At 44.9% G+C, this 877,500-nt stretch overlaps 7 protein-coding genes across 30 annotated transcripts in view; 3 read left to right on the forward strand and 4 right to left on the reverse strand.

Moving 5' to 3' along the window:
* PACS2 (phosphofurin acidic cluster sorting protein 2) overlaps positions 1 to 51,383 on the forward strand; it is a 183,534-nt gene extending 132,151 nt beyond the window's left edge. For all 5 annotated transcript variants that reach the window (XM_073566764.1, XM_073566767.1, XM_073566766.1 and 2 more), the window contains exons 14-25: positions 716 to 848; positions 1,245 to 1,349; positions 6,948 to 7,054; positions 7,498 to 7,652; positions 7,979 to 8,089; positions 8,702 to 8,831; positions 38,806 to 38,848; positions 40,325 to 40,367; positions 41,312 to 41,447; positions 41,894 to 42,120; positions 45,125 to 45,238; positions 47,310 to 51,383. In XM_073566764.1, coding sequence (XP_073422865.1) covers positions 716 to 848; positions 1,245 to 1,349; positions 6,948 to 7,054; positions 7,498 to 7,652; positions 7,979 to 8,089; positions 8,702 to 8,831; positions 38,806 to 38,848; positions 40,325 to 40,367; positions 41,312 to 41,447; positions 41,894 to 42,120; positions 45,125 to 45,238; positions 47,310 to 47,428 — 1,423 coding nt within the window. In that variant the 3' untranslated portion in view covers positions 47,429 to 51,383. The remainder of the gene's footprint in view (positions 1 to 715; positions 849 to 1,244; positions 1,350 to 6,947; positions 7,055 to 7,497; positions 7,653 to 7,978; positions 8,090 to 8,701; positions 8,832 to 38,805; positions 38,849 to 40,324; positions 40,368 to 41,311; positions 41,448 to 41,893; positions 42,121 to 45,124; positions 45,239 to 47,309) is intronic.
* Positions 51,384 to 104,678: 53,295 nt separating this feature from the next.
* On the reverse strand, positions 104,679 to 271,027 carry MTA1 (metastasis associated 1). 12 transcript variants are annotated; one of them, XM_073566770.1, is made up of 20 exons: positions 270,591 to 271,026; positions 220,232 to 220,299; positions 213,287 to 213,380; positions 208,063 to 208,189; positions 205,400 to 205,472; positions 202,740 to 202,857; positions 199,945 to 200,047; positions 196,312 to 196,411; positions 194,529 to 194,717; positions 194,125 to 194,199; positions 192,807 to 192,865; positions 191,560 to 191,672; positions 191,102 to 191,250; positions 190,545 to 190,734; positions 187,090 to 187,179; positions 179,915 to 180,070; positions 167,977 to 168,012; positions 120,652 to 120,683; positions 111,190 to 111,341; positions 104,679 to 105,386 (listed from the first exon to the last, which is right to left on the reverse strand). In XM_073566770.1, exons 1-20 carry the CDS (start codon positions 270,616 to 270,618, stop codon positions 105,245 to 105,247), a joined length of 2,094 nt encoding a protein of 697 aa, XP_073422871.1. In that variant the 5' UTR covers positions 270,619 to 271,026; the 3' UTR covers positions 104,679 to 105,244. The 12 variants fall into 12 exon arrangements, with proteins under 12 accessions (XP_073422871.1, XP_073422870.1, XP_073422872.1 ...); XM_073566769.1 differs by having other exon boundaries at positions 191,102 to 191,253; positions 270,591 to 271,023; XM_073566771.1 differs by having other exon boundaries at positions 191,102 to 191,253; positions 205,409 to 205,472; positions 270,591 to 271,022.
* On the reverse strand, positions 142,935 to 146,065 carry LOC141082817 (uncharacterized). The gene is made up of 2 exons (XM_073566782.1): positions 145,968 to 146,065; positions 142,935 to 145,882 (listed from the first exon to the last, which is right to left on the reverse strand). Exon 2 carries the CDS (start codon positions 145,831 to 145,833, stop codon positions 143,821 to 143,823), a length of 2,013 nt encoding a protein of 670 aa, XP_073422883.1. The 5' UTR covers positions 145,834 to 145,882; positions 145,968 to 146,065; the 3' UTR covers positions 142,935 to 143,820.
* A 16,519-nt stretch (positions 271,028 to 287,546) lies between the features above and the next one.
* Positions 287,547 to 622,660, reverse strand: TMEM121 (transmembrane protein 121). 5 transcript variants are annotated; one of them, XR_012230591.1, is made up of 4 exons: positions 622,126 to 622,646; positions 289,200 to 289,564; positions 288,775 to 288,865; positions 287,547 to 288,567 (listed from the first exon to the last, which is right to left on the reverse strand). XR_012230591.1 is itself a non-coding variant. In XM_073566790.1 (3 exons), the coding sequence occupies exon 3, from the start codon at positions 488,322 to 488,324 to the stop codon at positions 487,386 to 487,388; it is 939 nt and encodes a 312-aa protein (XP_073422891.1). In that variant the 5' UTR covers positions 488,325 to 488,877; positions 577,490 to 577,676; positions 622,126 to 622,583; the 3' UTR covers positions 487,274 to 487,385. The 5 variants fall into 5 exon arrangements, 3 of the variants coding, with proteins under 3 accessions (XP_073422891.1, XP_073422890.1, XP_073422892.1); XM_073566790.1 differs by lacking the exons at positions 287,547 to 288,567; positions 288,775 to 288,865; positions 289,200 to 289,564 and adding exons at positions 487,274 to 488,877; positions 577,490 to 577,676 and having other exon boundaries at positions 622,126 to 622,583; XM_073566789.1 differs by lacking the exons at positions 287,547 to 288,567; positions 288,775 to 288,865; positions 289,200 to 289,564 and adding an exon at positions 487,274 to 488,877 and having other exon boundaries at positions 622,126 to 622,583.
* A 12,140-nt stretch (positions 622,661 to 634,800) lies between these two features.
* LOC141083109 (uncharacterized) lies at positions 634,801 to 637,861 on the forward strand. The gene is made up of 3 exons (XM_073567295.1): positions 634,801 to 636,511; positions 636,597 to 636,759; positions 636,877 to 637,861. Exons 1-3 carry the CDS (start codon positions 636,397 to 636,399, stop codon positions 637,859 to 637,861), a joined length of 1,263 nt encoding a protein of 420 aa, XP_073423396.1. The 5' UTR covers positions 634,801 to 636,396.
* Positions 637,862 to 653,037: 15,176 nt separating this feature from the next.
* Positions 653,038 to 768,367, reverse strand: TEDC1 (tubulin epsilon and delta complex 1). Of its 5 annotated transcripts, none has more exons than XM_073566787.1 (8): positions 768,290 to 768,367; positions 730,981 to 731,077; positions 730,324 to 730,523; positions 693,883 to 694,041; positions 687,707 to 687,805; positions 680,070 to 680,156; positions 670,334 to 670,531; positions 653,038 to 653,411 (listed from the first exon to the last, which is right to left on the reverse strand). In XM_073566787.1, exons 1-8 carry the CDS (start codon positions 768,341 to 768,343, stop codon positions 653,073 to 653,075), a joined length of 1,233 nt encoding a protein of 410 aa, XP_073422888.1. In that variant the 5' UTR covers positions 768,344 to 768,367; the 3' UTR covers positions 653,038 to 653,072. The 5 variants fall into 5 exon arrangements, with proteins under 5 accessions (XP_073422888.1, XP_073422887.1, XP_073422886.1 ...); XM_073566786.1 differs by having other exon boundaries at positions 730,324 to 730,526; XM_073566785.1 differs by lacking the exon at positions 768,290 to 768,367 and adding an exon at positions 737,933 to 738,186.
* A 10,364-nt stretch (positions 768,368 to 778,731) lies between these two features.
* Positions 778,732 to 807,086, forward strand: CRIP1 (cysteine rich protein 1). The gene is made up of 5 exons (XM_073566792.1): positions 778,732 to 778,856; positions 804,192 to 804,286; positions 804,832 to 804,889; positions 805,440 to 805,484; positions 806,796 to 807,086. The coding sequence occupies exons 1-4, from the start codon at positions 778,817 to 778,819 to the stop codon at positions 805,478 to 805,480; spliced, it is 234 nt and encodes a 77-aa protein (XP_073422893.1). The 5' UTR covers positions 778,732 to 778,816; the 3' UTR covers positions 805,481 to 805,484; positions 806,796 to 807,086.
* Positions 807,087 to 877,500: the final 70,414 nt, after the last annotated feature.

Here is an 877,500-nt window from a genome sequence, read left to right on the forward strand (position 1 = left end):
AACATGAAAGCATGGATCCATCCTGCCTTGTATCAACGGTTCAGGCTGGTGGTGGTGGTGTCATGGTGTGGGGAATTTTTTCTGGGCACTCTTTGGGCCCCTTGGTACCAATTGAGCGTCGTTGCAACGCCACAGCCTACCTGAGTATTGTTGCTGACCATGTCCATCCCTTTATGACCACAATGTACCCAACATCTGATGGCTACTTTCAGCAGGATAATGCGCCATGTCATAAAGCTCGAATCATCTCAGATTGGTTTCTTGAACATGACAATGAGTTTACTGTACTCAAATGGCCTCCTCAGTCACCAGATCTCAATCCAATAGAGCATCTTTGGGATGTGGTGGAACGGGAGATTCGCATCAGGGATGTGCAGCCGACAAATCTGCGCCAACTGTGTGATGCCATCATGTCAATATGGTCCAAAATCTCTGAGGAATGCTTCCAGCACCTTGTTGAATCTCTGCCACGAAGAATTGAGGCAGTTCTGAAGGCAAAAGGGGGTCCAACCCCTTACTAGCATGGTGTACCTAATAAAGTGGCCAGTGAGTGTGTATGTATGTATATATATATCTCATTCTGCACAATCCCTTTATGCTAAAAGTTCTTTTTGTTTGATATCATTCTTGTTTTCCTTGATCGATTGCAGTGAGGGCTTGTGCTATAGTGATTGTGAGGGTGATTTAATAGATTTTCACTTTTTTCTTATTACAGCTTGGAAGGAAAACAAACGGGTCGTCGTGGTCGGAGCACATCATTGAAAGAAAGGCAAGCATCGCGACCCCAGAATGAGAGAGCCAATAGCCTTGATAATGAACGTTCACCCGATACTCGGAATCATCTTCAGGTAAAGCCGCCAGATAGACATACCCTGGAATCTTACATCTAAAGCATAGTGACTGCTGGGGGAATCGGCTTGGGCAGAGGAGGATAGAGCTATTTTACCTAGTCTCTGTTACACACCATCAAACACAACTTTTTTTTAAGAGGTCCATAATTCAGCATTAAATAGTTTTTTATGTTTCTTGTGGTCATATCAGATCTACAATAATTCTACAATATAAAATTGTCAGCATACAGTTACCACTAGAGGGAGCCCAGAGCCCATTGCAGACTCTCCATACTTTAACATCTGTGATAAGTCAGTATGCAGTAACCCAGCCCACTGTCTAATTGGTATGGGTCTCACGACTGTTTGGCTGTGGCTTTCACCATACATTGCTCAAGTATGTTTCATGTTTAGATTCCCAGGAAAACAGTGTATGATCAGCTCAACCACATCCTGGTTTCTGACGACCATCTCCCTGAAAACATTATCCTTGTCAACATTTCGGACTGGCAGGGCCAGGTAAGGGTCCCTCATTTCATATGTTGCCCACTACTAACATGCTGATATACCAGGAACATGGTTGATCAGACTGACTGCTATACAGATGTGCGCTAATAGATTCATGTTTAAAGCGAATCTGTCAGTAGGTTTTTACTGTGTAATGTGAGAACAGCATGATGTAGAGGCAGAGAGCCTGATTCCAGTGATATATCACTTGTCGTCATTTTTATATAATTCCTGTTTTCTCTGCTGCAGATCTAGCAAAGCTCTAATGCTAAGCTTTGTATAACCCCACCCACACCCCTGATTTGCAGAATTCTGTGAACATTGTGCATTGACAGAAAGCTACCAATCGGTGGGGGGGGGGGGGGTTATACAGAGCAGTTGACTATGAGGCATGAGGAACCTAGTCCTGTAGTGGTAATGTCAGCTGATAAAACAGTGATTTTATTGAAACAGCAGCACCCAGTCTAGTAAGTGAAACATCGCTGGATTCAGGGTTTCAGCCCCTACATCATTCTGCTCTCAGTTTACATAGCAAAAACCTGGCAGCAGATTCCCTTTAACCCCTTCACACCCGAGCCTGTTTTTGCCTTCGTGACCGGGCCAATTGTTTCAATTCTGACCAGTGTCACTTTATGAGGTCATAACTCTAGAACGCTTCAACAGATCCTACTGATTCTGAAATTGTTTTCTCATGACATATTGTACTTCATGATGGTGGTAAAAATTTTTAGATATGATCTGCGCTTATTTGTTAAAAAAATCAAAATTTGGCGAAAATTTAGAAAATTTTGCAATTTTCAAACTTTTAATTTTTATGCCCGTAAATCAGAGAGTGATATCGCACAAAATAGTTAATAAATAACATTTCCCACATGTCTACTTTACATCTGCACAATTTTGGAAACATAATTTTTTTTTTTAGGAAGTTATAAGGGTTAAAAGTTGACCAGCGATTTCTCATTTTTACACCAAAATTTGCAACACCATTTTTTTTAGGGACCACCTCACATTTGAAGTGAGTTTGGGGGGTCAATATGACAGAAAATACCCAAAAGTGACACCATTCTAAAAACTGCACCTCTCCATGTACTCAAAACCACATTCAAGAAGTTTATTAACCCTTCAGGTGCTTCACATGAATGAATGGAATATGGAAGGAAAAAATAAACTTAACTTTTTTTTCACAAACATTTTACTTCAAAACCATTTTTTTTATTTTCACAAGTGTAAAAAGAGAAAATGAACCACAACATTTTTTGTGCAATTTCTCCCGAATACGCCAATACCCCGTATGTGGGGCTAAACCACTGTTTGAGCACACGGCAGAGCTCAGAACGGAAGGAGTGCCGTTTGACTTTTTCAATGCAGAATTGGCTGGAATTGAGATCGGATGCTATGTCGCATTTGGAGAGCCCCTGATGTACCTAAGCAGTGGAAACCCCCCACAAGTGACTCCATTTTGGAAATTAGACCCCCCAAGGGACTTATCTAGATGTGTGGTGAGCACTTTGAACCCTCAAGTGTTTCACTAAAGTTTATAATGTAGAGCCGTGAAAATAAAAAAAATCATTTTTTTCCACAAAAATGATCTTTTAGCCTCCAATTTTTATTTTCCTAAGGGTAACAGGAGAAATTGGACCCTAAAAGTTGTTGTCCAATTTGTCCTGAGTACGTTGGTACCCTATATGTGGGAGAAAACTACTGTTTGGGCACACGGTGGGGCTCGGAAGGGAAGTAGTGACGTTCTGAAATGCAGACTTTGATGGAATGGTCTGCGGGTGTCATGTCGCGTTTGCAGAGCCCCTGATGTACCTAAACAGTGGAAACCCCCCACAAGTGACCCCATTTTGGAAACTAGACCCCCCAAGGAACTTATCTAGATGTGTGGTGAGCACTTTGAACCCCCAAGTGTTTCAGTAAAGTTTATAATGTAGAGGCGTGAAAATAAAAAAATCTTTTTTTTCCACAAAAATGACCTTTTAGCCCCCAATTTTTATTTTCACTAGGGTAACAGGAGAAATTGGACCCTAAGAGTTGTTGTCCAATTTGTCCTGAGTACGCTGGTACCCCATATGTGGGAGAAAACTACTGTTTGGGCACACGGTGGTGCTCGGAAGGGAAGTAGTGACGTTCTGGAATACAGACTTTGATGGAATGGTCTGCGGGCGTCATGTTGCATTTACAGAGCCCCTGATGTGCCTAAACAGTGGAAACCCCCAATTCTAATTCCAACCCTAACCCCAACACACCCCTAACCCTAATCTCAGCCCTAACCATAACCCTAACCAAAAACCTAACACCAACACACCCATAACCTTAATCCCAGCCCTAACCCTAGCCCTAGCCCTAACCTGTGTACCTGCTTTTTTTTCTTTACTTTTTTTTATTTTTGTGACAAGATTGCTGCCCTGCGATCTGACTCATACTAACGCCACTTCTCCTCTGATCTCACACTGACAGATGATCAGAGGTGAAGCAGCGTTACTATGTGACAAGATCACTGCCTGGCACATAATAACGCGACTTCTCCTCTGATCTCACAGTGACAGATGATCAGAGGAGAAGCAGGGTTACTGTGTGACAAGATCGCTGCCTGGCACAGCTGTGCCAGGCAGCGATCTAGTCACACAGTAACGCTGCTTCACCTCTGATCATCTGTCAGTGTTAGATCAGAGGAGAAGCCGCGTTACAATGAGTGAGATTGCCGGGAAACAAGCAGCTTTCCCAGCGATCGCTCCCATTGGCTGCTGTGACGCTGACGTCATCAGGACCTGAACCAATCAGGTCTCGATGACGTCGGGGGTCCCAGCATGCATTGTGCACCGGGATCCCCGCGTTGTAAAGTATGTGGGGGTCCCGGGGGGCACAAAACCGCCGACAGTAGATAAACGTCGGCGCTGCACAAAGCCCAGCAAGCGCCAACGTTTATCTACTGTGGGCGGTCGGGAAGAGGTTAATAGCCAGTAATAGCCTTCCAAATGCTGTACCCCATCGACTTTGATCTCAGAACGCCAGACTTATAAATTTTGATTTAGGTCCAAAATTCTGTGCAGATTATTTTCCTAAGTATTTTTTTTTTCTTTTTGTAACGACAAGAACTCCAAATTCTCGGTAAATACATTTTTTTGAGAAATAAGATGTTTGCACTTTGCCAATAGAGGGAGCACTGGAGCTCACTGCATACTGCGCTATTAAACACAGCTCTGGACTCTAACCCCTTAATGACCGGGGTTATTTTCGTTTTTGCGTTTTGCTCCCTTTCTTCCCAGAGCCATAACTTTTTTTATTTTTCCGTTAATATGGCCATGTGAGGGGCTTATTTTTTGCGGGACGAGTTGTACTTTTGAACAACACCATTGATTTTACCATGTCGTGTACTACAAAACGGGAAAAAAATTCCAAGTGTGGTGAAATTGCAAAAAAAGTGCAATCCCACACTTGTTTTTGCTTGGCTTTTTTGCTAGGTTCACTAAATACTAAAACTGACCCACCGTTATGATTCGCCAGGTCATTACGAGTTCATAGACACCAAACATGTCTAGGTTCTTTTTTATCTAAGTGGTGAAAAAAAAATCCAAAGTTTGCTAAAAGAAAAAAAAAAAAAAACACCACCATTTTCCGAGACCCATAGCGTCTCCATTTTTTGTGATCTGGGGTCGGGTGAGGGCTTATTTTTTGCGTGCCGAGCTGACGTTTTTAATGATACCACCTTTATGCAGACACATTCTTTTGATCGCCCGTTATTGCATTTTAATGCATTGTCACAGAGATCAAAAAAACGTAATTCTGGGGGTTTGACTTTTTCTCGCTACGCCGTTTAGCGATCGGGTTAATGTTTTTTTTTATGCTTTTTTTTTATTGATAGATCGGGCGATTCTGAACGCGGCGATACCTAATATGTGTATGTGGGATTTTTTTTTACTGTTTTATCTTGATTGGGGCGAAAGGGGGGTGATTTGAACTTTTTAGTTTTTTTTTCTATTTTTTTTTTATTTTTAAACATTTTTGTTTTTACTTTTGGCATGCTTCAATAGCCTCCATAGGAGGCTTGAAGCATGCACAACTCGATCGGCTCTGCTACATATGGGCGATGAGCAGATCGCCCATATGTAGCAGATTTACTCCTGTGCTTTCAGCGCCGACCACCGGGCGGTGCTGAAAGCCATCAGCCTGGAACAACCATAGAGGTCTCTATGAGACCTCTGATTGTCCAGGCAACGTGACGGGGGTCGGCGATGAGCTCACTTCCAGCCCGGCGGCCGGAAGTGCTATTTAAATGATCGCTGTCAGCTTTGACAGCGGGATTTAACTACCGTAGTTAATAGGTGCAGGCGGACGGCGATTCCGCTCGCGCCTATTGCGGGCACATGTCAGCTGTTCAAAACAGCTGACATGTCCCGGCTTTGATGCGGGCTCAGCGCCGGAGCCATCATCAAAGCAGGGGAGATGTCTGATGACGGACTGTGTCCGTCATTGGACATTAAGGGGTTAAAGGGAACTGGTCACCTCACTTTTTGCATAGCGATATGAACTTGTTAGGATCGCTGGTGTGTCGCTACATAATCGCTGGTGAGCTGCCAAACAGGCAGCTTCACCAGCGATCAGCACCAGCGATGACATTTAGAAACCCGCTGTTTACCTTGGTTACCAGCTCCCTGCACCAGCGTGCTGGTAACTAAGGTACACAGGGGGTTTCTAAGCGCCGCGCGGCGCTTAGAAACCCGCTGTTTACCTTGGTTACCAGCTCGCTGATCATTGGTTTCCCGCCTGCCACACGCAGCGATGCGTGCTGGCCAGCGGGAGTCCAACGATCAAAAAAAATGTCCAGGGCTTTCCACAACGATCAGCGATACCCGGCAGGGGGGCCGGTTTCTGATAGGTGTCACACACCGCGATCTCGCAGGTGAGATTGCTGTTGTCACAAAACTTGTGACTCAGCAGCGATCTCGCTACCGAGATCGCTGTGTGTGATGGGGCCTTAGATTATACTCACCCGAGGGTCCGGTCCGATGGGTGTCACGGTTCTGTCCGGCGCCTCCCATCTTCTAGCGATGCCGTCCTCCTTCTTACTTCTACCGCGGCTCCTGCGCAGGCGTACTATATCTACCCTATTGAGGGCAGAACAGAGTACTGCAGTGCGCAGGTGCCGGGAAAGGTCAGAGGGGTCCGGCGCCTGCGCATTGCAGTACTTTACTCTGCCCTCAATAGGACAGATATAGTACGCCTGCATAGAAGCCGCCGCAGAAGTAAGGAGGAGGATGGCATCGCTATAAGATGGGAGGTGCCGGACCGGACCCTCAGGTGAGTATAATCTAACTCGTTTTTCTTATCTTTCAGGTTACGTCAGAATGTTATAGAATGTTGTAGATAAGCCCCTGATGGCGGTGGCCACATCTCATAGGGCAAAAATGAGGTGACAGATTCCCTTTGTGATCTTTTAGGAATGAAAAATGTTTAACCTATTTAATATAGCATCATATTTAAAGATAAACCTTTATTAGTCTATGGTCTGCATAGATAAGAGTTCCAGCTCCCTAACCTGTGTGTGTGTGTATATGTATGTAACTATTAAATATGTGTGAAATACATTTAACAGTTTTTATTTTTCAGCTTCTTTCAGAAATCTTGCAAAAACACGATCTTCCTCTAGTCTGCACTTGCTCTCCAGCAGATATTCAAGCTGCTTTCAATACCATAGTGTCCAGAATACAGCGATAGTAAGTGTCAAGTGTTGGTCTCCGTGCTGCATCGGATATTGATCTCGCTAGCTCCTTCACCTCTGCTCCAATCTTTTCTGTTCGTGGCCAGACTCTGGTCTCCTAACATATGGAAAAAATGTTATTCCTTGACCGATCCTCTCTAATCTTTATTATCTTATAGATCAGGTAGGCCCAACCACTATGACCCACACCCATAGGCAGCTATTTCCATAGCCCCATAGAGAATGAATGGGACAAAGGTCAGACATGCACTTGCCTAACCATTCTAAAAGGGGATGACTGTGCCCCATTCAGCCTAGTGGTCAGACCCCCACTGATCCATAAGTTATTACTTCTCTTCCTTGGACACCTCCTCTGAATCTGCTCCTATTATAATAAATGGATCTGTGATGTGCATGATAAAACGGAAAGTATTGATTTTCAGTATGTTCTCTTTTTAGTTGTAATTGCAATTCACAGCCACCAAATCCTGTGAAAGTTGCGGTAGCAGGCGCTCAGAATTACCTCAGTGCTGTCCTCAGACTGTTTGTGGAGCAGCTGTCACACAAAACCCCAGACTGGGTGGGATACCTGCGCTTTCTCATTATCCCATTAGGTAAGTTTCATTGATTCTTCCCAGCAAGGCTCAGAGGTTCATATAAATGTGCTCGTGTAAGGGTTCGTTATAACAGGTGGTTATTGACTATATATCACTGCTCGTTTAATGGGATTCCTCTGCAATTCACTGCCTAGCGTAAAAGGCCCTTATGAAATGGGGTAATGAGACTGTGAGCTCCTCTGGGCTCTGATGGGCATTCAATCTCCAGTACATGCTGAACACCCATCACCCCCACACCATTTGTGCCCACCATTAGACCATTATTCTTCTAAATTAAATGGTGTTTGAAAGTACTTTGTTTCTTGTTTGTTTGTTTTTTGCAGGCTCCAATCCCGTAGCTAAATACCTGGGCACTGTGGACTACAAATACAACAACCTTTTCCAGGATTCAGCTTGGAGAGAACTTTTCACAAAACTGGATGCACAAACCTCAGGTAATGTAATTATTGTGGAGAAGGAAAACATCTTAAACCGACCCTTGGATTCTACATTGTACCTTGTGGCCACCTCTTCACTTATGGTGCCGCAGATATCCAGGCCCTTCAACGTAATTTGGCTGCCAGATACTCAGACTTCCGCATTCATGCTATGTTTCAATAGCTTCATATCGCTAATTGGACCATTCCCCAGCTAATTATTATAGAAAAAACAGAGGGTCGCTTTAAAGGGAATCTGTCCATAGGATCACCCTTTTTAAGCCGTCTATATGGGCATTCAGGTCATAGAAAGTTGAATAAAATGATACCTTAATATCTGCAATCTGAAATTTTATGCCCGAGAAATCCACAGTTTTCTTAAAATGTAAATGAACTGTTAAGATCTGTGGGCCAGGCATAGATCCCCCCGAGAATCTTCCTCCAGAGAATTATATTCAAAAAAAGGCACTATTACCCCAGTGTGAGGCATGTAATGACTTACAGTTTGATGTCATGTCTCACTCTTGTAAATCCACAGATGAAGCTTAACCTCCAATAAGCTTTATATATATATATATATATATATATAATTTTTTTTATTTTTTTTTTTTATTTTTTGCCTTTTTCCAGATGTGTCCCTGCTGTCTACTATACAGGAGCCTCCTGATGTGGTGTCACGTGTCACGCAGTACATTGCCGGAGCAAACTGCGCCCATCAGCTGCCCATAGCAGAGGCCATGTTGACTTACAAACAGAAAAGGTATACTGTGGGTCTTTACATTTTTAATTCAAGCATTGTGAACATGGTACATTTTTTATTTTGCTTTCCTCTCTCCGGTACCACTGTAGGACAAGGATTACTTGATCCATTACTCGATCCCTGCAATCGCTCCATGTCATATGTTTTTTTTTTTTCTAAACATTTTAGGCAGTTTTTATCACATCTTGGGTAGCATAAAACCTCATTTTTCTACATAGTTAGAAGATGCACGTTAATATTTAGTTATAAAAGAGAACATGTGTAGAAAATGCTATCTGACCTGCAGGTGGGATATTACAGAGCTGGAGAAGCTGATCAAACAGTCATAGATATATTTGTGAGAAACGTTTCAATTGAACTTGCTTTTAATGCATTGTAATCCCTGATGTTTGTGCAGAAGAGTCAAGTGGGCGGTCCCTGTATGACTGTGTATCTAGAGATAGATATATAGTGAGTCACTAGTAGCACCGAGCACTGGACTCATGCATACTAACACCAGGGATTTCAGTGAAAAAGATAACAAGTTATTCTGAATCCTTTCCCACACCTCTATATATCATTCTGCTCAGCTACTTCCCTGTACTGGGCCATCCACAGACGGACTGCATGGACAACCAGATTATACGGGATAACCACGTTACAGCATGTCTTATTGCTCATTAACATGCCATGGGTCTAATATCGTAACCAAAACCATGAGACACCTCTGTCTGGCAGAAAACATCACATATTTTAGTGATGAGGGAATACTCCTCATGTCCTTGTGACTAACACGAATCCAACCAAGATGCCAAGTAATCGCACCCTTAATATTTTATTGGCTGCCATCATTCTGCAGAAACTGAAGCGTAATCAGATATGTTAATTAGGGTGGTCGGTGCACCCTTGGTGTTTCCAAGAGGTGCTCTGCTCTACCCCCTGGTTTTGCATGTTCTTCCCTGGTGTGATTGGCAGCACTGACTTGCCTGAGCGTTCTCTGCATACAGTGCTTTCTCCATGGCACTGTCAATTACCAATGAGTGGAGGCGGGGCATGTGAAGCCAGTGGGCGGAGCAGGGCATGAGCCTCTTCTGATAAGTGGGCAGTCGGATGTTTGAGCCCCCCACATTGAAGGCTTGTTATGCAGCTGGCCATTCACACTAAATATATATTAGTGCAACCTGCCAATTTCTATGTGTCTGGCCAACCTTCTGCTTCATATGGTCGCCCCTACCAGCCGTAGTGAGTGACTGTCAATTAAGGAACACACTGATGAATCACACCTACCTGACTCTTTATTTCTCTGGGAGGTAAGCGGCCACCAGAGGTGTCTGCCTGCTGCTTACTTACCACTATGAACACTCTTCAGAGCCATGCATGTACGTGTATAGGGAAGTCGGGAGAATTGGCAAATATTACAAACCTTTTATGCATTAATTGCACTGTTGCTACATACGTAAAGTGTGAGGTTATTTGCCCTCATTTGACCAAAGTATATGAGCCTATCTGCCTATCAGAAGACGACATCTTCTTTAGTCTAGCTTTAACGTTAGTGGATAGGGTGCAGGGTCTCATAGATAGCCACTTTGGTGACTGCAATCAGATGCACGTATGCAGACATTATACCATAACACTCTTATGAACTGTAGTGTTGCTTTAGGTGTAAAACCTTTAGGCTCTTGGCTCATATTTTCACCTAAGTGGTTTTAATTGGTTCAAAGTGTAGCTGGATCCTATTCTTTACCAGTTCATTTGAGGCCTGGGCACAAAGAGGCAGCCCTCTTCCTGGCAGATGGGCTCACACAGTTTGATTGTAATGTAAAACCAAAGTTTAGCAATAGTGGGCATCATATACGTATATAATGTCAGCAGAGCGCTGCTGCAGATCATGGTACACGTATACAATACGAGCAGCTATCAATAGGAGTATACCAGGAAGAATAACCATTCCTGGGTTGTGTCTCTGCCACCATACAGTCACTGCTTCCTCTTTCCGAAAAGATCCGGGTACAAAGCACAATGCATTCGTGTCATCGATGTTGTCTGATAACTTTTCTACTTTCTTTTTTTTCCTTTTTTATTTCCATTTATCGTTGCTTTCTCAAAAGGAAAAAAAGTTTTCATTTTGATTTTGCCTTAAGGTATCATGTCCTCTCTGGGTAACCATGTTTTCCTTTTCTTCTTGCTGCACCTCTATGCCTTGTGTAATCGACATGCAAGCTTTTGCTAGAAATGCATTGTCTATTTTACTATTTCCAGTACTTTAAAGGACAAATCCAGTCCTAGTTGCCCGTAAAGCTGTAGACACTTCCTCCAGATGGCCCTCGTTAGAAGCTATACTGCTTCTATCAAACACTGATCACCCAGTTGGGGTTGTGCAGTGACATCTCCGTCACAGAGCAGTAGAATAGATTTCTGTGTATTTCTGTGCCTGACAATTGGTTGCCACATTACAAGCCTATTGAACCCAAGGCCGGAGCCTAGACTTTCCCTAACTGCTATATACACGGACAAGATTATGAATCTGAATGGGTAGGAGATTTTCCATGTCGGACTGGAGTTGCTCTTTAATGTAGACACATCAGTGGCCAAAATTGTAGATATCGTACCTTTTTTTTAAAAAGAAATAGGGAATTTTTTGCGCTTAATGGCTCTTAACACCAGTTGTTTGGTTTTTTTTGTTTTTTTTGAAAATCGTAAAATGATATCTCATTGGAAAGACAGTGTAATGCGGAATGAAATGCAACGCATTTTACAGGGGAATTCATAGTAGAACAGCCCCTCTAGACAAGAAAAGTGAAACACCTAGAGAAAGATAAAATATTCGAAACCTTTAAATTTTTCTCAATTAGTACTTCTTTGTGAAACCTTTAGCCTTCCAGTGGAGTAAACTCATTTCATAATGTAGAATCAAGATCATATTATTGCTTCTATTAATTGTGCTTTATTCCTGGGTTCCATCTAGCAAGTTTTTTTAATCGGCATCCCGTGACATATTACATACCTGTATGTGGTTGTCGGGTTATGAGTTGTTGAGGGGACTCAGGAGCTGAACTCTCTCCACAAGCATCAGATACCGGCTTCTGTCTCTAGAAGCCATGGCCAGAGATGGGCTCCAGCTGTAGTTCTTAACCATTTGAATGCTGCTTTCAATTATTGATGGAGGCATGCAAATGGAATGCGTTTCGCCGCTCGCACATTCCCACTTTTTTCAGTACCCTGTGACACGATCGTAGAGTAGTTGTTGGGTTACAATGACAGCCGGAGGCTTGCTGAAGGCGTCCATCATTGCCATCTTGTTATACATCTGGAGCTCTGCTATCTATGCTCAGCTTCAAAGGAGACCTGCATCTTCATTATTGGACTATCGTCTATTCAAGTCCGCTGTGGGGACTGAAAAATTAGATTTTGGGTACTTAAAATGAAATCTTTATTTCCCTGAGCCTTCATTAGGGGGCACAGGTAACCAGAGGTGTATGCTGCTGCCACTAGGAGGCTAACACTAGGCAGAAAAAATTAGCTGCTCTTCAGCAGTGTACACCCACCAACTACCACCAAGCTAATCAGTTAGTCAAAAAGCAGCAGGAAGGAGAAACCGATAGCATTAAAATTTAACTTCTAATGGCACCACCAAGGAAGGGTGCTGTGTCACCAATGAAAGCTCCTAGAAAAAGATCTAAACATGAACACCCAAAATCTTATTTTCTCTATAGCTTCAGCGGAGGACCATGTGACATCCTAACGCAGTCCCTAAGGTGGGAAAAACGGCTACTTACAGATCTAGGACTTTTCCACTGCTGCACGCATAATCTTCCCGTCCGTCCATCAGCCAAAGCATAGATGTGAACTTGGAGAAGGTATGGACTGAAGCCTTGCATTACAGCCTTGCAGACCTGCAATGCAGAGGCCTACTGGTGAACTGCCCAGGAAGGCCCGCTGAACGTGTGGAGTGAGCAATGACCCCGAGCTGGGGGTAATCTTTTTTCCACTCCATACATTTCCAGGATGATGGAACAAATTCACTGGGCAACGGTATCCTTAGAAGCAGGATGACCTCTACAATGACCCTCAGTAATGATGAAAAAAGAATCTGAACGTCTGTCCTGGAAATGTAGAGACGCTGAGCTCTGACAAGATGCAGTTTGTGTTGAGACCATTTCAGAGGACGAGACTGAAAAGCAGAAACCACCTTCGTGAGAAAGTATGGAATTGGACGTAGAACCACCTTGTCCTCATGGAACACAAGGATAGGCAAATGACGGGAAAGAGCTGCAATTTCGAGAGAGAGTAATATTTAGAATGGGTTCAAGTTCAAAGGGTGAACCCTGAAGAGCAGACAAGACCAAATTGATATCCCAGGGCTCCAGGGGTGACCAATAATGAGGGACGGAGTGAGCAACTCCCTGCAAGAAAGTCTTGATTTGGAAATGAGAGGCCAAGTTCTTCTGGAAGAGGATTGAAAGGGCGGAGACTTGACCCTTTATTGAGCTGAGAAACTGACCATAATCCAGGCCTGACTGCTAGAAAGCCAGAAAGGAGGGATGAGGAAAGGACAGTGGCGCAACCTGATTGGTCTTGAATCATTGAAAAAAGACTTTCCAAGTGAATTGGTATGTGCGGGAGGAAGACTGTTTTCTCACTTTGATCATGGTCTGGATAACCTGGTAGAACTGCGGACTCAACAGTCATGCCAATAACCTAAGAGACATTGAATTCTGATGTAAGAGACCCTGGGAAAGTAGGTCGGGATCATCTGGGAGCCTCCAGGGTATGTGTTATGATTAGGTAACCGTGGAGAATAACGGGGGAATAGACTAGGCAACCAGATAACCAGAGAGGTTGGTAGCTTAGCGGATTTCAGACCCCTAAACTGACAATACAACAAGAATTAGCCGTGGGATGTACCTACGATGCCCTAGACGCCGCGGCACAGCCACAGAATTAACTAAGCCTAAAGAGAGAAATGGGAAAGCTAAACTGCCCCGGAGTAGAACCCCAAAGGAATAGATAGCCCCTGAACATATATTGCCGGTAAGACAAGATGAAGCACAAAACACAGGCAGAGAATAGAGTAAGCAAATGATGGGGCCCAAACTGTCTAAATAGAACAGGACAGAAAAGGATACTGTCTGCAATCACGTAAAAAACCCTAAAAAAAATCCAACACGTCTGATATTCAAAAATACTGAGGCCACACGACCTCTCCCCCACTAAATCAGAACTCTGGTGTGAACTGGTTACTTAAAAGACTAACATACGCTGTGGCATATGGAACAGAGTCCAGTGCAGGTCCCAGCAGGGAACCAGGCTGAACTCACACCAGCTAAGCAAAAATCAGAGACAAGCAAAAATGGATCCAATGCAAAAAAAGATTCAAGAAGACAAATAACTTATCTGAAAGATGCAGGATGGAGCAGAAGACAAGCAGACTTCAAAATATGCTCAGGAAGCAAACCAACTCACCGGCAAGAGCTGAGGGAAGGTTGTTCACTTAAATCTCCCCAGTCTGTAACACCTGACCTCCAATCATCCTGCTCAGGTGATTGACTTCTGTCAGCTAGACCAGCTCCATTACCAGCAGCAACCACCAGAGGGAGCCCAAACTCAGAAGCCAGGTCAAAAGTGTTTACACTAGGTATGTCTGCAAGAAGACTGATTTGTCTCCACATAGGCTGTTATGGGCCAATCTAGAGCTACAAGGATGAAATATATAGAAACATAAAATTAGCCTTATCCGCGAACACGTGTAACATGAGAAAAATTAAAAACGCTAGAACTGCATTTTTCCCTACATACAGGTGCTTCTCCCAAAATTAAAATATCATCAAAAAGTTAATTTATTTTAGTTCTTTATTACAAAAAGTGAAACTCATATATGATGATAAATTTTATTTCTATAGCGCCAACATTCCGCAACACTTTACATTTCAGAGGGGACTTGTACAAATGATAGACATTACAGCATAACAATAATCACATAGATCATGACAGATACCAAGAGGAATGAGGGCCCTGCTCGCAAGCTTACAATCTATGAGGAAAAAAAGGTAGACACGAAAGGTGGGTGGTAACAATTGCCCTGATTGTTTGGGTCAGCCATAATGTTAAATGTGTAACAGTACAGACACAGAGGGCTAATAGATGCATAAAGCATGTGGGAACATGATACAGGGAACCTGGTTATGGTAAAACTTTTGACTGTGCCACACAGGGATAGTTAGGTTAATGTGTTGAGGCTGTAGGCCAATCTGAATAAATGCGTTTTTGGGGCACGCTTAAAATTGTAGGGATTGGGATCTAATCGTATTGACCTGGGAAGTGCATTCCAAAGAATTGGCACAGCACATGTAAAGTCTTGGAGACTGGAGTGGGAGGTTCTGATTATTGAGGATGCTTACCTCAGGTCATCAGGAGGGCACGGGTAGGGTGGTAGACTGAAACTAGGAAGGAGATGTAGAGAGGTGCTGAGCCATGGAGTGCTTTGTGGGTGAGGGTAATAAGTTTGTACTTGATTCTGGAGTGGATGGGTAGCCAGTGTAAGGACTGGCACAAGGTAGAGGCATCAGTGTAACGACTGGTGAGTCATACATGATATATCCATTACAAACAGAGTGATCTACTTCAAGTGTTTTTCTGTTAATATTGATGATTATGGCTTACAGCCAATGAAAACTCAAGTCATTATCTCAGTAAATTAGAATAATAAAAAAAACACCTGCAAAGGCTTTCTAAGCTTTTAAAAAAGTCCATCAGACTGCTTCACTATGCTCAACAATAATGGGGAAGACTGCTAACTTGAAAGATGTCCAGAAGGCAGTCATTGACACACTCCACAAGCAGAATAAGCTACAAAAGGTCATTGCTTAAGAAGCTGGCTGTTCACAGAGTGCTGCATCCAAACATATTATTGGAAAGTTGAGTGGAAGGAAAAAGTGTGGTAGAAAAAGGTGCACAGGCAACCAGGATAACTGCAGCCTTGAAAGGATTAAGAAAAGGCCATTCAAAAATTTGGGGGAGATTCACAAGGAGTGGACTGTTGTTGGAATCATTGCTTCAAGAGCCACCACACACAGACGTATCCAGGACATGGGCTGCAAGTGTCGCATTCCTTGTGTTAAGCCACTCATGACCAATAGACAATGCCAGAAGCGTCTTACCTGGGCCAAGGAGAAGATCTGGACTGTTGCTCAGTGGATCAAGGTGTTGCTTTCAGATGAAAGTAAATTTTGCATTTAATTTGGAAATCAAGGTCCCAGAGTTGAGGAACAGTGGAGAGGCCACAATCCAAGCTGCTTGAGGTTTACTGTGAAGTTTCCACAATCAGTGATGGTTTGGGGAGCCATGTAATCTGCTGGTGTAGGCCCACTGTGTTTTATCAAGACCAAAGTCAGCGCAGCCATCTACCAGGAAATGTTAGACGACAAGCTTTGTGGAGATGGGAATTCCATTCCCCAGCAGGACTGGGCACCTGTCCACACTGCCAAAAGTACCAATACCTGGTTTACAAACAACAGTATCACTGTGCTTGATTGGCCAGCAAACTCGCCTGACCTTAACCTGATAGAGAATGTATGGGGTATTGTCAAGAGGAAGATGAGACACCAGACCCAACAATGCAGACGAGCTGAAGGCTGCTATAAAAGCAACCTGGGCTTCCATAACACCTCAGCAGTGCCACAGGCTGATCAGCTCCATGGCACGCTGCATTGATGCAAAAGGAGCCCTGGCCAAGTATTGAGTGCATTTACTGAACATACATTTCAGTAGGCCAACATTTTGGATTTTATAATCATTTTTTCAAGCTGGTGTTATAAAGTATTCTAATTTACTGATTTAATAACTTTTGGGTTTTCATTGGCTGTAAGCCATTATCAACATTAACAGAAATAAACACATAAAATAGATCATTCTGTTTGTATTGACTCTATATAATGAGTTTTACTTTTTGTATTGAAGAACTGAAATAAACTAACTTTTTGATGATATTCTCTTTTTGCGAGAAGCACCTGTAAATTCAGTAATCAACAATCAAAGCTTCTGGATATACCCCATAATGATGTAAATAAAACAATCTGCTCGCCATACAAAAAATAAGTCTTTACAAACCTCAATTGACAGAGCAGAGGCTTCTTTTTTGGTCCACCAGACTTTTCTGACAGCCAGATCCCTGCTGCCTAACTATGGGAGCCGGCTGTCAATCAAAATGACCTTGGAAGTCCCGTTGCGTCAGTAGGGCAGCTGAATCCCCGGCCAGAGCACTCTGTTCTGGGAAAGAACAGTACCATGCACAACAGGCAGGTAAGTTGCAAACTTCAAACCACGTCAACACTGTTCACTTTCTACTGATGACTTTGCAATGTCTTAATTCCTCTATCCCCATCTGCTGTTGTGCACCTTTTCCTGCCTTTACCAGTCTGGTTTTGTGTTGACTTATACTGCATGATTGTCAGGAATGAGCCTTTTTGTCCCCATAATCATGCAGGGTATAAATGGCTAACAATCATCCATTGATGAGCAAAACCATTGCTCGTAGGGTGAAATTATTTATTTTTTTTAAAGGAACTGGTCAGCACAGAATGACTGTTCAAACCAAGTTCAACTGGGGCTCTTCAGAACACCAGCTCTCGGGATGGGAGTGGACAACTTTTGTCCCCAGCAATTGGGAAGTTATCCCCTACCCCACAGATGACTTTCGAACTTGAGAATAGCCTTTAATATGATTTTTCCAATGATATATAGTTTTATTGAAAAAAAAAACAACTTGTGTTATAAGCGTTCAAAAAGCACTTTTTTCAAAAGGTTTCTACATTTTTGGCCGCTAGTGTATAAAGTCGGTGTGTCTGGAGTTAATTGCTAGTTGGTATAAGATTTATTCTTGCCTGCTAAAGACTTGACAGTTCCTCTATCTAATTTCCCCCCATAAAACATGCAAGCATTTACTTGTGAGGGGAACGGGGGCATCAATGGGGACTGTGGCTGGACTGTTAGGATTGGCCGCTTTGCATTTCTCTGTCATCCCTTTGCTTGCAGGGTCAGATCCCTTTTCAGGGTGTAAGGATTGGGCAGCAGCTTGGGTCTCTGAATGTGACTGCGTTGTGTGCTGTTTGCCTTGTGGTTACCAAACCATTTTTATCTCTTTGAATAAGGCGGAGTTCACACATGCGTTCATCATAGGAACCAAAAACTGGAACCGTCGCAGGACATGAAAATGGTACTGCTCCATCTAATGTACCAGAATCTGCGGCACAGGTTCTGATGCTGGTGTGAACTTGGCCTAAAGGGAACTTTACAGTCTGCTGTGCTTTGTCTCCAATAATAGAAACCTGCTGAAACCTCCCTCTGCTTCATTGCTTGTAGCTTTTTATTAAGCATCCTAACAATTCTGTGAATATTGATGAGCTTAACAGGAAGCAGTGTCATCAGAAAAGGGCCTATTTATAGCAGTTTTTTGTGTTGCAAGTATTTTTTAAGAATTATGGTTGTGCTTTTTTCATATCATGATATTTATTAAAAGAAATTATATACAGTACAGACCAAAAGTTTGGACACACCTTCTCATTCAAAGAGTTTTCTTTCTTTTCATGACTATGAAAATTGTAGATTCACTCTGAAGGCATCAAAACTATGAATTAACACATGTGGAATTATATAATTAACAAAAAAGTGTGAAACAACTGAAAATATGTCTTATATTCTAGGTTCTTCAAAGTAGCCACCTTTTGCTTTGATTACTGCTTTGCACACTCTTGGCATTCTTTTGATGAGCTTCAAGAGGTAGTCACTGGAAATGGTCTTCCAACAGTCTTGAAGGAGTTCCCAGAGATGCTTAGCACTTGTTGGCCCTTTTGCCTTCACTCTGCGGTCCAGCTCACCCCAAACCATCTCGATTGGGTTCAGGTCTGGTGTCTGTGGAGGCCAGGTCATCTGGCATTGCACCCCATCACTCTCCTTCTTGGTCAAATAGCCCTTACACAGCCTGGAGGTGTGTTTGGGGTCATTGTCCTGTTGAAAAATAAATGATGGTCCAACTAAACGCAAACCGGATGGAATGGCATGCTGCTGCAAGATGCTGTGGTAGCCATGCTGGTTCAGTATGCCTTCAATTTTGAATAAATCCCCAACAGTGTCACCAGCAAAGCACCCCCCCACACCATCACACCTCCTCCTCCATTCTTCACGGTGGGAACCAGGCATGTAGAGTCCATCCGTTCACCTTTTCTGCGTCGCACAAAGACACGGTGGTTGGAACCAAAGATCTCAAATTTGGACTCATCAGACCAAAGCACAGATTTCCACTGGTCTAATGTCCATTCCTTGTATTCTTTAGCTCAAACAAGTCTCTTCTGTTTGTTGGCTGTCCTTAGCAGTGGTTTCCTAGCAGCTATTTTACCATGAAGGCCTGCTGCACAAAGTCTCCTCTTAACAGTTGTTGTAGAGATGTGTCTGCTGCTAGAACTCTGTGTGGCATTGACCTGGTCTCTAATCTGAGCTGCTGTTAACCTGCGATTTCTGAGGCTGGTGACTCGGATGAACTTATCCTCCGCAGCAGAGGTGACTCTTGGTCTTCCTTTCCTGGGGCGGTCCTCATGTGAGCCAGTTTCTTTGTAGCGCTTGATGGTTTTTGCCACTGCACTTAGGGACACTGTCAAAGTTTTCCCAGTTTTTCGGACTGACTGACCTACATTTCTTAAAGTAATGATGGCCACTCGTTTTTCTTTACTTAGCTGCTTTTTTCTTGCCATAATACAAATTCTAACAGTTTATTCAGTAGGACTATCAGCTGTGTATCCACCAGACTTCAGCACAACACAACTGATGGTCCCAACCTCATTTATAAGGCAAGAAATCCCACTTATTAAACCTGACAGGGCACACCTGTGAAGTGAAAGCCGTTTCCGGTGACTACCTCTTGAAGCTCATCAAGAGAATGCCAAGAGTGTGCAAAGCAGAAATCAAGGCAAAAGGTGGCTACTTTGAAGAACCTAGAATATAAGACATACAATATTTTCAGTTGTTTCACACTTTCTTGTTAATTATATAATTCCTCATGTGTTAATTCATAGTTTTGATGCCTTCAGAGTGAATCTACAATCTTAGGCTAGTTTCACACTTGCTTTTTTTTGCAGCGCGTTTTTCCCGCAAAAAAACGCATTAAAAAAACGCATACAAATGCATACAAACGCTGCGTTTTTTTCCAGCATTTTAATGCGCATGCAGGAAAAAAACGCAGCGTTTTTGCGCGTTTGTATGCGTTTTTTGTGCGTTTGCGTTTTTTTACAGATTTTGGAAAAACCCCACAAAAAAGAAAAAACAACCATTCAACAACGCACAAGACCAATGGGACTTCATTGTGGGTGTGGTATGTTAATATATATAGACCCTGTCTACAGTATTCTTCACATTTGCTTGATTCTTCTCGTGACCATGGATCTGCGCTGGAAGAGTTTTCACTTCAACTTGGATTTGGACATCGCGATGGCTCAGGCGTATGCAGTTGCTTGCCATGAACAAAGGAAGAGAGAGAGGCAGCGAAGACGGCGGCGTATGTGGATACATCCGATTGTTTAACTCCGGGAGAGCCGTGGGGCATACCACACCCTCTACAGCGAGCTACGTGCAAACCCGGAGAAATTTACAGATTATATCCGGATGTCCCACGAAAGTTTCATGGATTTGCTTGCTCATGTCCAACAATCCATCCGGAGACAGGACACACAGCTCCGTCGTGCGATTCCTCCTGAGGAACGGCTACTGGTGACATTACGGTATGTTTTAAAAACAAAGGGGTGTGGTCTGATGTTTTTTTTTTGTAAATTTAGTATTCAAAACCTTGGGTAATTAGTTTTCGTGAATGTACTAATCTTTTTTTTTTATAGTTTTTAAAAATAATATACATAAATATTAATTTTACTTCTTTGTCTGTTCACAGATTCCTGGCGACTGGAGAAACCCTATCCTCACTACACTTCCAGTACCGTATTGGAATCTCTACCTTGTCTGGAATTGTTGCTGACACCTGCCGGGCTCTCTGGAATGTTCTTTGCCCAGAATTTATGCCCCTGCCCACCGCTGAAAAGTGGATGGAAATTGCTGACAAATTCTGGACAGTATGCAATTTTCCCAACTGTTTGGGAGCTGTTGATGGGAAACACATACGGATCATCAAACCCCAAAGAACGGGATCTGAGTACTATAATTACAAAAAGTACTTTTCAATAGTACTCATTGCAATTGCGGATGCCGGATGTATGTTTGTAGCAGTGGACATTGGAGCATTTGGCTGTGGTAATGACCCGCAGGCTTTTAAAAACTCAGACATGGGCCGGAGGTTGTATGGCAACCAATTTAATTTCTCCTTCGTCTCATTGGGGGACACAGAGACTGTGGGGTGTGTGCTTCTGCCGTCTGGAGGCCGACACTAAGTGTACAAAAAAAGAGTTAGCTCCTCCTCCGCCGCATACACCCTCGCCCCTAGGCCGGGCGTAACTCAGTTTTTGCTTAGTGTCTGATGGAGGCACACGCAGTCTGGAGCTCCAGACTAGATTTTTTTTTTTTTTTTTTCCCTTTTTTTCTATGAAGATAAGACAGGGGCGACGGATCCTATAGAGAGGATCCGATCTCCCCAAATCATCAACGGGCGACCACGTGTGAGTAACCCTCCACGTGTCCTCTCCCGCACCGAGGGACACATCTGGGACTTTTTGCCAGACAACTATTTTTATTTTTTATTTTTTAAAAGAGGGGCAACGCGTCCTGATAAGAGGATTCGGTTTCCCCATAACTTCATCAGGCGAGCACGTGTGAGCAGAACCCAGGGGTCAGCCTCCACGTTGTTCCTCTCCTACAACAACAATGTATGGAGGCCCCTTCCACCCCTTGGTAGTGAGTCCAGGGGCTGAATTGGAGGCGCAGGTGAGCCGATCTAGTTAGTGGACGTGGCGAGTACAGGGGGAAGAAACCGGTACCAGAAGTCCCCCCCCCCCCCTGCCGGGGATGGAGCCCACGGCGGATGGCCCTGCTCACCTTTAATATTGGGGGATCCGCTCCTGGAGCGCACCGCAAGTTTGCCCCGGTGAGTAACGGTAGCCAGAGTGGCGTTGCACCCGGACGCCGCACACCGCGTGTACCGGAGTGCGGCCGGAAGCCCGCCGGCGGCCGCGGCCCCCGCTGCAGGAGGAGGTCCGTGAGTATCGCGCGAGGTCGCGCGCCGACTTCCGGTGGTAGCCGGAAGTCCCGCCCACTGACGTCGGGGAGACGCTCTGTATAGGAGCAGGAGGCCTGGAGGTCAAGGGGTGGAAAACGGCGGGCGCACAGGTCCCGGAGAGGAGACTTCCGCCCTACCACCTCGCGTCCACGCATCCGGAGCTTCCCGGGGTACTTCAAACAGGAGTGGGACCCTGCCGGTGGGTGAGTGTAACTCCGTTTGGAGAACCGCACTGGTTGTCAGCCCGTCGCTGAGCTCAGGGAGCGATCAGGATGAAGGCGAGGAGGAGGAGGCCTGGAATCTAGAAAGCCTGGGGTTCCAGGACTCGGTGGACAGTCTCATTGAGGCAGTCAACCAGACATTAGAGATCGAGGACGATGTGCCCACAGCCTCAGGTCACAAGGTCTCTTTCAAGAAATCCAGGCGACCACATAGGTTTGCCACGCATCCGGAGTTTGAGGAGCTAGTCCAGAAACATAGAGAACACCCGGATAAGCGTTTTGCAATGCAAAAAGCGCTGCAAGCAAAGTATCCGTTTCCTCCTGAGCTCCATAAGGGTTGGGTAGAGTCGCCAGTAGTGGACCCACCAGTATCACGTTTAGCATCAAGATCGCTATTGTCGATACCCAGTGTTTCTTCTATAAAGGACCCAACTGATCGCCTCATGGACGGGCTTGCCCGCTCGGTATATGAGGCAGCAGGGTCGGCTCTGGCCCCCTCCTTTGCGGCAACTTGGGTGGCTAAAGCCATGGTTTCGTGGGGGGACGCTCTGTATAAGGCCCTCCAAGACAGGGATCTGCCCGCGGAGGTCTTGGAGGTGGCAAATCAGATATCAGGAGCGAGTGATTATCTTGTCAGCGCCTCACTGGACGCGGCCGAGTGTTCGGCTGTGGCGGCAGCGAATGCGATCGCCATTAGGCGTGCATTATGGCTGAGGCTGTGGAAAGCGGATTCTATCTCTAAAAAATCCTTAACCTCATTGCCTTTTCAGGGCAATCGGCTGTTCGGTGAGAAGCTGGATAGGCTTATCTCAGAAGCCACAGGGGGGAGAAGTAGTTTCCTCCCGCAGCAGAGAAGTTGCCCGGCATTCAGGCAAACGCAGAGGCGTTTTCGACCCTTTCGTAGCCCCTGGGGGGGGGACTTCGGCCAGGGCATACTCCTCCGCAAACGATGGCCAGAGTAGGGAAAAGCAAGCCTCTTACAGGGCCAATCCGCTGGGTAGAGGCCGAGGCCGTTTGCCCAGAGCGAGGGGGGCCAGGTCCCAAAAACCTCCAGCTAAATGACTGGAGGCGCTCCGTACCTACGGACGACAGAGTGGGCGGACGCCTACTAGGGTTCAGCCACGTTTGGGTCGCAGTGACACGCGACACTTGGGTGGCAGAACTAATATCCTCCGGGTACAAGATAGAGTTTGTCGGACGGCCACCACAGCGATTCTTCCGTTCCCGACTTTCCAAGACAGATTCGCAGGCGGAAAGTTTGTTACAGGCTATAATGACGCTACAGCGCAAAGGGGTCATCGCCCCAGTGCCGCAGGGCGAAGAGTCGCAGGGGTTTTACTCCAATCTGTTTTCGGTCCCCAAAAAAGACGGGACTGTGAGGCCAGTACTGGATCTAAAGATCCTGAACAGATTCATCAGGGTCAGGCGATTCCGGATGGAGTCCCTCCGCTCGGTCATTGCAGCCATGGATCCAGGGGAATTCCTGGCCTCGATCGATGTGCAGGATGCATATCTGCATATTCCGATATTTCCCCCACACCAGAGGTTCCTGCGATTTGCGATCGGAGGACGACATTTCCAATTTGTGGCTCTGCCCTTCGGCTTAGCCACTGCCCCCAGAGTCTTTACAAAGATAATGGCGGTGGTTATGGCCATCCTGCATGCACGGGGCATAACGGTGTTACCTTACCTGGACGACCTTTTGGTAAAGGGGCCGTCGTTTCAGGAGTGCCAGGACAATGTCAGTATCACTCTGGATACCCTGGCCCGTCTGGGCTGGTTGATCAATCGGAGCAAGTCGTCCTTGGTTCCAGCCCAAAGAATCGTGTTCCTAGGCATGATTTTCGACACCTCCCGGGGGCTGGTGATCCTCCCTCAGGACAAGGCGCAGAAAATCAAGCAAGGGGTACGGAACCTTCTACAGCCGGGCACCAGATCCATCCGGTACGGCATGAGTGTGTTGGGCAGAATGGTGGCGGCGATGGAAGCAATCCCGTTTGCCCAGTTCCATCTCCGTCCGCTTCAGCATGCGCTCTTGACAGCATGGGACCGGAGGCTGCTGTCTCTCAGTCATCGGTGCAAGTTGTCTCCGCTGGTACGAGGTTCACTCCGGTGGTGGACTCGCGACTCGTCTCTGGTCCAGGGGAAACCCTTTCCCCCGGAACAATGGTTGGTGGTGACGACCGATGCAAGGTTGGGGAGCAGTTTTCCAGGGTCACATAGCCCAGGGGCGGTGGTCCGTTCAGGAGATAGTTCTCCCGATCAACATTCTGGAGATACGGGCAATACGATTGGCCCTGCAACATTTCCAGTGTTTCCTGAGACACCGGCCGGTGCGCATCCAGTCGGACAATGCTACAGCAGTAGCATATGTCAACCATCAAGGGGGCACGCGCAGCCAGGCAGCCATGCGCGAGGTCGGACTGGTACTGCGTTGGGCAGAGAAGAACCGCGTGGTAATTTCAGCGGTGCACATTCCAGGAGTCGAAAACTGGGCGGCAGATTTTCTCAGCCGACAGGGGGTCGCGGCAGGGGAATGGTCCCTGCACCCCGAGATCTTTCAGCAGATCTGCCAACGGTGGGGGACACCAGACGTGGACCTTATGGCGTCCAGAGAGAATGCCAAAGTACAAAGGTTTGTCGCTCGATCCCTCGATCCGCAGGCAATCGCAGCAGACGCTCTGGTGCTCCCGTGGAGCCAGTTTCGTCTCCCGTACTTGTTCCCCCCGCTGCCGCTGCTTCCAAGAGTTATCAGGAAAATAAGGAGAGAGAAGGTTCCAGCAATTCTGCTGGCCCCAGACTGGCCCCGGCGGGCCTGGTGTGCAGATCTGGTTCAACTAGTGGTGGACGTACCCTGGCGTCTTCCAGATCGGCCGGACTTACTGTCCCAGGGGCCGATCTGCCATCCGAACTTAGGGGCCCTGTGTTTGACGGCGTGGCCATTGAATCTTGGCTGTTAACACAGGCAGGATTCAGGCGCGATGTGGCGGCCACGATGGTGAGTGCCCGAAAGCCTTCCTCGGCGAGAGTATATCATCGAACTTGGAAAGTTTTTTTCCGTTGGTGTAGGGATCGTGAAGTGGCTCCTCTGGTTTTTTCGATCCCCAACGTACTGGCTTTTCTACAGGCAGGGCTGGACGCAGGGTTGGCTCCGAGTTCGCTCAGAACGCAAATCTCGGCCCTGTCGGTGCTTTTCCAACGAAAAGTCGCTTCCGTCTGGCAGGTTAGGACGTTTATGCAAGGGGTCGCACATTTAGTACCCCCCTATAAGGCGCCGACGGAATCATGGGACCTGAACTTGGTGCTCAGGGCCCTTCAGGAGGCTCCTTTCGAACCATTGCAAGAGGTCTCCTTGCCTTACCTGTCCAGAAAGGTCGTTTTTCTAGTAGCTATAACGTCTATTAGGCGGGTTTCGGAATTGGCGGCCTTATCTTGTAAACCGCCGTTCCTGACCTTTTATAAAGATAAGGTAGTTTTAAGGCCAGCTCCTCCCTTCTTGCCGAAGGTTGTGTCTGCATTTCATATCAACGAAGACATTGTCTTACCCTCATTTTGCCCGGCACCGGTGCACAGGGTAGAAAAGGCTTTGCACACCCTGGATCTGGTAAGAGCTCTTAGAAGGTATGTGACAAGGACAGCGCCATTCCGCCAGACAGACTCTCTATTCGTGGTTCCAGAGGGGCGGCGGAAGGGGCTCGCTGCGTCCAGAGCGACTTTGGCCAGATGGGTTCGCCTGACGGTCCAAGAATCTTATCAAATCAGTGGCACGCCTGTTCCGGCAGGGATCAAGGCTCACTCGGCACGGGCAGTGGGTGCCTCATGGGCACTGCGACACCAGGCTTCAGCGGAGCAGGTGTGCAAAGCAGCTACCTGGTCCAGTTTGCATACGTTTGTCAAACATTATAACGTACATACCCAGGCATCCTCGGATGCAAGCCTGGGAAGAAAGATTCTCCAGGCAGCAGTTGCCCACCTCTAATCAGGGGCGCAAATTAGCATGGATTGGGTGAGCTAAGATCCCGCCCAGAGGACTGCTTTAGAACGTCCCACAGTCTCTGTGTCCCCCAATGAGACGAAGGAGAAACATGGATTTTTGTGAGTACTCACCGTAAAATCCTTTTCTCCGAGACGCTCATTGGGGGACACAGCACCCACCCTATCAGCCAGTTGGCATTTACTTATTTTGAGTTATACAAATCCTTGTACAAGGTTTAGGGTGGCCCCCTTTTTCAGACATATAGTTTCTTGCCTGAGTTTAAGGCGCGTTCTCCTACTGCTTATGCACTAAACTGAGTTACGCCCGGCCTAGGGGCGAGGGTGTATGCGGCGGAGGAGGAGCTAACTCTTTTTTTGTACACTTAGTGTCGGCCTCCAGACGGCAGAAGCACACACCCCACAGTCTCTGTGTCCCCCAATGAGCGTCTTGGAGAAAAGGATTTTACGGTGAGTACTCACAAAAATCCATGTTTCCCTATGCCACGGCCTCTTCCTCACACCGAAGCTCCGCCACTGCCCTTTGTAATGGTTGGCGATGAGGCTTTTCAAATGTGCGGAAACTTACTGAAACCCTACTCCAGCCGGGACTTGGACCACACCAAAAAAATATTTAATTACAGGCTGACCAGGGCCAGAAGAACTGTCGAGTGTGCTTTTGGGATTCTTGTTTCCAGATGGCGAATTCTGGGCACGGCCATTAATCTTAAACTTGAAACAGTCGATGAGGTGGTGAAGGCCTGTGTGGTTCTACATAACTTTGTGATGGCTAAAGAGCACCCGACCTTTGAACTGGACGATGATGCTCCTAACCCATTGCCTGAATTCACTCAGCACACTCTCAGGTCATCCGTTGAAGTTGGCCAAATGAGGGACAAATTTGCGGCCTACTTTATTTCTGATGTAGGACGGGTGCACTGGCAAGATGAAATGGTGTAATGTTGTTGTTTATGGTAATAAAAATCCTTATTTGATACCATTACTGAGTGCACTATATTTTTTAAACTCCAATTAATTAAAAAACTTCCCATGTATAACTGAATTTTGTTATGTTCACACACCTGGGCAGGTAAATACACATACGAGTTAAAATGCAGCATTGCTAGTCTGCGTGAAATATATTGGAATGAGCAAAGCTGCAGTCCATGAATCAGGAAACCATTTTTTTTCAAGAGAAAATTGTGCAACTAGTTTAAAACAAAGTATGTGATTTTCTCAAAACACAACCCTCAAAACCCAACCCCAATGAAAGTCCATGGGGAATACAAGTCAGCATTGAGTGGATGAATGTAATCTGCTCATGTAATCTGCTCCATTACAAGTTATTACACTAGGCCTTGGAATGACTATACTAGGCCGTGGTATTTCAAATATGAGTATAGTAGGCCTTGGGGCTAGTAGTATAGTAATATGTGAAATACCACGTCCTAGTATAGTCATAACAAGGCCTACTCGATTTTGGCCAACTAGTATCTTGTTTCACAAAAAACAAACGGGTGAAACTTGACAAGTTTCAACAGTTTGAAAATAGATTCTAGTTGGTAAAACTAGAGTTATTACACTAGGCCTTGGAATGACTATACTAGGCCGTGGTATTTCAAATATGAGTATAGTAGGCCTTGGGGCTAGTAGTATAGTAATATGTGAAATACCACGGCCTAGTATAGTCATACCAAGGCCTACTGTAATAACTCGATTTTTAACAACTAGCATCTTGTTTCACAAAAAACAAACTGGTGAAACTAGAAAGAAACTTATTTTTTAGACAAGTTTCAACAGTTTGTTTTTCATGAAACCAGATTCTATTTGGTAAAACTAGAGTTATTACACTAGGCCTTGGAATGACTATACTAGTCCATGTTATTTCACATATGACTATACTAGCCCTTGGGTTGTTTTTTAACATGTATTTACCCATCAGTGTGTGTGAGCGGCGCAAACAACATTAATGAAACTTATTAATGGTGAACCACAAATGTAAATTTATTTTTTATCACAAAAAAAAAACTAAAAATTATTTTTTACGGCGTTTGGGGGCAGATGGTTTCAATTTGGGGGTGTGCAGGGAATATGCAACACTTGCAGTTGAAGACGGTGTTTGAGGGGAAGGGGCAACAAAACTTGTGGGGGAAGGTAGTCCAGTTAAGGGAATTAAACTTGGAACACTTGTAGGAGAGGAAATCTGTTCAGTTACATTAGTTGTAATGGCATGTCGCCGTAGGCTTGTGTGCCTGGACCGACTTTGGCCCAATGCCCGCCTTGATTGATTACGCCTTGAAGTAGGGGCAAATATGGAATGTAGGTCCCCCGTCTGCTGGTATGGCTGCTGCTGCTGAGGTGGCGGCTGCTGCTGCTGAGGTGGCTGCTGCTGCTGAGGTGGCTGCTGCTGCTGAGGTGGCTGCTGCTGCTGAGGTGGCTGCTGCTGCTGAGGTGGCTGCTGCTGCTGAGGTGGTTGCGGCTGCTGCTGAGGTGGCGGCTGCTGCTGAGGTGGCGGCTGCTGCTGAGGTGGCGGCTGCTGCTGAGGTGGCGGCTGCTGCTGAGGTGGCTGCTGCTGCTGAGGTGGCTGCTGCTGCTGAGGTGGCTGCTGCTGCTCTTCGTTGTCAGTGCTCGTCCTTGCAGGAGGACTGGTGGCGGCAGTGATGGCCCAGGTTTGCAGAGTGGTGGTGGCAGGGCTACTACATGTTGTTGTAGCGGCAGGGCTGTTCCATGTTTGCCTAGTGGTGGCTGAGCTCCACGCATGCATGGGATTGGCGGTGGTGCTCCAGACAGGAGCAGCGCTTGCCATGGTGGTGTCGGTGAAGTGACCAGCTGCACTCAGACTTGTGGTGGTGTAACGGTGGGTGTCCTGGCTTTGAATAGAGGTGTCCGTGCAGTGGTATGCAGCACAAGTCGGTAGTGAGGTGAAGCGAGTCAATGGTGGCACAGGTGGAAAGGACACCACTGACTGCTGACCGTACCGATTATGCTGCATAGCCTGCAAGAAAGCATTGTTGCAGGCCTGCAGCACATTCAGCTGTTGATCAGGACTAAGGTGTTCCGCCATGCCCTTTTCAATCTTACTAAAAAAATGGTGTGCTGGTCTGTTGAGGTCGGCCTCCAGACGGTCAAGGCGCTGTTCTACAGAATTGAAGCGGTGTTCAAAGTGGTTAAAACCACGTTCCATGAGTGCAAAACCGCTTTCAACTCTGTCGGACAGTGACTTGAGGCTGGAATTAAATGTCTCGCTCAAATGCATAAACTCGGGCAAGACATTCCTGTCCAAGGCCCTCTGCCGCTGGCGGGTAGTGCCCGCATAACCAGTGGCAGAGACCTGGGACAGGGGAACACCTGATGGCCCAGCTTCCTGGTCACCAGCTGTGTGTGTGGTTGACCTGCAAGGTGCTTCCTGGCTGTCGGATGGCTGGGACGGGTCAGAGGACGTCCGAGGAAGGACCGCTCCAGGGCCAGGTTGCAGGGTGCTGCTCCAGGTGCTGTGGAAGAAAGGAAAATCATTACTACCATGCCTTTACAAGAAGCATCAGCTGTGGATTAGAAAAACACAGATTAATAAAAATAAAAACCCAAAATGTATAATACTTACGATCTTGTGGCAAGGACCGGTCTTAGGAACTGCAACGCGTGATAGTGACGGTATCTAGTTCTGGTCCTTGACGCAGATCCACTGCGAACCTGGCCCTCAGCACGAACATCACTGTTGAAGCGGTCCTTGATCGAACGCCAACGTGTTCGGACTTTGTCCACTGTTGATAAAAAAAAACAGTGCCGTCAAGGACAACAGTCACTGCGGCACAATGTAGCAATACAATACTCAAAGCAGTCACTGTAGACCCCGATGACACTGTTGGGTTTCCTGCTAGAATACGCCTAGCACGAAACCCAACAGTGCCGTCAAGGACAACAGTCACTGTGGCACAATGTAGCAATACAATACTCAAAGCAGTCACTGTAGACCCCGATGACACTGTTGGGTTTCCTGCTAGAATACGCCTAGCACGAAACCCAACAGTGCCGTCAAGGACAACAGTCACTGCGGCACAATGTAGCAATACAATACTCAAAGCAGTCACTGTAGACCCCGATGAAACTGTTGGGTTTCCTGCTAGAATACGCCTAGCACGAAACCCAACAGTGCCGTCAAGGACAACAGTCACTGCGGCACAATGTAGCAATACAATACTCAAAGCAGTCACTGTAGACCCCGATGACACTGTTGGGTTTCCTGCTAGAATACGCCTAGCACGAAACCCAACAGTGCCGTCAAGGACAACAGTCACTGCGGCACAATACAGAGCAGGGAAATACTCACTAAACGCCTTTTTGGAGGATGCTGTGGCGCTGTCCCAGCCATCCATCAACGCTGCGGCCACCTCATTCCATAGCCGCCGGGTCACCACATTGTCCTTGTACAGCCGGTCACGGCTGTCCCACAACGGCGAACGCTCCTGGACCAGGCTGATGAGCTGCTCATTATCCAGGTAGACGTCTTCATCCCGTTGTGGAACCTAGACAAAACACATTCATTAGAATAATCAAATTTAAATTGAATAAAAAGTTACAAAAAAAGAAACAAAAAAATGAGTAAAAATAGAAGATAAAAAATAAAGAACATTACAAATCATTTGATACTTACATTCCGTATCACCACCGGGACTTGGCTTCGCTGCTCCTGCTCTTCGCCCTCACTAGTGCCGTCCGCAGATGATGATGACGATGTCTTAAGAAAGTTGAAAAAAACGTAAGAGATTTGGAGAAGCAGCAGATATACTTACCAGATGCACGAAAATAATCACCTCACGGTCTGCTTGCGCCAATTCCTGCCGCGATGGGGAATACTCGGATTCTGAAGACATACTGCATGTAAAAATAATAAAAATCATTAGTACATACATAATTTAAAAGGACAGGCATATAATGTAATATACTCACATTCTTCGCTGATATAATGGGTTCTTGGTTGACTGTCTGCTCTTCAATCTGTCAGTGTAGTAGTGGCAGAGTTTTGGCAGGCACCTCCTTTATATAGACTTTTTTTTTTTGACTTTAGAAGATTCTTTACTAGGATAAAAAGTGGACACCACCCAAAAAACGCAGCGCTAAAAAATCGCATGCCAGTGCGCACGTATGCGCATCCATAGGCTATAATGGCCATTTTTAGCGCAAAACGTGCGCATACGTGCGCATGCGCTTTTTTCCAGGGCCAAAAAATGCAACATGCAGCGTCTGGAAAATACCAACGCACACCCCAAAAAAACGCAGCGCATGAAAATCGCATACATGCGCTTACAAGCGCGCATGTATGCGCACCCATGTTAAATATAGGGGAAAAATCGCATGCGCACGTATGCGTTTTTTTCCAGCGCTAAAAAACGCAAATGTGAAACCAGCCTTAGGCTGGCTTCACATTAGCGCTTTTTAAGCGCATGCACGGCCGGGGGTAGCTCCGCCCCCGAGCTGGCTCTCTGCCCGGCGTGCCCGCCCCTTGCTTGTAGCGCCGCCTCCTAGCGGACAGCGGCGCCTGCGATCGGCGCACCCTATCTTTAGCATAGGGTGCGCAGATCGTGCGCAGGCCGTGCGCTAGTTGCGCTTTGACCTGCGCTGCGCACTTTTGACGGTGCGCCGTGCGCGCCAAAATCCGAAAAGTTCGATTTTGGCGCGCACGGCGCACCGTCAAAAGTGCGCAGCGCAGGTCAAAGCGCAACTAGCGCACGGCCTGCGCACGATCTGCGCACCCTATGATAAAGATAGGGTGCGCCGATCGCAGGCGCCGCTGTGCGCTAGGAGGCGGCGCTACAAGCAAGGGGCGGGCACGCCGGGCAGAGAGCCGGCTCGGGGGCGGAGCTACCCCCAGCCGTGCGTGCGCTTAAAAAGCGCTAATGTGAAACCACCCATAGTCATGAAAATAAAGAAAACTCTTTGAATGACAAGGTGTGTCCAAACTTTTGGTCTGTACTGTGTGTATGTGTGTGTGTGTGTGTGTATGTATGTTTGTGTGTGTGTGTATATGTGTATGTATGTATGTGTATATATATATATATATATAAGCAGCGTCGGACTGGAACACCTTGGGCCCACCAGAGGAAATCATTCTTGGGGCCCACTATGTAGCTGCATAGAGTTAAATACCAGACCACCAATTATGCGGTAAAACACGCTAATATCCGGGTATAATATAAGGTTGTACATGTCTTAATTATGTAGCAGGAGTTGGGGTAGCCCCCTCATAGAATATAAAGCAGCCCCCTCACATAGTATAATGCAGCTATCTCATAGAATATAATGCAGCCATCTCATAAAATATAATACTGCCCCCCTCATAGGGTATAATACTGCCCCCCTCATAGGGTATAATGCACCCCCTCATAGGGTATAATGCACCCCCTCATAGGGTATAATGCACCCCCTCATAGGGTATAATGCACCCCCTCATAGGGTATAATACTGCCCCCCTCATAGGGTATAATGCACCCCCTCATAGGGAATAATGCACCCCCTCATAGGGTATAATACTGCCCCCCTCATAGGGTATAATACTGCCCCCCTCATAGGGTATAATACTGCCCCCCTCATAGGGTATAATACTGCCCCCCTCATAGGGTATAATACTGACCCCCTCATAGGGTATAATACTGACCCCCTCATAGGGTATAATACTGACCCCCTCATAGGGTATAATACTGACCCCCTCATAGGGTATAATACTGACCCCCTCATAGGGTATAATACTGCCCCCCTCATAGGGAATAATGCACCCCCTCATAGGGTATAATACTGCCACCCTCATAGGGTATAATACTGCCACCCTCATAGGGTATAATACTGCCCCCCTCATATGGTATAATACTGCCCCCCTCATAGGGTATAATACTGCCCCCCTCATAGGGAATAATGCACCCCCTCATAGGGTATAATGCTGCCCCCTCATAGGGTATCATACTGCCCCCTCATAGGGTATAATACTCCCCCCCCCCCCCTCATAGGGAATAATGCACCCCCTCATAGGGTATAATGCACCCCCTCATAGGGAATAATGCTGCCCTCCTCATAGGGTATAATGCTGCCTCCTCATAGGGTATAATGCTGCCCCCTCATAGGGTATAATACTGCCCCCCTCATAGGGAATAATGCACCCCCTCATAGGGTATAATGCTATATAGATATAGCGTTAGATAGATATAGATAGAAAGATAGATGTAGAAATAGATAGATATAGAGATAGATAGTAGATAATGGATAGAAAGTAGATAATGGATAGATATAGATAGAAAGATTCATAGAGATAGATAGAGATAGATAGAGATAGCTATAAAGATAGATATAGAAAGATAGATAGATAGGTAGATAGGTAGGTAGGTAGATAGATAGATATAGAGATAGATAGAAAATAGATAATGGATAGATAGATATAGAGATAGTTAGCTATAGATAGAAAGATATAGAGATAGATATATAGGTAGAGATAGATATATAGATAGAGATAGATAATAGATAGAGATAGATAATAGAGATATACAGATATAATAATAATAATATAGACATATATAGATAGATATAGAGATAAATATACATAGATAGATGGCTATAAATAAAAATAGATATAGAGATATATAGAGATAATAGATATAGAGACAGATAGATAGAGACAGATAGATATAGAAAGATAGATATAGAGATAGATATAGAGATAATAGCTAGATATAGAGATATGTATAGAGATAGATAGATATAGAGTTAAAAGAGAGATATAGAGAGATATAGAGATAGCTAGATAGATGGATAGATAGATATAGATAATAGAGATAATAGATAGATAGATATAGAGATAGATAGATGGATAGATCAATAGATAGATAAAGAGATAGAGATTGATAGATAATGAGATATAGAGATAGATATAGAGATATAGTGTTAGATAGAAAGATAGATATAGAGATAGATAGATATGGATATAGAGATAGATATGGGTATAGAGATAGATATGGATATAGAGATAACAGATATAGAGATAGATAGATATAGAGATAATATATAGATAGATATAGAGATAATATATAGATAGCTATAGAGAGAGAGATATAGAGGTAGATATAGAGGTAGATATAGAGGTAGATAGATATAGAGGTAGATAGATATAGAGGTAGATAGATATAGAGATAATAGATATAGAGATAATAGATATAGAGATAATAGATATAGAGATAATAGATATAGAGATAATAGATATAGAGATAATAGATATAGAGATAATAGATATAGAGATAATAGATATAGAGATAATAGATATAGAGATAATAGATATAGAGATAATAGATATAGAGATAATAGATATAGAGATAATAGATATAGAGATAATAGATATAGATATAAAGATAGATAGAGATAGAGAGAGCGGTAGATAGAGAGAGAGATACAGAGATCGATAAATAGATAGATATAGATAATAGATAGAGATAAATAGATAAAGATAGATAATAAATATAGAGATAGAGTAAGATAGAAAGATATAGAGATAGGTAGATATAGATAATAGAGATAGCTAGATAGATAGACATAATAGATAGATATAGATAGATATAGATAGAAAGATAGATATAGAGATAGAAAGATAGATATAGAGATAGAGCGATAGATAGAGATAGATATAGATAATAGAGATAAATAGATAGATAGAGAAAGATAGACAGATATAGAGATAGATATAGTGATAGAAAGATAGATATACAGAGAGATAGAGATAAATAGATATAGAGAGAAATAGATATAGAGATAATAGATATATATAGAGATAGATAGATATAGCTATAGAGAGAGATAGATACAGAGAAAAGATATAGAGATAAATAGATAAAGATAGATAGATATATAGATATAGAGATAGAAAGATAGATATAGAGATAGAGCGATAGATAGATATACAGAGAGATAGATATAGAGGATAGAGATATATAGATAGCTATAGAGATATAGAGATAGATATAGAGAGAAATAGAGATAGATATAGAGATAGATAGATATAGATATATAGATATAGATATAGAGATAGAGCGATAGATAGCGAGAGATATAGATATAGAGATAGATAGATACAGAGAAAAGATATAGAGATAGATAACGGATAGATAAATAGATAGATAGGTATAGAGATAGATAGATATAGATATTAGATAGAGATATATATATAGATAAAGATAGATATAGATGGTAGCTAGATAGATAATAAATATAGAGATAATAGATATAGAGATAGATAGAGTAAGATAGATAGATAGACATAATAGATAGATATAGAGATATATATATAGAAAGATATAGAGATAGATGTAGAGATAGAAAGATAGATATAAAGATAGAGCGATAGAGATAGATATAGATAATAGATAGAGATAGATAGATATAGATAATAGATAGAGATAGAAAGATAGATAGATATAAGAGAGATAGAGAGAGAGATATATAGAGAAATAGAGAGATAGATAGAGAGATAGAGAGAGCGAGAGAGATATAAAAAAAAAACAAAACACAATACTCACCTCTCCTCCTCGCTCCCACGCTGATCCTGGCTTCAGTGTCAGGAGCTGCACCCTCTGCCAGACACACAGCGGGTGCGCGATGTAGTGACGTCATCGCGCACTGGCTGTGAGCCAGGAGCAGAGAGGACTGAGGGCGGCGCCGGCCCTGATGCAGAGCGGCTTACTGGGCTGGGGGCGGGGCCTCTGGGGGTGTGGAGTCCTGAAATGATATTCACTGCTTCGCAGTGAATATTCATTTCTCTTTAGCAGCGGGGACAGGGGCTCCTGCCTCCTAACACCCGCTGCTGCTCCGCTGACAGGGGCCCCCATAGCAGCTGCATGGTGTGCGACACACCACTGGCTGGGGGCCCCTGGAGCAGCGGGGGCCCTAGGCAACTGCTGGCCCTGTATGCCAGCAGGTGCCAGGGCCCACCAGATGCCAGGGCCCACCGGAGAATCCTCCGGTTCCCCGGTGGGCCAGTCCGACGCTGTATATAAGTATATACTGTATGTATGTTTCGGCCCCCTGGAACTTTTCAACCTTTTCCCACATATCATGCTTAAAACATAAAGATAACAAATGTAAATTTTTGGTGAAGAATCAACAACAGGTGGGACACAATTGTGAAGTTGATGAAGTTAATCGAAATTTATTGGTTATTTTAAATTTTTTTGGAAATTCAAAAACTGAAAAGTGAGGCGTGCAATATTATTCGGCCCCTTTAACTTAATACTTTGTTGCGCCACCTTTTGCTGCAATTACAGCTGCAAGTCACTTGGGGTATGTCTCTATCAGTTTTGTACATCAAGAGACAAATTCTTGCCCGTTCTTCCTTGGCAAACAGCTCGAGCTCAGTGAGGTTTGATGGAGATCATTTGTGAACAGCAGTTTTCAGCTCTTTCCAGTTTTTATAAACCTGCAGTAAGGAAAAATGACCTGCAGGTGGCACCACAGTACCCCAAAGCACACTACCACATAGCTGCTTACAGACATCACAAACACATCCAGCCTATTTTAGCCAAATTGGAGGATTGCTCACTTAACTGCAGGTGAGGCACATATGCAAAAACATTTGTAAACATGCACTGCCTATTGAATTGCACACTTGCTCCGTTCATACTCCACCCACACAAACAAATGATACACCATTTTATAGGTCAAATTACCTGCAGGTGGCAGCACACTACCCCAAAGCTGTTTACAGACATCACAAACAAATCCAAACATTTGCCTTGGGGTCTTTCCAGCTTGCTCAGTCTATTTCAGGCACATTAGAGGATTGCACACTTCACTGCAGGTGAGTCACATATGCAAACACATTTGTATACATGCACTGCTTTTTGGGCGATTACTTCGCCCCACACACACAAATGGTGAGTCACATATGCAAAGACATTTGTTAACATTCACTGCTTTTTCGCTGATTACTTCGCCCCACACACACAAATGATACACCATTTGAAAGGTAAACTTGCTCCCTTCAGCAAGAACCACACACTCACGATTTTATCTCTAAATACAGTTTAAACATTCATTTTCATAAACCTGCAGAAAGACACAATGACCTGCAGGTGGCACCTCAACCGGAAGACATTTTTTGACCTCTACTTATCAAACACATTTATTGTATTACCAGTCTACATATATAAATACCTGTCTGTGTTCATCATCTCATGAAATACATTTATATTTGACCTGCTTGCTTTTTCTGAAATTGCCTACGCCCCCGACGATCAATGTGTGAAAATTTTGCCCGGGCCAAGTATATATATATATATATATATATATATATATATATATATATATATATATATATATATATATATAAATATAAATAAAATCTTGAAATTGACAATGGAGCTATTTTAAACTCATGCTTCCAGTGCTTTCAGATTACCGTAACAAAGGTAGGATCAGCTAGTAAGAATAGGTAATGTCACATCTGACCTTGTCTTTCCCCCCTTCACAATGGACTTTCACACGCAAATTAGATGCTTCAACATGAAAGATGGGGTGTGTCTGTTGTGGCTAGTGTTCATGTGAATTTCCTTAAAAAGAAAGCGTTTAAAATGGCTCCATTGACCAGTGTAAAAATTACAAGATTTTTAATTTTAGTAAAGATCGGGATATGGGAAAAAAAATATATATATAAAAAAAGTAACACAAAACCATGATTTAAACAATCATTTTTTGATGACACATTCCCTTTTAAGGCCCTTCCCATCAATACAATATTGATGACCTATCATGAGGATAGATTGCCAATATCTGATATTCAGCTGTGTTGTCAGGACATCATGGATGAGATCCCATTTTGGGATGCATCAATGTGCAAGGCACATGCTCAAACCGGGCAGCCAGCCTAGCCCGCACTTGTGCATTTTCATCTGCACATTGCCACATATTTAAGAGGTTGTCCAGGACTAAATTATTGATCACCGCTCCAATTGGATAGGTCGTCAATATCAGGTCGATGGAGGACCAGCAGGGCACTGGGTGCAAGACTGGGTCAGAAGACCAGGATCTCTCCGGTGTAAATGGAAGAGATGGGACACCCGCCAAGGTCATTGTCACCAGGATAAGCAATGCAGTGGGATTGAGAGAAAACGGTGATTTCCTCAGTTAGTTTTGTTTTTAGTGTCATATATTTCCTCTTCTTTCTTAGAATAATTGTGAGCTGATTCGGGACGTGATTGTGGACCGAGCCTTGCAGACAATTTCAGAATGTTACGCTTGCTGCATGACTTTTCTTGGAAAAACAGTTCTACCCAGGATATCTTTTTACATGGAAACCTGGTCACTAAAGCAGTGGTCTCTAGTCGTGAAGCTACAACTCCTGCAGCGGACAGGAAATGCTGGGAGTTGTGGTTTTACAGCAGCTGGCGATGAACATTAGTGTTACCCTGGCACTCGGCATAGACCAGTGTGGGAACATTGGCTTTCCTGAACCATCCTACAGATCGAACTGTGTAAATGGCATGTTTGGGTGGAATTGCTCTTTTATCTTTTTTTATATTTATTTAACCAATAAATTATTGTTCATTGTTATGTTTGATTTGTTTTCTTCTAGTCCTGATGAGGATTCTTCTCAGAAATTCATACCTTTTGTAGGTGTAAGTATTCCTGGAATAACATAAGTCACTTCTAATTCCTGATATAAGACATTGCAGCCTCCAGTGGTAATGTTACCCTCCGGCATAAGCACAGGCCATTTTCCTGCCCTCTGGGTGGAATTTTCTGTTTCTTGTCTTAATTCAGTTTCCAGTTGCCTCAAAAGAAGTGTATCATCATAAAATGATCTATTGTTAATATCAGGCTTTTAAAGTAATTTTTTATTTATTTTCTTTTTAAATCTTGCAATTTTAACACTCGCCTCTAGGCCTAATAGTAGATTTACATTTCCTGTTCTTTTCAGCAGCCACATGGTTATAAGCGGCAAGAGACAGGCTCTGACGCATTGACTTCTACAGAAGGCATGCTCTTATCTGGGTAAAAGTCATTGCGTAAGAGGGGAGGAGGTGAGCTGTGATATCACCGATTGTGACTGGTGGATCTTGTGTATCTAGTGTATTTAGAGGTGTAAACAGTTGTACAGGAAGGGCAGGAGGTGAGCTGTGATATTACCTATTGTGGCTTGTGAACCCTGTTTTATCTAGTGTAAGTAGAAATATTATCAGTCATGGTACTGGACAGGGAGGAGGTGAGGTATTAAGTCAGTGGAGGGAAAGAGTGTTGTGAACTCACCTGTTAATGGTGGCTTCTGTGTATCTACTGTAAATGAAGGTGTTATCAGTCATTGTACAGGAGGGGGGAGGAGGTGAGCTGTGCTATCACCTATTGTAAATAGTGGATTCTGTTATCTACTGTATGTAGAGGTGTTATCCGTCTTTATAAAGGAGAGGGAGAGGAGGTAAGCTGTGCCCTCTCACCTATTGTGAATAGTGAATTCTGTATTACCCACTGTATATAGAGGTGTTATCAGTCATTGTATATGAGGAGGTGGTGAGCTGTGCCATCACATATTGTAAATAATTGATCTTGCCATTTGTAATCCTATCTGTGATGATGATGAGACCACAGAAAAGTTGTCTTGTACAAAATGGGAAGTATGAAGGTGATTTTTCAATCTAAATATGGGAAAAAAAACACCATATTACATGACTTTCAGTTCATTTATTATGTTTTAAACACATTCTGAGCCTTGTTTGACAAGTTAAAAGGTGCGTGGTGTAATATGCCACATCATGCATCATGCCAAATAATTTGATATTAGAACTATGCCTCTATAAATATTACATAACAAAAATTTTGTAAGTGTGGAAGATCTCTGGTTTTATTTTCTTCTGGAACACACTATCCATATATACATCCTACAGACTGATTACATGGAGGATTATAATCCCTATACAGGAATAATTATGAGCTTGTTCTCAGCGTGTTTATTTTACATCCCCTTTCCAGGTCCTATTAGGTGGCAGACTAGATGATTAATGATGGATTATGTTGAATCAATAATCTATAAAGTAGTATAAAATATATATATAATATTATTGCACATATCCTTATGGTTCTCTTGTCTGTTTTTATAGGTGGTAAAAGTTGGCATTGTCGAGCAGTCATCCGCAACCTCTGGTCAGTATGTGATATTTCTGAAAAATTTAGTATATTAAAAAGGTTGTGCACCTTATATTACTCTCTTCCTGCCTTCAATTGTTGAACTTTTTCCAAATTGACTTGCATTAGAAATGTCTCCCTCGGACACGTAGCTCCCCTCAGGGAACAGAAAACTGAAAATGATGGAGAGTAGAATCTGTCACATGACGATCCCCATTAACTTAGTGTGGTCTAATGGTTATGTAATAGTGTCCGTCATTTTACCGAAAAATTAGCGCGCTGAACTCTGTGCTGTTTCATCGGCTTTTATGATTGCATTTGGGATGCGGGCTCAGATGTGAGATCAAAAAATGATTTACTACACATCTAAAACTTGACTTTCAAGGAGTTCTTCATGAATGTAATATTCCCCTGTCATGTAATTAAAGTAACAGCTTGTCCTGTGTTAAGATGGAAAGGCTGCAGTCTGAAGTAACGAAGCTCCCGAGATCTGTGTCTCAAATGACAGAGGAGCTGTATTGTAAACACAAATACATGTGAGAGCCAAGAAGAAGGGTCAGAAAGGAGAAGAAATATATCTTTTCCTTGTCTGACTAAGAACAAAGATTTTTTTGTCCAGCCCAATCCTTTATGCTTAATCAGACTTGGAAAAAATTTATTTCTCAGCCCTTCTTCGGCAGCTCAGATATGTGTGCTTACGATACAGTTCCTCTTTCAGTTGAGACACAGGTACTAGGAGTTGCGTTTCTTCAGACTGCAGCCCATCCTCGTATGTTATTAGGATGGGTTGCTGTTTGAATTACGTGACTGGAACCATTTTATTACATTCTTTGAGAATATATTTTATTCTAATTGGCAATCTGTGTATAATCTGTTTATAGTTCTGAATAAAGGACCAATGACATCACCTATTGAGTGCTATGTATTTTCCAATATCAGCATTTTTTCAACATGTCATACAGGAGATTCAGATGATGCTGCTCCATCCAGTTCCATTGTCCTGTCCTCTACTCCCCCTTCTGTGACTCCAGCAATTAAAGAAGCATCTCCAACCCCACCGTCTTCTCCATCTGTTACAGCAGGATTCTCCACGCCAAGGTAAAAATAAGCACTCTATAATCAAATATGTGCTAAATTGGTTTAAAGATGTAAGATTGCAAAAAAGGTGAATGACTGCAATATTTTTAAAATTTCGGGTAATATGATAATTAGTAAGATTGGAGACACTGGAGAATGAGGCAATAGTGTACTTGGTCCAGCACCCAGATCATTAATCTTTGGCTTTTGTACGGTACCCCTGAACACTTCTCGACATCCTCGGCTTGTCTTGTGACTGACTAGGCGAAAGCCTTGGATGCTGTCAGCTAGGAGGTGGTTCTCAAAGCTGCCATCTGACAAGCCACACATTACTGACCTGGCTGGTGGACAGAGTCCTGCAAGTCAATCCGCACTAACTAGTCAATAGTGTTCAACATGTGTCCATAAGCTTTTTATGAGTTTTAACCATTCTCACGGGAAATGTATCTATATTTTTTTTTATCCAGCCAAAGCCCTGGGGGTGAACTCATGGGACTTCAGTTGGATTATTGGATAGCAGCCCCAGTCACTGAGAAGAAAAAAGAGGCTGAAAAAAGGGAATCTATAACTGCAAAGAACACTTTAAAATGCACTTTTCGCTCGCTGCAGGTCAGCAGGCTCCCTAGCAGTAATGATGTCCCCGCTGCTCCAACCATGTCCATGACCGTTGTCACAAAAGAGAAAAACAAAAAAGGTAATGAGACCAATGTCTACAGCTGGATTTGGGTTATCTGTGTACAAAGAGCGCCTCCAGGACTCCAGAAATAGTATTCATTACATCGTGCCACTGCCAGAGGAGAAGGGTTGGGAGGGACTATGGTGGTACTTTGTGCTGTATGGTGGTGTTTGGTGCTACTATGGAGGTACTTTGTGCTGTATTGTGATATTTGGTGCTATTATGGTGGTACTTTGTGCTGTATGGTGGTGTTTGGTGCTAATATGGTAGTACTTTGTGCTGTATGGTGGTGTTTGGTGCTACTATGGAGGTACTTTGTGCTGTATGGTGGTGTTTGGTGCTAATATGGTGGTACTTTGTGCTGTATGGTGGTGTTTGGTGCTACTATGGAGGTACTTTGTGCTGTATGGTGGTGTTTGGTGCTACTATGGAGGTACTTTGTGCTGTATTGTGATATTTGGTGCTATTATGGTGGTACTTTGTGCTGTATGGTGGTGTTTGGTGCTAATATGGTGGTACTTTGTGCTGTATGGTGGTGTTTGGTGCTACTATGGAGGTACTTTGTGCTGTATTGTGATATTTGGTGCTATTATGGTGGTACTTTGTGCTGTATGGTGGTGTTTGGTGCTAATATGGTGGTACTTTGTGCTGTATTGTGATATTTGGTGCTACTATGGAGGTACTTTGTGCTGTATGGTGGTGTTTGGTGCTAATATGGTGGTACTTTGTGCTGTATGGTGGTGTTTGGTGCTACTATGGAGGTACTTTGTGCTGTATGGTGGTGTTTGGTGCAACTATGGAGGTTCTTTGTGCTGTATGGGGGTGTTTGGTGCAACTATGGAGGTTCTTTGTGCTGTATGGGGGTGTTTGGTGCAACTATGGAGGTATTTTGTGCTGTATGGTGGTGTTTGGTGCTACTATGGTGGTACTTTGTGCTGTATTGTGATATTTGGTGCTATTATGGTGGAACTTTGTGCTGTATAGTGGTGTTTTGTGCTACCATGGAGGTACTTTGTGCTGTATGGAGGTACTTTGTGCTGTATGGGGGTGTTTGGTGCTACTATGGAGGTACTTTGTGCTGTATAGTGGTGTTTGGTGCAACTTTGGAGGTACTTTGTGCTGTATGGGGGTGTTTGGTGCTACTATGGAGTTATTTTGTGCTGTATGGTGGTGTTTAGTGCTACTATTGAGGTACTTTCTGCTGTATGGTGGTGTTTGGTGCTACTATGGTGGTACTTTGTGCTGTATTGTTGTGTTTGGTGCTACTATGGTGGTACTCTGTGCTGTATTGTGGTGTTTGGTGTTACTATTGAGGTACTTTCTGCTGTATGGTGGTTTTTGGTGCTACTATAGAGGTACTTTGTGCTGTATGGTGGTGTTTGGTGCTACTATGGTAGTACTTTGTGCTGTATGGTGGTGTTTGGTGCTACTATGGTAGTACTTTGTGCTGTATGGTGGTGTTTGGTGCTACTATGGTAGTACTTTGTGCTGTATGGTGGTGTTTGGTGCTACTATAGAGGTACTTTGTGCTGTATGGTGGTGTTTGGTGCTACTATGGTAGTACTTTGTGCTGTATGGTGGTGTTTGGTGCTACTATGGTAGTACTTTGTGCTGTATGGTGGTGTTTGGTGCTACTATGGTAGTACTTTGTGCTGTATGGTGGTGTTTGGTGCTACTATAGAGGTACTTTGTGCTGTATGGTGGTTGGTGCTACTATGGTAGTACTTTGTGCTGTATGGTGGTGTTTGGTGCTACTATGGTAGTACTTTGTGCTGTATGGTGGTGTTTGGTGCTACTATGGTAGTACTTTGTGCTGTATGGTGGTGTTTGGTGCTACTATAGAGGTAATTTGTGCTGTATGGTGGTGTTTGGTGCTACTATGGTAGTACTTTGTGCTGTATGGTGGTGTTTGGTGCTACTATGGTGGTACTTTGTGCTGTATGGTGGTGTTTTGTGCTACCATGGAGGTACTTTGTGCTGTATGGTGGTGTTTGGTGCTACTATGGAGGTACTTTGTGCTTTTTGGTGGTGTTTGGTGCTATTATGGTGGTACTATGTGCTGTATGGTGGTGTTTTGTGCTACCATGGAGGTACTTTGTGCTGTATGGTGGTGTTTGGTGCTACTATGGAGGTACTTTGTGCTTTTTGGTGGTGTTTGGTGCTATTATGGTGGTACTATGTGCTGTATGGTGGTGTTTTGTGCTACCATGGAGGTACTTTGTGCTGTATGGTGGTGTTTGGTGCTACTATGGAGGTACTTTGTGCTTTTTGGTGGTGTTTGGTGCTATTATGGTGGTACTATGTGCTGTATGGTGGTGTTTTGTGCTACCATGGAGGTACTTTGTGCTGTATACGTTCCCAGGAAGAGCAGACACCACAGCGCAGCACAATATATGTCCCCAGGAAGAGCAGACACCACAGCGCAACACAATATACGTCCCCAGCATGAGCAGACACCACAGTGCAGCACAATATACGTTCTCAGGAAGAGCAGACACCACAGCGCAGCACAATATATGTCACCAGCATGAGCATACACCACAGCGCAACACAGTGTACGTCCCCAGGAAGAGCACACCACAGCGCAACACAATATACGTCCCCAGCATGGACAGTGCAGCACAGTATACGTCCCCCGGAAGAGCAGACACCACAGCGCAGCACAATATACGTACCCAGGAGGAGCAGACACCATAGCGCAGCCCCACTGGCATGGCCCTTACGTACCTCTGCTTCTTGTACCCTGGGGCTGCCTTTTAATTAACCATTTGATGGTTTTAGGATATAATTATGGCCCAGACCAAAAGTAAGGATTTTGCAGTGAAATATTATATTTTATGTGTACTACGTAGACGAGTGTTACAGGACAAATTCCACCACTTCTACATTTCCCATACACAATAATGCACACAAACAAACCTCTACTGGAATATTTACAAGGAGGAAAATACAAGCGGCTCTGTTGGACCAGGCGACTATGTAACACTCTTTTTTTATTTTTTTTTTTTTGTTTACTTTCCAGTTATGTTTTTACCTAAAAAGACTAAAGATAAAGACATAGAATCTAAGTATCAATGTATCGAAGGCATCAGCAGATTGATTTGCACAGCTAAACATCAGCAGAACATGCTCCGAGGTACGTAGCCCTTTTATGCCTGTAGTTTTTAAGGCAGTGACATGCTCATATCATGACCATATTTAGAGACCCTTCCATTTCTTGAGCGCCTTCCACATGTAAGGATCCTTTCCCGGGACGTGACTGGGAAAAGGTTAATGAGTTAAACAAATATTTTTAACTTTGTAAATTATCACCTGTCTAGTAGATTGACAAAGGGTAACATTGTTAGTACTCAAACCAATCACCAATACCTTTAGCAAATCACCTTTCCTGGCAGAATTGTGGCCAGTACAAGTCGAATAGAGTGGCTAGTCACACATGCTTCCATTCAATGTAATTATGATCATTGTGTGCTGCACTTCAGTGCCATAGACAATGAGCATGCATGACCAGCCATAGTGCAGCAGAGCGCATGCATGACCAGCCATAGTGCAGCAGAGCGCATGCATGACCAGCCATAGTGCAGCAGAGCGCATGCATGACCAGCCATAGTGCAGCAGAGCGCATGCATGACCAGCCATAGTGCAGCAGAGCGCATGCATGACCAGCCATAGTGCAGCAGAGCGCATGCATGACCAGCCATAGTGCAGCAGAGCGCATGCATGACCAGCCATAGTGCAGCAGAGCGCATGCATGACCAGCCATAGTGCAGCAGAGCGCATGCATGACCAGCCATAGTGCAGCAGAGCGCATGCATGACCAGCCATAGTGCAGCAGAGCGCATGCATGACCAGCCATAGTGCAGCAGAGCGCATGCATGACCAGCCATAGTGCAGCAGAGCGCATGCATGACCAGCCATAGTGCAGCAGAGCGCATGCATGACCAGCCATAGTGCAGCAGAGCGCATGCATGACCAGCCATAGTGCAGCAGAGCGCATGCATGACCAGCCATAGTGCAGCAGAGCGCATGCATGACCAGCCATAGTGCAGCAGAGCGCATACATGACCAGCCATAGTGCAGCAGAGCGCATGCATGACCAGCCATAGTGCAGCAGAGCGCATGCATGACCAGCCATAGTGCAGCAGAGCGCATGCATGACCAGCCATAGTGCAGCAGAGCGCATGCATGACCAGCCATAGTGCAGCAGTGCGCATGCATGACCAGCCATAGTGCAGCAGAGCGCATGCATGACCAGCCATAGTGCAGCAGAGCGCATGCATGACCAGCCATAGTGCAGCAGAGCGCATGCATGACCAGCCATAGTGCAGCAGAGCGCATGCATGACCAGCCATAGTGCAGCAGAGCGCATGCATGACCAGCCATAGTGCAGCAGAGCGCATGCATGACCAGCCATAGTGCAGCAGAGCGCATGCATGACCAGCCATAGTGCAGCAGAGCGCATGCATGACCAGCCATAGTGCAGCAGAGCGCATGCATGACCAGCCATAGTGCAGCAGAGCGCATGCATGCATGACCAGCCATAGTGCAGCAGAGCGCATGCATGCATGACCAGCTGTAGTGCAGCAGAGAGTGCATGCATTACATGACCAGCCATAGTGCAGCAGAGTGCATGCATGACCAGCCATAGTGCAGCAGAGCGCATGCATGACCAGCTGTAGTGCAGCAGAGAGTGCATGCATTACATGACCAGCCGTAGTGCAGCAGAGAGCATACATAACCAGCCGTAGTGCAGCAGAGAGCATGCATGACCAGCTGTAGTGCAGCAGAGAGCATGCATGACCAGCTGTAGTGCAGCAGAGAGCATGCATGACCAGCCATAGTGCAGCAGAGAGCATGCATTACCAGCCCCTCCATTCAACATCTCCTGGCAAAGGGCTTGCAGCCAGAGGAAAACTCAAGTCTGGAGATCAGAACCTGGTGATATTACCAACACCAGTCTCACAGTTATCACCTGTGTAGTGGTTAAATAGTTTATGTAGAGCTAAATACACCTTTTACTGTGTTGCTTTCCAGCTATTGCAAAACTACGACTATTAGCTGCAGCTTTTCAGCAGCTGGAAATTACAGACCCAAATAAGAAGCCCATTTGGTCCATAACGTGTAATAGAAACCAATTGCAAAGAACTACAACCCCCACCCGACCTTCCCCTACATAATCCTTTTTCTGTTCTTTTCTCCGACATCAGTGCTCATTGACGGTGTGGAATGGAACGACGTGAAGTTTTTCCAGCTGGCAGCGCAGTGGTCGTCTCACGTTAAGCACTTCCCCATCTGTATATTCGGACACTCAAAATCCATCTTCTAGCCTTTTTCTGCAGAAGTCGCCTTTTCAACACTACCCACTTCTTACTCCATAACAAAGCATCTGGATCTCATACACTAACTTGTGCCAATGACTCTTTCCAGCAGAGCCATCCAGTTGCTCCCTTTTTTTTTTTTTTGCATTTTTTTTTTACTAGTGTTTTATTATTGCTCCGATTATTTAAAATTAAGCTTGAAGTTACATTTTTTTTTGTATTTTTAATGTTACATCCAAGGGAGTATATCTTTAAAAACAAACAATGGAAATAGAAAAAGTCTTAAATTTGCTATCGGCAGAAATATCGGTACTTAGAAGCAGCACATTTTCTTCTGCAGCCTCCATACGTGTTACATTGTGGATGAGAAACTATTGTGAGTAATGGATGAAAGGGAGGCCGTGGTTGTGCTTACTGCGTAGAACAGGCACTCCCTACTTCTTATCACTGAGCATGGCCGTAGTAATTGCCGCCATGTAGTCATATGCTATAATGCAGGCACAATGCACGGCGTAATCAAGGTGAAAAAAACGACAGATTCTCACTAAAGGCTTCTTTACATAACTGTAGATGGGAATGTCACCCTCTTTTTTTCTGTAATTAACATGAAAACTCAAACTTTGACACTTTTTTTTTAAATAGGTTCCAAATTCTGTGCTGATTTATGCTCGTACTATACATTTACATATGTTTTATTTCTGATAAATTCCCTGTATAGATCTAAATGATAAAATTCAACCACTAGGGGGAGCCCACAGGTTCACGCATTGAACTCCATAATAGAACAGAGTGCGTGAGGTCGCACGCTCCCCTTAGTGGCAGCAGACAGTACTGACATACTCACATTTCAACGGTAAACATATTATTTCTGTGCAGGGAATTGAAAGAAAAAAGGAATATCATCCCCCAATATATTACATATAAAAAAAATAAAGTAGCACTGATATTTGACCAAAAATAGCTTGTTTTCTTAACGCCATGTTTTTATTTAATACTGAGGTTTTTTGTTAATTTTTTCTTAGAAATTTTGATATATATACCCCAATTTTGCAAGAAAAAATATTTTTTTTTATATTAATACATATTAATGCAATATGTATTTAAAGTGGAAATATCACTTGCTTTAAAAAATTAAGTTAAATATCATGTAAAAATCCCCGAGCTCCTCTGATTCTGCAACCTTTTCCATTTTGCGCTGCGTTTCTCCATTGTAGAGATATTGACATTTGTTGCTTTTGAAGCACAGTATGTGAAATCTCTGCTTCAGGGTCTTTTCTGGGGTGTGTGCTTTTACACTTCCCCCCAGATGTTGCCAATGGCTAGATTGCTAGATCAGCCGCTGAACTGTGATTGGCAGCGTCTGGGAAGGAGAGGTGAAAGCGTACACCCCCAGAAGAAATGCCCAGTTGCACTACAAGCAGAGACTTCACATACTGTGCCACAAAAACAATAGATGTGAATATCTCTGCAATGGAGTGCAGCAGCTCAAAAAGCAGCAGAATCAAGGGAGCGCAGGGATTTTACACGGTTTTTATCTCAAATTTTTTTTTTTTTAGCAATTGACAGGTCCTCTTTGGAAAAAAAAATGTTTTTTCTTACACTTGCCACTTAACCTTAAAGGAAATAACCCATTTCATAAACAATACAACTAATGAAGGGCTGTTGTAACAAGTTGTGTAGGTGATCACTTCTAGATTGGTTGTGGTCCGTTCACCAGAACAGGACGGGTGGTCCGGTGTCCTCCATTTGACTGGAGCTGCAGTTGTTCATGTGATTTGCAGCTCCGTTCAGGGTCTCTAGGAGTGACAGAGATCAGAGAGCAGCACAATCGGTGGCTAGACTCTCACTATTAAGCTGTTGTCACCTGCCCCAGCTGTTATAACGTGACAATAAGTGACATAACCTCAGATACAGTTATGGTAACGAGCCGTAAAGAACTTGAGATTCTGCCCAGACGTTATACAGGCTGTGAACATGGAACCACTATTTGCTGTAGGTGGTTTTGCACTTTGCTAACACTCTGACTGTAACAGATCCTCCTTCCTGCCTGTTACATGATCTGCCAGGACCATAACCCCAGAAGAAGCCACGTACCCTACAGCTCCTGTCCTGGAAGGATCGCTGCCCCCTATTTATACTTTCTATATTTATATGTAACAGTGTGTGAGGGTTTATTCCTAGAATTGAGAGTTTTTATTTTTACGTCTGACAATACCACTGACTTCCTTGCGCTCACCCATTGACGCGCCACGTCATGTAGAATTAGACCTGGCGGTAATCACGTATTATGCTAACACATGAACTCACTCTATTTTTACATTTGTGGAACCCTACACAATCCTCCCAACACCAGTCATTAGTGGAAATGAGGTACAGGAACCAGTAGCGTCCTTATCACAGTCGCCCACTACTGTGGGATCACGCTACCTAAAGGATGATTAACCTTATGGATCAGTAAATGGAAAACTTGCATTAACAAGGGGCTATCTGCTCGTGGCTCAGACTGCTCATCATGGACCCTTTTAATTTTTGCGGTGTGTTGACTCACAAATTTGCATCTTCAGGGGTTTGATTGTGTTCCTCGCCTTTTAGGATTTCCTCATTTTGAATGTAACGTGGTCTTCACAGCATTGAATGATTTATGGACATACCAACAGATTGATGTGATGGAAGCTTTATGCACCAGGGTGTGCTGTGACTTTCCGCACATGCAAAGCTTTTACACAGGGTTGACCCCACAATCCTATAGGACTGCAGTGTGAGACACCCCCTAGAAGCTTGGAGGGTACGTTACTGGCATAGTTTTGGATGGATTGCAGTGTGAATTTCTAGCAGACAAAACTTTCTACTTTTAAAGGTGGGTATGTAGCTGGAAAAAAAAGCAGCTGGGAACATCATAAAAAAGTCATGGTCACCTACCCAATTCCCCATTGGTCACAGCTAGACTAAGAGGCGTTGGCATGGCCGAGTGTCATTAAAGGGTTAATCCCATCTACACATATGGATGTTGACATAGGTTGTAAAGACAAGCACTTTTGCAATTTACTGTTTATTAAAATTCACAGGAGTTCTGGAGATATTAAAACTTTTGTTTAAAGGTTGTTGCCTAGGAGACCGACCACCACTGCTGTCAAGCTTATAAGCACTTAACTGAAGCTTAAAGGGATAAGCAGGTAATAGTGCGCCCCAGCCATCCTGGCCAACTTTAAAACAGCACTTACAAGAACTTGTAAGCCTGGACATGTTCTGTTGTCTAGTAGTGGAGGTCGGTCTCCCAGTCAACGTGCTGTGAAAAGTGGTAATATCTCAAGAACAGCTGCAAATTTTTATAAGATGTAAAATTGCTACTATTTGGAAGCTCTATCCGACAATACCCATTTATGAGAATGGAAGTAACCCCTTTAACTGATAATTTCTTTTCCTAGATCGTCAACCCCTTTAAGCCCAAACAAAAACTAAAAATGATGGAAAATTCAGTAACAAAATGTGGTTGAGATGATAGAGTGAGATTAAACATGGCCACTTTCTAAAAACTGAGCTACCCAAGAGTCCATGCATTTTGCATTGTAAATAGTTTTAAGGACAGTGCAAGCCCATGAGCAAAGGTGGCGATACTTTGGGATTAAGCCCGCCATGTTTTTCTGGTCTCCTATTACTTCCGTAACAAAATGATGACATTTTCTGTAGTGGGAAACCTCAACACATATTGGAAGGGATCATAAATCCGTATTCTGATTTCTGCTGGAATATTTCTGGCAGTAAATGTGAGATCACACTGCAAATTATCCGCATCTGAATCTGTTGTGATAATATTTACCAATAATAAACCTTTTTACAGTGATGGATTGCTATAGAGGCTGTTGTAGCGGTAAAGGAGCAAAGAAGCCTTTACGACTAAAATGTTCGTATTTCCTATAAACCTCTCTGAACTTGCTTCCCTTTAAATAAAATTTACTGACAATACCGACTTTTTGGGGGCTTTTTTCCATTTTAGAAGATTGTTTCTATATTCACGTTTGTTTGTTGCATTTAGCGTGCTATGTGGTCTTTGTGTCTCCTATGTGATTTATACAGCAATCGTAGTGTTTCCTATGTGATGTATATTTAGCAGTCTGTGTCGCCTATGTGACGTGTATGTGCTGAATATTTTTATAAGAATTTGGGAAAGTTATGAAATGTCCTATAAATGTCTGTTCTGTTCCTGATCTAAGGATCTCAGCTTTTAGTTTAAATTAATCTGTGCTGCACTTTATGTTCATGCTCAGTAGTGACCAGTGCTGGGGAGTCGGTATTATGAAATGTCCTATAAATGTCTGTTCTGTTCCTCATATAAGGATCTTTTAGTTGAAATGAGTCTGTGCTGAACTTTATGTACATGCTCAGTAGTGAGGCAGGGCTTTGGGGTCAAGAGTCAGAGAAAATTGAGGAGTCATAGATTTGGCTTACCAGCTCCTCTGTCCTGAGGTGTATTCAGCAGTCTGTGTCTCCTATGTGATGTACAGACAGCAGTCTGTCTCCTATGTGATATATATGCACAGTGGTGTTAAAAAGTATTTTCCCCCTTCAGCGTCGGACTGTAAGACCTTGGGGCCCATTATGTAGCTACATAGAAATAAATATAAGACCGCCAATTGTGCGGTAAAACACGCTAATATCCGGGTATAATATAAGGTAGTACAAATCTTAATTATGTAGCAGGAGTTGGGGTAGCCTCTCTCATATAATATAATGCAGCCCCCTCATATAGTATAATGCAGCCCCCTCATATAGTATAATGCAGCCCCCTCATATAGTATAATGCAGCCCCCTCATATAGTATAATGCAGCCCCCTCATATAGTATAATGCAGCCCCCTCATATAGTATAATGCAGCCCCCTCATATAGTATAATGCAGCCATCTCATAGAATATAATGTAGCCCTCCATAGAATATAATGCTGCCCCCTCATAGGGTATAACGCTTCCCCCCCATGGGGTATAATGCTGCTCCCTTATAGGGTATAATGCTGCTCCCTTATAGGGTATAATGCTGCCCCCTTATAGGGTATAATGCACCCCCTCATAGGGTATAATGCTGCCCCCCCCCTCATAGGGTATAATGCACCCCCTCATAGGGTATAATGCTGCCCCCCCCCCCCCATAGGGAAAAATGATAGATATGGGATAAATAGATCTATGGATAGATGGATATATAGCTAGATGGAGGATAGATAATGGATAGATATAGAGACAGATATATATGGGATAAATAGATCTATAGATAGATACAGTGTATGTGTGTGTATATATATATATATATATAACAGAAGATAATGGATAGATAGATATAGAGATAGTTAGCTATAGATGGAAAGATAGATATAGAGATATAAAAAAAAAACCCCACAATACTCACCACTCCTCCTCGCTCCCACGCTGATGCCGGCTTCAGTGTCAGGAGCTGCCCCATCTGCCAGACACACAGCGGGTGCGTGATGTGACGTCATCGCACACCGGCTGTTAGTCAGAAGCAGAGGGGACTGATGGGAGAGAGAGCGTCATCTGACGCTCTCTCCCGTTACAATTGAGGGCGGAGCCAGCCCTCACTGCTGCATAGCGGTTGCCTGGGCTGGGGGCGTGGCCCCTGGGGGAGTGGAGACTGCTAAAGTGAAATGATATTCACTGCTTCCCATGCCCATATGAGCGAGGGAAGCCGTGAATATTCATTTCTCTTTAGCAGCGGGGACAGGGGCTCCTGCCTCCTTTCACCTGCTGCCGCTCCGCTGGCACGGATCCCCATAGCAGCTGCGTGGTGTGCCGCTATTAGCGACACACCACTGGCTGGGGGCCCCTGGAGCAGCGGGGGTCCTAGGCAACTGCTGGCCCTGTATGCCAGCAGGTGCCAGGGCCCACCGGAGAATCCTCCGATTCTCTGGTGGGCCAGTCCGACGCTGGCGCCCTTACTGTGGTGGCATCCTACTGTGTTTATATGGGGATTCTATTGTAGGGGAATCATACTGCGTTTGTTGTAGGATTCTACAATGTTTGGGGATTCTACTGTGGAGGCATCCTATTGTTTATTGTAGGATTCTGCTGTGGGGGCATTCTACTGTGCTTATTGGGTGTAATATGATGTGGCTGGAATCTTACTGTCTTGGGGCATCCTACTGTTCATTGAGGGATTTATACTGTTGGGGGGGGGCATCCTGCAGTGTTTAATATACTATGGGAACATATGTTGAGGACATTATAATGACTGTGGAGGAGCACAGAGTTATTATATGTGGGGTAGATTCAGGGTATGTGATAACTACTACATGGACAGAAACTTGGGACTATGTCATTACAGCATGTAGGGCGATTCAGGGGCTATTATATTTATTCAAGCACTTGGAGCATAATTAATTGCTAAGGGGATACTCGGGTGACACCTTTTAGGGGCACTAGGGAAAATATATAAGTTGGCACTATTACAATAATATGAAATTTCATTTCTATAGTGACTACATATTCTACAACACTACATTATAGGAGCACTGAGGATAATGGCAACTGTCAAAATTTCACACTGGGCATTATTAGTCTTGAGGGAGCAACGTGGGCACTTTCTGGGGCATTCACAACGGGCATTAATTTTTTTTTTAGAGGAGTGCACAAGGAATTCATTTTACTTTGTAAGGGTCACAGTGGTGCCATTATGTGGGGTACCAAGAGGAGCACCATTGTCATGGCACACATTTGGTGCAGTAATATGGCCACACATGGCAGCAGCGGCTCAGTATTGAGGTATCAGCAGGAGGAGGAGTTTGTGCAGGGTGGGAATAGATGGGGACGGTGCAGGAAATGTGAGACTTCAGATGTGTTTTTGTTATAATCTCTGTAGACGAGTCCTGGCTGGAGAAGTTGTCATGTCGGTCTGGGCCAGATGGAAATAAGAATAACTCCATCAGAAAGAACATCAGCTGTATGTCACTATGTATAATTGCGCTGTAATCGTGTATATTCTGTAGCACTGGTATCTACCACTATATATCACCATATGGCATTAATACCTGTGTTGGTCTTTGTGATGATTTTTCTCAGTAACAGCACAGCCATCCACTGAGGTTCCCCTATACCAGAGGTGACGAACCTATGGCACGCGTGCCAGAGGGGGGGCACGCGCACCATCTCCTCAAAACTAGTGCCGCCACCACTCTCCTCAGCCCGCTCTAATCTCCTGGACCTTAATCACTAGCGCCGGCGCAGCGGCCACTCTCCTCTACACTCTCCCATCAGGCCGCGCACCGTTCTATCAGTCTGCACATGTGCTCAGGACGGGGATGGCGCACGGACTGAGAGTGGAGGCGGTGCTATTGCCAAGATGGTGCGTGTGCCCACAGGTAGGATTGATAGATGAAGAGACCAGATCAGCGATATAGGCCCCTTCCAGCAATATATGTCCCCGTTCTAGTATAATGCCCCCCATCCTGGGCCCCTTCCAGCAATTCTGTTTTGCGACTCTTCTTTCATATATATATTTAAAAAAAAAAAAACAACCATTCTACTCACTTTTCCCAACTCCCAGGACGTGCAGCATCCTCATCTTGAGCTCAGCATGCAAGCGCCGGGTTGTGCATGAACTCGCTGCCAGTGGCCTGCACGCTAACATCAGCTGCCAACCTCTGGCCGGCAGTGTGTGCTGCTGCTAAATGTGCGTCCCCTTCGTACGCTCAGCTGAAATAGCTGCAAGTTTGGCAGCAGTCGAGGTGCATGTTAGGAGGTTCTGCAGCAGCTGAGGTGCGTGATAGAAAGTTCTGCAGCAGCTGATGTATATGTTACGAAGTTCTGCAGTAGCTGAGGTATATGTTATGAAGTTCTGCAGTAGCTGAGGTATATGTTATGAAGTTCTGCAGTAGCTGGGGTATGTGTTATTAGGTTCTGTAATGACTGAGGTGCGTGCTAGGAGGTTCTGTAGAGGATGAGGTGTGTTATGAGGTTCTGTAGTACCTCAGGTGTGTTATGAGGTTCTGCAGCAGCTGAGATGCATGTTAGGAGGTTCTGCAGCAACTGTGGTGTGTGCTAGGTGGTTCTGCAGAGGCTGATAGGTGCATGTTATGAGGTTCTGGAGTATCTCGGGTGTGTTAGGCTGCTCCGCAGCAGCTGATGTGCTAGGAGGTTCTGCAGCAGCTGAGGTGTGTGTGCTAGGAGGTTCTGCAGCAGCTGAGGTGTGTGTGCTAGGAGGTTCTGCAGCAGCTGAGGTGTGTGTGTGTGCTAGGTGGTTCTGCAGAGGCTGATAGGTGCATGTTATGAGGTTCTGGAGTATCTCGGGTGTGTTAGGCTGTTCCGCAGCAGCTGATGTGCTAGGAGGTTCTGCAGAGGCTGAGGTGCACATACCACAGCTGCTGTACAACCTCTTTACCTCGCAGTACTACTTATGAGTGGGTCATTATGTGGCAGGTGACCTGTATCTGTCGGATGTTCTGACCCCATCTCCTCCCATGATCCTGACCACAGAGGGAATCGTGGACGAGGTGAAGCGCAGACGTTACTACGAGAAGCCGTGTAACAAGAGGCGGAGGATAAAGTACGAGACTTGTAAACGGATCTACAACTCTGAGATGGCAAGGAAAATAGCATTCTTGAGCCGTACGTCCCGCACCGACCCCTGGCCTGGCTGTTAGAGGGAGAGGAGTGTGACCCGGGGACTGCCGCTGGCTGCCCGCTCTTCTGCCACCATCACGTCACATCCTACACACAGCATCAGATCTGACTGCACGATGTAGCTGTACAGTAATTATAAGCCTCATTTCTCTCTAATCTGTTGTCTCCTCATTCACAGCGACGATACCCTGCTATTTTAGGGGGCTGCATATATATAGGAATTCCTGGAAGTCCCCCCTCGCGGCACTGGGAAATACACACCAGTTCCTGGGGGAGCTGCTATGCAACAGGAGCTTCTCACAAAATTAAAATATCAAAAAGTTAATTTATTTCAGTTCTTCAATGTAAAAAATGAATCTCACATATTATATAGAGTCATTACAGAGTGATTTATTTCTGTTAATGTTGATTATGGCTTACATCCAATTAAAACCCAAAAGTCATTATCTCAGTAAATTAGAATACTCTATAACAGGGTTCCCCAACTCCAGTCCTCAAGGCCCACCAACAGATCATGTTTTCAGGATTCCCTTTGTATTACACAGGTGAAGCAATTATCACCTGTGCAATACTAAGGAAATCCTGAAAACATGATCTGTTGGTGGGCCTTGAGGACTGGAGTTGGGGAACCCTGCTTTATAACACTTGCTTGAAAAATGTTTAAATCTGAAATGTTGGTCTAATTTGAAATGTATGTTCAGTAAATGCACTCAATACTTGGTCGGGGCTCCTTTTGCATCAATTACTTCATCAATGCAGCGTGGCATGGAGCTGATCAGTCTGTGGCACTGCTGAGGTGTTATGGAGGCCCAGGTTGCTTTGATGGCAGCCTTCAGCTTGTCTGCATTGTTGAGTCTGGGCTCTCATCTTCCTCTTGACAATACCCCATAGATTCTCTATGCGGTTAAGGTCAGGTGAGTTTGCTGGCTTATCGAGCACAGTGATACTGTTGTTTATAAACCAGATATTGGTACTTTTGACAGTATGGACAGGTGCCAAGTCCTGCTGGAGAATGAAATTTCCATCTCCATAAAGCTTGTTGGCAGAGGAAAGCATGAACTGCTCTAAAATTTCCTGGTAGACGGCTGCACTGACTTTGGTCTTGATAAAACACAGTGGACCTACTCCAGCAGATGACTTGGCTCCCCAAACCATCACTGATTGTGGAAACTTCACACGACCTCAAGCAGCTTGAACTGTGCCTCACCACTCTTCCTGTAGACTCTGGGACCTTGATTTCCACGGTCTAATATGCCATAAATCTGCCCCCAATCCAGCCAGCAAGACAAGAAAGAGACCTTTTAAAATACTCACCTGCTGGGCTATTTGATCCGATGGGTGTCACAGTCTTGGCCTGGTGCCTTCTTTCTTCTTGAGATGCCATCCTCCTTCTGTTCTTCATTGCATGACGCGTCCTACGTCATCTACGCATCTACGTCATGCTTCTGTGCAGGCGTACTTCTCTGCCCTGAACAGGGCAGAGTAAAGTACTGCAGTGCCCGTGTGCTGGGGCTCTTTGACCTTTCCCTGCTCATGCGCACTGCAGTACTTTGCTCTCCCCTCAATAGGACAGAGAAGTAAGCCTGTAGAGGAGTGTGATGTAGGGACAGTGTATGGGTGACATAGGATGTGTCATCCACATGAAGCACAGGAGGACCACAATAATAAGAAGAGAAGAGCACCGGACCAAAACAGTGACGCACATCGGTCCTGACTGCCCTGTAGGTGAGTAATGAAAAGTATTTTCTCCTTCGCCTCATTGGGGGACACAGACCATGGGTGTTGCTTCTCCTCTGCAGTATACACCCTCATGCTGGCTCCAAGAGAACCAGTTCATGGTTAGTGTCTGTAGGAGGCACACGGGTTTAGTCTTCAGACCAAAAATCTTTTTTTTTTTTTTTTTTTTGAATTTTTGTTTTTTTACCTTTTTCTTCGGATGAAGGATCAACGGCTCCTTTCAAGGCTCCGATCTCTCGGAACCAACAACAGGTGAGCACATGGAGTGTCGCCTCCACATATCCTCTCCTGTGACGTGGGAAGCCATGCCTGGGCTGATTTTTAGGGGCGACGGGTCCCTTAAAGGGCACCGATCTCCCCTCACTATCAACAGACGAGCACATGGAGTGTCGTCTTCATGTACCCTCTTCTGCAGCCAGGCCTAATGCCGGAAAACCAGCCCTGTCCCATCCTAGGGGATTCAACCCCTTGGATGTATAGATGCACCCCTTTTGGTGTCCGTGCAGCCCCCACTGCATCACCACTGTTAAGCGGATGATGCAAGGAGGTGGGGACGGTCCCTCTCCAGCTCCCTATTAAAGGGATGGTGGATTGGGGGGTTCCCTGCACCGTCCAAACAGCAGGATGACTGACAGCATCCGGACCTGCTGCATACAGCTTTACCTGCCATCCGGCAGCTTCTCCAGGTAAGTGCCGGGCTGGAGGGCTCTGAGCAGGTGGTCCGGGGCGGCGCTGGCATTGGTGTTCCATCCTGGCAGTGGGTGGAGAGTATCTAGCCTGTTCGGTGTCGGCCGGGACCGGAAATTTAGCCTCCGACTTCGGCCTTGTGCAGGCCACAGCTGGAGACTCTGCCTGTGCTATGACGCACTCCGCCCACTATTTCGGCACCTCTTGTCCAGTACGAGCAGCACCCATGCAAATCTTGGTGGCCATTTTCATTCTCCTTGCCACTTCTGGACACGAGTTGACATCCGGAAGCGACTGCTGCATTTTACCCGGCGGTATTCAGCGCTGAGGACAGCGCTAATCCAATGAGAACTCTGGGGAAACAGGATCCGGGGTAGGAGGCATTGCTCCCTCCCACTGCAGTATCTCCCTGCAGTTTACCCGATCTGCTAGGAATAGAGCAGCACACATAACATATGGAGTTTCCATGTGAGAAAATGGAGAAAAAGCTACTGACCAAAATGCAGGGATCACTGCAAAATTACAAATTTTATTGGTAACAAAAAGACAACATCCATGTAAAAACATTTAAAAAGTCATACAGTGACATGAAACTATCACAAAGGCTTATAATAAAGCCCAAAGAGCTCCCTCCAGTAAGTGGACATACATAAAAAAGGCTCTAGAATATATCACATACAATAGCATACCTGCAATGAAGAAATGTTCAGAGATGTAATACTAAACATAATGATCCATTGAATAATCCATCCAAATAGACTATAGTACAATAATGAATGCAAGTAATAACAAATGTAAGCAACTGAGCCATGAAAATAAACACCATAGGGTACTAAGCATAGATGAAAAGTATAGCAATCATGGTGTAGCCAAGAGGCTAAAATGACCAAGATTAAATCCTGCCTGCATAATCCCTATATGATGCCACTTACAAAGGGGGAGCATGTGGAGTGCCCTACGTGTGTCGCACACCAAAAGGTGGCTTCATCAGGGGCCCGCGTAGGGCACTCCACAAGCTCCCCCTTTGTAAGTGGCATTGTATAGGGATTATGCAGGCAGGATTTAATCTTGGTCATTTTAGCCTCTTGGCTACACCATGATTGCTATACTTTTCATCTGTGCTCAGTACCCTATGGTGTTTATTTTCATGGCTCAGTTGCTTACATTTGTTATTACTTGCATTCATTATTGTACTATAGTCTATTTGGATGGATTATTCAATGGATCATTATGTTTAGTATTACATCTCTGAACATTTCTTCATTGCAGGTATGCTATTGTATGTGATATATTCTAGAGCCTTTTTTATGTATGCCCACTTACTGGAGGGAGCTCTTTGGGCTTTATTATAAGCCTTTGTGATCGTTTCATGTCATTGTATGACTTTTTAAATGTTTTTACATGGATGTTGTCTTTTTGTTACCAATAAAATTTGTAATTTTGCAGTGATCCCTGCATTTTGGTCCGTAGCTTTTTCTCCATTTTCTCAGTTTGTGTTTATACTGACTGCTGGTTGATCCGCATATCTTATTCAGTAGTGCCCTCCTGAGTTTTTACATATATGGAGTTTCCATGTCAAAGTCCGAAGAGTCTTCTTCATACCGCAAAGCCTGTGACCCCAAATGCGCTCAGGAGCCCCCTGCCGCCACCGATCCCAGTATACTTAGCCCCCCTGAGTGGGCTTCGTCACTGTAGCAATCCATGGCTTCTCTGGCCAAGAGATTGAATCCCACCATGATCCCTCTGTGGATCGAAGCATTCACAGGCCGTTACCTATCAGGGGCCTCAAGTATTCTAGAAACGTACAGGCATCTAGAAATGGATCTGTAGTAGTTACCCGAGCAATCACGTGCCTTGACCTCCGTGAATTCTGTCTCTCTCCCTCACCAGAGATTTGCAGCGAACAAAACTCTGAAGGTTGACGGGGATTCCGGTTCAGTCCCGGTACACGCAGTGTAATTCAAGAGGACTGATCGTCCTCATACAGCGTTTGCCATTCACCCAGAGATTCGGGTTATAGTTAATCGGCACTGAGAGCGATCTGATAAACGCCTCACAGGAAGCCTCTTCAGAAGTACCCCTTTTTCAGCTGATCTGCAGAAAGATTGAGCTCAATTTCCTGCTGTAGACCTGCCAGTATCTGGTCCGACATTGAGTTCCCCTATCCTGGCCAGATGGATCTTCAATTAAAAGTCTCACGGACTGTCAGAGAATCTGGCTCACTCCGTCTTTGAGGCCTCGGGTTCAGCGCTCTATCCATCGTTTACTGCAGCGTGGGTAGCTAAAGCAATGATCTCCAGGACGCCGCTTTTGATGTGGCTAGCTGCGCTGCACTATCAGCGGCAAATGCCATCACGTTCAGAAGGGCATTATGGCTCAGAGAATGGAAAGCGACTCTTGCGTGCAAAAAGTCTGACATCTCTTCCTTACAAGAGTGACCGTTTCTTTTCAATGAAGCTGGTTCAGTTTATCTCTTATACTACGGGAGGAAAGGGCAAATCTTTTCTGCAGCAAGGCTTAGGCGTCCATTTCGGCGTTAAAAACAAATCCGGTCTCGGTCCTTGTGCACCAATCCGGACTGGTTCACTATCACTACCTCTTCCTGATCTAGGCATTCCCAATGCAGGGACAAAGGATCCCAGGTCTCCTTTAGGCCCAGCCAGCAGTGGAACGGTCGAATAGATAAGCGTGTGCACAGCTTTAGTAGTTGGCAGAGTAGATTCCCACACCATTAGCATATATTAAGAAACTCGGCACTCAACTTAAGTGGTCAGATAATTTAATGTTGTCCACACTAGTAGTAACCAATTTGCTTACTACTAGTGTGGACAACATTAAATTATCTGATCACTTAAGTTGTGTGCCGAGTTTCTTAATATATGCTAGCAGTGGAACGGTCGACCCAAACAGTCTAGATCTAACAGATCTAGATCCCAGAGATTTTTCGCCCATTAATGCCTGGCGTTAGCTGGTCGACACTAGTAACGTAGGTGGCCACCTACTTCTGTTTCGTTAGGCTTAGTTTTCCATCATTCACAACGAATGGGTCAGAGACCTGGTGTCTTCTGGATACAAGATTGGTTTTTAATCAACACCATAGATTCATTGCGTTAAGACGGAATCATTGTTATGGTCCCAGAAAGCGAAAGGCTCAAGGGGTTCTACTCGAATCCGTTTGCAGTTCCGTAAGACCCATACTGGATCTCAAACTTCTAAACAAGTTTGTCAAGGTTCGCCACTTCCGGATGGAGTCTCTCTGTTCGGTCATTACTTTGATAAAATCAGGGAGTTTCCAGCATCCATCGACATTTGGGATGCTTACCTCCATATTCCGATTTTTCCTCTCACTAGACATTCTTGGACTTCGCCATTCCCAAACAGCATTTTCAGTTCACGGCCTTACTCTTCAGCATTGCTACCATTCCCACAGTACTCCCGAAGGTCATGGCGGTCGTCATGTCCATTTTGCACTCTTGAGGCATGATCATTCTACCCTACTTAGATGACCTTCTAAGCAAGGGTCCGTCCTTTCAGGACTGCGTGAAGTGTGTTCGTATCACTTTGAGATACTCTTTCTCACCTGAGATCGCTGATAAACGTAAGCAAGTCTTCCCCCATTCCAGCCCAGCAGATATCCCTTTTAGGAATGATCCTGCACACCACCGAGGGTTGGCGATTCTCCCTCAAGAAAAGGTTCTAGCTCTTCAACAAGTAGCCCGCGCCTTTTGCCACTTATCCCCTCATTCCATCCGGTTTACCATGAGGGCATTGGGAAAAATGGTGGCAATAGTAGATGCTGTCTCCTTTGCTCAGCTGCATCTCTGTCCCCTGCAGCATGCTCTTCTTGCGGCTTGGAACAGGAACCCATTCTCCCTCGACCGCCGGTGTCGCTTGCCCCGACGGGTCAGGCAAGGTCTTCTCTCTTCCAAGGGAAAATCCTTTCTCCCGCTCAATGGCTAGTGGTTACTACCGACACCAGTCTCCTTGGCAGGGGAGCAGTCTTTCATCACCACACTGCTCGGGGCGCTGGTCAACTCGGGAGTTGAGCCTCCCAATCAATGTCTGGGAAATCCGAGCAATCAGGCTTGCTCTGCAGCAGCTTCCGTTATCTCCTGGTGGGTCACCCCATCTGAATCAATCGGACAAAGCCACGGCTGTCGCATATATCAATCATCACAGGGGTACCCGTAGCAGGGCGGCCATGTGCAAGGTAACCCACATTCTCCAATGGGCAGAGAGGAACTACTTGGTATTTTCAGCAGTGCACATCCCAGGCATGGGAAACTCGGTGACAGATTTTCTCAGCCGTCAAACTCTCGCCACGGGATCATGGGAACTTCATCTGCAGGTCTCCAGATGTAGATCTGATGGCTTCAAGATTGAATGCCAAAGTACCCAACTCCATAGCTCGGTCTCCAGATCCAAAAGCCATCGGGGTGGAGGCACTGGTTACTCCGTGGCATCAGTTTCGTCTTCCATGTGTGTTTCCCTCGCTTCCTTTCTTTCCGAGGAACATCAGGAAGACCAAGGTGGAAGGGGTTCCAGAAATTCTAGTCGCCCCAGATTGGCCACACCTGATGTGGTATGCAGAGTTAGTGCGGATCGTCGCCAATGTCCCCTGGTGACTGCCGGATCATCTTGATCCGCTCTGCCAAGGTCAGATTTGCCACCAGAACTCAGGGGTCTTGTGTTTAACGGCTTGGCCATTGAAGCCTGGGTTCTAACTCAAGCTGGTTTCTCTCATCAGGTTTTTTTCACCATGATTAGCGCTCTGAAGCCTGCATCAGTTCACATCTATCACCGCACCTGAAAACCGTTTTCGCACGGTGCAGGGACTGTGGGCATCTTACTCATATCTTCTCTGTTCCGCCCATTTTCGAATTCTCTAGACTGGTCTGCAATCAGGTTGGGCGCTCAGCTCCCTCTCAGGCCAGATATTGGTCTTATCCATTTTATTCCAGCGCAGGATTGCTTCCAAACTGCAAGTAAGGAATTTCATTTAGGGAGTCTCCCATGTCGTCTCCCCCTATAGAATGCCATTAGAGGCCTGGGACCTTAACTTGGTCCTGGATGCTCTTCAGGAGACGTCTTTTGAACCATTGCAGGACGTCCTGCTGACAGTTCTGTCTCGGTAAGGCTCATTTCTTGTCACAGATACGTCTATCAGGCAAATTTCAACGCTAGCCGCTCTGTCCTTTCGAGCTCTTTTCCTGATTTTCCACCAGGACAAGATGGTCCTCAGCCCGACTCTGTTCTTTTTGCCCAAGGCAGTTTCATCTTTCCACCTTAACAATGACATTGTCCTTCCCTCTTTTTGTCCAGCACTAGTACATCGGGTGGAAGGAGCTCTTCACACCCTGGATATAGTGAGGGATCTCAAAGGTACATCTCGAGGACGGCGCCCTTCCGTAAGTCGGGTCAGGAAGGGTTTAGCCGCTTCAGGGCCATAGTAGCCAAATAAATTCGCTCAGCTATTCAGAAGTCCTACCGCATCAGAGGCAAGTCTATCTCAGCAGAGTTTAATGTACACTCTGCTCAGTGGGAGCTTCTTGAGCCATTCGGCATAAGGCGCCGGCAGAACAGGTCTGCAAGGCTACAACTTGGTCCAGCCTGCACATATTCTCGAAGCACTACATTATTCTCATTCAGACTTCTGCACATGCGGCCCTTGGTAGACGTATTCTGCAAGTGGCAGTAGCGCATCTTTAGTCAGTTGGTACATGTGGTTCAATCTCATGTTTTTCCCACCCATGGACTGCTTTGGGACATCCCATGGTCTGTCTCACAGTGAGGCGAAGGAGAAATAGGGTTTTTTGTTTACTCACCGTAAAATTCTTTTCTCCGAGCCACTCATTGGGGGACACAGCACCCAACCTGTTAGCCTTTTGGCTTATTCTTGTTTTCTTGACTTTGATGTGTTGTATTCTGATATGATGTTAATGATCTCCTACTGCTTTTGCACTGAACTGGTTCTCTTGGAGCCAGCATGAGGGTGTATTCTGCAGGGGAGGGGCTAAATTTTTTGTATCAGTTTAGTGACAGCCTCTTAGTGGCAGCAGCATAACACCCCATGGTCTGTGTCCCCCAATGAGTGGTTTGGAGAAAAGGATTTTACGGTGAGTACACAAGAATAGCTATTTCTGGTCTTGCAGGCCGGATCAGGGGCATATATACGGCATATTAGAATGTTGTATATCGGGGCTGAAATTTGGTGGCCTTACCTCACATGGGCCAAACCTGGTGACGGGTTCCCATTAAATAGACTAGTGTTGGCGCACACGTGCTGTCATTTCATTATTTCTCTGGGACTGCTGGAAACACACCACTTCACGGAGGAAATGTCAGCTTTTAATGCAGATGTAAGGGGAGACAATGGTACTGCTGAAAAGACCATGGGTGATGTGACATTAGTTCGGGAAGGCTGCCGCCTACTGGCTAGATGGGTTTGTGTAGAACCAACTGGCACCAGTAGAGTTTCAGGTGGGATGAGTTCAGGTGCCTTGCATGACGAAGTTCCTACATATAAAGGTCTTGCACTCCAAACCATGGAGTGATTTGGCGCCAAGAGGAGAGGTGCAGACATGCACCAGGGACGATACTGAAGTCAGAGCAACAGGCCTCAGCAGGGCTGCGAGTAGGAATTTTGGGGCCCCCTTGAGACTTCGCCCAGGCTCCACCCCTCAAACTGTCCACAGCCCCATCGCTCTCTCTTGGAAAAACTCCACTTCTCACCAATCACATTAACAGTTCCCATCACCAGATCACACATATAGCCAGCAGCTTTTGTTTTGGCCAAATGATTTTTTTAAGCTGCCACCACGACAAGGTAGACTCTTTTTTTGACCGAGCTCTACTCTATCCTATTAATAATACAATTTAGGTATATTTTTATTTATTTTTCAATTTTTAAAATGACCAATAATATCACATACAGGGAACAAATACCACTGCACCATAACGAGACACCATATTACCACCACATAGAGACCTATAATACCATATTCAAAGAACAAATACTGCCACATCATATCCAGACCACATATTACTACCACAGTGACTGAATAATAATACATATAGGGTACAAATACCACAGTACCATATCCAGATCACATATTACCACCACATGGTGACCAATAATACCACATACAAATAAACAAATACCACCACACCGTGACCACACCACATATTGTATATAAAAAAGAAAGTAACCAGCTCACCAGTCTGCCACGGGTGCACGGAGCTCCGCCAGGACAAGCGTGGATCACATGAAGAGAAGAAAAAAAAAGTGCTCCAGCCCCCATAAAATCATAGATTTTTATTCTTCCATTAAAAGCATTAGACAGATGGCATGCTCATGTGAGGTAGCTCAGGGAACAAGCGACATGTTTCGATCAAAAAGATCTTTATCACAGCCTGTCTACAGATAGCAACAATGAACTATTTAAGCTATTGAATAGTCAATAGGTGAATTCATTTGCATCATATGACAATCTCAAAGGTCCTATTCAGCAAAGATACATACAATGAACTGTTTTAGCTATTGAATAGCCAATAGATGAATTCATTTACATCAAATGACAGTTTCAAAGGTCCTATTCAGCAAAAATACATACAATAATAAAAACAACGAAGTAGAAAAAGAACAAAAAGAAAAAATTAAACTAGGTTTCATAGTGGAACATCAATTTGTTTCTTTTATTTAATCCATTTGGAAACCTAGAATTTAAATTAAAAATCCAAAAGGCCTCCCGCATTAGATGGCGTTGTCTAGCAACACCCTTGCGTGGGCAAGGAGGCAGTGATTTTTTCTATTCCAGAAACACAGAAGGTATGTGTGCTGCGGTCATGATGAAAAATAAAATGTTTTGCCGCAGCTGACACATTGCGATTAGAAGCTACACTGTTAATGTCCTGTAAATGCTCAGAAATTCTCATTTCTAGCTTTCATGTAGTACAGCCAATGTAAGATAAATTCCATGCAGTAGATGTAATTTTGTAGACAACAAAAGCAGAGTTGCAATTTATGTACTGCTTAATTGTATGGGTCATAGTTAGTGTTGAGCGATACCGTTCGATACCCAAAAATATCGTATCGGAATCTTATCGCCCGATACGAAAAAAATATCGGGTATCGCCGATTCCGATACCGGAAGTCCCATTCAAGTCAATGGGACTTCCGGTATCGGAATTTAAAAAAGCCCTTTATTTCCTTGTTGGCTAATTCTACATAATTGAAAACAAATAAGAATCATGTAGAATGTATTGTGGGAGGTGGAGGAGACATTAAAGGCATAGTGGTTTATTCAAATCACATGGCATAGCATTAATTCCAGTATTTTTTTTCAAGACGTTCGGAGTTAAAAAGATATTGACTATGTTAACCTTTTTTATATTTTGTCAGATATGTATGTTTCACAACTTCCATGCTCTTCACCTTCTTTTGTACTTCTCCCACACTTTCTCCTTCATGATCCGCAGCAGTAGCATTTTTTTCATCAACTTTTTCTTCACCTTATTCATCTTCTTCTTCTTCATCTTCTTCCCATTAATTTTTTTTTTCCATTCTTCATATTCTTCTTATTCAGCTATTATCAATTTTAATATGCTCTTTCTTCATCTTCTTCCTATTCTTCTTTTTCTTCATTTTCTTATGGTGACAGGCATTCCTGTAGTACTTATCTATAAAAGTTATAAGATTACACCTTACGTTCTGCCTGTCACAAAAGATTTACAACAGGATTTGTCCGCGTTCAGTTTGGCCTGCAGCAGCAGGCATTTTCCAGGGGCACCACGAGGAGGAACGGACTCACCCCCATTTACTGCTTAGGCTGTGTGCACACGCTGCGGATTTTGCTGCGGTTCCGCAGTGGTTTTTGCTGCGGTGTACAGTACCATGATTCCCTATGGGAATCAAAAACCGCAGTGCAGACGGTGCGGAATTTTCCGCGCGGATTATCTGCGGTTTTCAATCCGCATTAAGAATTGACATGTCAATTCTTTCTGCGGATTCCCCTGCGGTTTGCCATCTCCTCCATTGAGGAGATGAAAAACCGCAGGGCCAAACCGCAGAGCAATCCGCAGGTAAAACCACAGGTCTTTTGACCTGCGGTTTCACCTGCGGATTTTACAAAATCCGCACGGATGAATCCGCACCTAATCCGCAGAGTGTGCACACAGCTTAAGTCTTCTTCTGCTTATAATTTTGATTTCTTCTATGCTGATTTTTAGTCTTATGCTTAATGTTCTTCTGCTTTCTGTTCTTCTGCTTTTGCTTCTTCTGCTTCTTGTTCTTCTGTCTTTTGTTCTGTATCTTGGTGGTTGTCTTCATGTTCTTTGTCCTCTTGGTCTTATTATTTAGGGTCATATTTCTGGTCTTCTTTGGTGTGGTCTTCAGGGTCGTCGTCATGGAGATCAATAAGGATTACCAAAGACAATTTCAAAAAGTTTGATCTTGGAAATGTAGCACAAGGTACAAGAAGGCTGAGAAACTGGCGAGAACCAGCTGACAGTACTGGAACCCGTAGTGGCAGCAGAAGGAACAATAGCCAATGGCACTACTGAGGAACAGCTGACGGTGCTGGACCCCGGTTACTATGCAGGAGGTACCTGTACTAGAAACCACTACCAAGGACCAGCTGACGGTGCTGGACCTCGGATACCGAGATGGAGGCACCTAGGCCAAAGGCTCTGGCGAGAACCAGCAGACAGTGCTGGAACCCGGATGGGTAGCAGAAGGAACAAGAGCCAATGGCACTACCGAGGACCAACTGGCGGTGCTGGACCACGGTTACTAAGCAGAAGGTACCTGTGCTAAAAAGCACTACCAAGGACCAGCTGACAGTGCTGGACTTCGGATACCGAGATGGAGGCACCTAGGCCAAAGGCTCTGGCGAGAACCAGCAGACAGTGCTGGAACCCGGATGGGTAGAAGAAGGAACAAGAGCCAATGGCACTACCGAGGACCAACTGATGGTGCTGGACCACGGTTACTAAGCAGAAGGTACCTGTGCTAAAAAGCACTACCAAGGACCAGCTGACGGTGCTGGACTTCGGATACCGAGATGGAGGCACCTAGGCCAAAGGCTCTGGCGAGAACCAGCTGACAGTGCTGGAACCCGGGTGGGTAGCAGAAGGTACCCATCCAAAGCAAAGTAGCCAGGCCGCAAGCCGGCCGCAGTTACCGAAACCCACAGTCCTACAGGGGGTCCATGTCCCATTGGCACTACGGATCCAGCCTTCAGTGCCAGTTCCCGCAGCCCACATAGGAGTCACCTAAACTGCAGGCACCGTAGAGTCGGCTAACCCGGCCGCAAGACGACAGGACAACGGATTGGTGGCATAGTGACCTTGACACTACCCGGAAACAGCAGGCGTGCTGAAAACAGGCTGGGCAACAGGGAGTACCCGTGCCAAAGACACTGCCGAGAACCAGCTGACGGTGCAGGAACCCAGATGGGTAGCAAAAGCTACAAAAGCCAATGGCACTACCGAGGAACAGCTGACGGTGCTGTACCACGGTTACTAGGCAGGAGGTACCTGTGCTAGAAAGCACTACCAAGGACCAGCTGACGGTGCTGGACCTTCGGATACCAAGATGGAGGCACTTAGGCCAAAGGCTCTGGCGAGAACCAGCTGACAATGCCGGAACCCGGGTGGGTAGCAGACGGTACCCATTCAAAGCAAAGTAGCCAGGCCGCAAGCCGGCCGCAGTTACCGAAACCCACAGTCCTACAGGGGGTCCATGTCCCATTGGCACTACGGATCCAGCCTTCAGTGCCAGTTCCCGCAGCCCACATAGGAGTCACTTAAACTGCAGGCACCGTAGAGTCGGCTAACCCGGCCGCAAGACGACAGGACAACGGATTGGTGGCATAGTGACCTTGACACTACCCGGAAACAGCTGGCCTGCTGGAACCAGGCTGGGCAACAGGGAGTATCCATGCCAAAGACACGGCCGAGCACCAACTGGCGTTGTTGGAGCCCAGGGACAATCATGGTGCAGGCCGAGGCCTACTTGGTGGCAGTTTTAGATTGTTTGTAGGCTACAACAGACTGTCAACGTGCTCCAATTAGGCATCTGTCTCCACTCTGTTTCCAGGATTTCACGTGACCACCAACACCGCCAGTTTATGCGTACAGCAGCCGTCTGCCCAATCCACACGTGTTCCTGGGTTACTGGGGTTCTGTAATGTCGGCAGAGCCCCTGATGTGTGTCTGCCACTGTCTCCTGCTCTGTCCACATTTCCACCGCTTGCAGTGGGAAGGTGGACAGCGCAGGAGACAGTGGCGGACACATTGGGGCATCTGCTGACGTTACAGAACCCCAGTAACACAGGAACACATGTGGAATGCGCGGACGGCAACTGTGAGCAGGAACTGGCGGTGCTGGAGGTCAGGGGAAATACTAGAGATAGAGTGGAGACAGAGGCCAAATCAGAGAATGTTTAAACCTGAAGTAGTTACAATTTGGAGGCAGCAGCACTTTGCCCTCCACACAGCAGGGGATCAACTGACGTTACCGAACCCCACTTATACGTGAGCGAGTGTTTTGTCTGTGCGGACAGCACTTCTGAGCAACAACTGGCGGTGTCGGAGCCCAGGGAAAATCAGGTAGTAGGCCGAGGCCTACTTGGTGGCAGTTTGCGATTGTTTCTAGACTACTACTAACTGTCAACGTACTCCAATTAGGCCTCTGTCTTCACTCTGTTTCGAGTATTTCCTCTGGCTTCCAACCACGCCAGTTGCTGCTCTGAAATGCCGTCTGCACAACCCACACTTGTTCCTGTGTTACTGGGGTTCTGTAACAGCAGCTTCTCCCTAGAGGTGAGTCAGGCAATGTCTCCTGCTCTGTCCACATTTCCACTACAAGTAGTGGGAATGTAGAAAAAGCAGGAGACATTGCCGTGCTCACCTCTGGAAATGAGCAGATGTTACAGGACCCAGGTAACACAGGAACAAGTGTGGATTGTGCAGACGGCACTTGAGCAGAAACAGGCGGTGTTGTAGGCCGGAGGAAATACTCAAAACAGAGTGGAGACAGAGGGCAAATCAGAGAACATATTAAACCAGAGGTAGTCAAAAGTTGTAGGCAGCAGGAGAGTTTGCCGTACACACAGCAGGGGATCAGCTGACGTTACCGAACCCCACTTACACATGAGCGAGTGTTTTGTCTGTGCAGACAGCACTTCTGAGCAACAACGGGCGTTGCTGTAGCCCAGGAAATAAAGTTCAGGTCATAGAAACATGAACACAACAATTATTTATTCTGGAAGAGGACTGGAAAATTCAGGTGAGATCCAGGCCGTGTTCATTTTCAGAAAAGTAAGCCGGTCAACATTATTGGCCGATAGTCGCATGCGACGGTCTGTTACAACACCACCTGCAGCACTAAAGACACGTTCCGATAATACACTGGCAGCAGGGCAAGCCAGCACCTCTAATGCATACTGGCTAAGCTCTGGCCATGTATCCAGCTTAGAGACCCAATACTTGAACGGGGAAGAGCCGTCTGGGAGTACACTAACAGGGCAAGACAAGTAGTCTGTCACCATCTGACGGAAACGTTGCCTCCTGCTGACTGGAGCCGTCTGTGATGGTGTAGCCGTTTGTGGCGGTCCCACAAAACTTTTCCACATTTGGGCCATACTGGCCTTGCCTTATCCTGCGCACTGCCTCTGCTACCTCTTTGTGCAGAGCTTCCTCCACTGCCTCTACCCACATGGCTGCTTTGAAAAGCACTACCAGCAGCACTTGCGGGGGGAATGGAGACCATGATGGCCTGCACAAGTGTTTCTTGGTACTCCCGCATTTTTCGCTCCCGGTTCAACTGTGGTATGAGGCTTTGTAAGTTGTCCCGGTAGCGAGGATCTAGGAGGGTGTACACCCAATAATCAGCCGTGTGGAGAATGTTGGCAATGCGGCGGTCATTTAACAAGCACTGCAGCATGAAATCAACCATGTGCTGCAGACTGCCAACTGGACCGGAAACGCTGTCCCCAGCTTGAGGCAGCATCTCTGCCTGCTCAGCATCACCCCACCCTCGCTGTAGACACTGACTACTAGAGCCTTGTGTACCTCCCTCCTCTGGAGAGATGTGTTCCTCCTCCTCCATTGACTCCTCATCATCCTCCTCACTAAGTGTCCCCTGCCTGGGCCTTTGTGTGGAAGCACGTTGCGCAGACTTGCCAGAAGCAGATGGCATTTCTGACTGCTCATCCTCTTCAAAAACCTCCTCACTTAGTGCTTGTAAGTTTTTTTGAAGCAGACAGATGAGGGGGACAGTCATGCTGATTAGTGCATCATCTGCACTGGCCATCCGCGTGGAGTCATCGAAGGCACGCAAAACTTGGCAGATGTCCCTCATAGTGGCCCACTCAGTGGTGGTGAAGTGTGTCCGGCGCACAGTGCGACTTGTTTGCGCCTGATGCAGCTGGTACTCCATTACTGCTGCCTGCTGCTCACACAACCGCTCCAACATATGTAACGTTGAATTCCACCTGGTGGGGAGGTCACATATGATGCGATGTTCTGGCAGGCGGAATCGGCATTGCAGAGATGCAATGCGTGATCTTGCCATGCTGGAACGCCGCAAGTGAGCACACTCTAGGCGAACCTTGTGCAGCAGTGCATCAAGATCCGGATAGTCCCTCAGAAAGCTCTGCACAACCAAATTGAGCACGTGTGCCAGACATGGTATGTGAGTGAGGTTGCCTAGGCCCAGAGCTGCTACTAGATTTCGGCCATTGTCACTCACTACCAAACCTGGCTGGAGATTCGCTGGCACAAACCACACATCGCTCTCCTGCTTGATGGCATTCCAGAGCTCCTGTGCTGTGTGGCTCCGATTCCCCAAAGAAATTAATTTAAGGATGGCCTGTTGACGTTTGGCCACACCTGTGCTCATATCTGGCCTAACAGGCTCATGCAGTGCTGATTCCGAGGAACTAGAGTAGGAGGAGGACTCAATATGTACAGACTGCATTCCTGCAATCCTTGGAGTTGGCAGAATACGTACAGAGCCACTCTCCAGATCTGTACCCGGCTCCACAACATTGACCCAATGGGCAGTGAGGGAAAGGTATCGTCCCTGTCCATGGCTACTGGTCCACGCATCGGTGGTCAGGTGGACCTTGCTACTGACGGCGTTTAGTAGCGCATTTTTAATTTTTCCCTCCACATGCTTTTGCAGGGCAGGGATGGCTTGCCTGCTGAAATAAAACTGGCTGGGCACATTGTATTGTGGAACTGCCAATGACATCAAGTTCCGGAAGGTGTCAGTCTCCACCAGCCTGAATGACAGCATCTCAAGGGCCAGTAGTTTGGCAATGCCGGCATTCAGAGCCAGTGCTCGGGGATGGTTTGCCGAGTATGGCCGCTTTTTCTCCCATGCCTGTGCTACCGATTGCTGGTCAGTGGCCTGGGAGTGTGCTGATGACTGCGAACGTGGTTCAGTGGGTGGAATTTCACTGGGTCTCTGGACAACAGTGGCAGTGGTTCTTCCATGGCGTTCCAGTGAGGAAGCCGAACCAGCTGTGTGTGAGCTGGAGGAAGAGGCCCCAACACGAGCTGAAGAGGTGATAGGTGCTGCTGAAGGTTGGCCTACATCTTCAGTGTGTCTGTGTAACTCCACCTCGTGCTTGGTACGCACATGTTTCCACATATTTGTGGTATTGAGGTTGCTCACATTTTTCCCTCGTTTCACTTTCTGATGACACAGCTTGCATTTGACAAAGCAAATGTCATCTGCAACTGTGTCAAAAAAAACCACGCACTGCAAGTCCTGGGAGCGCCCGTTTTGTGTTTTGGAAGAGGATTGCTCCTCACGGGTGCCAAAGTGGAGGCTACAGGCAACCAAGTCTGCCCCCGCCCTCTCCCTCCTCTTTTGGCTGTTCGGGGAATCTCTTCCTCAGAGCTGCTCCCACCACCTTCCTGTGGCTGACGCCATGATGGGTCAAGGACCTCATCATCTCCACTCCCCTCTTCAAGCACCGGCTGGTCCTGGGTTGTCTCGCCAGCACCATACGTACCAGAAATTGGCAACTGAGTCTCATCATCAGATGAGCACTGAGGTGTGCTGACAATAGGCACTGGCCCACCCCCCTCTTCAGATTCAGAGGGACAAAGCAGTTGCGCATCACTGCATACTCCCTCTTCTTCACGCTCTAGAATGCTACTTGGCTGGCCACCTCTTTCCAAGCCAAAAGATTCTGAGAACAGAAGTATAGATTGAGATGGCTCCTGTCCAGGGCTCTCAGACTGTCTGAGCTATTTGGCAGGTGGTGAAGAGACAGATGGTTGCTCTTCAGTGCTCTGGCCTTGGGAGGATGTGGAAGTCATTGAAGTGGATGCGTTAGCTGCCATCCATCCGACAACGGCTTCAATTTGTTCGTCACGCAGCAGTGGGGTACGGCGAGGTCCTACAAAGCTGCGCATGAAGGACTGTTGCCTGGTAAAAGTGGGGGATGCTGGGTCACTGGTGGCTGCAGCAGACACCGAATCCCCACGTCCTCTCCCTGCTGAATCCCCCCGTCCTCTCCCTGCTGAAACTCCATGGCCACGACCACGTGCCTTACTCCCTGCCTTCTTCATCTTGGTAGACTGATAAAGATAGGCAGAATAGTAAGAAAAGGGTGGCTTAGTGTTCTTATTCCTGAACACCTGCTAACCAGTATAAGAAACACTAATTTGGCTAAGAATGTGTGTACTACACTTTAATATGATCTAATGTGGCCTACACAACTCTAAAGTGGAGTGTTTGGTGAACTTTATTTCCTTTTTTTTTTGGGGGGGGGAAAAGAAAAGGATGTGACCAAAGTTTGAAAGCTATAGTATCACAAACTTTTTGGAGCGATTACAATGCAGGAAGCTAACCTACAATGCAATAGATGAGGCTCCAAAAAATAGGGTGATACTAGTCTGGCTGGCCCTGAAGGGCACAAGCCAGCAAAAAGGCTCCTCTATCTAATCCTATATAGTGTTTGCAACCAACCAATGACAATGGATGCGGATGAAAGCACACTAATATAGGAACGAAAATCTGGATAAATTAGCTGCAAACAAAAGGACTATGAATGAGTCAGTGACGCACGCTGAGCGGACTACAGCTAGCGGTGGCTGTAGAACACACTGCAACGTGAGCTGCACTCACACACAGAGAGACCTATCAGACAGCCAAAAACAGTGCAGAGAAATGGGCTATAGCACTGAAAGGCTGCTGAAAGGCTCCGCTGTCCACTCCTTTAGTGTTTGCAACCAACGTATATGGATACGTATGGAAGCACACTATACAGGAGAAAAAAAAGCAGCAATAAAAGAAAAATGTGTATGAGGCAGAGACACACGCTGGGCGGCCTACAAGCAGACGTGCCTGCAGGACACACTACACAGCGTGGGTCTGCACTCATACAGCCCTTGCAGACAGCTATTAAAACAGCACTGCTGGGCTACAAAAATGCTACAGTGGTGGATTATGTAGCCTGGGTAAAGCACACCATGATTGTGAAAATCGCTATCTCTAACTGTCCCTCACAGTCTTCCACAGCAGCCTGTCCCTAACTGAATTCACAGCAGAGTGACCAGAAATGGCGGCTGCAGCGGTTTTTATAGTGCATCATGACATCATTTCAGCAGCCAATCACAGCCATGCCAGTAGTTAACAAGCCTACATGCCTAACAGGATGTGCCCACACTTCTGAGGATCCCCATTGGCTGAATCAAATCGAGCGGGCTCCTAGCATTATGGGAACTTCCGATTCCTGTATTCGATATGAAAAAAGTATTGGAACTAAGTATCGGAATTCCGATACAGCGAATATCGGCCGATACCCGATACTTGCGGTATCGGAATGCTCAACACTAGTCATAGTACCATTATAATTATCAAAAGTTTTGGTAACAGATGCGTAATTGCAAGTTCTGCATTTGTTGTGACCGCATTTAAAGAAACCCCTATGATTTAACCAGGATCCAGCCTTTATTAATATTCTGAGAACTATAAAAAACACTTGGAGAGATCTTATTACCAATAGACGGTGCTTTTCTTGAGACTATATTCACACCAGAAGACAATATTTGCGCTAAAAGTGAATCCTCATATAAAATGGGCAGAGACCGATTTATAATATTTTTAATCTCTCTATATTGAGGACTAAATTGTACGCAAACATGCGGTTTATTTGCAAAATTGTAATTTTGTTGATCTTCCCCTTTTTTGGTGAAAACAAGTTCCTCCCGAGTTTCCTTAGTAAAAATATTTCTTGCTCTGGTTAATGTCCATTTAGGATAATTACGCTTTCTCAATTTTTTATCTACCAAGTCAAGCTCAATATTGATATCACCCTCATTGCTGCAATTTCTTTTGGCCCTAATGTATTCACCCAAGGGAATAGATTTAATAGTGTGCCTCGGGTGACTGCTAGCTGCATGAAGAATAGTATTCCCCCCAAAAGGCTTGCAAAAAGTTCTGGTAGAAATTGACTCTCCATCAACTCCCAACAAATCCAAATCCAGGAATGATATACTATTTGAATTAAACTTATGGGTAAAACAAATGTTATAATTATTGGAATTAATATAACTAATGAAATCTGGTATGGCAAATACATCGACCCCCCAAATTATGAGGACATCATCGTATCTGCCATACCAGACAATGGACCCAACAAAAGGATTTGTGGCAGAAAAAATATATTGAAATTCCCAGAAGGCCATGACGAGATTTGCCAGTGAAGGTGCGAATTTAGCACCCATCGCCACCCCAGACCTTTGTAAAAGAAATTGATTGTCAAAAGAAAAAAAATTATGAGTCAGCAAAAAATGGGTGACCTGTAAAACAGCAAATTAAATCCTGGGAATAGTGACTAAATCTCTTAAAAAAAAAAAATTGTAAAGCCATTAGAGCCAAATCTAAAGAAATACAGGTATACAAGGATACTACATCGCAACACAGCCAAGAATGATTAGAAGACCATGTGCGTTTTGAAAAAATACTCAAAACATCCTTGGAATCTCTAACATATCCAGGAATTGGTCAAACCAAGGGTTGAAGCAAGGAGTCCACCCACTTCCCCAAATGCTCATTTGCGGAACCAATGCCTGAGACAATGGGTCTCATGGGGGGAATCCTTGCTTCATTGTGGATCTTAGGAAGACCCATGGATAATTGGAATAATGTGGTGAGGAACGTCTAGATATTCAGCCTGCTGATATTACCAGCACATAGTGACCAAATAATAGCACATACAAGGAATAAATATTGCCACACCATGGCCAGACAACATATTACCACCACATAGTGACTGAATACTACATCTGCCCCATCTGTCTCCATCCTGCCCCATGATCCTACCCCATCTGTCTCCATCCTGCCCCATGATCCTGCTTCATCTGTCTCCATCCTGCCCCTGCCTCACCTGTCTCCATCCTACCCCATCTGTCTCAATCCTGCCCCGTGTCTCCATTCTTCCCCAGGCAGGATCCTGCAACATGTGTCTCCATCCTGCCCCATGATCCTGCTCCATGTGTCTCCATCCTGCCCCATGATCCTGTCCCATCTGTCTCCTTCCTGCCCCATGATCCTGCCCCATTTGTCTCCATCTTGCCCCATGATCCTGCCCCATCTGTCTCCATCCTGTCCCATGACCCTGCCCCATCTGTTTCCATCCTGCACCATGAGTCTCCATCCTGCCCCATGATCCTGCCCCATGACCCTGCCCCATGATCCTGCCCCATGATCCTGCCCCATCTGTCTTCATCCTGCCCCATGATTCTTCCCCATCTGTCTCCATCCAGCCCCATGTCTCGATTCTTCCCCGGGCAGGATGGAGACACATGGTTCATGTGTCTCCATCTTGCCTTCGAAACATATTGCGGCTTGTCACTTTCAATAAAAATAAAAAAACCTTTCTCCTTACCTGACCGCCCCATCTGTCTCCATCCTACCCCCCATGTCTCCAACCTGCCCCCGTGTCTCCCATCCTGCCCCCATGTCTCCCATACTGCCCCTGTGTCTGTCATCATGCCGCTTTAAAAAAAAATTAAAAAAACTTTCTCCTTCCCTGGCCGCGCTGCTGCAATGATGCTCCCTCCATGCATTTCAAGCGTGCACTCGCTGGCGAATGACAATGACGTCATACACCGGTGACGTGTGCGCTGACTTCAGCTGTCAGTCCTTGATTGGCTGGCGGCTTTTAACTTTTGCCTTGCGGGCCTGCGCGTCAATAGTTTAATTGAACCTACGTCTCGGAGGCAGGTTCAGTTACTGCATCGGCAGAATGCTGCTGCTTGCTCCCGGTGAGAAGATGAGATGGGGGCCCAATGCGGGCCCCCTCTGTTCATCGGGCCCCCATACGCTAGTCAGGGCAGTAATGTCCTGATGGTGGTCCTGGGCCTCAGCAGAAAGTGTGCACCAGTAGATTGCTGGCTGCTGTCAGACAGAGCCCAGACGAAGCCCAGTGAAATCTGCAGCCCTGACTACACGGCCAAGACCTAAGGACCAGATTTATGCTGGTCAAGACCCAGAGCCCAATCAAGGTCCGAATACCCGATCTACGCTGGTCAAGTTCCATAGGCCAAATAATGCCAGCCAAAAGCCGGAGCCCAACCTTCTTTCTCCCAGACCCAGGAGCCACCCACCGTCAGTAAAGCATCAAAGAGGAGACTTCGCCCGGTGGAGGATGCCTGCAGTGAAGGGAGGAAGACATGAGTTACCTAGGCTGTCAGTTCCTGCCCCAACATACCATACAGGTTGTGATGGTGCGATATGTTATGGGGGTATCATTTTGTGTATATTTATATTTTACGTATTTTCATGGTGTTCTCTTGTTGCCCTGTATCATTATGTGTATTCCCCATATTGTCTAGAGTCTCAATTGCCTTCCAGGGGTCTGATAATTGAATTGGTTCACTTGCTGCCTGCAGCCTGACTGTATCTATGTCTTGATGACCCCTGTTGTGCCTTAATCCCCAGGGCACCTTTGTCAGGTCTGGGAGGCCTGAAAACCTCTCCAACCTGTCTGACTACCCCTGGACAAGGGGAGGGGGCTGGGGAGGACAGGAGCTATTCATGTCAGACCTGGTGTGGTGATGATCAGGTGAAGACAGCACGTCAGAGAGGAGGGGAAGCATATGGACCCATTTTATCCTCTGTCTGCTGGATTATTGGACTCTCATCTCCTTGGACATTCATCCTGTTAATGAACTACATTTGTGTTCTGGACTATTGTATCCTCAGTGTGGTGGATTGTTTATGGACCTTTTAGTTTTGCCTATAATAAAGGTCTTGGGATTGTTCACACTTCCCTCGCTCTGTTGATTGTGTAGTATAGGAGAAGGACCCCGTGACACAGGGGACGGCCAGGGCTAGGCCAACAGGTAGGGTGGGGATTGGCTTGGGCGAAGGAGGCTCAGCGTTCCTTCATAGACTTCATTAGAAGGACTTGCAGCTTAGTGGGAATAACCGGTGACCCCTGCTAGGTCCATTGTGTTAAAAGGAGCTACAGGTGCTTCTCACAAAATTAGAACATCAGCAGTTAATTTATTTCAGTTCTTCTATACAAAAAGTGAAACTCATATTATATAGTCATTACAAACAGAGTGATCTATTTCAAGTGTTTATTTCTGTCAATGCTGATGATTATGGCTTACAGCCAAAGAAAACCCAAAAGTCTTTATCTCAGTAAATTAGAATACTTTATAACACCAGCGTGAAAAATGATTTTAATATCCAAAATAATAATTTTATTTCTTTAACACTGACACATTCTGCAGTACTTTACATTTTAGAGCGGATTTGTACAGAGAATAGACATTGCAACATAACAATAGACACATAGATCAAAACAGATATCAAGAGGAATGAGGGCCCTGCTCGCAAGCTTACAATCTACGAGGAAAAGGGGAGACACGGAAGGTGGATGGTAACAATTGCTTTCATTGTTTAGACCAGCCAAGGTATAAGAATCGGGTGTTCATGTAATGATAAACCGGTTATCAGCCTAAGTATGTAACAATACAGACACAGAGGGCTACTAAACAGAGGGCTACTAAATGCATAAAGCATGTGAGAACATGATGCGAGGAATCTGGTTATGGTAAAAGATTTTGAATGGGCAACACAGTGATAGTCAGATTAATGCGTTGAGATGGTAGGCCTACTGAAATGTATGTTCAATAAATGCTCTCAATACTTGGTCGGGGCTCCTTTTGCATCAATTACTGCATCAATATGGCGTGGCATGGAGGTGATCAGCCTGTGGCACTGCTGAGGTGTTATGGAAGCCCAGGTTGCTTTGATAGCAGCCTTCAGCTCGTCTGCATTGTTGGGTCTGGTGTCTCTCATCTTCCTCTTGCCAATATTCCATATTGACCATAAGGTCAGGTGAGTTTGCAGCTTCAAGACTCGTAAGGAGACTATAGAAACAAGAGAAAAGAAGAAAAAAATGTTATAAAAATTCAAATCACCCCCTTTTGCACCATTAAAAATAAAACAATAAAACAAAATACACATATTAGGTATCGCCGCAATCAGAAATGTCTTATACTGTCCTCATACACGTTAGCAGGGTGTGCAATGAGACATGTAGCTAAACCCCCTGTCTTCTTTAAGAAAAAGAGGCTGTAAAATTGTAACCTTCTTTTATTGATTGCAGATGTGACAGGAAAGGATGAAACTATAGAATGCAATAACAGGAGCATTTCAGAATATATAACTGCACAGAGCATAAAATACAGATAGTCTGCAATACACAGTAACATGAGGTAATACATAGGTACCATGAGGTAATACATAGGTAACATGAGGTAATACATAGGTTCCATGAGGTAATACATAGGTACTGTGAGGTAATACATAGCTGATAATTACCTATTTAATACAACAAACATTATAAACACAGGATTATAACATCTAGATAGTGCTTACCAACTATGCTTAGAGCAGGCTGTTTAAGAAGCATGAAGAACACGAAAGGTGTAGTTTGTCATAAGACATATGGAAGGATAATGTCTGCTGTTCCCCTCACAGTGTCATAAAGAAGACTATGATGTAACAGGAACAATCCCACAATACATTGCAAATTAAACTAGAATCTATGCATTAAACGGCCAGCAGGTGGTGCTGTTACCTTACAGTATGAAATATATTAAGGATTAATACACACAAAAATGACTTTCTAGACAGCAATTATATGGCTGGACAGAACATGTCTGATTTACCAAAATATAAAAAAACCCCAAAAAGAACAGGTACTGGATCAGTGATCAAATAAATAGAATCAAAGAATGGGACAAAGGAAGGGGATATAAATACTGTAAGTTTAAAATACCTTTATTAACAAATGGGTGTAAATTTACACTGCATGCAAAAGTAGCCGCACCATAAAAAATAAAAATAATAATAAAATTATAATAACACATCAAATATACCGGTAATAGGCCCACAGATAACAGGAATAAAATATATTCCTTTATATAACCAGATGGCAGATAAACCACAGCAAGTTATTTATCAGAAGCAAAAACAAAGCCAAAAGGAGTCCCAGATAAAAAAAAAATATACAATTGTATAAATAAAGCACAGTATATAAAGTGCAGAGTGCAAGACTCAAAATAGACAGCTACAAAAAACTAGTACAAGAAATGATTTCATATATATAAATATAAGAAAAATATATATATTCTATAAAAAGTGTAAAAAGCGCAACATACAAAAAACTCCCAATTGGTGTAAATATCAAATTCATATATAGTGTATATGTATACACTAGCTGAAAAGCCCGGCGCTGCCCGGGCATAGTAACTAACTACAGATAGTTATAACAAATTATGATGATGATTATATAAAGCTGAGTGTATAGCCCCGCCCACTCCGCATAGCCACATTCACTATAATATCCCACATCATCCCGTCAGCAAGAGCTACCGGACTACTACCCCTAATATCCCACATTGTCCCGTCAGCCAGAGCCACTGGACTACTACCCCTAATATCCCACATTGTCCCGTCAGCCAGAGCCACCGGACTACTAATATTCCACATCATCCCGTCAAAGCCGCTGGACTACTACCCCTAATATCCCACATCATCCCGTCAGCCAGAGCCACCGGACTACTACCTCTAATATCCCACATCATCCCATCAGCCAGAGCCACCGGACAACTACCACTAATATCCCACATCATCCCATCACAGCCGCTGGACTACTACCCCTAATATCCCACATCATCCCGTCAGAGCCACCGGACAACTACCCCTAATATCCCACATCATCCCACCAGCCAGAGCCACCGGACTACTACCTCTAATATCCCACATCATCCCATCAGCCAGAGCCACCAGGCTACTATCGCTAATATCCCACATCATCCCATCAGCCAGAGCCACCGGACTACTAACCCTAATATCCCACATCATTCCGTCAGCCAGAGCCACCGGACTACTCCCCTTAGTATCCCACATCATCCTGTCAGCCTGGGGTCAGAACCAGAGCGCTGATTGGAACGGTCCTAACTTCCATACCAGGGATCCCTTTAAGAGAGGCCTGGGGTGAGAATCAGAGCGCTGAGGGATTTACCCTAACTTCCATACCAGAGATCCCGTTAAGAGAGCCTGGGATCAGAACCAGAGCGCTGAGTTGATTTGCCCTGACTTGCAAACAGGAGATCCCTTTAAGAGAGCCTGGGGTCAGTACTAGTGCATTTGAAGGCAATTGCCCTGACTTCCATACCGGGGATCCCTTTAAGAGAGGTCTGGGGTCAGAACCAAAGCGCTGGATGAATTTGCCCTGACTTCCATACTGAAGATCCCTTTAAGAAAGGCCTGGGGTCAGTACCAAAGCGCAGATTGGATTTGCCCTAACTTCCATACCAATGATCCCTTTAAGAGACCCTGGGGTCAGAACCACAGAGCTGAGTGGAACGGTTTTAACTTCCATACCGGGGATTCCTTTAAGAGAGGCCTGGGGTCAAAATCAAAGTGCTCTGTGCTCCTTTCTGGGGGGCAGACAATGGCTGGGAGCTTATGTTCCCAGGGATGCTAGATTTCTCCCACCATGTCAGTGTTTGCTGAGGTGTTGTCAAGTGGGAAAACTTGCTCATAGCAACCAATCACAGCTCAGCTTCTTTTGAACAGCTCTGGTGAAATGAAAGATGCTTCGTGATTGGTTGGTGATACACACATACATACATTCAGTTTTATATATATATATCTATATATCTATATATAGATATATATATATATTTTATCTGGGATTCGTTTTGGTTTTGCTTCTGATAATTAACTTGCTGTGGTTTATCTGCCATCTGGTTATATAAAGGAATATATTTTATTCCTGTTATCTGTGGGCCTATTATATTTGATGTGTTATTATAATTTTATTATTTTTCATGGTGCAGCTACTTTTGCATGCAGTGTAAATTTACACCCATTTGTTAGTAAAGGTATTTTAACTAATTTATTATCCCCTTCCTTTGTCCCATTCTTTTATTCTATTTATTTGATCACTGATACAGTACCTCTTCTTTTTGTTTTTTATATTACCGAATGGTTTGCCATTCAATCTCTTAGTAGATATATATCACGTTTTATATTTTATTTTTTATATAAACATAGGTATAGTTGATATATATTTATTACCGTGTTAACAAAATATAAAAAGAATTATTGCAAAAGAAAGCAAAGTAAATCGGTAAATGGAACTAATTTACTTCTAAGTATTGTTCAAGAGAAGAAATAATTCCGGTGTTTCTTATGACGGAATTACCCAGACTGTCTGAAAGGAACATTAAACAATGTGTCACTATCTGATCGTTACTTGTGTTGTTTTTATTATATTAAAAAAACCACATAAAAATTTTATGTAAAAAAAAAATACATATATATATATATATTTGTTGTGATTTGGCCCAGGGCTCTCCAGAGTCAAAAATGAAGTGTTGGACACAAAGGTTCCAATTTATGAAAGTTTTCAGCAGTTTTTCGGATACAACACTTTCAAGTGTCGTAACCATTTTGAGTTTACACACCTTTTTGTTATAACTCTATTTCCCCAGAAATGCTACTTCTTACTTCTGGCGCATCTTACTCCGACGCTCCCATCATTCGGACTGGGGAACACAACCCCAGTATTAATGGATCTGGCCCATAAGTGTTTGTTACAATCGAGGGTTGAAGCTGCAGCCATGACACCCCAATGCCTTAAGAAACAGTTGTGGCTGAAAGTTTGGAGGCTGGATTACACAAAGTTTGCTGCTTCTGTTGTTTTCCAACAAAAAATCTATTAATGTTCCAGATGTCCCAAAAATCTAATGGGGGCTTCATCAGAGAAAATAATTTCACAAGAAGTGCAGGATTGGGACTGGTGAGGACTGGGATACAGTTATTTTCTCTGATGAAGTCCCCTTCAGACAGACTTCTTAAAGAATGATTGTCCGTAGAGAAAAAGGTGAGCGCTACCAGGAGTCCTGTTCCAATAGTAAAGCATCCTGAGATCATTCAAGAGTGGAGTCTTCTCACCTAGGTGAGTGGGCTCACTCACAGGAACACTGCCATAAATAACGAACATAAAGAGGAAGAGGGGGAAGAGAGGTTTCGGATGTAAGACAGGGGAGTATAGATGGGAACAGAGAGGTCAGGTCATAAAGTAGAGAGGGGGAGAAAAAGGGAGTTTAACACAAAGTAAAGCAAATCTCAGCACACAGCTGTTTTCCTGATTTTCACCAATTTTAGTCCATTTTGATTATTTTCTCCGGTTTCAAATCATAATTGCCGTAAATAAAAAGAAAATGACTGATATTAGTGGATCTGCTGTTTGTTTTTTCTTCACAGATTTGCATGGATTTATGAGGACAAGGCTTAGAAAGCGTTAACAGACTTTGCCCCAGTTTGCACTCTTTTTGTTCAGGAGTCAGGACTACACACATTTTGCCTATTTTCTCATGTTATCAGCTAAATTCAGTCACATTGATGAATTCAGTGCAAATCTGTGAAGATCTCCAACTCACTGTGATCTCTCTGTTTTTTTTGGTAGCTAGAATGATGCTAAATAAATTGTATATATTGACCTACTCCAGGCTTTTCACACAACTATTACTACTTTTTTTTCTGATGGGATCCCTCTTGATTTTCACTATTTGTGCGTCTTGGTGATTTATGCTGATTTACACTATGAGCTCATGCGGACACACAGCCCCCTGGGTTTTTCACTGTACACTCACCGCCAAGATGTGGGAGACCAGGGTTCAAGCCTCCAAACAGGTCACCAGAGTGTGTCTCCTGTTTTTTTTTTTATTATATATAATTAGGCAAATTGCATGAAAATCACCAAAATGCAGTTAAAATAAGTCACTCAGATGTCAAAAATTAACCCAATATGTTCTGCTCCGCTCCTGTAAACATTCATCATTTTCATACTGGAGCATGTTGGGAGTTGCACTGGTGAGATGGGCTGTTATCTTCTGGTGATTTGATCTGAGGGTGAAACCCTGGTCTCCAGCATTCCTGGTAGTGAGCACAAAGTGCCAGCTTTGGTGGGCACTGGGGCTGATTGATTTTCTGCTTTGCTAAACTGGTTGTAGTAAAATCTGATTTGAAAAGGGAGTTTCACACACACACACACTGAGTAAAAGAAACCTCAGTTGTTCCTGAGGCTGAGTGTATCGCCCAATAGTTCCAAGATTTACTCATGATCCAGACTGATCTCACCGGTTTGACTCCTGCATTATGGAAATGCTGAATATTTACAGCAGTGAAGCAGAAGATATAGGGTTAATTTTTGTCTCTAATGAAATATACAAGATGATTAAGTCAAAATCAATTTCAACTGTTTTTCACCAATTTTAGTGCATTTTGATAATTCTCACCTGATTAACATTCTGATTAAATAATACAAAAAATGGCTATTAGTGCATCCTGGTGAGTTTTCACAGATGTACAAGGACAAGGCTCATAAAGGGTTAACAGAATGTTCACTATTTTCACTAATTTTCACTATTATTCAGGACTAAACCCATTTTGCCTATTTTCCCATGAAATCAGCTAAATCAGATGAATTCAGTCACGTTGATTCGATTCTGTTGAATTCAGGGAAAATCAGTGAAAATCCGTGAAAATCAGTAAAAGTCATCAAATCACAATAATCTCTCTGCTTCTTTTTTTAATCAGCTAGAATGACACTAAATAAATTGTATATATTGACCTACTCCAGCATTTCACACTGAAGGGAAATTTTTACATTTTTTTCTGGTGGGATCACTCTTGATTTTCACTATTTGATGATTTGAGGTGATTTTCACTGAATTCATGAGATTCAAACCTACGTGACTGAATTTGGCTGATTTCAGAATGCACTAATATCAGTGAAAATCCCAAATTTTCACCCCAGTTCCATCCCCCCCCTTTTTATATTATGATTTTATTTTGGCAAATTCTGTGAAAATCACCAAAGTTGGTGAAACTCAAGGAAATATATTTGAAATAAATTATCCTGCAGATTTCCCAGCATTCCCGATGGTGAGCACGAAGTGCCGGCTTCGGGGGGCTGATTGGTTCTCCGTTTCGCTGAACTAGTTGTATTAAAATCTGAGGGGAAAAGGGAGACACTAAGTAAAAGAAATCTCAATTGCTCCTGCAGCTGAGCTTATGGCACAGTGGTTACCCAATTTACTCTTGATCCTGATCTCACCAGTTCGACTCCTGGCATCCAACATTACAGAGATGCTGAATATTTACAGCGGTGAAGCAGATGATTAAGTCAAAATCAATTTTAGCGCATTTTTATGATTTTCACGTGATTGAAATTCTGATTAAATAACACTGAAAACTCACTGATATTAGTGCATCCTGGTGAGTTTTCACAGATGTATGAGGACAAGGCTAATAAAGGGTAAACAGAATTTTCACTATTTGCACTAGGTTTCACTATTGTTCAGGCTTAAACTCATTTTGCCTATTTTCCCATGAAATCAGCGAAGTCAAATGAATTCAGTCACGTTGATTCGAATCTGTTGAATTCAGTGAAAATCTGTGCAAATCTATCAAAATCACCAAATCACAGTGATCGCTCCAGCTTTTTTTTAATCATCTAGAATGATGTTCCATAAATGGTATAGATTGACCCACTACAGGATTTTCAGAAGGACAGGATCAAGGGGATTACATTTTTTTCTCATGAGATCACTCTTGATTTTTTCCTATTTGTGAATTTGTGGTTAATATAGGCAGTTCAGTACAACAAAAAACAAGTCAGCATGACGGCAAACCAGTCAGCACCATGAGGCAAGCACTGTGTGATAACTACTAGGGATGCTAGCGACCAGGTCACCAGAGGATAACACCCAGCATCCTCTCCTTTTTTTAAATATTCATGAGATCCAAGCGCTATTGTCCAAGAGGTAATACAATCACCAGGCGCTGTGTCAAGATAGAAAAACAATAATTGAGAGAAAGGGAAATCAATGAAAATTATTACTGGAATCCTAAGAGTAAAACAGGACTATAACACAAAATATACATTAAGTAACAGGATTGGGGGAGAAGGAAGGGAAGGATATGGGGAAGGCAGTTCAAAGGTGGTGCCCAAAAATTATGGGCTCAGTTTTCCCAGATAAGAGCCAGATAGTCAGCACAGGATTGAAATTCCAGCCAATAAAACCAGGTTTTGTAGGAACGATCATAGGAATTATTGATCGTAGAGTTCCTCCATTAACATCACCTCATTCATTTTAGAAAACCAAAGGGAGATTGTCGGAGCGGTGTTTTTTTTCCAAATTAGAGGGATGCACGCTCTTACAGTTACGATTAAGTGTTTTAATATCAAGAGCCTGTACATTTTTAAGGGGATGTCACAGTGATGGAGAAGGACAAGAGCCAGGTCCAGGTCAGAAATGACAATAGAGTTCTTAGCCAATCAGTTACTGGTGGAGTACGGATAGTCCAACACGTAGGAGGCAACTCCGATCCTTCTCCTGAAGAACCAGCTTGAGTGACATGCAAAATCCGAGGGAGGCGCTCCTACAAAGCCATGTAAAATCATTCTGCCATCAAGCTTGAGAGGGAAGTAGCTGTCTTGTTAATGAAGAAAAAACAGATCGTTCGCATAGGCCACAATCTTGTAAGGCGGCCCACAAATACAAGGGCCTGTAATGTTAGTTTGGGATCAAATCCTTCACAGGCTGATCGCCTCCATGGCACGCCGCATTGATGCAGTAATTGATGTAAAAAGAGCCCTGACCAAGTATTGAGTACATTTACTGAACATACATTTCAGTAGGCCAACATTTCGGATTTTAAAATATTTTTTCAAGCTGGTGTTATAAAGTATTCTAATTTACTGAGATAATGACTTTTGGGTTTTCATTGGCTGTAAGCCATAATCCTCAACATTAACAGAAATAAACACGTGAAATAGATCAGTCTGTTTGTAATGACTATATAATATACGAGTTTCACTTTTTGCATTGGAGAACTGAAATAAATTAACTTTTTGGTGATATTCTAATTTTGTGAGATGCACCTGTAAGTTAAAAAAACATACCAGAAAAAGAAACGGCCTAACCAACACAAACACTACAAATTCTCTGCAGGGTGCAGCAAATGTGTAGGTAGTAGATTTTGGCCAAAATATTGAATCCCTCATGTTATCCATTTATAGACATTTTTCATTGCACATTTTTTCTTTTTTTTTTTTGCAGGATGCAGTCAGGCCCTTTAGTGTTGGTTGGGCGTACTGGGGCATCTATCCTGTGGGGTGCCCTCATATAGTGCTGGGCAGCCCGCCTGATCTAATAGTATGGGTGTCATCAATAGGCTGTAAGCCGGACTCTGTGCACTACATGTACCTGTGTGACTGGGGCCCTTTATCTGTGGGCATTTTTACTAGGCAGCCACCCTCTCCACGAATTGGTAGGTTTGTAAGTGTCTGTTTTCATCAGTATTTTGCACCTGTGCTGCCCCGGCTTTTACCATGGGGGTCTGCTGCATCTTGCTAATGCATTTATAATCTGACTTGGTGTTGGTAAGAAGTTTCTTTTCTGATATGTTCAGTCCCTTAGTTTTAATGTCTCTACTTTTCATGAATCCTGGTCTGGGTGGATAGCTGTTAAAAGTCGGAATAATTTGGACGCAATCATGTTTGCAAACAACTTAATATCTAAATAGAGGAGTGATATAGGTCCATAAAGTGTCGAACTGGGATGACAATGACCGAGCAAAAAGATTGACTTGGGAGGCCCACTGTTAAGCTTCAGGCAAATATTATATTACCCTCTTTCTCAAAATTACTCCTACTTCTATATAAAAATATACATAGTGTACATCTGTACATAATGAATTAATGTATTGACCAACTACTGCTCATGTTGATGGTAAGTGGCTATTGAATAGGGGCCCTCCGGAGGAATCTCATGTTCTACTGTGGACCAGTCCGTGACTGGGCCTATAGCTAGCACATCAGGATGGATCTTTCCCTTCCTTATGGATAACCAATATCACGGTCTTGAGAGGGGTATCACAAGGTCATTTAGCGACTCTGCAAATGAGCTGGCGGGTTATGCATTGGTGCCTTTTTAGCCAAAAAGTGACTAGCCACGTCCGGGATAGGGAATGTAAAGAACGGCCCAATGGTGTTATTTTGCGAGCCTTCAAGGCATAAGATTGATGGTGAAGATCTTATGCCGTAATCTTGGCATTTTCCGAGCATCCCCATGAGTATACAGTGGAATGTAAACGTTCAGGCATCCCTGGTCAAAATTGTTATTGTGAACAGTTAAGCAAGTTGAAGATGAAATGATCTCTAAAAGGTCTCAAGTTATAGATGACATTTCTTTTGTATTTTATGCAAAAAAAAAAATATAGTAATTTTTTACACTTTAAAAATTACAAAAAGGAAAATGGGCCGATGATAGTTTGGGCACAGTGCCTAGTAGCACCCCCTGTTGAAAATATCACAGCTTGTAAATGCTTTTTGTAGCCAGACAAGAGTTTCTCAATTCTTGTTTGAAGGATTTTCAGCAATTCACATTGTTTTAGCCCCTGTGATGAATAGGTCGGCTTGCAGGGGGGTATGTGCTGAGCCTATGACTTACAAACATAAGAGATCTTACAAAGAGACAATGGCATCCTCTGAGGTTGCCACGCCAAGCTGCCTGCAAGATGGCTGCTGAGGGTGAGATGCAGCAGGAGAACCACGCCTAAGCTCCTCCTTCCTGATACAGGGTGGCTTATTAAAGTGCATTTGGCGGGTGTATGGTGGCATAAATTGGAGGGATTGACAAGATTTAATCAATTAGGCTTGGAGCTATCTCTCCTGGCCACACCTCAACCATCTTGACCCTTCTAACCCTTCCTCAGACTCTCCTGTCTTTTTTTTTAAATCCGATAAATTTTTATTGCATAACAAAGTACAAACAACAAGCATATTCAATCTGTCAACAGTAGACAAGTAATAAATGTTCCAATATATTTCCCCTTCCTTTCCCCACCCCCTTCCCTCTGTAAAACACATATACTGTACAACTTATTTAAATAAAAATACACAGTAATGCAGCATAGATCTTCTGAGGTCAGCACCTCTCCGCCCAGGAATTCCATATTGTTTCAACAGTACCAGCCCTTTTCCTTTTAGCGTATATACTCTTTTCTATACGCATAATATAGTCAGACTGTCTATAGAACTCCCGCATTGTCGGTGGTTCTTCACTTATCCAACATCTGGCGATCAGTTTTCTCGCAATATACAGTAATCTAGCTATAGCTAGTTTATGGCAATTCGATACCCCAATCTCTTCTACTTACCCCAAAATACTTATTAGAGGGTCCCTTTCAATTCTACAGTTATATACCCTTCCAATTGCGGCTGACACTTCCACTCAAAACGTGTTTAGTTTTGGACATTGCCATAGCATGTGAACAATCCCAGCCCCTTCTGTCCGACACCTCTGGCATTCGGAGGTTTGTCTCAACCCAGCCTTGTATAGCCTATCTGGAGTCCTATACACTCTATGGAGCACATATAACTGAGAAAGTCTGGCCGGTTCGCTCAGTGATAACTTAGGTATATATTCCATTATTGTTCCCATTTATCTTCCTCTATGTCCCCTACCTCTTTCTCCCATTTCTCTTTTGCTTTAATTGGATCTCTTTGTAGGAAGGCAAACAGTAGGTCCCTATATATATCTGAAACAACACCTCTCGTTCCCCCTTTTGCATAAACATAGTTTACCAGAATATCCGCCTGTTCCCTCATATTAACTGTTTTACTCTGAGTCCTGTAAGCATGGTGAAATTGCCTGTACTGAAACCTACAGATCTCCGGCAGCCCATACACCTCCTGTAGTTTTTCAAAAGGCACCAACTCTTGCCCGTCCTGTACCTGGCCAAGGTAACATATTCCCAAACCCCTCCAAATTTAAAGTCCCCCATTTTAACAAACTCCGGTAGATTATAATTTTGCCATATTGGAGAAAAGTCAGTTAGATATTCCACCCCCCCTAATCTTCTTAATTTCCTCCCACATCTTATGAATCAGTAAACAAGTGGGGTAGACCAATCCAAATTTCCTAAAGCATCCTGCTTCCAGGCCCTGAATCAGTGGACTCCAATCAAAAACATGGGCCAGGACCCTTTGTGTTGAACTCATACTATCAATTTCTATCCAGCCCCTTATTTGTTGAACCTGCACAGCTAAATAGTAAATCCAAGGGTTCGGAAGTGCCAAGCCCCCTTCATCCTTAGGTCTCTGCAGAATTTCAAGTCGAAGCCTCGTCTGTTTCTTCACCCAGACCAGCTCTCTGAAAATGGAACTAATGGTACAGAACCACCTTTTGGGAATCCAGATAGGAGCATTATGTAACATACTGTATACAGTAGCTGAGGCATTATAATCATCTTAATCAAATTGATTCTCCCCACCACTGAGATATGCAATCTGATCCATGTCCCTATTTTGTTTCTGAATTTCCCCAACAACGGAACCAGATTGAGAGCAATATAACTATAAAGTGGAAGCGACACCTGAACACCCAAGTATTTAAATCTCTGAACCACCGCTAGTTTCGCTCCCTCCCCCCCCCAACTGCCATAATATTGGACTTCTCCCAGTTAATGGTTAAGGCCTCTTTCACACTTCAGTTTTTTGTGTCAGTTAAAATCCGCCAAAAAGGCGGACAAGCGGATCCGTTCTTAACTGATGTTAACGTATGCCACAGGATCCGTTTTTTGATGGATCCGCAAAATGATGAAATTTAAAGGAACCGCTGGCCGGGGAGAGGGAGAGGGAGAGAGAGAGAGAGACTTTTTTTTTTTTTTGTCCGGCACCCAGACAGAATTTCGGGTTAAATCAGTGCCTGGAGGATCCGCCGGCCAAAAAAACGTTGCAAGCTCCGTTTGGAAATCTTTGAGGATGTTAACGGACAGCAACATTATGGCGGATCCGCACAAAAACGGATGCAACGGACGGAAATCCGTCAAGATCCGGGAATAATGAAAGTCGATGGGGAAAAAAACGGATCCGCAAAAAAAATTGCGGATCCGTTTTTTTCAAAACCTGGTGGATTTTGACTGATTGTAAAAAACGGAAGTGTGAAAGAGGCCTTAAGCCCGACATACTCCCGAATGTTTTAAGAATGTTCATCACACCCAACAATGAGTCTCCAGAATACTCCAAAAAGAGCAGCACATCATCAGCATACAAAGCTATTTTCTCTTCTATCTTCCCATATTTAAATCCCCTAACCGAGACTGCATTTCTAATTGTCTGTGCCAAGGGCTCCACTGCCAATGCAAAAAGTAGTGGGGACAGCGGACACCCCTGCCTAGTTCCTCTATAAAGGACGAAACTGTCTGACACTTGCCCATTAACTTTAATCTTAGCAGTCGGAGATGTATATATTAACCGTATCCATGAAAACACTATCAAACGCTTTACGCTCATCCAACGACACCACCACCCTACGACCCCCATTGTCCGACGGCAGCTGCAAATTCAAGAATAGTCTACATAGATTAATTGCTGTGGACTTATTTGGCATGAAGCCAGATTGATCCAGATGAACAAGGCCCTGGACCACACTCGTCAATCGGTTAGCCAGGACCTTAGCTAGAATCTTAACATCTGCTGTCAGCAACGAGATGGGCCAATACGACTCAGCTAATTCCGGATCCCTACCCTCCTTTGGAATAACCACCACCATCGCCTCTCTCATGGACATCGGCAGCTCCCCTTCCTTCAGTGCCTCCTCAAAAACTGCCTTCAACTGAGTCATTGTCACCCCTTTAATTGCTTAGACTTCTCCCGGCAGGCCATCCGCCCCAGGGGCCCTATTATTTGTCATTGACATGATGGCAGAATCAATCTCCTCTTCCGTTATGGGCTCTTCCAACCTAAGTCTGTCACAATCTTTAATATTAGGGAGTCTCGCCCTCTCAAGAAAATCCTTAATGTCCTCAACAGAAGCCTCCAGTCCATATGTATACAACTTTTTATAAAACTTCCCAAATTCTCCCAAGATGTCCCCTGTGGTTTCCAGCAGTGTCCCATCATCCATCCTTAATTTGTACACATATGAAGAGTCTCTCTGTGCCGCCGACACCACCGAAAGTAAGTGTCCCACTTTTTCTTCCTCCTCATAAAATTGTGTTTTCTGAAAAGCTCTCCGTCTCTCCAAGTATAGCTTATTAACTGCTTCCTGGGCCACCTTAAGCCTTCTCTGATTTTCCTCCGATGGGTCCACCACCATATCCATCTCCGCCCTCTCCAATGACTCCACAACCGCCTTATCCTTTAATCTAGTTTTAGATTTACACTTAGATATTTCCCGAAAGAAGAGGCCTCTCAGAAAGGCTTTCATGGCATCCCAAACCACCCGTTTACTAGCACTAAACTCAATGAGCTGCCAGTATTCTTTCATCTCCCTCTCTATGTTGTCCATATTTATATGTTCAAACCATAAGGGGTGCATTCTCTATCCCCCCTCGTCCAATCCTCCCCATTGTCTTATTATTAGATAATTCAATAGGCTTATGATCCGAAATTACCCTCGGGAGATATTCCACCCCGCAGACCGTCCGAGTCATTAACTCATTGCCCAACGCTATATCTATCCTTGAGAGGCATCCATGAGTCACAGAGTAACAGGAGTAGCAAACTTCATTCTCGTTCCTTACTCTCCAGAGATCCACCATCCCCAATTCCCTCATGAACATACCAAATGACGACAGTTTCTCTGCCCCTTTAGCCTCTCCCTTTTTATGTCTGTCCCAACCTTCATCTATTACATTATTAAAATCTCCGATAAGTAGCAGTGGTAATCCCATTCCCTTCTTAAAAATTCAAATATTTCCCAGATCTTAGTCCTCGAGAATGGGGCAGTATATACATAGCCACCACACACATCGGCTGCCCATAAATTCGACAAATTAAAAAAACATACTGTCCTTCACTGTCCACATAACTCTCCACTTCCTCAAATGGCGTAGATTTCCCTATGAGCAGGGAGACCCCTCTGGCGTATGAAGAATATGTGGAATGATAAGCCTTCCCAATCCACCTCCTTTGTAATATCTCCACCTTTTCCCTCAATAAATGCGTCTCCTGAAGGCATATCACATCTGGCCCCCCTTCCTAATATATTCCAGAATTGCGCCCTCCGTGTCCCTTCAGACAATCCTCTTATATTCCAGCTGAGTATTGTAATTTTATCCCCCATCATATATCCTCAGGTGAATAATTTCCGAGACCCCATGAAAAAGATTCCGAGACCCCATGAAAAAGACCACCGTTGCATGTGCTTTTTGGAACTTGTTCCAGAATAACAAACCTCCACTCCCTCCTCCCTCCCCAACATTTAACACTACAATCTATTATATAAAGCTCAAGTGTGTGTATGTGTGTATGTCCGGGATAGGTATCCGCACCGTCGCAGCTACAGCCACAAAATTTGGCACAGTCACACGTCTGGACCCCCAGAGCATCCTAAGCTATGTTGTGATGCAAAATTTTAACCCCGCGCATTTCAATTCACCAAACAATTTTGCCCCTATCTACATACTGGGGAAGTGTGCGTATCAAGCCCCGCCCCTCATTATGTCACAGTGGTTGCCATGGCGATGCTGATACTATCATAGGTTGCAAGCCCCACCGCTCATTATGTTATAATGGTTGACTATGGGATGGAGGATGTGTGATGGGTATATGGGCACTGGACTATGGGATGGAGGATATGTATGACGGGTATATGGGCACGGGACTATGGGATGAAGGATGTGTGATGGGTATATGGGCACTGGACTATGGGATGGAGGATATGTATTACGGGTATATGGGCACGGGACTATGGGATGGAGGATATGTATGATGGGTATATGGGCACGGGACTATGGGATGGATGATATGTATGACGGGTATATGGGCATTGGACTATGAGATGAAGGATGTGTGATGGGTATATTGGCACTCAACTATGGGATGGCGAATATGTATGATGGGTATATGGGGATGGGACTATGGGATGGAGAATATGTATGATGGGTATATGGGGATGGGACTATGGGATGGAGAATATGTATGATGGGTATATGGGCATGGGACTGTGATACAAATGGGATATGCATGAGTGAGAGACTGGTATAGATAGGCATCCAGTCAATAAGGTAGTGATTGCAGTACATTGAAACATCCATTTGGATACTATGGATTGTGACCGGAATCTGAACTTTTCCTACCATGAGGAGAGCACACACTCAGGAATGTGAAAAGCAACCACCTGCTCAGGCATTGTTGTGGGAGTTGGAAGGGAGGAATGTGAGAACCAAACCAACTGAGATAAAGGAGGAATGTGAAAAAAAACAAGTTACTACGCATGACAGCGCGTGATCAAGGTGAAACCTGATTCACTGCGCATGTCAGTGCGTGATCATTCCAATTAATATTATAAAAAGTACTGACCTCCTCAGCGGGTGGGGACTTTCCAGACGATTCAAGTGGACGCACTTAGTCTGTGATGCTGACCGAGGAAAACCCCTTCCCGCTGATCGAGGTCCCCCGATGTGAAGGGTGATGCTACAATAACTCGGTAATTATTATTGATGCTGAAATCTTTCATGTCATAACTGTCGTTTTTAAATCAATGAGACTATTCATGTGCTATGTAAAACAAAATGATTGCTTGCTAAAATAAAAGATTGTCAATAATCTTTGCCTGGTTGGGATGCCAGTGAGCGCTACGTAAGTTAAGGTAAATAACCTAATTTGGGAGAAAATTTAGCAAGACATAAATTGGCGTAGTCGGCAGGATTTTTCAAATTTCAGGCTTTTGAGTAAAAAGATTTTTGTAGTTGTAACTAGGAAGGTTTTTGGTATGTTCTATAGTCTGGAGAAGTGATAATTGTAAAGTTGTGATAGGTTGCGTCTATTTGGCAGAAAGCCAATTTTGGAAAATCCTAAATAACTTTTTGCCTGAATATAATTTTGAAATTCTATTTTTGTCAAAATACGGAATATTAGTTAAGGTTTCTTTGTGCAAAAAATCAGCATTTGGCATTTTGCCAAATTTTTGTTACAATGTTCAGGCGAAGTAATAAAGAAAAGTTGAGGAAAGACCGGAGGTTCCTGGCTGGACCGAAGCTCTGTATGATATAATAGCGCATGAATTGGGGAGTAGTGGACTTGCAGAGGCATAGGATAATAAGCTCAAGGGCTCAGAGCCCCATGATGTTGTTAGTGTACTCATGGGGATCCCTGCAAAGGCAGGTGATGCAGTTAACCCCTCGATGTTGTTAGAGCCCCATGATGTTGTTAGTGTACTCATGGGGATCCCTGCAAAGGCAGGTGATGCAGTTAACCCCTCGATGTTGTTAAGTTACTCGAGGGTGTCCCTGCAAAGGCAGGTGATGCAGTTAACCCCTCGATGTTGTTAAGTTACTAGAGGGTGTCCCTGCAAAGGCAGGTGATGCAGTTAACCCCTCGATGTTAAGTTACTCGAGGGTGTCCCTGCAAAGGCAGGTGATGCAGTTAACCCACTGATGTTGTTGATGTACTCAGGGTTGTCCCTGCTAAGGCAGGTGATGTAGTGTCTTTAGGACGGCGCATGTGGATTCTGCTCAGTGCTTACCATGTTATGCATGACCGGAAGATTAACATGCAGGAGAAATGCTCTCAGTTAAAACAAAAGATAACAGAAGTAGGAGGGCAGAAAGTGGTGTTAGAATGTAACACCTGGTTGTAAAAAGACAAGTGAGAACATTATCAGAATGTAGCTGGAAAAAAAAAAACTGCAGTAAAAGTTCCTGGAATACTGGAAAAGAAAATGGAAGGAGAGGGAAAAAGTAGTCAATATGCTGAACTATATGCTGTTTTCCTAGCAATAGCTTTTGAAAAAGGGAGACAATGTCATGTTTTCACTGACACATGGTCAGTGGCAAATGGTTTAGCTACTTGGATCATGGGATAAAAAAAACATGATTGGCATGATTCATGGTAAAGAAATTTGGGGTAGGGAAGTGTGGCAATATTTGGAGGAAATGGTGCAAGAGACACCTACCACTGTCTTTCATGTTGATGCTCATATGCCAATTGACTCACTTGAACGTTTGTTTAACTCTGAAGCAGATAAAGCAGCTGCTATTCGACAAAATACTACTGAGATTGATGCTGGAGAAAAAGAAGCATGGCTGCAAGGTACAGCCGTTTGGGCTCATCAGAAAAGCGGACATCTTGGAGAAAAAGCCACTTACAGGTGGGCCCAGGAGAGAGGTGTGCCTCTGACACTTGACATAATAAAACAAACTATACAACATTGCCCAATATGTCAACATTCACAAAAACGAGAGGTACCACACACCGTAATGGGACACATAGGCAGAGGCCAGTTACCTGCTCAGATATGGCAAATGGATTTCATCGGCCCTTTGTCAGAGAGTAGGGGGTGTAAGTATGTCTGTACTGCGGTAGATACATATTCAGGACTGATGGTGGGCTTTCCGTGTAAAGCAGCCACCCAATGGAGCACAGAGCGGACCTTAGAGATAATAACACAGTATTATGGGGTCCCCTTACAAATTCAAACTGATAATGGATCTCATTTCACTGGAGATGCCATTAAAAAATATGCTCAGGACAACAATATACAATGGGTATATCATATACCTTACTATCCACAAGCAGCAGGTTTGGTGGAAAGAATGAATGGATTATTAAAATCCACATTGAGAAAACTTAATCAATATGATACACAGTATGGACAATGGAGAGACAATTTGAGTGAGGCTTTACAGATAATTAACAACAGGCCTATCACAGACTCTATGACTCCTCTCATGAGGATGCTTACACCCAATCTCACCATACATGAGGCACACCTGATAAGGTCCGTCATATGGTGGAAAACTGATCAAGAAGCACGAATACCGGAACGAGCAACTCCACATTCAGCAGGTTTGGATTTGAGTGCATTGGAAACTGTTGTGATCCCACAGGGGAAAGTAGAACCAATAGCTACAGGATTGGGGTGTCAGATTCCAAAGGACCACTATGGACAGATAGCCACTAGGTCTAGTTTGGCATTAAAGGGGGCCATGGTGGTGGGAGGAGTCATAGATGCAGATTATCAAGGAGAAATCAAAGTATTAATGATAAATTTGGGGAATGAGCCTCTAATTTTGGAGAAAGGACAGCGTATTGCGCAAATGCTTTTGATTCCAATAAATTTGTCAGATGTGCAAGAGGGAACAGCCCCTTCAGAATTAACGATCAGAGGCTCAAAAGGTTTTGGCTCTTCTAACATCACTAATGTGGGAGCCAAAATCTGGGTTCAAAATACCCAAGGACCGCCTTCAGAGGCTGAAGTGATAGCAATAGGCAAAGACCATACCCTGTTAATTATGAGGCCAGGAGTGGAAAAATGGGAATATATCCCACAAGAAAAATGTTATTTGAGAGAATAATGTTGATTATTGATTTTATAGATTCCAAATCTTCAAATATGGTTAAGTGGAATCCTTGGGCTCGCGTGTTTGGACAGCATCGGTGCCTGGACTCCTGGAATCTGTCTGACTACAAAATTCAGGAAGGAGTACGTTCCGAGGCCAGGAGATTGGAAGGAATACAACCGAACCACCCCGAATGAAAATGCCGGATGTGGAGGTTGGGGAAAACTCACCACTCAAGTGATTTTTGACGTTAATCTCACCATAACTGCAAAATATCCCCGACCATGGTATTATAATGGGACTAAGTCTACTATATACTTAGCTGATAGTAAGGACACTTTGAATATTCAAGCTGAAGATCATATTATTTGTTGGACGACTGAACAATTAACCTTTGATCAGTCGATATGGGATAATTATAGTTCAAAAGGGGAGAATAAAACTGAGTTCACTTTTACTTTAAACAAAACTATGATTATATTTTGTGATAATGCCACCAATCGTCAGATGGTAGCGATGACAGGACAGAAATATCCGCCTTGTAATAATCACACGGGAACCTATAACGGAACAGGACTATGCTGTGGGATACCTAGTTTATCATGTATATCATGGAGAAGGATACTCCGGGTGTATCTGATGTCACAGACTAAAGCTGATCCAGGACAGATGAAGAAGATTCCCACATCATGTGTAAAAACATGAACTCAATCGCAGAAGACTGTTGTTGCAGCCAAAATAATCTTCCCACCTACTCCTGCATGCCATTATAGGGGAAAAAGGGCATGGTATGATACAGTATTGGGAGGAGTCGGGGCTGTGACTGGGACTTTGAACTCATTTGATATTGAAACTTTGGCAAATAAAATGCATAATGGCGGAAAAGATATCCAAGATGCTTTGACTATACAAGGTAGATGGATGCCTACTATTTGGCGTCCTTGGAAGCAGGCATTACAAATGGATACTTTTCTTTTACAAATGAAAAATGTTTCAGATACCTTAAATTTAGAAATTAATACTAATGTTAGCATAATAGTTAACTGGACAATATGTACGCTGCAAGCTATATATCAAATTCAGCAGAAAAATAATATGCAAACTCAACTTATGACCGGGAATGAGTTAGTCTGGAGGACCGTATTTAAAAATACAATTCCCAAGGTTTCCTGGTTAAGAATAGAAGCTCCTAAGATGGTTTGCAACGACACTTTGTGTTCAGGACTATTGATTGTTTATAATGTAACCAATCAACAAGTAATGTGTAGATTTGTAGTGATGCCATTATTATTAGGTATTCCTGGACAACAGTGGTTATGGATGCCCAAGTTTAATGGGTTATATATTGATAAAAATAATCGTACTCATGATTTAAGTTTATGTGAGGATACTTTAGAGGGGAAAATTTGCAGGTTACAATCAGCCGTATATGAACCATGTTTGTTACAAAATACTATGAATGTATGTGAATTCATCATTTTGCCAACCTCATATAGAATGTTGATTGAAATAGCCCCACGAGAGGTATGTGTAATAACGGATGTTCCAATAATCTCTGGAATGATAGTACCTTATGTGGGATGCCTAAGAAATGTAACCGCACTACAATGGGAAAATCAAACTTTTCTGTTAAGCTCAGATGTAACAACTGCTGCCACTATTGAGTGGGAACCAACAACATTAGAAATCAATAATTGGGAGGTAAATTTAATGAAATTGAAACATATAATTGAACAATCAGAAGAAGGAAAATATATGATTACTCAATTAAACAGAACTATACAAATGCATGTGATAAGCACCACTATTATAGCAGATAAGATTGTAAAAATGGGATCGATTATTGCTGATGCTACCTCTCATCATTGGTATGATATTTTTCTAGGGTATTCGCCCTCAGCTACCAAATTATTGAATTGGCTGATTCATCCCGTGTTGGTGATGGCTATTGTAGTGATTCTATTATCCATATGGAATTGCTATATAGCTTACAAAATGTGTTGCAAGAAACCACAAGTGCTCATGGTGTCCTATAAAGATGGTGTTTAAAAGACTGCAATCAAGGACCGATTGTGATACAAATGGGATATGCATGAGTGAGAGACTGGTATAGATAGGCATCCAGTCAATAAGGTAGTGATTGCAGTACATTGAAACATCCATTTGGATACTATGGATTGTGACCGGAATCTGAACTTTTCCTACCATGAGGAGAGCACACACTCAGGAATGTGAAAAGCAACCACCTGCTCAGGCATTGTTGTGGGAGTTGGAAGGGAGGAATGTGAGAACCAAACCAACTGAGATAAAGGAGGAATGTGAAAAAAAACAAGTTACTACGCATGACAGCGCGTGATCAAGGTGAAACCTGATTCACTGCGCATGTCAGTGCGTGATCATTCCAATTAATATTATAAAAAGTACTGACCTCCTCAGCGGGTGGGGACTTTCCAGACGATTCAAGTGGACGCACTTAGTCTGTGATGCTGACCGAGGAAAACCCCTTCCCGCTGATCGAGGTCCCCCGATGCGAAGGGTGATGCTACAATAACTCGGTAATTATTATTGATGCTGAAATCTTTCATGTCATAACTGTCGTTTTTAAATCAATGAGACTATTCATGTGCTATGTAAAACAAAATGATTGCTTGCTAAAATAAAAGATTGTCAATAATCTTTGCCTGGTTGGGATGCCAGTGAGCGCTACGTAAGTTAAGGTAAATAACCTAATTTGGGAGAAAATTTAGCAAGACAGGGACTATGGGATGGAGGATGTGTGATGGGTATATGTGCACTCAACTATGGGATGGAGGATATGTATGATGGGTATATGGGCACGGGCCTATGGGATGGTGGATATGTATGATGGGTATATGGGCACAGGACTATGGGATGGAGGATGTGTGATGGGTATATGGGCACTCGACTATGGGATGGCGAATATGTATGATGGGTATATGGGCATGGGACTATGGGATGGAGAATATGTATGATGGGTATATGGGCATGGGACTATGGGATGGAGGATATGTATGATGGGTATATGGGCACGGGCCTATGGGATGGTGGATATGTATGATGGGTATATGGGCACGGGACTGTGGGATGGAGGATAATTATAATTTGTTATAACTAACCAAAGTTAGTTACTATGCCCGGGCAGCGCCGAGCTCTTCAGCTAGTAGCCTATAAACATAACTTTGATATATTTTCAATCTCTCCTCTCTGAGAGTGGGTAAACCTGATACTGATTACCCTCTTAACGTTACCTCTAAGTTGCTATCAATCCAGCACACCCCAGCAACTCCTCCGCATATACAAAACTATAGTACAATTTTTGAACATAAAACTATCCCTCCTAAATCTGAATCCTATATTATAAACAGGAACCATCAGACTCCACAAAGCAGTGATCGTCCAATTTTGCCATACAAATCTTAATCTTCTTCTCACTTCCCGCTTTCCTTTCCCGCCTTAAGATTCTTTGTGTTTGAGTCCAGCCTCCTCCGGCGTTGAGAAAAAATGAACTGTGCCCAGGGCCACAACCCCGAACTTTGCTGGGTATAGTGTGGAGTAGCTCAATGCCAAGTCTCTCAGCCTCTGCTTCACTGCTCCATACTTAATCCTCTGTTTTTGCACTTCAGCCGAGTAGTCAGGATAGATAGAGATCTTTTGACCATTGATACACATATCATCAGCCTCTCTGGCTTTCCTCAGTATGGTGTCTCAGTCTCTGTAATTAAGGCTTTTGGCAATGATGGTACGAGGGGGAGATCCAGGTGGAAGGGGTCTCATGGGGACACGATGGGCCCTCTCCACTGCAAACAGTTTAGACAAATTGGTGACGCCAATCTTACTTTGGAGCCATTCATCAATAAACTTTGTAGGATCAGTCCCTTCAGCCTTTTCAGGGATGCCCACAAGTCTCACATTATTCCTTCTGGACCGGTTTTCCAAGTCATCATTTTTATCAGCCAAGGCGGCGCATTTCTGCAGACATGGAGTGAGATTTCTGCATCTTTGCAAGCTGATTTTCCAGCACACTGACTCTTTCCTCCACTGCACCTATTCTGGTATCAACTTTATTCATGGCCGCTTTCAGTGTAGTCACCTCACTTTTGACCCCATCCACTCTGTGTGTAAGGGTCGTTAATGTGGTTTTACAGAATTTAACCAAGTCGTAAATGTCACGCAGCGTGGGCTCCCCCACTTCATGCTCCATAACAACTTCCTGCTCCAAGTTCTCCTGCTCCTGGCGCTCTTCCTCCCCCTCTGACTCCCTCCCGCACCACTTCTTCTTCTGAGTCTTCATCCTTGTCTGTTTCAGTCTCTCCGTCATTTTCCCTCAGCCACCTCCTTTGCAGCTCCCTTCACCCAGGCATACTTTTCCAGCCTGGGTGCTACCTCTAGCCTCCTTGCATAGGAGGCATTGGCGGCGTCTGCTCGCTCCCTCGCCTCAGTGCTGCCGGCGCCATCTTGAGCCTGGTTTCCCGCTCCCGTCTTGGCGTCCTACTGTCTTTTCACGTCGGGGTCAGACTCTGCTCCCTTCCCCCACCAGCACAGACCACCACCGGGATTCTGGAGGAATTTCAAGGCAGGATAATAGGTTTTGCACAGCGGAGGAACGCCAGCAGCCGTCCGCTCACATCAGATGCCAGGCCACGCCCCCTCAGACTCTCCGGTCTGGTTTTTCGACGCTGTCTTACTCCTGACTCCTCTGTTCAATCCCGACCACTCTAGTCCTTGGCCAGAGCTCTCTGTGCCCCTCCAGGTCATCTTACTCTCGCCAGAACCTCATCATTTTCACACCTCGTTGCCCCTTTAGACCACTCTGTGCCCCTCCATCCCACCTCGCTATGTCTTTCCTTCCTCTTGACCCCTCTGTACCCATACAAAACCCTTTACCCTCTTTGACCTTTGACCAGACGTCTTTGTTCTGGACTCCCCTGTCTTTCCTCAGACCCCTCTCTCCCGCTTCATAATGACCTCAGCCATCAATTTCCAGCAGAAATACCATAATATATGACCAGCCTTGGTTTCCATGAATCTGGCAAGAAGCTCCATTCACAATAGATCGCTAGACACTGGTCAGCATTATGAGAATGATGGACTTCTATAGAATGTCCATTTCCAGTCACACAGATCTAACCAGAAACAGTGTAAAGATTCTTTTGAGGATTTTTAAAAATTTTCTGAAGCATTTTTTAAGATTTTTCCCCCCTAAAGAATTTAACTTGTGTCAAAATTGGAGCAGATTCCAGGAGGATTTGGCCACACTTTTTTATTTTACCAAATGTCTTTCAAAACCTATAAAGGAAAAAAACACTAAAAAACCTTCCTAATATTAACAGCAGGGTTGGATTTTACAATTGGAAGCTGGCCAAATACTAGTAGTATTTAGACCTTGACCTCTAGGTGGCAAGATTTAACAATAAACTCTCCTACACTCCTCGGAATGCAGATAATTTTGAATACATTGATGGAACAGAGCCATCAGCCTCCTCTCCCACCACTGAGTCTGTGCGTCAGAGCGCAGGTGTGATGGCACCACTACATTGCGTCTGCTATGTGGAGCCTTGGTACACAAGGCAAACTGGAGCAACTTGGGAACGTGATTAGCTGAGAAGTTTCATTTTTCTTTTTTTAATTGTCCGCAACTGTGGGAACATCCCACTGTGTGTGGGGGCTGTTAGGACATCAAATTGTGTGACGGGCTGTGTGGGGTCATCATACTACGTTAGGGGGCTGTGGTAGATAAATCATACTTTGTGATGGGCTGTATGGGGACATCATACTGTGATGAGCTGTTTGGAGACATCATACTATGTAGATGGCTGTGTAGGTACATCATACGTTGGGGGGGTCTGTGTTGGGTATATCATTTTGTGTGGCAAGCTGTGTGGAGACATCATACTCCATGGGGGAACTGTGAGGTGACATCATACTGTGTGACAAGCTTTGTGGGGACATCGTGAGGGCTGTGTAGGTACATCATACTGCTAGGGGGGCTGTGTTGGCTATACCATTCTGTGTGGCAGGCTGCGTGGGGACATCATACTATGTGGAGGCTGTGTGGGGAGATCAAACTTCATGTGAGAGCTGTGTGGGGACAATCTACTGTGTGGTGGGCTGTGAAAGCACATAATACTGTCATCAATACTGGCAGGTAAGATGAAGTGGACTCTAGTAGCCTGTACAAAAATGATCACAGATTTATTTAAAACTAAAATATTAATAAGCAGTGTAAAAAATCTTAGCATGACGGATCACTGGAAAATAATTGGATAACGTACGAAAACATTTTAATTTTTTTTACTTTAAACTCATGTCACAAGAAGCACATTTATGTCTCGTCAGACCTTAAAAATTAAATTTCATAAGTTACAGATTTGTCATTCAGTCTATAACTGCAATAAGAAAAAACAAAACAAATGGCACTTTTCATAAAGTAAATTGACACATTTTGTAAAAAGAAAGGCATCAGCAATGATACATTATTTCAAGTGTACAAAGTTTTTCAATGAAATAAACACTAAACAAGTTCTGTCCAAATGTCCCTTTTAACGACTTACGTTCCCATTTCAGTCGGCAAGACCAGTCACATAGATCCTGAATAATAATAATAATCATAATAATAAAACAAGGAGAAAAAAAAAAAGAAAAATTCAAAATTGACACGTTTAAAGGGAATTCAGGGAATGACTGGTTAACAAAAATTGACCAAAGGGGGTAGCAAGTCTTTATATTTAAATGCTTGTATGAAGCATGGAATCCTTTAAAAGATGCAAAGAGTTGCAAAAATCTTCATTTCCACATACTGCAAAAGTCAAGTATTATTTTGTCAAGAAACTTCTGGTAGCGATTAGTCCTCAATAACAATTGGTTCATCGTTGACGGGGTGTCGAATTGGAAGTCCCGCTTGAGATTGACAGATGACTATGTGTCTGTAAGGCCGTCTGGCAGCTCGCTTGGTTTCGGAGGATGAGAGCAGTTTGCGGGCTTTTCTAAAATATAAATGAATGACATCTTATCAGCAATTTCTGTATTTAAAAAAAAAAAAAAAAAAAACTGAAAAAAAACTATGGTTACATGTCCAACATCAAAATAGTTATTTTCCAGGCACTTTCACTTTCCAGCACACCAACTTAACCAGCACAGACCACTCCGCCTCAGAAGTGAGAACAGCGTGTGATTGGTTGCTTCACACTCTTCTATTTACCTTACCACCGCAGCCAATCACAGACCGCAGCGGTTCTATAAGTTCAGAATTGAGCAGACTGCACTGGAACTCTAGTGGAGTGTATGCATCCATTTATGTGCCTAAAAAATGCATTGTGGCGTCTGATAACCCCTTAAATCATTTTTGTCTATGTGGTCATTATCCAAATTTTCTTGGGATTATAAGATGATACCTGCCATGATAAAGTGGCATGTAAAAGTTTGGTAAAAGTTTGGGCACCCCTGGTCAAAATATCTGTTATTGTGAACAGTTAAGCAAGTTGAAGATGAAATGATTTCTAAAAGGCCTAAAGATAAAGACAACGCATTTCCTTTATATTTTAGGCAAAAAATGATAGATATATTTTATTTTTTTCTCATCTTTTACAGTTTAAAAATTACAAAAAGGAAAATGGACCGATGCAAAAGTCTGGAGGTTCCTGCATGCTTAGTACCTAGTAGCACCCACTTTTGAGAGTATCACAGCTTGTAAGCGCTTTTTGTAGCCAGACGAGAGTCTTTCAGTTCTTGTTTGAGGGATTTTCAACCATTCTTCTTTGGAGAATTCTTCCAGTTCTGTGAGGTTCCTGGGTCATCTTGCATGCACTGTTATTTTGAAGTCTAGCCATGATGTACAATAACAAATTATATTGTGGAACCGTGTTAGCCAGAAAAATCGATGTGAATACTTTTCTGCCCAATGATGACAAAAAGTATTCTCGGAGTGATATTATTTTCTGGTTAGCCAATAAAAGTATGTTTGTAAGCTTTCAGAGCACAGAGGCTTCTTCTTCAGACAGGATTACCATAATAAGAAGAAGGAGCCGCTGTGCTCTAAAAGCTTACAAACATATTTTCTGGAAAAAGAAAGAAGCTATATGCCATAAAAATGTAAAATGGCAAAATTTTATTGGAACAATATTAAAAAATTACATAAAAAACCATGTACAAAAAATGGAGACACAATACACAAGAAAACCACTCAGTCAAGGTAAGCAGGCTGATAAATATCAGGAAAGCCCATTGAAAAATGTTTAAATAATTTGTGGGAAAAACCTCACTTAAAATGTATATAATAGACTTACATTAATCATAAAAATTTAAGTGGTGGTAATGTAGGGAAAACTCCACAACTTAAGGTAATGTAGGGAAAACTCCTCTCCATAATTTATCTTGGTCACCTTGATCTATCATATATTTTTAGTCTGTCAGCTCTTTGGATTTCCCCTGTTTACTCTTGCTTATTTGAGCTATACTTTCTTGAGCCTGCATTATTATACACTTATACCTTGGGACCTATTTTGACACCATATCATATATGGGGGGATGTTTCTCTTATGTTTAGAAAACCCAATAGGACACTTTTTTTTGATTAATATAAGTCTATTATATACATTTTAAGTGAGTTTTTTTCCCACAAATTATTTAAACATTTTTCAATGGGCTTTCCTGATATTTATCGGCTTGCTTACCTTGACTGAGTGATTTTCTTGTGTATTGTGTCTCCATTTTTTGTACATGGTTTTTCATGTAATTTTTTAATTTTGTTCCAATAAAATTTTGCTATTTTACATTTTTATGGCATATAGCTTCTTTCCTTTTTTATTGATTCATGTTTGATTTTTGAAGCTGCCTCTAGGCTTTGGGTTTTTGGGATTATATTATTTTCTGGTTAACCAATAAAAGTATCACTCCGAGATCTAGCCACAGATTTTCAATGATGTTTAGATCGGGGACTGGGAGGGTCATTGTAAAACTTTCAGTTTGCCCCTTTAGAGGTCGTCTATTGTGGATTTTGATGTGTGTTTAGGATCATGTTCTTTTCCTGAAATTCTGTACCCTTTTTCCTACACACATACCTTTGATCATTGTGGCCAAAGAGTTTTATCCTAACCTCATTGGTCCACAGGACTTGTTTCCAAAATGCATCAGGCTTATTTAGATGTTCTTTTGCATACTTTTGAAGCTCAATTTTATGGTGAGGGCACAGGAGATGTTTTCTTCTGATGGCTTTTCCATGAAAGGTCTTTATCTGACTTGTCTCTCTAGCAAGCAGCTCTAGCTGAAATTTTGTTTGGTCTTCCAGACCTTATCTTGACCTCCACTGGGTGTTTCTACTAAATACTGAGCAAAGGGTCTGAATACTTATGAACATGTAATATTTCAGTTTTTCCTTTTCAATACATTTGAAAACATTTCTACATTTCTGTTTTTTTTCAGTCAAGATGGGGTGCAGAGTGTACATTAATGGAAAAAAAAAGAATTTTTTTGAATTTACCAAATGGGCGCAATGAAACAAAGAGTGAAAAATTTAAAGGGGTCTGAATACTTTCTGTACCCACTGTATTTAGTGACTAAGGACTGATGTATTGCAATGTTCAACCTCTGCTCCATTCATTGACTATGGGATTGCCGTAAATAGTTGAGCACTGTACTCTGCAACCCCACAGAAAATGAATGGAGTGGAGTCTTTATATAGCAGTGATGTACTGCATATATAGGCTGTATACATGGGCTCAGGAACAATGTACTTTATATATAGAATGAGGTGCATGTCCTGCAGATGGAGGCTGTATATATAAACCTATAGTGCCTGAAGAGTAATGTACTACAAATAAAGCCTGTATACAAGGGCTGTGGAGCGTGCAACGCAGATGGGGGCTGTATATAGGAACTGAGGAGTATGTACTGCAAATGGAGGTTGCATACAATAGCTGTGCAGCATATACTGCATATGGAGCCTGTATACAGGGGCTGAGGAGCATGAAATGCATATGAAGGCTGAGTATAGAGGCTTAGGAGCATGTACTGCATATAGAGGTTGTATACAGGGGCTGAGGAGCATGTACTGCATATGAGGGTTGTATATAAGAGCTGAGGAGTATGTACTGCATATGAAGGTTGTATATAAGAGCTGAGGAGTATGCATGTACTGCATATGGAGGCTGTATACTGGGACCGAGGAGCATGTACTGTATATGGAGGCTGTAAATAGGAGCTGAGGAGCATGTACTGCATATGGACGCTGTATAAAAGTGCTGAGGAGCATGTACTGTATATGGAGGCTGTGTATAGAGGGCCTAATGAGCAATGCACTGGTTATGTATTTAATGCAGTAAAGTGGCACAGCGGTGCTCTGGATCTGTTGGGATAAAGAATATGGCAATTGATTTTGGTAAGATATGTGTGCGTATATACAGTTGTGCCAAAAGTTTACATACCCCAGCAGAATTTTTGCTTTCTTTGCCTTTTTTAAGAGAATATGAATGATAAACTTTTTCTCCACTCATGGTTAGTGGTTGGGTGAAGCCATTTATTGTCAAACTATTGTGTCTTCTTTTTAAATCATAATGACAACCCAAAACATCCAAATGACCTTGATCAAAAGTTTACATACTCCATTTCTTAATATTGTGTATTGCTCCCTCTAACATCAATGACAGCTTGAAATCTTTTGTGGTAGTTGTGGATGATGTTCTTTGTTTTCTCAGATGGTAAAGCTGCCCACTCTTCTTGGCAAAAAGCCACCAGCTCCTGTAAATTCCTGGGCTGTCTAGCATGAACTGCGCGCGCTTGAGATTTCCCCAGAGTGGCTCAATGATATTGAGGTCAGGAGACTGGGATGGCCACTCCAGAACTTTCACTTTGTTCTGCTGTAGCCAATGACAGGTCGACTTGGCCTTGTGTTTTGGTTCGTTGTCATGTTGGAACGTCCAAATACTTCTCATGCACAGCTTCCCGGCTGATGATTGCAAATTTGCCACCAGTATTTGCTGATAATGTACTACATTCATGTTTCCTTCAACTTTGACCAAGTTTCCTGTGCCTTTGTAGCTCACATATCCCAAAACATCAGCGATCCACATCTGTGCTTTACAGTAGGAATGGTTTTCCTGTCATCATAGGCCTTGTTGACCTCTCTCCAAATGTAACATTTATGGTTGTGGTCAAAGAGTTCAATTTTGGTCTCATCACTCCAAATTACCTTGTTCCAGAAGTAATTTGCAGAGTAATAGCTTTCTTCTGGCGACTCGACCATGCAGCACATTTTTCTTCAAGTGCCTCCTTATTGTGCATCTTGAAACAGTTTTTAGAGAGTAAAGTACTTCAGCTGATGTTATTTGTGGGTTTTTCTTTGCATCCCGAACAATTTTCCAGGCAGTTGTGGATGACATTTTTGTTAGTCTACCTGACCATGGTTTTGCTTTTACAGTCCCTGATTTTCCATTTCCTAATTAGTGTTTGAACGCTGCTGACTGGCATTTATCAATTCCTTGGGTATCTTTTTGTACCCCTTTCCTGTTTTATACAGTTCAGCTACTGTACCTTTTCCCGTAGACCGTTGACAATTCTTTTGCTTTCCCTGTGACTCACAATCCAGAAACGTCAGTGGCTGGATGAAAGATGCAAGAGTCTGTCTGGATCCCAGAAACTCACTCAGCTTTTAAGCACACACTGATTACAAGCAAACAGGTCACAGGTGAGGATGTTACCTTTAGTAGCCATTCAAACCCATTTATGTCAACGTCTGTGCATGTTATCAGGCCAAAATCACCAGGGTATGTGAACTTTTGATCAGGGTCATTCGGATGTTTTGGTTTGTCATTATGATTTAAAAAAAGAGAAAACACAGTAGTTTGACAATAAGTAGCTTCACCCAACTGCTAACCATGAGTGGAGAAAAATATTTGATGTAATCATTTATATTCACTGAAAAAAGGCCAAGAAAGCAAAAATTATGCCGGGGTATGTAAACTTTTGAGCACAAGTGTGTGTGTGTGTGTATATATATACATACACACACACTGTATATATTTCTCCTGCTGTTGTGCCAATGGAATAAACAACAGGTAAAAATGATAGGAAGGTCACTAACATCCAAGTGTCTGCTCAGTAAGAGCGTCTAGTGTTCCCTTTATTTTTTTTGAGCAGTGCATATTTCAATCTGTGGTGGTGGGGGGGTAATTAAAGAGTTATTCCCCAAACAATTAAGCTATGCACCATTCACATTCATAGAAAAGGATTACTGACTACTGGGGGTCTGCCCTTTGAAGCCCCGGTGATTCATTCATTGACTATGGAAATAGTCTAGCACTGTACTCAGAACCCTCCCGGGGTTGGACCCCCAGCAATCAGCATATTATTTGTCCTATAGTTAGGGGATAACTTAATTTTCTGGGAATAACCCTTTAACTAACATACAGAAGGAGGTGTGTCATTACAAACGCAGAGGGAGATGAATGAATATTGCATAGGGGATGTGTTACAGTTATGGGGGGTTGATTAATTATAATGTAACGGACCGAGTGATTATAAACTGAGGGAAGTGGTAGCGGATTACTGCAGTGTGGGGGCATGTTATAACCTGGGTGGAGGGATTATTATACTATGAGTACTCATTGCAAAAGGGTATGACCTTAGATTCGGGGCGCGGGGAATGATTTATTATACAAAAAGTAGATAAAGCAAAATTTCTACAATGATAGATTCCAAAATCTAAACAATTGGCGGTGTAGCCGGCTCGCTAATTTTGGCTCAGAGTCTTAGGACATCATGAGGTCTGTCGTTAGCTATGGTAACGGCACATACCTTGTTTCTTCTGTCGCCATATAAAAAACATCATCCGGTGCATCAATCCAGTTCATCTGCCTCCTCTTGACTGGAGGCAGACAGCCACCTCGGATTAATCTGACCTTTGCTGGGTAGGATTTCCCATTGAGCAGTAAGTTTCGGTTTGGTCCCTTGTGAAAAAGAAGAAACACAATTCTAAAAACCTAATGCCTTTTCCTGGGAGCAATAGGAGGTGTGCATTTTATTCAATTATTAAGAGAGGAACTGTCACTTGCTGAAAATAAAAACTAAGTTAAATGCGCCTAATTTTGGTATCATTATCCATTTGTGTTGTGCTGCTCCAATACAGAGATATTTGCAATTGTTTCTACTGGAGTGCAGCATGTGACATCTCTGCTTGCAGACCAACTCTGAATTTCTTCAAAGTCTTCTCTGCATTAGAGTGCTTTTACTTCTTCCTCCCAGATGCTGCCACAAGTGATGAGAATGTGCTCAGATATGGTGCTATCAAAGCATGCTCATGTGCTAACAGAGTGTCTTCAGCATTCTTGAATAATATTGTTCGAGTCTCCGTGCCTGCATGTCTCGCGGCTGTTCGATTACCTCAACGCATGCTGGGATTGCCTAACCCAGGGTTCCCCAACTCCAGTCCTCAAGGCCCACCAACAGATCAGATCACGTTTTCAGGATTTCCTTTGTATTGCACAGGTGATGCAACTATCACCTGAGCAATACTAAGGAAATCCTGAAAACATGATCTGTCGGTGGGCCTTGAGGACTGGAGTTGGGGAACCCTGCCCTAACAAACAAGTAATCCCTGCATGCGTTGCGGCTATTGAACAGCCAAGGGGACTCGAACATATTCTTCGAGCACGTCAAAGACACTCTGATAGCACCCAAGCATGCTCAGATAACACCTTATCTGAGCACGTTCGCTCATCACTAGTGGTCATTCACAGATGGGCACCTGATGAGTCTATCAGTATCAGACGCTGCTAAGCTGCGATTGGCAGTGTGGGGGAAGGAATGGTGAAAACGCACAGCCCCGGAGGAGACTCTGAAGAAACGCACAGTTGTCTGCAAGCAGAGATTTCACATACTTCACTCCAGAAGAAAAATGTGAATATCTCCTTAATGGAGCAACGCAGCATAAAACAGAGAAGACCAGAAGAATCAGGGGAGCTCAGCGATTTAACTTAAATTTTTGGAGCAAGAGACAGGTCCTGTTTAAATCATTGCATTGTATTATGTACTTAATTTTTTTTTGTATAAAAATCTATCCAAGGTATAACCAAGTGTAATCTGTTACCAGATTGATACCTGGCACAACGATTTAGTGACAATACGACAGTCTCAGGGCACAATAGTGCTTAAAGCTGCATCCATCAGGGAAGACAAAAACCAGGCTGCCACAAGTGATGCCGAGGCACTGGATGGGAAACACTGTGCTTTACAATACACTGCTCCTCAAGGTTGTAGAGACCTGTTTGTATATGCTATAACCAGTGAACATTCTTTTCTAGTACATGCCAATTTAACAGATTTTTTTGTTTAGTTATTTTTTAAGGGGGGATGGGGGGGTACCAATTGCTTGTTTCACTAGAGCAGAAAAGTTGCTTGTACCAAGCACTGATAGATCAGCACTTGTTGGCTTGCACGTATAAGTTTCAGTTATAGTGAGGCTTTTGCGAACGCTTACTCAGTAGATTATTGCCCCGTGAAAAAGGCCCTTAAGGAGTAATGGAGACTCACAACCGGGGTCTACAGGGAAATACACATTGCAAATAAGCACAGCGCTTCACAAATAGGCAAAAATAAGTGACCTATGTGACCTATTTGGCCACATTTGAAAACAAATATGAAGCTATATATTTGCCAAATAGTTTAACCTTAGTTACACTAAATAGTTTTCTTCAAAATGTATCTTTTTATTAATTTTTCCATTTTGCAAAATTTAAAAATAAATTCTACATCACATGCTGTAATGTAAGCGCTACAGAGCAATTTCAGCTATGTAATTTCACTTAAGGCGCAATTCATTAGAGTCAAAGTTCTCATTTATCCACATAACAGGTAACTTGCTAATGATGAGGGTCTGACTGCTGGGATGCCACTGACCCCAAGAAAGGGGCTCAGAAATGCTCCACTCATTGTCTATGTGACTGATTGAGAAAGCAGGGCACACTGAGCTATCTCTGATAGTCTGTTGGGACGGTTCAAATCTCCGGTCTCAGAATCAATGAGCATCGTGGCAGCCAGGCACTCATTTTTTAGCAAGTTTCAATTATCATTCGGATAAGTGATAACTTTCAATTTTTGGAACAACTTTTATTCAAATACATATAAACTGAGATGTATGGTAGGTCCAGGCAGAACTTTGAGTTGCATAACCTATACTACTAATCAGTTCATAGCCACCAACTAGTCTTGGTTAAGAGGTCACACTGTTATCAAAATGATTTGCCAGATAAGTATTAAATTGCACACAGGACTGAACATTGTTAATCAAGCCAGACCATGCTCTGCCTTTTTCTCCCGCCTCTCTGGAGTAAACGGCTATGGGTCCTACACCTACAATCAGTATATCACCTGACATTATAAGTGTGATTGTGTGTGGGGTATCATTCTATGTTCATATTTTTACTGATTGTAGGAGTGTTGTCTTTCTACTCTAATGTGAGGACACAGCATTTTATCTTAATTATCAAGACGTCTATATTGACTTTTCAATTTATGTATTTTTAATTTATGTTGGTCAATAAACACATAATGCTGTTTGTATGATAATGGAGTAGGACCCTGTGACAACTGTCCCAAAGATATGCTATTTTTAATATGCTGCTAATTTTTATGGTCTTTACAAAGGGGTGTGGCTCACAGATTAATTATGCAAAGTCCAAAAGACACTCCCCCGAGGATCAATACCGTCCGGTTTCTGTGTTCACTCTGCGGGTGATTCTCCATTGGTTTGCGCTCTACACAGAACGATACAGAGAAAGAAGACAACACTCCTACAATCAGTAAAAATATGAACATAGACGGAATGATACCCCACACATCATATCACACCATCACAACCAGGGTGTTCTTAAGATTGCCAGAGAACATCAGCAGGAGAACTCAAACTCAACTGGAAAACAAACACTATCCACAAGTTCATCCAAGAACAGGACTTAAAGTTAATCCCAGCACACAGCCAACCACAGCTGGAACTATTTGTGTCCACTAGTTATTTTGCTAGAAGCTATACTTCTCCAAAGACATGCCCCTGAATACCAGATAGTGTCCCAAGGGCCTATTCGCTGAAACACCCTTGTACCTCCTCTAGCAATGCCATTTTCACAAGCACTGTTGGATGTCTTGGAAAATGAATGCAAGACTGGGGACAAACCCAGTAGCAGCCTCTGTGTTTCATGGTCGCTTTCCTGAGGATCATACCATTAAAGATTTAAGAGCAGTTCTAAGGGTACGGTTACACCTAGCGATGCACCAGCGATCCCGACTAGTGATATGACGCGGTCAGGATCGCTGGTGCATCGCTAGGTGGTCGCTAGTGAGCTGCCACACAGGCAGATCTCACCAGCGACATAGCAGCGGTCGGAGGTCGCTACTTACCTGTCAGACGCGGCGATCCTGCGTCCTCCCGCCCGGCTCCACGCGTCGCTCGTCGGCGCCACAGGAAGCGCCGCAGGAAGTGGCCGACGAGGAATGGTCCAGGAGCTTCTCGCGCGATCAGCAATAACCAGCGGGGGAGCCAGTCGGAGGTAAGTATCACATGTAGCGATATCGCTAGCAATATCGCTGCAACGTCACAAAATCGGTGACTTTACAGCAATATTGCTAGCGATATCGCAGTGGGTAACGGGGGCTTAACTCCAACTTAAAACTTTATGGGATTCAGTTGACGAGAACAGAGAAATACACCGGCTACCAATTTTCAACATTCTTCAAAAGGTTTTGGAGCTCTCGTTTATTCATAGCCTTCGTGAAAATAGGTGTACTGTGCACAAGTTTAGATGTTTCTGACATAATAGCAAATAGGAGAATACATAGCTGCATAATAAGACACTCCCTGTGTCCACCCAGCTTAGTCATACCCCTCATTGTCTTTGCTCTGAACAGCTCCCACGAGAACTACACCACCCTATGAGATTTGGCCGCCTTGAAGACATCATTACTCTAAGAAAGGGGTTGTCTGGTGCCATTTCACTTCCACATCGGAGGGTGAGCTGCCCTGCCGATGACATCACATCTGCAGGAATGAGTGCTCAGTTGGCAGGTATCGTGCATGAGCTGATGACATCTGCAGATACCTTCTGGGACATGTGCATGATCGGCAGGTATTGAGCATTCTCCAACCGTTGTTGCATCTGCATAAACCAGCAGAAAAGTGTGCATGAATAGGACAAGTGCACAACATTAGCCAATCGGGTATACACATCCGTGCAACTGCAATGTCATCAACAGTGAGCAGCCAGAACAAACCCTTTAAGGCTGTCCAGGATACATTTTGCTGCATTTAGAGTGCTTTGTGGCTGGCCAAGAAATGTCCGTCCACAGCTTACCAACATGGACAATCTGGACATTGATGAAGAGGATTAACATCCTTTTCCTTCAACCCCTTTGTCTTGGATTGTCAAAATGTTGGACCTGCAATTCCCCCTTCTCCCCATCCCCTACTAATTGTTTGGAAGCACAGAAGATGGCAGCTGGTAAGTATTTTACTACTGGCAGAAAACTTGTATTAGTGATACAACTCAAACAGTGAAATAAATAACAACCGCCTAAGTGGTGCTTTAGCATGGGAATCTGTGGGAATAGTCACAATGGGCTAAAATATAACTAACGTTAAAAGTATACAGGAGTCATTCTAAAAAAATCAATATACCCCCTTATCCTCCCCTTAGAGGGAGTAAAAAAAAAAATTACTTTAAAACATTTTTAGAAATATTAAAAAGTTCCTAATCCAAAAAGAAAGGAAATAATACAAAGCATGTTTAGTGTCTGATACTCTGATCTATACAAATCTAAAATTATAAAGCCACGAGACATTCGAAAAACAAAATCCACACAGAGAATTGTCATGTGTGCCCTACCCACGGAAACTTTTTCAATTTTATTTATTTGCCTGCTACTGTATTCCGCTGCAGATTTTACGTTTACAAATCCATACAGAAAATCTTCAAATAGCCCTTTAAGGTCGCCTCTTTAAATGTTGAAGTTACTAAAACTCCCTTATTTGAGCAGTATGTCTGCCAATCACCTGATAATCTGTTTTAGCACAATGATGGATTACTTGCCGGCCACATGCACCTGCCATATCGCAGCTAAAAAATGCAACAGACTCAAACCGCTGCAGCCTTTTCATGGCTTCTTAATCAATTACTTAATTTTGCAGAGAAAGAAGCAGTTTCACTTTAAAGGCGGTTTTCCTTTTTCCTGTTTTGGAAAAACCCTTTCCCCGGCTGCGGTTTGAGTTTCCACTGCTGCTCCTGATAACAGCTATTGTCTGCAACACTGATTTTTTTTATTTTGTGTTAAATGCGCTGCAGCCAATCAGTGAGCTCAGCTAGTGACTGTAGTGACGATAACAGCCATCGGGAGCAGCAGCAGAGACTCAGCGCTGACCTGGGGAGGGCGAGTATAGAGGGGTTTTTGCATGAAAAAAGATACTTATATAAAACAATCAATCGGAGCATGAAGAGCTAAAGTGTGTTTTTTTTTACTACCTAATGACACAGAAAAGCAAAAAATGACTTCCACTTGTCGATGTCGACCTAGATGATTATGTCACAATAAGGCACCAATATGCTGCAGCTGCCAGAGGTAGAAGTATCATACAGGTGAAATTCAAACGCCTGATTGTTTCGTTCTCTAGCTAGATAGGCCGATGCCAGAAGTGGAAGAATTGTTCAGTTTAATACAAATGCCGGAGCCTTTCGGTCTCTAGGTAGATAGGCCACTGCCAGAAGTAGTAGTATCGGACAGGTGAAATTCTACGCCCGATCCTTTCGGTCTCTAGTAGGCCGCTACCAGAAGTAGTAGTATCAGACAGGTGAAATTCTACGCCCGATCCTTTCGGTCTCTAGCTACATAGGCTGCTGCCAGACTAAGTAGTATCGGACAGGTGAAATTCAAGCGCCTGATCCTTTCGGTCTCTAGCTAGATAGGCCGATGCCAGAAGTGGAAGTATTGTGCAGTTTAATTCAAATGCCCGATCCTTTTGTAGGGTCAGGCTGAGTGAGGTGATTAGGTGGTGCTGATCCAACAGGACTGGGGGGTGACCCACTTCGTGGCGCCGGCAGACATGAGACTGACACAAGGGTTTTGTCCAACAGTTCAGATTTTATTGGCCGCTTTTCGGACGACCACCATACTTCATCACAGGATTTGTCCACAATTTACTTTTTACACAGACCCGGGTACCTTCTCTTCCTTATATTACCGTTCATGGCGTCCTCTATGGCTCTTCTCACCTGCGGCTGCCCTAAGCACTTCCACCACAGCGTTTCACCCTTTAGAGTACGCCGTCCACCCGATACTCACAGTCTGTCTCTGTCCGCAGCCACTGTCCTTTTGGGTCACCCCCCGTGACCGTCTCCACGGTCAGTAACTCTCTGTAGGCCTTTTTCGTCTTTCTCCCAACAGCAGATCCTCCTCTCTAGTGAGCTCCCTTGGCTGACTGTAACTTCCAGAACCTTCCCTGACCTCATACTCCCAGTTGCTCCGCCCACTATCACCTGACAGTAACCCTTAAACAATGGCAGTGAACTTTACCCATGGCAGTTACATAACCACTCTCTCCTACGCTCCCCACTGCCCTCTAATGGTCAAACGGCCACATGTCGCCCCTGGCTCTATATCTCAGCCTACATTGCTCCTCTGCCTCTCTCCTTAGGCAGATCCGTCCGTCAGGCCAACCTCCCCACACTTTCGGTCTCTAGCTAGATAGGCCGCTGCCAGAAGAAGTTGTATCGGACAGGTGAAATTCTACGCCTGATCCTTTCGGTCTCTAGCTAGATAGGCCGATGCCAGAAGTGGAAGTATTGTGCAGTTTAATTCAAATGCCCGATCCTTTTGTAGGGTCAGGCTGAGTGAGGTGATTAGGTGGTGCTGATCCAACAGGACTGGGGGGTGACCCACTTCGTGGCGCCGGCAGACATGAGACTGACACAAGGGTTTTGTCCAACAGTTCAGATTTTATTGGCCGCTTTTCGGACGACCACCATACTTCATCACAGGATTTGTCCACAATTTACTTTTTACACAGACCCGGGTACCTTCTCTTCCTTATATTACCGTTCATGGCGTCCTCTATGGCTCTTCTCACCTGCGGCTGCCCTAAGCACTTCCACCACAGCGTTTCACCCTTTAGAGTACGCCGTCCACCCGATACTCACAGTCTGTCTCTGTCCGCAGCCACTGTCCTTTTGGGTCACCCCCCGTGACCGTCTCCACGGTCAGTAACTCTCTGTAGGCCTTTTTCGTCTTTCTCCCAACAGCAGATCCTCCTCTCTAGTGAGCTCCCTTGGCTGACTGTAACTTCCAGAACCTTCCCTGACCTCATACTCCCAGTTGCTCCGCCCACTATCACCTGACAGTAACCCTTAAACAATGGCAGTGAACTTTACCCATGGCAGTTACATAACCACTCTCTCCTACGCTCCCCACTGCCCTCTAATGGTCAAACGGCCACATGTCGCCCCTGGCTCTATATCTCAGCCTACATTGCTCCTCTGCCTCTCTCCTTAGGCAGATCCGTCCGTCAGGCCAACCTCCCCACACTTTCGGTCTCTAGCTAGATAGGCCGCTGCCAGAAGAAGTTGTATCGGACAGGTGAAATTCTACGCCTGATCCTTTCGGTCTCTAGCTAGATAGGCCGATGCCAGAAGTGGAAGTATTGTGCAGTTTAATTCAAATGCCCGATCCTTTTGTAGGGTCAGGCTGAGTGAGGTGATTAGGTGGTGCTGATCCAACAGGACTGGGGGGTGACCCACTTCGTGGCGCCGGCAGACATGAGACTGACACAAGGGTTTTGTCCAACAGTTCAGATTTTATTGGCCGCTTTTCGGACGACCACCATACTTCATCACAGGATTTGTCCACAATTTACTTTTTACACAGACCCGGGTACCTTCTCTTCCTTATATTACCGTTCATGGCGTCCTCTATGGCTCTTCTCACCTGCGGCTGCCCTAAGCACTTCCACCACAGCGTTTCACCCTTTAGAGTACGCCGTCCACCCGATACTCACAGTCTGTCTCTGTCCGCAGCCACTGTCCTTTTGGGTCACCCCCCGTGACCGTCTCCACGGTCAGTAACTCTCTGTAGGCCTTTTTCGTCTTTCTCCCAACAGCAGATCCTCCTCTCTAGTGAGCTCCCTTGGCTGACTGTAACTTCCAGAACCTTCCCTGACCTCATACTCCCAGTTGCTCCGCCCACTATCACCTGACAGTAACCCTTAAACAATGGCAGTGAACTTTACCCATGGCAGTTACATAACCACTCTCTCCTACGCTCCCCACTGCCCTCTAATGGTCAAACGGCCACATGTCGCCCCTGGCTCTATATCTCAGCCTACATTGCTCCTCTGCCTCTCTCCTTAGGCAGATCCGTCCGTCAGGCCAACCTCCCCACACTTTCGGTCTCTAGCTAGATAGGCCGCTGCCAGAAGAAGTTGTATCGGACAGGTGAAATTCTACGCCTGATCCTTTCGGTCTCTAGCTAGATAGGCCGCTGCCAGAAGTGGATGTATTGTCCAGTTTAATACAAAAGCACAATCCTTTAGTTATCTGGCTAGATAGGCCATTGCCAGAAGACCTGTCGAACAGGTGAAATTCAAACGCCCGATCCTTTTATTTTATAGCTAGATAGGCGGAGACCGGAAGTACAAGTATAGGGAAATTTACATTCACATACCAGATTATTTTGCTCTGCTCGTAGATAGGCCACTGCCAGAAGCATCTGGCAGTGGCTTCCTCTGTTCTGGAGATTACATAATTACTCGTTCCAGAGTCTGGTTACTAGCTATCAGTTGCTAGAAAACTTCTTTGCTTGGACAACTTCTATAACTTGTATGGACAGTTTAAGATGGTGACAGTATGGAGGCAGGTAACAGATGTTACTTTTGTACCCCTAGGCTAAATCTTCCCAGCAGTACCTAGCATTAGAGAAAGACACATCCTGCCGCATCACACACAAACAAGACTTTGTGGTAAACATAAGCTACTTGTAGTGTTTGAAACATAAAATGTAAACATCTATGTGATGATGTAAAGAAAAAAATACTAAAAAAAACAAAACAAAACTGTATTCTACATCAAAATTTAACATCTGGAATCTTTAATTAAACTCTCCATTGGTTAATAATAAAAATGTCAGAAACAGAACAAAAAATGTGCTGAATTTCAGGTGCACAGAACCACTTCAAGCTAATTGCATTGGAAGTTTTGGTTTCTCTTTAAATGAACATTATCTTACCATTTGTCTGGTTTGTCCATGGTTAGGAATACCTAACAAACATGAAAAAAATAGATTTGGTAAGACATTGTTTCTGAGTAGATTCTGCAAATTTCACAAACATTTCAAACACTGTTAAAAAAAAAAAAAATATATATATATATATATATAACACAACATATACTGCACCGTGTAGAGATCGTACATAATACACCAGTTAGTAATTAATCCTACAACTTTCACTACCCAAACAGCAAGCAAGTTGTGCCTACGTCCAGTATAACTAAATACAATACTCATAAGGAGTTTTCCAAATGTCCTACATTAGAAACATCGTACAGATGCCTGGTCACACAACTAGAAATAAGTAATGCATTTCTGTCTCAGGTTGGGATTTGTCTGTGAAGGAATTTATGAAAAAATTATGGGTCAACATAAATCTAGAGCTTGGGTTGGTAGGATATCAACTTGTATAGATGATTATACAGTTATTACCATTACATGGAATTAAATATGCCATTTTTTGTCTGAGGCTACATTTGATCGTGCAGAATTAAAAGCTTGTCATCACTGCCACAATCTCCATACTTTACTTATGCAAAATATCTGGCATACACTCCCCCTTCCCCAGCACAATGTGTGTCCTAACTAGAGTTGAGTGAATCTGTTCGGTTCCCCGTTTATTTGCCAAGCTATAGCGCTTGCCGAATAAGATACAGCGGGAACCCGGCTTCCTGGATCGTGCCGGTTGATCAGCTGATCGCCGCCGCAGCTGCATATGTCACCGTTGTGTCACACTCACAACAAACAGGCTCTCCATGCATGTGCTGTGACACAGCTATGACATGCAAATATGGCGGCGATTGGCTGTTCAGCTGGCGCGATCCAGGAAGCCAGGTTCCCGCTGTAGCTTATTTGGCAAGCACTATATCTTGCCGAAAAACCAACATAGCCAACCTTGGTTTTGTATAGTCATTTCACCCAACCAGCTGACGATTATTCATTATGGTAGAAATAAGCTTTTTTTCAGTTTTAACCTAATGTGTATGGGATCCCTAAGAACATACATAACATATAGAGAAACTATAAAAAAAAATCTATTTTTAAATGCAAAGAATTTCCAGAAAACATAACAAAAAAAACTAAATAACAAACATCTGAGAAAAAAAATATAATGTAGGGAGAAATTGTCACTTGCTTAAAAAATTGAGTTAACGACCTTGTGAAAATCCCTGATGTCACCGGATTCTGTCGCTCTTTTCTGTTTGGTGCTACAACCCTCTATTGTAAAGATATTCACATGTATTGCTTTTGAAGCACATTATGTTACATTTCCACATGCAGCCCAACTAGATTTTTAAGTGGCTTTGGTGACCCCCATTTATTAATTATAGGGCTTTTAATGTCTTTTGTGCCTACCTGCATATGAGAAAAATTGCGCTAGCACGGATATAAGCTCCCAGGGTGTTAAAGTGCCTGGAGCCAGACCTGAGTAGCTTGGGAGTAAATGGATACAGATATATTTAAAGAAAAGACAGCAAGAAGAACGTTCCGATAATGTGAAAGCAAAGATGACAACAGATTGTAAAAAAAAAAATAAATAATGTTGAAAAGGCTGAAATTCCCCCACATGGAGGTCTGGTCTGTATTCAAGTAGATGGCTGTTCATGGAAGCAAAATGGTGGCTTACTAGACAATAGTTGAAGCTGAACAGTGGAGGAATGTAGCTCAGGAAGTAATTAGTGAGGGTTGTAAGGAGACCATGATAGGAAATAAAAAGTGTTGCATGAATATTTTGACAATGGACTAGATGGACTTAATAGGATAGAATCAGGAGTACCTACTCCCTATAACAGACCAGGAGAGTGGAACGTATAGTATGTAGAGTACAGAATGAGAGATTGTTGTTTAAATTGTGAAGCACAAAGATCTAAGCCCAATTGCTCCTATAATGCCCGTTGTAACAAGAACTCATATGGTAGCTGGAGAAGACAATTCTCCACTTCCACATTTATTGACAAGGAGTAGGGTGAGGGTTGAAAGTAAAACAGAAGGAGAGTGACAGAAGTCAACAGAGTTGACACTTGAATTGTTTGTGAATTATTGAATGACTGCTGTTTACCTATTATATCAGCTCCTATAATTTATTGTGCTGCTATCTTTAGAGGACAGGGGATGCAGAGTAATTGAACAATCAATGTTTGCTTATATGTTGATTACCCATTGTATAAGTACATGTAGCTTGTTAATCTGCAAAACAGTGAAGGATAAACTATGCAGATTGATAAATAATTAACAATCATACAATGAGAGTTAACCTCATTCCACCTCCCCGTGACCTGTGGCTGATGGTCTGGAGGATAGCTGTGGGTATAAAACGGGATCTCTAGCCTCCTGCAATGAGACTCTACAGAACAACAGCCAAGTCTCCATGCCTCAATCAATAGGAATATAGATTTGACATTCTACAGGATGCCATCTTAAGGGACCACAGCCCTTGCTGGAGAAATACAGATCTGCTGCATTGACCATCACTGATCTCCGTGGAGATGTTCTGAGAAGCCAGGTTGGGACAATCAGGTTACCTGGCAAGGTACGTCAATGGACTGTCAGCTTCCTACGCTTGTCTTTACCTCCTCCTTGTGGGTTTCCACCAAAATCAGTGGTGCCACTGGTGGGGGTAGTCTGCCCTGGAAGCCATGAAGTCACAGCTAATCCCAGCAAGCCAGCGGAAGGGTGAGACTCTGTGATTTGTACCATCTTGGGTATTTGCTGGGATATGTTATTGCCTGTTGGTGGTTCAGTAAAGTATTGCCACACTGTTTACGCTCACCTTGTGTTGTCTATATGCCCTTGGGAAAGGAGTGTAGAGGTTCAGTGGGATGAGCTCTGGTCCAAGTGGTCTTTCTTAAGACAGCCGCACCAGCAGATGAGAGCACCCACTGACTCTCGTGTCTCCACACCATCTTCTTATGCCAGAGCTATTTCTATGGTTCATGATTAAAATGGCCACAGAAATGGTTCTTGATAATAAAGTTGCATTTTACACAATATTTATGGTGTTCTCAATTAGGTACAAACATTTCAGTGTGCCCTTCTCATGCCCCAAATGTAGAACTCAAGTGATGCACAGTTCGAATCTAAAAATGCTCTGGTCACTGGATTAAAAAAGGGGGGAAAGATGTGGAAAGTGTTCTATTTATACATTCTCTTAACAGAAGAGGACATATAGACATAAATACACCTCATCATTGCATTGATCTGATGCAACAAAAAACAACATGGTTTAACCATGTCTCAGATGAATCCATTTTTAAAGCAGATTTTGATTTTTTTGTAGATGGATGTGGATACAAAGAAGCTGGTTGATTCTATATTGGATATGCTGTGGTTTCACAATATGAGGTAATAAAAGCCAAAACAGTGGCACAGGAGGCACTCAGTGAGGTGTGTAGAGAGGAAAAAGGTTAAGATCGCCAAATGTGTGTAGAGAGTAAATCTTTGTTAATGTTAAATGAGAAACTGATAAAAACAACAGAGAGTGTAAGGGCCCTGATGGAGGCTCTCCTGTTACCGAATAAGCTTGGCATAGAGAAGATAAACCTGATGCCGATGAAGCCAGAGAAAATGCTCGTGCAGATGCAGCCATCAAGGAAGCAGCGAATAGGCCTAGAGCCGAGAGTCTAGTACCAATGCCGACCATGACCTCCATGGCACCAGTCATTCCTGATCTTCTTAAATCCCATGAGAAGTAGAAGTGGGAGACGCATAGAGCCCAGCTTTTTTTGTGAAAAAGGGGCAGTAAGCTTCGTCTGCCACAAGCTCTCTACTCAATGATGGCCCAGTTAATCCATGGACTAACATATTTGTCAAAAACAGTTGCATGTGTGATTAGGTGGACAGGGTAGGGGTGACGTCAGGGTACAGTACCTAGGTGGCCAAATACACCCAAGGCTTGCATAACATATGTCAACACAACGAAGGAAAAATTGTAAAGACACCGCAGAAACACACACCTTGTCTGCTCTACCGTTTCAGAGATTGCAGATTAACAAATACCACAAGTAGGGGTATCGGAGTTTGTGCTTGTTTGTGTTGATCTCCTTTCAGGTTTACCTGTGACATATCGGGTGCAAAAAGCTATGGCTAAGGTTACTGTTCAAAAACTCATGAAGGAAGTGGTATGTAGATATGGGGACCCATTATCTACATACAAGAGAGGTCATGAGGGAGATTTTACAGTCTCTGGGATTTAGCAGGTTTTCCATGCTATTTACTATCCACAGAGTGGGAAGGTGGAAATGCTGAGAGGGATACTAAAAGTAAAACTCCAGAAAGAAAAAGGAGAAGACTGGCAAGCCATGGACTGAGCGCTTGCTTTTAGCTCTTAATAGGATGACACTCGGTAGAAAAATTAGTCTCTCCATGAGATACTTTTTTGGTTCAGCCCTTAGGCCGGTTTCACATTAGCGCATTTTCAGCGCACGCACGGCCGGGGGTAGCTCCGCCCCCGATCCGGCTCTCTGCCCGGCATGCCCGCCCCTTGCTTGTAGCGCCGCCTCCTAGCGGACAGCGGCGCCTGCGATCGGCGCACCCTATCTTTAGCATAGGGTGCGCCGATCGTGCGCAGGCCGTGCGCTAGTTGCGCTTTGACCTGCGCTGCGCACTTTTGACGGTGCGCCGTGCGCGCCAAAATCAAACTTTTCGGATTTTGGCACGCACGGCGCACCGTCAAAAGTGCGCAGCACAGGTCAAAGCGCAACTAGCGCACGGCCTGCGCACGATCTGAGCACCCTATGCTAAAGATAGGGTGCGCCGATCGCAGGCGCCGCTGTCCGCTAGTAGGCGGCGCTACAAGCAAGGGGCGGGCACGCCGGGCAGAGAGCCGGCTCGGGGGCGGAGCTACCCCCGGCCGTGCGCGCGCTGAAAATGCGCTAATGTGAAACCAGCCTTAAAACAGGGTTATACTATCCACAGTGACTTTTGATGCAGAATGAAAGTTTGACTAGCGATGTGCAAGTCTTGCATGATGGACTAAACAGTGTGACAAAAAGGTGTCATCTTCCATTCCAGACTCTGAATCAGTTTCAGGAGCACATGATCTCAAGCAGGGAAGACTGGGTGGTCCTGAAATGTCACGTGAGAGAGTATTGAGCCAAGATTTGATGCCATTCCAGGCTCTCCTAACCATCGCAAATTTTGGTGAAGCTTGAAGGAAAACCCACTTGGATTCAGCCACTGTAAAGAGTCACACCACCAGGTGAATGATGAATGAGCTTTTTGCCTGTTCTTATGGGTGTAGTGGTGTCAATAACAAGGCCATTCAATGAGGTTCTGAATGATAACTGGGATGACAAGTTCTTCAAACAACACCATTTGCTTTTAAAAGGATATGGACATGAGTACGTCATCTAGAGACTGGTGGATTCACACTCATAGTCCTGTGGGCTCAAATACTTAAAGGGTGTAAGCGGGTGTCTCTCAGGGATCATACATACATGTATTCAACTACTGTTATTGTTTGTTGGTACAAATAGCAATAAACATGCTATTCTATGTTATACCCAAGGTAATCAGATTCATGAGTTAGAGAAGTCTTGTCATAGAACCTCTGGTTGTATATTACGGATCCAGACAAGAAGAGATCCAGTGTTTGGACAATTATGGATTTTCAAGTAGGGAACGGAGGTAGGAAAGTCCCAAAGATGCGACTAACGCGCTCCTATGTAACTACTAAAATACTCATAATTGGTCTTCAAAGGATGGATCTATGTGAGAGAACATACCCATTTTGTGACTGTGGTATCTATCTTTTCTTGTAACCCCTGTGTAATGGGGATCAAGTAACACTGATGAGCGGGGAAGTTTAAAATTTCTATTCATGCACCTAACGTTTCAATTGGCTCATAGTTCAGAAGTAACTTTTCCTTTGTCAGTGACTCCATTTAAAGTGTCTAGATGTACTAATAAAGCGGAAGTCCTGAGTACATCATACAAGGCTGTACTGCATTGATTTCACTGAGCGCTCATCAAGCAAATATTATTAAAGAGATTGTCTGATCTAAAATGGAAAGACTGCAGTCATTCTATGTTACTGAAGAATTTTAAATCCCCCCAACTGAGACACAAGTCCCCCCCAAATGAAAAGACTGCAGTCATTCTATGTGACTGAAGAATTTTAAATCCCCCCAACTGAGACACAAGTCCCCCTCAAATGAAAAGACTGCAGTCATTCTATGTGACTGAAGAATTTTGAAATCCCCCAGAGCATACAATGTAAGCAGCAAGGATTTGCCGGATTTTGTGATGATGTTTGCAATATGCATACTCCCGGGCAAAAGCCGTCCAGTGGCATCCCTCCATACAAGTGTATTGAGCGCCCACTGGACTGCCACACCCCATCTCCATACACTTGTATGGAGAGAGGCCGCACCCTCTAGATGGCTTCTGCCTCACAGTATGCATACCGCACATATCACAGCCGTTCCCGGCTCAGAAACAGGCGAATCAGGGAGATTCAGAAGTCTTTTCATTTCAAACCAGAAAACCCTTTTTATTTGGAGTTCAAAAGGCATAGAAAGAGTATTCCGCTCAAACTTTTAGCAGCAATCACCTCAAAGTTGCAAATAAAATTTTCACAACATTAAAAGGAGAAATTATTATCCATTCCTTCCTGAAAAATGTCTTTCAGTTCATCAATATTTCTGGGATGCCTTGTACAAAAGCATGGTTAGGTTCAGGAGTTTTACTTGTCAGCTTTGGGTTAGTATCTATTTGCATCAGGGTTCCCCAACTCCAGTCCTCAAGGCCCACCAACAGGTCATGTTTTCAGGATTTCCTTTGTATTGCACAGGTGAAGCAATTATCACCTGAGCAATACTCAGGAAATCCTGAAAACATGATCTGTTGGTGGGCCTTGAGGACTGGAGTTGGGGAACCCTGATTTACATGATTGAACATTTTAGCTTGAAGTCATAGACTGCTTCTTACAAGATTGACGTTCTTTCTCTTGGCGCTTTGTTTATGGGGGGTCCACTCTGAGCGCAAGTATTAGCAGACCGTAAATTTCTCTGTTTGAAGAATTTTCTTGTGTCTCAGTAATGTCTCACTAATCTTTCTTGAGAAGAACTATGAACCAGTCTGTGTGCCTTTTGCAAATCTGTTCTTGGATAAGTCTTTAACAGAGGTTCACTTACATTTTCACTCTGCAGTTTGGAAGTTTGCTCAATAGAAAACACATGAACAAACTGCTTATATCTTATGAATTTAGTGAAATACTTGTCTATAAATTGTGATGTAGATACCAATCAAAAGATAATTAACCTCATTTTAGGACCAAGCTATTGTTTTATTTATTTTTTTATTGTGTTTCCAGAAGCTTAGCTGTTTATTTTTTTCTCACGACAGTTATATGCTCTATTTCTGGGGGGCAGAGTTGTGTTTTGGTACTATTTTGGGTCACATAAAATACTTTTTCCCCCAGGCGAACAGGGTGGGTATGGAAGTGATACAGGAAAAAATAACAGCAATTCTGCAATTTTTAGGGTTTTGTTTTATAATGTTCACTTTGTGGTATAAGCAACATGTTTGTTTTATTCCATCAGTAAGATTGTGGCAAAATTAAGTTTGGATATTTTTTGTTTTCCCACAAATCTGTTTTTCAATTGTTTTCTGAAGAGTCATAACCTTTTTTACCAATTGATTGGGCTGTAACAGGACTTTATGTTGTGGTATGAGTTTACTGTGGGCCTAAAAACTAACAGACTGCTAGTTAACTAACTACCTGTCTGCTCTACCTGGAGCTTGCTTCTACTGGCCCATTCAGCTGCTCCACGTCAACAGAGCAGCTCAGCTCTTCTTCTGGCTTGTTCTGCAGACCGGATGTGACTGTCAACGTCAGGCGGCTCCCTGCAGTTATGCAGCAGGGAGCCAGCTGTCATTTCAGCATGATGTTGTCATGATGGAAATGGTAACACAACCTCTACCCCAAATGTGAACGAAGCCTATTCAGAGTGTTTTCTGCGGAACTGACCAGACATCTTATTTAATAGGTCTTAGGCCAGGTTCACACTATTCTACAGATATTGTGTAGTGGTCTGGTAGATCGCCTCACTTGGCTGCTTAACGAGGTAGTCACAGGAATGCTTTCTGTTTAAATTTCAACTGGTTTATTAAAAAAGGCTTCATAAACCAGTCCATACCAAAAGAAATAGACATATTACGTCTTCTTGACAAAAACAAAACAAAATAACAGGAATCAGGTGTCAGCTCTGTTTACCAAGAGCTCAGCTCTCCTCCAGAGACCAGAGCACTGAATGCGCCCAAAGGACTACACCCTGGGGTGGACATATGGTGAACAGCCTCCCACCCACTCTTCAGATGTTCACTAAAAAACTTAGCCCTTAATGTATGAAGATGAGCCAGGACAGAGTCAGCGGTTTTCGGTACACTTTGGGGCCGAAACTATCGGGACTGTCACCACTGTTGCCAGGGGATGATTCTTCTGGGAGGGAAGAACCTTTGCACTGGACAGCAGGGGGAGTGGGGGAAGTAAAAAGGACTGAGCGCGGGAACTAGGTAGATTTGACGGGAAGGCGACAGGAAAACAAGGAGGTTGACTCCCTTCCCACTGCTCCAACTGCTAACTCCTCATCACCTTATCCCCCAGCGGTCTGACTTGCAAACTGAATGTGTCCTTACAGAGCTGTCCCCGGACCTTCCCTTACTGGACAGCTCCTTCCCACTCTCAGTGAGAGATAATCTTGCTTGCTCTGTTCTTAGCGACCACTTCAGAGGTTCGCACGCTGCCGCGGCCTGCGAGCGTGCATACTTTTCGTGTTTTGCGCCATTCTAGAGGAATCTACAAAAGAGACTGTTTCTACGTCCCAACGCACTAAAGCCAAGCGGCCCCAGATACACCGGCACTGTCGGGAGACAGTGCTTTTCGTTCCTCCGTAACAGAGACGTAGACATTGTCCACCATTTACGACGCCGGCGGGAAATATTCCATCCTCTTCCCAACAAGAACTGCAAGCGATAAGTTATCTTTTTCGTACACCTTCTTCTCAAATATTGTGTTTCTGTTCAAATCCTGTTGTTGCCGCTTTTGATTTCGTCTCCCTGTGCGGAGTATTCCTTGTATGATAATAACCTGTTCTAGTAAATCCTGTTAACCCCTTCTCTGCCTCCGGCTCTTCACTGCATCCAACGAACCTTACTTCCAGTACCTCTTACAATAACATGCCTGATTAACCCCTCTCCGCACTTATCGTGCTGTTGCATTCTGCCAGGTTCATGTCACTGAAGCCAACATCCTTAGTGATACATATCTCGCCTCCAGTATTTTACCAGTGACCTTGTCACAGTGGCCAAAATTTGAAGAAAATCACAAGAATGAGAAACACATGATACCACATATCACAGTGCTCCATATGCAAATTTCCTAAGCCCTCAATAAAACTGCAAAAGTGTGAACATTGCCCTACAGATCAAAGAAAGCATGATTAAGCTTAAGTAGTATTTTGCTAATTGTTTTACACAATGAGGGCTGTACAATAGTGGAAGAAAAACAAAGTTATTTAACGGTTATAAAATTTTTAATAAGATTCTGGCCACTAGATTAAACTCGGTTATATTGGATCTTATACACACGGACCAAACAGGCATTATGCCTGGTAAAAGCACCTCTATCAATATCAGGAAGGTCCAGTCAGTGGTTCAATATAGCTCTCTGGTGCCGGATAATAACTGGGCCCTGGTGTCGCTAGACACAGCCAAAGCCTTTGATTCCCTTGAATGGCCATTCTTGTCTGCATAGATATGGCTTTGGTGCTAAATTCCAAAAATGGATTAGTGTAATATCCGCAAAACCTAAAGCTCGTACAATCATTAATAACTCTATATCCAAACCCTTTTCTCTATCTAGGGGGACGCGCCAGGGGTGCCCCCTCTCCCTGGCCCCTGCTATAGAAGCGTTGGCAATACGTATGAGGTCCTCTCCGAGTATTAGAGGTATAACTATAGCGGATGGTCTAGACACTATTGGTTTATACGCTGACGACATGGTGCGGTTTATGGATAAAGCAGATGAGATGTTGCCACATGTGATTATTACCATAGATAAATTTAGTAAATACTCCGGCCTATATGTCAACTGGAGTAAATCTGCTCTCTTGTCCCTCTCTCATAGCCCTATGACCCATCTTGATTCTTTGTCCTTATTGCCTATGGTGTCTCATTTTAAATATTTAGGAATTAATATACCTAAAAGTAGTGAAACTGACTTGCAATTTAATATCCTCCCATTACTGGAACTTAAACGGATCCTAAATCCGTTTTCACCAATCTGAACTCCCTGACCACGTCCTTTATATGAGAGAAATCTAGACCTAAGTTTAAACGGTCTACTTTACAGAGGTCTAGGCGATGGGGGGAGCGACGCTGCTAGATTTTTATTTATATTATCTAGCAGGACAGATTAGGGCTTTAAGTACTGCTGGATTTTTATTTATATTATCTAGCAGGACAGATTGGGGCTTTAAGTAAATGGATGTCAGATAATCATCAAACCTGACACGTCTGCATTCAGACCTGGTTGGCCTTCATCCGCACTTGCCTTTTCTGGCATCATGGGAGCGATCCAGAAATGCTCGGGTACGGATTGCATTTAAAGTGGTCTTTCTTTTAATGTATCTAGGAGGCCGTAATGGCACAGTGTTTATTAAAAACGTAGAGTAGGACCCCCCACATGAGATTGCCTTGGCGCGGCGGGGTGGCTCAATTGAATTGATCAATTTTTTTGCTAAATATCTCATTTTGAATACAGTTAGATGTTATGTGCAAATGCACTTTATGTTATGCGTTCTGACCTTGGCAACGCTGGCTTCTCTTTTCTTTTTTTGTACATTGGTATGTGGCTGACCACCACTGTTGCCGTGCGCGCTGGGTTATGTTCGCCATTTTTTCTGTGTTCACTGTGATGGATCTAGGCTGCTGTGCACACATACACAGCAGCCCCACCCTGCCCCAAGCTTTATTTAATTGTGCACCTGTATCTGAACCTGCATTGCCCTTCATCTATGCTTGCTGGTCAGGCAATGTGTGGAGGCTAAACCTGACACGTCTGCATTCAGACCTGGTTGGCCTTCATCCGCACTTGCCTTTTCTGGCATCATGGGAGCGATCCAGAAATGCTCGGGTACGGATTGCATTTAAAGTGGTCTTGCTTTTAATGTATCTAGGAGGCCGTAATGGCACAGTGTTTATTAAAAACGTAGAGTAGGACCCCCCACATGAGATTGCCTTGGCGCGGCGGGGTGGCTCAATTGAATTGATCAATTTTTTTGCTAAATATCTCATTTTGAATACAGTTAGATGTTATGTGCAAATGCACTTTATGTTATGCGTTCTGACCTTGGCAACGCTGGCTTCTCTTTTCTTTTTTTGTACATTGGTATGTGGCTGACCACCACTGTTGCCGTGCGAGCTGGGTTATGTTCGCCATTTTTTCTGTGTTCACTGTGATGGATCTAGGCTGCTGTGCACACATACACAGCAGCCCCACCCTGCCCCAAGCTTTATTTAATTGTGCACCTGTATCTGAACCTGCATTGCCCTTCATCTATGCTTGCTGGTCAGGCAATGTGTGGAGGCTAAACCTGACACGTCTGCATTCCGACCTGGTTGGCCTTCATCCGCACTTGCCTTTTCTGGCATCATGGGAGCGATCCAGAAATGCTCGGGTACGGATTGCATTTAAAGTGGTATTGCTTTTAATGTATCTAGGAGGCCGTAATGGCAGTGTTTATTAAAAACGTAGAGTAGGACCCCCCACATGAGACTGCCTTGGCGCGGCGGGGTGGCTCAATTGAATTGATCAATTTTTTTTGCTAAATATCTCATTTTGAATACAGTTAGATGTTATGTGCAAATGCACTTTATGTTATGCGTTCTGACCTTGGCAACGCTGGCTTCTCTTTTCTTGCTTTGAAAGTAAAGGTACCTTACGGGCTCGTCTGGAACGGAGACCATTGCGGTGGAGTACGTTACTTATGGTATTGACTGAAACCAATGTCCCCACTGCCATGAGATCTTCCCGGAGCTCCTTCCTTGTTGTCCTTGGGTTAGCCTTGACTCTTCGGACAAGCCTGGCCTCGGCACGGGAGGAAACTTTCAAAGGCTGTCCAGGCCGTGGAAGGCTAACAGTAGTTCCATAAGCCTTCCACTTCTGGATGATGCTCCCAACAGTGGAGACAGGTAGGCCCAACTCCTTGGAAAGGGTTTTGTACCCCTTGCCAGCCTTGTAACCCTCCACGATCTTGTCTCTGATGGCCTTGGAATGCTCCTTTGTCTTTCCCATGTTGACCATGTATGAGTGCTGTTCACAAGTTTGGGGAGGGTCTTAAATAGTCAGAAAAGGCTGGAAAAAGAGATAATTAATCCAAACATGTGAAGCTCATTGTTCTTTGTGCCTGAAATACTTCTTAATACTTTAGGGGAACCAAACAGAATTCTGGTGGTTTGAGGGGTTGAATAATAAATGACCCCCTGAATAAACTTTTCACAATTTAAAAAAAAATTAAACAAAGAAATAACATTCTTTTTTGCTGTAGTGCATTTCACACTTCCAGGCTGATCTACAGTCCAAATGTCACAATGCCAAGTTAATTCCGAATGTGTAAACCTGCTAAATCTGCATGGGGTTGAATACTACTTGTAGGCACTGTAAATATGGTGTCCCTAGCTCCCAATTCTTTCGTTATCTTCAACGCAGGTCGGCTGTCCAGTCGCATTTACGTTACGTGCTACCCAACCTATCTCATCTATCCCTTTAATAGGAATCCTCAAATCCCAAGGCCCTCAGGACCTTATCTCTACTCTTTATACGTACATGTTGTATGCAGGGACTGACTGCTATAACGACGGTTAGGGGGAAGTGGGAAGATCTCATTCCCGATGCTCAGGCTGAGGATTGGGTGGATATTCTTGAATCTCCAACTAAGGTGTCTCCGTCTAATAATAGAATGACTCAATTATATATCTTACACCTGTCGTACCTAACTCCATCACGACTGTTCAAAATGGGTCATTTACAGTCCTTGGAATGTTTGAGGTGTCATACACTGGAAGCAAACTTTATACATATGGTGTGGGGATGCCCCATTGTCCTTTCCTACTGGTCTGAAGTAACATCATTGTTAACATCCTTAGTGCACATTTCGGTTCCTGAGTCCATTAGTTTGTTTAGACGAGAAGACATGAGGACACTGTATGAGGATTTTTCTATGTGAAACACTTTTTTTTGGCTAGGAATGTGTTGGCGCTACGTTGGATGGGAGGGTCGCACCCCTCTCTCAGAGCTTGGATTGGTCTGGTAAACTCGGTCATTCCATAGGAGCGAACGCTTTATCAAAATAGGGGAAATTCGACAAACTCTGGGACCAATGGAATTCTTCTCATCTCACTATTTTGGTGAGTGGAGGCTCGGTATCACCGTGACTGCTATAGTTGAGATACATTGAGATATATTTATGGCATCACAATGTTTTCTTTCTTTTTATACTGTGTAATGTACTAGGTAGCGTGTTAGGTATAGTTGTAGTTTAGTTAGATTTGTAGTGTCTAGGTGATATGTACCTTCCAAGGATATTGAGCTTAATAATGCTTTTGTTCACCTGTTTAATAATCTATTTAAGTAATGACTCATAGACCTGTGAAACTAATATTGTATAAACAATATAATGTGCGAATTGCTATTCTCCTATAATTATTTTTGACAAAACGCATTTGTATTATTTTGTTACATGCATATGTGTACATGTTGTTTTCTTGTTTTTCTTAGTTTATAAACGAATTTAAAAATAAAAAAAGTTACTTACCGGTAATGGGATTTCTCAGTGCCCATGACAGCATCACGGAGAGAGGGGATCCGCCCTTCGGGGACAGGAAACCTACAGATAAAAGGGCAGTAACTCTCTTTCGCATCAGTTGGTTTAGAGAGCATCGGAGGACCTCCAGGTTAATTACAACAAAAACATATATGCTTTATCATATTGCTTATCAGAAAAAAACCCACCGTGTCTCTACATAAACACACTACAAACAGTAGAAACGTGCTCACCCACGCGTGATGGGAGGGAATGAACGGGTGCTATCATGGGCCCTGAGAAATCCCGTTACCGGTAAGTTACTTTGTTTTTTCTCTATCCCTCATGACAGCACCACGGAGAGAATAACAGAGATTTGTAACTTGGGGAGGGACCACAGCCTGAAGAACCCTTCTCCCAAAGGTCAAGTCAGAAGAAGAGGCCAGGTTCAGCCTATAGTGCCTAAAAAAAGGGTGGCAGGTGATGAGCAAGTGGCCACCTTACAGATCTGTTCTATTGATACCTCTGACCTTTCTGTCCAGGAGGTTGCCATTGCTCTTGTGGAATGAGATTTCGGCTCATCTGGAACGACATTCCCACTGGATGAGTAGGTCAAGGCTATAGCATCTTTTATCCATCTCACCAGGGTACTCTTGGAGGCTTTGAGTCCCTGAAAATACACAAAGAGAGCCTTCCTTCCTATACCTCTGGGTGGACTGTAGGTACTGAACCAGACATTTCCAGACATCTAAGGTGTGGAATCTTTCTTCTTTGCTATTCCTAGGGTTAGAGCAAAAGAAAGGATGGACTACCTCCTGCACCTATGGAAACGAGATGCTACCTTTAGTAAGTAGGCCGGGTCAGGTTTTAAAACAACACTATCATCTAGTACCTTTGTGAAGGGAGGACCTGCTGATAAGGCCTGAATATCACTTACTCTCCGGACTGATGTTAAAGCCACAAGGAGAGAAGTTTTGAAAGATAGGATCTTGAGAGGGCTGAATCTAGAGGTTCAAAAGGAGGACCTGTTAGTGCTGATAGAACCAGATTTAAATCCCAAGATGATAGTCTCTGACTATCAGCCTAGATCTTGCGGTGGCTCTGATAAAGTGCTACCCATGGGTCGCCCGCTTCACCCTGAGGGCTGCTACCTGTACTTTTAAAGGTACTAACTGCCAGGCCCCGTTTTAATCCCTTTTGTAAGAACTCGAGAATCACAGTAATTGGGACCCAATTCTGAACTCTTACGCCTGAAGTGGACAGGAACTTTCTCCAGGTCTTATCGTAAAGTCTCGTAGTGACAGGTTTTCTACTGTTTAACAGGGTAGAAACTAAGTTCTCTGAAAAGCCTCTTTCTCTTAATAGCGCCCCCTCAAATTCCACGCCGTTAAATGAAGGTACGCTGAGCGAGGGTGGAACACCGGTTCCTGACAAAGAAGGTCCAGGAGACCCGGCAGAACCCCAGGATCGGTGATCGACCACATCCTCAGCCAGGAAAACAAAGCTCTTTTTGGCCAGAAGGGGGCTGTCAATATTAGTCATGACCCATCCTCCCTAACTTTTCATAGGACCGCTGGGTTGAGGATAGTTGGGGGAAAGGTGTATGACAGACTGTGAGTCCACGGAATCATGAAAGCGTCTAGGGCTTGAGGATTCCCCCTGGAATCTAGGGAACAAAATGCTTCCACCTTTTTGTTGATGATATTGGCAAACAGGTTTTTGACAGGGGCCCCCCACATTTTCACAATCTGCTCGAAAATGAATTGGCTCAGAACCCAGTTGCCCTGTCTCAATTGATATCAGCTCAGAAAGTCTGCCATCTGATTGTCTACCCCCTGAATATGTAATGCGGAAAGGGACAGGAGATTGCTCTCTGCTAAACGAATGATTTGGGAAGTGATGTTCATAAGGGTTTGGGATCTGGTCCCCCCTTGGTAGTTTAGATAGGCCACTACCACCTGATTGTCCAAGAACACCCGAACGTGATGACCCTGTAGAATGTGTAGGAAATCTGATAGTGCATGACCTACTGCCCAAAGGTCTTTCTGGTTTGAAGACGCCTCGAGCTCCTGGCCTCTCTACACCCACTGGGTGACCCTGTCGCCCATATGAGCCCCCCATCCTGTGGGGCTTGCGTCAGTGGTAACTACCCGAGATACTTCTGTTACCTAGGGAGTCCATTTGGACAGGTTGTTGGTGTCTCTCCACCAATCTAGGGAACGAATGGTGGGGGGGCGTGGCGATGCAGACGAGCTGAGAGGACGTACTTATTCAGAGCTCCTAGGATCCTGACTCAAATCCTGCCTTTATATCACCCGAAAGACCCACCTTGATAATACTCTCTGGGCTCCAGGGACCCTCTGGCTTCTGAGGAGGTGCGGAGTGCGGCTCCGGTCAGGGTAGATCCTGGGAGACCCAGACAGAAAGCAGAGCCTGCAAGGAGACGGCGGCCATTTTCTACTGTGTGCTCTGTAACTGAGGCTCAGCCTGGAACCTCAGGTGCGGCGGGTTGGACGGAGCGCAGGACTCAAATGTACACAGGAGGGTACGCACGGTGTGAGCTCTGAGAAATGAGCCCTGTGCTCCCTCATTGAAGTTGTACGCTGCCCGCTGGCGCGTATCTTGATTACATTCACCGCTCTCATCACCTCTTGGTTGGGACGGGGGCTGCTGTCTCCGCGGCAGTTTGCTGACAGCACAATTCATCGGATCACACGGGGTCTGTTGTAGGACCTTTATAATATGATCTCACTGCCCTGAAGCTAAGGTCGCAATGGGTATTATACCCTGCTGATAAAACTACGTAACAGACTGTGCTTGTATCTCTGTACTTTTACTTTCAGTTCTCCAATTCCCTGAGGCTGGAAGGATGGATAACGCAGTGACTTGCTGACAGAGCAGCATATTACAGCTGGAAAAGAGTTGCACAACTGACCAGATAAGTTTGGTTGTTCTGTCACACTATACTAAATTCAGGCAAATTAAGCTCCTGCACTACAAGAGAGCTGCTATAAATTGGGGGCAAAGGAAAGTGACAATTTACTTCAACTTGCTATACCACATAAATCTTAACCATGAGCCCGCCGAAGAGTTCAGGGGCGATTGAAAAATTAAAAGAATTTGCAAGGCCCGACCCCTCTGATAATTCAAGATCCCGTAGAAATACTCAATTAAATGTTAACGCTGCGGACCAGTGTAAAAATCACAATTCTGATAGCGGAGAGGGAGGGGATCAAGAAGACTTGACTCTAAGGCAAGCGTCTGAACAGTTAATGCAAGCCATATCTCTAACTAGAACATCCCTGACTTGGAAAATAGAGGAGGTACATTCGGAAGTGGGCGTCTTCGGCAGGATATGCAAGCCATGAGAGGGCGCATTACGGAAGTTGAAACGAGAGTCTCCAGCCTGGAAGATACCCTTACGCCCTTGGAAACTAAACTGACAAAAGTAGCTGGCTCCATGAATGCCTGGAGGCAGAAGGCGGACGACATGGAAAACAGGTCGAGTCGGAATAATATCTGAATCATTGGATTACCAGAACGCTCTGAAGATCAACAGCCGGAGCAATTTTGGAAAATTGGCTTAAAGACACTCTGGGAGATGAGTTCTCTTCAACCTTTTCTGTAGAAAGGGCCCATAGGGTCCCAACAAAATCTCTCTCCCCCCAGGCAGTCCCGCCACATCCTTTTTTGGCACGTCTCCTAAACTGCAGGGACAGAGACACGATCCTCCGCATGGCAAGGCAAAAAAGCCCCATTAAATTAAAAAATGCCACAATATCAATTTTTCCAGATTTTTCCATGGAGCTACAGAATACAGAAATGGTGGGCTCAATTTATGGAGATCAAGAAGCAACTCAAAGAAAGAAACATCTTACACATTGACTTACCCATCTCGACTCCATATTGTTTACAAGGGCTCTTCCATATTCCGCACAACCCCGGCGGAGGCCGTGGAATGGCTGCGGTCCCAAGCATGAGCGACTGGAACGTCATTCTGATTTGACTGCTGCCGTTCCCAATATGGGTACATAGGGAAAAAGGGTCTCTTTCCACCAACGTCCAATGTAACACCCATACCGGACACGGAGTTCAGTGAGGGTACCCTCTTTTTGGGAATATGACAAGAGCTTGGGACTGTGCTCCTCTTTGAACTTTATTTTGTTTTTTCTTGTTTCAGTATTGTTAGTTGCTGTTTATATAGATACTGCTGCCAAGATGCTAATTATGCTGCCTGTAAGGTTCAGTCTGCGCAACACTGTATACCATATTTGAACAAGGGACCATGGGGTCTGAATTAATAATAAAAATAATAATTTTATTTCTATAGCGCCAACATATTCCGCAGCACTTTACATTATAGAGGGGACTTCTACAGACAAAGGACATCACAGCATAGCATAGCAATAAACGCATAGATCAAAACAGATACCAAGAGGAATGAGGACCCTGCTCGCAAGCTTACATCTATAAGGAAAAAGGGGAGACACAAAAGGTGGATGGTAACAATTGTTTTTATTGTTCGGTCCATCCCTAGTGTAAGAATCGGGTGTTCCTGTGGCTGCATGAACCAGTTAACAGTCTAAATATGTAACAGGACAGACACAGAGAACTATTAAATGCAAAAAGCATGTGAGAACATGATGCGAGAAACCTGGTTATGGTAAAAAAAATGTGAAATGAGCCACACAGGGATATTTAGGTTAATGCGTTGAGGCGATAGGCCAGTCTGAACAAATGCGTTTTTAAGGAACGCTTAAAACTGTGGGGATTAATCGTACTAACCTGGGTAGTGCATTCCAAAGAATTGGCGTGGCAAGTGAAAAGTCTTGGAGACGGGAGTGGGAGGTTCTGATTAATGAGGATGTTAAACTCAGCTCATTAGCAGAATGGAGGGCATGGGTGGGTGGTAGGCTGAGATGAGGGAGCACTGACTTGGAATGTGAGAGGCCTTGGGTCTCCCCGAAAGAGAATTTTTCCCAGATTAATCGTCATCGTCCTCACATTGTGGCCCTTGTTGAAACACACTTGACCAGAGATTCGGCTCGTTATGTGCAGAAACCATGGGTACAATGGTCCATACATGCATTCCACACCAGTTACTCTAGAGGGGTTTCTTTGTTAATCCATAAAGGACTCTAGATGGGAGGTCCAAGAGGTTCAGAAAGACACTGAGGGACGCTTTGCTTTTGTGCATGCGTCGATAGATTTGAAAGACTACGTCATAATGAGTGTCTATAATCCACCCCTGGCCAATATATCAGTCGTTAAAAAGGCGGTAAGCTTTGCCTTAAATTATCCAGATGCATTAGTTATGTGCATGGGAGATTTTAACCTTGTCATGGATAACGGTCTTGATAGACTGACTAGATGATGGAGTATCCAGAACGGCCTGCTCTCCATCTCCGCTATCATTGCTTATCGAGGGCAGTGGTTGGTTGAATTTGTGGAGGATACCTCATCCTGACGTGAGAGAATATACCTGTCACTCGTCCATTAGATGCACTATCTCGTATAGATTATATATTTGGTTCCAGCAACCTGGCAATGTGGGTGGGGTATGTGGAACAGGGGCATCTCAGATCAGGAGTCATAATGTATTTTGGAAGTTGAACCCATTTTGGCTGAAATTAATAGGCCCCAATGACAGGGAATGAATGGTGGCTTAAAAGCCAGTCATGCGGTCCAATAAGTGACCCTTTAATGTAGCCTAGTCCCTTTTCTTTGTTGGGAGACGGTACCCCCGCTTCCGAGAATCCAATGTTAACCCCAGGTATTCTTGCACCGTGTTTGGCTCTAGCCTTGATTTTTTATTTTTTGTTAGTTTTAGAAGGCAGCCCAGGTCGATTAGGGTATTCATTACTCTGTCCTGCTGTTCTCTGCAGTGTTGAGCTGAGTCGCTCGCTATCAAAAAATCTTCCAGATGGGGAACTATCAAAATGTCCTGTTCTCTCGGATTAGCCATCATCTCTGTCACTAATTTGGTAAATACCCGGGGGGATACTGATAGTCCGAAGGGGAGGGCTCTGTACTGAAATTCCTTTATTGATTTCAATTTGAATTTCAGAGTTCTCGCATGGACATTCAATTTCCACAGGTTTATAATTTTCCGATAGGACTCATCTGGCTTGGCCACTAGAAACAACGGGGAGTAGAATCCCCTTCCCTGAGGTGGGACTTCCTGAAGGACAGACTTTCTCACGAGGTCCCTGACCTCGTATTCCAAGGCCTCTTGTTCTTGTGGAGAGGATCTCAGGGCAGTTACTGCAAAGCTCTGGGGAAGGAGGGAGTGAAGTCTATCCGAAGGCCCACCCTGACCAGGTAGAGTATCCAGGGGCTGTTTGAGATTTTTTCCCCCAGGCCGGAAGGAAATAGGATAATCCTCCCCCCCACTCTGGGAAAACCGTCACTTTGAGGATTTTTTATCTCGGGAAGAATTTTCGAAGAGGAACCCCCTGTCCTTTCTTCCCCTCATGCCATCTATTCTGCTCCCTCTCTGGGGCCTACTACAGAAGAACTCTTTGCTCCGAAAGGACCGTTTACACAATGGGGGCCAGATCAGCGAAAACCTTCTTGTCCCCCTGCTTTTTGAAGGATATTGTCCAGTGTTTCCGCAAACAAAAATTGACCCTAACAAGGGATTGAGCACAGTTTAAGTTTTGTCTGCAAGTCTCCTGGTCAGCACTTGAGCCATAGCGCCCTACGGGCTGCGTTTGAGAGAGCCGCAGGCTTAGATTTTAACCGGACCAAATCACCTGATGAATCTGCCAAGAAAGCAGCTGCACCTTTTATCAGGGGAATGGACTCCAGTACTCCTGGGCAACCCATCCCGCAGCTGCTTCTCCAATCATATCTCCTAAGGGGATGACAAATCTATTAGAGGCGTTGGCCACTACTACATCAAGCTTAGGGGCCTTATCCCATGATGTGGATGCCTCCTCCTTAAAGGGGTACTTCCCTTTAAGGGAAGGCACCAAGGAGTTTTTCCTGTCGGATTTCTCCCACCCTTTCTTAATTAGGGCCTGAATGTTTTCGTTCATGGGAAAAACTTTTACGCCTCTTCTGGCCTAACCTTCCAAACATTATGTCATGTACCGTCTTGTCAGGGCAAGGGTCTCTCACCCCCATAGTTGATCTTACTGCTTTTACCAGGGCATCTACTTCATCTAGGGGAAAGAAGGGACATCCCCCCGTTTCATTATCCGAGGATGAAGAGGGGTCTGGTACATCAGAGCCTATTTCCACGGAGCTAGAGGAATCTGACTGAGAGCATACGGCTGCTTTCCCTCCTTTTGACCTTATCCCCGTTTGAGGGATTTAAAGGCATTTTCGACCTCTGATTTGATTGCTGATCTCAGCTTGGAGGCAAAGTCTGGGGCTCCCTCGCGGATTACTTCTCCTCTGCAAGAACTACAAAGTTTCTAATCCCAGGACACTGGTAATGCTTTTTTGCACATGGGTCAACACCTATGCTTCACTTTTCCCAATTTTTTCCTTCCCTAATAAAAGAAGGGAGAGAATGGACCACAATTACAATGGAGAACTTTCACAAGATCACTCACCCATCTGGCGCAGCCGCAGGTACCAATTCTGGAGGGATAGGATCCGGTAAAGGGTTTTTTGAAGATGGTGACATTTCCGTTGCGCTCGAATTTCTGCTGTGCTGCGTGGAGTGACTGCTGGATTGTCCTCTCCGCTAGTCTGCAGGACGTCTCTCCTGTGGCTCTGGTGGCTGCTGCTGGGGTTGCTGGGGCTGCTGGTCCCTCTCCTCCATGAATTCGCAGGACTGCATGCAGCAGGGAGCGTCTGCATATTCTCACTATCGAATTTGCCCCCAGCGCCGTCACTTCTGGTTCCTCCCTCCTACGGCCGCGTCACCGGGGAGCGCCTCAGCTGCACATGCGCCGGCCGGGAACCCGGCAGCCCAGCTTTAGTTCGGAGCGGCAGCCATCTTTCTTCACCTTCAGGTGCGCACGCTGCCGCTACGCACACCCCCGGGAACACGGAAGTCCCTACCTCCTCCCCGAAGCGGCGGCTGCGCTTCCCCCCCCCGCACACCCTGCAAGACCCTTCGGTCCCAGCGGTAGCAGCCTCAGGCACTGCACCAGCCACGGCAGGGGCCTCCCCGCTGCCGGAACCCAGACTGGCCGCCCCTGGATCTTCATCCTGCAATCTTCAGGTACCGCAAAAAGCAGGTTCCCCGTCAGGGACAGGAAACCAACTGATGCGAGGGACAGGTACTACCCTTTTATCTGTAGGTTTCCTGTCCCTGAAGGGCAGATCCCCTCTCTCCGTGGTGCTGTCATGGGGGATAGAAAAATATGAAATTTTCAGCCATTAAAACTAATTAAAAATTTAAGAAAAAAAGAAAATTATATATTTTTTTGCATGCAGGAAAATTTAATCCTGCTTTAATTAATGAAAATAATCCTGACATTTATTTAATCCTTCTCAAACTAATGGCCCAATAACATTTAACACTGCATATTGAATTGACTTGAAAGGAGGCTCAGGACACATATACAGTCATATGTTAAAGCTTGGGCACCCCTATTAATGTTAACCTTTTTTCTTTATAACAATTTTGGTTTCTGCAACAGCTATTTCAGTTTCATATATCTAATAACTGATGGACTCAGTTATATTTCTGGATTCAAATGAGGTTTATTGTACTAACAGAAAATGTGCAATCTGCATTTAAACAAAATTTGACCGGTGCAAAAGTATGGGCACCCTTATCATTTTCTTGATTTGAACACTCCTAACTACTTTTTACTGACTTCCTGAAGCACTAAATTGGTTTTGTAACCTCATTGAGCTTTGAACTTCATAGCCAGGTGTATCAAATCATGAGAAAAGGTATTTAAGGTGGCCACTTGCAAGTCGTTCTCCTATTTGATTCTCCTATGAAGAGTGGCATCATGGGCTCCTCAAAACAACTCTCAAATGATCTGAAAACAAAGATTATTCAACATAGCTTTTCAGGGGAAGGATACAAAAAGTTGTCTCAGAGATTTAACCTGTCAGTTTCCACCAGGGCTGTGGAGTCGGTAAGCCACAGTTGCGACTCCGACTCCTGGATTTTATCAGGCTCCGACGCCGACTCCTTCATAAATGGCCAATTCATAACAACAAATTTACTGTTGTAAAATATTAAACATCGTGCTTATTCAGTTTCTCACCATCATATAAGTAATCAGACCACTTAGAGCAAAAACTACATTTATTAGAATACAATTAGAATATAGCAAATAACTTTTATAAACTTTTCTAAACTGTAAGTAAATATGCAATAAACACTTTTATGCAGTTAATAAGAAGAAATCTATAAATTTGTCCTCAGAAAAAGTATTGCCTCTGTCAGATCCTCCTTCATGGATGCCCTCAAATCTGATCTAATTATTTTGAGAGCAGAGAACAACCTCTCTACACTAACTTGTGTTGGTGGCAAAGCAGTAACCACTCGGGCAACATCTCTGACATTGTCAGGATACAGAGGAATCGCTTGTTGCACTGTTATTTTTGATGAACGGTCAAATTTCTCAATTTCTTTTAGTGCACATGAAAAATTCTGCTGAAATGTACTGGCTGTGTTCCTTGATGGGGATGACTCTTCTATGCGGGAACGCTTTGCACGGTCCTTGTGATCCAAATATTTTTCGAAATTAAATTCTTCATCAGTTGATGATGAGGGTGAAGATGTGGCAGGACGACCAAATTCTTCTTGTTCCTCCTGACTGTTCTGCAACCCTTTCATCCTTACTGCTATTTCAAACAGAGCTTCTTTTCCTTTACTTAGCTGTTGATCATCTAGAAGAATCCGATGCATTGGGTCTACATAAACAGCTGCCAAAAGAATGTTATTTTGTAATAGTAGCTCCTCTCTCCGTTTCATTGATGTAGCAATGCCACTTGCAATTAACCCTCCTCTTTGGGACAGGCGAAACATCAGATTCTTCCACTCCTTTAAGAAAATACCTGGAGTTAAGTCCTCTGCTTGTAATTTTTTAGTCACTGTAAATGGGTGCTCTAGCAATTTTTCCAGCTCAGTCCCCTGATTCCACTGACTTTCATTTAGCGTCAGTTGAGGGTTAGCCATGTCTACAAGAAAGGTTTTCAGTTCAACCAAGCGCTGAATCATTAAGTAAGTACTGCCCCATCGTGTGGCTTGATCAATAATTGCCCCTTTTCCAGCACGTCTCTTCAAAATTGAGTCAACTTTAGGGGTTCTGGCAACAGTAGCCAATTTTCTCACCTTGCCAATCAGTGCAGCAGCATGTCCTTCTTGCAGACTGTCTCTTATAGCCAGCTGTAGCGTATGCACAACACAGCGCATGTGATGAATGAAAGAACATATTGACACAGTTTCAACAAGATCATCTAAACTATCATGTTGCTGTTCATCTGAAGCAACTTCAGTTTGCTCCTCAGTTACAATACTGTGTTCCTCTATTTCAAACATTTCTGTGTCTGTGGACCCAGAATGTTCTTCTAGCTGCTGGTCACCATCATTACTCTCATTCATTAGCTTAATAGTACTTATCATATTTGAAGCATTGTCAGTTACGACAGAAAGAACTTGCTCTTTTTTAAGTTCATAGTCTTGCAGAACCTTTTCCACCAAGACCTGGAGAAACTCACTGGTGTGATGAGCTTTGGTGTCTTTTACTGCCAATGTCTTGGTAACTATTTCATTTTTGTCACAAACAAATCGGACATTGATGGCAAAATAGTTCACTCTGTGACGTGTGCAGGCATCCATTTTAAGAAACAGAAAGCATCCCTTGAGAGTTTTTTTGAGTTCTTCCTTTTGTTTAAAAGCTTCTTCGATTACTAATTTTCTAATACTCTCTCTCTCCAGAGAAACACCAAGCTTGCGGGCCATTTCCCCATTCAGACACATAAAAGCTGGTCGTGAAAATAATGAAATAGGCACACTATCCTTTACAACAAGCTCTATGATCTGTTTTTTAAATGTATCTACTGTCATTGTCACAGTAACTTTGTCACTGACAAAATATCTTGCAACTGATGGCTGCAAAGTTCTCTGCTCCTTTGTTTGGCTGGAAGAGCTGGGCACTGGTTCATTGGTTTGGATGCAGTCTTTCTCATCCACTGCTTTCAGTACTTCTGGATGAAAGCGCTGTAAATGTCTCTTTAGATTAGAAGCTCTGGTAGGAGCATTTTTATCTTTGCCTGAATATGCACTCATCTTGGCTTCACAGCATTTGTTTTCGTCTGGATCATTTGTCATACACTGACAGACATAATGTTTTCTATCTTGAGTGATGGTGAAATGTTCAAATACAGCTGATTTAATGTGATGCTTCTTTGACATTCTCAGGTTTTTAATTCTGCATTCACAATCCAAATGACAATTGTTTTTCCTAAAAACAATTGTACAAAATTATTGCCAGGTCGTACAACTGATATAGTGGTGAGTAATACTGTTATTATTCCTCATGTACTCACAGTTAACTGATGCAAAGTTTGTTGAAAGGATAATACTTCTTACAGTCTTCCTCTTCTGAGTAGCAGGCAGCTGTGAGATGCTTGGAAGACGCACACCTAGTATGATCTAGTCTAGAGGAGGAATCATAGAATCGTAGAGTTGGAAGGGACCTCCTGGGCCATCTGGTCCAACCCCCTGCTCAAAGCAGGATTCGCTAAATCATCCCAGTCAGATGTCTGTCCAGCCTCTGTTTGAAGACTTCCATTGAAGGAGAACTCACCACTTCTCGTGGCAGCCTGTTCCACTCATTGATCACTCTAACTGTCAAAAAGTTTTTTCTAATATCTAATCTGTGTCTCCTCCCATTCAGTTTCATCCCATTGCTTCTAGTCTTTCCTTGTGCAAATGAGAATAAAGTTGATCCTTCTACAATGTGACAGCCCTTTAGATATTTGTAGACAGCAATTAAGTCTCCTCTCAGTCTTCTCTTTTGCAAACTAAACATTCCCAAATCCTGCAACCTTTCCTCATAAGACAGGGTTTGCAGACCGGTCACCATTCTGGTCGCTCTTTTCTGAACTTGCTCCAGTTTGTTGATGTCTTTTTTAAAATGTGGTGCCCAAAACTGGACTCAATATTCCAGATGAGGTCTGACCAAAGAGGAGTAGAGGGAAATAATGACTTCACGTGATCTAGACTGTATGCTTCTGTTAATACATCCTAGAACTGCATTTGCCTTTTTTGCTGCTGCATCACACTGTTGACTCATATTCAGTCTGTGATCTATTAGTATACCCAAGTCTTTTTCACATGTGCTGTCACTTAGCCCTATTCCTCCCATTCTATATATGCTTTTTTCATTTTTATTGCCCAGATGTAGTACTTTGCATTTCTCCCTGTTAAAAACCATTCTGTTAGTTACTGCCCACTTCTCCAGTTTATTTAAATCTTTTTGAATCCTCTCTCTCTCTTCTCTAGTATTAGCTATCCCTCCTAGCTTTGTGTCATCAGCAAATTTAATCAGTTTACCCTCAATTCCTTCATCTAAATCGTTGATAAAGATGTTGAACAATACAGGGCCCAGGACAGAGCCCTGTGGTACCCCACTTGAGACATTCTTCCAACTGGATGTGCAGCCATTTACGACCACTCTTTGGGTCCGATCACTAAGCCAGCTATGAATCCACCTAACAGTTGCCTTGTCCATTCCATACTTAGTCATTTTTTCAATAAGGATTGTATGAGAGACTTTGTCAAATGCTTTGCTGAAGTCAAGATATACTATATCTACAGCATTTCCTTGATCCACCCAATCAGTGATACCATCATAGAAGGAAATTAAGTTAGTCTGACATGACTTATTAGTTACAAACCCATGCTGACTCTGTTTGATCACTTCATTCTTATCCAGGTATTGACTTACATGTTGTTTAATAATTTGTTCAAAGATCTTTCCTGGTATAGAAGTCAGACTCACCGGCCTATAGTTGCCTGGGTCCACCTTCTTCCCCTTTTTGAAGATAGGAACAACATTTGCTCTTCTCCAGTCTTCTGGCACTTCTCCTGTTCTCCAAGAATTTTCAAAGATTATGGAGAGTGGTTCAGAAATTTCTTCTGCTATCTCCTTCAGTACTCTGGGGTGTAATTCATCTGGACCTGGAGACTTGAATTCATTTAGGTTAGCTAAGTGTTTCCTCACTATCTTTCTGTTTATAGATATCCTGGATTCTTCTATTCCCTTAATAGGACAGTGAATAACAGTTGGTGTTACATTTCCTTTCTGAGAGAAAACAGATGCAAAATAGGAATTTAAAAGTTCAGCCTTCTCAACATCCTGTCTTACCATTTCATCATTTTCATCCTGTAAAAATCCTATAGCATCTTTGACTTTTCTTTTACTTTTGACATATCCCCAAAATCCTTTATTATTGCTTTTGACATCTCTTGCAAGCCTCAATTCATTTTCAGCTTTAGCTAATCTGATTTGTGCCCTGCAGATTCTGCAGACAGCATTATATTCTTCTTTAGATATGCCTCCCTCTTTCCATTTTATAAACATTTTTTTCTTCCTTTTTAGCATGTGCTTAAGTTCTGTGTTCACCCATCCTGGTTTCCTTAAATGCTTCCTATTCTTCCCTCTTTTCGGAATTGTTAACAACTGTGCTTTGAGAATTTCATTTTTCAAGATTTCCCATCCTTCCTGGACATTTTTGTCTTTAAGGATATCCAGCCATTGGATCCCTCCAATTATCTTTCTGAATCCCTTAAAATCTGCCTTTCTGAAATCTAACCTTGACGTCTGAGTCTTCACAGGTCTTCCGCCTCTAGTTATCCAAAATTCTAAAATAGCATGGTCGCTGGAGCTTTACTACTAAGAATTTGCAACACATTTTCACTTTCAGTTTCATACATTGTAAGTAGGGGGGTTGGGGCAGCATGAGGTTAACCAAGTATAAGATTAGATAAGGGCAGTGGAGAACAGTGACACACAAGAAGTAAGAAATGTCTCTATCTCCAGCAGAACTGCTTATCACTGTTGTTGATAGTTTGATAGAACATATATATTTGAGTAACATTTATAAAATTCATATCAAAGTTCAATTATGAAATATTAATACATTTTTTTTAAAGCTGGAGTCGGAGTCGGTACATTTCTACCGACTCCAACCAAAACTAACTCTGACTCCGACTCCACAGCCCTGGTTTCCACTGTGAGGAACATAGTAAGGAAATGGAAGAACACAGGTACAGTTCTTGTTAAGCCCAGAAGTGGCAGGCCAAGAAAAATATCAGAAAGGCAGAGAAGAATGGTAAGAACAGTCAAGGACAATCCACAGACCACCTCCAAAGACCTGCAGCATCATCTTGCTGCAGATGGTGTCACTGTGCATCGGTCAACAATACAGCGCACTTTGCACAAGGAGAAGCTGTATGGGAGAGTGATGCGAAACAAGCCGTTTCTGCAAGCACACCGCAAACAGAGTTGCCTGAGGTATGCAAAAGCACATTTGGACAAACCAGTTACAATTTGGAAGAAGGTCCTGTGGACTGATGAAACAAAGATTGAGTTGTTTGGTCATACAAAAAGGCGTTATGCATGGAGGCTAAAAAACACAGCATTCCAAGAAAAACACTTGCTACCCACAGTAAAATTTGGTGGAGGTTCCATCATGCTTAGGGGCTGTGTGGCCAATGCCGGCACCGGGAATCTTGTTAAAGTTCAGTGTCGCATGGATTCAATTCAGTATCAGCAGATTCTTGACAATGTGCAAGAATCAGTGACGAAGTTGAAGTTACGCAGGGGATGGATATTTCAGCAAGACAATGATCCAAAACACTGCTCCAAATCTACTCAGGCATTCATGCAGAGGAACAATTACAATGTTCTGGAATGGTCATCCCAGTCCCCAGACCTGAATATCATTGAACATCTTTGGGATGATTTGAAGCGGGCTGTCCATGCGCGGCGACCATCAAACTTAACTGAACTGGAATTGTTTTGTAAACAGGAATGGTCACAAATACCTTCATCCAGGAACTCATTAATAGCTACAGGAAGCGACTAGAGGCTGTTATTTTTGCAAAAGGAGGATGCACGAAATATTAATGTCACTTTTATGTTGAGGTGCCCATACTTTTGCACCGGTCAAATTTTGTTTAAATGCAGATTGCACATTTTCTGTTAGTACAATAAACCTCATTTGAATCCAGAAATATAACTGAGTCCATCAGTTATTAGATATATGAAACTGAAATAGCTGTTGCAAAAACCAAAATTGTTATAAAGACAAAAAGGTTAACATTAATAGGGGTGCCAAAACTTTAACATATGACTGTAGTTGCCATGTTATACAAGTAGTGAAAAGTACTGCTCTCCCAACAGTGATTCTTTCAGGAGGGAAAAAACAGGGCACAGACAGGTCCTTCATTTGTGGGGGGCCACGAAGGACAAGGAGGGCAGAAATAGTTGATTGGCCGTATCCAATATTAAAGGGAACCTGTCACCTGTTTTGGCCGATATACGATACGGCCACTGCCTTTCAGGGCTTATCTACAGCTTTCTATAATGCTGTAGATAAGTCCCTGGTGCGACCTGAAAGATCGGCGCAGCACCAAAACGACGCATGCAGAGGCGTCCGCATACATTCGCATGGCCTGCGTACCCAATGTTAAAGATAGGTACGCAGGATGCATGCAGACGTAGGCGGACCTGAATGGAAGAGGTGCAGCAGTGGGCTTGGCTTAACGGAGGAAGTACGCAGCCCTCCGCAGATCTGCCCAATGCAAGTGGAAATCAGCCTTACTCAGGTGGTACTCAGACTGCAATGCACAGATTGCATATTTTCTGACGCCAAACTCAGCAAATATGTCCACAAGGCCATCGAGTGAAGGTTAGGAGACTTGTGGCCAGTCCGTGCCTAAAACATTGTGTGAATCTGTCCTTACTGTGGGAAGAACACCACAATAAGAAAATAATACTACATTTGTTTGCGAAACATGGTTAATAGAAACTCACTCAAATGTGCGATTCGCATAAGCTTCATCAGTGGATATTAACAATATATCCAATATACTTTATATTCCTTCTCTAATTATTGTTTTGAATATTTTTATGCTATTTCAATAGAAGCCTTTGTTGTTTTACTTTCTGGGGATAAAAATCAGTCCTTGGCATTTGATGGACACAAGATACATGGCTTTGTTATACTACATAGTTGTGAAGTACCATGACAATCTGCTCCAAAAGTCTCTTGTATATGTATTTCATGTTCCTTGACTTGTCATGTAACATTACAGCTAAATACAATGTCGGTCATAGTGGCTAGTTCGGTTTCTATAGTGTGGTTTGTTTAGGATGACGCTTATCAGTCCTGACTCATTAGAACTATGCATCACAAACAGAGTTCTTCCATCACTTTACAAGAGCACTGTAATACATGAATGTGGCCCATCGTATCCTTCTCAGCCAGTCGTGTGGTTCTCTGTGGAGTGTCAAGCATGAGTGTCCAAGATAGCACATTGTAATACTGGAGGGCGATATACATACAGGATCATTTGCAAAAACACATTTTATTGGTCAATTTTCCAGACCTTTCTCACGTGACAGACGTAAAGCAAGATCCATGGCATAAGCCAGAAAAGTGATTGTTGCAGGCATCCAGTAGAGGCCCAAGGAAATTACAGCACATTGGCAAGTACAACAAATAGTGACGTTGTACTGAAATCATTCACCTAAAGCCAAAGCGATTGTCAACAATGCACAAATTAAAGGAGGGGGATAAAGTGAAGTGTGGCAAGTATTGCAAGTGACTACTCCATCAATACAAGGCACACAAGGGAAACAGCGCTGTTTATCATAGCCCGCCCTGTACAATTCATACCTGCATTAGGATATGTGCACATGGAGTTTTTTGAGCAAGACCTTCAAGTCTTTGAAAAGTTTTGCACTTTTGAGGAGGATTTGAACAGTTTCCTCTTAGTTTCTGCTCCAAAGCCTACTCAAGAACTGCCTGCACCTAGCCTAATAAATCATCACTAACCAGACGGCCTGTTAAGCAAACTGAAAATCAGGGACATACAGGTGCTTCTCACTAAATTAGAATATCATCAAAAAGTTAATTTATTTCAGTTCTTCAATACAAAAAGTGAAACTCATTTATATAATATGAGTTTCACTTGTGATTTACTGACGCTTCCTAAGTGTTTAAAAAAGTTCCCTTAGTCTGTTTCAGTAGGCTCCACAATCATGGGGAAGATTGCCGACTTGACAAATGCCCAGAAGGCAGTCACTGACACTCCACAAGGAGGGTAAGCCACAAAAGGTCATTGCAAAAGAAGCTGACTGTTCAGAGTGCTGTATCCAAGCATATTAATGGAAAGTTGAGTGGACGGAAAAAGTGTGGTAAAAAAAGGTGCAGAGACAACTGGGATAACCGCAGCCTTCAATGGATTGTTCAGAAAAGGCCATTCAAAAATTTTGGGGAGATTCACAAGGAGTGGACTGCTGCTGGAGTCATTGCTTCAAGAGCCACCACACACAGACATATCCAGGACATGGGCTACAAGTGTCACATTCCTTGTGTCAAGCCACTCATGACCAATAGACAACGCCAGAAGCATCTTACCTGGGGGCCAAGGAGAAAAAGAACTGGACTGTTGCTCAGTGGTCCAAGGTGTTGTATTCAGATGAAAGTAAATTTTGCATTTCATTTGGAAATCAAGGTCCCAGAGTCTGGAGGAAGAGTGGAGAGGCCACAATCTAAGCTGCTTGAGGTCTAGTGTGAAGTTTCCACAATCAGTGATGGTTTAGGGAACCATGTCATCTGCTGGTGTAGATCCACTGTGTTGTATCAAGACCAAAGTCAGCGCAGCCGTTTACCAGGAAATTTTAGAGCCCTTCATGCTTCCCTCTAGCGACAAGCTTTGTGGAGATGGAAATTCCATTCTCCAACAGGACTGGGCACCTGTCCACACTGCCAAAAGTACCAATACCTGGTTTAAAAACAACAGCATCACTGTGCTTGATTGGCCAGCAAACTCGCCGGACCTTAACCCCACAGAGAATCTATGGGGTATTGTCAAGAGTAAGATGAGAGACACTAGACCCAACAATGCAGACGAGCTGAAGGCTGCAATCAAAGCAACCTGGGCTTCCATAACACCTCAGCAGTGCCACAGGCTGATCCCTCCATGCCACGCCTCATTGATGCAGTAATTGATGCAAAAGGAGCCCTGACCAAGTATTGAGTGCATTTACGGAACATTTTGTCATGATCCCAGTGCAGGTTTTTGAGCTGCACACTTGGAGTTAATGTCTGGAGCTCGGTGCAGGTTTTGACCTGCACACCTGGGGTTAATGATTGTGGCCTCTTTCTGGTTCTGGGAGAGCTTCTTAAACCCCTGGGAAGCTTCAATCCCTGCCAGTTATACTTTTGCCTTTGGCCTAGTGTGCTGACCCCTGTGTGCCTGTTTGTTGCTATAGCTTGTTTATATGGTTCTGACCCGGTTCTGTTTCCCGTTGTGAGTTTGCCTGTTGATTTTGTACTGCGTTATCATCTCTGTGTATGACTCATTGCCTGTGACCTGACTACTCTCTGCTCGCCCCTCTTGTACCTTTGCAGCTATCTCTGTGTGTGACTCATTGGCTACGTCTTGACTATTCTCCCTGTCTATGCCCCCTGGTAACTTTGTCTCGCAGTTACCCTGCTAGGAGTTATCTTGCAGCTCCTAGCTCTGTGGAGTTTAGGCCACGCCCCTAGCAGTCACGTGCTTCAGGCCCTGCGACTCTGAAGTACGCATCTACTCGGCTGCTGCCCGCTCCACAGGTATCTTTGAGCACTGTTCGCTTTACTCAGGACACGCGCACTGGCTCAGTGAGCAAGTTCAGTGCGGTGTTCCTGACATTATAACTGGCCTACAATTTTTTTTTTCTCTCCTCACTTCTGCAGCATGGACCCACTGTGTGCTTTATCTGAGCAGTTGAAATGCTTGACTCAGTCACTGCAGAAGCTTAGTTTGGAACACCAAGCTCTGGCCCAGTCCCAACGACGGGTGGAGGACTCAGTTCAGGGGGTGCTTTCCGCAGGCTTCCAGCAGGTGGGGAATAGAGATGTCATTTTAGTCCCACCCGAATCCCCGGTTAAATTGCCAGATACATTTTCTGGTAACAAGGATTTCAGGGAATTTATAGAGGGCTGTAAGCTCTTTTTCTCTTTGAGACCCTGCTCCTCTGGGGATGAGAAACAGAGGGTGGGGGTGGTGATGTCCCTGCTTAGGGGGTCCCCACAAGCCTGGGCATTTTCACTTTCCTCTTCTGCCCCTGAGAGAATGTCTGTGGATGCGTTTTTTGAAGCCTTAGGGCTTATTTATGATGAGCCTGATAGAGTGCGGTTGGCTGAGGACAAGGTGATGAGTGTCGGTCAGGGGGGAGCACTCGGCCGAATGGTTCTGTACTGAATTCAGACGTTGGGCATCCGAGATTTCCTGGAGTGATGCCGCCCTTTGGGGGCTGTTCCACAGAGGCCTGTGTGAACGTCTGAAGGATGCTTTGGCACTTCATCCTCCGCCTGACTCCCTGGAGGATGCCATGGTCCAAGCGGTTCACATGGATAGCAGGCTGCGGGCTAGAGGCATTATGCAATGGGAAACACCATTATTCTTCAGTGGAGATGAGACCCGGACTCTTCCTATGGCTATGGAGGTGAGCGCTGTCACCTGTGAGGGAAAGGAATGAAGACGCCGCCGGGAAAAGCAGTTGTGCTTCTATTGTGGGAAATCTGGACATTGGAAGAAGGACTGCCCCTCCTGTCCGTCATCCTCCAAGATGGCGGGAAACGACTAGGTCTGGGTAGTAGTCGAGGAGGCTACCCAGACCTTCAGGTACAATGGTGCTGCAGGTGGAACTGGAACTTGGTTATGGTCCTGTTCAGACTACTGCTTTCATTGACTGCGGTTCTGTTGTGAACCTGATTGATACCAAGGTTATGACTCTTAATAAGATAGGGACAGTCAGGCTTCACGATCCTGTTAAACTTGTGGCAATTTGACTTGTTGCCTCTTACCCAAGACGGTATTCTGTTGCAGGTCTGAACTTTTTTCTCTAAAAGTGGATTCCACTCATGTGGAAAAACTAAGTTGTCTTGTGCTAGATAACTTGCCTCCAGGACTGGTACTGGGGATGCCTTGGCTTCTACGCCATAATCCTACCATTGATTGGGTTACAGGGGAAATCACTCAATGGGGATGCAATAATAAATTTGGTAACCTGGGACATCTTGTTAACGCTGTTAAATCCGTGTCTGTGTCGTCTGTCAGTCTGGAAGGTATTCCGGAGTACCTGAAGGATTTCAAAGACGTTTTTTCCGAAAGTGAGGCTGAGGCGCTGCCACCACATTAACCCTACGATTGTGCCATTGATTTAGTACCTGGAGCCAAGTTACCTAAGGCTCGATTGTTCAATTTGTCTGGGCCTGAGCACCAAGCCATGAAGGAGTACATAGCTGAGAGTCTCCGCAAAGGGCATATCAGGCCTTCTGTGTCACATGTGGCAGCAGGGTTCTTCTTTGTGAAGAAAAAAGATGGTGGTTTGCGGCCGTGCCTCGACTTTTGGGAACTGAACAAGATAACGGTTAGGAACTCTTACTCGCTTCCCCTCATCCCAGACTTATGTAACCAGTTAGCTGGGGCCCAATGGTTCTCCAAGTTAGATCTGCGGGGGGCCTACAATCTGATAAGGGTTCGGGAAGGGGACAACTGCATTCCTCACATCAGAAGGACTCTTTGAGAACCTGGTAATGCCGTTTGGGTTAACTAATGCACCCGCTATTTTCCAAAATTTCATCAATGTTGTGTTTTCTGATTGATAGGCCATTTTGTTATTATTTATTTGGATGACATTTTGGTGTATTCCCCGGACAGTCAATTTCACTTGCAACATCTAAAGACAGTTCTCCAGAGACTCAGGGAGAACCAATTGTTCGCTAAATTGGAAAAATGTTCGTTTTTTTGTACAGGAGCTGTCTTTTTTGGGGTTGATTGTGTCCTGTGAGGGGTTTCGTATGGATCCTAAGAAGGTGCTGGCGATCGCTGATTGGGTTCAGCCTCGAGATCTCAAGGGGCTCCAGCGCTTCTTAGGATTTGCGAACTATTACCGGAGGTTCATTAAAGGTTTCTCACAAGTGGTTAAACCACTCACGGATCTTACCCAGAAGGGCGCTGATGTAAAAAATTGGTCTGTACTCGCTAAGGAATCCTTGTCAGCGATTAAGAAATGTTTCAGGTCTGCCCCGGTGTTGGTACAACCTGACCCGTCCAAACCATTCATTGTGGAGATGGATGCTTCTGAAGTGGGGGTGGGGGCTGTGCTGTCCCAGGGTCCGGCCACCCTTACCAATCTCAAACCCTGTGCCTTCTTCTCCAAGAAGTTCTCTTCAGCTGAGAAAAACTATGATGTAGGCAATAGGGAACTTCTTGTGGTCAAGCTGGCATTTGAGGAATGGAGGCACTTTTTGGAAGGGGCGGCTCACCCTATCACGGTTGTCACGGATCACAAAAATTTGGCATACCTTGAATCTGCTAAGAGGCTTACTCCTAGACAAGCCCGTTGGTCACTTTTTTTTTTTTTTTCACGATTTCAGTTCTCCATTACTTTTCGACCGGGGTCCAAAAATGTTAAAGCAGATGCCCTGTCCAGAAGTTTTGATCCAGTGTCTCCCCCTGAGCCGCCGTCCTCCATTCTATCCCCAGGGGTGGTAGTGGCGGGGGTCTCAACTGAGTTGGAACAAGAAATTCTAAGGGCTCGGGCCCTAGCTCCGGCAACCAGGCCAGGGGATTAACTGTTTGTTCCAGATTTATTGCGGCCTAGACTTCTGCAGGAGTTTCATGAGTCTAGGCTGAGTGCTCATCCAGGTATCACGGCCACTAGAGGTGCAGTAGCCAAGGGTTTTTGGTGGCCTTCATTAAGGTCCGATGTCAAGGAATTTGTTTCTGCTTGTGGCATGTGTGCCCGTTCCAAAAGCTCGCATAACCGACCGGCTGGGGAACTCATACCTTTACCGGTTCCTGATAGGCCATGGACTCATCTTTCCATAGATTTTATTACCGGCCTTCCACCTTCCAGGGGCAATACCATGATCTGGGTGGTGGTGGATAGGTTTTCTAAACAGGCCCATTTCATTCCCTTGGCAGCATTACCCTCAGCAGAAACATTGTCAAGGTTGTTTGTGCAGCATGTGGTCCGATTGCATGGGGTACCCCTGAATGTTGTTTCTGACAGAGGTGTGCAGTTTGTGGCCAAATTTTGGAGGGCGTTCTGTATAAAATTGGGCATCTCACTCTCCTTCTCGTCGGCATATCACCCGAAGAGTAATGGTCAGACAGAACGCACCAATCAATCCCTGGAACAAATTCTCAGGTGTCTGACCTCCGCCAGACAGGAGGATTGGTGTGATGCGTTACCGTCGGCTGAATTCGCTTTTAACAACCGGGTGAGTCAGTCCACCAACATGTCCCCATTCTTGATTAACTATGGGTTTAATCCGCATTTTGGATTCCAGTTGTCCAGGGGCAGAGGGGTCCGTTCAACGGTTAAAAAAACCTCTGGGCTGAAGTCCGGCGTAATATCTCTCGGGCCCAGGGGAGATACAAATATTTTGCTGACAAAAAGAGAGCCTCGGTAGACATGTTTCAGGTGGGAGAAAAGGTTTGGCTCTCCACACGTAACATCAACTTAAAGGTACCATCAGCTAAGTTGGGACAAAAGTTCATTGGTCCGTACGAGATTATGGAGATAGTCAACCCAGTGGCATATAGGTTGCGTCTCCCCGCCTCCTTAAAAATATCCAATGTGTTCCATAAATCTCTGTTGAAACCCGCAGTATCTGTCAAAGAGAACTCTGAGTCTGTTTTTCCTCCAGTGCTGGTGGAGGGTCAATTGGAGTATGAGGTCGGACACATTGTGGACTCTCGGCGGGTGCGCCGCTCTTTGCAGTACCTGGTCCACTGGAAGGGATATGGACCAGAGGAGCGCTCATGGGTCCCTGCTCGCTCGGTACATGCAGATCGACTGGTTCAGGCTTTCCATGCCAAGTACCCGGGGAAGCCTGGGGGTCCAGAGGCCCCCCATTGAGAGGGGGGTACTGTCATGATCCCAGTGCAGGTTTTTGAGCTGCACACCTGGGGTTAATGTCTGGAGATCGGTGCAGGTTTTGACCTGCACACCTGGGGTTAATGATTGTGGCCTCTTTCTGGTTCTGGGAGAGCTTCTTAAACCCCTGGGAAGCTTCAATCCCTGCCAGTTATACTTTTGCCTTTGGCCTAGTGTGCTGACCTCTGTGTGCCTGTTTGTTGCTATAGCTTGTTTATATGGTTCTGACCCGGGGTTCTTTTTCCCGTTGTGAGTTTGCCTGTTGATTTTGTACTGCATTATTATCTCTGTGTATGACTCATTGCCTGTGACCTGACTACTCTCTGCTCGCCCCTCTTGTACCTTTGCAGCTATCTCTGTGTGTGACTCATTGGCTACGTCCTGACTATTCTCCCTGTCTATGCCCCCCGGTAACTTTGTCTCGCAGTTACCCTGCTAGGAGTTATCTTGCAGCTCCTAGCTCTGTGGAGTTTAGGCCACGCCCCTAGCAGTCACGTGCTTCAGGTACTGCGGCTCTGAAGTACGCATCTACTCGGCTGCTGCCCGCTCCACAGGTATCTTTGAGCACAGTTCGCTTTACTCAGGACATGCGCACTGGCTCAGTGAGCAAGTTCAGTGCGGTGTTCCTGACACATTTCAGTAGGCCAACATTTCGGATTTTAAAATCATGTTCAACCTGGTGTTATAAAGTATTCTTATTTACTGAGATAATGACTTTTGGGATTTCATTGGCTGTAAGCCATAATCATCAACATTAACAGAAATAAACAGGTGAAATACTGTAGATCACGGTTTGTAATGACTATATAACATATGAGTTTCACTTTTTGTATTGAAGAACCCAAATAAATTAACTTTTTGGTGATATTCTAATTTAGTGAGATGCGCTTGTACATACCATAGAAGAAACCACATGGCTACTATAAAGGCCCTTATAGCGTGCCAACCTGAGCCTTGATAGATCCCAGTAAAAGAAATAGTTATCGTACTTTTGCAAAAAAAAAAAAAGCATGTCAATGAATACCCAATACAAATACTGCATGTCCTCAAAAAAGTATCAAAAAAGGCACCTATAAAATGTCCAAACTGATCACTAGATACTTTCCCCAAAAGGTCACAATTAAAAAACATAAAACTCACACCAGACAGATAAAATCACAAAAAGCAGGAGAACAAAACAGACCAAATTCACTATTATATGTAACAGGCTAAATTAACCGGGATGCTAACTGATTTGATAGCTGTATATTAAAGGGGAGATTGATGTAGATAGGTTAAAAAAATACAAAACAATAATTAAATATGGTGCAGAAAACACTGCACAAGCCCAATATATTTATAATTTTCAAAATTCATATAAAAACAAAAGAATTGGAAAAAAAGATAGAAATGATTAAATCTAAGTGGTAATATACAGACCCGGTTACACAGTGAGGGTCAGCTGTTTCTCCGTCAGTCATTGTAACAGGAGTTTCGCATAAGCTTCTTCAGGAAGCATCACAATATTTTCTTGTGAAATATTTTCTACTCCAGCTTGAATCTTTGTTTTGCATATATTTACCTCATCTACCTCAATGAATACAGTTGATTATTTTGGGGTCATGTTGCAGCATTATATAAAATTATGAACTTCTTTACATCCACTATATAATTTTCCCACTTCATTGATTACTTTGGTCAATAGTGTCAAGTAGTTCCCTGGTTAATGTAACTTATTAGTGAATAATAAAGTGAATTTGGTTTGGTCTGGTCTGTTCCCCTGCACTTTGTATTCTAATCTGTCTGGTGTGAGCGCCAGTATATGTTTTTTTCTTTTAATTGTAACCTGTGATTTTGTCATTTTATAGTTGCCCATTTGGACACTTTTTTGGGTGCATTTGGTCACTTGCTATAGAGCAGCGAGTACCTATGCAGCACTATAGTCTCCTAAAGAACTGAATGGATAGCAATGAAGAAGGGGAATGGGCCCAAGCGTTGTGGGTAGGACTCGTAGAGTGTACAAAACACTGGAGAAATGAAAATCTTTCCATTATAGGTTTTTCTTTCTGTAGCACACACTTCTGATTTTGGGTTACACAGATATAAAATACTGACCAAAATACTTCCAAAAACTGCCCAAGAGTGGGGAACCGCCTTTAACCTGATGCCCAGCTTCTGGAGTACAAATAACCCAAACTTCCATTTCCAAAGCAGCTGATGTAAAAGTTTTTATTTTAGGAGAAGTCAATAAATGAGGTCTGAAAAGTGTAGAAGACGCTGTGTAAAGTAAAAATTGGAGATAAAACTACTGTAACTAATGTACTTGAATGAAGAAAACTGCTCAAATGAAGATATTAATGTCAATCCCTGGATCCCCACTTTTACATTTATTTTGACACAGGAGTAGTGATGAGCAAACATGCGCGGATAAGGTGTTATCCATGCTAGGGTGCTAACCGAGTGTCTTCGGCATGCTCGAATATTATGTTCGAGTCCCTGCAGCTGCATGTCTTGATTGTTCAACTGCTGCAACACATGCCGGGAAAGTCTAACAAACAGGGAATCCCTGCACGTTACGGCTGTCGAACAGCCACGAGACATGCAACCGCGGGGACTCGAACACAGAATTTGAGCACGCCGAAATTACTCTATTGGCACTCGAGCATGCTCGGATAACATCTTAGGATGCTCTTCACTACTCAGGAGACTACTTTTTCCCACCACTAGTGACGTGCTTGAAGAAAAATGGCTGAATGGCGCTATTTGGCATATGTCAGTCCACTCTTTAGTCATGGTTCGTGTATAGGTAGAGGAGAGACCGTGGCATAACAATCGTGATCACCGAGATTGTGACTGGGCATGGAGGGAATCTCCAAAATGCTGATACAGTTGAAAACTGGCAAGTAGTTCCCTGGTCAACCACTTACTCCAGCAACTACAAGACGCTTTAGGCCTGAACTTGGAAATACAGAGAAAACATCAGGTGGTGCGATGTCACACAGGGCATGTGAGAAGGTGTAGAGTCGGCGGGCCGAGCTGAGCTGGGGGGTGGTACCACTTCTTACCGCGCAGAGATGAAACAGAGACAAGATGGAGGCAAGTTCAGGGTGCGACAGGTCCAAGTTTATTCACGCTCGCCGTCCGCCTGACGGCCTCAAAAGCACACTGTACTTTCTTCACCTCACGGCCCTCCGTTTCCAGAGCCGCTTCTCACACTGTACTTTACACTAGGAACGTGTCTGCACACACCGTCCCCTCCTCACTCGTCGACGCTCCTGACAGGTCCGTCACTGTGGCCGCCTTAGGCCCGTAAACCAACAGCGCTTCCACTGATCAGTCGTCGTGTCAAATACGGTGTCTCACACCCAGTGCCTCGTCCCTTCTGCGGTTCTTCCTGTCACGACCACCCCCCTGATGTTCTCTCTCCTCAGTCCCCCTGGTCTGGATTCTCCTCACAGCGCACAGACTGTCGCAGTCCTCCTGTCACTGGAGCTCCCCCTGGGGACTGGAACCTTCTGGAACCCTCCCTCAGTATTTATAGCTCTCCCGGTCCCCTGTCACTGTAACCCCGCCCCCCATGACCAACGGTTTCTAAAGCCCTAAGCTGATGTCAAGTCCTTTGCTCACACTCCTCCCTGCCATCTAATGGTCAACCCAAGGTACTGCACGTCCACTACACTTTTCCTAGCTGTTTCCCCACTGTAATAACTGACACCTACCTACACTGTGCAAACCTTTCCTTCTTCACTCTGACTAGTCCGTCCGTCCGTCCGTCAGGTCACCTTCCCTACAAAGGAACAGGTGACTTTGACTTATTTTTTATTTGCGCAAACAGAGGCACAAAGGGGGCATTACTGATGTATGGAGGAATAGATGTGACATTACTGATGAATGTAGACAGAGTGGGACAGTTATAATCTATGAAGGCATCATTATGTAGGCACAGAGGGGGGGCACCACTCTACCGAGGCACAGATGGTGGCATCACTAAGTAGGGATAGAGGGTGGCACCACTCTACCAAGGCACAGAAAGGGGCACCGCTCTACAGAGGCGGTCACTTTTAATGTACAGTGATACAGGGGGCATTATTGATGTATGGAGGCACAAAAGAGGCCATTAGTGATATATGAATTTACAGTGGAGTTTCATTATAACTTATGAAGGAACAGTGTGGGCATTTATGATGTATGCAGGCACAGAGGGGGACATTATTGAGGTCTAACACCACGGGAGGTGCAGGTTTGATGTACGCTAGCACAAAGTGGGGCATTACTAATGTATAGAGGAACAGAGGCCTTGTTATTGATACATACAGGTACACAGGAGTACATTATTGTAATGCACAAAGGGGCATTATTGATGTATTAAGGCACAGAGGGAGGCATTACTGATGTTTATCAGCAAAGAAGGGGGCATTATTGATGTATGAAAACACAGCGTGAGACATTACTATTGTATGGAGGCACAAAAGGGACATTATTGTGTGGGAACATGGGGATATTATTATTGTATGGGGATACATATGGGGTTATAATTAATGTGTTGAGGTACAAAGAAGGATGCACTGATAGTGGTGTGTGGCACAATGTTGGGTTCTACTTTTTTGCATAGGCACTATTACTATCTAGGGCACTATTGATTAGTTATAATACTGTGGTGTTTGTGTAGAAGTGGTACAATAATGAGGGTGCCGGAAAAATGATGAGCCAAAAAAGATGTGTGTGTTATATTTGCAAAGTCATCATAGTTAACCAAATGGGATGGAAAAGGGAAAGTGCAATGTTGTTTTTTATAGTCTGCAGTGTTATATAACGTAATCTACCACTACATGGTGTTAGTATGGTGGCAAAATGGGATTTTATTCATCATCAGTATGGTTGGAATGGTATTGGTCTTGGGATGGCATTATTTGTCCCTTGCATAGCAATATTATTGGTGAGATTAGTATTTGTAATCTGATATTTCTATAGCATTTTTGATTTTTTTGAGATGGAATTACATATTTTTGAACGTTAGCCGGTCCACTGAAGCCTGTGCAACTGAGCAACAAGCTGGTGGGGGCCAGAGTACAAAAGCTTCCCTGGGGCCTATAGCACTGCAGCTATCCTCCTGAGAATACATAGGGGCCAATTTGTAGGCCCCCTTAATACACACAAAAATAGGTAAAGGATGGAAGGTTTATTTCTAAGTAAAACCAGACGTGGCGGTTAGAGGACTGAAAGCATTGTTATTTCAATTACACAAGCATGTTTTCTTTCTAACTGCTTCATACTGTCATATGGCAAGGCTCATTAAAGGGTCAATATTGTCCTTTTACAATTACGACTTCCAATAGGTGGTGCTAGAGTTCTAGTTCTCTGTCTCTCTCTGAAGAGGCAATTTGCATATTCAATTTCCCAGAGGAGCATGCATGGCATATAAGTCTCCTCACTCTGACATGCAAGGCCTGGCTTGTCACTCTCCACAACATTACATCTTAGACCCCATTTTTTTTTTTTCTAGGACACGTCATTAACATCTCTTGCTCAACGAGTCTGGACAATTTTGGTAAGCCAGTAAACAAATAAAAAACCCCTCTGGATTGTTTCCACATTTTCATTGCATTATTATTATTATTTATATAGCACCACTGATTCCATGGTGCTGTACTATGAATGATACCAATAATTGTGTAAATGTGATATTAAATATTTTATTTGTTTTTACACAAATGTCTACAAATCTGATTTAGTCATTATGGCTTTTATGTGTAGATTGATGAAGAAAAAAAATATTATCCATTTCAGAATAAGGCTGCAAGACCAAAATTATGGGAAAAGTTCAGATTACTATTAATGCACAGTATAATAAGGCCTCATTTAGACATCTGCTTTTCGTTGTTTTTTTTTTCTCGTACGCAAAAGAAAAGGAAAATGTTTCCCTTTTTTCACATTGTGAACCCCCCACCCCCCAAAACAATGCATAATCCACGGTTCTCCAATTAAACTGTTACACATGTCTAGCGGTCAGATAAGACACGGATGGATCAATACGGCACTGTTCCTGTCATGTCGACACTACTACTCGTGGCAGGTTACGTGATGTGACTGACTGCTGCCACCAATCTTTGGCTGCAACTCTTGAGATTCCGTCAGAGCGTATGTCCACTCAGATGGAAGAGCAAAGGCTGCAGGCGATCAGCGGACGCCGAGTGGCTGCAGCAGTCACACGACACAGCAGTGATCAACACTACAGGGATGGTACAGCTACAAGAGGTGAATACTGATTTTTTTTACATTTTATGTGGGGTTCTTGGGCAGATAAGTAGGACTGTCCAGTAGTGGACAACTCCTTTAAAGCCAGATAAAAGCATTTACCATTTTCATATTACTGTTCACACAATGCATTTTTTTGTTCCACTTTTACCTTAGAGAAGAAAAAACAGCTTTTTACAGTTGCAGCCAAATGAATGAGATATCTAAAGTCTCATACAAATGTTGACGTTTTTATCCTTGCGCAGTTTGACTTGCGGTACATTTTCTTTTATTTAAATGCAGCATGTCAATTTTTTTTTTTTTTAAACATTAAATTATTTTTCCCCCCCCATGAGGCTGAGCAGCGAAAAAAAAGACAAAACCCCGTCCAACAAAATAAAGTCACATAAAAAAACTAAGAAAACACATCAATATTACACATTTTGAAGCAGAATTGCTATTGTTTTTCTTGTAATTGTCTGCAATTGTCCTAAAAAAAAAAAACCAACCCACAACTGAAACTCTACATGTGATCATGGACCATATCCTGAGCCTGCTTTAATAAGAAAAAAATAAATGAAACAAGAAAAAATATGCGCCTAATATGACATATAGTTAAGATTCTGATTTGGCGTTTGTATTAAAAGTCATATTGCGAGGCTCGTTAAAGGGTCGATAGGGACTTGTAGGATTGCCGCTTCTTATAGGGGACACTAGAGTTCAAGTTGTAATTTGAATATTTAAATTTCCCAGAGGAACATGCAAGTCATTTAAGTCTCCTCATACTGGCATGCCAACCTGGCATGTCACTCTCCACAAGGAGAAAGCTTACCCCTTAGAATATAGTTAAGAACAAAATAAATGAAACCTGGCATCAATATCTGGAACACAAGTGCTACTTCTGGCTCAATTTTAGAGGAGTTTTCAAAATGTACAGTATATACTCGAGTTATAAGCCAACCCGAGTATAAGCCGACACCTCTAATTTTGCCACAAAAAACTGGGAAAACTTATTGACTCGAGTATAAGCCTAGGGTGGAAAATGCAGCAGCTACTGGTAAATTTAAAAATTAAAAATAGATACCAATAAAAGTAAAATTAATTAAGACATCAGTAGGTTAAATGATTTTGAATATCCATATTGAATCAGAAGCCCCATATAATGCTCCATACAGTTCATGATGGCCCCATAAGATGCTCCATACAAAATGCACCCCATATAATGCTGCACAAAGGTTAATAATGGCCCCATAAGATGCTCCATATAATAATATGCCCCATATGCTGCTCCATAAAGGTTATGGTCCCATAAGATGTTCCATAGATTATGCCCCATATGCTGCTCCATAGATTTTACCCCATAAAATGCTCAATAGATTATACCTCATATGCTTCCCCATAAGATGCTACATTGATTATGCCCCATATGCTGCCCCATAAAATGCTTCATAGATTATGCCCCATATGCTGCCCCATAAGATGCTCCATTGATTATGCCCCAAATGCTGCTCCATAGATTATGCCCCATATGCTGCTCTATATGCTGCCCCATAAGATGCTCCGTAGATTATGCCCCATATGCTGCCCCATAAGATTCTCCATAGATTATGCCCCATATGCTGCCCCATAAGATGCTCCATAGATTATGCCCCATATACTGCTCCATAAATGTTATGGCCCCATATGCTGCTGCTGCAAATAAGAAAAAAAAAAGACATACTCATCTTTCGTCGCTGGGGGCCAGATGTCGGTGTCCTGAGCAGGCGGAGACACATGCACGCTATGGGGGACTGGTGCCGGTGTCGCCACTGGCTCAGGGCCCCAGCACCTGAGATATTCACCTGTTCTCGTTCCACCGCTGCGCGCCACTGTCTTCCGGGTCCCTCTGTCAGTGACTGTTCAGGCAGAGGGCACGGCGCACACTGGCTACATCATCGCGCCCTCTGACATGAACATCAGACAGAGGACGCAGTGGACAGAGCGGCGCGCGGCAGTGGTACGGGAACAGGTGAATATCGCATATACTTACCCCAAGCTGGCGCGGTCTCTGCAGCCCTTGCTTCTCCCACGGTCTCCGGCAGCTCTTCCTTCCTTCAACGGTCACGTGGTACCGCTCATTAAAGTAATGAATATGCACATATTCATGACTTTAATGAACGGTACCACGTGACCGCTGAAGGAAGGCGCCGGAGACCATGGGAGAAGCAGGGGGGCTGCAGAGACACGCCGGGGGTGCAAGTATGATCTGACACCCCCGCTCTCCTTCTCCCACCGACCCCGTGGCATATATGACTCGAGTATAAGCCGAGAGGGGGGGACTTTCAGTCTTAAAAAATGGGCTGAAAATCTTGGCTTACACTCGAGTATATACGATATTTATCTTTATAGAAATGTTTTTCCAAAAATAATATTTTATAAGAGGTTTAAACATAAAACCTTTCATCCTCCTACAGAGAATCTACTCGCTGCACATGTGATGGTCCGTCCTGGTATATGTGACATGATATAAGCCAAGCGTTCCATTACCCTACAATAAATATGTTCATTCTTGGAGTCACAGGATCTTTTGACAGTGACTCCAAGAATGAACATGCATTTAAGCTAGCCAACCCGTGACGGACAAAAGACCTGATATAAAGAGGTCGATCGATGGTCATATAAAAACCTGTTTAGACACTTCCATGAGCACAGAACGATAGTTCATGCGACCGTTCTGCTTGCATGGAATATTACTCTCGGCAGCACACATGCTGCAGAGAACTAAGCCTTTTAAGAAAGCTTAAAAATGTTTTACCAAATGAAGGGGAGTTTTGCCCGTTTGTGGTAGCCTGTTTAGCCTGGAAGTCCAGTCTAAATGCACCCAAAAATCTCATTAAATGTGACAACACCTGCCCATACGCACACAAAAATATAATATATATATTTTACACATACATACAGACATGCATTAATATACAAATATATACACACAGAAAAATGGCTGTTGCTACAAGTCTCAAGCAACATGTACCCTTTAAGGGCACGTTCACAATGCAGGTGGAAAATATGTAACTTATTACAATGGCAGCAAAGATTTTACCAAGCTTTATCTACAAGAAAAAATATTGACTTGAGGGCAGATGTTAAATTTGCAGCGTGGTCATTTACGTTGTGGACCAGTTTCCCGGTTTGTAGTGTATTGACCTCAAGGATGAAGTTGAAACAGGCAATAAACCCCATTTGTTGGCCCATTGCTCATCCCAGGAACCAACGGCGGCCATCGAAGTATGGGGAAAGAGTTTGCAATTTGTGCTTTTTTGCGGGCAAGTGTGCACCAATATCTTCAGGACAAATCTGCCCCAAGTGCAAATACTCTAACACCAGCAGTCTCTCTCTGAGATCCCAATGCTTGGACCCCCACATGTTTTTACCCAACATGAGCAAGAACCTTGGTTCGCAGTGCGTCTAGTTTATATGCATGGGAACAGTCATTCACACCAACCAAAAGAAACCAACGATGAGCTGAAGGACACTCCGTACGTGGCATTTCCCACACCCGCGGTCAAAAGAGTGACCGTAACCATCAAAAATATTTGGACTGCTCACCGCCCGTTGTGTCTTAATATTTTCGCTTCATGATCTATAGCCCCTTTATTCGCTCACCACCTTTTTTTTTTCTCCTGAAAATATTTGGGGTCTTTCAAAAATGGCAGACGCTAACAAGGTGCACAATGTCAATAGTGTTATAAAGTGATTGTTAGTACAGATATGGCTGGAAAACTAATACAAAAACCTTTTTTATGGACCTCGTCACAGTATAATACAACAATAAAGCTGGCCATAGATACAGGAAACGGAGGATCTGAACATACCACGGGTATGGTACTAAAAACTAATAGGATTTAACTGTACAGAAATAAGCTTAATGTGAACAATAGAAAGTTATACATTTCCAAAATTGTGCACTGGCTGCACGAAGTAAAATAGAATTTTTGACATACCAGATAAAAGTAAGGCTATGGCCAACTTTAGTCATGACAACTACAATGAGACAAGAAGCGTTTATGTGATCGGACTGAAACGAGCAAAAAACAATGAAAAATACACTAGAAGCCAAGCAACACAAAGCCTAGTGAGTCCACAAAAAGGCACAGTTTTTTTTTTTTTTACATTTTTCACATTGAATTTCTTACCCCTGCTAGGCATCAGCAGGCGCTTCTTCATGTTGCCTGTCCAAGAAAGAATAAATAGGAGAGAAGAAAGAAAACAAGAAAATGGTACATGAAATAAACGGTAATAAACTCATTTATTTAAAGAAAAAAAACAAAAACAAAATACTACAAAAATAAAAGCATAATACAAGACAATAGAAAAGCAAAAATCAAGATATCCCATAGCTGCAATGAATTGATATTTCTAACGAGTAGAAAGCACAAAATGACTGTTCAAACCAAGCAGAGGTGCTCAGTGCACCCTCACATTATTTTCCATTTATCTCTGTTCTTCTTGTAAAGTCACAGCTATCAAGAATGAAAGTGGGGAGTTGAGATAAATGGAAAATAAGTACGAAGGTTTGGCACCAACCGCTTGTGCTTGGTTTGAACAGTCATCAGAAATTTTAGTTACGGATTATCCAATGATTGGGTCAGTCGAAGAAATTTCTGCAACAAGTCAAAGGAAAAGATTTTGCATTTCCAGCTTAACTGATACTTTAAATACCCCAATACAATAAGCAGCAGAAGAGAAAGTGGTGGGGTCCAGCGGGTTCTACCCAGATCAGCCGAATCGGCTGTTCACATCAGAGCCAGATTGCAAAAACTAGGGAGATGCAGTGCCCCCATTGCAAGTGGGACACTGTGTCTTATGTGGTCTTGAGAGTTGTGGGGTTTCTCAGTACCCAAAATGATGTGCTGCCTATGTAGTGCACAGAGAAGACAGCACAGATTAGGCTTAGGCTTTCTCTTCCAACAATCTCCTGTGGTCATCACTACGTAGCTGGTTGGAAATTGGAATCCAACACCCAAAAACGTTAATTTTGCCTACTTCGGAGCCGCTTCAAAGAAGCGACATCCAACTTCTTTTCTTCCACCAGGTGGTTTGGGAAACCTGAAGCGTTTAAAAAGACAATCAAAAGCCTGAACAGCAAGTGGGGTTTTTCCTTAGAAATGAAATTGAAGATTCATCTGAGCATTTCGTAAGAGTAGCTGCTTAAAAAAACACCAGGAAAAGATGTAGTGTGAACAAACCTTTATTTCGTATATCAGTATTTTTTCCCCAGTGTGCTGGGCCCATTTTTGATCCGTGTCAGTTTTTACCATCCTTTTTGCATCCGTTTTGGTAGTATGAAAAAAAGTTCTTATCTTTTACTGCCCGTTACATTATAAAAGGCCAAGATGACATCTGTGAGCTGTTTTTTTCCCCATGCGGCCATGTTTGAGCCACATTGGAGCGAAATAATGCTTTTTTTTTAAAAAAAAAAAAAAAAAAAGGACATGGGAAAAGTTGCACCGAATGTAACAGGTCTGTGACTTATTAGTAAAAATAATGGCTAGAACAAGTCTCACAAATATGACGGGTTAAACTTGGGGAAAGAAAACAGCAGAAAAAAAGTCAACAGCAAAATACTTTGCAAACGGTGGAGGAGATCCGCAGAGTTAAATCCAACATATATTTGGGATTTGTATTAAGTGGATAAAGAAAAACTAATGTCCAGAAATCAGGATCATTTCTTTTTGGGTGATTTCTGCTCCCCTAAACATGTACAATAGCCAACTTAAAGGGAATATGTCAGCAGGGCTTTGCCATGTAATCTGAGGATAGCATGATATAGGGGAAGAGACCCCGATTCCGGTGATGTGTCACTTATTGGGGGTGAGCTTTGCGGTTTCAAAAAAATCAGTATTTTGTCAGTAGGGGTTTATCACTACAGGACTAGGTGTCTCATGCCTCCTGGTCCAATCACTCCCCCTACACTGATTAACAGCTTCCTGCCAACACACAGGATGCACAGAAAGCTGCCAATCAGTGGTGTGGGCGGGGTTATACACAGGTCCCAATCAGTGGTGTGGGCGGGGTTATACACAGGTCCCAATCAGTGGTGTGGGCGGGGTTATACACAGGTCCCAATCAGTGGTGTGGGCGGGATTATACACAGCTCCCAATCAGTGGTGTGGGCGGGATTATACACAGGTTCCCAATCAGTGGTGTGGGCGGAATTATACACAGGTCCCAATCAGTGGTGCGGGCGGGATTATACACAGGTCCCAATCAGTGGTGCGGGCGGGATTATACACAGGTCCCAATCAGTGGTGTGGGTGGGGTTATATACCGCTCAGCATCAGAGCTCTGCTGAATATGCCTCACAAAAAACTGCTGCACCCAGTAAACAAAGTGACACATTGCTGGAATGAGGGGAACATACATTTTGCTGCTGTCCGGTTATTTAGTATAAACCTGCTGACAGACTCCCATGACATTTTGCCTGGAGTCTCACTCGCATCATTGTGTAATGCAAACTTATGCAACTTTTTAATATACTTTGTCAAAGATTTACAAAATTGGGCCTCATTAGCACCAACAAAATGGTAGAATTCTTTGCACCCCATTTGTGTGTTCTAGATCATTTCTCACTTGCTTAATGGGGTTTTCCGGTTTTAGAAAACCTGTGTCCCCTGGCTGCAGTTTGTTTAAAAAAAACAAAACAAACAACTGTTCATTATCCTTCCAGGTTCCAGTGCTCAGTCTCCATCACTGCTGTCTGTTACTGTCTGCAGTGCTGAGGCCACATGGACAGCGCTGCAGCCAATCAGTGAGCAGCTTGTGTTGTATACTTGGGGATAGCCATGGAGCTCGGTTATTGGCTGCAGCGCTGGAGACAATAGCAGACACCGGGGAGCAGCGGTAGAGACTCAGCCACTCAGACCCGGGTAGGGTAAGTAAAATAAAAAATGTTATTGTTTTTAAACAAACAGGAGCCAGGGGGAAAAGGTTTTTCCAAAACAAGAAACTCCGTTAACAAGGGGATGATGTGACATGTTGACAATGGGTGTGACTTAAAAAGCAGCACAGAGTGTATAAAAATTTTGACAATTCTGGAAAAAAACAATTGGTGCAAAGTAACTTAACCAATTAGTGTACGCTTACGCCAGACAGTCTAAAGAGATGCGTCAAGTTTTTCATTCCGCGAGACTCTTTTGCTGACCCATAAAATAGGCTCTGAGACCCCGATTCCAGGGCTGGTTTACTTACTGGGCTTCTTCTGTGGCTCTGCTAGTCTTTTCACCGTTGATTGGCAGCTTCCTGCCTATGCACAGTGTAGTGGGGAAGCTGTCGCTCAATGGTGTAGACATGGTTATACAGAGCTCAGAAATGAGAGGACTAGCAGAGGCGCAGCAGATAAAACAATTAAATAAACCTACAGAAAGAAGCCCAGTAAAAGACACATAGATGGAATCGGGGGTCTCTGTTCCTATTTTAGGCTAGCCTCAGATTAAGGAAGTGTAAATCTTGTGGCAGATTCCCTTTAAAACATCTAGATAAAAGAAAAGTTTCCATACATTGGCAGCAAGTTGTGATCTTGAGTGTATGAAAATGACAAATATTTTAAGAAGTTAAAGGAAGTTGGTCACCCCCAAAATCAAATTTAAACTTATTAAATAGTCATCTCTGAGACTTATCTCCTTCTGAGTTATGATTATCCAGAAAATTATCATTATGCAAATGAGGCTGCAAGGTGGAACCATGGCGTGGCCAAGCTCTTCCTTTATTGACCGTGCGCACTTGCCTGATCTGAAGACTCTGCAAAGCACACGTATGCACACCAACACCGCAGGAGCTGAGCAGGTGCGGGCACAATCCTCTCCTGTCTGCTCAATACACTGATCCATGGAGATTTAGTGAGGGAGTGGCTGCAGCAGACAGAAGAGAAGTACACACACCTGTTCAGCTTCTGCAGTGTCGGTGTGTGCACTCACTGCTCAGTTCCCAGATCATCAACACTCGCTCTGGGCAATCAAAGGAGAAGAGGGTGGAACAGTGCAATGAGACTTTGGCCATGCCATGGGTGCATCGGCCACCCCCCTTCATTTTCTATAATTAAAGATAATTTTCTGGATAATCATAGCTGCGAATACTAAACAAGAGGCATAATTGTTATAGGAACTAAGTCACAGATATGATTATCCAATTAGTTTAATCTGAGTTTTGGGTTTGACAGACTCCCTATAACTCTATATTATAAGATTATGAGCATTAGACAGTAAACTACTGACAGGCTTCTCCTATGTCTCTATTGGTTCTGCAGAGCCACATTTAGGTTTTATTCCTCACCTTTCAGTTTATCCTTAAAGGGAAGCGATCGTTACTAATTATCTATTGTTTAATCAAGTTTGTGTGTTAAATGTATTTTTTTTTTAGTATCTTAATATTTTGGCAACTTTTTTTCTTTTTAAACATTACTATCTGTATTAAAAATAAACAACTGAAATCTTGGAATTTTTACACAGGCCAATTGGTTTTTTTTAGCCACCAACTTCCTGTTTTAGGATAGCAACACACGTACATTAGCAGCAACAGTTGGATCCCGACCCTATATTTTGCATTGAGGTGCCAAAGTCATTGTGGACAGGGTATTTTTTTGATAATTGCTTCCATTTAAAAGAAGCTTTTACACTGATTGGCCTATCCATGGGCGATCATATCTGATCGTGAGGCTGCTACCAATCAGTAGTCCCAAGGGCAGTCAGCGTCCGGAAGTGCATAGTTGTGGAGCTGCACAGTATTTCAATTGTATAATAGCCATGATGTGATCCTGCACGGCCGCCCCCTATTCATATCAATAGGGGGCTTATCTGCAATACCCGACTGCTGCCACAATGCAGCTCCACAACCGAGTACTTCTGGACAACCCCTTTAAGCTCTGCCATAAGTCCTGCCGCATGGTCAACCTACGCCAACAAGGTGCCTCCAGAATATTATATATATATATATATATTTTTTAAGGTTCTATGTAGTGTAGCAATAGTTCGCTTCTATGAATAACCAAACGGATCCAAAAGTATAAGACCCACTTAAAGGAAAAAAAAAAAATTCACTTCCACAAGACAGAAGATCCAAATATATTCCGAGTACATTACAGGTTTTTGGGGATTTTTTGTGGATTAGTTCGCAAAATATTAAGAATTCTCCACTTTACTATATAGGTTCTCATAGCTTTACTGGAGCAGGTTTAGGGTCAGTAGTAGGAAGCCATGCAGGTATGAACGAGCCCTTTCTCTTCTCATGCCAACTGTTTGCATTGAAGGCGATACTGCTAATATTGGTAGATAAGCCAGTGCACCATTTATGGGCTGGAAGATTAAGAAATGACTTGGACATTCCCCATATTGTCCTGCATTATATGAACAGCGTTTAGGCCATTTTTGCCCCCTTTTTTCCCCATGTGAAAATAGAAAGTGTTGGCAGAAAAAATTCTTTATGCCTTTTCGCAAGTTTTTTTTTGTGGTGTTTTCTTTGCATTTATTGGCATTCATTCGACTGGGTGAGAGTGTTGCAATAATGGATTTTGGCAAAGCTACAAAAAAAAAAAAAAAAAAACACAAACAAACAGTGTATGGATGTTAAAAATCTCATTGTGCTGTGAGAAATGCCGCAGTTACATTACGCCATATGTGAACATAACCTTTATCCTGCAACTATGGAGGAGCTGCTTCCCCTGGTGGAAACGGATTACCCTGAACATGCTGCATTCATGACCTACACGCAGCATTTCACTTCAACACAATTTCAGATTTTAGGTCTGTAGAGTTTAGTCCAAATGATTTCTGGTTTAAAAAATAAAAATTAGAATGGAAAACTAGATTCGCTATGAGGCCTTGAGCAAATTTTAGGATGGTTTGTGGCAGCAGTTTTGTGCCAAAGCTTGTCTGCTAGCCATCCACCATCACAAACTGCAGGATGATGATATCTACTGCACATGCATACATTGTATTATTAATGAATGTGTTAGAACTTAATAAAGGAGTGCAAGTAACATGCAACAGTTCAAAAGGATCGGTAAAAAGTCCTCAATTATCTACAGGATAGATGATAACTTGTTGATTAGTAGAGGTCCAAATGCTGGGACATGCAATGATCAGAACAGGGCACTTAGCCCACCATTGCTCCATTCCCTATAGGCCAGGCCATAGTGTAAGATTGGAGCAGCGGTAGTGAGTCCAACTTGGCGCTCCAGTTAGTAATGAGGATAGAAGTGCCCCTTCAGGGATTAAAATTCCCTGTTCTGTCTATTGGTTATGTGGGTCCCAATGATCAGACATTCGCTGATAAGTAGGATCAATGGATAGATGATAACTTGTTTAAACTAGACAGCCCCAGTGTTGTCCACCATCAGGGGCATCTTTTTCCTTGCTTAAAATAGGGCTATAAAAAAAAATTTCATTAAAAATGTTGCTCTGTAGCTTCTGTTATGCACTGTCTACAGAATGAGTTAACAGATTCCATTGCAGAGCACGCTGGACGATCTTATGAGGAGTTTATAACTCTTTTGCTGAGCTCCTCTCAGTTGATTTAAAAGGAATCTGTCACCTATTTTTTGGCCTATAAGATGTGGCCATCATCATCAGGGGCTTATCTACAGCATTCTGTAATGCTGTAGATAAGCCCCCGATGTAACCTGAAAGATAAGAAAAACGAGTTAGATTATAATCACCCGGGCGTCCGGTCCGGTCAGTGTCGCGGTCCGGTGCCTCCCATCTTGTAGAGATGACGTCCTCCTTCTTACTTCTGCCGCGGTTCCTGCTCAGGCGTATTTTATCTGCCCTATTGAGGTCAGAGTAAAGTACTGCAGTGCGCAGGACCACTATGACCTTTCCCGATGCCTGCGCAGGAGCCACGGCAGAATTAAGAAGGAGGACGATGTTGCTAGAAGATGGGAGGTGCCGGATCGGACCGCGACAACCTCCGCACCCGCCGAGTATAATCTAACTTGTTTTTCTTATCTTTCAAGTTACATCAGGGGCTTATCTACAGCATTACAGAATGCTGTAGATAAGCGGCAATGGCTGCAGCTCATAGCCCAAAAATGAGGTGACAGATTCCCTTTAAGACCACATCAAAGTTGAATCTGCTTGTAAAAGCCAAAATGCTTTATGAAACTTGAAGCAAAAATTATTTTAGCCCCAAATACATGGATTTGGGACAAAAAAAAAAAAAAAGGAGGCAGCAGACTTGTTGCTTTTTCTTGTTTTCAGATCTCGCCATCCAATAAAACCGGCAATTACTCATTTCTGGAAAGGTTTTACGCTACCTGATAGATCTTGGAAATCATATATACAATTGCTTCTGCAGTATTAAAATGTCACACCAGCCATCCATATCTTTGAAAAAATAAATTTTATTTGACCTCTTCAAACTGTAATTTGTAAACAGTTTATAACTCATAATAGTAAAAAACAAGCACATGATTAATTCTTCATTTTTAGAATTAGGCTATGTGCACAAGCTGCGGATCCGCAGCGGACTTGGCCCTGCGGATCCGCAGCAGTTCCGCAGACATAGTACAGTACAATGATAGCCAATGGGATTTCAAATCCGCAGTGCACATGCTGCAGATTTTTCCGTGCAGATTTGCTGCGGTTTTAAATCCGCAGCATGTCAATTCTTTCTGCAGATTCCGCAGCGGCTTGACACCTGTTCCATTGTCCAGGTGTCAATCCGCAGGGGAAAACCGCTGGCAAATCCGCAGGTCACTTTACCTGCGGTTTTACCTGCAAACCCGTGCAGAAAAATCCGCAGGTGAATCCGCAGCGTGTGCACTCACCCTTACGGTAGATGTGACAGGCCCTAAAACTGTACAGATTGGAGTTTCTCATTATATATATATATTTATATATTTCAAGTGATCGGAAATACTGAGAATTTAGAAACCAAGTAAAGGAGGTCATGTCACAAATATGATTGGAATACAAAAAAGGCTTTAAAGAAAAAACAAAAACATAAATCGTCATATAAATAAAACAATAATTTAAGACAGTTTAACAATTTATACCATATTTTGGCAGGTGGGGGAAAAAAAAAGAAATAATAAAAGAAATATGTTTGTGCCCGACCAGGACCGCTTTCAGAACAGATCGTCCACCTTTATTTTGGGAAGATCAATAGCAAGCTGCTCTAATAGTGGCAGAAAAGCGTAAAGTATAAACCAGGCGCTTCCATAGGAGTTTATTGGAAAAACGGCTTTAAAAATTGAATTTGAGTTTGTGGCAGCAAATATGACACGAACGATCTTTTAAAATTGGTTTTACTAAATGAACAAGAAATTGGGGACTTCAGAAGATTCTCCTCCCCCTGTAAATAGATATCAAGCCAACATAGCTTCAGTATTGGAAGAGCGTCATTCAAAAAAGATCCCATTGTTTAATTCAGGGTTTGTTGTATTTTCAGCAATGTTATTTTTCCATATCACAATAATTATTAAATAAAAAAAAGTAATCTTGCAATTTCCACACTGGCCGCTGGGGCCATTATATATTCATGCTTGCTGTTATTTTCAGTAAGAGTTTTCAGCAGTCTCCTTATCATCAGAGGTAGTAGTCAAAAGAGGTAACACGTCTATATTCAGCTGATAAGACAAGATCCACTAATCACAATAGGCGAGGTCACAGATCCCATTTCATCACAAATTGCCTTTGCAGACGCTCATTAGATGCTTCAATACAAAAGTAGGGTCAGCTTTGTTCATTGCGGCTAAGGTACATGTGTTGTTTCCTGAAACAACAGGAAGTTAGAGTCTAAAAAAAGTCCCATTGGCCATTCGGGGAATTGCAAGATTTCCAATTTTTGTTTATAATACAGATTGGGGTATAGAAAAAAAAAAATCACTAAAATAGTAATAAAAAATGAAAATACATTTAAAACAAAAACCTCATGTACACAATAGGTCATTTTCTGATGATAGCCCCCCTTTAAAGCCTCACATGTGGAGGTAGGATGTTTCACAATTAGTCTGTGTATTACAGTCCATATAGGACTCTGCCAGTCTGAACCCGGCCTAAAGGTATTGGTAGAGAGCTTGTTAGGCTGACAACTATTCTTTACTGTTCCTCCATACACCACTACTCATGACCGAGTGGGCTATATACTCAATAGGAAGAGGGGTAACAGCCACCGCCAGACACCTCGGAACCTTTTTCCCGCTGGCATCTGATGTCCAAGAGTTGGCAGCATACCTGTAGGATAGTCCAACTGTCCCTCCAAAACTGGTAGGTTCTGTCATCTTTGTGTATGGGACCTTAGAAGTGTATTTCCTTTATCATCCATCTTGTGAATAACCACTACATCATTGGGGAAGTTTAACCACTGATGATCAAAATTGGGCCATGTTTTAATCTAGTAGTTCTAATCTAGTAGTTAGACCCACAACGATCAAGAGATTTTTCACAAGATACCTAGATAGCTCTTGAGTCACCGAAAAAAGGGTGTACATGTGCTACCAAAATTCCCAAAAAACAAAATGTTCACCCGTGGCCAGTCCTCAATCCATGCAAACAGGCCCAAAATCGTGTTAAAGAGCTTGTCCAGAACTGTGAGGGAGCCAGTTAACTTTCCAGAAACCTCCCTACTCTTAATACATTGGCGGTGTTTGCTATCGAGGCTTAGGCCTCTTTCACACTTCAGTTTTTTGCATCAGTTCAAATCCGCCAAAAAGTCAGACTAGCGGATCCGTTGTCAACTGATGTGAATGGATGGCACAGGATCCGTTTTCAGACGGATCCTGAAAATGAGGAAATGTAAAGGAATCGCTGGAGAGAGAGAGAGAGAGAGAGAGAGAGAGAGAGAGAGAGAGAGAGAGAGAGAGAGAGAGAGAGAGAGAGAGAGAGAGAGAGAGAGAGAGAGAGAGAGAGAGAGAGAGAGAGACACAGACGAGTGTCTGGAGGATCCGCCACAGAAAAAAACGTTGCAAGCTCCGTTTTGAAATCTTTGAGGATGGTGACGGACAGCAACTTTTGGCGGATCCTCACAAAGAACGGATGCAACGGACGGCAATCCGTCACAATCCGCCATTAATGAAAGTGAATGGAGAGAAAAAACGGATCCTCAAAAGAAAATTGAGGATCCGTTTTTTTCAAAACCTGGCGGATTGTGACTGATTGTAAAAAACTGAAGTGTGAAAGAGGCCTTAGCGCTACTCAAGTAACCATCATGCCAAGCACATGTATATACAGAGTGGTTTTAGAAAAGCAATCAGAAGGGGGTCTCTAGTTTCAGAAAATCAACCTGAAGGGATTGTGTGGTTAAAAGATTTGAATGACCTATCCGACAGCTGGGAGCTGAGCTGGTGAAAATCGATTCGCAGGACCAATCTGTGAATCCTGGATGGGGACCCTGAGAAGTGCCTCCTGTCTGACATCATGTGCACATGCCACAACGATCACGTATTATTTCTGTAGTCACCTCGCTACGATGACGTTGCACCAAGCTGGCTATCAAATGAGAAGCGGCCATGTACGAGGGCGCTTCCGAAGGCTCCCGCCCAGGCCGGCCCCTAGTGCTAAAGGCCAGTGTGGCTCCCAGGGCTCCCGCCCAGGTTGTTCCCGAGGGCTAAGGACCAGTGCGGTTCCCAGGACGACTCTCAGTGGGTATCGGACCCCCACAAAGCTGATATTCATCGTTACCTTATGAATGGACAATCCGCCTAAAGTCTCAACATCTTTAGAAAACCAACCAATATATATCTGATTCCCACAGGAAATCTATGCCTAAAATATAGTAATGTCGTGACTGTAACAAAAGGTAAAAAATATATGTTACGCAGGCAGAGCAGAGAGGAAGCTTAGCATGCAATTAGTGGCATTACATCTAGACCAGTCATTGGAAAAATGACTGGTCCAAGCCTGGCCGCTAGCTGTAAACAATAAATGCAATATAACGTGACAAAATAAAAGACAATGGAGGTGGAAATGAAGAATGAAACAATGTGCAAAATGAATACTGACATAAAAAAAAGAAAAAAGAAAAAAGAAATATTTATAATAAGCCTTAAAACAGCATAAAAACTACTATATGGCGATATTTCCAGGAATAACTCTGGCCTCAAGGATACTGGATGATGAAATGGAAATGATTGACACATGAAGACTTGACTTATAGTTCCAGATTGCAGTGATAGTTAGTCCCAGGTCATGGTGGTTTGCAGCACGTGTGTCTATGTAGCGGATAAATCAATGTGAGGGGAGAGAAAAGTTAACACCTATCCAGTAAAATTTAAAAAAAAAACAAAAAAAAAAACAAAACGTCGATTTAGGAACTCCTCACAGCTTCAGTCCAAAAATTAAAACGTGCTCCATTTTCTCTCCCCGTCCTGTTTAAGCTGCTTCATTATTTTCTCCTTTCTACATGCAAGGAAGGACAATGTTCTCTTTCCATCCATTGGGCTTAGTCGGACATCTTTGCTTGCTGATCTGTCCTTAAAATAGTCTGCAACACAGTTTGAAGTTATAAACCCGTGACATGTAATTTTTGTAGCAAACGTACATAGTAACAACAAAAATTACAAACTGTGTGCACTGAAATTAGAGAAATTTTGCTACTTAAAGAGGACTTGTCATCAGGTGAGAAGCGGCCAGTTTTTTGTTCTTATTTTACTCCTCCTGTTGTCCTGTTAAATCCGTTTTTTTCCCCCATACGGTTTTAGAAATATAGGCCTCTTTGTTTAGGGCTAATTTTTATGGTCTATACCAAGGAACCTAAAGACATGCCCCAGAGGATCCTAGTAAAGATAGCATCTCTGGAACCGTATGGCAAATTTTAAAAAAACAAAAAACAATAAACAGTATACTTGGGGGAGCAGTGAGATACAAATAAGAGCCACTTTTGACCTTTTGGTAGGTCCTCTTTAAATTTTAACACTAGATTAGAATTAGGTACTGTGCAATCTCAGTCAATAGAGAATTACAGAGACGCCCAAGACTTTATTTAAGATTCCATCCTTAAAATCTTGGAAGCCAATGCTAAAAATATTTAAAGATCTTAAGCTACTTTATCCAGAATTTAGAATGCTTATATCTAGACTGAAAATAAAACTCCTTTAACATAAACAACAAACAGACAAAAAAACAAGTACAAGACACATACCGTCCATACCATTATGATGCTCGTAACTGCGCTTGCCCAGGATTGTTGGCGACCCATTGTTGATCACAGGACAAGATTTAGATGGAGTCAGGGAGTTGTTGATGCTTGTGGAAATATTTTTGATCGATTCTGGCTTGGGAGTGCAGGGATGCGCCTCTGAGGAATGACAAGATTTTATTACTTTAACAGTTCTGTACATATACAGTGGGGGAAAAAAGTATTTGATCCCTTGTTAATTTTGTAAGTTTGCCCACTGACAAAGACATGAACAGTCTATAAATTAAGGGTAGGTTAATTTTAACATTGATAGAATATCAAATATAAAATAGGGATTTTTGTGTACTCACCGTAAAATCCTTTTCTCCGAGCCAATCATTGGGGGACACAGAGACAGTGGGTGTTATGCTGCTGGCCACTAGGAGGACACCAAGTAAACCAGAAAAAAAGGTTAGCTCCTCCCCTGCAGTATACACCCTCTCTCTGGCTGAGATTTCTCCAGTTCGGTGAAAAAAGCAGTAGGAGCATAAAGAGTCAACAATAAACATAACTATGTCAAAACCTAAGAATGCTACAGTGAGCCAATAGGCTAAACAGGGTGGGTGCTGTGTCCCTCAATGACTGGCTCGGAGAAAAGGATTTTACGGTGAGTACACAAAAATCCCTATTTCTCCTACGCTTCATTGGGGGACACAGAGACAGTGGGACGTCCTAAAGCAGTCCCTGGGTGGGGAGCATACATCTGCTAATACCCCATGTACCACTGAGTCAACACTGAGGTACTGCTGATTGCAGGCTGCGTCTGCCGAGAGCTGCATCCGCAGAAGCCGGAGAATGAATTAGGCAATGTTTGTAAAGGTATACAGGCTGGACCAAGTCGCAGCCTGGCGGACAGGCCTGAGAATGAATTTGGTAATGTTTTGTAAAAGTATGCAGACTGGACCAAGTCGCAGCCTTGCAGACCTGTTCTGCCGAGGCCTGGTACCGAATGGCCCAAGAGGCGCCCACTGACCGGGCAGAGTGCGCCTTAATCCCCGCTGGGACAGGCGCGTTCCTGACATGGTAGGATTCCTGAATCGCCAAGCGAAACCACCTGGCTGGCGTTGCTTTTGACGTGGCTAGACCCTCCTATGCCCCTCTGGAAGTATGAACAGGGCATTTGACTTGTGGAAGGGAGCCGTCCGCGAGATGTACCGTCTCAGCGCCCTAACCACATCCAGGGTGTGGAGGGCCTTCTCAATGCAATGGACTGGTGCCGGACAAAAGGAAGGCAAAACAATTTCCTCGTTGAGATGGAAAGAGGAGACGACCTTGGGCAGGAAGGACAGGGACGTCCTGAGAACTACCTTGTCCTGATGAAAATTCAGGAACGGAGAACGGCAGGACAGGGCTGCCAATTCCGAAACTCGACTGATTGACGTAATTGCCACTAGAAAGACCACCTTCCAAGAGATGACGGTCAGTGACACTTCCTGCAGCGGTTCGAAAGGAGCCTCCTGTAAGGCCCCGAGAACCAGGTTAAGGTCCCATGATTCCAATGGCCTTCTATAAAGGAGGCGCCACATGGGAAACTCCCTGAATGAACGTCTTGACCTGAAGATTGGTGGCAATTTTGCATTGGAAAGGCACTGACAAGGCTGAAATTTGGCCCTTGAGCGAGCTAAGCGCGAGGCCTGATTTTAATCCGGATTGAAGGAATTCCAATATGGCCGGAATGAAAAACACCAGAGGTGATCGACCATGATCCTTGCACCACGAAAAGAAGGTTTTCCAGGTGCGGTGATAGATGCACATGGACACAGGCTTCCTAGCACTAATCTTGGCGGAAATCACGTCGTGAGAGAACCCAGCCTGTGCTAAAATCCAGGATTCAACGGCCACACCGTCAAAGACAGGGCCCCGGAGTTCTGGTGGTAAATCGTGCCCTGTGAGAGTAGATCCATGCAATCTGGAAGTCACCAGGGGACGTCGGCGACTAGTTATATTAGTTCTGCATACCATGCTCGGCGCGGTCAATCTGGCGCGACTAGGATCACTGGTACTCCCTCCGCTCTGATCTTCTTGATGACCCTCAGAAGCAAGGGAAGAGGAAAGAATATGTACGGGAGCCGGAACTGGTGCCATGGCAGAACTAGGGCGTCTGCTCCGATAGCGCATGGATCGCGCGATCGTGCAATGAACCGAGGAACCTTGTTGTTTAGTCTGGAGGCCATGAGATTCACATCCAGAGTCACCCAACGATGACAAATCTGCTGAAAGACTTCCGGATGAAGAGACCACTCTCCCGAGGCAATGCCTTGGCGACTGAGAAAAACTGCCGTCCAATTTTCTACGCCCAGGATGCGGATTGCTGAGATGGGCGACTGGTTGGTCTCGGCCCAATGGAGGATGTGAGTCACTTCGTGCATGGCAGTCCTGCTCCGGGTACCTCCCTGGTTGTTGATATACGCTACAGCCGTGGCATTGTCGGATTGGATCCTGATGGGGTGACCTGCGAGGAGATGGTGGAAACTCCGTAGAGCTAATCTGATCGCTCGTATCTCCAAAATGTTGATGGGGAGACGTGACTCTCAGGTTGACCAACGACCCTGTGCCGTGTGGTGACGAAAGACCGCACCCCAGCCGAGAAGACTTGCGTCGGTGGTTACTACCAACCATCTTACTGGGAGAAAAGACCTCCCTTGATTCAGGGAGAACCTCAGTATCCACCACCCGAGGGCTTGCCTGACCCGCAGGGACATAAGAATACGATGGTCCAGGGAGAATGGGTTCTTGTCCCAAGCTAACAGCAACACATGTTGTAAGTGACGGAGGTGGCACTGTGCAAATGGAACTGCTTCCATCGTTGCCACCATCTTTCTGAGAACTCTCATGCTGAAACGAATGGAGTGAGAAACCGGTCGGGAAAGAGTCCGCGCTGCCTGTTGTAAGGCTTGGGTCTTTTCTGGAGGGAGAATGACCAACCCGCGGGAAGTGTCCAAGATCATTTCTAAAAAGGAAATCTGCGGAGCCGGTTTTGGGAAAGACTTTTCGAAGTTTATCTTCCACCCCAGGCGAGAAAGTGTATTTACTGTTATATCTACGAATTCCTCAAAGGCTGGAAGGGACGGACCCTTGATGAGCAGGTCGTCCAGATATGGTAACACCACCACTCCCCGCGAGTGGAGAATAGCAATGACAGCCGCCATGACCTTGGTAAAACACAAGCCGCGGAGACACCATCACGTTTCTCAACGCAAGCAATGACTAGCCAGGTTTTTCCCCGGGAAGGAACAACCACATGAAGGGCAGTCTCTAATGAAGGAAACCACCTATGCCAAAACATGGTATCCATCCACAGACAGCTGTTTCGGGGTATTGCCCCTCATCAGTGTGGAGTAGGAAACTGGCCAGTAGGAGCAATGCTTAGTAGAAGACTGTGAAAAATGAGGATGAATGAACTCATGGAGATCAACATCCAACACTGCGGAGACACCATCACATGTTTCTCAACGCAGTGATTCTAGAGTAATGCCCCCATCTCTTATGGGAAATATGTAAAAATATGCAAAACACAAGCCGCGGAGACACCATCACATGTTTCTCAACGCAAGCAATGTCTAGCCAGGTCTTTCCCTGGGAAGGAACAACCACGGGAATGGCAGTCTCCAATGAAGGGTTAACGGCAGCTGAGGTAAAAGACATGGCCCCTGAGATTAGAATTGTGCATCTCGTAAGGAATGAGAGGCGCCAAGAGGAGAGGGCGGCGACGTTAGCGCGGGAGGCGCTATTTATATTGCGGCCAAGTAGGCCAAAAAAGCCGGGGACTAAATTTTTGGTCTACCCGCGGTAGGCGCCGGGGGGCGGCGCTATTCAAATTGCGGCCTAGTAGGCCGGAAAAGTCGGGGACTAAATTTCTGGCATCCCCGCAGTAAGCGCTGGGCGGAGGCCGCGACCGGGCGCCAGTATACCGCTGCTGACGCTAGGTCAGCGCTTCTCCCGTGGACAAGGACCCGACCCTATACCTCCACTCCTGTGCTCAGGCAGGTCGCGCTGTCCAGGGTCTTCCAGCTGCAGGTGTCTCATCCTCCGCGCGATGTAGCAGAGCTGGAGGAGGTCTTAAAGGGGTATTGCTCAATCGATCCACCCTGTGGCAGGGGGATGGAGAGCTCTGGGGCAGATTCAGGGCATCCGAAAAGCGCTGCTCAAGTCCTCTCCATGCACTCCTGTGCTTCATCCTGTTTCGCTTGCCCCTTTATCCGTGGGGTACCATCGTCAGAGGAATCAGCCCCATTCGTTGCAGGAAAGTGTACAGGGAGGTATACTCCACGTGCTTGCCTATTGTTGGTTCGGGGGAGAGCAGGCCGTAGAAAGGAACCGTCGCCCCCATCACTCCGTTAATTAAAAAATAAAAATTTACAGAAAATTCAAAAACAAAATAAAAATGGTGGGGTCTGAAACCAGACCCAAGTGCCTCCTATAGACTCTAAGCATGAACTGGAGATATCTCATCCAGCGAGAGGGTGTATACTGCAGGGGAGGAGTTAACTTTTTTTCTGGTTTACTTAGTGTCCTCCTAGAGGCCAGCAGCATAACACCCACTGTCTCTGTGTCCCCCAATGAGGCGTAAGAGAAATCCAGAAAATCACATTGTATAAATTATATAAATGTATTTGCATTTTGCAATGAGAAATAAGTATTTGATCCCTCTGGCAAAACAAGACTTAATACTTGGTGGCAAAACCCTTGCTGGCAAGCGCAGCAGTCAGTTGATTTTTGTAGTGGATTATGAGGTTTGCGCATATGTCAGGAGGAATTTTGATCCACTTCTCTTTGCAGATCATCTCTAAATCATTAAGATTTTGAGGCTGTCACTTGGTAACTCGGAGCTTCAACTCCCTTCATAAGTTTTCTAGGGGATTAAAGTCTGGAGACTGGCTAGGCCACTCCATGACCTTAATGTTCTTCTTTTTGAGCCACTCCTTTGTTGCCTTGGCTGTATGTTTTGGTTCATGGTCTTGCTGGAAGACCCAGCCACAACCCATTTTTAATGTCCTTGTGGAGGGAAGGAGGTTGTCACTAAGGATTTTATGGTACATGTCTCCATCCATTCTCCCATTGATGCAGTAAAGTAGTCCTGTGCCCTTAGCAGAGAAACACCCCAAACCATAATGTTTCCACCTCCATGCTTGATGGTGGGGACAGTGTTCTTTGGGTCATAGGCAGCATTTCTCTTCCTCCAAACACGGCGAGTTGAGATAATGCGAAAGAGCTCAATTTTTGTCTCATCTGACCACAGCACCTTATCCCAATTACTCACAGAATCATCCAGGTGTTCATTGGCAAACTTCAGACAGGCCTGTACATGTGTCTTCTTGAGCAGGGGGACTTTGCAGGCACTGCAGGATTGTAAACCTTTATGGCATAATGTGTTACCAATGGTTTTCTTGGTGACTGTGGTCCCAGCTGCCTTGAGATCATTAACAAGTTCCCCCTGTGTAGTTTTAGGCTGATCTCTCACCTTCCTCATGATCAAGGATACCCACCGAGGTGAGATTTTTGCATGGTGCCCAGATCGATGTCTATTGACAGTCATTTTGTATTTCTTCCATTTCCTTACTATTGCACCAACAGTTGTCTCCTTCTCACCCAGCGTCTTACTTATGGTTTTGTAGCCCATTCCAGCTTTGTGCAGGTCTGTGATCTTGTCCTTGACATCCTTAGAAAGCTCTTTGGTCTTGCCCATGTTGTAGAGGTTAGAGTCAGACTGATTGAGTCTGTGGACAGGATTCTTTTATAAAAGTGACTAAGTAAGACAGCTGTCTTTAATGCAGGTAACAAGTTTATTATGAGCGTCTAACTGGTCTGTAGGAGCCAGAAAGCTTAATGGTTGGTAGGGGGTCAAATATTTCTCACTGCAAAATGCAAATAAATTTATACAATGTGATTTTCTGGATTTTACTTTTGATATTCTCGCTCTTTCTCAATGGGTGCACATTGATATGGTGCATTACACAATGCGTACAGTATTAAGGTTGACCTGTCACCAGATCAAAAGCGGCCCAGTTTGGCTCTCCTATCACTCCTACTGCTCACCTTATTCCGGTTTGTGATTTATTTTTTTTTTTAAATCCACCATAAGGTTCCAGAGATATGGGCTTTTTATAATGCTAATATTTTTATGGTTTTTAAAGGGAACCTGTCAGCTGTTTTGGCCATTATAAGATGCGGTCACTGCCTTTCAGGGCTTATCTACAGAATTCTATAATGCTGTAGATAAGCCCCCGATCCGACCTGCAATTGAAGAAAAATAAGTTTTATTATACTCACCCAGGGAGTGGTCAGGTTCGATGAGTGTCGCAGGTCCGATTCCGGCGCCTCCCATCTTCTTGCAACATCGCCTTCCTGCTTGCTTCATGGCTCCATCACATCGCACTCATGTACAGGTGTTCTTATTTGCCCTGTTGAAGGCAGAGCAGATTCCTGCAGTGCACAGGCGCTGGGTCTCTCCTCGGACCTTTCACAGCGCCTGCGCTCTGCAGTACTTTGCTCTGCCCTTAACAGGGCAGAGAAGTACGCCTGTGCAGGAGCACGATGCCAGGGAGCCTGTAAAGCAAGCAGGAGAGCATCGTCGCAAGAAGATGGGAGGCGCCGGACTCGGACCTGTGACATCCATCGGACCGGACCGCACCAGACAACCCCCCGGGTGAGTATAATAAAAGTTATTTTTCTTATCTTTCATGTCGGATCGGGGGCTTATCGACAGCATTATAGAATGCTGTAGATAAGCCCTGAAAGGCAGTGGCCGCATCTTATAGCGGCCAAAACAGCTGACAGGTTCCCTTTAACAAGGGAAGAGACACACCCCCAAAAATCCTGTGAGCCACACCCACTTAGTAAAGATCATAAAATTTAGCACCAAATAATAATTCCTATATCTCTGGAACTGTATGGTGGATTTAAAAAACAAAAACAGAATAATCAGGGGAGCAGTGGAAATAAAATGAGATCCAAAACAGTGCCCTTTAAAAAAGTGTCAGTTTACACCGCTTTCCTTTAAGGTGAGCCACCACGTCTACGGTGTGGCCTAAGTCTTTTTACATTGTGGCCCTATAGACACTGTGGCATTTTTGAATGCATTTGTCAATAGTAACTGCAACGTGCACTCAGCCTTCATGGGACACAATGACAGAATGTACCTATGTATCTCAGGACTTGCTCTAGAGGTTTCCGGACAATCTGCTTTAACATCAGCGGAGTTTTAGATGCTTCTGGAAGCCTCGTTGTACCTGAAACAATTCAGCAAAACATAGTGATTAGGAAACACATGAAGATAATTGGACGCACTGCTAATCTGGGTTATTTGCAGCAGGTAACAATGGCTTACTGACAAGGTACCTAATAGAAGCTCCCAGCTGAGTGCCCAGGCAAGAACAAGAGTACATACCGCGTATCAGGGAAACTGATACATAAACCAAAAGCTTAAAGTGTAATTATTGTTTCAGGAGAACTTGCAGTAGAATTTCTGTGTCAGCCTCTAGCTCCTCCCTCCATAGAATTTTAAAAGCACCAACTGTCATCACCTATCTCAGTAATGGAAAAATAGTTTATACCCATGAAATGAGAGTGAAAGATCAGCTCAGGAGGAGAAAGAAGCAGATCTCTCTGATGAGATACAATAGAAAGTTGCTTTTTTTCATGTTTACTATCAATTTGTAAAATAAAAACAAAACAGTTACTCTTTCTTAAAGGGCGTACCATCCATAGCGGCAGACCATGCAGCCACTATGGGGCCTGATGCATGCTCGGCATCAAGCCCTCTACTCCACCAGTCATTATGATTATAGCCAAATCTGCATCTTCAGGAGGCGAATACAGTTGAATATAATGGTGATTCACGATTCAGCCTTCTTGTAAGTCAGACTCCGAACACTGCAGGTGTCATGACTAATGACATCACTATATCACACCTGCTGTGTGGTGCCTTCACTAAGGGAATGACAGTAGGTAAGTAATGTATATTTTTAAATGTTAGTACTGAATGAGGGGCTGGGGGGTGCCATCCCACAGAGTGAGAGGCTGGGGGGGGTGCCATCCCACCGAGTGAGAGGCTGGGGGGGTGCCACCCCACCGAGTGAGAGGTTGGGGGGGTCATCCCAACGAGTGAGGGGCTGGGGGGGGGGTCATCCCACCGAGTGAGGGGCTGGGGGGGTGCCATCCCACCGAGTGAGAGGCTGGGGGGGTCATCCCACCGAGTGAGGGGCTGGGGGGGGGCCATCCCACCGAGTGAGAGGCTGGGGGGGTCATCCCACCGAGTGAGGGGCTGGGGGGGGTCATCCCACCGAGTGAGGGGCTGGGGGGGTCATCCCACCGAGTGAGGGGCTGGGGGGGTCATCCCACCGAGTGAGGGGCTGGGGGGGTCATCCCACCGAGTGAGGGGCTGGGGGGGTCATCCCACCGAGTGAGGGGCTGGGGGGTCATCCCACCGAGTGAGGGGTGGGGGGGGTGCCATCCCACCGAGTGAGAGGCTGGGGGGGTGCCACCCCACCGAGTGAGAGGTTGGGGGGGTCATCCCACCGAGTGAGGGGCTGGGGGGGTCATCCCACCGAGTGAGGGGCTGGGGGGGTCATCCCACCGAGTGAGGGGCTGGGGGGGTCATCCCACCGAGTGAGGGGCTGGGGGGTCATCCCACCGAGTGAGGGGCTGGGGGGGGTCATCCCACCGAGTGAGGGGCTGGGGGGGGGGGTCATCCCACCGAGTGAGGGGCTGGGGGGGGGGTCATCCCACCGAGTGAGGGGCTGGGGGGGGGTCATCCCACCGAGTGAGGGGCTGGGGGGTCATCCCACCGAGTGAGGGGCTGGGGGGTCATCCCACCGAGTGAAGGGCTGGGGGGGGGTCATCCCACCGAGTGAAGGGCTGGGGGGGGGGGGTCATCCCACCGAGTGAGGGACTGGGGGGTCATCCCACCGAGTGAGGGGTGGTGGGGGCTTCATACCACGTGGAGGCTGGTGGGGGCATAATACTGAGTGAAGGTCGGTGGGGGCATCATAATGAGTGAGTGCATGTACATTGCATCATATTTAATGCTAGAATCATACGGCGTGGGCATCTGTGGGGGTCATGATACTTGTTTGGGGAGCTATGAGGTGTATCATACAGTGTGGGGGAACCATTCTGTGTTAGGGACACTGTGGGGGTATTATATTGTATACTATGGAGGCTTCATACTGTAAGCTGCAAGTATATATCTCTCACCGTGAGAAAATACGATCGGGATACTTTGTAAATACAGGACAGTTGGTTCCAATAGAGCTGTATATAGAACTAGATAAAAAGGAGTTTTTTACAAAAAGGTTTTTTTTTTTTACTTATAAATTATCAGGTATAAAATACTAGATTGTACAAATAGTTGTACTTACGGGTTTGGACATTCCAGATGTAGGTAAATGCTTTATTGCTCAGAATATATAGTCATAAACTAGACCACCCACGGTGGCCTATTAATCTCAGGAGCTTCATTTTTTCCTTGGTCTTCACTATACCACCAACAACTTAAAAAGTGAGTACCAGAGATCTAATTGATCACACGGGCTGCATTTAATAACGCATGCTGTGATCTTTATCTAAACTGCATTTTTATAACAATAATACACTTCTTGTAGTGACTTGCATCAACGGGCTAGAAGTCCACATTGGGCTCTATACCTTTAGCAGCAAGCATCAATATACATCTGAAATAAATTGTGAAGCGAGTACACTGACCCACACATTTTACTTTTTAATATCTGATTGGTTTCACCATATGCATATTTTTCCCATTTAGTCCAGCAATCAGCTGCATCAAATCCACTCGCTTTCATTTTATCAAGCAACACTCCCTATACATATAGGAGTAAGTATATTGATACTACTCCCTGAACCACTAGTGCGGTACCATTAATACTAATATCCCTGTGTTTCAACAGTGAACTTATCTTGAAAAAAGCCAGCATATCATAGACTATATAATCTGAGCAATAAAGCATTTACCTACATCTGGAATGTCCAAACCCGTAAGTACAACTATTTGTACAATCTAGTATTTTATACCTGATAATTTATAAGTAAAAAAAAAAAAAACCTTTTTGTAAAAAACTCCTTTTTATCTAGTTCTATATACAGCTCTATTGGAACCAGCTGTCCTGTATTTACAAAGTATCCCGATCGGATTTTCTCACGGTGAGAGTAAGTATTTTGGCAGCACCTTTAGAACTGACAGCGCAGTGATTATATTAATCGTACTGTAAGCGTTTGTGGGGTGGAATTCAACAACGGGACATCATACTGTGTGTGGGCATTTTTGGGATGGTCATACTCTATAATAGCCATAAAAGGGGCTTCTTTAGGAGCATACTTCCTGTGTATGTTCCACATTATACTCCACTGAATATTTTTTGGAGGTAGAAGGGGCCCAATTTTAACTTTTGCTAATGGGCTATGTGGTTTCTATGTATGCCCCTGGACTGCAGTACTTTATATAAATCTTTTGGGAAACATACCATTCGTGTTAAAATAACTTTTCACCATTCTATGTAATATATGTGAATTGCTGCAGAAATCATAAGTGTCCCATTATAAACAAGAATGAATGTTTCCATACATCCCTGATACCCACATTCTGCTTTGATTGCCGCACTGTTGATAGGCATGTAGGGGTGTCTGGCAGCATAACCTGGACGGAAAATATCCCGACATAGTCGCCTTGCGATCCTAGTCAGCTTTGTAGTGTGGAGATAAAAAGCTTGGCGCGTCTTCATAGCAAATTTTGGGCTCCCACCGGCTCGCATAGGTAAACCGTGCGGACTCTTCCATGTAAAGAAAACAAGAAATTATTTTAATTGAGAAATGGACATTTAAAAAAATAAATAAAGTGCAGATTTAATTTCAGCCTTGTCGAGTCGCGGTTCTGATTCCACCACCTTCTCCCTGCGCTGGCATGCGTTTCATCCCGCACGCCAAAAAGCACAGGCTGATGGAAAGCCAATGAGCTTATCCAATATGCATGCATCTGATACAGAAAACTCAACTGTGCCCCCTAGTGGGTGTAAAGACCACACCACATCAATTTTTTATGATGTTGTTTCAAATCCTCTATTTTTTTTTTTTGCTGGTTGGTCCTATTTTTTTTTTCCTCATTGCATTCGAATCAGTGAAACATATTAGGAAACGTACCATATTGTTCCGATTCGGACCTGGCCTCTCGCCATCCAATCTGGTTGGCATCTTTAATCCGCCATACTTTTTCCAGTATGCCCAGCATGACGCACATAGACGACACTGCATATTCGGAGGACCCCAGGAATACCACTGGTAAGATTGTGCTGCTATATAGACAGTAATTAACAAACATGGCTTTAGAAACGTACCAGGACCCCCACCACTGATAACTTCTCACACATGTCTATGGGGCGCACTGTTGCTTTTGTGGAGACCACCTGCCAATAAAGGGAGTCTCATAGGCCAGGCAATGGTCCTTGGGAAGAGTATATGCAAATTAGCTCTCCTCTAAAAAAAGCCATCTCTCTAGCGCCACCTACTGCCTGTCTGCAGATAGGCCTCTCTTCTATTAGAGGAGACTCTAGATCAGCAGACGAAGCGGACAAAAATAAAAAAAGACCTCACACACTTACTGTAGCAGCTCTCGCAGGCTCGCCCACTCAAATTCTGGCCCTGTACCACAGTTCCATTTACCACTGCAGGTTTGATACTATTTGCATTTATCTGGTTTGGGTTAGGTTTGTTACTAGAAAATGGAAATAAAAATGAGAATACAATCAGTTAAAGGAATTATTCCCATCTTTATATATGGGTATTGTCAGAAAATGCTTGTAAATTCAAGCAATTTTGCAGTTTACTGCTTAGTAAAAAAGTTTCATCCGCTCCTGAGATAATCGCACTTTTCTTCTGTTTACAGCTCGTTGCCTTGGAGATCGACCACTGTTGCTACACAGCAGAATGTGCAGTGCTTCCAAGCTCCTTTCTACTGAGCTCATAAGCACTACATCATTTTGAAGCTGTCTAGGATCACTGGAGCGCGCCGTTACCTCCTAATCCCCCTCAGCTGCATTGTTTACATGCTAGACAGCAGTGGTGGTCGGTTTCCTTGGGAACAAGCAGTAATCAAAAGCAAAAGGTGAATATCTCAAGAACGGCTACAAATTTTAATAAGCAGTAAATTGAAAAAAAGTGCTTCTTTTTACAAACTATCCGATATTAACCATCTGTGAAAACGGGAATAACCTTTTAAACAAGGAAGCTTTTTTATACAACATGCCATACCACAATACCGCCTCAAGTCACTGTCTAAAAGGCTTAATAATAGAGCACAGGGTATAAAATGACATTTGACTATAAAAAAAGTTACAACCCAATATTCAGAAAACTTCTCTTTGGTTGCATTACTTTAAAAAAAATTAAAAATAAATAAAAACCCATTATTGGACTTGTCTGCCATATAGTGAAGTCACAAAAAGGGTCAAATATGGCAATCAATGCAAAATGACTCTTTTTAAGAGCAGCTACCACTTTTTACATGTATTATTCACCAAAAATGGTACTTTTGCAAAATTATTAAAACCTAACATTTAAGGCAGTGATTGAAAACAAAACACATGACCTTGAGACTTTCCTGGAATCCACAGCATAGGGTACATTGCTGGACACTGTCTCCACATCATATTTTAGGTTTTATTAATTGTTGCAATCACCCCACTTTGTACCCTAGCTTGTCATCATACTCTGACCACCAATTTTGCATTAACTTATCCATCAATTTTCAAATCCTTTATCTAGTGCTTTATAGTCACTTGTTTTGCTGCTGGTTTATCGTGGCCAGTTGTATACCCTCTCTCCAATGATCACAATGGGAAATACTTACTAGTTAGGTATATATACTTGTTTCAGTTTGCTTTCTGCTTCAGCTGCTTTTAACCGTTTCTTGAAGAAAAATGGAGAAAAATTAGAAGTGCAAAACTGAAATCCGAATAATGAAGCCAGCAATGCATTGCACAGCAGATTCACCTAGAAGGCTATAGGACGCACCCCCGATTCATTAACACTTCCCCAACAGTGGACAGAAGTGATGAGATAATGGATCTACTGTTACAGATTACTTGGAAGGGCCCCAATCCAGCAGCAGGAGAGGTACATGTAATAGGTTTATACATTTTTTCTACCTACACACAGCCACACTAGCCACACACAGCTCAGCTCCAGCCCCAGACGCAGCCCAGCTCCATCCACACACAGACGATGCCCAGCTCCATCCACACACAGCTCAGCTCCATCCACACAAAGACCAGCTCCATCCCCACACAGACGCAGCCCAGCTCCATCCACACACAGACGCAGCCCAGCTCCATCCACACACAGACGCAGCCCAGCTCCATCCACACACAGACGCAGCCCAGCTCCATCCACACACAGACGCAGCCCAGCTCCATCCACACACACACAACTCAGCTATATCCACATAAACACATCCACACACACTTTGTATATACTACCACATTTTGTAGTTCCTTTCAGGCATATACAGTATATGACTCATCACATGACCTGAACGGTCCTTCAGCTAGCCAGGACCTGCAGTTTTAGCAATGTGCAGGTCCTTGTAGCTTCCTATCCTATAGTGATCAGACTGATTAGTATGGGGCAGAAGGAGAGAGCACAGTTCTCTTAGTGATCAAGAAAGATGCTGTGCTAGCGGTCTTCTCCATCACAGGAAGCTGCCTCCGGACTACACACAATTTAGCAAGATTTATTCTTGACAAAAAGTACGTCTCATAGTCCAAAAAAATAAGTAGTTTAGTGATATGACTATGGTGAAGTACAAATAGAAGATGTGACTTGTTATTATAGAAGATTCGGTAAAATACTTGCGCAAAATTGTATGGCAAAATTGGCACTTAGCCTCTAGTATCCCCCCTCACATCTTTAGACATTAATCTTTTACAGCAGGAACTTTTTCCATCTTTACATTTTTAAATTTTAAGATTTTTGCTTATTTTTATGAAGGAATAAGAGTAAGGATCTCAATGTGTCTTATAATAGGACTGCAGTATTCTATAACTTTTCAACACGTATCCAGAAATAGAAAAACCACAACCCAGATTAAGTCGTCACTGGTTTTACCTAATCCCTACGGTGGTCACTAAATCGCTTACTATTACACATAATAAAAAATATAATAATACCTGTTGCACATATCTGTCCGTTGTTTTCCACATGTAATAGTATTCTATTATGCTGGTCAATGATTTCCAGGGTAACTAAAGCAAAGAAAACCACTATTGATGAATTCGGACAGGGAGCAATACTTAATTAACACTTAAAATCGAGACAGACGTTAGGATAAGTTCACATGTTGCATATGAACTGTAAATTTGGTTATGGAAAGTATTTCACTATCGAGAAGAATAGAAAATATCATCAGTTGCAGAATCTCTCCAAATCCTCTTCCAAACCTGAAAACTTGTCAAAAATTTGGAACTTGCACTCAATTATTGCGCCAAAAACGCAGTAAAAAGACTCTGTTGTACACTTAGCCTAAAACCAGAGAATTTGTGAGGGCAATTGCCACTTAAAACTCATTACTTACAAAGTCCTGCTGAATGTCGGTAAAATCCTTGCCATACTTCTCCAAAGCTTCTTCGAAGAGATTGGCTTCTGAAGCAGACCACTCTTCCATCTCATCTCTGCAGAGGACGGGCCCTCCTTGAGGTACGAGCGCAGAAATGGCTTTAGATATATCATAAGAGTTTTTGTGTAATGTGTCCATAGCATGAAACTGGAAACGAATGAAACGTAGAAATATTGAAAAACTATTCTCATAATATCAGACAGATCCATGTTAGTGGAGACCTGTCCCACCAGGTCAAAAGTGTCACGTTTTTGCTCTTATTGTATTCTTACTGTTCCCTACGTTTTGTTGTGTTTTTTTAAATCCACCATTTAGTTTCAGAGATATGGGGCCTTTTTAATTAGCGCTACTTTGTATAATCTTTACAAAGGGGGCGTGTGTTATGAAGGTGTCACCGAGGAGGAAAAAACAAGCTAAGTCCCAGAAAAACCAGAGAGGTTGGTAACTATGCAGATTGCAGATCCCTGATCCTAACCACACAACTAGCAGCAGCCGTGGAGCGTGCCTACGATGAACCTAGACGCCTCGTCACGGCCGGAGGACTAAATAAGCCTAAAGCAAGAAAAGGGGAAAACTAACTGCCCCAGAGCAGACCCCAAAGGAATAGACAGCCCCCACACATGTATTGACAGTGAAACAAGATGAAAACACAAACACAGGCAGGAAAATGGGCTGAGCAAACGATGGGGCCCAAACTAACTAGAAAGGAGAGGAAAGGAAAGACACTGTCTGCAATCTGCCCAAAACCCTACAAAATAATGTCCAACACTTCTGATAACAAAATTAACCCTGAAGTCACTAGACTTCTCCCACTATATCAGCACTCTGAAATATTCTGAGAAAGAGCAAAAAGAGGCCAATCTAATAAGGGACAAAAAGCAAATTGGCAAATAAAGATAAATAAGAGTGGAAATTCAGCACAGCCCCAGCCGGGGCTGGCTGACCACACAAAAAACTGAATAGAACAACAAAATCAAGTGTGAACATTAGCAGAGAAACTTAGCTTGAGCTGACTGGAACAGAGCTGAGAACCAAGACCTGACAAGCAGAAGGAATCACCAGCACCAGAATAGGGCGTCGGCTATCTTAAATCCAATCTGAGATTCCTGAGGTCCAATCGTCATCCTCATTATCAGGTGGCAGATCTCTACTGATTAAATCAGCCTCACTACCTCCTGTTACCACCAGAGGGAGCCTGGAAGGAGAACTCACAACTGGTAGACAAGAAAATGAACTCACAACAGGCGTGACTCACAGGGTGATTATGTAGAGCAGTCTAAAGATCCACGCCCAAGGAACTAGTGAACCACGCCTCCTTGGAGATGCCATAAAAGTTAACACTGAATTAAAAGGTCCATATCTTTGTAACAGTATGGAAGATTATTTAAAAACTGAATATTCAGAGCATTATTGGGGGAAAAATTACAGAGAAAAAATGTACACTTCCGTCTTGGTGACAGGTCTGCCTTAAAAGTACTGTTTGTTATACATCACGTTAAAAATATAAGGGTCATGTTATAATATTTTCAATATTTTTGTTCTGTTACTGTCATTTTAACAAAAAAAAAACCTGTCAAATTATAGAAACATGCAAAACAAAAATTGTCAGCAATGAGCTCCACCCCCACAGATCATTAAAATGCAAAAGTAGAAGCCATCTGCTGACCTCAATGACCCCTATTCTTCCAATCAAAAGGGTGATTTTTTTTTTTTTTTCCCAATTCTACTTTTTTTTTTTTACCAATGTGATGTCTCTAGATGCCGCAGCTGCACTCATATGTAGACTTGGTTGCCGGACCGAGCTGCTACAGTCTAATGCACGGGCAAACGTACCTACAGATCTGGCGGAGAGAAACAAAAGAAAAAGGCAATTGTTAATTTTCCAAAGTGATTTCTATAAAACTAATACAGACACTAATATATCAATCCACGATTGAAAACTGCATTACTTCAGGAACACATACATTTACCTTTTCTTATAAAGTCAACCAACAAATTTTTTTGGCAAAAGAGCCACACAACTCCAAAATACATAAAATGACTATATTATAAGCAGTTATTAGAATTAAACACAAAACCTGTGTGAATGACTGGAAATCAACATCAAAATCAATCATCACAGTATGGATAATAATAAGGGATCTAAAAACATTAAAAAGTGGTTCTCTCATCCCTAATAAACAAAAAAAAAACAAAAAAAAAACAACACATTTGAAAGGTAGGTCTACCTTTCAAAATGTGTTTTTTTTTAATTTTTGGGAATTTTTTCCTTATGTGCGCTATTCTCATCCCTAACAAACACAGGTACAGTGCCTTGCGAAGTATTCGGCTCCCTGGAACTTTTCAACCTTTTCCCACATATCACGCTTTAAACAAAGATACCAAATGTAAATTTTTGCTGAAGAATCAACAACAAGTGGGACACAATTGTGAAGTTGAACGAAATTTATTGGTTATTTTAAATTTTTGTGGAAATTCAAAAACTGAAAAGTGGGGCGTGCAATATTATTTGGCCCCTTTAACTTAATACTTTATTGTGCCACCTTTTGCTGCGATTACAGCTGCAAGTCGCTTGGCGTATGTCTCTATCAGTTTTGTACATCGAGAGACTGATATTCTTTCCCATTCTTCCTTGGCAAACAGCTCGAGCTCAGTGAGGTTGGATGGAGATCGTTTGTGAACAGCAGTTTTCAGCTCTTTCCACAGATTCTCGATTGGATTCAGGTCTGGACTTTGACTTGGCCATTCTAACACCTGGATATGTTTCTTTGTGAACCATTCCATTGTAGATTTTGCTTCATGTTTGGGATCATTGTCTTGTTGGAAGATAAATCTCCATCCCAGTCTCAGGTCTTTTGCAGACTCCAACAGGTTTTCTTCAAGAATGGTCCTGTATTTGGCTCCATCCATCTTCCCATCAGTTTTAACCATCTTCCCTGTCCCTGCTGAAGAAAAGCAGGTCCAATCCATGATGCTGCCACCACCACCATGTTTGACAGTGGGGATGGTGTGTTCAGGGTGATCAGCGGTGTTGCCTTTATACCAAACATATCGTTTGGCATCGTTGCCAAAAAGTTCGATTTTAGTTTCATCTGACCAAAGCACCTTATTCCACATGTTTGGTGTGTCTCCCAGGTGGCTTGTTGCAAACTTTAAACTACACTTTTTATGGATCTCTTTGAGAAATGGCTTTCTTCCATAAAGGCCTGATTTGGGCAGTGTACGACTGATTGTTTGTCCTATGGACAGACTGTCCCACCTCAGCTGTAGATCTCTGCAGTTCATCCAGAGTGATCATGGGCCTCTTGACTGCATCTCTGATCAGTCTTCTCCTTGTTTGAGATGAAAGTTTAGAGTGACGGCCGGGTCTTGGAAGATTTGCAGTGGCGTGATACTGCTTCCATTTCAATATGATCACTTAAACAGTGCTCCTTGGGATGTTTAAAGTTTTGGAAATCATTTTATATCCAAATCCGGCTTTAAACTTCTCCACAACAGTATCACGGACCTGCCTGTTGTGTTCCTTATATTTATCACCATTAGTCATTAAGGACAACATTGGATCATTCAGAGATCCACAATGAACTTCTGGAGTGAGTTTGCTGCACTGAAAGTAAAGGGGCCGAATAATATTGCACACCCCACTTTTCAGTTTTTGAATTTCCACAAAAATTTATAATAACCAATAAATTTCATTCAACTTCACAATTGTGTCCCACTTGTTGTTGATTCTTCACCAAAAATTTACATTTGGTATCTTTATGATTTGTGGGAAAAGGTTGAAAGTTCCAGGGAGCCGAATACTTTTGCAATGCACTGTATATACATAGAATTAATAAGATTACTCAGGACTGTGTAACCCCAGGAAGAAGGATATTAACACGGAATCATAAATCAATGCACATATATTAGATAGAAGGCATAACTGACTTTATTTTACCATCTATCATGGATAGTAGATTAGATTAGACTAGACATACAAAACGTTATTAGTATAAAGGCAAAAAAAAGATGTTAGTGGTAACAAGACAAAACTGCAAAACAAGGTGCACAGGACTATTATTTCATATACCGTATTTTGAGGATTATAAAACGCTCTGGTTGGCGCTCATAGCAAGTGAGCAATTCTGCCACATACAAGCGATTTGATCATCATGGAGACTATTTAAGCATGCCAAAAGTTATAAAAAAAAAAAAAAAAATCAAACATACACTTATTTGGTAACACCACATTCAGAATCGCCCGATCTATGAATATAAAAAAAAATTAACCCGATCGCTAAACGGCGTAAAGAGAAAAAAACCAAAAACGCCAGAATTATGTTTTTTAGGTTGCCGAAACATTGAATTAATCCGTGCAAAAATTGATGGGTGGCACTCACCGTCCCGGACCTATAGAAGCGCATTTGCGCGAAACAGCTGTCGTCCTTCACACTCCACATGAGACTCTCCTGTCCTGGATGTTTTAAATTGCGTTAATAAAGTGGATTTTATGGGACGGTGAGTGCCACCCTTCTTCAATTTTTGCACGGATTTATGCTTTGTTTTTCCTGTTGGGTTGGCACCCGAGAGCCCGGGCACGGTTGCTAACAAAATTTCTGACACCTCAATCAGGTGCATGGACACGGGTGCTACAGGAGTGAGGATCATTTTGGTGCTTCTTTTGTGGACTAGCAACATTGAATTAAAATGCAAAAAAGGCCAATCAAAAAATCGTATCTGCATCAAAATGTTATCATTAAAAACGTTAGCTCATTCAAATTGGCGATAGCTAGGTTGTTATACATTGCTCGCAAATTAATAGCTAGGCACTGGATAAATAAGAACTGCCGACAATACAAGAATTTTTTTTAGACAATCAGACATTATTGTAAATAAGGAAAAAGGTATTTCTACTAAATGAAAAAAAGGAAAAAAAAGTTCAATGCATTGTGGATACCGTGAGTGGGGAGACGATGATCCTGAAAGGAAGATGTACTTCTGAGTATTTGTTGCTGATGATTCTATAAGGGAGGGGATGTGATGTAAAAGTACAACTCGCCCCACAAAAAACAAGCCCTCACATGGCCATTTTGACCAAAAAATAAAAAAAGTTATGGCTCTGAGAAGAAGGGGAGCAAAACATTAAAATGCAAAACCAAAAATACCTCTGGTCGTTAAGGGGTTAATAAAGATGGCTCAAAGTTCAGCGTTTGGGGATAATACTCCCTTGACTGCACCTACCATGACTGTCATTGATTTCTACAGACAACTTTTTGCATAAAATTATATCTTTTAGTTTTATATAAAATTATGCAATTAACTATATTTCAGTATACCATGTGTGCAACACAAAAAAAAAGAATATACAGAAAAGACTTCATGACATTCTTACCGTGCAACTACTAAAAACTGATCTATCTGTTTATCTGTAAGGGGGTTGCTTGCCTCCCAAACTTTCGTCTCGAGGAAAGCCTGGTCTCTACCATCTTCTACTCCTGCGGAAAATAAAAGAATGCACAAAAATCAAGAACGAAAAACACTAACAAAAAGTATACAAATCAGATGTTACCATAAGGTTGTGTTCACAAGTAGAGTAAATGTTACATTTTTTCTGCTTTTTTATTCGCAACAAAATCCGCAATACCAATTTTTTTTTTACTTGAGTTTTTGCTGCAGGTTTTTTGGCCGTATTTACCCTTTATTGGATGCCTTTTTGGTGCAGATTTGAAGCAGTGTATTTTTATTATACAGAAAAGCTTTGATTCTGCACTTAATAATACAATTGCATTTTTTATGCGTTTTATCATGATGCCCACAGATGTCTATGTAGGGCAGAACGCACCAAAAAAAAAAAAAAAAAGCAGAGTTCAGTAGAGTCTTCAGACGGATAGTAGGCAGGAGTTTTCTTGAAATCACATCCACTTTGCCTCTACAGCTAAACGCAGCAAAGTGGTCAGGATATCATCATCCATCCTGTGGATACATGATAACTTGATAAAACTAGGATTAAGCCATTAAAGTGGACATGTCACTTGCTCAAGAAATGGAGTTAAACCTTTGGAAAATCCCTGAGATCTCCTAATTCTGCAGCCTCTTTCTGTTTTGCGCTGTGTTGTTCCATTACAGAGATATTCACATTTGTTGCTTTTGGAGTGCAGTATGTGAAATCTCTGCTTGTAGTGCTACGGAGCGTTTCTTCAGTGTCTTCTCTGGGGGGGGGGTGCTTTCACTTCTCCCTCCCAGACACTGCCAATCACTGCTCAGCAGATCTAGCACTCAGATGCTGTGATTGGTAGCATCTGGGAGGGAGGGATAAAAGAACACGCCTCCAGAGGAGACTATGAAACAAAAAGCAAACACTTTGTCTGCAAGAAGAGATTTCAAACACTGCACTCAAGAAGAAACAAATGTGAATATCTCTAAATAGGAGTGACGCAGAGGAAAGTGGAAAAAAGAGCATCATCAGGGGAGCTCAGGGATTTTTACAAATTGTTAAATAATTTTTTTTTTTTTGCAAAAGGGGCAGGTCCTCGCTAATTAAAATTTACTTACATGAAACAGAATTAACTTGTATTTCATCAAGACCATTATAAATCCCCATCACAACGTGATTTTAGGTCAGTGGGCATAGCTATAACAAGCTTGTTTAAATCATCATTTCTGCCACTTATCAGATCCAACCCAATACCTAGCATGTAAAGCAAGCTGAAAAACTAGGCGAGATGTAAAATAACCTGGCTGCTGAATTCACTAATTACCTTATTTTTCAGATTATAAGATGCACTTTTGTTCCCCCAAATTTTTTGGGAAAGTGGGGTGTGTGTCTTATAAATCCGAATCTGTGTGCTGTAGAGGAGGGGGGGGCGACTCTGGCGTGGTGTCAGGGGGCTGGGGTGGGCTGGCTGCGGGCGGCAGAGACAGCGGGTGGTCACGTGCTCTCGCTCATTAGGTTCATGTAATATTCACTGCACCCGCTGTCCATGACCTCAGTGCTGAGTTGGTAGACAGGGGAGAGCGGCGCATATTACATGTGCCTGCACTCTCCCCCCCCCGTCACTATAGTCACCTTCCGATGATGGCTCCTGCTTCCAGCATCCCCGTGGCTTTCCTGTGTCTGTGCTGACATCCTCTTCCTGCAGGGCGCACGGCAGCAGCTGCTCATTCAGGTAGTTCATTGCTTCAGTACCTTCCATGATGTGACCAATAGGACCTGCGGGCACGTGACTCCCAGTGCGCACTGCGAGTCACGTGACCGCAGGTCTTATTGGTCACATCATGGAAGGTCCTGTAGTGATGAACTGCCTGAATGAGCAGTTGCTGCCGCACGCCCTGCAGGAAGAGGATGTCAGCACAGACACAGGAAAGCCACGGGGATGCTGGAAGCAGGAGCCATCATCGGAAGGTGAGTTAACTGTTATTTTATCATGTGCTTGCCAGCAGGGGGGAAATATAGGGACGGGGGCCATGTGTGCCAGCAGGGGGGAATATAGGGGGGGGGGACATATGGATGGGGGGACAATGTGTGCCAGCAGGGGGGAATATAGGGACGGGGGGGCCGTGTGAATGATAGCAGGGGGGAATATATGGACGCAGGGGGGCTGTGTGAATGCCAGCAGGGGGGAATATATGGACGCAGGGGGGCCGTGTGAATGACAGCAGGAGGGAATATAGGGATGGGGGTACCCGTGTGAATGACAGCAGGGGGGAATATAGGGATGGGGGGACCCGTGTGCATACCAGCAGGAAGGCATATAGAGAGAAAGGGGCCATGTGCGTGCCAGCAGGGGGGCATATAGAGAGAGGGGGGCCATGTGAGTGCCAGCAGGGGGGCATATAGTGACTGGGGGGCTATATCCAGGATGGGATTGGGGGGGGCTATGTGCCAGCACAAGGGGGCAATGTGCCAGGATGGGGGTTATATAGATACCTGGATGAGGGACATATACAGTACATGATTTGAAAGATGGACACTGGCATTATAATACACACCTCCATTTAATATAAGATTTGGGGTTGCGTCTTATAATCAGGTGCGTCTTATAAAGCGAAAAATATTATTGTCAGGTACATCAACATGTATATGGCCACTGAATAAATACTGGCTACATTAAACATTAGAAACCAGAGAGCGCAACATAAGAAATGTAGCACACCCACAAATGTTCATGCACATTCTTCCATCAATACCTTCTTCTAGCAGATCTGTGATGTCCGCTTGGTATCTGTTACCCACACGTATTTCGCCTTTATCGGCCAGAAGTGTCTTCTGCTGGGGATCATACACTAAGGAGTAAAAGAAGAAATCCTAGAAGCAGAAAAAAAAAGGATAAAAAAGCAATGAGAAGGGAAAAAAAGAAAAAAAAAAGCAAAACACAGGTTTGTCTGCAGTAGCCACTCCCAGGAAGAGCAATAAGTGGCTTGGCACACAGAGCATGGTAGATGTGGTTTACACACAGGTAATTTCTGTGCCAAGGCTAAGCATAATGGCACGGCTAGGTACATAGTATACAAAGCAACACCATAAGCAGTCATTTAAAAAAAGCATTCAGAATCGATTAGCTGCCTCATACATAAATGTAAGAAAAATTATAACATATTTACATACACACACACACACTCACTCACTCTCTATATGTTCAGTAAATCTATACTGAATGCTACTGTGAAAAAGATTTAGGAGGGTGTAAAAAAAAAACCTAAAAAGTAAAAATATTTATAAAAAAAAAAAAAAGTGTTCATAGTTTATTTTTTTTATCAATTAGCCTAATGAATAAACTAAAGAGAAATCTAAATCCCATCACTATTTGGTGCAGCCACCCTTTGCCTTCTTCTAGGTACTTGCCACTTACACACAATATTTGATGTCACTTGTACAAATCCCTCTGTCTCCTCATGTAATCGCAGACAGACCGGTTGATGAAGAGATCAGGGCTCGGGAGACCATGTCATCACTTCCAGGACTCCTTATTCTTTAAGGTGAAGATTGTTCTTAACGACATTGGCTGTATTTCTGGGGTTGTTGCCCGGCTGCAGAATAATTTTGGAGCCGCCTACCTGATGGTAATTTTTGATGAATAAGTATCTGCCTGTATTTCTCAGCATTGAAGACACAAAAAATGGGCACTCTTGAGGACTGTACACACATTAGTCGGCCAAGGAGACATCATGCTTACTTCACTTCAAAACTAGAAGATGACCAACAGTATCATCAGCTCAGAACGGGCAACAGCCAGTGGACTCCTTCCAGGAAGTGATAATCCGGCCCCCACGGATCCCTGATCTCCACATGATCCAATCTGTCTGGGATCACATGAACAGAGAAGGATTTGAGCAAGATACAGCCTCAGATTTGTGGTTAGTTCTCCAAGATGTTTGAAGCCACTGGTGAAACACAGGCAGAAAAGGCCCCTGTGCAAGAGCAATATATGGGTCCTTTGCAGTCTAAGAGCTCCTCATAATGCACAATTCCACCTGTTTTGGAAAAGGAAAATGAGCCCCCTGACCTCTTGGGCTTCTGTGCGACCGCACAAATTACACCAATTATATATCCGGCCCTGTCTGAAACATCCTCTCTGCCAAATACCTTGAAAAACCGTGTGCAAGTGTATCTAGAAGAATTGATGATTTTTGAAAGGCAACAGGCAGCCACACGAAATATTGATGTAATTTAGATTTCTATTTTGTTCATTCACTTTGTATTTTAAGTGATAAAAATAAACCATTAAAACTATTTTTCCAGCATTCTTCAATTTTTTTTTCACACCTGCCCCATACCTTTAACTAATATACACATACTGTACATTCTTACATATATTTTATATTATTTTATCAATAACAAAAATGTAAAAACTCTAAAAAAGTTAGACTTTTTCTTTTTCAAAAACTTTGTTCTCCCACTATTTTTTTTTTTTTGAGGTTGAGGTTGAATGCAATAACCAAGACAGAACCTGTCTCTACTTCTATTTTAAAGTTTTATGTAAAAATTTTTTTAAAGAAAATGATTTATCTTTGGTATTTTATCATTCTTAGGCTAGGTTCATATTGTGTTAGGGGCATCCGTTTAACGGATGCGCTAACGCTGATGTCATTTTTGACATCTGTTTTACCCCTAGCGCTAACGCATGGTAACATTTCTTACCATGCGTTAGCCATACAGGTCTATGCATAGTGAATGCGTCCGTTCGCTGTGTGTTAGACCTAACGCACCCTAAAACGCGGTAGACTGCGTTCGAGGGTGCGTCACAAAGTAACGCATCATCTCTAACGTGTGCTGTATTTGACATGCGTTACTATAATGGCGGCCAATGGGTGCGTTAACGCATCCGTTACATAGTGTTAGTGCCGCTAAGTAACGGATGCGTTAAAGCATGGCCATAACGCAATGGGAACCCAGCGTTAGTTGGACCACAGCAGTTTGTCACAGAATTGTATTGAAAGAGTCAGCCAGAGACCGGTCTAGAGAGAAAAATTAGCTCATGACAGTGCGGATAGGAGGAGAAAAGCGTTAGTTTTTTGTATTATTATTTTACACTTTTAAGTTGTATTATCTGTATAAAATTTTGTATTAACTTGTGTTCATGATATATGTATTAATTTATTGAACTTTTTCCTTGTGTGTAAAGGAAACTAGGAATCCACGATCTAAATAAACTCAAGATTTCCATGGGGCATGCATTGACTAGTGAGTGGTTCCTATGGTGGCCCGATGTCACAGCATCCATATCCACTGTCTGACGTATACTTCTATAGCTTATTGCCCGACAGCAATAGTGTGCACACAGGCATATAAACACTTCATACAATCTCTACCCCAACACATTAATAAAATGTAGTAGAAACATACTGACATCACCAACCTCTCTTTCCAAGTAAGATTTCAAGGACTCTGTTTCATTTAACAAAGTAACGCTGCATTTTCCCCTTTAAAAAAAAATAAAAAATCCAACATTTATTTTACAGAGTAATAACTTTAAAAAAAAAGCAAAAAAAAAAAAAACCACACGACTTAACCCTGGTTTGCATGTTAATGACCGGGCCAATTTTTACATTTCTGACCTCTGTCCCTTTGTGAGGTAATAACTCTGGAACACTTCCATGGATTCTGGTGATTCTAACAATGTTTTCTCGTGACATATTGTACTTCAAGATAGTGGTAAAATTTCTTTGATATTACTTGCGTTTATTTGTGAAAAAAACAGAAATTTGGCAAAAATTTTAAATTTTGCAATTTTCCAACTTTGTGATTTGAGGGCATGAAAATTTAGAGATATGTCACATAAAATACTTACCATAATAAGTAACATTTCCCATATGTTTGCTTTACTTGAGCACAATTTTGGAACCAAAATTTTTTTTTGTTAGGAAGTTATAAGAGTTAAAAGTTAAACAGGGATTTCTCATTTTTACAACATCATTTTATTTTTAGAGAAGACATCACATTTCAAGTCACTTTGAGGGGTCTATATAATAGAATGGTGTCACTTTTGGGTATTTTCTAAAAACTGCACCCCTCAAGTTACTCACAACCAGATTCAAGAAGTTTATTAACCCTTCAGGTGCTTCACAGGAATTTTTGGAATGTTTAAAAAAAAAAAATAAAAAAATAATGAACATTTAACTTTTTTTCCCACAAAAAATAACTTCAGATCCATTTTTGTTATTTTACCAAGGGTATCAGGAAAAATTGGACCCCAAAAGTTGTGCAATTTCTCCTGAGTATGCCGATACCCCATATGTGGGGTAAACCACTGTTTGGGTGCATGGCAGAGCTCGGAAGGGAAGTAGCGGCGTTTTACTTTTTCAACGCGCCGCTCCCGGAATGCTGCGATCGTGTTCAATCGCAGTATTCCAGGGGTTAAAGGGTCGGGAGCGGTCTGTGACCACACCCGTGTGCATGGCTAATCGCTGAGACATACTACTGTCTGATGTCAGAAAGGGGTTAAAACCTGTAATACATCAGGGCATGAAGCAGATGATTGATATGTTATTACACGTGAACTAAAATTACATTTGTGCGTGTTGAGCTGTGGTCTTAAAGAAGCCCTCCTCCCATCAAAGTTTTTATACTCTTAATATATTGCAATCATCATATTATATAGGACTGCATAATACAATTACTCATTTTGCCTTTCTCTCCCAGTTACTTATTCTATTTTCTCTGCTCTATGTTGAAACAGGAAGTCTCTTGTTCCTGCAATTATCATCCCCCTCTTCACCTCATGACCCAGCTGCTCCACTATTCCCCCTTCCATAGACTTTTGCAGTGTCTCATGACTTGTGCATGAAAAATTGACCTCCTGTTTCTACATAGAGCTTAGAAGGATTCAGATAGTCAGTTTTTAATCACGTGATGTCATAGACCTAATGGAAAAGAGATGAATTATCTAGGTAGAAAGGCAAAATGAGCAATTGTAAGTACACAGTGCTATGTAATATGAGGATTGCAATATATTAATAGGATAAAAACATTGATGGAAGGAATGCTTCTTTAAATATGACATACCTGTCTATATGTTTAGGACCACTCCATGCAAATGCATGGTTAGTGGTCTTGAGATTTAAATCTACACCATTATAAATTAACATGATTGGTTTAAAGGGGTTTTCCAGGGACATGGATTATTAAATAAATGTAAAGCCTATGAGAAATGAAGGAACTACATAAGTTACTAATTATTAAAATTCTGCTCTATTCCTGAGGTAGGACATGTGGCTAAGTGACCACCATCTCCTTACTTCCTGCTACATTCCCTTTAAAGCAAAGAGATTTCCTGTCTCAGCTCTGAACAATGATGTCTTGGGGCGTGTCCTGTGATACTCAGCAAGCTTACAGTGACTGGGGAGGTGTACAGGGAGGGAGAAGAGCATGAAGCCAGTGCAGGCTCCACAAAGAACAATCATTTTATCAACTAAATGGATTGAGCTGGGTGTTGCAGAGTGATAGATTACATTTTAATTCATGAATACATTGTCTGACTCACTGCTCCCCTAACAACACAGTGAGACAGCCAGTGTGAGAACATGTAAGATTACTGACCACAGGAGAGTGTCAGGATCGTGGTAGAAATCTAAGGAAGGAGAAAGAGAGCCAATTTTTATCCATCTTGATACTGTACAGGACTCTCAGGATGGTGCTTGGTAGGTGGAGTGGGCAGGCTCTGAGGGTGTGACTGTGTGAGCTGTGGGTGTAAGCATTAACAGACACCAGAGGACGGCAGGGGCTGAAGCAGAGATTAAAAAGGAAAATAAAGTTAACAGGAGAATTTGGAGACTGATTACAGAAACAGACAAATGTGTTTTGTTTTTTTCTCTGCAGGGATGTGAAACCAAAGGAGGCGGAAGAGGCCCACAACAACTTCTGTCTTGTTTTGCAGCCTAGTTAGCGCTCAATGAGTACAGTGTAGTAAATAGTGACATTGGCAATGGCAGGGATGCTGCATCTCAGTTCTACCAGTCAAAAAAAATTCATTCACACACTAAAGGTGTTGTCGTGTAAATGGGCATTACTCACCTTATGTGTGTAGCTGGTAAGGACTCAAGCTGTCTAGATAGGAACAACTCTCTGTGCCTTAATTGATGCTTTGATTTTTCAGGTAAATCCACCATTTCAGGATTTTCCATTTCTTCTTCCATTTCTCCTAGAAAAAAAAAAAAAAAATTCAGGGCGGTGGTAGCCTTATCATATGCATCAAGACCTAAGCCCCCGTTACACACTGCAATATCGCTAGCAATATCGCTGTAAAGTCACCGATTTTGTGACGTTGCAGCGATATTGCTAGCGATATCGCTGCATGTGATACTTACCTCCGACCAGCTCCCCCGCTGGTTATCGCTGATCGCGCGAGAAGCTGCTGGACCATTCCTCGTCGTCCACTTCCTGCGGGCGGGAGGACGCAGGATTGCCGCGTCTGACAGGTAAGTAGCGATCCCCGTCCCCTGCGATGTCGCTGGTGAGATCTGCCTGAGTGGCAGCTCACTAGTGACCACCTAGCGATTCACCAGCGATCCTGACCGCGTCATATCGCTGGTCGGGATCGCTGGTGAGTCGCTAGGTGTAACGGTACCCTTAGGCTGGAGGAAGCTTAAGATTTAGGGCATGCTTTCACATCAACCTTAATCAATTCTGACACTCTACTCCATCATAGGATCATAACAACGAAATGGCCAACACTGCCAGGTCTGTCTGACCCAAACAGCATCTGATTGACCATGGGGGGGTGGTTTCAAAAGGATTCTGTGATGATTACGCTTGGACCCTTTGTGGTGGGATCGGCTGACCACAAATTGGGTATGAGGACATTCTGAATTCTTTCCCTCAGGGGAAAAGAGGCTGGGATATACTGAATTCTAAAAGGTTGGTCTTTTTGTTCTAAGAGAAGACACCACCTACTCCTCTTTCTCCGTTGAAAACAATCTCACATACAGTTGAGTTGAGCATGCATGCGTATGACGGAGGAGTTGCGCTACCTGTCAGCTAAATAAGGCTTCCGCCAACAGCTAAGGCCAGTTTCCCACGTCTGTAATGCAGATTATGGGCTGGAAGTGGTTCTCTTGACCTGAACTCAACAGTCTTGAATATGCCTTTTAGCGGCCCGAACAACACGGCCCAAACTCGGACTAGGACGTGTGCAACCGTTCTTAGCTCTATGACTACATTTGGTCCTTCCATTCTCCAAATAAAAAATTTATAATACTTGTAAGCACTGTTTTGAAGCTGGCCAGGATAGCTGGGGTGCAGTGTTACCTTCTAATCCTGCTTTCCAGCTTCAGAACAGTTCTTACAAGCTAGAAACCAGCGGTAGTCGGTCTCCTAAGCAATGAGCTCTAAACTAAAAAAGAAAAATGCTACTACTATCTCAAGAACAGCTGCAAATTTTAATATGCAGTAAATTGCAAAAATACTTGTATTTACAAGCCCTATCCAGCAATACCCATCTATGAAAGATGGGAATAACCCCTTATTAACAGGTCACTCTATGAACCATCATTTTCTGAAAAGAAAAAAAAAAAACTCGAATTGCAAAAATGGGAATGTGCAGCAGATTACCACGGAACAAAAAGCCCTAAAACAAAAAAAAATTATTCCTAAATGTATGGAAACAGATATGGAATATATTTCCAAGATCTGTAGAGCTTCATTGATCCAGTAATCTAAAAGAAAGCAGACCTTGTCTTCCTGTCAGATGTGTGACCCTACAACCAAAAAGATGGCCACGTGCACAAACAGCTATCCTATGTGATGCGCAGTGATAAGACGTCCGTCCAACATGTCTGTATGCTTCACCCAACACTGATGAAGAAAGGAAGTAGAGGCAGAAAGATCTTCAAACATTGCAAAAAAAACAACAACAAAAAAAAAAAACATAGGAGCAAATTCTAAGGCTTGTTTGATACTTTCACATCCACATTGTGCTTTATTCTTCGGCGTTTAGATATTGTGACAGATTCTTCACTGCAATTTCCCCCCTTGTGGGATCAAGGCCTGTTGTACTACACTACAAGATGCAACAGAGCACAGTATCCTGAAAACAATGAGGAATTCGGAACGATTCCAAAAAAAATGTTAAAAAGTACAGAATGTAACAAAACATACATCCAAAGTGAGAGAGTAAAAAATTCTGTTTACGGTAATTTGGTAATTCACCCATTTAACCCCCCAAGGGTGGTTTGCACGTTCATGACCGGGCCAATTTTTACAATTCTGACCACTGTCCCTTTATGAGGTCATAACTCTGGAACGCTTCCATGGATCCCGGTGATTCTGACAATGTTTTCTCGCGACTTATTGTACTTCATGATAGTGGTAAAGTTTCTTTGATATGACTTGCACTTATTTGTGAAAAAAACACAACGGAAATTTGGAGAAAATTTTGAAAATTTCGCAATTTTCCAACTTTGAATTTTCATGCTTAAATCACAGAGATACGGCACACAAAATACTTAATAAATAACATTTCCCACATGTTTACTTTACATCAGCACAATTTTGGAACCAAAACTTTTTTTTGTTAGGAAGTGATAAGGTTAAAAGTTAACCAGCGATTTCTCATTTTTATAACACCATTTTTTTTTTTTTTTTGGTGGGGGGGGGAGAACACATCACATTTGAAGTCACTTTGAGGGGTCTATATACTTACATAAAGAAGTGAATTTATTGGGGAATATTTTTTTTTCTTTATTTAGGAATTTTTTTTACATTTTCTACATTGTCCCAGGGCGGGACATTACTATGCAATGTCAGATCGCTGACACTAACTAACCACTCAACACAGGAAGGAGGACAGAAAGAGGGATCCCGGCACCCGAGATACCGGGACTGATAAGCAGCGCCAGGAGGGTGAGCCATGCGATATTCACCTGTCCCCATTCCAACGCCGCGCTGTGTCTTCTGGGTCCTTTGGCTGTTTCATTTAGGTCATAGGGCGCGATGATGTGGTTACTGCGTGCCCTCTGCATTAACAGTCACTGCAAAGAGCCGGCGATGCTGAGGAGCAGCGGGCAGCGACGAGAGGCGAGTATGTCTTTTTTTTTAATCGCAGCAGCATTATATGGGGCATACTTTAATATGGAGCATCTTATGGGGCAATCATTAACCTTTATGCAGCATTATATGGGGCATATTTTTGTATGGAGCATCTTACAGTTGTGGCCAAAAGTATTGACACCCCTGCAATTCTGTCAGATAATACTCAGTTTCTTCCTGAAAATGATTGCAAACACAAATTCTTTGGTATTATCTTCATTTAATTTGTCTTAAATGAAAAAACAAAAAAAGAGAATGAAGCAAAAAGCAAAACATTGATCATTTCACACAAAACTCCAAAAAATGGGCCGGACAAAAGTATTGGAACCCTCAGCCTAATACTTGGTTGCACAACCTTTAGCCAAAATAACTGCGACCAACCGCTTCCGGTAACCATCAATGAGTTTCTTACAATGCTCTGCTGGAATTTTAGACCATTCTTCTTTGGCAAACTGCTCCAGGTCCCTGATATTTGAAGGGTGCCTTCTCAAAACTGCCATTTTTAGATCTCTCCACAGGTGTTCTATGGGATTCACGTCTGGACTCATTGCTGGCCACCTTAGAAGTCTCTAGTGCTTTCTCTCAAAACCATTTTCTAGTGCTTTTTGAAGTGTGTTTTGGGTCATTGTCCTGCTGGAAGACCCAAGACCTCTGAGGGAGACCCAGCTTTCTCACACTGGGCCCTACATTATGCTGCAAAATTTGTTGGTAGTCTTCAGACTTCATAATGCCATGCACATGGTCAAGCAGTCCAATGCCAGAGGCAGCAAAGCAACCCCAAAACATCAGGGAACCTCCGCCATGTTTGACTGTAGGGACCGTGTTCTTTTCTTTGAATGCCTGTTTTTTCCTCCTGTAAACTCTATGTTGATGCCTTTGCCCAAAAAGCTCTACTTTTGTCTCATCTGACCAGAGAACATTCTTCCAAAACGTTTTAGGCTTTTTCAGGTAAGTTTTGGCAAACTCCAGCCTGGCTTTTTTATGTCTCGGGGTAAGAAGTAGGGTCTTCCTGGGTCTCCTACCATACAGTCCCTTTTCATCCAGACGCTGACGGATAGTACGGGTTGACACTGTTGTACCCTGGGACTGCAGGGCAGCTTGAACTTGTTTGGATGTTAGTCGAGGTTCTTTATCCAACATCCGCACAATCTTGGTTTAAATCTCTTGTCAATTTTTCTTTTCCACCCACATCTAGGGAGGTTAGCCACAGTGCCATGGGCTTTAAACTTCTTGATGACACTGCGCACGGTAGACACAGGAACATTCAGGTCTTTGGAGGTGGACTTGTAGCCTTGAGATTGCTCATGCTTCCTCACAATTTGGTTTCTCAAGTCCTCAGACAGTTCTTTGGTCTTCTTTCTTTTCTCCATGCTCAATGTGGTACACACAAGGACACAGGACAGAGGTTGAGTCAACTTTAATCCATATCAACTGGCTGCAAGTGTGATTTAGTTATTGCCAACACCTGTTAGGTGCCACAGGTAAGTTACAGGTGCTGTTAATTACACAAATTAGAGAAGCATCACATGATTTTTCGAACAGTGCCAATACTTTTGTCCACCCTCTTTTTTATGTTTGGTGTGGAACTATATCCAATTTGGCTTTCGGACAATTCTTTTTGTGTTTTTTCATTTAAGACAAATTATATGAAGATAATAATACCAAAGAATTTGTGTTTGCAATCATTTTCAGGAAGAAACTGAGTATTATCTGAGAGAATTGCAGGGGTGTCAATACTTTTGGCCACAACTGTATGTGGCCATCATTAACCTTTGTGCAGCATTATATGGGGCATATTTTAATATGGAGCATCTTATGGGGCCATCATTAACCTTTATGGAGCATTATATGGGGCATATTTTTGTATGGAGCATCTTATGGGGCCATCATGAACTGTATGGAGCATTATATGGGGTTCCTGATTCAATATGGATATTCAAAAACATTTAACCTACTGATGTTTCAATTAATTCTACTTTTTATTTTTGAAATTTACCAGTAGCTGCTGCATTTCCCACCCTAGGCTTCTACTCGAGTCAATAAGTTTTCCCAGTTTTTTGTGGCAAAATTAGGTGCCTCGGCTTATACCTGAGTCGGCTTATACTAGAGTATATACGGTATGCAAGAAGAGATGCAAGATGGATTCCTGTGTGTTACTGAGCAGCAGGGATAAGCCTTGAGATAGTAGCAACAGAGATAAACCTGTACTTACTTGCATGCTTGTCTGCTAAAGAAATTAGGGTGCTGGATATATCTCGCCTTCTATAGAAACAGACAACCTTTGCTTCGACATTTCCATTTGCAGTCTGCAGAAAAAAAAAATATATCAGATCCAGGAAATTTACATATGGCAGAAATTATACTTTTTTCAAAAAGACAAAAAGGTGTTGGGACGTCAGCTTATACTCCACAATGCAAATCAATCCTGCACGCAATAGGACCCTTGTAAGCATTGCAATACTCTGCAGGCTATCAGAGGTAGACAGTCTCATAGGTAAGGACCTCAGCGCTTGCAAAGCTCTTTTCTATAGGGTCTGCAAGCGAGGCGCTGAAGGTTGCTGCATTGCATGATGTGATGTAGCCCATTTCAGTGCCCCTGCGCTCCTGTAGAAAAAAAGAGGTCTCTGCTCACACCTGTACTGCTGGTCCAAACTGTCTGTTAAAAGAAGTGTGCCACCTCCATGGAAGGAAGGAAGCCGGGAGGCAGGGGAGCGGTGTGCTCAAGAGGAGGAAAGATGCGGCAACCCTATTATGGGGGTTGTCCACTGTTTGGGCCATCATTTCTTAAATGCTAAATTCCCCCATTTAAAATAAAAATAACATATGTTGGTGCTCACTCTTCCCTCAAACAAAAATTAGGACATCCGCTGGATGTATAAGCACTGCATCCTGTTATGCCAATGTAAACAAAGCACTGGAGACCTGGTGCTGACATCACTGGGATGGCACAGGTGCGGCAGGCGAGTATGTGTTATTTTTATTTTCATATGGGAAATACATTAGCCCCTTTAAGGCGGTGTTCACACGTGGCAGAACAAGCTGCAATATTCAACTCGGATTTGCAGGCAAAAAAAATCTGCAGTGAACATCAAAGCGAATAAGATTTCACCAAGTTTCATCCCCACGAGGGGGAAAACGCTGCAGCAAATCCACATGAAAATCTGCATGCATCACAGATTTGCAGAAAATTTTCACATGTGAACATACCCTTAAAGGTTATCCGTCAGGAGCTTTTTACTATGTAATCTGATGCCAGCCTGAGGTAGGGGTTAAAACACTGAATTTAACGATGTGTCACTTGTCAAGTAGTGTGCCGTTTACTTACAGTGAAAGTTTTATCACCAGGAGATTATCATTGCTGTGCCTAGCTGGCAAGTGAGCCCTGGTCCCACTCCGCCCCTTCCTGTGATAGGCAGCTCACTGTCTATAGACTATGTACATAAGGAAATTGGTTCGGTGGGGATAGCTTTCTCAGCTCTGCGGCATTCTACATCTAAAAACTCTGTCAGAACTGATGCACCCAGTAAACTAAGTGATACATCACTTGAATCAGGGCCTCTGCCCCTACTTCATGCTACTCTCAGATGAGGCAACAAAAACCTTGCAACAAATTCCCTTTTAAGTGAACCTGAGATTATCAATTCTATCTTCCTTAAATGAGGTTTTCTCCCTTTTCGTCAGGAGTGCACAGCTTCGCGGCTCACATAGGAGGTGTTCTCCTGGAGATCGTTGACAGTTCGAACCAGTGGCATGGTCGCGCTGCTAGTCAGACTAAGAGCTCTCCCAGGCTGCCAGCAGAACCAGGAGGCCCAGCTGTGCCTCTGTATCATGGGTGAAGGATACTGAGGATAATCAGATCAAGCCAGATTTGAGAGGGTCTAAAAGAATAAAACCTAGATGTGGCGTGAACACCTTGCCTCAGTGACCGGCCACTCAGACCACTCGAGAACATGGAGGATTTTTATTATGAAAATAGAATGGCAAAAATAAGCAATTTACCATTCTAACCATTTAATAACTTGAGACAAATCCTTTAAAAGTAGGGGTGTTAAACTCCTTTTCACAGGGCCACATCAGCATTATGATTGACTTCAAAGGGCCACAGACTGCCAAAGGCCTGGGTAGTAGGGCCAAGAGAGCTGTCCCTGGGGAGTAGGGCCAAGAGAGCTGTCCCTGGGGAGTAGGGCCAAGAGAGCTGTCCCTGGGGAGTAGGGCCAAGAGAGCTGTCCCTGGGGAGTAGGGCCAAGAGAGCTGTCCCTGGGGAGTAGGGCCAAGAGAGCTGTCCCTGGGGAGTAGGGCTAAGAGAGCTGTCCCTGGGGAGTAGGGCTAAGAGAGCTGTCCCTGGGGAGTAGGGCCAAGAGAGCTGTCCCTGGGGAGTAGGGCCAAGAAAGCTGTCCCTGGGGAGTAGGGCCAAGAGAGCTGTCCCTGGGGAGTAGGGCTAAGAGAGCTGTCCCTGGGGAGTAGGGCTAAGAGAGCTGTCCCTGGGGAGTAGGGCTAAGAGAGCTGTCCCTGGGGAGTAGGGCTAAGAGAGCTGTCCCTGGGGAGTAGGGCTAAGAGAGCTGTGCCATACATCAGAGTCCAAGATGGACTGCTCCCTATGCCAAGTACTGGCAGCTCTGCCTAAAAAATTTAACCACATAAAAGTGCTAGCTGACTGCGTTCACGGTTTGTGCACGTTGACTGTGTTCATGGCATGTACTGTGTACTCACAAAGATGGCAGCTGCTCTTTGTGCTGGCGCCGCCCCCACTATTGCTGTAATCGGCTAAATTTCCAAGACTGCATCAGACTCCTGGGCGGCTGCCATCTCAGATTTTGAGCTCTAGCGCACACTTCAACACTGCTCTGAACAGCATTCCACTTTCCAAGTACGGAAAGCTGGTCGGAGCAGTGTTGAACTGTATCCTGACCTTTCAGGTAGCATAGAATGACATGGCAAGCCGGATTCAGCCTGCGGGCCTTCACTTTGACACCTATACTTTAAAGCGTAACTAAATATTTAGTTTTTGTAGTTTTGTAGCTTGGAAATTTATGAAACTTTGAAAAATCACTTTGTTAGAGGATTTGTATCATTTCTGTAAAAAGAATGCATTTTCCAAACTCCTGCTCTTTACCCAGTCTATTTTCCTGACCTCAGCTGCACTGATATCAGAAGGTACTCATTTGGAGTACAGATGATTGCAGTGATGGGTCAGTACCTATGTCTCACCAGCTACAGTGGGTACAGAAAGTATTCAGACCCCTTTAAATTTTTCACTCTTTGTTTCATTGCAGCCATTTGGTAAATTCAAAAAAGTTAATTTTTTTCTCATTAAATGTACACTCTGCACCCCATCTTAACTGAGAAAAACAGAAATGTTGAAATTTTTGCAAATTTATTAAAGAAAAACTGAAATATCACGTGGTCATAAGTATTCAGACCCTTTACTCAGTATTGAGTAGAAGCACCTTTTAAGCTAGAACAGCCATGAGTTTTGTTGGGAATGATGCAACAAGTTTTTCACACCTAGATTTGGGGATCCTCTGACATTCTGCCTTGCAGATCCTCTCCAGTTCCGTCAGGTTGGATGGTGAACGTTGGTGGACAGCCATTTTCAGGTCTCTCCAGTAATGCTCAATTGGGTTTAGGTCAGGGCTCTGGCTGGGCCAGTCAAGAATGATCACAGAGTTGTTCTGAAACTACTCCTTTGTTATTTTAGCTGTGTGCTTAGGGTCATCATCTTGTTGGAAGGTGAACCTTCGGCCAAGTCTGAGGTCCAGAGCTCTCTGGAAGAGGTTTTCATCCAGGATATCTCTGTACTTGGCCGCATTCATGTTTCCTTCAATTACAACCAGACGCTGCCACTACCATGTTTCACTGTTGGGATTGTATTGGGCAGGTGATGAGCAGTGCCTGGTTTTCTCCACACATACCGCTTAGAATTATCACCAAAAAGTTATTTGTCTCATCAGACCAGAAAATCTTATTTCTCATAGTCTGGGAGTCCTTCATGTGTTATTTAGCAAACTCTTTGAGGGCTTTCATATGTCTTGCACAGAGAAGAGGCCTCCGTCGGGCCACTCTGCCATAAAGGCACGACTGGTGGAAGGCTGCAGTGATAGTTGACTTTGTGGAACTTTCTCCCATCTCCTCACTGCATCTGTGGAGCTCAGCCACAGTGATCTTGGGGTTCTTCTTCTTCCTCTCTCACCAAGGCTCTTCTCCCATGATTGCTCAGTTTGGCTGGACGGCCAGGTCAAGGGAGACTTCTGGTGGTCCCAAACTTCTTCCATTTAAGGATATAGAGGTCACTGTACTCTTAGGAACCTTGAGTACTGCAGAAATTCTTTTGTAGCCTTGGCCAGATCTGTACCTTGCCACAAATCTGTCTCTGAGCTCCTTGGCCAGTTCCTTTGACCTCATGATTCTCATTTGGTCTGACATACACTGTGAGCTGTGAGGTCTTATATAGACAGGTGTGTGCCTTTACAAATCAAGTCCTATCAGTTTAATTAAACACAGCTGGACTCCAATGAAGGAGTAGAACCATGTCAAGGAGGATCACAAGGAAATGGACAGCATGTGACGTAAATATAAGTGTCTGAGCAAAGGGTCTGATTACTTACTGTATGACCATGTGATATTTCAGTCTTTCTTTTTTAATAAATTTGCAAAAATGTCTACATTTCTGTTTTTTTCAGTCAAGATGGGGTGCAGTGTACATTAATGAGAACAAAAAATGAACTTTTTTGAATTTACCAAATGGCTGCAATGAAACAAAGAGTGAAAAATTTAAAGGGGTCTGAATACTTTCCGTACCCACTGTATATACTTTTTTTTATTGAAAACACAGTTTACAAAAACTATTTGTAAAAAAATGTAAGACAAGATAATTAAAGCTGATGAGCATAGCTTAGTGTAAACAACGTGATAAAAATCTGATGTTTAGGCTGGTTTCTCACTTACGTTTTTTTGCGCTGCGTTTTTGCGCATAAATGTGCATGCGTTTTTTTCCTATACTTAACATGGGTGCGCATAGTCATGCGTTTGTATGCGCATGCGTTTTTTAGTAGTGTGCAGCGCAAAAAAAACGCAAGTGTGAAATTAGCCTTAGATAAACAAAGGCTTAATACTGAGTGGTAAATAGCAGAGGTAAGTATAGTGGTATAGCAAAATATATAATATGTAATCCCAATATTACAGATGGATACCAATTAGCATAAGGTAATAGACGGACACAGTATGTCAGAGTAGTGAAGCCATTACTCGCATGCGACTCCTGACCATGTGAGCAACATATCGCCGGTCACATGATCGCACATACTACAGTGTGACTCATTACTGGTCACTTAACCATAACATCATTGATCACATGCTTCCTTTTTCTGACGATTTGATTGAATTCCTTTCTGTTTTTATCTCACTGGTTGATGGGCTGGCCATCTTTGGATGGCGTCTGACATGACTTCCACCCTTCAAACGATACCAAATTATCACGTGTGACAACTTAATTTTATTACCACTGGTTTCTGATTGGCTTTCATAGGCTAGTTGTGCTATCCATCACACCTTGACAAAGCTAGGTGCAAAACGCGTGTCGGGTGCGGTTCTTTCATTGACTGGCGAGTCTCCTTCATGCCACTGTGCACACTTACATCTACCACTTCTGGGATTTATACTCCTGCTATTTCATGACACTTTACTCTGACATACTGTGTCTATTATTTATGCTAACTGGTATCTACCTGTAATATTGGGATTACATACTGTATATTTTGCTATATCACTATACTTACCTCTAGTATTTATCCTTCACCATTAAGCCTGTAATTTATCAAAACATCAGATTTGTATCATGTTGTTTACACAAAGCTATGTTCATCACCTTTAATTATGTTTTGCCTTACTTTTTTTTTAAATAATTTTTTAAACTATATTTTCAATAAAAGCTATATTTCACTGAGTACAGTATATTGTTTCCCAGCACTTATTCAATATAGGTTTTCTTCTATCCTTATGTGGCATATTTACCCACTGCTCATGATATTTGTGTAGGTCCATCTCTAGAAGCTGCTGCAGGAAAAGAGACAGAAAATGAGACAGAATGTAGTCATTTGGAGTAGAGATGATGGCAGTCAGCCCCTTCACTGCCATCATCGGTACTCCAAATGACTACATTCTTATATCAATGCAGCTAAAGGCAGGAAAATAGACTGAAGAAAAGCCGAGGTCTGAAAGCCACTTGCATGCATTTTTTTTTTTTCGAATTAAAGGGAATCTGTCACCTATTTTTAGCCTTATCAGCTGCCGGCACCGCTATAAGCCCCCGATGAAACCTGAAAGTTAAGAAAAACAAGTTATATTATACTCACCGGGGGCGCGGTGGGTGTCACGGTCCAGTGCCTCCCATCTTCATACAATGATGTCCTCCCTTCTTACTTCTGTCACGCTCCTGCGCAGGCGTAATGATCTGCTCTGTTGAGTGCAGAGTAAAGTACTGCAGGCGCCGGGAAAGGTCAGAGAGGTCCGGCACCTGCGCACTGCAGTACTTTACTCTGGCCTCAACAGGGCAGATAAAGTACGCCTGCGCCGAAGCCGCGGCAGAAGTAAGAAGGGAGGACATCATCGTATGAAGATGGCAGGCACTGGACCGCGACACCCACCGCCCCCCCACCGTGAGTATAATCTAACTTGTTTTTTTCTTATCGTTCAGGTTACGTTATAGACTGCTGTAGATAATCCCCTGATGGCGGTGTCGGCAGCTGATAGGGCTAAAATGGGGTGACAGATCCCCTTTAAGAAAATTATTATAAAATAAAAAAAAAAAAAAATAGTTTTACACTTTAACTGGTTACAGGATACAAACAGAATAACTTTGCAGAAATCCTCCAGGCACACTAAATGGGCATTTTGGGTAAAATGTTGACATCTCCGCCATATATTAATACAAAGTCAGTGACAAGCAAATGCGGAGTTCTGAGTCACAGACGGAACAGGTTGCATCACATTTTCAATTAATAATATGGTTTGTATGTGTATCCAATACGTGGGATATGCGACTATTCTTCCATCCCATTGCCATTCAATAAAACAGTCACAATTATAAGTTTGTAAAAGAGGAATCTCAAATCCAGTTTCCAAACACATAAAACCTATACCCGGCTAACATGTTACGTACCTTGTTAAGTTCTTCTATTCTTCTTATAAGGTAAGGGTTACTTGAAGAATTTTCAAAGTAAACATAATCTGAAAAATAGACAAAAATACAAAGACATGTCAAAAGGTTATTTGCAAAAGTAACATGAATATAACAGACCACAATGCCCGTCTTCCCAGACAGTAGCCCTCATTTTACCCAGATCAATGGTCGCCCATTGCATACACATGTATATAAACAAAAAGCTGCTAATCATTGGTGGAGGCAGGGTTGGACTAGGAGGCACGAGACACCTAGTCCTGTACGGAGAATACACTGATTTTATAGAAATAACAGCACACAGCCTAGTAAGCAACACATTGCTGCCATCAGGCTCTCTGCCCCTACATTAAGCTGCTCTTCTATTACATAGCAAAAACCTGCTGACAGATCTATTCTTGAGATGTTTCTACGAGAAAAATCAATGGACTTCTGAATAAAAAAAGCAAAAAACATGATGTAACAAACTAACAGACCAGTCAGTGAGCATGCTCTGACGGCAACGTTTATAAATTCTCTTTGCGCTCCTCTCGCCTGATTTATGACTACAAAGTTGAGACACACTTTGTGGTTATAGATTAGATGGGAGAAGCTCGGTAAAACGAATTTAAGGCTGGTTTCACCCATCAGGTACTGTTTTGTATACATGAAAAATGGCCCGTTTTCTTTCCCCCTTTTCAGTGCACTGGACCCACTTTTGGTCCATGTCCATTTCAATTAACAAGTAAAACATTAAAAAAAAAAAAAAAAAAAACTTTCTTAGCATATCCTATGTAAAATATGGACAGCACATATAGGACCTCCATATTTTCTTTTCATGGGGCTATTGACTTGTTTTGCAGCCGTGGATGAACATGCACAGTGCTTACAAGCAGGGCTGTGGAGTCGGTAAGCCACAGTTGCGACTCCGACTCCTGGATTTTATCAGGCTCCGACTCCGGCTCCGACTCCTTCATAAATGGCCAATTCATAACAACAAATTTACTGTTGTAAAATATTAAACATCGTGCTTATTCAGTTTCTCCCCATCATATAAGTAATCAGACCACTTGGAGCAAAAACTACATTTATTAGAATACAATTAGAATACAGCAAATAACTTTTCTAAACTGTAAGTAAATATGCAATAAACACTTTTATGCAGTTAATAAGAAGAAATCTATAAATTTGTCCTCAGAAAAAGTATTGCCTCTGTCAGATCCTCCTTCATGGATGCCCTCAAATCTGATCTAATTATTTTGAGAGCAGAGAACAACCTCTCTACACTAACTTGTGTTGGTGGCAAAGCAGTAACCACTCGGGCAACATCTCTGACAATGTCAGGATACAGAGGAATCGCTTGTTGCACTGTTATTTTTGATGAACGGTCAAATTTCTCAATTTCTTTTAGTGCACATGAAAAATTCTGCTGAAATGTACTGGCTGTGTTCCTTGATGGGGATGACTCTTCTTCTATGCGGGAACGCTTTGCACGGTCCTTGTGATCCAAATATTTTTTGAAATTAAATTCTTCATCAGTTGATGATGAGGGTGAAGATGTGGCAGGACGACCAAATTCTTCTTGTTCCTCCTGACTGTTCTGCAACCCTTTCATCCATACTGCTATTTCAAACAGAGCTTCTTTTCCTTTACTTAGCTGTTGATCATCTACAAGAATCCGATGCATTGGGTCTACATAAACAGCTGCCAAAAGAATGTTATTTTGTAATAGTAGCTCCTCTCTCCGTTTCATTGATGTAGCAATGCCACTTGCAATTAGACCTCCTCTTTGGGACAGGCAAAACATCAGGTTCTTCCACTCCACACCAAGCTTGCGGGCCATTTCCCCATTCAGACACATAAAAGCTGGTCGTGAAAATAATGAAATAGGCACACTATCCTTTACAACAAGCTCTATGATCTGTTTTTTAAATGTATCTACTGTCATTGTCACAGTAACTTTGTCACTGACAAAATATCTTGCAACTGATGGCTGCAAAGTTCTCTGCTCCTTTGTTTGGCTGGAAGAGCTGGGCACTGGTTCATTGGTTTGGATGCAGTCTTTCTCATCCACTGCTTTCAGTACTTCTGGATGAAAGCGCTGTAAATGTCTCTTTAGATTAGAAGCTCTGGTAGGAGCATTTTTTATCTTTGCCTGAATATGCACTCATCTTGGCTTCACAGCATTTGTTTTCGTCTGGATCATTTGTCATACACTGACAGACATAATGTTTTCTATCTTGAGTGATGGTGAAATGTTCAAATACAGCTGATTTAATGTGATGCTTCTTTGACATTCTCAGGTTTTTAATTCTGCATTCACAATCCAAATGACAATTGTTTTTCCTAAAAACAATTGTACAAAATTATTGCCAGGTCGTACAACTGATATAGTGGTCAGTAATACTGTTATTATTCCTCATGTACTCACAGTTAACTGATGCAAAGTTTGTTGAAAGGATAATACTTCTTACAGTCTTCCTCTTCTGAGTAGCAGGCAGCTGTGAGATGCTTGGAAGACGCACACCTAGTATGATCTAGTCTAGAGGAGGAGCTTTACTACTAAGAATTTGCAACACATTTTCACTTTCAGTTTCATACATTGTAAGTAGGGGGGTTGGGGCAGCATGAGGTTAACCAAGTATAAGATTAGATAAGGGCAGTGGAGAACAGTAACACACAAGAAGTAAGAAATGTCTCTATCTCCAGCAGAACTGCTTATCACTGTTGTTCATAGTTTGATAGAACATATATATTTGAGTAACATTTATAAAATTCATATGAAAGTTCAATTATGAAATATTAATACATTTTTTTTAAAGCTGGAGTCAGAGTCGGTACATTTCTACCGACTCCGACCAAAACTAACTCTGACTCCGACTCCACGACTCCGACTCCACAGCCCTGCTTACAAGCTCTTTTCAGTCAAGCTTGTAAGCACTGCTCAGGAGCTTTGCCAGGATATGCTTGCTTCAGATCCAGCCAGCATCAATGCCCCAAAGCTCCTCTGATACTGCAGGGGCAACGCTGCTCAGTAGCTTAAGTCATCCACATAGGCAGAGCCGCTCAGCTCAGTGATTGGCTGCAGCAGTGATGCGTTTAGCTATTAACTAAACATTAATTTGTTGAACCCCTTGCCACTTCACAAGATACTAATACGTCATGCAGTGGGTGCGGGTGAATGGAGTGGGCTCAAGTGCCGAGCAAACACAATACCTGGCAGATGCTGGCTGTATTACACAGCTGGCACCTGCATGTAACAGCAAAGATGCCATCGCTGCTGTCAATCTCCTGACAGCAGCACATAAAGACGAGCAACTCTGTGCACACCTTCACATCCTCCCGTGTGACACAAGAACAGGGTACTGATAGGTTGCCATTCAAGTTAGGGGTCTGCTGAAGGCTCTCATGATGGCCATGTCGCTACTCCTGTAAAGCCCATCATGATTGCAAGCTCTAGTCCCGCTAACTAGCCAGTAAAAAGAAAAAGCTTTTAAAACTATTAACCAATAATAATAATGTCAAATTAAAATAATATATATATATTTTTTAAAGTCAGATCTGCAGTAAAAATAAAAAAAATGTTTATGGGACTCGGATAATGGAGTCTCAAAAACCAATGGGGGAATTGTGGCCATCGTCACGTTTTACAGTTTTCGCTTGAATACGAAAAAAAAATAAACGTGCAAAGCGAAGGTTGTATAGGCCAGTTAGACCCTTCATGCCCGCGGCCAAAGTGTTACGGGAACGTGAGGATTGTTACTAGCACACATACTGGACCCGATTCATCATTGCAATTTATTGAATGCACTTTCCTTTATTTGTCTTGTGCTATTTGCTGACATTTTTGCCCAAAAAACAAGCTACGACGAAGTGCAGAGCATACACAAAACAAGGCTACAATCAGGGCTGTGGAGTCGGTAAGCCAAACCTGCGACTCCGACTCCACCATATATTGCTTATATTTAAGTGAAAAATGTATTGTAGTACAATGTGAACACCAGACATTTAATCATTTTTATGATACAATAATCAAGATATTTAGATAGAACATAATATATATTGTGAGGTAGCGCTGTCACTCAAGGTTGGGGGACACTCGCTTGGTAGCAAATAAATCACATCCGGTACGGGTTTTCCATAAAACCATATCAGTCCGTGAGGTTTATTATTCAGCATAAACCAAAGGAAGCACCACAAAGTTCATATCAGCATAGCGTCCATTATATAGGCTATTCAGCCTCATCATTATCTCACCCGTCAGGGTTCCTTATGCAGCTTCACCATCACATACGTTAGTTCCCTCCAGGGAGCTCTCACACATCGCCATTGCTCACACACAGCCGCTCCACAGGCTGTTAGCCAGGAGATCCTTCTCCTCACGGGACCTTCCCAACTGGACCAATCAGGTCCCAGCATTCACACCTTGTGACCTACCCTGGCCACCTTATATGGTCCATAGCCACGCCCACTGGGTCACATGTCTATGACCTCATCACAGGGCCTTCACACACTTACAAAGCCTTTTACTATAGGAGTTTTCAGACACACCCCTGGGTGGATTTGTAGGTAACTAGAACCCACCCATCTCTCTAGTTACCTGAAGACTTCTCCCTTACACTTAGAAACAACACCTCAGCAATGATATTGCTGATCACACATACTCCATCTCAAAGCCACCCACTTTGAGATACATAACTATCCTTCAGGATTCTGCCACTCATCCGTTCTCTTGGGACATCCACACAGCGCCCCCTAGTGGACACAGTGGCCATTACACCACAATATGTATTGGAATACAACTTTAGAACACAAAAAACTGTAATAAATTGTAAATATGTAATACACTATGTAATGTCGATTACATATATATACAGTACAGACCAAAAGTTTGGACAGACCTTCTCATTCAGAGTTTTCTTTATTTTCATGACTATGAAAATTGCAGATTCACTCTGAAGGCATCAAAACTATGAATTAACACATGTGGAATTATATAATTAACAAAAAAGTGTGAAACAACTGAAAATATGTCTTATATTCTAGGTTCTTCAAAGTAGCCACCTTTTGCTTTGATTACTGATTTGCACACTCTTGACATTCTCTTGATGAGCTTCAAGAGGTAGTCACCGGAAATGGTCTTCCAACAGTCTTGAAGGAGTTCCCAGAGATGCTTAGCACTTGTTGGCCCTTTTGCCTTCACTCTGCGGTCCAGCTCACCCCAAACCATCTCGATTGGGTTCAGGTCTGGTGGCTGTGGAGGCCAGGTCATCTGGCGTAGCACCCCATCAATCTCCTTCTTGGTCATATAGCCCTTACACAGCCTGGAGGTGTGTTTGGGGTCACTGTCCTGTTGAAAAATAAATGATGGTCCAACTAAACGCAAACCAGATGTTATAGCATGCCGCTGCAAGATGCTGTGGTAGCCATGCTGGTTCAGTATGCCTTCAATTTTGAATAAATCCCCAACAGTGTCACCAGCAAAGCACCTCCACACCATCACACCTCCTCCTCCATGCTTCACGGTGGGAACCAGGCATGTAGAGTCCATCCGTTCACCTTTTCTGCGTCGCACAAAGACACCGTGGTTGGAACCAAAGATCTCAAATTTGGACTCATCAGACCAAAGCACAGATTTCCACTGGTCTAATGTCCATTCCTTGTGTTCTTTAGCCCAAACAAGTCTCTTCTGCTTGTTGCCTGTCCTTAGCAGTGTTTTCCTAGCAGCTATTTTACCATGAAGGCCTGCTGCACAAAGTCTCCTCTTAACAGTTGTTGTAGAGATGTGTCTGCTGCTAGAACTCTGGGTGGCATTGACCTGGTCTCTAATCTGAGCTACTGTTAACCTGCGATTTCTGAGGCTGGTGACTCGGATGAACTTATCCTCCGCAGCAGAGGTGACTCTTGGTCTTCCTTTCCTGGGGCGGTCCTCATGTGAGCCAGTTTCTTTGTAGCGCTTGATGGTTTTTGCCACTGCACTTGGAGACACTTTCAAAGTTTTCCCAATTTTTCAGACTGACTGACCTTCATTTCTTAAAGTAATGATGGACACTCGTTTTTCTTTACTTAGCTGCTTTTTTCTTGCCATAATACAACCCCATTTATAAGGCAAGAAATCACACTTATTAAACCTGACAGGGCACACCTGTGAAGTGAAAACCATTTCCGGTGACTACCTCTTGAAGCTCATCAAGAGAATGCCAAGAGTGTGCAAAGCAGAAATCAAAGAAAAAGGTGGCTACTTTGAAGAACCTAGAATATAAGACATATTTTCAGTTGTTTCACACTTTTTTGTAAATTATATAATTCCACATGTGTTAATTCATAGTTCTGATGCCTTCAGAGTGAATCTACAATTTTCATAGTCATGAAAATAAAGAAAACTCTTTGAATGAGAAGGTGTGTCCAAACTTTTGGTCTGTACTGTGTGTGTGTGTATACACACACACATACATACACACACACTATGACTTATCTCAGCTAAGACAAAGCCTAGATCCTCAGGCTACATTCCCATCATGGGCGTAGCCAGGATCAAACCTGGGGGGGGCAGAACCTCATACTGCTCACCTCAGCTGCTGCAGAACCTCATACTGCACACCCTTACACTTGAAAATAAAGCCTGCACCTTAAGAAGATGTGGTGATGAATGCAGTCTATTTATTCCAACTATTAATTGATGTTGATGTGTTACTGAAGACGAGCAATGCCTGTCCTGGGCGTCCTTTAGGGCAGCTATGAGGTGTACCTGACTGGTGCTTAAAAAAAAGCAGTGTTAGTCTGTGTGCTACCCGGCTTTCATTCTTTTTGGTACAGATACGATATGGATAGACAGATATGGATAAATGGATAGATAGAGCAGATTTCTAATCTGCTTTTGCTATTGAAAACATTATCTATGAGCTCAAAAACCTTTCAGGTGATGCGGTTTTTTAAAAAGCTGATCTGCTTTTGCAGCTGAAAAAATTATCCTCAAAAAACGCAGGAAAAACGCTGTGTGTGAATGCAGCCTTAGACCAGGAATAGAACAGCCATTTATAGGACATTTCATAACTTTCCCAAATTCCTATGAAAAAATATTCAGCACATTCTGCATTGAACTACTGTACCCAATTTATTATATATTTTGGGAGTCGGTCCATTTTATACCGACTCAAACTCCGACTCCACCAAAATGAGCACCGACTCCACCTCACAGCCCTGACTACAATGAGATCTAGAGCAGGGGTCTCAAACACGCGGCTTGCAGGCCACATGTGGCCCCTGAGGCTTCTGATAATCACGGCTCGGTCCAGGGGCCAAAGATGTCAGTGTTCCTTTTCAACTGAATGAGCATCCTCAGACACAGAGATGCATTGTGGTGCAGAGACCGGCTCTTTGTACTGCAATATCAGTACCAGACACTGGCCAATCAGAGGCCGGCAACCGACATCGGCATCTCCGCCGCAGCTGCGCATCACATCACTGCCATACACAGCACCGACTGTGGAGGAAGAACAGGACACTGTTCGCCAAGGGAGCGAGGTCAGGTTAGAAAAATGTAACTTATTGTGTGTAAAGAGAAACAGAATGTGGGATGGAGACATTACAAGATGAGGACTATTATTACACAGGACGAGGACACTACTACAGGATGGGGACATTACAACAAGATGGGGACCATTATTACAGGACGAGAACATTACTACAGGATGGGGACATTATTACAGAACACAAGTTATTATTACTATAATGGGCTAATTGTAAAACAATAATACTGCATGAGACTGATTGGGGGGAAAAAACATGTTAAAAAAAAGCATGAAAAAAATAACAGAAAATTATTTGACCACTAGATAAACAATTAAAAATTGAAAAAATGCCAAAAATGTATAAAACAAAGGGATTAAAACATCTTATAGAAAAATAATAGTATAACTGAAATCTTCTCCCCCAGAGAATGTTACCCTTCATATTCAAATTATTCCATTTGCAGCCCATTTACCCAACTAAGTTTGAGACTACTGCTGTAGAGCATGCCCACAAAACAAGCTAGGATGCACGGTAGAGCATGCCCACAAAACAAGCTAGGATGCACGGTAGAGCATGCCCACAAAACAAGCTAGGATGCACGGTAGAGCATGCCCACAAAACAAGCTAGGATGCACGGTAGAGCATGCCCACAAAACAAGCTAGGATGCACGGTAGAGCATGCCCACAAAACAAGCTAGGATGCACGGTAGAGCATGCCCACAAAACAAGCTAGGATGCACGGTAGAGCATGCCTACAAAACAAGCTAGGATGCACGGTAGAGCATACCCACAAAACAAGCAAGATGCACGGTAGAGGATGCCTACAAAACAAGCTAGAATGCACGGTAGAGCATGCCTACAAAACAAGCTAGGATGCACGGTAGAGCATGCCTACAAAACAAGCTAGGATGCACGGTAGAGCATGCCTACAAAACAAGCTAGGATGCACGGTAGAGCATGCCTACAAAACAAGCTAGGATACACGGTAGAGCATGCCTACAAAACAAGCTAGGATGCAGGGTAGAGCATGCCTACAAAACAAGCTAGGATGCACGGTAGAGAATGCCTACAAAACAAGCTAGGATTCACGGTAGAGAATGCCTACAAAAGCCACATTTACAAGTTAGTTATATTAAGCTCTACAGCAGTGTTTCTCAACTCCATCTCTCAAGAACCCCCAAAACAGGTCATGATTGTGGATATCCTATAAAAAGAAACCTGATCTCTTGCTAATAATTCCATCATCTGTCAATACTAATAACAGAAAACATAACATGTTAGGTGGCCTTAAACAGGTTGTCAGGTCCAAATCAATAAGACTGCAGTCACTCAACCGAGTCCCCCACAATTAGCCCAGCCTAAGAAGGAAAGAGTAGCATTTGTCCATGGGCATCATCCTGTAGTGACCAAGGTATACCACGTTATCAAGAAACACTGGCCCCTCTTATCGAAATCTTACCCTAATACTGAAGTCTTCACTGCACCAGCACTCATGTGCAAACGGCGCCCTAAAAATATTAGGGATGACTTGGTTAAAGCCGACATTGGCAGCTTTTCCAAATTACCAAAACAAACCTTCATCGGCACAGAACGCAAGGGGACCTTCCCTTGCCTCGGTTGCGCTTGCTGTTCCAATGTAATTAAGGGGGAGTGAAATAACTCACCCACATACGGGCAAATGGTACAATATTAAAGGATTCTGCACGTGACACAAATTACGTGGTATACAGTGCCTTACGAAAGTATTCGGCCCCCTGGAACTTTTCAACCTTTTCCCACATATCATGCTTCAAACATAAAGATACCAAATGTAAATTTTTGGTGAAGAATCAACAAGTGGGACACAATTGTGAAGCTGAACGAATTTATTGGTTATTTTACATTTTTGTGGAAATTCAAAAACTGAAAAGTGGGGCGTGCAATATTATTCGGCCCCTTTAACTTAATACTTTGAGCCGCCTTATGCTGCAATTACAGCTGCAAGTCGCTTGGGGTATGTCTCTATCAGTTTTGTACATCGAGAGACTGAAATTCTTGCCCATTCTTCCTTGGCAAACAGCTCGAGCTCAGTGAGGTTGGATGGAGATAGTTTGTGAACAGCAGTTTTCAGCTCTTTCCATTTGGTATCTTTAGGTTTGATTGAACCACCATACAGAAAACCCAAGGCCTTTTTTTCCAAATTTGATACAACAGAGTATATGTAGACAAATATAACTGACAACACCTAGAACAAGGTAGGTTCTGAAAAAATGATACAGAATCTCAGAAAACGAGGGAAATATCAAATAAAAGCCCTCTTGAATACCAATAAAAACAATATTTTTATTTGACAAAAATATATAAAAGTAGTCCTATTGCAATAGAGGGCTACAAAGACGACATAAATTAATAATATAGTACAAAAAACAAAACCAACCTATCACCACCCAACCACAAACACACAAAAAAAAACAGCTGCTGTAGGTTTTCGATACAGTGTCGCTTTAATTAGTCCAGCCTCATCTATTCAGATTTTTGTATCTAAAAAGGCTATATCCCTGCCGCCTACCTCATAGGTGAATTTAAGCCCCAAGGTATTGGTGTTAAGAGATTCCATGAAATCATGGAAAGTGGGCAAATGTCCTGTCCAGAGGACGAGGATGTCGTCTACGTAACGGCCCCAAACAAGGACTATTAATTATCAAGCATGTTCAGATATTTACCAGCTGAGTAGCATGTTTGTACATCAAGATAATGTGCATTTCATTGTAAAAGCCCATTTTCTTTATTGCTTGAGGGAAAGTTTCTAGACTAGGCATATTACATCCAGGTAGTGGAATTCTTGGCCATCTAGTATTTTATATGGCCCAGTCTATGGGATGACTAGCTGGCGAAGAATATCTCTTACCGAGGGTCAGTTTTTTATGGGCATTTTGTGAGACAATGTTTTCACCAAGTTTAGTGAGTTATGCTATAGTTCACACTGCTCCAATTTAGGAGCAGGTGCTCGTTTCCTCAAAGATATAAACTCTACTGGCTATTCAGCTGTTTTTTTGTGTTTGTGGTTGGGTGGTGATAGGTTGGTTTTGTTTTTAGTAATATATTAATTTATGTCGTCTTTGTAGCCCTTTATTGCAATAGGACTACTTTTATATATTTTTGTCAAATAAAAATATTGTTTTTCTTGGTATTCAAGAGGGCTTATATTTGAGATTCCCCTCTTTTCCTGAGATTATTTGTATCGTTTTTTCAAAACCTACCTTGTTCTAGGTGCTGTCAGTAATATTTGTCTACATATATTCAATCTATTGTTTCAAAAAATTTGGAAAAAAAGGCCTTGGGTTTTCTTTATGGTGGTTCAACTGAGCATACCCATATATTAGCAAATTCTTTAGGTGTTCTAAGATCTTTATGTTTGAAGCATGATATGTGGGAAAAGGTTGAAAAGTTCCAGGGGTCGAATACTTTCGCAAGGCACTGTATATAAATAAATGTCCCTGTGTCCTACTCTGTGTGGGGGCAAGACGACCAAACATGTCCGTGACAGGATTGCCAGTCACAAATCCACAATCCGTTGTAAAAAAACATGGCTTCCAATACCCCACCTTTTCTTGAACGCTAACCACTCTGTTTCACAACTCCAGTTTCAGATCACAGAGCAAGTAGATATTCCACGTAGGGGCGGCAATCACATTAGGCTACTAAAAGAAAGGGAGTCATACTGGATCTATAAACTGCAAACACTGGCTCCTAAGGGCCTCCACCGGGAGTTGGATTTCTCCGTAAGATAGAATTTTTACCAGTCTGAATTGTTAATGTCTAATATTGGGTCCCAATTGTAGTCATGTGTCCATGTAGGGAGTTTGTTGTATAACTAATTTCCTGTTATGTTGCATAATAGGGTAGTGGACATACGGCTTCTCCTTTTTTCCTTATTAACTGGTCTCTTGTTTTTCAGACACACTAGCCTCCCGTCCATTCTTGTCCATGGGTGAGTACACCTTTTTTCCATCCGGTTTTATTTTCTTCAATTTTTTTCATTACACTTTATTTTTATATATTTTTTTCATTTTTATTTTTCATTTTATTTTTATTTATATTTATTACTTTCTTATTTCATTTTTTTAATTTTCATTATTTACTTATCTATTTTTATTTTCATTATTTTTTTCAATTTTTATTATTTTTTATTTCCATTATTTTTCAGCAAGAATTTTCCAGTTACCACACTCCATCAATTTCATTTCTCCTGATTTATTTTATTTTTTTGCATTATTCTTTGTTTCCTTATTCCACCTTACAACTTTTCATTTTAGGTCACACTCCTCCATACATATTTCGAGAACATACCCCTTCAACATAGGTAGACTGCCTTTCACATAGATCTTTCAGATTAGCTGCACAGGGACCGCTTTCCGCGCGTGCGCGGACATTAGCCATTACTTCATTCTTCTTTCACAGCTACTGCACACCGCGCATGCGCCAACTATTCCCAGTACTAGACATTATGTGCTACAAACCTCTGTCCGATCTTAACACCATTGCGCATGCGTGCTCAGTGCGTTGGTATCCAAGCCTCTCTGACTCCTCTAATTTCTGGCCAATTCCCATATATAACGGCACCATTCTGTGCATCTTCAGCTCACTGCGGTCTCCTGACACAGCACCATGTAAGGTCAGTACACTTAGCGTCCTTTACTCCATTTGTCTCCTAGCAGCCTTCTAATAGGTGTCTAGCTTTATATCCTTACAGCCCTCAATGGGACTCTAGTAACTCCCACAAAAATATTTGTTCACTCTTCTCTGAGTTCCAACATAAGGTTAGTACCTACTGCCTTTATTTTCCGGTTTCTTTTTGCCTGCATTATGTTTCCACCACCCATTTACTAGTACTTTTGGGACACCTGCTTTAACTATGACTTGATAAACTCTCTGTCTCATTGATTAATATAATTCATAATGTCATGAAGCCTTTTGCATCTTATGACTTTGAGTCCATGGATTTATTTTGTATGATCCTCATTGTGTCCTTTTCCACTTGTATATATTTGTACAGCACTACCACGTTTATTTGCGCATGTTTTTCTTGTATTTTTTATATTTTACTGAAATAATGTTTATTTATGCACGCTTTCAACTTATTTTCTCCAGTAAGGTTTGACAAAAACCTGGGATAAGGTCGAAATGTTACCTTATACTTCTGGAATATCTTGCCTTTTCAACTGCGGTGAAGCATTATTATTGTTTTTTGTTTTTGAAATAAATCTTTTTCTGCAAATTATATGAGACTTTGAGTGCGACTGTTTATCCTATGGATCACGGTCTGTGGAATAACTCCACGTTCAGTCTGCACCTCCGTAGCAAGAGTGCGTGTCTTTTTCTTCTTACTATATTATTAACTTTTGTCTTAAGCATGTGCAATGTTGCTCAATGGGGCCAAGATCTGGTGATGACTTGGCCATTGCAGAATATTCTACTTCTTGGCTTTGGGACATTGTCCATCTGTACTGTGAAGCGCCGTCCAACCAACCTTGATGCATTTGGTTGAATCTGAGCAGAAAGTACCACCCTGTACACACACAACTCATTCGGCTGCTTCTGTTTTCAGTCACATCGTCAATAAACACTAGTGACCCAGTGCCACTGTGAGCCATGCATGCACATACCACCATACAGCCTCCACCATGTTTTACAGAAGATATGGTGTGCTTTGGATCAGGAGTCATTCCAAGTGTTCTCTACACTTTTTTCTTTCTAGCATTCTGGTACAGGTTGATCTTTGTTTTGCTTTTCCAGAACTGCGATTGCTTCTTTGGATGTTTTTTTGGCAAAGTCTAATCTGGCCTTAATTTTTAACTTTTTAAGACTGATTAATGGTTTTGCACCTTGTGGTGAACCCTCTGTATTTGCTCCCATGAAGTCTTCTCTATATAGTAAACTTATACACTGAAACACATATTCATGGAGAGTGTTCTGCACTTGGGTGGATGTTGTGAAGGGGTATGTCTGTGCCACGAAAAGGATTCTGCAATCATCCACCCACTGTTGCCTTCCGTGGACGTCCAGGTCTTTTGAGTTCCCAAGCTCACTGTTGATTTGGCCACTCTTAACATTTCTGCTATCTCTCTGATGGATGTCTTTTTTTTTTTTTATTTTACAGCCTAATGATTGTCTGTTTCTCTTCCATTGAGTGCTTCTTTAAAATGCTTGTTGTGGGTTCACAGCAACAGCTTCCAAATTCCACAACTGCTTGATGATGGATTAACAAGGGAATAGCCTATGGAGCTTTCGAGAAAACTGTTCAATTACTTTTGGTCCCTATAAGAGGAGGCATGTAAATCATAAACCATTACTCCAACTGGGATGTGAATACCCTCAAATTAGACGGAGAGTCTGAATTTTAGGCTGTGTTCCCACAAAGCGTTTTTTTCGCATTTTTCCCGCGGATTAACCAAAAAACCCGCTCAAAAAACGCTTCCCATTCATTTTAATGCATTTTGCACTTTTTGTGCATATTGATGCGTTTTTTTCCCGCAAAAAAAAAACGCTTCGCGGTAAAAAGCGCAGCATGCTCATTAATTTCACGGAAAATTCAGCATTTCTAGTTATTTTCTATGCGTCTGGGGACACGCAGAAAAAACTGCAGCAAAAACGCGCAAAAATCACGGAAAAATGCACGGAAAAAAACGCGTGTTTTCTGAGAAGGAGTCCGTTTTTTATGCAGAAATTTTCTTCATACGTGTGCACATAGCCTTAAGCCCAGATTATATAAAACTGTATCTTCAATACATGGTTTTTTAACTGCTAAAATTCCAAAACTTCTCTCACTGTTCAAATATTTCTGGACCTCACTGTACTGTACATATATAAGCACAAAGTCATTTGACAATTTTTCTGGATGAAACATAAAATATCTATAAAATGTTTTGAAAAGATATTTTTGAAAAATTTTCTATGTGTGGTTTTGTTCCTGAGTTAGTAGTCAAATTTGAAACAGCATTTTCTTTGCAAATGTTACAAGTTGCTTATTTTTTTAGGGAAAATAATAGCACCATGTGTTAATCTATTGAAATCAATATAATTCAATAAATATTTGAAGTGAGTTTTTTCAAGTGGATTGTGAAGCAAGATCTGCTGTAAAATCCATGTGAAGAAAAAAACTCCATGTGAACATCCCCAAATGCCCAGAAAATCCACACATTCAAGTTACTTAATTTAGCACTAAAGCCTGACCACACATGCTGCATATACAGTGCCTACAAGTAGTATTCAACCCCCTGCAGATTTAGCAGGTTTACACATTCGGAATTAACTTGGCATTGTGACATTTGGACTGTAGATCAGCCTGGAAGAGTGAAATGCACTGCAGCAAAAAAGAATGTTATTTCTTTGTTTAATTTTTTTTTAAATTGTGAAAAGTTTATTCAGAGGGTCATTTATTATTCAACCCCTCAAACCACCAGAATTCTGTTTGGTTCCCCTAAAGTATTAAGAAGTATTTCAGGCACAAAGAACAATGAGCTTCACATGTTTGGATTAATTATCTCTTTTTCCAGCCTTTTCTGACTATTTAAGACCCTCCCCAAACTTGTGAACAGCACTCATACATGGTCAACATGGGAAAGACAAAGGAGCATTCCAAGGCCATCAGAGACAAGATCGTGGAGGGTCACAAGGCTGGCAAGGGGTACAAAACCCTTTCCAAGGAGTTGGGCCTACCTGTCTCCACTGTTGGGAGCATCATCCGGAAGTGGAAGGCTTATGGAACTACTGTTAGCCTTCCACGGCCTGGACAGCCTTTGAAAGTTTCCTCCCGTGCCGAGTCAAGGCTAACCCAAGGACAACAAGGAAGGAGCTCCGGGAAGATCTCATGGCAGTGGGGACATTGGTTTCAGTCAATACCATAAGTAACGTACTCCACCGCAATGGTCTCCGTTCCAGACGAGCCCGTAATGTACCTTTACTTTCAAAGTGTCATGTCAAGGCTCGTCTACAGTTTGCTCATGATCACTTGGAGGACTCTGAGACAGACTGGTTCAAGGTTCTCTGGTCTGATGAGACCAAGATCGAGATCTTTGGTGCCAACCACACACGTGACGTTTGGAGACTGGATGGCACTGCATACGACCCCAAGAATACCATCCCTACAGTCAAGCATGGTGGTGGCAGCATCATGCTGTGGGGCTGTTTCTCAGCCAAGGGGCCTGGCCATCTGGTCCGCATCCATGGGAAGATGGATAGCACGGCCTACCTGGAGATTTTGGCCAAGAACCTCCGCTCCTCCATCAAGGATCTTAAGATGGGTCGTCATTTCATCTTCCAACAAGACAACGACCCAAAGCACACAGCCAAGAAAACCAAGGCCTGGTTCAAGAGGGAAAAAATCAAGGTGTTGCAGTGGCCTAGTCAGTCTCCTGACCTTAACCCAATTGAAAACTTGTGGAAGGAGCTCAAGATTAAAGTCCACATGAGACACCCAAAGAACCTAGATAACTTGGAGAAGATCTGCATGGAGGAGTGGGCCAAGATAACTCCAGAGACCTGTGCCAGCCTGATCAGGTCTTATAAAAGACGATTATTAGCTGTAATTGCAAACAAGGGTTATTCCACAAAATATTAAACCTAGGGGTTGAATAATAATTGACCCACACTTGTATGTTTAAAATTTATTAAAATTTAACTGAGCAACATAACTTTTTGGTTTGTAAGATTTATGCATCTGTTAATAAATCCTGCTCTTGTGTGAAGTTTGAAGGCTCTAACTTATTTGCATCTTATCAAACCTGCTAAATCTGCAGGGGGTTGAATACTACTTGTAGGCACTGTACAAGCTTTGATGAGCATTTTTTTTTTTTTAGAGCCAATCAATGAAGGTGCTAGCATGGTGCCAAAACGATAACATTAATATCGATTGCACACGACAAGTATTTACAGTAAGCTTTATTCCTAAGGCTACACAATACCGAATCAACATTATGCAGTATATCGTTATTGTACTGTATAGCCATTATCGTACTAGCCAAATGCACCTTCAACAAACCAACATCTTCCCTATTAAATTCCAAGATACATTTTTTTATTTATTTTTTAAATAAGTGTCATCTTCCATAAACAGCACCACACCTGTGCATGGGCAGAGTCTGGTACTGCAGCTCAGCGAATACTAAAGTGACTGGGGCTGAGCTGAAACATCATACACAAACACAGGAGTATTTGGACATTTCAAGCCAATATAGAGGAACAGACATTATTGGATAGGGCAGCAGACCTCTTCATTCAGAACAGGCCAAGTCAGTCCAAAATCCTGGGACAAAAGGTCTGAAGGTGGAGACCGTGACACCAGCGCTGATTGGGCGCCGTGCATCACGTGTCACAACACCACATGAGAGCCCTGGGGAGAGTGAATGCCGACACTGCAGGAACGGCGCCGGCACGGGAGACGAGTATAAGTTTTATTATGTTATTGGGCCCAAGCGAGGAGTTTATCCTAGTAGAGGACAACCCCTTTAAAAGGGGTTGTACCAAGTTTGGACGTATGCCCTTATCTAAAGGATAGGGAATTACTTTTCGTGACCCCCCTCATTCCGTTGTGCATGGCGTGGTGGTAAATTACGTGCCTTAGCTCAATTCATTCACTATGGGAAGGCCGAAAATAGCCGAGTGCAATGTTTAGCAGATTTAAGGACGAGCGAAGAGGTGGTGTGCTCTGGATCGGTGGGAAATTGAGCAGTTGGATCTTCAGAGATTGGGAAGTGATCCCTCAACCAGGAGAGAGAAGATAACTTAATTTTTGGGATTTAACTCTTTAATCCCTCACTGCCATTGAATGGGATAGTACATCCAATGGCAGTACCCCGGCTTTGATGTGGGCTCCGGCGGTGAGCCCACATCAAAGCCAGGACATGTCAGCTGTTTTGAACAGCTGACATGTGCCCGCAATAGGCGCGGGTGGAATCACGATCCACCCACACCTATTAACTAGTTAAATGCCGCTGTCAAACGCTGACAGCGGCATTTAACGCGCTTCCGGCCATCGGGCCGGAAATATGTGCACCGCTGACCCCGGTCACACGATCGGGGGTCATCGGCATAACAACTGGAGGTCTCCTTTAGAACTCTATGGTTGTTGATGCCGGATTGCTATGAGCGCCACCCTGTGATCTGAGCATCGCCTCTATGTAGCAGAGCCGATCAAGTTGTGGCAGCTTCTATTGAAGCTTGCCAAAAGTTAAAGAAAAATAGTTTTTAAAAATATAAAAAAAATAAAAATATAAAAAGTTTAAATCACCCCCCTTTCGCCCCATTCAAAATAAAAAAAAAAAACAAAAAACACATATTAGGTATTGCCGCGTTCAGAATCACCTGATCAATAAAAAAAGGATTAACCTGATTGCTAAACGGCGTAGTGAGAAAAAAAAAAAAATCAAAACCGCCAGAATTACTTTTTTGGTTGCCCTGACATTACATTAAAAGATCATATCTGCACCAAAATGGTATCATTAAAAATGTCAGCTCGGCGAAGCCCTCACCGAACTAGAGATCACGAAAAATGGAGACACTACGGGTCTCAGAAAATGACGCAAATTTTAGAATATTTTTCGCCACTTAGACATGTTTGAGGTCTATGAACTCGTTATGACCTGGAAAATCATAATGGCAGGTCAGTATTAGCATTTAGTGAACCTAGCAAAAAAAAGCCAAACAAAAAACAAAGTGTGGGATTGCTCTTTTTTGCAATTTCACGGCACTTGGAATTTTTTTCCCGTTTTCGAGTACACGACATGCCAAAACCAATTATGTCATTCAAAAGTACAACTCGTCCCGCAAAAAATAAGCCCTCACATACCCATATTGACTGAAAAATAAAGCTATGGCTCTGTAAAGAAGGGGGAGCGAAAAACGAAAAAAGATCCGGTCATGAAAGGGTTAAATTGACACAGGTCACACGGCCAAATAACTGTCTCTGCAACCCCATTTATGGAAGTGATGATATGCCCCACCACAGAGCCCTAATCTATCTCATCATAGTCCAATCTGTCTGGGATTACATGAAGAAACAGAAGGATTTATGCCAGCGACTGCCGCAGAAGATCTGTGGCCAGTTCTCCAAGATGTTTGAAACAAGCTCTCTGCAGAGTTTCTTCAAAAATTAATTTTCAAGAGTACCTAAGAGAAGGCAAAGGCCAGTGGCGTAACTAGAATCTGATGGGCCCCAATGTAAGATTTGTACCGGGGCACCCCCATCCTGAAAAAAAGGTAAAACAAAATATAAAGTGTGGATAATGTATATAATGGGTGGATAATATATATATTTCCGGTCTCCACCTCTACCACTCAAAGATGTATACCAGCAGAAAGGAGGATGGTCAAGGCTTGATAAGCATTCAAGCCACCATCATGGATGAAACAAGGAGTATCCAGGAATACATCAGAAAAATGTCACCAAAACATGAGATGCTGAGAGAAAGCCTAAGGCAGCAACAACAACAGATATGGAAGGAAGAACAGGAACATAAAGCGCCATAGCAAGACAAGCCGCCGCATGGGATGTACCATCGACAGATAATGGAGGTGGCTGACATGGAGAAATTCTACCAATGGCTGGAGAAAGCTGGACTCCGAGACAGCACAGAGGCAATAATCATAGTGGCACAAGAGCAAGCACTAAGTACCAGACCCATAGAAGCAGGAATCTACCTCACAAGACAAGACCCAAGGTGCAGACTATGCAAAGAAACCTCAGAAACCGTCCAACACATAGTGGCAGGATGCAAAATGCAAGCAGGAACAGCGTATACCGAACACCACAACCAAGTAGGGGGAATTGTATACAGGAACATCCGCACAGCATATGGACTAAGTCCCCCTAAGTCCAGGTGGGAGACCCCAGAGAAAGTGGTGGAGAATAAAAGGGCTAAAATCCTGTGGGACTTCAAGATCCAGACAGATAAGCAGGTGTTGGCTAACCAACCAGACATTGTGATAGTAGACAAGGATCAGAAGACAGCAATGATAATAGATGTGGCAGTGCCAAGTGACAGCAACATCAGAAAGAAGGAATATGAGAAGCTGGAGAAATACCAGGGCCTCAAAGGAGACCTGGAGAAGATGTGGAAGGTGAAGGCAACAGTGATTCCAATGGTGATAGATGCACTTAGAGCAGTGACCCCTAAGAGGTTGTCAACAATTGGAAAGACTTGGCTGTTTTTGTTTTTTTTCCCAGATATAGAGACCATACATTGTCTGGTATTGCAACTCCGCGCCATTGAAGTGAATGAGGTCTGTGTGTTGGCTGTTTTAAAATAACTAAAAGCCCACAGGTGAAAAAAAAGTTAAAGGGGACCTGTCACCAGGTTTGGCCGCTATAAGATGCGGTCACTGCCTTTCAGGGCTGATATACAGAATTCTATAATGCTGTAGATAAGCCCCTGGTCCGACCTGCAAGATAAGAAAAATAAGTTTTATTATACTCACCTGGGGGGGAAATCCCCTGACAAATGACACCATTTTGGAAACTAGACCCCTCAAGGAATGTATTTAGATGTATGGTGAGCACCTTCAACCCCCAAGTGCTTCACAAAAGTTTATAACGTTGAGACGTGAAAATAATAAAATCACATTTTTCTCACAAAAATGTTATTTTAGCCCCAAATTTAGCATTTTCATAAGGGTAAACTAGAGAAATTGCACCATACAAATTTGTCAAATTTCTCCTGCGTACGCTGATACCCCATATGTAAGGGAATACTACTTTTGAGGCACAGTGCAAAGCTCAGTTCAGAAACTCATTTTTCAAACTACCCTCGTCAATGAATTCATCTAGGGGTGCAGTGATCATATTGACACCACATGTGCTTCACAGAATTTTATAACACTAAGAGGTGAAGAAAGAATAAATTACATTTTTACCAGTAAAATACTGTTTCAGCCGCAAGTTTTTAATTTCTCTAAGGGCTAATAGGAATTTTTTTTTTTTTTTCTAACAACAAACTGAGGTCCATTTTTTCCTGACTTCACCAATACCCTACATGTAATCGAAAAATATTTTTCATGCACAGTGCAAAGCTCAGAAGGCAAGGAGCGCCAGATTTTACTGTTATGGTTTGCAGGTGCCATGACCCACTAGGAGAGAGAGAGCATGAGGTGCCAGATCCACAGAACCCTCCCCCCCATAAGTGACCTCATTTTATGAATTAGGCCATGTGCACACGTTGCAGATTCTGCTGCGGATTTTTCCGCATCTCTTGGCAGAAAATGCAGGTGCGTTTTTTATGCGGTTTTTCAGTGCGGTTTTGTCTGTGTTTTTGTAAGCTAAATAAAGATGTTATTTAACAAAAAAAAAATTTGTGATGTCTTTTCTGTCCAACCTCCTCTTTTACATTTGTCCAACTCACACTCCATTACACACACAGATAGTGGATAGATATGGTATAGATATATCCATATTTATTGATGACCAAAGTTTCATTTAAAAAAAGAAAAAAATGGCGTGGGCTCCTGCGAAATTTTCTGCGCCAGAGGGGGAAATTCGACGGCAGGGGGCCAATATTTGTAGCCTGGGAAGGGGGTAATACCCATGGCCCCTTCCCAGGCTATGAATATCAGCCCGCAGCTGTCTGTATAGCTTTTACTGGCTATTAAAATAGGAAGACCCCCCAAAAAAGTGATGCAGGGTCCCCCTATATTTTAGTCAGAAAGGCTATGCAGACAGCTGCGGGCTGATGTTCACAGCCTAGGAAGGAGCCATGGATATTGGCCCCCCCGGCTACAAATACCAGCCCGCAGCCGCCCCAGAAATGACGCATCTCTAAGATGTGCCAATTCCGGCACTTAGCCCCTCTATTCCCACTCCCATGTAGCGGTGGGATATGGGGTACTAAGGTGTTAATGGCACCTTGCTATTGGAAGGTGACATTAATCCCGGTTAATAATGGAGTCGTCAATAAGACACCTATCCATTATTAATCTTATAGTTTGAAAGGGTTAAAAAAACACACACGAATAAAGGTTTTTAACCCCTTCCTGACATCCGACGTACTATCCCGTCCATGGGACACGGGCCCCTATGCCCATGGACGAGATAGTACGTCTACCGCGATCAGCGGCGCCCACGTGGTGAGCGCCGCTGATCGCGGCCGGGTGTCAGCTGATTATCACAGCTGACACCCGGGCACAATGTGTCAGGGGTGGTCACGGACCGCCCCCGACACGTTAACCCCTTGCACACCACGATCAAACATGATCGCGGTGTACCAGGGGTTAAAGGGAAGCATCGGCAGGAAGGGGGCTCCCTCCGTGCTTCCCTGAGCCCCCCACGGCAGCACAATGTGCAGCGCTGCTGCGGGGGGCTCCTTTCCTGCAGGCCCCCGAATCCAAGATGGCGACGGGGGCCTGCAGGAAGCTGGCTTCCTCAGTGCCTGCAAAGCGCAGGCATGAGGAAGCCTTCTGCACTGCCTGTGACAGATCGCTGATCTGTCACAGTGATCTGTGATGTGACAGATCAGCTATCTGTCACAGGACAGTGATGTCCCACCTGGGACTATTTAATAAAGTTAAAAAAAGTGTTAAAATAATTTTTTTTAAAAATCGCCAAATAAATTAGAAAAAAAATATATATATATATATATATATATATATATATTCCCCCAATAAATCCATTTTTTGGAAATAAAAAAAAAACAATAAAAGTACATGTTAGGTATCGCCGCGTCCGTAACGACCCGCCCTATAAAACTGTCCCATTAGTGAACCCCTTAAAAAATAAAAATAAAAAACGAAGCAAAAAATAATGATTTATTATCATACCACCAAACAAAAAGTGTAATAACACACGATCAAAAAGACGCATATAAATATCCATGGTACCGCTGAAAACGTCATCTTGTCCCTCAAAAAACAAGCCGCCACACAGCATCAATCAGCGAAAAAATAAAAAAGTTATAGCTCGCAGAATAAAGCGATGCAAAAATTATTATTTTTTATATAAAATAGTTTTCATTGCATAAAACCGACAAAACATAAAAAAATGACCTAAATGAGGTATCGCTGTAACCGTACTGACCCGTAGAATAAAACCGCTTTATCAATTTTACCGCACGCAGAACGGTGTAAACGCACCCCCCCAAAAGAAATTCATGAAACGCTGGTTTTTGTTCATTCTGCGTCCCAAAAATCGGAATAAAAAGCGATCAAAAAATGTCACGTGCCCGAAAATGGTACCAATAAAAACGTCAACTCGTCCCGCAAAAAATAAGACCTCACATGACTCGGTGGGTCAAAATATGGAAAAATTATAGCTCTCAATATGTGGTGATGCAAAAACTATTTTTACAATAAAAAGCATCTTTTAGCGTGCGACAGCTGCCAAATATAAAAACTGCCATAAATAGTAAATCAAACCCCCTGTTATCACCCCCTTAGTTAGGGAAAAATAATAAAATAAAAAAAATGTATTTATTTCCATTTTTCCATTAGGGCTAGGGTTAGGGTAGGGTTAGGGCTAGGGTTAGGGGTGTGTTGGGGTTCGGGTTGGAGTTAGAATTGGGGGTTTCCACTGTTTGGGCACATCAGGAGCTCTCCAAATGCAACATGGCGTCTGATCTCAATTCCAGCCAATTCTGAGTTGAAAAAGTCAAATGGTGCTCCTTCCCTTCCAAGCTCTGCCATGCGCCCAAACAGTGTTTTACCCCCACATGTAGAGTATCAACCTACTCAGGACAAATTGCAAAACAATTTTTGGGGTCCAATTTCTCCTGTTACCCTTAGAAAAATAAAAAATTGGGGGCAAAAATATCATTTTTGTGGAAAAAAATGAGCTTTTAATTTTCACGTCCGAGCGTTATAAACTTCTGTGAAGCACTTGGGGTTCAAAGTGCTCACCACACATCTAGATAAGTTCCGTGGGGGGTCTAGTGTCCAAAATGGGGTCACTTGTGGGGAGTTTCAATAGTTTAGGTACATCAGGGGCTCTCCAAACGCACATGACACCCGCAGACCATTCCATCAAAGTCTGCATTCCAAAACGTCACTGCTTCCCTTCCGAGCCCCGTCGTGTGTCCATACAGTAGTTTTCTCCCACATATGGGGTGTCAGCGTACTCATGACAAATTGGACAACAACTTTTGGGGTCCAATTTCTCCTGTTACTCTTGGGAAAATGAAAAAATTGGGGACTAATTGATCATGTTTGTGGAAAAAATACGATTTTTTTATTTTCATGCCCGGGCATTATAAACTTCCGTGAAGCCCTTGGGGGTTCAAAGTGCTCACCACACATCTAGATAAGTTCCTTAGGGGGTCTCGTTTCCAAAATGGGGTCATTTGTGGGGGTTTTCCACTGTTTAGGTACATTAGGGGCTCTCCAAAGGCAACATGACACCCGCAGAACATTCCCTCAAAGTCTGCATTCCAAAACGTCACTGCTTCCCTTCCGAGCCCCGTCGTGTGTCCATACAGTAGTTTTCTCCCACATATGGGGTGTCTGCGTACTCAGGACAAATTGGACAACAACTTTTGGGGTTCAATTTCTCCTGTTACCGTTGGGAAAATAAAAAAATTGGGGACTAATTGATCATGTTTGTGGAAAAAAATACGATTTTTTTTATTTTCATGCCCTGGCATTATAAACTTCTGTGAAGCCCCTGGGGGATCAAAGTTCTCACCACACATCTAGATAAGTTCCTTAGGGGGTCTAGTTTCCAAAATGGTGTCATTTGTGGGGGGGTTTCCACTGTTTTGGTACATCAGGGGTTTTCCAATCGCAACATGGTGTCCAATCTCAATTCCAGCCAAAAACGTCAAATAGCGCTGCTTCCCTTCCGAGCTCTGCCATGCGCCCAAATAGTGGTTTACCCCCACATGTGGGGTATCAGCGTACTCAGGACAAATTGCACAATAACTTTTAGGGTCCTGTTACCCTTGGAAAAATAAGAATTGAGGGTGAAAAGATCATTTTTGTGGAAAAAATATGATTTTTTAATTGTACGGCTGTACGTTATAAACTTCTGTAAAGCCCTTGTGGGTTCAAAGTTCTCACCACATATCTAGATAAGTTCCTTGGGGGGGTCTAGTTTCCAAAATGGGGTCACTTGTAGGGGGTTTCCACTGTTTAGGTACATCAGGGACTCTCCAAACGCGACATGGCGTCCGATCTGAATTCCAGCCAATTTTGCATTGAAAAAGTCAAACGGCGCTCCTTACATTCTGAGCTCTGCCATGCGCCGAAACAGTGGTTCCCCCCCACATATCAGGTATCAGTGTACTCAGGACAAATTGCACAATAACTTTTGCAGTCCAATTTCTCCTGTTACCCTTGGTAAAATAAAAAAAAATTGAACCTGAAGTATTTTTTTTGTGAAAAAAAGTTAGATGTTCATTTTTTTTTTTTTTAAATATTCAAAAAAAATTCGCACCTGAGACACCTATCCATTATTAATCAAGGGTTAAAAAAAACACACATCATAAAGAATTTTAATGAAATAAAACACAACACAGTTTTCATATTTTTATTGTTCTCTCAGTTCCAAGCGACGCCCTCGGTCTCCTAGAATGAAAAGAAAAATAATAAACCAACCGTATACTCCCTGTCCGACGCAGTCCAATTAATAACGAGTGTCCCATGACGATCTCCCCTATAGAACACTGACATCAGGTGATGTCACTACTCTATAGGGCCTCCCAGTGATGAACTGACAGGAGACAATGGTTCCTGCAGTCCATCACTGAGGTTACCTGTATTCAAAGTCTCACTTTACAGCACTGCTGCATGAGAATTAGGGTTAGGGCTAGGTTTAGGGGACTATTTCCCAGCAGCGGAGGGATACACCACGGAGGGTTACTTCCACCTGTCATTTCATGGCTGGAGCCCCTGGAGAGCGGTCACATCAGCTGATGTGGCTGCTCTCCACGGGAGATCATCGTGGGACCCTCGTTATTAATTGGAGTATGGCGGAAAGACAAGTATAGGTTGGTTTATTATTTTATCTTTATTACAGATCGATGGCTTTGGGGAATTAGGTGACTGGTGAGTATGTACAGTATGTTCTGCATGTTACATGTTCTGTATGTTGCGTATGTTGTATGTTTTTTTTCTTTTTTACATTCAACACATTAGCCAGATGATGGGACTACTACTGTCCCATCATTGGCTAATGTGTCACTCACTGACAGAGTAGCAGGCATCGCCCGATGGGACTTGTAGGCCCATCGGACGATTCCTGCATGCATACATACACACACACAAGCCCGATGAGCCCCGCTAACTCCCCGCCCAGAAACCCCCCCCCCCGAGAGCCCCGCCAGACCCCCGGATGAGCCTCGCACAGCCCCAGTAACCCCCCAGAGAGCCCAGCAGACCCCGGAACACACACATAGCCCGCACACACGTACACGCCCAGTCACCGCCCACACTCCATACACGCACACAGTCACCGCCCACACTCTTTCCCCCCCCCGGTCTGCAGCGTTTGATCCGCAGAAAAACCGCAGATCGTTTTGCTGCGGATCAATGCAAGTCAATGGGTGCAGAAACGTTGCAGATCCACACAAAGAAATGACATGCTGCGGAAACGAACCCGCAGCGTTTCCGCGCGGATTCTTCCGCAGAATGTGCGCAGCGTTTTTCAAATTACATTGACTTTAATGCTACTGTACAACGCAGTAGAATCTGCTGCGGACGTGCAGGGCCAAATCCACTGCAGATCTGCGGTAGAACCGCAACGTGTGAACATACCCTTAGGAGATTTATCTACAGGTGTAGTGACGATTTTGACTACATGGGTGTTTTTCCAGAAACAAGCAGCAGTGGATGTTGCAGAGTGAAAACTGCAAACTGTCGTAGTGACCAGTACGTTGCAGTCACCAGTATGTTATGCTCAGCTTGTGCTTCTGCAGACACGCACCTGTAAATTAGGCAGGCTTTTATCATTTCAGAAATGCCAAACGTGGACGCAATATGTGGTTTAGGTACACTGTGAGGTTCAGCAGGGAGGGGACATTTGGATTTGGGAGCGGAGAATTTGCTGAATTTCTTTTGGCGGGTGAGGAGCCCTTGTACTACCAGTAACATGGAAGCCCCCTATATTTCCGATAACAGATCTGAGTGGGGACTTGCTTTTTTTGTAGATTGAGGTGAAGCTTTTATTGACAACAATTTACATAACATTTGGGATCACATTTATCCGGCGCTCTACGCTGAGCACTTTAGTGTTTCCATCTAAATCTCTGAGCGACGTCATTGAGACGAAACCCTCGAGGGATCCATTCACTATAGTGAGACAGCAGTTACTCTGGACTCCGTCTGGCCTCTGTTCAGCAGTGTCCTTTTCAGAAGCGCACAAAACTGGTGACGACAGCACTTTTATGAAAACCTAAAAAGACGGACACCGCCGGATCACAGGTCAGTTGGTTTCCAGTGCCTCCATCTGCCTCACTTTAGGGAATCTTCTGCCGGGGTTTCCGTCTGAATCACATATTACTGAATAAATGTGCGTCAAGCCTTACTGTGATCTTTGGGAGACAGAATGGAAAAAAAAATAAAAAAAAATCAATAACATGTGAATAATTGGTTGTATTTATTTTTTACGCTGTTCCTCGTGCAGTTTAAGTGATTAGGCGATTTTATTCTTCAGGTTGGTGCGATTACAGAGATGTAGGCCTCTTTCACACATCCGTGTCTCCGGTACGTGTGGCGACAGTTTTCACACAACCAACAAGAGAAAGAAGCGTGTATAATGGATGTGTCAACCCCATGGTCATAACTACAATATAACACAAAAATATATAAACAAATGAATAAATTTTATTAAACAAAAAATTCCACACAAAGTGACATTAATAAGAATAAAACCAATTAAAAAAGGCCAGGACAAATTGGCCGTGTGTAACACTCCAAAAAAGGTTCTAAGATAAGAACCTAACGCTCCACTCCACGATGCTGAGGCAAAGGGTTTGTATAGGAATAAATACACAGTACTCTATACAGCAAAGATGTAAAAACAATACACAAGATAATAACTCAATAGATAAAGATAATTGCTGCAAGTTGAAAGAGATCTGAGAAATATCAAAACCCTATATGACCCACTGGTCAAGATTTAAAGGGAGGAGGACAGGATGTCTTTGTCCATGATTTTTTGAGGACTCTCTTTATCTATGGGTTTGTGGCAGATAGGCATCTATTGTTAATTTGCCTCTATTGGATATTCACCAGCATTATTCAATGTTCCTTTATTGGTCTGCCTTCCATATATATGGATTTACATTCTGTCCTCATCCCTTTAAATCTTGACCAATGGGTCATATATATGGTATTGATATTTCTCAGATCTCTCAACTTGCAGCAATTATTTTTGATTCACTTTTAGTGACCTGCACTTTATTTGCTGATTTTGCACATAATGCCTTGTCATGATACATATTATTATATTTGATATCTTTATCTATTGAGTTATTGTCTTGTGTATTGTTTTTGCATCTTTGATGCATAGAGTACTGTATATTTATTCCTATACAAACCCTTTGCCTCAGCATCGTGGAGAAGTGGAGCATTAGGTTCTTATTTTAGAACCTTTTTGGAGTGTTAGGGTCCCGTTACCTTTAGCGATGCACCAGCGATCCCAACAACGATATGACCCGTCAAGGATCACTGGTGCATCGCTAAATGGTCGCTAGTGAGCTGCCACACAGGCACATATCACCAGATCTCACCAGCGACGCTCAGCGGTCGTACTTACTGTACCTTTCAGACGCAGCAATGTCTTCTTACGCCCGCTTCCATGTCTCGCTCGTCGGCGCCAGCAGGAAGCCGACGACGAGAAATGGACCAGACCGATCTCGCGCGATCAGCGATATCCAGCTGGGGGGCCGGTCGGAGGCAAGTATCACATGTAGCGATATCGCTAGCAATATCGCTGCTGCATCACAAAATCGGTGACGCTATCGCTATGTGTTAAGACCCCTTTACACACGGCCGGCCTTTTTTAATTGTTTTTATTCTTATCAATGTCACTCTTTGTGTGAAATGTTTTGTGTTAATAAAATGTATTCATTTGTTTATATATTTTGGTGTTATATTGTGGTTATGACCATGGGGTTGATCGCGTATATTATGCACACCTCTTTCTCTTGTTGGTTGCATTTCTTAATTATGTGTGTGGTCAGCAGTGCCCCTTAGTTATTGGTAGTGCCCTCAGGTTTTTTGTTTGTTTTTTCTTAAGTGACAGTTTTCACACGTACCGGAGACACGTACACACATAGACCCATTCAAGTAAATGGGTCTGTGCACATGTCAGTGTGTTTCCATGGATCGTGCGTCCATGGGCAAAACACCCCGACAGGTCTGTTTATTATGTCAGCGCGGGCTGCAAAACATCCTGCACATGCGTAACACACATGGATGTTATCCGTGTGACACGCACTGGAGCCGGGGAAGAAGCGTTACAGTAAACGCTGTTCCCCGGCTCTCATCATTCTCCCCTGCTGCTCTGCCACCGTTCGTCACCAGCAGGGGAGAATGATGAGCGTTATATTTAAGTGATAAAAGAGACAGAAGCGGTGGTGCTAGCGGGGATCTCACTAAAGTCACTGCAGTTTAGACTGGCTGGTAAAGGAGCCTCAGTGACCAGAAGTAACCTCGATGAGATCAACTGCTGATCAATGAGGCAGAGCTGCACAGCAGCTTATTCACCATTGGTTCTCAGCCTGGAAGGTCGCTTCTTGGCACCGTTCAGTTGAAAACTATTTCTCCCCCAGACATGGATTATAGACTGGGACAGAATAACTGACAGGTGAGTGATATGGTTGTTTTTTATTTTTGTTTTATTACAGGAGAATGAGGGCATCAGCGGAATTAGGCGTTAGGCCTGTTTCACACATCCGTTTGTCTCCACCAGTCGAAATCCGCCGTTTTGCAAAAAAAAAAAAAAAAAAAAAAACCAGATCCGCCATTTTTCTTGGCAGATCCGTTTTTTTCCCATTGACTTGCATTATCGGTGGATCTTGACGGATGGTCATCCGTTGGATCCGTTTTTTTACGGATCCGCCAAAATTTTGGCGTCCGCTGACATGACAGGACGGACTTTGAAACTTTTTTTAGGCTGGCCAGATCCGCATTTGTCACTGCGCATGCCTGGAAGCATTGCCTTTGCCGGAAATTTAACCCTAAATCTCGTTCTGGCGGCTGGTAAAAATCTCTCTCTCCGTCTTTTTCCATATTGGACGGATTGTGCCTGACTGCGAATAACGGATGTGTGAAAGTAGCCTTATTCTGGCTGTGTGTTTATTTACAATATAACTTTAGGATTAGTAACGGATAGGTGTCTTTTAGTTGCTTCTCCATTCCTAAGCCTTGGGCTTGATGTCACCTGACAATACAAAGGTGACATCAACCCCACAAATATTACCCCACTTACCACCGCTACAGGGCAAGTGGGAAGAGCCAGGCAAAGCGCCAGAATTGGTGCATTTAATAGATGTGTTTTTTCTAGGCCGTTGTGGGCTACTATTTTTAGGCTGGGGGTGGTCAATATCCATGGCTCTTTACCAGCCTGAGAATACCAGCCCCCAGCTATGAGCTTTAGCAAGGTTGGTTGTCAAAAGTGTGGTGGGGGGACCCACGCCTTTATTTCAATAATTTAAAAAAGAAAAAACAAAAAACAGCGCAGGGACCCCTCTATTTTTGATAACTAACCTTGCTGAAGATGACAGCTGAGGGTTGAAGCCCCCAGCTGTGAGTTTTGCCTGGCTGCTTATAGAAAATACATGGGAACCCACGCTGTTTTTTCAATTATTTTTTGTTGCGCAGGCGGCGGCTGATGAATAGCCCCCATCAACCACTGTCTGCTGCATCTTTTATGTCTTAAATATAACTCCTCATTCTCCCCTGCTCCCGCCGATAGTAGGCAAAGCAGGGGAGAATGCACCCAGCACCGGGGAACAGAACTTACTGTAACGCTTCTTCCCTGGCGCCCGTCCATGTGGTACTGATGTGGCACATGGATGCCACACGTGTGCTGCAAGTATTACACATACGTTCACTGACATTTCCGGTACAGTTTTTTCCCAGTACCGGAAATATCAGGACGTGTGAAAAAGGCCTTATAGCAGGTTCTTATGTTTGGCAGCTGTCACACACTAAAAGATGCTTTTTATTGCAAAAAATAGTTTTTGCATCACCATATTTTGAAAGCTATAGTTTTTCCATATTTTGGCCCACAGAGTCATGTGAGAACTTGTTTTTTTGCGGGACGAGTTGACGTTTTTATTGGTACCATTTTTGGGCATATGACAGTTTTAGATTGCTTTCTATTCTGATTTTTGGAAGGTAGAATGAACAAAACACAGCAATTCCGTGTGTGGTAGAATTGATAGGGCAGTTTTATTCTAGTATTATTCTTAGGGTCAGTACTATTACAGCGATACTTCTTGTTTTATGTTTTGGTGCTTTTATATGATAAAATATTTTATAGAAAAAAAATAATTATTTTTGCATCACTTTATTCTGAGAGCTATAACTTGTTTATTTTGAATCTGTACGGCGGCTTGTTTTTTGTGGGACAAGATGACGTTTTCATCGGTACCATGTGCACTTATATCCTCCTTTTTGATCACGTGGTACTCCACTTTTTAAGGTGTTCACTAAAAGGGTTAACTAGTGGGACAGTTTAAGGCTGCGTGCACACGCTGCGGAATCTGCTGAGGATTCATCTGCGCGGATTTTGCAAAATCCGCAGATAAATCCGCAGGTCAAAAGACCTGCGGTTTATCTGCGGATTAGCCTGTGGTTTTGCCCTGCGGTTTATCACCTCTATAATGGAGATGGCAAACCACTGCAAAATCCGCAGAAAGAATTGACATGCAATTCTTTCTGCGGATTTGAAACCGCAGCAAAATCCGCGCGGAAAATTCCGCAGCGTCTGCACAGCGGTTTTTAATTCTCATAGGGAATAATGGTACTGTATACCGCAGCAGAAACTGCTGTGGATCCGCTGGGCCAAATCCGCTGCGGATCCGCAGCAGAATCCGCAGCGTGTGCACACAGCCTTATAGGTTGGGTCGTTGTGGACGTGGCAATACCAAATATGTGTACTTTATTGTTTATATTTTTAATTCAAATATTTAGAGATAATATATTTAGATTTTTGTATTATATTTGATATTTAAAAAATTTTTACAATTTTTTTTTTTATATTTTCCTTTTTTTTTTTTTTTTACTTTGTCCCACTATAGGAGTATCATTTTTTGCAGGCTGATCGCTTCTATAATATGGAGATGCAGCAGCACTCTCATGTTGTAGAAACTGTCAGCTCTGACCTGACAAACTTGCTCATCATGCACCCGGCATGATCAGCAAGTTTTCTAGGTCTGTTGACCTGGATGTCGTCGTGACGACATCGGGTCACCATGGCAACGACCGGGACCCCGAGTCATACCTCCCGCTCTCCGATCCAAAGGTAGAGGGGCTGTTAGCCCTCTGCCGGCTTCCGGAATGCTGCAATCGTGTTCGATAGCAGCATTTTTGGGGATAAAGTGTTGGGAGCGGTCTGTGACCATTTCTGGCACCTAGTGCTAGGTGTCAGCTGTCGGAATCAGCTGAAACCCGGAGGTGATCGTCTGCGCATGTACCGCGGGCGATCGCGATGACGTAAATATTCCATTCCTGGTCAAATAGGCCCAGGGCACATGGATGGAATATTCCATCCAATGTCAGAAAGGGGTTAAGGACATACATGTTGCCCACACATTATGTAGTAATTTCCACCATTCTGGACCTCTTCCAGGCTTACATGTCCCCCATCCTGGTATACAAGTCTCCCATCTTGGCCACTGAGATGGCATGCCAGACGCAACTTATGGTCAAGGGTGGCTTATATATGTAATATCTGTGAAAATAAAAATAAAAAAAACAAACATCCAAAGTCTTGTGGACAACCCCTTTAATTGTATCATAACACACACTATACAGTCATGTGCGAAAGTGTTGGTACCCTTGAAATTGTTCCAGAAAATGAAGTATTTCTCCATCAAAATTATTGCTATTACACTTTTTGTTTATACACGTTTATTTCCTTTGTGTGAATTTGAACAGAAATAAAAAAAGGCAAATTGGACATAATTTCACATAAAAAACCCTCCAAAAATGGGCTGGACAAAATTGCTGGCATCTTTCCAAAATTGTAGATAAGAAATTCTGTTTCAAGAATGTGATGCTCATTCAAACTCACCCGTGGCAAGTAACAGGTGTGGGCAATATGGAAATCACACCTGAAATCAGATAACAAGGGGAAAAGTTGGCTCAATTTTTGCATTGTGATTGTGTGTGCCTCACTATGCATGAAGAAGAGAAAGAGGAAAAGAACTGTCTGAGGACTTGAGAACCAAAATTGTTGAAAAAATATCAATAATTGCAAGGTTACAAGTAGAGATGAGCGAATATGTTCGGAAAACGATCGCCGAATCTGAATGTGCCATATTTGGATCATATTTGTGACAAATTTATGTTTGATAATAGTTTCCGAACATATTTGCTCATCTGTACTCCCACTGACTCCACAATGGCGTTCAGCCATGTTCGGCGAATATTGCAAATACGGCGATCGTAATCCGAACCGAATATTGAAATATTTGCTCAACTCTAGTTACAAGTCCATCTCCAGAGATGTTGATATTCCTTTGTCCACAGTACGCAATATAATCCAGACGTTTATAACCCATGGCACTGTAGCTAATTTCTCTGGACGTGGACGGCACATGAGAGACCTGTAAAAGTAGAGTGGTCCAAAATTCCAATTGAGAGGTGTATGAAGCTTGTTGATGGTTATAGGAAGCAATTGATTGTAGTTATGTATTCCAAATGGTGTGCAACCAAATATAAAGTTGAGGGTGCCAACAATTTTGTCCGGCCCATTATTGGGTTTTTGTGTGAAATTATGCCCGATTTGGCTTTTTTTTTTTTTTTATTTGTTCAAAACACACACAAAGGAAATAAACATGTGTATAACAAAATTTGTGTAATTGCAATAATTTTCTGAAACAATTTCAAGGGTGCCAACACTTTCGCCTGTGAATGTATACATATTTTTTTGTATTTAAACCCTTTGCTACCAAGGGTGGTTTGCACGTTAACTCCCAGGCCAATTTTTACAATTCTGACCACTGTCCCTTTATGAGGTAATAACTCAGGAACGCTTAAACGGATCTAGGCGATTCTGAGATTGTTTTCTCGTGACATATTTTACTTCACTTTAGTGGTAAAATGTCTTCGATATAACTTGCGTTTTATTTATGAAAAAAAGGAAATATGGCAAAAATTTTGAAATTTGAATTTTTATGCCCTTAAACCAGAGAGTTATGTGACACAAGATAGTTAATAAATAACATTTCCCACATGTCTACTTTACATCAGCACAATTTTGGAAACAAATTTTTTTTTTGTTGTTAGGAAGTTATAAGGATTAAAAGTTGACCAGCGATTTCTCATTTTTACAACACCATTTTATTTTTAGGGACCACATCACATTTGAAGTCACTTTGAGGGGTCTATATGATAGAAAATACCCAAAAGTGACACCATTCTAAAAACTGCACCCCTCAAGGTGCTCAAAACCACATTCAAGAAGTTTATTAACCCTTCCGGTGCTTCACAGGAATTTGTTGAATGCTTAAAAACAAATATGAACATTTAACTTTTTTTCACAAAAAAAATTACTTCAGGTTCAATATTTTTATTTTACCAAGGGTAACAGGAGAAAATAGACTGGAAAAATTATTGTGCAATTTGTCCTGAGTACGCTGGGGAGGAACCACTGTTTGGGCGCATGGCAGAGCTCAGAAGGGAAGGAGCGCTGTGACAGATCAGTGATCTAACACAGGCACTGCACAGACTTCCTCATGCCTGTGCTCAGCTGGCAGTGAGGAAGCCAGCTCCCTGCAGGCCCCCGCCGCCATATTGGATCTGGGGACCTGCAGGGAAGGTGCACAACGCGCTGCTCCAGGGGTCTCAGGGAAGCATGGAGGGAACCCCCTCCTTGCGCACTTCTCTCCTACGCCCCAGGGGTTAGTTAACGTGCCGGGGGCGGTCCGTGACCGCTCCTGACACAGTGCCGGGTGTCAGCTGTGATAAGCTGACACCCGGCCGCGATCAGTGCCCCTGATGGCTATGACGTACTATTCCGTCCTTGGGAATTAGGTCCCAGGTCACATGGACGGAATAGTACGTCTAATGTAGGAAAGGGGTTAATCTATGTGCAGTGACGTAATTAGAGACTGATGGGCCCCGGTGAAAAATTTGGACCTGGGCCCTACATCCACCCATCCTGTTGGTAAGACGTACAGTATGTGTGATACAAATGAGACAAGTATGAGTGTGTGCCTGGGTTACGATAGGTATCCAGTTTTCAGAAAGGGTGATTATGGAAGTCATGCTGCCCATATGCTACCATCTTAGAGCGTTATGCTATGATCATGAAGCGTTAACTTTGTGACAAGCAACATATGGGGGAACTTTGAACAGTAACAAACAACCTTGAAGCATTGTGCTATTGTTAGAAGACATGCCAGTGGCAAACAAATCTTGGGTTGTAATCAGTAACAAACAACCTTGAAGCATTGTGCTATTGTTAGAAGACATGCCAGTGACAAACAAATCTTGGGTTGTAATCAGTAACAAACAACCTTGAAGCATTGTGCTATTGTTAGAAGACATGCCAGTGGCAAACAAATCTTGGGTTGTAATCAGTAACAAACAACCTTGAAGCATTGTGCTATTGTTAGAAAACAACCTAATGCGCAATGGCAAGATACTGATTATTCGGCCTAAACATACTGCACAGATGTGATAGGGGAGGATGTGGAAGCTGTGTATTTCCCTCTCGCTGACACTGTGGTCCCTCCAGTGGAGAAGTGATGTTACAATACTTGGTAATGTATTGATGCTTATTTCTCTATGTACTATAATTCATATTAAATTGTATGAGTCACATGAAATGAATTAACAAAACAGGGTAATATTATATCTGCCATTCCATAATTCAGCATTATCCTGATGTAATCTTAATAAATTGTTACATTATTGTTTTACCATAAAACTGTATTCAGTGTGCCTAATTTGTATATTAGTGAGCGTTACTTAAGTAAGGGCATACCCGCCCTGTCACTTTGACATGGTAAAACAGTATGGGCCCTTGTAGCATTCTAAGGGTACGGTTACACCTAGCGATGCACCAGCGATCCCGACCAGCGATATGACGCGGTCAGGATCGCTGGTGCATCGCTAGGTGGTCGCTAGTGAGCTGCCACACAGGCATATCTCACCAGCGACATCACTGGGGACGCTACTTATCTGTCAGACGCGGCGATCCTGCGTCCTCCCGCCCGGCTCCACGCTCGTCGGCGCCGCAGGAAGTGACCGACGAGGAATGGTCCAGGAGCTTCTCGCGCGATCAGCGATAACCAGCGGGGGAGCCGGTCGGAGGAAACCATCACATGTAGCGATATCGCTAGCAATATCGCTGCAACGTCACAAAATCGGTGACTTTACAGCGATATTGCTAGCGATATCGCAGTGTGTAACGGGGGCTTAAATCCTATAAGTAAATCCGTGTTGCACCTCCCCCATCGTGTAGTAATGGCTCAGTATACACAGCTCTGGTAAAAATTAAGAGACCACTGTAAAATTTTCAGTTTGTCTGATTTTTCTCTTTATAGGTATATTTTTGAGTAAAATATAAATTGCTCTTTTATTCTATAAACTACTGACAACATGAATTCGAATTTCCAAGCACTAACTTTTGTATTTATTTTTAGAAAATGAGAAATGGTCAAAATAACAAAAAAATGCAGTGCTTGCAGACCTCAAATAATGCTAAGAAAACAAGTTCATAATCATTTAGAAACAACAATACTCATGTTTTAACTTAGGAAGAGTTCAGAAATCAATATTTTGTGGAATAACCATGGTTTTTAATCACAGCTTTCATGCATCTTGGCATGCTTTCCACCAGTCTTTCACCCTGCTTTTGGGTGACCTGGTACAAAAATGTAAGCAGTTATTCTTTGTTTGATGGCTTGTGATTATCCATCTTCCTTTTGATTACATTCCAGAGGTTTTCAATGGGGTTCAGGTCTGGAGATTGAGCTGGCCATGACAGGGATTTGAAGTGGTGGTCCTTCATCCACACATTGATTGACCTAGCTGTGCGGCATGGCGCATTGTCCTCCTGGAAAAAAACAGTCCTCAGAGTTAGGGAACATTGCCTGAGCAGAAGGAATCAACTGTTTTTTTCAGGATAAGCTAGTATGCAACTGATACGTCCTCCTCAAATATTAACCTGCCCAATTCCAGCCTTGCTGAAGCATCTCCAGATCATCACCGATCCTCCACCAAATTTCACAGTGAGTGCAAGACACTGTGGCTTGTACGCCTCTCCATGTCTCCGTCTAACCATTACACAACCGGGTGTTGGGCAAAGCTGAAAATTAGACTCATCAGAGAAGATTAGCTTACTCCAGTCCACTATGGTCCAATCCTTATGGTCTTTGGCAAACTTCAGCCTGCTTTTCCTTTGCTTCTCATTGATGAAAGACTTTTTTCTACCTTTACATGACTTGAGCCCTGCCTCTAGGAGCCTGTAGGTCACTTGATGTCATCCTGCGGTTGCTGAGTGACATTCAAATAAAATGACGGTCCTCCCGGTCAGTGGAGAGTCATTTTCGCCCTCTGCTAGTCTGTAGTTTTGTTGTCCCCAATGTCTGCTGCTTGATCTTGTTGTAATGGACTTAGAAATTTTAAGGATGGAGGCAACATGACCCTCACTGTATCCCTCTGCTAGTAAAGCCAGAATTGAGCCATTCTTTTCCTCACTCAAGACTTTTCAACTCTTTTGGCATGGTTAAAAGTTATTTTTTCATTCCTATTACTTTTGGGATATTACTAGCACTTGTTTTGTCAGCCAGCTTGTCCTATTGCAAGAGGATTGTGAACACCACAGCGGGGGTTTTTTATACTTTCCTTCATTAAATAAGATTTGGTTCAGGTGAAGCAAATTAAAGGGAAGCTGTCACCTCTTTTGGCCGCTATAAGATGCGGCCACTGCCTTTCAGGGCTTACCTACAGGATTCTATAATGCTGTAGATAAGCCCCCGGTCCACCTGCAAGATAAAAAAACAAAGTTTTGTTATACTCACCCAGGGGGTGGTCTGCTGCGGTCCGGTCCGCTGGGTGTCGCAGGTCCGGGGCCTCCCATCTTCTAGCGAAGCCGCCTTCCTGCTTGCTTCATTGCTGCCCGGCATCGCGCTCCTGCGCAAGCGTGCTTCTCTGCCCTGTTGAGGGCAGAGCAAAGTACTGCAGTGCGCAGGCGCCGGGAAAGGTCAGAGAGGCCCAGCGCCTGCGCACTGCAGTACTTTGCTCTGCCCTTAATAGGGCAGAGAAGTATGCCTGCGCAGAAGCACGATGCCGGGGAGCGAAGATGCAAGCAGGAGGACAGCATCGCAAGAAGATGGGAGGCGCCGGACCCAGACCTGCGACACCCATAGAACCGGACCACATCGGACCGTCCCCCCCCAGGGCGAGTATAATAAAACTTTGCTTTCTTATCTTGCAGGTCAGACCAGGGGCTTATCTACAGCATTATAGAATGCTATAGATAAGCCCTGAAAAGGCGCTGGCCACATCTTATAGCGGCCAAAAGAGGTGACAGGTTCCCTTTAAGTAGAATGAGGTGTACTCTGATTGGAATTCAACTGACACTGGAATGGAATGGATGTCAGACATGTAGAGAAGCTGATTTTAACAAACTGTGCAGTGGTCTCTTAATTTTTGCAAGAGCTGTATATGTCACATCCTGGTATATTATACGGTACTCTGCGCTGCAAGGCATTTCATCTGAATGTTCTTCCTCGGATACACATCCAGATGAAATATGCACTGCCATGTACGAGCCCCACTCTGGCACGGTTGCAGTCGCACCCTCTGCAACTACAATCGGTCCCCGCCCCTGTATGCGGCTGTTCCGTTACCATGCGGTATTTGTCCTACTGTCATCACATTTAAGTCTATTGGGATCTGCCAAATACAACAAAAAAGTCTAATTTTTTATTTATCCATTGCCAAGTCACAATGAAAGAAAAACAAGTTCACACCATTCACCCCCCCCAAAAAAAAAGACGATTTTTAAAAAAATTTCAAACAAAAAAATGGAAAATGATATGTGAACGTGCCCTTAGGAGCACTTGCCCCTGTACAAGTCAGATATGTTAACTAAATACTAAAAGGGAAAATGCTACCCCCATGTATCTTCAGTGACCACAGGTCAGTCATCCCCTTTCTAGATGATGTCTCACAAGGTTGGGCTTTATGATACAGTCACGCTTCACCAGGAGGCTTTTTTTTTTTTCAGTGGTCAGGGGGAAAAACAAAAAACATTAATAGTCTCCAATAAAAGAATATCCGATAAATGACAAGTATTCTTAGGAGTACGGCCTACCTGGTTCCTAGGATGTGGTCAGTCCTACAAGAGCACAGCACAGATTTAAGCAGGCGGTCTTTTTTTCCATAACACAAAATTCTGGGGTACAAACAGTATACGAGTTGCGCAAGAAGAGTGCTGCACCGTAGAACAAAGCGGGCGACAAAATAGGGTAAATTGGCTTCCTGAGAGATCTGCATGTGCACAGGGGAAGAATCGGACAAATGTAAGGCGATATAGTGGACTGAGAAAAACAGATACAAACAGGAAGAAAAAAAGAAAAAGATGGGAAAAAAAAAAAGAAAGCGGGAGGGATGAAAAAAAAGAAATAAAGGGAAGGAAAAAGGTGAGAAAAAAAAAAAAAAAGAGCAAAGAGGGCAAGGAGAAAAAATGAAAAAGGAATAAACATGACAAAAAAAATAAGGTAGGTGCAATAGAGAGCGTGGCTGGTGGTGGAAGGGAAGTGTGGGGCCATAGCAGCGAACGTAGCACAAGAGAAAGATATGCTCAATGGAAAATGTAAATAGATGTCACATTATGCCGGGGCACATGGATAAGCATATTCTATCCGTGGAGTCCAGATCTTGACAAATGTGTCTTATTTGTCTAGTGAAATGCTGGAAAACTTTTCACTTATCATAAATCCATCCATTCTGAATAACAGATCTTCGCTTCCATAAATGCGTCACTCGTCTGATTAGCAGGCTGAAGGTAAAGAAGGTAAGAAGGCGAAATTGTGTAGAAGTGGGGTCTGGTACTTTGTGGTGTAGGACGACGACTCGGGGATCACGGCATTACAGAACATTGGTGAGGTGACTGACAGATCCCGGAGCACAATCTGGATGGCAGATATATGGCTTGCTGAATATGTACTATTATAGGAATTAAACTAAGTTAAGAAATTGTAATCCTCTAAGTCTGTTTCAGTCACATAGCGTTAAATATATTTATTGTAATCAGCTAAAGACTTTAGAATGTTCAGACCAAGACAAGACTCATTTGGCCAATTTCTCGCTCTCTCAACTGAGCATATTTGGCTCAAGCAAGAACATATATTAATTTAAATGGGTAGATATTAACACACTGCTACCAGACACTCCTCAGAGCCACTCACGTCTTATTTGAATATATGATTTGGGCATGTTGGAATCCATTATGCCCAATCTCTTTTTTTTCCCCAATGTCAGATACGGTGGCCTCAATTATATAGCACCATTAATTTTATGGTGCTGTACATGAGACGGGGGGGGTCACATTAAAATACAAATATCACTTACAGTAAACAAACTAACAATGACAGTGATACAGGGGGAGAGGACCCTGCGAGAAGGAGACAGTAGGTCCGGTTGTAGGAGCTCTGATGGTGTTGAGATGGCCGTGTGGTCATTACAGGTTGAAAGCTTTTTTGAAGAGATGGGTTTTCAGGTTCCGTCTGAAGGATCCAAATGTGGTGGCTACCCGGAAGTGTTGGGGCACAGAATTCCAGAAGATGGGGGATATTTGGGAGAATTCTTGAAGGTGATTGGGTAAGGAACGAATAAGCTTGGAGGAGAGAAGAAGGTCTTGGGAGGACCGGAGATTACATGAGGGAAGATAGAGAGATTAGTTCGGAAACATATGGCGGTGAAAGGTTACGGATGGCTTTGCAGGTCAGTGCCAGTAGTTTAAACTGGATACGCTTGGAAACTGGGAGCCAGTGAAGGGATTTGCAATGAGGGGAAGCAGGAGTGTAGCGAGGAGAGAGATTAACCAGTCGGGCAGCAGATTCAAGGACGGACTGGAGGGATGCGAGAGTGCCAGAAGGCAGGCCACAAAGGAGGATGCTGCAGTAGCCGAGGCAGGAGACCACCAAGGCATGCACAAGCATTTTTGTAGTGAGGGTTGAGGAAAGGACGGATTCTGGAAATATCCCTGAGCTGGAGGCGACAGGAGGTGGCAAGAGCCCGGACGCGTGGCCCGATGGACAGGGCAGACTCAAGGGTTACTCCGAGGCAGCGGATTACCGGGACAGGGGAAAATGTGAATTCATCCACTGTGATAGAGAGATCAGGTAGAGAAGGTATGCGAGATGGAGGAAAGATAATCAGCACAGAGCTGTCCACACTGAGCTCGAGGAAGCGAGAGGCGAAGAAAGAGGTTATGGCTGATAGATACCCTGGGACTCTGGAGAGCAGAGAGGCAGATCTGAGCGTCATCAGCATATAGATGGCACTGGAAGCCATAAGACCCCACGAGCTGTCCCAGGCCAAGGGTACAGACTGAGAAGGGGTCCCAGGAAAGAGCCACGAGGGTCACCAACAGAGAGGGGGCGAGATGAGGAGGTAGCACGGGAGCAGGAAATGCTAAATTTGAGGCTAGTAAGGTATGAGGAGATCCAGGATAGAGCAAAGTCCCCAACACCAAAGGAAGAGAGGATCTCCAGCAGGAGGCAGTGGTCAACCGTGTCGAAGGCAGAGGACAGGTCCAGAAGGAGGAGCACAGAGAATTGTGTTAGCTTTGGCTGTAAGTGGAGATGGCCAGTTCTGGGGGGGCAGTAGATGACAGGATGTTGCAGAAGGAGTGCACCTCAAACTAGGGAAGAGTAGCAGAGGGTGCTAGCGGAATTGGGGTAAAGGAGCAGGTATCGGACAGGAGCAAGCCAACTCCTCCACGTTTGTTGCTGGAGCGAGGGGTGTGAGAGAGATTGAGTCCGCCATAAGAGAGTGCAGCTGGAGAAGTTGAGTCAGAGGGGGTGAGCCAAGTTTCAGTGATGGCAAAGAAGAGGCCATGGATATACGACAGTTTGTTGCAGTCAGAGAGTGTGTTTCCAAGTATTCCAGGTAGGGGACCGGGGGATGGATGAATGGGTATGAGGTTATCGTGATTGTGAAAACTTGTAGAGGATTGTGGCAGGCTGTTAGAAATGAGTGTGGGGATGTGTTGAGAAGGGCCAGGATTTGGGGATACGTCGCCAGCAATGAGGACTAGCAGACAGAGCGTTAGGCTGTGTGCACACGCTGCGGATTCATCCGCGCGGATTTTATAAAATCCGCAGGTGAAACCGCAGGTCAAAAGACCTGCGGTTTTACCTGCGGATTGCTCTGCGGTTTTGCCCTGCGGTTTTTCATCTCCTCAATGGAGGAGATGGCAAACCGCAGCGGAATCCGCAGAAAGAATTGACATGTCAATTCTTTCTGCGGATTGAAAACCGCAGATAATCCGCGCGGAAAATTCCGCACCATCTGCATTGTGGTTTTTGATTCCCATAGGGAATCATTGTACTGTACACCGCAGCAGAAACTGCTGCGGGTCCGCAGCGGCCAAAACCGCTGCGGAACCGCAGCAAAATCCGCAGCGTGTGCACAAAGCCTTAGAAGGTGGAAGCAGGAAAGGACATGATGCAGCCGTGTGTCTGTAGAAAACAAGATTGTATGTGGAGGAACAGTTGTGAGGAGGAGGTGAGATGGCTGGGGAGGATGGAGGGAGAAATAACTTCCTTACTAGGTGGAGTGATTACAGTAGACAAGAAATAAAGTAGTATGAGGTGAAAGTGGAAAAAAAACAAACTAACATTGTAGTGGTTTTTTATCCCATTACCTTACAGTCAATTCCAATCTTAATGAATCAGGAGCTTCTGCTCGAAAAAAAAAACGCTCTCACTGGTCTTGGTGAATCGGGGTTTAAAACTTTATTATTATAGCACTTTTGCCTAACTGTTTTTGCATACTCTTAATTAAAGTGCTACATTTGCTGTCTGAACTGGAGTCTTACATTATTTTATGTTACTCATTTGAGGCAGAGGGGAGAAGTCATATGGGGTGATACCTAGGATTGGTCAAGAGAGGGCTTTTTGAGGATAGGTGTGATTAAGGCATGTTTAAAGCTTGAGGGGAAAACACCAGTTGTTAGTAATAGGTTGAAGAGATGGGATAGGGTTGAGATGAAGACTGTGGTGAGGTTTGGGATGAAGTGTGATGGGATCGGCTCAAGGGCATAGGTGGTGAGATGTGATCTTGAGAGTAGAGTGGAGAGTCAATCTTCTGTAATGGTGGAGAAGTTGGTTATATACGGTAACTATGATCGTCAGGAAAAGGAAACGCATACAGAGAAGTTACAATTGGTTGAAATTAAAATTTGCCTTGTTATTACTGGGGGGCAGAACTTTGCACTGCAGGTACACATAAGAAAATGAAAACTTGCTCCAGAATCAGTTCTGCAGCATCCATTGGAGGATAGGGAGTATCAATGGATTAACAACAAAATCTACACATTACCAGAACCTGATTTGTTGTTTTCCTCTTGTGCATAATTTTCAGAAATGTCAGTGACATAATTTGGTACAGAATCCAACTAGTTTGGAGCAACCCTAGAGATCTGTTCCAAGGCACACAACATATTATGCAAAATGTTGTGGTTTTTATGCATATTGTGGTTTTGCCTCTATGTAATGTCACAATGGATATTTACTTCTATCTCATTCACACTGTGCAGTTATAGAACATGGTGTATTTTCTAGTAAAGGAAGTATATCAGATAGACCTCTGATAACAAAGGGCATCTAACAATAGAAGTCAGGGCAGGAGCCCGAATTTTAATGATGTACTCTTAAAAAGCAAATAAACTTATTCTTCACTACTATCTTTTGCATCCCAAAACTCCACACGACAATGCAATTTTAGCTGCCTAGTTCTCCTTACAACAATCTGTACTCCACAGAGTACAGGACTATCCCTGTCCGAGTACTGTAGAGCGCAGAGGGGCTCAGACATGGAGAGTTCTGCGATTGCGGATTCTTGCAGAGTAGCAGCTAAAAGAAAGTCCTAATGTTCTGTTCAAGTCAGCTTTGTTTTTGTATTTCTTTACCGTTTGGGAAGCCTAAAATAAGGATATAAAACGTTCAATGGGTTAAATTTTAATTAAAATCTCATCAATGTACATCCATTCCATCTGGAATTTTTTTTTTTATACGGATAGAAAAACCCACATAGGTTGGAGTTTTTTTTTTTTTTTTTTTTTTAAACAGTTTTCACTGGAATTAAACTTAAAGTTTAAAAATTTCATAACAGCTTCATCATCTATTTGAAGCACTGGCAGAGCTCGGGAAAGAGAGTGACAGAATGCCACTAATTTATATCAAAAAGTGTCAAATCACGGCAAAAAATGGGAGTGCATTTCATGATGCACGGAATCTGATGGATGCACTGAATTTATTAAGAGATTGATGTCTCAATTTCTTAAATCTTAATCCTGCGGATTCTTCTTCAAGACTGATGCACAAAACACCAGTATTGATTCATTGACACAGTAGGGTGAAATTTATCAAGTTAAAGAATTGTGGCATAATTTGCACCAAAACTTGTCCAAGCAGCAGTCAGGTCGAACGGACTGCTGTGTTTGCAAATGGTCGTTAATCAATGCAATTGTGCAGGGCACATAGAATATTATTCTCGGCAGCACAGGACATGTGCTCCCAAGGAGAATGATTTTTAAGCAGGCTTAAAAATCATTTCACCCGACGAACAGACATTTTCATCGTTCATCTGCACTGCCTGATTATGCAGAGGCGAGCTTTCCTAAGACTGATCATTCCTGATAATCGGCCAGTGTAAATGTGCTCCAGTAGTAATGAATCTGCCCATACTGTAGACCGGTGAGGTCTATGGGATACAGACTATAACAATGAAACTCTTCTAGTATAAATAGATACTTTCAAAAAGTAACAAAGAAAACGATGCAAAACAGAAAACAAAGTGGATTGCTTTTTTCATCATCTTCCTAAACCCATTAATAAGGGGTCGTCTTTTATCACCCGTATACAGGATATGTCAGAAATGTATGATTGCACGGGGTCCGAATGAGGGTACTAAATTCTTGTGTGAATACAGCAGTTCACAATCATGACTAGCGTTGGTCACACGTGCGCTCTTACTCCTCGAAAAATTAACCAAGTTGTGGCCAAGCATGAACAGCACTGCGTCAATCACCCAGGAGACTATGGGAACACTTTTTTGGGATTCCTACAGAATCTGGTCGTCAACCATTTTAGGGAATTTAACAATTAAAGGAGTGCTGCAACTATTATAGCAGAAGCCACTTAACTTGTTTCTTAAGGTGCTTTCACATTGCATTTTGGGACATGCTAGGTGGCTTCGTCAGGGGCTTACATCCAACCCACTGCAAAAAGGGACTCGGGCGTATGCCCCTAGAGGCCATAGACTATAATGGTGCTGACAGAGCAATGTGCATCATTTTCGGGATTGTACGCCCACTGGTGAAGGAACCCTAGATGCAGTCTACAACATCTGGGTGTCCGCCTTCAGTAGGAATAAATGCCCCAAAACGATGCACGTCCGAGCGCACATTCACTCTATGGACCCATTGGTGCAACCATCCAAATTCCGTTATGCGGGACACAAGCCCTGATGGAGTTACTGATCGGGTGCCTGAACGCAGTGTGAAAGTCCCCTTAGTGGAAACTGCTTCGGGAAACGAATCTTTGGGAAGTTTTCCATTTCCTGAAGCTTTTTTTTTGTACAATTTCTCGAAGTGTTTTGTTTTCCTAAACAGCTTATTTTGCAGTCTAATTATTAGCTTTTTCCATGATAAGAGAATTCAAAGAAGTGTAACACACTTCCTTTTTTTCCCACCTGGGATTTTTCTAATTCTTTACAGGACGAAAAAATGCTTAAAAGACTGAACATATAATCAGCAAAGTGGTTTTACACTAGAAATAAATAGCAGGCGTATCTCAAACTTTTGAAGATTTTTTCAGGCAGTTTTTTTGAGCTGACCCACCACAAAATACCCCACAAACTGCTCCTTGTGTACTTAGCTTAAGGGTGTGTTCACACTATGCTTTTTACTGTTTTACTGAGTTTTCTGAGCAGAATCTCTACAACCAAAACTTGAACTGCTTGCGGTTTTTGCAGTGTCTTCTCCTAAAACTACTGTAAAGGGCCTGTCACACTAAGCGATATCGCTAGCAATATTGCTAAAACTTGTGACGTTATAGCGATATTGCTAGCGATATCGCTGTGTGTGATACTTACCTACAACCCGCTTCCCCGCTGGTTATCGCTGATCGCGCAAGAACATCCTGGACTGTTTGTCGTCAGCTTCCTGTGGAGAGATGAGCGTGGAGCCGGGCGGGAGGACGCAGGATCGCCTGGTGTGACAGGTAGTAGCGATCCCCGTCCCCAGCGATGTCGCTGGTGAGATCTGCCTGTGTGGCAGCTCACTAGCGACCACTTAGCGATGTACCAGCGTCATATCGCTGGTCGGGATCGCTGGTACATCGCTAAGTGTGACAGTACCTTAAGTCAAAAAAAAAAAAAAACCCTCAGACCCTCAGTTGTGCACACACCCTTAGGGTACATTCAGTTGGAAATCTTTAAGAGCCCAAAACTCTTCATATGAACAGCAAAGTGTATTTCCTCTAGAAATTCACAGGAAGACATGGGTGCAGGATTTATGGCGATTTTTTGAACAGTAACACATAAAAAATAACGAGTTTCTCAAGTGATTTTTTTTTTTTTTTTTAAATAATTTTTTCCAAGGGCTGGTTTAGATAAGTGTACTATATGGACATGTGCTATCTGATCAATGAAATAGGGCTGCTCAGATGATAGTTGTCCATTATAGACAGTCTCTCATATGTTGGATAAGACTCACCTATTCAAGTCTATGGATGAGCAAAAAAAATAATCGAATCATCTGTGTAGTTTCTAACTATTCCGGACACATCACAATTAGTAGGAAAGTGTATTTGATCGTGCACCATTTAAAATGTTGATGCATAAATCTATTTATATAATTGCCTTGTAATGTTTTCATTTCCTGTTCTGTCCAGATGTCACCATATCCCAGAATTCCAAGCAGAGGAAGTTCACCGACCGCCATATTGGGACACCAAGTGATGGGTGTCTCAATATGGAAACCAGGGCTGTGGAGTCGGTAAGCCAAACCTGCGACTCCGACTCCTCAATTTCCCTTACACCGACTCCGACTCCAACTCCGACTCCACGACTCCGACTCCCACACATATTGCTTATATTTAAGTGAAAAATTTATTGTAGTACAATGTGAACCTCAGACATTTAATCATTTTTATGATCCAATAATCAAGATATTTAGATAGAACAGAATATATATTGGTGTACTACCCGGTTTTCATTCTTTTTGGTACAGATACGATATGGATAGACAGATATGGATAAATGGATATATAGATAGAGCAGATTTCTAATCTGCTTTTGCTATTGAAAACATTATCTATGAGCTCAAAAACCTTTCAGGTGATGCGGTTTTTTAAAAAGATGATCAGCTTTTGCAGCTGAAAAACGTATCCTCAAAAAACACAGGAAAAACGCTGTGTGTGAATGTAGCCTTAGATCAGGAATAGAACAGCCATTTATAGGACATTTCATAACTTTCCCAAACTCCTATGAAAAAATATTCAGCACATCCTGCATTGAATTACTGTACCCAATTTATTATATATTTTAGGAGTCGGAGTCGGTCCATTTTATACCGACTCCAACTCCAACTCCGACTCCACCAAAATGAGCACCGACTCCGACTCCACGACTCCGACTCCACAGCCCTGATGGAAACTGCTGCTGGTACCAACCTATTGCCCGGTACCACCAGCGGAACACCGTCGCACCACACACACTCACCCTCTTGCGCGGTACCACCAGCGGAATACCGTCACACTGTGCATGCGCAAATTCTGCGCAGGCGCAGTGAATCATTCGGCTGATCCAGGCGGCAGATGTGCGACGTGTCTACAGGCAGATGAAGCCGTTCACATTAAAGGGGTTTTCCCACGAAGTTCATTTTAAAAATTGTCTGTCTGACCGTGTATGGAGCGTACCACATCTCCTGGGCAGGGGAGGAAGCAAAAGACAATACTGACATTACAGCAGGGGATCACAGTGGATTCATTTTGTGAGGTAAAATATTTCACTGACTGTTTTTACACAATATTTTACCTCACAAAATGAATCCTCTGTGATCCCCTGCTGTAATGTCAGTATTGTCTTTGGCTTCCTCCCCTGCCCAGGAGCTGTGGTATGTTCTGTACATGGTCAGACAGGGGTGAGACAGCTCAAACGGGACAGCACATGAGGGGAGAACACATCACAGGAAGGAGAGAGACAGCAGACAAGGGGGATAGCACATGGGGTAGACAGGTCAAAGAAGAGAGTACAGACCGGAGAAGTCAGCACATGGGGAAAGAGAGAGTGGATAGGTGAGTGAGCACATGGGGGAAAGGGATTCTCAACACTGCAAACCCTGCCCCCATCGTGACATTACCACCCTCCCGATGCGATAGCATCAGGCCTCCATCTAGTCTAGATATAACAGACGTAAAATACAGAAGCAATGCAGGCGGCACACAGACGTAAAATACGAAAGCAATGCAGGCAACAAGCGGACGTAAAATACAGAAGCAAAGCAGGTGGCACATGAACGTAAAAAAAGGAAGCAATACACAGACATCACAGGGTTGTACATTTCAGGTGGCACAGGGATAAAATACAGATGCACGATGTGGCTGGCCCAGGGACGTAAAATACAGACTGCACGCAGACTAAACATGCTGACGATACATAAAATACAGATGGCACAAGGACACGATTCGGACGACACGTCGGCATAAGATATGGAAGTAAAATACGGATGTCACACTAAAGATATGGAAGCAAATACGGACGGCAGAGAGGCAAGATACAGACGGCAGATGGATCCACGATACCGAAGCAAAATACAGACGGGACATGGAAGATTCGGCCACAACACAGGTGTAGAATTCGGACAGGACATGCACGTAAAATACGGATAAACAGATGACAATATGGCTGAAAATAGTTTTGAGTTTAATGGATGAAAATCACTTTTTCCTGCACTCATCCAACGCCGGCCTAAGTCAGTGTAAGGCCTCATTTAGACAACAGTATTTTTCATTGACGCAAAAAAAAGAAAAGAGAAATCGTCCCAGCATCATCAGTGTGTCATCAGTATTGTTCACATGTGGATACATTATACAGCTTCTCCTATACATTGTGATGCTAATCCCGGACTGATGCCATCCGCCTGCTGTACGGGATTATAGCAGACCTATAGCCCTGTATTATCACTTTTCATCTTTGCTAAATAATAAAAAAAACCGCACACGTCTCCATGACTTTTGCAAGTGAAAAAACACAGATGTGAACAGCCCCATAGACTATAAGGCTAAGTGCACACGTTGCAGAAAATTTCTGCTCAAAACCTGAATCCCTTCCCAGAAACCGCACCTATTTTTCCGTGGCGGTTTTTGCGCGGTTTTTGATGCGTTTTTTACCGCAGCGGTTTCTAAATGCATGGGAGAAGCCAAAACCGCGGAAAAATCCGCAAAATTAATGAGCATGCTGCGTTTTTTACCGCGATGCGTTTTTTTCGCAGTAAAAAACGCATCAATGTGCACAAAAAGTGCAAAATGCATAGAAATGACTGGGAAGCTTATTTTTAGCGGTTTTATAGTGAAAACCGCGGTAAAAACCGCTAAAAAAACGCTGTGTGTGAACACAGCCTAAGAGGAAAGTGTGATTTCTGAGAAACACTTGGATACAACACGTATGTCTGAACGAGGCCTGATAAAAGGGATTTTTTTAAAGCATTTTTCCCCCCCGCAGCCACTTTGAGGAGGACAACACTTTTTCCCACCATTTTTCAAAACCTCTTTAGGTACGAAAAAGAAAATGCAGAAAAAAAAAAAAAAATTCCAATGAGAATCTCCAATAGAAATTTTTTTTAGCGTATTTAAAAAAAAAAAAAAAAAAAAACAACATAACCTAAGAAGCCATATTGTGCACCTCTGGGAAAACTGTCCTTATTTTCTACAGTGGTCGCCAACAACCATTTGCCCAAAAAAAAAAAAATTAAATTCCCTTCTGCAATTTTCCATTATAAAAGAAAAAAACAAAACAAAGCCAAACCATCTGCATGGAGCAGAGCCCCGGCCCCCAGGACTGCCCCGGCCTCTTCCTGCCGCCCGTGGAGGCTCCGGGCTCTTTTGTGTCCCTTCCCCCGCCATGCTCACCCTTTACCTTTTTCTCACCCCATTCTTGTTATTACACCTCCCGCCTGCACCAAAAAAATCCACACAAAAAAACATGGCAGCATTTTTTTATCGTCTCCATTACGGCAGCGCCTGTCAGCCATTCGAGCAGACGACGGCGGCGGGGAGGGCGCAGGAGCTGCCGCCTCTGTCTGAGGAAACAAAACATGCAGGGGCAAGAGGTTCTGCAGCAGCGGCGGCCGCACAGCGCCGTCTCCCCTAATTGCTTCCAGCAGGGGCAGCAGAGACGTGCGGTAGCGCAGGGTTAGCGCGCCATCCCGCACTCTTGCAGGCCCCGGCACCATGCACAGATTATTTTTGCCTCTTACCTCCAACCCTGTACATGTTTGCAGCCATTTCTATGCAGGCAGGGAGGGAGGAGGACTCCCCCCTCCACCCTCCGAGACTTTTTAGTCCAAATCCTCGTATTTAGCTCAAAAAAAACCCCGATGAATCCGACAGATCGTCCAAGTGGAGAGCACAGGACTCCTTTTTTTTTCTTCTCTCTCTTTCTTTTTTTTCTTTTTTTTTTTTGCGGGGGAGAAAAGGGGGGTAAAAAAAATGGTGGATCGATCAGAAGAGAAGGAGGGGAAAAAGATGCATTTAAAGGGGCAGTGCTCTGCCTCCTGATGGCAATGTGCTGGGTGGAAGAAGAGACAGTGATGGCAACAGAGTCCTGGGCGAGGGGAGGAGGCCGGGGAGGAAGCAGTCATTACCAGGAGGCTCTGCCCTCCCACTACAGTAATGCTTCCTCCACCTCCATTCACATCTCGTCACGACACTCACGTTTTACGTTTTTCTCACCTCAGGGTCTCACACATGTAGATTGCAGCTGTAAAATACACAGGAAAAAAAAACACCTCATATTCAAGTCTTTTTATCTGCAAATGCAATTTTTTTCACCTCAGGCAGGTTTTTTTAAAACATATTTGTGGTGTTTTTCAAGCTTTTTCTAACTTGAAACAAAGCGACCGCTGGAGCGAAAAACGCTCAAATAAGGAGCCCGGGCGAGGTTTTATGCTTGTGTTATGAAGAACAGAGCGTCTTCTGAGAGGAAAATGCCGGAAGAATGGTCGGCTGACTTTGTTTTGTAACTGCTTGGTGCTTTTGGAAACCTACAGCTGTGACTTTTGCTGAAAAGTTGCTGCTTTTTTTTTAGGAAATTCGTTATATAACAATAAAAAAAAATCACATGAGATGCCGTACGCTAGTGGGTCGCCCTCCCAGGGCTGTGGGGTACTCAGTACCAGGACGGTCTCTCAGAGGGGAATGTCACAACAGCGGTGACCCGGTCCGTGGCTCTGGGCACCCATCTAAAAGGTGTTGAGTTGGGAATAAAGTTTATAAGTGATTCGTGACGCCACCTGTGGTGTTCGGCAAGGGAGGTGTTAAGCCGACGCTGCAGACAGATCGTCTGGGACAAATGGTGTGGTGCAGCAATGATGGTGTAGCCCTCCACAGGCAGGGCTGTAGTCCCAGGGCAGAGTAGATAAAGGGTTAGGAAGAAGGTGCAGTGTTTGGCACAGAGATGTAGTAGTGCTGAGGATGTTGCAGGAAGGAGGCAAGGACACAACAGGGTGCAGTTTCTTTACCTTTACTTGGCAAACGCAGTCCAGGGTCCTGATTACAGATGGCACAGGAGCAGGCTAGCCTGGAAGCAACTCAGGGATCTCTCTATCAGATGGGTTGTGTAGTCTCCTTCCTAGCGCTGGCTTGAGGTACATGCAGTACAGTGTTACACTGATGTTCCTCCTTATCTTCTCTTAGAACTACCTCGTATGGCAGACAGCTGTAGCCCTCTATCTCCCTTGGCTCACCTGTCGCTGTTGTGCCTTCGAGTCTTAGTTGGGAATAGAGCATTTACAGCTTCCTATTCCTCTGTTTTCTGTTGCAGGACCATCAGTATCCATACAACCGTGGAGACCAGGCTCCAGATCATGCGCTCTCACTGGGAGGGAGCTCTCTTTCCTCAGCTCAACCTCCAGCTTCTTTCCACACATCTACACTCGTTGCCCTCCTCACACTAACTGCCTAGTTTCCCTTCCTGGCCCTCAGAGAGCACTCCTCCCCCAATTCTGGTTCTGAGCTCCCTCTGCTGGCCTGGAGTGGGAACTGTGTTGCATGGAAATGATTAACTGCTGGAGAGACCCTTCCTTGCTTCCAAGCATGACATCACCCTCCCTGGAGGAAGGCAATGCCATTGTGGCGACCATACTCCTGGGGGCGCCACATTCCCCCCTAGTGCAAGTCAGCACTCCTGGGCTGATGAACAACATAAAGAAAAACATATAACAAATGACAAATAAACAATTATGGAGGTTACAAGATTATGAAAAATGTACAAAAAACAAAAGCTCCAAAAATAGTCCTATGATGATAAGTCCAAGCATCAATGTTCATGGTCCATTCCTGGGCAAATGGTGAACTATATACAAATTGGTGACCATACAAGTCCTGTGGTACAATTTCCATCAAAACAAAACTGGAAAATTCAAAGGAAACTCTTACAGATCACCTGTAGGCACAATCTTGAAAACAATTACATATGTACACAATTTCAACATTCACATAAACTTAGCTATATACATTATCTGATGGGTGGTATACCTTGTGTAGTACGAGTAGACCTGCCTAACACTGGTGTGACTGGGGGTCTTACTGGTTGTCTAGAGCTAACTACTAGTGTAGTTAAATTAGGTAGTATTCTCCTACTGACTCTTAGTCTCACCATGGGTATGACAGATTCACCATTGGCAGGGCGAGGGTTCTCTGGCTCCACTGCTGATATGGCATCTGCTACCTGAACTTCCCGATTTTCAGAGGTCTCATGAGTCACTTCTTCTTGTACTACCAGTTGGGGAAATGTCAACACTGGCACCACTATAGCATCATTTACTTTAGTCGAATTTGCGGGGAATTCTCCAAGTATGGTGCTGACCTTTTCTTCTTCCACGGGTTGGATGTCATTTTGTTCTTCCATTCTTTTAGCTGGTCAGGGCACAATTTCAAATGATCCCTTGATACTGCTGCTGAGGTTTCTCCTCCATCTTTACTAATAAGGCACACCTTGGTATTGTCAAAGTTTGAGGGTAGAATGGTAAAGGGTTCAGCTTCCCATTGGTCATCCAATTTATGCAGTCTCCTTTTCCTCTTGAGGACTTGATCTCCTGGTGACAAGGGAACCGCAGGTGCATGCTGATTGTAGTTCCTCTCTTTTTTTTGTCTTGCCTGAGCTAGACTCTTTTCCACACATTCTTGTACTCTTCTGTACTGTTGCTGCCTCTCTGTGTCCCAGTCAGCATCTGGTGACGTCACCTCAGGTGTCAGGACTCTCATATCCAAATCAATAGGCAGTTTACCAGGCCTCGCTCTCATTAGGTAGGCTGGAGTGCAGTTGGTGGAATTCACAGGAAAGTGTCTGTAGAGGTCTACCAGATCTGGCAACTTTTCTGGCCACACATTCCTCTCCTCCAAAGGCAAGGCCTTCAGCAGGTCGATCACCACCTGGTTCATTTTCTCACACATGCCATTGGTCTGTGGATGGTACAGGGTTGTCCTGATCTTCTTACAACCGTACAAGTTACAGAATTCCTGGAACACTTCTGCCTCAAAGGCGGGAACTTGATCTGTAAGCACTCGCTCAGGATATCCATGTGGTCTACAGAAGTGCTGTTGGAATGCTCTGGCTGCTGTCCTGGCTGTTTGATCTTTGACAGGCACAACGACCAGGAATCTTGAGTAGTGGTCCACGATGGTAAGAGCATAGATGTAGCCCGACCGGCTTGGGACCAACTTCACATGGTCCAGGGCAACCAACTCGAGTGGCTGCTTGGTTACTATTGGCTACAGAGGAGCTCTCTGGCTGTTTTGATCCTTTCTGCGCAGGTTACATTGTCCACACTTCCGGCACCACCTTTCAATGGCTTTCCTCATACCAGCCCAATAGAACCTCTCCTGTTGTGAGTTCATTTTCCCCTTCACCATTGAGGTCTGATGAACTCCCTCTTCTGGTGAAGGAAGGTAGTGAGGCTGATTACAAAGCACCTGAGCAGAATGATGATGACTGGGTGACTGGGATTGCTGACTGGATATAAGGCAGCCGACGCCCTTCTGCCTTGCGGGTGATTACTCTGAGGGATTCTTGGAGACCAGTCTGATTTCTGCTCCTCAAAAGCTAAGTTTTCTGCTCTACTTTATGCATTTGTGCTTTGGTTTTGTTTTGCCTTGTTTTTCTGGATTTCTGCCTTTCCCTGCTGGGTGAGCTGAATTCCTTTTTGCTCTGTCTTCAGATAATACCTGAGTACTGATATAGTCTTTTTGAAGCCTAGCGTCTTCAGGGCTTTTTTCCCTATCAGTCTGTTGGCTCTTGTTTTTGAGAGGGTTTTGGCGGATTGCAGACAGCAGCTTTCCTATTCTGTCCTATTTAGTTAGCTTGGGCCCCATCATTTGCTCAGCCTATCTTTCTATCTGTGTGAGTGTTTTTTCATCTTGCTTCACCGTCATTATATGTTGGGGGCTGCCTATTGCTTTGTAGTTCTCCGGCTGTGATCGAGGGGTCTAGGGCACCGTAGGAACCCCCCACGGCTACTGCTAGTTGTTGTTAGGTTCAGGGGTCTGCAATCCGATAGCTGCCAACTTCTCTGGTTTTCTGGACTTAGCTAGTATTTCTGTTTTTGCCTCCTACGGTGACTCATTCATAACAGAATCACCCGCCCTACCGCAGATCCTAGGGTACTCAATAGCAGGAAAGACTTGTAAAAAAAAAAAAAAATTTGTTTATTTTTCCTCTATATCTCTGAGGCCGTAGGGGGAATTTTTTTTTCTCTCAATGGAGATAAAGCAATTGTCTGATCATGTGGAGCAGCTCACTGCAGAAGTGCGGGGAATTCCCGCCTACCTTGCTCATTCACATGCTGCTGAACCAAAGATCCCTACTCCTGATGTGTTTTTTGGGGATTGGTCTAAATTTTTGAATTTCAAAAATAATTGTAAATTATTTTTTGCCTAGAAGCCTAACTCGTCAGGGAGCTCCGCGCAGCGGGTTAAAATTGTCATCTCTTTGCTGCGTGGCGATCCCCAGGATTGGGCGTTTTCTTTGAAACCAGATGATCCTACTCTGACTAATGTGAATGCATTCTTTCAAGCCTTGGGGTTGTTGTATGACGAACCTAATGCTATTGATCAGGCTGAAAAGACCCTGTTGGCATTGAGCCAGGGTCGAGATTCTGCAGAATTGTACTGTCAAATGTTCCGAAAGTGGGCGGTCCTTACTACCTGGAATGATAATGCCTTGGCAGCTCTCTTTCGGAAGGGTTTGTCAGAAGCCGTAAAAGATACTATGGTGGGATTTCCTGTTCCCTCTGGTCTTGACGATTCTATGTCATTAGTCATTCAGGTTGATCGGCGTTTACGTGAACGCAGGACTGCACGAGAGGTGTTGCCACCTGTTGAACAAGTGTCTGAACCTATGCAATGTGATAGAGTTTTGTCCAGGGAGCAACGTCAGGAGTTCAGAAGGCGTAATAAGCTGTGTTTTTTTTGTGGCGATGCCTCACATATTATTTCTGTCTGTCCTAAACGAGAGAAACGTTTTGCACACACGTTTTCTGTGGGTGGTGTTCAACCTAAGTTTCTTCTGGCAATTACTCTGATCTGCACCCTGTCCACATTTTCCGCCAAGGCTTTTGTGGATTCGGGAGCAGCCCTGAATCTAATGGACTTGGATTTTGCTAAACGTTGTGGATTTCCGATGACACCTCTGCGGACGCCTATCCCTTTGAGGGGGATTGATGCTACTCCTTTGGTGAAAAATAAACCTCAGTTTTGGACCCAGGTGGTAAGGCGGGTCGCCCCAGACCATCAAGAAAATTGCAGATTTTTCGTGTTGCATAATTTGCATGATACCATTGTTCTGGGGTTTCCCTGGTTGCAAATTCATAATCCAGATTTGTATTGGAAATCTGTGTCTGTGGTGAGTTGAGGTTGTCGGTGTGCCCTTAGTTAGGCTCCGTTTTTTTCCACCTCACCTCAGTCGCATGATGTTCCTGACTATTTGGCGGACTTTTATGATGTATTTAGTGAGAATGAGTCTGCGTCTTTGCCTCCTCATAGGAGTTATGACTGTGCAATTGAACCGAGCCCGGGGTGTAAATTTCCTAAGGGTCGGCTCTTCAATTTATCTGTACCCGAGCACGAGGCTATGCGATCCTATATTAAGGAGGCATTGGAGAAGGGTCATATTAGACCATCCTCTTCACCCTTGGGTGCCGTTTTTTTTTCGTGGCCAAAAAGGATGGTTCATTAAGGCCTTGTATTGATTATCGTGCCCTCAACAAAATTACTATTAAATATCAGTATCCGTTACCCCTGATTTCTGATCTATTCTCCAGAGTTAAAGGTGCTTGCTGGTTTACCAAGCTTGACCTCAGGGGGGCGTATAATCTTATCTGCATTAAGCATGGGGATGAATGGAAGACGGCGTTTAATACTCCGGAGGGACATTTTGAGTACCTGGTGATGCCTTTTGAGCTCACTGATGCCCCTTCTGTCTTCCAGTGCTTCATGAACGACATTTTCCGAGACTTTGTGGATAAATTTTTGATTATCTATCTGGATGATATTTTGATCTTCTCCAAGGATTGGGATTCTCATGTGGAACATGTTCGGACTGTGTTCCGGATCTTGAGGGAGAATTCCCTGTATGTCAAAGGATCGAAATGCCTTTTTGGGGTACAGAGGATTTCATTTTTGGGATTTATTTTGTCTCCGTCAACTATTGAAATGGACCCGGCCAAGGTACAGGCCATTTATGATTGGGTTCAGCCCACTTCTTTGAAGGCCCTCCAGAAGTTTTGGGGTTTTGCTAATTTTTATCGGAAATTTATAGCAAAATTTTCTAGTATTGCCAAGCCATTGACTGATCTGACTAAGGCCTCTTTCACACATCCGGTTTTCAGCATCAGGCGCGATGCGGCGAAAAGTGTAAAAACCGGATCCGGCGCCGGTTGCCACCGGATCCGGTTTTTCCCCCATTCAGTTTCATTATTGCCGCATCGCGCCGGATACCTATGCGGCGTATCCGGTTTTTGCCTGATCCGGCAAAAACAGCCTGTCCGGCGTCTGGAAAAAACGTTCCATGTAACGTTTTTTTGCAGCGCCGGACCGGCTTTTTCCACAGCGCATGCCCGGACTCTGTGAATGTTAACCCCACAAGTGCCCGGCGAGAGAGAGAGAGATCTCTCTCTGTCACCCGGACACTTGTGAGAGATCTCTCTCGCCGGGCACTTGTGGGGTTAACACTCACAGTGTCTGGGAGAGAGAGAGAGATCTCTCTGTGGGGTTAACCCCACAAGTGCCCAGCAAGAGAGAGAGATTCTCTTGCCTGGACACTAATGTTAACCCCCCATGTCTCTCTCTCTCCACCCCCCTCCCCTCTCCTCCCCTCCCCTCTCCTATCCTCTCCTCCCCTCACCTCCCTTTCAGCAGCTGTCTCATTGGCTGCCTCTGTCCTGCGGCTCCTTTAATAATGTCCGAGCCGTATCATCTCGCCGCACACACATCCGGTGTCACGGCTGCAGGCCGGATCCGGCGGCCCGGCTTTTCGCCGCACGCCGCCGGACCCCACACACCGGATGTGTGAAAGTAGCCTAAAAAGGGTGCTGATGTGTTGAATTGGTCTCCGGAGGCTGTTTCTTCCTTTCAGGAGCTGAAGCGAAGATTCACTTCTGCCCCGGTTTTGCGGCAACCTGATGTCTCACTCCCGTTCCAGGTAGAGGTGGACGCTTCTGAGATTGGTGCAGGAGCTGTTTTGTCCCAAAAGGATCCTGTAACATCTAAAATGAATCCCTGTGCTTTCTTTTCCCGAAAGTTCTCTCCATCTGAACGTAACTATGATGTGGGGAATCGGGAACTGTTAGCCATGAAATGGGCATTTGAGGAGTGGAGACATTGGTTGGAGGGAGCTAAACACCAAGTCGTGGTCCTCACTGACCACAAGAATTTGATTTACCTGGAGTCGGCCAAAGGCTTGAACCCTAGACAGGCTAGGTGGGCCTTGTTTTTTACACGTTTTGATTTTGTGGTCTCTTTTCTTCCTGGCACTAAGAATGTCAAGGCAGACGCCCTCTCTAGGAGCTTCTTTGCTGCTACCATCTTAAGCGAAAGGGTAGTTCTTTCTGCCATCTCGCCCGATTTGAGACGTGCTCTGGAAGAGTTCCAGGAGGACAAACCTGAGCGTTGTCCCAGTGGAAAGTTGTATGTTCCTGACCAGTGGAAGAAGAGAGTGATGTCTGAAGTTCATTGCTCTGCATTGGCTGGTCATCCAGGTATTTTTGGTACTAGAGATCTGGTGAGTCGGTCTTTTTGGTGGCCCGCCTTGTCTCGTGATGTCAGGAATTTTGTGCAGTCCTGTGGGACTTGCTCCCGGTCTAAACCTTGTTCTCGCTCTAGTGGGTTGTTGATGCCTTTGCCGGTCCCCAGGAGGCCATGGACCCATATTTCAATGGATTTCATCTCTGATATGCCTGTCTCTCAGAGAATGACTGTTATTTGGGTGATTTGTGATAGGTTCTCTAAGATGGTTCATCTTGTACCACTCCCTAAGTTGCCATCTTCCTCTGAGTTGGTGCCCCTGTTTTTGCAACAGGTGGTTCGCTTGCACGGGATTCCTGAGAACATTGTATCTGACAGAGGAGTTCAATTTGTGTCTAGATTTTGGAGGACTTTCTGTTCCAAGCTGGGAATTCAGTTGTCCTCTGCTTTTCACCCTCAGACCAATGGGCAGACGGAGAGAACAAACCAGACCTTGGAGTCGTATTTGAGATGTTTTATTTCCGCTGATCAGGATGATGGGGTTTCATTTTTGCCCTTGGCAGAATTTGCTTTAAATAATATAGCTTTTTCTGCCACTTTGATGTCACCTTTTTTTGTAACTTTGGGTTTCTTCAGGGCAGGTGGAGCCTTCTGCCTGCCCAGGTGTTGACACTGTGGTGGAGAGAATGCACTAGATCTGGGACCAAGTGGTGGATAAGTTATCTCTCTCCCAGGAAAAGGCCCAGCGGTTTTCCAACCGACATAGGACCATTGGTCCCCAGTTTAAGGTTGGTGATATGGTTTGGTTATCATCAAAAAATATTGCTATGAAGGTAGCTTCTCCTAAGTTTAAGCCTAGATTTATTGGACCTTACAAGATTTTGGAGATTATTAATCCGGTCTCTTTTTGTTTGGCTCTTCCTGTCACACTTAAAATTCATATTGTGTTTCATAAGTCCTTGTTGAAGAGGTTTGTTGAACCAGTTTTTCCTGGGGTGGCACCTCCGGACCCTGTATTAGTTGAAGGTAACATGGAATATGAGGTGGAGAAGATACTGGATTCCCGTCTGGCTAGACGGAGACTCCAGTATTTGGTTAAGTGGAAGGGTTATGGTCAGGAGGATAATTCCTTGGTCTCTGCCTCTGATATTCATGCCAAAAGATTGGTGCGTGCCTTTCATCGGGCTCACCCTGATCGCCCTGGTGGCGTGGTTCGGTGACCCCTCCTCAAGGGGGAGGTACTGTTGTGAATTCATTTTCCCCTTCACCATTGAGGTCTGATGAACTCCCTCTTCTGGTGAAGGAAGGTAGTGAGGCTGATTACAAAGCACCTGAGCAGAATGATGATGACTGGGTGACTGGGATTGCTGACTGGATATAAGGCAGCCGACGCCCTTCTGCCTTGCGGGTGATTACTCTGAGGGATTCTTGGAGACCAGTCTGATTTCTGCTCCTCAAAAGCTAAGTTTTCTGCTCTACTTTTTGCATTTGTGTTTTGGTTTTGTTTTGCCTTGTTTTTCTGGATTTCTTCCTTTCCCTGCTGGTTGAGCTGAATTCCTTTTTGCTCTGTCTTCAGATAATACCTGAGTACTGATATAGTCTTTTTGAAGCCTAGCGTCTTCAGGGCTTTTTTCCCTATCAGTCTGTTGGCTCTTGTTTTTGAGAGGGTTTTGGCGGATTGCAGACAGCAGCTTTTCTATTCTGTCCTATTTAGTTAGCTTGGGCCCCATCATTTGCTCAGCCTATCTTTCTATCTGTGTGAGTGTTTTTTCATCTTGCTTCACCGTCATATGTTGGGGGCTGCCTATTGCTTTGGGGTCTGCTCTGGGGCAGTTTAGATTTCCCTTTCTGTCTTTAGGCTATGTAGTTCTCCGGCTGTGATCGAGGGGTCTAGGGCACCGTAGGAATCCTCACGGCTACTGCTAGTTGTTGTTGTTAGGTTCAGGGGTCTGCAATCCGATAGCTGCCAACTTCTCTGGTTTTCTGGACTTAGCTAGTATTTCTGTTTTTGCCTCCTACGGTGACTCATTCATAACACTCTCCCGAAGCAATGCTTCCAACTTCTTCCATCCGAAGTGGCCAGCTCCATTGTGGTATGCTTCCAGGACCATTGATGCCTCTCTCTTTGGGACTATCACCTGCCAAACCAGCTCATGAGTACGGGCATTGATACTCCTCTGACACAGCTTTCCTTCATAAATGAACAGCCAGCCTCTCTCCTTCCACAACTGTTGGGTTTCTTCAGGAGCATTCGACTCTGGGCGTGAGTCAGCTTGTGACAGTAGATCCTTCACCAGGTGGACTGCGGGTTCAGTATCCTGAGTTTCTGCCCAGTCATGATGGGGCAATGGATTTAGGGTGACCTCCTTCAAGCCAGACGGTCTGTTTCTCACTCATTGAGCACGTTGGGCTGCAACTGGCCGGTGGAAGGGAGGTAACTCTATTTCTTCAAGAGCCTCAGGGTCTTCTCCTGCATCTGGCAGATTAGGCATTCTGGACAGCGCATCAGCATTCGCATTCTTGTGCCCTGTTCGGTACTTGATGGTAAACTCATAGTTAGACAGCCGAGCCATCCATCACTGTTCCAGTGCACCTAGTTTTGCAGTGTCCAAGTGAGTCAACGGGTTGTTGTCCGTGAAGATCGTAAACTTGGCTGAAGCTAGGTAATGCTTGAATCTTTCAGTCACAGCCCAGACTATGGCGGGAACTCCAGCTTGAAGGAACTGTAGTTGTCAGGGTTCCTTTCAGAGGGACGAAGCTTCCTGCTGGCGTAGGAGATCACTCTTTTTTTGCCATTGTGTACCTGTGACAGTACTGCTCCCAGTCCCACGTTGCTGGCATCAGTATACAACACAAAGGGCTGGTCATAATCTGGGTAGGCCAGTACTTCATCTCCTGTGAGAGCCATCTTCAGTCTGGTGAAGGATCTCTCCAACTCCTCAGTCCATTCAAATGTGGAACTCTTCTGTTTGGCTTTCTTGGACTGTCCCACCAGAAGATTTTGCATAGGAGTGGCTATTTCAGTGAAGCCTTTGATGAACCTTCGGTAGTAGCCTACCAACCCAAGGAATTGACGTACTCCATGGAGGTTGCTGGACTTCGGCCAGTCCCGGATGACTGTGACTTTGTCAGGATCTGGTGCCACACCTTCTGCACTCACTACATGACCGAGGTACTGTACCTTGGGCTTCAGGAGGTGGCATTTGGAAGGCTTCACCTTCAGGCCAAAGTTGGACAAGGCTTCAAACACCTCAGCCAGGTGCTCCAGATGGTCTTCATAAGTCTTGGAGAAAACAATGACATCATCAAGGTACAACAGGACTGTCTCAAAGTTCATGTGTCCCAGGCAGCACTCCATCAGCCGTTGAAATGTTCCTGGGGCGGTGCAGAGCCCAAATGGCATATAATTGATCTCACAGAGACCCATTGGGGTGGTCAATGCTGTTTTTCCTTGTCTGCCTCTGCCACGGGAACCTGCCAATACCCACTAGTGAGATCTAAGGTGGAAAAGTAGTTAGCAGTTTTAAATGCAGTTAATGACTCTTCAATTCTGGGTAATGGGTAGCCATCTTTATGTGTAATGCTATTAATTTTCCTGTAATCAACACACATTCTCATGGTACCATCCTTTTTCTTTACAAAAACTATTGGAGCTGCCCAGGGGCTACAACTGTCTCTGATGACCCCTGCTTCCGTCATCTCTCTCAACATACCTTTGGCACATTGGTATTGTGTTGGGGTATAGGCCGGTACCTTTCTTTAATGGGTGGATGATCTCCAGTGGGGATATGATGTTGAACTCCTTTTGCCTTCCCAAAATTTAGGGGGTGTTTGCTGAATACCCGCTCATACTCCTGGGTCACTCTGTAAACCCCATTTTTCTGGTGTGGTGTAGAGTCAGTCCCCACCTGCAGTTGCTGGCACCACTCCTCCAGCTGCTTTACAGAGCCGTTGTCCTCCACCTGATCGGATGAGACCAAGGGCTCTGCTGCCTGCATTGCATTGTTACTGACAGTGAGCAGCTTAGCAACTGTGGCATACCGAGGTATTGTGGCCTCCTCCTCCCCACAATTCAAAAGGCGTACAGGTGCTCTCCCTTTTCGTACATCAACTACCCCTCTGGCTGTCAAGACAGTGGGCCTGCTATCAGAGTATACTGGCTCTACCAATGCCTGGTAATCTTTTCCTCTGAGGCCTATGGCTGCCCGACACCAAATCAACATTTCACATCTGGGGGGTATTGCAATGGGGAAGCATCACTTACTCTGACGCTGCCATTTTCTCCGCCAGAGAGTTCTACCTGCTGTCTTTGCATCAGGGCCTTGATCTCCTTCTGCAGGACTCGTTGTTCACTGGAACCAGCAGTCTCAGCCACCTGTTGCAACAAGACAATAACCTCGGAAAGACAATTTTCAATTACATTTGTACCAAGAGTCATCATGGGATTACATTCTCGTCGATCAATATCCACAATTATCACTCCTTGACATTTTAACTCCACCCTCCCCACTTTAACAGTAATTTCTTTACATCCCACTTGTGGTAAAGACTGACCATTACTGGCAACTACTGTCAGTTCATCAGTTGGGTCACGGGTGAGCTCAGAGTCAGCCCAGTACCACTTGTAGAGGATATAGGGCATAGAGGTCACCTGGGAGCCAGTGTCCAGCAAAGTGTTCATGGGGATGCCGTCAATCACCACAGGAAGGATCGGTCTCCCTCCAACATACTTGGCTCGCCAGTTCCTTGGGCCTTGTGGTCCTACTCCTGGGGGTTGGCCCTCTGCCCCAGGGGTTACTCGTTTAAAGGACAGAATCTTGCAAAATGACCTGCCTTGTGGCAGCGACGACAGATGGGACGTCCGTCCTGATCATAGCGGTCATTGTTCCTCCCTCGGAGTAGTGGGGTTCTCCTCCTCCGGAGCCACGGGACATCCTCTGGACTGGAAGCTAGCTGGACCTTCTCCTTGGAGGACACCTGCAGGGACTGCACGGTTTTAGTAAGTGCAGCCATACCTTTGGTCAACTCCTGGACTTGAAGACGCAGCTCTTCTGTTGGATCTTTATCCAGAGTCTGTGCATCAGCCTCCACAGGGATGGAAGGGAAAGATGTTGCTTCCTGGTGGTAGGTGATCGCTGGGCGCTGGACGGCTGACAGTTGATTCCTGCAGCACCCGAATAGCCCTGTCCTTAAAATCAGCAAAGTCCAGGTCAGGGTTTTGTAGGGTGATGATGCGCAGCTGCGCTCTGTGGGTACTGGATAGGAGTCCTTCAATGAACTGCTCTTCTAACAGTTTGTCTTTCTCTTTCACACTGTCAGGATCAATTTGCTTGATGGTTCGTAGCGCCTCCTGCAGGTTAAGAGCATAGTCCCTTATACTGATCCCTTATACTGTCCTGTACTTTCTGTTTAAATCCAAAGAATCTCATCTTGATTTCAGCAGCAGTGCGGGTGTCAAAGGTGCTCCTTAGCTTAGCGAGGATCTTTTTAACAGTCTCTTTATCAGTGTCCTGCCAGGCTTTTACTTCTCTCTTTGCTGCACCTGTTAGATGCCCAATCAGGATGTTCACCTTCTGGCTTTCAGATAGAGGATACACTTCAACAAACTGCACAGTCTCTCTTTAAATTCACTCAGGGTATGGGACTCACCCGTACAGTACTGCGGTAGCCAGGCCGCTCCCGGTATGTAGGGCATCGACAGCGGCATAATGGGGACCGCTGCGGTGGGTGCATCGGTGCTTGCCTGAGACATTCTCCTTCCCCCCTAGTTAACGGTTGCCAGGCCCTGGCGTAGGCCTCAGCTTCTCCCCTTCTCGCGGCTGTCCTCTCTTCCCGCGCGGCACTTCACTTCTTCGCGCTCTGCGGCAGGCTCCGCCCACGAAGGCCTGCCCCTTTTCTTCCCGCGGGCGCCAATTTCGCACACAGTCTATAGCACACAACAGTCTCTGGCACACAGGACCCGAGGATACCGGGCTCCGTAAACCTGTTCGTGGCGCCAAAATGGATTGCCCTCCCAAGGCTGTGGGGTACTCGGTACCGGGCCGGTCTCTCAGAGGGGGTTGTCACAGCAGCGGAGACCGGGTCCGTGGCCCTGGGCGCCCATATAAAAGGTGTTGAGCTGGGAATAAAGTTTATAAGTGATTCGTGACGCCACCTCTGGTGTTCGGCAAGGGAGGTGTTAAGTCGACGCTGCAAGCAGATCCTCTGGGACAGATGGTGTAGTGCAGCAGTGATGTTGTAGCCCTCCACAGGTAGGGCTGTTGTCCCAGGGCAGTGTAGATAAAGGGTTAGGAAGAAGGTGCAGTGTTTGGCACAGAGATGTAGTAGTGCTGAGGATGTTGCAGGAAGGAGGCAAGGACACAACAGGGTGCAGTTTCTTTACCTTTACTTGGCAAACGCAGTCCAGGGTCCTGATTACAGATGGCACAGGAGCAGGCTAGCCTGGAAGCAACTCAGGAATCTCTATCAGATGGGTTGTGTAGTCTCCTTCCTAGCGCTGGCTTGAGGTACATGCAGTACAGTGTTACACTGAAGTTCCTCCTTCTTATCGTCTCTTAGAAATACCTCGTATGGCAGACAGCTGTAGCCCTCTTTCTCTCTTGGCTCACCCGTCGCTGTTGTGCCTCCGAGTCTTAGTTGGGAATAGAGCATTTACAGCTTCCTATTCCTCTGGTTTCTGTTGCAGGACCTTCAGTATCCATACAACCGTGGAGACCAGGCTCCAGGTCATGCGCTCTCACTGGGAGGGAGCTCTCTTTCCTCAGCTCAACCTCTAGCTGCTTTCCACACGTCTTCACTCGTTGCCCTCCTCACACTAACTGCTTAATTTCCCTTCCTGGCCCTCAGAGAGCACGTCTCCCCCAATTCTGGTTCCGAGCTCCCTCTGCTGGCCCGGAGTGGGAACTGTGTTGCATGGAAATGATTAACTGCTAGAGAGACCCTTCCTTGCTTCCAAGCATGACATCACCCTCCCTGGAGGAAGGCAATGCCATGGTGGCGAACTTACTCCTGGGGGCGCCACACTAGTGTGACTCCGGCCTAAAGAAGTATATATGTTCGTTATTTTTGGCGTTTTTTTTAGGTGGGGTTTTCAGAGCAGATCCGCCTGGAAGAGAATATGGACCCCCGTGAGTCAGACCCTCCTGATCCATTAGGAGGTGCATGGCTCTCCATGATGTTGGAACGTGTTGATGAGTGGTAGCGCGCCTCCGAGCACCACACAAGACATCTTATGCCAGTCAGATGCTGGAGTGAGATTTCTGGTGTAGTGAATGCCACAGCCAGTCATGAATTAGACAAGTTGTGGAGTCCTAAAATAAACATGAAGGAGGTACAGCATCCAATCCGGGTGAAAAAATTCAATTCCTTTATTCTGCCATCAGTACATCTACGTGCTACAAAGTTGTGGAGTCCTGTCGCCCCTCATATCGCCCCAGCTCTACCATTTTGTCACTGCTGGGAGAAACTGGTGTGAAAATGAAGAAAAAAGAGGACCAATATGGAGAAATGCACACCACCCATGTATATAATGCAAGGTGAAAAAGCTTTATTAACAACAATGTCAATTTAAAAACATGTAAAAACAAGAACAATTGACAATCCAGCTGTACCCTGATCTATACAGACAATAAATGGAGTCTCATGCATGTAACATCAATATAAATGCATAAATGGTTTGAATGAATGGGGGAGGTTGGGTGTGTATCCACACTCAGGTGTGACCACATCAATATATGAAAATGTATAGTCATACCAGAATACCCAAAATGATATACAATGCTAGTGAAGTCACCCACATAGTAGAGACTTAAAAAGTAATAAAAATAGCCCTCAGGTAGGATATCATAATAAACAGTATGTCAGCCACAATAGTCGCATAACATTCCCATGCAAAATCTAAAAGAGTTCCATACACCATACGGCAGGGAAATAAACATACCCTCTTATAAATCCCTGCCCAAAAGTGTGTATCAGACTGTGCCCTATACCAGAACAGTTGGGCATCGCAAATGAAAAACTGCACAGATCAAAGCCACACAAGAGGCGGCGACGGTATCACAAATTAGGATACTCCTTGGTGCAGTCAATGCATGTGAATGGAATAAGCTCTCCAGCCACTGAGGGCAACAGATGACAAAGTGGAACAAAAAATTATATGTGAAAATTTGCATGGGAATGATCCATACCGCGGCGTCCGTGCAGACAGGGTAGCAGAAGGAAACCCAACGCGTGTCGCCATGTCCAGACGGCTTCGTCAGGGGAAGTATATCAGACGGTGCTGCTATCGCCTTTAAATACCTGTGTATGAAGTCGTTTGAGTCCAGTCGCCTGTGGGGAGGCATGTCAGACAGGAACCAGAAGTGACGCAAATAGCTAAAAGGACTGGCAGACGTCTCTGCCCAAAATGTCAAATGCGCACGCGCTGAGCAATCAGCGCAGCGCATAGGACTAGGGGAAATATGAAGCGCATGCGTGGCTCCCGGGAGTCTGAAGAGAGCAGCCCACAATGAGGTGGCAAGAAAAGGCTTTAAGTCGCAACCTACCTAAACGCATAATATGCATGATTGTATTGAAAAATAACCAAAAACAACCCCTATGGACTACAATATATATATATTTTTTGAATGTGTGTATGTACATATATGTATGTATATATGTGTGTGTATGTGTATGTATATATACATATATACCAAGTTAGTTGGTCATTCGATTTAACATTGGTCGATATATTCACCTAATCTAATACCATATCGGTTGGTCAACTACTATTTCTATATTAGAATTGATGTAGAATACTTTCAAATGTACATATGTTAACATTGTCTGTATTCATTTTAAGCCATTCTGCGTAATGGCATGTTTGTATTACCAATGTTTAAAAAATAGTTTGTTCCCTATTCCCTCCTGGTACTCCCTTGTCCCCCCCTCTTGCCCTCCCTCTCCATCTCCCTCCCAACCCCCCCTTCTCCCCTTCCTTTCCCTTTTACCCTTTCCCTTTTAAATTCCAAAACCAATAAAAAAGTTTGGAAAAGAAAAATAACCAAAAACATACGTGCGATACAATAAAATGGTATGAGCAATATTTATAAAGAAACCTCTTACAAAAAAGCTCTAAATAACATCAAAAGAAGTTTTTCATACATATACCTATATAAGACCTGGAGTATGCATATAAGGAATCACAGCACACAAAGTCTAGATAATGAATTTAAAAATATAGAACCCCAGTGGTGCTACAAGATGATACTCTACAATTATAAATCACCCCAGGAATATAAATAGGGATAATATCCATAAAGACAGTCTTCAAAAAAATAATTAGTCAAAATCAGTAAGAAGGGAAGAAGAACTTGCATGAAATAAATTTAAAGTGATGTACCTATCACATGAATACCAGTTCTCAACAAAGTAAATCACCTAGAAGGAGATATACTTGTTTGGATAGAAAAAATTCATTATGTGTGCGGTTTGCAACAATCCTAAAAAGGAAGCTATACCTACAGTAGCAGCAACCAAGTATGAATAATGAGAGGGGAGATATATGGAAAAACAAAACCCCATATTATTAATAAGAGACTATACCAGGACCTGCGAAAAAAAGGGGCTTTCAATAAAGGATTATGCCTATAGAAAAAGTATCACATAAAATCAATTGTTAATACTATTCTGTGCAAAAAGATTTTTTTGATGCAGATCAGCTACAGCGCTAGTCCAAATCCATCAGTAAACGAAGAAAATTCCCTTTTCCCTTCCTATCTTCTTTCCCTTTATTTCCCCCGAATTTTCAGGTGTGTCCAACAAAAGTCCAAGAAGAAGACAAGAGAACAGGCCCGAAGATCATGTAATAGGACTGTCCATATAATCCATAGATCGATCCAGTTATATAAGGGTGGGACAATTCATTGAGTGGAGGAAAAGCCAAAGAATCCATCAATACGGTAAGTAGCCATTACATCAAAGTGCCCGAATAGAGACATGCGCATCATCCCAGGAAATCTGTAAAAAGAAGATCCTCATTAATACCAGAAGGCGCCATGGAATTCAACAGAAAGATCCATCTTGATTCAGCCTGTAGTAATTTCCTATCCAGAGGACCTCCCCTGTCTGATGATCTTATATGTTCCAACCCTAAAACAGTTGTAATACGATGGCTCCCCGCATGTTTGTCTAAAAAATGGGAAGCCACCGAGGTAAGGGTCTTACCTTTGCGGACATCCACCAAAGCGGTACTAATTGAGGAGAAGTGTCTTTGTATTCTGCGGCGTAATTCTTGTGAGGTCTGACCCACATAAATCTGCGGACAAGGACATATAATAGCATAAACCACGTTAGTCATCTTGCAATTAATGTATGATTTTAACTTGTGCAGCATATGATCAATGGGGTTGCAGAAGACGTCCCGAATGGAATTCATAAAGGGACAAATATTGCACTCACCGCAGGGAAAAGATCCTCTAAGGACAATCCCCCTATTTAGTCTAAAAGTGGGTCTATTGTAGTGACTATGAGTGAGGATGTCCTTCAAATTAGGCACTCTTGGCAGTGATTAACAGATGTAAACTCACAACCTGGGAAGTCTGTAAATCCGTGGTCAAGATAGTCCAATGTTTGTGTAAAATATTTCTCACCTGTGTCCAATGCGTATTAAAGCTTGTGATAAACCGAACATTATTGTCTGTGGTTTTTCTAGTAGGTGTGAGTAAAGATGCCTGCGACTGTAGGCTAGCCCTTTGAGAGGCCCAAGATATAGACTTCTTCGGATATTTTCTCCTCTTGAGCCTCTCTGTGAGGTCATGTGCTTCTCTCCGAAAGTCCTCATCACTTGTGCAGTTCTTCCTTACCCTCAAGAATTGCCCCACCAGGACACCATTTCTAGTGTGCAGAGGATGAAAACTTCCATATTCAAGTAGACTGTTTGTAGCAGTAGGCTTGCGATAAAGACACGTGGACAAGGCCCCATCACGACAGGTGATACCGAGGTCCAGAAAATTCACTGTAGAAGATGAAATCGTATGAGTCAAATGAATGTTAAACCGATTGTCATTCAAAATATTTAAGAAAGACAAACATTCATCTACAGACCACGACCAAATAAAGAACACATCATCTATGAATCTAGACCAATGTCGTACCCTATCCTGAAAAACTCTGGAAATGTATACAATGGTGGCCTCCCACCATCCTAAAAACAGATTTGCGAACGCCGGGGCACAACGCACCCCATTGCCACACCGGAAACTTGAAGGAAGTACGTTCTATCGAACAAAAAGTAGTTATATTTCAAAGCAAAGTTCAAAAGATCTAGAAGGAATGAATCATGCATCCTATCCGAGTTTTGTTGTTGATCCAAAAAGAAAAGAACTGCCTGCATCCCGTCCTCATGGTTGATGTTCGAGTACAAAGATTCAACATCACATGTTACCATAATATCATCAGCCAATAGGACAATGTCCCGATAGGATGAGATAAAATGTGAAGAATCTCTAATGTAGGAAGGTAATTTGAGTACCAAGGGCTGCAAGAAAAAATTGATATTGCTCATACCATTTTATTGTATCGCACGTATGTTTTTGGTTATTTTTCAATACAATCATGCATATTATGCGTTTAGGTAGGTTGCGATTTATAGCCTTTTCTTGCTACCTCATTGTGGGCTGCTCTCTTCAGACTCCTGGGAGCCGCGCATGCGCTTCATATTTCCCCTAGTCCTATGCGCCGCGCTGATTGCTCAGCGCGTGCGCATTTGACATTTTGGGCAGAGACGTCTGCCAGTCCTTTTAGCTTCTTGCGTCACTTCTGGTTCCTGTCTGACATGCCTCCCCACAGGCGACTGGACTCAAACGACTTCATACACAGGTATTTAAAGGCGATAGCAGCACCGTCGGATATACTTCCCCTGACGAAGCCGTCTGGGCACGGCGACACGCGTTGGGTTTCCTTCTGCTACCCTGTCTGCACGGACGCCCCGGTATGGATCATTCCCATGCAAATTTTCACATATAATTTTTTGTTCCACTTTGTCATCTGTTGCCCTCAGTGGCTGGAGAGCTTATTCCATTCACATGCATTGACTGCACCAAGGAGTATCCTAATTTGTGATACCGTCGCCGCCTCTTGTGTGGCTTTGATCTGTGCAGTTTTTCATTTGCGATGCCCAACTGTTCTGGTATAGGGCACAGTCTGATACACACTTTTGGGCAGGGATTTATAAGAGGGTATGTTTATTTCCCTGCCGTATGGTGTATGGAACTCTTTTAGATCTTGCATGGGAATGTTATGCGACTATTGTGGCTGACATACTGTTTATTATGATATCCTACCTGAGGGTTATTTTTATTACTTTTTGAGTCTCTACTATGTGGGTGACTTCATTAGCATTGTATATCATTTTGGGTATTCTGGTATGACTATACATTTTCATATATTGATGTGGTCACACCTGAGTGTGGATACACACCCACCCTCCCTCCCTCCCTTATTCATTCATTCATTCAAACCATTTATGCATTTATATTGATGTTACATGCATGAGACTCCATTTATTGTCTGTATAGATCAGGGTACAGCTGGATTGTCAATTGTTCTTGTTTTTACATGTTTTTAAATTGACATTATTGTTAATAAAGCTTTTTCACCTTGCATTATATACATGGGTGGTGTGCCTTTCTCCATATTGGTCCACTTTTTTCCTTGTTCAGTATCATTATATGTGACCATTGATTTGCACCCCCGTCTCCTGATATTATTTCAATATCAGCAGTGCGCCCTTACCTTTTTCATTTAAACTGGTGTGAAAATGCTCAATGTTGCAAAATTTTAGCTCAACTCTAACTTGTACCTACATTTTGCGACTTTTCAAAGCTTTGTCCCTTCTTGTTAACACACCCTTAGGCCTGCAATGCGCTTTTGGCTTGGTGATTTTCAAAAAACGCATGGTGAATATGGCCTAGGTTTCGGCTAGGTTCACACAAGTGTATTTCACAGTCTGTATACAAATCACAATAGCAAAAACAAAAGAGAACATTCAGCTCACCCCTGAGATGTAATTCCAAGCACAAGAAGGAGCACGGCTTCCTCACTGCTGCACAGCGACCAAGGCAATAGGAAAAATAGAAGTGGATCCAGCTCACTCACAGGGCTTGATAACCAGTGTTCAAGAGCCGTGTTGCTCTAAACGCGTATGGTCTCATTACACACCACCCCCTGTCATTGCTGTGCCATCTGAGATGTCTTTTTTGTCATTTTGAATTTTTTAAGGATCATCCAATAAAAAAATTTCTAATTTTTAAATAAGCCCTGTGAGTGAGCTGGATCCACTCCTATTTTTCCTATACGAATCACAATGCCTGGTCTGACCACGTGCCAACCAACTTACACCTTCAGGCTGTGTGCACACGTAGCGATTTTTAAGCGTTTTTGCCGCGATTTTCGGCGCGAAAACGCTTAAAAATTGTGTACAAAACGCCCCCATGCATTCCTATGGCATTCCGCACATGCTGTGCTCATGCTGCGCTTTTTTCCGCGGTGGAATCGCATCGCGGAAAAAAATCGCAGCATGCTCATTCTTTGTGCGGAATCGCAAAGAATTGCCGCGATTCCGCACCCATAGGAATGCATGAGAATCGCTTACTTCCCGCATGTGGCTATGCCCACCATGCGGGAAGTTAAGCGTCTCATGTGCGGTTGGTACCCACGGTGTGGAGGAGAGGAGACTGTCCTCCAGGCCCTGGGTACCATACCCCTGTAAAAAAAAGAATAAAAAATAAAAAATCGGTGTATATTTACCTTCCGGCGTCCCGCGATGCATTCCCGGCCTAAGCGTTCCCAGTAATGCCTTGCGGCAAGGTCCTGTGATGACGTGGTCTCGCGAGATCGCTATAGCAACGCGAGACTACGTCATCACAGGTCTCGCAAGGCATTACTGGGAACGCTGAGGCCCGGGAATGCAGCGCGGGACGCTGGAAGGTAAATATACACTGATTTTTTTATTTTTTTTTAGCATTTTAACATCCTATCTTTTACTATTGATGCCGCATAGGCGGCCTCAATAGTAAAAACCTGGTCACACTTGTCAAACACTATGTTTGACGAGTGTGACCAACCTGTCAATCACTTTCCAAGCGATGCTTCAAATCGCTTGGAAAGTGCTTGAATATCGCACGCGAAAATCGCGGCAAAATCGCGATCATAATCGCGGTAAAATCGCGGTGAAATCGCGCGGAAAAAAACGCGCGATTTCTGGGAAGGAGTCCGGTTTTTAGTAAGCGTTTTAAAACGCTACGTGTGCACATAGCCTCATAGACACATGCATGTAATACTGTGAGTTCGGGTCGAGAGACCCGTGGTCAGACCAGACTATTCGTAAGAGATTCATATACGGACTGTGAATTAGAAACTGTTAGGCATCAGGTTTCTGCGTCTGCTCTGCTGGAATCCAGAGCCTCACATTCCGCGGTCTCCTGCTGTCTATCTACTGCAGAGAAGATTACTTTGCAGCAGACCGCTCCAGAGACTAAGTTCCTCTGTGCTCCTACTGGGCATGCTCACGAGATGATCTCCCATTGGAGTTCGGGAGTCATGTGCCCAGGTCCTGCTCCAGATATCATTGGTCCATCTCGGAGATCTGCAGCCCTTCTTGGCGTTCGCAGAAGCGACGCCGCACACATGGTAGGTCTAGAGGGACGCAGCTCCTCTGCCTTAGGTCCTGCTCCTGTGACCAGATACCGTGTGTGCATTTTCCTGAGGCCTGTGACACGAACAGGCTCAGCATTTTGTATGTTTTTGTTGTGGCACCTCTGTGTGTGAACAGAGCCCGCTCTGTGCACTCCGGGTGAAGTTGAACCTGTGTGCATTATATCGCCATATTGCTCCTCTGTCATTACCTAGCAGCGGTGTAACACCTACTGCACGGTGGACCCCGAGCGGCGAACGCACTTTATTATTTATTTTTATTTACTGCGTTCCGCCGTTCCTAACAGAAACCACCTCAGGAAACTCTTTTTGAGGGCAAAATCGCCAGCTAGGCCACTTCAAGTAAAATACCTCTGACTTTTCCTGAAGCTGCATCTCCTTGGAAAAGCTCGACCAGCTCGTTCAGCAGCGCCTTAAATACCCCAGGCACGTGGACACAGCGTCATTTAGTCGATGGCGTCTTTCCCTCTACACTGTGCACAGAATTATTAGGCAGTTTGTTTTCCTCAGGCAAAATGGGCCAAAAAGAAGATTTAAAGGGGTCGACCGATTGGTATGTCACATGAGCCGTGCGTCCAATGAGCCCCGGCTTCACTGTCCCAGCCTTCAGACAAATCAAACATCAAGAGGAAGTCAGAGCGCAACCGTGACTTCCTGTTGATGTTCAATATTTCTAAAGGCCGACACCCCCCCAAGAGACATTATCTGTGGCCTTCTTAGCTTTGTGGATACAGCGGCCATCCTTGCAAGTGCTAAAGAGCAAGATAAGATTCTCTATGACAACTCACAACTCCAACTTTTCCAAAACATAGCCCCCTCAACTCTGGCTAAAAGACACATTCTTAAACCTCTTTTAACTGAGCTCAGAACAAAAGGGCTGACCTATAGATGGCTATATCCTTTTGGCCTAGCGATCACTGTGGATAATCGCCAAATCACAATACAATCCCCAACAGACTTGGAGACAGCCTGGGAAAAGATGGGAATTGACCCTAGAGACATCCCCTCCTGGATGCCAATTGACACTGGACGGACTCTGCCTCAACTGACAAGACCACAGGAGTGGTCTCTCAGGAAAAAACAAATGTCACCTAAACTGAAAAAGTCTAACTCTAGAAAACGTTAGGTCTGATCGTGTGTCATCCCTTCGAGACAAGCAGAGGTTGTACTACTTGGAAAGTCTGGACCCGTGAACTTTTGGATAACTCCTATACTTGAAAATGCTCTTCTTCCACCGTCTGATTTAGTTAATACCGAGCAGGACTTTTTGTGATTGTATGCAACCGGGGGAAAGGAATTTTGGAGACGAGGGACCCCTCAGTTTTGGGATCATGGGTTTATGTTCCTCTTGCTACCTTTCTACACTATCGGTATTTTTGATAGTTTTCATCTGATTAATTCAAGATAACCACTTGGACCCTTTCGCTCATGTTTGGGTGCTTTATCCCCCCCCTGCGATGGGCGAGTATGTTAATGTAAAAAGTTTGTTATATTATGTTTTTTTCTGTTTTGTTATTCTTTCAGGCATCTCAATGTGGCGAAGACCTCTTTCTGTGACATTTTAAATGACTAGTCGGAGGGGTTCAGGCTCGATCACTGTGGCAACTCATAATGTCAAAAGTATTAACTCCCTTGCCAAACGTAGTCAAATAGTTTGAAAAAAAAAACACAAGTGGCTTTCATCCAAGAAACCCATTTCAAACTTGACAGGGTCCCCAATATGCCGTTCTCTCTTTTTCTTACAGTATATGGTATAACAGTTGTGCCTCCTCAGCATCTAAAGGGGTGAGCATTGCCTTTAGAAAGGGTTTCCCCTTCACAGCTATAGATAGTCTAAGTGACCCGGAGGGCAGATTCGTGTTTGTCAAGGGATGTTTGGCAAACTCAAAGGTGACATTCGCAAATTTATATGCCCCTGTGATGAACAGCCCACCACTGCCACCAATATGTGCCGAACGGGGGTCCCGCTCGTCACCAATACGGGACGGACGGCGGACCCTGTGTCACCAATATGTCACAATCCCACCACTGACACTGGTGTATCAGCGGACGGAGGGACGCGACACACTGCCAGCACACGGCTATCACAGGCACAGTGGGGGCTTATCTTAGTTATCCCACCACTGGCACCATGTGACAAAAATGCAGCAAGCTAATCTCGCTCTAACAATTTACCGCAAGGGGGCTATTTTGGGTGCCCCACCACTGCTATAACCTTCTACGAACTGCGGGGATTTATGTATATCCCACTTTCTCAGTTCCACTTTGGAACTCGCAGCTCTCCGGTGCCCCCCTTTCCCTCAGGTCAGTCAGGGAACTGCACCTAGGTTAATTAGTCGCCGGACGGGCTGCTTGTTGTGCGCGGGCAATTGGGCTACTGCAGTGAGGGAATTATCAATGCTGTGGCCGCAGCCCCCTTATTCAGCAATATAAGACCCTTCTGGACTGCCAACTAGCCGCAACAACCATACACAACACGCTGCCACAAGCCACGTTTTACTTAATCCACAGAGTTAAATTAAGAGGGTCCGTGGTGAACGCCTGAAATCAGTAGCGATTATCTAAACAAGGCGTATAGTTCGTTTCTTAGAGCATGAAGACAGACTGAATAATTTTATCATTTATTTCCCAAAATGAGGGCAGTGATTACAGATAAAAGTTGCTATAAAGTTGAGACATAAAATATGTACAATAGACAAGTATAAAACAAAATGAATGAAAACAGAAAGTAACACTCACATGTGCATATGACTCTTTAGGCATGCCATGTGGCTTGGAGGGGGAGGGGCACTTAACTAAACGTCCCCACTCATCGGCACGTCTCTCTGGCACGAGGACATGAGCTGCTCAAAGGAAACAACGGACAGTCCATAGATCCACTGGTCAAAGTGGGTCCTTAGTCCTTGCACCACATCACTATAGCTATCGTGTGGGCCACGTTGGAGGTTCCAGAACTTCTTTTGGTATACCTCAGGTGTCAGCCGGTATTTGGCAATCAGAGCCTGCTTGATGGCATCATAGTCATCATCATGCGCTTGCGGAAGAGAAGCAAATGCCTCCTGGGCTTTGCCTTTTAGCCCTGGGGTCAAGTACCTGGCCCATTGGTCAGGGGGCAGGCGGTACTGTTTGCAGGCTTTCTCAAAGGCTCGCAGAAATGTGTCCAAGTCCCTGTCCTTTTCCATCACGGGAAAATGCTCTGGCCGGGGTTTAGGACTCTGGACGCTGCTGGGCTCACTGCTTCGGGCTGTGGGGGCATGCCCCCCTTGTCGGAGCATCTCCAGTTCATGGGCTCTCTGAACTTCTGCTTGGCGCTCAGCTCTCTCCCGAGCTTCCTGGATCAGCTGTAGGCGCCTGTCCGTATCCTCATTGGAGATCTGCTGCAGGGCCATTTGCAGATAGGGGTCCACCCCGCTCTGGTTGAATGTGGGGCCAGCGCTCATGCGTGGAGCCTCTGCTGCAGCCCCATTGTCACTTGGCCAAGCTGCTGCGTCCGCTGGGCTCTGGTCGTTATCCAGCTGCACCAGAGCAGCGATCAGCTGGCTTTTGCTCTTGTGCGTGGCATCAAGGCCCCGATACGTGCATATTACAGCAAGATTGTCCTTTTTTCTGCTGTGTGTACCAGTGTTCTCCTTTTGCCGCCATCGTTGCCAAATAAAAGATAGAAAAGAAAAATGGAGAGAAAGGGAGGGAATATTTGCAAGTGCACAAAAATGTCTCAGGACTAGTAACCACTGAGTCTGCTCTCCAAAACCTATGATGCAGGATTCCCGCAGGAACCGTGCGGGTCTTTAGTGAGAGGAATGATTGCTCAAACCAAGTCACTAATGCTCTAGGATTATCCCACCGCTGCCACCAATATGTGATGAACAGCCCACCGCTGCCACCAATATGTGATGAACTGGGTAGTTAGCGTGCACTCTAGTCAAATATAGACGAGGTGCAGGTGCAACGGACCAGTCGGTCCTAATTACAAGTTAATTAAATTCACCGCACACTCAAACAGACTTTATGCAAATAGGTATTCATTTTATTACATGTGGCAGCCAAACAGGAATATAGCACACAGTGGAAGCGATATAAATAAAAGACGTTTCGGCTCAGCCCGAGCCTTTATCATATTATCGCTTATTCCAATATTGGAGGTTTGTATAGAGTGCAGAAGGTTAGGAGAATCTCTCAAGAAGGTGACGCCACCCCTGACAGGTGCGGGAGCGCTTCCTTCTCTCAGCACACATCAGCCATTTATCTTGGTATTTCTTCTTGAGAGATTCTCCTCTCCTTCTGCACCCTATACAAACTTCCAATACTGGAATAAGCGATAATATGATAAAGGCTCGGGCTGAGCCGAAACGTCTTTTATTTATATCGCTTCCACTGTGTGCTATATTCCTGTTTGGCTCCCACATGTAATAAAATGAATACCTATTTGCATAAAGTCTGTTTGAGTGTGCGGTGAATTTAATTAACCAATATGTGACGAACGGGGGTCCCGCTCGTCACCAATACAGGACGGACGGCAGACCCTGTGTCACCAATATGTCACAATCCCACCACTGACCCGGGTGTATCAGCGGACGGAGGGACGCGACACACTGCCAGCACACGGCTATCACAGGCACAGTGGGGGCTTATCTTAGTTATCCCACCACTGGCACCATGTGACAAAAATGCAGCAAGCTAATCTCGCTCTAACAATTTACCGCAGGGGGGGTATTTTGGGTGCCCCACCACTGCTATAACCTTCTACGAACTGCGGGGATTTATGTATATCCCACTTTCTCAGTTCCACTTTGGAACTCGCAGCTCTCCGGCGCCCCCCTTTCCCTCAGGTCAGTCAGGGAACTGCACCTAGGTTAATTAGTCGCCGGACGGGCTGCTTGTTGTGCGCGGGCAATTGGGCTACTGCAGTGAGGGAATTATCAATGCTGTGGCTGCAGCTCCCTTATTCAGCAATATAAGACCCTTCTGGACTGCCAACTAGCCGAAACAACCATACACAACACACTGCCACCAGCCACGTTTTACTTAATCCACAGAGTTAAATTAAGAGGGTCTGTGGCGAACCCCTGAAATCAGTAGCGATTATCTAAACGAGGCTTATAGTTCGTTTCTTAGAGCATGAAGACAGACTGAATATTTTTATCATTTATTTCCCAAAATGAGGGCAGTGATTACAGATAAAAGTTGCTATAAAGTTGAGACATAAAATATGTACAATAGACAAGTATAAAACAAAATGGATGAAAACAGAAAGTATCACTCACATGTGCGTATGACTCTTTAGGCATCCCATGTGGCTTGGAGGGGGAGGGTGTTATGAATGAGTCACCGAAGGAGGAAAAAACAAAAATACAAGCTAAGTCCAGAAAACCGGAGAGGTTGGTAGCTATCGGATTGCAGACCCCTGATCCTATCCACAACAACTAACAGTAGCCGTGGGGGGTTCCTACGATGCCCTAGACCCCTCAATCACAGCCGGAGAACTAAATGGGCCTAAAGAAAGAAAGGGGAAATCTAAACTGCCCCAGAGCAGACCCCAAAGCAATAGGCAGCCCCCAACATATAATGACGGTGAAGCAAGATGAAAACACTAACACAGATAGAAAGATAGGTTGAGAAAACGATGGGGCCCAAGCTAACTAAAAAGGACAGGCTAGAAAAGCTGCTGTCTGCAGTCCGTAAAAAACCCTACCAAAAAATGTCCCAACCGTCTGATAGGAAAAACAGGCCCTGAAGTCGCTAGGACTTCAAAAAGACTATATCAGCACTAAGGTAAATTCTGAAGACAGAGCAAAGAGACAAACTGATCAGAGACAAAAATGGAACTCAGCACACCCCCGACCGGGGATGGCTGAACTCCAAAAAACAAGGTAAACAAAACAAAACTAATAAGTTCAATAGCAGAGCAAAAACTTATGTTTGGGAAGCAGGAATCAGACTGGTCTCCAAGAATCCAACAGAGAAATCACCAGCGACTCAGAAAGGCGTCGGCTGCCTTATATCCAGTCAGAATTTCCTGTTACCCAGTCATCATCTACCAGATCAGGTGTTTGGTAATCAGCCTCACTACCTTCCTTCACCAGAAGAGGGAGTTCATCAGACATCGACGGTGAAGGGGAAAATGAACTCACAACAGTAACTCCCCCTTGAGGAGGGGTTACCGAACCCTCATCCACGCCAACAGGGCGATCAGGATGGGCCCGATGAAAGGCACGAACCAATCTTTCGGCATGAATATCTGATGCAGTGACCCAAGAATTATCCGCCTGGCCATAACCCTTCCATTTAACCAAATACTGGAGTCTCTGTCTAGCCAGGCGAGAATCCAGTATCTTCTCAACCTCATATTCCACATTACCTTCAACCAATACCGGGTCAGGAGGTGCCACCACAGGAACTACTGGCTCAACAAACCTCTTTAACAGCGACTTATGAAACACATTATGGATCTTAAATGTAACAGGAAGAGCTAACCGAAAGGAGACTGGATTAAGAATCTCCAAAATCTTGTAAGGTCCAATAAATCTAGGTTTAAACTTTGGAGAAGCCACCTTCATAGCGATATTCTTTGATGACAACCAAACCATATCACCCACCTTAAACTGGGGACCAATGGTCCTATGCCGGTTGGAAAACCGCTGGGACTTTTCCTGGGAGAGAGACAACTTATCCACCACGTGGTCCCAGATCTGGTGCATTCTCTCCACCACAGTGTCAACACCTGGGCAGGCAGAAGGCTCCACCTGCCCTGAAGAGAATCGAGGATGAAACCCAAAGTTACAAAAAAAAGGTGACATCAAAGTGGCAGAACTAGCTCTATTATTTAAAGCAAATTCGGCCAAGGGCAAAAATGAAACCCAATCATCCTGATCAACAGAAATAAAACATCTCAAATACGACTCCAAAGTCTGGTTTGTTCTCTCCATCTGCCTATTGGTCTGAGGGTGAAACGCAGAGGAGAAGGACAACTGAATTCCCAGCTTGGAACAGAAAGTCCTCCAAAATCTAGACACAAACTGAACTCCTCTGTCAGATACAATGTTCTCAGGAATCCCGTGCAAGCGAACCATCTGTTGCAAAAACAAGGGCACCAACTCTGAGGAAGATGTCAACTTAGGGAGTGGTACAAGATGGACCATCTTAGAGAATCTATCACAAATCACCCAAATAACAGTCATTCTCTGAGAGACAAGCATATCAGAGATAAAATCCATTGAAATATGGGTCCATGGCCTCCTGGGCACCGGCAAAGGCATCAACAACCCACTAGAGCGAGAACAAGGTTTAGACCGAGAGCAAGTCCCACAGGACTGCACAAAATTCCTGACATCACGAGACAAGGCGGGCCACCAAAAAGACCGACTCACCAAATCTCTAGTACCAAAAATACCTGGATGACCAGCCAATGCAGAGCAATGAACTTCAGACATCACTCTCTTCCTCCACTGGTCAGGAACATACAATTTTCTAATGGGACAACACTCAGGTTTGTCCTCCTGAAACTCTTCCAGAGCACGTCTCAAATCGGGCGAGATGGCAGAAAGAACTACCCCCTCACCTAAGATGGTAGCAGGCTTGGTCACAACAGGAGAATCAGCAAAGAAACTCCTAGTGAGGGAGTCTGCCTTGACATTCTTAGTGCCCGGAAGAAAAGAGACCACAAAATCAAAACGTGTGAAAAACAAGGGCCACCTAGCCTGTCTAGGATTCAAGCATTTGGCCGACTCCAGGTAAATCAAATTCTTGTGGTCAGTAAGGACCACGACTTGATGTTTAGCTCCCTCCAACCAATGTCTCCACTCCTCAAATGCCCATTTCATGGCTAACAGTTCCCGATTCCCCACATCATAGTTACGTTCGGATGGGGAGAACTTTCAGGAAAAGAAAGCACAGGGATTCATTTTAGATGTTACAGGATCTTTTTGGGAAAAAACAGCTCCTGCACCAATCTTAGAAGCGTCCACCTCTACCTGGAACGGGAGTGAGACATCAGGTTGCCGCAAAACCGGAGCAGAAGTGAACCTTCGCTTCAGCTCCTGAAAGGAAGAAACGGCCTCCGGAGACCAATTCAGCACATCAGCACCCTTCTTAGTCAAATCAGTCAATGGTTTGGCAATACCAGAAAAATTAGCTATAAATTTTTGATAAAAATTAGCAAAACCCAAAAATTTCTGGAGGGCCTTCAAAGAAGTGGGCTGAACCCAATCATAAATGGCCTGTACCTTGGCCGGGTCCATTTCAATAGTTGACGGAGACAAAATAAATCCTAAAAATGAAATCCTCTGTACACCAAAAAGGCATTTCGATCCCTTGACATACAGGGAATTCTCCCTCAAAATCCGGAACACAGTCCGAACATGTTCCACATGAGAGTCCCAATCCTTGGAAAAGATCAAAATATCATCCAGATAGATGATCAAAAATTTATCCACCAAGTCTCGGAAAATATCATTCATGAAGCACTGGAATACAGAAGGGGCATTAGTGAGCCCAAAAGGCATCACCAGGTACTCAAAATGTCCCTCCGGAGTATTAAACGCCGTCTTCCATTCATCCACATGCTTAATGCGAATAAGATTACACGCCCCCTGAAGTCAAGCTTTGTAAACCAGCAAGCACCTTTAACTCTGGAGAATAGATCAGAAATCAGGGGTAACGGATACTGATATTTAACAGTAATTTTGTTGAGGGAAAGGCCTTAATGACCCATCTTTCTTAGCCATGAAAAAAACCCCAGCACCTAAGGGTGAAGAGGATGGTCTAATATGACCCTTCTCCAACGACTCCTTAATATAGGATCGCATAGCCTCGTGTTCGGGTACAGATAAATTGAAAAGTTGACCCTTGGGAAATTTACACCCAGGGCTCAGCTCAATTGCACAGTCATAACTCCTATGAGGAGGCAAAGATGCAGACTCATTCTCACTAGATACATCATAATAATCAGCCAAATAGTCAGGAACATCATGCAACTGGGGAGAGGTGGAGAAAACAGGAGCATCACTAAGGGCACACCGACAACCCCAACTCACCACACACACAGATTTCCAATCCAAAACTGGATTATGGATTTGCAAACAGGGAAACCCCAGAACGATGGTATCATGCAAATTATGCAACACCAAAAATCTGCAATTTTCTTGATGGTCTGAGGCGACCCGCATTACCACCTGGGTCCAAAACTGAGGTTTATTCTTCGCCAAAGGAGAAGCATCAATACCCCTCAAAGGGATAGGCGTACGCAGAGGTGCCATAGGAAACCCACAACGTTTAGCAAAATCCAAGTCCATCAGGTTCAGAGCTGCTCCTGAATCCACAAAAGCCTTAGCGCAAAATGTGGACAGGGAGCAGATCAGAGTAATTGCCAGAAGAAACTTAGGTTGAACACCACCCACAGCAAATGTGTTTGCAAAACGCTTCTCTTGTTTAGGGCAGACAGAAATAATATGCGAGGCATCACCACAGAAGAAACACAGCTTATTACGCCTTCTGAACTCCTGACGTTGCGCCCTAGACAAAACTCTATCACATTGCATAGGTTCAGACATTTGTTCAACAGGTGGCAACACCTCTCGTGTGGTTTTGCGTTCACGCAAACGCCGATCAACCAGAATGGCTAATGACATAGAATCGTCAAGACCAGAGGGAACAGGAAATCCCACCATAGTATCTTTTCGGTTTCTGACAAACCCTTCCGAAAGAGAGCTGCCAAGGCACCATCATTCCAGGTAGTAAGGACCGCCCACTTTCGGAATTTTTGACAGTACAACTCTGCAGAATCCCGACCCTGGCTCAATGCCAACAGGGCCTTTTCAGCCTGATCAATAGCATTAGGTTCATCATACAACAACCCCAAGGCCTGAGAAAATGCATTCACATCAGTCAGAATAGGATAATCAGGTTTCAAAGAAAACGCCCAATCCTGGGGATCGCCGTGCAGCAAAGAGATGACAATTTTAACCTGCTGCGTGGAGCTCCCCGATGAGTTAGGCTTCAAGGCAAAAAATAATTTACAATTATTCTTAAAATTCAAAAATTTAGACCGATCCCCAAAAAACACATCAGGAGTAGGGATCTTTGGTTCAGCAGCATGTGAATGAGCAAGATAGGCGGAAATTCCCCGCACTTCAGCAGTGAGCTGCTCCACATGATCAGACAATTGCTTAATCTCCATTGAGAAAAAACTCCTCCTACGGCCTCAGAAAAATAGAGGAAAAAATATACACACAAAAAAAAAATTCTGACACTTTTTTTTTTTTTTTTTTTACAATTCTTTCCTGCTATTGAGTACCCTAGAATCTGCGGTATGGCTGGTGATTCTGTTATGAATGAGTCACCGAAGGAGGAAAAAACAAAAATACAAGCTAAGTCCAGAAAACCAGAGAGGTTGGTAGCTATCGGATTGCAGACCCCTGATCCTATCCACAACAACTAACAGTAGCCGTGGGGGGTTCCTACGATGCCCTAGACCCCTCGATCACAGCCGGAGAACTAAATAGGCCTAAAGAAAGAAAGGGGAAATCTAAACTGCCCCAGAGCAGACCCCAAAGCAATAGTCAGCCCCCAACATATAATGACGGTGAAGCAAGATGAAAACACTAACACAGATAGAAAGATAGGTTGAGCAAACGATGGGGCCCAAGCTAACTAAAAAGGACAGGATAGAAAAGCTGCTGTCTGCAATCCGTAAAAAACCCTACCAAAAAATGTCCCAACCGTCTGATAGGAAAAACAGGCCCTGAAGTCGCTAGGACTTCAAAAAGACTATATCAGCACTCAGGTAAATTCTGAAGACAGAGCAAAGAGACAAACTGGTCAGAGACAAAAATGGAACTCAGCACACCCCCGACCGGGGATGGCTGAACTCCAAAAAACAAGGTAAACAAAACAAAACTAATAAGTTCAATAGCAGAGCAAAAACTTATCTTTGGGAAGCAGGAATCAGACTGGTCTCCAAGAATCCAGCAGAGAAATCACCAGCGACTCAGAAGGGCGTCGGCTGCCTTATATCCAGTCAGAATTTCCTGTTACCCAGTCATCATCTACCAGATCAGGTGTTTGGTAATCAGCCTCACTACCTTCCTTCACCAGAAGAGGGAGTTCATAAGACATCGACGGTGAAGGGGAAAATGAACTCACAACAGGAGGGGCACTAAGGGGTGAGCATTGCCTTTAGAAAGGGTTTCCCCTTCACAGCTAGAGATAGCCTAAGTGACCCGGAGAGCAGATTCGTGTTTGTCAAGGGATGTTTGGCAAACTCGAAGGTGACATTCGCAAATTTATATGCCCCCAATAAGAGACAGGTCTCATGGATGATCAAAATATTAGACACCCTTCAACTTTTTCAAGAAGGTCTGTTAATTGTAGGGGGTGATTACAATTTAACAGTTCAACCAAATCTGGATGCCTCCAGAGGATCTTCCCCCATTTCATGGAAATTAAGACAAAGGCTCTTAAATAAACTAAAGTCTTTACATTTATTTGATCCCTGGCGGACCTTATTTCCTACTAAAAAGGATTACACCTTCTTTTCTCCTCCACACCTCTCATATCATAGGTTAGATTACTTTTTTGTACAGACAAAAGCATTTCATTTAATTAGATTATCTCATATAGGAGAATTACAATATCAGATCATGCCCCTGTTTTCATGAGTATTGATATCACCACATTACCTCGTGCGGTAGGGACTTGGAGGCTAAATGAATCGTTGTTAGACAATCCGGACAATATAAGTAAATTAAGAGATAGCATCACACGATATTTTGATGAAAATATCACTGAAGGCATACTGACACCTAATATTTGGGAGGCTCATAAAGCTGTACTTGGGGAGAACTTATTTCTCTGGGTTCCTATGTAAAAAAAAATGAGAGAAAAAGAGATTCAATCCCTTCTACATCAAATTAATACAGCGGAACGTATTCATAAGACAAATAGGTCAGGTGACTCTTACCAGGATCTTACTACTCTTAGACATAAACTAAGAGACTTATTAAATGTGAGATCGGCCAAGACGTTTATGTATTGTTGACATAGATTCTACATGCATGGAAACAAAAGTGGCAAACTCACCTCTCAAATGATAAAAACACAAAAGGAAAAAACATTCATAAAAAATATTCAAATTAAACCTAACAAGAGAGTGGTTGAATCTAAGGAGATTGCCGAGGCCTTCAGACAGTACTATAGAGCCTTATATAATTTAGATCCCCCGGAACCCATGAAAGATTGCGTGAGGGCTGCAGACAATACACGAGACTTCTTAGCTCCCCTTTCTCTCCCAACAATACCTCCTAGCAAATATGAATCTCTAGCTTCTCCAATCACAATTAATGAAATTGAAGATGCACTGAGAGCTGTGCCTAATGGAAAAGCACCTGGCCCAGACGGCTTCCCAGCCGTATATTATGAGAAATTCTCTGAAATCCTCCTTCCACACAGTCTCCCTTTCAATTCTTTCCTTATGGGAATACAACCACTATACCACAACCCCTTCAATCTCTAGAGGTTTACATTGCCATTATTCCAAAAGAGGGGAAGGACGATAGCCTTTGTAGCAACTACAGGCCCATTTTGTTACTGAACAACGATATTAAATTGGCAAAAATTTTAGCTTCAAAAATCAATGGGGTATTGGGAAAACTAGTCCATCCTGATCAGGTGGGATTTGTTCAGGGGAGAGAGGGAAAAGATAATGCTACTAAGATCCTTCATGCCATCTCTTACGCTAAGAATAAGGGCCCCGTCACACATAGCGATCTCGCTAGCGAGATCGCTGCTGAGTCACTAGTTTTGTGACGCAAAAGCGATCTCACCAGTGAGATCGCTGTGTGTGACAGCGATCAGCGACCGGCCCCCCTGCCGGTATCGCTGATCGTTGATGGAAAGCCCTGGACATTTTTGGGGTCGCTGGTCTCCCGCTGGTTAGCACGCATCGCTGCGTGTGACAGGCGGGAGACCAGCGAGCAGGAGCTGGTAACTGAGGTATACATCAGGTTTCTAAGGGGGTGCGCTGTGCCTAGAAACCCGATGTGTACCTTAGTTACCAGCTCCCTGCATCAGCGCGCTGGTAACTAAAGTACACAGTGACGCCGCGCGCTCGGTGTCGTTGGTGCTGATCTCTGGTGCTGATCGCTTTGACAGCTCACCAGCGATCATGTAGTGACTCACCAGCGATCCAGACACGTTGATATCGTTGTCGGGATCGCTGGTGAGTCGCAATGTGTGACGGGGCCCTAAGAAGTTTCTTACAATCCTGTCAACAGATGCTGAAAAAGCGTTTGACAGAAGTAGCTGGAATTATATGATATGTACGCTTCAAAAATTTGCTTTCCCACCTCCTTTTATAGATGCTATTATGACACTTTATGCAGATCCCACTGCCAGGGTAGGAGTAAATGGAATTTTCTCAGATCCCTTTGAAATAAGAAACGGAACTAGACAGGGCTGCCCACTTTCCCTTGCCCAGTTTGTTTTGGTAATGGAAACCCTATGGCCGGGATCACACACAGCGAGATACGGCCGAGTCTCTCAGGTTAAAACCAAGCTCTGGCACTGGCACTCCGGAGCGGAGTGTGCAGCTCCATGTATTGCTGTGCGGCTGCATGCTCCGCTCCAGAGTGCCAGCGCCAGAGCTTGGTTTTAACCTGCGAGACTCGGCCGTATCTCGCTGTCTGTGATCCCGGCCTAATACAGAAAATCAGACAAGACATGTCCATTAAAGGTCTTTTGATAGGCCAACTAGAAATCAAAACAGTAGCCTTTGCAGACGATCTTCTTCTTCTCACATCGAACCCTGATATAGCTTTCCCCAGACTGGTAAGCATATTCAAAGAGTTTGGGTTAGTCTCTAACTTCAAAATTAATTTAAGTAAATCAGAAGCCCTGAATATCTCGGCGCCAAATAAAGTCATTTCAGCACTTAAAAAAGATACCCAGTTCCACTGGGCTGTAGAGAAATTAAAATACCTAGGGATTTTCTTGACAAGACTCTTCCACCCTCTATAAATATAATTTCACGCCCCTTTTAGACAAGATACTAGTTTTACTTAAAAAATACGACTTGCCATATGTATACTGGATGGGTCGAGTTATTATCAAATCTTATATTCTTCCAAAAATATACTATACTATGCAAATGGTCCCTATACCTCTCCCTAATTCTTTCTTCTGCTCACTTAATCAGCTTATCTCTAAATTTGTTTGGAAAAATAAAAAGGCTAGACTTCCTCTAAAATTACTTTTTATTCCCAAAGGATCCGGTGGCCTTGGCCTTCCTGATTTTAAAACATATCAGGCTATACACCTTGCTCGATGGATTACCCTGATCAAACATAGATCTGAAAATATTAACCCTAATGTAGAGATTGCCTTGATGGGGAAAGACTCCGATTTATACCTTTGGACATCTCTCATTCCTCCCTCTTGGAAATGCAATGAAATAACCTTAACTACTCTTTCGAACAGACGCAAACATCCTACCTCACTGTTTCTTTCTAAAGGATATCCCACTCAGTGTCCTCCCTTGGCTGACTGATCCTAACTATGTGGACGCTTATGATCTTTGGGATGGCCTCCCAAATATCCCTATTCTCATCTCCTGTCTAATAGTATACCATGTGTGGAGGGTTGGCCGAGTAGTGCTGTAAAACGCCCTAGGGACTTTTTGCAAAAACAGCATGTACACTATATTTTAACAAAATTTAAAGCTGATCTGAAGCACTCTCTGGAGTGGATATGGTTGGAGTTTATAGTTAAGCTCAGTTCTCCTATCTCCAAATTAGTATCTAAATTATTTGCTAATCTTATCAAATACTCAGAGTGCTTTAGACCTCTTTATGTAATCTCTAACTCACCAAGTGAGTCAGGTGCTTGCCAACTCCCATGGTTTTTCCAGGTGCATCCTATTATAGGAAAATGCATTCAAAATTCTTTCCTGGTTGTACAGGACCCTGGAACTCTTGTTCCACCTGGGACTAAATGATTCTCTGCTGTGATGGAGATGTTCTAAAGCAATAGGTTCCCTTGCACATATTTTCTGGTATTGCCCGGGTATATTAAATTTCTGTCCACAAATTGAGAAAATAGATATCCGGCACCGTTGTGTGGAAAAATACCCTGGATGTCTGCACATATATTTTTCACATTAATAAAAAAACACCTTAATCCCACTTGGAATGGGTGCTCAATCCCATGTTGAAAAAACAGAACATTTCATTGTGAAGAGAAAGAAAAAATAGGATGGCACTCACCGTTCATGTGAATCAAATCACTTTATTTCACATACACAAGGCATCGGCATAGGCACGGGAGCAATGTGCTGGAAGACGGACAACAGCCGTTTCGCGCTCAAAACGCTTCAACAGGTCCTATGCTCAGAATACAGGTAATGCAAATAAAACACATGTGTGAATAATAACTCCTCCCCTTCACCTGAGCATGTCTTGTGACTCCTCTACCAAAAAAACTGTTAAATGAAAAAAATAAAAAAACAAAAAAACAAGAAGATAAAAAACATTTCTGTCATGATCACGTGTGTCCGGACGCAGATGATGCCGCAAGGCGAACCCATAACACACGTGACCCTGGATACACCGCCTCCAGTGGGGCGCATTTAAATAATAAAAACGTGCAGGTGGATACGCCGCCTCCACCTGGCGAATTTAGGTATTACACGTTATACATACAATAATCAAATAATAAAGGGGGAACCTGGGAAACTTTAACAATGGTGGGCCCTGCAATAGGGAAAAGGGAATTGGAGACCTCCTGAGCTCCCCTGAGCCAGTGTCCCTGCACTCCTAACGTTCCCTATGCCGGTTTCGCACCGGGCGCTGCACGCGTACCTCAACGCCCTTGCTCACCCTGAACCTAAACCCTCACTAGGGAATGGGTCGGTGCGGAGACTAATCCCACCACTGCACTAATAACACACATGAGGAAAGAGACAATACAGGGGAAACACCACTTAGCTTTGCTCTGTTGCGTGCGCTCCTAGCAACAGAGCCCTCCACCTGAGTGCATCTTCTCCTCCACCCGGATCCATCACCATAACAGGATCCTTCACCTTAGTGCAGCCTTGGAGCAGAGTCCACCACCAGTTGCAGCTGCTTAGAACCAGAGTCCCAAGGATGAGTTCAGCTGCTGACACGAAGTCGAGCATGCTTGAGTCCAGCTCAGCGGCCAAGTCCCACATGGTGAGTGCCACTCTCCATAGTCGCCACTCCACCAGCCCATGCAGACACTTCCCGCTGACACCATCACTGCGACTCCACCACGCCATGCCAGCCCTTCGTCCAGACACCATAGCTGAAACACATCCCCCCTGGCTAAGCTGCGCAGGACTCCTCACCAGCTCCATCCTTCATCCAGGCTCTCCAAAAACAGAGTGAACACAAACTCACAATATCACAGGCAGTGATTGCACACCTCTAGCACACCTTTATAGGGTGTAACACCTGATACATGATTAAGTGCACAAAACCTAAAGTGCAATATCAAAACCACCACCGGGGACAGTCAAGACACCTTGGAACTTTCCAAAGTAAAAAAAGTTCACCCAGTGATTTAAAACTGTCAGATCACTTCAGATCATGACAATTTCCCTCTACAGCACTATAATACAAAAAAAAACCTCTTTAAAAATGTTTTTTTTTTTTTTTTTTAAACGTGCTCAAGGATAAGAAGTATATATAACTGTCCACAAATTGAGAAAATAGATATCTGGCACCGTTGTGTGGAAAAATACCCTGGATGTCTGCACATATATTTTTCACATTAATAAAAAAAACACCTTAATCCAACTTGGAACGGGTGCTCAATCCCATGTTGAAAAAAAACAGAACATTTCATTGTGAAGAGAAAGAAAAAATAGGATGGCACTCACCGTTCATGTGAATCAAATCACTTTATTTTTATTTATTTATTTATTTTTTCTTTTATATCAAATATTCAAAGGAATACAGCCATATCTACCTTTTCATTTAACCCTAATGGACCTGTGGCTTTAGTGCGGAGAATCCATCTAGCTTCAACCTGCAAAAGACACCTATCATGATTCCCTCCATATTGAGGTGCAGAAACTCTTTCAATACCAGCAAAACGCAGCGCCTCCGCATTTCCACCATGGTTTCTTCCTCATGTGTTCTATAAGTCTAGGGACTCCTTTTCCTGTGGTAATTGATTTAAAATGTTCTCTAAACCTGATGTAAAGAGGCCGAATTGTTTTGCCAATGTAGAAAAAACCGCCTGGGCAAAATAGGACATAAACCACAGAGGCAGTTTTACATAAGATAAATTCTTTTACCTCGTGATACACAGATCCCATTTTTACAGTTTTTCCACTCAGCTTAAAGGGGCACCAAGGACAATTCTTGCACTTGTAGTTCCCTACTGGATTCCAGCCAATTGTTCCGTTTATCCTGATATCTATTTTTTACCAGCAAATCTCAGAGATTAGTACTCCGTTTACTTGCAAACAGGGGACCTCTGATGACCACATCCAATAAATCTCTATCACCTTCCAAAAGATGCCAGTTCTGTCTGATTACAGTTCTAATATGTCCGTAGAGTTAAAGGTAAAACTAAACACAAAACGTTTTTCTTTTTGCTTTCTGCTCTGATTATTAGTGATCGCTAAATCATTAACCCTTGATATAGCTGAGTCTAAAATAGACACAGGGTAACCTCTCTGTCTGAATCTGCTGTGTAGTTCACCTGCTTGTTTGCGAAAACCCTCCTCATGGCTATTGAATTTTTTAAGTCTAAGAAATTGACTGAAAGGTAGGGAATTTTTGACATAATAAGGGTGTGCACTATTATAATGCAAGAGAGAATTAGTTGCTGACGGTTTGCGAAAAATTTCCGTGCGCAAAATTCCACTTTCCAATGATAATCTGACATCCAAAAAAATCTATCTGGGAACCCCCAAAATGAGATGTAAATTTCATGTTCATACAATTATGCAAATTCAGAAATTCCACAAATGAATAAAAATCTGTTCTGGATCCATCCCAAACTATAAAAATATCGTCCACATAACGGATGAAAAGTTTTATATGTTTCAAAAAAGGATTAGTAGTTGCATATATCACTTTTTCTTCTAAGACCGCTAAAAATAGATAAGCAAATGTACACGCAACGGGCGTACCCCTCGCTGTGCCTTCTATCTGCCTATACCAACTATTGTCAAATTGAAACACATTGTGGGTAAGAATAAATTTAAGGCCATCAGTAATAAAATTAATGGTCTCTGGATCTTTTCCAGAGCTCTGCAAAACCTGTCTTACTGAATCGACCCCACTTTCATGGGGGATTCTGGTATACAAGTTTTCAACATCTATAGAGGCCATCTGAAAATTTTCCTGCCAACAAAATTCCTTTATCACCGCAACAAAATCTTTAGAGTCTTTAATGTAGGAAGGAATCTCTTTTAGAAGGGGTCGCAATAACCAATCTATATATTGGGATAGGGGCTCAGTGAGGGATCCTATCCCTGACACTATGGGGCGGCCAGGGGGATTAGCACCAGACTTGTGTATTTTCGGGATGTGATACCAATGAGCCTTCCGTGGATACTCAGAAAATAATTTTTCAGCTTTCCGTTTAGACAGCACATTACCCTCCACCTGTTTTTTTAGAAAGGATCGTAATTCTTCTTTATGCCTATTCGTTGGATCACTTTTTAGTTTGGAATAGGTCGAAGAATCAGATAGTTGTCTATTCGCTTCCATAACGTAACTATTTTTTTTTTATAAAACTACGTTACCTCCCTTGTCAGCGGAGCGTACAATTACATCCAACCTTCCCTGTATTTCTTTAATTGCCTGTCTTTCGTCTATTGTCAGATTAGAGGTTTGTTTCTGGTATATTTGTGCTTCTAAATCTTTAACTACTTTCATGCCGAACAAATCTACTATATTGCCTGGGGAGATGGGAGGCATGTAAGATGAACTGCACCCTCCCTGAAACGGCTCATATGTATTAGGTGTCACAGCACTATGCCTTGGCTCTGGATTAATATCCAATAAAACCAAGGCATCATCTCTGATATCTGCTAATGATCAGCTGCCTGCCATAAATCCCAAAGGGCCAATGGTACAGGGAATCTCACCAAGACAAGTATTAACTTCAGAAGAAACATTGGACACAAATGATTTATGCAAATGGATTTTCCTCAGGGCTTTGAACAGGTCTATTTGGAATTCAACCATGTCAAAGTCCTGAGGTACACAATAATTCAGACCCTTGGATAATACCGCAAAATGTCTTTTCTCCAAAATACGATCGGTTAAATTTCTGTTACGTTTTCCAAGATACTTGTTTTCGTTTCCGTTGGTTGCCGCTTGGGCCTCCTCTTTCCTCTGCGGATTCTGTGTCTAAAGGGAGAGGCGTAGATGCAAAATTACTCCTCATATCACCTGGACATGAAGGATGAATGGTTTCTTCATTAGCGCTAGAATCTGAGTCCGTGGTTAAGTAATCCTTTCTGTTATATCGTGTTTTAACTCTTTCCCTTTTAGGGTATCTTTTCTTGAAACGAGGATTAAACTGAGAAGATTTATTCTTATTCCATGAAAAAACCTGATTATTTTCAAAATCATGCTTATCTCGAATAAATTTATCTCTCTTTCTTTGTTTGATCTCAGTCTGCAAAATCACTAATTTATTATCCAATTTTTTGTTCAAAGTCGACCATTGCTGTTCTGTCAATCTTGTTTTTAATTCCTCCTTAGTTTTGTCCAGATCAACTTTCACCTGTTCATAATTGTAAATATTCTGTTGTAAAACTAAGTTCAAGAGATCTTGTGAACACTTTAATAGAATCCGATTCCACTCTTCAGAAAATTTATCATTATCCTGAAACTGGGCCATAGGTTTAAAAACGCTCAATCCTTTATCTTCTTGTTTTTTTGTTTTTTGTTTTTTTCATTTAACAGTTTTTTTGGTACAGGAGTCACAAGACATGCTCAGGTGAAGGGGAGGAGTTATTATTCACACATGTGTTTTATTTGCATTACATGTATTCTGAACATAGGACCTGTTGAAGCGTATTGAGCGCGAAACGGCTGTTGTCCGTCTTCCAGCACATTGCTCCCGTGCCTATGCCGATGCCTTGTGTATGTGAAATAAAGTGATTTGATTCACATGAACGGTGAGTGCCATCCTATTTTTTCTTTCTCTTCACATATTAAATTTCTGGAAAGATACGGTATCAACATTTCGCTTCGTCATATGGGTTTGATATCAAGAGACCTTACTCCCCAAGAGATCTTATTGTCGCGCTCCTCGAAAACCTTTAAACCAAAAAAACATGATTTACTCCCATTATTAGTAGCTGCTGCAAAACAACTGATTTCTTCACACTGGAAAGCTCAAATCCCTCTTACGATGAGGGAATGGCTCAATAAGGTCCAAGACTTATACCGACTGGAGGAACTATCTAGTTGGGAAACCAGATGCCATGAGAAATTCAAACACTCATGGCTCCCATGGACAAAATATTCCAATACTCTGCTTGGGGCTAGCTAAATTCGCCCAAGTATTACACGTCGAGGTGATCGAGTCCGTTACTCAATTTAACAACCCTTCTTAGACTCTATGATCATTTTGTCTTATGCTGTTTTAATTCCCATTTTAGGATATTTCTTACTGAGAGTTCATCTGTCACTCTTTTGCTTATTTCTAGACAATCCTACGTGGATCAATGGTAATGGAAGAATCTTTCTACTATTTGCCTGATATGTTTTATGTTAGGTCAATTTATTTGTTTTGTTTGACCTGTATATTCCTCTTTCCAATTTATCAACATCGGACTTATTGTAACTTTTATATTTTGGAAATTATTGTTTCTGAAGTCACGTACAGGTTTTGTTTAAAAATCTATAAATAAAGATTTACAAAAAAAAGTATGTCTGAAGGCCGAGATAGTGAAGCCGGTGTTCATTGGGTGCAGGACTCACATGACATAACAACCGACATGAGCATCAGGAATTCAAGTGTTGACACAAAGGCACCAGAGGTGAGTATAGGTGTTTTTATGTTAATGGGGCCAACCATGAAGAATGAGAAGGGGTAATCTAAGTAGTGTACAACCCCTTTAATTAATTCTGAAAAGGCACAAATTGTTACAAGTCTTGCAGAGGGTTGCAGCACTCATGAAATTGCTAAGATATTGAGGCGCGATCACAGAACCATCAAAAGTTTTATTGTAAATAGTCAATAGGGTCGGAAAGAATGTGTTGTGAATAAAACACACACATTAACTGCCAAAGATGTGAGAAGAATCAAACGTGAAGGAACGAGGAAGCCATTATCCTCTAGTTCTGTCATATTACAGAGCTGCAACCTCCCTGAAGGCCAGAGGCATATCTGTGGGGGCAGCCAAGCCCTATGCCCTTGGGTGCAGCTCGTAAGGGGGCACAGTTGGGCCTTCTAATGCGGTGGTCCGAAGTATCTCCCCCGCAGCTGCATTCTGACGCCCCAGACTGGGAGTCTGACGTTCTCTGAGCTGGCTCACAAACAGGCAATCCCCACATGTATTCAGGCTGTCTAGCAGCCGCAAATCATGCAGCTGCAGCGACACAAACTAAATCTCTGAGCATACACAAAATACTCGGAGAACACCTGAGCATGCTTGGAAAACTCGAGTAACAAGCATACTCGCTCATCACTAGTTCCGAGTAGAGATGAGCAAACCCAAACTTAAAAGTTTGTAGTTCATACCAAGAGTCTCTTGAAATGTGCGGAGTTCCAGGGTAAGTCCGTTGCAGAGAGAGAGATTTTTTCCAGATGCAAAGTTTCCAATTGGTTTCTGCTTCAAGTTCACGTATAGCTCTAGTACTGTACACAAACCGAACTTTGGACTAAAGTTCGGATCAGGTACCAGAGTCCAAAGTTCCATGGGTCAGCTCATCCCTAGTCATGAGTTCTCACTATATGACAGAGTACCTTGTCTCTGAGAAGACACACATCTGCAGAGAACTCCACTGGAGAAACGGTGTGCATTTGCAGGTGATGAAGGATTAGTATTAGGTTTTGCAACAGTAGCGCTGTTACAACCAACTGGGTTCCTATTTACAGTAGGGAATATCCGGTTGGTTTTGGAGCGATGGAGTCTCATAATAGATAACATTTAATAGGCCTAATTACTGTTACAGTCTTGGCTCAGGAACCATGATTTTTTTTTTCACCCAAGACCATCATAACCCATGGCCATGTAAGGATGTGATGTATGAGTATTGAGAAAGCATTGCTGTCAGCAACCATGCTCTTGATAGGAGGAGATGCTTCACCTTCCTCTTAGCTACAGCTCTATTCTGGTGCCCAGTCATCTCCTATTACTCCTGACTTCCATTTATCTACCAGCATTTGAGCTGATATTAATAGCCTGGGAACCTTAATGGCTATTGTATCCTTCCCAGAATATTAACATCAGCAATTGGATTTCCCTCTGCTGGTTATGAAAATTATAGAGGAGCCCACACAAATTTTATTATTATTATTTTTTCTTGTGTAAAAATTAACAGTTGCTGTTTGGTTACAGCCCATGCGGGTTAATTCTGTTAATGCTCCTACATAGGTTGATGTGTGTGTGTTTAACTCTTTACTTACCAGTTTAGTAATGAGGGTATCTGGCTGACACCTCTTCATTACTAAACCTAGGGCTTGGTGTCAGAGACACTGCTGACACCAAGCAATAATCCCATTACCTGATGCTACTGCATCAGAGTGAAAAATAAGGTGTTGAATCAAGAAATCACATCACAAAACTTTTTTTTAATATCTTTATTTAGCTTAAAAAAAATATCCATTGCTGTACAAACATGCATGGAAAAAAACACATACAAAACCTCTGCAAAAACCTACCAAAAAACGCGGCAAAACGTGCATTTTTGCTGCCAAAAGTTGCAGAAACCTTGCAGAATTTTCTGCAAGCAAACACTCAACATGCGCACATACCCTAAGGCCCACAATCTGGAACTAGCAGCACTTTGGATGCAGCATATGTTCGCTGCATCCAAAGCACTGCCGTCTATTGAACGCAGGTGAATTCGCATGAGTTCACTGAAATGTGCAGATTCACCGCATCCAATACATTGTATTGATGTAATGTCTCTTGTGCAGTCTCCGCAAGATAAATAGATATGCTGTCATGTAGACGCGCCGCTTGTCTGTCTCCGCGGGTGTCAGTGCACGCATAGTGGACATGGGATTTCTTTAACCCCTTACCAACATCGGGTGTAATAGTACGCTGATGGCGGTGGGCCCACATCTTTTCTGGGACATATCAGCTGTTTTGAACAGCTGACAAGTGCCCGCAATAGCCACGGAATCGCGATCCACCCGCAGCGATTAACTAGTTAAATGACGCTGTCAAACTCTGATAGTGGCATTTAAATGGCGCTTCCGGCAATCGTGCCGGAAATACGTGCACTGGTGACCCCCGTCACGTGATCGGGTGTAATTAGTTTGTCGGCATGACAGCCAGAGGTCTCGTGGAGACCTCTATGGTTGTCAGTGCCTGATTGCTATGAGCGCCACCCAGTGGTCGGTGCTCATAGCAAGTGTTCAGCTACATAGAGGCCATCTGCTCATTGCCTATATGTAGCAGAGCTGATCGAGTAGTGCCAGCTTCCAGTCCAATGGAGACTATTGAAGCATGGTATCGCTGCGTTCAGAATCTCCAGATCTATCAATTAAAAAAAAGGATTAACCTGATCTCTAAGTGGCGTAGCAATAAAAAAAGTCTAAACGCCAGAATTACGGTTTTTTGGTCGACGCGACATATAAAATGCAATAACGGGCGATCAAAATATCATATCTGCACCAAAATGGTATCATTAAAAACATCAGCTCGGCAAGCAAAAAATAAGCCCTCACCCAACCCGAGATCACGAAAAATGGAGACACTATGGGTATCAGAAAGTGGCACAATTTTTTTTTTTTTTTTAGGAAAGTTTGCAATTTTTTTTCACTACTTAGATAAAAAAAAGAACCTAGACATGTTTGGTGTCTATTAACTCGTAATGACCTGGAGAATCATAATGGCAGGTCAGTTTTAGCATTCAGGGAACCTAGAAAAAAGCTAACAAAAAACAAGTGTGGGATTGCACTTTTTTCCAATTTCACCGCACTTGGAATTTTAGGGTTAAGATTAGGGTTAGGGTTGGGATTAAGGTTAGGGTTGGGATTAGGGATAGGGGTGTGTTGGTGTTAGGTTTGTGGTTAGAGTTTAGGTTAGGTTGGGATTAGGGTTAGGGTTGTGGTTAGGGTTATGGTTAGGGTTGGGATTAGGGTTGGGGTGTGTTGGGGGTTAGGTTTGTGGTTGGGATTAGGGTTAGGGGTGTGTTGGGGTTAGGGTTGGAGTTAGAATTGAGGGGTTTCCACTGTTTAGGCACATCAGGGAGTCTCCAAACGCGACATGGCGCCAGCATTTATTCTAGCCAATTTTGCTCTCAAAAAGTCAAACGGTGCTCCCTCCCTTCTGAGCCCTGACGTGTGCCCAAACAGTAGTTTACCCCAACATATGGGGCATCAGCGTACTCAGGACAAATTTCACAACAACTTTGGGGGTCTAATTTCTCCTGTTACCCTTGGGAAAATAAAAAGTGGGGGCAAAAAAATAATTTTTGTGGAAAAAAATTATTTTTTATTTTCATGACTCCGCGTTATATACTTCTGTGAAGCACTTAGGAGATCAAAGTGCTCACCACACATCTAGGTAAGCTCCTTGGGGGGTCTAGTTTCCAAAATGGGGTCGCATGTGGGTTTTTTTTTCCTGATTAGGCACATCAGAGGCTCTGCAAACGCAACATGATGCCCGCAGACCATTCCATCAAAGTCTGCATTTCAAAAAGTCACTACTTTCCTTCTGAGCCCCGACGTGTGCCCAAACAGTGGTTCCCCCCCACATATGGAGTATCAACGAACTCAGGACAAACTGGACAACAACATTTTGGGTCCAATTTCTCCTGTTACCCTTGTGAAAATGAAAAATACTGGGCTAAAAAATCATTTTTGAGGAAAAAAATGATTTTTTATTTTCACGGCTCTGCGTTATAAACTTCTGTGAAGCACTTGGAGGTTTAAAGTGTTCACCACACATCTAGATAAGTTCCTTAAGGGGTCTAGTTTCCAAAATGGTGTCATTTGTGGGGAGTTTCCACTGTTTAGGCACATCAGGGGCTCTTCAAACGCGACATGGCATCTGATTTCAATTCCAGCCAATTCTGCATTGAAAACGTCAAACTTTGCTCCTTCTCTTCCAAGCCCTGCTGTGCGCCCAAACAGTGGTTTAAATTACCCCCATATATCGGGTATTGGCGTATTCATGAGAAATTGCACAACAAATTATGTGGTTCATTTTCTCTTTTTACACTTGTGAAAATAAAAAAATTGTTTCTGAATTAAAATGTTTGTAAAAAAAAGTTAAATGTTAATTTTTTCTTTCCACATTGCTTCAGTTCCTGTGAAGCACGTAAAAGTTAATAAACTTCTTGAATGTGGTTTTGAGCACCTTGAGGGGTGCAGTTTTTAGAATGGTGTCACTTTTGGGTATTTTCTATCATATAGACCCCTCAAAGTGACTTCAAATGTGATGTGGTCCCTAAAAAAATGGTTTTGTAAATTTTGTTGTAAAAATTAGAAATCTCTGGTCAACTTTTAACCCTTATAAGTTCCTAACAAAAACATTTTTGTTTACAAAATTGTGCTGATGTAATGTAGACATGTGGGAAATGTTATTTATTAAGTATTTTTTGTGACATATCTCTCTGATTTAAGGGCATAAAAATAAAAAGTTTGAAAATTGCAAAAATTTAAAACTTTTCACCATATTTCTTTTTTTTAATAAATAAACGCAAGTCATATCTAAGAGATTTTACCATTAACATGAAGTACAATTTGTCACGAAAAAACGACCTCAGAATCAGCGGGATCCGTTAAAGCGTTCCAGAGTTACAACCTCATAAAGTGACAGTGGTCAGAATTGTTAAAATTGGCCTGGTCATTAAACTGCAAATTGGCTCTGTCACTAAGGGGTTAAATATGCAATAGATCTGTTTTTTGTTTTTGTTTTTTTATTAATTAAAGGGAATCTGTCAGGATTCCCATGCCCTCCAACCCAACAGCATTCACATATGTATTACTAAATTCCCTGCCTAACCATGCCTTTAAATCCTTAGTCAATTAAATCCATGTTTGAAAAAAAGTATTTATAAGCTCCATTTTTCTTATGCTAATTAGGGCTTTGACTATTCGATTGGGCGTTAGTTTCCCTAGATTAGTTGGTCCTCTTTGCAGGTTATAATGCCCCCGCTGCTAGGTTGGAGGCATAGGTGGATTGTAATGGGGGTAATCTGGGCTACTTGCACTCACAGTAAAGTTTTGTACGCCGCCACATACAGTGGGTACGGAAAGTATTCAGACCCTTTAAAATTTTTCACTCTTTGTTTGATTGCAACCATTTGGTAAATTCAAAAAGTTAATTTTTTTCTCATTAATCTGCACTCTGCACCCCATCTTGACTGAAAAAAAAGAAATGAAGACATTTTTGCAATTTTATTAAAAAAGAAAAACTGAAATATCACATGGTCATAAGTATTCAGACCCTTTTCTCAGACACTTATATTTAAGTCACATGCTGTTCATTTCCTTGTGATCCTCCTTGAGAAAGTTCTACTCCTTCATTGGAGTTCAGCTGTGTGTAATTAAACTGATAGGATTTGATTTGTAAAGGCACACACCTGTCTATATAAGACCTCACAGCTCACAGTGCATGTCAGACCAAATGAGAATCATGAGGTCAAAGGAACTGGCCAAGGAGGTCAGAGACAGAATTGTGGCAAGGCACATGTCTGGCCAAGGTTACAAAAGAATTTCTTCAGCACTCAAGGTTTCTAAGAGCACAGTGACCTCCATAATCCTTAAATGGAAGAAGTTTGGGACCACCAGAAGTCTTCCTAGACCTGGCTGTCCAGTCAAACTGAGCAATCGTGGGAGAAGAGTCTTGGTAAGAGAGATAAAGAAGAACCCCAAAATGACTGTGGCTGAGCTCCACAGATGCAATAGGGAGATGGGAGAAAGTTCACTGCATCACTGCAGCCCTCCACCTGTTGGGCCTTTATGGCAGAGTGGCCCAACGGAAGCCTCTCCTCAGTGCCAGACATAAGAAAACCCACATCGAGTTTGCTAAAAAAAAACACATGAAGGACTCCCAGACTATGAGACATAAGATTCTCTGGCCTGATGAGACGAATATAACACTTTTTGGTGATAATGGTAAGCGGTATGTGTGGAGAAAACTAGGCACTGCTCATCACCTGCCCACAGGGCCGCCATCAGGGCCTGGTCTCCTCTGCTCACCGGGCCCCTACCGCCAGCTAAACCTGGCCCTCGGCGCTGCGGCAGTTAAACGCTATTGACATGCGGGCCCGGCGGCCCGCACGTCAATAGTTAACAGCCACGGCAGCCGCCAGCCAATCAGAGGCTGGCCGCTGACGTCAGCCACAGCGCGCACCTCGACGGCGTCTGACGTCAGTTGCCGGCAGAGCGCGCTGCAGTGTGGAGGGAGCGCGAGCGTCGCCCGTCGCTGGAGCGTGACCAGGTAATTATTAGAGCTTGTTTTTTTTACAGTGACGACCCGGGGGGCCCGGGGGCAGAATGCTAGACATGAGGGAGAATGCTGGACTGGGGCAGAATGCTGGACATGGGGCAGAATGCTGGAGACTGGGGCAGAATGTCGGACTGGGGCAGAATGCTGGACATGGGGCAGAATGCTGAACATGGGGCAGAATGCTGGACTGGGGCAGAATGCTGGACATGGGGCAGAATGCTGGACATGATGGGGCAGAATGCTGGACATAATGGGGCAGAATGCTGGACATAATGGGGCAGAATGCTGGACATAATGGGGCAGAATGCTGGACATGATGGGGCACATTGCTGGACATGATGGGGCAGATTGCTGGACATGATGGGGCAGATTGCTGGACATGATGGGGCAGATTGCTGGACATGATGGGGCAGATTGCTGGACATGATGGGGCAGATTGCTGGACATGATGGGGAAGAATGCTGGACATGATGGGGAAGAATGCTAGACATAATGGGGGCAGAATGCTGGACATGATGGGGAAGAATGCTGGACATGATGGGGAAGAATGCTGGACATGATGGGGAAGAATGCTGGACATGATGGGGCAGAATGCTGGACATGATGGGGAAGAATGCTGGACATGATGGGGCAGAATGCTGGACATGATGGGGCAGAATGCTGGACATGATGGGGCAGATTGCGGGACATGATGGGGGCAGATTGCTGGACATGATGGGGCAGAATGCTGGACATGATGGGGGCAGAATGCTGGACATGATGGGGGCAGAATGCTGGACATGATGGGGGCAGAATGCTGGACATGATGGGGGCAGAATGCTGGACATGATGGGGAAGAATGCTGGACATGATGGGGAAGAATGCTGGACATGATGGGGCAGAATGCTGGACATGATGGGGAAGAATGCTGGACATGATGGGGCAGAATGCTGGACATGATGGGGCAGAATGCTGGACATGATGGGGCAGATTGCGGGACATGATGGGGGCAGATTGCTGGACATGATGGGGCAGAATGCTGGACATGATGGGGGCAGAATGCTGGACATGATGGGGGCAGAATGCTGGACATGATGGGGCAGACTGCAGACATGATGGGGGCAGATTGAAGACATAATGGGGGCAGAATGCTGGACAGCATTCTGCCATGCACATGATGGGGCAGATTGCTGGACATGATGGGGCAGAATGCTGGACATGATGGGGCAGAATGCTGGACATGATGGGGCAGAATGCTGAACATGATGGGGCAGAATGCTGAACATGATGGGGCAGAATGCTGAACATGATGGGGAAGATTGCGGGACATGATGGGGCAGAATGCTGGACATGATGGGGCAGATTGCTGGACATGATGGGGCAGAATGCTGGACATGATGGGGGTAGAATGTGACAGTGAGACACAGGAGGGGGCAGAATGGACACGGGGCAGAATGTGACAGTGAGACACAGGAGGTGGCAGAATGTGGCAGTAAGACACAGGAGGGGCAGAATGTGTCAGTAAGACACAGGAAGGGTGCAGGATCATGGGGCAGGATGGATACGATGGAGACAGATGGGGAAATCATATGGGGCACAATGGATACTCATGAGGGCGGGATGGGAGGAACATATGGCTGAAGCCAGGAATGAGACACACGGGAGCCAGGATGGGGAATATTATTAATTAATTAAGGGATATTATTACTGCAGTGATGTCTTTATTTTATTTTTTGAGTATACTGTTTTAAATGGGGGGATGGTCCTGTTACTGTGTAGAGTGACACTATGTCACCTTTTTTTCTTCATGTGATGTAATGTAGTAGTTGGGAAAAAATAAGTAATGTGTTCTGCAAGCGGAGCTCTAGATAACTGTGTTATTTCCTGCAGAGACGAGTCCTGGCTGGAAGACGTGATGGCGGTCTGTGCTGGATGAAAGATGAAAAGCAAAGATGAAGGACTTCACCTAGATACATCACTGGTGAGTTAGTGTGTTACCTATATACTGACACTATATACTGTATACTATATACAGAGGTCATGTGTATAATGTCATCCGTGATCACTGTATTACCTGTACATTATATACAGAGCTCCTGTGTATAATGTCATTGATCACTGTATTACCTGTACACAGACACTGCATACTAAGTACAGATCTCCTGTGTATAATGGCACTTATGGTGATGGTATTGTGTTTTTTATTACTGATCTGCATTGTAGTATTCAGTCACTACGTGGTCTTAATATGTGGTCTGGACATGGTGTTGTGGTATTTGTCCCTTGTATGTGCTATTATTTGGTCACTTTGTGGTGGTAATATGTGGTCTGGTCATGGTGCAGTGGTATTTGTTCCTTGTATGTGATATTATTCGGTCACTATGGTAGTAATAAGTGGTCTGGTCATGGTGTGGTGGTATTTGTTCCTTGTATGTGGTATTATAGGTCACTATGTGGTGGTAATATGTGGTCTGGTCATAGTGCGATGGTATTTGTCCCTTGTATGTGATATTATTGGTCATTTTAAAAATTGAAAAATAAATAAAAATATACTGTACCTCAATTGCATTGCATATTTTAACAAATATTTAATAGGTTACGGTAGAGTAGGGCTCGGCCAAAAGAGTCTACAGTGTTGTGATGGCGGCTTAAAAAATCTTTTGGCCAAAACAAGAGCTGCTGGCTATATTTGTGATCCGGTGATGGGAGCTGTTAATGTGTGATTGATGAGAAGTGGAGTTTTTCCAAGAGAGTGGGACTGTGGACCGTTTGAGGAGTGGAGGCGGGGCTGGGGTGGAGCCTGGGCGGAGTCTAAAGGGGTCCCGGAAAATTTGCCAGTATGGGGCCCCGAAATTCCTAGTGGCAACCCTGCCTGCCCAATACAATCCCAACAGTGAAGAATGGTGGTGGCAACATCATGCTATGGGGGTGTTTTTCAGCTGCAGGGACAGGACGACTGGTTGCAATTGAAGGAAAAATGAATGCAGCCAAGTACAGAGATATCCTGGATGAAAACCTCTTCCAGAGTGCTCTGGACCTCAGACTTGGCCGAAGGTTCACCTTCCAACAAGACAATGACCCTAAGCACATAGCTTAAATAACAAAGGAGTGGCTTCAGAACAACTCTGTGACCATTCTTGACTGGCCCAGCCAGAGCCCTGACCTAAACCCAATTGAGCATCTCTGGAGAGACCTGAAAATGGCTCTCCACCAACGTTCACTATCCAACCTAACAGAACTGGAGAGGATCTGCAAGGAAGAATGGCAGAGGATCAACAAATCCAGGTGTGAAAAACTTGCTTTATAATTCCCAAGAAGACTTATGGCTGTACTAGCTCAAAAGGGTGCTACTACTCAATACTGATCAAAGGGTCTGTATACTTATGACCATGTGATATTTCAGTTTTTCTTTTTTAATAAATGTTCAAAAATGTCTACATTTCTGTTTTTTCAGACAAGATGGGGTGCAGAGTGTACATTAATGAGAAAAAAATTAACATTTTTGAATTTGCCAAATGGCTGCAATGAAACAAAGAGTTCAAAATTTAAAGGGATCTGTATACTTTCCGTACCCACTGTATTACAGCAATGAGCTTTCCTGGGGCTCCAGGGGAATATATTTAGTTATCCCACCGCTGCCACCAAATGTGATGAAAAATTATCTATTGCAGGGGGAATATTTTTAGTTATCCCACTTCTGCCACCAATCACCAACTGCAGGGATTTATGTATATCCAACTTTCCAGTTCCCATTTGAAATTCGCAGTTCTCCGGCACCCCCATTACTCACAGGTCAGTCAGGGAACTGCACCTAGGATAAGTAGTCGCCAGACGGGCCGCCTGGATGTGTACTGGCTATTAAGCACTCTTCAGCGAGGGAACTATAACTACTCCCAGCCACAGCCAGGCAATTCGCTTTTAAGGCCCATTCCGTCACTGACAGCTTTGCCCATCAAGCCCAGAACACACTTCGCTGCCACCAGTCCGATATTTTAATTAATAAAGGGTCCGGAGCCAACCCAAATTAGTAGTGTAATTCAATTCAGAGGACATGACAGTACGTTATAGAGCAAGGAGAAACGAAGCTAGTAATTTTATATACTTTACTCCAAAAAGGTAGGCAGTGTTTACAAAAGGTATAAAAAGTCATAATAAAGGGAGACAATTGAAATATGTACACACGATTACAAAATAACAGGGATTGAAAGAAGAAAAGCACTTACATTTGCTTAAGTCATTTCACAGCAGACCATGCGGAGCGGGGGAGGGGTGACACATCAAAGTACATCACAGAGCCTCTCTGCATCAGGTTTCCATGGCAAAAGCTGATGCCAAATGAGCTTACACTATTGTATACCACCTGGTCGTGACATCACTGAAGGGGCTGAGTTGCTGAATACACTCCCCTTTCTACCAGAGTTGAAAACTTGCTAAAACCTTATTAATTCCAGAAAACCTAGCAGAACGACGGAGGAACCATGGCCAATCTTGTTTTGGAATTAGCTTTCCATCAAATCTAAACATGGAGTGATTATTCGATTCAGTTCAGGAGAAATCCATTTCTCGGATTCTGCTGGTGCCAGAGTTTAGGCAAAGGCGCTGGAGTGTAGCTTTAACATTGCAGGTCCTAAATATGTAATTTTTATATCTCTGCCACTGAATGGGACTGAGTTATTCCATCTTAAATACCTTGCCTATCTCACCAAGGAAGCACATGCTGGACACAATGAACTGATCTCTGCTAATTAACACATTCCTGAGGGAGGGGTAGGAGGGGTTTTGTATTGCATGAAGGCGAAGTGAAGGAAGCTAGGGAGAGAGAGCATGCAGCCGTGACAGGGGGGAGTGAGGAGGGTCAAAAACCTACAGCGTGTGGGTCTGTACAGCTATGGGACCTTCTAGAAGGGTACTTTGATCGTGAGCATATTTGTAGTATCATTACACCTCCCCCTTTTGGATTGCGCTACAGAGGCAGGACCTCTCGGTACTCCTCCATGCGCACCTCGGCAGGTTCGCCCGGCGGGACAACCAATCTGCGTTGCCATGCTCGCTACCATTTTTGTGTTTCATAGCAAAGTCACACTGCTGGAGGGCAAGGCTCCAGCATAGCAACCTTCCGTTGGTTCCGGACACGGTGTGCAGCCTGCTCAGGGGGTTGTGGTCGGTCACCACAGTGAAGGTGCGTCCGTACAAGTAGGGCTGCAAACGTTGCAGTGCCCAGACCATGACCAGGCACTCCTTCTCGATGGTGGAATAGGCCACTTCCCTCAGCAGAAGCTTCCGGCTCAGGTACAACACGGGGTGCTCCTGGTTCCCCAAGTCAACCTGGCTGAGCACAGCACCGAGACCAAACTCGCTGGTGTTAGTCTGTACCAGGAACGGCCGACTGCTGTCGACTGCTTTTAACAGGGGAGAGTTGCACAGGGCTGATTTCAAAGCCCGGAAGGCTGCCTCACAGCTGTCTGTCTAGTCGACTGTTTGGGGTAGCTTCCTCTTGGTGAGGTCCATCAAGGACTTTGCAAGGCTGCTATAGTTCTGTGCGAATTGCCTATAGTACCCTGCAATGCCCAAAAAGGACATCACCTGTTTCTTGGTCCTGGGGGTGGGTCAGGACGCGATCTCATCCACTTTCTCTGGCTCTGGCCTCATGGAGCCCCCGCTGTTATGAATAGGTCACCGAGGAGGATAGCAGAAATAGGCTAGGCCACCAGGAAACCAGAAAGGTTGGTAGCTCAGCGGATTGCAGACCCCTAATCCTAACAACACAACTAGCAGTAGCCGTGGGGCATACCTATGATGCCCTAGACGCCTCGGCACAGCTGGAGAACTAACTAAGCTTAAAGCAAGAAAGGTGAAATCTAAACTGCCCCGGAGTAGAACCCCAAAGAAATAGATAGCCCCCAAACATATATTGTCGGTGAGACAAGCTGAGGCACAAACACAGGCAGAAAATAGACTGAGAAAATGATGGGGCCCAAACTGTCTAGCTAGGATAGGAAAGGAAAGACACTGTCTGCAATCACACAAAACCCCTAAAAAATCCAACACGTCTGATGTACAAAAAACACTGAGGTCTCACGACCTCTCCCCCACTATATCAGTATTCTGGTGTGAACTGGCAACAAAGCAAAAGAGACTAATATAACAGGGGACTGAACAAACTGACACAAGCTGTAACATAGGAAGCGGGGTCCAGCACAGCCCCAGCAGGGAGCACGCTGAATCCTCACAGCAAAGCAGAAAGAGGCAAAACCAGATCAGATGCAAAGGAGTACCAAATGAACAAATTAACTGAAAAATGTAGGATCAGGCAGGAGACAGTAGACCTCAAAATGCACAGGAAGAAACAATCACTAGCAGCAACTGAGGGAAGTCTGCTCACTTATATCCTCTCAGTCAGTAACCCCTGATTTCCAATCATCGTCGTCAGGTGGCAGACTTCTATCAACCCGGCCAGTTCCACTACCCACAGTAACCACCAGAGGGAGCCCCAACTCAGAAGTCAGATCAAGAGGATTCACAACAGTACCCCCCACTTGAGGAGGGGTCACCGAACCCTCACCCACGCCACCAGGCCGATCAGGATGGGCCCAGTGAAAAGCACGAACCAATCTCTCGGCATGAATGTCCAGGTCAGGGGCGTACCGTCAATAGTAGCAGACCACGCAGCTGCTATGGGGCCCTGAGAGGTGAGGGGGCCCTGATGGGTGAGGGGGCCCATGACAGCCGCTGTGGTTTGGCAGCTGTGTTGTGCTGACACAGTACTATCTCCTTTAATTAAATGTAAGCGACGGCCGCCGGCGCTGTATACCCCCTGGCTGGGCCCCTTGAAGCTCCCCTTTCCTTGTTTCCTGGTCAGCAGTTGGCTGAAGTCTCTGGCTGGATTTGCATAAGAACGCCACGCCTCCTGGCAACCAGAGAGCAGCGTGCACTGCAGGTAGTAGAAAACATTCATCATGAGTCTCTCTCACTCAGGGACAGGGACACACACAAGATGGTGACTCGGTGAGCCCAGCTGGGGGTGGATTTTTTTTGTTAAATGTGTCCCCTCACTGTGCTGTGTGGATATACAGCGATATACAGCGTCCTGTGTGTGATATACAGCGTCCTGTGTGTGATATACAGAGTCCTGTGTGTGGTATACAGTGTCCTGTGTGCGATATACAGCGTCCTGTGTGCGATATACAGCATCCTGTGTGCGATATACAGCGTCCTGTGTGCGATATACAGCGTCCTGTGTGTGATATACAGCGTCCTGTGTGCGATATACAGCGTCCTGTGTGCCTTATACAGCGTTCTGTGTTTGATATTCAGCGTCTGCTGGCTGCCTGGCACTTTACATTTACAATGACACTGGCTGCACTTTGCACCTTAGGGAGGGGGGCCCGGCTGCATGCACTGTGGAGGGTGGAGGGGGCCCTGCATGCACTGCAGGTGTGTATATATATATATATATATATACACACCACTGAGCCACCAATGATTTATTCTGCCTTGCTAAATGTCTGTGTTATATATATTGACAATCAATCAGCTACTTGTTGGCCAATAGCTGATAGCCCATTTTGGCATTTCTTATGCTCACAGGATGATCAGTATAGATTGTTTTGTGTGCATAGATTATTATTGTTCTCAGCAGCACATATATTAATCGTTAGACCTATAACATGCATGCTTGGAGTTAAGAGCACCAGTTGATTTTTTTTTTTCTTTTTTTTTTTTGGTGGGGGGGGCCCATTCAGACTTTTGCTATGGGGCCCCATGATTTCTATGTACGCCCCTGGTCCAGGTACTCAAAATGTCCCTCCGGAGTATTAAACGCCGTCTTCCATTCCTTCCCCCTGAGGTCAAGTTTGGTAAACCAACAAGCACTTTTAACTCTGGAAGATAAATCAGAAATCAGGGGTAACCTATACTGATATTTAACAGTGATTTTGTTAAGGGAACGATAGTCAATACATGGCCTTAATGAGCCATCTTTCTTGGCCACAAAAAAAAACCCCAGCACCAGATGGTCTGATATGACCCTTTTCCAATGACTCCTTGATATAAGATCGCATAGCATCATGTTCAGGTACCGATAAGTTGAAAAACCGACCCTTGGGAAATTTACAACCGGTCATTAACTGAATTGCGCACTCATAACTCCTATGAGGAGGCAAAGACGCAGACTTACTCTCACTAAATACATCAGAAAAATCAGCCAAAGAGTCAGGAACATCATAAGACTGGGGAGAGGTGGAGAAAACAGGAGTGTCACTAAGAACACATTAACAACCCCAACTCACCACAGGCACAGATTTCCAATCCAAAACAGGATTATGGGTTTGCATCCAAGGAAAACCTAGTACAATAATATTGTATAAATAGTGCAATACCAAAAATTTACAATTCTCTTGGTGGTCCAGGGCGACCCGCATTATCACCTGGGTCCAAAACTGGGGTTTATTCTCCGCCAAAGGGGTAGCATCAATACCCCTCAAAGGAATAGGGGTCCACAGGGGCACCATGGGAAAACCACAACGTTTGGCAAAGTCAAAATCCATCAGATTCAAAGCTGCTCCTGAATCAACAAAAGCCTTAGCAGAAAATGTAGACAAGGAGCTGATCAAGGTAACCACCAAAAGGAACTTAGGCTGTATACTGCCCACTGCAAATGATTCAGCAAAACGCTTTTCTCGTTTAGGGCAGACAGAAATAGTATGAGGGGCGTCCCCACAAAAGAAGCACAACTTATTACGCCTTCTAAACTCCTGACATTGCGCCCTAGACAAAACCCCATCACATTGCATGGGCTCAGAAGTTTGTTCGAAAGGCAGCACTGCCTCTCGCATAGTTTTACGCTCACGCAAATGTCGATCAACCTGAATGGCTAATGACATAGAGTCGTCAAGAACAGAGGGGACAGGAAATCCCACCATAATTCTTTTACAGTTTCTGCCAGACCTTTGCGAAAGAGAGCTGCTAGGGCATCATCATTCCATTTAGTAAGGACCGCCCACTTTTGGAATTTTTGACAATATAACTCTGCAGCATCCTGACTCTGGTTCAATGCCAGTAAGGTTTTCTCAGCTCGATCAATAGCTTTAGGTTCATCATACAACAAGCCCAGGGCTTGAAAAAATGCATCCACATTTGTTATGAATTGGTCACCGAGGAGGATGGCAGGAACAGGCTAAGCCACCAGAAGACCAGCGAGGTTGGTAACTAAGCAGATTGCTGACCCCTGATCCTATCTGCACAACTAGCAGTAGCCGTGGAGCGTTCCTACGATGCCCTAGACGCCTCATCACAGCCGGAGGACTAACTAAGCCTAAAGACAAAAAGATGAAATCTAAACTGCCCCGGAGCAGATCCCCAAAGGAATAGACAGCCCCCAAACATATATTGTCGGTGAGACAAGATGAGACACAAACACTGGCAGAGAATAGACTGAGCAAACGGTGGGGTCCAAGCTGTCTAGACAGGACAGGATAGAAAAGATACTGTCTGCAATCACGCACAAAACCCTGAAAAAGTCCAACACTACTGATATACAAAAAACCTGAGATCACACGATCTCACCCCCGCTAGATCAGCACTCTGGTATAAACTGGCAGCAAGCAAAAAGATACTAACATAACAGGGGCCTGAACAAGCTGCAACATATGAAGCAGGGCCCAGCGCTGCCCCCAGCAGGGAGCATGCTGAACCCTAGCAGCAAAACAGAAAGCAAAAAAAGACACAACCAGATTAGATGCAAAGGACTAGCAAAAGAATCACTTAGCTGAGCCGTGCAGATCAGGCAGGGGACAAAAGAGCTCCAAATGCACATTGAGGAAATCACCAGCAACCTCCAAGAGCAGCCAGCTCAATTATATGCTCCCAGCCAGTAATCCCAGGTTTCCAATTATCGTCATCAGGTGGGGAACTTCCATCCACCTGGCCAGCTCCACTACTCTCAGCAATGACCAGAGGGAGCTTCAGCTCAGAACTCCGGGCAAGAGAATTCACAACAAACATTAGCCAGAATAGGATCTACATGTGTCAGAGAAAAAGCCCAGTCCTGGGGATCGCCGCACAGCAAGGAGATGACAATTTTAACCTGCTGCACCGAGCTCCCCAATGAGTTAGGTTTCAAAGCAAAAAATAGTTTACAATTATTCTTAAAATTCAAAAATTTAGACCGATCCCCAGAAAACACATCAGGAGTAGGGATCTTTGGTTCTACAGCAGATGATTGAGCGAGATAGGCAGAAATTCCCCGCACTTCAGCAGCGAGCTGCTCAAAACGATCGGACAATTGGTTAGTCTCCATTAAAGAAAAAATCCTCCTAGGGCCCCAGTGAAAAAGAGGAAAAAATATATAAAAAATTCTGAGACTTTTTTTTTTTTTTTCAATTCTTTCCTTCTTTAGAGTACCCTAGAGTCTACAGTTTTGGCTGGTGATTCTGTTATGAATAGGTCACCAAGGAGGATAGCAGAAATAGGCTAGGCCACCAGGAAACCAGAAAGGTTGGTAACTCAGCGGATTGCAGACCCCCTAATGTTAGGCATCGGATTCCTGTAGCTACACAACAGGAGTCCAGAGCCTCACATACTGCTTTGCAGCAAGTCACTCCTGAGGCTAAGTCCCGCTGCCGCTCCACTGAGCATGCTCATGAGACGATCTCCCATTGGAGCTCGGGAGTCACGTGCTCAGGTCCTTCCCCTGATCTGATTGGGCCATCTCAGAGATCTGGAAGGTCCCGGCAGCTCACAGCTATAAAAGGACTGCATGGCCGTTCTACCATGCGCTAGTATAGACATTACTTGCTAGATGTGTGAATGGTGACGGATGTATGATTCTGGTGACTGACTCATTTGAAACCCCTTCCCGCATGTGGATAGGGAATTGGTTCAGCAGTCAGCACCAGTCAGTGGCAAGCCTTAGGCCACTGTGCACACCGTGCCTCTACACTAGTGTCCGATTGTGCTACTCCTCACGGCACTATCGTCATGCGGCAGTGTCCTACGCCGCGCTGCAGTTGCAGCTCTCTTTGGCGCCCGCAGTAGCGACGCCGCACACAAGGTAGATCTAGATGGACGCAGTTCCTTCTGCCTTTGATCCTGCACCTGTGACCTGATACCGTGTGTGCATATATCTGAGACCTGTGACGCTAACAGGCTCAGCCTTTTTGTGTTTACCCCTACTGGCATCTCTGTGATTAAACAGTGATTGCTCTGCGCACCTGGGTGACGTTTAACCCCGTGCGCATTATACTGCCATATAGCACGTCTGACATTACTCAGCAGCAGTTATAACACCTTCTGCATGGTGGACCCCGAGCGGCGAACGCACTTTGTTTATTTTATTTAGTGCGTTCTGCCGTTCCTAACACCTAATCCTAAAAACACAGCTAGCAGTAGCCACGGAACGTACCTACGATGCCCTATAGACGCCTCGGCACAGCCAGAGAACTAACTAAGCTTAAAGCAAGAAAGGTGAAATCTAAACTGCCCTGGAGTAGAACCCCAAAGAAATAGATAGCCCCCAAACATATATTGTCGGTGAGACAAGATGAGGCACAAGCACAGGCAGAAAATAGACTGAGCAAATGATCTGGCCCAAACTGTCTAGATAGGATAGGAAAGGAAAGACACTGTCTGCAGTCACGCAAAAACCCTAAAAAATCCAACACGTCTAATGTACAAAAAACACTGAGGTCTCACGACCTCTCCCCCACTATATCAGCATTCTGGTGTGAACTGGCAGGAAATCAAAAGAGACTAATATAACAGGGGACTGAACAAACTGACACAAGCTGTAACATAGGGAGCGGGGTCCAGCACAGCCCCAGCAGGGAGCACGCTGAACCCTCACAGCAAAGCAGAAAGAGGCAAAACCAGATCAGATGTAAAGGATTAGCAAATGAACAAATTAACTAGAAAATGCAGGATCAGGCAGGAGACAGCAGACCTCAAAATGCACAGGAAGAAACAATCACCAGCAGCAACTGAGGGAAGCCTGCTCACTTATATCCTCCCAGTCAGTTACCCCTGATTTCCAATCATCGTCGTCAGGTGGCAGACTTCTATCAACCTGGCCAGCTCCACTACCCGCAGTAACCACCAGAGGGAGCCCCGACTCAGAAGTCAGATCAAGAGAATTCACAACACCCCGCCTTCCCAGTGCCCCAAGTAGTGGACCTCATTCATGCGCATCTGGCACATTCCTGGCTTGATGGTCAGGCCTGCTTGGTGAACACGCTGGAGCACCTCCTGGAGATGCTGAAGGTGTTCCTCCCAGGTGGAACTGAAGACAGCAATGTCGTCCAGGTACGCCACCGTGTACTTCTCCAGTCCGTGAAGCAGGTAGTTGACCATCCGCTGCAACGTGGCAAGGACATTTTTCATGCCGAAGGGTATGACCGTGGACTTGTACAGTCCGAAGGGGGTGATAAAGGTGGATTTCACCTGCGCCTCCGGGCTCAGGGGAATCTGCTCGTATCCTCGATTCAAATCCATGATGGATAGATATTTGGCGCCAGCTAACCGCTCCTGCAGCTCCACAATGCACGACATTGGGTGTGCATCAGAGGCTGTGATGGCGTTAAGCCCCCTGTAGTCCACGCAGAGCCGGGTGGTCCGATCCTTCTTTGCACGAGAACTACAGGTGAGGCCCACGTGCTTTTGGACCATTGAATCACCCCCAGCTGTGACATCACATCGATCTCCTGGTACATAACCTGCTACACCTCGTCAGAGATCCGATAGGGTGTTTGCAGTAGTGGGGCATGATTCCCGGTGTCCACTTTGTGGACCGCTAACTCAGTACTTCCAGGTCGGTTGGAGAACAAGGCCCGGAATGGTTCCAGCGTGGTCCGCAGCTGCGACCGCTGGGGTTCTGTTAACAAGGCGCTTACCTCCGCGTCCTCAATGGACCCACCGGCCTTGGCTTGGGCCAGCATGTCCAGGAGGGTGTCTTCCTCCCCATCCTGGGGCAGGTTGCAGACTGGTAGGACGCAGACTTCACATTCATGATGAGCCTTCATCATATTGACATGAAAGGCCTTTCGCCTACCCCGAGCGTGGTCAAGCGTGACCACGTAGGTGACTGGGTTGAGCTGTTGGTGGACAACGTACGGGCTTTCCCAGGCTGCCTGAAGCTTATCCTTTGGTACGGGGACCAGCACACCTTCTGACCCACCTGGTAGGTCCGCTCCCGGGCATTCTGGTTGTACCAGTGCTTCTGGTCAGCCTAAGCCTGCGTCATGTTGTCATGCACCAACTGCGTCAAGGTCTGCATTTTGTCACGTAAGCGCATGACATAAACCACGATGGACACTTCTGAAGGGTTCGGCTCATCTTCCCAGGATTCCTTTACCAACCCAAGGGGTCCCCGGAATTGCCTGCCATACAGGAGTTCGAAGGGGGAGAACCCTGTCGAGGCCTGCGGAACCTCTCGGTAAGCGAATAGCAGGTGTGGGAGGTACCACTCCCAGTCGCGTCCTTGGGTCTCAACCAGCATGCGTAGCATCTGTTTGAGGGTACCGTTGAAGCGCTCACACAAACCATTGGTCTTTGGGTGATACGCACTCAATACCAGATGCTTCACCTGCATTTTCTTACAGACAGCCTCCATTAGGCGAGACATGAATTGGGTCCCTTGATCGGTAAGTGTCTCCCTGGGAAATCCTACCCGTGAACCAATGGCGGATCCTAATAGGGGCGGATGGGGCGGTCGCCCCGGGCCCAAGGTTTTTTGGGGGCCCAGGGGCAGGGGCAGGGGCGGGCTGGGCCGGGTGGCAGAGAGGCAAATGCCACCCGGACCGCTCCCCCAGCACCTGTACAGGGCCGGCCGTGCCCTGTGCTGCCTGTGACGCCGCCGGCAGCAGACAGCCGCCCGCGTCACATTCTATGAGGGGCCGGGAGCTGTGCACGGCCGTCACCTTGACGGCTGCTCAGCTCCGGCTCCCTCCGGCTATACTTCCGGGTCAGATGTCGGGCGTGCGCGATGACGTCATCGTGCATGCGCCGACATGTCCCGGAGGATGCTGAAAGCAGAGGCGCTGCTGGGGAGTGAGCCGGCTGTGAGGTAAGTATGGGGAACTTTTTTTATTTTTTTTTATTTATAAAATGAATTAAATGGGGGAGGGGGTGAGTGGGGGCTGTACACAATGAAGGGGGGGTGACTGGGGCCTGTATATGATGACGGGGGGGTGACTGGGGGCTGTATATGATGAAGGGGGGGTGACTGGGGGCTGTATATGAAGAAGGGGGGTGACTGGGGGCTGTATATGATGAAGGGGGGTGACTGGGGGCTGTATATGAAGAAGGGGGGTGACTGGGGGCTGTATATGATGAAGGGGGGTGACTGGGGCCTGTATATGATGACGGGGGGGTGACTGGGGGCTGTATATGATGAAGGGGGGTGACTCGGGGCTGTATATGAAGAAGGGGGGTGACTGGGGGCTGTATATGATGAAGGGGGGTGACTGGGGCCTGTATATGATGACGGGGGGGTGACTGGGGGCTGTATATGATGAAGGGGGGTGAGTGGGGGCTGTATATGATGAAGGGGGGTGACTGGGGGCTGTATATGATGAAGGGGGTGACTGGGGGCTGTATATGAAGAAGGGGGATGACTGGGGGCTGTATATGATGAAGGGGGGTGACTGGGGGCTGTATATGATGACGGGGGGTGACTGGGGGCTGTATATGATGAAGGGGGTGAGTGGGGGCTGTATATGATGAAGGGGGGTGACTGGGGGCTGTATATGAAGAAGGGGGGTGACTGGGGGCTGTATATGATGAAGGGGGGTGACTGGGGGCTGTATATGATGACGGGGGGGTGACTGGGGGCTGTATATGATGACGGGGGGGTGACTGGGGGCTGTATATGATGAAGGGGTGACTGGGGTTGTACAGGATGAAGGGGGTGAGTGGGGGCTTCACAGGATGAAGGGGGGATGAGTGGGGGCTTCACATGGTGGAATGGTGGCGGGTTTTCCGTATGGACCCGCAGCAAACCAAGTGCTGCGGTCCATACGGCTGTCAATTCCCGCACGGGGACCACAGCGCTCAGGTGGGAAGGGGGGTACAGGGGCCCAGGTTTTATGAACAGCCCCGGGCCCATAGTCCACTTAGTCCGCCACTGCCGTGAACAGTGCATCCGCCACCTTCTCCGCCCTGGTTGAGGACAGAGCCACTGCCTCTGGGTACCGGGTAGCGTAGTCTACCACGGTGAGGACGTATTGCTTTCCAGAACTGCTGGGGACGGCAAGCGGGCCCACAATGTCCACCACGATCCTCTGGAACAGCTCCTCTATCACTGGCAAAGGGATCAGGGAAGCCTTAAGAGCAGGCCTCGCCTTCCCCACTCTTTGGCAAGTGATACAGGCACAGCAGTAGTTTGTTACGTCTGTCCCCATCTTGGGCCAATAGAAGTGTTGAGACAGCCGGGCCTTAGTTTTACTGATCCCCAAGTGTCCAGCAAGTGGAATCTCATGGGCAATCTGCAACAGCTCACCGCTGAATTGATAGGGGATGACCAGCTGTCTTTCCCTCAACCACTCCTTTTGGGATTCTCCAGGTACTGTCTCCCGGTACAACCTTCCTCATTCCTAGAACACCCTCTCCTTATCAGTCACGGAGGTGGGCGTCTTGGCAAGGTGTCTCAAGTTCTCAAGGCTCGCATCTGAGTGCAGAGCGGCCTGGAACTCCTGGTTGGAGGCAGACAGTAGCGACGTCAAGGTCCCTTCTGTACTGGAACCTTCTGGGACTTGCTCTGGGTCCATCTCTGGTTCAGTCACTCCTGTGGCGGAGGAGGGTCCGATAGGCAGGGCGTTACCTGCGTTCCGGGCACTCTGACTGCGGGTGACAGCGGCTACGTAAGCTGTCTCCCCGGGATTTCCACAGACCCATCAGCCGGCGCTGCTATGGGTTCTACCTCCCCATCCACCCCCAGCACTTCAGGAGCAGTGCAATTTATGGGCCGGTTACCTTCCTCGGTGGCACTGGTCACTTGCATGGCATCACCTTCCTCACGGTTCCCATGCACCTCCCTATTTCCTTTAGCACTGTCGCTTGCTCCTGTTAGGGGTTCCTCAGCCATCTCACCCGCAGAGTGACGTGGCTGAGCACTCCTGCACCTGTGGACACATCAACCTTTTCAGAAAAATGGTTAGCAGATACAGCCTGCACATTTACATCACTATCATCATCATTACTAGGGGAAAAATAGTTATCAGAGGCATCATTACTCGGTAAAGCATTGTCAGGTAACGCATACAGTTTCCCATCTTCATCATCATCTGCATTAGCATCACCCTTATTATCAGATTGGGGAAGGGTATCAGGGATGTAATATGCAACCATCCTCCCCAAATCAGTCCCCAGTAAAATGTCAGTGGGCAAGTTTTAGGTCAACCCCTCTTCCTTCACCCCGCTCCTGACACCCCAATCAATAAAAACCTGGGACATCGGCAAGGGACAGCGGACGCCCCCAATCCCAGTGACAGTCAGGGTTTTCCCCGGAATAATCTCTTCAGGGGCAGCCAGTCTGGGTCGGATGAGGGTTCGTTCAGCCCCGGTGTCCTTGAGGCCTCTAGCGAGATGGGCCCCCACGCGTACTTGCTGCACATTGTCATCGACCCTCCCAACCATCCCACCCACCAAAAGAATGGGTGAATTAGGTCTGGAGGCCTTGGCTGGGGGGTTCTTCTGCTTCTCCGGACAGGTGACACTGATATGTCCAGTCCGTTTGCAGGAAAAACACTGGCGAGGGTCTGATGTAGGCCTGGCGCTGGCAAATGGAACAGGGCCACCGGTGTGTTGGCTGGCAGGGGCACTGGGGATGGTTGCAGGCTTATCCCCTTTCCGGCGGCCGTGACTGGCTTCCGCATCTCTGGTTTTCGGTTGGCCTCATAGGTGTCAGCGATTCTGTGCACTTTGTCCGCATCCTTTGGCTCTTGGTGAATCACGAACTGTCGGACCTCAGCTGAGCAAAGATGTAGGAACTGGTCTTTGATCATCAGGTCCCTCAGCTGCTCCAAGGTGGTCCCTGACAGTCCTTGGATCCACTGGTCAAAGTGGGTCCAGAGTCCTTGCACCACATCGCTGTAACTGTCGTGTGGGCCACGATGGAGGTTCCGGAACTTCTTGCGGTATACCTCAGGGGTTAGTTGGTTCTTTTTGATGGCCTCATAATTTCCATCTTGTTCTGGAGGGAGGGAAGCAAAGGCCTCCAGAGCTTTGCCTTTCAGCCCTGGGGTCAAGTACTAGGCCCATTGATTCTCAAGCAGCTGGTGCTGTCTGCAGGCTTTCTCAAAGGCCCGCAGAAAAGTGTCCAAGTCCCCGTCCTTTTCCATCACGGGAAAGTGCTCTGGCCGCTGTTTAGGACTCTGAGCGTTGCTGGGCTCACTGCACTGCTCCTTACTGTGGAGGGTACTGCCCCTAGCTGGGCCATCTGCAGTTCATGGTCTCTCTGAGCTTGGACCTCCCGTTCGGCTCTCTCAGCCTCTCACTGCTCAGTCTCTCACTGCTTGGCTTTTTCTTGAGCTTGCTGGATCAGCTGCAGACGTCTGTCCGTTTCGTCTGCGGGGCAAAGTTGTAGGGCCATTTGCAGATAGCGGTCCACGACTCCCTGGCTGCTGGTATGGTCGGCCTGCACCAGCAAGACCCCTGCATCTGCACCACCGGCACTGGTGCTGTCTTCTGCGCCTACTGGACCCTGGCTCTCTTCCCGTTGAACCAGAGCTGTGACCAGTTGTTCTTTGGATTTGTTGGTGTCGTGCACAGGGCAATAAGAGCGTCCTTGGACTGCCACTTATAATAGGCTTCTCCCCGCTTAGCCATGGTTGCCAAATAAAAGATAGGACAGAAAAACAAAGAGAAGAGAGGGGGTACTCGCAAGTACACACAATTGTCTCAGGACTAATAAACACTGAGTCCGTTCTCCAAAACTTTTGCTGCAGGGTCCCCGCAAGAATCGTGCAAGATTTCAGTGAGAGGAATGATTGCTCAGACCAGATTATCCCACTGCTGCCACCAAATGTGATGAAAAAATATCTATCGCAGGGGGAATATTTTTAGTTATCCCACCTCTGCCACCAATATGTCACCAACTGCAGGGATTTATGTATATCCCTCTTTCCAGTTCCAATTCCGGTTTGGAACTCGCAGCTCTTATCCAGGATAAGTAGTCGCCAGACGTGCCGCCTGGATGTGTACTGGCTATTAGGCACGCTGCAGCGAGAGAAATATAACTACTCCCAGCCGCAACCAGGCAATACGCTTACAAAACCCGTTCAGTCACTGCCAGCTTTGCCCAACAAGCCCAGAACACACTTCGCTGCCACCAGCTCTGATTTCTTAATTAATAATGGGTCCGGAGCCAACCCAAATTAGTAGCATAATTCAATTCAGAGGACGTGACAGCACATTATAGAGCAAGGAGAAACGAAGCTAGTAATTTTATATACTTTACTCCAAAAAGGTAGGCAGTGTTTACAAAAGGTATAAAAAAATATTACAAAGGGAGACAGTTGAAATATGTACACATGATTACAAAATAACAGGGATTAAAAGAAGAAAAGCACTTACATTTGCTTAAGTCATTTCACAGCAGACCATGCGGAGCGGGGGAGGGGTGCTACATCAAAATGCATCACAGAGCCTCTCTGCATCAGGTTTCCAGGGCAAAAGCTGCTGCCAAATGAGCTTACACTATCACTATCTCTGGTTGTGACATCGCTGAAGGGGCTGAGTTGCTGAATACACTCCCCTTTCTACCAGAGTTGAAAACTTGCTAAAACCTTATTAATTCCATAACTCAGGCGGAAAACCTAGCAGAACGACGGCGGAACCATCGCCAACTTGTTTTGGAATTAACTTTCTATCAAATCTAAACATGGAGTGATTATTCGACTCGTTTCAGGAGAAATCCATTTCTCGGATTCTGCTGGTGCCAGAGTTTAGGCAAAGGCGCTGGAGTGTAGCTTTAAAATCGCAGGTCCAAAATATGTAATTTTTATATCTCTGCCACTCGATGGGACCGAGTTATTCCATCTTTAATACCTCCCCTATCTCACCAAGGAAGCACATGGTGGACACAATGAACTGATCTCTGCTAATTAACACATTCCTGAGGGAGGGGTAGGAGGGGTTTTGTATTGCATGCAGGCAAAGTGAAGGAAGCTAGGTGAGAGAAAGATATCGCAGCCGTGACGGGGGGAAGGAGGGGGGTCAAAAACCTACAGCGTGTGGGTCTGTACAGCTATGGGACCTTCTAGAAGGGTACTTTGATCGTGAGCATATTCGTAGTATCATTACATTTCAGTTTTTCTTTTTTATTAAATGTTCAAAAATTTCTACATTTGCTTTTTTTTCAGACAAGATGGGGTGCAGAGTGTACATTAATGAGAAAAAAAATGAACTTTTTGAATTTACCAAATGGCTGCAATGAAACAAAGAGTTCAAAATTTAAAGGGATCTGAATACTTTCCGTACCCACTGTATTACAGCAATGAGCTTTCCTGGGGCTCCACTGCTTATGATACAGAATAGCAGTGCAGATCCAGGGAAGCTCCTGTCACCTCTGCTGTGATGTGTAGTCCAATGACTTAATCAGCCAGCATGCACCAGCAAGTACGCGCCATAAGTACGCACCAGCAAGTATGCGCCATAAGTACAAGTGGAGTCTCGGGAACCGGAGCAGAGCACCAGAGGAATGGGAGCGAGGTTAATATGTGATTATTTTTCAATAATATGTATATGGGATGTGTGTCTATATACAGTATATGGGCTATGTGAGTGCCGTGCTGTATACAGGTTTCTATGTGGGGGGAGTTCATAATGTATATAGGAAGTTATGCGGGGAATCACACTGTATATAGGGAGCTATGTGAGGACTTATACTGTATATAGGAGCCTATGTGAAGGCTCATACTGTATATAGAGGGTATGTGAGGGCTTTTATTGTATATAGGAGCCTATGTGAGGGTTCATACTGTATGTGTCACGAGTCATTTTGGATTTGTGGCAGCTCTGGTTCTGCTATAATTTAAATGTATTTTTTTTCCTTTCAGTTCAGCAAGGGTTAAGGCCCCGTCACATACAGCAAGATCGCTAGCGAGATCGATGATTTTGTGATGCAACAGCGATCTCGCCAGCGATCTTGCAGTGTGTGACATGCATCAGTGACCCGCCCCCCCGTCGGGTATGGCTGATCGTGCAGGAATGTCCTGGGCCATTTTTTGATCGTTGGTCTCCCGCTGGCTAGCGAGCATCGCTGCGTGTGGCAGCGGGAGACCAACGATCAGTGAGCTTTAAGGAAATCCTGAAAACGTGACCTGTTGGTGGCTCTTGAGGATTGGAGTTGGGGAACACTGGCTTAGAGCATTCTCAAAATGTATGTAGAAAAGTAGCTTCAGCGCCACCAACACCAACAACAGAATAGTGGGCATCAAGGTTCGGAGATTGCAGACATCTATAAAAGGAGGATCCTCAAGCAAGACTGTAAAATCTCAATAAATGCAATTTTGACATGTTCTTTTGTATATAGGAGACTATAGCAAGGTCCTTTTCCTGGTTCAAAAAAAAAGATGATGGGTTCTCTCCAGAGGGTACACAATAACATGGTGTAGATCAGCAAGAGTTAATGTAAAATCAGGTCAGATCCCATTTATAAGGGTTCAAATTCAGTCTTGGAGCATTTATTGAACATTACTGGTTGGCAAGCGAAGAGAATGATGGAGCTCGTAGGCTCGACAAGCCACTGACAGCAGGCATGATCAAGCAGCCTGAGAATACTTCAGAATGGGAGACACAGGGTTCAGACAAAGAGGATATGTGACCATTTAAGAAAATAGGTTTGGATGCTTTCTAGATTGGCAAAATGGTAGGTCAAGCAGGACTTAGACATAAAAAATGTATTCAGCCAAGAGTCTACTGTCCAGAGTGTGGGGAAAAATAGGGCTTCCTGGAGACCTAAAGTTTAATTATTAAAATATTTTGTGGCTACATTACCACAGTGAAAGGCCTATAACATTCTTATTTTTGCATTGACGGAGTTGTATGAGGATATGCTTTTTGCATTGCATACATTTACAACTCTGGATATTAGTACTAGCCACCTGCACAGCAAATGTACCTCACAGTGAAGGGATGACTTAAGAATCATGATCTTCACATGTAAAGAAAGAGACTTGTGAGAAAGGCAAGCAATCACTTTGAGGGGTCTGCAGATCTCAGCCCCTGAGATTGAAGTAGACTCCCTTTTAGAATGCTTCTAGTTGCAATGGCACACACCAGACACTAGCCAGCAATCTGTGCTATACTGTGTATACCTCAATTGTGATGTGATCCGCGCCTAACTTGGTGAAGAACTGGTTCTAGCTTTTCTTCAAATTAGCTTTAGGTATCTCCGTTTTTACAGTTCGCAAAGAAAGTTGGACTTTTATGCAAGAAAAATTCCAGGCATGTAGTCAGGGTCAGAGCAGGAAATGATTCAGCAGACATAGTCAAAGTTGAGAAGAACATTCGGAGTCTTGTACTGAGTAGGGGATGAGCACAGGCATCAGGGAGCAACACTGGATAAAGTCCACTTTTGTCTTTCTGACTACTTTGTTTCCATGCAGTAGTAATCATCTTTCTTGTATTCCCATACAGTAGAAAAGTCCACCTTTTGTTTTCCCATACAGTGTCCATTTTGTTGTACCCCAATACAGTAGGAATGTCCATTTTGTTGTAACTCCATACAGTAGGAATATCCCTTATTCGTAGTAATGTTCACCTTTTGTGCTCCTGTACAGTAGTAACATTCACCTTTTGCGCTCCTGTACAGTGGTAACGTTCACCTTTTGTGCTCCTGTACAGTAGTAACGCTCACCTTTTGCGCTCCCGTACAGTAGTAATGTTCACCTTTTTTCTTATACAGCAGGAGAGGGGAAGCTTTTTTCTGCCAAAAGCCATTTGGGTATTTATACCATTCTTCGTGTGCCATACAAATTGCACTTTAAATGCACCCACAAAGTACGTCCTGCCTCTGGCAATGGTGTCAGGGCGTAATCTTTCATTGCACGCTCCTCAGCATTCAGTAGTGAACACTGCATGCACCTGCTCACACAACAAGAAACTAAAGAGCTGCTGGCTGTCAAAACACAGCTGTCAGCCCAAGTACTGCGGTACCTGGGAATCTGTCCAGGGGCCAGACCAAAGGTCATCAGCCCCCACCCCTGTCATACAGTAATAATGTCCACCTTTTGTGGTCCCTTACAAGAGTATTGTCCACCTTTTGTGGTCCCATATAGTAATAATGTCCACCTTTTTTAGTCTCTGTACAGTCAGGTTTGGACTGAGGCACCAGGACACCGGAGGATTCTATGGAGGGCCCCGCCCCCAGCCCCAGCTTCTGCCTCCTTCTGTCACGGGGGCTTAGTTCAACTAAGGCTGAAATACCCGGGGCCCCTGTGGTGTCCCTTTTACTAGGGGAAACCCTGTCTGACCCTCAACCCAGGGTTTTTGCTGAAGGTGCAAATGCCTGAGCCTCCGACCTTTCCTTATCTCCTGCTCAGCCCTGCACTTAACCCTCCACCCTCCACCCAGTGAGGAGTCACACCACCAAAGCTCCCACACAAATAATGACAGACAGGGAGAACTTAAACTGCACTGCGCCGCACACACACAGGAATAAACAGTAATGTGAACAGGGCACAACTAAACACAAATATGGGAAGGAGAAAGGATAACGACGGATCATACGACACCAGATATGAATCTCTCTCTCTTGAACACCTCCACTCCAGACCGGAACCACTTGGTATGAAACACAAGCTATAATCGGCGATGCCCATATGCCAGTATGACTATTTAAAGACCGTGGGCGTGACTAACCTTCCAACCTGGTCTCCAGCAGGATTAACCCCCGAGAGCCTGAAGATCAAACCGGCGCCACTGAGGCTATAGTGGCTGGAGGTGGAACTACCTCTGCCTGCCGGATGCTGTGGTGTGAACAGCGTCCGACATGACAGTACCCCGTCTTCTACGAGGGACCCCAGGGCCCTCAAGACTCATAGGACCCGGCTTGTCCGGATGACGACGGTGAAAAGAACTGACCAGCCGATCCGCATGTATGTCTGAGGCTGGAACCCAAGACCTCTCCTCTGGACCATACCCCCGCCAGTGCACCAAATACTGAAGAGTACGGCGTACTACTCGAGAGTCCACCACCTTGGCGACCTCGAACTCTAACTCGCCATCCACCATGACTGGAGGTGGCATCGGCGTCGTGTCCACCAAGCCTACCACCTTTTTCAATAAAGCCCTGTGAAAAACGTTATGTATTCTGTACACCGCAGGAAGTTCCAACCGATAAGCCACTGGGTTAATGATGGCAGAAATCCTAAAAGGCCCAATAAACCTTGGACCCAGTTTTAAAGATGGGATTTTGAGTTTTATGTTCTTCGTAGCTAACCACACCCATTCACCCACACACAGGTCCGGACCTGGCACGCGTCTACTGTCAGCCACCCGTTTGTACCTGGCACTCATGCTCAACAAACGCTGTTTCACCCGCCTCCAGACTGATGACAATTGGGCTCCTAGCTGATCCTCCTCCGGGACACCCCCGGAGTCACCCTGACGTAAGGTACAAAACTGAGGATGTTGACCGTACACACAAAAGAATGGAGACTCTCCTGATGACTCTTGGCGGTGATTATTTAATGCGAATTCGGCCAGAGGAAGGAAAGTAGACCACTCCTCCTGGTTGTCGGACACAAAGCATCGTAAATACTGTTCTAGATTTTGGTTCATGCGCTCAGTTTGTCCATTAGACTGTGGATGAAACGCCGATGAATGTGACAACTTGATCCCCAACCTAGAGCAAAAAGCTTTCCAAAACCTCGCCACAAATTGCGTACCCCTATCAGATACTATGTCAGACGGTACTCCGTGGAGTCTGACCACCTCCTTCACAAATACCTGAGCCAACGTCTTAGCATTGGGCAAAGAGGACAACGCCACAAAATGCGCCATCTTTGAAAAACGGTCAACCACCACCAGGATGACCGTGTTCCCTGCCGAGGCTGGCAAGTCAGTGATAAAATCCATGGAGATTTCTGTCCATGGCCTATTGGGTACCCCCAGAGGCTGTAGCGTGCCAGCAGGACGGGTTCGGGGTGACTTAGCCCTAGCGCACGTGATGCAAGCTGCCACGTACGAGACCACGTCCTGCCGGATTTTGGGCCACCAGAAACGACGCGATACCAGCTCTAAGGTGCCCTTCACCCCTGGGTGACCAGCCAGTACCGAATCGTGGTGTTCCTTCAACACCTTAGGCCGAAGATGCAGGGGTACAAATGATTTGTTGGCGGGAAGTCCTGGTGGTACCTCCTCTTGGGCCTCGGCAATCTCCGCCTCTACCTCAGTCGTGAGAGCCGAGACCACTACCCCTTTCTGGAGGATGGGTACCGGCTCTTCCTGAGGTTCTCCCCCCGGAAAACACCTAGACAAAGCATCCGCCTTGGTGTTTTTAGCCCCGGGACGGTACGTCACAAGAAAATTGAAACGAGTAAAAAACAATGCCCAGCGAGCCTGCCTAGGAGACAGACGCTTGGCCGATTCCAGGTAGAGCAGATTCTTATGGTCGGTGATAACTGTGACCTGGTGAGCCGCCCCCTCCAAGAAGTGTCGCCATTCCTCAAAAGCCAGTTTGATGGCCAACAACTCCCTGTTGCCGATATCATAATTCCGTTCGGGCGGCGACAGCTTCTTGGAGAAGTAGGCGCATGGATGCATCTCGCTCAAGGACGAGCCTTGAGACAGTACTGCCCCCACTCCCACCTCCGACGCATCAACCTCTACCACAAAAGGTTTAGACACGTCTGGTTGCACCAGAATGGGGGCTGAAGCAAAACTATTCTTCAGACGCTCAAATGCACGTATAGCCACCTCAGGCCAGTTCGCCAGATCGGCACCCTTCTTTGTCATGTCCGTGAGCGGTTTGGCGACAGTCGAAAAGTGTTTTATAAATTTCCTATAATAATTCGCAAACCCAAGGAACCGCTGGAGTGCTTTCAGACTCTCCGGCCTCTCCCATTGCAACACCGCTTGCACCTTAGTGGTGTCCATTTTAAAACCGGCTGCGGACACAATATATCCCAAAAAGGGCAACTCCTGGACAAAAAATAAACATTTTTCCAGCTTAGCATAGAGCTGGTTCTCCCGGAGCAACTGTAACACCTGCCTAACATGCTCCAAATGAGTGTCCCGATCGCTAGAATAAATGAGGATATCATCCAGGTATACAATCACAAATCTCTCCAGGACATGAGCAAATACATCATTAATAAAATGTTGGAAAACGGCAGGCGCGGTGGTCAACCCAAACGGCATAACCAGACTCTCAAAATGACCCTCAGGAGTGTTAAACGCCGTCTTCCACTCATCCCCCTGACGGACCCTTATGAGGTTATACGCCCCCCTGAGGTCCAGCTTGGAAAACCATTTCGCCCCCGCTACCTGGTTGAACAAATCCGGGATCAACGGCATTGGGTAGGGATCACGGATAGTAATCTGGTTTAACTCTCGGAAATCCAGACACGGGCGTAACCCCCCATCTTTCTTCTTAATGAAGAAAAACCCCGCGGCTACAGGCGAGGACGAAGGCCGGATGTGACCTTTGCTCAGACTCTCCGCGATGTAGTCTTTCAGAGCTTGTCGCTCAGGACCAGAAATATTAAACATCCTGGCCTTAGGTAATTTGGCCCCGGGTTTTAACCTAATAGCACAGTCATAGGCTCTATGTGGAGGCAGTTCTGAGCAACCCTTCTCAGAGAAAACATCCGCGAAATCCTGCAAAGCCTCCGGCAGGCTGGGCGTCACGGCGGACACACATGTGGCCAAGCAATTGTCTTGGCAGAAACCACTCCATTGTACTATGTCCTGAGTTTTCCAATCAATTACCGGGTTGTGCCTGGACAGCCATGGAAAACCCAGGACCATTTGAGCTGGGAGATTACGGAGGACCCTACATGTAACCGACTCAGAATGTAGGACCCCAATGTGGAGTTTCACCTCTGCCACAAACTCAGTAATCTCCCCTTGAGGGAGGGGAACAGCATTAATGGTCACCACCTGTATGGGGTGAGGAAGTTTTTCGATCTTAAACCCGGCGGTGTGTGCAAACTCCTCATCTATGAGATTGGTGGCGGAACCGCTATCCACAAACACTGATATAGGTAGCTCTCTGCCGGCGATAATAACCTTGGCAGGGAGCATACATTGAGATACCATCATGGAGGATATGCATACGCTCAGTTGGGTCTCCTCCATACCCTCTGAGCTTAACAGTTTTCCGCCGGTGTGACCCTCTTAGGTAGTACCGGGCAAACGTTAACATAATGACCTCCTTTACCACAGTAGAAACATGCTCCGGGCTTCCGGAATCCCGGAGCGCGAGGCTGAACCTGTGCCACGCCAGCAATCTGCATAGGTTCAGGGGACTCATCTACTTCAACCACACCTGCACCTCTGTTTTCCCCCAGAGGTAGCGTCTCCTGTGCCCCCTGACGAAAACGGCGATCAATACGTATCACCAAACTCATGGCAGACTCCAATGATGCCGGAGTCTCATACATCAGGAGGGCTTGTTTCACCCTCCCTGATACCCCATGAATAAACTGGCTCCGCAGTGCTGGGTCATTCCACTGTGTGTCTACAGCCCAGCGGCGAAATTCCGAACAATAGTCTTCTGCCAAGCGCTCCCCCTGGTGGAGGGCGCGGATTTTAGATTCCGCTAGAGCCAGTCGGTCAGGGTCATCGTAAATGAGCCCGAGGGCAGAAAAAACATTATCGACCGAATGAAATGTAGCAGAGTCAGCTGGTAAGCAAAATACCCATGCTTGGGGGTCACCACTCAGTAATGACAACACCAGCCCTACTCGCTGGGCCTCATTACCTGAGGATATTGGCCGCATGCGGAAGTATAATTTGCAGGCCTCCCGAAATACGACAAATTTGCTGCGATCGCCTGAAAATCGTTCTGGCAGCGGAAACTTCGGCTCTGCACCGATACCTGCAGATGCCGTTTGCACCTTTGCTACTACCAGGCCCTGCTGCTGAACTGCCCCTTTCAACTCGGAGACCTGTATGGACAGCGCCGCCAACTGGCGGGTTATGGAATCTAATGGATCCATGGACTCCTGAAAAAATGTGGGCCGATTATAATGTCACGGGGGCTTAGTTCAACTAAGGCTGAAATACCCGGGGCCCCTGTGGTGTCCCTTTTACTAGGGGAAACCCTGTCTGACCCTCAACCCAGGGTTTTTGCTGAAGGTGCAAATGCCTGAGCCTCCGACCTTTCCTTATCTCCTGCTCAGCCCTGCACTTAACCCTCCACCCTCCACCCAGTGAGGAGTCACACCACCAAAGCTCCCACACAAATAATGACAGACAGGGAGAACTTAAACTGCACTGCGCCGCACACACAGAGGAATAAACAGTAATGTGAACAGGGCACAACTAAACACAAATATGGGAAGGAGAAAGGATAACGACGGATCATACGACACCAGATATGAATCTCTCTCTCTTGAACACCTCCACTCCAGACCGGAACCACTTGGTATGAAACACAAGCTATAATCGGCGACGCCCATATGCCAGTATGACTATTTAAAGACCGTGGGCGTGACTAACCTTCCAACCTGGTCTCCAGCAGGATTAACCCCCGAGAGCCTGAAGATCAAACCGGCGCCACTGAGGCTATAGTGGCTGGAGGTGGAACTACCTCTGCCTGCCGGATGCTGTGGTGTGAACAGCGTCCGACATGACACCTTCTTTAGTCCCTGCCCTGTGAAGTGAGCACCGAGCAGTGCACACTCTATTTTCTCGCTGGCAGCAGTGAGTAAGCTATGCAAATGATGTGAACAGTGCAGCCGCGCAACAGCTCTTTCACATCACCTGCTGCTAATGCGGGTTTCTAAGCGGTGAGCTGTGCACAGCATGCCTGTGTGTACACTGCAGTCTGCAGATGAGAGTGCCGTCCTCCACCTCACCAGCTTCCTGCCTGGCGCTTCCTGTCTGAGACAACCCAGCTGGATGACATCATCAACCAGCGCGCTGTCTCAGACAGAAAGCTGCCGGTGAGGAAGAGGCTGCCGGGATTTGCTGCTGCTGTGGGGAGGTGAGCTGTGCTGTGTGTCTGTGTATGTTGTGCAGTGCTTTGTGGAGACAATGATGGAGGTGATGGGCAATGATGGTGGGGGAGGCAATGATGGAGGTGATGAAATGGACAATGATGGTGGTGGGGAGGAGGCAATGATTGAGGTGGTGGAATGGGCAGTGATGGGGTGGTGGGGGAGAATGATAGGGGTGGTGGGGGAGAAGGCAATGATGGAGGCGTTGATGAGAACAATGATGGAGGTGGAGAGCGAATGCATTATACTTTATGAGGGGGCTACATTATATTCTGTGGGGGGAACGGCATTATTCTCAGGGGACTACATTATATTCTGGGGGCTACATCATATTATATGAGGGGGCTACAGTATACTCTATGGGGGAGCTGCATTATATTCTGTGGTTGGGCTGCATTATTCTCTCAGGGGACGTCATTATATTCTGGGGGGCTACATCATACTATATGAGGGGGCTACAGTATACGCTATGGGGGGCTGCATTATATTCTATGGTGGGGCTGTATTATTCTCTCAGGGGGACTACATTATATACTGGGGGGCTACATCATACTATATGAGGGGGCAGCATTATGCCCTATGAGGGGTCTACAGTATACTCTATGGGGGGGCTGCGTTATATTCTTGTCAAGGGCAGATAGTGCTGCCCCCCAGGAGGCAAGGACACCAGCTACAAGTATGTGCAGGATTCTTACCCACCGCGGTGAGAGTCAGGAGTATGGCGCTCGTATGGCTAGACCAGCTCCAGGACCTGCGGGGAGGGCGGAGCAATAATGAAGCGCCCGATGCCCGCAGTACCTGCGATCACGTGACCGCGCGTCAGAGAACTGGGCGGGACTACAGCCGAGCTCCCGCAGCGCCGAGAGTAATACTGGTATCAAAGCGGCTCAGAGAAAATAACAGTAGTCAGGCAAGCAATAAGGTCATACACAGGGCGGGCGGCGAAGTACAGGAGGGATATTCAAAGGAAGGTCAAGAACGTAGCCAAGGGTCATACACAGGACGGGCAGCGTGGTACACAATCAGCAGACAAGAGACGTTAACCGTGACAGGACCGGGTCAAGCACCAAGCAGACAAACAACGATTGGCATGAAGCATAGACAAAGCAGGGTCAGGCACACTCAGCTAAGAGTATAAACGACAGGGGACGGCTCTACCATGAGGCTATAAGAACCCTCCCTGGATTCACAGAGAGGCTTTCCATGTTAACTCTTACACCACCTAACCTGACGTCTCAGTAAAACCATTACAATTCTGTGGTGAGGCTGCATTATACCCTATGAGGGTGCTACATTATATTCTATGGTGGGGACTGCGTTATACCTTATGAGGGGTTGCATTATATTTTGTGGGGTGCTGCATTATATTCTATGAGAGGGGGCTGCATTATATTTTATGAGGGGGGCTACATTATTTTATGAGGGGGGCTACATTATATTCGATGAGGGGGCCAAATTATATTCTATGAGGGGGCTACATTATATTCTATGAGGGGGCTACCCCTCTATGATTCTACCCCAACCCCTGCTGCATAATTAAGACGTGTACTACCTTATATTATACCCTGATATTAACGTGTTTTAGCACACAATTGGTGGTCTTGTATTTATTTCTATGTAGCTACATACATTAGTGGGCTCCAAGAATGATTTTCTCAGGTGGGCCCAAGGTGCTCCAGTCCGACGCTGTATACAGTAGTAATGTTCAACGTTTGTGACTCCGCACAGTAGTAATGTCCACCATTTGTAGTCCCTATACAGTAATAATGTCCACCTTTTGTAGTCCCTATACAGTAGTAATGTCCACCTTTTGTGGCCCCGCACAGTAGTAATGTTCACTTTTTGGGGAGGCAGAAACAGTCCATATAAAATAAATGCGGGGATTTTATTTTCAGCCAAAAGGTAGCAAACAATAAAGCAACTAAAAAACAACAAAACACTTGCCTGTCTAGCCGCTAACTAGTACATCATATCCCTGACTCACGCTGTTATGGACTTTCGTGGGCTTTGGCTCTCCAGTAACTTGTATTTAGCTTTTTAAGCATGATGCAGATCTTTCTCACAAATACCCCATATCATTCCGGAGGCTGTGTCTACTATACTGAGGCTTTCTTCAGCCCTTTATGTGTCTATAATAAGGCAACCTCCCTCAGCTGAGCTACTTAAGCCTTCAGTACTACCTGTACTGGAGCGGGAATGGGAGTGATGAGCAGGGCTGCCACTAGGAATTTCAGGGCCCCATACTGGCAAAATTTTCAGTGCCCCCTTGAGACTCTATAAGGAGGTGGCAGGGACCCTCAATTGTCTCTTCTCTCCTACACACTGAGCCCATGCTGTACCCCAATGGTTCCCTCATGTTTTTGTGGCACCCCAGAGTCCGGTTGCCACGGTGACATTGCCTCCCTCTAATGGGTGATGTCATGCCTGGAGGCAGGAGGGGGGTCCCCATGACAGGTAACACAGTGTACATGACAATTCCTGCTACAGGCCAGAAAGGGGAGCTTCCTTATAAACTCTGGCCAGCAGGTGAAGTTAGTGAGTCAGTAAGAACACAGCTAAGAGAGTAAACAAGAGAGTTTTCATGGAAACGAGAGCAGTTGGAGCTCATGACAAGACAGTTGAGTTGATCTCTGGAGAGGGAAGGAACAGGAGCAGAGACAAGGGCTCTGGGGAACTAAAATTGTGTATAGTTGACCCCAGACCGAAGCGCTGATAAAAAAAAGGGACGCCAGAGTCCTTGGCTGGGCAGGAGCTGTACGTCGTGACAGCCAAATCTGGAGTGCAGAGGACTGCAAGTTCCTTGGCCACATTGAACACCTGAAGGCACGGCAGCAGACCAAGAGCCCGGGGCTGACAGTGAACAGGACAGTGCCAGTGATATAAGCTCATGCTGTCTGCCATACTGGTTAGCAATCATCACGCAGGAGAGTGTCGCAGCTTAGCTACAAGCAGTAGGGACCCAAAAAGAGAGCGCAGAAGGAAGGTCCAGGGCCGGCGTTAGGGGCAGGCAGACCAGGCAGCTGCCTAGGGCCCCCACTCCCCACTGCATGATGTGCCGCTAGCTTGGGGCCCCTGTGAGGGGGGCCCGCCTGCCCCCAGCGCTGACTCCCCCCGCCATCACATTGAACTGGCCGGTAGCGTTCACAGCAATGATGGAGGAGAGAGCATCAGCTGACGCTCCCTCTCCCATCATTCCTCGCTCTGCATCTGACACTGCAGATGCATGATGATGTCATCACGCACTCACTGTGTATACCAGGCAGTGCAGGAGACAGGAGCCAGGAGCAGCGCGGGCACGAGGAGAAGGTGAGGAGTGTTTTGTTTTTTTTAATGCAACAGTGAGTACTGTACCATGGTCCTATGCTGGAGGGGGCTGTATACTGCTGTGCTGTGCTGGGGGAGCTGTATACCATGGTGCTGTGCTGGGGGGGCTGTATACCATAGTGCTGTGCTGGGGGGGCTGTATACCATGATGCTGTGCTGTGCTGGAGGGGTGCTGTATACCACGGTGCTGTGCTGTGCTAGGGGGGAGGGGGGCTGTATACCATGGTGCTGTGATGTGCTGGGGAGTAGGGGGGCTGTATACCATGGTGCTGTGCTGGGGGGAGGGGGGCTGTATACCATGGTGCTGTGCGGTGCGGTGCTGTGCTGGGGGGGAGGGGGGCTGTATACCATGGTGCTGTATACCATGGTGCTGTGCTGGGCTGGGGGGAGCTGTATACTGCGGTGCGGTGCTGTGCTGGGGTAGAAGGGGGCTGTATACCATGGTGCTGTGCTGGGGGCCTGTATACCATGGTGCTGTGCTGGGGGGTGTATACAATGGTGCTATGCTGGGGGAATGTATACTATGGTGCTGGGCTGTGGGGGCTGTATACCATGGTGCTGTGCTGGGGGGCTGTATACCATGGTGCTGTGCTGGAGGGGGGCTGTAAACCATGGTGCTGTGCTGGGGGGAGGGGGGCTGTATACCATGGTGCTGTGCTGGAGGGGGGCTGTATACCATGGGGCTGTGCTGGGGGGCTGTATACCATAGTGCTGTGCTGGAGGAGGGGGGCTGTATACTATGGTGCTGTGCTGGGGGGAAGGGGGCTGTATACCATGGTGCTGTGCTGGAGGGGGGCTGTATACCATGGTGCTGTGCTGGGGGGCTGTATACCATAGTGCTGTGCTGGAGGAGGGGGGCTGTATACTATGGTGCTGTGCTGGGGGGAGGGGGGTTGTATACCATGGGGCTGTGCTGGGGGGGAGGAGGGCTCTATACCATGGTGCTGTGCTGTATACCATGGTGCTAGTCTGTATGCCATGGTGCTGGGGGGGCTGTGCTGTATACTATGGTCCTGTGCTGGTGGACTGTGCTGTACTGTATACCATAGTGCTGTGCTGTATACCATGGTGCTGTGCTGGGGGTTGCCTGTGCTGTATACCATGTGGGGCTGTGCTGGGGGAGAGGGTGGGCTGTGCTGCATACCTAGGTGCTGTACTGGGGGAGGGGGGCTGTGCTGTATACCATGTGGGGCTGTGCTGTATACTATGTGGGGTTGTGCTGTATACCATGGTGCTGTGCTGGGGGAGGGGGGAACTGTGCTGTATACCATGTGGGGCTGTGCTGTATACCATGTGGGGCTGTGCTATATACCATGGTGCTGTGCTGTATACCATCTGGTGCTGTGCTATGTACCATGTGATGCTGTGTTCTCTACCATGTAGTGATGTGCTATATACCATGTGGGCTGTGTTATATACTATGCGGATGTGCTATATATTATGTGGGCTGTGCTATATACTATGTGGTTGTGGCTCAGTGGATAGCATTGCAGCGCTGGAGTCCTGGGTTCGAATCCCACCAAGGACAACATCTGCAAGGAGTTTGTATGTTCTCCCCGTGTTTGCGTGGGTTTCCTCTGGGTACTCCGGTTTCCTCCCACACTCCAAAAAAACATACTGATAGGGAATTTAGATTGTGAGCCCAATCGGGGACAGTGATGATAATGTGAGCAAACTGTAAAGCGCTGCGGAATATGTTAGCGCTATATAAAAATAAAGATTATTATTATTATTTGTTAGGGAAGGCGGAACCCACTAAATAATAAGTAATAATAAGTGCGTTCGCCGCCCGGGGTCCACCATGCAGAAGGTGTTACACTGCTGCTAGGTAATGGCAGATAACCAAAATGGCGGTATAACGCACGCGGGTTGAACGTCACCCGGAGTGCGCTGGGCGGCCTCTGTTTCTTCACGGAGGCGCCGAGGTGTTAAATACAAAGGCCGAGCCTGTTGACGCTACAGGACTAGGTGAATTGCATGCACGGTATATGGTCACAGGACTTGGGCCCAAGACACGGGGTCCGCGTCCGTCTAGACCTACCGTGCGTGCGGCGTCGCAACCGCAGACGCCAGGAAGTACTTCTGACTGCAGCGCGACGACAGACACTGCCGCTATACGACAATGCCTGGAAGCTGGCACACTGTCGGACGCTAGCACTGTGGAAGATGTGCACTGTGGCCTGTAGCTTGCCACTGGCGCTGACTCTATCACTAGTTCCCTATACACACTCATAATATCAGAGGGAAGGGGATCTTAATGAGTCATTTGCAAGTCCATACATCCATCGTCATTCACACAGTTAGCAACTAGAGTCTATACTAGCGCATGGCCGAGCGGCCATGTGAACCTTTTATAGCCGGGACCTTCTGGAAGCCTTTGTGATCCCTGAGATGGACCAATCAGATCTGGAGAAGGACCTGTGCATGTGACTTCCGATCTCCAATGGGAGATCGTCTCGTGAGCATGCTCAGTGGAGGGACGGAAGGACTTAGCTTCTGGAGCGGTTTGCTGCTGAGCAGCCTGCATTGCTAATGCTGGCCCAAAGGTGGCAGCAACAGCCAGACCCACAGAGCAGGTCTGGGCAGAGCGTCGGAAACGACAGGGCTGCTGAGCAAGCTCCTCTGCCCTCGATGGGGAATAGGAGACCGCAGAATGTGAGGCTCTGGATTCCTGTTGTGCCGCTGCAGGAACCCGATGCCTAACAATTATTATTATATACTATGGGGGGTACATTATATTCTATGGGGGAGGCTGTGTTATATAATATGGGGGGCTACATTATATTTTATGGGGAGGTGGGCTGTATTATATTCTATTCGGGGCTACATTATATTCAGTGGGGGGCTGTATTATATTTATTATATTCTATGGGGGGTTATTGCATCATACTCTATGAGGGGGCTACATTATACTATATAAGGAGGCTACATTGTATTCTATGGGGGGCTAGATTATATTGTATGGGGGGCTTCATTATACTTTGAGGGGGCTACATTATATTTTATTAGGGCTGCATTATACTATACTACATTGTATTCTATGGAGGGGCTACATTATACTATATAATGGGCTGCATTATATTCTATGGGGGGCTGCATTATACTCTGAGGGGGCTGCCATATAGTCTGTGGAGGGGTTACATTATATTCTGTGGGGTGGCTGCATTATGCTATAAGGCAGGGGTGGGGAACGTCAGGCCCCAGGGCCATTTACGGCCCTCGATGACCTTTTATCAGCCCCTGAGCAGATTCGCAGGGACCGCATTCTTGGGCAGGGAGCTGTATTTTGATTGAATCATAGAATCATAGAATCATAGAATCGTAGAGTTGGAAGGGACCTCCTGGGCCATCTGGTCCAACCCCCTGCTCAAAGCAGGATTCGCTAAATCATCCCAGTCAGATGTCTGTCCAGCCTCTGTTTGAAGACTTCCATTGAAGGAGAACTCACCACTTCTCGTGGCAGCCTGTTCCACTCATTGATCACTCTAACTGTCAAAAAGTTTTTTCTAATATCTAATCTGGGTCTCCTCCCATTCAGTTTCATCCCATTGCTTCTAGTCTTTCCTTGTGCAAATGAGAATAAAGTTGATCCTTCTACAATGTGACAGCCCTTTAGATATTTGTAGACAGCTATTAAGTCTCCTCTCAGTCTTCTCTTTTGCAAACTAAACATTCCCAAATCCTGCAACCTTTCCTCATAAGACAGGGTTTGCAGACCGGTCACCATTCTGGTCGCTCTTTTCTGAACTTGCTCCAGTTTGTTGATGTCTTTTTTAAAATGTGGTGCCTAAAACTGGACACAATATTCCAGATGAGGTCTGACCAAAGAGGAGTAGAGGGAAATAATGACTTCACGTGATCTAGACTGTATGCTTCTGTTAATACATCCTAGAATTGCATTTGCCTTTTTTGCTGCTGCATCACACTGTTGACTCATATTCAGTCTGTGATCTATTAGTATACCCAAGTCTTTTTCACATGTGCTGTCACTTATCCCTATTCCTCCCATTCTATATATGCTTTTTCCATTTTTATTGCCCAGATGTAGTACTTTGCACAAGCTCATTAATTTCTTCTTGCTCTGTTAGCACACACGCAGTGTTCACTACTGAACATTGAATGGCATGCAATGAAAGATTAAGTCATGAAACCAGTGCCAGAGTCAGGATGCACTTTGTGGGCGGAGTTTGTTCGGCCCCCGAAGGATGGTATAAATATCCAAATGGCCCTTGGCAGAAGAAAGATTCCACACCCCTGCTCTAAGGGGTGGCTGCATTATACTATAAGAGGGGGGCAGCATTATATTCTATGGGGGGTTACATTATATTGTATAGCAGGGCTGCATTATACTCTGTGGGATGGCTACATTATACTCTATGGGATGGCTGCATTATACTATATGTGGGCTGCATTATACTGTATCGAGGACTATGGGGAATACATTATACTATATGAAGAACTATGGGGTGCATTACACTATGGGAAGTGAATTGTACTACATAGATGACTGGCGGTGTATTATACTATATGGAGCACTATGAGGAGTGTATTATACTATATGGAGGACTGAGCAGTGTTTTTTAATATATGGAAGACTATGAGGAGTATATTATATTACATGGAGGACTGAGTGTATTTTAATATATGGAAGACTATGGGGCACATTATATTATATGGAGGACTATGGGGTGTAAACTGCAGATATGCTACTGATAACATGATACTGTATGGGGACAGATTGATCCATTAGTGATTGTTCTGTCCCCATCATTCTTTCTCAGACAGTGGAAAGAGGCCGGGAATCAAGAGTTGTACGACATAATTTTTGTCGCTCACACTCATTTAGCGGCCTGAACTCAGCGCATGTAAATATAATCGAAATGCTTCTGTGTGATGTGCAATATGTTAGCATTTGGGCACCATTTTAAACTTTGCCTAGTGCCCCACTTTGCCTAAAACCAGCCCTGGGAATATCCCCAACCACACCTGGCAGGGCGGATCCCCTGAATGCCTCCAGGCGAGCCAGACTCAATCCATCATCTGTATGTGGTACCCCAGATTGCATTTACCTTCAAGTAAAAGGTAAAGAAAACTGCACCTCTCTGTGTCCTTCACTTTTCTTCTGCACCCAAACGATCACCACCATCTGAACAATCAAATATATTTTCCCCGGGGCCCCGCTCTACCCGTGGGGAGCTGAACCATCTTTGCTGCCTCACCATCAGCCCCAGTGGACCAAAGCTGCAGCGTCAGCCGCCCATTGCCGAACACCACGGGTGGCGTCATGACCAAAAACCACATAATTATCCTCTATTTTTACTGGACGCCCAGGGCCACGGCCCAGGTCACTGCCACCGTGACATCCCCTTTAAAGAACCTGACCAGCCCAGTACCGAGTAACCTAAGGCCCTGTGGGGCGCTCCATTTTATACTGTTATGTCATGGGTTAACCCCTTTATGACCCAGCCTATTTTGACCTTAATGACCTGTCCATTTTTTGCAATTCTGACCAGTGTCCCTTCATGAGGTAATAACTCAGGAACTCTTCAATGGATGCTAGCGATTCTGAGATTGTTTTTTTGTGACATACTGGGCTTCATGTTAGTGGTAAATTTAGGTCGATAATTTTTGCGTTTATTTGTGAAAAAAATGGAAATTTGGTGAAAATGTAGCAATTTTCAAATTTTGAATTTTTATTCTGTTAAACCAGAAGGTTATGTGACACAAAATTGTTAATAAATAACATTTACCACATGTCTACTTTACATCAGCACAATTTTGGAAACAATTTTTTTTTTTTGCTAGGAAGTTAAAGGGTTAAAAGTTGACCAGCGATTTCATATTTTTACAACAAAATTTACAAAACCATTTTTTTTAGGGACCACCTCAGATTTGAAGTCACTTTGAGGGGTCTATATGGCAGAAAATACCCAAAAGTGACACCATTCTAAAAACTGCATCCCTCAAGCTACTCAAAACTACATTCAAGAAGATTATTAACCTTAGGATTAGAGTTGAGCGACTTTTGGTTTTTTAGGGTTGCGTTTCGTTTCGTGAAACCCGACTTTTCCAAAAGTCGGGTCGAGCAAGATCGTCCGATTATAGGGAAAAGTCGGGGTTGTCCCGAAACACGAAACCCAATGTAAGTCAATGGGGAATAAAAGTCGGCAGTGAGAGGAGGACAGGAAACACACCTACAGTGCCCATTTGAATGCCAAAAGCATCAATTCTTCTTACTTAAGCTTGTCAACCTTAATTAACTTCATAATACAAGTTACGCACTTAAAAATGGGGGTTATTTGGCTAAAGTTGTGGGGGGGGAGGGCTGGCTGCAGGTTTTCATGTGCCCTGGGCGAAAGAGCGCCCCTTTAACACATACCACAACTCATCATGCTCCGATACGGCAGATAAATAGCGGTATAGTACAATGAAAAATACCTCACTTTTTACATCTCATGACGAGGCCCATCTATTTCTCCATACAGAATCATTGGTCCCATATAATGTTTGAAACAGTATATGATGAGCTCCACATAATGCTACAGTATATGTTGGTCCCCATGGATGAAGCTCCACTGTCTTATGGGCCCAAATAATGCTCCAAACATAATGGGCCCCATTTCTAATGCTCTAGTGTATAATGGGCCCTGTAAATGCTGCTCCAGTGTCTGATGTCCACCTTTGGAATGTTCCAGTGTATGGTGGGCCCCATCTATCATTCTCCAGAGTATAGTGCTCCCCAAAAATTGCTGTCCCAACATTGAAAACAATCAAATAAGTCTCCTCGCTAGGGAATCCCTGTACTTGTCTGGACAGGTGCTGTAGCTTGCTTAACAGCTCGCCAGCCGTTCTCACGCCCAGTATGGATTGCACGTGATTGCACAAAGGTTAGAAAGGGTACCGTATCCCTGGATAACATGTATGGATAGCGTACACATTCAAAATATATGTCTCAGGAGGCAGGCTCAGACGGTGTCAGGCCCAGTATGGATTGCACGTGATTGCACAAAGGTTAGAAAGGGTACCGTATCCCTGGATAACATGTATGGATAGCGTACACATTCAAAATATATGTCTCAGGAGGCAGGCTCAGACGGTGTCAGGCACAGTATGGATTGCACGTGATTGCACAAAGGTTAGAAAGGGTACCGTATCCCCGGATAACATGTATGGATAGCGTACACATTCAAAATATATGTCTCAGGAGGCAGGCTCAGACGGTGTTAGGCCCAGTATGGATTGCACGTGATTGCACAAAGGTTAGAAAGGGTACCGTATCCCCGGATAACATGTATGGATAGCGTACACATTCAAAATATATGTCTCAGGAGGCAGGCTCAGACGGTGTCAGGCACAGTATGGATTTGACGGCCCAGATTACACAGCGGAGGAGCAGGGAGAGGTAAAGATTGCTAATGCTGGGGCCCTGCCCAAGCAAGGGGGGCCCACTCGTGGGCATCGGTACTGGCACTGGGCCCCTCATAGTACAGCGGTGTGTCTGACGGCGGGTGTGCACCACCACCGTCAGAGACACTTGATTGCACTATGAGGGACCCTGTGCCAGTGCCCGCGCCCAAGAGTCGGCCTACCCACCTGTCCAGGGCAACGGCACTCGCACAGTGTCGTGCGGTAGGTGGTGACCCCGGCCATGGGGGGGGAGGCAGCACAGTTAGGGAGTTTTAGAAAGTGGCATATGTTGATGTTGGACATTCAGCTGATGCAAAAGGCGAAATAGGTGAAGTACCAGGAAGAGGTGGACCAAAGCAAGCCATTTTTCTGTCACCCTATGTGTCATCAGGGGAAGGTGGGACAAAATCCTTGGAAACCCATGAGTGGTTCATTTTAATGAAGGTTAGATCATCCACATTTTGGGTTAACAGACGGGTCCTTTTTTCTGTCAGGATTGATCCAGCTGCACTGAAGACTCTTTCCGATAGCACACTTGCAGCTGGGCAAGCGAGCTCCTGTAAGGCATATTGGGCCAATTCAGGCCAGGTGTCCAGTTTAGCGGCCCAATAGTCAAAGGGGAATGACCTGTGTGGGAGAACATCGATATGGGAGGAAAAGTAGTTTGTAACCATAGTTGACAACTGCTGTCTCCTGTCACTTTCCATCGATGCAGTATTACCAGTTGTGTGAGCGGTATTTGAAAAATCAGTCCACAACATAGTCATGAAACCCCTGTCTCCAACGCCACTTCTGCTGTGTGCACCACGAACACCTCTGCCAAGCTGCCCCCGGCCCGTACGGCTCGTGTGAGAACCATCACCGCTGCTGTGTGCTGGGAATGCCTCAAGCAACCGATTTACCAGAGTTGCTTGTTTATTAGCCAATATTAGGTCAAGGTTCTCCTGTGGCATGATGTTTTGTAATTTGCCTTTATAGCGTGGATCCAGGATGCTGGCCAACCAGTAGTCGTCATCGTTCATCATTTTGGCAATGCGGGGGTCCCTTTTTAGGATCCGCAAGGCATAATCTGACATGTGGGCCAATGTTCCCGGTGTCAATGATGCACTGCGAGTGCTGGGTGGAGGAGCACTTTCTGGCAAATCCACATCCCTCCAGTCACGCACAAACCCTGTACCAGACCTTGCCACGCCAACATTTTCACTTGCCCCACGAGATGCATCCTCCTCCCCTAAGTAATCATCCCCATCATCCTCCTCCTCCTCCTCTTCTTCCTCCACCTCGTCCAGGAGAGGTCCCTGAGCAGACAATGGCTGAATGTCATCAAGGATTCCCTCCTCCTCTTCCTCCTCATCAACATTGGCTGCAGACGCCTGCTCCTTAAGGTGCGTCAAAGTTTGCATGAGCAGACGCATAAGTGGGATGCTCATGCTTAGGATGGCATCGTCTGCGCTTACCAGCCGTGTGCATTCCTCAAAACACTGAAGGACTTTACAAAGGTCTTTCAGCTTTGACCACTGCACGCCTGTCAACTCCATGTCTGCTCTCAAAGTGCCTGGCCGTGTATCCTCCCACAAATGCATTATGGCCTGCCTCTGCTCGCACAGCCGCTCCACCATGTGCAGGGTGGAGTTCCACCTTGTTGCAATGTCGATAATGAGGCGGTGGTTGGGAAGGTGGAGCAATCGCTGCAGCTTCTGCATACGAACGGAGTGTACAGGCGACCGGCGGATGTGCGCGCACAGTCTTCGCACCTTCTGGAGCAGGGCTGTTAACTCCGGATAATTTTTGAGGAAGCACTGCACCACCAGGTTCAAGGTGTGAGCCAAGCAAGGTATGTGGCTGAGTTTTGAAAGGGCTATGGCTGCCACAAAATTACGGCCGTTATCACTAACTACCTTGCCTGCCTCAAGATGTACACTGCCCAGCCATGACTCAGTTTGTCGCTTCAAGTACTCGGCCAGCACCTCGGCGGTGTGTCTGTCGCCCAAACACATCATCTGCAACACAGCCTGCTGACGCTTTCCACTAGCTGCTCGATAGGGGGACACATCGTGTGCAACAGTGGCAGCTGCAGATGGAGTGCTCGTACGACTGCGCTCTGTGGACGAGCTTTCGCTTCTGGAGGAGGAGGAGGAGGAGGAGGGCGAACGCCTACAGCCAACTGTTTCCTATACCGTGGGCTAGGCAGCACTGTCCCACCACCGCTGTCCCCTGTGGACCCTGCATCCACCACATTAACCCAGTGCGCAGTGATGGACACGTAACGGCCCTGGCCATGCCGACTGGACCATGCATCAGTTGTGAGGTGCACCTTTCCGCTCACTGACTGCTTGAGTGCATGGACAATGCGGTCTTTCACATGATGGTGGAGGGCTGGGATGGCTTTGCGAGAGAAGAAGTGGCGACTGGGTAGGTCATAGCGTGGTATTGCATAGGCCATGAGTTCGCGGAAAGCTGTGCTTTCCACCAACCGAAAGGGCATCATCTCAAACGAGATTAGTTTGGCAATGTGGGCGTTCAAACCCAGTGTACACGGATGAGAGACTGAGTACTTTCTTGACCTACTCATAGTGTCTGGGAGGGTGAGCTGGACTTGAGAGCTGCATATGGTGGAAGTAGCGGTGGACAGGGCGGACTGAGAGAGGGTTGATGATGGTGATGGAGTTGGTGTTCTTTCTGATGGCCTAGAATCAGTCTTTTGTTGATATAACAGTGGGATTCCCTGACTGCTGTGGTCTTGTAACGACACCTCAACATTTGCTGCTGTGCTAACCGGTGGGCTTACAGTGGGGGAAACAATGTAGCGTTGCTGACTACCTTCGTTGTGATCAGTTGCACATGTGGCACTTGAGGTTTGGTGTTGTGTCCACACTTGCAAGTGCATGCTGGTTAAATGTCTAAGCATGCAACTGGTATTCAAATTTTTCAGATTTTTCCCTCGGCTAAAGGTCTTTGCGCACTTCTTACAGATAACCTTGGCCTGATCATGAGGATTTTGTTCAAAAAAGTGCCATACTGCACTCTTCCTACTTTGGCAGACATTTTGCGGCCTAGCACGTTGTAATCTTTTGACCCTCTGGACAAGCTGTCCAGCAACTCTTTTGATGTTTGGAACCTGTCTTTGGAGTGCTCCGGGCCTGCCAGATAACAGCTGTTGCGATGTCGATGTCTGCTGTGGATGCTCCTCATCTGAGCTATTGGAAGCAGCACCCTCTTCCCCCAATGGATGCCAATCTGGGTCAACAACTGGGTCATCCATCACCTCCTTTTCTATGTCATGTGCACCTTTCTCTGTGTCACCGTGTATGGTGGTATAGTGTGCGGGAAGGGGCACCTGAGTCTCATCAGGGTCAAAATCTGGCTCTGTACACTGCGAGGACAATGTAGTGCTCTGAGTGAATGTACCAGCAGAATCATCCATCAGCGGCTGTGCATCAGTGCACTCCATGTCAGATTCATCTTGGCCTGGTTAATTCACCATTTCACTTGATAATCCAGGCATGGTATGTGAAAACAGCTCCATGGAGTAATCAGGAGTATGGCCTGCGTCATCCTTCAATCTTGGTTGGGGTGAAGGACACAAGGAAAGGTGTGGTTCATGAACATGAGCCTCCAATGACAACTCAGTGCTTTTACTTTTTACAACTGAAGAAGAGGAGGCGATAGAGCTGGAGGCTGAGTCAGCAATGTAAGACAAAACTTTTTCCTGATGCTCTGCCTTTAAAAGCGGTTTGCCAACTCCTAGAAAACTAAGCGTTCGAGGCCTTATGTAGCCAGACGATGACGCAGGGTCAGCACCTCCTGCATTCGGTCCTATTTTGCTCTTGCCACTACCATCAGATCCACCACCAACACCATCATTACCAGCTGCCAACCCCCGCCCAATTCCACGGCCTCTTCCACCAGCCTTCCTCATTTTTGGTAGAAATGTAGACAAAATCCAACAAACTATATAGTAATGTAAAACAAGGTACAAGGTGTCTATAGGACAGGGGAGATTTAGAATTTCTGCACACACTTGTGGACAGTGGACACTTTTGGATTGTGTGAGGCCCACTGATATCTGAGCGCTATGTGACAGGCTCGATGGCACAGCTGCCTGTGACCAAAGTGACGAGAGGATAATGGAGATTTTGAATCTCTGCGCACACTTTTGGACACTGGACACTTGTGGATTGTGTGAGGCCCACTGATATCTGAGCGCTATGTGACACGCTCGATGGCACAGCTGCCTGTGACCAAAGTGACGAGAGGATAATGGAGATTTTGAATCTCCGCGCACACTTTTGGACACTGGACACTTGTGGATTGTGTGAGGCCCACTGATATCTGAGCGCTATGTGACACGCTCGATGGCACAGCTGCCTGTGACCAAAGTGACGAGAGGATAATGGAGATTTTGAATCTCTGCGCACACTTTTGGACACTGGACACTTGTGGATTGTGTGAGGCCCACTGATATCTGAGTGCTATGTGACACGCTCGATGGCACAGCTGCCTGTGACCAAAGTGACGAGGGAGATTGGATTGCTTTTAAAAAAGCAGTTTGCGGAGCAGTGGGTAAACAGCAATGCCAGCATGTCAGGAAGCCTTAAAAGGCAGCCCAACAACCAACACCACTGATACACCACAATACAGCCTCCCCTTGCACTGCACACACAGTGACTTGTGTGTTGTGCAGGCCAAATCGCTAGCAGCAGAAGCAGTTTTTTTGTCTTCTTCCCTGCCTAACGCTCTCCCTACAGAATCAGCAGCAACCTCTCCCTATACTAAGATCGGCAGAAGTAAGTTGGCGGTCGGCGTGCACGCCCTTTTATACCCCCTGTGACGCCCACCAAAGCAAGCCAATCACTTGCATGCCCTTCTGAAAGATGGTGGTGACCCGTGCCTAGGTCATCACGTTGCCCACAGTGTCCGTGGATCCTGATTGGCTGAAAAAGAGCGCAAAACAAACTTTTGAAACGCGACTTTGGCGCGTAAGTCGCCGACCTCGTGGCCGACCTCATCCTAGGGTCGGGTTTCGTTTCATGAAACCCGACTTTGCCAAAAGTCGGCGACTTTTGAATTTTTTCGACCCGTTTCACTCAACTCTACTTAGGATAAAATGGATCCTAAAATTTGTTGTGCAATTTCTCCTGAGTACACTGATACCTCATATGTGGCCATAAACCACTGTTTTGGAGCATGGCAGGGCTCATAAGGGAAGGAGCGCCATTTGACTTTTTGAATGGAAAATATGCTGGAGTATTTAGCGGTTACCATGTCGCGATTGGAGAGCCCCTGTGTGCCTAAACATTGGAGATCCCCCACAAGTGACCCCATTTTGGAAACTAGATCCCCCCAGGGATCTTATCTAGATGCATAGTGAGCACTTTGAACCCCCAGATGCTTCACAAATTGATCCGTAAAAAAAAAAGTACCTTTTTTTCACAAAAATTTTATTTTAGCCTCAGGTTTTTCATTTTCACATGGGCAACAGGATAAAATGGATCCTAAAATTTGTTGGGCAATTTCTCCTGAGTACACCGATACCTCATATGTGGTCATAAACCACTGTTTGGGCGCACGGCAGGGCCCAGAAGGGAAGGAGCGCCATTTGAGTTTTTCAACTGAAAATTAGCTCCAGTCATTAGCGGACACCATGTTATGTTTGCAGAGCCCCTGATGTGCCTAAACAGTAGAAACCCCCCACAAGTGACCCCATTTGGAAATTAGACCCCCCAAGGAACTTATCTAGATGTGTGGTGAGCACTTTGAACCCCCAAGTGCTTCACAAAAGTTTATAACGCAGAGCCGTGAAAATAAAAAATCATTTTTTTTCCTCAAAAATGATTTTTTAGCCCGCTATTTCACAAGGCTAACAGGAGAAATTGGACACAAAAGTTGTTGTGCAATTTGTCCTGAGTACACCGATACCCCATATGTGGGGGGGAACCACTGATTGTGCGCATGGGAGAGCTTGGAATGGAAGGAGCACCATTTTGGAATGCAGACTTTGATGGAATGTTCTGCTGGCGTCATGTTGCGTTTGCAGAGCCCCTGATGTGCCTAAACAGTAGAAACCCCCCACAAGTGACCCCATTTTGGAAACTAGACCCCCCAAGGAACTCATCTAGATGTGCGGGGAGCACTTTGAATCCCCAAGTGCTTCACAGAAGTTTATAATGCAGAGCCATGAAAATAAAAAATAATTTATTTTCCACAAAAATAATTTTTTAGCCCCCAATTTTTTATCTTACCAAGGGTAGCAGGAGAAATTAGACCCCCAAAGTTGTGTACAATTTTTCCTGAGTATGCTGATATCCCATATGTTGGGGGTAAACCACTGTTTGGGCACACGTCGGGGCTCAGAAGGGAGAGAGCACTGTTTGACTTTTTGAACTCAAAATTGCCTGGAATTAATGGTGGTGCCATGTCACATTTGGAGACCCCCTGATGTGCCTAAATACTGTAAACCCCTCAATTCTAACTCAATCCTAACCCCGGCACACCCCTAACCCTTACCACAACCCTAACCCCAACACACCCCTATCCCTAACCACAAGCCTAATCCCAACCCCAACACACTCCTAACCTTAATCTTAACCCTAATTCCAACCTTAACCCTAATTCCAACCCTAACCCTAATTCCAACCCTAACCCTAATTCTAACCCTAACCCTCTTGGAAAAATAAAAATATTTTCTTTTTTTTATTATTTGCCCCTACCTATGGGGGTGATAAAGGGGGGGTTTATTTACTTTTTTTTATTTTGATCACTGTGATAGGATTTATCACAGTGATCAAAATGTACCTGGAGTAAATGAATTAATCTGCCAGCCATGCGTGGTGCACCCGCCATTATGGAAGATGGTGGTGCCCATGGAGGAAGACCGAGGGACACCCGGACTCGGGAGGTACCGGGGGGGGGATAGGAAGGCGGGGGGAATCGAACGGTGGGGGGAGGGATCGGAAGGCGGGGGGAGCAAATACGACAGTGGCGTGAGATCGCCATCAGTCGTGGAGGGGGCAGATCGCCCCGTCAGTCGGTGTGGGGGGGTCTGATCGGTGTCTCCAGCCACGGCCGATGCTATTGCAGCATCAGCCATGGCTGGATTGTAATATTTCACCAAATTTCATTGGTGAAATTTTACTATCGCTCTGATTGGCTGTTTCACTTTCAACAGCCAATCAGAGCGATCGTAGCCACGGGGGGTGAAGTATAGGTCCCCCTGTACCTGCGGGTCGGGTGACCTTTCATTGACCCTGGTCACCCGACTCGCAGGAGGGCGATCTCCCCATGTCACAGCATATGCGTCACAGGTCAGATTGACACCAACTTTCATGATGCATATGCTGTGTCACAGGTCGGGAAGGGGTTAATGTGTAATGTTTTACCAACGTAATGTGCTGTGTTTGTTATGCTTGTTCTTGCACTGTGCATACTGTAATGTGCTGTGTTTGTTATGCACAAGCTTACGGATAGAAAGGCAACATTGGGGAGCCATGTCTGATCAAATGACCAGTGGTGTCATTAGGTACTTTCTTTTCTCTCATTCTGGAGACTGGCACCGGGGACAAGGTGTATGTTAACGCCGGATCCATTGCCTTTAAGGGTCCTCTTCAATTGTGGGACCGAGTCACCTTTGTGAAGGAGCAGGGGCCTCCTGAAACCATCATTGATTGTGGATACTTCACACTAGACCTTGGAAATCAAGGTTCCAGAGTCTGGAGGCAGAGTGACGAGGCACACAATCCAAGCTGCTTGAGGTCTAGTGTGAAGTTTCCACAATCAGTGATGGTTTGGGGAGCTGTTGTGAGTTCATTTTCCCCTTCGTCACTGAGGTCTGGTAAACTCCCTATTCTGGTGAAGGAAGGTAATGAGCCTGATTATCAGGCACCTGAACCTGATGAGGATGACTGGCTGAGTGGAGTCACGGACTGGATATAAGGCTGCCGACGCCCTTCTGCCCTGCGGGTGATTTCTCTGTGGACTTCTAGGACACCAGTCTGATTCCTGCTCCTCTAAGCTAAGTTTTTCTGCTTTGCCTGTTTGCATTAGTGTTTTGTTTTTGTTTTCCTTGCTTTTCTGGATTCTGCCATTCCCTGCTGGGGTGAGCTGAATCTCCTTTTGCCTGTAGCTCTGTCTTCAGAATATTCCTGAGTACTGACATAGCTTTTTAGAAGCCTAGCGTCTTCAGGGCCTTTTTCACTGTCAGTCTGTTGGCTCTTATTTTCATAGGGTTTTTCACGGATTGCAGACAGCAGCCTTCCTGTCCTTTTCTATCCAGCTAGATTGGGCCCCGTCTTTGCTCAGTCTATCTTTCTGCCTGTGTTAGTGTTTTCATCTTGCTTCACCGTCATTATATGTTGGGGGCTGCCTATTGCTTTGGGGTCTGCTCTGGGGCAGTTTAGTTTTCCCCTTTCTTTCTTTAGGCCTAGCTATTTCTCCGGCTGTGATCGAGGGGTCTAGGGCATCGTAGGAACCCCCCACGGCTACTGATAGTTGTGTTGATAGGTTCAGGGGTCTGCAATCCGATAGCTGCCAACTTCTCTGGTTTTCTGGACTTAGCTAGCATTTCTGTTTTTGCCTCCTACGGTGACTCAATCATAACAGAATCACCCGCCATACCGCAGATCCTAGGGTACTCAATAGCAGGAAAGAATTGTGTTTAAAAAAAAAAAAAAAAAAAAAAGGTGTGCGTATATTCTTTCCTCTATATCTCTGAGGCCGTAGGGGGAATTTTTTTTTCTCTCAATGGAGATAAAGCAATTGTCTGATCGTGTGGAGCAGCTCGCTGCGGAAGTGCGGGGAATTTCCACCTACCTTGCTCGTTCGCATGCTGTTGAACCAAAGATCCCTACACCTGATGTATTTTTTGGGGATCGATCTAAATTTTTGAGTTTCAAAAATAATTGTAAATTATTTTTTGCCTTGAAGCCTAACTCGTCAGGGAGCTCCGCGCAGCAGGTTAAAATTGTCATCTCTTTGCTGCGTGGCGATCCCCAGGATTGGGCGTTTTCTTTGAAACCAGATGATCCTATTCTGACTAATGTGAACGCATTCTTTCAAGCTTTGGGGTTGTTGTATGACGAACCTAATGCTATTGATCAGGCTGAAAAGACCCTGTTGGCATTGAACCAGGGGCGAGATTCTGCAGAGTTGTACTGTCAAAAGTTCCGAAAGTGGGCGGTCCTTACTACCTGGAATGATAATGCCTTGGCTGCTCTCTTTCGGAAGGGTTTGTCAGAAGCCGTAAAAGATACTATGGTGGGATTTCCTGTTCCCTCTGGTCTGGACGATTCTATGTCATTAGCCATTCAGGTTGATCGGCGTTTACGTGAATGCAGGATTGCACGAGAGGTGTTGCCACCGGTTGAACAGACGTCTGAACCTATGCAATGTGATAGAGTTTTGCCTAAGGCGCAACGTCAGGAGTTCAGAAGGCGTAATAAGTTGTGTTTTTTCTGTGGAGATGCCTCGCATATTATTTCTGTTTGTCCTAAACGAGAGAAACGCTTTGCACACACGTTTTCTGTTGGGGGTGTTCAACCTAAGTTTCTTCTGGCAATTACTCTGATCTGCTCCCTGTCCACATTTTCCACCAAGGCTTTTGTGGATTCGGGAGCAGCGCTAAACCTAATGGACTTGGATTTTGCTAAACGTTGTGGATTTCCGATGACACCTCTGCAGACGCCTATCCCTTTGAGGGGGATTGATGCTACTCCTTTGGCAAAAAATAAACCTCAGTTTTGGACCCAGGTGGTCATGCGGGTCGCCCCTGACCATCAAGAAAATTGCAGATTTTTGGTGTTGCATGGTCTGCATGATGCCGTTGTTCTGGGGTTTCCCTGGTTGCAAATTCATAATCCAGTTTTGGATTGGAAATCTGTGTCTGTGGTGAGTTGGGGTTGTTGGTGTACCTTTAGTGAGACTCCGGTTTTTTCCACCTCTCCTCAGTCGCATGATGTTCCTGACTATTTGGCGGACTTTTATGATGTATTTAGTGAGAATGAGTCTGCGTCCTTGCCTCCTCATAGGAGTTATGACTGTGCAATTGAACTAAGCCCGGGGTGTAAATTTCCCAAGGGTCAGCTCTTCAATTTATCTGTACCCGAGCACGAGGCTATGCGGTCCTATATTAAGGAGGCGTTGGAGAAGGGTCATATTAGACCATCCTCTTCACCCTTAGGTGCCGGTTTTTTTTTGTGGCCAAAAAGGATGGTTCTTTAAGGCCTTGTATTGATTATCGTGCCCTCAATAAAATTACTATTAAATATCAGTATCCGTTACCCCTGATTTCGGATCTATTCTCTAGAGTTAGAGGTGCTTGCTGGTTTACCAAGCTTGACCTCAGGGGGGCGTATAATCTTATCCGCATTAAGCAGGGGGATGAATGGAAGATGGCATTTAATACTCCGGAGGGACATTTTGAGTACCTGGTGATGCCTTTTGGGCTCACTAATGCCCCTTCTGTCTTCCAGTGCTTCATGAACTATATTTTCCGAGACTTTGTCGATAAATTTTTGATTATCTATCTGGATGATATTTTGATCTTCTCCAAGGATTGGGATTCTCATGTGGAACATATTCGGACTGTGTTCCGGATCTTGAGGGAGAATTCCCTGTATGTCAAAGGATCGAAATGCCTTTTTGGAGTACAGAGGATTTCATTTTTGGGATTTATTTTGTCTCCGTCAACTATTGAAATGGACCCGGCCAAGGTACAGGCCATTTATGATTGGGTTCAGCCCACTTCTTTGAAGGCCCTCCAGAAGTTTTTGGGTTTTGCTAATTTTTATCGGAAATTTATAGCAAAATTTTCTAGTATTGCCAAGCCATTGACTGATCTGACTAAGAAGGGTGCTGATGTGTTGAATTGGTCTCCGGAGGCTGTTGCTTCCTTTCAAGAGCTGAAGCGAAGATTTACCTCCGCCCCGGTTTTGCGGCAACCTGATGTCTCACTCCCGTTCCAGGTAGAGGTGGATGCTTCTGAGATTGGTGCAGAAGCTGTTTTGTCCCAAAAGGATCCTGTAACAGCTAAAATGAATCCCTGTGCTTTCTTTTCCCGAAAGTTCTCTCCATCTGAACGTAACTATGATGTGGGGAATCGGGAACTGTTGGCCATGAAATGGGCATTTGAGGAGTGGAGACATTGGTTGGAGGGAGCTAAACATCAAGTTGTGGTCCTTACTGACCACAAGAATTTGATTTATCTAGAGTCGGCTAAACGCTTGAACCCTAGACAAGCTAGGTGGGCCTTGTTTTTTACACGTTTTGATTTTGTGGTCTCTTTTCTTCCTGGAACTAAGAATGTCAAGGCAGACGCTCTCTCTAGGAGTTTCTTTGCTGATTCTCCTGTGGTGACCAAGCCTGCTACCATCTTAGGCGAAGGGGTAGTTCTTTCTGCCATCTCGCCCGATTTGAGACTTGCTCTGCAAGAGTTCCAGGAGGACAAACCTGAGCGTTGTCCCAGTGGAAAGTTGTATGTTCCTGACCAGTGGAAGAAGAGAGTGATGTCTGAAGTTCATTGCTCTGCATTGGCTGGTCATCCAGGTATTTTTGGTACTAGAGATCTGGTGAGTCGCTCTTTTTGGTGGCCCACCTTGTCTCATGATGTCAGGAATTTTGTGCAGTCCTGTGGGACTTGCTCCTGGTCTAAATCTTGTTCTCGTTCTAGTGGGTTGTTGATGCCTTTGCCTGTCCCCAGGAGGCCATGGACCCATATTTCAATGGATTTCATCACTGATATGCCGGTGTCTCAAAGAATGACTGTTATTTGGGTGATTTGTGATAGGTTATCTAAGATGGTTCATCTTGTACCACTCCCTAAGTTGCCATCTTCCTCTGAGTTGGTGCCCCTGTTTTTGCAACAGGTGGTTCGCTTACACGGGATTCCTGAGAACATTGTATCTGACAGAGGAGTTCAGTTTGTGTCTAGATTTTGGAGGACTTTCTGTTCCAAGCTGGGAATTCAGTTGTCCTTCTCCTCTGCTTTTCACCCTCAGACCAATGGGCAGACAGAGAGAACAAACCAGACCTTGGAGTCGTATTTGAGATGTTTTATTTCCGCTGATCAGGATGATTGGGTTTTATTTTTGCCCTTGGCCGAATTTGCTTTAAATAATAGAGCTAGTTCTGCCACTTTGATGTCACTTTTTTTTTGTAACTTTGGGTTTCATCCTCGACTTTCTTCAGGGCAGGTGGAGCCTTCTGCCTGCCCAGGTGTTGACACTGTGGTGGAGAGAATGCACCAGATCTGGGACCAAGTGGTGGATAAGTTATCTCTCTCCCAGGAAAAGGCCCAGCGGTTTTCCAATCGACATAGGACCATTGGTCCCCAGTTTAAGATTGGTGATATGGTGTGGTTATGATCAAAAAATATTGCTATGAAGGTGGCTTCTCCTAAGTTTAAGCCTAAATTTATTGGACCTTACAAGATTTTGGAGATTATTAATCCGGTCTCTTTCCGTTTGGCTCTTCCTGTCACATTTAAAATCCATAATGTGTTCCATAAGTCCTTGTTGAAGAGGTTTGTTGAACCAGTTGTTCCTGGGGTGGCACCTCCGGACCCTGTATTGGTTGAAGGTAACATGGAATATGAGGTAGAGAAAATACTGGATTCCTGTCTGGCTAGACGGAGACTCCAGTATTTGGTTAAGTGGAAGGGTTATGGTCAGGAGGATAATTCCTGGGTCTCTGCCTCTGATATTCATGCCAAAAGATTGGTGCGTGCCTTTCATCGGGCTCACCCTGATCGCCCTGGTGGCGTGGTTGAGGGTTCGGTGACCCCTCCTCAAGGGGGAGGTACTGTTGTGAGTTAATTTTCCCCTTCGTCACTGAGGTCTGGTGAACTCCCTATTCTGGTGAAGGAAGGTAATGAGCCTGATTATCAGGCACCTGAACCTGATGAGGATGACTGGCTGAGTGGAGTCACGGACTGGATATAAGGCTGCCGACGCCCTTCTGCCCTGCGGGTGATTTCTCTGTGGACTTCTAGGACACCAGTCTGATTCCTGCTCCTCTAAGCTAAGTTTTTCTGCTTTGCCTGTTTGCATTAGTGTTTTGTTTTTGTTTTCCTTGCTTTTCTGGATTCTGCCATTCCCTGCTGGGGTGAGCTGAATCTCCTTTTGCCTGTAGCTCTGTCTTCAGAATATTCCTGAGTACTGACATAGCTTTTTTGAAGCCTAGCATCTTCAGGGCCTTTTTCACTGTCAGTCTGGTGGCTCTTATTTTCATAGGGTTTTTCACGGATTGCAGACAGCAGCCTTCCTGTCCTTTTCTATCCAGCTAGATTGGGCCCCGTCTTTGCTCAGTCTATCTTTCTGCCTGTGTTAGTGTTTTCATCTTGCTTCACCGTCATTATATGTTGGGGGCTGCCTATTGCTTTGGGGTCTGCTCTGGGGCAGTTTAGTTTTCCCCTTTCTTTCTTTAGGCCTAGCTATTTCTCCGGCTGTGATCGAGGGGTCTAGGGCATCGTAGGAATCCCCCACGGCTACTGCTAGTTGTGTTGATAGGTTCAGGGGTCTGCAATCCGATAGCTGCCAACTTCTCTGGTTTTCTGGACTTAGCTAGCATTTCTGTTTTTGCCTCCTACGGTGACTCAATCATAACATGGAGCCATGTCATCTGCTGGTGTAGGTCCACTGTGTTGTCACGTGGACCCGTCCTCTGTGACACGACCCGCAGGCCAAAACAACAAGACACAGCACGTGTAACTGTCCTGTGTGACATGACCCGCAGGCCGGTAACTAAAACAACAAGACACGGGGGAAGGGGAAACAGTTACAATGGCGGGCCCTGCGATAGGGAACGGGGACGTGGATACCTCCTGCACTCCTCTGAGTCAGTGTCCCTCACACTCCTAACGTTCCCTATACAGGCCCCTCACCTGTCGCCGAGCCGGAACCTGTCACCCTAGCACACCCTACACCTATCCCTTGCTAGGGAGCTGGGTGGTGCAGGCACTGGCCCCACCGCTGTACTAATACACACCAGGGAAAAATACAAACAGGGATAACAGCACTTAGCTCTGCTCTGTTGCTCTTGCTCCCAGCAACAGAGTCCAGCACCAGAATGCAGCTTTCCTCCTGAATAGCTGCTACGTCACCAAGCTTTGTCAGAGCTGCAAGGAACTCTCTCTAGCTCCTTCCACACCAGGACTCTGACTGAGCTGCCAGGAACTCTCTCTAGCTCCACCCTCCACCAGACTTGGTTGGGAATCAGCAATATCACCAACCGTGATTGCAACCACCTGGCACTCTTTTATAGGTAAGATCCAGCAATCACACCTGCTTCATAATCACGTGCACTAAACTAAAAAAAACAGAGTGCATTGACCCTACCGGCCACCGGGGGCAAAATTAGAACTGAAATCACCACAGTGCAATGACCCTAATGGCCACCGGGGGCAAAACTACCTTAAAGCCAAAGGCTTGAAGGAAAAAAAAAGGTTACTAGTGCATTTATCTGTCATAATCCAACCTGGATCATGACATGTGTTTTATCAAGACCAAAGTCAGCACAGCTGTCTACAAGGAAATTTTAGAGCACTTCATGCTTCCCTCTGCCGACAAGCTTTTTGGAGATGGACATTTCATTCTCCAGCAGGACTTGGCACCTGTCCACACTGCCAAAAGTACCAATAACTGGTTTACAAACAACAGTATCACTGTGCTTGATTGGCCAGCAAACTTGTCTCACCTTAACTCCACAGAGCATCTATGGGGTATTGTCAAGAGGAAGATGAGAGACACCAGACCCAACAATGCAGACAAGCTGAAGGCTGCTATCAAAGCAACCTGGGCTTCCATAACACCTCAGTAGTGCCACAGGCTGATCGTCTCCGCGCCGCATTGATGTAGTAATTGATGCAAAATGAGCCCCGACCAAGTATTGAGTGCATTTACTGATCATACATTTTGTGATGCTCAGGGATAGGCAGCGTCCGAGAGTGGACCCTCTGGGTTGCGGATCTGGAGTCCCCGGGCCGAGGTGAAAACCGACCCCTATACAGGAATCATTAGGGGCAGGACCGCAGGGGTCAGAACCGTGACAGCTGGAACCAATAGGGGCGGCTCGAAGGACAAACAAGGCTACTAGCGAGACCGGGATGCCGGACAGAGCTGGGGGTACCGGAAGAGGACCGATATAGGGGAACCAGACAGCAAATACCCGTAGTGGGTAATAGGAATAGGGCAAAGAACGTGGAGAGAGGCAGACGTGGTAGCCCCGGAGACAGGTATAGCAACAGACGGGCTGCAGACAGGAGCACCAGGACAGGAATGAGACAGGCACAGGGGTACGTACACCAGGCGGGAGACAGGGAAGATACAGAGAGGCATACAAGGACAAGGCAGGATGGGCCGGGCCGGGAGGACGGAAACAGAACCAGCTACAGAGACTAAACAGGCAGGGTACGGGGAAAACACCAGACAAGAAGACTATAGATGAACTATAGGCGGCCAGATCAGTGCAGGGGAATAGCACATAATAACCAGGCGTCTTCCCCTTACAGGAGATGCCTGAACTACCTCATGCCAGGAAGTGGATCACAGGCCCTACCCCTCAGCGATGCCCACAGCCAGGTTAAGAAAGCGGTCGGGCGCACGCCCGCAGCCTAGGGCGCGTGCACGGGACCGCAGCAGAGCGGAAGGCAGGACGGGGGAGCACGCGAGTGGAGGAGTGCGGGTAAGAGGAGGCTGCGGCGGATGCCGCTGCTGATGGGACGCGGCGGACATAGCCGCCAATGTCACACATTTCAGTAGGCCAACATTTCAGATTTTTAAAATCATTTTTCAAGCTGGTGTTATAAAGTATTCTAATTTAATGAGATAATGACTTTTGGGTTTTCATTAGCTGTAAGCCATAATCATCAACATTAACACAAATAAACAGGTGAAATAGATCACTCTCTTTGTAATGAAGCTATCTAATATATGAGTTTCACTTTTTGTATTGAAGAATTGAAATAAATTAACTTTGATGATATTCTAATTTTGTGAGATGCATGTGTGTGTGTGTATATATATATACAGTATATATATATATATACTGTATATATGATAGATAAATGTTGAAAATATGGTCTAGAGAATGTGACTGAGTCCGTTCTTCCTTGTAATGTTATGTGCACAGACTGCTCACATGTTACTGATCACTGACATCTACTCCTGCTTTTCATGATTTTCTTTGTCTTTACAGTCATCTGGGGCATGCCGTCGCCACCTAGTGACAAAAAATGGTATTGCTGCAGTGTCTTGTTGAAAATGAAAGGTTCTTCTGGTTAGGGCGGCTCCAGGTTTTCGTGGGCCATGGGTGAAAGTGTCTCAGTTGGCCCCTTTATCACATACTACAATTCATGATGCAAAGATACAGCAGAGAAATATAGGTATAGTACAATGCCAAAGATTTCACTCACTTCTTACATTACATGAGTGATATCTATTGTAAATTCTACAACAGTTCAGAAACTGGACAGTATAGTCCTTCATACAGTATTATGGGCACCATATAGTGCTCCATACAGTATTATGGGCAACACATAGTGCTCCATACAGAATAATGAGCCCCATATATTGCTCCATACATGAGCCCCATATAATGCTCCATACAGAATAGTGAGCCTCATATAATGCTCTACGCAGAATAATGAGTCTCGTATATTGCTCTATACAGTATAATGAGTCCCATTTAATGCTCCATACAGTATAATGGGCCCCATATAATACTCCATACAGTATATGCAGAGCCCCATATATTGCTCTATATATAATGGGCCCCATATAATTCTCCAGTATATGATGGGCCCCATATAAAGCTAAAAAAAATTACTGACCTCTCCTCGCTGGCCGATGCTCTCCTCAGCATTGCCGTCTTCTGGCTCTCTGCACTGTGGCTGTTCAGGCAGAGGGCACACACTAGTTAAGTCATTGCGCGTTCTGACCTGAAACATCACAGAGTCAGGAGATGCAGAAGACGCCGCAGTGGAGGAAATTGGAGAGGAAAGTATTGCAAATATCAGGCCCCTGAGCAAGCGGGGAGGGGGGGGCACTCGCCCGTGTTTGCATCGGGCCCCCACAGCACCTTCTGCCTTGGAGCATCTGTTGGGAAACCCATCGGACCCCATTATAGTCAATGGATCAGGCACAGCTGGCGTCCGGCATGTTAAGGTTTAGCAGTTCGTTTTAAGAAAACAAACTTTGCCTTCTTCACCCTCTCTGGGTCCAGTTCTGAGTTTCCATCACTGATCCAGCTGTGTGTTATAGCCTGAAACGCTCACGTCACATTGGCAACACTACAACCAATCAGTCAGCCCAGCGGCTTTGCCTGTGAAGCCAGCGCTGCAGGCAATAACAAATACCGCCAGCACCGGCATAGACAGCGATCCAACAATACTTGACTGAAGGCCATTTTAGTGGTAATTTTTCTCTCTTGTTGCTTTTTAGGCTCAGACTCCACAGTGATTTTGCACTTACCGGTCACTCGTGGTAGAACAAGGGCTCTCAAAATCACTGCCATATTGTGGAGCATGTACACAGTCGATTTCACGTCCTCTGCATAGATTATTGCTGAGTGCGATGATGAGTGATATCGCAGAGTGGTCTAGCATGACTGCGAAGCCCCAATAAAATCGTTTACTCGGTTGCAACAAAAATGCAGAATGAGGCATAGATATATAAAGATATACAAAGGACATGAGCAGATTGTAAGTATTTTAAACATCGCAAAAAACATATTTACCCGCTCAGTTATTAGTGGTGTAACCAAAGGCAATGTGCACACAGAGAGGTTTTGTTCTTTTTGTTGATTGAAACTTAGCTGAAACTTTCCAAATTCTCCATCCCCCCATCAAAATAACACAATAGCCTCCCATTTTATTCCAGAACCTCTTGTCGGCTTTCTGCACACAGAGTTTTTCGAGAAGTTTTTGGAGCAAAAACTACTGAGCAGAAACTAGCAAAATGTCAAAACACATTAAAAACTTGGAGTTTTCACTTAGTGGCTCTATGTTTTATAGCTACACCTTTACTCTGACGGCGGAGTCACCAGAGTTTTGTTTCATAAAACAGCTTCTAGAAAAAGCTAGTGGATAACAAAAGACTGAACAAGTGCACATTGTAGTGCATTATGTCCATATTTTTGTGGTAGCTTTGTGATACTTTTTCAGGTGGTTTCTGGTGGGATCCCCCTGAAAAAGACTTTGGGTGTGCATTATTTATTTATTTATTGTCTGCAAAAAGTTTCTGCTCTCAAAACTCTCCAAATAGACTCTGTTTGCTCGTAACCATAGGGTATGTGCACACAGAATTTTAACCCCTTCCTGACATTAGACGTACTATCCCGTCCACGGTACCCGGGCCCCTATGACCGGGGACGGGATAGTACGTCTAAGTGATCAGAGGCGCCGACCGTGGGGAGCGCCGCTGATCACGGCCGGGTGTCAGCTGATTACGACAGCTGGCACCCGGCACTATGTGTGAGGGGCGGTCACGGACCGCCCCCGGCACGTTAACCCCTGGCACACTGCGAGCAAACACGATCGCAGTGTACCGGGGGTTTAGGGAAGCATCGGCAGGGAGGGGGCTCCCTCCGTGCTTGCCTGCGACCCCCACAGCAGCGCAATGTGCAGCACTGCTGCCGGGGGCTCCTTCCCTGCAGGTCCCCGGATCGAATATGGCGACGGGGACCTTCGGGGGGCCTGCAGGGAGCTGGCTTCCTCACTGCCTGCAAAGCGCAGACATGAGGAAGTCTGCTTCAATGCCTATGACAGATCGCTGATCTGTCACAGCGATCTGTGATGTGACAGATCAGCGATCTGTCACATGACAGTGATGTCCCCCCTGGGACAGTATAATAAAGTTTAAAAAAAAAAAAGTGTAAAAATAATTTTAAAAAAATCGCTAAATAAATTTTTTAAAAAAATATTCCCTAATAAATTCATTTTTTGAAAATATAAAAAAAACAATAAAAGTACACATATTTAGTATCGCCGCGTCCGTAACAACCTGCCCTATAAAACTGTCCCGTTAGTTAACCCCTGTAGCAAACCCCTTAAAAAATAAAAATAAAAAACAAAGCAAAAAATAATGCTTTATCATCATACCGCCGAACAAAAAGTGCAATAACGCGCGATCAAAAAGACGCATATAAATATCAATGGCACCGCAGAAAACGTCATCTTGTCCCGCAAAAAACGAGCCTCCATACAGCATCATCAGCGAAAAAATAAAAAAGTTATAGCTCGCAGAATAAAGCGATGCAAAAATATTTTTTTTTATATAAAATTATTTTCATTGCATAAAAGCGCCAAAACATAAAGAAAGACATAAATGAGGTATCGCTGTAACCGTACTGACCCGAAGAATAAAACCGCCTTATCAATTTTACCGCAGGCGGAACGGTGTAAACGCACCTCCCAAAAGAAATTCATGAAATGCTGGTTTTTGTTCATTCTGTGTCCCAAAAATCTGAATAAAAAGCGATCAAAAAATGTCACGTGCCCAAAAATGGTACTAATAAAAATGTCAACTCGTCCCGCAAAAAATAAGACCTCACATGACTCGGTGGGTCAAAATATGGAAAAATTATAGCTCTCAAAATGTGGTGATGCAAAAACTATTTTTACAATAAAAAGCGTCTTTTAGCATGCGACAGCTGCCAAGCATAAAAACCCGCCATATATAGTAAATCAAACCCCCCTTTACCACCCCCTTAGTTAGGGAAAAATAATAAAATTAAAAAAATGTATTTAGTTCCATTTTCACATTAGGGTTAGGGCTAGGGTTAGGACTGATCTTAGGGTTAGGGGTGTGTTGGGGTTAGGGGTGGAGTTATAATTGGGGGGTTTCCACTGTTTGGGCACATCAGGTGCTCTCCAAACGCAACATGGCATCTGATCTCAATTCCAGCCAATTCTGCGTTGAAAAAGTCAAATGGTGCTCCTTCCCTTCCAAGCTCTGCCATGCGCCCAAACAGTGTTTTACCCCCACATATGAGGTATCACCCTACTCAGGACAAATTGCAAAACAACTTTTGGGGTCCAATTTCTCCTGTTACCCTTAGGAAAATAAAAAATTGGGGGCAAAAATATCATTTTTGTTGAAAAAATATGATTTTTTTATTTTCACGCCCGGGCGTTATAAACTTCTGTGAAGCACTTGGGGATTCAAAGTGCTCACCACACATCTAGATATTTTCCGTGGGGGGTCTAGTTTCCAAAATGCCGTCACTTGTGGGAGGTTTCCACTGTTTAAGTACATCAGAGGCTCTCCAAATGCAACATGACACCCGCAGACCATTCAATCAAAGTCTGTATTCCAAAACGTCACTACTTCCCTTCCGAGCCCCGACGTGTGCCCATACAGTAGTTTTCTCCCACATATGGGGCATCAGCGTACTCAGGACAAATTGGATAACAACATTTGCCAAGCATAAAAACCCGCCATATATAGTAAATCAAACCCCCCTTTACCACCCCCTTAGTTAGAGAAAAATAATAAAATTAAAAAAATGTATTTAGTTCCATTTTCACATTAGGGCTAGGGTTAGGGTTAGGACTGATCTTAGGGTTAGGGGTGTGTTGGGGTTAGGGTTGGAGTTATAATTGGGGGGTTTCCACTGTTTGGGCACATCAGGTGCTCTCCAAACGCAACATGGCATCTGATCTCAATTCCAGCCAATTCTGCGTTGAAAAAGTCAAATGGTGCTCCTTCCCTTCCAAGTTCTGCCATGCACCCAAACAGTGTTTTACCCCCACATATGGGGTATCACCCTACTCAGGACAAATTGCAAAACAACTTTTGGGGTCCAATTTCTCCTGTTACCCTTAGGAAAATAAAAAATTGGGGGCAAAAATATCATTTTTGTTGAAAAAATATGATTTTTTTATTTTCACGCCCGGGCGTTATAAACTTCTGTGAAGCACTTGGGGATTCAAAGTGCTCACCACACATCTAGATATTTTCCGTGGGGGGTCTAGTTTCCAAAATGCGGTCACTTGTGGGAGGTTTCCACTGTTTAAGTACATCAGAGGCTCTCCAAATGCAACATGACACCCGCAGACCATTCCATCAAAGTCTGCATTCCAAAACGTCACTACTTCCCTTCCGAGCCCCGACGTGTCCCCATGCAATAGTTTTCTCCCACATATGGGGCACCAGTGTACTCAGGACAAATTGGACAACAACATTTGGGGTCCAATTTTTCCTGTTACTCTTGGGAAAATAAAAGAATTGGGGACTAAAAGCTCATTTTTGTTGAAAAAATATGATTTTTTTATTTTCACGCCCGGGCGTTATAAATTTCTGTGAAGCACTTGGGGATTCAAAGTGCTCACCACACATCTAGATATTTTCCGTGGGGGGTCTAGTTTCCAAAATGCGGTCACTTGTGGGAGGTTTCCACTGTTTAAGTACATCAGAGGCTCTCCAAATGCAACATGACACCCGCAGACCATTCAATCAAAGTCTGTATTCCAAAACGTCACTACTTCCCTTCCGAGCCCCGACGTGTGCCCATACAGTAGTTTTCTCCCACATATGGGGCATCAGCGTACTCAGGACAAATTGGATAACAACATTTGCCAAGCATAAAAACCCGCCATATATAGTAAATCAAACCCCCCTTTACCACCCCCTTAGTTAGAGAAAAATAATAAAATTAAAAAAATGTATTTAGTTCCATTTTCACATTAGGGCTAGGGTTAGGGTTAGGACTGATCTTAGGGTTAGGGGTGTGTTGGGGTTAGGGTTGGAGTTATAATTGGGGGGTTTCCACTGTTTGGGCACATCAGGTGCTCTCCAAACGCAACATGGCATCTGATCTCAATTCCAGCCAATTCTGCGTTGAAAAAGTCAAATGGTGCTCCTTCCCTTCCAAGTTCTGCCATGCACCCAAACAGTGTTTTACCCCCACATATGGGGTATCACCCTACTCAGGACAAATTGCAAAACAACTTTTGGGGTCCAATTTCTCCTGTTACCCTTAGGAAAATAAAAAATTGGGGGCAAAAATATCATTTTTGTTGAAAAAATATGATTTTTTTATTTTCACGCCCGGGCGTTATAAACTTCTGTGAAGCACTTGGGGATTCAAAGTGCTCACCACACATCTAGATATTTTCCGTGGGGGGTCTAGTTTCCAAAATGCGGTCACTTGTGGGAGGTTTCCACTGTTTAAGTACATCAGAGGCTCTCCAAATGCAACATGACACCCGCAGACCATTCCATCAAAGTCTGCATTCCAAAACGTCACTACTTCCCTTCCGAGCCCCGACGTGTCCCCATACAATAGTTTTCTCCCACATATGGGGCACCAGTGTACTCAGGACAAATTGGACAACAACATTTGGGGTCCAATTTTTCCTGTTACTCTTGGGAAAATAAAAGAATTGGGGACTAAAAGCTCATGTTTGTGGAAAAAATATGATTTTTTTATTTTCACACCCGGGTGTTATAAACTTCTGTGAAGCACTGGGGGGTTCAAAGTGCTCACCACACATCTAGATAAGTTCCTTAGGGGGTCTAGTTTCCAAAATGGGGTCACTTGTGGGGGGTTTCCACTGTTTAGGTACATCAGGGGCTCTCCAAAGGCAACATGACACCCGCAGACCATTCCATCAAAGTCTGCATTCCAAAACGTCACTACTTCCCTTCCGAGCCCCGATGTGTGCCCATACAGTAGTTTTCTCCCACATATGGGGCATCAGTGTACTCAGGACAAATTGGACAACAACATTTGGGGTCCAATTTCTCCTGTTACCCTTGGGAAAATAAAAGAATTGGGGACTAAAAGCTCATGTTTGTGGAAAAAATATGATTTTTTTATTTTCACGCCCGGGTGTTATAAACTTCTGTGAAGCACTGGGGGGTTCAAAGTGCTCACCACACATCTAGATAAGTTCCTTAGGGGGTCTAGTTTCCAAAATGGGGTCACTTGTGGGAGGTTTCCACTGTTTAAGTACATCAGAGGCTCTCCAAATGCAACATGACACCCGCAGACCATTCAATCAAAGTCTGTATTCCAAAACATCACTACTTCCCTTCCGAGCCCCGACGTGTGGACATACAGTAGTTTTCTCCCACATATGGGGTATCAGCATACTCAGGACAAATTGGACAACAACTTTTGGTGTCCACTTTCTCCTGTTATGTTTGTGGAAAAAATATGATTTTTTTATTTTCACACCCGGGCGTTATAAACTTTTGTGAAGTACTGGGGGGTTCAAAGTGCTCACCACACATCTAGATAAGTTCCTTAGGGGGTCTAGTTTCCAAAATGGGGTCACTTGTGGGAGGTTTCCACTGTTTAGGCACATCAGGGGTTTTCCAAACGCGGCATGGCGTCCAATCCCAATTCTAGCCAAAAAAGTCAAATGGCGCTGCTTCCCTTCCGAGCTCTGCCATGAGCCCAAATAGTGGTTTACCCCCACATGTGGGGTATCAGTGTACTCAGGACAAATTGCACAATAAGTTTTAGGGTCCTGTTACCCTTGGGAAAATAAAAATTGGGGGTGAAAAGATCATTTTTGTGGAAAAATGTGATTTTTTAATTTTACAACTGTACGTTATAAACTTCTGTGAAGCCCTGGGAGGTTCAAAGTTCTCACCACACATCTAGATAAGTTCTTTGGGGGTCTAGTTTTCAAAATGGTGTCATTTGTGGGGGTTTCCACTGTTTTGGCACATCAGGGGCTTTCCAAACGCGACATGGTGTCCGATCTCAATTCCAGCCAAAATAGTCCAATGGTGCTGCTTCCCTTCCGAGCTCTGCCATGCGCCCAAATAGTCGTTTACACCCACACATGAGGTATCAGTGTACTCAGGACAAATTGCACGATAACTTTTAGGTCCTGTTACCCATGGGAAAATAAAAATTGGGGGTGAAAAGATCATTTTTGTGGAAAAAATATAATTTTTTAATTGTACGGCTGAACGTTATAAACTTCTGTGAAGCCCTTGTGGGTTCAAGGTTCTCACCACATATCTAGATAAGTTCCTTGGGGGGTCTAGTTTCCAAAATGGGGTCACTTGTGGGGGGTTTCCACTGTTTAGGTACATCAGGTGCTCTCCAAACGTGACATGGCGTCCGATCTGAATTCCAGCCAATTTTGCATTGAAAAAGTCAAACGGCGCTCCTACCCTTCTGAGCTCTGCCATGCGCCGAAACAGTGGTTCCCCTCCACATATCAGGTATCAGCGTACTCAGGACAAATTGCACAATAACTTTTGCAGTCCAATTTCTCCTGTTACCCTTGGTTAAATAAAAAAAATTGGACCTGAATAATTTTTTTCTGAAAAAAAGTTAAATGTTCATTTTTTTTAAACATTCAAAAAATTCCTGTGAAGCACCTGAAGGGTTAATAAACTTCTTTAATGTGGTTTTGAGCACCTTGAGGGGTGCAGTTTTTAGAATGGTGTCACTTTTGGGTATTTTCAATCATATAGACCCCTCAAAGTGACTTCAAATGTGATGTGGTCCATAAAAATAAAATGGTGTTGCAAAAATGAGAAATCGCTGGTCAACTTTTAACCCTTATAACTTCCTAACAAAAAAAATTTTGGTTACAAAATTGTGCTGATGTAAAGTAAACATATGTGAAATGTTACTTATTAAGTTTTTTGTGTGCCATATCTCTGTGATTTAGGGGCATAAAAATTCAAAGTTGAAAAATTGCGAAATTTTGAATATTTTCTCCAAATTTCCATTTATTTTCACAAAGAAACGCAAGCTATTTGAATGAAATTTTACCACTAACATGAAGTACAATATGTCATGAAAAAACAGTGTCAGAATCAGTGGGATCCATGGAAGCGTTTCAGAGTTATTACCTCATAAAGTGACAGTGATCAGAATTGTAAAAATTGGCCCGGTCATTAACGTGCAAACCACCCTTGGGAGTAAAGAGGTTAAAGGAGTTTTTGGAGCAGAACCTCCCCAAATCCTCCCCAAAACTCCTCAAAAAATTAGAGCTTCCGCTTTAAAAACTTAGAAAAAAAAATCAAAAACCTCATTGTTTACATTGTTACGAGTGTGTCACGTCCTCCTGAGAGATCTGGGGTTAGAAGATCACTGCGTATTATGAATCACAGATCTTCCATTTAGCCTGGTTGTTTGTGTCCCATATGAAATGGATTTGGTTTCCTTTGGTGCCAAAGAGGATAACGACCCTTTCTATGCTTATCAGAACCTTGCAGCTCCATTTTCAGCTGCATCTGATCTGGTCATTACCTCTCCCTATAAAACTTGGCCAGACCTTCTCTGTCTTGCCAGTGAAAGCTTAGCTTTCTAGCTCGATGGAGACACTGTGTTGAATAGGAGACCGTTGTTGCTGCTGGAGATTGTTACGTGCTGTTTTTGGGTGTGTGTGGATCCCCCGCTAGGGCAGTGGGGATACTCGGTACCAGGCCAGTTCTTAAAGGGAATATCCAAAAAGAAAATGGAAGAATAATGCGCATCACAAAGGAACTTAATATAAATAGATTTTATTATTGCCCATATAGCATAAGAAACAGGAGAAGAAGACATACAGGTGTGAACACCACCCAGTTGGTATACACAAATCCACATCAAAGGGGCTGCATAGTCAGAGAATGCATATATACAGGATGCATCCAGTTTACACATAAATGTAGCAGAAAAATATGCTAACCAAAGAAAACTATGTATCATATAGCTATCTGTGTGCCCAATGGTATAAATAAGTGTATAATGTGATATAAATCACAGCAACCTCCACTGGGGTAAATACCCAAGACAAAGTATACACATAGTAGTAGGGGTACACAGAATGAATACATAGGTATATAAATATTTTATACTGGCGCAGAGTATAGAATGTGCCGATTATTGCATCGATGCCCGCTAGTTAGATAATCCGTATGCTAACACTGATAGAACTATATACAGGTGTTTGCACCAATGCTAGCTTGCACAGGAGTCCATGTGCTGGCACATAGTAAATTCTAATCACATAACGATTGCACAATGCCTGCTTGCATAACAGACCTTAATCAAGTGGACAGACTTTTTAGCAAAGTGCTATATGCATACCTGGGGGTGAGAAGACAAACCCCAACGTGCGTTTCGCGTCAGCTTCCTCGGGGGGTTATGTGAAAGAAGGAGAGATGTGGCTGTTATATAGTCCTCATGGAGGCCGAGTCGTAATGTAGTATTGCGGCGCCTCCGGCGCTGGTACCGAGAACCGGAAACCATGGAGTCAGCGTCCTACGTCACAGGAGCCGGCCAGACAGCGACGCGTCAGCTGAGAGGCAGGACCCGCGGCGCAGGGGGGACGCGTGTCCATGACAACTAGTAACCAGCCGAGCTCCCGGAAGCGCTCACCGCAGAGGGTGATCATGTAACAGATAGCACACAACAGCTTGAGTTCCACAATATGGCACAAAATATGTGTCATTATAGCTGGATCCATGGGGAAATATGATAAAGTATACCCATCTGATACAAAAGTTATAACACTATATCAACAAACAATTTAAAACATCAGTATATTATATGCATATATCAAACTGGATATATCTAAGTGTGTACCCCAAAAATTCTTATATTGGTAAAGTCCCTACTTTGTATCCCCCTAGTGGACAAATATACAACAAAGCAAACCCCAAAAGGGGAAAGGGGTAACCACAATATGGCCAGTTTGATAAGAATGGAGGTACATATACAATGTACCAAAGAAATCCACAACATAGTTGAAAGATAATATACTATATCAAAAAAGGACTTAAAACACATCAATACGGCTTATGCATAAAAAAGGCTTATAGGGATAATCCCTATTTTATGTCTCTCAACGTTGGGAGATAACCCACCAATCCAAGCCCCAAAAGGGGGAAAAAACATAGATTGTTTGACAAAATAGATGGTATGGTAGTTGTTATTCATTCTTTTTACCATAGGTGGAATTTCTTCAATGCTGTGTTATATATATGATATGATAGATCATTTCACCCAAAGATCAAAAGGACCCAGAAAAAGAAGACAATGGAATAAAGGACCTAGAAAAACCTAAATAAGAAAAAAGAAAAACATACAGATTAAAACCAGACAAATAATATACTTATAAAAATGGTGCAAAACTCAGAACCTCGTTGAGGCCTTTGGGTCGTACACAATCCACCCTCATAATCCACTTGGCTTCCAATTGGGAGAGATTTCTCCTCCAATCTCCCCCTCGACCGTCCATAAATACTTTATCCATCCCCTTGATTCTCAGGAGCTTTTCATCACATGAATGCACGCTCCTGAAATGTCGAGGTATTGGTTTCAAGGTGGACATGTCCGTAACATCACCAGCCTTGATAATGTCACGGACATGCTCACGTACTCTAATACGCAACTGGCGTGAAGTTAGTCCGATGTAGACAAGTCCACAGGGACATGATGCATGGTAAATCACATCCTCGGTACCACAGGTGATGTGTTGTGTAATCTGGAATTCTTTTGAGCCATCCCCAGAACGAAAAGATGAATGCAAAGAAAGAACCCCCATCTCGGACCCCTAGTGCCAAAGCTGTCAGGGATGGGTTTCTTATAACAGCTATGCACAAGAAGATCTTTTAAATTCTTGGCCCGTCTATAAGTAATAGATGGATAATCTTTCATATATTTTACCAAGGTGGAATCATTGGTAAGTATAGGCCAGAATTTTTCCAGAGATTTTCTTATCCGTGAGTGTTGCTCATTAAAGGTAGAGATGAATCTCACCTGTGTAGAGCTGGGTCTTTGCCTCACAGAATATAAAAGATCTTTATGTGTCCTGCGTGATGCCTTCCACCAGCCATGCTGGATCACACGTCCCGAATAGCCACGTTCCTCAAACCGTGTCGCCAGATCCCGTGCTTGTTCCACAAAAGATGCTTCGTCCGAGCACACCCTCCTGGTGCGTAAGAATTGTCCCGCCGGAATGCTGTTCTTCAAAGCTCTCGGATGCGCTGAGGAAGCATGTAGCAGGGAGTTTACGGCTGTGTCTTTCCTATACACCTCAGTATGTAACATTCCCTTCCCATCCTTAGATATACGTACATATAAAAAACGACTGTTGTACGACTGTAATGATAAGTAAGTTTGAGATTAATGTCATTCTTATTTAATTCTTGCACGAAGGAAATTAGATCTTCTTCACTGCCCTGCCAAATAGCCAGGACATCATCTATGTACCTAGCTCAAAAAATAATTTGAGTACTCAAAGGAGTAGGGTTGGTACAAAAGATGTCCCTCTCCCACAGCCCCAGGAACAAATTAGCATATGAGGGGGCGAACGCCGCCCCCATAGCAGTGCCCTGGAGCTGTAGGTAGAGGGTTTCCTTAAATATGAAAAAATTATGGGTCAGTGAGAATTCCAAAAGGGTCAACAGGAATGAAACAAATCCATGTTCCATAGTTGTCATACATAGGAAGGTATTTACTGCTTGGAGCCCATCCTGATGTCTAATGGAGGTATATAAGGCTTCTATATCAAGGGTCACGAGCCACATATCCTCCTCCAAACTCACATGTTCCAATTTCCAAAGTATATCTCCAGTATCCTTCAAATACGATGGTAAATTCTCAACGCTTGGACTCAAATGAAAATCCAAAAATTTACCTGTCATTTCGTTGAGACCACCATTCCCCGATACTATAGGACGACCAGGAGGAGACACCAAATCCTTATGTACCTTTGGAAGTAGGTAGAGACATGGGGTTCGTGGAGATGCTGGAACTAGGCCTTCTTTAATTTCTTTCGATATAAAACCATGTCGAAAGGCATCCTCCAAGATCTCACACAACTCTGCCTGAAACACAGATGTCGGGTTAAAGGAAAGTCTCCGATAACATGTGCCATCCTTAAGTTGTCTCATTGCCTCTTTCTCATATAACGTGGTGGGCCACACCACCACGTTGCCCCCCTTGTCAGCTTGCTTTATCACCACTCCCTTGAGTGACTTTAATTCCTTCAATGCTTGTCTTTGTGCCCCTGTAAGGTTGTCATGTTGGAGCCTCGCAGGGATTTTTTTAAATTCTTCCGACACCAGTTTTACAAATAATTCAATGTTGGTATACATATTTAATGGAGGAAACTTCTTTTTCTTAGGGACTACAAACTTACCTCGAGGCAATCCATCCTCTTCTCCCATGTTTTCATCAGCCAAATCTTCCAGATCCCTTATAGCTTCCAATTCTCTCGGGGTCCAATCATCATCTGTATTCTTCTCATGCAATTTCTTCAATATGAGCTTACGTGTAAAAAGGTGCAAATCTTTTATGGCTGTGAACACATCAAATGGAGATGAGGGAGAAAAAGTGAGACCCAATCCTAAGACCTCTATCTGTGTGTCAGTCAAAACTATTTCAGAGAGGTTAATAACTTGAGGTGTAGTACAAGCTAATACCTGTGTTGGGGATCGTTTATTCCCATAGTTCTTTTTGCTGTTATGTCTCTTGTACCTACCCCTGGTAATGGGGTAGGTACGTTGTATATTACTTGTAGAGGTATCCTCAACCGATGATAAAGATGACATAGAGGATGCATGATGAGTGGCTGTGGTCTTATACCACCTATATACAGCATTATTCTTGTAATCCAAAAGATCTCTGGAGAATTTTTTAGCTTTCCTTTCCTGAACCTCCTTTTCCCAACTTAGAAATTGTTTTTCCACCTCAGTTTTGAACAGGTCCATATTGGAGACTGACAAATCTTCCACAAGCTTCTCTTTAACAATTTCAATTTCATTTTCAAGACCTTCTAAACTTTTCTTATTGATCCCAATAAGTAGTTCAATTAATGATCGAGAACATGTATTACATGTCTCTTCCCATCTGTTGCGAAAGAAGGAATCCTCCACCGGAAAGGGGGGTACAATCCTCACCCGAAGGCCTCTGGGGATCATGTTTTTAGCCAAGTAGCTCTCAAGCGACGCCTTGTTCCACCAAATACGTAGGCGTTTCCTGAATAAAAGTTTATAAGAGCTTTTAAGCTCCAAAATAGACCCACTTTCAACCACACCACCTGATGCAACTTCTCCTTTAAAAATTGAATCAACGTTAGAGAGCCAGGATTGTTTCCGAGCCTTGAAATCCATGATCTATGCGTTGGAACAAACCAACAAACAACATGTGAGCCCTAAAGAGATCTCAATATATACCGCCCTTCCCAATATCATAAATATCCAAAAAGAAAATGGAAGAATAAGGCGCATCACAAAGGAACTTAATATAAATAGATTTTATTATTGCCCATATAGCATGAGAAATAGGAGAAGAAGACATACAGGTGTGAACACCACCCAGTTCGTATACACAAATCCACATCAAAGGGGCTGCATAGTCAGAGAATGCATATATACAGGAAGCAGCACATCAACAGTGATATAACATAAGCATATGTCCGCCACTGAAAAGAAAGTATATGCCTAAAGATGTACACGTCCAAAATAAGGACAATAATCCATTAACACTGGTATGGAGCAAATACTACAATGATGTGCCGCAAACAATAATAAGATAAAGTGCTGTGTGCGTGCCTAAGTGCAAATGTGCATAATGCATCCAGTTTACACATAAATGTAGCAGAAAAATATGCTAACCAAAGAAAACTATGTATCATATAGCTATCTGTGTGCCCAATGGTATAAATAAGTGTATAATGTGATATAAATCACAGCAACCTCCACTGGGGTAAATACCCAAGACACAGTATACACATAGTAGTAGGGGTACACAGAATGAATACATAGGTATATCAATATTTTATACTGACGCAGAGTATAGAATGTGCCGATTATTGCATCGATGCCTGCTAGTTAGATAATCCGTATGCTAACACTGATAGAACTATATACAGGTGTTTGCACCAATGCTAGCTTGCACAGGAGTCCATGTGCTGGCACATAGTAAATTCTAAGCACATAATGATTGCACAATGCCCGCTTGCATAACAGACCTTAATCAAGTGGATAGACTTTTTAGCAATGTGCTATATGCATACCTGGGGGTGAGAAGACAAACCCCAACGCGCGTTTCGTGTCAGCTTCCTCGGGGGGTTATGTGAAAGTAGGAGAGATGTGGCTGTTAAATAGTCCTCATGGAGGCCGAGTCGTAATGCAGTATAGCGGCGCTTCCGGTGCTGGTACCGAGAACCGGAAGCCATGGAGTCAGCGTCCTACGTCACAAGAGCCGGCCAGACAGCGACACGTCAGCTGAGAGGCAGGACCCGCGGCGCAGGGGGGACGCGTGTCCATGACAACTAGCAACCGACCGAGCTCCCGGAAACGCTCACCGCAGAGGGTGATCATGTAACAGATAGCACACAACAGCTTGAGCTCCACAATATGGCACAAAATATGTGTCATTATAGCTGGATCCATGGGGAAATAACTTAGAAAAAAAAATCAAAAACCTCATTGTTTACATTGTTACGAGTGTGTCACGATCTCCTGAGAGATCTGGGGTTAGAAGATCACTGCGTATTATGAATCACAGATCTTCCATTTAGCCTGGTGGTTTGTGTCCCATATGAAATGGATTTGGTTTCCTTTGGTGCCAAAGAGGTTAACGACCCTTTCTATGCTTATCAGAACCTTGCAGCTCCATTTTCAGCTGCTTCTGATCTGGTCATTACCTCTCCCTATAAAACCTGGCCAGACCTTCTCTGTCTTGCCAGTGAAAGCTTAGCTTTCTAGCTCCATGGAGACGCTGTGCTGAATAGGAGACCGTTGTTGCTGCTGGAGATTGATACGTGCTGTTTTTGGGTGTGTGTGGATCCCCCGCTAGGGCAGTGGGGATACTCGGTACCAGGCCAGTTCTTAAAGGGGATGTGTCACAGCGGCAGCGACCTGGTCCATGGCCCTGGGCGTCCAATTAATGGGGATATTTACAAGGGAGATAAAGAGTTTATAAAAAAGATCATAAAGTGTTCATGACGCCACCTGTGGTCTATGGTCAGAGGTGACCAGTGTTGCAGTGTAGATCCTCTGGGACTGATGTGATGCAGCAGAGTTGGTATAGCTCTCCACAGGCAGAGCTTTGTCCCAGGGCAGTTGTAATAGGAAAGATGTTATGTTTGGTGATGATAAATATAGCAGAGTTGGGTAGGTGATGCAGGAATAATTAGAGGACACAGCTGGGTGCAGTTCCAAAGCTTTACTCACAGTTCTGGTGCACACAGATGCCCGCTTGGTGCTGCGTCCTCCAGGTGAGGGGCTCAGTAAACTCCCAGGTAGATCAGTATCCACCTTCCCGGGACTCACTTCAGTGTGTGCCTTTCCTGGCCGTCTCACTGTGCTGATTTCTATTCGTCTTCCTACCCAACACCTCACAGTGAGTGTCCCAGGCCAGCAGCTGCGGACTTTGTCGGTTAACGTCCTCTCTGCATTCCTTTGCTCCCTTATGGCTGCCTTTCCGGAGAAGATAATTGTGGCTTGTGGCTGAGACACCTAAAGGTGCCTCTGCCTCCGGCTTGCCAGCTGAGTCTGATGATTATTCCACTGGACTAGGGGGCCGGTACCCCACTGCGACCTAATCCCTCCACCCGTTAGCCGATGTGGAACGAGTCCCACGGGCAGTATGGTCGCTGCGCTGTGCCTCTAGGATCCCTTCTCTCCAGGAACTTCCTTCTGTCTCTTTCCTTCTGCAGCTCCTCCTGACAGGGAGCTGCTTCACACACTCTGCTTAGTTTAACTTTCTCCTCACATCTCACTGAACTGAACTCTATCTCATCCTACTAACTCCACCCACCTCTCAACACCCTTTACTACCCAGCCAGAGAAGAGATCATCCTCCCGTAGGGTACATCCAGGGTGCCCTGTTGCTATATTGTGTGTTGGGTGCAGGTGTTAGAGTCCTGGGTGGTTCTCCCTCCTTACCTGAGAGTGGGGTACCACACCTCTGGGTGAGGTGCAGTACCTCTGTGGCGACTGAACCCTCAGGGGCATCACATACCCCCGTTAAACAAAGCACATCCATGGGCTGGAACAAGTAAAACAGATGTTGCAGGAAACATGCAAGCAATTTTTGGAAATGTGCATTTCAACAGGTAAAACTCTTCTTCCCTTTATGGGAGGCACTTATGACTTGAATGTTACATAACATAAATTAAAACATTACCTTCTACAAAATATCAATAATACCCTCTATAAAACATTACCATTTACTTCCAATAACTAGCAGCATCATTTTTAATAAACACTCCCTTTAAGACACTTTCAATGCAACACTAGCATATACCCTTAATAAGCTTTCCTTCACTGAGCCTACCAGGTTACATGCTCTAAAACATTTTTTACTAGACTCACTAAAGCTTTCCTCAGTTATATAATATAAAACACTAAAACATTCACTGCAAGGTGCTTTCTATTAAATGCAATTTACTGTCAAGTGCAATTTACTTATCAAGTCCAACAAACTTTTAGTGGGGATCCCCAGCTGGGGTGTCCCTTTCCTTGGTGTGATGTGTGGGGGGGACCATCCAAAACCCCCCAACATAGGCTCTGGGCGGGACTGCAGAGCACTAATGGTCTCCATGGTGGACCACATTTTTGGTCCACGCCAGACGGTTTTCCTTCTGAGGTCTGATGTAGGTAAACCCAATAGGGAGCACATAAGATGCTAACTATATACAAGCAAGTTTTTAGATCATTCAGTGTTCATGATCCTACTGTTTTTTTTTCAGTTAAACAATTAGGAACAACGGCAACTTTAACTATTTACAGTCATGCTTATGGATCGCCCGCCAGGGCAGTGGGGTACTCGGTACCGGGCAGGTATCTCAGAGGGAAGTGTCACAGTAGCGGTGACCCGGTCCGTGGTCCTGGGCATCCATGTAAAAGGGGTTAAGAGTGGTTGGTTAAAGTTTATAAGTGGATGATACGTGACGCCACCTGTGGTGCTCGGCAATGAAGGGGTTAAGCCGACGCTGCAGGCAGATCCTCTGGGACAGATGGTATAAGGCAGCAAGATGTAATAGCTCCCCACAAGTAGAGCTGTAGTCCCAGGGTAGTGGTAATAGTTGTTGAGGAAGAGGGTGTAGTGTCTGGCACAGAGATGTAGCAGTGCTGGAGGGTTTGCAGGAAGAATGCAATGACACAACAGGGTGCAGTTTCCATTACCTTTACTGTGCTTTGTAAGTGCAGTCCAGGGTCCAGATTACAGATGGAACAGAGGCTGGCCAGCTTGGAAGCAACTTAGGAATCTCTCTATGCAGATGGGTTGTGTAGTCTCCTTTCTAGCGCTTTTTGAGGTACTTGCAGTACTGTGTTACACTGAAGTTCCACTTGCTTGTTCTCTTTTAGAACGCCCTCGTATGGCAGACAGCTGTAGCCTCCTTCTTCTGGCTCACACGTTGCTGTTGTGCCTCCGAGTCTTATGTGGGAACAGAGCATTTACAGCTTCCTATTCCTCCGGTTTCTGCTGAAGGAACATCAGTATCCATACAACCTTGGAGACCGGACTCCAGACCATGCGCTACAGCTAGAAGTGAGCCTGAACTCTCCTCAATCTTCCAGCTTGTCTCCTCACGTCCACACACGTTTCCCTCCTCACACGAACTAACTAATTTACCCTTCCTGGCCCCCAGAGAGCAGCTCCTCCCCCAGTTTTGATTCAGAGCTCCCTCTGCTGGACTGGTGTGGGAACTGTGCTGTGTGTTGTATTTACCTGACAGAGAGACCCTTCATTGCTTCCACGCATGACATCACACTCCCTAGGAGGAAGGTAATGCCACTGTGGCGACCATACTCCTGGGGGCGCCACACTTACTTGTTCTTTTTACTGTTTCTGCTGCTTCCAGGGCAGTACCTGGGAGCTGCCACTTGATGGCTAAGCAAGGACAGGATCATTCCTGGCCACAGGCACACGGCATAGCACCAGGATCATCGATTCCACCACTGGTGCCTGTGTGGCTGGTGTACACTGGCTTGGTGGGTGTGTTAAGGGCTCCACCAGGGTGTCATCGGCTACAGTAGTGATGTCATCGCCTGCTACCTGCGTTCCTCCAGTGCCTGACTCCTTCCATTGCGACACCACTGTTAGTTGCGTCTGCAGCTCCTCAACCTCTTTCCAGGAGCGCCAGGTCATTAGCAAACGAATGGGAGGAGCCTCTATCTTCCTGGCTGAGGGATCCTTTTGCTTCCACCCCGCACCCAGCAGGCCTCTGCTCGCCATGGTGTCTTCCTGGTGCTCTGTCTTTTCTTCCACTGTGTTTCCCTCCACCAGATTCTTCTCCGCCTACCTCCATGGGCGGCACCTTTTCCCTTTGCTGCCATACTAGGCCAGGAGGGGACCCCCCTGGCCGTCGGCCATGTTTGAGTCACATAGTAATAACAAGGGGCGGCCATGATGTTTCACGCCCTGGTTTTGGAACCGTCCACGATGGCACGCTTAACAGTGCACCATGTGGGACAGTAATGGCAGTCACACTTTTGCAGATTCTGTTAGGCGCACAGGACCCTGGTTAAAGGGTCGGTTCATCCTGTTCGTGATGTCAGAATGGATCGCCCGCCAGGGCAGTAGGGATACTTGGTACCGGGCCGGTTCTTAAAGGGGATGTGTCACAGCAGCGACCCCGTCCGTGGCCCTGGGCGTCCAATTAAAGGCGATATTTACATGGGAGATAAAGAGTTTGTAATAAAGTTTATAAAGTGTTCATGACGCCACCTGTGGTTTCTGGTCAGAGGTGACCAGTACTGCAGTGCAGATCCTCAGGGACTGATGGTGATGCAGCAGAGTTGATATAGCTCTCCACAGGCAGAGCTTTGTCCCAGGGCAGTTGTAATAGGAAAGATGTTGTGTTTGGTGATGATAGATGTAGCAGAAATGGGTAGGTGACGCAGGAATAATTAGAGGACACAGCTGGGTGCAGTTCCAAAGCTTTACTCACAGTTCTGGTGCACACAGATGCCCACTTGGTGCTGCGTCCTCCAGATGAGGGGCTCAGTAAACTCCCAGGTAGATCAGGATCCACCTTCCCAGGACTCCCTTCAGTGTGTGCCTTTCCTGGTCGTCTCATTGTGCTGGTTTCTACTCCTTTTCCTATCCAACACCTCACAGTCAGTGTACCAGGCCAGCAGCCGTGGACCTTGTCGGGTAACGTCCTCTCTGCGTTCCCTTGCTCCCTTATGGCTGCCTTTCCGGAGAAGATAACTGTGGCTTTGTATTGCCAAGTTTTTAATACTAAGGTTCGGATATGGCTTTAAAGAAGGCTACTACTTGCGATATAATGCAATTTTATTACAAAGTACAAAATTAAAGGAATAGTATGATTGAATAGTATGATTACGTACACTTTTGTATATTTTAAGATACAAAGGTTAAGTACATATAAAGATTGAATAAATATAATAATTAAGTATATATATAAAGATTAACTATATACAGTATACTCACATCATCAATCACGAAGAGCCTTTTAAACATCATCCATCTGGAATATCAGAGAAGCAAAGCCAAGACAGAGAACCCCTGGGAGATTCAATACACTGCATGGGTGTCCCCAATTATGCAGGTATCAACACTGTACATGTGTACAGGTATCCAAGTTGTGCTTCTGTCTAAGTCATGTTTCTCTGGTCTTAAATAATAAATCACACTTATGTGTAACTATATCTCCTCAGTGCACCCATCTCCCTAGTGCAGCCATCTCCTCAGTGCACCCATCTCCCTAGTGCAGCCATCTCCTCAGTGCACCCATCTCCCTAGTGCAGCCATCTCAACAGTGTACCCATCTCCCTAGTGCAGCCATCTCCTCAGTGCACCCATCTCCCTAGTGCAGCCATCTCCCTAGTGCAGCCATCTCCTCAGTGCACCCATCTCCCTAGTGCAGCCATCTCCTCAGTGCATGTGCACTATGACGGAATCACTGATTGGGTGGATCAAGGAAATGCTGTAGATATAGTATATCTTGACTTCAGCAAAGCATTTGACAAAGTATCTCATACAATCCTTATTGAAAAAATGACTAAGTATGGAATGGACAAGGCAACTGTTAGGTGGATTCATAACTGGCTTAGTGATCGGACCCAAAGAGTGGTCGTAAATGGCTGCACATCCAGTTGGAAGAATGTCTCAAGTGGGGTACCACAGGGCTCTGTCCTGGGCCCTGTATTGTTCAACATCTTTATCAACGATTAAGATGAAGGAATTGAGGGTAAACTGATTAAATTTGCTGATGACACAAAGCTAGGAGGGATAGCTAATACTAGAGAAGAGAGAGAGAGGATTCAAAAAGATATAAATAAACTGGAGAAGTGGGCAGCAACTAACAGAATGGATTTTAACAGGGAAAAATGCAAAGTACTACATCTTGGCAATAAAAAGGAAAAAAGCATATACAGAATGGGAGGAATAGGGCTAAGCAACAGCACATGTGAAAAAGACTTGGGTATACTAATAGATCACAGACTGAATATGAGTCAACAGTGTGATGCAGCAGCAAAAAAGGCAAATGCAATTCTAGGATGTATTAACAGAAGCATACAGTCTAGATCACGTGAAGTCATTATTTCCCTCTACTCTTTGGTCAGACCTCATCTGGAATATTGTGTCCAGTTTTGGGCACCACATTTTAAAAAAGACATCAACAAACTGGAGCAAGTTCAGAAAAGAGCAACCAGAATGGTGACCGGTCTGCAAACCCTGTCTTATGAGGAAAGGTTGCAGGATTTGGGATTGTTTAGTTTGCAAAAGAGAAGACTGAGAGGAGACTTAATAGCTGTCTACAAATATCTAAAGGGCTGTCACATTGTAGAAGGATCAACTTTATTCTCATTTGCACAAGGAAAGACTAGAAGCAATGGGATGAAACTGAATGGGAGGAGACACAGATTAGATATTAGAAAAAACTTTTTGACAGTTAGAGTGATCAATGAGTGGAACAAGCTGCCACGAGAAGTGGTGAGTTCTCCTCCAATGGAAGTCTTCAAACAGAGGCTGGACAGACATCTCACTGGGATGATTTAGCGAATCCTGCTTTGAGCAGGGGGTTGGACCAGATGGCCCAGGAGGTCCCTTCCAACTCTACGTTTCTATGATTCTATGATTCTATCACCCGTCTCCCCAGCGCACCCATCTCCCCAGTTCACCCATCTCCCCAGTGCACCCGTGTAACGGGGTCTTCTGGGCTGTAATACCTCTTACATTTTGTAATGGGGTCTTCTGGGCTGTAATACCTCTTACATTACCACCTCGTGTTTCAGGAGGTCCACTCCGCTTTTCCTCGCTTCTGAATGAAGGGTGCTGGCTCAAAAGGCTTTGTAACATGGGAACATATAAAAGATCACTGCTACTCCATGTATTTCCAGTATGACAACATTTTACTCATCGGTCTCAGAATATATATACATACAGAGGGCAGGACAATCAATGTGTGTCGTGCCAGTAGATAACAGGCTCCAATTAAGACGCCAGACGTACATTACAATAGCCGTGGGATTTACAAAGGTCGGGGGTGGTCAGAAGTGGGATATCTTGTTTACCTCTGCCCAGAGGGACGCAGCCGGTCGGTTGCTGCATTAAGGGCATACATCTCCTATTCGGTGTGCTGGAGGGTTCTGTACCACGGCTCCCCCTTTTCAGCGACGCGATCGGCATACACAGTCTGATCCTTAACGGATCAGCTTGGGGATGACCGAAGTCTATGGGGTTGGTACAAGTTCCGTTTGTCGACTTAATCCATCGGCATCGGCATTACCATTATGTTTGCCGGGTCTGTAGTTGATGGTGAAGTCTAGAGGTTGTAGGGCTAAACTCCACAGCAGTAATCTGGCGTTGTCTCCAGAGACCCGATTAAGCCACACTAGGGGATTATGATCCGTTAAGGCCCTGTCACACATAGCGATCTCGCTAGTGAGATCGCTGCTGAGTCACAAGTTTTGTGACACAACAGCGATCTCACCAGCGATATCTTTGTGTGTGACAGCGATCAGCGACCGGCCCCCCTGCTGGTATCGCTGATCGCTCTGGGAAACCTCTGGATTTTTCTTTGGTTGCTGGTCTCCCGCTGGCCAGCACGCATCCCTGCGTGTGGCAAGCGGGAGACCAGCGATCTGCTGGTAACTAACGTACACATCGGGTATCCAAGGGACGGGAATCCCTTAGATACCCGATATGTACGTTAGCTACCAGCTCCCTGCATCAGCGCGCTGGTAACTAACGAACACAGCGACACCGCACGCTCGGCGTCGCTGTGCTGATCACTGGTGAAGCTGTCTGTTTGACAGCTCACCAGGGATCATGTATCGTTGTTGGGATCGCTGGTGAGTCGCTATGTGTGACGTGCCCTTAGGAGGTAAAACTGTCGTCTGTTATGAGTTCATTTTCCCCTTCACCATTGAGGTCTGATGAACACCCTCTTCTGGTGAAGGAAGGTAGTGAGGCTGATTACCAAGCACCTGAGCTGGGAGAGGATGACTGGGCGACGGGGATCTCTGACTGGATATAAGGCAGCCGACGCCCTTCTGCCTCGCTGGTGATTTCTCTGTGGAATTCTAGGAGACCAGTCTGATTCCTGCTCCTCAAAAGCTAAGTTTTCTTCTTTGCCTTTTTGCATTTGTGTTTTGGTTTTAGTTTGCCTTGCTTTTCTGGATTCTGCCATTCCCTGCTGGGGTGAGCTGAATTCCTTTTTTGTCGGTTTGCTCTGTCTTCAGAAAATACCTGAGTACTGACATAGTCTTTTTGAAGCCTAGCGTCTTCAGGGCCTTTTTCCCTGTCAGTCTGTTGGCTCTTATTTTGATAGGGTTTTTCGCGGATTGCAGACAGCAGCTTTCCTATCCTGTCCTATCTAGTTAGCTTGGGCCCCATCATTTGCTCAGTCTATCTTTCTATCTGTGTTAGTGTTTTTTCTTCTTGCTTCACCGTCATTATATGTTGAGGGCTGCCTATTGCTTTGGGGTCTGCTCTGGGGCAGTTTAGATTTCCCTTTCTGTCTTTAGGCTAGGCAGTTCTCCGGCTGTGATTGAGAGGTCTAGGGCATCGTAGGAACCCCCCACGGCTACTGCTAGTTGTTGTTGATAGGTTGAGGGGTCTGCAATCCGATAGCTGCCAACTTCTCTGGTTTTCACGACTTAGCTAGCATTTCTGTTTTTGCCTCCTACGGTGACTCATTCATAACAGAATCACCAGCCGTACCGCAGATCCTAGGGTACTCAATAGCAGGAAAGAATTAAAAAAAAAAAAAAAAGTGTGTATATTTTTTCCTCTATATCTCTGAGGCCATAGGAGGAATTTTTTTTTCTCTCAATGGAGATAAAGCAATTGTCTGATCGTGTGGAGCAGCTCGCTGCGGAAGTGCGGGGAATTTCCACCTACCTTGCTCATTCACATGCTGCTGAACCAAAGATCCCTACTCCTGATGTGTTTTTTGGGGATCGGTCTAAATTTTTGAATTTCAAAAATAATTGAAATTATTTTTTGCCTTGAAGCCTAACTCGTCAGGGAGCTCCACGCAGCAGGTTAAAATTGTCATCTCTTTGCTGCGTGGCGATCCCCAGGACTGGGCGTTTTCTTTGAAACCTGATGATCCTAGTCTGACTAATGTGAACGCATTTTTTCAAGCCTTGGGGTTGTTGTATGACGAACCTAATGCTATTGATCAGGCTGAAAAGACCCTGTTGGCATTGAACCAGGGTCGAGATTCTGCAGAATTGTACTGTCAAAAATTCCGAAAGTGGGCGGTCCTTACCGCCTGGAATGATAATGCCTTGGCAGCTCTCTTTCGGAAGGGTTTGTCAGAAGCCGTAAAAGATACTATGGTGGGATTTTCTGTTCCATCTGGTCTGGACGATTCTATGTCATTAGCCATTCAGGTTGATCAGCGTTTGCGTGAACGCAGGACTGCACGAGAGGTGTTGCCACCTGTTGAACAAGTGTCTGAACCTATGGTATGCAATGTGATAGAGTTTTGTCCAGGGAGCAACGTCAGGAGTTCAGAAAGCGTAATAAGCTGTGTTTTTTTTGTGGAGATGCCTCGCATATTATTTCTGTCTGTCCTAAACGAGAGAAACGTTTTGCACACACGTTTTCTGTGGGTGGTGTTCAACCTAAGTTTCTTCTGGCAATTACTCTGATCTGCTCCCTGTCCACATTTTCCACCAAGGCTTTTGTGGATTCGGGAGCAGCCCTGAACCTAATGGACTTGGATTTTGCTAAACGTTGTGGATTTCCTATGACACCTCTGCGGACGCCTATCCCTTTGAGGGGGATTGATGCTACTCCTTTGGCGAAAAATAAACCTCAGTTTTGGACCCAGGTGGTAATGCGGGTCGCCCCAAACCATCAAGAAAATTGCAGATTTTTGGTGTTGCATAATTTGCATGATACCATAGTTCTGGGGTTTCCCTGGTTGCAAATTCATAATCCAGTTTTGGACTGGAAATCTGTGTCTGTGGTGAGTTGGGGTTGTCGGTATGCCCTTAGTGAGGCTCCAGTTTTTTCCACCTCTCCTCAGTCGCATGATGTTCCTGACTATTTGGCGGACTTTTATGATGTATTTAGTGAGAATGAGTCTGCGTCTTTGCCTCCTCATAGGAGTTATGACTGTGCAATTGAACTGAGCCCGGGGTGTAAATTTCCCAAGGGTCGGCTCTTCAACTTATCTGTACCCGAGCACGAGGCTATGCGATCCTATATTAAGGAGGCGTTGGAGAAGGGTCATATTAGACCATCCTCTTCACCATTAGGTGCTGGTTTTTTTTTCGTGGCCAAAAAGGATGGTTCATTAAGGCCTTGTATTGATTATCATGCCCTCAACAAAATTACTATTAAATATCAGTATCCGTTACCCCTGATTTCGGATCCATTCTCCAGAGTTAAAGGTGCTTGCTGGTTTACCAAGCTTGACCTCAGGGGGCGTATAATCTTATCCGCATTAAGCATGGGGATGAATGGAAGACAGCGTTTAATACTCCAGAGGGACATTTTGAGTACCTGGTGATGCCTTTTGGGCTCACTAATGCCCCTTCTGTCTTCCAGTGCTTCATGAACGACATTTTCCGAGACTTTGTGGATAAATTTTTGATTATCTATCTTCTCCAAGGATTGGGATTCTCATGTGGAACATGTTCGGACGGTGTTCCGGATCTTGAGGGAGAATTCCCTGTATGTCAAAGGATCGAAATGCCTTTTTGGGGTACAGAGGATTTCATTTTTGGGATTTATTTTGTCTCCGTCAACTATTGAAATTGATCCGGCCAAGGTACAGGCCATTTATGATTGGATTCAGCCCACTTCTTTGAAGGCCCTCCAGAAGTTTTTGGGTTTTGCTAATTTTTATCGGAAATTTATAGCAAAATTTTCTAGTATTGCCAAGCCATTGACTGATCTGACTAAGAAGGGTGCTGATGTGTTGAATTGGTCTCCGGAGGCTGTTTCTTCCTTTCAGGAGCTGAAGCGAAGATTCACTTCTGCCCCGGTTTTGTGGCAACCTGATGTCTCACTCCCGTTCCAGGTAGAGGTGGACGCTTCTGAGATTGGTGCAGGAGCTGTCTTGTCCCAAAAGGATCCTGTAACATCTAAAATGAATCCCTGTGCTTTCTTTTCCCGAAAGTTCTCCCCATCTGAACGTAACTATGATGTGGGGAATCGGGAACTGTTGGCCATAAAATGGGCATTTGAGGAGTGGAGACATTGGTTGGAGGGAGCTAAACATCAAGTCATGGTCCTCACTGACCACAAGAATTTGATTTACCTGGAGTCGGCCAAACGCTTGAACCCTAGACAGGCTAGATGGGCCTTGTTTTTTACACGTTTTGATTTTGTGGTCTCTTTTCTTCCTGGCACTAAGAATGTAAAGGCTGACGCTCTTTCTAGGAGCTTCTTTGCTGATTCTCCTGTGGTGACCAAGCCTGCTACCATCTTAGGCGAAGGGGTAGTTCTTTCTGTCATCTCGCCCGATTTGAGACGTGCTCTGGAAGAGTTCCAGGAGGACAAACCTGAGCGTTGTCCCAGTGGAAAGTTGTATATTCCTGACCAGTGGAAGAAGAGAGTGATGTCTGAAGTTCATTGCTCTGCATTGGCTGGTCATCCAGGTATTTTTGGTACTAGAGATCTGGTGAGTCGGTCTTTTTGGTGGCCCGCCTTGTCTCGTGATGTCAGGAATTTTGTGCAGTCCTGTGGGACTTGCTCCCGGTCTAAACCTTGTTCTCGCTCTAGTGGGTTGTTGATGCCTTTGCCTGTCCCCAGGAGGCCATGGACCCATATTTCAATGGATTTCATCTATGATATGCCTGTCTCTCAGAGAATGACTGTTATTTGGGTGATTTGTGATAGGTTCTCTAAGATGGTTCATCTTGTACCACTCCCTAAGTTGCCATCTTCTTCTGAGTTGGTGCCCCTGTTTTTGCAACAGGTGGTTTGCTTGCACGGGATTCCTGAGAACATTGTATCTGACAGAGGAGTTCAGTTTGTGTCTAGATTTTGGAGGACGTTCTGTTCCAAGCTGGGAATTCAGTTGTCCTTCTCCTCTGCGTTTCACCCTCAGACCAATGGGCAGACGGAGAGAACAAACCAGACCTTGGAGTCGTATTTGAGATGTTTTATTTCCGCTGATCAGGATGATTGGGTTTCATTTTTGCCTATGGCCGAATTTGCTTTAAATAATAGAGCTAGTTCTGCCACTTTGATGTCACCTTTTTTTTGTAACTTTGGGTTTCATCCTCGATTTTCTTCAGGGCAGGTGGAGCCTTCTGCCTGCCCAGGTGTTGACACTGTGGTGGAGAGGATGCACCAGATCTGGGACCAAGTGGTGGATAAGTTATCTCTCTCCCAGGAAAAGGCCCAGCGGTTTTCCAACCGACATAGGACCGTTGGTCCCCAGTTTAAGGTGGGTGATATGGTTTGGTTATCATCAAAAAATATCGCTATGAAGGTAGCTTCTCCTAAGTTTAAGCCTAGATTTATTGGGCCTTACAAGATTTTGGAGATCATTAATCCGTTTTCTTTTCGGTTGGCTCTTCCTGTCACATTTAAAATCCATAATGTGTTTCATAAGTCCTTGTTGAAGAGGTTTGTTGAACCAGTAGTTCCTGGGGTGGCACCTCCGGACCCTGTATTGGTTGAAGGTAACATGGAATATGAGGTAGAGAAGATACTGGATTCCCGTCTGGCTAGACGGAGACTCCAGTATTTGGTTAAGTGGAAGGGTTATGGTCAGGAGGATAATTCCTGGGTCTCTGCCTCTGATATTCATGCCAAAAGATTAGTGCGTGCCTTTCATCGGGCTCACCCTGACCGCCCTGGTGGCGTGGATGAGGGTTCGGTGACCCCTCCTCAAGGGGGAGGTACTGTTATGAGTTCATTTTCCCCTTCACCATTGAGGTCTGATGAACTCCCTCTTCTTGTGAAGGAAGGTAGTGAGGCTGATTACCAAGCACCTGAGCTGGGAGAGGATGACTGGACGACGGGGATCTCTGACTGGATATAAGGCAGCCGACACCCTTCTGCCTCGCTGGTGATTTCTCTGTGGAATTCTAGGAGACCAGTCTGATTCCTACTCCTCAAAAGCTAAGTTTTCTGCTTTGCCTTTTTGCATTTGTGTTTTGGTTTTAGTTTGCCTTGCTTTTCTGGATTCTGCCATTCCCTGCTGGGGTGAGCTGAATTCCTTTTTTGTCGGTTTGCTCTGTCTTCAGAAAATACCTGAGTACTGACATAGTCTTTTTGAAGCCTAGCGTCTTCAGGGCCTTTTTCCCTGTCAGTCTGTTGGCTCTTATTTTGATAGGGTTTTTCGCGGATTGCAGACAGCAGCTTTCCTATCCTGTCCTATCTAGTTAGCTTGGGCCCCATCATTTGCTCAGTCTATCTTTCTATCTGTGTTAGTGTTTTTTCATCTTGCTTCACCGTCATTATATGTTGAGGGCTGCCTATTGCTTTGGGGTCTGCTCTGGGGCAGTTTAGATTTCCCTTTCTGTCTTTAGGCTAGGCAGTTCTCCGGCTGTGATCGAGGGGTCTAGGGCATCGTAGGAACCCCCCACGGCTACTGCTAGTTGTTGTTGATAGGTTCAGGGGTCTGCAATCCGATAGCTGCCAACTTCTCTGGTTTTCTGGACTTAGATAGCATTTCTGTTTTTGCCTCCTACGGTGACTCATTCATAACAGTCGTCCATACAAATATGGTTGTAACTTCTTGAGTGCCCATACTACTGCCAGGCACTCCTTCTCGATGGCCACATAGCTTAATTCGCGGGGAAATAGTTTCCGACTCAGGTAAGCTACCGGGTGGTCTTGACCGTCCGGCCCGACTTGGCTCAGCACTGCCCCCAATCCAAACATAGAAGCGTCTGTGTGAACCAGGAAACGTTTAGTTTTATCGGGTGTGGCCAGTACCGGGGTATTTGTGAGGGCGTCCTTTAGCTGGCAGAAGGCTTCCTCACACTCGGGGGTCCAGGTTACCTGGCGGGGGAGGTTCTTACGGGTCAGATCAGTGAGGGGCTTGGCTACGCTGCAGTAATTGGGGACAAATTTCCTATAATACCCTGCTGTCCATAGAAACGTCATGACCTGGGTTTTAGTGCGTGGGGTGGGCTATTTGGCTATGGCCTCAATCTTGGATAGTTCTGGTCGCTGTTTCCCACTTCCCACCGAATGTCCTAAATACTGAACCTCTGCTTTGCCCACGTGATACTTGTTGGGGTTCAAGGTGATTCCGGCCTTGTGGATCCTGTCCAATACGGTCTCTAGGTGATTTAGATGCTCATCCCATGTTGAGCTGTAGATGGCGATGTCATCCAGGTAGGCACAAGCATAGTCCTGGAGACCATCCAGAAGCCGGTCAGCCAGCCTCTGGAAGGTCGCAGGGGCATTCTTCATCCCGAATGGCATAACTCAAAACTGGAATAAGCCGAACGGGGTGACAAATGCAGACTTGGGAATAGCGTCAGGACTTAGGGGGATCTGCCAATAGCCTTTGCATAGATCGATGGTGGTCAAATACTTTGCCCCCGCCAGCCGGTCTAACAACTCATCCACACGCGGCATGGGATACGCATCCGTCACCGTTTTCTCATTTAGTTTGCGATAGTCTACACAAACCGGGTAGTCCCATCCTTCTTGGGCACTAACACTACGGGGGATGCCCAAGGACTATCTGACTCTTCAATGACCCCTAAACGCAACATCTCTTGTATCTCTTGTCGCATCCCTTCTCGTACCGTGTTACAGAACCCCCCAGCACACGGACGGCCTCTGTCCGGTCCATCTTCTCTTGGTCCCGGATGAGATGAGGCTTCACAAGGGTCAAATGTTATGAATGAGTCACCGTAGGAGGCAAAAGCAGAAATACAAGCTAAGTCCAGAAAACCAGAGAAGTTGGCAACTATCAGATTGCAGACCCCTGAACCTATCAACACAACTAGCAGTAGCTGTGGGGGGTTCCTACGATGCCCTAGACCCCTCGATCACAGCCGGAGAAATACATAGGCCTAAAGAAAGAAAGGGGAAATCTAAACTGCCCCAGAGCAGACCCCAAAGCAATAGGCAGCCCCCAACAAATAATGACGGTGAAGCAAGATGAAAATACTAACACAGACAGAAAGATAGACTGAGCAAAGACAGGGCCCCAAAACTACCTAGATAGGAAAGGACAGGAAGGCTGCTGTCTGCAATCTACCAAAACCCTATCAAAGACATAAGCCAACCAGCTGATATGAAAAAGGCCCTGAAGCAGCTAGGCTTCAAAAACTGAATCAGCACTCAGGTATTTTCAGAAGACAGAGCTAAATGAATTCAGCACACCCCAGCAGGGAATGGCAGAAATCCAGAAAAACAAAGCAAAAACAAAGTCAAAGCACAAAAGCAAAAGGCCGAGCAGCAAACTTAGCTTTGGAGGAGCAGGAATTCAGACTGGTCTCCAAGGATCCCACAGAGAAATCACCCGCAGGGCAGAAGGGCGTCGGCAGCATTATATCCAGTCCGTAACTCCACTCAGCCAGTCACAATCATCAGCCTCAGGTGTATGACAATCAGGCTCACTACCTTTCTTTACCAGAAGACGGAGTTCCTCGGGCCTCAGTAATGAAGGGGAAAATGAACTCACAACACTACCTCCCCCTTGAGGAGGGGTCACTGAACCCTCAACTATGCCACCAGGGCGATCAGGGTGAGCCCGATGAAAGGCACGCACCAATCGTTTGGCATGAATATCAGAGGCGGAGACCCAGGAATTATCCTCCTGACCATAACCCTTCCACTTAACCAAATACTGGAGTCTCCGTCTAGCCAGACGGGAATCCAGTACTTTCTCTACCTCATACTCCATGTTACCTTCAACCAATACAGGGTCTGGAGGTGCCACCCCCGGAACAACAGGTTCAACAAACCTCTTCAACAAAGATTTATGGAACACATTATGGATTTTAAATGTGACAGGAAGAGCCAAACGAAAAGAGACCGGATTAATAATCTCCACAATCTTGTAACGTCCAATAAATCTAGGCTTAAACTTAGAAGAAGCCACCTTCATAGCAATATTTTTTGATGATAACCACACCATATCACCAACCTTAACCTGGGGACCAATGGTCCTATGTCGGTTGGAAAACCGCTGGGCCTTCTCCTGGGAGAGAGATAACTTATCCACCACTTGGTCCCAGATCTGGTGCATTCTCTCCACCACAGTGTCAACACCTGGGCAAGCAGAGGGCTCCACCTGCCCTGAAGAAAATCGAGGATGAAACCCAAAGTTACAAAAAAAAGGTGACATCAAAGTGGCAGAACTAGCTCTATTATTCAAAGCAAATTCGGCCAAATGCAAAAATGAAACCCAATCATCCTGATCAGCAGAAATAAAACATCTCAATAATGACTCCAAGGTCTGGTTTGTTCTCTCTGTCTGCCCATTGGTCTGAGGGTGAAAAGCAGAGGAGAAGGACAACTGAATTCCCAGCCTGGAACAGAAAGTTCTCCAAAATCTAGACACAAACTGCACTCCTCTGTCAGATACAATGTTCTCAGGAATCCCGTGCAAACGAACCACCTGTTGTAAAAACAGGGGCACCAACTCAGAGGAAGACGGCAACTTAGGGAGTGGTACAAGATGAACCATCTTAGAGAACCTATCACAAATCACCCAAATAACAGTCATCCTCTGAGAGACAGGCATATCAGAGATGAAATCCATTGAAATATGGGTCCATGGCCTCTTGGGGACAGGCAAAGGCATCAACAACCCACTAGAGCGAGAACACGATTTAGACCGGGAGCACGTCCCACAGGACTGCACAAAATTCCTGACATCACGAGACAAGGAGGGCCACCAAAAAAACCGACTCACCAGATCTCTAGTACCAAAAATACCTGGATGACCAGCCAAAGCAGAGCAATGAACTTCAGACATCACTCTCTTCTTCCACTGGTCAGGAACATACAACTTTCCACTGGGACAACGCTCAGGTTTGTCCTCCTGGAACTCTTGCAGAGCACGTCTCAAATCGGGCGAGATGGCAGAAAGAACTACCCCTTCGCCTAAGATGGTAGCAGGCTTGGTCACCACAGGAGAATCAGCAAGGAAGCTCCTAGAGAGGGCATCTGCCTTGACATTCTTTGTTACAGGAAGAAAAGAAACCACAAAATCAAAACGTGTAAAAAACAAGGCCCACCTAGCCTGTCTAGGGTTCAAGCGCATAGCCGACTCTAGGTAAATCAAATTCTTGTCGTCAGTGAGGACCACGACTTGATGCTTAGCTCCCTCCAACCAATGTCTCCACTCCTCAAATGCCCATTTCATGGCCAACAGTTCCCTATTCCCCACATCATAGTTACGTTCAGATGGAGAGAACTTTCGGGAAAAGAAAGCACAGGGATTCATTTTAGATGTTACAGGATCCTTTTGGGACAAAACAGCTCCTGCACCAATCTCAGAAGCATCCACCTCTACCTGGAATGGAAGTGAGACATCAGGTTGCCGCAAAACCGGGGCGGAGGTGAATCTTCGCTTCAACTCCTGAAAGGAAGAAACAGCCTCCGGAGACCAATTTAACACATCAGCACCCTTTTTAGTCAAATCAGTCAATGGCTTGGCAATACTAGAAAATTTTGCTATAAATTTCCGATAAAAATTAGCAAAACCCAAAAACTTCTGGAGGGCCTTCAAAGAAGTGGGCTGAACCCAATCGTGAATGGCCTGTACTTTGGCCGGGTCCATTTCAATAGTTGATGGGGACAAAATAAATCCCAAAAAAGAAATCCTCTGTACTCCAAAAAGGCATTTAGATCCCTTGACATACAGGGAATTCTCCCTCAAGATCCGGAACACAGTCCGAATATGTTCCACATGAGAATCCCAATCCTTGGAGAAGATCAAAATATCATCCAGATAGATAATCAAAAATTTATCGACAAAATCTCGGAAAATATCGTTCATGAAGCACTGGAAGACAGAAGGGGCATTAGTGAGCCCAAAAGGCATCACCAGGTACTCAAAATGTCCCTCCGGAGTATTAAACGCCATCTTCCATTCATCCCCATGCTTAATGCGAATAAGATTATACGCCCCCCTGAGGTCAAGCTTGGTAAACCAGCAAGCACCTTTAACTCTGGAGAATAGATCAGAAATCAGGGGTAACGGATACTGATATTTAACAGTAATTTTGTTGAGGGCACGATAATCAGTACAAGGTCTTAATGATCCATCCTTTTTGGCTACAAAAAAAAAACCGGCACCCAAGGGTGACGAGGATGGTCTAATATGACCCTTCTCCAATGCCTCCTTAATATAGGATCGCATAGCCTCGTGCTCGGGTACAGATAAATTGAAGAGCCGACCCTTGGGAAATTTACACCCCGGGCTCAGTTCAATTGCACAGTCATAACTCCTATGAGGAGGCAGAGACGCAGACTCATTCTCACTAAATACATCATAAAAGTCCGCCAAATAATCAGGAACATCATGCGACTGAGGAGAGGTGGAAAACACCGGAGCCTCACTAAAGGCACACCGACAACCCCAACTCACCACAGACACAGATTTCCAATCCAAAACTGGATTATGAATCTGTAACCAGGGAAACCCCAGAACAACAGTATCATGCAGATTATGCAACACCAGAAATCTGCAATTTTCTTGATGGTCTGGGGCGACCCGCATTACCACCTGGGTCCAAAACTGGGGTTTATTTTTAGCCAAAGGAGTAGCATGAATTCCCCTCAAAGGGATAGGCGTCTGCAGAGGTGTCATCGGAAATCCCCAACGTTTAGCAAAATCCAAGTCCATTAGGTTTAGGGCTGCTCCCGAATCCACAAACGCCTTGGCGGAAAATGTGGACAGGGAGCAGATCAGAGTAATAGCCAGAAGAAACTTAGGTTGAACACCCCCAACAGAAAATGTGTGTGCAAAGCGTTTCTCGCGTTTGGGACAGACAGAAATAATATGCGAGGCATCTCCACAGAAAAAACACAACTTATTACGCCTTCTGAACTCCTGACGCTGCTCTCTGGAAAAAACTATCACATTGCATAGGTTCAGACATTTGTTCAACAGGTGGCAACACCTCTCGTGCAGCTTTGCGTTCGCGCAAACGCAGATCAACCTGAATGGCTAATGACATAGAATCGTCAAGACCAGAGGGAACAGGAAATCCCACCATAGTATCTTTTACGGCTTCTGACAACCCCTTCCGAATGAGAGCAGCCAAGGCATTATCATTCCAGGTAGTAAGTACTGCCCACTTTCGGAATTTTTGACAGTACAATTCTGCAGAATCACGACCCTGGCTCAATGCCAGCAGGGTCTTTTCAGCCTGATCAATGGCATTAGGTTCGTCATACAACAACCCCAAAGCTTGAAAGAATGCGTTCACATTAGTCAGAATAGGATCATCTGGTTTCAAAGAAAACGCCCAATCCTGGGGATCGCCACGCAGCAAAGAGATGACAATTTTAACCTGCTGCGCGGAGCTCCCTGACGAGTTAGGCTTCAAGGCAAAAAATAATTTACAATTATTTTTGAAATTCAAAAATTTAGACCGATCCCCAAAAAATACATCAGGTGTAGGAATCTTTGGTTCAGCAGCATGTGAATGAGCCAGGTAGGCGGAAATTCCCCGCACTTCCGCAGCGAGCTGCTCCACACGATCAGACAATTGCGTTATCTCCATTGAGAGAAAAAAAAATTCCCCCTACAGCCTCAGAGATATAGAGGAAAAAATATACACACTTTTTTTTTTTTTTTTTTTTTTTTTTACAATTCTTTCCTGCTATTGAGTACCCTAGAATCTGCGGTATGGCGGGTGATTCTGTTATGAATGAGTCACCGTAGGAGGCAAAAGCAGAAATACAAGCTAAGTCCAGAAAACCAGAGAAGTTGGCAACTATCAGATTGCAGACCCCTGAACCTATCAACACAACTAGCAGTAGCCGTGGGGGGTTCCTACGATGCCCTAGACCCCTCGATCACAGCCGGAGAAATACATAGGCCTAAAGAAAGAAAGGGGAAATCTAAACTGCCCCAGAGCAGACCCCAAAGCAATAGGCAGCCCCCAACAAATAATGACGGTGAAGCAAGATGAAAATACTAACACAGACAGAAAGCAAAGACGGGGCCCCAAAACTACCTAGATAGGAAAGGACAGGAAGGCTGCTGTCTGCAATCTGCCAAAACCCTATCAAAGACATAAGCCAACCAGCTGATATGAAAAAGGCCCTGAAGCAGCTAGGCTTCAAAAACTGAATCAGCACTCAGGTATTTTCAGAAAACAGAGCTAAATGAATTCAGCACACCCCAGCAGGGAATGGCAGAAATCAAGAAAAACAAAGCAAAAACAAAGTCAAAGCACAAAAGCAAAAGGCCGAGCAGCAAACTTAGCTTTGGAGGAGCAGGAATTCAGACTGGTCTCCAAGGATCCCACAGAGAAATCACCCGCAGGGCAGAAGGGCGTCGGCAGCATTATATCCAGTCCGTAACTCCACTCAGCCAGTCACAATCATCAGCCTCAGGTGTTTGACAATCAGGCTCACTACCTTTCTTTACCAGAAGAGGGAGTTCCTCTGGCCTCAGTAGTGAAGGGGAAAATGAACTCACAACAGTCAAAGTTGCTCCGGAATCTCTTAGTCCCTGCATACATTTCCCATTAACCCACACCGCCTGTCGATGCTGTTGTCGATTATCTGCCCGGGCTGCCTGCACGGGGTCTACTTCATGCAGCACTTCCTCCATATCTTTCATCCCCAGATTAGTAATAGCCCCCAATGCCGGGTCAGCTTCGCCCTGGTAGTAGTGTACAGCGGCCCGGTTGACGGTAGCCGTTCCCGCCTTTGGCCACTGGGTACGCCAAGTCCGGCTGGGACATTGTCTTTGCAGGTGGCCCAGCTGATGGCAGGTGTGGCATCGCACCCCAGGGGGACTCTGGTAAGCCGGGGTTTTAGCTGGTCCCCCGACAATCTTCTGTGGTTTAGGGGACTCCAGACCCATGGGAGGGCCCCTAGTGACAGTCTTTGATCCTGACAATTGAGACCTCCTGACATCATGATCTTCATCAGCCAGACGAGTGGCCTCCTCAAGAGTCATTGGCCATCTGTCCCGAAGCCATTCTTGTGTCTCGGGGTTTAGTCCAGTAAAGAATCGCTCTAACAAGAAGAGCTGGAGGACGTCCTCCTTAGTGGTTGCTTGGCTCCCTTGTACCCACTGTAGCAGTGAACGCCGTAGTTTACAGGCCCTTTCAGCATGGATATCTGTTATCTGTTTTATAAGTCCGCTGAACTTTTGGCGGTGTGCCTCTGGTGTCAGCGCATACTGGGCCAAGATCACTTCTTTGACCCGCTCATAGTCCATACAGTTCTCATCAGGTACCATGTGATAGGCATCCGCTGCCTGGCCTGTCAGCTTGCTGGCCAGAACCTGAACCCAATCCTCCGGCTTCACTTGTTGAAGGGTGCACTGCCTCTCAAAGTCCTGCAGAAAGCCATCAATGTCTTCCTCTGCCTCCCCCAACTGTCAGAAGGCATTATACTGGATTTTTTTGTGGCTTACTGCTGACGGTACCTGGGCGGAGGCCAGAGCTCCCCCCTGCTCGCTGACTCTCCTCTCTCCGCTCTGCCATCTCCATCTTGGCTAGCTCTACTTTGGTCCGCTCTGCCATCTCCATCTTGGCTAGCTCTATCCTGGTCCGCTCTGCCATCTTTTCCTTCAGATCAGTACGCACATCAGCCATCACCTCTCGTACGATCTCTACTGCAGGGTTTGGGCCATAGAACGCAAGTCTGCTCTTTACCTCCCTTTGGAATTCAGTCTCTTCCACGTTCACATTGGGGGGCGCTGCACTGTCGTGTTCCATGATGGCTACTATCAAATCCGCTTTTGTTTTGTTGCTGACGATTAATCCAAAAGCTTCCACCAGGTCTTTTAATGTATTCCTCTTTAACTTCTGGTAGTTGTTTTCCATTCAGTCCTTTACTTCTATAGACGGGGTATCATATCCCGCTGTCTGCCACCAGTGTAACGGGGTCTTCTGGGCTGTAATACCTCTTACATTATGTAACGGGGTCTTCTGGGCTGTAATACCTCTTACATTACCACCCCGTGTTTCAGGAGGTCCACTCTGCTTTTCCTCGCTTCTGAATGAAGGGTGCTGGCTCGAAAGGCTTTGTAACATGGGAATATATAAAAGATCACTGCTACTCCCTGTATTTTCAGTATGACAACATTTTACTCATAGGTCTCAGAATATATATACATACAGAGGGCAGGACAATCAATGTGTGTCGTGCCAGTAGATAACAGGCCCCAATTAAGACGCCAGACGTACATTACAATAGCCATGGGATTTACAAAGGTGGGGGGAGGTCAGAAGTGGGATATCTTATTTACCTCTGCCCAGGGGGTTGCAGCCGGTCGGTTGCTGCATTAAGGGCATACATCTCCTATTCAGTGTGCTGGGGGGTTCTGTAGTGCAGCCATCTCCCCAGTGTACCCATCTCCTCAGTGCACCCGTCTCCCCAGTGAACCCATCTCTCCAGTGCACCCGTTTCCCCAGTGCAGCCATGTCCACAGTGCAGCCGTCTCCTCAGTGCAGCCATCTGGTCAGTGCACCCATCTCCCTAGAGCAGCCATCTCCTCAGTGCACCCATCTCCCTAGTGCAGCCATCTCCTCAGTGTAGCCATCTCCTCAGAGCACCCATCTCCCTAGTGCAGCCATCTCCTCAGTGCAGCCATCTCCCTAGTACAGCCATCTCCTCAGTGCACCCATTTCCCTAGTGCAGCCATCTCCTCAGTGCACCCATTTCCTCAGTGAACCCATCTCCCTAGTACAGCCATCTCCTCAGTGCACCCATTTCACTAGTGCAGCCATCTCCTCAGTGCACCCATCTCCTCAGTGAACCCATCTCCCTAGTGCAGCCATCTCCTCAGTGCACCCGTTTCCCCAGTGCAGCCATCTCCCCAGTGCACCTGTCTCCCTAGTGCACCCGTCTCCATAGTGCAGCCATCTCATCAGAGCAGCCATCTCCCTAGTGCAGCCATCTCCCTAGTGCAGCCATCTCCCTAGTGCAGCCATCTCCTTAGTGCAGCCATCTCCCTAGTGCAGCCATCTCCTCAGTGTACCCATCTCCCTAGTGCAGCCATCTCCTTAGTGCACCCATCTCCCAAGTGCAGCCATCTCCTCAGTGCAGCCGTCTCCTCAGTGCATCCATCTCCCTAGTGCAGCCATCTCATCAGAGCAGCCATTTCCCTAGTGCAGCCATCTCCTCAGTGCACCCATCTCCCTAGTGCAGCCATCTCCTCAGTGTACCCGTCTCCCCAGTGCAGCCGTCTTCCAAGTGCACCCGTCTCCTCAGTGCACCCGTCTCCCCAGTGAACCCATCTCTCCAGTGCACCCGTTTCCCCAGTGCAGCCATGTCCACAGTGCAGCCGTCTCCTCAGTGCAGCCATCTCCTCAGTGCACCCATCTCCCTAGTGCAGCCGTCTCCTCAGTGCACCCATCTCCCTAGTGCAGCCATCTCCTCAGTGTACTCATCTCCCCAGTGCACCTGTTACCCCAGTGCACCTGTCTCCCCAGTGCACCCGTCTCCCCAGTGCACCCGTCTCCCCAGTGCACCCATCTCCCTAGTGCACCCGTCTCCCTAGTGCAGCCATCTTCTCAGTGCACCCGTCTCCCTAGTGCAGCCATCTCATCAGAGCAGCCATCTCCCTAGTGTAGCCATCTCCTCAGTGTATCCATCTCCCTAGTGCAGCCATCTCCTCAGTACACCCATCTCCCTAGTGCAGCCATCTCCTCAGTACACCCATCTCCCTAGTGCATCCAGCTCCTTAGTGCACCCATCTCCCTAGTGCAGCCATCTCCTCAGTGCAACCATCTCCTCAGTGCAGCCATCTCCTCAGTGCAGCCATCTCCCTTGTGCAGCCATCTCCTCAGTGCACCCATCTCCCTAGTGCAGCCATCTCCTCAGTGCACCCATCTCCCTAGTGCAGCCATCTCCTCAGTGCACCCATCTCCCTAGTGCAGCCATCTCCTCAGTGCACCCATCTCCCTAGTGCAGCCATCTCCTCAGTGCACCCATCTCCCTAGTGCAGCCATCTCCTCAGTGCACCCATCTCCCTAGTGCAGCCATCTCCCTAGTACAGCCATCTCCTCAGTCCTCCCATTTCCCTAGTGCACCCATCTCCTCAGTGAACCCATCTCCCTAGTACAGCCATCTCCTCAGTGCACCCATTTCCCTAGTGCAGCCATCTCCTCAGTGCACCCATCTCCTCAGTGAACCCATCTCCTCAATGTACCCATCTCCTCAGTGAACCCATCTCCCCAGTGCACCCATTTCCCTAGTGCAGCCATCTTCTCAGTGCACCCATCTCCTCAGTGAACCCATCTCCCTTGTGCAGCCATCTCCTCCGTGCACCCGTTTCACCAGTGCACCCGTTTCCCCAGTGCAGCCATCTCCCCAGTGCACCCGTCTCCCTAGTAAAGCCATCTCATCAGCGCAGCCATCTCCCTAGTGTAGCCATCTCCCTAGTGCAGCCATCTCCTCAGTGCAGCCATCTCCCTAGTGCAGCGATCTCCCTAGTGCAGCCATCTCCTCAGTGCACCCATCTCCCTAGTGCAGCCATCTCCTCAGTGCACCCATCTCCCTAGTGCAGCCATCTCCTCAGTGTAGCCATCTCCTCAGTGCACCCATCTCCCTAGTGCAGCCATCTCAGTGCACCCATCTCCCTAGTGCAGCCATCTCCTCAGTGCACCCATCTCCCTAGTGCAGCCATCTCATCAGTGCACCCATTTCCCTAGTGCAGCCATCTCCTCAGTACACCCATCTCCCTAGTGCAGCCATCTCCTCAGTGCACCCATCTCCCTAGTGGAGCCATCTCCTCAGTGCACCCGTTTCCCCAGTGCCGCCATCTCCCCAGTGAACCCATGTCCCTAGTGCAGCCATCTCCTCAGTACACCCGTTTACCCAGTGCAGCCATCTCCCCAGTGCACCCATTTCCCCAGTGCAGCCATCTCCCCAGTGCAGGCTCCGATCATTCTCCACCCGGCTCATTCCCCCACCCAGCGCTCATTCCCCCCCCCGGCGCTCATTCTCCACCACCCCTCTGTTGCTCATTTCCCCCCAGGTGCTCTTTCTCCACTTCCCCCTAGCGCTCATTGCCCCCCCGGCGCTCATTCTCCACCCCGGCGCTCATTCCCCCCCGGCCCCCATTCTCCACCCGGCTCATTCCCCGCCGCCGCTCATTCTCTACCTGGCTCATTCTCCTCCCCGCTGGGCAGCGTGGGTTCACTCCTCCTCCCCCCCGGGGCAGTGGGCACACTTATCCTCCTCCTCCCCCCCGCTGCCATGAGCTCACTCATCCTCCTCTTCCCCCCCACGCTGCCGTGGGCTCACTGATCCTCCTCCCTCCTGCTTCCTGTATGCATGGCATTGGCTGGGCTCACCTCACAGTCCCTGCGTGTGTATGATGTCATGGAGGGAGGAGGGAGGGGGACCCCGGTCTAAAAAATAAAAAACAGTGCACAGGTGCTGCCCCTCCGCAGAGTCCCGCCCTAGGCACGGGCCCTCGAGTGCCTACTGGCAAATACGGCCCTGCCCACGGGCAGTATGGTCGCTGCGAAGTACCTCTAGGATCCCTTCTCCTCTCCAGGAGCATCCTTCTGTCTCTTTCCTTCTGCAGCTCCTCCTGACAGGGAGCTGCTTCACACACCTCTGCTTAGTTTCACTTTCTCCTAATGAACTGCACTCTCTGCTCCCGCTCCCATCCTACTAACTCCACCCACCTCCCAACACCCTTTACTACCCAGTCAGGCATGAGATCATCCTCCCGTAGGGTACATCCAGGGTGCCCTGCTGCTATAATGTGTGTTGGGTGTGTAAAAACACGTCAGCCGGGGGGTAGCCCCATCAGTCGCTCCAGTACTCACTTTGCTGGAGGCGGCTTCATTTCTGGTACGTTGCTCACTCCTCCTAGTAATCAAAGGACTGGAGTCAGAGGCCGGAATAAACTTAAGCAGTTTGACTTTATTTTCCTCAGGACACAGCACATCCAACATGCGTTTAGGACTCTCAACACGGTACCAGCAATACATCTTCTACAGCAACACTTAACTTCTTCAGCTACACCTGGGTGGACCACAAAATGTCAGCGGAATGAGGAAACCGGTGAATATGGCACTTCGACATCTCTTCCTGCGACCGACTTCAGCCCACAAAGGTACCCATCTACTAGGTTGTTCACCCCTTTTTGGTATTCCTGTCTGTGCACTTGCTGGTGGCCCACTTGTCTACTTGATCAACTCCCACACTTTGGCTGTCATCTCCACAGGGACTCTTTCACTGACCTCCTGTCAGTATTCCGGGTTTTCTAAATCACCTTGTGAATGAATTTGCCCTTTGTTAAGATGGAGGTTGCTGTTTTTTTGTGCCCTACTTCCTGTTCATGTGTATAAAACCGGCTCAGGTGCTACCTTTCCTTGCTGGAGTATTCTGCTTCCTTCAGCTGTGCTGCTGGTTTCTGAGTGTGCGTCTGCTGTGGCTCTGGACATTCCCTGTTCTCTGTAGGAAAGCTGCACTCGTCTTTGGAACTTAACCCTTGGTTCACGGTATTTGGTAAGAACTGTGTTCCTGAACTATGTGTGGTTCTTAACCCTTCACTCTTCCCCAATGAGAGCAGTTGGAACTGTCACCTACCGTGTGCCTTAATGTGAACCTGTTTCTGGACTCACCTGTGTTCATGCCGCTCCAGGGATCTACTTGTGAATCAGCTTTTGGACATTCCTGTGCCCTTGCTGCGTCTGGGATTTACCTATAGACTTGTTCTGGACTTCCCTGTGCTTGCTACATACCTGATTGGACTCTCTCTGCATCACTACGTTGTGAACTGCGCCACATCACCTGAGTGTTACACTCACCTTGGATCACATGTTTATGAGGACTCTGTTTTAGGAACTTTACTGAATTGCTATATAGCTTTAGGACTTGTCTCACTTCAGGTTATCAGCATACTGTTTTTGGGTGTCACTGCTGTTATAAAATACACTATTTGCACTAAAGTAACCCGCTTCTGTCTGTTCATTGCCCCACGCTATCAGAATCCTCGAGTTCCTACAATAGTATTACACCTCCCACCTTGACAGCTCCCAGATACAGGCTGACTTCTCCCCAGTGGCTCTCCCACTGGCTGCTGCTGTAGGCACTTCACTTTCCTCCTCTATTTAGGATGCTGAGGGACTCTGCTTCACACCCTGTGCGTATCTGTTAGGCTGGTCAGGAACTCTGCCTTTTCATCAGTACCACAGGCTTCCCCCGACCGAACTGACTTCAACCAGGAAATCTATCTCCATTGAGTTCCCGGTTAACCACTCCTCTAATGTCCCGCTAGCTAACCCTCTAGTGTCCTTCTAAAGGCTCCAATATAAATGTGCTCAGTGCCCCATCTTGTGTCCCTTTTCTATAAATACGCTGTCTCTACCTAATACACCTTTATAACACAGTATGGCAGTGAAACATATACAGATAGGTATGTACAGAATATTCCAACATGTCAATCATGAGAGATAACAGTGTTAACAATATTTTACCGGGCTTAAGGCCCGACCTCCTTACAGGTGCAGGTGTTTGAGTCCTGGGTGGTGCTCCCTCCTTACCAGAGAGTGGGGTACCACACCTTTGTGAGGTGCAGTACCTCTGTGGCGACTGAACCCTCAGGGACGCCACATGGGCTTCCCTCATTGTCCTATTCCCATTTGGTTGGTACATTCCTACCCTTCCCTATATACCACTTCATGCTTGGTGAGTGTTTGTATGTTTGCTGCTTTCTGTTATCCCTGTTTTCTTTGTGTCTTGTTTACCTTATATTTCTGTCCCATGCTTCATGGAGTGTAAGAGGAGACAGATCAGTGTTTTACAGGAGCATAGTGCGGTCAGAGACTTAGGCCTCTCTACCTTCAAGTCAATAATAAAACACGTCACTCCGTAATCAACAGTTTGGGTGCACAGAGAAAGGATACCAATCCTAGTAATAATGTGAAGAAAAATCTGGCAGTCCAGTTCAGCATCAAGAGGTATTTATTCAAATTATAACAGTCCCAATGGTTATATATGTGACGTTTCGGTCTTTACTCATACCTTCTTCAGACGTTTAATAAACGTGATGTAGAACCCCGTATACTTGTCATGACACAAGGGAAAATTAGGAAAAAATTAGGCAAAACGCCCAATCAGAAGTGCGTGCTACTTGAATTATTGGGGATTCAGTGAAGTCAGCACTATGTGAACGCTACTGAAAGACGCACTATAGGAAGAGCGCTCTTTGAATAAACACCTCTTGATGCTGAACTGGAGTGCCATATTTTTCTTCACATCTCTACCTTCAAGAGTACCCCCGAGAGAGGGATAGTTTGGGTCCCAGTTCCAGTTTAAGGCCCCCCTTCCTTATCTATGACCGTCACAGCATGACAATACCGTTAGGTTGCATCACATACCCCAGCCAACAGTCAACTACTCTGGGATTAATTGGTCATTTCACATCCAAAGACCTTCAAAGGACTTTGAAGTGACCCCAATCCTCATGCATTATACAAATCCGGTGATTTTTCTTTTGCTTATTTATCTTTTTGATAACATTTTTGCTATAACTGAGCTTTTACTGTCTTATGTCCATTGCCAGTTCCATTGTGATTTACCAGTCAAGACTGATGGCAATAAACTATTGCGATAGTATCCAATATATGCAAGTATAAGGCCTGTTTCACACTTCCGTTTTTGTGTCCGCCAAACGGATCCGTTTCCGTTTTTTTGACGGAAACTGATGCAAACGGATCCGTTTTTTAAAAACGGATCCGTTTTTTTGACGGATCCGCGGTAACCGTAATGGAAGTCTATGGGACAAAAAAACGGATCCTGCAAAAAATGGCGGATCCGTTTTTTTACGGAAGACAACGGATTTTGACGGATTTGAAAAAACGGAAGTGTGAAACAGGCCTAAGAGTTGAGCCTTCTCCATCAAGTCACCGAGGGACCCACGAGCACTGAACAATTTTTTATAAAATAAAATGTGTGTAGAACAGGACAATGCGTACTCCCAATAATCACATGGCTTCAGTTTGGGAGATTTAGCTACCTTTCAAAATGTTCCCTGACTTGCAGTGACTGTTCCCGTGTCCATGGAAACTGGGATAAAAGGGTATAAAGACAAGATTTTAGGTTAATGCTGGACTTAGTCAAAGGAAACATTTTCATGTATAAAACACATAGGATACGCTTTTCTTGATATCACTGTTGTCATATTCTCTATCAAAGCCAATGTATGAAAGTCATGCTTGTGCTCGTTTAAGTGGTACATATGCATTTCTACATCTATTATGTGCTCTTTACCTAGTTTTGCTAATTTCAATGATTTCATTCGCTTTAATTATTGTATTGTTAACGTTATTACTTATGACTGTTGTGTTTGAAACTGTTCCACTGTAAAGCGCTGCGGAATATGTTGGCGCTATATAAATAAAGATTATTATTATTATATTATTTCATTGTTGCCAGTTCCTAGTTAGTTAGCAAATTTTGAACACGGAGCAAAAATAATCCACAGCATTCTGCAGATATTGTTATTATTCACTTCAATCCCTGTATCCCCAAATCTAATATGTTGTGCAATTTCTCCTGAGTACGCTAATACCCAATATATGGGTGAAAACTACTGTTTGAGCGCCCAGCAGGGCTTGGAAGAAAAGGAGCGCAAAATTTGCTTGAATAATAATAAGCGGACGCCATGTCGCATTTGGAGAGAACCTGATATGCCTAAACAGTGGAAACGCCCCACAAGTGATGCCATTTTGAAAAATAGACCCCCTCAAGGTATTAATCTAAATGTGTGATGAGAATTTTGAACCCCCTGGTGCTTCACCAAATTTTATAATGTTGAGCCCTGAAAATAAAAAAAAAGATTCCCACAAAAATCTTGTTTTTGCCCCAATTTTTCTTATTTTCACAAGGGTAACAGGATAAATTGTACCATACAACTTGTGCAATTTCTCTTGAGTACACAGATACTAAATATGTGGAGAAAAACAACTATTGTGGCGCATGGCAGGGCTCGGAAGGGATGGAGCCCCAACTAAATTCTGGAGCTCAATTTTGGCTGGAATAGAGAGCGGATGCCATATCAAATTTGACGAGCCCATGACTTGTCTAAACAGCAAAAACCTAGTAACCCCATTTTGGAAACCTCACTTGTTGAGGAATTCATCTATGGGTGTAGTGAGCATTTTAAACTTGAGGCAATTCACAGAAGTTTATAACATTAGGTTGAGTAATGAAAAATTACCATTTTTCCGCTAAGATGTTGCTTTGGCTTTTAATTTTCAAAAGGGATAATAGGAGAAAATGAATGGTACAATTTGTTACGCAATTACTCCTGAGTACGCAAATACCCTATATGTGGTCAAAAACTACTTTTGAGGTACTGTGCAAAGCTCAGAAGGGAAGAAGTGTCAGATTTTGCTGGACTGGTTTGAGGGTGCCATGTCACATTGTCAGAGCCCCTGACGTGTAAGAACAGCAGAACCCCCCTTCCATAAGTGACCACATTTTACATACTGCACCTCTCAATGAAAACATCTAAGGATGCAGTGAGCAGGTTGACACCACATGTGCCTCACAGAATTTTATACCATTGGGCGGAAAAGAAAGAATAATTACATTTTTACCAATAAAATATTGTTTTAGCCCCAAATTTTAAATTTTTATAAGGGCTAATAGGAAACAATGGACCTCACAGTTTGTTGTGCAATTTCTCCTGAGTGCACCAATACCCTACATGTAAACATGAACTGCTTTAAATGCACAGTGCATAGCTCAGAAGAGAAGGAACTCCATTATATACATACAGTTGTGCTCAAAAGTTTACATTCTCTGGCAGAATTTTTGCTTTTTTGGCCTTTTTTCAGAGAATATGAAAGATGACACCAAATCTTTTTATCCACTCATGGTTAGTGGTTGGGTGAACCCATTTATTGTCAAACTACTGTGCTTTCTCTTTTTAAATCACAATTGCAACCCAAAATAGTCAAATAAGCCTGATGAAAAGTTTACATACCCTATTTCTTAATACCGTGTATTGCCCCCTCTTACATCATTGACAGCTTGAAGTCTTTTGTGGGAGTTGTGGATAAGGTTCCATATTTTCTCAGATAGTAAAGCTGTCCCCTCTTCTTGGCAAAATGCCTCCAGTTCCTGTAGATTCCTGGGCTGTCTAGCATGAACTACGCTTGAGATCTCCTCAGAGTGGCTCAATGATATTGAGGTCAGGAGACTGAGATGGCTACTCCAGAATCTTCACTTTGTTCTTCTGAAGCCAATGACAGGTCGACTTGGCCTTGTGTTTGTAATGAGGTTGACCGGACCGCAGGTACCTGCATGACGGGTCTGGAACTAAAAAGGCTGCATCCTCTGTTCCTGGGGCAAGGCTTTAATGAGGCAGACCTTTCCCTGTTCCCGGGAAGGGGGAGCCTGTGTGAGGCGGACCTTCCTGCTAACAAAGGGGGCGGGGAGAGCCTGAAAAGTGCGCACAGCATTGGACGCATAAAAAGAGAAAGTGCGCCAAGCAGTGCAGTCTGGCACTGGCGGAGTGCAGTGCAGAGGGCATCGCGGAGGAGAGCGGTGAGTGGCGCGCTGAGTTTCCCCTTTCCCTGCCAGAGAGTACTGGGCCTTTGACAGGCTGTGTGTGCTGCAGCTCACCAGGAGCATAGGGGCTACTGCACTGAGGGACTTAGTGTGCCCAGCAGCAATCTGGAGAGCGGGACCATTGCCAGCAGAGCAGAGCCATGCCAGCAGAGAAAGCCGTGCCAGCAGAGCAGAGCTGTGTGGAGCAGAGCCTTGCCAGCAGAGCAGAGCCAAGCCGAGTGCTGCCAGCAGCCAGGGAGAGGATTGCTCCATTCGGGGAGCATCAGCGCCGCACAGACCAGCGACCGCTGTCGCCCACCGTCAACAGCGGGGACCGGAGAGAGAGAGGCGGGCTGTGTGTGCCCGGTGACCATCATAAAATCAGATGCCAGATGCTTCAGGATCGTGAGTATCGTGCACAAGCTGCCTGAAAGAGACCGAGAGTGTGACCGTTATCCACACCCGACTGTGCTAGAGAATATCTGCCCAGACACATTTACCCTGACTTTACCAGTGCATATTTTGTAGAACCACGCTGGGCTGATACAGGACTGTGGCCGTCACCGTTGTTTAGCCACTACAGTATATGGACTAGGGGCAGTGGAAGTTACCGGAGACTGATCACTGTCACCAGAAGATAGGGTATTGTCGTTTGCCAGACCCTACTAGAAAAGGCACTGTGCCCGCCGTTGCCGGTGCTATTGAGTTCGCAGCAGGAGCTGCAGTGTTAAGACTTCCTGTTATGCTTTCTACCGAAGTGTCGTTATTTGTATCGTTCTTCACTTTGCTATTCATACTGTTTAACTCTTTACCTCCCTGCGTGGAGTATTCCCCTGTAAATAAACTTCTTAACCCTTGCTCTGTCCCCCGGCCGTCACTGCATCCCGCGTTCCTGCGATTTCTAGATGTTTTGGATCGTTGTCATGGTGGAACGTTCAAGTACGTCCCATGCGCAGCTTCCAGGCTGATGATTGCAAATTTGCCTCCAGTATTTTTGATAACATCCTGCATTCATCTTTCCTTCAGCTTTGACCAAGTTTCCTGTGCCTTTGTAGCTCACACATTCCTGAAACATCAGCGATCCACAGCCATGCTTTACAGTAGGAATGGTGTTCCTTTTATCATAGGCCTTGTTGACCTCTCTCCAAATGTAAAGTTTATGGTTGTGGCCAGAAAGTTAAATTTTGGTCTCTTCACTCCAAATTACCTTGTTCCAGAAATTTTCAGGCTTGTCTCTGTGCTGTTTTGCGTATTGTAGGTGAGATACTTTGTGGCATTTGCGCAGTAATGGCTTTCTTCTGGCAACTCGACCATGCTGTCCATTTTTCTTCAAGTGCCTCCTTATTGTGCATCTTGAATCAGCCACACTGCTAGTATTCAGAGAGTCCAGTATTTCAGCTGATGTTATTTGTGTTTTTTGTTTTGCATCCAAAAAATTTTCCTGGCAGTTGTGGGTGAAGTTTTTGTTGGTCTACCTGACCGTGGTTATGATTTTTACAGAGCCACTGATTTTCCATTTGTTAATCACAATTTGAATGCTGCTGACTGGCATTATCAATTCCTTGGATATCTTTTTGTATCCCTTTCCTATTTTATACAGATCAACTACCTTTTCCCGTAGATCCATTGACAATTCTTTTGCTTTCCCCTTGACTCACAATCCAGAAATGTCAGTGGCTGGATGAAAGATACAAGAATCTGTCTGGATCCCAAAAACTCACTCAGCTTTTATGCACAGGGCTGCCACTAGGAATTTCGAGGCCCCATACTGGCAAAATTTTCTGGGGCCCCTTGAGACTCCGCCCAGGCTCCATCCCTCAAACTGTCCACAACCCCAATGCTCTCTCTTGAAAAAACTCCACTTCTCACCAATCACACATTAACAGTTCCCATCACCAGATCACACATATAGCCAGCAGCTTTTGTTTTGGCCAACAGATTTTTTAAGCCACCACCACGACAAGGTAGACTCTTTTGGCCAAGCACTGCACTACTCTATCCTGTCATTTGTTAAAATATCCAATATAATTTTGGTATATTTTTATTTCTTTTTCAATTTTTAAAATTACCAATAATATCACATATAAGGGACAAATCCACCACACCATGTCCAGACCACATATTACCACCACATAATGACCAAATAATAGCACATACAAGGAACAAATACCACCACACCATGACCAGACCACATATTACCACCACACAGTGACCAAATAACAGCACATACAAGGAACAAATACCGCCACACCATGGCCGGACAACATATTACCACCACATAGTGACTGAATACTGCAATACTGATCATTAATAAAAAAACAATACTAATATCACCATAAGTGCCATTATACACAGGAGATCTGTACCTAGTATGCAGTGTCTGTGTACAGGTAATACAGTGATCACCAGTGACATTACACAGGAGGTCTGTATACAGTATCAGTGCACGGGTAATACATTGATCAACAGACCTTTCTTCAGGGCCAAAACCCTTCCAATCAATTAAGAAAAGAGTTTTCCCTCTTACCTTCTTCATGGTCATAATGTCGTTTACCTCAAACTCATCCCCGGTGCCGACAGGCTGAGAATGTGGCCAGTAGAAGGAAGGAACCGGTTCAGTACCACAGGTTTGAGGAGGGACACATGGAAGGATTTGGGAATACGGAGCGAAGGGGGTAATTTCAGTTTGTACGCAACATCATTAATGCGCCTGATAACCTCAAAAGGACCAATGTAAGGGGGGCCCAGTTTGTAAGATGGTACCTTAAGGCGGATGTATCTGGAGGAAAGCCACACTTTGTCACCAGGAAGATACGGGGGAATGTCCAGGCGCCTCTTGTCAGCGTGTTGTTTCATCCTGTCACGTGCTCTCTCAAGAGCGGTTTTGGTCTCCTGCCATACCCTGGAGAACTCCACGGATAGAGAGTCGGCCGTAGGTACCCCCGAGACAGGAAGTGCCGGAAGAGGCACACTGGAATACTGTCCATAGACGATCAAGAAGGGAGACTTGGTGAACGATTCGCTGGAGTGGTTATTGTAGGCAAACTCAGCCCAAGGAAGTAGACTGACCCAGTGGTTTTGCTGAGAATTAGTAAAGTGCCGGAGATAGGATGTAAGGATCTGGTTGGTACGTCCCACCTGCCCATTGGTTTGGGGGTGATAGGAGGAAGAAAAGTCCAATGTCACCTTCATGAGTCCACAAAGAGCTCTCAAAAACCGGGACGTGAATTGAACCCCTCTGTCAGATACAATGTGCAACGGAAAACCATGGATTTTGAAGACGTGGGAAATGAAGATCTTCGCCAATTCAGGGGCCAAGAGTAGACCGGGAAGAGAAATGAAATGGGCCATTTTCGAGAACTGGTCTACAACCACCAGGACCACAGTACCACTGGAGGAACGAGACAAATCGGTAATGAAATCCATGGCTATGTGTTGCCATGTCTTTGACATCCTGGGGAAGGGATGGCCACCAATAGTAGCGTGAAATTAGGGAGAGTGTCTTCTTGACACCAACGTGGTAGGCAATCTTGGACGAATGTCCCCAGTTCAACACTCGTCTTCGGTTGTTCTCAGCCACAAAGGTTCTTCCAGGAGGTAACGTAGTCAACCTGACAGGAGCCACGGTAATCACCTTAGACGGGTCGATGATGTGAGAAGGCTCTTCTTCAGCATGAGTCGACTGGAAAGACCTTGACAACACATCTGCCTTAACGTTTTTATCGCCGGGCCGAAAATGAAGTTCAAAGTCAAAGCGGGCGAAGAACAACGACCACCTGGCTTGCCAGGGATTGTGTCTCTGAGCGGACTGGATGTACGCCAGAGTCTTATGGTCCGTATAGATCTTGAACGGATGTATGGCGCCCTCCAGTAAATATCTCCATTCCTCCAGGGCCAACTTAATGGCCAACAGCTCTTTGTCGCCGATGGAGTAGTTTCGCTCAGATGGGGAGAAAATTTTAGAAAAGAAGCCACAGGTGACGAGGTGTCCGGAAGATGACCCCTGCAGAAGAACTGCGCCAACCCCGGCAGAGGATGCGTCCACCTCGAGAGTGAATGGTTTATTAACCTCTGGACGATGAATCGCTGGAGCCGAAGCGAAAGCTTGTTTCAAGGACTGGAAAGCTTCTTCTGCCTCAGGGGACCAAGCATTCGAGTTAGCCCCTTTGTGGATTAAGGATGAGATAGGGCGAACCAACGAAGAAAAATGGGGAATGAACTGCCGATAGTAGTTCGCAAAGCCGAGGAAACGTTGGATTGCCTTCACCCAATGGGGCTGTGGCCAGTCGAGAACGGCAGACACTTTTGCTGGATCCATTCAGAGACCCGAGTCTGAAATAATGTACTCCAGGAATGGCAAGGACGTCTGTTCTAAGAAACATTTCTCGAGCTTAGCGTAAAGGTAGTTCTTCCTCAAGCGCAAGAGGACTTGGCGCACGTTTTTTCTGTGAACAGACAGATCAGGGGAAAACACGAAGATATCGTCCAAGTAGACTACCACGCAGGAGTACAGCATGTCCCGGAAGACATCATTCAGGAACTCCTGGAATACTGCGGGGGCACTGCAAAGGCCGAAGGGCATGACCAAGTACTCATAGTGACCGTCTCAGGTGTTAAAGGCGGTCTTCCATTCATCACCATAGCGAATACGGACTAAGTTGTAGCCCTACGAAGATCCAACTTGGTAAAAATTCGTGCTCCTCTTAGCCGGTCGAAGAGCTCCGGGATTAGTGGTAGTGGATACTTATTTTTGACTGTGATATCGTTCAGCCCTCGATAGTCTATGCAGGGACGGAGGGAGCCATCCTTCTTTTTGACAAAGAAGAATCCCGCTCCTGCAGGTGAAGAGGACTTGCGGATGAAACCTCTGGCAAGATTCTCTTGGATATATTCTGACATAGCTTGGGTTTCAGCAGGCAAAAGCGGGTAAATTCTGCCCCTGGGTGGGGTAGCGCCAGGAACGAGGTCAATCGGGAAGTCGTATGGACGATGAGGAGGCAGAGTCTTGACCTCCTTTTTGTCGAAGACATCTGTGAAAGACCAATAAGCTGTTACACCCAGTCCCTGTCCTGGCGCGGCGCCCAGGTCTGCCACTGTTACACCTGGTCCCCCTCATGGCGCTGCGTCCAGGTCTGCCACTGCCCCCCATTCTGGGCACTCACCTCGAGCCTCGCACGCTGTCCTTAGGCAGCAGCCGGCCTCCTCTGGGTCTCATGCTGCTGCTCAGCATTCAGCTCTCCCTCCTGCCTCCACCTCCTGGCATCCTGTCGGCAGTATGTAACTAAAGCTATTAGGGCACGCCCGCCCGCTCTCCTGCCTTCTTAAAGTGACAGCGTGCATTTTTCAAAAAGTGCAATTAACCAATGGCAGCGCACTGGCTGCTATTTCTGGCCTCTCCTCCATAGGGAGAGCGCCGGAGCAACGAGTATCAATCATTGCTACATCCGGTTCTCATGCTAAGCTGTCTGCGCTGCGTCTGCAGTCTCTGTGCATTCTCTAATGCTATCTGTCTTCACAGAGTATCAGTATCCTGTGCTTCCTGGTTATACCTGCAACCATCTGGGCGAAAGCCATCCCATTCTGCCAACAGCCATCCGAGTCCGAGGACTGTGTGAAGGTCACAGGAATCGACTCCTTACCAACTACCCGGATCCAGGACCCATCTCATTACGGACTCTGCTGTAACTACTGTTATCCCTTTTGGTCCCACTGGGATAGCTGCCACGTGTTCGGGGTCTAACTGGAGGGAGCACCTGTGTCCTCCAGGTATTCCATTCTGGCCCTGTCGGAGGGGCTTTACTACGGGTACCCGGGGCTCACTAGTCACGCCCCCTTTGGAGCCCCCCGGACCGTGGTCCCGAGGTTCCATTTTAAAAATAAAAACGAATGTGAACTTCACCATCTGTGCCTCTGCTTCCATTCGTTACAGATTGCTCTGGCCATGGAATCCGCTTGACCCCAGAAGGCCTCCGACTATGGAACTGTGCCAAGAGGTGACCCACTTAAAAGATCAACAGGACAAGATCACGTCTTACCTACGTAACCTGCCAACCCGCATGGATTCTCTGCTGAACCTGGCTGCTCCTGATTCATCTAGCAGCACCCAGGTACTTGCTGTCACGGCAAGCAAGGGTCCTCGCCTGGCGGCTCCTCCCCGCTTCCTTGGTGATCCCACTCAGTGTCGGGGTTTTCTCAATCAGTGTACCCTACACTTCGAAATCTTGGGGCACATGTTTGCTTCTGACCGTGCCAAAGTGGGCTTCATTATGTCACATCTGGCAGGAGAGGCTCTCGCCTGGCTAAACCCGTTATGGGAGAGAGGAGGCCTGCTGGTTAATGATCTTCAATCTTTCTTAGAGACTTTTCGCAGGACCTTCAAAGAACCTGGCCGGTCCACGTCGACCGCTTCTGCCCTGCTTCGCTTACGCAAAGGAATCCTCAAGGTGGCTCAGTATGCTGTTCAGTTCCGCACCCTCTCGTCTGAGTTATCCTGGAACAATGAGGCCTTGCTGGCTACCTTCTGGGAGGGCCTATCTGGAAAAATTAAGGATGAGCTGGCGGGACGGGACAGGCCTACCATCTTAGATGACCTGATTTCCTTGGCGACCCGGATTGACCTGCGTTTTGAGGAGCGTTCCATGGAGATTAAGCGAGACAAGAGATCCTACCACCTGGACTCTAGTTCTTCCAAGATGGCTTCCTCATCTTCTTCTCCCGAAGCTATGGAGGTAGATCGAGTAAGTCTGGCCAGCCGCTGCCAGGAGGCGCATCGCAAAGACGGAGGCTGTCTATATTGTGGTAGTTCCGAACACCTGATCCGCTCCTGTCCAAAGAAGTCGGGAAACTCCTGTGCATAGGCTCGGTAGGAGAGGCCACCCTAGGTAGAGAACATTCCTCTCCTTCGTTGCAGATCTCAGTCTCCGTGACCTGCGGAGCAGTAAAACTTTCTGGACTCTGTCTGTTGGATTCCGGAGCCACCGGGAGTTTTATCCAGCAGACGCTTGAGGATCGTTACCACTTACCAATTCAGGCTCTTCCCAATCCGTTGCGGGTGACCCGCTGTTGATGGCCAGCCACTGACCGAACCCGTCCAGTTACAGACTGAGACAGTGGAACTCCGGGTAGGTCTTATGCATTCTGAAAGATTCTGTTTTTATGTGTACCCTGGTTTGTCTCACCCCTTGGTTTTAGGTTTGCCTTCGTTTCAGAAACACAAACCAGTCCTTAATTGGAGAACAGGAGAAATTCTACGTTGGGGAGATTCCTGCTCGGACCATTGCTTAACCCGGATTGGACCAGTTTCACCCCCGGTCCAACCTGCTACCCTACCTGGATTACCATCCGCTTACTGGTCCTTCTCGGATGTCTTCGGGAAAAAGGAAGCTGAAAAACTTCCCCCCCACAGGCCGTATGACTGTCCAATAGATCTTCTTCCTGGAGCATCTCCTCCCCGTGGGAGAGTTTACCCTCTTTCCCAGGCAGAGACTCAGGCTATGTCGGACTACATCCAGGAGAATTTGTCCAGAGGCTTTATCCGAAAATCATCACCACCGGCAGGAGCAGGCTTCGTCTTCGTGAAGAAAAAGGACGGATCCTTGCGGCCCTGTATTGATTACCAGGGACTGAACCAGATCACGGTAAAAAACAGGTACCCTTTTCCTCTAATTTCAGAACTGTTTGATCGTCTCCGAGGGGCCAAGATCTTCAACAAGCTGGATCTCAGAGGTGCCTACAACTTGATCCGAATCAGGGATGGAGACGAATGGAAAACAGCCTTCAACACCCGTGATGGTCACTATGGGTACCTGGTAATGCCGTTTGGTCTAAGCAATGCACCCGCTGTTTTCCAAGAGTTCGTCCATGACATTTTCAGGGATCTGCTTTACACCTGTGTTGTTGTCTATCTGGACGACATTCTGATTTTTTTCCACTGACTTGGTCTCGCACCGGAGGCAAGTACGCCTAGTCTTACAGAGGCTCAGGGAGAGCAGACTGTATGCCAAGTTTGAAAATTGCCTCTTTGAACAATCCTCTTTGCTTTTCCTCAGTTACATTGTTTCCTACACAGGATTAAAAATGGATCCAGAGAAGTTATCGGCTGCACTCAAGTGGCCTCGTCAGTCTGGGCTGAAGGCCATACAGCGATTTCTGGGCTTCGTCAACTACTACAGATGATTCATTCCTAACTTCTCCACCTGAGCGGCGCCCATCTCAGCTCTGACCCGGAAAGGTACAAATCTTAAGGATTGGCCTCCTGATGCTGAGGAGGCTTTTGTTTCTCTCAAAAAGGCCTTTGCTGTCGCACCTCTTCTTCATCTTCCTAACTCTAATGAACAATTTTTTCTTGAGGTTGATGCCTCTTCAGTAGGTGCGGGAGCCGTACTAACCCAGAAATTGTCCACCGGGTGAATGCACTCCTGTGGTTTTTTTCCAAGGTTTTTTCTCCCGCAGACAGGAATTATTCTGTTGGAAATCGGCAATTGTTGGCTATCAAATTGACTCTGCAGGAGTGGAGGCATCTTCTAGAAGGAGCTCTTCATCAGGTAGTCATATACACCGATCACAAAAACCTTGCTTACCTCCAAACTGCGCAAAGGCTGAATCTTCGTCAAGCCCGCTGGGCTTTGCTTTTTGCTCGCTTTAATTTTGATCTTCATTTTCGCCCAGCTTTCCTGAGCCTTTATACCTCCTGATCAAGAAGAAGAACCGCAGCACATCACTGAACCCTCAAGGTTAGTTGATGTCGCTTCTGCTGATCTTACCCGGCTTCCCCCTGGGAAAACTTTCGTGTCAGCTTCTGAACGTACTCGTGTCCTTTGGTGGGGTCACTCATCCAAGTTGGCTGGTCACGCCGGTCAGAGAAAGACTCTGCAACTCATCTCCCGGTACTACTGGTGGCCTGCTATGGCTAATGACATTCAGGAGTACGTTACAGCCTGTCCTTCCTGTGCCCGTAACAAGATGGCCAAGCACTTACCCACAGGTAGGCTTCAGCCTCTTCCAATTTCGTCCGCTCCCTGGCAACACATCGCAATGGACTTCATCGCAGATCTTCCAATCTCATCTGGCTGTTCTGTGGTGTGGGTAGTGGTGGACTGCTTCTCTAAAATGGCTCACTTCATTCCGCTACCCGGTCTTCCAACTGCTCCTGAGTTGGCGGATCTGTTCATCCGGCACATCTTCCTTCTCCATGGTTTCCCTCTCCACATCGTTTCCGACAGAGGAGTCCAGTTCACCTCAAGATTCTGGAGAGCAGTTTGTAAACTGGTAAGAATTGAACTGGATTTTTCCTCAGCATACCATCCCCAGTCCAATGGACAAGTGGAGAGGAGAAATCAAATCCTGGCTGGATTCCTGCGTCACTTTGTCAACGCGCAACATGACGACTGGGTAGACTTACTGTCCTGGGCCGAATTTTCCTACAACAACCAAGTGAATCTTCTGGAAAGTCTCCCTTTCAGATTGTCTTTGGACTGCAACCCGGAATACCTCTTCCCATCTCCGGATCATATGGCGTTCCGGCTGCTGATACTTTCTCTGAAGATTTTTCTAAGGTCTGGAGGGACACCAAAACTGCTCTGGAGAAAGCCTCCCAGCGTATGAAAAGGCATGTGGACAAGAGACGTTTGGATGCGCCTATCTTTCGCCCCGGCGACAAGGTAGGGCTCTCTTCGAAGTATATCCGTTTAAAGATGCCATCCTACAAATTGGGTCCCTGGTTCATCGGACCATTTGAGATCTTGAGACAAATCAATCCAGTCTCTTACAAGCTGAAGTTGCCTACTTCTCTACGTGTGCTTAACTTCTTTCATGTTTCTCTCCTCAAACCAGTAGTTTTGAGCCCCTTCTTTAAAGATTCGGGTACCACTCCTGACCCTCTCTCGGAGGATGATGTTTTTGAGGGAAAACATATCCTGGCCATAAAAAAAAGTAAGGGGTAAGACCTACTACCCGGTGGACTGGAAGGGTTTTGGTCCTGAGGAGAGATCTTGGGAGCCTAGAAAGAACATCCAGGCTCCTCTTCTCCTTAAAAGATTCTACGCAGGCTTGAATAAGAGGGGGTGTAAAGAGGGGGAAACTGTTACACCCGGTCCCTGTCCTGGCGCGGCGCCCAGGTCTGCCACTGTTACACCTGGTCCCCGTCCTGGCGCTGCGTCCAGGTCTGCCGCTGCTCCCCATTCTAGGCACTCACTTCGAGCCTCGCACGCTGTCCTTAGGCAGCAGCCGGCCTCCTCTGGGTCTCATGCTGCTGCTCAGCATTCAGCTCTTCCTCCTGCCTCCACCTCCTGGCGTCCTGTCGGCAGATCTGTAACTAAAGCTATTAGGGTACACCCACCCGCTCTCCTGCCTTCTTAAAGGGACAGCGCGCATTTTTCAAAAAGTGCAATTAACCAATGGCAGCGCACTGGCTGCTATTTCTGGCCTCTCCTCCATAGGGAGAGCGCCAGAGCACGAGTATCAATCATTGCTACATCCGGTTCTCATGCTAAGCTGTCTGCGCTGCGACTGCAGTCTCTGTGCATTCTCTAATGCTATCTGTCTTCATAGAGTATCAGTATCCTGTGCTTCCTGGTTATACCTGCAACCAACTGGGCGAAAGCCATCCCGTTCTGCCAACAGCCATCCGAGTCCGAGGACTGTGTGAAGGTCACTGGAACCGATTCCTTACAAACCACCCGGATCCAGGACCCGTCTCATTATGGACTCTGCTGTAACTACTGTTATCCCTTTTGGTCCCGCTGGGACAGCTGCCACTTGTTCGGGGTCTAACTGGAGGTAGCACCTGTGTCCTCCGGGTATTCTATTCTGGCCCTGTCGGAGGGTACCCGGGGCTCACTAGTCACGCCCCCTTCGGACCCCCCCGACCGTGGTCCAGAGGTTCCACTTTAAAAATAAAAACGCTTCCATTCGTTACATAAGCCGACGGCAGACCTGCAGGTGCCGAGGATGGACAGAAAGTTCGTGGGATGGACGGACGACAAGCACTTCTCCTGACAAGATGGCCCTCAGCGGAGTATGTCGCCCGACCACCAGTCCAGGGATGGCTCATGAGTCCGTAACCAAGGGAGACCAAGAAGAAGTCCGTGGGACATAGTCGACAAGACATGGAAGGAAATCTCCCGGTGTAGAGCTCCAATCTGCATCTCAATCTCCTCGGTGATATGGGTAACGGTCTCCTGAGAGAGTTTACCATCGACCGAAGCAATTACCCGAGGAGTCTCCAGGGATCTGACAGGAATCCAGTATTTTTTAACCGCCTCGAGCCTAATAAAGTTCCGTGCCGCTCCTGAGTCTAAGAAAGCCTCTTCAGAATAGTGCTTAGAGTCCACATGCAACAGAACAGACACGATCAAGGGAGGAGAGGAGTCACGTATACCTAGGGATGCCTCTCCTACCACTCCTAGGTGGAGAAGTTTCCCGGCTTCTTGGAACAGGAGTGAAGAAGATGAGAAGGACTCCCACAGTAAAGACAGAGTCCTTGTGTGAGCCTCTCATTGCGACTGGTTCGGCCATCTTGAAAAGGTCCACCTGCATAGACTCAGGAGTGGAGACCGCAGAAGAAGGCGCGGGTCGTGAGCGGGGAGGACTGTAGATGGAGGGAGACGAGGAGATCTTCTCTCTCTGACTGCCTCACGGGTACGCTCTTGAAAACGCAGGTCAATGCGTGTGGCAAGAGAGATCAACTCCTCCAAAGAGGTGGGAGTATCCCAACCCGCCAGTTCATCTTTAATCCGACCGGACAGGCCATGCCGAAGGCCCCCACAAGGGCCTCATTGTTCCAACCGAGTTTGGAGGACAAGGTGCGAAACCGGATAGCATATTGTCCTACCGATAGAGTACCCTGGTGGAGGTTAAAGAGGGACTCTGTTGCGGAAGCCAGACGACCCGGCTCGTCAAACATCTTGCGAAAGGTGTCCAAAAAGATGGAAAGCTGAGTGACGAGGGTATCATCACGCTCCCAGAGAGGGTTTACCCATGCCAACGCCTCTCCCTCTAAGTGGGAAACAACAAAAGCAATTTTAGCATGATCGGTGGGGTAGTGCTGCGGCAAGAGCTCAAAATGCAACCGGCATTGGTTCAAAAACCCCCGACAAAACTTGGGGTCACCACTGTATTGGGGTGGTTTGCACAAGCGTGGCAGTGGGTGCGGGGCCGAAGCCTGGGCGGAAACAGCGGCAGCAGACTGAAGGGAAAGAAGCCTGCTATGTACCGACGCCATATAGCTGAGGATTTGGGCCTGGGTGTCGCATTGCCGAGTGAGCTCTTGTTGGAGACTGGCTAGCTGGGATGCATTCCCAGGATCAGAAGATTGCAAGGAAGACAGATGGTACTCCAAGGATTTCAAAAAGGACATGATCCTGGTCTGGTTTTCCCATAGAAACAGCAGCTCCTTTTGGGCGGAAGCCATGGTACCAGCGGAGTCCATGGCCTGATTATACTGTGACGACTATTGGAGTGGACCCTCTGGGTCATGGCACCAACCCTCCCAGAGTGAGCTGACCTAGTGAGGACCACCCCCTATACAGGGAGTGTCAGGGGCAAGCGCAAGGGGGTAAGGTACCACGATTGCTGGCACCAGGTGGCCGGCTCGCAGGAGACACGATTGAGTGTGTCTGCAGGAACGTGCAAAGCGTGGACACAGGGACACGCCGGGTACAGGACGATACAGGGCGAGTGTACGGAGGCACGGAGAGTACTGGAGAACACAAGACATGTACACGGGAGTGCGCTAGATGCAGAATAGTGCAAGGCAGGTACACGAGAGCACGTATGGCGTGCACCGGCTAGCACGCCCGGGTGTGAGCAAAGCAGGACGCGTGCAAAGGAGCACGTCAGAGTACTAAGTTAGGCAGCAGGTGTGCCAGGAGGTGCAACAAAGTGCAGGAACCGAGTGTGTGCCAGGAGGCTCAACTGAGCATAAGGCAGAGTACAGGATCAGAGCGTGTGCCTGGAGGCACAACTGAGCATAAGGCAGAGTACAGGATCAGAGTGTGTGCCAGGAGGCATAACTGAGCATAAGGCAGAGGACCCGAATATAGCACACAGCCAGGCAAGGACAAGGCAGACCAAGACAGGAAGCACAACAATTATCAGGCACCTCCCATAGGAAGAGGTAGCCTGATATAGCACATGAGTACAAAAACTTCCGGTTCAAGTCCTCCAGTATCATAGAGAGGACAAGATCGAAGACAGAGCTGGGCAGAGTGCACGTGCGCACTGGAACATAGCGCAACCATGGAGTTAGGAGCGAGAGGTGCGCGTGTGCACCCGATGGGACCCTCGGAGCGGCCGCGGCATCGGAAGCAGTGATGACACGCCCGGGGTCCCGCCCCCAGGTGGGAGCAGCGTGACACATTGTATCCATCCTGCACCATGTGTCTCCATCCTACCCCTTGTCTCCATACTGCCCCATGATCCTGCTTCATCTGTCTCCATCCTGCCCTATGATCCTGCCCCATCTGTTTCCATCCTGCCCCATGATCCTGCCCCATCTGTCTCCATCGTGCCCCATGATCCTGCCCCTGTCTCCATCTTGCCCTCTGTGTCTCCATCCTACCCCCTGTGTCTCCATCCTTGCCCCTTGAATTTCCATTCTTGCCCCTATGTCTCCATTCTTGCCCCTGTGTCTCCATTCTTGCCCTTGTGTCTCCATCCTTCCCCCTGTGTCTCCATTCTTCCCCATGTTTCCATTCTTCCCCCGTGTCTCCGTTCTTCCCCCCTGTGTCTACATTCTTGCCCCATGTTTCCATTCTTCCCCCTGTGTCTCCATTATTCCCCCTGTGTCTCCATTATTCCCTGTGTCTCCATTCTTCCTCCTGTGTATCCGTTTTTGCCCCTGTGTCTCCATTCTTGCCCCGTGTCTCCGTTCTTGCCCTCCATGTCTCCATTCTTGCCCCGTGTCTCCATTCTTGCCCCCTGTGTCTCCATTCTTCCCCGTGTGTCCATTAATCCCCCTATGTATCCATTAATCCCCCTGTGTCTCCATTATTCCCCCTGTATCTCCATTATTCCCCCTGTGTCTCCATTATTTCCCCTGTGTCTCCATTCTTCCTCCTGTGTTTCCATTTTTGCCTGTGTCTCCATTCTTCCTCCTGTGTCTACATTATTCCCCCCGTGTCTCCATTCATGCACCCTATGACTCCGTTCTTGCCGCCCTGTGTCTCCATTCTTGCCCCCTGTGTCTCCATTTTTGCCCCCCTGTGTCTATGTTCTTCCACGTGTCTCCCATCCTGCCCCCGTGCCGCTTTCAATAAAAATAAAAACTTTCTCCTTACCTTACCGCGCTCCTGCGGCGGTGTTCCCTTCATGCATTTCAAGCATGCAATCGCCGGCGAATGACAATGACGTCATACACCAGTGATATACGCGCTGGTGTCAGGAAGAGGCAAACATGAAGAAAACTTTGGATAATTTGAAGAGCGACTTCAACCCATTGAGAATTTTTTAGGTTTTAGAAAGGAATGTGTTGAATAAACCACAATTTACTCAAGTGTTAGACTCTTCAAGAAACAAAATTGTAATTTCAAAAGGTTCTGTGTGCTTCTTTCCACTTTGGGAAAATTCGCACTTGAAAAATTCTTTTAGAATGTTAATTTTTAATGATTTGGTACAAAAATGAAAGTGATGTTCTGGTTAATTGAATAATACACAACAGCAGCATCCTTTTATCTTTGGAGGCATTAGCACTCTGGTTTGTCTAATACCTGCTGACACATTGTATTATATCAAACTTGAAACATACCTTCAGCAGTACTAAAAATAATTGAAGATTTTCACTTGGATTCTTATCACATAGTTGATATAGTGGCATTTTGAACCTATTTAAAAGGGCTTCACTTCTGGAACGTATAAATCCCTTCTGAAAGAAGAGCTCAAGAGTGTGACAACTAAGTCCCAAATGAAATGGATAGCAAATCTGGGGGAAATTACTGTACTATGGAAAATTGTTCAAGGATTTATAAATTTGTGATTTCAAAGCTTTTCCTTAATAACTCCCAGAAAATACATGGTTTAGGATAATACACAGACTATTTTACTCTGGTAAAAAAGAGTTTATGATAACTTTCCAGAATAATTGATGCACATACGTTAGTTAAGCAGTCATGTATGCGAACAATATTGTTTGTGGCTAGAAATGTTACTTTCAAATTCCAAGTTATCAAACCAGATTCCTGATTCCTAAAGTACAGGGTGGTCCAAAAGTAGGTGGACAGTATGTGTTATAGGGTTATGAAGGGGGAGATTTATCAAACATGGTGTAAAGTGAAACTGACTCAATTGCCCTTAGCAACCAATCAGATTCCACTTTTCATTCTTCACAGACTCTATGGAAAATGAAAGGTGGAATTTGATTGGTTGCTAAAGGCAACTGAGTCAGTTTCACAGATCCAGTTTTCACAGATAAATCTCCCCCAAATCTGTTTTCTTTTCAGATAATTCAGATAACCCATAATGCAAATAATTTAAATACAGATCAAAGAAAATGGATTTTAAAAGAGTATAGGAAATCTCAAAATGCTGAAACAGTTAGAGCAAATTGGGTTGAAACATTTGGAACTCAAGCCCCAAAGAGACAAACCATTTACCGCATTCGTGACAAATTCAATACCACTGGCTCAATCCTTAATGCTCCAAAAACTGGTCGACCCAAAACCGCCTGTACAGATAATAAAAAACAACTTGTTGCTGAAACATTTGTTCAGAGTCCACAAAAGTCCACCAGAAGAGTCTCTTTAGAATTGGGAATTTCACGAGCTTCCATCATGCGAATCCTGAGATCTATTGGGTGGAAATCTTATCGTCCACGTCTAATTCATGGTTTATTGGAGGATGATTCAGACAGGTGGCTGCAATTTAGTGAGATTATGCTTAACGAAATTGAAGAAAATCCAGTAATTTTAGATAACATTATGTGGAGTGATGAAGCTTCTTTCAAATTATCTGGCCATATTAACAGACATAATTGTATTTACTGGTATAATGAGAACATGCATTTAACATTAAGCCCCCGTTACACACTGCGATATCGCTAGCAATATCGCTGTAAAGTCACCGATTTTGTGACGTAGCAGCGATATTGCTAGCGATATCGCTGCATGTGGTACTTGCCTCTGACCGACTCCCCCGCTGGTTATCTCTGATCGCGCGAGAAGCTCCTGGCTCATTCCTCGTCGGCCACTTCCTGCGGCGCTTCCTGTGGCACCGACGAGCGACGCGTGGACGTGGGTGGAGGGCGCAGGATCGCCGCGTCTGACAGGTAAGTAGCAACCCCTGTCCCCAGCGATGTCGCTGGTGAGATCTGCCTGTTTGGCAGCTCACTAGCGACCACCTAGCGATGCACCAGCGATCCTGACCGCGTCATATCGCTGGTGCATCGCTAGGTGTAACGGTACCCTTAGAGTAACAACTAAATGAGCCTGGTGTCAATGTTTGGGATGGTATTTCAAGTTTTGGTGTTTTATGACTATTTTTTTTGATGGAACAGTCACAGGAGATAAGTATCTCGAAATTCTAATGAATCAAGTTGTTCCCCAGTTACAGCAACAGCCTAATTCAAATGACCTTTATTTCCAACAAGATGGGGCCCCTCCACATTATTCAAGAGTAGTCCGTGAGTATCTTGATGAAACATTTCCTAATAAATGGATTGGCCGAAGAAGCCCACTTGATTGGCCAGCAAGTTCACCAGACTTGACCCCAATGGATTTTTTCTCTTGGGGAGTACTCAAGGACAAAGTTTAAAATCGAAAACTAAAAAAGTGTCAGTGATTGGAAAAATTACATAAGAGATGCATTTGAAGAAATTAATACCCAAAGAGACTTGTGCAAAAATGTTTTTCGAAGCTTAAGAGGCAGACTTCAAAGCTGTGCAAATTGTGATGGAAAACAGTTTGAGCACCTGTGTTGATAAAATTTAAGGGCTTTTGTATTATTGTTCAGAATAAAATTTAATTGTCAATGTTATGCTTGTGTTAGTAAATATATAGTTTTATATATAAGTCAAAATAAATGTTATTATTTTCAGTCCACCTACTTTTGGAACACCCTGTATATTTATATCATATATATGTTGTAGGAAAGTCAACTAGGTTAGGGATTAAATCCTAGCACTACAGGTGCTGACTAGGTTCACCCGGATAGCCATGAGTAGAACCAGGCCATGTGTTCACCTTAGTCAGACAGCTGGGGGAGGCTGAGCAGAGTGGATTTGTGTTGGAGCTGGAGAGAGACCAGCCATAATCTCTTTGGGAGGAGACAGAACTGGCGTTGTGCACCAAATATCACTGGTAACTATGGACAATAGCTGTTTTATGTGACCGAACCGGGACTAGCTCAGCTGTGTATAATTAGTCATGGTCTATTTCGTGTGATTAGTGTCTGGACAAGGCTATGGATTTTATGTTTATGGTTTTGGTTTTCGGCGCTGTGCAACCAGTGGAAATAAATGTTGCATTGTATGGATCCAAAAATCCGGTGTCTGTGTGAACACTATCTAATGCGTACCTTAGAGTGTGAGACCCTCACTATAGATATTTATATATACATAGTGGGTGAAATAAGTATACCGTATATAAGGTGCTATTCACATGAAATTCTCACCAGATGTTGGCAACAGCCCATCCAATCCACACAGCCAAATAAATCAAACCATAGATGTCCATAAAATAAGTTATGTGTAATAATGAGAAATTACATCTTATGGGAGCCCAGAACCCACAGCATCTCCCCATTTCTGTCGCTGTTGGCCTCCTGAAGCATCGATCTGCTCCACCGCCGGCCCCTGGTAAGCTACAACTAAAACGGACTATAAGATGCACCACCATTTTATTTAAAAACATTTTTTTCCTATTTTCCACCCCAAAATTTGGGGTGCATCTTGTGGTCTGGTGCGTCTTATAGTCCACAAAATGTGGTACTTATCTGTAATCCCATAACTGTCCCACTTACGGGATCTGGGATACATTGGAATATTAACCATTATAATCTAAATGGTTAGTTTTGGAAACCTTGTGAGCACTGATCAGTGAGCATGTGCTTCATTAGTGTAACTATTTCCCTTTTTAGGTCCTGTTTTAATTTATAGTGTGTTATACTTTTGTATGGGGTGGAACAAATCCAGAAAATCACTGTGTCTGATTTGGCAAGATTTATTTTGCAAATTATGGTGGAAAATAAGTATTTGGTCATTAAAAAAAGTTCATATCAATATTTTGTTATATATCCTTTATTGGCAATGACAGAGGTCAAACATTTTCTGTAAAGGGCCTGTCACACTAAGCGATATCGCTAGCAATATCGCTATAACATCACTGTTTTTTGTGACGTTATAGTGATATTGCTAGCGATATCGCTATGTCTGATACTTACCTCCGACCACTCCCCGCTGCTTATCGCTGATCGCGCGAGAACGTCCTGGACCGTTTCTCGTCGTCAGCTTCCTGCTGGGCTTCCTGCTGTGACGATGAGCGACGCGTGGACGCGGGCGGGAAGACGTCAGGATCACCTTGTCTGACAGGTAAGTAGCGACCGCCGACCCCGGCGATGTCACTGGTGAGATCTGCCTGTGTGGCAGCTCACTAGCGACCACTTAGCGATGTACCAGCGATCCTGACCTCGTCATATCGCCAGTGGCGTAGCAACTGTTTGTGGCGCCCAGGGCGGTCGAAAAATTTGCCGCCCCTTTGGTCGTTGATAATCCGGATGCATCTGAAAAGACCACACTACACTCAAAGATGTCTGCTGTTATTATTTCTAAATTTATAGACTTTCATCTTCTTGATGATGCTGGATGAAGACCTAATGGCTTTTTTTATAATAATTTTTAATAATGTGACAGAAAAAAACAGAAAGTACAAATTATTTTCGAAACTTGGGTTTTGTTTTGTTTTTTTCAGGTTTTTCAATAAAAATAAAACATTCTAAGTATATAATAATATGCAATCATGTGTCCTTTTTTGAATACACTTAAAAACAGATAAAAAAAATTAGAAGGCTAGCACAAAAATGGGCATCAAAGTGGGCTATGAGGTATGGTATTGAAGGGGTTAAATGGCTTTGGGCCACTGATCTAACACCTGATATACATACCTAGTGATGCCCCACATGAAATTCATGTCACTCCAGCCTGGCACAAATGGGTTCTGGGCATCAGAACTTTGATGCCAGTTCAGGTGTTAGATCAGTGGCCCAAAGCCATTTAACCCCTTAAATTTAGCTGTTACTTATTCACATGTGTGAAAATTGGTTCTCTGCCCACTTTGATGCCAGTTTTGATGGCCATAACCCATTTGTGCCAGGCTGGATTGACATGAATTTCATGTGTGGCATCACAAGGTATGTAAATCACGTGTCAGATCAGTGGCACAAAGCCATTTAACCCCTTCAATACCATACCTCATAGCCCACTTTGATGCCATTTCTGTGCCAGCCTTCTAATTTTTTTTATCTGTTTTTAAGTGTATTCACAAAAGGACACATGATTGCATATTTATTATATACTTTTATTTTTATTGAAAAACCTGAAAAAAACAAAATAAAAAATAGCCGAATAAGAAACCAACTTCAGCATTCGTCAATCTCCAGGACTCAAGGCCTGAGGCTGTCAAGGACCAGGTTGACCGGGCGGTGTGTGGCAGGCCGCAGGCAGGTCACGTTTCTCCCTCGTCCTCCCCTCACAGATATCACGGGCAACCCAGCAGCGCTTCCCGACGTCCCCCTCACTCACCGGCTCCTGTGTCCCTCCCGGGATCCGCTCTGAGTCCTGCTGCGCCGGCTCAGCGCGAACACCTCCTCCAGGAGCAGACGGGTCTCTGAGTGCGCCCGCCGCCAAGCACCGGCTCAGGAGCGGACAGCAGCCGAGGCTCCAGTCCAGCAAGCCAGGTACTAGAAGAATTTGAAAGCGCCTGCACTGTGCGCCTCCGCGGAGTCCGCGCTGTTCTCCCACAGGCCACAGAGTGACAGAGAAGAGGAATTGAATTGCTGCCGCGCCGCCCCCACACACGTGCCGCCTGGGGCGGACCGCCCCCTCCGCCCCCCCCACGCTACGCCACTGCATATCGCTGGTCGGGATCGCTGGTACATCGCTAAGTGTGACAGTACCTTAAGTCTTCACAAGGTTGGCACACACTGTTGGTGGTATGTTGACCCATTCCTCAATGCAGATCTCCTCTAGTGATGTTTTGGGCCTCTTGCTGGGCAACACAGACTTTCAAATTCTTCCAAAGGTTTTCTATGAGGTTGAGATCTGGAGCATGGCTAGGCCAGGACTTTCATATGCTTCTTACGAAGCCACTCATTCGTTGCCCTGGTAGTGTGCTTGGGATCATTATCTGAAAGACCCATCCACATTTCATCTTCAATGCCTTTGCTGATGAAAGGAAGTTTGCACTCAAAATCTCATGATACATGGCCCCATTCATTCCAGTTGTCCTGGTCCCTTCGCAAAGAAACAGCCCCAAAGCATGATGTTACCACCCCCATGCTTCACAGTAGGTATGGTGTTCTTTGAATACAACTCAGCATTCTGTCTCCTCCAAACACAAAAAGTTTTGTTTCTACCAAACAGTTCTACTTTGGTTTCATCAGACCATATGACATTCTCCCAATACTCTTCTGGATAATCCAAATGCTCTCTTGCAAACTTCAGATGGGCCCAAACATGTACAGGCTTAAGCAGGGGGACACGTCTGGCACTGCAGGATCTGAGTTCCTGGAGGCGTAGTGTGCTACTGATGGTAGCCTTTGTTACGGTGGTCCCCGCTCTATGCAAGTCATTCACTAGGTCCCCCCGTGTGGTTCTAGGATTTTTACTCACTGCTATTGTGATCATTTTTACCCCACGGGGTGAGATCTTGCGTGGAGCCCCAGATTGAGGGAGATTATCAGTGGTCTTGTATGTCTTCCATTTTCTTATTATTGTTCCCACAGTTGAATTCATCACACCAAGCTGCTTGCCTATTGCAGATTCAGTCTTCCCAGCCTGGTGCAGGGCTCCAGTTTTGTTTCTGGCGTCCTTCGACAGCTCTTTGGTCTTCACCATAGTGGAGTTTGAGGTATTACTGTTTGAGGTTGTGAACAGGTGTCTTTTATACTGATAAGAAGCTCAATCGTGTGCTATTACTACAGGTAATGAGTGGAGGACAGAGGAGCCTCTAAAAGAAGAATTTACAGGTCTGTGAGAGCCAGAAATCTTTTATGTTTTTGGTGACCAAATACTTATTTTCCACTATAATTTGAAAAATAAATCTTGCCAAATCAGACAAGGTAATTTTCTGGATTTGTTTTCTCATTTTGACTCTCATAGTTGTGGTCCACCTATGATGTCAATTACAGGCCTCTCTCATCTTTTTAAGTCGGAGAACTTGCACAATTGGTGACTGACTAAATACTTTTTTTCCCGCTGTATATATATTTTTTTCTAGCACCAAAGATAACCAGAACACTCAGAGGAGGAGACAGAGGCTGACCCATCACTGCCATCTTCTGTACTCCAAATGAGTATGGTATGATATCAATGCACCTGAACGCAGGACATAGACTTGGGGAAAAGCCGGGTCTGGAAGCCACTTTCATACAATGTTTTTATAGGAATGAGGACAAATACCCATATAAAATAATTTGCAGTTTCATAACTTTCCACGCTGGACAAAATTATTAGAAATAAAAGTTTAGTTACACTTTAAACATTGACCATGCAGGCATTGTATTAAACATCTTATAATCAACCCGAATCTGGTCTTAATCGCCCCCTTAACATGCACTCATCAGCAAGGCTCCCCCTGGGAATTTTGAGGCCCCATACTGGCAAAATTTTCAGGGCCCCCTTGAGACTCCACCCAGGTTCCACCCCATCCCCACCTCCACCCCTCGAACTGTCCACAGTCCCACCGCTCTCTCTTGGAAAAACTCCACTTCTCACCAATCACACATTAACAGTTCCCATCACCAAATCACACATCTAGCCAGCAACTTTTGTTTTGGCCAAAAGATTTTTTTAATCTGCCACCATGACAAGGTAGACTCTTTTGGTCGGGCTCTACTCTATTCTAATCTATTAAACTTTTGTTAAAATATGCAATTCAATTTAGGTATATTTTTATTTATTTTTCAATGTTTAAAATGACCAATATTATCAAATACAAGGGACAAATACCACCGCACCATGACAAGATACCATGCTACCACCACATAGTGACCTATAATACCACATACAAGGAACAAATACCACCACACCATGCCAAGACCACAAAATACCACAACAGTGACTGAATGATATCACATACAAGGGACAAATACCACTGCACCATGTCCAGACCACATATTACCACCACACAGTGACCAAATAATAGCACATACAAGGGACAAATAACACTACACCATGACCAGACCACATATTACCACCACATAGTGACCAAATAATAGCACATACAAGAAACAAATACTGCCACACCATGGCTGGACAACATATTACCACTACATAGTGACTGAATACTACAATAGTAACATAGTTAGTAAGGCCGGAAAAAGACATTAGTCTATCCAGTTCAGCCTATAAAATTCTGTCAGAATAAATCCCCAGATCTACGTCCTTCTAAAGAACCTAACAATAACTGTAAGATACAATATTGTTACGCTCCAGGAAGACATCCAGGCCTCTCTTGAACCCTTCGACTGAGTTCGCCATCACCACCTCCTCAGGCAGGGAATTCCAGATTCTCACTGCCCTAACAGTAAAGAATCCTCTTCTATGTTGGTGGAAAAAACTTTTCTCCTCCATACGCAGAGAATGCCCACTTGTGATTGTCACCTTCCTTGGTATAAACAGATCCTCGGAGAGATATTTGTATTGTCCCCTTATATACTTATACATGGTTATTAGATCACTCCTCAATCGTCTTTTTTCTAGACTAAATAATCCGAATACTGATCATTAATAAAAAAACACAATACTATCACCATAAGCACCATTATACACAGGAGATCTGTACTTTGTATGCAGTGTTTGTGTACAGGTAATACAGTGATCATCGGTGACATTATACACAAGAGCTCTGTGTATAGTGTCAGTGTACAGGTAATATAGGGATCACAGTGACATTATACACAGGAATGCTGTATATAGTGTATAGTTGTCACGATCCATTCTTGGATCTGTGGCAGAGTCTGGATTCTCTTTTATAAACCTTTTTTCCTTTCAGGCCTTGAGGGTTAATATGAGTTTTTACCCCCGGTGGCCGCAGGTGTTACTACAACTGTAGTTGGTCGGCTGCTGGGTTTTTCCCCCTCCGGTGGCCGCTGGTGTTACCACAGTTTTAATTAGTCAGCAGGTGGTGACCCCCCTCCTTCCTATAAAAGGTCATCAGCTGCTGCAGCTCCCTGTTGGTAATATTGGTCATTCACTAACCAACCTTTCTGAAGAGAGGAGCTATCTAAAGCAGTGCTGTTGCAGCCTATCTGGAGCCTTTGTGTTTCTGCTGGACGCTGTGTCGGGGTGCCTTACTCCGCAGTCCTGTGCATGACTGCAGAGCGAATTAAGTGTTGTTTGTTTTTCCCTGTCTGTTGTTTTCCATGGTGTTTTACTAATACAGCGGTGAGGACCAGTGTCCGCACTTGCCAGTTCCCTAGTAAGGGATAGGTGCAGGGCAAGTGAGGGACTGAGGTATCCTGGTCGGCGACAGGTTGAAAGAACCTGTATAGGGAACGTGAGGAGAGTCAGGGCTCTTCCTTAGGAGAGTGCAGGAGGTGTCCACTTCCCTATTCCCTATTATAGGGCCCACCGGTGTACCCTTGTCTGTCTTGTGGTTTTGGGACCGACCGATAATCGGGTCGCGTCACGCAGAGCCAGACATACCGTGACAATAGTGTACAGGTAATACAGGATCACCAGTGACAATATACACAGGAGCTCTGTATATACTGTCAGTGTACCGGTAATACAGTGATCACCAAAGACATTATGCCCAGGAGCTGTGTAGATAGTGTATAGTGTACAGGTAATACAGTGATCACCAGTGACATTATAGAGAGGAGCTATTTATATAGCAGGGTTGCCACTAGGAATTTTAGGGCCCCATACTGGCAAAATTTTTGGGCCCCCTTGAGACACTGCCCAGGCTCCCCCCAGCTCCGCCTCCACCCTTCAAACCTTCCACAGTCCCACTGCCCATTCTTGGAAAAAATCAATTTTTCCACCACATCCTCACCACTTAGATATTAACAGTTCCCAGCAAACACCAGATCACACTCATTACCAGCAGCTTTTGTTCTGCCCAAAATAATTTTTAAGCCGCCACCATGACACGGTAAACTTTTTTGTCCGGGCCCTACTCTACTCTAACCTATTAAATATAAATATATTGTTATGTATTTTTCCTTAAGGGAATGAGTCACACCATTTTTTTTAAAATGACCATTAATAACCACATACAAGGGAGAAATACCATCACACCATGACCAGACCACATATTACCACCACATTGTGACCAAATAATACCACATACAAGGAACAAATACCACCACACCATTACCAGATCACATATTACCACCACAGTGACTGAATACTACAATACTGATCATTAATAATAAAAAAAACAAAAAACAATACTAAGTGACATTATTCATAGGAACTCTGTATTTACTGTCAGTGTACAGGTAAGTATAATATGGACGTAATAGAACCTATCGTAATGAAACAGAAAGCCACTAAGAAAAGAAAGGGATGATACTATGGTCAAAATATTATAAATACTTGGTCAGTTTACTAATGTACAAAATATGGTGCAAGAGAGAAAACAAGGAAAGCGCACATGTCACAATAATTGCTGCAAACAACTAGGATACATAACCCTGGGTGTCAGAGCATATAGGAGATTACATATCATGATTGACAATACAAAAGAATTTGGACAGCTTACATAAAAAGTATGCAAATGATAAGAAACAATCAGGGAGTATATTATCTACACGGGCTATCCTAATCAGCGGTCTGATCCCCACTATGTATAACTAACATTAGTGGCCATCATGGCCTTGTGCAGACTAGTATTCAATATATGAGATCATACGTGTGCAGAAAAGCAGTGACAATCCCCGGGGGTTAAGTACCCGCCCAAACACGTGTTTCGGTCCTGCCTTTGTCAGGGGGCCTCTATATAGTGTCAGTGTACAGGTAATACAGTGATCACCAGTGACATTATGCCCAGGAGCTCTGTATATAGTGTCAGTGTACAGATAATACAGTGATATAACTATAAACCCCAAAACAATGCACACCATAGAACAATAGAAACTAGTAAGATAAAATCAGTTACAGCAGAGAGATATATTGAAAAATATCTACCAATGAGGTTATATGCTGAAAAATTATGTAAGAAAATAATAAGTGGGTCCTCATACACAATGGCTAGTGAAGCAGAAAAAAATAGAAAACAGGGAAAATAAATATAATTTAACCCCTTTACCCCCAAGGGTGGTTTGCACGTTCATGACCGGGCCAATTTTTACAATTCTGGCCACTGTCCCTTTATGAGGTCATAACTCTGGAATGCTTCCATGGATCCTGGTGATTCTGACATTGTTTTCTTGTGACATATTGTACTTCATGTTAGTGGTAAAATTTAATTGATATGACTTGTGTTTATTTGTGAAAAAAACATATTTGGCGAAAATTTTGAACATTTTGCAATTTTCCAACTTTGAATTTTTATGCCCTTAAATCACAGAGATATGGCACACATAAAACTTAATAAATAACATTTCCCACATGTTTACTTTACATCAGCACAATTTTGGAACCAAAATTTTTTTTGTTAGGAAGTTATAAGGGTTAAAAGTTGACCAGCGATTTCTCATTTTTGCAACACCATTTTATTTTTACGGACCACATCACATTTGAAATCACTTTGAGGGGTCTATATGATAGAAAATCCCCAAAAGTGACACCATTCTAAAAACTGCACCCCTCAAGGTGCTCAAAACCACATTCAATAAGTTTATTAACCCTTCAGGTGCTTCACAGGAATTTTTTGAATGTTTAAAAAAAAATGAACATTTAATTTTTTTTCACAAAAAAAAAATATTCAGGTCCAATTTTTTTTATTTTACCAAGGGTAAAAGGAGAAATTGGACTGTAAAGGTTATTGTGCAATTTGTCCTGAGTAGGCTGATATCTGATATGTGGGGGGGAACCACTGTTTCGGTGCATGGCAGAGCTCAGAAAGGAAGGAGCGCTGTTTGACTTTTTCAATGCAAAATTGGCTGGAATTCAGATCGGACACCATGTCACGTTTGGAGAGCCCCTGATGTGCCTAAACAGTGGAAACCCCCCACAAGTGACCCTATTTTGTAAACTAGACCCCCCAAGGAACTTATCTAGATATGTGTTGAGAACTTTGAACCCCCAAGGGCTTCACAGAAGTATATAATGTACAGCCGTACAATTAAAAAATCATATTTTTTCCACAAAAATGATCTTTTCACCCCCAATTTTTATTTTCCCAAAGGTAACAGGACTCCAAAAGTTATTGTGCAATTTCTCCTTAGCACGCTGATACCCCATATGTGGGTATAAACGACTGGGCGCATGGCAGAGCTCGGAAGGGAAGCAGCGCCATTTGACTTTTTTGGCTGGAATTGAGATCAGAGGCCATGTCACGTTTGGAAAGCCCCTGATGTGCCAAAACAGTGGAAACCCCCTAATTCTAACTCCAACCCTAACCCCAACACACCCCTAACCCTAATCTCAACCCTAACCCTAGCCCTAGCCCTAATGGGAAAATGGAAATAAATACATTTTTTTAAATTTCATTATTTTTCCCTAACTAAGGGGGTGATAACGGGGGGTTTGATTTACTATTTATGGCGGGTTTTTATGTTTGGCAGCTGTCGCATGCTAAAAGACGCTTTTTATTGTAAAAATAGTTTTTGCATCACCTCATTTTGAGAGCTATAATTTTTCCATATTTTGACCCACCGAGTCATGTAACATAGTAACATAGTAACATAGTTATTAAGGTTGAAGGGAGACTTTAAGCCCATCTAGTTCAACCCATATCCTATCCTAACCAGCCCTAACATGTTGATCCAGAGGAAGGCAAAAAAAACCCATGTGGCAAACAGTAAGCTTCACATTGGGGAAAAAAATTCCTTCCCGACTCCACATACGGCAATCAGACTAGCTCCCTGGATCAACACAATATTAAGGAAACTTGTGTATATACCCTGTAATATTATACTTTTCAAGAAAGGCATCCAGTCCCTTCTTAAATTTTAGTAGGGAATCACTCATTACAACATCATATGGCAGAGAGTTCCATAGTCTCACTGCTCTTACAGTAAAGAATCCGCATCTGTGAGTATGCTTAAACCTTCTTTCCTCCAGACGTAGAGGATGCCCCCTTGTCCCCGTCACAGGTCTAAGAGTAAAAAGATCATTAGAAATGTCTTTGTACTATCCCCGCATATATTTATACATTGTAATAAGATCACCCCTAAGCCTTCGATTCTCCAAACTAAATAACCCCAAGTGTAATAACCTGTCTTGGTATTGCAGACCCCCCAGTTCCTTAATAACCTTGGTCGCTCTTCTCTGCACCCGCTCCAGTTCAGCTATGTCTTTCTTATACACCGGAGACCAGAACTGTACACTGTATTCTAAGTGTGCTCACACTAGTGACTTATATAGAGGTAAAATTATGTTCTCCTCATGGGCATCTATGCCTCTTTTAATGCATCCCATTATTTTATTTGCCTTTGCAGCAGCTGCCTGACACTGGCCACTAAATGTGAGTTTGTCGTCCACCCATACACCCAGGTCTTTTTCAGTGACAGTATTGCCCAGTGTTTTACAATTAAGCACATAATTATACATCTTGTTCGTTCTACCCAAGTGCATGACCTTACATTTATCCCCATTAAAGCTCATTTGCCATTTATCAGTCCAAGCTTCTAGTTTACATAAATCCTCCTGTAATATAAAATTGTCCTCCTCTGTATTGATTACCCTGCAGAGTTTAGTGTCATCTGCAAATATTGAAATTTTACTCTCTATGCCCCCTACAAGGTCATTAATAAATATGTTAAAAAGAAGAGGGTCTAAAACTGACCCCTGTGGTACCCCACTGCTAACCGTGACCCGGTCCGAGTGTGCTCCATTAATAACCACCCTTTGTTTCCTATCCCTGAGCCAGCTCTTAACCCACCTCCTACACATATTTTCCCCTTTACCCATTGTTCTCATTTTATGTATCAACTATTTGTGTGGCACCGTATCAAAAGCTTTTGAAAAGTCCATGTACACCACGTCCACTGCATTCCCTTGGTCCAGTCCGGAACTTACCTCTTCATAAAAGCTTATCAGATTAGTCTGACAGGAACGGTCCCTTGTAAACCCATGTTGATATTGGGTCATGAGGTTATTCTTCTCCAGATACTCCAGTATAGTATCTGTTAAAGAACCCTCCAGGATTTTACCCACAGTTGAGATTAAACTTACTGGCCTATAATTTCCAAGTTCAGTTTTTGTCCCCTTTTTGAATATTGGCACCACATTTGTTATACGCCAGTCCTGTGGTACAGACCCTGTTATTATGGAATCTTTAAAGATTAAAAATAATAGTCTATCTATGACTGTGCTGAATTCCTGCAGTACTCGGGGGTGTATCCCATCCGGGCCTGGGGATTTGTCAATTTTAGTGATTTTTAGATGCCGCCATACTTCCTGCTGGGTTAAGCAGGTGACATTTAATGGAGAATTTTTATCCCTGATCATGTTATCTTAAACTGTAAAGCGCTGCGGAATATGTTGGCGCTATATAAATAAAGATTATTATTATTATGTTATCCGTCATGTGTATTCTTGTGTAAATACTGTTGAAAAAAAGTCATTTAGCATATTGGCTTTTTCCTCATCCTCATCCACCATTGCACCCAGACTATTTTTATGGGGACCAACACTATAATTTTTTAGTTTCTTACTATTTATGTAGTTAAAGAATATTTTGGGATTATTTTTACTTTCTCTGGCAATGAGTCTCTCTGTCTCAATCTTTGCTGTCTTGATTTTGCTTTTTACAGAATTTATTTAATCTTCTGTATTTAGTTAATGCCTCATCACTACCTACTTGCTTTAATTCTCTAAATGCTTTATTTTTATCTCTTATTGCACCCCTTACAGCTCTATTTAGCCATAGTGGTTTCTTCCTATTTCTAGCATGTTTATTCCCATACGGTATATTTTGTGCACAGGTCCTATTCAGGATGCTAATAAACGTCTCCCATTTTCTTTGTGTATTTTTATATCTCAGGATATCGTCTCAGTTAATTGCACCAAGATCATCTCTCATCCGTTGGAAATTTGCCTTCCTGAAGTTTAGTGTCCTTGTAACCCCTCTACTACATATCTTATTAAAGGATACATGAAAACTTAGTAATTTGTGATCACTATTACCCAAGTGACCCTCAACCCTTACATTTGATATGCGGTCTGGCCTGTTGGTTAATATTAGGTCTAGCAGTGCCCCCTCTTGTTGGGTCCTGAACCAGTCGTGAAAGGTAATTGTCTCTCATAGTTGTCAAAAACCTATTACCTTTGCTGGAACTGCAGGTTTCGGTTCCCCAATGTATTTCAGGGTAGTTGAAGTCCCCCATAATAATGACTTCTCCTTGAGTCGCAGCTTCATCTATTTGCTTTATGAGGATATTCTCTGCTGCTTCCATTAGTTTTGGAGACTTATAACAAACCCCTATCAGTAATTTATTATTTTTCCCCCCTCCCCTTATCTCTACCCACAGGGACTCTACATTTTCATTAGATTCATATATATTATCACGAAGGATGGGTTTTAAGGATTATTTTACATATAAACACACGCCTCCTCCTCGTTTATTTGTACGGTCATTTCTGAACAGACTATAGCCCTGTAAATTAACCGCCCAGTCGTGGCTCTCGTCCAGCCATGTCTCAGATATCCCCACCATGTCATAATTATGTTCCAGCAACATTAACTCCAATTCCTCCATTTTGTTGGCGAAGCTTCTGGCATTAGTATACGTGCACTTTATGTATCTCTCTGTACCTCTATTCTTTCTTAAATGATTAACTGTTCTAACCCCATCTCCCATGCCACCCCCACCCCCAATTTCATTATTTGTGCCCAGGTCTCTCTCTGCACTATCTTCCCCTCCTATAAAAGGAATACCCTCCCCCCCGTCCCTAGTTTAAACACTCCTCCAACCTTCTAGCCATTTTCTCCCCCCAGCACAGCTGCACCCTCCCCATTGAGGTGCAGCCCATCCCTAGCGTAGAACCTGTAGCCAACTGAGAAGTTAGCCCAGTTCTGCAGGAACCCAAACCCCTCCTTCCTACACCAATTCCTGAGCCACTTATTTACCTCCCTAATCTCCTGTTGCCTCTCTGGTGTGGCCCGTGGCACAGGAAGTATTTCCGAAAATACCACCTTGGAGGTCCTTGCTTTAAGCTTACAGCCTAATTCCCTGAAGTCATCTTTAAGGACCTTCCACCTACCTATAACTTTCTCATTTGTGCCAATGTGCACCATGACCGCTGGATCCTCACAGCCCCTCCCAGTAAACTGTGAACCCGATCAGCGATGTGTCGGACTCGAGCGCCAGGTAGGCAGCACACCGTTCAACGATCCCTGTCTTTGTGACAGATTGCCCTATCTGTTCCCCTAATAATTGAGTCTCCCACTACCAGAACCTGTCTGGCCTGCCCTGCTCTCCTATTTCCCCCTTACTGGAGACACTCCTCCGGCTTTCAGAGGACATGCCTTGCTGCAGCAGTGCTACTCCTGCACTAACACTCCCCTCATCTGCCAACTTAGCAAACTTATTGGAGTGTGCCAGATCAGGACTAGCCTCCCTGGTGCTCTTCCCTCTACCCTGCCTTCTAACTGTCACCCAGCTAGCTGCTTCATTGTCCTGCAGCTCCAACCTAGCATCCCCCCCCTCATCTATCACATTGAGCATCTGCTCAGTGAGCAGAAGACTCCTTTCCATATTGTCTATGGATCTCAGTGTTGCCAGCTGCACATTTAGATCCAGTATCTGGGCTTCCAACTGCACAACGTGCTCACATCTGGCACAGCAGTATGCACCCTGGACAGGCTGTTCAAGGATTTCATACATGCGGCAAGATGTGCACTGGATGGCATTGGCAATAGTGGAGCACATCCTAATGGGGATTGCACCAGACAATAAGATAAGCAAAAATAAATAAAAAGTATTAATAAAATATAACAGCAATTCAGTAATACCTCCCTTGGAAACTCCCTGAATCCAAAGTCACTGAATCTCAAGTCACACACTTACCACAGTTCGCACTTACGCTCAGGTCACACTCGCTCAGGCAGAAGATTTAAAAGATTTTTTTCTTCCCTTTTAGCAGTACACCACCCTGCTGCTCAATGCACTTTCAAAAGGAGTTGAGCCCCAACCAGCTGCCCCTTATAAACTCTTAATTATGAACTCCTACCCTTAATTAACCCCTTGTGAATATAGTTACACCTCAAGATTTAAATGCAATATAGTTAACCCTTAAAAACACAAATAGTAAAATAAGAGATTAACCCTGTAGAGAGAAAAAATAGGTTAAACAAGCGACCAAGCCCCCCAAAAATTGAACAGGTAGAAAGCACTCAGCAACCTACAATTCAGCAACTCACACAGGTATTTGTTATAGCTTTTCCAAGCACCTCTTCACTGACTCTCAAGTCACACACTTACCACAGTTCGCACTTACGGTGAGGTCACACTCAGCTTGTTCACACTCGCTCAGGCAGAAGATTTAAAAGATTTTTTTTTTCCCTTTTACCAGTACACCACCCTGCTGCTCAATGCACTTCCAAAAGGTGAGGCCTTATTTTTTGCGGGACGAGTTGACGTTTTTATTGGTACCATTTTCGGGCACGTGACATTTTTTGAACGCTTTTTATTCCAATTTTTGGGATGCAGAATGAACAAAAAACAGCATTTCATGAATTTCTTTTGGGGGGTGCGTTTACACCGTTCCGTGTGTGGTAAAATTGATAAAGCGGTTTTATTCTTTGGGTCAGTACGATTACAGCGATACCTCGTTTATGTCTTTTTTATGTTTTGGTGCTTTTATGCAATGAAAACTATTTTATATAAAAAATAATTATTTTTGCATCGCTTTATTCTGCGAGCTATAACTTATTTATTTTTTCGCTGATGATGCTGTATGGTGACTCGTTTTTTGCGGGACAAGATGACGTTTTCAGCGGTACCATGGTTATTCATATCCGTCTTCTTCTTGATCGCGCGTTACTGCACTTTTTGTTCGGCGGTATGATGATAAAGAATTGTTTTTTTGCTTTGTTTTTTTTTCTAAGAGGTTAACTTAAGGGGTTAACTAGTGGGACAGTTTTATAGGGCGGGTCGTTATGGACGCGGTGATACTAAATATGTGTAATTTTATTGTATTTGTTTTTTTATTTCCAAAAAAATGAATTTATTGGGAAATATTTTTTTTTAAATTTATTTAGCGATTTTTTTATAAATTATTTTTACACTTGTTTTTTCTTTTTAACGTTATTACATTGTCCCAGGGGAGGACATCACTATAAGATGTCAGATTGCTGATCTGACAATTTAGACAGCACTCTGTCAGATCGGCGATCTGACAGGCGCTGCACAAGGCTTCCTCAAGCCTGCTTTTAGCAGGCAGTGAGGAAGCCGGCTCCCTGCAGGCCCACGAAGGACCCGTGGCCATATTGGATCACGGGGCGTGCATGGAGGAGGACCCTCGGAGCGACGCAGCACATCGCGTCGCTCCGGGGTCGCAGGGAAGCACCTGTGATAATCAGCAGACACCCGGCCGCAATCAGCCACGCTCCCCCCCGGGGGCGCCGCTGATCGCTATGACGTACTATTCCGTCCTTGGGAATTAAGTCCCAGGGCACATGGACGGGATAGGACATCATATGGCAGAAAGGGGTTAATAATGTGCCAATGCAAAAAGATCCCTGAAGAAAATGGTGGTAATCACAATTATTAATGTACAGTAGATAAATATAATGACAAATATATGTATATATATGACCACCGATTTATTTTTATTTATCTTTATCATTATATATCTACTTCTCATTTTCACACACCCACATCACTCCACATATCCCTTTCTTTCCCCATGTATTTTTCTTTACCAATAGGACCTTCCTTTTAGCTGCAAGGACCTGATCACATGATCCCTTTATCATCCGCCCATGACAGCGGGCTAGGTGTAACGCACGGCCATACTGCATTCCAGGTAGTCACGCGCCCCCGTTTTCACATCCCCTCGGCGTCACATCAGCTGTTTGTGACTTTGCGGGTCACGCGGGGCGGCTGGGCAGTGACACCTGGTAACCTCCTGTATGACCGCGCATCAAGCCACACCCACCCCGCTCTCATTGGTGTCTTGCTGCTTAGATATCTCACTTCCCCTGTTGGGCTCCAACCCCTGATGAAGGTTAACACCGAAATGTGCGTCAGGGTGGACGCATCCTTGGGACAGTCCGTGGGCCTCCATCATCACTTTCATAGCAGGTATCTATCCCCTTGTCTGTGTCATGGTTTGATCAGGGTTCTTGCCCTGCACTCACAGGGTTAAGTGTACGTGGCCTCTTTCTGGATCTGGGAGGGGTATTTATACTCACTCTTTACCTGGGTTCTCTGTCAGCTATACTGTTATTCTGGCTGTGTGTTTGACGCCCCTGGTGTGCTTGTATGTTGCATTGCTTGTTTGCTTCCCGTGTATGACCCAGTCCGTCCCCTCACTCTGTACTCCGTCTCTCGTTTAAATGTTTTTGGTCAGCTGTAAGGTCAGGAACACCGCACTGCACTTGCTCACTTAGCCAGTGCGCGTGTCCTGAGTACAAAAACTGTGCACAAAGATACCTGCGGAGCGTGAGAGCAGTGGTGACGATGCATGCTCCAGGCTCACAGGACCTGAAGCATGTGACTGCTGGGGGCATGGTCTAAGCTCCACAGAGCTAGGCGCTGCAGGGAAACTCCTAGAAAGGTAACTACTGGACAATGTTACCAAGGGGCATAGACAGAGACAGAAACCAGATCAAGCCGAGGTCACAGCACGAGATCGCACGACAGTACCAAAGGGTTAGACAGAATGAATAGTTGGGACGCAGCAATAGATCAGAAAACCAGAACGGGCAATAGACGGTACAACAGGGACAAACTGTAACGGAGTAACGATAGCCAAGCCAGGAGGTCAGAACCGGAAAAGACAATAGTACCAATACGAGAGATGGAGTACAGAGTGAGGGGACGGACCGGGTCATACATGGGAAGCAAACAAGCAATGCAATATACAAGCACACCAGCGGCGTCAGACACACAGCCAGAATAACAGTATAGCTGACAGAGAACCCAGGTAAAGAGTGAGTATAAATACCCCTCCCAGATCCAGAAAGAGGCCATGTACACTTAACCCTGTGAGTGCAGGGCAAGAACCCTGATCAAACCATGACAGTCTGCACATGTCACTTTATACATATTGTCCATTTATACAGCACAATTCTGATTATTATGGTGACACTATATTGGCGTTAGCACTTTAGACAGGTGGTATTAATAATAAATCTGTGGTCATATATGTATACATATATTTGTCATTATATTTATCTACATTAATAATTGTGATTACCACCATTTTCTTCAGGGATCTTTTTGCATTGCACTTTATTAAATTATATTTCTTTTCCCTGTTTTCTATTTTTTTCTGCTTTACTAGCCATTGTGTATGAGGACCCACTTATTATTTTATCTTACATAATTTTTCAGCATATAACATCATTGGTAGATATTTATGAATATATCTCTCTGTTGTAATTGATTTTATCTTACTAGTCTGTTCCCATTGTATTGCGTCTTTTTCTTGTTCCTTCAGTATCTGTTTTCCAACTGTTCTACCTTCATACACGCTGACACGGTGTGCAATCCAGCATACAGCATAAACCACCTTCTATCTTCCAAAATAAGCAGACTGTTCTCTGTAGTCTAACTTGTTTATTGGTGAAGAGTATAGAACATGTGGTAAAACTATAAAGAATACAAATGACATGGGTAAGTATTGGACAGATGATCACACAGCTAACACAATTACAGTAAGTATCCAGTGTGATGCAAACTTTACATAGAAACACACAGGTGTCCAATTACATCTGCTGAGCTCTGGCTGCCATACAGTTAATAACCTCTCTGAACAACGCTGCATTGCAAGAAAAGATGTTAATCTTACCAAATATGCTTTACCCGGATAACGAACTCAAGTAGGGAGTTACAGGAGGACAGATAAAAACGTGTGTCCTTATGAAATACACAGAATAAAATGGCATCTTCTTCATCCCAGAATACATTGCTTCATTCCCACAATGCAATGCTTCTGTTAAAGACACAGGCTGTAAATGCTATTTAAGACACAGCTATAAATTCAGCCATCACTAGATGGTGCAAACTAAACCAGAATGATACAAACATATTTGCCCTGTATTCAGAGGGCAGAACACCAACCCTACCCATTTTTTCTTGTACTAATAAAGATCCTGAATATTTTTTTAATTTTGAGTTGTAAACTCGGCTATTTCTTTGTTTATCAGATAATACAGTGATCATGGTGACATTATACACAGGAGCTCTGTAAATAGTGTCAGTGTACAGGTAATACAGTGATCACTGGTGATATTATACAGAGGACCTCTGTATATAGTATACAGTGTATAGTGACAGTGTGCAGGTAACACACTGACTCACCAGTGACATCTCTAGCTGAAGTCCTTCATCTTTGTTTTTATTTTTCATGCAGCACAAACTGCCATCATTTCTTTCAGGCAGGACTTGTCTCTGCATAAAATAACACATAAAATAACATATAGTTACCTAGACCACCGCTTCCAGATCACATTCCCCCGTTTTTCTCTTTCTTCTACACTACACATCTGAATACAGATATGCACCCACCATTATTATATAATTGGTTATTATGCAACCCACCATTTCAAGTATAAATTATAATCCGCCACTGTGCCCCAACTAACTATACATAGCTACTTTCCCCACCGAATATATAAATTAATTAGCACCTATATTCTTTCCCCCAATTCATTACCAGTCACTGCATACTCAACGCCCCCCACTATGTACCTCCCGCTCCCCCGATTCATTATATTATATTCGCTCTGTCTGCAACAAACTTTCTTTCATCCATGATCTTTTTATTACTAACAAACTTTCCTTCCTCGCCATCACCGAAACCTGGCTCACCTCTTCTGACACAGCCTCTCCTGCTGCACTCTCATATGGTGGATTCCACCTTTCCCACACCCCCCGCCCCAGCTGCAAGCATGGTGGAGGAGTTGGTTTTCTCCTGTCAGATAACTGCTCCTTCACCCCAATCCCACTGCCGCCCTCTGTTACCCTCCCTTCCTTCGAGGTGCACTCTGTGCGCATCTACTCCCCCTCCAACCTCCAACTAGCTGTCATATACCGCCCTCCAGGGTCAGCCACCACCTTCTTTGACCACTTCACCACCTGGCTACTCCATTTCCTTTCCACTGATATCCCCACTATCATCTTGGGCGACTTCAACATCCCCATTGACACTTCCCTCTCAGCTGCCACTAAACTTCTATCTCTCACTTCCTCCTTCGGCCTCACTCAATGGTCTTCTACAGCCACTCACAAAGATGGCCACACACTAGACCTCATCTTCACCCGCCTCTGCTCCCTATCTAGCCTCTCTAACTCACCTCTTCCTCTCTCTGACCACAGCCTACTTACATTCTCTTCCCTCTCCTCCTCAGGTCCACAATCCCCACCTCAAAAAAACGCACACCCTCGCAGAAATCTTCAACACCTCGATCTACACTCACTGTCTGAATCCCTCCTCCCTCTTACAGACATAAGTTCCCTACACAATGCGGATGCCGCTGCCTCTCTATATAACACCACAATAGCTGTAGCTTTGGAATCAGTTGCCCCTCTCAAACATACCAAAACTCGCAAAATCAACAGACAGCCCTGGAACACCAGTCTGACCAAAGAACTGAGGCGGGCTTCCAGGGCTGCTGAGCGGAGATGGAGAAAATCCCACTCCAATGGGGACTTCATCACATTCAAACAGTCCCTCACAACTTTCAAGGCTACACTCGCTGCAGCAAAACAAACCTACTTCTCATCTCTCATATCCTTCCTGTCTCACAACCCTAAACAGTTATTCAACACCTTCAATTCTCTCCTCCGTCCCCCAGCACCTCCTCCCTCTCCACTCATCTCAGCTGAAGACTTTGCCTCATTTTTCAAGGAGAAGATTGATAACATCAGAGACAGTTTTGGTCACCAACCCCCAGTGCCCTTCCTCCTACCTGCCCTCCTCCCCCAAAACCAACTTCTCCACCATTACAGAAGATCGACTCTCCACTCTACTCTCAAGATCACATCTCACTACCTGTGCACTTGACCAGATCCCATCCCACTTCATCCCAAACCTCACCACAGTCTTCATCCCAACCCTAACCCATCTCTTCAACCTATCACTAACAACTGGTGTTTTCCCCTCAAGCTTTAAACATGCCTCAATCACACCTATCCTCAAAAAGCCCTCTCTTGACCCATCCTCTGTATCTAGCTATCGCCCTATATCACTTCTCCCCTATGCCTCAAAACTACTGGAACAACACGTCCATCTTGAACTATCCTCCCACCTCTCTTCTTGCTCCCTCCTTGACCACTTGCAATCCGGCTTCCGGCCACACCACTCCACTGAAACTGCCCTAACTAAGGTCACCAATGACCTACTAGCCACCAAGGCCAAGCGACACTACTCTGTCCTCCTCCTCCTGGACCTGTCCTCTGCCTTTGACACAGTGGACCATTCCCTATTACTACAGACCCTCTCATCTCTTGGTATCACAGATTTGGCCCTATCTTAGATTGCATCATACCTAGCAGATCGGACATTCAGCGTCTCCCATTCACACACCACCTCCTCACCGCGCCCCCTATCCGTCGGAGTCCCGCAAGGTTCAGTCCTAGGGCCCCTGCTCTTCTCCGTTTACACCTTTGGCCACGGACAGCTCATAGAATCTCATGGCTTTCAGTATCATCTCTATGCTGATGACATACAGATCTACATCTCTGGACCAGATATCACCTCACTACTAAACAGAATCCCTCAATGTCTGTCTGCTATTTCATCCTTCTTCTCCACTAGATTTCTAAAACTTAATATGGACAAAACAGAATTAATCATCTTTCGCCCTTCTCACGTGACCCCCCCAACAGACCTATCCATTAAAGTAAACGGCTGCTCACTCTCTCCAGTCCCACAAGCTTGCCGCCTCGGGGTTATCCTTGACACTGATCTCTCCTTCAAACCACATATCCAAGCCCTTTCCGCTTCCTGCCAACTTCAACTCAAAAATATTTCACGGATCCGTACATTCCTCAACCAAGAATCTGCAAAAACCCTAGTCCATGCCCTCATCATCTCCCGCCTTGACTACTGCAACCTCCTGCTCTGTGGCCTCCCCTCTAACACTCTCGCACCCCTCCAATCTATTCTTAACTCTGCTGCCCGACTAATCCACCTGTCCCCCCGCTATTCCCCGGCCTCTCCCCTCTGTCAATCCCTGCACTGGCTCCCCATTACCCAAAGACTCCAGTTCAAAACCCTAACCATGACATACAAAGCCATCCACAACCTGAGTCCTCCGTACATCTGTGACCTAGTCTCCCGATACTTACCTGCACGAAACCTCCGATCCTCACAAGATCTCCTTCTGTACTCCCCTCTTATCTCCTCTTCCCACAATCGCATACAAGATTTCTCCCACGCATCCCCTCTACTCTGGAACTCTCTACCACAACATATCAGACTCTCGCCTACCATGGAAACCTTCAAAAAGAACTTGAAGACCTACCTCTTCCGACAAGCCTACAACTTGCAGTAACCACCGATCCACCAAACCGCTGCACGACCAGCTCTACCCTCACCTACTGTATCCTCACCCATCCCTTGTAGATTGTGAGCCCTTGCGGGCAGGGTCCTCTCTCCTCCTGTACCAGTCGTGACTTGTAGTGTTTAAGATTACTGTACTTGTTTTTATTATGTATACCCCTCCTCACATGTAAAGCGCCATGGAATAAATGGCGCTATAATAATAAATAATAATAATATTTACATGCCCCTTCCACCCCAATTCATTGTCATGTCTTCACTCTCTCGCACCCTCTATTCATAATCAACCTTACCCCCCCTCACTTCATGTGCAGTCCCCCTTACCCCTCCACTTCATAATTTGCAGTCGCCCTTACCCCCACTTCATCACGTGCAGTCCCACTCACCTCCCCATTTCATTATTTGCAATCCCCCTTACTCCCCCACAAATCATCATGTGCAGTCCCCATTTCCACCCCCCTTCATCATGTGCAGTCCCTTTGAGGCTATGTGCACATGAAGCAGATTTGCTGCGGATCCGCAGCGGATTTTTCCGCGCAGAAACACTGCAGATCCACACTGTGATTTACAGTACAATGTAAATCAATGGAAAAAAAAAAGCTGTGCAGATGGTGCAGAAAAATCAGTGCGGAATTGCTGCGGATTTAAAAGAAGTGCATGTCACTTCTTTTGTGTGGATCTGCAGCGTTTCTGGACCCCTCCATGATAGAAATCCGCAGTGGCAAAAACTGCCGAAAATCCGCACAAAATCCGCATCAATTCCACGGCAAATCCGCATAAAAACAGCGGCAAATCTGCGGCTGCGGATTCTGCCAGGAGATGCGGATTTTATGCAGAAAATTCTGCACCACTTTTCATACGTGTGCACATAGCCTTAACCTCCCCACTTCTTTTTTTTTTAAATCAGATAAATTGTTATTTAACCAAATTCAAGGTACAAAACAATAGAACAAAAATCGCAATGAGAACAACATTAACAATGGTCATTAGTTACATAAATTCCCTCCCTCCCCCTCCTCCCCATTACATACAAGAGCAGCAAATAATGCATGGTGTAACCTAAGTTCAGGGTCATCTCTCCACCCAAGGTGTCCACAGTGTCTCAAATGTTCTTATGCCTTTTCTCTTAACGTAAATGTTTTTTTCCATATTCACAATAGAGTCAGACTGTCTGAAAAATTCCTTCAACGTCGGTGGATCTTCATTTATTCAGTATCTGGCGATCAGTTTTCGTGCAATATATAATAATCTAGCTATTGCCACTTTATATTTATTATGTACCTGGACCTCCTCCACATATCCCAGTATACACACCATAGGATCCCTCTCAATCCTACAACCATACGCTCCTCCTATGGCAATAAGCACCGCTGTCCGATATGGGTTCAGATTTGGACACTGCCATAACATATGAAGAATTCCAGCCCCCTCCATTCGGCACCAAGGACACTCAGAAGTCTGTCTCAGACCCACTCTATACTGCCGTTCAGGAGTCCTATATACTCTATGGCAGGGTTCCCCAACTCCAGTCCTCAAGGCCCACCAACAGATCATGTTTTCAGGATTTCCTTAGTATTGCTCAGGTGAAGCAATTATCACCTGTGCAATACTAAGGAAATCCTGAAAACATGATCTGTTGGTGGGCCTTGAGGACTGGAGTTGGGGAACCCTGCTCTATGGAGTACATATATCTGCGAGAGTCTGCCTGGTTCACTCAGTGATAATTGGGGTATATATTCCATAATTACTTCCCATTTATCTTCCTCTATCCTACCCAACTCCTCCTCCCATTTCCTTTGTGCTCTAATAGGATAATTATTTAAAATAGTATGCATTAGATCCTTATAAATGCCCAACACTACCCCTTTTGTTCCCCCCTCTGCACAGACATAATCAATCAATATATCCTTGTGAATCTCCATATTCATCGTCCTACTCTGCGTAACATAAGCATGCCTAAACTACCCATATTGAAATCTGCAGACCTCCGGTAGCCCATAATCTTCCTGCAGCTGTCCGAAGGGCACCAGTCCCTGCGTGTCCTGCACCTGAACCATGTACTGTATTCCCAGTCTCATCCAATTTTTAAATTCTCCCAATTTAACAAATTCCGGTAGAGTCTCGTTTTGCCATATCGGGGAAAAATTTGTCAAGTGTTCCAAACCCCTAATCTTTTTATTGCCTCCCAGACTTTATGTATCAGCGTTAAAGTAGGATACATCAAACCCAACTTCCTAAAACTTCCTGCCTCTAACCCCTGAACCAAGGGATCCCTCCCCATCACCTGGACCAAGACCCTTTGTATTGAACCAGCCCCAGACACATCCCTACACCCTCTCATCTGTTGGCCCTGAGCAGCTAAGTAATAAATCCAAGGGTTCGGAAGTGCCAGTCCCCCTCCATCCTTGGGCCTCTGTAATATCTCAAGTCTGATCCTTGGCTCATTTTTCCCCACACAAGATCCCTAAATATAGAGTCAATAGTACGAAACCACCGCCTAGGGAACCAGATAGGGGCATTGTGCAAAACGCACAGCAGTTGGGGCATCAAAATCATCTTAATCAGATTAATTCTTCCCACTACTGAAAGATACAATTTACACCACGCCCCCACTTTACTCCTAAACTTACACAGCAGTGGAATCAGATTCAAATCTGCATAGCTCGAGATTGGAAGTGCCACCTGAATGCCCAGGTATTTAAACTGTTGCACCACTGCCAACCTACTACCCTCCCCCGACACTGGCAAATCAACAACACAATCATCTACAGCCATGATAGTGGATTTTTCCCAGTTAATTTCTAACCCCGATATAGACCAAAATGGTTTAATAATATCAAATACTCTCAACAACGACTCTCTGGAATCCTCCTAAAAAAGCAACACATCATCTGCTTACAGTGATACTTTTTCTCCTACCAAGCCATATCTGAACCCTTTACTCAAAGCCATCCTCCTAATTGTCTGCGCCAAGGACTCCACTGCCAAAGCAAAAAGCGGGTACAGCGGACACCCCTGGTTAGTCCCCCTATGAAGCGCAAACCTCCCCACTTCATCATGTGCAGTCGCCCTTACCCCCACTTCAGCATGTGCAGTCCCACTCACCTCCCCACTTCATTATTTGCAATCCCCCTTCCCCGCCAATTCATCATGTGCAGTCCCCTTTAACCCCTCCACTTTATTTTAAATCCCCCTTCCCCCACTTCATCAAGAGCAGTCCCCTTTAACCCCCTCCACTTCATTATTTGCAATCCCCCTCCCCCCACTTCATCATGTGCAGTCCCCTTTAACCCCTCACTTCATCATGTGCAGTCCCCTTTAACCCTCACTTCATTATTTGCAATCCCCTTTAACTCCCCACTTCATCATGTGCAGTCCCCTTTAACCCCCCACTTCATCATGTGCAGTCCCCTTTAACCCTCACTTCATTATTTGCAATCCCCTTTAACTCCCCACTTCATCATGTGCAGTCCCCTTTAACCCCCCACTTCATCATGTGTTGTCCCCTTTAACCCCTGACTTCATCATGTGCAGTCACCTTCACCCTCACTTCATCATTTGCAGTTCCTCCTCCTCCCCTCATCCATTTAATTCATTTTATAAAGTAAGCAAAAATGTTTTTCATACTTACCTTACAGATGTTCCCCAGCAGCGTCCGGTACAGTGTCCGATACATGTTGGTGCGTACACGATGACGTCATCGCGTACGCATCGTTACCTGACAGGAAGTACACAGAAGACGGAGGGATCGGGAGCTGAGCAGCCGTCAAGGTTAGACGGCCGTGGATAGCTCCGAGAAAGCTCCCGGGCCCAAGCGCCGACGCGTGGGCCGCATCTCGCACCACTTTAATGCACGATAAGGCCCGGTGAGCAGAAATGCATAAGCGGGGCCCGGACCTGCGGGCCTCTCTGTGTACTGCTGCCCACAGGGCCCAATATAGCAGTAATTCTATGGGAAAAATGCTCAAATGACATGGGAACAGCATTGGGAAGACCCCTGGAAGAATTTCTGACTCCCAGGTCACTGCTGTGAACAATGTTGCATTTGAAATTTAGCTGAGAATATGTGTGTCTGTCTACGACTGTCTGCATGTATCTGCTGATGTGTGCGGGTGTCATGCCCATCATATCTGTTATGCTGCATGACCCCTGGAGCAGTGTGCACGTGCACCTCACTGTTATGTCTGTTGGGTCTGTCATGCTGCATGATCCCTGGAGCAGTGTGCATGCGCATCTCATCTCATGGCTGCCTGCCGTTGCTGGTGCGCACTTGTGCTCTACCTCATAGCTATACGCCATTGCTTGTGCGCACATGTGCTTCATCTCATGGCTGTGCGGCATCGCTAGTGTGCACGCGTACCTCACCATGGCTGCATGCCTTTGCTGTGCGCATGTGTGCTTTACCTCATGGCTGCATGCCGTTGCTGTGTGCACGCCCGTCTCTGCTCTGCCTGCTGCAGTCCTCTCTATTGTCCTGGAGGACCCGACCCAGCAATCATCTCTATGGTCCTGGAGGACTTGACCATGTGATCCTCTCTATGGTCCAGGAGGACCTGATCCAGCAATCCTCTCTATGGTCCTGGAGGACCCGACCATGTGATCCTCTCTATGGTCCAGGAGGACCTGACCCAGCAATCTGCTCTATGGTTCTGGAGGATCTGACCCGGAAGTTCCCCCCATGGTCCTGACCCGGAAGTCCAGGTGCTAGTGCCCTATATCAGACCGCCCCTTCCTATGGTCGGGGCCTGAGTATCGGGTTGCTTCCCTGCTAGGCTGTTTGGTCTGCTCGGTTGCTCCCTGTACTCTGTGCCCCTGCACTCTGCCCTGTTGTGCTTCTTCGCACATGCTCTGTGCTTGTACTTCGTCTGGTGTCCTGTGTTTGTCATTTATCCTATAGTTCATCTTGTGTCCTGTACCATTGCCTTGTGTCCTGTATCTTGCTTTGCCTGGCTTTCCTATCATCTGCTCTATTATGCTTCTTTAGCAGAAGCTCTGCTTATTCCCTTTGCTCTGTCTTATCGTGCTCTCTTGCGCAATCCTGTTTCTGTACTATGCCACGCCGTGCAGTCTGTACGCGCTTTGGCCATGTACTCTGCTTTGAGCTATATCTTTATATTCTTATCTTCCCGTGCTCCTTTAGCACAAGCCCTGTTTTGTACTCTGTGCTTTGCCATGTACCCGGCTCTGTGCTCTGGCAGATGCTCCGCTTTTCCCTTGTACCCGGCTCTGTGCCTCAGCATACGTTCCGCTACCTGTCTGTACTCTGCTCTATGTCTCTGACCCGGCTCTGGGCTCCAGCATACGCTCCGCTTCTATTTCTTGTACCCGGCTCTGTGCTTTAGCCTACGTTCCGCTCCTTGCTCTGTGCTTTACTTTGCCTTGTTTCTCCACGTGCCCTTTGCATGCACCTGGCCTTGCCTTGTCCGCCTGTTTGTGCCTCAGCCGTGCCCGCCTTAGCCGTGCCCGCCTGCTTGTGCCTCAGCTGTGCTCATCGGCCAATGACTAAGCTGTGTCCTCCTGTTGTGCCTCAGCCGTGCTCGCCTCAGTCTTGCCCGCCTGTCTGAGCCTCAACCCGACCAGCTAGCCAGTGCCCCAGCTGTGCTCTGTGCTTTCTTTCACTCACGCTGTCCCTGCACTGTGCATTGCGTGCCCTCTTGGTACACACAGGCCCTCGCCTGAACCCTAGCATGCCTCCTGGCACGCGCAGGCCCTAGCCTGCTCCTTGGCATACCTCCGCGTGCTTCTCTAAAGCATGCGCAGGCCCTGCCATGAACCCTAGCATGCCTCCTAGCATGCACAGGCCCTAGCCTATACACTGACGTGACCTCTAGCATGCACAGGCCCTAGCCTGTACCCTGGTGTGCCCTCTAGCATGCGCAGGCCCTAGCCTAAACCCTGGCTTCCTCCTAGCACGCGCCCTGCCTTTCACCCTGGTTTGGACCCTGGTGTGCCCCCTAGCACACACCCTGCCTTGTACCCTGCCTTGGACCCTGGTGTGCCCCCTAGCACGCACCCTGCCCTGGACCCTGGTTTGTCTCCTAGCACACATCCTGCCTGGAACCCTGCCTTAGACCTTGGCGTGTCTGCTAACACGCACCATGTCTTGGAGTCTGGCGTGCCTCCTTGCCTGAACCTTGGCTTGCCTGCCGGATGCCTGGAGCCTGCCAATCGCTGCCAGAGGTCCGGAGCCTGATTACTGCGGCTTGATGTCCGGAGCCTGTCGATCGTTGCCAGATGTCCGGACTCCGATGCCAACCAACCCTTGCCAGAACCCTGGTGTGCCACCTAGCATGCATCATGCCTTGGACCTTGGTTTGCCCAAGCACACACCTTGCTATGTTTCACTTTATCTTTGTAACTATGTCTTGTTCCTGATTAAACCCTGAGACCACACTTTATTGAAGAAACCCTGTGACCACGCTTTGTTATGTCATGTACCTTGCACGTTCCCTGTTGCCAGACACTCACACCCGTGTCTTCCTTGAGCCGGCCGTCTGGTTCCAGCAGTCGTGGTGTCTCACCCCCTTGGTCTTGCCCCTGACACTCCCTATAAAGGGGTGGTTCCTCACAAGGTCAGCTCGCCCTAGGTGGGTGGGTGCCACGACCCAGAGGGTTCACTCTAGAAATCGACTCAGCAGAAGCTGACTCCGTCACAGCGGGTGTCTGTGTGCGGTAATGCTACCGCCTGTACGGTCGGTCACAGGGCTGCGGGATCATGCTGTCAGATATCAGCATGATTCCGCAGCTGTCTGTGACCCACAGCTTCGCCCGATGACACTACTGCTCCCATCGGGCTATCTCTGGTGTCACTGATAACAATGACAACAGTTGCAGATGATGGGAGAGTAGTATCATCTGCCGGCGCCTGGGCCGATGAGACTACTGCTCTCATCCGGCTTACTCTGGTGTCACTGATAACCTGTGCTAACTGTAAGAAAAAAAAAAGTAAAATTACATATTCATTATTCACACAATACATATTGATACATAATATATACATATTCACATAGAAATGAAAACACATTATACTCACCGGACACCAAATCCCCGACGCCCTCGTCTCCTAGAAATAACATAAAATAATAACTCAATATATAAACCCCAGGCCGCTGTAGTCCAAGGTAGTCCAGATTGTGCCATGGTGATCTCACGTATAGAACAGACCACTCTGCCTGTCCGACGATACACTGACAGGAGACAATCACCCCTGCAGTTTATCAGCTGATCGGCTCCATGCTGTCACTTACGGCATCGCTGCATGGGAAAATTCTCACACAGCGGTACTGCCATCAAGTGAGAGCACCGTAGTGATGAACTCCGGTGAACTCTGATGGTGGCGCAGTGATACACTGTGGGAGATATTACCTCCTGTCAGTGTCGCACGGAGCCATGTAGAGCGGTCACATCTCCCGATGTGTCTGTTCTACACGTGGGATTGTTGTGTGACACTTGGTAAATGGATACAGTGGACAGGATAATATTATTGTTGGTTTATTATTTTATTTTTGTTGCAGGAGACGAGGGAGTCGGGGATTAGGCAATGCAGTAAGTATGGTTAATTAAGATTAATAAAGGACTTTATTTTGACTGTGTATTTACCATATAACTATAGGATTAGTAATAGATAGGTGTCTTATAGATGCTTCTCCATTAATAATCCGTGGGCTTGATGTCACCTGACAATACAAAGGTGACATCAACTCCACAAATATTACCCGACTTGCCACTGCTTCAGGGCAAGTGGGAAGAGCGAGGCTAAGTGCCAGAATTGGCACACCTATAAGATTTCTGGGGTGGCTGAGAGCTGATGTTTTTAGCCTGGGGGGGTCAATATCCATGGCACCTTCCCAGGCTATTAATATCATCTCGCAGCAGACTGCCCAGCCTTGGCTGGTTTGATTTTATAGGGGACCCCATGTCAATTTTTTTCTGGGGTTCCCCTGTAAAATAGTAAAGGCTAAGCAAACATCTGTGAGCTGATATTAATAGCCTCGGTACCTCTATGGCTATTGGCTCCTTCCCAGAATATTAAGATCAAACCTCAGCTGTCAGCTTTCCCTCTGCTGGTTATAAAAATTATGCGGGAGCCCACACAATTTTTTAAATATTTTTTTAAACATATTGCATTTCACGCACTATAAGGTGGTATGTGAGCACAATATGGCAGTATGTGAGCACTATAAGATGGTATATGAGCACTACGTGGCAGTCTATGAGCACTGTATGGCTTTATGTGTTCAATATATGGCAGTATGTAAGCACTATAAGATGGTATATGAGCACTATATGGCAATATATGAGCACCATATGCTGATATGGTGGTATAGCAAATGTTAGAGGAAATATATATATATATGTTATATTCACTTATATTTGTTTTCTGTGTGTAAACATTATATTTGAACATGGTATGTACTGATATTTTGATCTTCAATGGAGAATGTAAAAGAAGAGGTTGGACAAAGAAATTACATCACAATTCTTTTTTTTTTGTTTGTTGCTGGCAGATGATACTACTCTCCCAGCAGTGGCACCTGTTGTCACTGTTATCAGTGACACCAGACATAGCCGGATGGCAGCAGTAACGTCATTGGGACAAGCCTGCTTCACCGCTGTGGGTCACAGTCAGCTGCGGAATCACACTGACATCTGACAATATGATCCCGCAGTGCTGTGACCGACAGTACCGGCGGTAGCATTACTGTACACACAGACACCCGCACATACCTGCAGACACATGCACACACGCACAGACAAAAGCACACAGCTGCACACACACAGATAGCTGCACACAGCCACACACACACAGACACAGCATGTGACGAGCATGGCGGCGCCAGGTCTGAAATAGAACTGATGACGCTGTGAGGCCAGTCAATCACTGTAATGCCACAATTAACATGGCTGTGGCATTACAGGTGCGTGGCAGACAATTCCTGCATGTTGATTAGCGCTCTAAAGAGCGCCAAAACATGCAGGGCGGGGACCGGAGCTCCAGCCGAGCAACCCCTTTAACACTCGGCGAGCTCGGAGCATTGCAAACACCGAATAGTGGTGAGCGTGCTCGCTCATCAATCCTTAATCCTTAAATGGAAGAAGTTTGGGACCACCAGAAGTCTTGCTAGACCAGGCCATCCAGCCAAACTGAGCAATCATAGAAGAAGAGCCTTGGTGAGAGAGGTAAAGAAGAACCAAAAGATCACTGTGGCTGAGCTCCACAGATGCAGTAGGGAGATGGGAGAAAGTTCCACAAAGTCAACTACCACTGCAGCTCTCAACTAGTCAGGCCTTTACAGCAGAGTGGCCTGACGGAAGCCTCTCCTCAGTGCACAACATATGAAAGCCCGCATAGAGTTTGCTAAAAAACACATTAAGCACTCCTCGACTATGAGAAATAAGATTCTCTGATTTGATGAGACGAAAATAGAACATTTTGGTGATAATTCTAAGTGGTATGTGTGGAGAAAACCAGGCACTGCTCATCATCTGCCCAATAATATCTCAACAGTGAAACATGGTGGTGGCAGCATCATGCTATGGGGGTATTTTTCAGCTGCAGGGACAGGACGACTGGTTGCAATTGTAGGAAACATGAATGTGGCCAAGTACAGAGATATCCTGGATGAAAACCTCTTCGAGAGTGCTCTGGACCTCAGACTTGGCCGAAGGTTCACCTTACAACAAGACAATAACCTTAATCACATAGTTAAATAACAAAAGAGTGGTTTCCGAACAACTCTGTGACCATTCTTGACTGGCCCAGCCAGATCCCTGACCTAAACCCAATTGAGAATCTCTTGAGAGACCTGAAAATGGCTGTCCACCAATGTTCACCATCCAACTTGATGGACCTGGAGAGGATCTGCAAATCCAGGTCTGAAAAACTTGTTGCATCATTCCCAAGAATACTCATGGTCGTACTAGCTCAAAATGGTGCTTCTACTCAATACTGAGCAAAGGATTTGAATACTTATGATCATGTGATATTTCAGTTTTTCTTTTTTTAATAAATTTGCAAACATTTCTACATTTTTGTTTTTCAGTAAAGATGGGGTGCAGAGTGAACATTAATGAGAAAAAAATGAACTTTGTTAAATTTTCCAAATGGCTGCAATGAAAGAAAGAGTGAAAAATTTAAAAGGGTCTGAATACTTTCCATACCCACTGTATGTAACTTTAAAAATAAACGATTTGTACTACTATTATTATTGACTGTTATCTTGGTTTCCTTTCGTTCTTTTCTGTTAACATATTTCACAGTTTCAGGGGACCGCCATGACCTGTGCAACATCTTATGCTAATTTATTTTTGGGTGCATGGGAATGTGACATATTTTTGAGTAACTCCATTGATGGAATTGACATTAGACACCATTAGATACGCTTCATAGATGATATTCTGTTTGTATGGGAAGAAACATCTGAGCAATTCAGTGAGTTTATGGCTATTCTTAATCGGAATGAATTTGTCAGAGACACCGCACTGAACTTGCTCACTGAGCCAGTGCGCGTGTCCTGAGTAAAGCGAACTGTGCTCAAAGCTACCTGTGGAGCGGGCAGCAACCGAATAGATGCATACTTCAGAGCCGCAGGAGCTGAAGCACGTGACTGCTAGAGGCGTTGCCTAAACTCCACAGAGCTAGGAGCTGCAAGACAATTCCTAGCAGAGTAACTGCGAGACAAAGTTACCCAGGGGCATAGACAGTGAGAATAGTCAGGACGTAGCCACTGAGTCACACACAGAGATAGCTGCAAGGTACCAAAGGGGGCGAGCAGAGAGTAGTCAGGTCACAGGCAATGAGTCATACACAGATAGCTGCAAGGTACAAGAGGGGCGAGCAGAGAGTAGTCAGGTCACAGGCAATGAGTCATTCACAGATAATAACGCAGTACAAAATCAACACGCAAACTCACAACGGGAAACAGAATCGGGTCAGAACCATATAAACAAGCTATAGCAACACACAGGCACACGGGGGTCAGCACACTAGGCCAAAGGCAAAAGTATAACTGGCAGGGATTGAAGCTACTCAGGGGTTTATGAAGCTCTCCCAGAACCAGAAAGAGGCCACAATCATTAACCCCAAGTGTGCAGGTCAAAACCTGCACAGAGCTCCAGACATTAACCCCCGGTGTGCAGCTCAAAAAACCTGCACTGGGATCATGACAGAATTGAACATCAAACTTACCTTTCTTTTTTCAAGGATGGAAACTCAATTTTTTGGATCTGGACATCTAGGTTAATCCACAAGGCTTTATTGTAACTGATGTCTACCGGACGCCCACAGTCACAAACTCTCTCCTCTATGCAAGCTCTTCTCATCTTAACTCTACGATCAACAGTATTCTAATAGGTCAACATCTATGCCTTAGGGGCCCGTCACACATAGCGATCTCGCTAGCGAGATCACTGCTGAGTCACAAGTTTTGTGACACAACAGCGATCTCACCAGCGAGATCGCTGTGTGACAGCGATCAGCGACCGGCCCCCCTGCCGGTATCGCTGATCGCTGCAAGAAACCTCTGGACAGCCAATGAGTCACACACAGAGATAGCTGCAAAGGTACAAGAGGGGCGAGCAGAGAGTAGTCAGGTCACAGGCAATGAGTCATACACAGAGATAATAACACAGTACAAAATCAACAGGCAAACTCACAACGGGAAACAGAACCGGGTCAGAACCATATAAACAAGCTATAACAACAAACAGGCACACAGGGGTCAGCACACTAGGCCAAAGGCAAAAGTATAGCTGGCAGGGATTGAAGCTTCCCAGGGGTTTAAGAAGCTCTCCCAGAACCAGAAAGAGGCCACAATCATTAACCCCAGGTGTGCAGGTCAAAACCTGCATCGAGCTCCAGACATTAACCCCCGGTGTGCAGCTCAAAAAACCTGCACTGGGATCATGACAGTAACCCCCTCTCAACGGGGGGCCTCTGGACCCCCAGGCTTCCCCGGGTACTTGGCATGGAAAGCCTGAACCAGGCGATCTGCATGTACCGAGCGAGCAGGGACCCATGAGCGCTCTTCTGGTCCATATCCCTTCCAATGGACCAGGTACTGCAAAGAGCGGCGCACCCGCCGAGAGTCCACAATATGTCCGACCTCATACTCCAATTGACCCTCCACCAGCACTGGAGGAACAACAGTCTCAGAGTTCTCTTTGACAGATCCTGCTGGTTTCAACAGAGACTTATGGAACACATTAGATATTTTTAAGGAGGCGGGGAGACGCAACCTATATGCCACTGGATTGACTATCTCCATAATCTCGTACGGACCAATGAACTTTGGTCCCAACTTAACTGATGGTACCTTTAAGTTGATGTTACGCGTGGAGAGCCAAACCTTCTCTCCCACCTGAAACATGTCTCCCGAGGCTCTCTTTTTGTCCGCAAAATATTTGTATCTCCCCTGGGCCCGAGAGATATTACGCCGGACTTCAGCCCAGAGGTTTTTTAACCGTTGAACGGACTCCTCTGCTCCTGGACAACCGGAATCCACCCGAGAAAACTCCCCAAAATGCGGATTAAAGCCATAGTTAATCAGGAATGGGGACATGTTGGTGAACTGACTCACCCGGTTGTTAAAAGCGAATTCAGCCAACGGTAACGCATCACACCAATCCTCCTGTCTGGCGGAGGTCAGACACCTGAGAATTTGTTCCAGGGATTGATTGGTGCGTTCTGTCTGACCATTGCTCTCCGGGTGATATGCCGAGGACAAGGAGAGTGAGATGCCCAATTTCATACAGAACGCCCTCCAAAATTTGGCCAAAAACTGCACACCTCTGTCAGACACAACATTCAGGGGTACCCCATGCAATCGGACCACATGCTGCACAAACAACCTTGACAATGTTTCTGCTGAAGGTAATTCTGCCAAGGGAATGAAATGGGCCTGTTTAGAAAACCTATCCACCACCACCCAGATCACGGTATTGCCCCTGGAAGGTGGAAGGCCGGTAATAAAATCCATGGAAAGATGAGTCCATGGCCTATCAGGAACCGGTAAAGGTAGGAGTTCCCCAGCCGGTCGGTTATGCGAGCTTTTGGAAAGGGCACACATGCCACAAGCAGTAACAAATTCCTTGACATCGGACCTTAATGAAGGCCACCAAAAACCCCTGGCTACTGCCTCTCTAGTGGCCGTGATACCTGGATGAGCACTCAGCCTAGAATCATGAAACTCCTGCAGAAGTCTAGGCCGCAATGAATCTGGAACAAACAGTTTATCGCTTGGCCTGGTTGCCGGAGCTAGGGCCTGAGCCCTTAGGATTTCTTGTTCCAACTCAGTTGAGACCCCCGCCACTACCACCCCTGGGGGAAGAATGGAGGACGGCGGCTCAGGGGGAGACACTGAATCAAAACTTCTGGACAGGGCATCCGCTTTAACATTTTTGGACCCCGGTCGAAAAGTAATTGAGAACTGAAATCGTGAAAAAAAAAGTGACCAACGGGCCTGTCTAGGAGTAAGCCTCTTAGCAGATTCAAGGAATGCCAAATTTTTGTGATCCGTGACAACCGTGATAGGGTGAGCCGCCCCTTCCAAAAAGTGCCTCCATTCCTCAAACGCCAGCTTGACCGCAAGAAGTTCTCTATTGCCTACATCATAGTTTTTCTCAGCAGAAGAGAACTTCTTGGAGAAGAAGGCACAGAGTTTGAGATTGGTAAGGGTGGCCGGACCCTGGGATAGCACAGCCCCCACCCCCACTTCAGAAGCATCCACCTCCACAATGAATGGTTTGGACGGGTCAGGTTGCACCAACACCGGGGCAGACATAAAACATTTCTTAATCGCTGAGAAGGATTCCTTAGCGAGGACAGCCCAACTTTTTACATCAGCTCCCTTCTGGGTAAGATCCGTGAGTGGTTTAACCACTTGTGAGAAACCTTTAGTGAATCTCCGGTAATAGTTCGCAAATCCTAAGAAGCGCTGGAGCACCTTAAGATCTCGAGGCTGAACCCAGTCAGCGATCGCCAGCACCTTCTTAGGATCCATACGAAACCCCTCACAGGACACAATCAACCCCAAAAAAGACAGCTCCTGTATAAAAAACGAACATTTTTCCAATTTGGCGAACAATTGGTTCTCCCTGAGTCTCTGGAGAACTGTCTTTAGATGTTGCAAGTGAGATTGACTGTCCGGGGAATACACCAAAATATCATCCAAATAAATAATAACAAAACGGCCTATCAGATCAGAAAACACAACATTGATGAAATTTTGGAAAATAGCAGGTGCATTAGTTAACCCAAATGGCATTACCAGGTTCTCAAAGAGTCCTTCTGATGTGAGGAATGCCGTTTTCCACTCGTCCCCTTCCCGAACCCTTATCAGATTGTATGCCCCCCGCAGATCTAACTTGGAGAACCATTGGGCCCCAGCTAACTGGTTACATAAGTCTGGGATGAGGGGAAGCGGGTAAGAGTTCCTAACCGTTATCTTGTTCAGTTCCCGAAAGTCGAGGCACGGCCGCAAACCACCATCTTTTTTCTTCACAAAGAAGAACCCTGCTGCCACAGGTGACACAGAAGGCCTGATATGCCCTTTGCGGAGACTCTCAGCTATGTACTCCTTCATGGCTTGGCGCTCAGGCCCAGACAAATTGAACAATCGAGCCTTAGGTAACTTGGCTCCAGGTACTAAATCAATGGCACAATCATAGGGTCTATGTGGTGGCAGCGCCTCAGCCTCACTTTCGGAAAAAACGTCTTCGAAATCTTTCAGGTACTCCGGAATACCTTCCAGATCGACAGACGACACAGACACAGATTTAACAGCGTTAACAAGATGTCCCCGGTTACCACATTTATTATTGCATCCCCATTGAGTGATTTCCCCTGTAACCCAATCAATGGAAGGATTATGGCGTTGAAGCCAAGGCATCCCCAGTACCAGTCCTGCAGGCAAGTTATCTACCACCAGACAACTTAGTTTCTCCACATGAGTGGAACCCACTTTTAGAGAAAAAAGTTCAGACCTGCAACAGATACCGTCTTGGGTAAGAGGAGACGAGTCAATTGCCACAAGTTTAACAGGATCGTGAAGCCTGACTGTCCCTATCTTATTAAGAGTCATAACCTTGGTATCAATCAGGTTCACAGCCGAACCGCAGTCAATAAAAGCAGTAGTCTGAACAGGACCATAACCAAGTTCCAGTTCCACCTGCAGCACCAATTTTGCACATGAGGAAAATTGTACCTGAAGGTCTGGGTAGCCTCCTCGATTACTACCCAGACCTAGTCGTTTCCCGCCATCTTGGAGGATGACGGACAGGAGGGGCAGTCCTTTTTCCAATGTCCAGATTTCCCACAATAGAAGCACAACTGCTTTTCCCGACGGCGTCTTCTTTCCTTTCCCTCACAGGTGACAGCGCTCACCTCCATAGCCATAGGAAGAGTCTGGGTCTCATCTCCACTGAAAAATAAGGGCGTTTCCCGTTGCATAATGCCTCTAGCCCGCAGCCTGCGATCCATGCGAACCGCTTGGACCATGGCATCCTCCAGGGAGTCAGGCGGAGGATGAAGTGCCAAAGCATCCTTCAGACGTTCACACAGGCCTCTGTGGAACAGCCCCCGCAGGGCGGCGTCACTCCAGGAAATCTCGGCTGCCCAACGTCTGAATTCAGTACAGAACCATTCGGCCGAGTGCTCCCCCTGACAGACACTCATGACTTTGTCCTCAGCCAACCGCACTCTATCAGGCTCATCATAAATAAGCCCTAAGGCTTCAAAAAATGCATCCACAGACATTCTCTCAGGGGCAGAAGAGGAAAGCGAGAATGCCCAGGTTTGTGGGGACCCCCTAAGCAGGGACATCACCACCCCCACCCTCTGTTTCTCATCCCCAGAGGAGCGGGGTCTCAAAGAAAAAAAGCTTACAGCCCTCCTTAAATGCCCTGAAATCATCCTTGTTACCAGAAAATATATCTGGCAATTTAACCGGGGATTCAGGTGGGACTAAAATGACATCTCTATTCCCCACCTGCTGGAATCCTGCGGAAAGTACCCCCTGAACTGAGTCCTCAACCCGCCGTTGGGACTGGGCCAGAGCTTGGTGTTCCAAACTAAGCTTCTGAAGTGACTGAGTCAAGCTTTTCACCTGCTCAGATAAAGCACACATTGGGTCCATGCTGCAGCAGTGAGGAGAGAAAAAAAAAAAATTGTAGGCCAGTTATACTGTCAGAGACACCGCACTGAACTTGCTCACTGAGCCAGTGCGCGTGTCCTGAGAAAAGCGAAAGCATGCTCAAAGCTACCTGTGGAGCGGGCAGCAACAGAATAGATGCGTACTTCAGAGCCGCAGAAGCTGAAGCACATGTGTGACGGCCGTCTGCGAATCTGGGCTGCAGTGGGGACAGCACCCCGAGTAACCCCGAGACCCTTAACCCCTATACAGGGATCTGGAATTGTAGCAAGGCCCAGGAGGTAGCTGTCTAGATTAGCAGTGGACCAGAGCAGGACGGCCACCAAGGGGTCAAAACTAAAACCCGTAATCAAGGTCAGGATGCAGGAGTCTGAGACCAGGGTGCCGCAGAGGCACGAAATCAGCAGACAGAAGGAGAGTCAAAAGTCCAGGCCAAGGTCAGTAAAACCAGGAAGGCAGCGAGGTACAGAATCAGCAGGCAGAAGGAGAGTCAGGAATCCAAGCAAAGGTCAGCGTCAAAAAGTCGGAAGAGAGGCGGAGGTACAAAAACGGCAGGCAATAGAATGGTCAAGAATCCAGGCTGAGGTCAGAGTATACACTATAGCAATTCACACAGTAACACGCAGGGGAACCAAGAATATATCCGGCGGCTTGCAAGACCAGTCCCCAGGTATTTGAGGGATCAGGTCCTCCCTCACAGGTTCCCGGCCCGATGATGTAACCAGGACCGCCCCCGGACCAGGCCAGATGGACATGCAGTAAGCCCTACATGACTGACTGAGGGGCGGAGCCTGCGCCCACCAGATGCCTGCGCAGGAGCCCCCTCTCTGCCACCACCCTCACCCTGGAGCGAACCACGGCGCCTCCCAGTGGCTGAGGCAGGAATAGCCGTCCCTGAGTCCGATGGCGACGTGACGGTCCGGCGCCCCCGAGTGGCCGAGACCGGAACTGCAGGCCGTGAGTCTGGCAGTGACGTCCGGCGCCTCCTAGTGGCCGACGCCGGAACAGCAGGCCCTGAGTCTGGCTGCGACGTGACAACATGACTGCTAGAGGCGTGGCCTAAACTCCACAGAGCTAGGAGCTGCAAGACAATTCCTAGCAGAGTAACTGCGAGACAAAGTTACCCAGGGGCATAGACAGTGAGAATAGTCAGGACGTAGCCACTGAGTCACACACAGAGATAGCTGCAAGGTACCAAAGGGGGCGAGCAGAGAGTAGTCAGGTCACAGGCAATGAGTCATACACAGATAGCTGCAAGGTACAAGAGGGGCGAGCAGAGAGTAGTCAGGTCACAGGCAATGAGTCATTCACAGATAATAACGCAGTACAAAATCAACACGCAAACTCACAACGGGAAACAGAATCGGGTCAGAACCATATAAACAAGCTATAGCAACACACAGGCACACGGGGGTCAGCACACTAGGCCAAAGGCAAAAGTATAACTGGCAGGGATTGAAGCTACCCAGGGGTTTATGAAGCTCTCACAGAACCAAAAAGAGGCCACAATCATTAACCCCAAGTGTGCAGGTCAAAACCTGCACAGAGCTCCAGACATTAACCCCCGGTGTGCAGCTCAAAAAACCTGCACTGGGATCATGACAGAATTGAACATCAAACTTACCTTTCTTTTTTCAAGGATGGAAACTCAATTTTTTGGATCTGGACATCTAGGTTAATCCACAAGGCTTTATTGTAACTGATGTCTACCGGACGCCCACAGTCACAAACTCTCTCCTCTATGCAAGCTCTTCTCATCTTAACTCTACGATCAACAGTATTCTAATAGGTCAACATCTATGCCTTAGGGGCCCGTCACACATAGCGATCTCGCTAGCGAGATCACTGCTGAGTCACAAGTTTTGTGACACAACAGCGATCTCACCAGCGAGATCGCTGTGTGACAGCGATCAGCGACCGGCCCCCCTGCCGGTATCGCTGATCGCTGCAAGAAACCTCTGGACATTTTTTTCGTCGCTGATCTCCCGCTGGCCAGCACGCATCGCTGCGTGTGACAGGCGGGAGACCAGCGATCAGCTGGTAACTAAGGTACACATCGGGTATCCAAGGGACGTGCGTCCCTTGGATACCCGATGTGTATGTTAGTTACCAGCGAGTTACAGGTGCCGCCGCCGACCCACGCTGGGGACCAGGAGCCCGCGGAGTGTGTACCTTAAGATTGCCACCGCCGCCACACGCTGGGGACCAGGAGGCAGCAGGACGCCGCCAGGAGAGGCCGGGGATGCAGGCGCGCCCTATGCTGGTGGAGGACTGGGACAGCAGGCACACTTGTCCACTGCTCCTGGGCTCGCTCCTCACCTCGGCGTCGGCGTGCCTACCATTATACCTGAAACCAACTCTGATCAATCAGGTTGATAACTCCCTACAATAACCAGTGGCAAGACTTTACCAATATAATTGTAAAACATTGGCCGTTACGTCAAACCGACACAGTCTTGGGGGACAGATTCTACCATCAAGACCTTTAATTACCGCTAAAAGATCAAGTAATCTACGAGATCTACTGGTACAAAACAGCTATTCACCAATGCATAAGCAGGTAAACCCTTCAAAAGAAGCCATTCAGGGATTCTTTCCATGTACATGTCACGGTCACGTGTGTCTGGACGCAGCGAGTACCGCAAGGCGAACCCATATGACACACGTGACCCTGGATACACCGCCTCCAGTTGGGCGAATTTAAATAATAACACGTGCAGCTGGATACGCCGCCTCCAACTGGCGAATTTAGGTAATACATGTTATATATACAGTAGTCTGGAAAGCCCGCCTCCAGTAAGGCGAATTTAAATAATAAAGGGGAAACCTGGGTAACAATAACAATCCTAGCAACAGAGCCCACCACCTGCGTGCATCTTCTTCTCCAACCGGATCCATCAACGTAACCGGATCCATCACCCTAGTGCAGCCTTGGAGCAGAGTCCACCACCAATTGCAGCTCCTCATTCAGCTCCTTCATCACCCAGGCTTGCTTCCCAAATTCACTCGCTGGTTTATATATATATACAGTCATATGTTAAAGTTTGGGCACCCCTATTAATGTTAACCTTTTTTCTTTATAACAATTTTGGTTTTTGCAACAGCTATTTCAGTTTCATATATCTAATAACTGATGGACTCAGTTATATTTCTGGATTCAAATGAGGTTTATTGTACTAACAGAAAATGTGTAATCTGCATTTAAACAAAATTTGACTGGTGCAAAAGTATGGGCACCTCAACATAAAAGTGACATTAATATTTCGTAGATCCTCCTTTTGCAAAAATAATAGCCTCTAGTCGCTTCCTGTAGCTATTATTGAGTTCCTGGATCCTGGATGAAGGTATTTGTGACCATTCCTGTTTACAAAACAATTCCAGTTCAGTTAAGTTTGATGGTCGCGGAGCATGGACAGCCTGCTTCAAATCATCCCACAGATGTTCAATGATATTCAGGTCTGGGGACTGAGATGGCCATTCCAGAACATTGTAATTGTTCCTCTGCATGAATGCCTGAGTAGATTTGGAGCGGTGTTTTGGATCATTGTCTTGCTGAAATATCCATCCCCTGCGTAACTTCAAGTTTGTCACTGATTCTTGCACATTATTGTCAAGAATCTGCTGATACTTAGTTGAATCCATGCGACCCTCAACTTTAACAAGATTCCCGGTGCCGGCATTGGCCACACAGCCCCAAAGCATGATGGAACCTCCACCAAATTTTACTGTGGGTAGCAAGTGTTTTTCTTGGAATGCTGTTTTTTAGCCTCCATGCATAACGCCTTTTTGTATGACCAAACAACTCAATCTTTGTTTCATCAGTCCACAGGACCTTCTTCCAAAATGTAACTGGCTTGTCCAAATGTTCTTTTGCATACCTCAGGCGACTCTGTTTATGGCGTGCTTGCAGAAACGGCTTCTTTCGCATCACTCTCCCATACAGCTTCTCCTTGTGCAAAGTGCGCTGTATTGTTGACCGATGCACAGTTTCACCATCTGCCGCAAGATGATGCTGCAGGTCTTTGGAGGTGGTCTGTGGATTGTCCTTGACTGTTCTCACCATTCTTCTTCTCTGCCTTTCTGATATTTTTCTTGGCCTGCCACTTCTGGGCTTAACAAGAACTGTACCTGTGTTCTTCCATTTCCTTACTATGTTCCTCACAGTGGAAACTGACAGGTTAAATCTCTGAGACAACTTTTTGTATCCTTCCCCTGAAAAGCTATGTTGAATAATCTTTGTTTTCAGATCATTTGAGAGTTGTTTTGAGGAGCCCATGATGCCACTCTTCATAGGAAAATCAAATAGGAGAACTACTTGCAAGTGGCCACCTTAAATACCTTTTCTCATGATTTGATACACCTGGCTATGAAGTTCAAAGCTCAATGAGGTTACAAAACCAATTTAGTGCTTCAGAAAGTCAGTAAAAAGTAGTTAGGAGTGTTCAAATCAAGAAAATGATAAGGGTGCCCATACTTTTGCACCGGTCAAATTTAGTTTAAATGCAGATTGCACATTTTCTGTTAGTACAATAAACCTCATTTGAATCCAGAAATATAACTGAGTCCATCAGTTATTAGATATATGAAACTGAAATAGCTGTTGCAAAAACCAAAATTGTTATAAAGAAAAAAGGTTAACATTAATAGGGGTGCCCAAACTTTAACATATGACTGTGTATATATATCCCCAGCCTGGACTGGTGATGTATATCCCCCCTCACTGGGAGCGCCTCAATAACTCGTAGCTATAAGGGAAGCCTCTCAGGTGAATATTTGCCCTTGGTGCAGTGCCCCGACTGACCAGAGGCAAGTGGTGGCACCAGAGAGCCGATCCCTGCTGGGCCCTTGTCTCCCCTCCTCAGTGGTGAGCGAAGTCGACGCCCCCTTCCCCTGTGAAGATCCGTCACAGTGGACTGCATTGTTTTTTACTTATCTAATCACTTTTTCCAGGTATATTTCTTGCAGGTCTATATGATTGAACTGTCTAATATGTTGCACGATGCACTTTAGTTGGTCAGTCTCCATGATCCCTGCATTTTGCGTAGTAGTCTCTGATTTTTAACCTATTTTTGAATGTTAATTTAATTCTAATAATTATTATTTTAAGATTATACTCTGTGAGCTTTTTCGCCTTTTTCTTGTGTCATTACAGTGTATTTGTTTTATATAATTTATATTCATCCATTTTGGAATCTTGGCATCATGCAAGAAATTTTGTGACAGTATCACACACATGTATATCACAATTCCTTTCATGTTTATTCATGTCTTATTTGTCTATGCAGCGAAATTGTATAATACCATATACACACACTGTTCTTGTCCTTTTCACTATAATATGATCTATTTCATTCCTTGACGCGTGCCTCTTTTCAGACTCATTGCACAACCACTGCATATTTGTAACTTTAATAATAAACTGTTTGCTCTATTATTATTGACTTATCTCGGTTCCCTTTCTTTCTCTTCTGTTCACCTATTTCACCAAGAGTCATTCCTACATCCGGTTCAGGGCTGATGTGCACATTAATATTGTGATACACCGCATATATAGTGCACTTATATACCTGCCCTTTTTGTTTTTTTCTTTTGTCTTAATTACCCTCCAAAATCTTGTAGAAATAATTCCCGGAGGAGCGAAAACTGTTATAGCTGCGAGGGGACCGACTCCATATTAATATCTATGAATGCAGAATGGGAGGTCATAAAATCTCCTGTAAGTGTAATGAGGAGGGGGCACATACTTTTGTCTACTTATTATGCATAAAGTCTCATTACTGCATCTATTGTCTTCCCCAGTTTTTCATCTCAAAGATACTCAGTTGTTGCAGAATACAACTATAGGTTAAATAATAAGAGCAAATTCACTTACCAGATGCGTTTAATGCCTTTCAGGCTTCCATTATCTGTGAATGTAATCTATGCAAATCCATTAACTTAGTCCATTGTATTGTGAAATGTTTCTTGTTCTGTGGAGGCTTCAGTAACCTCGGAAAGATCTATCTAGAGAGCTACAGATTAATCCAAAGAATTTGTATCCATATTAATCAGTGCCATAGAATACAAGGGGCGTGAGCCAGTGACCCTGGTTACAGCTAGGGGGCGCTGTATGTTCTCCCCAGGATACACACGGAGGTGTATTGAAGCTATGAGGATGCATTGCGGTAACAGGCGTAGCTGGGATTGCAATGGGGAAGCAGTGACCGATGTCACAGGTAGGGGTCTGTTGTGAGTTCATTTTCCCCTTCACCTTTGATGCCTGATGAACTCCCTCTGCTGGTGAAGAGAGGTAGTGAAATTGATTGGGATGGGAAGAACCTGTCATCTGAACAGGCGGAGTGTGATTGGACATCTGGAATTTCTGAGTGGATATAAGGCAGCCGACGCCCTGCAGGGTTTGCTGGTGATCCTTTCTGCTCTGAGCTCTGGCATTCAGTTTTAGTTCCTGTCTACTAAAAGCTAAGTTTTTGTCCTGCTATTATTCCATGAGATTTTGTCTGGTTTCCTTAGTGTTTGTATTCAGCCAGTCCTGGTTGGGACTGGCTGAATTCCATTTTTGTCTCTGATCAGTTGATCTCTTTGCTCTGTTTTCAGAATATACCTGAGTGCTGATATAGTGATTTTGAAGTCTAGCGACTTCAGGGCCTTTTTTCCTATCAGACGGTTGGGACATTTTTGGTAGGGTTTTTTGCGGATTGCAGCCAGCATCTTTTCTGTCCTGTCCTATCTAGTTAGTTGGGCCCCATCGTTTGCTCAGCCTGTCTTTCTGTCTGTGTTTGTGTTTTCATCTGTTTTTCACCGACAATACATGTTGAGGGCTGTCTATTGTTTTGGGGTCTGCTCTGGGGCAGTTTAGATTTCCCCTTTCTTTCTTTAGGCTTATCTAGTTCTCCGGCTGTGACGAGGGGTCTAGGGCACCGTAGGAACCCCCCACGGCTACTGTTAGTTGTGGTGAATAGGATCAGGGGTCTGCAATCCGATAGCTACCAACCTCTCCGGTTTTCTGGACTTAGCTTGTGTTTTTGTTTTTTCCTCCTCCGGTGACTCATTCATAACAGGGGTCACTGTGTGTTCTCCCCAGGATGTGCATGGAGGCATATGAAGGCCATAAGTGTGCATGGCAGTCATGGGCGTAGCTGTGACTGCAATGCAGACTGATAATAATAATAAGTGTTAGTCTTGGACATGATAGTGTCTAAGACAGAGGTACGGAAAACCTGCTCTGGATGTTGTGTATGAAACAGATTGCAGTATGATAGTAGTTTGTTGCAGTCTGTTCCATTCCGGATCCTGGTTTTCCATGTGGCTGGAAGCTAAAGTTTTCTGTGATAAAATCCCTGCAGGAAAGGGATAGAGAGTTCAGAGTGAGTTGGTGCTTAGTGAGTCTCAGGTGTGTCAGGGCCAGAGTGAGGCCTGGCAACCCGCAGTGTACACAGAGATGCAAGTCGTCCACGGTGAATGGTCTTGGATGTGGACAGTCCTGTGCCCTGAGGTGAACCGGAATTGGCTGTCCTGTGCCCGGAAGAAGACTGGTGTGTGTAAAGATTGCAAAACAGGTGGATATGGTGCCCGGCTGCGATCCGGAGGATATCCTGGGCTGTGTGAGTAAAGAGACTGTGATGCAGCGGTGCAAGACACCCACGGGAACTAGTCAGAGGAGGACTTGCGTGTGTAGCGCCTGCAACATGTAATGCTGTGTGAATAGAGTCTTGGATACGGCGCATAGACACCCACGGGAACTAGTCAGAGGGAGACTGGTGTGTTTAGTGTCTGTAAAATGAAGGATGCCGTATAATATATATTCTGCAAATGGTGAAATGGATACTAACTATATGCACTGAAGTTATATGCACTAAAGTTAAATGCACTTGTGTGGATTGGACTTTCATGTGTGAAGATAACACATTAAAGAGACTTTTGTGTTTGAATTTTGTGGGTCACTGCCTCTTTGGTGCTACCGCTGCTTTACAGGGGCTACATTATAGAAAGGGGTCTGTCTGCCAACATGAAAGAGATAGGATTTACATGCCGATTTGGCTTAAAAACAAAAAGAATAAAATAATAAGTAACAATAAAAATGACTAAAGTTGTGTTATGTGCATCATTGTCCTTACCAGATGTAGCAGTTGGTCTATTTCCAAAAAGCATTAATTTGCACCAACTTTAAATGAATAAAAAGAGACTTCAATCCACAACTATGTTTCTTGTAACACATAATCCCTATCATGTTCTACTTGCACAGACGAACATCATAAACAGTTTCCAATTAATGTGATTTGAATAAAACTATTGCAAACCAATTCACTGACAGAATAACAGGTGTCAGTGGATCGATATATGTTATTTCAATTCTGCAAAATCTAATATTTATTTATTTTATAATGTTTCACCTCTCTAAGGTAGTGGCAGTAGTGGACAACTCCTTTAATTTAACCTTAGGATGGAGTAAAACAGTTATTTTAGTAACATTTATTTTGGTGTCTGAATTTTTTTTTTCCAGCCATTTCTATGGAATCTGTCAGTAGGATCACCCCACCTAAGCCGTCCATATGGGCATGTAGGTCATAGGAAGCTGAATAAAATTATACCTTGATATCTGTGATCCAGTGCCTTATTTGGGATGCGGTGCCACATTTTTCTTTGTATGTAAATGAGCTGTTAAGATCTATGGGCGGGGTACATTTCTCCCCGAGACTCCACCTCCAGAGCTTATTATAAATGAAAGGAGTTACCAGTGTGAGACATGTAGATCAGGAGAGAAGACTGTCAGTTCTTTCATGTCTCACACTGGTAACACCACCTTTCATTTATAATAAGCTCTGGAGGCAGAGTCTCAGGGAGATCTATGTCCCACAGATAGATCTTAACAGCTCATTTACATATTAAGAAAAAAAGTGAATTTCTCTGGGATAAGACATCAAATCGTAGATATCAATGTATCATTTTACTCAGCTTCCCATGACCTACAATGCCTATATAGACGACTTAGGAGGGTTGATGCTACTGAGAGATTCCCTTTATTATGTTACTGTAGGTTTTGCAGTCCATCAATATGTGGATGCTACAGGTATATAACATGGACCATAGCTGATGAAAAGAGATGCAGGGACAAAAGTTTTATTAAAATAAATTTTGTGCCTTGAATACCATTTTATTATAGAACAACCTGTTAAACAGAGATGGGCAAATTATTATTATATAGTACCATGAGTGTCTGTGAGCGTTTAGTGCAATCTGAAGATTTCACATTCGGACAAGACACATTTCAGGCCTTAATCGACATAAGCATCTCTTTCAGAAATGTTCTCATACGGTGACTTTTTACACAAATGACATTGTGAAGTAGTAATTTGCCCATCACTTTTATTAGCCACCAATATTCCATATATTCCAATTATTTGTGAAGCAGGTCCATAAAATAAAATTGAAAAACAAAAACCCATTCTATGGCAAAGCTGTCATGTATCTATGATTTCTCTGGAAGGAGACTGCTCGTGGTTGACTCCTTGTGTATTGTGAATTGTCTGATTGTGTGAAATTGAGTTCTGCTGCAGTTCTAATGCGATTGTATTTTGCGGAAATTCCTTCACTTGCTTTTTGTATTCTAAGAAAGTGCAGACCTTGGTGGATATTGCGATGATATTCTTGCCGATGAATATGGTTGAAACCCTGCTGTCCTGAAATAAAATCATGTTTACCACTCGGATAAAAATTGTAACGATGTTGATGGTCACCAGACTTAGGACGGGATACAGCATCATCTTCTGAGGAGCAATGTGCTCCCCTTGCATGCTTATTTCGCTCAAAGAGACACACGGTAAAATCAAAAGTAAGATGTAGCAGTAAAAAAACATCAGTCCTTCCGCCCATATGGGGAGTCCTGTTTTAAGGGGCTCCCACAAATTAGCTTGAATATCCAAAATGTCAAGTAAATCAAGAGCAACCCAAAAGAGACGACCCCTCAGATCTTCCTTTTTCCTGAATGTCCTTACGTACTCCATGCTGTCTAGTGAGACCAGAACCAAGTACAGTCCCGGGACTGAGATGGATAAGAGTAACGTCAATGCTTTTCGCGTGACAGTATCTACATTTTTCTTATCAGCTTTGTAATTTTGAAATATAAAATATAATTTAATTTCCAAAACGAATATGTACAGAAACCACAAGATCATTGCATATCCTCGCTTGGCCGTTTTTACTTCTGCTCCGACCCAGACGGCCACATAGCGCAGAACAATTAAGAAGCAAATGTCTCCAACCAACACGATGATACATACTCCAATCTTCCTCGGGCCTTGGTTTTGTTCCACGAGATACGCATCCATGAAGGCCATGCTGGTCATAATAACGATTGTTGTAAGACACACATGACGCTTGTCTGGAGGTGGAAGAACCATTTTTTGCCAATATATTCTGGGTTTTCATGAAGAAAGTACAAATCTCATGCATTAGTAATGCATCATCAAGAAAAAGGTTGTCAGAATTACTTTTTTTTTTTTAGTAAAACTCCGGTTGTTTCAAGATGTTGGCGCCTTTCATGGTTAAGTTTCCATTTACAGATGCTTCATGATGCAATCCCAAAAGTGTCCTCCTTCTTTCGAGGCTTCGGTTTAATGGTTACAGTATAAAAGGTAACAAATCCACATAGAATGTTAATATTCAGTTAGACTTTTTTTTCCCTGAGTGGGTGTGCCAGGTCTACACAGAGTCATCCAGTAGGGCGCAGATCTTTTTTAAGTCCTGTGCTTGTAAAAAAAGAACATTGCTTTTAAGGTTAGAAATTGCTAGAAAAAAAAGGAATGGAATTCTTGAAGAAAAGAAAAATAGGGGAATGGAATTCTTGAAGAAAAGTTGAGAACAGAGAATTGTGGGATCAAAGTTCGGTCTTGCACACTGGGAATTGAATTCTTGAAAGAATCACGCTGCTCATATTTTCAATAAATTCCAATTCTGAAAAATAAAAATATATATATGATTAATTTATTAAATTCCTCTGAAATGCAAAAAATTATATTAAGGCTCTGTTTACATTGGGATAATGGTTTTAATTTATATGGCTCAGGTGGCAGCGCACTGCCTGAGTATTCAGGTACACATTTCTGCCATGAGTTTTCCTCTCCAGACAGATGCCCATTTATCAACTCAGCTGCACCTGAAAGTTATCCAGCAACCAGCTCTCATGAGTCGTTTATGATCAATACTCATCTAGTGTGATCTGTTTGATGAATCATCATGAATTGTTAATAGTCAATACGAAACTTTCAGTTTTTCCTCCATTGATCTATAATGGGTCCATTGCTTCGTAGATAGCATACTACTTTATTCTGCCTGCCAGGCAGGTGTCATCAAAGACTATTATATACAATTATAAAGTGATATTAAAAATGTTTTTTTTGCTTCTCTTCAGGAGTACCGAATTAATGCATATCTATAGCATTATTTTTTTTTTTGCTATTTCATTTAAAGGGAATCTATCAGTTGTTTTTTTCTATTTGCTATAGTGTTAATACAATCAGAGTTTTATCAGGAGGAGATTATCACTGCAGAACTAGGTGTCTTATGCAAGGCAGTCCAGCTAATCTATGTAAACCCACCCCTACCAATTGCTGATAATGCATAGTGTACACAGGACATTACCACTCAGTGGTGTGGCTGGGGTTATTCACAGCTCAACATTCTGAGCACTGCTACAACTACAGCAGAGAAAACAGGAATTATAGCAAAACTGGACCAGGCGTCCGTAACATGATACCTTGCTTGAATCAGGGTCTCAGCCCCTACAACATGATGCTTTTGGATTACATACCAAAATCTGCTGACATATTCCCTCTAAATTCTATGGGGCTAGGCTATCTCTATTAGCCTCACAGACTTTGAAACTTTGAAAAGAGCAGTACCGAGACTGCTGCCTCCATTTTGGTGGTCAGCAAGGGTGCCAGCAGGGAATAAATAGTATAAAGTATAAAATGGAAAATACATTGACTGCTACTTTTGTCATGTACATGGGAAACTCAAAGTATATCTATCCATTGCAGGCAATCAGCCGACAGAATCCTGGATGGGAGGTGTGAATCAACGACTGACAAGCCTCGGGGATATGAAACCTCGTAAGCACTGATAGGTGTTGAGACGGTCATTAGGACCAGTATGTCTTCAGGTTTTAAGGAATGACTAGAAGAGTTGGGCGGGTCTAGTCGTTCACACCTTTCACTCCAGCAGATGCAGCTTGTATAAAAAAGGGAAGCAAAGCTCCTCCTAAGTGGCTGGGAGAAGAGGTGGAAACATCTCTGATACTTGTGTCTGAGAGTGAGGCTATGTGCATACGTAGTGGAACTCTCGCGGAAGTTACCGCGAGAATTCCGGAATTCCATTCCGCGGGAAAACCGCATTTTAAATTCCCGCGATTTTCCTGCGGAAAAACTAGCAATTTGCAAGCGTAATTAGCTTGCCTTGCAGAATGCTAGCGTTTTCCAAGCAATCTGGAGCTGATTGACAGGTTGGTCACACTCGCCAAACATAGTGTTTGACTAGTGTGACCAACTTTTTACTACTGAGGCTGCCTATGCGGCATCAGAAGTAAAAGGTAAAATGTAAAAAAAACCAAAAATATTGTTATTCTCACCTTCCGGCATACCGCGCAACCTTCCCACCTCTCTCCACGCTCCTGGTCCCAGTAATCCTTTGCGCGAATGACCGCGAGACGTCGCGCTCCCGCAAGATCTCGACGTCATCGCGGTCATTCTCGCAAAGGATTACTGGGACCGGGAGCGTGGAGAGAGGTGGGATGGCTGCGCGGGTCGTCGGAAGGTAAGAATAACAATATTTTTTATTTTAATTCTATTTTTTACAGGGATATGGTACCCAAAGCCCGGAGGACAGTCTCCTCTCCTCCGGACCATGGGTACCATCCGCAAATGTTCTGCTTACTTTTCGCATGGTGGGCACAGCCACATGCGGAAAGTAAGCAGAACAATGCAATCCTATGGGTGCGCGATCGCCGCGATTCCGCTAAATTAATGAGCATGCTGCGTTTTTTACCGCGAAGCAATTCCGCTGCGGAAAAAAACGCAGCATTAGCACAGCATTGCGGAATCCCATAGGAATGCATGGGATGCTTATTTTTCGCGTTTTCGTGGCAAAATTGCGCGTTTAAAACCGCCGCAAAAACGTGAAAAAACCGCGACGTGTGAACTCAGCCTCAAGGTGAAAAGACCTGGTGAGCCCGTATCCTCTATGGGACTGTTTATTGTTATGTTATACCTTTTTGCTGGAGAAAAAACTATTTTACTTTCAGTTAGACTTTTATGGACTCAATAAACCTTCCTGTTTGCACATGAAACTGCGTGCAAGTGTGAATGCTGCTGACTGAAAAAAGCTGATTCCCTACACTATGTTCTTAGCAGAAGCATGGTAGAATTATTCTGACCTATCTGTGCAATTAGGAACATCCGGCACTCTCAATATCCCATAATATGGGCAGTCACATTCAGTAGATGGACGACTGAGAAGTTGTGAACATAAAATAAATGGACATAAGTATCTGAGATTAATATCACCCACTCCACTGATCTTGATACTTCGTAATTCTGAAATACTGGAGTAGATTTTACAAAGGTAATATATCTGACACCATCAGCTCTCCAGGCACTACATTACGATCACTATGGGTGAAATTTTCCTACGGATATTTAGAATTTTGGGTAATATTTCCTGGAGAGTCTACAGTATACCACAATGACAAATGAACTTGCTTCCGCCTCACTGCACTGCTGGGTTTATGAAGAATTATGTGCGTACAGTATTCATTAATGCCTTCCCAACCTAAGCATTGGGGGCTTTTGCTTGAAGAATAAATAAGGGCAAGCTAATAAAAATCTATTTACGTACAGCTATTTGGTAATGGTGGTGAGGGAACCTGCAACAAGAAAACACAAAAAGTGCAAAATGGAACAAAATGGATATACTGTAGATCAGATATAGTTTAGGCATCACATGGACACTGGCGTGATCATCTAAAATCATTATAGCAGCAACCCTACTGCGCCCCCCCTGCTACCACGTGCTTTCCAGGAGTCAAGCCACAACATCTGCCTCTGCTGCTAACTCAACCCTGCTGTTTCTAGTGCTGTCCAAGCCAGGTTTTTCCCAACCTACTCGTCTCTGCTATTCTTGGTGTTGTCCACATTCTCAATACTGCTGCCTACTTGTCTCTGCTATTCCAAATGCTATCTACAACCACAATTCTGCAGTTACAAGGAACCTACTAGCCTTCTCGTGTCTGCTATTCCTGTGTGCTACTCGCATTTCCGAAAAAGGTGTCTGATTGCCTACTCAACTCTGCTATTCTTGTGTGCTGTCTGCACATTTGGCTTTGCTGCATCTATTACTTCCAGCTCCGATTATCTACCTTCCATACAGATTTCCTAGTCCTTGCTGTTTGATATACCGTCCAGTTGCGCTGCTCCTCTGCATCATGTTGCTTACCCTGCCTGAAAACTTAGTGAATCCACCTAACCAGTTGAGCCTATAACATACAGTACTTGAAATCCATGCTACACTGCTCAGTATTGTTGTACAATGTCTTCCATGCTGGTGTTGCTACTTTTGAATATGTGTTAAATGGAGAAAGGGAAGCAGGTGTGGTGCCCCTGAGGGTCCAGTCACCACAGAGGTACTGCACCTCACCCAGAAGTGTGGTACCCCACGACCAGGTAAGGTGGGTGCACCCGACAAGACTCCAATACCCACACCCCACAAACACCAGTAGTGTAGCAGAGCACCCTTTATGGCTCCCTGCTTGGAACACGAAGAGTGCTGGGAGGTGAGCGGAGCATAGTTTAAGAGGGAGAATCCTAGGCTGAAGTAGGTTGAGTCCCCTCAGAGGGAGGAAAGGAGAGGGAGGGGTTTGGAGCAGCTCCTGCCTTGAGCTGCCAGACGTTTTGGACAAACAGCAGATTCTTCAGAGGGAAGATTGGTTCTTCCAGGGACACGGTTGGAAAGTCATCCTGTGGGTCCCGTTCCATGCTGACGGCCGTCAGGTGGAGGAAGGAACCGGACTGGTCGCAAAGGGAACGGCCCCTAGCCTAGATCGCATTCTTCAGGGTGCCAGTAGCAAGCCGACAGCTTTGTGTCATGATCACGTGTGTCAGGACGCAGATGTTACCGCAAGGCGGACCCATAACACACGTGACCCTGGATACTCCGCCTCCAGTGGGACGCATTTAAATAATAAAACGTGCAGGTGGATACGCCGCCTCCACCTGGCGAATTTTGGTATTACACGTTATACAATAAATCTGGAAACCCCGCATCCAGTAACGCGCATTTAAATAATAAAGGGGGAACCTGGGAAACTTTAACAATGGTGGGCCCTGCAATAGGGAAAAGGGAATTGGAGACCTCCTGAGCTCCCCTGAGCCAGTGTCCCTGCACTCCTAACGTTCCCTATGCCGGTTTCGCACCGGGCGCCGCACGCGTACCTCAACGCCCTAGCTCGCCCTGACCCTAAACCCTCACTAGGGAATAGGTAGGTGCGGAGACTAATCCCACCACTGCACTAATAACACACATGAGGAAAGAGACAATACAGGGGAAACACCACTTAGCTTTGCTCTGTTGCGTGCGCTCCTAGCAACAGAGCCCTCCACCTGAGTGCATCTTCTCCTCCACCCGGATCCATCACCATAACAGGATCCTTCACCTTAGTGCAACCTTGGAGCAGAGTCCAACACCAGTTGCAGCTGCTTAGAACCAGAGTCCCAAGGATGAGTTCAGCTGCTGACACGAAGTCGAGCATGCTTGAGTCCAGCTCAGCGGCCAAGTCCCACATGGTGAGTGCCACTCTCCATAGTCGCCACTCCACCAGCCCATGCAGACGCTTCCCGCTGACACCATCACTGCGACTCCACCACGCCATGCCAGCCCTTCGTCCAGACACCATAGCTGAAACACATCCCCCCTGGCTAAGCTGCGCAGGACTCCTCACCAGCTCCATCCTTCATCCAGGCTCTCCAAAAAACAGCATGAACACAAACTCACAATATCACAGGCAGTGATTGCACACCTCTAGCACACCTTTATAGGGTGTAACACCTGATACATGATTAAGTGCACAAAACCTAAACCTAAGGTGCGATACCGCTAACCACCACCGGGGACAGTCAAAACACCTTTGAACTCAACCAAAGTAAAAAAAGTTCACTTTGTGCTTTTAACACCGCCAGATCCAACACTGGATCATGACACTTTGGTTTCTTTATGGACCATCCCCCCTTCCACAGTTAGTCCAACCGGAAAGGCGGCTATATAGAGTCACGGGAACGGTGAGGCATTGCCCGAACAGGATTCACAGCTGCTGGCCCGGAACGCTAATTGTGAAGCGCTGGAGTGGAAGAAGGAGTTTAAGCAGCGTATAGTTTGGAGACAGTCAAGGAAGGAACACACTGACAGGGAGAGCTAGGAAGGTGCACTTCATCTTATCTGGAAGTTGGCTGGACCCCTCACCTGGAGGACTCAGCACTGAAGCGGGCATCTGTGTGCGCACCAGACTGTGAGTAAAGCCTTTGGAACTACATGCCCTTGTGTCCTCCACTTTATTCCTGCGCCACTCCGCCAGCACCGCTATATCCACTCTCTGCACTAACCACCTATCAAATCATCTCTCCTGCCCTGGGACTACAGCTCTACCTGTGGAGGGCTTCTACATCTCAGCTGCACCACAACATCTGTCCCAGAGAAGCAACACTGCAGCGCTGGTCAAACTGACCAGGAACCACAGGTGGCATCACGAATCATCTCATAAACTCTATCCCCATTCAGTTCTACCCTTTTTACATGACTGCCTGAGGCCACGGACCGGGTCACAGCCACTGTGACATTTCCCATTGAAGTCAACGGGCCCGGCGCAGAGTATCCCATGGCCTCTTGGGCGCCTCACAGGAACTCCTCATGTCTATGTGTACAGTTTAGGGGAGACATCATAGCAGCTACTGTTCACTCACTAGTTCATAGACACCTGGGAATTAAAGATAGATACTGCCAAGAAGAAAACTGGTGAAAAATGCAGCATAGAAATCATATTGCCAGAAATAGTGTTCCTGATGTATATGCACACAACTTTGTAGACAATTTCCAGAATTAGAAGGCCAAAGCGCAACCAACATGGCAGCATCGATACAGGTGTGGAATATTCTAGACCCAGATCATTCACACCAATAGAAACAAAAATATCCAAGGGACGGTATCAGCAACTGGGTGATAGTTTCTCACTGTTATTTACACAAGGATCATATTTATGCAGGAGATTTCTCCAGCTTTAATTTACTCCATAAAATTCAGTGAAAAATTAATAACAAGAGAGTTAATACTTAGCATGGGAAAAACATTGCTACAATCACCTAAAGAGGCTCTACACTGAGCTGAAATGAACTGGGGCTCTTATAGTTCCACATTTATTATTTAGGGCATTAGGTTTGACCAGAAGCCTATCTAGGGGTGGGTGTCAGGCAGGGCATGTGCCCAGGGGCAGTCAGCAGTGGGGCACAGTAGGGTCTCCTAATGAGGCAGTCCAATGCATCTTCCCCGCATTTTGCCGCCCCCCAGGACTGAAGCTTGCTGACTCACAGTGATCAATTGTAATCTTGTCTTTTAGCGTGGGGGTATTTACTGTGTGCAGGGGCATTTACTGTGTTGGGAGAGAATTTCTGGGTGGGGAAGATTTAGTGTAATAGGGGGAGATTAACTGTGTGTGATGGTAATTACTGTGTATGGGGGTATTTACTGTGTAGGGGAGATTTACTGTTTGTGTGGGTATTTACTGTGTAGGAATATTGACTGTGTGGCGTATTTACAGTGTGGAGGAGATTTAGTGTAACGGGGCTGGAGGAGATTTGCTGTGTGTGGGGGAGATTTAGTATAACGAGAGATGATTAGATGATTTCAGGACACAAGTTTGGGAAGCAAGGAAGTGACAGGCGCAGACACAAAATGGGGAGCGGGAAAAATGTGAAGCAAGGTGGAGATGGCGGCATGTGTGAGGAAACAGCATGGGAGATGGGTGCAGACACATTATGAGGAGAGAGGGCACAATGTATGCGGACAGAGTATGGGGAGCGAGGGTGATGGGATGGGTGCAGACACAGTATGCAGAGTCGGGGGATGTGTAAGGAGGCAGTATGGAGAGTGAGGGGGTAAATGTGTGAGATTATTGAGGGGAATAGTGCGAGGAGACAGTATGGGGGGAGAAAAGTGTAAGTGAGCACAGAATAAAGACTGAGTAGTGTGGGGGGTAGCATGGGCAAACAGTGCAAGTCACAGCCAGGAAGGAATAGTAAGCCAAAGAGGGGTAGTGTTGTGGGGGGCATAGTATAGAAACTGGGCAGTATAAAGGTGACACAGTGTGAAAGGACATTGTGAAGAGGGGGCCCAGTATGGAAAGGAGGGGGCAGAGTGGAGGACATGTACAATAAGAGGGACAGTGTAAGGGTCATATTTTGCGCAGAGAATATAGTGAGGGGCAATTATTTATTCAGGGGCTAAGCGTACGGCAGATTTTTTGTTTTTGAAAAGTCATCATGGCGTCTGGACAAGATGAAGAAGAAAAGAAAGAGAATGACTCCAGAGACAATGTCATCTATCAGGTACCTGGATCTAAATGTTTTTTTGTGATACTGATAATTCTCATATTTTTGTTCATGAAAGGGGTTGTCCAAGTTTGTGATGAGTTCGGACTTTTTTCAACATGGCAATAATGAGGGAAAAAGAGGTATTTTGAAATTAAGGTTTTCTTATTTCTTTCATTTTTAAAAAAAATATTTTATTTACTTTTCACTGTTCTCATTAGACCCCTTAGGGCATTGCTTGTGTTATATAAAACAATACTACAGTATTGCTACATATAGTAAAAATCTTGCTCTCCTTTGAAGCCCGTCCACAGGCAGGGTTTCAAGGGAGCTCCGTAATGACAAGCACAAGGGTCTTCAGTAGATACCTGGCTGTCACAGCAACCCATCAACGGCCTATAAACATGTCAAGAGGGCGCTGATGGGTGCACAGACTGACATGTCTCCCAGCCGGCACCACCTGCAATTTTTAGAGTCTGGTCCTGGCTGTAACACTTGCCAGGTATGGGGTGATTTCATCCGGTGAGCCCGGTCCATACACCCGCTTCCAACTTGCGCTGTACATGTACGGCACATGTTGTGAAGGGGTTAAAATTTCATGTCATATAGGCTGTGTGAAGACATGGGGGTCAGCAGGTGCTCCAGTCAGATAGATAAAACTGCATGGACCACTGATCGCCCGCTCTCCTTTTACTGTGAGCGTAATACTACTCAGACAACACAGGGTAAGGGTACAACACTGTGGCAATACTTTATTGAACCACAAAGCAGGCAAAAAACACATACAACAATTCCAGCAAAATACCCAAGTTGGTGCAAAATAACATAATCTTACCCTTCTGCTATCTCGCCGGGATAAGATCAATTGTGACTTCAGGCCTTCCAGGGCCGACTACCCTACCTGTAGCACGCACAGAGAGAAAGTAATAACAAGCATAGGAAGATGACAGTCCATTGAGATACAAGGCCAGGTTACCAGAGGGTCACAGCTTGGCTTCTCCAAACTTCTCTATAGAGCCAGGTGACCAGTGGGTCATATTCCTGGCTTTCCCAAATGTATCCATGGGGTTCAGGTGACTGGTGGGTCAAAATCTTGACTAACACAAACGTATCCATGGGTTCAGTGAAGACCAATGGAGCAGATCTGTATTCTTTCAGCCGAGGCCGTGGTCCCCTAAGCTGGTATCCTGTAGAATGTCAAATCTGTGTCCCTCATGATGGAGCCATGATCTGGCTGCAATCCTGTAGAGTGTTCCTGGCTGTGGTTTTGTAAAAAGTCTCCGGTTCCCTGGATCTCTTGTTACAGAGGTACATCCCCTTTTTATAGTTCACAACTTTTCTTCAAGTTATCATCCACAGATCAAGGGGAAGGGAAGACCAGGTTAACCTGCATTGTTTGATTATTTGTAGTTTATTCTTCAGTGTTTGCAAGTCAACAAACTGCATGGCGTAGTATAATGTTGTAATGCCGCTGTGTTTGTACTCTGTTTACCTGACGTTACTCTGCATATCTCTGCTTTAACCCTTCACTCCTTTCCCTCTAATGAGCTGGAATGCTGTTGTCAGTTACCTGTATGGATGCTGCTCAGTTCCCGGCTCTGCTGCGTAGCCGTACATGCGTAAGTGTCTTCGCTGTGCTGCATGACCACCCGCATGTGCGGTCCCTGGCTGCCGCTGTGGAAGCTACGCGTGGGTCGTTAGGTCCTCTGCAGTTGTGCATGACTTACCACATGTGTCTAGGCTTGCAGCCACTGCCAGGTGTCCTTTGCTATGCTGATTTGTTTCTGGCTGTGCTTAGGGTGTGCATGGCCACACCTCCCCTGCTTTTATGAGGAACTAGCTGAAGAGCCCGGCGCTGCCCGGGCATAGTAACTAACTGTGGTTAGTTATAACAAATTATAATTATCCTCCATCCCATAGTCCCATGCCCATATACCCATCATACATATCCACTATCCCATAGGCCCGTGCCCATATACCCATCATACATATCCTCCATCCCATAGTCAAGTGCCCATATACCCATCACACATCCTCCATCCCATAGTCCCATGCCCATATACCCATCATACATATTCTCCATCCCATAGCCCCATGCCCATATACCCACCATACATATTCGCCATCCATAGTCGAGTGCCCATATACCCATCACACATCCTTCATCTCATAGTCCCATGCCCATATACCCATCATACATATCCTCCATCCCATAGTCCCGTGCCCATATACCCATCATACATATCCGCCATCCCATAGTCCCATGCCCATATACCCGTCATACATATCCTCCATCCCATAGTTCCGTGCCCATATACCCATCATACATATCCTCCATCCCATAGTCCAGTGCCCATATACCCATCACACATCTTCCATCCCATAGTCAACCATTATGACATCATAATGAGTGGCGGGGCTTGCAACCTATGATGACATCAGCGTCGCCATGGCAACCATTATGACATCATAATGAGGGGCGGGGCTTGATACACACACACTTTTTCCCCATTATGTAGATAGGGGCAAAATTGTTTGGTGAATTGGAACGCGCGGGGTTAAAATTTCACCTCACAACATAGCCTAGGAAGCTCTCGGGGTCCAGACGTGTGACTGTGCCAAATTTTGTGGCTGTAGCTGCGACGGTGCGGATGCCAATCCCGGACATACACACACACATACATACACACACTTGAGCTTTATATATTAGATGGGTGTGTGCTTGAATTGCTGCTCCCAGCCTATCACTGTGGTGCAGCTCCTATATGAAGTTCTCCTGTCCTGCGGGGCATTGCCAGAGCTTTGCATTAAGTTTCTGAGTCTTACTATCTGTGTTTGGTGTTCAGCTCCTGTCCTGCCTGCATTCAGTTCTAGGAAAACTGATACCTGTTTTTCCACCTGCTGTGGGGGCAGAGTACTCAGATACGTTTCTGTTCAGTCTGTTATCAGCTTTGGGACAGCTGATGTCTGTGTTCCTGGACATGTCCTGTTTATGTGTTGGTACCAGAGTCCTTGCCCTGATTCCTGCTGTGTGTTGTTCTTGAAGTCCTTCTGTGTCTTGAACCCTGTACCCAGTGACTGACTTTTTGCTACCTGACTTTCTGTGAATATACCTGGGTTCATCTTGGAAGTTGGAGTCCGGTGTTTCTGCTGAGTTTCTACTACTCTGTATTCAGCTTGTTATTCGGTGCAATCCCCGGACGGCTCCAGTCCAATCCGGCGGTGCTTGCACCAGACCGCTTGAGTTCCTTTTTAGGTCGCTGCCAGAGATCCGGAGCCTGACAACCGTGGCCTCTTGTCTGGAGCCTGATGACCACGGCCTGATGTCCGGTGTCTGACGACCGCTCCCAGATGTCCAGTGCCTGATGTCCTCCACTTGGTGTCCGGATCCTATCCTTCACTGCCTGATGCCCGGAGCCTGACGATCGCTGCCAGATGTCCGGAGCCTGATGACGGCGGCCTCATATCCGGAGCATGATGTCTGGAGCCCGTTATTGGCTGCAAGATGTCCAGAGTCCAATGCCAGTGTTCTGATGTTCTGAGATCCGAGTTCTGACGTCCAGATGTTCTACCTGAGACCTGATGTCCACCTTGTGCCATGATGTCCTGCCTGAGACCTGATGTCCGGCTTGTGCCCTGATGTCCGGCTCGAGTCCCAATGCCCTGATATCCAGATCTCATGCCTGAGTCCTGATGACCTGCCTGCGTCCAGATGTCCTGCCTGATGTCCTGTTGTCCTGCCTGGTCCTGATGTCCTGCCTGAGCCCTGATGTCCTGCCTGGTCCTGATGTCCTGCCTGAGCCCTGATGTCCTACCTGAAGCCTGATGTTCTGATGTCCCGCCTGTGTCCTGACGTCTTGCCTGCGTCCAGATGTCTGTCCATGTTCCGATGTCCCATCTGTGTTCCGATGTCCTGTCTGTGTCCAGATGTCCAGTCCGTGGTCCTGGTGGTCCAATTGGTGCTCTTGAGTCGGTCCCACTCGTGTTCCTGGATGGATTCCTCCTCCGCAGTTCCTTCCCGGGAGTCTCCAGCTGTTCCCCGGTGACAGTCCCGCCAGCAAGCCCTGGACCTGTCCAGCCTATGCTCGGTGCTGTAGTGCCAACGCTCCTGGACCTGTGCAATCCGTGTCTTGCTCATGTTCTGATGTCCTGCCGGTTCCCTGGGGTCTTACCCGTGATGGCTCCTGTTATTGTCTGAGGGCTATCTGAGGCCGGTGTTAGATGTTTTCCTGCTGTGCCTGTGCTACGCCTGAGGCCTGAGAGAGAGGACATCCTAGTATGCCTGTGCCAGATAACCCTGGACTGTATCAACCCGTGATGACCCTAGCCATCGACTGAAGTCTGCCCGAGGTCGGTGTCTGATGTTCTCCTGCTGAGCCAGTGCCTCTCCTGTGGACTGAGAGAGAGGTCCTCCTAGGATGCCAATGCCAGATGTTCCTGGACTGCGTCAACCCGTGATGACCACTTGCTTCGCCTGTCAACCTGAGATGTGTGCCCTTCATGATGTGCGTAATTGGGAACTTGGTGTCTAGATGTCTTTGCTTTAAGTAAACTTTATGTTTCTTCATACCTGAAGTTGTGCGGTGTCTTTTAGTTCTACATATCGCCATCTTGTCCACTAGCTCAGCTGCCACAGACCGCGATCGCTACCCTTCCCTAGTCTGGGTAGGCCCGGTTCCCCCTCTGTGGTCCAGTGGGTCTACATTCCACGATCACCTGGGACGCATACCCCGTCGTCGTTATGGTTCGACGACGTGGGAGCGTTGGCAGGTAAGCCCCGCTGCGTCCGCAATCGTAACAAATGTGTAATCAACATATTAGCAAACATCATTGTTCAGTGACCTTGAAAACCCTGCTTTGCAAAAATAACACTACAATAAACTGTAGAAGCTGATATAAGAGGTAAATAACAACCATTCATCAATTTACAAATATCAATTTCACCTACAAGAAGAGTCAACATTTCAGACTCTTGACCAACTAAAGAAAGAAACACATAAATTCAAAAGTCAACATATAGATAACAGTCTATGCCTCCTGGCTTACTGAAAATAGATATCTGGTTAATTAAGACAAAATGTTGTATCGTCACAGGCTGTATACTCCTTTTTGAAAGTTTAAATTTGGCCTTAGCTAACCTAGCTTGATTGAAAGCTCCTCATTGTCCCTCTTCCCTGCAGTTTACACATTACTCGGTACAAGGTGCAGCTGACAAGCCTGGTGGGCGCAGACTACACTTGGGATTCATGCAACGTCATTGCAGAGTCATCAGCTGCACAGAGATTGTCAGATATGGCTGGATTCCAAACAGAGAGGACAGAGACGGTGTTATCTCTTTCACTGTGTACACAGCTCTGAACAGGCGCTGTGTATGCAGTATAAGGGCCCTGTCACACATAGCGACTCACCAGCGATCCCGACAACGATATCAACTTGTCAGGATGGCTGGGGAGTCACTACATGATCGCTGGTGAGCTGTCAAACAGGCAGCTTCACTAGCGATCAGCACCAGCGAGGCCGAGCGTGCGTCGTCGCTGTGTACCTTAGTTACCAGCGCCTGATGTAGGGAGCTGGTGACTAAGGTACATATTGGGTTTCTAAGCAGCGCGCGTCACTTAGAAACCAGATGTGTACCTTGGTTACCAGCTCCCTGCATCAGCACGCTGGTAACTAAAGGTACACAGAGGGTTTCTAAGCACAGCGCGCTGCTTAGAAACCCTGCGTTTACCTTAGTTACCAGCGGGCTGGTCGCTGGTCTCCCGCCTGTCACACGCAGGGATGCGTGCTGGCCAGCGGGAGACCAGCGATCAAAAAAATGTCCAGGGCTTTCCAACAACGATCAGCGATACCGGCAGAGGGGCCAGTCTCTGATAGGTGTCACACACAGCGATCTCGCTGGTGAGATCGCTGTTGCGTCACAAAACTTGTGACTCAGCAGCGATCTCGCTATGTGTGACGGGGGCTTAAGAAACACTAACATGATTTCCATGCAGTTTAGTAGTCCTTTGTGGTTATAAATAAAAACAAAAAAGTGAAAGACATTATTCCCACATATAGGCGAGAAAAAGAATATAAGTATCAAGCCCCAAGTATCCCAAAAAAGAAACAAAAATTATTTGAAGGGCCAAACGAGAAACATTTTTAGAGCCCTTAAAACCATGGGCACAGGAAAAAAAATGACTGGTCAGAAATGAGGGGAAATGTTCCAGTTCTGAACTAGTTAAAGTAAGTACACCAGACCATAAGGTCAGCGTGTTTTGTGAAATACGAAGACCTGCTTCTCTTGAATGCCCATGCCCTGAAAACCATTATAGTTCTTTTATTCTATAGAAGTCTATTTTCATACATCTTTATATTAGAGGTGATGCTTTGTATTTTTCTTTACATCATAGATATATTAAATGGTAACATACTGCTTCCGGCCACCACTAGGGGGAGCTTACTGCATACAGTGTATGCAACACACTCCATTGTAACATGGTATGCAGTAAGCTCTTGAGCTCCCCCTAGTGGCTACGGAAAATAGATATTTGTCATGTCACTAACATCTGTGCAGGAGATCTGTATCAGAAAAACAGACCTCTAACCGCTTAATGCGAGACCCAAAAATAATTTAATGGGGTTATCCTGTGATGATATCCTATTCATTTTATTGATTGGTGGGGGTCCATCTGCAGGGATATGCACCGACTGGAAGAACGGGGCATTTTTGTCACCGCTACAAAATAGAGCAGAAGGTTGGATGGGATACCGCCACTCCAATAATTTCCCATAGGTCTACCAGAAAAAGCAGTAGCATTAAAGGACATGATCAGAATGGTGGTTAGTTACTAATGTGCACTGCAGCTCCATTCTATAAAGAGGTTAAAAGTGCCCTGTTCTGCCCACCGGTCGGACCCCCAGCAATCTAAGTTATCACCTACCATTGGAGAACCTCTTTAATAACTACCTTTTTAGTAATACAGGGTGGACCATTTATATGGATACACCTAAAGAAACTGGGAATGGTTGGTGATATCAACTTCCTGTTTGTGGCACATTAGTATACGGGAGGGGAAAACTTTCAAAATGGGTGGTGACCATGGCGGCCATTTTGTGTCCAACTTTATTTTTTGCATCCAACTTTATTTTTTTCAATGGGAAGAGGGTCATGTGACAAATCAAACATAATGAGAATTCCACAAGAAAAACAATGGTGTGCTTGGTGGTAATGTAACTTTATTCTTTCATGAGATATTTACAAGTTTCTCTTTGTTTCCAGCCATTGACATGTTGCAGAGGTTAACACATGAGGAGCGGATAGAAATTGTGTTGATGTTTGGTGAACGCAGTACCCGGGTCATTGCAGCAGATTTCAATGCAAGACACCCTAAGCAAGAAAACTGTCATCATTCCCATTTTATTTAGGTGTATCCATATAAATGGCCCACCCAAAAAAGTCTGCCTCATCACTGAACATGTTCTGTGTAAACTGAGGTTCCTGTTCCAATTTTTATTTTGCCCATTCGGCAAATTCAGTGCGCCGATCTGGGTCACCAACCTTTCCCATTTTATTTAGGTGTATCCATATAAATGGCCCATCCTGTATATTGGGCTTTGTTCACATTATCTCTAATCCCTGCATTTAGCACGTATCTAACGTATGGCGTCCTGCAGACCACTCAGGAGTCCATCCAACCCCTCTATTTCCTCTGCATTGTGTTCTGAGCAGCTCCACTTATCCTTCTTGTGCCCCAAGCAGCTGCATCTTAATCATTATGAATACATTCCTAATTAGTGGCTGATTAAAGGGGGTTTTACACTAAGCGATATCGCTAGCAATATCGCTAAAACGTCACTGGTTTTGTGACGTTATAGCGATATTGCTAGCGATATCGCTATGTGTGATACTTACCTCCGACCGGCTCCCCCGCTGTCCATCGCTGATCGCGCGAGAATGTCCGGCTCCATTTCTCGTCGGGCGCTTCCTGCTGAGACTTCCTGCTGTGACGACGAGCGACGCTGGACGCGGGCGGGAGGACGCAGGATCGCTGTGTGTGAAAGGTAAGTATCGTGCGCTGCGTCGCTGCTGCATCGCTGTGAGATCTTTCTGTATGAAAGCTCACTAGCGATCATTTAGCGATGCACCAGCGATCCTGACCGGGTCGGATCGCTGGTTGGATCGCTGGTGCATCGCTAAATGTAAAAGGGCCTTAAGACAGCGCTTGTGCTGCTTGCATAAGGTAGGGGCGTATTCACACATGCTGATTCTGACATCAATGTTAGGAGTGGATGTAATGCACTCCAATCTGCACTAATTGGTAACACCCATCTTTTACATTTCTGGCATATAGATATCTGGATCCCTTCTCTAAAACATGGCCCATACCACTATCAGAGGAAAGGTATCTGCACATGAGAACTTGCCCCTTTAAAATGACACACAGGAAAGCCCCCCTAAGACAGTCCTGATAGTATGGAAATGGCCGTGAACGTATTTTCCAGCACCACTGTCCGGCTGATCAGCAAAGGCATTCAGGCAATGGGATCAATAATCCGATACTTGCCTGGAGTTCCTAGGGGAGCAGTAATGTGGCAGCGTCACAGCTACATCATATTAATTGCATTTGCTTAAATAGGTCAAATGACACCAGGGTACTATTAGGAAGCTGGATTCCTGAATACAATTATGGATAAAAAAAACTAAATACGTAAAAAAGTACACGTGTTAAAAATACATGACGATAAAAATAGACAAAATAGGTAAAACTAGAAAAAATAATAAAATACATAAAAAGTACACATATTAAAAACACATAAAATAGTGAAAATACTTGCAAATACATAAAAAAGACAAAAACATTTTAAAAAACAAAATATATAGACATCTAAAAAAAAATTAAATACAAAAATGGACGTATATTAATAAATGCATACAATTCTAACTACTTAAAATATAACAAGAAACATAGAAAATACAAATGAAAAAATACATGTAAGAAATTAAAATACATAATTTTAAAATGCATAAAAAGTACACATTAAAATACATAATTATAAATAATCTAAAAAACTAAAAATTCATCACATCTCAAATAGTAAAAATATGTAAAAAAAAACAAACAAAAAACATAACATAATTGAAAATGTATATTAAAAAAAGTAAAACAAAATTCACATATTAAAAATCTCTATATATGAAATTAAAATACATTAAAATGTGAAAATATTAAAATGCATAAAAATAAATAAAAAGTACACATAAAAAATGCTATATGGTAAATTAGTAAAATGCATAAAAATATTTAAAAAAATGCGTGAAAATACAAAATTAAAATATAGAAAAATCTAGAAATAAAATGCACACAAATATTAAAATAAAATTATAATAATAGACATTGTGAAGTATAATCCTAATATTAATTCTCAGTTATGCCTTTAAAATATCATAAAGGAAAGTAGTAATTGATTGTGTAAAGAAGGTTTTATACTTACATAACAGTTCATTTCCAATTTTTACATTTTTTTTGCTTTGGTTAAAAAGAGCGTTCTGCTGATCTACTTACATCAAACTGATCATCAAAGTGAGATAAGTGAGGATCAGTGGGCTTTAAATGACATAGAAATATAAAAACTGAAAACTGCTTTAAAGTGCACCTGTCACCAGTTTTGGCCGACATACCGTATACACTCCAGTATAAGCCGACCTGAGTATAAGCCGAGGCCCCTACTTTTGCCACAAAAACCTGGGAAAACTTATTGACTCGAGTATAAACCTAGAGTGGGAAATGCAGCAGCTACTGGTAAATTTCAAAAATAAAATTAGATACCATAAAGTTCATGATGGGCCCCATAAGATGCTCCATACAAAATACGCCCCACATAATGCTCCATAAAGTTCATGATGGGCCCATATAATGCTCAATAAAGTTCATGATAGGCCCCATATAATGCTGCTCAAAGGTTAATGATGGCCCCATAAGGTGCTCCGTAGAATAATATATCCCATATAGTGCTGCATAAAAGGTTAATTATGGCTCCATAAGATGCTCCATAGAATAATATGCCCCATATAATGCTGCATAAAAGGTTAATGATGGCACCATAAGTTGTACATATATAATGTTGCTGCTGCTGCAATTTGAGAAAAAAAAAAGACATACTCACCGCTCGTCACTGGGGGCCAGGTGCCGGTGTCCTGAGCAGGTGGGAACACCGGCGCACTATGGGGGCCAGGTGCCGGTGTCGCCGCTGGCTCAGGCCCCCGGCACTTGCGATATTCACCTGTCCCCTTTCCACCGCCGCGCACCGATGTGTCTTCCGGCTTTCTGCAGTGACTGCTTAGGCAGAGGGCGCACACTAACCACATCATCTCGCCATCTGGCCTGAACTTCACAGCCAGAGGACCCGGAAAACAGCACAGCGTGGCGGTGGAACAGGGATAGGTGAATATCGCAAGTGCCGGGGACCTGAGCCAGCGGTGACACCGGCACCTGACCCCCATAAGCGAGCCGGTATCCACACCTGTTGAGGACCCCGGCACTTGTCTCGCTGCCAACACCGACCACCGGCCCTGTCAGCAGCCACCGGGACACAGAAAGTGGCTGCAGGGGAGCGCACAGAAGATCTGGAGATGCCGGGGACCTCCACCCTGCATCGGTAAAAAGTAAGTGGGAACCGTGACTCGTGTATAAGCTGAAGGGGGGGCCTTTTTCAGCCCAAAAAAGGCAGAAAAACTCAGCTTATACACAAGTATATACGGTAAGTTACAGCCATCACCTTTCAGGGCTGATATACAGCATTCTATAATCCTGTATATCTGCCCCCAACCTGACCTAGAAGAACTGAAAAATATCTTATTATGCTCACCTGCGGGGCAATCCAGCACCTCCCATCTTCTTACGATCGCCATCCTGCTTTGTGTGGATGACGCAACCCTGCATCATCCACACAGGCTCCCTGGCATCGCTCTCCTGTGGAGGCGTACTTATCTGCACTGTTGAGGGCAGAGCAAAGCAGTGCACAGGTGCTGGAAAAGGTCAAAGAGCCGAGAAGTACGCCTGTACAGGAGTGCGATGCCGAGGAGTCTGTGTGGATGACGCAGGGACATGTCGTTATCATGAAGCAAGCAGGAGGGCGGCATTGCAAGAAGATGGGAGGCGCCGGACCAAGACCAGCGACGCCCATTGAACTGGACCACCCCGCAGATGAGTATAATAAAGTTATTTTTAAGTTTTTCCAGGTTAGGTTGGGGGTATATACAGCGTTATAGAATGCTGTATATAAGCCCTGAAAGGCAGTGGCCGTATATTTTATCGGACAAAACTGTTGACAGGTTCACTTTAAAGAGAACTTGTCACCAGTACAAAAGTAGAGTGTTTGCTTTTTTTGGCAATGTTCCTGAAAATGTGTTTTTTAGATTAAATCTGTCATATGGTTCTAGACATGTGGGCCTTTTTACTTAGTGTTAGTTTTTTTTTTACAAGGCTCATAGGATCCTCTGGGGCGTGTTCTTTGACTGCTCTGTACAATTATTATGTGATCCACAACCCCCCTGGTAAAGACCAAAAAAATTGGTATTAAATAAAAAGCCCCATATCTGTAAGACCGTGTGGCAAATTAAAAAACAAACAAACAAAAAAAAGCAAAGTACTCAGGGAGAGGCAGGAATTAAAGAAGCGCAAACACTGTCCATTTTTCACCCTGTGGGAGGTCCTCTTTATATGGAGGCTCGGCTATAGGGGCTCTCTATTTCCTGTAACAATGCATTCTCCAGACTGGAGTATGTTTGCAATATATCTGTGAGTGTAAATTATGTAGCTGGCAATAATAATAGTAGTGTGTAATGTTATAATTACCTAAAACATGTGGGTGGAAATGACTGTAAATAATATGCAGAATATGCTAATTACACAGAGCCTTATTGGCACCCCTCAGCTCTCTCCTGGCAGATGTCATATGGTGCAGCTGCTTCTGGAACGCTGGAAGTTCCATGTGTCGGGCTGTGATAGAGCAGCAAATCACAACATCGGGGGAAACGTAATGGCTGAGTACTGTGAGTGGCATACTGGTTGGGGGCAGAGTGTGGGGTATTGGGGATCACACTGTGAACCACACCACATGGGGCACACTTGACTGCCATTGCAGCACTTAAAGTCAGTCTCTGGCTTATCATCCTGTTATTTTTATATATTAATATACAGTATCTTTATAACAAATACGAGCATGGAAGATTTTTTAAAGGGGTTGTCTCATCTGGGACATACATTTATGGCATATCCATGGGATATGGATAGACCTGAATTAACAAGCATTTCTCACCTACTGTGTCCCCCCATTTCCTTGTAGATTGTAAGCTTGCGAGCAGGGACCTCACTCCTAATGTCATTGTTTGAATTGTCTTAACTTGTATTGAATTTATTGTCTGTACATGTCCCCGCTTAATTGTAAAGTGCTGCGGAATATGTTGGCGCTATATAAATAAAAATTATTATTATTATTAAGTGTCTTATAGAAGTGGGTCCCAATGCTTAGGTTATGCATTCAGCATTAGCAGAATCTAACAGAGCCCCATTGTGCACCGATTTTACCGGTATGGTGGCTGTGCATATGCAGTCATCTCTCCGCTCATACTGGGGGACAATAGGGCCCTATATTCAAGACTAATGTGGGTCTCAGGGTGACAGCATGTATTCATGTATTGGAGCGTAACTTATAACCCTTTGAATCGCCCTTTAACCTCTTCCCGGTATAGAAAGTATTGGTACGTAATACGTTGCATGCATCTCAGGAATTGAGCCCAATCTATATTTGGCAGGTGCCAGATGTGTTACACAGTCAGCTCCTTCCACTCACAGCAGTGACCAAAGCTAGCTCCAATCGCTGTTTTACCATTTATTGTAAATGCCGCTGACAATCTCCAACAGAGGCATTTAATAGAATGATTGTATGGAGCACTGCCCCCACTATGATGAGACTGTATGGAGCATTGCCCTCCTGCCACTGCCCCCACTACAAAGAGATTGTATGGAGCACTGCCCCCAGCTACTGCTCCCACTACAAAGAGATTGTATGGAGCACGGCCCCTAGCCACTGCCTCCATTGCAAAGAGATTGTATGGAGAACTGCCCCTGCCACTGCCCCCTCTATGAAGAAATTGTATTGAGCACTGCCCCTCCGTCACTGCCCCCACTAAGAAGAGATTGTATGGAAAACTGCCCCCGTCACTGCCCCCACTACGCAGAGATTGTATGGAGAACTGCCCCCCACCACTGCCCCCACTATGAAGAGATTGTATGGAGAAATGGCCCCACCACTGTCCCCACTACGAAGAGATTGCATGGAGAACTACCCCCCACCACTGCCCCCACTATGAAGAGATTGTATGGAGAACTGCCCCCAGCTACTGCCCCCACTACAAAGAGATTGTATGGAGCACTGCCCCCAGCCACTGCCCCACTACAAAGAGACTGAATGGAGCACTGCCCCCAGTCACTGCCCCCACTATGAAAAGATTGTATTGAGAACTGCCCCTGCCACTGCCCCCTCTATGAAGAAATTGTATTGAGCACTGCCCCTCCGTCACTGCCCCCACTAAGAAGAGATTGAATGGAAAACTGCCCCCGTCACTGCCCCCACTACGAAGAGATTGTATGGAGAACTGCCCCCCACCACTGCCCCCACTATGAAGAGATTGTATGGAGAACTGCCCCCACCACTGTCCCCACTACGAAGAGATTGTATGGAGAACTACCCCCCACCACTGCCCCCACTATGAAGAGATTGTATGGAGAACTGCCCCCAGCTACTGCCCCCACTACAAAGAGATTGTATGGAGCACTGCCCCCAGCCACTTCCCCCACTACAAAGAGACTGAATGGAGCACTGTCCCCAGTCACTGCCCCCACTATGAAAAGATTGTATTGAGAACTGCCCCTGCCACTGCCCCCTCTATGAAGAAATTGTATTGAGCACTGCCCCTCCGTCACTGCCCCCACTAAGAAGAGATTGTATGGAAAACTGCCCCCGTCACTGCCCCCACTACGAAGAGATTGTATGGAGAACTGCCCCCCACCACTGCCCCCACTATGAAGAGATTGTATGGAGAACTGCCCCCACCACTGTCCCCACTATGAAGAGATTGTATGGAGAACTACCCCCCACAACTGCCCCCACTATGAAGAGATTGTATGGAGAACTGCCCCCAGCCACTGCCCCCACTATGAAGAGATTGTATGGAGCACTGCCCTCCCACCACTGCCCCCACTATGAAGAGATTGTATGGAGAACTGCCCCCAGCTACTGCCCCCACTACAAAGAGATTATATGGAGCACTGCCCCCAGCCACTGCCCCCACTACAAAGAGACTGGAGCACTGCCCCCAGTCACTGCCCCCACTATGAAAAGATTGTATGGAGCACTGCCCCCAGCCACTGCCCCCACTATGAACAGATTGTATAGAGCTCTGCCCCATCACTGCCCCCACTATGAAGAGATTGTATGGAGAACTGCTCTCCGCCACTGTTCCCACTATGACGAGATTGCATGGAACACTGCCCCCCCACCACTGCCCCTGCTATGAAGAGATTGTATGGAGAACTGCTCCCCACCACTGCTCCCACTACGAAGAGATTGTATGGAGCATTGACCTCCGCCACTGCCTCCACTAGGAAGAGACTGTATGGAGCACGGCCCCCAGCCACTACCCCCACTACGAAGAGATTGTATGGAGCACTGCCCCCCCCACCACTGCCCCCACTATGAAGAGATTGTATGGAGCACTGCCCCCCACCACTGCCCCCACTATGAAGAGATTGTATGGAGCACTGCCCCCCCACCACTGCCCCCACTATGAAGAGATTGTATGGAGAACTGCTCTCCGCCACTGTTCCCACTATGACGAGATTGCATGGAACACTGCCCCCCCACCACTGCCCCTGCTATGAAGAGATTGTATGGAGAACTGCTCCCCACCACTGCTCCCACTACGAAGAGATTGTATGGAGCATTGACCTCCGCCACTGCCTCCACTAGGAAGAGACTGTATGGAGCACGGCCCCCAGCCACTACCCCCACTACGAAGAGATTGTATGGAGCACTGCCCCCCCACCACTGCCCCCACTATGAAGAGATTGTATGGAGCACTGCCCCCCCACCACTGCCCCCACTATGAAGAGATTGTATGGAGAACTGCCCCCAGCCACTGCCCCCTCTACGAAGAGATTGTATGGAGAACTGCCCCCAGCCACTACCCCCACTACGAAGAGATTGTATGGAGCACTGCCCCCCCCACCACTGCCCCCACTATGAAGAGATTGTATGGAAAACTGCCCCCACCACGAATAGATTGTATGGAGCACTGTCCCCCGCCACTGCCCCCTACAAAGAGATTGTACGGAGCATTGACCTCCGCCACTGCCTCCACTAGGAAGAGATTCTATGGAGCATGGCCCCCAGCCACTACCCCACTACGAAGAGATTGTATGGAGAACTGCCCCCAGCCACTGCCCCCTCTACGAAGAGATTGTATGGAGAACTGCCCCCAGCCACTGCCCCCACTATGAAGAGATTGTATGGAGCACTGCCCTCCCACCACTGCCCCCACTATGAAGAGATTGTATGGAGAACTGCCCCCAGCTACTGCCCCCACTACAAAGAGATTATATGGAGCACTGCCCCCAGCCACTGCCCCCACTACAAAGAGACTGAATGGAGTACTGCCCCCAGTCACTACCCCCACTATGAAAAGATTGTATGGAGCACTGCCCCATCACTGCCCCCACTATGAAGAGATTGTATGGAGAACTGCTCTCCGCCACTGTTCCCACTATGACGAGATTGCATGGAACACTGCCCCCCCACCACTGCCCCTGCTATGAAGAGATTGTATGGAGAACTGCTCCCCACCACTGCTCCCACTACGAAGAGATTGTATGGAGCATTGACCTCCGCCACTGCCTCCACTAGGAAGAGACTGTATGGAGCACGGCCCCCAGCCACTACCCCCACTACGAAGAGATTGTATGGAGCACTGCCCCCCCACCACTGCCCCCACTATGAAGAGATTGTATGGAAAACTGCCCCCACCACTGCCCCCACTACGAATAGATTGTATGGAGCACTGTCCCCCGCCACTGCCCCCTACAAAGAGATTGTACGGAGCATTGACCTCCGCCACTGCCTCCACTAGGAAGAGATTCTATGGAGCACGGCCCCCAGCCACTACCCCACTACGAAGAGATTGTATGGAGAACTGCCCCCAGCCACTGCCCCCTCTATGAAGAGATTGTATGGAGCACTGCCCCTAACCACTGCCCCCAATACGAACAGATTGTATAGAGCTCTGCCCCCCCACCACTGCCACCACCATGAAAGATTGTATGGCGCAGGGCCCCCAGCCACTATCCCCACTATGAAGAGATTGTATGGAGCATGGCGCCCCCATTTCCCCCCCACTATGAAGAGATCATGTGGAGCAGATGAGTTTGCCATACTTTGTTATTACAGTTTACATATACTTGCAGATGTTTGCTTGTATAAGTATTAATTATTAAAAAAATACGCTAAGAATATAAAAAAGTAAATTATCTATATATTTAAAATCTCCACATTTTCCAATTAAAAAGTTCAGAGATTTAAAAATAAACATTTGATAAACTTGTTCCTGTAAAAGTCCAATCTATCAAAATATAAAATGATTTAACCCATATTGTATGTTAAACAACCCAAACAAAAGCTTGCGATCAAAACGTCGTATGTACCCCAAAGTGGTATCATTTAAAACAGTTGAAACCAAAACCTGCAACAGATTGATAGGCAGAAAATATAAAAAGGTATGGACTCAGAAAATGGCCACAAAAAAGTTGTACATTTTTTTGGAAGGATCGTTTTTAGCGGAAGGAAGAATAGGAACATATGAATCATAGAATCATAGAATCGTAGAGTTGGAAGGGACCTCCTGGCCATCTGGTCCAACCCCCTGCTCAAAGCAGGATTCGCTAAATCATCCCAGTCAGATGTCTGTCCAGCCTCTGTTTGAAGACTTCCATTGAAGGAGAACTCACCACTTCTCGTGGCAGCCTGTTCCACTCATTGATCACTCTAACTGTCAAAAAGTTTTTTCTAATATCTAATCTGTGTCTCCTCCCATTCAGTTTCATCCCATTGCTTCTAGTCTTTCCTTGTGCAAATGAGAATAAAGTTGATCCTTCTACAATGTGACAGCCCTTTAGATATTTGTAGACAGCTATTAAGTCTCCTCTCAGTCTTCTCTTTTGCAAACTAAACATTCCCAAATCCTGCAACATTTCCTCATAAGACAGGGTTTGCAGACCGGTCACCATTCTGGTCGCTCTTTTCTGAACTTGCTCCAGTTTGTTGATGTCTTTTTTAAAATGTGGTGCCCAAAACTGGACACAATATTCCAGATGAGGTCTGACCAAAGATAAGTAGAGGGAAATAATGACTTCACGTGATCTAGACTGTATGCTTCTGTTAATACATCCTAGAATTGCATTTGCCTTTTTTGCTGCTGCATTACACTGTTGACTCATATTCAGTCTGTGATCTATTAGTATACCCAAGTCTTTTTCACATGTGCTGTCACTTAGCCCTATTCCTCCCATTCTATATATGCGTTTTCCATTTTTATTGCCCAGATGTAGTACTTTGCATTTCTCCCTGTTAAAAACCATTCTGTTAGTTGCTGCCCACTTCTCCAGTTTATTTAAATCTTTTTGAATCCTCTCTCTCTCTTCTCTAGTATTAGCTATCCCTCCTAGCTTTGTGTCATCAGCAAATTTAATCAGTTTACCCTCAATTCCTTCATCTAAATCGTTGATAAAGATGTTGAACAATACAGGGCCCAGGACAGAGCCCTGTGGTACCCCACTTGAGACATTCTTCCAACTGGATGTGCAGCCATTTACGACCACTCTTTGGGTCCGATCACTAAGCCAGTTATGAATCCACCTAACAGTTGCCTTGTCCATTCCATACTTAATCATTTTTTCAATAAGGATTGTATGAGAGACTTTGTCAAATGCTTTGCTGAAGTCAAGATATACTATATCTACAGCATTTCCTTGATCCACCCAATCAGTGATACCGTCATAGAAGGAAATTAAGTTAGTCTGACATGACTTATTAGTTACAAACCCATGCTGACTATGTTTAATCACTTCATTCTTATCCAGGTATTGACATACATGTTGTTTAATAATTTGTTCAAAGATCTTTCCTGGTATAGAAGTCAGACTCACCGGCCTATAGTTACCTGGGTCCACCTTCTTCCCCTTTTTGAAGATAGGAACAACATTTGCTCTTCTCCAGTCTTCTGGCACTTCTCCTGTTCTCCAAGAATTTTCAAAGATTATAGAGAGGGGTTCAAAAATTTCTTCTGCTATCTCCTTCAGTACTCTGGGGTGTAATTCATCTGGACCTGGAGACTTGAATTCATTTAGGCTAGCTAAGTGTTTCCTCACTATCTTTCTGTTTATAGATATCCTGGATTCTTCTATTCCCTTAATAGGACAGTGAATAACAGTTGATGTTACATTTCCTTTCTGAGAGAAAACAGATGCAAAATAGGAATTTAAAAGTTCAGCCTTCTCAACATCCTGTCTTACCATTTCATCATTTTCATCCTGTAAAAATCCTATGGCATCTTTGACTTTTCTTTTACTTTTGACATATCCCCAAAATCCTTTATTATTGCTTTTGACATCTCTTGCAAGCCTCAATTCATTTTCAGCTTTAGCTAATCTGATTTGTGCCCTGCAGGTTCTGCAGACAGCATTATATTCCTCTTTAGATATGCCTCCCTCTTTCCATTTTATAAACATTTTTTTCTTCCTTTTTAGCATGTGCTTAAGTTCTGTGTTCATCCATCCTGGTTTCCTTAACTGCTTCCTATTCTTCCCTCTTTTCGGAATTGTTAACAACTGTGCTTTGAGAATTTCATTTTTCAAGATTTCCCATCCTTCCTGGACATTTTTGTCTTTAAGGATATCCAGCCATTGGATCCCTCCAATTCTCTTTCTGAATCCCTTAAAATCTGCCTTTCTGAAATCTAACCTTGAAGTCTGAGTCTTCACAGGTCTTCCGCCTCTAGTTATCCAAAATTCTAAAATAGCATGGTCGCTACCTCCTAGGGTCCCAGCCACTTTTACCTCCTCAACCATTTCCTCCCTGTTTATAAGGATTAGATCCAAAGTAGCAGTTCCCCTTGTTTTCTCCCTTACCTTTTGGAAGATAAAGTTGTCAGCAAGAGAGGATAAGAATTTCCTTGACCTGTTAGTTTCGCCTGAGAGAGGTTCCCAACAAATGTCTGGATAGTTGAAATCTCCCATGACAACTATGTCATATTTTTTGGAGAACTTGGCCATTTGATGCATAAAGAGTTCATCCATAGCTTCAGCTTGCACAGGCGGCCTGTAGTAAATGCCTACAATGGTGTCCTTTCCATTGTTCTGTCCTTGTATTCTTACCCAAACAGTTTCCACAGAACTCCCAGTCTCTGAAGCTTCAATCTCTGTGCAGATATACGCGTTTCTAACATACAATGCGACACCCCCTCCTCGTTTATCAAGTCTGTTTCTTGCAAATAAGTTGTATCCTTCTAGTCTTGTATTCCAATCATGTGTATTGTCCCACCAAGTTTCAGTGATTCCAATGACATCATATTTCTTTTCCTGTGTTAGTAGTTCCAATTCTCCTTGTTTGTTGCCCATGCTTTGTGCATTAGTATAGAAACATTTTAGTTTGTGATTGGTTTCTCTTTCTCCAATATTTTTATTAATTAGATTCTTTCGTCTTTGTTCTTCCTTTCCACTTCTAATAGCAGAGTTCTCAATAGCATTTGTCAGGTGTATGGCTTTTTCTGGTCTTTTGCTTCCCTTCCCATGTTGTTCTAGTTTAAAGCTCTCCTTACAAGTGTAGCAAGGCGACTTCCAAATACATGCTTTCCAGTCTTCGTAAGGTGCACCCCATCTCTAGCAAGTAGTCCATCGTATAAGTAGTTCACTCCGTGATCCAGAAATCCAAATCGTTGCTGACGGCACCATCGACGTAGCCAGTTGTTCACCTGCAGAATCTTATTCCACCTCCTTGTTCCATGGCCATCCACTGGGAGGATGGAAGAGAAGACCACCTGCGCTCCCAGTTCTTTCACTTTCTTGCCTAAGTCTTCAAAGTCTCTGCAGATGGTTTCCAGGTCGTTTCTTGCAGTGTCATTTGTCCCCACATGTAGTAGCACATTGCTTAAAGAGGTTTTCCTTCTTTGGGTACTCTTTTTCAACTTAAAGACATATACTTGGGAGTAAAATATGTTTTATAACTTGGTTTTATTAAAAATTATGCACTCTTTGCCTTCTATAGTCTCCTTGTTGCACTGTGCATTGCTGGCTGCTGAATGAGTTTACTGAGAATCGATCACTGAACTCATTGTGATAGTCTGTGAAGGAGTCTGTAACTTTTTTATCCGTTTTTCTGACCTGCTGTGAGCAGATTTATGAACACAGACCACATCAAACCTAAAACAAGGAGTCTATAAAAGCCAAACAGTGAAAAAAAATTGACACTAAAGTGAAATGTTTTTTTTAGCACCAAATAAATGCAAGTAAAAAAGAAATATACAAATGCAGCTCAATGTACTGTATAACAGTGTGCAGAAAGCTCCCTCTGGTGGTGACTACAGGTGGCCAGAATGTTATTGTCACAGGAGTACAGCGACGGAGAGGAGTCAGAAGACAGCGTTCTCCGATTTCTCGTACTTCTGCACTAATTAGAAGCACTTCACCTTCATATTAAACAGTGCTGGTTTTGCTAGCAGTGCTGGGGTAAAGCTGTTCAGTTGAGAGCTCCTGGAGTTTTCCAGCATTGATGATCTCAGCTGTTCAGTGTTGGCCACTCCCCTCTGCTATATACGGTATACTGGCCTCTGGTAAGCAGGCATTGCCAGAGTTAGTTCTATACTGCTTGGTGTAGAGTTGGGGGTGTTGGTTGTTTGAGGAGGCATTTTGGAGTGTTTTTCTGAAGAGTGTTGCTTGGTGATTTTTCTGTGTGTATATCCTCATTCTCTCCTATTTGTTTTGTCCTTTCTTTACTTCCCAGAGTTCCACTCTATTGTTTGTAAGTGCATATTTGTCTGATTGGTATTTTAATTTATCCCTGTAAGCTTACCTTGTTAGTCTGGTTTGTGTATATACATACACTATGACTCCCCACTTTCCTGGATGGGGGAGAGGGACAGATATAGGGCTGATTCAGGAGTTCAGCAAGGTACGTGGTCCCGGCGTCTTCACCATCAGAAGTAGTGCAGGGAATAGAGATAGCTGGGGCACCCCTATCGTTAGTGATTAAGGATGGACATTGATTAAGCTTAGTCATTGACATAACACTCCTGATTTGTCATAAAAATGAGGTTCTGCAGCAGCTGAGCACTTTATAAGGAATAATATATTCCTATTGGTAAGAATATTTAATATTAAATGTACATTAAATGTACAGTATATATAAAAATACTAGGGATCCAGTTTGTGCTTTTACACTGATGTTAGAACTCTAAACGATTGCTATTTATCTATTTACTGAAGGGTATTCGCTCTTTTTGTTTTTGTCTTTTGTTTTGTCTGTTTAGTGGCCAGTGTGAACATGTACCTACATGATGTATGCACACCAACTTATTTTCAAGTTCATCTCTTTAGGTTTTTGTTTTAGATATCACTTGGTGCAGGTATGGGCATGGCCTCCCTTTTCTTTGAGCTGGATACTCTCAGTTCTGCTCAGCCTTAATTCACATTTACGTCATTTGACAAATGGTAAAGTTTTAATATTTGAAGTTAGGACCGTCCCGAATAGTGTCACCGTGATGTGGTGGGATGGCTTTTATGTTTTTTTTATGTTAACTAAGCAACCTATATTATTTTCATGCACAATTGATATTTATTTACAGCAGGATAGTTGCTTACTTTCTTTTTATCTTAGGTTTTGTCAGTTTAGTGGCCAGTGTGTACATGCGCCTTCACGCTGCGTAGATACCAACTTATATGCCAGTTCATCTCTTTAGATTTTTGTTTTAGATTTCACTTACTGCAGGTAGGGGCATGGCCTCCTTTTTCTTTGAGCTGGATACTACGTTTATATAGCTCCCCACTGCTGGGTATTCATTAGTCGGGATCTCAGTCCTGCTCAGCCTTAATTCACATTTAAGTCATTTGACAAATGGTAAAGTTTTAATATTTGAAGCTAGGACCTTCCCGAATAGGGTCACTGTGATGTGGTGGGATGGCTTTTATGTTTTTTTGATGAAAATTTTGTTAACTAAACAACTTATATTATTTTCATGCACAATTGAAATGTATTTACAGCAGAGTAGTTGCTCACTTTGTTTTTAACTTAGGTTTTTGTCGGTTTAGTGGCCAGTATGAACATGCGCCTACACGCTACGTGGATACCAATTTATATGCCAGTTCATCTCTTTAGGTTTTTGATCTAAGAACTCATTTTTTTCATATCAAAATCTGTATTCAAAACTAAAATGGGAAATCTTTCAGTTTTCAAACCGGTAACTGGGACTCTTTTAAGTCTTTAAAGAGGTTGTCTGGAGCAAACTGATATGTCTGCAGTCACTCTGTGTGACTGTAGACTTATGAATCTGGGACTGCATGGTGGTATGAATTACACAAGCACATCGGGAAGAAGCATTATAGTTTTCGCGGCCTTGCTTCCATACACTTGTAAGAGCGAGGCCCCGCCCCGTCTGGTGATGCAGCTGTCAAGTGGGTGTGGCTGACTAGTGTATGGAAGGGAGGCCATGCCCATTGTCCGGGACAATTATAACGCATACATAGCAAAAAAAAGACTTAAAAAACGGCACTATTCATAACTCAGTAGACTTGAAATAACAACTTCATACACCTTGCGATTATTTGGGAACTCAAGGTTATTCACCACATGCAAGATTTTTACGAAACGTAAAAAAATGGAAAGGGGGCACTCTCTGCACCATAAAAATGTCTTTTATTGCAGAATCGTTAAAACATGAAAGCTAGATAATGCCGGTGCTAGAGCTGAATGGCAGCCATTTCGCACACAATGGTGCGTCAACGGGTCCAAACCCATACATACTATCCGGTCCCGGACAGAAACCAGCAAATTCCCACTGTGCACAGTGCATGCGCTGGGGGGATTCATAAGTCTGTAGTCACAGAGAGTGACTGCAGACTCATCGATTTGGACCTGACAACCCCTTTAACTTTCTGTAGTTTCAGGAAATAAGACATGTACATTAGCAGCAATAAACAGAGTCAGACGCTATCTATTGCGTTGGAGCATCTAATGAGGATGGAGGAGCAGTGAAATCACTTATTGAGAATGTATTATGAGCTGTGTATAGAGGTGTTACCTGTCTTTCTAATGCTGCCTCTGATGATAATGAACCTGCTGCAAACTCACTATAAATCACAAATGGAAGGTTACTCATTTTTTTAATGTTGTTACTTTTTTAAATACATTAAACAAAAAATAATAGGCAACTTTCTAATAGTTTCTCAGCACTAGGAAACAACACATGTATATTTGCAGCAATGTCCCTACCTTTTGCATTGAAGCATCTAATAAGCATGTACAAAGGTAGGAGGAGCAGTGATATCAACTATTGTGAATATGATATGAGCTGTGCATAGAGGTGCTGCCTGCATCTTGTAATCCTGCCTCTGATGATACTGAACCTGCTGCAAACTCTTCTACGAGGAAAAACTCTAAAAAAAAAGTTCCAGTGACCAGTGTGAAAATTGGAAGATCACTCCTTTGTATTTCTTTAATTATTATTATTTTTTTAAATATATGTAAAAAAAAAAAATTATAGGTCAGTCCTCGATAACAAAAGTAAAATGAAGAAAAATGCAGAAAAAACTTTATAGAGAGAGAAACAAATCCGCAATTTCCTGATTTGCCACAAAATCCTCCGTACAACCCTGGGATGTAACCACGGCTAAAAATACCCAATAATTTCCACTTCCAGATGCGGAGTCGCGGTAGTCTTGCTAGTTGCTAAGTGATGTTGCTAGGGGAAGCATTTTACGTAAAGCTTTTTAAGCTCCGAAAAGGGGTTATATTCCCGTCCAGAAGAGAACAGCTATGATGACACGCAAAGTAAAATAATTCTGCTTTTAACATTGACCTTAGTCCCTGCTTCTTACCCAGCAGACATTACCTTACTGGGTCCCGAGGATAGGAGTCATTGCGTTCTTAGAAAAAAGTCCTAATTAGTTAGTTGTCTAATGGTCAAAATGATGTCTGAATGGATGATATTTCCTCATTTTGGGAGAGGAGCTTGAGACACCAAGGGGATCAGTAGATATTGGGCTGTGCAGGAAGACTAAGTCTGAAAAATGCCTGTCAATGTTAAGTACAATTAGTCTTTTCACCTCAGTTAATGGCTTCTGGGGTCACTGAATTTGCTTGTACTGCAAGCCGACAGGACAATAAGTCTCCTGATTCCTCAGCAATCGCTAATATATGAATACCAAGTGATAAAGAGACCTGCCCTACAGTCGGACCCACAACATGTCACCGCCTCACTATGTTTAACCTTTATATATATAGCAACGTTTCCCAAATTCAGTAAAATGTCTCCTAAATCTTCCCCCATCACCTGTGTGTGATATTACTGAGAAGTGGAAAGAACCTCAGCAACTCAGCAATAACGTGGAGACCCCATAATGTTACAGAGTAGGCGGTGCTGAGGGCAGAAAAGTCATCAACTCCCTGCTGACCCCATAACTGCAGAGTCCAGACCTTCTCTGGTATAAGATCTGCACAAACACTGCACCCCCGCCGGGAGCTTCATGGGCGAGCAGCTGCATGCAGCCTTACTTCACCAAGAACAACGCTGAGCGTTGGATGGAGTAGTATAAAGCGGCCACCACTGGACTCTGGAGGAGACGTGTTCTGTGTATTGATGGATCACACTTCTATTTCATGGTTAAGTCTGGATTTGGTGAATGTCAGGAGAATGTTACCCGACTGACTGCATTCTGCTAGCTGTAAAGTTGGGGGAGGTGGGATAATGCCATGGGCTTCTTATCAGGGGTCTGCAACAGCCCCCTTAGCTCCAGTGAAGGGAAATCTCAATAATTCGACACAAGACATTTTGGACAATTGTGACTTCCAACTTTGTAGGAACAGTTTTTGAAGGCCCTTTTCCGTTCTTAATGACTGTGTCCTGTGCACAAGAGCCATAAGGGCATGTTTGGTGGGAGAACAGAGCCCGGACCTCAGCCCCATCCAACACCTATCGACTAAAGTAGAACAGAGATTGTGACCCTGGCCTCTCCTCCAACATCAGTGTCTGACCTCACAAATGCTCAAAAATTGCCATAGACGCCTCCAAATTCTGGTAGAAATCCTTCCCAGAAAAGCAGGAGCTGTTATGACTGAAAAGGAACCACTGTATAATACAATGTACCAAGGACAACATCTGCAAGGAGTTTGTATGTTCTCCCCGTGTTTGCGTGTGTTTCCTCCGGGCACTCCGGTTTCCTCCCACATTCTAAAGACATACTGATAGGGAATTTAGATTGTGAGCCCCATCGGGGACAGTGATGATAATGTGTGTGCAAACTGTAAAGCGCTGCGGAATATGTTAGCGCTATATAAAAATAAAGATTATTATTTATTATTATTACAGTACAATATACACATTTAATAAAAACAGCAAACTGGCATAGGAAGGTATCACTCCTAATCTACGTAAAAATGGAAGACACCCCTTCAAGTATCAAATCAAAGGTGCAATAATTTGACATGTAATTACTCTGGGGGGTTCTCCCATCACTGCCCCCTGAAAAACCTAAAATATCTGGAAGGCTGTTTACTGCTATCAGGTTATCAGATCATCACTTCTGGTGTAAGGTGTTACATAAAATACGTGATCTGTCCAAGTATTAAATCCTTTATCTGTGTTACATATATACTGTATATACTGTATACTGCCTAATGATTTTATACTGTGATATTGGATGTAAAGTGGCAGGGGTCCAAGTTTACATTTCTCCTAGGGGGTCAGGGCCTTAGGGTATGTGCACACGGTGCGGATTCTGCTGCGGATCCACAGCGTTTCTGCACCTGCGGGTCCGCATCAGATTTAGGTGCGTTGTACAGTACCATTGCTTTCAATGGTAAACTGGAAAACGCAGTGCACATGCTGCGTTTTTTTCCGCGCCGCAGCATGTCAATTCTTTAGTGCAGAAACGCTGCAGTTTCACACCTCATACATTATGAGGTGTAAAACCGCAGGACTTTAGTCCTGCGGATTTATCTGCGGTTTTTACTACAAAATCCGCAGAGCCAAAAAACTCCGTGTGCACATAGCCTTATTTCCGCTTTGCGTGTTTTCCGCTTTCAATAAGCTGTTTTGTCTGCACCACACAGGAGAAGTCTTGGAGATTTGTAATAAAGGAGGAATATAGACATAGTTCACTGGCTGATTGAAGAGCACAATAGATAGGCGATAAAAAGATTGTGTAGGACTGTGAAAAGCTTTTTAGATGAGCTCTGTCCTTTTACACGGACAGACAGTAATGTGTGTTGATCGACGATATAGAAAGTCAATTGGTAAATCAATGAGTTACATTTTCAGGCACAAACGATTGTGGGGAGGACAGTTTAAACCATCATTTATGCAATTTTTAGTTCCCCTTCAAATTTTATTATTCTTCGCAGTAGATCACCACTTTAAATGAAGGAACGTGTTGCAGTTTAACAGGTGTGGGATCTTTAGTAGTTGCAGCAGCATTTTAGTAAGTAGTAATGACACGAACAGTTGTTGCGTTCAGCAGTAATAGAATGGTTATAACACAGAACAGGTGTTGGCTCAGTAGTAGTAACACATAGAACAGTGGTTGGCTCAGAAGTAGTTACACACACAGAACAGGCACTGGGTTAGTAGTAGTAACACACAGAACAGGCATTGGGTTCAGCAGTAATAGAATGGTTATAACACACAGGACAGGTGTTGGCTCAGTAGGAGTAACACACAGAACAGGTGTTGGTTCAGTATCAGTAAAATGGTAGTAACGCACAGAACAGGCATTGGGTTCAGCAGTAATAGAATGGTTATAACACACAGGACAGGTGTTGGCTCAGTAGGAGTAACACACAGAACAGGTGTTGGCTCAGTAGCAGTAAAATGGTAGTAACGCACAGAACAGGCATTGGGTTCAGCAGTAATAGAATGGTTATAACACACAGGACAGGTGTTGGCTTAGTAGGAGTAACACACAGAACAGGTGTTGGCTCAGTATCAGTAAAATGGTAGTAACGCACAGAACAGGCATTGGGTTCAGCAGTAATAGAATGGTTATAACACACAGGACAGGTGTTGGCTCAGTAGGAGTAACACACAGAACAGGTGTTGGCTCAGTAGCAGTAAAATGGTAGTAACGCACAGAACAGGCATTGGGTTCAGCAGTAATAGAATGGTTATAACACACAGGACAGGTGTTGGCTCAGTAGGAGTAACACACAGAACAGGTGTTGGCTCAGTAGCAGTAAAATGGTAGTAACGCACAGAACAGGCATTGGGTCAGTAGTAGTAACACACAGAACAGGTGTTGGGTCAGTAGTAGTAACACACAGAATAGACATTGGCTCAGTAATAGTAAAACAGAACAGTTGTTGGCTCAGTAGTAGTAACACATAGAACAGGTGTTCGCTCAGTAGTAATAACACACAGAACAGCCGTCGGCTCAGGATTAGTAATAGCACAGAACTGGCGCTGGGTTAGTAGTAGTAACTCACAAAACAGGCATTGGCTCAGTAGTAGTAACACACAGAACAGGTGATGGCTCAGTAGTAGCATGACTGTAACACACAGAAAAATATTTGGGTCAGTAGAAGTAACATGGTAGTAACACACAGAACAGGCACTGGGTCAGTAGTAGTAGCATGGTAGTAACACACAGAACAGGCGTTGAGTCAGTAGCAGCAGCATGGCAGTAACACACAGAACAGGCGATGGGTCAGTAGTAGTAGCATGGTAGTAACACAGAACTGGCGTTGGGTCAGTAGCAGCAGCATGGCAGTAGTGTGGGGAAGGTGACTTGACGGACAGACTTGACTGGTAGTAGGCGGGGACGGTTTGTGCACTAGAGACGGAGATTGACAGGTTAGAAGGGTGACAGCTAGGAATGGGAGATAGGTGAGTGCAGTACCGAGAAATGACCACAAGATGGCAGGGGAGAGTAGCTTTTGACTTAACAACAGCTTATGGCTCGAGAAACGCACAGTCATGATGTGGCGGGGAGATAGGAACCCAGGAGGGGAATTCCCGGTGAGAGAGGGGATAAGTAGGAGTGGTTGGGGTTCCAGAGTGTTCAGTCCTGGGAGGAGCTTAGCAGAGGAAGACAGAAGACGGGGAACAGAGAAAGCTCGACCAGGGGACTAACCGGAGAGGACAGTCAGGGGGGTGGCCATGACACGACGTACCGCACGACAGGCGAGGTGACATACCGCAAGACAAGTGAGGCCCCAGGTGTACCGAATGGGCGGCGACCTAGGGCAGGTGAAGCGCTGGCGGTAGATGGGTCTAGGACAGCCCCAGTGAAAGATCCACGAGGGACGCCAACATGACTAAAGGAAAGGTGAAAAGGTACCCGGGCCTAGAAACAGAGAATTGAGCAGGCGGCTGCGGTGCGTGGCAGTGGTCGTCAGGAGGACGACGAATAAAGCTGGAACTGTTACAACTGAGATCTGTCTCCACCTCGTCCATCCATCGCCTGGTGTCTGTGTCATCTGGTCGTGGTAAACAGCGGTCCACCCCCCATCCCCGGCCCCCTACCACATTTGGCATAGTTGGCAGGATCGCCGCTGCTAATATGACACCTTCCGTGGCAGGCCTGCGTCTGGAGAAGCTAGAAGGACTTGGACTGCTTCCCTGTGGATTGCAAGAACCTGTGGATTACAAATACCTGTGGAATACAAGCACCTGTGGATTATAAATTGGGGACGTTGTTCCGGATCATCGCTGCCATCAGAGGATCCGGGGCGGCATCAAATTCCGTCCAATATGGCGGTGGTACTTCAGCGCTGGGAAGAGTCCCGGGCATTTGCAGTCATTCTGGACGGACTGGGGCCCCCTCCAATGTACCTCGGGGGGGAGCTGTGTGTGTCTGGAGGCCGCCGCCCCCCATACTGGACCCGGGCAACTGGGTGGAGAAGTCGGCCACCGTTCCACCCAGAAGCGGGAGTGGCCAGGGAGAGGCCGGCTGCGGCTGCTCGGCGCCATTCGACTGTTGCCCACCGGACGGGATGCGACGCTGCAGTTGCCGTGGCCTCAGACGCCTGGAGTGTCGATGGCATTGGGAGATCGAGTCTCGCTGGGAGACCTGCTTCTTGGAGTCACAGACAGTCCTCCAGACTACGGGCGGAGAAGAGGAGCGACTGCGGACCTCGCGGGAGCGGCTGCTGAAGACATCACCGGGGAGCCTCCCCGCGGGATCCCCGAGCCCGGAGGCTGGCCCTGCCGGATGGCGGGGTGAAGAATGGAGGCTGTGGGAGGAGTCGCGGGATGACGTGTCGGAGGCCGCGTCGCCGGGGAAGGTGAGAGTTCCCCCGGCTCTGCCGGCGGCTCCGCAAGCGGCCCCCACCATCCGGCCGCACCGCATGGCCTCCTGCGCTCCAGGAATCCCGGCTGCGGAGGGCTCTGCGCCCTCCGCCGGGCTGAGCGATGCCCCTGCTCCCATCCCCGAGCCACCCCGCCCAGCGGTGCCACGTCCGGTGTCGCCGGTGCAGAGCCAGTCCGCGGCCGACACTGCTGTGTTCCACCTGCCAGCAGCGGCCTGTCCCTTGAAGCCTGCCGCCGCTTCAGCCCCGTCTGCGACTCCGGTTGCGGCCTGCCCCGCAGCCGCATCTGCATCATCACAGGAGTCGGCCGCGGCCTGCTTGTCAGGCTCTGCGGCCTATCTGCCAGGAATCACGGATGCCCCACCCGCCGCCTGGCCCCAGCGGCTGCTGGGCCGCCGACATCTACGGCCACCTCTGCCCCACTCTCAACCCTGGCTGTGTCCCTCCCACTGGACTCCGGGGCCTACACCGGACCCTCCGTTTGGGTCGCAGAGGTCATCCGGAAGAAAAAGGCCAGGGAGCAGGAGGTCTGGAACCTGCTCCATGAGAGAGGGGAGGCTGGCATGGCGGCTTCACGATCGATGGGACGGCTCGTGTACACCAACCTGCAAAAAGGATACGGGTTCATCCGAGACCTCGCAACCTGCCAAAAGGTGTATAATAACGTGACTTCCATCCGTCACGGCCGGGCTTTGCGAGAGGGGGACTTGGTGTCGTACTACAAAGAGTACTGTCCCCACGGCTACTACGTGGTAGCTGTGATTGCTAAACCTGAAGGTCACAAGCCCCCGTAGAAAGGACTCTAGAGACACTCCCTGCATCCCAGGAGCTCCACATCAGTGGGGCCCCTTGCTACCGGCCATCAGGAGATGGTCTGGACTGTCGGGATTTCGTTGCACCATTGTGCAGACCACGAGGACAGTTTTCTGTCCAGGTTACGAAAAATGTTATTGTTATTAATATTACTGTTAAAGGGAGGGGGAGTCTTTATTTTTAAAGATGCTGTACGGGAAGTATTGTGAAAAAGAATGTTAACGTGTTTTGGGAAAAAAAAAAAAGAGAAAAACAAAAAAAAAGAGGAAAAGGGGTTACTCCAGTTGAGTAACTCCTCATGTTATTAAAGTAAGAGTAACCGTATGTTAAGAGTTGATTTAGTGAATAATATGTTTAAAAAAAAAATGTGTGTAACAGGTTCCGGGTACGAGGTAGAAGTGACAAATAAGCCGACCATGACTCTTGTAGGTGAAGGACGAAGAAACGGAGAACATTGAACCAGACAGTGGTCCGCCAGTCAGGTCCCCCACACAACGGACACCCCAAAAGGATGAGCGGGCGTCGATGACCTGGTAGGCGAAAGGCCTCAGTCATGGCGTTCCGGACAACTGAAGGTAGTAGAAGGGGAGAGCAGTGGGAGGTGCACGCCGTAGAGTAGTCCGGGTGGACTTCGCCAACCCGAAAGAAGTTGTCATGTGGCATGCGCGCTGGCGAGTAGCAGTAGGCTGCTCGGAGCATGGTGCTCCCGGTTTAGTTCGGCCCCCGTGGGTGGCAGGTGCGGCCAACGACCGGTCCGACAACAGACTGTGGACAAGCTTTAGAACGACGTAGGTAGGAGGTATGATTGTCGGGACGACAATGGACAAAGGGAGGTGGAGTGTGGGGAAGGTGACTTGATGGACAGACTTGACTGGTAGTAGGCGGGGACGGTTTGTGCACTAGAGACGGAGATTGACAGATTAGAAGGGTGACAGCTAGGAAAGGGAGATAGGAGAGTGCAGTACCGAGGAATGACCACAAGATGGCAGGGGAGAGTAGCTTTGGACTCAACAACAGCTTATGGCTCGAGAAACGCACAGTCATGGGGGGCGGGGAGATAGGAACCCAGGAGGGGAATTCCCGGTGAGAGAGGGGATAAGTAGGAGTGGTTGGGGTTCCAGAGTGTTCAGTCCCGGAAGGAGCTTAGCAGAGGAAGACAGAAGACGGGGAACAGAGAAAGCTCGACCAGGGGACTAACCGGAGAGGACAGTCAGGGGGGTGGCCATGACACGACGTACCGCAGGACAGGCGAGGTGATGTACCGCAGGACAAGTGAGGCCCCGGGAATACTGACTGGATGGCGACCTCGGGCAGGTGAAGCGCTGGCGGTAGATGGGTCTAGGACAGCCCCAGTGAAAGATCCACGAGGGACGCCAACACGACTAAAGGAAAGGTGAAAAGGTACCCGGGCCTAGAAACAGAGAATTGTGCAGGCGGCTGCGGTGCGTGGCAGTGGTCGTCAGGAGGACGACGAATAAAGCTGGAACTGTTATAACTGAGATCTGTTTCCGCCTCGTCCATCCATCGCCTGGTGTCCGTGTCATCTGGTCATGGTAAACAGCGGTCCACCCCCCATCCCCGGCCCCCTACCACAGTAACACAAAGAACAGGCGTTGGGTCAGTAGTAGCAGCATGGCAGTAATACACAGAATAGGCTTTGGGTCAGTAGTAGTAGCATGGTAGTAACACACAGAACAGGTGTTGGGTCAGTAGCAACAGCATCGCAGTAACACAAAGGACAGGCGTTGGGTCTGTAGTAGCAGCATGGCAGTAACACAGAACAGGCGTTGGGTCAGTAGCAGCAGCATGGCAGTAACACAAAGAACAGGCGTTGGGTAAGTAGTAGCAGAATGGCAGTAACACACAAAACAGGCGTTGGGTCAGTAGTAGTAGCATGGTAGCAACACACAGAACAGGTGTTGGGTCAGCAGCAGCAGCATGGCAGTAACACAAATAACAGGCATTGGGTCAGTATTAGCAGCATGGTAGTAACAGAAAGAACAGGCGTTGGGTCAATAGTAGTAGCAGCATGGTAGTAACACACAGAACTGCTGTTGCCACTAATCTGGAACTTATCACCAATAGTGGGTAGGGGTTTAACTGTAGCCTAACAGCCATAGCAGGTGATATTTGTCTTGAGGTTTAGGGGATTTACCCAAGTGTGAGAACATTGTACGTTTTGCAGGACTGTAGGGAACTGCAAGTTTGTAACTTTCTGCTATCTAACATTACTATGGGTACTCTGATACGTGCACTTTGATTATTGCTCATAAGCTTTTGTTTCAACTTCTTGTCATTTGGTGGTGACCTGACTCATTTTTTCTGGGGAACTATAAAATCTAGTTATTCCCCTGAAGGCGAGTGTTCAACTTGTCATAGTATTACCATTAGTAAATCTATGAATTGAAAGCCAAAGGTTTATGGTCCCTTAAACTTTCATCTCTTCATTGTTCTTCAGATTACGTATAACCCTAAAAATTATATCTACCAAACATGTCACATGTACAGAACACAATGGCAGTTATGTCCTTCAGTTTCAATCATAAAAACCGCATTACACCAGGTCTTATCTACCCTCACGTGGTGAAAGTGGAAACTAGGAACCATAATGTGTTTTTGGTCCATTAGTAATGCGTGTAAATGACAGCATACTTACAATGTTTGTTATTTTACTTAGCACTTGATTTTGTATAAGATGTCTGCTAACATGATTTTCTGCTCAAAGCTGGTATGTGTGGGCAGGATTAGTAGTTTCAGGCAGCATGACTGATCGGTACTTCCCTGAAAATGATCTAACCATGCATTGTATTGTCCCAAGCACTTATGTACTAATTGTCACTGACTCATATCTGTATGTGCCACACAGTCTCTAGGGTTCTAGATTCCTGATCCATGAGCAATCTTGGTTTCTCCTAGGGTGTCTCTGTAGCAATGCTGCTTGTGTAGTTGTACTTCATGTTCTCAGTGACAAATTCTCACAATCGATATAATTCATGATCTGGGTAGCAAACCCCTCACCATCCTTATACTTCATGATCTTGATGGCAAGCTCCTCATTATCCACGTACTTCATGATCTTGGTGGACAAACTCTCGCCATCTTTATACTTCACGATCTTGATGGCAATCTCCTCATTATGCACGCATGTCATGATCTCGGACTCTCTGTGGACAAACCCCTCACATCATCCTTATACTTCACGATCTTGATGGCAAGCTCCTCATTATCCACGTACTTCATGATATCAGTGGCCAAAACCCCTCACCATCCATTTGAAGCGCCCGCCAGGCCGTGGGGATACTCGGTACCGGGCATTTCTTAAAGGGGAAGTTTCACGACAGCGGTGACCCGGTCCGTGGCCCTGGGCGTCCAATCAAAATGTTCAATAAAGTTTATAGGGGATGATTTCAAAGGGAATTAGTTTGTGACAAGACCTGTGGTATTCAGCAAATAAGGTGTTAGCCGACGCTGCTTCAGAGTCCGCTGGGGCTGATGGTGATGCAGCATAGATGTTACAGCTCTCCACAGGTAGAGCTAGGCCCCAGAGCAACTGTATGTGTTAGTAGTGATGAGATGATGATGGTGGTTGTAGTGCAGGGCTGAGGTGAAGCAGGAATAATTCAGAGGACACAGCTGGGTTCAGTTTTCAACGTTTTACTCACAGTTCTGCAGATTACTGTCTCCAGCTGTGTGCTGTGTCCTCCGGGCCTGTGGTCCAGCCAACCCCCAGATGATTTGGGGTACACTTCTCTAGGACTCCTTTCTTATGTTCCTTCCCTGGCCGTCTCACTGCGCTGGTTCCCACTTCTCCTGCCCTGCGCCTTCACACAGTGTCCCAAGCCAGCAGACTCGTATCTTGTCGGGCGACGTTGGTCAGACCTCTGTATCCTATAAGTCTGTCTTTTCAGTGAATGTATGTGAAGTTGGCTGTAGCACTTGCAATGCCTACTGCCTCCGGTTTCCTAGCGGAGTCCTTAATTTCTCAACTGGTTGTGGGGCCGGTCCCCTAACTGCGACCTGTTCCCTCCACCGAGCATGCCGATTGATGGGGGCCCCACGGATGGATCTCTCACTATCCTTGCCCCTAAGACCTCTTCTTTCTTTCCACTACTGAAGCTTCCTTCTCCTCTGTCTTCTTTCTCTAGCTCCCTCTGACAGGGAGCCTCTTTCTGCACGTCTTACTTCATCTCCTTCCTCTCTCAGACTACTCACTTTCCCTCCTAATTGGCTCCTCCCCTCTTGTTTCAATGAGACTCTCTCCACCCACACCCTCTACCTAGCAACCCTCTCCAGACTGGGATGAGGCCATCCTACCATAGGGTACACCCAGGTGCCCTGACTGGAGTGGTGAGGTGTCGGATGCTGGTGTTAGAGTCCTAGGTAGTGCTTCCTCCTTACCTGAGAGTGGGATACCACACCTCTGGATGAGGTGCAGTACCTCTGTGGTGACTGAACCCTCAGGGGCGCCACACATTTATTTCACATTCTCGGCGGCACACCTCGCACCGTCCCTATACTTTATGATCTTGGTGGCAAACCTCTCACTTTCCTCATACTATATGATATCGATTCAAACCTCTCGCTATCTACGTAATTCACTTTCTCAGCAGCAAACTCCTCAATCTGTGCTTCACTATTTTGGTGGAAAACCCCTCACTATCCTCGCATTTCACAATTGCGGTGGCAAACTTCTCACCGTTCATGTGCTTAATGAGCTTGGTGGCAAACTCCTCATCATCCATGTATTTCATGATCATTGTGGAAAACTCCTTACCATCCATGTACTTCATGATTTTGATGGGAAATCACTCACCATCCATGTACTTCACAATCTTGGTGGAAAACTCATCACCGTTCATGTTTTTCATGATTTCAGTGGAAAAACCCACTCTTTCCGCGTACGCCTTTCAAGTGATATGGCACAGCACCTTTGCTTGGGATTAAACAGTCTTTTTAATTCAGGCAACACGCTTTCTAAGTTATTCATCCTGGGAGGTCTCTTTCTCCTATTCTTACAGACAGGCACAGAGGTGCTACAAGACTTATGCCAGGATTCAGAATTAAAAATCTCCATTTAGCCGGCATCAAGTCCCATATTTGAGTTATGTGCATTATGAAAGTCCAACATTGAAGAAGCCCTCCGCCTCTTCCTCCCATCAAAGTTTTTATCTTCTTAATATATTGCAACCACTATATTATATAGGACTGTGTGCTTACAACTGCTCACTTTGCCTTTCTACCCAGATAATTCTTCTCTTTTCTCTGCTCTATCTAAAAACAGGAAGTCTCTTGTCCCTGCATTTATCAGCCTCCTCTTAACCTCCTGACCCAATTGCTCTGCTATTCGTCCTGCCATAGACTTTTACTTTTACAGACTCAACTTGTGCAGAGAAAATTGACCTCCTGTTTCTACACAGAGCTTAGAAGAAATCAGCTAGTCTGTTTTTAATCACGCAATTCATAATCCTAATGGACAAGAGAAGAATTAGCTAGATAGAAAGGCAAAATGAACAATTGAAAGTGCATAGTGCTATATAATATCATGATAATAAATTAAGAGAATAAAAACTTTGATGGGAGGAGTACTTCTTTAAATCTCAGTGCTTTGAAGTGAATGGGAGCTGAGCTACAGTATTACACTGTGCATTGCATGAAGATCCATACACTGTTCAGTTCTGGCCACCAGGCACCAACTAATTGGTGGGGGTCCTGGTTTTCGGAAACAAACAACCCAAGATTAGGCCATCAATATCAGTTCTGGAGAATCCCTTGAAAGGGAATCTGTCAGCAGGTTTTTGCTATTTCATCTGAGACCAGCCTAATGTAGACAAAGAGAAGCTGAATTCAACGCTGTTTAACTGAGTCTACTGGGTGAAGCCGTTCTGACACAATCAACGTTTTTAGAATTTGTATGAAGCAGAGCTGAGGAAGCTAACCCCGCCCACACCAGGCTTTCCATATACAATGTCCATAGACAGTGAGGTGTCTATCACAGGAGGGGGCGTGTCAGACTAGCATGCACGCTCTGCTGTGTCCTAGCAATGATAAGCTCCTAGTGCTGAAACAATAATTGCAAGCAAACAAAACCACAGCGCTTGATGAGAGAAATTGCTGAAATCTGTGTTTTAACCCCTATGTATGAAGCAGAGCGGAGGAAGCTAACCCCGCCCACACCAGGCTCTCCATATACAATGTCCATAGACAGCGAGGTGCCTATCACAGGAGGGGGCGTGTGACTAGCATGCACGCTCTGCTGTGTCCTAGCAATGATTAGCTCCTGGTGCTGAAACAATCATTGCAAGCAAACAAAACCACAGCGCTTGATGAGAGACATTGCTGAAATCTGTGTTTTAACCCCTACAGCATGCTGTCTTTAGCTTAGACAGCAATCCACACTGCAGCATACAACTACTGTATATTTGCATCATGGGGATAGGGACAAAGGGCACTAAGCACCATTGATATCACTGGAGAGACAGCAGGTAAAAGCTAGCCCCTGATAGTGATAGAACGGCGTCTCCCGATAGTTGGATAGCACATTGCTCTATAAAATGTGCATCCTTGTGGGTAGTTATTCTGTGGTCTTTTTTCATTATTTCCACCCACTTAATTTCAGCATTTGACATCTGGCAAGTAGATGTGGGCACGTAATTGCTTTTGTGCCAGTGCTTTAATACACTTATATGAGAAGCATAGTGAGTTCATGGGTATTTTTTTCCCTTTCATAAATGCATGACATGCTCATAAAACGGACTTGTTTGCATTGATGGATTTATCCACACAGAGTGGCAGGGCCAGCGAGCTAATATTCGTGCTGTTCCTAGCAGTTTAATTTTATTGTCCATTATTAGATCCACTTAGTACAAATGCCATAAAGCTGTGGCACGTGACTTCATTTGTGCTCAGCACTTAGAGAGCTTAACCCCTGTGCAACGCTCTGTTGACACTTCCGGTTCGGTTGTTCCATTTGTGTGTTTTGTTTTTAGGGTTAATAAATGATCTGCAACTGTTATAAAAATGAAAGTGGAGGGGCCCCATTAATTACTATGGGTTCATTTTCTTTCCAAAAAAAAATGCGGGCACAAATTTCTGTTCTGATCTAAAAAAACAAAACAAACCCACACATATCCCACAACAAAGGAAGTATATGGCAAATATATACAATGGCGTGAAAAAGTGTTTGCTCCCTTCCTGATTTCCTATTCTTTTGTATGTTTGCACACTTACATTTTTCAGATCAAACAAATATAAAAATTAGACAAATATAACACAAGTAATCACAAAATGCAGTTTATAAATTAAGGTCTTTATTATTAAGGGAAAATAAATCCAAACCTACAGAGGCCTGTGTAAAAAAGTGAATGCCCCCTGAGCCTAATAACTGGTGGGCCACCCTTAGCAGCAACAACTGCAATCAGGCGATAACTGTCAATGAGTCTGTTACAACACTCTGGAGGAATTTTGGCCACTCAATTTTTGTAATTCAGCCATATTGGAGGGTTTCAGAGCAGGAACTGCCTTTTTAAGGTCAAGCCACAGCATCTCAATAGGATTAAAGTTAGGACTTTGAGTAGGCCACTCCAAAGTCTTAGTTTTGATTTTCTTAAACCTTTCAGAGGTGGACTTGCTAGTGTCTTTTGGATTACTGATCTGCTGCATAATCCAAGTGCGTGGCAGCTTGAGATCACAAACAGATAGCTGGACATTCTCTTTCAGGATTGTTTGGTAGTCAGCAGAATTCAACTTTCCATTTAAAACAGCAAGTCTTCAAGGTCCTGAAGCAGCAAAACAGCCCCAGACCATCACACTACCACCACCATATTTTACAGTTGGCATGATGTTCCTTTTTTGAAATGCTGTGTTATTTCTATGCCAGATGTAGTGGTACAAACACCTTAAAAAAAAGTTCAACCTTTGTCTCGTCAGTCCACAGAGTATTCTCCCAAAAGTCTAGGGGATCATCAAGATGTTTTCTGGCAAAATTGAGACGAGTCTTTATGTTCTTATTGCTCAGCAGTGGTTTTCGTCTTGAAACTCTGCTATGCAGGCCATTTTTGTCCAGTCTCTTTCTTATGGTGGAGTCATGAACACTGACCTTAACTGAGGCAAGTGAGGCCTGCAATTCTATAGATGTTGTTGGGGGGTCCTTTGTGACCCACTGGATGAGTTGTCGTTGCACTCTTGAGGCAATTTTGGTTTGCCAGCTGCTCCTGGGAAGGTTCACCACTGTTCCATGTTTTTGCCAATTGTGGATAATGGCTCTCACTGTGGTTACCTGTAGTCCTAATGCTTTTGAATTGACTTTATAACCTTTTCCAGACTGATAGATCTTAATTACTTTGTTTCTCATTTGTTCCAGAAAGGGGGCAAATATTTTTTCAAACGGGTCCTTGTAGGTTTGGATTTCTTTTTCCTTTAATAATAAAGACCTTGATTTAAAAACTGCATTTTGTGTTATGTTTGTCTAATGTTTAATTTTGCTTGGTTGTCGAATCATTTATGTGCAACAAACATGCAAAAGAATAGGAAATCAGGAAGGGGGCAAACACTTTTACACACCACTGTACATAAAAAACAGAACCATCAAGTTCAACCTTCCTTAATCAGTTGGGAGAAAAGCACTTTTTAAAATGATATAGCGTCTGTCAACACTATCTCTTACGGTAGGGAATTCCACAGTCTGATCACTTTAACTGTAAAGAACCCTTTCCCACTCTAACTGTAAACAACCTTTTTGCACATTTTGAGGACAACACCGTTCAAAAACGTATACTGAGCATGGTGGTTAAAAAGAGCATATACACAGGGATTTCATTGTCCAATGTTCCATCCAATTATGAAAGAGTAGGGGAGAATATTTCGGTAATACGCTGCTGTTTGAATATACCTTAAGGTGACACATGCAGAGCCTACAGCACAATATGCCTCTGTAGTCCAGTGTGTGGATTAAGCCTAAGGCTGTTTGCTTGTGTGCTGTTTTCTCTATGTTCTGCCAAAGGCTTTTTTAAAGTAAATTAAATCTTTTAAAGGGGTTGTCCAGCTTGCACATTTCTGACTTATCAATAGGGAATGCAGATAGACGTTGGTCCCAATGATGGGTATATCTGTATTGGGAAAGGGGCCTTGTCCCACTGTGTCAAGAATGTGGAAGTGGCTGCGCATGCGCAGCTCTCTCCATTAATTTCTATGGTAGATCCAAAAATTGCTGCGCGAGTACAGAATGTATACAGGGCATAAATGTCTGATGGATGCACTTACAGAGATGACTGAAGATGCTCACAGAAATTAGTGGGCAGAGACGCACATCCTAGGCCACTTTCTCTTTCTTTACAGAGCATGCTGGGTCCCATTGGTGGCACCGGCATTAATCAGACATTTTTAGTACTGTACAGTTATGTGCAAAATAACAGCAGTTGTGTGATGGTCACGTGTGACTGGACACACCTCCTCCAGCAGGGCGAATTTCTATGACACACGTGACCCTGGATACACCGCCTCCAGTAGGGCGAATTTAAATAATATAACGACGCCCTTCTTCCTGGCTGGTGATTTTCCTGCTGGATTCTTGGAGACCAGTCTGATTCCTGCTTCTCAAAGCTAAGTTTTTCTGCTCTGCTTTGTACTCTTCAGTTTTGTTTTTGTTTTGCCTTGATTTTTGGGAGTTCTGCCATCCCCGGCCGGGGGTGAGCTGAATTCCATTTTTGTCTCTGATCTGTTGATCTTTTGCTCTGTCTTCAGAATATACCTGAGTGCTGATATAGTCTTTTGAAGCCTAGCGACTTCAGGGCCTGTTTTTCCTATCAGTCGGTTGGCTCATTTTGATAGGGTTTTTGCGGATGGCAGACAGCAGCTTTCCTATCCTGTCCTATGTAGTTAGCTTGGGCCCCATCATTTGCTCAACCTATCTTTCTATCTGTGTTAGTGTTTTCATCTTGCTTCACCGTCATTATTTGTTGGGGGCTGCCTATGCTTTGGGGTCTGCTCTGGGGCAGTTTAGTTTTTCCCCTTTCTGTCTTTAGGCTAACTAGTTCTCCGGCTGTGATCGAGGGGTCTAGGGCACCGTAGGAACTCCCCACGGCTACTGCTAGTTGTTGTGGATAGGTCCAGGGGTCTGCAATCCGATAGCTGTCAACCTCTCTGGTTTTTTTTGACTTAGCTGGTATTTTGTTTTTTCCTCCTTCGGTGACTCATCATAACAGAATCACCAGCCAGGAAGAAGGGCGTCGGCAGCCTTATATCCAGTCCTCAATTCCAGCCACCCAGTCATCATCTAGCTGCCCAGGTGTTTGATAATCAGCCTCACTACCTTCCTTCACCAGAGGAGGGAGTTCATCAGACCTCAATGGTGAAGGGAAAAATGAACTCACAACAGACAGATATTCCAGCCCCAGCTGCCTGCACTACATTCCACAGTCCTTTTGCATTCTTAGGTTTTGTATCAAAAACAGCATTTTTATGTCGCTCCTCAAATTCTCAATCAGGTTGAGGTCTGGACATTGGGCTGGCCGCTTCATAACATCAGTCTTGTTGGTCTGAAACAAGTCATGCCCACATGCTGGGGTGTTTGGGTTCCTTGTCCTGCTGAAACACCAATTTCAGAGGCATTTCTTCTTCAGCATAAGGCAACATGACCTCTTCCAGTATTTTGATATATTCAGACTGGCCCATGGTGCCTGGTATGCGATAAATGGGCCCAACTTCATAGTATGAGAAACATCCCCAAACCATTAAGCTTGCACCTCCATGTTTTACAGTCTTCACAGTGTACTGTGGCCTGAATTCAGTGTTTATGGGTCATCTCACAAACTGTCTGTGTCCTTTAAATTCTATAAGAACCATAGTGCTGTCATATGTCCATAGAATGTTGTGCCATTTCTCTTTAGGACGGTTAATGTGTTATTTGGCAAACTGTGACCTTTCCAACACATCTTTTTGCAGCAATGGTACTTCATGAGGGTTTCTTGCAAATAGTTTGGCTTCACGTAGGCATCTTTTGCCGGTTGCAGGACTTACAGGTAACTGAAGATCTTCTTTGATCTCCCTGGAGCTAATCATTGGATGCTTCTTTGCCATTTTGATTCTATGCTCTATGCAGATTGCAGTATTGTAGTATTTACCACATGTTTCGGGTTTTGTTTGCCATTGGAAATGTTTTTGGCTGAGTAGCCAATTATTTTCTGCACTTCTTTATGTTTTCCCCTCCCTAATAGTGATGAGCGAGTATACTCGTTGCTCAGGTTTTCCCGAGCATGCTCAGGTGTCCTCTGAGTATTTTGGCGTGCTCGGAGATTTAGTTTTCGTCGTCTTAGCTACATGATTTGAGACTGCTAGACAGCTTGAATACATGTGTGAAATGCCAGTTTGTTAGGGAATTCCCACATGTATTCAGCCTGTCTACAAGTCGCATGCAGATTAGACAATGAAAACTAAATCTCTGAGCACGCCAAAATACTCGAAGGACACCCGAGCATGCTTGGGAAAACATGAGCAACGAGTATACTCGCTCATCACTACTCCCTAATCAACATTTTGATCAAGGTTCTTTCTCCTTTGGTACAATGAGTAAATCAAAAATATGTCCACAAATGACAATACTTGCACTTCAGATAGTTAAACTACCAAACCGAACAAATTAAAAGGGCTGGTCGGAAGAGACCCAAAAAATTACTTAAAATCAAAAAGCTTTTATTATATTCACACAAAATTCTTAAAAATAGCTTATGACAGTAGAACAAAGAGAGTACCCTGTAGGAGGAGCCCCAGCACTATCCAAAGAGTTGGTTTAAAGTAGTATATACGTAATAGTATATAACATAAGTCCCTTGTAAAGAATCACCCACTATTCATAATAATAATAATAAGTGTAATAGAAAATGTCAATATATTAATATATGCAAGTTTCTATAAATAACACACAAGAAGGACCTGTATAATACCAAGCATAGGAGATGTAGAAAGAAGTGACCAACTAAGACGAATATACCAGGTAAGTGGCTGTCATAAGCATAGCAAAGTATCAATGGCTGTAGTGGTACAACGTATAAAAGTCACCTTAACTAGTGCAAATAGGGCAACAAGAAGAAAGGAGTCTGGGCGTTCCCCCTCACCTCGACGCACGTTTCACCCTGAGCTTCTTCTTGCTATACTTATGATAGTTGTCCGCTTCTTTCTACATCTCCTATACTTGGTATTATACAGGTCCTTATTGTGTGTTATTCATATCCACTTGCATATATCATTATATTGGCATTTTCTATTATATTTATTATTACTGTTGTTATTATGCATAGTGGGTGATTCTTTACAAGGGACTTAGGTATATGTTACGTATATATACAATTGTAAACCAACTCTTTGGATATTGTTGGGGTTCCCCCTACAAGGTACTTTCTGTGTTCTGCTGTCATTAGCCATTTTTAAGAATTTCTGAAAATAAAAAAGCTTTTATAATAATTTTTTGCATCTGTTCTTCAGACCAATCATTTTAACTGGTTAGGTTTTGTTGTTTTTCCTTTGGTACAATGTCCGGAGTGACCCATTTTACTCACTGAGCAACGGTTAAAACCAGCAGGTAAAACATTTGCAGCCATCCTTCTTTAAATAAGAGCCATAATTGACAGCTGTTTCTTCACAGAATGAATGAACTCCACACTGCTATTAATTAGAACACCTCACTTTCATTAAATTACACCGAATTAGCAGCGTGCATATCATGACTGTTGATTGGTTGCCCATTACTCACCTACATGAGTTTTTAACCATGTTGTATGATCTTTTCTGCAAAAAACAGTAATTAAACATATTGGTGATGTAAGGCTGGTTTCACACTTGCGTTTTTTTGCGCTGTTTTTTAGCGCACAAAAAGCATGCGTTTTTTACCCCTATCTTTTACATGGGTATTTTGTTCATACACATGCGCTTGTACGCGTTTGTATGCGCATGCGTTTTTTTGTAGTGTGCGCTCGGGCGCACAAAATGCATCCTGTTGCATTTTTTGTGCGTCCGACTTGCCCCCCAAAAACGCATGCACACGCAATGCGTTTTTTTTACAGCAAAACACCCATTATAGTCTATGGGTGCGCATACGTGCACATTGTAATGCGCACGTATGCGCAAAAAACGCATGCTTTTTTTTAAAAAACGCACCAAAACCCGCAAAAAAACGCACACAAACGCATGATGCATTTTTTTCATGCGTTTGTGTGCACAAAAAACGCACAGCAAAAAAACGCAAGTGTGAAAGTAGCCTTAGACTGCTATTATTTTGCACATAACTGTATATGTTTTAGTCAACCTTTGTGGTGCTTACTTCTTAATATTAGGGCTACGATAGTCTCCTACTAGTTGGGTAACATGGTGCTAGGGACATTTAACACAGAAGCCATGGAAAGTCCTGTATGACACTGCATCGGGTGTGTTAGACTTTCTTTTTTTTAAGTGAGTCAGTTAAGGTGCTTTAGAAGTGTAAAGCATTAGCAAAGGTGAAAAGACCCTTGTGTTATGGGAAGATTTCCCACAGAGAACAAACTTAGCTGTAGCACCTATTCCAGTGTATTCCTCCAAAGTCCAACAGAGAGGTTGCCAAGCATTGCAATTGTGAGTGCTAAGATGTGGGAAGTAGAATTTTCCTGCAGAGTGGAAGTCTCCCCACATACCAAAGGCATATGGAACGAGTGATGCCTACGGGCATACTTCCCAACTTTGAAAGATAAGACAGGGGGACATATACTGTGTAATAGTACACTGCAGCAATTTGTATTTTTTGCCAATCCAACACCCTAACTTTACTCAGTCCTTCATATGCGCCCACACAGAAATATTGCTCCTTGTGAAGTCCATTAATATTCCCACACCGTACAGTATTGCTTTAAAGGCAACTAACAATGACCCCACACACAGTATGATATCCCCACAGTAGATTCCCCACACACAGTATGATGTCTCAGCAGTACATTCCCCCCCCACAGTATCATGTCCCCACAGTACATTCCCCACACACAGTATTATGTCCCCACAGTACATTCCCCACACACAGCATGATGTTCCCACAGTACATTCCCCACACACAGTATCTTGTCCCCACAGTACATTCCCCACACACAGTATTATGTCCCCACAGTACATTCCCCACACACAGTATGATGTTCCCACAGTACATTCCCCACACACAGTATCTTGTCCCCACAGTATATTCCCCACACACAGTATGATATCCCCACAGTACATTCCCCCCACACAGTATGATGTCCCCATAGTACATTCCCCCCACACACAGTATCTTGTCCCCACAGTATATTCACCCACACACAGTATGATGTCCCCACAGTACCCACACAGTATGATGTACCCACAGTACATTCCCCCACACACAGGATGATGTGCCCACAGTACATTCCCCACACACAGTTTGGTGTCCCCAAAGTACATCCCCCCAAACAGTATGATGTCCCCATAGTACATTCCCCCCACACACAGTATCTTGTCCCCACAGTATATTCACCCACACACAGTATGATGTCCCCACAGTACATCCCCCCCACACAGTATGATGTCCCCACAGTACATTCTCCCACACACAGGATGATGTGCCCACAGTACATTCCCCACACACAGTTTGGTGTCCCCACAGTACATTCCCCCACACACAGTATGATGTCCCCACAGTACATCCCCCCCACACAGTATGATGTCCCCACTGTACATTCTCCCACACACAGGATGATATGCCCACAGTACATTCCCCACACACAGTATGGTGTCCCCAAAGTACATTCCCCACACACAGTATGATGTCCCCACAGTACATTCCCCCACACACAGTGTGATGTCTCCACAGTACATTCCCCACACACAGTATGATGTCTCCACAGTACATTACCCTACACACAGTATTATGTCCCCACAGTATATTCTCCACACACACAGTATGATGTCCCCACAGTACATTCCCCACACACAGTGTGATGTCTCCACAGTACATTCCCCACACACAGTATGATGTCTCCACAGTACATTCCCCTTACACACAGTATTATGTCCCCACAGTATATTCTCCACACACACAGTATGATACCCCACAGTACATTCCCCCGCACACAATATGATGTCGCCACAGTACATTCCCCACACACTGTATGATGTCCCCATAGTACATTCAACAAACATACAAGTGCTTCTCACTAAATTAGAATATCATCTAAAAGTTAATTTATTTCAGTTCTTCAACTCAAAAAGTGAAACTCATATTATATAGAGTCATTACAAAGTGATCTATTTCTAGTGTTTATTTCTGTTAATGTTGATGATTATGGCTTACAGCCAATGAAAACCCAAAAGTCATTATCTCAGTAAATTAGAATATTTTATAACACCAGCTTGAAAAATGATTTTGAAATCCAAAATGTACGTCTACTGAAATGTATGTTCAGTAAATGCACTCAATACTTGGTCGGGGCTCCTTTTGCATCAATTACTGCATCAATGCAGCGTGGCATGGAGGCGATCAGCCTGTGGCACTGCTGAGGGGTTATGGAAGCCCATGTTGCTTTGATAGCAGCCTTCAGCTCGTCTGCATTGTTGGGTCTGGTGTCTCTCATCTTCCTCTTGACAATACCCCATAGATTCTCTGTGGGGTTAAGGTTAGGCGAGTTTGCTGGCCAATCAAGCACAGTGATACTGTTGTTTGTAAACCAGGTATTGGTACTTTTGGCAGTGTGGACATGTGCCCAGTCCGGCTGGAGAATGAAATTTCCATCTCCAAAAAGCTTGTCGTCAGAGGGAAGCATGAAATGCTCTAAAACATCCTGGTAGACGGCTGCGCTGACTTTTGTCTTGATAAAACACAGTGGACCTACACCAGCAGACAGGGGCTGGCTGGCACTTTTCAGCCTGGGGGGGCAATCACAAGGCAGTGGCCCTTGAGTTGCGATGGCCCTCCCTTTACCTGCTTATCTCTGGCCATTGCATTAAAGCAACAGAGATAACAGGCTTTACAAATAGGCTGGTACGTAGATATGGGAACAGTAAGGAGCTTGCTGCATAGATATGGGAGCAGAACAGAGCTTACTCTAGAGATATGGGAGCAGAACCGAGCTTACTACGGAGATATGGGAGCAGAAACGAGCTTACTACAGAGATATGGGATCAGAAACGAGCCTACTACAGAGATATGGGAGCAGACGCGAGCTTACTACAGAGATATGGGAGCAGAAACGAGCTTACTACAGAGATATGGGAGCAGAAATGAGCTTACTACAGAGATATGAGAGCAGAAACGAGCTTACTACAGAGATATAGGAGCAGAACCAAGCTTACTACAGAGATATGGGGGCAGAACCGAGCTTACTACAGAGATATGAGAGCAGAACAGAGCTTATTACAGAGATATGGGAGCAGAACCGAGCTTACTACAGAGATATGGGAGCAGAAACGAGCTTACTACAGAGATATGGGATCAGAAACGAGCTTACTACAGAGATATGGGAGCAGACACGAGCTTACTACAGAGATATGGGAGCAGAAACGAGCTTACTACAGAGATATGGGAGCACAAACAAGCTTACTACAGAGAAATGGGAGCAGAACCGAGCTTACTACAGAGATATGAGAGCAGAAACGAGCTTACTACAGAGATATAGGAGCAGAACCAAGCTTACTACAGAGATATGGGGGCAGAACCGAGCTTACTACAGAGATATGAGAGCAGAACAGAGCTTACTACAGAGATATGGGAGCAGAACCGAGCTTACTACAGAGATATGGGAGCAGAAACAAGCTTACTACAGAGAAATGGGAGCAGAACCAAGCTTACTACAGAGATATGAGAGCAGAAACTAGCTTACTCCAGAGATATGGGAGCAGAAATGAACTTACTACAGAGAAATGGGAGCAGAACCGAGCTTACTATAGAGCTATGGGATCAGAACAGAGCTTACTGCAGAGATATGAGAGCAGAAACTAGCTTACTCCAGAGATATGGGAGCAGAAACGAGCTTACTACAGAGAAATGGGAGCAGAACCGAGCTTACTATAGAGCTATGGGATCAGAACAGACCTTACTGCAGAGATATGGGAGCAGAACAGAGCTTACTGCAGAGATATGGGAGCAGAAACGAGCTTACTACAGACAAATGGGAGCAGAACCGAGCTTACTGCAGAGCTATGGGATCAGAACAGAGCTTACTGCAGAGATATGGGAGCAGAACAGAGCTTACTAAAGAAATATGGGAGCAGAACAGAGCTTACTCCAGAGATATGGGAGCAGAACAGAGCTTACTAAAGAAATATGGGAGCAGAACAGAGCTTACTCCAGAGATATGGGAGCAGAACAGAGCTTACTCCAAAGATATGGGAGCAGAACAGAGCTTACTCCAGAGATTTGGGAGCAGAACGGAGCTTACTCCAGAGATATGTGAGCAGAACCGAGCTTACTACAAACATATGGGAGCAGAACTCAGCTTAATCCAGAGATATGGATCAGAATGGAGAATACTCCAGAGATACGGGAGCAGAACAGAGCCTACTACAGAGATATAGGCGGAAAATCGAGCTTACTACAGAGATATGAGAGCAGAACCGAGCTTACTACAGCGGTATGGGAGCAGAACTGAGCTTACTACAAAGATTTGGAGCAGAACTGAGCTTAATCCAGAGATATGGGAGCAGAACAGAGCTTACCACAGAGATATGGGAGCAGAACCGAGCTTACTATAGAGATATGGGATATATAGTGCGATGGCCCCAGTTCCCACCATACATATAGTGCGATGGCCCCAGTTGCATATATTAGTATGATGGCCCCAGTTCTCCCCACATATCTATTATGATGGCCCCAGTTCTCCCCACATATCTAGTATGATGGCCCCAGTTCGCCTCACGTATCTATTATGATGGCCCCAGTTCTCCCCACATATCTAGTATGATGGCCCCAGTTCTCCTCACATATATGTAGTATGATGGCCCCAGTTCTCCTCACATGCATAGTATGATGGGCCCGTTCTCCCCATATATATAGTACGACGGCCCCAGTTATCTCCATATATATAGTATAAGGATATGGGCACACGCTGCGGATTCTGCTGCGGATCCGCAGCGGTTTTGGCTCTGCGGGTCCACAGCAGATTTTGCTGCGTTGTACAGTACCTTTATTTCCTATGGAAATAAAAAAACGCTGTGCACATACTGCGGATTTTTCCGCGCGGTTTTGCTGCGGCTTACAATCCGCAGCATGCCAATTGTTTTGTGCAGAAACGCTGCGGTTTCACACCTCATCCATTATGAGGTGTGAAACCGCAGGGCAAAACCGCAGATAAACCGCACGACTCTAGTCCTGCGGATTTATCTGCGGATTTTGCTACAAAATCCGCACCACCAAAAAACTCTGTGTGCACATACCCTAATAGCCCCAGTTCTCCCATATATATATAGTAGGATGGCCCCAGTTCTCAATATTAAAAATAATGAAGTTTATACTCACCTCATCCTGATTCCCGGCACTGCAGCCTCCATTTTCTCTTCCGGTTCGCAGAGCGACATGAGACAATAATGTCATCACGCCACCTGCGTGAGCACACTGAAGTCTCAGGAAGCTGCGGTCTGCAGCTTATGAGAGAGACCAGGGCTTCCACTAGGTATTTCGGGGCCCCATACTGGCAAAATTTTGGGGTTCTCTTGAGACTCAGCCTAGGTTCCACACCAGCTCTGCCTCCACAATCCCACCACCCACTCTTGGAAAAACTCAACTTCACCACCACATCCTCACCAATCAGATATTAACAGTTCCCATCAAACACCAGATCACATTCATAACCAGCAGCTTTTGTTTTGGCCAAAATAATTTTTAAGCTGATACCACGACACGGTAGACTCTTTCGGCGGCGCCCTACTCTACTCTAAACTATTAAAAATAAATACTGTATATATTTATGTATTTTTCTTTAGGGGAATGAGTCACATACATTTACATTTTTTTTTTAATCAACCATTAATACCACATTCAAGGGACAAATATTGTCACACCATGACCAGACCACATATTACCACCACATAGTGACTGAATAATACCACATACAAGGAACAAATACCGCCACACCTTGGCCAGACCACATATTACCACCACATAGTGACCAAATAATACCACATACAAGGAACAAATGCCGCCGCACCATGGCCACACCACATAGTGACCGAATAATACCACATATAAGGAACAAATAGCGCCACACCATGACCAGACCACATATTACTATCACTGGTGACATTATACACAGGAGCTCTGTATATAGTGTCAGTGTATAGGTAATACAGAGATCACCAGTGACATTATTCACAGGAGCTCTGTATATAGGGTCAGTGTACAGGTAATACAGTGATCACCAGTGACATTATACACAGGAGCTCTTTATATCGTGTCAGTGTACAGGTAATACAGTGATCACCGGTGACATTATACACAGGAGCTCTGTATTTAGTGTCATTGTACAGGTAATACAGCGATCACCAGTGACATTATACACAGGAGATCTGTATATAGTGTCAGTGTACAGGTAATACAGGGATCACCAGTGACATTATACACAGGATCTCTGTATATAGTGTCAGTGTACAGGTAATACAGTGATCACCGGTGACATTATACACAGGAGCTCTGTATTTAGTGTCAGTGTACAGGTAATACAGCGATCACCAGTGACATTATACACAGGAGATCTGTATATAGTGTCAGTGTACAGGTAATACAGGGATCACCAGTGACATTATACACAGGAGCTCTGTATTTAGTGTCAGTGTACAGGTAATACAGAGATCACCAGTGACATTATATACAGGAGCTCTGTATATAGTATACAGTGTATAGTGTCAGTGCACAGGTAACACACTGACTCACCAGTGACGTCTCTAGCTGAAGTCCTTCATCTTTACTTTTCTTTTTCATCCTGTACAGAATGCCATCACTTTTTCCAACCAGGACTTGTCTCTGCATAAAATAACACAGTTACCTAGAGCACATCTTCCAGAGCAAATTCCCCACTTTCTCCCTTTCTACTATACTACACATCTGAATACAGAATATAATATTATAATAATATAAATTAATTAGCACCTATACTTTTTTCCCCAATTCATTACCAGGCACGTCATCCTCAACGCCCCCCACTATGTACCTCCCGCTCTAACCCTAATCCCGATTCATTATATTTACATGCCCCTCCCGCCTCAATTCATTGTCATGTCTTTCTCTCCGACCCTCTATTCATTATCAACTGTTCTACCCCACATTCAATACATCATTTACTCCCCCACTCTTAAAATTCATGACTTAGGAAAGTCTGACTGACGGCTTCACTGTAATGACCCCTCCCAAAACCCACACTTACCCCTTCTTAACTTAAATAAGACACGACTGCGTGACATTGGATGTAAAAGGCCACAGCAGCCCCGTTTATTAACACCAAACAAGCAATAACATTTTATCCATAAACGTAGAAATATTCCATAAACATAACCACCAGCAAAAGGAGGGGGGGTAAATGAAGAGTCCATTGTACATGATTGCAACACCAGCTCCACCACGTGCCCTCAGCCGCACCACACCGGCTCGAGGACACCCAGCCGAGTGTTGCCCAACCAATGTCCTGCTGGGACCCAGCCCAGCAGGGACCCACGTTAACATGCCCCGCTGTGACCCAGCACAGCAGGGTCCCACGTTAACATGTCCCGCTGTGACCCAGCACAGCTGGGACCCACCTTAACCAAGCATACCATTGCACCACCAGGGGTAACCCGCTCCTGCACTGGGTTCACCCCCCCGCTCTTTGTGCAATCCACCGACTTCAAATACCCCCCTCCTTTCCGCCGACTGCTGCGACAACGTCAAACCTCTTCTTCTCTTCACCATGTCGATCTCCAGAAGATCCTAAAATTAGGGCGGGAGGGCGGGACGATTCCGGATGTCTGCAAGGTAAGGAATGACCATCCCCCCACAATTCTGCCCTATATATCCATCCCACAACTGACTACTCCCTGCCAACTCACATTGCACTATAAGCCCCATAGCCCCAACCCACACCTTCCCCACAAATACAAAAGCACTACACCTTAACCCTTCACTTACCCTCAGGCCTAGCATCCCTCCTTAGTCATGTGCGCCCTCCCTGTAGCCCCTTTGGGGCAGGCGTCCGGGCATGCCTTGACTTAGGAAAGTCTGACTGACGGCTTCACTGTAATGACCCCTCCCAAAACCCACACTTACCCCTTAACTTAAATAAGACACGACTGCATGACATTGGATGTAAAAGGCCACAGCAGCCCCGTTTATTAACACCAAACAAGCAATAACATTTTATCCATAAACGTAGAAATATTCCATAAACATAATCACCAGCAAAAGGAGGGGGGGTAAATGAAGAGTCCATTGTACATGATTGCAACACCAGCTCCACCACGTGCCCTCAGCCGCACCACACCGGCTCGAGGACATCCAGCCGAGTGTTGCCCAACCAATGTCCTGCTGGGACCCAGCCCAGCAGGGACCCACGTTAACATGCCCCGCTGTGACCCAGCACAGCAGGGTCCCATGTTAACATGTCCCGCTGTGACCCAGCACAGCTGGACCCACCTTAACCAAGTATACCATTGCACCACCAGGGGTAACCCGCTCCTGCACTGGGTTCACCCCCCCGCTCTTTGTGCAATCCACCGACTTCAAATACCCCCCTCCTTTCCACCACCACGAGCACGTATGACACCTTGTACGTGCGAGTTCCACCACCAAAAAACCCAACCCGAGCCGACTCTGCGGCTCGAGTAACCATTGCTTCTGTACCAAGACCAATCGATCAAAACTGATCCCCATTAGACCTCACAATGCCAACCTACACCAAACAACCAGTACCACAAGGTCAGCCACACCCGAGACCTGCAACTAGCAAACCGCATCGTCCAATCCTATGCACCACCTGCGCGACCAGTCCCCAACCTGAGCCGCCGCCTCTGCCTCGTTGAGACCGCAACATTGCAGGCGCCTCCGAAAATTGCACTTCACCTAATAATTAATCAAAGCCAACCATTATTGCCGTGAACAAAAGAACCTACATTGGTTCCCCAAACCTCCGATAGATTCTTGAAAATGTGCCCAGTAAAACCCACTATGTAGTCATTCCAAACAGTAGCCCCTATGAACAACAACACGAGCACGGCTCCCAAGCAGAAAATTGCACTCCACCTGATAATAATCAAAGCCAACCATTATTGACGTAACAACAGAACCTACACTGGTTCCCCAACCGCCGACAGATTCTTGAAAAAGGTGCCCAGTAAAACCCACTATATAGTCATGAACAACAACACGAGCATGGCTCCCAGGCAGGAAGAAATGAACCACAGCATTAAGGCCCGATGTCTCAGATCAAACCCCTTGACGCCCCAGCGACCAAGTCTCCACCACACACGTGCAGTACCAAAACGCTGTTGGTCCCGTCAACCCTGCGTGATAGCATCTATCTTAAAATATCCACCCAACTAGAAAACATAAACCAATCCACCCCGTAATCACCACGACCCGGAAACAAATTAATTGTGTGCATCACCCGTGCACTTCGAACCCAGAATCAAAACACTATTGTTGCCACCCTCTTACCAAAAGTGAGATGTACTCCGCACCCATTCCCCGCTGAACTGCGGATTCGACACTACTCCCAAAAGAAAGAAAAGCGACTCCACACCACCTGAAGTCCAGGAAAACTCAGACACACATCACGTCTCCCGAAAACCCCAGACACCATAAACCCGGGTCATCTGTCAAAACATTGCACTCACCGGTGCCCGATGCTTGTCCACCACTCAGCCTTAAAGCACCGCAATAAGCACCCCCCAAACGGAGCATGGCCCCAGACGATTACCAGGTCCTTAGAATCATTAAAAGTCAATGCACATCGCACTAGCTTCCCCTGCCACGGCGTACCACCAGCCCGACATTAATGAAAGTAATGTTATAGTTGCAACCTGCTCACCCACTACCTAAAGTACACCTCCCCCTCAGCAGCGCTGCACCACAACCGTGTCCCCATAATACCAGCCGGTCCTGACAAGTGCTCATAACGGAATGAATGACATAGCCATGTATTGCCGGACGGGCTACACCCACGCGGGAGACCATTTCACACGGCCATCGAAACAACATGTCCTGCCTCATGCTCTATACAGAATTCCCGACAAATGGAACAACACCCGCTGGATAAACAAACCGTTCACCAACCAGGACCCCCGAGACCAGTAAAGCACACGCTGGGTTACCCAACTCAAATGTTGCATCATCCTTGCACAACACTTCACCGTAGCCCCCCGTCCGGGGAAAAGAAAAGACTCTAAGGAGAGCTGTATACCCAGAAGGCAAAGCAGGACCAGCTGCACCCACAATAAACCTCCTAGCCCATCGTAACGAAAAACTATCCACTCTGAATAATAAACTCCTACGTAGCTGCCATCAACGGCTGTAACAAGTACCACCCGATACAGTCTGCCAAAAGCTCAATCGGCAACCCTAAAGAACCGCAGTGAGAACCCACCAGTCCTTACGTACAAAAGTTGTTAAAACTGCCCCTGGGCAGCCACGACCAGCAAATTACCATAAGAACGCCATATAACTGCAGATCATGCAAAAGCCCCCAGTGGATCGTAGCCCCACGTATTCAATAACCAAAATCAACCCCCAAAACAGCAGCGTGATATACACGGGAACCTCATAATGACCCCCGACCTGACACGATGTACTCGTTAACCTAACCTGACTTAGACATAGGGCCCCAGGTGAATCAAACACGTTGACTTATCCAAACACATGATAACCGCAACTACGCCCTGAGCATGAAGAAACCCAAAGAAGTCAAGGGCTGGACTATGAACAGAAATAAGCACACCACCTTCCCTAATACCAGATAGTAGTCCCAGGTTGGACCATGAACAGAAAATAAGCACTGCACCATCCCTAATACCAGATAATCCCCGACTACCACACAGAAACCAAACCACGGACCTCAACAACCAGACATTGACCAACCATAAAACCCCAGCTTCATGCCATATCTACGTACCCCCAGAAATTAACCAGGAAAACAAATCCGGTAAAAGGTCAACTCCAAGCCCCCCGGGGGAAATGTCATCCATTGCTGCCAGAAAGGCAGGTTCCCAAAAGATCTGCCGTCCCAAGCATCTCGACCTCTCCTGAACGTCTGCCGCTACAAAGCATAATGCCCCTAGTGAACATGAAAACCCTTAGTACACTAAAAAAGCCCTAATTGGAGAACCGAACCCGGACTGAGGCATATAAATAAAACACACCATAATGAAAACTCGACTACCTAACCCCTCACCTCTGACCAGCAATAGCACACACCCCACTGTAACGTGAAAGATTAAGCCGCCCGATGCACTCCCCAAACAGCTCACCACGTCAGTGAACTGCCATCCAACCCTTATCAAATACTAGGCGTGGCGATAAAACTGCTCACCACATCAGTGAACTACCATCAAACCCTTATCAAATACTAGGCGCGGCGATAAAACTGCTCACCACATCAGTGAACTACCATCAAACCCTTATCAAATACTAGGCGCGGCGATAAAACTGCTCACCACATCAGTGAACTACCATCAAACCCTTATCAAATACTAGGCGCGGCGATAAAACTGCTCACCACATCAGTGAACTACCATCAAACCCTTATCAAATACTAGGAGCGGCGATAAAACTGCTCACCACATCAGTGAACTACCATCAAACCCTTATCAAATACTAGGCGCGGCGATAAAACTGCTCACCACATCAGTGAACTACCATCAAATCCTTATCAAATACTAGGCGCGGCGATAAAACTGCTCACCACATCAGTGAACTACCATCAAACCCTTATCAAATACTAGGCGCGGCGATAAAACTGCTCACCACATCAGTGAACTACCATCAAACCCTTATCAAATACTAGGCGCGGCGATAATCCTCCAGCCAAAAGACCCCATGCCTATAACAATAAACCATAAAACCGGCATGGATATGGCTATCCACCACCGCTCTGCCAATATCCGTATCACCACCTGAATTACTCACAAACCGCCATGGAATCACTACCAGTCATACACAAACACCCAGAGAATGCAAGCACAATTATACCAACCAAAATAAAATGATGTCATCACCTATAGATATACCCACTATCATAAAAGCAAACTAGCATGAAATTAAAAAATACCTCCCAACACTCATAAAGTGCACAAAACAGCCTCCTGGACCACAAAGCAACCATTCCCTCACAGATTCGAACGCTGTCCACATGGACCAGCCGCGCATCTTTCTGAACCCCCAGCCAAACACACTACCACCCTAGTGCACCCGAAACCATACGTAGCAACACCATTCCCAACCAATATAATCTAGACATTAATAAAGGTTTAAGTGTGCCTTAGTGAGCCTTACTTACTATAGATATACCCGCTATCATGAAAACAAACTAGCATGAAAATAAAAACCACCCAACACACATGAAGTGCACAAGACGGCCTCCTGTACCACAAAGCAACCATTCCCTCGCAGATTCGAACGCTGGCCACATGGACCAGCCGTGCATAGTTCCGAACCCCCGTGACAAACCAACTACCACCCTAGTGCGAAGTCTGCAAGGTAAGGAATGACCATCCCCCCACAGTTCTGCCCTATTTATCCATGCCACAACTGACCACTCCCTGCCAACTCACATTGCACTATAAGCCCCATAGCCCCAACCCACACCTTCCCCACAAAAGCACTACACCTTAACCCTTCACTAACCCTCAGGCCTAGCATCCCTCCTTAGTCATGTGCGCCCTCCCAGTAGCCCCTTTGGGGCAGGCGTCCGGGCTTGCCTTTATTTGTTCTCCCCATAGATCATTTGCTCTCCCCATAGATCATTTGCTATACCCAGCCCCACCTTCAATTCATCATTTGCTCTCCTCAGCCCCCACCTTGAATTAAATTGCTGTGCCCCGACACTCACACTGAATTCATCATTTGTAGCCCCCGTCCTCTCCTCCACTTCATCATTTGCAGTCCCCACTTTAATTTGAAGTCCCCTTACTTCATCCATTGCAGTCCCTATCACCCCCTCACTTCATCTGCAGTGCCCGTTCATCATTTGCAGCCCCTTATCCCCCCCTTCCATTTCATCATGTGCAGTCCCCTCCCCCCCACTTCATGTGCAGCCCCACTCCCCCATCATCATGTGCAGTTAATTTTACCCCCACATCATCATGTGCAGTCCCCCTTACCCCCAATTCATCATGTGCAGTCCCCCTTACCCCCAATTCGTCATGTGCAGTTCCCCTTACCCCCAGTTCATCATGTGCAGTCCCACTTACCCCTTAATTCATCATGTGCAGTCCCACTTACCCCTTAATTCATCATGTGCAGTCCCCCTTATCCCCCAACTTCATCATGTTCAGCCCCACTCACCCCCTTCATCATATACAGCCCCACTCACCCCCTTCATTATGTGCAGCCCCACTCACCCCCCTTCGTCATGTGCAGCCCCACTCACCCCCCTTCATCATGTGATGCCCCCACTCATCCCCCCTTCATCCTGTACAGCTCCACTCACCCCCCTTCATCATGTGAAGCCCCACTCACCCCCCTTCATCCTGTACAGCCCCACTCACCCCCCTTCATCCTGTACAGCCCCACTCACCCCCTTCATCATGTGAAGCCCCCACTCACTCCCTTCATCCTGTACAACCCCACTCAACCCCCTTCATCATGTCTAGCCCCACTCAACCCCCTTCATCATGTGTAGCCCCCACTCACCCCTTTCATCCTGTACAGCCCCACTCACCCACCTTCATCCTGTACTGCCCCGACTCACCCCACTTCATCACGTGTAGCCCCACTCACCCCCCTTCATCATGTGAAACCCCCACTCACCCCCCTTCATCATGTACAGTCCCTCACCCCACCTTCATCATGTACAGCCCCGACTCACCCCCTTCATCATGTACAGCCCCACTCACCCGCCTTCATCATGTACAGCCCCCACTCACCCCCCTTCATCATGTGAAGCCCCCACTCACCTCCCTTCATCCTGTACAGCCCCACTCACCCCTCCATCATGTGTAGCCCCCACTCACCCCCTTCATCATGTGTAGCCCCCACTCTCCCCCTTCATCATGTGTAGCCCCCACTCACCCCCTTCATCATGTGTAGCCCCCACTCACACCCCTACATCATGTGTAGCCCCCACTCACACCCCTTCATCCTGTACAGCCCCACTCACCCCTCCTTCATCATGTGTAGCCCCACTCACCCCCTTCATCCTGTACAGCCCCACTCACCCACCTTCATCATGTACAGCCCCCAGTCACCCCCCTTCATCATGTACAGCCCCCAGTCAACCCCCTTCATCATGTACAGCCCCCAGTCACCCCCCTTCATCATGTACAGCCCCCAGTCACCCCCCTTCATCATGTACAGCCCCCAGTCACCCCCCTTCATCATGTACAGCCCCCAGTCACACCCCATTCATTATGTGCAGCCCCACTCACCCCGCCTTTGTCATGTGCAGCCCCACTCACCCCCCTCATCACTCATCCCCCCTTCATCCTGTACAACTCCACTCACCCCCTTCATCATATGAAGCCCCACTCACCCCCCTTCATCCTGTACAGCCCCACTCACCCCCTTCATCATGTGAAGCCCCCACTCACCCCCTTCATCCTGTACAACCCCACTCACCCCCTTCATCATGTCTAGCCCCACTCAACCCCTTCATCCTGTCTAGCCCCACTCAACCCCCTTCATCATGTGTAGCCCCCACTCACCCCCTTCATCCTGTACAGCCCCACTCACCCACCTTCATCCTGTACAGCCCCGACTCACTCCACTTCATCATGTGAAGCCCCCACTCACCCCCCTTCATCATGTACAGCCCCCACTCACCCCCTTCATCATGTGTAGCCCCCACTCACCCCCCTTCATCCTGTACAGCCCCACTCACCCACCTTCATCCTGTACAGCCCCGACTCACTCCACTTCATCATGTGAAGCCCCCACTCACCCCCCTTCATCATGTACAGCCCCCACTCACCCCCTTCATCATGTGTAGCCCCCACTCACCCCCCTTCATCCTGTACAGCCCCACTCACCCCTCCATCATGTGTAGCCCCCACTCACCCCTTCATCATGTGTAGCCCCCACTCACCCCTTCATCATGTGTAGCCCCCCACTCACACCCCTTCATGTGTAGCCCCCACTCAACCCCCTTCATCATGTACAGCCCCACTCACCTGCCTTCATCATTTACAGCCCCCACTCACCCCCTTCATCATGTGAAGCCCCCCACTCACCTCCCTTCATCCTGTACAGCCCCACTCACCCCTCCATCATGTGTAGCCCCCACTCACCCCCTTCATCATGTGTAGCCCCCACTCACCCCTTCATCATGTGTAGCCCCCCACTCACACCCCTTCATCATGTGTAGCCCCCACTCACACCCCTTCATCCTGTACAGCCCCACTCACCCCTCCTTCATCATGTGTAGCCCCACTCACCCCCTTATCCTGTACAGCCCCACTCACCCACCTTCATCATGTACAGCCCCCAGTCACCCCCCTTCGTCATGTATAGCCCCCAGTCAACCCCCTTAATCATGTACAGCCCCCAGTCACCCCCCCTTCATCCTGTACGGCCCCCAGTCACCCCCCTTCATCATATACAGCCCCCAGTCACCCCCTTCATCATGTACAGCCCCCAGTCACCCCCCCTCATCCTGTACAGCCCCCAGTCACCCCCCATTCATTATGTACAGCCCCCACTCACCCCCTTCATCCTGTACAGCCCCCAGTCACCCCCTTCCCCATTGAATTCATTTTATAAATAAAAAAAGTTCCCCATACTTACCTCACAGCCGGCTCGCTCCCCAGCAGCGCCTCTGCTTTCAGCGTCGTCCGGGACATGTCGCGCGTGCACGATGATGTCATCGCGCATGCCAGACACCTGACCGGAAGTACAGCCGGAGAGAGCTGGAGCTAAGCAGCCGTCAAGGTGATGGCCGTGCACCGTGCACAGCTCCCGGCCCCGGCCTGATAGACTGTGACGCGGGCGGCTGTCTGCTGCCACAATCTGCTGTGCGGCCGGCCCTGTACAGGTGCTGGGGGAGCGGCCCGGGGGGCATTTGCCTCTCTGCCACCCGGCCCAGCCCGCCTCTGCCAGCAGATGACATGGTTTCCCGAACCATCACTGATTGTGGAAACTTCACCCTAGACCTCAAGCAGCTTGGATTGTGGCCTCTCCACCCTTCTTCCAGACTCTGGGACCTTGATTTCCAAATGAAATGCAAAATTTACTTTGATCTGAAAACAACACCTTGGACCACTGAGCAGCAGTCCAGTTCTTTTTCTCCTTGGCCCAGGTAAGATGCTTTTGGCGTTGTCTATTGGTCATGAGTATCTTGACACAAGGAATGCAACCCTTGTAGTCCATGTCCTGGATACGTCTGTGTGTGGCTCCTCTTGAAGGAATGACACCAACAGCAGTCCACTCCTTGTGAATCTCCCTCAAATTTTTGAATGGCCTTTTCATAACAATCCTTTCAAGGCTGCGGTTATCCCGGTTGCTTGTGCACTTTTTTCTACCACACTTTTTCCTTCCACTCAACTTTCCATTAACATGCTTGGATACAGCACTCTGTGAACAGCCAGCTTCTTTAGCAATGGCCTTTTGTGGCTTACCCTCCTTGTGGAGTGTGTTAATGACTGCTTTCTGGACATTTGTCAAGTCAGCAATCTTCCCCATAATTGTGGAGCCTACTGAAACAGACTAAGGGACCTTTTTAGGAAGTCTTTGCAGGTGTTTTTTTTTGTCAATTATTCTAATTTACTGAGATAATGACTCTCGTGTTTTTAGTGATTGTAAGCCATAATCATCAACATTAACAGAAACAAACACTTGATATAGATCACTCTGTAAGGACTCTAAATAAATTAACTTTTTGATGATATTCTAATTTTGTGAGATGCATCTGTAGTATGATGTCCCCACAATATATTCCCCCCACACAATATGATGTCCCCACAGTACATTTACCCCACACACAGTAGGATGTTCCCAGAGTGCATTGTCAAACACAGTGTAATACCCCACACACAGTATGATGTCCACACAGTATGTTCCCCCACCCACAGTATGATATCCCTATAAGATATTCCCACACACACAGTATGAGGTCCCCACAGTACATTCCCATACATAGAGTATGTTATCACTAAGGGACATATCTCCAACTAACCAGTTGATCTGAAATGGTTGAGAAGTATGCCCTGGAGAGAAGGTAAGAAAGTCTGGTGATCTGAGAGGCCAAAAATACAGGTTTTGATCTGGTAATAATTGGTATACACTAAAGTGAGAAAGAGAGAACAGTTTATGGAGTCCTACCATGTTTGTTTCTCCAGTTGAGAGAAAAAAAACAAAGTTACTACCATAAGTTTTAAAGTTTGTAAAAAAATATTTATCAATTATTGTGCACATTTGGCCTGCTTTCTCGCAATTGTTAAACTGTGTTTGAAAGCTTGTGCAATACCTTTACTTGACATTGCTATTACTCCTATGAGATCATTTTGGGTGGGTTACTCTCAATCTTGGTGACCCTTGCTCATATCTCAGCTCTGCTGTTATTTACCAGTCCACTCTTATTGCAGTAGTATGAAGAAAGTTTACTGAAAGTTCACAATGTACTAAAATAATATAAGACATATAATTGCAGTAAACTATTCCAAGAGAACCTATTGGGAAAAAGCTGCTGCTTACTAAATATATCATTAAAGAAAAAATATTAAAAACTTTTGGCACATCTAATGCTGAAATTAACGGAGGGGCCCACCTTAATGGGGTTGTCTGGGATTACATTATTTTTAAAGAATTGACCTTTTCTCAACTTGACTTGTCCTGCCTCCTAGCATCCTGCTTGCTTGGTGATGGTGTGTTTCTTCTTGATAGGCAGTTTGGACCAGCGTAATTGTCCCGCTGCTGGCCTGTGTCTTCTTGAATACTATAAGCAGAGGCAGCTTTGCCTCTGAAGCATCAGAGGAGCGTGGAAACAATGAAACTGGCCAGCTTTAGAGCAGGACTTACAAGCTCTTTAACAAATAGTTTGTAAGTGCTACACTCTTGAGTGCCTAGGAGACCAGCCACAGCTGCAGTCTAACTCTTCATCCTTTATGATATCATAAAGTTCTCCTTTGGTTGCGGCCACACTGATGCCCCCATCTTCCAAACCGAATATATGGAGGCCATTTCTCTACAGTGGTCACATGACCAAGTCACATGGTCACCAATAGTAATTGGACTGGTACTGTAGACTTATTATTATTGGCCATGACCAGCAAGAGGGGAATCTTGTATATAATGAGGGAAGACTATTATATATATATATATATATATATATATATATAAATATATATTGCTCCTGGACTAGTGTAGGAATGAGGTTGGAAAAGCTTGGGTTGGGATTGAGCAAGGCATCACAAATATCTCTCTGACGGCTACTCTTTGGTTGGACTTGTCTCTGTTGAAATCTCTTAAAACACATCCCACAATCATGGCTACCATTGCCTATTGTACTCTTCCCATGGTTTGCACTCACATTTTTCATGTACCCCATTTTGGGTAACCAACTATTCCCCCAGGATTATAGGATGAAGTTTTCCGGATCTGTCTAAAAAGGGGTTGTTTTTAGAGTGTCTCATTTTGGAGTTGGACATATTTGGCCCTCAAAGAACACCTTCTTGGCTTCTGTATTCTCTTTTCTCTGAGAATCTGGAGAGTCGGTTATCTTTACCACTTTTTTCACTCACTCCCTCCTAGACATTTTTATAATATTGACAAGACGACTTTCAAAGTTGTGTGTAGGGTTCACAGGACATTTGAGGCACACTGTATCTTTCTCATACTCCTTGCTGATCGAACCTCCAGATTAATCGAGCATCAATTTTCTAAACCAATGGAAGGGTCTTTGAGTCTCTCTCTGCCGAAGGATCAGTGGAGGCTTATCTTCACCTTAACATATAAATCATCCATCTACTCTAGTTTTCATGGGGTTGGCTATAAATTACTTTCCGGTGGTAGAGGATCATAACTCACCTTCATTCTATTTTCCCAGAAGCCAGTCCCATGTGTTGGAGATGTGGGTTGAAGAAGGGGGATCTGTTACATATTTTTTGGCCCTTGCCGGCTACTCTTTCCTTTTTGGAAAAAAGTACAACTAGTGATGCATAAAATTATATATCTAATTTCTGACCTAAATCTGTCTCTTATTCTCATCCATCACTGCGCATCCTCTTAAAAATATACAGGCATTCGATATTTAGACACTTAATCGTGACTGCAATAGTGTGCATCCCTACGATTTGGAAAAAAAAAAAAGATACTGCACTGAAAATCTCCCTTTGGTATGCAAAAATGAATGAGGTGATGTTAAGGGAAGAACTCATCTCTACGATCAATAATTCCTATGAACATTTCTACAAAATCTGGTTTTATTAGCTGGTATTTTGCTCTTCTGTTGACTGGCTCCTATTGGGGAAAACTGAGCCTATAATCTTTGGGCCCCACCTTTGAACACTTTTCCCGATCTACTTTTCTCCTTTCTTCTTCCCACTCCCTCTTTTCTTCGTGCTTCTTATGCTTTTCTTTCTTCTTTGTTTATTCCTATGACTGTTTAATTCCATTCAGTGTATGGGGGTTTTGGTTATGGAATTTTATATCCTGTTTCTTAATGTACACTTTTTTTTATTTCTTGTGATTTTATTACCTTTTCTCTTTTATAAAAACAATAAATAAAGATAAATGTAAAAAAATATATAAATAAATTTCTATATATGGTGAAAAACATTAATGCATAAGATTCCATTCTACCCATTGAGGAGAGTAACAGCAGGAAATGCAGCTAAATGTATAGTTGAGGGTGAGGGCATAGAAGTAGTAGACAGCAATTGCTTTCCTGGATCAATTATTAACAACAAAGAATCCAGCAGTCAAGAAAAAAATAAAAATGATGTAGACTTGACAGAAGAATGAAAGACCTAGAAAAGGTTTTCAAAAGTAATAACAATTCTAAAAGAGAAAAGCATGAACTATGGATATAACATCCTCGATTGACTGGTTGCACAGCAGTTTAGTGCTCAAATACTAAATGCAGCTCCCTTTCATGTCTAGATGTCATTTCATTTTCTTGAGCTGGTTGCCAATATTAAAGTTTTCATTCCTAACTTAAGGAAACAGTCCAAGATTTTATAAAGAACTCTGCCATGGTTGCTGACTGAAACATTGGGACAAAATTATGGGTAGAGACAACTGTCAAACGGACTTTGTCAAAGAGTAAAAATTAAAATCATAACACATTCATTCACATCACCGTAAGGCCATGCTAACTTCTCCAACTTAACATTGGTCCCATGGATGATGTTATCCATGCCATGTTTCATCTATATAGAAAGTTAAAATCGTGAAAGGAAACATGAGAACAATGTCATGATCCCAGTGCAGGTTTTTGAGCTGCACACCTGGGGTTAATGTCTGGAGCTCGGTGCAGGTTTTGACCTGCACACCGGGGGTTAATGATTGTGGCCTCTTTCTGGTTCTGGGAGAGCTTCTTAAACCCCTGGGAAGCTTCAATCCCTGCCAGTTATACTTTTGCCTTTGGCCAAGTGTGCTGACCCCTGTGTGCCTGTTTGTTGCTATAGCTTGTTTATATGGTTCTGACCCGGTTCGTTTTCCCATTGTGAGTTTGCCTGCTGATTCTGTACTGCGTATTGTCTCTGTGTATGACTCATTGCCTGTGACCTGACTACTCTCTGCTCGCCCCTCTTGTACCTTACAGCTATTTCTGTGTGTTGACTCATTGGCCAAGTCTGACTATTCTCTCTGTCTATGCCCCTTGGTAACTTTGTCTCGCAGTTACCCTGCTAGGAGTTCTCTTGCAGCTCCTTGCTCTCTGGAGTTTCGGCCACGCCCCCAGCAGTCACGTGCTTCAGGTCCTGCGGCTCTGAAGTACGCATCTACTCGGCTGCTGCCCGCTCCATAGGTATCTTTGAGCACTGTTCGCTTTACTCAGGACACGCGCACTGGCTCAGTGAGCAAGTTCAGTGCGGTGTTCCTGACAAACAATATCTACCACCTGGGACCGAAGATATCCTGAAAGTTATTGATCTCATATAATTCTATCATACCTAGCAAATCCCACAACCAGCCCCTATATGAGCTCATCAAGGGGAGGTATGAGGGCGTAACCACAAGCTAATAAAAATTTGAGTTTGCGTTTCTGTTGTTCATTTCTGGAAGGCATAGCTTACTGTGAGAGTGTTCCATTTTCCTAATCAGAATGCTTCCCTTCATAAAGATAGGAGCCATTCCGGCAACATCAGGTTTAGTAGCTTTCTTTCGTTATTCCTTTTTATGTAATGTAATTTGTGATGCAGTGACCCCTGTTACAGCTAGGGGCGCTGTGTGTGTGCTTCAGGATGCGCTTGGAGGCATAATTATAATGGTGAATTAGTGACTGGCATTATTGTAAACGGCCGGTTTGTGTCGCAGAGGTTCTCTGCGCTGTAAGCCCAAAATTATATGGTTATGCTGGGACTTATAGTTCCACAAGTGTTTGTTGTGTTTACTTATAAGGGGGGCTTATAGGGATAGTCAGAGAGCTGGGCGGGGATTGACTAAACACACATACACCGCCCATCCATGGGGGGTGGTTAGAACTGCTGTATATAATGTGACTGAGGTCTGGTCACATGGTAAGAGTGTATGGACCTGAATGGTTCAGACTGCTAGGTCCTGGAAGGTCTGTGTTGGAAGGTCCCGGGTGGGGATGAACCTCCTGAAGAGCACGCGGTGAGACCTTGGACCTGGTGGCCTGGGTGTTGGACGAACGTCCTGAATAGCACCTGGACAGGCCACGTGTGTGGAGAGCCTGGGATGTCCCTACACTGAGAAAGATGCCATCCTGTTGAGGACCTTGGACTGAAGAGGAGTCAGCCTATGGAGCAGGAGCGCCTGAGAGGTAACCCCAGGTATGGGGAAAGAACTATGTGCACTGATAAAGGACAGTTACTGAACTGTTCGGTCACCTGATGATTCGAGAGAGACAGGCGTGACTAGTGAATGCTTTGTAAAGCCATACGTGATGAAGTAATGTGTAAGGCTACTTTCACACTAGCGTCGTGTGACGTACGTCGCAATGTGCCGTTTTGGAGAAAACACGCATCCTGCAAAGTTGACCGCAGGATGCGTTTTTTCTCCATAGACTTGTATTAGCGACGCATTGCGACGTATGGCCACACATCGCATCCATCGTGCGACGGATGCGTCGTGTTTTGGCGGCTGCGACGCACACAAAAACATTACATGTAACTTTTTTTGTGCGTCGTGTCCGCCATTTTCGACTACGCATGCGCAGCCGAAACTCCGCCCCCTCCTCCTTGGACATTACAATGGGGCAGCGGATGCGTTGAAAAACTGCATCCGCTGCCCCCGTTGTGCAAATCTTTCACAATGTGCGTCGGTAATGTAACGGGCTAAGCGTCACTCTGTCACTCTTTCCGAAGCCTCCAGACAGAGTGACGCACGCCCCCAAGAGATCGCGGAAGATGCACCCCCCCACTGGCACGACACCTTACCGATTCGGTGTGGCGGCAGAGTCTTGCTATGATGACAGGAGAGGGCGGGTTGTTGCTCTGGAAGTGGCGCATGCACAGTCCGCAGTGTGTCTTTAAGACAATGGCGCCGGAAAGAGAGGAATGCGCAGGTGCCAATTCCGGAGCAACAACCCGCCCTCTCCTGTCATCACAGCACGCACAAAAGATTACCGGGGTATTCGCCGTGAAGTCAGGAGACGGTGGGTTGTGGCGCCGAAATCGGGTGCCAATTACGGCCGCACAATCCCACACTCCTCAGACCTGGATCGGGGGATGAGGGAGTACCATGCATACCAGGATAGGGGATGAGGGGACCAAGCATACCAGGATAGGGGGGTGAGAGGACCATGCATACCAGGATAGGGGGGTGTTGTTAATTCACTTTCTGGTCTACCTCTGGTTGCCGGTGAGGGTGGTGGAGCTGGTTGTATTGACAGGGGAGTTGTTAGTTCTCTTTCCGGGCTCCCTCTGGTGGTTGCAGGAGGTAATGAAGCTGATCTAATTAACAGAGACCTGCCACCTGATAATGAGGACGACGATTGGACATCTGGCGTCTCTGACTGGATTTAAGACAGCCGACTCCCTCTATCCCTGCTGGTGATTTTTCCTGCCTCCTGAGGTCTTAGTTTCCAGTTCAGTCCCTGCATTCTCAAGCTACGTGTTCTTTGCTATTGTTCACATTTGATCTGGTTTTGTGTGGTCAGCCAGCCCCGGCTGGGGCTGTGCTGAATTTCCTTCCTTATGTTACTGTTTGTGCCAGTTTGCTTTTTGTCCCTTATTAGATTGGCCTCTTTTTGCTCTGTTTTCAGAATATGCCAGAGTGCTGATATAGTGGGTGAAGTCTAGTGACTTCAGGGCTTTTTTTGCTATCAGAAGTGTTGGACATTTTTGCAGGGTTTTTTGGCGTGATTGCAGACAGTATCTTTCCTTTCCTGTCCTTTCTAGTTAGTGTTGGCCTCATCATTTGCTCAGCCTATTTTCCTACCTGTGTTTGTGTTTTCATCTTGTCTCACCGACAATATATGTTTGGGGGCTATCTATTCCTTTGGGGTCTGCTCTGGGGCAGTTTAGATTTCCCCTTTTCTTGCTTTAGGCTTATTTAGTCCTCCGGCTGTGTCGAGGCATCTAGAATCATCGTAGGTACGCTCCATGGCTACTGCTAGTTGTGTGGATAGGATCAGGGGTCTGCAATCCGCTTAGTTACCAACATCTCTAGTTTTCTGTGGCTTAGCTTGGTCTTGTTTTCCTCCTCGGTGACCCAATCATAACAGGGGGGATGAGGGGTACCATGCATACCAGGATAGGGGGTGAGAGGACCATGCATACCAGGATAGAGATGAGGAAGCACCATGCATACCAGGATTGGGGGATGAGGGGTACCCTGCATACCAGGATAGGGGGTGAGGGGACCATACATACCAGGATAGGGATGAGGGAGTACCATGCATACCAGGATTGGGGGATGAGAGGTACCATGCATACCAAGATAGGGGGTGAGGGGATCATGCATACCAGGATAAGGATGAGGGAGTACCATGCATACCAGGATTGAGGGGTGAGGGGACCATGCTTACCAGGATAGGGATGAGGGAGTACCATGCATACCAGGATTGGGGGGTGAGAGGACCATGCATACCAGGATTGGGGGATGAGGGGTACCATGCATACCAGGATTGGGGGATGAGAGGACCATGCATACCAGGATAAGGGGTGAGGGGGCCATGCATACCAGGATAGGGGGTGAGGGGACCATACATACCAGGATTGGGGGATGAGGGTACCATGCATACCAGGATAGGGGGTGAGAGGACCATGCATACCAGGATTGGGGGATGAGGGGATCATGCATACCAGGATAAGGGGTGAGGGGGCCATGCATACCAGGATAAGGGGTGAGGGGACCATACATACCAGGATTGGGGGTGAGAGGGCCATACTTGCCAGGATTGGGGGTGAGGGGACCATGCATACCAGGATAGGGGTGAGGGGACCATGCATATCAGGATTGGGGGGTGAGGGGACCATGCATACCAGGATGAAGAATGGGGTGCCATGCATACCAGGATTGGGGGGGTGAGGGTACCATGCATACCAGGATAGGAATGAGGGGTGCCCTGCATACCAGGATAGGATGGTGGCAGCACATACCAGGATGGGAGACCATATACCAATAAAAATGCTCGCCACCCGGCCGTAGAATGGGTTCATAGCTAGTATATATATATATATATATAATAATAATAATAATAATAATAATAATAATAATAATAATAATATAATAATACATTTTATTTCTATAGCGCCAACGTATTCCGCAGCACTTTACATTTCAGAGGGGACTTGTACAGACAATAGACATTACAGCATAACAATAATCACACAGATCATAACAGATACCAAGAGGAATGAGGGCCCTGCTCGCAAGCTTACAATCTATGAGGAAAAAAAGGGAGACACGAAAGGTGGGTGGTAACTGTTGCCCTGATTGAATGGACCAGCCATAATGTTAAGTGTGTAACAGTACAGATGCAGAGGGCTAATGGATGCATAAAGCATGTGGGAACATGATGCGGGGAACCTGGTTATGGTAAAAACTTTTGGCTCTGCCACATAGGGATAGATTAGGTTAATATGTTGAGGCGATAGGCCAGTCTGAATAAATGAGTTTTCAGGGCACGCTTAAAATTGTTGGGATTGAGGACTAATCGTATTGACCTGGGAAGGGCATTCCAAAAAATTGGCGCAGCACGTGTATAGTCTTGGAGACGGGAGTGGGAGGTTCTGATTATTGAGGATGCTAACCTCAGGTCATCAGCAGAACGGAGGGCACGGGTAGGATGGTATACTGAAACAAGGGAGGAGATGTAGGGTGGTGCTGAGCCATGAAGAGCTTTGTGGGTGAGGGTAATAAGTTTGTACTGGATTCTGGAGTGGATGGGTAGCCAGTGTAATGACTGGCACAAGGTAGAGGTATCGGTGTAACGACTGGCGAGGAATATGATCCTGGCAGCATTCAAGACAGATTGGAGGGGGGAGAGTTTGGTAAGAGGGAGACCGATTAGAAGAGAGTTACAATAGTTGAGACGAGAATGAATAAGAGAAACAGTAAGAGTTTTTGCGGAGTCAAAAGTAAGAAAAAGTCGAATTCTAGAAATGTTTTTGAGGTGCAGATAACAAGAGCGAGCCAGTGATCGTATGTGGGGGACAAAGGAAAGCTTGGAGTCAAGTATGACCCCAAGACAGCGGGCATGTTGCTGGGGAGTAATAGTGGAACCACACACGGAAATGGCAATGTCGGGTATAGGTACATTAGTAGCGGGAGGAAACACAAGGAGTTCAGTCTTTGACAGGTTCAGTTTCAGATAAAGTGAGGACATGATGTTAGACACAGCGTTTAGACAATCGCCGGTGTTTTCTAGAAAGGCTGGCGTGATGTCAGGAGAAGAAGTGTATAATTGGGTGTCGTCAGCATAGAGATGGTACTGGAAACCAAATCTACTGATTGTTTGACCAATAGGGGCAGTATACAAAGAGAAGAGGAGGGGGCCTAGGACTGATCCTTGAGGAACCCCAACAGTAAGGGGAAGATGAGAGGAGGAGGAGGAGCCAGCAAAAGATACAGTAAAAGAGCGGTCAGAGAGATAGGAGGAGAACCAGGAGAGAACGGTGTCCTTGAGGCCAATGGAATGTAGCATAGTGAGGAGGAGCTGATGATCCACAGTGTCGAATGCTGCAGAGAGATCCAAGAGAATTAGCATGGAGTAATGACCATTTGATTTAGCTGTTAGTAGATCATTAGAGACTTTAATGAGGGCAGTTTCAGTAGAGTGTAAAGAGCGGAAACCAGATTGGAGAGGGTCGAGAAGAGAGTTATCAAAGAGATAGTGGATAAGACAGGAGTGGACCAGGCGTTCCAGGAGTTTAGAGATGAAGGAAAGATTAGAGACAGGTCTATAGTTAGCGGCACAGTTTTGGTCGAGGGATGGTTTTTTAAGTTGTGGATGTATGACGGCATGCTTAAATGAGGAGGGAAAGACACCAGAAGAGAGAGAGAGAGGTTAAATATTTTAGTTAGGTGAGGGATGACAGCAGGGGAAAGGGGCTGGAGTAGATGTGACGGAAATGAGTCACTGTTGGGCGAGAAGATGCAAGGAGCCTGCTTTTATATATATATATATGTATATATATATATATATATATATATATATATATATATATACACAGCTCTGGCAAAAATTAAGAGACCACTGCACAGTTTTACATAGATCAGCTTCTCTACATGTCTGCCAGCCATTCCGTTCCAATGTTAGTTGAATCCCAACCAGAGTACACATCATTCTACTTAATGTGGTTCTGATTAGGTGATCACTTGAACCAAATGTTATTTAACAAAAGAAAGTATAAAAGACCCTGCTGTGGTGTTCACAATCCTCTTGCAATAGGACAAGCTGGATGGCAAAACAAGGGCTAGTAATATTCCAAAAGTAATAGGAAACAAAAAATAACTTTGACCATGCCAAAGCAGTTGAAAAGAAAAGTCTTGAGTGAGGAAAAGAAGGGCTCAATTCTGGCTTTAGTAGCAGAGGGATACAGTGAGCATCATGTTGCCTCCATCCTTAAAATTTCTAAGTCAGCAGTCCATTACAACAAGGTCAAGCAGCAGACATTGGGGACAACAAAGCTACAGACCAGCAGAAGGTGAAAACGACTCTCCACTGACCAGGATGATCGTCCTCTTATTCGAATGTCACTCAGCAACCGCAGGATGACAGCAAGTGACCTACAAAAGGAATGGCAAATGGCCGCTGGGGTGAAGTGCACAGCAAGAACAGTTCATAACAGGCTCCTAGAGGCAAGCCTCAAGTAATGTAAAGCTATGAAAAAGCCTTTCATCAATGAGAAGCAAAGGAGAGCCAGGCTTAAGTTTGCCAAAGACCATAAGGATTGGACCATAGGGTACTGGAGTAAGCTAATCTTCTCTGATGAGTCTAATTTTCAGCTTTGCCCAACACCTGGTCATCTAATGCAGTGTTCCCTAACTCCAGTCCTCAAGGCCCACCAACAGGTCATGTTTTCAAGATTTCCTTTGTATTGCACAGGTGATGCAATTATCACCTGTGCAATACTAAGGAAATCCTGAAAACATGACCTGTTGGTGGGCCTTGAGGACTGGAGTTGGGGAACCCTGGTCTAATGGTTAGACGGAGACCTGGAGAGGTATACGAGCCACAGTGTCTTTCACCCACTGTGAAATTTCGTGGAGAATCTGTGATGATCTGGGGATGCTTCAGAAAGGCTGGAATTGGGCAGGTTAATCTTTGCGAAGGACGTATGACTCAAGCCCCATACAAGGTTATCCTGGAGAAAACAGTTGATTCCTTCTGCTCAGGCAATGTTCCCCAACTCTGAAGACTGGTTTTTCCAGCAGGACAATGTGCCATGCCACACAGCTAGGTCAATCCATGTGTGGATGAAGGACCGCCACATCAAATCCCTGTCATGGCCAGCCCAATCTCCAGATCTGAACCCCATTGAAAACCTCTGGAATGTAATCAATAGGAAGATGGATAGTCACAAGCCATCAAACAAAGAAGAACGGCTTACATTTTTGTACCAGGAGTGGCATAAGGTCACTCAAAAGCAGTGTGAAAGACTGGTGGAAAACATGCCAAGACGCATGAAAGCTGTATTAAAATTCATGGTTATTCCACCAAATATTTATTTCTGAACTCTTCCTGAGTTAAAATATTAGTATTGTTGTTTCTAAATGATTATGAACTTGTTTTCTTAGTATTATTTGAGGTCTGCAAGCACTGCATTTTTTTTGCTATTTTGACCATTTCTCATTTTTTTTAAATAAATACAAAATTTAGTGCTCGGAATTTCTAAGACATGCTGTCAGTAGTTTGTAGAATAAAAGATAAAAGAGCATTTTACATTTTACTCAAAAGTATACCTATAAAGAGAAAAATCAAACAAACTGAAAATTTTGCAGTGGTCTTTTAATTTTTGCCAGAGCTGTGTATATATATATATATATATATATATATATATATATATATATATACACTCACTGGCCACTTTATTAGGTACACCTGTCCAACTGTGTGTTAAGACTTAATTTCTAATCAGCCAATCACATGGCGGCAACTCAGTGCATTTAGGCATGTAGACATGGTCAAGACAATCTCCTGCAGTTCAAACCGAGCATCAGTATGGGGAAGAAAGGTGATTTGAGTGCCTTTGAACGTGGCATGATTGTTGGTGCCAGAAGGGCTGGTCTGAGTATTTCAGAAACTGCTGATCTACTGGGATTTTCACGCACAACCATCTCTAGGGTTTACAGAGAATGGTCCGAAAAAGAAAAAAAATCCAGTGAGCGGCAGTTCTGTGGCCGGAAATGCCTTGTTGATGCCAGAGGTCAGAGGAGAATGGGCAGACTGGTTCGAGCTGATAGAAAGGCAACAGTGACTCAAATTGCCACCCGTTACAACCAAGGTAGGCAGAAGAGCATCTCTGAACGCACAGTGCGTCGAACTTTGAGGCAGATGGGCTACAGCAGCAGAAGACCACACTGGGTACCACTCCTCTCAGCTAAGAACAGGAAACTGAGGCTACAATTTGCACAAGCTCATCGAAATTGGACAGTAGAAGATTGGAAAAACGTTGCCTGGTCTGATGAGTCTCGATTTCTGCTGCGACATTCGGATGGTAGGGTCAGAATTTGGCGTAAACAACATGAAAGCATGGATCCATCCTGCCTTGTATCAACGGTTCAGGCTGGTGGTGGTGGTGTCATGGTGTGGGGAATTTTTTCTTGGCACTCTTTGGGCCCCTTGGTACCAATTGAGCATCGTTGCAACGCCACAGCCTACCTGAGTATTGTTGCTGACCATGTCCATCCCTTTATGACCACAATGTACCCAACATCTGATGGCTACTTTCAGCAGGATAATGCGCCATGTCATAAAGCTCGAATCATCTCAGATTGGTTTCTTGAACATGACAATGAGTTCACTGTACTCAAATGGCCTCCTCAGTCACCAGATCTCAATCCAATAGAGCATCTTTGGGATGTGGTGGAACGGGAGATTCGCATCAGGGATGTGCAGCCGACAAATCTGCGCCAACTGTGTGATGCCATCATGTCAATATGGTCCAAAATCTCTGAGGAATGCTTCCAGCACCTTGTTGAATCTCTGCCACGAAGAATTGAGGCAGTTCTGAAGGCAAAAGGGGGTCCAACCCCTTACTAGCATGGTGTACCTAATAAAGTGGCCAGTGAGTGTATATATACACTCACTGGCCACTTTATTAGGTACACCATGCTAGTAACGGGTTGGACCCCCTTTTGCCTTCAGAACTGCCTCAATTCTTCGTGGCAGAGATTCAACAAGGTGCTGGAAGCATTCCTCAGAGATTTTGGACCATATTGACATGATGGCATCACACAGTTGGCGCAGATTTGTCGGCTGCACATCCCTGATGCGAATCTCCCGTTCCACCACATCCCAAAGATGCTCTATTGGATTGAGATCTGGTGACTGAGGAGGCCATTTGAGTACAGTGAACTCATTGTCATGTTCAAGAAACCAATCTGAGATGATTCGAGCTTTATGACATGGCGCATTATCCTGCTGAAAGTAGCCATCAGATGTTGGGTACATTGTGGTCATAAAGGGATGGACATGGTCAGCAACAATACTCAGGTAGGCTGTGGCGTTGCAACGATGCTCAATTGGTACCAAGGGGCCCAAAGAGTGCCAAGAAAAAATTCCCCACACCATGACACCACCACCACCAGCCTGAACCGTTGATACAAGGCAGGATGGATCCATGCTTTCATGTTGTTTACGCCAAATTCTGACCCTACCATCCGAATGTCGCAGCAGAAATCGAGACTCATCAGACCAGGCAACGTTTTTCCAATCTTCTACTGTCCAATTTCGATGAGCTTGTGCAAATTGTAGCCTCAGTTTCCTGTTCTTAGCTGAGAGGAGTGGTACCCAGTGTGGTCTTCTGCTGCTGTAGCCCATCTGCCTCAATGTTCGACGCACTGTGCGTTCAGAGATGCTCTTTCTACCTTGGTTGTAACGGGTGGCAATTTGAGTCACTGTTGCCTTTCTATCAGCTCGAACCAGTCTGCCCATTCTCCTCTGACCTCTGGCATCAACAAGGCATTTCCGGCCACAGAACTGCCGCTCACTGGATTTTTTTTCTTTTTCGGACCATTCTCTGTAAACCCTAGAGATGGTTGTGCGTGAAAATCCCAGTAGATCAGCAGTTTCTGAAATACTCAGACCAGCCCTTCTGGCACCAACAATCATGCCACGTTCAAAGGCACTCAAATCACCTTTCTTCCCCATACTGATGCTCGGTTTGAACTGCAGGAGATTGTCTTGACCATGTCTACATGCCTAAATGCACTGAGTTGCCGCCATGTGATTGGCTGATTAGAAATTAAGTCTTAACACACAGTTGGACAGGTGTACCTAATAAAGTGGCCAGTGAGTGTATATATATATATATACAGTGGGGCAAAAAAGTATTTAGTCAGTCAGCAATAGTGCAAGTTCCACCACTTAAAAAGATGAGAGGCGTCTGTAATTTACATCATAGGTAGACCTCAACTATGGGAGACAAACTGAGAAAAAAAAATCCAGAAAATCACATTGTCTGTTTTTTTTTTCATTTTATTTGCATATTATGGTGGAAAATAAGTATTTGGTCAGAAACAAGCAATCAAGATTTCTGGCTCTCACAGACCTGTAACTTCTTCTTTAAGAGGCTCCTCTGTCTTCCACTCATTACCTGTAGTAATGGCACCTGTTTAAACTTGTTATCAGTATAAAAAGACACCTGTGCACACCCTCAAACAGTCTGACTCCAAACTCCACTATGGTGAAGACCAAAGAGCTGTCAAAGGACACCAGAAACAAAATTGTAGCCCTGCACCAGGCTGGGAAGACTGAATATGCAATAGCCAACCAGCTTGGAGTGAAGAAATCAACTGTGGGAGCAATAATTAGAAAATGGAAGACATACAAGACCACTGATAATCTCCCTCAATCTGGTGCTCCACGCAAAATCCCACCCCGTGGGGTCAGAATGATCACAAGAACGGTGAGCAAAAATCCCAGAACCACGCGGGGGGACCTAGTGAATGAACTGCAGAGAGCTGGGACCAATGTAACAAGGCCTACCATAAGTAACACACTACGCCACCATGGACTCAGATCCTGCAGTGCCAGACGTGTCCCACTGCTTAAGCCTGTACATGTCCGGGCCCATCTGAAGTTTGCTAGAGAGCATTTGGATGATCCAGAGGAGTTTTGGGAGAATGTCCTATGGTCTGATGAAACCAAACTGGAACTGTTTGGTAGAAACACAACTTGTCGTGTTTGGAGGAAAAAGAATACTGAGTTGCATCCATCAAACACCATACCTACTGTAAAGCATGGTGGTGGAAACATCATGCTTTGGGGCTGTTTCTCTGCAAAGGGGCCAGGACGACTGATCCGGGTACATGAAAGAATGAATGGGGCCATGTATCGTGAGATTTTGAGTGCAAACCTCCTTCCATCAGCAAGGGCATTGATGATGAAACGTGGCTGGGTCTTTCAACATGACAATGATCTAAAGCACACCGCCAGGGCAACGAAGGAGGGGCTTCGTAAGAAGCATTTCAAGGTCCTGGAGTGGCCTAGCCAATCTCCAGATCTCAACCCTATAGAAAACCTTTGGAGGGAGTTGAAAGTCCGTGTTGCCAAGCGAAAAGCCAAAAACATCACTGCTCTAGAGGAGATCTGCATGGAGGAATGGGCCAACATACCAACAACAGTGTGTGGCAACCTTGTGAAGACTTACAGAAAACGTTTGACCTCTGTCATTGCCAACAAAGGATATATCACAAAGTATTGAGATGAAATTTTGTTTCTGACCAAATACTTATTTTCCACCATAATATGCAAATAAAATGAAAAAAAACCAGACAATGTGATTTTCTGGATTTTTTTTTCTCAGTTTGTCTCCCATAGTTGAGGTCTACCTATGATGTAAATTACAGACGCCTCTCATCTTTTTAAGTGGTGGAACTTGCACTATTGCTGACTGACTAAATACTTTTTTGCCCCACTGTATATAAACACACTGCTCAAAAGAATAAAGGGGACACTAAAATACCACATCCTAGATATCTCTAAATGAAATATTCCAGTTGCAAATTTTTATTCATTGCATAGTGGAATGTGTTCAGATCAATAAAACATAACAATTATCAATGTAGATCAAAATGAATATCCCATGGAGGTCTGGATTTAGAAAGATACTCGAAATCAAAGTGGAAAGTCAAATTACAGGCTGATCCAACTGCAGTGGAAATGCCTCATGACAAGGAAAAATGCTCAGTATTGTGTGTGGCCTCCACGTGCCTGTATGACCTCCCTACTGTACAACGCTTGGGCATGCTCCAGATGAGGTGGCTGATGATCTCCTGAGGGATCTCTTCCCAGACCTTTACTAAAGCATCTGCCAAGTCCTGAACAGTCTGTGGTGCAACGTGACGTTGGTGGATGGAGCGAGACATGATGTCCCAGATGTGCTCAATCGGATTCAGGTCTGGGGAACGGGCGGGCAGTCCATAGCTTCATTGCCTTCATCTTGCAGGAACTGCTGACACACTCCAGTCACATGAGGTCTGGCATTGTCCTGCATTAGGAGGAACCCAGGGCTAACCGCACCAGCATATGGTCTCACAAGGGGTCTGAGGATCTCATCTTGGTACCTAATGGCAGTCAGGCTACCCGCTGTGCGGCCCTCCAAAGAAATGCCATCCCACACCATTACTGGCACACTGCCAAACCGGTCATGCTGAAGGATGTTGCAGGCAGCAGATCACTCTCCACGGCGTCTCCAGACTCTGTCACATCTGTCACAAGTGCTCAGTGTGAACCAGCTTGCATCTGTGAAGAGCACAAGGCGCCAGTGGCGAATTTGCCAATCCTGGTGTTCTGTGGCAATTGCCAAGCATCCTGCACGGTGTTAGGCTGTGAGCACAACCCCCATCTGTGGACGTCGGGCCCTCAGACCATCCTCATGGAGTTGGTTTCTAACCGTTTGTGCAGACACATGCACATTTGTGGCCTGCTGGAGGTCATTTTGCAGGGCTCTGGCAGTGCTCCTCCTGTTCCTCCTTGCATAAAGGTGGAGGTAGCGGTCCTGTTGCTGGGTTATTGCCCTCCTACAGCCCCCTCCACGTCTCCTGGTGTACTGGCCTGTCTACTGGCAGCGCCTCCAGCCTCTGGACACGACGCTGACAGACACAGCAAACTTTCCTGCCACAGCTCGCATTGATGTACCATCGTGGATGAGCTGCACTACCTGAGCCACTTGTGTGGGTTGTAGAGTCCGTCTCATGCTACCACAAGTGTGAAAGCACAACCAACATTCAAAAGTGACCAAAACATCAGCCAGAAAGCATTGGTACTGAGACGTGGTCTGTGGTCCCCACCTGCAGAACCACTACTTAATTGAGGGTGTCTTGATAATTGCCAATCATTTCCATCTGTTGTCTATTCCATTTGCACATCAGCATGTGAAATTGATTGTCAATCAGTTTGATGTCACAGAAGTTTGATTTACTTGGAGTTATATTCTCTAAGTTTTTTCTTTATTTTTTTGAGCAGTATATATATATATTGTGGGGAATAGATAGCTCAGCTGGGATCTTTGCTTTGGCACAAGCGTGTGGCTATGAAGTCACTTCAGCAGACTAGCAAGTTCCACATGAATATTGACACGGCATATTTATTGTGCACACTTGTTATTCAATGTTACACATGCCAAACATGAAATAAAACATCTAAGGCCGTCTGGCCACTAACTAACAATAGCAGGCTAACTACAAAATAAACCTATATAACAGCAAACAAGTCCATGTAATCTTACTGTGTCAGCTCCCAGCTCAGCAGATGAGATAGACTGAGAGATCCCAGCTCCTCCTGATTATATCAGCTGGACCAGTCAGGAAACCAAAACCTGGATTGAATAAGTGGAGGGGGAACTACCAGTCCTTTCCATGCTGATCACTAAGGAAACCAGGACTGGATTACAGTGAAATAAACTGGCTTCATCATCAGTACAGGGAGACATATGAAATGAAACGGGGAGAAATATACCTGTTTTCTAGTACCTCTCCCCTTGGCACCTCACAATATATATATATATACATACAATATATACACAGGGTCGGCCATTTATATGGATACACCTAAATAAAATGGGAATGGTTGGTGATATCCACTTCCTGTTTGTGACACATTAGTGTATGGGAGGGGGAAAGCTTTTCAAGATGGGTGGTGACCATTGCGGCCATTTTGAAGTTGGCCATTTTGGATCCAACATTATTTTTTTTAAAAAGAGAAGAGGGTCATGTGGCACATCAAACTTATTGAGAATTTCACAAGAAAAACAATGGTGTGCTTGGATTTAACATAACTTTATTCTTTCATGAGTTATTTACAAGTTTCTTTTTGTTTACAGCCATTGACATGTTGCAGAGGTTAACGTGTGAGGAGCGGACATAAATTGTGTTGTTGTCTGGTGAACGCAGTACCCGGGTCATTGCAGCAGATTTCAATGCAAGACACCCTACTCTAGAAAACTGTCACCATTCCCATTTTATTTAGGTGTATATATATACCGTATATACTCGTGTATAAGCTGTCCCCCTAATTTTGCCACAAAAAAACTGGGAAAACTTATTGACTCATGTATAAGCCGAGGATGGTGCTGCACAAGGGTTAATGGTGGTCCAAGAAGATGCTCCATAGATAAATACCCCCCATAAAATGCTGCACAAGGGTTAATGGTGGCCCATTAAGATGCTCTATAGATAAAAACTTCCCATATATTGCTGCACAAGGGTTAATGATGGCCCAAGAAGATGCTCCATAGATAAAAAAAAAAACCCATATGCTGCTGCACAAGGGTTAATGGTGGCCCAAGAAGATGCTCCATAGATAAAAAAAAAAAAAAACATATATTGCTGCACAAGAGTTAATGGTGGCCCAAGAAGATGCTCCATAGATAAAAAAATATATATATGTTGCTGCACAAGGGTTAATGGTGGCCCAAGAAGATGATCCATAGATTACAAAAAAACATATATTGCTGCACAAGGGTTAATAGTGGCCCAAGAAGATGCTCCATAGCTAAATACCCCCCATATATTGCTGCACAAGGGTTAATGCTGGCTCAAGAAGATGCTCCATAAATACCCCCCATGTGCTGCTGCCGCTGCTGCAATAAAAAAAAAATGACATACTCACCTCTCGTCGCTGGGAGCCAGGTGCCGGTGTCGCCGCTTGCTCAGACCCCCGGCATTGGCGATATTTACTGGTCCCCGATCCATAGCTGAGCACCGCTGTGTCTCCCAGGTCTCTGCAGTGACGTTCAGCAGAGGGCGCGCACTGACTACATCATCGCGCCCTCTGCTGAACGTCACAGCCAGAGGACCGGGGAGTCAGAGCGGTGCACAGCGATGGAACGGGGACAGGTGAATATTGCTCTGCCCCCCGTCATACTCACCCCCTCCTGGCACATGGTCTTCTCTGCAGCCCCTGCTTCTCCCTCGGTTGTCTTCTTCTTGCGTTCAGCGGTCATGTGGTTCTGCTTATTAAAGTCATGAATATGCACATATTCATGACTTTAATGATAGGTACCACGTAGCCCTGAACACAGGCGCAGGAGAACTACGGAGAAGCAGGGGCTGCAGAGACGTGCCAGGAGGGGGTGAGTATGGTCTCTGACACCCCCGCTACCCCTCCCCCGCCGACCCCAGGTATATGACTTGCGTATAAGCCGAGAGGGGGACTTTCAGCCCCCAAAAAAAGGGCTGAAAATCTCGGCTTATACACGAGTATATATGGTAAATGGCCCACCCAAAAAAGTTTGCCTCATCACTGAACATAATGTTCTGTGTAAACTGAGGGTCCTGTTCCAATTTTTGTTTTGCCCATTCTGCAAATTCAGAGCGTCGATCTGGGTCACCAACCATTTCCATTTTATCTAGGTGTATCCATATTAATGGCCCACCCTGTATATATATATATATATATATATATATATATCTCATGTATTGGAATTGATGGCGTATATACCATATGTTCATTGTGAGTTCCCCAATAACTGGCCCAGCAGTGGAAGCATCAGCTGTGGCCTCGTCCATCACCTATTGGTCAATTGTGTAATTGTGCTGACGAATGAAGGCAACAGAGTTGCGTCCCCTGACAAACTGGTGACAGTGGTGAGATCTGTGCCACCACCCGCAGTGTTCTCCTTGAGAGACTTGGCTTATGTTACCTTAACCATTTGGGCATACTATGTTAGTAAATAATTTAACTGTTAGGCTATGTGCCCACGTTGCAGAAATGCTGCAGAATTATACGCAGAATTTCCGCAACTCCCTGCCGCTTGACAAGTGTGACCAACGTTTTACTATTGATGCTGCCTATGAAGCATCAATAGTAAAAGATAGAATGTTTAAAATAATAAAAATGATAAAAAAATAGAGATATAATTACCCTCTGTCAGTCCCTGGAGTTGTCCCGGTCCTCATTGACGCTGGTGGCAACTTCTGTTCCCAGGGATGCATTGCGTGAATGACCTCTGATGACGTACGGTCTCGCAGCAAATGGCCACTTCTGACCTAGTGACTGGTCCTCTTTAAAGGGGGTTAAGGAACAACAGGAACCCTCACTGATGCTGAAAGCAGGCAGTTTTTCATCAATTACAATCATGAGGACTACAATTTAAAATACCTGATAAAGGCCTCATGGAGGTCGAAACGTTGTATCTGTTGATGGCATCAGTTCTACATGGAAGTTTTCATAAAGTACAATTGTGGAAAAGAAACTGACCACATGTCATCCTCTGAACGCATGGATTAAAGCCAGCACAATCTAGGGAATGGATGGAGTCTCATGCAATGTACAGACTGTTGGCAACCTTGGAAAGGAGGTAAACGGGAAAGTATCTGGTTAGAGTGCAAAGTAAAAGGCTACCATGCAATTCCTTTCTAGCTTTTTGGATTCTAAATAAAGGGGATCTGGTTTGGCTAATTTGGGTTGGTTTTGTAACTCGTGAAAGTCAGCAATTATGCAAAATATATTCGACATTGGCCACCATTCCAAAAATAAAGTAGTTTACAAAAACTCTCATTTGTTTGTATTATAATACATAAAAGTTTCAGAAGCAACAAAAAAAATGTTGTGTTGTGCCAAGATACAATGCTACAAAGTATTCGATACCCAATCAGCCACACCATGCATCACGTCATATGTTGACCAGAGTGGTACGAAGCTCACCACCATTGGAGGTATGTCCCTTGCAGTGAACATGCATCCTAATCTGGTAAGTATGAAGGACCAATATACCTAAGTGTGCAATACATAGTAATTTGAGGCTGTCCACACTTTTGTTGGACTCTTTACTTTCAATGTATCTTTTAATGACATTCTGGAGTATTAGATGATTCAGGCTCTTTGCTAATAAGATGCTGAATGGCTCTTGTAGTCAACACAAGGCCCATAAAAATAGTCTGGTGTGGAAGAACTTGACAGACATATTCATATTTCATAAACTGTAGGATATATAGGATTGCTTATAGAGAGAAAGGGCATAGGTGGCAAACATGATTTTTTTTTTAAATTCGTTTATTGAACCAAAGACAGGGTACACAATATGCAAACTGACAATGATGAAAATATCATGTAATACACATACATTTCGCAGAGCATTAATGTCAAACAGTGTATGTATACCAGCTGTACATAGAATAAATCATACCGTCAATTGCCTTACATTAGTCTGTGTGTTATTATTCAAATAAGAAAGCCTACCAAACCTCTAAAACATTACTACTACTACAAAACAACTATGTGCAGCCCCTCGTATGTCTATATAATTAGCTCTTTATCATGCGGTATCTCCGTCCTACAGTGTGAGGTGAGAGGAATTCCACCTCTCCCATATCTTCTCAAATTTATCCGGGCACCCTCTGTTTTGATAGAGTGTACGCTCATATGGTAAAATACAGTTCACCAATTCTATCCAGGCCCTAAGGGAGGGATCCGAACCCCCCATCCACCGCAGTGCCAACACCTTCCGTGCCATGTACAACGTCTCTCGTAAGAAAATTCCCGTATAATGTCCCCATGTCTCATCATCCCACACCCAGACAAACCAATGGCTCAAGGGGACCAGGAATCTGTGCCACGGAGGTTAATAATGACGTTAACTCTTTCCAATAGTGTATTATAATTGGACATTGCCAAATCATGTGGATAAAATCTGCATCGGATGTATGGCATCTCAGACACTCCGAAGATTGAAAACGGCCCATCTTAAAGAGTCGAGTCGGAGTCAAATATGATTGATTTATAATATAAAGTTGAATCATTCTATTGTTAATTGACGGAGACACCTTAGTTGGTGACTCCAGGATTTCCTCCCACTCTTCTCCCTGCGTATCAGGGATGAGCCTTTCCCATTTCCCCTTAACCAAGCATATGGCAGATTCCGTCCCCACCGATAGCATGTGTGTGTACAGAGAGGAGATGAGACCCTGGGGACCCTGTGATTTAAGAATGCCTATCAAGGGTAGAGACGAAATGGCATTATTCATACCGACATATCTCATGTGCGATTGAAGGGCTGATCTTAATTGCAAATATCGGAAGAATTGTGACCTCGGGACATTGCACTTAACTTGTAATTGTTCAAAAGATAATAATGTACCGCATTCATATATATCCCCCATCGTAGAGACATTGCACTGAGGCCAGAATTCCGCAAATGGGTGGGCAAGCAGTGTCGGAAAATAACTGTTATTCCATAAGGGCATATCAGCTATGATATCACTAAATCCAACCACCCTCTTAATCTATCGCCACACTAGTCTTGCCAGACGAAGCATGGGTAGCAGACGTGGAACTTTTACTTTTTCCAGCTCCAAAAACCCCAACGGGCAATCAGCATGTGTGGCATGAAGCAAATGACTCTCAGAATTAGGAAGATGATTACCGGGCATCCACTTATTTATAGCTCTTGCCTGCCCCGCCAGATAATATAGAAAAAAATCCGGTAGTGCTACCCCCCCCCCCCTTTTTTTGGCCTTTGTAGAGTGGATAGCTTAAGTTTTGGCCTAGTTTTCCCCCATATGAAAGACGTAATCTGGGAATTTAAATTAGTGAAAAAAGACTTAGGCACCACCACAGCACTATGTTGGAGAAAATAGCTGATCTTAGGGAGTAGTATCATTTTAATTAAATTAATGCGTCCAGCCACAGACAGCGGTAGTTTGCTCCAAATCGCAAATTTGACTTTAACCATCTCCAGTAATGGATATATATTAAGCTGCAGATCAAGTGTGCTGGATTGAGAAATATGAACACCCAAATATTTAAAATGTGGTACAATAGGCAACAAAGAGTCCCAAGTCGCGGCATCGGGGCATGAGAAAGAGGCATCAGAGCAGACTTCTCCCAATTTATATACAGGCCGGAATACCTACTGAATTCATTTATAGTGGCAATCACTCCTGTCAGCGTCTCCTCCGCCCTATCCATGAATATTATCATATCGTCGGCATATAGGCCTATGGTGTCTACCCGATCTGCTATCTCTATACAAATAATATTAGGAGAAGTTCTCATGCGAATTGCCAAAGCCTCTATTGCAAGAGCAAAGAGGGCCGGGGAGAGGGGACACCCTTAATGAGTCCCCCTATGCAGAGAAAAGGACTCGGAAATGGAACCATTTACAACAACACGGGCTTTAGGTTTCATATACAATGTATTGACCCATTTTAAAAACCTATCTCCAAAACCGTATTTCTGCAAGCATGCGTGGAGGAAAGGCCACTCAAGAGAGTCAAAGGCCTTAGCTGCCTCCAATGACGCCAATGCCCACCTATTATCTGGCATCAGAGAACTATATTGAACCACTGATTGAACCCGTCTGATATTAATGGAGGTGCTTTTCCCAGGCATAAAGCCAGTCTGGTCCGGATGTATAAGTTCCAAAATAATTGAATTCAGCCTAGTAGCCAAAATCTTCGTAAAAATTTTATAATCAATATTTACTAAAGATATGGGGCAATAAGATCCACAGTCCAGAGGGTCCTTCCCTTCTTTCTTAAGCACTATTATATTAGCTTCATAGAAGGACTCCGGCATGACCCCCCCAAATCCCCCGGAACACCGACAACAAAAGTGGCGCTAAAATCTCCAGGTATTTCCTGTACAGCTCAATAGGAAACCCATCCGGCCCAGGGGCTTTCCCAGAGGCCATATCCCTCATGGCATCTTCTATCTCTTCCAAAGTGAATTCAGCGTCCATAAAGGCTCGCTGAGAAGTACTCAATGTGGGAAACGGTATATCTGATAGATAGTCTAGACACCCCTGGCTATCAATGTCATTTTTTGAGCTGTACAGTGAGCTATAATAATCATGGAAACATCCCATTATTTCTTCTGTCGAGGACACCACTGTACCATCTGAGCTGCGGATCTGTAATATTGTGTTAGTTGTATTGTGCTGCCGCACCAAATAGGCCAGAAATTTACTAGACTGGTTCCCTAGTTCAAAGTAGGATTGGCGAGTAAAAAATAATTTACGTTTGGACTTGGAGTCTATATGTTGAGTATATAATCTTTGGACCGTCAACCACTCCACTCTATTACCACTACTTTGATCAGATACATAAGCGGCCTCTGAATCTTTCATTCGTTGCTCTATTTCGTCATCCTCCCCCGACGTCACCCGTTTGATGTAGGAGATCGTAGAAGACAGGCAGCCCCTCAAGTACGCCTTAAGGGTGTCCCAAAATAAATTAACATTCCGGGGTTCGGGGTGGGAGGACACGAAGACATGTAATTGGTCGGTTGTTCTATCAGGTGATTTAATTAATTTCAGCCAGAAAGGGTTTAATTTCCATGTTATTCTACCCCTTGGTGGGCCATACCTGAGTTTACGGATGATTGGGCTATGATCTGAAATCCTCTACTTCCATGTTCAATACTGTCCACCCACATTGCCAAACCACTAGATCCAAAGATGTAATCTATACGGGATAAGGAACGTCTAGTGGAGGAATGGCAAGTATACTCTCTTATTTCTGGGTGACATGTTCTCCATAGGTCCAACCATCCACTACCCTCTATAAACTGAGATAATTGGGATGTAGCTGCTGCCGAGGTCCCACCCTGTGTCCCGTCATCCAGTCTCAATCTGTCGAGGCAATTATTCATCACCAGATCAAAGTCTCCCAGTCAAATGACATCCGCATCTGGGTAATTCAAAGCAAAACTCAATGCTTTCTGGAGAATTGACGTACCCGCTTAGGGGGATTATAAACACACAAAATAACATATTTCTTAGAGTTGATCTGTGCATACACAAATATGAAGCGCCCTTCAGAATCTCTCCGGGCCTCCCGGACCTCCCATCTAACGTACTTGTGTATTAGTAATGAGACCCCACTGGGGTAGCTTGTGTGAAATGCGTGTATAGACCACTGAACTCACAGTTTTTGTACAGTCCGAGCTGTATCTCTGGTCAAGTGTGTTTCGACCAGAGCCACAATGTGAGGGTGATAGTGCCTAATTTGTGAAAATACTTTAACCTTTTTTCGGTTGGTCTTGATACCCCTCACATTCCATGTCATGCATATTAAATCAGAACCCATCTCCACTTATCTGGACATGTTGCGCATCGGCGCCTAAGTAGAACTTAGAGACACCACATAAATAATCTGTTTTATATATATCACAAAAAAACAGAAACTGGCACAATTTAAATCAAAGTATAAAATTATTTTATTAATCCACATGGAAAATTATTTAAAATACTCACAAACAAATAAAGAAAAATTGTACAAGCCAAGTAACCTTTATGGCGGGACAATAAAGAGGCTATAGATCACTAAAATATGTAATTAATGTGCACCCATATATATTCAAAAACCAGTACTTTGATTTAAATTGTGCCAGTTTCTGTTTTTTTGTGATATATATAAAACAGATTGGTTGGTTAAAATGATTTATGTGAGGCACACTGATATTATTTTTGTTGGAATTTTTTGGTTAATTTTAATAACACCACATAAATATCAAGATTTCCATTGGTTGCAACTTCTATCTAAATAACACTTAAAGCTAAAACTAAAGCTTTTGAAGAAAAAACAAAATATAGACTTAGTAACATGGGAGCAAAGTCCCGCTCCTCTATCAGAAAGCAAACAAGGGGATACCATCTCTAAACGTAGTGTCCGGTATTGTAGATATCTGGGTGACCGCCAGGAGAGCTCCGAATAGGCCTGCAGTAAGAGGATCCAGATGAAGTATACCCTCTAGGATTCCTTTGCAGGAGATCCTTTATGGGACCGCAGCCACTCGGTAGCCTCCACCGGATCCGTGAAAAACACGGAAGAGCCCCCGAAGCTGAGCCGGATAGACCATGGAGTATATAATGTTCTTTTCCCTGAGCCGCTTCTTGATGTCGATGAATTGCGCACGTTGCTTCTGGAGTTCCATGGAGAAATCCGGGAAGATTGAGATCACGGCATTGTTGAACTTGATAGGGCTCCTTTGTCGCGCAAGGCGCAGAATGGCGTCTCTATCTTTACAGTTGAGGAGACGTGCCAGGAAGGGTCTAGGTGGGGCTCCCGGAGGCAAAGGCTTGGTGGGGACCTTGTGGGCTCTCTCAACGGCGAACACCGAGGAGAATTCATCTCCCAGAAAGGTCTTAAGCCAGCCTTCTAAGAATTGCTCAGGATGCTGACCTTCAGAGCGTTCAGGCAGACCGATGATACACATGTTATTTCGCCGCATTCTGTTTTCTAGGTCGTCTGCCTTTTGCCTCCAGGCGTTCATAGATCCCGCTACCTTGGTTAACTTAGTCTCCATTGGCGCAATGGTGTCTTCCATCTGGGACACTCTCGTCTCCACTTCCGCGATGCGCCCTCTCATGGCCTGCATATCGTGACGGAGTCTCCCCACCTCAGTGTAGACATCCTCTATTTTCTCCGTCAGAGATGTCCTAGTGAGGGAGATAGCCTGCATCCGCTGTTCAGATGCCTGTTTAAGGGTCATTTCCTCCTGTTCGACCTCCTTTCCATTCCCTGAGGGACGATTTTTACGCTGAGATTGTGGGGGGGCGTTTCGTAGAGTACGTGTACTCTCAGAAGGGTTGGGCCTGGCAAATTCCTTCAATTTTTCTGCTGCCATCAATCCCTTAGATCGGTTCATGATTAAGAGCCGTGAAATACCCCGGTATAGCTGAAGTTGTACAGTCTATAAATCTTCCTGTTGCAGTTATATATGCACAGTAGGGACCACACTCATTAAATGCAGCCTGGGAGCAAAGTCTGTGTGAATGAAGGCAGAATGTCACCAAGGCTCCTATGGCGGGGGGAGGGGGAGGGACATCCACCCTCAGAGATAGTAGCAATGGGAGGGGGACCAGTGTAACGGTACTAGCAGGCCAGCAGTTCAGTTGGGAAATAGGGAATCATGCAGGGCCTGTCTTTCAGGGCACTCACTGCACTCCTATTAGATCCTGCAGGATGTGGATCGCTGTCCCCGCAGCGCTGGAGACTGGACGCCGCGCTCCCTCTGATAGAGCGCGCGTCCAAGATGGCCACCGCTCCCCACAGGTCCCTCTGTCTACCTCCGTCCTCCAGGGCTCCCGCTCACCGGAGCCGTCCCGTGCCTCTCCTCAGAGCTCCCGGGGAGTCCCGACACCAGCGGGCACCAAGCGCTGCCACGTCCTGTGCTCAATACAGGCGGTAAGTGCACGATACACTAAGGATTAATGGGAGCTCCCGCAGCGTGCGTCCTTCTCTCACCGCTGCATAGCCACGCCCCCCGGCAAACATGATTTTTGGGGAATCCAACCTTTACAACTTTTAATTGGTCACCAATGTTGACCCCATTTTCAGCAGTTGTGGACAAAAATTCTAAATAGAGTGGCAGGGTACATGCTCGAATGCTGCTCCATTCAACTTCTCCTAGCTGAAATCTTGTGGCTAGGGGAAACCCGGTACTATCACTTGGGACCCAAATGGACAGACCTAAGTATTTATCTATCACCTAATCAGTAAATATGCGATAGATACTTGCTACTAGCATACTCTTTAAAAGGGAACCAAATAGTAGATTAATGATGGCTGAACCACAGTCAGCATGAATCAAACACTGGTTAGTGCACTCATGTACAGTAAGTTTTGCTCGTATTTTTTTCTATATATGTGTATAGAGAGAGGTGTGTGAGTCTAGGGGAATGGGGTGGGGAACCTGTTTCAACAAGTCATCTGAGACTCACCATTAATGGATGACTTTTCAAAGTATACACTACAGAAAACATACACTGTTACTAGAACACAGTCAGTGTCTGATTCATGCTGCCCGCGGTTTAGGAATCATGAAACTACTGTCAGGTTACCTTTAACGCCCAACTTCATTTATTATGCTACACTTTAATGAGAGTAAAAAAAAGTCTGATCAGTGGGATCAAAGACTCCCACAACCTCCATAGCAACAAGGCGTGCAGGAAACAAAGCGTCAGATGTTGGACCCCGACTCATCGCAGATAAAAAATTGGACTGATAAATTATAACTAAAAAGCACTTTAAATTTTCAGAATTTTGGAATTCGATATTTCAGAAGGGTACAAGGTGTCCACATTTAATGCCCGATAATGACGAAATGCAAAATTGGCAGCTATGTGATATAGACCAGGCGAATGATCTCCGTTATGATCCTTTATTTCTCATTTTCCCTTATCTGCTATCGCACAGACACGAAGGTGTGGTACACTACTGCATTAATACGTAATCAGCAGATTCTGGCTTGTTAAAAATACATTCAGCCTGTGATACATTCATATGCATGAGCACTAGATTCTAGGGTAGACTATGGCTCAGTGAACAGAATGGTCAAAAGCATTAACAGGTATAAAACCCTACTGCTCATCAAGTGCTATCAATAGATATTTTTCTATTTAGGTAAAGGGGTTTTCCACTTTTAGGAAATTGGACTCAAAACACTGAAAAATGCCTAAATTAAAACAGAGTAAATATTCACCCTCCATGGATGAATACGTCTTGGGTCCAGCACAGGCTCCCTGTTGCTGCTTGGGTCTTAGCTGCAGTAGTGGGGTCACATCGACAGGTCGCATCACAGCTGCAGGCAATCACTAAGCTCAGTGATGGGCACAGTCAACATGACGCCTCTTCCGACGCCAAAGCATTAAGAACCGAGTGGCGATGGGGACACACAGAGGATGAGTACTCACACTATGTTTGTTATTTAAGAATTTTACAGTGTTTGATGTCCAATTTCCTAAATGTGCAAAATCCAGTAAAAGTGGACATTCAATTTAGAAAAAAAGAAAATAATAGAAACAGCAGATACAATTGGCAAAAAACGGAAAACAACCCAGCAACTGCTTCTCCATGTCATCAATACAAAAACTAAAGACAGAGAAAAAAAAAAAAGACCAGAAACCTAAAACCCACATACAGTATATATTATGTAATGTAACCTTTCATTTTTGTACCGTCTGTTCAGAATTATTTGCGTTTCCTGCCCTTCGATAGGCGATAAATCCCCTGGGTAAACCATAGCTGGCATTTGGGCAAAGAGATTAACATTTTGAAGGTTACGAGACACTTTCGAATATGACAGATGGCGTGGAGCCGTCCTAAATAGTGGAAGCAAAGAATCCTATTTTATGTATACCAATAGGCCAGAACATTAAAACCAGTGAGAAGTGAAGAGTAGAGATGGGCGGACACCTGGATGTTAGGGTCTGGCCAAACAGTTATAAAAAGTTCAGGTACCAGAACAATACCTGAACTCGAACCCCACTCAGTTAAATGGGGGTCCCGAACATGACAGCGCGACAAACACTACCTCTAATCGGCGGTAAAATCATCACCGCTGGTCAGACAGCCATGGTTCCCACACTGTCAAAAGACAGTGTGAGCCCGCAGCTGTGATCGGTGGTATAAAGTTTACCTCCGGTCACTAGTGTCAGTTGTTGGGACTACTGCTCCTATCAGCTGACACCTGATGCCATTAATAACAGCGAGAGCAGGCGGCGACTGATGAGAGTATTCACCAGGCGGCGCTGTAAGTGAATAATTTAAAAAAAATGGCATGGGTTCCCCTGTAATTTTGATAACCAGTCAGGCAAAACTCACAGCTGGGGGCTGAAATTTTCAGCTGTTAGCTTCAGCAAGGCTAGTTATCAAGAATAAAGGGGTCCCCGTGTAATATTTTTTAAATTATTTAAATAAATAATATAGAAAACATGTGGGGTACCCCCATTTTTGACAACCATCCAAGCTAAAGCAGACACCAGCGAGCTAGTAAGGGTCCATGGATATTGCCCCCACACTCTAAAAATGGTAGCCCTCAGCCACCCAGAAACACGTCTATAATATACGCCAATTCTGGTGCTTTGCCCGAATCTTACCATTTGCCCTATAGAGGTGACAAGTATGGTAATATTTGTGGGGTTGATGTCACCTTTGCATTGTCCCGTGACATCAAGCCCACAGATTAGTAATGGAGAGGTGTCTATAAGACACCTCTCCATTAGTAATCCTACAGTTACATTCTACAGTCATGGCCAAAAGTTTTGAGAATGACACAAATATTAATTTTTAAAAAGTCTACTGCTTCATTTTTTCTAATGGCAATTTGCATATACTCCAGAATGTTATAAAGAGTGATCAGCTTAACAGCAATTACTTGCAAAGTCAATATTTGCCTAGAAAATGAACTTTATCCCCAAAACACATTTCAACATCATTGGAGCCCTGCCTCAAAAGGACCAGCTAACATCGTTTCAGTGATTGCTCCATTAACATAGGTGTGGGTGTTGATGAGGACAGGGCTGGAGATCAATCTGTCATGATTAAGTAAGAATGACACCACTGGACACTTTAAAAGGAGGCTGGTGCTTGGCATCATTGTTTCTCTTCTGTTAACCATGGTTATCTCTAAAGAAACACGTGCAGTCATCATTGCACTGCACAAAAATGGCCTAACAGGGAAGAGTATCGCAGCTAGAAAGATTGCACCTCAGTAGAGTTGAGCGATACCGTCCGATACTTCAAAGTATCGTATCGGATGGTATCGGCCGATCTTTAAAAAAAGTATCGGTATCGCCGATTCCGATACCGGAAGTCCCATTCAAGTCTATGGGACTTCCGGTATCGGAATAAGAAAAACCCTTTCCTGCCCTTGTACAGCCTCTCTGGGGTCTGTACGGGCCTTTCGGGGGGCTGTGCCGGCCTGCCAGGGGGTCTGTGCAGGCTCCGGTGGTCTGTGCCGGCCTGCCGGTGGTCTGTGCAGGCTCCGGGGGGCTGTGCCGGCCTGCCGGGGGGCTGTGCCGGCTCCGGGGGGCTGTGCCGGCCTGCCGGGGGGCTGTGCCGGCCTGCCGGGGGGCTGTGCAGGCTCCGGGGGTCTGTGCAGGCATCGTCCGATGGGACTACAAGTCCCATCGGGCGATGCCTGCTACCATGACAGTGATTGACACATTAGCCAATGATGGGACAGTAGTAGTCCCATCATCCGGCTAATGTGTTAAATGTTAAAAAAAAAAAAATTTACATGCTACATACATACAACGTGCATACTACATACATGCTACATTCATACTACATACTACATACATGCTACATACATACTACATATATACTACATGCATGCTACATACATACTGCATGCTACATACATACCACATACATACTACATATATACTACATGCATGCTACATACATACTACATGCTACATACATACCACATATATACTACATGCATGCTACATACATACTACATGCTACATACATACCACATATATACTACATACATACTACATATATACTGCATGCTACATACATACTACATATATACTACATGCATGCTACATACATACTACATGCTACATACATACCACATACATACTACATACATACTACATACATACTACATGCTACATACTACATGCTACATACATACTACATATATACTACATTCATGCTACATACATACTACATATATACTACATGCATGCTACATACATACTACATGCTACATGCATGCTACATACATACTACATACATACTACATGCTACATACATACCACATATATACTACATACATACAATACATTCATACAATACATACATAGACATACAGTACATATAACATAGAGTAACATACTTACCAATACTTGTCACATTGTTCCCCGAAGCCATTGTCGTCTACGGAATAAATATTAACATAACAAACCACAAAAATACTCACCCACGATCCGAAGCAGTCCACGAGTGTGTCCCACGACGATCTTGGGTAGAGAACTGCAGCATCAGATGATGCTGCCGTTCTCTACGGGCTGCAGGAATCCAATGACGGAAGGTAGGTATCCTTCCGCACTGTATTCCTCCGCCACTTAAAAAAAAAAAGTCCCTAGTCTCACTTTATGCCATTGCTGTGTGGGAATTTAGTATGTATGTGGTATGTATGTAGCATGTAGTATGTATGTAGCATGCATGTAGTATATATGTAGTATGTATGTAGTATGTATGTAGTATGTATGTAGCATGCAGTATGTATGTAGTATGTATGTAGTATATATGTAGTATGTATGTAGCATGCATGTAGTATGTATGTAGCATGTATGTAGTATGTATGTAGTATATATGTAGTATGTATGTAGCATGTAGTATGTATGTAGTATTTTTTTTTTTTTTTTTTTTTTTTTAACATTTAACACATTAGCCGGATGATGGGACTACTACTGTCCCATCATTGGCTAATGTGTCAATCACTGTCATGGTAGCAGGCATCGCCCGATGGGACTTGTAGTCCCATCGGACGATGCTTGCACAGACCCCCGGACATCAGCACAGCCCCCCGGCAGGCCGGCACAGCCCCCCGGCAGGCCGGTACAGACCCCCACAGGGTGCACAGACCACCGGCAGGCCGGCACAGCCCCCCGGCAGGCCGGTACAGACCCCGGGCAGTCCACACAGCCCCCCGGCAGGCCGGCACAGCCCCCCGGCAGGCCGGCAGAGACCCCCGGAAGGCCCGAAATGACGGCGCATCATGATGCGCACACACCGCGCATCATGATGACGTCAGGCCGTCAATCAACTGAACTTCCGATTCCGATGCCGAATTCCGATATTGAAAAAATATCGGAAGTCGGTATCGGAATTCCGATACAGCAAGTATCGGCCGATACCCGATACTTGCGGTATCGGAATGCTCAACACTACACCTCAGTCAACAATCTATCGCATCATCAAGAACTTCAAGGAGAGAGGTTCCCTTGTTGCCAAAAAGGCTCCAGGGCTCCCAAGAAAGACCAGCAAGCGCCAGGACCGTCTCTTAGGCTAATTTCACACTTGCTTTTTTTTGCAGCGCGTTTTTCCCGCAAAAAAACGCATTGAAAAAACGCATACAAACGCATACAAATGCTGCGTTTTTTCAAGCATTTTTATGAGCATGCATGAAAAAAACGCAGCGTTTTTATGCGTTTGTATGCGTTTTTAGTGCGTTTTTACCGCGTTTGCGTTTTTTTCCAACATTAGGTGGCCCCTCACACTAACCCAAACCGTGACTTTACTAACCCTAACCCTGACCCTAACCCTGACCCTAACCCTGACCCTGACCCTAACCCTTAACCAAACCATACTAACCCTAACCCTAACCCTGACCCTAACCCTTAACCAAACCATACTAACCCTAACCCTGACCCTAACCCTAACCCTTAACCAAACCATACTAACCCTAACCCTAAACCCTAGCTAACCCTAACCCTAGCCCTAAACCCCCTTAACTAACCCTAACTCTAACCCAAACCCCTAAATTCCATTGTCCAACTAATGGTAACAAAAAAAACGCATGCGCAAAAAAACGCATACATAAGCATGCCAATGCGCACATATGCGCACCCATAGACTTATAATGGGTGTCTTGCTGTAAATAAACGCATTGCGCGCGCATGCGTTTTTGAGGCAAGTCGGACGCCCAAAAAATGCAACAGGATGCATTTTGTGCGCCCGGGCGCATACCGCAAAAAAAGGCATGCGCGGAAAAACGCGTACAAACGCATGTGTATGCGCACATAAGCGCATCCCATGCAAAGTATAGGAAAAAAAACGCATGCGCTATTTAGCGCTAAAATACCGCGAAAAAAAACGCAAGTGTGAAACCAGCCTTAAAAGTGTTTCAGCTGCGGCATCGGGCTACCAGCAGTGCAGAGCTTGCTCTGGAATGGCAGCAGGCAGGTGTGAGTGCATCTGCACGCACTGTGAGGCGGAGACTCTTGGAGCAAGGCCTGGTCTCAAGGAGGGCAGCAAAGAAGCCACTTCTCTCCAGGAAAAACATCATGGACAGACTGATATTCTGCAAGAGGTACAGGGAGTGGACTGCTGAGGACTGGGGTAAAGTCATTTTCTCTGATGAATCCCCTTTTCGATTGTTTGGGACATCTGGAAAACGGCTTATTCGGAGAAGACCAGATGAGCGCTACCACCAGTCTTGTCTCATGCCAACTGTCAAGCATCCTGAAGCCATTCATGTGTGGGGTTGCTTCTCAGCCAAGGGAATGGGCTCTCTCTCAGTCTTGCCTAAAAACACAGCCATGAATAAAGAATGGTACCAGAATGTCCTCCAAGAGCAACTTCTCCCAACCGTCCAAGAGCAGTTTGGCGATCAACAATGCCTTTTTCAACATGATGGAGCACCTTGCCATAAAGCAAAGGTGATAACTAAATGGCTCAGGGAACAAAACATAGAGATTTTGGGACCATGGCCTGGAAACTCCCCAGATCTTAATCCCATTGAGAACTTGTGGTCAATCATCAAGAGACGGGTGGACAAACAAAAACCTTCAAATTCAGACAAAATAAAAGCATTGATTTTGCAAGAATGGACTGCTATCAGTCAGGATTTGACCCAGAAGTTGATTGAGAGCATGCCAGGGAGAATTGCTGAGGTCCTGAAGAAGAAGGGTCAACACTGCAAATATTGACTTGCTGCATTATCTCATTCTAACTGTCAATATAACCTTTTGTTACTCATAATATGATTGCAATTATATTTCTGTATGTGATAAAAACATCTGACAAACACACATAAAAACCAGAGGGCAGCAGATCATGTGAAAATATAATATTTGTGTCATTCTCAAAACTTTTGGCCATGACTGTAAATAAAGGCACAGCCAGAATAAAGTCTTTTTTTTGCAATAAAACAAAACACTATTCCATTTTTAATTTTTATTTAAAAATAACTAATACAGTTATACTCACCTAACACCCATTCCACCGAAGCCCTCGTCTTCTGTAATAAAACAAAAATAAGAAACAGCAAAATCCCTCATCTGTCCATCGTTCTGTCCCATGCCATAATCCATGTCTGAGGATAAAGTTTTCAACCTGGACAGAGCCAAGATGCAACCATCCAGGCTGAGAACCACTGGTGAATGAGCTGCTGCAAGCTCAGCCTCAGTGACTAGCGGTGACGTCATGGAGGTTACTGCCGGTCACTGAGGCTGTGTTCCCAGCCGGGCCAATGAACTATGGTAATATCGGTGAGATCCCCGCTAGCACAGTGAGAAAAGCCTCACGGTTCAGAGGCGAGTTCACCACAGTTCACTGGGAGACTTTCACTCTGGTGAATTTGAACTGCGTTGAACTCACCCTCTGTAAAAAATACTGCATGGGGACACCTCTATTCCTGATAACCAGAATTTGTGAAGCTGACAGTTGAGGGTTGCAGCCCCCAGCTGTGACTTTTGCCTGACTGGTTATCAAAAATACAGGGGAACCCACACCGATTTTTAAAAATAAAATAATTTATTTACAGCGTGGGTGCTGGCTTATGAATATTCCCATCAGCCACTGCCTGCTCTCGCTGTTATTGGGGACACTCTGCTCACTACGGCCCCCTGAGGAAGCCAACGCGAAACGCACATTGGGGCTTTGCACGTGGCCTCACAAATTAAAATATGGGTAAGAGTTTTTGACTGAGTGATGTATTCCGCCATTAGTAACACTGATAGCGGTATTAAGGATTTAAACAATGTGACCTCATCCCTTCCTTTAATGGACTAATGCATTGATTACTAATATTATACTGCACTTTCAATTTATACAAAAATTTTAATCTACTTTATACACTCTCTTTACCCTATTCCATTTGTGGGGTAGCTCCCCTATTATTGGACCCCACTCTCCCATTTGAATTACTTTGCTCCCTGATACATATTTAAGACTATTTTTTGTCTTGTATGTCTAACCATGAATAAAATATATTTCTATTGCATCTTGGATTATATACTCCAATTTTTTTGTATGCAATCTCGCTGTTATTAGCAGGAGCAGGTGTTGGCTGATGGTAGTAGTAGTCCCATCAGCCAACACCAGTGACTGGAGGTAAACTTTATACCTCCTATTACAACTGCGGGTTTACACTCTCATTTGACAACATGGGAACCGCGGCTGTCTGATCAGCATTGATGATTTTACCGCCGATCAGCAGTGTTTGCGCACTGTCATGTACATGACAATGTGACAAACACCCGGTGTTCGGCGGGCCGAACCCGAAAAGTAACACAGACTTCCTGGTGAAGTACATGTTCGGTGTCCGTGCCTGAACAGTAAGCGTTTGGTTCGGAAGCCAAACTTTACTGTACGGATTTGCCCATCTCTAGTGAAGGGTATAAAATGGATTATTTTATGAGAATAGCTTCTCTCAAGTGATAGACAAAGCAGCAGTTCTTGAAGTTGATATCATGGAGGCAGGAAAAATTGGCCAACACAACAAGGGCCAAATTGTAATTATCAGACGACTTGGTCAGAGCATCTCCAAAACGGCAGGTCTTATAAAGAGTCCCCGATATTTAGAGCTTAATAATTGACAAATAATGTTTTCTATCACATTGTGTGGCTGGGTTGGTGCATGTTTAACACCAGGCACCAGGATGTACTATGGGAATGCAAACTGGTGGAGTCAGTGTCATACTTTGGACGATGTTCTACTGGGAAAATTTGAGTGTTAGCATTCATATGCATGAACCACCTTTCCAAACACTGTTGAAGACCAAGTACAATCTTTCATGGCAACAGTTTGCCCTAAGAGAAGTGGCCTTTCTTAACAGGATAATTCCGCTTCTACACAGCAATAATTGTTTTAAGAATGGAGTGAGGAACATCACAAAAAAGTTGAAGGAGTTGACTTGGGCTCCATATTCACCGGGTCTAAATCTAATTGAGGATCTGTGGGATGTTCCGAAGATGGGATCCAACCTAAACTCACAGGACCTAAAATGCAGCCACATTCAGACAACGCTTTTTTTGGCATACGAGAAAAACGGACCGAGTTTCAGCAATGATTTTCAGAAGAGTTTGGTCAGAGTTTCATCAGTTTTTTTCACAGCCAGTGAAAAATCGACAGCACGCACGTCGTTCAAATTTCACAAACCCATAGACTTTCATTGTCGAGTTTGACCCGCACTTTAATTAATTTCAGACATTTCTCTGCGATTTTGCATGGATCACTCGGTTTGAAAAAAAATATGTCATGTGAACAATCCCATAGACTGTCATAGATATGAGTGCTAACTGTGTAAAATCGCAGCACTTGGAAGTGAAAAATTGATGTGTGAATAAGGCCTTAGATTGAGGTTCTTGTGTTTGAGTCTTTTCTTTTGTAAAGGGTGACAAGTTATTTATCAACTTTCCTACAGACAGAGATGTTCACGAGTCTATTGAGTTCTGTTGACCTTGAAGATGTTTGTACGCAGCACCAGTCTTTTTTATAAATAATTTAAGATCGTTACACAGGAAGCTTAGTAGATTTGTAGTCATTATGCACGGACACAATTGAGTCGGCCATCATTGTTGTACACACACCCTGTAGTGTTCATAATTGATTGTAACCATTTAAGAAGAATACATCTCAGGAGATTCGCAAGTCTTAAACGGTAATTTTCCCAAGAAGAACCCTGTCAGTGAGCCCTTTCTGAGGGTGTTTGTTCAGCTATAAATGCACTGCCGTACGTTCCCTGTCACATTAGTGCTGAGTCTTTGACTGTCATGCCATTTTAAATCACTTTTACACAATTGCTGGCAAGTCCCAAGCTATAAAAGGATTTTCAATCCTATACTGCTAAGCCAAATGTGAAATATGCAAAAGTAGAGAGAAACAGAATGAGTTCTACAAGAGGAAATGCCAGAGAGAATCAGGGGGTGATACCAAGCAATCTAGTTTTTTGGATACCCTGTAATTAAGGAATTAGGCAACTTTATTGATTGGGAGATCTATTGGAATAATATGGAAGATACAGTATATTGCAATAAGAATGTATTTTACAAAAACTATGGGATGATTTTATGGTGTAAAACTGTTGCAAATCTTGCACAACATAGTCACATAGACTGGAAAAAACCTAAGACCATCAAGTTTAACCTTCCTTGACCAGTTACACATCCTATATCACTTGCTCATTTATATCTCACAATGCCATTTCTTGTGAGTAAAGAATCTAGGCCTTTTTTAAATGCCGAAACAAGCATGCAACAGCCAAGATCATATTTACGTCCAACCGCTACACCAAAGCCTCCACACTGTGCCAGTCTTTGCACTGGTTACCCATCTGCTACAGAATCCAATATAAACATAAGGTTTGTTCATAACCCAAATATGTAAATTATAATAGGACCGCGAAAACCCCCACTTAGGCCGGGGTCACACTTGCGAGTGTGATGCGAGAAACTCACGTGAGTTTCTAGCATCAATACCCGGCACTCGGGACCGGAGTGTGCGGCTGCATAGAAATACATGCAGCCGCACACTCCTGTCCGAGTGCCGGCGACATTGCCGGGAAGTGATGCGAGTTTCTCGCATCACACTCGCAAGTGTGACCCCGGCCTTATATTCACATTGCCTCTGACCACTTCGGCCTCCCTGATGATTGCCACCCGCAATCCAGTCCTCTCCTTTCCACCGTTGCAAGCTGCATCTCCAGACTCTTCACTATAGACAATGAATTATGCCCGCGTACAGGCCTCGGGGATTAATGCATGTCATAATATTGCAACGTTATTGAGCTCTGGGGCTTGGACACCACTGGAAGTCTTGGAGATGCATGCAACAGAGAAAGGAAAAGGACTGGATGGCAAGCAACAGAACGGCCTGAGACATGAGTATAATTATTTTTATCCCACACCCACGTCTGCAGCATCTTAGGCCTCTCCACTATAGGAAGGTATTTCTGGTAATGTCCAGGGCAGAGCTCACTGTGATGACAATGCAGCTAGAAAATCTGACCTGTTCTGAAGAGACCATAGACGTGACATGTAATGACGGAAAGAAGAGGATAGGCTGGCAGCTGGAGAAGGTGAGATGAGTATTATTTATTTATTTTTTTAACATCCATTGTTCTTAACTATGGGTGGTAAGTAAGTCAGGGACAGCCTGTATACTTTGTGCCATTTCTACTCCTTGTGGTAGGACATACCAGAGTCTGACTGCTCAAACTGTAAAGATCCCTTTCCTATTTAGCTGTGGAAATTGCCTTTCTTCCATGAGTAATAAAAGTCCATTGGTCCTTTGTAAGGTTTTTGGAAGGAATATTTCATGCCAGTCCTTTGTATTGATCACACAAGTATTTTATATATGCAGTTACACAAAAATGTTGCCACTTTTGGAGTTTTCAAGCCAGCCCCAACAACTTTTTAAAAGGCTAGAGCATAGCAAGAGGGGTTGTTCTAGTGACAAGAGTGGCGTAAATTATGGCAGAGGCTGGGTTAGCAGGCTTATATCAGGTGTCAATGCTAGTGCATACTCATCCACCGCTTGGCAATGATCATCAAAAAAGAAAGAGTGATGCATAAATTTCATTTCTCCAGTTATGCAGGGCTGCAAAGCTGTAAGGAACAGATCAAAGAGCCCAATTAAATAGCTCAGACAGTGGTGGCCACAGTTTAGATCCTGGAAACCGGGTGACAGGTTTCTTTTAACCACTGGATCTGGTCTAATTTTGCCAGTCGATGTCACAGCCAGCTAAACATTTCAGCATCCTCTGCAGGGAAAATGTGGCCATTTAGATCAAAGGTGGTACATGTACTACACAGACAGCTGGGGTTTGCTGGAGAAGGAGTTGCTTTTATAGCCTGCAGCTTCTATAATCAGAGACAGCCACAGGATTCCCAGTAAAAAGAATACCTTTAAATCTTTTAAAACAAAATGTCATGTGCTTATACAACAGGAATAACACTATTTTCAGTTGTTTCTGAGATAGTGTCAAGAGAAAAGCTGTCATTTCTCTCATATGTAATAAGAAGCAGTGATACACCAGAAGAAGTCTTGCAGGATGTGCCATTGATGAGGAGAGACTGCCATCTGCTGGCAGGCAAAATCAAGCAGAACCAAATTGTGCTTGAAGATTTGCAGGGGGAGCGACTGTGCTGGACCTGATCAGGTTACCCACAGGAATGCCTTCCTTGATATACAAATCCTGCACTTCAAACCGCGCTCAGATTTGAAGTGAGAAGAGAGAGCAAGAGAGGGAAGAGAGAGGAGCAGATGTTCTCCATAGACGCCTCTGAGACCAGTGCGACAGGCCTCAGGGGAAAGTCTACGCCACAAACGTGTCAGTCACCACCTTGCAGGGTCCGGATTCCCCTCAGGGGAACTCCAAGTTCTGCCTATAATGGTCAGGACCAGTATCCGCACTCTGCACTAGTCAAGCCTACGAAACCCGACATCGCCTGTTAAGAGCCAAGGCCTAGTCCTCTTCACTCCAAGCCTAAGAGACTTCCGACGAGGGTCAAGCCAAGATCTGGAAGGAGACTGACAGGAAAGACATGCCTGCGATTGTGAAGGAACAACATGAGTGAGCAGGCCCCTCACTTCCAGCTATAATTTAGGGTACCGGGGTCGGCTGGGATCAGGACAACAGGTTGGGAGGGGCTGGTTGGTGTGTTGGAGGCCCAAGGCACGTTAATAAATTACGTAAAGGAGAGACTTGTGGCCTAGCGGGAAAACCCAGTGAGCTGAAGAGAGAATTTACGTGGTGACTCCCTCGACTGGGCACATCACTTTTGTGAAAAGAACATTAACATTATATAGTGAAAGACTTTCTTTGTTATTCCAAACTACGGCAATTGTTATTCATTTCAGTGTTGATTTGCATAGTTACTAACACGGATTGTTTAGACTTACTTTAAATCACTGTAAAGTTACTGCTGTATATAAATAGAACTATATTGATCCCTGACTGTTCCTGCCTTGTGTTCTCTGTGTGTTCCATCCAGGCACCTGCATTACACATACACAGTAAACAGACACAAGGTATTCTTGTTCGCTTGCATATATGTAGCACATGTTAAAAAAACAGCATTATGGATGGCATTACATGGATATATTGAACAGTGTAGATGTGAATCCAGCTCCATAAACATTTACTAAAAAGCAGCAGTGTGACGCTGAGTCACTTCTCACGTACAAGCCTTGAGTTGGGGAAGTCAAGAGCCAGGAGGGTACGACATAAACAAAATAGAGAGACAAAGGCGTAGTCAGGTCACAGCCTGGGGTCAAAATTCCAAGGTCAGAGTGCAAAAAGGCAAAAGAGGTAATGCAAACGAGAACTCAAAAGGCAAATCCAAGGTCCGGCAATGAAGATCAGAATATCACAGTACAGAGCACAGACAATAACACCAGTGAGCTGAAAGCTATGACTGGCTATGGTCCCAGTGTAGCCAGCCAGCTAAATGACCAAGCAAATACCCTGTAGGGGAAACACCTGGAGGATTTCCAGCAGGCCAGCCTAACTGGGCTGTAAGCAAATCTCATACACAAAACTGACAGCCAAGCAAGCCTCTGCATACTATAAGAAGACCGAGATATCACTCACAATGCTTAGAGCTGGGAAAGCCCCTGCAATCCATAGCACAGCTGAGCTATCACTCACTGAGTCCCTAGGACACAGTCAGTGATGGCATCATGGCAAGCAGCATCTCTGCATACTTATATGCATATGTGTCTAGCCCTTTCTCACTCTGCTTTTTCTTCCCCTCTCCATGGGCTTCAACAGACAGCTGCAATCTGTTTTTAGAGTGAATAATTAGTTTGAGAAAGCAAGGGGAAGAAAAGTGGCTAATAAGCTAAGTAAAAAGCATATTTCTTTGATAAAATATATGACGTTTCTCTTATTTGTTTGTACTATTTAAAGGTGAGATATTCAGAAAATTTTCTATCTGGATTTTTCAGATGAAAAATTTGTTTTGTATTTTAAAGTACAATAAATATTGATCAGATTTTCCAAAATATGATCCAGGAACTGTATAGAAAATGCACTGTGTAAACTGCCCTGCATTGCTTTAACAGGAAATTCAGCAAGATGTGCAGTCCAATTCAAAAACACTAAGGCCGGGATCACACTGGCGAAGAATACGGCCGAGTGAGAGGCGCTAAAAGCACGCATTAGACACTGACCAATGATTCTCTATGGGGTCCCTCGCACCAGCCGTATATCTCTCATCCGTATTCTACGCTCCGTGCCAATCGCAGCATGCTGGGACTGTCAGCGTACTACGGCCGTAATACGCCAATGCAAGTCTATGGGTGCGCAAAAAATACGGATTACACACAGACCACACATGTGACTTGCGAGAAATACGCACCTGGTGTCTTTTAGCAAAGCCGGCAATTCAGTGCGCTATACAGTAAACTCACACTGACAGGTTTAATAAAGAAACGAATGAATAGATATATACACATAGAATACATATATATATGCATTCTATGTGTCTATATCTATTATTTCGTTTCTGTTATAAACCCTGTCATAGGGCTCCATTATATGTCCATTTTGCAAGCCTGCGAGAAAATCTCGCCATACGGATCACATACAGATGCTTACATGCGCAAAATACGCGACCACACCTTGATTACGGATGACATACGGAGCACTGTTTAGGGGCCATTCATCCGTATTACACATGTAAAATACTGACCGTATTTTGCGTCGGTTAGTGTGACCCCGGCCTAACGTAGAGAAATAATCAGAACAAGATGGCATACACTGGTGGTGGTACATAAAATGAGAACAATGGGACTAGGGGAAAATATGTGTAACTTGGTTAACAACTGGCTCAGTGATAGGAAATAGATGGTGGATATTTATGGATCACACACTATTTGGGTCACATTTAACAGTGGGGTACCACAGGGGTCAGTACTGGGCCCTCTTCATTTTAATATATTTATTAATGACCTTGTTGAGGGCATACAGAGTAGAATTTCAAAGTTTGCAGATGATTCTAAGCTTTGAAACATAATTAAAACAAATGAGAATAATTTAATTTTACAGGGGGATTTAGGTAAGCTGGAGGCTTAGACTGATGATTTTCATCTGAAATTTAATGCAGATAAATACAAGGTCATGAACTTGAGCCAAAGAACAAACTGCACAGTTATCTACTAAATAGTAAAACACTGTTATCATTTATATTCTCTGAAAAAAGGCCAAGAAAGCAAACATTCTGTAAATTTTTTAAACAGATTTTTTTCTGCTAGGAAGTTATGACGTTATAATGATTAAAAGTTGACCATCGATTTGACTTGTGTTAATTTATGAAAATAAAATGGAAATTTTGGAAACAATTTTTTTTGTTAGAATGTTATAAGGTTTAAAAGTTGACCAGCGATTTCTCATTTTTCCAACAAAATTTACAAAAATATTTTTAGGGACCACCTCACATTCAAAGTGACTTTGAGGAGTCTATATGACATAAAATACCAAAAAGTGACACCATATAGACTCCTGAAAGTCACTTTGAATGTGATGTGGTCCCTCAAGATGCTCAAAACCACATTCAAGAAGTTTGCTAATTTGTTAGGTGCTTCACAGGAATTAATAGAATGTGGAAGGAAAAAATGAACATTTCATTTTTTTCACATAAATGTTATTTTAGACCCTAAAGTGTTTTATTTTCACAAGGGTAACAGGAAAAAATGTACTCCAAATTTGTTGTGCCATTTCTCCTCAGCATGCCGAGACCCCAAATGTTGGGGAACACTACAGTTTGGGCACAAGGCAGGGCTTGGAAGGGAAGAAGCGCCATTTGACTTTTTGAACGTAAAATTTGCTGGAATAATTAGTGGATGCCATGTCGTGTTTGGAGAGGCCCTGATGTGCTTTAAATAGCGGAACCCTCAGAAGTGACTCCATTTTGGAAATTAGACCTCTCAGGGAACTTACCTAGATGTGTGTGCTGAGCACTTTGAATCCCCAGGTGCCTCACAAAAGTTTATAATGATGAGATGTGAAAATTAAAAAAAATCAAATTTTTCCCACAAAAATGTTTTTTAGCCCCAAATTTTGTATTTTTATAAGGGTAAGGCTAGTTTCACACTTGCTTTTTTTTGCAGCGCGTTTTTCCCGCAAAAAAACGCATTGAAAAAATGCATACAAAAGCATACAACTGCTGCGTTTTTTTCAAGCATTTTTATGAGCATGCATGAAAAAAACGCAGCGTTTTTATGCGTTTGTATGCGTTTTTAGTGCGTTTTTACCGCGTTTGCATTTTTTTCAACATTAGGTGGCCCCTCACACTAACCCAAACCATGACTTTACTAACCCTAACCCTGACCCTGACCCTAACCCTGACCCTAACCCTTAACCAAACCATACTTAATCCTAACCCAAACCCTAAACCCTAACTAACCCTAACCCTAACCCTAACCCTGACCCTAACCCTTAACCAAACCATACTTAACCCTAACCCAAACCCTAAACCCTAACTAACCCTAACCCTAACCCTGACCCTAACCCTAACCCTGACCCTAACCCTAACCCTGACCCTAACCCTTAACCAAACCATACTTAACCCTAACCCTGACCCTAACCCTAACCCTGACCCTAACCCTTAACCAAAGCATACTTAACCCTAACCCAAACCCTAACTAACCTTAACCCTAACCCTAACCCTGACCCTAACCCTAACCCTAACCCTGACCCTAACCCAAACCATACTTAACCCTAACCCTGACCCTAACCCTAAACCAAACCATACTTAACCCTAACCCAAACCCTAACTAACCTTAACCCTAACCCTAACCCTGACCCTAACCCTTAACCATACCATACTTAACCCTAACCCTGACCCTAACCCTTAACCAAACCATACTTAACCCTAACCCTGACCCTAACCCCAACCCTAACCCTGACCCTAACCCTAAACCCCTTAACTAACCCTAACTCTAACCCAAACCCCTAAATTCCATGGTTAACAAAAAAAAACGCATGTGCAAAAAAACGCATACATGAGCATGCCAGTGCGCACGTATGCGCATCCATAGGCTATAATGGCAATTTTTAGCGCAAAACGTGCGCATATGTGCGCATGCGCTTTTTTGCAGGGCCAAAAAATGCAACATGCTGCGTCTGGGAAATACAAACGCACACCCCAAAAAAACGCAGCGCATGAAAATCGCATACGTGCGCTTACCAGCGCGCAGGTATGCGCACGCATGTTAAATATAGGGGAAAAAACGCATGCGCAGGTATGCGTTTTTTTCCAGCGCAAAAAAACGCAAATGTGAAACCAGCCTAACAAAAGGAATTGCACTGTACAATTAGTTGTGCAATTTCTCCTGAGTACGCCAAGTAAAATCACAGTTTGAGCACACTGCTGGGCTTGGAATGGAAGGAGTGACAGTTGACTTTTTGAATGCAAAGTTAGCGGACGCAACGTCACATTTGGAGAGTCCCTGATGTGCCTAAACACTGGAAACTCCCCACAAATTACCCCATTTTGGAAACTATACCCCTCAAGGAATGTATCTAGATGTGTGGTGAGCACCTTGATCCCACAGGTGAGTCACAGTCGTTTATAACATAGAGTAGTGAAAATTAAAAAAAAAAACTACAATAAAATTTTTCCCACAAAAATGTTCTTTTAGCCCCATTTTTTTTATTTTCAGAAGGGTAACAGGACAAAATGGAACCAAAAATTGTTGTGCAATTTCTCCTGAGTTTGCAGATACCCCATATGTGGGAGTAAACTACTGTTTGGGCACACGGCAGGGCTCAGAAAGGAAGGAGTGACATTTGACTTTGATGGAATGGTCTGCGTGTGTTATGTCGCCTTTGGATAACACCTGATGCTAATAAACAGTGGAAAATACCCACCAGTTACTCCATTTTCGAAACTAGACCCCTCAAGGAATTTATCTAGATGTGTGGTGAGCACCTTGAACCCACAGGTGCTTCACATAATTTTACAAATATATATTTTTCCCACAAAAATGTTATAGCCCCAATTTTTTTCTTTTTCAAAATGATATAAGGAGAAAATGGACCACAAAATTTTGTTGTGCAATTTCCTCTGAGTACACCGATACCCCATGTGTGGTCAGCAACTACTTTTGAGGCACAGTGCAAAACTCAGAAGAGAAGAAGAGCCACATTGGAGTTCAGATTTTGCTGGACTGGTTTGAGAGAGCCATGTCCTGAAGTGCCAGAACAGCAGATCCCCCATAAGAGACCCCACTTCACAAACTACACCTCTCAAAGAATTAATCTAGGGGAGTAGTGATCATGTTGACACCACAGGAGGGGCACAGTAGTTTATTGTGCAGTGAAAAAAAAAATTACTTTTTTACCACCAAAGTTTTGTTTTAGACCCAGATTTGACATTTTCACACTGGAAAATAGGTAAATACAGCACGAAAACTTGTCCCATAATTTCTGCTGAATGGAGAAATACCCTATATGTGGCTGTACAGTACTGCTTAGCCACACTGCGAGACCTGGGAGGGACGGGGCACTATTTGCCTCCTGCAGCGGAGATTTTCCTAGAATAGTTTGCGGTTTCCATATACAGAGCCCCTAAATGCTAGAAGAGCAGAATCCCCTTCAAGTGACCCCATTTTGAAAATTATACACCTTTGGGAATTTATCTACAGGTGTATGTATGATTTTGACTTCATGGGTGACATGAGCCAATGCGCGTGTCCTGAGTAAAACAAACTATGCTCAAAGATACCTATGGAGCGGGGCGGCAGCGGTGGAAATACTTGCTTCAGGCACACAGGACTTGAAGCACGTTACTGCTGAAGGAGTGTCTGGGGGCAGAGACAAGCCTCGGCGCTCCAGAGACCGGCGTTTGGGCTAGAGATGCCCAGACAGTAGTCGGGCAGGCGCGGGTCTAAGCCAGGAGATGGCACGGTACAGGAGGGGCAAGACAGGGACATAGTCAGTCACGAAGCAGAGTCTGGAAACCTGGGATAGCAGCGTGATACAGGCAGGAGCAATGGAATGGAAGGTCAGGGACAGGCAAAGGTAATAACAGAGAGGCAAAGCAAGTACAGAGTCGGGCAGCAATATCAGAAACAGGAACGGACCAGGTCATACATGAGCAAACATACACAGGCAGACAGTATCCACAGATACTCAGGGGTCAGGAACTAAGCTGAGGTCAAAAGTATCACTGACAACAGACAGGGCCCAAATGAGGCTATTTAAAGCCCTCTCAGAACCAGAGAGAGGCCAAAGGTATTAACCCCTGCAGCACTAAACCAGAATTCACATACAGACCATGACAAGCAGCAGTGGATGTTGGTGAGTGAAAATTGCAAACTGCCATTGTAGTGACCAGTACATTATGCCTAGCTCATGCTTCTGGAGATACGCACCAGTAAATTAGGCGGGATCTCATAGCTACAGATATGCCAAACACGTGTACGCCAAATGTGGTTAAGGCACTCTGGGACCCAGAACGGAGAGGGGCATTTGGATTTGGGAGTGCAGAATTTGCTGAATTTCTTTTGGGGGCAAGGGTCATTTCGCTTTTCCAGAGCCTTTGTACCACTAGTAATGTTGAAGCCGTCCATATTTCTGTTAACAGATGACAGTCCTGATTGGGGATTTACTTTTTTTGTGGATTGATTTGAAGCTTTTGTTAGGAATATTTTACATAACGTTTGGAATCAAATTTTTTCTGGCGCGCTACGCTTAGCACTTATATAAGGGTTTCCATCTACCATAGATCTCTGAGTGACATGATTCAGGTGAAACCCCCCAAAAATCTATTCACTATAATGAGGCAGCAGAGTTACTCTGGACACCGTCTGGCCTCTGTTCAGCCGTGTCCTTCTTTTCAGAAATGCACAAAAGTTTGTAGGACAGCGCTTTTTTTTTTTATCCGAACACCACCAGATCACAGGTCCTATAGCGTCCACAGTGTCTCCATTTGCCTGATTATAGGGAATCTTCTGTTGGGGTTTCCTTCTGAATCACGTATTTCAGAAATTTACATGGAAACTCCGGTGTAAGCACTCAGCGTACAGAACAAGATAAATGTGAGCCGAGCTTTACTGCAATCTTTGGGAAGCAGAATAAACAAATCAATAGCATGTGAAAAAATATTTTTATTTATTTTTAACGCCATTCCTCATGCAGTATAAGTGATTAGGCGACTTTATTTTTCGGATTTGTGCGATTACAACGATACCAGATTTATATAGGGTTTATATGTTTGGCTGCTGTCACACACTAAATAAAGGAAGCTTTTTATGGCAAAAACTAGTTTCTGCTGCGCCATACTTTGATAGCTATTATTTTTCCATACTTCTGCTGACAGAATCATTCGAGGGCTTCTTTGTTGCGGGACGAGCTGACGTTTTTATTGGTACCATTTTAAGTCACATAACATTTTTTTATCGCTTTCCATGCTGATTTTTGGGACACAGAATGTACAAAAGCCAGCAATTCAGGAATTGTTTTTCTTTTTTAATACTGTTCCGTGTGTGGTAAAACTGATAAGGCAGCTTTATTCTTTGGGCTAGTAAGATTACAGCGATACCACATTTATCTTTTTTTGTATTTTGGCGCTTTTCGCAATAAAAGCTATTTTATAGAAAAAATAATTATTTTTTAATCACTTTATTCTGACAGACATAACTTTTTTATTTTTCCACTGATAGAGCTGCATGGCGGAATGTTTTTTTGCGGGACAAGATGACGTTTTCAGTTATACCATTTTTATTTACTTTTGTCTTTAATGCGTTTTACTCCACTTTTTGTTTGACAGTATGATGAAAAAGCATAGGTTTTTGCCTCTTTTTTTTTTTTTAAGGGCGTGTTCACTGAAGGGATTAACTTCGATATATAATACAGGATCCTTTATTTATAATAGGTGATGTCACAGCTCACCTCCTCCTAATCCTGAACTATGGATAATAACTCTATACACAGCTGAAAACACAGGATCCACCATTCACAATACAGTGGCCAGTAAAAGTTTGGGTACCCCTGGTCAAAATTACTGTGATTGTGAACAGTTAAAGATGAAATGATCTCTAAAGGCCTAAAGTTAAAGAGATACATTTCCTTTGTATTTTAGACAAAAAAAAATCAAATTTTACGTTTTAAAAAATGTCAAAAAGGAAAATGGTCTGATGCATAAGTTTGGGCATCCTACATGGTTAGTACCTAGTAGCACCCCTTTTACAGGTATCACAGCTTGTAAACGCTTTTTGTAGCCAGACAAGAGTCTTTAATTTCTTGCTTGAGGGATTGTCATCCATTCTTCCTTGGGAAACTTCCAATTCTGTGAGATTCCTGGGTCGTCTTGCATTGTAAAACCTTCATCTTGTGCCTTTTGAGGTCGTCTATTGTGGATTTTGACATGTGTTTAGGATCATCATTATTCATTTGTAGAAGCCATCCTCTTTTCAACTTCTGCCTTGTCACAGATGGTGCTATATTTGTATAAAGAATTTGTTGAAATTTAATTGAATCCATTCTTCCCTCTACCTGTGAAATGTTCCCCTTGCCATTGGCTGCTACAGCATCCCAAAGCATGATTGATCCACCACATGCTTAATGGTTGGTGACATGTTCTTTTCCTGAAATTTACGCCCTTTTTGTCTCCACACATATCTTTGATCATTGTGGCCAAGGAGTTCTAAACCTCATCGGTCAACAGGATTTGCTTCCAAAATGCATTAGGCTTGTTTAAATGTGCTTTTACATACTTCTGACCCTGAATTTTATGGTGAGGAGGCAGGAGAGGTTTTCTTCTGATGACTCTTCTATGAAGGCCATATTTGTGCAGGGGTCTCTGGACAGAATAACAATGTACCACAACTCCATGTACTACATGTACTTGACCCCCTTCCATTTACATACCATCTTGTCTATAAGTATTGACTTTGTTGCATCTTTCTCACTAAACTATTTAGTACTAGTCATGGCACTTGCTTTTTGACTTGGATACCTATTCGGTATTTGACCTTATACTGGTATATTACTTACTTTGTACATGTAACTGGTACCACTGTGAGGAACACTGTTTTGTTACGTGTTCGTCTTTTTGAAATCAAATAATCTTTTTTTAATATATTTAATAAATTGTCAGATTTTATGAGACCCATGTGTGCACTCATTTTCATATGTTGGTGTGTTTTTGTAAAGCTGGGAGATTTGCATCACCTGGCCTTTCCTAACGATGATAGTGAACAAGACATAACACTAACAGGCTAATTAAGGTCTGAAACCTTGGTCAAAGTTATCTGACCACACAAATCTCTAAGAGTGCCCAAACTTTTGGAACAGGCCATCTTCCAATTTGTAATTTTTAAAATGTAAAAAATTACAATATATTTTGCCTAAAATGCAAAGGAAATGTGTCATCTTTAACTTTAGGCCTTTTAGAGATAATTTCATCTTCAACTTGGTTAACTGTTAACAATAACAGTAATTTTGCCCAAGGGGTTCCAACATGCCACTGTAGGTTATGTCACAGATCACCTCCTCCCCCTGTACAATAACAGATAACATCTTCATATACTGTAGATCAGTGGTCCCCAACCTTTTTTGCACCAGGGACCGGTTTCAAGCAAGACCATTCTTCCATGGCCCAGCAGGGCGGGGATGGAGGTGTGGCAGGGGCAGGGCTTTGGCCATAAGGGGGCAGGGCTATGGACACTGTTGTAGTTTAGCAGTGCATACTTATAATTTAATAACATTTATAATGTGACTCAACTCACCATAGGTTTTGAATGAGTGCTCCATCACCCCCTTCTCCCCATCATTGCCTTCACCCCATCACTCCCTTCTCCCCATCATTGCCTTCACCCCATCACTCCCTTCTCCCCATCACTCCCCTCTCCCCATCACTGCCGTCTCCCCATCATTGCCTTCACCCCATCACTCCCCTCTCCCCATCATTGCCTTCACCCCATCACTCCCCTCTCCCCATCACTGCCATCTCCCCATCATTGCCTTCACCCCATCACTCCCCTCTCCCCATCATTGCCTTCACCCCATCACTGCTGTCTCTCCATCATTGCCTTCACCCCATCACTGCTGTCTCTCCATCATTGCCTTCACCCCATCACTGCTGTCTCTCCATCATTGCCTTCACCCCATCACTGCTGTCTCTCCATCATTGCCTTCACCCCATCACTCCCCTCATGGCCTTCTCCTCATGTCCCCATCTCCTCCAGGGCCAGGCTACACAAACACAGACCAACACACACACACACACACACACACACACACACATACACATACACACACACACACCCCATCTCCTCCAGGGCCAGGCTACACAAACACAGACCAACACACACACACACACACACCCATCTCCTCCAGGGCCAGGCTACACAAACACAGACCAACACACACACACACACACATACACACACCCATCTCCTCCAGGGCCAGGCTACACAAACACAGACCAACACACACACACACACACCCATATCCTCCAGGGCCAGGCTACACAAACACAGACCAACACACACACACCCACCCATCTCCTCCAGGGCCAGGCTACACACACACACGTACACACACAGACAGACATACATACACACACACACCACCTCTCTCCTCTCACCTGTCGCAGCATCGCCCGCGCTTCCTCGCTCTGACACAGCAGCGGCCGCGCTCCTCTCTGTGTCAGTCAGAGACAGGAAGCGCGGGCGGCGGGCAGGAAGCTGGACGCAGTGGACGGGTCCTTGCAGCTCCGCGCTCCCTGGCCGCCGCTAAGAACTGCTGCGCGCCGCCCCAGCCCCCGCTACGCCACTGACCGCCCCTGGCTCCCCTTGTGTCCGCGGACCGGCAAGGGCACTGCAGCGGCCCGGTGCTGGGCCGCGGACCGGCGGTTGGGAACCCCTGCTGTAGATAACACAGGGCCCATCAACAATAGGTGATGTCAAAATGCACCTCCTCCTCCTGTACAATGTCCGATAATACCTCTATATAAAGTAAATTACACAGGATCCAACATTAACAATAGGTGATGTCACAGATAACCTCCTCCTGCAAAATGACTGATTAAATTTCGCTATACAGCTGATAACACATCCACTATTCAAAATATGGGATGTCACAGATCACTTTCTCCTCCTGCATACTTACATGACATACTTAATGTTGAGCAGAATTAATTTCAGCTCATCGGTTCAGCCCTCCACAACAGTCACAGTCTATTATGTGTCTCAACGGGAAGGTTAATTGTCCACCCCTGGGTTAGAGTATGCCATATTTTTGTTTCCTTGAGTATTACAAAATTTGTGAGCAAAAAAACTCTCTTCAAGTTGTGGGGAGGAGGACCCCCATATAATGATTGGGCCGGAACCAAGGGGACCGCCATCAGGGTTCCTGAAGGAACCACACCATGGGGATTACAAAGGGAGAAACACGACTAAGGGTGTCAGGGCAACAGGGGGTGGGGCTAGCATAAAAGGAGCAGGGGGCGCGCTCAGGTGTCAGTTGACAGAAAGCCAGACAACAGACAGGAAGCCGTGGGAGATAGAGAGGACCGAGGGAGCGGACGGTGTGTTTTGGAGAGACCGACAGGGGTCTGCAAGGGGAAAACTACGCACTCACCGACAAGTGACACGTCAGAGACTTTCACCGGCGGCCGCTCCCCGCATACGGTCGCATACAGCCAGTCCCACTGTTTCCCGCCCTGTGGTGACAAGTCCGCTACCTCAAGTGACCGCTGCGACGGCAGATCATTCCATTACAGTGGTCAGGACACTGCACCCCTGCCTTCGCCCACAGCTGTGGCCCTGTCATCACCGGCCCCAGGGGGCGCTACCTCGCTACCGGCGGCCGTAGAGGCCCCCTTCCGCTTTGTTGAGGGACTCTGAGCAGAGGTTGGTGAACGGTTATATTTAGAGACTGCGTCATGACTCTGCTGTGAGACGAGAGTCGCAAGGGGACGCCTGTTGCGCTCCACCGGCAGTTCCTTCAGGGCCTGTTGCACCCCACCGTCATCGTTTCTTCAGGGCCTGTTGCGCCCCACCGTCATCGTTTCTTCAGGGCCTGTTGCGCCCCACCGTCATCGTTTTCTTCAGGGCCCGCTGCGCCCCACCGTCATCGTTTTCTTCATGGCCCGTTGCGCCCCACCGTCATTGTTTCTTCAGGGCCTGTTGCACCCCACCGTCCTTGTTTCTTCAGGGCCTGTTGCGCCCCACCGTCATTGTTTCTTCAGGGTCTGACGCGCCCCACCATCATCGCTTCTTCAGGGCCTGTTGCGCCCCATCAGCATTGTTTCAACAGGGCCTGTTGCGCCCCACCGTTATCGTTTCTCCAGGGCCTGTTGCGCCCACCGGCATCGCTTCTTCAAGGGCCTGTCGAGCCCAGTTTCATCCCGGAATATCGAGGCGTCAAGGCAGCCACATCAGTGACCTCTACGCGGCCACGCCTGTGATCCTGACAGACCCCTGGAAAGATAAGTGCACTGTAGAAGATAAGGACCCCCAGTTTGGTCATAAGTGGCCTATAGCACCCGGGCAAACCGGGTTAGTCGCATTCACCATAAGAAAAGTGTTGTTAGGTTTGTTGAGTCCCTGCGTGGACTGGTTGTTGTTAACACTTTTTGTTTGCTCCATATAGCCCCGCAGCTACAGTTTATAAAAGTTTATTCCACAAACCACACTCAGTCTCGTGTCTCGTCACTGCATCCTGCGAACCTGCTGAACCCTACAAAGTCTTGATGTTAAATTGGAGGCATATAAAATATGCCATGGTCCAAAATATTTACTTATCGGTGGTCGTTTAGTGCCACTTTATTATAAAGTAATAAGAATTATTAAACTTCAGTTCTAAAAATGTCACTATTCTTTCTTACGCCACCAACTACGGCATTTTAACAGAATTTTTATTTGCTTGAATGGCAAACAGAAATTGAAAAGGCTAAGATATAGTTAGGCAACATAACAAAAACAACAAAAATCTCCTTAATAAACAAAAACTTATATATTAGATTAAGATATAGAAACAATACAAATGGGACTTAATTGTAAAACTACTGAGGGGCAGGTTCTTGGAAATCGCAGAGCCACATCTAAGGTGCAGGAGGCCATGGAACTCAAAATGAACTGGTCACGTTGGAACGGCGGTGTTATATGTGAGCAGGAGACGCTGGACAGGTTGATATTTAGTTTTATGGGAAAAGAGAACTATTGAAAAGCAAAACTTTTATTTAATTTATTTACTTTGACCTCATGATTCTCATTTGGTGTGACATGCACTGTGAAAAGGGCCGGCGTTAGGGGCAGGCAGACCATGCAGCTGCCTAGGGCCCCCACTCCTCCAGGGGCCCCCAGTCAGCGGCACATCACACAGCTGCTATGGGGCCCCTGTGAGGCCGCCGTCGCATTGAAGGAGGCAGTGATGGAGGAGCGAGCGTCAGCTGACGCTCCCTCTCCCATCATTCCCCGCTCTGCCTCTGACACAGCGGGGGCGCGATTACGTCATCGCACTCTCACTGTGTGCCAGACAGAGCTGGAGGAGACAGGAGCAGCCAGCAGTGCAGGCACGAGGAGAAGGTGAGGAGTTTCTTTTTTTTAAATCAGTGTGAGTACTGGACTGTGGGGCCACTCTGGGGGGACTATATACCATGCTCGGGGGGCTATATACCATGCTGGGCTGTATCATACCACGCTGGGGAGGGCTATATACCATGCTGGGCTGTATTATACCATGCTGGGCTGTATTATACCATGCTGGGCTGAATTACACCATTCTGGGGGGGCTATATACCATGCTGGGCTGTATTATACCGTGCTGGGCTGTATCATACCATGCTGGGGGGGCTATATACCATGGTGGACTGTATTACACCATTCTTGGGGGGCTATATACCATGCTGGGCTGTATTACACCATGCTGGGCTGTATTATACCATGCTTGGCTGTATCATACCATGCTGGGGGGGGCTATATACTATGCTCGGCTGTATCATACCATGCTGGGCTGTATTACACCATTCTGGGGGGGGCTATATACCATGCTGGGCTGTATTATACCATGCTGGGCTGTATTACACCATGCTGGGGGGGCTATATACCATGCTGGGCTGTACTATACCATGCTTGGCTGTATCATACCATGCTGGGGGGGCTATATACCATGCTGGGCTGTATTATACCATTCTGGGGGGCTATATACTATGCTGGGCTGTATTATACCGTGCTGGGCTGTATTATACCATGCTGGGCTGTATTATACCATGCTGGGGGGGCTATATACCATGCTGGGCTGTATTATACCATGCTGGGCTGTATTATACCATGCTGTGCTGTATTATACCATTTTGGGGGGCTATATTCAATGCTTGGCTGTATTATACTGTGCTGGGCTGAATTATACCATTATGGGGGGCTATATACCATGCTGGGCTGTATTATACCATTCTAGGGGGGCTATATACCATGCTGGGCTGTATTATACCATTCTGGGGGGGTTATATACCATACTGGGCTGTATTATACCATGCTGGGCTGTATACCATGGTGGGCTGTATTATACCATGGTGGGCTATATACTATGGTGGGCTGGGCTGTATACCATGTGGTGCTGGGGTATATACCATGTGGTGCTGGGCTATATACCATGTGGTGCTGGGCTATATACTATGCGGCTGTGTTATATACCATGGGGGGTACATTTTACATTATATTCTATAGGGGGAGGCTGTGTTATATAATATGGAGTGCTACATTATATTCTATGGGGAGGTGGGCTGTATTATATTCTATTTGGGGCTACATTATATTCTATGGGGGGCTGTATTATGTTTATTATATTCGATGGGGGCTGCATTATACTATATGAGGAGGGCTACATTGTATTCTATGGAGGGGCTGCATTATACTCTATGAGGGGGTTGCCATATATTCTATGGAGGGGCTGAATTATACTATATGGGGGGTGGGGCTGCATTATATTCTATGGGGGGTTACATTATATTCTGTGGAGTGGCTGCATTATACTCTGGGGTAGCTGCATTATTCTCTATGGGGTGGCTACATTATACTATAAGAGGGGGGCTATATTATATTCTATGGAGGTTACATTATATTGTATGGCGGGGCTGCATTATACTCTGTGGGGTGGCTGCATTATGCTCTATGGGGTGGCTGCATTATACTATATGTGGGCTGCATTATACTATATCGAGGACTATGGGGAATACATTATATGAAGAACTATGGGGTGCATTATGCTATGGGAAGTAATTTGTAGTACATGGGTGACTATGGCGGTGCATTATACTATATGGAGAACTATGAGGAGTGTATTATACTATATGGAGGACTGAGCAGTGTATTTTAATATATGGAGGGCTATAAGGAGTGTATTATACTATATGGAGGACTGAGGAGTGTATTATACTATATGGAGGACTATGGGGCAGATTATATTATATGGAGGACTATGGGGTATAAACTGCAGATGTGCTGCTGATAACATGATACTGTATGGTGATCTGTTAGGGTGTGTGCACACGTTGCGGATTAGTCTGCGGCTTTTTCTGCAGAGAATCCATATCTCTTGGCAGAAACCGCAGGGTAAAACACATGCATTTTTCCTGCGGATTCCTAGCATTTGTACAGCGGATTTGATGCAGGTTCTAGTGCGGTTTGGCAGTGCGGATGAGAGAGAGATTGATTGATTTGTATGTCCCGGAACGTACACTGCAGCTGCGCTTCCGTAAAAAAGAAGTAACATGCTGCGGAAAATAAACCGCAGCGAATCTGCGTGGAATTTTCCGCAGCATGTGCACGGCGGATTTGGTTTTCCATAGGATTACATGGTACTGTAAATCGCATGGAAACTGCTGCGGATCCGCAGGACAAAATCCGCTGCAGATCCGCAGCAAAAACCGCAACGTGTGCACGCACCCTTAGTGATCCATTAGTTATCGTTCTGTCCCCATCATTCTTTCTCAGATGGTGGAAAGAGGCCGGGAAACAAGTGTTGAACGACGTCTTCAATTTTGTCGATCATTTAGCGGCCTGAACTCAGCGCATGTAAATACAATCGAAATGCTTCTGTGATGTGCAATATGTTAGCATTTGGGGCCCCATTTGAAACTTTGCCTAGGCCTCACTTTGCTAAAACCGGCCCTGACTGTGAGCTGTGAGGTCTTATATAGACAGGTGTGTGGCTTTACAAATCAAGTGCTATCAGTTTAAATTAAACACAGCTGGACTCCAATGAAGGAGTAGAACCATCTCAAGGAGGATCACAAGGAAATGGACAGCATGTGACTTAAATATGAGTGTCTGAGAAAAGGGTCTGAATACTTATGACCATGTGATATTTCAGTTTTTCTTTTTTAATACATTTGCAAAAATGTCTAGATTTCTTTTTTTTTTCAGTCAAGATGGGGTGCAGAGTATACAATAATGAGAAAAAAATGAACTTTTTTGAATTTACCAAATGGCTGCAAAGGAAACAAAGAGTGAAAAATTTAAAGGGGCCTGAATACTTTGCGTACCTAATGTAAGTTGCAAAAAATCCAACTGGGTGCAAAATTTCGTGACTCAGAGTACTTAAGGCTTATCAGTTGCAGGTAAAACGGTGTTTGTGCCTGGAAGTATTTGTCGTTATGGCCTCCAGCTTCATCATCCCCAATATGTATTATCCAACTCATTGTGTTCTTCCTCACACCATCTTTTGCTGAGAATTATGGACCGACTCTTTGTCACATACTAATCACTGGCCTTGTTCCTCTGTTGAATATCGTGACTGAAAGATAACTCTCCTTGCCTTTTTGTAAGCTGGTTCTTAGAGCCATATATAGGACCTACAGACATTACCATTACAATAATGAGACACATAAGATATAACATTCTAAATAAAACAATTACCAGCATAAAAACTATTGACATAGGGTGATGTGTTGCCAGTAACAATGATTTTTTTGTTGCTGGCAAAAACCATCCAATCTCCCGACTCACAGGCATTTTGCTGGCATGTTTGCTGTCATCATGATGCGATGGGCCACAATAATAAATATCTAGGTCCAATTCCCAATCCGCACAACACAATAAGAAACAGCATCCGCCATACAGATTGAGACAAGGTCGTTACAAATGTGATGGTTCAATCCCAAAGGATACATAGAGCCACAAAAAATGCCCATTCTGAGTGTTTCGGGAGCTAAAACATTGCCTATCTTTCATGTAAACTGGCAAGAATAAAAAGTAGAGTTGATTTGCCGGACTTGGCCCAACTCAGTAATCTCTGGCTAATGGACAGAGCCCAAAGAACCGCCTCTTACCTGACAGCATCCACAGCTCGTTTGGTTAGCTGGCCTGGTGCGACGTCATCATTGTGGTGTGACACACATGTCATGTCACGCCAGACCAGCTAATCAAAAGAGCAGTGGATTCCATCAGACAGGAGGAGGTTCTCAGGGCTCCCGTCTGACAGCCACAGATTATAGTCATGGCTGATAGGCCAGATCGTATGAACCCATTCACAACAACTCTAGTAAGAAGTGTTTTTTTGCCAGTATAATACTGTTGTCTGTTCTTTGCAAGGACGTATCTATAGCGGGTATGGGTGTTGCATTCGCATATGGTCCAGACCCCAGAGCCTAAAGGGCCCATAAGTTTCCTTTGACCCATATGAAAAGACTTTTAAAGACCCATGATAGTTAGAGTTCCTGCTGCAAAAATATAAAACTGAAAATTGAATTATTGGCAATCACCGAATCACAGAAACCCACAACTTAGTCCTGTTTCAGCAAAAAGCATGGCTTCATGCGAAAGTGTGATCGATTCCAAAAAAAGAAATAAAATTAAAAATAGCGACATGTGCAAATGCCCAGAAGAAGATTATGAGAAACTGATGTGAATATGAAAAAGATACGGATATACAAATTATAATGTAGTATCTAACACCCCAAAAAAGGATTGTGAGCAGAGAACAGATGAAATACAGTAGGTCACAAACCAAAACAGGGTATCCTCTCGGATCGGGTGTATTGTAAAGCTCATGCATTTCACTGATCCTGTATGTGGCTTCCTCGTGTAGGATATCTTCTAAGTCCCTGAATTTTACTGTGAATATACTTATGCACTGCCAAAAGCAATAATCAGTAATGTTTAAGTAGAAACAAAATGAATGAAATATATATAAAGATATTATGAAAGCTAAGGACACCTGAAAATGGAGCGCTCATATGGTTTCCTGCAAAGTAGTGGCAAAAAAAGGGAAATGCTACCGTTTCATCTCCATCAGTTTAACAGGGTGTTAATGTTGGAGATATTTCACATGGCAGCGGCTCGGTGCTGTTCTGATGCTTCTGAAGCACAGCAAGTGCATAATAACAAGATTGCTGATAGATAATCAGTATGCACTGTCACTGTCAGTATACACTAGCCCTTACAAACACCCAGCAACCCTGCTATGCAGCTAGTAGCGTCTGCCAACCATCCTCCAACCCAAAAATAACTAATAATATGAATTGCCAGACTGCTTAAATTGGGCATGTGACATGGTGTATGAGATCGTGTCATTATATTAAGTTAAAAAGGGCCAGTCTCTGCGATAAATATATAGTTTTTTTTTACCTGCTGTAAAAGCCGCTGTCCTCCTGAATCCGGCGTTGTTTTTATTTTTTTCTTGCTCTTCTCCATTCTCGAGATATGGCCCCATCTTCCCAGTATGTAAGTCTAGTTGCTTTAGCCAGGTGGGTGTGGTCATTCTCTCTGGGTACCACACCTAGTTGACTAACATGACTAGATTTATATACAGAGAAGAGGGAGTGGTATCTCAGGAACGGAAAGGCGCAGGATGACAAGAAAAGCAACGCCGGATTCGGGAGAACAGCCTTGGGTCCTCTTTAAGCACCAACTTCTCAACAAAGATACAAACGTTTGAGAGTTGATACATTATTGTAACGTAAAAACAGATGCATGCAGTGGAGAAATAAGGGAATACATGGAGAGAAAGACCATGTGGTGAGAGTTATTAAAAGAGGTAAAAAATGCAGGTGGTTATATCAGTAACACTAGAAAAAAAATTTTGCCACTCAACTTTTTGTCATAAGTGAAGAGTTTTATTTGCAGTCACATATAAACGTTTCGGCTGCAACAGTAAGCCTTCATAAGTTCACAAGACTGCTCTTGTTCACTAAACTGCTGAACGTTAAGATAGTTAGCCACTGTAATAATGGGAGTGATAAGTAAGTAATGTGCCATCCACACTGGATTACGAGGCCTAGAGACCTAAGAGAGAGGGGACGCTAGATCAGTGTCCACAGCAAATGGAAAATAGTGGAATCAATCTTCTATGAGGTCCACGTTTAGTATGGGGATGGAATGGACTCAGATGTAGCTAAGCGGCCTCAGGAACAGGCCTGTCAAACTAGCGGTGGATTCCGCGTACTCTCCGGGTCACACGGCGCCACCACCCACCAACAAAACGGCTATTCATTTAATTACATGTACATGAACAAGGCCATCCATATATTCATACTTGTTCCTGAGGCCGCTTAGCTACATCTGAGTCCATTCCATCCCCATACTAAACGTGGACCTCATAGAAGATTGATTCCACTATTTTCCATTTGCTGTGGACACTGATCTAGCGTCCCCTCTCTCTTAGGTCTCTAGGCCTCGTAATCCAGTGTGGAAGGCACATTACTTACTCATCACTCCCATTATTACAGTGGCTATCTACTGTATCTTAACCTTCAGCAGTTTAGTGAACAAGAGCAGTCTTGTGTACTTATGAAGGCTTACTGTTACAGCTGAAACGTTTATATGTGACTGCAAATAAAACTCTTCACTTATGACAAATAGTTTTTCTGGTAACTATTCTGGTGTGGGAACCTTCTTTTGTGCACCAACACAGTTGTGCCACGATATACTTGTAACATATCAGTAACACTGACATAATCTCAATGTTTTAAATATTTCTTATATAGCTCCAACATATTCTGTAGCGCTTTACATGCATTGTCATCACTTAGAGCGCACAATCAGTATGTGTTTTTGAGAAACCGGGTTAACCAGAGAAAACTCGTGAAAACATAGGGGGAACACACAAACTCTATGAAGAAGCTGCAGTCGGCTTGACTTAAAGGGGTTTTCCACTTAAAAATAAATAAAATTAAAGTGGACCTCAAACATTTTCTGTAAATGTAAAATAACAAAATCAGACAGTACACACCCTATGCCAAGTCCAACGCCAGCTCTCCACCACTGCTCCGATCCCTTATTTTCTGGACTTTGTATTGTCATTACACCAACTTATCAGTCACATCACCACTGCAACCAGTCACTGAGATCATCTGCTCAGCCGATCTAGATGGCAAGAGCTGCTGAGCTCAGTGATTGGCTGCAGTACTGACGTAATCATCACTGTAACCAAAAAGATGAGACCGATGCAGCACTGGACCCAAGGAGGGGGGTGAGTACTTTCTGGATTTATTATTTTATGTTACAGAAAATATATATATACCTCCCATGCTACCACTATACACTCATTTCTGATGTCAATTGGGAGAAGGAAGTAGAGCAGTGCCAGACATAGGAATCAGCCATATTGAGATCCGACATGCTTAATCCTTCCATCCTCTCACCTGTTGTTCGATGAGAGTCAGGGCACCAACATACCATAGGCAGTCCCAATCTATGACAGGGCAGATTTTATGAAGAGGCAAACAGGACAACTGCACAGGACTGCCAGTTCCTGGGGCACTATCTAAGATCGAAACCCAAGGAACAAATTAAAACCATCCAGTAATTTTTAGGAGTGTACGGTTGTATTATCTGAGAACAGAGTTGCGGTATTATGACTTAATAAATATTATGAAGAACATGGCCTTGCTATGTGGTGACTGTAAGAGATTATTATAGCATTCTGAATTATATTTGGCTAAAAAGTGGTGGTATTTTATTAATATATACTGCAGCATGGCACTATATGGTGGTATTATGTAGACAAATATGATCAGAAATGTAAAATATTTTCAACAAACAGGGCTTTCTCAGCTTATTCCTCATTTTTTTCTAAAACGTTTTGGAAATTTATTTTGGGAGTTTTGGAAAAAACTATCATAACTTAAAGGGGTTGTCCACTAATCGGACATATTTTAGATCCCTAAGCTTCCCCCAGTAAATAACACTTATAGTCACCTCCAGTGTTGACGCTGTTCCAGCGGTGTTGACACTGGATCTTCCAGGACTTGCGTCACATTGATATGTCACGTAATCACTGCAGCCAATCAGCACTGGCTTCACTCTGCTCTTCCATGGATGTAGTTGACAACCGGAGGAACTTAGAGCAGCATCTGCTCTCTCACTTCCTCTGGATGTCTTGAGTTGTCCGAAGGAGGGGAGAGTTTAGCCAGCGCAGATTGGCAGCAGGGATCACATGACATAATGTTACGTGATCCCTGGGAGAGTCAGATCCGGCACCGCTGGAACAGCGCCCAATATAAGTGTTATTAATTTATTGGGGGGGATACAGGGATTCAAAATGGGTTGTTTAAGTAGTGAACAATTCCTTTAAGAATACCTTGCAATGTAAGAAAGAAAAAAAATATATATATACATATTATTACCAACCAACAGTTGTGATGACGTTTTGTGGGCTAGACTATGGTTCTTTGCATACGCCGCCCCAGGGAATGACTGCACCTGCAAGGGATCTCAGGTGGGAGGAGATGGGTCAGTCAAACAAGTGACTTGTCATTCAGTGACCAGAGGATGACAGTAGGTGGGGAAAAATAGAGAGAGGCCCCAGAGCTGCACTTGCGCTTCATTTACATAAAAATTGTAAAAGCGATTACTTGGGAACGGAAAAAGGGATTGAGAAAACAAAAGGTACGAAATTAATCTGCATTACAGCTACCTAACGCATATTATTTCAGTTGGGGATACTAAAACCTGCTGGCAGGTTCCCTTTAATAACATGACAGACAAATCAAGGAAATAAATTTGATGCCAGGCACCATTAATTCCCAAAAATGAGACTGACCCATTTTCTGGCCTATACCGGACTAGTAACTAAACATTCTAAGTAACCAAAGGCTGAGACACAAATGTGCCGAACTGCAATAAATGAGGAAAACAAATGTATTTGCAGGTCCAAAACCTGGACTGTTTTTTTGGGGGAGTGGAGAATGTGGTTGTCTCAATTTCTAGAACCCCTAAATATTTTGACATATTGGGGTTTGTGAAAGTCCAAGCACTTGCTCCAGAAGTGGCCCAGTTCCGATTTATGGAAGTGATTTTCAGTTGCTGAAATCCTAAATAAATATTTTGTCTCATTTATTCTTCCTCATTGTGGGGACAAGTCAGTTGCTTCACTTTACACTAGTTGTCAACTTCCGGAAATTGGATTTTAGGCCATGTTTAGCCAATGTGGAAAGACTTGTTACAGGGTCAGATATTCCACCAATAGGTGGTGCTGGAGAGCCTACTTTCTACTTTGGCATACTACTTCCCCAGGGAGCACTGACTGGGCTTTAGGTTGCCCTATACCAGCTGGTGGTCTTCATAAAGAGAAACAGTATTCCCCAGACCAGTTGTTTTAAACAGTCAGCAATCATTTCATCACTAATGACCCAACTTACAGACAATCCCTTTAAGAAACTCTTAAACTGCCTTCTTGTAATGGCTGAAACCAAGGGTCTTGCAAGTAACGGACTGCTTTGACGCTTATTGTCTTAAGTGGGTATCATGTCAGGCTTTCTTTCCTATTTACCTTCAAAGCAGCCTCAATCCACCCACCCACACACTACAAAGGGCTGCTGTAAGTATGGCGGTACCAACCAGGAAGACCCCTGCTGTGAGGCATCAACCAAGAAGACCGCCTCCGCTCCCCGCTGTGACCAATGATTCACAACCTGCTTGTCTAAAGTTGCACTAGAGAAAGCAGAACTTAAGTTATGGGGCTCGATACAAATTTTTGCGAAAATATCTCTACTACGAAGATGTCTCAGGAACATAAAAAGCTGGATATCTACAATATAAGGGGACCATGTTGCCCGATAATGTGCCTTCAGCAATACACCCCCCAAAATGATTCTGACAGATGGACGCGATGGAGAGTCAAAGTTATGGAAATGTCTGATAAGAAGTCAATGTTTGGATGCATTTCCGAGCGCCCCCTCACAGGCAGCAGCAGGGCCTGGAAAGTCCATAGCAACATCTGCACAGACAGATGAGAGTTTCATCTATGCAAATGGATATTTTGGAAAAACAGAAACATTTTCCCCTTTTTTTTGTACACGGGGTCGCAGATTTTTTTAAATTTTTTTTAAAAATACTGCCCTCTCGGAACGGATCGGTCGCAGACTTTTGGTATTAGTCATGTGAGGTTGCGGCAAATCAATTTATCACTTACAAGGCCTTCTGGGTATATGTGACTGATGCACATGGTACATTCAGCCCCCCCCCTCTATAAAGACCAGGGCAAAGTCGGAGACAAAAAAAACACTCGCTAACCTTCACCTGAATTTTTTTTTCAGTCCCACTTCAAATTCAGAGTTAAAATCCTTAATTTTATCCTATCCGTAATCATCACATCTCCGGTGGTCATTCACCGTGATATAATTGTCAGCCTGTGCTAATCAGACGTGTCTACATATCTATATTCAATAGGATCTGGATGATATATATACAGTATATATTTACATACAGTACATACTAAGCATCTTATGTAATTCTTGGATCTCCGGTATTAAACAGGTCACCTCTACAGGCTTTATAGGAGCAAAAAAAGCCACATAAAAACTAAAAGGCTCACAAAAGCTGAGGCCAATTCAGGCTCCAGTCAACTTGCATGAATTCCCCATAAAAGAAAAAAAAAAAACCTGTTCTACGCTGTAGATATATATATATGCCACAGACAGGGTCGGACAGGTTTAAATAAATGTATACACAAATGGTCTAGAAAATTGAGCAGATGTATTGAAGTCTCTATTCTGAATTTTATTTATAAATATTAATAATAAATTGTATGTATCGAATATCCCAATGTTAAATATTTACAAATATACATACACATTGCTATTTTGTAGCCTTACCTTTAGCAAACAGCCAATCACTCCTTCTTGCATCTAAGACATTTGCAACAGCTGGGTATCAATATTAAATCCAATCAGGTTTGCAGTGATCTCCAGCAAGACCATTATGCCTATGCAATCCAGCAGTATCCTTGATGGCCCTGGTGGTCTTTGGCAATGCCCTGTAAATCGCCCACCGTTAAAAGCTGCTGCTTGCTCCTGTGTCCCCCCTCCAGTAGGCTGCACTCAGTGGATGGAGCCAGCAGCACAGCACTGCATTCAAGCAGTCATTTGTAGGATGAATGCCAGTAACAGTGGAGATACTGTTATGTAGGGGGGAGGGGGATGGAGGCAAGGAGCACTGAAGCCTCTCTCCTTCTCCTAGACTTGTACCAAGCAGAAATACAGAGGAGGGTTCCCACCCATTACATGTCAATGCCTCCTGCAAACTGCTGCATCTACACAGCTTCAGCATCCAGTGCTATGCACACTGATCAGGATGCTATTTTGGGGAGGTGTCCTGGGGGGTGGGGGTCCTAGTCATTGGTACAGGATGTATTTGGATAAATCAAGAAATTCTAAGAAGAAAAGGAAGCACCACTTTCATAGCTATATACTAGGGAATCGCATAAATAATCCCGTATTATAATGGAAATAGCCAAACTCCTCCTTTATCACTAATTATAAAGGAGGAGCACAGCAGATCAGTGGTTAGCACTGTGGTTTTGCAGCGCTGGGGTCCTGGGTTCATTTCCCACCAAGGACAACATCTTCAAGCAGGTTGTATAGTCTCCCTGTGTTTGCGTGGGTTTCCTCCCAATTCTCCAGTTTCCTACCACACTCCAAAGACATACTGATAGGGAATGTAGATTGTGAGCCCCAGTGGGGGTAGAGATGATGATGTCTGTAAAGCGCTGTGGACTTAAGGCCCCTTCACACATAGAGAGATTGCTAGCGATATCGCTAAAGCGTCACCAATTTTGTGACGCAACAGCGATATCGGTAGCGATCTCGCTACATGTGACACCTCCGACCCGGCTCCCTGCTGGATATCGCTGATCACGCGAGATCATCCTGGTCCATTTCTCTATGTCGGCTTCCTGCTGGCGCCGACGAGCAACTCCATGGACGCGGGAGGAAGTCGTCGCCAGAGCTGCCGTCTGACAGGTAAGTAACGACCGCCGACCGCTGTTACGTTGCTGGTGAGATCTGCCTGTTTGGCAGCTCACTAGCGACCATTTAGCGAGGCACCAGCGATCCTGACCGGGTCGTATCGTTGTCGGGATCGCTGGTGCATTGCCAAATGTAACGGGACCTTTAATGGCGCGCTATCATTTAGGAAAATAGACAAAATTTCCTGCAAGTGCCCCAATGTACTCTGCCAGTTAAGCTGCTAGTCATTCTACAGGTGGTTATTAGAGAACAAATCTATAGGAAGTAACTAAATATTACAGGGTGTGTGATAATGCTCAGAAATTAGATTCTTTAAAAATTAATCAAAAGGGATAAAAAATTATAAAACAAAATAGTAATGCCATCAGTGATCCCATTCTGATAATAGCTTGTTTCCCGCTGGTCTTTATTTTCCTATCTCAGGGTATGTGCACACTTTGCGGTTTCTGCTGCGTTTCCGCAGCATTTTTGGCTCTGCAGAAACGCAGCAGATTCTGCTGCGTTGTACAGTACCTTTATTTCCTATGGAAATAAAAAAAAGCTGTGCACAGGCTGCGTTTTTTTCCACACGGTTTTGCTGCGGTTTTCAAAACGCAGCATGTCAATTGTTTGGTGCAGAAACTCTGCAGTTTTACACCTCATCCATTATGAGGTGTAAAACCGCAGGGCAAAACCGCAGAAAAAACGCAGATAAACCGCAGAAAAACCGCAGCACTTTGTCCTGCGGATTTCCTGCAGTTTTCTCTACAAAACCGCAGAGACAAAAAACTATGTGTGCACATACCCTTAACCACCTTGTTCAGCCCATTTAAGTGCAGCAGTTTCATGAGTGCTGTTCCATCTATGGCCATTAGATGTCATAGTTGTCCTTTTCCTGTTCATGGATTTAGAAGCTTTTCCCTTTAATAGTAGTTCTGTTTAGAACCGCCTCTTCAGCTTTTGCGGGCAAGGGAAGTTGTAGCCATTTTCTCCCCGGATCTCTGAGGTACACACACGTTTCCTGCTCCTTGCAAATCACTGCTTCTGTCAAGTGGATTCTGGTGAGGGTTTAATAAGGTTGTGTGTTTTTGCAATGCATCTGTTAGCTAGCCGTAATGCAGCCCCCGTGATATGTGCAATGTATGTCTAGCTCGTTATAATGTTCTTGCACTACATGTAGTTAGATGCATTTCTGCTCAAGGTAGTGCAATGCTGCAGCCTAAGTTTGCTTAGATATATGTGTTGTATTGTGCAACCTCTTTAATACTTCTGTATCATTGCCTTTACTGATGTAATAGCACCCTGTATTACTGCTGTTGTTGTTGTTATCTGCCAGTACTGATATACTGTACTGTCTATTTATTTGTAGTTTTTACCCGATATCATCCATCCTTGTGTTCACCAATCTCATCCACTATATCATCCGTTATCATCTACCATTGTTGTTCACATCATCTCAATAAATATAGACTTAAGCACCCATAGTCTTTTTACTGGGCTTGGATGAAGGGTTTAGCCGTATGCTGGAATCCACACAGCGTCATACATGGAAGAAGGCAGAACACACCCTAATGGACAGAAATGCGAGTTGAGTCAATCACTGAGTGAGGCGGGAACTCACTATGACCAATGATTGGCTGTGTAGTCCTATATATGTATGTCTATGATTTTTCTATACATGCGGCATCTATTTTTTTACACTGGCGTCTTATGCTATTATGATCATCATCAGTCAATTGTCTCCTTTTGGTCTGTTTTCTGCATATATGGTACTTTTATATTTACCTTAAATTTTGATACCAGGGATATAAACACCAACATTTTAATTCAATTTATTTGACATATTCATAGGTTATTATCTGATCACACCCTTGTTGCTTACAAGAAGCATAGAGAAAAACCAAGATATAGGCACTTCCACTGCATGATGAGGATTCCATTGATTTAAATATGAAAAAATTCCAAGAAATCGTAGCTAAAACAGTGGAGTGTTTAACTCCAGCAATGCATGTGGTTTATTCCGTTAAAAATAGTAGATAAAAATACAGCACGTTTCGGCTATCCAGCCTTCATCAGGTGTACAACTGAAATACTACATACCAACCACTTATACTTTTTGTGGTCTAAAAAATAGGTGTAATTTCTAACATATTAATCTGACCCTTTGGCTCCACTTTTTTCTTTTACTTATCTTTCTCATATACATTTACATATATACACATATCAGCAAAGGCTAAGTTAACATAAATAACCCAATCAATCAAACCTAAAAACATACCGCAAATCTAATAATGACTAATGCTGACTGCACGATTTACTTCCAAATCATATGCAAAACACAAAGGTCTATCAAACCCGATAAAATTAAAAAAAAGTATCGTCTCTTCAGGAGATAACGTCACTGATTTAGTGGTTTTCCAGTGTATTGGGACATTCCCGAAACACATATATTACTTAGCGGTAATGTGTTTTTTCGTAAACCATGACTGTACCACGAGACAGGGTATCTGCTCTTCAAGGACAGGAAACCTTCAAGAGAAAAAGGGAAGCTCCTCTCTCTGCATCAGTTGGTTTACAGAGCACGAAAGGAGCTTCCAGGTAAGTGTACACAGCTAAATATATACATTTATATCCCTATTCGTTTTTAACTACAACCAACACCAAAGAATGGGTGTAATAAAAGGAACAAGGAACCACCGATCAGAAAGTGATTAAACGGGGAGGGAATATAAGGGTGCCGTCATGGGTTACGAAAAAACACATTACCAGTAAATAATATACGTGTTCTTCAGTCACCCATGACGACACCACAAGAGAATTAAAGAGAATTACTCATAAATTAGGGAGGGACCACAGCCTGTAGAACCCTTCTCCCAAACATGAGGTCAAAGGAGGCTCTAGTGGCTATAGAAGGTGGAAGGAGAGGACCATGTGGCCGCCTTACAAATCTGGTTCATGGAGACATCTGCCTTCTCTGCCCAGGGTGCCGCCACGGCTCTTGTGGAATGGGCCTTCAGACCTTCTGGTATGGCCCTACCTGCACTGACAAAAGCTAACTTAATAGCTTCTATGACCCATCTTGCTAAGGTCCTCTTGGACACCTTAAGACCTTTTCTAGACCCTTGGAATGAAATAAAAAGGAACCTTTGCTTCCTCCATGGTTCTGGGACTGCTAAATATTGAAGTAAACATCTCCTAACATCTAAGGTATGTAATTGTTCTTCCTTAGGGTTCCCAGGATTAGAACAGAATGATGGTAAAATAATCTCCTGCGACTTATGGAATATTGTACTTATGGAGTATTGATCTGCTGACAAAGCCTAGATGTAGCTTATTCTGCTGGTTGATGACAGGGCTATCAGCAGGGATGTTTTTAGCGAGACTTTCCTGTCTGAGGCAGAATGCAAGGGCTCAAAGGGGCTTTCTGTCAATGCCATTAAGACTAGATTCAAGTCCCAGGGAGGAGCCCTACAGGAAGGGATTGATCTAGCTCTCCTACATTCTTTGATAAACCTAGTGATCCACGTATTACCTGCTAGGTTATAATTGTAAAGGACCCCTGGGGCTGAAACCTGAACTTTAAGGGTGCTGACTGAAAGACCGAGTTCTAGACCCTTCTGAAGGAACTCCAGGATAGATGTTAAGGGGATCTCTCCCTCCGTAGCTGTCCCCAAGGAGAATAAGAATTTCCTCCAGGTCCAGCCATAGATTTTTGTAGTTACTGGCTTTGTACTACAAGCAGGGTAGAAACTAATCTAGCCGAAAACGCCTTTTTTGCTAAAATCAACCTCTCAAGTTGAGGATGAAGAAAAGGCTCCTAGGACAGAAGACCCTGGTGCTCTGGGAGAACCCATGGATCCGAGATTGACATTGCTCTTAGCTAAAAGAACTATGGCCTCTTTGGCCAAAAGGGTGCTATAAGGATAACTGTCGCCTCGTTTTCACTGATCTTTTTCAGGACTGACGGGATGAGACACACCGGGGAAAATGCCTAGAGAGGAGAATTTCTGGACCTTTCTAGTTCTTCTTGAAGGCTAAAAGATCTATGTAAGGGAGACCCCACAAGTCCACAGTCCGATCAAATACTGTCTTCTTTGAAGACCACTCTCCCAGGCTTAGCTGTCTGCGGCTTAGGAACTCTGCCTTGCAATTTTTTTCCCTCTGATATGCAAGGCCGATAATAAGAGGAAATGCTTGTCTAAATATCTGTCTTGCAATCATCATTAGTGGACGAGAGTGAGTACCCCCCTGGTGGTTTACATAGGCTACTGCAAAACGGTGACCCCGCAGAAGAGGCAGCAGGTCAATTAATGCCCGCTCCACCGCTAGGAGCTCCCAGCTGTTGAGGAGGCTAACGTCTCTTCTCTTGACCAAGTTCTTTGTACCCAATGGTCATCTAGGTGGGCTCCACACCCCCTGGGACTGGCATCCGTAGTAACCACCCTGGACACGTCGTTTACCCAGGGTACCCCCCTTGGTGCTGAATTTACTCCTAGCCACCAAAAAGAGTGTACCATTGTCCTCGGAAGAGTCAGCCAGCCTTCCAACCGTCCCCGCAAGACTACTTCGTTTTCCAGGTCGCACCACTTTAAATCCCTTGTATTGAACTTTGCCTATTTGACTGTTGGAATACAGGTGGTCAGAGAACCCAGCAGAGACATCGCCTTCCTGAGGGACATTTCTGATTTGCCACTGTAGATGAGATTAGGCTTATGACCTTTCCTTTTCTGTGAGGCGGCATTCTTGTCTTCCTGAATCGATTACTAGGACCAGGAAGACTTGTTGTTGATGTTAATGGCTGTAGTCTGGACCTTTTGAGATTTAAACGCCATACTAATTCCTCTAAGGTGCTGCTGACCATCCTGACTTGTTCTTGACACTGAATAACGAGTCCCCCAAAATTAGGAAGTCGTCCAGATATGGCACTACCAGTTTGTCCTTTTCCCGGGCTGAAATGCACATCTTCTATCACGCTTTTTCTGCTGCTTCTGCAGTGGTGGCGGCTGCGAAGGATGCTCCTGTGTGCCTCCATCTTGTATCCACCTTCTGCCCGCCAGCAGCCCCTTACGTACTATCCCTCTACGTGGGGAACGCCGGCTGGCATGCACCGCGTCTTCTGGTACCCACCTTCAGAAGTCACATGTCCTGTAAGCGCGTCATCCAGAGGCAACTTGCGGGGATTGCGCACTTCCAGTTTGCGCCGCCGCCGGACACCAGCTTGAATGCCGTTGGAGCCCTATCACAGTGATCAAAATAAAAAAATAGTAAATCAAACCCCCTTTGTCACCCCACTTAGATAAAAATAATACAATTTAAAAAAAAAAATTTTGCAGTTAGCGTTGGGGCTAGGGTTAGGGTTGTGTTGAGGTTACAGTTGTGGTGTTGGTGTTTGAGTTGTGTTTGGGTTAGGGATGTGTTGGGGATAGGGCTTTGTTAGGGTTGGAGTTAGGGTCCCGCTACACTAAACGACGCACCAGGACATTCCTGCACGATCAGCGATACCCGGTCACTGATGCATGCCACATGCAGCGAGATCGCTGGCGCGTCACAAAATCGGTGACGCATCAGCGATCTCGTTAGCGATCTCGCTTAGTGTGATGTACCCCTTAGAATTGGGAGGTTTCCAATGTTTAGGCACGTCAGGGGGTTTCCAAACGTGACATGGTGCCCGCCATCGATTTCAGCCAATTTTGCGTTCAAAAAGTCAAACAGTGTTACCTCCCTTCTGATTCCTGCTATGCACCCAAACAGTGGCTTTCTCCCACATACTGGGTATCGGTGTACTCAGGAGAAATCGCACAACAAATGTTGTGGTCCATTTTTTCCTGATACCTTTGTGAAAATAAAAAATGGGTCTAAACTAATTTTTTTGTGAAAAAAGTTAAATGTTAATTTTTCCTTCCACATAGCTTTAGTTCTTGTGATGCCCTGAAGGGTTAATAAACTTCTTGAATGTGATTTTATCCACCTTGAGGGGTGCAGTTTTTAGAATGGTGTCACTTTTGGGTATTTTCTGTCATATTGACCCCCCAATGTCACTTCAAATGTGAGGTGGTCCCTAAAAAATGTTTTTGTAAATTTTGTTGGAAAAATGAGAAATCACTGGTCAACTTTTAACCCTTATAACATCCTAACAAAAAAAATTGTTTCCAAAATTTCCGTTTCTTTTCATAAATAAACACAAGTTATATCGAAGAAATTTTACCATTAACATGAAGTACAATGTGTCACAAAAAAAAGTCTCAATCATTGGGATACGTTGAAGCGTTCCAGAGCTATAAACTCAAAGTGACAAGTGTTGGAATTGTAAAAATTGGCCTGGTCATTAAGGTCAAAATTGGCTCGGTCACTAAGGGGTTAAGTGCCATCTCTTTGCTATAGGAATTTTGGTAGGTAATCGGTCTGGATGCAGGCAGTGAGGAGCAGTGGAACATCTAGTGTGGGGTGGTGGGTTGTGTCCAGGGGAGTTGGGTTTAATTAAGAATGTTTTAATAAGTCTTTAAGCTAGTTGGCAACTAGTAGACTCATGTAACTTAGCCTTTGCTAATATGTGAATATATATGTATACTAGCTGAAGAGCCCGGCGTTGCCCGGGCATAGTAACTAACTACGGTTAGTTATAACAAGTTATAATGATTACATATATATAAAGCTGAGTGTAGAGCCCCGCCCACTCCGCATAGCCATATTCACTATAATATCCCACATCATCCCGTCAGCCAGAGCTACCAGACTACTACCCCTAATATCCCACATCATCCCGTCAAAGCCAGAGCCACCGGGATGGAGGATGTGTGATGTGTATATAGGCACTGGAGGGGGTGATTCATTTCTGTCATGTGCTCTCTGCTCCTTTCTGGGGGAAGACAATGGCTGGAAGCTTATGTCCCTGGGCATGCTAGATTTCTCCCACCATGTCAGTGTCTGCTGAGGTGTTGTCAAGTGGGAAAACTTGCTCATAGCAACCAATCACAGCTCAGCTTCTTTTGAACAGCTCTGGTGAAATTAAAGATGCTTTGTGATTGGTGGATCAGATTAACAGGTTAGAAATCCAGCCTATTTTTTAGATTGGAAATAGTATAAGTGGATGGTATGCGGCATTTCACTTGTGCAGCTGATGAAGGCTGGATAGCCAAACCGTGTTGTTTTTATCAACTATTTTTAACTGAATAAACCACAGATATTGTTGCAGTTAAACATGTCGTGGTTTTATCTGATTCCTTGGAATTTTTTCATATTTGCATCATTGGAACCCTCATTGTACAGTGGAAGCGCCTATATCTTGTTTTTTCTTTATGCATCTACTCTACACTAGAACCTTGTGATGGAATTATCCACTGCCCAGCACGTTGGCAGCAAGCCACCATTGAGGATTTCCATTGGACTTTCACGATTCTAGAGTTATGCCTAAATGCACAACACCGTCAGGTGAGCACAATTCCTTTCTTACCTAAACATTTTTTTCTATACTTCTCCCTTATTTCCCCTCCATTCCAGGTAACACTCATTAGCTGTTTCATGCAGGAGTTATCCGTTTCCTACCATAGTTCTTTGTACAGCATCTTCGTTACAAGTCAGCACCTTTTTCACTCTATATTTGTATGATGTTTGTATGTGTGTGCCAGTTTTCCAATGCGCAAGTGCCAATACTCATGGCATCTACCAGGTAGTTTCTTGGGTTCATGGCAATGTCTTTATCTAGCTGTGCGCATATGCAAACTTTCCCATAGGCATGCATCTTTTTCTGATACTATAGCATTATGCGCCTCTTTCTGATACTCGAAAACGCTTTATTCCGGCACTCAACTCTCCTAGGACTATGAAAACACAGCTTGTAACGTTACTGAACAATTTGACGTTTATTATAGCCAACTATTTTACATTTTGTCTTCTCAGTCCAGATCATCACTTGGCTTTGTTTCCATGTAGAAGGTATGGATTTTTGGGTGCAATTCCATCATAAAGACCTCTTTCCAGCTATACTTCTTTGCACAGTAGCTATGTCCCACTGGGTGCTTCCAGTTTTGAGCTGATGGCACTGCAGGACTTCTTCCAATTTCAAAGCATGATTCGCTATTCTTCTGCTGCACTAAGTTTCTTGGCTGACCACTGCATCTCAATGTTTTTTCAAAAGAGCTTGAGCATCAGATCTTGAAACCTCCATCTGCCCTGAAATCTTTGCCTGAGACAAACCTTGCTGATGTAGTATAACTACCTTGAATCTGGTTATGATCAGTCTTGACATGGTGAATGACCTGTGACATGAAACTGTCTTCCACAACTTCACCTTTGTACTAGATTTTGCCTTTTCCTCACAGTTGTAATCCTCCTAGACAGCTGTGTCTTGGAGTGACAGTTTCAAACCTAAGTAAGAAAATAATGAGCTAATGATCACTCTCACCTGTTTGGTATAACTGCTTACTCATACACCTGACTATAATCCTACAAAATCCCTGACTTTGTATATGGATAGATAGAAAAAAAGAGAAACAGCACAGTACTTAGCTTCGAGTACACGGCCCCGAGGCAAATAGTCCAATATTCACCACAATGTCCAATATTCATTCCAAATGAAGGCAGCACTCCATAGTATATCTTTCAAACGATAGTGAATTTATTAGACCCACATATCAGGGCAACGTTTCGGCTCAAAATGAGCCTTCCTCAAGCCTTTGTATATGTGTACATGGAAGAATTGTTTCTGTTTTGAAGGTAAAGGGCCATCATACCAAATATTGGTGCAATTTAGATTTCCTTTTTTTTTTTCATTCAGTTTGCATTTTGGAAATTGATAAAAAATAAACTATTAAAATGAAAGCATTCTTACTTTGAAGCTTTTTTTTTTTTTTTTTACATCTGCATAAAATATGTACACAGTACGGTATATGTCAGTTTTATATGATTTTTGTATATATTCTATATTTTATACTGTTTTTACTCACTGTGAATATATTCTAAGCAGTTTTATAAGTATCTCTGGTGCTCTTTAGGGAGTATTTAAGCTAATTTGTTTTCTGTTCATATTTTTGTTACTGGATAAAGGGGACTCAGAAAAGAGTTATCTATGGAGATTTATGAAATATAGGATGTTCATTTTCCCATGAACCTTGCATTTTCTACTGTATATCTAAATACATGTGCTTAAATTTTGGGGTGTTGCTTTCAGACACAGCTGAGGAACAAAGACAATGGCAGCATTTACATCCAGTCTCACACCAACATTGGAGTTGTGCCCATCTTAGCACAACCAGATTAGGTGAGCATCTCTAAGGCCTCTTTCACACTTCAGTTATTTGCCATCAGTCAAAATCCGCCAAAATTTGAAAATGGCGGATCCGCTTTTTCTTGTTGCGGATCCGCCATTTCCACCATTGGGATATATTAGTGGCGGATTTTGACGGATGGTCGTCCGTTGCGTCCGTTATTCGGCGGATCCGCAAAATTCCTTGCGGATTCTGTCTGAGGGGGACGGAGCATGTAACGGTTTTTTTCGCCGTCAAAATGGCGGATGACGGCGGATCCGCCGTTATCCGCCATGCGGTAGAATGGGCTCCTATGGGCGGCGGATCCGCCGGCAGGATCCGCAAAATCGCACTGCGCATGCCCAGAAAAAAAGATACTTTTCCAGACAGTCCCAAAACTATATAAGATGGGCTAATTGGGCCCAGACATGCAGTAGCAGCCAGACAGCAAGCAAGCCAGCCAGACAGCAAGCAAGCCATCCACCCACCAAGCCTGCCAGACCACCCACCAAGCCTGCCAGACCACCCACCCAGCCTGCCAGACCACCCAGCCTGCCAGACACCCACCAAGCCTGCAGCCACACAGCTATCAAGAGGCCTGCCAGTACCAGCTCAAGTGTGAGTATACCTATGACATTTCTGTGTATGGCCTGCTAGTGTGTAGCCTGTGTGTGTGTGTGTGTGTGTGTGTGTGGTCTGCGAGTGTTGCATGTCTGTTTTTTTTTATATTTTTTTTTTTCTGTTGCTTGTGTACTGCATTTTATTTTCATACAACTGTAATTATATTGTATTTTTTATGCTGTGATTGCTGCGATTGAGTGGTGTATGGTATGTGGTGTAATTGGGCCCAGACAATCCGGCACCAGCAACACTGAAGACTCCAAGCAAGATATCCGACTCCAGCCTGCCTGACAGAAGATTCAACTAGAGCTATAAAACCTGTCTGCACAGCTGCAAGTCTACCACCTGCAAGACCCCTGGAGCGTGTGTGTGTGTGTGTTGCATTTTTTTTTTTTTTTCCATCGTTTTTTTTTTTTTTTCTGTTGCATGTGTACTGCATGTTATTTTCATACAACTTTAATATTGTATTTCTTGCTGTGATTGTGTGGTGTAAGGCCGGTTTCATATTTGCACTTTATAGCGCAGTGATAACCTGCACACGTCCGCCACTAATCCCCGTCCCATCTGGTCATCACCGCCTACTAGCACACATGGACGCTTGCGATCTGCACACCCTATCTTTAGTATGGGGTGCGCAGATTGCAAGCGTTCATGTGCGCTAGTAGGTGGGGATTAGTGGCGGACGTGTGCAGGAAATTGCTGCGCTATAAAGTGCAAATGTGAAACCGTATTGTATGGTGTTATTGGGCCCAGACATCTACATCAAACACCAGCCTGACTGTATCGGTCAGGCTGGTGTTTGATGTGGATGTCTGGGCCCAATAACACCACATACAATACCATTTAGGCCGGTTTCACATTTGCACTTTATAGCGCAGCGATTTCCTGCACACGTCCACCGCAATTACTGTCCCATCCGGTCATCGCCGCCTACTACCGCACATGAACGCTTGCGATCTGCGCACCCTATCTTTATCATAGGGTGCGCAGATGGTGCGCTGGCAGGATTTTACCGTGTGCTGCGCACTTTTGAAGGTGTGCCCTTGTGCGCCAAACGCAGCATGTTGCATTTTGGCGCGCACGGCACACCTTCAAAAGTGCGCAGCACACTGTAAAATCCTGCCAGCGCACCCTATGATAAAGATAGGGTGCGCAGATCGCAAGCGTTCATGTGCGGTAGTAGGCGGGGATTAGTGGCGGACGCGTGCAGGCCATCGCTGCGCTATAAAGTGCAAATGTGAAACCGGCCTAACTGGTATTGTATGTGGTGTTATTGGGCCCAGACATCTGGCAACAGCCACACTGAAGACACCGAACCAGACATCAAACACCAGCCTGACTGATAGAATTTCAAACTCCGCTGCAAATCTTCCACCTGCAAGACACCTGGAGTGTGTAGCCTGGCTGTGTGTTATGCGTGTTTGTGTTTTTTTTTTTAAATATTTTAATTTTGTAATGTATCTGTTGTAAATTTGCGTTTTTTTATTTTTCATGTATTGTGGTATTTAAAATAAAGAGCAGAGTAGCTCCTATTTGTTGGAAAAAAAAATAATAAAAAAATAAATAAATAAATAAATTGTTTTGAAAAAATCTCCTTTGTATCATTTTAAAAAAGGTAAAATTAAGTTACCATAAAGGTAATTAAAATTTTTTGGTATACAAGTGTGGTTAAAAGTGAGATTGCAACATACCATGAAAAAATGGGTATACACAGCTGAGTTTCAGGGCATTCAAAAACATGCAAACACAGTGGGTATACACAGAAATTAAACACCTTCAATCACTGGTTACACTCTGTTGAGAGTTTCAGGGAATGCAAACACTGGTATACACAGCAATTACACACTACACACCTTCAATCACTGGTTACACTCGGTGAGACCTTTAATCACTGGTTACACTCTCGGTGAGAGTTTCAGGGAATGCAAACTGGTATACACAGCAATTACACACCTTCAATTACTGGTTACACTCAGTTACAAAACACAAAGAAAGTGGGTTTACACAAAATATTACACACCTTCAATCACTGGCTACACTCTGAGATAAGGGAATGTAGACATGCAAACACTTAAAATTGCGTATAATTAGTTTCAGGGAATTACACATACAAAATGTTTTTTTGGTTTTTTTTTTAAACTTTCATATCCTTTTCTTTCAGTTCACACAATGAAGCGCCACCATACAAGCAGACACGGCCAGCCCAACCGCAGCAGAGATTCAGACCGCAGCAGGGATCAACAACGCAGCAGACATGACCGGTCAGACCGCAGCAGAAACAGTAACCCTGACCGCAGCAGAGAGGAACAGCCACACCGCGGCGTACAGGCAACCATTAGTTTCCCTGTAAGTATAAAGACCTGAAAGCTTATTATGATCCTTTGTATAGTAGCTTAACAAGTGTCTTTATATTTGCAGATCACTTCAAGCACTACCAGCAATGCCGCAGCAGAAAGGGTCGCAGCAGAGAGAGCAGCAGCAGAGAGGGCCAGCCAGGCTGCAGCAGAGAGGGCTAGCCAGACCGCAACACAGACTGCCAGCCAGGCCGAAGCAGAGTCTGCCAGCCAAACATTGTTTTCCCTGTAAGTATAAAAGCCTGAAAGCTTATTATGATACTTTGTATAGTAGCTTAACAAGTGTGTTTATACTTGCAGATCAGTTCAGGAAGCAACGCAGCTGCCCCAAGCCGTAATGTCTTCTCCTGAAAGCTCCCCCTCACATCATCAGCGAGCTGAGGTAAAAAAATTTTGTTTTTTTTTATTTAAAATAATTTTTTTGTGGTTAAAAACACTATCCTATTATGTTTTAACAGGAAGCTGATTCAGAGGAGCTTCCAGGAGGAGACGTGCAGGGTGGAGAGACACACGGAGGGGGTGCGCAGATTGTAAGTTTAGCACATGCACAGATATATAATGCTACACCCAACACAAACATTCATCACAGTGCACACACCATAACTACGCATCCATCCAAACAAAATGTTTTTTTTTTCCCCACAGTCTTCAGAATCCGGTGCCCGCACTAGAGTGACTCCCAGGACATCCCAGGGTCGTCAAGGTGATGCCTCTGGTGGTCGGCAAACGGTAAGTAACCCTATTTTGATAATTGTTTAAATGAACATCATGTGTTTGAATATAATGTAATTTTTTGCTTTTTGTTTTGTTTTTTATCTTCACAGGTTTCACAGCGTGCTCCCCGCAGACATCAGGAGAAGGGTGTCCTTATTGATACCGATGACCTCATCCGTGAGGTGGAAATCCGGGAGCCGCTGTGGAACATGGCAAACCGTCTTCTCGCCGACCAACCAACCACCCGACGGCTCTGGGATGAAGTCTGTTCTTCAGTTATTGACAACTGGGAGGAACTCAATGCGAGGGCCAGGGATTTTGTGCGTAAGTATTACAACTTCAGTAACTTATATTTCCAGCATGTGAAGTGTTGAATACTAAACCTTTTTTTTTTTTTTTTGCTTCACAGGTGACAGGGTTATCACACGGTGGCGGTCGCTCCGGGATCGCTTCAAGAGGGACTACAACAAAGAGATTCAGACCCCGAGTGGATCGTCGGGAGGACGCCGGGGACCCCAGTACAAAAACTACAAAGCCCTGGCGTTCCTGCGATCTACAATGGTGTGCAGAAGGTAAATATTCCCCAAACAATTCCTGTAGTAGAAATGTTTAACCAATTTTTTTTTCAGCAGACTTAAATTAAATATCAATATTTTTAATATACATTTTTTTTTCTCCTTTTTTTTTAGCACCATCTGCAGCACTCGGGAGTCTGCATCAGAGTTGCGTCCCTCTGGAGTGATCCCTAGTGAGACCGCCCCCGGTGACCACATCGAGGTATCCGACCCCTCTGTACCTACCCTCTTGTCTGATCCCTCTATCCCCTCCACCAGCACTGGAGCAGCAGGGCAGACTTCATCACATGAAGCTGCTGGTGACGACTTGTTCCCTGTTCCCCACCCCTCAGACACTGCCGCAACATCTCGACCAACTTTTGGTTCTGGCCGGCAGCGTCTGAGGAGTCAGGAAAGGCTGACCTTGTCTGACTGTTTGAGTCTAAACTCAACTGTTCAACACGGTTTCCACACTTATAGACAACGGTTATCTTCTGGGTTGACCATGATCAATCAAAGTATCATGGAACTCAGAAGATACATGGAACAGATGAATTTAGAATCAAACCAGACACCGAGACATACCTTTTTTCAATCTGTTGTCCGGCAAATGGAAGGTTTAAGTACTCACCAGCAGATGCGTGTGATGCAAGCCTGTCAGAATGCTCTAGTGGAAGTGCTTGCTGAAGCATCTCATCCTCCCCCTGTCCATCCTCCCCCTGTCTATCCTTCCACAGTCCATCCTTCCCCCGTCCATCCTTCCACCACCATCCATCACACAGCCGTCCCTCCTCCTACCACTCCCTCTCCTTTCTCTAGTTCCCCATTCCATTCTTCCCAGTACCTACCTTCCCCATTGCATTATACCCCAATGCCCTCACCATACCCACCCCAACATACACCTTCAATGTACCCACAAACCTCGTCTGTCCATCCACTCCCGTCCCAACCACATGTGTTAAACCCCCCTTCCACTTCTGGTCCTCACCAACTCCCTCCCCAGTCCCCTACCCCCCCCCCCTCGATGTGGTCAACCCTGTTAACCCCTCCAATACTATCTCCACCCAACATTATCATAGTTTGTAATTTTTCTGTTGTAATATACCAAAAAAAAAATTAAAAAAAGGTAATATACCAAAAAAAATTAAAAAAAGGTAATATATTATACCAAAAAAAAAGTTACCAAAAAGGTAATATACCAAAAAAAGTTACAAAAAAAGTTAAGAAAAAAAAAAAAAAATACAGTTAATACAAATTGTCAGAAATAAACTGTTTTTTTTTCAAAAAACTTTGTGATGTTTATTTTTTGCTTCTTTCTTTATTCAAATTACACCAGTGGTGTAAAAGGTAAACACAACACTTGGTAACACAACACTTGTTAACACAACACACAACACTGGGTAATATTTCACAGTACACCGGTGGTGTACAAGGTACAAAAAAACACTTGGTAGCACAACATTTGATAACCAACACTTGTGAACATTTCAAAGTGTAAAACGCTTGGTACACAACACTTGGTAACTTTACGCTTGGTACCCAACAATTGGTAACACTGCAAAGTGTAAAACTAACCAAATCACATGGTAAAACACAATGCTTGTGCAAAGCAAACACTTGGTAAAATTTCAGATAAAAAAAAAATAAAAAATGACTCACAATTGGTATGAAGAAAATTATATCATGTCATCTTGCCAGTCCACTTGTCCCTCTGGTGTAACAAAATAATCTGCAAAGGTATCCCTAATTCTTGCCACTGAACCAGTACTCCGAAAAGTTTGCTGCTCATAATCCCACAAGGTGGTTTCATACACATTTTCATCGATGGAAACTGGTTCCTTTGAAAGGACAAAATTGTGCAGGATTACACAGGCCTTTACCACCTCATCCACAGTCTCTGTTTTCATTTTCATGGCCGTTAACAGGACTCTCCATTTGGCAGTTAAAATTCCAAACGCGCACTCCACCACTCTGCGCGCTCTGGTTAACCGATAGTTATAGATTCTTTTCCGGTGTGTTAATCCACGACTACCATATGGTTTCAGTAGGTGTTTAGAAAGTTGAAAAGCATTGTCGCCAACGCACACAAAAGGCATTGGTGGGCCTGTTGTTCCAGGGAGTGGTTTTGGAGGTGGGAAGTTAAAATTGTCTCCATACAAGCGACGGCCCATGGTGGAACTCTTGAATACCTGAGAGTCATTAGAACGACCGTATGCACCAATGTCCACGGCAATGAATTTGCAGTTTGCATCCGAAATGGCCATAAGCACAATAGAAAAGTATTTTTTATAGTTGTAAAACTGTGAACCAGATCCCATGGGTTTCACAAGATATGCTTGCCATCCACGGCACCGATGCAGTTTGGAAACTGGCAGATTTCTTGAAACTTCTCTGCAATCTCCAGCCAACTCTCCTGTGTTGGCTCTGGGATGTATTCCTCCTGTAGAGAATCCCATAATGCCCGGCAGGTCTGTTGTACAATTCCAGCAATAGTGGAAATCCCAACCCGGAACTGGAAATGGAGGGAGGTGAAGGATTCTCCAGTTGCCAGGAATCTTAAAAAAAGGGAAAAAAAGTAAAATTAATACAAACTACAAGCCATAACATAACAATAAAAGCCTGCAGAATCTGAAACATTTTAAAAGGTAGATAACTTACCGAAGGGTCACCATCAAACGCTCCGCCGGTGATATAGAAAACCGCATGTAGGTGTCCCTTCTCCGGATTTGTTCTCCAACACGATCCACCAATATCTCAAAGAATTCCATCCGCATGCGCACGTAGTTTAAGAACTTGTCCGGATTCTCCCTCAATTCCAGGTACAGTGTGGAAAAAACGCCACGGGTGAACCTCTGCGCATTAATGGGATGAATCCACTGGCGCCGTCTCCTCATACGCAGGATTCGCAATCTTCTTTTCTCCCTCTCGAGAGCAATAATTGCCAACCGATTCAAGTGAAGATCCAATTCCACACAGAAGCTGTCAATACTCGCAATAACTCCTTCGAGACTCGCACTAACTCCTTCCATCGCTGCCACTAGCTCTAAAACCTTTCAAAGAAATTGTATCACAACACCCTAGATATATTTCTCCCTAGTTTCCAGCATCCAATCACATTTGAGAGCATTTTCCAAGAGCGAATCATATTTGGGAGCATCCCATTTTGGAGGTGTGGAAAAACGGATCCGCAAGAAAACGGATCCAACGGATGACAAAACGGATGCAAACTGATGGAACGGATCCGTTTTGTTGAGGATCCGCAGTAAAATCGGTATGGCGGATCCTCAACAAAACGGATCTGTTCCATCAGTTTGCATCCGTTTTGTTTCCATTTTTTGCGGATCCGCCATTTTCAAATTTTGGCGGATTTTGACTGATGGCAAAAAACTGAAGTGTGAAAGAGGCCTAACCCTGATTTGGTTTATGCTCAATTGCCCTTATGTACATTATTATCCCTGGGTGCACCATTTTATTCTATACCTTACATGTTGTCTCAACTATGTCAGTCATGGCTGATGCACAGAGAGGGGCAAGGGTTAGCTAATGAACGGAACCAAATCACCTTCATTAGGTGCCAACATATTTAGAAGGAGTGAGACCTATGAATGCATTAATTCAAATTATTTTTCAATTCCTGTATAAAACACACTAAGAGTATGTGCATATGACACCTTTAAGACATTAACCGCTGAGTTTTTCAAGGAGAAGATGCTTCTGGCACAATTCGGAGGGCTTTTTCCTGAAATATCTTCTTTGTCATCTCTTCAGTCGCTTTTGTGGCGGTTTTTCCAAATGGAAGCCGCCTAAATAATTTACAGGCTAATTGTTTTAACTCCTGTCTTGCTTTCGAAGCCGTTTTTACATTAAATCTGAACAAAATGCACAGCAATTTTATTCTTTGCAATGCTTTTTCAGGTGGGTTCAAGGCGAAACCCACCTGAAAAAAATTACTTATTCACTTAACCTTACAGTGTTTTAGTTTTGTTTTTTACACATTTTTCTCATTGTAAAATCCATGTCCAAAAAGCACAAGTTTTTTCCTTTTTTATTTACTACTAGCTGAAGAGCCCGGCGCTGCCCAGGCATAGTAACTAACTACAGTTAGTTCTAACAAATTATAATGATTATATCTATATATATATATATATATATATATATATATATATATATATATATATATATATAAAGCTAAGTGTAGAGCCCCGCCCATTCCGCATAGGCACATTCACTATAATATCCCACATCATCCTATCAGCCAGAGCTACAGGACTACTATCCATAATATTCCACATCGTCCCGTCACACCCAGAGCCACCGGACTACTACCCCTAATATCCCACATCATCCCATCAGCCAGAGCCACCGGACCCGGTCAACTACCACTAATATCCCACATCATCCCGTCAGCCAGAGCTACCGGACTACTACCCATAATATCCCACATCGTCCCATCAGCCAGAGCCACCGGACTACTACCACTAATATCCCACATCATCCCATCAGCCAGAGCTACCGGACTACTACCCATAATATAACACACATGATCCCGTCAGCCAGAGCCACCGGACAACTATCACTAATATCCCACATCATCCTGTCAGCCAGAGCTACCGGACAACTACCACTAATATCCAACATCATCCCGTCAGCGTGGAGTCAGAACCAGAGCGCTGAGTGGAACGGTCCTAATTTCCACACCGGGGATCCCTTTAAGAGAGGCCTGGCGTCAGAATCAGAGCGCTGAGTGGATTTGCCCTGACTTCCATATCAATTGATCCCTTTAATAGAATCCTGAGGTGAGAATCAGAGCGCTGAGGTATTTACCCTAACTTCCATACCAGAGATCCCGTTAAGAGAGGCCTGGGGTCAGTACCAAAGCGCAGAGTGGATTTTCCCTCACTTCCGTACCGAGGATCCCTTTAAGAGGGGACTTGGGTCAGAACCAGAGCGCTGAGTGGATTTGCCCTAACTTCCATACCGGGGATCCCTTTAAGAGAGCCTGGGGTCAGTACCAGAGCATTTGAAGGCAATTGCCCTGACTTCCATACCGGGGATCACTTTAAGAGAGGCCTGGGGTCAGAATTAAAGCGCTGGATGGATTTGCCATGACTTCCATACAGGAGATTCCTTTAAGAAAGGCCTGGGGTCAGTGCCAAAGCGCAGAGTGGATTTGCCCTAAATTCCATACCAATGATCCCTTTAAGAGACCCTGGGGTCAGTACCAAAGCGCTGGATGGATTTGCTCTGACTTCCATACTGTTACTGTGGCCGGTCAGGTGAGGAAAATCTCCAGGAGTGGACCCTCTGGATCGTGGCACCGAGGGGACCCCGGGCGAGCTGCCAGGTGGAGCCGAAACCTATACAGGGATCGTTAAGAGCAGGCCCAGGGGTTCGGGTACCACGATAGCTGGTACCGAGAGGGGCGGCTCAGAACAGACTGGAGTAGGACCACGGGACTGTAGAAGACAGGACCAGAGTAGGATTGCAGGACTGGAACACAGATGGCTGGACGGAGCAGGGACACCGGAGTAGGACTGCAGGACTGGAGCACAGACAGCAGGACGGAGCAGGAACATGGAAGGCAGGACTGGAGTAGGACTGCAGGACTGGAGCACAGATGGCAGGACGGGGCAGGAACACCGGAGTAGGACTGCGGGACTGGAGAACAGACAGCAGGACGGAGCAGGAACACGGAAGGCAGGACTGGAGTAGGACTGCAGGACTGGAGTAGGACTGCAGGACTGGAGTACAGACAGCAGGACGGAGCAGGGACACGGAAGGCAGGACTGCGGGAGACAAGCGAGTGTACGATGCGACAAGGGCCCAGTGTGCTAACAAACACGAAGATCAGGCGCCTCCATTAAAGGACGGTGAGCGGAGGCCGGGTGATTATACAGCAGCTGCATGACACATACCAATGATCTCTTTAAGAGGGAAGATGTGCCTTTGGGATGGAGGATGTGTGATGGGGATATAGGCACGGGAGGGGGGACTCATTTCTATCATGTGATCTCTGCTCCTTTCAGGGGGGCAGACAATGGCTGGGAGCTTATGTTCCCATGGCTGCTATATTTCTCCCACCATGTCAGTGTCTGCTGATGTGTTGTCAAGTGGGAAAACTTGCTCATAGCAACCAATCACAGCTCAGCTTCTTTTAACCAGCTCTGGTGAAATGAGAGATGCTTAGTGACTGGTTGCAAGGAAAACTGTTGCTCATAGCAACCAATCACAGCTCAGCTTCTTTTGAACAGCTCTGGTGAAATGAAAGATGCTTCGTGATTGGTTAGTGATACACACACACATTCATTTTTATATAAAGATATTTTTTAGCCTTTTTTGTTTGCTTCTACTGAAGCAGAAATGCCTCAAGAATTGACATGCACCACTTGGCAAGAGAACCATGGAAGAGCCAGGGGAGGTGAATAAAGTGTTTCTACTTTAATTTTTAAGGGGACAGGTTATCAGTCGAGAAGCACCTACGACTGTGCAGTTTGCAGTTATCATATTCATGCTGCCCAAACCATGCACAGCATAAATCAGACACTAGCTGTGAGATCACAAGTTTGTTCTGTTTAAAACTACGACTTTTCAGAGAAAACATACTGTAAAAAGAGAACTGTCTGTCTCAGCTGATCAGTCCAATGCAGTACACACATACTGTAGGTAGAGACCTGAAAGTCAACTGGAACAAGGTGTGAAGAAGCCGGCTGGGGACCACATCGGACTCGTCAGCCGAGGCACATTGAGAAGTTGGCAGGGGTTTGTGTGTCAAGGTTAACGGTCCTATTCGATCCCCAGCCGGCTTCTCTCCACATTCATGGTTTGGGGAGCATAAATCTGATGTAGGGGCTTCTCCACAGGAGTCCAGCCATGATGGTCGTCTGTATCAAGCGCTGGTCTTTATTTGCTGCTCGTCATCCTAGTTTTAGCAACATTTTCTTCTAATAGCACTAAAATGTTGTTCGTCTTGGTCATCGTTGGGCGAGCTGAGCCATATGGATATGTTTGACAAATTTACGCTGGGACCTTCCTTGGATAATTTGGCAACCAAAGGTCTGAAATCCAATATGAACAGAGCCTGGATCAGTTTGTGTGTATTCTTAGGATAGCAGCTTGTCACGGAGTGACTGACCCTGTGTAACACGGCCCAACAATCGGTCGGTCACTAAACGGTAAAACAAACAAGGAAACACCGGGGACACAATTACAACGGTGGGCCCTGCGATAGGGAGCAGAGAAATGGACACCTCCTGCGCTCTCCTGAGGATGTGCCCTGCTCTTGCTAGCGTCCCTATACAGGTTCTTTCAACCTGTCGCCAAGCAGGATATCTTAGCCCTCACTTGCCCTGCACCTACCCCTAAGTAGGGAATTGGCAAGTGAAGACACTGGTCTCACCGCTGCACTAATACAACACAAGGTAAGGATAGACAGACAGAAAAGGAACAGGGCAACAAAAAACACACTTAGCTTTCTCTGCTGAAATGCACCGCACAGCAGAGTAAGGCACCAGATAACAGCATTCAGCTGAAGCACCACTGCACCAGCAACCTCCTGTCTTCAGCACGGTTGGTATCCAAAAGGACCTGTATAACCAACAGTCAGCTGATGCATCAGGTGACCTTTTAAAGGAATGTGGGAGTGGTCACCACCTGCATCAGCAAATTCAGCAACAATGTAATTACACCAGCTGCCACCGGGGGAAAAAACAGATATTAACCCCCGATGGCCTGAAAGGAAAAAAGTTTTAATATGAGAATCCAGATCTGCCAAGGATCAAAAAATGAATCATGACACAGCTTCAGTGGAAGATGGCATCCATCCACATTTATATAAGGTTTGTATTATTTGGCTCTACTCCTCGTGACTGTGTAGGAGACAATAATGTCAAAACACCTCTAGCACTCAGAACAATATCAAAAACGAAGTTGCTTCCAGAAATATATTCATTTATTTCATCTTTTTATTTCATCTCTTTATGCACTGGGAATTCACAGCCAATATATAAACTTGTACAGCAGAGTATTAAAGCCCAACGTTTCAGCCCATCTGGCCTTTATCAAAGGTTAATTCTGCACCTTGCCATACGTGCACATGGTGAATCCCAAAGAGCGTTCTGTACAAGTTTATATATTGGCTGTGAATTCCCAGTGCATAAAGAGATGAAATAAAAAGATGAAATAAATGAATATATTTCTGGAAGCAACTTCGTTTTTGATATTGTTCCGAGTGCTAGAGGTGTTTTGACATTATTCATTCTATTATTTTCCTCTGAGCACCACTCTCTGCTGTGCCCTTTTTTTATGAGTGCAAGTAGGACCTTGATTCCACATTTTTTGTGTAGGAGACAAGTCAGGAAAGAGACAAAAACATAAGCTATGAAGCACGTGTTTGGCATACTAAAATAGACCTCATTACTAAATGTGAATCTTCTGCAACAAATCAAAATAATCTCTGCTTTACCAAACGAAAATGAAACCAAAGCAGAATGGCATGTTTAGAAAAGTCCAAGTGTTAGCTTTTAAAATATGCATTATCTGCAATTCTTCTTAATGGTCTACACAAGATCTAGTGAGCATTATAAAGTTCTTAAAGCCGGTGGATTTTTTTTTTTTTTTAATTTCTTTATCAATGCTCATTAGTATCCTGAGTAGATACAACTTGTCTTATTGGGTAGGATCCTATTCCAGTAAGTTTACAAAGACATCCTAATGCTGCAATCACAAGTCAGTATTTCACATCCACATCCGTGCTCTTAATAGAGGAACCCATTATATTCTGATCAAAATTTGAGTCGATTGCATGCCTCGTGAAGAGATTTGAGCAGTTATTAAGTTTTGCTGGGTAGAGGGTCAAGAGTTTGAGGTACTCATGGGTTCTACACTGTGTCTTAAAAGTTACAGGGATTCTCTAGCACCACAGCTCGTGTACAGCCATTAGAATAAAATGCATATGATACCTGCCAGTGGTGCACACATCCTGTCAGGCACTTAGCTATTAGTGGGGATAAGCACTTACTATTAAGGTTCAAAACTCTAGGGCTTAGGCCGGGGTCACACTTGCTGAGTCTCTCGAATCAATACCTGGCACTGCCACCAGCACTTGGGATCGGAGTGTGCGGCAGCAGTGCCGGGTATTGATTCGAGAGACTCGGCAAGTGTGACCCCGGCCTAAGCCCTAGAGTTGTGAACCAGAAACAGAGCGACCGAACAGCAGCTTGATACCGCTGCACACGAGACGTAGCTGGACAAGTAGAAAAATGTCCAGCTCACCATAGTAGACATCCTTAGGTGTTCGGAGCACGGGGTACTCAGTGTCAAGGCATGGAGCAATCAAAACATGAGAAATCCAGCTCAACGAACTAGTGAAAAACTTCTTTACTCACCAAAAAGTGCTCAGCAGAGGGTAAAACAACATCAGCGTTGACAGTTACATGATATGAGACATCGACGCGTTTTAGGTGGCTACGCACTCTTAATCATGTGTGCCAGGGTTATCACAAAAATTAACGCTGGTCAGAGTTCAAAAAGTGTGACCTGATCATTAAGGGGTTAAATGTCAAAAAAGTACTATACTGATTTCATTGTCATTACCTTTAAGATTGTGTTTACTCATTTTCATATATCTGCATGATATGTTTCTATAGTTAGACTTTCTTACTGTGGTAGTCAAATAAATAGCTTTGGTTGAATACATCCGTATCCTCATCATCTTGGTTGTTGCACCCTAGTAACCTGTTCACACATTCACCAAATAGGTTAAGAGAGGGGTCTGACAACTGATGCTAAAGTGTGAAGAAAGTCTGATGAGGAAAGGGCAAGAAGGTGGCCCTAAGTGTCAGCATATGGTCACAAGTGGCGGTAAACTGTACCAAGAGTCAATTGAACACCCTCTACTCAAGACTTTCTGCCTTTTCATGTAAGTCTGTTGGGACTCACAATTGAATTAGCTCATGCAAGAGTGTGTAACCATCAAGCTTGTTGCCTCCCATGAAAGAAAAGTTCTTCATGTGATCTCTGTGTATGCCTTATATTTTTGCCCTCACTCATGAGTGGGCAAATAATATTATTGGAGTAGCTCTCAGAAGAACAGTCTTACATAATAATAATAATAACTTTTATTATTTAATCCTTAAAAGGGTTTATTCCAGCCTCAACAAAAACTGAAAAAAAAAAAACCAAGCAAAACAAACATGCATAATCACCTGATATCACTCCATTGGATCCAGCAGGCCATTCTGGCGGTTGGACCCCTGGCGATTTGGAAGTTATCCAAATTTGAGAACACCCCTTAAAGTGCATGGTGGAATCCAAAGTAAAAAAAAAACCCTCAAAAACACCAAGTTGACAATCCCATTTCTTTGAGAAAAATCATACTTTATCTTAACATCCTGACCTTTATGCATGACAATGAGTTGCCTCACAAAGGAAAATTGGAAGAGTAAATTAGGATGATTGTACTTGATTGCGCTTTCTGCCAAGGAGTGGTGGGGGGATAAAGCCCTGGGCACTGTGCTACGTTGATGCCGCTTTCTTCATAATTTGTTGTCTGCTCATTTCTCAGAAATAAATCTTGATGCGTTTGACCATCGTAATCATACACTGAATTTTAATATACATAAAAAAACAGCGCTGTGTTGTAAGTACCCAATTGAAATTTTTCATCAAAATGACAATTACATTGTAAAATTAACACTTAAGCAAGTTACTAGAGGGCAGAAAGAATACACAATCATCCATGAAACAAGGCACGTTCTCCAAAAAACAAATACATTGCATATATGTTGCAGATACTCATTAATTATTCATACATGCTAATTTCAAAGCTGAATATTTATGCAATGCGGGGTTGCTGTAGTCTTTTCAGTTATTTATTTTTTTACTTCTTTTGTAAGATCAAAGCCATTCATCGTAAATTATGTAAGACCAGCAGCAATTTATAAAGCCAGAAAATGCTGTTCCCACCGGACACTGTTTTTGAAAACAAGTCTTTTTTCTTTTTGCTAAAATTCTTTTTTACTTCATAGTTTGGAAAAATCTAAAAGCAACTTAGAACTTGTACAAATTTGCAATAGGTATTAGGCTCCATTTCTCTGATGTATAGCATGGATTCTCTAATGTAAGCTGGAGGAGAAATAAAAAAAGCAGTTCGCTACTACTTCTGGGTAGCAGCATTATATCAATTTTCTAAAATTTCTCTAGTCAGGGTAAAAAGACATCATATATAGGTAAAAGTAGAACATGCCACTTAGAGGAGGAAGTCACTTCTGTAGATTCCATAGTTCTACAAAAAAAAACAGAAATATGGGTTCTAAAGTTAGAAGCTGTACAGCCCCAGGTTCATTTTTCGATGTGCGCATGCGCCAGAGCCACTCTGAGTCAATGGCCACATGACGTATGAGTGCACATGCTATGCGCGCCACTGTGTCCCCTTTCCACTCTGCATCTGACATGAAACTGGGGCCGTACACCCAGAGTCAGTGTGCATGCCCGGGGAGAGGATGGGCAGTGCGCATGCACAGGATTAAATATGTGGTTTCCGTGTCTTTGGGCCAGTCACGGCATTCAAATGCAATGCTGCAGGCCTTCTTAATTTCAAAAGTACACTGAATGATCCGTGACTGAAAAGATAAAGCCACTACTCCTATGACTGAAAGAAAAGGACTGTGAGGGAATCCTCTAATGATATAAACAGTTTTTAAACCTAAGACTTGGGGAGGCTGCTATTTTTTGGCTGGGTGAAGGCCAATATCTATGGCCACTTCCCAGACAGAGAATACCAGCACCCAGCTATCTGCTTCAGCTTCACCGCTTGTCAAAAGTGGGGAGAACCCACGCAGTTTTTTAAAATTATTTATTGAAATAATTAAAAAATACGGCATGGGGACCCCTCTGTTTTTGATAACCAGCCAATATAAAACTGACAGCTGGGAGTTGCAGCCCGCAGCTCTCATGTGCTGGTTATCGAAAATAGAGGGGAACCCACGCCATTTTTAAAAAAATGTATTTAATTACTGCACAGGCGCTGTCTGATGAATACTCATCAGCCTTGTCTGATCTCACTGCTATCATTGAATGCAAGTGTAGAATTATGAGAGTAGCGCTCTCATCAGCAGATGCCTGTGACCGGCGTTAACAGCTGCTGGCTCACACGTGGAAAAAGCAGCGCTCTGACTGGTGGTGACAATTTTGCCGCCAATCAGAGCCAGTGTCTCCCACGCTGTCAAGCAGATGACATCGTCAGAAACAACGGATGTTCAGTTCCCCCATTCTTTTGAATGGGGTTCAAGTACAGGTACCGTTCTGGTACCCAAATCAAACTTTTTTTTTTAATGTTCGGCCGAACCCGAATATCCACAGGTTCGTCCATCTCTTGTAGACATCTTTTTTTTTTTTTAGAGCTGCCAGGTGACCATGAATAGTGCCCAAATAACAACAAATACGAACACCTACTGATAAAATAATCCAACAGTATTAAATTACATACAACATTTTTTATTCTTATAGCAAAATTAGACCAAACCAAACAATAAAATCATGTTGAAGACTAAAAACCTTTTTTTTTCTCTCGTGCAAAAAAAATGGTGACTTTGATATTTCTAGAAGCTCTTGCTATTTTATCAAAATGGGTGTAATATGTACATGGGTGGATATGCTAATAAAGTTAAAGACTTAAAATGTTAATCTCACTCCAGTAAGGGGGTGCAATCAATTTGCGTTTTCTGAGGCTGGTAACTGTGATGAACTTATCCTTTGCAGAAGAAGTAATCATTCTTCTTCCATTCCTGGGGTGATAATCATGACAGCCACTTTGATCATAGCGATTGATGGTTTTCATGACTTCAGTATACCTTCAAGTTTCTAGCATTTTCAGGATTAATCTTCCTAACTCCAAAAACGTACTGATAGGGAAGTTAGATTGTGAGCCCCAATGGGGTCAGCGGTGCTGATGTCTGTAAAGCACTGTGAAATATTATTGCGCTGTATATACAGTGCCTACAAGTAGTATTCAACCCCCTGCAGATTTAGCAGGTTTACACATTCGGAATTAACTTGGCATTGTGACATTTGGACTGTAGATCAGCCTGGAAGTGTGAAATGCACTGCAGCAAAAAAGAATGTTATTTCTTTGTTTAATTTTTTTTTAAATTGTGAAAAGTTTATTCAGGGGGTCATTTATTATTCAACCCCTCAAACCACCAGAATTCTGTTTGGTTCCCCTAAAGTATTAAGAAGTATTTCAGGCACAAAGAACAATGAGCTTCACATGTTTGGATTAATTATCTCTTTTTCCAGCCTTTTCTGACTATTTAAGACCCTCCCCAAACTTGTGAACAGCACTCATACATGGTCAACATGGGAAAGACAAAGGAGCATTCCAAGGCCATCAGAGACAAGATCGTGGAGGGTCACAAGGCTGGCAAGGGGTACAAAACCCTTTCCAAGGAGTTGGGCCTACCTGTCTCCACTGTTGGGAGCATCATCCGGAAGTGGAAGGCTTATGGAACTACTGTTAGCCTTCCACGGCCTGGACAGCCTTTGAAAGTTTCCTCCCGTGCCGAGGCCAGGCTTGTCCGAAGAGTCAAGGCTAACCCAAGGACAACAAGGCAGGAGCTCCGGGAAGATCTCATGGCAGTGGGGACATTGGTTTCAGTCAATACCATAAGTAACGTACTCCACCGCAATGGTCTCCGTTCCAGACGAGCCCGTAAGGTACCTTTACTTTCAAAGCGTCATGTCAAGGCTCGTCTACAGTTTGCTCATGATCACTTGGAGGACTCTGAGACAGACTGGTTCAAGGTTCTCTGGTCTGATGAGACCAAGATCGAGATCTTTGGTGCCAACCACACAAGTGACGTTTGGAGACTGGATGGCACTGCATACGACCCCAAGAATACCATCCCTACAGTCAAGCATGGTGGTGGCAGCATCATGCTGTGGGGCTGTTTCTCAGCCAAGGGGCCTGGCCATCTGGTCCGCATCCATGGGAAGATGGATAGCACGGCCTACCTGGAGATTTTGGCCAAGAACCTCCGCTCCTCCATCAAGGATCTTAAGATGGGTCATCATTTCATCTTTCAACAAGACAACGACCCAAAGCACACAGCCAAGAAAACCAAGGCCTGGTTCAAGAGGCAAAAAATCAAGGTGTTGGAGTGGCCTAGTCAGTCTCCTGACCTTAACCCAATTGAAAACTTGTGGAAGGAGCTCAAGATTAAAGTCCACATGAGACACCCAAAGAACCTAGATAACTTGGAGAAGATCTGCATGGAGGAGTGGGCCAAGATAACTCCAGAGACCTGTGCCGGCCTGATCAGGTCTTATAAAAGACGATTATTAGCTGTAATTGCAAACAAGGGTTATTCCACAAAATATTAAACCTAGGGGTTGAATAATAATTGACCCACACTTGTATGTTTAAAATTTATTAAAATTTAACTGAGCAACATAACTTTTTGGTTTGTAAGATTTATGCATCTGTTAAGAAATCCTGCTCTTGTGTGAAGTTTGAAGGCTCTAACTTAACATAAATAAATCAAAGTAATGATGGACTGTCATTCTCTTTGCTGAGTTAAGTGGTTCTTTTCATATTCTGGCTTAGAACAGTTGTGGAATAAGGTTCAGTACTGTATGAACTGTGTACCAATCATGCCTGTGAAAAACACACCTGATGGTAGCAAACACTCTGATCGTGTGATACCTCTACATTGGAAGCCATTCAAGGTGACTATCTGATTAAATTGCTTGAGAGAAGGCTAAGTGGGTGGAAAGCGGTCAGAGTAAAAGAGGTGTATTTGAGAAATCTAAGGCATAACACATATGGTTTGCTTCAGATGTGTTCTTTTGTGGCTTTGCTACCTTCAAACTGAATCTACAATGTACACTTTCTAACATGAACAGGTGTGTCTAAACTTTTGATCAGTACTATACTATCTGTAATATTACGCTGAATGTGTCCTTCTGTCCGAAGCTGGTATAGACTGCACCTGCGCAGTGTGGATGGAGTCAGAAGAACATACCATAGAAGAAAAAAAAGCAGGACAAAGGCACAGCTGTATGACCTCGAGTTAATGACGCTGCACACACATCAGGGAACACCGGTGCTACTTTCAAGGAAAATAGTCTGTATATCCATAGGGAAGAAAGTGGATAGGCACAATCCGTACGGTGATATGACCTGTTGAAGCGCAATGTAAGCGCGAAACGATCATCGTCTGTACTTGCTCCATGGTTTTGGCTGCCTGCTGTTGGTAACTTGATGCCACAATAAAGGATATTTTTGCATGGGACGGATTGTGCCTATCCACTTTCTTCTCTATGGAGTCAAAAGAACGCATCCAGCGTTAATATAGGTGACAGGGAAAAGGACGAGGATGGAGGAGGAGTGTGGCGCCAGATATCGCAGTATGCGTAGACACTGACTGCATACCACGTGCTCCAGTGCCATGAGGACATACCACGATCTCTGGTGAGGCAGTATCTGCAACAAAATGGCGACAGATAGCGCGATATCCACATGCACTGTCTTCGGCGCCATTTTATTTAAAAGTTTAATGCAGACGACGTGCTGTTTATTGTTTTTTTTGTTTGTATGTATGTATTGAACAACAGCAGAGCAGGCAAGATGGGGGAGCATATAATAGGACGGGATACCAGGCTAGGTGGAGCATATACCAGGACTAGCTATTGATCCTGTTGTACACAGGGACAAGGGGGGGGGCATTGTAATTGGTACATTTTGGTGCTATATTAAAGGGAATAATGCTATTAATCTGCAGATATGGGGTTCATCTCTATGTCAACAGCCTTATTATGCTTCCCGGCACCTGCATGCAGCGGGGAGACAAATGCTGGTGGGGAGAATAAAGTTCATTCTCTTCCCACTGCATTCGGCTGTGTGCCGGCAGCATAGTAAAGCTAACAGTGTTCTTTCTGGTGACAGGTTACCTTTAATTTTGTAGTACAATACTTCACTAAAATGGTGCTGGAGTCAGCGAGTGCGCATGCCGCATTATCCGACACCATTTTATTGAAGACACTGTATAAGCGAAGTCACAGACAAAGTCTGAAAAAAAGTTGGTGCCGGAAATGTATCAATAAAACTATTCACCAGTCGGGCATAGAACGCGTTCAATAGCTAGTTTATTTATATTCACTCCAGATGGGATTACAACGCAGCCATTCAGATGGTCGATAGTGAATGGGATTTATGGACTGCTCAAGACAACCCCAAAACAAAAAAAAAATACTTTAAAAAAAATCATGGCAGAGAATCACAAATTCACACATTCACACAAGTGACTATGCAATATATGACATCATTTATTATATAATTAACCTTTTCCTGGAGGAATACAAATGATACCTTCAAACTCTTCAGTAAGGTCATCCAACCATTTCCTGCACTGATCTTGGAGTCTGTGATACTCTGCTTCCATTTTATGTATTTCGGCTTGTAGGCGTTTCGTCACCTCCGTGACATGGACGACATTTGCAGAACAGTCCTTATTTGTAGATGTCTTAAGCTTGGCTTCCTTAAGGAGGAGTTGAAACGAGCCGTGGATATCTTTGGCTTCGGCACCCCGAGGTTTAATATGTTCCATTCTCTTTTTTACCTCTTGCTTTATTTTCATCAGTTCCTTTTCACCAAATTCTGTTTCTGTTTCTTTAATCTGTCAAGTACAGCACGGAGACAATACAGAAGAGCAAATTAAAAGTAATTATAACATAAAACTTGAAAACTATGGGCTTTATGCCATGAAAACATGGTAAACCTGCCTACGCCGACAGCATTGTAAGTACTCGAATGGAATGGAAATGATTAGTAACAGAGATCATCCGCTGGATAAACAAAATGTCATTTACACTTTCTGAATGTAAATCCTCTACACTTCAGGCTGGAGGTGCGCTGGTACCGATATACATTTCCGTAAAATCAGGAAATGTCAAGTCTTTTTATATAAACTGCATTGAAATACAGCATCTTTAAAATGGTATCCTTGCTCTTTTCTGGTCATTTTTTTTAGATGTTATCATCTCAAAACCTTCATCTATGTCTAATGTTTAGTTAATTAGGGGTGACCTGCTAATAGGGGGATGGCAGACCCATTGCCTATTGCTTTTCCTCAAAGGTTGTTCCCTTGTTTTTGCGATTGAGAAAAGCTGACCATACGCAAGATAAAGTCCACTAATTTGGCAGGGTTGACCAGCAATTTTATTTTATGGGGTCCTCCTGCCACTTCCCGAAATGGAAATGTCAAAGTAGAGGGATCAGGATGTTGACTTTCATTGTCAAGCATGCAAGCTTAGGGCAAAGTCATGAAAAAATGTTCACCAACTTAACCTTCTTAGATTAAAAGCTCTCTTCTTCGAGCCAAGGAAGGCAGAGATAGATAGAAAACAAGTAGGTGGGAAGGTGCATTTAAGTGTTTAGCCACACTGAGGGTATACCGAGCACCTTACTAGGTTTAAACAGTCATTGTGTGTGCTGACTGAGTTAATTTAAAGCTTAGGTAAGCTAGTGTTAAATTGGTGGATTCAAGGTCCCGAGGATCACAGTGATCACTCAAATCAAAGGGTAGAAGTGTTCAAGAACCTCTGAGGAGGCTTCATCAGGGGGTAAAAGTGCTTACAGTGTTAAGTTAATATACCACTGATGAAGCCAGACTAGCAGCGAAAAATGTCAAGATGCTTGTGTGTTAGGTTGCTAGCACAAGAAAAGTGGTGAGCAGTGCAGACACCCAAATCATAACTCTTCAAATTTCTACAATGGTTAAGAAATATAAATCTGAGTTAAACAGCAAACTCCCACATTTTTGTGATTGGGTATTGTGCGCATCACATTTATTTAAAATAATACCCTAGTCTTTTTTAGTAGTAGATATGGCGGAAGAAGCATATAAATTGTTCTGTCCATGCATCTCATATACTCTACCACCATTCTAGGATCTGAATCCTGTCTTTAATGAACAAGTGGTGTAAGAGATCAATAGAAAGTTCCCTTTCCTTTTAGGGATTAGTGTGAGTTTCAGGATTTGGATCTGCAAGACTGAACACTAATGGCCAGGGACGGCAAAATATCTACTGTAAATGTGATCTACTACATATCTGGGTATTGGGGGTCGGATACAATAGAAGCGCAAGTCTAATGGCCCCGTTACACGCTTCAATGTCCCAGCGATCCGACCAACGATCTGATGTGGATAGGATCGCTGTGACATAGTTAGCTGATCGCTGGTGAGCTGTCACATAGACCGACTCACCAGCCATCAGGACCAGCGAACAAGCTGGTATCCAAGGTAAACAGCGGGTAACTAAGAGCCGTGCGGCTCTCAGATACCTGCTGTTTACGTTGGATACCAGCTCCCACCGTCGCTGATCGTTGGTCTCTCGCTGTCACACGCAGCTGGCCAGTGGGAGACCAACAATCAAAAAATGGCCCAGGACATTCCTGCACGATCAGAGATACTCGGCGGGGGGGGTGGTCGCTGATGCGTGCCACACACAGCGATATCGCTGGGGAGATCGCTGTGGCGTCACAAAACCAGCGATCTCGCTCTGTGTGACGGGGCCTTAAGACTAAACAGGGCTAAGGACAATATATGCATGTAGTTTGCATGTTCTCCATGTGTTTCTGTGTTTTTTCTTTGGATGCGCAGGTTTCCAAAACATTCTGATAGGTGAATTTTTAATTTTTTGTGTCTTTTTCTCAATTCATTTTACCTTTTCATTATGCACGCTCATGCTCAGTGTCGGAAATATGTATTTGTGGAACACGAACATTAATTTGTTAATTTTAATATAAATTAGATTAATTTCGCCAATGATTTATAGACATTATTTTTAGCTGGCACGGTTTTAGAACGTTGCAGGTGCCAATCTGATTTTAGCGCAGTCATATTTATCAAAGATAAGGTAAATGTAAAAATAAACTGATCGTCTCACTGATACAAAATGCAACACACATAAAAAGTTTAAACATCTTAAAACAAGTGTCCAGTCCAGAATGGACCGTTATTGTGTGCCAAATTAAACAATAAAAGGGTAGTCCAGGAAGAAAATGGCGATTACCTATCATTAAGACAGTTCATCAACATCTGATCAGTGAAGTTCAGCATCTGGCAAACCCACCAGAGCACCAAACACTGTCGGTCTGGGTACTTCAGTTGCGCTGCTATATACGTAAATGGTAATGAGCGGTAGTGCTTTGGCTTTGTATACTATACACTTCTGCTAACCGCCAATCGGTGGGGGTTTCATAAATATTGTAGTCCTGGACAACCACTTGAAAGGGTAGAGTGGATGGACAGATGACGTTACCAGCTGTGCCAACTTCTTTCACTTAGACTAAGTTAAAAATATCCAATATGACTATAACTGGAAGTTGCCTTACAGGGCTTCTCCAAGAATGTAATAAAATGGCTCGTCACATAATTCAAATAACAGCCCGTCCTAGTCACGTGTCAGAACAAGCTGCAGTCAGAAGAAACTCAGCTCCCAGCCATGTCTCAACTGACAGAGGAGCTGTATTGTAAGCACATGTACCAGTGAGCTGCTGTGGAAGGGTTGTGACAGGAGAAAAAAAAAATATACATATTATTTCCCTCATTAGCTGACTGAGCACATAAATTTTTTTTTCTATAGTCTAAGTCCTCCATACTCAGTCAGCCGAGAAGAAGAAGAAAAGCGAGGTTAACATTAAAAAGAAACATTATCACCCTGGAAGGGAAAGACATGGGCAAAAAAGGGGGGGGGGGGGGGGACTCAATTGTAGTGTACAGATCAGGGAAAAATAGATCAGTATGCCTAATAGCCTGATTCACCACTCATATGAGTCGCGTAAATGTATATGCTGGCCAAGAGATTATCAATAAAGTGCATGTGCATACAGAATGTATCACCAATCATATATGAGTCCCATAATGTTGTCAACTAACAACAGTATGCCAGCACAAAATACATGTACACAAATAAATCATAATTAATGAGACTTACCCATGATAAAATGCAAGTGCAAAATCCCAGGGGTCAGCCCCTTCAGAAAGATTTAGCAGTCTCTGGAGTTGTGGTACACTGTTCTACTGACAAGGGCACAAATATGGCCTTCATGGAAGAGTCACCAGAAGAAAACCTCTACTGCGTGCTCATCGGGGCTGTGGAGTCGGAGCCCATTTTGGTGGAGTCGGTGTCATGGAAATTGAGGAGTCGGAGGTTTGGCTTACCGACTCCACAGCCCTGGTCCTCATCATAAAACGCAGCATCAGATGTATGCTACATAACATTTAAACAACCTGATGCATTTTGGTGACAAGTCCTGTGGACCGATGCGGTTGAAATAGAACTTGTTGGTCACAATGATCAAAAGTATGTGTGGAGAAAAAGGGCACAAAAATTCAGGAAAAGAACATCTCACCAATCATTAAGCATGGGGGTGGATTAATCATGCTTTAGGGTTGTATTGCAGCCAATGGCACAGGGAACATTTCACAGGTAGAGGTAAGAATGGATTTAATGACATTTCAACAAATTCTTGATGCAAACATAACACCATCTGTAAAGAAGCTAGTTGAAAAGAGGATGGCTTCCACAAATGGATAATGATCTTAAACACAAGGCAGAATCCACAATAGATGACCTCAAAAGGCGAAGCTGAAGAAGTTGAAAGCCTTTGTAAATTGTACAAAAAGTGTTTACAAACTGTGATACAAGAGGGGGTGCTACTAGGTATTAATCATGCAGGGTGCCCAAAATTTTGCATAGGCCCATTTTCCTTTTTGTAATTTTTAAAATGCAGATGACGAAAAAATATATATATTTTACCCTAATATATATATATATGTACTTCAGCTCAAAATACTATTACACTAACAAATAACTTTATACCATAGCTACTTGGCATTTAGAATTAAAATATTGGTGTATTTATATTTGAGCTGGTTTTCCTGAAGGTCTCTCGAGTATTCAGGAGGTTCAGTTAGCGCATGTGTCCCTTTAGCAGCATTTTTGTATTTTACTATTATTGTTATTATTTTTGGTGTGCTTTTCTAATATGTCATAATAAAGAGATTATGGTTATTTTTTAATTTATGGATCTCTTAATGTTTGGGGGAAAACTTTCACTTCGTATGGGACAAACCTGGTAATAGGTTACCTTTAAAGGGATTGCACCAAGTTTAGAAGTTATCCCTTATCATCAGCCATTTTCACAAGTCATATTGAGAATAAATTTAGCAAAAGTTGTACATGCGTGACCTCTGTGCACTGCTCTCTTTAAAGCCCCGCTCTTTGGACTGATGTGGATCCTAGCAATTGAAAAGTTATCCACTATCATGTGGTGGATAGGAGAGAACTCCCAAATTTGGTACAACCTCTTTAAATACAGCTATTGGGTCCAGGACTAGTGTTGAGCGATACCGTTCGATACCCAAAAATATCGTATCGGATGGTATCGCCCGATCCAAAAAGAATATCGGATATCGCCGATTCCGATACCGGAAGTCCCATTCAAGTCAATGGGACTTCCGGTATCGGAATTTAAAAAAGCCCTTTATTTCCTTGTTGGCTAATTCTACGTAATTGAAAACAAATAAGAGTCATGTAGAATGTATTGTGGGAGGTGGAGGAGACATTAAAGGCATAGTGGTTTATTCAAATCACATGGCATAGCATTAATTCCAATTTTTTTTTTCAAGACGTTCGGAGTTAAAAAGATATTGACTATGTTAACTTTTTTATATTTTGTCAGATATGTATGTTTCACAACTTCCATCCTCTTCACCTTCTTTTGTACTTCTCCCACACTTTCTCCTTCATGATCCTCAGCAGTAGCATTTTTTTCATCAACTTTTTCTTCACCTTATTCATCTTCACCTTCTTCCCATTAATTTTTTTTTTCCATTCTTCATATTCTTCTTATTCAGCTATTATTAATTTTCATATGCTATTTCTTCATCTTCTTCCTATTCTTCTTTTTCTTCATTTTCTTATGGTGACAGGCATTCCTGTAGTACTTATCTATAAAAGTTATAAGATTACACCTTACGTTCTGCCTGTCACAAAAGATTTACAACAGGATTTGTCCGCGTTCAGTTTGGCCTGCAGCAGCAGGCATTTTCCAGGGGCACCACGAGGAGGAACGGACTCAACCCCATTTACTGCTTAGTCGTCTTCTGCTTATATTTTGATTTCTTCTATGCTGATTTTTAGTCTTATGCTTAATGTTCTTCTGCTTTCTGTTCTTCTGCTTTTGCTTCTTCTGCTTCTTGTTCTTCTGTCTTTTGTTCTGTATCTTGGTGGTTGTCTTCATGTTCTTTGTCCTCTTGGTCTTATTATTTAGGGTCATATTTCTGGTCTTCTTTGGTCTGGTCATCAGGGTCGTCGTCATGGAGATCAATAAGGATTACCAAAGACAATTTCAAAAAGCTTGATCTTGGAAATGTAGCAGAAGGTACAAGAAGGCTGAGAAACTGGCGAGAACCAGCTGACAGTACTGGAACCCCTAGTGGCAGCAGAAGGAACAATAGCCAATGGCACTACTGAGGAACAGCTGACGGTGCTGGACCCCGGTTACTATGCAGGAGGTACCTGTGCTAGAAACCACTACCAAGGACCAGCTGACGGTGCTGGACCTCGGATACCGAGATGGAGGCACCTAGGCCAAAGGCTCTGGCGAGAACCAGCAGACAGTGCTGGAACCCGGATGGGTAGCAGAAGGAACAAGAGCCAATGGCACTACCGAGGACCAACTGACGGTGATGGACCACGGTTACTAAGCAGAAGGTACCTGTGCTAAAAAGCACTACCAAGGACCAGCTGACGGTGCTGGACTTCGGATACCGAGATGGAGGCACCTAGGCCAAAGGCTCTGGCGAGAACCAGCTGACAGTGCTGGCACCCGGATGGGTAGCAGAAGGAACAAGAGCCAATGGCACTACCGAGGACCAACTGACGGTGCTGGACCACGGTTACTAAGCAGAAGGTACCTGTGCTAAAAAGCACTACCAAGGACCAGCTGACGGTGCTGGACCTCGGATACCAAGATGGAGGACCCTAGGCCAAAGGCTCTGGCGAGAACCAGCTGACAGTGCTGGCACCCGGATGGGTAGCAGAAGGAACAAGAGCCAATGGCACTACCAAGGACCAACTGATGGGGCTGGACCACGGTTACTAAGCAGAAGGTACCTGTGCTAAAAAGCACTACCAAGGACCAGCTGACGGTGCTGGACCTCGGATACCGAGATGGAGGCACCTAGACCAAAGGCTCTGGCGAGAACCAGCTGACAGTGCTGGCACCCGGATGGGTAGCAGAAGGAACAAGAGCCAATGGCACTACCGAGGACCGACTGACGGGGCTGGACCACGGTTACTAAGCAGAAGGTACCTGTGCTAAAAAGCACTACCAAGGACCAGCTGACGGTGCTGAACCTCGGATACCGAGATGGAGGAGGCACCTAGGCCAAAGGCTCTGGTGAGAACCAGCTGACAGTGCTGGAACCCGGGTGGGTAGCAGAAGGTACCCATCCAAAGCAAAGTAGCCAGGCCGCAAGCCGGCCGCAGTTACCGAAACCCACAGTCCTACAGGGGGGTCCATGTCCCATTGGCACTACGGATCCAGCCTTCAGTGCCAGTTCCCGCAGCCCACATAGGAGTCACCTAAACTGCAGGCACCGTAGAGTCGGCTAACCCGGCCGCAAGATGACAGGACAACGGATTGGTGGCATAGTGACCTTGACACTACCCGGAAACAGGTGGCGTGCTGGAACCAGGCTGGGCAACAGGGAGTACCCGTGCCAAAGACACTGCCGAGCACCAACTGGCGTTGTTGGAACCCAGGGACAATCATGGTGAAGGCCGAGGCCTACTTGGTGGTAGTTTTAGATTGTTTGTAGGCTACAACAGACTGTCAACGTGCTCCAATTAGGCATCTGTCTCCACTCTGTTTCCAGGATTTCACGTGACCACCAACACCGCCAGTTTATGCGTACAGCAGCCGTCTGCCCAATCCACACGTGTTCCTGTGTTACTGGGGTTCTGTATTGTCAGCAGATCCCCTGATGTGTGTCTGCCACTGTCTCCTGCTCTGTCCACATTCCCACCGCTTGCAGTGGGAAGGTGGACAGCGCAGGAGACAGTGCCGGACACACATTGGGGGATCAGCTCACGTAACAGAACACCAGGAACACAGGAACAAGTGTGGAATGCGTGGACGGCAACTGTGAGCAGGAACTGGCGGTGTTGGAGGTCAGGGGAAATACTAGAGACAGAGGCCAAATCAGAGAATGTTTAAATCTGAAGTAGTTACAATTTGGAGGCAGCAGCAGTTTGCCCTACACACAGCAGGGGATCAGTAGACGTTACCGACCCCCACTTTCACATGAACGAGTGTTTTTTTCTGTGTGGACAGCACTTCAGAGCACCAACTGGCGTTGTTGGAGCCCAGGGACAATTATGGTGTAGGCCGAGGCCTACTAGGAGCCAGGTGTAAATCGGAGGTATTTTGACTTTGGAGGCAGCAGGAGAGTTTGCCGTACACACAGCAGGGGATCAGCAGACGTTACCGAACCCCACTTTCACATGAACAAGTGTGTTTTTCTGTGTGGACAGCACTTCCGAGCAACAACTGACGATGTTGGAGCCCAGGGATAGTCATTTTGTAGGCTGAGGCCTACTTGGAGGCAGTTTAAGATAAGACGTTGTTAGAATTTGGAGGCAGCAGGAGAGTTTGCCGTACACACAGCAGGGGATCAGCAGACGTTACCGAGCCCCACTTTCACATGAACAAGTGTGTTTTTCTGTGTGGACAGCACTTCCGAGCACCAACTGGCATTGTTGGAGCACAGGGACAATTATGGTGTAGGCCGAGGCCTACTTGGTGGCAGTTTTATATTGTTTGTAGACTACAACAGACTGTCAACGTGCTCCAATTAGGTATCTGTCTCCACTCTGTTTCCAGGATTTCACGTGACCACCAACACCGCCAGTTTATGCGTACAGCAGCCGTCTGCCCAATCCACACGTGTTCCTGTGTTACTGGGGTTCTGTATTGTCAGCAGATCCCCTGATGTGTGTCTGCCACTGTCTCCTGCTCTGTCCACATTCCCTCCGCTTGCAGTGGGAAGGTGGACAGCGCAGGAGACAGTGCCGAACACACATTGGGGGATCTGCTCACGTAACAGAACACCAGGAACACTGGAACAAGTGTGGAATGCGTGGATGGCAACTGTGAGCAGGAACTGGCGGTGTTGGAGGTCAGGGGAAATACTAGTGAGAGTGGAGACAGAGGCCAAATCAGAGAATGTTTAAATCTGAAGTAGTTACAATTTGGAGGCAGCAGCAGTTTGCCCTCCACACAGCAGGGGATCAGCTGACATTACTGACCCCCCACTTACACATGAGCGAGTGTTTTGCCTGTGCGTACAGCACTTCTGAGCACCAACTGGCGGTGTCGGAGCCCAGGGAAAATCAGGTAGTAGCCCGAGGCCTACTTGGAGCCAGGTGTAAATCTGAGGTTGTTTGACTGTGGAGGGAGCAGGACACTTTGCCATACACACAGCAGGGGATCAGCTGACGTTACCGAACCCCACTTACACATGAGCGAGTGTTTTGTCTGTGCGTACAGCACTTCTGAGCACCAACTGGCGGTGTCGGAGCCCAGGGAAAATCAGGTAGTAGGCTGAGGCCTACTTGGTGGCAGTTTTCGATTGTTTCTAGACTACTACTAACTGTCAACGTACTCCAATTAGGCCTCTGTCTTCACTCTGTTTCGAGTATTTCCTCTGGCTTCCAACCACGCCAGTTGCTGCTCTGAAATGACGTCTGCACAACCCACACTTGCTCCTGTGTTACTGGGGTTCTGTAACAGCAGCTTCTCCCTAGAGGTGAGTCAGACAATGTCTCCTGCTCTGTCCACTTTTCCACTACAAGTAGTGGGAATGTAGACAAAGCAGGAGACATTGCCGGACTCACCTCTGGAGATGAGCAGATGTTACAGGACCCAGGTAACACATGAACAAGTGTGGATTGTGCAGACGGCACTTGAGAGCAGAAACAGGCGGTGTTGTAGGCCGGAGGAAATACTCAAAACAGAGTGGAGACAGAGGGCAAATCAGAGAACATATTAAATCAGAGGTAGTCAGAAGTTGTAGGCAGCAGGAGAGTTTGCCGTACACACAGCAGGGGATCAGCTGACGTTACCGAACCCCACTTACACATGAGCGGGTGTTTTGTCTGTGTGGACAGCACTTCTGAGCAACAACGGGCGTTGCTGTAGCCCAGAAAATAAAGTTCAGGTCATAGAAACATGAACACAACAGGAGACCTGGATCCTGTTGCCAGCCAATTATTTATTCTGGAAGAGGACTGGCAAATTCAGGTGAGATCCAGGCCTTGTTCCTTTTCAGAAAAGTAAGCCGGTCAACATTATCGGCGGATAGTCGCGTGCGACGGTCTGTTACCACACCACCTGCAGCACTAAAGACACGTTCCGATAATACACTGGCAGCAGGGCAAGCCAGCACCTCCAATGCATACTGGCTAAGCTCTGGCCATGTATCCAGCTTAGAGACCCAATACTTGAACGGGGAAGAGCCGTCTGGGAGTACACTAACAGGGCAAGACAAGTAGTCTGTCACCATCTGACGGAAACGTTGCCTCCTGCTGTCTGGAGCCGTCTGTGATGGTGTAGCCGTTTGTGGCGGTCCCACAAAACTTTTCCACATTTGGGCCATACTGGCCTTGCCTTGTCCTGCGGCACTGCCTCTGCTACCTCTTTGTGCAGAGCTTCCTCCACTGCCTCTACCCACATGGCTGCTTTGAAAAGCACTGCCAGCAACACTTGCGGGGGGAATTGAGAACATGATGGCCTGCACAAGTGTTTCTTGGTACTCCCGCATTTTACGCTCCCGGTTCAACTGTGGTATGAGGCTTTGTAAGTTGTCCTGGTAGCGAGGATCTAGGAGGGTGTACACCCAATAATCAGCCGTGTGGAGAAGGTTGGCGATGTGGAGGTCATTTAACAAGCACTGCAGCATGAAATCAACCATGTGCTGCAGACTGCCAACTGGACCGGAAACGCTGTCCCCAGCTTGAGGCAGCATCTCAGCATCACCCCACCCTCGCTGTACACACTGACTACTAGAGCCTTGTGTACCTCCCTCCTCTGGAGAGATGTGTTCCTTCTCCTCCATTGACTCCTCGTCATCCTTCTCACTAAGTGTCCCCTGCCTGGGCCTTTGTGTGGAGGCACGTTGCGCAGACTTGCCAGAAGCAGATGGCATTTCTGACTCCTCATCCTCGACCTCTTCAAAAACCTCCTCACTTAGTGCTTGTAAGGTTTTTTGAAGCAGACAGATAAGTGGGACAGTCATGCTGACTAGTGCATCATCCGCACTGGCCATCCGCGTGGAGTCATCGAAGGCACGCAAAACTTGGCAGATGTCCCTCATAGTGGCCCACTCAGTGGTGCTGAAGTGTGTCCGGCGCACAGTGCGACTTGTTTGCGCCTGATGCAGCTGGTACTCCATTACTGCTGCCTGCTGCTCACACAACCGCTCCAACATATGTAACATTGAATTCCACCTGGTGGGGAGGTCACATATGATGCGATGTTCTGGCAGGCGGAATCGTCGTTGCAGAGATGCAATGCGCGATCTTGCCATGCTGGAACGCCGCAAGTGAGCACACTCTAGGCGAACCTTGTGCAGCAGTGCATCAAGATCCGGATAGTCCCTCAGAAAGCTCTGCACGACCAAATTGAGCACGAGTGCCAGACATGGTATATGAGTGAGGTTGCCTAGGCCCAGAGCTGCTACTAGATTTCGGCCATTGTCACTCACTACCAAACCTGGCTGGAGATTCGCTGGCACAAACCACACATCGCTCTCCTGCTTGATGGCATTCCAGAGCTCCTGTGCTGTGTGGCTCCAATTCCCCAAAGAAATTAATTTAAGGATGGCCTGTTGACGTTTGGCCACACCTGTGCTCATATCTGGCCTAACAGGCTCATGCAGTGCTGATTCCGAGGAACTAGAGTAGGAGGAGGACTCAATATGTACAGACTGCATTCCAGAAATCCTTGGAGTTGGCAGAATACGTACAGAGCCACTCTCCAGATCTGTACCCGGCTCCACAACATTGACCCAATGGGCAGTGAGGGAAAGGTATCGTCCCTGTCCATGGCTACTGGTCCACGCATCGGTGGTCAGGTGGACCTTGCTACTGACGGCGTTTAGTAGCGCATTTTTAATTTTTCCCTCCACATGCTTTTTGCAGGGCAGGGACAGCTTGCCTGCTGAAATAAAAGCGGCTGGGCACATTGTATTGTGGAACTGCCAATGACATCAAGTTCCGGAAGGTGTCAGTCTCCACCAGCCTGAATGACAGCATCTCAAGGGCCAGTAGTTTGGCAATGCCGGCATTCAGAGCCAGTGCTCGGGGATGGTTTGCCGAGTATGGCCGCTTTTTCTCCCATGCCTGTGCTACCGATTGCTGGTGACTGGCCTGGGAGTGTGCTGATGACTGAGAACGTGGTTCAGTGGGTGGAATTTCACTGGGTCTCTGGACAACAGTGGCAGTGGTTCTTCCATGGCGTTCCAGTGAGGAAGCCGAACCAGCTGTGTGTGAGCTGGAGGAAGAGGCCCCAACACGAGCTGAAGAGGTGGTAGGTGCTGCTGAAGGTTGGCCTACATCTTCAGTGTATCTGTGTAACTCCACCTCGTGCTTGGTACGCACATGTTTCCACATATTTGTGGTATTGAGGTTGCTCACATTTTTCCCTCGTTTAACTTTCTGATGACACAGCTTGCATTTGACAAAGCAAATGTCATCTGCAACTGTGTCAAAAAAAGACCATGCACTGCAAGTCCTGGGAGCGCCCGTTTTCTGTTTTGGAAGAGGATTGCTCCTCACGGGTGCCAAAGTGGAGGCTACAGGTAACCAAGTCTGCCCCCGCCCTCTCCCTCCTCTTTTGGCCGTTCGGGGAATCTCTTCCTCAGAGCTGCTCCCACCACCTTCCTGTGGCTGACGCCATGATGGGTCAAGGACCTCATCATCTCCACTCCCCTCTTCAAGCACCGGCTGGTCCTGGGTTGTCTCGCCAGCACCGTACGCACCAGAAATTGGCAACGGAGTCTCATCATCATCAGACGAGCACTGAGGTGTGCTGACAATAGGCACTGGCCCACCCGCCTCTTCAGATTCAGAGGGACAAAGCAGTTGCACATCACTGCATACTCCCTCTTCTTCACGCTCTAGAATGCTGCTTGGCTGGCCACCTTTTTCCAAGCCAACAGATTCTGATAACAGAAGTAAAGATTGAGATGGCTCCTGTCCAGGGCTCTCAGACTGCCTGGGCAATTTGGCAGGTGGTGAAGAGACAGATGGTTGCTCTTCAGTGCTCTGGCCCTGGGAGGATGCGGAAGTCATTGAAGTGGATGCGTTAGCTGCCATCCATCCGACAACGGCTTCAATTTGTTCGTCACGCAGCAGTGGGGTACGGCGAGGTCCTACAAAGCTGCGCATGAAGGACTGTTGCCTGGTAAAAGTGGGGGATGCCGGGTCACTGGTGGCCGCAGCAGACTGATAAAGATAGGCAGAAAAGTAAAAAAGGGGTGGCTTAGTGTTCTTATTCCTGAACACCTGCTAACCAGTATAAGAAACACTAATTTGGCTAAGAGTGTGTGTACTACACTTTAATATGATCTAATGTGGCCTACACTACTCTAAAGTGGAGTGTTTGGTGAACTTTATTTCCTCTTTTTTTTGGGGGGGGGGGGGGGGGGGAGAAAAGGATGTGACCAAAGTTTGAAAGCTATAGTATCACAAACTTTTTGGAGCGATTACAATGCAGGAAGCTAACCTACAATGCAATTGATGAGGCTCCAAAAAATAGGGTGATACTAGTCTGGCTGGCCCTGAAGGGCACAAGCCAGCAAAAAGGCTCCTCTATCTAATCCTATATAGTGTTTGCAACCAACCAATGACAATGGATGCGGATGGAAGCACACTAATATAGGAGCAAAAACCTGGACAAATTAGCTGCAAAAAAAGGACTATGTATGAGGCAGTGACGCACGCTGAGCGGACTACAACCAGCAGTGGCTGTAGAACACACTGCAACGTGAGCTGCACTCACACACAGAGAGACCTATTAGACAGCCAAAAACAGTGCAGAGAAATGGGCTATAGCACTGAAAGGCTGCTGAAAGGCTCCGCTGTCCACTCCTTTAGTGTTTGCAACCAACGTATATGGATACGTATGGAAACACACTATACAGGAGAAAAAAAAACGGCAATAAAAGAAAAATGTGTATGAGGCAGAGACACACGCTGGGCGGCCTACAAGCAGACGTGCCTGCAGGACACACTACACAGCGTGGGTCTGCACTCACACAGCCCTTGCAGATAGCTATTAAAACAGCGCTGCTGGGCTACAAAAATGCTACAGTGGTGGATTATGTAGCCTGGGTAGAGCAATAGATATGTTTGATGATCGCTATTTCTAACTGTCCCTCACAGTCTTCAACAGCAGCCTGTCCCTAACTGAATTCACAGCAGAGTAAACCCGAAATGGCGGCTGCTGCGGTTTTTATAGTGCATCATGACATCATTTCAGCAGCCAATCACAGCCATGCCAGTAGTTAACATGCCTACATGCCTAACAGGATGTGCCCACACTTCTGAGGATCCCCTTTGGCTGAATCAAATCGAGCGGGCTCCTAGCATTATGGGAACTTCCGATTCCGGTATTCGATATGAAAAAAGTATCGGAACTAAGTATCGGAATTCCGATACAGCGAATATCGGCCGATACCTGATACTTGCGGTATCGGAATGCTAAACACTATCCAGGACACAAATCTGACCAAGGACAACATCTGTCTGGAGTTTTTAAGATCACCCTACACTAATGATGAAAACGAATACAGATTGTGAGCCTGAATGGGGACAACATGTGATGGACATGTATTGTGGAATATCTAAACTTTGGCCGATAGATGAGAGACCTTTACCGGAGACTATCTATTGTGTCAAACATTCTTAAAAGAGAATATGTGAATTGGGTTTTCTAAACTTGAAAATGTACTTCAAGCAGCACCTTAAAATTCACAGTAGTACCTTCAGTTTTATGGTTTATTGATTGCGGTGATGTGATTAGAAGATTAGAAAGATTTCACAATAACCGTCACAAAAGGGTTTTAGGACGCCAGCCAAAAATGTCACATAGAATTCATCATATTTTATACATTAAGAAGGTAGATCTCGGATGGTATTGTCATCCTACAACCCAAGCCAGGTTTTAGTTGGATAAATCCTGTGCATGTTGGAGAAGATGTAGAAAAAGACTCAGAATGAACAGAGATCCAATCGTTTCGGGATGAAATTCTACATATAGCATACAGTCTTGTAACAAAAAAAAAAAAAAAAAAAAGGTTCTATGCTAGGATTACCATCATTATTATCACTACTTTTAAATTCCAGCAGTAAATTCAATTTTCATCCATCATCACAGTAACCCCACGATACAGACTGGGCAATTTTTTTTCCTACGATCCTTTTAGAGCGCCATACATTTGTTATTGTTCTTACGATATAGCCGAAAGTGGTATGTAGTTAAAATATAACGTTTAATATAATCACTTAAAATAACATATAGATATATACAATTAAAATAATGTCCTTCAGGACGTAAAGTACAAGGACAAAATAGTACCTATATAGGGATATCGCAGAGGACTAGGGTTTAACGTTCCATATTTTACACGAGGCAAACAAAACCTATTGTGCCAATCATTTGATATGTGTACCATTTACATTTTTCTGTAAAGGGAGCGGTGTGAAGACTTGGTTGTATATGGTGAGAGGTAGTTTTTATTGCTACCGGTTATAGAGTAGGTGAATAAAAATACAATATCACTGCACAACTGTAAGCCTCATCATCAATATCTAATATATCATCTTCTAATTCTGTCTGTCTGTAACGGAAATCCCGGCCGGGCGCGACCAATCAGCTACAGGCGCAGTTCGGCCGCGAATTGATGCAGAATTCGAACGACGCACGCCAACGCCGCGGGTCATCTCCTGCCGCACGGAGGTCAGCGGCGACGCAGCCGGGAGATGACCAGCGCAGCGCTCAATGTGCGGATTGTACCCAGGGTCCGGAGGAGAGGAGACTCTCCTCCAGGCCCTGGGTACCATAAACCTGTGAAAAATAGAATTCAAATAAAAAATAGTGATATACTCACCTTCCGACGGCCCCCGGACTCTTTCCCTCCTCTCACCACGCGCTCGGCATCTTCCGGTCCCAGTAATGCTTTGCTCAAAAAGACCGCTGATGACGTTGCGCTCTCGCAAGAGTGACTTCATCTCCGGTCCTTCGCGCTAAGCATTACTGGGACCGGAAGATGCCGGGAGCGTGGAGAGGAGATCGGGGGCCGTCGGAAGGTAAGAATAACCTTTTTTTAAATTTTTTTTTTTTTATATTCTATCTTTTACTATTGATGCTGCATAGGCAGCATAAATATTAAAAAGCTGATCACAATTGTCAAACACTATGCTCGACAAGTGTGACCAACCTGTCAATCACATTCCAAGCGATCCTTCAAATCACTTGGAATGCGCTTGAATTCCGCACAACACGTTTTCCATGGCAAAACGCATGCGTTTTTCCCACGACGGGAATTGCGGAAATGCTGCGGAAATTTCTGCAGCATTTCTGCAACGTGGGTGCTTAAGCCCACCCGATGCGTTAGAATCAGGCCACCATCTAGTCGAAAATAATCACATTAGCCAAGAGTGAATGTCTACAGGAAAACAAAATGATCTCTATGGGTTCACCTGTAGAAGCGCAATAGCGCGAAACGGCCGTCGTCACCTGTTCACTCCCCCCCCCCCCATTCTCCCGGCGAAGATGTTTTAACCGTTATGTAATAAAGTGTGGACTTTGAAGATTGGTGAGTGCCGCCTCCTTTTCTTTTACCAAGATTTGCAAACAAATATACGGTATATTACTTTAACATTTATAATTTATATACTTTTTATACATACGGTAATTGCCAACTTCTTCATTTTTACTGTATTTTTCAATCTCCATAGTGAATTTGAACCCAACATTGATCGCTTGTTGTTTTTTTTTAATACTGACATATATTAGTAGTATTGCAGAATCTAGAAAAAATGATGATCTGCTGTGAAGTTCAGCCTGTAGCCGTGAAGAAGGCTTTCAGTTGCCATTGTGAGCCACTTGCACCTCTTGAAAAAAACTGCAGAGGGGCTGTTGGGTGCTGGAACAGGCAAATAAATTAATCGCTCTACTCAAATGCCGATGTGAGAGGCTGACAGCCGTACTAAGTGCTTAAACAACAGAGACTGGAACTAGCCATTAAAGGTAGGTGCTGGCAGTACAACACCTGCTGCGAGTGAATAGAGAATGGTTTAGCCTTTTATTATAGAAATGTCTCAAAAAAAAAAAAAATATTACCTTTAATACCTGGAATTCCAACTAAAAACTGAAAAAAAAACCCCATCAACTATCCTTCAATAAAAACACAAGTAAAAACTTATCAGCTGGTTTCCAAACATTTGCTATGTAAGCTCATACCTGTTCTTGTGATGACTTCCAGAGTACCGCGCGTATATGGAGCTGATCTTGTGTGTCACGTAAACACTTGCCTAACTCTTTTATATCCGTGGGTATATATGGGGGTACAGAGCTACTTGTGACAAATGTGCACACAGTGTCCATGTTTGGAATGGAGATGCCATGCCCACCATCACTTGTGGACTCTAAGACAGTGTCCTAAAAAGTGATAAAAATAATAATGTCACTGACATTTGTGGCACATTAACATAAAAATAATAAAAATGTGTGCCTAATCATATTTTATATTTTAATAGTTTTTTTCATTGTTGACTTTTTATGATTTCAATGTTTTTTAGGTTTACCAAAATATCTCCGATGTACGTTTCTAAATAAATAGTGATTTAGTGTGCAAGAACGCTGAGGAAACTGGGATTGGTGGCTGCTTCATAGCATAGGTCCCGCCCTTTCACCTAAGTCCCACCCATCAGCCATTCAAACACATTGTGTGTCCTAGTGCAGAAAGCAGAAGGGGGGAGGCTCCTGCTGCAGACAGCTGCACTACAGCTAAACACAGGATTTTCTACTACAGATAGTACAAGTTGACCCAGTACAGCGCTTTGGCAGTAATCTGTGGCCACTGGATCAGAGCCCTGCTGGCATCTATGGCTCTGCTTTTGATTACCTGGCCAAATAAAAAAAAAAAAAAAAAAAAAAAAGCTGTGGATGATGTCAGGTAGGAGGTGGTTCTTGGGGCTCCTATCAAGTGGCCACAGATCACAGGTCTGCAAAATAAAATTTTTCAAGAGCCGTTTTGGTTATTCCACGTAATCTTTATGTTTTTGAGTGCGCTGAATTCGAAAATGACCTCCGTTTTGTCATAGGACATCACGTTTTCTGACAATTTAAATAACTATGTTAAATAAGACAATACCGCAAAATAAGTGAAAATAGACTCATAAAATTAATTTTTTATTACAAATGTTTCATGAAAATCATTTTTTTAACTTAACTGCAATGAGCTCACTAACACACTAAAATCGATTCTTCTTCCCTGTGAGGCTTCTCTTGGTACATTTACGCTTATGAGTAGCATCTGTAATGTCTCTCTGAAGCGTCCAACAGTAGTCTGCCATCATTGTAATGCTCCATCTTCCCTGGTATCTTCTTTCCATCTCTTTAACCCCTTCATGACCCAGCCTATTTTGACCTTAATGACCTGGCCATTTTTTGCAATTCTGACCAGTGTCCCTTCATGAGGTAATAACTCAGGAACGCTTCAACGCATCCCAGCGATTCTGAAATTGTTTTTTCGTGACATATTGGGCTTCATGTTAGTGGTAAATTTAGGTCGATAATTTTTGCGTTTATTTGTGAAAAAAATCAGAGATTTGGCGAAAATTTAGCAATTTTCAGATTTTGAATTGTTATTGTTAAACCAGGTTATGTGACACAAAATAGTTAATAAATAACATTTCCCACATGTGTACTTTACATCAGCACAATTTTGGAAACAAATTTTTTTTTGTTAGGAAGTTATAAGGGTTAAAAGTTGACCAGCGATTTCTCATTTTTACAACAAAATTTACAAAACCATTTTTTTTAGGGACCACCTCACATTTGAAGTCACTTTGAGGGGTCTATATGGCAAAAAATACCCAAAAGTGACACCATTCTAAAAACTGCACCCCTCAAGCTACTCAAAACTACATTCAAGAAGATTATTAACCCTTCAGGTGCTTCACAGGAACTAAAGCAACGTGGAAGGAAAAAATGGACATTTTAATTTTTCCAACACAAATTTTCTTTTAGCATCAATTTTTTCATTTTCACATGGGCAACAGGATAAAATGTATCCTAAAATTTGTTGGGCAATTTCTCCTGAGTACAACGATACCTCATATGTGGTCATAAATCACTGTTTGGGCGCACGGCAGCGCTCAGAAGGGAAGGAGCGCCATTTGACTTTTTGAATGGAAAATATGCTGGAATATTTAGCGCTTGCCATGTCGCATTTGGAGAGTCCCTGTGTGCCTAAACACTGGAGCTTCCCCACAAGTGACCCCATTTTGAAAACTAGACCCCCCAAGGAACTTATCTAGATGCATAGTGATCACGTGAACCCCCAGGTGCTTCACAAATTGATCCGTAAAAAAAAAAAAAGTACTTTTTTTTCACAAAAATTATCTTTTAGCCTCAGTTTTTTTATTTTCACATGGGCAACAGGATAAAGTGGATCCCAAAATTTGTTGGGCAATTTCTCCTGAGCACACCAATACCTCATATGTGGTCATAAACCACTGTTTGGGTGCACGGCAGGGCCCGGAAGGGAAGGAGCACCATTTGACTTTTTGAATGGAAAATTAGCTCCAATCGTTAGCGGACACCATGTCGCGTTTGGAGAGCTCCTGTGTGCCTAAACATTTGGAGCTCCCCCACAAGTGACCCCATTTTGGAAACTAGACCCCTTAAGGAACTTATCTAGATGTGTGGTGAGCACTTTGAACCCCCAAGTGCTTCACAAAAGTTTATAACGTAGAGCAGTGAAAATAAAAAATCATTTTTTTTCCTCAAAAATGATTTTTTATTTTTACAAGGGTAACAGGAGAAATTGGACCACAAAAGTTGTTGTCCAGTTTGTCCTGAGTACGCTGGTACCCCATATGTGAGGGGGAACCACTGTTTGGGCGCACGGCAGGGCTCAGAAGGGAAGGAGCACCATTTGACTTTATGAAATGAAAATTAGCTCCAATCGTTAGCGTACACCATGTCGTGATTGGAGATCCCCTGTGTGCCTAAACTTTGGAGCTCCCCCACAAATGACCCCATTTTGGAAACTAGACCCCCTAAGGAACTTATCTAGATGCATAGTGAGTACTTTGAACCACCAGGTGCTTCACAGAAGTTTATAACGCAGAGCCGTGAAAATAAAAAATATTTTTTTTCCCTAAAAAAAATATTTTTTAATACGCAATTTTTTATTTTCACAAGGGTTACAGGATAAATTCGACCCCAAAGTTTGTTGTCCAGTTTGTCCTGAGTACGCTGATACCCCATATGTTGGGGATGACCACTGTATGGGCACACGTCAGGGCTCGGAAGGGAAGTAGTGACATTTTGAAATGCTCACTTTTATGGAATGGTCTGCTGGCATCATGTTACATTTGCAGAGCCCTTGATGTACCTAAACTGTAGAAACCCCCACAAGAGACCCCATTTTGGAAACTAGACCCCATAAGGAACTTGCCTAGATGTGTGGTGAGCACCTTGAACCCCCAAGTGCTTCACAGAAGATTATAACGCAGAGCCATGAAAATAAAAAATCATTTTTTTCCTCAAAAAATGATGAAATATTACTATCGCTCGGATTGGCTGTTTCAATTTTAACAGCCAATCAGTGCGAGCGTAGCCACGTGGGGGCGAAGACACGCCCCCTGTGGTGAATTACAAAGCCCCCTGTATCTGCGGGTCAGGTGACCTTTCATTGACCCCGGTCACCCGACCCGCACGGGGGCTTTGAAGTCATGACACAGGGTTTGCGTCATGGGTCAGATTGGCACTGACTTTCATGACGCATACGCTGTGTCACAGGTCGGGAAGGGGTTAATGTCCTGGTGGAATCGTTCACCTTGCTCTTCACTCACAGCTCCCAAATTTTCAGGAAAGTTGTCAAGGTGGGAATGGAGGAAATGCACTTTCAAACTCATCAGGCAACCTAAAGCTTGAAATGCTTTCAGCATTCGTCTGACGATTTTTTTGTAGTCAGGGTGTTTGTTATTGCCTAAAAATTTCTCTATGACCTCTTTAAATGCAAGCCACCCTTCTTTTTGAGAATGCGTCATGGTATTGATAAACTCTTGTTCAGCTATAAGCCTTCTAATGACTGGTCCGACGAACTCATCTTCCTTCAATTTTGCCTTCGAGAGGCCTGGAAACTTGTGACCAAGTATTTGAAGCATTCTCCATCTTTTGGAAGTGATTTTACGAATTGCTTCATCAATTCCAATTTGATGTGGAGAGGTGGTAGAAGAACTTTATGGGGAGGAACCAAAGTTTCCCGGAGGACATTTTTTTTACCAACTGTGAGCACCCTCGGCTGCCAATTCTTCTTGGTCCAGGGATTTTGTCGGTCTCGACTGTCCCATAGACATAGAAAACAAGGGTATTTGGTATACCCAGCTTGTTGCCCGAGCAGCATGCACAAGACTTTCAAATCCCCGCACACTTGCCAACCATGGTCTTCATATTTAAGTTTACGAAGAACCAATTCCAAGTTCTCGTAGGTTTCCTTGAGTTGTACGGAATGACCTACAGGTTCTGGAAGCATAAAAACCGCCGTTGTGGAGTAAAACTGCTTTGAGATTTCTTTTTGAAGAATCTATAAAAAGACGTCATTGCGCTGAATCATATTGGATTTTGAACTGACCCATCAAACCTTCGACATCGATGCAATAAACCAACTTATCTTCCTGGGCAAAGTAAGGAACGAACTTGTCTTCACGATGTCTGAACCATGAAAAAGACACTCCTGGCAACAATAAATTCTTGCTTTTGAGCCTTGATCCGAGTAACTCAGCGGCATCTTTGGGAAGATTCAAGTCTCTTACCAAATCATTCATCTCCTCCTGGGAAAATAATTTTGGTCTTGTATCATCTTCAAAGTCAGAACATGATTCATCATCTGGTTCAGGTATGACTTCACCTTCATCGGAGCTAGTTACCTCTTCCAAGGTAGCAGGGGCCTTGGGTACTGGTATATCTGTGCCATGGGGGATGGGATGAATTGCTGAGTGAATATTGGGGTATGAAATGGAATGCTTCCATTTTGAATTATACCCTTTCACATCGCATGAACAAAAGTAACAATCATCACTATGGTACTTTTGCTCTCGCCATACCATAGGAATCCCATAATGGAAAGCTTTTTTCTTACCCTTGAACCAATTTCGGAGGTCCTCAACACACCGTTTGCACACTTTATGAGGCGCCCAAGCTTTATCTTGATCTCCAAGCTTTAGTCCGATATATGCAAAGTATACTTTTTTCACAAAGTCTGTAATATTCAGCTGTTGCTTCAACACTGTATATTCACCACAAATCTAACAGAAACTGTCAGGCGAATTAATACACTTCCGCTGAGCCATAATGCTAATTTTGGGAAACACGGTTGAATATGACAAGCTAACACGAACTGAGATTCAAAAGTGTGAACAGGCGAGAACCAAGATAAAACAATTGAAACAAGCCCGGGCATGTCAGAGCCCGCTCGTTCAGCTTGCAACATGTTGATGCTGGTTTCATTAGCTCACTCTGCAAGTTCTTTTCTTTGAAACATATTTTTTTGGCATTGTTTATCTTCAATGCATTGATGTGAATTAATTAATAGTAATTTTGACTTTCAAAACCCTAAGATAAAAAAAAAAAAAAAAAAAATTGAGAAAAATTTACTAAATTTGAAGAGAATTTTGCAGTTTGTGGCAAATCCGGACGTCCAGGATTTTTTTCAATATTTTTTTCATTTTCAGCACACCAAAATACATGGTTAGATGAAAATAATCAAACAGCTTTTTAGACGCAGACCTGTGTTACGTTTGCGGCTGTTGGCCTTTTTCCTGGGAATTTATTTCAGTTTTATAGTTTTAAATTATTTAGTAAACTATGTATCATAGAATCATAGAATCGTAGAGTTGGAAGGGACCTCCTGGGCCATCTGGTCCAACCCCCTGCTCAAAGCAGGATTCGCTAAATCATCCCAGTCAGATGTCTGTCCAGCCTCTGTTTGAAGACTTCCATTGAAGGAGAACTCACCACTTCTCGTGGCAGCCTGTTCCACTCATTGATCACTCTGTTAAAAAGTTTTTTCTAATATCTAATCTGTGTCTCCTCCCATTCAGTTTCATCCCATTGCTTCTAGTCTTTCCTTGTGCAAATGAGAATAAAGTTGATCCTTCTACAATGTGACAGCCCTTTAGATATTTGTAGACAGCTATTAAGTCTCCTCTCAGTCTTCTCTTTTTCAAACTAAGCATTCCCAAATCCTGCAACCTTTCCTCATAAGACAGGGTTTGCAGACCGGTCACCATTCTGGTCGCTCTTTTCTGAACTTGCTCCAGTTTGTTGATGTCTTTTTTAAAATGTGGTGCCCAAAACTGGACACAATATTCCAGATGAGGTCTGACCAAAGAGGTATAGAGAGCAATAATGACTTCACGTGATCTAGACTGTATGCTTCTGTTTATACATCCTATCATTTCCTTTACACTTCACAAATACTTTCTACTTTGTGTCGGTATATCACATAACAGCCCAATAAAATACACTTACATTTGTGGATGTAACAGGAAAAAAAATGAAGAAAAGTTCACATGGTATGATTACTTTTTCAAGGCACTGTATGTAAGGTCTGCTTGTGGTTCACAAAAAAAAAAAAAAATCCCTAAAATTTGACTTTAAGTAAATGTCATTCCCATCTTGATAGCAACAAGGAGTAGTTTGTGCTCAGACGAAAAAAAAAAGATGAACAGATAACGGAGAGTAAAATCTCACAAAATAAATGCCAATTGTCTACAGTTTTATAAGGTGAGCAAAATGTTTCATATGATACAAAACATCCACAAGTATGAAGTCAGAGATATACTATACCGAACATCTTGGATTTCAGCTCCATGTGCTACATAGGTTAGGCTATTGAAGGGGTATTTCCCAATGCCAAAGATCCTATCTCCATATGTAGCAGGTGTAATAAAAAAAATAATAATATTAGCAAATACCTCCAATTACTAATGTAGCATAGTTTATCTGCTTCGTCATGTCTCTTTCTTCATGTGCAGGCATTGCAGGACCTTAGCTGTCCACGATTACGACCACTGATATAATGACAGTTAGTTAGGTCGTGCAATGCCTGCACATGAGGAAAGAGACATAGCTAATCAGAAAAACTATACTACATAAGTGGAGGTATTTCTTATTACTACTACTATTACACCTATGTATTGGGATAGGATCCTGGAAATGGGAATACCCCTTTAATCTTTAGCCTGTTTTCACCTTCCTGACCATGCCAAAATTTTCAATTCTGACTACTGTCACTTTAGGAGGTAATAACTCTGGAACGCTTCAACAGATCCCAGTGACTCAGTTTTTTGTGACATGTTGTACATCATGACAGTAGTACATTTAGGTAGGTATGATTTGAGTTTTTTTCATTAAAATATCGAAAATTTTGCAGAAATGTAAAAAATTTGCAATTTTTATACCCCCAAACCAAATAGTCATACCGCACAAAATAACTAATAAATAACATTTACCCCATATCTATTTTTGAAACTTTTTTTTGTTAGGTAGTTAAAAGGGATAAAAAATTATTACAAAAAAATTATCATTTTTCATTATACCAATGAAATTTACAAATCATATTTTTTTTTTAAGGGACCTCTTCACTTTTGAGAGACTTTGACGTAACTATATGTCAGAAACCCATCAAAGAAGACTCCATAGTAAAGACTGCGGCCCTCGAAAATTCAAAGCCGCATTCAGGAGGGCTCTTAACACTTCAGGTGCTTCACAGGAATAATATTAAAGTGGGAGAAAATAATAAGGTCTCTCTGACCTTTCTCGGCACTTGTGAACTGCAGTACTTTGCACTACAGTATCTGTGTCCCCCAATGAGACGAAGGAGAAACATGGATTTTTGTGAGTACTCACCGTAAAATCCTTTTCTCCGAGACGCTCATTGGGGGACACAGCACCCACCCTATTAGCCAAGTTGGCTCTTGTTTATTTAATTAATATGTATTTCTTTGTGAATGTCAGGGTGGTTTTCTTTGCCAGACATATTGTTTTCTGCGTTAAGGCTGATTGTTATGTTCTCCTACTGCTTTTACACTAAACTAGTTTCCGCCCGCAATCAGGGCGAGGGTGTATGCAGCGGGGGAGGAGCTAACCTTGTGTTGTTTGCCTAGTGTCAGCCTCCAGATGGCGGTAGCATACACCCACAGTATCTGTGTCCCCCAATGAGACAAAGGAGAAAAAGAGTTTTTTTGTATCATATTTTTAAAACTAGAATTTTTCTTTATTTCTGCTGACAAAGTCATGTGAGGGCTTGCTTTCTGCAGGATGAGTTGGAGTTTTATTGGTACGATATTTCAGCACAGAACACTTCATTCTGATTTTTTGGAAGCAGAATTAGCAAAAAAAAACTGCAGTTAGGAATAGTGTTTCTGCTTTTTTTTATGCCATTCACTATGTGGTAAAGCTGATAAAGCAGCTTTATTCTTCTGGTCAGTACAATTACAGCGATACCACATTTATAACCTTTTTGATGTTTTGCTGCTTTTACACAATAAAAACAATGTTATAGAAAAAAAAATTATTGCATCGCTTTATTCTGAGAGCTATAGCTTTTTTGTATGTTTTTTTTTTTTGCTTGACAAGATGTCGTTTTCAGTAACACTATTCCTATTTACATACGACTTTTTGATCACGTTTTATTCTACATTTTGTACGTCTGCATGATGAAAAGGCATAAATGAAAAACTTAGCAAAAATGTATTTTTACGATGTTCAATGAAAGGTTTAAATAATGTGATCAGGTTGATCTGGAAACGGCGATACCAGATAAGTGTACATTTTACATTTAATTTTGTTGTTCTTAAATGTGTATTTATCGGTGTAATATTTGTCGTGTTTTGTTATTGTTTATTTTGTGATATATAGGACTAAAGGACTAAGTAAAAAGTATATATATATATATATATATATATATATATATATATAAAAAAAAAAACTTTTTACTTAGTCCTTTAGTCCTTTTATTTCTCTGGTCACTTTTCTAATACCTTGCAATATACATGCACTGCAATGACACTGACAGAAAAGCCTCCTAGACCATGCTCCTGGCATGGTCTAACAGGCCACCATAACAGGCAGACCTTGAGGTTATTATTTGACCTCAGGTAGCCAAGAGTACCATCAGCAGCCCGCGATTGTGTTGCGGGGATGCCTATCGGGTGAGACAGGGATCCCCCTCCCTCTCCTAGTCTTCTAAATGCTGTGATCACTATTTATTGCTGCAATAAGGCTGGTTTTACACTTGCCGTATTTTTGCTGGCCGTGTTTGTGGCCCCAATAGTTTCCATGGGGCCACAAAATCAGCCCGCAAAAATTAGTAGGAGGGTCGTGCTCCGTATGGCTGTGAGGGCCGTATTTGCAGCCGAGAAAAATATCAAGCTTGCTCGATATTTTTCACGGCTTACGGACACGGCCGCAATGCAACGTTAGCTTGTTTTTGTGGTACACCGTATTTGCGGATCGCCGTTTTTTCCCTGCCATTTGTTATAACAGGGAAAAACGGCAATCCGTGAAGGTTTTTTGCGGCCCTTTTTTGCGGGATACCGCAAAAATCACGGCCATATGGCCTGCAAAAAAGGACCGCAAAAACGAGCCGCAAAAAACACGGCAAGTGTAAAACCAGCTTTAGGGGATTAAACAGCCTACACCACCGCAGGAGGTGACAGTCGGAGCTCAAAGTTGAATATACCAGGAAACAGTCTTTAAAAACCAAACGGTGCAAATTTTTTAACGAAAATTGATCACAAAAAAATAATTTTTAATACATTTATTTAAGTTTAAAAAAAAAAGTGGACCAACCCCTTAATACACTGACTTCAATGATTATGGTTTGTCAGCCATTGAAAGAGCAACAAGTGCATCATGTTGTGCCATCTTAAAGAAGAAGAACTGCAGTCTGATTCCTTACCATCCATTGCCAGTACACGGATTCTGTGTGCTTCCACTCAATATAAGCCTCCAAATAGGATATCTCAGATGCCATCTCATGAAGTAACTAAAGAAGGGAGATAATTTATAGGATCATTAATCAAACTGTCTTAGTACAAAGCTTCTATGCAATATAGCAAAAAAAAATAAAAAGTAAAAATATGGAGCTCAAAAATTAGAATCCAGTCAGTCACTCACATTTGTCAATGGGGCCATTTTAGACTTCTTATTCCTGCTCTTTCAGGATTAGTTTTCATCAGACTCACTATCACCAAAGGCAGGGTTACATTGACAGGTAATACCTCTATACACAGCTGATAACACAAGATCCATCAATTACAATAGGTGATGCACATCTGACCCTGCTCACCCTCCTTTTATAATCACGTTTGCACTAGCTCGTCATTAGACACTTCAATTGTGGCTAATGTACATGTGTATTTCCTGACACAACAGGAAGTTAGAGTCTAAAAAAGCCCCAGTGGCTGGTGTGAAAATTGCAAAATTTGATTTTTTTTTAATAAACTTTGCGGTGCGATGTGGCAATAAAACGTACATTATTGAAAATGTGTAAAAATACATTTAACACAAAAACCTGATTTAAACAATAGGTGATTTTCTGATGAGGTGATTATTACTCCTTATTTTATATTACAACATTGTAAATCGTTTGCAAAAATATCATAACATTGGACAAGCGCTGTAATTACCTTAGATTTACTTATCTGATACAGTGTATTACTGTACTACTTCTTACAGCCTAAACCGCGCAGAAAAATCCGCAGCACCATCCACTACGTGTGCACATGGCCTAATGTACCCAATACCGAAGTCGATGAACAGCTGCATGTGCTGTTCCGTCTAAAGTTATGCTTCTATGGTTTCCATAGATTGTATTATTTTCCATGCTGTGTATAATCTAATATTGCATGTGCTACGCTGCCATCTGCTGGTCTTTTTTCTATATAGCAGTCTGCAGTTAATTAATCCTCATGGCATGCCTTCCACTTCCAGGTCAAGGTTCAGGTCTTCTTTTCCTTCTAGCAGCCATTGTTAGTTTCACTTTCTCTGGGAGAGACATGCTTTGAACCGAGCTGTGAAAGGCATCAGTTTTCGACCACTTTACTGTACGACCTTGGTTGTTACACCTTCATTTCTGGAGAAGTACTGTATTACCAATCATATGCTGTATGTCCGGACTTCTAAATAAACAATCCCTGGTGTGCATCATCTCTCCGGACGCCGAACAGCATTGGTCCTGTCTGCTCTGCACTGAGGAAACGGAAGGTAGGAATTTCTCCCAGCCCCAATCAACTACACCTCCATTCGCCTCATGTGGGGATAGAACACTGCAAGATTTTGAGAGTCTGATGCTGATGTACTAGATGGCCACAGCTGATTGGGCTAAACACCTGTGGACAAGTTTGACTGGTTGGGCATGGGATGCTGCCTTGTCACTTGGGCCTCTGGATTGCCTGGACTATGGAACTATTAAAGACACCCTGCTGGCCCTTTTTACCTTCATCCCCGAGAGATATCGCACCAAGTTCCAGACATCACCAGGACGTCTCCTATGTAGAATGTGGCAGTCAACTCCAGCAACACTGCAACCGCTGGCTTGACAGTAGGGCTGGCCACTCCGCTGCTGCCCTTTGGGACGCGATAGTGCTTGAGCAATTTATGGAGAAAATGGCCCCATAAATGCAAGGGTGGGTAGCTGACCGGAAGCCGGACACCCCAGAGCAAGCATCCTGATTGGCTTTAGATTTACAGCCAACCGATCTCGCTGGAGACTCAATATGCCCACCAATCCCAGAAGACCCATTAGCCAAAGATTCCACAGGCCACCAGTCAAGCAGGATTATCCCGCTACCCAGCAGAAAACCCACCAGGTCAAAGAGTTACCCAGTATCCGTGATATGTTCAACCCACGGTGCTGTTATACATGCGGGGGCCTTGGACACGTTGCCAAAGATTGTCCCCAGGGTCCCATGCATGGAACCCGTCTGCCAGCCCACCCGATCAACAACTGCCAAAAGGAGCTAGCAGGGTATGAGGGACGCTATCCCCAGGATACAATAGCAGCAGAGGGAGTGATATATCCCGTCTATACTCTACATCGGATTGGCCACCTTATACCAGCCAACCTCCAGTGCCACATTCAGATGATCAATGTTGGGGATATCCAGGACCAGGGACTTCGGGACACTGGGTCCTCAATCAACCTGGTCAGCCCAGTTATTGGTCCACCAGAAGATTATTTACCAGGCCGCCAAGTGACAATCTCCCTGGCTGGAGATCAGCGCTCGGACATCTCTCTAGCCCGTGTGCAGCTGGACTGGGATAACGATCAGGGAGAAGTCGAAGTGGGACTCATGGACGAACTCCCCAAGCCTGTTATGTTGGGGAACGACCTAGGACAAGGACTGTCCAGCCAATTTTCACAGTTATCACCTGCAACCAAGCCAAGGGACACCCTGAATTGGATCATTCTGTCATTCCTCCCAAGGATAACCCACACCCCAAGCCTCCATCCTCCTCCTCTGAACAGACGGTGGGGCGTACACCTGACTAGACTGTGGCCATTGACTGGGGGGAGATAGATTGCAAAGAGTTTAGGGAGGCCCAACTCGTGGGCCCCACACTATAGCTTGCCCGCAGTATAGACGCTCGACCAGGGGAAGGAAATCAGGGGGAGATATATAGATGGGAGAATATAATGCTATATCGGGCAAAGCCCGCAACCTACCCAGAGAAATCCTGGAACCGTGTCCAACATCTCGTGGTATCCCAGGAGTACCGACCTCAACTCCTGAGCTTGGCCCATGACGTCACTGCAGCTGCGTACACCCGGGTCAAAAATACCCAGACCCGATGCTGCGTACTTTCTTTTGGCCAAGGGTTGCTCAAGAGGTGTGGAATTTCCAAGCCTCTTGTCCTGTTTGTCAACAGATAGGGGGTGTACCCTTTTGTGCCCCGCTCCAATCCATGCCCTTGATAGGCGAAATGTTCATATCTACCATCGATCTGAACAAGAGTTGCTGGCAGATTCCACTCACATAAGAGGCTAAAAAAAAAAGTCTGCATTCATCACCCCTTTGACCTGTATTAATTTACCAGCATGCCATTTGGGATGAAGAACTCCCCGGCTACCTTCTAAAGGATGGTGGACCAGTTACCAAAAGAATGTCAGGGGTATGCCCAGGCCTAACTGGATGTCATTGCTATCTTCAGTGACACCTGGGAAGAACATCTTCAGCACGTGTCCCAGGTGCTGCAGAGGATAGCAAAAGCTCAGCTCACCATGCGACCCGACAAGTGCCAGATGGGGATGGCCAAGAATCTGCAAAAGTAGAAGCCATTAACCTGTGGACTCGCCCAGTCAACCAAAAACAGGTCCACGCATTCCTAGGGACCGCAAACTATTATCGACAGTATATCTGAAATTACAGTAAAGTAGCAAAGCCCCTCACTGACTTTACCACCAAACGATATGCCCTCAATCTCATCTGGACCTCAGAATGCGAGTCTACTTTCCTCCAGATGAAAACCCAGCTAGCCCAAAGCCCAGCCCTGACTGCTCCTGACTTCCGCCGGTTCATTGTACAAACAGACTTATCGGATTGGGAGCCGTATATAGTCAAGTGTGGGGACAATAATCAGGAACAACCAATAGCCTATGTCTAGGCTATGTCAAGTTGTTGGACTGGGAGTGGGCACACGCCACAGTAGAAAAAAAAAATGCTTGGCCAAGGAAAGGAATTCACTGTCATAATGTCCACAATCCTTTAAGTTGGCTGGCTAAATCGGACTACTCATGACAAGGGAATCCTACTCAGATGGAGTCTGGCCTTGCAGTCCTAAAATTTTTCTTTCTCCCATAAAAAGGGCAAAGATCATGGAAATGCTGATGGATTGTCTCGACAAGTGAAGAAGAATGACCGGAAGCCTATGTCTGGAAGCCCTGGGGCTAACTAAAAAGGGGGAGGAATGTGACGAAACAGCATTTCTTCTTAATTATGCCAAACGTAAATTCCCAAAATCATAGACTATTGTCTGAATTATTGACTCTTCTTGTAGGTTGAATGGATATTTGGAAATTGATGAATGGATGTTATTTACCTCTTATATCAGCTCCTAAAGTTTATTGTGCAAAACAGGGAAGCAAGGTCACTGAACAATGATGTTTGCTAATATGCTGATTACACATTATACCAGACCATGCAGTTTGTTGACTTGTAAACATGGAATGATAAACTATAAATAAACAATGCTGGTTAACCTCATCACCCTTTCCCCTTGACCTGTGAAACATGGCTTGAAGGACAGTTGTGAACTATATAAAGACTTAGCCTCTTTTCCAAGTGTCTCCACAGGATGTCAGTTTAGGGGACCACTGTACCTGCTGGAAGAGCACAGATCTGCTCCACTGACCATCGCTGAACCCTCAGATATGTCTTGAAGAATCCAGTTTGGGACAATTAGGTCACCTGGTCACATACCTAAGTGCACTTGGTTTGCTGCCTAAGCTTGTCGTTACCTCCTCTTTGTGGGTGCCCGCCAAAAGCGGGGTTGCCACTCGTGGGGTCAGTCAACCCTGGAAGAGGCTCTATCCCCAGCAAGTCAGCGGAAGGGTGAGACTGTGATTTGCAGCATCTTGGGTATTTCCTGGGACTGTTCTATATGTTGTTTGTTGGGGTTTCAATAAATTATTGCCACTCACCCTGTTTTGTCTGAATAGTATTATGCCCACAGTAAAAGCAGAGCGGGCATTCAGTGGGATGATCCCTGGTCCATTCTGTTTCGAGCCAGTGGACTAGAGCACCCGCTCAACCCAGTGTCTCCACAAGAATACAATTTGTCCTACATAAAACATAGCCTCATACAGGCACGTCAATAAAAAAAATAAAAAGATTATTGCTATTGCAAAGAGGAGACGCAAAAAAACATCCTTAAGAGTTCTCAGGTCTAGTCACTAAGGGGTTAACGTAGCACTCCAGTGGGATTTTTTTTGCTTTTTTTTTTTTTCATTCATCCTTCCAATATTCCTCTATTACATATAATTCAGCTAGTACATGTAATTTTCACATACAAGATACTTTTCTCCAGTTAGGTAATGTGCTCACACTACGAATCTCTGGGAATTACGAGGCTTTTTGTTCTGTGAAGGTGGTCATTATGTCAGTCATTAAGACGTGTTATATAATGCAATTGCATGTCCTGTACCACTGACGATCTCCACAGGGGTAAAATAGAAACTTCTATCACAGATAATGATCATGACTGCACAGTGCCTGTCACACAGTTATAATGTAGCAAATCACAGTTCAATCTACCTGAACATGATGAAGGATGATCACAGGGTCATGTGATAAGCTACAGAAGCATCATGGGACTTACAGAAGAGTATAAAGGAGAGGGCTAGGAACCAAGGTTGAAGAGGACAGGAACCTGAACTGCAGGGAACGAACTACACTACATACAGTATAAGAGACGTTCAGATTGTGTCAGACAATCAGGTGGGGGTGCAGCTTTAGAAATTAAAACCCTGGGAGCGTTTCTTTAACATAATATTTCAAGATGAAAAGGCAACATTTCCCGGAATACAAACCAAAATAAAAAGCATTGTACATAGATACTAAGCTAACAAATTAGGAGCTCGCACAATAGGAATGAGGATTCCAGAACTGCAAATGCAGCTCGGGACTACAACGAGTCTGTCATTTGGCATTTGATATAAATAATAATGCCTGATTGACAAGGGTTCAACTGTTTTGACTTTCACCGATAGCTAGAATGAAGTGGCAATGGCATTGGAAAGTTTGTGGCCTTTTCCAGAAGCATTTTTGGCCACTAACTGTAATTGGTCACCCATAACTCATGAGAAAGCTGGGCGAAACTATCAGGAGTAAAGGGGCAGAGCACATTTTGGTGATTGTTAGCGGTCCCAAGGTTTAAATTCTTGCCCATCAGACATTTGAGGACATATCATAGTGATATACTAACAATGTTTATCCAAGTCCTTTCATCCCTTCATGACATTTATGTAGGTCACTTGTTGGGCGACGGTGAAAGGAACAAGCTCAGGGGACGAGCCTGCAACCAAATCCAGGAGATGCTGGCTCTGTTACACAGCCGGCATCTACCTATAACAGCAGTGACCGGAGCTAGCTTAGATGGCTGCTGTTTAACCATTTAAATGTTGCTGTCAAGCACTGCAGTATTTGACGCAATTGCCGATGTGCACATGCACCGGTTCGCACTGGACCTCCTTCTAAGCGTTTCATGCCATTTTGACTATATACTGAAATACTGCAGTTTGTAGAATAAAAAATAAAAATGTCCTCATTTTTACCCCTTTAAAAATACAAAAAAAAAGTAACATATTTGGATTTGGTATTGTTACATCAATAAAAGTCCGCTCAAACCATGAAATAAAAATGCCCGAATTACAGTTTTTTCATAGAAAAAAATGCAATAAGTGATTAAAACTCTAAAAATGGTATCAATAAAAACCTCCTTGGCTAGCCCACCAAAAAACAAACTCCATCGACGGGGGGAAAAAAAAATTAAGTTACGTCTCAAAAAATGGCAGCATAGACCAAATTTTAATTTAATTTTTTCTAACTGCCTTTAAAAAAAAAAAAAGGTAATCTATACAAGTGTAAGATTTTTTTTTTAATCACACAATGAACATCGTAAACATAGAATCCATATCGGAATTGCTCCTTTTTTAACTTTCACTATTTCACCGTACTTGTAATTTCTTTTTACAATTTTTCAATATATTATATGGTAAAATGAATGGTGTAATAGAGAAAAAGTCATTCTGCAAAAGACAAGCCCTCGTATGGCTACGTTCTTACAAAAAAAAAAAAAAAAAAAAAAGTTACAGCTCTTGGAAAAAGGATAGTGCAAAAATGAAAAATCGCCTTAGTTGGGAGCAATAATGGACAGAAGATGGATTGTCCTTCAGAAAGTAGATGGCATAAGACTATGTATGAGCAGAGTCCTGGGGCATGCATTAGAAAACATGGCCTTTTATTTCTGTCCCATTAGAGAGGGGCAACGCAGGGTTACGCATCCTCCTTAGGATTCTTCTTGCTCCTGGCAACACTTAGAAATCCATTATGTCTTCTCTCTTACATAATCATTTGTTGTATTGGCTTGGCTGGTCATTAAATCAGCAGGTTTTATGCTATGGAATCTGTGAGCTGCATGATGTAGGCGCAGATACCCTGATTCCAGCGATGTGTCACGTGCTGGGCTGCTGGCTTCAGTTTTGATAGAATTCCTGTTTTCTCTGCAGTGCTCAAATACTGAGCTGTGTATGACCCCACCCACACTCCTGATTGGCAGTGTATTGTGTTGAGTGCGGCGTTACACAGATTAACCTGACTGCTGTGCAAGTGAGACCTAGTCCTGCAGTGATAATCTCCTGGCTATAAAACCTTAATTGTACTAAAACTACAGCAAACTGCTGGGAAAGTGACATCACTGGAGTCGGGGTCTCTGCCCCTACATTATAATGCTGTCAGGTTACATAGCAAAAACCTGCTGCCAGTTTCCCTTCTACATTGTCAGGACAATTATAGTAGCCAGTAGCCCAGATCTTACCTTATCACAGCTTTTAGGATGTCTAATAAGCTCTACTTCCATCAGAGACAAGTGGCTAGTGGTTTGGTCAATGTGGCAACCTTGAGTATATGAATGGATCTAAAACACAAAATTAAAAAAAGGTTACTGATATTCTGCAAACTCCTCGTCATAAATATGCACTAAATGTATTCCTGGATCACTCCGAGATGCTGGTATGGGATCTATACCTGGCAGAGTATTCGATAGACGCAGTATATTTTTTGACCACAAGGTCGAGGGGTTATGGTACTGTTTTATAAGCGTCGTCGCTGATGTAGCCTGGCATATAAAAGAACTTCAATACTTTATATTCATTTGAACAATGAACAGCGAAAATGATCAGAGAGCTCCGCAGGACGGAGAAAGCCATCATAATTTGGAGCTCTGCATACAAAACAAAAAAAAAGCCTTTTACATACGAGTTTTGACTCTCCCCAGATGCCGCAAGCCAGCGTTTATAGCTGCTCCAGTGCTCCCGCGGCTTATATGCCACTTCAAAGCACTTCTCCATTTACAAGCATGAGCAGCTGTGTGCAGCTGATAGTCTGCCACGAATATAGGATCAAAACGCCGTCACTGGAAGCTGCATTAATGAGCATATTAGGGAGCAACGTTACTAGGCATTCCCTAATAAAATTACTATTAGCAGTGCTCCCTTAGCAGCAGGAGCAGTAACACCCCTGAAACTGCGTGGGATTTCTACTAGATAGAATTTTCGACATGTCAGAGCCTTTGATCGGCGGAGGTCTGGTTGCAGAGATCCCCGCTAATCACTAAAACCAAGGGGCAGAGGCTCTTGGCTGCATGCTGTGGCCCTAAGGCTCTGCATGGCTCTCTGAAGGGCTTTACTTAACTTCCTTGATTTAGCGATTGGTCACTGATGAAATTTTTTTTTGTTACAAAATCTGAGAATTATTTATTATCATCATTATTAAAAGGAATCTCAGAAGTTTTTTTTTTTGCTATGGAATCTGAGAGCACCATGATGTAGGTCCAGAGAACCTGATTCCAGCGATGTGTCACTTACTGGGCTGCTTGGTGCAGTTTTGATATAATCCCCGTTCTCTCTGCTGTAGATGTAGCTGTGCTCAGAATGCCGAGCTGTGTATAATCCAGCCCACACCACTGATTGGCAGCTTGCTGACAGTGTACACAGAAAGCTGCCAATCAGTGGAGGGGGCAGGGTTACACAGATCAGCCTAATTGGCCTGCACATGAGACCTAGTCCTGTAGTGATAATCTCCTGTTCATAAAACCCTGACTGTATTAAAACTACGACAAGCTGCTGAGCAATTGACACATCCTTGGAATCAGTGTCTTTGTACCTACAATATGATGCTGGCAAAAACCTGCTGACAGATTTCCTTTAGAGGGGACATCCAGTGAAAACATGTTATTACCTATACTTGTTGATCACTCGACCACGACTCCATTCATTCTCTATATGGCTTCTGCAAAAAGTGGGACGCAAGGTTCGTCAGCCCTACAGGGAACGAATGGAGCAGCCCACGAGCATGCACATTGCCGCTCTATTCTAATGGCTAAAAACACCCCACTCTGCAGTTCGATGCAGGTCCCCTCCGATGGACAAGGTATCACTAGCTGGTGTATACTGGATTATGACATAGATGTTCCTTTACTCCTTCTGTCTTGCGCTGCCCCTTTAAGCTTTACAATATGAATTACTATGGGTGTCAATGTTACCTAGAGAGCCACTTTATGGTCCCAGCAATTGCGGACATTGCATATTTGCAGTACAGATAGATAACACAATGCAGTAAAGTAACAGCAACAGTCAACAAGTCTGATCTACTTGTTGTGGACACTTCTGCCTGTTTATGTAATGTTTATGTTTTTAATTTACATATATTTTCCAGAACTAATTATTATTTTTATCCTCGTAATGCACATGGTGACCTTTGCGGAAATTCTGCAAAAATGCATGTCAAAACCAACATGTCACTTTTTTTTTTTTTTCTTATTTTAATCAATCATTCTATTGCTACAATTTGTTTAAAATAAAATTGACAGTCACTTACTGGGCAACTCGCTGTAGTTTTGATAATTTTTTTTTTTGCAGCTCTGCTACTAGTCTTTTCAGTTAAACTCCTGCTATGGTAGTCCTCCATAATAAGTGTGGCTATCCCCGCCCATTACCGCTGACATGCACTGTGAGGTCTTTTATAGACAGATGTGTGCCTTGCCACAATTCTGTCTCTGAGCTCCTTGGCCAGTTCCTTTGACCTCATGATTCTCATTTGGTCTGACATGCACTGTGAGCTGTGAGGTCTTATATAGACAGGTGTGTGCCTTTACAAATCAAGTCCTATCAGTTTAATTACACACAGCTGGACTCCAATGAAGGAGCAGAAACATCTCAAGGAGGATCACAAGGAAATGGACAGCATGTGACTTAAATATGAGTGTCTGAGCAAAGGGTCTGAATACTTATGACCATGTGATATTTCAGTTTTTCTTTTTTAATAAATTTGCAAAAATTTCTACATTTCTGTTTTTTTCAGTGAATATGGGGTGCAGAGTGTACATTAATGAGAAAAAAATGAACTTTTTTTTACATTTACCAAATGGCTGCAATGAAACAAAGAGTGAAAAATTTTAAAGGGGTCTGAATACTTTCCGTACCTACTGTAAGCGACCCAGTGTTAGAATCTGGGTCTCTGCCCCTACTTTATACTTCCCTCATATTGTGTAACTGGTAAAAGACTTCCTTTAAAAATTAAGCCTCATTACAAATGGTCTTATTAAAATAGATTCTATTTCTTTACGGCACCGACTCCGATGCAGGCTCATGTATACCAATGGGTATACACTACAAACTCAATATAGCTTTAAGATAGGCGAAAAAGTCAGCTCATCGTATTGTGCAGTATAATATGCAGGGAACGATGCTCTGACCAGCATAGAAGTAATGGAACGAACAGAGGGAGTGCAGCTTCTGGTAGAATAATAAAATCCTTTTAGTCAAAATATTAAAATTCCATACAGATAGGGCGAGGAGCAGGAGAGCACGTGGTGACGCGTTTCGAATGCAGGATGGCGTTGTTCTTCAAGCCTGGTGGGAAAGATTTCCCATGGATCCTAGAAACAGGTGGGAGCAACTCCAATAGGATCACAATCATGTGATATTTAAAGCCAATACAAAACAAGCAATTACAAACACATAAATGAAGAAATATATAAAAACATGTGAACACAATCAGAATAAAACGTAGACGATACAACAAACATAACGACAACGAAGAAATAGAAAACTTAATATCAGAGCGCAGATTCAGACCTGCGGGAAGCCTAGTTCCCAAACTGCATATCCAAAAGGTATCCCCGTGTCTATGGTAGTCTCCAAATAATTAATAAGGTAACTCTTAAGTGGATTTTAAACCGTGCCCGCAATATTACAGCAGCCAATCACAGGAGTGAATTAATCAATTATAATACAAAGAAATATTGTAGAAAGTGTTTTTTTATAATAAAGCACCCAAACCTGTCTTACCCATACAGTATGGCTCACAATTTAATAGTATAAAGGAGATCATTAAAACGCTTTCTGCCAGTACTTTATGAGAATAAAATTGTGGCTTCCATTTTGAGACGAGGGTGAACTATAATAGCTAAGAAAGCTTCATCCCTAGGTTATGTTCTCTTGACGAGCTTTTTTAGGCCTGACAGATCCAGCAAAACTTGGATTAATTATAAAGGCTTCTTCAGATGTGGAGCGAATCGCTGCAAAATGTGGAAGCATGTATTTCCATGTAATACTTTCTCTAATTACAACAATACCCAAACCAATCAAATTAATCAGTATATAACCTGCAACTCCACAAATATCATCTATTGTGTTTGTTGCATTTTGTGCCATTTACTTTATGGATTTCCTAGCTGCAAAATGAAGATACGTGTAAATGTCTAATACCAATAGCATTAATAATAGAAAAAATACTTCATGTACGGTCACCATAGACAATTATTGTCCTTCCAGGTCTTTGGTCTAGAAAGAGTGAGCTTACCATCGTGGAGTGGTCATATTAAAAGACCATCATTTTCACGGGAGGCTTTTTGGATATGCAGTTTGGGAACTAGGCTTCCCGAAGGTCTGAATCTGCGCTCAGACATTGTGTCACGATTAAAGGGAATCTGTCACCCCATTTTAGCTCTATAAGCTGCGGCCACTGCCATCAGGGGCTTATCTACAGCATTCTGTAATGCATTCTGTAATGCTGTAGATAAGCCCCCGATGTAACCTGAAAGATAAGAAAAAAGAGTTAGATTATACTCACCAGGGGCGGGGTCGCGGTCCGGCGCCTCCTATCTTCATACGATGATGTCCTCCTTGCTTCTCCCTCGGTTCCTGCGCAGGCGTACTTTATCTGTCCTGTTGAGGGCAGAGTAAAGTACTGCAGTGTGCAGGCGCCAGGAAAGGTCAGAGAAGTCCGGTCCCTGCACACTGAAATACTTTACTTTGCCCTCAACAGGACAGATAAAGTATGCCTGCGCAGGAGCTGAGGGAGAAGCAAGGAGGACGTCATCTCTAGAAGATGGGAGGCGCCAGACCGGACCGCGACACCCATTGGACGGGACCGGAAGCCCGGGTGAGTATAATCTAACTTTTTTTTCTTATCTTTCAGATTACATCTACAGAATGCTGTAGATAAGCCCCTGATGGCGGTGCCGGCAGCTGATAGGGCTAAAATGGGGTGACAGATTCCCTTTAAGTATTTTTATTTCTTTATTGTCTTTATGTTTGTTGTATCGTCTACGTTTTATTCTGATTGTGTTCACATGTTTTTGTATATTTCTTCACTTATGTGTTTGTAATTGCTTGTTTTGTATTTGCTTTAACTGTCACGTGATTGTGATCCTATTGGAGTTGCTCCCACCTGTTTATAGGAGCCATGGGAAATCTTTCCCACCAGGCTATGAAGAACGCCGTACTGCATTCGAAATGCGTCACCACGTGCTCTCCTGCTCCTCACCTTGTCCGTATGGAATTTTAATATCTTGACTAAAAGAGGATTTTATTATTCTACCAGAAGCTTCACTCCCTATCTTTGGCCTATATAGCTTTAGCCTGCATTCACGCACCTTACCATTTGAACCCAATGTCTTTCTAATATTATGGTGAGAATGAAATATGAGACAGAAGGAAGTAGGCAAGTGTAAAAATCCCTTTCTTTATTTTATAGGCAAAGATCCGAGGCCAACATTAGAATTTCCACTACAGAAGTACCCCAGATAGACATTGGGACTTGATTCAGAAAAGAGTTAATCTGTACAGATGTGCTCCAAATGGATATTGGGACTTGTTTTAGAACAGGGTTAATCTGTACAGATGTGCTCCAGATAGTCATTGGGACTTGTTTCAGAAAAGGGTTAATCTGTACAGATGTGCTCCAGATGGACATTGGGACTTGATTCAGAATAGGATTAATCTATTTTTTTAATTTTCCGCTCTGCAGATAAATTCAGAACAAAATAAATTATCCATGCATATTGTGTGCTGAACAGTCGATTTGATGAAAATATAATGTGTTTTCACCACTTGTGCCGCCTAGACTGCCAGAGCCACTGAGCTCAATGGCTTTCTGAACAATCCCCATTTTTTGTTTCATTTTCCCATGTGCTAATTTATCTGGTATACCTTATTCATTAACATTGTGTGCCAAACAGTGGATTTGATGAAAATAAAAGTGATTTCACCACTTGTGCCGCCTACACTGCCAGAGCCGCTGAACTCAGTGGCTTTCTGTGCAATCCCAGTTTATTTGTTTCATTTTCCCATGTGCAGATATTTATCTAGTATATCTTATTCAGTCACATTGTGCGCTGAAAACTGGATTTGATGAAAATTTTAATTGTTTGTCCCCTTTTCAAAAAACTTTTCCCATTGGGTTAAAAAATCATCATCAAAAATCTAAATGTGTGAACACACACTTATACTGCTTAGGGTTAGTTTGTACCATTTAGCCATGGAAACACGTGTTGGCACAGTAGCTGTAGAGACAAATGGTAATTATTTTGTAACAACCATAATTCAAAAATAGTTTTAGGTTTTGGAATGAGTTTAAGCAAGATAAAAAAGGAGGTCATGACCTTCAAAAAGAGGCACCTTAAAAATTATAGACAAACAATGTGTGTACCTGATGTAAAACCGCACATTCCTCTTGATGTGCAGCATACAACGCTCTCCAGGAAAATCGCAGCTTGCCATTCATTGATTGGAGGAATCGGACATCGATATCTTGCTTAGAGGAAGTAGAAATGTCTTTAGGCTTTTGGATTGACACATCAACAGGACACTAGGAGACATAATAAGGTGTAATTTATACATATTACAAGTTACTAGCAGCGCAGTAAAATGCTTCTTCCCTTTACTGTATAACATTGGAGAAGTATATAATAAAACTTGATATTATATACTAGCTGATGAGACTGGCGTTGCCTGAGCATAGTAACTACGGTTAGTTATAACAAATTATAATGATTATAACTATATACTGTATATAAAGCTGAGTGTAGAGCCCCGCCCACTCCGCATAGCCACATTCACTATAATATCCCACATCATCCCGTCAGCCAGAGCTACCGGACTACTACAACTAATATCCCACATCATCCCATCAGCCAAAGCCACCGGACAACTACCACTAATATCCCACATCATCCCGTCAGAGCCACCGGACACCTACCACTAATATCCCACATCATCCCGTCAGAGCCACCGGACTACTACCCCTAATATTTCACATCATCCAGTCAGAGCCTCCGGACTACTACCCCTAATATACCACATCATCCCGTCAGCCAGAGCCACAGGATTACTACCCCTAATATCCCACATCATCACGTCAGCCAGAGCTACTGGACTACTACCTTTATATCGCACATCATCCCGTCAGAGCCACCGGACTGCTACCCCTAATATCCCACATCATCCCACCAGCCAGAGCCATCGGACTACTACCCCTAATATCCCACATCATCCCACCAGCCAGAGCCATCGGACTACTACCCCTAATATCCCACATCATCCCATCAGCCAGAGCCACCAGAACTACTACCCCTAATATCCCACATCATCCCACCAGCCAGAGCCATCGGACTACTACCCCTAATATCTCACATCATCCCGTCAGCCAGAGTCACCGGACTACTACCCCTAATATCCCACATCATCCCGTCAGCCTGGGGTCAGAACCAGAGCGCTGAGTGGAACGGTCCTAACTTTCACACCGGGGATCCCTTTAAGAGAGGCCTGGCGTCAGAACCAGAGATGAGTGGATTTGCCCTGACTTCCATAGGAATGATCCCTTTAATAGAAGCCTGGGGTGAGAATCAGAGCACTGAGGGATTTACCCTAACATCCATACCGGAGATCCCTTTAAGAGAGGCATGGGGTCAGTACCAAAGCGCAGAGTGGATTTGCCCTCACTTCCATACCGGGGATCCCTTTAAGAGGGGCCTGGGGTCAGAGCGCTGAGTGGAATTGCCCTAACTTCCAAACCAATGATCCCTTTAGGAGAGACTGGGGTCATAACCAGAGCGCTGGGTGGAATTGCCCTAACTTCCAAACCAATGATCCCTTTAGGAGAGCCTGGGATCAGGATCAGAGCGCTGAGGGATTTGCCCTGACTTGCATATCAAAGATCCCATTAATAGAATCCTGGGGTCAGAATAAAAGCGGAGGGATTTGCCCTAACTTCCATACAGGAGATCCCTTTAAGAGAGCCTGGGGTCAGTACCAGAGCATTTGAAGGCAATTGCCCCGACTTCCATACTGGGGATCCCTTTAAGAGAGCCAGGGGTCAGAACCAGAACGCTGGATGGATTTGCTCTGATTTCCATACCAGTGATCCGTTAATAGAAGCCTGGGGTCAGAATCAGAGCGCTGAGGGATTTGCCCTAACTTCCACACCGGAGATCCCTTTAAGAGAGGCCTGGGGTCAGTACGAAAGCGCAAAGTGGATTTGCCCTCGCTTCTGTATCGGGATCCCTTTAAGAGGGACCTGGGGTCAGAACCAGAGCGCTTAGTGGAATTGCCCTAACTTCCATACCAATGATCCCTTTAAGAGACCCTGGGGTCAGAACCACAGAGCTGAGTGGAATGGTCCTAACTTGCATACCGGGGATCCCTTTAAGAGAGGCCTGGGGTCAAAACCAAAGCGCTGGATGGATTTGCCCTGACTTCCATACAAATGATCCCCTTAATAGAAGCCTGGGGTCAGAATCAGAGCACTGAGGGATTTGCCCTAACTTCCAAACCGGAGATCCCTTTAAGAAGGAAGATGCGCCTATGGGATGGAGGATGTGTGATGGGGATATGGGCAGGGAGGGGTGATTCATTTCTGTCATGTGCTCTCTGCTCCTTTCTGGGGGGCAGACAATGGCTGGGAGCTTGTGTTTCCGGGGATGCTAGATTTCTCCCACCCGGTCAGTGTCTGCTAAGTTGTTGAGGAGTTTGGAAAACTGTTGCTCATAGCAACCAATCACAGCTCAGCTTCTTTTAAACAGCTCTGGTGAAATGAAAGATGCTTCGTGATTGGTTGGTGATACACACATACATTCAATTTTATATATATATTCAACTTATCACTAACTTCTGGTACCTTTCCTTCTGCTTTCAAACATGCCACAATCACGTCTATCCTTAAAAAGCCAGCCCTCGATCCAACAGCCTTGTCCAGCTATCGCCCAATATTGCTGCTCCCATTCGCTTCTAAACTCCTTGAGCAGCACATCCACGCTGAACTTTCCTCCCACCTCTCATCTAACTTGCTCTTTGACAATCTGCAATCTGGCTTCCGCCCCCATCATTCCACTGAGACAGCCCTGACCAAAATTACCAACTACCTACATACAGCCAAAGCTAACGGACAATACTCTATACTCCTGCTTCTAGACCTGTCCTCTGCTTTCGACACAGTTGACCACTGCCTCCTACTACAGATCCTCTCCTCCTTTGGCATCAAAGACCTCGTCCTATGCTGGATCGCCTCATACCTTTCCAACCGCACATTCAGCGTCTCCCACTCCCACACTACGTCTTCATCCCACCATCTCTCTGTTGGAGTCCCCCAAGGCTCTGTTCTAGGACCCCTACTCTTCTCAATCTACACACTTGGCCTCGGGCAACTCATAAAGTCCCACGGATTCCAGTACCACCTTTATGCCGATGATACTCAGATCTAACTCTCTGGCCTAGACATCACCTCTCTGCTCTCCAGAATCCCATAGTGTCTATCAGGCATATCCTCCTCCTTCTCCTCTCGCTTCCTCAAACTCAATGTGGACAAATCTGAACTGATCATCTTTCCCCCCCATCTCACAGATCTTCCTTATCTGACCTTTCTATAACAATTGACAACATCACGCTTTCCCCCGTACCAGTGGTCCGCTGCCTCGGAGTAACCCTTGACTCTGCCCTGTCCTTCAAACCGCACATCCAAGCTCTCTCCACCTCCTGTCGCCTCCAGCTCAAAAATATTTCCAGAATCTGTCCCTTCCTCAATCCTCAATCTACTAAAATGCTTGTGCATGCCCTCATCATCTCCCACCTCGACTATTGCAACATCCTTTTCTGTGGCCTCCCTGCTAACACCCTTGCACCTCTCCAGTCCATCCTCAACTCTGACGCCCGACTAACTCATCTCTCTCCTCGCTACTCCTCCGCTTCTCCCCTCTGCAAATCTCTTCACTGGCTCCCATTCCCTCAGCGTATCCAATTCAAATTACGAATACTGACCTACAAGGCCATCTACAACCTGTCTCCTCCATACATCTCTGAACTAATCTCCCGATACCTTCCCTCACGTAATCTCCGGTCCTCCCAAGACTTCCTTCTCTCCTCCACACTAATTCGCTCCTCACCCAACCGCCTCCAAGACTTCTCCCGACTAGCCCCCATCCTATGGAATTCCCTGCCCCAACATGTCCGGCTATCAACCACACTCGGATCCTGCCTGCAATGATCCCCGCTGCCTACTCACTACTACTGGAGCTACCGCCTCACCATCACTGGAGCTGCTGCAACCCCCCAACCTATTGTCTCCTTCCCCACCATCCTGTAGCATGTAAGCCCGAAAGGGCAGGGTCCTCACTCCCCTCTATATCAGTCTGATTGTTAGTTTGTTTACTGTAAGTGATATCTGTAATTTGTATGTAACCCCTTCTCATGTACAGCACCATGGAACCAATGGTGCTTTATAAATAAATAATAATATACATACATATATACACACACACGTCTGGGACTAAAAAGCTGTTTGATTATTTTCATCTAATTTCCATGTATTTTGGTGTGCTGAAAACGAAAAAAAATATTGAAAAAAATTTGCCACAAAATGCAAAATTCTCTTCAAATTTAGTAAATTTTTGTCGATTTTTTTTTTTTTATCTTAGGGTTTTGAAAGTCAAAATTACTATTAGTTAATTCACATCAATGCATTGAAGATATAAAATGCCAAAAAAATATAAGTTTCAAAGAAAAGAATTTGCAGAGTGAGCTAATGAAACCAGCATCAACATGTTGCAAGTTGAACGAGCAGCTCTGACATGCCCGGGCTTGTTTCAATTGTTTTATCTTGGTTCTCGCCTGTTCACACTTTTTAATCTCAGTTCGTGTTAGCTCGTCATATTCAACAGTGTTTCCCAAAATTAGCATTATGGCTCAGCGGAAGTGTATTAATTCGCCTGACAATTTCTGTTACATTTGTGGTGAATATACAGTTTTGAAGCAACAGCTGAATATTACAGACTTTGTTAAAAAAGTATACTTCGCATATTTCGGACTAAAGTTTGGAGATCAAGATAAAGCTTGGGCGCCTCATAAAGTGTGCAAGCGGTGTGTTGAGGACCTCCGAAATGGGTTCAAGGGTAACAAAAAAGCTTTCCGTTATGGGATTCCTATGGTATGGCGAGAGCAAAAGAACCATAGTGACGATTGTTACTTTTGTTCATGCGATGTGAAAGGGTATAATTCAAAATGGAAGCATTCCATTTCATACCCCAATATTCACTCAGCAATTCGTCCCATCCCCCATGGCACAGATATACCAGTACCCAAAGCCCTTGCTACCTTGGAAGAGGTAACTAGCTCCGATGAAGGTGAAGTCATACCTGAACCAGATGATGAATCAAGTTCTGACTTTGAAGATGATACAAGACCAAAATTGTTTTCCCAGGAGGAGATGAATGATTTGGTAAGAGACTTGAATCTTCCCAAAGATGCCGCTGAGTTACTCGGATCATGGCTCAAAAGCAAGAATTTATTGTTGCCAGGAGTGTCTTTTTCATGGTTCAGACATCGTGAAGACAAGTTCGTTCCTTACTTTGCCCAGGAAGATCAGTTGGTTTATTGCATCGATGTCAAAGGTTTGATGGGTCAATTCAAAATCCAATATGATTCAGCGCAATGGCGTCTTTTTATAGATCCTTCAAAAAGAAGTCTCAAAGCAGTTTTACTCCACAACGGCGGTTTTTATGCTTCCATCCCAGTAGGTCATTCCACACACCTCAAGGAAACCTACGAGAACTTGGGATTGGTTCTTCGTAAACTTAAATATGAAGACCACGGTTGGCAAGTGTGCGGGGATTTGAAAGTCTTCTGCATGCTGCTCGGGCAACAAGCTGGGTATACCAAATACCCTTGTTTTCTGTGTCTATGGGACAGTCGAGACCGACAAAATCACTGGACCAAGAAGAATTGGCAGCCGAGGGTGCTCACAGTTGGTGAAAAAAATGTCCTCCGAGAAACTTTGGTTCCTCCCCATAAAGTTCTTCTACCACCTCTCCACATCAAATTGGGATTGATGAAGCAATTCGTAAAATCACTTCCAAAAGATGGAGAATGATTCAAATACTTGGTCACCAAGTTTCCAGGCCTCTCGGAGGCAAAATTGAAGGAAGGTGTGTTAGTCGGACCAGTCATTAGAAGGCTTATAGCTGATCAAGAATTTATCAATACCATGATGCATCCTCAAAAAGAAGGGTGGCTTGCATTTAAAGAGGTCATAGAGAAATTTTTAGGCAATAACAAAGACCCTGACTACAAAAAAATCGTCGGACGAATGCTGAAAGCATTTCAAGCTTTAGGTTGCCTGATGAGTTTGAAAGTGCATTTCCTCCATTCCCACCTTGACAACTTTCCTGAAAATTTGGGAGCTGTGAGTGAAGAGCAAGGTGAACGATTCCACCAGGACAGAGATGGAAAGAAGATACCAGGGAAGATGGAGCATTACAATGATGGCAGACTACTGTTGGACGCTTCAGAGAGACATTACAGATGCTACTCACAAGCGTAAATGTACCAAGAGAAGCCTCACAGGGAAGAAGAATCGATTTTAGTGTGTTAGTGAGCTCATTGCAGTTAAAAAAATGATTTTCATGAAATGCTTGTAATAAAAAATTAATTTTATGAGTCTATTTACATTTATTTTGAGGTATTGTCTTATTTAACATAGTTACTTAAATTGTTAGAAAACGTGATGTCCTAAGACAAAACGGAGGTCATTTTCGGATTCAGCGCACTCAAAAACAAAGATTACGTGGAATAACCAAAACAGCTCTTGAAAAATTTTTTTGCAGACCTGTTATATACATTACATATGTAATGTAAATGGAGGATATAATTACATATTATATCTCTATCTAGGAGGATCCCAGCGGTTAGATGCACCCTCGACCAATAAGACCCTCTCCAATGGATAACTTACAATTCTGAGACTAGGCCTTTAACACCTTCACCCCCAAGCCTGTTTTCACCTTCATGACCAGGTCAAATTTTATAATTGTGACCAGCATCACTTTAGGTGGTCATAACTCTGGAACGCTTCAATGGCTCCTACGGATTCTGAAATTATTTTTCGGTGACATATTGTACTTCATCGCGGTAACAGAACAAAAGTCGGCACTGCTGCAACACCTGTGGCTAGCTGGTTTAACTGACAGTGATTTACACCATGCTCCTGGATGACCGGGTGCAGACTATGAGAAAATCTATGCAAATAATGTCCCAAAAAGATAAAATGGTTGCAATGACTGCTGGTAAGAAAGAACTTCCTTTATTGGTACACTTAATTAAAACATGCCTGCAGGAAGGTACTCATGAGAAACACTCTGGACGGCCGTTTCGCGCCTTCTGCGCTTCAACGGGTCATCGACTGCTAAATGTGATAGTCTGCTAAATGCGATGGTCTGCTAAACGCGATATTGATTGCAGCATTTAACGGGTTAAAGTGCTGGGAGCGGTGCGGGCACGCTCCTGGCACTGGCGAGTCAGGTGTCAGCTGTCAAAATCAGCTGACACCTGGCGTTGATCGCCCGCACACAGCCTCCAGTGCGTAGGAGATAGTCATGACGTATATATACTGGTCAGTCTTTCCGACCATAATGTACTTATACTGCAAATGTTGGGAAGGAGTTAGAGCAAAAGTGGGCAATTAATATTCCCAAGGGGCTACGTGAGAAAGTGTGACAGTTGTGGAGGCCGAACCAATAGGCTGAAATTAATTCTACTCAATAGTAATATTACCACATTAATTATAATTATTTATATTAATATTAACTGCATCTCCTTTATATTGAGCAGAATTAAGTATGCTGACATCCCCTATATGTCATATGAGCCCGGACACAGTCCCCTATGTACAGTATGGGCATAGTAGACTCAGTATGAGCATAGTAGACTCCTATATACAATATGAACCACAGCATTAATATATACAGTATGAGACGTCACATAGCCTCACTATGTACAGTACGAGCCCCCACACAGTCCCCTATAAACCCTATGAGCCCACACAAAGCCTCCTATATACAGTATGAGCCCTATATAGCCACTTATATACAGCATATGGAACACATTGCCTCACTATATACAGTATGAGCTCTCCAAATAGACTTCATATATACACTGTGAGCCCCACATAGTCTCCATATATACACTGTGAACCCCACATTGCCTATCTAACATATATATGTAAAAATATATAGGGAGAGCGAGTGAGCCCCCACATTGCCTCCATATATACACTGTGAGCCCCACATAGCCTCCATATACAGTGGGGAAAAAAATATTTAGTCAGCCACCAATTGTGCAAGTTCTCCCACTTAAAAAGATGAGAGAGGCCTGTAATTAACATCATAGGTAGACCATAACTGTGAGAGTCAAAATGAGAAAACAAATCCAGAAAATCACCTTGTCTGATTTGGCAAGATTTATTTAGCAAATTAAGGTGGAAAATAAGCTCATCTCAATATTTTGCTATATATCCTTTGTTGGCAATGACAGAGGTCAAACGTTTTCTGTAAGTCTCCACAAGGTTGGCACACACTGTTGGTAGTATGTTGGCCCATTCCTCCATGCAGATCTCCTCTAGAGCAGTGATATTTTGGGCCTGTCGTTGGTCAACATGGACTTTCCTCCAAAGGTTTTCTATGGGGTTGAGATCTGGAGACTGGCTGTCAGGAACACCGCACTGCACTGGCTGACTGAGCCAGTGCGTGTATCCTGAGTAAGAGAAACTATGTTCTAAGATACCTGTGGAGTGGGCAGCACCGGTGAAGAGGTGTGCTTCAGACCAGCAGGACCTGAAGCATGTGACTGCTGGGGGCGTGGCCTAATCTCCAGAGCGCTAGGAGCTGCAGGAGAACTGCTAGAAGGGTAACTACAGGACGAAGTTACCAAGGGGCATAGACAGGGATGTAAACCAGATCAGGCCGGGGTCAAAAAGCACGATAGCACGACAGTACCAAAGGATTAGACAGAACGGATAGTCAGGACGTAGCCTAGGAGTCAGAAACCAGAGAAACAGATATACAGTAAAGAATCAACAGGCAAACTCACAACAGGGGACAGAACAGGGTCAGAACCATATAAGCAAGCTAGAAGACAATCAACAGGCACACAGGGGTCAACACACTCGGCCAAAGGCAAAAATATAACTGACGGGAATGGGAGATTCCCAGGGCTATAAGAAGCTCTCCCTGAACCAAAGAGAGGCCACAATAATTAACCCCAGGCGTGCAGGTCAAAGCCTGCACTGGGCTCAAGACATTAACCCCTGACGTGCAGGTCAAAAGCTGCACTGGGATCAGGACACTGGCTAGGCCACTCCAGGACCTTCATGTGCTTCTTACGTAGCTAATCCTTCGTTGCCCTGCGGTGTGCTTGGGATCATTATCATGCTGAAAGACCCATCCACGTTTCATCTTCAATGCCCTTGCTGATGGAAGGAGGTTTGCACTCAAAATCTCACGATACATGGCCCCATTCATTCTTTCATGTACACGGATCAGTCATCCCAGTCTCTTTGCAGAGAAACAGCCCCAAAGCATGATGTTGACACCCTCATACTTCACAGTAGTTATGGTGGTCTTTGGATGCAACTCAGCATTCTGTCCAAACACGACAAGTTTTGTTTCTACCAAACAGTTCTACTTTGGTTTTTTCAGACCATATGACATTCTCCCAGTACTCTTCTGGATAATCCAAATGCTCTCTAGCAAGCTTCAGACGGGCCCAGGCATGTACTGGCTTAAGCAGGGGGACACGTCTGGCACTGCAGGATCTGAGTCCGTGACGGCGTAGTGTGTTACTGATGGCAACCTTTGTTACGGTGGTCCCAGCTCTATGCAGGTCATTCACTAGGTCCCACCATGAGGTTCTGGGATTTTTGCTCACTGTTCTTGTGATCATTTTGATCCCACAAGGTGAGATCTTATGTGGAGCCTCACATTGAGGGAGATGATCAGTGGTCTTGTATGTGTTCCATTTTCTTATTTTTGCTCCCACAGTTGATTTCATCACACCAAGCTGCTTGCCTATTGCAGATTCAGTCTTCCCAGCCTGGTGCAGGGCTACAATGTTGTTTTTGAGTGTGACTGTGAGGTTGTGGACAGGTGTCTTTTATACTGATAACAAGTTCAAACAGGTGCCATTACTACAGGTAATGAGTGGAGGACAGAGGAGCCTCTTAAAGAAGAAGTTACTAGTCTGTGAGAGCCAGAAATTTTGCATGTTTTAGGTGACCAAATACTTATTTTCTACCATAATTTCAAAATAAATATTGCTATATTAGACAAGGTGATTTTCTGGATTTGTTTTCTCATTTTGACTCTCATAGTTGCGGTCTATCTATGTCAATTACAGGTCTCTCTCATCTTTTTAAGTGGGAGAACTTGCACAAATGGTGGCTGACTAAATACTTTTTTCCCCACTGTATACACTGTGAGCCCAACACAGCCTCCATATATACAGTGTGATCTTCACACAGCCTCCATATATACAGAGTACTGCAGGAATTAAGCACAGTCATAGATAGACCACTATTTTTAATCTTTAAAGATTCCATAATAACAGGGTCTGTACCACAGGCCTGGCGTATAGCAAATGTGGTGCCAATATTCAAAAAGGGGACAAAAACTGAACTTGGAAATTATAGGCCAGTAAGTTTAACCTCAACTGTGGGTAAAATCCTGGAGGGTTTTCTAAGAGATACTATAATGGAGTATCTGGAGAAGAATAACCTTATGACCCAATATCAACATGGGTTTACAAGAGAACGTTCCTGTCAGACTAATCTGATAAGCTTTTATGAAGAGGTAAGTTCCGGACTGGACCAAGGGAATGCAGTGGACGTGGTGCACATGGACTTTTCAAAAGCTTTTGATACGGTGCCACACAAAAGGTTGATACATAAAATGAGAACAATGGGGATAGGGGAAAATATGTGTAGGTGGGTTAAGAGCTGGCTCAGGGATAGGAAACAAAGGGTGGTTATTAATGGAGCACACTCGGACTGGGTCACGGTTAGCAGTGGGGTACCACAGGGGTCAGTTTTGGGCCCGCTTCTTTTTAACATATTTATTAATGACCTTGTAGGGGGCATAGAGAGTAGAATTTCAATATTTGCAGATGACACTAAACTCTGCAGGGTAATTAATACAGAGGAGGACAATTTTATATTACAGGAGGATTTATGTAAACTAGAAGCTTGGGCTGATAAATGGCAAATGAGCTTTAATGGGGATAAATGTAAGGTCATGCACTTGGGTAGAACGAACAAGTTGTATAATTATGTGCTTAATTGTAAAACACTGGGCAAAACAGTCACTGAAAAAGACCTGGGTGTATGGGTGGACGACAAACTCACATTTAGTGGCCAGAGTCAAGCAGCTGCTGCAAAGGCAAATAAAATAATGGGATGCATTAAAAGAGGCATAGATGCTCATGAGGAGAACATAATTTTACCTCTATATAAGTCACTAGTGCGACCACACTTAGAATACTGTGTACAGTTCTGGTCTCCGGTGTATAAGAAAGACATAGCTGAACTGGAGCGGGTGCAGAGAAGAGCGACCAAGGTTATTAGGGAACTAGGGGGTCTGCAATACCAAGACAGGTTATTACACTTGGGGTTATTTAGTTTGGAGAATCGAAGGCTTAGGGGTGATCTTATTACAATGTATAAATATATGTGGGGACAATACAAAGACCTTTCTAATGATCTTTTTACTCTTAGACCTGTGACGGGGACAAGGGGGCATCCTCTACGTCTGGAAGAAAGAAGGTTTAAGCATACTCACAGACGCGGATTCTTTACTGTAAGAGCAGTGAGACTATGGAACTCTCTGCCATATGATGTTGTAATGAGTGATTCACTACTAAAATTTAAGAAGGGACTGGATGCCTTTCTTGAAAAGTATAATATTACAGGGTATATACACTAGTCTCCTTAATATTGCGTTGATCCAGGGAGCTAGTCTGATTGCCGTATGTGGAGTCGGGAAGGAGTTTTTTTCCCCAATGTGAAGCTTACTGTTTGCCACATGGGATTTTTTTGGCTTCCTCTGGATCAACATGTTAGGGCAAGTTAGGATAGGATATGGGTTGAACTAGATGGACTTAAAGTCTCCCTTCAACCTTAATAACTATGTTACTATGTATGTATGAGCCCACACCCATTCCCCTATATACCTTTTGAGCCCACACACAGCCTCCTATATACAGTATGAGCCCCCATGTAGCCTCCTATATACAATATGAACCATCAGCCTCACTATATACAGTATGAGCCCCCACACAGCCTCACGACATACATTATGAGCCCCATATAGGCACTTATATACAGCATATGGAACACATTGCCTCGCTATATACAGTATGAGCTCTCCAAATAGCCTATATATTAGATATATATATATATATATATATATATATATATATACTGCGATCCCCATGCGGCTTCCATATATAAAATGTGAGCCCAAAACACTGCATACAATATATGTAAAAATATATATATATAGAGAGCGAGAGTGAGCCCCCACATTGCCTCCATATATACACTGTGAGCCCCAAAAAGCATCCATATATACACTGTGAGCCCCACAGAGCCTCCATATATGCTGTGTGAGCTCCACACAGCCTCCTATATACACACACCAATATCCCATACTCATGAAAAAAAAACCACACCTCATACTCACCTCACTCCCATTCCTCGGACCCTCTGCTCTTGTCTCCTGTGCACTGAGTCTCAGTAGCAGCGCGATGTAATGACGTCATTGCGTCAGCTGCCTCACATGCTGATTGGTGGAAGATGGAACTGGCGCCCCCTCCTTCATCAATGTATGCACCACTGTCTGCAACCTGAGGATGCAGATAGCGGAAGGCATGGTGCAGCCCGTGGGCCACTGTTTCAGCCATTTGTCTGACACGGTCGGTGGGCCGGAATGGAACAGCCAGCATTCTGGATGCGGATTTGAAGGGATATTCTGGTCAAAGCAAGTTATCACCTATCTCATGTCATGTCCAGTTCAGTCACTTTTCCTCACCTCAGTATTTGTAACGTAACTGATCAAAACCATAAAACAGTGTGCATTCACAATAAAATGTGGCTATTTCTGTGACAGTGCAACTTGCAGTGTATGGAAACATAAATTAGAATACATTGGAGAAATCCTATCTAATGTATTTAAACCTGATCATGTGAACAATACCTAAATGAGCAGGATTAATAAATTAAAAACACATGGGACATGCACAAAAATGAACAGGTCAGAGTATACTGTGACGTGGTGCATGTCCCATGTGTTTTCAATTTATTAATTTCTTGCTCATGCAAGCTTTGGGAGATTCCAGCCTCTCTCTTGTGGGACATGCACATAAAGCCATTTTGCCCAGTGTGCCCATACCGGGCAGCGCCTTTCTGAATCCTGCTCATTTAGGTATTGTTCACATGATCAGGTTTAAATACATTAGATAGGACTGCTCTGAGAAGGGTATACTGTGACGTGGTGGAGTGGCTTCGTATACAATTTTTGCAAAAAAACATATCAACTAAATACCTTGTTTTTGTTATCTTTTACCAGCACTTGCTGCTTGCTGTTACATATATTTTACAACAGAGTATTCATGCACGTTTGTCATACTGTGTGTTTTTTCTGTGTCTCAGTCTTTGGGTGGTGTGAACATTGTCTTACTGACCTGTTCATTTTTGTGCATGTCCCATGTGTTTCAAATAATCAAGAGATGCAATCCCAAACGCCCCAACAATAGCTGACTGTATCCTCGGATGCGACAAAGGCATTTGACTCCCTTGAATGACCTTTTCTATCTGCATGTCTACAGAGATATAAATTTGGTCCTAAATTTCAAAAATGGATTTGTGCAATGTATATGAAACCAAAAGCCCGGATAATCATAAATAATTCTATATCAGAGACGCTCTCCTTGGAAAGGGGAACGCGTCAGGGATGTCCTCTTTCCCCAACCCTCTTTGCTCTTGTGATTGAAGCACTAGCGTGTCGTATGATATCAACTCCAGCTATTAAAGGTACACTGGGTGCAGAATTATTAGGCAAATGAGTATTTTGATCACATCATCCTTTTTATACATGTTGTCCTACTACAAGCTGTATAGGCTTGAAAGCCAACTGCCATTTATGTAAGTCAGGTGATCTGCATCTATGTAATGAGGAGGGGTGTGGTCTAATGACTTCAACAGCCTATATAAGGTGTGCTTAATTATTAGGCAACTTCCTTTCCTTTGGCAAAATGTGTCCGAAGAAAGATTTGACGGACTCTGAAAAGTCAAAAATTGTGAAATGTCTTGCAGAGGGATGCAGCAGTCTTGAATATTGCCAAACTTTTGAAGCGTGATCACTGAACAATGAAGCGTTTCATGGCAAATAGCCAACAGGGTCGCAAAAAGCGTGTTGATAAAAAAAGGCGCAAAATAACTGCCCATGAATTGAGGAAAATCAAGCGTGAAGCTGCCAAGATGCCATTTGCCACCAGTTTTGCCATATTTCAGAGCTGCAACGTTACTGGAGTATCAAAAAGCTCAAGGTGTGCCATACTCAGGGACATGGCCAAGGTAAGGAAGGCTGAAAAACGACCACCTTTCAACAAGAAACATAAGATAAAACATCAAGACTGGGCCAAGAAATATCTTAAGACTGATATTTCTAAGGTTTTACGGACTGAAGAAATGAGAGCGACTCTTGATTGGCAAGATGGATGGGCCCAAGGCTGGATCAGTAAAGGGCAGAGAGCTCCACTCTGACGCCAGCAAGGTGGAGGTGGGGTACTGGTATGGGCTGGTATCATCAAACTTGTGGGATCTTTTCGGGTTGAGGATGGAGTGAAGCTCAACTCCCAAACCTACTGGCAGTTTCTGGAAGACACCTTCTTCAAGCAGTGGTACAGGAAGAAGTCGGTATCGTTCAAGAAAAACTTGATTTTCATGCAGGACAATGCTCCATCACATGCATCCAAATACTCCACACTGTGGCTGGCCAGTAAAGGTCTAAAAGAAGAAAAAATAATGACATGGCCCCCTTTTTCACCTGATCTGAACCCCATACAGAACCCGTGGTCCCTCATAAAATGTGAGATCTACAGGGAGTGAAAACATTACACCTCTCCGAACAGTGTCTGGGAGGCTGTGGTGGCTGCTGCACGCAATGTTGATCGTAAGCAGATCAAGCAACTGACAGACTCTATGGATGGAAGGCTTTTGAGTGTCATTGTAAAGAAAGGTGGCTATATTGGTCACTGATTTTTTTTGTTTTGTTTTTGAATGTCAGAAATGTTTATTTCTAAATTTTGTGTTGCTCTATTGGTTTACCTGGTGAAAATAGACAAGTGAGATGGGTATATATTTGGTTTTTATTAAGTTGCCTAATAATTCTGCACTGTAATAGTTACCTGCACAAACAGATATCCTCCTAAGACAGCCAAATCCAAAAAAAAACCACTCCAACTTCCAAAAATATTAAGCTTTGATATCTATGAGTCTTTTTGGTTGATTGAGAACATAGTTGTTATTCAATAATAAAAAGAATCCTCTCGAATACAACTTGCCTAATAATTCTGCACACGGTGTATAAGTATAGCAGACCGCCTTGACATTATTGGCTTATATGCAGATGATATGGTGATATTTATGGATGAAGTAGAAGAGACATAACCGCATGTGATCACCACTATAGCTAGATTTAGTAAACACTCAGGATTGTACATTAATTGGGATAAATCCTCTTTAATGCCTCTCTCCCATGGTCCAACAGATCATCTTGAAATGTTATCCCCAGTGCCTATCGTGTCTAATTTTAAATACTTAGGAATAAATGTGCCAAAGTGCAGTAGACTTGATCTGCAACTTAATATTGTCCCGCTGCTGGACTTAGTCAAGTACAAATTCGCTGTATGGAGTAAACTACCATTATCTGTCTCCGGACGTATAAATTTGATTAAAATGATACTATTTCCGAAGCTTAAATACTCCCTCCAACATAGTGCAGTACCGGTTCCTAGATCTTTCTTCTCAAACCTAAATTCATTAGCTTCGTCTTTTATATGGGGGAAAGCTAGACCTAAACTCAAATTATCCACCCTGCATAGGTCTAGACAAAAGGGAGGAGCGGCATTACCGGACTTTTTTTTTTTATTATTTGGCCGGACAGATCAGGGCTTTGGGTAAATGGATGCCCGGGGGTTATTTACCAAATTCAGAGGCCCATGCTGCGAAGATTGATTGCCCATTGGGTTTTTTGGAAGCAGATAGACCCAATACCCCTAGATTACAACTATTACTTCAGTTAGCACGGTCGATCTGGAAACAGGCAAAAAAGGTGGTCAACTTTGATGGCATTATAGTCGAAATGCCATTATGGAATAATATGTACTTCCCGGGGCTATTAAATCAAACGTCCGCTCAATTCTGGACTTCACATGGTGTCTCCTTGATGATTTATATGATCAAGGCATCCTAATGTCCTTTGAACAATTGCAAATCAAGTATAATATCCCAAGACCCCAGTTCTTTCGCTATTTGCAACTCAGATCAGAAATTCACGTTGTGTAAATATAACGCAAATAATATCATCCTTCCCACTAATAGGGATCCTTAAATCAAAGGGACCCCTAGGTCTTATCTCCGCTTTATATACATACATGTTATCCATGGGCGCTGATTCTGCTTCATTGACAGTAAGAGAAAAATGGAGACTACTTGTTCCTGATTTCCAAGATGAGGACTGGGAGATGATCCTTGAATCCTCAACTATGGTATCCCCGTCGGCAAATAATAAAATGATCCAAATGTATATAATGCACCAATCATATTTAACCCCGATGCGGCAATTTAGAATGGGATGGTCTCGTTCTTCAGAATGCCTAAGATGTCATACAGTGGATGCAGACTTTATACATATGGTGTAGGCATGTCCAGTTATCCTGTCTTTTTGGAACGAGGTAACCTCGTTGTTGACCTCTCTTGTACATACTCCCGTCCCTTTAAATCCATTAGTGTGCTGGAGGAAGAGATGTGGGGACACCATGCTAAAATCTTTCTGAGAGAGACAGTTTTCTTAGCAAATAAAAATATTAGCCTTAGGGTCCCGTTTCACTTAGCGACGCACAAGCGATCCCGAAAACGATAAGACCAGGTAGGGATCGCTGGTGCGTCGCTACATGGTCACTAGTAAGCTGCCAAACAGGCAGATCTCTTCAGTGACGCACCAGCGATCCCGACAACGATAAGACCTGGTAGGGATCGCTGGTGCGTCACGACATGGTCGCTAGTAAGCTGCCAAACAGGCAGATCTCTTCAGTGACGCACCAGCGATCCCGACAACGATGCGACCTGGTAAGTTAGATTGCTGGTACGTTGTCACACAGCAGCTATGCTGAACGATTCCCGCCTGCATCCCTGAATTCCGTGTCGCCAACAAGGTCGCTCATCGGCGTTAAACACAGCGATGCATGCTGGCCAGCGGGACGCCGACGATGAAAAAATGGCCCAGGACATTCGAGCACAATCAGCGATATCCAGCGGGGGGTGGTCGCTGCTGCGTGTCACATCGGTGACGCATCAGCGATCTCGCTATGTGAAACGGGGCCTTAACGCTGGATGGGTAATACGCAACCATCTCTCAGGGCCTGGATTGAGTTAGTAAACTCAATTATCCTTATGAGCGAAAATTATACCAGAATAGGGGCTGCTTAGGGAAATTTAATAAAATGCAGGATATATGGAACTCATCGCACCTCACTATATCATCACGTAGTTAATTAACCCCTTAACGACCAGGGGTATTTTTGGTTTTGCATTTTCATTTTTCCCTCCCCTTCTTTCCAGAGCCATAACTTTTTTTATTTTTCCCATCTATATGGCCATGTAAGGGCTTATTTTTTGCGGGAGGAGTTGTACTTTTAAATGACACCATTGGTTTTACCATGTCGTGTACTCGAAAACTGGAAAAAAATTCCAAGTGCGGTGAAATTGCCAAAAAAGTGCAATCCCACACTTGTTTTTTGCTTGGCTTTTTTGCTAGGTTCACTAGATGCTAAATCTGACCTGCCATTATGATTCTCCAGGTCATTACGAGTTCATAGACACCAAACATGTCTATGTCCTCTTTTATCTAAGTGGTGAAAAAAAAATTCCAAAGTTTGCTTAAAAAAAAAAAAAAAAAAAAAAAATAATTGCGCAATTTTCTGAGACCCGTAGTGTCTCCATTTTTCATGATCTGGGGTCGGGTGCTGGCTTATTTTTTCCGTGCCGGGCTGACGTTTTTAATGATACCACTTTTGTGCAGATACGTTCTTTTGATCACCCGTTATTGCATTTTAATGCAATGTCTTGGCGACCAAAAAAACGTAATTCTGGCGAATTTTTTTCTCGCTACTCCGTTTAGCGATCGGTTAATGCTTTTTTTTTTATTGATAGATCGGGCGATTCTTACCTAATATGTGTATGTGGGATTTTTTTTTTACTGTTTTATTTTGATTTGGGGCGAAAGGGGGGTGATTTGAACTTTTAGGCTTTTTTAATTTTTTTTTTATTTTTAAACATTTTTTTTTAACTTTTGGCATGCTTCAATAAAAGCGTGCGCAACCTGATCGGCTCTGCTACATATGGGCGATGAGCTGATCGCCCATATGTAGCAGATTTACTGCTGTGCTCTCAGTGCCGACCACCGGGTGGCGCTGAAAGCCATATGCCTGGAACAACCATAGAGGTCTCATAGAGACCTCTGGTTGTCCAGGCAATATGACGCCATTTCCGTCCCGGCGGCCGGAAATGCTATTTAAATGCCCGCTGTCAGCTTTGACAGCGGGATTTAGCTAGTTAATAGGCGCGGGCGGACGGCGATTCCGCTCGCACCTATTGCGGGCACATGTCAGCTGTTCATAACAGCTGACATGTCCCGGCTTTGATGCGGGCTCAGCGCCGGAGCCCTCATCAAAGCAGGGGAGATGTCTGATGACGGACTGTGTCCGTGATTGGACATTAAGGGGCTAGGTCATTAACCCCTTAATGTCCAATGACGGACGGACAATAGCTCCAATATGATAGAGATAGTGGTAAAGTATACATTGGCTCACACTATGCAGTAGCATAATATTATTAACAATATGGAAATTGTTTTTTGGCAGTAAGGTAGTTTTAGTGTTATTTTTATTAAATCTGCAGCAAGCAGCCCAGTAAATGACCCATCACTGGAATCAGTGTTTTTGTTCATATTTTATGCAACCTCTGAGGTTGGGAATCCTCTACCTAGTGAAAGATTCCTTTTAAGGAGCCGGGTATAGGGAAAAGGTGAGCTTTGCTGCGATATTGAAGTGTGCGTTGCTAAGTAACTAGGACGGAGTGATATTATAGTCAGTTTAGAGATGCTAGAAAACATGCAATAACAATATGGATAAATAGGCAGTGCTCAGGTTTATATATGGATATATGCAAGCTTAGGAATACAGAACAAGCAAAGCATTGAATCATTAATGGAGTGGCATAGTTGTGTGAATGGATGTGGTGTACTATGATGTGACTACAGGGAAGGAGCGTAATAACAAGATAATATATTATGCTCATACGTTGTATGTACGTGACCAGGAATCCAGACAGCACCAACAAGCATGATGCAAGAGCAGCTTTCTCAGATCAGTTCTTGGCCCCCCATTAGATTATATTACCTCCTGCTCTGATATTAGTGGCCTGTTTCTCCTTTGGCCAACATGGCCACAGTAGTGGCAAGTGGTGAGGGTGAACTTATGTATCGCAAGATGACTGGCACAGAAAGCATCCCTGTTGCTCAAGTCTCAGCAGAAGATGTTCTGGCCAAAAACACATAAAAAGTTTTGCAAAAAAGGTATATTCAGAAGGTGAAAAGTATTGAACACGTCACCAATTTTCTAAGTAAATATATTTCTAGAGATGCTAATGATAAGAAATTCTCACCATATGTTGGTAACAACCCATCCAATCTATACAGGCAAAGAAATCAAACTGGAGATGTCCATAAATTAAGTTAAGTTTTGTGTAATAATGAGAAATAACCCAGGGAAAAAGTAACGAACACATGAAGAAAGAGATGCAAAAAGCCATGGAAGACACCAGCTGAAATCCATCAGTAATTAGAAAGCAATCCTGCCACTTAGTGAAAAATATTATCAGGTGATTCATCTGATGGCCTATAAAAACCAGTACAATGTCTCAAGACCGTCACAATCTTATTGTTGCAAAACATACTGATGGCATTGCTTACAGAAGAATTTCTAAACTACTGAAGGTTCCAGTGAGCAGTGGTGAGGCCATAAACTGGAAACAATATAATTTCACCATAAACCGGCCACAGCCAGGTGCTCCCCACAAGATTTCAGGCAGAGGAGTGAAAAGAATTATTGGAAGAGTTGTCCTAGATTTATATAAAGACCTGGAATCAGCAGGTACAACATTATCAAAGAAAACATTAAGTAATGCACGCAACCTCCACAGCCTTTATGCAGCTCCCCACACAACCTCCAATACCTGAATAAAGCTCACCACGCAATCTCCATGGCCTGTATGCAGCTCACCACGCAATCTCCATGGCCTGTATGCAGCTCACCTCACAACCTCCATGGCCTGTATGCAGCTCACCTCACAACCTCCATGGCCTGTATGCACGCTTACCAGGCAACCTCCACGGCCTGTATGCACGCTTACCAGGCAACCTCCATGGCTTGTATGCACGCTTACCAGGCAACCTCCATGGCTTGTATGCACACTTACCAGGCAACCTCCATGGCTTGTATGCACGCTTACCAGGCAACCTCCATGGCCTGTATGCACGCTTACCAGGCAACCTCCATGACCGGTATACATGCTTACCAGGCAACCTCCATGGCCTGTATGCACACTTACCAGGCAACCTCCATGGACTGTATGCAGCTCACCTCACAACCCAACCTCCATGGCCTGTATGCACGCTTACCAGGCAACCTCCATGGCCTGTATGCACGCTTACCAGGCAACCTCCATGGCCTGTATGCACGCTTACCAGGCAACCTCCATGGCCTGTATGCACGCTTACCAGGCAACCTCCATGGCCTGTATGCACGCTTACCAGGCAACCTCCATGGCCTGTATGCACGCTTACCAGGCAACCTCCATGGCCTGTATGCACGCTTACCAGGCAACCTCCATGGCCTGTATGCACGCTTACCAGGCAACCTCCATGGCCTGTATGCACGCTTACCAGGCAACCTCCATGGCCTGTATGCACGCTTACCAGGCAACCTCCATGGCCTGTATGCACGCTTACCAGGCAACCTCCATGGCCTGTATGCACGCTTACCAGGCAACCTCCATGGCCTGTATGCACGCTTACCAGGCAAGACTCCATTGCTGAACAAAAAGCATTGTCAGGAACATCACACTGCACTTGCTCACTGAGCCAGTGCGCGTGTCCTGAGTACAAAGACTGTGCACAAAGATACCTGCGGAGCAGGGTCTCAGTGGTGACAATGCATGCTCCAAGCTCACAGGACCTGAGGCACGTGACTGCTGGGGGCGTGGCCTCAGCGCCACAGAGCCAGGAGCTGCAGGGAAACTCCTACAAAGATAACTACTGGACAATGTTACCAAAGGGCATAGACAGAGACAGAAACCGGATAAAGACGGGTCAAAGCACGAGATAGCAATACAGTACCAAAGGGTTAGACAGAATGGATAGTCAGGACGTAGCAATAGATCAGAAAACCACAACGGGCAATAGATGGTACAATAGGGACAAACTGTAACGGAGTAAAGATTGCCAAGCCAGGAGGTCAGAACCGGAAAAGACAATAGTGCCAAAACGAGAAACGGAGTACAGAGTGAGGGAACGGACCAGGTCATACACGGGAAGCAAACAAGCAACGCAGAATACACACACACCAGGGGTCAGACACACCAGAACAACAGTATAGCTGACAGAGAACCCTGGTAAAGAGTGAGTATAAATACCCCTCCCAGATCCAGAAAGAGGCCACGAACACTTAACCCTGTGAGTGCAGGGCAAGAATCCTGTTCAAACCATGACAAGCATGTTCCAAGTGTGTTTAAAGTTTGCTAAACAACACTTAGCCAAGCCTGTAAAATACTGGGAGAATAGTCTGGTCAAATGAGACCAAAATTTAACTCTTCTAGTGCCATAATACACACCATGATTACAGGCCAAAAGGCACTGTATAGCACCCCAAAATCACCATACCATCAGTGAAGCTTGAGGTTGGGAACATCATGGTGTGGGGCTGTTTTTCAGCATACGGCACTGGCAAACTTTATTTAATAAGAGAAAGGATGAATGGCCAAATGTACCGGGACAATCTTGATAAAAATCTGCTGCCATCTACCGGGATTTTGAAGATGAAATGAAGGTGAAAATTGCAACAAGATAATGATTCCAAACACACAGCCAAGGAAACGTTCAACTGATCTCAGGGAAAGAAAAGTCTTAGTTACTCACCGGTTAACGGTATTTTTCGGAGTCCATGACAGCACCACCTGAGAGAGGGGATCCGCCCTTCTTAGGAACAGGAAAACCTACAGATACAAAAGGGCGGCACCTCTCCCACGCATCAGTTGGATTACAGAGTATAAAAAGAGGACCTCCAAGGTTAATGCATAATTATATGTACAACAATATCAACACTTAAATCTTTATCACCAGTGGATATGTACAAAGGGAAGACGTGCACACCCAAATTAACTAAGGGAAGGGAATCTATGGGTGCTGTCATGGACTCCGAAAAATACCGTTAACCGGTGAGTAACTAAGACTTTATTCGGTCATCCATGACAGCACCACCTGAGAGAATTACAGAGAGTAATCACTACTTTAGGGGGGGACTACAGCCTGCAGAACCCTGATACCGAAGGAGAGGTCTGCAGAGGCACCCAAGTCTAGTCTATAATGACTATAACGTGCTCGGAGAGGACCAAGTGGCCGCCTTACAAATCTGGTCGATGGAGACTTCCGACCTCTCGGCCCACGAGGTTGCCACGGCTCTGGTGGAATGCGCCTTCAATTTCTCCGGAGCTACTCTACCTTTTGAGGCATAAGCTAACGAGATTGCTTCTCTAATCCACCTGGCTAGTGTACTTTTGGACACCCTAAGACCTTTCCTAGGGCCTTGGTAGGAGACAAAGAGAGCATTGTCTTTCTTCCAGGGATCGGTAGCTGCTAGATACTCCAAAAGGCATCTCCTAACATCTAAAGTGTGTAGCTTCTCCTCTTTCTCATTAGTTAGTTTAGGGAGGAAGGATGGAAGGACTATTTCCTGCGACCTATGAAAGCTGGAGGCTACTTTTGGTAAATACGCTGGGTCGGGTCTAAGTATTACCCTATCCTCCTTTACCTGAAGAAAAGGTGGGTGCCTAGACAATGCCTGAATGTCGCTTACCCTACGGGCTGATGTTATGGCTATTAGGAAAGCTATTTTGAGGGACAGGCTCCTAATAGAGGCTGACGAGATGGGTTCAAATGGCGCTTCTGTCATAGCTGTGAGGACTAGGTTCAAATCCCATGGCGTGAGTCTATTCTTTACTATTGGTCTGGATCTACTCGCTGCTTTGATAAATCTTTTGACCCAATAATTAGCCGCGATGTTGCAGCTAAAGAGGGCCCCTAAGGCGGATACCTGTACTTTAAGGGTACTGGTGGAGAGACCCAAGTCCAGCCCTTTTTGTAAAAATTCCAAGATCTGGCCTATGGGGACGGAATCACCAGTATTTACATTTGAGCTTTCGAGGAACCTTTTCCAAATTCTGACGTAAATCTTAGTTGTCACTACTTTCCTACTTTTTAGTAGAGTGTCAATTAGGTCTGGAGAGAAGCCTTTACTTTCTAGCAGTGACCGCTCAAATTCCACGCCGTGAGATGTAGGCCAGCCACCTGAGGGTGGAAGACCGGGCCCTGGGACAGAAGGTCCGGGATGTCCGGGAGAACCCAAGGATCGTCTACCGACATGATCCTGAGGTTCGAAAACCATGCTCTTCTGGGCCAGAACGGGGCGATGACTGACCCTTGCCCTGTCTTTCCTGATCTTCCTCAACACTAGAGGAAGAAGAGATAGGGGAGGAAAGGCGTAGGCTAGCCTGAAGTCCCATTTTATCAGAAGCGCATCTACTGCCAGAGGAGTCTCCCTGGGGTTTAGGGAGCAAAACTGTGTCGTTTTTGAGTTCTCCTTGGTGGCGAATAGATCCACCTCTGGCTGACCCCATCTCTGCACAATCTGAACGAAAATGGAGGTGTTTAAGGCCCACTCTCCTTGTTTTAACAGATTGCGGCTTAGGAAATCTGCCGCGATGTTCTCTTTCCCTCTTATGTGAAGAGCCGTGAGAGATAAAAAATGACGCTCTGCTAGCTGGAACAACTGTCCTGCCACCTTCATCAGAGTTCTGGATCGAGTTCCGCCTTGGTGGTTGATATAGGCCACGGCCACTCGATTGTCCGATAGAACTCGTACGTGATGGCCCTGTAGATACATAAGGAGCTCTTTAGCTGCGAGTACTACCGCTGTTAATTCTTTCAAATTAGAAGACATTTGTATCTGATCTCGTTCCCATAGGCCCTGGACCAGAATTTCTTCCATATGTGCCCCCCAACCGGAAGGACTTGCATCCGTGGTGACCACGCGAGTAATGTTATACTCCCAAGGGACCCCTCTAGACAAGTTATTTCTTTCTAGCCACCATTCCAGGGACTCTATTGTGTTTCTAGATAAGGTCAGTCGACCTTCTAAGTTACCCCCAAGAATCCTCTGATACCATAAAACTTCGCCCTGTAGAGTTCTCGCATGAACTTGGGCCCACTGGACTGCGGGAATGCAGGATGAGAGGGAACCCAACAGGGACATGGCTTTCCTGAGGGACATGGAGGGGTTGTTGGAGGCGTTCAGGACCCGGTCATGCAGGTGCTGCAGCTTCTCTGGGGGCAGGCGGCATTCCTGCTTTTTTGAATCTAGGGTTAGGCCTAGAAATTGTTGAATTTTTAATGGCTGCAAACGGGATTTTTTGATATTAAGTAGCCATCCCAACCGCTCTAGAGCCGCCGTTGTTTTCTGTAACTGTTCTAAACACTGCTCGGCTGAACTGCCTATTATAAGGAGGTCATCTAAATAGGGGACGACTAGAATGTTTAGCTCGCGCAGATGGGCCATCACTTCTGCCATCACTTTGGTGAATACTCGAGGCGCAACCGCCACCCCGAAGGGTAGGGCCGCGTACTGGAAGTGCTGGATTGACCCATCCAATGGAACCGCCAGTCTAAGGAAAGATTGGTGTGCTAGACCTATGGGTATATGATAGTAAGCGTCTTTCAGATCTAGGACCACCATGAAGCAGTTTTGAAACAGCATCTTTATTGCGGTGTTGATTGTTTCCATTTTAAATGGACGTACAACCAGGAATTTATTGAGGGCTTTGAGGTTAAATATAGCCCTAAATGAGTCGTCCGGTTTACGGACCAAGAACAGGGGGGAATAGAAGCCTTTCCCCCTCTCTTCCTCTGGAACTCTCGTCAGGACTTTTTTGTCCAGCAGCTCGAGGACCTCGGTCTCCAGGGCAGCTTGTTCTAGCGGGGAAGATTTGAGTGGAGTTACCTTGAACCGATCTTGGGGAACGCAGGCGAACTCTAGGTGCAGTCCTGTAGCTATCACCCCCAGTATCCAGCTGCTATTCGAGATTTTGGCCCAGGCCGGGTAGAAGGCAGATAATCTTCCTCCTACCGGAGCCACTAGTCATTGGGGCGGCTTCTTATTATCCCGTGATGGACCTTCTTGGCGCCCCCCTCCTCCATACATGAAGCCCGTACCTCTGGTTTTTTTGTTGTCCCATCTGTTCTGATCTCTGGCCTGTCTCCTGCGGGAATACCCTTTCCTAGAAAAGGGACGTCTCCAGGATGTATTCGGCAGACTCGGAAATTTCTTTTTCTCATCCCCGGCCTTCTCTAACAGTTCGTCTAGGACGGGGCCGAACAAGTATTCACCCTCACAGGGGATAGAACAGAGACGGGACCTGGCTTGGATATCTCCCCGCCAGCATTTTAACCAGAGGGCTCTTCGGGCCGAATTAGACAAGCTTGCAGACCTAGCCGCCATTCTTACCGAGTCCGCCGAGGCATCTGCCAGAAAGGCAGCAGCATTCTGGATAATTGGTAGAGACTTACGGATGGAGGCTCGCAAGGTTCCATCCTTTAGCTGAGAGTCCAATTGATCCAGCCAGACCATCATGGATCTGGCTGCGCACGTGGCTGCTATTGCTGGCCTTAGGGCGCCTGCTGACATCTCCCATGTGCCCTTTAAAAAGGAATCTGCCTTTTTATCTAGGGGGTCTTTAAGGGAGGCCATATCGTCAAAGGGTATAGATGACTTTTTTGAGGCTTTAGCTACCGCTGCATCCAGCTTGGGGGCCTTATCCCATCGACTAACTATTGGGTCCTCAAAGGGGTATCTACGTTTGAAAGCGGGCGGCATAGAACCCCTTTTTTCCGTTTTTTTCCACTCCCTGTCAATCAGGCTCTGGACTTTTCCGTTTAGTGGAAAAGTCCTTTGTTTTCTGGGGTCTAGACCCCCGAACATAATGTCCTGAGCAGACAGTTCTGTCTTTTTTTCTTCTACCCCCATGGTTGACCTTATGGTTTTAATTAATTTATCCATTTGGTCCAAGGGAAAGCAGAACCGGCTGGAATCCTCTTCGGGAGAAGAAGAGGAGGCCGAGGACTCTGAGGAGATATCTTCCTTCCTAGGGCCGACTGAAGACTCTGAGCCTGAAACACTAGCTCGTCTTCTTTTAGAAGAACCTTCTTTTGATAGGGCTTTTATTTCAGTCCTGATTAATTGCCTCAGGTCTGTAGCGAAGCTTGGAGCTTCTTCCGCTACCGTCTGTCTCACGCAAGACTGACACAATCTCTTGGGGTGGCCATCTGGTAAGGGGCAACTACAGAGGGCACATTCCTTGTGCTTCTGCTTCCCTGTGGCCTTCTTCCCCTGAGAATCAAACACATAAGGGGACACTGCATCAGGGTACATTCTCGCAGATCTCTTACCCTTGCAGATGAGGATAGGTACCGGATCATGGGGGGCTGCGGGAGGATCCTTTGACCTAGAGGAACTGCTGTGGCTCCGTCCACTTGAACGTCCCTCCTTCCTCTTAGGTTGGTCACTGGGGCGCTTTGCCACGGGCTGCACCTCCTGTGGGTCCATGGGGGCTTCTGTTGTGTCCATCGCTAGGCCTCCAGAAGCACCTCCGCAGCGATGCCTTCTGCCTTAAGAAGGCTCCCCCTCCGGATTAGCAGGACTCTGTCCGGTGTTCGGGCCCCCCATTGGACCGCTCCCCGCGACCCTTCCCCTCCCCTTCAGGTGCCCGGCCCCCTCAGGCGGCGGGCATCGGCGCGCGTTCACCACAACCGGAAGTCGCCGGCATCCGACTTCCGGTTTCGGCGCTAGGCCCCGCCCCCTTCGCCTCGTCACTTCCCCGCGCGGCAGGGGGCTAGAACTGCGCCGCCGGCTCAGAACCGCCGCTCCCTCTGTGGGACACCGCCGGCGGCGCCCGCCCGAACGGACCGCACCCCCGGGGGAAGGAGACACAGGGAGACCCGCTTACCTCACCGGCCCGTGGAGAAGGCGACCGCCGGACCCTGTCTCCGCCTGCTCCTACCACTGCCGTGGAAATCCTACCCGGACCCACCGTGGCGCATCCAGGGCCCCCAGCGAGACCGAGGTAGGAGAACCCCCCGCTACCTGAGTCGGTCCGCTGGCCTGGGATTCGGTTATCCATGACGGACGATCTGTAGGGAGTTCTGTCCTTGTTAGGAACAGGAAACCAACTGATGCGTGGGAGAGGTGCCGCCCTTTTGTATCTGTAGGTTTTCCTGTTCCTAAGAAGGGCGGATCCCCTCTCTCAGGTGGTGCTGTCATGGACGACCGAATAAATAAAGCTGCTAGTTTCAGAAAGAGGAAAGGGTGGCACTCTGACTCACATGAGTCACTTGTATAAACTTTTATTCTTACAGCACTTTATACAACATCGAGCCGGGGATGGTATTCCTTCAGGACGACGGCCTTTTTGCGCTGCACTAGCGCTTCAACGGGTCTAGGATCCTGGACCTGCTGAAGAGCTACTGCAGCGCAAAACGGCCGTCATCCTGAAGGAATACCATCCCCGGCTCGATGTTGTATAAAGTGCTGTAAGAATAAAAGTTTATACAACACACTCATGTGAGTCAGAGTGCCACCTTTCCCTCTTCCTGAAGCTTGCTTGCATCAAGAACTTGTTTTATTCGGGTGGAGCACCTGTATACTACGATAATAGCAAATTCCTATCAAGTCTCGTTGAATACTACTCAAAGAATGAGGTCAGAATAGTGCAGCTTTTTTGCTTTTCTGTGTGTGCGAAAATAAAACTGCTAGAATGGTCAAGCCGATCACCTGCCCTGAATCCAATAGAAAATTTATGGAAGGAACGAAAGCTCAAAGTTCATACAAGGAGCCCACGGGATCTTCAGGATGTGAAGAGCGATTGTGTGGAAAAATAGGACAAAAATCACACCTGAGCAATGCATGTGTCTAGTTTCTCCATACAGGAGAAATCTTGAAGCTGTCATCACCATCAAAGGCTTTTGTACAAAATATTAATTACATTTCAGCAAGCGTGTTCAATACTTTTTCTCTGTATCATTTTTCATTATTACACAATTTATGGACATCTTTGGTGCGATTTCATTGCCCTTGTGGATCAGATGGGTTGTTACCGACATCTGGTGAGAATTTGATGTCAATAGCACCTTTACAAATAGATTTACTTAGAAAACTGGTGACACATTTCTCTAAGAAGCAGGATGTAGATTCATTGTGGGAACAGCCAAGATATGAATCCCTACAAAATACTGTGGGGACATGGGGGTCAGTTGGTGCTCAAGCTAGCTGGCTCGAGACCGCATGGACCAGGTATCATCCCACTGAATGCCCGCTCTCCTTTCCCGTGGGCATACTACTACTCAGACAAAATAGGGCAAGGGTAAAACAGTGTGGCAATACTTTATTGAACCACCAACAAACAATAACATAGAACAGTCCCAGCAAATACCCAAGATGAAAAATTACAGAGTCTCACTGTTCTGCTAACTCCCTGGTATTAGAGCAGCTGCAACTACAGGGCTTCCAGGGCACTCCCCCACCTGTGGCACCCTGCCTTTGGCAAGCATTCAAATGGAGGAGGAAATGCCAAAATTAGAAAACTGACTGTCCATGCACATGTGTGGCCAGGTGACCGGAGGGTCACAACATGGCTTCCCCAAACGTCTCCATGGGTCAGGTGACTGGAGGGTCACAATTCTAGCATCCTCAAATGTATCCATGGGTTCCAGGTGACCAGAGGTTCACAACCTGGATTCTCCAAACGTCTCCACAGAGCCAGGTGACTGGATGGTCCCAACTTTGGTTACTCCAAACCTATCCATGGGGGTCAGGTATCTGGATGGTGGTCCAAATTTGGTTTCCTCAAACGTCTCCATTGGCTCAGGTGACCAGAGGGTCACAATCCTATCTTCCCCAAACGTATCCATGGGTTCAGTGATATTCAATGGACCAGATTTGTGTTCTTCCAGCTGGGGCCCTGGTCCCCTAAGCTGGCATCCTGTAGAAAGTCAAATCTGTGTCCCTCTTGATGGAGTCATGTTGTCCTGGCAAGTCACTTCATTCTTCTTGCAGAACAATAAAAATCCCTTTTTATACCCACATTTGTGGCTCAGATCATCATCCACAGGTCAGGCGGGAGGCAACATAGTAACATAGTTATTAAGGTTGAAGGAAGACTTCAAGTCCATCTAGTTCAACCCATATCCTATCCTAACCTGCCCTAACATGTTGATCCAGAGGAAGGCAAAAAAAAAAAAAACCATGTGGCAATCAGTAAGCTTCACATTGGGGAAAAAAATTCCTTCCCGACTCCACATACGGCAATCAGACTAGCTCCCTGGTGGGACGAGTTTAACTCTCATTGTTTGAGTATTTAATCAGTCTGCATAGTTCATCTTTCACTGTTTTGCTGGTCAACAAATTAGGTCTGTTTCACACTTCATTTTTTTCATGTCAGTCATAATCCGCCAATTTTTGAAAAAAATGGATCAGCAAAAAATGGGCGGATCCTTTTTTTTCCCCTATAGACTTACATTATTGGTGGATCTTGACTGACGGTCGTTCGTCACCCCCGTTTTTTGACGGATCCGCCAAAATTTTTCTGTCTCCCGGGCGGACACTGCAACATTTTTTCTTCTTGACGGTCCGCTATTTTCATGCACGCATGCTCGGCAGCTTTGCTCTGGAATGGAAATCTCTCTCTCTCCTTTGTTTTTTCAGGGCATGGGTTCTTTTAAAATTCAGCCTTTGCCGCATCCGTCAAAACAACGGTCCGGTGGCACACGTTGCTGTGAAAACAGAGACGGATGCGTTTTTCGCGGATTACAACTGATCTGAAAAATGTAAGTGTAAAACAGGCCTTAGCTAACCTTGTACAATATGCAATCAACATATTAACAAAAACCTACTGTTCAGTTACCCTGCGTCCCTAGGGGACAAACTAATTTTTTTTAACCCCCATAAGGACTGGGCAATTTTTTGCCCTTTCATTTTTTATTCCCTTTTCTTACAGCAGCCAAAATATTTTTTTTTTTTCTGCCTTTCATACATTATATAATGTACTGAAAAATGGGGGTGGGAACAAACAAATTTTGGTGAACTGGAGAATAAATAATTGCAATTCCATTTTAGTTGTTTTTTTGGGGGGTTGACATTTTGGTCTTTATTGTGTAGTAAAATTAACCTGTAACATGATTCTCCAGGTCAGTACAATTACAACAATACAATGGAAATTAAAGAGATTCTCCAAGAAGTAATCCAAGATGGCTGCTGTCACACGCCAAGTTGCAAGTACAGCCGGGCATATCGACTGGTGGGACGCTGGTCCATCTGCCCGTCAGTAGTCTCTGGCCACTGGACGGGAGGCTCACAACTGATTGATTATTCGGGCTTGTACAACATCATCATTGCAATGAAATTGCATTTTTTTGGAAGTGTAGTGATCAAAAGACATTGATTCTTCTTGCTTACATGTACGGCAGCCATTACTAAGGGTTTAAACACTTATTTTTGTATTATTTTTTATTTTTTTACAATATGTATTAGCCACAAAACAAGACTTGAACATGTAATCATTAGATTGCATAGTTTATACACTGCACTACTTGTGCAGTGCCCAGCATTTCCATGTTACAGAGTATTCACACATCCATATTTCACGCTAAGTGTACAAAACGCAATGTATGGCCCAGCCGCAAGACTCATGACCAAACAACAGTATCAGATATGCCTGTGAGGCTTGCGAGCTCACGTCAGTAAAGAGAGGGATGGTCTTGAAATCGCAATCTGTACACCAATATTGAAATGCAGTCCTTATACCGACTGGCCACCTGTTAGAATCTGCTTCTGCCAGTTTTAATAGACATCAGTTGGCCGTTGCAAGAGCTCCGTTTGCGTTGCATGGGGCCAATGGGCTGACAGAAAAAGGAGTACTCTCCCTCTGGTCTACTCTTGAGATGCTATAGTTGTGATTGATCGGTGTTCTCACCAGTCCCCACATTTACAGCAGGTGCCAGTCCATGATTATGAGCCAATTGTACCTGTGCAATCACCATGGTGTAAATATCCATCATGGAGCAGTAATTGACAAGTCCTCTTGAAGAATATACACGCCATTTGACAAGCAAAATTACATTGGTCAGGACAGTGGTTGCTAAACTGGAGCTGGAGTGCTAACTCTGACCTGACAGCATCCGCGGCTCTTCTTTTGATTGGATGCTCTGGCGCGACGGTACATGTGCGTCATGCAGTAACCATGATGTCGTACAAGGATGGCTAATCAACAGTAGAGACACGCAAGCAGGCAGGTAAAAGATGATACTCCCAATTGAACCTTTAGTTTTGAGGAAAGCCCCTTTAAATAGTCAAAAGAGAAGACAAATTTGGTTTCCCAAAACGACACTTCCAGTTACGGTCACGTTTACCACGCCACAGATGGCAATGTGCATCCGAGCCCCGTGATGGATGGCTATAACAGTAGGAACTAAATTCTTGGAGATGTACGAATACTTTTCAGAAAGCCATGCAGATGTCTTTTTCTTTCAGCCTCTGATTACCATTTTTCAGCTCTACTCACTCGCACACATATGCACTTAAAGCCGCATGGAGTCATTTATATAAAGCGGGACTTTATACACGAACAATGTCGCCAGTGGCGAAAAACAGCAAGTAGCGAAAAATAGAATGGCAGCCGTATAATTATGTCAAATCACTTATGTACAGCATGTACATTTTATAATATGGCCTCTGTGCCAGCGAAAATCCGGAGAAAACAACCTTTTCGAGCACCCACTCTCTCCGCACAGCGTGAGCAGGCATGAACCTTTCGTGGTTTCTATAGAAATGCTTCATAATGACGATCAACAGGGAGGTTTGTCACAAAAAAGAAAGGCTGCTCTAAATGCTGCAGCGACGACATCTGACAATCCCAAATCCTGCTAATAACCTCACAGACCAATTATCTGCATTACAGACGAATATTCAGCGCAGTCGTTAGGAAAAACTCTTTAATTACTTCTAGTTACCTGGAATGCAGATAAAAAACACACCGAATTAAAGGGCTATTCCAATTAAATATGATAAACCTGTGGGATCAGACCAATGGAAACACCACTGATCTGAAAGTGGGGGTGTAACATCCCTTACGTGAATGACCAGTAGCGTGCATGTGCTACAGTCGCATCGATCACTATCTCCGTCAGCCCCGTTGAAGAGAATGACGTAGTGGTGACTGATGGAATGACACTCCGTACACGCCGGGCTCTCTGGAACTCCAGCCCCGTTGTTAAATCTGTTCCAAAGACTGAAGAAAGAAGCACCGTGCATGCACAACACCCGCCCCCCCGTTTGACAGGTCTCACGCGCAACACCCGCCCCCCCCGTTTGACAGGTCTCACGCGCAACACCCGCCCCCCCCCCGTTTGACAGGTCTCACGCGCAACACCCGCCCCCCCCGTTTGACAGGTCTCACGCGCAACACCCGCCCCCCCGTTTGACAGGTCTCACGCGCAACACCCGCCCCCCCCGTTTGACAGGTCTCACGCGCAACACCCGCCCCCCCCGTTTGACAGGTCTCACGCGCAACACCCGCCCCCCCCGTTTGACAGGTCTCACGCGCAACACCCGCCCCCCCCGTTTGACAGGTCTCACGCGCAACACCCGCCCCCCGTTTGACAGGTCTCATTCGCAACATTATCCCTGTTCAAAGTTCTTCTTGCTGTAGTTGTGCAGCGAGACTGAATGGAGGGTCGGTGCTTACTCATTTGTGGAGGTCTTAGAGGTGCTGATCACCTCTCCGTCCACTACTGGGGAGTGCCAGCTATTCAAAAGAATGGTCATCTATAAAGTACAAGGAAGGTTAGAGACCACCAGAATGGCAGACACTTATACAAAGAATCCCTCCGTTCAAGAAGGGAACCCTGCTCTATGGTGTCCTATGCCCCCTAGTAAGACATGAGACTGTCTTTAGGAGACATTCCCTTCACCCCCTTAAAGGACATAGACAATCTTAACATTGTTTTTATTTTATCCTCCCTCTTTTCAAACACTTTCATTTTTCTGTCACTTTTTTTTTGTGTTTTACTCGTCACAGCAATTACCAATCGCGTTAGTACATTTTATTTTTTGATAGGTTGATTTATATGGATGTGGCGTTAAGAAATAATTTTTTTTTTTTAGATTTTATTTTTAGCTCAGAAAAAGGGGGTTGGCGTGAATATTTTTTCTCCCAATAAGTAAACATCTCTGTCTCCTATAACACACAACACTGGAGAATTAACAAGACTGACATATGGGCCTTCAGCAGGTCCCCGGCTATCATGGCAGCCCATCAGCACCTTGCAATTATCTCTTAGGGGAATGGGCACCCTAATGGACACCTGGATCATGGATCAACAGTAGCTCTGATTATTGCTGTTAAAGGCAGATTCCTTTCCCTGGGTGGAGCAGGCCCAGCTTCTGAGCCCGCTCCAAACACTCAGACATACTCCATGATGTACATATCAATCATGGAGCGTTAAGGAGTTATAACAACTTTTCCAAAAAAACAATATACTCAATGCTACAATCAGTGCCGAGCATTGATCTCGCGGCTGCAGAGGTACAGTTTTCCTAAAATATCTAGGTTGCTATACAGACATGAAATATCCATTAAGCGCGGCTTACTTATGTACATACGGCAGTCTCCCTGGACCAAGACGAGTGTCTTTGGTGGTGTTTCCCATAATCAGGTCACTGATTATATTTTCTAAGCTGCTTCTGTAATCTGAATGGTCATTGGGGGCTACTACACATCTTTTTAAAAGCTCCCAAATCTGAAGGGAATAGCATTCAGAGGCACTTGTGTGTAGGTCTGAAAAGGACAGGCAGGAAGAGAGAAACAATAGGGCACTGAGAAATGAGTGCCTGCACAGAGATCACCAGGGATATCCATAACTGGAAATCTCCCATGTGTGGGGGGACGATTAAGCTGATCTGGGGCAGCGATTCTTCTATGAGGAGGGCACCACGCAATCAATCATTGCCACCATGCATACTGGCTACTGTAAATGTAGAGGCTTTAAAGGAGTATTCCCATCTCAGACATTCATGGAATATCCACAGTACAGAAATGGGTCCAACTCTGGTACCCGACATATATTGAAAAAAAGAAGAATTAAAGGGATCGTCCACCTTTTGGAACATTTTTTTTTACCTAAATGCATTGGATTAAAACTAATTTTGCAATTGCTTTTCATAAATATTTTGCACCTTTCGGATTTTACAGACCATAAAAATGTCACCACAAAGGTGACATAGGAGTGCGCTTGACTGGCTATTGTCGGACCTCCCGCTGGAGTGAGCCGAGAGCGGTGCACACGAGCAGCCATCGCTCCATTCACAGCGAAGCCATAATCTCCAGAGAGGTGCGAGTCCCAAAGACATTTAGATGGACTGTCCATATTAAAAGACTTTCTTTTTAACATAAATGCATGTACAGTACATGGGGCGAAAAGTGTTTTTTTTTTGTGGGACACAAAGAGCCTGTAAAAGCCAAACAGTACAACATTTTTGATGAAACCCAGTTGTAAAAATATTTTTTAGCCCCAGATACATGCAATTAAATACAAAAAAATATAACACAATCCGTGTGGATATTTCAGCAACGTTCCACATTCCTCATGGAAGGATAACCCTTTCCATCTGACCCTTTAGGGACTACAGATATCAAAGAAGGCATTTAGTAACCCTGCTCCACAATCAGTGTGGGAGCATGGAGGAGCTGTCCTGCCGGAAGGGGACGTTACTGTGAGGTCATGGTGGAGTTGTGTGTAGGAGAACCAGGGTCCGCAATGCCAGGAGCGACGTTCGCATAGCACCTCAGTACAGTGAGATGGTGGAACTGACCAAGTCCCAAAACCAGTGAACTATAGCACCGGCCGGCACAACTCCTACTCCTCCTGCAGTGCTGTTCCTCATCCTGGAGAGGGACCTCAGGAGTGCCAGGTGACTGTGAATGGTGTCCAAGTGGAACTTTGGAGCACAGGCAGTCTGGTGACCCTGGTAAGGGCCACACATCCACATCTAGTCCCTGAGGTGGAGGTAAGGTGAAATGGTGGAGATGCCAAGAAATAGCCCACGACCCAGGTGGACATACGCACAAACAGTGGTTCAGTGTCGCACCAAGTAGGAACTGTTAAGGACATGTTGCATGCTATTGTTGTTGGATTAATTTTCCCTTTCTTCTGGGCTAAAGCTGCAGCACCCTGTAGTCCGGTATGCTACCAGGAGTCGACTATGATAATAGGGTCACAGGATGTAAATGGTGAATTTCCTTTCACTGTACTGGCTAGGAAGGAGGATGTAGTGTGCTGAGCACAGACCAGTGTCAGTGCATGTGTAGCAGAGCTGTGTGTGAAGCTGTGTGCCTGCAGAGCAGTAGGGTGCTTGTGCAAGTGGTGTACATTTGCTTGTAGTATTGGTCTGATTGCATGTTGTAGGCAGTCAGCGTCTCTGTAATATGCATATAGCAGAGCATCCATGGGCCGCGACGTGTTGGCAGCAGAGCCTGCGTGGGCCGCAACGTGTCGGCAGCAGAGCCTGTGTAGGCCGCGACGTGTCGGCAGCAGAGCCTGCGTGGGCCGCAACGTGTTGGCAGCAGAGCCTGCGTGGGCCGCAACGTGTCGGCAGCAGAGCCTGCGTGGGCCGCAACGTGTCGGCAGCAGAGCCTGTGTAGGCCGCGACGTGTTGGCAGCAGAGCCTGCGTGGGCCGCGACGTGGCGGCAGCAGAGCCTGCGTACACAACGTGTAATCTCGTGTATATGCATCCTAAGGCCGGGGTCACACTTGCGAGAAACTCGCACGAATCTCGCGTCTCAATACCCGGCACTCGGGATCCGGAGTGTGCGGCTGCATGCATTTCTATACAGCCGAACACTCCGGTCCCTAGTGCCTGCGGCAGTGCTGGGTATTGAGACGTGAGACTCGTGCAGGTTTCTCGCAAGTGTGACCCCAGTCTAACAGGTATCTTCAGATGCTTTTCCCATCAGTGCTGCTCATCGCCTGATGTGGAAATGAGAGGCGACGGACAGCCCTTTCAAAGGGCGTCAGAATATTTTATCACCTAGACACAGCAGATTAGTAAGCGTCTACATACCTGGCATATTGTAATGTGATCTCCCACTTTAATGCTTTTCTTTTTCAAAAGAATTTCAAGTATCTTCACTCTATGCAAAAGCCATGAAAAAGCCAGGAGTATTTCCCTGCTGCCATCTTCCCCATCATCAGGGAGGTTGTAAAATGCTGGCCTTCCGTATCCTTGAATCTGAAGTACACTCTTCACATATTTTACACGGTCTGCTGTAAAACACAAAATAATTACATGCCTCTATATAAGCAAGCAGCTTTCAACTATATAATCAATAAAGGATTAGGAGTCTCCTGGGCCAAGGCTGCCCTCACCAATGATTGGCAGCTTTCTGCCTATGCACAGCATAAACAAAAAATCTGACAATCAGTGGTGTGGGTGGAATTATACAGAGCTCAGCATTCGGAGCTCTGCTAGATCTGCCGCAGAGAAAACAAGGATTTTATCAAAACTGCTGTACCCAGTAAAGTAAGTGATATATTGCTGGAATCAGGGTCTCTCCCCCTACATCATAGTACATAGAAAAAAAAACTATTGACAGATTCCACTCAGACTCAAGTTTGGAGAGCTGGGGCCAGGTATTGCGATCTGTGCACGGTATATATTTCAAAAACATGGGAAATCAACCTATATAGAACGTCCAAGAAGTGTTGACGGTTGACATACCCATCTCCATCGTCTCATGTCTTGGGTGTGATGAATCGGATTTGCCTGGAAAGATTTGCTGCAGCAAGGAGAACAGCAGGCTCCAGAACTCAGAGGTCTATAAAGCAAAAACACATGAATAAAAATCATTTATATACAGAAACTCAAAAACTGTATGTAACCTACCTAAAAGTCCCACTCTCAGATCTGTTTGGTAGGCTTCTAGCCAACAATGAATGAAGTACGCGCACCTCTGCTCTATTCAGGAATTGGCTGCAGAGCCAGACTGCTGGGATTCAGCAAACAGTCCCATGATATCAACAATCTCAAGGTTACAAGTCCATCTCCAGAGAGCTTGATGTTCCTTTGTCCATGGTGCTCAACATAATCAAGAAGTTTATAACCCATGGTACTGTATCTAATCTCCCTGGATGTGGATGGCAGAGGAAAATTGATGAAATGTGGCAACGCAGGATAGTCCAGAAGGTGGATAAGCAGCCCGAATCAATCTCCAAAGAAATTCAAGCGGTTTTGAAGGCTCAGGGTTCATCAGTGTCAGTGAGAACTATCCCTCTACATTTGAATTTAAGTGCTATGGCAGGAGATCCAGGAGGACCTCACTGAGACACAGAGACATAAAAAAGCTAGACTGCAGTTTGCCAAAATGTACGTGAGTAAGCCAAAATCCTTCTCGGAAAGGGTCTTGTGGACACACGAGACCAAGATAGAGTTTTTTGGTAAAGCACATCATTTTACTGTTTACCGAAATCAAAATGAGGCCTACAAAAAAAAGAACACAGTACCTACAGTCAAATATGGTGGAGTTTCAAAGATGTTTTGGGGTTGTTTTGCTGCCTCTGGCACTGGGTGCCTTGATTATGTGCTAGGCATCATGAAGTCTGAAGATTACCACAGGATTTTGGGTTGTAATGTAGTGCCCAGTGTCAGAAAGCTGGTTTGCATCCTAGATCATGGGTCTTCCAGCAGGACAATGACCCCAAACATACTTCAATAAGCCCCCGGAAAAAGATGGAAACAAAGCTCTGGAGAGTTCTGAAGTGGCCAGAAGTGAGTCAGGATCTAAATTGCATTGAACACCTGTGGAGAGATCTTAAAATATGAGAGACCAGGAGCAGTTTGCAAAAAAAAAAAAAAAAAAAAAAGAAGAGCTCCAAAATTCCAGTTGAGAGGTGTAAGAAGCTTGTTGATGGTTATAGGAAGCGACTGATTGCAGTTATTTATTCCGGAGGGTATGCAACCAAATATTAAGCTGAGGGTGCCAGCAATTTTGGCTGGCACGTTTTTTATGGTTGTGTGTGAAATTATGTCCAATTTGCCTTTGTTCCTCAGTTTTTTTTTGTGTTGTTCCAATACACACAAACGAAATAAACATGTATATAACAAAATATGTGTAACTGCAATACATTCTGGGAGAAATGCTTCATCTTTGGAACAATTTTAAGGGTGCCAACACTTTCAGTCATAACTGTATATATTGGATACGTGTTTTTGCTTTTTTACAAGGGCAGTGCTAGTAACAATCATTTGATTTGGCAGCAGATTTTTTTTAACCTACTGTTTTATTTCTTTTTCATTTATTTCACATATTGCGCGCCCCCCCCCCCCCCCCCCCTTAAGATAGTAAAAGACCTATGGGGGCATTTCAACATTTTAAAATGTATTTTTTAATCTGATTTCCTCTGTAACTGGGGCTGGTATATTAGCCACAGTTACAGCTTACTGGCTGCATAGCAGAACTGACTGGTTCTCTTAGGACAACGCAGCTCCTGCTCAATCTCTACACCCAATGATCATATGATTGCTGGGTATGGAGGAGGAAGTGCTGTGTATACAGAGAAACAGAATGCGGACATGGTAACAAACCATCACTGGAAACCATCTGCAGAGACTCTGAAGACTTAGGCAAGAAAGTGAAAGAACTGGGAGCGCAGGTGGTCTTCTCTTCCATCCTCCCAGTGGATGGCCATGGAACAAGGAGGTGGAATAAGATTCTGCAGGTGAACAACTGGCTACGTCGATGGTGCCGTCAGCAACGATTTGGATTTCTGGATCACGGAGTGAACTACTTATACGATGGACTACTTGCTAGAGATAGGGTGCACCTTACGAAGACTGGAAAGCATGTATTTGGAAGTCGCCTTGCTACACTTGTAAGGAGAGCTTTAAACTAGAACAACATGGGAAGGGAAGCAAAAGACCAGAAAAAGCCATACACCTGACAAATGCTACTGAGAACTCTGCTATTAGAAGTGGAAAGGAAGAACAAAGACGAAAGAATCTAATTAAAAAAAATATTGGAGAAAGAGAAACCAATCACAAACTAAAATGTTTCTATACTAATGCACAAAGCATGGGCAACAAACAAGGAGAATTGGAACTACTAACACAGGAAAAGAAATATGATGTCATTGGAATCACTGAAACTTGGTGGGACAATACACATGATTGGAATACAAGACTAGAAGGATACAACTTATTTGCAAGAAACAGACTTGATAAACGAGGAGGGGGTGTCGCATTGTATGTTAGAAATGCGTATATCTGCACAGAGATTGAAGCTTCAGAGACTGGGAGTTCTGTGGAAACTGTTTGGGTAAGAATACAAGGACAGAACAATGGAAAGGACACCATTGTAGGCATTTACTACAGGCCGCCTGTGCAAGCTGAAGATATGGATGAACTCTTTATGCATCAAATGGCCAAGTTCTCCAAAAAATATGACATAGTTGTCATGGGAGATTTCAACTATCCTGACATTTGTTGGGAATCTCTCTCAGGCAAAACTAACAGGTCAAGGAAATTCTTATCCTCTCTTGCTGACAACTTTATCTTCCAAAAGGTAAGGGAGAAAACAAGGGGAACTGCTACCTTGGATCTAATCCTTATAAACAGGGAGGAAATGGTTGAGGAGGTAAAAGTGGCTGGGACCCTAGGAGGTAGCGACCATGCTATTTTAGAATTTTGGATAACTAGAGGCGGAAGACCTGTGAAGACTCAGACGTCAAGGTTAGATTTCAGAAAGGCAGATTTTAAGGGATTCAGAAAGAGAATTGGAGGGATCCAATGGCTGGATATCCTTAAAGACAAAAATGTCCAGGAAGGATGGGAAATCTTGAAAAATGAAATTCTCAAAGCACAGTTGTTAACAATTCCGAAAAGAGGGAAGAATAGGAAGCATTTAAGGAAACCAGGATGGATGAACACAGAACTTAAGCACATGCTAAAAAGGAAGCAAAAATGTTTATAAAATGGAAAGAAGGAGGCATATCTAAAGAAGAATATAATGCTGTCTGCAGAACCTGCAAGGCACAAATCAGATTATCTAAAGCTGAAAATGAATTGAGGCTTGCAAGAGATGTCAAAAGCAATAATAAAGGATTTTGGGGATATGTCAAAAGTAAAAGAAAAGTCAAAGATGCTATAGGATTTTTACAGGATGAAAATGATGAAATGGTAAGACAGGATGTTGAGAAGGCTGAACTTTTAAATTCCTATTTTGCATCTGTTTTCTCTCAGAAAGGAAATGTAACATCAACTGTTATTCACTGTCCTATTAAGGGAATAGAAGAATCCAGGATATATATAAACAGAAAGATAGTGAGGAAACACTTAGCTAACCTAAATGTATTCAAGTCTCCAGGTCCAGATGAATTACACCCCAGAGTACTGAAGGAGATAGCAGAAGAAATTTTTGAACCCCTCTCCATAATCTTTGAAAATTCTTGGAGAACAGGAGAAGTGCCAGAAGACTGGAGAAGAGCAAATGTTGTTCCTATCTTCAAAAAGGGGAAGAAGGTGGACCCAGGCAACTATAGGCCGGTGAGTCTGACTTCTATACCAGGAAAGATCTTTGAACAAATTATTAAACAACATGTATGTCAATACCTGGATAAGAATGAAGTGATTAAACAGAGTCAGCATGGGTTTGTAACTAATAAGTCATGTCAGACTAATTTAATTTCCTTCTATGATGGTATTACTGATTGGGTGGATCAAGGAAATGCTGTAGATATAGTATATCTTGACTTCAGCAAAGCATTTGACAAAGTCTCTCATACAATCCTTATTGAAAAAATGACTAAGTATGGAATGGACAAGGCAACTGTTAGGTGGATTCATAACTGGCTTAGTGATCGGACCCAAAGAGTGGTCGTAAATGGCTGCACATCCAGTTGGAAGAATGTCTCAAGTGGGGTACCACAGGGCTCTGTCCTGGGCCCTGTATTGTTCAACATCTTTATCAACGATTTAGATGAAGGAATTGAGGGTAAACTGATTAAATTTGCTGATGACACAAAGCTAGGAGGGATAGCTAATACTAGAGAAGAGAGAGAGAGGATTCAAAAAGATTTAAATAAACTGGAGAAGTGGGCAGCAACTAACAGAATGGTTTTTAACAGGGAGAAATGCAAAGTACTACATCTGGGCAATAAAAATGAAAAAAGCATATATAGAATGGGAGGAATAGGGCTAAGTGACAGCACATGTGAAAAAGACTTGGGTATACTAATAGATCACAGACTGAATATGAGTCAACAGTGTGATGCAGCAGCAAAAAAGGCAAATGCAATTCTAGGATGTATTAACAGAAGCATACAGTCTAGATCACGTGAAGTAATTATTTCCCTCTACTCCTCTTTGGTCAGACCTCATCTGGAATATTGTGTCCAATTTTGGGCACCACATTTTAAAAAAGACATCAACAAACTGGAGCAAGTTCAGAAAAGAGCGACCAGAATGGTGACCGGTCTGCAAACCCTGTCTTATGAGGAAAGGTTGCAGGATTTGGGAATGTTTAGTTTGCAAAAGAGAAGACTGAGAGGAGACTTAATAGCTGTCTACAAATATCTAAAGGGCTGTCACATTGTAGAAAGATCAACTTTATTCTCATTTGCACAAGGAAAGACTAGAAGCAATGGGATGAAGCTGAATGGGAGGAGACACAGATTAGATATTAGAAAAAACTTTTTGACAGTTAGAGTGATCAATGAGTGGAACAGGCTGCCACGAGAAGTGGTGAGTTCTCCTTCAATGGAAGTCTTCAAACAGAGGCTGGACAGACATCTAACTGGGATGATTTAGCGAATCCTGCTTTGAGCAGGGGGTTGGACCAGATGGCCCAGGAGGTCCCTTCCAACTCTACGATTCTATGATTCTCTATGGGGACAGAACCTGAGAAAAACAAAATGGAGCAAATACACTGTAATAAGTATGTGAATAGTAATGGTATATGTAAAAAATAGGGTACTTGGTTAATTTTTTTTTTTTTCAAACAAAGCCATCTACCACAACAAGGTGTACCCAGTCGGGATAGTACCCAACTCTTGTAGATCACCTATATGTCAGCAGACATCCAAATAGATAAGTGCAGAGCAGGACCAGGTCCCAACTATGCAGCTACTCGTCTGTGGAAAGATATATAAACAAAATGAACAGGCCAAACAGGGGTGCCACGTCTTATTTGTACAAAAAAAACAAAACAAAAAAATATGAGCTGTCCATTTTCTTTATATACGTTTCCACAGACAGGTGGCTGCAAAGCTGGGACCCAGTCTTGCTCTGCCCTTATCTATTTCTACTTCTGCTGACACATGATGACGTGAAGAGTTACAGTAGGTACTATCACGACTGGGTACACCTTGTCGTGGTGGGATAGTTTTACGCTTTTTTGCTCAAGATAGTGTTAGCTAAGTAGCTTATGTTATGCGCACCTATGCATTGCACTGATACCAACACATGCGCTTTGCATCTCTATGGGAAGTCTGGCTGTGTCTGACAGCCTGGTTTCTGCTTCCACAGAGGCGACATTCTTGTACATCACTGCAGAGTGGCACATGGACTGTCCGGATGTTTGTGGCATATGAGTGGTCCGGAAGCAATTAAAGGAGCACAAGTCCTAGAAATGAAGGAGTGACTTTAAGCGACTATAAGGAACTTTTTTTTTGTTTTTTTATCTTATGGGGTTGAAAACTTATAAGCAGGTAGTTGCTAACAATGTCCTGTTCTGCCCTGTGACGGTAATAATGTTGACAGATCAGTACTTTCTTTCCCCGCTGTCGACGTCACGCTGACTGACAGCTGACTACCCGTAGAGTAAGGCTGAGCCAGCCATCGGTAGTGACACCTCGTCCACAGAGCCGAACACAAGGAACTGTTCTGTCTACGTCATTTGACAGAAAGCAGGAGAATGGCCACCTGAGCCGGAAGGGATCGTCACAGGGGAGGACAGGAAGGGAACTACCTGCCAGTAAGTGCTTAGCCCCATAAAAGTCCTACATAACCCCTTTAAACTAGAAATGCAGTAGCCCTCACTATTTATTAGTCTGCAGCATTTTCTGCAGGACTTGGGCTCTGATAGTCAAACAAATCCATCAGTTAAAGGGGTAGTCCACCATTGATGACAATTTTATTACTTGAACACATGCATTTGGGCCTAAAAATCATTTTTGCAATTGGGTGTCATTGAAAATTTTGCACTGTTTGCCTTCTAATAGCTTCTGCGTTGCACCGTCTATAGCTGGCTGCAGAATGAGCTAACCGGGAATCCATCAGTGATCTCCGAAGGGGAGTTCGTAACTCTCAGACCACATCAAGGTTGAACGTACCGGGAAATAAAGAGCCTGTGAAAGCAAAACTGTGCAAAATGTTAATGAAACACAAGAGTAAAAATTATTTTTTTTTAGACTGAAAAGACCCCTTTAATATCCTGCCGATTTGTTCCACCTTCCGCTGCGGACCAGGTGAATGGAGAGGGCTCAGCCATCTTTTACAAAGAAGCAGTGGGGGGGAGGCTCCTGCTGCAGGCAGGTGTCTCTCAGCCACACACAGCACAGTGAGGAGGCCATGGCTAGATTATACTAATCATTTTTTCTAACACTGTCACTACAGAAAGGAGTGAGCTGATTGGTTACTCTATACCAGCCTCCCATAATGGTGACCACGCGCCTCTTACCGCCTCTGGTCGGTTAAACTTTGATTTCCGTAACGTTTCAGGATCCCAACGTGATCCAGAAGTGGATAAGACCCGGCACAGGGCGCATAGAGCCTCCTTCAGATTGTTCGCCCGCTTCATCTTGTTGTTGTCGAATTGAATGCCCGCCACTGTCAGGGGTTGCCAGGCAACGCAGGCGAAGGCGGAGAGACGCCGGAAGTGAGTGTAGGTGGCACGTGACTCGCTGTGCAGCGACAGAATCGGCCATGTATATTACTGGCAAGTGTGCTCAGCTGCACATAATAGTGCTGGTAATGACCACTGTAGGTATGATATATAGTAATGGATGTGTGCCAGGATTGTGGGGTCAGGTATAATGTGATGAAAAAAAATCCATCAATTAAAATATCACATTAGTCAGCACCAAACACCCACTGAGCAGTCATAAAATGCTAAAATGTCCACTAATACATATCACGGTGCCCCATAATACACCCCAGTGCCCCATAACACACTAAAGGGCCACATAATACACTCCACAGTGCCCCTTTACGCTCCACAGTTCCCCATAATATGACAGTGCCCCATAATACTCCCCATTGCCCCATAACACACACGAATGCCTCATAACACACTACATGACCCCATAATACACCCCAGTGCCACATAATACACCACACATGGCCACATAATACACTCCACAGTGCCCCTTAACTCGCCACAGTGCCCCATAATACACCCCACAGTGCCCAATAACACACCACAGTGCCCCATAATACACCCACAGTGCCCCACAATAAATCCCAGTGCCCCATAACACACATGAATGCCTCATAATACACCACATGACCCCATAATACACCCCAGTGCTCATAATACACCACAAGACCCCATAATACACCCCAGTGCCCCATAATACACCCACAGTGCCCCACAATAAATCCCAGTGCCCCATAACACACATGAATGCCTCATAATACACCACATGACCCCATAATACACCCCAGTGCTCATAATACACCCCAGTGCCCCATAACACACCACAGGGCCACATAATACATTCCACAGTGCCCCTTAACACGCCACAGTGCACCATAATATGCCACAGTGCCCCATAATACACCCCACAGTGCCCAAAAACACACCACAGTGCCCCATAATACACCCACAGTGCCCCACAATACACCCCAGTGCCCCATAAGGCCTGTTTCACACATCTGTTTGTCACCATCAGTGAAAATCCACCGATTTGCAAAAAAAAACGGATCCACCATTTATCTTGGCGGATACGTTTTTTCCCCATTGACTTTCATTATCAGCGGATTTTGACTGAGGATCGTCCGTTGCATCCGTATTTCTGCGGATCCGCCAAAATTTTGGCGTCCGCTGAGATCACCGAATGGACAATGCAACTTTTTTTGTTGTCCGGATCCGTACTTTCCTCTTTTGCTACATGTTTAACCCTAAATCCAATCTGGCGGCTGGAAAAAAAATCTCTCTCTCTCCTCCACTCACCGCCTCATCGCCCGAGATCTCGCCTCATCACCCGAGATCTCGCCTCCACTCACCGCAACATCGCCCGAGATCTCACCTCCTCTGACCGCTACATCGCCGGTAGTCATTTTTTTTCTTTTCAGCCGCGGTTCCTTTAAAATTCCGAAATCGGCGGATCCTGGCGCAACAACGGTCCGGTGGCTCCCGTTGGTGTTTCATCGCCCACGGATCCGTTATCCGCCATTTTAGCGGCTGCCAACGCACAGGAAAAACGTAAGTGTGAAACAGGCCTAACACACACGAATGCCTCATAATACACAACATGACCCCATAACACACCACAGGGCCACATAATACACTCCACAGTGCGCCTTAACACGCTACAGTGCCCCATAATACACCCGACAGTGCCGAATAACACACCACAGTGCCCCATAATACACCCACAGTGCGCCACAATACACTCCAGTGCCCCTTAACACACACAAATGCCTCATAATACACCACATGACCCCATAATACACCCCAATGCCCCATAACATACCACAGGGCCACATAATACAGTGCCAATTAACATGCCACTATACTGTCCTCATACACGTTAGCAGGGTGTGCAATGAGACGTGTAGCTAAACCCCCTGTCTTCTTTAAGAAAAGAGGCTGTAAAATTGTAACCTTCTTTTATTGATGGCAGATGTGACAGGAAAGGGTGAAACTATAGGATGCAATAACAGGAGCATTTCAGAATATATAATTGCACAGAGCATAAAATACAGATAGTCTGCAATACACAGTAACATGAGGTAATACATAGGTACCATGAGGTAATACATAGGTACCGTGAGGTAATACATAGCTGATGATTACCTATTTAATACAACAACATTATAAACACAGGATTATAACACCTAGATAGTGCTTACCAACTATGCTTAGAGCAGGCTGTTTAAGAAGCATGAAGAACACGAATGGTGTAGATTCTCCTAAGACACGTGGAGGAATAATGGCTGTTGTTCCCCTCACAGTGTCATAAACAAGACTATGATGTAACAGGAACAATCCCACAATACATTGCAAATTAAACTAGAATCTATGCATTAAACGGCCAGCAGGTGGTACTGTTACCTTACAGTATGAAATATATGAAGGATTAATACACACAAAAATGACTTTCTAGACAGCAATTATATGGCTGGACAGATCACTCCCCGCTTGACGTCAGCCGACGTCACTCTTGTGTTTATTGGACGAGAACAGCAGAACGAGTTCCCCTACTGGCCTGAGGAACAATTTGGTCTCGCCTTGTTTTCCTATTTTTACTTCCACCTTACGTACGATTCCATCCTTACTTGGGAATGTCTGGGTAATGAGACCTAATGGCCATTCATTTCTTCGAGACTGACAGTCTTTCATTAGTTCTATATCGCCAGGCTGGAGGTTAGGCTTGCTGGTTTGCCACTTTCTCCTCTGTTGCAGAGGAGGCAGGTACTGTTTTTTCCACTTGTCCCAAAAGGCATTGGAGAGACTCTGTACTTGTCTCCATCGACTCCTGTAACGGTCTTTAACATTAAATTCTCCAGGTGGAGAGCAATTAGGGTCGGTCTTTTGCGTAATCAGCAGGGCTGGGGTGAGAACAGTTGGGTCATCAGGATCACTGGAAATTGGAGTCAACGGTCTGGCATTTATGATGGCTGACACTTCGGCCATGAATGTTGTCAAGCTTTCGTGTGTCAGTCCTGCAGATCCTTCCTGTAAGAAGATTGAATCGAGGATTCTCCTTGCGACACCTTGTTAGGAATCTGTATCCTGCCATACATATGCAGAGATACAGACCCTCACATTTGTCTCCAGAGGCTAAGTCCTTTCAGCCAGCTTCTGAGCATTCTCATGGAATGAGCTCCCATTGGAGTTCAGGAGTCAGGTGCTCAGGTCCTGCTCCTGATTCCATTGGTTCAGCTCAGGGCTCTGGAGATTTCCGGCAGGTCCCGTACGCTATAAAAAGTGTGCATGGCCGCTATGCCATGCGCTAGTACTTTTCATACTGCTGCTGTATGTATGGTGATGGATGCTTGGACTGGTGGCTGACTTATTATGAAACCCCTTCCCTCTGATATTACGACTGTGTGAGTGATTGGGCAGCCGCCAGTAGCAGCGCTAGCGCCAGCACGCTCCATCTAGTTCTCTCTCAGCAGCTAGCGTCCTGCATCGCGCCAGCGATATTGCGGTGTCTCCGCTGAGGCTCCGTTCTCACCTCGCTGCGTTTGCAGTTCCTCGAGCGTTCGCAGTTGCGACGTCTCGCACCTCTCTCTCACGGTAGGTCTAGACGGAGTTGTCCTGACATCTAATGCTACTCCTGTGACTATTTATACCGTGTCTGCTCCGCTGGAGTCTGTGACCTAGAACAGACTCAGTGGTTTTGTATGCTTTAAGCGTGCAGCTCTGTGACCTTAACAGAGCTTGCTGTAGTGCACTTGGTGCAGTTAACCCCGTGCACATAACCGCTACAGTGCTCTGCCTCTGTTAGCAGCGGTTTTTCCATCTGCCGCATGGTGGACCCCGGGCGGCGAACACGCTTATTTATATTTTTTTAAGTGTGTTCCGCCGCCGTAACACACCTATCATTCTCTCCCATACACCTTCCATGTGTGAAGAATGTGGTGGGTTAAAAGTCCAAGTACACCCATGTACACTTAGGTATTTTTCTACATCCTTCATATCCAAATTGGAAGAGAGTTGCAGTTCTCTTGCTGCTCTGAGTTTCCTCAGAACACTATCTTTTGGTATTGGTCGTTGATTGGTTAAACAGTCGATTTCTTTGGCATAGTTTTCCCGTTGTACAGCTCGGATAATTATATTCTTCGACTGCTCTAGCTGTAGAGCTGTGTGGACGTGTTTACCATGGTGTCAGTGGTCCTCAATGTCTTGAAGTGTAGGTGCTCTCTATGACCGTTCTTACATATCTTCTCCATGAAGGTTAAGAAATGGTCTTTCATCTTTGGTCTACTACAGAAGCTGTGCATGAGGGAGACAAAGTGTTTGTAAACTTGTTCTCTGTTGTTAGGCAAGCGTTGTCTTTGAGACTTGAAGGGTAGAGATGCAATCCAGCTCTACGTTTTGTCCTGCACCATTCCTTGCTCCATCATCTCTAGGAACAGTCTATCTTCAAATGACATTGCTGTACTATTATCTTCTTTGGTCTTGCGAAAGACCATACACCCAAGGTGATCTTGGTCGCAAATTCTGAATGCAATCATCATTGGCACGACTCGCTAAGATACTTGGTGCTGAAGTGCTGTGTAGCAACTCCTTTATGAAGTAGTGATTTTCACATAGTTGAAGGAGAGATGGACGCCCATTCTCGAGAGTCCTGGTAAACATGTTGTTAACCACTGTCGGTTTGTGTGCACCTCCTAAACAGACCTCTCCTACAATGACCCACCCAAGGTCGAGTCTCTGAGCATATGGAGCATTGTGTGAGCCATGGATCTGTTGTCTAACCTTGTGAACTTGTAGAATATCTCTCCCTAGGAGCAAGATTATTTGAGCCTCTGGGTCAAGGTTAGGAATCAGGAGTTCTATACGCTTCAGATGAGGATGATACGATGCCACTTCAGGCATAAGTATCTCTGACCTGTTGTCAGGAATCTGGTTACATTCCAATATGGTTGGTAAGGGCAGACGCATTTGGCCATCTATAGACTCGACTACGTAGCCTGTTGCTCTCCTACAAGCTGTCTCTACTGTACCGGCACAAGTTTTCAAAGAGTAGGGGGCACTGGGTCCTCTGACGTTAAAGCTATCAAAGAAGGCAGACTTGGCTAATGACCTGTTACTCTGATCATCTAAAATCACGTATACTTTGATGGCTTTGTCCTTTTCGTCTGCCGGGTAGACTCTCACTAGGGAAATTTTAGAGCAGGACTTGCCTCCTATGAGATTTCCACAAACTTCTGTACACTTAGAAGTAATGGCTGGAGTGTCAGTATTTGAGTCATTCAGCTCCCCACTATGCTCTTGGGGCAAAGCAGCCGATGGTGGTCCAGGGTGTAGAACTGAGCTATGTTCGGTGTTGTCACATTCGGTACACCTTGCTCTAACCTCACAGTCCGTGGCAAAGTGGGATATTGAAGAGCAGCATTTGTAGCAGATGCGGTTCTCCTTAAGGAAGGCCTTCCTTTCCTCCAATGACTTTTCTCTGAAAGCTCTGCACTTAAGTAAGGAATGTGGCTTCTTGTGTAAGGGACACTGCCTGTTTGGGTCCTTGGATTTGTCTTCTCCTTGACCGGAGCTGAACTCTTTGCGAACTGAACCTGTGGAAGAAATGTTAGTTTTGTGGACCTCTACAGTTGTTCTACGAGGTTTACTAACAGAGTTATTGGCACATGACAGCATGAAATCAAAGCTAGGATCATTTCTAATTTTTGCTTGTTCTGAGACAAAATCTACAAACACATTGAATGGAGGAAATGGTACATTGTAAGTCTGTTTATACCTAGAACCATATGTAACCCATTTGTCTTGCAGGTTATATGGGAGTTTTTGAACTATGGGGTTCAAACCTCTAGCAGTGTCGAGATATGTCAGCCCCACAAGATCTCCTTCTGCTTTTGCTGCACACAACTCCATTAACAAGTCAGTTAATTCTCTGAGCTTTGAATAATCCTTGTTTGCTATTCTAGGAAAGTCCTCTATTCTTTTAAACAAAGCACTTTCTATAACCTCTACTGAGCCATAGCATTCATCAAGTCTATTCCAAATTCTTTTGAGTCCGACATCTGGATAATTTACATTAATGTCTCTGATTCTGTTTGCGTGTTCGGCAGACTCACTTCCTAGCCATTTTACCAAGAGATCAACTTCTTTACTACATGATAGACCTATGTCTCATGGTATTTTTGAAGGAGGCTCGCCAAGCCCTGTAGTTTTCAGCGCGATCACTGAACTTTACAAGTCCCTTAGTGACCAACTCATGTCGAGCAAGGAACTTGGCAAAGTCCATCGTGGCTTGATTGGCACTGTTGCCAGCTGATGGAGTGTTGTCAGAGTACATGTATGCTGTGCGATCATACCTGTTAGATGTCTCTGGTTTGGTCCAACGGCTGTAGTACCTTTCTGAAGCGAAGGGATTCTCTTTAAGCCGGGACAGATTCCGGATCTTCTGTTCTGGAGAAAGATTATTGTAGTCAGTATCATCCCAATGTGTATTTCCTTGCTTTTGGTAGGGAGACTGATAGTTGGCTTTCTGGGGGTCCGAATTATCTGGTTGGCTTGACTTGTTGACAAAATGCTCTGTCTTCGCCTGTGGGTCTGGATCGTCATTTGATTTGGAATGCTGATGGACGTACTCTGCAGTACGCTGCAATGGATCGTGAGTAACTTGCTGTAGGCCTAGCACACTGCTGCATCTGCTGTGTTGATCGTCAGAATATACGGCAGCTTCTAAGGCTTCTGCTTCTGCTATGGCAGCTGCTGTTTCTTTTTCAATAGCAAGTTTCTGTAATGTTGCTTCAAGGCGCGCTTTCTCTGCATCCAGACATGCATGTTGGCGTGCTTTTTCTGCATCCAGTGACGCTTTTTCCGTATCCAAGCATGCTCGTTGTAGTTTCAATTCTATCTCTTGCTCAGCAAAGGTGCTTCTTGCTTTTGCCGCTTCAGCTTTTGCGCGGGCAATAGCAGCGGCATTGCTGACGGATGATGTCTTGGAGGAACCAACTCTTGATCTCGTCTTGAAAGAGGATGCTCATCCTTGAGACATGATTCAACAGTTAGGCGACCGCTCTGATATTCCTTTGTCGGCTCTGCGTGGATAATGGCGGGCTCCGTATGGTCTGATTATTCGGTCCGACCGTTAGGAGGTTGCTGCAATATCCGTGTGCAATCACCGTATGCTTGGATAATGCCGGGCTCTGTAACGTCAGATCTTCTGAGCTTGTTCTCAGCAGTTGTTTTACTATACTGTCCTCATACACGTTAGCAGGGTGTGCAATGAGACATGTAGCTAAACCCCCTGTCTTCTTTAAGAAAAAAGAGGCTGTAAAATTGTAACCTTCTTTTATTGATGGCAGATGTGACAGGAAAGGGTGAAACTATAGGATGCAATAACAGGAACATTTCAGAATATATAACTGCACAGAGCATAAAATACAGATAGTCTGCAATACACAGTAACATGAGGTAATACATAGGTACCGTGAGGTAATACATAGCTGATGATTACCTATTTAATACAACAACCTTATAAACACAGGATTATAACACCTAGATAGTGCTTACCAACTATGCTTAGAGCAGGCTGTTTAAGAAGCATGAAGAACACGAATGGTGTAGATTCTCCTAAGACACGTGGAGGAATAAAGGCTGCTGTTCCCCTCACAGTGTCATTAACAAGACTATGATGTAACAGGAACAATCTCACAATACATTGCAAATTAAACTAGAATCTATGCTTTAAACGGCCAGCAGGTGGTGCCGTTACCTTACAGTATGAAATATATGAAGGATTAATACACACAAAAATGACTTTCTAGACAGCAATTATATGGCTGGACAGAACACGCCACAGTGCCCCATAATACACCCCACAGTGCCCAATAACACACCAGAGTGCCCCACAATACACCCCAGTGCCCCATAATGCACACAAGTGTTATGATTGGATCACCGAGGAGGAGAGAAAGCCCAAGCTAAGCCACAGAAAACCAGAGAGGTTGGTAACTAAGCGGATTGCAGACCCCTAATCCTATCCACACAACTAGCAGTAGCCGTGGAGCGTGCCTACGATGATCCTAGATGCCTCGGCACAGCCGGAGAGCTAACTAAGCCTAAAGCAAGAAAGGGGAAATCTAAACTGCCCCAGAGCAGGCCCCAAAGGAATAGATAGCCCCCAAACATATAATGTCGGTGAGACAAGATGAAAACACAAACGCAGGTAGGAAAATAGACTGAACAAACGATGGGGCCCACACTGACTAGACAGGACAGGAAAGGAAAGACACTGTCTGCAATCATGCAAAAAACCCTGCAAAAAAGCCTGACACGTCTGATGCAAAAAATACTGAAGTCGCACGACTTCGCCCACTATATCAGCACTCTGGTATATTCTGAAAGCAGAGCAAAAAGAGGCCAATCTAGTAAGGGACAAAAACAAACTGGCACAAACAGTAACATATGGCTGGTAATTCAGCACAGCCCCAGCCGGAGCTGGTTGACCCACACAAAACTGAAATAGACAAAACCAGATCAAATGTAAAGAAAATAGCAAATGAACACTTAGCTGAACATGCAGGGACTGAGCTGGAAACTAAGACCTCAGGAGGCAGGGAGAAAATCACCAGCTGGGATAGAGGGAGCCGGCTGTCTTAAATCTCAGTCTGAAACCCCAGATCTCCAATCGTCGTCCTCATTTTCAGGTGGCAAGCCTCTGTTAATCAGATCAGCTCCATTACCTCCAGTAACCACCAGAGGGAGCCCAGAAAGAGAACTCGCAACCCCTCTGTCAATTTGACCAGCTCCACTACCTTCAGTAGTAACCAGAGGTAGGCCAGAAAGTGAATTCACAACACACAAGTGCCTTATAACACTCCACAGTGCCGCATAACGCACCACAGTGTCCCATAATACACCATAGTACCCCATAATACACAACACATTGCCGATTAATGCACCACAGTGCCCCATAATACACCCCACAGTGTCCCATAATACACTTCACAATGCCCTATAATACACCTCAGTGCCCTATAATGCACCAATTGGCACATAATACACCCCAAAGTGCCCCTTAAAACACCCCACAGTGCCCCGTAATAAACCAAGCGCCCCATAATAGAACACAGTACCACTACAGTGGCCCATAATACACCACAATGCTCCATAATACACCCCAGTGTCCCGCAATACACCACAGTGCTTCATAATACAGCCCACAGTGCCCCATAATACAGCACACAATGCCCTTTAATACACCCCACACTGCCCCATAATACATCACAGTGCCCCATAATGCAACCCACAGTGCCCAATAATACACCCCAGTGCCCCATAATACACCCCAGTGCCCCATAATACACCATAGTGCCCCAGGATACACATCACAGTGGCCCATAATACACATCACAGTTCCCTATAATACACATCACAGTGCCCCATAACACACATCACAGTGCCTCATAATACATCACAGTCCCCCCCAAAATACACAACACAGAGCCCCATACTACACCACAGTCCCCCATAATAGACATCATAGTGCCCCATAATATATATCATAGTGCCCCATGCCTCATTATACACATCACAATGCCCCATAACACACCACACAGTGCTTCATAATGCACCATAGTGCCCCATAGTACACCACACAGTGCCCCCTAGATCACTAGGGACAGGGCCGCCATCAGGATATTACTGCCCTTAATATTGTATGGGGCAGTACCCAGTCCAGGACCCCTCTTTTGCTTCTGCTCACTGGAGCAACAGAGCATAATAAGGCATTATGTGCTAGTGTGCCACCATCGGCGGCATACATTTCGGCACAGGGAACATCCCTGGAGGTCCCAGAAGTCAACACTGAACAGCTGTGCAGATCCAAGGGAGTCCCCCAGCCTCTGCTGTGATGCACTGGTGATGTCATTGCGCATGTGCCAGCGTGTATACACGCCACTCGCCAGTATACCAGTAGTGGAGCTGAACCTGCAGGGGATTACCGTATCTCAGAGGAAAGAATGAATTTTTTTTTTTATAAAATGAATGAAATGGGCTTGAAGGGGGGAAAATGATAATGAATTAAGTGTGTGAGATGGGGGGGACAGTGAATGATGATGTTTTGAGGAATTGGGAGTGGGGGGATCACAAATGATGAATTAAGGCTGGAAGACGGGGGACAGCAAATGATGAATTGAAGGTGGGGAGCGGGGAGAGCAAATGATGATTTGAGGGTGGGTTTGGGAGAGCAAATAATTATGAATTGACGGTGGGGTTCAGCAAATGATGAATTGAGGGTGGGAGGCAGCACAAATGATGATGAATTGAGAGTGGGTACAGCAAATAATGAATTTAGGATGGGGTATGCAGGACAGCAAATGATGAAGTGAAGGTTTGGGACGGGGACAGTAAATTATTAGTTGAGAGTGGGAGATAGCAAATGTTGAATTGAGGGTGGGGGACGGGACAGCAACTGATTAATTGAGGGTTTGGGATGAGAATACCAAATGAATTGAGGGTGGGGGACACCAAATGTTAAATTGAAGGTTGGGGACAAGGGACAGCAAATCATGAATTGAGGGTTTGGGATGGGGACAGCAAATTATGAATTGAAGGTGGGGGACAGGGGACAGCAAAACATGACTTGAGAGTGGGGGACAGCAAATGTTGAATTGAGGGTGGTGGGCAGGGGATAGAAAATGATGAATTGAAGTTGGAGGACTGGGGACAGCAAATTATGAATTGAAGAAAGGATGACAGATAAACTGGGGAGGGGATAGCAAATCATGAATTAACGTAGGATTGACAGATTAATTGGGGGTCGTGGACAGCAAATGATGAATTGTGGGTGGGGAACAGCAAATGTTAAATTGAGGGTGGGGGACAAGGGACAGCAAATCATGACTTGAGGGTGGGGGACAGTAAATTATGAAATGAGGGTGAGGAACAGGGGACAGCAAATGAATTTAGGGTGGGGGATGGAGGACAGCAAATGATGAATTGAGGGTTTGGAATGGGGACAGAAAATGATGAATTAAAGGTGGGGATCAGCAAATGATGAATTGAGGGTGGAGGACAGCAAATGATGATTTAAGGGTGGGGGGACAGCAAATGATGAACTGAGGGTAGGGGACAGGGGGAACGGAGGACAGCAAATGATGAATTAAGGGTTTGGGATGGGGACAGCAAATGATCAATTGAGGGTGGGGGACAGTGGACAACAAATGATGAATTGAGGACAGGGGACAAAAACTGATGGGGGTTTAGGACGGGGACAGCAAATGATGAATTGAGGGTAGGGGACAGCAAGCGTTAAATTGAGGATGGGGGACAGGGGACAGCAAATCTTGAATTGAGGGTTTGGGATGGGGACAGCAAATGATGAATTGAAGGAGGGAGACAGCAAATCATGACTTGAGGGTGGGGGACAGCAAATGATGAATTGAGGTTGGGGGACAGCAAATGAAATGAGGTTGGGGGACTGGGGACAGCAAATTATGAATTGAAGTAGGGGTGACAGATTAATTGTGGGTGGGGACAGCAAATGATAAATTGAGGTAGAGGTAACAGATTAATTGGGGGTCAGGGACAGCAAATGATGAATTGAGGTTGGGGAACAGGGGAAAGCAAATGATGAATATAGGATGAGGGATGGAGGACAGCAAATGATGAATTGAGGGTTTGGAACGGGAAAAGCAAATGATGAATTGAGGGTGGGGGACAGTGGACAGCAAGTGATGAATTGAGGGTGGGGGACGGAGGACAGCAAATGTTGAATTGAGGGTTTGGGACAGGGTCAGCAAATGATGAATTGAAGTTGGGGACAGGGGACAGCAAATCATGACTTGAGGATGGGAACAGTAAATGATGAACTGAGGGTGGAGACAGGGGACAGCAAATGATGAATTGAGGGTGGGGGACAGCAAATGATGAATTGAAGGTGGGAGTGGGGATAGCAAATGATGACTTGAAGGTGGGGGTGGGCAGAGCAAATAATGATAAATTTAGAATGGGGTTCAGCAAATGATAATGAACTGAGGATGTGGGGAAAGCAATTGATGATGAATTGAGACTGGGGGATGGGGGACAGCAAATGATAATTGATGGTGGGGGACAGTAAATGATGAATTGGGGGGGTGGAGGAGAGTAAATGATGGTGTATGAGGGACATCAAATGATGATGAAGTGAGGGTTAGGAACATTAAATGATGATGAATTGGGTGTGGGGGAGAGTAAATGATGAATTGAGGGTGGGTGGGGGAGAGCAGTTGATAATGAATAGAGGGTGGGGGTGGGAGAGAGTACATGACATAATGAATTGGGTCGCAGGGGGGCATATAAATATATTAAATCGGGGTGCGGGAAGCACTAAGTGTTGGGCGTTGAGGATGCATGACTCTGACTGGTAATGAATTGGGAAACAGAGAACGGGTTCTAATTAATCTATATATTTATTGGGTGGAGAAAATGGCTATTTATAGTTAGTGTGGGCACAGTGGCGTATTACAATTTATATTTGGAATGGTGGGTTGCATAATAACTAATTATATATTAATTGTGGGTGCACGTCTGTATTCAGCTGTGTAGTGTAGAAGAAAGGGAAAAAGTGGGGAATGTGCTCTGGAAGCGGTGCTTTAAATAAGTCATGATCCAGGACGGGGTTTCGCTTTGCCCCGTCCTGATCAGACTGGGGGTTAATTGTTCCGCCTCTCTCTGGCAGAGGGCGGCTATTTAATGCTCACTGGACCTAGGTCCGGTGTCAGTTATACTCCTGCCCTCGGCTGAGTTAGTTGACCTTGTGCGTACGTGTGCCTTGTGTCTGATATCTTGCTTGCTTGTTTGGTTTTGATCCGGTTCTGTCCCTGTTACGAGTTCTGCCTGCCCCTCTTGTACTGCGCTACCTCTCGTGTATGACTCTCTGCTTGTGACCCGACTTCTCTCTGCTCGTCTCCTTGGTACCACGTCGCCCTCTTGTGTATGACCTTTGGCTTTGTCTGACTACCCGTCTGTTTGTCCCTCCTGTGCCTCGTTTGCCCGTACTGTTATGACCTCCGTTTTGCCTGACTCTGAGTTGTTGTATGGTGTCCTGTCATATCTGTAAGCAGGACGCTAAGCCCCACCCCCTTGCAGTCACCTGACCATAGGTCCTGTGCCAGCTTGCTAACTTCAGTGTCCGCAGGTCCTATGCCTCTTTACTTTCTGGCGCTGACTGGACCCTGACACTAATAGTTTGAAGCACGCATTGTCACCTCTGCTGCCCTGCTCCACAGGTATCTTTTAGCACTGTTTCTGTACTCAGGACATGCGCACTGGCTCTGTGAGCGAGTGTAGTGCGGTGTCTCTGACATTATAACTGACCCATACCATTTTTTTTTTCTCTGCTCCCATTCTCCTGTGTATGTGATGGATCCTATGCACGCTCTTTCTGAGCAGGTGAGACACCTGACACAGATGTCTCAGAAACTCCTTGGAGAACAATGAGTCCTGGCTCAGTTTCAGCAGCTGATCGCTGACACTGTGCAGGGGGGTATTCTTATCGGGGGCTCGGGATGTTACATTAGTTTCCCCTGAGTCTCCGTTTAAGTTACCAGATACCTTTTCTGGAGATAAAAGGAAATTCAGAGTTTTCAAGGAGGGTTGTAAGCTTTTTTTTTCATTGAGACCACACTCTTCTGGGGATGAAGGTCAGAGAGTGGGGGTCATTATGTCTCTGTTAAGGGGAGCCCCCCAAGCTTGCGCTTTCTCCCTTCCAACCACGGCCCCTGAGCGTATGAATGTGGATGCATTTTTTGAAGCCCTGGGGCATATTTATGATGAGCCTGATCGAATGCGTATGGCTGAGGACATGGTGATGAGTGTGTGCCAGGGGAAGCACTCAGCCGAGTGGTTTTGCTCAGAGTTCAGATGCTGGGCTGCTGAGGTCTGCTGGAATGACGCCGCCCTCCGGGGTTTGTTCCGTAGAGGCCTGTCTGAACATCTGAAAGATGCCTTGGCTCTCCACCCTCCGCCTGATTCCCTGGAAGAGGCTATGACACAGGCCGTCCGAATGGATCGCAGGCTATGGGCGAGGGGAGTGGTGCAAATTGAGAGACCGTTATTCTCCCAAGGAAGGGGAGCCAGTCATACATTGGAAGTCACGGAGATGGGAACCATCGACCTCAAAGAAAATGAAAGGAGACAACGGCGCATGGGAAAACGCTGTTTTCACTGTGGCGATTCTGTACATTGGAAAAAGGATTGCCCTTCCGGTCCACAGACCAACAAGCGACTGAGCCCGGGTGATTGTTATGGAGGTCACCCAGGCTCTCAGGTACCCTTTTCTGCCTTCTCTAAAATGTTGTTACAAGTGGAACTTTGTTGTGGGAGTGTCTCTACATCCACTTCTGCCTTCGTGGATTGCGGTTCATCTTTGAACTTTATTGACTCGGACTTGGTGGCCAGGTGTAAGTTAGGGACAGTTAGGTTGGCGACTCCTATTAACATTGTTGCGATTGACAAAACACCACTGGTTAAGAATAACGTTATGTTTCGCACTGAAGAGTTTCTCCTTAGAGTTCCTTACACCAGGAACATATTTTATGTTTTGTTATGGACAACCTGCCTGCGGGACTGGTGTTAGGGTTCCCCTGGTTACAATTGCATAATCCTGTAATTAATTGGGAATATTGGGACATTGTTAAATGGGGTCCCTATTGTTGCCTGAAAGACTAAACGGACGTTTTCTCCGAAGAAGAGGCTGAGGTTTTACCACCACACCGCCCATTTGATTGTGCCGTTGACCTGTTTCCAGGTGCTAAATTGCCCAAAGCCCGCTTGTATAACCTTTCGGGTCCAGAACGGGCCGCGATGAAAGAATATATTTCCGAGAGTCTCCGTAAGGGACACATTCGTCCTTCTGTTTCTCCCGTAGCGGCGGGGTTCTTTTTTGTAAAGAAAAAAGACGGTGGTTTACGCCCATGCCTCGATTTTCGTGAGTTAAATAAGATAACTGTGAGGAATACGTATCCCCTTCCACTTATTCCTGATTTATGCAATCAGTTGTCCGGAGCTAAGTGGTTTTCAAAGTTAGATCTACGGGGAGCGTATAACCTTATCCGAGTCCGGGACGGAGATGAGTGGAAAACCGCTTTTCTCACTACTGAAGGGTTGTTTGAAAACTTGGTCATGCCTTTCGGTCTGACCAATACTCTAGCGGTTTTCCAAAATTTCATTAATCATGTGCTCTCTGATTTCATTGGACGTTTTATGGTGGTATATTTGGATGACATATTGATCTACTCTCCTGATAAACAGGCTCACATTGGTCATGTTCGGGCAGTTCTCTTTGCTAAATTAGAAAAATGCTTATTTTTTTGTCCAGGAACTGTCTTTTCTGGGGTTCATTGTGTCTGCTGAGGGGTATCGCATGGATCGTAATAAGGTGCAGGCCATTGTCGAGTGGGTTCAACCTTGTGATTTGAAGGCTCTGCAGCGTTTCCTAGGATTCGCCAATTACTACCGTAAATTTATAAGGGGGTTCTGACATGACTCAAAAGGGGGCTGATATCAAGAATTGGTCAACCGCAGCGGTAGCGGCATTTCAGTTTTTAAAAAAATGTTTCATGTCTGCCCCGGTTCTTATTCAACCGGACCCGTCGGAACCATTTATTGTTGAGGTAGACGCCTCAGAGGTGGGGGTGGGGGCGGTATAGTCCCAGGGACCCGCCACTTTGACCAGTTTGAGACCTTGCACCTTTTTCTCAAAGAAGTTCTCCCCTGCGGAGAGAAACTATGATGTGGGGAATCGAGAACTTCTGGCCGTAAAGTTGGCCTTTGAAGAATGGAGGCATTTTTTGGAGGGGGCTGTCCATCCTATAACAGTAATTACGGACCAAAAAAACCTAGCTTACATTGAGTCAGCTAAAAGGTTGACTCCCAGACAGCCTAGATGGTCACTTTTTTTTCCCGGTTCAATTTCTCGATCACTTTTCGGCCAGGATCTAAAAATGTCAGAGCGGATTACTTGTCACGCAGTCTAGATCCGGTATCCCCCCGGAACCTCCGTCCTCCATTCTTCAGCCTGGGGTGACGGTGGCAGATATTTATAATATGTTGGAATGGGAGATTCGGGAGGCTCAGTCTCTGGCACCTCCGACTAAGCCGGTGGATAAGCTTTTCGTGCCAGCTCAGTTTCGCCTCAAGGTCCTCCGGGAGTTCCATGACTCAGTTCTGGGTGGACATCCAGGGATCTCAGCTACCCGGAAGGCCATTGCTAGAGTATTCTGGTGGTCTGCTTTAGCCTCTGATGTTGGGGAATATGTGTCTGCTTGTGATGTTTGTGCCCGTGCAAAAAACCCCCATAACCGGCCGGGAATTGGTACCACTGCCAATTCCTGAGAGACCATGGACTCATTTGTCCATGGATTTCATCACCAACCTTCCCCCCTCCAAGGGTAATACCGTCGTTTGAGTTGTGGTGGACAGGTTTAGTAAGCAGGCACATTTTGTACCTTTGGCAGCTCTCCCTAATGCGGAAACGTTGTCCAGATTGTTCGTTGAGCATGTGGTGCGGTTGCATGGGGTACACTTGAATGTGGTGTCTGATAGAGGAGTGCAATTTGTTTCCAGATTTTGGAGGGCTTTTTGCCAGAGGTTGGGTATTGGTCTGTCCTTTTCATCCGCTTATCATCCTGAGACTAATGGGCAGACCGAGCGGACCAATCAATCTCTGGAGCAAATTTTGCGTTGCTTGACCTCAGACCGACAGGATGATTGGTGTTCTGTGTTACCGTTGGCCGAGTTTGCATTTAACAACCGCATTAACCAGTCTACAGGTACAACTCCCTTTATCTGTAATTATGGGTTTCATCCTCATTTTGGAGAATTTTCCCGTTTGAATTCTGGGTGTCCTGGGGTGGATGAGACGATCCAGCGGTTGGGGGAGGTATGGCGGGAGGTCCAGAGTAACATTACGAAGGCCCAGGACAAATTTAATTTTTTTGCGGACAAAAAACAATCCGCGGGACCGGTGTTTCAGATTGGGGATAAGGTATGGTTGTCCACCAAGAATATAAGGCTCAAGGTCCCCTCTGCGAAGCTTGGACCCAGGTTTATAGGTCCCTATGTAATTACCGAAGCAGTTAACCCAGTGGCTTTTCGGTTGCGGCTCCCGCCATCTCTGCGGATCCCAAATGTTTTCCATAAGGCCCTTTTGAAACCTGTGAGGTCCGGTGGGGAGGGATCATCAACTTCCCCACCACTGGTTTTGGTAGACGGGCAGTCGGAGTACGAGGTGGAACGAATCGTCGACTCTAGGTTGGTCCGTCGTGCCCTTCAATATCTGATACATTGGAAAGGCTACGGTCCTGAAGAACGGTTGTGAGTTCCTGCTCGATCGGTCCATGCGGATCGGTTGGTCCGGGCCTTTCACGCCAAGAACCCTGAGAGACCTGGGGGTCTGGTGGCCCCCCATTGAGAGGAGGGTACTGTCATGATCCAGGATGGGGTTTCGCTTTGGCCCGTCCTCATCAGACTGGGGGTTAATTGTTCTGCCTCTCTCTGGCAGAGGGCGGCTATTTAATGCTCACTGGACCTAGGTCCGGTGTCAGTTATACTCCTGCCCTCGGCTGAGTTAGTTGACCTTGTGCGTACGTGTGCCTTGTGTCTGATATCTTGCTTGTTTGGTTTTGATCCGGTTCTGTCCCTGTTACGAGTTCTGCCTGCCCCTCTTGTACTGCGCTACCTCTCGTGTATGACTCTCTGCTTGTGACCCGACTTCTCTCTGCTTGTCCCCTTGGTACCACGTCGCCCACTTGTGTATGACCTTTGGCTTTGTCTGACTACTCATCTGTTTGTCCCTCCTGTGCCTCGTTTGCCCGTACTGTTGTGACCTCCATTTTGCCTGACTCTGAGTTGTTGTATGGTGTCCTGTCATATCTGTAAGCAGGACGCTAAGCCCTGCCCCCTTGCAGTCACCTGACCATAGGTCCTGTGCCAGCTTGCTAACTTCAGTGTCCGTAGGTCCTGTGCCTCTTTACTTTCCGACGCTGACTGGACCCTGACACTAATAGTTTGAAGCACGCATTGTCACCTCTGCTGCCCTGCTCCACAGGTATCTTTTAGCACTGTTTCTGTACTCAGGACACGCGCACTGGCTCTGTGAGCGAGTGTAGTGCGGTGTCTCTGACAAAATAACTGTGTATTATTTTCTGCAGAGACAAGTCCAGACTGGAAGAACTGAAGACGTCACTGGTGAGTCAGTGTGTTACCTGTACACTGACACTATACACAGCTCCTGTGTATAATGTCACTGGTGATCACTGTATTACCTGTACACTGACACTATACACAGCTCTTGTGTATAATGTCACTGGTGATCACTGTATTACCTGTACAATGATATTATATACAGAGCTCCTGTTTATAATGACACTGGTGATCACTGTATTACCTACAGTTGTGGCCAAAAGTATTGACACCCCTGTAATTCTGTCAGATAATACTCAGTTTCTTCCTGAAAATGATTGCAAACACAAATTCTTTGGTATTATTATCTTCATTTAATTTGTCTTAAATGAAAAAACACAAAAGAGAATGAAGCAAAAAGCAAAACATAGATCATTTCACACAAAACTCCAAAAATGGGCCAGACAAATATATTGGCACCCTCAGCCTAATACTTGGTTGCACAACCTTTCGCCAAAATAACTGTGACCAACCGCTTCCGGGAACCATCAATGAGTTTCTTACAATGCTCTGCTGGAATTTTAGACCATTCTTCTTTGGCAAACTGCTCCAGGTCCCTGATATTAGAAGGGTGCCTTCTCCAAACTGCCATTTTTAGATCTCTCCACAGGTGTTCTATGGGATTCAGGTCTGGACTCATTGCTGGCCACCTTAGAAGTCTCCAGTGCTTTCTCTCAAACCATTTTCTAGAGCTTTTTGAAGTGTGTTTTGGGTCATTGTCCTGCTGGAAGACCCATGACCTCTGAGGGAGACCCAGCTTTCTCACACTGGACACTACATATAGAGCTCCTGTGTATAATGTCACTGGTGATCACTGTATTATCTGTACACTGACACTATATTCAGAGCTCCTGTATATAATGTCACTGGTGATCACTGTGTTACCTGTACACTATACACTATATACAGAGCTCCAGTGTATAATGTCACTGGTGGTCACTGTATTACTTGTACACTGACACTATATACAGAGCTCCTGTGTATAATGTCACTGGTGATCCCTGTATTACCTGTACACTGACATTATATACAGAGCTCCAGTGTATAATGTCACTGGTGGTCACTGTATTACTTGTACACTGACACTATATACAGAGCTCCTGTGTATAATGTCACTGGTGATCCCTGTATTACCTGTACACTGACACTCTATACAGAGCTCCTGTGTATAATGTCACCGGTGATCATTGTATTACCTGTACACTATACACTATATACAGAGCTCCTGTGTATAATGTCACCGGTGATCACTGTATTACCTGTACATTGACACTACATACAGAGCTCCTGTGTATAATGTCACTGGTAATCATTTTATTACTGTACACTGCCATCTACAGTGGGGAAAAAAAGTATTTAGTCAGTCAGCAATAGTGCAAGTTCCACCACTTAAAAAGATGAGAGGCGTCTGTAATTTACATCATAGGTAGACCTCAACTATGGGAGACAAACTGAGAAAAAAAAATTCAGAAAATCACATTGTCTGTTTTTTTTTCATTTTATTTGCATATTATGGTGGAAAATAAGTATTTAGTCAGAAACAAGCAATCAAGATTTCTGGCTCTCACAGACCTGTAACTTCTTCTTTAAGAGTCTCCTCTTTCCTCCACTCATTACCTGTAGTAATGGCACCTGTTTAAACTTGTTATCAGTATAAAAAGACACCTGTGCACACCCTCAAACAGTCTGACTCCAAACTCCACTATGGTGAAGACCAAAGAGCTGTCAAAGGACACCAGAAACAAAATTGTAGGCCTGCACCAGGCTGGGAAGACTGAATCTGCAATAGCCAACCAGCTTGGAGTGAAGAAATCAACTGTGGGAGCAATAATTAGAAAATGGAAGACATACAAGACCACTGATAATCTCCCTCGATCTGGTGCTCCACGCAAAATCCCACCCCGTGGGGTCAGAATGATCACAAGAACGGTGAGCAAAAATCCCAGAACCACGCGGGGGGACCTAGTGAATGAACTGCAGAGAGCTGGGACCAATGTAACAAGGCATACCATAAGTAACACACTACGTCACCATGGACTCAGATCCTGCAGTGCCAGACGTGTCCCACTGCTTAAGCCTGTACATGTCCGGGCCCGTCTGAAGTTTGCTAGAGAGCATTTGGATGATCCAGAGGAGTTTTGGGAGAATGTCCTATGGTCTGATGAAACCAAACTGGAACTGTTTGGTAGAAACACAACTTGTCGTGTTTGGAGGAAAAAGAATACTGAGTTGCAAACATCAAACACCATACCTACTGTAAAGCATGGTGGTGGAAACATCATGCTTTGGGGCTGTTTCTCTGCAAAGGGGCCAGGACGACTGATCCGGATACATGAAAGAATGAATGGGGCCATGTATCGTGAGATTTTGAGTGCAAACCTCCTTCCATCAGCAAGGGCATTGAAGATGAAACGTGGCTGGGTCTTTCAACATGACAATGATCCAAAGCACACCGCCAGGGCAACGAAGGAGTGGCTTCGTAAGAAGCATTTCAAGGTCCTGGAGTGGCCTAGCCAGTCTCCAGATCTCAACCCTATAGAAAACCTTTGGAGGGAGTTGAAAGTCCGTGTTGCCAAGCGAAAAGCCAAAAACATCACTGCTCTAGAGGAGATCTGCATGGAGGAATGGGCCAACATACCAACAACAGTGTGTGGCAACCTTGTGAAGACTTACAGAAAACGTTTGACCTCTGTCATTGCCAACAAAGGATATATCACAAAGTATTGAGATGAAATTTTGTTTCTGACCAAATACTTATTTTCCACCATAATATGCAAATAAAATGAAAAAAAAACAGACAATGTGATTTTCTGGATTTTTTTTTCTCAGTTTGTCTCCCATAGTTGAGGTCTACCTATGATGTAAATTACAGACACCTCTCATCTTTTTAAGTGGTGGAACTTGCACTATTGCTGACTGACTAAATACTTTTTTCCCCACTGTATATGGAGAGAGAATGATGTCTCCCATCGGTCCCCTGAGGAATGCAGGGGGAAACGCTTTGGTACAACTTAACTATATGATAAGTACCATTTTTTTAATGCCTTGATTGGGGAGCACATGCTTTGACAACCTAAATATTCACTATGGCTGTCCATCGTTCCAGCTGGATTTTATCATGACAACTCGTGTTTACAAGTGTCAGACTTTTCTTATGCTCCAATTGGGGAGCACAGGTATGTTAGCCTAAGTATTTACTGTGGCTACCCTCTTTTTCTGGCTTGATATGATTACTTGAAATTAATCTGTGTTGGTTATCTGTGCTGGCTGCAAATGTTGGTGTAGGTATCCTTTCTATTTATCATCTGTACACCCGGTTATTGCATTCTTTATTGGGCTTGACAAAAACACAAAGCACGGTTACCCATAGCTGATTCCCGCATGATGTCTTTTGATTGTCTGCTTTATTGATAGATGTTAACATTCTTCACACACTGTCTACATGTTTTTGCACATATTGTTGTACATCTTCCTATTATGTGTTAAATAGGTTTTTCCATTTGGACATCATGCTGTAGGGCCTGACTAGGGCATTTAGGGCTGCCAAAGTTTGAGCGGGGCGCCATACCGTTTCACAACAGTGTGCTAACCTAGGCAGTCAGGCAGGCAAAGGCGATAGGGCCTACTAGGGTGAGGCCCTATCTGTGATATTGCCTTGATTTACCCACTTGAGGCCGTTAGCTATGCAGATTTTCTTATGTATCCAAACAGTGTAACCACATGTTCACTCAATAACCCAGGCAGTTTACTTTTTGCACTATTTTTGCAGTCAAGTCACTAATTGTATGTCTGTTTTATATGCAGGATTGGTAGTCATTTAACCCTTGAGGTATTTTTTCTTATTATAAGGATACGGTGCTGTTTATTTGATATTTTCTGACCTATGAAATATATCCATACCTATATTGTTATTAAGCATGTAGGATTGCTAGTTATTTAGCCTCTGAGGTATTTGTCCTTAGTATAAGGATAAGGTTTTGCTTATTTGATATGACGTCTTTTGGACTTACTATATTTATCTATACTTTCTGTATTTGACATTTGTGGATATTTTTTTATTGTGTGCTTTTAAATTCATTAACAAAAGTTGATTTTTAGCGTCTTTTTCTCTGCTTTTCTACTTATGTGACTCTTTTTACTACTTTATAAGGTTTTGCGTGATCCTTGTATTACCTGTACACTGACACTAAAGATAGAGCTCCTGGTAATATTAGTATTGTGTTTTTTTTTATTAATGATCAGTATTGTAGTTTTCGGTTACTATGAGGTGGTAATATATGGTCTGGTCATGGTGTGGAGGAATTTTTCACTTGTATGTAGTAGTATTCGGTCATTATGAGGTGATAATTTGTGGTCTGGTCATGGTGTGGTTGTATTTTTCCCTTGTATGTGATAGTATTCGGTCACTATGAGGTGGTAATATGTGGTCTGGTCATGGTGTGGCTGTATTTATCCCTTGTATGTGGTATTATATGGTCACTATGTGGCAGTAATATGTGGTCTCGTCATGGTATGGTGGTATTTGTTCCTTTGTGCGGTATTTTTCGGTCACTGTGTGGTGTTAATATGTGATCTGGACTTGATGTGGAGGTATTCGTTCCTTGCTTGTGGTATTATTCGTTCACTATGTGGTGGTAATATGTGGTCTGGTCATGGTGTGGCGGTATTTTTTCCTTGTATGTGGTATTGTTTATTCACTATGTGATGGTAATATTTGGTCTGGTCATCGTGTGGTGGCATTTGTTCCTTGTATGTGCTATTATTCAGTCACAAGATTTCCCTTCACTTGAACTAAGAGGCAGAGATTGACACCAGATAAAAAAGCCCATACTATTACCCCTGCTCCACTAAACTGTACAGCAGGCACAATGCAGTCAGGGAGTAACATTATACTGGCATTCACCAAGCCCAGACTCTTCCATCAGATGCCAGATAGAGATGTGTCATCTATCACTGCACAGAAGACATTTCCTCCATAGTCCGGTGGTGGTAGCTCTACACCACTCCATCTGACGCCATTGTGCTTGGTGATGTAAGGCTGCATGCAGCTACTCGGCCATGAAGCTCCCAGCAGAGGCACGGTGTTTGTGCTAATGTGAATAACAGAGGAGGTTTGGACTGTAGTTATGGGGCTAGCAGAGCATTGGTGACTTTTCTGCCCTCTGCTCCTCAGCACTCGGTGACCCCGCTCCGTAAGGTTACGTGGCTGAGTTTCTGTGGTTCCTTCCACTTCTTAGTAATATCACTCACAGGTGATGGGGGAAGATGTAGAAGGAAGAAGGAAGAAATGTCATTAATGGACTTGTTACACCGGTGGCTCCTATTACAGAACCGGGCTGGTATCAGCCACTGTCACACATTAGTAAAGTAGACGACATGGCGGGGACCGGATGTTATACACCTGGGACGGATGTTCTACACCTAGGGTGAGGGGCCATATGTGTATACCGGGGCAATTGGGCCGGATATTTTACACCGAAGCAAGCAACCGGATGTTGTAACCCGGGACAAGGGGCTAAATGTTTTATACTGGTGACAAGTGCTGGATATTGTACATCTCAGGCAATGGGGCCAAATGTTATATAATGGGGGCGAGGGGACAGATTTTATACACTAGGGGCAATAGGACCTGATGTTATACACCCAAGGCAATGGGGCCAAATGTTATACACTGGTGGGCGAGTAGATTAATGTTATACATCGGGGGCGAGGAGTCGAATGTTATACTGTGGTGATAAGGGGCCTAATGTTATACATTGTGAGACGATGGGGCCAGATGTTATACACTAGGGAAGATGAGGCAGGATGTTATATACCAGAAGTGAGGGGCCAGACATTATACACCAGGGTGAGGGGCCGGATGCTATACACCGGAGAGTAAGGGGGCAAGAAGTTATACACTAGGGGGCAAGGGGCTGGTTATTATACACTGGGGGTAATGGGAGTGGATGCTATTCACTGGGGCGAGGGGCAAAATGTTAGATACCGGGGGTGAGGGCCAGATATTATACACCGGAGGTTAGGGGCCAGTTATTATATACCGGGTGCTGGATGTTATACACCGGGCGAGGGTCCGCATATTATACACGGGGGTGAGGGGCCAAATGTTATACACTGAGGGCGAGGGACAGGATGTTATACACCCGGGTGTAAAGGGGCCAGATGTTATACACCGAGTGCACTGGGATGGAAGGAAAAACCTGAATTTAATGATTAAGACATGTGTCCCAATACTTTTCTCCATTCAGTGTAATTCATTCTCTTACTTTTTCACACTATAGGGATTTTGATAAGGCGTTGAATATAAATAAGTGAAGTCTCTGCAGTCTACAGGCTATCATTTTTTTTCCACTAGAGGGTGACAGAGGCTTGAAAAGAAATAGTGAGAACAGAAATAATCCAAGATAACCTCATACTTTGGACACAAATTCTGAATCACGATTTTATTTTGCCATACTTAGTATAGCGGTAAGAATACAATTGCTATTATTTTGCAGCATTGAACATAGAGAATATTATCAAATCTGTTTCCATCAGTTTTCTGGTTCAACCATATTGAATATAATTATTATGCTCAACACTAAATTAATCAAATGACATCAAGCAGAGTGTTACTTTATAGCAAAGCAAATGTGCTAAAAAACTAGTTTAGGATGTGGATGAGCCCTTTAATCTCCCCAATGGACAACCCTCTAACAACACATAACCATAGAAGACTAGATTCATCTATCAATCTGCTCAGCTCCTTCTACTCTCTAATAATGCTGGAGATTAGACAGAATATTTTACATTTATTCAACTTGATGATATGTCGGGTTCCTGCTCTTTAAGGGAACGTCCACACGGCGCTAAAAAGGTAATTGAATTTGCATTTTGGGGATGACAGACCCCTTTAAAGGGGTTGTTCAGGACTTAAGATAGGCCATCAATAACTGATCTTTGGGGGTCTAGCACCCAGCACCCCCAACGATCAGCTATTTCCAATGCAGATTGGATATGCTCCGTTACGGTGCTACACAGCAAAGCTGTCAACTGTATAGTGTCCATGACCAGGTACTGCACAACCACCCCTTATTAGAATCAATAGGAGCCAGAAGTGCAGTACCTGGACCGCTGAAGTGCAGTACCTGGACCGCTGCCACTATACAGTTGAAAGAGCTGTTTGGTTCCACTCTGCAACTAATCACATCAAATATTGATCGGATATTGATTTATCACATATTGATCAGATATTGATGATGTATCACATATTGATCAGATATTGATGATGTATCACATATTGATCATGTACCAAATATTGATCAGATATTGATGATGTACCAAATATTGATCAGTTATTGATGTATTGGGTATTGATCAGACACTGATGAGGCATCAGATATTGATGATGCATCAGATTTTGTTTACGTGTCCTAAAAATAGACCATCAATATAAAAGTCCTGGACAACCCCTTTAAGAGAGTGTACTGATGGGGTATTACATTTTTATGCTGGCGGTGACCTGTGCATAACCAATACGGTATACAATATAGTGCCAAATAATACGTTGCCTAAATAACATTATCATGAGATTCCTAAAAATCTTCTGCCAGGACTCAGTAAGTAAATGTTTAAGCGCAGAGGTCTATTGCTGTTATCACGGAATAGAAAACAGAGTTCAGATCACTGTATAGACTCCATAATATACAAATGGTGAGTAACAGAAAAGACACATAAAGGTGGAGGTTGACTTTTGTAGATTTTTGACACTAAGCCAAGTTAGGGTGAAAATCACTTTGCGTCATTTACACAACTTCTGACGTTTCAAAGTCATCTGTAGCCATTAAGTCATTTAGTTGTAAATTGCCGATAACCACGACCTACATTATTACTGGGATAATTTAGAGATTGCATGAGAAAAATAGGTGTAGTTCTCAATTGTGCGCCTCTTAGCTTGGTATAACCGTCACATATACAGCATTAGCTTAGTAAACCTGACAAGACCTGTCAGTGTCTGTTACACATATGTCTCCCTTGTATGCTTTATATCCTTGGCTGGATATTTCTTGGACATGTCTGTTGAGCATCTGGTATGAAAATGGGAAAAATCTTTTTTTATTTTTTACTAATATCGTCCATATTTCGGCGTGATGTAAAGATCTGAAATATTTGGCTTCGAGAACATGTCTTAACATCCCTACGTAGCTACATTTAATGACCATTTTGTCATCTTAATACGTCCTTGCTAGATACAGTTCCAGATATAAACACATCAGTGATAAATCAGATATATGATTGTAAAAAAGCATATCAGATGCGTACAACTGGTTTAAAGGGAATCTGTCAGCAGTTTTTTTTGCTATGTAATCTAAGAGCAGCATGATGTAGGGCAGAGATCGTGATCCCAGTGATATATCACTTAATGGGCTATCTGTTGCTGTTTCATTAAGATCAGTATTTTATAAGCAGGAAATTATCACTACAAGACTATGTGTCTTGCGCCTCCTAGTCCAGTGGCTCTGTGCAACCCCGCCCCCACCACTTTACACAAAAAACTGCCAATCAGGGGTGTGAGCGGGGATGTACACAGATCAGAATTCAGAGCTCTGCTAGATCTGCAGAGAATGGATTGTATCAAAATGACAGCAAGCAGTCCAGTAAGTGACACATCTCTGTAATAAGGGTCTCAGCCCCTACATCATACTGCTCTAAAGGTACTGTCACACTTAGCGATGCACCAGTGATCCCGACCAGCGATATGACGTGGTCAGGATCGCTGGTGCATCGGTAAGTGGTCGCTAGTGAGCTGCCACACAGGTAGATCTCACCAGCAACATCGCAGGGGACGGGGGTCGCTACTTACCTGTCACACCAGGCGATCCTGCGTCCTCCCGCCCGGCTCCACGCGTCGCTTGTCTCTCCACAGGAAGCGCCGCAGGAAGATGACGACGAGAAACGGTCCTGGACGTTCTCGCGTGATCAGCGATAACCAGCGGGGGAGCTGTCGGAGGTAAGTATCACACATAGCGATGTCGCTAGCAATATCGCTATAACGTCACAAGTTATAGCGATATTGCTAAGTGTGACAGTACCTTAAGACTACATAGCAAAATCTGGCTCGTTGTTACACCATCACACGAGCAGTCTCTCAGCTTTGTGGTTACACTTCCGTACAGAGATGCAAAGCTTGGCAGTCACACTACTATACAGGGGCACAAAGCTTGCTGCTTCCACCCGTTTACAGAACTATTCACTTCTCTATATACATTTCTATGCAGATGCATGTATTTCTATATAGCTATCACCCTCCGGTCAGGAGAGCAGACGGCCCATCTGAGGTTTGCAATGCGATCCTCAGTCATAGGGCAGTCTAACTGAATCGGTGACACCTGTCACGAGGGGTGGGTGGGCTTATGGGCGGGGGAATGGGTGGATAATCATTTTCCATTTGCATATGCTTGACTTGCCGGCACGCAACAATTAATTTGTCTAGGGCTTACAGAAACATAACGGGGCCACATAGAGAAATTAAAGTTACATATCCTTAAAAGGCTGCACAAGCCCTAGTTCAGGATACCATTAGGATAGTACACAAAAATCACCTGACAGATTCCCTTTAAGCGTTGTCAAAGAAAAAGGTGAAGAGGATTTAGGAGGAAATAACTTGGGTTTAGGGATGTTAGAAAATAAAGAATAATTAATAAAATCATTAGGACCCATTACAATTCACAGAAAATATAAATTCATAAATCAAGTATAGATAATTATCATTACAGTAATTAAAATATATCAATTATAAAACACATGATTCAGTATGGAATTATTCCGACATGCTTATGATTGAGACCTCATGTTGCTGTTGCTCACAGTGCATGTCACAAGATCCAGAATGACATGATAATCATATGAGTAGTCCTGTGAATAATGTGCATTTATACTTTTAGAAAATCATATGAAAAAACCCTAAAAACGATACTTTATTATTAAAAGACCAAAGGTCACACCACAAAGTGAACAGAAACAAAACAATGTGTCCAATCAGTACCCAAATACAAAAAACATGTAATGGGGGTTTCCTAGGAGTCCCTATTAACGTCTAATGCTCAATCCTTCCTTGCCGCGGAGGTTGGCACCCTAGGGGGAGCGTTGTGGCGCCCCCGCTCAACGGTGGCTGTCCCTGTGGACCCTGATGTACCCTACAGCCACTAGGGATCCCTTCCCCGATGCTAAAGGGGCCCCTATCGTTAGACAGAGATCAACTATATTAAGGAGGACCCTAATCCCCAAATAAATTAAAATCAATAGGAACACATTAATGTACTGGCATTAAAGTGATGGCATCTCCGTGACACGGGTCAAGTAGATACAACAGATACACTAGATAAAGTCCACAGCATAGGGAATATCATTAACATGAGGTTAAATCAAAATGGCACAAAAATGCAAACTCCACAAATGATCAATCACTCAGTGGCTCAAGATTTAGATACATAGTGACAATATGCATGCCACCTAACTGGAGAAACAGTGCCAAATGAACCACATCAGGACACTATTTTTACTGAGACCGGCCCTCCTGATGAGCCCAGATGGGGCGAAACGCGTCGAGGCGCTTCACGTACATGGCAGAAGGCGTTTGACACGATGAGTATCTGCAGCATTGATCACTGAGTGTTTGAATTATTTATTCATTTGGCACTGTTTCTCCAGTTAGGTGGCATGCATATTGTCACTATGTATCTAAATCTTGAGCCACTGAGTGATTGATCATTTGTGGAGTTTGCATTTTTGTGCCATTTTGATTTAACCTCATGTTAATGATATTCCCTATGCTGTGGACTTTATCTAGTGTATCTGTTGTATCTACTTGACCCGTGTCACGGAGATGCCATCACTTTAATGCCAGTACATTAATGTGTTCCTATTGATTTTAATTTATTTGGGGATTAGGGTCCTCCTTAATATAGTTGATCTCTGTCTAACGATAGGGGCCCCTTTAGCATCGGGGAAGGGATCCCTAGTGGCTGTAGGGTACATCAGGGTCCACAGGGACAGCCACCGTTGAGCGGGGGCGCCACAACGCTCCCCCTAGGGTGCCAACCTCCGCGGCAAGGAAGGATTGAGCATTAGACGTTAATAGGGACTCCTAGGAAACCCCCATTACATGTTTTTTGTATTTGGGTACTGATTGGACACATTGTTCACTTTGTGGTGTGACCTTTGGTCTTTTAATAATAAAGTATCGTTTTTAGGGTTTTTTCATATGATTTTCTGTTCTGAGACCCTTTACATTTGACAGTCATTTATACTTTTAAAATAAGAGGAATCCATTTTTATGTCTGATTGCATAAACCAAGGCTTTATAGGAATATATTTTAGGGTGCTTTCACATTGTGTTCCTGCACCCGTTCGGTGGTCCCATCAGGGAATACGTCTGAATCCCCCTGCAAAACAGGATTCTGATGTATGCGCCACGGGGTCATAGACTATAATGGTGCTGGCAGAGTGAACGAGTGCTCATTTTCGAGCGTGTACGCCTACTCTAGGTGGACACTCAGACTTAGACTGCTTCTGAGTGTTCACCTCCAGTAGGTGTGTATGCCCAAAAATGATGCACAGTGGAGCGCTTGTTCACTCTGTCAGTACCATTATAGTCTATGGCCCCATCAGTGCATATGTCTGAATCCCATTTTGCTGGGGGTTGGGGCATAAGTCTCGACAGCCACCGAACGAGTGTTGTAACGCAATGAGGAAGCACCCTTAGTGATGAATGATGCGACTGTGAGATATTGTTTAAAGGCATTAAACAAAGGTCCTTCTTCAAGGCATACAAAGGATCAAGTTCCCAATCAGGTACTGCACCAGTCTGTCTAATCCTAGACACTAGTACCAGCCAGAATATATGTGAAAACAGTGATTGCCCAAGTAATTCATGTAAATTGGGCCTCTGTCCAGGGGCCATTTTAGGATTATCCACACCATTTCACGGATCCTGTCATTCAGAGCCAGATGCATCCAATTCTCTTCCAGCATTATTCTCAAGACATCCCAGTGTGCTCCAAATTGAGTAAACATAAAAATAGCCCATTTGGAGTTTTGCCTTCTGACCTAGAATAGTAAGTTTGAGATAGTAACAATATATTGCCAGGAAATGGCTTCTCAAAAAGTATGTGTGTTAACTTTCTTGCCTTTCTGATAAATTTACAAGCCCATGAAACTAATTACAGTCTCATTGGCGGAATATGTCAAGTAAACATTATAACAGTTTGCCAAAACCAATGTAGCTGTTCTAAAGTGCCTGTCCACACCATGAATACATTATATATGAATCCATGAAAATATACATATTTCTAAAAAAAGATAGCCACCAGCTCCCTATAGTATAGGTGAGGGCAGGCATAAGATGGGGTGCAAAGTGCACCCATCACAGTGCCTACCACCTTGAAAAAATATTTGCCCTCAAAGGAGTAGAAACTCCACCAGTTAAATAACAAATTCATTTTGGTTTGCATAATCCCATCTGTACATATCCATAACTATTAGTAGGGTTTAGTAGTCCTTTATCATCTATAATAATAAATGCCCTAACCAGCTTCCGGTTGTAACAACTTCCGTCCAGTTGTAACCGGTGACGTCACCGCACACACACGCACGTTAACCCTCAATACACCACACCGCCTCAACACACACTCCTCTCACCTTTCACCTCCACTCATGTCCACTCACTCTTTCACTCCACATACGTTCCTTTCTCTCACTCCGTTTCTCATACTCACACCGTCATCGTCGCTGCCCCGACATCTTCCTCCGCCGCCGCGATCCAGGATCCAGACGTTCTCCAGGCCGCCGACATCGGGATCCAAAAAGATGGCGTCGGCGAAATCTCGCGAGATTACGCCGACGCCATTTTGGATCCCGATGTCGCCCATGCCAGCGACATGTTGTTGCGGCGACGCCATCTTGAATATCGCGGGACTTCACGAAATCCAAGATGGCGTCCCGCAAGAACATGTCGGCGGCCTGGAGAACGTCTGGATCCTGGATCGCGGCGGCGGAGGAAGATGTCGGGGCAGCGACGATGACGGTGTGAGTATGAGAAACGGAGTGAGAGAAAGGAACGTATGTGGAGTGAAAGAGTGAGTGGACATGAGTGGAGGTGAAAGGTGAGAGGAGTGTGTGTTGAGGCGGTGTGGTGTGTTGAGGGTTAACATGGCAAGAGGTGTGAGGCTGTGTGCACACGCTGCGGATTTTGCTGCGGTTCCGCAGCGGTTTTGGCCGCTGCGCACCCGCAGCAGTTTTTGCTGCGGTGTACAGTACCATGATTCCCTATGGGAATCAAAAACCGCAGTGCAGATGGTGCGGAATTTTCCGCGCGGATTATCTGCGGTTTTCAATCCGCAGAAAGAATTGACATGTCAATTCTTTCTGCGGATTCTCCTGCGGTTTGCCATCTCCTCTATTGAGGAGATGAAAAACCGCAGGGCAAAACCGCAGAGCAATCCGCAGGTAAAACCGCAGGTCTTTTGACCTGCGGTTTCACCTGCGGATTTTACAAAATCCGCGCGGATGAATCCGCACCTAATCCGCAGCGTGTGCACACAGCCTTAACGACGTCGGCGAAATCTCGCGAGATTTCGCCGACGCCATCTTGCATTCGTGAAATTGCGTCATTTACCTGACGCCGACTTGCTGTGCGGACGCTTGGCATTGCCTGTACCACCATAACTACTGCTGCCTTGGTCCTATGCCTGTTTACTGCCGGTGTCTAATTACAGGGCCAATTTGCCTATACCGCCATAACTACTGCTGCCTTGCTCCTCTGCCGGTGTCTAATTACAGGGCTAATTTGCCTCTACCGCCATAACTACTGCTGCCTTGCTCCTCTGCCGGTGTCTAATTACAGGGCTAATTTGCCTATACCGCCATAACTACTGCTGCCTTGCTCCTCTGCCGGTGTCTAATTACAGGGCCAATTTGCCTATACCGCCATAACTACTGCTGCCTTGCTCCTCTGCCGGTGTCTAATTACAGGGCTAATTTGCCTCTACCGCCATAACTACTGCCGCGTTGCTCCTCTGCCGGTGTCTAATTACAGGGCTAATTTGCCTCTACCGCCATAACTATTGCTACTTTGCTACTCTGCCGGTGTCTAATTACAGGGCTAATTTGCCTCTACCGCCATAACTACTGCTGCCTTGCTCCTCTGCCGGTGTCTAATTACAGGGCTAATTTGCCTCTACCGCCATAACTACTGCTGCCTTGCTCCTCTGCCGGTGTCTAATTACAGGGCTAATTTGCCTATACCGCCATAACTACTGCTGCCTTGCTCCTCTGCCGGTGTCTAATTACAGGGCCAATTTGCCTATACCGCCATAACTACTGCTGCCTTGCTCCTCTGCCGGTGTCTAATTACAGGGCTAATTTGCCTCTACCGCCATAACTACTGCCGCGTTGCTCCTCTGCCGGTGTCTAATTAAAGGGCTAATTTGCCTCTACCGCCATAACTACTGCTGCCTTGCTCCTCTGCCGGTGTCTAATTACTGGGCCAATTTGCCTATACCGCCATAACTACTGCTGCATTGCTCCTCTGCCGGTGTCTAATTACAGGGCCAATTTGCCTATACCGCCATAACTACTGCTGCCTTGCTCCTCTGCCGGTGTCTAATTACAGGGCTAATTTGCCTCTACCGCCATAACTACTGCTGCATTGCTCCTCTGCCGGTGTCTAATTACAGGATCAATTTGCCTCTACCGCCATAACTACTGCTGCCTTGCTCCTCTGCCGGTGTCTAATTACAGGGCTAATTTGCCTCTACCGCCATAACTACTGCTGCCTTGCTCCTCTGCCGGTGTCTAATTACAGGGCCAATTTGCCTATACCGCCATAACTACTGCTGCATTGCTCCTCTGCCGGTGTCTAATTACAGGGCCAATTTGCCTATACCACCATAACTACTGCTGCCTTGCTCCTCTGCCGGTGTCTAATTACAGGGCTAATTTGCCTCTACCGCCATAACTACTGCTGCATTGCTCCTCTGCCGGTGTCTAATTACAGGATCAATTTGCCTCTACCGCCATAACTACTGCTGCCTTGCTCCTCTGCCGGTGTCTAATTACAGGGCTAATTTGCCTCTACCGCCATAACTACTGCTGCCTTGCTCCTCTGCCGGTGTCTAATTACAGGGCTAATTTGCCTCTACCGCCATAACTACTGCTGCCTTGCTCCTCTGCCGGTGTCTAATTACAGGGCCAATTTGCCTATACCGCCATAACTACTGCTGCATTGCTCCTCTGCCGGTGTCTAATTACAGGGCCAATTTGACTATACCGCCATAACTACTGCTGCCTTGCTCCTCTGCCGGTGTCTAATTACAGGGCTAATTTGCCTCTACCACCATAACTACTGCTGCCTTGCTCCTCTGCCGGTGTCTAATTACAGGGCTAATTTGCCTATACCGCCATAACTACTGCTGCCTTGCTCCTCTGCCGGTGTCTAATTACAGGGCCAATTTACCTATACCGCCATAACTACTGCTGCCTTGCTCCTCTGCCGGTGTCTAATTACAGGGCTAATTTGCCTCTACCGCCATAACTACTGCTGCATTGCTCCTCTGCCGGTGTCTAATTACAGGGCTAATTTGCCTCTATTTCCATAACTACTGCTGCCTTGCTCCTCTGCCGGTGTCTAATTAGAGGGCCAATTTGCCTATACCGCCATAACTACTGCTGCATTGCTCCTCTGCCGGTGTCTAATTACAGGGCCAATTTGCCTATACCGCCATAACTACTGCTGCCTTGCTCCTCTGCCGGTGTCTAATTACAGGGCTAATTTGCCTCTACCGCCATAACTACTGCTGCATTGCTCCTCTGCCGGTGTCTAATTACAGGATCAATTTGCCTCTACCGCCATAACTACTGCTGCCTTGCTCCTCTGCCAGTGTCTAATTACAGGGCTAATTTGCCTCTACCGCCATAACTACTGCTGCCTTGCTCCTCTGCCGGTGTCTAATTACAGGGCTAATTTGCCTCTACCGCCATAACTACTGCTGCCTTGCTCCTCTGCCGGTGTCTAATTACAGGGCCAATTTGCCTATACCGCCATAACTACTGCTGCATTGCTCCTCTGCCGGTGTCTAATTACAGGGCCAATTTGCCTATACCGCCATAACTACTGCTGCCTTGCTCCTCTGCCGGTGTCTAATTACAGGGCTAATTTGCCTCTACTGCCATAACTACTGGTGCATTGCTCCTCTGCCGGTGTCTAATTACAGAATCAATTTGCCTCTACCGCCATAACTACTGCTGCCTTGCTCCTCTGCCGGTGTCTAATTACAGGGCTAATTTGCCTCTACCGCCATAACTACTGCTGCCTTGCTCCTCTGCCGGTGTCTAATTACAGGATCAATTTGCCTCTACCGCCATAACTACTGCTGCATTGCTCCTCTGCTGGTGTCTAATTACAGGGCCAATTTGCCAATACCGCCATAACTACTGCTGCCTTGCTCCTCTGCTGGTGTCTAATTACAGGATCAATTTGCCTCTACCGCCATAACTACTGCTGCCTTGCTCCTCTGCCGGTGTCTAATTACAGGATCAATTTGCCTCTACCGCCATAGCTACTGCTGCATTGCTCCTCTGCTGGTGTCTAATTACAGGGCCAATTTGCCTATACCGCCATAACTACTGCTGCCTTGCTCCTCTGCCGGTGTCTAATTACAGGGCCAATTTGCCTCTACCGCCATAAGTACTGCTGCCTTGCTCCTCTGACTGTTCACTGCCTGTGTCTAATTACAGGGCCAATTTGCCTCTACCGCCATAACTACTGCTGCCTTGCTCCTCTGCCGGTGTCTAATTACAGGGCCAATTTGCCTCTACCGCCATAACTACTGCTGCCTTGCTCCTCTGCCGGTGTCTAATTACAGGGCCAATTTGCCTCTACCGCCATAACTACTGCTGCCTTGCTCCTCTGCCGGTGTCTAACTACAGGGCCAATTTGCCACTACCACTTCATAACTACTGCTGGGCAATTACAGGGTCAATTAGTATCTGTTTACTCTACAATACTCCAGGACGCCTTCTTCACTGCCAGATAACTGCCAAATAGACTCCTTTACCTGTGCCAACATGAGACATAACAAAAAGTATGCCAATGCCAGTGAAAGGAAAGCAGCTTTAGCACTACGACAAAAACAACGCCGTGCTAATGAGACTCCTGAGGAAAAGCACCATCGCCTTGAGAAGATTAAGGCTTATAAACGCCGTCGCCTCACACACGAATCCCCTAACTCTAAATCCATAAGATTGGCTGAAGAAGCCTCTGCACGCCGTCACCGCCGACAACAGACGGCCTCTTCCTCATCATTATTATTAGACTCACAACAGGATGCTTCCACATCAGCATGTGGAACAATTTACTGCTACACTTCATCCCATATGCCGTTCACTGACATAACTAATCAGCAATCTGTTTCTGCCCTATCAATACCACCATTCAATACCGATGCACAGTATGCCAATGCCAGTGAAAGGAAAGCAGCTTTAGCACTACGACAAAAACAACGCCGTGCTAATGAGACTCCTGAGGAAAAACAGCATCGACTTGACAAGATTAAGGCTTATAAACGCCCTCGTCTCACACACGAATCCCCTAACTCTAAATCTATTACATTGGCTGAAGAAGCCTCTACACGCCATCACCGCCAACAACAGACGGCTTCTTCCTCATCATCTATAATAATAAATGCCCTAAGCAGCTTCCGGTTGTAACAACTTCCGTCCAGTTGTAACCGGTGACGTCACCACACACACGCACATGTTAACCCTCAACACACCACACCGCCTCAACACACACTCCTCTCACCTTTCACCTCCACTCACGTCCACTCACTCTTTCACTCCACATACGTTCCTTTCTCTCACTCCGTTTCTCATACTCACACCGTCATCGTCGCTGCCCCGACATCTTCCTCCGCCGCCGCGATCCTGGATCCAGACGTTCTCCAGGCCGCCGACATGTTCTTGCGGCGACGCCATCTTGGATTTCGTGAAATCCCGCGAGATTCAAGATGGCGTCGCCGCAAGAACATGTCGCTGGCGTGGACGACTCGGGATCCAAAAAGATGGCGTCGGCGAAATCTCGCGAGATTACGCCGACGCCCTTTTGGATCCCGATGTCGTCCACGCCGGCGACATGTTCTTGCGGCAACGCCATTTTGGATCGGCGAAATCCCGCGATAGTCAAGATGGCGTCGCCGCAAGAACATGTCGCCGGCGAGGACGACGTCGGGATCCAAAATGGCGTCGGCGAAAACTCGCGAGATTTCGCCGACGCCATTTTGGATCCCGACGTCGTCCACGCCGGCGACGTTCTTCCGGCGACGCTATCTTGACTATCGCGGGATTTCACGATACTCAAGATGGCGTCGCCGCAAGAACATGTCGCCGGCGTGGACAACGTCTGGATCCAGGATGGCGCCGGCGGAAGAAGATGTCGGGGATCGTGGAGCAGCGGCGATGACGGCGTGAGTATGAGAGACGGAGTGAGAGAAGGGGTCGTATGTGGAGTGAAAGAGTGAGTGGAGATGGTGAAAGGTGAGAGGAGTGTGTGTTGAGGAGTGTGTGTGTTGAGGGTTAACATGGCAAGAGGTGTGATGCTATCGCATCCTCCCGATGCGATAGCATCGGGCCATAATCTAGTTACAGATATAAGTGTATAATTACTCCACATCAAGTCCTACCAAAATTCATTTCTCAAGAATTTGTAAATCATGAATTTGGCTTGTACATAGCCTGTATTCAGGAGAAGAGAGTGAAACATGTTATCCATATCTTCTAGATTTATACCAGTAAAGTGGCCAATCTTTTCTTTTGTGCCAAAAATGTCTAGCCGCAACACATACAGGAATTACCTAACCAACATTCAATCCCTACATGTGTTGTGGCTGTTGAACAGCCACGAGACATGCAGGCGTGGGGACTCGAACATATTTTTCGAGCATGCTGAAGACACTCGGTTAGCACTCGAGAATGCTCAAATATCACCTTATCTGAGCACGTTCACTCATCACTATTTCTCTTGAAAAAGTGTCTAGATTTATGCTGCTGTCTATTGCTAGAGCAGCATTACAAGGCACAGTCCATGGCATCTCACCTTACCGTTCAAAGTCTATATTTCTGTCTCAAGCCACCGGCGGTGGAATGGCAGGTGCGGTGAAATGCTGTATGCCACTTTAAGCAGTCTCCCAGAGCTCCCCAATTTAGATAAGTGTCTTCCTCCAATTCTGAAGTTTATAACAGGTAGTCATAAGGGATCAGTCCCTCACAACAGGCTCTACTATTGCGGCAGCCTGGAGCAGGTCTCATGACCTCTTCTCTTATTCACAGACTTTACCTGGCTACCATCTACTTCTGACCACAAGGCACTGTAGTGCCCTCACTATATACTGACATCTTAGATGGGTTGTTTGATGATGGCATCTTCTGTCCATATGCCCTACTAGGGTGTATGGTCATATTAGATGGTGTTTTCATGGAAGGCCCTGTATATAGGGATGGACAGGAATAGATACCTCTAATGGTCCATATATTATGGACATTAATTCTACTGGATATCTGCCATGTAATACTACCTTTCCCTGCCTAAGTATTTTGCCAAACAAGAACAATGTAAATAATGCAACACAACCAATATATCAAGTGGTTTCTCCAAATTCAACACAAAATGCCTTGTTTACTGACTAATGCAGACATATTCAACCCCCTAAGATACAATCCCTCGTAAGATCAAAAATTTACAAATCAGACGTTGTCTTCTGTGCGATGGAACTAATCAAGTTTATCAGGTATGCCGGAATTAAAGCACCTCAAACACCTGGACTGGCTGTGGATCTGTTGACTTTAATGTTTGCTTGCATGTAAGAAAGATGTCTATGTAGGAAAGCCCTCAACATTGTTTTTGGTCGCTGGTCTCCCGCTGGCCAGCACGCATCGCTGCATGTGACAGGCGAGAGACCAGGGATCAGCTGGTAACTAAGGTAACCGCAGGGTTTCTAAGCACTGCGCTGTGCTTAGAAACCCTCTGTGTACATTAGTTACCAGCGCGCTGATGCAGGGAGCTGGTAACTAAGGTACACATCGGGTTTCTAAGGGACGCACGTAACTAATGTACACAGCAACGGCGCGCACTCGGCGTCGCTGGTCCTGATCGCTGGTGAAGCTGTCTGTTTGACAGCTCACCAGCGATCATATAGCGACTCACCAGCGATCCTGACACGTTGATATCGTTGTCGGGATCGCTGGTGAGTCGCTATGTGTGAAGGGGCCCTAAGACTAGAAAGTGGCCCAAAGAGTTGAGATGATTGCCTTCCACAAAGTTGGGAAAGGATACAAAAAGGTAGTAAAGATAATGAATGTTCCTAGGAGTAAATTTGTAAGCATACCCCATAAGTTCAAAGTTACAAGAACATTAATTGGATGTAAGTCAACATATAGTCGTTCTACTAAACAAAGGCAATTAAATATATACCACCACACCAGCTCAGTGAAAAATAAGTCACTGCAAAAGAGTTATGAGAATCCAGGCAATGTCTTTATAACAATATACAGGTTTCCATCCATAAGTGGGTATAAAACCACCCTGATACTCTAACAATAAACATACACGTAACTGAAATGGCACATCATATGACTAAGTAGTTGAGGTACTACCTGTAGAAGTAGATTTAGCTGTGGCAAGAGGCAGAGAACATCACCATACCCCTCCACCCCGTCGCACGTTTCGTTCCTGCCCTGATGCACATTTTGCTCCTGCTTCTTCGAAGGGTGTGTCAGGGTGGGGAGACATTGATAGATTAAAAGCAGAGGCCAGCCAATGGGAAGAGACTACGTCGGTGCAACAGCATAATGGGTAATGAAGCATGACGTCCGTGCAGCGCCGCAAGTCACAATTACTTCCTGTCTGCGCACATATGGAACGCCCTGGTGATCTCTACAGGGGAAAAATGGTGGTGGTCTGATGATGTATACAGCGAATTAGGTCATGGATTGGTGATGTTTACTATGAAGCATGGTGGAGATCTGATAGTGTCTACAGTGAAGCATGGTGGTGGCCTGGTGAGGTCTCCAGTGAAACATGGAGGTGGCCTGCTGATCTGTACAGTGAAGTGTCCTGCTAGCTTGGTGATGTATATAGTGACGCATAGCCTGGTGATATGTACAGTGTTGCATGGTGTTGGCTAAGTGAATTCTACAGTGAAGCATAAAGGCGATTCGGTGATGCCTATACTGAAGCATGACAGCGGCTCATTGATTCTCACGGCCTTCTTTGCTTCCTCTGGCACTGGAAACCTGCAACATGTGGACGGTAAGAAGGCTCCAACCAATTGAGAAAGTCCGAGGAGAAAATGTCACGCCTTCTGTCAACAAGCTGAAGCTTTGACTTTATTGAACCTTCCAACAATACAATGATCCCAGTCATATCTCACAGTCCAACAAAGTCTTCGAAAATTCTGGAGTGGCCTGACTTACACCCCATAAATATCTTTTTGTGGGATTTGAAGCAAAAAGAGTATGGCCATTATCCATGAGGAATGGGCTAAGATTTCTCATGAACACTGCCAGAAGCAGGTATCTGGCTATGTGTGATATTTGCTGCAGGTCACAACAGCCAGAGTGGCTCTAGTCCTGAAGGGGATGAAAAATTTGGAGACTGCAATAGTCAGTAAGCGCCATTTTGTGGCGAATTTGGAGAAACCACTTGCTATCTTAGTGGTGACCTAATTTCATTGTTCTTGTTTTAATGGTTTATTGCGAAACAGCAGAATGTTTGTACATTTTGCTAATAAAGTAAATTTACAATGGGGTTTGTATCATTTTGACTGCAACTTTATAGGAAAAAAATGTTGTAGAGTTGCTGCCGTTAATAGAAGAAATCTAGTCCCAAACATGAAGAACATTATCCGTGATGTATCCGATTTGATCTTGCAACCTTTAAGGCTGTGTGCACACGCTGCGGAAAAGGTGCGGATTCATCCGCACGGATTTTGTACAATCCGCAGGTGAAACCGCAGGTCAAAAGACCTGCGGTTTTACCTGCGGATTGCTCTGCGGTTTTGCCCTGCGGTTTTTCATCTCCTCAATGGAGGAGATGGCAAACCGCAGGAGAATCCGCAGAAAGAATTGACATGTCAATTCTTTCTGCGGATTGAAAACCGCAGATAATCCGCGCGGAAAATTCCGCACCGTCTGCACTGCGGTTTTTGATTCCCATAGGGAATCATTGTACTGTACACCGCAGCAAAAACTGCTGCGGGTCCGCAGCGGCCAAAACCACTGCGGAACCGCAGCAAAATCCGCAGCGTGTGCACACAGCCTAAGAGTTAACGTGGCTGCTCCAAGCCGTGTGCAGAGTGCTTACACTCCCATCTCTGCCCCTCCCCATGCTGAATTAATACTTGAGCTGAGCTACAGTACAGTCACTCTGCATTTGTCCGCAGCATCAGCATCAACATGCCCAAGTGCCCCAAGTGTCAGAAAGAGGTGTACTTCGGTAAGTATGGCGCCACCAAAACTCATTTACTTTTCAATTTCCAGAAACTAAAGAAAAGTAAACTTTTGTATTTACCGGTAACTTTTGCTCAGTGCAAGGAAACAGGTTGTTTTGAAATTTTGGAACTAGTCATTTTTTGCAATATTTGCTCTATTTCTAGACTTTAACCTACTTTAATACAGCGCTCGTGAAACCTTACATTTACGCCTCCAGTGACTGTTAGAAGCCGAGCTATGGGGAAGGTGCGGTGCGAGTGTAGGTCAGATATCAAGCCGAGGTGATTATTGAAAAGGGAATTAATGTTACAGAATGAATAACATACCGTCACCATCTTTGAGGACATTTGTTCTTTTTTTGTTTTTTAACTTAAATGCATGTATTTTGGGCCCCAAAAAATTGGGTTTAACTAACATTCGCTGTTTCTCGTCACCTTTAACTTTCACGTGGTCTGTAGTCGTGAGAGGAGCTCAGAAAAAAGACCTATAAAAGAGTTACAAGCGCTCTCTTTAGAGCCAACTCACTGACTGATTCTTAGTTAACTCAGTTTGAAACCAGCAATGGGCAGTGAAAGTCAAAGGCTAAAGAAGGCAAAATAATTAAATCCAGTTGCAAAAAAAAAATTTTAGCCAACAATACATGCATTTACGTTAAAAAAATAAATTCGTCCACAAAATGGCGTTGGAAATTATAATGATAGAAATTAGCAAACTTTTTCTATGATGACGGCTGGAACCCAATCAAGTGAATAAATCTTGAGCTGCAATACCAGGCTCAGCCACTAGGTCAGAGGGGCGCTATTTCTTAAAAAAAGAAGCTATTTTTTCTAATTTTATACTTTAAACTAATGGTAGGGTTAGACGTATTATTACCTGTGTGATGTACACAGTATTAAGCAATGCTCCAGCTCTCTAAAGCTGCTATATTGCTACACTATCTACACTACGACAACCCACAAGTCAGTCAGGTACTACTGTATGGACATTGTGGCTGCTACTTTGATATATGCACTACAATTGATACTGTTATACTATATGTGCAATATGGCCAGTGCTATTGTATATCTGCTACCACAACTGATACTGTTATACTGTATCTGCAAAATGATCAGTGCTATTATATAAGTATTTACCATAATCTAATACAGTACAATGCCTCAATCTGATATTATTGTATGGACATTGTGGCTGGTACTTATATACATGCACCACTATTGATACTGTTATACGGTATCTGCAGTATGGAGGGTACTAATGCATATGTACTTCATCTAATATAGTGCAATCTGTCATTATTATATGGACATTCTGGCTAGTACTATCCAATTGCACTACTAATGATACTGTTATAGTGTAACTGCAATATGGCGGGTACTATTGTACATGTACTGTACTATCTAATACAGTATAGTGCCTCAGTCTGGTACTATTGTATGGGCGGTACTATCATATATGTCCTACAATTGATGCTGCTATACTGTATATTCAGTATGGGCGGTACTATTGTATGGATGGTATGGGCGGTACTATCATATATGTCCTACAATTGATGCTGTTATACTGTATATTCAGTATGGGCGGTACTATTGTATGGATGGTATAGGCAGTAGTATGATATATGCCCCACAATTAATAGTGTTAAACTGTATATACAGTATGACCGGTACTATTGTATGGATGCTATGGGCGGTACTATCATATATGCCCCACAATTGATAGTGTTATATTGTATATACAGGATGACCGGTACTATTGTATGGATGTTATGGGCCGTACTATCATATATTTCCAACAATTGATACTGTTATACTGTATATACAGTATGGTCACTGTAACTCTAGGTCTTGTACTATATGAATTGTGCTAAATGTCAATCACAGGCCTGCGGCTGACAAGCTCAGCTCCCGTATGTCTGTAAAAATGTCTCTTTGGAATTGCCTTCCCATGCCGTCCCTCTAATTTCCATGGCAATTACAACTTTTACAGAAATCTTCAGAATTAGACTAGTCATTTCGCTGTTATTCTAGCCTGTGTTATCGCTTCCTCTGCTTCTCATTCCTGTGCCTTCTGGGTATTATATTCATTGCTTGTTAACTAATCATCTCTATGAGGTATTTCGCAAGTTCACAGGACGTTTCTGAAACCGCACCCTGTATGAGCTGTTTGCATACTTGTATGACAGTAGGAAAACGAGCAGAGGACTGAGGAGGTTCGGACATAGATTGTCCGGGATGGTGGATAATTTCACCTGCTTAATGAAGAGAATGTGCCATACTGATAAATTCTGAATGAGATATTTAAAAAAAAAAAGTCACATAAGGACACCTATACACTATTTCTCATTTTCTTAGTTTTTGACTTGAGTATTTGCGCTTAATGTTTTTAAAAATAACGTCTGTCAGTTTCTGTCTGGGCATTTATGTCAGCTCCTGTCTGAGCACTTATGTCAGCTCCTGTCTGAGCACTTATGTCAGCTCCTGTCTGAGCACTTATGTCAGCTCCTGTCTGAGCACTTATGTCAGCTCCTGTCTGAGCACTTATGTCAGCTCCTGTCTGAGCACTTATGTCAGCTCCTGTCTGAGCACTTATGTCAGCTCCTGTCTGAGCACTTATGTCAGCTCCTGTCTGAGCACTTATGTCAGCTCCTGTCTGAGCACTTATGTCAGCTCCTGTCTGAGCACTTATGTCAGCTCCTGTCTGAGCACTTATGTCAGCTCCTGTCTGAGCACTTATGTCAGCTCCTGTCTGAGCACTTATGTCAGCTCCTGTCTGAGCACATATGTCAGCTCCTGTCTGAGCACTTATGTCAGCTCCTGTCTGAGCACTTATGTCAGCTCCTGTCTGAGCACTTATGTCAGCTCCTGTCTGAGCACATATGTCAGCTCCTGTCTGAGCACTTATGTCAGCTCCTGTCTGAGCACTTATGTCAGCTCCTGTCTGAGCACTTATGTCAGCTCCTGTCTGAGCACTTATGTCAGCTCCTGTCTGAGCACTTATGTCAGCTCCTGTCTGAGCACTTATGTCAGCTCCTGTCTGAGCACTTATGTCAGCTCCTGTCTGAGCACATATGTCAGCTCCTGTTTAAGCGCTGTCTGAGCACTTATGTCAGCTCCTGTTTAAGCGCTGTCTGAGCACTTATGTCAGGTCCTGTCTGAGTGCTGTCTGAGCACTTATGTCAGCTCCTGTCTGAGTGCTGTCTGAGCACTTATGTCAGCTCCTGTCTGAGTGCTGTCTGAGCACTTATGTCAGGTCCTGTCTGAGTGCTGTCTGAGCACTTATGTCAGGTCCTGTCTGAGTGCTGTCTGAGCACTTATGTCAGCTCCTGTCTGAGCACTTATGTCAGCTCCTGTCTGAGCACTTATGTCAGCTCCTGTTTGAGCACTTATGTCAGCTCCTGTTTAAGCGCTGTCTGAGCACTTATGTCAGGTCCTGTCTGAGTGCTGTCTGAGCACTTATGTCAGCTCCTGTCTGAGCACTTATGTCAGGTCCTGTCTGAGTGCTGTCTGAGCACTTATGTCAGCTCCTGTCTGAGCACTTATGTCAGCTCCTGTTTGAGCACTTATGTCAGCTCCTGTTTAAGCGCTGTCTGAGTACTTATGTCAGGTCCTGTCTGAGTGCTGTCTGAGCACTTATGTCAGCTCCTGTCTGAGCACTTATGTCAGATCCTGTCTGAGCACTTATGTCCGCTCCTGTCTGAGTGCTGTCTGAGCACTTATGTCAGCTCCTGTCTGAGTGCTGTCTGAGCACTTATGTCAGCTCCTGTCTGAGCACATATGTCAGCTCCTGTTTAAGCGCTGTCTGAGCACTTATGTCAGCTCCTGTTTAAGCGCTGTCTGAGCACTTATGTCAGATCCTGTCTGCGTGCTGTCTGAGCACTTATGTCAGCTCCTGTCTGAGCACTTATGTCAGATCCTGTCTGAGCACTTATGTCCGCTCCTGTCTGAGTGCTGTCTGAGCACTTATGTCCGCTCCTGTCTGAGTGCTGTCTGAGCACTTATGTCAGCTCCTGTCTGAGCACATATGTCAGCTCCTGTTTAAGAGCTGTCTGAGCACTTATGTCAGCTCCTGTTTAAGCGCTGTCTGAGCACTTATGTCAGATCCTGTCTGAGTGCTGTCTGAGCACTTATGTCAGCTCCTGTCTGAGTGCTGTCTGAGCACTTATGTCAGCTCCTGTCTGAGTGCTGTCTGAGCACTTATGTCAGGTCCTGTCTGAGTGCTGTCTGAGCACTTATGTCAGGTCCTGTCTGAGTGCTGTCTGAGCACTTATGTCAGGTCCTGTCTGAGTGCTGTCTGAGCACTTATGTCAGCTCCTGTCTGAGTGCTGTCTGAGCACTTATGTCAGCTCCTGTCTGAGTGCTGTCTGAGCACTTATGTCAGCTCCTGTCTGAGCACTTATGTCAGGTCCTGTCTGAGTGCTGTCTGAGCACTTATGTCAGGTCCTGTCTGAGTGCTGTCTGAGCACTTATGTCAGCTCCTGTCTGAGTGCTGTCTGAGCACTTATGTCAGGTCCTGTCTGAGTGCTGTCTGAGCACTTATGTCAGCTCCTGCCTGAGTGCTGTCTGAGCACTTATGTCAGCTCCTGTCTGAGTGCTGTCTGAGCACTTATGTCAGCTCCTGTCTGAGCACTTATGTCAGGTCCTGTCTGAGTGCTGTCTGAGCACTTATGTCAGCTCCTGTCTGAACACTTATGTCAGCTCCTGTTTGAGCACTTATGTCAGCTCCTGTTTAAGCGCTGTCTGAGCACTTATGTCAGGTCATGTCTGAGTGCTGTCTGAGCACTTATGTCAGCTCCTGTCTGAGCACTTATGTCAGATCCTGTCTGAGTGCTGTCTGAGCACTTATGTCAGCTCCTGTCTGAGCACTTATGTCAGATCCTGTCTGAGTGCTGTCTGAGCACTTATGTCAGCTCCTGTCTGAGCACTTATGTCAGCTCCTGTTTAAGTGCTGTCTGAGCACTTATGTCAGCTCCTGTTTAAGCGCTGTCTGAGCACTTATGTCAGGTCCTGTCTGAGTGCTGTCTGAGCACTTATGTCAGCTCCTGTCTGAGCACTTATGTCAGATCCTGTCTGAGTGCTGTCTGAGCACTTATGTCAGCTCCTGTCTGAGCACTTATGTCAGCTCCTGTCTGAGCACTTATGTCAGCTCCTGTTTAAGCGCTGTCTGAGCACTTATGTCAGCTCCTGTTTAAGCGCTGTCTGAGCACTTAAGTTATGTCAGGTCCTGTCAGTGCTGTCTGAGCACTTATGTCAGCTCCTGTCTGAGCACTTATGTCAGGTCCTGTCTGAGTGCTGTCTGAGCACTTATGTCAGCTCCTGCCTGAGCACTTATGTCAGCTCCTGTTTGAGCACTTATGTCAGCTCCTGTCTAAGCGCTGTCTGAGCACTTATGTCAGCTCCTGTCTGAACACTTATGTCAGCTCCTGTCTGAGTGCTGTCTGAGCACTTATGTCAGCTCCTGTCTGAGCACTTATGTCAGATCCTGTCTGAGCACTTATGTCAGCTCCTGTCTGAGCACTTATGTCAGCTCCTGTTTAAGCGCTGTCTGAGCACTTATGTCAGCTCCTGTTTAAGCGCTGACTGAGCACTTATGTCAGGTCCTGTCTGAGTGCTGTCTGAGCACTTATGTCAGCTCCTGTCTGAGCACTTATGTCAGGTCCTGTCTGAGTGCTGTCTGAGCACTTATGTCAGCTCCTGTCTGAGCACTTATGTCAGCTCCTGTTTGAGCACTTATGTCAGCTCCTGTTTAAGCGCTGTCTGAGCACTTATGTCAGGTCCTGTCTGAGTGCTGTCTGAGCACTTATGTCAGCTCCTGTCTGAGCACTTATGTCAGATCCTGTCTGAGCACTTATGTCAGCTCCTGTCTGAGCACTTATGTCAGCTCCTGTTTAAGCGCTGTCTGAGCACTTATGTCAGCTCCTGTTTAAGCGCTGTCTGAGCACTTATGTCAGGTCCTGTCTGAGCACTTATGTCAGGTCCTGTCTGAGTGCTGTCTGAGCACTTATGTCAGCTCCTGTCTGAGCACTTATGTCAGCTCCTGTCTGAGCACATATGTCAGCTCCTGTCTGTGCGCTGTCTGAGCACTTAAGTCAGGTCCTTCGACTCACTTATATCAGCTCCTGTCTAAGCACTTATGTCAATGAGTAAGGGTATTCCCAAATGCCAACCAAAAACATATAAGAAAGGGGTTTTCCAGGACATTAATTTCTCTAAACCATTTTATATCCTAATGTTATGTTTTTTGGTCATATCTGTTCTCACAACAGATATCCTCTGGCGACATTAGACACTAAGCATATATGGTTCAAACAGTGCACCTGAACCATGAGAGAGCAATTCTAAACATGAAATGATTCACAATAACACAACTATGGGGGGGCAAAAATCAAGTGAATGATGTACGGCACATGTTCAGGCACATCTCTGAAAGAGGGGACTGATTATCACATGACCCATAGCGTGAACAGATCATATACCACATCTTATATAATTGGAATGATATCTACCTTGGATCTGATTGTTGCCCCTTCTGGCCCGCGTGATCTAGAGATGTCCCCTGTCAATGTCTTGGAGTGTAGGCAGTAGCCAAATGAACCAATGGGCTTCTACCTTGTATTATCTGAGGGAGCCTGAAGGTCATATTTTATCTCTTGAGGCCGTATCAATGACACGCGATGATAGAAATGAGGTTTACTCGATGAACACCACACCCATCACCCAATCACACCCTATGGTGATCACCTTCAATCATGGCTGTAATGCACAAAAGATGCAATCGAAAATTCACCTTTGGGCTCCTTCACAGACTTTTTTTTAATCCTTGTAAAAAAAAGACAAATTTTAAGCATTTTTTTTGCACATGTTTTTGACAGCATTTTTTATTTTGTATATTTGTGTTGTGACATCTTTTTTGTCTGGACACATTTTTAAAAAATCCTATGGTAAGGCCTATATGAAAAATGTATGACAAAAAATACAAAACACTGCTGGGGAACTTATACAAAAGAGGTGCTGGCTTTCTGCAAAAAGGGGTGTGAAATAGGTCTTAAGCTTATGTCATGTTACTGTAATACTTTTTGGATCAGTATTAGGTTTGTGCCATACACTGGACTTGTGGTTGATCCCAGATGCATCTATGCCAGTCACATCTAAGGATTGTGAATGTGTTAGGCAGAAATTCATCAGAATTAAGGCCTCCAGTAGACTAGTAGATCGGCTGAACCCCCCGTCGTCCGATATTGCCAAGTTCGGCCGAAGATCTAATAAGTATGGAGGCGCCGGCCCAATGGTGGTCGGGAGAGATGTGGATCGCGCATGTCTGATTTCAGACTGCTGGTCACATTGTTCTCCCGAAGATGAGCTGCTGGCCTCGAGCCATTTGGTGGCTTTCTCATAGAAAACACAGAAACTCTCAGTCGAGCACTCCTGTCTTTGGCAAAGCCGGTTGTCAGCCAAACAATCAGCTGAAGCATTGTTCAGATGACAGATGTCCCAACCGTTGGGTAGAGGTGGTAATAACTATTGCTGGTTGTATGGAAATGGTGTAACATTGTGTAGACCAAACGTTACTAGCATCCGGCATGGTTTTACAGACCCGATGTGCTAGAAAACTAAATATATAGGACTGTATTATAGAATAAGCATGTTCTTGTGAGTTGTAAGAAGCATATTTAGACTTTTAAGTAGAATGAGAAGTCTTTATTCGTAAATAAATGTGGTATTGAAATCCTTGACTCTTCATCGTCCCAGAACAGTTTGCTTCTTTTCATTTACAGTGAGTGCAACATCCCAATTGTCTTTGATCTTGTAAAGTTGATCTTTCCTGATTACAGCCTCCTTCGCATGTTCTTGTGAAAGCATCAGCAAGGATTATGATGGAACATGTGGAAGACGTTAGATGGACTTTGGGCTCAATCAAGAGTTTTGTAAAATCATTTTTCAAATCCAGTTAATTAACTTTCGGAACCCGATGGATCACTCTGGAGGCAAATACAATTGGCTTTTATTTATCTCGTCAGAAGGTCATTAGAAGTATGAGGTCCTAGAAGTATTTTGCAGGAATCTTGGCAAGCTAAGTTGTAGGATTTGTTGACCTGATTTGGTACAACAGTTGATATCTAGTTACTAAAAGCTGCACTTGCTCCGAACATGAATTGTCACGAAGTGACTGACCAGTGCGACACGACCAAACAATTGGTCGGTCACCAAACAGCAAACAAACAAGGGAACACCGGGACACAATTACAATGGTGGGCCCTGCGACAGGGAACAGGGAAATGGACACCTTCTGCACTCTTCTGAGGATGTGCCCTGCTCTTACTAGCGTCCCTATACAGGTTCTTTCAACCTGTTGCTGATTAGGATACCTTAGCCCTTGCTTGCCCTGCACCTACCCCTAAGCAGGGAATTGGCAAGTGAGGACACTGGTCTCACCGCTGCACTAATACAGCACAAGGTAAGGATAGGCACCACAGCTCCCAGCAAGCTCTTTCCTCTGGTTCGCTCGCTGTAGCATGAACTCTAACACCGACAGCCAGCTGATGCATCTGGAGACCTTTTAAAGGATAGTGGGAGTGGTCACCACCTGCATCAGCAAATTCAGCAGCAATGTAATTACACTAATGGCCACCGGGGGGGAAAACAGACATTAACCCCCGATGGCCAGAAAGGAAAAAAGTTTATATGTGAGAATCCAGATCTGCCACAGATCCAAAAATGGATTGTGACAGTAATTTTCAGCACATGCAGACTGGGCTGAGGTCTCTCCATGGGTTTTTATGCTTATTTTTTTCATAGTTGGCCTCAGAGGTTGCAAAATCTCCTTTATAATACAGTAGAAGCCCTGTCCTTTACCATTCTAGTTAGAAAACACTAGAAAATAACATGGCAGTGTGTCCTGACCACACATCTCCATTTACATATGAGCACTAATTATAATGCACAAGTCCCAATGGGACATATCTTGTCACCCACTGTTTATAACGAAACCGAGAGCAAATGACTGGCAGAACGTATAATATAGTCACGCAGAACCATGAAAACGCGGTATCTATCTTCTTGAAAAACTTTTTAGATAGGAAGTTTGTCTGTCTGGACCAATAAATGAGGATCCATTTCAATTTCAGTGACATGCACCATTTTTGTCCACCAGGCGCTGCTGAGAACCTCAAAAAACTCTAAAAAAAAAAAAAGCCTCCTACCATGAACAACAAAGTGAATTTCCCACAGAAGTGAATTAGAAGATTTCAAAGTTGCCTTTGAAGAGGATTTTGGTGCAAATCAAAAACATCTTCAAAAACTCTGTGTGAACACTGCCTAAGGATATGTTCACACCGAGTCTTTGGGCTGAGTTTTTGGAGCACAAACTGAGCAGAGACTCTCCAAACCCTCCTCAAAATGTGGAATTTCCACTCTAGAATCTCTATAAAATGACTCAGTGTGAACATATCATTAGGCTAAACGCACACAGGGTGGAAAATACGTTGTGGATTTTACCAGAAAACTACAGCTATGTGCTCATTCAGACAAACGCATTATATAGACATGGGCTGCCCGAGTAAAAATTGGACAGCACACGGATCAAGGTAATTTTGACCAATTCCGTCTAAAAATCTGCACAGAAAATCTACAGTGTATGTGGCAAATATAACCTGAATGAGTTAGACAACTCCTTTTAAATTGCATTTACACTTCTCAGTTATTGACAGGTGAAATGTTCCTTTGGCTGGCCAACAGGATCATCGTCCTCGGCAGCACATTGCCCTGTATAAACAGGATCTGCGCTCCCGAGAACAATGGCAGCCTACATGCACTGAGCGATCAGTAATAGTGTGTTCAGTGCACTTAGGCTGCCATTGTTCTCGGGAGCGCAGATCCTGTTTATATAGAGTGATGTGCTGCCGAGGACGATGATCCTGTGGGACTCTCAAGCATGGTCAGCATTTTACACAAATGCAGATTGGTAACTATCTACCAATCAGCAGCCATTTTGCCCCATTATATCTAAAGATCACATGTTAACATGAATCAGTAGCAGTAATTGCCTTAGATGGTGACACAATAGTCGCACGCAGAACTCACACTGGTTGTTTTGCAGTCACAACAAAGCTCGGGGAAACTTCTCGCCAGGATTTACTCAGCGCTAAAGATAGTCTAAATTACAAGTCATCCATTAAATTACACAGTGCTGGAGTACCCTGGGGGTCACAAGTCGCTGAGCTCCTTTAAGCTTAAAAACAATGTGCTTTTCAAGTCTTCGGAAATATGTGGCAGCGCAGGGCTATCTGTATGACAGCTGTGATTATCATGGATTCTCAGGGAATGTGCACACTGAGTCTTTTTTGCTGAGTTTTGTGAGTGAAAACTGAGCAGAAACTCTAAGATGTTATGGAAGTTTACATTTTTGAGGATTTAAAGAGTTTCCACTCCAAAAATTTTGGTGAGCGTACAGCTTTAAGGTACCGTTACACCTAGCGATGCACCAGCGATCCCGACCAGCGATATGACGCGGTCAGGATCGCTGGTACATCGCTAAGTGGTCGCTAGTGAGCTGCCACACAGGCAGATCTCACCAGCGACATAGCAGGGGTTGGGGGTCGTTACTTACCTGTCAGACGCGGCGATCCCGACGTCCTCCCACCCGTGTCCACGCGTCGCTCGTCTCCACAGCAGTAAGCTGACGACGAGTAACGGTCCAGGACGTTCTCGCGCGATCAGCGATAACCAGCGGGGGAGAGGTCGGAGGTAAGTATCACACACAGCGATATCGCTAGCAGTATCGCTATAACATCACAAAATCAGTGACATTATAGCGATATTGCTAGTGATATCGCTTAGTGTGACAGGCCCTTTACACTATGTACAAACAGAGTCATTTTGCTGAGTTTTCAGAGCAGAAACTGAGTGTAAACTCAAAGTATTGAGAACTTTGGAGGAGAATTTGCAAACTTTCTGCTGTAAATCTGGAAAAATTTTGCATATATGTAGAAGGGAGGTCCGGGTTGTCAGAGCTGCTGAAGTGCCGGGTCCGGAACTGCTGGGGCTGCACCTCCTGTTGCTGGAGGGAATGCAATTACAGCCGGAGAGAGGCGGTAACCTGGGTGAAGGGGACGTGGCCAGGTGCAGTAAGCAAAAAGGGGCTGCGTGAGAACAGAGGGGAGATTCCCGCCAGAATGCTGACCAGGTGCAGATTGCAGCCACAGTGAGGAGAGCAATAGGCCGCAGCATGCAGAGACAGGGCGGCATGGTGAGAGACTCACTCATACCAGAGGTTGTGCAGGGGAACGTGCGTCGGACCAAACATCACAGTACAGACGTCCAGATGTCGGCTGACTTGCAGAGAGGCGCACGCCGGGCTGAGCATTACAGCGCAGCCATTCGGGTGATGGCGGCTACTCAGACATGCGCCGAGTGGAGCCTTGTTGAGGGCTCGTTCCTATTGCTCCACAGTTGCATGGACCAGGGGTTCAGCGTGCAAAACCAGAGACCACCTGTTGCCGCCAGAAGCAGGACCGTGTGTTGGGCGGGGTTGCCTGAAGACGCTACACCAACCTCCGCCAGCATTCTACTACCCACGGGACCTTCATAGAGTGACAGGCTGCGAAGCCACGATAAGTGAAACTGTTATCCAAAGACTGTCTAGTTAAACAACTGTTATTCAGTTCAGTTATTGTAGTCTTTTTTCCTCTGCTGTCTCCCTGCGAGGAGTTTATTGCTGTTGAATAATTAAATATAGTTAATCCCTGCTCTGCAGCATTTGTGTTACTGCATCCCAGTACCTGCTTATTACACATACCTAGCCAGAGGGAGTCTTTCAGTAGTATTTTTTATTTTCTCCGATACTAACAGAGTGCATACATGTTACGTTAGCTGTGTGTCACTGTTCCGACTTCCACAATCATATGGACGTACATCTCCGGGTGAGAGAAGGTGCATTTACAGTGGCCAACCATAGGCGTTATACTGCATTCAATCTGGTGGTGGACGTTTAATAGCCTGTTTAGACAAGCTGGTGGCTCTTCTATGCTCAAAGAATGCTTGTTAGCATGATCAATCTTTGCGCATAGAATATCATTATTCTTGGCAGCACTAGCTTTTATACAGGACAATGTGCTGCCGAGAATGATGATTTTCTATGCGCAATGATGAGATTCAATGAACAAGCTCAGACAGTTATTAATCAACCATGTATTAGGGCCTAAAAGACATTAAAAAAAGCTATGGGATTCTTTTGTTCTTCCCAGAGATAAGCTGCTCAGCCAAAGGTGCTGTGCAGAACACACGAACACTCAGCCAATCAGAGTGTGCATGTGTATGATGGAGTGAATTGGTCATTTGCAAAAAACAGTTCCCCTTTTTGGGTTCTGAAACTGGAAGTATGATTGAAGGGTCAGGAAATGTGAATATGTACAACAGCAGAACTGTTCTCCTATGTGATGCAACCTGGAAATGATAGTGTTTTCTTGAGGATACAATGATGAGTAACCCAATCACGACAATTTTAAAGAGTAACTTTAATTTTTTCGTGATTTTGTAAATATGTTTTCAGCTCTTTAATTCTGAGCACTTATTCATTCAGTACTGAGCAATGTAGATGCGAATGCAGCTCTGTTGTGGGGGGAAAAGACTTATTAGAAAGCTCATTACAATCTTTCTGTGTCTCGCTCTCCTCCCTCATCCCCTCTCTATAGAGCATAACAGGAGGTACAACCTGACACCGCACCGAGCTGGCAGTCTAACTTGACTTGGGCAAGATGTAGTTGAGATGTTTTTTTTTCAAGGTGGATGGTGAGTTCAAGAGGCAGAGGGAGAGGAAAAAAAAGGCTCATAAGTGGAGAAAGAATTCTGTGATAAGATATATTACAAAATTTTTGTATTTCATGGGACTATTGGTTTATGTAAAGTCTGTCAACAGCTTACAGTTCCCATTTAAGTTGCTATTGGAGATTTCCCAAACAACACCCCAAAAACTACCACCCCTCCCCCGAGTGTAATCATCCTGACTTAATATCTGCATATACATTATCAAATGTGTAGATTTAATAACATAATTATGAGGCTCATAAAGCCCTAGGCTTTATTGGAGTTCATTGTCCAAGGTTCATGACCAGTGTCATCATCTCCTGACTTGCTTAAAGATATATTCCCATCTAAGACTTTTATGGCATATCCATGGGCGCTTGCTGCTTAGCTATTTTCGGAATTCCCTGAATGTGAACGAAGAGAGATGCGCATGTGCGTCCAACTCTTCAATAACGGTAATGCGAGATGGGACCTATTTTTTACAAAGGGATGGACCCACATTTATCAAACATATACACTTAACAGGTGTTCCCATCGCCATGTATGATATTGTTGAAGCTTGTTAAAACAAGCACTGTTGCAATTTACTGTTTATTAAAATTTGCAACCATTCTTGAGACATTGCTACATATCTTACAGCTCATTGACTAGGACACCGACCGCTGCTGCTGTCTAGCTTGTAAGCACTGCGCTGAAGCTGACAGATTAGGAGGTTGTGGTGTGCTCCAGCGATCCTGACCAGCTTGAAAACAGTTTTTACAGGCTCAATAGAAAAGAGGTGGTAAGCACTGCGCATGTTCTGGTGTCCAGCGGCAGCAGCGGAGGTCAGTTTCCAAAGCAACGAGCTGTAAACAAAAGAAAAGCGTTAATGTCACGATCCATGCTGGATTGCGACAGATAAAAGCACATGTAACCTTTTTTTTCCCTTTAGGCTGTGTGCCCACAATGCGATTTTTAAGCGTTTTTGCAGCGATTTTTGGCGCAAAAACGTTTAAAAATCATGTACAGAACGCACCCCATGCATTCCTATGGCATTCCGCACATGCTGTGCTAATGCTGCGCTTTTTTCCGCGGCGGAATCGCATCGCGGAAAAAATCGCAGCATGATCATTCTTTTGTGCGGAATCGCAAAGAATTGCCGCGATTCCGCACCCATAGGAATGCATGAGAATCGCTTCCTTCCCGCATGTGGCTATGCCCACCATGCGGGAAGTTAAGCGTCTCATGTGCGGTTGGTACCCACGGTGTGGAGGAGAGGAGACTGTCCTCCAGGCCCTGGGTCCCATACCCCTGTAAAAAAAAGAACAAAAAATAAAAAATCGGGGTATATTTACCTTCCGACGTCCCGCGCTGCATTCCCGGGCCTCAGCGTTCCCAGTAATGCCTTGCGGCAAGGTCCTGTGATGACGTGGTCTCGCGAGATCGCTATAGTAACGCGGGACCAACGTCATCACAGGTCTCGCAAGGCATTACTGGGAATGCTGAGGCCCGGGATGGCAACGCGGGACGTCGGAAGGTAAATATACCCCGATTTTTTACTTTTTTATCATTTTTAACATTTTATCTTTTACTATTGATGCCGCATAGGCGGCCTCAATAGTAAAAAGCTGGTCACACTTGTCAAACACTATGCTTGACGAGTGTGACCAACCTGTCAATCACTTTCCAAGCGATGCTTCTAATCGCTTGGAAAGTGCTTGAGAAAATCGCGGCAAAATCGCGAACAGAATCGCGGTGAAATCTCGCGGGAAAAAAACGTGTGATTTCTGGGAAGGAGTCCGGTTTTCATTGTGCATTTTAAAACGCTACGTGGGCCCATAGCCTTAAGCTGTTTGTTTAAAGTTAGTTTTGCCCCCGGTGGCCATTAGGGTCATTACACAGTGGTGTCTTTAGTTCTAGTTTTGCGCCCGGTGGTAGCTAGTATTATTACACGGGAATCACTAGCAGATGTGATTCCGCTGGCTCTTGCCTATAAAGGAGAGTCAGGTGGTCTCACTCACTGTGGGTGATATTGGTCATTTCCAACCATCCTTGGTGGAGGAAGGAGCTAGAGAAGAGTTCCTCGCAGCTCAGTCAGAGTCCTGGTGTGGAAGGAGCAACAGTGAGGAGTTCCTTGCAGCTCTGACAGAGCATTGGTGAAGTAGCAGCTATTCAGGAGGAAAGCTGCACTCAGGTGCTGGACTCTGTTGCTGGGAGCAATAGCAACAGAGCAAAACTAAGTGGTTTTTCCCTGTTTGTAACTTTCCTTATGTGTGTTTTAGTGCAGTGGTGGGATTAGTTTCTGCACCGTCCAATTCATTAGAAAGGGATAGGCGCAGGGCGAGCTAGGGTTTTTAGGTATCCTGCTCGTCGCCAGGTGCGGAACCTGCCTAGGGACCGTCAGGAGTGTAGAGACACTGACTCAGGGGAGTGCAGGAGGTCTCCACGTCCCCGTTCCCTATTGCAAGGCCCTCCATTATATCGGTTTCCCTGGTGTTTCCCTTATCTCTGTAAATTAGCCCTGCTGGAGGCTGTGTATCCAGATACACGTGTAACTTTTGAAATTCGCCTGCTGGAGGCGGTGTATCCGGCTGCACGTTTCATTGTTTAAATTCGCCCTGCTGGAGGCGGTGTATCCAGGGTCACGAGTGTCATAGAAATTCGCCCTGCTGGAGGTGGAGTATCCAGTCACCCGTGACATCACATTATCACCCACCCTACATTTTTTCTGCTGAGTCATGGACCCAATGCAGACCTTTGCCCAAATGCTGCAGATCTTTACTGATGAGATTAGGGGACTGTGCGGTGAGTTGGTGCAGCAACTGCAGCTGTTGGTGGGCTTTGGGGGCTTGGTTCAGAAACAGGCTCAGCCAGAACCCAAGATATCCCTCCATGACAGGTTTTCTGGAGGGAGAGATCAATTCTTGGTTTTTCAACAGGCCTGCAAATTATACTTCAGGCTGCGCCCTCGTTCATCAGGGAGTGAAGAGCAACGGGTGGGAATCATTATGTCCCTTCTTAAGGGGGATCCCCAATCCTGGGCTTTCTCCCTGCCGGACGATTCACCATCATTAGAATCCGTGGACGAGTTTTTTGCGGCTTTGGCCCTAGTGTATGGGGATCCTGATGGCATCTCCCTGGCGGAATCCCGACTCCGTAGGTGTAAACAGGGAGCCCGGGTTGTTGAGGAGTACTGCTCAGAGTTTAGGAGGTGGGCCACTGACACTCAGTGGAATGACCCTGCACTTAGGAGTCAATTTGTGCAGGGTCTGTCTCCAAAGTTGCAGGATACTCTGGTGCAGTACGCCGCCCCCAGGTCGCTGGAGGCCGCCATGTCCCTTACCATCCGGGTGGATAGACGCCTTAGGGAGAGACATACACAAAATGTGCCCCCTGATGTCCTAGCTAGGGAGGAGGACCCACCAGTACTGACGGAGGAACCCAGGCAGCCGGTGTCGTTGGTACAAAAAAGGGGTTGTCTGCGGCTCGCCGTGGTGGTGGGGGGTATGCTTTTCTTGTGGGAAGCTGGACCATTTCATGGGAGTCTTCCCAGTGCGTGCCAAGTCTCCAGATGAACTCATGCAAGTAGGAGGAGCTAGTTTGTGTACAGGGCTGCCTACGGTTCAGGGAGTGGTGTCGGCATGTTTCTACTGCGGGCAGACTGGTCATGTCCTTAAGGCTTGCCCTACGCGCGCCAAATTATCTATGCCATCTCAGAAGCCGCATTCCCCTGGCCGCTTGGAGGGAGGTGACCAGGGAGTGTATATTTCCCCCATTTTGCCCTCCCAACGTACTATGTCAGCGGAGGTGTTGGCTGGCGGGGTACCGGAGGTGATACCGGTGCTTGTGGACAGCGGAGCAGGAGTCAGTCTCATGGATGCTCGCTTTGTCCAGACTCATGGCCTGAGGTGTTGGACGCTAGCCCAACCTATAAGCATCCAGGCCATTAACTTTGTTCCACTGAGCCAGGGGAGCTTGACTCAAGTTGTCGAAAATATCCATCTGCGGATAGGCCATCATGAGGAGTCCTTGGCATGCTACGTCTTGGAGGGAATGCCGGTGCCTATCGTTTTAGGCCTCCCTTGGCTGAAAAAACACGACCCGGTAATAGATTGGCAGGCTAGGGAAGTAGTCAGCTGGGGGCAGTCGTGTGAGGGCTGCTGCCTAGGGGCTACTGTCTCTGCCGTCTCTTTGCAACTGGCCCCTTCCTCTCCCGTCGGAGCAGCAGATGTGCTGCAGGAGAGTAGAGGCAAGTCTCAACCCTCGCCATTAGCCAACCCTGGGAAGCGCAGACCTCGTGGTGGAAGGGGTTGGAGGGTGGTGAGGCCCTTGGTGAATTGCGGGGGGTGTGAGTGTTGTGGCAAAGGGGGATGCCTCTGTTGTCAGTTCCAGTAAGAGTTTACCGTATTGTGAGAAGCTAATGTTTGTCAATAAACGTTCAGGTCCGGACCTGTGTGTGAGCAAGCATGTATGGGTGGCCACCAAAAAACATCCAGTGGAAGTGTGTTTCGGAGTCTTGCTAGCTCGATTTACCCCCAAACATGCACATACACAACCTGTTCCCCAGGTCGGTGCTTTGGAGATGTGTGGTGCCTCCAGAACATACTTTGCCAATACCAGCGGTGCTCGTTTGTCATGAACCTGAAGTTCAGGTAGTGGCTGGGGTGAACTCTGGATCTGGGTGTCCCCTTTGTAGGTGGTTCCTTGATGAGGAGTGATCTTGAGGGTCCAGAGGCCCCTCATTGAGGGAGAGTACTGTCACGATCCATGCTGGATTGTGACAGATAAAAGCACATGTAACCTTTTTTGTCCTTTAAGCTGTTGCTTAAAGTTAGTTTTGCCCCCGGTGGCCATTAGGATCATTACACAGTGGTGTCTTTAGTTCTAGTTTTGCTCTCGGTGGTGGCTAGTATTATATGGGAATCACTAGCAGGTGTGATTGCACTGGCTCTTGCCTATAAAGGAGAGTCAGGTGGTCTCACTCACAGTGGGTGATATTGGTCAATTCCAACCATCCATGGTGGAGGAAGGAGCTAGAGAAGAGTTCCTCGCTGCTCAGTCAGAGTCTTGGTGTGGAAGGAGCAACAGTGAGGAGTTCCTTGCAGCTCTGACAGAGCTTTGGTGAAGTAGCAGCTATTCAGGAGGAAAGCTGCACTCAGGTGCTGGACTCTGTTGCTGGGAGCAATAGCAACAGAGCAAAGCTAAGTGGTTTTTTCCTGTTTGTAACTTTCCTTATGTGTGTTTTAGTGCAGTGGTGGGATTAGTTTCTGCACCGTCCAATTCATTAGAAAGGGATAGGTGCAGGGCGAGCTAGTCCTGCTCGTCGCCAGGTGCGGAACCTGCCTAGGGACCGTAAAGAGTGTAGAGACACTGACTCAGGGGAGTGCAGGAGGTCTCCACGTCCCCGTTCCCTATTGCAGGGCCCTCCATTGTATCGGTTTCCCTGGTGTTTCCCTTATCTCTGTAAATTCGCCCCGCTGGAGGCGGTGTATCCAGATACACGTGTAACTATTGAAATTCGCCTGCTGGAGGCGGTGTATCCGGCTGCATGTTTCATTGTTTAAATTCGCCCTGCTGGAGACGGTGTATCCAGGGTCACAGTTAATATCTCAATAACTGCTGAAAATTTTAATAAGCAGTAAATTGCAGATGTGCTTGTATTTACAAGGACTATCTGACAATATCCATCCATGAAGATGTGTGACGTCTGAAATATGCACTTTCACATAACCTGGGCCTTTTAGACCCTTGTGTAAATCATATGGAGGAACGCAATAAATAAACTTTTACAAGTTTATTTCAAAATTGCAAAGTAAGATATGAAAAGTGTACAACATTGTAATTATAATTGTTTGCAAAAAGTAAGCTACGAGGCCTAAAAGGTCAGGGTTACGCATTCTAGGTTAAAGGCTGGAGCATATCAATCTTTTGTGTGTAGATACATTCTAAGTCCCACTAGCTATTCCATCATGCCAAAGCCTTACAGAAGGTCAACCTTCATCAAAAGTTGTAAAGAGGGCCTTGTATAGTGTTGCCAAGTCAGGCTTCAACAGCAACAATTCTGACCACAGTGGCCCCACAACAATTATCAGGCGCAGTGCCCCTCGTAAGCACAGTAGTTATCATCTCCACACCCTTGCATCTTCTGCCACAAGAAGGGTGTTAACTTGTAACTTTCTGTGCCAATCTGCCATAATAATGGCCTCCATTTGATAATGGCCTTGGATCAATAATCACTCAAGATGCAGAAACAACACCGGAAGTCAATCGGAGAATATCTATGGGTAAGTCAACAATGAAGTCACAGGACAAGGTCTTCAAATCAAGGAACATTTCACTGACTATGAAGACACAACTCGTACATAGTATAGTCTTTTCTGTAGTAACATAGGGTTGTGAAACCTGGACGATAAACAAGACAGAAGAAGAATTGACACCTTCTAAATGTGGTGCTGGAGAAGGATGTTATCATGGATGGCAAGAAGAACAAACAAATCAGTTTTGGAACAAATCAAGCGAAACATGTCACTCAGAGAAAGGATCACCAAGCTATGACTTGCCTACTTTCTACTTTGGACACTTCATATGAAGATAATAATCACTGGAGAAGGACATCATGGTCAAAAGAATAGAAGGAACAAGGCGAAGAGGAAGACCAGCAACCTGATGGCTTGACACTATTAAGGTAACGGCAGAAAAGACACTGGTGGACCTATCTAGGTTTGTAGAAGATCAATCTTCCTATCGAGCTTTCATCCATCAAGTCGCCATGGCTCGAGATTGAGCTCAAGGCTGTTAAATAAAAAAATAAATAACATGCCATAGAAGAGAAAAAGCAGGACAAAGGCACAGCTGTATGACCTCGGGTTAATGAAGCTGCACACACATCAGGGAACACGGGTGCCACTTCCAAGGAAAATAGTCTGTATATCCATAGAGAAGGAAGTGGATAGGCACAATCCGTCCCGTGCAAAATAATCCTTTATTGTGGCATCAAGTTACCAACAGCAGGCAGATAAAACCATGGAGCAAGTACAGACGACGATCGTTTCGCGCTAACATTGCGCTTCTACAGGTCATCCACTTCTCTATGGAAAAAAATAAATAACAAGGCCTATCTGTAGTCTGCTAGGATATAAGCCATAAACCAGGTCTGTCTGGCTGATTTTGAGAACATTTGAGACTCTTCACCACCCAGGATTGCATCACAGTTCGAGAAGCACTATTTGTTTTTATCTTTTTTTTAGTAGGTTTACAGGTTCCAAAAAAGGGCAAAGAATACGCTTAAGACCTCTTTCAAACCATGGCAAAGTACTCCTCATGGTGGCCTATCTGCTTTAAACGGCTGCAAAAAAACTGCTCTTCAGATCTGTAATGGACCTCTCTAACTTTTCTCGGCAGCACATGTCATGTTGAGACAGGACAACGTGCTGCCGAGAGTGATGATCTTTTAGCCAAGCCAAAAGATTATTATTCATCAGGTGATCGGCAACTGGTTTGCATGGCCCAATTTTCTGGAAATCGAAGTTCCTGGTAATGGTCTTTCCTGATAATCGTGCAATGTAAGTGCATGTTAAGAAGGGGGAATCTGATTGTCTGTACCCCCACCGACTAATTATTTGAAGGACAGGCCATCAATGTAAAAGAATCAGCCAATTATAGGTGTTACATAGGCCAATCCTTCTTTCCATTTACATGGAAGGATGCTGATGATTATTTTTAGCAGAGTATTATCCGTAAGTCAAGGCTTGAACAGCTGGCAAACAACAACCGGTAGACATCAGCTGCCGAACAATAGCCCGAAATACCATCCTGTTTCCATTGACCTTACTGCCTCTAAAAACAGTATTTCCTGATATTTTGCAGTCTTGGTGAAGAAGCCAGAATTTAGCTTGGAAGCATTTAGCCCTTAATTCCGTACAGGCCGCCTTTGTTATCATTTAATGAGGTATTTGCCATGAAATGTCCCGTATTTGTGTTTCTTCATTTGTATTTGCATTGCATAGCGTGCTATTGATCTAAGGAGGATTGTTAACACCTTGGTAAAAGTAGCTTTCTAGGCCAAAGCAAATAATACAAAATAATACACAATGGCTGAATGGGAACCTATTTATGAGATTGACAATCTTGATCCTAAATTAATCTCTTGATCACAAATATTATAATATTGAGGCACTTGAGCATCACTCGTCACGTCTTATGAAAACTTTGAAATGGAAGCTAGGGAATTGCACAAGTCTCCTTATTTATTCCTAGTCTGCCTGCTTGATGCTGATCAGGAGCCATTTATAATGGGACGACTGGTGAGAGTAGTGACGTTACAGCCATTGCAAGAGGATATGAAGTATTATCTGCTGCTATTCAAATAGAAGGCCGGCCATGCAAAACATAGGTGTAGTCCACCATAGTCCACCATAGTCAACGAGCTATCACTATTTCAACCATTTACCTTAATAGGGATTATGGAAATGGACTGCCATTGTGAGACAACCTCTCTGCAGGAGAAACAAGGCATGACTTCCGCTGACTCGTCGATATAAGAGCAGCTGTGAATTCAGAGCTTCCAGGACCGACTACCCACACCTTTGGTACACAAACAGAGAGGAGGTAACGACAAGTTTAGGAAGCTGACAGTCCATTGAGATACAAGGCCAGGTGACCAGAGAGTCACAACCTGGCTTCTCTAAACATCTCCATGGAGCCAGGTGACCGGTGGGTCCCAATCTGGACCACTCCAAACATATCCATAGTTTCAGTGATGGTCAATGGAGCAGACCTGTATTCTTTCAGCTGGGGCTGTGGTCCCCTAAGCTGGCATCTTGTAGAATGTCAAATCTGTGTTCTTTCGTGCTGGAGCCATGATATGGCAGCTATCATGTAGAGTGTTCCTCTGTGATTTTGTAAAGAGTCGCTGGTTCTTTGGATCTTTGGATTTCTTGGATAACCTGTTACAGAGGCATATCCCCTTTATATAGCTCACAATTGTTGTCCTTCAAGTCAGCATCTAGAGGTCAAGAGGAAGATGTGATGAGGTTAACTTGCATGTTTGACTAATAAATTTGCATCATTTTAATTCCTCTGTTTTGCAAGTCAACAAGCCACAGGACTCATACAGTGGTCACACAGCATATTAAGCGAACATCCATTGTTCAATGACCCTGCATCACTGTGTTGCAAAAATAGCAGACAATAAACTGTAGGAGCTGATGTGAGGTAAATAACAACTATTCATCAATTTACAAATATCAATTTAACCTACAAGAAGAGTTAACATTTCAGACTCTTGACCAAGGGATGAAAGAAACATATATTCAAAAGTCAACATATAGATAACACTATGCATCCTGGCTTATTGAAAATAGACGTCTGCATAATTAAGATAACATGCAGTGTTGTCACATAAAGACTTTCCAATTTCACTTGCTGGAGTTGTATCCTTATTTCCGCTTGTGTACCTTGCTTCCATGTCCCACAGAGACAAGATCTCGCGCTACGCGTCATGAAATCTGCAGAGATTCCTTCAAGGGTGAACTGAATTTTTTTATTCTAGTGTATGACGTAGTACCCAATAACATCAATGGAGATCCATGAGTGGCCATGCCATGAGTGCAATCTGTGCAGCCGCACAGAGGCCCAAGAGGTATGGGGGCTGCTATTACCTCCAAAACAGGTGGAATTGTGCATTACAATGAGCAGTTGGACTACAATGGACCCATATATCGATCTTGTATGGAGGCCCTTTTCTGTCTGCGCCTGCAGTGTGGAGATCCATGGTATCAATTTCTTACATGGTTTGTACAGTGAAATGTTTGTAAAAACAAGCAACTTTGCAATGTACCTATTATTAACAATTCTCTCTGTTCTCAAGAATGGAGGGCTTTTTAATTCTGTAGCGTACTGCTGGTTGCATAGTTACCGTCCACCTCTGCAATCCATGAGAGCATCTGATATCTAGGCAAGGAGTGCTCGCAAGTTTTAGTACCTCAGTGCTCATCTGATGCTGAAAAAGCAAAACTGCCTCTGCAAACTGCATCAAAGAACACACAGTTCGGACAAGAGGCGCAACCACGCAGCCAATCTGAACTGTCAATCTTCAGAAGAGCACTATTCCCTGGCAAGCATGGAACTGGGAAGCGGTGCGCTCCTGAAGAAAGTGTGATGAAGTTCTCCGCCACAGAGAGCTTTACCCATCGTGGTTCGTGGCTTTAGCTAATAGAAGAGGTCAGATGTAGTTACTATCTCTCGATAGATTCTCCACTCTATAGTTAATGGTTTCTGTCTCTTATTGCTCTGGGTATTTTGATCAGTAGGGAATGAACTGCAAAGTATCCCCATCAATCAGAAAAAATAGAAGCACAAGCACTAAGCCAAGCGCTGCTCTCAAGGTTAATGAACTCTAGTCTATGATCCTGTCGTCAGCCTGAGATTCTGCCCGTTTATGTGAGCGAATGGTGGAGTGTGAAGTGTTGCAGAAGTGCAATTACACTTCTTGTAGATGGGATGATAGCACAGGTTCAGGGTTGGTTGCGGGGCCTTCGTACCTGTATGACCATCACAAATGAGCAGTCTTCGCATTCTTGTGCCATCTACCTTGACATCACCACTTAGACTAGTGATTGGCTGCAGTGGTCATATGCACTGAAATCATGATGTCACTGTTGCAGTCTGATAACAAAAATTGAGACACCAGGAATGGAAAAAAGGAAGATCAGTAAGTAAAGCTGTTTGCTTAATAACAATGAAAGCTATTGAGGTTGATAATGTATTTCTTGGTAAACGCCTTTATTATTTTTTTTTTATGAAACCAGAATTCCCCTTGGGGTAGCAGTTGTTCTAATCCTACTTATCTCAAATAGGCGTTAACATGGTGTTGATGTTTTCCCATCACATTGAAAACATGATGACAGCTCAGAGTCAGGCTGAAAAGAGGAAACACATCTTGTAAAGAATATTAACAATGACTAGAATAACATATGGCAAATGCAAGATACATTGTATTGTATTACGGTATAGCATATTGCCTCCAAACAATTTCCATGCCGAAAGATAATGTAATGGAAATTAAATGGATCCATGTCAGTCATTCTGCTATTTTCTCTGCTCCTGGTTATCCAGAGTATAAAAGTGCATGGGCAAATAATAGGACCCTAACGAGCATAGCTCAATGATATGGCCAGTCAATCATTTGCATCCATTTATGTGGTACTATAATTAGTTGTATGACAATGGTTCATAAGACCCTTTGTCGCCATACAGTTTTGACAGCACCTCACTCTCAATGAGAGTTGGCCCTACTTATGGACATGTTGGGTGTCACTCTGCTTCCAGAAATAGATTGCCAATGCCGGGTCAAGAATGGTACTAGCTTCCAGATCGGTGAGCTTCACAGGATCTTGGACTTGAGGGCTCATGTGCACACAAACCACCATTATTCTACCACTGGTGTAATCTTTAAAGGGAAACCCCACTCTTGATATTAGCAGAGGTTTAGTTTGCCACGATGGGATCAGTGGAGAAAGTCGAGAATGTGATTGAACTTGACTATCTAGAGGAAGTAAAAGTCTTAACAAGGTTTCTGTAAAGGAAAGTGGGTGCAGGGTTGGTTGTCTCGGGCTCTATTGTACTGCTGAAGATTCTAGGCAGTACATGTGCCCTAGACTTTTGGCGAGGTGCCACAGATTCCAGAGTGAGCATCACCTGGAAATGTATCAGCATCAATATGACACTGATGCAGTTGGATCTTGTCGATCAGTAGGCCGAAGGTTTACCGCTACCAACAAAGACGTCAACGTTTCCACGCAGGCTGTTTGATGGCGTCTTGACATTGGGTGGCCTGTGCTCTGCTACCTCTATGTGCTGACAAGAGTAGGATGGGTGATTATAAGCTGAGGGAGGGGTGGCATTATCACTTTTTAGAGGGCACAATATTTGCCTTGTACTGGATGCTGGCAATGAACGCTACACCACTGGATAGGACATTTCTTCTTGTTATCCTTCATACAACTATATGCAGAGCTGATATAATAATTTAGACATCCGTCTGGTGGTGGGGGATAAAGTTATCCTGTAAACCCATGCAGACGGACAACTGTTCTGTAATTCACCATGGAAAGGATCATGTATGCATGAAATATGCTTTCATTCAGGCGCAGAAGCGTGCAGAGACATAATCCGGTCTATGTAGTATCTCTGTGGTTACGTGTAGAGACTGGTAATGAACAATGATGATTTGTTCTCAGTGACAGGAAGCTACAAAACCACACAACGTCATGTCAACGTGTCTGTTACACCAAAGTCTCCACATCTGTAGTGCTCCTGTGATCACTTTTCTAGCGGTTGTCGCCATGTGGGTTATTTATGACCCTTCCTTGCTCTGTTCCAACAATGCATTCCTCTCCAAGTTTACAGATATTTCTAGTGTATTTTTCTTGCTTTTGTGTATACGCAAGCTATAACAGGAGGACTTCAGCCTACTCCATGGTTAGATACAGACTTGTGGTGTATTTTGCAGCCATGCAATGTAAGCAGCAAATTCCTGAAATGCCTTTTTTGATTTGTTGCAGCTGAACGGGTGACATCTCTTAATAAAGACTGGCACAGGCCATGCCTACGATGCGAGAAGTGCAACAAGACTCTGACTCCTGGGAGTCATGCTGAGGTACAGGATGCTATAACATTTTGTGGGAATGGTATTTGGACCCTCGTTGATATTATGATTTGTTTTAGTATTTTAATCCCCCTAAAAAATAAGTAATCCCTCAGCCATCGGCTAGAGGACAACTTGTCGGTCGCAAGATGTCTAACCACAGAGATTCCCCAGCTATCCCAAAATCAGGTCTCTGGATAGTTTCAGCAGCTCAGCACGATTTTACCATATCTATCCACACATGGAAGATATAGTCCACATGTAACTTGGTATTTCCAATCCACAGCACGCCAATTCTTTCTGTGGATTTTCACTGCTGCCTTCACCCCTTGCAGGACAGGGCATACACATGAAGATTTTGGTGCAGAGTCCCCGTGGAGCTGCAATAAAGTCAGCAGCGAATTCTTTCAATTTCCATGTGAAAATACCCTTTCATTGTAAGACCCCGCACTTCAGGGTTCTGGAATACCTAAAATAGGCAAAATATAAAATACTATATTTTAGTACTTGTTTATTACTTTTATCCCATGTACTAATTTGAACATTTTCTCTTTCAGCATGAAGGAAAACCCTATTGCAACCAGCCATGTTATAGTTCCTTATTTGGACCAAAAGGTAAGAATTTCATTATAGTTGTGAATACTTGTAGAGATGAGTGAAACTTTAGAAATTCAAGCTCACCAGCTTTACCAAATTTTCCATTCTGCAGAAAATCAATTTGACACAAATGAAAAGTACTCCAAAGACTTTAATTTCCCTGGAAAAATAGGTTTCCTAGAACTGTATTAAAGCCCTTTCAGCGTTTTATATTTTTTTCCCTATTTTTATTGCTGACCTCCAAATAATCCCTGCTGCATTTCCTGCCTCAGCTTTTATACAGGCTACAAGAGTCATTCCTGATTTACTATGCTAGACCAAGTAATGATTTAGCTGGTTAAGCCCTACCAACCACAGTCCTTCTCTGGCTTATGTAATCTTTTGCATTGTGTAAAATAACAGCAGTCACTTTAGTTAATTTGAGCAAAGCGAATCTCAATTTTTCGGACAGGTGAGGTTCAGCGAATTCCTAAAAAAATCAACACAAGCTCACTTCTGTCCAATCGATTTGTTCATCTCTAATTCCTGTATGTTTATATGTGGCACTAAATATATATTTGTTGTTCAGGATTTGGACGCGGAGGAACAGAAAGTCACTCCTTCAAATGAAGACGTAAGTACACTTTTTGAATTTAGAATTACAATATATAATGGAAAATAACATAATTTGAATTTCTGCTCATCTTGTGCTTAAGAGTCCAGTGGGTGGTCCTGATCGCTGATTGACACCTACCTCCACCACTACAGATTGTTATTCAGTCTATGGCATAATGTATACTGCAAGCGGCACATCTGCTGATAGATTTACAGAATTTTCCTGTACTGTGGGTTTGCTACATTGTATCAGTGAAAATAAGAGTAATCAACCTAGGGACTAAGTCTAGGCTCACAGGGGACGGCTCCATGATTTTTTGGACCTTTGCTTTCAATTTTTCCTCCTTCTTTTCTTAGAGCTATAACTTTTTATTTTTGTGGTCAACAGAGTTGTAGGAGATCTTGATTTTTGCAGTATGAGCTTCTGTTTTTATCATTGCAATTTAGGGGTCCATATAACTTTTTGAGCGCTTATATTTTTTTTGAGAGGTGAAAAACAAAAAACAGCAATTCTGCCAAAATGGCTTTTTTGGTGTTTACCATACAGGGTAAATATTTTGATACTTTATTCTTTCAGATAGTTGCGCACATGTTGATAATTTTTTTTATTTTTTAGATTTTGTTTATGTTCCAGGTATACAGTAATTCATTTTTCATTCTTTTTCTTTCTTTTTTTTAAATTCTTATTGGCTTCATCAGAAGGGAAACATTCCCCCAGATTCCCAACCTCCTAAATCCTGGGGTCACGATTGACAGTGGTATCTAAAAGGTTTAACTGCTCAGTTAGACTCAGGTGCCAATTGTATAACACAGCCAGCACCTGCGCTGTTTGGAGAGAGTTTAGCAGAGCAGAAGGGAATTCAGCAAAAACGGGCAATGAAGAAACAGATTAGATATTAGAAAAAACTTTTTGGCAATGAGGGTGATCAATGAGTGGAACAGGCTGCCACGAGAAGTGGTGAGTTCTCCTTCAATGGAAGTCTTCAAACAGAGGCTGGACAGACATCTGAATGAGATGGTTTAGTGAATCCTGCATTGAGCAGGGGGTTAGACACAATGACCCTGGAGGTCCCTTCCAACTCTAACATTCTAGGATTCTGTGATTTGCCCAGGATTGCTAATTGCTTGTGCAGACCACGGAGAATGGACTAAAGTAGACACATTGCAATAAACCATCACCTGTAGCATGCAGGTCTTTTCGGGTTTTAGCCTATACGTGAAAACCACACATGTCCCCAATCTATGACAGTAAGCAGAAAATCCTTCTTAGGACTCTGATGAGCCTTGACAGCACAATCTCATTTATACTGACATATCGCTTTTTCTTTAGGTCTGGGAATGCGGAATATCGAGAAAAATTCTCCTACTTGCAATGAAACTTTCCTGCCTCCTATTGATAGGCCAGTACTCATAATAAGTGTATCCGTCAGTAATAACGATCCGGGACCTGGGCCACCACTTGATCTACCTGTATGAAGCATCAGTCATGCGACGTCGGCTTCTTATCACTAATACCACTAAACGTGTAGATGATGAGTATTGTAATCATACATTTTGATATAGAAGTAAAATATTATGCAAGTGGATGTGATTATTCATGAATAAATATACTTTACCATTATGTTGTGTGACAGTCTCCTTATATACTGGATATATGATACATGTGTTCTATATGTATCTAGTATTTGGGGAGTTTGGGAACTTTCCCAAGAACAGGGGTCAATTGCAAAAACTAAAACTAGCTCCTTCCCTCTCCGAAATGATTGGCTTCTTCCTATACCCATCGACCCCTATGAATACTAAATAGGAAATGAACTCATTGTGAACCTTGAGAAGTTTGGGATTCCAGTATTTCAGTGGTGCCAGTAAGAAACAGAAGCACGATGCAGGATAACACATCCCTCAGTCAATTCTTTTGGCTATATTCAGGAGGTTTTTTTTTTTTCAAGGGTGGGCCCCATATCGGAGCAAAGACATCAAAAACTGGAGAAAAACTTGGTCTTGCTGCTGTCTTCTACCGCAAAAGTTAAAACTGATTTTGGTGCACATACCAGTCCAATATGTACGGGAACTGTCCCACTTCTCATGCAGTGCAACATACCATTTACTTTTTCATAATTAATTGGTGTGTTTATGTCCATACAGGGGTAGCTAGGGGTTCAGGGGAAGGCGGCATGTTCATGCGTTGTAAGAATTTGAGCACAGCTGCAAAGTTTACATTATGATACAAAACGCTCCTAACGTAATACAGGTCAGTCAGTCTATTTAATGCTGGGAACTAATGGGTGGAGAGATTATTGCTTAAATATACATTAATTCATTTCATATTTACTTTTATTTATACCTTTGTGGTAGATCAGCTCAGCGGTACACGGAGGTAGAAATGGGAACACTGTCTCTTTAAATCTTCCATTGACGTATTATACAAGCAGCGTAAACCAACGTGAAGTGAAAATAAACACAGCCCTTTGGGTAAAACAAGGCAAACAAACCAAAATGGTATACAGCCTCTAAATTGCAGGAATCTACCATCGCCATTGAACTTAGCATTCACAGGTTCAGTTTTGCTGCTCAGTACACAAAACTCTGAAGTTCCTCTCTCCAGCCCTACTGAACACTGAATGCCTCTGGAGGCTGACTATTTAAACCCCAGACTACATCCTGGGGTGGAGATAAGGTGGACAACCTCCCAACTGCTCAGTTTTTGTCCATAAAAACCCAGCCCTTCAACAAAATGGTGTAACAATTATATGGGTACTACGGAATCTGATTGCGTGGAATAATATGACACAGAGACCAAAGTTGATGCAAATAAGTATATTTAACAAGTGTAACTTAACTAACAGGGCACTTCCTGAAATAGTAACGAAAACACAGCACAATATGGAATGATGCAAGTAAAGCAAAACTAACAGAGCACTTCCTGCAAATGTAACAAAAATACAGCTCAATATAGAAATGTCCAGAGTAAAGGCCCCTTTACATTTAGCGATGCACCAGCGATCCCGACCAGCGATATGACCCGGTCAGGATTGCTGGTGCATCGCTAAATGATCGCTAGTGAACTTCCACACAGGAAGATCTCACAGCGATGCAGCAGTGATACAGCGGACGATACTTACCTTTCAGACAAGGCGATCCTGATGTCCTCCGTCCGCGTCTACGCGTCGCTCGTCGGCACCAGCAGGAAGCCAAGCAGGAAGCGCCCGACGAGAAATGGAGCTGCGCGATCTCGCGCGATCAGCGATGGACAGCGGGGGAGCCGATCGGAGGTAAGTATCACACATAGCGATATCGCTGCTGCGTCACCAAATCGGTGATGCTTTAGCGATATTGTAAGCGATATCGCTATGTGTAAAACCCCCTTAACTGAAGAGCGAGGCGAGGCCGCTAATATAACCAGTCCAACAGTAATATAATGCAGGTGTGAACAAGGCAGTAAACGTAGGAGTCCATCAGAAAGTATGTGAGTAAGCACACCACATTTAATGAGGCAGTCCAGCGATATTCAGAATGAGCACGGACACAGCACTAAAGTATATAAGTCCGGCTATCATAAAGGTGGAAATGCACTTGGCACTTTAACGTGGAAGTCTAGCTTTACACAGGAGTGGCATTAACAAGAGAAGGTCACTATGTGTACTTTTTGGGCTGTAAGGCTAGTTTCACACTAGCGTTTCTGCCGTCTGCGCACGGCCGCCGATAAGCCCTGCCCCCTGCCGCGCCCCCTCCTGACATCACCGCCTATTATCGCACATGGCCGCATGCGATCTGCGCACCCTATATTTAATGTAGGGTGTGCAGACCGTGCGCTGACCGTGCGCTAGTAGGATTTTTGAGTGCGCTGCACACTTTTGAAGGTGTGCCGAGCGCGCCAAAATGCAACATGCTGCGTTCGATGCACACCGGCGCCGAAAAGTGCTCAAAAATCCTACTAGCGCACGGTCAGCGCACGGTCTGCGCACCCTATATTGAAGATAGGGTGTGCAGATCGCATGTGGCCATGTTCCATAATAGGCGGTGATGTCAGGAGGGATTATCGGCGGCCGTGCGCAGACGGCAGAAACGCTAGTGTGAAACTAGCCTAAGCCCCGCACAGCAGCCCACACAAACAGGCCTAGAGGAGTAGATGATGTCAGGATTCCTTACTGGCCACAGCAGTTCCAGAGGCGAACAGCTCCTCAATAGAAGTCCAGACAGTAGTTAAGCACAGACAGAATCATGGAGATGCCCAGAGGGCTGTAGGCAGCAGAACGAGGAGAGGCAGAGCACCGAGTAACGAGCAGCAGCAGCAGGCAGTCCACCAGCAGAACAGCAGGAGCTCAGGAGCCTACAGCAACAAAATACTCCGGCACAGAGGAGCACACGACTTGACCTTAAATAATCAGGACAGACAGGAAGTTCCATGGCAGGGTGAGATACAAGACTCCATCTTGGATCAGGGCAAACAGGCACAAAGGAAAGTCCGGAATCCTTACAAATAGCTACTTAACTCCTTACAGCACTTAATGTGCTGGAGGAAAACTTCTGAGTTTTAACCCCTTAATGACCGTCAATACATCTTTTAACTGACCTGAGATATAAGAGAATAGCATCCCCATACAGGTGACAATTGAACAGCTGTCGGCTGTACACTATAGCTGACAACATGCTGTATCAGACACGATCAGTGTTGTCACCATCCATATCTGTTTAACCCCTTAGATGCTGCTATCAATAGTGACCACATCATATAAATGGATAACAGAGTGTGGCTTCTCCCTCTTTATCCACATCGGTACCATAATATCATGATTGTGTGGTCTTAATATTTGCCATGGCAATTCATGAGCAAATAGTGGCCTTAGAGTCTTCCGACTATAGTGACCTTTTCAAAACTCAGCGACATTTAGGTGGTAAAAATCAACTTTTTCATTCCTATCATGCCACTTTGTATTAATTCCTGAAAAGCACCTGAAAGGTTAAGAAACTACCTGTCAGCAGTTTTCAGTATGTCAGGGGGTGATGTTTTTAAAATGGTATCACATTTGGGTTTTTTCCAATATATAGGACCCCTAAAGACACTTCTAACCTGGATAGGTTACTAAAAAAAATAATTTTGCAAATTTCCATGAAAAATGAAAAATTGCTGCTACATTTTTAAACCTCCTAAAATGCTATCAAAATAAAATAACATTTTACAAATGGTGCTGATGTAAAGCAGACATGTGGGAAACATTATTTATTAATGTTTTTGGTTCGCCCTCCCAGGGCTGTGGGGTACTCGGTACCGGGCCCGACGAGCTTCAATGGGAGATGTCACGGCAGCTGGGACCCAGCCCGTGGCGCCCATTGTAAAAGGGGGAATGTTCAGTGTGCTTATGATGATTGTATAAGTCGTGACGCCACCTGTGGTGTTCGGCAATGAATGATGTTGAGCCGATGCTGCAGACAAATCCTCTGGGACAGATGGTGTGGTGCAGCAATGATGTTATAGCCCTCCACAGGCAGGGCTGTAGTCCCAGGGCAGAGTAGGTGAAGTGACACGTAGATGGTATAGTGTCAGGCGCATGGGGGGGGAATGTAGCCGTGCCGAGCAGGTTGACGCAGGAATAAGTGGAGGACACCAGGTCATGTAGTTCCAAAGCTTTACTCACAGTCTGTTGTGGCACAAGAGCCCGCATCCGTGCCGTGTCCTCCGGGTCAGGAGCTCAGCCAACTTCCAGGCAAGATGAAGTACTCCTTTCCAACACTCCGCCAACTTATGTGCCTTTTCTGAACATCTCCCTCTTAGCGCTTTAAGTGAAGTACTCACAGTACTGAGTTACACTGGAGTTCCTCCTGTCAGATGTTCCTATGAACTCTACTTGCACGGCAGACAGTTGTAGCCTGCTTCGGGGACTCCTTACTACCTAGTCCCGGCTCTCTCACATTGCTGTTGTGCCCCCAAGTCTTGTGTGGGAATAAAGTGGTAACAACTTCTATTCCTCCGGTGTCTGTGGGTCGCTCTCCCAGGGCTGTGGGGTACTCGGTACCGGGCTGGTGTCAGGGAAACGTGTCACAGCAGCGGTGACCCGGTCCGTGGCCCTGGGCGCCCAAATCAATGGTGGTTTGTAATGGTGTAATGGAATAGTTCGTGACGCCACCTGTGGTGTTTGGCAAGCAAGATGTTAAGCCAACGCTGCATGCAGATCCTCTGGGGCTGATGGTGTGTTGCAGCATAGATGGTGTAGCTCCCCACAGGTGAAGCTGTAACCCCAGGGCAGTGTAGTTGCAATAGATGAGGATAGGCGCAGGCGGTGTGAGGAATGTTGGTACCCAGATGTAGCGGTGCTAACGGTGTTGGCGCACAATTGAATGGAAGACACCAGGGCTTGTAGTTCCAAAGCTTTACTCACAGTTCGTGGTACGCACTGGTGCCCGCTTCCATGCCGTGTCCTCCGGGGCAGAGACTCAATCAACCTCCCGGGCAAGTCAGGCTTCTCCTCTCCAACACTCCGCCAACATGTACCTTTCCTGAACGACTCCTCTATTGCGCCTTTTAGTGTGAAGAGCTCCAGTACCGTGGTACTCTGAAGTTCCTCCTGTCAGATGTTCCTAACAACTCTACTTGTATGACAGACAGCTGTAGCCTCTCTCGGGGACTCCTTTCTCCAGAGTCCTGGCTCTCTATTCAGTTGCTGTTGTGCCCCAAGTCTTAGATGGGAGTAGTGCATTTACACCCAACTACTCCACCGGTGTCTGCTGCAGAATCATAAGTGTCCATACAACCTCAGGGACCGGGTCCCGGCCTTACGCTGAGAACTTATAGGCAGGGTTCCTCTTCCAACCCACAACTCCTCTCTGTTCTCATACTCCTTCGTTCCGCGCTGTTCCTTCTCTCTCTTATGGAAGCTTAGGTTGCAGTTCTACATCTTTCTCCATCTGTTCCTTTCCAGTGCCAGCTGGCTCAGGTCACTGAGGCAGCTGCAGCACTCCTTCCTCCATCCCTCTTCCAGGGATCCCCACTCCTCCCGAGTGGCCTCCTCTCAGACTGACTTCCAGACTGAACTGCTCCAGACTGATCTGTCATTCTAAACCTTCCCTACCTTTTATATATCTCAACTTCTCCCACCTCCCAGCACATCTCGTGTTACGAAGCAAGGACCCATGAAAGGTGCTCTGCTACCCTCTAAGTATGGAGCCGCAATGTGGTCAGTGCTGAACTATCCTGTGTGTGGGGTGCAGGTGTTGGAGTGTGGAAAGGAGTTCCCAACTTACCTAGTTGGTGGGGCACTACACCTTAGGAGAAGATGCAGTACCTCTGTGGCGACTGAGCCTCAGGGGCACCACATCTGCTGCAGGTCCATTAGTATACATACAACCTCGGGGACCGGACCCCGGCCTTGCGCTTAGACCTTGGGAAGGGTTCTCCTCTAACCCTAATCCTTAGTTCTCTTCTTCTCCTCACGTTCCGTACTAATCCTTTCCTTCTTATGGAGAGTCAGGCTTTCTATCGATGTTCCTTTCCTGTGCCAGCGGACCCAGGTCACTGAGGTCGGCTGCAGCACTTCCTTCCTCCATCCCACACAGGGGATCTTCACTACTCCTCTGTCTCTGTCAGACTGACTAAATCCTAAACTCTTCCCGCTCTTTTGATGTGAAAACTAAACTCCACCCGCCTCCCAGCATGCTTCGTGTTCCAAGCAGGGAGCCACCAAATGGTGCTTTGCTACACTACTATGTTGTGTGGGATGCAGGTGTTGGAGTGTGGTCAGGTGTCTCCACCTTACCTGGATGGTGGGGTACCACACCTCAGGAGGAGATGCAGTACCTCTGTGGCGACTGAACCCTCAGGGGCGCCACTTTTTTTATGGTATGACTATCTGAATTAAAGTGATAATCATTCAAATTTTAAAAATTGCAAATTTTTCTACATTTTTGTCAAATTTATGATATTTTTTATAAATAAACACAAAACATATCAACCTAAATTTCCATGATCATAAAGTATAATGTGTCACAAAAAAACAATCTCAAAAACACTGGAATTTATCAAAGCATTCCAGAGTTATTACCACATAAAGTGACACTGGACAGATTTTGAAAATTTGGCTCTGTCACTAAGGGGTTAAATCACTGAAGCCCTTAACCTCAGTGAAACATTTTTTCCCTCCAGCACCTTGCCAGTGAGTTTGTCACACATCCCCCCCACCTTCTCTTGCTAAACAGGGAAGTCTGGCCAGGGCATATACATTACCATGTAACTTCCCAGGCCTGTGCTCCACATGAAAACTAAAGTCCTTGAGCACTAGAAACCTTTTAGTCACTCGGGCATTCTTCCCCTTCTTTTCCCTCATCCATATCAGGGATGCATGATCTGACACTAGCCTGAACTTCTGGCCTAACAGGTAGTATCTCAGGGTGTCGATTGCCCATTTGATGGTCAAGCACTCTTTCTCTGCAGTGGCATAGTCCTCACAGGAGGAGAGTTTCCTACTCACTGATATGACTGGATGTTCGTCCCCATTTATTTCATGGGATAACACAGCTCCCAAACTGACCTCAGAGGCGTCCATCTGGAGCACGAATTCCTTAGTGATGTCAGGTGTGACCAAGACCTACTGATTGTATAGGGCAAGCTTCAACTCCTGGAATGCCATCTCTGCTTCAGAGGACCATTTGGCCATAGATGTCTTTGTGGCCTTGAGAAGATCAGTCAGGAGGGTGGCTATCATGGCAAAATTTGGGATAAATCACTGATAATATCCCACAGTTCACAGAATAGCCATAACCTGCTTATTGGAGACCGGTTACGGACACTTGGATTGCCTCTACCTTATCTATTTGCGGTTTTATTTCGCCCCTTTCGACGATGTAGCCCAAGTATTTTGCCTCTTCTTTCCCCTGGGCACACTTCTTTTGGTTTATGGTAAACCCTGCCTTCCGCAGTGCATCCAGTACCGCCTGGACCTTCTGCAGGTGAATTCCCCAATCCGGCCTAAAAATAAAGATGTCGTCCAGATAAGCAGCAGCATACTGTCATGCTCGCCATGTCTATTATGTCCGCCATGTCTGTTTTGCCTCATGACCTCTGGAGCGGTGTGCACGCGCATCTCATGTCTGCTATGCTGCATGTTCCCCAGAGCAGTGTGCACACTCACCTCATGACTGTTGGCCTGCAAGATGCCTGCGTTTCTGCTCTGCCTTCTGTGATCATCTCTGCATGTCTGAAACCCCTGATCATGTGACCTTTCCTGGGTTCCAGCAATGTCTGGTTCTGCAATCATCTCTGCATGTCTGAAACCCCTGATCATGTGGCTGCTCTCTGTGATCCTGGAGGAACTGAACTGGAAGTTCTCCCCTGGTCCTGACCTGGAAGTGGAGGTGCTAATGCCCTATATCAGACCGCCCCTCCCTATGCTCAAGGCCTGAGTATTGTGTTGCTTCCCTGCATGGCTGCATGGTCTGCTGGGTCGCTCCCACTATTCTGTGCCCCTGCACTTTGCTCTGTCTTGCGTCTCTGCACACGCTCCGTGCTTGTACTCCGTCTCTTGTCCCGTGCCTTCTCTAGTGTTTGTCCTTCGTGCCATATTTGTCTCTGCTCTGCTTTGCCTTGTAGTCCTTCCTTGCTCTGATTCCGTTCTGTGCTCCAGTCTAGCTCCCGTTCCTTGTTCCGTACCTTGCCTTGCTCTTCTTGGTTCCTCCCTATGGTCTCTGTCTTTGCTTGCTCTGCCTCGCTCTCTCCTTTGGTGCTCTGTAGTGCTCCCTGGCACACGCACCATTCCTCCTCTCTTACTTTTGGTGCTCTTTTCCATGTCTAGTCCCAAGGCTCTGCCTTGGCCCGGCTCTGGACTTCGGCCTAAGCTCCGCTGCTAGACTCTTTCCTATTGTTATTGTGCTCTCTTGCACGATCTAGGCTAGTCCCAGGGCTCTGCCTTGGCCCGGCTCTGGGCTTCGGCCTACGCTCCGCTGCTAGCTCTGTTCTTGTTCTGACCTGATTCCGTGTTTCTGCCTATGCTTCCATTCCTGGTTCCGTACTCTGCCAAAGCTCTGCCTAGTTTCGTGCCTTGCTTTGCCTTGTTACTCTGTGTGCCCTTTGCAAGCGCCTGGCCTTCCTAGCCTCCGGTTTGTGCCACAGCTGTGCCCACCCTAGCCGTGCCCGCCTGCTTGTGCCTCAGCCATGCTCATCGGTCAGTGACAGCTGTGTCGCCTGCCATGCCTCAGCTGGGTTCACTGGAGTCTTGCCCGTCTGTCAGTGCCGCAGTCCGATAAGCTAGCCAGTGCCCCAGCCATGCTCTCTGTGCTCCCTTGCACCTCACGCTGTTTCTGCACTGCGCTCTACGTTCTCTCTAAAGCACGCGCAGGCCCTTGCCTGTGGGTCGCCCCCGTCCCAGGGCTGTGGGGTACTCGGTACCGGGCCGGTGTCAGTGGGATGTGTCACGGCAGCTGTGACCCGGTCCGTGGCCCCGGGCGCCCAAATCAATGGTGGTTTGAGATATAGTTTATGTGATAGTTCGTGAAGCCACCTGTGGTGTTTGGCAAGCAAGATGTTAAGCCAACGCTGCATGCAGATCCTCTGGGGCTGATGGTGTGTTGCAGCACAGATGGTGTAGCTCCCCACAGGTGAAGCTGTAACGCCAGGGCAGTGTAGTTGAATAGGCGCAGGCGGTGTGAGGAATGTTGGTACCCAGATGTAGCGGTACTGACGGTGTTAGCGCACAAAGAAATGGAAGACACCAGGGCTTGCAGTTCCAAAGCTTTACTCACAGTTCGTGGTACACACTGGTGCCCGCTTCCATGCCGTGTCTTCCAGGGCAGAGACTCAATCAACCTCCCGGGCAAGTCAGAATTCTCCTCTCCAACACTCTGCCAACATGTACCTCTCCTGAACGACTCCTCTATTGCGCCTTGTAGTGTGAAGAGCTCCAGTACTGTGGTACTCTGAAGTTCCTCCTGTCCGATGTTCCTAACAACTCTACTTGTATGACAGACAGCTGTAGCCTACTTCGGGGACTCCCTTTATCCTGAGTCCCGGCTCTCTATCCGTGTTGTTGTTGTGCCCCAAGTCTTGGATGGGAGTTGTGCATTTACAGCCAACTACTCCACTGGTGTCTGCTGCAGAACCATAAGTGTCCATACAACCTCAGGGACCGGGCCCCGGCCTTGCGCTGAGAACCTATAGGCAGGTTTCCTCTTCCAACCCACAACTACTCTCTGTTCTCCTACTCCTTTGTTCTGCGCTGTTCTTTCTCTCTTGTATGGAAGCTTAGGTTGCAGTTCTACATCTTTCTCCTTTTGTTCCTTTCCCGTGCCAGCTGGCTCAGGTCACTGAGGCAGCTGCAGCACTCCTTCCTCCATCCCTTCTTCCAGGGATCCGTCCTCAGACTCTCCTGACTGACTGACCTCCAGACTGAACTGATCTCTAATTCTAAACCTTCCCAACCTTTTATATATCTCAACTCCACCCACCCCCACCTCCCAGAACATCTCGTGTTACGAAGCAAGGAACCACGAAAGGTGCTCTGCTACCCTCTAAGCATGAGCCGCAATGTGGTCAGTGCTGAACTATCCTGTGTGTGGGATGCAGGTGTTGGAGTGTGGAATGGAGTTCCCAACTTAACTAGTTGGTGGGGCACTACATCTTAGGAGAAGGTGCAGTACCTCTGTGGCGACTGGGCGTGCAGCAGGCTGACATCGACTTACATGTTTTATCTATCTTGGAAAAGGTGAGTAGATTCCCTTGAATTTATTTCATCTGTTCCCCAGATAAGACCCTATTGCGCTCTTCCTTTCCCCAGTTTTACACCTGCGCCTTGGCATACCTCCCCGTGCTTCTGTAAAAGTACGCGCAGGTCTTGCCATGTGCCCTGTCCTGCCCTCTTGCACGCACAGGTCCTATCCCTGTCCTTGTACCCTGACCCTGGCGTGCCTCTCTGCACGCGCAGGACCCAGCATCGCCTGACCCTGGCGTGCCTCTCTGCACGCGTAGGACTCTGCCTCGCCTGACCCTGGCGTGCCTCTCTGCATGCGCAGGGTTCTTCCTCGCCTGACCCTGGCGTGCCTCTCTGCACGCGCAGGACTCTGCCTCGCCTGACCCTGGCGTGCCTCTCTGCACGCGCAGGACTCTGCCTCGCCTGACCCTGGCGTGCCTCTCTGCACGCGCAGGACTCTGTCTCGCTTGACCCTGGCGTGTCCCTCTGCACGCGCAGGTCTCCGTCCTTGAATCTGACGCTGGCGTGTTCCTTAACACGCATCATGTCTCTAACTTGTCTTGTCTCCTTGCATGGAACCCTGGTTTGTCTGCCGGATGCCCGGAACCTGCCGATCGCAGCCAGAGATCGTAAGCCTGATGACTGCGGCCTGATGTCTGGAGCTGATGTCCGCAGCCTGATGCCCTGATCATGTCGATCGTTGCCAGATGTCCGGAGTCCGATGCCAGCGTGCCTTTGCCTACCATCTCGCTCATACCATGTCTTGGACCTTGGCGTGTCTCCTTGCACGCACTCTGCCTTGGACTCTGGCGTGTCTCCTAGCACGCACCTTGTCTTGGACTCTAGCGTGTCCTAGCACGCATCCTTCCTAGGAACTCTGGTGTGAACCCTAGCACGTACCCTGCCGTGGACCCTGGTATGTTTTCTGCACGTGTTATATCTGGAACATTTGGCGTGCCCTTGCACGCATCTTGCCGTGTTTCACCATTTGTGCCCTGCACCTGATTCCCTGTTTATGCCTTGCACCTGAATAAAGTGTGTAACTACGTTTTGCAGAAGAAACCCTGTGACTTTGCTTTGTGTTTCGTATCCTGTCCGTCCTGTTGCCAGACACTCAATAGTGTCTCCCTGAGCCGGCCGTCTGGTCCAGCTGCTGTGGTGGCTCACCCCCTTGGTCTTGCCCCTGACACTCCCTGTATAGGGGGTGGGTTCTCACTAGGTCAGCTCGCCCTAGGTGGGTGGGTGCCACGACCCAGAGGGTCCACTCTCTAAAGGAAAATGACTCAGCGTAAGCTGACGCTCGTCACACATACATTTTGTGATGATGCAATGACTAAAGATCTTGGAGTCTGCCTGTGTGAACTCCCCTTTATAGGGTTAGTGGCTACTATGCTGTTATTATGTATTTTAAAGAATTTTCAAAAAACATTGGTTTTATAAGATTCCTGGAGCTGGATCCTTTTTCTTCATTTGATTGATATTCTTTTTTTCCTTTTTTCTTGTTACTTTTTGTGACAAGCTAGGATCCGGTCCATGACCCATTGGAAGGTAGCTGGGGCTCCTTGTAGTATGAACGGCATCTGGGTATACTGAAAGCACCCGTCAGGTATAGAGAAGGTCACTGTCTCCTCCTCGTCGCCAGCAAGGACCCATAGGGGGAACTCACCCTCCTCTGACTGCAATGGGAATTCTTCCTGGGTGAAGCAACTCCAGTCTGAGTTAGTGAGCACCCATACCTTTCCCCACAAGTCGCAGAACAGGCTAAAGTCCCATCCGATTGTTATGGGGTGTAGCAAGTCTTTGACTACCTCAACCTCATGGGATTCAGTGCCACGGTTTGTTTTTATAGTCCCTCCGGTGACGGTGTAGTACTTGGCCTCCTCGTGAATACAACGAACACCCACGGTTTTTCCGTGCACCAACTAGTGGGGAAGTGTGGCCCTTACCAGAGTCACCAAATTTGAGTCCAAGAGTCCCGATACAAGAACGCCACTTATCGTCACCAGACATGACTGTGTCCCCTCCGCAGGCTGATAGTACGAACAGCATCCGCCTAGGCTGCAGTCCATCTGCTCAGAGGACGTAGGACAATGTGTCTAGGACCGTGACATCTCCAGTAGACCAGGTCTTTATCAGCAGCCTTTGACAACCCCTCAGTGACTCTTTGGGGTCTCGGATGCCCCCAAATGGTGGCTCTACTACTCCTCTTTTGGGACTCAGGCTCCCTCTGGCTACCCCACCCACCTGCTTTCTTAGAGACCTCTAGCCTACATGGTACATTTCTAAGAGGCTCACCAGTGCGTCTTTATTTCGGGGGTCTCACTGGGCAACCCAGGTCTGCACCGGCCTAGAAAAGGAGTGAATAAATCTGTCCATGACAACCCGCTCGACCATCTGGGATGGAATAGAGGACTCCGACTGCAACCATTTCTGTACTAGATGCAGCATGTCAAACATTTGAGAGCAAGGAGGTTTATCACCACAATTCTCCCAGTGATGAACCCTTTGGTCTCTGACAGACAGTTTTTAATTTGGCATATTCCCAAGCATCTTGTAAGGCCAAGTAATAATAAGCCTTCTGGAACTCGTCAGTTAGATAGGGGGCCAGCACCTCCACCCACTGCTCTGGGGCCAGTTTTCCCACTCTGCAACCCATTTGAAAACAGTAAAAAATGCCTCTACATCATCGCCTGGTGTCATTTTTTGCATCATTCATCTTACCACCTTCTGGACGTTTGTGTTGTCAGCTGGACATGGGAAATGGGCTACCGGCCTTCAACGAACTGCCTCAGCAAGCAACTCAATCTGCTGCTGCTGTTATCTGAACTAGCCTTGTTGGTACTGTGCCTGTTGTTGAAGATGCTGCTGGTGCTGCTGCTGTTGGATCTGTTGCCTAAGCAGCTTGTCTTCTGATGGGCCAGTGTTGTGAGTTCATTCTCCCCTTCACCTTTGATGTCTGATGAACTCCCTCTGCTGGTGAAGAGAGGTAGTGAAATTGATTGGGATGGGAAGAACCTGTCATCTGAACTGGCGGAGTGTGATTGGACATCTGGAGTTTCTGAGTGGATATGAGGCAGCCGACGCCCTGCAGGGCTGCTGGTGATCCTTTCTGCTCTGAGCTCTTGCATCCAGCTTAGTTCCTGTCTACTAAAAGCTAAGTTTTTGCCCTGCTATTATTCCATGAGATTTTGTCTGGTTTCCTTAGTGTTTGTATTCAGCCAGTCCTGGTTGGGACTGGCTGAATTCCATTTTTGTCTCTGATCAGTTGATCTCTTTGCTCTGTTTTCAGAATATACCTGAGTGCTGATATAGTGATTTTGAAGTCTAGCGACTTCAGGACCTTTTTCCCTATCAGACGGTTGGGACATTTTTGGTAGGGTTTTTTGCGGATTGCAGCCAGCATATTTTCTGTCCTGTCCTATCTAGTTAGTTGGGCCCCATTATTTGCTCAGCCTGTCTTTCTGTCTGTGTTTGTGTTTTCATCTGTTTTTCACCGACAATACATGTTGGGGGCTGTCTATTGCTTTGGGGTCTGCTCTGGGGCAGTTTAGATTTCCCCTTTCCTTCTTTAGGCTTATGTAGTTCTCCGGCTGTGACGAGGGGTCTAGGGCACCGTAGGAACCCCCCACGGCTACTGTTGGTTGTGGTGTATAGGATCAGGGGTCTGCAATCCGATAGCTACCAACTTCTCTGGTTTTCTGGACTTAGGTTGTATTTTTGCTTTCTCCTCCTCCGGTGACTCATTCATAACAGGCCAGCTGTTGCTGCTGCTGTGCTTTCACAATATGCTTAAACAGATCATCCATGCTGTCTGTCATCTCCTGGCTTATGGCTGACTTTAACCAGGACATGTGATTTGTCCACAGTTGCTACCGGTGTTCCTGGAACGTTACCGGCATTTGAAACACCACCTGTGGTAGATTAACTAACTCAGCGGTACACAGAGGTAGAAATAGGAATACTGTCTCTTAAAATCTTCAGTTGGTTTATTATACAGGCAGCACAAACCAACGTGAAGTGAAAATAAACACAGCCCTTTCGTGCAAAACAGGAACAACAAAATGGTATACAGTCTCTAAATTGCAGGAATCTGCCCACTCCAGAGAGCTCAGCATTCACACGTTTAGTTTTCTTCCTCAGGACACAAAACGATGGAGTTCCTTTCTCCAGCCCAACTGAAATCTCACTGCCTTTGGAGACTGACTATTTAAGCCCCAGACTATACTCTGGGGTGGAGATAGGGTCGACAACCTCCCACCCTCCCTATGGTTGTCCACAAAAACCCAGCCCTTCAACAAAATGGCTACTTAACACCTCACAGCACTTAATGTGCTGGAGGAACACTTCTGGGTTTTAAATCACTGAAGCCATTAGCTTCAGCGAAACATGTCTCCCCTCCAGCACCTTGCCAGTGACCTTGTCACACCTTTTAATTCTATTGGTTTCATTGAGAACCATGACAGGAGTTTGTATACACCCTTAGTGGTGGTCGATGAATTTTTATAACAGTATTGGTATTTTACTGGAGTTTGGTGTTTTGAACTATTTAAACATAAAGTGAAGTAATAGGTTCAGACCACTAGAAGAAGCCATAATGGCAAAACGCTGACCTTACCACTATTTTGTGTGCGTGTTGAGATAGGTTTTTATTTTGCAAGGGTAAAAAAAAAAGCTTTCATTGTGGTAAACTTATTTCCACAAACATTCACTGTCAGCAGGATGTTTCCCCTTTCTGTCTTGTTTTGAGATAGGTGAGATGGGAAGAATATGAAATTAGTTGGTGGATGCGGCATGGATTAATGAAGAACTTGACCCCTGTTTTCTGTCTGCTCTTGAGTAAAAGCGTGAATGAGATTATACAAGTCTCAGCAGTTTCCTCTAAAGATCTTACGTTACTGTACATAGGATGGCAGGTGGACCATTATAACCTCTGTGGCCAGTAGGGTCCCTTCTTCCCCGTTGCAGCATGTAAGCATGCCTTAGGCTACATCAGATGTTCCTTTGCAGTAATGTACATAGTGGGCTATAGGAACACTTCCCCCAATGATCTAGTGGGCCCCACCATACAGGTGTGCCTGGGGAGGCTGCTGCCCTCAATGCTAGTTACGCTGTTGGCCCATATTGTACAAATATAGGGCTCTTTTTCATAAGCCATAATGGATTTTGAATTCCTGATATTATGGTGTCCTTCTGTTCTCCGTGTTTTGGTAGAATGTTCCTTTCTGATAATTGTATTCAAAAAGACAACTGCACCTTATGCGACTGCCTATTTCAGAGGACAAATGTAGACCCATAAAGGCCTTGGGCCACTGGGTGCCCTTCCATAGTGAATGAACTGGAAATCTAAACCAGTTGTTTGCTATTTAGGGTTTGTGTATGTTTAGTTGCAATCTTCAACTTAGCGTTCGCCACAACATAATCACAAGGAATCTAACGATATTTTATTTATAGAAATTCTGCAATCCATTGGTTCAAGAACATCTGTAAATGATTTCTTTTACAGAAGTCCTTATATGGGGAGAAGAAAAACAAAAAAAAGAAAATCAAAACTTTCCATGTAAAAAAAAAATGCCATAGCTCACTATAAACAATGTTTACTTTGTCAGCAGTTAATTTGACATATGTCTGAATAGTTAATTGCAGAGGTCTGATCTGAAGGTCTGAATAGTAAGTTCTGGAGTCTAAATGATTCTTGGGGTTATATCTGATTTCAGAATTCATTTTGGGGTCTGGTTTGGGGTTTCATCTTGGTGTCTGGTGTCTGTATTTATTTTGGGGCATGGACTGAGGTTTTTAATTTGCTTTAAAATCAAGTGTGTGTTTTCGATTAATTCGGAGGTCTACTTTGGGATCCAGATTAATTTAAGGAAATGGGATGTGAGTTAATTTTGGGGCTTGTAAATTTGCAAAAATCACCACGGTAAGATGGCACAATACAATAGGAGAATTGCCACAGCAGTCTTTTAATCTGTGGCATGTACAGCAAGGCATTATAGAGGAATGTACTCGTAGAATATTTCCGTAATATGGCACAAGATGGAGTAGCCACATTTTTTTTATAATGGTCGAGTCACATAAAGCTATAGAACATTACCCAAAAATAAAGAATATGTACGAAAAAAAACATAGAACAAATTCCTCCATATGAAACAATAGACATACAGAGGTACAATAGGGTTACAAAGAGTCTTATGGAATTTTAAAAGGGTTATAACCTCCCTCCAAAAATCATGTTTTCACTTGTTGATCGCTGAGAGTCCCACTGCTGAGAAACCCAGAGATCCCAAAATAGATACCCAAGTCCTGAGTGTAGCACATCACCAGCCTCAAATTGATTAACAATTGATTAATTGTTTATGGCACTCCTGGAAAAAGTCGAGCTCTGTACTTGCAGTCCCATAAACAATGAATGCAGGTAGATGCAAGCTCCAATAGATGGCAATAGAGTGGAGGTAGGACTGCACACAGCAAGAGCAGACCTGCAGTGCAGCAGCGAAGCTGCCAACAGGTGGCAGCAGAATAGTCAAGCAAGCCGAGTCGATATAGTCTGTAACACAGTACCAAAGGAATTAACAAACACAGAGTCAGAAGCAAGCCAAATGGGTCAGTATCGGTCAGGAGAAGATATGCCAAAGACCAGAGACAAACAGCAGGTCAGGGGCAAAGCCGAGTCAGATACCAGGGAGTCCTAAACATGAAAGGGAAACACTGAGTCGAGACAGGGAATGGAGGACAAACAGACACGTGCAAAGTCAGCAACAGCAAAAGGAAAAGTCAGGGTACCACCAGAGTCAGATACTCACGCCATAGGCAGAAAATATAACTGACATGGCCTGCAGGATGCAGCAGGAAGAAATAGCAAACCTGAATCCAAAATGAGGCCAGGCAAAGTTAACCCTTGCCGTGATCAGCACGGGAAAAGGGCAGACAGGACTCAAAACTTGGATCATGACAGGAGGAAAGGCCATGCGTGTCCACATCTGCTTATGAAGGGGCTGCAGGGCCTTATTTTTGGGGTTCTGGAGCAACGATTTTGGGATCAGTAGGGTCCCAGCAATTTTCCAGTATCTTCTATCTTATTTTTTGGAGAATAAACCCTGACTCAAGAGTACTGAGTCAATTTCCATTATGGGTATATGTCCAGACAGTTTATGTGGCTATAGACTTTGGTCCTGGACTGACCTGGTGTCAATTAGATTAAACCCCACCCCATTGTCCAGAAAGGCTGAAAAAAACTAATCTCTCTGCAACCCGGGCTCCATAGATTTCTGGTAAAGTTTGCGGTTACATATGGAAGGACAAGTAACTACAACATGACCCTTCACACCACAGAAAAAACACACTGCCCCTTTACGCCAGACTACAGGAGAACCAATAAAACAAGTATTCCTCCAACTGCATGGGTTCCTCAGTTGACTCAGGCTTAGGTTCCCTTGACCCCAGGCCACCCAAAAGTTGAGGTGTCTCTTGATGTCTCTGACGAAGGTTGCGTTGTACACGACTAGCCAGAGTTATGGCCACTCCAGAGAAACCGAGGTCTCATACAGAGCATGGCATCCTTTACCCTCACAGAAAGCCCTGACAGAACTGACTACGGAGCTCATGGTCAATCTACTAATTACCCATGGACCACCTATGGAACTCAGATCAATATTCCTCTGCTGGCCTGTCTCCCTGCTGAATATGACGTAGTGTAGATTCAGCCAGACAGGCGTTGTCAGGGTCAGCGTATATATGACCCAGAGTCAGAAAAAATTCCTCAACAGTCTGAAATTACTGAGAGTCCAATGGAAGAGAAAATGCCAAGGCTTGGGGGTCACCCTGGAGGAGAGAGATTATGATCCCCACCAATTACTCCTTAGTACCTGAGGAGCGAGAACGTAATTTAAAATGGAGCTTGCAGGCCTTCGAGAAAGAAAAAACTTATCACTATCCCCAGAAAACCTATCAGGAAGCGCAATTTTTGGCTTCATGAGGGGTTGCCCAATTACCATGGACCCTAAACCTGAGGTGTTAGGGTACTGTAAGTCATTGGTGCGTAAATCTGCCACCTCTAGGCTGAGTTGCTGCAGTTGCCCTGCAAGAGCAGCCACCAGATCCATAATGGACTAAAATGGTATCGGCCAGTGTTAATGTCGCAATGTGTTGGGTCTTTGGGCGCTAACCAGGTCCCTAGAACTAGGGGCGCCCTAGACTATACCTGTCCCCGGAATACTCTTGAGGGTGGAGCCGCTGGGTTCTCGTTCCTTCCTATGCTCTTACATCTGCCCTAATCTATCCCCTTCTCCACCCAGGGTAGTGGGAAGCTGAAGTGTATAGGAATACACTAACCAAACAAACATGGGAAGACAGACATGGATAAATAAAAATACCAACCATACAAAATACACACACTAATCAAGAGAGTGGGACACAGGTGAGTTAAAGAAAAGAAAAACCAAATAAGAGAGGATGAGGATGCGCACAGACAAAAACTGCAAGCAACAATCTCCAAACACTAACTCCAACCATGAACAACAACTCCAACTTCAGAACCAGGAAGTAAGAACTAACACTGGTAATTCCTAAGTGACATAGGCAAGTATACATAGCAGAGGGCAGTAGCCAACAATAAACAGCTGAGACAATCCAAGTAGGAAAGCTCTAGGAGTTTCACCTGAACAGATTAACCCTTGCACTGCTATTAAGGAAAAAAACTGCACTGTTCAATACGATGGCGAATTACTTCTAACCAGTGCAGGAGTTCATGAAACCAGACACCGCAGTCTTTTGGCCACTCTCTGTTGCAGTATACCCATGACAGTGAGATATTAGTTTTGGTGGTCGCAGAGACAGAAAAGGGGACCCAAGCTGAGCGTTCATGAGTCTTTAGACACGCCACTGGCAGAAACATGCAAGCAGTGATCTAAAAGTCAACAGTCAGTAACAATGTGTTTTATATAATGAGTTGTTAATCTGAGCTGAAGATTGGCATCTAGTGCATAAGTCAGGTTAAGGGATTAGCTCGCGGGATCGCCATCTCCCGTGTCAGGCACTTAAAACACAGTCCATATCAGTCAAGTTGATGTAACTGGTTGCAAACAGTTTTACTGGCTCTGTGCATAATTGACAGCCATCAGAATGTGGACCCTATGCCCCTTTATACCATATCTGAGCATTGCAGATGATTATCCACAAATATCCAAAACACCTGAAATGGCTCAAGGAGCAGCAAAAATACATATTTCCCTTGTACCAAACTGCCTGCACACACACCATTAAACACTTTTCCTGTGGTTCTCTTACAGACCCAAGCATTGGGGTCTAACTATGGCAATACACATATTTGTGAATAATTCAGATTTTTGTGTTCCTTTATTGCAGTGTTTTATATAAGCGTTGAATGTGGAGCATGGACACTGAGCAGACACAGGAGGAACGTCACATGGAGCAGCAACCAATGTGTTAGCAGCTCATCTACTGCTTTCAGGTGGCCTGAAAAATATTTCCTGTATTTCATAATTTTGATTTTTCAATATAAAACAGAATTCATTTTTGGATTACACATCAGGAAGTTATCTGAAATGAAATCTCAATACAAATTTTCAGGGAAACATTTGTTATTATTCTTATATTTTATTACATTTTATTACTCATCTCGGTCCTGTTTTTAGGAGAGCAGTATTTTTCTCTTTCTCTGTATTTGTGCCCATTTGATTGTTTGTTGATTTATTCTCCATGACGTGAATTCAGCACAGACACTAGCTCCAGACTTACTGTATAATATTGCCGTTGTCTCCAGGGTAGGAAAACTGCTCAGCTATTCAATAATAGATGGAAGCAGGAGGGGCCATACATGATCCTTTATCACAGAGTCTCAACATATTGCTCAGTGACTCTCAAGAAATTGAGGGCCAAAATTAAAAACTCGGACAAAGTCACAGAACAACCTTGATAGTTAATAAAACAATGTCTGCAATTGAGGACGTTTTTCCTTGTCATCACATACACGATGAACCATGAACAAAGTACATTTTAATTAATAGATCATAAGAGTCACATGACCAGAGCATTGGGTATTTCCTACATAAAAATCTTGGGGTCCCACAGCAGAAGTTCTAATATGGCACCCCCTCGAAAAATGCACCCCAAAAACCTTAATATTCGGTGTGGGTCACAGAAGACCATATCTCACAGCTTTGCAGCCTTTACAAAGTAATTTTCCTCATATTTCAAACCTCTAGATTGACCATTGCCCCATAAAGTATGATGCCAACAAATGTGCCCCCCCAAATACAGTATGATATCACCACAGTGAATTCCTCCACAGTAACCTCCATACACATGGTATAAAGACCCTACTTTACCACTATCCAGCTATCCCCCCAGGGCAAAGTATGGTGACCCCAACACAGTATGATGCCCTAACTGTGATTCCTATACAGCCCTCCACACAGTATAAAAGGCTTCACATATTCCTTAATAGAGTATAATGGGCCCCACATAGTTCTCCATACAGTATAATCGGCCCCACATAGTCCTCCTTACAGAAAAATGGACCCTATGGAATCCTTTGTACAATATAATGGACCCCACATAGTTTTCGATACAGAATAATGGCCCCATATTGTCCTTAAGGCTGGAGTCAACGTACAAAAAATCAGTCCAATTTTGACAGCCAAGAATTGCACAAATGGTCCCGGAACAGTGATCCATATGTAATCTGTTTGCAATGTGAGGATGCAATTTCCATACATCTAAGTATCCGTGTGACATCTGTATGGCATCCGTATGCCATTATTCTCTCGCACACTTGCAAAATGGACATTTAACTGATCCATAGCCTTAAATATTCGTCAAAACATATATACAGTATATATATATATATATATATATAATACTGCTAGTACTATGTGTGTGTAAAATTTGGGACCTGTATATATTTCCTTAAATAATGTATTCACGGAGATCTTAAGAGCCTAGAGAGGGACCATGGTTATTTGCCCCCCTGGCTAAAAGAATCTGCCCCAGCTACCCTAGAAAAGGAGCATCTGTAAGATGCGCCAATTCCAGCACTTAGCCTCTCTCTTCCCAATGCCCTGTAGGGGTGACATATGGGGTAATAATAAGGGGTTAATGCCACCTTTGTATTGTAAGGTGACATTAAGCCTGGCTTAGTAATGGAGTGGTGTCAATAAGACACTTATCCATTACTAATCCTAAAGTTTGTAACATCACTGATGACGTTACTGATTCCCTGACGACCTCCTGATGAAGGCAGACGCCGAAACGTGCGTCGGGGTTGGGCGCATCCTGGGAATCCTGCACCACGGGCATAAGGTATTGATTGGGCGCATTTTGGGCATATTTTGAATATGTATTCTGTCTCTAGTGACATATACTAGCATTTGTGACCATTTGCCATTGAGCATATATTATTGATCTATTAAATTCTTTCTATTGGGATACATGTTTGATCATTTTACTATCAGTTGCATTGGCACTTTGTATGTTTGCTTGCCCCAGCCCTTTCATGAACGGTCTATCTGCATTTGCACTTTGCATTTATATATGCATCATATTTGGTACAGGGAATGTTGTCAATAATTTTTCTGCATCTGCACTTTATACTTACATCTGCCTTGCATTTTGTAGTGCCATATGCCCTAGTTCATTTTTTAATTTTTTTATTTTTGTACTTCTGCACTTTATATTTATATATGCACATAATATTTTAAAATCAAGACTTTAGTTATCTATTTATTCCTTTGGTTCGTTAATTTCTTTTGGAGGATATCTTGGTTTATGAATGTATAAAGCCACACTATATTTATGTTCAATATATTGGTGCAATCGATTTCCAGTGTTGCCCTCTCCTTTGGTATTTTTGTTCCCACCACTCCCTTTAGCTAATTGTATTTTGTGAATAAAATATTCATCCTATTTTGAACATTGGACGTCTCGTTCGGTTTCTTTCGTAGTAGATTAACTTAATTTCCAATTTGTCCTATTCTTCTTATAGTGTCCATTAGTGCATTGACTGGGTTGACTATATTTAGCTACATCATTTAACTACGTCATGTATATTTTTATTTGACATGCACTTTTGCCTCGGAATTTTGTTGAATACCTATACTATGTGTATATTTCTATTCTATTGTTACCTGTCAGTGTGATTTTACTGTACACCGCATATGAATTGCCGGCTTTTCAAAGGACACCGGTGTGTATTTCTCACAAGTCACACATATGGTCCGTGTGTAATCCGTTTTTTTCACGCACCTATAGACTTGCATTGTTGAGTCTCGGCCGATATGGGGTGCAAATTGCAGCATGCTGCGATTGCACTCGCACATATAATACGGACGAGAAAAAACGGATGATGGGAGCTGCCCCATAGATTAACAGTGGTCCGAGTGCTATTCGATTTTTTGTCGCTTAGCACTCCTCCGTATTCCTCTTTAGTGTGGCTCCAGCATTACTGAAATAGGAAATGGTGTAGGGGAACAGAGACAGGAGATAAAGGGTTGCAAAGCCGTGCAGCCTCTAGATGTGAACAAAACTATGCAGAACTATTCTCACAGAGAAGAGTTGCAGAAGGGTCAGAATAAGGCAGTGCTCCAGATCAGACGACTGTGACGGAACCATCCTCCAATATAAAACGTCAGCAGGAGATTTGGTGCCAAGAGAGGTGGCAGATGCTCTCACTGCAGCTCCAGCAGATGAGATACCAGCTAGGCCCAGAGCTAGATGACGATGGTCATGCACCAAAGACCAGCGCCACGCTGGTCAAGGTCCAGACTGCACTCGTCAACGATCAAGCACCGAAGACCAGGGCAATGTTGTTCAAGGTTCCCGACCTAGACAACGCTGGACAACTGTTGAAGACCACTCCCCACCAATGCGGACGGAGAAGACGCTTGTCGGAGGTCCTGGGAAGCACCGAAGAGGTCCTGGGAATACCTGGCCAAAGAATCCAGCTTGAGCTGGTGATTGAAGGAGACGTGTGAGATGGGCCGTCACTTCCCGGCTGGACCAGATGGGGTCCAGCTGACAGTGCCTCCACTGATGCATTTAGTCTCCTGTTTTACAAGGACACTTGGTGCTTTTAAAATTCTATAGAGAGGGAGAAGCTAGGGGCCAACACGAAAGTTCTCCAGGGTGCTGTAAGGCGGCCATGGTGGTAGTCATGACAACGGGCTGTACTGTTCGCCTACCCTGGCACCCCACAGACAAAATACAATGTCCCTTCTGCCGCATGTGCAGCGTGCGCAGCAGAGCACTCACGGTTACTTTTAGGATCTTCTCCACTCTGTCACTCCGGCTCTGCATTTCAAAGTTCCACAAAACATCTCAGAGTCACAGTTCTTTTCCAATGGTTTAAGTTTATTATTCAGCAAGGCATTCATCACACAGGCAGCACAGGATAAACACAGAGACATCTTCTTACCTTTCCCTGCCATCCGGGCAGCCTCTATCCTTTCTAGCAACTCTGTCTACCTTCTCCCAGCAATCCCTGCCATATATCTGGACAGTCCGCATCCCATCCGTGCCTTCAGCGTCACCAGCTCCCTGTTAGCCCCTCGTCCGGTTCCAATTGGGAAAGGTGCCGGGAACGCCATCTCAGCTGCTCCCGCCCCGGTCGTAGACAACGAATCCTTCTTGGGGATGGTGCAGCTGAGCTGGTGCCCAACTGCACTATTCTTCGTCTGGGGCCCCTTACTGCCGAAGCAGCTTTATCCCCATGGCTGGCCGTCTGCTTCATCTACTGCTCACACCTTGCCCTGGGCAAGCCTGCCCGGGCTTCTGCTGTCTAATCAGGAAGTGTCCTCACTATATCTCTATGCTCTGCACTGCCCTGCCCTGTAACTTCTGCCAGCTGCTAAACCCCTATGCTAACTAATACTCCTATTCTAGTCTATTCTATTCTCTATGATGTCTCCCTCTACTTTAATTTCCCTATGGTCCCATACTATTTCCAAATCTATCCCTAAGCCTGTGCACAGTACATGACAAATACATTTACATTACAGTACACTCAATAGTAAAACATTAATGAATGACGAAGTGCTGCATGTAATATGTGAACAGTGTCCGAAGGAGAGGAGGCAAGTGATGGTCCCCCGCCACCTCCTTACAGTGCTTTATGAGCACTAACTGCCATCTCCTATCTCAGAAATGGGAAAATCTGTGTTCACTGAAGCCAGATTTTACCAGTGAATTGAGAGTTTTGAGAATGATTACCAGTCCAGGAGGAGAAAGAAGCAGATGTCTCTGATACTATATATTACGTTTATTGCTGCCATTTGTAAAATTGTTGTATGAGCAAAAAAATAAAAAAAATGACAGTAACTCTTTAAGTATAAGGGTATGTCCAAATGATTTTGAGCAAAGTTAAAGCTTCGGGTGACAATTGCTTTTCTGAGGATGTCAAATCCACACAGCTTGTCAATTTCTACTGTAGATTGTTTTTTTGAAAATGTTCAAATTTCATTTCATTTCGGTACTATTATATAACCTATGTGAAAAAGCTCTAAAACTATAGGTCACAAATGAAAACACCATGAAAACATAGTAATGATTCAATATCCTTAACGTGGAAAAAAACTGAATCGAGCCATTTATGGAATAAAACCATATAACAAGACAGCGAAAAGGGCAGCAGCAATCAGTTCAGATCACAGTCCAGACCTTTCCTAGTTTTCCATCAGGAGTTACTGCCTTTATCAGTTGTGCAAGTTGGAATGACACTAATAAAGAATTAATTATCGTATATGGATCTTAAATTCTTTAGATTGCAAAACATGTAGTATTCCTGGACTCTAGTCTTGTTAGCTGCCCCTAAGTTGGGGGTCCTGTAATAGGAAGGGTGCAATGTAGACAAAGGATGATAGAACAATGTAGCTAGAACAGCACGTAAGCTGTTAAACCCCCCCGCCTTCTTGCTTTTGTATTCAGATACACTTCATGATTCACTAGTAACAATGATTTACCATTTACAAGAATTCCCTCACACTTGCTATTTGCCAGTTTATTGTCTAGCTTGCTCTGCCAAATCCAGGCAGGTACTGACATTGCCTCTGCCGCACCCAGTTGCACTCTAGCATCACTGCGCAGACTTTGCCTTGTTTCTCAGGATGTTTCATGTATTCTTACAACCTAATTGTTAAATTGCTGCAGCAACTAGATCCAATGATGTAAATAGGGTCGTCCAGAACTGAACATTTGAAGACCTATTATTAGTATAGGTCTTCAAAATTACATCAAAGGGGGTAAAGCAGTTGTTTGCAACTCTTGTGGAAGATGTATTAAGTGTACAGATCCATAATAGTGCAACTCCATACACTGGGTAATGGCCATACACAGGTATTATAAGAAGCTGAGATGCAGTACCTGAGAATGGCCACTATGCAGTGAATGGAGCTCTGGTGTCCTGGCTTTGTACATCCCCATAAGCTGGAAACAGCTGATTGGTGGGGGTGCCGAGCGCAGAACCGCTACCAATCTGATGTTGATGACCTATGGGATCAGTCTGATAACCTGCAACCCCATAAATATCTAAGTCCCAAACCACACATTTAATATTTAGAGAAGGCCTGTCACCATGTCAAAAGGCACTAGTTTTTGCCTTTATTTTCATCCAGCTGCTCCCCTGAATATTTTTTTTTGTTTTATTGAATTTTGACATATGGTTCCAGAGATGTGAGCCTTTTTTTGTGCTATAGCCTTTACCAGGATGTAACTCAAATGATCCTCTGGGGCATGTTTTTAGGATGTTCTGCATAATTAGCCTGTGAGCTACGCCTCCTTGTAATTGTGGGGAAGGTGACTTGACGGACAGACGTGACTGGTAGTAGGAAGGGACGGTTTGTGCACTAGAGACGGAGATTGACAGGATAGAAGGGTGACAGCTGGGAAAGGTGGATAGGAGAGTGCAGTACCTAGAAATAACCACAAGATGGCAGGGGGGAGTAGCTTAGGACTCAACATCAGCTTATGGCTGGAGAAACGCTTAGCCATGGGGGGCGGAGAGATAGGAACCCAGGAGGGAAATTCCCGCCGGTGAGAGGGGATAAATAGAACAGGATAGGGTTCCAGGCAGGCTAGTCTCGGGGGGAGCTCGGTAGAAGACAGTGAAGAGAGAAGAGCTCGACCAGGGGATGGACAGCAAATAGACAGTCAGGGGGGTGGCCCTGACCCTACGGACCACAGGACAGATGAGGCCCCGGTGGTACCGATTGGACGACGACCTCGGGCAGGTGAAGCGCTGGCGGTAGATTGGTCTAGGACAGCCCCAGTGCAAGATCCGCGAGGGACGTTACTTCGACTGGAGTAAAGGTGCAGGTACCCGGGCCTGGAGACAGAGAACTGTAAGGAGGCTGCGGTGCGTGGTTGTGGTCGTCAGGAGGATGATGAATAAATCCGGAACTGTTACTATTGAAATCTGTCTCCGCCTCGTTCTTGCATCGCCTGGTGTCTGTGTCATCCAGATAGGGTAAGCAGTGGTCCACCCTCCAATCCCGGCCCCCTACCACATAATATAAAAATCAACACAAAATTAAAAATGTTGTAACTCTGGAACCATACGAAGGATTTACACAAAACAAAAACTGGAACCCTCAGGGGAGTCACAGAAATAAAATAAGAGCAACACTTCCCACTTTTTCCTTCTTGCCAAAAAAACAGTGTGACACATGAAATACTTTCCATAGTTCTTTTGTCACGGTTCCACCCCTCAGGGTGTCTGGGATGCAGTTACTGACAGTTCGGATGTCCAATCCGGAACAGGGGTGTGCTGAAGCTGTGAGTACTTTGATTGACAGCATGGCCATCCAATCTGGTTCAGGGGTGTGCTGAGCTGTCAGTGTGTTTATTGACGGCTCGACTAGCCAATCGGTGACTGGGAGGTGTTGGTAGTCTCCAGATGTTCACTATCCTGGGTAAATGCCATGCTTACTTAACTGAGCAGCTTCTCCCAGACCACTGCCAGACGTACATTCATCTTGTGAATTTTGTTTAGCGCTCCCTATGCCTTTACTTCTATATGCTTGATCTGATGACTGATTTTGGACTTTGTTCTGACTATCCACCTGTTTAACCCCTTCAACTCTGATCCATTAACCTCCCGGTACTCTGACCTCGGAACGTTACCTGACTACGCTTTTATCTCTTCCGTCTGTTTATGACATAGCCTCCTGGCTTCTGACCTTGGACTTCTTGACCAATCTCACTCATGGCTTGGCCATGAGAAGTGACTAGCGTCACACCTTCTATCAGAAAATAGCTCATATTTCTATCATTATATTTGGGTTGCCCTCCCAGGGCTGTGGGGTACTCGGTACCTGGCCGGTATCAGTGGGATGTGTCATAGCAGCGGTGACCTGGACCGTGGCCCTGGGCGCCCAAGTAATAGGAAGATGTGAATGGTGGGATGTAGTTAGATGAGTAGTTTGTGACGCCACCTGTGGTGCTCGGCAAGGGAGGTGTTAAGCCGACGCTGCATGCAGATCCGCTGGGACTGATGGTATGGTGCAGCAAAGATGTAAAAGCTCCCCACAGGTGAAGCTATAGTCCCAGGGCAGTGTAGATGTGGTCGGGACGGGGATGTAGCGGTGCCGGAAAGGTAGGAAGCAGACAAGACACAGTGGGGTGCAATTTCTGTACCTTTACTTGGTAACTGCAGTCCAGGGTCCTGATGACAGATGGTATTGGAGCAGGCTAGCCTGGAAGCAATTCAGGGATTCTCTCTCAGCAGATGGGTTGTGCGGTCTCCTTACTAGTGCTTATTCGAATGAAGTACTCCCAGTACTGAGTTACACTGGAGTTCCTCTGGACAGATGTTCTCAAGAACCTCACTTGCACGGCATACAGCTGTAGCCTATCTCGGAGACACCTCTCTCCTGAGTCCCGGCTCACTATCCAAGCTGCTGTTGTGCCCTCAAGTCTTAGATGGGAGTAGGGCATTTACAGCCTCCTACTCCTCTGATGTCTGTTGCAGGACCATTAGTATCCATACAACCATGGAGACCAGGCTCCAGTTCATGCGCTCGCTCCAGAGATGAGCTCGTCCTCTCCGCTCTATCTCAGCGCTCCTTCCACATGTCTGCACACTTCACCCTCCGCAGACTAACTAACTCACCACCCCCTCCTCTTGGCCCTCAGAGAGCACTCCTCCCCTTAATCCCGGTTCAGAGTTCCCCCTGCTTGCCTGGAGTGGAACTGTGTTGCATGCATAGATTGACTGCGAGAGAGACCCATCATTGCCTCCAAGCCTGACATTACCCTCCCCTGAAGAAAGGCAAAGCCACTGTGGCAACCATACCCCTGGGGGTTCCACACTCCCCCCTAATGCAAGTCAGCACTTCTGGGCTGAACAAAAACATGAAACATATAAACAGTTAAACAATAATAATTGTACAAGAGTTAAAAAAATGAAAAAGTTACAAAAACCAAGAGCTTCAAAAATGGTCCTATGATGATAAGTCCAAGCATCAATGTCCATGGTCCATTCCTGGGCAAATGGTGAACTATATACAGATTGGTGACCACACAAGTCCTGTGGTACAATGTCCATAAAACGAAACTGGCAAATCTAAAGGAAACTCTTACAGGTTACCTGTAGGCACAAGACTTGAAAAACAGTTACATATATACACCTATAATTTCAACATTTACATTTATCTATATACGATATCTGATATCTGATGGGTGGTATCCCTTGTGTAAGGCGGGTAAACCTGCGTAATACTGGTGTAGTGGGTAATGTACTGGATACACTACTGGGGGTTCTGCATGGCACATAGATCCTAGATTGTCTGCGAACTCTTAAGGAACTGTCACACTTAGCGATGTACCAGCGATCCCGACCAGCGATATGACGCGGTCAGGATCGCTAGTACATCGCTAAGTGGTCGCTAGTGAGCTGCCACACAGGCAGATCTCACCAGCGACATCGCAGGGGTCGGGGGTCGCTACTTACCTGTCAGACGAGGCGATCCTGACGTCCTCCCGCCCACGTCCATGCGTCACTCGTCTCCACAGCAGGAAGCCCAGCTGGAAGCTGACGACGAGAAACGGTCCAGGACGTTCTCGCGCGATCAGCAATAACCAGCGGGGGAGCGGTTGGAGGTAACTATCAGACATAGCGATATCGCTATAATGTCACAAAAACCAGTGACGTTATAGCGATATTGCTAGCGACATCGCTTAGTGTGACAGGCCCTTTAGACTCACCAGGGGCATAACAGGTTCACCACTGGCAGGGCAAGGGTTCTCTGGCTCCACTGCTGGTGTGGTATCTGCTGCCTGATTTTCCTGATCCTCAGGATTTCCTTGAGTCACGTTTTCCTGTGCTATCAATTGGGGAAATGTCAACACCGGCACCACTATAGCATCATTTACTTTAGTCCAATTCGCAGGGAATTCCCCAAGTATTGTGCTGACCTTCTCTTCTTCCTCTATGGGTTGGATGTTATCCGGTTCTTCCACTCTTTCCTTCAGCAGGTCAGGACATAGTTTCAGGTGATCTCTTGATATTGCTGCTGAGGTTTCTCCTCTATCTTTGCTAATAAGGCATACCTTGGTATTATCAAAGTTTGAAGGCGGAATGGTATAAGGTTCAGCTTCCCATTGATCATCCAATTTGTGCAATCTTCTCTTCCTTTTTAAGACTTGTTCTCCCGGCGACAAAGGAACGGCAGGTGCATTTTGATTGTAAAGCTTTTCCTGCTTTTGTCTTGCCTGGGCAATACACTTTTCCACGCATTCTTGAACTCTTCTGTACTGTTGCTGTCTTTCTGTATCCCAGTCAGCATCTGGTGACGTTACTTCGGGCGTAAGGACTCCCATGTCCAAATCAATAGGCAGTTTACCAGGTCTTGCTCTCATTAAGTAGGCTGGGGTACAGTTGGTGGAATTCACTGGAATATGGTTGTAGAGGTCCACCAGATCTGGCAACTTCTCTGGCCACAGATTCCTCTTCTCCAAATGCAAAGTCTTCAGTAGGTCAATCACTACCTGGTTCATCTTCTCACACATGCCATTGGTCTGTGGGTGGTATGGTGTTGTCCGGATCGTCTTACAACCATACAAGTTACAGAATTCCTGGAACACATCTGCCTCAAAAGCTAGACCTTGATCTGTAAGCACTCCTTCAGGATATCCATGTGGTCTACAGAAGTGCTGTTGGAATGCTCTGGCTGCTGTCCTGGCTGTCTGATCTTTGACAGGCACAACTACCAGGAATCTTGAGTAGTGGTCCACAATGGTAAGTGCATAGATGTAGCCGGACCGGCTTGGAACCAGCTTCGCATGGTCCCAGGCTACCAACTCAAGGGACTGTTTGGTGATGATTGGCTGTAGAGGAGCTCTCTGGCTGTTTCGATCCTTTCTGCGCAGGTTACATTGTCCACACTCCCGGCACCACCTCTCAATGGCTTTCCTCATACCAGCCCAGTAGAACTTCTCCCGGAGCAATGCTTCCAACTTCTTCCATCCAAAGTGTCCAGCTCCATTGTGGTATGCTTCTAGGACCATTGATGCCTCTGTCTTTGGGACTACCACCTGCCAGACCAGCTCATGAGTACGGGCATTGATACTCCTCCGACACAGTTTTCCTTCATAGATGAACAGCTGGCCTCTCTCCTTCCACAACTGCTGGGTTTCTTCAGGAGCATCCGACTCTGGGCGTGAGTCAGCTTGTGACAGTAGCTCCTTCACCAGGCGGACTGCAGGGTTACTATCTTGCGTTTCTGCCCATTCATGATGGGGCAATGGATTCAGGGTGACCTCCTTCAAGCCAGACCGTCTGTTTCTCACACCTTGAGCACGCTGGGCCGCAAGTGGCCGGTGGAAGGGAGGTAACTCTATTTCTTCAAGAGCCTCAGGGTCTTCTCCTGCATCTGGTAGGTTAGGCATTCTGGACAGTGCACCAGCATTGGCATTCTTGTGCCCTGCCCGGTACTTGATGGTAAACTCATAGTTAGAAAGCCGAGCCATCCATCGCTGTTCCAGTGCTCCTAGTTTTGCAGTGTCCAAGTGCGTCAACGGGTTGTTGTCCGTGAAGATAGTGAACTTGGCGGAGGCTAGGTAATGTTTGAACCTTTCGGTGACAGCCCAGACTATGGCAAGGAACTCCAGCTTGAAAGAACTGTAGTTGTCAGGGTTCCATTCAGTGGGGCGCAGCTTCCTGCTGGCGTAGGAGATCACTCTTTCTTTCCCATTCTGTACCTGCGACAGTACTGCTCCTAGTCCCACGTTGCTGGCATCAGTGTACAGCACAAAGGGTTTGTCATAATCTGGGTAGGCCAGAACTTCATCTGCTGTGAGAGCCATCTTCAATCTGGTGAAGGACCTTTCCAAGTCTTCAGTCCATTCAAAGGTGGAATTTTTCTGTTTGGTCTTCTTGGACTGCCCCACCAGAAGATTTTGCAAAGGGGTGGCTATTTCAGTAAAGCCTTTGATGAATCTTTGGTAGTAGCCTACCAGTCCAAGGAATTGGCGTACTTCATGAAGGTTGCTGGGCGTCGGCCAGTCCCGGATGACTGTGACCTTATCAGGATCTGGTGCCACACCTTCTGCACTGACCACATGACCGAGGTACTGCACCTTGGGCTTCAGGAGGTGGTACTTGTAGGGCTTCACCTTCAGGCCGAAATTGGACAAAGCTTCAAACATTTCAGCCAGGTGTTCCAGATGATCTTCATAGGTTTTGGAGAAAACAATTACATCATCCAGGTACAACAGGACCGTCTCAAAGTTCATGTGTCCCAGGCAACACTCCATCAGCCGTTGAAATGTTCCTGGGGCTGTGCAGAGCCCGAATGGCATATAATTGAACTCACAGAGACCCAATGGAGTGGTAAATGCTGTTTTCTCCTTGTCTGCCTCTGCCACAGGAACCTGCCAATACCCACTAGTGAGATCCAAGGTGGAAAAGTAATTAGCAGGTTTAAGTGCAGCTAATGATTCCTCAATTCTAGGTAGTGGGTAGGCGTCTTTATGTGTAATGCTGTTAATTTTCCTGTAATCAACACACATTCTCATGGTACCCTCCTTTTTCTCTACAAAAACTATGGGAGCTGCCCATGGGCTAGAACTGTCTCTGATAACGCCTGCTTCCTTCATCTCCCTCAACATACTCTTAGCACATTGGTATTGTGTTGGGGGTATAGGTCGGTACCTATCCTTTATGGGTGGATGGTCTCCAGTGGGGATATGATGTTGAACCCCTTTTGCCTGCCCAAAATCTAGTGGGTGTTTGCTGAATACCCACTCATACTCTTGTGTCACTCTGTAAACCCCATTTTTCTGGTAGGAGCGTGTAGAGTCAGTTCCCACCTGCAGTTGCTGGCACCACTCCTCCATATGCTTCACAGAGCCATTGTCCTCCACCTGATCGGATGAGACCAAAGGCTCTGCTGCCTGTAAAGAGTTGTTATTGACAGTGAGCAGCTTAGCAACTGTGGCGTACCGAGGTATCGTGGCCTTCTCCTCCCCACAATTCAAAAGGCGTACAGGTACTCTCCCCTTTCGTACATCAACCACTCCTCTGGCTGTCAGGACACTGGGCCTGCTATCGGAGTATACTGGTTTTACCAGTGCCTGGTAATCTCTCCCTCTAAGACTTATAGCTGTCCGACACCAAACCAACATTTCACATCTGGGGGGTATTGCAATGGGGAAGAGATGACTCACTCTGACACTGCCAATTTGTCCGCCAGAGAGTTCTACCTGTTGTCTTTGCATCAGGGCTCTGATCTCCTTCTGCAGGACTCGTTGTTCACTGGAACCAGCTGTCTCAGCCACCTGTTGCAACAAGACAATAACCTCGGACAGACAGTTTTCAATTACATTTGTACCAAGAGTCATCATGGGATTACATTCACGTCGGTCAATATCAACAACTATCAGACCTTGAGACTCTAGCTCTACCCGACCCACTTTAACAGTAATTTCTTTACATCCTATCTGCGACAAAGACTGACCATTACTGGCAACTACTGTCAGCTCATCAGTTGGGCCACGGGTACGTTCTGAATCAGCCTAATACCTCTTGTACAGAATGTATGGCATAGTGGTCACCTGGGAGCCAGTGTCCAGCAAAGCGTTCATGGGGATGCCGTCAATCACCACAGGAAGGATCGGTCTCCCTCCCACATACTTGGCTCGCCAGTTCCTTGGGCCTTGTGGTCCTACTCCTGGGGGTTGGCCCTCTGCCCCTGGGGTTGCTCCTTTAAAGGACAAAATCTTGCAAGATGACCTGCCGTGTAGCAGCGACGACAGATGGAACGTCCGTCCTGGTCATAGCGATCGTTGTTCCTCCCTCGAAGTGGCGGGGCTCTCCTCCTCCGGAGCCACGGGACATCCTCTGGACAGGAAGCAAGCTGGATCTTTGCTTTGGAGGACACTTGTAGGGACTGCACAGTTTTAGTAAGTGCAGCCATTCCTTTGGTCAACTCCTGGACCTGAAGACGCAGCTCCTCAGTTGGATCTTTATCCAGAGTCTGTGCATCAGCCTCTACAGGGATGGAATAATAATAATTAGAGTTGAGCGAAACGGGTCGAAAAAATTCAAAAGTCGCCGACTTTTGGCAAAGTCGGGTTTCATGAAACGAAACCCGACCCTAGGATGAGGTCGGCCACGAGGTCGGCGACTTACGCGCCAAAGTCGCGTTTCAAAAGTTTGTTTTGCGCTCTTTTTCAGCCAATCAGGATCCACGGACACTGTGGGCAACGTGATGACATAGGCACGGGTCACCACCATCTTTCAGAAGGGCATGCAAGTGATTGGCTTGTTTTGGTGGGCGTCACAGGGGGTATAAAAGGGCGTGCACGCCGACCGCCATCTTACTTCTGCCGATCTTAGCATAGGTAGAGGTTGCTGCTGATTCTGTAGGGAGAGCGTTAGGCAGGGAAGAAGACAGAAAAACTGCTTCTGCTGCTAGCGATTTGGCCTGCACAACACACCAGTCACTGTGTGTGCAGTGCAAGGGGAGGCTATATAGTGGTGTATCAGTGGTGTTGGTTGTTGGGCTGCCTTCTAAGGTTTCCTGACAGGCTGGCATTGCTGTTTACCCACTGCTCCGCAAACTGCTTTTTTAAAAGCAATCCAATCTCCCTTATCCTCTAGTCACTTTGGTCACAGCTGCGCCATCGAGCCTGTCACATAGCGCTCAGATATTCATTGGGCCTCAAACTGCTTTTTTAAAAGCAAGCCCAATTTTTTTTTTTGTCCTGCTGAGAAGAAAAAAAAACTGCTTCTGCTGCTGATAGCAATTTGGCCTGCACAACACACCAGTCACTGTGTGTGCAGTGCAAGGGGAGGCTATATTGTGGTGTATCAGTAGTGTTGGTTGTTGGGCTGCCTTTTAAGGCTTCCTGACAGGCTGGCATTGCTGTTTACCCACTGCTCCGCAAACTGCATTTTTAAAAGCAATCCAATCTCCCTTATCCTCTAGTCACTTTGGTCACAGCTGTGCCATCGAGCCTGTCACATAGCGCTCAGATATTCATTGGGCCTCACACAATCCAAAAGTGTCCAGTGTCCAAAAGTGTGTGCAGAGATTCAAAATCTCCCTTATCCTCTAGTCACTTAGGTCACAGCTGTGCCATCGAGCCTGTCACATAGCGCTCAGATATTCATTGGGCCTCACACAATCCAAAAGTGTCCAGTGTCCAAAAGTGTGTGCAGAGATTCAAAATCTCACTTATCCTCTAGTCACTTAGGTCACAGCTGTGCCATCGAGCCTGTCTCATAGTGCTCAGATATTCATTGGGCCTCACACAATCCAAAAGTGTCCAGTGTCCAAAAGTGTGTGCAGAGATTCAAAATCTCACTTATCCTCTAGTCACTTAGGTCACAGCTGTGCCATCGAGCCTGTCACATAGCGCTCAGATATCAGTGGGCCTCACACAATCCAAAAGTGTCCAGTGTCCAAAAGTGTGTGCAGAGATTCAAAATCTCACTTATCCTCTAGTCACTTAGGTCACAGCTGTGCCATCGAGCCTGTCACATAGCGCTCAGATATCAGTGGGCCTCACACAATCCAAAAGTGTCCAGTGTCCAAAAGTGTGTGCAGAGATTCAAAATCTCACTTATCCTCTAGTCACTTAGGTCACAGCTGTGCCATCGAGCCTGTCACATAGCGCTCAGATATCAGTGGGCCTCACACAATCCAAAAGTGTCCAGTGTCCAAAAGTGTGTGCAGAGATTCAAAATCTCACTTATCCTCTAGTCACTTAGGTCACAGCTGTGCCATCGAGCCTGTCACATAGCGCTCAGATATCAGTGGGCCTCACACAATCCAAAAGTGTCCAGTGTCCAAAAGTGTGTGCAGAGATTCAAAATCTCACTTATCCTCTAGTCACTTAGGTCACAGCTGTGCCATCGAGCCTGTCACATAGCGCTCAGATATTCATTGGGCCTCACACAATCCAAAAGTGTCCAGTGTCCAAAAGTGTGTGCAGAGATTCAAAATCTCACTTATCCTCTAGTCACTTAGGTCACAGCTGTGCCATCGAGCCTGTCTCATAGTGCTCAGATATTCATTGGGCCTCACACAATCCAAAAGTGTCCAGTGTCCAAAAGTGTGTGCAGAGATTCAAAATCTCCCTTATCCTCTAGTCACTTAGGTCACAGCTGTGCCATCGAGCCTGTCACATAGCGCTCAGATATTCATTGGGCCTCACACAATCCAAAAGTGTCCAGTGTCCAAAAGTGTGTGCAGAGATTCAAAATCTCACTTATCCTCTAGTCACTTAGGTCACAGCTGTGCCATCGAGCCTGTCACATAGCGCTCAGATATCAGTGGGCCTCACACAATCCAAAAGTGTCCAGTGTCCAAAAGTGTGTGCAGAGATTCAAAATCTCACTTATCCTCTAGTCACTTAGGTCACAGCTGTGCCATCGAGCCTGTCACATAGCGCTCAGATATCAGTGGGCCTCACACAATCCAAAAGTGTCCAGTGTCCAAAAGTGTGTGCAGAGATTCAAAATCTCACTTATCCTCTAGTCACTTAGGTCACAGCTGTGCCATCGAGCCTGTCACATAGCGCTCAGATATCAGTGGGCCTCACACAATCCAAAAGTGTCCAGTGTCCAAAAGTGTGTGCAGAGATTCAAAATCTCACTTATCCTCTAGTCACTTAGGTCACAGCTGTGCCATCGAGCCTGTCACATAGCGCTCAGATATCAGTGGGCCTCACACAATCCAAAAGTGTCCAGTGTCCAAAAGTGTGTGCAGAGATTCAAAATCTCACTTATCCTCTAGTCACTTAGGTCACAGCTGTGCCATCGAGCCTGTCACATAGCGCTCAGATATCAGTGGGCCTCACACAATCCAAAAGTGTCCAGTGTCCAAAAGTGTGTGCAGAGATTCAAAATCTCACTTATCCTCTAGTCACTTAGGTCACAGCTGTGCCATCGAGCCTGTCACATAGCGCTCAGATATTCATTGGGCCTCACACAATCCAAAAGTGTCCAGTGTCCAAAAGTGTGTGCAGAGATTCAAAATCTCACTTATCCTCTAGTCACTTAGGTCACAGCTGTGCCATCGAGCCTGTCTCATAGTGCTCAGATATTCATTGGGCCTCACACAATCCAAAAGTGTCCAGTGTCCAAAAGTGTGTGCAGAGATTCAAAATCTCCCTTATCCTCTAGTCACTTAGGTCACAGCTGTGCCATCGAGCCTGTCACATAGCGCTCAGATATTCATTGGGCCTCACACAATCCAAAAGTGTCCAGTGTCCAAAAGTGTGTGCAGAAATTCAAAATCTCCCCTGTCCTATAGACACCTTGTACCTTGTTTTACATACTATATAGTTTGTTGGATTTTGTCTACATTTCTACCAAAAATGAGGAAGGCTGGTGGAAGAGGCCGTGGAATTGGGCGGGGGTTGGCAGCTGGTAATGATGGTGTTGGTGGTGGATCTGATGGTAGTGGCAAGAGCAAAATAGGACCGAATGCAGGAGGTGTTGAGCCTGCGTCATCGTCTGGCTACATAAGGCCTTGAACGCTTAGTTTTCTAGGAGTTGGCAAACCGCTTTTAAAGCCAGAGCATCAGGAAAAAGTTTTGTCTTACATTGCTGACTCAGCCTCCAGCTCTATCGCCTCCTCTTCTTCAGTTGTAAAAAGTAAAAGCACTGAGTCGTCATTGGAGGCTCATGTTCATGAACCACAGCTTTCCTTGTGTCCTTCACCCCAACCAAGATTGAAGGATGACGCAGGCCATACTACTGATTACTCCATGGAGCTGTTTTCACATACCATGCCTGGATTATCAAGTGAAATGGTGAATTACCCAGGCCAAGATGAATCTGACATGGAGTGCACTGATGCACAGCCGCTGATGGATGATTCTGCTGGTACATTCACTCAGAGCACTACATTGTCCTCGCAGTGTACAGAGCCAGATTCTGACCCTGATGAGACTCAGGTGCCCCTTCCCGCACACTATACCACCATACACGGTGACACAGAGGAAGGTGCACATGACATAGAAGAGGAGGTGATGGATGACCCAGTTGTTGACCCAGATTGGCATCCATTGGGGGAAGAGGGTGCTGCTTCCAATAGCTCAGATGAGGAGCATCCACAGCAGACATCGACATCGCAACAGCTGTTATCTGGCAGGCCCGGAGCACTCCAAAGACAGGTTCCAAACATCAAAAGAGTTGCTGGACAGCTTGTCCAGAGGGTCAAAAGATCACAGCGTGCTAGGCCGCAAAATGTCTGCCAAAGTAGGAAGAGTGCAGTGTGGCACTTTTTTGAACAAAATCCTCATGATCAGGCCAAGGTTATCTGTAAGAAGTGCGCAAAGACCTTTAGCCGAGGGAAAAATCTGAAAAATTTGAATACCAGTTGCATGCTTAGACATTTAACCAGCATGCACTTGCAAGCGTGGACACAACACCAAACCTCAAGTGCCACATGTGCAACTGATCACAACGAAGGTAGTCAGCAACGCTACATTGTTTCCCCCACTGTAAGCCCACCGGTTAGCACAGCAGCAAATGTTGAGGTGTCGTTGCAAGGCCACAGCAGTCAGGGAATCCCACTGTTATATCAACGAAAGACTGATTCTAGGCCATCAGAAAGAACACCAACTCCATCACCATCATCAACCCTCTCTCAGTCCGCCCTGTCCACCGCTACTTCCACCATATGCAGCTCTCAAGTCCAGCTCACCCTCCCAGACACTATGAGTAGGTCAAGAAAGTACTCAGTCTCTCATCCGCGTACACTGGGTTTGAACGCCCACATTGCCAAACTAATCTCGTTTGAGATGATGCCCTTTCGGTTGGTGGAAAGCATAGCTTTCCGCGAACTCATGGCCTATGCAGTACCATGCTATGACCTACCCAGTCGCCACTTCTTCTCTCGCAAAGCCATCCCAGCCCTCCACCATCATGTGAAAGACCGCATTGTCCATGCACTCAAGCAGTCAGTGAGCGGAAAGGTGCACCTCACTACTGATGCATGGTCCAGTCGGCATGGCCAGGGCCGTTACGTGTCCATCACTGCGCACTGGGTTAATGTGGTGGATGCAGGGTCCACAGGGGACAGCGGTGGTGGGACAGTGCTGCCTAGCCCACGGTATAGGAAACAGTTGGCTGTAGGCGTTCCACCCTCCTCCTCCTCCTCCTCCTCCAGAAGCGAAAGCTCGTGCACAGAGCGCAGTCGTACGAGCACTCCATCTGCAGCTGCCACTGTTGCACACGAGGTGTCCCCCTATCGAGCAGCTAGTGGAAAGCGTCAGCAGGCTGTGTTGCAGATGATGTGTTTGGGCGACAGACATACCGCCGAGGTGCTGGCCGAGTACTTGAAGCGACAAGCTGAGTCATGGCTGGGCAGTGTACATCTTGAGGCAGGCAAGGTAGTTAGTGATAACGGCCGTAATTTTGTGGCAGCCATAGCCCTTTCAAAACTCAGCCACATACCTTGCTTGGCTCACACCTTGAACCTGGTGGTGCGGTGCTTCCTCAAAAATTATCCGGAGTTAACAGCCCTGCTCCAGAAGGTGCGAAGACTGTGCGCGCACATCCGCCGGTCGCCTGTACACTCCGTTCGTATGCAGAAGCTGCAGCGATTGCTCCACCTTCCCAACCACCGCCTCATTATCGACATTGCAACAAGGTGGAACTCCACCCTGCACAGGGTGGAGCGGCTGTGCGAGCAAAGGCAGGCCATAATGCATTTGTGGGAGGATACACGGCCAGGCACTTTGAGAGCAGACATGGAGTTGACAGGTGTGCAGTGGTCGAAGCTGAAAGACCTCTGTAAAGTCCTTCAGTGTTTTGAGGAATGCACACGGCTGGTAAGCGCAGACGACGCCATCCTAAGCATGAGCATCCCACTTATGCGTCTGCTCATGCAAACTTTGACGCACCTTAAGGAGCAGGCGTCTGCAGCCAATGTTGATGAGGAGGAAGAGGAGGAGGGAATCCTTGATGACATTCAGCCATTGTCTGCTCAGGGACCTCTCCTGGACGAGGTGGAGGAAGAAGAGGAGGAGGAGGATGATGATGGGGATGATTACTTAGGGGAGGAGGATGCATCTCGTGGGGCAAGTGAAAATGTTGGCGTGGCAAGGTCTAGTACAGGGTTTGTGCATGACTGGAGGGATGTGTATTTGCCAGAAAGTGCTCCTCCAACCAGCACTCGCAGTGCATCATTGACACCGGGAACATTGGCCCACATGTCAGATTATGCCTTGCGGATCCTAAAAAGGGACCCCCGCATTGCCAAAATGATGAACGATGACGACTACTGGTTGGCCAGCATCCTGGATCCACGCTATAAAGGCAAATTACAAAACATCATGCCACAGGAGAACCTTGACCTAATATTGGCTAATAAACAAGCAACTCTGGTAAATCGGTTGCTTGAGGCATTCCCCGCACACAGCAGCGGTGATGGTTCTCACACGAGCCGTACGGGCCGGGGGCAGCTTGGCAGAGGTGTTCGTGGTGCACACAGCAGAAGTGGCGTTGGAGACAGGGGTTTCATGACAATGTTGTGGACTGATTTTTCAAATACCGCTCACACAACTGGTAATACTGCATCGATGGAAAGTGACAGGAGACAGCAGTTGTCAACCATGGTTACAAACTACTTTTCCTCCCATATTGATGTTCTCCCACACAGGTCATTCCCCTTTGACTATTGGGCCGCTAAACTGGACACCTGGCCTGAATTGGCCCAATATGCCTTACAGGAGCTCGCTTGCCCAGCTGCAAGTGTGCTATCGGAAAGAGTCTTCAGTGCAGCTGGATCAATCCTGACAGAAAAAAGGACCCGTCTGTCAACCCAAAATGTGGATGATCTAACCTTCATTAAAATGAACCACGCATGGGTTTCCAAGGATTTTGTCCCACCTTCCCCTGATGACACATAGGGTGACAGAAAAATGGCTTGCTTTGGTCCACCTCTTCCTGGGACTTGACCTATTTCGCCTTTTGCATCAGCTGAATGTCCAACATCAACATATGCCACTTTCTAAAACTCCCTAACTGTGCTGCCTCCCCCCCCATGGCCGGGGTCACCACCTAGCGCACGACACCGTGCGAGTGCCGTTGCCCTGGACAGGTGGGTAGGCCGACTCTTGGGCGCGGGCACTGGCACAGGGTCCCTCATAGTGCAATCAAGTGTCTCTGACGGTGGTGGTGCACACCCGCCGTCAGACACACCGCTGTACTATGAGGGGCCCAGTGCCAGTACCGACGCCCACGAGTGGGCCCCCCTTGCTTGGGCAGGGCCCCAGCATTTGCAATCTTTACCTCTCCCTGCTCCTCCGCTGTGTAATCTGGGCCGTCAAATCCATACTGTGCCTGACACCGTCTGAGCCTGCCTCCTGAGACATATATTTTGAATGTGTACGCTATCCATACATGTTATCCGGGGATACGGTACCCTTTCTAACCTTTGTGCAATCACGTGCAATCCATACTGGGCCTAACACCGTCTGAGCCTGCCTCCTGAGACATATATTTTGAATGTGTACGCTATCCATACATGTTATCTGGGGATACGGTACCCTTTCTAACCTTTGTGCAATCACGTGTAATCCATACTGGGCGTGAGAACGGCTGGCGAGCTGTTAAGCAAGCTACAGCACCTGTGGTTTGCACACGTAAGTTTTTCATTTTTTCAGGAATGACGGTTAGGCCTAATTCCGGAACGGCAGTTGACCTGCACTTACTGGGAAATCATTGTTCGCGGGTAATAATTGTAATCAGTGATCCCCATCACTAACGTTGTTCAGCGGGTTATCTGCACCTGTAAGCGACAAACGCTGGCCTTTTCAGTGTAGCGCACATGCAGCCACGGACATGTAAGGGCATGACACACCAGTTATTGGCCAATCTCATGTTCCAGAGCCTCACGTGTCCCTCTAGTAAGCCGGACTCGGACCGCGGGGCATGACGGAGTCTCGTTCGTTAACGGAATTAAGCTTGCAATGTGTGCATCTGTTCTGTAGCTGGCATGGTTGAGGTTTCCCAGGTGGAGTCGAATTTAACCGTAGGCTCCACTCCTGGTGGTGCCCTTCTGGACATTCCTTTAAGGTTCAGCTTTGCAACCATACTGCCCACGTAAAACAAACAATTTGCCTTCATGAACGCTGTTTGGAGGGTCATGACTCGTGGGAATAACGCCGCCCAATCAGTTAACCTGCTAGAGAGATCCTTCGTTGCTCCCAAGCATGACATCACACTCCCTAGGAGGAAGGTAATGCCACTGTGGCGACCGTACTCCTGGGGGCGACACAAGTGCACTGATGCCCAGCCACTGCTCGATGAATCTGCTGGTACATTGACCCAGACCACTACATTCCCCTCGCACACTACACGGCCTGAATCTGACCCTGATGAAACTCAGGTTACCCTTCCCATATACAGTTCCATCTTACACGGTGACAAAGAGGAAGCTGCAGATGAAAGTGCAGGTTCGGCCCACCCGCCATCAGACACACCACCGTACTACCGGGGCCCTGTGCCAGTGCCGTCGCCAACGAGTGGGCCCCCCCTGCTTGCTCAGGATCACAGCACTTGCAAGGTTGAAATACTGTGCAGTGAGATGGAAGATGGGGATGACGAGGAGTCCAGACTAGTACAGGGATTCCCTAGCGAGGAGACTTATTTGATTGTTTTCAATGTTGGGACAGCAATTTTTGGGGAGCACGTTACTCTGGAGAATGATATATGGGGCCCACCATACACTGGAACATTCCAAAGGTGGACATCAGACACTGGAGCAGCATTTACAGGGCCCATTATACACTAGAGCATTAGAAATGGGGCCCATTATGTTTGGAGCATTATTTGGGCCCATAAGACAGTGGAGCTTCATCCATGGGGACCAACATATACTGTAGCATTATGTGGAGCTCATCATATACTGTTTCAAACATTATATGGGACCAGTGATTCTGTATGGAGAAATAGATGGGCCTCGTCATGAGATGTAAAAAGTGAAGTATTTTTCATTGTACTATACCGCTATTTCTCTGCCGTATCGGAGCATGATGAGATTTGGTATGTGTTAAAGGGGCGCTCTTTCGCCCAGGGCACATGAAAACCTGGAGCCAGCCCCCCCCCCACAACTTTAGCCAAATAACCCCCATTTTTCAGTGCGTAACTTGTATTATGAAGTTAATTAAGGTTGACAAGCTTAAGTAAGAAGAATTGATGCTTTTGGCATTCAAATGGGCACTGTAGGTGTGTTTCCTGTCCTCCTCTCACTGCCGACTTTTATTCCCCATTGACTTACATTGGGTTTCGTGTTTCGGGATGACCCCGACTTTTCCCTATAATCGGACGATCTTGCTCGACCCGACTTTTGGAAAAGTCGGGTTTCACGAAACGAAACGCGACCCTAAAAAACCAAAAGTCGCTCAACTCTAATAATAATAATAAATTTTATTTTTATAGCGCCGACATATTCCGCAGCACTTTACATTTCAGAGGGGATTTGTACAGACAATAGACATTACAGCATAACAATAATCACATACAGTAGATTATAACAAATACCAAGAGGAAAGAGGGCCCTGCTCGCAAGCTTACAGTCTATGAGGAAAGAGGTAGACACGAAAGGTGGGTGGTAACAGTTGCCCTGATTGTATGGACCAGCCATAATGTTAAGTGTGTAACAGTACAAACACAGAGGGCTAATGGATGCATAAAGCATGTGGGAACATGATGCGGGGAACCTGGTTATGCTAAAACTTTTGGCTGTGCCACAATGGGATAGATTAGGTTAATGTGTTGAGGCGATAGGCCAGTCTGAATAAATGCGTTTTCAGAGCACGCTTAAAATTGAGGGGATTGGGGACTAATCGTATTGACCTGGGAAGTGCATTCCAAAGAATTGGCGCGGCACGTGTAAAGTCTTGGAGACGGGAGTGGGAGGTTCTGACTATTGAGGATGCTAACCTCAGGTCATCAGCAGAGGCTGCTAACCTCAGGTCATCAGCAGAACGGAGGGCGCGGGTAGGGTGGTATACTGAAACAAGGGAGGAGATGTAGGGTGGTGCTGAGTCATGGAAGACTTTGTGGGTGAGGGCAATAAGTTTATACTGAATTCTGGAGTGGATGGGTAGCCAGTGTAATGACTGGCACAAGGTAGAGGCATCGGTGTAACGATTGGTGAGGAATATGATCCTGGCTGCAGCATTCAAGAAAGATTGGAGAGGGGAGAGTTTGGTAAGAGGGAGACCGATTAGAAGAGAGTTACAATAGATGAGACGAGAATGAATAATTGAAACAGTAAGAGTTTTTGCAGAGTCAAAAGTAAGAAAAGGTCAAATTCTAGAAATGTTTTTGAGGTGCAGATGACAAGAGCGAGCCAGTGATCGAATGTGGGGGGCAAAGGAAAGGAATCAAGTATGACCCCAAGACAGCGGGCCTGTTGCTGGGGAGTAATAGTGGAAGCACACACAGAAATGGCAATGTCGGGTATAGGTACATTAGTAGAGGGAGGAAACACCAGGAGTTCAGTCTTTGACAGGTTCAGTTTCAGATATAGTGAGGACATGATATTAGACACAGCGTTTAGATAATCGCCGGTGTTTTCTAGAAAGGCTGGCGTGATGTCAGGAGAAGAAGCGTATAATTGGGTGTCATCAGCATAGAGATGGTACTGGAAACCAAATCTGCTGATTGTTTGACCAATAGGGGCAGTGTACAAGGAGAAGAGGAGGGGGCCTAGAACCGATCCTTGAGGGACCCCAACAGTAAGGGGAAGGTGAGAGGAGGAGGAACCGGCAAAAGATACAGTAAAGGAGCGGTCGGAGAGATAGGAGGATAACCATGAGAGAACGGTGTCCTTGAGGCCAATGGAACGGAGCATAGTGAGGAGGAGCTGATGATCCACAGTGTCGAATGCTGCAGAGAGATCCAAGAGAATTAGCATGGAGTAATGACCATTTGATTTAGCTGTTAGCAGATCATTAGAGACTTTAGTGAGGGCAGTTTCAGTGGAGTGTAAAGAGCGGAAACCGGATTGGAGAGGGTCGAGAAGAGAGTTTTCTGAGAGATAGCGGATAAGACGGGAGTGGACCAGGCGTTCCAGAAGTTTAGAGATGAAGGGAAGATTAGAGACAGGTCTATAGTTAGCGGCACAGTTTTGGTCGAGGGATGGTTTTTTAAGTAGTGGATGTATGATGGCATGCTTAAATGAGGAGGGAAAAATACCAGAAGAGAGAGAGGTTAAATATTTTAGTGAGGTGAGGGGTCACAGCAGGAGAAAGGGACTGGAGGAGATGTGACGGAAATGGGTCACTGGTGCAAGTGGTTGGGCGAGAAGATGCAAGGAGCCTGCTTATTTCTTCTGTGACTGGTTCAAAATCAGAGAGTGAGCTAGATGCAGTGGGGGAGGGAGGACAGTGCATGGTATGAGGTGATTGAGAGATAATTTCCTGTCGAATCTGGTAAATTTTTTCTTTGAAGTAATTGGCCAGATCGTCAGCTCGGAGCTCCGTGGTTGGGGCCTGTACTCTTGGGTTGAGTAGAGAATGAAAAGTGTCAAAGAGACGTTTCGGGTTATTGGACAGTGAGGTGATGAGGGTGTTGAAATAGGTTTGTTTGGAGAGGTGAAGGGCAGTGTTGTATGTTCGAAGCATAAACTTAAAATAGATGAAATCTTCGTGTAGATAGGATTTTTTCTCCACAGAAGTTCGGTGCACCTGGAGCACCGCTGCAGGAAACGCGTTTGCACCGTGTGCCAGGGTTGTCACCGTCTGCGTTGTGGTGCTCTATTTATAGGGGGTGCAAATTCATCCAGGGCACTTTGAAGTGTTTCCTTGTAATGCTTCAATGCAGAATCAGGACAGGAGAGGGAGGAGATAGGGGCCAATGAAGACTGCAAGTTCTTCATAAGTTTCTGGGTGTTAATGGCCTGTATGTTTCTATATGTCTGGACAGTGGGGGTGACCTGACCAGCCTGGCAGTTCTTGATAGAGAATGAAAGAAGGTTGTGGTCAGAGAGCGGAAGAGGGGAGTTTGTGAAATCATCCACTGCACAAAGCCAAGAGAAGACCAAGTCGAGGGAGTTTCCGTCTTCATGCGTTGGAGAATTAGTAAGCTGCAAAACGCCAAACGAGGAGGTTAGAGATAAAAGGTGAGTAGCAGATGGGGAGAGGGGAAGATCAATGGGGATGTTGAAATCGCCCATGATGAGGGTAGGGATGTCACAGGAGAGAAAATGGAAGGAAAAGATGTTGCTTCCTGATGGTAGGTGATCGCTGGGCGCCTAGGGGGTGCTGGACAGCTGTCAGTGGGTTCCTGCAGTACCCGTATAGCCCTGTCCTTAAAATCAGCAAAGTCCAGATCAGGGTCTTGCAGGGTTATGATGCGCAACTGTCCTCTGTGCGTACTGGATAGAAGTCCTTCAATGAACTGCTCCTTTAACAGTTTATCTTCCTCCTTCACACTGTCAGGATCAACTTGCTTAAGTGCTCGCAGCGCCTTCTGCAGGTTGAGAGCATAGTCCCTTATACTGTCCTGTGCCTTCTGTTTACAGCCAAACAACTTCATCTTGATTTCAGCTGCAGTGCGGGTGTCAAAGTTGCTTCTCAGTTTGGCAAGGATCTTTGCAACAGTCTTTTTATCAGTGTCCTGCCAGGCTTTCACTTCTCTCTGCGCTGCACCCGTTAGCTGTCCAATCAGGATATTCACTTTCTGGCTCTCAGACAGAGGGTAGACTTTAAACAAACTGCACAGTCTCTCTTTAAATTCACTCAGGGTATGTGACTCACCCGAGTACTGCGGTAGCCAGGGCGCTCCCAGTATGTAGGGCATAGACAGCGGCATTATGGGGACCGCTGCGGCGGGCGCTCCTCCTTGCGGCGCTGCGGGGTTGGCAACGGCGTCCGCTGCTGCATTGCCGTGCGGCGTGGACATTCTCTTCCTCCCCCCTAGTTAACGTTAGCCAGGGCTGGGGGGTTGTGTGAGCTCACCGGCGACCGCTTCGCTGGCCCGATGCTCCAGGCTGTAGGCCTCAGCTCCTCCTCTTCTCACGCGCTGTCCTCTCTTCCCGCTCGGCACTTCACTTCTTCGCACTCTGTGGCAGGCCCCGCCCACGAAGGCTTGCCCCCTTCTTCTTCCCGCACGCGTCAAACAGCGTGGCAATGGCGGCAATTGGCGCCAATATCACACACAGTCTTTTACACAAACACAGTTTATGGCACACAGGACCGGGGGGGGGACTGGGCTCCGTAATCCTGTTCGTGACGCCAAGTTGGGTGCCCTCCCAGGGCTGTGGGGTACTCGGTACCGGGCCGGTATCAGTGGGATGTGTCACAGCAGCGGTGACCTGGACCGTGGCCCTGGGCGCCCAAGTAATAGGAAGATGTGAATGGTGGGATGTAGTTAGATGAGTAGTTCGTGACGCCACCTGTGGTGCTCGGCAAGGGAGATGTTAAGCCGACGCTGCATGCACATCCGCTGGGACTGATGGTATGGTGCAGCAAAGATGTAAAAGCTCCCCACAGGTGAAGCTATAGTCCCAGGGCAGTGTAGATGTGGTCGGCACGGGGATGTAGCGTGTGCCGGAAAGGTAGGAAGCAGACAAGACACAGCAGGGTGCAATTTCCGTACCTTTACTTGGTAAATGCAGTACAGGGTCCTGATTACAGATGGTATTGGAGCAGGCTAGCCTGGAAGCAATTCAAGGATTCTCTCTCAGCAGATGGGTTGTGCATTCTCCTTACTAGCGCTTATTCGAATGAAGTACTCCCAGTACGGAGTTACACTGGAGTTCCTCCGGACACATGTTCTCAAGAACCTCACTTGCACGGCAGACAGCTGTAGCCTATCTCGGGGACACTTCTCTCCTGAGTCCCGGCTCACTATCCAAGCTGCTGTTGTGCCCTCAAGTCTTAGATGGGAGTAGGGCATTTACAGCCTCCTACTCCTCTGGTGTCTGTTGCAGGACCGTTAGTATCCGTACAACCGTGGAGACCATGCTCCAGTTCATGCGCTCTCTCCAGAGATGAGCTCGTCCTCTCCGCTCTATCTCAGCGCTCCTTCCACACATCTGCACACTTCACCCTCCGCAGACTAACTAACTCACCACCCCCTCCTCTTGGCCCTCAGAGAGCACTCCTCCCCTTAATCCCGGTTCAGAGTTCCCCCTGCTGGCCTGGAGTGGAACTGTGTTGCATTCATAGATTGACTGCGAAAGAGACCCATCATTGCCTCCAAGCCTGGCATTACCCTCCCCTGGAGGAAGGCAAAGTCACTGTGGCGACCATACCCCTGGGGGCGCCACATATTCTTTTATGGAATCAATTTATAAGCAGTACATCACCATAATTGCGCCACGGTGAAGCAGATGCACGGAATCCAGTGGAGACAATCCATTAACTCCGAAAAGCAAGTATGGAGGCTGGGAGGCTGCTTGACATTCAGAAAGTCCACACCTGGGGACTCTGTGGATTCTGTGGATCTGCTTTGTCGTGGTGATTGTGGTGATATTCAACTGATGAATTGATAAAAAAAAAAAATGTAATGATAGAATAATAATCTATTTTTGGATAAAAGGAGTATGGAAAGAATCTGATGTGTCTTATGCTTTTTTGCAATTTGAGACACATTTATTAGAAAATTTTTTTTGACTATGAGGGTGATCAACGAGTGGAACAGGCTGCCACGAGAGGGGGTGAGTTCTCCTTCAATGGATGTCTTCAAACACAGGGTCTGACAACTGTTGAGAGCGAAAACTGGATAGAAGATTGTTCTGAAGCAAGGTGAAGACAGAGCAAAGAGCTGCTGCCAGGTGAGGCGTGGGATGGTACAAGTGAGTAGAATCTTGTTTATTTTTTAACCCCTTCCCGACCCTTTGTTTGTTTTGCTTTCGGATCTGGAGAGACCTCAGAGGATAATAAAAATTTTGGGGGGAGAATCGAATCAGAATGATTCGAGAAGATACATTTTGGGAAATTTGCTTTTCTTTGCTCATGTGTCTTATCCATAGTATGTGCCAACACAGCTTGGCTCAGTATTCCCATTTTGTCATTGTAAACCGGGACTGTCCGATGGTATACAAGTATATAGCTCGATAAACTTCTTAACTTCTTGCAATGGAAACCCAATGATGACGGTCCACTTTACAAAAACATAAGCCACAACCTCCCATCAAGGGAAAACATTGGGAAATCCTCCAATGTTTGCCTCGTACAGTAGTTAATAGTTTACCATTCTTGAACATATCTCTTTATTGATTTGTTGTTACTTTATCTAACTCCGTAGCAATTTAGATCTCCAACATGTTATGACTAAACCACAATAGCACAAAGGTGGTGAAATCTTTACGACAGAACCTTTTACATAAGCGCATGTTATAGGTACCTAATAATTACCTTTTTTTGCATATACAAATTCCGTTCCCCTTATCAGAAACCTTAAGTGGCAATTAGAGGATTGGAAATAACCTACTAAGTATTTTACTCACTCCATGTTTATGAGTGAGATTGGGAGGAATCTACATTGGAGTGTGATGTACAGGAAGATTGCATTCCCGAATGGTCCGGGTAGTATCCCTGAGTAGTAAGTCGTGGGAGTCATAAGCACAGATGGAACCAGGAAAAAGTGATTACCAATTTTTCTATTTCAAATAGTTTATTGCACAGTTATAGATCAAACCTCCATATAGAAAGAGAGATTAATAGTGATGAGGGAACGTTTTTGGATAAGGTGTTATCATGCTCGGGTGCTAATCAATTGTCTTTGCTATGCTCGAAAAATGTGTTTGATTCCCCGCAGCTGCATGTCTCGCGGCTGTTCGACAGTCACAGACAGCATCGGACTGGAGCACCTTGGGCCCACTAGAGAAAATCATTCTTGGGGCCCACTATATAGCTATATAGAAATAAATACAAGACCACCAATTGTGCGATAAAAAACGCTAATAGCAGGGGATAATATAAGGTAGTACACGTCTTAGTGATATAGCAGAGGTTGGGGTAGCCCCCTCATAGAATACAATATAGCCCCCCTAATATAATATAATGCAGTCTCCCTCATAGAATATAATAGAAAATATAATGTAGACTTCCTCAAAGAATATAATACAGCCCCCTCATAGGGTATAATGCAGCCTCTCACATAGAATATAATGTAGCCCCATCATAGAGTATAATGTACCCCCTTATAGGGTATAATGCAGCCTCCTCATAGAGTATAATGCAGCCCCCACTAATACAGAATAAAACAGCCCCTCCCATAGAATATAATGCAGCCCTCATAGAGTATAATACAGCCCCCACTTAGAGTATAATTCAGATCAACAATAGGGTATAATGCAGCCCCCTCATAGGGTTTAATGCAGCCCCCCATAGAAAATAATGTAGTCTCCTCATATAGTATAATGCAGTCCCCCCCATAGAATATAATGCAGCCCCCTCATAAGGTAAAATGCACCCCCCTAGAATATAATGTAGCCCCCTCATATAGTATAATGCAGCCCCCCCATAGAGTATAATGCAGATCGACCATAGGGTATAATGCAGTCCCCCATAGAATATAATGTAGCCCCCTCATATAGTATAATGCAACCCCCGATAGAATATAATGTAGCCCCCTCATAGGGTATAATGTATCCCCCCTCAAAGGGTATAATGCAGTCCCCCCATAGAATATAATGTAGCCTCCTATAGAATATAATGTAGCCTCCTCATATAGTATAATGCAGCCCCCTGCATAGAATATAATGTAGCCACCTCATATAGTATATTGCAGTCACCCCCATAGAAAGTAATGTAGCCCCTTCATAGGGTATAATGCAGCACCCCATAGAATATCATGTATCTCCCTCAAATAGTACAATGCAGCCCCCCCATAGAATATAATGCAGCCACCTCATTGGGCATAATGCAGCCCCCTCATAGAATATAATGTAGCCATCTCATAGAGTATAATGCAGCCCCCTTTGTAGAATTTAATGTAGTCCCCTCATAGGGTATAATGCAGCCCCCCATATAATATAATACAGGCCCCCTCATAGGGTATAATGCAGCCCCTCATAGAATATAATGTAGACCCTTAGAATATAAGGAAGCCCCCTCCATAGAATATAATGTAGCCCCAAATAGGGTATAATTCAGCCCCCTCATAGGGTATAATGCAGTCCTCCATAGAATAAAATGTAGCCCCCCTCAAATAGTATAATGCAAACCCCATAAAATATAATGCTGCCCCCTCATAGGGTATTATTCAGGCCCCTGTAGAATTTAATGTAGCCCCTTCATATAGTATAATTCAGCCCGCCCATAGAATATAATTTAGCCCCTCATAGGATATAATGTAGCCCCCTCATAGGGATAAATGCAGCCCCCCCATAGAATATAATGTAGCCACCTTATAGAGTATAATGCAGCCCCCCCATACATAATAAAGTAGTCACTTCGTAGAGTATAATGCAGCCCCCATATAATATAATGTAACCCCCTCATAGGGTATAATGCAGCTCCACATAGAATATAATGTAGCCCCCTCATAGGGTGTAAGGCAAACCCTCATAGGGTATAATGCAGCCCCTTCCACAGAAAATAGTGTAGCCCCCTTCACAATGTTATGGCCATCAATACTCACTCACTGATATACTGTATATATATATATAAAAAAAAATCCTCAATACTCACCTCTCTTCCTCGCTCCCCCCAATGATCCCGGCTCTGCTCCGGTCTCAGCTGCTGCACTGTCGTATACGTTATTTTCTGGTTCTTCTTTTATCCATTCTTTGTAATTAATAAAATTTATTTTGTCTTTACTAATTTGGACTTTATTCGGTTTATTCACTGTTTGAGAAGGTTATGTTATAAACTGTCGTATACCCGATGAAGAGACGTCATCATGCACACACTGGCTGTGGCAGAGGGGAATAATAGGGAAGGAGCGTCATCTGACGCCCTTTTCTCCATTATTGCTTTCCACTGTATCGGCATCTATGATGCCAATACCGTTGAATGCGGCACGCGTTGGGGGGCAGTGGCGATGGAACAGCAGGTGACAGGAGGAAGGAGACAGAAGCTGTGGCTAAAGCCTGTGCCTGCTGCTAAAGAGAAATGAATATTCACTGCTCCCCATGCCCATGGTCGTGGGGAGCAGTGAATATTCATTTCTCTTTAGCAGCAGGCACAGGCTTTAGCCACAGCAGCCAGCTCCTGTCTCCTGCTGCTCCACTGCTGTTGTTTTGTTGGCACTGGGCGGGCCCCCTGACTCACAGTCCCCATAGCAGCTGCATAGTGTGCCACTATTAGTGACATGACACGGGCTAGGGACCCCTTGGGCAGAGGGGGCCCTAGGCAGATGCCGTCCCTGTATGCCAGATGTCAGTGCCTGAGCCCACCGGAGAATCCTCCGGTTCTCTGGTGGGCCAGTCCAACTTTGTCCACAGCACATGCTGGGATTTCCTGTTTGTTAGGCAATCCCTTCATGAGTTGCGGCTGTCAAACAGCCACGATACATGCAGCCGCGAGGATTCAAACATAGTTTTTGAGCACAAAGATACTCAATTAGCACACGAGCATGGGCAGATAACACCTTATCCGAGCGTGTATGCTCATCACTAGTGTTTAATAAATCATCTTGTGGCTTGTTACACCTTTCTGTGATTCACTCTTGGAAACTTGAGCGTTGATGGGACCACCCAGAAAGTCATACATTTCTAACTCCCCCCCTACACCATACCTTCAAACAGTTACAGATTCTGCAGCACAGTCCCGAATTAATCGAGCTGTCCTGCTGTTCCGAGAGGTTGGACGAATGTCCTGACTTCAATCATATCTGTGTCCACAGGATACAGATAAGAGTTGAATAAAACGGTGAAGCAGGTAACCATGTGATCCCAAGCCATGATTTAGGCTGGATAGAGACTGGTGGACCTGCAAAAACTTTCAGGTCATGTGAATGGCAGCATAGATCAATAGAGAAGCAAGACACAGGCAAGTGGAATGCTTGTTCTGAGGAATCATACTGTGTGGGGTGGACGCGAGGGGCATCATACTATACGTGGAGGGCATCATAATGTGTCTGAAGGCTGTGAGCATATCATACAGTGTTGTGTGTGCTAGGGTCTTCATACTGCCTGGGTGGCTTTGGGGGCGTCACACTGTGTGTGGGTGTGACTATTGGTGCTTCATGCTGTGTGTGGGGGTTTCATACTGTGTGGCTAGTTGTGGGGAAACTGTGTGAGTGTGAATGTATTGTTGGGGCATCATAATTTAAGGGGACACTATGGGGGCATCATACTGTGTTTTGGTGGCATACTATTGTGTAGGAACACCAATGGTTTTAACTAGGAGCAATATTTCTGTGTGAGCCCATATCAAGGATTTGGTGAGGTTAAGGTACTGGCTTAGAATAAAATAAAATTGTTGAGGTGCATATGCAGAATGTGTCCATATTTTTTCATCATTCACATATGGGAGGTTTGCCTATACCGTCCTAATACAGTATGCCTATGACATTTGGCGTTCTATGGTATAGTCTGACTACAGTGGCATAGGCATACAAGACAATATTATAAATTCCTGCCGAAATTTCACTTTTTTGTTATGGGGATTCCTGCAGTAGAGCACAATTCTTCGGTACTCATGGATCTTCTTCAGGAGCTTTAGGCCATGAAAAATAAATCTAATAAATACAAATTATAGTCAATGTCACACCTTAATTGATGAAAAGCCAAAATATCATAGACCATGGTTCAATGAGTCGAATAAGGAGGCACTTCTAAGTAAATTCTTATATATTCTACCTTTTCTATGTACTTTAATCTTTGAACTGTAATAGTTAATTATTGTTTCCATTATATCTCTGTTGCTCGTATTACTGTGAAATGTTCGGTAATATTCTGCTCCTTCTCCTTCCCGGTGGATCCACATGATGTTCGTTTTATCTCTCTATATTATCAATAATATTTTACATGTGGAATGAGACGGTGTGACGTATCAACTTGTTGGGATAGCCATGTGTAATAACTCGTTAAATGTCGCAGCCAATTATCACTTTTGCGTCTTCTTTTGTTACTCCTCTTCCTCAATGAGCCATCATTTTTATAATTATGAGGTCTTGATTTTTTTTTATTTCATTTTGACTTTTAGGTTTACCAAAGAACAAGAAAAAAAATTTCTGAGGATGCCGATAGGGGTGAAATTGAGACGTCGGGCAGGGGAAGGCAGCCGCATGGTGCAGCCGGTGGGCCACTGTTTTCAGCACTTTGGTTGTCGTTGTCCATAGGCCAGACAGGAACAGCTGAAGGGCTGAATGTCACATGCGGGCCGCATTTTGACCATGTCTGCTGTACAGCCTTTTTTCCTATGATAATAATAATAATAATACATTTTATTTCTATAGCGCCAACATATTCCGCAGCACTTTACATTTCAGAGGGGATCTATTTACACCCAGGATTAGAACTGGGTGGCATCCCCTACACTTGGACAGAAGTTGTCTACGCCACTTTACAGTACAAATTCTTTACTGTAAGAGCAGTAAATCTCTGTAACTCTGCCAGAGGAAGAAGTTATTGCGAATTCACTAAAATTGTTTGAAAGACGCCTTGACAGAGTGAAATAATATTCCAAATTACGGTTCTTAGATTACTAGTAGGGAGGTGTTGATCCGGATATTTTTTTTCTGATTTATAGATTTGTAGTACAAAAATACATTTTTTTATAAAATGAGAAAAATTGGCTTCTTCCTCCAGGATCACTTAAAATATCATATAACATATAAACGACCCATATAGGGATACCGCTGAGGGCTAGGATTATACATCCCATATCTTACAAGAGGGGAAAATTTCCTATTATGGCAATTATTGTGAATGAAAAAAACAAGCCTGCCCCTGATAAGCTCGACCTGCAGCAGCCTGAGGCCGTCATGGCGGTGATTTACCCTACCATTAACATAACCATCCCCTGATGAAGCGAGAAAATGAGGAAACGCGTTGGGTCTGCACATCTCAAATATCCAATAGTCCAAATAAAGTGTCGCTCCAATAGGACCACTACTTTGCTACGATGGGTAGGGGTATTTGACTCCTGACTTCACGTATGGGTGGGACTGTTTCGTCTTTTACATATTATAATCGGTTGATTGATGTTTATCTGATGGTTCTCACTATGTATTAAGGCGCTCCACATCCATATTTATACTTATCCTAAAGGGCACTGATGTGTCAGAGGCAGGATAGGTTTTTTTTTTGTAGTACAAAACTGGAGTCACACACACACCATATAAAAATAAGGTCCATTTTAAATGGACGAGAATCGCAGAAATGTTCCCTGAACAGTGATCCGTATGTCATACGTGTGCAATGCGAGGATGCGATTATCTCGCATCTAAGCATACGTGTGACATCCGTATGGCATATGTACGGTGAGATTTTCTCGCCAGCTTGCAAAATGGACATATAATGGGTCCATAGCCTAAAATATTCGTGAAAACATATATACAGTCTATATCTATATATGTCAGTGAGACACATATATATATTTATATTTCATACAGAGGTAGATAGCAGAATAGCCGATAATTCAATAGTCGGCTTCTGTAAAATCATTACAGAACCCGACAGGATATGAGACATGGTTTACATACAGTAAACCATTGCATAGCCGTTATATTTTTATATGTCCCTCACTAATAATGTTAGTAGTGTGTGTGTGTGTGTAAAATTTTGGAGCTGTAGGTGTTAAATTAAAGGATTAAATCATGGAAAAAATTGGCGTGGGCTCACCCGCAATTTTCTCTGCTAGAGAGGGCAAGCCAGTGACTGAGGGCAGATATTAATAGCCTAGAAAGAGACCACTGAGGCTGCACAGACTCCCCGCCTGATCCGCGGTGAACTGACAGCGTGGGAAAATATTCAGAAACTTTCCCATGCTAATCAGTTCATCTCCGGTCAGGCGAGGAGGCTGCGCAGGCAGCTTCTCAGTCATTCCTCCGTGGTTTACAGCGAGGCCAGTCGCATTAGCACCGGTCCCAGTTGTAAACTATTTAACCCCTTGAGATTGATTGTGGCGTGGGACTTGACTGTAAGGCGGACAGGTATGGGATATTGTTGCTTTTTATTTTTTTATTTTTTATTTTTTTACAGGAGAACGATGGCTTCGTTTGGATTGGGAGTGAAATAAACATGGAAAAAATGTGTGTTTATTTATTTCATTAAAACTCTTTATTCTTAATGTGTGAGTGTATTTTTTAACCTCTTTCAGACTAGTGGATTAATAATGGATAGGTGTCTTATTGACACCTCTCCATTATTAACCAGGCTTAATGTCTCCTTACAATAGCAAGGTTACATTAACCCCTTATTACCCCATATGCCACCCGCTACAGGGAAATGGGAAGAGAGAGGGTAAGTGCCGGAAGATGCGCCTTTTCTGTGGTGGCTGGGAGAAGATTTTTTTTAGCTAGGGAGGGCCTAAAAACAATCGTCCCTCTCTAGGCTATTAATATCTGCCCTTAACTACTGGCTTGCCCTATTTGGTGGAGAAAATTGTGCGTGAGGCCACGCCAGTTTTTTCCATGAATTAAACCTATAATTTAACATCTACAGCTCCAAAATTTTACACACACGCACACTACTAACATTATTAGTGAGGGACATATAAAAATGTAACGGATATGCAATGGTTTACTGTATATAAACCATGTCTCACATACTGTCGGGTTCTGTAATGATTTTACAGATGCCGACAAATTGATTTCTCGCCTATTCTGCTATCTATATCTCTATGAAATATATATATAGTTATATATATATGTGTGTGTCAATGACATATATATATTACATACTATGCGTATATATGTATTCTATCTATTCTATTTTAACCTGTCAGCGTGATTTTACATTATAGCGCACTGAATTGCTGGCTTTTCTAAAGGACACCAGTGCGGATTTCTCGCAAGTCACACTCATGGTCCGTGTGTAATCCGTTTTTTTCTCACACCCATAGACTTGCATTGGCGAGTCTTGGGCATAATACGGTGCAAATCACAGCATGCTGCGATTTCAGCTGCACTTATAATATGGGCGAGAAAAAAAACAGATGATGGGAGTTGCCCCATAGGTTAACAATGGTCCGAGTGCTATGCGATTTTTTTCTCGCATAGCACTCGTCCGTATTTCTCTCTAGTGTGACTCCGGCCTAATAGGAAGAATTGGATAGGATTATGCCCTTTTTTTCAGGTTTGTGATGCATAAGTTCTGAAAAGTGTGCTCCAAAAATATATTAGAAGAAATGCTTCTTAAACAAAAAAAAATTCCTGCCAATATTAACTCTAAAAGGGAGGGGCACTTTTAATCTGTCAGTGTTTGCCAGGTTTCCTTCACCCGTTCCCTTAAGTAGCTTCTGTTGATTTTTTGTTTTCACTTAGAGACCGCACTAACACTGCTAGCAAGTAACACTTGGTTTATCAATTATTGTAAAGACTTGGAAAAATCTCCAATAAGGAAGGAAGTCAGGAGAACATCTGGACTTTCATTTGCCCCAAGACTTTAAATAGGACATCCATATTTCTCTTTGATTTGGCTTATTGTTCTTTCCAAAAATGAGAAAAAAAAGAGCAGACATTCTGCTAAAAAAAGGGAAAAGTTTAAGGGCTCATATGACAGATTATCTGTCCATTAAGACATTTCTCGCAGTGTTGATTCTGGTTACCATAGAAAAAAATTTACCGAGAACGTCAGACATCCTGCAAAAGACAGAAAGTTTACTTTGAAGTCCAATGGGCCTCACCCTGTGGGTGTTGGTCTGGCATTCATCACATTGTTCAATGCTCCAGATGACTTCATGTTTACAGGAGCCGGAATGTCACCGGGGGTATTGACATGTCTACTTCGAAACAAAAGTGCCCACTGAAAGACCTAATCCAAGTTGTGTTTTTGCAGCCGACGTTGGAGAAAAAAAAATTGGCGTTGAGCGATATTTTCACAGTAGATCTTTTATTTCAAAATAGAATGAAGCTTTTGTTTCAGACGGGAGTGATCGTTGACTTGCAGGACCTTGCAGGAAATGACTACTTTTATCAGCTTTTCTCTCATTTTCATCACATAATACTAAGAAACACGTTACATTTTTGGAAGTTTTATCAGTCTGGTGCAATTCTTTTACACAAGCTTTGTAAACTTGGCGCTCAGTACGTGCTATAAAGGGAACAGATGATCTCTCTCTAGTGCAACTGAAGAAACTGAATCTAATTGTTAGCCTATTAAAATAAAAAATAAATAAAACATGTTGAAATAATAAAAAATCAAATAAGGGATGAAAATAAAATTACCCTTTACTATAAAACAAAAATTCATTGAAATGTCAGCATTTTAGAACACATCCATTAGATTCAGATGGGGCATTTTAGAGATTTTGGCAAAAACGTCTGTCCCTCAGCTACAGTTTTTTTTCAGACTGGTCTTTACTCACCTTCCCTGGTCCAATGATAAGTCTCAGCTGCTAATACTCCTGGTGTCCATTATTGTCTGCAGCACTGACATAATGTCTATAGTGGCTCTGAGCGTTTTGTGACGTCAACCGAGATGTCAGCGCCGCAGACAACAACCTTGAACGCAATTGTCAAATCCTATATATCCAGGAGGAATAACTGAGGGGCTGCACAATAGAAGGGTTAAAAAAAGATGCTCCATAATGGTGTAATATGAGGAGTTTAGGAATTTACTTAAACAAGTATGTGAGGAGACCTAACGGGGAATGCAAAGAGGATTTTCAGAAAAACAATTCCATAAAAATTACACACATACAGAACTAAGATCGTCTTACTAAGGTGGTGAGGTTGGAACTCAACTTTGATTTTTACCTGCGTTGCTATTACACAGCAGACATTCTACACCTTAACAATGCAGAGTAACAAGGTTAGGAGGAATAGATGGCTTTATTCTTTAAAGAGCAAAATAAATAAGCCACAATTAAGTAGATCTGGTGGAGCTACATGAAATCTGAGTTTACCTCTGTAACTGAAGCCTCCAGAAATCTCCCAGCCACCAGCGCTCTTGGAAAGTTTCTTCTTAACATTATGATGCTCCATCTTTAAATGGAGCCCTGGCATCCAAAGACAGGGGGTCTTAGGGATCAGTAGGGGGTCCTAGCGGTTGGACCTCCAGCGTTCGGGAAGTTAGTATAGAGGGCAAGTCTAATCTTGGTAGACACTTGTGATGAGCGAGCACTAAAATGCACGGGTGCTCGTGGCTCGGGTCGAGCAAATTAGAATACTCGGGTACTCGGACAGAACAACGAGCCCAATGTAAGTCTATGGGAGACCCGAGCATTTTTAACGCAATGCCCCCGGGGGTCCTTTTAAGGTCTAAAAACGTCTGAAAATGATGGAAACACTGCTCAAATGATCAATCAATCAATCAATCAATCAAATTTATTATAGCCAAGTACATATTACATATATACAAGGAATTCTTTGTGGCAAAGAGGCAGCATAATATATAACAACAGATACAACAAGTAACATCTAACAAGACAGATACAGTATATAGTCTACACATGACGATTTAATTGTTGAACAGAGAGTGGATAGAAGCTGTTCATATGGCGGTTGGTGCTGCATTTGGGGACTCTGAAGCGACGTCCTGAAGGGAGTAGTTGGAATGAGGAGTGTCCCGGGTGAGGGATCGGATGAAATTTTCAATGCGTGGGATCGAATACTCTTATCATAAAGATCCTGGATTATAGGCAGGGGGGAACCTATAATTCTCTCTGCTGTTCTGAAAGTCCTTTGTAAGCGGAGTTTGTCATGCGCAGTGTCTCCCCCATACCAGACTATCAGAGAGGAACAAATCACAGATCTGATGACAGCATTAAAGAATAAGATCAGCAGATTCTTAGACAAACCATATCTTTTCAGCTGACGCAGGAAGAACATCCTCTGTTGTGCTTTTCTTATAACAGCATCCACGTTTTTCCCCCATTTAAGATCATGAGAGATGATAACACCAAGGAATTTGGTCTCTGTGACCCTAAGAACCACTTCGTCATGGATGTAGATTGGAAGTATCTCATGTTGATCTTTCCTAAAATCCCCAACCATCTCAGCAGTTTTTTTAGTGTTGAGTACAAGATTATTGGCTTTACACCAGTCACATATTCTTTTCACCTCACTCCGATACAAGTCTTCAGCATTTCCCCTGATGAGACCAATCAGTGTCATATCATCGGCAAATTTCAAGATTTTTACTGAGTCTGCTGAAGAGATGCAATCATTCGTATAGAGAGAAAACAGTAACGGGGACAAAACACATCCCTGAGGTGCCCCGATGTTTGTGACCAAGGTGCCCGAAGTGAATGGTCCAACTTTTACACTCTGTATCCTGGCTGTCAGGAAGTTATAAATCCACAAGCATAAGTTGAGAGGGACTCCAAGAGCTACCATTTTCTTATGAAGTAAATTCGGATCAATGGTATTGAACGCTGAGCTAAAGTCCATGAAAAGAATCCGGACATATGAGTGCAGTTCATCTGTATGATACAAAATGTACTTCAGTGCCAGATTGACAGTGTCGTTTGCCGAAATGATACAAGAACATCATGGCAAATGCCCCTGGAAACATTTCTGACTCCTAGGTCACAGCTCTAAACAATGTTGTCAGAGTTTCACACCCTTTTTACAGGCGCACCAAATAACCTACAAAAACAAAACCAAAATTGATTTTGCTGGGAAATATGTTAAGGATCATCCTTTCCAGGTTAATTACTTTTATCTAAGCCAAAATAATTAACCAAAAACAAAAATGCTCCTCCACCACTTGGGCTATGTTCACACACAGCGTTTTTGAGCATTGCTTTCAACCGATACAAATGCATTCACTGGGAAATGTAATTGCAACATTTAACAACCCTAGCTGGCCATGTGGGGTGTGACACATAAGCAGACACATCTTGTTTCATTTATGAAGAAGGGACTCTTAAAGTCACAGAGCCTATTTTTACAGGGGCATCAGGCAGGATTAATCTTCTTAAAGGGCCATTATTAAACAGTGGGTCTCCTATGCTGTTATTGCCTATACAGTGAGTAGATGGTCTGCCAAGAATTTCGATACACCCCAATACCCCTTTCACGAGAGGTACAGGAGGGCTTCCTGAAAAAATGTTGTATTGAATGCAAGGCCTGGCTTTCCACAAAGTTACATGCACCCCAATAAGCTTTTCAAGCCACGTACGGACGGCCACAGAAAAATCCACTTCACATTATTCATTTCGTAATCCCATACTCTTTTCTTATGCACTGACAGCAAGGCCTGCCCTGCTGCCAAGTCATTTGCACCCCAATATGCCTTTGAACCCAGGTACTGGATGGGCACAGGAAAAACCACTTCACATTATTCATTTTGTACTCCCATACTCTTTTCTTAAGCACTGACAGCAAGGCCTACCCTGCTGCCAAGTCATATGCACCCCAATATGCCTTTGAACCCAGGTACTGGATGGGCACAGAAAATCCACTTCAGATTATTCATTTTGTACTCCAATTCTGTTTTCTTATGTATGGATTGCAAGGCCTGCCCTGCTACTGACCCGCCCCGGAGGCAGTAGGGTACTCGGTGCCGGGCCCATTGATTTTAATGGGAGATGTCACAGTGGCAGTAACCCGGTCTGTGGCCCCAGGCAGTCAATGTAAAAGGGGTAGAGTGATGGGGATAAAGTTATTGAGATGATTCATGACGCCACTTGTGGTTTCCGGTGAGGTTGACCAGTACTGCAGGGTTGCTTCTCTGGGACAGATGGTGTGGTGCAGCAATGATGTTGAAGCTCCCCACAGGTGGAGCTGTGCAGTAGTAATAGGTATTGAGGGAGAGGGAGCAGTGTTAGGCACAGAGATGTAGCAGTGCTGAAGGGGTTGCAGGAAGAAGGCAATGACACAACAGGGTACAGTTTCCTTTACCTTTACTGTGCTTCGTCAGTGCACTCCAGGATCCAGATCACAGATTGAACAGGAGTTGATTAGCCTGGAAGCAAATTAGGACTCTCTATGCAGATGGGTTGTGTAGTCTCCTTCCTAGTGCTTATCTGAGGTACTTGCAGTACTGAGTTACGCTGAAGTTCCCCTTGCTTGCTCTCTTTAGAACGCACCTCGTATGGCAGGCAGCCGTAGCCTTCTATCTCTTCTGGCTCACACACGCTACTGCTGTGCCTCCGAGTCTTAGTTGGGAACAGAGCATTTACAGCCTTCTGTTCCTCCGGTTTCTGCTGCAGGACCATCAGCATCCATACAACGTCGAATACCAGACTTCGAACCATGCGCTTGAAGCCAGAAGTGGGCCTGAATTCCCCTCAATCCTCCAGCTCCTCTTTTCCACATCCACACTCTTTGCCCTCCTCACAGAACTGACTTAACTTCCCCTTCCTGGCCCCAGAGAGTAGCTCCTCCCCCAGTTTGGTTCAGAGCTCCCTCTGCTGGCCTGGAGTGGGAACTGTGCTGTGTGTTGTATTTAACTGATAGAGAGACCCTTCGTTGCTTCCAAGTATGACATCACCCTCCCTAGGAGTAAGGCAATGCCACTGTGGCGACCATACTCCTGGGTGCACCACATTCCCCCCTAGTGCAATTCAGTACTCCCGGACTGAAGAAAACATGCAAAACATATTAACAAATGAACAATTGTAACTGTAACAAGATTTCAAAAATGAAAACTTACAAAAACCAAAGATCAAAAATAGTCCTTGTGACAATTAGTCCATGCGTCCATGTCCATGGTCCATTTTCCTGAGCAGTTGGCAACTATATGCAAGATAGTTTTGGCCACATATAGTCCTGTGGCCCAATTGTCCATCAAAAACAAACTAAGATTGCTCAAAAGATTCTTACAGAGTCTCTGTAGGCACATAAGCTTGAGAAGTTGCATATTTACATTTTACCATTTACATAACTTATTTATATACGAAACCTTATGGGTGGTATACCTTGGGTACTACGGACAGACCTACGTAGCACTGGTGTTGTTGGGGACCTTACTGGATGCCTTGTGTTAACTACTACTGGTGTATTGCGTGCTGTACTGGCTACACTACTGTTGGTTCTGCGTAGCATAGGGATACTAGATTTCCTAGGACCACTTCTACTCACTGTGGGCATGACAGATTCACCACTGGCAGGGTGAGGATTCTCTTGCTCCACTGCTGGTGTGGCATCCGCTGCCTGTACTTGCTGGTTTTCAGGGTGGTCTTGAGTCACTTCTTCTTGCTCTACCAGTTGGGGAAACGTCAAAACTGGCACCACTATGGCCTGATTCGCTCTAGTCCAATTTGCAGGGAATTCTCCGAGTACAGTGCTGACCTTTTGTTCTTCCTCTATGAGCTGAAGGTTGTTTTGCTCTTCCATCCTGTCCTTTAGTTGGTCAGGGCACAGTTTCAGATGATCCCTCGATACTGCTGATGAGGTTTCTCCTCCTTCCTTACTGATAAGGCACACTTTGGTGTTGTCAAAGTTTGATGGTAGGACGGTGTAGGGTTCAGCTTCCCATTGGTCATCCAATTTATGCATTCTTCTTTTCCTCTTTAGGACCTGCTCTCCTGGTGACAGGGGAACTGCAGGTGCATGTTGATTGTAGTTCTTTTCCTGATTTTGTCTTGCCTGTGCTAGACTCTTTTCCACGCACTCTTGCACTTTACGGTACTGCTGCTGCCACTCTGAATCCCAGTCAGCAGCTGGTGATGTCACTTCAGGTGTAAGGACTCCCATATCCAAATCAATAGGCAACCTGCCAGGCCTCGCTCTCATTAGGTAGGCTGGTGTGCAGTTGGTGGAATTAACAGGAATGTGATTGTAGAGGTCTACCAGATCTGGCAACTTCTCTCTCTTCCAAAGGCAAGGTCTTCAGTAGACCGATCACCACCTGATTAATCTTTTCACACATGACATTGGTCTTTGGATGGTACGGTGTTGTCCTGATCTTCTTGCAACCGTGCAATTTACAGAATTCCTGGAACACTTCTGCCTCAAAGGCTGGACCTTGATCTGTAAGCACTCGCTCGGGATATCCGTGTGGTCGACAAAAGTGCTGTTGGAATGCTCTGGCTGCTGTCCTGGCTGTTTGATCCTTGACAGGCACGACTACCAGGAATCTCGAGTAGTGGTCAACGATGGTAAGAGTATAAACGTAGCCTGAACGGCTTAGGACCAGCTTCACATGGTCCAGGGCTACCAATTCGAGTGGCTGTTTGGTTATTATTGGCTGCAAAGGAGCTCGCTGGCTGTTACGGTCCTTCCTGCACAGGTTGCATTGTCCACACTCCCGGCACCAATTTTCAATGGCCTTCCTCATACCAGCCCAGTAGAATCTCTCTCGGAGCAAGGCCTCCAACTTCTTTCATCCAAAGTGTCCTGCTCCATTGTGGTACGCTTCCAAGACCATCGATGCCTCCCTCTTTTGGACTACCACCTGCCAGACCAGCACATGAGTGTGGGCATTGATACTCCTCCGACACAGCTTTCCCTCATAGATGAACAGCCTGCCTCTTTCCTTCCACAACTGCTGGGTTTCTTCAGGAGCATCTGGACCTGGGCGTGAGTCAGCTTGTGACAGTAGCTCCTTTACCAGGTGGACTGCGGGGTCGCTATCCTGCGTTTCTGCCCAGTCATGATGAGGCAACGGATTTAGGGAGGCCTCTTTCACGATGGATCATCTGTTTCTCACTCTTTGGGCACGTTGGGCTACAATTGGTCGGTGGAATGCAGGTAACTCTATTTCTTTGAGTTCCTCAGGGTCTTCTCCCCCATCTGGCAGATTGGGCATCCTGGACAGCGCATCAGCATTGGCATTCTTGTGCCCCACTCGGTACTTGACGGTAAATTCATAGTTAGACAGCCGGGCCATCCATCGCTGCTCCAGTGCACCTAGTTGTGTAGTTTCCAAGTGAGTCAGCGGGTTGTTGTCCGTGAAGATGGTAAACTTGGCTGAAGCTAGGTAATGCGTGAATCATTCAGACACAGCCCAGACTACGGCGAGGAACTCCAGTTTGAAGGAACTGTAGTTGTCAGGGTTCCTTTCCGTGGGACGAAGATTCCTGCTGGCGTAGGAGATCACTCTTTCTTTGCCATTCTGTACCTGTGACAGTACTGCTCCCAGTCCCACATTGCTGGCATCAGTATACAGAACAAATGGTTGGTCGTAATCTGGGTAGACCAGAACTTCATCTCCTGTGAGAGCCATTTTCAGTCGAGTGAAGGACCTCTCCAGTTCCTCATTCCATTCAAATGTAGGACTCTTCTTCCTGGCTTTCTTGGGCTGGCCCACCAGAAGATTTTGCATTGGCGTGGCTATCACAGTGAAGCCTTTGATGAACCTTCGGTAGTAGCCTACCAACCCAATGAATTGACGTATTTCATGGAGGTTGCTGGGCTTCTGCCTGTCCCGGATGACAGTGACTTTGTAAGGATCTGGTGCCACACCTTCTGCGCTCACCACATGACCGAGGTACTGTACCTTAGGCTTCAGGAGGTGGCATTTGGATGGCTTCACTTTCAGGTCAAAGTTGGACAAGGCTTCAAACACCACAGCCAGGTGCTCCAGATGATCTTCATAAGTCTTGGAGAAAACAATGACATCATCAAGGTACAACAGAACCGTCTCGAAGTTCTTGTGTCCAAGACAGCACTCCATTAGCCGTTGAAATGTCCCTGGGGCGGTGCAGAGCTCGAGCGGCATGTAGTTGAACTTGCAGAGACCCATTGGTGTGGTGAACGCTGTTTTCTCCTTGTCTGCCTCTGCCACGGGAACCTGCCAATACCCACTAGTGAGATCTAAGGTGGAAAAATAGTTAGCAGTTTTAAGTGCAGCTAATGACTCTTCAATTCTGGGTAATGGGTAGGCATCCTTATGTGTAATGCTGGTTTTTTTGTAATCAACACACATTCTCATGGTATCATCTTTCTTTTTCACAAAGACTATTGGGGCTGCCCAGGGGCTACAACTGTCTCTGATCACCCCAGCTTCCTTCATTTCCCGCAACATACTTTTGGCACATTGATATTGTGTTGGGGGTATAGGCCGGTACCTTTCTTTAATGGGTGGATGATCTCCAGTGGGGATATGGTGTTGAACCCCTTTTGAATTCCCAAAGTCTAGAGGGTGTTTACTGAATACCCGCTCATACTCCTGAGTCACTCGGTAAACCCCACTCTTTTGGTATAAAGGGGTGGAGTCAGTTCCCACCTGCAGTTGCTGACACCACTCCTCCAGCTGCTTTACAGAGCCATTGTCCTCCACCTGGTCGGATGAGAACAAGGGCTCTGCTGCCTGTATTGCATTGTTACTGACAGTAAACAGCTTAGCAACTGTGTCATACCGAGGTATTGTGGCCTCCTCCTCCCCACAATTCAAGAGGCGTACAGGTAATCTCCCTTTCCGGACATCAACTACCCCTCTGGCTGTCAGAACAGTGGGCCGACTATCAGAGAACACTGGCTCTACCAATGCCTGGTAATCTTTTCCTCTGAGGCCTATGGCTGCCCGACACCAAATTAACATTTCACATCTGGGGGGTATCGCAATGGGGAAAGAATCACTTACTCTGAAGCTGCCAATTTCTCCGCCAGAGAGTTCTACCTGCTGCCTTTGCATCAGGAGCTTGATCTCCTTCTGCAGGACTCGTTATTCACTGGAACCAGCAGTCTCGGCTACCTGTTGCAGCAAAACAATATCCTCGGCAAGACAATTTTCAATCACATTAGTACCAAGAGTCATCATTGGGTTACATTCTCGTCGATCAATGTCTGCAACTATAAGACCTTGAGATTTTAACTCCACTCGCCCCACCATAATGGTAATCTCTTTACATCCCACTTGCGGTAAAGACTGACCATTGCTGACAAATACTGTCAGCTCATCACTTGGGCCACGAGTAAATTCAGAATCAGCCCAATACCGTTTGTAAAGGATATATGGCATAGTTGTCACTTGAGAGCCAGTGTCCAGCAAAGCGTTCATGGGGATGCCGTCAATCACAACTGGGAGGACCGGTCGCCCGCCAACATACTTGGCTCGCCAGTTCTTTGGGCCTTGTGGTCCTACTCTTGGGGGTTGGCCCTCTGCCCCAGGGGTTGCTCATTTAAATAAAAGAATCTTGCGATGTGGCCTGCCTTGCAGCAGTGACGACAGATGGGACGTCCGTCCTCGTCATAGCGATCGTTGTCTCTCCCTTGGAGTGGCGGGATCCTCTTCTTCCGTAGCCACGGGACATCCTCTGGACTGGAGGCCAGCTGGATCTTCTCCTTTGAGGACACCTGCATGGACTGCACAGTTTTGGCAAGTGCAGCCATATTTTTGGTCAGCTCTTGGACCTGAAGGCGCAGTTCTGTAGATAGATCATTATCAAGAGTCTGTGCGTCAGCCTCCACAGGGCTCGGAGGGAAAGATGCTGCTTCTTGGTGGTATGTGATCGCTGGGCGCCTAGGGGGCCCTGGAAGGCTGACATTTGGTTCATGCAGCTCCCGGATAGCCCTCTCTTTAAAGTCTACGAAGTCTAGATCAGGGTGTTGTAGGGCTATGATGCGCAGCTGTGCTCTGTGGGTACTGGATAGGAGTCCCTCAATAAATTGCTCCTTTAACAGTCTGTCTCCATCTTTCACACTGTCTGGGTCAAATTGCTTTATGGCTCGCAGCGCCTCCTGCAGGTTAAGAGCATAGTCCCGTATACTGTCCTGCACTCTCTGCTTACACCCACAGAATCTCATTTTTATTTCAGCAGCAGTGCGGGTGTCAAAGGTGCTTTTTAGCTTAGCCAGAATCTTTTTAGCAGTCTCTTTATCAGTGTCCTGCCAGGACTTAACTTCTCTTTACCCTGCACCAGTTAGCTGCCCAATAAGGATGTTCACTTTTTGGCTTTCAGACAGAGGATACGTGTGGCGCCCCCAGGGGTTTGGTCGCCACAGTGGCATTGCCTTCCTCCAGGGAGGGTGATGCCAGGCTTGGAAGCAATGAAGGGTCTCTCTAGCAGTTAACCATGTCATGCAACACAGTTCTCACTCCAGGCCAGCAGAGGGAGCTCTGAACCAGGATTGGAGGAGGAGTGCTCTCTGAGGGCCAGGAAGGGAGTGGGCAGTTAGTGTGAGGAGGCCAAAGTGTGTAGATGTGTGGAGAGAAGCTGGAGGTTGAGCTGAGGATAGAGAGCTCCTTCCCAGTGATAGTGCATGATCTGGAGCCTGGTTTCCACGGTTGTATGGATACTGAAGGTCTTGCAACAGAAACCAGAGGAGTAGGAAGCTGTAAATGCTCTATTCCCACCTAAGACTCAGAGGCACAACAACGACGGGTGAGCCGAGAGAGATAGAGGGCTACAGCTGTCTGCCATACGAGGTAGTTCTAAGAGAAGATAAGAAGGAGGAACTTCAGTGTTACACAGTACTGCATGTACCTCAAGCAAGCGCTAGGAAGGAGACTACACAACCTATCTGACAGAGAGATTCCTGAGTTGCTTCCAGGCTAGCCTGCTCCTGTGCCATCTGTAATCGGGACCCTGGACTGCATTTGCCAAGTAAAGGTAAAGAAACTGCACCCTGTTGTGTCCTTGCCATCTTCCTACAAACTCTACTGCACTGCTACATCCTTGTGCCATACACTGCACCCTTGTCCCCAACACCTATCTACATTGCCCTGGGACCAACAGCCCTGCCTGTGGAGGGCTATAGCATTACTGCTGCACCCCACCATCTGTCCCAGAGGATCTGTCTGCAGCGTCGGCTTAACATCTTCATTGCCGAACACCACAGGTGGCGTCAAGAATCATTCATAAACTTTATTTCCTCACTCAATCCCCTTTTACATGGGCGCCCAGGGCCACGGACCAGGTCGCCGCTGCCGTGACACTCCCCTCTGAGATGGGAATTTTTAAAAAAATTCTACAACAATGGCCCTCTGGTACTGCACCATTTTAGTACACCTGTCTGCCTCTGGAACAAGAGATTGAAAGTTCTCCTTGTAGCATGGGTCTAAAAGTGTCACTACCCAGTAATAACTGTTACCCAATATTTTTACAATACAAGGGTCATGGGAAAGGCAGCGCAACATATAGTCAGCCATGTGTGCCAGACTGGTAACAGGCAAGCCTTCCATGTCCTCACCAACAGGACCACTGACCAAGGTGTCCTCCTCCTCCTCTTCCTCCCTGTCTTCAGGCCATCCATGCTGAACAGACGGTATGACAGTTGTGGTTGTAGTACCGTCTACGGCGCATGAAAGTAGATCATGTTCTTCCTCCTTCTCCTCTTCCTCATTGTCAACCAATCCACGTTGGGATGACATGAAGCTGGGCTGTGTGTAATCACTCTGTATGGTTCCTTGCTCCATGTCCTCATGCTTCACCTACAATGCATTCTCTTTCCTTGTGAGCGGAGAGATTTTTAGAATGCAGATGAGCGGGATGGCGACGCTAATTATGGCGTCATCGCTGCTCACCATCTTGGTGGACTCCTCATAGTTTTGGAGAATGTTACATATGTCTGACATCCATGTCCACTCCTAAGGTCTTAGGCTAGTTTCAGACTAACATATGGAGGAGCTGCAGACGGCTGCAGGCATCCTCCGTGAAGCTACGCACCCGGCCACATCTCCTCCGGTCAGCTTTGCCTCTGTCGGCATGTGGCATGCGTACCCTATCTTTAGCATTAGGTATGCAGGCCGTGCCGATGAATGCAGATGCCTTCACATGCGCCAAACGCAGCACGTTGCATTTTGGTGCGCTCGCCGCACCGTCAAAAGACGCATGGGGAGGCATCTGCATTCATTGGCACGGCCTGCATACCTAATGCTAAAGATAGGGTATGCAGGCCGCATGCCGACAGAGGCGGAGCTGACGGGAGGAGGTGCGCCCGGGGGCGGAGCTTCATGGAGGAAGCCCGCAGCCGTCTGCAGCTCCTTCATATGCTAGTGTGAAACTAGCCTTATGTGTGGAGTCAAACCTGAAAAACGACTGCCTTGTTTATGCTGGTATTCAACAACAGCCCTCTTCTGCTCACAAATCCTTTCCAAGAGTGGCGGCTGGGGACTGAGTACCTTGGGATGGCCTCCGCCATCAGATTGCGAAAAGCTTCTGTCTCCACGAGCCTCAAAAGGAAAGATTTCGAGCGCAAGCAGATGAGAAATAAGAGAATTGAGTACTGTGGCCTGTGGGGCATTGGCTGCTTATTTCCACTTACGTTCCAATGATTGGGGTATGGAAAACTGAAGGCTGTGCTGGGACAAGGACGTGGACGTACTTGATGATGGTGCTATTTGACTGTGGGCAACGGCAGGTGCAGGGCAGGAGGCATCTTCGCATGCACCGTGGACAGGGGAATGATTTGCATGCACAACAGTGGAAGAAGCAGTGGTGTCACTCGCAGACACTGTTCCTGCAGTCGGGTGCTTTGCTGCCATGTGCCTGATCATGCTGGTGGTGGTAAGGCTAGTAGTTTTGCTACCCATGCTGATGCATGACAGGTGTTGCAAATGGCCTGTTTGGGGTTATCGGCAGAGTCTTTAAAAAATAACCAGACTCGGGAAGACCTAACAGTTGGACTTGTAACTTCCGTCATGTTGGTGTTATGGGGAACGGTTGCACACCTTCTGTCTGCAGCCACCACACTGCTTCTTCCTGCCTGAAGTGATGCTACGCCTACCTCCCCCTGTGTGCTGCTGTCCTTGCACTCAGCGTCGGACTGGAACACCTTGGGCCCACCAGAGAAAATCATTCTTGGGGCACACTATGTAGCTGCATAGAGTTAAATACCAGACCACCAATTATGTGGTAAAACACGCTAATATCCGGGTATAATATAAGGTTGTACATGTCTTAATTATGTAGCAGGAGTTGGGGTAGCCCCCTCATAGAATATAAAGCAGCCCCCTCACATAGTATAATGCAGCCATCTCATAGAATATAATG

The sequence above is a fragment of the Dendrobates tinctorius genome, unplaced genomic scaffold (assembly GCF_039654945.1).
Source record: "Dendrobates tinctorius isolate UK_male_01 unplaced genomic scaffold, ASM3965494v1 ptg000019l, whole genome shotgun sequence".
NCBI classification, from domain to species: Eukaryota; Metazoa; Chordata; class Amphibia; order Anura; family Dendrobatidae; genus Dendrobates; species Dendrobates tinctorius.

What these genes read in the sequence shown, in the direction of transcription:
- CRIP1 (XM_073566792.1), top strand. Translation starts at nt 778,817, where the DNA reads ATGCCCAAGTGCCCCAAGTGTCAGAAAGAGGTGTACTTCG. An exon ending in CTCCTGGGAGTCATGCTGAG is followed by an intron (nt 804,287 to 804,831) that starts GTACAGGATGCT and finishes TTTCTCTTTCAG; the next exon opens with CATGAAGGAAAACCCTATTG. An exon ending in TTCCTTATTTGGACCAAAAG is followed by an intron (nt 804,890 to 805,439) that starts GTAAGAATTTCA and finishes TTTGTTGTTCAG; the next exon opens with GATTTGGACGCGGAGGAACA.
- TEDC1 (XM_073566783.1), bottom strand. Translation starts at nt 738,052, where the DNA reads ATGAAGCGGGCGAACAATCTGAAGGAGGCTCTATGCGCCCTGTGCCGG. An exon ending in AATGTGCGGTTTTACATCAG is followed by an intron (nt 687,806 to 693,882) that starts GTACACACATTG and finishes TTTGTGTTTTAG; the next exon opens with ATCCATTCATATACTCAAGG. An exon ending in CCGTGTACTGGCAATGGATG is followed by an intron (nt 670,532 to 680,069) that starts GTAAGGAATCAG and finishes ATCACTTTTTAG; the next exon opens with GACACTGTCTTAGAGTCCAC.
- LOC141083109 (XM_073567295.1), top strand. Translation starts at nt 636,397, where the DNA reads ATGGCAAACCGTCTTCTCGCCGACCAACCAACCACCCGACGGCTCTGG. An exon ending in GAGGGCCAGGGATTTTGTGC is followed by an intron (nt 636,512 to 636,596) that starts GTAAGTATTACA and finishes TTTGCTTCACAG; the next exon opens with GTGACAGGGTTATCACACGG. An exon ending in TCTACAATGGTGTGCAGAAG is followed by an intron (nt 636,760 to 636,876) that starts GTAAATATTCCC and finishes CTTTTTTTTTAG; the next exon opens with CACCATCTGCAGCACTCGGG.
- MTA1 (XM_073566769.1), bottom strand. Translation starts at nt 270,618, where the DNA reads ATGGCTGCAAACATGTACAGGGTTGGAG. An exon ending in AAACATGTACAGGGTTGGAG is followed by an intron (nt 220,300 to 270,590) that starts GTAAGAGGCAAA and finishes TCTATTTTTCAG; the next exon opens with ATTATGTTTACTTTGAAAAT. An exon ending in CAGTTTTTAGTAGTTGCACG is followed by an intron (nt 196,412 to 199,944) that starts GTAAGAATGTCA and finishes TCTCTCCGCCAG; the next exon opens with ATCTGTAGGTACGTTTGCCC.
- LOC141082817 (XM_073566782.1), bottom strand. Translation starts at nt 145,833, where the DNA reads ATGTCAAAGAAGCATCACATTAAATCAGCTGTATTTGAACATTTCACC.
- TMEM121 (XM_073566789.1), bottom strand. Translation starts at nt 488,324, where the DNA reads ATGGTTCTTCCACCTCCAGACAAGCGTCATGTGTGTCTTACAACAATC.